At 41.4% G+C, this 1153433-nt stretch overlaps 3 protein-coding genes and 1 pseudogene across 15 annotated transcripts; 3 read left to right on the top strand and 1 right to left on the bottom strand.

The window, feature by feature from the left end:
• Nucleotides 1–71680: 71680 nt before the first annotated feature.
• Nucleotides 71681–757470, top strand: PTPRM (protein tyrosine phosphatase receptor type M). Of its 7 annotated transcripts, XM_084621210.1 has the most exons (34): nucleotides 71681–72248; nucleotides 252317–252439; nucleotides 317208–317479; nucleotides 329627–329705; nucleotides 333866–333981; nucleotides 369758–369932; nucleotides 385833–386126; nucleotides 459478–459786; nucleotides 463987–464096; nucleotides 470058–470259; nucleotides 475755–475857; nucleotides 496687–496960; nucleotides 498060–498096; nucleotides 503402–503476; nucleotides 534662–534794; nucleotides 541462–541491; nucleotides 610494–610645; nucleotides 614215–614289; nucleotides 614535–614561; nucleotides 619813–620000; nucleotides 678643–678730; nucleotides 686953–687029; nucleotides 689949–689985; nucleotides 714302–714399; nucleotides 730455–730571; nucleotides 735389–735543; nucleotides 735827–735962; nucleotides 736534–736683; nucleotides 737203–737376; nucleotides 740426–740557; nucleotides 745393–745518; nucleotides 747847–748010; nucleotides 750014–750149; nucleotides 756759–757470. In XM_084621210.1, the coding sequence occupies exons 1-34, from the start codon at nucleotides 72176–72178 to the stop codon at nucleotides 756810–756812; spliced, it is 4491 nt and encodes a 1496-aa protein (XP_084477336.1). In that variant the 5' UTR covers nucleotides 71681–72175; the 3' UTR covers nucleotides 756813–757470. The 7 variants fall into 7 exon arrangements, with proteins under 7 accessions (XP_084477336.1, XP_084477337.1, XP_084477340.1 ...); XM_084621211.1 differs by lacking the exon at nucleotides 614535–614561 and having other exon boundaries at nucleotides 71682–72248; XM_084621214.1 differs by lacking the exon at nucleotides 503402–503476 and having other exon boundaries at nucleotides 71683–72248.
• On the bottom strand, nucleotides 325895–326163 carry LOC311516858 (small nuclear ribonucleoprotein F pseudogene; annotated as a pseudogene). The gene has a single exon. The product of its transcript is annotated as a small nuclear ribonucleoprotein F pseudogene (transcript).
• A 46193-nt stretch (nucleotides 757471–803663) lies between the features above and the next one.
• RAB12 (RAB12, member RAS oncogene family) lies at nucleotides 803664–838512 on the top strand. 2 transcript variants are annotated; one of them, XM_084621227.1, is made up of 6 exons: nucleotides 804891–805226; nucleotides 819775–819835; nucleotides 831238–831376; nucleotides 831927–832016; nucleotides 834798–834902; nucleotides 836383–838509. In XM_084621227.1, exons 1-6 carry the CDS (start codon nucleotides 804995–804997, stop codon nucleotides 836494–836496), a joined length of 741 nt encoding a protein of 246 aa, XP_084477353.1. In that variant the 5' UTR covers nucleotides 804891–804994; the 3' UTR covers nucleotides 836497–838509. The 2 variants fall into 2 exon arrangements, with proteins under 2 accessions (XP_084477352.1, XP_084477353.1); XM_084621226.1 differs by lacking the exon at nucleotides 819775–819835 and having other exon boundaries at nucleotides 803664–805226; nucleotides 836383–838512.
• Nucleotides 838513–887140: 48628 nt separating this feature from the next.
• MTCL1 (microtubule crosslinking factor 1) lies at nucleotides 887141–1061257 on the top strand. 5 transcript variants are annotated; one of them, XR_014710640.1, is made up of 16 exons: nucleotides 887141–888343; nucleotides 909350–909574; nucleotides 911415–911573; nucleotides 981685–981744; nucleotides 989455–990780; nucleotides 991709–991864; nucleotides 1006957–1007025; nucleotides 1009374–1009604; nucleotides 1010875–1011063; nucleotides 1026904–1027071; nucleotides 1034339–1034593; nucleotides 1045495–1045800; nucleotides 1048735–1048766; nucleotides 1049949–1051509; nucleotides 1057142–1057272; nucleotides 1060011–1060143. XR_014710640.1 is itself a non-coding variant. In XM_084621874.1 (16 exons), exons 1-15 carry the CDS (start codon nucleotides 887345–887347, stop codon nucleotides 1057178–1057180), a joined length of 5775 nt encoding a protein of 1924 aa, XP_084478000.1. In that variant the 5' UTR covers nucleotides 887141–887344; the 3' UTR covers nucleotides 1057181–1057199; nucleotides 1060011–1060138. The 5 variants fall into 5 exon arrangements, 4 of the variants coding, with proteins under 4 accessions (XP_084478000.1, XP_084477998.1, XP_084477999.1 ...); XM_084621874.1 differs by having other exon boundaries at nucleotides 1057142–1057199; nucleotides 1060011–1060138; XM_084621872.1 differs by lacking the exon at nucleotides 1057142–1057272 and having other exon boundaries at nucleotides 1060011–1061257.
• Nucleotides 1061258–1153433: the final 92176 nt, after the last annotated feature.

Genomic DNA, 1153433 nt, shown 5'->3' on the forward strand with positions numbered 1-1153433 from the left:
TGAGAGCATCAATTAATGCTGCTTGCAGGAGTACTAATTTAGGCAGCATAATTGCTTAGGGGTCTGATGCACAGGAAGGTGGCTTTTCTGCTTTCCATTCCTCACCTTGCCTCCAAAACCCTGAAAAATCCAAACTCCATCTTGTACCTGTATAGGATCTGTTGCCCTGTCAGGTGGGGGTGAGTCAATTAAGCCTGACCTTCTCCTCCTCTGATCCCCTGGGCTAGGATTCACCTCGTCAAGGAGAATCTTCTATAAACCATGGATCCGACTCGTGAAAGTTTACTGGCTTGTTCAGTGGACTATTTTTCTTGTCCAGTTAATTGTTCGGCTTTACAAAATTGTATTTTTGGTTCTACAATCCTAATTCCCATTTCTTTTGATCTTTACAGTCCTTCCTGTTATGAGCCAAATAGTAAAGATATTAAAAGCTTTTCTTCAGCATTCAGTCATTGGGAGCTTTGAATCTTATAGTGATAAAAGAAATCAACACAATATAAAATAGCCTCTTGCTTTTGCCTCTTGGTTTTCTCAGTTGAATAACCTATTACTCAGCAGTAGAAAAGGAACCCCTGGCTTCTATCTTGGCATCTATACTTATGTAAACAGCCCCTAGGACAGATCATTAGATTTTTTACTATCTTGCTGGCTGTTTCACTATCAATTTGTCACTTCATCCAAATTCAAGGGAAGCTGACCAGTCCTGTTTTCACCATGAATTCAAAGCTGATTACCTATTCAGGGTCATCACAAGCTACAGCTCTGAACCTGATGTTTTCCTGGAGGTGGCCTTATTTTTTTCTTGGAGGCTTTTTGTGTGTGGTTATTACTTTGGCAGACTTAATAAATAAGAGCCATCTGGAGGCATGGTTGACCGAGTTTGCACCTGCGTCTACATCTGCACTGTCTGGCCAAGTCAGGTGACTGTTCACTTAAAAGATCTCTGTTTGGAAAAAAAAATGAAAAGAACAGGAGAGGAAGGACATAAGACTCTTATTACCACCTCATTGCAACAGCAGGTGCACCAGATGGTTCACAAAGTAATTAGGGTGAAGTGGGAATGTCAAGACTTTGGGTGGTGTGGTCTGTAAATGATTATCAAATCAAACTCTTCATCAAAGATGGAGTTCTCTCTCTATTGGCAAATCAATACACATTTAAACTGCACTTCTGATCCGTTTCCTTACGTGCAGGAACCTTGCAGCCAGTGAAATCTGGTCAACAGACCACACTTACTAGGCAACCATCTGTCTTAACAGCCAGCCCCAAAGTACCTCCAGGCCTATTGAGTTCAATTATACTCCACATTTACGAGAAGACCATCTCTACTAAGTAACATTTTTTTCAGTTCCTTATGTGGTCAGTCAGGACAAATTTCACTGTACAGTATTTATGGTAAACTGAACAGAGCTTTCTAACAACATAGTTATATAGCAACACAACATAAACCCCAGCCTAATTTCCTCCCCAAGGTTTATTCTTCCTACAGTTTCCCTGTGTGTCTCTTTCGAACCTAACAAAGGTTAGTCAATGTCCTGCTTGGAGCCAGCTGGACCCACCTGCCAGCAGGCCAATCTCAATGTAAGGTTACAGCATTTCAGCTTAGGATGACTCAAAAGAAGTGTCATACAGAACACTAGTCTGCCACCCTGTTACAGGCTGATGCTACACAGATATCAAGTGTCCTTTCCCATATCCCGCCTTTTTGGGGGAACTCACCCAAATTAACTATTCTAAGCCATTCGATCTTCTTACTTCTCCCAAATGCTCACCTACGCAGCCCATGCTGACTTTGTCCCACATTTCAATTCCTCCATCACATAAAAGTCCCTGGTGCCTCTGCCTTACCTTAGAGCCTGATTCCTTCCCTTGTGGCAGTAGCAGCTAGAGCAGAGCTACCTGGGCTCCTAGGTCCCCAAGCATTACTGGAGGGTTTGATAATAGACCCTAGACTCTTGAACACTTTCATCAAGGAGATCAGAAAGAGCCCAACCCTTACTATCTGCAGGTTATGTTCTGGGACATAACTCTTTGCTAGAGTTTTCATTGAAAAACCATGGTAGAGTAACATCACGCTCAAAAGTAGCAGCCCACATGTATGCCTAGAATAGGAAGGAGCTCAATTTCTAACACTATACTCAGAATTATCTGCCCACAATTAGATACCGAGTAAGATGGAGCACCGTCTGCCCACCTGGGCACCTCTCATTTTGTTTTTTTATAGCATGCTTAGGAACTACTATGGTAGGTGCTTTAGAAAGACTTGCAGATAAATAGAGAGAGAGAGAAGTTTTCATGATGAAAATCATGTCTAAGATGAATGAACTATTAGCCTGTTGATATTTAATACAAAACTTCATTATTGAAGATGGTTTGACTGTCAGCTTACCTGCCAAATGGTCTCTTGCTACACTGCACACAGGAACACGGCACTTGTAATAGAGCAGTTATATGGTCTTGCGATTTACCTTGCCAAGTTCATACGCTTTGCACAAGCAGAATATAACAGCCACCAAAGGTACCAGAACCCTGTCTGCTATGAGACCTTCTGAGTGGGCCAAGAGAGGTTAGACATCTAAAGGTTTCAATCGGCTTACCCCTTACTCCATGCTAAAAGATACTTTAAGTGGATTGTAAATGGATTCCTATGCTGTTAGCTTAATTATGAGCCCTATACATCTAAATTAAAATAAAGGCGTAAGTCTCATTTCCAACTCCTTGCATCTATTCGACTAACTGCTCATTTCTGTGTAATTATCTAATGCCCTAATTAAAATTTTAAGTAGGAAGTCACATAGGTTATGCCTGCACACCTCCTGTGTGCTGGTAGCTATCCACTGGGATGCTTTTCTGCTACAGTCTAATTAAGTGGAGCCAATTTTCACCACAAGTACTTCTAAAATTCCCTTTGCAAACTCAACCCAGGCAAAGTCTCTTTTTTTTTTTCCAAAAGTGAGTAGGGATATAAGATGCTTTGTGTCCCATAGTTACTCATTTTGGATTCTGCACCAACCACCAAACAGGAGTCATAAAATGTTAACTTGATAAAACAATACGTTCTTTGAAATGTCTTCATTCTCATTTCCTTGTAAAATATGTCTGAGGCAATTTCTTCAGTCTCTGTGAACCAGTTTTTGAATATTTTTTTTAGCCTTTGTTTGTGGTATAGTCATAGGAACTTGAAAATACAAATTTTCCCTATTGCTTTTGACTAATTCCTTTGTAAACACTGAAGTTTTATGGGTTTCTGATGTAACAGAAGCCAACGTGACTTCCTGTCAACAAGCAGTATTAGTGATGTCAGCAGGAGGGGAGCATAAGCAACACTGGGAACAGTGTTTTTAGTCATCTATGGCTACTGAGAAGAAAAGGGAACTCATACATTACAGTTATTAGTCAGTGTAGATAAATCTGTAGTAAAAAGTAAGAAATGGGCCAAACCTTAGATTCAAATTAAAATTGCTTAACTTTTGGCTTTGTTCCCTAAAGTTAACCTAGGCTGACTTGTGTCTTTGCACCTCTTTGTTCTGTATAATTTTTGTTTGTGTTTTAAAGGTTTGGGGTTCTGCTTGTTCTCCTACCTTAGATATAACAGGAATATCAAATTTTAACTTCCATGGTTTTTTTGTTGGGGAACCCCTGGGAATACTAGAAAACTGGGCTGGGAACTATTTCATTACTCAGTGGAAGAGGCATGGAATTTGATTTGTATTAGCCAGGATGGGCAGGGATGGTGTCCCTAGACTCTGTTTGCCAGAAGCTGGGAATGGGCGACAGGGGATGGATCACTTGATGATTGCCTGTTCTGTTCATTCCTTCTGGGGAACCCGGCATTGGCCACTGTCGGAAGACAGGATACTGGGCTAGATGGGCCTTTGGTCTGACCCAGTATGCCTGTTCCTATGTTCTTTTCTCACAAATGTTTGTTAGGAGTCTGAGTTAAACAAAAGAAGGCTAGATTCACTCTAGAATGCATGAGTGTAAAAACTGCAATCTGCAAACAAATGGGATGAATAAGTTATTAATAATGAAATATTTCACTTGGCTCTATTTGACAATATCTCTTCGGAACACACGATTTAACTAATCTATTCAATATGTTCCTACTTTGTTGGGGTCAAATCTTCCTACCGATGCTTAGATGGCCCCATCACTATAGTATCTAAGCACTTTAAAACACTCATGAGGTAAGAAAGTATTATTTATCTCCATTTTACAGGTGAGGAACTCAGGCATAGCGAGAGTCAGATGCCCGCACTACAAATATTTATGTATTTGCTTAATGTCACTCATGTGAATAGTCTCACTAAATTCAATGGGACTTCTTATATTAATAATGTTAAGCATACAAATGAGCCTTTGAAAGATCAGAGGCAAAAAGACTTGCCTCAGGTCAAAGCGAGAGACTATGGAAGAACCCAGTGAATTCAGGTCTCCTGAGGCCCAGTTTAGTACTTAAACCATAAAACTACCCTTCTTCTCTGACTTCAATGGGAACCTTTCCTGAGTATGGACTGCAAAATCAGGTCCTTATAATGTTGAAAAATAATTCCTTTACTAATAACTGAAAAATGTAAAAATCATATTTCCTTTTTTTCCTGCCCAAGGTCCCTGTTTGCTCTGCATACTCCACCTGAAGATTCTGTACCCTGTATATGTGTGGGACCGGACAAACTTAGCAGTGGGACAGAGCTGATGCCATTGCGAGGGCTGATTGAATCAATAACAGCTCAGCAGGCCAATAGAAGCAGAGCTGATGTAATAGAACTGAAACCCAGGTAACTACCCATCAGCATGAGACCTAGGGGAGACACCAGTTCTCTCTGGGGTGAAGCAGGCTAGTGAAGAAGGATTGCCACTCCTTGACTATCACTGTGTTAATTAGACCTGGGAGTGGGGCTTGTGGTGTGACAAAGCGCTCTAGACCTCAATAAACCAATGATTATTTCAACTGTGGGGCTGACCCAGCTCCTGATGAACTGCTTGGGTTTTTCCCCAAATAAAATTATACTTGTGGTTCCACGTTCCCAAAGTCTTGCTGAGTGCTTATGAGTAGGGAAGAATCACTGCAAAGGTGACCAGGGAGGTTTTGTTTCAATTTCCCATAGTTTTGTTTTTAAGTACCTGTATTGGACCTTGCCCTTGTTGTTTCCATTGACACTAGTCAGCAGAGTTGCATAAAAAATATTTTGAATTTTACCTCCATTTAGAGCTTCCTAAATGTTGTTATACTATATCCAGTATTCTCTGTCTTGGTTATGCTGATAGGTGGAGGGGAAAAAACGTAATGTTAGTTATATGGTTCTGGTTTATAGAGTAACTATTCATGAAGAAAAAAGCCTTGAAGCATTTCCAGAACTGGAGGCACACAATTTATTGTTCCTGCTGGAACCCAGAATAACTACTGCTTTGTGTCATCATTTTATAATGCTTATGTCAATAAACATAACTGTGGCTAGCAATAAAAACGATTCAGGCTCAGTCAGGCAGTGCTATTCTGGTGAAACAAACTTTTAAGTTGGTTAATATTTTTAATCATATTACAGAGATGACCTCAAAACCCCAACCATTTATCTGACCCTCTATCTTCTTGAACACTGTGTTGGGTTGGTGGGAATTCAGCTAAATAGAACCTGTATCTGAACTGGGCCTGGTCTTGGTTTGGGACTTAGAAACCAAAAACTCAACCGATGTGACTTTGCAGAAACTGTGAAGCTGCACTTGTACAGAGATGGGTCAAATGATATTGCAAATTTCAGAGACCTGTTCACATGACAACATAAAACCCAGGAAGTATGTCATATTTTTCCAGCCTGCACATCAATCACATACCACTGATGGTCCAAATCCCTCAGAGCACTAATCCAAATTGACTTTTAATATTGGGGGGACAAGATGGGTGAGGTAATCTTTTATTGGACCAACTTCTGTTGATGAGAGAGATAAGGTCCATTCTGTTTACACTGCTTCAGAAACTTCTGAAATTGTCTGGTCTACAGTATCTGTTACACATACATGATACACTGCATTTTTACTTTTCACGCATTCTTTTTATTGTTTACTTGTAAGATATGACAATGGCACTGACTGCTGATTAGTTCCATATTAGTAGTTCATGTTTGGATTATTAATTTTGGTAAAGATCACTTTTTAGTACTATGTGTGTGTGGTTACTGTGGAATGCCAGATAGTGAACAGGTGTTTTGACTTTTGCCTCTCCCAATACAAATTTGACTCTTAATAGCATGTGATGGGAATAGGAGCTCTTGGGCAATTGACAGGGCACATGCTTCTGCCTTGTTTTCAGTGCTGTGTCTAAACTGCCTAATCTTTGTAAAAGGTGTTGAGATGTGTAAAGGCTACCAGCTGCTGCTTAGGAAGGGCAATTACTACTGGAGAATTAGGAAGATAAACATATATGAACCCTTACAGTTCTAAACCTCTGTCATATGGGTTCCTGGGAGATGAAATCCAGTTGGAGTTCCTCCCTTCCCACATTGTCTGCGTCTGGGAGGGCAGCTGAGGTTAGTCGGTAAGACAGCTCATCAAGACAGGTGGTCTCTGCTACATTAACAAGCTCATTAAACCAGCTTCTAAAAATAAAAAGGGAGTGGGGGCACAGGGACAACACAGTGGCCAGATCCACATAGGTATTTAGGCTCCCAACTTCTATTTGTTTCAATAGAAATAAAGAGTCTAAATACCTTTGTACCTCTGGGCAGTCTCAGCAGGTCCAGCGGGTTGCCTTGTTTATGAAAATCAGATAAGCAAATCTTGTAAGAGGTTCCACCATTTGCTTTACTACTAGTTCTTGTTTGATGCATGAGACCAAACGACCCTCTTGACAGTCATCCTTGGAGTCATACAAGAAAATAATTGAAGCCCAAAGAAGAGATTTTTTTTTCCCTCATCTCAGCTATTTGTACAGTATATATGTTCTTGGACTCTGACAGAGACTATAACCTTCCACATTATCTTGGGTAAGCAGAGTCAGGATGAGCTCCACCCTGGATGTGGCCCAATTTGCTGGGGTGGGTCTTTGCTCATGGTTTGCTTGATGAACCCTAGTTGTGGTGTTTCCCCAGTTTAATGCTGATGTCGTTTACCTCATGTTGTTAAAGATTCTCTGCTACACCGAGACTCTGTGCTTGGGAGAGGGGAAGTATTGCCTCTTTGAGGCGCCCAGGGGTGTGTGTGTAAGATTTTCCCAGGTCACTGGGTGGGGGCTCGAGCCAGTTTTGCATTTGCTTTGATAAGAGGGAACCCCCTGTGTACTGAACCCGGCCCTTGCTGCTATCAACTCGGCCTGGCAGAAGGGTTACACTTATAATTTTTATTAGACTAAGTGGTATTAGGACAGGCAGAATGAAATGGTGCTTTTTAGAGATGGTGTCAGTTAATTGGTGAGGTTTGTGATGATTATTTAGGAACTGGGGTGTAATTGTCTAAAGTGATGGATAATGGAAGATTACCGGATACGTGAAAGTATATTTAGGTACCTGGTCAGGTGGGAGAGATGGATTGAATTTGAGCATTCTTGGGGCCTGATTTTTTATTTATTTATTTTTTACAGTTGTTAAAGACTTGCAGCCACCAATGAAGTGAATCAGAGTTGTATGTGCTCATCAGGTTTGAAATTCAGGACAGAAGATTGCTTTTTAGGCTGTTAGATGCTTTTAGCATGTGTATTAAAATTAAATATGGAACCAAGCAGACTGCTGTACATTAAATTAGATTTCTGTGACTTTTTGTAACTCATAACTCTTTATGCGTTGCTTAAAAATGGATAGGGACTAAACAGCATTCACTAGAAAAATTAATGTACCTGAAAAAGTTTTTAAAAACTAAGTTTCCATTTCATCTAGAAAATTAACTTCAGGCAAATAAACGTTAGGTGTAATAATAGAACATCAACTATAGCAAGAATATATCATTAATTTTTAGTAATTATAATGTCTCTCTGGGTTTGATTTGGAAGAACCCTTATGAGACTTAGGAGATAAGATACCAAGTTTTAAATGGGCATAGAAGAAAGACACACCTAATTAGAGATGCTATAGTCTGAAGTCTAAGGATAAACAATCCTACATTTTGTTTTCTTACACTACTGCAAGAAGGAGGCCATGCATGATTTTAATCAGTCATGATGATAGGCTAATACAGAGCAATTGAGAATCCCTGCACTTTTTACCCCATTTAATGAGCAGGTAGGCTAGCAAAGAGAACATAAGAATGGCCATACAGACTAAAGGTCCCTCTAGGCCAATATCCTGTCTTCCTGTCTCATCATATAAACTGATGAGTTCTGACTTCTTAGTCACTGTCTGAAATTAGAGACACTGTCAATTTAAGCTTATGCTCAAATAAATTGGTTAGTCGCTAAGGTGCCACAAGTACTCCTTTTCTTTTTGCAAATACAGACTAACACGGCTGTTACTCTGAAACCTGTCAATTTAAAAACATACTTCTATCTGAAAGTATTTGTTTTCTGAATCTGAGAGCGCTTTGTGTATCAGTTTCACCATTTGCTCTGTATGTTCCCTGTTGTTCGTGTGGATTTTTCACATAGAAACAGGAAGGGGGTGGTATTAAAGAAATAGGAAAACTTGATTGCAGAAACACAAAAATTTAACCAGTGGGTTTGGTGATGTCTCTTCAAGAGATAAGGGCTCTTATCAATATCACTTTTTGCTCTGCTGGCCCCTCAGAGCTGAGTGGGGGAGCAGCCAGAAAAGGGGAAAAGGAGAGAACTTTCATCACTCTTATGGCTGCCATTCTACATCTGCTTAAAGCCATGCATGCATCATACATACAGTCTGGACAAAATGACTGATGCAGTTTTCTTCAAAATCTGTTCCTGAAAGAGCAAACATTTTCCCAGTTTGCCCAGCTTCAGTTTCAGGGTGAGTTTCAAGTCTTACCCTTGCACATTTCCCCCCCTGCCATATGTGCTTTTCCGTTTTCCTTTTTCACTTGCTAGATCGTTCTTTGTTTTCTCCTTTTGAACATAACAGTAGTGCATTCAAAGGAAAAAAAAGCAAAAAGAGTGAAGACACCAATAAAATAAAGAATACCTCATTGAGTTTTTGCTTTTCGTTCTGTAGAACATTCCTTTTCCTTGTGATGAAAGCTTCAGAATTAAATTGAGGAGGACCACAATCAGAGTGTTACTGAGCAGACATCCAGCTGGAGACAAAACTCAACAACTTTATACATATACTGATTCAGGCCTCTGGTACATGAGCTCTGTCTTTCCCTTTCCTGCACAATGCGTGTAACCCTGGCTCTTGTCACACCGACTGACCCAACAGATAGCTTGACGTTCATTTCACAAAATGCCACCTCCAAAACATATTTTCAAAACTTTATTTATGATTAGAGAGGAGAGCTGAAGACTTAACATCTGAACCAAACTAAATAGCTCTTTACTGGGTTTGCCCTCAACTGTCATTGTCGACAAATCTACGAGAAGAGTCACAATGGGTAATCTGAGGGAGTCCGTGTGCTGCAGGTTTTATGCTTCTGCAATGTCTTGCACGCAGTTTAGAACTAATCTAGGGCATCTTATTTTTTTAAAATAAATTAATGTCCTGTGGAATGTTCATTCCCTGAGTAAGTTTAAGGATGGAGTGATAGTTATGGAGTCCCTGGGGCTATGCATTTAACAGCAACAGTGCCAAAAATTTCATCATGTGGCTCTGTTCATGTGCCTTAGTCCCAATATGGAAGGACCTAGGCTAGATGTGTGGAAATAGTTCATCCTTCAGACCCATTTAGACTTTGACAGGAAGCTCTTGGTTGAAACTATTCTTTGTGAGCCGGACGCTTCCACTCAGTGCACATATATTCAGTTGAATAATCCACCATTGATAACTTGTTCTCTTCTGGTCTGTGCTGAATCTGAGCCACTGACTAAAAAGTGAAGGGTTACATAGTCCACAACTAATCCCTATTCTTTTGCATGAATACCTTTGTTCAGAATTCTGTACAAAAGATTTTCAAAACTAGGCTCCTAAATCCATATTTTGGTTCCTAAATGAGTGGCCTGATTTTAAAAATTGCTTAGCACAGGGGAGCCAGTGTGGTCCAGTGGATTGGGCACTGCACTGGGAGTCCGAGGACCTCGATTCTATTTCTAACTTTGGCATGGACCGATTCTGTGTCTGTGCCTTGGTTTTCCTTTCCACCCTTTGTCTGTCTTGCCTATATTGTAAGCGCTGTGGGTCAGCATCTGTCTCTTACTATACATTTGTATGGTCCCTATCATCTTGAGGCCTTTAGTTGTTACAGTATTACAAATAATAACTTAATTAGATGCTTAACTGTGGGTGTAAAAACTTAATTTCAGTTCATGATTCAAATTTGTCAGGGAATGAAGGGTGTTACACAAAGCTTTGCCCATCTGCGTTGGCAAATGAGATGCTTACACTCATAAAATACAATCATGCATGCTACTGTCTCACATGCTTTCATGAGCGTTGAAATAGTTTACAATGTTGATACTTGAAAATACCATCTTTGACACCAACTCCACAGCTTTCAGAGCCATAGTTTCAGGCTTTGAGGACTCAGGTACATGTTACTGCATTTAGTTCACATTTTCAAGGTTTTCTTTGCAACAGTAACAACTAGAAGACTTTCTTGAAAGCTGAGATTCTGGAGCACAAGGTGGCAGAACGGAAAATGTGTCAGTATCCCATATCTGTGCATAACAGCCCAATTTGATCCCAACTTGAGTTTCCTATTTTTTGTCAGATATTGGCCAATAGCTTTAAAGATTGTGTTACAAATTAATACATATGGATGCAAATATTGCAACTGAGGTAAAATAATCCAAAACAAAAACTGATGTTCAAAATCATAATCTATATTCTGGATACCTTAGAGCAATAGTAAGAAACATCCTAATAAGAGAGGGGTATGCTCACACATAGAATTGATGTAAATGGAAACAATATGAAGTTGTGTATTTATACTAGCAATAACAATTTGTATACTGGAGATATTCACCATGGAAAAATTAAAGAAGGATGCATTACCATTTAACAACCAATGGTCATTAAAATATAGTATTCCTGAAAGGTTTTCCTCACAGAATGCTGGCAATTTGAGAATGAGGAAGAGAGGAAGGAAATTTTTGTATGGTTGTAGGCATAAATCAGTGTTCATAAACACACTGTAGCTATTAAATGGAAGAAAAGATTAATAGTTCTAAAATGGGAAATACATTTTAAATGAACTATAATATTATGTATGAATTTATTTCTAAATGCAAAACGGAACCATAGCATTATAAACATTCTGAGGTCTCTTACTACTACAGGTCATCTTGTACTAATAACACTGCTTAGCATTCAAACTCTAGTCAATATTTACTTTCTGTACCTCTAAAAGTACCAGCAAGTGACTGTTTTCTGTGTATATCTCTGGAGATTTATTTTTAACAGCAAACCCCATTTCTACAAATAAAGATTACCTAGTTGCTCCTTACATAGACACTCCAAATATGAGCAGTCATGCAATAAGGTGTTGTTTTCTTGGTGTAAGTACCATTTAAACGTATATTGCCTCTGAAGAGACTTCAGTTACCTTTTTCTCCTTGTAAGATAACCTTCTAATTAACTGGATGTTCTTTAAAACATGATGCTAAGTGTTACCAGACTGCAAGGCACATCAATAACAGGCATCTTAAACTGAAAACATCTGTTAGTCTTTAAACAAAAATAAAGCACCCTTCATGGTCATCAGTGCTATCAGGTGCTTGTTTACAGCTAAAAGAAAAGGAGTACTTGTGGCACCTTAGAGACTAACCAATTTATTTGAGCATAAGCTTTCGTGAGCTACAGCTCACTTCATCGGATGCATACTGTGGAAAGTGTAGAAGATCTTTTATACACACAAAGCATGAAAAAATACCTCCCCCCACCCATCCATAAGGAAAGCTAACTGAAACCTTGACACAATGATGGAAACTAAAATAGAAAATTGACTAGCTGCCTTATTTCATTTCCATTCTAAGTGGCTGGAGTAGCAGCACTATTCAAAGTATCTTCCTGTGTGAGATGGTCAAATCTTAACAATGGTGCATGTGGAAAACATTTAAACAATTTTTTTTTTATAGTTTAGACTATATATAACCATTCTAAAACAACCATGTTCAGCAATTTGTTCTTTTTTGGCAGATCTTTTAAAGTAAAGTTCAGTAACATGCCTGCAGCGTTTCAGTAGTACCTCAAAAAATTTTTTGGGGGGGGGTGTTTATGCTCCTGGTTTCATTTTAAACACAAGGTCATATGAAAGCAAATTCCTCAATTATCTCTTTTCTCAGTATTGAAGGAGAAGCCAGGAGGAGAAAGATTGTCAGTTTAAAACATTGGGAGAGTGTTAATGTCATTCCTTTACTTGTGTAGCGAACATCTGGAACATTAGGACTCTAAGTATTACATTGCAAGAAGATCTCAAACAATTCAGTGAAATGTCTATTATAGGATACTGTCTTTGGAGTCTCTACTGTAGCTGTTTGAATTCCTGAGTGACTGACTCAATTATAATAATCCTGGTGGTATTAATCATTGAAAGGAGCAAAGTAATTTTGATAATAAAATGGGCTGTGATTTATTGCCACGCTAATGTGTAAGGCTAGTTCGGGGATTCGTAGGGTATGTGTCGCTACACGCTGCAGGGAAAAGCAGGCTGCATCCACAATGGGATGTGTAGCTACATATATCAGTAAAAGGCTCTGGCAAGGGGAAGGCTGAGCCTTTCCTTGCTGCCTCCCTCCTCCCAGAGCCGTTCTCTGCAGCCAGAGTCTTTACCAGCCGCAGGGAAAAGCTCCAGCACGGGGGAAGCAGTTGGGAAACCACACAACTAAAAATTGCAGTGTACATAAGAAAGCGTGGCTTGGGCAAGTAGAGAGCTGGGTGGGCTGTGTATTCAGCTAAATATCCGCCCCCTTCAGGCGTATCTGTACTCTACCGACCTAAGCTGTGCTTCACTGTCTACCCAGCTACTTAAACCCATGATAGGGGAGCTACTAGAGTACACACTCTCCACACTTGCCAAAAGAAGCGTGCAGTATAGATGTAGCCTAAGGGATATTTTGGTTGGTTTTATATGTATATTTAGCAGTAGAGGATCAGATTGAAGGACGGATTTCTGTAGGGGGCTGAATTTTGTTGGTTGTCCTGAGATTCGCGGTCAGTATCTTTTGTTGTAATTTATGATGAGGCGCTAGTGTTTGAATAGGCACCCCAGCTTTTTTCCTATACATCAAAATAAAAAAATAGAAGTAAATGGGAGCTATGCACATACCTGAGAGAATAGAATTTGGTCCATATTACACAGACGACAATTTAAAATATACATGGTGATTACTAGAATACCTTTGGGTGTCACACTGAAACCTTTCACTTAAAAACTGGGAACCGGTATAGTGCTCAAACATAAGGAAGGAAAGCAATCTTCACTTAATGATATACATTGTAAAATATAATTCGAGCTGACGAAGAAGCACTAACTTAAAGACAGCAGTGTTAGTGAGTATTCTGTTGGGTGCTGTCAGAAGATGGTGATTTTGTGGAGTATAAAATGTGATGAGATTAAATCCTTCTGGTCTTACATGTGCAAAATGCCACTGATATCAAATAGGAGGGTTGTCTGAGTCAACGAAGCAGAATTTTGGCTGGAAAAAAGTAAGGACTTCTTGCTTCCACTGAACGTATATTGACTTCAGCAAGAACAGGATTTGGTTTTAAAAAAAACAAGCCACAGCTGGTTAAAAAATAAAGATACAGAAGAAGCAATTTTTGCCTTAAAGATCACATTTCTTCAACTCCAACCAAATACTTTATCCCAGTACTAAGATAAAATACCCGCTAATCTGTCTAAGCAGCTCTCCATGGTTTAACCTAAGCCACCTTTGAGTATGTAACATGATCGTTACAGTTCTGTAAACAATAATAAACCAATACAAAATGCTTCTCACCGGGATACATAGTTCACCTTAACATCACTAATCAAAATGCTCAAAGCAGTTTTTCCTCTCAGTTTGAAAAATTAAAAAGCTGTTTGCTGTGTTCTTTGGTTCCACACACTCCTTTAGTGTTTTCCTCTGGTTCTGCATGCAGCAAGAGCTTCCTGCATTGCCAGCTCTACTTTAGGATGTGTGCAATGAAGCTGCAAGTTCCCCTTGCAATTTCTGACCTTAATACCATTCCTGGCATTGAATAAGCGGTTTGTAACATAAAGAGAGGGAAGAGTCCAGGAGTGGATGATGTTTGGCCAGAATATCTCAAAGCAGGGGAAGATACTCTCTTCAAAGCATTGGTGCATCTACATCAATAACAAGCATGTTCCAGATGCATGGAAGAAATCAAAAACAATACTATTGATGAAGAAAGGAGATCCAGAAGAACTGAGCAACTACCATCTGGTCACACTCCTCTCACAAGTGTATAAAGTCTTCACCCGCGTCCTACTCAATTGGATTAAGAAGGATCTTGAAATGCACAAAAGCATAGAACAAGCTGGTTTCCACTAAAGGTATTCAACAATTGATCACATTTACTCAGTTCAGCAGCTCATCGAAAAATGCAAGGAATACAAAATACCATTGTGTATTTCATTTGTCGACTACAAAAAGGCATTCAACTTGGTAAAGATTAACCCTGTACTCAACATGCTCAATGAAATCGGAATCGACCCGAGGTACATCAACCTGCTGGAAGAAATTAACCACAATTGTTCAATGGAGATAACATTATTCAATGTCCCCTGCATTATTACTCTACACAGAGGAGTCAAACAAGGTGGCACAATCTGACCGAAGCTGTTTGCAGCAGTACTGGAGTCACTGTTCAAGAAATTGAACTGGGAAGAAGGAATCAGAATTGACGGAGAACAGTTAACGCATCTTCTCTTCAGTGATGACTGTGTAATACTGGCAAATGACACAGCAGAACTGGAGAACAAATTGTAGCAACTACAAACACTTTCGTATGATATCGGGTTGGAAGTGAACACGTCGAAGACTAAGTAGAGCTGGAATGAGCATTATGCAGAAGGAATCATCACTGTAAACAGGAAAGAAATAGAGGAAGTTGACAAATATATTTACCTGGGTCAGCAGCTGAGCAGAGACAACTCATTCGAAGGGGAATGCAGTAGGAGGCAAAAGGCGGGGTGAGCAAGTTTCAACACAATAAAGACGTCTCTAATGGATGATGAGCTGCCCATGAAGAAAAGGAAAGAACTGTTTGACTCCACTGTTCTGCCAGCAATGATATATGGAGCAGAAAGCTGGTCAATGACGAAAGCAGAGGAAGAAAAATTTGCTGTTACCCAGAGAGCAATGGAAAGGTGAATGTGTAAGAGATTGCTCCGTGATCATATACCAAATGAGGAGATCAGAAGTGATCAATGTAGTCCAGGCAATGTATGGCACAAAGCAAAGATAGGCGGGTCATGTAGTCCGTAGGCAAGACAATAGGTGGTCAACCCACATCAGTAACTGGATCCCCAGAGACCACAAGTGACCACTGGGCAGACTGAAAATGCGCTGGGCAGATCCCATTACAAAACTCTTTGGCCAGAAATGGAAAGAACGTGCTTGTAGCAAAATGGAATGGTGTGGTGTCAACTTGCAGTTCGTGGGGGGACGAAGGGGGATAAGCCGGGCAAAGGTGAATGCCTTTCCTAAGCATTGGACTTCAGGCCTGGGAGATTGCAAAAATGGAATTGCTAGATGTTAACCCTCATTAGCCTTGACGAAAGCACTGACCTCCACTACTAACTTCCCTAACATGGTCGTCATCAAACTAGACTCCCCTACCAACTGACCGAGGTATCTCATCATGGTCATTCCCTTATCTTCCTGCCTGCTTGATTCTTTAACTACAGTATACAAACCAAATATATACTTCCAACCTTCCAGGTTCCACTTTGCTGGTTCTGACACATTTTCTCTTTACTTATCCTGCCTGCTGTACCTCTTGAGACTCTGTTCTCTATAAAGCATGGGGTGGTTAGCATAAACGTTCTAAATAGTTTCTTACCACCAAAGCTCTTGAGGCATTTTTCTGTTATCACATTAGTCAAAGTAGTGAAACAGTAGCCTCAAGGAAGGCTTTCTTTATCCTTGCATCAGCCATTATTTCTGCTGATCACTGATATTCTTTCTGAACCTGGCTTCAATATGCTGGACACTGTTCCTCCTGGCTCCTGTTTGTCCTTTGACTGCCATCTGACCGTGGTCCCCCATAGTTTTCAGCTGTGTTCATCCAAATGTTTTTTCTAAAATGTCAAATGCTGGCCTCCAGCCAGCATGATGTCTCTTACTTGTGCTATGGCCCAGACCTGAACCACTAAAGCTTCAACAAAAGCAGAAGAGCTCTGTCTCAACTGGAATAAAGTGTCAAAGTTTTCCAGAATGGAATGCTGGACCTTTTGGGGGGAAATCTTAACGTGTACTCTTTACCAGTTGAATATTAACCATTAACATTTAAAACAAGCTATGTTCATGGCAGGGAAGGAAATGGCTTTTGTAAGGAAAAATCTAAATAAACTCTAGGAATAGTGTGTAATTTTTTTTTTCTTGTACTTGATTTTATTTTATTAAAGCTACATATTTTTGCTGAAAGACAAAAGCAAATTATATTGTATATCTGATGGGGCGGCCTTTCAGCACTTTTTAGTAGTGTTCTGGGAACATGGCATAATGACAGCTGCTTGCACTTCAGTAAACACTCCACATGGCTTTTACTTGCAAACCTGTAATCCGCCGCCCTCCCCTGGCTCTCCAGGGCAGAAGGGGTTGTGAGTTCTTCCACACGTTTGTAAGACTCCTCTCTATGCAAAGATCTACATGCCCAGTGGAATGTCTGGCTTTTGCAAATGGTGCATACACAGTGGCAAAGTGTTTGCTTTTGAACATCAAAAGCAGAGCCCCCATTTTAACAAACTACTCTGCGATAAAGCTGTTACGCTCTGGGGAATCTGCTTCATAAAATCCTGTTGAGAGGGAAAGGAGGTTGAAACCCAATTATCTATGTGCGTATTACACTGTGAGATTTTGCTTGATATTACCATGAATTTACAAGTGGAAAAACTCAAATGAGGGGGGAGGTAAATTCTTTCCCTCACCTTTCGAAATGACATCTTTACTGCAGTATTTTTATATACAGTATTCCTAGCAAGCTTTTACAAGTATAAAGTGCTGCTCAAACATGATGATGATGACTATTTCCTCTCTTTGGCTCCGAGAAATTGGAAATGTAAAGGACCTCTGATTGGGCCATTTACATTTACATGCTGGGGATTGGACCAGCGTGAATCCCTACACTATATGGTATATTAATTCTTTTTCCTCCCTGTGCAGTGATCATCATGAGTTCAATGTGAATGTGTGTACCCATGGGAGCAATAGGAGTGTGTGATGCATAGATTTTTTTCCTAAGGTGGGGGAAGGAAGTACTAGAGGTGATTGAAAGAGATGATTCAGGGGGAATTCATGGAAGAAAAGCCTTTCTATACGAATATGACATGCATGTTTATAGTGTGTGACATAGTAACATGGTTCAACTGGATGAATATGATTTAAAAGAATAGGTAGTGAATTTCTCCCTTGACCACTTTGAGAGAGGGAGACTGTTTTATGGTTTCTTCCTTTCCTTGCAACACGCTAATCTTTGCTACTTAGTTCTCAGAAATGTCTTGTTCAACATACAGTGGACCATAGTTTGTGAATCATTAGTACAATAACTAAGTTCAATTCATGAAAATACAATTAAATTGGTTAATTATTCCTTAAGATTTAGTTTCATATAGTGATTGTGTATAAAATTGGACCTGTTCTTTTCTCTTCCATGCTCTTAGATATTGTCCTATTTGATCCACTCTATATTTTATCTCTCTCTTGTATGGATTCTGGCACAAGCTTTGGAAGCTGCAGCTCTGTTGGTGAAGTTGATCTGTTGACTCCTGTATAACCCTCAAGATGTTCCAGTGCATCTTACTTAGCACCTTTGGGTCACAAATGTTGCTATTTCATATGAAGTTCAAGGATGATCATTAATGAAATTGAGGAACCTACTCCTGGTGCCAGGTGTCTAACACTGTCAGTGGATGAGGAAGGGAATAAATGTGTGGATAGGTGAGAGAAGATAGGTAGAGGACGAAACAGTTGGTGAGTGGAAAGGAGTAAGCGGGGGAGAACATAAAGAGAAATTCAGTGGGCAGAGAGAGACAAGGAATAGAGCTCACACTGAATAGAAACCAAAAGAGGAAGGCAGAGGATGTGAGAGCAAATCAGGTAGGGTACAGAACAGGAAATTGTGAAAATACACTAAATTAAATGTAAAGGCGTTGGGCCTGCAGGGACAGGCAATACATATGTGTCCACAGACATACATAAATATAGATAAAATGCATAATTTGTATTTGTATTAGGATATAGGTGATGTCTCTTAAAAAAATTATTGAAATGGGGTTATTTCACCTGAGACATTTTCAGTGGGAACCAAAATGTTCTAAAGTATATCTATAATATAGCATTTCTACTCCCTGAAATCATAGAATATCAGGGTTGGAAGGGACCTCAGAAGGTCATCTAGTCCAACCCCCTGCTCAAAGCAGGACCGATCCCCAATTAAATCATCCCAGCCAGGGCTTTGTCAAGCCTGACCTTAAAAACTTCTAAGGAAGGAGATTCCACCACCTCCCTAGGTAACGCAGTCCAGTGTTTCACCACCCTCCTAGTGAAAAAGTTTTTCCTAATATCCAACCTAAACCTCCCCCACTGCAACTTGAGACCATTACTTCTCATTCTGTCATCTGCTACCACTGAGAATAGTCTAGATCCATCCTCTTTGGAACCCCCTTTCAGGTAGTTGAAAGCAGCTATCAAATCCCCACTCATTCTTCTCTTCCTCAGACTAAACAATCCCAGTTCCCTCAGCCTCTCCTCATAAGTCATGTGTTCCAGCGCCCTAATCATTTTTGTTGCCCTCCACTGGAATTTCCAATTTTTCCACATCCTTGTAGTGTGGGGCCCAAACTGGACACAGTACTCCAGATGAGGCCTCACCAATGTCGAATAGAGGGGAACGATTACGTCCCTCGATCTGCTGGCAATACCCCTACCTATACAGCCCCAAATGCCATTGGCAACAAGGGCACACTGTTGACTCATATCCAGCTTCTCATCCACTGTAACCTCAGGTCCTTTTCTGCTGAACTGCTGCATAGCCATTCAGTCCCTAGTCTGTAGCGGTGCATGGGATTCTTCCGTCCTAAGTGCAGGACTCTGCATTTGTCCTTGTTGAACCTCATCAGATTTCTTTTGGCCCAATCCTCTAATTTGTCTAGGGCCCTCTGTATCCTATCCCTACCCTCTAGCGTATCTACCTCTCCTCCCAGTTTAGTGTCATCTGCAAACTTGCTGAGGGTGCAATCCACACCATCCTCCAGATCATTTATGAAGATATTGAACAAAACTGGTCCGAGGACCGACCCTTGGGGCACTCCACTTGATACAGGCTGCCAACTAGACATGGAGCCATTGATCACTACCCGTTGAGCCCGACAATCTAGCCAGCTTTCTATCCACCTTATAGTCCATTCATCCAGCCCATAATTCTTTAACTTGCTGGCAAGAATACTGTGGGAAACCCTGCCAAAAGCTTTACTAAAGTCGAGGAACAACACGTCCACTGCTTCCCCTCATCCACAGAGCCAGTTATCTCATCATAGAAGGCAATTAGATTAGTCAGGCATAACTTGCCCTTGGTGAATCCATGCTGACTGTTCCTGATCACTTTCCTCTCCTCTAAGTGCTTCAGAATTGATGCCTTGAGGACCTGCTCCATGATTTTTCCAGGGACTGAGGTGAGGCTGACTGGCCTGTAGTTCCCAGGATCCTTCTCCTTCCCTTTTTTAAAGATGGGCACTACATTAGCCTTTTTCCAGTCATCCGGGACCTCCCCCGATCGCCATGAGTTTTCAAAGATAATGGCCAATGGCTCTGCAATCACATCTGCCAACTCCTTCAGCACTCTTGGATGCAGTGCATCCGGCCCCATGGACTTGTGCTCGTCCAGCTTTTCTAAATAGTCCCGAACCACTTCTTTCTCCACAGAGGGCTGGTCACCTCCTCCCCATGCTGTGCTGCCCAGTGCAGTAGTCTTGGAGCTGACCTTGTTCGTGGAGACAGAGGCAAAAAAAGCATGGAGTACATTAGCTTTTTCCAAATCCTCTGTCACTAGGTTGCCTCCCTCATTCAGTAAGGGGCCCACACTTTCCTTGAATTTCTTCTTGTTGCTAACACACCTGAAGAAACCCTTCTTGTTACTCTTAACATCTCTTGCTAGCTGCAACTCCAGGTGTGATTTGGCCTTCCTGATTTCACTCCTGCATGCCCGAGCAATATTTTTATACTCTTTCCTGGTCATTTGTCCAATCTTCCACTTTTTGTAAGCTTCTTTTTTGTGTTTAAGATCAGCAAGGATTTCACTATTAAGCCAAGCTGATCACCTGCCATATTTACTATTCTTTCTACACATTGGGATGGTTTGTCCCTGTAACCTCAATAAGGATTCTTTAAAATACAGCCAGCTCTCCTGGACTCCTTTCCCCCTCATGTTATTCTCCCAGGGGATCCTGCCCATCAGTTCCCTGAGGGAGTCAAAGTCTGCTTTTCTGAAGTCCAGGGTCTGTATTCTGCTTCTCTCCTTTCTTCCCTGTGTCAGGATCCTGAACTTGACCATCTCATGGTCACTACCTCCCAGGTTCCCATCCACTTTTGCTTCCCCTACTAATTCTTCCCGGTTTGTGAGCAGCAGGGTCAAGAAGAGCTCTGCCCCAGTTGGTTCCTCCAGCACTTGCACCAGGAAATTGTTCCCTACACTTTCCAAAAACTTCCTGGATTGTCTGTGCACTGCTGTGTTGCTCTCCCATCAGATATCAGGGTGATTGAAGTCTCCAACGAGAACCAAGGCCTACGATCTAATAACTTCCATTATTCCGGAAGAAAGCCTCGTCCACCTCATCCCCCTGGTCCAGTGGTCTATAGAAGAGTCCCACCACGATATCACCCTTGTTGCTCACACTTCTAAACTTAATCCAGAGACTCTCAGGTTTTTCTGCAGTTTCATACCGGAGCTCTGAGCAGTCATACTGCTCTTACATACAATGCAACTCCCCCACCTTTTCTGCCCTGCCTGTCCTTCCTGAACAGTTTATATCCATCCATGACAGTATTCCTGTCATGTGAGTTATCCCACCAAGTCTCTGTTATTCCAATCACATCATAGTTCCTTGACTGTGCCAGGACTTCCAGTTCTCCCTGCTTGTTTCCCAGGCTTCTTGCATTTGTCTATAGGCACTTGAGATAACTTGCTGTTTGTCCTGCTTTCTTAGTATGAGGCAGGAGCCCTCCCCTCTCGCGCTCTCCTGCTCATGCTTCCTCCCAGTATCCCACATCCCCACTTACCTCAGGCCAGCCTTCCTCACTAGGTTAGCCAGTCTGCTTGCAAAGATGCTCTTCCCTCTCTTCGTTAAGTGGAGCCCGTCTCAGCCTAGCACTCCTCCTTCTTGGAACACCATCCCATGGTCAAAGAATCCAAAGCCTTCTCTCCAACACCACCTGCGTAGCCATTCATTGACTTCCACAATTCAATGATCTCTACCCAGACCTTTTCCTTCCACGGGGAGGATGGACGAGAATACCACTTGCACCTCAAACTCCTTTATCCTTCTTCCCAGAGCCACGTAATCTGCAGCGATCCGCTCAAGGTCATTCTTGGCAGTATCATTAGTGCCCACGTGGAGAAGCAGGAAGGGGTAGCAATCCGAGGGCTTGATGAGTCTCAGCAGTCTCTCCGTCACATAGTGAATCCTAGCTCCTGGCAAGCAGCAGACTTCTTGGTTTTCCCGGTCAGGGCGGCAGATAGATGACTCAGTCCCCCTGAAGAGAGAGCCCCCGACCACCACCACCACCTGCCTCCTTCTCTTGGGAGCAGTGGTCGTGGAACCCCCATCCCTAGGACAGTGCATCTCATGCCTTCCAATTGGTGGAGTCTCCTTCTGTTCCGTTCCCTCAGATGTATCATCTAGTCCACTCTCCACATTAGTACCTGTGGAGAGAACATGAAAATGGTTGCTTACCTGTATCTGCGTTGCTGGTACATGGACGCTCCCCTTTCTTCTTCTGGAGGTCACATGCTGCCAAATTTCTTCACCGTCCTTCTGTCCCCACTGCGTAGCCTGCTCTGAATCTTCAGAACATTGTGCCCGTAGGAGCATATCCTGATGTCTGTCCAGGAAATCTTCAGTTTCTTTTATGCAACGCAGGGTCAATACTTGTTTCTCCAGACCTTGAACCTTCTCTTCCAATATGGAGACCAGGTTGCACTTTGTACAGACAAAATCGCTTCTGTCCTGTGGAAGAAAGACAAACATGGCACATCCAGTACCATTTAAGAATATTACTTGAAGAATATTTCTTCCTATGATAACAAGATAAGAATGCCCTGAGAATTGTTTTTAGCAGCATTTCATTCAGTTCCTGACTGATAAAGATGCAGATGACATTCCCCATGGTACAACCTGGACTGTTGGACAGCTGTGTTCCCTTAACTCTCCAATTAGGGTGTCTTTAACACTGATTTGCTGTGAGAACAATCATTTCTGGTCTGTTTACACATAGCCTCTAGCATTGAAAATCACTCCCAGATGAATTATATGAGTGCTTCTAGCCAGCCACTCCCAAATTATATTGCAGAGTGACACCAGCAAATTCCTAGTTCCAGACTTGTCCCCAGAAATGTGCATCTTCAACTGCCCAGCTCTTAACATTTGTGCAGTACAAACTTATAAAAGGTCCATCATTCCATTAATGGAAAACGATATGCACAAACCCTGTTATCTCAAATGGAGGTTTCAGACACTTCAGTCCAAACACACACTGGTTTAGATAAAACAAGTTTATTAACTACAGAAAGATAGATTTATAGTGATTACAAGTAATGAGGTATAAAAGTCAGAATTGGTTACAAAGAAATAAAATGTAAACACAAACTAATATCTAACATAACAAGCAAAGTGAATTCAAAGCAAAGATTTTTCTCACCAGAGGCTTGCAGCAGTCTTACTGGTTAAAAGTGTTCTAGCCAGAACTCTAACCCTCCCCCGGTTCAATGATGCTCCTTTTGTCTTTCAAATGTTGATGCTGTGAGTAGAGATGAGGGGAGAGAGATAATCTGTGTCCTCTGTTCTTCCTTCTTACATTATTTCTCTTCTTTGAGCATCATCTCCAGCTGGGGTAGAGGCAACAGCAAGTCTGTCTGTTAAGATGTAAATTTCTTGTTCACACACTTCCTGCCAAAGAATGGCCTCTCAACCCAATAATAGTTCAATTGATTATGTAGCTACCTGGCTGAGGTACTGGCTAACCTTTTGTCTCTGAGGAACTGGTTTGGGCTGCTTTTCAAAACTTTGAGTGTGTCTCAGCAATGTTATACTGAAAATCTTATAACCTTTCACAAAATGTTGCTACACACATTTTACCAGGACAATAAAGTTCAGTACATTGAGTTTTCAAACGATAACTTACAAGCCATATTTGTACAAAATGTATTAGTCTTGTAAAAGTGGTGAACATAGAGGTTCAGTCTGTCACACCAGAAAATTTATATGGAGTGAATTTTGTTTTGAAAAGTGGAAAAAGCTACATTCCTAAATACAGAAAACCTTTGCTTGAAATAGATGCTTTTGGCATTTGCAGGTGCCAAAGTTTGGCTCTTCTGCATGTCATAGTGTGCAAGTATCTCTGCCTTGTACAAGAGAGAATTGTCCACAAGGGTCTTCAAGAGGATTTTCTACTATCTAAAAATTCACAATTAGAACATGTGATTTGTCAGGGGCAAATAAAAATAATGGAAACAATTAAGATTTCAGTTATATTGTGGTCATAATACTTCCTTCTCCCAATTTTTTTGTTCTATTCACTAATACCGTCTTCTGACACTAGTTCCTCTCCTCTATAAAACTTTTCTTCTCATTTTCATATTCATACTGTTATATGCTGACTCATTATCTTCTCTGACCATACCATGTTCCTAATCTGGTGTGTTTTACTTACATAAAATCTGGCTGCACTAATAGGGATCCTTAACTAGATAATTTAATAACTACAATAGGAAACATGTCAAGTACAGTATAAACAGCACAAATTAATAACAGCATCTGTGGGGTTAAGTCTCTTAAGTCTATTTTCCAAGCATTTGATAATCCTTTCCTGACTTGGACAACATGATTCAGGAAAGTCACACCAAAATGCACGATAATGAGTTAGAGAAGGAGGAAGCTAAGGAAACAGCAGATTTTTAAAAATAAGGCTGCTTATGAATGTCATATGTTGAAAAAACAGAGAAATGTGCTAATCAAAGAAGATATCAAAATAACTATTATTCAGGGTGTTTCAAACATCTTTTTATAGCCACTCTTTTTCTACAGTGATTCATGTTTTTTTTCCCCTTTTGATTAACAGAAAAATATGTTCAGTGCCTCATTCTTGCTTATGAAGACTAATGCAATTAGATTTATTTAGTCACTGAGCACTGTAGAAGCATCTGAACACAAATGTAATGCTCAATTGAAAAGTAAGAAAACATATAGTTAGACCAGAACTAGATACTGTCCCAAAAAGCTTATCATTAATTCTGTATTAAACATTAAGAATAATATCTTTTGAGCTAGATTCTGGCATATGGACTCAAAATAAATAATAAATAAAACTGGTTTGTGAATTTTGACAAACTTTTTTTTAACCAAAAAAGTGCCACTTCATTAAAACCAAAATTGTTCACAAAACAAGGTCAGTTTTGATTAATTATACAACTAAAATAAATTTTGGGGGAAAAATGCTGAAACATCCTGTTTTGACATTTTTGAATTGGAAAGTTGCAGTTTTTCAAAGCAAAAGGACTTTCCATTTTGAGATTTGAGTAAATTTATACTCAAGAGGGTTAAAAAGGGATCAAAATATTGTGTTTTGATTTTAAAGTAATCAAAATGACACATTTTGATTTACTGAAAGTGAAAATTTTGGATTTTCAGTTTGTGAGATTTTGACTTTTTTGTCCTGATTCAGGATGGGAACTTTTGATATCTCGAAAGTCTTCCCAGCTCTAAAAATATCTTACTCCAAAAGAAGTCCCACTAAATGTCTGGGAAAACTTGTGAAGTAAGGCACTACTCAGTCTGAATACTGTGGCAGAATCTGACCAATATTAGTAAAGTTTTTGGAGATGCTATTTTTTGGTAACTTAAAGATACGTAAAAAGAAAAGGAGTACTTGTGGCACCTTAGAGACTAACCAATTTATTAGAGCATAAGCTTTCGTGAGCTACAGCTCACTTCATCAGATGCATATTGTGGAAACTGCAGCAGACTTTATATATACACAGAGAATATGAACCAATACCTCCTCCCACCCCACTGTCCTGCTGGTAATAGCTTATCTAAAGTGATCATCAGGTGGGCCATTTCCAGCACAAATCCAGGTTTTCTAACCCTCCACCCCCCCACACAAATTCACTCTCCTGCTGGTGATAGCCCATCCAAAGTGACAACTCTTTACACAATGTGCATGACAATCAAGTTGGGCTATTTCCTGCACAAATCCAGGTTTTCTCACATCCCCCCCACCCCATACACACACAAACTCACTCTCCTGCTGGTAATAGCTCATCCAAACTGACCACTCTTCAAGTTTAAATCCAAGTTAAACCAGAACATCTGGGGGCGGGGTAGGAAAAAACAAGAGGAAACAGGCTATCTTGCATAATGACTTAGCCACTCCCAGTCTCTATTTAAGCCTAAATTAATAGTATCCAATTTGCAAATGAATTCCAATTCAGCAGTTTCTCGCTGGAGTCTGGATTTGAAGTTTTTTTGTTTTAAGATAGCGACCTTCATGTCTGTGATTGCGTGACCAGAGAGATTGAAGTGTTCTCCGACTGGTTTATGAATGTTATAATTCTTGACATCTGATTTGTGTCCATTTATTCTTTTACGTAGAGACTGTCCAGTTTGACCAATGTACATGGCAGAGAGGCATTGCTGGCACATGATGGCATATATCACATTGGTGGATGTGCAGGTATACGAGCCTCTGATAGTGTGGCTGATGTTATTAGGCCCTGTGATGGTGTCCCTGAATAGATATGTGGGCACAATTGGCAACGGGCTTTGTTGCAAGGATAAGTTCCTGGGTTAGTGGTTCTGTTGTGTGGAGATTAAAAACCAGACATATTTCCTGGTTTTATGTAAGTGTTCTGGCCACTTGTAGACAAATTCATAAAACATACCTATGTAATATTACCTGGAGGCATGCAGGTAGGAATAGCGGTCAGTAGGTTTCCGGTATAGGGAATCAGATGTCAAGAATTATAACATAATTAATAATTATTAATTAACAATAATTTTAATAATTTAGACAGAGCAATATATATGATCTTTAAGGGTCTGATCCTGCACCCATGGAAGATAATGGGACTGTTGCTACTGACTTTAGCTGCGGCCTGATCGTATGTCCAATTTGCCCTAAGAGAAGGGCAATAGTGAACTCTGAGAACTGTTGATGGTTTAGGATGATCCTGATAACATAGGCAAAGCAGAGATGGAATGTGAGATGAAATTTAATATAAATTCATAGATATTAAGGTCAGAAGGGACCATTATGATCATCTAGTCTGACCTCCTGCACAATGCAGGCCACAGAATCTCACCCACCCACTCCTGCGATAAACCTCTCACCTATGTCTGAGTTATTGAAGTCCTCAAATCATGGTTTAAAGACTCGAAGGTGCAGAGAATCCTCCAGGAAGTGACCCGTGCCCCATTCTATAGAGGAATGCGAAAACCCCCCAGGGCCTCTTCCAATCTGCCCTGGAGGAAAATTCCTTCCCAACCCCAAATATGGCGATCAGCTGAACCCTGAACATATGGGCAAGATTCACCAGCCAGATACCCAGGAAAGAATTGTCTGTAGTAACTCAAATCCCACCCCATCTAACATCCCATCACAGGCCACTAGGCCTATTTACCATGAATATTTAAAGATCAATTAATTGCCAAAATCATGTTATCCCATCATACCATCTCCTCCATAAACTTATTGAGTTTAATCTTGAAGCCAGATAGGTCTTTTGCCCCCACTGCTTCCCCTGGAAGGCTATTCCAGAACTTCACTCCTCTGGAGGTTAGAAACCTTTGTCTAATTTCAAGTCTAAACTTCCCAATGGCCAGTTTATATCCATTTGTTCTTGTGTCCACATTGGTACTGAGCTTAAATAATTCCTCTCCCTCTCCGGTATTTATCCCTCTGATATATTTATAGAGACCAATCATATCTCCCCTCAACCTTCTTTTGGTTAGGCTAAAGAAGCCAAGCTCCTTGAGTCTCCTTTCATAAGACAGGTTTTCTATTCCTCGGATCATCCTAGTAGCCCTTCTCTGTACCTGTTCCAGTTTGAATTCATCCTTCTTAAACATGGGAGACCAGAACTGCATGCAGTATTCCAGATGAGGTCTCGCCAGTGCCTTGTATAATGGTACTAACACGTCCCTGTCTTTATTGGAAATACCTCACCTGATGCATCCAAGGATTGCATTTGCCTTTTTCATGGGTGCATCACACTGGTGGCTCATAGTCATCCTGTGCCAACCAGTATACCCAGATCTTTCTCCTCCTCTGTCGCTTCCAACTGATACATCCCCATCTTAAAGCAAAAATTCTTCTTAGTCGCTAACTGTGTAACCTTGCCCTTTGCACTATTAAATTTCATCCCATTTCTCTTACTCCAGTTTTCAAGGTTGGTCAAATCTTCTTGTATGATGTTCTAGTCCTCCTTTGTACTGGCAATACCTCCCAACTTTGTGTCATCTGCAAATTCTATTAGCACACTCCCACTTTTTGTGCCCAGGTCATTAATGAAAATGTCAAATAAGATTGGTCCCAAGACTAATCAATGAGGAATTCCACTAGTAACCTCCCTCCAGCCTGACAGTTCACCTGTCAGCATGATCCATTGTCTCCCCTTTAGCTAGTTCCTTATCCACCTTTCTATTCTTGTATTAAGTCATAGAAGATTAGGGTTGAAAGAGACCTCAGTGGTCATCTAGTCCAACTGCCTGCTCAAAGTAGGACCATCCCCAATTAAATCATCCCAGCCAGGACTTTGTCAGGCCAGGCCATAAAAATCTCTAAGGATGGAGATTCCACCACCTCCCTAGGTAACCCATTCCAGTGTGAAATAGTGTTTCCTAATATCCAACCTAGACCTCCCACACTGCAACTTGAGACCATTGCTCCTTGTTCTGTCATCTGCCACCACTATGAACAGCCTAGCTCCATCCTCTTTGGAATCCCCCTTCAGGTAGTTGAAGGCTGCTATCAAATCCCCCCCTCATTCTTCCTTCGGCAGACTAATTAAGACCAGTTCCCTCAACCTCGCCTCATAAGTCATGTGCCCCAGCCCCCTAATAATTTTCATTGCCCTCCACTGGACTCTCTCCAATTGGTCCATGTCCTTTCTGTAGCAGGGGTCCCAAAACAGGACGCAATACTCCAGATCTGGCCTCACCAGTGCTGAATAGAAGGGAATAATCACTTCCCTCGATCTGCTGGCAATGCTCCTACTAATCCAGCCCAATATGCCGTTCGCCTTCTTGGCAACAAGGGCGCACTGACTCATACCCAGCTTCTTGTAATCCCCAGGTCCTTTTCAGCAGAACTGCCACTTAGCCAGTCGGTCCCCAGCCTGTAGCAGTGCATGGGATTCTTCCTAAGTGCAGGACTCTACACTTGTTCTTGTTGATCCTCATGAGATTTCTTTTGGACCAACCTTCTAATTTGTCTACGTTACTCTGGGCCCTATCCTCCAGCATATCTACCTTTCCCACCAGTTTAGTGTCATCCGCGAACTTGCTGAGGGTGAAATCCATCCCATCATCCAGATCATTAATGAAGATGTTGAACAAAACCGGCTCCAGGACCAACCCCTAGGTCTGCTTGATACTGGCTGCCAATCCGTTTGATACTGGCTGCCAACTAGACATCAAACCGTTGATCACTACCTGTTGAGCCCAATGATCTAGCCAGCTTTGTATCCACCTCATAGTCCATTCATCCAATCCATACTTTTTTAACTTGTTAGCAAGAATACTGTGGGAAGCCATATCAAAAGCTTTGCTAAAGTCAAGGTATATCATGTCCACTGCTTTCCCCATATCCACAGAGCCAGTTATCTCATCCTAGAAGGCAATCAGGTTGGTCAGGCATGACTTGCCCTTGGTGAATCCATGTTGACTGATCCTGATCACCTTCTTCTCCTCCAAGTGCTTAAAAGTGGATTCCTTGAGGACCTAGTCCATGGTTTTTCCAGGGACTGAGGTGAGGCTGACTGGTCTGTAGTTTCCCGGATTCTCCTCCTTCCCTTTTTTAAAGATGGGCACTATATTTGCCTTTTTCCAATTGTCTGGGACCTCCCCTGATCACCATGGGTTTTCAAAGATAATGGTTAATGGCTCTGCAATTAGATGCATTAGATCTGGACCCCGGGACTTGTGCATGTTCAGCTTTTCTGAATAGTTCTTAACCTGTTCTTTCACCACTGGGGGCTACTCACCTCCTCCCCATACTGTGCTGGGGGCTGCTCACCTCCTCCCTAGTGCAGCAGTCTGGGAGCTGACCTTGTCTGTGAAGACAGAGTCCCATCTTCTCCAATTTAGCTAATAATTTCCCATGTGGGACTATATCAAATACTATACTGAAATCTAGGTAGATTATATCTACTGCATTTCCTTTATCTAGGAAATCAATTGTCTTCTTAAAGAAAGAGATCTGGTTGGTCTGGCACAATCTACCTTCTGCAATCCCATTTTGCATTTTATCCCAAATACTGTTTACTTCTATATCCTTAACTGCTCTCTTTCAAAACTTGTTCTACAACCTTGCGTAAAATTTGAGGTCAAACTAATGGGCCTGTAGTCTCCTGAATTACTTTTTTCTTCCTTAATTATAGGTACTATATTTGCAATTCTCCAGTCATAGAGTATATTCTATACACTATATTCTGTAGTTTACAGATTCATTAAAAATCATTGCTATTGGGCTTGTAATTTCATGTGCTGGTCCTTTTAATATTCATGGATGGAGATTATCTGGGCCCTCCAGTTTGGTCCCATTAACCTATTTGTTTGAGTTTGGCTTCCACCTCTGATGTAGTAGTTTCTATTTCCATATCCTTGCTTCCATTAGCACCCAACCACTGCTCCCTAGCTCCTCATTATCCTTATTTAAAACCTAAGGCGATGTATTCATTTAGGTGTTGGGCCATACCAAGACTATTTTTAATCTCTACATTGGATGACTATGAAATGGCATGTATCAATTAGCCACTGAGACCCATCCGGTGAGATGAACATCCTCTGAAGTGTTAAGTACCCTTAACTTCCGCTGATCTGATTAGGAATTGATGAAAGTACCAGCACTTGAGCGATCAGACATGTATTCAGTTTTGTGCTTAGGACTTGTCGACCAGCCACCCTTTCTTGAGGTGTAATGTCTCTGCTCTTTAGAGATATAGCACCTCATGAACTGCTTGAGGAAAATGCACTTATAACTTTCTCTTCTTTTCAGCTTTAAGTGATGAGAATTGTGTAGATCTGGCATGTCCAGTTCGAATGCTGGGTGTAAGTTGTATATGCTTTTCCTTCTTCCCTCTCTCTCACTCTCTCAAATGTGCACACAAATTTCATGCCTTAGAATGTTAGTACAACAGCCATTTGTTGGTGGAGCAAAAACTCCATTAAAAATCTACCAATTTTACAACTTATTACTGGACACAATGAGAAAAAAAATAGTTAGCACCCTCTATAGAGCAGCTTATAATAACAAAATGGTCCTTGGCTGCACAGAAAGAAATAGAGGACAAAATACTAAAGCCGTCACTTAAAAATATAATAATTTTGCTAAACTACTGATCTTTACACACGCATCTAGGGGTAAGCAGCCTTAGCCACCTCTATAAGTACTTCATTAAATTAAAACAAGAATCATGAAGCCGAAAATAAATTGCTTTTGTTTATTTTAATTAAAATTAAAATCTTCAGTAGCAAAACAAAAATATAGAAGTACTGAAAATAAACGTAGACTGTTTTCTTATATAATTGCAACACTTTTTAAAAGTAACTTAAATAATGTTAGTATTACATGAAAAATGCCAATACAGTTTAAAAATCTGATTGCATTACAGATTTTTTTAGGCTAATAGCCACACTTAAGGGAACAAGTTCTGTAAAACTCCGTTGACTTTACTGGGACTAGGACATGACCCAGTGGAAGTTTTTGTTGAACAATGAATGAGTAAAGAGCACAATGTAAAGCTTTTGATTAACATATGTGGGAGAATGCTAGTTATCATAGCATAATTTTTAAAAACACTTCAAATATCTGCATATTTTATAAATGTATCTTTGTGTTCATTGCATTTCTTTTATAACAAGCACCATATTGCATGGTGGGATTGTGACGGGCTGGATCACAGAAACCCCCTTGGGGCTGCCAATTGAGGTAAATGCTGGTGCAACTTCCAGAGACTGGTCAACAGAGGGTTAAATGGTTTGCAGAATTATGCTAGGGCATACATAGATGACATTGCTGTATTCAGCAACACCTGGGGTGACCACAAAGAGCATCTGGAAGTTGTGCTATCAAAGCTCAAAGAAGCTGGGCTAACTACAAAGCCCTCTAAGTCCAAGATAGGGGCAGCCAAAGTCCCTTATCTGGGACACTGTGTGGTAAAATATCCCCCGACCCTCTTAAGGTGGAAGCCATTGTGAAATGGCCTGTACCCCAGACTAAAAGGGAAGTCCAATCCTTCATAGGCTTTGCAAACTATTACAGGAGGTTTGTGGAGGGGTTCAGTGACATTTTATCTCCAATCACAGACTTATGTAAAAAACATCAACCTAATAAGGTAATTTGGTCAGAGGCATGCCAGAAAGGCTTCAACAAGGTAAAAGCACTCCTGTCTTTGAAGCCTGTGCTAGCCAGCCCTGACTTTGATTAACCTTTTGAATTGTGTACTGATGCATCAGACACAGGGTTGGGTGCTGAGCAGATGCAGACAGGGGAAGACAGCAAGAAGCATCCGATTGCCTTCCTAAGCAAAAAGCTGTCTCCTGCCGAGCAGAATTACTCTGTCATAGAGAAGGAGTGCTATGCCATTGTGTGGGCCGTCAAATAATTAAGGCCTTACCTCTTTAATAGGAGCTTCAGAATTCTAACTGACCATTCACCTTTGGTATGGCTTCACCGGACTAAGGGCACAAACTCCAAACTGCTATGCTGGAGCCTGGTTCTACAGGAGTTTGAAATGGAGATTATGCATATTAAAGGAAAGGAGAACTGGATAGCAGATGCCCTGTCCAGAAAAGAAGAATTTTAGGTATACTGCCTTCACCATGGAGGAGTAAGTTCAGGAGGAGGGTGTGACGGTGCACCCTATAAGGCTTTATGGAAATATGCTTATAAGTGTATATATATGACATAACTGGAATATGTTTTATGCTACATATGCCATGTAACATCCCTATAAAGGTTATGATCTACTGAATCTATTCATCCTATTTGTAGGCATGTATCATCTTTGTATTTGAAGTTATGAATGTTGGCTGTGTACTTGCTTGATTTTTAAGTAGCCTTTGTAAAGCATCTGGTCAGCTTCTTGAGAAAGGAACGTGCAAATTAAGTGCCCAGTCAAGAAGCACTTAAAGGACAATGGATCAGAAGGTGCCAATCCACATAAGAAGTCTACATGAGGAGGTTCAAGGTAACTTTTGAACAAGCCTGTAAAAACGGAGTCATGCATGGACATGTGACTTGCCCGTGTGACTCAAAAACTCCATCTTGGAGCATAAGACTTTGCATAAGAGAGAGGAGGGGGATCTCCACCCACAAGAAAAAGTCTACTTAAACCCCTGGGAGACCCCTCCATTTTGTCTTCAGCTGGCTCTAGAGATAGCCTCTCCGCCCCTAAGGATTCCTGTGTAGGACAGGGGTGGGCAAGCTTTTTGGCCCGAGGGCCACATTGGGGTTTCAAAACAGTATGGAGGGCTGGATAGGGAAGGTTGTGCCTCCCCAAATAGCCTGGCCCCTATCTGCCCCCCTCAAAACCCCCAACCCATCCAACTGCCCCCCCTGCTCCTTGTCCCCTGACTGCCCCCTCCTGGGACCCCCTGCCCCTATCCAACCGTGCTCCCTGTCTTCTGACTGCTCCAACCCCTATCCACACCCCGCCCCCTGACAGGCCCCCCTGGACCCATCCAACCCCCCCCCCACTCCTTGTTCCCTGACCACCCCTTCCCAGGACCCCCGTCTCTAACTACCCCCCAGGACCCCACCCCCTATCCAACCCCCCTGCTCTCTGTCCCCTGACTGCCCCCTGCCAGAACCCCATCTCCTATCCAACCTCCCCTGCTCCCTGTCTTTTGACTGCCGCTCCCTGTCCCCTGATTGCCCCCCGGGACCTCCTGCCCCTTATCCAGAACCCCCTTCCCCCCCCATTCCCTGCCCCCTTACCATGCTGCTCAGAGCGGTAGGACAGGCTTATTGGAAAGTCTGGGAGATGGGCGGGCGCAAGCTGCACTGCCCACACGGCCGCATGGCTACGGGGGACAGGGAACAGCGGGTGAAGGGCTGAGGGCTAGCTTCTCCAGCCGGGAGTTCAGGGGCCGGGCAGGATGGTCCCGCAGGCCGGATGTGGCCCTCAGGCTGTAGTTTGCCCACCTCTGGTTTAGGCTGTAAGTTCATTAGGCCAAAGACCATGTCTTCTTCTCTATCTTGAACAGTGTCTAACCTGAAGCCAATGTTAAATGGTGTTGGCTGGGATTTTCAAACAGGTCTAAGGGAATTAGATTCCCAACTCCCATTCACTTTCAATGGGAGTTAAGCACGTAAATCCCTTAGATTTCCAACTGCTATCGTTATTAGTTGAGGGCTAGTCATGCTCTACAGTAGCTTAATCTGTGTAACTTTTGAAGTTAGCCCTGTGTAGTTCCCATTGCAGATAACCAATATGGAAGTCCCAAAGTGTGGTTCAATATGGGGTGGTCACTTACAAAACTTAGAGTAAAAGGAATGTGGGGCTTATAATGCTACCTGATTTTTCAGGTGTAAACGTAGCTCCAGAAGTAACCTCAGTTTGCAGAGATTATTACTAGTAAGGTAGGTGTACTCCAATCACAGGGGCAAATACACTTGTTATGACCTTTATGATCTCCCAACCAAATAGCATCACTTCCTCTTATCTAGACTGTTTCAGCCAGCTCACTCTTGTCCATGCTTTTATCTTGTCCAAGTACTGCAACAACCAAGAAACCTCACCATCTGGTCTGATATGGGGGAGAAGGAGGTGATCAGTACGCTGATGGTACTGAAGCCCACATTGTCTCTGTATTCCTCTAGTGGCCTTCTCTGCGTTAATAGAAATCTGTGGGCCTGCAGGATAGGAAGGATGAACAATTGTCCAAAAACGTCTTTCTGAATTTCTTTCAGAATGGAATGAACAGAACCATTGATGCATGACTAAGGAGGGTGACTTAAGTCTATAAATGTTAGAAAGGTGTAAACGTTATGGAGGAAGATGCCCTAGCTATGACTGTAGTAGGTGGGGGATAATTTATATTAATTTTCTACGGTATTAATGTTGTATTTAATTTGTATAAATTTTCTAACATCAGAAAATAAGTCTTTCAGTTGGGACAAACCTAGAAGATTTGAAGGTGGCTTCCTAGCATTCCTTTCAGCATTTTGCGTTTTATTTTATTTCTTAAGATTGGTGTTTGAAAAAAACTAATCATAATTTTTTGTTAGTATCTTCTCTGTGGGAAGTATTCTCACAGTTCTTAGTGATCACTCCAGTCCTCAGGAGAGACTTGTTGGTTCATTTCCTTTTCCCAATATAACCTCATACTATTAATATTTGCCATGTAGTTCTTTAGGAAAATGTATATACAGTATACCTATTTATTTTTAATGGAGATCTGATTATCTTACAATTTCCTTACACAGCCTTCAATTGAAGATAAATCTAGTTTAAATTGTTTTTATTTCTTACAATTTTATAAATAGTATCAGTACAATATAAAAATAGAAACATAATTTATATTTTTCTTGCAATTGTGTGAAAGATTTAATCAAATTTCTTATGTATTTTAATTTCCCCCCCCATCATTCCCTTATTTTTTGAGAAATTAATATCTGATATACTTTAAATGGTGATCAATTAAAGGGAGATGCCTATTTAGAATCTTTATGAGTGCCGCCAATAAACTTATTTAATCACTGTTTGCAAAAAAATTTTGTTATAGAAATGTGGTTGAGAATAAATTAAATAAACGGAATAATTGCATTAATTACAATTGAATTATCTGATGAAATAACAAGTGGGATAGATTTTTTTTTGTTAAAAAGCCATTGACCTCCCATAACCAATTACTTTCCTGCTTCATTGTGTTCCTTTATTTTGTATAACTAATACCTTCTTTTATGATTATATGAGAAAATTATTTGTATTATCACAAACTTTTTGGTAAGGAGACTCTCTTTTTTATAATTAAAACATTGCTTTCTCTCTTGGAAAATCCACATTCTGAGAAATAATCCATTAACCTAGCTTTGACACTCATTCAGATATAAACCAGTGAATGCTTGGAACATAAAGCCTGGCTTTATGTTCATTATGGCATAGTAAGTTTGCGACTGGCTTTCTTTTAAAGCCATAATACTCCATCCTGTTTCAGACGCATTTGACTGAAATGTCCTATTCATGATTCATAAAAATGTTTCATTAACTGATTATAGATCTCATCTCTTCACAGGAAGAATGAGAAGTGCACTTCTTCTGACCTAAAACTCCCATTGCACAGACTGAGTGATACTCCAAGTGTTACATTCAGTAGCAACTGCACAGGGAATCGTTAGAGCTGTACAACTGAGAAAGGAACATTCCTTTTTAACCAAGAAACAACCATACTTTAAACAGAGGCTTTTTCCTAGTCCTCTTGAAAAACAGAAATGTTGGGATGTTTTTTAATGTACAGATTGCTATAAAAACGGACTGATTTTTCTAGGTAATTGCATTACAGAGCAAACAGATTTACATTAGTAGGGATGCTTGGTTATGAACCTCCCACTGGTGAGCAGCTATTCATATGTCTATTCCCGCTGAAGTCCCTAAAGGGAGTAAAGGGTTCACAGTCTGACACACATTGGACATTATGGGCTAGGCTGGGAGTTGAAACAACCCTGAGCAAGAGGTGCTAGCAGCACCAATCCAGGAGGGGCCCCAGGAGGTATTATGCTGTAGAGATACTCCTCTGAGTCATAATTCCTTCCCTGCTTTCTCTTTCTTCCCTGGGGTAAAGGGATAGTAATTTGCTGCTGGCCTACAGAAGAGGTAAATTACTAATCACCTAACATTCCGTGCTTGCTCAGTTATATAGATCTAAGGGCTTGGCTACACTTCCAGATGTAGAGCATTGGGAGTTAAACCAGCCTTCGGAGACTGCAGCAGGGAAAATGCTGCCGTGTGTTTACACTGTCAGCTACAAGCATGGCCACGTTAGCAGCTCTTGCAATGCCACAAAGAGCAATGCATTGTGGTAACTATCCAAGTGTGCAAGTGGCTGCAACGTCCTTTTCAAATGGGGGGGGGGAGTGGAGTGTGATAGGGAGTGTGTTGTGTGTATGTGGGGGGAGAGACAGTGTGTTTTGGGGGGCTGAGAGTGTGTCAGCATGCTATCTTCTAAGTTCAGACAGTCAGACCTTTCTCCCCCTGCCACATTCACAACAGCGGCATTCCACACTAATGGTTTGCTTTGTCCCAGGGCAGATAAGCATGCCGGCTGTCAGAAACGGAGCTCTGAAAGGGGATATCCACCTGCCTGCAGCCAATTTCAAAACAATGAGAAGAGTGGCCACTTGACTTCAGGGGATTGTGGTACGTTTCCGGAGGCCAATCACAGCGCAGTAATGCAACACCTCATCCACACTGACACCCGGGCATTTCAGCCGGGCCACAGTAAGCGTTATGCTTCTCATGGAGGTGGATTACCAGGAGCGCTCCAGCTGCAGAGTCCAGGCGCTCTACGTGCCTTGCCAGTGTGGACACCTCAGGAGTCAGGCCGCCCGGGGCTGCTTTAATGCGCTCTAACTTGCAAGGGTAGCCAAGCCCTTAGTCACCGATGTAGGAGTATAAGCAGGGGCCAGGGGGAGAGGTTCTTACTCCGTTGTCTGTGTATGTAATCAGTCAGACTCTTCCCCTTAAAAATATATAGGGCCAGATTCAGCCATTCTTGCTCACCTTGAGTAGTTCCATTGATTGTCAATGTGGTTACCTGTGGGCTAAAATACTACTCAGCATGAGTAAGGGTAGCAGAATCTGGCCATATGTATGAAACACATATTGTATTTTTAATCAGTCCCATTCTCTGCTAAGCTAAACGCTCTGATACAACAAAAACAGCTGGGTCCAAAACGGTTGGACTTTACTGGTGCAAGTAGGCCCACTCCCTGAGTACTGAGTGGATTTGACCTTATTAGTAGACTTTTTAAAAACTAGAATCCAAAATCTAAACAGACAATAGGATCTCACAGCTGCTTATAGCTACCCCGATCTACAATACTGTGATGGTTTGTCAGCCCTGTGTTTACTTTAAAAGTTTCCTTTTAAGTTTCCTGCTCTGTTATATCACTGCAGCCCAGTTTACTTCAACAGAATTGGACCAGTGCAATTGAGACCATTTGACCAACTGTTACCAATTATTCTCAGGGAGATGACTGCAGGTCTTGTTCATATACTAAAAGTATGTAGCTTTTTCTTTTTTCTTTTAGAAGCCAAAGTGAATTTTAAAAATGGAATGGTTTCTTGGTAAATGTTTTGCAGCCCGTTGTGCCCTGATAAATTGTTAGGACCTTGAAGAAACTAGGTGAAACCACAAAAAGACAGACTATTCATTCTAATTGTTTCAGTTCCTGGAAAAATAGCTACTAAAATGTTGCTTTTTTAAAAATCAGGAAAAGGGGAACTGAAATGTATAATATTATACAAAACTAAGCATTGCTCCTACCCTACGCAAGTAAGTACCAATTACTTTCAATTGATCCTGAATCAAATAAGGACTTCTCCTATATATCTCATGCCAAGAATTAGATAAGGTTTTCTCGGTCACAAGATCTCATAGGCAAAGTACTGTAGAAGTGCTTTCCTTCACAAAAAAAGGGACAGACAAGTTAAAACTGTGAACACAAGATAAAGAGGCTCATGAAAAAGGAATATATAGGGAATAGGCATTAGGATTAATATCTATAAAGCAAGCAACTAAATGAAGTGCTAGTAATTAAGGATGGAGACCAGTGGTTACATATGATAAATTATTTGGCAGTGGCTATTTGGTTTAAAACACTCCCCCTTAAAGGGATGTATTTATTATTCCAGAAAGCTTATTTAGGGTCAAGGAGAAACTCAGGTTGAAGGTGAGATGCAGTGACTGGAACAGCTTCCTGAATGATTTATTTTGCAAAGGCTACATATTATTTCTAAATTGTTTATGTATATAGATTAATTTTTATAAAATTATAATATAATCATAATTGTTTTGTTTATTTATTTTGTTTACAGTGGTTTCCCAGTTATGATTTAAATCAAATTCTGTTTGACTTAATTTTACAGATCGTTGTTTAAATTTTTCACTTATACAATAACTGTTTATGAATAAAGTGAAATATCAGATGGATCATTTGGCTGTTCCTACTACCTGTTATTCAAATTTACCATACTTTGAAACTGATTCAGCAATGATACATAAGACAGTCCAATTAAACTCCTATCCAGTTGCCAGAATTGTACATTTACTGAGCAGTTAGAAAGCATTCATAACTCACTAGGAGCATTTCTTTATCTTGAGATGACATCCCATTAAATAAGACTACTAAGAGGTACTTTTTTCATTTATATTGCAAATAAAGTTTGGAGGTATACTGCATCTTTTCATTGCTATGACTAAAACCAGAGTAAAGGTAAAAATATAAGCTAATATTTCCAACTGAGTTCACTGCCTCTTAATTCTATCTTTCAGTTAGGGAACAGGTACCTTCCCAGTAAGATCAATTTTAGGATACATTAACACTGAAAATCTCAATAAAACCATATTCAAAGTCTATAGAGGAAGCAATACTTACCAAAAAAGTATTGCATCTAATGAACTTCCAAACTGTGCATTTAAATACTTGTTCCATTTGTAACATTCATGTTCCATTATGGCTACATGTTTTCTCCCCCACCTCACCTTACAATCATTTCTCATATGAGAGAAAGGCCAGTTTCCTAATTGGGCCGGGGGGAGGGAGTAATATCTTTGTTGTTTAATCTACAGAGGCCCCTGATTGATAGTCTCACTCTGCATCTTGACTGCAGGTCAAGACTCACACCCTTACATTATATAGCAGCACTAAAGGCCAGCTTGGATAGGAGCAGCTGCTGGAAGAGGCTGCAGTAACTCTAAGAGGACACAGTGAGAACAGCAAAGATACATGCACCTGTATCTCCTTGACTCAAAGTGGCTTAGAGAATTTTTTTATCCATCTGTGCTCTCTTCCACAAGCAGCAGTTTTGGAATGCAGAGAGTAAAACCCAGGCAGCACCAGCCATAGCTTTCTCCCATTTCTGGGAGCGGGAGTCACAGCCTTAATTTTCTATAGAAATATATTTGTTAGGACAACACTTGTCAGCTTTCATTGCCTGTTTGTTCTTTCAACTTCTTCCTTTGTGCTGGCCCACCACAGCTGATGACATCCTCACTTGCTGGAAGCAGATACTTCTGTATTTGCCTCTTGACTGAGAGTGAGAATAATTTTTCCCTACAGTGCCTCTTGTCAGAGATTATAGGGTTTTTTCCTCTCTGGGATGTCGGCATGAAATTACTCATTCATTTTTTGATTTCTTTCATCATAAAACTTAATTTACAGACACACCCTAGATCCTCAACTAGTTCCATCTCTATTAAATTCTGTAATTTCATAATGGTTTGTTCCCTACTTCCTATAAATAAAACTAAATAGTTGAATAATTTTGAACATTTGGTTAATTAGAAAAGGGTTTTTTCACTTTAATATTCTGCTTTTTAAAAGTGAGGAGGCAGAAATTAATGTGTGTTTTGCTTTTAAAAATAACACGGAGCTGTGCCTAATTTTATGTGGCTGGCACATTGGACCTCAATTCTTTTAATTTTCTCTTCTCTTTGATTTTCTCTTCTCCAGTACCACATTCTGCAGTAAAGAGAAATGTCTATAGTAACATTTGTGAAAGAAAAGCTAGTCCATAAAAGATCTAAGAGTTTAGGCACCAGTTTCCCCTAGGATCAGGTCCCAAATTTACAAACACATTCTTATGCAGATGCTTAACTTTATGTATTGTGAGTAGTCTAATTCATGTGAATAAGTATTTGCAGGATTGGGTCCCCATCCTAGCTCTTGAAACTTGCTCCATGCTGGGAAAAATTTGCAGTAATGTGGCCTGAAGAAAACCACCCAGGAAATCATTAAGAGTATAAACCAGGGATCGGCAACTTTTGGCTTTGGTAAGCCCCCTGGAGGGCCGGGTTGGTTTGTTTACCTCCTGCGTCCACAGGTTCGGGCGATCATGGCTTCCACTACCTGCGGTTTGCCACTCCAGGCCAATGGAGGCTGCAGGAAGCGATGTGGGCCAAGGGATGTGTGGGCCGAGGGTTGCTGATCCCTGGTATAAACTATTTAAACTTCCTTAGGTTTTTCTTTAACAGTCTCGAAAGAAGAAACTTGGGAAGTGAGGCACTGTTAATTTTTCCTTGTTTGCCTTGTTACCTCTGAAAAAATAGCTATCAAAATGTTTAAAATTAATGCATAATCATACAAGATGGAAAAACCTCTTAAAAACAAAACTGTTAAGGAATCCAATGTAATTCACCCATGAGCAAGGTGAAAGGTATTGACCCCCTTCCACATGATGTTAAACTGGGGTATATTCCCAGTTATGTTTTGTAATTCTGAGTAACCATTGCAAGCCTAAGTCTGAGTAGTACTTAATTACTGTAGGCTAAACTTCATCTGTGGATGTCTGGGTAAGACTCCCTTGGAAGTCAACAGGGAGCTGTGTTTATATCCAAAGGCCAAACTTTGTTTTAAGGACAGTTAGTTCTTCAGCATAAGGCACTTTGTGGTTTTAATTTCAAAATGAAGGTGAATATATGGCCACTGTAGAGATTTAATTGGTGGCTTTAATAGATGCAGATGAGAAACCAGCATAGCATACACTGTATAATTGTCTATATGCTTTTTGTTTAAAGCAGGAAAATAAGATGATACAAATGTAGCTACTAATTATTTTTCCAATAATTGAAACAATAAAATCAGTCTGTCTCTTTGGTGGTTAAGATGGATTTTTTTCTCTAAGGCTATATTAGTTTGCCAGGATGTACATCAAAAGAAGTTCATGTCATGATACTATATTTATAGATCTTATAAGTGAGGAGGACAGTCACAATACACAAGGCAAAAATCTTAAGTGAGCTATGATACCCCTTCCCTTTTCGATTTAACAGTGCAGATAAATATACTATCTCAGATCTCATCATGTTGAGAGTAAGATGTAAGTGCCATCTTTTTGCTACTGTTTTCTCACGGTAGCAAACCAAGAATAGATCACTATGGAAAGACAAGGGCCCTGGCTGCAACAGGGAAACTTTAACTTTCTTACAACACCATTGAGCGTAGATAGGTGGCTGATTTTTTTAACTGTGTATTTTGTAACACTGTTCACAGAAAATTTATCTGAAACAATGGTAGCAGTGGCCTGCCTATGCTAGGGTTCTTAATGTTGCTAACATAGTAGAGTTGAACTGGTTTTAGCAATGGTGGGACGTTTTTTAAAAATGTCCTTATAGCATACACAGAATCACAGATAAGGAAAGTGAAGATGACAAATAAAAGAAACAGTTTTTTGGGGGGTGTTGAAGACGATGAATTAGTGCCCTCCATAAAAGGGATGGAGATTAGTCTTTCTGAATAATTGTATGTTTATATTATAGGTTAGTGCTCAGAAGATGTAAATTTTAAATCCATGGATGGATAGAGCATGTATGTTGTTTATACAGTGTTACTAATTACCTTATCCTAAGAATACTTAAAGAAAATGTCATAAAAATAACATAACAGTGATACAGATCAAAACAAGTAGATCCAAGAATTGTTGTTGATGATTGGACTGGAAAACAGGCCTTGAAATTTGAAATCTTATTATCCCTATCACAAGTTGTCCAATGCTGTGAGTCATCTAGAGCAATCTTTTTAATGTTTTTGACAATGGTGTTTTTGTCTTTGATAGTGCAGATCTGAAGGAGATAAACTAGTTTGGTTTCTGGTTGGAAAATGTTCAGGCTTAGTAAAAGGTGCACATCATGGTGGATCCTTCAGAATTTGCTTCTTTCAAAGGTCTTGAATCAAGCAAATGATTCCTCAGGAGCAATGCCCTTGGATCAATACAGCTTCTAAGAATGTATAGGGCTCTCTCTTTCCAGGGTCTGAGCAGACTGCCACCATAGCAAACCAGCTCTTGTCAACTAGGCACTGACTTCAAGGCCCAAACCTTACGACCACCCGTAATTGCAATTTAAAGTTTCGTAATCCTGACCATTTATTTTAAAAACTTGCATCTACATAGATTAAAAATACTAGAACACTAGGAATGAGACCCTTTACACCATGTAAAAGTGCCAGCGAAGCACAAAGAGCAGGGGCACTTCTACCAATTTTGCCGCTTCAAGCCGTTGCTGCTGAATTGCCGCCACCGCCACAGTGGCGGAGCTGCCACCCAAAAGCCACCACGGTGGAAAGAGCGGCGGAGCTGCCGCCGAATTGCCGCCGCGGGACACGGACTGCCGCCCCAAGCACCTGCTTGGAAAGCTGGTGCCTGGAGCCAGCCCTGATAAAGGGGCCCTAAAAGAGCTGCTTGTAGGTTGGGAATGATTGCTTAGATACAAGAGCTGCGGTCGACAGCTGTAAGGCTGGCCTCCAAGGACCCGTCTGCAAGTCCTAGATGGTGCAGGGGTTGTGCCAGGGACAGAACCGGGGACAAGAAGGGTAGGTTGTGGCAGAGCCACCAGCACACAGTGCTTCTGAAATTCCGAGTGGTGCCGTAGCCTATATGGTAGCCCTGTGAGGATGACCCCAGGGCTTTAGTCAGGATTGGGATGGTTCAAAGTCGTCTTAGCCCCTGCTCCCACTTGTGTGCAAGTTCTGTGCTGCGCCTCTTAAAGGCGAGCACGGACTGTCACCCTTGGGCCCCAATCCAGCAAAATACTTAAATGTGCATAATTTAAAGCATGCACATAGTCCCATTGTCCTTTGGAAACTGTACAGTGGCCAGCAATTTATTTCACACAGACCACGAAACAAAGAGCAGATGATAGTATCTAAAATTCAGCCTAGACAAAGAGATGAGCCTTACTACTCTATTACCAGTTCTCTCAGCTCTCCAGTCCTCCAGCATCTTGTATGCTTCTTGGGTCCCTTTTTGATTCTCACATACTTTTCAGTATACTACTGTGGTAAAATGCTTTAGATATGATACATAATTTTCATTCTACAAATCAAATTCAATAGGCTGTTTGGCTCACAGGGCTTCAGACTTGTTGGCTATTTCCAAAAAGTATGTATAATTACATTCTGTCTCATTTTAAGCCCCATCTTACATATTCAGCTACTGTTGTCACATTCCTTTTCATCCACCACCTTCTTATCCCTTTTTCCTTCTTTCCCTTGTTTGTTTCTCTTTCATTTCCCCTTTTATTTTTTTTCCTGTTCCCTTTGATCCTCCTTATCCCCCTTGATCTTCACCCATCTTCTGTTCACATTCTTTTTCATTTCAAAACTTCATGTGCAAACAACATATGTTTTCACACGCTCTCCTCCTTCAGCATGCTCCTACTTCTTTAGCTGAGTCAAACCTCATTCACATGGTGCCTGGTCCTGTTCTTCAGTACTATTTACACTGAACACTAGACACAGTATCTTAATGAGATAAATTCAGATAGAAGCAAAGCATATGGTTGGAAGGAACAGTGTGAAAATGTGGTTATGAAATCATCAGTATGAAAATTAAATTAATTACATTTTTCTTATCATTCTATCATCAAAATGATCATTTGCCTTGAGAATAACTTCCCCTCTGCATGTATTCCTGACACATGCTTAATACAGAGGTTTGTGTCTCACATATGGAAAATCTTTGAGATTCAGCTAAATGAAATCAGAACAGCAGTCCACCAGCATTGCTTCCAGGCAGATGACACTAAGGCCTGGTCTATACTACTGCGGTAAATTGATCTAGGCCACGCTACTTCAGTTACGTGAATAATGTAACTGAAGTTGACGTAGCCAGATCAACTTACTACTAGTGCCCGCACTGTGGTGTGTTGACGAGAAACGTTCCCCCACTGACTTCCCTTACTCTTCTCGGGGAGGGTGGAGCACACAAATTGACGGGAGAGCTCTTTCCCATCGATTTAGCACACCTTCACTAGACCCTCTAAATAGATGCCGATTTAGCTCTGTAGTGAAGACATGTCCTAACAGTGAATGATCCTGCCAGGACTGGGCAGGTCACATCTATATCCATCTGTTTTGCTTACTCTCATATAATATGTATTTGTGCATGTGTATAATGTGAGAAATGCACACATGAATCTGTGTTAGTGCTGTTCATAGGTGTTACACACAACTAGCCCTATAACTCACTCTATGAGCACCAGTATGTTGCAATTGGACCCAGTTGCTCAAGCCCACTTGCTTCCAAACCAATTGGGTAGAGTCTAGTCTCTGTTCCTAGCTTAGGGACTCTAAGAAACACTCCTGGGCTGAAAAATCCACACCATCTGAGCAATGCAGTTAAATCGACCTAATCCCTGGTGTACACACCACTAGGTGAATGGGAGAATTCTCCTTTGACCTAAATAACCCCTCTTGTGGAGGTGAATTACCTACGTGTAGGGCTCTACCAAATTCACGGCCATGAAAAATGTGTCATGGACCATGAAATCTGGTCTCCCATGTGGAGTCTGGCTATTATAGGGGGGCTGGAGTACAGCCAACCTTACTTCTGCACTGCCTTCAGAGCTGGGCAGCCAGAGAGTGGTGGCTGCTTGCCAGGCACCCAGCCCAGAAGGCATCACCACCCTTACTTCTGTGCTGCTGCTGGCCATGGTGGCACTACCTTCAGAGCTGGATGCCCACCCAGCAGCCACCACTCTCCAGCCACCCAGCTTTAAAGGCATGGTATGGTATTGCCAGCCTTACTTCTCCACTGCTGCTGGCAGCAGTACTGCCTTCAGAGCTGGGTTCCCAGCCAGCAGTCACCCAGCTCTGAAGGCAGTGCAGAAGTAAGGGTGGCAATACCGTAATAGCCTTGTGAACCGCTATCAGGACTCCCGTGGTTTTAAGATTTAACACCATGGAATTTAAAATTTAAATATCTAAAACTGTGGAATTCAGAATTTTAAAATGCTATGATTGTGAAATTTACCAAAACAGACCATGAATTTAGTAGGGCCCCACCTATGCTGATGGGAGAAGCCTTCCCATTGGTGTGGATAGTATCTTCACAGTGGTGCAGCTGCAGCATTTTAAGTGTAGACAAACCTTTCAACAAAGTGTCAAACCCCTTTGTCTGGAAGGCTGCATAATAGCCTTCCCTTGGGCAAGTCCAAACTAGTGCAGCCTCAATCCATTCTCTTCAACACGTAGTATAAACAGACTCCATGATTTAATATAGTTATACCTCCACCCTATCATAATGCTACAAAAAATGTTTTCCATGTGCTACAGAAATCTTTTGTCCTGTTTATGCACTACTGACAGCCCTTTCTTAATATTGAAAGTCATTTTCTGCAACCTATTTTATTGGTACATGAGGATGTCCATACAATTTAATTATTTAAGTATCTTAAATAGTTTGTATTTAACAATTTAATACAGTAATCAATATAAAATGAGTATTGTGCACCCATAACACATGATGGTTCATCTTTATTATGACCCTCATATTTACCTTTAATCCTGAGTGGAGCCAAGAGAATGCCACTGGGGTATTTGCATATTTCTTTCACCTAAAGAACTTAGGGAATTCATAAAGAGAAATATCATCATCAGAGAACAGCAATCATATAAAGTTTATAAGCAGGGTTTTCTGTCCATTATGTCTGGCAGGGTGTTCTCTAATAATTTTTTCAAATGGTATGAGTTGAAAAGAACTATTAAATGTTAGGGAGGGGGGCAAGGGGAGGAATTATTTCAAAAATTCTTTCAATTACAGTAGCTTCTAAATTGCATTGTTCTGTGTCAGTCACATCTGTTTCATGTTCCCACACTTCTTTGTTCTAGGCCTTTGTTTCATTTCATTCATCCCTCTTTGATTCTGTTTCTGTCCCAACTAGTTCCTCTGTCGTACACTCTTGCCCTTAATTTCTGTGATTCTCTTCCCCTGCTTTGTTTCTTTCTCTTTGGTCCTCACTTTTCTCTAGTTTCTCCATCTTTCCCCACCCCCACATCAGCTTTGTCAAAAGAAACCAAATCACTGAAAAGAATTAAGAAAAATGAGACAAATTACTCTCAAGGGCATCAAGAGCTGCCCAGAAAAGGTTCTCTTTCCTTGTAAAAACTAAATTGTTCAATGAATGTGAGGGACGTTTTCACTTACATTTATCTGAGATGGATATTACTAATATTAGTTTAGAAGGGCTCATGGCCATGTGACCAGAAACCGAATAAAGAAGCATAAGAACATTTAGGTAAAAAAGGCATTTGTAAAGATTAAAATGCAACTTATGTAATCTTGCAGAGAAAAGTCTTGTATTTGGTTTGAAGAAAGTAATTTCCAGTGCGCAAAAATAATCTTATACTAGGACATAAAGTACAGGTTACTTGGTTACTCTTACAACTTGCAGAGCAATAGCTTTTTATTACAAAGCTCAATAGCAGCCATTATATTGAGTATGACAAGATTGTGACCTAAAATAATAGTACTTCACCTCCTATCTTATCAGTATTTTAAATAGTAACTGACATGGTGTCATATGATATACAAATTGGGCTAATAAACTATTAATCTATAAAATTTCAATCCCCTTCCCCAACTATTCCCAAATCCCATCTGATGAAAACATAAAATCAAAAATATCCATATACACACTGAAGATCATTGACAGGTATTTCTTGCTAAGTTGCTAATAGGACCACACACAAGCAGAATCTGAACTCAGATCTGACCAGATTTAAACAAAACCAGATGTTTCCTTTTGATATCCACATAGTATATGCTTAATAATGCTACTACAGCAAGCATTTTAAAACACTGAGCCCTTCACTTTGAAGGACATAACCTGTTTGTAAATGCAGAGAGGCAGGAACTGAGATGAAAGGCTAATGCAGACAAGACTCAGACGACCTCAGGCCTGCAGGGTTAGACAATACAATGCTAAAATGCCAGAGCCACATCTACATTAGAGCTACAGCCAGCAAAGCTTCATTCTCTATGAATTATGAGTCTGAAAAATCCTAGAGTAGACAAGGTCTTATCCCACTGGGGGAAACTACACATGCAAGCATGAAAAAAGGAAAGTTGTCTGATGTTCCTTCTCAATTTTTTATAGTTTCTTCACCTCACATATTATGTCCATCTTTTAAAGCATTTAAGGAAACTTATCTAAACAAGAAGAAAGGTAGAAGCAGCTAAGTTCTGGTCCAGATTAGACTCTTCTTGCAGTGTTCAGCTCAGAGAACTTCTAGTTCAGATCCACTTCTATCTTGGAATGAAGATTTTTAGCTTACATTATCTGGGATCTGATTGTGATCCACAAGCACAGGTTGCCTAAGGGTATGTCTACACTACGAAATTAGGTCGAATTTATAGAAGTCGGTTTTTTAGAAATCGGTTTTATATATTCGAGTGTGTGTGTCCCCACAGAAAATGCTCTAAGTGCATTAAGTGCATTAACTCGGCGGAGCGCTTCCACGGTACCGAGGCAAGCGTCGACTTCCGGAGCGTTGCACTGTGGGTAGCTATCCCACAGTTCCCGCAGTCTCCGCTGCCCATTGGAATTCTGGGTTGAGATCCCAATGCCTGATGGGGCTAAAACATTGTCGCGGGTGGTTCTGGGTACATATCGTCAGGCCCCCGTTCCCTCCCTCCCCCCGTGAAAGCAAGGGCAGACAATCATTTCGCGCCTTTTTTCCTGAGTTACCTGTGCAGACGCCATACCATGGCAAGCATGGAGCCCGCTCAGGTAACCGTCACCGTATGTCTCCTGGGTGCTGGCAGACGCGGTACGGCATTGCTACACAGTAGCAGCAACCCCTTGCCTTGTGGCAGCAGACGGTACAGTACGACTGGTAGCCGTCATCGTCATGTCTGAGGTGCTCCTGGTCACCTCTGTGAGGTCGATCAGGAGCTCCTGGGCAGACATGGGCACAGGGACTAAATTTGGAGTGACTTGAGCAGGTCATTCTCTTTAGTCCTGCAGTCAGTCCTATTGAACAGTCTTATGGTGAGCAGGCAGGCAATACGGACTGCTAGCAGTCGTACTGTACCATCTTCTGCCGAGCAGCCATGAGATGTGGATGGCATGCAGTCCTTCTGCACCGTCTGCTGCCAGCCAAAGATGTAAAAGATAGATGGAGTGGATCAAAACAAGAAATAGACCAGATTTGTTTTGTACTCATTTGCTTCCCCCCCTCCCCTGTCTAGGGGACTCATTCTTCTAGATCACACTGCAGTCACTTACAGAGAAGGTGCAGCGAGGTAAATCTAGCCATGTATCAATCAGAGGCCAGGCTAACCTTCTTGTTCCAATAAGGACAATAACTTAGGTGCACCATTTCTTATTGCAACCCTCCGTGAAGTCCTGCCTGAAATACTCCTTGATGTAAAGCCACCCCCTTTGTTGATTTTAGCTCCCTGAAGCCAACCCTGTAAGCGCCCCTCCCAGCGTCAGAGCAATGGCAAACAATCGGGCATCTGAGAGTGCTGTCCAGAGCAGTCACAATGGAGCACTCTGATGGGGCTAAAATATTGTCGCGGGTGGTTCTGGGTACGTGTCGTCAGGCCCCCGTTCCCTCCCTCCCTCCATGAAAGCAAGGGCAGACAATCATTTCGCGCCTTTTTTCATGAGTTACCAGTGCAGACGCCATACCACGGCAAGCATGGAGCCAGCTCAGGTAACCGTCACCCTATGTCTCCTGGGTGCTGGCAGACGCGGTACGGCTTTGCTGCACAGTAGCAGCAACCCATTGCCTTCTGGCAGCAGACGGCGCAATACGATTGGTAGTCGTCCTCGTCGTGTCCGAGGTGCTCCTGGCCACGTCGGCTGGGAGCGCCTGGGCAGACATGGGCGCAGGGACTAAATTTGGAGTGACTTGACCAGGTCATTCTCTTTAGTCCTGCAGTCCTATTGAACCGTCTTATGGTGAGCGGGCAGGCGATACGGACTGCTAGCAGTAGTACTGTACCATCTTCTGCCAGGCAGGCAAGAGATGAGGATTGCTAGCAGTCGTATTGTACCATCTTATGCCAGGCAGGCAAGAGATGAAGATGGCTAGCAGTCGTACTGTACCATCTTCTGCCGAGCAGCCATGAGATGTGGATGGCATGCAGTCCTTCTGCACCGTCTGCTGCCAGCCAAAGATGTAAAAGATAGATGGAGTGGGTCAGAACAAGAAATAGACCAGATTTGTTTTGTACTCATTTGCCTCCTCCCCTGTCTAGATCACACTGCACTCACTCACAGAGAAGGTGCAGCGAGGTAAATCTAGCCATGTATCAATCAGAGGCCAGGCTAACCTCCTTGTTCCAATAACAACGATAATTTAGGTGCACCATTTCTTATTGGAACCCTCCGTGCAGTCCTGCCTGAAATACTCCTTGATGTACAAGCACACCCTTTGTTGATTTTAGCTCCCTGAAGCCAACCCTGTAAGCCGTGTCATCAGTCGCCCCTCCCTCCGTCAGAGCAACGGCAGACAATCGTTCCGCGCCTTTTTTCAGTGCGGACGCCATACCAAGGCAAGCATGGAGGCCACTCAGCTCACTTTGGCAATTAGGAGCACATTAACCACCACACGCATTATCCAGCAGTATATGCAGCACCAGAACATGGCAACGCGATACCGGGCAAGGAGGCGACGTCAGCGCGGTCCCGTGAGTGATCAGGACATGGACACAGATTTCTCTGAAAGCATGGGCCCTGACAATGCATGCATCATGGTGCTAATGGGGCAGGTTCATGCTGTGGAACGCCGGTTCTGGGCTCGGGAAACAAGCACAGACTGGTGGGACCGCATAGTGTTGCAGGTCTGGGACGATTCCCAGTGGCTGCGAAACTTTCGCATGCGTAGGGGCACTTTCATGGAACTTTGTGACTTGCTTTCCCCTGCCCTGAAGCGCATGAATACCAAGATGAGAGCAGCCCTCACAGTTGAGAAGCGAGTGGTGATAACCCTGTGGAAGCTTGCAACGCCAGACAGCTACCGGTCAGTTGGGAATCAATTTGGAGTGGGCAAATCTACTGTGGGGGCTGCTGTGATGCAAGTAGCTCACGCAATCAAAGAACTGCTGATATCAAGGGTAGTGACCCTGGGAAATGTGCAGGTCATAGTGGATGGCTTTGCTGCAATGGGATTCCCTAACTGTGGTGGGGCTATAGACGGAACCCATATCCCTATCTTGGCACCGGAGCACCAAGCCAGCGAGTACATAAACCGCAAGGGGTACTTTTCGATAGTGCTGCAAGCTCTGGTGGATCACAAGGGACGTTTCACCAACATCAACGTGGGATGGCCGGGAAAGGTGCATGATGCTCGCATCTTCAGGAACTCTGGTCTGTTTCAAAAGCTGCAGGAAGGGACTTTATTCCCAGACCAGAAAATAACTGTTGGGGATGTTGAAATGCCTATATGTATCCTTGGGGACCCAGCCTACCCCTTAATGCCATGGCTCATGAAGCCGTACACAGGCAGCCTGGACAGTAGTCAGGAGCTGTTCAACTACAGGCTGAGCAAGTGCAGAATGGTGGTAGAATGTGCATTTGGACGTTTAAAGGCGCGCTGGCGCAGTTTACTGACTCGCTTAGACCTCAGCGAAACCAATATTCCCACTGTTATTACTGCTTGCTGTGTGCTCCACAATATCTGTGAGAGTAAGGGGGAGACGTTTATGGCGGGGTGGGAGGTTGAGGCAAATCGCCTAGCTGCTGGTTACGCGCAGCCAGACACCAGGGCGGTTAGAAGAGCACAGGAGGGCGCGGTACGCATCAGAGAAGCTTTGAAAACCAGTTTCATGACTGGCCAGGCTATGGTGTGAAAGTTCTGTTTGTTTCTCCTTGATGAAACCCCCCGCCCCTTGGTTCACTCTACTTCCCTGTAAGCTAACCACCCTCCCCTCCTCCCTTTAATCATTGCTTGCAGAGGCAATAAAGTCATTGCTGCTTCACAGTCATGCATTCGTTATTCATTCATCACACAAATAGGGAGATGACTACCAAGGTAGCCCAGGAGGGGTGGTGGAGGAGGGAAGGAAAATGCCACACAGCACTTTAAGCACAGCACTTTAAAAGTTTACAACTTTAAAATTTATTGAATGACAGCCTTCTTTTTTTTGGGCAATCCTCTGTGGTGGAGTGGCTGGTTGGCCGGAGGCCCCCCCACCGCGTTCTTGGGCGTCTGGGTGTGGAGGCTATGGAACTTGGGGAGGAGGGCGGTTGGTTACAGAGGGGCAGCAGTGGCAGTCTGTGCTCCAGCTGCCTTTGCTGCAGCTCAACCATACACTGGAGCATACTGGTTTGGTCCTGCAGCAGCCTCAGCATTGAATCCTGCCTCCTCTCATCACGCTGCCGCCACATTTGAGCTTCAGCCCTGTCTTCAGCCCGCCACTTACTCTCTTCAGCCCGCCACTTACTCTCTTCAGCCCTCCACCTCTCCTCCCGGTCATTTTGTGCTTTCCTGCACTCTGACATTATTTGCCTCCACGCATTCGTCTGTGCTCTGTCAGTGTGGGAGGACAGCATGAGCTCGGAGAACATTTCATCGCGAGTGCGTTTTTTTTTCTTTCTAAGCTTCACTAGCCTCTGGGAAGGAGAAGATCCTGTGATCATTGAAACACATGCAGCTGGTGGAGAAAAAAAGGGACAGCGGTATTTAAAAAGACACATTTTATAAAACAGTTGCTACACTCTTTCAGGGTAAACCTTGCTGTTAACATTACATACATAGCACATGTGCTTTCGTTACAAGGTCGCATTTTGCCTTCTCCCACCGCGTGACTACCCCCTCAACCTTCCCCCCTCCCTGTGGCTAACAGCGGGGAACATTTCTGTTTAGCCACAGGCAAACAGCCCAGCAGGAATGGGCTCCTCTGAGTGTCCCCTGAAGAAAAGCACTCTATTTCAACCAGGTGACCATGAATTATATCTCACTCTCCTGAGGATAACACACAGAGAGAGAGAACAGGTTTTGGTTGAATGCCAGCAAACATACACTGCAATGCTTTGTTCTACAGTGATTCCCGAGTATGTGTTACTGGTCTGGAGTGGTAAAGTGTCCTACCATGAAGGACGCAATAAGGTTGCCCTCCCCAGAAACCTTTTGCAAAGGCTTTAGGACTACATCTAGGAGAACCGCAAATGCCAGGGCAAAGTAATCCTTTCACATGCTTGCTTTTAAACCATGTATAGCATTTTAAAAGGTACACTCACCAGAGGTCCCTTCTCCGCCTGCTGGGTCCAGGAGGCACCCTTGGGTGGGTTTGGGGGGTACTGGCTCCAGGTCTAGGGTGAGAAACAGTTCCTGGCTGTCGGGAAAACCGGTTTCTCCGCTTGCTTGCTGTGAGCTATCTACAACCTCCTCCTCATCATCATCTTCTTCGTCCCCAAAACCTACTTCCATATTGCCTCCATCTCCATTGAAGGAGTCAAACAACACGGCTGGGGTAGTGGTGGCTGAACCCCCTAAAATGGCATGCAGCTCATCATAGAAACGGCATGTTTGGGGCTCTGACCCAGAGCGGCTGTTCGCCTCTCTGGTTTTCTGGTAGGCTTGCCTCAGCTCCTTCAGTTTCACGCGGCACTGCTTCGGGTCCCTGTTATGGCCTCTGTCCTTCATGCCCTGGGAGATTTTCACAAAGGTTTTGGCATTTCGAAAACTGGAATGGAGTTCTGATAGCACGGATTCCTCTCCCCAAACAGCGATCAGATCCCGTACCTCCCGTTCGGTCCATGCTGGAGCTCTTTTGCGATTCTGGGACTCCATCATGGTCACCTGTGCTGATGAGCTCTGCATGGTCACCTGCAGCTTGCCACGCTGGCCAAACAGGAAATGAGATTCAAAAGTTCGCGGTTCTTTTCCTGTCTACCTGGCCAGTGCATCTGAGTTGAGAGTGCTGTCCAGAGCGGTCAGAATGGAGCACTCTGGGATAGCTCCCGGAGGCCAATACCATCGAATTGTGTCCACAGTACCCCAAATTCGAGCCGGCAACGTCGATTTAAGCACTAATCCACTTGTCAGGGGTGGAGTAAGGAAATCGATTTTAAGAGCCCTTTAAGTCGAAATAAAGGGCTTCATTGTGTGGACGGGTGCAGGTTTAAATCGATTTAACGCTGCTAAATTCGACCTAAAGTCCTAGTGTAGACCAGGGCTAACACTTTCCATTTTAAAAATCCTTCCAGCTATATTCTGAAGAGCTCTAGGGTTTGCAGCAGAACCTTGACATTTGTCAGGGGGATAGTTCTGAGGTCAGGGAAGTGACTTTAAACAAGCAACCTTAATTGAGATGTTTCTTGACTTATAGATAGCTTGATTTTGAAATTTGAGTAGCATTCTTTTAATGTCTCTTTTTCTGTAATACAATATATAGTTTATAATTAGACTGGAGTTTATGGTGACAACATATTGCTTCTTGGGTATAGCACCTGCCACTCTCTGGAAATAATACACCCTTAGCTTATGGCTTCAGACAATAGCTGGTCAGGTTTTTAACACGAGGCAATAATTTTCCACAGTGACCCTTAACTCTGCTGAACATACCATTAAGAAGAAAACATAATTGTTTCATTTGCCACTGAGGTTCATCTCTCTGAGACCTGTAAATGATGGCAGAATTTGGCCCTTTGATTTTAGTTTGCAAAGGCTGAATGTATCTTAATAGATTTTCTTTATGCTGGTTCTGACACATGTTTAACCCTCATTAATACTGATGTGAGTTATACTTGCTTATCAAGAGGAAATCAAAAGACCTACCACTCTGTAGCCTTTCTGTGCACAGAATTCCCGTTGACTTCAGTGGGAGTTCTGCACAATAAATGGCTGTGGGATTAGCCCCAAGTTTGAAAAGCAAAGTAATACTTAATGATTTGCACATCTGCAAAGGCTTTCTGGCTTTTATTTGGCATTTTATAGGTGTTTGGTATTTTCTTTAGTAATCACTCTTGTTTCACTGGAGTAGTTATTTCAGATTGAGAGGAATCTATGCTAGCATTATGAGTTTTAGGGCATACATTTGTATCTATCATAACTCTTAATGTATAGTTAATAAAATAATTTAACAGTTATTATAAAATCAATTATTAAATAATAGGGTTTTTTTAGTATTGTTAGTACCATAGTGAATGCAGCAGGAGAGTAAATAGCATTCATGACCATAACAAACTGCAAGTTATCGTTCCAAACGGCTTTGACAAATCAGTGGAACAGCTGAATTCCTACTAGTTTTGTTATTTATAATTTGTTAAAAATTTTCACTGCATACAAATACCGTAGTTCTTCAACAGAGCACATTTCAGTTCTTGTCTTCTCCTGTGAAACATCTCCTTGCTTACTCAGGGACATACTATTTAAATAAACTCCCATTATTGTCAGTGGAATGACTTCCTATCGGGAAATATTTGTGTCCCTTCATTGGACATCTGCTGTTGGTCCTAAAGCAATCAAGGGGGGAAAATGACTTCATGAAGCACATTTAACTTTCATGCCTCTTCATCCTCCCACACAAGTGAACACCAGGCAGTGCTTCAATCAAAAGTATTATGGAAGGATTTTCCCTTCCTACCCTTAAAAAAGCAGTAATATAGAAAAGGAAGACAAAAATGGCATATATGATGATGATTGATGTTACATTCAGACAATTCAGTTCCAAAGAGCTTTACCCATCCTTCACTATTACCATTTTGCTTCCAAAAAACTAAGTACTTCCAAATGCAATGATCTTTTCTTGTCTACAAAATAGCACCTGACACAATTGGCATAATTTGAGAAAACCACAGGGTTTACATCTTTAACCTCTAAATTTAGCCCCTCTCAACTTCATAAACCTTTTAAAATAAAATATAAAGTCAGTGCAGGTGGTGGGATTAAGGGCTGTAGTGACACCTGTGCTTCCTGCATTGCCTCTTTCATGGGCTTTGCATCACTGATGTGTCTGCTTGCTCTGAGTTGTTTTAACTTAGATGGTGGCACAGTGCTTTGCAATGTTATGAATTGCTGTTAATGTAGTGCTCATGGAAAAATCAATGTTTAATAAACTATAGGAACAAGATATAAAGTACACTTCCTTTACTGTTCAAATATAACAAAAAAACCACCTACTTCAAATTCCCATAGGACCCCATTTAATTACATGTCATACATCCTAAGAAATGATTGCATCAAACCAGCTTTAGAAACAGGTCTAACAGTGGTGTTGACAACATGAACCTAACATCTCTGGAGAAGTGTTAATCATGAAGAGATGGAAGTAACTTTCATTCTATTTGCCACAGAGTCAACTTTTTTAAACAAAAGAGAGAGAGACAGAGAGAGTTAGGAAGAGAAACAAAGTAACTGCATATTTTACATCTTGTATTTCCTAGAATTCTAATTAACCTGCAAGCTGTACTTTTTTTGGGGAAAAAACACCATCTTATGCCAGGCTAATATACAATGTTAGTTTAAAACTATAGAAAAAAATCTTTAGAAGTGGATAAATCCTAGACAAGTCCATTAGCTGAGCGCTAACTAATTAGTCTAGTGGCTGCTTAGCTAGCTACCTTCGTTATACATCTTAAATAGAATGAACCTCAGACACAGAAATATTTTTCTCCTGTCTGTGAAAGGGAACACTGCCTGAAAGTGATGGAAACCACTGCAAAGGTATCATCACTGTGTAGCGGGAACACAGATATTTGGAAAAGCAGTTTTCTTTCCGCACCTCTGGATTTTACCAATTAACGGAAGTGCTCCAGCCATTAGAAAACTGCAGAGAACTCCCCCTTAGATATAGGGATTTTTACTTGGAGATATAGGCTACTGTAGCTTTCGAGGAATAATTATGCTACTATAGTTATACCAGTACAACTCCCTGTGTGGGCACTCTGTTCTGGAATAAAAGTGACTCAGTTCCAAAATAATGATACTGCTTTGGAATTTTGAGAAGTCTGTTTATCTTATCGTGCTAATTTCCCAATGCTTTATTCTTTTCAGTCTCATTGGTTATGATAGTTGGAAGTAGAAATATTGTTAAGCAGTGATGGTGGCAAACCAAAGCTCAACTAAGCAGAAATGGGCAGAACAATGTAGAGCTTTAAATGTGGTGAAAAGAACTTAAATTTGTTGTGGATGGAGACCTGAGGCAGGGATGAAAAGAGGGGATTGATATAATCATATCAATAGGCAAGGTTATGACATTAGGGCCTGCATTTTGTATGGGCAGAAGAGGGGCAATGCCTGTGCTTGGGAAGCCAGACAGAATATCAGACTATGGTTCTGTGATATTTTTGAGACTGTAAAGGACAATAGACCAAGATTGGACTCTCACTCTGTGTCATGATAAAGTAGTTTTAAATAAAAAGTAAAAACCCACAAACCTGTTCAACCTTTGTAGACAGCTAAAGGGGCAAAGAGTCCTGCCTTAAATGTAGGAGATCAGAAGGACAGAAAGGATTTGAGTTGGCAGTGGATGCAGCTTCCCTAAAATATATTCAACCAGGATCTGGTGTCAGGTAAATTTCTTACATCTTCATATACAGGGGTTGATTGAGACTACACTGGACCTGGATCAACCAAAAGTTTGCTCTGTAGCTGAGTTACTCATGAAAGTACCAGCTGCTGTTTGCTCACACCTCACTCAACCTCACCAAAGTTCTCTCAAGTCATATCATGAAAACCTGTGGGATGATGAAAGGGACTCTCTTGTTCCATGGTGCATTTCCTCTCTAAGTTATAAGCCAGCAGCAAACAAGAGTGCTTTGTACCACCTGCTGCTCATTGACCCACTCCTGCATCTGGGCCCTGTCTTAGGTCTGTAAGATGTTGATCTCCCCTGAATATTTCAGCTCTTCTTTCAGCTAATTTCTCCTCCAGAAAACTATGTGTTGGTAACAAGGAACTCCTAGGTTTCCAATGAGTCAGAGTTAAAGGTTGTTCCTCCTTGTCCTTTTGGGTGTTTTTCTTAAAGGTACCTCTATTTTTCACTTCAAGATTGAGACATAGTTTAGAAGTAAAGAAATGACAAAGGATTTTTCTGAAACATTTACAGGGCTTTGGTTTTTCTTTAAAAACAAACAAACAGACCCCAATTTGTTCCTATCATCCCCAGACCTCACACTGCTCACATACCATCAAGAGGGAGTGAATAAAGAAAAGGACTCTTTGGTACAATTATGTCTTTCATTTTGCTTGCACAAATCATCATCAGTACCAAGAAGGCATCCAGTCATGTACACATGACAATATTTCAGTAGATTTAGAATCATAGAATAACAGAGTTGGAAAGGACCTCTGGAGGCCATCTAGTCCAACCCCCTGCCCAGAGCAGGACCAATCCCAACTAAATCATCCCAGCCAGGGCTTTGTCAAGCCTGACCTTAAAAACTTCCAAGGAAGGGGATTCCACCACCTCCCTAGGTAACGCATTCCAGTGTTTCACCACCCTCCTAGTGAAAAAGTTTTCCCTAATATCCAACCTAAATCTCTCCCACTGCAACTTGAGACCATTACTCCTTGTCCTGTTATCTGCTATCACTGAGAATAGCCTAGATCCATCATCTTTGGATCCACCTTTCAGGTAGTTAAAAGCAGCTATCAAATCCCCCCTCAGTCTTCTCTTCTGTAGACTAAACAATCCCAGTTTCCTCAGCCTCTCCTCATAAGTCATGTGTTCCAGACTTATCATTTTTGTTGCCCTTCGTTGGACTCTCTCCAATTTCTCCACATCCTTCTTGTAGTGTGGGGCCCAAAACTGGACACAGTACTCCAGATGAGACCTCACCAGTGTCGAATAGAGGGGAACAATCACGTCCCTCGATCTGCTGGCAATGCCCCTACTTATACACCCCAAAATGCCATTGGCCTTCTTGGCAACAAGGGCACACTGTTGACTCATATCCAGCTTCTCGTCCACTGTCACCCCTAGGTCCTTCTCTGCAGGACTGCTGCCTAGCCATTCGATCCCTAGTCTGTAGCGGTGCATGGGATTCATCCGTCCTACGTGCAGGACTCTGCACTTGTCCTTGTTGAACCTCATCAGATTTCTTTTGGCCCAATCCTCCAATTTGTCTATATTTGTCTGTATCCTATCCCTACCCTCCAGCATATCTACCACTCCTCGCAGTTTAGTGTCATCCACAAACTTGCTGAGCCAGTTTGTGAGCCGCACGTCAAGAAGAGCTCTGCCCCTAGTTGGTTCCTCCAGCACTTGCACCAGGAAATTGTCTCCTACACTTTCCAAAAACTTCCTGGATTGTCTGTGCACCGCTGTATTGCTCTCCCAGCAGATATCAGGGTGATTGAAGTTGCCCATGAGAACCAGGGTGTGCAATCTAGTAGCTTCTGTGAGTTGCCAGAAGAAAGCCTTGTCCACCTCATCCCCCTGGTCCGGTGGTCTATAGAAGACTCCCACCACGACATCACCCTTGTTGCTCACACTTCTAAACTTAATCCAGAGACTCTCAGGTTTTTCTGCAGTTTCATACCGGAGCTCTGAGCAGTCATACTGCTCTCTTACATACAATGCAACTCCCCCACCTTTTCTGCCCTGCCTGTCCTTCCTGAACAGTTTATACCCATCCATGACAGTACTTCAGTCATGCGAGCTATCCCACCAAGAATCTGTTATTCCAATCACATCATAATTCCCTGACTTTGCCAGGACCTCCAGTTCTCCCTGGTTGTTTCCCAGGCTTTGTGCATTTGTATATAGGCATTTGAGATAACCCGCTGATTGCACCTCGTTCTCAGTATGAGGCAGGAGCCCTCCCCTCTCACACACGCCTGCTCGTGCTTCCTCCCGGTATCCCGCTTCCCCACTTACCTCATGGCTTTGGTCTCCTTCCCCCGGTGAACCTAGTTTAAAGCCCTCCTCACTAGGTTAGCCAGCCTGCTTGCAAAGATGCTCTTCCCTCTCTTCGTTAAGTGGAGCCCGTCTCTGCCTAGCAGTCCCCTTCTTGGAACACCATCCCATGGTCGAAGAATCCAAAGCCTTCTCTCCGACACCACCTGCGTAGCCATTCATTGACTTCCATGATTCAACGATCCCTACCCCGGGCTTTTCCTTCCACGGGGAGGATGGACGAGAACACCACTTGCAGTTCATATTCCTTTATCCTCCTTCCCAGAGCCACGTAGTCTGCAGTGATCTGTTCAAGGTCATTCTTGGCAGTATCATTGGTGCTCACGTGGAAAAGCAGGAAGGGTTAGCGGTCCAAGGGCTTGATGAGTCTCGGCAGACTCTCCGTCACATTGCGAATCTTCACCCTGGCAAGCAGCAGACTTCTCTGTTTTCCCGGTCAGGGAGGCAGATAGATGACTCAGTCCCCCTGAGGGCAGAGTCCCCGACCACCACCACCCGCCTCCTTCTCTTGGGAGTGGTGGTCGTGGAACCCCCAACCTTAGGACAGTGCAAAGCTTGCTGGTTTGAGCATTGCACAGCCAAGTGAGAGACCTTGGAACAATTCCAATGCCAGCAGTCCCTGATAGCAATGAGCAGGAAATGTGATCAGCCCTTGTGGGTGATGGAACATCTTGCATCACTCTGCTGAGCAAGGAGGGACCTTGGACTCTAAAAAGTGTTCAGGCTAGATGCTGTAACGCATTAAATAATATGAATCAGTAGACGAGAGACCTGAGACATTGTTGAAATCAGAGGGGTCATGCTTAAGTCTTAATGCAGAGGGCTTGGGGGGGAGGAGAATGAAAAGGTACAGCCAAAGTGGAATACTGTATGATTTAAGAGGGGTTCTGGGGCTGCTTTGCAATGGTCCAGGTGCCCCAACAGCCTATATCCCTCATGCACAAGCGCGTGAGGTGGGTGGGTCTTTGTTAGAGGAAGAAGCCGCTGACATACTTCTTGTTGTTGTTGTTGACAAACTGTAACCTAACTGCACGTATACTACAGGGGCAACCTACTTCCCTTTTGACAAATCCCATACGCCTTGAACTCCATAAAAACACACTTCAAACTGTTATTTTCAATTGACGTTTTATTTTACAACATGCCCTATTTTGTTCCCAAAACACGGTCTAACTTTTAGTGTTTTTTCCTAGCAAGATTTTGTAATTTGCTGAACAAATTAAACGTTCAACATTTTGCATTCAACATTTATCTGTTGGTTTGATGATTTCATCTAAAACGCTATTTGGGTCCTTGGCCTCTCTCACTTTGTCCACCAATTCTGCCCCTAGAGCTAAATCTCTATCTCTGCTCCACTGCCTCACAGATGCTGTTTTTGCTAACAGTGGCTTTGCTGTAAAAGCATGTTGCTTCAAATTGTCCTAGTTGAAAAATGACCAGTGTTAGTCTAAAACACAGGGGAAAATCTTTTTTATCACTATAAATTACTTTTATAAAGAGTTTGTCTGTGGTTTTAACCCTGGGATGGTTTCTGCATGCTAATTTTTTATTGAAACGCATGTGTAAAAGTGCTAAATGAAGGGATATGTCTTCATATAGGCTTGTGTTTTAAAATATTTATTCCTTTACAAGACTTAATATACCTTTCACTTGTATTTGTTTTATCTTTTAAATTTATCTCAGATTTTTTTATTCTTTAATAACATGCCAAACTAGTCCTTTAAAAACACCTCTCCTTACTAAACCTAACCAAAAATCTTTCTTTTCTTTAAGTTTATTTAATAACTTGCCTCTATTCTTTCAAACTAACCCTTTAAAAACAAAAATATTTATTTTTCTTTAAGTTCTCTCTTTCTAGTCTTAAATAACATGCCAAGCTAGGCCTTTAAAATCATCTCTCCTTACTAAACCTAACCAAACAATCTTTCTTCTGTTTCATAACCTTTCTGTCCTTTTTTCCTCTAAACCTAACTAAAGCTTTCTTTTTTTAAAAAAACCCCTCCTTTTCCTTTAAGTTCTCTCACTCTATTCTTTCAACCTTTTTCTCTAAACAATCAATCAAATGTATCAAAGCACAAGCATGCAACATACTCCCTATTCAAGCATAAAAAAAATTATAAAAAAATTCAAAATGGCTGATGGCACCAAACCTCTACACCAATGGAAACGGGAATGGAGGGCGGGACATAAACCCAAAATGGGGTGTGTAAACCTGTCAAAAATACATGGTGATGAATACTATCGAGGTATATACTACTACTGTAAACCAGAATTCATGATATTCATTCTTGGACTTTGCCAGATGTAGTTGGAGCAGGAGGAAAGAAAGGAAACGTTTTTCTGGAAGTCTTAGTTTTTTAAAAATGGAATCTGCTTGAAGCTGTTCAGAGGTCTGTAATATTGGAAATGGATCTGGGAGAGAGAGATTAGTGAGCAGAGACAGATGAGCCAGTCAAGGATACATAATAAATTGTGGGATAATATAATATTTATTTATTACATGACTGTACAGTTCATCATTACATGTGTAATATATGTAATAATGTAATATATATATTACACATGTAATATATGTAATAATGTAATATATATATTACACATGTAATGATGAACTGTATAGTCATGTAATAAATAAATAAATATATATATATATGTATATTCCCACATTTAAAAATTCCCACAGTCATGTAATAAATATATATATATTCCCACATTTAAAAATAAAACAAAAAAATTGCATTTAAGATTGCTCAGCTGTATTTCCTGTCAACATAATTAAAATCTAGGAAATCAACAGTTAAGTCAACATTGCCATTCACCTCAATCTCATCTCACATGCCTTACCATCCAAGCAACGTATTACTGTTACCCCTTTTGAGTTGACCCAAGCAGTTAGCTAAAATTCAGCGTTTTGTGGGTTGTTTCTGTTGGAAACAAGCAACTGATGATGAAATCAGGTATTTCTTTGATGCCATCTTTTTTATTTTAAAAAAAATGTACAAGTCCTGTTTCCCTGAACACATTAGGATTCAAAAAGCAAGAGACATTTTCTTTGCTGACTGTTCCAAGCGCTTTTCTAGCCAGCATTTAACCCAAAGCTTTCTCTCTTAGCTTTTTCTCATGATCATGCTACCAGTGCTTCTGTGGCCATATCTGGCACTTCCTTGCTGCCTTCTCTGTCTCTGTCTATCTGCATCTACTACACACACATATGCAAACCCCTCCAACAATCAATAGCCAGTAACCTGCTTGGCCTGTGTTTTTGGGCAGCAGCTCCTATATATGCTGTATTGAAATATGTGTAAAATAAATTAAAAACTATCACTTTAAATTTCAGGGGGTTTCTTGCTCCTGCTTGCAGTCTATTGGGGTCTGAAGGGAATTGTGCAATCTGTGCCTAGCCCTAGCAGCAGAGTCAGTCTTCACACAGACAGCTTAAAGCAGTGGTGGGCAACCTGCAGCCCACAGGCCTCAGTTTTCCCACCACGGCCTAGAGTAAGGAGGAATGAATTGTGCCTCACTGTCATAGGGAGCATCCTACTTTCTGTGAGTGTGTGTGTGCGTGTGTGTTTTTTAGGTGCTTGTGTGATATTCTGAATTGTAAGAAGTAAAGTTGTGTTACATTACAACCTTCCAGCAAGAGTATTTTATGTTTGTATCTAAGTTTTCCTGTTTGTGGAACAGGAAACTGATGTTTCAAAAATCTATTCCATAAAAGAGCTTGTTTCTTACATTTATCCTGAAACAAGGGCAGCAGTTACTCTCATCATCTTCAAGGAGTTTTAACCCAACCCCAAGCATTACATTATCAAACACATCTCGTAAGAACATAACATAATAATGGCCATACTGGGTCAGACCAATGGTTCATCTAACCCAGTATCCTGTCTTCTGACAGTGGCCAATGCCAGGTGCTTCAGAGGGAATGAACAGAATAGGTAATCATCAAGTGATTACCAGTCACCCATTCCCAGCTTCTGGCAAACAGAGGTTAGAGACACCATCCCTGCCCATTCTGGCTAATAGCCATTGATGGACCTATCCTCCATTAATTTATCTAGTTCTTTTTTTGAACCCAGTTATAGTCTTCGCCTTCACAACATCCTCTGGCAAAGAGTTCCAGAGGTTTACTGTGTGTTGTGTGAATAAATACTTCCTCTGTTCATTTTAAACCTGCTACCTATTAATTTCATTTGGTGACCCCTAGCTCTTGTGTTATGAGAAGGTATAAATAACACTTCCTTATTTATTTTCTCCATGCCAGTCATGATTATATAGACCTCTATCCTGTCCCTCTTTAGTCATTTCTTGTCCAAGCTGAAAAGTCCCAGTCTTATTAATCTCTCCTCATATGGAAGCTGTTCTATACTGCTAATCATTTTTGTTGTCCTTTTCTGTACCTTTTCCAATTCCAATATATCTTTTTTTGAGACGGGGTGACCACATCTTCATGCAGTATTCAATATGTGAGCATATCATGGATTTATATAGAGGCAATATGATATTTTCTGTCTTATTAACTATCCTTTTCCTAATGATTCCCAACATTGTTAGCTTTTTTGACTGCTGCTTCACATTAAGTGGATGTTTTCAGAGAACTGTCCACAATGGCTCCAAGATCTCTTTCTTGAGTGCTAACAGCTAATTTAGATCCCATCATTTTATATATATATTTGGGATTATATTTTCCAACGTGCAATGCTTTGCATTTATCAACGTTGAATTTCATCTGCCATTTTGTTGCCCTGTCACCCAGTTTTGTGAGATCCCTTCGTAACTCTTTGCAGTCTGCTTTGGACTTAACTGTCTTGAGTACAGTGCAATCATTTGCAAATTTTGCCACCTCTCTGTTTACTCCTTTTCCAGATCATTTATGAATATGTTGAACAGTACTGGTCCCAGCACTGAAGTCCATAACTATTTCAGACCTCAGCTAGACTGAGAGAAATTACCTGTAGATATATGAGAAATGGCCTGAAATAAATTAGATGAAATTCAATAAGGAGAAATATAAAGTACTACACTTAGGAAGGACTAATCAACTGCACAAATACAAAATAGGAAATGACTGCCTAGGAAGGAGTACTGTAAAAAAAGATTTGGGGGTTATAATGGATCACTAACTAAATGAGTCAACAATGTAATACTGTTGCATAAAAAAGTGAACATCATTCTGAGATATATTAGCAGGAGTATTGCAAGCAAGATGTGACCTGGTATGCCTGGGGCAGCCCTCACTGAAAATGCCAACGTCAGGGCAGGCTGCAAAAGGGAGAGCAGATATTCCCAAAACTGGTGACTAACACTGAAGTCAAACTCACCAACCAGTCACAAACTGTGCTTTTGATTCCTCTCACTGGTTATCAAGAAGCTGAAAAAGGAAATCACACAGCCCCCTTTATTGCATTCCAGTTCTTTTGCTCCCAATCAGCACATAGGTCCAGTACAGTGAGAAGTTATTTAAAAACTCTGCTCACATATACAAAATGTTCTTCTGACCCCAAAGTGTCAGCCACGTTACCAGGTCAATATTAGTTTGGATGTTACCCAAAATACCATGCTGCCAGCCAATCCTTTAGTGTCTAAAATGAAAGGTTTATTATAAAGAAAAAAGAAAGAACGAAAGTTGTTAAATGGTAGAGCAGTCAGATACATACAGAGACTTCAAAGTCCATATATCAGGTTCTTAGAGGTATTGGTGAGTTCACTGGTTTGAAAGTCCCTCTGGAACACATCCAAAGCTTGGATGGGTCATTCAGTCCTTTGTTCATTGCTTTGTTTGTACAAAAGTGACTCCAGCGGTAAGAAGCAGGAATGAAGACAAAATGGAGAAGATGCAGCTTCCGTTTTATATCAGTTGCCCTGTAGCTTGTTCTTCCTTTGTCCCAAACACAAGCTTCACAGCACAGAGCATGGAAAAGCCTTAGAGTTCTGTCCATAGGCATGCCCCTACATATCTTGCTGACTCATAAGGTGTATCCCCTGGCTCTTTTCAATAGGTTCATTGTACAGCTGATGACCCTTCATGGGCCATCATACAGGCTAGGCAGAGCTGATGCCAATCTGTCTGGGTGTGTCACCCAGAAACACAGCACAAGTTTTGAAATACAGATACATATCTAGAACTCATAATACAAAGGAGATACAAACAAGATTATCATACTTGCAAATCATAACATTTTTACTGACACCTTACATGGCATACCTAGCACAATTTACTGAAATTTTATCATATTGGTATTAATAATATAAATAGTCATCCATATTCCATACAGCATCACACAAGACATAAGGTGTAATTCTTCCACTCTACTCAGCACTGATAAGGCCTCAACTGGAGTATTGTGTCCACCACACTTTGGGAAAGATATGGACAAATTGGAGAAAGTCCAGAGGAGAGCAACAAAAATGATTTCAGGTCTAGAAAACATAACCTACAAGGAAAGATTGAAATAATGGATGTTTAGTTTGGAGAAGTGAAGACTGAGGGGAACATGATAACAATCTTCAAGTATGTAAAAGGTTGTTATAAAGAGGAGGGTGATAAATTGTTCTCCTTAACCACTGAGTTCAGGACAAGAAGTAACAGGCTTAAATTGCAACAAGGGAGATTTAGGTTAGACATTAGGATCAACTTCCTAAGTGTAAGGGTAGTTAAGCACTAGAGCAATCTATCTAGGCAGGTTGTGGAATCTCAGTCACTGGAAGTTTTTAAGAACAGGTTAGCCCAGGGGTGGGCAAACATTTTGGCCTGAGGGCCACATCTGGGCATGGAAATGGTATGGCGGGCCATGAATGTTCACGGTTCCCAGCCAATGGATGCTAAGGGGATGGTGCTTGGGGCAGGGGCAGCATGCAGAGCCCCCGGGCTGCCCCTACGCTTAGGATCCAGAGAGGGGACATGCCGCTGCTTCTGGGAGCCGCGCAAGCCACAGCATGTGTGAAGCAGGGCAAGCTCCAGACCCTGCTCCCCGTCAGAAGCTCCAGGGCCAGATTAAAACATCTGAAGGGCCAGATGTGGCCCCCGGGCCATAGTTTGTCCACCCCGGGTTAAACAAACACCTGTCAGGTATGGTCTAGACCAGTGGTTCCCAAACTTTTTCTGACGCTTGTGCAGGGAAAGCCCCTGGCGGACTGGGCTGGTTTGTTTACCTACCGCATCCATAGGTTCAGCCAATCGCAGCTCCCATTGGCTTGGAACAGCGAACCGTGGCCACTGGGAGCCGCGATAGGCCAAACCCGGGGACATGGCAGGTAAACAAATTGGCCTGGCCTGCCAGGGGCTTTCGCTGCACAAGCGGCGGAACAAGTTTGGGACCCATTGGTCTAGATAATACTTAGTCCTGACTTAGTGCAGGGAACTGGACTAGATTACCTGTCAAGATCCCTTCCAGTCTTACATCACTATGATTTTATGTGCCAAGTTAGGTTAATTGTGTATAATTTGCATATGACTAGGGTGAGGTCAGAGTTAAAATGGTGTATCTGAGTTTGATTTTGGTTAGTCATGTGTTGGAACTGAAAGGGAGCACGGTGGATTGATTTAAATAATTGATTTTAATCATGAAAGCAGGAAACCTTGATTTAAATAATTGATTTGAATCTTGTTTTGCATTTGTACTTTTAAGTTATTTTCCAAAAGTCAATTTATTCTTTTTGGTTGTATAGCCATTAGAACATGCTGGTTTGCAATCAGATATAGCATTTACACAAAATTTGATACTTATTTTTGCAAACCAGGAGGATAGGCTGTATCTATACATATTTATTTAAGCAATTATATAGCTTAACATAAATTTATTCAGTTTCTTAGTTTTTACATTTTTATGTTAGAAAATAGTGAATGGTACATTTCTTATTTACTAGATGCTTTTAAAAAATCATGATTGGTATCAAGCTGCATTTGGATGAAAACTGGAATGAAAATTAAAAATTGTACTAAATTTTTTAAAATTATTTTATTAGTTAAATAAAACTATCTGAAATGTCCTGGATACATATTTTTTCTCTTATTAAAACCTATTTTCATTTAAAATTAAATGATATATTAAACAAATGAAATATTAATGGCAGTTAGTGAAATAACAGATTGTTTCCTGTCAACACAGGCCACATTTTCAAAGGTATTTTGGTGCCTAAAGATTGGCAATTCTGAAAATACCATTAGACCCTAACCTGCTTAAGTATCTAACTCACATTGAAATCAATGGGAGTTATGTGCCTAGACTGTTACAGGACTTTTGAAAATCCCATTTACCACCTATCTGCATTTTTAGTTGCCTAAATATCTTTGAAAATCTGGCCCCATGTCCTTCAGAATTTTGGAATTAGTAGATCTGATATTTTCCCACCTGGTTTTAATTTGGTGCTTGGAAGAGAAAAACAAATTTTCATGGTTGTTTCCTCATTGGTTTCTTGAGTTCGAACTAGTCCAAATGAGTAAATAATTTAATCTTCACCTGCTGGCTAAACTGAACCCAAAAGTAATTAAGACAAAATCTTTTCTGCATAACAGAAAATGAAAGTAACTACATTTGGAAAAAAATGTAAATACCACTATTTGCTCCACTGTATAGAGTGAGAATAATATAATTAATGTAGTATATGACATTGTGACATTTATAAAGGTTGAGTAGACTTCAAAAGATAAGGTTTCTCTCTCACTCTGTATGTAACTGTATGTAAAAAACAGAACCCTTTAACTCATTACAATTTGAAAGGGGGACTCATTGATGCAACATATTATTGTTTTTATTTATTTAAATGATTTTTAATAAATGTTAGTAAGTTTTACCCTTAACATAGGTTGTCACAGTTTCAAATTTAATTTTAAAAAAAGTACTTCATTGAAATTTTAAAAGTCCAGTTTAAATTTAAAAAATTGACTTTTTTTATATATCATCAATTTTTATCCACCCTGATAGGGAGTTTGCTGTAGAAAGGAGTAAAAGTGTGCTTGAGTATTATGAAATTAAAGTGGTGATGAATGCAAGTTTAGGTCGGTATAGATGAGAGATTGGATTAACAGGTGATTTCCTAGATTTTAGTGATTGGGTCGATAGCAAATGCATCTTGAGTGAATTTAACTGTAAGTTAAAGAACTTCTTTGGGTAGAAATGTCTCATTGTTTTCAAAAGCTATATACACAAATCAAAATACATACTGAAACAAGGCCAACATTTTCAAAAGGGGCCATTCCTTTTGGGTTTATGATGTTAGAGCCATTCAGTTTTTGGAGGTCAGAACAGACAGGATCTCTTTTGCACAACTGCTGAACTAAGTAGGACAGGTGGGTGAAAAGAACAGCGGTGTCCAGACAAATAGTCCAAATTATAGAAGCTACATGTGCTATTGCCAATTTGCTCAGAACCAGCCAAACATCAAAGTTTTCAGGAATGAACTGTCTTATTTTTTTAAAAGCTAGGAAAGTCCATACAAATAAGTGAAGAAAACACTCAGAATTCAGGTTTCAGAATGGTAGCCGTGTTAGTCCATATCAGCAAAAAGAATGAGGAGTATTTGTGGCACCTTAGAGACTAACAAATTTATTTGGGCATAAACTTTTGTGGGCTAAACCCACTTCATCAGATGCATGCAGTGGAAAATACAATAGGAAGATATAGCTATCTATATATACAGATATAAATATATAAAGAGAGAGAGAGAACATGAAAAACTGGGGGTTGCCATACCAACTCTAACGAGACTAATCAATTAAGGTGGGCTATTATGAGCAGGAGAAAAAAAACTTTTGTAGTGATAATCAGGATGGCCCATTTCAAACAGTTGACAAGAAGGTGTGATTAACAGTAGGGGAAAAATGAGCACAGGGAATTAGTTTTTAGTTTGTGTAATGCCTCTCCACTCCCAGTCTTTATTCAAGCCTAATTTAATGGTGTCCAGTTTGCAAATTAATTTCAGATCTGCAGTTTCTCGTTGGAGTCTGTTTCTGAAGTTTTTCTGTTGAAGAATTGCGACTGTTAGGTCTGTAATTGAGTGTCCAGGGAGGTTGAAGGGTTCTCCGACTGGTTTTTGAATGTTATAATTCTTGACGTCTGATTTGTGTCCATTTATTCTTTTGCATAGAAACTGTCTGGTTTGGCCAATGTACCTGTCAGAGGAGCATTGCTGGCCCATGATGGCATATATCATATTGGTAGATGTGCAGGTGAACGAGCTCCTGATGGTGTGGCTGATGTGATTAGGTCCTATGATGGTGTCCCCGAATAGATATGTGGACAGAGTTGGCAACGAGCTTTGTTGCAAGCATAGGTTCCTGGGTTAGTGTTTTTGTTGTGTGGTTGCTGGTGAGTATTTCCTTCAGGTTGGGGGCTGTCTGTAAGCGAGGACTGACCTGTCTCCCAAGATCTCTGAGAGTGAGGGATCGTCCTTCAGGTTAGGTTGTAGATCCTTGATGATGCCCTGGAGAGGTTTTAGTTGGGGGCTGAAGGTGACGGCTAGTAGCGTTCTGTTACTTTCTTTGTTGGGCCTGTCCTGTAGTAGGTGACTTCTGTGAATTCAGTTAAACACTCACATGCCAGGAATTTGATACAGTTAATGTTATTCTGCTGCCTTGTGATAGTTTTTTCAGTTAACTGCCTCTTCCCCTAAAATCTTAAATGCTACCCAGGGAAAGTACTGGACAGGGAATTTGTCAATAAAGATATACAGAGCCATTAATTGTGATAATGACATTAGTTTATATATAAGAAGATGGGGAAAATGCAAGGTATCACACCTACACAAACTTGTAGACAAAACTGTATAATATATTCAATATTACATGAACATGTAACAAAAATATATTGTAACCTGCAATACATAAGGGGACAGTATTAAGGCTTCATCTGCAACCAGTGCCAGCCCTGCTAATTTGCATGTATGCGACAGTGAAGTCAAGTCTTTGTGTGAGTAAAATTATATATATGTGTTTGCTGGCTAAACCTCTGTGGCATTTTTGACTTTTTAATGCTTACCTGTGGAACCTTAAAGAATGTGTGTGAATTTAAATTTGGCACAACATTAAAATTTTGTATAAAGATAAAGCTTTTATAAAAACTAGGACCAATAAACATGTTTCCACAATAAAAAAAATCCATTTAAAAACATTTGTATTTAAACAAACATCTCCTATGCAATGTTTGAAATCTAAATAAGACATCAGGGAAAGTGAAACCGACTATAAACAAAATAAACAGACTTTCATTGTCAAAGCCAGAAATATGCAAGAAATAGAGAATGAATAGTGACCGGTAAATTGAATTTTAAAAATTCTTTCACTTTTAATAGTACCCAGTCTTGCAAACACTTAAGCAAGCACATGCTTAATCGTACTCTCATCAGTAGTCACACTAAAGTTAATGAAACTAAGCTCCTCGGAGCTGGAATGGTCTTTTTGTGCTGTGTTTGTACAGCATCTGATGGTAATTTAAATATTAATAATAATACCCTCGAAAGTGGGTATTAATAACTAAAGTAAAGCAGCTGCAGAAATGATTGTAGGATTAGGGGTCTAGAGTTTTAGCAGCAGCCTACATAAAAAAATTTGTTTACAGCCTGGCATTTTTAGTGCATGGAAACACGTAAGACGTTTTAATATCTTTTTGGGAAGGACTGTTTGCTGTACTTAGAGGCTGGCATACACATTTGCAGTTTTGCTGTTTTTACATAAAAATGCGTGGCCTGGAACCAATTCTTCCTGCTGCCAGGATCTCCGTTTTTTAAAAAAAAACAATACTAGTTTTGGTTGCTTTTCTTCCACCCCCCCACCCCCCAGCTTTTGGTGGCTCGGAATCACACCAGCCCAGTGCATGTGGGGAAGGTGGAGACTGGCTCAGCTGTCAAAGGGCCAGGGCTTCAAGGAAACTGCGCAGCACGGCACGGGAGTGCGGATTAACTACTGTGTGGGATGTGTCCCCGACTCGTGGTGCGTTATGCTGTGTTAATCACCCGCATCAGTCAGTCTTCCGAGGGGGCGCTAGGAGGCACGAACCTCTCCGCACTTTTTCCTGGACGGTGCCGCGGCTGCCCTGGCGAGCGGCAGCCGAGGAGCAAGTTAATGAGGGTTTGGGGCCGTGCTGGACCGTGGGCTTCCCAATCCCCCAGCTGAGGAGAACTTTTCAAGCCTTCTTGCCGGGGACCCAGGCGCACGGCAATCAACCCGGTTTTGGGGAGGGGGGAAACCCCCACGCCTTTTCCTCTCCGCCCCCCCGCAGCCGCTGAGCTCGCCGCCCACCCCCGGAGCTGCAGCCCGGGCAGCACTCGCCCTCTAGCGGGGGCCAGGCGGCGGCGGCGGCGGCGGCGCTGGTGGCTGGGCGTGACTTCAGCGCCGTCTTTAGCCCGCCTGCCGGGGGCACCGCGAGGCAGAGAGGGAGGCGAGCGGAGCGGAGTGCCGGGCGAGGAGGCTGCAAGGGCTGGGGCTGGAGGAGGCGGGGACGGGACTCCCAGGCGCGGGCAGCGGCGGGACTGAGAGGCTGCGCTGCAAGCCCCCTTCCCCCCCCCCACTTCTCCCGAAACAGGAAAACAGCGCCCCAGAGCCAGCCCCTCCCCGCCGCCGCACCCCGCCCGGCTCCAGCCTGCCCCCGGCAGCCGGCTGGGCGGGAGTGGGGCGCCTGCGAGCTCCCAGCTGCTTTGCCCCTCGCGGAGCCGCGGGGGGAGACATGGGGAAAGTTGGAACTTGCCTGCTGACTTTGGCTGGACTTTTGCTGGCAGCCGGAGCGGAGCCCTTCACAGGTAAGAGGAGCCTCCCCATCTCCGCCCCCAGTGTCCCGCTGCCTGGGAGGCTGCGGTGGGGAGCTGGTTTGCCTGCGGGGAGTGAGCCCGGGAGCGGTGGTGGACGCGAGCCCAGCCCCGGGAGCCAAGGGAGAGGGCGGAGGGGAGCTCAGCGCCGACCGGTCCCGTTAGACCAGCGAGGGGAAGGTGTTGAGTTGTTTGGAGTCAAGTGGGACCCCTGGCGCACCGCATCTAGAGGCGGCGGCGGCGGGGGGGAGCGGGGTGTTACATTATTGTATTACTGGGGGAGGGGGGGAATCTTTTCCTTGGAGTCTTTCCAAGTTTCCTGCCGCCCGAAGTTACTTGGAGGGGGCGGGGGGGGGGGCGTGAGGGGAGTGTAAACGGGCCGTGTCTCTTCCAGGGCGCATCCTGGCCGGGCATGAGTGCTACGAGGTGCCAGGCAAGGGTGCAGCACGCGGCGCTTAGCGGAATGCTGGCAGCCGGCTGGGCTGGGGCCGGGCCGGGAGGGAGGCGGGCAGGGCTTGCTTGCGGAGTGGGTCGGAGTTACAATGGGCAGCCGAGCAGTCGCTGAAAATGTGGGAGAAAGAGAACTTTGGGTTTCCACCAGACAGGGCTGAGAGCCGCCCCCTACCTCCAGAAAACAACGGACAGAGGGGCAACAGCAGCGTCCCAGCACTCCCCGCTCTCCCCCCATCGCTCTTCCTCCTCCTCTCCCATCAGTTTGTCCCGTCATCAAAGCTGAAGCTTCATTATTAACTCTAAAAATTCGCACTGCGTTTAAGTGCGAGCGTGCAGTGACAGCGGGTGATCAGTTTAAAAAGCGGGGGACGGCCCCTTTTTAAAAGCACAGAAGAGTCTTCAGCCTATAGTGAAAACCCTAGGAAAGGGGGGAAACAGTGCGTGTCCTAGACATGCCAGGTTTTTACATCCATGGTGCAGCTCCAGAAAAGAATTCCTATTGATGCATGTCCTTTTTTGTTTTTAATTGCAATTTTAGGTTTGCCCTTCAGCATCTTCATTGGTCTGTGTTTTTCCTTCCCCATCCATAACAAAATCCGTCATATATTTTAAAATGTATATTAAAGAAACCTATAATTCTGGGTGGAAAGTTAGGTTGTGAAACAGTTTTGTACATTTATTTAGCAGGCATGAGTAACATCAGATCTTTTTTTATCTTGAAATTAGTGCATCTAAGACATCTGGTCTTCACTTCTTGCTAAATGTGCTTTCTGGTGGGGAGTAGTACTCTCTGCTTGTCTTATTTCTGAGGTTGCTGGGTGGTTTGTATTTTGTACCTTACATGTTGCTTGTATGCAGCACATAGTACAGCCAAGTTTTGTGCTTAAAGGATTTTTTTAAAAATAAACTTATTCTGGTTCAGTGTTACATTTCCCGGACACTGTATATTCAGGCTGTTTTCTCTCTCTCTCTTTTGAACATGTGCTCATAAGCCAGAGGGTTCGTTAGTGGGGGGGAAATGTTCCAGAGGATTGCATTAAGATGATATCTCTTCCAGTAATCTTGTTAGGATGAGGCTATCCTCAGCAGTGAGTTATAGAACTGAACTCATGTATATTAGTGCTATAACTCATTAATGTTGGAAATCTAGTGTTCAGACTTGATAAAATCATAGAAGTGTAGGGCTGGAAGTGACCTCAAGAGGTCATCAAGTCCAGCTCCATGCGCTGAGGCAAGACCAAGTAAATATTGACAAGAAGTCTCTAAATTTTTATGGTGTCTCTAATTTTATTTTTATTTTATTTTTATATTTATTAATATAAAGCCATAATGTGCTCCCTACCTCCATGATCTTATCACAGTTTGTTTCAAGTTAAACTAGGGCAACTATCCTTTTGTTGAATTTTTAATTTAGTTGCATGCAAGGATGGGTTAATACTTGCATTAGGGTAAAAATTTAAGTGCTGTTCATCTTGCTTCAGTACAGTCCTGCTTTAGTATTATTGTTGTAGCTCTTGGTTATAGTATTAGTTTACATTACCACATGCTGAGAAGAAGAGCTGTGATGTGGAACACAAGCAGTTCAGAAATGTCTTAATGTTGCTTTAATGTCCTATGTATATAGTTAGTTCAACTGTATAATTGTATAACACTCTCTGTGAACTGGCTGGGTTTTGGAGTGTTGAATGAAACATGTTTTTTAAAAGTTTAATGGGCCAATATAACTGAGCACAGAATTTGGCCTACTCTGTATGGTTATTTTTTGTTTATATGTAAAGGTAATGCATAAATTACCATGCACTTGCTAAGAACAAAATTGATGCATTTTTCCATTGTGATACTGCACCATAAAAAGTGACTGGGGGTTATTTTTGCTCTTTGTATGCCCTGGGAAAAAATGGTTGCTGTTGCTTTTGTTAAAAGCTTGGTGCATCAGTCCCATTGACGATTTGTTTGTCTATGAGTTTTGTAGTTGCCTATCTCCTGCCACAAAAGTGAACTATGTGGTCAATGCTATTTAAAAAAGCAAAGAAACCATCTTTTAAGCAAAGAATAGCAATTGACTGAAAAAGTAATCTTTGCAAGTTATACTTTTATCTTTATTTTTGCACTGACTTATTTGTACAGAAGTTTGTTCTAATGTTGTCTTCAGGTGTTCATCTTCTTATCTGGGAACTAATCACCAGGAAAAAGCAGATCTTTTTGTTGTTTAAAGTCTTGACAATTTCAGGTAATCTTTTGATATTAGCTTAACAGTTAATAAAAATGGGGTTTTCTGTGGAGGTCTTAATTGATGAATCTGAAATTCTAGGTTCATCAATTCAAGATGACAATGATCTTAAGAACTAAAACTCAGGAAACAATAATGAAGATTTCTGATTAAAAAGAAAACACTGGTTATTTGGAGCAGTTGAAAACAAACCTAGGATTGTTAGGCAAAAGCATGATGTAAATGGTGTATTAGTCCTTACAGTAGTCTTTTTTGAGAAGCACTTTATTTTTTAAAATAATTACTTCCCTTAATAATTGAACAGGTTTTTCTTCTTCATTTTAGTTTGACTGTGTATTTAATGGCCCTTTATGAAGACTGATTTCTAAAATTATAAAAGTTTGTAAACGCTAAGATGTGGTTATATGAAATCCTAATTTGAATTCATAGTATTTCTTCTTTCATCTCTTTGGTAGATTACTCATACTAGAAAACACAAGCTATTTCTGAAAATGATATAGGTCAAGCAAAAATATGATGCAAGCTGAAGAGTTACAAGTGGTGATGTAAGCCTAAATGTCACCTTTTATATAAAATGAAAGGTCTAGACACGATGAGCTCTGTCAAGTATAAAAATGCTTAATTGAAATTGAAGGTAGAGAGACGTGTAATAAAATTCAAAATCGATGCATTTTTATAAAAGCATCACATTTCTGATAAAACTAAAATACACGCATCCTTCTAAAATTGGTGCTTTTTGCTTCTAATGCAAGCTTGTCCTAGAGAGGCCTATTATTAGATTGTACAGTTCTGTTGTTGTTGTAGAAACTGACTGTAAAGTTGTATGTCAACTAACTTTTTACCTGTAATTGTTTTTTCACCTCTATCTGATGAGTCCAACTGCAATTTAAAACAACAACAACAAAAAGTCTGGCTGAAAGGTATGTGTAAGTAGGTCGGGGTAACTTATATGGTGCCAGTACTAACTATGGTTATGAGGAAAATAACTTGAAATAAAGTGCCTTACAAAAATTGGAAATTATTGCCTTTTATATCGTATTTTCAGTTCTTTGGGCAGGGACTATGTAAATAGGAATCTCAAATTTTTCACAATAAAATCTGCAACAATACACAGTAATCTGCACTCATAAGGGAACAGTTGGTTCACTGGGCTTTAAACTTCATACGGATAGTACTGGTTTGGTCACTGAAAAGATGGAAGGTATGCTCAGATCCATAGGTGCTCTCGTAGCTGAAATTAAAATTCTGGTACAGTGAAATATGTAGATGTTGACAGAACATTAACCTGATTTAAGATTTTTTGATTTTGTAAATTAGGCCAGGCCTACACTTGGAAGGCTTTACTAGTATGCTATACCTGCACAGCACTTCTGCTTTGGATGCAGCTTATACTGGCAAAATTGCACTTCTGCCAGTATAACTTATTCCAGTCCTGTGCCCGCTTGCCCCTCTTCCCATTCCTTATAGGGGAAATAAACTATACCAGCAAAAGTGTTGTTCTACCAGTGTAACCCTGTCTATGCTAAGGGTTTCTGCCAGCTCAGCTATGTCATTCAAAGATTGCATCTCACGACATACACCCTGGCCGACACAGCCGTGCCTGCAAAGGTTTGTAGTGTAGACCAGGCCTCAGTAAACCAAACCAAAGCCATTGCACTCTAGGGTCCTGCTGCTGTTAACATTAACTCAACATGTGTAATCTCATTGATTTCAGTGTGGCTACTCATGTGAGTAAAGTGGCAAATGTATGTAAGAATTTGGAGGATCAGGCCCCAAGTGCATAATTATTTAAAAAAAAAATTGAAATCATAAACAAGTGATCTTGAGTGAAATAAACATAAATACATCTTTAGCGTCCCTGTAAACTGAAACAATGCTTGTGATGTTTCATATTAAATAATTATTTAGGTATTAAGCTTTAATATTTTACGTGAAAGAGGTATTTCTAGAAAAAGAAAGTGTTCATATTTTTCTAACTGTTATTGCCATTCTTACCTTGTGTGCATATTGTAAGTTAGTAATAAAACCATATCAGGCTAACTTTTGTGTTATTTATTAAAAATTAAAGCTTTTCTGTTAAGTCATTGATTAAGATGGTGGTATTAGTATGGTAATATAATGGGAGAAAGTATACCCTACAGGATATTACAAGGAGGTTATGACATTGAAAAATTCCTATAATGTCTCTTTGGTCTCACAATTAAATAATCAGAATCCATGGGAACAAAAATTACAGTTTCTTGAAACAACCCAGCAGGATATAATATTTTTGAAAATAGTATTTTTAATGCTGATGGAAGCTGCTAGATTGACAGCAGTAGGGACTGAATCCTCCGTCTAGCCACAGAATATGTGCAGGATGAATTGAGTAAACTTCTTCACACTCCTTCCTAGTCACGGTCAAATTACATTATTGGGATATATTGAAGGTAGTTCATTTTCCATGCGTATTCATTATCAGCAGGGATAATGGATAAGTGTGCCACCCAGTTGTGATGCGTGTACCTGCCCTGCTCACTAGAAATTGGACTGAGACAATCAGCTCACATCGCATAAATCATTGACCACGCATCTGAAGATAACTGGTTTGAATTTGATTTGGCAACCTGGAGAGGTAGTCTCCATGGACCTGATCTAAAGCCTATTGAAGTCAATGGGATCAGGACCCATACACTAGTCCTCTAGATCACTTGTAATTTTATATTAATGAATCATTTGAGAGAGTTTTTTTTAATTTAGGGGCTATTGCTATTGTCAAAATACTTATTTGATGTTTTAACAACCTTGCCTTGGGCAATGACAAACATCTAGAACTATGAGACTTCCAAAATGTGACATTAGCACTAAACAGTTTAAAAGATATAGCTTTGAAAATTATATTCATGGTAAGCTATTTGTGTATTGTTATAATAAAATTAAACCTTGCTTTTTTTTTTCTTTTTCGGTTCACTGGTAGTATAACCTTACCAATGCGTATGTTAAGGTCAAAATCTTTGACAAGTTTGGTATTCCTTTTCAAAAATAATTTATGTTAATAATAATAATTCTACTGTTTTACTTCTCCCACCCCATTATTTTCAGTTCCCCCCCCTCCCTTTTCTGATTTCACCATGCAAAATTACTGGTAGTGTTTTGCCAGCTGTGATCTGTTGCTGATCACTAGGTGTAGCTGCATCTCTAAATCCACTTTTTCCAAGCAAAGAAAGATAAAGGATTGTAAACTGGGTTTTCTGAACAAGCTCGAAGTGTCGAATACAGTGTCTTTGTAACCATACAAAATTCTGATTTGACAGAAGTTTGCTAGCACAGGTTTGAGTTTATACATGTTAACTGTTGGTTTAATTTTGCAAAAAGGCAGCTTTCTTGGAGTATGCTCTAGTGATATTCTGCATTTGACTCAACAGAACACAGAGAATGGGGAATGAATGTGCCTGTGTAATAAATGCAATGCCTATAATCAGCTTACAAAAAAATTCTATTATTTGCTAGTGGCTTAAATGTAGTAGTAGTAACTGACAAGAATATCTTACATGTATGCCAGGGAAGTATTGTAAGGTTACATTTTATGCCTCCTGATTGATTCATAAATCCTTCTTCAATAAAAGTTTAAGTATTTGCTCAAAGTTCATCTTTTTTTTTTAAAAAGGTTGAGGTCCTGACAATTGAATTCTAAATTGATTTTTTTGGAATGGCTGTGGGGTGAATAGTGAGTGTTGTATGGGGTTTTCATCATGTGAGTTCCATTAAGTTTACTAAGAATTGCATGGGTAAATCCCTGCCTGCACTGTGCTACAAAAAATGTAGAGAGAAATATATGTTTTTTTCTCATGTCTATGTCAAGGATTTTTTGCTGAAATTTCTAAGGCTAATAGTAGAGCAAATCCAAAAGAATATTTAAGCACTTTATGGAATTTGAATATCTGTTAGCTGCAGGGAATGGGAATAGTGTCTATCACTCTGCAGTGATGCCAATTAAGGAGTGATGGTAAGGATCAGAGTCCTGTCCTGGTTTACTGATACAAAAGAATGGTCATGTTAAAGGGGAGTTCTACAGACTGTAGAATTAGAGTTATGAGGTGTGTGTGTGTGTGTGTGGGGGGGGGAATGTGAGATTTCCAGAGCTTTGTGAAGGAATTGGTGAGATCCACTGAGGATGAGGGGGAGGGGAGGTGAGGTGAGGGAAGGGAGAGTATAAAAGATCTCAAATATAAAAATATTATATAACAGCTAGGAAACATGCCTTGAAATGTTTCAGAGTAACAGCCATGTTAGTCTGTATTCGCAAAAAGAAAAGGAGTACTTGTGGCACCTTAGAGACTAACCAATTTATTTGAGCATAAGCTTTCGTGAGCTACAGCTCACTTCGTCGGATGCATACTGTGGAAAGTGTAGAAGATCTTTTTATACACACAAAGCATGAAAAAATACCTCCCCCCACCCCACTCTCCTGCTGGTAATAGCTTATCTAAAGTGACCACTCTCCTTACAATGTGTAGGATAATCAAGGTGGGTCATTTCCAGCACAAATCCAGGATTTAACAAGAACATCTTTGGGGGAGGGGGGGTAGGAAAAAACAAGGGGAAATAGTTTACCTTGCATAATGACTTAGCCACTCCACGAGCAGGAGAGTGGGGTGGGGGGAGGTATTTTTTCATGCTTCGTGTGTATAAAAAGATCTTCTACACTTTCCACAGTATGCATCCGATGAAGTGAGCTGTAGCTTACGAAAGCTTATGCTCAGATAAATTGGTTAGTCTCTAAGGTGCCACAAGTACTCCTTTTCTTTATGCCTTGAAATGTTTTTATTATACTTTTTACATATTTTTATTTTCTTAATTTTGTACAGACCTTTTCTTTTTCATAGTATATAAAATAGTCTTGAGGATTAGTCAAAACTTCATTTTGTGACAGCTTTACATAGTAGCAGTTGGTTGTTTTTTGCATGTGTCATGTGATAATGTTAATCATTAATGTGTAGAAAGCCATGAAAACAACATCCTCCTTAAGAGCCTTATTTTCTGCACACATTTGGACTCTGTTTCTGAAATTTGGTGTCCTAATATGCAGCACCACAAGCTGTAGCTACATGAAGAGATTTTTTTTTCTGCATGCAGCTATTCTTATTATAACTGTCCTTTATGACATTCTTGTGTAAGGCAATAGCATGACATAGATATTACTTAGTTGAAAGCAAAAATACATAATTACTTGTTTCATCACCCTAGCCATCTATTTCAGTGTAATTTCTCCTACCAATTGCTTTATCTCTTACTATACTCATATATGTGAAAAATAATAACCATATGTATAATATATTAGCAGTTTGTACCATATTTATTAAGAGGGAGACTTCCTACGGGACTTGTGCTTCTAAAGTCCTTAGATGTTTTGGAAAATGTCCCTAATTTACTAATTTATATAATTCTTTGGCTTTATTAAAAAAAAATGGAGAGAATGGATTTGACTTTAAAGACCTTTTTGAAACTTTGGGCTGTAACTATACTTACATAGATTCCGTATTTATAATAACCGTTTGCAGTCATGCTGATTTTAGGGTAAAATTCTGCTCTTGAAATAAAAATAGGAAAATGTCTGAGAGAGTTTCAGCATACTTATGCACCCCACGAGAATAATGGAATTCTGCCCTGTGATTTTTGTCGTGGATCTGTTCTTGTGGATCAGCCTGTGGTAAATAATGAGGAGGACAGGTCACTGACTCAGAGCAATCCAGATAGTTTGGTAAACTGGGTACAAGCAAACAGTATATGTTTTAATATGGCTAAATGTTACGGACAAAGAATGTAGGGGATGGGGGATTTTATTCTGGGAAGCAGTGACCCAGAAAAAGATCTGGGGATTGTGCTGGATAATCATCTGGCCGTGAGTTCCCAGTGTGATGCTGTGGCCAAAAGATGTTATCCTGGGATGCATAAACAGGGGAATGTTGACTGGAGTAGAGGATATTTTATCCTATATTTGGCACTGGTGCGATCATTACTGGAATTACCAGTTCTGATATCCACAATTTAAGAAGGGTATTTATAAATTGGAGAGGGTTCAGAGAAGAGTCATGAGAATGATTAATGGATAAGAAAACATGCCTCACAGTGAGAGACTCCGGGAGCTCAATCTAAATAGCTTAACAAAGAGAATGTTAATGGGTGATTTGATTAGTCTGTAAGTATCTACATGGGGAACAAATATTTAATAATGAGCACTTCAGTCCAGCAGAGAAAGGTAACACATGATCCAGTGGATCTGGAAGTTGAAGCTAGACAAATTAAGACTGCACAAAAGGTGTGAATTTTTAATGATTAGTAATTAACCATTTACCAAGGATTGTGGTGGATTCTTCTTCACTGACAATTTTTAAAATCAAGATTGGATGGTTTTCTAAAAGATTTTCTAGGAATTATTTTGGGGGAAGTTCTATGGCCTGTGCTATACAGGAGGTCAGGCTAGATCATCACAATGGTTCCTTCTATCTTTAGAATCTGATTGACTTTGACTGAATAAGTAATTTCCATTTCTAATACATATATTTCTGATACTTTATAGATCATTGTAATCCATACTCTGGTTGAGAGACTCAGATCTTCTAGAAACTGTGCCTGGTTCACGTTTTCCCTTAAGGCAAGCTTTTGCATTTCCCTTGATATAGCTGAAAGCCTTTTGGGTTTTTTGGAATTTCTTTGGTGGTGGTTTTACTTGTTTAAGTCGTCCAGCTAAACATCTAAGTGAGCTGATCCTTATAAATTACTTTATGGTGGTTGGTATTTGTTTGTGATCACAAAATAAACCCACAGTCACCAGTTTCAGATGATTGTATGAATACATCTTCAAGTTTTGCTGTAAACCGTTGTCTTAAGATCAAACCCAGGCTGTTTTTCAGGGTTTATCATATGGGAAAAAAGATATCCAATATTGGAGAAAGGCAGAATGCTGGCTGATGATGATTTAAATGCAGAAGTTGATATGATCTCTTCAAGATACATATTGTCGTCCATCTGCATTAGGACTCCCACTGATGTCAGTGGGAGTTCTGTACATTGGCTAAGGGTAGCATGCTACTCTCAGATGCGTAGCTGCTTCCAATTTTAATGAAGTGCAGTTCAGAGCTGACTGCACAATTTGGTGGCAAACTTCGAAGTACAGAATATTACAGAGGTTGATAGGCCCCTTTCTGTATCTGGATGCAATGCTTCATTCCAGATACAGATTTCAAATTACCGATTTCCTGCTCTGTTCTCTGACACATTAAAAATAAAATAAATTTTAAAAGGCCAGAAGCACAGCACTCACCAGCAACTCTACAGTCTGTTTATAGAGTGCTAGCAAAATCGAGAAAAAATATTTGTACAAGGTTATTTCTTTCACTTTGGACTTGCAGAGTGTTTGTGTACATACAGGTATAATTTAAATTATGATTACCGTGCTGTTACCATCAAATTAAGCACTAAAATGCAGTATCTAAAAGATTTTTACTACAGTTTTAGGAAGTTTGAAGTGCTACATGATGATAAATTATATAATCCCTCTTGTTTTATAGTTTAAGATATGATGTGAAATCCTGGCTCCATTAAAGGCAATGGGAGTTTGGCTATTTGCTTCAGTGGGGCCAGGATTTCTCACAGAGTTCTTAACTAATCCTAGACATTTTGTACTTGCATATGGGGAAATAGAAGAAGTACAGACTGAGGGTATGTCTGTATTACCCGCTGGATCGGCTGGCAGCGATCGATCCAGCGGGGGTCGATTTTATCATGTCTCGTCTAGACGCGATAAATCAAACCCCGAGCGCTCTCCCATTGACTCCAGTATTCCACCAGAGTGCGAGGCACAGGCGGAGTTGACGGGGGAGCGTTAGCCATTGACTCACTTCAGTGAAGACACCACGGTGAGTAGATCTAAGTACGTAGCTGAAGTTGTATAACTTAGATTGATTCCCTCTCTCTCCCCCCCACCGCCCCAGTGTAGACCAGGCCTGACTCAGACATATGTAGGAATTAAAATATTCAGTAGATTTGAGAATTACTCTTGTTTTTTTCCCTTTTACCTACCTACCCTTTTCTGAAATCTACTGAAAGAAAACTAAAGGGCTTTCCGCTGCTGCATTTGAACTGCATTTTCCCTTTGACTTCTCCTTCAGCAGTGGTTACTAAAACACAAGCCAGCCCTTCATTACAGAAGATGGATTTAATGGTGTCTTCTAAGGATAACTGTAAGGCAGGGATAGTCAATTTATTTTTTTTTGTCAAGGTTCAGATTTCTTCGTCAAGGTCCAGACCCCAGAGAAAATAATAATAATAATAATTAATAATACAAACATAACAATGATAACAATATGTAAATAGATTTCAGGGTCCATTCAAAAGTATCTGGATCCGGATTTGGTCTGCAGTCCTCCTATTGACTACCTCTGCTGTAAGGAGTTCTCCTGTTGGTGCCCTCTTTTATGTATCTCAAGAATGTCTTCTTTGTGGCATGCATTCTTTTCAGCACTGTCCCAGAAGACCCAACACAAGGTTGCTTGCACTTTTAAAACTGTTGGTTAGGGAGGTGCCTGCTAGTGGTTAACAAGCAAGTCATCCCCTGATGTCTTTTTAAAATAACAAACAAAAAACCCTACAATGAATGAGCAAGTACTTATTTAAAAACGAAAAGTTGAAAACGAGAAGTTTAGGGCCATAAAATGTATGATATGACTGTACTCTGTTTATGGTGACCGTATAGGACGTGGGTTGAGGACGGCATGCAAGGCCCCTGAGAGGTTTCATTTGTTTTTACTTTCAATATTGTCATTGAGAGTGGCATACATACACCTAGGGCAATAAGGGCTTTATGTAGATTAGTCTGACTTTTTCAGTTTTGGATTTTGAAGACGTTAATCTCTGCTTTGATTTACTCTATGGTGTTTTTAAGAAAAGGTAAGTCCTTTAAAATAAATATACTGTACATTCAAACATCCTGAGGTCTAGAAAGCCGTGGAGGATTAGCCACGGGGCTAATGGGGCCCCGGCCTCGGCCAGTTGGGGGGCCCCTGGAAAAATGGGTGCCCCTGCACCCCGGGCTGCTCTGCCTGCCCTCCTGCCAGGGAGTGGGGTCAGGGCGCAAGGGTGCTCCTGTTGGGGAACAGGGGAAGCCCCTGCATCCCAACCCCACTCCCTGGCAGGAGTGCAAGGCCGTGGAGATGGGGCAAACCCATGTACCCTGACCCCATTTCCCTGGCAGGAGCATTGGCAGAGTGGGAGGGGAGGGGCCCCCACTTGCTCTGGACCAGGGCCCCAGAAACCCCTAATCCGCCTCTGTCTAGAAGCCCAGGACTAATAGAAGTGTGATCTGGGTGAGTAAGATATTGGCTTTCCTGCCTGCTAGGCAAGGACAATAGGGGAGACTAGGGCAGGCTGTCTTGGGCTGTCTTGCCCATCAGGCACAGCAATATTTAGTGGGCCATTCAGAGAGAAGAGTGGTTGAAGGAGCGGAGCAGAGAATTGAGCTCTCAGGTATAGGAGAATAAAGGGCTGAGCAGAGCAACAGAAATTAGCTGCCAGTCAGAAGAACGAACAGGAGGCAGAAGGTCTGGGCAGAGCAATAAAATTGAAATGCCAGTCAGAGTAGAGGGAGATATCATATGCACATGTAAAGGGGGACAATAGGAGCAGGGCAAATGTGCTGCTGAGTATTCCTGAGGGAGCCTCAATTTCAGTGTGTTTTTTGTTAAATATTCACTAATCAGAAGTCTTTGGTGACTGGGGGAGGGGAAAGATTGAGGCTGGGCTTTCAGCTAGTCAGGTAGCTATCCTTGCCAGAAAGTTAAGCAAAAGTTTTAATTTGCTATCAAAGCTAGAGTAAGTAGTAAAATAAACTATCTGATTTCCTGCTGGTGCTAAACAACTGGATTGATTTTTAGGAGGGAGGTGTCCTCTTTCTAACACTTTATTACAGCCTTGCAACTGAAGACATAGTTGCTGATGTTTGTGCAAAAAAAGATTACTTTTAACATCAATCCTCAATTTGTCCACTAATTATCATACATGTTGTTACACACAGACTGTTTTAAATACATGTGTATAAAATGCGCTGTTGGATGATTTAAGAAATATTAAAAGTATTGAACAATGTTTGGAACATATCAATTTAACTAAACAAATATGGACTTGAATCAATGAAGGATCTTACTGAAGTCCTGCAAGGGAAGCATCAAGGGCATGACAAAGGACAATATGTGGGGAAACTTAAACATAAATGCATTTTCCACAATTAATGACAAATTAAATGTTTTATGTAATTTTCAGTAATGTATAGGAAACATGAAAAGCTTTCTGGTGTGGGCAGGCCTTTTGTAAGTGGATAGTACAATACCTTTAAAATTGATCCTTTACTTGTATGTGAACTCTCTGCTGCTAGTGTGGCAGCAGAAAATTTCTTTGTCCACCTGAATCTCTTATGACTAGGTTGCTCTGTGAAATGAAACATCTGGAGAACTTAGTGTACAATCTTGTTTAAAACTGTTTACACAGTCACAAAATATGATTTCAGCTTTAGAGATTTTCTTTTTAAAATACTCTCCAATTTACAGAACACAGTTTGCCTTAATGGAGTCTGATTCAAGATTAACACCTATGGAGTGAAATCCTCTACAGTTGCTTACTATAGAATCTTAAGGTTTGTCTATGCTTCGAAGTTTACCAAAATAGAATCATAGAATACCAGGGTTGGAAGGGACCTCAGGAGGTCATCTAGTCCAACCCCCTGCTCAGAGCAGGACCGATCCCCAACTAAATCATCCCAGCCAGGGCTTTGTCAAGCCTGACCTTAAAAACTTCTAAGGAAGGGGATTCCACCACCTCCCTAGGTAATGCATTCCAGTGCTTCACCACCCTCCTAGTGAAAAAGGTTTTCCTAATATCCAACCTAAACCTCACCCACTGCAACTTGAGACCATTACTCCTCGTTCTGTCATCTGGTACCACTGAGAACAGTCTAGATCCATCCTCTTTAGAACCCCATTTCAGGTAGTTGAAAGCAGCTATCAAATCCCCCCTCAGTCTTCTCTTCTGCAGACTAAACAATCCCAGTTCCCTCAGCCTCTCCTCATAAGTCATGTGTTCCAGTCTCCTAACCATTTTTGTTGCCCTCTGCTGGATGTTTTCCAATTTTTTTCACATCCTCCTTGTAGTGTGGGGCCCAAAACTGGACACAGTACTCCAGATGAGGCCTCACCAATGTCGAATAGAGGGGAACGATCACGTCCCTCGATCTGCTGGCAATGCCCCTACTTATACATTCCAAAATGCCATTGGCCTTCTTGGCAACAAGGGCACACTGTTGACCGATATCCAGCTTCTCGTCCACTGTAACCCCTACGTCCTTTTCTGCAGAACTGCTGCCTAGCCAATCGGTCCCTAGTCTGTAGTGGTGCATGGGATTCTTCCGTCCTAAGTGCAGGACTCTGCACTTGTCCTTGTTGAACCTCATCAGATTTCTTTTGGCCCAATCCTCAAATAGTTGTTCCATAATAAGTGTCCATGTAGGAGTTTATACCAAAATAACTTTTCTGGAATAATTGTTCTGGACTAACTATTTTGGTAAATTTTCAAGGGTAGACATGCCCTTAGGAATGCATACAGAAAGTTAAATGTATGACTGTTGGCTGATGGATTCACGAACAGATCTGTTGCTGAACAATGATCCGTGTGCATTAAATTTATTCAGGGAAGGAAACAATTATTTTCTTTGCTGGTATAGAAGACTCAGAGTCTGGGACAAATGATGGTGACACTGTGGGGTTGAAACAGCTTGAGATGCTGTGAACTTCAGAGCAACAGGGCCAGCTCTAGACCAAATGGCGCCCCAGGCGATGAGCGTTTTTGACGCCCTCCCTCAATTTGCTAAACTTCTTAATACCTTATTTTTGTATTACATTTGTAGCCCATTTCACAACTTTGATGCATGATTTATCCCTTTCATACAAGATACATTTGCACATTAGATCTGTAAATCTGTATTTATTCATGACATATATAAACAAATTAAAAAAATGTTTCCACTAAGCTTCTAGAAACTCTTTAATTTCAAGAATAACTGAAATGTACTAACATCAAGAATTTGAACTGAGCACTAACATTGGGTGGACCAGTGTTAAATAGTGTTATAGTAGGTGACAGCCTCAGAATGTTAAGCCTAGTTCCGTAGTTCAAAATGTTGCTTTTCTCGCCTTTGCCCTCATGAACTGAAGCACTGCATCAGAGAGATCTTAAGCAATAAAATAACAAGCAATGTCAGTCTCTCATCGGCCATCATCAATTGAAGATAGGTTTTAATGAGCCCGAGCTTCAAAAAGCTGCGCTCACCACTTGTGACTGTGACCGGCAGTGTGAACAGAATCCTCAAAGCTATCCACACATTAGGAAAAGTATCCTTCAGCTCTGCATCACGAATGAATTGGAGAACTTGGAATGGAGAGTGCTTCCTGTGTGGCAAAACATGATTGATGTTGTCCAATTTGTTATAGAAGTCTTTAGCACTGATGTCTGAACATTCCCCATGTGTCAGCCTCCGTTGAAGGTCTGTACAATTATTCAAGAGTGTTCTTCTGTCTGCTGGCAGCTTTTGAAGGTCATACAGTCCCCATCCCCCGGGTCTTTTCGTGGTGCTTCATTTAGCCAAATGTTTCTTCGATGGACACTTGAGCATTTTAATTTTTCTTCTGAGCTTCCCATCGCTTTATCTCTGCGCTTGTAACCAAACTGTCTCTTCTTCCGGTGAATACACATTTCCTTGAACACTGGCTCAACTCTTAAATTTTCTGTCATTTCTTTGGCAACAGTGATGGCATCTTCAACTTTGTCCCTATAGGCAACAATGAAATCAAGGCAGCTTCTCATCAAAGTAGTAGCGGTGCGATGACCATCAACTGAGTTTGTAATGCTTTGCTTACAACATTTACTTGTAAAGGATATCATGCCAAACCACAACTGGGACCAGAAATTTGAAGTCAGTGATCTGGTTTGCCAGGCTTTGTGCCTCATGTTAGATTTCGGCCTTGGCTTTACTCAGCTGCACCAGTTCCATCAGGGTGTCATAAACTTCAATCACTGATAATGCACTGGCCTTACGCTGGCAATGCGGCTTTCCCAGCAAGTGTTACTTAGTGGCTTCAAGGTCAGATTTGTAACCTTGTCTGTGAGTTATTCCACCTGATAGTTGATGCTGAAAAAAGGATGTATATACTTTGAAGAGAGATCCTGAATCTAAAGAAGAGGACGCTGCATCTGACACAACCAAGTTGAGGGAATGGCTGTGATAAGGCACAAAGAAAGCTCTTCGATTCAGCGCAAGGATCCTTGCCTGGATGCCATTGTTCATGTTCTCATCATTGTTGTAGCCTTGGCCAGAGCAGTCCCGAAGTTTTACCAAACCAAGGAAATTACCATTCTGTTCAGTGAGCAACTTATTAGAGTCCTGGAAAGCCAAATTATTCTGTGCAAGGAAGAGGGTAATTGAGATCAGATCCTCGAGCAAGTTCCTCCAGTGCTGGATTTCAGCATTAATAATGCAGTAGTTTTCTGCGTTTATTCAGCTTGAACCTGGACTTGACCTTCATCCATTTGGAGGAGGCTGTAAAATGTTCGGGTGACTTTTCATGTTGCTTCAGAGCATCAGCTCAATTATGTCAGTAACTGTTTGCAGAAAGCGGAAGGAATAATTTGACGTTCTTGTCAAATATCGTGAAACAAAACCAGAACACTTTGTGTTGGTTTCAAGTAAACTAGCTAACACCGATTCAGTTTCTCACCATTCTTGAGCACTCTTCCGCAGTGTGACTTCTACTCATTTACTGGAAATGTCATATCTGCGGGTTTGTGTTTTTTGTATATTTTTTTGTGTGTTTTGCCCAGCTCATTCAAAATTGTATGATTAATATCAATGGAGTTTAGGATCGCCAGTCGTAAAGCAGGATCTGATGTATTGATTTGTGGTGTGCAGTTTTTCTCTCTGCTGTTTCTGTCATCATGCGAGACTAATTCTTCTTTATCTTTTCTCTCCTTTTCATGTAAACTAGATATTTCTTTGTCATTATTCTCCTTTTCATGTGAGCCGTGTTCTTCATCACTCTCCTTTTATGCCAACAGGAAAACTGAACGATTCTCCATCACTGTCTTCACATTGCCATTCCTTATCTTCAGGTAAATCTCTGCTAATTCGTTCGTAACAGGACTTCCATCATTTACACTTCGCTCCTCAATTTCTTCTGCACTGGGATGATCACTACTGCCTGAATTAACTTTCAGAATTAAACTAAATTGAATAAAGGCCACTTTAATTCTGATTAACTAACTGTGTTCCCCACACCAAGGTTTAATGCAGTTTAATCAGTCCCCTTCAAATTCACACCTTTAATTCAGATTCATTTTCCTGGATATATCTGTATAGACAAGCACTGTGTTTTATTTTGAAAAACTTTTTCATTTGTTTCTAAGTCTGAAAAGATGAGGGCATCTACAAACTCTTTCTAGTGCTCACTCTGAGCTATTTTGGAGGTGTCGGCCATGTCAGCTGCATTACTTGTTAGGTCAGAACACTGAAGGCAATGGCCTAAAAGTATTTTGTCTGTCAATCATTGTCTGGAATACATTGCAGAAACTGAGTCAGTAGCTGATGTAGCCTGAGGTAGGGATGTTGTTAAGAAGATTGACACAGGCATATTTGTTGATGTGTTTAAATCGCCATTGTGACTGAAGTCTCTTGATGTTTGAGGCTTTGCAAAAACGAGAAAGTGCTCTTCTGGAACTCACAGCAATAAAAAATAATCCCAGCCCTTATGTCTCTCAATTTGAAGGAGTACAGATTTCTGGACCTTCAGAGGCAAAGCTACAGAAAAATCAGATCTATATACTTTAAGCTGTCGTTAAACAAATGGATGCCCGATCCATCAGAAATCCCGATTCTTGTGATTTCAATGCTTTGACTCGACATAGTGGTCGAACAACAAAAGAAAGAATTGGCCATTATAGCAATCTGCAACAGGACTGTACGGTGGTTATGTGGTGGTGGTGGGTGTGAGGGAGGGTTGCTTCTAAAAGTGTGCATTAATACCATCTAATCCCCAGCAAATAACATCACCGTTAACCAGCAGGCCACCTTTTAAGAATATACTGGGTACACGTCAAGTTGTGTGCAGCTCAGTGTGTCTCCTATCTCCCCTAGCTCCCATTCCCTCAGTCTGTTCCCTTCTGATCTTCACCACCGTGCCAGCAAGTCATTTGTGCTGCTCCCTCCGTCTCTTGCTAGTTTGAATGTGAGTCAAGGTAACACTGAAAATAGAAGAGGCAACCCCCTATGCCTTCAGTGCTGGTGCTCTGAGCTACATTTAGCCTCTGGCAAATGGGAGGAACTGCAGGAAGGCTGTAAAGATCTCCCATCCTTCTGAGTGCGTGTGTCCAGTGACTGCAGGAATGCATGACAGTACCGCCAAGTAAGTGATACTTGGCTACCCTAGTATCCCTAGTGAAAATAATGTTCTGTTGACTAATACCACAGTGATACAGCATGATTTTTCTACTATGAACTTAAATCAAACCAAGCACATGCAAGGATGTGATGCAGGTGCAAGAACGTATTCTTTATTATTTGTGTTCCCCTATAAATTAGGGGTTCTAGTCATAGACCAGAATCCCGTTGTGCTAGGATCGCTACAAAAGCAGAACCGAAAGATGGTCCCTTCAGTGTCTTCCATCCACTTCATTTTTTTTTAATTGCTTGAAAGGAACACAGCCCAAGTGAACACTGAAACCCAACAGCAGGCAGAACTAGTGGAGCACTAGACTAGTTACTGTAATGTATGACACAATCTACATTTCAGACCAGATGGACATTATTGGTGATGGTATATTTTCTTATTTTCTCTTGAACGTGAAATAAATGGACATACTGACAATTGACTGACGTGCAAACTCAAGATTGGTGGTAGTGGCATTTTTAATCGATACACTAAAGCAATCACAAAACTAAGCACATAAGACCCAAGTGAGAGTCAGACGCACTATAAACAGAATAAAAAAGTGAGGAATGCTCACAATAATCCTAAACAAAGCATGTGTAATGCATAAAAATGTCTCTAGACAATCACAGCAACAATATTATTTCATTCTAATATACCTGAGAGGATAACACAGACTGAAAATTCGGACAGCTACCTTTTGGACACCCACATTTGGAATCTTAGCTGCCTGTGAACAAGTGATCAATATTTTCCACTCTTCTCAACCTGCATTGAAAATTCAGTCAGAATTGATTTGAGGGTATGTCTGCACTACGAAATTAGGTCGATTTTTATAGAAGTTGATTTTTAGAAATTGATTTTATACAGTCGATTGCATATGGTCACACTAAGCGCATTAAGTCAGTGGAGTGTGTCCTCATTACCATGGCTAGCATGGACTTACGGAGTGGTGCACTGTGGGTAGCTATCCCACAGTTCCCGCAGTCTCCGCCGTCCATTGGAATTCTGGGTTAAGCTCCCAATGCCTGAAGGGGCAAAAACGTTGTGGGTGGTTTTGGGTACATGTCATCAGTCACCCCTCCCTCATTGAAAGCAACGGCAGACAATCGTTTTGCACCTTTTTTCCCTGCAGACGCCATACCACGGCAAGCCTGGAGCCTGCTCAGCTCACCGTCACCCCTGCTGTTTTGTCCTGGGTGCTGCTGTCAGCAGACGGTGCAGTACGACTGCTAATCGTCATCATCCACCAGTTCAGCTGCAACTCTACTCTCCTGGTGCCATGAATCCACCTTGCAGGTCCTCTCATCATTCTGTATAAATATCTATTCTCGTGGCATCCATCGTCATCCACTGCTTCCGCTGCAACTCTGCTCTCCTGCAGAAGCGATACCATGGCAAGCATGGAGCCCGCTCAGCTCACCGCTACTGTTGTGAGCATTGTAAAGACCTTGCACATTACCCTGGAGTATATGCAGAACCGGGCTAAGAGATGCCAGCACGAAGACGATTTTGATGAGGACATGGACACAGATGTTCCTGAAAGTACGGGCTGTGGTAATTGGGACCTCATGGTGGCAGTGGGGCTGGTTGATACAGTGGAACGCTGATACTGGGCCCGGCAAACAAGCACAGACTGGTGGGACCACATAGTGTTGCTGGTATGGGATGATTCACAGTGGCTGTGAAACTTTCGCATGCGTAAGGACACTTTTCTGGAACTCTGTGAGTTGCTTTCCTCTGCCCTGAAGCGCAGGAATACCAAGATGAGAGTGGCCTTGACAGTTGATAAGCGCGTGGCGATAGCCCTGTGGAAACTTGCTATGCCTGACTGCTACCGGTCAGTTGGGAATTAATTTGGAGTGGGCAAATCTACTGTGGGGACTGCTGTGATCCAAGTAGCCAATGCAATCACTGATGTTCTGTTATCAAGGGTAGTGACTCTGGGAATTGTGCAGGTCATAGTGGATGGCTTTGCTGCAATGGGTTTCCCTAACTGTGGTGGGGTGATAGGTGGAACGCATATCCCAATCTTGGCACCGGACCACCTTGCCAACCAGTACGTAAACCGCAAGGGTTACTTCTCAATGGTGCTGCAAGCACTGGTGGATCACAAGAGACGTTTCACCAACATCAAGGTGGGATGGCCGGGAAAGGTGCATGACACTCACTCATATCTTTAGGAACTCTGGGCTGTTCGAGCAGCTGCAAGAAGGGACTTGCTTCCCAGACCAGAAAATTACCATTGGGGATGTTGAAATGCCAATAGCTATCCTTGGGGACCCAGCCTACCCCTTTCTCCCATGGCTCAGGAAGCCATATATAGGCAGCCTGGACAGTCGAACGAAGCAGTTCAACTATAGGCTGAGCAAGTGAAGAGTGGTGGTAGAATGTGCCTTTGGACATTTAAAAGCTCGCTGGCGCTGTTTGCTGACTAGGTCAGACCTCAGCACAACCAACATTCCCATTGTTATTACTGCTTGCTGTGCACTCCATAATATCTGTAAGAGTAAGGGGAAGATGTATGTGGGAGGGTTGGGGTGGGAAGTTGAGGCAAATCGCCTGGCGTCTGATTTTGAGCAGCCAGACACCAGGGCGATTAGAAGAGCACAGCAAGGCGTGCTGCACATCGGAGAGGCTTTGAAAACTAGTTTCATGACTGGCCAGGCTTCAGTGTGATGGTTGTGTGTATTTCTCCTTGATGCACCCCCCCCCCCGTTGATTTTAATTCCCTGTAAGCCAACCACCCTCCCTGCTTCGAAATAAAGTAACTACTGTTTTGAAACCGTGCGTTATTTCTTTATTAATTAAAAAAAAAGGGGCGGGGAGATACCTGACAAGGTAGCCCTGGTGGGGTGGGATGCGGGAGGAGGGAAGGACATGGCCACATTGCTTATTGTAGCCACACTACAAATCAAACTGTTTGAATTACCGCCTTCTGTTGCTTGGGCCATCCTCTGGAGTGGCTGGGTGCCCAGAGCCTCCCTCCTCTTCCCCCCTCCCCGTGTTCTTGGTCATCTGGGTGAGGAGGATGTGGAACTTGGGGAGGAGGTCAGACGGTTGTACAATGGTTGCAGTGGGGGTCTGTGCTCTTGTTGGCTTTCCTGCAGCTGCACCAGATGCTTCATCATGTCCTTTTGCTCCCCCCATTAGCTATAGCTTCGCGCTCACTTAAAGCTTTCCTAGCCTCTAATACTGAATGCCTCCAAGGGAGGACTGCATGAGTCCGTGGGGGGACTGCACGAGCTCGGAAAAATCACAAGTGCATTTTTTTCCGCATTCTAATCTGCGATAACCTCAGGGATGGAGATGATAGGGGGAGCCTAGAAACATTTGTACCTGTGGGGAGATAAAAAGAGAGAGTAAAATTTAAGATGATACATTTCTGAGAGCAAAAGGGAGACTCTTTCACAATGAATCAAGCAATTCACAGCAAACAGCACATGTGCTTTAGATACAAGGTCGCATTTTGCCTTTTATATTGAGCGCCTGCTGGTATGGTGACACATCACACATAGCTGGGCAACAGAATTTGGTTTCTGCAGCCATGGAAAGGCAAAGGGTACGTGGGGTTGGCGTCATACGCATAACATGTTGGAATGGTTTCAAACTGCAGCGCCATCCTTTCCCGTAGCAAGCAATGGGTTAAGTTTCACATTTAAAATGAGGGGCTGCGGTTTTCAGGTGGATGTATTCCCACAGTATTCTTGTCAGAAAGTTAAAGTAGTATGGGCTGGATGGATGCACTACAGGGTGGGTAGAAAGTTGGCTAGATTGTCTGGCTCAACGGGTAATGATCAATGGCTCCATGTCTAGATGGCAACCGGTATCTAGCGGAGTGCCCCAAGGGTCGGTCTTGGGGCCGGTTTTGTCCAATATCTTCATTAATGAACTGGAGGATGGTGTGGATTGCACCCTCAGCAAATTTGCGGATGACACTAAACTGGGAGGAGTGGTAGGTTCGCTGGAGGGTAGGGATAGGATACAGAGGGACCTAGACAAATTGGAGGATTGGGCCAAAAGAAATCTGATGAGGTTTAACAAGGACAAGTGCAGAGTCCTGCACTTAGGACAGAAGAATCCAATGCACCGCTACAGACTAGGGACCGAATGGCTAGGCAGCAGTTCTGCAGAGAAGGACCTAGGGGTGACAGTGGACGAGAAGCTGGATATGAGTCAACAGTGTGCCCTTGTTGCCAAGAAGGCCAATGGCATTTTGGGGTGTATAAGTAGGGGCATTGCCAGCAGATCGAGGGACGTGATCGTTCCCCTCTATTCGACATTGTTGAGGCCTCATCTGGAGTACTGTGTCCAGTTTTGGGCCCCACACTACAAGAAGGATGTGGAGAAATTGGAGAGGGTCCAGTGAAGGGCAACAAAAATGATTAGGAGACTGGAACACATGACTTATGAGGAGAGGCTGAGGGAACTGGGATTGTTTAGTCTACAGAAGAGAAGAATGAGGGGGGATTTGATAGCTGCTTTCAACTACCTGAAAGGTGGATCCAAAGAGGTTGGATCTAGACTATTCTCAGTGATAGCAGATGACAGGACAAGGAGTAATGGTCTCAAGTTGCAGTGGGGGAGGTTTAGGTTGGATATTAGGAAAACCTTTTTCACTAGGAGGGTGGTGAAACACTGGAATGTGTTACCTAGGGAGGTGGTGGAATCCCCTTCCTTAGAAGTTTTTAAGGTCAGGCTTGACAAAGCCCTGGCTGGGATGATTTAGTTGGGATTGGTTTATTCCTGCTTTCTGTAACTTCAAGGTTTTGCCCAGAGGAGAATTCTCTGTGTTTTGAATCTGAATACCCTGTAAAGTATTTTCCATCCTGATTTTATCGAGATGATGATTACCTTTCTTTTTTTTTTCTTTTAAATAAAATCCTTCTTTTAAGAACCTGACTGATTTTTCCATTGTTCCAAGACCCAGGGGTTTGGGTCTTTGATCATTTTGTAACCAATTGGTGAGGATATTATTCTCAAGCCTCCCCAGGAAAGAGGGTGAAGAGCTTGGGGGGATTGCTGGGGGAAGAGGAACTCCAAGTGGTCCTTTTCCCTGGTTCTTTGTTAAATCGCTTTGTGATGGCAGCGTTACTTCAACCCAAGGTACAAGGGAGAATTTGTGCCTGGGGAGTTTTTAACGTAAGCTGGTAAAAATAAGCTTAGGGGGTCTTTCATGCGTGTCCCCACATCTCTACCCTCGAGTTCAGAGTGGGGAGGGAACCCTGACAGCCTCCTTTGTCTTTTGGTAGGCTTGCCTCAGCTCCTTAACTTTCACGTGACACTGCTGTGTGTCCCTGTTGTAGCCTCTCTCCAACATGCCCTGTGAGATTTTGGCAAATATATTTGCATTTCTTCTTTTTGATCGTAGTTCTGCCTGCACAGATGCTTCTCCCCGTACAGCAATCAGATCCAGTGTCTCCCTTTTGGTCCACGCTGGAGCTCGTTTGTGACTCTGGGGGTACTGCATGGTCATCTGTTCTGCTGAGTTCGCCACGCTGACCGAACAGGAAATGAAATTCAAAAGTTTCTGGCACTTTTCCTGTGTACCTGGCTAGTGCATCAGAGTTCAAAGCGCTGTCTAGAGAGGTCACAATGGAGCACTCCGGGATAGCTCCCGGAGGCCAATGGTATCAGTTTGTGTCCACAGTATCCCAAATTGGACCCAGCAAGGTCAATTTTAGTGCTACTCCCCTTGCCGGGGAGGAGTACAGAAGTTGATTGTAAGAGCCCTTTAAGTCGACAGAACAGGATTGGTTGTGTGGATGCCTTCATGTTAAAATCGACTTAACGCGGCTAAATTCGACCTAACCCCATAGTGTAGACCAGGCCTTAGAGAACTAAAGTGGTGGTAGGTAATATCTGTCTTATCTAAGTTTGGTATAGGTGGCCATTGTCTGGGCTCTATAAATATGGGATTTTTAATGTAACTTTTTATTTTTTCACAGAGAGGCTGGTGAAAAATCTAAGGTGGATATACCTACTACTTGTGTTTTAAAAATGCATAATAAATTTTGTATACAGACAATTAGAAAATTGTTACATTGTTACTTAGTTTTTATTTATGTATTTATTTTTGCAATATTACAATAGCATTTCTTTTAAGGCTAAAACATCTTAGGTTACTTTGGTCTGTGTTAGTAGTATGCCTTTTAAAACTGTTATGTCCGTTAGTAATACGTTCCATATTGCTTTTTAATTTGAAATAGACCTTTTTACAATATATATTTTGGCCAGTTCAAGCTGTTGCATTGATAGATGGGCTTGGGAGCTGCCAGTTTCCATGCAGTATAATCCAAACCATTAATGTTTCCCCGTAATTACATGGTAAGTAGAGTAACAGGAGGAAAATATTGTTTCACAGTATTCTTTAATTGTAAAGATATTCATATCTGCCTGTGCAACAGAGGGAGCAATCTATTGCAGCATTCATGCTTACTCTCCTTTTTGAGAGCAGAAGATTTCCTCTTAATCCTCCTATTGGCTGGTATTTCTCTGGAATTATCTTTGCTGGAGTGTTAATGGACTGGTTAATTTGTGAGCTACATTACTAATTGTATTAAGGGTCTAAACCTTATTAAGCCTTTGTGTAGAATTAGATCACAGAGCTTTGGGAAGTTGAATACTGATTGGTCGAAGAATGGTGGAAAAAATAAGCCAGCTTCTTTTCTCTAATCAATGTAACAGCTAAGAAGGAGCATGAAGGGAGGTTGCTTAAAGACACTGCAGTGAAACCACAGCATAGAAACACAGTCTTGTTTTCTTAACTGAGTGAGTATAATGTAAATCTTCTTTTTAGGGAGTAGGAATGGGGGCTTAAACTGTATGGAAAGGGGTGGGGAAATGAGACACTACTATCCCTGAGGCTCCATGATGTTAAAGTGGAGCCTACACTGAAAAGATGCTATGTAAAAAATGGCACCTTGTGTATATTCAAGGTTCACTTTAATGATGAGGAAATTTTACTACCATATTTCCTGTAGAGGTGGCCCAGCTCTGAGAGAACTAACTGAATTCTTTTGTTGACTCACACATTACTGACAAAAAGAAAAGGAGTACTTGTGGCACCTTAGAGACTAACCAATTTATTTGAGCATAAGCTTTCGTGAGCTACAACTCACTTCATCGGATGCATACTGTGGAAAGTGTAGAAGATCTTTTTATACACACAAAGCATGAAAAAATACCTCCCCCCACCCCACTCTCCTGCTGGTAATAGCTTATCTAAAGTTGTCATACATATTGTAAGGAGAGTGATCATCAAGTTGGGCCATTTCCAGCACAAATCCAGGTTTTCTCTCCCCCCCCTCCCCCCAAACTCACTCTCCTGTTGGTAATAACAGGAGAGTGGGTTTGAGTGGGGGAGAGAGAACTTGGATTTGTGCTGGAAATGGCCCAACTTGATTGTCATACACATTGTAAGGAGAGTGATCACTTTAGATAAGCTATTACCAGCAGGAGAGTGGGGTGGGGGGAGGTATTTTTTCATGCTTTGTGTGTATAAAAAGATCTTCTACACTTTCCACAGTATGCATCCGATGAAGTGAGCTATAGCTCACGAAAGCTTATGCTCAAATAAATTGGTTAGTCTCTAAGGTGCCACAAGTACTCCTTTTCTTTTTGCAAATACAGACTAACACGGCTGTTACTCTGAAACCTGACATTACTGACAGAATTGTAAATTCCAGTTGCAGGGTGACTTGGAATTATTTTCAAACTAAACTCTGTTTCCTGTAAAAAGAAAAGGAGTACTTGTGGCACCTTGGAGACTAACTTTTCTTTTGGCGGATACAGACTAACACGGCTGCTACTCTGAAATCTGTTTCCTGTGCCACCCCACAGAAAGCAAATGGTTTTTCTGCATTTAACTGACGGCAAATTTTGAATATAGAAGTGTTGCACAGATGTCACTTGGGCAGTATTTGACCTGCAGAAGCTTTGGGCTTGTCCACGCACGCACGCACTTTTGTGCAACTTTATGGATATGATTGTTCACTGCCTTACTGTGGTATGCAGTTACATCAGTACAGAGGTGCTTATGCTGGTATCACTCCCTACGGTAAGGGAAGGGAAATAATCTATATTGGTATATGGCACCTTTTATACCAATACGATAACTCCTCACTTAACCTCATCCCAGTTGACATTGTTTCGTTATTATATCACTGGTCTATTAGAGAACATACTAATTTAAAGTTGCACCATGTTTGCTTATAACATTGTTTGGCCATGGGGGGCTTGGAACCAGGGTGGGCCGGCAGCTCCCCTCCACCCACTTCCCCAGTGCCTCCTGCCCACCGGTGGCCCCATGGATCGGCATCCCCCAGCACTTCGGAAAGAACAGCAAGAGCAGCAGCTGGACGATCCACCCTCTTTCACCCTATCATAGAATCATAGAATATCAGGGTTGGAAGGGACCCCAGAAGGTCATCTAGTCCAACCCCCTGCTCGAAGCAGGACCAATTCCCAGTTAAATCATCCCAGCCAGGGCTTTGTCAAGCCTGACCTTAAAAACCTCTAAAGAAGGAGATTCTACCACCTCCCTAGGTAACGCATTCCAGTGTTTCACCACCCTCTTAGTGAAAAAGTTTTTCCTAATATCCAATCTAAACCTCCCCCACTGCAACTTGAGACCATTACTCCTCGTTCTGTCATCTGCTACCATTGAGAACAGTCTAGAGCCATCCTCTTTGGAACCCCCTTTCAGGTAGTTGAAAGCAGCTATCAAATCCCCCCTCATTCTTCTCTTCTGCAGGCTAAACAATCCCAGCTCCCTCAGCCTCTCCTCATAACTCATGTGTTCCAGTCCCCTAATCATTTTTGTTGCCCTTCGCTGGACTCTCTCCAATTTATCCACATCCTTCTTGAAGTGTGGGGCCCAAAACTGGACACAGTACTCCAGATGAGGCCTCACCAATGTCGAATAGAGGGGAACGATCACGTCCCTTGATCTGCTCGCTATGCCCCTACTTATACATCCCAAAATGCCATTGGCCTTTTTGGCAACAAGGGCACACTGCTGACTCATATCCAGCTTCTCGTCCACTGTCACCCCTAGGTCCTTTTCCGCAGAACTGCTGCCTAGCCATTCGGTCCCTAGTCTGTAGCTGTGCATTGGGTTCTTCCGTCCTAAGTGCAGGACCCTGCACTTATCCTTATTGAACCTCATCAGATTCCTTTTGCCCAATCTTCCAATTGGTCTAGGTCCTTCTGTATCCTATCCCTCCCCTCCAGCGTATCTACCACTCCTCCCAGTTTAGTATCATCCGCAAATTTGCTGAGAGTGCAATCCACACCATCCTCCAGATCATTTATGAAGATATTGAACAAAACCGGCCCCAGGACCGACCCTTGGGGCACTCCACTTGATACCGGCTGCCAACTAGACATGGAGCCATTGATCACTACCCGTTGAGCCCGACAATCTAGCCAGCTTTCTACCCACCTTATAGTGCATTCATCCAGCCCATATTTCCTTAACTTGCTGACAAGAATACTGTGGGAGACCGTGTCAAAAGCTTTGCTAAAGTCAAGAAACAATACATCCACTGCTTTCCCTTCATCCACAGAACCAGTAATCTCATCATAAAAGGCGATTAGATTAGTCAGGCATGACCTACCCTTGGTGAATCCATGCTGGCTGTTCCTGATCACTTTCCTCTCATGCAAGTGCTTCAGGATTGATTCTTTGAGGACCTGCTCCATGATTTTTCCAGGGACTGAGGTGAGGCTGACTGGCCTGTAGTTCCCAGGATCCTCCTTCTTCCCTTTTTTAAAGATTGGCACTACATTAGCCTTTTTCCAGTCATCCGGGACTTCCCCGGTTCGCCACGAGTTTTCAAAGATAATGGCCAATGGTTCTGCAATCACAGCCGCCAATTCCTTCAGCACTCTCGGATGCAACTCGTCCGGCCCCATGGACTTGTGCACGTCCAGCTTTTCTAAATAGTCCCTAACCACCTCTATCTCCACAGAGGGCTGGCCATCTCTTCCCCATTTTGTGATGCCCAGCGCAGCAGTCTGGGAGCTGACCTTGTTAGTGAAAACAGAGGCAAAAAAAGCATTGAGTACATTAGCTTTTTCCACATCCTCTGTCACTAGGTTGCCTCCCTCATTCAGTAAGGGGCCCACACATTCCTTGGCTTTCTTCTTGTTGCCAACATACCTGAAGAAACCCTTCTTGTTACTCTTGACATCTCTGGCTAGCTGCAGATTTATTTGAGCATAAGCTTTCGTGAGCTACAACTCACCCTCTGACTCTACTGCCTCAACCAAGTTCCACAATCATCCTTGCTGAGCACAGTATTAAATTGTTTGTTTAAAACTTCTACCGTATATGTATATAATGCCTTTTGTCTGGCAAAAAAAATTTCCCTGGAACCTACCCTCCTCCCCCAAACTCCCTTTATGTTAATTCTTATGGGGAAATTGGATTCAATTAGCATTGTTTTGCATAAAGTTGCATTTTTCGAGAATAGAACTACAACGTTAAACGAGGAGTTACTGTATAATTGTGCCCACAGTTGGGGTTATACCAATATAACTGTTATTAATCATGCCCCTGTGTGTAGACCAGGCCTATATGAGTGTTGACAGTGCATAAACCAGAAAGAACACAGCTTGATTCTCAGTCCCCATGTGAGTTTAAAGACCTAGCAGCTAGAAAATACATTTGTATTTGATATGAAAATTATTATTGTGCAATATGTGGAACCTGAAAATGCCATTTTTTCAAATTTACTTTATAGAGTAGAACCACACTTAACTCACTGAAGTTTTTCTGAATTACTTTAGTTTGCATGCTAGAGATTTTACTGTACTATATGGTGTGCCTTACCATATGCTGCTTTGAACTTGAAAACAAAATTTTAGAATATTTTTAAAAAGACTGATCTGTACTTTCTGCATTTTGAAATAGCATTAATGAAATCTGCATGTGAAAATTCCAAGATCGGGGGGGCTACTGTGCCACAGATACACGGGTGTAACTCCTATTAATGGTAGGCATGCAGGTTATGCAAGAGGGATCAGTCGGGGCTCTTCCCTGTCCCTTTCTACAATTAACAAGTTAAGATGCAGCCTGAACAGTATCAGGCTTTATTAATGTTACAAAAAGATAGGAATATTCTATAACCTGTTGAGAGGAACAGTTCTCATTTACCTAAAATTATTTCTGTCCCACAAGCATTTAATACTTTTACTGTTGCAAGTTACTGAAATTAATATGTGGTGTCATTAAATGAAAATAATAAACAATGTAACTCATGTTAAATGAATTCCACATCTGCTTAAAGCTTCCTATAGTTATATATATATTTTTTGTTCTCAGTTTAGGCATCCCTACAGTGAGGAAGGGAAATGAGAAACTGCTTGCATGAAATCACTGGTTGGTTGGTTCACTTTGCCCTTGTGTTGGTTCTGTGAACTACATATAGTACATTTATACAACTGTAGGGATATCAGTGTGTTCTGGGAGCTCTGAACCAACTATCTTATGGCATCTGGCACAGCCAGCTTGAGCGAGGGCTTCACTAGGATGCCCATTTTGGATGTTCCTCAGAAGTATTTTGGAAGATGAAAGACTTAGAAATGTTGTAAAGTTGCCTAGGCTTAGTTGCTATTATTTCCTCTGCCAGCATGGACCACTTGCTGGCCATCGCTCTTACTTACGTGAAATGCCAGTTTTGGATCCAGTCATAGTCTACTAGCTTGTGGGTTGATGTAGGGTTGGGATCCTGTGGTGTGTGTGAATGCTTGGAGAATATCTGAATGTTTTAAGGCTACCCCTTACTATGTCTGCGTGAGGTATGGGTAGACTGTATAGTGAGAGTCTACCTTAATCTGATGTGTGATTCTCCTAGACAGGTGAACAGAGTAGAGCACATACTTAGTATGAGGAAGTCTATGGTCTAATGCTTAGACCGTAGACTAAGCCATTGTGCTAGAGGTGTGTATAAAAATAAAACCCTGTGAAGGCATGTTACTGTTTTTAAAAATACCCCTGAGATAACAGAAGGGTTTGAGAATTAATATACCTTCCCCAAGCGTAGTGAAGCTTTTGTAAGAACATGTGTTCTTGTTTTCTGTCTACCACACAAAGCACTGAAGTATCTTACCCAGAGAGCCTGCTACCTCATTGTGAGGAGGCTCTGATGGATCACAGAAGCTAGTTCTTAGGGTGACCAGGCAATGCAGATGACGCACACTTTCAGTGACTCAGGCTTATACAAAAGCAGAAAGAGACTCTTTCCTACCAGAAACCTTAAAAAAATTACAAGGTCTCTCTTCCTACTATGATTCTTAGAAATCTTGTTTATCCTTTATTCTTTTGGCTTATGATGTTAAATGTCATTGTTGAACAGTTAAATGTGCTTTTCAAGGCTGCAGATGAGGTACGTGCTTTATAAAGCATGGTGATGATCTGATATTGATGTTCCTTGTGGTGTTTCACTATGGTGTTTATATATTTGTGAATCAAAGGGAGGAATACTTCTTCAGGAAATGGGATGAGCAGGCAGAAAGGGATTGCTAAATTTCCCCATAGAGAAGCATGAGGGATGCAGGCATCAATTCCTGCTGCTAGTCTCAGAAAAAGCAAATGTGATAGGGGATGCCATATGCCCATATTCTGTGGCTGTAGTGGAAGAGGAAGAGGGAAACTGTTCACTGACATCCATTGTCAATAGTAGCTGCTCTGGGCAAACAATTAAGCAATTTGTTAATTGATTTTAGCTAACTTCCTGATTATGTATGCTTGATTATCACATCATTGAGAGTGGGGCATGAAACTGCCTGTGGAACAGTAACATTATAAGTTCTTTTGTATTACCCATCTTTGACATTTGTTAAAGCATTTCAGCTATGATGCATTTTACTCTGTAAATGTGAGACAGATTTGATAATGACTAACCTTGTGCTGAAAATGGGTGACACTTTTCTAGCACATTTGGATGAGGTCTCTCAGATTCAGAGGGAGAAATACTTTATAATTTGGACCTATTGAGTTTTTGAAATATCTTATTAATATATGCCCTAACAAAGGGTACAGGGGATAGTGGATAGCTTGAGGGAGACTAGAGGTTGTAAAGGACTTAAAGCAGTAGCTATATTAGAAAGTACTTGACTGAGGCTGGCAGAAGGCAGTGTTAGGCTGCTGTTACTGACTGTCTGTCTCTGCTTTATGTAGTGCTGTTATAACTATGTTATAACAGGATATTGGAGAGACAAGGTGAGTGAGGGTAAATATCTCTTATTGCAGTTTTCAGAGTGGTGGCCGTGATAGTCTGTATTAGCAAAAACAAGGAGTCCTCATGGCACCTTAGAGACTAACAAATTTATGCATCTGATGAAGTGGGTTTTTAGCTCACAAAAGCTTATGCCCAAATAAATTTGTTAGTTTCTAAGGTGCCACAAGGACTCCTCATTGTTCTTATTGCAGTGGCTCTCAACCTTTCCAGACTACTGTATCCCTTTCAGGAGTCTGATTTGTCTTGCATACCTCCAGATTGCACCTGATTAAAAAACTTACAAAAGTTACACTTACTTACAAAATCAGACCTAAAAATACAAGTGTGTCACAGCACACTATCACTGAAGAATTGCTCACTTTCATTCACAGCTCTCCCACAGGCTTCCTTTGTGACTTTGGACAAGCTACTCAAGGCCAGATTTCAAAAAGTGACACTGAGTTTGGTTGCCTCAGCTTTTGGCTGCCCCAAAATGGAAGTGCACTAAATAATATAAAAGAAAAGGAGTACTTGTGGCACCTTAGAGACTAACCAATTTATTTAGTCTCTAAGGTGCCACAAGTACTCCTTTTCTTTTTGCGAATACAGACTAACACGGCTGTTACTCTGAAACCTAAATAATATATTCCTTCATAGGGGATATTGAGGCATTAATGTTTGTAAAGTGCTTTGAGACCTTTGGGTTGAAGAATACAAAGTATTACTGTCACCATTCACCTGATACTATCTCATGTTTCATATACTCATGGCTCCTTTTGTGTTTGTTCTCCAGCTGAAGACTGCATTCTCTTTCTCCTTATTTACCTTTTAAATTTATTCTCTCTGGGCTTGTCTATGTGTTGTGTTAGTGCACACCAGCTGGGGTCATACATTACTGTGTCATACATTAACTGTCTGTGTGAACCCTGCTGATGCGCGCTAAGGGAAAGTCCACTAGGGAGTTTTTAGTGTGTGCCAATAGAGTCCACATGGGCAGTTAGTATGTGATACACTAGTGCCTACTAGAATTTACACCCTATGTGGTGTGCACTAATGCACTGTATAGATAAGTTTTCCCCCCCCTCTGCTCCGCATCCTTCTTCAGAAGATTTTGCATTTTGTCTCCTCTCACCCTGGGTGAGCTGCAGCACTGACCTTTTCATCCGCTGAATATTTTGTCCTTTGATGACATCTTCCTTAAATTGAGGTATGATGTATTTCTCTTTTGCTCCCTTAAAACAGCTCTAGTGGTTTGGGAAAGGATATCCTGGGAGAGGGTCATCAACAACCTTCTCATTTGGCACACTGGTCTTCTGTGATGGCAGACATTCAGAGAAAGGGCATACAAAGTTTTTATGATAGCTTTGAACTGTTTAAATGTTGCAAGTTTGGAATGCAGCTGTTTAATACAGAGATATGGCTTTATAGAACTCTGTTAAGTGCTAGGTTTGGAAAATCAATAGTAAAATGCTGTGTACGTATTCCTACACTACATCAAATGGCAGACTGTTTCATTCATTGCCTGTAGCAATTGAAAGGAAAGAAGAGGAAAACAAAAATGCAGGCCATTACGGTAATTAAACTCTCCCCCTCCAAATTCTTTTTTTTATTTTTGGAGCTGTTTAAATTCAGTTTGGATGCTTGGCAAATATCTGTGTTAGAGGCCAATGGAAGAAGGCGAGAAGGTAATGGTGTTTCAATGGTAGATGTTGCACTGTAGAATATCTTTCTATCCACAGCCTTTAAATGGAAGTATCTTTTTGGTATTGCTTGAGGATATCCTGGTAAATTGTTTTTTAAAGATCATTACTGATACCCTAATTCATTGGAAGGGATATCCAATTACATAGGGACTTGAAAAAAAGGATGTTTTGCCTGTCTAATCTGATGAGGAAGGTGGAAGAGTAGCTCAAAGGTGTACTGCATTCACAGCAGGAAATTTGAGAGACCTGCATCCGAGGTAAATTCATACCTTCATTGAAAGTGTCCTGATCACACCTGTCAATTGTAATATTCTAATTACATTGATCAGTATTTTTAAGTGGATTGTTGGTGTCACCTGTAGAGCATACTGGAATAAATAGTTTTGGGTTTCTGAGTAGGTTTTTTAAAAAAATCCTTGTTTTTAACTCCATAATCATTTTTGTGTCAACCACAGCTGTGGGACAGTTAATGCAAATGAAGTAATCCATGGTTGCAGGAGGCAGTTCCTTCCTTGAGAATGATAGTAATGGTAACAATGGATCTGGGTTTATTGTGGAGGGAGCGATCTGATTACAGAGATGGAGTGTCAAGATTTACTGTGTTAATGCAATTTCTGAGCTGGTAAACGGAGCCCAAGAGAGATTCTGTGCTCTGGTTGCCATTTTGCCTCTATCAGGAAACTAGAATTTCATACCTCACTGGTGAGAATTTCAATTCATAAAATAATGTGTGGCCACCCAGTAACTCAGTTTTCCGTAGACTGAATAAATTTATCATCCCTTCAAACAAATACTATAAAAGTAACTGCTGTTCAGTTCCTTTTATGGAGGATCCCATGTCTCCAGCCTCATTGCAGATATCTTGTTACAGTCTGCTGACTCCATGACTCTTCTTAATCCTGTCCCACACCATTCTCCTCCTCAGAATTGTAGCAGATGTTGATACCCTGGGTTGGCTTGCTGAAGGGCTTATTTGCCCGTGTTGCCCAGCATCTCATGGAAAGGGCAGGTGATGTAGATAGCTCTGGAGTCTGGTTCTTCTTCTCTTGGATTTGATCTTGTTCCAGTAATGCTTAGCACTACAGTTAGTGCTCAATTGCACAAGCTTCTTTGACACCACATTTTAGGTCTGGCTGCAGACAAAAGTGAGTTCCACCTGTGTTGTTTGAGTCGCTTCAGATCCCAAGCTGGGCTGTCGGATTAGCCAAAGATCAGTTTGAAGCTTGAGTCAGGTTTTTTTTTTTTTTTTTCCTCCACTGGAGCAGGTGATGGAGAAAGCCTCAGACAAGGCTAAGGCTATCTCTCAGAAATGGTTGCTGACAACCAGATGTACACTGTAGCTACCTGCAGGAAGCGCTGGATGTTCTATATTAGTAAGGCACTTCCTATTGTCACAGGCAGAATTGCCCCATGGGAAATCTGATGCAGAGCTACAGAGTGCTGAGAAGTCCTGACCTATATTGCTCACTACAGAATGCAAGGCTCTGAATTATGAGACAAAGTTAGAAGGACTGGCTGAAGCAGTGCTTCTGTAAACCATGAAGCTACACATCCATGATAGGGGGGAAAACCATTGCAGGCTATATTGATTCAGACAGAACTAAGCTAAAGTGTTTTTGTTCCAGGAGTTTTCCAAGAAACCATTATAATTTGCACTGGTGAAACCTAGGGACAATTTGTGTGTGGACACAAAGCACCACAGAAGCATTGCAAACAAATAGCTTTTCAGACTACATTGTGTTGTAGTGACTTTTTGCCTAATGTAGACATACTTATTAGTTTTTATCCTACGCTTAGACCTTGGGATGCTGAGAACTGTGGCCTTGGGAGGGAACAATTGTAAAATTTAAAAATAAATGGTGGTTATGCTAAATGACTTTTCAAGTGGCATTCCAGAAACAGGCATTCAGAGACCGGAATGTTTGGGGATAGAAGTGATAGTGCAGCGGAGCTGCTCCCTCCCCTTGAGGGCTTTGGGCAGGATGGAGAAGAAACAATGCATCCTGAAGCCTTGTTTATGGTCTTTCACTTACTGTTAATAAAATGAGGATGTTTTAAAAGGTTTCCATAATTAAAATGCAATCCTTGAGTATGGCGTATGTTCAGAATAGTCTAAAAACCAATTGCCTTTCAAGTAGTTTAAATCATTATTTATAAGCAAATGCTGCAGTGGACTTGGTATTTTATCTCTGGTATTTTGAAGCTGTTTTTCATTCAGAAAGATGTTAAAAATGTTGGATAATGAAAATAGAACTTGTGGTGAAGCTGATAAGTGTACAAATTGACTGTTTAGTGACTAATTACCAGTGCAGAGATTTTTGTTGCCCTCTTTTTTTCTTAATTGGCTGAATATTTATAAATTCAGTTTATTTCTGAGACACAGCAAGCTTTAATGGATTTACGGAAATTTATCATAAAAAGCTTCAGAATTAACATAATAAATAATTATTGCTTCCAGGGTTTTTGTTGCTAAGATAATAAAATGTTAAAAAGCAAACCACTTGAGTAGAAAGTAATTGCACTGACAAGCACCACACAGCTAGCATTCACAATAAAGTAAACCTTCCCTCAATGTCAACCTGATTTGCTACCCACATAAATGCTTCCTCACATTATGGAAATGTGCTTTTCCTATCAACAGAAAAGAATAAAACTCCAGGCATCTAATTAATCTTGTCTGACATTTGATTTCATACCCAGGTTAAAGGCAAAAGGCAGGTGGGTCTGTGTGTCGTCTCCTGCCCTCTCCATGTGCATGACCACAGGCAAATCTCTCCATTAATGTCAAACTGCATCTGTGTGTCTCCATGTCGCTGCCACATGTCAGTCATTAATGCATTAGTGTTACTTGTATTCAATTCATATGCATCAGTTTTTCTGTCTGGAGGGCTTGGTAAATAGGGAACTACAAGCTGCAGTTATACATCACCTTGACTCTCCCTGTAAAAGAAGAGGGACTCTGCTCCTGAATAAGAGAAGGATTAGAAATTGTAATTTATGGCAAAGAAAACTAAGTTTGTGAGACTAAACAGAGAAGAGCAACAAAACCAATTTAGTTTTGTCATTTTCATTGACTGTGTACATTCTTGTGCTGTACATGCTTGAGAACATTTTAATAATGGGTAATTCTGTATCACCCACAGTGTTTAAGATGTTGTTGAAAGGAAGGCTTTTATTGTGTGCATTACAGCATTGGACAACTGGTCAGATATAGTAAGGCTATTTTGTCATCTTCTGAAACATCAGTTAATAGTTGTTGTCAGAGGAAGGATACCAGACTTGAAGGGCCAGTGGTCCAACCTGGTATGCTAAAATCTATGCACCTCTGTTGTGAATTACTAGATATTTATTGTGTTATCTTAAAAGGACACTGTCAGGTAGGTAACTTCCAAATTATAGGCTTTGTCTGTTTAAAAACAAATCCTAATATTAAATGTCATCATGATATTTAAAATAAAAAAGCTTCAGTGATGAAGATTTTTTGCGTTAAAACATTCCCTTACAGCATTTGCAGCCCAAATGCTACAGTATTATGCTATTGCTTAAGAAATGTGAAAGTGACCTAGCAACAAACAGCTTTGTCCCATTGACTCTTCTGGATGAAATGCAAAAAGGAAGTGGTATCAGTTGTGAAAAGTAACTTAATTCTTTAACATAATTTTATTTGTAATAATCTAATATTACTCTCTAATATAGGTCAGAAAAGTGTATGCATGGGTATGTGTAATCTTCATCTTACTATTCTGCATATAGACACAATCGTATTTTGCGAGAAGTGTGTGCGGTCCCCTAAATTTGCATTAAAATCAGTGAGAACTGAGGGTGTTCAGCATCATGCATCAAGCCCTTACTGAATCTGAATACAAAGAGTGGATGTATGAGGTTGTCTTTGAAATGCTGTGAAGGTGTTGGGAAAAGGTATCTGGAGCTAGGCTAGGAACTGGTTTGCCTAGAAGGGGTGTAATGAGGAAACCAGGCAGCAGTTGGGAGTATGTGGAAGGAGGCGATGATTTATGACTATATTAGGGAAGATGTGTGTGGGAGAGGGCATCTGAGGAATTTAGAGTCAAGCAGAGGTAGCAGGTGAGAACCATTAGGTAGGAAAAGGAGTCCCTGAAGCTGGGGAGGCATATTAGAGTGGAACTGGCCAGTGAGCTGAAGAAGATAGATGAACTCAAAGGTTAGTTAGCTGAGAGATGGAGCAGTAGGCTTGGTTTGGAGCTGGATTGAGATGACGGGGGGGTGAAGTTCCCTTAAGGAGATTTGAGAGTAAATGGCATAGCTAAAACGGGGTAGGGTTTTTTAAAAAAATTGTTCTATTTAAAAACAAAATGTATGGGAATCACATTCTTCTGAGAGGTGTCAAACTGAATCATGGAAACTAAGCCTTCTCCATGCAAGCTTTCCAACACTGCCATAGCAGTATGCTCCCTGGAGACTAGAGAATCACCTCTTGAGGTGAGGCTAATTCAGATTCAGTGACCATTACATTCTTCACACATCTGCTGAGATGGTCAATAAGAATGCCAGTTGTGGTGTAAATTTTTGTGGTGTAAACACCATGTCCCCTGAGAATTGAGACCGCCAGTTCATTTCACTGAGGCTATATGTTAACCTTCAGAGGATAGTTTCAGATCTCTCTTCTTCCCCCTCGCCCCCCCTTGGTTCTTACATGGTTACCTTCACCATAGTAACTGAGTGCCTCACTGTTGACCTGGGCTGTGTTTGAGCCTTGCATCTACCTAGAGTTCAGATTCTCTATCTCATTACCAACCCCCAGAACCAACTAGTGCTCACCTGTTTATTTTCTATTAAATACTTATTCTAGTGTGAACACTTTTTAGTGTTCAGTTTTAGGACAATAAATCCATATCTGGCTTATTATTTCGATATAAGAAAGTAATATTTTACTGAGAGAACAGATTCCAGAGTATATTAAAGCTAAAAGTAAAAACCTCAAGGATTTGTTTGGATTCTGAGCATCTGTTGTGTTCAATATATATAGCAATGAGCTCGTTCTTAATAGCTTTTTCCAGTGCTCATAGAATTATATACAAAAGCCCTATAGGGTGCCAAAAAGTTACCTTTGAAGTTTATTTTTTCAGTCTAGTTTTGTTTGGCATAAATATGTCTGTACTAAAACCACCTCTTATAGCTTGTATTATTGTTTGAATAATGAATTGATGACGTGTCTTCTGTAAGAGAGTATTCATTCCAGAAAGCAGATTTTAACTTCTACATTTTAAAAAAAAAACAAACTTTGAGCTAAGACACATTTTTGCTTCTGAAGAGCAAGGATTCTCAGATGTGACTAATAGCAGAGTACATTCAGAGGACCACTCCAGAAATAATAATTTTTTTGGAATACAATCTTTAATGGAGAAAAAATGCATTTAGAAAGTAAACAAGGAACAAATTACAAAACCCTGAAAAAGAGAAATATGTGCATGCTCCAGAGGAAAATTGGGGCATGGAGACCGTGGATTTCTGACTAATTTATTTTTGCCTCTATTACACAAAGGCAAGGAAGGAAGAGTTTTTTTTGGTCACTGTTTGCTTTGGGACTTCTACTCTGCTCTAAAAAAAAGCATTTATGGCTGTGGACAGGTTTTGTAAACAATGGTATAAATATATTTTCCCCTGTCACAGCTGTTCCAGTCAAACTAGATGTTGTTACACCATTCCCAAACACTTTTTTGTAATGTCATTAAATATTCTTGCTACAATTGGATTCTTCTCACTCCAAGAGCGAGAGAAGCCTAAACCTGCCTCTGTATATCGAGACCAGATTATTAAAATCCCAGAGGGGAAGGCCTGACTAGACTTGGTTCAGATCCGTGGCACACTGGAGAATTCAGGGTTACTAATTAATCTGGGGCTACTCCTCTTTTGTAATTTTTTTAAACGGTCTCCTTTCTCATCTACTTCCTTTTGTTACTATTTTCCTTCCGTTCACCAATCTCCTGGCTCACCTTCTGTAGTACGTTTGTTTCTCACCTAGAATGCATACAGTGATGGCACAGACTATGCACTTCTAGGGAATTACAGTTCACATTTTGGGAACTCTTCTTGCTTTTAGAATTATAGTCATTGTAAAAACATTTTTCTAGTAATCACTGAACAGTGAAAAGGTTATGGGTTATCCCACATTTAACTTAATTACCATGACAGATTTCTAATTAGGAGTTGGCATGGTAGCTGAGATTTCAGAAATGCATAAAATAAATTAATACAGTCTTTCTTTATTCCTTTCTAGAAGCTCAACAGGGTCTGCAAAACAGACACATGAGTATCAAAACCTCAGATTCAGTCTGTTTTGCTTCTAAAATAATAAATATATTAAAGAAATGTAGGGAGGACACACCTCAAAACTGAGCAGTGCAGGCTAGTTTGTTTGTTTTCAGAGCTCTTTTAAACGTTTTAAATTGGCTCTTCTTCCATCCTCTATCTCATGCTGCATATTTTAAGGGTTAGCCAACATTTTTATCTAATAAACATGTAAAATAGAGGTGAAATTATTACATGGCTCTACAATTTATTACATGGCTAGAAGTGTCATTGGGGTGGGTGAGTGGGTGTGAGAAATTTTTATATTTACTTGACACAGTTTTGTATACGGTCAGTGCAGTGCAAAAGGAGATTGGTTTGGAATATGAATTTTATACTCTCAGATAAAGACTGGATTTTAAATAATAAAACATAAATTAATTTTAAATACACATTGAACTTTGAAGCAGTTAGAGTTGCTACACAAATAAGATCACTGACACAATTTTTTAATTTCCCTGCATATGTAGGTGTAAGCCATTTTACAGTACATATTCCCTCGTCCACCCACCCATAGGCACATACATTGCCATGACCAAAACTACAATACAATACTTACTGCACCCTTAACTCTGCTTTCTTCAAGATGCCTTTCTCCAAACACCCAGTTATCAAGCTATCCTCTTTTAATGCTATTCTGGTATGTCTCCGCAGCAGCTGGGGGAGTGCTTCCCAGCACAGGTAGACACAGACAGCCATGAGCTCTGCTCAAGCTATTATGCTAAATATAGCAGGATGGCTGCAGGGGTTTAACTGCCTCATCTGCACCCCTGAATGATGCAGTTAAACCAACCTAACCCCTGATGTGGACAACTCTACGTCAATGGGAGAATTCTCCCGTCGACCTCGCTATCATCTCTTGGGGAGATGGGTTACCTACACCAACAGGAGAAGCCTTCAGTTGGTGTAGATAGCGTCTTCACCGAAGTGCTGCAGTGGCACAGCTGTGGTGTTTTAAGTGTAGACAAGCCATTAGTGTGGGAAGGGGAATAAGCGAAGAAAATAGTCAAAGTTGGTTGAATGTTCAAAGCAACCTAAGATGGAATGTCAAAGTTGGAAACTATAAAGAAATCCTTCAAAAAGTTATACTTCCTTAAAACAAAGGCAAGAGTTAGCTTCTGTCTTCAATGGACTCTTAGCCCAATTGATAAAATTAAAAGAGAGGCTTTCTGTCTTAATTTTTTCTGAGAGGTACTGAATTAATTTTTGTGTTAAATTTAATTAACTCCATTGTAGTAGAGAGCCAGATAAGTTGTGAACCATTGATTTCTTGATTTGGTCATTGAATTGTAATATATGATTAGTTTAGGGAAATAAGAAGTAAATTAGTGACATTTCTCAAACGTATATTTTATATTTGTTTGTTCTTTTAATAAAGCCATAAAAGCTCACTGGACTCGTTCTTCACTCTAAATTTCAATGTGGGGAAAGAACCTATTTAGAGGTAAAGGTAAAAGTACTGAGTAGCTCCTGGCCCTGTATCTTAATTATTGGATTAAAATCCTATTACCACGGCAGCACTGTGAGGAAACAAACGTTGAAGACAATACGGGAAAATATACATCTCTTGTGTGGGAGGTGGGGAGGAGAAACTGAGTGAAGCAAGAAAGGAAAGAAGACCTAATCAGAGTAAGAGATGTAATATGTTAAAATGCTATCAATTTATTAAACAAGTTGAATACTCTTTAGTCATAACATATTTCAAAGTTTGTACAGCTCTTTTTTTTTTCTGGTCTCTGTCCCCCCCTTCCTCCCCCGGAGAAGACATGGTGACATATGTATATTTTATTCTGGCTAGTAGGCTTAGTCCTGAGGCTAGTAAGTGTTAGGTCAATTTTTCAAGCCCTGGTCTACATTTCATTTTTAAAAGGCCATGTTTCATTATTTGGTGATATCTGTGCATGTTTGTTAATTTAGAATTATGGAATACCTTACAGAAGTCGGAAAATGGTTTTGATGCTTTTAAAAAATCCTTTTATGTTGGGCACACACTTTTTTTTTGTTTTGCCGTGACCAACACCCAAGTCGTGGTTTAACTGAGCATGAAATTATCATGGATTTCTTTACTTGCTTAGTTTGTGTCCTTCATGATAACAATAAGTGTAATACAGCACTAGGAACAGATTGTGAGTTGACGCTGCATGTTTTTTTAATCTAGGCCCACCATAAACAAGAGTCATTGTCTCTTTTTTTTTTACAAAAAAGGGAAAATTTTTTAAAGAAAAAAAAGCACTCAATCCTATGCTCAGTCAAATTGATATTCATTATTTACAGGTCAAATAGCTGATTTTTTTAATGGTAATCTGTCATTTGTGTATTTACCATTTTACTATTTGATTTCATAGAATCAAAAGATATTCTTCACTATAGCTTGTGGGAAAATGCCTCTTCTTGTGGGCAAATAGGAAAAAAATTTCATTTTCATCAAAATTTCCTCTTTAAAAATGTGAAAACCTGAAACTAACCCCCCCCAGAATTTTTAGTAATCTTTTTGGTTGTCAATTAAATTGATATTATCCCAATTTTTGAAAACCAAAATGTTTGCCAGAACTTTGGTTTTCAGCCTTCTTTTTAATCAAAAATTTTCCCAGTTGCAGTTTTTCATCTTCATTAAAAGTACTTTACAACATATTTTCTACCAGCCACACTAGTCTATTGTAATTAACCTGTGTGATCTGAAATTTTATTTAAATTAACTGCCACCTTAATGGCATCAATGAAAGACAGATGTCAGACTTATCTTTGAATTGTCTGATCTAATTCTTTTTCATAGTGTAGTTATTTTCCTATAGTTTTCATTTCTGACTTCATTTTAGTTTGGAATTTATAAATAGGATTAAAAGCTGTTTGTTTATGGAAGGTTATAAAATATGTGTACTACTTTCTGCCAAGATAAAAATACAAAATTGAGTAATAAAATCAGCTATTGATATACTTTCCGATCACAGGTTGTTTCCAGCCTGAAACAAGCTGTCAAACCTGAGTGAAAATTTTAGCAGAATTACATCCCAGACCCTCTAAAATGTAACATATAGTAAAAATGTAAAATACTGAAGTGGTTTCAGTTAGAATCCATAAAAATGTAGTGCTAGAAGAGACCTTGAGGTCATAGTTCATCTCCACCTGAGCTGAGGCAAGACCAACCATTCCTAGACCATCCATGACAGGTGTTTGTCTAACCTGTTCTTAAAAACCTTTAAGGGCTGCAATTCTGCAATCTTTGTTCCAGTGCTTAACTACCTTTACAGTTAGATTTCCCCACCCTCCCAATATCATGCCTACATCTCCTTTCCTGCAGATTATTTCCTGTTCTGCTCTTGGTGGACATGGTGAACAATTGATCATTTTTCTCTTTACATATTTGAAGAATTACATCTCCGCTCAGTCTTCTCTTTTGTGGACAAAAAATGCCCACTGCTTTCAACTTTTCTTCATAGGTCATATTCTCTAAACCTTTTCTCATTTTTGTTGCTCTTCTTTACACTCTCTTCAATTTGTGCACATCTTTCTTTAAAGAAGGTGTCCAAAACTGAACACAGTATTCCAGCTGAGGCTTCGCAAATACTGAGAAGAACAGGTCAACTACCCCCTTACGTGTGTCTTACGTGTGACACTCCTGTTAGTACATCCCTGAATGACACTTGCCTTTCTCACAGCCGCATCGCATGGTTGATTTGTATTCAGTTTGTGATCCATTATAACCTCAAGATCCTTTTTTGGAATACCACTGCCTTTCTATTTATTCCCCATTTTACAGTTGTGCATTTAATTTTTTCCTTCAGAAGTACAGTACTTTGCACTTACTATAGAATTTCATATTGTTGATTTCAGACTAATTCTCCTAATTATCAGAATAATTTTGAATTCTAATCCTGTCTTTTAAAGTACTTGCAACTCCTCCCAGTTTGGTATCATTTGCAGGTGTTATAAGCATACTCTCCACTCTGTCATACGAGTCCTTAATGAAAATACTGAATAGCACCAGACAGATGCTTGCATGATCCTACTTTGTGTCTTTCCACTTTGACAGGAAGCCATTGATAACTGCTCCCTGAGAACTGCCTTTCAACCAGTTTTGCATAATCTTTATAGTAATTTAATCTAGACCATATTTCCCTAGTTATTTTATGAGAATGTCATGGGGGACTGTCAAAAGCCTTACTAAAGTCTAGATATATATCATCTTCTCTTTCCTCCCTGTCAACTAGGTCGATTACCCTGTCTAAGAAGGAAATTAGATTGGTTTGACATGATTTTTCTTGACAAATCCATTTTGGCGATTCCTTATTATCCGCTAGATTTGAACAAATTGATTGATTGCATTGTTGTAATTTAAGAGAGACCTATATTATTACTTTGCTTATAGTTTGTACAAGGCAAACTCAAGGAAAACTATTTCACACTCATGAACAACTGTATAAATCAAAGAAAAAACAACTTTGTTTGTATATATAGTCAGACTATGGATGCTGCCAGTAGCCCTTCTTGCATTGTGTAGTCTGACATAACAATTAACTTCTTTCTTAGGTGGAGTTCATATTTTCATTGTACTGTTAGCTGATAATATTGCTGACACTGAGTGAAACACATTTTTGGGTTTCACATAGATGACTGTAGAGTGGAAGTTTTTTTTTTTACTTACTCTTCATTCCTCTGCAATGGCACATTAATCTACAGCGTTAAAACTAGTGTGTTTGATGCTAGTATGGTATTGTCCTTTTAATGGGTACATTTAGATGAAGTCAATTGGCAGGCAGCATTCTGTGTTTTGCAGAGTATCCTCTGTATATTTATGAATAAATTACCTTTTCATTTTAAGTATTTATTGAATACATTGGTTCTGCTGCAGATGCAATGGTACTAAGAGCAAGTAAGACTTATCTGAGAAAACTCCTCTGTGTGTATTTGTACATACTGCACATTCTATTGTTTTCTCAAGCTTATCTTTATGATGCAATGTTAACCATACTGAGGTCCTGAAATACAATAAAATGCTCATACATCTCTTCCACATGTGCTGGCCTATCTCAAAATATTAACGGCGGTCACTGTTTGCACACACTAACTAGAATTGGCCTCATTTCCAGCCTTAGAAGAATCTTCATCCATACATAATTTTTGAGGTACAGATGCGAAATTCATATGTAATTCCCCTGTCACTAACATGTCTGTTCCTTTCTATTAGTGTGTTTCAGCCTGTGATTAATATGTCAAAAATATTATTTCCCCTTAAGATTGTTTTCAGACTGGTCATCTGCTCAGCAAAGAAAACAGGTGAATTTGAATCTCCTCGTTTGCTGTGACCTTGGCTTTGTTATTCACCAGGATAAAGATAATGCAACAGTTTCTCCTGAACACTTTCTCACCTTGTAGTTTGGTGAAAGTGGCCTTCCTTCCTTTAACTCCTGAAATGAGAGAGATGTCAGAAGGGCTTTAATCATGTATCAGAAAGTGACCTTAAACTAGAAGAGAGAAAAGATGGGTGAGAAGCTTTTGAGCCACTCAGAGTCCTTCTTCAGGTCTGGGAAAGGTACTCCCAGCAACAGAGCATACTTTGAAAGGTCTCTTACAATGCCACTGGGAGTTCCTTTCCCAGACCTGAAGAAGAGCTCTGTGTATCTCGAAAGCTCGTCTCTTTCACCAATAAAAGTTGGCGCAGCAAACGATAATACCTCACCCACCTTGTCTCTCTAATATCCTGGAACCGACATAGCTACAGCAACACACAAACTATAAGGTGGTTCATGGGTACCAACAAGGTATTGAAGACTTCTAAGAGTCTCTGCTGAGTCCTAAGGATGCTGTTGGCATACTGCTATTTGTGCGGTGACAACTTCATGGGCTTAAAAAATGGGAAACCTTTCCCTAAGCCAGTTGTTTATGTATCCCTGAATGCTTTTTTTCTGTTACTATGGATTTGATGTGGAGGAGCTGTAGACCTCACAGACAGACAGTGCATTCTGGGGTCCATCAGGATTTCAGTTTCGTTTCATACTGTGTTCTGGGGTTTGGTGCTTCTGGTGGGGTTAATGCTGTCTGATACTGGAGAAAAACTGTTTATTTTCTGTATCCCATAATATAGCATCCTGAACATCTTGCTTCATTTGCTGTAGTGGTGGAAGAGCCAGGAACATCTTCAGTATTAGATTTTTGTAAAATATTTACTTTGTTTTCCTTATGCATTTGTGTGGGATTTGCTGATGCTTTGCAGCATATTTTAATAAATGTTTCAAACAGATTCAAAGTACTTATTTCATTTTATTGTGTATTTATTATATTCCACTTCACTTTTGCTGTTGTCATTTCCCACGAGGATTTGAATAGAATTTGTTGAGTTGGTCAGCCTGCTGGTTGTGGTTTGTCATGTAATAGTCGTCCCCCCCCCGCCCGTATTCGGCATTTGCTGGTTGGAGGATTGGCTAGAATTGTCATATTATGGGTGTCAAGGTTCCTTCCCCACTCTGAACTCTAGGATACAGATGTGGGGACCTGCATGAAAACCTCCTAAGCTTACTTTTACCAGCTTAGTTTAAAACTTCCCCAAGGTACAAACTATTTTACCCTTTGCCCTTGGACTTCCACTGCCACCACCAAACTTTATCTGGGTTCCTGAGAAACCCGTTGTTTGGAAACGTCTTTCCCCCCAAAATCCTCCCAGCTCTTGTACCCCACTTCCTGGGGAAGATTTGGTAAAAATCCTCACCAATTTGCATAGGTGACCACAGACCCAAACCCTTGGATCTTAGAACAATGAAAAAGCATTCAGTTTCCTTACAAGAAGACTTTTAATAGAAGTAAAAAAGAATCACCTCTGTAAAATCAGGATGGTAAATACCTTACAGGGTAATTAGATTCAAAACATAGAGAATCCCTCTAGGCAAAACCTTAAATTACAAAAAAGACACACAGACAGGAATATTCATTCTATTCAGCACAGCTATTTTCTCAGCCATTTAAAGAAATCATAATCTAACACATACCTAGCTAGATTACTTACTAAGTTCTAAGACTCCATTCCTGTTCTGTCCCCGGCAAAAGCATCACACAGACAGACACAGACCCTTTGTTTTTCTCCCTCCTCCCAGCTTTTGAAAGTATCTCGTCTCCTCATTAGTCATTTTGGTCAGGTGCCAGCGAGGTTACTTTTAGCTTCTTAACCCTTTACAGGTGAGAGGATTTTTTCTCTGGCCAGGAGGGATTTTAAAGGGGTTTACCCTTCCCTTTATATTTATGACAATGGGATTTGAAGAAATCAAGTTAGTAGAAGTTAGTAATGATTTATGTTGCCAGAACCTCAGTCCTTTGGTGGAACATGCATAAACATTACAGAATACAGTCATTCCGTATTTTTTCTGTATTAAATTAAACCTTCCAAGAATACTTTTTTCCTTCTTGATATTATGCAGTCCAATGCTGATCTCTTAAATTCATGTGCGATTAACTGGGATTAGGATGTGCACCTCTTAAAGTACCTAGCTTTTATTGTACCCATTAGTCTGATCTTCAGATGTGTATGTGTAGAAATAATATTTTCCCCCTATTCAGTTTCTCTAAAGACCTCAGTGTTTTGTAAATATTAATTAAGCCATGCCATACACCTGTAAGGTACAATAACTGATCTATTACAGATCCAGAGATGGGGAAATTGAGGCACAGAGAGGCTGTGACTTGCCCACTGTTACACAAGAAGTTGTGGCAGAGCCAAGAGCAGCATCCAGGCCTCTTGCTTTCAAATCTAGCACCAAGTCCATCTGGTTTTTGCCACTTTTATCTGAGGATCTCAGGCACTTTGGCAAACATGAATTAGTTAAGCCTGTCATCATCCCCTAATATATATACATTGTTATATGGTCAAAGGTAACTCCTGCTTTGTTTCATTGACTGTGAAGAAAGCACACATCATCTGCATAATTGAAATGATTCTGTGTTCTGTTCCTTTATAAATGCATTACTGGATGCAAAGGAAAAATAAAACTTTTTCTCAAGATGATGATATGGGTCAAGTAGAATCTCCTTAGGGATCACTGCAAAGATCAGTTTCTAATTTATAAAAATAGGATTAAATTATCCTGGCTGTGCTAATATTAGTCACACCGAACTGCTGGTACTTTATGTATAGTTTTTAAATGTTGATACAAGCTGCTAAAAATAAGTGGTTTTTTTTAGTTCTTCTAGTAAACTGTGTCACAAGTAGCCACCACTGTGTTTATTCTACCAAATTCTAGGTTCTTCTTAATTCAAGCATATTAATAGGCTCTTAAGGCTCAAGATAGTTTATTTCAATTTCTAACTAAATTAAAAATGACCTTTCTCAAGCTTCAGGTACTTTTTAATTGAAAATACACACTACGTAAAAATGCAAATCTAGGATCCAGTCCTCCTGCTTTAGCAAAATTTAAACAAGGCAGAAATTTACCAATTGAAAATAATATATTCTCTTGGATAACAATACTTAAACATTCTCTTTCCCTCTCCCCGAATCCTCGCCTAAAACCTAGTGGAGACAGAGAGGTATCCAGAGGTATGGGTGCTCATCTGAAAACCTGTGAAACCACTCAAAGGATTCTGTGATTTCTCACATGGACATACACATCCCCTCCTCCAAACAAGTGATTCTTGATAGCTACTGCGCTTGTGCAGGTGAAGGGGGCCAGTAGCCATCTGTATATCTCCAAATGGTTTCCTTAGAGGTGGGGAGCAGGGCCCATTTGTGCTTCTGGAATCTTTAGCAAGGATGGCAGGACTGTTCTCACTCTAGCATCTTAAGGGCCCACCCATTCTTTTTTCCTTATGTCTTTCCTCTAGATAAGAGAGACAGTTTGGGTATTCCACTAGCTCCATTTAATTTATTCTTTGTCTTGTTTCAGAGCTTCCATTTCCCTTTTCTTCCCTCATCTTGTCTCTGTCCATCTCTGCTTTCCCTACTTTCCATCATTCACTGCAGCAGAGGAGGCATGGATAGTATGTGTGTATAGTTGTTTTTTCCACCACCCCCACCCCCGCCACTCTTCCGTCTGTGTGGTCCAGTTTTAGCCTCCAGCAGAGGACAATAAAGCTGAGGCAGGGAGAAGGGAATAATAATAATTAATAAATTAGGGCTATGATTTTTGTTATGGAAACTTTTAATACATTTTATGGCAGAGGTATGGGGTGGGGGAAGATGAGTCACTGAAATGGGAGGAGCAGCAGGCCCGGGGGGTGATGGGAGTTGGAGAGCGAGCTTTCCCTGCAGTGGTGGCTCCTGTTCTGCAGGGCTGGTCCTGGATTCCTGCTCCGGGTGTTACGATCTGGCAGGCATAGTTGGTCACAGGGCCGCTCAGGTTTAGGATGTCTGCCGCTACGTAGATGGAGATGCAGGTGTGGTAGGTCAAATTTGATTGGCATTGCAATCTAGCTCACATGGTCAGAGTGCCACTCAAATTTGGCCCTCTGTCTCCACCTGTGGAGTGGTGGATGTGCCAAACCTGAGTGGCATTGTGACCACGTGGGCCAGGTCACAGTGACTGGAGCTGGTCCCAGCTCCCCAGGACAGGAGTCGCTGCTGCAGGGTCATGGACTTTATTTAAATGATTACCGTAAACCCAGTGACCTCCACACCAAGAGAGGTAGTAATATTATTAAAGCTTGAACATCTTAAAGTTTGTTGTACCTTTCATCTTGAAAGTTCCAAAGCACTTGACAAACCATACATTCAGGGCACATTTAGCTCTTCTGAGACACAGTTCCAGCTCAGGTGAAATAGGGCAGCTCTTTCTGTATTACAGCAACGTTATATTTATACTGGTAGCTGACCAGGTTTGGAGGAATTACAAGTGGAATATTATTACGAAGGTTATAAGATAGCCAGGACACAGGGGCTAACACTTCGACTATAACAAGGGATGTGACCATAATAACTATGACTGTAGACACTGATAGATCAAAACCACTTTCTGATTGGCTGGTTGGGGCTTCTTGATAATATTGCATTTATGCATAACCAGCAAAGCTGCACAGCTGGGACCTTATCAATGAAACATATACAAAAAATCTGTGCCAATTGAGTTAAATGGGGTTGGGGAGGAACTGTGATAATGGAGTCTGGATAATAATGCACCTGTAGAGTTGGGGAGGACATACAGAGTAAAGGGTGGAAGGAAATTTTAAACATTTGAACTCTTTCCCCACAGAGTTCCAGATCTCAGTTTCAGCAGCAGTCTGTTGTTTGCCAACCACTTTTAAGCCACTTTCTAGTGCAGGGGTGGCCAATCTGAGAGAAGGAGCCAGAATTTACCAGTGTACATTGCCAAAGAGCCACAGTAATGCATCAGCAGCCCCTGCCCCCAACTCCCAGCGCCTCCTGATCAGCTGTTTCGTGGCATGCAGGAGGCTCGGGGGTGGGAGGAGCGAGGGCACGGCAGGCTCAGGGGAGGGGGTGGGAAGGGGTGGAGTGGGGGCGGGGCCTGTGCCAGAGCCAGGGGTTGAGCAGCGAGCACCCCCCGGCCCATTGGAAAGTTGGCTCCTGTAGCTCCAGCCCTGGAGTCGGTGCCTAGACACGGAGCCGCGTGTTAACTCCTGAAGAGCCGCGTGCGGCTCCAGAGCCGCAGGTTGGCCACCCCTGCTCTAGTGTAAGACCTAAATTGGAAGGTGGTCCAATACTCCAAATTTAGGATATTTTTATAAAACAAAATGCTGCTGAATGGGTAGCTAGATTTCTGGTTTTGGGGGGTATGTTGTGGACTCTAATGATGAAGACCTATAGAATTCTGTAGCATGGTTAAACACTATAGAAAAACTGTTCATTGTTATTTTCTATAGATTTTATGGATACTACTCTACTAAATTTCTGTAGTATCCTATAGTCAATATTCTTATTATACTCTATTGGACTTCATGTTATTGAATGGGGAAAAGGACCAGTTAGTCCAGGGTACCTTTTTTTTTTTTTTTTTTTTTTTTTTTAAAAAACCTGACAAATATATTGAAATAGAAGGATTTATAACCATTCCCCTGTTTTTCTTTCCCATGCTTTTTTACTAGAAGTTACTTTCATAGAGGAAGGTTATGTTGTATAAACCCTCTCAAACGTACTTTTATTTTTTAGTTTATGTAATGAATCTTGAAAATAAATGTTGTAGGTAGAAGACCAGATTTTATGGACTTCTGTTGTGTTCTGAGAACTTTTTTTGTGTGTGTGCTGGATTAAACCAGAAATTGTGTGGGAAGGACAGTGGTGGAATTATTAGTTTTGTTTTAATTGGACAAGTTGAGTTAAGTTGGATATAAGATTTTTTTTAACAAGCCTAGTCCAAAGTATTTTGCTGAATATTTTTACTCTCCACGTAGCTAGTGTGATTTACTAATCCAATATAATAATCATTCCTTATTGACAGAAAGTCCTGACAAAGAGATAACAAGGCTGACATGACTCAATAAGAGTGTTGGTTTTGTACATAGCAAGTGCTTATCCCATACTTACCTGGTGAAGTCCTGGTTTGCTTAAGAGGATTTTTCTGTTTGCTGAAGATAGTATACGAAAGCAGATACTTCTTGGTGTTGAACACATTCTAGAAGTTTTAAGATTTAAGTATTTAGAGTTGGACTTGATTAAATAATACTGTGGGCAAAAATACATTTTTTCCTAATATAGCTAAAGAATATTTCTTCCTTTCTTTTGTTCCTTGTCCCACAATATTAGTTAGAACAACAAAAAAAAGTTAAAGAATTGTTGGATTTATTTTCCTGCTGAAAAGGCTTGTGAGCAGCTCCCTTTCTACCTTAATAGAGCTCGATTAGGAGGTTGCTGAGGTACCCAAAGCTGGAGATGGCTGCTCTTTTATGTAGCTAAATCTGAGTAAAATAATAAATATTTCAGGAATGGCTTTTGAAGCCATACAAACAGGGATTTTCTCTTCCTCCCCCCCCCCCCCCATGCATAGTTATTGGGATGGCTATACAAATCCTATAATTTGGGTGCAGTTATATCAAAAGTAACTTCATAGAGTACTTTCAGAAGGTCACGTTTTCTCTATTGCGGGAGGGGCTATATATTTTATAGAATCGTGGCAGGGAAAGGCTCCAGCAGCTGGGAGGCAGACGCTAACTACTAACTGCTAAAAATAGTAATATAGATGGGGAGGCATGGCTGGGGTGAATAGTGATTTAGTAAATTGTGTGTGTTTACTTGCCTAAGCCATACCTCACTAGCTACACTGCTATTTATATTCATGCAAGGGGGCTTCACACATATGTACACCACACGCACGCACCGCTGAAAGAAGCAAGCAGTGTAGATGTACCTTAAGTATTAACACCAGAAAATAATTTGTCTTTATTGGGCTTCTATATGAATGAAGATAGGATGATATATTACTAATCATATTTTACCTGCATGGAGAAGCACAGCTATTTTGTACACTTACTAAAGTCAACCATCAAGTTGTAGGAATAAACCATGTCCTAAATGGAAAAAATGTCATAAAGTAAAAAGGACAAGTGTGACTGTTTTGTTTTTTTTTTGTCAGGTTTTTTTCATTTCTTTTGGACATCTGAAACCTTTTTAATAAAGGAAACTAAATACAAATTATTAAGGCTTAGACTGGAAAACGCAAGACATCTCAGTGTTAGTTTCCACTTCACCCCATCATTTAATATGTGATACCTAGGTATTGCAGCACTCACTGTATGATTTATCCTAAGACCGCAGCAACAATTTAGCACAACAGCAGCAATATAAAACCTATATTTGGTCCACTGCATGAAGTAACACAGAACAGAAAATGACTAATTATTTTTAAGTGTCTTGACTTGAATAAAAAGAATAGCAAGTTTTCAGCCTATGTCTGATGGCTTAAAATAGGAAGGAGAAAATGCAGACCAAATGAATACCGGAGAAACCCAAGGCTCTCAAAGTTGCTCAAAGGTCTGTTGTGTTTTATGCTCAAATTAACAGTAAGCAATCGTTAAGAATGTAAGTATAACTATATTTGTAACTTGTGCATAGGTCTTTATAAAATTACTGCTTTAAATTCACTTTAAATAAAAGGCTACACAATGTTACCTATTATTTAAAAGAAATATAACTTGCCTCCCACTAACTATGGAAATTTCTTCAGTTTCCATGTTTATTTTCTTGGCCCTGTTTTGGATTATTAGCCACTCTCTTGTTGGGGAGTATTGTTAAAACGGCAGATTTCGCTGAAACTATTCACAGCTATGAAGAATATGAAAGAATGACAAAAAAATAAAAACTGTTTTGACAAGTTTGTGATCTGTGAGAATGAGCATAGGGTTGGAAGTCAGAAGGTCCTTTTAATCCAGGGTTTGCCACTGATTTGCTATCCACTATTGGACAATCCAGTACACTTTTCTTCAATTTCCTGAAATGTTAAATGGGAATAATTACCCAACAATCTCTCACAGAAGTGTTGAGCACGTTGTTAAATATATGTACTGTGCTTTGAATATGCGCAGTTCTGTATAAATGCTAAATATTAACTGCCCATTTCTGCTCTCTCCTACGTTCCATCCAGTCTACCATTGAAGTTAATGAGGCTGTATGAGTTGCAAGGGAGATCGGGATTTAGCCCTAAGTCTCAAGGTATAGCTAATCACTACCGTTTCTATGATATGTGGATATTCTTTCTTTTGTCATCTCAGGTAAGACCCTTAAGGTATCACCAGCAGTGTTTTGTCTTCAACACTGCATAAGATTATGGCAACATTGTAAAAGAATAGTTTTTGTAATTCTACCATGAGGCTTCTCTGGTCAATTAAGGCCTGTTGCAACAGAAAGTAATTATCCTCCCCCCCCCCCCCAGTCAGTTGATACTTGTTCTGAACTCTTTCTTTAACATTGCTGAACTTTTGTTGACAGAAAATGTGGACTAGAAGATGAATATTCTTACGACATATGCAGTAGCTGTGTTTGCCATTCAGGGAGTGACAAAGTGAATGAATTCTTGAAAAAGCTTAATAATGTACATGGATATGAGTTAACATGGCAGAAAAAATTTTCACTGATACTTTCTAAAGCATGTCTAAAGATGCCGTCTTCAATCATCCAGTAGTTGATTTAACATATATATAGATTGCATAAAAGAAAAGGTTGGAACAACCATGTATGCAGTTGTTAGACTGGTGTTCTTCAGTGATAGGTCAGTTTTGTTTGATTTAAAAAGTTACTTATTGACCGAAAGAAACGAGGAATTGCTACTTTGGCTCACCTTAACCTCCTCCTAGGTCTCTCCCCAACATTACTAAACTTCCCGTTTGTGAAATCTCTAATGTGTATTATACAAAATATAGTTGTTTGCTAACCAGCTCCATAGACCTTATTAAGCTTTTGCTATTCAGCAGAGGCAGTAGCTCTGAAATACAGAAACAATTGCATTAAATCCTTGGCTGGCAATTCTGTGTGGGATTGAGTATTGAAATGCAGCAAAGCAAATAATGAAGGCATATGTTTACCTATAATTCTTTTTACCTTGGGAGAAGGATTAAATAGGAACACTTTGGTTGTTGTCAAATTCTTAACAGTTGCTTTCAAGCATGAAACAGTCCCCGGGCTCTGGGAGGATTTACTTAGCAGTTTGAATAGAGAGGTCTTTACTGCTAATGGAATTGAGATGGCAGGCTTAAGCAATGGGGTGCTTTATAGCCTCTTTAGCCACTTGAGAAGATGTAACATCAAATAGCTGAAATCATCCTGGTCTCCACTGGTGTTTGGGAAGTTGCACAAAGATTGTTGAATAAATAATTCAGAGTTGTAAGAATGTCTGGATGCCAGAATGTTGCAAGTATCTAAAAGCTTGATTCACAGAAGAGGTATTACCAGGGGACATGCTGTAGTTTTTACTTGAGCTTTGCCTGAGGGAACATTTACTGATTGATTTAAAAAAATGAAAAAAATACCCTCTGTTGGGATTGACTGAGGCTTGTACAGAAGTATTTTGCTGGGAACTTTCACTTTCAAAAGTGTTCTTCAATAAAAAGAATATTTTATCTTTTGTGGAGATTGCGGCCTGACAATTACTGTATTTTTCAGTTTTTATATGCTACGTATTCAGTATTTCCTTTTTTACACAAAGTATATTCACTGTTAAATTCCTGTTCTATATAATGACAAATGTAGTAAGCAAATTGTAATGAGCTCTTTAATAAAACATCTAGTAATGTAGGTAGGTAAACTATGATCAGGTATTCATCCCTGATACCATCTGGAAATCAGATTGCTACTTGTTTTAACCTTGCAGTTCCTTTTAAATATTTTTGTGCATACTTGGGGATCACAGTTCTGAAGAAGCTTGACTGCAGGAACTTGCTGGGCAATTAATTTGAGGTTACCTTGGCCTCCTATTTTTGAAGACTTGAAAGAAGGTTACATAGTCTCAGATAACCCCATCTTTTTCTACTGATAGTTCCTGTGTTCAGACTTGGATCTTATGCCAAGTGTATATTTTAGCTTCTCCGGTTCTACCCTAAAAGCCATCAGGTCTCTGCAACTGACTGGGGGTATTTCAGTGAGGCAAATATGTTGTTTCATAGGTTCATAGTTTTTAAGGCCCAGAAGGGCTGCTATGGTCATCTAGCCTGACCGTCTGTATATGTAGACCATAGTATCTCGCTTAGTAGATTCTGCCTCTCCTTCATAACTTCTGTTTGAGCTGTAGCATATGTTTAGAAAGGTATTCAGTCTTGATTTAAAGACTCCAAGTTATAGAGAATCAATCACATCATAGGGAAGTTGTTTCAGTAGTTAATTATCCTCATTGTTAAAATGTATGCCTTATTTCCAGTGTGAATTGCTCTAGATTCTGCTCCCAGTCACTGGATCTCATCATGTCTTTTTGCACTAGATCAAGGGCATCAAACTCACTTAATATAATGACAGACCTGATCCAATACTCTGATTGACATAGGCCAGTGATCACCAACTGGTCGATTACGAAGGACTGGTCGATCCTAGAGGATCTCCCAGTTGATTACGATCTCCAGTGGTACAGAGGGGCTGCCGTTAAGGCAGGCTCCCTGCCTGCCCCGGCCCCATACTGTTCCCGGAAGTGGCCAGCACAGCCCCGGGGGTGGGGGAGGGTGTCTCCCTCTGTTTCCTGTGGAATGGGGAGCTGTGGCTAATGGGAACTGTTGTGCAGTGCTTGCAGAGAGGGGCAGCGCATGGAGCCGCAGGGGCAAATTGGCCCCTTCTGGGAGTGGCATGGGGCTAGGGTAGGCAGGGAACCTACACCATACACGCTACACCATGGACCGGGAGCCACCGTAGATAAGTGCTGCCCAGTGGGAGGACACACCCCGGCCCTGAGCCCCCTACCGGAGCCAACACCCCATACCTCTTCCTGCACCCCAAACCCTCTCCTGCACCACAAGCCCCAGCCCTGACCTCCCTCCCAGAGCCAGCACCCTGTACCTCCTCCTGCACCCCAAAACTCTGCCCCAGCCTAGAGCCCCTTCCTGCACCCAAACTCCCTCCCAGAGCTTGCACCCCCCACCCCCTCCTGTACCTGAACCCCCTGCCCCAGACTCAGCCCAGATCCCCCTACAACACTGTAAACACCTCGGCCCCAGCCTAGAGCCTGCACCCCCCACCCGAACTCCAACCCCCTACCCCAGCCCGGTGAAAGTGAGTGAGAGTGGGGGAGAGCAAGCGATGGAGAGAAGGGGGGGATGGAGTGAGTGGGCTGGGGCTATGGGGAGGGGGCAGGGCCTCAGGGAAGGGGCGGGGTAGAATCATAGAAGCATAGAATACCAGGGTTGGAAGGGACCTCAGGAGGTCATCTAGTCCAATCCCCTGCTCAAAGCACGACCAGTCCCCAACTAAATCATCCCAGCCAGGGCTTTGTCAAGCCTAACCTTAAAAACTTGTAAGGAAGGAGATTCCACCACCTCCCTCGGTAACGCATTCCAGTGTTTCACCACCCTCCTAGTGAAAAAGTTTTTCCTAATATCCAACCTAAACCCCGCCCCGCCAACTGCAACTTGAGACTATTACTCCTTGTTCTGTCATCAGCTACCACAGAGAACAGTCTAGATCCATCCTCTTTGGAACCCCCTTTCAGGTAGATGAAAGCAGCTATCAAATCCCCCCTCATTCTTCTCTTCCGCAGACTAAACAATCCCAGTTCCCTCAGCTTCTCCTCATAAGTCATGTGTTCCAGTCCCCTAATAATTTTTGTTGCCCTCCGCTGGACGTTTTCCAATTTTTCCACATCCTTCTTGTAGTATGGGGCCCAAAACTGAACACAGTACTCCAGATGAGGCCTCACCAATGTCGAATAGAGGGGAACAATCACGTCCCTCGATCTGCTGGCAGTGCCCCTACTTATACATCCCAAAATGCCATTGGCCTTCTTGGCAACAAGGGCACACAGTTGACTTCTATCCAGCTTCTTGTCCACTGTAAGCCTTAGGTCCTTTTCTGCCGAACTGCTGCCGATCCATTCGATCCCTAGTCTGTAGTGTGCATTGGATTCTTCCTTCCAAAGTGCAGGACTCTGCACTTGTCCTTGTTGAACCTCATCAGATTTCTTTTGGCCCAGTCCTCTAATTTGTCTAGGTCCCTCTGTATCCTATCCCTACCCTCCAGCATATCTACCTCTCCTCCCAGTTTAGTGTCATCTGCAAATTTGCTGAGGGTGCAATCCACACCATCCTCCAGATAATTTATGAAGATATTGAACAAAACTGGCCTGGGGGCACTCCACTTGATACCGGCTGCCAACTAGACATGGCGCCATTGATCACTACCCGTTGAGCCCGACAATCTAGCCAGCTTTCTGCCCATCTTGTAGTGCATCCATCCAGCCCATACTTCTTTAACTTGCTGGCAAGAATACTGTGGGAGACCGTGTCAAAAGCTTTGCTAAAGTCGAGAAACAACATGTCCACTGCTTTCCCCTCATCCACAGAGCCAGTTATCTCATCATAGAAGGCAGTTAGATTAGTCAGGCATAACTTGCCCTTGGTGAATCCATGCTGACTGTTCCTGATCACTTTCCTCTCCTCTAAGTGCTTCAGAATTGATTCCTTGAGGACCTGCTCCATGATTTTTCCAGGGACTGAGGTGAGGCTGACTGGCCTGTAGTTCCCAGGATCCTCCTTCTTCCCTTTTTTAAAGATGGGCACTTCGTTAGCCTTTTTCCAGTCGTCTGGGACTTCCCCCAATTGCCATGAGTTTTCAAAGATAATGGCCAATGGCTCTGCAATCACATCTGCCAACTCCTTCAGCACTCTCGATGCAGCGCATCCGGCTCCATGGACTTGTGCTCGTCCAGCTTTTCTAAATAGTCCTGAACCACTTCTTTCTCCACAGAGGGCTGGTCATCTCCTCCCCATGCTGTGCTGCCCAGTGCAGTAGTCTTGGAGCTGACCTTGTTCGTGGAGACAGAGGCAAAAAAAGCATTGAGTACGTTAGCTTTTTCCACATCCTCTGTCACTAGGTTGCCTCCCTCATTCAGTAAGGTGCCCACACTTCCCTTGACTTTCTTCTTGTTGCTAACATACTTGAAGAAACCCTTCTTGTTACTCTTAACATGTCTTGCTAGCTGTAACTCCAGGTGTGATTTGGCCTTCCTGAATTCCCTCCTGCATACCTGAGCAATATTTTTATACTCTTCCCTGGTCATTTGTCTAACCTTCCACTTCTTGTAAGCTTCTTTTTTGTGTTTAAGACCAGCAAGGATTTCACTGTTAAGCCAAGCTGGTCGACTGCCATATTTACTATTCTTTCTTCACATCGGGATGGTTTGTCCCTGTAACCTCAATAAGGATTCTTTAAAATACAGCCAGCTCTCCTGGACTCCTTTCCCCCTCATGTTATTCTCCCAGGGGATCCTGCCCATCTTCCCGGTTTGTGAGCAGCAGGGTCAAGACGAGCTTTGCCCCTGGTTGGTTCCTCCTGCACTTGCACCAGGAAATTGTCCCCTACACTTTCCATAAACTTCCTGGACTGTCTGTGCACCACTGTATTGCTCTCCCATCAGATATCAGGGTGATTGAAGTCTCCAACGAGAACCAGGGCCTGCGATCTAGTAACTTCCGTTAGTTGCCGGAAGAAAGCCTCGTCCACCTCATCCCCCTGGTCCGGTGGTCTATAGCAGACTCCCACCGCGACATCTTGTTGCTCACACTTCTAAACTTGATCCAGAGACTCTCAGGTTTTTCTGCAGTTTCATACCGGAGCTTTGAGCAGTCATACTGCTCTTACACACAATGCAACTCCCCCACCTTTTCTGCCCTGCCTGTCCTTCCTGAACAGTTTATATCCATCCATGACAGTACTCCAGTCATGTGAGTTATCCCACCAAGTCTCTGTTATTCCAATCACATCATAATTCCTTGACTGTGCCAGGACTTCCAGTTCTCCCTGCTTGTTTCCCAGGCTTCTTGCATTTGTGTATAGGCACTTGAGATAACTTGCTGTTTGTCCTGCTTTCTTAGTATGAGGCAGGAGCCCTCACCTCTCGTGCTCTCCTGCTCGTGCTTCCTCCCGGTATCCCACTTCCCCACTTACCTCAGGGCTTTGGTCTCCTTCTCCGGTGAACCTAGTTTAAAGCCCTCCTCACTAGGTTAGCCAGCCTGCTTGCGAAGATGCTCTTCCCTCTCTTCGTTAGGTGGAGCCTGTCTCTGCCTAGCACTCCTCCTTCTTGGAACACCATCCCATGGTCAAAGAATCCAAAGCCTTCTCTCTGACACCACCTGCATAGCCATTCATTGACTTCCATGATTCGACTGTCTCTACCCAGGCCTTTTCCTTCCACGGGGAGGATGAACGAGAACACCACTTGCACCTCAAACTCCTTTATCCTTCTTCCCAGAGCCACGTAGTCTGCAGCGATCCGCTCAAGGTCATTCTTGGCAGTATCATTGGTGCCCACGTGGAGAAGCAGGAAGGGGTAGCGATCCGAGGGCTTGATGAGTCTCGGCAGTCTCTCTGTCACATAGTGAATCCTAGCTCCTGGCAAGCAGCAGACTTCTCGGTTTTCCTGGTCAGGGCGGCAGATAGATGACTCAGTCCCCCTGAGAAGAGAATCCCTGACCACCACCACCCGCCTCCTTCTTCTGGGAGCAGTGGTCGTGGAACCCCCAACCCTAGGACAGTGCATCTCCAATCGGCGGAGTCTCCTTCTGTTCCCTTCTCTCAGATGTATCATCTAGTCCGCTCTCCACATTAGTACCTGTGGAGAGAACATGAAAACAGTTACTTACCTATATCTGCGTTGCTGGTACATGGATGTTCCCCTTTCTTCTTCTGGAGGTCACATTCGTAGATCCTGGGTTGCCCTTAAATTCAAAAAGTGATCTTGGGCGTAAAAAGGTTGGAGACCACTGGCGTAGGCCGTACTCAGCTGAAATATTAAAATGGAAATAGATAAACTAGATAGGTAAAAATAGATAAATAGATAGGTAATTACTTACTTATGTTCATCCTTGACTTATTTAAAATTTCCTTTTCTTTGACTTTGCTAGGTTGGGATATTGACTTTGCAGTTGGTGGGGAGATGCTCTTCTGAGCCATTTCACCTTGTCCACACAGATACCATTTTCTAACAGACTTATGCTTCTTCAGTGTCTCTTAAACACAACCAAGTGGTTCTACCCCGTATGTGAAGTTTTGCTGGATTGCTGCACCAGAGTCTGGACTACAGCGGTGTGATGTGCTCTAACCCCCTGTGTAGACTGTACTGGCATGTGCTAAATGTTCCTTAGTGCACATTGATGTAGTCCTGTTAGAAATATACTGCACAACAACTAGTGATAGTTAAGAGTCTGATGACTCCAGAAGTGAAGGGATTTAGGAACAACTCAAAATATTGAGCAGAGGAGTGATAAAATCATGAAAGTTGGGAACATTGTATCTGGCATAGGCACTATTCAGGTGTCTAACCAAGGCTACATCCAGTGTTTCGTCAGGCCTGGCTTGTGTCACCTAATGTGGAACTTTTGCCTGCTAACTTTGACAGAAATTGGAATCCAGTATCAAGTTCTAGCATCCTAACCTCTCTGCCAGGATTTATCCAGTTACTTTTTAGCAAAACTTACTTCCTGGGGAGCTTAAGCTGAGGTAGAATCTACAGTAATTTCAAAATTTTTCTTCCCTCTGAGAAAGGGCAATATTGCCTTAGGGGGGCACACTGAAGAAAAGGTGAATGGCTGCCTTAAAAGTTGTTGAAATCATTCGTTTCTCAAATGTCCAACACTGCATGCACTTACGCTGCAAGGGCTCTGTCAGAATGGTAGGATAAATTAAAGGCCTCTGTGTGGGAGTGGGAAAATCAAGTCCTTCTTCCAGAGTCTGAGTCTCTAAGAAGCTTCTGCCTTTTTTAGCTTTTAGTTGCATTCATATATTTTGTGCCTAAAGATAACCTTCCTTAGTGGCTTTTCACTGTGGAAGGGATGGCATCTTTGTTCAGGTCAGCAGACCTACTCCTGATATGTTGTTCTATTTACTTGCCTTTTTAAAAAGGAGTATCTCTTCAGGGATATTCTTGACCAAACTTTGAAAGATTTTGCTGAACCTAAGGATTACCTACCTACTGTTATCCAAGAAACCTTGTTCAGTGCATGTCGTCCAGTTACAAGCAACTTTTACAGGCTTTTCTTCTCATTGTAAAGATACAAGGGCACATTTTCCAGGTCAATTATTCCTTTTTTTCATCCTTTAGATGAGGCAGAGTCTTTTAAAGCTCACCAAGTATAAAATGGGACAGACTCCCTCTCCCTGAATCTTTTGGGAGCCATACAGTTACAGAAAGACTTGCCGCCTGCCAGTATTCCTGTAAAAGGAACAGGGTGAACTGCTCGTAATGACATGTGATACTATGAATAACAATCAGTTTGGAAGGGGATTGATAAATACTGGAAAAGAAATCCAGTTATAAAGTGGAGGTGGAACAGGTCCTCAAGGAATCCATTTTGAAGCACTTGGAGAGGAAGGTGATCAGAAACAGTCAACATGGATTCACCAGGGCAAGTCATGCCTGACCAACCTGATTGCCTTCTATGATCAGATAACTGGCTCTGTGGATATGGGGAAAGTGGTGGATGTGATATACCTTGACTTCAGCAAGTTTTTGATACGGTCTCCCACAGTATTCTTGCCAGTAAGTTAAAAAAGTATGGATTGGATGAATGGACTATAAGGTGGATAGAAAGCTTGCTAGGTTGTGGGGCTCAAGGGGTAGTGGTCAGCGACTCGATGTCTAGTTGGAAGCTGGTATCAAGCTGAGTTCCCGAGGAGTCGGTCCTGGGGCCGGTTTTGTTCAGAGTCTTCATTAATGATCTGGATGATGGGATGGATTGCACCCTCAGCAAGTTTGCAGATGACACTAAGCTCGAGGGAGAGATAGATAGATATGCTGGAGAATAGGGATAGGGTTCAGAGTGACCTAAACAGCGCCACTTCCCGCAGCTCCCATTGGCCGGGAACAGCGAACCACAGCCACTGGGAGCTGCGAGTGGCCATACCTGTGGACGCTCAGGTAAACCAAAGTGTCTCGCCACCTGCCAGGGGCTTACTCTGAACAAGCTGTAAACCAAGTCTGGGAACCCCTGACCTAGACAAATTGGACGATTGGGCCAAAAGAAATTTGATGAGGTTCAACAAGGACAAGGGCAGAGTCCTGCACTTAGGACGGAAGAATCCCATGCACTGCTACAGGCTGGGGACCGACTGGCTAAGCGGCAATTCTGCAGAAAAGGACCTAGGGATTACTTTGGATGAGAAGCTGGAGATGAGTCAACAGTGTGCCCTTGTTGCCAAGAGCTTTAACGGCATATTGGGTGCATTAGTAGGAGCATTGCTAGCAGATCGAGGGAAGTGATTATTTGGCACTGGTGAGGCAACATCTGGAGTATTCCGTCCAGATTTGGGTCCCCGCTACAGAAAGGATGTGGACCAACTGGAGAGAGTCCAGCCGAGGGCAATGAAAATGATTAGGGGGCTGTGGCACATGACTTATGAGGAAGAGAAGAGTGGGGGAGGATTTGATAACAGCCTTCAACTACCTGAATGGGGGTCCCAAAGAGGATGGAGCTAGGCTGTTGTCAGTGGTTGCAAATGACAGAACAAGAAGCAATGGTCTAAAGTTGCAGTGCGGGAGGTTTAGGTTGGATATTAGGAAAAATTCACTAGGAGGGTGGTGAAGCACTGGAATGGGTTACATCCAAGGATTGCATTGGCCCTTTTGGCCACAGGGTTGCACTGGGAGCTCAGGTGATTATCCATCACGATGCCCAAGTCTTTTCAATCACCACTTCCCAGGATAGTTTATCATCCTGGATGTAAGGCCTATATTCTTTGTTCCTAAGTGTACCACTTTACACTTTGGATGTATTAAAAACACATATTGTTTGCTTGTGGCCAGTTTACCAAGCGATCCAGATGACTTTTTTATTGGTGACCAGTCCTCTTCAGTATTTACCACTCTGGTAACACTGTTACCTTTATCAGCCACACTTGTAAGCTCATTTAAAAAAATATCATTAGTTTGACAGGATCTGTTTTCCATAAATCCATGCTGTTATAGTAATAATATTATTCTTTATTAATCCAGTGCCTTATCAGCCATTCCATTACTTTGCCTGGGATTGATTGTCAGACTGACAGGCCTGTAATTACCTAGGTCATCCTGGGTTTACCGATGTAAAACATTTGCACTCTAGCTTTCTTCCTGTCCTCTGGAACTTGTCCCAGTGTTCCAACACTTATTGAAAATCAACACAGACACTCCAGAGAGCTCCTTGGACTGTTCTTTTAAATCTCTTGGATGTATGTTATCCAGACCTGCTGATTTTAAAAATGTGTAGTTTTAGTAACTCCTCTTTACAATCTTCTTAAATTACTATTGGAATGAAAAGTGTATTATCATTATCATCATAATATTAATACGTCATCTGATTTATGTAAGGTGGTTGTAACTTCCTATTAAGATTTTAAATGGAGGAAAAGATGGCAGAGCAGTTACAGAAACTAAAATATGATCTATAAAAACTAATTCAGTCTACTTTTATAACTTGGCATAGTGCTGTTACTGATGTTTTTGCTTTATTTTCTTTAATAAATTATTCTAATCTCTGGCTGTTAAAAATTTTTTTTGGTCAAATTCATTGGTCAAATTCTGACTGTATTTACACCAATGTAAATCTGAAATAATTGTATTAATTTTAGCCAAATTCCTCTGGATCAATAGTGCAGCAACTAAGATTAACTACATGGAGGTAAATGAAATTACTGTCCGGATTTATACTGGTGTAACTGTGTCAGAAACTGTAACTGGAATCTGTCTTAGTCTTATACCCTACTGCCACAAAACAATTTTACTTCTTTATTTGAACACAAAGGTCAGGAAATATTACGCATAATTAAGGATTATATTGGATGTATGCTTTTAAAATCTGTAGGATGAGAGCAAATTTGAGAGTTAGAACAGGAATTCTTTTTTTTTTTTCTAGGTTCTTTTCATATAAGGGAGATACTGAAGGTGAGATGCTGGCTTTTCAAAATCATGCAGTAGAGTTGTCTAGTCTTCTGATATCAAAGCACTCCAGCACTTCATTGTTTGTTTCATTCACAATTTTTGAAAATATATTTTTAATATTAAGAATTAATCAATGATAGGGACAAATTCTTAAAGCTCTCTGATTTAATAGATTACCATTATTGAGTTAATACCCTTATTTAAAGCAGATTATTTTTATGCCATGCTTTTTGCCCAAGATCACTTGCCCCAGGTAGTAAATTGAATATGATCAGTTGGTTCATCTGTCTTCTGTTTTTGTTTTTTGCTTTTAGCTCTAAATTAAAAAAATAGGATTAGTGAGTTGACAAAACATGTTTTTTATGGTTATGAAGGTCCAAATATCAATAGAGAAGGGAAGAAAACTAAATACACAGCAGCAGTTACATTGTTTCTTTTGGTCTTATCTTAGGAAAGTCTTATTTTGTGCATGTAAGGAAAATTTAGAAATGTTGATGGATGTGCATTTTTTTTTAAATACGGACAGAACTTCCGCTTTAGGCAGGAGAGGAAAAGGTCATCTAGCTTTGCTTCATAAATGAGTTATTTGGTGCCAGCAAGCTGGGCAGAAGCTGTAATGAAACTCTCGGATTAGCCTGAATTGGTTCCCTCTGTTTCAGTACTTCAGGTAATACTGAGTAAAACAAAAAAATTTGAGTTACTTAAACTGCTATTTAAAAGGTTAATATGTGTGGACCGCTACTATGCAGAGAGATCTGAGATGCCATAGCTTCCCACTTTACTTAGAATAGTAAATAAATGCAGTGGCTGTGTGATATCAAATGGAAAATTTAGACTTTTTAATGGTGACCAATGTAAAATGCAGAGCTAAAACTCTCTGCAAGTTGCGAGTCAGACATGTCCAATACGCCAAAGAGATTACAAATACCTCTGCTTTGCTTTCAGTCTGCCATCGGCATGTCCATTCCAGTTCTTTACCTCGGAGAAAGGGGGGAGTAGCTGGAGTATGCAATTTGAAGAGGCCCCTACACAAGGGGAATTCTCCTGTTAATCTGGCCTTAACTCCTAAGAGGCGTGAAGACGAATTCTCCAGAATACTGGATTCACTTTGTGCTGTTTTCGAAGTGCAAAATCATCTTAAACCAGCTGGAGATCCCACAGGAGAACTCTATCCTGGAGAGGGAATCTCTGCTGGTGTGAAGGTGGCATGCATTTCTTACACTAGCTTTCTTCTCCAACACCTCCAGTTTAAGCTGGAGGAAAGGGGGTGGGCATGGGAGCTGAGAGGGACAGGATTTAATGCAGCTGAACTCCAGTACATCAAATCTTATGCAGGCACAAGCTCCATTATGCCACTGGCAGAAGATAGAGTAAGCCTTCTCCTGCTCTAACTTCAATCAGGGTTGGGAGTCTCAGTATCAAGAAGCTACAACTGCCTCTGCGCACAGGCTACTGTCTGCTACTTCTGAGCACAGTTCAGACGTAGTGGCCACTTTCTCACCTCATCTGTTCTTTCTGTAGGTGTTCTCTTATCCACACAAATATAAACGTTTTAAACTGGTCGCTAAACTTTTTAAACTGAAAATCTACTGATTTAAGAGCAAGTTCTCTTAGAACTTTGCTAAGGGGTTGAAAAAAATTGTTTAATAGTATTCCAACCTTAATTCTATTCCTTCAGCTTTCTAAGCATTATTATAGCCCAAAACCACCACAGATAATATAGGGCAAATCTTTCCCACTTGAAAGGCCATGAATGTAGTGGAGTGGCTGATGTTCCGTTGAGCAGAGGGTGAGGCAAGATGTGGGGCGCTTGTGCAGGATTTTTGGTAGACAAGGCAACGCAAACAGATCCATAAGAAGATTCCTCCATCTGACCTCTGTGGAACTGCACTACATGCAGTCTAGGGCTCACTCAGTGATCAGGATTTGAACTGAAAAAAAGAAACCAAGTGGTGTTCTCTTGCACCAATATATGATTCTCAAAGGAGATACCAGTATGCAAAGTTAAAACAGCCAGGGATTACGTTCAGTACAACTTTTTTTTTTCTGGTTACCACAGTCTTGATTAGGAAATGGTTTAAAATAAAAGCACAATAACATTAGTAAATACTGTTTCATGCCAATAATGTTAAAGATACAACTATTTGCAAGGTTAGTATACTGTGAAACATATACATTATAGCAGTTTAATTTGTAAATTCTAATTTATAAAAAGCCAATACTTAAATGCAAAAATTAAAAAAATCCCTACTGAAATCTTAAAAAGTATGTAAAACTGTACAGAATGATGATATGATATATATAAAGGTTTGCAAAAAAAATTAATGATAGGCCTTATAAAAGTTCATGTTTCCTTGGTATACATTGAGAAATGTGAGCATATTTCTTAGCAGTTGCACTATGGAGTTGATCTGTTTAGATTAGTAGCTGTATAGTGAAGTATGTACTGTATTTTCCCCCTGTGTAATACACTCACACATAAACTACTAAAGCAGAATCTATATAATATAATAAAATAAAAATAGCTGTTGCCAAAATTCGTGTAAGTTGTGAGATGTATATAACCAGCTTTAGATACAAAATAGAGAACTTGCTGTTGATTCTAGAATATTACCCATATGCCATTTCTCTGCTTCAATATGCTGTTCTAATGCCATTTCTATTAAGGATGTACTGTAGCATGATGCATCAGAGGCTAATCCCAAGGTTTAAACAAATGATTCTCCATTATCTCTTGCTTTTAGAATGTGCTGCATCAGAAATCTGTTGCATTAATGAAACACTGCTACTGCTAATTGCTGACATAGGAGTTTTTGGGGCACTGAGGCAATCACAGGAATGGGAAAAAAGTTTTCATAGCTTCCATGTGCAGTGTATTTAATCAGTCATGCTAATTTCTAGAGTAAATAGTGCATGTCTCTTGTGAAAGATCTCTTCAAATTGTTTGCTCTCACTTGGTCTCAAATATAATATGCTTGTTCCACATTAAAGGTTGTTCAGGTTAACAGATGTACTAAGCAAAAAAATTGAAGCTTAAAGGGGGAAAAGGACAAAATGTTCTTGTGTCAGTTTCCTGTTACAGTATATTTAACACAATAAGAGTTATGCAGTGTAACTGATGAGAAGAGTCCTCAGCTGTAAAAAGGAGGGGCCCCGATCCTGAAAAATTGGGGAATAGTTGCATGAGTAAATTTTCAGGATCTGGGCATTGGTAACCATTTGTCCAGAGTAAACGTCTAAAGTTTTCCATTAAACAAAAAAATGCTGTTTCAGTTCAAGTTGCATAGTTCTTGAAAGGCAAATGACTTTACCAAGGAGTGTAAATCCATATGAGCAATTTTGGTATTTTACAGGATCTTTTAGGAGAGTTTATATAGGGTTAAAGTACTGTGTGTGTGGTGTGTGTGCAAGCATGTACGTATATATGCTGCTTAATAATTATAGGCTAGGACTTTCAAGACAATAAGTGCCCGAATACAGGTTTTTCATTTAGAGTTGCTAAATTCCGGCTGGCACAAAACCGAGCGCCCTAGCCTCGCCCCTTCCCTGAGGCCTCGCCCCCCACCCACTACATTTTCCCCTCCCTCAGTGGCTTGCACTCCCCCACCCTCACTCACTTTCACTGGGCTGGGGGAGGGGGTTGGGGTACGGGCTCCGGGTTGGGGCAAAAAATGAGGGGTTCAGTGTGCGGGAGGGGGCTCCAGGCTGGGGCAGGAAGTTGGGTTATGCGGGAGGGGGTGAAGGCTCCAGCTGGAGGTGTGGGCTCTGGGGTGGGACTGGGGATTAGGGATGTGGGCTCTGGGGTAGGACTGGGGATTAGGGGTTTGGAGTGCACGAGGGGGCTGCAGGCTGGGGGGTGGGGCCAAGGGATTCGGAATGTGGGAGGGGGCTGCGGGTTGAGGCAGGGGGTTGGGATGTGGTAGGGATGAGGGCTCTGGGCTGTGGGTGCTGGCTCTAGGATGGGGCTGTGGATGAGGGGTTTGGGGTGCAAAAGGGGGTGAGGGTTGGGGGTGGGCAGAGGGATTTGGAGTGCAGGTTCAGGGTGTGAGAAGGAGCTCTGGGCTGGGGCAGGGGGTTGAGGTACAGTGGTGGTAAGGTCTCTGGGCTGGAGGTGCAGGCCCTGGGGTGCAGGAGGGGGCTTCAGGTTTGGGGCAGCTCTGGGCTGGGGGTTGGGGTGCAGGAGGGGGTACGGGCTTTGGGATGGGGCTGGTGATGAGGGATTTGGGGTACAGGAGGGGGCTCTGGGCTTTGGGGGGCTCAGGGCTGGGAGGTAGGGTGAGGGCTTACCTCAGGTGGTTCCCAGTCAGCAGTGCAGCTGCTGAATCTCCAATCAGGGAAGTATTGTACCCAGATTCTGATTGCATCTCCTCTTACACTTCGCCCACTTTCTCAGTACAGCAGATGTCACAAGAGGATAAAAGCTTCTAGCTTTTCTAAGGAGAGGTTTATCAAAGCCTCCAGTTCATCCATATATCTTCAAAATGGGCATGGTAATGGGCTGACCACTCCGTCTCTTCTTATAGAGTTCCTTCTCCCTCTTCTCACTCATGATCCCAGCCATATCCCTGCCTCCCTGGATCTTCAGAAGAAGGGTCATGTGCTGCATCACTTTTTGAGATAGGAACCATCTCTAACTCTGTCCTCCTCAAATTCCCCTTCTTGGTGACCATAGTTAGTTTGGTTACCCCTGCCGTGCGCTTTCTCTCTCAAGAGTTTAGATACCTCTTCTTCCTCTCTTGGGGGGCCCTGCAGAGGGAAAAAGGCCACTAGAGGTGCCCTTACCCACTGGATTAGAGTATTTATGCAGCACTATTCGTCTTTAGTTGATTTCCTGGGCCCAGAAAACCTTATAGTGCACCAGGGAGGTAACTACCTCCTGCGGGGAAGGCTTTTGTGATTTTGAACTTTGCTGTGTGGCCTTACAGAGCTTAGTTTGCACCTTCTTTAGACACTGCCAACTAGATAAATGCATGCTGATTTACATACTTTTTGGCTTCTATCACTTAATATTCTCCTTTTTTCAACTTTCCCACTCACTCAGAATGGTCATTCCAAGTCAAACCCATTTTACATTCTGGTGTCAGCATCATCAAAAAAGAAAACATTTCTAACGCGTTCTGGATGTTTTCTATACACAAGTATGTATACTCACCCAGGACATCCCAACTGATGCAACATGCTCAGGCAAAGAGGCTAGCTAGCTATGATTGTAGGGCAGTCTGACCAATTTTTTTACAGGTCTGGAAGTTGGATAAAGTGGTCTAGAGCAAAGAATTGGTTTCCTCCTTTCTTGGCTCCAGATTGGTTGCCACCTTTCTGCTAGATGAGAGAAGAGACCCATCTTGTACAATTATATGAATATACATAAATCCAAAACCTTGAAATTTTAATCACTGGAATCCTGGCATAATAGTTTTTTCCATTCCATGTAGAATTGACTGATGTCATGTCTCTCAAAATCCCTGATCAGCAAATCATGTATTTTAATTTAACCAGTAATTGAAACTTGGATCAAAATAGCAACAAGAAAATAAAGTAACAGCAGAATAGTTGGGTTATATGGTGAGAGAATAATTTTATTTCTAAGTTGCATCCAGGACAACTTCCTTCTTGAGTTCAGACTTCAGCTGCACTGGCTTGCAATTGACAAATTTCTTTCTCTACCACACAGAATGTTCCAGATGTTAAAGGTGGCACACTCACACAGTTGCCACAGTAATTAAATCTTAAATACCGCACTGCTAGTTCAGTTCCTCTATTATGGTTTGATATGGAAAATCTTCCTAATGGTGGTTTTTCATGACCAAAAATGGCTGAAATTCTTGGTCTTCATCAGTAGTAAATTACGTCTAATATTCATATAGTGGTACTGTAATACAAAAGTCTACTTTGGCAATAAGCACATTTTTCTGAGTTATATTTATTTTTTATATCAGAAGAATGTTGCAAAGGTCATATTAAAGGAATCTATTATCCGCTTTCAGTATTCCACAACAGAAACTTCATGTTACTTCTTAGTTTTTTTGAAGAGTTCTTCAAAGTGAAACAGATGAAGTGAAAATATCTGGTAACTTAACTCATCCACAGATGAAAAAGAATAAAGTACTAATGCAGACACAGAAGCCCCATATGTTGTTTTTCTCATCTGTTGACTTCTTTGTTGTCTTTGCTCTTACCATAAGCACCTATACTAAAATATTGCTTACATCTGTTTTTACATGTCTATTTTCCCATATTTTGCATTGTTCCAATAATGCAATCCCATTTGCTTGTTTCAATATCAATGAGATTTCATTTTAAATAATAGCTATTGCAGGATTAGAAGATATTGTCTCTAGATTAAAAAGCGAATTGATACTTTGTTATGAAAAAATGAGAGAGTACAATTACGTGTTGTGTGACTGTTTTTTAAGTGTGGACTGCTGTAGGTTGAAGAAGAACCTACAGGATTGTAACTTCATCAGGAATATTCTCCATACCAAAACTGATCCTTGCATTTTTGTGTCGTGAAATATTTTATTTTCTTTTAAATATGGAAGTTTATGAAATCTCCTAAATGTCTAAAAATTAAAATTTTGGGAATTAATTGATGTTGTGAAAGCAATTTTCAAGCAACTAGAACTCCAGAAGCCCTACAGGTTGTAGTCCTGTTCTGCCAGTGAATAGTACCCCAGCAGGCTGGCTGACTTCCATAACAGGAGAATTGCTCAAGTGCCAAACCCAGTGAGAAATATTCCTGAGTTGGACACAACTCTGTTAGTGCATTCTAATCCTATTCACGCAGCACTCCTGAATACCAATCTTGAGCAGAGAATTCCAGATGTATGGTGGACTGGTGAAATGCTCAGTGGGTACAACAGGATGGCACTACTAGATCTATATGTCTGAAAGCAGTTTTCTAAACGTAAAAAAGAGAACTGAATGCACCACTCAAACCCTGGTCTGCCTTCTACAAAAACTACTATCCATGTAAGCTTGATTTATGTGATGTAATATCCAAAAATGAGCATTTGCAATCGATTAATAGAGAGAGAAGAATACAGTGGCATAGCCCCAGAAAGTGAAATAAACCTACTTGTCTTTCATAGAAACTTCTACTGTGGGCCTTTTTATCACATTTCTAACTAAAGTGTAAATCTCATAACTTCTAAAATATTGATAGTGCAGTTTTGTTAGATTAAATTTTGGAAAACTAGGCAGGAAATAAAACACAATAGTACACTTAAAAAATGCTGTGTTCTCTTTGGTGCTGCAGCATTTTACAGAAACCTGGGGAGGTGGCATGATCCAGTAGATCAGGCATTAGAGGGACAGTCAGGGTGTGTGCGGGGATGTTTCCATTTTTTCCATTGACTAGTGATTTGATGTGTGACGTTAGGCAAGTCACTTGCCCTCACTACATGATAGGGATGATAATACTTATTAATCAATTTGTAAAGTGTTTCAAGATCTACAGCTGAAATGTACCATATATTGTTAAATATACTTTGTGCTGAATACATTATAAGGCTAACAACAGAGGGAGAGCGCAATTAAATAATATAGGCCAGAAGGAAAATATCTCTTGATTAGGATTTAAACAGGGATGAAAAGAGAAAGTAAGGTTCTTCCTTATGGCAGGAACCAGTGGAGAATAAAGACTCCTGCCAGCAATGTCAAAGCTGTGGAAAAGGATATTGAGGAGGCCCGTGCACAGTGGGGGTGGGGGAGAAATCAGATCTGAGGGGCAGGATCGAAGCACTACATGAAATATTTTATGGACAAGGCCAACTTTGAACTGGATTGTGATGATCATGGGGAGCCAGTGAATGTATTTGAAGTTGGTATGAAAAGATCATATTTCCTGATATGAGAAGCAAAAAAACAGTAACCAGGATTCTCCACATGTTGGAGAGCTGTCTTGGGCTGGTAACTTAGGAACATAAAATTAAGCATACTGGATCAGATCAGCAGTACCTCTTGTCCAGCATCCTCTCTCTGACAGTGGCTAGAACTCGATGTTTCGGGGTGAGCATAGGGACTCTACAGTAGACAGATGTGGAATAATCTGCCTCCCCTGACTCCTCAGGTTTCATGCTGATCTCTGGTAGTTACTGATTGGCATAAGCCTTGAAGCACAAGGTTTATATCCATTCTAAAGAGTTGTCCTTTTGGTTTTTGAGTATCGTTTGGCTACGGAGCAGGTGAATCACAGGCCATGGCTGAGCAAACTTAGTCGCTCTTCACAGGGAGTTTGCCTCAGTTCCTGGCTTCTGAACCCATTCAGTTTTACTAAAACTGCCAAAAAGGATGCTAGTTCATTTTTTGTATGTGATGTGGAACTGGGCAGAGAGTATCAGCTGCCTTCTCATAGGTCACCAAACAGCTTATTGGGTGTTAATAACTGTAGGTCATCACTGACCTCTGTCAGACTAGGTTTCCAATGGCCATTGTGAATGGTAACACACTTCTCAGGCCATACATCTGCTATAAACAGAATATACAGGCTGTCTGTCACCCACTTGTTATATCTGTCTGCCTAGAAAATCATAACGATTGTGATTGCAGTAGTCCAAGAAGTGGAGATGATTTGTTTCTGTTGTGTTGCCCTTTATTTGCAGATCCACCACTTGGATGGTTCTGAAAGGGATGTTTCAGAGTAACAGCCGTGTTAGTCTGTATTCGTAAAAAGAAGAGGAGTACTTGTGGCACCTTAGAGACTAACCCATTTATTTGAGCATAAGCTCTGTAGCTCACGAAAGCTTATGCTCAAATAAATGGGTTAGTCTCTAAGGTGCCACAAGTACTCCTTTTCTTTCTGAAAGGGATGTGTCATTCAGGACAGTGCTGTGAAGCAGTTTTGATGGCTGTTCAATTTCCAAACTCTGAAGAATTGGGGAGAAAAAATATAATAAAGTGTCTGGCGATATTTTAGATTGGGGTGGCCAGCCTGTGGCTCTGGAGCCACATGCGCCTCTACAGAAGTTAATATGCACCTCCTTTTATGGGCACCGACTCCGGGGCTGGAGCTGCAGATGCCAACTTTCCAATGTGTCGGGGGGGGTGCTCACTGCTCAACCCCGGCTCTGCAACAGGCCCGGCCCCCTCCTGAGCCTGCCGTGCCCTCTCTCCTACCACCTTGCCCCCAGGGCCTCCTGCACACCATAAAACAGCTAATTGGGAGATGCGGGGTGAGGTGCTGATCGGCAGGGCTGTGAGTGGGTGGGAAGTGGGGGGAGGGGGAGAGCGGGAGCTGATGGGGGACTGCTGACTGCAATACTGTGGCTCTTTGGCAATTTACATTGGTAAATTCTGGCTCCTTCTCAGGCTCAGGTCAGCCACCCCGTTTTAGATGTACTAAGTATTTATTAAAAAAAAGAAATTGCTTATTAAGATAGTCTTTTGCACATCCAGTATTTTTTAAAAAAATGGGTGAAGTCCATCTCCAAGTGTGTTGGTCCATTTCCAAACACTGCTAATCACTTTAATAAATACATACAATGTACTGGACTATTTGTCTCAGAATTAGTCTCGTTCTGATTTTTAGAATAATTATTTTATCAGAGAAGATTTATTACAATTTGTTGCTGTGGGAACAATTATAGTGGCACAAACAGAATTATAACTTCAGTGCATGACTAAGCAGGCAGAGGTTCATTAATGGAGACAAAATAATTAGAAATTCTCAGGAAAAAGAATTAGAAAATACCTGAAAGAGAGATGGCCTATGTAAAGTGTCATTTAAATAAAAACTAGTTAACAGAGCAAAGGTATTGTAGTTTAGAGTACTTAATTAAAATGGGGTGCTTCGGTGCTTTTAGAAACTTCTGTCTCCTTTTTCTTTAGTTTATTTTTCTATTCAACAAATAAATTAGATTAACATTCACAAATCTACTTCTGCATTTCTGGTAAACTTTCCATCTTATGTTGTTCTACTAATAATTTCAGCTAGAATTAGTATCCAAGCATAGGAAATTGCTCTTTGCAAATAGAGCAGATTTTCAAGGTTCTTTATAATTTTATTAAAACTCCATTATTTACCATTCTTCCCTTTTCAGGCTTTCTATCTTTTCAAACCATGCTCTAAGGGGGAAAAATACCTATTCCACTGGGAAACACTTTTATTAGCCTAAATCCAATTGTGAATACTGCCAGAAACATATTATTCCTTCTTGTTTTTAGTACTACTCCCAAAGAGAAATCATATCTCTTACTAAGATTTAAAATAGCTATTGGTAGTATAGTTTCTAGTTCCAGCTAGACTGGCTGCATCATGATTTGTAACAGCTTGTGAGTGGAATAGGGCCAACCCAATGTGGTTGTTCAGCTGTACTGAGCCAATAAATGTGCATGTGAGTCTTCAAATTTTTAGCCCACTAAAGCTTTTGAATTATTTAAAAATTAAATTGAATTTTTAGAGGACTTCTATGTAGTGTAAATCTTTGAATCTCTAGTTTTTGTTTAATTCTTTAAATTAGTATTGCAGTATTGATGCTTTCATTATTTGGACATCTGCTGATTTCTTGTTGATTTAGTTTTATTAATGGATGCATTCAGTGCCCCCAATTAATGACTTTTACTATTGACTCATTTTTTTTGGAGATGGTGGGCAAACCACTCACTGTTTTTTAGACTTCTGTGGAGCTTTTCTTTAGACTCTCATGCAAACTTACCATTCACTTCTGTTTTATGAAATAAAAAAGTCTGCCCATTGCAGAAAAGAATATTATTCCTTTTCAACAGCAAATTAAACTGCACTTTTATTACTGGCACTTATAACCAGGTTACTTGTTTAATATTTTTTTGTTTTTTTTGTCCTCTCTGTTCTGCCATTTTGGTGTTTACAACCTCATTTTAAATGTTTCATTTTTATCTGCCTTTTCTACTTGACATGCACATTGTATGCTGCTCTTGTAAATGTTATGCTGTTGTTACTGTCCCAGTATAGAGATATACCGATATACTTACAGTGATAAACCAGCTGCACTAGTTGGCGTTTGATTTCCAAGAGAAGTTTAAAATGTTGGTTCTGACCTGTAAAGCACAAAATATTTTTGTACTTGGTTACTTGATAAAACTCCTTCTCTTCCTGTGTAACTGTAGCAGGCATTTCTGTGGAGAATTTCTGAGTCTGCAATGGGTTGGGTTTCCAGAGCTCCAGGTTTGGTGACCTTTGTGAACAGCTGCAAAACACTCTAGTCCTCCCAGGCTTTTCCTAGGGAATGAGGGCTTATCTGGGAATAAGTAGATCAGTGGAAAGGGCTGTGCCTTTGATCTGGGAAAATTTTCTCTAGGAGTTCTGTCTTTATATGATTTGAGGTCTCTTTAATTTTTGTATATTAAATGTTTGTAATGCACATAAAATACTGGATAGGCACAACTTGGAATAAAGACGCTAAACAATCAGTAGCACTTTCTTCAAATTCTAATACAGGAAATATCCAGCTTTCCTAACGTATGGTTCCTGGAGGAACAGAGCTAGCCAATATACTTCCCTTGCTTTCACTGCCTTCTCCTGAAATTCAGCATCTAATCAGAAGAGGGAGTCTACCTCCACAAAGCAGGTAGAATTTAAGGATGCCTCTGTATATATATATCAGTGCATTTACTACTTGTACTCTCTCTGGTTTTAATGGGAACCCTAAAACAACAAAATCTGTGTAAATTAAATTGAGTGGAACCTTTCTTTAAGGTCTTTTTACTTTTTGAATTAATTGACAATCATATAATATGTTTCTGCCCCTTTTAAACCATTAGATTAGAAATAATGGCACCACTTCTACAAAGATGGCTGATGGGAGGCATATATTATTATTGTAGGGATACTCAAACTCCCAATCAGGATGTAATTGAGGTAGATGCTGTACAAATACTTCTGAAGATCCTTGTAATCTAGGAAAATGTGAGGTAAATTTGTGAAGGAAGTTTACAGTCTCCAACATAGGCCTCCTGGTGCGTCATCCAGTAGAGAACTTACATATTCCCATTGAATAAACAGGAGCACCTGTCTTATTCCAGACACTTCCCTGTACACCAACATCCATCACAATGATGCCATAGCTGCCTGCCTCAAATATTTACAAGAGAATAGATAACCCTGAGAGATCCACCCCAAACATTGCCAAACTCATCCATTTCATCCTCACCATAACCATTTTATATTCACTGGTCAGTATTGTCCAGATGTAATGTGTGGCAACATTGTATGTGAAGTTACAAGATTCCCCTGTATGATGTTATTAACACATGTTCCAAACCCTACAACCCTGAGCAAAAAGAAGTGGGCAAACAAGTCTGTCCTAAATAAAGGAATGTGTAATTGCCTTAATTTGCACTTAAGCAATAAACAGAGTCATCAAGCAGGGATGGAAAACAAAGAAAGTTCAAACAGGTGGGAAAAAACAACAGGGAGAATACCTTTCACATAGACTCTGTGTCTCTTGGGTCTCAGCTGGAAATGTTTTTCAAAAGGGGGACTGAAACTATAAAAAGGAGGGATAAACCTCCCAAGACACCCTTTTCTCTCTCCCTGCTATTGCATTCAGAGGGAGACAAAGGAAGCAGCCATTGGCTTTTGTGATAGGGGTCCTGACCTAAAGAATTTTGTCAATAAGACTGCTGAAAGCATATGGTGAAAGAACTTTTGATTTGAATCTAATGTAGTTTGTTAGGAACCTGTAAGCATTTTATCTCATTTTTCTTGTAACCACTTCTGACTTTTATGTCTTGTTACTTTTACTCACTTAGAATCTCTCTTTATAGTTAATAAACTTGTTTTATTATTTTATCTGATCCATTTTTTTCATGTTGAAGTGTTTGGGATCTCCACTTGGGGTAACATATTAATCCCTTACCGGACTCAGTATATTTGTATTGTGCAGGAGAGGGTTTGGCTGTACAGGATGTATGTTTCTGGGGAGAAAATCTGGGACTGGGAGTGTTAGGATCGTGCTGTGGTAATTTTTAAGAATGGTAAGAGCCAAGGTGTGGTTTGCTGGCTGCAGCATGCACAGACATAGCTGGGAGTGATTTACATGCTGGAGGTGTTTGTGAGCAGTCCTGGTTGGAAATTACAGCAGCAATGCATTGTAAAGGGCGCCCCAAGTTACAGGACAGGGCTGACCCAGCTACTGATTGGTCTGGATTGTACCTTGCTATGTCGCAGGGGTGAAAGCATTTCAGTGTTTTAAAATTAAATTTTCAGGGTTAATATACCAATTTTATTTCAACATTAAACTTTAATGATTTCTTCTGTTGTATTAGCAAGCTATAATTTTATTTATGAGGAGTTCCTGGCCAAGGCTCTCAGGGCAGTACTTAAACTTTTAAAAAAGTACAGTAATAATAACAACATAATTGAATATATTTTAAAAATCAGAGGGATGCTTTCCTAAAATCAGGCTAAGCATTTTAGGCTCTTGCAACCTACTCCTGCGAACACTTAGTGCTGTGCATAATGCTTATGCATTTCAGTGTTTTCAGGATGGAGCCTTTCTTTATAGCACTCGTACTGCTAGAGTCATCAGTTTAATTTATGCAGTTGCCATTTGGCATTTAAAAAGTGTGTGTGTTTGTATTTGTATTTTTCATGACTTATTCATGGTAAGAATGCTCCTTTGGGGCTTTCAGAGTGCTGGGCTGAATAGAACACTGGCATTTCTTATTAAGATTTCTTTTAAATATAATATCAGAATTAGTGAAACTTCTTTGCTTTCAAACCACTGTTTGTTAGTTTAAAAATGTGAATTAATTTTACATGAAAAGAATTTTGCTGCCTAGAGAAAAATGAGTGGTATCCACCCTAATATTGCTGAATTTAGAAGGAACCACTGCGGAATTTGCTGCTTACTTAAGTCTTCTGTGGCTTTCATCTTCTTGTAAATTAATGTTGTCTTCTAAGATCATTGCAAGTTCAAATTATTTTAAAGCATTTTGGATGTGGTCAATCAAGCACGTGCTGCTGTTAGAGAGATACTGCTATGATCAGATAAGGCTGAAGCTCAATTACTTTTGGGATGCCATTTATGCATGTAGTAATAATCCATGAAATGAGAAACAATTTTAAAATGTGCATTGAGAGTAAAGATCTCTCCGGCTAAGAAAATCTCTACATCTCTTATGAATGGTTAATCAATAATTTCCTGCCATATACAAAATGTTCCATAAAGAAGTTTCCATTTTAGTAGAGTAAATTGAGAGTATTCCTTCTCTGATAGAAATTTTGTGTGATCAGTCTCCAAGCTGCTTTCCCCATTCCCCCATTTTGTTTCACATAAGACATGGAGTCAAGAAAGAAAGGAACTCTGAGAATATCCCCAGTTTCAGATTTTCCACAAAGGGGTATTGAGAGACAGTCAGGGAATCCTCTTAAGTCTCCTCCTATATAGCGGTACTTTTTTCAGAAGGGTGTCCTCCAGTTTGTAATCACACAATTTGTACCCATCTTTTTCTTTTCTGTTGTTTCAGTTTAGGATCTTATATGAGGTTCAGTTTGTCTCTTCAGACTGGGAGGCTGGGCCTGTCTGAAAGTACACACTTTTTCTTTTGGTCCGAAGAAAACTTCTATATTAACAGAGGACCTAATTTAACTAGAACTACTCCAGGATTTAAGATACTCCATTGCATGAGTACAGGTGGCAGAATCCGGTTCAGAGAAAGGTCAGGTTTACATCCTGTATTAGTCAATTGACTTATCTGATATCTCCCACTATAAACCCACTTGTTATTTCATAAAGGAATAGCAAAATAATACCAACATCTAGGAGTTATGTGTAAAATGTGCATCATTGGGTGCTGAGGCCCAAACTTTCTTACAGGTTGATGCCTGGGCCACACTTCAGGTCATCCAAGTTTGAGAACATGGTTCTCTGTATAATAAGGAGGTTTTTCAATTAAGTAAACCTCTTTTCCATGGAAGGTGATATGATTTTCAGCAGAAGCTTTTTTCAAGCTGGTGAAATGTAGCTTTACTTGTAATGAATTTATCTTAATCTGCAGAATCTTAAAGTTAAATAAAATATGTAGAATGCGAAAGGAAACTGAACCTGAACTCATCCGAATGCCATATCTTTAAGGAGGCACCAGAAGCAGCAGCATAGGTCTACCAGCCTTTCCAGGGCTTCCTCAATAGATTATTTAAAATTCAATAGCTGCCTCAGAACACTGTGTCCAAATGTGAATGTAGACAGCACAACATTCCTGCGTAGAGCTTTATTTTTCTGTGTGGTGACTCTGGAGGAGAAACATTGGAATAGAAGATTTCATGTACCAACCGTGGGTCTCAAACTTATTTTACTGGCAACCCATTTCACATCGCAAGTCTCTGAGTGTGACTCCTCCCCCACTAAATTAAACACACTTTTAAATATGTTTAACACCATTATAAATGCTAGAGGCAAGCGGGGTTTGGGGTGGAGGTTGACGGCTCGCGACTCCCCATGTAATGACCTCGTGACCCCCTGAGGGGTCCCGACCTTCAGTTTGAGAACCCCGATATACGACATTTGCTGTGGACTTGGAGTAGGTGGGATTCCTCTGTGATATGAGAGAGTGAAATTGTGTGGTCGGTGCTTGTAGGAACCAATCCCTGTACAACAAAGTAACCCAGCCAATCTCAAAATATGTGATGTAGTGTACAGTAAATGCAATGTAACCTGTAAATGTACATAAAGGAAGAGGTTTATTGTGTAACTTTAGATATATGGTATGTCCTATACCCGAGGATGGTATGTCCTACTACGCTCGAGTCTGATCAACTCAACAATAGCCTTGCAACATGCCAACTAAAAATGCCCGAATGACTATTCAGTCAAACTGAATTATTGGGAAGCTGAGTGGAAAGAGCTCTTGGAGGGAATCCCAACACATAGCCTATGATTCTTTAGCTGCTTGACTGATATCACCAAATAATAGGGATAAAATAGTTTGGGGAGAGGGGAGAGAGAATAATAAAATAAAATGTTATGTATTACCTCCCATTTTAGAATTTTGAAGCTCCTACACTTGAATATATGTCACAGATCCCTCCACTGATATACCTGTTTATAGATGAAACTCATTGTCCTTGTCTGTGTATGCCTGGACAAACAGTGCCTTTGGAATACTCCAGAAAGAAAGCCCAAAGAATAAGACAGTACTCCAATAACTATTTTAGCCCCTGTGTATTCATTTGGGGGGAAGGAGGGTGGTGGTTCATCCCTCAGGAAAGCATGCAAAAACATGACACGTCTTGTGAAGTGACCTGATAGGAAAAATTCAATAGACTCATTGGTGACAATATCAGATTTAAAGTGACTGCTTTTGCCAGGGTCACCTGTGCCAACAAACAATTAAGATTCTGGAGCCTATTCAAAAATCTTTTCTAGCTAACAGCCATAATTCTAATAACTGTATATTGGAGGCCTGTTGACTTTTGTCTGCCTGCCTGCATAAAACATCTGGTAATTGGATATGAATCCCCACAGCCAGAGCATTCATGTTTGTATTTTCAGCATCCATGTCACCTTCTTTGTTAAAGTGCCAGCATATGTTTGGGCTTCAGTGGGTTGATGTGAGATTGGAAGATCGCTAATTTTCCACCGGACTAGCAACCAGCTTAAAAGTGCCATCATCTAGTCATAAAAGTGCCATCTAGTCATAAATAAATGAAATGTAAAATGCAACATTAACACAATGAATGATTTGTGCATAGATAAATCTTAGGTGATTTTAAGTTAAGATTCCAAAGGCAGCCAGAATTCATCCCACTCATGCATTTGTAGGGTAGGATTTTCCAAAGCTACCAGTGTTAGCATAACTCTGCTTTCACTGATGTCTATGGGAGTTTTAACATCTCTAAGGTGCCACAAGTACTCCTTTTCTTTTTGCGGATGTGGACTAACACGGCTGCTACTCTGAAACCTTTCATTGACACCGGAGTTAAACCAACATTGAGTACTTATGAAAATCACAACCTATTTTGTATTGTTGCATATAGTGGAGACTTCTACACTTTGTGCACGTGTGTGTACACTGTATGTGATATTGAGCATAACTTTTAAAAATTCTTGCCCCTTCCGTGTTTAAAATGTCAAACTATGTATTTCTCCCTTCTGTATTTCCAGAATATATAAATTGATTGTACATTATGTGCATTATTTGCATGGGTTGAGTATGTATCCAGGTTTAATGAACTCACAATCCAAACTTTAAATCCAGTTGGACCTGTTGAGTTTCACCTGGCTTCACTTCACGTTAAAACCATGAGAAACTGCACATCTAGCACAATTTCAGTGCAAGACCACATTATGATCCAGAATCCTTTAAAAAGTTAGGGTCGGTATTTGGGCAACTTTTTGATGAATCTGGTTTGAAATATGAGTTTGTAACTGAAGATGAAAGCAGGTTAATTTCTCTTGTGTTGGTTATGATTTCAAATGGAGTAAGTGTAAGACTCACTATGTGTAAGAGTTACACATTGCAATACTTTATATGCCTCTTGCACTTAAAAAAACAACAACAAAAACCCCAGCTATAAAAAATGTTTTAAAACAAACAAAAACCAATAACACCCCATTCTCCATTTTTAAATCTCTCTTGTGTCTGAATAAATTGGATGTTAATCCACATCTTAGGGTGTAGGTTGGGGGTGTGTGTGTGTGTATGTTTTTTTCCCCCCTGCTCCTTTGCTGGATGTCCTCAGGAAGCTTATGTGGGGTATAAGAATTTAGAATTCTCTTTGGGGTGTCTTCTATATGCCATGTGCTCAGACTTCCTCTTCTTCCCACACCGTTTTTAAAAATACCTCTTCGGAATCACTAGACATACCTAGCTGGGATAAGATGGTCGAGATACTGAACAAGTCAGTGCTTACATGATTTTCAAATGCTAGTACACCACTGGCTTTTTAATTAGCATTGTCTTGCTTCCGTGTGCTACAGTATCTCTTTGGACCATATAAAGCATACAATCCACTAGTTCTCCTCCAGCGTATAGTCTCTGTCTACTGCCAAGGAGACCTAAACTGACATGACAGCAACTTTACCTTGTTTAATGTCTCCTTTTTTTTAATCATCTTTAACTATGTCACTGTAAGCTTCTTTTATTCCCGTGCTATGGCCATTTCCCAGGGTGACTGCGAGAATGCTGAAGGCACTCCTGTTTCCATATTCTTCATATTTACATTAGGACTTCCTTTCACTTCCCAGACCATATTTTTATTTCATGGGCAGATGCCCATTTGGGCCAACCACCTCTGGTTAGTCTTTCAGCCATCACGAGTAGTTTTAAAGGACAGAGAAATGGGGCAAACCATACTCAGATATGTACCCCTCTCCCATGCTTTTATCCCTCTAGAAAATGCCTGTTCCATTGTTTATCACTTATAAAAGTGTATAGCCTATATTCTGAAGGCTACAAGTCACATCAGATTTCAATATCTGAATTTCACATTGACAGGAGGCAGATTGCAGTGAAGACCATAAACTGACAGTTTAGGGCAAGCATGCTGTTGCCTCAGGCAGTCAATGATGTAGCCCACTCCATCCATCCTTCTGACTTAGGACATTCATCCCTCCTGAGGTGCCTTGTCCTTTCTGATGATAGATTGAGAAAGACAAGCAGCACATGGGTAGACAAACACTTCACCCGGGCACTTGGTGCCATTTAACAGTTTCCTCCTGCTTTTGACATTTTCATTTCCCTTCTTCACCCCGCACATCACTAAATGTTTGTATCTTATTTTCTATGTACAGCACTAATGTAAAATGACAGAATACATATACAAGCTCCATTACTCATGTGCTTTATATTTTAACTAAATTACATAGTGAGTCTTACACTAGCTGAGCCATGAAAGCAGCATTTTACAATTTTAATTGTACATTGGCTTCATGCAAGCATCATTCAAAATAAACTGACTTTTTAATAAAACAGAGCTGTTCAAAATATATACAGGTGTTCCATTTATAGCTTCCATAGCTCTGTTCTGATCTTAATTACTATCACAACATGCTTTATTTGAACACATACTAATCTTACAAGTTCTCATTCCCTTGTTTATTACGTGTAATTACTGTATTTGTATCCAGCTTCAGTGGGATTCTAATGGAGAAGTAAGAAATTGCAACGCAAAACAAATTCCTTGTACGACTTGAGACATGAGTGTGACTGGCTGGATCACAGAAACCCTCTTGGGAACTGCTAACTGATGTGCCAAGACTACTTCTGCCCCTGCTTTCCCTGCCCTCCCAGCTTGGGACTTCAGTGTCCTGCCTGGTTTGAGCCAGAGCCGCTAGCCTGCTGCAGACCCAGACCCAGGTCTGAACCACATCCCCCTTACAGCTGTAGGCTTAAACTGAAAGCAGCTTAAGAAGTGTTCCTGTCTTTAACACTCAGATGCTCAACTCCCAATGGGGTCCAAACCCTAAATAAATCTGTTTTACCTTGCATAAAGCTTATACAGGGTAAACTCATAAATTGTTCACCCTGTATAACACAGATAGAGAGATATGCACAGCTGTTTGTCCCCCAAGTACTTTGGGTTAATTAATAAGTAAAAAATGATTTTATTAAATACAGAAAGTATGATTTAAGTGGTTCCAAGTAGTAATAGACAGAACAAAGTGAATTACCAAGCAAAATAAAATAGAACACTCAAGTCTATGTCTAAGAAAACTGAATACAGATAAAACCTCACCCTCAGAGGAATTCCAATAAGCTTCCTTTTACAGACTACAGAGTTGCATCATACTGCATTTAACTTATGCGAATTCAACTATATACGCTCAGCAAAAAAAAGAAAAATAACAAGATACCTGTAAATAGTGTGGGCGATTCCACCCACCATTCCACTCAATGAACGTATGCCCCGGAGTGAGCATGAGATGGGAGACGTGAATCTGCTGTTCCCGCAGTCAGTCTCAGTTCCCGTGTGCCTCTCATCGAGTGAGCATCTCGCCACGCTGAGTGTGATTCTAGTGTTTAAAGATGCTTATTTTTCGTGCAACGTGGCCCCTAAATGCAAGCCAACTACTTCATCTGGTGCTCAACCGAAGAAACAGCGATCTGTTCCAATGCTGGAGGAAAAACTGGCTGTGTTCAACTTACTGAGAGACGGTATGTTGGTTTCCAATGTGGTGCGTAAATATGGCCACAACGAATCTAGCATCCGTGCCATCAAGATTCGAGAGAGAGAAATTCATCAAGCTGTGGCATCAAGTGCTCCCATAACTGCTAAGGTGACAAGCCAGGTGGTGATAAGATTTTAGTGAAGACTGAAAAGGCATTAAACTTATGGCTGGAAGACATGAACCATAAACGTGTGCCTATCGATGGCAACACGTTGCGAGAAAAGGCTCTTAGCCTCTGTGCGCTGTTCAAACCTGCCACTGAAGAGGGACAGCCTTCTGACGAGAAGGAATTCAAAGCCAGCCAAGGTTGGCTTAACAGTTTTAGGAACCGCTTCAACCTCAAAAACGTGCCTACTACTGGTGAAGCTGCATCTGACAATGAAGAGGCAGCAAAAGCCTATCCCGAACAATTAAAGAAAATCATAGAAGAAAAGGGCTATCTTCCTGAACCAGTTTTTAATGCTGATGAGTCTGGGCTCTTCTGGAAAAAAAAATGCCCAACCGCACTTACATTTCGAAATCAGAAAGACAAGCCCCTGACTTCAAAGCATCTAAAGACCGTGTGACTGTGTAGTTTTGTGGCAATGCGGCTGGGCATTTTAATAAAGCCGGGCTTGCTCTATAGGGCTGCAAATCCCCGTGCCTTAAAAGGCAAGAATAAAAAACCCCTGCCTGTGTTCTGGCAATCAAATAAAAAGGCTTGGGTGACGGCAGCATTATTTCTGGATTGGTTCCACAACTGTTTCATTCCGGAGGTCAAGCAGTACCTCGAAGAGAAAGGACTTGACTTTAAAGCGTTGCTGATCGTAGACAATGCTCCTGCGGCACTCCGGTTTATGCATAATGACGTTGAAGTTATTTTTCTCCCCCCCCAGTACCATCTCCATCCTCTCGACCAAGGCGTGATTTGCTGTTTCAAGGCCACGTACACGAGGCTTACGTTCTCATGGATACGTAGCACTATGGATGCTGATTCCAATCTTAATATGATGGAGTGTTGGAAGTCCTTCAACATTGCCGATTGTATCACTTATATTAAACAGGCAATGGATGCAATCAAGCCTGAAACAGTCAATGCATGTTGGCGAAACCTATGGAAAGAATGTGTGAATGATTTTAAGGGTTTCCTGACCATTGACAAAGAAGTGAAACACATTGTTCAGGTGGCCAGGCAAGTGGGTGGTGATGGCTTTGTCGACATCCTTGGGGAAGAAATTGAAGAATTAACTGAGAGCCATAGAGAAACATTGACTAACGAAGAGTTAGAGGAACTGATAAAATCGTCTGCAGAAGACGAAGATGATGATGACGAACAGGAAGAGCCAGCAAGTTGGAATCTTCATAAATTTGCTGAAGTGTTCCAAGCAGCGAAACACTTGAATGATTTAATTTCTTAATACAATCCCTCTATGGAGCGAAGCCTCAAAATCACATGTAGTATTATGGACGATTTGAAACCGTATCAAGAAATGTTTGAGCAGCTGAAGAGACAACAGCGACAGTTGCCAATCACCATGTTTTTCAAGGAAAAACAACCAGCAGCAGATGAGCCTACACAATCAACTTCTTGAGCTGAACCAGAGCCGATCACTTCGTCTATGACTCGCTCTCCGTCACTTCTGTCTCCCCATTCGACATCAAGCCCTGACGACCCCCTGTAATTACGCCCCTGTAATTAAAAATACAGTACTGTAAAATTATATTTTGCATATGTACTCTTTATATACTGTACATTACTGTATACATTAAACACTTATGCATATTACTGTACAGGGTTGTATACATAAAACCATGTACAGTATACTGTACTTTGTGGGCGATTTAAGGGATTTTCAAGGGTAATTTTGACTATATGCGACTTTCGCCTTATGCGCTGACTTTAGAACCTAACCCCCACGTAAGATGCAACTCTGCTGTAGTCTCCTTCTAGTCTGGGTCCAGCAATCACTCACACCCCCTGTAGTTACTGTCCTTTGTTCCAGTTTCTTTCAGGTATCCTTGGAGGTGGAGAGGCTCTCTCTTGAGCCAGCTGAACCCAAAATGGAGGGATCTCCCACAGGCTTAAATAGACTTTCTCTTGTGGGTGGAGACCCCCTCCTCTCTCCTATGCAAAATCAGTTCCAAGATGGAGTTTTGGAGTCACATGGGCAAGTCGCGTGTCCATGCATGACTCAGTTTTTACAGGCAGCAGCCATTGCTTACATACTACCTTGAACGTCCTCAGGTAGATTTCTTATGTGGATTGGAGCCTTCCAAGATCCATTGTGTGTTAAGTGCTTCTTGACTGGGCACTTAACTTGCAAATTCCTTTCTAAAGAAGCTGACCAAATACTAAGGTTTATTTAAAATCAAACAAGTATACAGCCAACATTCATAAGTTCAAATACGATGACACATGCATACAAATAGGATGAATAGATTCAGTAGATCATAACCTTTACAGAGATATGTTACATGGCATATATAGCATAAAACATATTCCAGTTATGTCATATATATATATATATATATATATATATATATATATATAATACATTCATAAGCATATTTCCATAAAGCCTTATGGGGGGCACCGTCATGAATTTTCAAATGTAACATTCTGTTGTGGATCACACTTGCTTTCTCTGAGGTCTCAGAAGATGTAATCTCATTTCAGTAGTTGCAGGTGTCTCGAAGAGCAGATTTTTGCATGTTACTTTTTTTTTGAAAAGGTATGCATCTGTTTACTAACTTTATGTCATTTAAGTGGAACATGCAAAGCAAGGCTCAATATTTTTTATCAGCCATCTACTATCCGTAGACCATAAGAAAGGTGGTGGGCTGGGCCACCAACAAAGTCTAGGGACAGTGACTTGGTGTGAAGCCGATACTCCATAATTTTCTTAGGGGGTAGCTGCAGAGTGGGGGAAAAAACTAGTATAATTATGGTCAGTTTCACTGGTACCTACAGGGTTTGATAAGCAGCAGTAAAACTGGCTAGAGACTTCAGCTTCACTTTGCTGCCACTTGGGAAAGCCTTGAACATCAGCAGACAAACTGGAGGTATATGTTGATTAAAATCAGAGTGCCTCCGTTCATTCATTTCACATGTGGAGATTTATTTTTTCAGCCAAGTATGCTGAAATATATTTATTTTTAAAGGAAAGCTTAAATTCTGTGGAAACTGATGGTTTAGATCAGCACCCTCCAGAGAGGGTTTCCTACTTCACAGTGTTGAGGGTGTGTATTTCCCCTGCTCACCCTCCTTTTCTTCCCCCCCAAGTCTTGATCCAGAGACACACTGCTGCTGTTGGGAAAGAAAATAATCCTGATCATGGCTCAGAGTATTTGAACCACACTCCACAAAAAATTTCAAACGTCATTGGTAGTTGACCACTCATTCTGAATTCTAAGAAAATGCTTTTGATCCTGTTTTCTCTCTACTGCTCTTCTCTTCTTCTTTTGCTGAAATTCATACTGTGACAAAGTTTAGATTGTTATAAAATGTGACCATATATATTCCTGAAGTGTTTTAAAGAAGCTTGAATTAAGTTTCCTGCAGAAGCCTGGGGTGCCGAACATGCAGCCTGAGTGCCAGATGTTTAGTGTTGAGTCAAGATAATGGAGCAGATAATTAAGAAATCAATTTGCAGACACCTAGAAGGTAATAAGGTGATAAATAACCATGTCAAGCCAACCTAATATCTTTCTTTGACGGGCTAACAAGCCTTCTGGATGGGGGGAAGGGGTAGATGTGGTATATGTGGACTTTATTAAGGCTTTTGATACTGTCTTCCATGACCTTATCATAAACAAACTAGGGAAATACATCCAAGATGGAGCTCCATAAAATGGGTGCATAACTCCTTGGAAAACCATTCTCAGAAAGTAATTATCAGTGGTCCACAGTCAAGCTGGAAGGTCATATCAAGGTGGGTCCCACAGGATTCAGTTCAGGGTCCAGTTCTGTTCAGTATCCTCACCAGTGATTTAGATAATGGCAAACTTACAAAGTTTATGGATAATACTAGGCTGGGAGGGGTTGCAAGTGCTTTGGAGGATAGGATTAACAAAAGAATGGCCACACTGGGTCAGACCAAAGGTCCATCTAGCCCAGTATTCTGTCTTCCGACAGTGGCCAATGCCAGATGCTTCAGAGGGAATGAACAGAACAGGTAATCAAATTCAAAATGATCTGGACAAACTGGAGAAATGATCTGAAGTAAATAGGATGAAAATCAATAAGGACAAATAAAAAATACTCGGTTTAGGAAGGAACAATCGGTTGCACACATACAAAATGGGAAATGACTGCCAAGGAAGAAGTAGTGTGGAAAGGGATAAAGGGATTCTGGGGACATAGTGGATCACAAGTTAAATATCAGAAGTGCAGATTAGGCCTCAGCTGGAGTATTGTGTCCAGTTCTGGGCGCCACATTTCAGGAAAGAAGTGGACAAGTCCAGAGAACAGCAACAAAAATGATGGAAGGTCTAGAAAATGACAATGAAGAAAGATTGAAAAAATTTGTTTTCTTTAGTCTGGAGAAGAGAAGACAGAGAGGGGACATACGTGTTCAAGTACATAAGAGGTTGTTACAAGAAGGAGGGAGAAAAATTGTTCTGTTTAATCTCTGAAGACAGGACAAGAAGGAAAAGCTTAAATTACAACAAGGGCAGTTTAGGTTGGACATTAGGAAAAACTTCCTAACTGTTAAGCACTGGAGAAAACTATGTAGGGGGGTTATGGAATCTCAGTCACTGGAGGTTTTTAAGAACAGGATAGACAAACACGTCGGGTATGGTTTAGATAACATTTAGTCCTGCCATGAGGCAGGATACTGTACTAGAAGACCTCTGAAGGTCCCTTCCAGTCCTACGATTCTATGATAAAACCCTCATTGTCTATTCTCTGTGAATGCAAGGATGAAGATGAAGCTGATCAGCTGCAGGTTTCAGATGCTGGAGAACTTAGTCAGTTTCTGTCCATCTTTTCAGGGATGATGTGAAAAAATAAGATAATTTTGTTAATTTATTTATGTGTGTATACACATATATACATGTAAATAATATAATATGCATGTAAATTAGATGCATCCATAGGCCTCCTGCCAAGTGGGCAGTGTAGCTTTAAGAACATGAATAGCCACATGGGGTTAGACCAACAGTCAATCTAGCACATCCTGTCTTCTGATAATGGCCAGATGCCAGATGTTTCTGAGGAATTAACAGAACTGTGAAAATCTCAAGAGGTCTATCTTGTCACCCAGTTGTTGCTTCTGGCAGTCAGAGGTTTAGGGACACTTGGAGCAGGGGGTTGCACCCGACTATCTTGGCTAAAAGCCATGGATTAACCTATCCTCCATGAACTTATCTAATTCTTTTTTGAACCCAGTTATACTTTTGGCCTTCATAACATCCCCTGGCAGAGAGTTCCACAGGTTGACTGGGGATTATGTGATGAAATAGTGCCTTATGTTTGTTATAAATCTGTTGCCTACTAATTCCATTGGATGAACGCTGGTTCTTGTGTTATGTGAAGGGACAAGATGCATGTAGATACAATCATATACATTAGCTCATTTTCAGTGATGCTAAATTAATCATTGAATTAAATAAGAATGTTTTACCAACTTGCAAAAAATGATCAATGAAGTCTTCTTCCTCCATATATACCTAGACAGGACCAAATTATGTCAAGGCCTTAAGGAGGTGTTTTTGGATGAGAGGATAAGAAATATAATTGAGGTTAGTACATCCATTGCGTTACCAGTCATCTCTTACGTTGGTGTGTCTTTGTAATCCCTCTGCATGCTGACCTGCTTGGGGAGAGATTGTGAAAGTTGAGAAATGCTACAGTTAGTCTGTATTGTATAATAGTTTAGTGTGCTGGGAGGTTCAGATGTTAAACGTGTGGATGATATATTCATTTATTTCTAATGCCAAACTCAAGAAATATTAGTTTCTCACTATGATGAAGCTCGTTTTGGTCAATATGGTATCCATTTTATGTTTCTTTAGAAATTGCTTGTAAGATTAAAATTCAACCATATTCAGAAGATGCTGCTAATGTACTTTTAGTATTTATCTAGAAAAGCTGCTTGTTTAAAGTGTGAGAATGAATGACTTGAATATTTACAAGCATTTCCCTATGAGTTAAAAAGGAGAGATAGATAGCAGGATTGCTTCAAGGAAAAAAAAAACTATTTGAAAATTATTCTTTTATAAGAAAACATGTCACTTATACGTTTTCCAATTTCTTTGCTATTTGGCTGTCCTACATTATTTAGAACATAAAAAGTATTAATTTTAAAAGACTGATCTCTAGAGAGAGCCAACTATCCTTTCTAATAAACCATTGGAAGTACAGTGTGCCTAGCAGGAGTTTTTGCAGATAATATTTCTGATTTCATTAAAATGATTGCTGAGTTCAGGTAGCATTCATACAGACACTTGCACTATTATGTAGACATAAAAATCTTGCTTCAAGTTGAAGGATTTAGACTTCATTAACAAATCAACAGACATGGCTGTTTATACCATGTCTTATACCTTTACTCATGTTGAATAGCACCTTACTCTTTTTTAGCATTGTGTTTTATGGAGTAAGGTATTACTTGCCATGGATAAAGAGATCAGAATCTGGTCCTTAAAGAGGTCCTGTTAGCATAAGAATATTTGTAAGACCTTTTCCTTTGTTTTGTTACTAATACCAGTTCAGAAAATGTTTCTCTTTCCCATCAAAAAAGTCCCAGTGTTGACTTTTTCCTACCTTGAAATGTGTTTTTCTTCCCCACAAATATTTATTAAAATTGACGCAGCTTGCATATATGTCCTGATATTTGCCTATTCTTGGGTACTACAGTCATGGTCATGTGCTGCTCTAAAATCCTAGAGCATATGTACTCTGTCATTTTTCTCTTCCTTTTAGATTGTTAATGGAAAAAATTGAATAGTTGCTGTGTTTGATAAATTAATATTATATTTATAGTGTATGGGAAATATTAGCTGTCCTGTGGAAAATGTCTTCAGAAAAGACCCTTGAGGAAAACTCAGATTTTTTTTCATCATGGCGTTCACCCACAAAGCATTTGCTTAGGAAATTTGATGCCATCCTCCACCCTAGAATAAATAGCAGGTGCTAACCCCAACCATTGTGGATCCATCTAGATTTCTGTGGATATTGAACAATCCACTGGATGCTCTGTGCCGGCGCACCAGCATTTCTTTGAAATTCTGTTTCAGGGCCTCACCTGCAACTCTCTTTAAAGGAGGGTTCACCAGTGTGTAGGAGGCACTGTCCAAATATTAATGCAGCCTTAGTCCTTCCTAAATGACTCTCTGCCTCAGTTTAGGACTAGTGGGCTCTGGGTTCCTTGTGCTCCTTGGACTGATGGCAGGTGTCAGCCTTTAGCTTGTTGGCTGCTGGAGTTGTATTGGAATCATAGAATCATAGAATATCAGGGTTGGAAGGGACCCCTGAAGGTCATCTAGTCCAACCCCCTGCTTGAAGCAGGACCAATTCCCAGTTAAATCATCCCAGCCAGGGCTTTGTCAAGCCTGACCTTAAAAACCTCTAAGGAAGGAGATTCTACCACCTCCCTAGGTAACGCATTCCAGTGTTTCACCACCCTCTTAGTGAAAAAGTTTTTCCTAATATCCAATCTAAACCTCCCCCACTGCAACTTGAGACCATTACTCCTCGTTCTGTCATCTGCTACCATTGAGAACAGTCTAGAGCCATCCTCTTTGGAACCCCCTTTCAGGTAGTTGAAAGCAGCTATCAAATCCCCCCTCAATCTTCTCTTCTGCAGGCTAAACAATCCCAGCTCCGTCAGCCTCTCCTCATAAGTCATGTGTTCTAGACCCCTAATCATTTTTGTTGCCCTTCGCTGGACTCTCTCCAATTTCTCCACATTCTTCTTGAAGTGTGGGGCCCAAAACTGGACACAGTACTCCAGATGAGGCCTCACCAATGTCGAATAGAGGGGAACGATCACGTCCCTCGATCTGCTCGCTATGCCCCTACTTATACATCCCAAAATGCCATTGGCCTTCTTGGCAACAAGGGCACACTGCTGACTCATATCCAGCTTCTCGTCCACTGTAACCCCTAGGTCCTTTTCCGCAGAACTGCTGCCTAGCCATTCGGTCCCTAGTCTGTAGTGGTGCATTGGATTCTTTCATCCTAAGTGCAGGACCCTGCACTTATCCTTATTGAACCTCATCAGATTTCTTTTGGCCCAATCCTCCAATTTGTCTAGGTCCTTCTGTATCCTATCCCTCCCCTCCAGCGTATCTACCACTCCTCCCAGTTTAGTATCATCCGCAAATTTGCTGAGAGTGCAATCCACACCATCCTCCAGATCATTTATGAAGATATTGAACAAAACCGGCCCCAGGACCGACCCTTGGGGCACTCCACTTGACACCGGCTGCCAACTAGACATGGAGCCATTGATCACTACCCGTTGAGCCCGACAATCTAGCCAGCTTTCTACCCACCTTATAGTGCATTCATCCAGCCCATACTTCCTTAACTTGCTGACAAGAATACTGTGGGAGACTGTGTCAAAAGCTTTGCTAAAGTCAAGAAACAATACATCCACTGCTTTCCCTTCATCCACAGAACCAGTAATCTCATCATAAAAGGCGATTAGATTAGTCAGGCATGACCTTCCCTTGATGAATCCATGCTGGCTGTTCCTGATCACTTTCCTCTCATGCAAGTGCTTCAGGATTGATTCTTTGAGGACCTGCTCCATGATTTTTCCAGGGACTGAGGTGAGGCTGACTGGCCTGTAGTTCCCAGGATCCTCCTTCTTCCCTTTTTTAAAGATTGGCACTACATTAGCCTTTTTCCAGTCATCCGGGACTTCCCCGGTTCGCCACGAGTTTTCAAAGATAATGGCCAATGGCTCTGCAATCACAGCCGCCAATTCCTTCAGCACTCTCGGATGCAACTCGTCCGGCCCCATGGACTTGTGCACATCCAGCTTTTCTAAATAGTCCCTAACCACCTCTATCTCCACAGAGGGCTGGCCATCTCTTCCCCATTTTGTGATGCCCAGCGGACTCTTAATGCACATTGGACTCTTAATGCACATTGTTGCTGCCTAGTTGCTGTGTGAATAAATTAATCTTTACAACCTATGATTTCTAGGGCTTGTAGAATTAAAAAGAATCTGGAACTATTCTCTCTCAAAAAGAAACATACTGCATCAGGGAAAAGGAATACTGTTAAATTAAAAGTTGTGCTAGGAATTGGGTAAAAAGGAGAAGATAGTTACTAAATAAACTCCACTATGATCATAAGACCTCCCTGACTAAAAATGTACCTTCACGTTACTGAATATAAGCAAGTGGTGAGGCTGGCAAACTCTCCTCTTCCTCTAGATATGGAGTCTGCGGGGGCTCTCCCTGTTGAGATGTGTTTGTGGCTGGTGATTGCTTGGATTCTCTCTCCACCCAAAGTCTTCTGCAAACAATCTGTTTCAACAGTAGCTACCTCGTAGGGACACTCCCAGCTGGGAGATAGAGGAGAATGAGCAGCATTTTGCCTGTAAAGAAGCCCAGCTGGCTCTGTGGAAGATGAGAGTACTGGAGTATTTGTTTACACAATCAGTGCAGGGATGGAATTTGCTAACCAGGCCATCTCTTAACTCTTCAGCTGATGAAAGATTTTAAGGCAGTCTCAGATTTCAAGCCCTTGCCAGGTTATGAGAGGCATATGCTGTTACTCTCTGCTTCTTTTGCAACCAACACAAGACTAGATTTTAAAATTATTTTATCTATGTGATGACAGATTGTTCAGGGGTGGTAGAAAATTGGTGTTCCAATGGCAAGCTTAGTACCATCAGCAAGCTTAGTACCATCTGTTTCTCTTGTCCAGCATAAGTTGGACTTCAGATGTTACATTTTCCCTTGCAGTTTCACAGCAGAATCAGGGAAATGTATACATCTTTTCTTGGCACAGATAATGCGGCGTCCTTCCTTTATGCAAAACTGAACTTTGAACTGCGTCTTGAAACATCCCTGCATCCCTTGCAGTGGATGGTTCTGTAGCTTTTGAGTTAATACAGAGCCTAGTGTATTGTTGGTACTGTGAAACAACAAATAATCATGTTTTGGAGAAGAATCAGGAATTTAGGTTTGATATCAGAATTTTTAGTTCTAATCTGAGATAATTTACTATTGTAATTAATAAATATTATTTCTGGGTATGTATGTTGTATCCAAATCATTCTGATTCTGCAGTGGCCTGCTATGGGTTCTGCACACCTACGGGTGAGGGCAAGGTAGCTTTATGCTCTGTATCCATTGGCTACTCTGAGTTTTATTGGTTTGAGCTATTGTTGGCTGGGAGTTTTCTGGAACACAGTGTTCTCTTGCCCCTTCTTGTCTTGACCCGTCGCCTATGCTACGAGGGGCTAATTACCAGCTGAGGATACCCCAAAGCATGGGGGAATCATCAGGTGCCCATTTAGCTGGGAAAAGCACAAAAGGAGGGGTCTAAGCAAGGAGCAGGATTGATCTCTAGTATGTTATGGATTTGCACTGGAACACTCTTCCTCATAATGCTCTAGTTGTCAGACTTTTGGTACTAATCTTGATCAATTTTTTCTTGCCCTATCTTGTCCTCCTCATTACCATATACAGCTTTGCTGTCTTATATCAGATTTGGGTGCATTCGTGTTGTTGTTGTTGTTGTTTGAGAATATACACTTTTTTATGTAAGTAGAATTTTTATCCTCCTTCAGTTTTCAAGCTTAATCTTCATTATGATTTTTCAGCATGTATGCTTCAGGATTGGGAGATGCATGCTTTGCCTTTTTTCAAGAAATGTGGCTTTGAATTAACATGTTTTCATGTAGTTCAGCTGGCATAAGGGCCCTGATTCTGCAACTAGTTTAGTCTGGGAGGGGCCCCTAGAGTCATAATTTCTAACCAATTTAAGCACATGCCAAGGCATGAAGTAACAAATACTTATAAGATCAGATGTTTATTTGTGCAATCATTATCTTATCAAACTGGGACTCTAGTCCATTTCACAATCAGTGGAGGCAAGAGGGAACATTTAGAGGTAGCAGTCTTCCAAACTTGAAGATTCTAACATACCTGGAACTTTTATTTAGGATGAGTACCACTCCACACCCTTTCTCAGCAGCAATAGTGCTTCCTAACTTTTCAACTTGTTTGCTGTCTTGTTGTTTATAAAATCTAGTTTTTATTACATATTCAATAATTAAGAACAGCAGGACTGTGCTGCTCTGAACAAGACTCTTCATCTGATTGGTTTGGAATGTAGGCAAAACCATGTCTACTTAATATTTAGCTTCGTAAGGGGGCTTCAGAGGTATAAAGTTTCCCTACGTGGGAATCTATTTCAGCGTGAGTGGCAGACTGAGGTTGGGCCTCAAAAGGCAAGATGCTTGTCTCAGTCAGCCAAAATCCTGGGTAATAGCATGCTGAGGATATTCTGCTGGCAAATGGTATTACAGTGAGGGAAGAGATATTTGAGTTCTCTTTCCCCAGTTTGGATTGGCCTCATCTACTGCTTTCCTTCCTACATCCTGTGTTAGGGAATCAGGCACTGGGTTTCAGAGCGACTTCATCCTGCATGAAGGTGCCTGAATAGCAGCTCTTGTAAACAGTGTCTCTTGCACATCCAGGCATGCAATGAACATAACCTTTACTTGTTGTGTTTTTGGGTAGTTGCGACAAAAATCAACAACCTCAGTCTGAATTTGTTGATCTTATGGACATGTTGCCAGGCTTGTCTGCTCAACTGGACATCTTTGGAGGGCAGAAGCTGTTTTACTGGGATTTTTTTGCCTGTTGAGAAAATGAGGAGTGGATGGAGGAAGGAAAAGTGCTGCTGTTTTGATTGAGTTTTGTTTGTAATTTTTTTTGAGCGGTATTTTAATTTTTATCAAGGACACCTCAATGCTTTGGAGGGGCATATTTTGGCATATGTAGCTTAAATTGAATAATACACAACAAAACAAATTGTAGGTATAAATTTGTTAATTTGACACAATTTGGAACCATAAATAGAGAATTTATACATGAAAACTTTAAATACAATGTTTCAGAGACTCTTTTGTCCAAGTTCTCTGTTTATACAGCAGTTCTCTTATGGTTAAGACTTGTTTACTTATGTTCTAATACAGAATATGGCCTGTTTATAAATATGTATGTTAGCTTTAAAGTAGAAGAATGTTTTTATTCCTCTTGTATACTTGCATAGTAACTCTTCTTTGTTTTGGGTTAAAAGTAGAACTCAAACTGTCTGCACTGCAGAAAGAGACCAATTTTCTTTTTAGTAATTGCATACAGTAAAATTTTGTAGCAAATGGGGTTTTCAATAGACAAATGGTATTAAATGGTTCTAATGAGTGTATTCATTCTGGCTGAAAGTAGAATATTGAAACTGATTCAAGTTTCTGTGCTTGAAATGATGCTGTACATTATCTATGTAAATAATGCAAAAATTCTCTGCAGAGCACTTTTTTTTTCAGCAGGATTGCTCAAAATAGTTTCAGATTTATGCTATATATCCTATTAAATCCACTGTTGGAAAAAGGATATTGTCTTTACCAGAATTCAGTTTTAAATGCCTCAAAAATGTAATCACTGTAAAGATCAATACATACAGTAGTTAGTCAATAGCTCCCAAAATGTAAAGGAAGTTTGGAGTTTCAGTACTTTAATGAATTATTGAATGGTACTTGGAGAGGCAGACTTAAATAAATTAAAATATTTGGCCTTTTTTCATACGCTTTTGTTAACTGAGTAAGACACTGAGTAAACCATCCGTAGGCTGGGAGGAAAAGACCATTTGCATAGAAGTCACTTACCAGGCAAAATGTGCCCCAGAATAATTTGGAGCAATAGTATAATAAATGCATGGACTTTCAGAGCTACATACAAACTGCCTGCAAAATGAATAATAAATGTATAATAAATTATTCATAACAGCCAAAAGGTATAATTATTCAGTGAAGTGAAAACTAAGAAAATTAGTTCCTTATTAATATTTGTTTATGGTGATGATTATTTTTATTTATTAATTTTTCTGCAAGATTAATCCTAAAATCTTTGGGGCCAGTTTGTACAGAGCATGTTCATAACTTACATGTATTCCTCCTCCGTGTTGTTGACTACAAAAACATGAAAGACCTATAAAATAGATATTCAACATTTTTGAACAAATTACATATTTTATTTCACTAGTACCCTGTTTAATCTTACATTTTCAAATAGCCACCTCATTTATCTCAAGTAGGTGGAGAATAAAGACTTTCCACATTCTGTCACATGCTGTAATGTGTAAGAGAACTGTAGAAAAGCAATAGGTGCAAAGGTTGATGTAAGTGAGGAACGCCAAACTGCAATGTATGAAATGTTAGCATAGTATAGGGAAAATAAAAAATCCTTTGCATAGACAAGTAGCACAATATAGCTTTAAGTTTTGAACCTATAAATACATATGCAGGTGAATAACTGACTGACATGAATAGTCCTATTGAATAACATTAATCACATGTCTAAGTGCTTGCATGTTGTGCCCTATATCATCCACATACCAAAAAAGTACATAATTTACTGTAGCGATTTCTCTACTGCATGTCAGGATCCTGGGTGAAGGTGGGCAGGACTAGTGGCAGGAGGTTGGTAGGCAGTTCAGAGTCAACATCAGGGTCAGTTGGAGCTGGAGACAGGTTGGCGATCAGGCTGGTGGTCAGTACTGTGTATGAAGGTCTGTGTGGGTATTGTGGGACTCAAGGTCCAAGTCAGAGCTGAGGTCAATATTGGGAGGTCAGGAACAGAGAATGCACAGTGGTTGTGGCAGCTAGCTAATGATCTGCCTTATTGCCTGGGTGCTTCTTGGAATACCCATTGGGGTTATATAAAGGGGGAACCAATCAGATGCCATGTGCCTGCTGCTTGTTGAATTCCTTGAGATGGGACTTCCTGTGGTCTGTGTCCACAGTGGGTTGTGGGTAGGGGAGCACAAGCTGGTTCCAGCTGCTGCTGGGTGGCAGTAAGAAGGTGTTTGTTGCCTGGCAACTCTGCAAGCCTGAGTAGTCACTGGGATGCCAACCTGAAAAGCAGAAATTAATTGACAACATTCAAGGTTTTGTCTTAACTTTTTATGAACAAAATGTCAAACACAAGCAAGGCCATTAAACTCGGAGGACATATTGAACAAGAAAACATTCTACAAATACATTAGAAGCAAGAGGAAGACCAAGGACAGAGTAGGCCCATTACTCAATGAAGGGGGAAAGACAATAACAGAAAATGTGGAAATGGCAGAGGTGCTTAGTGACTTCTTTGTTTTGGTTTTCACCAAGAAGGATGGTGGCAATTGGACGTCTAATATAGTAAATGCCAGTAACGATGAGGTAGGATCAGAGTCTAAAATAGGGAAAGAAGAAGTCAAAAATTACTTAAAGAAGTTAGATGTCTTCAAATCACCAGGGTCTGATGAAATGCATCCTAGAATACCCAAGGAGCTGTCTGAGGAGAGGAGCCATTAGCAATTATCTTTGAAAAGTCATGGAAGATGGGAGACATTCCAGAAGGCTAGAAAAGGGCAAATGTAGTGCCCATCTATAAAAAGGAAAATAAGGACAACCTGGGGAATTACAGACCAGTCAGCTTAACTTGTGTACCCGAAAAGATAATGGATCAAATAATTAAGAAATCAATTTGCAAACATCTAGAAGGTAATAAGGTGATAAGTAACAGTCAGCATGGATTTGTCAAGAACAAATTGTGTCAAACCAACCTAGGGTGACCAGATGAAACAAAATATTGGGATACATGGGGGAAGCAAAAAAACAAAAACAAAACCACACACAAAAAAAGCACTGGAGCGGCTAAAGCCGCAATATCGGGACAAATGGTGTCCCGACCGATGCAGGACAAAGACCTAAAAATCATGACAGTAAAATCAGGACATCTGGTCACCCTAAACCAACCTGATAGCTTTCTTTGACAGGGTAACAAGCCTTATGGATAGGGGGTAAGTGATAGGTGTGGTATATCTTGACTTTAGTAAAGCTTTTGATACTGTCTCGCATAACCGTCTCATAAACAAACTAGGGAAATACAAGCTACTATCAGGTGAGTGGAAAACTGGTTTGGAAACTGTTCCCAGAGAATAGTTATCAGTGATTCACAGTCAAGCTAGAAGCGTATATTAAGTGGAGTGTCTTCATCAATGATTTAGATAGTGGCATGGAGGTACACTTATAAAGTTTGCGGACGATACCAAGCTGGGAGGGGTCACAAGTGCTTTGGAGGATAGGATTAAAATTCAAAATGATCTGGACAAACAGGAGAAATGGTCTGAAGTAAATAGGATGAAATTCAATAAGGATAAATGCAAAATACTCCACTTAGGAAAGAACAATCAGTTGCACACATATAAAATGGGAAATGACTGCCTAGGAAGGAGTACTGCGGAAAGGGATCTGGGGGTCAAAGTGGATCACAAGCTAAATCTGAGTCAACAGTGTAACACTGTTGCAAAAAAAGCAAACATCGTTCTGGGTTGTATTAGCAGGAGTGTCGTAAGCAAGACACAAGAAGTAATTCTTCCGCTCTACTCCACGCTGATTAGGCCTTAGCTGGAGTACTGTGTCCAGTTCTGGGCACCACATTTCAGGAAAGATGTGGACAAATTGGAGAAAGTCTGGAGAAGAGCAACAAAAATGATTAAAGGTCTAGAAAACACGACCTATGAGGGATGATTGAAAAAATTGAGTTTGTTTAGTCTGGAGAAGAGACGACTGAGAGCGGACATAACAGTTTTCATGTACATAAAAGGTTGTTACAAGGAGGAGGGAGAAAAATTGGTATCCTTAAGATAGGACAAGAAGTAATGGGCTTAAATTGAAGCAAAGGCAGTTTAGGTTGGACATTAGGAAAAACTTCCTAACTGTCAGAGTAGCTAAGTGCTGGAATAAATTGCCTATTGAGGAATCTCCATCATTGGGGATTTTTAAGAGCAGGTTGGACAAATGCCTGTCAGGGATGGTCTAGATAATACTTAGTCCTGTCTTGAGTGCAGGGGACTGGACTAGATGACCCCTCGAGGTCCCTTCCAATTCTATGATTCTATGAAGTCCTGGGTAGGACCGAGTTCTGTTCCAAGTTATGTCTGAGCAACTCTAGCTGACTTCACTGGTTTGAAACTCGCTAAGCCTTACGCTACCCAACAAAAGGTATAAAGAAATATTTCATCTTCATCAATATTTCATCCTCACTATTCTTTTATTAAACATGGGCCGAAAACAAGGCCACCATGTATTAGGAAATAATATTTAAAATTAATTTCAGACATTTGAATCTACAGTTTTCCAGCATGCTTTCGAGTCCTGGCAGTAAGCATGGGCTGTGAAATCTTTTCACATTTTCAAGTATGACTGAAAGCTAGAACTTTCTTTTAGATACGTGTCTCTACAAACCCAAGTTTTCTTTTTCTTTTTGTTTGTTTTCTTCTATTTGGATATAGCGTTCATCTGTATTTCATAAAAAATGTGCAGCATGCTGTTCTAGCTGAGATAAATCAAGTTATACATATCATAAGCATATGTATCCATTTATCATAACCAATTTTGATTATCCCATTCATTGGTCCTTTTGCAAATCAGTTCACTTCACTTCCTCTTTAGAATCAATATAGTTATCTCCAGTATCTAATTTATACGTAATATAAATAATAATCTTCCTTACACTACACAAGCCCTCTGAATCCATCCTAGGATTTTGGACTAATGCCGATCACTGCACTATCTTGAATTCTGTAAAACATAAATACACCAGTGCCTTTTCCTTTCCCTTCACCTCCATTAGCTTCCTAAATTGGTTAGTCTCTAAGGTGGCACAAGTACTCCTTTTCTTCTTCCTCCTCTGGTGGTTCTTAATTTTTTTGTGCACCAGAAAGCAAAAAGATTTAGAAGCTTAGCCTTTAATTATTATGTAATGTGTAATAACACAGTTGTTGCTGCAAAATGCCACAGTTGTGTGTTCATATTTGAGAATATTGAGTGATTATATATGTAATTACTCCAGATTGTCATTAACTAATTTGATCAGTATCACTCATAGTTGTATGTCTGACTTGCCATAAGTCACTTGTATAAATCAGTTGGATGAAGTTGCTATATCTGTTGGTCCATTATCATTTCAGATGCATAAAAAAAATTGTAAAGAATTTCCCTCTACAAAAATGCTTGTTTGTGAGATTTCAAAAATGTGTCTGAAACAAAGCAACTCATTAAAAATTTAGATTTTTCAACAACAAAAATCCCCAAATCTTACAACAACTTTGATTAAGATTCTGAGATGGGATTTTGGATTGGTCAGTATTGGTTGTCTCAGCCAACCCGGAAATGAAAATCACAGAGCCACAATAGCAGAGCCAATTTCAAGTCACGTCCTTTGGAAATGACCCTGTGCCCAGCTTTCTGCAGAAATAGCAGAAAGAGGGTAGAAGGATAACAGAAAGAGGGTTTTGAAATTTTCTGTCCCCTCTCTCAAATGCTGCCTCAGTGCCCAGCCTGGAGGTCACTGAAACTACTTGTTGGAACAGAAATCCATCACCAAACATATTAGATGGGGAAGAAGACTCCTGTTATTTCCCTAACTGACAGAGCCCCAGACATGCCGCTTCTACGCTGAGCTGCATGCAATTCTAGGGGGGGCTGCCACTACTACCCCACCCCTGTCCGTGGACTCCGAGGATGGGATACTCTCCACCATGGCTGAGGATTTTGCAGATGGGGAAGATTGAGGAGGAGGAGGACTAGCTTGGGGAGAGCACACAGCACACCGTTCTCCCCGACAGCCAGGATCTTTTTATCACCCTGACTGAAATACCCTCCCAACCCAACGGAGCCAGAGAAGGGACCTCGGGTGAGTGTACCTTTTTAAAAATATAATACGTGTTATAAAAGCAAGCGTTTTTTTTAACGATTAAGTAGCCCTGAGGACTTGGGATGCATTTGTGGCCAGTACTGCTACTGGAAAAGTCTGTTAACATGTCTGGAGATGGAGCGGAAATCCTCCAGGGACATCTCCATGAAGCTCTCCTGGAGGTACTCTAAAAGCCTTTTCAGAAGGTTTCTGGGGAGAGCAGCCTTATTCCGTCCTCCATGGTAGGACACTTTACCACACCATGTTAGTAGCAAGTAATCTGGTATCATTGCATGACAAAGCCTGGCAGCGTGTTTGCTGGTGTTTGCTGGCATTCAAGCAATATCTGTTCTTTATCTCTCTGTGTTATCCTCAGGAGAGTGATATTGTTCATGGTAACCTGGTTGAAATAGGGGAATTTGATTAAGGCGACATTCAGAGGTGGCTGTTCCTACTGAGCTGTTTGCCTGTGGCTGAAAATAAATCCTCCGCGCAGTTAGCCACACAGTGCGTGGGGGGGCACTGGTGCTGAGCTGTTCGCGTTTGGCTAGCAGGGATCTTCCCGCAGTTAGCTACGCGGTGGTGGGAGGGGTAAAGCGATCATCCCAGAGAATTGGATGGGGGGAGGGGGTTAGTTTGGTTTCTGCTGCTGCACGTTAACAGGAAAACTGCAGCAGTAAATGGCCAACTCAACGGGCTTTGCTTGGTATGGGAAAGGAGGGGGCTGCTGTTATGAAGGTTGCAGAAGCCAAAAGACTATGGCTTACCACGGCCGCCTGCATGCCGAATTCTGTTGCCCAGCCCTGCATGTGTGATCTCTAACACCAAAGCTGCAGGTACTCAATATAAGATGCAAAATGCGACCTTGTACCAAAATCACATGTGCTATGTAATGTGAATAGTGTTGTTCACCGTGAAAGAGTATAGCCATTGTTCTGTAAAATGTATCTTTTTAAACACTTCACTCCCTTTTTTTTCTCCAGCAGCTGCAAATGTTCCCTTCTCCATCCCAAAGGCTATCTCAGATAAGGCGGCAAAAAAAATGCACGCACGATGAAATGTTCTTTGAGCTCTGGCACTGACAGAGCTGTGTGGAGGGACACAATAGCAGAGTACAGGACGGTGGCCGATGAACATGAGGAGAGGTGGCAGCAGGAAGATCAGAGGAGGCATGAGGAAATGCTGGGAATACTGCGGGATCAAACGTACATGCTCCGGCGTCTGGTGGAGGTTCATGAACGGCAGCAGGATCACAAACTGCCGCTGCAGCCCTTGCTTAACCACCCTTGCTCCTCCCCAAGTCCCATAGCCTCCTCACCCAAATGCCCAAAAACGTGGGGGGGAGGGAGCTCCGGGCACCCAACCACTCCACCCCAAGCAACAGAAGGCTAGCATGAAAACCATGAAACTGGTTTTCAAAGCTTCTCTGATGCGCACCACTTCCTGTTGTGCTCTTCTAACCGCCCTGGTGTCTGGCTGCACGTATTCAGCGGCCAGGCGATTTGCATCAACCTCCCACCCCATCATAAATGTCTCCCCCTTACTCTCACAGAGATTGTAGAGCACACAACAAGCAGCAATAACAATGGGAATATTGGTTTCGCTGAGGTCTGAGCGAGTCAGTAAACTGCGCCAGCGACCCTTTAAACGTCCAAATGCACACTCTACCACTATTCTGCGCTTGCTCAGCCTATAGTTGAACAGCTCCTGACTACTGTCCAGGGTGCCTGTGTACGGCTTCATGAGCCAGGGCATTAAGGGGGTGGCTGGATCCCCAAGGGTAACTATAAGCATTTCAACATCCCCAACAGTTATTTTCTGGTCTGGGAAGTAAATCCCTTCCTGCAGCCGTTTAAACAGACCAGAGTTTCTGAGGATGCGAGTGTCGTGAACCTTTCCCAACCATCCCTCGTTGATGTTGTTGAAACGTCCCTTGTGATCCACCAGTGCTTGCAGCACCATTGAAAAGTACCCCTTGTGGTTTATGTACTGGCTGCCCTGGTGGTCCGGTCCTGAGATAGGGATATGTATTCCGTCTATAACCCCACCATAGTTAGGGATTCCCATTGCAGCAAAGCTATCTAGTATGACCTGCACATTTCCCAGAGTCACTACCTTTGATAGCAGCAGCTCAGTGATTGCGTTGGCTACTTGCATCACAGGAACCCCCACAGTAGATTTGCCCACTCCAAATTGATTCCCAACTGACCGGTAGCTGTCTGGCATTGCAAGCTTCCACAGGGCTTCTCAAGGTTCCTTCCCCACTCTGAACGCTAGGGTACAGATGTGGGGACCTGCATGAAAAACCTCCTAAGCTTCTCTTTACCAGCTTAGGTCAAAACTTCCCCAAGGTACAAAATATTCCACCCTTTGTCCTTGGATTAGCTGCTACCACCACCAAACAAATACTGGTTACTGGGGAAGAGCTGTTTGGAAACGTCTTTCCCCCCAAAATACTTCCCAAAACCTTGCACCCCACTTTCTGGACAAGGTTTGGTAAAAAGCCTCACCAATTTGCCTAGGTGACTACAGACCCAGACCCTTGGATCTTAAGAACAATGAACAATCCTCCCAACACTTGCACCCCCCCCCTTCCCCTTTCCTGGGAAATGTTGGATAAAAAGCCTCACCAATTTGCATAGGTGACCACCGACCCAACCCCTTGGGTCTGAGAACAATGAAAAAGCATTCAGTTTTCTTACAAGAAGACTTCTAATAGAAATAAAAGTAAATAGAAATAAAGAAATCCCCCCTGTAAAATCAGGATGGTAGATACCTTACAGGGTAATTAGATTCAAAACATAGAGAACCCCTCTAGGCAAAACCTTAAGTTACAAAAAAGATACACAGACAGAAATAGTTATTCTATTTAGCACAATTCTTTTCTCAGCCATTTAAAGAAATCATAATCTAACACATACCTAGCTAGATTACTTACTAAAAGTTCTAAGACTCCATTCCTGGTCTATCCCCGGCAGAAACCAGCATATAGACAGACACACAGACCCTTTGTTTCTCTCCCTCCTCCCAGCTTTTGAAAGTATCTTGTCTCCTCATTGGTCATTTTGGTCAGGTGCCAGTGAGGTTACCTTTAGCTTCTTAACCCTTTACAAGTGAGAGGATTTTTTTCTCTGGCCAGGAGGGATTTTAAAGGGGTTTACCCTTCCCTTTATATTTATGACAGGGCTATTGCCACTTGCTTGTGAACTGTGAGGGCTGCTCTCATCTTGGTATTCTTGTGCTTCAGGGTAGGGGAAAGCAAGTCACAAAGTTCCATGAAAGTACCCTTACGCATGCGAAAGTTTTGCAGCCACTGGGAATCATCCCAGACCCGCAACACTATGCGGTCCCACCAGTTTGTGCTTGTTTCCTGGGCCCAGAATCGGTGTTCCGCCACATGAGCCTGCCCCGTTAACACCATGATCTCCAAATTGCGGGGGAATGTGGTTTTAGAGAAAAGTGTGTTCATGTCCCCATCACCGCGCAGCTGTTGCCTCCTCGCCTGGTTTTTCAGGTGCTGGTTCTGCATACTCTGCACGATAATGCGTGAAGGTGTTTACAATGGTCATAACTGCTGTGGTGAGCTGAATGGGCTCCATGCTTGCTGTGCTGTGGCGTCTACTCCTGCTCGGGCAATCCAGGGAAAAGGGCGCTAAATGACTGTTTGCCGTTGCTCTGTCAGAGGGAGGGGCAACTGACAACATGGCTTACAGAGTTGGCTTACAGGGAATTAAAATCAACAAAGGGGGTGGCTTTGTGAGAAACTGAATGGCCGGCCCCCTCAAGGATAGAACTCCAAAACCTCAAGGATAGAACTCAAAACTGGGTTTAGCAGGCCATTGATTTCACGGAGGGAGGGAGGAGAAAATGAATACAAAACAAATCTGGTCTATTTCTTGTTTTGATCCACTTAATCTGTCTTTATACATCTTGCTGGCAGCAGACTGTGCAGTATGACCGCTAGCCATTGTCATCTCCTGGGTGCTCGGCAGAAGATGGTGCAGTATGACTGCTGGCCATCATCTTCTGCTGGCTGAGATTAAAAGACAGTGCACTGCCGTTAGGGCTGAATCGTCATGAGATGAAACTTAAAAGGGAAATGACCTGGCCGAGTCACTCCCATGTTTGCCCAGGCGCCCCGACCTCATTGAGGTCGGTTAAAAAAGCACTCTGGACTATGTCGACGACGGCTACCAGTCATACTGCACTGTCTGCTGCCAAAAGGCAATAAACTGTTGCTGTGTAGCAATGCAGTACCACGTCTGCCAGCACCCAGGAGACATATGGTGACGGTTAGCTGAGCGGGCTCCATGCTTGCCATGGTATGGTGTCTGCACAGGTAACTCAAGAAAAAAGGTGCAAAATGATTGTCTGCCCTTGCCTTCATGGAAGGAGGGAGGGAGGGAAGGGGGGTCTGACGGTATGTACCCAGAACCACCCGCGACAATGTTTTAGCCCCATCAGGCACTGGGATTTCAACCCAGAATTCAAATGGGCGGCGGAGACTGTGGGAACTGTGGGATAGCTACCCACAGTGCAACACTCCGGAAGTCAATGGTTGCCTCGGTGCTGTGGACACACTCTGCTGACTACATGCACTTAGAGCATTTGTGTGGGGACACACACAATCGACTGTATAAAAACGCTTTCTACAAAACCAACTTGTATAAATTCGACCTAATTTCGTAGTGTAGGGAAGGTCCAGGTCACAAAAGCATCCAAGCTCTTTCCAAGATTCCACATAGTTAGATTTACTTTTAGTTTGTTTATGTTGAAGCTGACTTAGAGTTGGTCTACTGGTTCTCAATCAATAATCAATTAACAATAATGGCCATTATGGACTTATTCTTGAATTTCCTTCCTTTGTGCTGTATAGCAGAAAATTCTGTTATGAAGTTATATATCTCCTTGTGTGGTTAGTGTGGGATCTGATGTAGATCCCTGTGATGCTTCTGGAGTTGGAAGCAAAGCATATGGAATTCTGGTCATTTTCATTCCCACACTAACCTTATCTCTCTCTCTTTGTTCATTTGTATTTGAGTCTGTGTATGTCACTATTAGAATTACATATATGATTTTTCCCTGTGGTATTCCGTCCTTCCCTGTTTTCCCTTCACAAACCAAATTGGCCTTCGAGGACTCCTGTTGCACTTAAGAATTAAGTTTGTAATGCAAAAAAATGCAAAATAATTTCATGCTAGATGTGAAATTTGGAAGCACATCTGTAGAAATAGTATCAGAAACTTGGGTCCATTAAATATTACTAAATCCTAAATTTTGGGGACTCAAATGATATGGAACTTGTTTGCACAAGTAAATTTGCCAACCTTCATGGCAGTATTTTCGGCAACTTCAGCCGGCCCAAAATATCACGTCTAAGTTGTATAAATACCCCAAAGGTTCACTGTGAGCAATTTGTCATTTACCTTAATATCAGTGGTATTAGTATCAATAACTGGTGCTGAGTACCACCAGCACTAGAAAGTTGATGAGTGAGAGATTTAGTTTGATTCTGTGTCCATGGCTATGGTTACATGGAATACTCCATTCTGAACTCCTTTGCTTTTCAAGGACTGCCTTTCAGAAACAGTACAATAGTACAAGACTCTTTTCTTATCTCTTGACCGTTAGTCGATGTGCTGTTTTTTCCTCCTTTTCACCATTTTACAGAATTCTAAGTTTTTTGGTGAAAGTTCAGTTTCAGCAGCCTTTTGTGCATAATGCGCACCCAAGCGCACACACACAGAGTTGGATTGTATTTAGCTATATCTTTCCTAGTTTCTGTAACTCTTACTTTTGTTTTTGCGTTTAACTCTGCAGTGTAATGAATCTTGTTCCCTTGTATTTCTTATATCAGTGTAGATGGACAGCCTCCTTGGGAAGTTATGGAGTCAATCTGGCATTTAAAATGACTGCTTAATGCTAGACATATATATTTTTCTTGTCAAGGCTTTGGGGTTGTTTTTGTTTTGTTTTGTTTTTTTGCCAAGGGCGTTGTTTGTCATGCTGACTCTTTTGACAGATACACTTAAGAGTTCTATTGGGTATACCCAATATCAAACAGGCTCAGTGTGTTGAGGATAGTGTTGCATGATCGTACTTCTGTCAATTTTTCTTGGTCTTTTGGCTAAGATCCACATAGTACCAGTTCAATATCAGATTTTATTATATATAATATTACATTACATTACCAGGGAAGTGTATCCTCTATATTTGCAAGGGGGTGGACTCAATGATCGAATGGGTATTTTCCAATAAACTATTATGGTCTTTTGTGGCTCCCAAGAAGAGTTTTTAAAACATGAAAACCTAAAAATTGGGAAGCCAGGGTATACTGTTCTATGTGGGATATAGCTTCATGAAGAACTGTATTCTAAATTTCAGCCCTGTTCCAAAGTCCACTGAAACAAATGGGAGTTTTCCCATTGACTTCCTTGGTTTTGGATGAGACTGTTTTATGATGAAAAAGGGAATCCTCTTACACTTTATTTGAATTTCACATGTAACTTACATGTAATGTTAGAAATTTCACCTCTACCCAAATGTATATCTGTATGAATTAGGAATGTTCATTTAAGAACTCTGAATGGAACAGACTCCAAGTTATATAGAAAGAATGAAACCAATTTCATATTTTTTTCATAAACCAGAGCCTTTTAGGAAGAAAACAGACATTACAAAAGTAAAAGGTAAACTGACTGTTTCTAAAGTTTAACTAAATTTGAAAGTTCATCTGTAAGTCTTAAATTCTTACTATGTTGCAGTCTGGTATCTTTCATTTGTTGACTTATTTTTCTTTCCCCTTCACTTTAACAAGTGCGCACCAGCTAAATGTCTAATAAATCTCCAGGCAAAGCTGGGTTGTCTTGTGCGGGACTGACTTTAAAAATATTTGATGGAACATTGCTTCAGTCTCTGAATACTTGTCAGATTGGATTTATTACAGCTGCTCCCATTACAAAGATGTGCACTATGAAAATATTTTATATTTCAACCAGCAGTTCAGTTTTATGTCAGAAATATGAAATTGGTTTAGTAGAAGAAATAGAAAAATAGTGCCTATGACCATATTGCTGTCAGATCTTCAAAATGGAAATGGTTGGTAAGCAGCATTATGTTGGAGGTGAGATGAAACTCTCCCTGTTAAACTTTTCTCTGGCTCACAGCCCAATTATATGTACACACAGATGGCTAAGTATATAAAAATCATTGAGAGTTGGGTGAGGGGAGAGGTTGGAAGATCATCTAGAATAAATTATGTTAAGATCAAAAAATAATTTTCTTAAGGCGAGCTTGGCCTTTGCTTATGAAGATTTCAGCATAACATTTAGAATGATTCTGTGTAAAATTACAGCTAGTATGCCATATTGTTTTAGTAATTATGATTGTAAAACAATATATATATATTTTTTTACTTTCTATAACCAGTTCCAAAATCTCAGCTCAGACTGATATCAGCAGGAAACAGCAGTTTTAGTCAAATAGGTGGAGTTGCCCCTCACAGGTGATTTCTCAGTAGCAAGCAGAAGTGATTGTATTCTTTGTGTGCGGTTACTTAATTAATGTTAAGTGACAAATATATACATTAAAATCTCCTCCTTCCACACACACTCAATGTAATTGTCTGTATGTGGAAAATATTTGCTCATTTCAGGGTGAAGGCAGTATACACTGTTTAAATTTAAAGCAACATTATTAACCCAAAAGACATATGGGAGCTTATTGATCTTTTGGTTTTTCTACACTGCCCCACAGTTGCTGTTACAGAGATCCATAGCAGTGCATACCAAAATGCTGCACTAACTTCCTCATGTGGACACTGTGGGTTCAAACTAAAAGGTTCCTAGTTCTCATAAATGTAATCTTGTTTAAAGAGGATTACATTAATGCAAACTAGGAAACTTCTAGTTTGCGCCCGCAGCATTCATACAGGGGAGTTACAACACAGCACTTTGGTGCACGCTTCCATTCCCACCCCCGTAGTCCAAAGTGTGGGGCTGTGCAGACACAGCCTCTGTCTGAAAAAAATAGAAGAGCTGATTTCATTTCAGTGTATCTATTGCCACATTTCATATCTTAGGAAGTCTCAAAACAAAGAGTCTGGGCATGGTTCAGGGTCAAATATGAAGTAAGCACGTTTGTTATTATCAGTAATAAAAAGGATATGATATGAGACAAATGTTACATAAAATAGAGGCCTGTTTTACTTCCCCACCCCCACCACAAAATTCTTTTCTAGGCTTTTAGTCTTCAGAGTAAAGTCAAAACAGCAGAATCTTTTAGTGTTAGTGATCAGTGATGGTTTTTAAGGTTCTTAAAAGTGGAACCATGCAGAGCTGGTCATTTCCCAGTATAGACTGGACTGACTTAGCACTGTGAGGTTGGTCAAATGTTCTTTGACTAATTTTCTTCTGTTCCCTGCATTGGTGTAAAAAAACAAAAGTTGACTTCTTCCCAACCCTTGTCAGGCATATCAGTGCTGACAAGCTTGAAAGCAATTACGATCATGACACACAGCACTGAACCTCCTCTGCTTCATGATCAACTGCGATGTATATTGACCCACTTTCCCTTTGGATGGCAAATCCCTCATTTCCTGCTCATAGTCAGATAAATTGTTATAAATAATTGTTCATCTCAGCTTTACTAAATATTCATCAGCAAATATAATGATAAACCTAAAGCCCTCCAGCCCTCAATGGTCCTCATCCCAGAATGCCCGGGGAAAAATACTGATTTCTACATCATGTACTCTTGGCCAGAGCAACTATGAGACTATCAAGAAGCCACACAGAACCTAGTGCATCTATGCTGCATACCTGGGTTTCAATGGTGGTTGCACTTCGTCTGTAAGGGGCACTGGTGTAAGAGCCACCAGCTCTTACAACTGCTTCCTACAACCTACCAACGCTATCTCAAACTAGTATTGATTCAAAGTTAATGTTGTTTTAATATGTTTGCATTTCTTTTTAAATTGAAGGAAATGCATGGTTGAGGCATTCAAATAATCTTAACTGTTCTGTAGTGATGCCATTCAATAACCATATGATTATAATTATGGCACTTTAGTATTTGTAGTCTGAGATTAGGTTAAATTATTTGCTGCCTTGATTTTTTTTATCCTTTTCCCCTAATAAAGTCACACCAGGGCAGAGGTGGTGTGGTTCTTAGTGCCTTAACTGTGTATTTCCATGCCTCAACATGTTTGGATTTCTTTAAATGTAATATTAACTTGGATAACACACACAACCCAGTAAATTCCCAACACACCTTGCTGATAAATTTGTTTCTCACCAGGCATTTACCCTTTTTTATTTGCAGTACCAGTTTCTAAGCATCTGTGGACCAATGAAACTGTTGCAGTCAAGTTACATATACCATACGTAGCTGCATAAAGCACAGTGAACATGTTTTAAAACATCTCCACCTGCTGAACGGCTGAGGTTTCTCATATCCTCTATCTGTGATATTTAATGTAGATAAAGTGCTTGGGATAGGAGGGCAAAATTAAGGTTGTGTGGGCTATTAAATGCTTGGGTAGGGGAGGTAGTTGTTAGTTTGTTCTGTTTAAAAGTATAACCTTAACTTGAAATTTTCTGGTTTTCATATGTTGGTTTATTTTTAAAATAACATTCTATTAAGGTTATTTCCCTTACAGGGATATTGTAAACTTAAGAATCACACCTCTGGCTGCAAGTATTTTACCTACTATTGTTTAAAAAATAATGCCGTATTAAAATAATGCATTAAGACAAATATAATTGAAAGAGATTAGAGAAAATTTTGTTCAGTTTATTTTGTACAATTAACAGCACTTTATATGTAGTCAGTCCTTTCGTTCGTGTGAGAGCTTGAACACCACAGTAGGGCACAGATAAAATCTTTTTTAAAAAATGATTGTAAAACCACAGAAACAGGCATTGAAAGTCAGGGAGAAGTGCTGTTGCCTAATTCTACTCTAAACTCATTTTTGTAATTTGCCAATTTTCAAGTTAACAATGACCTTCTAAATTATTGAGAGATTTACGTGCTGAACTTCATGTAATGAAATTAATCAGAAATTTTCTTCTTTTCTTTTTCCTTGTGGATGGTTGTAGGAACTAGGGGCATTTTGCTTCAAAGAAACTTTATGATCCTCTGCTATGCATAGATACACATTTTTCCCTTAGAAAGCTTACTTTGCCCAGTTCTAGGGCTGTCATCTTTTCTAGTATGGGTAAATTGCATACTTTGTGCATCTCATGTGGTAACAGGAGGCATTAAAAACAGAAGCTCTGCTGTGCAATTAATCAAGAACTATGTAGGCATATAGGTTTTCTTTCTTGCAAAATGATTTTCAAGAATGTTGAAAAACTCCTGTTCTTAGGCATGCCCTAATATTCTCAGCATAAGTGCTCCATATGTGGTAACCAAACATCAGACCTATTAATCAACAGCAGCATCCAAGAGGTTTTTTACTACTATTAAGTATATACTGGACTGACTCTTTTTTCACTGCTTACCCTCATAATTAATCTGAGATTAGAATATTTAGAGCACATTCTCTGCTGGAATGACTCATTAACTTCCTTGGAGTTACACTATCAGAGAATCTCGCCCTTAGTTTTTAACTTTAATGGAGCATGGCATATCAACTTGAAAATCACACAGCTGAACTATGGTATGATGTTGATATTTCTACTGCTGTTTAATTTTCCATTACGATTTTGAATAAAAAGTTACACTTACTATGTTTTTGTAAGCTTTAATATTGGTCATGGTAAAGCTATGCATTCAAGCTCGTTCATGTTTTCTCTCAAGTGACCTTAGAGTTTCTGCACCATGTGATCATTCAGTATAGTGTTGATGGGTAAGGCTACGATTTTTGTCATGGATATTTTTAGTAAAAGTCGGGGGGCAGGTCAGCGGCAATGACCAAAAATTCACAGAAGTAGTGACCTATCTCTGATTTTTACTAAAAAACATCCCTGACATGGGGGAGGAGCTGAAGGGGGTATCCCGCCAGTGGTGGGGGTGGTGAAACTCCAGGGGATTTCCCCCCTCCCCCCCCGTCCAGAGCAAGGAGCTGGGCGGGGGCACAGCATCAACCTCAGCCTGGACCAGTCCACACAAGAGATCCACTTCCTGGACACTACGGTGCTAATAAGCGATGGTCACATAAACACCACCCTATTACCGGAAACCTACTGATTGCTATGCCTACCTACATGCCTCCAGCTTTCATCCAGACCACACCACAGAATCCATTGTCTACAGCCAAGCTCTACGATACAACCGCATTTGCTCCAACCCCTCAGACAGAGACAAACACCTACAAGATCTCTATCAAGCATTCTTACAACTACAATACCCACCTACTGAAGTGAAGAAACAGATTGACAGAGCCAGAAGAGTACCCAGAAGTCACCTACTACAGGACAGGCCCAACAAAGAAAATAACAGAACGCCACTAGCCATCACCTTCAGCCCTCAACTAAAACCTCTCCAGCACATCATCAAGGATCTACAACCTATCCTGAAGGACGACCCATCACTCTCTCAGGTCTCGGGAGACAGGCCAGTCCTTGCTTACAAACAGCGCCCCCAACCTGAAGCAAATACTCACCAGCAACCACACACCACACAACAGAACCACTAACCCAGGAACCTATCCTTGCAACAAAGCCCGTTGCCAACCGTGCCCACATATCTATTCAGGGGACACCATCATAGGGCCTAATCACATCAGGCACACTATCAGAGGCTCGTTCACCTGCACATCTACCAATGTGATATATGCCATCATGTGCCAGCAATGCCCCTCTGCCATGTACGTTGGCCAAACTGGACAGTCTCTACGTAAAAGAATAAATGGACACAAATCAGATGTCAAGAAAGATAACATTCAAAAACCAGTTGGAGAACACTTCAATCTCTCTGGTCACTCGATTACAGACCTAAAAGTTCTAATGCGTCAACAAAAAAAGACTTCAAAACCAGACTCCAATGAGAGACTGCTGATTTGGAATTAATTTGCAAACTGGATACAGTTAACTTAGGCTTGAATAAAGACTGGGAGTGGATGTGTCATTACACAAAGTAAAACTATTTCCCCATCTTTACCCCTCCCCCCCACTGTTCCTCAGACGTTCTTGTTGACTGCTGGAAACGGCCCACTTTGATTATCACGACAAAAGATCCCCCCCCCCGCTCTCCTGCTGTTAATAACTCACCTTACCTGATCACTCTCATTGCCGTGTGTATGGTAACACCCATTGTTTCATTTTGTCTGTGTATATAAATCTCCCCACTGTATTTTCCACTGAATGCATCTGATAAAGTGAGCTGTAGCTCACGAAAGCTTAGGCTCAAATAAATTTGTTAGTCTCTAAGGTGCCACAAGTACTCCTTTTCTTCTTTCGTCAATAAAGGTTCACGTTCCTGCCATTTCAGCATTCCACCCAGGAGTGGCAGGCCGCTTAGTCTTTGATGATGGGTTGTTTTCTTAAAGGAGTGAACAGGTTATACCCGCAAGTTGGGCAACCGATCCTGGCTTCGGACCTCAATCTGGTGCTTTCGAAGCTGATGGGGGGGCCCCCCTTCGAGCCCTTGGTGACATGGTCATTACTCTATTAGTGATGGAAGGTGGCTTTCCTGGTCACAGTAACTTCAGCTAGGAGAGTGTCAGAGCTCAAGGCCCTCACATCTGATCCTCGTTACACTCTCTTTTAGAAGGACAAGGTGCAGCTTCGGTCTCACCCAGCCTTTCTCCATAAAGTCGTCCCTCAATTTCATGCCAATCAGGACATTTTTCTTCCAGTCTTTTCCCCTAAGCCTCACGCTAACAGCTGGTTGCAGAGGCTTCACTCCCTGGATGTTTGGCGGGCATTTCCCTTTTACATCGATCAAATGAAGCCATTTTGTAAATCAAACCAGCTGTTTGTCGCAGTAGCAGACAGAATGAAGGGCCTCCCAGTGTCCTCTCAAAGGATCTCATCATGGATCATGTCCTGTATCCGAGCATGTTATTATTTGTCAAAGATACCTGCCCCCGTGCTGATGGCACATTTTACCAGAGCACAGGCCTCCTTGGAGGCATTCCTGGCCTGGGTCCTGAGCCAGAAGATGTGTAGGGTGGCGACGTGATCCTCGGTCCACACTTCTACTGCTGCTTATGCCATTACCCAGCATGCCAGGGACGATGCAGCGTTCAGCAGAGCGGTGCTTCGATCAGCGAGTCTATGAACTGTGACCCCACCTCCTATAAGGCTGGGGAGTCACCTGCTTGGAATCGACATGAGCAAGCACTTGAAGAAGAAAAAATGGTTATCTCTCAAACTGCTGTTCTTCAAGATGTGTTGCTCATGTCCATTTCAAGACCCACCCGCTTTCCCTTCTGTCGGAGTATCTGGCAAGAAGGAACTGGAGAGGAGGTGGGTCGGCAGGGCCCAATATGGGCACCGTGAAGGCACGACTCCAAGGGACGCCTGAGCTGACCCGATGGGTAATGCTAGGGAAAAAGCTTTCTGGTGACTGTGCAAGTGGCACGCACACACCTACTTGGAATGGACATGAGCAACACGTCTCAAAGAACAACAGTTACGAAAGGTAGGTAACAGTTTTTTATATGGACGTAAAAGTGCTTTTGCCAATAGAGCTTATTTCATTTGCTAAAATGGTATAAGCTATATCTGCAAAATCACTTTTTTGCTAGTATGAACTGAGTATACTAGGAGAGTTTTTCCTGTATAACTAAACCTGCAAAACCTTTTAAGTTCAAGTTAGGCCAAAGTGAGTTGCCCAGGATCATGTAGGAAGCCTGCGATACAGCAGGGAATTGAATCCTGGTCTCCCAAGTCCCCAGATAACACCGTAACTGCTGGACCATACATCCTCACCCTGGTTCTCTAAGTTGTTTGGCAGACCTTGAACCTCTGAGAAATGATGGTATTTGTATATAAAACAAATGTTTGTTTTATCCCTATAAACAATACACAGTCTTTCCTAGATTCATAGTGAAAAAGGAATTCTTTGGATATGCATCTTTCACCAAACTGTGAGATCTAAATTTAAAATCCAGTGCTCAAGGATATCATGTGGATTTGTACACTCTCCAGAGGATTGTGTTCCATAAAACAATGAAGAGATGACGCTTATCCATGCTTATTCCATCTGTGACAGATGGAATAGTAATAATATTTTTATTTAAGTCACCCAAGTATAATCCAATGCAAATGACTAATACAGTAGAAATAGTCTTCAGTTTATTTTAATATTTCAGAATACCATGTGTGAGAGAACAGAGCTGAATGGAAGTAACTTATAAAAATTAGAGGTTGTTGAGATAGCAGTGTTCGTTTTGGCATGTAGCATGACTTTCACTGAAATAAGACATGTCATAGAGTGATTCGTCCACTGAGCCATGTCACAGCCTTGGTGGCATGTCTGCCAAATAGTCAGCTTGCAATATGCCTTTTACTTCATACTACAAAATTTGCAGTGTTAACTACAAAATACTGTACAGTGAGGAGGGAAAAGAAAGGCACCAGACTAATCTCAATTATCTCTGTATGAGAAATCCTCAGTAGGTGTATTGTTAGCATAGCTGTCTCTACCATCACCTCACCCCCAGTACACTTACCAGGATCGGACTCATGTTGGGGCAGGGAATGTGCCCTAGAGCACAATGTGCTCCAGCTGTCCTCAGTTTGCTGATGGCCCCTTGGTATAGTTTAAAACAGGTATAATTTGAAGCTGGGGTAGAACCCTTTTCTCCATATTTTGCTAGCTGTACATAACCGAGTATCTGGCCCATGGTATTTCTTGCTCATACATGTGTTTGGTTAGCAGGTTCAGCCAAAGATTTTTTGTTGGTAATGCTAATGTCAGTCACTATTGGTTTATGCTTATTTATGTTTTAGTCAATAAAGAAATAGTTTATAATCCCTATTTTGGATTGGAGCTGGTGGAGTGAGGTACATGGTGAACAAATGCATGTAATAGAAGAGTACTGTATTCTGTGTATTAGTTAAATATAGAGCATCTTAGACAGTGGTATAGGTACTGACATCCCATTATTGTTAGTGGAAATCATTTATTTAGTGTCCCAAATTTCCACATTGCTTTATAAACATAGTAAGACACATTTCTTTATCCACAGCGGTGTCCAGATAAAATGGCAAGATAAATTGTGTATACTGTGCTACTTTTATGATTTTAAATAATACATATTTTTCCCTTTTGATTTGTTTTTCTATTTGGGCCTTTTTAATTACAGAATTCAGATTTGAACCTTTAATTATGTTTGTATATTTTGGGAGTTTTGAAAAATTAGTATGATTAATAAACAGTTTTTTCACTTATGGCTAATATTCTGATCTGAGAATTTGTGTGTCCTACTGTAGGTCCCTTGTAAGGGGATTATGAAAATGTATAGAGAATGCATTAAAATAATCCTATTTCTGTCATTTTGCAACAAAATATTTCTTTTTAAATTAACATGTGTGTCTAACATACATTGAGTTGACAGTTTATGGGTAAGCTATCTTCATGTAATAGCATTGTACCAAAAGCTGCTTTTCTTCATAAACCCTTATATTTAATCCCTTGAACCAGCAAGCAACATGCTGCCCAGAGAATTAACTTCAGATTGAAGATAAAGAAGAGGCCAAAGTTAATGACATCTAGAGAAAGGAACTGAAAGATGTAATATAATTCCAATAGGAGCATGACGGTTTTGTAAAGCAGATACTGTTTTGCAGAGAACAGCTAGTGTAGAATGAAATGTGTTGTTTACACTCATACAAAACCTTTTTTTTTTTTTTTTGTAAATCTGACCTTAACTAATGCTACCATGAACATATTTTGAAATCAAGTTATAGTGGTCATTCTGGGAGTGATACTGACCATAATGTTGCTGTTTGCACAAAATTGTTTAAACCTTATGATGCAATCTAAGGTTAATACAAAATAATTACAGTGGAGGGACTTATATTTTCCACTTCACAGTGTGAATTTTTTTTAAATAAAAGCAAAAAAACCCCCAAACTATAGCCTTCTGCTTTACTAGAGAAGTACAAAATAAATCTAACTTAGATTTGAAGTTTATGGTATCAGGTACCATATTATAAACACAAGAAAAATGTTAATATAATTGTCCCAAGAAAATATTCTAAGTTTTAGTAAGTATTCAGTAAACTATGGGAACTAAAATTTAAAACTGTTGTTTCATTGCTTTTCAATAACATTTGATTAGTATGTAAATCTAATCTCCTTTTGGTTCCCAATAATTGATCTGATGGCTGCAAACCTGCTAATAGATAAAGATGATAAATTGTGGCGGAATCTGCTATTGTCTTAATTGCTTTAGGAAATCTTCACAATGTTGAGTTTGTCTAGAATAATTTAATTTCAGCCTGATTGAAGTGGTATACATGTGTTAGCAACAAAGATGTTGAAGGATTGGCTAGAATGGCTAGCTCTTTCAAAATTGTTCATTTTAGGTTTGCTCTGCTCATATATATTTTCCCCAACTGTAACTAAAAGAGAACTTATTACATCTCTCTCTACTCTTTACCTTTTTTCATCCTGCTACACTTGATAAATGTATGTGATTCCACTGCTGCTGCCTGAGGAATCCAGAGCTGCATGTATCCTACAAAGTGTGCGAACAAAAACTTGACACCTGCCCGAAACAAAGTGCTCTCGCCCCTTCCTCTTCTTCCTCATCAGTCAGCATCACTTGTCTTATCCAGACTAATCTGTCAGTTTGGTCCCTTCCAAGTCTTCACTACTTTTAGACACTGAGACCCATTTATCCAGATGCTGGGCTATCTCCCACCTATTGTTAAGGCTAAAAACCTAAATTCTTTGGACCAGGATTGTTTTTATTCTGGTTTTGTGTAGTCCTTAGCACGCTGGGACGCAAACTTCTACTGGGGTTCCTAGCTGCTGCTGCTACTATTAATCATACTGTCTTCTCCAAGTGGACATGTATGCAGAATAATAGAATGGCCCTCAGCTTAACTTTGACGTTGTCTGAGGAGGTTGTTGCAAGTCCAGGGAAAACTAAGGGCTTGTCCAGAGGTGGTGTGTAGATTGGTCTGCTTGGGATGGGGGAAGAGAGGGGCTCAGTCCTTCTCTCCCTGTGTCTCCCCACCGCATATTTGGCCGCTCTCCTTGGCAGCTGGGTTGGGAGCAGGACAGAACCGCTTCTGCCTGAGAGAGCCTGCCTGAGAACCTCTCAGGCAGAAGCAGCTCCGTCCTGCTCCCCACCCGATTGCCAGAGTGAGCGGCCGAACGTGTGTGGGGAGGTGCACGGAGAGAAGGTCAAAAAAACTCTTCTTCCTCCCCTTCCCCCCAGGTAACGTGGGAGAGAGTGCTGCGGCCCTGGGCTGGGCGCACGGTGGGGGTGAGGGGTTCACTGGGCAGGGGAGACACATGGGGAAGTTACATGTCCTCCCCTTTAGCTTGTCCCTCCCGCCCCCCAGTATGGCAAGGCACCTGTCTGTGGGCTTGTCTACACTTCCCTGCAGTTTGTACGGGAGGGTTGTGAACAGCAGTGCATACCAAAGTGCTCTGCCGTAACTCCCCCATGTGGACGCTGCAGGTGTAAACTTAAAGTTTGCAAATGTGGGACCTTTTAAGATTGTGGCCAAAGCATTCGCACTGGGGAGTTAGTGCAACACTTTGTGCTTGCTGTTCACACCCTTGTAGTCTGAACTGCAGGACAGTGTAGATTTGCCCTAAGGTTGCCTTTGCAATACAGAGCTATTGAGAACCACTGAGAGAGGTCAGGAGTAAGACGGGCTACTTCCACACAGTTAGAAGTGGTGGTGTTTGTTTATTTATTTATTTATTATAGCTGAGATGATAGGCAGAACAGACCTTGGTTCATCTCTCTTTGTTGTCTGGGTAGCCATTAAGGATGTGAAGGCACTTCTTGACAATAGTAGATGACGAGTTTGGTATCCTGGAAGCCTGCTTGACTGCTCCAGCTCACATATACGGGACTATGTGTGAGTTAAAGCTTTGGTTGATGTGTATTAATTGTGTTTTGCTTGTATGGGTCTTGCATTACTGATATCTGCTATAAAGCATTGACCAATAAAGCATTAGGAGGTACAATGAGTTTAAAAAGCACTATGCAAAATCAAATTTTAATTCTAAAAATGTGCACAAAATCCAGAAGTATAGTAAAACGATTATGTAAATACTTAAAAATATTAAAGTAATGCAGCTGTCAAGATAATATTGTAGATAGTAAGGCAAGAAAGGACACTAATATCATCCCATTCTCATTACTAAAAAAATAATTTTTTTTGTCCATTCAATTGTAACTCAGTACGAGAACTTGACCCTTAAAATACATGTATACCGCATTTAAACTAGAAATAAATCCTGTCTGTCTTCCCAATGGAATGAATAAATGGGTACTGTATTTTGGTAGGAATTGTCACTGTCAGTGAATGCTGTATGCTAAAGTGCCCACATTAGGAACATTGATTTTAATCTACAAAAATGTTACATACTTTAATCAACACCACCTAAATCTCTTTTGATGATAGATCTGCTACAATATTGAGGGTTAAGTAGGGCAGTTTATTAAAACACAGAGTAAGTGATCCATTGCGAGCTTTTTCAATCTCATTCAGTAGACTAGAGCTGGAATAAGTACTACACAAGGGAACAGTTTAATGACAGAATCCTCTTATCTGAGGAAGCAGGTAATAAAAATAGTTGTTGTCTGGATGCATCTAGTTTAGCCCTGCTGTTAAGTACCATGAATAAGAATCTGCTTTTTTAAAGAATAACTCACTTATTGTTCAATGTGATTGGTCCAAGAGAGTGGGAAAAAAGTGCTGCTTTTTTCTTGTGAAGGTAGCAGGGAATGCCTTTTTGGACATACCAGCAAATAGTTTATCAGACATTAGAGTGGAAAATGTTATGGTTTGTCTTAAAACAAAATTTTAAAAATTCTAAATATTTATATTGGAGCAGACCCCATTGTGGTAAGTGCTGTACAAGCACATATGAAGATATAATTGCTGCCCCTACGAGTTATCTCACAAAAAGCCCACTTGTGAAGTGCTGTATACCAATAGCACAGAAGTCCCCAAACTGTGGGGCGTGCCCTCCTAGAGGGGTGTGAATGAACGTTGGGAGGGAGGGTGCGGCAGGGCCCCTGTGCCACCCAGCTCCGCTCTGCCCCCAACCTTGGCCTCTGATGGCTGTCCAGCTGCAGCTTCCGCTCCTGCCCCTGGACCGCCATGGCTCTGGCCCCAGCCTTGGCCCCCGGCTATGGCTCAGTTCCGGCTTGAGACGAGCCCCCAGCTTCGGCCCCCTTAACCTCCCCGAGCCACGGCTCTGCTCCCCAGCCTGATTCTGTGGGGGGTCAGGGGTAAGGGGGAGCACGAGATGAGAAGTTTGGGGACCACTGTAGTAGCAGCATGTTATACCAGTGCTTCTGGGTCTGTAATAGCTGCCTATTTGTCTTTGGTGGCCTTGAAGGTAATAGGTTTTCGCTAGAGCTGGGTGAAATTTTTCAGACAAATAGTTTATTCACTGAAAAATGCAGTTTCGGATAAACTGAAAAACTAAACGTGAATTAGACACAGATTTGGCAAAGAGCTTTGGCCAAAACATTTGGAGAGGGGGCTAGGTTCACAAGGGAACTTAAGTGCCATTCGTGGAGGAAGAGGAGGAATTAAATATTCATTGGAGCAGGGACTTTAACCCAGATGTCCCCTAACCACCACACTACACAGTTATTCTCTCTCTGTCTTAGTGACTATTTAAGTATTTATTCACAGTAGAACAGCTTCAGCTGGAGAGAGAGAGAGAGACCTACTCCAGAATACCCTGTAGACCAGCCACTGACCTTGGAGGTGGGTGACCCAAGTTCCAGTTCTTGCTCTGAATCGGACAGAGTGAGGCTTGAACTTGGCTCTCCCACATCATGGGTGAATCCTATCCTGGGTCTCTGAGCCTTAATCCTTTTTCTTCTGTACCCCTTCCTCGCAACACAGAAAAACAGATTAGTAGAATATTCTGGGTTAAATAAAATCTTCCTGTCTCTAAAACGTTCCACATTTGCATGGTGATAGTAATGACAGTATGCATAGTACGTATTCTTCCTTCAGCTTGCTTTTAGGGACATCGTTCATGCCAACAAATTCCATAAGATTAGTAAAATTTGAAGTTTACAAAACTTCAGGCAATCACTCTGTCCATGTCCTCCTGGTTTCATTCTACTGGGGTAGCCAGTTTTTAAGGCATATCTGTTTTACATACACGAGTTACTCTCATGATATTTCTGTTTGATCCGGAAAACAGGAAGGCTTCCAGCACACAGAAGGGGAGCACGACTGGCACTAGGATCCAGGAGGTGGCGTTCAGCTGCAGAGTCAGCAGAGCCGAGATGCAGCCTCCTTCAGATGGGCAGCTCTGCGCTTGCAGAAATGAGGGCGGGGGCAGTGGCACATAACCCCGTGTACACCCCATGCCTTGCTTCTGGGGGGAACAATCCCCCCCCCCCAAAAAAACCAAACTAAACCTACATCCATGTTCGTTCCCCTATAGTTTCCCTTTCCTTCCCTGATGTTTTCTGCGGGGGAAGGGGGAGGGTGTTTTCTGCGGACGTGCAGTCCCGCAGAATTCCTGCAGGTGTGATACATGTTAACCAAATGAACCTGTAGTTGCTCAATCCTTTTCATGTCTTGTAACTCTGTTACCTTTACATTAGGTATGCAACTGTACTCAATTGACATTAGATCAGAAGGCATGTTTTTAGCATTTAGGTGTGAATTTACTTAATGGAGAACTGTTTGGCTATCACATTGTGTTTACAAGACCTAAGGCTTAGGGCTGAAACATTTGATCTTCAAAGCAAGTGCCATTGGGACTTTTCACAGATTCAAGTATTTATTCTTTGTCAGAGGAAAGCACATGCGAGGATGGGTTTTCTGTGAAGACACCTGTCAGCTTGCTTTCTGTGTGGGAGAGTTATAAATATGGTGGATTCATGAGACTGATCCAACATCTCTGATTCGCTGAACTCTAAATGGGTGGAGTTTGAGCCAGTGGAGTGAGATCCACAAAAAAACATTTTGGGATGCGCTGAAAGGTTCATGGAGGGACGCAGAGACTTTTGGAGAATTTAGCAGACATTATAGCTAACAACTGGACTCATTCTGATTCCACAGTAATGTATTTTATCTGCTTTGACCTTTTAATAACTCTCATTTCTTTTCTTAGTTAATACATGTATAGTTTAGTTATTAGAGAATTTAGCTACAATGTTGTTTTTGGTGAGATCCTGAACATCCAGTGCCTGGGGTGAGTGACTGGATTTTGGGGACTGGAAGAACCTGATGTGTGGTGTATTTGGTTTTAATAACCTTACACCATAAAATCCAGTTTGCCTGAGTAATAAATAGGGGCTAGAATGCCAAGGGAATTGTCTGTATTCCATGGTAAAACTAGTGTAATGATTCAGGACTTACACGTCCTTAATGGCTCGGAATATTCTACCATTAGATTCACCATCAGTTTGGGGTGACTGCCCTGTTTTTTGACAATCTGTCCTGAGTTTGGACATTCATTGTTGAGTCACTCAAAGGACCACAAAAGCGAAAACTGCGTGCATGTAAAGAGTGCAAAATTGAAGAGGTCATCATCATTGGAGCTTATCACTTCAAAACTGGAGCCAAAATCTGGTGGTGGTATTTGAGATAATTTGGTCCTCAGGAGTACAGGATGTTGACAGTGGGCACTGCATCAGGCTATGTTCAAGAGTTTGACTGGGCTCTCCACATTCACAGCTGGCATCATTCCTCAGCCTCCACTCTCCCTTGATTTAGAGTACCCCACTGTTTTTGTTTGAGGTCAGTGCATGGAGGGAGTTGTCCTAAAGGAACCAGATTCTCTAAGATCATTGCCATTTCCGACCATTTTGTTACTCTGTAGACTTCCACAGTAGTATTTTGGGGTAAAGGATTTTCAGAGGGAAAGCGGTTACTGGACTTCAGCATCTGGATTTTTTAGGATATGTCCAAGCAGTGGGTGTTTTGGATCATGTGCCTGGTTTTTTGTCTCACCCTTTTACTAAAGCATCGTGCCTCATTGGTAGTGGTGCAATCCCTGCAAGGCAGGATAGCAAGCGTGTAGGAGTCTGTTTCAAAGGCACTGTGTGATGATCTTACAAGATCAATTAAGTTCCGTATCAATTTTGTGTGCATGGCTCCAGTGTGACCACACTGGGGCACAGTACTCTGCAGCTTAGTACTAGTCTTGCCCTGTGTTACTCAACTGTGAAGTGCCCCAGTGTGGTCATGCTCCAGCCAATTAAAGAGGTAATAAAAAGGTCTTTATGAATTGGAGCAATTTCTATGCCAAATTTTAATTGTTAACCCAACCTTTTTAGTGCCAGAAAGTTTTTATTTTTAAAAAGCTATTAATTTATTCCAGGTCTCTCAACGATCTGCCCTGTATACTGTCTATGGAGGCATGTTGTTAACTTCAACGCTTTTTTAGGAGACATTACACTAAATATAGATGGGGATGGGAGCAATACTCCCTTATAAGCAGTGTAAATATAGCTGTCATTTAGGTTCCTGTTATTCTAAACCACTTCTTTCATCTTTGGGCTTGATTGTGCTCCTTCTGAGGTCAATGGCAGAAATGTTTGTGACGGGCTGGACCCCCTGGGATGTCACCTGGTGTGCTGGGATGCCACTGAGGCAGACTATTCTGCCAGCCTGGGCCCCCCTTTACCTGGTCTTGCTGGGCTAGACTCCCCTGCCTATTCCAGCCAAGCACACAGGTAGGACCACACCCAGCTACACAGAGACAGAGATCCACTCTGAGAAGGCTCAGTTTAAAGGACTTGCCACAGCACCCAGATGTCCACCCCTCCCTTGGAATGGAATTATATGAAATTTGCCTCTTCCCTCAGTGTGGGTTAGAAATGTTGCCTCTTCCCCCGGGTTAGAAATCACATAAACTGGGTTATATTGTAAACCAGAAATTAATTTATTAACTATAACAGGTCTATTTTAAGTAGTTAAGGAGGTAGCGGACAGAACAAGGCAGATTACTAAGAAAATAAAACAGAGCACACAAACTAAGCTTAATACACTGGTTACATGTAGGTTCTCACCCTAAATGTGGTTCTAATAATCTTCACAGGCAAGACGCCCTTCCAGTATGGGTCCAATTCTTTCCCCCAGTTCATAGAATCATAGAATCATAGAATATCAGGGTTGGAAGGGACCCCAGAAGGTCATCTAGTCCAACCCCCTGCTCGAAGCAGGACCAATTCCCAGTTAAATCATCCCAGCCAGGGCTTTGTCAAGCCTGACCTTAAAAACCTCTAAGGAAGGAGATTCTACCACCTCCCTAGGTAACGCATTCCAGTGTTTCACCACCCTCTTAGTGAAAAAGTTTTTCCTAATATCCAATCTAAACCTCCCCCACTGCAACTTGAGACCATTACTCCTCGTTCTGTCATCTGCTACCATTGAGAACAGTCTAGAGCCATCCTCTTTGGAACCCCCTTTCAGGTAGTTGAAAGCAGCTATCAAATCCCCCCTCATTCTTCTCTTCTGCAGGCTAAACAATCCCAGCTCCCTCAGCCTCTCCTCATAAGTCATGTGTTCCAGACCCCTAATAATTTTTGTTGCCCTTCGCTGGACTCTCTCCAATTTCTCCACATCTTTCTTGTAGTGTGGGGCCCAAAACTGGACACAGTACTCCAGATGAGGCCTCACCAATGTCGAATAGAGGGGAACGATCACGTCCCTCGATCTGCTCGCTATGCCCCTATTTATACATCCCAAAATGCCATTGGCCTTCTTGGCAACAAGGGCACACTGCTGACTCATATCCAGCTTCTCGTCCACTGTCACCCCTAGGTCCTTTTCCGCAGAACTGCTGCCTAGCCATTCGGTCAGTCTTAGTTGTTTTCAGTGACATCTTGGGTGGGGTAGCAGGGGAGAACTGGTGACCTGGATTACCTCACTCTCCACCCTTAAATAGGATTCGCATAAGATGGGAGTCCTTTGTTTCCTAGTTTTGACATGCCCCACCCCCGCCAGCTTCTTGTGGAAAAGTACAGAATTCAAGATGGGTTCCAGTATCAGGTGACATGGTCACATGCCTCTGTAGGGCCCCTGTAGCCATTCTTCACAGCTGACCCACACATTCACAGGAAGACTAAGCTCTTTTACAGTCCATTGTGTCTTGCTGATGGGCCATCAGCAATGTTGGGCTTTTTCATTGTTGTACCTGAAGTGTTAGCAAGGGGCATCACCCAAAGTAACAGAGTTGAAATATAGATACATAGTCAATGTTCCTAATTTCAGATACAGAAATGATACATGCATACAAATAGGGTAATCATATTAAGTAAATTATAATCTTTCCAATGATACCTTACAAGAGTTAGCTTGCATAAAGCATATCTTAGTTATGTCATATTCCTACCACAAGCATATTTTCATAGAGAATATGGAGTATAATGTCACAATGTTGTTGCTTCATTTTAACGTTTTAAATGAAAAATGGCTTGTGCTGACTGGTAGGTTCTGAAAGTTACTATTTAATGCTTTGGTTTTATGTCACTGTGTTCATAATGAAATTTGATAGTCTAATTAGCATACTTGTGTAATTTATGGCAGAATTCACATCACTAGGTAATCATCATCATTATTTGATATCTTCACTGAAACGAATTAACATTGACAGGAATATTGACACGGCTCCTATCAGTGTTTAAGATCAATATGAAATACTGATTAATTTTTTAATATAAAATTAGTTCCTTTATACATTCTTTTCCATAGCCCTACATACAACGTTATTGATACATTAAAATTCCAGTGTCGGCAATAGTCTTATACTGATTTAATCATTTTAATGGTTAACTTTGACATTTAACGTGATCATTTAAATATCCTAGGAGAGTGTTTGATCTTCTTGAACAGATTTATTTTTCAGTCTGGAAACCATGCACATCTTTTAAAATATACTCTTCTGTGTTTGGCTAGCATAAAATCAAATCAATGAAGCTCAAGCCTTTTTTAATGAGAACAATTTAACTATTTTTTTCATAAACAGCTTTGAATATTTTAGTTTAATTGGCTTATAAAATTACTGGTATGTTTAGTCTGGAAGCCTGATTTTTCCTAAAAGAAATGTTAATACCCATCTTTGCTTGTCAAGACTTCTTGGTTTAAGACCAAAACTGCAAAGTTTAGTCTTTGATTTTTCAAAGCAAGAGATTTGTGTTCATATACAATACCACATGAGATTGATAACATTGGTAGTTATTTGAATTGTTTGTGTTTTATGGTGTCATGTTGATGATATATGGAAATATGTAGCTTCATCATCGAATGTAAGAATATAAATGCACTGTGTAGCTGCGATTTCTTTTTTCTCATAGAATACTGTATTTCCATATTTATCCTGTTTATGCTAATCATACTGTTGCCGTATTTTCATTTTAGCATATTTCTATTCAGTGTCCATACATGTGGCTGTTTTAACTCTGCACTCTTTGTTCGCAGATGATCCATAGAAATACAAACAAGGCATTGTAGAGGCAGTATTTCATTACTAAAACTGAGAGGTGTCAGGCACAATTACTTAGACTAACATCTGGAATGATTTATTGTAGGGGAAAAATGCCAGGATGGTTAGCATATACAAAGCTGTATTATCCATATGTGTGAAGCTTTATAATTACTGCAAGTTAGGTGAGTATAGTAAGAAAAAAGGCATAAAAACTAGCAAAGGTAGTTTGAGTATGCCTGCTGCAATGATCTTTTTTTAGCTGAGCTCCGTAGAGTAGTTTATCAGAATCAAGGTAATAAGCATCATCCATCTGTAAAGGTGTTTGGTTAAAAAAGGTACAGGTGCACTTGTGCTTGCATTGGGAACTAATTTTCACAAGTTCTCCAAAGAGCTGCTACCTGTTCCTTTGGCCTCCCTTCATCCACTGGAAAAAAATAAGCCAGGTTTTACTTTCACAATTTTGGATGTGATACAACTCAGGACTCTGTTCAGAAGAAAAAAGATCTGCCGTCCGTGTGGGGACGGAGAACTTAGAGGTGAGCATCCCTTTGAATTAACCAGGAGAAAGCACCTCCATTTGTGGAGACATTTTTTCCCAGCGACATGATTGTTTACTGTACAGAACTTTTTGTGAGTTGTGGGGTCTGTTGCTAATGGGTTCTTTGACAACAGTTCCTTAGTGGCATGATCTAGAAAAATTAATTGACCTTTTTATAAATTCTGGCCTATACAACTCCAGACAGTTGTATGTAGTTTCTCACTACCAGCATGTGGGGACAAGGAAATGCCTAGGGATTCAATGTTAGATTGCAACAGTGATCCATCTTTTCTGTTTAATTGACACAGGATACGTGGGTATTGTCGCAGAGAAAGAGTGGAATGGTAGCCCATAAACAGTGTTCTGTGTGCCTAGCAAGGAAACCCTTTTTCTTTCCTGAATGAGATTTCCAGTCACTGAATCACAGAATTCTATGAACCTGAGTTTCTATTGAGCAAAGGCCTTGCACAGAAGTGTGCTTCTTTTCAAAATCAATCCCCAACACAATCAAAAATACGTACTGCCCTGTGTTCTATATAAGCGGTCTCTTCTCCCTTTAATGGCAAGGAATTCACATTGGCAACTCCCATTAACAATAATGTGATTATCCATGTAAATCCTCCACACCCCTAAATGTGTACTTAGCAGCATCTCTTTAAAGCAGTTGGATTAGGTTAATAAGTTATAAGTAAGAGCATTGCAGGGATAAATTGGATGTTTTAAATAATGCTGCTGTTTTTCCTCAACATTAGTTAAAAGATTTTTATGTTATCCTGCTTTATTTAACTCAATATTGTCGCAGGTATTCACTGCCTCTTGTGCTTTTTTCATTTGGATCCTTGGTCTGCAAGATGACAAACTGATTGACAGCGATGATATCAAGTACTTAGTGAGGTCAAATACTGCTTAAATAAGAAGAAATAATAACACTGGCAATCTTCATTTTTTAAGTGTCAGCTCCATTCAGCTATTAATTAATTAATTCTCTTATTAAATTCTATGAAGTTTCTTTTCAAAATTTGCTAGTGACCGAGGACATGGAGTATTATGTCATTCCTTTGAACTCACTGCAATACGCATAGTGTGATACTGGAATGTACAGAGAGATAAATTTCAGAGTAATATTTGGTCGCATGTGAATTTGCCAAATCAGCTTTCATAAAATTATAGAAAAATTATCTGAAATATTCATATTATAATTTAACATGATGTAGGCTCACTGAGTATAGACCAAACATTTGTACTGAAACCTGTATATTGTCTTTGGAAGTTGCTGTGACTTAGCAGTTAAATAGTTGTCCCAGCATCCTCCTGGTTTGATCACTACTGTAAATGCATGTTTGCAAATCTGCCATAGCAGGGGTTTAATTATTAAGCACAAATATGTCACTGGGATAACTTCATTTATTCTATTGTATATGGAAGGGCTAGAGCACCACTTTGCAGTTCACTTAAGTTCCTCGCTTTCACCTGTTTCGCTCCCTTTAAATACATAATGGGAGTTTCAGTGGTTTTCCTAAGAAAGCATTTGTATTCAGTAAAGAAACAGAAGAGCCCTTGAAAAATCTGCAGTCTTTCCAGTCAAAGACAAGAGTGCTTTCTAATATATCGAGAAAGTCATGTCTACATTATAATTCCCAAATACACAACTTCATTAAAATGGAATTAAGGTTGTTAATAGACCATTAATTTAAGACCTCTGTAGTAGAAAAGTGTACTGTTTAAAAAAATTGTCAGTTAGCGTCAAGAAATTCAAAGTCAAGCTTAAAAACCACAATTTGAAACTGAAGTACTTAAAAATATTCTCCTCTCCGCCCCCAACCAAAAAGCTAGAAACTCTGGACATAGACATTAGTTCTGCCCTGTACTCTTGCCTTAGAAGCGGGTGAACCCCCCCTACTTGCCACATGAAGTAAATTGTCTTCCTTGTTGCATCCATAGATCATAATACTGTGGTCTATTTGATGAAATAATCCGTACTCTCCTGGCCTATATGAGATTTAGAGTTTCCAGGTTTTTCTTGCAGAGCCATGTTAGGCATTTCAGGTCTTCATGTGTCTATATTCAGGAAAGTACTGGAAAATTCAATCTGTGGCCTATATATTGAATGTGTTGTCTGAATAGTTTTGGGAATATGAAAGGGATATTTATCTATCCCTCAGTAGAATGGTGGAAAGGAGAAAGGTCTAGGATGGTTGTCACATTCTGGGGTGCAATCCAGACCCATGAGGCACCCTGCAACTGTGGTGCCTTCACTTTGCTGTTGTAGCTCTCAATCTGGGCTGCTCACAAACTTGTAGATCCCCCCCCCTCTCTCTCTCTCAGAGAGAGAGAAAGAGAGAGAGCGCACACCTGCAGCCCTGGTCCAGCAGCTCTGAACCCAGGAGCCTGTCAGCAGCACATCAGCCACACTCTGGCTTCCACCTGCCTTGGTCACTACTTGCAAGGTGACCCCAACACACCCCTAGTCTCGGATTTTCCCAAAAATTGTGTTCTGCACTATCTAGCCCTCTTCTGGGTGGTTCAGATATTAAAGTTCATTGCTCTTGTATGGAGTCAATATTCAACAGTTTGTTACTTAACTGGAGTTATCAAACAGTTCACTTTGAGCACAGCACTGGATTGGTTTAGATTAAAAAATAAAAATTTCATTAACAAAAGAGGTTAAGATTTTAAGTGAATTCAGGTGTAAGAGTTTAAATTAGAAATGGTTACAAGCAAATACAAGTGAAAACTTAATCTAGCAAATTTTGGTTCATTGCTTTATTTATGATGGTCTTTTTCTCTCCCATAGTCTTCCAGCAAGATGGTGACTGACCCTTTCCTTGGTCATGATCTCTTCCAGAGGTCCAAAGGTGTTGGTGCCTTTGTCTTTCTTAGGTCAAAGAGAGAATTTGGGGGTTTCTGCCCCTTTCTTTTATAGTCCAGTGAAGTTTTGAAGTGGATTTTTCTGAAGATTACTGCTCAAAGCAAACTTTATTCAGACAGTGAGGAAGGTGACATGGAGTCTAGTGATGGAGGCTTCATTGTCTTTCTCCCCTCCTGTGTTTGCTGAAATGCAAGTTTGCGCTGTCTCCTGCCATCTTTCCTCCCCTGCTGTCTTGCTGGCCATGTTTAGGATAGACCTATTTAACAGGCTTTGCCTCAGCAGGGCTGTAGTTTTGAACAGTGCTAATATCAGATAGGGCGATTTCATAACTTTACATATAACATTGCTACATACATTTCACCATGAAATTTTTGGCGAGGGAGTTATTAGTTTTCAAATGATACCTTTCAAGGCATATTTTGTACAAAGAGTATTGCAGTCGTGTGTAGGGTGTGAATACAGGGGTGCTTTTGGTCACAGTGGTTCATACAAGCAGGTAATATGTGTGGAGTAGAACTGGTATGCCCAGTTTTTAGTAAGAAATACAGTATACATGAAGGTATGTGGCATTTTCAGTGTGATAGTGGTGCTCTGTGGTGCAGAGCTGGAAGTAAGGAATAGTTAAGAATACCTTTGAGATCTCCATGGAATATTTTCAGAAACTTTGATGTCAAGTTTTGTGAACTATGATCTGAATTCCTGCGAGTCTGAGAATTACAGTAGCTACATAATGAACTCTTGGAAGATGTTTATCAATCACTAGCAGAAAAAATGGGGGTATGGTACTATGGCAGTATCAAAAAGAATTCAGTGAAGACTACAGCGTAATAATTTGACTGGAGCTTCCCCTCTTTCAGTCCACGCAGTAGAAAAAGAATAAGTAGAATGAACCCTTGCTTTCAGAGCAGGTGAATCCCCTTTTGCTGAAAGGCTTTCAAGGATAAAAATGCTATTTCATTCCAGATGGGTGAATTCAAGGTAGAGACATAATTGATGGGTTAAAAAAATATTTTTCAAAAAGGAAAAAGTGAAAAAGTACTCGTACTATAATGGAACATTCAAGTGGAGGAAAAACAATCTGTGTTACCAACTAACCAGGACTGCAGTTGTTCTGAGAGCTGAAGGTAATATTTTTAGCCAGACCAGAGTGCTTTAAAACTTCGGGAAATCCTCTATGGTAATTAGGCAGAAAGGAGATAATCGTTTATGAATACAGTGTAACCTTGATTTTTACAAAGGTTTTGGAGGTGGCGTGGAATGAAACATTTATAGTAACACTGGTTTGGATAATTGGAATTCAGTCCTGTAAAGCTCTGCAACTTAGTTTAAGAGTTCTATAAGACACAGGCTCCTGCAGGAGAGGAGTTTCAATCATTGCAACCACAAGGGAAATAACTGACCTTCAGTTAACTGAAGAGTGGAAAATTAGAACTGAATTTTATGTCCAATTACATACTCCATTTATAAATAATCACAGCAGCTGTAAATAACTGGAATGCTCTGTCCCTAAAGTTGTACCTTTGTGGTGGGCAGAAGCAGATTCCCAGCTTTGGAATTCTCCTCTTTTCAAGGTGCACCAGAACCTGTTTCCTGGGTGGTGTTGGTTTTGGGTATGGTACAAGACAGATTTAAAAAAAAAATTGGGACCTGTTGCGGGGGTGGTGTGTGTACTTTTTCCATCAAGAGGTGGAAGTGCAAGACAACAGGGCAGACTTAATTTTGTCCTGTTGTAAATTTTTTAATCTGTTTTCATGTTTATAGTGTAGTCTCATATATCACAACCATAGGGATATCTTTCTTAAAATGTAGTATTCAGACTGATTTTTTCTTATATTTTCATTTTTTGTGTCTCTTTATTGTCATGGAAAAAAACCTGAGATTATTCTGTCAGGACAGTCTCCATGGACAAAAATGCAATCTATAATGTGGCTGTTTAGACTTGAATCTGTATTCTGAAATGGTACAAATCCAGTAAGTTTATGTTGCCCACAAATTTTCCTAGACAATTAGAAGGTTAAGAAATTGTTTTTATTACTTATTATCAAAAGTAAAGAAGAATGAAAATAACTCTCCCAAAAGCTTAAATAAAACACAATCCAAATACAAACTTATCACTTAAGCTTCCAAATGGAATTTAAAAAAAACCCTCTTTAATAACCCTCTTGTAATCCTTTAATCCTGTATCTTGGGCTTTGTTTATATTACCAGAGCAACTTTCTTTGATTACAGCATCATCAAAGAATAGCATTCTGATGTTCTATAGTACATAGGGGACATTAAGGAACGGGGGGGGGGTGTTATATTTATCTTTCTCTTGCTGTCTCTGCTTGGGCTCTTGTAAATAGTGGGTCCTTTTCAAATGTACTAGGAGGCAAGAGAAGAAGGGAGAAAGAATTAAGAATGGATGTTTAGAGGTATAGTTATGAGAATTTTGGGACTCGCATATCTTATCACTTCACCAAAAAGCTCTTTAATGTGGAATAGGATTGAGTTCTGGAAAAATGTCTTGTAAATCTAGTCTGTTCAGCTGTAGTCTGAGAGGTTTTCTCTTGGGTGTGATGGGACACAGTACAGTACTGTTGATCTGTACCAAGTTATTGGGCATGCTGATAGTTGGAGAAATGAGAACATTTTCAGTGAAATTAATGAAATTGTTAAGAGATGTTAAGAATTTTTTTAATGTGGAAACAGTGTGTTTATGATAGGTACTGGATATTTGGTACTGAATGCTTGTTTTAAGCATGATGGAAGCACTAGCTTTGTGACTATAGTAGATTGAGTTCCATTTTCCCCTTAAAACAGGGATTCCCTCTTTTTGTTCTGTATTGAAAAATACAGCACGTCCTGCCCAAACTTGTAGCACTGACAGATTATAGAATGAATTTTCTAATGATTCACAAGTAGACAACAGGATTGAGACCTGAAGGTGAGATCTCTCTGGGAAGAAGAGTAGCTGCCAATCATGATACTCTGGGACCTATCTAAGAGGAGACACAAGCAGCACTTCATATATAACAGTGTTAGTCACTAGTTGGTCTAACAGTATTGGCATGTATGGCCTGGCAAGATCATCCATCAGTGTAGCCAGCACAATCTCCATACCATACTCAAGTCTGAAGCCTGGAAGTGTTCTAAGATGGTGAGTGAGGTGAGGTGTTACTGAAGTTAGTTCAGTAGTCCCTTGTGTGGCACTTTCCTTCAAAGGGGATTGGATGCAGGATGGTTGTTAAGTATATTTAATGTCAAGTGGTGGTTTCTTGAGTGCCGCTTGGGTTGTTGTGTTTAAAAATGGTCAATAGTTTGCTTTCTTTGAGAGCAACATGAGCCTATTTATTTACTACACTGAATGCATCGCTGCTCCTGGACTCCATACTGGCTTGAGCGAGCAAGTAGCTCAAGGAAATGGCTTCATTTCTTTCAGAACCCTAGTTTGCATTTCTGGGTTCAGCCGTTTCATATAGGGTGATAGGATTGTCCCCTTCCTTCTTGACTTTGTTTTATTGAAGCTAGAGAGACTCTTGAATTGGTTATTCTTTCTTGAGAAGAAGGTTGAAAGCTCCTCCTAAGGGGATAGATTTTTTTTAAAACAATCCAGATTGATTGGGTCATTTGCTCACCATAACAGTTCTGCAAATTGGGAATTTTTATAAGTCTTAATAGAGGGGAATCCCTCCTTCACAGCTCTGATCTAGGATCGTACACTTACTCTTCCGTAGTATACAATACTCCGAGAACGTCTCACATTGTCTTTGTTCTATTTTCTTTCCTTCTGATTCATCTGTCTTAGGTCACTGTAGGGAGCATGTATGTTTTACTCGTATGTATCCTCTCCCTCTATCTCAGTGGCTGTGAACAAGAGATAGCTCTAATGTCCTACCAGCCTGTCAGTGAGGTACTGGTCTTGTGGTTGGACAGCTGTTTTCACCAAAGACTTCTGAAAATCCACTGGACCCAGGAATTTCAGAGAGCAGACTAGTTTCACTGTGGTTTCGCTTCCCAAAAGTGAGGGTGTGAAAGTCCTTACATCTGTTAGGGAAAAAAGTGATAGACTAGCAGGGGAGTATGATTGTGGTAACCCCCAACATCTACATGTTGAAAATATAGTCCATTGTGAGTCCAGCTGTGTATACTGTCCATCTAAGACAATCCCATGGCTGCCATTAAGGGCATGACACCTTCATCTACTGGTCTGAGACCTCATCCAAATAGATATTAAATTCATCCAAAGCAATGCGGGCGAGATATTCGAAGGCACATATGGTAATTAGGTGCCTGATGCTAGACACCTAGATTACTGACTGCCATTTGTGCCTTTTAAAAATCTTTGCCTCAGTGTTGGAGATTTCAGTATTAGGGCTTGTCTAAAGGTAGCGTTAGTGTATGGCAAACTGGGGTTGAAAATCTACTGCACGCTCGCCTGCCATTCACTGAGTGGCTGCGTGGATGCTGGACCACCTTCCCTGCTCTATACAGATCTGTGCTGTGCTCTGTCAGCTGGAGTGAACTGTGACATTGCAGGGTTTTGTGAGATGTCCAGCCAGGTGCTGGTGATACAAGCACGTTGTTCAAGATTAGAATATAGATGGTGCTTGTTTTATTGATTGAATAACCTTGCATTAATCAATGGGAGCCTAAGTGTTTTATGTTGTTCTCCTGTTGAAGTGTTATATGTGAAGTGGGAGGTGAATGCTTCTTTCTGCATCCTTGTCTGGGGGCTGCTCCCTTCCTGGAATGTCTTCCCATGCACATTGTGGCTAGGTCACTGAGGAGTGTCTTCAGTTCCCACTCCTAGAGTGTTGATCTCTTGGTCTGCCGTAGCCCAAATACAGGAAAGAGATACAGGAAACTTTTAAATTTTATTTCTCATGAACCTTTTTAGCAGTTGTACCCTATTAAATTGTATAAACATTTTATTTCCTTTCCTGACCCTTACAGTATCTGAAATGAAACAAAGTTTGGATTCCTAGGCTTTGCTTAGTATACCTTTATGGCCACAACTCATATACAGGATAACTGGCAGTAAGGAAAGCCCTTGTGAAAGTGAATATGCTTCAGACTACTTCATAATAAATTATCCTATTTTAAAAGACTGAAAACTAATCAAGTTATTTCTGTGTAATTTACTAGAGATTACAGTTTTAAGAGAATAACATCCTTTGCTAAAAGGCTTTTAACACATTGTTGACATAAAGTGCACTTTCCATCCTTTTGAATTAACGTTTCCAACCTAATGTTACCTTTTCTGGGCTTTTAACCTGTAAACTATTACAAGGACAGTGTAACAAGTATTGAAACTCATCCAGATTATTCAAAATGAGATTAAATTAACTGTGGCACCTCACTTGCCCTTAAGACGTAGGGAAAAAGTCATGTATTGAATGTCTGTGTAGAGCAGAAAGAATTTTTTCAATTGTAATAAAGCCCACATTACATGGGTTGGTGCTGAGAGTACAGTATGATTAGTTTAGTTCAAGATTAAAATAACAGAGATATTAGTGCATTTCTATGATAGTCTTTCTAGCTGGAAAATGTTCACTGCTGCTTTTTATATTTTTTGTTCCTTCATAATAACGTAGTAATTTTTGAGCAATCTAAGCTTATATTCAGTTTTATTGTCGCTAGTCAGTTGACCTTCTCCCCTCTTCAGTTTCCGTCTCAGGAAGAAAGGATGTAACGACTCTTTTTTTAGCATTTCTTGGCTCTTGAATTCAGCCACAGCAGAAGTTAGTTTGCTTAGGCGAACTGATGCAAGAAGGATGAAACCTTGCCCTAAATAACAATTGAGATAAACTTGCTTTGCAAGAACTCTGACCCATGTTATTTCTAAGCTATCACTAAATTTAGCACACTGTTCCAGGTAATCATTTTATTTGTTCCTTCACCGTCTGATTAACTTGTTGAGGATACTGGACCTTCAGTATCAGGGAGTAGGCAGAGTTGTAGTCCACAGTTGGATTTGGGATGGGAAGTAACATAAATGTCACTCAAGAAGCAAAGAGAGAGTCTAGCATTTTCTGAACTTCTTCAAGTAGCTGTGAAAAGCAGGGATATGGCATATCCCTCTATCACCTACAATTTAAATACTGGTGCCGGTTACACAAGTGTGGTCAAAGATAGAAATGGTACTGTGATAGCATATCATCTTAAATAGTTAACCAGATCTGTGGCTACAAAACTTCCACACACCTACATTGTATGAGAGAGTCAGGTGTTGACTGGATTAAATGGAAAGTCTAGATAATGCCAGATGTTTGTCATCAGTCCTCTATTCTTCAAGCAGTCTTGGCAAGTAAAAGAACAGCTTTGGCCAGTAAGCAGTTACAGCATATAGTTTGGAAAGCATTGTATTACAGGCTTGAACAGCAGCCCCCTTTGCTTGTTAGAAATTTATTCTCGGTTATTACTGCCAGTGGGGGGAAAAAAGTTGTGCTCATTTTGTCGGTAAAGGTTTACAGAGTAGCAATTTAAGCCCCAGTTTGGTCCTCAGTCTGCTTCGATCAGTGGCCCTCAGGATCCATCCATTAAACTAAATTGCATGTTCTTACTAACAAGCTGCTATATGTGCTGCCCCCTTTTCCCCTCACGCTATTGTTCTTGTAAAGCAAATGGTGAACTTGACCCTTTGTCTCATTATAACATATGATGCTCACAAGGGTAGAAGTATCAAATAAGCTTTGTAAGTGTTCTGTGTCCCTTAACTGGATGTATTTATCCCCTTTGATAGTGACCTATAAACCCATTACAGGTGCCAAGGGAACTTTAAAGTCACTATGACCAACATTAGCCTCTCAACTCTCTGAGTCAATGCTGTGCCTGAGCTCCACACTCCAGTTATCAAGCAGCATATTTGGAGTCTCTCTGCTCATGCTGCTCTTTATTTCCTGGATAGCCAGACTGCCAGGTTTCCTGGTGACTTACGTCCCAGTTGACAGTTGCTGCCTGTGCACTGAAATTCCAAAGTAAAACTTTGCTGCTAGCAAGTTTCACTTTGCCAGAGTCACCAGCTCTAAAGCGGTATGGAGGAGAGGAGCAGAACCATGTGTTCTCCTGTGCTGTAAGGCAAATTGAGACCTACTAGTAAATTACTAAATTTTACTTTGCAATCCCACTCTGTAGAAAGGCCAGTAGTCTGTATAGCACCTCCCAGCTGCCAATCAGCTGCCCACATTTCCCTTTGTCCATCTAATGGCTAAACAGAAAATAGATTTGGGGCAGAGGGGAGCGGCACACATGCATTTTGGGGCTTCTCTGATTCCCTGCTGTCCAATGAAAGGTCCATCCCTGCTAAAGTTGGTCAGAGGACAGTGGGAGGCTGAGGGAGTGATAGAAGGTAGTGGTGAGGTGTGGATGAGGGATGGAAGAGAGAAATGGGAGAAAAGGCTACACAGTTTGGGGAAGCAGGAGGAAGAGAGAAACCAGGCAGCTTGAAAATAGAACAGAGTGACTGTTGCCAACCATATTTCCAACTCCTACTGGTGATGTAGTGCCAAAGTGGGAAGTCAAATGCTGCTCTAAAAAGTGCCCTCTTAACACAACTTGTTTCTTTATTGACTCCCCACTCTGGCCATGTTGACCATTTTAAAATATCAAATACTATCTTTTCTTCAGAGATGATTTTTTTTTTTACATAGTTAGTATAGGCATGCTTGATTTTGAATGCATGTTAGCTATTCAGAAAAAACGGTGGGGTGTATCTCTTTTTTGACTTGAGTTTTTTTTCTCCCCCTAACTATCAAGGAAGTAACGATGACATCAGAAACATTTATAACAAGTATAGGCTCAGCTACTTAGGGTAAAGTAAAAAATGCAGCAATTTTTTGAGATCGCTACACTACATTCACATGTTGATTGTTCTATATATTGTTGAGGGACCTATTCTGTAGCATTTTTGGCCTTCGCCACCTTTATCATAATTGTGGGATGTCAGAATCCCACATTTATCCTTTATCATAATTGTGGGGTGTCGCATTGTTCTGATGGAGATTGATTTAGAACAATTGTTGATTGGATGTTTTTCATGAAACAGGGAGAGTGCATTGAAATTCAGTAATGTACATAATCCATCTATCATAATTTAAGAAGTGGAAAAGATGAAGACAAGTTGCCATCCATCATATCTATTTAACTGCTCTCCTGAGTGAATTAAATTGTATTTAACAACTTTTACCTTAACTGAGTTTGGGAATAATATAGAATAAATCAATTGTTTTCATCCACTTATTGCTTTCCGTTCATTGATTTACAGTGGAGAAACTTGTTACAAAACATTTCATTTATGGTAGGGTTTTAAAAAAAATTGTAAGTGTGGGGATAAAGTTTTTATATGTATAACTTATGAATAGCAGGAACAGAACATAGAAATCAGGAGCAGTGGTATTGTTAATACAAATAAATAATTGAGGGCATCCTTGAAATTTACAGAAGTTACTGTACAAAGATGAGGCTTTTACAGCTGTAAAGACAAGGATGAATTTTACTAGGCATAAGATAGTGAGCTTTACATCACATGAAAGCTTATGCTCAAATAAATTTTTTAGTCTATAAGGTGCCACATGTACTCCTGTTTTGAGAGTATATAGGGACCTGAATTCAACTTTTATTTTAAATGAAAAACAACATTTTAATTAAGGTGCCTTTCTCCCCTGAAAGGCGACAGTGTTTTTGTACCCAGCAGATCTGCTTCCATGAGTTTGCTGACAGTGAGATCTATTCATTTCTTCTGGGCAAAAATGGGGGATGTGGCCACCTGATTGGGTGTGGGGAGGTGCTCTACAGCCTTATGTGTTTTCTGCGGAGTGGGACTGAAAAGTAGAATTTAGTAATTTCCTAGTAAGTGTCAATTTGTCAGGCGTACACCTGGTTCTGGTCCTCTCCCCTGTGCTTCCACTGCCACCAGCTCTAAAGCAATGTGAAACTTGCTAGCAGCAAAATTGTATTTTGGAATCTCACAGGGCAGGCAGCAACTGTAATCTGGGGAAGTAAGTAACAGGGAGAATTGGCAGTCTGGCTATGCAGGATGTAAAGAGCAGTATTAGGAGAGAGACTCCAGCTATGCTTCCTGATAACTGGACTATGGAGCTCAGGCAGAGCACAGTATTTATCTGGGAACAAAGAATGTAGGCCATACTTACAGGATGCAGTGACTCTGAAAAATATTTTGGAGGTCAGGGGGCCAGCGGACTATGAGCTCCCAGTGTGATAGTATGGCTAAAAGAGCAAATGTGATCATGAGATGCATAACAGGGGAAACTCAAAGTAGAAGTAGAGAGGTTATTTTTCGGGCTGTCAATTAATTGCAGTTAACTAAAAAAAAAAAAGTAATCGCGATTAAAAAAAAGTAATTGTGATTAATCACACTATTAAACAATAGAATACCAATTGAAATTTATTAAATATTTTGGATGTTTTTCTACATTTTCAAATATATCAATTTCAATTACAACACAGAATACAAAGTGTACAGTGCTCACTTTATATTATTTTTGATTAAAATATTTGCACTGTAAAACAATAAGCAAAAGAATATTTTTCAATTCATCTCATACAAGTACTGTAGTGCATTCTCTTTATCATGAAAGTGCAACTTACAAATGTAGGGTTTTTTGTGACATAACTGCACTCAAAAACAAAACGATGTAAAACTTTAGAGCCTACAAGTCCACTCAGTCCTACTTCTTGTTCAGCCAATCACTAAGAGAAACAAGTTTGTTTACATTTATGGGAGATAATGCTGCCCACTTCTTAATTACAGTGTCATCTGAAAGTGAGAACAGATGTTCGCATGGCACTGTTGTAGCTGGCGTCGCAAGATATTTACATGCCAGATGTACTAATGATTCATATGACTCTTCATGCTTTGGCCATCATTCCAGAGGACATGCTTCCATGCTGATGACACTTGGTTTTTTTGTTTTTGTTTTTTAAAGCGTTAATTAAATTTGTGACTAAACTCCCTGGGAGGGGGGGAGAATTGTATGTCTCTTGCTCTGTTTTACCTGCATTTTGCCATATATTTCATGTTTTAGCAGTCTCGGATGGTGACCCAGCTCGTTCTCCATTTTAAGAGCACTTTTCCTGCAAAATGCACAGAAGATACCAATGTGAAATTTCTAAAGATAGCTACAGCACTCGACATGTAATTTAAGAATCTGAAGTGCCTTACAAAATCTGAGAGGGATGAGGTGTGGGGCATACTTTCAGAAGTCTTAAAAAAACAACACTCTGATGCAGAAACTACAGAACCCAAACTACCAAAAAAGAAAATCGGTCTTCTCTTGGTGGCGTCTGACTTAAATGATGAGTCCACACTGATTTGGATAGTTATTGAGCTGAACCCATCATCAGCATGGATGTATGTCCTCTGGAATGGTGGTTGAAGCATGAAGGGACATATGAATCTTTAGCGCCTCTGGCATGTAAATATTTTGTGATTCTGGCTACAACAGTGCCATGCAAATGTCTGTTCTCGCTTTCAGGTAATGTAAACAAAAAGCTGGCAGCATTATCTTCTACAAATATAAACAAACTTGTTTGTCTCAGTGATTGGCTGAACAAGAAGTAGGACTGATTGGACTTGTAGGCTCTAAAGTTTTACATTGTTTTGTTTTTTGAATGCAGTTTTTTTGTACATAATTCTATGTTTTTAAGTTTAACGTTCATGATAGAGATTTTACTACATTACCTGTATGAGGTGAATTGAAAAATACTGTTTCTTTTGTTTATCATTTTTACAGTGCAAATATTTTAAATAAAAAATATTAAGTGAGCACTGTACAGTTCATATTCTGTGTTGTAATTGAAATCACTATATTTGAAAATTTAGAAAAATATCCAAAAATATTTAAAAATATGGTTTTCTATTGTTTAACAGCGCGATTAATTGCAATTAATATTTTTAATCATGCGATTAATTTTTTTAATCGCTTGGCAGCCTAGTTATTTTACCTCTTTTTGGCACTGGTGCAACCACTGCTAGAGTACTGTGTCCAGTTCTGTTGTCCATAATTCAAGAAGGATGTCGATAAATTAGAAAGGGTTCAGAGAAGAGCCACAAGAATAACCAAAGGGTTAGAAAACATGCCTTCTAATCATAGACCGAAGGAGCTCAATCCATTTAGCTTAACAAAGAGAAGATTAAGGGGTGAATTGGTTACAGTCTGTAAGTACCTACATGGGGAACAAATGTTTAATAAAGGGCACTTCAATCTAGCAGAGAAAGCACTAACATAATCCCGTGGTTAGAAGCTGAAGTTAGACAAATTCTGATGGGAAATAAAACAAATTTTTAGCGGTGAGAGTAATTAACCATTGGAATAATTTACAAAGGGCCGTGGTGGATTTGCTGTCACTGACGATTTTTAAATCAAGATTGGTTGTTTTTCTAAAAGAAAGATGCTCTAGGAATTATTTCTGTGGAATTTCTGGGAAAGTTCTGTGACCTCTGTTATATAGAAATTAAGTCTAGGTGATCTAGTGGTCCTTTCTGGTGTGTACAATGAGAGGATTTCTTATCTTTTCGATATAGGGCTTAGCTGCTGCCTCCTTTTCCCTTTTCTGTGCCTTGGTTTTCGTCTGCTCATACAGGAGTGTAGCTGTCTGGCCAAGCTAAGAATCCTTCCCCTTTCAGTGTAAATAGCGTCCAAGAGAGAACATCCCAAGCTAAATAGAGGGACATGTGTATCGGGTAGCTATTGACTATTTTTCTAGATTTGTAGAGATCCTCGTTAGATCAACATGTCAACAGGTCTTAGTTAAGTTAAGGCAGGAGTGGGCAAATTTTTGGCCTGAGGGCCGCATCGGGTTTTGGAAATTGTATGGAGGGCCGGTTAGGGGTGGCTGTGCCTCCCCAAACAGCCAGGCGTGGCCTGGCCCCTGACCCCTGCTTCTTGGTCCCTCATTGGGCCCCCCCCCCGGGACCCCTGCCCCATCCACACACCCCCATACTCCCCATCCCCTGACCGCCCCTGGAATCCCCACGCCTGGCTGCCCCCCGCTGCCCCATCCAACCCCTACTCTCATTCCTGACTGCCCCCCCGGGACCCCTGCCCCCATTCAACCTTCCCGTTCCCTGCCCTCTGATCACCCCAACCCCATGCACACCTCTGCCCCCTGACCACCACACCCTGAATTCCACTTCCCTCTATCCAACCCCACCACTCCCTGCCCCCTTACTGCGCTGCCTGGAGCACCGGTGGCTGGCGACACTACAGCTGTGCCGCCCGGCTGGAGCCAGCCATGCCACCGCGCAGCACAGAGCACCGGGTCAGGCCAGGCTCTGTAGCTGAGCTCGCAACCCCGCCGCCCAGAGCCTTGCGCCGGCAGTGCAGTGAGCTGAGGCTGCGGGGGACGGGGAACAGCAGGGGAGGGGCCGGGGTGAGCCTCCCGGGCCAGGGGCGAGCCTCCCAGGCCAGGAGCTCAGGGGCCGGGCAGGAGGGTCCCGTGGGCCGTATGTAGCTTGCGGGCCGTAGTTGCCCACCTCTGAGTTAAGGCATCTTCCCTTGTTCAGGCACTACAGAAAATAGTTGACACTAACAATAGTTACTGCAGTTTGTCACCTCTGAATCCTAGGCCTTGCTACATATATATTAATTCATGTATATTAATTGCAGACCACATCATCCACAATGGGATACACTGACAAGGTAGAGTAATACATACTATTGACAGGTTTCAGAGTTCTTTTCTCAGCCATTTAAAGAGATCATAATCTAACACATACCTAGCTAGATTACTTACTTAAGTTCTAAGACTCCATTCCTGGTCTATCCCTGGCAAAAGCAGCATAAAGACAGACACAGACCCTTTGTCAACATACTATTGAGAGGATACTACAAGAGAAAGAACCCGTATTAGCTCTGCTAGGCTGCAGAACAAACCCCACATCAGCTACTGGAGTTAGCCCAGCTTGTGGGCTGACGCACTAGAATAACATTGCCAACTGCAGAGTTAAATCTTAATCCTGTGGCCATGTTAACAGGATGTGAAACACAACAAATGTAAGAACTCCAATGCTTTCGTCTTTAATCATTGGAATGCAACCCAAAGCTTATCTCTATGCTTAGACTTGGAGACCCACCCTTAATGAAGAATTTGAAGAGTCACGTATCTATTGGCACGAGTCTATACTTGGTATATAGGTAGTCAGTCAACTGAACACATTGTCATGAAGGCTAAAGTGTGATTAGACCAGGTTGTGTGGCAAAGCTGGTGACTCAGATGTATAATTTGTTCTTAAATATTAATTCTTGTTAAAGATTGCTTATACAGAAGTGAAAAAAGAAGGGAGATATGAGGATTTTTGTACTTATGTTTCAGTCTATTTCTGCAAGCCAGTCAGGATGGGATTATGGAGGTCTTTAGGCAGAAACTCTGCAGTGAAGCAAATGGAAACTGAGACAGAATAGCTGTAGGGATAATCCTTTTTTCTGTATTCTGATAAAGTTTCTTGTTTGGTGTTATAAGAAAGTGACTTTATGATATTTTATCATTGTCATGGGATAGATCTGCACCTGGAGTCATATTTTAGTTTGTATAAATCATATAGATCAGCATAGTTTCATGGGTTTCAGTGGATGACTGTGATGACTTGCACTAGCTGTCAATCTGGCCCCTGAAGTTCTAGGTGAAGCTATGTGTTCACCAACCATAATGCGCACAGATAGTTTTGTTTCTAAAATGCTGCAGTTGAATTGTGGAGTGGATTCATAAGCTATGATACAGTGCTGCAGCTCCTCCTTTACATTTTGGTCACGATGCAGAGCCCTCTCTACAAAACATACTAATTACAAGAGGAGAGAATTACAACTTGTGGGTATTTAAGTTTCAGTTTTTCTTGATCCTAACATTATCTCAATAAACTTGAATTAACATAATTTTGTTTCATCTTAACATAATAACACCATCCCCACAGACTTGCATTGACATCAACTTAGGGACTTTATGTTTTTGCCCCACGTCATTAAACTGAGTGCCAAATGAGCATTGCCATAATGAATATATCTGTATGAGAAAAGTGCCTGTGCATTTTCAGTAGATATTCGTGAAACCTCTTGTGGTGCTCTCAAAACATTTTTTCAAAACTTCAGGCTGTTTGTATTAAGAATCTGATCCTTCAGTATCCTGAATACGCTCATCTCTGTTACTGCAGTGGAAGTTGAGTGTTCAGCTCCTTGCAAGATCAGGCCTTGTGTACTTACTTTTTTTCTTTTGACAATTTAAATGTGCATTTAGTTACCATGAAAGGAACTGGATGAAGAACTCCAGAGTGCCATGCAAGCTTTTTGTTTCTCTACCAGTATTTCTCAAACCGAACCAGAAGCTCCACCATTCCAGAGGCTCCACCATTTCTCAGACCTGAACCAGAAGCTCCACAAAACAGAGTGTCCATTGTGGTGGTAATTTAAAAAAGTTAAGACTTGTAAAGGAAAATAGTTGTAAAGGTCTGCAGGAAACTTTTTGCCTCTCTAAAATTAATAAGCTTAATGGTTTTAATTTTTTTTCAAAAACCGATTTCAACACAATTTTTTGAAATAGGTTAAATATTACGTCTTGAAAATGTATTCCCATTTTACTCTCCCTGGGCTATTGTGACTGACGCCTCTCTTGGTCATGTACCTCTGTCCTTTTGCTCTCTCTCTCTTTCAATGAGTCATCTTATTCTCCTCTCCCTCTCTTCATAGGGATCCCATCTATAGTTCCCTTCTCTTCTCCTTTTACATCCTTTTCCTGGATGATCTCCTTTGCTCCTTCTTCCACAACTTATCTTTATGATGGTGACTCTCAAATCCATTTTTCTACTTCTTTCCTGTGTTCCTTAATCCAATCCAATTTACTATGGCCAAAATTGAATTCATTATCTTTCTTACCAAATCCTTCCCGCTCTCCACTTTTTTCTGTTGCTGTTGGATACCCCCATACACTGCGTCAGTAAGCCCTTGTACATAGGGGTACTCTTTGACTCTTCCTTACTCTTGTTGCATACATCCAAGCTATCTTCAAATGTTGCCACTTCCTCCTCTGTAACATTAAGATGTGATATTTTCTTTTTGGTCACAAAGCCACAACTCTCATAATTACTTCTCTGATACCCACATCACTTCTCCCTAGTCTGTTTAGAACTCTGCTGTTAAGGTCATCTTCCTTGCCTTTTGTCAAAACGATGTTACCCCTTCCCAATTTCAGACTCCTCCACTGGTCGCTCACTGCATCCAGTTCAGGCTGCTTCTCCTCTCCTTTTAAGTCCTGTCACAGATCTGTCCCTCCAACTTTGTCTCTTACTGCATCTCTCTAACTCTCTTCCCCCCGCTTCTTATCGGCCAGTGACGTTAGCTTTGTCTACCCACTGTTGGTCCACTTCTCCAAGATTGTCTTTGTGACTCCTTCCGTGCCCTGTAAGTATGGAACTTCCTCCCTGTACTTATCTTGAAGGACATTCTTTCAAAAACGAAAAACAAAAATAAAACACAAAACCTTCCTCAAGACTGACTCGTTTGTGATGTGTTGTGTTATATTTTATCCAACTGAATAGGTTGAGGGACACTCGTAGTGTAATAACTAGAATTAACAGAGCGCCTATGAGCCCTAGTCATGGTCCAAGACCCCATTGTGCTTGGTGTTGCATAAATAAAGAGAATGGTCTCTTAATAAAAGGATGGTCTCTACCCCAAAGAGCTTGCAAGCAAAGTATTAAGTTCAGAGACAACAGATGGGACAGTGGGAATAATGGGACAGTATTGGTCAGCATGATAGGCAGTGATCTTAGCATATTTGCAGTCTGCTGTCAAGTTAATTGTAGACATCATGGCAAAGGAGAGTTTAAAGGAGAACAAGGAAGTGGGCTTTGCACTTCACCCAAACATGAGGTTAGGAATGGCGGCATGAGGGGGTGAAGGTGGTGTCGGGGAGAGGTGTGGGACGTGGAGAAGGTAGGGAGGGAGGGCTAGGGCTCGGGCAAACGTCGCCAGAGATATGAAGGAGGGAGTGAGTGGATGTGAGATCTGGATTTGTACTGATGGGAGATTGGGATGGAGAGGGGAAGAGGAGTGGAGCTGTAGAGGGGAACACTAGAGGGGTGAGGGTAACAATGATGGGGACTTGGAACCAGTGTGGGGGAGGAGGTGGATGGATGTCATGATGCAGAAGAGGAGTGTGGTGAGAGCCCATGGGTCAAGGGTGCACTTGCACACACTCTCTGTGTCTCTTTCTCTCTCATAGCTAGAATGCATTCTTACCCTGCTAGATAGGGCCAGTGGTATAGCTGAATGGATTTATTTCTTTAGAAAACAGCCCAATTTATATACATCTATGAAGTACATAAAAATTGCTCCCATTGTGTGCCTCCTTTCTACCCTCCATAAGTTGCTTGTTTCTTAGGGCATGTTTACACTAGAAATGTAAGTCAACCTATATTAGATCAACTTACAGCCACTGGAGCAATTACTGTGGTGGTGCATGGCCACACTACCCTCTTTGGGTTGGTAGTATGCGTCCTCACCAGGAGCCCTTCCACTGATCTAAGAGGGGCAGTTGAGGAGCTGACAGCCTGGTCTCTCAGCTCTGCTGGCAGTTCCCTGCTGGGAGACCGGCTGCCTCCCCCCGCTCCCCATTTCCTACCTTCAAATCAGGGCTGTAGCTCATGAAAGCTTATGCTCAAATAAATTGGTTAGTCTCTAAGATGCCACAAGTACTCCTTTTCTTTTTGCGAATACAGACTAACACGACCACTACTCTGAAAACTGAGTCCTGAAGGTATCTTAACAAAGGGATTGGTTTGTCCCCAGCTAAGATAATGCTGGTCAACTGAGAAAGCTTTTATGTATGCCATGACCAAATACAGCCATTGGGCTATTCCGTGATGAATAGGGACATTCCTCAGGTCAGCAAGGAAGAGCTGTTTTTGCCACCTATTTGTCTTAATATGTTTATCTTTATATTGGTGGTGTAAGATAGAGGATAGGGGATGGTATAAATACTATAGGTCGTCTTGGCCTCAGGAACAGATCTGTCATTTAAGAGCAGCGAAGGAGCCAGACATAGAATGAAAGACTTCTTTTTTTTTCAAGAGTATTTAATATAGTAAACTTCTTACTTTAAGAAACTAATAGGTATTGGTGCAGTAGCAAGAACCAACTGAAAATGGACCAAAACACATACTTAACAGACTGGAAGGATAAAAAATGTCATGTGTACAAGGAAAGGATAATCAACATTAGCACAACAAAGTGATTGCTTCACCCTGTTGTCACTGTTTTTTATTGCTGTTTGTTTACTTTAGTGCATGTATGACGGTTAAGTAAAAGTAGAAATGAGCAAGTGTTAAAACTCAAGGAGCCCATGAAAATATGGCTTTGTGTGTGTTTGGATTTTTTTTAAAGGCTCCCATGGCATCCTTGTGCTTTCCTATGAATAGGTCAGTCTACCTTAGACAGGATCTGTGATGATGCAGCACCTTCACATCTGTGAAGATCATAGATATGTTTTGCTAAATAGGACTTAAATTTATGGAATATTCTGTTAAAGTTTAAAGTACCACTGAGGTAGCATGGATGGTACTATCAGAACAAATAAAGTGGAAATTGGCAATTTTTCTGTAACTGCTTTTTTCAGTTTTGTAGAACAGAAACTTAGTATAAATCTCTTCTGAGGAAGTTCGCATGCAGAGAAGTTCCTGTCTGCATGAATGTCTGCTTAGTCTGTTATTTATTTTTAGTCAAGACCCATTGTAGTTCTGATGTTCATTGTTTGAAGCTCAGCACATTTATAAATAAATGTTTCCCAGAATATTGTTAATTCTTACCACAGATAAGTTGGTTGCGAAATTTTTTTTCACAGAATTTTTTTTGTAAAATGTGGGGTAGGGTCAAGAGGTCACATAATTTTAAGTAACAACAAATTGGCAATTGTTGAGATCAGTGGGGACATTGAATAGGAGTCACCTAGTTTGACAGGGACTGCATTCTCTTCTATATGCCCTCTGCTTTGGAACTTACTCTCCCCACCAAATCCCAAATTAGTTACCCTTCCAGGCATTATGCTACACCCTCTTTTTCCTGAGGCATTTTTGGAGTGGGTGGACAGACAGGTTGGGATGAAATGAATAGTTCTGCTCTGCTGTTTTGGCTGTTGTGTGGGTAGTTGCAGAACTGGTACAATTGCTAGTGAAATAGTGCCCAGTTTTCATATGTTGAAAAATTGGAGAGGGTTCAGAAAAGAGCCACAGGAATGATTAAAGGATTGGAAAACCTGCCTTATAATGATACACTCCAGGAGCTCCACCTGTTTGGTTTATCAAAGCGAGGGATTAAAACCTTCATCACAGTCTATAAGTAACTACATGGTGAATAAGTGTTAATTACTTATGCTAAACTATGTGTTTGATCTTATATTTAGCTGTGACACTGAGCGTCTTTCCCAGACCTGAGGAAGAGTTCTTTGTGGCTCAGAAGCTTGTCTCGCTCACCAACAGCAGTTGGTCCAATAAAAGATATTACTTCACCCACCTTGTGCCTCTACCTGGGGAATAGAAATTTGATAGGGCTCTGCAGTAGACTAGATCTAAGGGGCACACCTTTAACAGTGAGGGTAATTAACCATTGGAATAATTTACAAAGGGTGTGATGGATTCTGCTCTGACGAACATAGAACAGCGATGTAATAATCTAAGAATACTGAGATGTAATAGTCTCTAAGGTGCCACTAGTACTCGTTTTCTTTTTATCAACACTGTGACCTGGCTGGTGATTTTAAGGTTCTGACTTTCATGTCTGGATGTTTAATCTGATTTAGTAGGGGGTAATTTGAAAAACAAGCAGGAAATGCAATAGCTGATGATAAATAACCTCCCATTGAACACGGCGGGGGCAAGTACAGGACATACTTTCAGGCCAAACTGATACTGTTCTGCCAGTGCTGGGAACGAAGAGATCAAACGGTAATAAATAGTTGAGAAGCCCAACGCAAGAGAAAAATTGGGGGCGGGGGATCAATTGTCAGGAGCTATTTAGGGGGCAGGCTGAGAGAGCGAGAGTTTAAAGAAGATGGGCCTTCTCACAGAGCCAAGGAATGGTAAGCCTTAGGTAAAGTGAGGCCTGAGTATAGACTAATTTATTATTTCAAGAAGCTTTCTCTGAAATTCTTTTGTTCTAAATATTTAGCTTTAAGAAGGCTGTTTGGTTACTGATTACCACTGCCATTGCTCCCAGAAGGAACATACAGGGTCTGAACATAAGTCAGGGTCCGAACGTAAGTCAGACCTGCTGAGGTAATCACAGTGGATTACAGCTCAGGACCCAGGCTAAGAGTGGAAAACCATGTGAGTCCACCCTGAGAGTGGTGATGGCTGAAGCCCAAGTCCTGAGTAGAGTGCACTCGGAGATGAGGAGGGGTTAGAGGTGCAGATAGCCTCTTAACTCTGACATCTCCATCATCTGGCAATTTTTAAATCAAGAGTGGATGTTTTTTCTAAAAGAGTTGCTCTAGTTCAAACAGCAGTTAATTCAGGGAAGTTCTATGGCCTGTGTTATGCAGGAGATTAGACTAGATGACCACAATGGTCCCTTCTGGCCTTAGACTTTATGAATACCTCATAGTTTATTGCATATATATGTCATATGTTGGACTGAAACATAGTGCACGAATTGTCAGCACAAATTCAGTTTTCCAGCTCTTTCCATCTTCCACCATTTCTCAAATAAAGATCAGACAAAACCAAATTGTCATTAAGCTTTTAAAAATTGTAATAGGCGGAAAAATGCATCTCACTAACTTTAGATAAATTTTTGGAAAGAAAAGTTAAAAAACACTAAACAGAAGCTAAGGCAGGCAGAGAGGTATGCTGATGAGGCTTTCCGGGACCCTGTAGATTTGTCCCACCTCCAGTCAAACAGCCCCTGCACTGTTAAGGAGGATGAAAGGCCCAGAGAAGGAGAGCAGTCACCGGGAGCAGAGAGAAACCTTCTCATAGTTGGGACCCTCCTTCCAGATGATGTTGGGGTGTCCTCTCGCACTGAGGTTACCTCTCCGGGGTAGAGAACTCCAGTCATCAGGAAAAGTAATGGGAGATTTGATCATTAGAAACATAGCTGGGTTTGTGATGACTGGGAGAGCTGTATGGTGACTTGTCTGCCTGGTGCACAGGTTGCGGATCTCTCGAGTCATCTAGATAGACTTATGTGTAGTGCTGGGGAGGAGCTGGTGGTCGTGGTACATGTAGGTACCAGTGACATAGGAAAGGGTAGGAGAGACGTCCTGGAGGCCAAATTTAGGCTGCTTGGAAACAGACTGAAATCTGGAACCTCTACGGTGGCATTCTCAGAAATGCTTCCAGTTCCACATGCAGGGCCAGGTAGGCAGGCAGAGCTTCAGAGTCTTAATTCGTGGATGAGATGATGGTGTAGAGAGGAGGAGTTTAGATTTATTAGGAACTGGGGAAACTTTTGGGATAGGAAGAGCCTATACAGGAAGGATGGGCTCCACCTAAACAAAGTAGATCCAGACTGCTGGCACTTAACATTAAAAAGGTTACAGAGCAGTTTTTAAATTAAGAGATGGGGGAAAGCTGATTGCTGCAGAGGCGCACGTGGATCGGACAGAGACTTCTCTTAGAGGAGAATCTATTGATAGAGATTCTCTAGGTTTTAGTCAGGAGGAGAGGATGGAAGAGGATAAAGTAAGGGCCAGATCAGATGAGAAACATTCACATAAGGAATCTGACACATTAGAAAAGGGCAGACAAATAAACATTGAAAAGTTTTTAAAGTGCTTGTACACAAATGCTAGAAGTCTAAATAATAAGATGGGTGAACTAGAGTGCCTCGTGTTAAAGGAGGATATTGGTATAATAGGCATCACAGAAACCTGGTGGAGTGAGGACGATTAATGGGACACAATCATTCCGGGGTACAAAATATATCGGAAGGACAGAACAGGTCGTGCGGTGGGGGGGAGTGGCGCTATATGTGAAAGAAAATGTAGAATCAAATGAAATAAAAATCTTAAATGAATCCACATGCTCCATAGAATCTTGATGGATAGTAATTCCATGCTCTAATAAGAATATAACAGTCGGGATCTATTATCGATCGCTTGACCAGGACAGTGATAGTGACGATGAAATGCTAAGGGAGACTAGAGAGGCTACCAAAATAAAGAACTCAGTAATAGTGGGGGATTTCAATTATCCCCATATTGACTGGGTACATGTCGCCTCAGGACGAAATGCAGAGACAAAATTCACGATACTTTAAATGACTGCTTCTTGGAGCAGCTGGTACAGGAACCCACAAGGGGAGAGGCAATTCTCGATCTAGTCCTGAGTGGAGCACAGGATCTGGTCCAAGATGTAACTATAACAGGACTGCTTGGAGATAGTGACCATAATATAATATTTAACATTCCTGTGGTGGGAAGAACACCTCAACAGCCCAATACTGTGACATTTAATTTCAGAAAGGGGAACTATGCAAAAATGAGGCAGTTAGTTATACAGAAATTAACAGGTACAGTGACTAGAGTGAAATTCCTGCAAGTTGCATGGACGCTTTTCAAAGACACCATAATAGATGCTCAACTTAAATGTATACCCCAAATTAAAAAACACAGTAAAAGAACTAAAAAAGAGCCACCATGGCTTAACAACAATGTAAAAGAAGTGGTGAGGGATAAAAAGGCATCTTTTAAAATTGGACATCAAATCCCAGTGAGGTAAATAGAAAGGAGCATAAACACTGCCAAATTAAATGTAAAAATGTAATAAGAAAAGCCAAAAAGGAGTTTGAAGAACAGCTAGCCAAAAACTCAAAAGACAATGACAAAATGTTTTTTAAGTACATCAGAAGCAGGAAGCCTGCTAAACAATCAGTGGAGCCCCTGGACGATCAAGATACAAAAAGGAGCACTTAAAGACAATAAAGTCATCGCAGAGAAACTAAATGAATTCTTTGCTTCAGTCTTCATGGCTGAGGATGTTAGGGAGATTCCCAAACCTAAGCTGTCTTTTGTAGGTGACAAATCTGAGGAATTGTCACAGATTGAAGTGTCACTAGAAGATGTTTTGGAATTGAGAAACTTAACAGTAATAAGTCACCGGGAGCAGATGGATTCACCCAAGAGTTCTGAAAGAACTCAAATGTGAAATTGCAGAACTATTAACTATGGTTTGTAACCTGTCCTTTAAATCAGCTACTGTATCCAATGACTGGAAGATAGCTAATGTAACGCCAATATTTAAGAAAGGCTCTAAAGGTGATCCTGGCAATTACAGATGGGTAAGTCTAACGTCAGTACTGGGCAAATTAGTTGAAACAATAGTAAAAAATAAAATTGTCAGACACCTAGAAGAACATAAATTGTTGCGCAGAAGTCAACATGGTTTTTGTAAAGGGGGATCATGTCTTACTAATCTATTAGAGTTCTTTGAGGGCGTCAACAAACATGTGGACAAGGGGGATCCAGTGGACATAGTGTTCTTAGATTTCCAGAAAGCCTTTGACAAGGTCCCTCACCAAAGGCTCTTACGTAAATTAAGTTGCCATGGGGTAAGGGGGAAGATCTTTTCATGGACTGAGAACTGGTTAAAAGACAGGGAACAAAGGGTAGTAATAAATGGTAAGTTTTCAGAATGGAGAGGGGTAACTAGTGATGTTCCCCAAGGGTCAGTCCCAGGACCAGTCCTATTCAACTTTATTCATAAATGATCTGGAGAAAGGGGTAAACGGTGAGGTGGCTAAATTTACAGATGATACTAAACTGCTCAAGATAGTTAAGACCAAAGCAGACTGTGAAGAACTTCAAAAAGATCTCACAAAACTAAGTGATTGGGCAACAAAATGGCAAATGAAATTCAATATGGATAAATGTAAAGTAATGCGCATTGGAAAAAATAACCCCAATTATACATACAATATGATGGGGGCTAATTTAGCTACAACTAATCAGGAAAGAGAGCTTGGAGTCATTATGGATAGTTCTCTGAAGATGTCCACACAGTGTGCAGCGGCAGTCAGAAAAGCAAATGGGATGTTAGGAATCATTAAAAAAGGGATAGAGAATAAGACGGAGACTATCTTATTGCCCTTGTATAAATCCATGGTACACCCACTCTTTGAATACTGCGTACAAATGTGGTCCCCTCATCTCAAAAAGGTATACTGGCATTAGAAAAGGTTCAGAAAAGGGCAACTAAAATGATTAGGGGTTTGGAACGGGTCCCATATGAGGAGAGATTAAAGAGGCCAGGACTTTTCCTCTTGGAAAAGAGGAGACTAAGGGGGGATATGATAGAGATATAGAAAATCATGAGTGGTGTGGAGAAAGTGAATAAGGAAAAGTTATTTACTTGTTCCCATAATATAAGAACTAGGGGCCACCAAATGAAATTAATGGGCAGCATAAAATTAATGTATTTTATTAAAACAAATAAAAGGAAGTTCTTCTTCACTCAGCGCACAGTCAACCTGTGGAACTCCTTGCCTGAGGAGGTTGTGAAGGCTAGGACTATAACAGGGTTTAAAAGAGAACTGAATAAATTCATGGAAGTTAAGTCCATTAATGGCTATTAGCCAGGATGGGTAAGGAATGGTGTCTCTAGCCTCTATTTGTCAGAGGGTGGGGATGGATTGCAGGAGAGAGATCACTTGATTATTACCTGTTAGGTTCACTCCCTCTGGGGCACCTGGCATTTGCCACAGTCGGTAGACAGGATACTGGGCTGGATGGACTTTTGGTCTGTCCCAGTATGGCCATTCTTATGTTCTTAATTGTTGCCTTTTCTTGCGTAAAGTTGTGGGACCATTATAGTTAAGTGGAAAAGTCTGTGAGTTACTAAAAATCAGATGGTATAAAACAATGGAACTGTGCTGATTTACATCAATTGGAAATATGACCCTAAAATTTACCAAATAATCTTGTCTAGTGAGTGACATTTAAGAGCCCACATAGCGGGAAAGGTGATGGAGGACATGGCCTTCCAACCCCAGTGATGTCCTGGGGTCAGTGAGGTAATCCTGCACAACACCTGATTCTTTTACATTCTTGATACTCTCCTTGTCACCCCTCTGCGTCTTCCCAATAGTGTGGTGTAGTTGGGCAGTCTGTCCTGCCATGTGGGAGATTAAGTATTTCACTCCTTGGGCTAGCAAAAGTGTCAGTGTTGCGGGGAGGGTGTATTCAGAGTCTCAGGTTCATCTGCATCTCCCAGCTGTCCAGGCACTGTAGAAATATCAAGAGTTTTCTAAATTAATTCTTACATATCTCTCCAGCAGATTATAGATGAAGTAAAGTATAATTATTACCAGAGATAATGCATAAGAATGAAAAACCAGTGGCAAACTGAATTGAAAAATAGAATGTTATTTATACCTGCAGTGCTGTGGAAGCATGTTGTGCTGACTGATTTAACAAGGAGACTTGGAAATCTGGTTTGGGGCTGCTAGAGACTAGAGGTGGTGTTGATGTAGTGAACTAATGACCAGTGTGATGAAGTTGCCTAGTGGACTGTTTTTGACAGTTTCATTGTTGTGGCATCTCCTGCTAGTTAATTCATTGAGTAGGAGAGGTTGTGGTGGGTGTCTGCTACAGACCACCAGACCAGGAGGATGTGGTAGATGAGGCTTTCTTCAGACAACTAACAGAAGTTTCCCTGGTTCTCATGGGGGACTTCAATCACCCTGACATCTGCTGAGAAGAGCAATACAGCAGTGCACGGACAGTCCAGGAAGTTTTTGGAGAGTGTTGGGGACAACTTCCTGGTGCAAGGGCTGGAGGAACCAACTAGGGGCCATTCTCCTCTTGACCTGCTGCTCAGAAACAGGGAAGAATTGGGGAAGTAGAAGTAGAATTGGGGAAGTAGAAGTGGGTGGCAACCTGGGCATCAGTGACCATCAGATGGTCGAGTTCAGGATCCTGACAAAAGGAAGATAGGAGAGCAGCAGAATACGGACCCTAGACTTCAGAAAAGCAGCCTTTGACTCCCTCAAGGAACTGGTGGGCAGGATCCCCTGGGAGGCAAATATGAGGAGGAAAGGAGTCCAGGAGAGCTGGCTGTATTTTAAAGAAGCCTTATTTAAGGCGCAGGAACAAACCATCCTCGTGTGAAGAAAGAACAACAAATATGGCAGGCGACCAAGCTTGGCTTAACAGAGAAATATTCAGTGAGCTTAAACACAAAAAGGAAGCTTACAAGAAGTGGAAACTTGGACAGATGACTAGGGAAGAGTATAAACAGATTGCTCGAGCATGCAAGGGTGGAATCAGGAAGGCCAAAGCACAATTGGAGTTGCAGCTGGCAAGGGATGTGAAGTGTAACAAGAAGGGTTTCTAAAGGTATGGTAGCAACAAGTAGGTGGTCAGGGAAAGTGTGGGACCCTTACTGAATGGGGGAGGCAACCTAGTGACAGATGATGTGGAAAAAGCCAAAGTACTCAATGCTTTTTTTGCCTTGGTGTTCACAGACAAGGTCATCTCGCAGACTGTTGCACTGGGCAGCACAGTATGGGGGCGAGGTGAGCAGCCCTCAGTGGTGAAAGAACAGGTTAAGGACTATTTTAAAAAAGCTGGACATGTACAAGTCCATGGGTCCAGATCTAATGCATCTGAGGGTGCTGAGGGAGTTGGCTGATGTGATTGCACAGCCATTGGCCATTATCTCTGAAAACTCGTGGCAATTGGGGGAGGTCCTGGACGATTGGAAAATGGCAAATATAGTGCCTATCTTTAAAAAAGGGAAGAAAAAGAATCCGGTGAACTACAGACCGGTCAGATTCACCTCAGTCCTGGGAAAATTCATGGAGCAGGTCCTCAAGGAATCCATTTTGAAGCACTTGGAGGAGAGGAAGGTGGTCAGGAACAGTCAACATGATTCCCCAAGGGCAAAGTCATGCCTGACCAACTGATAACTGGCTTTGTGGATATGGGGAAAGCAGTGGACGTGATATATTTTGAGTTTAGCAAAGCTTTTGATACAGTCTCCTACAGTCTTTTTGCCAGCAAGTTAAAATATGGATTGGATGTATGGACTATAAGGTGGATACAAAGCTGGCTAAACCATCGGGCTCAATGGGTAGTGATCAACATCTCGATGTCTAGTTGGCAGCCGGTATCAAGCGGACTGCCCCAGGGGTTGGTCCTGGGACTGGTTTTGTTCAACGTGTTTATTAATTATCTGGATGATGGGATGGATTGCACCCTCAGCAACTTCGCGAATGACACTAAGCTGGGGGGAGAGTTAGATATGCTGGAGGATAGGGATAGGGTCCAGGATGACCTAGACAAATTGGAGGATTGGGCCAAGAGAAATCTGTTGAGATTCAACAAGGACAAGTGCAGAGTCCTGAACTTAGGACGGAAGAATCCTATGCACAGCTACAGGCTGGGGAAGAACTGGCTAAGCAGCAGCTCTGCAGAAAAGGACCTAGGGATTACAGTAGACAAGAAGCTGGATGTGAGTCAGAAGTGAGCCCTGGTTGCCAAGAAGGCTAATAGCATCTTGGGCTGCATTAGTAGGAGCATTGCCAGCAGATCGAGGGTGATTATTCCCTTCTATTTGGCACCGGTGAGGCCACACCTGGAATACTGCATCCAGTTTTGGGCCCCCCACTACAGAAAGGATGTGGACATACTGGAGAGAGTCCAGCAGAGGGCAAAGAAAATGATTAGGGTGCTGGGGCACATGACTTATGAGGAGAGGCTGAGGGAACTGGGCTTACTTAGTCTGTAGAAGAGAAGAGTGAGGGGGTAGCAACCTTCAACTAGGCTGTTGTCAGTGGTGGCGGATGACAGAACAAGGAGCAATGGTCTCAAGTTGCAGTGGGGGAGGTCTAGGTTGGATATTAGAAAAAACTATTTCACTAGGAGGGTGATGAAGCACTGGAATGGGTTACCTGGGGAGGTGGTGGAATCTTCATCCTCAGAGGTTGACAAAGCCCTTGCTGGGATGATTTAGTTGGTGTTGGTCCTGCTTTGAGCAGGGGGTTGAACTTGATGACCTCCTGAGTTCTCTTCCAACCCTAATCTTCTATGATTCTAAAGCCACCGGATAGAAGGAGATCTTGTCCTCTTTTCAACCAAGAGGTAAAGTGCTGTACTTAGAGGTGCTACTAAGGGAAGGTAACTTCATTCTTATAGGCCAGTTTGGATACCTAGAGTTGAGGCATAGGGCTGAATAGATTGGGATGTGCCTGTAGAAGCCCTTTAGCGTCACAGTCACACAGTGGAAAGAAACATACTTTTTAATTTAAAAACCAAAACAAAATATAAAATACCCCTCCCCCGCCAAACTAAATTCAGCCCTACAATTGGATAAAGAAGTTAGGGAGGGAACCTGTAGATTAAAAATTATATATGTATTATGCGTAGTCTATTTCAACAGGATTTTTATTTTATTTCTTTTGGTTTATAAAATTCTCAGATTGGCACCTGTTCTAATGGGGAAAGGGGATGGAGGGCATTCATACATTTTCACCTGTTCAAATACAATGGGCTGCTTAAAATACCCCCCACCTTCAGCAAAAACACTAGTAATAAAATATAATAAAATAACAAACATAACGGATACTAGTATTTACTGTAAACTTTGCTGATTTAGAAAGTATATTTTATTATATATTCTGTTTAAATTTGGACATAAGAAATATAAAATACATTATAAACATTGTGTATCATTTATAAAAGTATTTTAAAATTGTAGCACCCTGTAGCGCTCCTAAAATAGAAGGGGTTAAAAGCAGCCCTGGAGAGCTGATTGGGGAAGCAGCCATAGCTGGGCCATACCCCAATCAGGCCCCAGTTGGCCTGTATAAAAAGGCTGTGAGCCAGGGGCCCAAGGAGTCTCTCTCCAGGCTGGGAGAGAGCAGGGCCTGGCTGCCTGCCTGACAGGGTACTGGGAGTGAAGCAGGACTGGAGAGGGCCAGGGGAGCTCCCGGCTGGCAACTCCCCAGGCTGCAGGGCCTGGTCCAAGACCCATAGAGGTACTGGGAGGAGGAAGGTAACGGGTCCAAACCCCCTTGCCTATGATGAGTGGCCTTTACACTGCAGTCTGCCCCAAGGAGCAGGGGCTTGGTGATGACTGGCATTAGCCTAGATTGAGGCAAGGTGGGGATAGTGGGTTTGGGGTTCCCCAGGATGGGGAGACCCAGAGGCAGAGTGTGGGGGTACTGCCAGGGGGCAGAACCCTAGAGAAAGGGGCACCGGGCTCTGTGAGGGACATGGCGGCCAGAGCTGTGTGGATCACCAGCCTGCAGAGGGCGCTCCAGGCTGGAAAAGAGCTAATTCCCAATGACCAGCAGGAGGCACTATGGGGTGAGTCCAAACCTTTACACACCCTTACTGGGGAAGTGTTTACTGTTTGTTTTTAATTGTAGAATAATTGAAAACCCTTAGACTAACAAAATTAATATTGCTTCTTTACTTAAGACTTGAAATGCATTCTGAAATGGTCTGGATTTCTCATCCCATTTTAATATGCTGTTATCTAACAGGATGCACTGAGTGTTCTTTAGCAACTGCAAAACTCATCAAGCAAATGGAGAAGATTACCCATGAAATCAAGCTTCAAACTTTTATTTTCTCACAATCGATAGGAGAGTAATGCACTTGGATTTATTATGATATCGAGATTGTCTGTTTAAATCCTTTTTAAAGTTCAAAGCATGAAACAGACTGTGTGCACAAGCGAGCCGCTGTGGAGCTTCTAAGCAGGGGCGTAGAAATTAGGTTAGTCTGAAATGCCCCCCCAGTCCCATATGGGTTTAACGGAAAGATTTCAGGCTCAAAAAGACAGGGTTTGGGGAAGCATCAGGCAGTGGTTTCAAATTACCTGAGATTGCTTTGTGGATTTTTGTCTTCTGGGAGACAAGAAGACAAGATACTCTTTAAAGATGAGCAGCACCGTAGAGGGTGACTTGTGGTTTTTAGCTTGAGGAGTTTAAAGATGAAGATATCTGTTTGAAAAGCTGAACTAGCAGATGATGAGAAATACTGCAAGATTTCTCATTGAAATACCTTTATATGTATATAAAAAGAAATTTCATACAATGTTTTTGACAACAGAAAAAAAAATTTGATTCAGTTCAGAATGTCCTGTGTGCGAATGAAATGGCTGAAACATCATCTTGGATTTGATAGCATGGCAAGCCCTTAGTTCTTCTGTCTAGTAACTAATAGACAGTATTAACCTGCAATAAACATTGTGAAAGTGCAAAAACAAATCTCAGATCTCACACTGAGAGCTGAACTTTATCCAAGTTTGAAAATTCAGAACTTCTTTGTATCTCTTTTTAATTGATCTTGCACAAATAGATTGGAAATCTCCACTTTAAACATACGAAGTTGCATATTTTAATATAACCCAGTGTACTGCTCAGTGAAGGATATGCGCCAATACATTATTTTAGCAGATCATACATTGTAATTGTTTTGTGACCACACGGGAACTGCCTGTCATTAATAGGCCATTTACCTACTACTGTGATGAAAGGGGTAAACAGAGATATTTTGACCTATAAAGTAAGATCTGTCTTGTCAGCTGGTTTTTAAACCCTATAATAAATTTAACTAAGATTTATGGTAAATCTGTTAAAGTAGCCCTCTTTTTCTTCAGTCAGAATAATTAGACGCATGGTATGAGATCTGGCTGAAAACTAGTTTGTTGGGTGGAAAAATGGATGCCCAGGCAGAAGGCTAACGTGTCTCTGGTTCCGTATTGTTTATCATCTCCTTAGTCTTAATCTCAGCACATCCAGTGCAGCATCCATTGCATACTATGTGTGGAAAAACTGCACTTTAGGACAATGTATCTTCATCTCAAATTAAGTATTTGAGTGTTAGGTTTTAACAGTTAAATAGAAGTGGAAAGCTACAGTGTTACTAAATAGTAACTTCTCAAAAAGCAATATATTTTGAAAGAATTGTGATATTAGTGGTCGACAGTTTATTTATATAGCTTTGTGACTCAAGAGAGCATACTTTGAAAGTAAAGGAGGACTTGTGGCACCTTAGAGACTAATAAATTTTAAAGTGCCACAAGTACTCCTTTTCTTTTTGCGAATACAGACTAACACAGCTGCTACTCTGAAACCTGTTATTTTGAAAGAAGTTAGCCAGCGTCAAAATCTGAGCATTCTTTTTCACCATGCCCTGTTTGTGGAAAGCTATGGGATGGATGTGGTATATGAGTTCTTCCTGCTGCAAAACTTGCAGTCTTATTTATCCTGTGGTGATCTTAGAGAAGCATTATGTGGCCTTGTAGTTACAGTCTTGATTATTGTATTCTTCTGAAGTTCCATCGCCGAGTCTTAGATTGGGCAGGGTGTGGGAGGTAAGTGAGCCCTGATGTATGGTGGATTTTTGGATATGGGTTGTGTGTTTCAGCCGCTACCTATCATTTTTAACAATAAATGGCTCAACTGTCTTCACCCCGCCCTCCCCCCAGGTATTTTTGGTTTATTCAGAGGCTTTAGTATGTGTAGCTTCCTCTCTCGACCGATGCCACTTTGACATTTCAGTTTCTCTCCCTCTGCTGCCAATCTTTGATGGATTACCCTATTTTATATTTTAATAATCTGTAGATTACTTTGAGCACCTTAGATGGAGTAGAAGGGCATAGGGTACACATGCTTTTGACTTATGAACTACTCATGTACAACCTCCAAGGCAGCTACTGGTGGGTGACGTGAAATTCGCCTTTCTACAGTCAGTCATCACAACTTCTTATGTCCTTCTTAAGTCTTATATTGAAAGCTTAATGGTGCATAGGCCTGGAGCTTGAATTTACTCTTTGCACAGGGTGGAATTTCACCTTGGTGAACACTAGTAAGAAACATCTTAAGTGTTAATTTTGGTCACATTTTGTTTTATCCTTTTTGTTATTAGGCCACTGTGTGCCTTCAGCGAAACAAAACAAGTTCGTGAAATGGTCAACTTATTATTTTGTTTGTATGTTTTCCTTTTTAATTCTAATCAGACCTACCTGCGAAGTGCATATTTTGGTGAAACATCTTTTCAGACAGTGAGCTGAAAGTAGAGACGGTGGTGAAATCAAAACCATAGCGAGAATGTGAGAGTATTCATGATGTAAATGAAAATGGCAGGACACTGCTGCTGCTGTGCAGCATAGGCAAAATGAATACCAATATTCAGTGGAAAGAAGATGTATGTGTATTTTGTCACTATAATTACTGAAGGACAAAGTGTTGTTGATCTCCACTTGAATATCATGACTGACTACTATATCTGACCAGAGCCTAACATGAAAGTTACCTTTCCTCTTCACTTTGCTTATAAACAGCACCAAAGAACAGTTGCACCCATATTGTACTTTGAGGTGAACACACTGATGTGCTCTTCCTAAGTAAGCAGGAGATGCAAATCGGACATGATTTTGCAGTTAAACACAAAATACATACATACACACACATTTTGGAAAAAAGAAATTCCCTTCACCTTTGTTGTTTTGATTTCTTTTCTCATCATTTTGGTTGGACTGTCCTTGTTGTATTCTGATTTTGGTGCAGCCACACTGTATTACGTAGGCTTCACTTTCTTTTCTTTCATTTGGCTTTATATACCTCATTACATTTTGGATGCAGTTACATTTTATAGAGTTGGATTTACTTACATTGTTCTTTTTCAGCTCTTAAGTTCTTTTGTTTCATGTCGTAATCATTTATGTGACTGTTCACTTTTGCTTTGTAAGCCTTCTTTATGATTTTAATAGTTCTTCTGATCCCAAAGGACCAGCCACCCACCCAGGTCAGTCTATAACTCAGGTCTTACCCAATAATCACTCTGTTGCCAATCCTTTAGTTTAAAATATCTAAAGGTTTATTTATAAAAAGAAAAAAGGTGAGAGTTAAAATTGGTTAAAGGAATCAAATACATACCACAATTGCAAAGTTCTTGGTTCAGGCTTGTAGCAGTGATGGCATAAAACTTCTGGTTTAAACCAAGTCTCTGGTTACTTCTAAATCATTGGAAAGTCATCAGTCCCTTGGTTAGAATGCTCCCATTAGTATAAGTCCATAGTCCAGAAGTTTGAGCAGGAAAGAGGCAAAATGGTGGGGTTTCCAGGGCCTTTTATAGCTTCTGTCATGTGGAGGGAAATCGATTGTTTCAAACAAAGCCCTCAGCACAGCTAGTGGAAAATTACAGGTAAGAGATGGAGTTTGGATTCACATGGAAAAGTCACATGTCCATACATGATTTCACTTAGTCACAGAAGAAGCCATTTCCGATACCCCAGACAGAACGTTCATAGGATAGTCTATTCAGTGTAGATGGGTGTCGTCCATTGTGAGTTGTGTCCTTTTGATGAGCCACTTAACTTGAATAGTTCCTTCACAATGTGCTGGCTAAACACTTTGTTGGTGTTTCCCAGAACCAAACTCATTAGAAATACAGGTACATAGTTAATATTCATAACTTCAGATACAAAATGACACATGCATGCAAATATGATAATCATATTCAGCGAATCATAACCTTACCATAGACATCTTTCATGACCCATTTTGTACAAGGTTTGTTGCAATTATATAAAAGTAGGAGCAACAATGATCTATATAATCATAGTTTAATCAGATAATATCATAAGCTCCTAAAGTTAGACCTTTTTATATCAGAAGGTGCAGATAATTTGCATCCAAGAGGGGTTTTTTGTTTTTGTTTTTGTTTTTTTTTTAAGATTGGGCTGAGGAGTTCACTGCACTGTTAACGTTGATTTTTTTTTCAATATGTCTTGGAACGCTAGGGAAGTTCCAGAAGACTGAAAGAAACTTCTCTTTTGCTGATATTTAAAAGGGGCAAATAGGATGACCTGGGTAATTATGAGCCTGTCAGTCTGATATTGATTCTTGGTGGGCAGTGGAGTGGCTGATATGTTATTGATTAATAATAAATTAAAGGAGGATAATAGTAATGTCAATCCAAGTGCATTTATGGAAAATAGATCTTCTCAAACTTGATTTTTTTTGGATGAAATTACAAATGTGGTTGATAAAGGTGATAGTGTTGATGTAATATACTTAGACTTCTGTAAGGCATTTGACTTGGTAGCACGTGACATTTTGTTTAAAAATTGGAAAGACATTAAATGGATTAAAATGTGATTAACTGTTAGGTCTTAAAATGTAGCTGTAAACAGGTAATCATCAGTGCATGTGTGTTTTATCATTGGTGTCCTGTGGGTACTGGTTCTTGGCCCTAGACTGTTTAAGATTTTTATTAATGACCTGGAAGAAAACATAAAATAATCACTGACAAAGTTTGCAGATGACACGGGAATTGGTAAATAATGAAGAGGCTAGGTCACTGACGCAGAGCTATCCAATGAAGTGAGCAGTAGCTCATGAAAGCTTATGCTCAAATAAATTTGTTAGTCTCTAAGGTGCCACAAGTATTCCTTTTCTTTTTGCGGATACAGACTAACACGGCTGCTACTCTGAAACCAGAGCTATCTGGATTACTTGGTAAGCTGGGCCAACTAAAAATGTGTTTTAATACAGCTAAATGTGTACATTTAAGAACAAAGAATGTAGGCCATACATTAAAGAAGGGGTGGACTGTATTCTGGGAAGTAGTGACTCTAAAAGATTTCAGGGTCACGGTGGATAATGAGACAAGCTCGCAGTTTAATATTGTGGCCAAAGGGGCTGATGTGATTCTGAGATGCATAAAGAGGGGGATCTTGAGTCGGAGTATAGAGGATATTTTCCTCTGAGGCACTGGTGCAAATGCTGCTGGAATACTGTGTCCAGTTCTGGTGTTCACAGTTCAAGAAGGATGTTGATAAGTTGGAGAGGGTTCAGAGAAGAACCACAAGAATGATTTAAAGGATTTGAAATTGTGCCTCATAGTGATGGACTCAGGGAGCTCAATCTGTTTATCTTAACAAAGAAGGTTAAGGGGTGACATGATTACAGTCTGTAAGTATCTGCATGGGGAACAAATATTTAATAATGGGCTCTTCAATCTAGCAGAGAAAGTTATAACCTAATCTAACAGCTAGAAGTTGAAGCTAGACAAATTCAGACTGGAAATAAGGTGTACATTTTCAGTGATGAGAGCAATTACCCATTGGAACAACTCGCCAAGATCTTAGAGGATTCTCCGTCATTTAAAAATTGTCAGTCAAGGTTGGCTGGCTGTTTGTTTTGTTTTAAATATCTGCTCTGGGAATTATTTTGGGGATATTCTGTGGTAAGGGTGGGCAAACTTTTTGGCCTGAGGGCCACATCGGAGTTCCGAAACTGTATGGAGGGCCGGGTAGGGAAGGCTGTGCCTCCCCAAACAGCCTGGCCCCCACCCCCTATCTGCCCTCTCCCACTTCCCCTCCCCTGACCACCCCATCCATACCCCCCCTCCGCCCCATGACAGGAGCCCTGGGACTCCCATGCCTATCCAACCGCCCCCTGCTCCCTGTCCCCTGACTGCCGCCCGGACCCCCTGCCCCTTATCCAACTCCCCCTGCTCCCTGCCCCATTATCATGCCTCTCAGAGCAGCAAGGCTGGCAGCTGCACCGCCCTGCAGGAGCTCGCAGCCCCACTGCCCAGAGCGCTGGCGGCATGGTGAGCTGAGGCAGCAGGGGAGGAGCCGGGGGCTAGCTTCCCCAGCTGGGTGCTCAAGGGCCGGGCAGGATGGTCCCATGGGCCGTAGTTTGCCCATCTCTGTTCTACGGCATGTGCTATACAGGAGGTCAGACTAGATCATCCCCTCTGGCCTTGGAATCTATGAATCCATAAACAAGCAAAACATGCATGTTTACACGCATGATTTACCAGCTTAGCCTAAGATTGTAATGAATGGGAGAAGAGATAAGCACTAACCACAATGTTTTCCTTACTTTTCCTGTTTGTTAAAGTGAGATAACAGTCATGCACAATTGATGGAGTTAGGGAGTAGGAAGTAGTATTATCCAGTGGATAGATTTCCAGCTTGGAAATCTGGGTTCTGTTCTTGGCGCTGCCATTGACTCATTCTGTAATTTTTGTCAAGATACTTAATTTCCCTGCACCTGAACTTTGTACATCCAGGGGTAATATTTACCCATCTTCATAAAGCACTTTGAGATCTATTGATGGAGAGCTGCATAAGTGCTAAATATTAGTCAACTCAATAATTATTATATGAAGACTTCCCATAAAAGTGGAGGGATAAATTATATACTTCTGACAATAGCTTACATATGTGTGCATGAACAACATGCTTTTGTCATATATTATCTCCTGGAATTTGGTTGAGGAAGTTTGGCTTTCGCAGGAAGGGAACAAAGGAGCAGGTTTATGCGATGGGCTGGAGAGCATGATCCCTGATTTATAAGTTGTTACATGGGATTGAAGCTAAAGCATCACTGAAATGCATGTGTGTATAAATACAAATAGCAGATATGTAGTTCTTGAATTCAGGGAGCTATGAATCAAAATATTTTGTGGGGTTTCATTGTTCTTGGTCGCTTCATTGAAAAAAGATATTTAGGATCATCTTCTTGAGAAAATTCTTTTATAGGAACCATATAAGATCAGAGTCTTGCATGAGGCTTTTTTCCCCCCTAATGGCAGACTATCTTTTAACTTGTGAATTCTATTTTGCAGATATTGCATGATATTCCTCCTTCAGTTATTTGTAGCTTAGTGTTTTTGGTCTAAGCAATTGAAGCAATTTATGACTTTGATTTAATCATTTTTGTAGAATATTTTTATCAGAACTGAATATTTTTGTAGTTTGGGACAATTCCAAAACATATGCTGATCACTTGCCTCCAGTTTGACCCTCCTATGCACGATTTTTTTTTTTACGTTGCCTACCTGTGTGGAGGGGTTTGTTTGTGTCTATCATCTATCTAATAATTATATTATATTATATTTGAAAGTTGATCTGCACCACCCATCCACCCCCACCCTGGTGTTCTAATGGCATGACATACCTGAGGATATTAACATTTTAGACAGCTTTCAGTCTTTGGCCATACAGAGGGGTTTGGTTCCTGATGGACTGCTTTGATAGTCATTTCCTTTGTAGAAAAGCATTTGCCAGTATATTTGTATACCTTCAAATCAGCGGCACTGCTATGGGCACCTGCATGGCCCCACAGTATGCCAACATTTTTATGGCTGACTTAGAACAACGCTTCCTCAGCTCTCCTCCCCTAATGTCCCTACTCACACACCACACACCAGAACCACTAACCAGGAACCTATCTTTGCAACAAAGCCCGTTGCCAACTGTGCCCACATATCTATTCAGGGGATAATCACATCAGCCACACTATCAGAGGCTTGTTCACCTGCGCATCTACCAATGTGATATATGCCATCATGTGCCTACAATGCCCCTCTGCCATGTACATTGGCCAAACTGGACAGTCTCTACGTAAAAGAATAAATGGACACAAATCAGACGTCAAGAATGATAACATTCAAAAACCAGTTGGAGAACACTTCAGTCTCTCTGGTCACTCGATTACAGACCTAAAAGTGGCAATTCTTCAACAAAAAAAACTTCAAAACCAGACTCCAACGAGAGACTGCTGATTTGGAATTAATTTGCAAACTGGATACAATTAACTTAGGCTTGAATAAAGATGGGAGTGGATGGGTCATTACACAAAGTAAAACTATTTCCCCATGGTTATGCCCTCGTTTCCACCCCCCCCACTATTCCTCAGACATTGTTGTCGTCTACTGGAAATGGCCCACCTTGATTATCACTACAAAAGGTGTCTTCTTCCACCCCCCCCCCGCTCTCCTGCATGTAATAGCTCACCTTTACCTGATCACTCTTGTTACAGTGTGTATGGTAACACCCATTGTTTCATGTTCTCTGTGTATAAAAATCTCCCCTCTGTATTTTCCACTGAATGCATCCGATGAAGTGAGCTGTAGCTCACGAAAGCTTATGCTCAAATAAATTGGTTAGTCTCTAAGGTGCCACAAGTACTCCTTTTTGCGGATACAGACTAACACGGCTGCTACTCTGAAACCTGTATTTCTGCTGTAGGTGTCATTTCTTGCAGAAGGTGTGAGGCTTTGATCACCATTTCTTTTCCTTATTGTTCATTTTGATTATTTTAGTTTGTATGTTCTTTGTTTATGTATGTTCTTACTGTGCTTTCTTTCCTGGTTTTTATTAGTCTCAGTGAGTTTCTTATTTTACATTTGTTGTGTATATTTTATATGTAAACTTAAGTTGTTTGGAGATCAATTTGTTTGACAGATATACTACTTTAAAAGTTGTAAAGGTTATATAGTTGCCACTGTATAAACAAGTAAAATAATTAAAATGATCTAAAGGAATAAAATTCTAAAAGGCTGTGGTGGCTTTTGTTTTGTACCAATAACTTATCTTTGTTAGTATTAACTTATAATTTTATTAAAAACCCACAAACTTATTTTAATAGCTAACATGATAGCCTTTCATACTGTTAAGCCATAAAACTCTGAATAGATTCTGCAAACATCTGTTTTAATAATTCCTACAATACTAGGAAGAAACCCTATAAAGTTCTTTATGGATTTGAGGATCTGTCTATTTGCTTTGGTGCATGTTCTGAAAAACCCTTCATGGCTGACTACTTAGTATTGGATAGGTCTATCAATGGCTATTAGCCAAGATGGTCAGGGTACTCAATGCTCTGGGTGTCCCTAAACCTCTGACTATCAGAAGCTTGGACTGATGTCAGAGGATGGATCACTCAATAAGTTGCCCAGTTCTGTTCATTTCCTCTGAAGCATCTGGCACCAGCCACTCTCACAAGACAGGCTACTGAGCTAGACAGATCATGGCCATTCTTGTGGCTGTAATATACAGCTTTACACACACAATTGTCAAAACAACTTAATAATTAAGGCTGAGAAGTCAAGCACTCAAAGTTGGGGAAATCCAGAATTAAGGTTGCCTGTATGCAAACCTTAATTTGTCATTCCTGTTCATAGGCATTCTGATATCATCTTGAATTATGATTGCATATTTTTTTCCACAATAATTCTGCCTCATTCAGTACACAGAGCTCACGTAGTGAGCAGCCTTTCATCATTTCCTTTATCCTCAGTGTTCAGGGTATGGCCCTGTTCCTTATGTACAGCACAGTATTCAAACCATCGATGGAGAGGGAGGCTATGTCTACATAGCCCCGTAGTTCGGACTACAGGGGTCTGAACTGCAGCGTGCACTAGTGTGCTGCACTGTGACTCCCCCATGTGGAGGCTGTGAGCACCAACAAAAGGTAGCTAGTTAGCATAAACATAGTACTCTGTAAACATGGGGGAGTTACAGCGCATCATGCGACCATGCACAGCAATTCAAAACCCCTTTAATCTGAACTGTGGGGCTGTGTAGACAAGCCCTGAGTTAATCATTTCATTATGGGGTTTTCTGTGGCGCTGGTCACTACAATATCTGAGTACTTCACAGACATACATTAATTTATCTCTGCAACACCCTTGTGAGATAAGGTGGGGGGGCGGTACCAGCTAGTAAGCTGAGACACAGAGATTAAGGTAAAAAGTTTCCACTAATTTTGAGTGCTCAATTTGAGACCTGGTTTTTCAGAGTACTTATTATATAGCACTGCATATGTGCAAGGCACAGCTCTCACTGACCTCAGTGGCAGCTGTGAGTGCTCAGCACTTCTGCAAATCAGACTCTAGAGTATCAAGGCACCGGAAAGAGGAACACACTATTAGTGACCATTTCTGGAAAGTTTGGTTTAAACACAGGAACTCTGTGGCAGAGGGATGAAAAGAAACCAGTTTTCCTGAACAGCATTCAACTGTCTTAACCATGAAACCATCCTTTTTTTCTTCCTGCAATCTCTTACCTCATTCATTGCATACCTTCCAACTTGTGCAACAAATGAGGAAGGGGTCCTGCGTAGAAATAGCCTCCTTTATAACACAGCTCTGATTCATCACCAGAATAGATTCATCCTTTGCTCTGGGTGAGGCAGGAGTTTTGTGGGGAAAAATGCATACACACAAGAGGGCCAAATTAAGATGGCACAGGCAATCTGGAGGTTTAATTTCCTAGGGGTGTTTTTCCCCTTCCTAGGGGTTTTTCCTAGGTTTGTTTTTTAAGCAAACAAACTGATTTCATCATGGGGTATCATATTGGCATCCACATGGTTCATAAGAAGGAACAAACATTTGATTCACCAGACAGGCTTCTACCCCTTGAGATTATGGAATAACTGACAGCAGAAGTAGGTTGTTACCCTGTATATGGACCAACACAAGAGGGTAGTGAAATACTTCACCAGTGGGGTTCACAAATATTTGCTGATAGCAGGGGAATGGAGAGACTCAGGAATTTTAGTTTCCTTTTCCAGACACTGGAAAAATGTTTGTGCAGTGGGCATAGACTCTCCTACCTGTTTGCACCAAGTCTGACCCCTTCTGCCCTGCTCCAATCCGTTTTCACGTCTTGTCTCTTTTCCACTCCTGGCTCTTTGTTCCAATCCCATTCTCCTGGCTTCCCCTAATCCTTAGGCTTCTTGTCACAGTTTCCTTGCCCAGCCAATCCTAGTCTCCCCCTCTGGGTTTCCTCTGAGTCCCAATCTCTCTTTCCCCCGTCCCCAATTCCCAGTCTTCAGGCCCAGCTAGTTGCTGTTCCCCTTTCCTGTCTCCCATTTCCCTCTCCTCACTGGCTCTCAGGCCTACTCTCCCAGACCAGGTTTCTCATCCAATCTGAGTCTTCTCCCCAACCCCTTCTTTGGCTCCATCCAGTCTTCACCATTCCTGGCTCTTTGTCCCAGCCTCACTAGATTCATTGTTCTAGTCAACTCCATTACCTCCCCCTGGGTCTATTCTTTTGTCCACTCTGCGTTTGAATCAGACAGCTTCTTCTCCTATGCTGCCCGGATGCCAGCATGAGAGTCATTGAGAGCACAGGCTCCCTATTCTCAGTTCTGGGGCCTAGCCCACCCTGCCCAGGACAGCCATTACAGGGAAAGGCCATTTATAGGCAAAGGCCAGCTTCACCCTTGGGCTGGAACATGGCAGTTGCACTGTATTGAAGGTGCATTCAGTCTGATCAGCACTAGGAGCTGAGAGAGCATACTCGGTTGTTTGGTACATGCAGAGTCCAGTCAGCAGATGTGAGGGGATGAAGTATGCTTAGTGAGGGTGCAGTCTTCACAGATTTTAGTTGCTAAAACTCATGAAGTCTATGAGCATGTGCAAACTGATTTTTTTTTTTGAAGTTTTATAGTAACTTGGACAAATTTGGGCAGATTTTCACAGGGGCTTTATAATTGGAACATTGCTGAAATATGGTGTTCCTTCTTAGTTTAAATGTTTTGCAGAGACATGTTGGTTTTGACAACATTTTGAAAGGGCTGAGGGGTGTGTGTGTGGAGAGAACAGACAGAACAGCAACAAACGTTTGGTGAAAGTTCTGGGTTGTTTCTGAAGTGTCATCCAAACTTTTTGACCCTCTTCAATGAAGCATCAAAAATTGGATTCTCCACTCCATCAGCCACTGTGTGTGAAGCTGCCAAAACCTTTCTACAGCCTCAGAACAAGTCTGTGTCCACACTCTCCCACACACATACCCCAGTGCAACTCCCTAGCATCTCCCAGCTGTGAAAGTCCTCCCACACCCCTCAGGCCAAAACTTTCCACATTGAGAACTGCATCCCAGGCTGACAAAACCCTTCCATGCACCTAGGACAGCTTTTTTCCCCACCCCACTCCTGCCTTTGTCAAAACCATTCCAAACCTACACATATAGAATACGAAGAAAGGTGTCCCAATTTTTCATTTGAAAAATCTCCCCCCATATCCATATTATTCACTCACTATTAATCTAGAAGTAACCAGGCTTTTATTTTATTCAACAGATTTCTTTTCAGATTCTATAACAAGTAATTTATATTAGAGAATTGTTCACAACTCTGGACATGAGCCCATATTGCAAATTGAAGTTTTTGCATATTTTGAAACCACTTCTAGTTTGGGTTTATTTTGTTTCAAAAAGGATTTCTGCACATGCTTGAGACCTCTCTTGCAAAATGTTTATAAGGATTTTTTTTATGTTTACTTCATTGCAACAGCCTCAAATGTGCCAATACAACTGTAACATGTCTGCAGTTTGTTGTGAAAGCTATCTGTGAACTAAGACATCTGGAAAGTAGTTTTAACTTGATAGGCTATAATAGCACTGAAGGAATAGTTGTATCTTGTTTTGTCAAGAATCTGCATACAAAGAACTTTCCAAGTAGGTCAGTAAGCCACATACAAATACAAAAGTCTGTTGACAGATTGTCCTAGTAAGGCTAGATGAATGGGCAATTAAGGGCTATCATTGTCTTTGCAAATTTGACTAATGTAAATAATTTTGAATCGTGAATTTTGTCACCTCATCCCTTTCTCCATATCTTTAATAAATATATTAAACGGTCCTTGCAGAGAACCATGGGGCCCTGCACTGTTTTGCTATGTTGAAAATTGGTCTTTCATTTCTGTCTTAGCCAGTTTGTAATGTGTGACAGTACTTTACTTTTCACCCCATTATTGCTTAGTTTCCTAAGGGCCTTAGTTATTCTACAATTCCACAGTCACAGAATTTGCCTCACAGAATCCACCATATGTTGCAGAATGTTCTGCAAAATCTAAGATTTATTTATATATGTAAATGAAAGGTTCTAGTCCATTATGTGTGCAAATAACCCTCTAATTTTAAAAATGTCAAACAAATGTAAAGCAGTGAGTGCAGGCGCTGTCTTGTCTCCGTAAGTGGGAAATCCTAAACAATAACTGTGAGGTATGATTTGCCCTATTCTCTTCAGTAGAGCTTAATGATGGCACTTTGTCAATATTGTTAACTGTTCCCCTGCTGGTCATTTTAAATAAACTATTCAGTTAATGTTTGGCCCTCTTTGTTGAATATACTCGTGGATATTGGGACAGAGAGGAATGGGTTGCTGTCAGAAGTTGCTGAGATGGTATAATGGGGCACACTCACTTCTTGAATGCCTCAAGCTGATGCAACTGGTGCCCTGGGTAGGTTATCAACCTTCAGTGCTCAACCCTCCAGATGAGTCACGCAATCAAAATGCTTCTGGGGTAGCAAAAGTCCAAGAACAGTCTGTCTGCCCTATGAGGGTTTTCAGGCCCTTTTAAATTCAGCCCTTCACTCAAGCTTCCAAAACAGCTTGTCCCCTTCTCAGGCTTTACACCACATAATCAGTGGTCAGTGGGGTACATGGGGCTCACCCACTACTCCGGGTTCCAACCCAGGGGCCCTCTAGTCCAGTGGTCTCCAAAGTGGGGTGCGTGCAAGATGATCCATTGGGGGGCACAGCAGGAGGAGCGCCCCCAGAGTGGGAAAAGAAAAGGGGCGGCCGGAGGAGCGCCGCCCTAAGATTGGCCAGAATGCCGCCCCTTAGAGTGTGCCGCCCCAGGCACGTGCTTCCTATGCTGGTGTCCGGAGCTGGCCCTGCAAGTTATCCGGAGGGAAGAGTGGGAGTTCCACAACGCGGAGGTGTTGACAGTGGCATCCTCACTCATTCATTCACTTTCAGCGTATTGCAACACGTTGCAGTTTACGTGTGCCCGGTTAAGTGGATTTACGGATTATATTATCTAGTTTTAACTAAACCAGGGTCTCAAACATGCGGCCCGCCAAGCTCCCTACACCCCCCATCTTCTTACTATATGTTACATTCTATGCATCTGATGAAGTGGGCTGTAGCCCATGAAAGCTTATGCTCAAATAAATTTGTTAGTCTCTAAGGTGCCCCAAGTACTCCTGTTCTTTTCACAAAAAAAGTAGTTCTTCGTGTATTTCATTATCGAAACAGGATCTAGCAAATACCATAAGCTGAGACATGTTAGAAACGTCTGTACTTTCATCCAACTGTATAGCAAACCTCCCACAATGCGTAATTTATTCTAATACTTGTTTGTTCAAATCTTCAGCAATGTTTTTTATACGTCTTCCAACAGTATTTGCTGACAAAGGAATGCATTTTAGTTTGTCGCCATATTGTGTTCTGTTCATTATTTCATCCACTTTTGCTGCAGCAGGAAAAACAAGTGTTTCCCTAATGGTATGTGGCTTTTTGTCTTTCGCTATTAAGTAAGAAACCTCAAAAGAGGCTTCTAAACGATTATCATTAAGTTTAGTGAAATTTTGTAAAGTACTGGATTGAGTATCTCATGACTTTAAACATAGCTGAAAAAATTGTAGAGGTTTGTCTTCATGTTCTGGATGCTTAGTTTTTAAATGTCTTGCTAATCGTGATGGCTTCATATTATCATTAGCTAATATCTCAAGGCACAATATACATTTAGGGCAAGGTTCATCATTAATGATAGTGGATGTAAATCCATATCTCAAATAGTCTTCTTGATAATTTCGAATTTTTTGGCAGACTTCTTGTCAGATCTATTAGATCGTCATTGTTTTTACCTCGTAATGTGGCTGACGAAGAGCTCGAATTAGGAGGAGAACTGTCAGCTCTGCCATTTTCTTGTTGTTCGCTTGTGCTCGCATTATTAGTATTATCTTCAATCCACTGTGTCTTTGCAGGACTCTTTTTAAGCCACTTGTCCATTTTGTGAGGGTTAGTTTAGTTAAAACTAGATAATATAATCCGTAAAGCCACTTAACTGGACACATGTAAACTGCAATATGTCGCAATACTCTGAAAACGAATGAACGAGTGAGGGTGCCACTGTCAACCCCTCCGCATTGGAGAACTCCCACTCTTCCCTCAGGATACCTCTCAGGGCTGGCTCTAAGCAACAGCATAGGGAGCACATGCCTAGGGTGGCACACTGTAAGGGGCAGCATTCTGGCTAATCTTAGGGCAGCGCTCCTCCGGCCGCCTTCCCCCTCCTCCTGCCGCGCCATCCCAGTGGATCATCTTGAGCACCCCCTGGGGTATGTGCACACCGCTTTGGAGACCATTGCTCTAGACAGCAGCCACATACTAAGCTTCTTCCCACCTGGCTCCTTTATCTTCACTCCTTAGCTCAGTGTTAAAGTTCTCAGGTCCCCTCTCTCTCTGTTTAAGCAAATGCAGCCAAAACCAAACTTTGGTTGTCTCTTGAGCTTCTGTGGCCAGCAAGGCACACCCTGCTTTGCCCCAATGGCCCTAGCCAGGAACTGAACTGCTTAGCCCCTGCAGTGCCTTTTAGCTGAGCCTGATGACCTCTGATTGCATCCATGCTGCCTCTCCAGGCAGGCCTGGAGGACCCAACTTTGCTGCTCCTTTCCTGGTGCAGGGTGTAGTAGGACTGTGGGGGCTGCAAGGGCAGGGGGCACCTGGTCACAGATAGGATTCCTTCTCCCCCCCCCCGAAAAAAAAAAGTCCACTGGTCCTTCGCATCTGTCACTGAGGAAAGAGGAATTGCTTCCCCTCCTCATTACCAAAAGCCACCAATACCTCATGGGTGCTAAGAGCCCAAATTGCTTCCTATGTCTTCTCTTCTGCCAAAAGCCCCAAATATTTTTGAACCAGCTGTTAAAACCTCTGTCCCCTCCCCAACAACTCATATAGTGTGGTTATGTTTCGACAACACAACCATCTGTGCCACATTAAACCCTGAAAATTCGAGGACAACAAAATGTAAATTAAAATTAATATCAACTAGGACATAAATAATGCTTTACTTGTATTATTCATGTTCGTGTTTAATTCAATAAACTCAAAAACTGAGTTTACCTATCTCTGCCACAGAATTTTCTATTTGCTTTTCATAGAAGTGCTGCAGAAACCCAGAGGGCCTTATAGTAAAAATTGGATGTAATTTGCCACAGAGCATTTGCATTGCTGGTTATGGTGCATTGTATTAGCCTGCATACATTTCCCTGTCAAAGAAACTAACATTTAAGGCTGATACTCCTAGCCATAACATGTCCCGTTACCCTTACATTTTGTAGCATATATTTGGATGAAACACCACATAAAAATCTGAGATCCCTGCATTATGTAAACACAGCAGGATCAAGGCCAAGTATCTGGCTCAACTTCGAATTTCTTTGTCTTTGTTGGATTGTGTCACATTCCCAACCCGAATGTCTTTTTAACAGTCAATATCATGTTGTATCCTTTATACAGTAAGCCGAATGTAAAATAAATACCTTGAAAAAACGTAATTCTTGTTGGAAAAAATGAAGTCAGTAATAGCTTTCATTTTATCTTAACTTTCTGGCTGAATCCAACAACATATTCAAGATCTATAATAAATTAGCCATGTAAAAACAGAACATTTTTTTCTCAAGAAATAGAGTTCTACAGTGGCATAGAGTGAACTGGATGAAACACTACAATTACTGGGGACAATTTTATTCATTCTGAATGCCACAGCTTTTAATATCTACAAGAAATAATAGATCCTTTGTCCATAAAATTTTTCTCAAGAATCCACAAATTTGTATGAAAGCTGTACAAACCAGAGAACCTTAATGGAACAGATACATCCTATTTTCTTTAAAATATTTCAGTAAGTCTAGAAATAGTACTTTTAAAATATAGTTCAGCTTGTAGATATTTTAATGCCAGGGTAACATGGGAAAAGTGCTTTGGTTGATTAAATTATATAGCTTTTAAAAGAATGTTTCTGCTGTGCTCAGTATCACTAAATGTGACGTGATTAAAGTTAGGATGCATTTTATACACCTTTATCATTTTTGTCAATTAAATTCAGAAGTGAAGTGAAAACATGATTTAGAGAAGGTGATATAGTCTGCATTTTAATTGTTAAAATAAACTCAGTTAAATAGAACAATAGTGATTTTAAGTAAAATGTATCAAACATTTGTAGCTGAGTTTAAACAATCCTCTAATTAGTTGGTTGTAAGCTTTTTTTTTTTTTTTTTTTTTTTTTTTTTTTTTTTTTTTTTTTTTTTTTTAGAACAGTGGAAGAAACATGAGGAACTAAGGTTGTTTGGGGATATTGATACATATTTTTCCTTGTTGTCTTGTCTATATCGTGTCCAATTAACTGAACATCAGTGCAGAAGGAAAGCATTCAGTTTTGATTTTGTGCAGATAGAAGCCAAGTATAGTAATAGCATTGTGCCAGAACAGGGAGTAGAAAGATGGAGAGCGTGACTAGCAATTAGTGTAAAGATATTGTTGTCAGCTGTTTTGGCCTATTTATGAACAGCTTTGCCACATTTCTAACTAAATTATATGTGAATATCAGAATTACCTGCAAACAAATAAAAGCCATTCAAACTGCCATGGTTCTTGATTGTCAATACTTTGTTCTCTCATTCTGTTATGCTCTCCAGCTGTTTCTCAAATATTTTCAGTGTTTTTAGTTCAGCTTATGAAACTTCCTGTGCACCCAGTATACATATGAGACACATTTCAGAGTAACAGCCGTGTTAGTCTGTATTCGCAAAAAGAAAAGGAGTACTTGTGGCACCTTAGAGACTAACCAGTTTATTTGAGCATGAGCTTTCGTGAGCTACAGCTCACTTCCGATGAAGTGAGCTGTAGCTCACGAAAGCTCATGCTCAAATAAATTGGTTAGTCTCTAAGGTGCCACAAGTACTCCTTTTCTTTTTATATGAGACAGTTTTTTAATCTACAAAACACTTCCTAATAAGTCAATTTTTGTCTAGCTCAATTTATTAATCTGTTTTATCTTCTGAAAACCAATGCAGAGGTTAACATGGGTTGACATCTATGCTATTAAGGATCTCATGTACTTCAGTCAGTAGTTTTCTTACCTAACTATTTAAGGCTAGGCTATCTTACAGTGTGATAATCTGGTCACTGTGGCAGTGTAGAATGTAAAAGTCTTCCTCTTGCATATAGTCCATATGTGAAGATTAGATTAATTTAACTTTTAGAAGAGGTGTTATATATATATATATATATATAAGGTGATGACATTCAAGTGTTCGATGGGTATAAATACAAAAGATGAAGAGCAGTTATTTGGGGAACACATATGGCCAGTAATAGGAAAAAAACAATAACAAAAGTTATCAGACTTCCTGATGTATGACTTTGCAATAGTTTAACATGAGAAATGATGGAAAACAGTAGAAAATATGTTGAGAAATGCTCCTGCATTGGCAGAAGAAGATGGCATGGATAGACTTGTAGGTCTTTCCCATCTTCTTCAGTCCTGTTTATCTATATTTCTGTGAACTTCATAACTGGAGAGAAGGGGAGAAATATCTAATGGCAATATAAAATTCACAAAATCTTCACTTTCACAAGTATTGGACTTTGTAGGAGCACTGTTCTTATCCTGGGTTTAGGAAGAACTGACATTTTTATGTGCCATTTCAATGCATAAAGACCTTTTCATAATGGAGAGAATTAAATTGATACACCATAAATTTTAACTGTAAACCCTAGCGTACTGCTAACTTTTTTTTTATTTGGTCATATGCATTCTTCCAGGATTTACTTTGTAAATCATCCCTTCAACCATTCCCTTGCTTTTCTCTGGATCTTTCTGAGGGACATTCCCTATAAAAATTCATGCATATTTTTCTCTTCAAATAGTGAAATGCAAGGTCAAGTCTACTTTGTTCTGTGTCTGAAACTAAGCACCTAGATGAATTTTACTACATCAAGCAATATTTATGCAAACATTAGAGCATATGTCCTGCAAATGCTGCATAATAGTTTAAATCTTCTCACCACAAATGTTACAGATGTCGCTTAGTATGCTTTCAACAAATCTGTTTTATTTCTGAATTCGTTAAATTTGGTAAGAGTGACTTAAATCTGTTGTCAAGGTGAACGATTGAGTTTAGTGCTGTAAGTTCTTCAATGAGTTTTTTGGTACCCAGTGGACTATCTAATTGAGACTTGTACTCCTAAAAGTGATACAGAAAGATACAGTTTCCATTGGTGCTAATTTCCCTGGCATACCAAGAGCTAATGAATAAGACACTTCTACATGGCACAGTTTAGAACAGTGTAGGTTGACCTGTGCCTCTGAACTAGGACATACACAATATGTTATGTGAGATTCACAATAAAAGGAAAGCAGATGGCAGTACTTGGGGGGGGGGGAGAGGGAAGAGATGCTTTATTGACTGTTCGTTAATGCAAAATGAATTTTATAGTTATAATTCTCACAAAATGTGTCTCATTCTCAGTTATGAGCCAGCAGTATGTAATAGGAAGGCAGTAGTGGGTTGTAGTAAGACTGTTCTGCTAATATTTTGGTTATTTTATCCATAACTCATTTATTTCCTTATAAAGTATTTTGGAAACTCTTTAGTCATGGATTTAATAATATTGTAGGAGCAATTTAGGGACTTCTTTTTAAGATTTTGTATCTATATTTTGTTTGAAGCTCCCTTTTCAGTGAAGCTTGGCAAATTTAGGTCTCTTATATCTGTACAGTCTGGTCTCAAAATTGAGGGTCAGCCCCCAAAGTTTAGTTTCATATGAACAAGTGCATCACCTGTTTTAATGTGGACTGAAGTATGCATTATTAGGGCTGTATTTTGTCCACAAAGTTTCATTTTCATGGAGTAAAATGACAGACTTCAGGAGGAAAGATAACATTTTATAAACAAATTTTAGTAATTCTGTCCATACAGGCCATTTTAAGAATGCTTACACACCTGAGGAAAGAAACAAAGAATTTCTATTTTCTTTTGTGGTTGCTGGACCCTTACTGTGTTCATAATGATGTATTCTCCAGGAGGTTGAGGAGTGACACTACTATTAACAAAATAAAGCTCTGGCAACTATAAAAGTGAGCAGACATTCTAGGTTTTCTTTCTTCTATATGCTTGATATTTTATTTTACTCTGCTCTGCCTTTGAATGGTGTAGTCCCCCGAAACAAGGATGCTGCTCTGATGATTGGACAACTGAGGAGAAAGGGAAGGAAAACACAGAAACAGTACTATTCCTTTTTGGAGAATTTTCTCCAGAGCCACCTGTTTTCTTCTCCCTTGCTTGCTCTCAAAGATGTGATCTTCAGGTTCAGGTCTGTTGGCTCCAGTCAGTGCTGAAGGAGTTCTCTTGGACTCCTTTTTTTGTTTGTTTTTTGTACTGGACGCCAAATAGTAAGTGAAACATTGACTGAAATTGTAAATTTCATGTTTGTCCCCTCTGAGATTAGATTTCCACAGCAAAAAGATTTCCTATTTTCTGTGAAGCTATCATGACTGTGACTCAAATTCAGCTTGGTATCCAAATGATTCGGAAAGGAAATAGAACTCATCATCTGATATTTGCTTGCTCGATTTAATTTGTACCTGTGCATTTATTTTACAGGAGGTTGTTCCTTTGATGAGCCATTTAGCTCCTGTGGATATAGTCAATCTGATGATGATGATCTTAACTGGGACCAGGTGAACACACTGTTAAAGCCCTCATCTGATCCGTGGATGCCATCAGGTTTGTTTTCAGTTCAAACTCCTTTTCTTTCATTTTGGCTTGTAGCACTGTGTGACAGTGCTATTGAGAGAACATTGCTTCATCTAAATCTTATTGCAATTGAGGTACTTAGCTCTTCGAAATGATTTGGGTAACTGTGTGACAGAACATTCTGCAAACTGAAGTTGTTTTTGTTATGCTTAAAACTGTAGGCAAAAGGTTTCAAACTTTGATACCTGTAATTAGGAAAGAGAGAAGAAAACTAGAATGAAGGAATAAAAATTAATATGTTGTAGTAGTAGTGGAAAGGAATCTTGTAAAAAGGAATATTCAAAGGGGAAAAATCTTGGAGAGAAAACAATGGTTTTAAGTATTTTTTTAAAACAAATTGAAAGGTAATACAAACTGTTTTGAAGAGAAACACTTTAAAAAAAAAAAGACTAAATAAGGGGCCAGATGCAATATCTTAACACTTGCATTGCTTGCAGTACTACCTATCTCTTTCCTTCCACAAACAGGAAGTTTCCCAAATTTGGGGGTATTTGGACAGGTTTTTGCTGTCTACAATTTGATGAATGTACTTTTGAAGGTGTTCAGTTTCCAAGGATAAGAATCTAGTTAATGTAGGTAGTGTTATTGTTAGAGAAAGGAAAATGACTTGTGTGTAATATAATTTATCGTATGTCACTTGACTTGATTCTTTGTCCTCCTGCCTTCCTGTCAGAGTGGGAGATGAAAATCCTTGATGTTTTAACTTTCTGGTTATCTAGTTACATGGACATTTAATTTGGGAATAAATTGTATTGAGAGATTAGGGAGCTCTTTTCTCTCCATTCAGAAAGGAAGTGAAATGTTCTTGGAGTTCTGGACAAAGAACATGGACAATTGCTCTCTGATAGGGACATACATATGATGCTTTGAAAGGTCAAAAACCCCTTTGACAGCAGAGGAATTCTCATTTGACAAACAATAAAGACAACAGATTCAAGAGCAGAGATCCAGTCAAGTAGTATCAATTTTTCCTCTTCACTGGTGTAGACATTTTTTTCTTTTCTTCTTGTTCAAATCATTTTCTTGACAATTTTAATTAGTTTTCAGTTAGCCTTGAACAATGAGTTATGAGAAACATTTAAAAAAATTGATTTGAAGTAGTTTGTCAGCAGTTTCTGAGCTACATATTTTAGAAAAACTAATTTCTGACGGTAATGAGTAGAACAACTTAGATTAATGGTTTGTGGGGAATTCTTGGCTTTCACAGCAAAAAGCTTTATGCAACAATATTAAAATACTAGACTAAAACAAGTACGCTCAGTTCAGTAGTCCCTTGGCAACAGCAAAATTAATGTATGTGACATGGCTAATTTTAGGCAGTATGCTTCAATGAGTGAGTTGATGTCAAAATGTAACATTTCATATTAATTAGGTGGCAGTGAGGGGAAGCATACCATTTAGTTCTTGAATTGGGTATTTGATTTATTTTACTCCACAGAGACTATTAAAGGTTAAGATAGCTCTACTTCAAATAGATAGCTGTGTTAGCTTTAAGCAGTAAACTATTTAAATAGGACCAAAAATAAGAAGTTTTATATGGCAAACAAAGAGAGAGGATTTTTAGAATGCCTAATATCTACCAAGATTCTTTTGTCAGATTTATGGTGTTTGTTGTAAGATCTTTCTGAACTGTATTAAAAATAAAAGCTGGAATAAACAACATCTAGCACAATGGAGTTCTAATCTTAATTGGGGCCTTGGTGTGCTACTGTACTGCAAACATAAATAATGAATTAATTTTTACTGAAAGAAATAGGAGCATCCACTGCCCTGTTTTATTTGGAAACTATCATCAGTGTACTGTTGGTGTTAATCTGAAAATGCATAAGAGCAGACCAAGAAAGGAATGAAATTTTGTGCATTTATACACACAATCATATGGCCTGAATATTTGTTAAGCCTCCACCATCTGCTTAAAGTGTTAAGAGTCAGGTGTATGAGGAGTCAGCTGGAATAAGCGGATAGTTCATTAACTTATTTCAGAAACGAAGTTGTTCACAGGATGAAGATCAATTAATTTAAACTGTAAATTTGACTTCACAATTACATCATTTTATTCCTGCACTTTAAAATGCTATAACAGTGGTGGCCATTCCTTCTTTCAAACCCTCCATCTCTCTCCTTACCTTTCTAAAGAACTTTTATCTTTTATAAATGATATCAGAAAAACAGATTTGATTAATAATCATTAATTATGTTCTACTAACTGCATAGCCCGACTGAATTCCTTCCCATTGTTACTTTGAAATAATGGTACGCATACCTTAATGAAAATTATACAAAATATTAAATCCTGTTATAGCTGCAGGAAAACATACGAAGATTATAAAAAAAAAATATTTTGGACCAGTGATCAATATCTGACCTTTTACTAGCAAACTGGGTTAGGAGCAGAGTTTTCGTTTTAGGTTAGTTGTCCTTTGGATGGGATTCCTGCTAATATGGTCCCTAGAGATGCCATCTCCTCCCCCCAATGCGTTTGTAATGAAATAACATTCTTTCTTCTACAGCCTTTCTTCATCCAATTACAATCTGGTCTCTGCCTGATCTCAGGCTCCATTCCCCTTCCCACACCCATTTACTCCTTTTCTCTTTCTTGCTTGTGTTCTGTTTTTGTCTCTCACATTCTAGCATTCCCTTTGTCCCCCCTCCTCCCCACCACCATGCACACCTTTAGTGATGTCCTGCCAGATTCATCATGGAGCCTCAGTGTTTGGAGCAAGCAGCTGTCTTCAGAACTCATTATCTCTGGAATTTTCTCGGAGGAGCCCCAGAGTGTATGGCATAATAATAATTCTAATACTTGGCCACTTTGTGGTGCTTTACATTATTGTCAAAGCAGAGTACAGAGATTCTTGAATTATCACATGCCCCTGACATGCATAGGAATGCACGTAATACATGAGATTTGTAAAGAGCAGCTGGCCCTGCAGTTATGAAACCTCACAATAACACTTGGTGGGTGGCCAGAAAAGTAGGAAGCAGGGGCAGAACTTGGATCAGGAAGAGAGAAGAATAGAAGAGGGGAGAGCAATGTAGGCATTAGCTGAATGGATAAAGAATGAGGGAAAGTTAGGATGTAGGCTGGAGTTGGGGGATCTATGTCAATAAGCTGACTATACTCAGATGGAGGAAGGGAAGCGAAGCAGGATCAGATTCTAGATCACAGGATTGAGAAGGAATTAGTAGGGATCTGGAGAAGAAGGTGGGATGAAAGAGAATATTCATATGGCTCAGATAAGAATCCAAAGTTGTTCAGGCTCTTCTGAATCAAATAATGTTCCCCTGGTATCAGTTTGCATGCTGCAGATGTGACTCTTGTCACTGATCGTGTTGTAGTGATAAATATATGTATAATTGTAAGTGAGAAATGGAAATATTACCAATAGTGTGCTTATGTGTTTGGCACTTCCTGTGTATAATTTTCACTGGTGTTCTTGTAATAAAACACTTAATTCAGTTGTGCGTCCTCCTTCACAGTCTGTCCTCAGTTCATTTCCAAAGTTTAGTGGAATCATTTCTTTTGTCTGCAGCAGTGGTTTGATGTTGATGAAAGAATGTAATTGAATTCACAGAGTGACTGACCCCTCTTTTTGTTGTGATTTAGGATTGCTTAAGATCAGTTGTAAATCATTCCTTTACAGGCTACCTTTTGGATACTCAAAAGGTTTTCGAAGTTTAACGACCCTCATGCTATTCATGAATGTGGTATTGGCCAAATATTGGGGGAGGAATTTTGTCTGTACCTTGTGAGATGAAAAATGTGATTTACACGGTTATATATAGTTTTGGATGTGGTTATATGCTTATTTGCATCATGTATGCATAGCACTGCTGAATGCATAACAATGCACATACAATTCACTGGTAAATTCACATAATGTTTGATGCAAATGATTATTTTAAGTAAGTGGCCTTTTGATGTACAGCTAGTTGATATTCCATAAAACAAGATAGTGATTACATTAAGTCTTTAATATTAAGGACCTTTAAGTGGTTAAAGTTAAAAATAAATATTTTTGTGTTAATTGTATTTGGGAATGTCATTATCCCTGTCTGGAAGGTGAATAAATCCAATAGAAATCAATTGATTAGCCTACTATTTTAAATCCAAATACTGTCTAACCATAAAATGGTTATGGTACTTTGCTTTGATTACAGGAACAGTGTTTTAGCATTTAATATATTTTCTCGGTAGGTTTTGTTTTCCTATTTAGCAGCAATGTTCCTGCTTCATTATACATCTCTTATGGTGAACTGTTTCTCCTACGTAATTTTAAATAGCTATGTTCTGAGGTTTGTTTAAATGTTATCCATAGAAAATGTAAATTAACATCAAAAGGTGGGATTTGTATGTGCCACATTCTCTTTGTTAAAGTTACATTTTATTTTTCATGGAATTTTTAAGATTTTACAACACAGGAAAATGAAGCATATTATTCTGTACATTAGTAGTACCCATGTAAGCTTTCCTGTATAACGTGAAACTGTGTGCCTTTCTAACATGCAGAAAGTAGTTCACTTTGCATATCTGTTCAATCTTTGGAGCCTCTGCTGAAACTGCCAATAAGGGTGCCACGAACTGGCTGAATTTGTCATGTGATGACACACGAGTCATGAAGTATTGTTTTTGTGACCCTATCCAACACCTTCCCATTGTTTCCTCATTTATTTGAAGCTTGTCTACACTATAATTTGTAATCTGCTCAGGCCAGGACCCTCGTCTATCTGTTCTGGGAGGTTTCTAGCATACTTTGGTCATTGTACAAATAATTAATCTTCTTCTTGTTCAGCCAATTGCTCAGACAAACACGTTTGTTTACATTTGCAGGAGATAATGCTACCCACTTCTTGTTTACAGTGTCACCTGAAAGTGAAAATAGGTGTTCTCATGGAACTGTTGTAGTCGGCATCACAAGATATATATGTGCCAGATGTGCTAAAGATTCATATGTCCCTTCATGCTTTAACCACCAATCCAGGGCACATGCGGCCATACTGATGATGGGTTCTTCTCGATAACAATCCAAAGCAGTTCGGACTGGCGCATGTTCTTTTTCATCATCTGAGTCAGATGGCACCAGCAGAAGGTTGATTTCTTTTTTGGTGGTTCGGATTCTGTAGTTTCTGCATCGGAATTTTGCTTTTAAGATTTCTTAAAGCATGCTCCACACCTCGTCCCTCTCAGATTTTGTTTTATTTTTATTTTATTTTATGTACAGTTTTTTTTACAGTTTTACATTTGTAAGTTCAACTTCCATGATAAAGAGATTTCACTACAGAATTTGTATTAGGTTAATTGAAAAATACTATTTCTTTTGTATTTTATAGTGCAAATATAAAGTGAGCCACTGTACACTGTGTTCTGTATTGTAATTGAAATCAATATATTTGAAAATGTAGACAATATCCAAAAATATTTAAAGAAATGGTATTCTATTATTGTTTAACAGCACGATTAATCATGTGGTTAATTGTGATTAATTTTTTTAATCGCTTGATAGCCCTAGTTTTAATGAGTCTGACTTGAGCTCCGAAAAGCAGCACTCAGCACTCGTGACTGTGACCGGTAGAGTGAAAAGAATCCTTAAAGCTGTCCACGCATTAGGAAAAATGTCCTTCAGCTCTGCATCATTGTCATAAATATAAAGGGAAGGGTAAACCCCTTTGAAATCCCTCCTGGCCAGGGGAAAGCTCCTCTCGCCTGTAAAGGGTTAAGAAGCTAAAGGTAACCTCGCTGGCACCTGACCAAAATGACCAATGAGGAGACAAGATACTTTCAAAAGCTGGTAGGAGGGAGAGAAACAAAGGGTCTGTGTGTCTGTCTTACGCTGGTTTCTGCCGGGGATAGACCAGGAATGGAGTCTTAGAACTTTTAGTAAGTAATCTAGCTAGGTACGTGTTAGATTATGATTTCTTTAAATGGCTGAGAAAAGAATTGTGCTGAATAGAATAACTATTTCTGTCTGTGTATCTTTTTTGTAACTTAAGGTTTTGCCTAGAGGGGTTCTCTGTGTTTTGAATCTAATTACCCTGTAAGGTATCTACCATCCTGATTTTACAGGGGGGGATTTCTTTATTTCTATTTACTTCTATTTTTATTAAAAGTCTTCTTGTAAGAAAACTGAATGCTTTTTCATTGTTCTCAGATCCAAGGGTTTGGGTCTGTGGTCACCTAGGCAAATTGGTGAGGCTTTTTATCCAACATTTCCCAGGAAAGTGGGGGTGCAAGTGTTGGGAGGATTGTTCATTGTTCTTAAGATCCAAGGGTCTGGGTCTGTAGTCACCTAGGCAAATTGGTGAGGCTTTTTACCAAACCTTGTCCAGGAAGTGGGGTGCAAGGTTTTGGGAAGTATTTTGGGGGGAAAGACGTTTCCAAACAGCTCTTCCCCAGTAACCAGTATTTGTTTGGTGGTGGTAGCGGCCAATCCAAGGACAAAGGGTGGAATATTTTGTACCTTGGGGAAGTTTTGACCTAAGCTGGTAAAGATAAGCTTAGGAGGTTTTTCATGCAGGTCCCCACATCTGTACCCTAGCGTTCAGAGTGGGGGAGGAACCTTGACAATCATGAATGAATTGGTGAACTTTGAGAGGGCTTCCTGTGTGACAACATGTAATGGATGTTGTCCAATTCAACATATATGTCTTAATCATTGATGTCTGAATGTTTCCCACATGTCAAAGCCTGGTGAAGGTTAGTACAATTGTTAGTCTTTTCCTGTCTGCCAGCAGCTTACTAAGAAACCTCAGGTTTTTTCGGGTGCTTCATATGTCTGAATGTTTCTTTGATGGACATTCGAGCAGGGTCAATGAGCGAACAAAAAACTCCCTCTTGAATATTTCTTCTGAGCTTCCCATCACCTTATATCTGCCCTCATAACCTGTCTTTTCTTCTGATAAATACAAGTTTCCTTGAAGACCGGCTCAATTAGTAAGTTTTCCGACATTTCTTTGGCAGCGGTGATGGCATCTTCAAATTTGTCTCTGTAGGCCACTATGAAATCAAGGCAGCTTCTCATCAAAGTAGTGGAGATTGCGATGTCCATTGACTGAGTTTGTAATACCTTTCTTACAACATTTACTTGGAACAGGATATTGTGCAAAAACCACAGTTGAGACCAGAAATTTGAAGTAAGTGATTTGGTTTGCCAGGCTTTGCACATCTTGTCCAATTCCAGCCTCAGCTTTACTCAACTGTGCCAGTTCCATCAGGGCATCAGAAATCTCAGTCACTTGGTACCTTCCAAGCCTTACACTGTCAATGCAGCTCTCTCAGCGAGTGTCACTTAGCAGCTTTATGGACAGAGTTATAACATTGTCTGAGGATCTTCTATCTGATAGTTGATGCTGAAAACAGGATGTCAAGGTTCCTTCCCCACTCTGAACGCTAGGGTACAGATGTGGGGACCTGCATGAAAAACCTCCTAAGCTTATCTTTACCAGCTTAGGTCAAAACTTCCCCAAGGTACAAAATATTCCACCCTTTGTCCTTAGATTGGCCGCTACCACCACCAAACAAATACTGGTTACTGGGGAAGAGCTGTTTGGACACGTCTTTCCCCCCAAAATACTTCCCAAAACCTTGCACCCGACTTCCTGGACAAGGTTTGGTAAAAAGCCTCACCAATTTGCCTAGGTGACCACAGACCCAAACCCTTGGATCTGAGAACAATGAAAAAGCATTCAGTTTTCTTACAAGAAGACTTTTAATAAAAATAGAAGTAAATAGAAATAAAGAAATCCCCCCTGTAAAATCAGGATGGTAGATACCTTACAGGGTAATTAGATTCAAAACATAGAGAATCCCTCTAGGCAAAACCTTAAGTTACAAAAAAGATACACAACAGAAATAGTTATTCTATTCAGCACAATTCTTTTCTCAGCCATTTAAAGAAATCGTAATCTAACACGTACCTAGCTAGATTACTTACTAAAAGTTCTAAGACTCCATTCCTGGTCTATCCCCGGCAGAAACCAGCGTAAGACAGACACACAGACCCTTTGTTTCTCTCCCTCCTACCAGCTTTTGAAAGTATCTTGTCTCCTCATTGGTCATTTTGGTCAGGTGCCAGCGAGGTTACCTTTAGCTTCTTAACCCTTTACAGGTGAGAGGAGCTTTCCCCTGGCTAGGAGGGATTTCAAAGCGGTTTACCCTTCCCTTTATATTTATGACACAGGACGTACATCCTCTGCAGTAATTGGAAGAAAAATACTGAATCTAAAGAAGATGACGCTGCATCTGACACAACCAGGTTGAGGGAATGACAGTGACATGTCCTGAAGAAAGCTCTTGGATCAAACTCAAGGGTCCTTGTCTGGACGCCACTGTTTCTTCCCTTCATGTTCACGCCATCGTCATAGCTTTGGCTGCAGCAGTACTGAAGCTTCATTTTACTCTCATTCAAAACATTGAGAACAGTTCTGTTAGGCATTTTCCAGTACTGGAAACAGATAGTGTTCCTTTACTTGGATACAGCCATCCTTGTTGTCAACAAATCTTATTTACTGGAAATGTCAAATTGTTGATTTTGCCCAGTTTGTTCAAAATTGTGCAGTTAATATCGGCAGAGTTTAGGGTCACTGGTCATAAAGCAGGATCTGATGTACTGATTTGTAGTGTGCAGTTTTTCTCACTGCTGTTAGTGTCATCATGTGAGGCTGATGCTTTATCATTTCTCTCCTTTTCACGTAAACCAGACTGTTCTTTGTCATTACTCTCTCTTTCATGTGAACCGCATTTTTCTTTATCATCCCTCTCCTTTATGCTGCCAGGAAAATTGGACTATTCTCCATCACTTTCCTCGCTTTTCCATTCCTTATCTGCAGGTAAATCTCTAATACCTTAGTAATAGGACTTCCATCGTTTACGCTTTGCTAGTTAATTTCTTCTGCACTGGGATGATCGCTACTGCCTAAAGCACGTCTGTTTCTGATCTTTTACCATCAAATTTGCCCCTTGCTGCAAACTAGATTGCAACTGAGTTTTTTGCTTCTAATACTGAGCTCCTCAAGGCTTCTTCACGGGCATCTTTTTTTTCCACTGAGGAAAACAGACATTATTAGGAAGAGCAAAAGTCTTTGTTCCGCAGTCTTAGAAAGTCATCAGACATTACGCGTTAAGCATGGCAAAAGATTATAAAAGAAATACTGTTACTAGCTGTGTAAAGATGCCAGAGATATCTATTGAATCCCTATCATTAAATATGTCCTTTTATTAGTCACTACTTAGTCTTCAAGTTGTAAAACGCAAGTACATTTTCCACAATTACACAATAAAACAAGGTTCACAATATCACAGCTGAGCTCTCACTTCACTTCAGTTCTTTCTTGTATCTCACTGACTGACTGGCGATGCTCCACCCCACCCCGCAAAGGCATGGCTGACAACCATCTAGGAGGTTTGAGGAAAATATAGTTCTCAAAAAGTTTGGGAAGTTCCACAAGATTCTAAAAAGGTCCATAACATTCTAGGAGGTTAGTGAAAAATGAATCCACATACAGAATACCTGAAACATGTTTCAAACATTCTATTTTCCCTTTTGTCTCTAACAACAAAAACAGTACCCTGAGCCTGGCACCCCCACCAAGTCTGGTACCCCTGGTTGGCTGGGTCATCTGTCCCTAAATCCAGCTCTGGAGCTCATGGAGCAGGAGTCACAGAACCTTGCATATTCAGGAGGGAGGAGAAATATCACTGTATTACCTGTTTACTAATTATTCTAGTGGGGAGAGGGGGGATCTTAATTCGTTGTAAGGCTTGTCTTTCTTTTTGCCACATTGGTTAGTCCCATTAGATTTCTTCTCATGGTTCCTGCCATTTAGAAATGAAGAAGGAATGGGCCAAAACCCTTCCAAACTAGATATGGCTGAAACTTGGGATTTTTGGTTTCCAGGAAATTTTGACATTTTGAAATTTCCCATGAACTGGAGATTCCATGAATTTTTCACTTTGTAAACACTGACACTTTTTTTTTCTAAAACTAAATATGCTCTAAGCCACCTTGGTATTTGTTGACTGAAATTGACATGATTCTTGTCAAGAATCATGTCAGTTTTAATCGGCAGCTGTCAGGGCTTCCAGAGTCTGTGGCTCCGAGGCAGCTACACTGTGGGGACTGTGCTGGGGTTCCCCGTGCTTCTGGGCTCCCAGGGCTTCCTAGCTACCCACTCTGTGGAGTTAGAAAGCCTGGTATGGGGGGGCTGCCCCAGAGCATGGGATACCCATAGCTTACCATGATTCCATCAGAAACATACCTGGTTTCATATCTGTGATTTGATGAAAGTTCACTGAACCGGAGAGGTTTCTGCAAAAATTCTCACCAGTTCGATTCCTAACATCTACAAGTTTACTAAAAGAAGTGTGTAACATGACCCCGTACATTTCCACAGCTCAATCAGTTAAGACAGTTGTTCTAGATAAAGGGCATATAGTCAGTCCTAGTCATAGTCAAAATCCAGGTGAACAGAAGATGGACTCAGGCACTTTCCTTTACAAGCAATCAGTATGATTCTCCAGGGAGCCATTTCTTTGGCATATTATTTTAAGGCTTAGTGCAGAAATTAAAGAGGGAATTCTTGCCACAGTCAGATTTGTGGCTGATTAAAAAGATTTTGTTCATCCCTCTTTATAGCATTTAATGTGTTGATGGTTGACAGTATTTTGTTGGCATTTGGAGCTGTGGCTTTAGGAAAAGCAGCCAGAAAGTCCTGTGAGTTGAGGCAGAGGTCATTGGATGCTGCACCATAGATAGGCTAGGTAGAATTCCATTTTTATTTTTGTGTAATTTTGATGGATGGATAATATCAGTGTTTTTATTTTTAAACTTTTTTTTCTATTTTCATCTATTTCAGTTTTCACAGTTTTAGGAAATTATGGGTGGTGTCGTACAATGGGAGAGGGGCAAACAATTTTTTAAAGACAGATGTTGATATTCAAAAAGGTAAAGCTTTATAAATTTTAAAATGATTTTTCAAACATCTTATGTCAAAATATGCAAAATAAATATTCTTAAATCAAACTCTAATTTCACAAGCAACATTTTTCTTTCTTTGCATATCTGTAAATTTCTATTATCGATGGAAATACTTTTTAGTTGCTTTGTGTGTGTGGTGAAATTGACATTTATCAGCACTTACTGATAAAAATCTAATCCTTCCAAGTCTAATCTCAAAGCTATTTAATAAATTTGCCATTCACAGAGTGCTTCTTATTTTGGGTTGAATTTGATATTGCTTATCAGTAGGTTTCTATGTTCCCATTATTTAATTAACATGATTCTTTTTATTTGGTGTACAGTACCCTATATGATACTTTATACTCAGTAAAAATGCACAAAACACTATCTGTAAAGGGGAAAAATGTTAATTTAAAACATTTTCTTCACTTACTATTTGTGCATAAACAATATTTTTCAATTCCAAGTAATTGGCTCAGCCAAAATCACCACATTTAGGAGACTATATATATTAACTTTATAATATAATTATCTCACAATATCATCTCTAAGCCTAGACTTCAAACTTTAGCTCAGCTCCCAAAGGCTTGATCATTAACATGGAAGTGTGTCACGTTGAGTGTGTTCATGGTCTAGCTTAATGTTCACACAGAAGGGACCAATTTTGTATTAAATTTAAGTTACCTTGCATCTGAAACCAAGACATTTTCCAAAGTGACAAACTCTGAATTCCACTCTCCATGTTTGCAGAACTTCTCCAGTTGTGGAAGAAGCAATTAAAATGCTTTCCTGAATTCCATATGCTGAATTAAAGAGCTTAAAACTTTTGTGCTGTGTGTTAAATCAATGTAGTTATTTTCCCTGCAAACTGAAATAATGCAGTCTTCATCTAAAAGTCACAACATTTCTAATCAGCTGCATTTCAGTAGCACAATGGCAAGAAAATATCGTTTGGACCTCATGAAAAATGTAATGATGTACACAGCCATTTAATTACAGAAAAGCAGGTGCAGGTAATTATCCTAGTCATAATGTTGCGATAGTTAATAACGTTAAATATCTAATAATTCCACACATGCAATTCATATCCATAGTTCTGCTTCATGCATATTATGATACATGGCATGCATTTTTAAAAACGTGAGCAAATATGTATCTATATTAGAACACTGAAATTGCAGGTGTTCATTATAAGGATCAGGTCAATATATTATATTTCATTGCTGTGTGTGTATATATATGATTGCATTTTTAACTATTAGAATTTTGAACCTATTTCAAAATCTCTGTATTTTGTTTTTGTTTCCCCCCCTTGATTTTGAGGGAAGGGACATCTTTATCTGTCAGACTCACCAGAGTCCTTTATTTTCACCCAATCCTATATTTCATACCTCTCTTACACTCCACAATCAACCATCATAACTATCAGATTTCCAGGGGAAGATGATTGGACGTGTTCTCCTTCAAAGCTCTTTAGTGCAGCACTAATTGGCTAGTTTAATTGCTGTTGAGCTACATGAGGCACTCAGTTCTCCACAGCACTCCGAGTCCTTCAGGCCAGAAGAGAGAAAATAACACACAGAAATGAACTGGGGTCTCTGGCATTGAAGTGCAGATCTCTGTCACTGGGACGTGGTCAGCCTTTATCTGTTGTAACTGAAGCATGCACTGTTTCTGCAGACAGCTAAGGGCACAAATAAGCACTCATTAATTGAGCCATTGTGACGGAGTACACTCACCCTGCACTGGATGGGGGAGGGTTAACTCCTCACAATGGGCTGAGGAAGCCACGCACCCACATCCCTACTGGGCATGCTCGAGGCATAGCACCAATATAAGATGGAGCAGCCCAGCTCAGTCAGGGCTGGCTATCTTAGAGGAAGAATGTATGCTGCAGGCTCCAGCCCGGGAGCTGCCAATGACCTGGACTGCAGGAGCCAGAGACACGGAGACTCAAGCAGGTGCCCAGATACCGCCCAATGAGCCTTCCTGTGGACACTTCAGCAAGAATAAGGGTAATGGCTGCCCCTGTGAGTCATCAAAGCATGTAAGGACATGAGATGCTCATGTGACCCCGCACTTCATTTTTAAGCCAGTAACTTTCCATGCACCTGCGCTGTGAGCTTTGTTTGAGCCGGTAAACTTCCAGGCACATAGCAAAGGGTATAAAAGATCCCAGAGACCATTCCATTTTGCCTCTTTCCTGCCCATGTTCTCTGGACCATGGACTTCCAATTAAAAGAATCTTTTTGAACTTTGGACTGAGGACCTTCCAATCTTTTGGAAGTTGCCAGAGAGACTTTACAAGCTAGCAGTCTAGTCCATCACTGATGGCTACAAACTTATCGAAACTTACGTATATGAACTTATATGAAACTTGAACTTATGTATATGATCTATTAACTGTTATTAATTCTCTTCTTCCTTTCTATTATTAATAAATCTTTAGTTTTAGTCACTAACGGATTGGCATTAGCATGATTATGGGTAAGATCTGAGTTGTATATTGACTTGACTGTGGGTTTGATCTCTTGGGATTAGAGGACCCTATATGAGATTAAATTGGTTTTCAGTAACCACTCATCATAGAGTCCAGTGTCCAGGTGGTGAGACAAGGGCTGGATGCATTAGGAGACTGCACCTTTGATTTCCTGTTAACTAGTATGGTGAGACAGAAGTTTACTTTTGTTACTGGCTTGGTATAATTTAACAATAGAATAACCACCAGTTTGGGGTGAGTCTGCCCTATTTCTCAGCAGTTTGTCCTGAGTCTGGTATTCTCAGCTGTGACCCACTGAGGCACAGAGACAGGAATGGGAGGTTGTTTTGAGGGATTACTTTTTGTGGAAGAACATCAGCAGAGGCATTTTACTTATTTGAGTTGCACCACATGCATCCGACAAAGTGGGTTTTCACCCACGAAAGCTTATGCTCCAATATGTCTGTTAGTCTATAAGGTGCCACAGGACTCTTTGCTGCGTTTACAGATCCAGACTAACACGGCTACCCCTCAGATACTTACCACATAAATAGTATTACTGGGAGCATAAAAAGTGGTGTTTCTCTTTTTTGTCTATTTAATACAGCGGAGGCAATAACTGTATAATTTAGTAAGAAATTTGTTATTTACCTAGTACTATTTACATAGAAGAAGAAAAAAAATATTCTGTTTTACAAGGAAGTATTACAATGCGTATTGAATTTAAAATATCCATACCGAAAAAGTCAGTATGTCTACTGCCAAGCTTATTTTTAAATTTAATGTACAGTGTTGGAATGACTGATCTTTAGGCCCTGTGTAAGGCTGTGGAGAAGCTGTTAGAAAATATCTTGCATGAGTTGTATGATGTTTAGTAAAATGAATGATTGGGATTATCATGCAAATAAAATTCATCTATTATGTTACATTCATATGAAGCACAGGAGCTGAATGGCTTCTTAAAAACATGTACAGCACCATAAGTCCCAATGTTTTGGTATGTTAAGCTATAGGTTTCATTATGTGTGCACAACCCACCTCTAATTATTTACAGGAAGTGACTCTGAGTCACTTCCGGCTTTTCCAATAGAGGTGTCTCACCTCACACTAGCACATCCGTACTAACACAGCAGCAAGTAGGGTTGCCAGGCATCTGGTTGAAAAGGGACCCTGGTGGCTCTGGTCAGCACTGCTGAGCGGACTGTTAAAAGTCCGGTCGGGGCGCAGGGCTAAGGCACGCTCCCTGCCTGCCCTAGCTCCATGTGACTCCTGGAAGCGACCGCCAGGTGCTTGTGGCCATTAGGCACATGAGTGGCCAGGGAGGCTCTGCACGCTGCCCCTACTACTAGTGCTGGCTCCGCAGCTCCCATTGGCCAGGAAACGCAACAAATTGGAGCTGTGGGGGCAGCGCCTGTGGGCGCAATGGCAGTGCACGGAGCCCCTTTGGCTGCCTATGCACCTACGTGCTGCACTGCAGGGACCTGGCAGCCGCTTCCTGGGAGCTGCGGTAAGCACCACTGGGACCCTGCACCTCGAAACCCCTCCCGCACACCAATCCCCTGCCCCAACTTCAAGTCCCCTTCTGCACCCAAACTCCCTCCCGGAGCCTGCTCCCTGCACTCCCCCAACACCCTGTCTCAGCCCTGAGCCCCCCTTCTGGACCCCAAACCCTCATCCCTGAGCCCATACTCCTAGCCAGAACCCTGCCCCTTCCCCCACACCCCTGTCCCAGCCAAGAGCCCTCTCCTGCACCCCAAACTCCTCGTCCAGAGCCCTCACCCCCGTTCCCCCAACCCCCTGCTCCATCCCAGAGCCTTCTCCCCAGCCCCACTCCAGAGCTCCCATCCCCAGCCGGAGCCCTCACCTCCCTCCCTCCAAACCCCCTGCCGAATCCTGGTGAAAGTGAGGGTGGGGGAGAGGGAGTGACTCAGGGAGGAGGGAATGGAGTGAGTGGGGGCAGAGCCTTGGGGAAGGGGCAGGGCAGGGAAGTTCAGTTTTGTGCGATTAGAAAGTTGGTAACCATAGCAGCAACCAGATCAGGAAAGATCTTTTCCGACATGGATTACTTTTTGAATGTTGTTGCCATGAACAACACATTGAAAGTTTATTCAATCATGTGCGTTTAAAGTTAGGATCCAGCTGCAGATGAAATACTTCGTAGTTAACCTTTTGGTTAATTTACCTTCTAAGTTCCGAGAAGAAAGTGGCCAAGAGTTTGTCATCTTTGCTGAAATACAGATAGGCTTTCATGAAGGCTTATTCTCCATCTGTTCTTTATTGAAACTGCAGAGCCACTCCTGGCACTAGAGCACTGCCATTTATTTGGGTTTTAAAACTTATAAATGGGACCAACACTGTTTCTTAAGGGAGCACAATATCTGTCAGGCAAGTGCATGGAAAGTACTGTGGTATAATCTAATTTTATTTTTCTTAAGAAGTCAAAGTGATTGAAATTATGTAACTAGAGGCAACTACTTTCTTTAGACCGTAGTGTGTCCTCCTTTAATGACTCCTTTAATCATGAAGGTACACATCATCGTCATTAAACCAGTGTCTTTTGAGAGCCAACTATTCTTGAGTGTTACAGTAAGGGTGATTATAGTGAAATCTAATGCAATTAAGAAGCCTAAACAGCATAGTCCTGTATTAGAGAGAAGTTTTCGATAAGAGATCCTAAAAATAAGAGCAGAGTTTAATTTTAAAAGGGCTATTCATTTTTATCATCTTCAGGAGTTTCTCTTCTCTGTTCACAGTTTACACACTTTCATGCTTCCTGAGAAGAGATATTATTTGGCAAATGTTTCATGCTGTTCTCCATTGTCCATTTAAAAACCTGCCTGCTCTTGTGTGGTCAGGGCACCTTCGCAGTCTGGCTCTTGATTCTGCTGATTATGCTACCCCCAGACTTCAGTCTTTGCGTAAACTGTTATGTCTATTATTAGATACCATTTTTCTCTGCCTACTTTGCAGATTAAAGTTTCTTATCTAAAGTTTTGTGTTGATTTTCTGCATTTTAACATATCAATGAAATGGAGTCTAGGTAGCATGGACTGTCAAATTCCCTGAAGCATTCTGGGAAATCCCTGTTGGCTTTAGGTGGTTGCCTAAGCTTTGTTCTTGCCATTAAAATTCATCCCGTTGTTTCCCCTTATTTAAAGAAAATTTGATGGAACAGTCGATAAGACTAAAAAACCGCATGCATTGGTATTTATGGCTGTATGAATTCCAGCTCTGGAAAACTCGACTAATAATTGGTTGTAACTACACTGATTATTTTGAATATATCTGGCCATAGGATATTCTGAGCCAGATATTTGGCCTTACCCTGAAATGAACATGTGAAGCAGTTCAGCCATTTAAAGAGCCCTTACAGTTTCACTTTGCTTACAAATGTATTATTTACATTCGAGACAAACAGTGATGGTTTGTTTTTTGAAGGACATACTTCAGTACTCAGCACAAAGCTTCACAAGATGTGCTTGCTTCTGTGCCAAGGTCAAATTTGTGAACGGTATGGTTTTTAGTAACGGATACACTCTTTTTGCAATTTGTATTTAATTAAGTGGAAATAACAGTGGATAAGACTGAATTTTGTCCCAGGTCTGATATTGATTCTTTGTCTACAATGCTAAAGCTTATCTATGGCATTTTAATTGTACCATAATAATTAAAAGTATAATTACCGTTTTTCTTCAATGCAGTCTTTGTGTGGTATCACAAAAGCATTTGCTACAGTTAGATATTCTCAGTCTTCTAAAAGAGCCAAATCTCGTTTTTGCAAGCAGAATTGCTAAATGAAAGTGAGTCTTTACAAACCCTTCCCCCTCCACTCCCTCGCAAAGGTAGGTAAAGCACTGTGTTGGTATGAAGTATTGTGGTACCATATTTTTTTCAAAAAAGTTAACTCTTCACAGGAACTAAAGAGTACCATAATATCCATGGAAATATGGAGACTTATACTTGAACTCTGTATGTTAATATTTCACTGAATTTTCATAGTACATTATAAAAAATTTAGGGCCCAAACCTGAATTGGGCTTACCGTCACAAACTGCTGTTGACTTCACAGGTCTTGATTATTGCAGAATCAGGCCATTAATTAATAATGCCAGAAACCTCAAGTACTATTTTGTGTGTGTTGCTTCTACTATGTAAGAATGTACTTTTGTTTAATAGACCATGGCAAGGTGATACTTCTCCAGTAGACCCAAAAGCTAGAAAATAGACTGTTGTTCTGGGGTCGTGCTGGTTGTATTTACAAATCTGAACTGGACTTCAGACATTTAAATCTAACTTCCTGGTAGTAAATTACTTTTATAAAGAATCTTGAAATGTTGCTTTTTTGGGACTCACACAGGAGTATACTTCTCTTTTCATCTCAGTGACTTTGGGAAAAGGGAACTATTTTTGTTGTAGGTAGTTCTGAAAAGAACTACCCTACATATGTCATTATTCAGCATGCATGTCTTTTAAATGTGTCTTCTCTCTGCCTGTCTGGACAAGAGTATGTATTTGTTTGTTTTGACATCTTTCACATACCAATGTTGACACATGGGCAGAAATCCACATACTAACATTAGGACGCAGGGCAGAAACCAGTCTCTTCCCTCCCTCTCTGTCATTTGTTCTACAGAGTTGAGATTAACTATTCTGTCCTTACTGCTAATGGTCCTTCTTAAGGTTTCTCTAGTGCAGTCGTTCTCAAACTTGTTCCGCTGCTTGTTCAGGGAAAGCCTCTGGCGGGCGGAGGGACGTACTGGCCACCACTTCCAGCAGCTCCCATTGGCCTGGAGCAGCGAACCACGGCCACTGGGAGCTGCGATCAGCTGAACCTGTGGACGAGGCGGGTAAACAAAGTGGCCCAGCCCGGCAGGGGGTTTTCCCCACACAAGCGGCGGAACAAGTTTGGGAACCACTGCTCTAGTGCAATAGTCCCCAAACTATGGAGTGCGCCCCTTTAAGAGGCACAGGGGAGCGCATGTCGGGCCCCTGGGCCAGCCCCCCGGGGCAGTGGAGAGGGAGCGCCTCCCAGCCCCAGCTGCACTCAGCCCTGTGCTCTCTCCACCTCTAGCAGCAGGTCTTCCCCCATCCCCAGTTCTGCCTCCAGTTCTGCCTTCATCCCAACCTCCTCTGCTGCAGAAGCTTTGGCTGTCCAGTAATGGAGGGGGGTGCAGACAGATTCCATTACTGGTAAGGGGGACAAGTCAGGTAAAGTTGGGGCATCACTGCTCTAGTGTGTCCTCATTTCTTCACAACCATTGGTTTCCATTTGATAGCTTCATGTGGGAGTCTACATGTTGACATCCAGAGTACTTGCCCCAGATATGTCCAGCACTTCCTTCTGATTCTGAGGGAAATGCGCTGGCTGATGATTTCTTTGATCTCTTCTTTGGTAATGAAGTATTTCTAACCACTGCCCAGAATTATTCATAGCCACTGATTATTGAAGGTGTCTAGTTTTCTGTCTGTTTTGGTAGATCTCCAGCTCTCACATCTCTATGTTAGCACTGAGATTACCTTTGAACTGAATATCTTTGGTTACCAAATGTTGTGGATGCCTTTCCTATCGTTGGTGTCACTTCCTTCTTGAGGTCTCTGTTGGCTAATATGGTGCTGCCCAGAAGGATGAATTGTTTTGTTTTACTTGATGTTTTTGCTGTCTAATATGATTTTACTGCTTGATGTCTGGGTTTCAAGAATATTTGTTTTAGTAGAACTAATTTTGAGCCCCACTTGGGCCAGCATTTTTGCCAAGTTGTCCATCTGTTTTTGTAGCTTTTCAGAGGTGTCACTCGCTAGCGCAATATCACTGAAGTCTAGTCTTCTATGTCTTGCCATCTACCTATGCTATATCAGTGTTTGTGTTTATAATACTACTTTATTATCCAGTCCTTTATTAGCCCTGTTTCACACCATAGTCCATGCTGAACCACTCTGTTTTCTAGTTGTTCACCCTTACAGAGCACTTCATATCCATGTACGTGACCTTGATGACAACTTTATCTGGGATTCCTTAGGACTGAAGAATATTCCATAGTGTCTGTCTGTTCAGATTGTCAAATGCCTTTTGACAATCAACTAAATTGATGAAGAGGGGAGCTTGCCATTCTATACAGTCTACTGTGGTGTTTCTTAGTGTGAATATCTGATGTATACAGAATTTCTTGGTCCTGAATCCAGCCTGTTCTTCTCTAAGCTTTGCATCCATTGCCTCTTTTATCCTGTATAGCATCACACTGCAGAAGGCTTTCCCTACAACAGAAAGTAATGTAACTCCTGTCCAGTTCTTACAGTTAATAAGATCGCCCCTTTTGGATATTCTGACAATGATTTCATGTTTCCACTGATCAGGAGGGGTCTCCCAAATTTCATTGACCAGCTCTGTCAATTTCATTACAGTGGTGATATCAAGTACTCTTAGCATTTCTGTTGTAATTTGATCATATGTTGCTGCTTCATTTTTTTTTTTGAGCTTTTCGACTGCAGCCTGTCTTCTGACATCTCTATTTAATGTATGTTAATGTCAAGTTGATCAGGGTCACGTGTTTAATCAAAAAGCTAAAGTGGGCCTGGGTCTATTGAAAACTTCTTTGACACGCTCTGCCCATCTGTTTTTCTGTGGTACCTCAGTTGTAAGCATTATTCCATCTTTACATTTTATTGACCCATGTCCTGTTCTGGAATTTCCACACACACAGGGTTTTAGTTGTGGTTTCCTATCATAGCAGCAGCTTCAGCTACTAGCTCTTCAACTTATTTTCATTTATCTTCCCTTGTTTTTCTTTTCACTGCTTTGTTTTTTTCTTATACTCCTCCTTTGTGTCTGCCAGTAGCTCATTGGGCTTAGAATTCAGAAGTTTTCCTTTCAGTTCTTTTATTTTCCTCTAGAGATGCCATGTCTCGTGGCTTGTCCAATTCTTACTCTGTCTATGCTGATATCCGACTGTGACAGCTTGAATTGCATTGTCTTTGAACACTGCCCATTTTTCTTCAGGTGCCGTCTCTCTCACTTTCCTCTGTCCCTGGCAGTGGCTTAAATCTGTTTCATAGTTCAAGTTGGAATTTCTCACAGTACTCTTTTTTTTGTTTTCAGTTCTGTACTGTTGGTTTTCTTTACTTCTTTCTGTTTAAAAAATGTTCTTTCTCAATTTTAATTTCAGTTTAGCAATGCAAAGATTGTGGTCACTGCTACCATCTGCTGCTCGATACAACTTTACAATTTGAATAGATTATCTGAATCTCAGGCTAATGTAGCTGTGGTCAGTTTGATTTTTCATTTTGCCAGTTGATGAATTCTGTATGAGGGAACAAAAGTTACTTGCAAGAATTAGGTTGGACACCAAGCAAAATGCAGTGATGTCTCACCATTTTGGTTGATGCTTCCCCTTTGCTTTTTTCCATTCCTTGGTTGCTACACCCTAATTTAGCATTAAAGTTGCCTATCACAAGGAATAAAGTCATGCTTAGGTATTCTTTCAGTCACACTTTGTGGAGCACATCTTTATCATCATCACTATGCTATATTCACCATGCTGTATTCTTCTGTTGGAGCATACCATGTTGTGATTGACACCTTTAGGAATCTCGTTTGGAGATTGGCATATATGATATATTAGTTTAATAGGTTCCCAGCTGATGAGTGATTTTTATTCAGAAACTGTCATAATGAGCCATGCTCCCTCTGAGTGTTTGTTTGTGACTACAACCTGAGTAAATAAGATGTTTCTTCTCTTGCTTGAAGCACTTCTTATCCTCACCTATCACTCTATCACTGTTGCCCAGGATTTAAAGGCTATAGTTGTCCATCTCCCTCATGATCTGCAAGATCTTCGATGTCTGAAACATTGTCTTCACGCTCCAATAACCAACTTTTTGACACCACCAAAGTTTTCAGGGTCCTGGCTTCCAGAGACTGGCTTTCACCGGGAGTCTTCACACAGCATGAGGGGTCAGCAGTGTTCATTTTTACCAGAATGGTAGCCTGGTTCTGTTTCTATTACCAGTGAGTGTTTTCATGACGGTAGGTGTGGCTAGCTGTGCACTCAACCTTCCCCACTTTATCTAGGCTTGGGATCAGCAGCCACATCAAGGTGAAGCAGGTGGGGTTATTGTGCCCCTAATGAAATCCATGTCTCTTGTTCTCAGTTTAAATCAACCAATTTATGAGCCAATTTAGAGTTGCAGATCATCACTTCACACTAGTTATTGTCTCTCTCCTGACTGCAGATTTAATATTCACAGAGGCTCACCGTACAACTGCTCAAATGATATCTGTGCCCTATATTGTAGGGTGTTATGAGTGAGATTAATACATGCAGCAATTCACAGTGATTCAATAAAGTATTTCTTTTATTTAGCATTTGCATATTTGCTGAGCCAAGCAATAGCATTATAGAGGCCAAGTGGAGCTCTCCGCTGAATTTAGTTAGCGGGCACTCCTTGACAGTGTGTATCATTGTTTGATCTGTGCCCACGCTGCAACTTGGATTGTCTCGAAGACCCCAACGGTACTGGCTCATTGCACAGAGGCCTTGACCAGTCCGGAATCGGTTAAGAAGGGCTCACTGATGATGTAGCAGGTTGAAGCCGGGTGGGCGAGCGGTAAGGTCTGTGACGAGGAACTGATTGGTAGTTGATGTTAAGCACCAGTCCAAACGCATTCTTATAATTCTAATACCTATTTTCACAATACTAACACACAGCTGAGCTAGACTGATTCCAGCTATGCATTTTTCAGCATTCAACTGAGGCATAGGCACCTTGGCATGAGCTGACACCTGGTCTTCCAACGTCATGCTGAAGAATTAGAATGTAACTAGTGTATCCTACTGTCAGGTGCCAAATACGTCCATACGCAGACCTTTTAAAAAACATCAAAACTTAAGAAGTAAAAACCCTCAATGGATTGTAAAGTTATTTTATAATTAAGCACCTACTCTGGCTTTAGCCACGATTACAAATTAAAAAAAAATTAATATAGAATAAAAATCACAATACTGGAATATCTACTGTATATCCTATATGGTATAAGCAAACAGCAATGGTCCAGATCCTCAGCTATGTAAACTGGCATATCTCAGTGCAGCTATGCCAGTTTTCACTAGCTGAGAATTTGGCCTAGTAGTATTTGCCCACTACACCTATAAATACCTATGGGGCCATCCCATAGGGATGTGAAAGTATATTGAAGTGCCCTGTGCAGACAGATATGTGATCTTTTCTGCTGTTCCAAAAAAGCAAAACTGCATGGAAGATCTTCTTTGTAGAGACTTGATGAGATCTACAAGAGTCTTTCAGCTTTTATAGAGGCACCAATAAGATGTTGAATTAAATTAAGTTATAACTTCTTTTTCTGGACATGGAAAAAAATATTGATCAGTAATAAAATTACACTTTCAGCTAAAGAAAGATTTACTTTTGGAGAAAACTACAAGTAAATATATTTGGTAGTTTAGGCATTTGAAAATGTTAAAAATGCCTCATTGCCATCCACTAGCAGGTCCACAGATTCTAGCAGTGGTTCTTTGGTCGCCCTTGCTGCTTTGGAGGCACAGATAAACTTGTTAGCTGTGGATACCAGCTTAGACCTTCCCACAGAAGTACCAGGGCTGCACAGGACGTGATAATACACGTCCCTCTGCAGAGCATGAGGACCAGGAAGATTTATCCCCCCCCCCCCCCAACTAAAATTGTGTTTAATTTTTACACTTGACTTCTAGGTAGTTTTTAAACAATGTGGCTTCAATTTCTGATGTGATTTTGTTGGCTTTTGAATTTCTTCATGGTGCTCCTGCACCTTTCCTTTGCTGCAGGAATGGGGCTTGCTGCAAATGGCAGACTTGCTCAGCAAGGAAACCAGGGGCAAAAAAGGCCTGTGTGCCATGTAGCTTCTTGCTTTGTTTGCAACTGGGGAACCCTATCGGGCAGGGTACTGTTTTGACTCCAAAAATCCCCAGGTCTTGCTTAAGTCAGTCTCTTAAATCCTATCTAATGTGTGTGACTGCCCCAAATCTGCCTACTGCATGGTTCTCACACCTTTCTCTAAAGCGTCTGGTGTTGGACGCTATCAGAGACAGAGTATTGGATTAGGTTATGATCAGGCTCCCCAACCTGTAGCAGCTGCCAGTGTGGGAAAAAGAGGCAAGTTGTTCTCAAACGCTTCCCAGACTGTGTTCAAAACAGATCTTTTTTTCAGTGTAAGGCTTCTTAATTAACCATGTCATGTTGTAAAACACTTTATTGCTTAAGTGTGCAAGAATGATTGTAAATTACAAAACCAGCTTTTTTCTTAAGTGATGGAAATATTAATGAGATTACAAATAAAACATTCTCAGCACAAATACACTGATGTGACTTTACTAAATCAGTTCTCCTAATGAAACACAGGAATAATAACATAAGAACGTCCGTACTCATGAGATGAATAGTCCATCTAGCCTAGTATCCTGTCTTCTGACAGGGGCCAATACCAGGTAACCCAGAGGGAATGACCAGAACAGGTAATTATCAAGTGATCCATCCTCTGTCAAACCTAGGTAAGACAAACCTAGGTAAGAAAGAGAACTTGAGAAGGGAAAAAGGACAAAAGAACAGGTGCTCTGATTTATAGTCCATTGGTAGGTGGATGATTATTATTGTGAGCTTCCGGCCAGGATTCCGCTTACCCGAAGGAAGAGATCCTTTCTCCAACAGAAATCATGTTAGAAGGCTGGCTTGAGGATGCATATGTTTAAGTTTTTCTTTTCTCCTTGTATCGGAAATTAACAAATTTTGCCAGATGAGCAGACAAAGATCAAATTGTAGCCTGGTAAGGAAACATCAGGGTCTGTGGTCAATAGATTTAGTTGACCTATAGTTTGGAGTAGAAAACAAAGAAAAGGCAAATGAGTAGAATATAAGGCAAAACATCTAACTAAAATGGTGCTGAGACATTGAGTACTTGAGGTATTACTATGCATACATTAGTCCAAGGAAAACTACTAAGCTTTCTTGAGCAGCCCTTTTCAGGGTTTTCTAGTTGTTGTTGTTTTGTTTTTCTTTTAACTCAGATGACAGGGGCAGTGTCAAAATGTGTCTGTCTTACTGGTCCTGAAATATAATTTACAAACAGTCTGAAACCTATCCATGGAAGTTCAGTTTTCAAAACAAAGTTCCACAAGGTTCCAGTACGCGTTGGATGGTTCTTTTGTAATTTTACAAAAAGAATCACATTCTAGATGCTAAAATATAGGCTTAAATCTATTAATCTCTCTCCTGGAGGTAGGCCATGGCAGTGATAATTGAGCTACAATTAATTTTTAATGTAGGGAAGTTAAGACCGTGTTTCCAGAAGAAGATTAAGGATGAGCAGTTGCAGACTTCCTTCTTCAGTCTCAACTTTTTTGTAAAACTCTAGCTGTTATGGTTGCTGTGGAAAAGAGACTTAAGTTAACTTGAAGTTGTATGATATGAGTTGTTGGAGGAGGAGTTATAGGATAAGTGTGGTTAAGCGCAGTTGTGCAATGGGGTATGTTGTGGTATGAAAACCAAATGAACATATGCTTCTAGGTGCCCACAGGCCTGTACTCCTGGACAGAAGTTCCACCCAGACTGCTTGTTGGACAGTTTTGGGGGTATTTAATTTGAAAGTCATCAGATGACACCTGTGGAGAGAGTGAGCAGTCACAGGGACGGAGTTAGACTGTGATCAGGAAGGGAAAGCACTGCTGGGCTTTTATAAGATTAGGTTTTCCCTCTGGGGTATGTCTACATTGCAGCTGGGAGGTGTAATTCCAAACTCACATAGATGTATACATGCTCTAGCTGGCACGCTAAAAACAGCAGTGTGCCCATGGAGGCATGGGTGGTGGTTTGGGCTAGCCACCAGAGTCCAAATCTGTTCAAAATCCTAGGTACGTATGCAGGCAGCTAGCTTGAGCTGCTGCCTGGGCAACTATGGCCACGTTGCTACTTTAGCATGCTAGCTTGATCAGAGCTAGCGAGTGTGTGTCTGTCCAGGCGGGGAATTACACCTCCCAGCTGCATTGTAGACATACCCTGGGAGTAAGAAGTAGAACAGTTACTGAAAACTACTGTTATATTTACTCTAGTTACATAAAAGTTTAGTGTTTTGTCAAACCCAGAAATTGCAGGTGTAGTCAATTGGTGGGCTTTAAATTGATCTGCAGGACCCTTGAAATAGAATTAGGAAAAAGCAGCCAGGATCATCTGATATTCACAGGCAAGTACCTTGAGAAGCTTAGGGCAGTGGTTTTCAACTTGTGGTCTGCAGCCGTGGGGGTCCGCAGACTGCCTAAGATTTCCAAAAGGGTCTGCACCTCCATTTGAAAACGTTTAGGGTCTGCAAATGCAAAAAGGTTGAAAACGACTGGCTTAGAGGGGAAAGAGGGCTGTACTGGTGACCCAGAGACACAGGTGTTCAACAAGGGGCGTGTCCAGGAAGGGGTAGATTGTGACAGTTGCAAAATTTTTGAAGTGTGAAGCAAGAATAACTGATGCAGAGGCTTCTGCGTAAGTTTGCAGGTGATCTGAAAAAATAGCTCTGAGCTGTGAACTGCCTTGTTCATTTCAGTGGGTGCTATCTCTTATTAATTTTTTCATATCATAGAATCATAGAATATCAGGGTTGGAAGGGACCCCAGAAGGTCATCTAGTCCAACCCCCTGCTCAAAGCAGGACCAATTCCCAGTTAAATCATCCCAGCCAGGGCTTTGTCAAGCCTGACCTTAAAAACCTCTAAGGAAGGAGATTCTACCACCTCCCTAGGTAACGCATTCCAGTGTTTCACCACCCTCTTAGTGAAAAAGTTTTTCCTAATATCCAATCTAAACCTCCCCCACTGCAACTTGAATCTTGCTAACTGTTTCACTGATATCAATCTTGCTAACTGTTTCACTGCTCATCAAGGCATGTAAAACAGGAGAGAAAGTATCATAATGAAGATCTACAATAGCATTTCCTACAGGTGGGCTGAGAAGATGTATAGGCCTTTAACAACACGTGGTGGGTTGTGGTGAGGGGGCATGATTGATTTCATTTTCTTAAAAAGGGACTCAGCTCCCAAAAGTATGGGAACACTAGGTTAAGGAGACAGTCCTTGGAGTGATTCTTTGCCATAGTTTCCACACATTTTCCACCCAAAATATTATACATGTGGTACACAGTTCTACAGCCATTCCATACCCCATTTTGTCACTTCCAAACACATATCATTCTTGCCTTGAAGTACCATATTAGATATTATTTCAATGGTAGTTCAAGAACTCCATTGTCTGTCTCAAAAAGAAGCCCACTTCTCAAGAACACATTCTCAGGGTGCAGCTAGATAAGTCCTAGGTTAGTGAAAATTATGTAATCCATTAGAAGCTACATGCTCTTCATGCCGTGTGCTCTCTGTCTTCCACAAGTTTGTTTTCTAAAGACAGAAAATAGCTTACCTCCCTTTATTTTCAAAGATTGGTTATTTTACTGACAAGATGTTTCCTAGCAGTAGACCAGTAAAAGTATATTCTTACACCACACTTCCCTATAGTTGACATCTGTTCGACAGCTAAGGTCGTGCATTTCTTCTTGCAGCCTCTCTAATTTTAGGGTCATGCAAAAAAATAGTCAACTTACTGTCAGTACATTTAACCCTCCACATTAATGGTAGAGTGCATATAAACATCTCCTCTGACATTTTGTAACTTATCTGTCAAAGAAATTATAGCAAGCCCTGGTAAATTGTAGGCTGAGAGGATTTGGATTTGTAACCGTACCATGTCTAAGCTCACAAAGGGTGGCATAGAAGCTTTTCCTATTCTATGTGAACTCTTTTTGACTCTTCTCCTTGGTTTTACAGTGAGACCTGAGGGCCAACAGCACAAATCTCTGGCCACATGTCTGTCTGTCACACATGTTCCTTTTGGTTTCCACTTCCACCATCACTGCCATTATTAAATTATCTCCCCCTGGCACACCAAACATCCAGTTAGTATTCAGAGAGGATAGTGCAAAATCGGGCTGTGCAGAAAGAAATGGATAAGAGGGTTTCTGATGTGTTTGAAGGGGGAAGTTTGGTAAAAGATATCCAGCTAGTCTGGCATCCCAAGAGTAGCAGAGTTAAAGTTGTGGTCTGTGGTCTGTGACGCACAGTAATCATGGGTGGAGGAATAAAGTGTGTGTACTATTAGGTGGCTTAACTTATCTTTTCCTTGCTTTTGTGGTTGTGTGTGAGAAATGTTGTGTAACTATTTCATAACTAGTATATTAGTAAATCTAGAGGGTCATACTTTGTAGCTTCTGTAGGCCAAGCTCAGTGCACATACCATGGGTTCCTTGCATCTTTCCATTTTCCCTGCCTCCAAGCTCCCAATGTGCCATGTTCCCATCCCCCTCTCTTTAAGGAGTCCCTGCAAGTCCCCCAAGCTTCTCCCCGCCTGAGGTTCTATGTGCCCCCCATTCCCTCCTTCCCTCTAGGCTCTCTGAGTGCTGATCCTTTCAGGCTGTCAACATGTTAAACTATTTAGAGGATAAGAATGTTCTGCTGGAAGGTGTTAATGGGTGCCATAACCAGTTGTGGCTGTGCTAAAGAGATGATGGTCTCCATGTGTGCCCCATTTTTCCCACTTTTGGTTTTCTGATTTTCCCCAAATCTCTAGGGTTCTGGTCTTTGAGGCTTAGATAATTCCCTGAAATTTTGGAATTTGTCAGACATAGCATTCAAAAGTTGCAATGTTACAGACAGATGCCACCGAGTGGAGTATAAGGTCTTTGCCAGATCAGCTGGCCATTAATATGATTGGGTTGGAGTTAAAATGCACACAGAGTAGGAAACAGTATTGAGAGGGAGAAGCTGGCCAGCTAATGTTCACAAAGCTGCTCTTGCTGCAGTCCTGCAAGTGGAATTACTCTGGTGAATTGTAAGTTGTTCTGCTTCTGCTGTTTAATCCATCTTTGTTCAAATTAATGTCCATAAATGAGTGGCATTTACCCTTCTCACATAAAAGTTAGTCTGCATAATTTCCTTTTTTTTAAGGAACTTCAGAAGGGCTGAGAGCAATGACGTTCACCACCTACTACAACTATTGTAGCCCAGTTCGTTGGCTCAGCAGTGTCTGCTGCGCCTCTGCGTATCCTTTTAGGGTGCTGAGGGCAATCAGTTTATGCATAAACACAGTCACGGTATCCCAATCCGGCTCTCTTCTAATTACCCCTTTTGTGATTACTCCAGATAGGTCTCCCAGTATTGCTGCTCCACCCACTCACCCACCTTACTCTTCTGCACTTCATTGTAGGGCTTAAATAGTGCCAAGGGTATTGTATGAGGCCAGTGAACCTAGGTGAATTTTCATGATATAAATGGACTACGAAAGACTTGAGTCCTGTATCCCCCTCATTGCTCTTCTAATGAGGAAATAACTTACTCCAGGAATCCAAACAATTCTTGGAACCTCATTCACAGAATGATCCATTTGGCATATCATTCACAGAATCCATTTAATATCATGGAAATTTTGTATTAGTACACTGGAATTTAATTTGACTCTTATTTTAATATGTTGTGAACATCTATCTGACGATGCATCAAATGATATGAAAATTCCTCTTCATAAGATTATTTGATGCTCTGTGGCATTTTTGATAGTATTGCATAAGAGAACACACAGTTTTTTCCTCACTGGAATTGCATCCTGAAGTGAAAAAGAGTTGTAAGGTTGTATATCGATATTGCTGTGTAAGGATTTATGCTTCAGCTTTAATGAAAAATATGTAGTGGATACATTAACTTGAAAATACAGTCCATTATTTATTTAGCTTTATCTTTAAAATAGCCTGTTCTCTTGCCCGATGCATATGTGTAGTAGAAATATAAACAAGTCATATAAAATAAGGCCATGAACCTTCAAACACTTACATAAACAGTAACAACTTTACAAATGTGACAGGTTTCAGAGTAGCAGACATGTTAGTCTGTATCCGCAAAAAGAAAAGGAGTACTTGTGGCACCTTAGAGACGAACAAATTTATTTGATGCATCCGATGAAGTGTGCTGTAGCTCATGAAAGCTTATGCTCAAATAAATTCGTTAGTCTCTAAGGTGCCACAAGTACTCCTTTTCTTTTTACATATGTGAGAAGTCCTACTGAACTTACATGTTCAATGTTTGAAGTAGTGGTCTTTTAATCATTTACAAAATATAAATTACATTTTTCGTTTCTTCCTATCATGATTAATAAATATCTCTTCTCTCCCCACTTCCCTATAATATCCATGTTTTGAGGAAAGTCATGTAAACTTTGTCATCTTGCTTTAGTAAATAGCTTTGTAAACTTTAAAACCATTAGTATTGTGTCTTAATTACTTTTGGACCGTTAAGATTCCTCTGCCAAATTTAAACATAAGTTTACTGTATTTTGAACAAATTAGACCCACACAGTTGAGATACTAATTCATTGTAGTCCTTGAGACTGATGTGATTTCTTGCATCAGCTTTTATTATTAACTATATCTAGTTTGTTTTTGGGGTTTTTTTAGACGAACAAACAGAAAATAACTAAAGCTGATGGTGACCATGATGATAACTTGGAATTAAACAGTATACAATAATATTTTTTAAACTTCTTTTTTACACTGAAAAGAACAGGAGTACTTGTGGCACCTTAGAGACTAACAAATTTAGTAGAGCATAAGCTTTTGTGGGCTACAGCCCACTTCATTGGATGCACAGAATGGAACATAGATACATACATACATACAGATAAGTTGGAAGTTGCCATACAAACTGTGAGAGGCTAATTAGTTAAGATGAGCTATTATCAGCAGAAATAAAAAACTTTTATAGTGATAATCAAGATGGCCCATTTAAACAGTTGACAAGAAGGTGTGAGGATACTTAACTTAAGGAAATAGATTCAATATGTGTAATGACCCAGCCACTCCCCAGTGTCTATTCAAACCCAAGCTAATGGTATCTAGTTTCTTAACTAATTAGCCTCTCGTAGTTTGTATGGTAACTTCCAACTTATCTGTATGTGTGTATGGATATATATGTCTTACTATATGTTCCATTCTATGCATCCGATGAAGTGGGCTGTCGCCCACGAAAGCTTATGCTCTAATAAATTTGTTAGTCTCTAAGGTGCCACAAGTACGCCTGTTCTTTTTGTGGATACAGACTAACATGGCTGCTACTCTGAAACCTGTCTTTTACACTAGTATCTGTAATATTTGGTTTCAGTTTTTAAATAGGGAATATATCGTCTTTTTGCAAGGAACAGTAACTTTAGACTTGAATGTACCAAGAATGTAAGAATATTATATTGTTTTAATAGTTCTGGTTGTCCATCCATTTTTTTCCCTACTGATGAACCAATTAGAATGGACACTAATTGAAAGTTCATGTTCCACAGATGCCAGTGTCATTATTTAATTTGTCATGTTGGTCAGCTGGTGTCTGACCTTTCAGTCACACACATCACGTGGTTTTGTTTTTTTTATCAGGGTTATAACTAGTTTACTTTGCAAGTTGCCTCAAGATGAGTTTCAGTGATTAGTCTAGTTGATGTGCTAGTGGTGATCGGCAACTGGGGTTTTGAGTTGATTCTTGTACTGGTGCTGAGCAGGGCAGAAAGGCGCAACAAAGACATGGAAACGCTATTAAATATCTGGATACTGAAATATGATTTCACATGCAAAATAACCATAATTGGCACAACGTGGCATATTGATTGCCCTGTCATACAATAATGGCCCATCACATAACAGTCATATACTTAACACTTTGTATTTCTGTATTTGTCTGAGGATCTCAAAGGTGCTTTACAAAATTAATTATGCCTTAAAACAAACCATGAGATTCAGGTGTACTGTGCATGTGATACAGATGGGCTAACTGAAGTACACAGGTTAAGTGCTTGCTTGAGATCACACAGTAAATCAGTAGCAGAGCATGAAATAGAGTTCAGAGGTACTGATGCCAGTTCATGGTTCTAAACACTATAACACATTGCATCCCTCTCAGTTACAATGATGCTGTCATCCAGTGGCATACTGAACGTGATTCAGCAGTCCGTACTTCATGAAAACTCCCATTGACTTAATTGATCTCAGGGGAAGTATTGCCTGAGGATTGACTACAGAATTGGGATAATTATTTACTTGGTGTGAGAAGTATTTTAAAATAGATATTTTGCATTTACTGTTTGGTAATTACTCTCTAGAACTATAACAGAAATGTAACATTTAAATCTCGGTGCACAGAAAGCTTAAAGATCATTGGTTTGATTGTAATCACCTATTGATTGTAATCACCTATAATGGACTCAAATTTATTCTTGATTTACACTTATGCAAGATCAGAATCAGGCCTGCCTTGTCTTTGAAGAGCTTTTTTTAATTGCACTCTTGTTGTGTGAAATGGGATTCCTTAAATTGACACCAGAATAGACTGAGCTCCAAGTGAAATCCAGCCTTTCCTTTGGGGTCAGACATAAATCTTAATGTCCTGCTATCAGCTGCCAACAACACTTTGCTCAATCAGGATGTATAAGCTCTCTTTGAAACTTGAATGAAACAAACAAAAAGAAAACCACACTACATATTATTAATAAAATTTATTAATTATAAAATGATACTTACATAATTTGTTTTAAAATATAAAATAAGGGGTAACTTGTGCCATTTAATAACAATCCAAACTGAGGGGCAGTTTGAGCCACACAATGCCAAGAGGAGTTGCTTGCTATCACATCCATTTTGTGGAGGTATCTTCATGACCCCACATTTGTGACCAAACATTATCATGGGGGAAGGAGGCAGTGCAAATGCTCTGTTTTTCTATGCTGCCTTGGGGGAGTAGGACGAGAGAAGTCCTGGTACTTTGCAGGGTGCCCGGTCTGCAGTTCTGTTTGACCATTACCCTGGCCCACAAAATGTGAGGGGAGGCTCCTTACGCTTGTGCTGCACCATTGTGCATCTGTTTAAAGGCCAGGCAGAATCTGGCTGTAACATATGGCAATAGAGGTTTCCATTTTTGTGGTTTTGCAGGTCAGACAGCTTGCTATACTCACAGCCCCTTGCTCACACAAGGAGAACTTGTTAAAAGGCTAGAGAGTTACCTCTACTGGGATCTTCATTTTTTAACTCTCTCCTATCTGAAAGACTCTGCAAAGAGAAAAAGTCTCGAATCCTGCAAGTGACTCCATGCAGGTGGACACATGCACCAGTACATAGTCCCGCTGACTTAGTTGGTGCTCTGCACAGATGTAGGAATCTACCCATGTGGAGTCAATTAAAGGAGTGGGAGCCTAGGAGTCCTAAAAGAACATAAGGATGCATGGGAGACCAGGATATGACATACCTTCTTCCCCAAAACCTATCTCACCTCCTAAGTGAGTGTGTTTGTTTCCCTGGGTCATCTGACTCTGACAAATCATCCTCCTCCTACTTTTAATTTTTGGATTGTGTGTAAATACTAGAGCTGGGGTGGAGATTTTTCAACAAATTTTTTTCTGAGGGGACATGAATGCCATTTTGTCAAAACTGAAATGTTTTGTGGAAACATTTTGATGAAATTTCATTGGAAAGGGCATTTCTGCTCAGAATGAGAAAGAAAGAGAATGTGGCTTTCTAGCATACTGGCTAGGGCACTGATTTGGGATATGGGTTCTCCCCCACTGCCCGCGCCAATGCAGAACAAAACAAAAAATTTCAAAACTTCAACATGTTCTGTGAAATGGAATTTTTGTTTTCTAGCCAGGTCTGCTAGACTTCAACACTCCTTAGGAGGTTTTTAAAAAAGAGAAGGTGGGGTCTGTAGGTTGCAAACGCTTCAGGGTTGGTTAAGCTTGGGTTCTACCCAGGCACTAAGATATTAACTTGATGGGAGCCATATCAATACCATGTGAAATTGACTAGGACAGCTAGCCTACATGTATCCTCCTAACTGAGATAAATGGAGTGTAATAAACAATCAGCACAAGTAGAGTAGCAAATAAAAAAAATAAATTAGGCTTCTGATTTTTCTCCTGATTTTAATAGTATTAGGTGTTGGGAAGGGAAGGTACAAGTGAGGGAATGTGTGGGTTTGCTTTTTTTAGATATGATCTGCAACCTAAATTCCCTTGTAAGGGTGACTAGGTATCTCAGAATATTAGTTACTTCTGGAGGTGTGTTTTTTTTAAATTGTTAACAAACATTGTTTCTATTGCTAAATGTGTGTAACATGGTTGGAGAGAATAAATCACTTCCCATTCTTTCCTTTCCTAATTAAGCAGTAGTGATCTATTCATGCTCTTTTGAGAACTCTTAAGCAAGTGTTCTACCATTTTCACCAAAATCTGACAATACACAGAGTCTTGAGCTTTTTCTGATGGATTGAACTGGTGAATTTATCTTTAAAAAGAATTTGCCTTTATCTTCCATAAAATAAAATTGATGCTATAAAGATTGAGAGCTGATGATTTTGTAGATAAATTACTATATTTATATGTTTCAGAAAGTCATTTGAGAGTCCAAAGATATGTCCAAAGATGGTCATTCTCTAATCCCTAGTAGAAAACAGGTAATCTAACAGATGTTTCATGTGTAGTTTAGCACAATTTATTGGTAGACTGGTAATTGATGGACTATGTGATGGGATGACCCACTCAGCACTAGGATGGCTTCTCCTTCTGGGGATTAGCTCGCAAGGTTGACACCCCTTCCCGTGGTTACACGCCATTCTCCATTGCTCTGTGTCTGCAGCTCCTCTCTCGCGACATGAGCAGCTGCTGCCTTTTGTGACTCAGCCTTCTGGCCAGGTCACTACACATGTTGTCCCCTTCTGGGGTATCAAAGACTTCCTTCAGCAATCCTCTGAAGCCTACCCGTTCACTGCCACATAGTGCCACTCTCTCAGTGGCTGGCAGGGGACCCTGGGCCTGTCCTGTATTCCAGGTTCTGGCTCAGGGACGCTCTAGCCAGAAATCAACGTCTGTTCCCTTCTAGACCTTACTGCCTTTCCCCTGAGCCTTTCTGATCTTTCCCCACTCTGGGTTTGCCAGCCCAAACATACCTCCCGTCTCCCTGGAAGTGATTGTAGACTACCTCCCTGCAGCCCCCTTTCTGCTGCCAATTCCCTGCCTTTATAGCCCCAGCCCAGATTGTTCCTCCTCAGCTGGGCTCCCTCACTCAGTCAGGGAATAATTAGTCACCTGATTCCTCTCAGCTGCGGCCAGTTGGGTTATTTAGCCTCCTCTTGTCTTCATTTAACCCTTTCAGGGCAAGTGTGGGGTGAACACCCCATCACAGATTGTGTGTAACAGATTTGAACATTAAAGTAGTAAAAATCCTTTTCCTCCGGGGGCCATCCCTCCATATTTGATTTGGATTGTTATTTATTTTATGTTAAGCAGTGGTGCTCTGGTATTGTATAAAACGTACACTTGTGCCCTAATCACTTTCAGTGGGAGTTTACAGTTGAAGTCCCTGATCCTGCAGTCCGACCTGCCCAGCTGTGTGTTTCCATTTGTGCAGTCTCATTGATGTTGGTTATGGCTTTCTGCAGTCTCAGGGGTTCAACCACATGGATCCAGTTGTAAGACTGGGGCCAAAAAGATGAATATTAAAGACACATACATAAGAGACAGATAGTAAATATAATTTTTCCCCAGTAATTTTTATGGAAATTAAGATGACAATGATAGATCTTGACAAAATCCCACCTGTTTTTCGCAAGTGGGTTTGATTTGAATAGTGAAGGGGACAGATAGTGGTGCACTGATATAGGCAATTAATTTCAGGCTTGGAAGAAGACATGAAGGTAGAAGTAGAGGGAAATGAAGGGGGAGTGGTTGAGTCTGGCATAAAAGGTGGCGTTAAAGAAGTGAGGTAGAATAGAGTATAAACTCCTCGGGACAAGGACCATCTTTTTGTTGTTTCTTTATACGGCATTTAGCACAGTGGGGCTCTGTTCATGACAAGGAACCTTAGATGCTATAGTAACACAAATTAATAATAATGTGCTAAGATAAGAATGATGATATAATGGGGAAGATTTGGGAAAGCAAGGGTGAAAATTTTAAACTTCTTTTGGTAAATGTAAAATAAGTGGCAATCTACATTAGAAATAAATACATTCAGATAATAAAATTGAGTGGGGAGAATGAAATACTTGGAAGTCTGATCCCACAAGCACTTTTTGTCAGGACTTGCAGAGTGTTTATAGGAACTTTCTTTTCCATTTCTGGCTTTGATTTTTGCTTTGAAGGATCTGAAAGTGGTAGTTATATACAGAGATGACACATTACCATAGGTGAAATGTTTCCCCAGGACTGTAAGACAGCCAAGACAATGGCCAGCTTTAATTCAACAGCAGTTTTTCAAATCAAGTTTAAAAATTTTTACATCAGTGAAAACTTATCTTATAAATTGTAGTCAATTTTTCATTCCAGACCTTCCTTTCACTTTGAGAAGTGTGGCTGAGACGAAAGAGAATTACAGAGAAAATGAACCAGTAAAATGATTATTCTAGATCTACTAGGGCTACACTGCAAAGGCATATAGAGTTAGTGCACTGACCATTGTTTAGAATGCATTTCAGTATTTTTTCCCCTTTGATTTTTGACAAAATATAAAGAGAATCCCAACACATTGCTCTCATTCACCAAAAGAGGCTGAAAGTTAAATTTTATATGAACAAAATAACCTCCACAGCTAAAGGAAGTGCAAGATGTAATTTTAAAAAATGTAATAAGAACTTGCCTCCCAGTGACATTTACAGTCATTGTCTTTTCCCTTTCCCAGTGTGACCTCTGAATTTTATTACTAAAATACAATAATAGGTGACAGAGCATTAGCAAAAGATGAGAGGAAGAGGTACATTTGTAAGACCAGTCTGGTACTCATTCTCCCTGACCTCTATTATAATAATTGTATCAGCCTGTCCACCCACTGAAGTGATAATGAAGTAGAAGTAATGAGGATTTAATAAAAATCTTATGTTTTTCTTTTAGCAAATTAGTGTAAAATTTTTAAAGCTCAGTGAGTTTTACCTCCTGTATCATGACAAATCTTATCAAAGAAGATGAGCACGGGTGAAAAAAAGACTAATTGCATTTAACTGTTAATTGCTCTTTGTGGAGTGAAGGCTGTGTGACTGCTGACTAAAAGTCTAGGAATAACAAGTTTGAAGTTACCTCCTAACTGGGGAGCATTCTTTGAAATAAGCATATTTTCAACTGATTCTAAAATGAACATCTGTATTTGTATTAGGACCTATACTGGGAAGTGCAAATGCAAAATATTTTTTTTATCAGGTGGTATTTGTTTATAAGTACCCAGGGTCTATGCAAATTTTACTATCAGAAAAATAAGATGTCTACATGTTTGCTTTTGTAGAAGATCACACATCTGTGAATAAGTGGGCATTCTGTACTGTGCCATTCCGAATGCTTAGCACGACAACTTCCATATCCCAGCAAACAGTTTCAGAACATTAGTTTAAAAAAAATCCATAAATATTAACTTCCTTTGGTAGTTATATGTAACAATATATTTTAAAGTATTTTGTATTTATTCTTAAAACCTAGTCACTGACCTGGGGGATTCCACAATCAACCAACAGGTTGCAAAGATTGCTGACATACCAAAGTGTGCATTAGGGGTGTCTCACCCATAGCACTCTGTGGCTTTTCCACTTGTGCTTGACAAGCATAAAGAGGGAATGTAGAAGAGGAGGAGTTGGAAAGGATGACAAGAAACAGGGTGGTGGCAGGGGGAGAGAGGAGAGATGGACACACAAGCATCCATAATTATTACAGGTCATTCTTTGAGACACATCTTTCTTGCAGTGGCTGGCCCTAAGGAGCAGAACGCTCTGCTGCAGAGCATGCTGCTAGCAGGCACACAGCCATCAGTCAGGACCCAGCCATCTCCTTCATCCCCTGGACAATATGGGGCACTGGGAACACCAGCAAATGTTCCCTGTTTCATCCCTGCTGCCACCCAAAACTCAGTGCACTGAGAACAGTCGCACCCGGGAGCTGCGCTCTTTTAAGTCATTTGAGTCATCCCCCGATAACTTCACGCCCCGATGCTCAACACTGAAAGGCCCAAGAACAAGAAGCAGAGGCGAGGTGTGTATCTGTTTGCAAATTGGAGCTCCCACTCGTTGCTGTGTTCTGCCTTCCGCTGCACTGTGTCACTTTAAAGCTGTATGTTATTGTTGTTTTAATTAAAGGTTTATTTCTGCTTGCTAGATAATAAATTGTTGTTTAGTAATAAAACTCATTAAATTGATTCTTAAAGAATTTGCAATGCATTGTATACAGAAAATCTGTGCCTTTTGCATAAATCAGATTTTTTACAAAAGTATAAAAGCACAGACAAGATGAAATAAGAAGTGGCCACTTCTACCACCTTGTGAAGGTGTTGAATCACTTCTAGAGTCTCAATGGAGCCAGGCATAGCTGCTCTCGCTCCATCAGGGTACCTTCTGCTGACGATTGCTGCAGCAGTCAGTCTCTTCCTGTAACTTGGCCCTCCAGCTGGATCACTTTAAAGTCTCTTCCCTTTGGGATTAGCCAATGAATGGAAAAAGGAAAATTAACACAAATGAATTGTCCCAAAATTGGGTCAAGGCTCTCTTCCATCAGAGGGTGCTTGTCGGGCTGTGGCCTAAACTAACTTCACAAGTAACAGAGGGGAATGATTCTCTCTCAAGGTGGCCTGAAAGGAAGGGGCCGTGTAGCAGTATTCATACCTTCAGTCAGCCCTCTTTCCAGGAGTGTAAGACTGAAGATCTCCTCTCCTCCGAGGTCTGCCATTACCTGAGCTGAATTTCTCCCTCTTAAACACCTCCCTCCAATTCTGACATTTCTGAGGTGTGATGTGGTAGAGACACCTGAGCCCATATTAGCTCATTAACCCTTTGTTGTCTGGTATGCGGTGTGTATACCCCATCACGTACCCATAAAAGCAACTTCAATGTTCACAAACCATTTCTCCACAATGGGATAACAGCTGGAGGTACAGCCGCACATTTACAGCCCTGAGACTCAAAGTGAGAGCAACAGGCATCCCTGACGGTACTGTCCTGGCGGTTTCCATTTTGTAGTGGACACCTCATTGGCTGCTCAAACTACTAAGTAGGTCTCTGTGGCCTCCCATCCATTGTTACAGCTTTCTTCTTTCTTCTTACAAACTCTATGCAAAATACAACATGCAACTATAATCTTAGGCAAGTTTTTTGCTGCAGCTTCTAACCTAGCCCATGGACAGTGCCACCTTCCTGTCAGAAGGCCAAATGGACACTCCAATGTCTTTCTGCAACTACTGAGGCAATAATACACAGTTCCTTCCTTCTGTCCAAGTGGCTGGTCAATGGCTTTGTTAGTCAGGGAAGCAGAAGCTAAGCTAGATTTTTCAGGAAAACTGAAGCAATCTCCACTCCATTAATATGGATATGGGGGTTTCATTAAGGTAAATAGAGCTGAATTGCAAAAGATCCTAGCATCATGGACCTTCCCAGACCACCTTGCATTTATGTTAGTGAACCTGGCAAGATGGTCAACCAGCCCTTGGAGCACCATGGAGAAATACCCCTTTGTTTATAAACTCCTAGCCCTGGTGCAGAGGGAAAATAATAGGCGCCTGGGTCCCATCAGTTGCCCCAGTGCAGTTTGGGACCCTATGCATACAAAGCCATTCATAATCTCCTGAGCATTGCCAAGTTTCATAACCCAGCGCAACATTATCTTTTGCATGGCATCACACGCCTGCATAACAATGGCCCCAACAGTTGATCTTTCTATGGTGAATTGGTTGGACTGATAACTTTTGGGGTCAGTTCCCGATGGCAGTAGCAACCCACTTCTCCATTAGGATAGGTCATTGCAGGTTGGTAGGCTGTCACTGCAGCTCTGGAGCCAGTTTAGTGCGGAAATCAAAATTGCCTTCACCATCCTGAAATTGTCCCACCACTGCTGATCACCCAGGTCTAGGATGATCCTGGTTTTCTGAGCTCAGAAACTGCACTGCACTGTGTGACGCTGCTCCAGGAAGAGCCTGTGTAGTAGCAGCTGCTCGGGGTCATCCTTGTCCTCCTTCCTCTGCTGCTGCTGGAGGAGCTGCAGACACATCATCTGCTTGGTGGTGCAACAGGTGAAGTCCAAACCTGAAACTGATCGGTGTGAAGCTGACAATTATTCACACAGGATTTTCATTTTCCTTTAATATTTGAATGTAGTCTGGTTTATTATGGCTGTGTTTTTCAAGTGACAATATAATATTTTTTAAAAATTTGTCTTTCATCAGCATTTTTATACAGCTTATTTAGATTAGATGAAAAAGGCTTTTAAAATAAAAAGGAAAAAATCTACAGTATTTAGGAAGTTCCATTAAAATGATTTATATTTACAGGAAATGAATGGAGGTATGATGGAATTATGCTTTAAAGATCTTAGTTCACTCAAACTTAATAGACTAAATTACAATCAGATGCAGTGAATATGAATCAGTTGGTAAACTACATTTTTAGTTGAATGTAAAAATACAAAACCATTATTTGATCAATCAGTGGTGCATAGAGTGCATACTATTAAACTATTTTCTACATTATTTGTTTTTTATGGTTACCAGGATACAAGACTAAACTTAACAAGGTCTGCTTGTGCATAGCAATTTGTGTGTCATATTAAAGGGGTCTGAGATCCAAGTTATTGATTTGAAGCAGCTGTTAATAATGAGTGACAAGCAGGTGCTATTAAAGAAAATTCATATTGAAAACTTGCTGCACATACCATTGTTTTGGTCAACCTTGAACTCTCTGGTGAAATCCATTGCAAGGGGACAAATTACTTGGCCACAAAAAAGGTTTCACACTATTCATCAGCATTTCAACAGTCATTACTTAGAGAAATTGACAGTTTAAACTACAACTTAAAATTCAAGCACAAGTTGTGGTTTATATTTAATGAAGTCTGGAATTGTTTATTAGTGTTGCCAATAGACAACAGCTGTTCAGTGGCAGGATACCAGTCCATCCATCCTTATGACCACAGAGGCTACTAAGAAATAGGAAAAATCCAAAGCTATTTTTTGTTCTTGTTGTTTGGATTCTCCTTGTCTCTAGTAATCCTGTGTATATTTTAACATTTTAAATACATTATCTATAGGCTAGGAAAAGCTATTTAACCCCTCCCCCCTTTTTTTTTCAGATTTGCCCAAATCCCCAACTATTTCTTTTGAACCTAACGTTTTACAACATCTGAACTAATTAATTATAGAATGGGTGAAATTTTCAGAAGTACCTAAATACCATTTTCACCTACTCTATTTCAAATTGGAGCTAGATCAAAGTGCATTACGAAACTGTCAGCTGGGTGCACACAGGCAGTTAGTGTGGAGCCAGTTGGGATGGGGTAGATTCACACCCCAGTTTTCCATAAACTAAATCTTTGTGTAGACAAGCCCTAAGTGTCATTGGAAGTTAATGTGACTTAAGTTGCCGTATGCTTATGTTTCCTCTGAAAACGGGATTTAGGTTTCTAAGACACTTAAGCACTTTTGAAGATTTTACCCTTGATCATGATAATATTTAGTTCTGGAAAGGTTAAACTGGATGTGGAATTTAATGTTCCTACAACAGCTATGACTTAGGACCTGATTTCGGAAGCATCCCTGTTCAGGAAGGCCTCTTAGGCACATGCTTAATTTTAAGTCCCATTTGTGTTTAAGTCCTGTATACGTCAAATAAAGCATGTGTTTAAGTGCTTTCGTGAATAGCATGTTTCACATAATTAAATTCTTGCTTCAGTTAGAGCCTTAGGTCTTGATTCATCAGAAAAAAAGCCTTTCCAACTGCTTTGCTGAACAGACTTCTTCAAAATGAATATATATCTTCAGGGCTCATGAAGTGTGGCAAATGAGTAGATTAATATCTTGCTGAATCATGTCCAGATTAATGTACTAAATGTGTTTTTCTCCAGCAAACTAGGACCATATAAATTGACATATTGAATAATATGATTGAGTTGCACAGAGAATAAGCCAATATGTAATCCCATAATGTAGATATTTCCATATCGTCATGTAAACTGGTTACATGATTTAGATTCCTCTTAAAAATATTTGTTCCATTAAGGATGGGCCCAAATTGATTCTCAGTGAACTGGGGATTGAAACAAAAGCATAATAGGATAAGACTCTCTAAAGTACTCCTGCAACGGCTGGGAAAAATCTCCCAGAAAGATTATTGGATGAGAAAACTCATGGTTTATCGGTACTCAGATGGCTGGTGAAAGTCTGGGATGTTGCCTCAATGGTGTAACGTATTATGTGAATAAACATATAGATAAAGTGAAAACCTGGACAGCGTTGATCATGTATGGTTTAGGAAATGATGTAATCTCTGCTAGATAAGAACCTGTAACATTTCATTGTACTGTAATGATTAAGGTATCTGAAGAAAAAAAGAACAAATAGTTACAGGGGCTCTTTTTTCCATTTACTTTTTGTGGTGATGTTTTCTGTAAATAGATTTTTATGAAGTTTAAGGGTGACATTTCAGATTGTTGTAGTGTCTGGAATAGTTCACCTAACCTTATTTCACAATGTGATAACATCCTCATTTATTAAATTAATTTTTTCTCTTTATATCCTGTGCTTAACCCTTTTCCGTTGCATATTATGGCCTACATGCTGAACAACAACTAAATTTGTATCTTTTTACTTGCTGTATCATCTGGAAGATAGTACAGGAAATTTGGAATCTGAACTCTTGGTGTGTCTCCCACTCCCCCTTGTTGTTTTCCCTCTGCCCCATGAGAATACACACCCAGAAGGCACCTTGTGCATGTAGTTCTGCACTTTTTGGTATATAGAAAGTGGAGCCAGCTGCTTTTATGATAAAGGCGTCTGTACACTGGGAAAGATATAAGGAACCCCAGGCAGGGAGGTTCATTGTCTCCCCCATCCCTATGGTGGCATATCCAGCTATGTTACCTGCCCAGTTTCTTTGTTGTTTTGCATTGTAGTTGCTCGAGTGAGAGCAGAGTGAGGGAAGGCTAACTCAAGCTAAGTGTGCAGTGAAGACCAGCCCTTTAGGCTCCTAAAGTCTTCAGGCAGAGGTCCTGAGGGAGGCATGGAGGAATCTTGGTGGGAGGGCAGCACTGGGGCCACCTATCTCCTCCTCGCCCCCAGCACTGCTTGTGTCCCTGGCTGCCGTCCCCAGACTCGGTGTGGCCGGGGAGCCATTTCAGATGGGGGGTGGGAACTTTAACCATGAGTCCAGGGGCTACTTAAGCACCTGAAAACTCTAGAGGTTTTTTTTGTTTGTTTTTTATAATAATAACTTAGAAATTAGCTGATAAGAGCACTGTATCTAATTCCTATATTAAAAAAAAGAGAATTAAATAAATATTAGACCGCTGAGCTCGAATACTAACGTTCTCACATATTGTGTCAAGTCACTTAAAGGTTGCTAGTTAGGTTTAAAATTTTAATGTATATTTTTACTTTGTTACCTACTCTTGAATACAGTTGAAACAACTGTAGAAAAATCTAGATTACTTTCTATCATTTTTTTGCAGTTTACCAAGCTTGGATTAGATTTTTTAACTTTGAAAACATCCTACTAGGGTAAGGCCCCGTGAGTTTATACTGCAATTTCTCGCGGCTCTAGGGGTGTTACCTCACTACAAATAATAGACTAGAAACTAACCTTAAACAGGAGTGAAATGGACACTTTCAAATCACTTTCTCAGTTTTGCCAATCCCAAATGTTCAAAAATCATGAATCAGGCTCACCAAAAATCATGAGATTGGCTTTAAACTCATGAGATTATGTAAAAATAATAGATTTGGTGTTCTTTTTATTTGCCTTCTGCTTTTTGAGCCTTTAGGGTACCCTGGAGTCACATTTGGAAGCTTCCTCTACAGCCATGAGGGTTAGAAACTTCATTTTTCTTTAAGGATGAAGGCTGATATTATCACATCTCCACTTGACTCCAGAAGCTGGGGCTTTAAGGAAAACAATAATTATCATGAGACTAATGACAAAATCATGAGAGTTGGCAACACTGCTTACTTCTTTTAATGGCCGAGTTACTTTTCAGAAGGCTCTTAAACACAACACTACAGTGATGGAGTTGCAGTTCTCACAGGAGAATATTTAAAACCACCCACCAAGCAAATTCCAGATTTTAAAGTTTGAGAAAAAAAATTGAGACTTCTGAGGTATATCAGGGCCACTGCAGGCAGGAAAGGAAAATAAGCAGGCACAGGAACTCTGGGCAGCTCTTCCTCTTGAAAGAAAGTTGGAGGGTCAAATCTTCTAGACCTTAATGCAGTAAAACTTCTATTGCCATCAGCGCCTCCACTCATAGATATTAATGTGTGCTTAATAACTAAAGTATCTGAGCCATCTTGTACCAAGCTGTACTGGTACAAGCACATGTACACTGGTGTAACTGCACCCACACATTATGTCACACTGAATGTTAGTGTGACATAAGCTCATAAATCACTTAGTTACTTTGGACATTTTTATCCAATGAATCTTAATGAGTGTTTGTAAAGTGTTTTTGAATTTTTGGAATAAAAATACCATAAGTTCCAACTGAGTATTGAGTTCTATTAAGTAGTATAAAAGTTAGCTTAACTGGGAAAAATACTTTTACACAGTAGTCTAAAAGAATAATGCCTTTAAAAAAAGGACTTTACAGATTAATGTTAGTAATTGTAGAACTATGTACGTATCTAAGCAATATCTAACATAAACAACATATCTAAACTAAAACAATCCTTGTTTGCAGTGTTTCTGTAGCTATATTGGTCCCAGGATATGAGAGAGACAAGGTGGGTGAGGTAATATTTTTTTTTTTTTTGGACCAACTTCTGTTGATGAAAGAGGCAAGATTTTGAGCTACACAAAGCTGCTTTTCAGGTCTGAGAGCTGAAGGTCTTCTGGGTAATAAAACCACCACGGCTGGTCATGTCAGCTGACTCAGGCTTGTGGGGCTTGGGCTGCAGGGCTATAAAATTGCACTGTATTTGTTAGGGCTCAGGCTTGAGCCCAGGCTTTGGGAGCTACCCATTTTGTGGGGTCTGGAACCTGGGCTCAGAATGTTGACACTGCAATTATGTAGCCTTGCAAGCCCGAGTCAGCTGACTCTGGCTAGTGGCAGTGCAGTGTAGACATACACTCTGAAACACAAGAAAAACTCTGTGTAACGCAAAACTTTCTCCTTCATCAACAGAACTTGGTCCAATAAAAATATTACCTCGCCTATCTTGTCTTTAAAATAATCTTGACTTTTATATGCTAGTTTGGGGGTGGTGGGTGGGCAGGCAGGGGCTTAACCATGAGTATGCTCGATGTATCAGAAAAAAGTGGTAATTTTGGTTCAAAGAGAAGCGTTAAGCATTATATTATAGTCAGAAAACTAACACTGATAAAAACCTATTATAAATCTATGAAGCATGTTTTCATTCCACCTTATTTTTTAATAGATGGGGGAGATTTCTTGTGAGTTATCTTTGTTCAAACTCATAAAAAGGTAGTAAATTACTCCTGTATCAGAATGGCCCCTGAGGCTAATATGCTTATAAAGTTACTGATATATCAAACAAGATTTTCAGAAGGCTTTGTATAGTTGTAGGATTTAGTGCCACAGACAGCCATTGTGTTTTGTTCCCGTATTACAAGCCAGTGACAAACTGTCAGCTATTGAGTGCTTGTGGAAGTGGAATTCAAAAAATGGATGTCATTTTAATGTGCTATGTGTTGCAAATACTAATCTGAACAATGCCTTATTAGTAGTTTATACACCTGACAGTATTATGATGGCAGTCTGCCATTATCAGTAGTTGGGAAATTGGTAATTAGCCAAGTGACAGTAATCCTTCCATGGATACTATCAGCAGAAAGCATAATGACAGCCTGCTCCTGAATGAATAGTAACTTACTCCTGGGGTAGTTTGAAAACTTGAACAGTATATATAGATAAAATCATTAGTCAAATATTAACCCAGGAACCCTAAGCTGAAACAAAATTGAATTTCTATAAAAGTTGTAAAGCTCACTGTCTTCCTGCCTCAAGAAGCTTTTTGTATTAACCTCTGTGTTTAACAAAGCTTTCAACCTGTCATTGGGAAGGGAGGGAAATAACAATAGCACTTAACCCCATTCTTGAAGATGTCCCCTTTTAATAAGGATAACATGCAGCTTCATTCCAGGTACTTTTGTTATTTCCCCGAAGGTTGTACCATCTTCTGAAAGAGTGAGTTTGCCTTAGGAGCTCACCTGGTACATGTTAAAAGCATTTTGTTTGATTTTTCTCCCAGATGTATTGTTTAGTAAGTTCCTTGCTTGGATGATTTTCTTTTCTTTTCTTTTCTTTTCTTTTCTTTTCTTTTCTTTTCTTTTCTTTTCTTTTCTTTTCTTGTGAAGGCATTGTTATGATGGAACAATGTATATGTGCTGCCGCTAGGAGAGAATGTGAGATGGTGTAGCCTGCAGTATTACCATTATGCAGCGGGTAGTCAGCTCTACAGTATTTATCCTTGAAACAGATACTGGAGAGAAAACTGACTCATGTTATAAAAGCAAAATATATGCTGATTAGTAGGGGAAAACCTTGGAAAAGATGGGCAGGAATTGTGCTTGCATTTCTTATTCTGTGCGGTGTATAACCCACACAGGCCCTGAAAGGATAAATATTGGCCTGAGGGGCTAATCTTGCTACCTGGCTGTACTTGGAGAGTGGGCCAGGTTTAACTGCTGATACCTCCTCTAACGATACTTCAATCTGTGACAATTCCTTAGATTTGACACCTACAGAGGATGGCTCAGGTTTGGGAGTCTCCCTCAGCCGTGAAGACTGAAGCAAAGAATTCATTTAGTTTCTCTGCAATGACTTTATCGTCTTTAAGTGCTCCTTTTATATCTCGATCGTCCAGGGGCCCCACTAGTTGTTTAGCAGGCTTTCTGCTTCTGATGTACTTAAAAACCATTTTGTTATTACCGTTTGAGTTTTTGGCTAGCTGTTCTTCAACTCTTTTTTGGCTTTGCTTATTACATTTTTACACTTAATTTGGCAGTGTTTATGCTCCTTTCTATTTACCTCACTAGGATTTGACTTCCACTTTTTAAAAGATGCCTTTTTATCTCTCACTGCTTCTTTTACATTGTTGTTAAGCCATGGTGGCTCTTTTTTAGTGCTTTTACTGTGTTTTTTAATTTGGGGTATACATTTAAGTTGGGCCTCTATTATGGTGTCTTTGAAAAGCATCCATGCAGCTTGCAGGGATTTCACTCTAGTCACTGTACCTTTTAATTACTGTATAACTAACCACCTCATTTTTGCATAGTTCCCCTTTCTGAAATTAAATGTCACAGTGTTGGGCTGCTGAGGTGTTCTTCCCACCACAGGAATGTTAAATGTTGTTATTATTACAGTCACTGTTTCCAAGCAGTCCTGTTATAGTTACGTCTTGGACCAGATCCTACGCTCCACTCAGGACTAAATCGAGAATTGCCTCTCGCCTTGTGGGTTCCTGTACCAGCTGCTCCAAGAAGCAGTCATTTAAAGTATCGTGAATTTTGTCTCTGCATTTCGTCCTGAGGCAACATGTACCCAGTCAATATGGGGATAATTGAAATCCCCCACTATTATTGAGTTCTTTATTTTGGTAGCCTCTCTAATCTCCCTGAGCATTTCATCGTCACTATCACTGTCCTGGTCAGGTGATCGATAATAGATCCCGACTGTTATATTCTTATTAGAGCATGGAATTACTATCCATCGAGATTCTGTGGAACATGTGGATTCATTTAAGATTTTGATTTCATTTGATTTTACATTTTCTTTCACATATAGCGCCACTCCCCCCCTCCACACGACCTGTTCTGTCCTTCCAATATATTTTGTACTCCGGAATGATTGTGTCCCATTGATTGTCCTCACTCCACCAGGTTTCTGTGATGCCTATTATACCAATATCCTCCTTTAACACGAGGCACTCTAGTTCACCCGTCTCATTATTTAGACTTCTAGCATTTGTGTACAAGTTGTAGGGAGAGAGAGTCTGCAATCATTCCCTGGGACATAGTGATGAGAGGAGGAGGCCCAGGTGGGGAGAGTTAGCCCTGGGGACCTTGCTTGACTAGTGAAGGCAAGCAGCCAACAGAGATGAAGCAGTTGCTGGGAGTGGAGTAGGGCTCCAGGGGGGTAAGCCCTGATAAAAGGGCTGGATTTGGACTGAGTGTGTTAGGGTAACCCCGTTAGGCTGCCTCCACCCTGAGCACCAGCTCTGCAGCTCCCATTGGCCGGGAACAGTGGCCAATGGGATCAGTGAGGGTGGTGCCTGCAGGCAGGGGCAGCACGCAGAGCCGTTGGGCCAGGCCTCCACCTAGGAGCCAAAGAGACATGTCACCACTTCCCGGGAGCTGCCTGAAGTAAGCACCGCCAGAGCCTGCAACTCGGAACCCCTCCCACACCCCAACCTCCTGCCCCAGGCCTGAGCCCACTCTGGATCTTCAGTTGGCAACCATAGCTTGAAGGTTTTTAAATCTAACATGGAGATAGAAGTTGAAGATTTCGTCTCCTGTGGACCTCACCACAGCAATCCGTGGCTGTGACCTTTCACCCAGATTTGTGTGTGTTCTACCTGGGACTGTCCTTGGAAACTTATTTGGAAGCTTCAGCTATTCCTGGGCTACTTTGAGCAAATAACAGCAGTGCTTCATAATAGGTGCTTACTTCCAGGTGTAGATTTTGGTGTGGTTATTGCCATAGTTTCAGGGTAACTGTACCTGTATTTCCACGCTTGGTTCCTCAAGGGCACCCATTTAAAGTTTCTGGCTTCCAGCTATCTCCTTTCTTGGGTGGAGACCCATGTGTGTCTCCCTCCTGAACAGGGGGTTTTAAGGCTGCACAGCTCTCTGCCTACACTGTGATATCTCCAGTCTGCCTGAAGGCCAGGGCTTGTGCTTTGCTTTCTCTCTCAGGTCTAGGGACAGTGTATTACCAGCAGTTACAAGTTACCAGCTCTTTCTGAACAAGCCCATTTATTCTTAAGGTAAAAGCATTACAGAAAAAACATATCACATCAAAACAATAACTGTTCTTATATGCATGATAAAAGCTCACCAGAGATTACCTATCAGTCTTCTGGTGCCCTATTAGGCCAAAGTCTTTCCAACCCTTTTGCAGAGGGAGACCCTCCATTGGACAAAAGGTTCTGCCTTTTTTGCTGGATGAGCAAGAAGGCTCCGTGTCAGGTTAAGCTAATCTTTTTATACCCAAACCCCTTTATTTGTCTTCTAGTCTCTGAGAAATCGAGCTTTGAACTGGTATATGCAAACAACTCTGGGGGTGGTACACTAGGGTTTTGTAGTCTCGATGATGCCCCTTAATAACCTCCCACATTTTAAAGTTTCTGTTGGAGCTGTGGTAACCCTCCCCCGTGGAACAGAACACTGTTATTGTAACTATTCATAAATGTAATACTATATGGTCTGCAAAGACTTAGCATGTGATTGCAATATCTGTCACAGTTATATATAAAGCCCTAAATGGTGCAGGAGCCAGCTACCCTTGAGAAACTCCTTCTCCACCCTGTTTTCAATCATATTGGCTGAGATCTCTTGGATTGTTACTACTGTCTGTTTCTGGAATTGTGCTGATTAGGACTGTTGGCTGAACCGTATTGACAGGGCTGATATGTCAGTTTCTGGAGGGGTAGTGGGAGGAGGTAGATCAAGTATCTAGAGTACTATGTCCTGCTTTGAACAGGTGGCAACTTTCTTGACCTTTGTGAAATCTCTGATGACATCATCATGTTTACTGCTTGCTATGTGATATGCTTCTGAAGCGGCCTGATGTCTGAAGAACAGCGTTGCTGCAGGGGGGAATTGAAGTCACATGCCAAACAAGACAGACACATCAACTGCTCTGCAATCTCTCCAGTGGTATTTTTAGAATTAAGATTTTTTGAAATCTATCTTTCTGCTCTCGTCTCCCCATGCTAAGACTCTGCATTTCCTGCATCCTGGGGTTCTCCCCTGTCAAGGAGCCTAGAGTGTTATGCTTCTCTTCCTTTATCGTGACTCCACTGAGAAATGTTTAGAACTCTTCTGTCAAAGATGTTAGTGCTGTGTAGAACCACGGGTAGCAAAATGTACAGTGAGGAAATTTTCTTTCTTCTTCCTGTAGGAGAGGTGAATGCACTCTAGGCCAGGCTCTGAAATTACTGAGTTGGCTGGATTGGTATGATGGTTTGCAGAGCAGTCTTTTGTGCCCTGTGAGAATCTCCGTGTAGATACAGTAATTCCACACAATGCAGCTCTCAGATACTAGTGTTCTGACTAATTTCCTTGTATCCGTAGGAAATGCATGTAGTTGTGTTGTCTAGATTTTGCATGGCAGGTTTATAGATTGCAAAATGCTATATTTTTTCCACTAAGTGTTTCCCTCTCTTCCCCATTGGGAGTGCTGTCTTCAGCTCTAGGAGAAAGATTACAGTTAAACTGGAGAAATTGGTACCCTTTGTTATTTGTATAAAATCACTGTGCTGAATTTTGATCACATGCTATATATTTTGGATACCATTTTCAAAGAATCAGTTGAGTATGCTTGTAGCATCACCTGTCAGCATGTTCTATGCCCCTAGAATATCTGTTGTCAAAAACTCTGCAGGAAGTGAGAAAATTACCTCTGGGAAAAAAGCATATCCATTTAATGAGAAAAATGATCTTACTAGAAAATTTTAAAGTTCATTTAAATGTGTAAATGTTACCAAGTGTGTATACATTGTTATGCTGGCAGTGTTGTTAGTTGCCAGCAACTGAGCTTTGATGTGTTTGCAGTTGCAGACTTCTTGAAGCTGATGGGTATGCTAGCCACTTTTCATTAAATGAAGGAGCATTAGATGCTTCTTTTTTATGATGCTTCTTTTTTTTTTTTTTTTTGCCACCTGAAACAATAGAAGCCTCTGTTGAAAGCACTGGATCATTTGGGAAGGCCTGGGCAAGAACTAATGCAGGTAGATTAAGAGGGGTTCCATATATTGATAGAGTTTCAGGCCAGAAGGTATCATCAAGTAGTTTGACCTCTTTTATATCACAGGCCATTAAATTTCACAGTTACCAATGTATTGAGCCCAATAACTTGCATTTTGGCTAAAGCATATTGTTCAAAAATGCATCCAGTCTTGATCTGAAAATACTGAGATGGAGAAACTACCACTTCCCTTCCAATGCTTAACGATTCTCACTGTTAAGTGTGTGCCTTATTTTTAATTTGTCTGGCTTCCGCTTCCATCAATTGGTTCTTGTTTTCTCTGCTAGTTAAGAGCCCTTTAATCCCTTGCATTTTCTCCCCAGGAAAGTATTTATACAGTACAATAAAATCATGTCTCGGTGTTCTTTGTGATGAACTAAACAGATTGAACTCTTTAAGTCTCTCACTTTAAGGCATTTTCTCCAGTCCTCAAGTCTTTTCTGCACCCTCTCCCATTATTCAACATCCTTCTTAAAATGTGCACATCAGAACTGTACATAGCATTCATCTCACTAATGCCATATGCTGAGGTAAAATCACCTCCCAACTCCTCTTTGCTACTCACCTGCTTATCTAAGACTCACAGTACCCTTTTTGGCACATTATCACAGTAGGAGCTCATGTTAAATTGCTTGTCCACTATGATCCTTTTCAGAGCCACTGCTTTTCCCCATCCCCCACTCTGTTGGTATGGTCTGCATTCCTTGTTCCTAGATGTATAACTTTGCATTTGGCCGTATTAGAATGCAGTTTGTTTCAGAGGGCACAGATTACCTAGTGATCCGGTGGCTCCACGTGACTGCCCTCATTATTTACCATTCTGCCAATCTTCGTGTCATCCACAAATTTTATCGCCTGTGATTTTATGTTCACTTTCCAATCATTGATAAAAATGATGAACAGCTTCGGGACGAGTACCAATCCTTTGCTTCGCCACTGAAAACATCCCTATTTGATAATGATTCCTATTGCCAATTACCTTTTTAAGGTCCGTCAGTTAACCAGTCCTTTATCCATTTAACGTGTGCTTTGCTGATATTATGTAGTATTAATTTTAATCAGAATGGTGTCAAGTGTGTGACATCTACACCTGTAACCTGTATCAACCAAACTTTCAATCTCAAAGAATGAAATCAGGTTTGTTTGACAAGTCCTATTTTCCATATATAAATGTATAAATCCATGTATTAATACTAACACTATATGCTTTCTTAGAGCATCAATCTTATTGCAATCCTTCAAGATCATAAACATAAAGCATGACCTTGGGACCTCATTCTGCTCCTCAATACTACCCAGATTGAACCCTTGTAGAGGTGTTGTACTTCCTATCACTTAGAATAAGCCTTCTGATGGCTGTTATCGCCAATTAGATGAATTTTTAATTTGGAGTTTGGAGCTTTCTTTAATGCAGACCCAGAAGTGTACTTTGAATTCAGAGTGGCAGTCATCGCAGTTTTCATAGAATTCATTCCCTACGTAAATTAAGAAATATTCGTCCTTTGCTTAAGCATCATAGTCCAGACCTTAGGAACACTGAGGGTCTCAGGGCAGAGTAGTCATGTCTCCTGTACTGCGATCTGCGAGATGGCCACGTACCCTCAATACATAAGTTCATCAAGTTATATACAAATGCACAAAGCCTTGGAAACAAGCAGGGAGAACTGGAGGTCCTGGTGATGTCAAGGAACTATGACGTGATCGGAATAACAGAGACTTGGTGGGATAACTCACATGACTGGAGTACTGTCATGGATGGTTATAAACTGTTCAGGAAGACAGGCAGGGCAGAAAAGGTGGGGGAGTAGCCCTGTATGTAAGGGAGCAGTATGACTGCTCAGAGCTCCGGTACGAAACTGCAGAAAAACCTGAGTATCTCTGGATTAAGTTTAGAAGTGTGTGCAACAAGAGTGATGTAGTGGTGGGAGTCTGCTATAGACCACCGGACCAGGGGGATGAGGTAGATGAGGCTTTCTTCCGGCAGCTCGCGGAAGCTACTAGATCGCATGCCCTGATTCTCATGGGTGACTTTAATTTTCCTGATATCTGCTGGGAGAGCAATACAGCGGTGCATAGACAATCCAGGAAGTTTTTGGAAAGCGTAGGGGACAATTTCCTGGCGCAAGTGCTAGAGGAGCCAACTGGGGGGGGCGCTTTTCTTGACCTGCTGCTCACAAACCGGGTAAAATTAGTGGGGGAAGCAAAAGTGGATGGGAATCTGGGAGGCAGTGACCATGAGTTGGTTGAGTTCAGGATCCTGACACAGGGAAGAAAGGTAAGCAGCAGGATACGGACCCTGGACTTCAGGAAAGCAGACTTCAACTCCCTCAGGGAACGGATGGCCAGGATCCCCTGGGGGACTAACTTGAAGGGGAAAGGAGTCCAGGAGAGCTGGCTGTATTTCAAGGAATCCCTGTTGAGGTTACAGGGACAAACCATCCCAATGAGTCGAAAGAATAGTAAATATGGCAGGCGACCAGCTTGGCTTAATGGTGAAATCCTAGCGGATCTTAAACATAAAAAAGAAGCTTACAAGAAGTGGAAGGTTGGACATATGACCAGGGAAGAGTATAAAAATATTGCTCGGGCATGTAGGAATGTTATCAGGAGGGCCAAATCGCACCTGGAGCTGCAGCTAGCCAGAGATGTCAAGAGTAATAAGAAGGGTTTCTTCAGGTATGTTGGCAAGAAGAAGAAAGCCAAGGAATGTGTGGGCCCCTTACTGAATGAGGGAGGCAACCTAGTGACAGAGGATGTGGAAAAAGCTAATGTACTCAATGCTTTTTTTGCCTCTGTTTTCACTAACAAGGTCAGCTCCCAGACTGCTGCGCTGGGCATCACAAAATGGGGAAGAGATGGCCAGCCCTCTGTGGAGATAGAGGTGGTTAGGGACTATTTAGAAAAGCTGGACGTGCACAAGTCCATGGGGCCGGACGAGTTGCATCCGAGAGTGCTGAAGGAATTGGCGGCTGTGATTGCAGAACCATTGGCCATTATCTTTGAAAACTCGTGGCGAACCGGGGAAGTCCCGGATGACTGGAAAAAGGCTAATGTAGTGCCAATCTTTAAAAAAGGGAAGAAGGAGGATCCTGGGAACTACAGGCCAGTCAGCCTCACTTCAGTCCCTGGAAAAATCATGGAGCAGGTCCTCAAAGAATCAATCCTGAAGCACTTGCATGAGAGGAAAGTGATCAGGAACAGCCAGCATGGATTCACCAAGGGAAGGTCATGCCTGACTAATCTAATTGCCTTTTATGATGAGATTACTAGTTCTGTGGATGAAGGGAAAGCAGTGGATGTATTGTTTCTTGACTTTAGCAAAGCTTTTGACACGGTCTCCCACAGTATTCTTGTCAGCAAGTTAAGGAAGTATGGGCTGGATGAATGCACTACAAGGTGGGTAGAAAGCTGGCTAGATTGTCGGGCTCAACGGGTAGTGATCAATGGCGCCATGTCTAGTTGGCAGCCGGTATCAAGTGGAGTGCCCCCAGGCCAGTTTTGTTCAATATCTTCATAAATGATCTGGAGGATGGTGTGGATTGCACTCTCAGCAAATTTGCGGATGATACTAAACTGGGAGGAGTGGTAGATACGCTGGAGGGCAGGGATAGGATACAGAAAGACCTAGACAAATTGGAGGATTGGGCCAAAAGGAATCTGATGAGGTTCAATAAGGATAAGTGCAGGGTCCTGCACTTAGGACGGAAGAACCCAATGCACAGCTACAGACTAGGGACCGAATGGCTAGGCAGCAGTTCTGCGGAAAAGGACCTAGGGGTGACAGTGGACGAGAAGCTGGATATGAGTCAGCAGTGTGCCCTTGTTGCCAAGAAGGCCAATGGCATTTTGGGATATATAAGTAGGGGCATAGCGAGCAGATCGAGGGACACGATCGTTCCCCTCTATTTGACATTGATGAGGCCTCATCTGGAGTACTGTGTCCAGTTTTGGGCCCCACACTTCAAGAAGGATGTGGATAAATTGGAGAGAGTCCAGCGAAGGGCAACAAAAATGATTAGGGGACTGGAACACATGAGTTATGAGGAGAGGCTGAGGGAGCTGGGATTGTTTAGCCTGCAGAAGAGAAGAATGAGGGGGGATTTGATAGCTGCTTTCAACTACCTGAAAGGGGGTTCCAAAGAGGATGGCTCTAGACTGTTCTCAATGGTAGCAGATGACAGAACGAGGAGTAATGGTCTCAAGTTGCAGTGGGGGAGGTTTAGATTGGATATTAGGAAAAACTTTTTCACTAAGAGGGTGGTGAAACACTGGAATGCGTTACCTAGGGAGGTGGTAGAATCTCCTTCCTTAGAGGTTTTTAAGGTCAGGCTTGACAAAGCCCTGGCTGGGATGATTTAACTGGGAATTGGTCCTGCTTTGAGCAGGGGGTTGGACTAGATGACCTTCAGGGGTCCCTTCCAACCCTGATATTCTATGATTCTATGATTCTTCAGTCTTAGTATTGCATCTTTTCTTTTGGCAGAAGTCTTCCCCTTGCCTTACTGCCCAGAGGAGTATAGAGGTCATGTTTCTATATAATTAACCTTATTTTTGGATGCCTACATTTAAAGGATGATCCTCCTTCTCACCCTGTAGGCAACACTACTGTGAAAATCACATTGTACTGGACGTGTGGCCCTTAACGTGAAGAAGAATAGGAAGATATAGAATCATAGAAGATTAGGGTTGGAAGAGACCTCAGGAGGTCATCTACTCCAATCCCCTGCTCAAAGCAGGACCAACACCAACTAAATCATCCCAGCCAGGGCTTTGTCAAGACAGGCCTTAAAAACCTCAGAGGATGGAGATTCCACCACCTCCCTAGATAACCCATTCCAGTGCTTCACCACCCTCTTAGTGAAATAGTGGTTCCTAATATCCAACCTAGATCTCCCCCACTGCAACTTGAGACCATTGTTCCTTGTTCTGTCATCCGCCACCACTGAGAACAGCCGACTCCATCCTTTTTGGAACCCTGCTTCAGGTACTTCCCCTCACTCCCCCCCAAAATGCCCCCTCACTCTTCTCTTCTTCAGACTAAACAAGCCCAGTTCCCTCAGCCTCTCCTCATAAGTCATGTGCCCCAGCCTCCAATCAATTTCATTGCCCTCTGCTGGACTCTCTCCAATTTGTCCACATCATTTCTGTAGTGGGGAGCCCAGAACTGGACACAGTACTCCAGGTGTGGCCTCACCAGTGCCGAATAGAGGGGAATAATCACGTCCCTCGATCTGCTGGCAGTGCTCCTACTAATGCAGCCCAATATGCTGTTAGCCTTCTTGGCAACAAGGGCACACTGCTGACTCATATATAGCTTCTCATCCACTGTAATCCCCAGGTCCTTTTCTGCAGAACTGCTGCTTAGCCAGTTGGTCCCCAGCCTGTATTTCCTCCAGTTTCTCTAGGTCACTCTGGACCCTATCCTTACCCTCCAGTGTATCTACCTCTCCCCCCAGTTTAGTGTCATCTGCGAACTTGCTGAGGGTGCAATCCATCCCATCATCCAGATCATTAATAAAGATGTTGAACAAAACCGGCCCCAGGACCGACCCCTGCTATTCTCCGCTTGACATTGAGCTGTTGATCGCTACCCATTGAGCCCAACAATCTAGTCAGCTGTCTATCCACTTTATAGTCCATTCATCTAATCCACACTTTTTTAACTTGCTGGCAAGAATACTGTGGGAGACTGTATCAAAAGCTTTGCTAAAGTCAAGATATATCATGTCCACTGCTTTCCCCATATCCACAGAGCCAGTTATCTCATCATAGAAGGCAATCAGGTTGGTCAGGCATGACTTGCTCTTGCTCTTGCCCTTGGTTGACTGTTCCTGATCACCTTCCTCTCCTCCAAGTGCTTCAAAATGGATTCCTTGAGGACCTGCTCCATGATTTTTCCAGGGACTAAGGTGAGGCTGACCCGTCTGTTGTTCCTTGCGTTCTCCATTTCCCTTTTTTAAAGATGGGCACTATATTTGTCTTTTTCCGATCTTCCAGGACCTCCCCTGATTTCCACAAGTTTTCAAAGATAATGGCCAATGGGTCTGCAATCACATCAGGCAATTCCCTCAGCATCTTTGGATGCATTAGATACAGACCCATGGACTTGTACATGTCCAGCTTTTCTAAATAGTCTTTAACCTGATCTTTCACCACACATGTCTGTGCTTACCTGAAAATTTCCTTTTTTTAGTAATAAAGTCCACAAATCTAGTCCACCTTGGAGGCAAATGGATTTTCCAGAATAGAGATGGAAATTTACATCCAAGAATTTGGGTTTGTTGTTAACAGATGGAATTTACCATGCTCTGCAGAAGGGAAAAATGTGCTTTTTACTCAGAGTATATTTAACACAATCTATAATTTAGGAAAGTAGATCTGAATAATTCTGTTTGTGGAAGTTACCTCAATTGGGAGGGAACTTCAGGAGGCAGGGCATTCTCCTGCTGGCCGTGACTCAGGTTTGTTTCTGATTCCGAGCTGCAACAGGTTGAAGTTATAAACAGACAGATTATAAGCCATCAACCTCCCCAGACCTGCTGGAAATGTAACTGCTTAAGTGCCTCACTAAAGACATAATTTGGGACTGATATGATAGTCCCATGTGGGCAACCCTCTCCGCCTATATATTAAAAGCACTCAATCATTCTGTTTAAAATCTTTGTCTTCAGTCTGGATGTGGGCCTGATCTATATTCCATCTCATCTTGCCTTATATGAAACAGTGTTACCGAGACAATGGAAAGACCTGCATCCTCCCCCAGTTTCAAAGAGTGGAGGTTGGATCTCTTGTTGAAATGGAAAAAAAAATCACCTACACTAGAAGAGCCAACCTGAACCTGTCCTCAGGGTCCTGGGAGATGGTGCAAGACATCTTCCCGTTACAAAAGCCCTACCAAGATCAGACAACATTTTAGGTTTGCATCTCCAGACTTGTGGGTCTCGTCACTTGCTATCCTTTCCCCGATCTCTTTCTTCTCTCTGATTTTTTTCATTTCTCTTCCACTATGATCTTCATATTCTTTTTTCATTTTTTAATTCTCACAGAAAGGTACGTTTTATTAATTGCAGATCATTAACTTTAGATTATGAGCTCTTTGGGGCAGGGACTGTCTCTTTGTTTATACAGTGTCTAGCGCAGTAGGGTCCTGGTGCCTGAGTAGGTCTCATAGGCATTATGATAATAATAAAAAATACAATACATTGATACTCTAATGTGAGGTACTCTTACTTTTTTTGGGGGGGGCACTACTAGAATTCTGTGTCAGTTTGAAACTTTAAATGCTTCCCTCTAAGTTTATCCACATGCTGTTATTTTCTTTCATAATCAGAGTCTTTGCACAGACTTTGTCCAAACTACTTTTTCTATAAATGTTTACAGTGTTTGACTAGAAGAATTTAAAATCCCCTTGGAAGGTAAAAGTAATATTAATGTCATAAGAAGCACTGAGAATGTAAACAGTCTTCAAAGAGTAAGGGAGGTACATGAAGAAAATAAAACAAAGGCTATTAATATAAACAGTGAAATTCTTTACATATATTGGAGGATTGAAGAAAAGAGAGATAAACATTGGATTTATTAAGATGGCAGTAAAGTAAGGAATTATTTGTTACTTAAAAAAATGACTAAAGACGTACATGGTCATTTCTCATTTGTATTTGATCAACATGTTAACAGTGCATTTATGGAAGATATGTCCTGTGTACTGTTGAGGATAAAATGGAGGAGATTGAGATTACTGGAAGTAGTAAACAATTATTTGGCTTAAAATCAAGATAAAACAATGGGTAATGATGGATTGCTTCTGTGTGTAGTATAAGTGATTCAAGATAAAATAGTTGAACTTTTTTAATTGTTTAGGAAAAGATTTAGTCTTTGAAAAACTGAAGGATGGTAATTTTGAAAGCTGGCGAGGAGATGAGTCTCAGCTTTGTAGGCTTGGTAATTAATATTTTAAATGTATTATACAAGGTTATAAACTGTAAATTTATTAAATAGAAAAATGGTACAAAAATAGGGGGTAGTGTTTAAGAATCAGATGGTGTATAAGTGTTTTACAGGATAACAGTGATAGAATAGGTGTATATGAATTGTACCAGGACAGATCTTGAGTGGAGATATACCAATTTAATCCAGCTGAGGATTTGCTGCACGGTATTTCAGTGGAAAGTTAAGCTCCTGAGTAGAAATAATGTCCAAGCTAAATATGATTTAAATAACACTGAATTAGTTAATACTTGTCTCAGAGTAACAGCCGTGTTAGTCTGTATTCGCAAAAAGAAAAGGAGTACTTGTGGCACCTTAGAGACTAACCAATCTGTTTGAGCATAAGCTTTCAAATAAATTGGTTAGTCTCTAAGGTGCCCCAAGTACTCCTTTTCTTTTTGATAATACTTGTCGTATTTCTTGGTGTGGAAAGGAGAGGGAGTTTCAACATTGAATAATTGTTTTGATTACACACTGCAAATTTTCTTTTAGATTTATGTTGTTGTGTTTTTTGTGTGTGAAAAACTGACTATTTAAGTGGCAGCTTAAACTTCTTCACTTACTGCTACCCTACATTTTGACCTCTGCTGTGCTGCTGCTAGAACCACATTTATTTAAAAAAGCTCTGTTCTGTTGTAACAAAGATCTTGACTTGAAATGCAGCAGTGCAGAAAGTTATGTTTTAGAACAGTGTTTGTTTTTTCCAGATGACAGTACATTGCATAGAACTGAAAACCAAACAAAATCTAACCTACCAGCTTCTTGAATCTAACCTTTTGTAAATCCGGGTCTCTGACTTGACTTCTCTGCAATGCCACCACGATGTCAGACATTTTTATTAAAGATAATAATGAATAATTAGTAGTAGTAATGCTATGTATTTAATGAAATGAGACCATTTTATTTATGTAATAAGGTAGCTCAGCATGCGTGATTTAGTAACATCATACTCACCAGCCTGATCTAGACCCTTCATAACAAAATATTTCTGAGTTGAAGTCCGTATATGAAAAAGTATCTGAAGACCAGGTCTGTTTCTCTGTTGTATTTAACACTCTTCTTTTAAGTATTGAGAGCCAAAACCATCATTTGATCATGCGTGAACAAATGATACCCTACTATTTCAGCTACTGCATCACCGTTTCAGTAAAATTATTTTTGCAGGGTAGATTACATGTATTGTCATGGTCCAGAGGGAAAACTGATCACTGTACAGGAGTCATGAAAAACCAACAAAGCAAATTTCTCCACTTAATAGGCATTTTTTTCTTGTGTGAAAAATGATGCTGCATTCAGTTTTATTGGACTTGACATGCCAAATATAAGAACTGTCTTTCAACAAGTTGATGTGACACTGTGAGAACTTGCAGAAGTGACTGAAAAATATCTCTTGTGCCATTGTCCATCATGTCTGTAGGCGAGTATATTACTATTCCAGTTGTCAGATTATCTAGTACAAACTAGACCCATTCACTGTTCTTGGGCTACTCCATCTTTTGGTCATACCTTTTTATGCAAGAAACTCAAGCTAAGCTTCTGTAAATATAATTTATTATTTATTACTTGGAATAGCTGGTGAAATAAAGATTACAGACAGGGTCTTTCCTTCCTTTGGTACTTCTCTCACCTAAAACTCCCATTGATGATAATGAAAGTTACAGGGATGTTTTGTGTCTAGAATAGATGCTTTTGTTTGCTCTTTCTTTAGTTTTTGTTCTTTCATATCTTTCACCTTTTTGGAGGTAATATTTTGATGGTTTTCATATGAAACACTAAACTTTTCAGTGCTGAATGAAGTACCAAGTACTTGCTGAACTACTGCTGTATCATATGCATGTTTTGAAAACAATTAATTGTTCAACCACTGATTTATGTTTTTCTGTTTTGTGTTTTTAAATTAATCTATTATTTAATTTATTTAGACTCTCTGGTCAAAATGTTGACAGGGATGACCAAAATACATGGGTGACTAATATGTACACCGAAATAAAAGCAGTCTGATTGTTCACAGATGCTGAGCACTCCTGTTGGCTTCAGTGGGAGCTGTTAGTGTTCAGCACCTCTGAAAAGCAGGCCACTTTCATTTACATATAGGTGCCTAAATATGGATTTAGGTGTCTCGTACTAGAAACCACATTTAAACTTTTTGACTTATATTACCATAATAAACCTCATATTTAAACATGAGCATTATATCTAAGCAAATAATTTATTGTAAACCAAGCACTCTGTAGCTGTTGGCACATTTGCAATGTTTTTCTACTAAAAATGCACATTGAGTATTATATTTTTCCTTTTGGTAACCCAATAAATTTCCTATTTTCTTACAGGTGATCTCTTCTTAATAATGCATGTTTCTGTCTGGATGATACTGATGAGCAGTCACATTAATTTAATGCAGTACCATTCTCATATTGCATCTTCTGTATACTGTACAATATGTGATAAACCTTTCTGTAGAGCTGAAATGCTATCTCTCTTGCAAAGAATGCCATAATTTTTCATTCTTTGTAGCTGAGAAAGTCAAGACTGTTTTGCTTTTGCAGTCAAAACAAGAGTGTTTATCCACTAATTTATCTAATTTATCCACATGCACAATATTTATATAACCATCTGGCAGAGCAATATTTTAGCAATCAATGTAACAGATGAGAATACTAAAAGTTGATAGGGAGAGAGAGAATTTCTACATGACTTACCTTTGAAGATAAGTTGATTAGGTTTTGAAAAGCTTAATAGAAAATGTTTTAATGGGTTCAGTTTGCATTTGTCTTTCCCGTATACACTGTCTATGTTTTAAGAAAAATGTATTTAATGTTTTCTGTCCAAACTTTGCCAGTTTAATAGTATGAGATTATTCTGATGGGAGATGCAAGATTTAACTAGATATACTTATTAAGGACCAAACTCAGATGTGTTGTCCATGGTTGTTCTTGCACTGATTTCAATGGAGTTGCTTCTGTTTACCCCTGATTTTAAATTTGTTGTATGTCATTTTGCAACCATTGAAGGTGATTTTTTTCATATCAGAGAAGGTGCTGATAAAAAATTTGCACTGTACAATATCAATAATACACATATTAATAAAGATAAAGACCAGCTAACTGACAGATCTCAAAAAGTAGTTGGCAACTGGAAGTCATCAACGAGAGCTGTTTTGGGGAAGGGGGTTACACAGGGATTGGTACTAGGCCCAATGTTGTTCAACATTTTCATCAGTGATCTGGAAACAAATATAAAGTCATTGCTGATAACATTGGTGTTATCATGTCCCTAAACTCATAGATTGGCAGAATAGTAAATAACGATGACAACAAGTGATCTGGATTGCTTGGTAAGCTATGCCCATGCAAATAAAATGCATTTTAATACTGCCAAGTGCAAAGTCACATATCTAGGAACAAAGCCATACCTACAGAATTGGGGATAGCATCCTGGCTCTGAAAGAGATTTAGAGGTCATAGTTGACAAGCAACTCAACATACTATCCTAGTGTGATGCTGTGGCCAAAAGTGCTAATGTGATTGTTGAATAAATGGGGGAGTAGTGATTAAGAGTAGGGAGATAATTTTACTGCTGTATATATCATTGGCAAGACAAACGGGAATACTGTGTACGGTTGTGGTTTGCACATTTTAAAAAGGATGTTGAAAAATTGGAAAGGCTGCAGAAGAGAGACACAACAATGATTTGAGGTCTGGAGAAAATGCCTTACAGTGAGAGATGTAGAGTTCAATCTGTTTAGGTCATCAGAAACAATACTGAGAGGTGACTTGATTAGTGTACCTTCCTGGGGAGAAGATATTAAGTACTAAAGGTCTCTTTTATCTAGTAGAGAGAGGCATAAGAAGAACAGTCAGACAAATTCACATTAGAAATAAGGCATGCATTTTTAGCGGTTGGGTGATTACCCATTGGAACAAATTACTGAGGAAAGTGTTAAATTCTCCATCTCTTGATGTCTCCAGATTGAGACTGGGTGCCTTTCTGGAAGATAAATTTTAGTCAAAAACAAGTTATGCTTTAGTGAAACACAAGATGTTTGGTGCAATACAGGGGGTAACTGAATGAAATGTAAAGGCCTGTATTGTACAGGAGGTCAAACTAGACAATCCTCATGTCCCTAAACTGTTTAAATCTATATAAAAAGTTTGCACTGTGAGTTTGTATACTGGTCCTTGAACAAAAAGATGGCTTCCCCTTCAAAGTTGTTGGTCATTAGGACCTTCACAGGTCGCAAATCAAATAGTCCCAAAAAACCCTTCTGAATCAGGCTACCTGTCATGGCTCTATTACACCACTTGTATCTCATTTCCTGAAACCGTTAATCAAACAATTTAAAAGGCTGAATTTATTTTATTCTCAGCTACTTCTTGCCTCATGAATTAGAAAGAAAATTGCCAAATATTTTTTAGATAAGCAGCTAAAACAGCTCATCTAAATGTCATACTATAACTTAATTTAGTTTTCATTAAAGATTCACTTTTCTTATAAAGAGAATCACATCCCTTATCTAAATGGAACCGATAGGATGACTTCTGTTTACTGGAAAGTTCTTTGTTGCTTGCTTTTTTCCTTTTAAAAAGTTGGCTCTCAAAGGTCTTTTTCACTATGGGTTGACAGTATCTCTCTTTTCTTAGTCCAGTGATGATTGTTCATGTGTTTCAAGTCATATATAACTCATCTACTCAAGCTTTGGAAAACTAAGTGATTCTAATGTAGTCATATAAGAGTTTTATGGTTCTTAATACTTGAATGTAGAAAACTGTGAAACTGTGAAATTATAACCAGATTTTTTTTTAATCCCAATGACTTCCATTCATGTTAATAAAGCAAACAGGCCTTGGCCCAATGTGTAAAAGTATTTACTATTACATGATCATATTATGCAATAATAGTTTATAAGGAGTCAATAATACACAATCAGTTCAGATCCCTCATTATTGCAGCTTATAGTAGTTTTTATCAACTTTGGAAACTGTATTATTTTTGTCTAGGGTGAAAATGATTTGAGGATTTTTGCTTCCAGAATAGTTTAACACAGCTAGGAAACCAGGTTCTTTAATCTGTATATCTATGTAAGACACATGAAAGATCTGGAGTAAAGTTTCCACGTGTGCCTAAGTCCCATTTTCAAAAGATTACTTAAGGAGTCTGTCTCATTGAGATCAATGGAAATTAGGCTCCTAAATTCCTATAATCGTTTCTAAAGATGGGACTTAGCCACCTGATTTGCTTAGGCAAAATGAGTCCTAGTTTATTTTTGTGAAATTACTTGATCGTCCGTTTACACCTCAGAGTTTCAATGACATATTCATTTTCTTGTTTGGGGGGAACATAACGGAACTTAAATTATCTTAAATGATCTTCAGTCACTTTGTCCTCTACTCAGATTATTCATTCAATCATATTTGAAGTCCATCCTTGGAACAATAACATAAGTATTGGTAGACAAGCGTCCATGTAGGGTTTAAGTTTTCGTTTCATTCAGAAATATGAATTTCTGAAAAAAACATTGGTATCATTTAATCAAAGAGCTGTACAGCAGTTACAGTTCTGTATCTATTCATCACTAAACTGATCTCTTCCAATTTTTGCTTCAATGGAATGGGTTTGTTACTGATGAAATGAAGAATCTTTTTGCAGGGTGATTAAGATCATGTGAATGCTGTTTTAATTGCTTTAGGAGTGCAACCTTTACACTTTACTGATCTGTTAGTTAGTTTGTTTTTTACTTAGAAATTCAAACACAAACCACTTTTTTTAAAGCTTAATTAGCATGTCTGATCTTTTCCTTTCCACAGTCTTGGTAGGCCAGAAGTGTCACCTCGATGAAGGTCAAATGTCATCAGTCTCAAAAATGGCAGTGTGGTTTGGTGGTGGTTAGAGCAGGGGCCTGGGATTCAGGAGATCTTTGGCCTGATCATCCTGTCATTTGTGCATGCATAATTCACCTTGACTTCAATGGGAGTCATGTACCCACACATGATGCAGTGACTGGGACACTGGATTCTATTCCTAACTTCCATTGACTCATCATGTGGCCATGGGCAAGTCAGGTAGCCTTTCTGTGCCACTACCTGTCAAATCAGGAAGATAATACTTACCATGCTTCTACAATACATACGACACTTGGAAAAGGTCCTTCAGATCCTTGAATGAAAGGCCTGGTATAAATGCAAAGTGCTATGATTGGACATAGAGCAGAATTGTTATTTTCCGTATTTAAATAGGGGATGATGGTGGCAGCAAACAGACCGAACCTGTGGCTGAGACTGTGGCTGTTTGTTTTGCAGGATCTTTCATGCTGGTGAACGCTTCTGGGAGGTTTGCTGAACAAAGAGCTCACCTCCTGCTACCCCACCTAAAAGAAAATGACACGCATTGTATCGATTTCCATTACTACGTTTCAAGCAAGAGTGGGTCCAATCCTGGTTCTCTGAATGTTTATGTGAAGGTCAATAATGGTCCGCTTGGTAACCCCATCTGGAACATGTCCGGAGCAGCTACTGGCACTTGGAACAGAGCAGAGCTGGCAATTAGCACCTTTTGGCCTAATTTCTATCAGGTACATTTTATTTGTTAAATTTTGTTTCTCACATTGAACAGATTTGCAGCCTAAATTTACAACTTGCTTTTTGTCATCAGCAAGACTGAATGCAGGCTAAGATGACCTGATTAGTGAGTAAAAACGAATGTATGTTATGTTGGTCAGTTTGTTTTAATTAATCTGTTTTGTGGTTGATGCTAAATATATATTTGCATATTTTAATGTTTAAGAATGGATGATTTGTCATTGTTTTCAATGGCCCAGGATTTCACCCATTACCTGTACATCAGGAACATTAGAATTTAGTAACGGAAAATTTTACAGTGTTAGGCTTGTTTGATTTGTTTTATATTGATAACGCTCAATTGTGGCTCTAGAACCAGATGCGTCTGAGTTCACAGGCCTGAATTGCAATTTCAGTTTGTAATTTTAGTTTTTGAGAACACCTGATTACAGCAGCATTCTTCTGATTAGAGCCTAAGGGTGAAGTAGTAGGAGCTTAACATTGCCGTTTCTTAAGATGCTACCCCTCTGTAGGAAAGTTTACCATGATTCCACAATCACACACATGTACACCCCACACCCCAAAAGGATGTCGGGGGAAGGGGATTTTAACAAACTTCTAATAAAATATTCCTGTACCATTAGGATGAAGCTAAAATGCCATGTTGATAGAGATACAGGCAATATCAGAAGACATTCATGTGCTCTCTCTATCTATATAATCTGCATCAAATTTCAGCTAATATATTTTAGCTAATTGAAGTCTGAGGAATCAAGATACTTCCAAATAGCCTTTCCCACTCCTCTGGGACCAGTTTAACAGAAGCCTGTAGCTCAGGCTCCCTAGATAACGGCAATCTGGCTTTTCAGGCTTGGTCACAGCCTATGGGGAAGATTCTCAGCTTTTGTAATTTGATGTAGCTCCAATGACTTGAATAGAGTTACTCTGATTTCACCAGCTGAGGATCTATCTCTCTGTCCCCAGCTGCTGCGCCATCTCCTGCCTCTTTGGTTGCATCCGCTTCCTCAAGGATCTCTGACACAGTCTCCTCAGTTTCCCCATCACAATTACAGTCTCCACAGCTGTTTCTGTACTCATCACTGCCTACCTTGGTCCCACTGCTCTTAAAGCTTCCCCTCTAGTGAACTCCTTAACCTTCGTTTTTTGTCACAAAATTCCCGGGGAATTGAGTCTTTCACATCCTATCCAGAACTTGAGTGTCTTTCCCAGGGACCACTTATTACTTACTTAGCACTTATTACTCCTCACAAGGCGTCAGCCATCTTCTCTCTGCCCCACTTCCTAGAAAGAATAGGGACAGGAAAAACCTCCATAGCAGAATGTGCAGTGGTCTTGCAACAATAATGATGGAAGCCCATTATTTGGCATATATAAAAGATGATGGGACAATCTACAAATAAATAAGAACTGCAGGAAAACATCCTGCATTGATAGGGATGGACTAGGTAATGTAACAATAGTTTAGTTTTTTTGTTTTTATAATTGTAGCAATACCCAGCTACATGACAGTGCTATACACTTCCAGTCCATTAATAGGACACCCACAGGGTACCTACCAACAAATAAAATCAAAATGAAGACAGAAATATGAACACAGGCTACATGTTTTAACATGCTAGTGTTTTAAAGGAATGGTATTTGTACAATGCAGATCTCTTAAAAACGTTTTTGAGTCTATTTTCCTGATGATCCATGAAAAATGTAGGCAAGTAACTCCCACTAATGCTAACTGAATAAAAGCAAGACTGATTATTGTGGAGTAAATCCAATTCTAGTCCAACATTTTAGTATTTATTTGGTATTTAAAGTGGTTTTATCTTGTTTATTAACATAAACAGAGGCAGAGCATTTAAAAGATTTAATAATTAACATTTTGTTATATTGTATTCCTATAGTTATTTGTGTTATTGGTACCGTTTATGTCAGGTTTCCATTTAGAAATGACTTTTTACTGTGCTCAGAGCCTGTACTTGTAATCATTTTAATACATTTTCTTTGTACCAGGTAATTATTTGTGTAGGTTTCACCCTACATGGCAAACTACTGTACTAGATATATAAATGGTTTCAGAGAAGCAGCCATGTTAGTCTGTATTCGCAAAAAGAAAAGGAGTACTTGTGGCACCTTAGAGACTAACCAGTTTATTTGAGCATAAGCTTTCGTGAGCTACAGCTCACTTCATCGGATGCATCATGCTGTAGCTCACAAAAGCTTATGCTCAAATAAACTGGTTAGTCTCTAAGGTGTCACAAGTACTCCTTTTCTTTTTTTAGATATATAAATAACATTGATAACCTGCATCTGCCAAAACTAATTGTAGGTTAATTACTTGTCATTTAAACTTAAATTGTCAAGTATTCTGATTATTAAGATGTATTTAATTCCTCAATTAATTCTTGTTCTAATTGCTGCTACTTAAAACCTGCCCCTCCCTTAGAGCTGCACCAGTCAGGAAGTATTGCTTACGTGTTTTCAGCAGAGGGCAACAGAATAAAAGATCTGGTTTCTTTAAGTATATATGACCTGCTTGCTACCTCTTTAATAGGAGAAAAATCTGTTATTTCATAGGGTTATTTTATGTTGTCAGATCAGTGTGGAGTATTAAAATGTGCTTTAATTTTTTAAGCATAAGGAATTGTACAACTCCACAGATTGTGAGATACAATGCCCCTCCCCCTCCGCTGAGTTCAGGTTGGTGAGTTTCTCAGCTAACATTGCAAATTGGCAGTTAGACATAACTGCTAAGGCCTTGTCTACTCTATGGAATTTTGTCAATCCAAGTTACCCTGACAATCAAAAACTGGTATAATTACATCATTTGTTCATTGTATAGCGGCTAGCCGAGGCTCGACCCTCTCTGGGGCGGCGGGGAGCCACACCAGCTCACAACACACAGATAATGTTTGGAGAAATTAGTCCAGCCGCGGGTGTCTCCCTTGGCGGCCCTTGCAGCAACTGAAACAAGCACCGTAAGCCCGGACCCTAGGTCAAGGCAGGGCAACAATAAGTCAGGTGCTCAGGCCCTCCGGCAGGGGCTGAGCAGTAGCAAACAGTATGTAGAAATAGGCCCAGTATGTAGAAATAGGCCAGTAGCTCTGGCCCTCAGGTAGAGGCTGAGCAAACAGTTCAATAGTAGCAGGCCCAGGCTCTGGATCAGGGCGTGGCAACCAAGTCAGTAGCTCAGGCCCTCAGGCAGGGGCTGAGCAAACAGTTCAATGTTAGCAGGCCCAGGCCTCTAAAGGACCTGGAAGAAGGGGAGACTGCCACCCAAGGGTTGGGTGGCAGGGGGGACTCAGGCCCTCCCACTCTACTGCATCCCAGCCCGGGGCCCTAGCAGCAGCAGAAGACCCACTGCTGTGTCAGTGGGGCTCCTGGCCGCAACACACTGTCATAGGTTCTGGCAGTTCCTTAGCCAGACTATGGTCAGCTGTCCCCGCTACTTCCTGATTCCTCCTCTTGGGGTACCTGGGTCCAGATGGTATCCTCCAGGGCATCCAGTACCAGGGGTTCCTCAGGGTAATGGGCAAGTGGCAGGCCCGGCAACTCCTCCGGGTAGCGGGCGCAGAGCAAATCGGGCCAGTCCTGGCGTGCACCTTGGGCCGCGGGGGCTTCCCAGTCGCGGGCCAAGCTGGAGGCATCTGGCCTCCCCAGCAGCTGGGCCCCCAGTGAGCTCTGAGGGTGAGCTTTTATACTTCAGGTCGCTGCCTTACCCTCTGAGGGCCGGGCTCAGAGCTCCCTAGCTCTGCCCACTCCGGCAGCTGGATGGGCTCATCCCTCTCCAGGGTAGTGGGGAGCCACACCGCCTCACTACACGCATTTTTACACAACGTTCCTTCTATTGGTGGAGCACATCCATAGTTAGTGCTCTAGCGTCAACAGTGAGAACCGTGCACTGTGGGTAGCTATCCTACTGTGCTGCTTGCCACCTTCTGCAGCTAGGAATTGTGGGAAGGGAGAGTGGATAACAGTGCATCATGGGTGTGGGCTCAAAGTCCAATGATGCAGGTTTTTTGGTCCCATCATTCCATGGACTGCGTTTCATGGCATTTTTCAATGGAAGTGCACCCGCCATCTCTTTCTGAAAAGATGGATCCTGCACTGCTCTCTGCTGTTGTGGTCACTGTTATGAACACATTTCAGCTGGTCATACAGTATGTCACGAGCTCCAAATGTGAACAGGAATCAGAGACGCCTGACCTTCTGTGTACCATGGAAAGAAACAACACCAGATTACTTTTGGCATTCACAGAGTAGTTGCACACTGTGGACCGTCATTTCTGGGCTTGTGAAATAAGCACTGAGTGGTGAGATCGCATCATTATGCAGGTCTGGGTTGACAAACAGTGGCTGCAGAACTTTTGGATGCGGAAAGCCACCTTCCTGGAACTGCATGCGGTGCTTGCCCCAGCACTGAGGTGCATGGACACCAAAATGAGAGCTGCCCGCTTGGTGGAGAAGTGCGTGGTGATCACTGTGTGGAAGCTGGGGACTCCAGACTGCTACCAGTCAGTGGCAAATTAGTTTGGAGTTGGGAAGTCCACCATTGGGACTGTGTTAACACAAGTGTGCAGAGCTACAAAGGACTGTGACTCACAATTGTGTGAAATAGTGGATGGGTTTGCACAATATGTGCAACTGTAGCAGGACGATAGATTACACGCATATCTCAGTTTTGGCCCCAGACCATCTGGCGACTGAGTACATCAATAAAAAGGGGTACTTCTCTATGAAATTGGATGGTTTGTGGATCACTGAGGGCGTTTCACTGACATTAATATGGGGTGGTCTGAGAAGGTGCATGACGCATGCATCTTTAGGAACACTGGCCTGTACAGAAAACTGCAAGCAGGGACTTTCTTTCCAAACCAGAAGATTCCAATAGGGGATGTTGAAATGCCAATAGTGATCCTGGGAGACTCAGCATACCCCTTACTTCCATGGCTCATGAAGCCTTACATGGGAAACCTGGACAGCTGCAAGGAACACTTCAACAATACGCTGAGCAGGTGGAGAAGGCCTGTATAATGTGCCTTAGGCAGATTAAAAACAGGCACTGCCTTTATGGCAGGTTAGACCTAAATGAAGAAAACATTCCCATGGCCATAGTAGCTGGCTCCATAATATTTGCGAGGCTAAGGGTGAAAAGTTTCCCCTGGAGTGGAGCGCAGTAACGGATCACCTGATGAGTGATTTTGAGCAGCCAGATACCAGGGGTATTGGCGGGGCACAACGACGGTGCTATTTGAATCAGGGAATCTTGAGGCACCATTATGACAATGAGCACCAGTAATTTGTCGTTCTCTACAGCACTCCTCCATATTTTGTTAACTTGCTGCCTTCCATGAAAATTTTGATGATTCCTGACCATGATATGTAGTCAGCAAATGATCAAATTGCAACTGCGTATTAATTTCAGCAGGAATCACCGTGTGTGGGAGACCACAAAGACTGGTTATCTTTCAGAGAGTATGTTTTTATTAAATACCAATTAACAGCACATACAAAAGGCTTGATGGGAAGGGAGATAACAATGAAGGGCACTGTGGGCTCTTCCAGTTGTGTGTAAGTCCAGCTATCATTTTGGAAGCTGCCCGAGGGGGTGGAGTGAACATGGTACCAAGATGGGCTGGGAAGCTGCAAGGAATGTGTGGGAGGAGTTTGAGCAGGTCCTGGAAAGCAGTTCTGTATTGGCTGCAGGGGGGGCCGAGCATGCATGTATTCTGCCTGCAGCATGATTAGGGACTTCAACATCTCCTCCATCACTTTTATAATCTGCTCCTGGCCCATTAAAATTTGCTCCTGGCTCTCCTGTCCTGTCCTGTCTGTTTTATAATTTTCTTTTAAAGTGTCTCTCCATGCCCTGCATTCTTATCTTTCTACCTCTGAGGATAGAAGCACCTCTTGAAACGTGTCCTCCTTGTTCCTCTGTATTTGCTTCCTAATCTGGTGTAGGCACTTGCAGGTGTGTAGGAGGTTCCCCTAAAGGACACATCTGCAGAAACACAAGACACAATAAACAGAAGCATGATTGTTAGTGCACCTCTTTTTAAATATGAATCAGTTTCTCACTGTCCCTTGGTAAGCACACAGCTTGGCAAATGCCCTAAACGTGGTGAGTTTGGCCCGGGGCTGCCTCAATATAGGACAAAGGGCCTAGAAGGTTTTTAAAGAGGATCATTGCAGAAGACTAGGGACAATATTGTAAATTCTGCCACCATTTCCACAGGCAGGGGTCATTGAAACCGATATCTCATTCCTGAGGATAAGCAAGGATGCATCTCCTTATGCTGCTTGCCTGTGTGCCACTTTGGTCCTTACACAAGTGACTGCCAGTTGACACGGCAAAATTTCCTACAATGGGGGAAAGAACAAATCAGCTCTGCCAAGGAACCTTCAGCAGAGGATTGACAAGTACCTCCAGGAAAGTTTCCTAGAGATCTCTCAGGAGGATTCCCGTGAAATCTCGGTGCACTGTTCTGCTGCACTGCTTAGCTGCACAGGGGAATGTGAAGCACACTCAAACACAGCTCGTCTTGTACATTTCTATCTCTTTACCCACCTCTAGAATATACAAAGCAAAGGACAGCTTTACCTCATATAACCAAGTAGCATCAACTCAAAAAGATTACTTACCAGAGCTCGCCTCTCCTGCATCATGAATGCCGGAGGTGGCCTGCTGAGACTGGCTAGACCCCCTCCAAAGTGGAAAAGAGGTCCCAACTTGCCACACCACAGGATGACCCTGCCATGTGCGCTGCATTGTCCTCCAATTCAACCTCCTCATCCATGACTTCATCCTCGGGGTTGAGTCTGCTCTCCACTGTCTCTAGCCCCGATGAAGTATCCACAGGGCTTTTGGTGATGGAGGTGGGGTCGCTGTCGAGGAGGTGGACACCATGCTTTATAGAAGCAGCAGTCTTTGGTGCAGCACCAGAGCGACGGTTTGTCTTCCTTGCCTTCTGGTATGCCAACCTCAGCTCCTTTATCTTCGCACAACACTAATGTATGTCTCATTCATAGCCCTTATCCAACATGCCATGAGAAATCTGACCGTAGGTATCAAAGTTCCTATGGCTGAGCGGAGCTAGGACTGCACAGCCTCCTCTCCCCAGCAGACCCAATAATTCAGGTGTACTCCTAGCAGGAGAGTGTTTGCTGCATGGAGCCACCATGATCAGCTAAGAAGATTTGATGTGAACTCTCCACGCTGAGGAAACAGGAAGTGGAATTTCAGAAATTTCCAGGTCCTCAAAGGAGGAGGGGCAGATGCCTATGTACATGCTTGCAAGGCAGTGGAGTTTGAACCGCTGACCAGAGCAGTCAGGGTGGGCATTGTGGACACCTCCTGGAAGCCATTTATAGTGATATAATTAAGTGCCATGTCTACACTGTCATTTTGTCAATCTAACTTTGTCGCAAAAAGCTCTACGTCTCTTGTCAGGGTGGTTTTATTTTGTCAGCAAAGCGGTTTTGTCAATGGAAGGAGCATTGTAGTGTATAAACCGCTACTATTTTGTCAACAAAATTATGTAGGGCAGACAAGGCCTTAGTTATACTCACTGCCCTCTTTTTGAATGATTTGCTTTCTAATTCATTCAGTCTGGAAATGCAGAAAAAGGGCTGTAATAAAACTTGATTTAAAAAAACTAACAAACATCTTTTTAAAATAAAAAATGAAATTTGAAGAAAGATACAAAATATTTTTAGTAGAGTACACTTGTCTTTAGGCTATTGTACTTTATTTAAACATCATCTCTTAAGTAATTCGAAGGGCTGAGAGGGAATAAGAATTCTGTGGGAATTCTAGATTTCTTTCTAGTAACCACACACATGAGTTTGAAGGTATAACTTTACACGAAGTTGGCTTTTACCCTTTTTACTGTCCAATACCTTTCCCTATAAATGAGGAGTTTAGGGAATATAAACTACTAGATCCATCCTGTTTTTCCAAAACTGGCTGAAATTGTCAATCACATCATTACCTGAATGTACTGTACTTGGTGCTTGGGAATTTGGTTCAGACCCTGTACTTTAGAGTTTATCAGGAAGGACAAAGAGTGAAGTTTCTTGTACAGTAAATGTCACACTCACATTCACATGTGGCTTATATGTGGCATCGGTTGGGCTTAATACATTTAAAACTAGAAACTGATACATTTTTTTAAGTATTGCCCTATGTCCCAGGGGCTAAAAAAAAATCCTTGTTAAATTATGTAATTTATTACTAGAAATTCTGAAAAAGATGCATCTCTGGCTGGGTCATCCAAGTTTTAAAAATTGCTTTGTTTTAAACTTTATATGACAGGGTCAGCCCAGATGGCTACAGGAGACTGGTGGGTTGTTTATTTTTTGTTGTTGTTGTTTTTTTATGTGAAAAACTGATCTTTATTTTCAAGAAATCTACAAACTTATTCTGTCATCTCCCCATCATCATCATCATAATCATCTTCTTCTACTCCTCTGATGTACAGGACATTGATACATCTTATCAAAACTTCACCAATGTGTCCTGACAATGCACCATCTATGTATTCTTCTGTGTTTGCAAGCTGCATGTTCATGTAGCCGTCGAGAGACACCAGGTAGCCCTTGTACTCCATCCCCCACTTCAGCTTCACTATCACCGGCTTCTCTGTCAGCCCATTCAGGAAGGGCTTGGGTTCAGGGGCAAGCTCATGGTAACGCTGCCTGGCATGGGCAGCGGTAAAAACAAAAATTCCTCACAGGGCCGCATGTGCGCCCGCTGGAGTCTAAGAGAAAGGCAGGAGTGTTAGAAAGCAGATATATTAGTCCTAGATTAAGCAGGTCCATTTTCCCTGGGTAAGGTAACAGGGACAGTTCCGGAACAAGAAGAAACTTGCTGGAACAAATTCAGGTAGGCAGGCTAATTGGGACACATGGAGCCAATTAAGAAGCAGCTAGAATCAACTAGGGCAGGCTGGCTAATCAGGGCACCTGAGTTTAAAAAGGACCTCACTTCAGTTTGTGGTGTGCGTGCGAGGGGCTGGGAGCAGGATGTGCAAGGAGCTGAGAGTGAGAGGGTGTGCTGCTGGAGGCCTGAGGAGTACAAATGCTATCTGGCATCAGGAGGAAGGTCCTGTGGTGAGGATAGAGAAGGTGTTGGGAGGAGGCCATGGGGAAGTAGCCTAGGGAGTTGTAGCTGTTACACAAGTGTTACACGAAACACTGTAGACAGCTGTGATCCACAGGGCCCTGGGCTGGAACCCAGAGTAGAGGGCAGGCCCGGGGTCCCCCAACTCCCTGTTGGATATAGGAAGAATTGACCTGAACTGGGGGTCTCACCAGAGGGGAAGGTCCCTGGCCTGTCCCCCAACCCACTAGTTGGACCTGCAAAGACTGTGGGGATTGTTCTCCTTCCTTTTCCCCATGCTGGCCAGTGATGAGATTAGCTGAGTGAACGGCAGGTTTGAGCCAGTGGCAAAAGTGGCCAAACTGAGGGCTGCCGTGAATCTCTGAGGCAAGCAAATCTGACGGTAAGCTCAGGATCCACCAAGGCAGAGGGGGAACTTTGTCACATTAGTTACATGTCCAACAGTAAGCAGACATTTGACCCAAGTCATATCAGTAAGATTCTGTCATCAACTCTGACCTCCTTCCCTTAAAATCAGAGTTGCTGGGCAATTGTCAGAGAAATAGGACAAAATAATCTGCATAAATACAATTAATTTAACTAGCTTTAAACATTGTAAGCCCCATTTTCAATGTTTGGCATGGAAAGACATCCTTATTTAGATTGCTCAGGTTGGCAGTAGGCACTTAAATTCTACTTTATGTGCAAATTTGGAAGCAGGATGGTAGTAGTAGGGGAGAGTGATGGTGTAAAATACAGTCAAAGAAGAGAGCTATGGGGAGAAGAGTATACTATATACATAGGGGAGAAATGAGGATGTGCTGTAAACAAAGAAACCAATACCTGCCCTGGGATGTAAAACTAATAGAAATCTCTGCAAGATTATTGATTTTTTTCCTTCTTCTTCTATATCTTTACATTAAGTAGACTTAATATACTTTATTTCCTTCTCTTTTTCAAATAGATATTTTTAAATTATGTGAATTACAAAGTGTATATAATGAGGTACGGTCCACCTTTTGACTAAAAGTATTGTAATTTCTTTGTAACAACAAAGGCAAGAAGTGAGTAAGTGAGGTTATGCATTAGAGATAAAAATTACTTATTTCTTTTGTTCTTTGGAACTGGCAAGTTATCTCCAACAGCACATTTTCACTCATAAGCATTATGATGGTAAGCAAACTCCGTTTCTTTGTTCACATATAGAAGGGGAAGTGGCAGAAATGAAAAGTTAATTTTGCTCTTCACTGAAGCAGGCAGGATCAGGGACGGAGGGATGTTAAACCACTTCACTATTTCCTGTTTGGCAGGCATCTGAAGAATAGCCTGATGTAAAATATCTCTCAGCCAGACATTCAGCATAGTGTTTCATGAGCAACTGAAATCAGTGTTTTAACCAGTTGTTTCCTGACTGATAAGGCAGCAAAATAATTTCCAAAGAAACAAAGGACTATCATGTTTAGTGCAGCTTGCTGCGCTAGAATGTTGTTTTATTTGGACTAATATACCTCATGTATTGTCTTCAGATGTTGTGTCAGCTGTGATGAAATGGAAAGTTGAGAGCCTAGAGTGAAAATGTTTACATTCTTCAGATCAGGCAACTCATCAAGTGGAAAATGATGAAAAAACTGTACATGGTTTTCACAAGAAATACAGGATGAAGGAGTTATAATCTGCTTCATGAGGTTTTTTTTGTTTGTTTTTTTAAATGAGGTTGATAAAAATTCAGAAATAATTAGTAATGGTGTAAAAATACAGCCAAAGAAGGGAGCTAGTAGGGGAGGACAAGTGTAGTAGAAAGAATAGGGGAAGGGTGAGGATGTGCTGCATACAAGGAGAGCAATACCTGTCCTGGGATATAAAATTAAAATCCCCTACAATTACCATGCGGTTTCCATTCTGCATTCAGATTTTCACTTATGCATATAAAGCAGCATTTAAGTGTCAGGTGCCAATAATTGCAAACTTTTTAGATACACAATTTGAATACTGGGCCAAATTCTAATCTCAGTTACACTATTGTAAATATGAAATAACTCCACAGAAGTCATTGTAAATTTCCACCAGTGTAACTGAGATCAGAATCTGACTTACTGTGTTTAAACCTTGTCATCTAATGAAGGCATTCACCATCAAATGCACATGCATAACTGTGGAGTAAGCTGGGTCCTTTCAGTAGCTCCTTCACAAAATGACCCCCCAGAACATGTATGGGGGTACACTTGTGTTTTTATGCAACTTCTCCAAGGTCAGATATAGAGTATACCTGTGAAATGTCTTCCAAACTTTTTTTGTATGCTTCTTGAGCACAGTAGAGAAAAACAATTAGGGATAAATTTCCAAAGAAAAGCAGTATTTAAAAAATAGCAGGATTTGAGCTAGCATGTCCTGAGCGTTACTTTGAGAAAGTACCCATTAATGCCACTGGCATATTTTTTTCCTGTTCCGCAGAAACAGACTTGAGTTGTTCAAAGCAAGGGCTGCCAAAATTTGGAGACATTTACTTTTGAATGCTCTTAATTCAGCTGACAAGAGCAGTCCATTTATCTTGTGACCTATTTATAGTCATCAAACAAACTCTAGCCAATGATCTGCTTTACTTAACATAGTACAGTAGGTGGAAGATTAAGAGCATGTCTAATGCACTCATGAAAATAGCCATGCATATGTCTGATACACTTCACTGCAGAAATGTGGCTATACCATATAATTGTCATGTATTAAATATAAACAGGTTTATACTATAAAGGGCAGAAAATGAAAAGTTAATCTGACTGCTTTGTAGATCCAATATCTTTTGGAGTCTCTTTAGTGTGTTGTTTAACCCAGTGGGGAATAATGTTGTGAAAATGTTTATGTTCTGTTTATGTTCTGGTCCTAAATTTTTTGAAAGATGCATTCTTGGCTTTTTATTATGAGTTCTCAACATATTATTTAAATAAATACTTAGTTGTCTTATTTTTCCATAGTAATTTAATGGATATAAGAGACTTTCTTTCCACTGTGTAATTACAGAGTTGTAAATTGAACTTCTCTCTTCACTTCTCAGGTTATTTTTGAAGTGGTCACTTCAGGTCATCAAGGATATCTGGCTATTGATGAGGTGAAGGTTTTGGGACATCCGTGCAGTAAGTGCCTATATTATTTTGGAACCATCTTTCTAAAATGTATTTGAGACAATATTCCAATATATGTCTGTCAAGGTTCCTTCCCCACTCTGAATTCTAGGGTACAGATGTGGGGACCTGCATGGAAGACCCCCTAAGCTTATTCTGACCAGCTTAGGTTAAAACTTCCTCAAGGTACAAACTTTTACCTTTTGTCCCTGGACCTCATGCTGCCACCACCAAAGTGTCTGACAAAAATAACAGGGGAAGTGCCTACTTGGAAATGTCTCCCCTCCAAAATATCCCCCCAAACACTATACCCCCTTTCCTGAGGAAGGCTTGATAAAAATCCTCACCAAATTGCGTAGGTGAACACAGACCCAAACCCTTGGATCTTAAGAACAATGAAAAAACAATCAGGTTCTTAAAAGAGAATTTTAATTAAAGAAAAAGTAAAAGAAAAATCTCTGTAAAATGAGGAAGGGAAATACCTTACAGCGTAGTCAGATTCAAAACATAGAGAATCCCTCTAGGCAAAACCTTAAGTTACAAAAAGACACAGAAACAGGAATATACATCTAATTCAGCACAACTTATTTTATCATCCATTTAAACAAAACAGAATCTAGCGCATATCTAACTAGATTGCTTACTAACTCTTTACAGGAGTTCTGACCTGCATTCCTGCTCTGATCCTGGCAAAAGCATCACACACACACACAGGACCCTTTGTTCCCCCCCCCTTCCAGCTTTGAAAGTATCTTGTCTCCTCATTGGTCATTTTGGTCAGGTGCCAGCGAGGTTATCTTAGCTTCTTAACCCTTTACAGGTGACAGGGTTTTGCCTCTGGCCAGGAGGGATTTAAAGGTGTTTACCTTTCCCTTTATATTTATGACCATGTCTAAAGCAAAGGAAACAGGAAATGTCAATAACAATTCCAGTGTTATAAACATTTGTTGACTGTCAAGCAACTATTGTAAGCATTAAGATGCTGTACATTATAGCTGTAGAGATGATTGCTTATTCAAGTTCTGTACAGTGCCTAACATGATGGGGCTCTCAATCCCTTATTGGGGCCTCTGTGTGTTACTCCAGTGCGAATAATAATAACGCTGACCCATGCCAACCCTGCTTATCAAAGATCACAGATTGAGGTATGTGGCTGCAGGTAGAGTAGCGAAGAAATGAACACTTGTGATTTCCTTGAGACCTTTTCAACCAGAACACTTAACTGGCTGTGGGTTTGTTGCTTTGTTATGCAACATTGCATAATATACTTTGCACAGCACTGTTATTTGGGTCTATAGCATAAAGTTATGCACATTTTTATTTGTTTAAAATGAGTTTCCTGTAATATTCTTCCCCAGCTTAAAGATTTATAGTCCATACATATACGTAAGTGCTTAAAGAAAAGTGGCACTGTAAGAGTACTACAAATAAAATGCTTTATATGTAGTAATTTGTCATGACTTTCAGCAAACTGCCCAAGTAAACTAAAATTATTTAGAATTGTTAAAGCTTATTAAATTCAACTAAAAAAGATATATTAATATTTAATCTTCTGAATTGACGATTGTAACCTATTATTGTGCATAAGGTTGATGGGGTGGGAGACTGCATGTAACTGGCAAATACTATTCCTGCAGGTATCCTTAATGGTTTGTAAACAGGCACTGTGTCATTTAAAATAAAATGTAGTTTATTGTTGAGTATTGGAATGCCTCATAAAAATGGTTTTAGAGTTTAGTGGCAGGAAGACATAGAAACATCTTGAAATGTGAAGATGGCTATGCAGAATCAGCAGCTCTGTTATTTCTGATTCACTTAGTTCTAATAAACGTAGAAGGCTCTCATGTTGCTTCTACAGTATTTGTGCTTAAACTGCATTTTGAATTTGTATCTGTAATTCAAATAGGCTAAGTAGTATTTTGTCATGTTAATAATTTTGCCTGCAAAATATTTGAGTTTTGATCTGTGCGTTTATAGTGATCAATCCTCAAAGCATGAATGTACTTATTGTTAAAGCAGAGAGCAGAATACACCCCACAGTGTGCAATGTACTAGCATAACCAATGAAATTCATGTTGAAACCTAATTACTTTAGTGAAACAATTCTTTAGTAAAGTAATTAATTTAGGATATGAAGAATTCATTATAAACATCAAAACAGTTATAGTGTATACTAAAAAATTAAAAATATCGTGTTAGAACTGTTAGTGTCTAAATTTTTTTGCAAAACCGATAATGCTGTGCATACACTCTCCCAAGTTTTACAATGTTGCCAAAATAAATAAACTAAGAGTGATTATCTTCAAATTTTTAAACAGTTCCCAGAGACCATGAGGAGAGGTACAGCCACAAGGATCCCAAGGACCCTGCTCCCCATAGAAAGTCCTGGCTTTCTGGTTGTGGCCCACCCTCCCCACTGCTTCTCTGCCTTCAGGCAGGTTTGCTGGGCTGCAGCAGGCAGGAAAGGCATGTCCCAGCGCTTCCTTTCCTGGCTGCTTCCTCGCAAACCTGCCTTCTGCTTATTAGCAGTAGCAGAGGCAGTAGCTAGACCGACGAAAGAATTCTTTGGTCAAACTAGCACTGTCTACATTGGGGGTTAGGCTGGGATAGCTACGTCTCTCAGGGGCATGGATTTTTCTCACTGCTGAGCAATCTGTAACTACACTAACGTAAAAATCCTAGTGTAGACTAGGCCTACATCTTTTCCTTTGAATTCCCCTCTCCACGCCTGACATTGGCTACACGTTAATGGTCCAGGGTCAACTGGGTCTAAAGGCTCTCTTTAATTCTCTCATTGCCCATGTGGAGCCTAGCTGCCCCACTGGTCCCCTCATTGCTAGTGTGGGGCCTATCTGTTCTTTACCTAGTCTGGTTTTAAAGGGATGTGGTTCCACCACTTTGCTTGTGAGACAAGTGCTTGATCCTGCACCATTGAAGTCAATGGGAATTTTTCCATTGACTAGAATGGGAGCAGGATCAAATCTCCATTACGAAGTCTAATAGATTTCTCCATAGAGACATTTTTCATAGTATTCATCCAAAATTTCTCCCCATTATTGTATAATCCCTTGTGTGACCCTTAAATGAGTGTTCCTCTTGAATTAATATAGATCTTTCTTATATCCCCTGTAATGCTTATGATTCCCCAAGTTATGCCTACAAAGTTATTTTAATGTTGTTTTTTAAGTTATCACCTTAATAATGTTGGTCATCTGGTAGGTCTCTTCAGTTTGTTGAAATATTTCTAGTACTGAGCTGAGTATAACTGAAAGCAGTATTCTAGGCCTAGTTCAACTACCACAGTAGTCAATGGAAAGATTCCTCTTGACTTCTTTGGGAGCTGGATTGTTTGGAACTATTGTCTTTCTCAGAGAGAATACTCTCTCTAATTTCTGGGTTTTTTTTTTCTTCAGTGCAATTGACTTTTTCTAGTAAAAACAAAAAACAATATACTACATTTATCCAGGTAGGTGAAATTGAGATATTTCTTCTTTATATAGGTGTCTTACTGAAAGAGTATTTGCAGACACATTGCTTTTCTGTTATTGTGGGGTGATCTCCAAGTGTAAACTGGAAATAAGTTTTACCATGCAGCAGCTACTGTGTTTTGTTTTCCTATGCTATTCTTCAGAAGAGCTGTCTTTAAAGAACATAGCTCTTCTTGGTGGAAATGTTATGCTAGAACTTTAGCATACCAAACAATCATGCTAAAATGCGTTATCTACTCACATTGTATCTAGTTAAAAGGAAAAAGTAGTTTCCTTGACAACATAATTTAACTTTTCACTGTTCTGGTCTAGTTGCTGGTATAAATAGCTAATATGTTTTTGTTCAAAACATCAATTAGATTTCAATATAATCTTTATTAATATAGAAGTGTTAATACAAGAAGGCTGCTGAGCTAAGATAATTTGCACAGCAGGAACAATAAGAAAGCACCCTTCTCTTTTGTTGTATCCCAGATACATGCAAAAAGGAACAAAGCTCACTTAACAGTATATAGTATCTTCTACAATTAGAATCAAATATTTAGAACACTTGTTAGCATGTTTTTCTCAAATGTAAATTTATTACTGGAACATTTTAAAACAGTATATATGTAATAAACCAGTATGAATCCATCCCAGTCACACTGTGTGTTAATAACTCTATCCTTTTTTCTCTTCCGTCAGCCAAAACCCCACATTTCCTGCGTCTTCAGAGTGTGGAAGTCAATGCCGGACAGTTTGCCACTTTTCAGTGCACTGCCAATGGTAAAACGAATACAGGTGACCGGCTGTGGTTACAGGTAACTTCTTTTCTTTCAAAAATCTCATTGTACTATGAAAGTATGATTCTGTCATCCCAAGGAGTGGCACAAGAGGAGATATTATAGCTCCTGTCTCATCAATACTAGCCTTAATAATGGATTTGAACCTTTCCATGGTATTTGTTCTTTTGAAGTATCTGATATTTCCTCACACATCAATTATGAGTGGGTGAACACAGAAGGAGAAACACTGTGGTAGCTCTGTTACCACTGTGTGGTAATTAAGGGTAAATGCTCACTTTTTCCATAGTAACAGCTGTGCCTTTTGTCAGCAGCTGCTGTGACTGACCAAGCTGTAAGTGATGATGTTGGGTTGCATCTTTTAACCAGAATGCTCTATAGCACTGTCTATATCCAACATAGGATGCCCTATGTTAAAACAGAATTACTTTGAATAAACTCATATATTTTAAGGACAGAAAGTACCATTATGGTTATTTAGTCTGACTGTCTGCATATCACAGGCCATATCTCCTCACCTCAGTAAACTCCGCATAAGGGTCATAACTTCTGTTTGATTTATAGTGTATATTTTAGAAAGATTTCCAATCTTGATTTAAATTGTGGACTTTTTCCTAACTTTGCTTTCAGTCCAACCAGCCTTCTCTATTTGTATATGTAAACCTAAGTCAAACAAAAATGTTCTGCACTTGATCTCTTTCTCTCCCACTGGGTTTTCCGAAGCTAGCTGTCTGCATGATGCCATACCTCCAGAATTGTCCCTTTTCTGCTTCACACATCAGTCTGAATTTGAACCTTGAAGTGGGGAAACACCAAAAATCTAAGTTACCTCAGGTCATAATGGCAACAGTGACACTCTGAGACCTTGAGTGCTAGAGGGAAAAGACAGTGTCTGAGATAATCAGATAAAATTGCAGGATGGGGTAGGGAAAATTAAAGTTATAGTCGATGGCGGGGAGAGAGATGAACTTCGGTTTTAGGGAGGTTCTGTCACCAAACAATTTCAAACCTTTTATGTTGTGTATCTTTAATTTATGAAATGCACCAAGTGTGTGGGGATTTCAGAAAAAATTAAAATGTGTGGAGTGTGGTAAAAAAGGTAAAACAATCTCAATGGAAGAGAAGGTTTTACCTGTGAGTAAATGGCTAACCATGGCTGACACCCAGAGAAATCAGTTAATTCGTTTTAAGAAAAGGAGTACTCGTGGTACCTTAGAGACTAACAAATTTATTTGAGCATAACCTTTTGTGAGCTCACGAAAGCTTATGCTCAAATAAATTTGTTAGTCCCTAAAGTGCCACGAGTACTCCTTTTTCTTTTTGCGGATACAGACTAACAGGGCTGCTACTCTGAAACCTTAATTGGTTTTGTATTTCTATCGGAGTGAACAATACTCATGCTTCTAGGGTTTGAGCCCAAGCCCCAAGAGCTATGTGATTACATCAGAATCTCAGCATTCATGACACAAAAAAAGAAATCTAACCCTTCTTGTTATGGGGAGAAGTTTGAAAGGATTACCAGACTATAACTGATGCAGTGAGATAGTCAACCGTGAGATGGTCGAGTTCAGGATCCTGACACAAGGAATAAAGGAAAGCAGCAGAATTCGGACCATGGACTTCAGAAAAGCAGACTTTGATTCCCTCCGGGAACTGAGGGGCAGCATCCCCTGGGAGAATAACATGAAGGGGAAAGGAATCCAGGAGAGCTGGCTGTATTTTAAAGAATCCTTATTGAGGTTACAGGAACAAACCATCCCGATGTGTAGAAAGAATAGTAAATATGGCAGGCGACCAGCTCGGCTTTTCAGTGAAATCCTTGCTGATCTTAAACACAAAAAAAGAGGCTTACAAGAAGTGGAAGATTGGACAAATGACCAGGGATGAGTATAAAAATATTGCTCGGGCATGTAGGAGTGAAATCAGGAAGGCTAAATGACACCTGGAGTTGCAGCTAACGAGAGATGTTAAGAGTAACAAGAAGGGTTTCTTCAGGTATGTTGGCAACAAGAAGAAAGCCAAGGAAAGTGTGGGCACCTTACTGAATGAGGGAGGCAACCTAGTGACAGAAGATGTGGAAAAAGATAATATACTCAATGCTTTTTTTGCCTCTGTTTTCACAAACAAGGTCAGCTCCCAGACTACTGCACTGGGTAGCACAGCATGGGGAGGAGGTGGCCATCCCTCTGTGAAGAAAGAAGTGGTTCGGGACTATTTAGAAAAGCTGGATATGCACAAGTCCATGGGGCCGGATGGTTGCATCCAAGAGTGCTAAAGGAGGTGGCGGATGTGATTGCAGAGCCATTGGCCATTATCTTTGAAAAGTGCCGGAAGACTGGAAAAAGGCTAATGTAGTGCCAATCTTTAAAAAAGGGAAGAAGGAGGATCCTGGGAACTACAGGCCAGTCAGTCTCACCTCAGTCCCCGGAAAAATCATGGAGCAGGTCCTCAAAGAATCAATTCTGAAGCACTTAGAGTAGAGGAAAGTGATCAGGAACAGTCAGCATGGATTCACCACGGGAAAGTCTTGCCTGACTAATCTAATTGCCTTCTATGATGAGATAACTGGTTCTGTGGATGAGGGGAAAGCAGTGGACCTGTTGTTCCTTGACTTGAGCAAAGCTTTTGACATGGTCTCCCACAGTATTCTTGTCAGCAAGAAGTATGGGCTGGATGGATGCACTACAAAGTGGGTAGAAAGTTGGCTAGATTGTCGGGCTCAACGGGCAGTGATCAATGGCTCCATGTCTAGATGGCAGCCGTTATCAAGTGGAGTGCCCCAGGGGTCGGTCCTGGGGCCGGTTTTGTTCAATATCTTCATTAATGATCTGGAGGATGGTGTGGATTGCACCCTCAGCAAGTTTGCGGATGGCACTCAACTGGGAGGAGTGATAGATACGCTGGAGGGTAGGGATAGGATACAGAGGGACCTAGACAAATTGGAGGATTGGCCAAAAGAAATCTGATGAGGTTCAACAAGGACAAGTGCAGAGTCCTGCACTTAGGACGGAAGACTCCCATGCACCGCTAGAGACTAGGGACCGAATGGCTAGGCAGCAGTCCTGCAGAGAAGGACCTAGGGGTTACAGTGGACGAGAAGCTGGATATGAGTCAACAGTGTGCCCTTGTTGCCAAGAAGGCCAATGGCATTTTGGGCTGTATAAGTATGGGCATTCCCAGCAGATCGAGGGACGTGATCGTTCCCCTCTATTCAACATTGGTGAGGCCTCATTTGGAGTACTGTGTTCAGTTTTGGGCCCCACACTACAAGAAGGATGTGGATAAATTGGAGAGAGTCCAGCGAAGGGCAACAAAAATGATTAGGGGACTGGAACACATGAGTTATGAGGAGAGGCTGAGGGAACTGGAATTGTTTAGTCTACAGAAGAGAAGAATGAGGGGGGATTTGATACCTGCTTTCATCTACCTGAGAGGTGGATCCAAAGAGGATGGATCTAGACTATTCTCAGTGATAGCAGATGACAGAACAAGGAGTAATGGCCTCAAGTTGCAGTGCGGGAGATTTAGGTTGGATATTAGGAAAATCTTTTTCACTAGGAGGGTGGTGAAATGCTGGAATGAGTTACCTAGGGAGGTGGTGGAATCTACTTCCTTGGAAGTTTTTAAGGTCAGGCTTGACAAAGCTCTGGCTGGGATGATTTAGTTGGGGATTGGTCCTGCTCTGGGCAGGGGGTTGGACTAGATGACCTCCTGAGGTCCCTTCCAACTCTGATATTCTATGATTCAGTGATGTCTGCCTCAGTCTGCAGAGAGACTGCAACAATATCCCTGAGAGCTGTGAACATCCCCATTGAACAGTATGGAGGTTTAAGTCCAAAATGCCGCTGCTTTGGGGGGACGTCTAGCACGTGTGTGCACACACATAGTAAGGTGGCCACCTGGTGACTACATTTTAAAATTTAAATGTGCAGGTTTCATTAGTCCTTGCCATTGGAGGGAGGTTTCTGCATACTGTACTCACCCAACTAGTACGCAGAACCCTCCCTCCAATGGCAAGGACTAATGAAACCTGCACCTTTAAATTTATAAAATATAATGAAGGTGTGAAAACGTTAGCAGGTGGTCACCCTAACGCATATCCAAACAGAGGACTATACATGTAGCAGGAGGAAAGTGTAGCAGGTCCAGCTCCCACAAACAAGCAGATAAACCCCAGCCGTTGGGATGAGTACACAGGGCCTTCCTCCCCAGCCACTCTTCTGAGGACTAGGGGGCACTCTTGAGGTTGAAAAAGGGGCCTAATGCTACTACACCAGTCTTCTTGGGGCTATAGTGAGCTCGGGGCCATGGAGTGAAGCCAGTAGGACATTGTTCTTTGGTGTGCTTAGGCCCCAGTTTGCCTCAATCCAGCTCTATGTACTTCGCAATCTGTGCCAGACAGAGCACTGACTGGTGCCCATGACTCATTGGCTTGGCCCCTGACTGCCATGTTCTCCCTCTAGGACACACATGTTGTGTGGGCTGGGATGGTCTTGATGAACTAAGAGAGCTGTTGCTCACGGCTTTGCCTCAGTGAAAGCAGCACAGGAAGAGGAAGCAATAGCCAGGTCTGGCAAGGCAGAAAAAACAAAATATTGGGCACCTGGCTGTAGCAAAATGACAGATTCTAATGCCAAAAATGGAATTCTGTGACAATTGGGCAAAACAGACAAAAACGTATCCTTTTTAGAGAGAATATAGTTTGACAAAAAAGTTCCCATAGAGCTCTACAATGGATTAGTATTATCATAGTTGATGCTGGCTGTACATTATCTGACAGAAGAATTAATTTCATTTAGCTATCTGACTGAAAATATCCTTCATTGTAACAGTACACTTTTGTTGTAATGCTTATCAGTCCTTAGGTTTGTCCCATATTCTGTGGCTCACACTTTTATATTTTCCTTTAAATACGGTAGAAAGACTTTTTTTACCATCATTCAGACTGCAATGGTGAATTTATTACTGCCATTTTCTTTAAGGCCCTGACCTCATAGAAATTTGTGCACATGCTCAGCTTTATGCTGTGAATTTCCTATTCGAGTCAGTGAAACCAGTCAATGGGTGGAATTTTTCCATTTATTTCAGATGGGCCAGGATTTCACCCCATACCTCTGCATCAAGTTGAGCATGTGCAGTCTTTGCAAGATTGGAGCTCAGTTCTTTATTATTTTACTTTGTCATAATCATAATTTCCATTCAATAAAATAGCATGGACTATTAGTTGCACTGGGGTAAATCTAGAGTAACTATACTGAGTTCAGTAAAGACACTTCTGATTTAAATCAGGAGAAGAATTTGTCTTCATATCCAGGATAAGAAAACACACCAGTAGGTCTTCTGCCTCTTATTTTCGAATGTCCTCTTTTCAAAATGATGCATGTCATTTAGCCTCAGCAGAAAACTGCAGTTCCTTGCTGTTGATAGATCAGGAATCATGTAAATTCCAAATGTGTTTTTGTATATGAACTTTACAAAGTTGACAGGAATATCTGAAATGTTTGGATTTGATTTTTGTGCTTACCTCCCAGCTTCCGTAGTTGCAGATCTCTCTGCTGCTACATACAATAACCATGATCCAAACGCAGTTCCAGTTCTGGGAGGCTGTAACATAGGCATTTGCTGTGTCATAGAATTTTTCACGTTACAAATTCTTCAGTAGTTAAGTATATTTATCATAGTACAGTTTTTCTACCACCACAAGATAGAAGGTCCCAAGTCTGTTACTCAGCTGTCACTATTTAACTTCTGATTGTGACAAACATTTTTAGATATTTCGAGTTTGAAAGCCGGTATATAAAAACTGATTCCACTTTTGCCTTATGGTATAGGAATGGACAAGGTGATCTGCTTAAGTAAGAAGCAATCCACACCTTTATCCCAAATGTTTTGTATGTATGAGATTTAAATGTGCTATTAATTTAATTAAAGATTATTCTTTTTTTCTGCTTGGTTCTGGCCAGAACTGAAAGTACTGCAGTACCACAAGAAAGGCTGCTCTTGGAGAATTTCTGGCCTGACTGGACTTGGGCAGTACCAAACATTTAATGAAATAACCTACTTCCCCTCTTCCTCTCCCCCCCCCCCCCCGACTCAGTAGGCTAGGGTAAGATTCAGACAAACATCTACAGTGAAATCTTGGTCCTATTGAAGTTGATAGCAGTATTGTCATTGACTTTAATAGGGTTGAGATTTCATCCTGATACTTTTCCCTACTTATCCAAAATGTCTTAACGTTCACTCATTGCGAGGGTTCAGAAGTAGGATTCACAGGGGGAAATTATGAGTTGCAGTTCTCAGCACCTGACTGAGGAATTCCTAACTCTGAATTAGGTGCCCAGGCTCCAATTACAATATATGGGGAGAGTTAAGCCCCCAGAAATGGGATTTACAAAAGTTAGCATGCTAGGCAGGGAGCCGCTGAAGTTACTCAGTAGGAAATGCCAAAGAGAGCCCTAAGCCCTGCACCTAAAAAGGAGTCAGGTGCCTAAATCTGGACTGGAAGGAGATGCCTATCCACACTTGGATTCACAGCCATGAGCCCTCTCCTGGAGTTGTGCACCTAAGCCAGGTCAGTTGTTTTCAAGAAAAATGGAGAGGGAAGAAGGGGTGTCTACTGTGACAAAGTTCCTCCTCTGCCTTTGTGGGTCCTGCGCTTATTGGCGGATTTGCTCACCTCAGAGATTCACAGCAGCCCTCAGTTTGGCCACTTTTGCTACTGGCTCAAACCTGCTATTCACTCAGCTAACCTCATCACTGGCCAGCATGGGGAAAGGGAGGAGAACAATCCCCACAGTCTCTGCTGACCCACCTAGTGGGTCGGGGGATAGGCCAGGGACCTTCCCCTCTGGTGGGACCCACAGTCCAGGTCACCTCCTCTTGTCTCAAATAGGGAGTTGAGGGGAACGGGGGAACCTGGGCCCGCCCTCTACTCTGGGTTCCAGCCCAGGGCCCTGTGGATTGCAACTGTCTGCAGTGTCTCTTGTAACAACTGCGAGACAGCTGCAACGCCCTGGGCTACTTCCCCATAGCCTCCTCCCAACACCTTCTTTATCCTCCCTACAGGACCTTCTTCCTGATGTCTGGTAATGCTTGTACTTCACAGTCCTCCAGCAGTATGCCTACTCATTCTCAGCTTCTTGCGCCTCTTGCTCCCAGCTCCTCACACGACTCTCATTGACTGAAGTGAGGTCCTTTTTAAATCAGGTGCCCTGATTAGCCTGCCTGTCTTAATTGAGTCTAGCAGCTTCTTAATTGGCTCCATGTGTCCTAATTAGCGTGTCTGCCTTATATGGTTCCAGCAAGTTCCTGATTGTTCTGGAACTGCCCCTGTTACCTTACCCAAGGAAAAGGGATGTGCTTAACCTGGGGCTAATATATCTGCCTTCTATCACTCTCCTGTAGCCATCTGGCCCGACCCTGTCCCGCTACTTATAACCTTTAACCCAGTGGTCAGGGCACTTGCACAGGTTGTGTGAAACCTGGCTTCAATTCTGTCCTCTGCCTGTTGTGGAGGGGGTATTTGAACTTGCTTCTTAAACGGTGGGCTATAGGGTATTCTGGGGTGGGTCTTGCACAGTCTAGTCTATTGAAGCTGTTCCAGTGTGTGTAAATAATTAAATATCCATTGGAGCAGGGTCCAGAACCTCTCTCTCCCATAACCCATTGGAGTGCCCTAACCACAGGGCTGGAGAGTCATTCTAATTCTCTTTTTGGCCCAATAGCTGTTTATCCACAGTGGTTCAGTTCCAACAAGAGAGATTGAGAGACTATCCAGAAAATTCCACAGTTCTGTGGTTAAGGGAATTCCCCATGGTGGGGACAAGACCCAATTCGCTACATTAGGCAGAGGGGATAATTGAACCCATGACAGCCCTACCCACTGGGATAAAACTGTGTAGCAGGAGGCAGCACCTCTGAGCATGCTCTGAGCACATCTGGCTCTGAGCATGCCTACCACAACTGACCACACAGGTGAGAAAGGTTGGGGAAATGTCTTATTTGGGAATCCAGCTGTATATATAAATATATATATATATATATATATATCCAGCTGTAGATATAAATTAGGTGTGAAGCTGCTGGGTGGTGTTGAGACTGAAGTAGCTGTTTGAATTCCCAGCTGCCAAAGTGTAGGCCCCTTGGGGAATTCAGTGGCAGAAACTTAGACATAGGGACTTTAGGCACCTACAGGATTAGGCAGCAGCCAAGCAGTGGTTTTGGCACTTCAGGGTATGTCTACATGGCAATGTAAGCCCAGTGCTAATAGAACATGAGTTAGCATGCCCTGGGTTTGTTAGCCTAGGGATTGCATTTCTACAGTCATTTGTAACCCCAGGTTATGAAGTGTTGAACCCTGAGTCCTAACCTGGGGCTCCAGAGTCTACACTGCATAGCGTGGGCCAAGTCCAACCACCCATATCCCAGGCTTCCTAAAATGTGGCCACGCTAGCCCTTTGTTTGTGGTGCAGTGTAGGAAAACTTGACTGTCCAGAGGACAAAGAAAGTTTGGCCTGTAGAACTGTGGAATACGTTTGGTGAACTCCCAGAGCATAAGTCCAGTAGAGTTCTGTCTGCACTGCAAAGTAATAGGGCTTGAACCCTGGGTCCTAGCTTGACTCAGGCTTGGACCCTCCACCTCTGTAGAATCCTGGGTATGAGCCCTGGGTTAGCAAAAATTTGTCTGTAGACGGAAGGGATGTTAGGCTTGAGCCTGACTTTGTACCCTGGATGTATATTGCTGTGTAGACATATCCTGTGCCCCTCTTGTGACTCGGTCTCTGAGTTGTGTTTTCCACTGCTCCTGTTCCAGATTAGTATAATTTTGTCCTTCTTAATTGTCTTGGATTCTTTCTTTTTTGGGGGTGGAGAGGGGGGCTGAGGAGAGGCAGTGAGCTGCTTCTTTAGAAATAGGGATTATGTTTGTCTCGTTCTCTGTGTACTATTTTTGTTCGTCTTCTGAGTCACTTTGTTCTCCTTGGCTTTGCTCAATAGTTGCTACCAACTATGCTAATTGTCTCCAGTTAAAGTTCAACAAGGCTTTAGAGTACTCTAGTAAAATTCCTGGGGAACACCAGTTCCATTTAAAGTACACCTTGTTGATACGGGGTTTTATATTTTAGATGTGATGAAGGTGAGGAAAAACCTGGTGGTCTAGAGGATGCCAATATTTTTCATTCCATATTAATTACATTATGTCTGAAAGATAGGCTGTGGCCATCAGGTGACAAATACCCAAATCACAAATAAGAAATTATTGTTTTTGGCATTATGACTGTGTACTGAAAACAGAAAATGAAGAAAAACAACTGACCCAAACATTTGAAATTGAGATCCATATCCTCAGTAGGTGTAAGGTGTAGAGAGCTTCATTGAAGTCCATTGTAAATTGATAACTGGGGTAGTTATTATTCATGCACTTAATTTTTTATGGGTTATTTGAAAACATTCATAATGCGAACATTATTAGAACTGCAGAAGTCTTATATCAACTGTTCTGAAGAACTATCTTGAGATATTTTAAAGCACTTACTTCCACGCACAGTAAAAAAAATGTTTTCTTTAAAATTTCTATTAGGATGTCTCATATGGAGATAGAAATTCACATCACATAATGCCATGCAACCCCACATAAAACCATGCATGCCTATTACAGCAGTGTGTGGGAAAATATATATAGTACTCTTGTTAGCTGGTATGTGGGATGCACACCTAATTGCCCCTGCACCGTGCTAAAAGTTTCCTTGATACAACTCTCACATCATAGATAGTAAATTATTTCCACAGCTTGTAAATTCATATCTATCTTTGTTCACTGACTATTCAGCGGCTTTCTATAAGACTTTATGGTAATAGGCTGCCACTTGTGTAATAGCATTGATTGTGAAACAGAATAACACACATTGCCTTTTTTCAGGAAAATGCAGGGCATTGGCGGAAAGCAAATGATGCCCATTTAGTTTCTTAAATATGCATGCACCTGTAATTGTGGGGTTAAGTTGAGACCATATTTACACAGCTCCCTAATGTTTTGGAGTTAGCCATTGTTGAAGAACATTGGATTTCCTTCCCAAATCAGACCATTGGTCCCTCAAGTTTGTTTCAAAACACTTGCAGTGACCATCATCCGATGTTTCAAAGAAAGGGGGACAAAAAGCAATTCATGTAGTCAATTGTGCAATGATTTACATGAAGGAAAATATACTCATCCTGACCCCTTTAGAAAATCATCATGTACCCTGAAGCACAAGACTTTACTTGCTGTGCATGCAATCACGTGAAGATAAATTACGAGTAACTGAGCCAATATAACCTCCGGTTAAAGTCAAATGAAGGAAATCATGAATATATGGAACCATATCCAAGTTCCAATTGTTTTTCTTCTGTTGTCACCAGCATTTAGTTAAAAAGGTCATTGGCTAGATTGTATGCACTATGAATTAAATGTCCTCATTAGCTGATGCGTTGAATGTAAACGCACCGCAAAAGTAAATCTGATGACACTAATGAAGGAATGTTTATGATTAGCAGATGTGTCCCATCTGCTTACATTTTCTTTGTCACATCGGTGGACAACATAGGTTATTGCTGGTATGTAACTAGGTTTTTTTGGCACTGAAAGAGTAAACAAAAATGTGATTCTTATGCATTCTATTTGAGATTATTTTTGTATTAAACCATTCTCTTTCAAAAGTGAAGACTTCAAGAGTTAGCACCAGAGTTGTTAGATATATGCGTGTAAAGCAGTAGGAGAGCCCAAAAAAAAGGAGAGAGGGTGACAAAAGGAAGACATTTTTTCTTTTCCCTCTGCTAAGGTATATTTCTAGACTGAGGCAACGTTTCACATGGGGAAGAAATGAAGATGCAAATAGATGACAGTGAATCAAAAAACAAAGTACAAGTAGCCTGGGCATCATCTTTTGAAAAGTCTATATTATTATTAATATTAAGTAAATTGCCAGTAGAAATACCAGTCCTTATTGGGGCTGAGGGGTGGGAGGCGTGTGTGTGTGGGGGGGGGGAGTTTTAGAAAATACCTAACATTTGGTGCAATCTAGCCCTTTCTAAAGGCATGCTTCTGCTTTCCAGAGCTACTTTTGAGACAGAAATGTAAATTTTAACTTGCATGAATGAATTAGCAGTAAGCACAAAAGGGGTTGTGTGATGGTGCCCCCTGTAAGGCTTTATGGAAATATGCTTATGAATGTATGTATATGACATAACTGGAATATGTTTTATGCTACATATGCCATGTAACATATCTCTGTAGAAGTTATGATTTATTGAATCTATTAATCCTATTTGTATTCATGTATCATTTTTGTATTTGAAATTATGAATATTGGCCGTATACTTGTCTGATTCTAAGTAGGTTTTAGTGAAGCAGTTGGTCAGCTTCCTGAGAAAAGACTATTCTCAGTAAGTGCCCAGTCAAGAAGCCCTTAAGCAAACAATGAACTTGGAGATGCCAATCCACATCTGAGCTTTCCAAGGAATGTGGGTTGGCTGATAAGGAATTCAGTCATGCGTGGTCATTTGACTTGCCCAGGTGACTCCAAAACTCCAATTTGTAGCTGGACTTTGCATAGGAGAGAGGAGGGGGTCTCCACCCACAAGAGAAAGTCTATTTAAACCCCTGGGAGACCCCTCCATTTTGTTTTCAGCTGGCTAAAGAGAGAGCCTCTCCACCCCCCAAAGATACCGGAAAGAAACTGGAACAAAGGACAGTAACTGCAGGGGGTGTGAGAGATTGCTGGATCCAGACTAGAAGGAGATTAGTCTGTAAAAGAAAGCTTACTGGAACTGGTGAGGTTTTATCTGTATACAGTTTGATTAGACATAGACTTGCGTGTTTTATTTTATTTTGCTTGGTAATTCATTTTGTTCTGTCTGTTACTACTTGGAACCAATTAAACCCTACTTTCTGTATTTAATAAAATCACTTTTTACTTATTAATTAACCCAGAGTATGTATTAATACTTGGAGGGGGTGTAAACAGCTGTGCATATCTCTCTATCAGTGTTATAGAGGGTGAACAATTTATGCATTTACCCTGTATAAGCTTTATACAGGGTAAAACAGATTAATTTAGGGTTTGGACCCCATTGGGAGTTGGGCATCTGAGTGTCAAGGACAGGAACACTTCCTGTGTTGCTTTCAATTAAGCCTACAGCTATTAGGGGACGTGGTTCAGACCTGGGTCTGGGTTTGCAGCGGGCTAGCAGGTCTGGCTCAAACCAGGCAGGGCACTGAAGTACTAAGCGGACAGGACAGGAAAGCAAGAGCGGAAGTAGTCTTGGCACATCAGTTGGCAGTTCCCAAGGGGGTTTCTGTGATTCAACCCATCACAGGCTGGACTTAATCAGAGCCAAATAAATCGCTACTCTCTAATCCCACCTTGTATTCAAACAGTGATAACTCATAGAAATTTAGGGCTGGAAGTGACCTTGAGAGTTCATCTAATCCAGTGGTTCTTAAACTTTTCCAGTCACATCCCCTTACCAGCAACAGAATCTGTCTGTGCCCCGTCCCCATTACTGCATATCCAAGGCTCCCTCAACAGTGGGCTGGAGGTGGAGCCGGTTTGGGGGCAGAGAGGGAATGAGCACAGAGCTGAGCAGGGGGTGGAGGGGAGCTGCGTCTGGCGACAGAGCTGGTCTTGGGGGTGGAGAGGGAGTGAGGCAGAGTTGTGTCTGGAGGTGGAGCAGGACTGGGGACTGAATGGGGTTGGAGGCGAAGCTTGGCTGGGGGCGGAGCGGGGCTGGAAGTGTGGCACTCCCTCCCCGCCCCCCGTGGGAGCAGGGGGTGCTGTTCTGAACATGTCTCTGCAGACAGGCCAAACCCGTGAAAAAAATGCAGAAATTGGGCTTGTTTTTGGCTTAATTGGCTTGTGAGTTGCTTGTTGGCTAGTTTTTGGCTTGTAGGTTGTGGCTAGTTTTTGGCTTGTAGCTTCTTGCTTATTGTAACTTGTTGCTTTCTTTTTTTGATCAGCTCCCAGCAAGCAGTGGCAAGGGGTAAGCAGGGACAACGGGGGGAGAGAGTCAGAGGTGCACAGTGGGCCCACCACAGTCCCAGACTGCATGGCAGGGGGATCTAGTCACATAAAATGTTGGGGTTCTTAGGGATTGGCTTGTTTTGGCCTTGTTTTGAAATGGGATTCGTTTGATTTTTGGCTTATTGTGAAAGTCAGGGTGCCTATTTACAGAGTGAAAGTTGGCAACTATGCCTACACCCCTCTAGGGGAGTGCACCCCACACTTCGAGAACCACTGATTTAGTACATCCTCTGTGCTGAGGCAGGACCAAGTATATCTAGACTATCCCTGACAAGTTTTGGCGGGGTGTGCGTACCCTGGACAGGGCCAGAAGGGGCTAACCCCACACTATAGGCGGAGAAAATCCCGGCTCTCAGACTGTACTGGGCATGCTCCAAATGCTATGCTAGTATAAAAGGGAGCAACCAGGCTCAGTCTGGGCAGACTGCCAGCGAGGGAGGACCTTTGGTGAAGGCTCCAGCTGAGGAGCCATCGCAGCCCTTGCCTCTGGCAGCCGGAGACCCCGAGATCTGGACTGGAGATCTGTGGCCAGCGGATCCCCAGGGAATTACCCATACCAAGTAGCCCATAGACACTGATGCCTCATGGACTGCAGCTTCAGGAAGCATTGTAGGAAGTGACCCAGGGAGGGTGAGGGAGTGGTATCTTCCACCTATGTGAGGTCAGCATGTTTCAGTGGGATTCCCCACTGACGGACCACTCCACCATTGTTGGGGCCAGTGGAGTCATATGGGTCCAGGCCCAGCTACCTAGGCCGCCACCTCCCCCATGGCAGTGGCCCCTCGGCTATTGGCCACTAGGCCACGCTGTCCTGAACTCAAGGGCTGCTGTATTGACTCCGGCCATTAGGCCTCACAGCCCCAAACCTAAGGGCCGCTTTGACTCTGACCCTTGGACCTCAGTGTGGTGAAGCCCAAGACAGTCGGGTAGACGTTAACCACAGTATCTGCACACCCATTATCCCCCCAACAGGAGACGGGATGTGCATACACTGCCACAAAAGTGTTTGGTAAAAATCTGTTCTTAAAAACCTCGAAGCCCATCACTGTACTTAACTATCCTTTTAGTTAGAAAATTTTCCTAATATTTAACCTAAATCTCTGTTGCTGAAGATGTTCAATTACTTCTTGTCCTGTCCTCAGTGGGCACGGAGAGCAATTGTTCCCAGTCCTTTTCATAAAAACTCTTAATATATTAGAAGACTGTTTTCAATCCTACACCCCCAATCTTCTTTTCTAAAGATTAAATATGTCCTTTTCTTAACCCTGCCTCATAGGTCAGGTTTTCTAAACCTTTTATCATTTTATAAAATGTGTGCCTATGTCTGCGTATGTGTCTGTATGTAAAGCTGATCAAAACTTGGAATTTCCATTTCACAGAAAATTTTGATATTTCTAAGTTTGTTTTTGTTTCAAATTGGAACAAAAACAATTTTGGTTTTGGAAAATGTGTATAGGAATTTCAATTTTTAAATTTTTTTATGATTCTTACATTATTTCATGACATGACAGTAGTAACAATGGTGCACATTGTGCCTATTAAGAGCAGCTGCTACATTGTATTGTTTGGAAGATCTACTCTAGAGCAAAGGAGTCTTTGCACTCACTAAAGGAATTCAGGGTAACTCTCCACTTCCTGGGTATTGTGGCAAAGCTCTGTCCTTGTCTCACTGGATCCCGTGCTTCCTGGTGGATTTCGCTAGCCTCAGAGGCTCACTGTGACCCTCCACGTAGCCCTTCTCTCTCTAGAGGCAAGGGTTACAGCCTACTGAGCCATTTTCATAATAAGCCAGCAAGGGAGGTGAGGAGAAAACACCCTCCCTCACGCAGTCTCTGTTGTCTCCCAGTCTCAGTGATTAATTGGGGACGGGAGGGGGGAGCCTGGGCCTGCCCTCTACTCCGGCTCCAGCCAAGAGACCCTAATAGTAGCAGCTATGGTAGCTGACTTTTTGGAAGTAGGACATGTACAATTCCCTAGGCCACTTCCCCACAGCAGCCCCCACTCACTACCTTCTTCACCGTTACCTCAGGACCTCCTTCCTTGCGCCTGATATGGTTTGTACTGCTTAGTTCCTCTTACAGCTCCTGACACGTGTGCCCAACTGACTAACTGGGAGGCTTTTAACTAGTTTCAGCCAGCCCCTAATTGGCTTCAGGTGTCCCAATTAATCCAGCTATCCTCCAGTGAGGAGAGGAGACTTCATTCCCTAAATGTGTGACAAGCATTGGCATTTTACCTGACGAGAATGAAACCCGTCAGAAAATCACCTAAACTATTCATGGCCATTGCAAAATGAGTCTGAGGTTAAGCTGTATCCTCTGACAGTGTCTCTAAATGGATCTCTGGTTGTATCCTACTCTGTTATCAGTTGGCAGAGCTCCCTCCACTACATGGTGCAAAGGGTCTCTCTACAAGGGCACAAGAGGCCTCAGTAACATTGCTTCAAGAGGTACCCTTGCTTGACATTTGCAGGGCAGCTACCTGGAGTTCCATCCATCCATTCAGAATACCTTATGCGGTGGTCCAAGACTCTACTGCTGTCTTATCCTTTGGCACAGCAGTTCTACAAGCAGTTTTACCACCTGTATTCTTGCCCCCTCCTCTTCTCTGAGTCCCCCACAATAGAATGCACATAGGGACCAGCACTCAAAGAAGAAGGGGAAGCTACTTACCTTATTGTAACTGGAGTTCTTCAAGATGTGGGGCCCCTACCTGTATTCTAGTACCCTTCCACTCTGCTTCGAACCATGATTAGATATGTACTAGAGAAGGAACTGGTGAGGTGGTCAATCCACCCTGCCCCTATACCTTGGTGTAGAGCATGAGGATAGCAAGGGCATGGGCGCAGACCAACGGACGCTGCTTGCAATAATTCTCTGGTTTCAGGCACATGGAGTATATGTGTGTTCTCAATGGAATACAGATAGAAACCACATATTGTGAAGAACTCCAATTACAAGGTAAGTAACTTTCTGCTGCAAAGAATGGGGGTGCTAGAGCTTTTCAAATAAAAGGTCACCAAAATGTTTTAGCATGGACAAAATGTATTTTCCCATAGCCTCGTTCTTGGAAATGGCTGAAATCCCCCACCCCCCAAAAAAATAAATAAATTAGTGTGTGGCAGACACCTGGCATGGAAAATTTTATTCCATATAATTAAAGTTTACCAAGTATAAGCAACTGAAAACAAGGTCTTATAATGGGAACTTGGGGCAACTTTAACAATAGGTGGTAATACCAGTCCCACCTATAATAATAATAATAATTAATAATGGGATAATAGTGGTACATTGTTTAATGGAGGGGGAGGAGAGGGTCAGAGTCTTTCATGGCTTCTGTTTCACTTTCAGAACATGTGCTGCTTCCATAGTATCTGGGATACCAAGAACAATTTCAGTCTCATTTCCATTTTCTTACATTGTTTCCAAATAATAAATTACACATTAATAAAGGATTTTGCTTTCCTTTTTGCCTTTGCTGTCCCTCACCTCAGTTTTCAAATATCTAACACTTTCCAGTGAGGATGGAAAAGGATTGATATATTCTATTCGCATCATCGATAACTGCTATAGAAGTGTTGTTGTTGTTATTATTACTGAGAAGTCTTATGAACCATTCCTCCCTCAGAGATAGTTCTGGAAAGCAAATTGTTGCACATCAAAGTACACCAAAGATAGGTACTGAAAAAACAACCCCAGTAGAGTATAGCACAAGGGGTTCTTATCCTCCTGGCATATTACTAAATGGTGTGTGTGGGGAAATATATATGAATATACCCTGGTGCAGTACACCAGTAGAAGAAGCAACCACAAGTTAAATTTTCACAAGCATTATGTGCCATTCAAGTTCTGAATTTTCAGGTCTACTCATAACTTTTTGAAATGTTCATCCACATAGTTGAAATTTTCCTGGATCAGTCTTGAGACATCTAACCAAAACTGGTTCAACCATTTTTACTGAGAGAGTGGAACAATGCCATTTTCCCTCTTTATAAATAAAAACTTGTGCAATCTTTTTTGAACAGTTTAGTAACCCAAATGGGTGGCGACTGAAGGTTGAAATTTGTATTGGAAATAGTCATAAGTGAGAAGTTCTTTTGAAAATTTTAGTTAAAGTATTTTTGATCAAATTTGATTTGTGTGCTGCACAGTTCTTTCTTCTCTGCTCGTAAGGTATTTAATCTTACAAAGTGCTGAGCACTTTTGCCTTGATCCAGCAAACTTTTCTGGATTGGGATCAGATTGATAAGCACCTTTCAGGATCCAAGTCCAATGTGTGCAGCTAAGGAAGGATATGCAGTGCATTGGGTGATAGCTATCTTTGCTGCATACCTGAAAACGTAGTGAATTTGTGTGGGGGGCCAGAGTTTTTGGAGATCATTGCCTTTGTTGGTGTGCATGGTAAATTTTCATAGGTTTCGTTGACTTCAATGGAGCCAAGGCAGTGTGTGTCCGTTGAGGATTTTGCCCAGAGTATATCCATAGCAAAAGTTCTGATTTCTTTTTCTTGTCTGTTGTTCAAAAGACCTGCAGTGGCTCCACTGTTGGAGGGACCTCTGGACCCATGTAGAAGTGGGGAAAGTTTGGGCCTAAGTGAATAAAAAAAGAGTGGAAATCTTAAAATTTTCTTAAATACTTAATGTTATTTCAGTTCAATTTTTGTATTTTATTCCCTCTGTTTTTTCAATGGATTATTCTATACAGTCTGTGTTTTTTGCATTCCATATGTTTTTCTATTGGCATCATTAACTACATAGTATTCTTATTGCATAATGAAAAAAATAGCTTGTTTACATTTGGGTAATAAATAACTTGCATGTAAATTAACACAATGCTACTGTGCAGTGATTATCTTTTAAAATGCAGTGATCTTTAAAATCAGTATTCAGATGCTGTTACATTTTATAGCGTAGCTGATAGGAAATAAGTATTTCATAGGGGTTTTTTTGTGTTTATGTGGGGGGAGGAATTTAAGAGGTTGGTTTGTTGCCTTTTCTCTCCCAATTTTAACCTGTCTGACTATCCTGCTGTTAATTCCTATTTGTGCCACTGCTGAGTGCTTTTACACCCTCTATTTCTTATTTAGTTTCTGTGTCAGACGCAGAGGGGAAGAAAAGGAAATGCTTAGCAATCAGAGCAAAAGGGAAAGATCAGCAAAGCAGAGGGGATAGGACTTGGCTATCAATGAACACTGACCTATTAAACCTTGGATCATGTTTGAATTTCAGCAATTTCTATAGGAGAATAGAAAATAGCTAGGAAAGTTTCGGAAATAGCAAGGCCTTTGTTAATGCAGAAGGTACAGCGCTCTACTGAAACTGAAGTGACAATGTAAAAAGGGGAAAAAAAGAGTCACTTTCCTGATGATTGGTGAAAGTGAAATAAATAAGAACGATGAACAAGTATTTATGAAGCATTTATAGTGCAATGTATTTTATTATCTGTATATTCTTATTCCTCACTCAATTTTATTTTATATTTCAAATCATATCAGCAGTCACATGTAACAGTCTCATATTAGTTTTTTGGTTTATGTTAATGCAAACTATGATTGAGATTTTAAATGCACAAATTAAATGTGGTCAAATTACTTTCTCTGGTGAGAGTAACTGCATTTTCCGTTCTCTGCCCCCTCCAAGCCAAAGAGAGGTATAAAATAGATCAATGTAGCGGATCAAACACTTATATTAACATTATTGAAACTTCGTGTGGGTTTTTTTTAATATAAAGCAGTCACAAATTGAAATTGCATGTCTGTTTTCAGAATTTGTGCAATTGTTGAAACATTGGTAGTTTTATTTTTTCAATACATTGAGCTCTGAATGCAAGCATATGTGTATATTTGCTGAAACTTTGCACCTCAATAGAGTATATTTAAAAATAAATGAAAAGTCACATGCACTTGACATAACTTTCAAATACTCATAAAGTTACTTTTAAATGTAATTGTGAAAAAAGTCAGAAACGTATTCTTTCTTGAAGACTAGTGGATGCTGTCCTTGTGTGATGGAAGTCCTGTAATTATTCACAAAAGCTAATGCATGGACAGCAGCAATGCAAGTTTCAATATGGTGCCCTACCAATGTACCCAAATCTTTACCTGATTCTTATTAAGAGGAGAATCCAGTCTATGTTTAATTTAGTGTCTGTCTTCTCTACCAAGAGCCCTGGCAATAGAATCCATTTTTTTTCAGTTCTGAATGAGAGATTTATGAGACATTTGTGCATTAGGTATGCGATTCAGTATAGCTCATTTCATAGAAGCCACTAAGTAATTCTCAGTAACAAATTTTAGTCACTACCAGTTTGAGCTCTAGACTCGGGGCCTAATCCACTGCCCATTGAGCGAATAGAAATTTTTTGTCCCCTTACCAAATTTTGAGTCATTGATTCTCGAGAATTTGAAACCATAAAAATAAGCTGTTTTGAATAATCCACAAACAGTTTTGAAAAATGTCTTTATATATTTCTCCTTCATCTGCAGAAGATGTTGATGCTAACAACATTGGGGCAGTTATAATACAGTAAGTTCACCCTCTGTGGTCTTTCAGCCAAGTTCTAAACTACAAAAGGATAACCTAGACTCTGGTATTGTGGCTTGATACCAAGTAGGAAGTTTGGGATAACTTTTGGTCCCTTGTAGGTCCACTTCTGGGCTCTGACTCTGTATGAACTTATCTCTGTAATGAAACCCAGAACTCTCTTTGGCTCTGTGCCTCTAATATGTGTATCCTCAGGGTAATTGGAACCTTCTGGTTACTCTCCTAGATAAGAGAAAAGATTTTCACCACTTTAACATTTCAGTGCACCACAACTAATCTTTATATAATAAAATTTCAGGAATGTCACTCATATCGCTCAAAGCCTAAAATGTATGTATGTGTGTAAAGTAATGGAAACGGATACAAGCATGTAGGAGAGCTCTCTTTGTTTAAAATATCACCAGGTTAAATCATCATGGCGATTCATGGTCTTTTAGCATCCAATTTTTAAATTCTCAGCCATTTTCAGCTTTTTTACATGTGTCTTACAAATTACACCTGTGTGATAACACAGGCATTCAGCTGCTAGTTAGATTTGTATGTTCTTTGGGGCAGAAACCTGGTGGCTTGTTCTGATCTCACTATCATCAAATAATAACACTACCTTGCTTTCTCTTCAGAGACCGCTAACAGGTGTAATCGCTAGTTATAAGGTACCACACAATACTTCCTAGGCAAGCCGACTTAGTTCTTAAGGTCAAAAGCATTACAGAGAATACTTATTAAAACCTATAAAAACCTACACACATGCTAGTTAGCTAACCAGGCCTCACCCCAACTCGCACATGGGCTCAGGTAGGAGCAGTCCTTCAATACCCTAGCCTAGCGGTTTCCTCTGTGGTCACAGATTCATCACAGCCTCTTCTCAGAAGTAGCACAGTCTTATGGGGCCTCAGTAGGCCCAGTCCTTCCAACCCTTCCCAAAGGATTGGGGCCCTGGGGACTGCAGGGTAAGTAACCGTTTTTTCAACATTGTTACACCCTCTGTCTGATAAACCCCTACCAAAGTCCCATGGCAAAGCACCCTGTTCTTATAGTCCTTTTTCTCTGTTGAAGTCTATAGATTTTGCTGTGTCAGTTTCTGATTGGTTACTCCTTGATTGGTGTTAACATTCCAAAGCACCTCTGAGAGGGTCATCCTGTCCTGGTTTCGATTTAATCAATTGTCCTGTCTTTAGGGGTGCTAGCCTTCACCTCAGGGTCCTCAGTTTGCCCTTCCTTCATTATGGATGCGCATTGATGATTCTCTGGTGTCGTTAACTCTCTTTACTCCTTCTTCCTTGACCATCTGGCTATAACAATGGCCTTCACACCTTATCTTTTCCTGATGCATGCATTCCTCATTCACACAAACAATCTTTTACAGAGACCTTTGAGAATACAAATAGTGTCAGTTTATTTTGAATCTCCTTAACATAGACACAATACAAAATCCTGTCTCTTACTTACTAAACATTAAAACAAAGAAATGTATATTTAACTGGACTGCCTAATTTGTAATACATATAGGAAACCATAGTAGACATTCTAATTTATCCTAAAACAAAAGGGTGACCATAATCAGTCATAAAGATTGTTGTGGTCTGTCCCTGCCTTAACATCAGCACAGACTCTGTCAGGATGAAATCAAATCGTACATTAATTCTCATAGTACAATTATAAAATCCTTCTCCTACACTATGATTATTATTTTTACAGTGCCAGCATTGTCCTAGGTATTATTGTCCACCTCTGGACCTGTCTTGCTTTGGATTAGTCAGACATCTAATTTGATAGATGGGGATGGAGTGACCAGTACCTTTGCTCCTTCCACTCCAAAAAGTCTCTTTTTCAGGAGGCAACTGGGTGGCTTACTGTTTCCCAGAATGTGGATGAACAGCATACTCCATATGTCTGATTTATCTTATTGTTCCTTGTACTACTCCCCGTGCCCCCACTTTGTTACATGAGAACCCAGTAGCGATTTTGATGGGTCAGCTACTCTGAACTTGCATATCAGAATATATTAAAAGGTTCGAATGTTCTCATCCCATCCCTCCTTCTCTTCCCAGGAAGTTAACACTTCTTATGTGAAGAGGCTTGGGATGTCAGGTGCACCACATTTTAGCTACCCTGTGTTGCACTTAGATGGAAGAAGCAGGAAAACATCTGCAATATTCTATTTAGCACTATTCTAATGAATGAAATCTTTAGCAGGAAACCCTTCCCTCCCCCGCACCCCCCCAGCCTTTCATGAAGTCAATATCTATAGAGCGCCAAAGAGGACAATTATAAATATTTTTTTATTTTATGCTCGCTTCCTAGACAGGGGCTGGTCCCAGTTCTCAACATTTTTAATAAGGAGGTGAAATATAATGTGTATTATATTTCAGAGAACCAGCCATGACTTGAAGTGTTGACTACTTATTAATGGCATTTTATTAGCTGAACAGATTTAGAAGTGGACAGATTATTAAACCTCAGAAATGTTTAAAAAGATTATATTCTGTTTCTGCTCCAAAGGTACAGAACTGCTGCAACAGTTTTCCTTGCAAAGAAGCACAATGCTTATCTTTGGGTGGGGGGTACTTTTACTAATTGTATAGTCTTTCTGGATAAGCTAGAGTTATTGACATGTGGGTTTACTTCTGTTCTCTCATGTTCTATTTAAAAGTGATGGAAAGAGGTTCTTTATAATTCTAATAAGCATTAAACATTTAAGAAGTTGTAACACTTTTCAGTTATACTGACTTTTTATAGACAAAAAATTTAAGTGCTTTTTTTAAAAAACACAGGGTAGTAATAAAAAAAAAACTGGCTCTTGTCAGCATGATACCAAGGAACTTTAGTACATAAACTCAGAGCACCTATTTTGTGGAAATTACACTTAGCTTAATGACTCCAGAAAATGCAAGAAAGCCCTTGATACTTTCCTTCTGTCTATTTAATTTCATCTTCACATAGGATGATTGGGATCACAATGTCGTCAATAAATATTTGTTAATCAGACTGCTAGATATGTAACTTGTATAGTATTATCTGATTGCTTTATTGAGCATTCATTTGCAGATAAAAAACACAGACTTACAGATAGCATTGTAATTTGAGGAGAAAGTTCAATGACCAAACATTAAAATGTTGGAATTTGAAATCTTCGCTGTATAGTTCCCCAAAATAATGTTTGTCTGAATATCTGATAATTGCACTTGCAGAATGCAGTTCCAGCTGGCATTTGAAATAGACTTACCCCAAACAGGACAGTAATATTTAGAATTTCCATCTTTCAAGGTTGGCCTCATTAGCTAATTGAAATGTATTTGTTAATATATGCATGTGGAATAAGCATGGAATAATCACAGGATCTGGTTTTTCTATCTAGATCGACAAACATTTGTCTTGGTTATGAAAGCAATTCTAGACATTCAGAGTTCCAACTATCTTAATTATTAGCATGAAAACAACTCTAGAAAGCAATTTCGCTGAGGAATTCAATTACTGCTTGATTTATATTATATGCATGGTTTAAACAAAATTATTTCCGGCACTACTGCTGTTAGTAGTGATCCCAGTGGTATGAATTTAATAGTCATTTTACAAATGTGCATATTTGAAAGAAGGATAATGCAGACTCTTTCTTTTATTAAATAAAGGAAAAGCTGCTTACTCTACCTGTATGAATATAAATTGATGACCTAGCTTTCCTTTTAAGCCTGAACTGGCAAAAGAGTTTATTAAAAAAAAAAAAAAGCTTTGAGATTGATTGATTTACTTAAATTGCTGGAGTTATCATCCTAGAATGTCAATGTCTTTACATTTATTTCTCTGATTTTTGTTAAAACTTTCTGACAGGTTTAATGTATATCTTGTTGCTGGTAAAATGCTGTTCATTTACATTAATTCACTGCATAAAGGAGACTGTAAGTCTAATTTAACCATCAGACTATTTTGTCTCATTCTAGCTTGGCCAAATTGAAAATTGTGTGTGTTCCATTTTCCTTTTGTGTGACTTTAACATGTTGCCACCATTACATTTGGGGTTTCAACCTGTGTATGTCATAAAGTTAAATATGATGTTTTCCCACAACCATGAATACTAAATAATGTATGCTGGAGTATTTGGTTTAACAGAAATTCTAGTAAGTGACTCACCAGTTAAAACTTAGTCATCCAGGGTATGTCTACACTGCATTGTAAACCTGGGTTTGTAGGACCCAGGCTCCTAAGCTTGGAGTTTCTAAGCCCATACTTGAGCATCCACACTGTATTGTAAACCTGGGTTTACAATTGCTGGACTTGGCTCTCCTGGCATATTCCGTACTGCACTATGCAGACCTTCTGACTTGGGTCTGAAGCTTGAGCTGTGTCCACACTGCAAAATGACAGGGCTTGGACCCAAGTCTCAGTGGGACTCTGGCTCTGATCCACCCCTCCTCCCCCATTAGGGTCCTAAGACCTTGATTCTGAGTATGGCCCAATCAAATTCACAGCCATGAAAAAGAGTCACGGACTGTGAAATCTGGTCTTTCGTGTGCCTTTACCCTATACCAGAGGTTCTAAAACTGTGGTCTGCGGAGCACCAGTGGTCTGCGAGCTCCATTCAGATGGTCCTCGGATAGTTCCGTCTAAGGTGCGCGCCTGGGTGGCTGCACACGAGAGAATGAAGGGCCACCCAACTAGTTAGTGGAGCCGTGCAGGCATGTCTCTACTAATTAGGTGCCTGGAGAAGACGCACGTGTAAAGTGAGGTGGTGGCCTTGGGGGGAATAGGAGGTACGTGGGAAGGGGTAGTGGGGTGAGAAGAGGGGGTGGGGGGAATTTGGGACTTGCAGGGCCGCAGCAGCCAGAGAAAGGTGACTTTCCCCAGCTCCAGAGCTGCAGCTGCTGGGACGAGACGGCCCTCCTTCCCAGCCCCAGCTCGGGGGCTGCCGTGGCCGGGGGAGGGAGAGCACATCCTTCACATTAGAAAGGAAGACTACTGATATTAAAATATGAGTTGTGTGCTTCTATCTGTAGAACAAAAAAAGTTAATTAAGGAGTTTTTTTATATATAGTGCTTTTATCCAAAGCACTTTACAATAGCTAGCTAACAGTACAAACAACATTTGGAAAGATCATTAAGTGGTCTGCTGAGACCCTCAGCAATTTGCAAGTGGTGTGTGGAAAAAAAAAAGTTTGAGAACCACTGCCCTATACTATACATGTTTCACAGGGGGAGACCAGCATTTCTCAAATTGGGGTTCCTGACCCAAAAGGGAGTTGCAGAGGGGTCACAAGATTATTTTAGGGGGGCTGTGATGTTGCCACCTTTACTTCTGCATTGCCTTCAGAGCTGGGCAGCTGGAGAGCAGTGTTTGTTGGCCGGGCACCCAGCTCTGAAGGCAGCATCCCGCCAACAGCAGTGCAGAAGTAAGGGTGGCAATACCATACCATGTCATTCTTCTACGCTGCTGCTGGCAGCAGCTCTGCCACTGCTCTCCAGCTGCCCAGATCTGAAGACAATGCCACCACCTCAAACCTCCCCCACCCAACCTTGCGATCCTCCCACAACTCCTTTTTGGGTCAGGATTCCTACAATTACAACACCGTGAAATTTCAGATTTAAATAGCTGAAATAATGAAATTTACTATTTTTAAAATCCTTTGTCTATGAAATTGACCAAAATGGACTGTGAATTTGGTCGGGCCCTAGTTCTGAGTGCTTACTGACCCAAGTCAGACTGATTTGTGTGAGGACAGAAAGGAGGCTTGGGCTCAAACCTGAGTCAAAGCCTGCATGTAAAGGACCAGGGTGCAGCCTGTTTGGCCTCGTGGTCATTGTTGGGCTGGTGTCAGAGTCAAGGACAGCCTTGAGGTGGTAGTCAGTGAGCAGGGATCAGAGTAATGGCCAGAGTCTAGGTGAGGATCAGGCCAGAATCAGAGATTGGAGATCAGAGATCAGGAGTAGTTACCAGGTTGAAGTGAAGAGGCAAGAGTCAGGCCGGGGTCAGAGACCGGTGATCAGAAAGTGAAGCAGGACAAGATCTGCAGTTCTAGCAAGCCGGAAGTCTGTATGGTTGCCCAGACTACTTCCTGTGGCACCCTCCAAGATTAAATAGTAAATGTGGGCCAATCAGAGGGCGACAGGGTCGCTCTGGCCCTTCTGGAGGTACTGCCTGTGGCACCTTGCCTCCACAGTGCTCTGTGGGAGGTGGCTCTGCGTGACCTCCCAGTGGCCCAGGTGCCCCAGGTTTTAGTCCCTAATATCCTTTCACCTCGCTTAGTGTGCAGTGTAGACATACACCGATTAGCTTAAACAGTGTTTCTGAGTGACATTTTTTTTATTGTGCTCTCTGAACATTTGTCCAAAAGGGGATCCTCTACATCCAGTGGAATCTAATTTTCACCACTTTTGCATCCCCTCCTCTCTGAAGTATTGTGTTATCAGAATCCGTCTAGCCTAATAGGGGTAGACTCATCTCCCTTTGGAGCCAGTCAGAAGTTGTCTTTCATTGCCCAAAGGGATTAGTACTCAGTGGTGCTGGGCCATCTTCCCCTTTTCAGGGGATGAGCATCCTGTCCCACCGTTCTCCCAATCTCAGTGGCATAGAGGACTGGAATCCTTGACCCATAGTAGAACCTGGATCTCCCACGTGGCACTACTGAGCTACCAAGTGAGATGAAAAGAAATATATTTATCTGGCTGGTGCTGCGGGAAGTTGTGTGTGAAAATTTTAGACAACACAAAGTTGTTGAGGCAACCTGTTATAACAACCTATTGAAACTCAATCCGTTACCTTAGTGTATCATTGTAAAATGTAAATTTATGTGAAATGTAAATGTATACAGTTTTATCAAAATGGGATTAGCAAACTACAGATTTTGTCATAATTTTCTGAGAGATGCTAAAAAGATTCAGATTAGGGTTCCATGCAAAAAATGTTTTGCCATTTAAATAAAGGCATTTATTTTAACAGGATGGGAATAAAGCTATTCTCTAATGACCAAAGTGGTTTAACTTAAGTGATCTGGTTGTGTTTATTTGTGGGGTTTGTGACATACCAGGGTACAATCCAGACTAATGAGTAGCTGTGTCACTCCTGCCCTTTAACCTGGGGTGCCCTTTACAATGCTTTCCTGTTGTAGCCTGAAGCCTGGACTGCTCACAAACAGCCTCCAGCATGCCAGCTATGCCTCTGTATGTACAGCAACCAGCCAGCCACACCTTGGCTCTTACCATCCTTCATTAAGCTGCAGTGTGACCCCAAAACACTCCCAGTCTTAGATTTTCCCTCAGAAACGTATGTCCTGTACTGCCCAGCCCTCTCCTGAACAATACAAGTTTATATAAATGCTGTTAATTCTTTAATAGAAATAATGTGCGCACAACTTGCTATCATAAACAGAGTTTCCCAAACTCCAGTTTAAACACACTGGTTTAGATAAAAGAATAAAATAAGTTTATTAACTACAAAGAGAGATTCTAAGTGAGTATAAGTAATGAGGCATAAAAGTGAGAAATGGTTGCAAGAAAATAAAGGTAAAATGCTCTTGGTGCCTGGCTTAACAAACTGTATCAGATTCAAGCAAAGTTTCTCAGCAGTCTTACTGACCAAACTCTCTATGTCAGGACCCCTCCTCTCAGAATCCAATGAAGGTTTCCTCTGTTGCTTCAGGTGCAGAGAATCGATGGGCAGGGACAGTGGGGGTGTGCCTTGGGGTGTTTGTCCCTCCTTTTTACAGTGTCAGTCCCCCATTTGAAAAACATTTCCCACTGAGATGCAGGAGACAAAAAGTCTGTGGGTAAGAATATTTCCTGCTTCTTTTTCCTCATGTTTGAGCTTCTTTTGTTTCCCCTTCCTGCTTGATGACTCTGTTTACTGCTTCAATGCAAATTAAGCAGAGCGCACATTCCTTTGTTAGGACAGAGCTGTTTGTTGGGTGGCCAACTTCCTAGTCGCACAAAACCGAACACCCTAGCCCTGCCCCTTTCCTGAGGCCCAACCCCCCACTCATTACAGTCCGCCTCCCTCAGTGGCTTGCTCTTCCCACCCTCACTCACTTTCACTGGGCTGGGGCAGGGGGTTGAGGTACAGGAGGGTGTGAGGGCTCCAATTGGGCGTTCAGGCCCCAGGGTGGGGCCAGAAATGAGGGGTTCAGGATGAGGGAGGGGGTTCCAGGCTGGGACAGGGAGTTTGAATGTGGCAGGGGCTAAATGGCTGGCTGGCACCGCGCTGCATCCCAGAAGCAGCTAGCAGGTCTGGGGGTGGGGCAGAGACTCCATGTGCTGCTCTTGCCCTCAGGCACTGCTCCCCCCCAGCTCCCATGGGAGCGTGGACCCAGTACTTGGGGCGGGGGAAGTGTGTGGAGCCCTGTGGCCCCCTTCGCTAGGACCCAGACCTGCTGGCTGCTTCTGTGGCACAGCGCGGTGCCAGCCAGGACAGGTAGGGACTAGCCTGCCTTAGCGCCGCAGCACCTTTAACGGCCTAGTCGGCGGTGCTGACAGGAGCCGCCAGAGTCCCTTTTGAACTGGGTGTTCCGGTCAAAAACTAGATGCTCACCAAGCTGTTTGCCAACCTCAGTTTGGAACATGTGTTAATAACACCACACAGTGGAATCTTATCACTTCAGTGTTGCCACACATATTTTGAGGACAATATTGACCAGCAAATTATGAGTTTTCAAATGATACCTTTATAAAATCTGCTTTGTACAGAGATTATTACAATAGTGTGTATGGCGTGGGCGCAGGTACATTCTGTCATTGGTTTAAAAAAGTAACATTTGGGGAACTCAAGAACCCCACCAGAGCATTTAGTTTATTTGCTTTTTTCTGAACTGTGCTGAATGGAATATATTTGTAAATAACCACACACAAAAAAAAAGTCTGCAGTGTTTTCAGTAGGGAAATATATTGTATACTTCATTTGTTAATTGTAACTAGAATATTTCAAACAGTCTTGGGATCCCATTGTATCATCATACAATGAAATGATTTTGGCTGTTAAAACTGAAATAATGTAATATGCAAGTGTGCCATACTGGGCCTGTGTTTAGCATTATATCTGGAAAAAAGAAATCTGATTCCTCCGCCTTTTCTTCAGGTTTCAAAATTAGGGTTAAATTTCCCTATATGAGTGACCACTGTGTTACCTGTACAGTTTGGTGATGATTTTGTGCAATGGCTAGAAGTGTGGCTCACATTTAAACAAAAAGGAAGAGAAACGAAATAGGGGCCCTGACCTGTCCATGGACAGTACAGTAAAAAAGGAGCCTCTTGTGTCCATGCACCTCTGTGTGAGCATCGTTGTTTCACAATTAATGTAAATCTTGAGTGAAGCAATGCAAAGCAAAATGCACATGAAAGTGTCAATGAAGTAAAACGTATTTTTGATTTTTAGCTCCTTTGAGAAGTAAGCTACTATATAAAATTATCCACTCTCAGATAAAACTCCTTTTCTCCCCTGCCCCCCCCCAAAGTAAATTCTGCAAATGAAAACAAGAAACTTAAAAAAAAAATGTATTGCATCATTGCAACTTGAACTTTTAACCCACATTTTTAATGTTAATAAAACCTGGAAAAGAGTCTACATATAAACGGATGAGTCTGTTTCTCCATATAATTTTCTCAGTGGGCTGAGAAACTTGTTTCAATTCTGCTGTAGTGAAACCTTGAAACAAAATGTGTTTAAGCCATATAAAGAAACTCTGATCACACTTTTGGACCTTTTCCTCCATTTTTGGTTGTTACAGTGACTGATTTTTGGCTATAGTAATAGGCAAAATGCCTGAAGGTCCCCCACAGGATTATGAAGATGTCTGTTGTAATAAGAAGAACTTCATGCTATCTTCATTTACCAGTAATGATACAGCATAGCTGTGCTAAAAGAGAAGAATGTTAGGTACAGCGAAATGGTTAGCACTGTCCATCGTTAATCTAACTCTTCTTTATACCGTGTACAGAAATACTGAACTATGCCTATCCATTTAGCTGTTGCTGAAGGAGGGCTCTTTTCTTTTCTTTTTTTTTAATACTGTGGTCTGATAAGTATTTAACTCATCATATACTTTCATTCCTTACCAATCCTCTCTGTTCATGCTGCATTACACAGAATAACCCTCTTTTCCATTGGCTGTTGCCTCTTTAGGTCAAGGGTTGGGAGGCATAGGGGAGATTACTATCTCTGTACTGTACTTTTTCTTTGGATGACAGGAATGGTGTTCCCTGGGACATCAATCTAACACCATTCACTGACACTAAATTTCCTTTGATATTTTGATGATTTTTCTAAAAGGATGAAAATGAAAAAATGCTGGGAGGGGTTTTCTGAGATCTACAGTGGAATCTCATGTTAATGATTTATTTCATCACTGTTTGAGTTCTGCCAGTCTCACTAAACTGGTGACTTAGAACTAGAGCTCTTTCAATAGGAAAAAAAAGTAAAAAAAAAACAGTTAAGGTTAATGATTACTAATATCCTTTTAACAATAGTCAATAACTGTCTTAATGTTCTTCAGTAAAGTTAGCAATAAATAAGTCTTGTTCTGGAAGTCATTTGTGAATTTTAGAGCAACCAGAAACAACCTATTTGCTGAACTCTGTATTCTTAAGGGAGCTGAAAATGTGAAGAATCATCTGTGGCAAAGGTGTGCTCCATTTGATAAGTTTCACGTATAGTGTTTATTTGAGCAAGAGAATGGACTAGATTGCACTCATGAAAATGTGCTCCATGTGCCTCTAGTTTCAGTCAAGATTATTGATATAAGAATAGCTTTTGCACTATTCTTATATCAATATAGGGCTAAAAGTTCCCACATAGAATAGGGCTAAAACTTCCCACACGTGATCAAACCATTTTCCCTTTTTTGGGGCAGGAAGTGGGATATTAGAAATCAGGCAAATGAGCTTGTGTATGAGAACCCACCAGAGGCTTAAAGGATGGCAGGATCCCAGTGGAACAATAGGTTATAAGTTATAATAAACTCTGCAGTTAGTCTCTCAAATGCATAAATCATTTTAGTTTCTCATTTTACATATCCACAGAGATATCAAATGTGCCCTTTAGAACCAGATGTAAGACAATTTTCTTCTTGAACTTCCCATATTTTACTTTAGGTATGTCTGAACCACAAAACAAACAAAAGGTATGTGTTGTTGTCAAGGTTCCTTCCCCACTCTGAACTCTAGGGAACAGATGTGGGGACCTGCATGAAAACCTCCTAAACTTACTTTTACCAGCTTAGGTTAAAACTTCCCCAAGGTACAAACTATTTTACCTTTTGCCCTTGGACTTATCGCTGCCACCACCAAATGTCTAACAGGGATATAATTTGGAAAGAGCCCGTTTGGAAATGCCTCCCCCCCCAAAAAAAAATCCTCCCAAATCTTACACCCCCCTTCCTGGGGAAGATTCGATAAAATTCCTCACCAATTTGCATAGGTGAACACAAACCCAAACCATTGGCTTTTAAGAACAATGAAAAAGCATTCAGTTTCTTAAAAGAAGAATTTTAATAGAAGAAAAAGTAAAAAGAATCACCTCTGTAAAATCAGGATGGTAAATACCTTACAGGGTAATTAGATTCAAAACACAGAGAATCCCTCTAGGCAAAACCTTAAGTTACAAAAAGACACAAAAGCAGGAATCTACATTCCATTCAGCACAGCTTATTTTCTCAGCCATTTAAAGGAATCAGAATCTAACGCATATCTAGCTAGATTACTTACTAAGTTCTAAGACTCCATTCCTGTTCTGTCCCCAGCAAAAGCATCACCCAGACAGAGAGGTTTTGTTTTTCCCTCCCCCCAGCTTTTGAAAGTATCTTGTCTCCTCATTGGTCATTTTGGTCAGGTGCCAGCGAGGTTACCTTTAGCTTCTTAACCCTTTACAGTTGAAAGGGTTTTTCCTCTGGCCAGGAGGGATTTTAAAGGTGTTTACCCTTCCCTTTATATTTATGACAGTTGTTAACTCAGGTTAGCTAACCTGTGTTAGCTAATTTGGATTAAAATGACAGTGAAGACACAGCGACTCAATTCAGCGCTCACATGAGCAGCTTGAGTTAAAGCCTCTATGGGTATGTCTACACTGCAGTTGAGCAATGTGGTTCCCTGTTCAGATAGACTTGTGCTAGCTCCACTTGACTTAGTGTGCTAAAAATAGCAGCGTGGACAGTGTGGTAGGATGGCAGCTCGGGCTAGCCACTCCAGATCAGACCTAAGGGTGGTTGGGTGGAATTGGAGTCAAGACGCCAACCTGAGCCACTGCCAGTACTGCAACATCCGTGGTGCTATTTGTAGCTGTTAACCCAAGCTCAAGCTGCTCACCAAGTTAAAAGATGAGTTGCCATGTTTTCATGGCTATTTTAACCTGCATTAACAACACACCTTTTTGTGCAGTATAGACATGCCCTTTGTGTATATTACGATCTAGTCTGTATTGCAGGAGGAATGGAGTGGCACAACCCCAGGAAGACCTCCAAGGGGACCTGTCAAGGGACAATCCTTTCCCAGTCCTGGGAGAAAGGGGAAGACTATGCAGTATAAACCACGCTTTTGCCTGGTCTAGCCGTCTCTCCTCTCTGTTTTCTAGCTGTGCAAATGGATGTGAAGGTTATGTAAAGTCATAGCGCCATCTCTCCTGACCTCCCTTTGGAGTGACTTGTGCCCTTGCAATAGGAGGGATTAGGACCTGAGCGCTACCAAGTACGGGGAATATGAATGTGACTTGATCCTCCATGAGGGCAAAAGGCCAGTGGTTGGGAGTTTCTTATGATCCTTCACCCGCTTCACAGTTGCAAGGACAGGGTAATCTAGCCATCTGTTTCTTCTCTACTCCTACCATCTAAAGTCAGTGAGTGAGTAAAATGTATTTTCTCCTCCCAGAGGCTAAATTGCCATCCTTTTGCTGTTTCTCCTGCAAAACAAACTGTTCATCTCATTATGCCATGAAGAAATACCATCATGTTAGCTAGAAATAATTTTCAATATACTTCAATAGTTCTGCAGTTCTGTTGTAATTGAGACAATCCAATAAACTTCTGGCTAGTCAGGACCATGAGTCTAAGCCCGTTATCTGCTTTACTCACAACGCTCGCCTACTCTTAAAGAGTCCCAAAGCAGTCCACAAGATGAGTCTTTCAGCCTGTTTTTTTTTTGTGCCTGTCTGTCTTGTGTCTAAATTATATTTTTCACATTTTTTAGTAGGTTAGAAAGGAAGAAGATGTAGGTGCTGCGTACACAGAACTCTACTTGAAATCAGTGGCAACTCTTATTGCTCAGCAACTCTGATAATTAGGCCTAAATCACTGACTGACTTGTGTTAAAAATGAAATTAGTACTGCACTTCAAACATTATTAATTCCCTGAATTCCAAATTAAACTTATCTGCTAACTTCCTAGTCTTTGTGCCAGAATGACATCACAACTACCATAAGCAAAGGGAATGAAAATAATGGTTTGGCTTGAAATGGTTCTTTCTGAGCTTTGCTTATAGTAATTGTGATGTCACTCCGGCAGGGAAAAAGATTTCTAGGAATTTTAAGGAGCTGGTAATTGCCTCAAGTCGTGCTCAGATACGGGGATAAATAATTTTTAAACAATGGCTCTCTCAGTTTTCCACTTTGGGAATCGTACATACTTCTAAAATTTTAAATTACAATGCTGTCACCACAAATTTACATTTAAAAGAGAAATGACATTATATTACCGTACTCATTAAAATAATGCAAATCATTATTTTCTGTGTAATATCCTGCTACATTGGCATTAATACTGTGATTAACATTGACTCTGGCTTCATGAATTATGTACAATAACCAATTTAATGTGATTATTATTTGCAGCTTTCAATGGCTATTAACAGTATTTTAAGGTTACTTTCAATATGTTTCAGAGTAGCAGCTGTGTTAGTCTGTATCCGCAAAAAGAAAAGGAGCACTTGTGGCACCTTAGAGACTAACAAATTTATTTGAGCATACGTTTTCGTGAGCTATATATATTATATTAACATATATATATATATATAAATAAAAATTCTTAATAACATTCAAAAACCAGTCGGAGAACACTTCAATCTCTTTGGTCACTCGATTACAGACCTAAAAGTGGCAATTCTTCAACAAAAATCTTCAGAAACAGACTCCAACGAGAGACTGCTGAATTGGAATTAATTTGCAAACTGGATACAATTAACTTAGGCTTGAATAAAGACTGGGAGTGGATGTGTCATTATACAAAGTAAAACTATTTCCCCTTGTTTATTCCCTCCTCCCTACTGTTCCTCATATATTTTTGTCAACTGCTGGAAATGGCCCATCTTGATTATCACTACAAAAGGTTCCTTCCGGCCCCCACTCTCTTGCTGGTAATAGCTCACCTTTCCTGATCACTCTTGTTACAGCCTGTATGGTAACACCCATTGTTTCATGTTCTCTGTGTATATAAAATCTCCCCACTGTATTTTCCAGTGAATGCATCCGATGAAGTGAGCTGTAGCTCACGAAAGCTTATGCTCAAATAAATTTGTTGGTCTCTAAGGTGCCACAAGTACTCCTTTCTTTTTTCAATATGTTGACAACTAAACATGATAATTAACAAACTGAGCTCAGCATTTCCTTACTGGATCTTAAATTTTGCAACACAAACTACAAATTCCTAGGATAGAAAACAGAGAGGGCTAGCTGTCTTAGATAGTTCATACAGTTTTGTAGCCTGCTCTGTGTTCTTAAATAAAGTCACAGGAACATAACAAAAACAACAAATACAGTTAAATGGTATAGGCTGCTGCATGCCCCTCTGCAGAAAAAATGGCACCGAGGGCCTAAAACGCTACAAGATTCCTCTCTGGGTTTTCTGTGAATTCTTCTGCTAGGGGAATGATGTTTCCTTTCAATCCTGTAGAAATTCAGAATAAGAAAGGGTTCAGTTCTCAGAAACTGCAGGTCCCCCTCCCCCTGAAGCCTAAGAGATTCATTATGAGGCTCTGTGCCTCTGCGTCAGTCTTGAGACTCCAGTTCTGACAGGATCACTGGAAATTTGGTGGTAAGTGGGATGCTCCACGGTTCAAAGGAGCACATAGTATGGGGAATAAATAGTGCTGGGCAGAAAACAAGAATTCCATTTTGCAGAAAATGTTGAGGTTTCAACATTTGTTTTCATTCCAGATTGGGACACTGAATGCTTTTGACAATTTTCTCAAACAATATGACAGGCAGATACCTCCAGGGCCCTTCCCCCCAATAACCAGTAGTGTTAGAGCACTCACGTAAGAAGTGGGTATTGCAGTTCAAGTCCTTCCTTCCTTTGGAGCAGAGGTTTGAACTAGCGTCTCCTGCAGTCCAGGTGAATAACCTAACCACAAGGCTATTCGCTAATCTGCAAGGGATCTCTGTCTCTTTCTTTGGTTTTGACCAGAAATTCCAACCTGGACCTGGAAAGCCTTTCCATCTTTCCGATTACAGTTATGTTGAAACTGACACATTTCAGAAAAAAGTTTCGCTTTTGACGAATAAGTATTTTCTGGCAAAAAATGTTTTGTTGAAAAATTCATGACAAGCTCTAGTAATGTAGCCTGAGCCTGTATTAACTTTCTTGACAATTTCTTGCTAGTTTACAGTTAGGATAATCATAGAATCATAGGACTGAAAGGGACTTTGAGAGGTCATCTAGTCAAGTGTCCTGCAGTGGCAGGACTAAGTGTTATCTAAAGTTTAAACTATCCCGGATACATGTAATGATATGTAATGCATGTACCTTCTTTCACCCCAGTTGTATGGATACCCAAATCAAATAGTGGCTCTAGGCAAGGACAGGGCCATGAGAGAAGCTGTTTCCCTTACATGCAGGCTGGGGAAGATCCATGTGCTTATCAGCAGGTCTGGGGAAAGGAGGAAAGATTTAGGGCATATTGATTTGCACATCGCTTTAAAAAAATTCTTTAATATCTTGAATACAAATAAACCAAGCAAATAAGTGCTATTGCTCTTAAATCTGTGTACTCATTCATCTATAAAGAGTACAGACGAGCAGCCTTGCCAGTTGTTCCAGGTGAATGATTGCCTACTGCTGTTGTTTTAACCCTAATTGGAATAGAACAGAAATGTTATATGTTGGAAATGTCTTTAAATTTAACATTTTGTGACCTCTGCTTTTCCCCCCTCTTTTGAGAGAGTTGGAGAAATAAAGTTGTTTTCCAATAAATGTTTTTATTTTAAAACAACATTTTTACTTTTGTGTCTTACTCTAGGGCATTTATGTAAGGGATGCACCTTTGAAGGACATAAAGGTGTCTAATGATCGCCGATTCGTAGCTTTTTTTAACGTGGTGAACGCTACAAAGCGAGATGCTGGCAATTACCGCTGCATGATTCGCACAGAAGGAGGAGCTGGAGTATCAAGCTATGCAGAATTGATAGTCAAAGGTATTTCAGAATATCATATGTATTTATTTATAATATGTACATGTTTGGTGTATGAAATAAGAGCATGCAATTGCAATTTAAGTATGTCACCCATTGCCCATTAAAGTCAATGAGAGGCTCAGTAAAAAAGACCTGTGAATCAGACCATTTTTATGTAAATCTCAAGATTCTGTCCTGCTCTTACAGACTGGTGGGAAATGCCATCCTGAAGGGTTATTTATTAAATACTACTACTGCTTGTGTACGAAAAGCATTATTTAAAAATATATGTATTTTTAAATGTACATTTAGATGATTCTTCTGAAATGGAATGAATGTTCCTGGCAACCTATCTCCTATGTGGAGGCTGCATCCTAAAAATGTATTTAGTGTGAGGTATGAAAAAATAAAGGAAAACTCTTAAAATATAAATATTCAGCATATGGGAGGTTTTAAAAACGTCAGAAAAAGTTCAAAATGTGAAATGAATGTATACAAAGTTGACCAATTGCATCATAGAAAACAGTGCTGATACAATTATATTGCATTCTATTTAAATTACATTTTGCTTACTTCTTTTTATATCCGGTTTTTGAGAGAATACATTTGGGATCTTTTCAGAGAAATACAGATTCTATAGCAGCTGGTTCTTGGAAGCTCTGTGGGGTACTGTAACATGGAGGTTGATCCTGAGTCTGAAGAGTACTTACCCATAACAATGGCCATCTAATCTGTTCATGACTCCCACTTTCTAAAGGGAGTAGTCACAGATGAGGCCAAATGCTATAGATAGTGAACAGGAACCCAACAGCTAAAATGGGGTGGGGTCAGTTCTTGTATGACTTGTATGATATGCCATTAACTGATATGTTTTATAAAGCTCCGCGCCACCTAAACGTGTTACATCTCTCTGGCTGACAGCTCGATACTTAGCAGACAAGAAGAGGGCCTGAGACTGAAGACTGACTTATCGTCTTTCTTTCCTTTCGCCTCCAAAGAAACTAAAATCTTATTTGGTGGGTGAATGGGGACATAGGGAGTGTCCCCCCACCAAATCCCCCAGAAGTTGGGATCAGAACTGGTGAGGGGAAAGGAACCCCAATCACAATAGCAGATTTTTAAAAAATAGCATCCTCTAAGCTAAAGAGGGCCCATCTTTCTCTTCTTTTTGAGTCAGTATCATAACTCACATGAGCTGTATGGCCCCAGTGTTGCAGCTGATGTGAAAGAAGAAGAAAAGTCCAGAACAGGGAGTAGTAGGGGAAGGGAATTTAATTTTGATAAACTCTGCTCCCTTAATCTGTGATCAGGGCTCTTTGGCCTTAAGCAACAGGTTAACACTTCTTCTGAATGGATCCACTAGTTAGTTATGGAGAAAATATGCACAGCTCTGTAGCTGTTCATTTGTATACTGCTCTAAACATATGTGGTACTTCACAGAACTTATTTAAAGACATACTCCCTCACCTGAAAAACTTGTAATATTTAGAGGAATACAATATGTGGCACAACAAATCAGACCTGGGAAAACATTCGAGGTTCAAGAACACTCAAGAGACCATGTTTCTGAAATCAGCATAGAAAGTCTATGCAGAAGACACTAGTTTTAAGGAAAAAGAAAAGGAGTACTTGTGGCACCTTTGAGACTAACAAATGTATTTGAGCATAAGCTTTCATGAGCTACAGCTCACTTCATCAGATGCATCAGTGGAAAATACAGTGAGGAGATTTATATACACAGAGAACATGAAACAATGGGTGTTATCATACACACTGTAACGAGAGTGATCAGGTAAGATGAGCTATTACCAGCAGGAGAGCCCGGGGGGGGGGGGGAAGGGGAGAACCTTTTGCAGTGATAATGAAGGTGGGCCATTTTCAGCAGTTGACAAGAACGTCTGAGGAACAGCGGGGGTGGGGTGGGGAATAAACCTGGGGAAATAGTTTTACTTGGTGTAATGACCCATCTGCTCCCAATCTTTATTCAAGCCTAAGTTAATTGTATCCAGTTTGCAAATTAATTCCAATTCAGCAGTCTCTTGGTGGAGTCTGTTTTTGAAGTTTTTTTGTTGAAGAATTGCCACTTTTAGGTCTGTAATCGAGTGACCAGAGAGATTGAAGTGTTCTCTGACTGGTTTTTGAATGTTATCATTCTTGACGTCTGATTTGTGTCCATTTATGCTTTTACGTAGAGACTGTCCAGTTTGACCAATGTACATGGCAGAGGGGCATTGCTGGCACATGATGGCATATATCACATTGGTAGATGTGCAGGTGAACGAGCCTCTGATAGTGTGGCTGATGTGATTAGGCCCTATGAATAGATTAGTCCCCTGAATAGATATGTGGACACAGTTGGCAACAGGCTTTGTTGCAAGGATAGGTTCCTGGGTTAGTGGTTCTGTTGTGTGGTGTGTGGTTGCTGGTGAGTATTTGCCTCAGGTTGAGGGGGCTGTCTGTAAGCAAGGACTGGCCTGTCTCCCAAGATCTGTGGGAATGATGAGTCATCCTTCAGGATAGGTTGTAGATCCTTGATGATGCGTTGGAGAGGTGGGTTTAGTTGGGGGCTGAAGGTGATGGCTCGTGGCTTTGTTATTTTCTTTGTTGGGCCCATCCTGTAGTAGGTAACTTCTGGGTAATCTTCTGGCTCTGTCAATCTGTTTCTTCATTTCAGCAGGTGGGTATTGTAGTTGTAAGAACGCTTGATAGAGATCTTGTAGGAGTTTGTCTCTGTCTGAGGGGTTGGAGCAAATGCGGTTGTATCGTAGAGATTGGCTGTAGACAATGGATCGTGTGATATGGTCTGGATGAAAGCTGGAGGCAGATAGGTAGGCATAGCGGTCAGTAGGTTTCTGGTATAGGGTGGTGTTGATGTCACCATCGCTTATTAGCACTGTCGTGTCCAGGAAGTGTATCTCTTGTGTGGACTGGTCCAGGCTGAGGTTGATGGTGGGATGGAAATTGTTGAAATCATGGTGGAATTCCTCAAGGGCTTCTTTTCCATGGGTCCAGACTATGAAGATGTCATCAATGTAGCACAAGTAGAGTAGGGGCATTAGGGGACGAGAGCTGAGGAAGCGTTGTTCTAAGTCAGCCATAAAAATGTTGGCATACTGTGGGGCCATGCGAGTCCCCGTAGCAGTGCCGCTGATTTGAAGGTATACATTGTCCCCAAATGTGAAATAGTTATGGGTGAGGACAAAGTCACAAAGTTCAGCCCCCAGGCCTGCCGTGACATTATCGGGGATAGTGTTGCTGATGGCTTGTAGTCCATCTTTGTGTGGAATGTTGGTGTAGAGGGCTTCTACATCCATAGTGGGCAGGATGGTGTTTTCAGGAAGATCACCGATGGATTGTAGTTTCCTCAGGAAGTCAGTGGTGTCTTGAAGATAGCTGGGAGTGCTGGTAGCGTAGGGCCTGAGGAGGGAGTCTACATAGCCAGACAATCCTGCTGTCAGGGTGCCAATGCCTGAGATGATGGGGCGTCCAGGATTTCCAGGTTTCCAGTGTATATAAATCTCCCCACTGTATTTTCCACTTAATGCATCCGATGAAGTGAGCTGTAGCTCATGAAAGCTTATGCTCAAATAAATTTGTTAGTCTCTAAGGTGCCACAAGTACTCCTTTTCTTTTTTGCAGATACAGACTAACACAGCTGCTACTCTGAAACCTAGTTTTAAGGAGGGATTGGAAGGCCAGAAAGAAGGCACGTGATCAGATAGTATGGTAGATAGAGTCTAAATGCATGGAGTTGTATGAAAGAAGGATTGTAACCAAAAAAAAAGGCCAAAGAATCAATTAGGAGAAAAGATGAGGCAGAGAATGAGATAGGGAGTTTACTATGAGATCAGATGCTGAAGGTGAGGACCAGGAGTTTGAATTTAGGCCAGATGGAAAGGAGAAGTTGGTTGAGGAATTGATCAGCTGGACTATGAGAGGAGAGGAAATGGGAGAAGAGCATGTTCTTTGGTGGATCAGAGAGGAGTGGACGGGAGGATGTGGAGAGCTCAGAGAAGAGTAGGATGACAGTATTTGAAGTACAGATACCCTAGGTGTGGACCATTTTCCCAATGCAGGAATATAAACTGGAAAGGGGAAAGACAGCCTGAGGTAAGGAGGCTGCTGTAAGTGTAGCCTGTGGATAAACAGGGCACTTGTAAGATATTGTGTTGGTGGGTGCGGTATAAAACATATCTAGGTAGTTAGAATGGACAGATGGAGAAAAGGAAAGAATACAGCAGAAGAGGTGGGAGTCAGCACAGACATGTGGGATTGAATGAGCCCACGGGGGAAGTAAGTAGAGGAAGAAGAGGATGTGGCCTATAATGGAAATATGTAGGACTCCAACAAAGAGAGGGAGGGACTGGAGAATGAGCCCTGAAGGAAATGCTGAAAGCTGGGTCAGTAAGGTAAGAGGAAGTCATGAGAGTATAATGCCACAGAAGCTCAGTGAAGGGGGCATGAGGAGGAGGAAGTGATCAACTGTGAATGGAAAGAAAAGGGAAGGTGGGAAGGGTGTACAGGGCAGGGGAAAAGTGGATAAGAGGAGCATGTAAGGAGTGACACTTAGGTGAACAGATGGTGAGGGAGAAGGAGGGTGAGGGTTGGTGCAAACAGCCAATCAGCACAGGGCAGAGAAAATCCAGGCAACATTGTAGAAAGCTCTCTGAGTTTCCAAGGGTCCCTGTTTTGGCTGTTTCTGCCTCTACCATCTGGAGTCTGGCTCCTCTACACAGTTTTTTCCCCAGGCCATGTGGTGGGAGGAAGGCACCATCCAGGCCCTAGTGCCCCCAGAGTGGGGGAGTTAATGGAAAGACGACTAACTCCTTTGGGCTGGGGAGCCAGTCATGGGAGCACAAGAACTGGGTTTGTGCCTAGGGTTGCTAACTGTCTAATCTCACAAATCCCTGCCCCTTCTCCCAGGCCCCGCCCTGCTCACTACATTCCCTCTCCCTCCATTGCTCGCTCTCCCCCATGCTCACTCACTGTCACCGGGCTGGGGTAGGGGCTTGGGGTGCAGGAGGGGGCTTGAGGTGCAGGCTTCGGACAAGAGGTGCTTACCTCAGGTGGCTCCCGGGAGGTGGCTCAGTGGGGCTAAAGCAGGCTCCCTTGCCTGTCCTGGCTCTGCACCACTCCCAGAAGCAGCTGGCATGTCCCTGTGGCCCCTGGGGGGAACAGGGGGCTCTGTACGCCACCTACGCCCGCAATCGCCACCCCCCAGCTCCTGTTGGCCACAGTTCCCAGCCAGTGGGAGCTGCTGAGTCAGCGCTGGTGGCGGGGGCAACGCGTGGAGATACCTGCCCCTCGCCCCCGCCTCAGGGGCTGCAGGGATGTGCCAGCCGCTTTCGGGAGCAGCACAGGGCCAGGGCAGGCAGGGAGCCTCCTTTAGCCCTGCTGCGCCCCCAGACTTTCAGTACCTAAAACGTATGGTTTGGCTTCAATAGCCTCAGAGGTAGGGCCTGATTCTGGGAGACTCCTGGTGAAACAGGGAGCGTTGGCAACCCTAATTGTGCCTGGCCCATGTGCCGGGATAGAAAAGCTCCTTGCATCCTTACGCTAAACTTGTGTATCTGAGCAGAGATGGGTGTAATATAGCCTTTAGTATATGGGGGGAAAGCCATTAAAGAGCTGCAATTAACCCCCAATGGTACGTTATTGTTGTACATTATTATTATGGTAAATATGAATATTGCCTGGTTAGTGAACAAAAAGTTTGCCATTAAATAATGTATCAGGTCTCCACACATCAAGAAGAAAAGACAAAGACTGTTGTTTGTACATCTTGTCTGTCTTTTATATGAAAATGAATAAAAGTATCGATGGCTTCATTTAAATGAATCCTAAAAGGAAACTTTTCAATTTACCTAACTGTTTATTCTGATGGAAAAGACTGAACTGAGTCAGTGACTTGTCATTTTGTGTGTTCAGACTACACAATATCCTCATCTGTTTGTCAGGGAATTGGATTGAAATGTCACTTTATCTTTGTCTAATGTGAGCCATGAAATTGGTCTTGTCAGATCACCTGCTTATTGTAAAAAACAACAGCTCTTTTCTAATAGGTGACATAAAAGTAATCAAACACTGAACAGAAAGGAAAAGAGTGGGGTGGAATTGATTAAGTGTATTTCGTAAAGTAAATTAGTCTTCTACATATGGTCCATGGGTTGAACTTTTCTAATAGTGGTCAGATCCAACATAGGTTCATTCTGTTCTCCTAAATTTAATCTTTCTGAGAAGGGCATCAGATTATTAGAATACAAACTGCTTATTGAGTTCAAACAAGGTAAACCTAGGTTTCAGACTGGTTAGAAGGAGATCTGCTGGGTTTTTAAGTAAGGGCATAGAAGGGAAGCCATCTGTACCATCGGTAGCTCTTATTTCTGCATTTTGTCAAATGGAAGATTTAGCACCTTGAATAGAGTTGAATGTGTTTTGGATCTTTAGAAGAAAGAGTGTGTTCCAAAACTGAGGGCAAAATCATTTTGAGACCAGGGCAAGATTTCAGAAATTATTAAAGACTTGTCATCAAGGGTGTCAACAGTTGTGAAATCGTGAATGCTTAAGTATATCTAAGTGTTTATATTCTCTTTATATGCCTGCCTGCCTGTGCCTGTTTTTCTCTCTCCCTGGCTCTCTTATAAGGAGAGCTGATAGCACTGCCTGACACTTTCCAGTATAAGACCCTGTCTTCAGTTGCTTATAACTTTGCCAAATGTTAACATTTTGAGCTAAAATTTTCCATACCAGTTTATTAACTACAAAGAGAGATGTCAGCCTCTGCCTCTGTGTTGATTTCTGAGCCTAAATCAGATAACAATCTAGAACCATTACCTGCTACACTTGATCCCAGAGTTGTTGGGCCGTATTGGGACTGCTCACATATTCATAAAACTGGATCTGTGGGGAGCTTAGAATTACTTCTGTGTCTGAAAGGGACAACCTCTTGGAGCCTTATGGCCATGCTGAATATTTAGTAATGCCATTTGGACTGACTAATGCCCCAGAGAGGATCCAACACTTAATTAACGATGTGTTACAAGACCTATTGGACCAGTTCTTGGTGGTATACTTAGTCTGAGAAGATCAATGTATTATCTATCTGGACCAAAATGCCACTCACATCCACACAGTTCTGGAGAGACTATAACAACATGGTCTCTACATTAAATTTGAGAAGTACACATTTGATCAGACCTCAACTGAGTTCCTGGGTTTCATCCTGTCCCTGGAAAGAATCAAGATGGACCCATGCAAGGTTCAGGCTTTCTGCGAGTGGATATGCCACCACAATGTGTGTGACCTACAACAGTTTTTAGGCTTTGCAAACTTCTACCGGAGGTTCATTTCAATTTTTTTGAAACAAGCCAAGCCCCTTGCTGCCCTATTCTGGAAAAACACCAAGTTCCATTGAGTGCTCAAGGCCTAGGATGCATTTGAGGAGTTGAAACTTGCCTTCTCCACTCCAATATTGACTCCCCCAGACGTAACGCAAGCTTTTGTTGTAGAAGCTGACGCCTCTAGTATGGCAAATAGGATAATCCTCTTCCAAAGGCATGGACGCAAGCTAATGCTGCACCCTATTGATTACTATGCAAGGATGCTTACCCCCGCTGGTCAAAACTGTGAGATCTTGGACAAGAAGCTCCTGTTAATTAAGACCCCTTCCAAAAATGGTGACACTACTTGGAAGGGGCCCTCAATTCAATCCAAGTGCTTACCAATCATAAGAACTTGGAGTACCTGTGCAGGGCCAAGGCCCTAAATCAAAAACAGCTTTGTTGGGCCCTAGTCTTCTCCCAGTTCAACTTTACCTTGACCTACTGTGCTGAAACTCTAAATGGAAAGGCTGACACCTTGTCCCAAAGATGAGGCTTCAGGCTTAGGGCAGCCTGCATTCTAAAGTCCCATAATTTCCTTAGAGCAGCTTGCCACCAGGATCTGCTCGTGCTCATCCATTTTGCCTTTGTCTCCAGAGTTCCATGCACATTGGCCATTATCAATTAAGATCCACACAACACTCAGGAAGGGTCATGTTCATAAGGGACTGCATCTGTGTTCTCTAGAACTTGCAAGATTGGCAGGTCTATAACCATGCCTTGACTCCACCTTGGCAGGACACTTAGGGCAACATAAAATCTAACAATCGATGTCCCATTTCTTCTGGTGGATTTGAATGTACTGTGACAAAGTTCCTCCTCTACCTTGGTGAGTCCTGCGCTTATTGGCGGATTTTTCTCGCTTCAGAGATTCACAGTCCTCAGTTTGGCCACTTTCGTGGCTCAAATCTGCCATTCACTCAGAAAACCTCATCACTGGCCAGCATGGGGAAAAAAGGAGTAAGAACAATCCCTGCAGTTTCTGCTGATCCACCATGTGGGTCGGGGACCAGCTCAGAGACCTTCCCCTCTGGCGGAAGCTCCTGTGTTGGGTCAGGAGTTGGGAAGTTTGGGGGGAACCTGGGCCCACCCTCTACCCCGGATTCCAGCCCAGGGCCCTGTGGACTGCAGCTGTCTAGAGTGCCTTCTGGAACAGCTGCGCGACAGCTACAATTCCCTGGGCTACTTCCCCATGGCCTCCTCCCAACACCTTCATTGTCCTCACCGCAGGACTTTCCTCCTGATGTCTGTTAACGCTTGTACTCCTCAGTCCTCCAGAAGCACATCCTCTCACTCCCAGCTCCTTACGCACACCTCACTAACTGGAGTGAGAGCCTTTTTTAAACCGGGTGTCCTGATTAGCCTTAATTAATTCTAGCAGCTTCCCAATTGGCTACAGGTGTCCTAATTAGCCTGTCTGCCTAAATTAGTTCTAGAAAGTTCGGACTGTTCTGGAATAGTCCCTGTTGTTTTACCCAGGGAAAAGGGACCTGCTTAACCTGGAACTAATGTATCTATATTCAATCACTCTTTTGTAGCCATCTGGCCTGACCCTGTCACAGTACCCCATAATAAGAATATAGGAATGGCCGTTCTGGGGCAAACCAAAAGTCCATCTAGCTCAGTATCCTGTCTTCTGACAGTGGCCAATGTCAGGTGCTTCAGAGGGAATGAACAGAACAGGTAATCATCAAGTGATCCATTCTCTATCATCCATTCCCAGATTCCGGCAAACAGAGACTAGGGACACCGTTCCTGCCCATCCTGGCTAATAGCCATAGATGGACCAATCCTTATAAGATCGAGATCTTTGTAGTGTGACAGGGTCAGGCCAGATGGCTACAGGACAGTGATAGAAGGTAGATATATTAGTCCCAGATTCCTCCGGTCCCTTTCCCCTGAGTAAGATAATGGGCTTTTCCAGAACAATCAGGAAGTTGCTGGAATCAATTATGGCAGGCAGGCTCATTAGGACACCTAGAGCCAATTAAGAAGCTGCTAGAATCAATGAGGACAGGCAGGCTAATCAGGGCACCTGGTTTAAAAAGGACCTCACTTCAGTTAGCGATGTGTGTGTGCAAGGAGCTGGGAGCAAGAGGCGCGCAAGAAGCTGAGAGTGAGAAGGTGTACTGCTGGAGGACTGTGAAGTACAAGCATTACCAGACATCAGGAGGAGGGTCCTGTGGGGAGGGTAAAGAAGGTGTTGGGAGGAGGCCATGGGGAAGTAGCCCAGGGAGTTGTAGCTGTCATACAGCTGTTACAGGAGACACTGTAGACAGCTGCAATCCACAGGGCCCTGGGCTGGAACCTGGAGTAGAGGGGGGGCCCAGGTTCCCCCATCCCCGCAACTCCCTATTTGATATAAGAGGAGTTGACCTGGACTGTGGATCCCACCAGAGGGGAAGGTCTCTGGCCTGTCCCCTGACCCATTAGGTGGGCCAGCAGAGACTGTGGGGATTGTTCTCCTCCTTTTCCCCATGCTGGCCAGTGATGAGGGTAGCTGAGTGAATGGCAGGTTTGTGCCACTAACAAAAGGGGACTGCTGTGAACCTCTGAGCAAATCTGCCAGAAAGCGCAGAACCCCCCAAGGCAGAGGAGGAACTTTGTCACAGTAGCTTCCTGCCAGGTTTCGGCCTGCACCAAGATCTCATGCCAAAAACCTTGTGAACACTTCCAACCTCTGGGCACCCCATCTCTGCTCTGGGAGGCCATTTTATTGAACTTCATGGTGGTTTCATGACCAGTTTCACAGTAGTAGATTAGTTTTGTAAGATGTCTCACTTCATTCCCTGAACAGGTTTACCCTCCGTGGATTAAACCACCTGGCTTTGAATAAACAACATAATATATCTTCATGGGCTCCTGGATCACATCACCTATGACTGGGGGCCACAATTTACTGCCTGCTTCTGGCCTGAAGCCCTGCATTTGTGCGCACCTGTCCTCTGTCTACCATCCTCAACTGACCAGCTAAATGGGAAAAAATCAATGAGATCCTTGAACAATACTTACGATGCTACATCAGTCATCACCAGGATGACTGGTCTTCACTGTTACTCTATGCAGAGTTCTCTTACAATAATGTGGACCATGTATCTGCAGGCCACAGCCCCTTGTTTATCAACTATGGGTACCACGCCCGATTTCACCCACAACTACCCACATTCTCCCCCAACCCCTCTGACTCAGACCTAATACAACACATCCATAATATCCAAGAGGAGGAGGTGAAGGGACACCTTGACAAGTTGTAGGGGGAATACAAAAGGCACATGGACAACAGGTCTCCATCTCCCTCTTCACAGGGAAAAAAGTATGGCTTTCAACAGAACACCTCTGTAGTCAGACAGTCTCGGAAACTAGACTACCAGTTCCTTCGCCTGTACTTGATTTGGCTACAAAACAATATGGTCACCTTACAGCTACAGCTCCTTCGATCCCATAGAGTCCACCCCATATTTCATGTCTTACTTCTAAACCTACGCTAAGAACACATTTCCCCATAGAGCCCACCCCCACTGTTACAAGTACAGGTCAGGAGGAATACATTGTTCACAAAGTCCTTGACTGTAAGATCAAGCAAGGAAAATTATGGTATCTAATTGATTAGGAAGGTTACAGCCCAGAGGAATGCTTGGGAGCCTGGTGAGAACGTTCACACTTCTGCCCTGGTTTGGGCCTTCCAAAGGAGCTACCCTGAGAAACCTGGATCCATGTCACCCAGAGGGTGCCCCTAGAGGAGAGGGTGATGTCATGACCCCTGGGTCACGAACCTGGACCTATGCTCCAGTCTTCCAACTGGCAGCCTATAGCTTGATGATAACTCTGCCCCAAGGTCCTATTGGTGGCATCCCATAGCGGCTGACTGGCCACTGGCCCTATTTAAACCACCGACAGGAACAGGAAGCTGATCGAACAACTGGGTTCCACTGGGCTCTGGACTGTGTGCCTTTTGCTTCCTGCTCCTGCTACCCATTCCTGCGACAGTCTAACCATTCCTGCTTCCCTGGCTTGATTTCCTGGCATCCCGACATGGCTTCACTTCTGGCATCCCAACCTCCGGTTTGTCTCCTACCTCTGACCACTTGGTAGACCAGGGATGCTGGAGCAATTTGTATAGTGGGAATGCTGAGAGCCATTGAACCAAACTGTAAACCCTGTATATAATGGAAACCACTTCAAACTAGGGGTGCTGCAGCACCCCTAGCACCTCTAGTTCCAGCACCTGTGGTAGACCTGACCTGACCTCATTCTCATTCTCACTTCATGGCTCTGATCTCCAGTTTGTCATCTGCTTCTATCCTCCTGGTATTCTGACAGAGCCAGCTCTTGACTCCTGTCTCATGGTTGCACATTCTGGCTATGACTATTATGGTATGGCCACCCACGGACCAGCCATGACACTTGAGCTGTATTTTTCTGGAAAATTTAAAACACCACAGTTGAATAATTTTTGAGAATGAGGCCAGGAAAAATACATTGTTTTGCCCATGTTACAAAATTGTGGTGACCTTTTTCTTTGAAAAGCTGTAGCACCTCCAAGCTTCAGAGAGGGACTTGACATTTGGTGAGATCTCAGCTGAGGTGTTGTGTCCAGTTATGGGCCACACACTTTAAAAGATGTGGAGAAATTGGAGAGAGTCCAGAGGAGAGCAAGAAAAATAAGAGATTTGGAAAATATGACCTGTGAGGAAAGGTTGAAAGAATGGGCAAGTTTCGTCTTGAGAAGAGAAGCTCAGGGGGACATAAGTCTTCAAATATGTAAAAGATTGCTATAATGAAGATGATCAATTGTTATCTATGTCTGAGGGTAGGACAAGAAGTAAACATCTTAGTTTGCAGCAAGGGAGATTTAGGTTAGAAATTAGAAAGCTTTTCCTTAACTATAAGAATAGTTAAGCACTGGAATAGGTTACCCAGGGAGGTTGTAGAATTCCTGTCATTGGAGGTTTTTAAGAACAGATTAGACAAACAGCTCTCAGGGATGGTCTTAGGGATACTTAATCGTGCCTCAGTGCAGGGGGCTGGACTAGATTACCTCTTGTGGTCTCTTCCAGCCCTATGTTTCTACGATTCTGTGATCAAGGTGAAAAATTGCAGGGCTCAGTGAGAATATATCTGTAATGTAGCTTTGACCACCTCACCTGCTCTCTACCTCCTGAATCATCTTGATGGAACTAACTCTGAAATTCAAATCTTTGAGCTTCTTCAACCAGTTGCTATTTAATTTTTTTAAAAAGCCTGTTTAAGCCCCAGAATGTGCAAGATTCCATACTGGGTAGTAACAGCTTCTCTTAACACAAAAGCGTGACTGCTTTGAAGTCAGATATCTTGCAGTCCTGGAACAAGCCGTACTAAGTAATCAACAGACAGGAAATGTCTGTTTTTAAGAGTGTGTAACTCATTTAAATCTGAACAAATTTTCATGAGGACAGAAAAGGCAACTCTCTGATTGCAAGGCTATTCTGCCTGCCAAATTTCAAGTCCTTATGGAAAACCAGGGAGGTGCTAGAGCTCTTCCAAAAATGTTCAGAAGAATTTTATAATAAAAGTGTAAGGCAGCCTAAATATAGGGATTGCTGCCTCTCTCTATGTATATGTAAAAAGTGCATATCTGTGCATGTATTTAGTATTTTACTTTTTTGCATGTAACTCCTTTAGGATAAGCAAAAGGCTACTTTTCATTTTGGGTGAACTGTTTTTTTGTTCTCATTTTTACTTTAATTGGTCCTTTGGTGTTGGCCACCATTATAGCATCTATCTAAAGCTTTCCATTGATCTGCCATCAATGGACATTAACTTCTGGTGCTGTAACAGGAGAGTGTTTGGTATTTCCTCTTCTTATTTGGACATGCCCCATCACCCTCACACCACTGGTTTGGAATGCCCCAACTGTTCTCATGTCCAGAGTTGTTAAACCATTAAATTTGCTCCATGAAGAAACAAACTTTCTTTATCAAGCTGTATTGATATTTTAATTTTAAAAGCCAAACTGAAAAGGGTGTTGCAGTATTGAATAGCTTGGTTTACTTTACATCCATAAGAGTTAAGTGAGAAATAACCTTTTCTAACTTAAACAGTTTTATTGCCCTGATATTGCTACCTGCAAACTCCCCACACCCCACAAAATAAATTAGTGTATCCCTTCGTAAATATACATAATTACTACAGCCATTAAAAATGTATCATTTTGGTTAAGCCAACTGTTTTCAAATTAGGATATAGTGCACATATATGGCATAGATGGCTGGGAAAATATAGATCAGAAAATAACTAGGATATTTAGTGAGACCCTATTTGATGGCCACCACTAAAATTGCCTCCCAGGGAAAAAAGCATGCTGCTGCCAACTGTAACATATGCAGAGTATGGTATTTAATTGAATAATTGATCCAAACTCTTCATTGTCATACCTAGAAATACCCCTTTTAGTGAAAAGGAGGAAAAGCTAAACTATATGAAGGAATAACTTGGGTAAAACTATGGTCATTCATTATCAGTTCATTATATAAAGTTTAATATTTTACAATATGCAGTAATAATATAGCCATTTATCTTTCATTACAGTATCCTTGACTACTTCAATTATTTTCTATTACACTATATACTTAACTTCATGACCCTTATTTTTTAGCCAATTGTCAGTTAAATATAAGTGCAGTATGTATGATGATAGATGCGTTTTATACGTGTTCAATCTTTAGCTGGAAGATTACCTTCAGAGTAGAATCATGGTATGTGCAGGCTTTTGCTGGAACCACACAACTGAATTTAACCAATTTTGTACTTTGGTCATAGGGGAATGAAAAAATACCCCAGGGGATGAAAAAGCAATAAAATAATGTCTATTTCAAATACTTGTAAGACTTTAAATGAATTGGTGTAACTACTGACCTTTATGACCTGACTCCTGAGTTTGCATTTTGATGGCAGTTGAACAGCCATTACTAGCATTTGAAACTTGAAAGTAATTAACTGTTCTTTCAGCATGGCTGCATAAATGGCTTAGAATGCTCTATAAAAGTTCTATTTCACATCCTGGTTCAAGAAGGAGCCTAATGATTTAAATTGATGCTTAATCATTTTGAATTAAGTCAAAACTATTTAAAGATATACAGTTTCTGCAGGAAGCCATAGTTTATATATTTCAGAAACAATAATGTCAATAAAACTACACTAAATTTCTAATCCCCAGAAGCTGAAGCTAGAGTTTGTCCTATATTGATGCTGACATATAATATAGTTTTTCTTGATAAAAATTAAAGGTTTATAGGCTGTTGCTGTACTCTACATGTAGTAGTTTACCACTATATTTTAAACTGGATTTGTGTGTCTGTAGTAAGTAGTAATAATTAGTAAGCATCTTTGGAGAACTTTTGGACTGTTGTCTAGTTTTACCATGTTTTTCCTTACGGAGTCAGTGGGAATATCTCATTAAAGTGAAAATACGTAATGTATCTTGTATCTTCCCATGATGTGATGCCATACTTTAGCATGGCATTTACTATCCAAGTGCACTCATTGTTATTGGCACAGATCTAGGCCTGGCAGTAACATATAAAAAGGGGTTAAAGATTGATTGCGTCTATTCGCCAATAAAGGTTTATAGATCTCTTGCTTCTCAGTCCATAGGAGAAAATAGACTTTTAGTATACTTAGTGTACATCAAGTGTTCTTCAGTAATAAATTAAGTATACTTATCTTACTTTTTGTAAGAGAAGTCCATGTTTGTTATCGGGGCCTCATCTACATTACAGTGTTAGGGTGACTAAAACACCTTATATCAGGCTAAATCTGTCACTGTCTTGATTCCACTGACATAAGTCACCCACTACATTGACTCAATAACTTCACGTCCATGAGAGGCGTAGCACTTAGATGAATGTAGTTAGGATGATGCTACTTACATCGCTTGTTGGTTGTCAGCCCCACAATCTCCCCGTGCCCCGGCACTAACAGCCCAAGCTGTCAGCCCCGCATGCGGCTCAATTTCCTAACTGGGAGCCTATGAGCAGAGAAATTGACATGCTTGTCAGTGTCACAGCTGTTGCTATTTCACATTTTGTCTCTGGCTCAGACTGTCAGACCCAGAATGAGGGTGCTCCAGCTGTGAGCCTGGTGTCAGCTGGAGACAAAATGTGAAATAGCAGCAGCCATGAAACTGACAAGAATGTCAATTTCACAGCTGGTAAGCTCCCTGCTCTGCAATTGAACCCTGCACCAGCTCAGGCGGTAGGCCCTGGGGCAGGGGAGGTCCAGCCGTAAGCCCTGTGTGGCTGTCAGTGCTCCACGCTCTAGCACTCAGTACTCCAGAATGCCCCATTTCAGTCGGTGCAAGCATTCCTGGTGAGGATGTGCATCATTGGCAGAAGGAGGGTAATGTGGACACCAAAAGCCAATTTAATTACTGCAGTGGCTGTGGGTCAATCTAGCTTTTTAAGGCAGACTTCCAAATATGGTTTAGTAAAGATTGTTGTTTGAATGTTTTGGAAGTAGAAACAAATATTGGTAGAATAACTTTTTCCATTTCTTTTTGTTACAGAGCCACCTGTTCCCATTGCGCCACCTCAGTTGTCTTCAGTTGGTGCAACCTATTTATGGATAGAGTTGAATGCTAATTCCATCAATGGGGATGGGCCGATCATTGAGAGGGAGGTAGAGTATCGCACGTCAAGTGGAAGCTGGTATGACAGACAGCCAGTAGACTACACAAGCTACAAAATCGGGCACCTGGATCCTGATACAGAATATGAAATCAGTGTGCTGCTTACAAGACCGGGTGAAGGAGGTACCGGATCCCCAGGCCCAGCTCTCAAAACAAGGACAAAATGTGCTGGTGAGTACCAGAAGGAAGCCAGAAAATTGTAAACAGTTTGCTTGGGTTGAAACCAGCAGGCTACTTTACTAACAGTTGTCACTGTATAGCTTGAACCTGCATGACACAGAAACTAAGTCCAGAATACTTATAAGTATAAACCATTTAGCTTTTGTGAATGGTGACCTTGAAGCCAACCTACAGAGTCATGGTACATTAAATCATACCTGTTCGTGACTGGCAATAATTAGTGCAGAATACAGTGCAGTTTCACTTTCGTGATGTACAGCACACTGTTGGGCTTCATTTCATGATATCCTACCTGCATCAATGCTAGCTTTTTTTGTCCATTATTTTCTGAGCTCACATTACAAGCTATTTTTTGGCATCAGTAGCAGATTCATAAGTCTATAGATGATGTGGAAAAATAGACTTCATAATAGCAAATGTGTTTACTGTTGTGTCTCAATTAATATATGGGATTCAACTAAGGGCAGCTTTCTCAGATGGCTGTCAGTGAGTCCTTTTGTTAAATGAGGTACAGTGATTTATCTTGTTGTATAGAGAGTTTGGCTCTTATATTGTTAAGTGGTAATCAGTGGTGCTGATGTGCTTGTAAATGGATACAAAGCAGGGCTATCGTAGAAACACAATTATATATAATAATCCTGTAGAAAAGTAGCAGTGATATTAGCATTGTTATTAATTTGCTATTCAGCTGTACGAAGAATTGTGAGATACAAAACATTTTTGATGTCAGCATTTTCATTATCATTTTTTATGGAACTTAAACATTTGTTTTAAAACTGAGGAGTTTTCTAGGGTGAAGTTAAGACTAGGGGGACAGATTTTGAGAATCAAATTTCCCTTTCAGAACCTGAATTATAGTAAGCAAATCTGATTTACACACGTTTGTTTCATGTGAACTGGGACTACATGCAGATTTGCATATAACAGTATAGTGCCCCATTTGAGTTTGGCCTAGACATATTTCATATTGAGTCTCTACTAACACTGGAGATGAAGGAGGAGAGAAGGACATACAATGCAATGGGGTTTAAAATTTTTAATGTGAATTTCTCCCCCAACATTTTTAATCCCCCTCATGACAGTAAAGCTGGCAGGAGACAAAAAGAAAAGCTTCTGAAGAAAAGGAAATGAAATCATTGGTATGGATTAATTTATACTAGTCTTCAAAGAGCTGATGTATACATTGATCTTTTTGAAAAGATACGGAAAATAACTAGGCAAATCTCCACTGGACTTCGGTGATAGTTACTTCTTACATAACTGTCCAGGCACCAGCAAGTGATTAAACAATGTATTACAAATAGAAACAGTATCCAACAATGTGCAGATTATTCTGTATGTGATGTCAAATGTAGACATAGTGACTTTTTCAGCTTCCTAGTAATATGCTATTGTGTCCAAACTATATTGTAAATAGTGGCTGATTTGTTATTTTTTTATGTGTTATTTGTTGGTTTGTATGTTTTTTTGCTTAGAATGTTTAGGGTTTTTTTTTACAATCTCCCCCCCCCCCCACACACACACACACACACACAAAAAGGACTAAAAAGGCAACACAAAGTATCTATGTATTTCTGATTTCCGAGATTTTCCTCATTAGAATATAATGATTTTAGGACAGTAAATATTTTGGCATAAAATCCATTATAGAGTTCCTTTAACAAGGGCCTCTAGTCCAAGATGCCTTTCCTAAGTGAATAAAACATAATTATCTTTCCAGGTTATATATACTCCTTTCAGGCTCACTCCAAGTACTTTAAAACTAATCTATTTTTCTTTATATTTTGATTTCTTGTTCCTATGAGTAGACACCATAGTGTCAGATGAGTTAGTGTGAATTATTACCCAGAGAGTTACAGGGAGAATACAGAACTTTAATTACGTGTAAATTCATCATATGTTTTCTGCGGTCATTTCAGTGGTAGGTATTATGGAGCATTAAGACAAAAACCCATTCACATAAAATATTATTCACTGAAAGTGTTTTATTATCTGGTAAACTATTGTAATATATCCCTATTATTTGTGATTTCATTAAGCTAACCAGTAACCTGCTGCATTCCTTTCTCAAATGAAATGCATAAAGTGGAAGATGAGTGAAAAATTGATTTTTTTTATGTCTGGAGACACTGCTTTGAAGGTGTAGTAGTTGTTGGTTAACTACTAGTGAGCGACATGCTAATAACTGGTTCAAAGGGTTAAAAAAGAGATGCTGATAAACTAATAACAAAGTAATTAAACTGGGTAGGAGTGAAATGATGCCATTCTCAAACGTGTACCGTAAAATGAATAATACAGGAGGCTTTTAAGAGAAGAACCACTGTATCTTTGTAATTGCTTTAATAATTGTATGCTGCTTGCCTGTTCCCTTGGGGTCTAGAGTACTACTTTGAGAATTGAAGCCACATGTTAGACATTCAATAATCATAATAGTTCTCCAAAGTGCTTGAACTATGTTTTTATTTTGGCAGAATGAGATTTCAGGGGCTTATAATAGACAAGTGCTGTCTCTAGCTCTACTAAATAAAAGCATCTATAAATAGAATGGAAAGAAAATAAAGAAAAAATCTCTCTTAATTTGGCAGTATCATCCACAGTGGAGCAGTATTGGTACACTTTGAAAAGTCCTTTGTTTCCTTGTGATGAAACAGAATATAAATGCAGATGATTTTTCTGTCAAGTGGGTTGAAGAGATGATGATGATGTTTGGACTTGGATTAGGGTTAGGAGTTCAGATTGGAGAAGAGCAATGGTGAGGGTTCTGGGTGCATGGCTCTGAAATCTCTTGAATTTCTCTCTCAAGCTTTCTACATTTGAATCAGATCCAGAAAAAAGGCCCTTGTTAGTTTTGGGTCTGACCTGGTACCAAAACCTATAGGGGTGAGTTTGGAATTTAAAACTTGAATCATAAGCTACCATACTCCAAAAATTTGACATGGGCGGAATGGTGGCTGCTGCTAAGAGAGCACCAACTATATTATTTGTGAGAACACTTCTGTTATACTGTACATCATTGATTATTCTCATGCTTTCTGTCTCTCTCTCTCTCTCTACACGTGCACACATACACACCCCTATACATCTATGGAATGTGGACCAATTATTATTGCCCTGAGAATTAACATTAGTTTTGTGCCCATATCACAGTGTTGAGGAAATTTAAATAAGGCAAAGTATAGTGAATTTACTCAAAATACATTGCATAATGACAGGTTTGTTAGTCTATAAGGTGCCACAAGTACTCCTTTTCTTTGTTCTCAAAATACCTGCACATAGTAAAGCAAAATATATGGCCACTAACGTTGCCCCTCATTGTGCTTGGATATTAAAATACATGCTATCTGTTATCCCTTCCTTGATTGCATGCTTTTTTTGGGTCCACAACTATAATATTATTTATACATGATTTGTTTTGATTTACTTTTTTACATGTTTGTTTTAAAAAGTGTTGTTAATATACAATATCTCCCATAAAACAGCAAAGAAATCCTAATTCCCATCAAATACTTAAGAAAACAAGGCGCATAATCATTACATAGCAACGTGAGCATATATTAGATTTTGTTTCTTTAGCATTGTGCCATATTGATTCTGTGTATTGAATACATTTGAAACAACAAAAAGAAACAATCCTAAAGAACTAGTTAAGGTTTTGGGTCATCTGTTTGAAATGAATCCCATAAAGTTGATGTCCCAGAAGGTCAGCAACATATAAAAGTTCCATGCTGATAAGCCAGATAGTTTAAAAGAGGGTAAATTTGCTCTGGTTCACAAAAGGGAAATGAGAATAAGCATTCCACTGGCTAGCAGGCTATGGGGTTTCTAGGCAGCATTTTCTCTCCCTTTTTGGAGGACAAGGGCTTGTGGCTTATTTTACAAATGAATAGTGAATGCAAGAAGAATTAGTTCTGATTTACAAAAAAAATTCTCATTTAAAAAAAAAGCTAAATTATGCACTTTGTATTTTCTGTTGCTGTTCTGTGCTTTAAGGTAAAAATCCACACTTCATTATCAGTGTGGGGAAATTATTTGGGTGCTGGGGAGATGCTGTTGGAAAGAGCGAAGGTGAGGAAAGAAATCTTCCTCCCTCCTCTCTGTGATCATCCTCCCCCCAGTATCTAATGCAGTAGGTGCTTTTAAGAGGCTGCTCCCCCCCAGTATCTAATGACCCTAACTTTACTGGTCAGACTCTGGGGGTTAGAGCCATTTTCTGTCCATTTCCATCTCCCAAGGGAGTAGAGAGGAACCAGCGTCTGCCCTGTGGCGCTCAAATTCTGCCTGGCCCTCATGTGGGCCACACAAATGTGTGGGGAAAGATTCCATGTGCCCTCTCCCACCAGTAAGCCTCACTTCAGTACCGGGCAAATTGGTTGAAACTATCATAAAGAACTAAATTGTCAGGCACGTAGATGAACATAATTTGTTGGGAAATAGTGAACATGGTTTTTGTAAAGGGAAATCACCAATCTACTAGAATTCTTTGAAGGGGTCAACAAGCATGCGGAAAAAGGAGATCCAGTGGATATAGTGTATTTAAATTTTCAGAAAGCCTTTGAGAAGGTCCCTCACTAAAGGCTCTTAAGCAAAATAAACAGTCATGGGATAAGAGGGAGGGTTCTCTCATGGTTTGGTAACTGGTTAAAAGATAGGAAACAAAGGGTAGGAATAAATGGTCAGTTTTCAGAATGGAGAGAGGTAAATAGTGGTGTCCCCCAGGGATCTGTACTGGACTCAGTCCTAGTTAACATATTCATAAATGATCTGGAAAAAGGGGTAAACAGTAAGGTGGCAAACTTTGCAGATGATACAAAACTACTCAAGATAGTTAAGTCCCAGGCAGACTGCGAAGAGCTCCAAAAGGCTCTCACAAAACTGGGTGACTGGGCAACAAAATGACAGATGAAATTTAATGTTGATAAATGCAAAGTAATGCACATTGGAAAACATAATTCTGACTATACATATACAATGATAGGGTCTAACTAAGCTGTTACCACTCAAGAAAGAGATCTTGGAGTCATTGTGGATAGTTCTCTGAAATCATCCACTCAGTGTGCAGCGGCAGTCAAAAAAGCGAATAGAATGTTGGGAATCATCAGGAAAGGGGTAGATAATAAGACAGAAAATATATTGCCTCTATATAAATCCATGGTACGCCAAAACCTTGAATACTGTGTGCAGATGTGGTCGCCTCATCTCAAAAAAGATATATTGGAATTGGAAAAGGTTCAGAAACAGGCAACAAAAATGATTAGGGGTATAGAACGGCTTCCATCTGAGGAGAGGTTAATAAAATGGGACTTTTCAGCTTGGAAAAGAGGCGACCAAGGGGGGATCTGATAGAGGTCTATAAAATCATGAGTGGTATAGAGAAAGTAAATAAGGAAGTGTTATTTACTCCTTCTCATAATACAAGAACAAGGGGCCACCAAATGAAATTAATAGGTAGCAGGTTAAAAACAAATAATGGAAAGTATTTTTTCACACAACACACTGTCAACCTCTGGAACTCCTTGCCAGAGGGGGTTGTGAAGGCCAATACTATAACGGGGTTCAAAAGGGAGCTAGATAGATTCATGGAAGATAGGTCCATCAATGGCTATAAGGGGGGAGGGATAGCTCAGTGGTTTGAGCATTGGCCTGCTAAACCCAGGGTTGTGAGTTCAATCCTTGAAGGGGCCATTTAGGGATCTGGGGCAAAAATTGGGGATTGTGCCTGCTTTGAGCAGGGGGTTGGACTAGATGACCTCCTGAGGTCTCTTCCAACTCTGATATTCTATGATTCTATAAGGCAGGAATGGTGTCCCTAGCCTCTGTTTGCCAGAAGCTAGGATTGGGTGATAGGGCATGGATCACTTGGTGATAACCTGTCTATTCATTCCCTTTGGGGCACATGCCATTTGCCACTATCAGAGGACAGGATACTTGGCTTGATGGACCTTTGGTCTGACCCAGTATTGCTGTTCTTATGTTCATTGCACATCTGCATGAAGTCCAGGTGGAAGCTAACCCATAATTATATTAGGCTGATTACAGACAAGTGAAAAAGCTTGAATATTAAGAATATAAGTATGCAAATGTCAATTATCAAAGGCAATTGAATATGAACACAAGAAACCGTAGTACAGAATGTAAATATGGAATACTGTGTTAAGAGAAAAGTGTGATCCACCAATAGAAATAGGGCTGTTAATAAGGTTATGACTTAGGACTTGTAGATTCCAGAGCCAATGTAATCTTGTTCCTCAGATGATCCTTTTAGAATGAGTACATGACCATTCATCTAAAATATTCTTAACACCTAGATTTTCAAATTTATAGTACTAGCTACTGGTATCTGAGTTAAGCCACATTTTCATATCTAATCTCAAAGTGTCTTTGTAGCATCCTTTTTATTGTTCTAAGAACAACAGATGTTAAAAAAAAAATCTGAGTGGCTGCCCATATTTGTCACTGCGTCTCCTTAGCTGGATTAGATTTCTTGGAAGGGACAAATTAATGTAGTCAGGAAGTGTTTTGGGTTTGTGTAATTTGTTTGAGTGTTTTGGTCCAGAAAGGATGTTCTGGAAAATAAATAATGTTTACATTGGACTTTGTTAGCTGCTAGCACTACGTATACTGAGAAAATACATTTAAAACGAATGTAGTAACTATTTAATCAGTCTTGATTGGCATTTTGGATATTAAAATTAATGCATTGTGAAAATAAAAATCAAACTATGTGGTCAGCTGCTGTTAATTTTAACAATTTCTAGAGCGATTTTATTTGCAATCCCCTTTTTTTAAAAAGTCTGTTCAGTAATTCACTTCATTACTGTTGTACAGTGTTCATTTTTAAGAAGATGACTTGATGTATAACTGGCATGTTTGGCCACGTAAATGACAAAATATAACTTTTTATGACCTGTGCATAATTATGGATTGCTTTGGAATGACAACTGGCTAAACTTCTACTATAATTACATTTCCATTATAAAAGTTTCATCTTTTTATCTGACATGTATGGCTAGATTGTGAAGAACATTCATTTTTATAAGAGAGAGAATTAGAGAGCTATAATTTATAATTCAAGATTATCAATATAAGCATTTATTCTTTCAGAAGAACCTTTCACTGCCAAATACCACTCTGCATTGTTAGTTACTTAAAAAGGAAAGTGCCAATTCCTTAGGCATTTATTTAATTGATTATAAAAGCAGATGAAAAAGTATTGGTTGTTTAATCATGGCATACAGTAACTCAGAGTGACACTTTGCAAATAGATTTCATTTTTTTACGTGAGCCTGGTCTCTGTCCCTCTATCCACAATTAATGCTCTTCAACCAGAAGTAGAATCTCTGTGAGGGTCCTCTATGGAGGCTCAGGAGACCTGTGTTTCTACTCAAATTAGAGAATCAAAAATGTCTCCTTAGTCCAGACAGAGATTAACCTTAGGAAAAATTCTGATTCCAAAGATTGCATTCTACATTCTTGTCTTTTCTCCAGCATTGCAACCTCATGACATTCTTCCTTTGGAAGTTGTGTGCAAGTGGTATCTTTGGATAGACATCAAGTGAATATGATCAGGAAATACAGGCTCTCTCAGGCTACCAGTAAGCAAGGTGCTCTAGGACCAGGGATTCTTAAAAAGCTAAGAAGAAGTTTAAAATTGAAAAAGAGGTAAAAATGAATGACTACAGAGTATGGTGTCTTCGTATGATTATCATAGGATTTTTTTACTAGAGTTTTTATAGGGATTATATTTATATCCCTATATATAGAGAACACTACAACAGTGGGCATCTCAGATACATGGTGGGATAATATGTGTGACTGGAATATTGGTATAGAAGGGTACAGCTTGCTCAGGAAGTTCAGGCAAGGAAAAAAGGGAGGAGGTGTTGCCTTATATATTAAAAATGTATACACTTGGACTGAGTTTGAGATAGAAATAGGGGACAGACTTGTTGAAAATCTCTGGGTAAGGATAAAAGAGGTAAAAAACAAGGGTGATGTCATGGTAGGCATCTACTACAGACCATGTAACCAGGAAGAAGAGGTGGATGAGGCTTTTTTAAACAGCTAACAAAATGATCCAAATCACAGGAGTTGGTGGTGATGGGGGACTTCAACTATCCAGAGATCCGTTGGGAAAATAAAACAGCAGGGCACAGATTATCCAATAAATTCTTGGAACGTATTGCAGACAATTTTTTATTTCAGAAGTTGGAGACAGCTTCTTGGGGAGAGGCTGTTCTAGATTTGATTTTGACAAATAGGGAGGAACTGGTTGAGAATTTGAAAGTGGAAGGCAGCTTGAGTGCAAGTGATCATGAAATGATAGAGTTCATGATTCTAAGGAATGGTAGGAGGGAGAACAGCAAAATAAAGACTATGGATTTCAAGAAGGCAGACTTTAGCAAACTCAGGGAGTTGGTAGTAAGATCCCATGGTAAGCAAGTCTAAGGGGAAAAACAATTGAAGATAGTTGGCAGTTTTTCAAAGAGACATTATTAAGGGCACAAGAGCAAATTATCCCCCTGAATACTGTCCCAAATAACTAAGCAATCAATTTGCAAACATCTAGAAGATAATAAGTTGATGAGTAACAGTCAGCATGTATTTGTCAAGAACAAATCATGTCAAACCAACCTGATAGCTTTCTTTGACAGGGTAACAAGCCTTGTGGATGGGGGAAGCGTTAGACGTGGTATATCTTGACTTTAGTAAAGCTTTTGATACTTCTCATAAACTAGGGAAATGCAACCTAGATGGAGCTACTATAAGGATGGTGGAAAACTGGTTGGAAAACTGTTCCCAGACAGTAGTTATCAGTGGTTCATAGTCATGCTGGAAGGGCATAATGAGTGGGGTCCCACAGGGATTGGTTCTGGGTCCGGTTCTGTTCAATACCTTAATTAATGATTTAGATAATGGCATAGAGAGTACACTTATAAAGTTTGCGGACGATACCAAGCTGGGAGGGGTTGCAAGTGCTTTAGAAGGTAGGATTTAAATTCAAAATGATCTGGACAAACTGGAGAAATGGTCTGAAGTAAATAGGATGACATTCAATAAGGAGAAATGCAAAGTACTTCACTTAGTAAGGAACAATTAGTTGCACACAAACAAAATGGGAAATGACTGCCTAGGAAGGGAGTACTGCGGAAAGGGATCTGGGGGTCATAGTGGACCACAAGCTAAATATGAGTCAACATTGTAACACTGTTGCCAAAAATTCCGCTCTATTCTGCGCTGATTAGGCCTCAACTGAGATATTGTGTCCAGTTCTGGGCACCACATTTCAGGAAGGATGTGGACAAATTGAAGAGAGTCCAGATAAGAGCAACAAAAATGATGAAGGGTCTAGAAAACATGACCTGTGAGGGAAGATTGAAAAAAGTGGGTTTGTTTAATCTGGAAAAGAGAAGACAGAGAGGGAACGTGATAATGGTTTTCAAGTATGTAAAAGGTTGTTACAATAAGGAGGAAGAAATTTTTTTCTTAACCTCTGAGGATAGGACAAAAAGCAATAGGCTTAAATTGCAGCAAGGGAGGTTTAGGTTGGATATTAGGAAAAACTTCCTAACTATCAGGATGGTTAAGCACTGGAATAAATTGCCTGGGGAGGTTGTGGAGTCTCCATCATTGGAGATTTTTAAGAGCAGCTCAGACAAACACCTGTCAGGGATGATCTAGATAATACTTGGTCCTGCAACGAGTGCAGAGGACTGGACTAAATGATCACTCGAGGTCCCTTCCAGTTCTATGATTCTGTGATTCTATGTCCTGATGGGGCTTCTAGACACTACTAGAATACAAGAAATGCCTCAGTAGGGCATCTAGTCTAGTCCAGTCCCCTGAATTCAAGGCAGGACCACGTATTGTCTAGACCATTCCTGAGAGGTGTTTGTCTAACCTGTTCTTTAAAACCTCCAATGATGGAGATTCCACAATCTCCCTTGGCAGTCTGTTTAAATGCTTAACTACAGTGACAGGAAGTTTTTCCTAATGTTCAACCTAAACCACCCTTGCTGCAATTTAAGCCTATTGCTGCTTCTCCTATCTTTAGAGGTTAACAAGAACAATTTTTCACCCTCCTCCTTGTAACAATCTTTTATGTACTTGAAAACTGTTATCTCCCCGCTCAGTCTTCTCTTTTCCAGATGAAACAAATCCATTTTTTTCAGTCTTTCCTCATTGGTCATGTTTTCTAGATCTTTAATCATTTTTGTTTCTCTCCTCTGGACTTACTCCAATTTGTCCACATCTTTCCTCAAATGTGGAGCCCAGAACTGGACACAATACTCCAGTTGAGGCCTTATCAGCGTGGAGTAGAGTGGAAGAATTACTTCTTATGTCTTGCTTACAACACTCCTGTTAAAACATCCCAGAATGTTGTTCACTTTATTTTGCAACAATGTTACATATTTCGCTTGTGATCCTCCTATAACCCCTAGATCCCAGTCCGCAGTACTTCTTCGTAGGTAGTCATTTCCCATTTTGTATGTGTGCAATTTAGTTTTCCTTTCATCTTGAATTTTACTTGGAGGTGACTTGCTATCCAATTCAAGGCACACAGTACTGATTATATATGCTAATATTGACTCCCCTAGAGCATGATATAAGAAGATGCATTCTGCACTAGATGAAGCTTCCATATACCTTCAAAGGTCATCCTATGTAGAGCACAACCTGAAGGTGATCTAATTGTGATAAGGTCTTTATCAATAAGGAAAGGCATCCTGTCTAACCTTAGATGAGGGAGGGGGAACTTAAGAGTCACAGGCACAGATGCTACTTGAGAATCCAAGAGCAATATTTGTTCTAGCAACACGTCAAGATGAAAAACCTTGTTGTTAAAAGGTCCGACATCTTCAGTAGAAGGCACCAACACAGCCCATGACCATTCTTCCGTGTTTTGCTGTACCAACTACCAGTGCTTCTGTCTTATCTGGAATGAACTTCATATAGCTGGTTCTCATAGAAATTTTGATCTTGGAGCATTGCAGCTCACAACCTTCCTAGGGAGATTGCATACAGATTGTATATATTGTCTGGATGACCAGATAGAATCCTGCACCTCAGAGCCCTTGGAGGGGAAGAGTGATAATCGGTACTGCAGTCTGGGATCTCATAGAGGAAGGAGTGAAGCCATTGTAAGACCACCCCAGGCATTCCTATAAGGTTTTGCAAGTGTGGATGTGTGCAAAACATCTGAGTCAATAATTTCAAAGATAGTTTATGATAATGTCATATTCTCAAAGTAAGAGAGGTCAAAAATCACTCATTTTTTACAAAAGTATATTTAAAAGATTGTCATAACCAAAGATCATTCATATACATGTATGTGTGTATATATATATGTGTGTGTGTATATAGTATGTATAAAATGCATAAATGTATATGAATGATCTTTGGTTATGACAATCTTTTAATACACACACACTCTCTCTCTCTCTCTTTACAATTTAAAGGAAAAACTTTATGCCAATAAAGCTCTAATGTCAAAAGAAGATTCTTGCATATGTAGAAAAGTTGTTCTTTGATTCAGTATTTTCCTATTTTTGTGTGTGTATATATATATCTATTTCTGTGCTATTAGTATCAGAAAATAGTTGAGGGTGAATTTTCCAGTTAATTTATTTTGTCCTGTATTACAATGTTACAGTCTGTGCTAAACTGCTAAAGTGCAATGTATTGCGCAGTACACTGAACAACTGATTTGAAAAAAGACTATTAACAGAGTGATAACTTTCATATACCGTCTAGTAAATTTTTAATGATAAATTACTTCTGCCCCTACTACCATTCTACTGTTAATCTTTTAACTAACAAATCACTGCTTATTAAGCTGTACAATTCATGTTGTCTTTCCTCTGTTGTGCCATCATGATGGATTTTAAGATATTACATGAGCTGAAGGCCTTGCAGATTGTTGTTCTCTTTACCTTAATGACAAAATTTGAAGGACAGTTTTTAGCAATTAAATTTTTACTTTTTTAATCTCTGCAAGTTTATTTATTACAGGAAATACCTTCAATACTTCAAGTTCAGATATTACCTAATTGCAAATGCTTAAATCCCAGTTCTTCAGGTGGAGCCAGAGTCGGTGACCTGGATCTGATTGCAGGCCTCAGTGATAGTGACAGAGCCTGAGGTACCAAAGACAACTGGGAAGTTTTAAGGGCCACTACTAGAGTTAATTGTCTGTTATCTTCTGTAACAATGCTCATCCTACGCACAGCGAAGAGAGAGGCCAGGTTGCAGGGCTCCTATTTGATTTTAGTGTGTGTTGGAACAAACCCGTGCAGTCCCAGGGCCATGGTTTAGCTCCTGCTACAGCATATGCCTCCCCAGTTACATATGGGGCCATAAAGGAGTAAGACCATCCACCCAGGGGAATTTACCCTGTGCTGGGGCAGCATAGGCCAGTGGCAATAGCCCTACACTCTTCCCCTTACATTTGTGGCTTAGGGTTGGGCCATGTGCGGGAAGGGACATGTCTACTACAAGAGAGGAAAGGCTGAACTGAAGTATATCTTCCAAGATCTACTGAGCATGTGCAAATGGTGATTTTTTTCAGTCTTACAGCTGTTACATCTGGGCTGATTCTCATGGGGACAGCAGAAGGGACCTTTCTCACCGAGGACTATTTCCGTGACAAATCTAAAGTTCCTGATCCAAACCCTGGAGAATGCTATAGCTCTTAAAAAAATGATTGGAGGGGAATGTTTAACATTGACACAATGTCCCCCAATCTCATTTCTTAGAAACCCCTGAACTCTTTGCTCAGTCTTTCAAAAAATATCCAGTCTGAGGCAGAGGTCAAGCAGTCCAAATGTTTAGTGTCTGGCAAAGTATATAAGCGTCTAAAAACAAGTAATAGGCAAACTTAACCATAGGCACTGTTACAGCTCTCTATCTCTCTCATTAATATGTATCTAATGAGATAAGATGGTAAACTTAAAAGTGATTTTTGTATAGTAATATATGTAATATGTATAGTAAAATATGACTGTATTATGCAAACATCAGTTTCAGGCTTAGCAACTTAGCTCAGCAGATACTTGACAAAATACATGTAGCTGCTATGCTTTCCAGAGAATTTTGTGATGCTAAAGTAAAGTAAAACAATAAGATAAATAAAACATTAAAAGTTATCGATGAAATTCTATGCTTCTATTCAATATATGGTGTTAAGAGAACATGAGATGTTGAGAGATTCCTATGTGAAATTAAAATAAAACCACCCAGGTTGGTAGGTGCCAAATGTAGTTTGATTTTAAAATCTGTATATGTTTGGACAATCTAATTTTTCCCCAAATCAACTCTTAATTGCTCATCTATTGGTTAAAACAAAACAATGCCCGTGCAGTCCTACAATAATAAACCAGTATGCACACGAGATAGAGGAAAATTAGTTTTGCTAAGGTCTGATAGGTTTCAGTTCTAGGCTTCCATGAGCAACAGTGCTAAAATCTGTTTTTTAAATGATTTTGGGGGGAAAAAAACCCTTGACAGTGTTTCAAGGCTGTCATATTAAGGATTGTACTAGTTTATATGAGATATAAGGATATAAGGATTGTACTAGTTTTATATGAGAGTTGGCCATTCTCAATGGGAAATTAGAAGACCTGAGAGAAAATTATAAGCTTCTGGCTTTCCTGAAGCTCACCAACCCACTATAATTAATGGAATGTAGTGGAATCTCCAAGTCATATTCTTTAAATTTGTAGCAAGAGGTCTGTGGAAATAGGAGACATTCGGTAGTTAACTAGCACTGTAGTAGTTTCTAGGTTTCTTTTTCATTTGTGGCCTGGGCTACAAAAATCATGTGCCTTCTTCTCTCTCCTCCCCACCCTCCCACAAAAGTCTTTTGATCTCTTCACATTCCCCTTTGTAGCCACAAGTTTGGACAGCACTCCGTGTACAAGCAATAGCACACAATAAGATGTGTAGTGTTATTCTAGAGCAGCAGCATGCTAATAACTACCTGAGGTATATGGTTACATGTGCAGTATTTTTCATGATATTATATTTTGTGACTGGATAATGGTGTGTCACAGAAAAATCACTGCTGAGGAAAATTGAAAGCATTCATCAAAGATGAACATTAAAAGGAAGCAGAAATTTTTGGTTTGAAAGAACCAGAAAGTAATCTGATTATAGTAGATAATTCTATTAACTCTACTGCTGTTATTCCAAGCAATTTTGTTTTAAAAAACGAAAATAAGCCAATGAGACCTGGCTGATTTTGGTTTATACTAGTAACCCAAACTGGCAACTTTTCTTGGATGTTTTATAAGAAACTTTGGGCTAAAATATGTCCTGAAACCCCTTGCAATCCCACTGACTTCAATGAGGCTATGAGTGATGTGAGAGCAGAATTTTGCTCCTTCTCAAGTCATGTCAAGAGCTCCTTGACCATAGTATATAAACCATTATCTGTGAAATTCTTCACTATACCATATGAAAGTTTTCTTGTCTTTTTAAGAGAGCTAATCTCTTACTGTAAATTTCAAATTGAAAATTTCTTTTGATTAACTCCCATCTCAATCTTCCTAGGGCTTCCATATATATATTTTAGACGATGATGTGCTAATGTTATAGTAGAGACAAAACCTTTTGTATGAAACCATTTGACACTATTTTTTGGAGATTTTTTTAAAAGGATGGTCAAGGCTTGTCCAAGTTTGATTTGACTCTCTTCTCTTCTCTTTTCAAATCTGATATAAGATAAGGTTATATTTGATGGCTCAAATGGAAATAAGATTAGTTAGATTCGACTCTGTTCTTCTTTTTCTTATGCAGTGTCTCCTTTACTGGAAAGTTTGCAACCTTGATATCCCATTCTGTGGGATCCTCTACTAACCTCTTTGTGATTCAATAGTCCCCTTGATCCATCCAAGGTCTTCTTTTCTTTCCTCGTGTTTTTGGCCATCAGCTTTCCCTCCTGATGCCTGAAAATATGCATAGCCCACTGAACCTTGCAAAACACACCCCACAAATCAAATATTTCATTTCATGACATGTCTGACTAGGATTTGCTGACTTCCAATAATCACCAATATTTTTTCACTGGTTATGTGGTCCCTTCTGATCAGATGTTTATTCTTCCAGAATGTCTTTTCTGCTCTTGTTATTATGGTGCTAACTTCAATATCTGATCTTCCATCTTCCGTAAGATGCTTCTTATGTAGAAGTAATTTCTCACGATGTACCAGTTTGCAGTTCATAGGAATCTTTCATGTTTTCCCAGAATCCTTACATACCACCATTGTTCTTGTCGTGCCCACATTCAACTCTAGATCATATTCTTTGCCATATTCATATATAATCTCCACCAGCTTCATCAGACCTTCTTCTGAATCCACCAACAGTATTGTCTTCTGTATAGCAAAGGTTATTAATCCATTCTCCATTCATTTTAATATCTTCTTCTGTTTCTTCATTAATTTCATCAAATGCTCGTTATAAATGTTGAATAAAGTTGGTGACACTATACAACCTTCTCTCACTCCTCTTGATCTCTATTAGATTTTCATTTTCATCTACCATTACAATTACCTTCTGATTCCAGTATAATTGTTTTATTACTTGCAGTTTGCATCCATCAATACCTACAGATCTTAATTTGTTGGATAATTTGCAGTTGCAGATTCTGTAAATGCTTTTTTGGAAGTCATTAAAACACAAATATACCATTTTCCTCATTTCAGCCGGTCTTTGTAATATGAACTTCAAGTTCATAATGGTATTTTCCATTCCCTTGCCACATTTAAAGCCTTGTTGTTTGTGTGTTTCCTTGTATTAAGTCTGAGCAACTTGCAAAAATGCCTTAGAGGCATGCTTATTCAAGGCTGATTGCATTAGGAAAATGTGATGGCTTTAAAAGAAATAAGATTTATTATATCTTGTGGGTCAGATTTAGTTCTCAGTTACATCAGTGTAAACCAGTGGAATTGTTTATGGAAGCTAATGGATTTATCTGAGAAACCTGTCTATTTTAGGACACTGGGTACTGATGTTCATAAATTAATTTTTCTTGAAGCGGAAGCTTTCACTCATGGAAAAACATGCTTTCTTACTATTAATATAATAAAGATTTAGTCTGCTGTAATTTAAAAGTATAGCTCTGGTTCAGCAAACACTTAAGCACATAAATAACTTTATGTATGTGAGTAGACCTATTATATTCTGTGTGGTTTTTGTTTATTTGTTTTTAATTGGGCAGTAATGGGGAAAGTTCAGTGGCACTGCTCCCATGTGTAAAGTTACTGACATGCAGGATCTGAGCCCATATTTTTTAAATTTTATAGTAGACTAAACGTGTTATTTTAAGAAATCAGTAGCACATGTGGCATTTCTAAATCCTCTGAATAAAAAAAAAGTCATCCAAATTTAGAACCTACTGATGGCATTTCATCCCAGTTTTAGCTGCAAATATCAAATACACCTGAAGAAGACTGACAAGAAAGGAAAATCTCAACACTTGAAAACAGACAGAATTATGAGCAGTAAATTGCTATAGATTTCATGCAATGAAGGTGAAACACGAGGAAAGAGATCAGTTAGCCTCACTTGCTAAAGTGTAAATTAGCAACAGTGATGTAACAGTAGAATTACATCTTCTAGACCAAGGGTTCTCAGGCTTTTTCTTTCTGAGGCCCCCTCAACATGCTCTAAAAACTCCCCGGCCCAGCTGTGCCACAACAACTGGTTTTCTGCATCTGAAAGCAAGGGCCAGCATTAGGGGTTAGCAAGCAGGGGAAGTGCCTGGGCCCTCACACCACAGGGGCTCCCACAAAGCTACATTGCTCAGGCTTTGGCTTCAGCCCCGTGCAGTAGGTGCTTCAGGTTTCTGCCCTGGGCCCCAGCGAGTCTAATGCTGGCCCTGCTTGGTGGACTTCCGGAAACCTGCTCACGGCCTCCCAGTGGGCCCTGGATCCCTGGTTGAGAACCACTGTTCTAGAAAACTGGGGTTTTAATCAGGCAAACATAGTCTTATTACTTCGTGGGTTATTTTTGCTATAACTGTTTTTACTAGAGAAGGGTCTTGTTTTTTGTCTGTTAGATTTAATGAAAAAGACTAAAAGATGCCCCAAAATTATAACTGAATTGCATGTGGTAAATATATATTAAATTTTACTGCGTTCAGCTGCCCAATTGAAAACTGCATTTCCTCTTAGTGTACCAATAGTTTATTTATATATGTACACATCTTTTTAAAGGTGTGTTCAATCATACATGGTTATGCACTCAAATAGCTATGAAAATATATTTATTGCAGGCATATATTGTTGCTTGCCAAATTAGACTGGAAATTACAGTGACTATGCTAAGGTGATTGACCTGTTTTTTATCTTCTTGTAATATAGTCAGTTCAACTCAAATGCAGTGATTTTCACTTTACCATGTAGCTGACACTGGGAAGAACAAAGCTGCGATTTCAGCCAGTTTTCCTCTAATAAAAGTGGGTCGGGGGAAAAGCCTGCAGGGGCTAAAGAAATAAGTATCAGGAGAGGGGAAGAGAAGAGGGACTGCAAAAAAGTGAATGAGGTTTCATTCACTGTATCTGTAATCCTGATTTTAAAAATATAGTGCCAAAATCTAGGAATTTCTTCCTCTGTGCTGCTCATTTCTTCAGTTCTTTCTCTCTTCCCACTGCTTATTTCTCCAGTATCTCTTAGTTTTTTCTCACCCTCCCTGAGGCTCATTTAGGCCCTGATTCAACAAAGCATTCAAAAGTGTTGAATAGCACTGCTAAATCACTAGAAAAAACAAAACTGGAACATATCCAGTTGGCAGCACAGGACAAAAAGGGCACTTGACCTCATACAGAGCATGAACTCAGCTTGCAGAACATGAACTCAGTGATGCAGTTCTCCATCTCCCTTCATCGGCAGATGACCCTTCCCCAGGAAGTGTATGTACTCTGGAGAAGTCATCACCTGCCAAAGTTTAAGCCTCACTGACAGTATCTTCATGAGTTGCAGGCACTTCTGCTGATGTCTTGTCACAGAGTGGCTGGCCCTTCAAGGAGATTTGGGACCAGCCCCACATGTGACAAATCAGCTGTCTCCCAGCTGATGCTCTGAGGCTAGGAATCAGGTGGCAGCTTGATGATTGCCTGGTCCTCATAACTGATCAACCTACTGTCTTTTAAGCTGAAGAGCGCAGAAAATAGGAAGCCTTCAGCAGTAGAAGTCCGGTATGGACAAATCTTTCCCACAAAGACTGAATATATGGGCTGTGGAAATAGCCCCACTCTAGCGCTACTTCTTGAGTTGTAATTTTTTAAAAAGAGGCTGAGATTCAAAGTCCTTTGTCGGATACTGGATTCCATCCCCTCCACCAGGATGGAAACGTCAGTCTTCATCTTAGGCTCCAGGAGACTTCCTGACCTGAACTGGTTTGTCAGATTCCTATGCACACGTTTCCAGACTGAAAGTTCCTCAGAACATGTATTAGACTCTGCCCTTTGGTTTCTGTAAAGTCCCAAGGGTTTGCAGGACAATTTGGTACTTGTGGTTGTGGACTTAAGGGAAAAAGGAATTCACTTTGTTCCATTACTTAGATGACATTTTCATCAAGGTATCATCCAAGGAAGACGTAATTCAGAGTGCACTCAGCGTGATTTATGAGCTCTATGCATTGATTTGGCGTAAATCTAGACAAAGCAATCTCATCCCCAGCAGGGCACTGACTTATCTATGGGTTCAGATAAATGCCAAAACAGACAGAACTATTCTTTCAGAAGCCAGGTTCAGAAAATTGAAAGGTACTACAGCATAGATTGCCAGAGATACATTGTATTCTAAGGTCAGTGGGAATGATGATTTCAAGCATAAATAGTATACAGTGGACTATATGACACGTGCAACAGCTTGAACATTGTTTTTTTCAATGAGATCACTCTGAGAAGTCCATGAGTAGATGAGATTCAATGCATAACATTCCACCGCATCAAAGCCCCAACTGTCTCTGTGTACAGAGAGATTCTATTGGCAGACTCCAGCATCCTGGGATTAGGAGCATATGTGGAAAAGTGGTAGTACAGTAAAAGCTGTGTTATCCGGCACTTTACCAACTGGAAAGCTCTAGAAACCAGCATTTTGGGGTGCTGGATCCGGGTGGCACTCACCTCGGGTGGCTCCCCACAAGTGGCAACATGTCCCTAATGCACCCAGGGGGAGGAACGGCCACAGGGAGTCCATGCACTGCCCCTGCCTTGGCCCTAAGTGCTGCTCCGCAGTTCCCATTGGCTGGGGACCATGGCTAATGGGACCGGCGCCTGTGGGTGGAGACAGAGCGCAGAGCTGCCTGGCTGTGCCTCTAGTTAGGAGCAGCAGGAACATGTTGCCTCTTGCGGGGAGCCACCCGAGGTGAGCACTGCCCAGATCTGACACCCCAAACCCACCCCCACTCCCTAGCCCGTCCTGTACCCAAACTCCGTTCCTCCATTGGTAAGTGTAACTCTTAGTTAACTGGAATTTTTGACTAACCGGCACCCCACATTTCTTCAACATGCCAGATAACAAAGCTTTTACTATAGTAGGAATTGGGACAGCATTAAAAGAAGGCTTCAACATCTGGTAGCTTAAAAATCCCCATTAAATCTCTGAGAAAAGTCCCTAATGAGGGGTCTTTCAGAAGATAGTTCCTTGGTTTGAACTTCAGCTAGTTAATTTCTGCAGAAAAGGACCAGATCCAGGAATACAAGCAATGAATAATACCCTTTCCCAATCTTTGAAAAAACATTTGCTATACCCCTCACCTCCAATTCCCCTTCTGATCAGACTTCTATAGAAAAACAGAGTTGAAAATAGCATATAGCTGGTCAGAAGATCAAGGTAGCTATTAGATAGCTATCCATTTGAGAATTAGGCAAGATTTTGGCCCAGGGCTTTTCTCCTTCATCACTGCTCAGTTTCTTTTCAGTCTAGTTGCCTTGCTTTTGAAAGGGAAGCTTTGAGGAAGTTTGGATGTTCAGAAAAAGTTGGTTTTGCTATCTAGTTGTCTTGGATACCTCCCTCTCCCCTTTTATTATTCGGTAATGGGGCAAATGCTGAAGGACATTTTCACTCTTTGTAAATCCTGTGACCATATGGATAAGAAGCCCAGGATCCTCTAGGTTATGATCTGAGGGCTTTTTGATATAGCTTGTCAGAAAATACAAAAGTGATTCCTAAATACTGTAATAAATAAACGTAACAAATTCGTTCCGCTGCTTCATAGGATCAGATTATTTACTGTCTTAGTATTTGCATGAACACCAATTTATAAGGGTTTGCAAATCTCAAATATGTCATGCATTTTAGCACAAATGTATCCAGTATATAGTTTTTCAGGATACAATTATACATCATTTGGCTGTAATTTGAGGATCACTACTAGCAGAGGACCAAAGGGGCAATATGGTCCCATTGTTACTGTAAGCTGCCAGCCATAGTATTTTCATATCACAAAATCAACATTCTGATACACTCAGAAAGCAAATAAGCCCTTTGTGTGTTAGTTGTAATTTCCTGTTTGGAACACACACCAAGCTTAGAGTAGTTAAATGTTTCATGGAACTCAGAGAGTATCTATTGCCATCTCCTTCATCCCAAAATTGACCTATGAGTTCAAAGTTTGCATTCCAGTTAGATGCTCTTTCTGAGGGAGATTGTAATGACCTTCAAACCACTGAAATATCTAATTAATCCTCAGTCACTCCACCATCTCCTGCAAGTAGTACAAAGTAAAAGTACCACTACTTGCATTAACCTATACACTAGTTCTGCAAAACTTCCTGAAGTTCATTCATTAAGACTATTGTTATTGTAAGATCAGATCATCAAATTGAGACCCTTTGTATGTTTCCCTGATGGCTAGTCTATGGTTGGTAGACCTGCAAATGTTTCTACCACCATAAAAGAAACAATTCCTTAACTTTAATGATGCCTGTAGTTAAATGTGGTTCCAAAACACATAGCACTAATGATGTAGAAACTACTTACAGATATGCTAGATATGACTTTCCTTTATAACTTTATATCTTGTATAATAGGACCAACAATGTTTTAATTCTGGATCTCATTCTTATGTGTTTTTATCATGCCTTGCATTGCCATCAGCTCATCATTTTCTTTTTAATCAGCAGGTCTCTGATGTTTTCATGTTGTGTTGTCTTTTTCCTAGCCCTCTAATGAAAGAGGTGGTTAGTGCTCCCGACTGGATGCATCAGCACATTGCAGAATATCTAGGGCCCAGCTCTGCTCTCCCTCTAGGATACCTCCACTGACTTTAGTGAAGTTACTTCTGGTGGTTTTGGGAGGAGAATCAGGTCCTAATCTCCAATGGCCACTAGTGCAATATAGCTATTTTGCCTCTAGTCCAGATCTCAATAATGAGCATCTCATGTAACGTGAACATTCGAGCAAGCAGAAGAATAATTTTTCATACCACTTTATTTTTAATTGGTATCCCTAGAACAATGACTGACAAATTTGTGTATTGCTTGTACAGTTTATTTCATTTTATAGTTTTCTCTTAATTTTATATTCATGCTTCATAGAAAGCAGGAGGCTAGAGTTCTTTTGTCTTTTAGTTTTATTATATAATGAGCCATATGTTAAACATGAGAAAAATGAAAGGGACGAAAAGAGTGAAAAAATTTCTGATTCTCTCATATATTTGGATAAAGGATTTAGTGATTTTTGTGGAAAGGTAAGGTATATGCCAAAATGTTGTTAGCTGCATGAAATCAAACTTTAAAGAACTTGGAAGAGTCTTGTAATATCTTATGAAATTATATGTGCATCTGGTCGTTATTGTATTGTTTGCTGTGATTTGAATTCAGGCATGAATTGACTTGCAAATAGACAGGAAAATAGAAAAACCTCTGATAGCCCCCCCCCCCCCCATCAAAAGACAAGGCAGAGAACAACTGTTTTGAGGTCTCTCTCTATCTCGCCTCCATCTCATCTCCCACCCCTCCACCCCCACCCCCGAGGCATATCAACTGGTTTGACCAATTCAAGGGACCAAGGGTATACACAAAAGGCTGAGGTTGAAGAAAGGGACACATTCCCTGCAGGGAGGAGTCAGAGAGGTGTGCTCTCTCTCTGCTAGAAAGCAGTTTGAACCCCATTCCCAGGTCAGGGTGCATAAACTAGGCCTACCTAAGCTTTAGGTAAGACAGTAGGGTTGCCAATTTTGGTTGGATGTATTCCTGGAGATTTTATCACATGATAATCTTTAATTAAAGACTAATCTTTAATTCCTAGAGACTCCAGGGCAGTCCTGGAGGACTGGCAACCATATAAAACAGCTATGCATGCAGATTGTTGTGTAAAAACCATTTGGCTCTTGTAATGCTTTGTTCCTACTGCTGATATTATACAGTTCTTTGTTTGTGAAAAGGCAGTATTCACACATTGGTCATGTTTCAGAGTAGCAGCCTTGTTAGTCTGTATTCACAAAAAGAAAAGGAGTTCTTGTGGCACCTTAGAGACTAAAGCTCATGCTCAAATAAATTTGTTAGTCTCTAAGGTGCTACAAGTACTCCTTTTCTTTTTACATTGGTCATGGCTACTGAAGTGAAGATGGCAGGCTTGAACCCCAAGGAACTTGCTGAGGAATCACAGTTGGTACACACAGTACAGTACTGCAGGGTCTGGTGTGAGAATCACAAAATTCCACCCTGGGAGAGGTTGAGGTAAAAGGGCCTGTCACATGAGGGGGGTGCTTATGCTCCAACACGTCTGTTAGCCTATAAGGTGCCACAGGACTCTTTGCTGCTTTTACAGATCCAGACTAACACGGCTACCCCTCAGATACTTGGTTATTATATAGAAAGCTCCTCCAGTTAAAAAGTTCTCATATATACAGGCCTTTTCTAAATTTAAGATAAAAAGTACATGCAGGAACTACTGGGCATAATTTCTGTTCATTGGTTGACAGACAAAATATATGTTCTGTATTGGTAATGGTTGGTTAGCAGGAAGCATTTAGATATTTGTATTGTGAAGTTTCCTGGCTAGCCTTCCTGCAATTTGGTCTATTCAAAATAGAGGTTACAATATGTACGGAACAAAGCGGTGATTAAAAGGAAATACCACCATTGTTAGAGTGTTTTATGTGTCCAGTGTTAAACTAATTTTATTTTAGAGACAATGGGACTAAATATTTTCAGAGATGAAGTATAATAGATCCTTTCTGAGTGGCATCTGGTATCGGGAGTATTCAATAATTTGCTCTGGGTGGTTTTAAGAATGGGGAAATTGAGCTGTAAATCATTTGAGCATGATATCTGCTTGGTGAGGAGGGGAAAAGGTGTAGTTGCTTCTAAAAAACAGATGAAAATTTGGAGAGTGCAGATCTGCTGTGTTTGTATTTTGTGACGCTTATAAACTGAGCAGTGTATCAGTAAAGTTAGATCCAGATCCTGCAAACACTTACGCCGTTCTATTGGAACAAAGGGGGACTAACGTCAGCTGAATAAAGTTATAGACCTGTTTAAGTAATTGCAGATTCAGTCCTTACAGTGCAGTTATGCCGTCTTCTGCATTTCTAGTTTGCCATAAATATGTATTTAAAAGCAGGTTTTCTAAAGTAAATGAAACATATCCTCGACTTTTATCCTCGACCATGAACATACAGCATTGTTTATACACGTGAGTTTCGTATTCAGAATTGTCTGGTTGTATTGGGAAAAAAATCATCGGAAGTTTAACAGAAAGTTTCTAAGTAATCTCAGACTGAACATGCAACATGTTTCATAAAACATCTACACTGTTTTGAAAGGATCTGTGCTGCAGCTGATCAGCATGGGCAGATCCCCACTAAATTTAGTGGGTTTCTACATAGACATAGGGCTCCATCTCCACAGTCAGATTGTAGGGCTAGGGTTTTTGCTAGGTAGAAGCTGCATAATAGAAGAAAAGATTAAATTACGAAGGGGATAGCAAGACTGACATAAAATAGAATTGTTAGGTTCCCAGTTCTTACATGTTACAGGTTGTGTTAGTGACACCGTCTTTTTTAAAAACAAACAATAATTTGGATTTAATTAGGTTGTCCTGGAAGTGTGAATCATTGGAATGGCTGTGGAAAGAAGCAATTTGATGTGGGAATTGGAAGGAAGAGTGGGATGTTGCATGGCATATCGGATGTGGGATGAATTCTAGGTGTAGTGGGCAGCATATTATTATTCATTTAAAATATTGTTCTCCTTTGGGTTTCTTGCTTCTGAAGTAATATTTCCATGTAATATTAATTTAGATAATGTGTATTTTACAGTGTACGTTTTGAGAAGAATATAAGGTATTTTAATATGTGCTCTCCAAAGAAGGCTGGCTGGCAGGATAAATTAGGGCCTGCTTACACACAGGTTTCAAAGGTTTAGCTAAAGATCTGTTTTTAAACTGATTTAGTTCAGCTATTTGCACAAATTAGCTCTTATTTCAGTTTAAATCAGACTTATAGTGCTTGGGGTGTGCTAATTAGACCACCAGGATCTGATTTGGATATGGATAGAGACCTCTTTAATGTTCTTAATTAAATAAATACTACTGGAAATTGTGTGATTATCGGAGATTTTTAACTTCTCAGATATAGATTGGAGGGCAAGTGCTACTAATAATAGTAGAGCCCAGATTTTCCTGGATGTGATAGTTGTTGAGCCAAAAAGAGGTGATGCCATTTTTGATTTGGTATTGGTGAGTAGTGAGGATCTCATAGGAGAACTGGTTTAGAGGACAACCTTGGTTTGAGTGATTATGAGCTAATTCAGTTTAAACTAAATGGAAGGATAAACAAAAACAGATCTACAATGAGGATCCTTGATTTCAAAAGAGCTAACTTTAAAAAACTAAGGGAATTAGTTATGGAAGTGGACTGGACTGAAGAACTCAATTATCTGAGTGTGAAGGAGGCTTAGAATTAGCTTCTGCAAGTTTGACTTAAAGTGTCTGAATCCTGCATCCCAAGCAAGAGGAAAAAAATCTGTGGAGAAGAGTTGCAGATCAAACTGGAAGAGCATCTCAAACAGATGATTAAGAGAAAGTAGAAGGCCTATAAGGAATGGAAGATGGAAGGGATCAGCAAGGAAAGCTGCTACTTGGAGGTCAGAAAGTGCAGGGATCAAGTGAGAACTGCCAAAAGCCAAGCAAAGTTGGACCTTGCAAATGTAAGTGGGGGAATAGTCCCGCTATTGTGGGGAACTTTCCTGGCTTCTGCACTACCCCCGTGAAGTGGGCTAGCGAAAAGATCTGAGTCCTCACACCCACTTCCTTTACCCAGTGGCTCCCCTGCCCTTGAGGGACACCCCTTCCACTCCCCTGTCTGGCAGAGTCCTCGTAACCCCAACAAGGCTGGGCCCAGGATTCCTGGGCGGGGCTCGACCCCCAACCCTGCTGTGGTCACCTAGCACAGGGGCTAGGGTGTCCCCACTCCGGGGTACTCTCTCTGCACTGGGCACTTCTCTGACCCACTGACCATTACATACAAGTTAAAGCAAATGCAAGTTATTTAATCAACGATTAATTTTAAAAAGAATAAGGAAAAATGGGAAAGGTTAAAGGAAACACATCAACTCGCTCTGTGGCAGGGAACATCACAGTGTCTCTGGAATGTCAGGGCAGTTCACAGTCTGTTCCTTGTAAGTCCCAGGCCTTCTTCTCAGGCCCTGGCTGCGATGCTGTGGATTGGACACTTGCTCTGGTGGTGGCCACCCGCTCTCAGGCTCTAAGTGGTAGGACCCTTCTTCCCAGTGTTGCCCCCGCCCTGTCGGGGTTACGATCTAAGCCTGGCCTACAGAGCCTCTTGGCTGAGGTGCCTCCCTGTGCTGGGCCTGCTGCCCAGGGTCCCCCTCGCTTTCCCCAGCTGCTCACCGCACCCATCTCCGGACTGCTCCAGCCCCAGCTCCACCACTCTGTCTCTGCCCTGCTGCTGCTGCTCTGCCTCCAGCTCCCTGGGCTGCTTCTTTGGCAGCTGGGACCGTGCTTTCCAGCATGGGTAGACAGACACCCACCATCTCTGCTTGAGCTAGTACAGTAGAAATAGCAGTTTACCCAAAGGTAGCACAGACAGTAGCTCGAGCTAGCCACCTGAGTACAAATCTGCCCAGGCCCAGGCCACTGTTTGTGCTACCCCAAATACACTTCTATTTTTAGTGTGCTAACTAAAGCAGAGCTAGTGCCTGTCCTTGTACCAGGAATCGGAAGCATGCTCCCAGTTGCAGCACAGACACATTCTTAGATTCTTATACACCTTTTCTCGCACAGAGAGAGATGGAAAAGTACCAGAAACTGTGTCAGTTCACAGTACTTCATGAAAAGAACAGAATGCAAGTCTTCAAGATTTGTTTTTCCAGAAAAGCAATAGGAAGTTTTGGAATTACTACAAGGATATTAAATAAATTTCTTCTGTTTGAAGTTTCTTAATCAACATAACCTCATTCTAAGATCTTGATTTTCTGCTCCTTTTTCTTTAACTAGCTGTTCCAAAAACACTATCTACAGACCAAAAAAATGAAGAGGGCTTTTAAAAAACAAACAAACTTATTTTAAGCTTAACAATCCAACATTTCACCACCTTTCTCTGTCACCCTTTAATTTTCCTATAGTGTGTCAGCAGCTGTTTATTGATTTCTTAGACATCTATTTTGTATTGTACTGAACTGTCGACCTCCTACTGTACTCATCTGATACTCTGCAATTTCCATGATATGTAGGAGGATGATCTGATATTGGCTGTTAACAGGGCAGCAATATTAGCATCTCATTATGTAGGCACAAACTTCTTACATAATGTCACTCTGCTGGTTTACCAGATATCCAAATTATAGCAGTGTCAAAACAATTAATCTGTATTTTATGAATCACTTTCACAAAAAAAAATTTGCTAATTCTCTGAGGGGCCCTGCAGGGCATTTTCCATCTAAAACTCTTGCAATCCATATAAATCAGGTTGAACGCTAGGCAACGGTGCAAAAATTTTCCAGAATGGTACAAAAATAGTACATCTTCCATGCAGATTATAAAGATATTTCTAGACAGCATTAAAAATTAGAATGCTTTACCTTCCTAGACTATTTGTATCATAATTGCATTAGCATTTTAGAGCCCCTTCCAAGTGACATTGTATGGTTGGCTCATATGCCCCTAGAGTCTTAGACTAATACTATCAGTTCAGAGGCTCTAAAAGTTGAGACTTCTGAGGAACATATGACTGTGCCCTTCAAGTAAACTACTGTAGTTTGTGTATGCAGGGTAGAATGATTAAGGTGATACAGTTTTATTTTGATGATGTACTTTTTCATTTCTTAATTAAAACACATGGGGAATTGAATCTGATTATATTCTGTGATTATGGAACAGACACAAAAGAGGTAGACTGATAACAGTATGCTTAGCTCTATTCTGTGCCATCAGGTTTGGCAAACAAAAAGCGCCTGTATACACCTGCAGAGCAGAAGCTGTATAATCCTGATACCCTCTCCCCTCCTCAGCTGCCATTTTCAGTTTGCTGCTTAAAAGGAGGGAGATCCCCAGGGCTTTTTTGTAAACTGCAGAAGCATATTTGAGCAAAGGCAGTGCTTGAATATAGCTCTTTTAAAAAAAAGGGAAGCAAGCTTTTAAAAGCTTTAAAACAGCCCCCAAGTACTTGGTCTTTCCTCAAAGGAATAAATCCAAACAGGTGGATTGGATTTCACAGCTCATACAAAACCATATAAAACCTTGCATTTTGTTTTGCTGGTCTGTGACACTTTAAAAGCAAAGATATTGTCGTGTGGACAGGCATTATTTAAGTTTCCACCCACATCTTTTTACAAAATACCTCAAACTTTATTCCAGTTTTGATCCAGTTCTAACCATAGACTGCTAATAATGCCAGGACATATGACCAACTGAGGAGGCAGACAGATACCCTCTGGCAACAGGATAAGACCAAAGTGGGTCTATTTGTGACTCATCAGGAAAAAATGTTAAGCAAGGGGTTATCAACACTCAAATTTGCAACAACTCAGTAAAACCAGAGCAAGTCCCAGGGTGGATTCTCCTGTTTCAGCTTAAGCATGGCATACTTTGGTTTAGCTCAAACCTGTTCCTAATTGACTTAAGCTAAACTGAAAGGGACTCAGACTCATAGATTTAAGGTCAGAAGGGACCATTGTGATCATCTAGTTTGACTTCCCGCATACTGCAGGCCAGAGAACCTCACCCACCCACGCCTAACCTGTAGCCGAGTGATTGAAGTCTTCAAATCATGGTTTAAAGGCTTCAAGTTACAGAGAATTCACCATTTACTCTAATTTAAACCTGCAAGTGACCCATGTCCCATGCTGCAGAGGAAGATGAAAATCCCCCAGGGTCTCAGCTAATCTGACCTGGGGGGAAATTCTTTCGCAACACCAAATATGGCGATCAGTTAGACACTGAGCATATGGGCAAGTCCCACCAGGCAGATACCGGGAAAGAAAGAATTATCTGTAATAACTCAAAGCCCTCCCCATCTAGTGTGCCATCTCCAGCTGCTGGGGATTTTTGCTACTGGCAGTTGCCGATGGGCCACATGCCATCGTAGGCAGTCCCATCATACCATCCCTTCCATAAACTCATCACGCTCAGCCCTGAAGCTAGTTATGTTTTTTGCCCCCCACTGTTGCCCTTGGAAGGCAGTTCCAGAACTTCATTCCTCTGATGGTTAGAAACTTTCATCTAATTTCAAGGCTAAACTTGTTGATGGCCAGTTTATATCCATGTGTTCTTGTGTCCACATAGGTGCTTAACTTAAATAACTCTTTTCCCTCCCTAGTATTTGGGCCCACTGTGCGTCCCCCATGCCAGCAGCTTCCCCAGCATAGCTGCTGTATCATCCCCAGCCCCATCCTCTGGCAAGGCTGGCTGCTTTACAGACAGAAGATACCCTGCGTGGAAGGGCTGAGGTGGTACAGCAGATGACAGACAGAGCTCCCCCTCCCCAGGTAAGGGACATGGATCATGGGGAGGGGACTGGGAGAACGTGGGGTCCCTGGGCGAGGGGCAGGGTGGGGAGGAGTCACATGGAGGGTCACGTGGGGGGGCACCAGGAAGAAATGGATTCCATTTGCACCACTGCCCTTCTCTGCATCTGTTCCAGTTTGAATTCTTCTTTCTTAAACATGGGAGACCAGAATTGCACCCACTATTCCAGATGAGGTCTCACCCATGCTTAGTATAATGGTACTAACACCTCCCTGTCTCTACTGGAAATACCTTGCCTGATGCATCCTAGGACTTTTTCACAGATGCATTACATTGATATTGATGGCTCATAGTCATGATATTGATAGTCCTAGTCTGAGTCCATCACAGGGACACATCACATTCTCAGCTGTGCAAAAACATGTGACTAGGAGGAAAGTCTAGTGACAAAATTTTGCTCTTAGATCTGTACTCCTAAGATGTGTGGAACTCCCATTGGGACAGCAGTTAAAGTTCTGCAAAATGAAGGAAAGCAGCGTTTCAGAATAAAGCTCCACCAGGGGGATCTCAGAGCATATTTTTTTAGTTATGGCATCATACCACCATATCTGGATCAGGATCCCAAAAGCCAAGATTAGAAGCAATTGGTTCTTTTTGAAGCATGTTTGGAGATGGCTAAAGCAACGAGGGTGGGGAGAAAATACAGCCATATCAGAGCATCTAGGTATGTTTTGACAGTTCGTTTTATTGCTGCTTTCCAAACAGGCAAATCAAAAACCTGCAGAGAGCAATTTGCATGCTCCCCAGTGCATTTTCTTTAAGGGATGTCGGATTGACGTACTGTGTTTGGAATCAAAGTTCTTCTTTGTAAGCAAAGTTTTAATACCAATGAGATGAGTGTGAAATACAATCATTTTTAATTGCTCAAAAGACCAAGAAAAAAGTGTGGAATTCATATTCACTCCTTATCAAATTGAGAGAGATGAAAGATTGCTACATTTGAAATATAAAAGTAACTGCTCTCTCACTTTGTCATTATGTTAGTGTGTGTCCATTTGCACACAATATTTTCTCATTCGCACCTATCATTTATATTTTTAACAACATACAGTCAGAACTCTATTTTGCAAAGGTAAAGCAAGTAATTAAAACATAAATAATATTTTTTCTGATTAGTGTGGAGGCCATTCTTTCATTTGCCTTAATGTTTTGGCGTGAGTGGAGACAGAGTGGAGAATGGAACTAAAGGAAAACTAGATAAAGAAGAGAAACCACAGGTTAAGGCACGTGAAGAGAGAAGTTTGGAGACTGGTGATCCTCTTGGTGGTCACTCTTCTTCCCAGTCACTTTCCTTATACTTACACTACTCAGTTCCTCCATGGCATGTCCACCTATCACTTACATGATAATAGACCAGGAACGGGTTTGTGCCAGTGACGATGAAGGTCACTCAAATGAGAATGCATTATTTAAGGGTTAAAGTAAGTAAAACATCCCTGGCATAATTGTTCACTTCATATTTTTTCTTTCCTCTCCCCATTGCTCACATACTACTAAAAAAAAGTACGAAGTCTGGGTTTTCAGAAGAGTTAGTGTGCTAAGGTAGTCAGCAGCAATTCCACTCTATCCTTTTTGAGATAGGCCATCCAGAACTGGATACAGTATTCAAGGTGTGGGCGTACCATGGATTTATATAGTGGCATTATGATATTTTCTGTCTTATTTTCTATCCCTTTCATATTAGTTCCTAACATTCTGTTAGCTTTTTTTAGTAGTAACAGCTATTTTAAAACCTATTGTTATATATATATGTAGCTGGGATTATTTTTCCAATGTGCATTACTTTGCATTTATCAACATAGAATTTCGTCTGCCATTTTGTTGCCCAGTCACCCAGTTTTGTGGGAGCCCTTTGTAACTCTTTGCAGTCGGCTTTAGACTTAATTTGAATAATTTTGTATCTGCAAACTTTGCTAGTTCACTGATCACTCTTTTCCAGATCATTAATGAATGTGTTGAATGTCACTGATTCCAGTACAGATCCTAAGAGGGACCCTCCTGTTTTCTTCTGTCATGAAAACTGACCATTTATTCCTATCCTTTGGTTCTTATCTTTTATCCAGTTACTGATCCATGGAATAACCTTCCCTTTTATTCCATTACTGCTTACTTTTCTTAAGATCCTTTGATGAGGGACCCTGTCAAAGGCTTTCTGAAAATCCAGGTACACTATATCAACTGGATCACCCTTATCCTCACGCTTGTTGACCCCCTATGATGGGTTCAGTCACAGAGACCCCCGTGGGACTGTCACCTGATGTGCTGAGACTACCTCTGAGCTTGTTTTCTGTCAGTTTGGGCCTCCAGAACCCTGCCTTGTTGAGGCAGACATGCAAGCCTGCTGCAACACAGACCCAGGGTCTGAACCACACCCCCAAAGCTGCAGACTTAACTGAAAACAGCTTAAGTGCTCCTGTCTCCAGCACCCAGCTCCCAATGGGATCCAAAACCCCAAATAAATCCATTTTACTCTGTACAAAGCTTATATAGGGTAAACTCATAAATTGTCCGCCCTCTGTAACACTGATAGAGGGATGCACAGCTGTTTGCTCCCCCAGGTATTAATCACTTACTCTGGGTTAATTAATAAACAAAAGTGATTTTTATTAAGTATTAAAAGTAGGATTTAAGTGGTTCCAAGTAATAACAGACAGAACAAGGTAAGTTACCAAGTAAAATAAATCAAAATATGCAAGGCTAATGTATTACACTAAGGATCTAGTTACAAATACTAACTTCTCACCCTAAATGTTATCTGAGGTACAATTCTTTTCAGACCAACGTTGTAGTTTATGGCCTGGGTCTAGCAATCAATCACACCCCCGTAGTTACAGTCCTTTGTTCCAGTTTCTTTCAGGCATCTCTTTGGGGTGGAGAGGCCATCTCTTGAGCCAGCTGAAGACAAAATGGAGAGGCTTCCACGGCCTTTTATATTCTCTCTCTTGTGGGGAAACCCCTTTGTTCTTCTGTACAAACTCACAGCAATAAGATGGAGTTTGTAGCCACCTGGGCAAGTTACATGTCCATGAATGATTCAGCTTTTTGTAGGCCGACACCATTGTTTACATGTTAGTTTGAACGTTCCCAGGAAAGCTCAGATATGGATTAGCATCTCCCAAAGTCCACTGTAAATTAAGTACTCCCAATTACTTGAATAGACCCTTCACAATATGTTGGCCAAACCTCCCTTATGTGTTTCCTACAGCAAACACTTCAAATACAAGCATAGAGCCAAAGCTCATAACTTCAGATATAAAAATAATACATGTATACAAATAGGAGGAATATATTCACTAGATCATAACATTTGCAAAGATATGACACATGGCATATCTAGCATAACGCATGTTCAAGTTATGTTATATTTACATTTATAAGCCTATTTCCATAAACATATAGAGGGCAATGTCACACACCCCTCAAAGAATTCTAGTAGATTGGTGAGGCACACTTCCCTTTATAAAAGTCATGTTGATGCAGGTCACGTTTATCTATGTGTCTGATCATTCTGTTCTTTACCATAGTTTATACCAGTGTGCCTGGTAATAAAGTTAGGCTCACTGGCTTGTAATTGTCAGGATCGTCTCTTGAGCCCTTTTTAAAAATCAGCATTATGTTGGCTACCTTCCAGTAATCTGGTACAGGAGGCTTGTTTTACCGAGAAGTTACATACTACCACTGGTAGTTCTGCAATTTCATATTTGAGTTCCATCAGAACTCTTGAGTGAATACCCTCTGGTCCTGACCGATTACAGGTTAATTTATCAGTTTGTTCTAAAACCTCTTCTGTTGACAATACTTCACATTTGTCCTCCAAAAGGGATAACTCTGATGTGGGTATTTTCTCCACATCCTCTGCAGCGAAGACCGAAACAAAGAATTAATTTAGCTTCTCTGCAATGGCCTTGTCTTTCTCGAGTGCTCCTTGGCCATGAAGCAGCCCAACTGCCTGGTTGGCAGGCTTCCTGCTTCTGCTGTACTTAAAAAAATTCTTACTGTTAGTTTGTGCATCTTTAGTAAGCTGCTTCTCAAATTCCTTCTTGGCCTGTTTTATTATACCGTTACACTTAAACCTGCCAGAGTTTGTACACCTTCTTATGACCTTCACAAGGATTTGAATTCCAAATGTTAAAGGCTGCCTTTTTGCCTTTAATGACCTCCAGTACTCTGCTGTGTAGCCATGGTGGCATATTTTTATCCTCTTATTGTCTTTTCTGATTTGGGGTATACACTTAGCTTAAGCCTCTGTTGTGGTGTTTTTAAATAGTCTCATTGCTGCTTGGAGGCATTTATCCCTTGTGATAGCGCCTTTTAATTTCTATCTGTTCTTATGCAATTCCCCTTTTGAAAGTTAAATGTAAACCTGAGTTGGGGAGGGGTTAAATTTTATTACATTATGGTCGCTTTCCAGCTGGTTCAGCTATAGTTACCTTGTGGATCAGCTCCTGTCTTCCACTTAGGACTAAATCAAGAATTGTCCTTCCCCTTCTGGGTTCCAGGACTAGCTGCTCCAAGAAACAGTCACTTATGGTGTCTAGAAATGTTATCCTTGCATCATGCCCTAAGGTAACGTTTACCTAGTGAATACGAGAATAGTTGAAATCACCCGTTATTATTGCACTTTCATCTTTTGTAGCCTTTCTAACCTCCCTTAGCATTTTGCAGTCCCTGTCACCATCCTAGCCAGGTGGTCGGCAATACATTCCTATTGCTATACTCTTTATTCAAGCTTGGAATTTCTATCTATAGAGATTCTATGGTACAGTTTGTTTCATGTAAGATTTTTACCTTATTTGACTCTATGCTTTCTTTAACATAATGCTTCTTCCCCACCAGCACAAACTATTTTGTCATTCCTAAATATTCTAAACCCTGGTATTACAATGTCCCATTGATTATCCTCATTCCATCAAGTTTCTCTATTGCCTATTATATCAATATCCTCATTTAAAGCCACACACTCTAGTTCACCCATCTTAGTATTTAGACTTCTAACACTTATATAGAAGCACTTGCCAATATTCAGTTGCCTGCCTTCATGTGTTATATCTAAATGGGACACTGTTTTGTTCCTAAACTACTGCGTTGAAGGGTGTGATTGAAGGTATGTCTACACTGCAGTTAAAAACCCATAGCTGACCTGTACCAGCTGACTTGGCCTTGTGGGGCTCAGGCTAAGGGGCTGCTTAACTGCAGCATAGACGTTCCGGCCCAAGCTCTGGGACCTCCCACCTCGCTGAGCCTAGAGCCCAGGCTCCAGCTGAAGCCTGAACATCTACACCACAGTTAAACATTCCCTTAGCCCAAGGTCTGCGAGCATGAGTCAGCTGGTATGGGCCAGCTGCAGGTTTTTAATTGCAACGTAGACAGTACCCTGAGTTATTTGTGTTGCTAACTGGAATTGTATTGTGTTTATTTTTTTTATTTGAAGTTTTGCTGTAGGGGTGACATTTTGTAGGGGTGACATTTTGATAGATTAGTGGAGTGTCTTAGACTAGCATCATCTTTTTCTTAGCTTTTTTCAGGGAAAAAAATACAAACATTTGTATGCGGTCACTCTTAATGAAAAGAATTGCAAGTTTATTACAATTAGAACTGTTAAGATAAGTGTCTCTTATGGGTATGTTGTACGTCAGTTGTTTACTGCTAAATTAAATGTAAAAAGTGTATATCAAAGTGGGCAATAATGTAAATAAGAGATTTTTTTTTGAACTTGCAAAACTGGACTAAATTAAGACATCCGTCTGTTTATCTATCTATCTGAAATGGAATATGTGAAACACTGATGCAGATCTGTACATACTGTCAAAAAATCTTCTGTGGCAAATATATGCCATTCTCTGTGACTGCTCACCCTTTACATTGCATGTATTTCTGTGAATCCAGAGAACATTTGTCAATTACAAATATTCACTTCACATGCTCTGGTTGCCAACCAGTGCCTTATAGAAAAGGGCTTTACTCATCTCTGTCCTTCATGTTTCATTTCTAAGAGTGTTGTGTGGTTTCATCTGCAGAACTCATTCTGATAAGCTCACTGAACTGAAGAAATTGTCTCCTTTCAGTAAATCCACACTTACACATGTTGTTTAGAGCACCCACCACTAACTAAATCACAGTATGAAAAGGCATAAAATTTATACAGGATAATGAATACAGTGTATACATTTCCTTCTACACTGATCCCAATCACTGCTTTAACAGAATGGCCTACCTCCCAGAGATAGCACATTCTAGACAAAATGAAAAATCGTTGTTCCCAAGCTCTCTAGTTACTTTTTCCCCCATTTCATTTCATTCCCAGGAGAGAAAAAAGAGATTAAATAGGTCTCAAACCTTTGGCTGGTATATGTTAAATAAAGTTATTCCCTTGTCCAAATTACCCTCTTAATGTGGTTCAGTTTAAAGAATACATGTCAGTGTCGTATAAAAGCAAACCAAAATTTGACCAATAGAAACTGGAGGAGACACATATATCATATTTTGGAGCTGAATCGATGCCAATTTAACCTCATTTGACAGTGGAATTAACTGAAGGTCAGATTCTGCAAATATCAATCTGAACCCAATCAGTGGAACTTAATCAGTGGAACTATTTGCCGAGTGAGGTGCTGCTCAACTTTATAAAAGGACTGCAGAATTTGGCTATATGTATTCTAAGTCAGTAAATGACTTTTGTAGAATTTGTCCTGTTTTCTTGCAGAAGATCCATTGCATTAAAGAACAGAATACCTTGATTTCCTATTTGAAACATTTCTTCTCTGGATGCTTACTTGCTTGAAAATAGAAACAGTGCTGATTACACACCACAGCTGCATCAGACATTTCTGAGACAGAGAATGTACTTTGACATCAAAGGGGCTTTTTATCAGACTCACAATATATATACATACACACACACACACACACACACACACTATCTCTGAGGAAAAATGATTGATTTGCTTCAGTTATCATGGAGGCAGAAACCCTGTGAGGATATATGTATAATTTTGTTCATAAAGCCATATTTAAATCTGGCCACAAAGCAAACATTAAAATCTCGGACATCAAGTGGACATTTCCTGGAGGATCGTTTTCAGGTGGGCAACTTGTTACAGGTAAAATCTGGTTTCTGTGATATGTTTGTCAAGCAAAAACTATAGTAAATGTATTGTATGTTCCTCGTATCATTACAGTAAAATGCCTAAATTTTCAATACACCATATGAGGGAACTCAGTGGAAAGGGCACTCACATCCCTTTAAAACAGTTCTCATCAAAGCACTGAATGGGTGGGAGTTAACCACTGTTGAACACCTTCTGTTACTTCTCCATCTCTTCCATATTCTAGCTGGTGTCTGCATAGCTAAAATCTGTGACAGACAGAAGAATTGCAGCAGTAGTCTGCACTCTATTGCTATAGCTGCTGTGTTAGGGTTCCATACTTTGTCAACCCATTGAATGCAGGGAATCATAAGCCTATGTGAAGATGAAAACACTTTTTTGGCTGCAGACTGCCATATCTTGGTTCATATTTTACATGTTGTGCTATAAGAACGATGTCATTGCTTCTTTTCTTGGACGATGATGATGGGTTTCGTTACGCATATCTCTTTTTTGTATAAAGTATCTCTGTGATCTTTAGGGTGATAGTGGGAGGATGCTGTTTGTGGTTTTCTACCATCTATGAGACTTGTACCTTTTTGTGATAATATAGTTTTGCTCTTCAGTGTTTAGTGATAAAGAGCATGAATTGATGAAAAATAGTCCAGTTGGTATTTAATTTGTCATCTGAAGACATGTGGCTGTTTGGGCAAATGTTCCATAAACAAGATATCCATCAGTACCTAATATTTTGACCAGTCTTATCAGTGTCAAGGCCAGTTTGTGTTTCACATGAGTGGAAAAATGGGAGAAATGCATTTGGTTTTGTTACATTGGTCAGTGTACCAGGTGAAAAGGGAAGGAAAGAGTAGTTTCGTTGGCCCTAGAACCAAAGTTTCTGCACAGGTAGATCCATAATATCCACATTCAGTAAGTGGAAAGGAAAGATTTCCAAGTGAGATCTACTCTTATGTAGAGAATTGCAGTCAATAAGGGGATCTGTGCATGGATCTCCTTGGTGGGAAGATTTTCCCTTATAAAATATTTTTGCTAAGTGTTTCACTACATATAGAATGTTGTTAATTAGAAAAGTCCCTAATGGATATATTTTATATATATTCTCTCTCAGCCTGGACATTTTGTATATGTAACCTGTTTAAATCCTTAAGGCATCAATGGGAGAATACTACCCATTCTCTTGAATGTTTAATGACCAAACATATCTATCATTTTATTTAAATAGTGTCATATATTGAGGGCAGGCTGCTGTTGAAAGCCATGTTACGTAGATATATGTGACTAGTTCTTTTTAAAAGCCTTTGTAGAGGAATGTTTTCTATGAAAGATTTCAGTCATTTTGGGTAGGTTTGTTGCTTTTTATTTCTGTTTATACACTAGTCCATTATCCTCTCTGGGAAACCAGTGTTGCATTTTAAACCAGTCAAGTGAGTCTACTAGATTTGACCACGTACGTGTGTGGAGGGCTTGAAGAGAATGGCAATTGATTCCTTGTATTTATCTCCATTATCCCTCTTCGCTATTGATAGATGGCCATTCAGAAGATACTAGTGGGTGAAGACTTCAGTGAAATAAAGTGCTAATTGTTAAGAATATTAAAGGTCTCTGTAATTGTTTTTAGTATCCAGTCTCAAATGAGAAATTATTGATGTCATTCAAATGGGCTATAACTAGAGGTGTACAATTTGCATAATACAGCGAAGTATCAGAAATTTTTAGCAAGTAGCAATGAGGAAATGTTTATGTTGTTGGGTTTTTTTCCACTCCTCTTTGTCACAGAACATTAAACGTCTTTTCCTCCAGGCAAAAACCAGCCACCTGCTACTTTGGCCTACTTATGAAGAAATGAAACTTTTCGTGACATGACATTTTTTTAAAGCTTCATTAGAATACAGGGAAAATATTAAATTGATGGTTTTCAGGATTTCACTAACTTTCTAGTTTCTTCTTAATAGAGGGCAGTATTGAGCTGCAACGGGGCACTGGAAGCCAATTCTCCTCTCCTTACTCTGGCCTTTGTGGGAAGTCGGATGAAGACTGCATTTTTGCTTTGGGGTTGAAGGAACCAGAGTGTCCCTTTTTACTCTTGCCTCTCCCTGGGAGAGAAAGGAGAATGACCTTGGCACAAGTCAGGACGACCATGAAGCAGTGGCATTAACCAGGTTTCAGAGTTAACAATTTACTGACATGAATGATGCATAATGCCCCTCTGAGACATTGTATTAGGCAGTTGGCATGCTCAGAAAGACAACGCTTCATCTGATTACAGCTGTTCACAGGTTAATGGTTGTTTTCACAATTATAAGGTCTAGAAGCTTTTTATTAAATATGAAAGCTTGGATTCTGGAACTCAGTTCTGGCTAGGAGCGATTCTGTGAGTTTTCCCAAGACCTGCCATACACTCTTCTTACCAGATTGGAGTTCTTCATTCACCCAGTGTACCATAATCTTCGAGTTCATAACATTTACATATAAAACACTGCTTTCAAGTATTTCCAAGAAGAAAATACTTTTTACTTTGTTTGGATTGTACAGATTATGGGTAGAGTCTATAATATCTGTATTTCAATTCTTTGCCTTCTTACAAGAACAGAACAAACAACTACAGTGATGGGACAGTTTTAGTCAAACGTATGTACTCAGTTTCTCGTTCTTTTACTAAAATTCTTTGTGAGCAAATAGGATCTTATTTTTAGGGGCTAATCCTCTCCAGTGCCTCTACCTGAAATTGTAATCTTAAATCTGTGGCATAATGATCATCTGCACAGCAAATAACTTTTGACACAAACAGAAGGGATAAGGCCTTTTAAAAAAAAATTCAAAAGAGGTGACAATGCGTGACTTTGACTGAGGAAATTTACATATGACATGATCCTTTTACTCATTGACTGAAATGTGACCCTCCCTTTTATAACTTAAACATGACCCAGTGACACAGTATTTTTAGACAGAATAATATCTTTTTCAAATGCTGTAAGCAACAGAGCGATATCACATCAAAAGTAGCCATATCCATGTCAATTATTTGAGAACACCAGCCCTCAATTACAATGCTGTATTGGTATATGAGCAGTTACAGTACTTCGTAAAAGCCATAAAACTTTTCAACATCAATGGCTTGTAAAAAAAAAAAATTAGTATTCGTTTTACTCAGTTTTAGGGTAGCACATTTTGTTTATCTGGAAAGTGAGAATAGTTTTTCTGTCGAGATATGATTGACATTTTCAAATGAACAGCATTAAGATTCCAAAAACAACCCAGACTCCTTAAACTCCTTAACTGTCATAAGCTCTTAATAAAATGGAAACTCTTTTACAAGTTTTATAAAACCATGAGAATTTCTTAGAAAATTATTTTTGAAAATAGAATGCCCTCTAGGGATATAAAAGTACACTGGGTTTGGACACTTTGACTTAGCTAATTGAATTACTCCATAGACTCTTGGGACCTACTTAATATACACAGTTCAATTACATTTTTCTGTTTTTGTTTTGTTTTTCCCCCTCTTGAGTTGGGATATTGATTCTATGCATTATTCACAAGAAAAATTTCAATGTTATCCAAACATAAGACTTCAGGAGCTTAGAAGAATAAAGTAGAGCATAGGGTATATACAGGCTGCAATATATAATGCAATACATACCATACACGATAGGAGTGGTAACTTACCTCCTTATCCTTTGTTTTCAGTATGAGTGACAGAACTTTAAATACATAACTTTGACAAGGGTTTTAGTGCAAGTAAGCAGTGCAAATAACATTCACATATCTCTTTTCATGTGTACAAACACACACCATAAAATATAATACAGTTTGTTTCTTCAAGGTTGCAGTAACCTGTGCACTTGCCACTTTCTATTTTATACTTTTCACTCATGCAGTGCAACCACATTCCACCTTATGGGTCTGATCCAAAGCCCATTGACCTCAATGGGTTTTAGATCCAGTTATATATGAGAGTTTGATAATGTTGACTAGAGTCGGGCAAAACTGAGTAGGCACTATGCAAATCTTCTCACAATATTTCAGTACACCTCATTTGTTAGTCATAATACTCTTGTCAATGATTTTTTAAGTCTCATGAGTACAGATGGAGACAACCAGGTTGAATTATATGGTCCTTGTATCGTACTACATTTAAAGTTGTATTATGTACTGTAGGAAATATAGATTACAAAAATGTATAAGTGAGAAAAATGCAAAAAAGGTATTTACTTCCATAAATGTATGATTGGGGTGCTTTAGTTATAGCCATATCAGTCACTAATTGAAAACCGTGCACATTGGTGGCACCAAAATCTTTCTCAAAATTAGTTACATATGGGTAAATTTATTTTACAAATTGATGTTTAGAACATGAGTGGTAATTGTATTTGTTTCTTATCCTAATGAGAGCAGGTTAGATGTAATACAAAATTCTATCTAGTAAAAAAAATGAGAAGTCCTTGTGGCACCTTAGAGACTAACAAATGTATTTGGGCATAAGCTTTCATGGGCTAAAACCTACTTTATCAGATGCATGGAGTGAAAAATACAGTAAGCAGGTATAAATATTACAGCACAGGAAAAGATGGGAGTTTCCTTACCGAGTGGTTTAGGTGGGGGATAAGTAATAAAAAGAGAACAGAAAAACGGGGGGAAGAGTGTGTAGTGGAGTGTAAGGAAGTCTAACAAAGTTCTGATTTTTCCCATGATGACTACTTTGATGCTTTTTTTTAAAATATGAAATAATTTTTTTCCAAAAAAAACAACAACTTTTTTTGGTGCCCCCTGCTTTGCTGGTGTCCTGAGCACGTGCTTAGTCTGCCTGTTGGGTAATCCAGCCCTGCTCGTTAGCACTGACCCCCCCAACTCCCGTCTTTTCATGTAATATTTATACTGCTTACTGTATTTTTCACTCCATGCATCTGATGAAGTGGGTTTTAGCCCACGAAAGCTTATGCCCAAACACATTTGTTAGTCTCCAAGGTACCACAAGGACTCCTCGTTGTTTTTGCTGATACAGACTAACACAGCTACCACTCTGAAACCTATCTATCTAGTGTGATTTATGTGTGATTTTTCTCAAGAATGAGGGTTGGGTATCAACTCAAGTGTAAACTCTGGGAAGTCCAGTAGAAAAGTATAATAAGGCAGGCCAAAAAAGAATTTGAAGATCAACTAACCAAGGACACAAATAGCCATTTTTTAAAAGTATATCAGAAGCAGGAAGCCTGCTCTACAGTCTATGAGGCCACTGGATGATCGAGATGCTAAAGGAGCACGCAAAGAAGAAAAGGCTGTTGTGAAGAAGTTAAATGAATTCTTTGCATCAGTCTTCACTGAAGAGAATGGAGGGGCGATCCCCCCACCCAGGCCATTCTTTTTAGTTGACAAGTCTAAGGAACTGACCCAGATTGAGGTGTCAATAGAGGAGGTTTTGGAACAAATTGATAAAGTAACTGCAGTAAGTCACCAGGACCAGATGGTATTCACTAGAGTTCTGAAGGAACTCAAATGTTAAATTGCATAATTTAAATCAGCTTTTGTACTAGATGACTGGAGGGTAGCTAATATAACACCTATTTTTTTTAAAAAAGAATCCAGTGGTGAGCCTAGCAATTACAAGCTAGTGAGGCTAACTTTAGTACCAGGCAAATTGGTTGAAACTATAGTAAAGGACAGAATTATCAGACACACAGACAAACACAATATGTTGGTGAAGAGTCTACCCGAAAATGATTAGGAGAATGGAACAGCTTCCATATGAGGAGAAATTAAAAAGACTGGGACTGTTCAGCTTAGAAAAGAAATGGCTAAGGAGGGATAGGCTAGAGGTCTATAAAATCATGAATGGTGTGGAGAAAGTGAATAGGGAAGTGTTATTTAGCCCTTCACATAACAAAAGAACTAGGAGTCACCTGATGAAATTAATTAAAACAAACAAAAGGAAGCACTTCTTCACACAACACACAGTCAACCTGTGGAACTCATTACCAGGGGATGCTGTGAAGGCGAAAAGTATAACTTTTGGTGTGGCAGAGCTCCGACCTTGTCCCCGTGGGTCCCGCACTTCCAGGCGGTTTATGCTAGCTTCAGAGGCTCACTGCAACCCTCCACATAGCCCTTCTCTCTCAGGCCAGGGATACAGTCTACAGAGCCCTTTTCATCATAAGCCAGCAATGGAGGTTGGTGAGAGAATTCCCACAGTCTCTGTTGCTCCTACAGCCTCATGCCAAAACAGTTTAGCCTCCTGTCCTGACAGGGGCCTGTTTTCCCCTCCCAGGAGGTGTTTCTGTAGTGGTGGGTTGGGGGGAAACCTGGGCCCACCCTCTGCTCTGGGTTCCAGCCCAGGGACCCTAATGGTAGCAGCTGTTAGCAGCTGTTTTACTGCCAGAGTTGCTACATTTCCCAACAGCTCTCCTGCTTCTCCCTTACCTTAGGGCTCTCTTACCAATGACTTGAGGGTGTCTTCATTAACTAGCCCTTCAGCCACTCTTCCTCTCCTCTGACTCTTCCCTGCTTTACTGGACTGAGCCCTTTTATATTATCAGAGGGGCCTTAATTAGAGTCAGGTGGTCACACTAGCTTAATGGCCTCACCTGACTCTTTGCAGATTAATTGGAGTCAGGTGTTCTCTGCTCTGGTCAGTCAGGGAACAGAAAACTGTTAATCCAGTGGCCAGTATATCTGCCTTCCGCTACTCTGCTGTAAGCAGTGGGCGCAGTCCGGGGTTCTCTGCTCGGTGTCCCCGTCCGGTTCCCTTCGTTTGACCCTTTGACCGCACTCCTGTCCCTGTTGTTCATTAGTTGTCCCCTGTAATTATTTGGTTTCCCAGGTCCTGTGGACCCCCCACTTAGGCTGGGGGGGGGATCCTTTAGCAGTGGGCGGGCTTTGCCCGTCCACTTCCCAAACCCCAATAGGGCTACTCTGCTGTACCCAACTGACCTGGGTCTATCACACTGGGTTCAAAAAAGAATTAGAAAAGTTCATGGAGGATAGGTCCATTAATGGCTAATAGCTAAGATGATCAGGGGCACAGCCTCATGCGCCAGGTTTCTCTAAACCTCTAGCTGCCTGAAGCTTGGACTGGATAACAGGGGATGGATCACTCAGTAAATTGTCCTGTTCTGTTCACTCCCTCTGAAGCATCTGGCAACTGTCAGAAAACAGGATACTGGGCTTGATGGACCATTGGTCTGACCTGGCATGGCTATTCGTATGTTCTGTAGAAGTAGCCTCTGTGCAACATTCCTGGACTACTTGGTAACACTGGAAGGATTCCACTCCCTGCCTGTTTCTTGTCCTAGCTATTAGAACTGGGTGTTAATGTTATGCGTATTTGGTATTTTGAGCTTGTCTTATGTACCATTAATAGATACTTGTTCATTTCAATTGCTCTCTAAAATTTTGTTCGAGTAGCTACTATGCTTTATTTTTCTTTCTCTTTGAACTTAAATGCCTACATGAGAAGCTGGATGTTAGTGCATATTTTACTCAACAGATGTTAATAACTTCCTTACATCTTCATCCTCTTGAAGATAGTGTAATGTAACCAACTGGAAATGGAGGCTGTAAATTTACAGGAAGGGATTTCAGTGTTGCTGTAATCAATATTTTGCTGATAGTGCTAACAGTTTATTTTTATGAAATATGTTGGCTGTATGGTGGAAAATCAATGTCTGAAAATGAAAAAACAGTGTCAAGTTCAACAGGGACATCATATGTCTGATGTTTGGAGGCCAGAGGGTTCTGTCAGCAAACACAGCAGTAATTCTGCCAAATACAGTATGCCAAGAATTAATGAAAAAATCAGGAACAATGTATCCTCTGAGCCTGAGTTCTTCAGTAATGTATTGATCTATTCTTGTTATTATCCCACATCCCTTATCCCCCATTTACTTTTAACCTGCAATTCATAATACAAAACATATAGCCTCTCCCTCCCTCCTCTATAACATGTTCTGAGAGCTGATTTTGTGTAATCATGGAGTGAGGCAAGCAAATGTAGTCTGCTTAGTCTTCTTCATGAAAGTTCTTAGTCAAAAGAGAGCTAAAACTGTAATATCAAGCATACTGAGTAGGCATCAGAGAAGAAACTTTAAAAATAGCTGAAGTAGGCTTTTCTTTGCATGCATAAAATGGAGTAATGCCCAAACGTAATATGAAAAACGTAGCAGACTTTTTGTAAAACCTCTGATCTGAAACAAATAGGCAGCATCTCCAGGATAAATGTATGCACACTCTGAGCCATAAATGTATACACACTTCTGAGCCATAGGATCTAATTGAGAACTTAAATCAGATCTAAAAATGTGATTAAAAGCTGAAGAAAAAAAACAAAGACAGGTTGACTTAAAGATAGAAATTAATATTTAATGGATCAAAGTGATCCAATTTTGCCTTATTCAGCTTCTACATGTAAAATGAATGGCATTAAAAAAAAGAGCAACTGTACCATAAGGCACCATTCATCTTTACCGTGGTATTACCTGTATTCCTATTTTCAGAATATTATGGTAAATGTAACAGCTGTGGGCGACAAGTATCCAGTTGATAATGGAGTATAATGTATGCGTAACAATTTCATTACGGGAAAAAGTGCGCCCTTAAAGTAAGCTCTGCCAGGCTCCACTGCTGGTGTGGCAAATGGCATGGATAGAGTTCTGACAGTCACAGAACAACTGCTCAGACTCCTTTTCTTTGTGCAGTCATGCACCCGGAGCGCAGCCTCCATCACCTGCCACAGTGGTGGAGTCGAGCATGTAAAGGGAGAAGGGAATGCAGCCATTTCTTCACTGCCAACTACTGGGAGCCCTCAGAGCTCTGCCTCCACTACCTATGGCAGCTGCGGAGGCTGTTATCCTCAGCTCTGCAGTGGGAGAAGTGTCAAACCAAGGCAAAAACTCCCTATCAGCTGAGGAGCACAGGTAGAAGACCTGTAAATTATCCTCCCCCTAACTAAAATCAGAAGTTCACATTCATGTGCACCCACTAGGAAATGCAAACACACTCCTCCATGCCACACATATGTTGATCTGTTACTCCAGTTTCACCTTTACAAGAACTACTGTGCAAACTCTTGACAAAATTTTAGCACAGTGCTGCCAGGCCCTTGAAATCTGTAGGTCTGGAATGCCTGCTCCTTCCATGGATCTGGGTCACAAATAGACTCCCAGCTGTTACTAACATGCGGAGCTGAGACCTGAGAATGCTATCTATGCCTGTGGGATAGCCCTCCAAACAGGCACATGAGGCTACTTCTCCTAATATCCTTACCCAAAATACCAGTAATTAGGGCAGCAGAAGCATCAAGTTCTGCTGATGAAGCCGGAGCTGGCCACCAACAAAATCAGTATCCTTTGTAAACAAGTTCTGGATCTTTCCTGCCCTCTCCAACCATGTTCTAGTTGATCTAGTCCCCAAAGGAAATTAAGGAGAATACAAGCCAAGAAAAAGTCCATAATGAGCCAAAAAGAAGAAAATAAAAGGTGGAGTATGATTCTATAAATATTCTTATTTATTATTTGTACTACCAGAACATCTAGGAGTCCTACTCATGGATCAGGACCCCACTGTGCTAGGCAATGTACAAACGTAAAACAAAAAGACAATCCCTGCCCCAGAGCACTTACAAGAGACTATAGATGGATATGGATTGGCCAACAGGTGAATTCAAGGAAACAGTGAGCCAGTATTTGGTTAGCATGATAGGCAGTGGTCTTAGCACACCACTGGCCTAACTGTTATCAAGTTTTTGTAGGGATCCTGGAAAAGGAAAGTTCTGAAGAAGCATAATGAGCTTCCAGGTGAAATGAATCCCAAACATTATTTCTTAAATCCAGGGAAGGGAAAAGATCAGAAGACTCATGAAATCTACTGGGGATCTCGCTACGCAAATCTCAGTTACCTCGGAAGCATACGTTTACATTTTACCGTGCTACAGAATACACTAGTATTATATTAGTCTATTCCATAGTAGAGAGAGAACTTAAGTTTTTGTTAGTAAAGGAATCCAACTGTTCCACAATAATTTGGAAAATCTATATTCCTACAGAAGAAATTCAGATGAACAGGTTGCTTTGAAAAGCCACACACAACTGTTCGGGTATGACATGTTAGATGCACACACATTATTTTGAATTATGCTTTTCTTGAAGATAATGCCAGCATAATTTTTGTTCCATTCTATAAAGTGTACCTAGCTTAGTTTTAAAGGCATAAAGCCTTCCTGATGTATGTACAGCCCTTACTGGAATATCCTAAACCTGCAAATCCTTGGAAGTTTTCTCTGCAAGAGCTAAGTATTCACTACATATTTAAATAAAGTGGATGCTGACAATATTTTATCACACTAGGAATCATCAATATGAAATATTAAATAAGTTTAATGTACAGTAACTGGAAGCCATCAAGTGAAAATACATGTAAAACAGTTAAATGAATGGGAAAATATTCTGAAAGCAGGGCTATACTATAGATCTAAGGACATCCAGTTCTTTGTCTTTCTATGTTACCACCAGTAGATGAACAGTTTGCAAGAGGTTCAAAATCCCCTAGTGGTGTAGCTTTGTCATTTGTCTTTTGTTAAAAGGAGAAATTCATTTCTTTTTGCATTCATATGGCCAAATTGTGCCCTTGGATATGTGCATGTGGCAGCAGTTTGCCTGAATCAAGGGCCAGTGTTTAGTCCGTAGTAGGTAATATTTCACTATAATGCAAGATGTAACTTTTAGTTTTTAGTCATTATCCTGGACACATGGGAAAAAAATACAAGATGCAAGGATGTGGTTTAATTAGGTCACAGCTTTATTCACTTAACTCGTCGGGGAACTATCTGGTAATAGCTCATACCGTGCACTCCATTATTCCTTCCTTAATTGTTTCTACCTGGTGGAGGGCAGCTCCCAACGTTCCACAGCCCACTGATGGGACCTCACTACCTTTCCTTCATATGAGGGTTAAGAGGCTTTTGAAAAGGTATTGTCTTCTCGCTGTACCAGACATTAAAACCCCCAACTCCCATTTCCCGATTTCTTTAGGGGATGCCTTCACCACTTTTAATTCCAGTTTATCAAGGAATAGGATTGACAGGCATCTGGTTTTTGACGGAATGCCCAGTTGAAAAGGGACCCTGGTGGCTCTGGTCAGTCTGCTGACCAGGCCGTTAAAACGTGGTGCAGCGGGGCTAAGGTGGGCTCCACGTGGCTCCCAGAGGTGGCCGGCATGTCTGACCCTTAGTCTCAGGGGCTGGGGAGGCTCCACGTGCTGCCTCTGCCCTGAGTGCTGGCTTCGCAGCTCTTATTGGCCGGGAACTGTGGGGGCAGCGTGCAGAGATCCCTGGCCCTGGCACCTAGGAGTCAGACATGTCAGCCACTTCCGGGAGCTGCACGGAGCCAGGGCAGGCAGGGAGTCTGCCTTAGTCTCGCTGCGCCACTGACCAGGAACCACCTAAGGTAAGCACCGTTTGGCTGGAGCCCGCACCCCACACACCCTTCCACACCCTAACCCCCTGCCCCAGCCCTGAGCCCCCTCCTGCACCCATACTGAATCCCGGAGCTTGCACCCCAATCCCCTGCCCTAGCCCTGTACCCCTTCCTGCACCCCAAACCCCTCATCCCCAGCCCCACCCCCGAGTCCGCACTCCCTGCCCCAACCTGGAGCCCCTTCCTTCAGCCCAAACCCCACACCCCCAACAGGGAGCCGTCACCCATTCCCGCACTCCACTCCCGCCCTAGCCTGGTGAAAGTGAGTGAGTGGGGGGAGAGCGAGCAGGGAATAGAATGAGTGGGGAGTGAGGCTCGGAGAAGGGGCAGGTTGGGGTGGGGCTGCAGGGCAGGGGACGGGGCAAAGGTGTTCGGTTTTGTGCAATTAGAAAGTTGGCAACCCTATAAAGGAACCAGACCCAGGAATGAATACCAGCACCAGATATCAGCCACCTGCTAAATTGTGACAACTTGTACCTTGTCTCCTGGCCTACCCTGCCAGGTCCCTGAACTGCTATGTGAGGAAGGTGAAAAATCCCACCCCAGCCAATTGGGTAGCAAGGGAAAAATTCCTTCCCAGTCTATAAAGGATACTAGTGCAATGCCACCAGCAGACCAAAAAAATTGGTCTTACTCTGATTCCAGGGATGGGAGGGTGGGAGCTGTTAATCGTGTGTGAGGAGGTACTCAAGCAGAAGAGACAGGAATTATATACCCTCCCCTGGGTCCTCAGGAACCATTGGCTTAAGTGATCGCCACTACTCTGCCCCCAAGCTCAGGTGATGTCTTCCTCCAACTTCTATGGTGGGTGGGGTGGGGTGGGCTGCAGGGGGGAAGGAAATGGGACCTCTAAAGGAGCCACTACCCTTTTTTCCTGCCAGTTCAGACAAAGCTCCCCTGCTTTTGAGGTTGTGGGTGTTCCATTAGGTAAGTCACTTGCCATTTGATGGAATTATTTGCATTTTTGCTGCAACTAAAAGAATTTCAGTTAAAAACCCAATTATTAATAAAATCTTTCTAAACAATTGTCTGTATTTTATCAGATGTTGATAAGACATAAAGACAACAGAGAGCAGTTTGTTTTATCCAAAGGATTTCTCTGTTCTTTGCTTCACACATACTCCATTAAAAAAGCTTTTTACCTCAGTAACAGCCTTTGAAAATTGACTTTATTTACAGCAGCAAAGCAAAAACCTCTTTGCTAATCTCTGTCTGCATATGAAGTGGGTGAGTAAGATCATCCATTCGCTCTTCAGATTAGGGTGATGAAAAAAAAAAGCTATTGTTTTCTCCCCAGAAAATACAGTCATCAGGTACTGCTTACAAACCTTTCTATGAGGAAAGAGGATTTTCTGTCCTTTCTGGAATCTGAGCCCACTGGCCTTATCTAAACACCACCCGACTATCTTCTGTTACGTTTAAATCACATTCTTTGTAGCAAAAACAGTCCCTTGTAAAATGCTGATTGTGGCATGAGCTAACTAACCCTCCCTCCCCAGAGATTGGGAACATTACATCCAGCCATTACAGCCAGCCTGAACTTCTGCTGCCAGACCATCAGGATGACTTTAATATTCAGCATATAATGTTTTAGGGGCCAGATCCTGCTGAGTGCTTTCTCACACGTATAGTCCCATTTACTTCAGTGGGGTTACCTGTCAATAAGGAAACTCCTGTGAGAAAGAATTGAATAAATCAAGCCCATTCATTTGGTTTGGAGCAAGGAGGTCATGTTTCCAATATATTTTGTGGAAATTTAGTTTTCAATAGAAACAAAACTGCTTTAAACTTGAGGTTAGTAAATCTCCTATTCCCTGTTCAATGACTTTTTTATTTCCCTTTCTTCTGGGCCCTTTCTTTACCACTTCAAGCAATGGAATTTAAAATCATCTGTTCTTTTAATAAACTAAGAAATTACTTGTGAAGCTCATGCTGCTCTCAGTAGCGATTTATATAGTGGCTGTGGTATTTAAATAACATAATTTTATTTTGGAGACAAAATTAGGTGTATCAGCATATTCTAATCTTAAATTTTGTACAACAGAATAGAACATGCCTTTTATATTAACACAGCAACTGTTAGTGTTGTACAAAGCATCATGCTTAGTGAACAAATATACTGCTAGCATAACCCTACTTTTGAAATCAATGTTGTATACATTACTTTTCAGTTTCTCTACCTGGAAAATATACAACTATACTAATTTCTACATTTAATATTAAAAAGCATTTAACAGATAACACAAGAGTGTTAAGTTGGGGTCAGAATTGTTTCTTTTGATTACTTTTGTTTTTAATGGACCGGATCCTCAACTGGTATAATCAGCATAGTTCTATTGACTTAATAGAGCTACAGCAATTTGTGCCAGCTGAGGGTCTGGCCCATTGGTTTTTAGTGATGTATGTGATCACATGCTTTTGTTTTGAATTACGATTAGCAAACTTAACTCTGAGTTAATAGTGGAGTGTGTGTGTGTAATAATTTGTTTTTAAACCACTGAATATTGCATTGAATACACTGAGCTCTCTGTATGACACTGTTTTAGGTAGATAGCCTCCAGAGTATTTCAGTTGCTCTTCCTTGATTCTTCCTCAGCTGGTTGAATAGAGAGAGCTCAAACAAGCTGATTTTCTGGGACATTTTAAACAGTGCCTTAGGCAAGAGTAAAATATTTGCATATATATTTAGTGCATCCTTTATATATGCGTGTGTGTGTATATATATGCATATTTTGTGTGTATATATACAGTGTCTCTATTAAAGTGCACTAAATTCATGTTTCTGTCTTCTCCTTCTCTGTTTTTAGAAATACCCTTACATTAAGAGAAAAATAACTACTTGCCATTTTTAAATTTGAAATCAAGTGCAAACTGTGTGAAAGCAAATAGAGACTTCTACTGGTATCTTTGAAGAGATTTGGTTTGTTTGCGCTGACAGGAAAAATATGTCAGCATCTCACAGCCACACAGCTAATAATATAGCCTGCTCTACGTACTGTAGGAATAATGTATTCATAGCAAATAATGCGGTTTTAATTCCATCAAGAGGTTCTAGCAACATCATAAACAACAAGAATGAGACTTGGGTCATTTGTTCATGTCATCAGGTGCCATGGATGGAATTACAGCCTTATTTTATGTGGATTCCTGGGAGACCCTTTTCTGTATGGATCATGATAAATGCTATGAAGCTGCCATTTGCAATTAACTTGTGTATGTGTTTTTAAACTTGCTATTGCAAATGTACTAGAGATTTATTCTAGGTGAACAGTATAAACTGAAAAATAAATATGTTGGACCCCATTTTTGGATTTCCCCCATCTGAAGATGGAATCTTCATGGTCACATTTGCAGACTTTTAAAAAAAAAAAAAAAAAAGGGGGCAAGCAAACAAAACACTTCCCTATCATAGAAGCTGTGCAAAATCTGTAACATGTAATATTATGATACTTCTCGCTGAGGATTCGTTATGCAAAGGGAAATTGTGAGCACTGCTTGTCTTTCTTACCTATTTGACCTACAGTAGTAGTAGTACATCCAAACTATAGGTCTATTGAGGGCAAATCCTGTTCTCCTACACTTCCCCATCACTGATAGGTTTGGATTCAGATTTAACTGGTGAGGTTCTTGTGCATGGGGGGAGAGGGCTGGTACAGGGAGCATGTACAACACAGAGCCCTGCGTGAACTCACTGTGCTTCCTCATATTGGGGAGGAGCAATGGATTTATAACTTCATGGATCCACTGGCTGTTCCCCCTTGTATTGGGCCACTATGCAGGAGTAGCCACAGTAACTCTTCTACTACCCCATGGCTTCTGGAAAGGATTTCTCTCCCTCATAGAGTCATAGAAATGTAGGGCTGGAAGGGACCTTGAGAACTTGTCAAGTCCAGCGACTTGCACTGAGACAGGACCAGTCCAACTGTTTTTAAAAACCTTGAAGGATGGGGATTCCACAACATCCCTTGGAAGCCTATTCCAGAGCTTAAATATAATTATAGTTAGAATGTTCTTCCTAATATCTAACCTAAATCTCTCTTGCTGCAAATTAAAACCATTATTACTGTACTTACCTTCAGTGGACATGGAGAACATCTTAGCCCAGAAACCATGTGTCAAGCCTGAGTGCACATTTATCTCAGGCAAACTGATCTGGGGCTTTCTAGACGCCTTTTGCATCTCTTATTGTCCCAATTCTGTAAAATTCTTTGTCAGTGACACAAACTTCTGTTAGGGAAAAGCTTGTGCAGGAAACTTGTCCCTTGTCTTCAGTGCCAAAAGACATGTGTGTGTGTTTTATATTCAGATAACTATCTCAGTGTAAAATCCTAGTGAAAACAAAGCACACAGGCAGTTTTTACTTCAGTTTAGCTAGGCAAGGTATAGGGTTGACCTTGACACTCCCTTGTCTACACGAGAACATTCCCTTCCAGGCCGACATTTATATGATTCTGTAGTTAGCTATCTAGATGTAAAAACACACTTTTTTGCTGTTAGACATAGCCTTATACTTTATTCCCAACATGCAAACATTTTTAATAATCCTTTAAAGATGCCGCAATCCATTCAAATGCAGAAATAATAAAACTCTTTCAAGTTCAGATCATGTACAGAACCAGTTACTGTGAATGGGATGGCATCTGGCTCCTGCATATTCTGATATCCACAGTAGCTCTAGCAATTGATGTGTTCCTGCCAGATGGACATTTCTGAGGGTACATCTTCACTTGCCGGTAGATAGGCACTGTTGCAATTGATGCAGCAAGTGTCGATTTAGCGGGTCCGGTGAAGACATGCTAAATCGATGGGAGAGCACTCTCCCATCAATTTGAGTACGCCACCTCCCCGAGAAGCGTTAGAGAAGTTGATGGGAGATGCTCTCCAGTTGACACAGTGCAGTGTAGCCACTAACAACATCAACTCCAGTTACATTATTCACGTAACTGAAGTTGCTCAAATAGATCGGTTTACTGCGGTAGTATAGACTAGCCCTGAGAGTCCTCATTTCTATCAGAAATAACTTATCTGGCTTGATTTCACAAAGGAACAGATGATCGGATATTACAGAGAGGGAGAGCAGAGTAACTGTGTCATTTAAGTCAGTGGATCTCAACCTTTCCAGGCTACTGTACTCCTTTCAGGAGTCTGGTTTCTCTTGTGTACCCCTAAGTTTCGCCTCACTTAAGAACTACTTGCTTACAAAATCAGACATAAAAATGCAAAAGTGTCACAGCACAGTATTTCTGAAAAATTGCTTATTTTCTCATGTTACCATATAAAATAAATCAATTGGAATATAAATATTGTACTTACATTTCATTGTATAGCATACAGAGCAGAATAAACAAGTCATTGTCTGTATGAAATTTTAGTTTGTACTGACTTTGCTAGTGCTTTTTATGTAGCCCGTTGTAAGACTAGGCATATATCAGATGAGTTGATGTACCCCCGGCCTAGAAGACCTTTGCATACCACCAAAGGGTGCACATACCCCTGGTTGAGAACCACTGCTTTAAGTTACAGTCAACTAGCAATTTCACTTTCAGTGCGAGTCCATTCAGGCCAGGGATACATTTGGTCCAGTCTAAACAATGTTAACGCTTTACATAATAAGCTGTTGTTTGGATTTCCATACCTCATCTGTGCGTTATAGCTTTTTCTTGCTAAGCAAAATAAACTCTCTCTATTTATTGTTAGACTAAGTGCTTACTTATATTTATAATGCTTGGTTGGAGGTGTGTACATAGCAAGTAGGTTGAAGTGGAGTTGTATGCTACATTGTGTCATGAGAGCATCTTGTGCCTGAACTCTCAGAAGGCCTGATTTTGCCACCATTTCTCACTTGGGACTGACTGTTTCTTGAGTAAGGTACTGGTCAGTGTGAGTAAAGATAGTAAAACCAGGCCGCACTCTTAAGCGTTTGTTGGTGTTAATATGTATTAGGACTTTGAGGCTCCTTGGAAGTCTTACTCACTTTCCGTTCCTCAATTAATTAATTTTTTTATTAGAATAATTATTCTGTAGCATCTGTACCAGTGTAGTTAACAGAAATAGAATTTTTCTGCATCCCTACTAACTTTGCAGACCCTCAGAAATGTTATCAGGAGAAGTATTTTCTTTCTCAGGTACTGGTTTCTTAGATGTATGAATTGTCTTTTCTAATTTTTAAGAGACTATTGTTCTATATATGTATAAGTAGGGGCACAGCAAGCAGATCGAGGGACGTGATCGTCCCCCTCTATTCGACATTGGTGAGGCCTCATCTGGAGTACTGTGTCCAGTTTTGGGCCCCACACTACAAGAAGGATATGGATAAATTGGAGAGAGTCCAGCGAAGGGCAACAAAAATGTTTAGGGGTCTGGAACACATGACTTATGAGGAGAGGCTGAGGGAACTGGGATTGTTTAGTCTGCAGAAGAGAAGAATGAGGGGGGATTTGATAGCTGCTTTCAACTACCTGAGAGGTAGTTCCAGAGAGGATGGTTCTAGACTATTCTCAGTGGTGGAAGAGGACAGGACAAGGAGTAATGGTCTCAAGTTGCAGTGGGGGAGGTTTAGGTTGGATATTAGGAAAAACTTTTTCACTAGGAGGGTGGTGAAACACTGGAATGCGTTGCCTAGGGAGGTGGTGGAATCTCCTTCCTTAGAAGTTTTTAAGGTGAGGTTTGACAAAGCCTTGGCTGGGATGATTTAATTGGGGATGGGTCCTGCTTTTGAGCAGGGGGTTGGACTAGATGACCTCCTGAGGTCCCTTCCAACCCTGATATTCTATGATTCTATGATTCTGTTTAATTATCAGGGGAACATGCTACCACTTGTTCCTGCTGAAGCAGCTTTTTAATTGACTGGCTTATACTACAATACTTACTAAACTGCACTTATCAAAAATTAAAAAAAAACTGTTTACTTTTTAAATGCAGATCTCTGCTGGATTGTAGTCTTCTCTACTTTAGTCCTGATCCTACAGTCCTCTTGCAGTCAAAACCCCCACTGCGAGCTGGATCAGACATGAAATACTTAAATGACCTGAAGCAATCGTAATTCATCTGCTCCCCTAAATTAAGTCCCTTGTCTTCTGTGACATAAGTTGTTGTAGCCACCTCATTCATTCCTTGGCAGCTGAGTTGCTTAAATTTACAACTCCTGTATGTATCAGGTTGACATGTTCTTGGTGAAAAGTATTCATCACTGGAATGTATTCCTGCTCTTCCCCATCTGAGAGACCCTGGCTTTTTGGTTTTTAACAATATTTATCTTTTATATAAGGTTTTTCATTAGTTGATCTCAAAGCACATTGCAAAAGGAGGTCAGTGCCATTATCCCCATTTTACAGATGCGGAAATTGAGGCACAGAGGGGTGAAGTTACCTGTCCACGGTCATCCAGAAGGCCAGTGACAGAGTCAGGAATAAAATCATCACAGTCAAGTGCTCAATCCACAAGGCCGCACTGCCTCCAGAAAGAGTGTCCATTTACCCAGCTATTTTCTGAAGGGTTGGTTGAGGTTGTTGAGGAGAAAGAGGTTTTAGTGAGTTGGATTCTTTTTCATGTTGACAGTATATCAGTTTAAATATTTATCTATGTGTTTGTATGCACCTAGGAGTTGCTCTTGTATAGAGGGTCCTCACAAGGCCCTATGCACCACTTACATTATGCTCAGGGTCTCATATGGGCACCTCTTCATTGGTGTGAATTTTACCCCCAGAGCTTAGGACAAGGTGCATTTTAGCAATGTACGTAAATAAAATAGCCTAAGTGTCTTCAGTTACAAACAAATGTTTCTTTGTATGCATAACATGGGAAGAAAAATATAGATTGAGGTCCTTAGAAGTTTTTAGCCTTCGAAGGCCACTGTCTAAGTGGTCTTAGTTAAAAAAATACCAGCAAACAAAAATATATGTTTAGGGACAGATGGATCAGGATATACCCCATCCACCCAAAACCTTAACAATATGGAAATAAATTAAGAGGAAAGGCTTGTACATTCCTTTCCACCTTCATCTTGCCTACAGTGCTATCAGTAACACACTCCAGCGCTCCACAAGATTTTCACTTCCATCTCCAAAAAATACTAAAAAGCAATACATACCCCATCTTCATCAAGCTTGTACACAAAAATAAAACTTTAACAGTGACATTGTATGCTTTTCTATCAATTGTATCAACAGATTAGCACCATCTAATTATCCCACCTTTCATGTATTTGGGATATTACTGAAGTCAGTGTTAAGATATTCGATACATCTCTTTTGTTTGTTTGGGGGGTTTTCCCCCCTGGAAGTGAATGCTGGCATTTGAACTACAGCAGAATTGTTGTTAGACTCAGCGGGTTCAGTTTGGTGCACAGACTTTCAGTTATGGCAAAAAAGTTATACAATGCTTTATAGGCAAACATTACTGATGTATGACTGATGATCAAACAATCAGAACACGAGAAGTAGCAGTGTGGATGGACTAAGTGCAGATGCCAAAGTGTTTTAGATATTTTGCTAAAGGTTACAAAGAAAAGAGAGATGCTCCCATGAAAAATTGCTAAAAGGGTGATTTTTGAACTCTTGTTATTCTCTCTCTCTATCAATTCATTTTTCATCAAACCACTATGAAAAATTACAATAGTGCCCAAAGTTTATAATCTCTGTTTTTTCCTGCCATTTCAATGATTTTTTTTTTTACAAATAAAGGTTTAAAGCTCCTGTTAAACTGAACACTTCTGATTCTACCTTAAATATGGACCAAGACCTCTGTAATTAATTCTGCACCTTATGTGGTTAAATGCTTAGAATATGTCCCACCCACCTCCCCCATTCTCTGTGCATAAATCCCATTGATCTTAATGGAAGTTATGCTCCAGTGTAAAAGCAAAAGCACCTAATTAGCCCCTGCCCAGTCAGCTCCAATCAGGGGAAACAGATTGGGATTGATGGAAAAGGCCTGATGCTGGCCTGAGGATTGGCAACACCTGCTGGCCTTACAAGCCAAGGGCTATAAAGGCTGGGAGGGAGGGGTGGGTGGGTGGATTGGACTCACCTCACCTCACCTCACCCCACCCCCTCCTAACTGAAAGCTAACTCTGCCTGTAAAGGAGGTGACTAATCCTGTCAAGCTTGTATATAGATAGATGCTGGTGGTGGGATAACCTTAAGTAAATAAAGACACAGGTGTTGCACAACCTGAAGCCTCTCTAAGCCTTATTGGGGGCAGCAAGTGGGCCCCAGGAATAGGGGTGGGTCATGGACCCTGTTACAACCAGCATAGGGAGAAGACTGGACCTTAGAGCAAAGTTGATAAATATAATACAGAGTAATATTCTTCTTTGAGTGGTGTCCCTCTGGGTGCTCCACTATAGGTGTGCTTGCATCCCTGCATGGCTGATTGGAGAACTCTGGTAGCAGTGTCTGTTCAGCCCGCACATGCGCTGTTCCCTGCCTCATGCCCCACCAGGAGGGTAGTCAGCGCACGCAGGTGAACCCCACCCCTCAGTTTCTTCTCAACTGCCCCTGGCTAGAGACGAGTCATTAACAGTCCATTTGTGATTGTCATAAATATAAAGGGAAGGGTAAACCCCTTTGAAATCCCTCCTGGTCAGGGGAAAGCTCCTCTCACCTGTAAAGGGTTAAGAAGCTAAAGGTAACCTCGCTGGCACCTGACCAAAATGAGGAGACAAGATACTTTCAAAAGCTGGGAGGAGGGAGAGAAACAAAGGGTCTGTGTCTGTCTGTATGCTGTTTTCTGCCAGGGATAGACCAGGAATGGAGTCTTAGAACTTTTAGTAAGTAATCTAGCTAGGTATGTGTTAGATTATGATTTCTTTAAATGGCTGAGAAAAGAATTGTGCTGAATAGAATAACTATTTCTGTCTGTGTATCTTTTTTGTAACTTAAGGTTTTGCCGAGAGGGGTTCTCTATGTTTTTGAATCTAATTACCCTGTAAGATATCTACCATCCTGATTTTACAGGGGGGATTTCTTTATTTCTATTTACTTCTATTTTTTATTAAAAGTCTTCTTGTAAAAAACTGAATGCTTTTTCATTGTTCTCAGATCCAAGGGTTTGGGTCTGTGGTCACCTATGCAAATTGGTGAGGCTTTTTATCCAACATTTCCCAGGAAAGGGGGGGTGCAAGTGTTGGGAGGATTGTTCATTGTTCTTAAGATCCAAGGGTTTGGGTCTGTAGTCACCTAGGCAAATTGGTGAGGCTTTTTACCAAACCTTGTCCAGGAAGTGGGGTGCAGGGTTTTGGGAAGTATTTTGGGGGGAAAGACGCGTCCAAACAGCTCTTCCCCAGTAACCAGTATTAGTTTGGTGGTGGTAGCGGCCAGTCCAAGGACAACGGGGGGAATATTTTGTACCTTGGGGAAGTTTTGACCTAAGCTGGTAAAGGTAAGCTTAGGAGGTTTTTTTTCATGCAGGTCCCCACATCTGTACCCTAGAGTTGAGAGTGGGGGAGGAACCTTGACAGTGATCGTTATCTTTGCTCTCTTCATTAACATTTTTAATAGCTGGTTAATCTCCTTCCTTCTTAGTTGTAGATTTTCTTTATTTTCTCTTTTAAAAAAAACTTTTAATTTTTTCTCTTTGTTGTGGATCCCTACCCCCGTTGGGGTATGCCTGGCTCACCGGGCTTCAAGAAGTGCCTCTCGTGTGAGGAGGACATCCCTGTGGTGGATAAGCATTCTCGATGTATACGCTGCCTCAGGGAATGCCACATTCCTCAGAACTGTGGTCTCGTCAACAGCATAAACCCAGGTCAGGGAACTGACACAGAAAATTCTGCTGATGGAGGCAGCCCTTCTGCCTTCCCTGGATCCGTGCCAGGAATCACCCAGAAGGTGCGAATCTTCCCCACAGCCCTTGATATCCAGAGACTATGGGTCAAAAAATCAGTCACAGACCCCTCACATAAGGCTTCTAAAAAATTGCTGTGAGTCCCCCAGAATGAGCCCCAAGCTAGCCAAAAAATATCGCTGGCATGCTCAATATTGTCAGTACCATTAGAACCAAGACTGTCCAAGCATGTAACTCGTAGCTCACGAGGGTCTGGAGCAGCAGGTACCACTGATGCACCTAAAGACCTGATGGGCATAGGCACCGAACCAATGGTGCCCATGGATAAGGACTGGAGCAGGGAGCACATTGGAAGATGCTGTAGCCATGAAGGGTACCTTCGGCACTACTCAGCACTGGAGCGCTTAGTAGGGGGGAGATCCCTGACTCCCTCCATACACTATGAGCACCGGGTTGGTTGGCACCACAAGAGTTCTGGCACTCAAGAGAACTATCAGAACAGCGCTTCAGTCAGCCCTGAATGCAGCCGACACAGCAATCCGCTCCATCTCCACTGTCGTGGTTATGCAGCGAGCATCTTGGTTGCACTAAGGAAGTGCAGATGGCTATAGAAAACCTTCCCTTCGAAGGCATCAAACTGCTCACCCTAAAGACTGACGCTTCCCTTCATACCCTTAAAGATTCCAGGGCCACTCTCCTCTCATTAGGGATTTATACTCTTGAACAAAAGAGAAAGTTTAGTCCACAACCTCAACATAAATCCTGCACTTAGCAATTCCCAACCCAGCATTTCTATAGACTATAACAGGGTTCAAAAAAGAACTAAATAAGTTCATGGAGGATAAGTCCATTGATGGCTATTAGCCAGGGTGGGCAGGGATGATGTCCTTGGCCTCTGTTTGCCAGAAGCTGGGAATGGGCGACAGGGGATAGATCACTTGATGGTTACCTGTTAGGTTCACTCCCTCTGGGGCACCTGGCATTGGCCACTGTCAGAAGACAGGATACTGGGCTAGATGGACCTTTGGTCTGACCCAGTATGGCCGTTCTTATGAGTCTCAGAGAAAGAAATCCAAAGACCCATCAGGTTACGTCGCAACTATCTACCTCAAAACATCAGTTTGATGTTGGTTGAGACCACACCTCTCAATCGCTGCAGCTGACCAATGCATTGCATCCATTCGGTTACTGACTTGCCCCATTCAGCAGCATGTTGTTGTGACAGGGCATGGGTGGGAAACAGCGCATGTGTGGGTGAATGGACATTGCTACCAAAGTTCTCCAATCAGCAGCACAGGGACACAAGCGCACCAGCAGTGGAGCACCCATTGGGTACACGTCTCGAAGAGCCATCATTACTGCATGAGGTGAGTAATTTCTTCTTCATCCAAATAATAATGCTTACACATATTTATATAGCATTACATATTTTGAAACCAGCTGTGGTGTTTAGACAGTAGTCAAAATTGTAGTCATCATTTTGTTCACCTTTGTCAATATTAGATCTGTAAATACTTCCTGTACTTGAAGCAATCAGATTTGTAATTGTTTCAAATGATATTTTCTGCTACACAGACTGAACAGAGTTAATATAGTTCAGAATTCATATAACAAAGTAGACGTTGGTATGAGTAACTTTAGAGAGTTGGACGAGCAATTAATGTTTATAAAATCCCAATAAATATGTAGGCTAAGGTTTTCTCCATTGATTGTTAGCATAATGATATTATGAATATCATAGTCACATTTATAGTGAAATGTAGCTCTATGGAATTATTTGTTCCTGCAAATGTAATTTTTTTAAAGATTATTTTTGCTAATAGCAGATTTTTAAAGCTTCTGTTGTCATAAAGCAGTTGTTTGGTTGTCCAAAAACATCAAGTTCATGTTGGCTATATATTATACTAATAACTAGACTTTGTGTGCATGTGTGTACTAAATCCAGTTACACCATTCTTACATGCACATAAATTGCTGAGAAGAAAAACAAGCATCTTCATCATGATGCAAGACCATAATAGGATATTCTGAAAACATTTTACAAATGCAAAACCTAAAGCTTTTCTTGTCTCTCCCATCTTTGAAGCTATGGCTAAATTCTGCATTACAAATAAGAGCTTATGTACAATATTGCACAAGCAAGAATTTCAGTACATTCTGTGTGCAGTTTCTGAGTAAATACTTACTCAGAAAATATACTTTTCCCCCTTTGATTTATATTGGATATCTTATTTTAATTTAATTCTTAAAAATCATAGGCCAAATCCTTGGCCACTCTGTGGCACAAAGCTGTCTGATCCAGCCACTTCAGAATTTCCCGCTGTAAAGAGGAATCCCCAGATGATATAGAGCCTCGCTAGTGGTTCCTACACCTGCAGAGCTGTGGTATTGCTGGATAAAAAGGGCACATAGCCAGGATACCCCTCACAATGACCTGAAGCAGCCAGAAAGGCCTCTTGGGATTGCTGGCAACCAACAACGTTTAGAGCAGCCTTCAGATTGCTTTGATCTTCACTGGGACACTGGATGCCACCACACAGCACCTGTGCCCACCTCCCTCCTGATCTGCACTATGTACTACTCAGTTGCAGCTCATGATCTGACAGATTTGTTTTTCAGACAAATGTGTTATTTATTCAGTATGCATAAATAATATTTATTAAATATTAAAGTGTTATACTTTGCACATCTGTATTGTCTTGTATCTAAAGATTTCAGTGTTCTTCACAAGCATGTTAACTTACCCTCTCAGTTCCCCTATAGCGTAGGTAGATTTTATCCCCTTTCTACAGATAAGGAAACTGAGGCACTGACTCATTAAGTGATTTCCCAAATATGGCAGGGCTGTTGCATAGCTTGGGGGGAAAGAATCAGGCCTTTTTTCTTCCCAGTCCTGTATCTTAATTTACAAAATTTCCATTCCAGGTTTATGAGAGGAATGCTAGTTCTTAATGAATAAATGCTGCAAAACTTCAACAACGGTTGGATTTACTCCAGAACTACACCTGACTGAGATTTGTAGCGGTTATCTTGAAGTTCTTGCCTGGATGATTCTTGCATACATATCCTACACAGGCAGGAGAAAGCCTGTGGTCAAAAACCTCTTCTAGCAAAAGAAAAAAATAATTTGCAACAGATGTCAGCAATGTATAAGTTGAAAATAGAGCAATATAAAAATAGCCCCTTTTGTGAAATGTTTGTTTTTGTATTACTTCATAAGTGGCCTTTTCCTGAGTAGCAATTACTTTCCATTAGTTTTGTTCAATTGAGGAAAACAGTTTAATGGACTTTGGATCGTGGGTCACTGATGATACAATCAGACAGTTGCCAGCATTATGTAACCGCTTTCAGATACAGTCCAGTAGCTCCAATACACCAGTCAAACCTTGGTGGATGTGCACTAGTCTCCCCTTCCACCCTTTCGTCAAACTGTACAGGGCTTGTGGTCAACCTGGAGCTGCTTTTATCAAAGGGTCAAGCACCTGTCAGTCTTCAAGCTATTAAACTTCCTGCTAACTGTAACCCAGACCTGGCTTCTTTCCTCTTTTGAGGCTTCCAGGTACTTTTTTTTTTTTTTTTTACCAACTGAGTGTATCCCCATTCACCCCCACTTTTCTGAATCTTCGACTGCTGCTTCATGTCTTTCTCTGTCAATACACGGTATGGTTCTAGAATCAATCCAACCATTGTTCAATTTATTTGACAACACTAAATTTGGAAGGGTAGAAAACACACAAGAGGACATAACCAACTGCAATGTGACCTGTAAAGATTTGAGCAGTGGAGGTTTCAGGCAACAAGGGGATATTTGGTCTTAATAAATATTAATCTTACACCAATAGGGAAGAAATAAACAACACAGGTTCAAGACTGAGAGTGCAGGACAAGAAGGGCATTACCTAACTAGCGATACACATCACATGAAAGCAAGCTTATTTTCATCTGTCCTCACATTCTTTTGTGAATGCTATTTTAATATTACCAACTCTCACTATTTTATTATGAGTCTTAGTATTTTGGTGTTTTTCTTCAAGTCCCAACTGCTAGGGTACGTCAACACTGCAAGAAAAATCCCATGGCACTGAGTCTCAGAGCCTGGTCAATTGACTCAGGCTCACAGGGCTCAGGCTGCAGGGCTAAAAATAGCAGTGTAGATGTTTGGGCTCAGACGGAAGCCCAGGCTCTGAGACCCACCCCACTTGCTGGGTTGTAGTCCAAGCCCGAATGTCTACACAGTAACTTTTAGTCCTGCAGACTGAGACCTGCAAGTGTGAGTTAGTTGACCCAGGCCAGCTTTGGCAGTGACGTGGGTCTCTTATTACAATGTAGACATACCCCTAGAGTGATGTGATTATATGGTTTCAGAGTAGCAGCCCTCTTAGTCTGTATCCGCAAAAAGAAAAGGAGGACTTGTGGCACCTTAGAGACTAACAAAGTTCAGCCACCAGGTTTGCCGTGACATTATCGGGGATACTGTTCCTGATGGCTTGTAGTCCGTCTTTGTGAGGAATGTTGGTGCAGAGGGCTTCTACATCCATAGTGGCCAGGATGGTGTTTTCAGGAAGATCACCGATGGATTGTAGTTTCCTCAGGAAGTCAGTGGTGTCTCAAAGATAGCTGGGAGTGCTGGTAGCGTAGGGCCAGAGGAGGGAGTCTCCATAGCCAGACAATCCTGCTGTCAGGGTGCCAATGCCTGAGATGATGGGGCACCCAGGATTCCCAGGTTTATGGATCTTGGGTAGCAGTAGTAGTAATCTCTAAGGTGCCACAAGTCCTCCTTTTCTTTTTGTGATTATGTGGGAATCTCAACTTTACTGATAATATTGAGTGTTAGCATAGCATTTGATATATATACTGTTAGTGTCCATATCATACAACAGTATAAGTACGTACGAGCCATTTCCATCTTCCTGTGCGCTGTGGATGGTACAATAAGAGCTTTATAAAACAGTGTATGTTGCTCCCATGAGTGTTCTCAATATTCCTTAACATGTGGTGAGTTTAAAGATGTGTGCCTAATGAATGCGCAGTGGCAGGGGGTGAATGGCTTTCATAATTGTGGACTCAGGGCCTGCATTATCTCTAGTATAGCTTGAATGGTTGTTTCTTTATTTCTAGCTGCTTTCACATTTTGCCAAAAGCCTTAACCCAGAGGGTCAGCATCAGTATTTGTCAGTCAACAGAGTTTGACCCGAAAGGGCCAGATCCTCGGCTAGTGTAAATCAACATAGCTCCACTGATTTCAATGAGTCTATGGCAGTTTACCTGAGCCAAATCTCTACTGAAGACTTGGCAGTCATACTATGTATGTATGTACTTGAGCAGTGGAGTCACCTTTGTGCTGTAATAGTTCTTCCTAATTTGCGCTGAGAGAGAATTATCAGAGCCTTTTTATTTGTTGGCAATTTGCATATTCACCATTGCACCAGGGGTGCATTTGGGGTAAATTGTCACTGACATACATGTGAAGTGAAAAGTATATGTCTGCACTCCTTTATTTTTCATTTATCAGTTAGACGCCTGTTTCCTTCAAGCAAAAGAAAGAAAACCATAAAAGCACATGCTTGTCTGTCATTCGAACTCTCTAGAATTAGCTTGTCATGAAATGTAAAACTAATGTGTACTTGTAAAAACCACTGCAGCATTCTCCTCACTACTGGCTGATGTCTAAGTAGATTTGGAAATGAAAGGGCTTATTATAAAGTGATTCTGAATAGCTAGGTATGTCATTTTAAACAAGCAGCTAAATTCTGTGTTACAGATTCAAAATGTAATCTTGTTTGTATCATGCATAGTTAAAACCTGATTTTGATTGTAGAGGAGCAATCAAGCAATGGAGGTAATTCGAGAAAAATATATTAAATGATGTTTTTCTTTCATTCTTTATTAAAATACATTAGAATTTAAATGAGTCACTCTGTAAAATATTACTATAAAATGGAAATAGCTAAATAAATATTAGAATCACTTGGCTTTGGTTCATATTTAAATTCTACTGTAGACTAAAAAGTCCTCATCAAAATCAGTAGATGTCTGATGGAAGAACATACTGAAAAGAAATGACATATATGAAAATACTGCTGACTTAAAAAGGGAATTATTGATGAATACACCATTATTTTACGACTGCAAATTTCAGCCTGGAGGACACATGCCTTAGGGGTATGTGCAGCCATGAATTGGAGGATGTGAGATGAAAAAAGTTAGAAAAGCTGTTTCTTGCTGGGATTTTTTTCACTCTTTCATGTCTCTCTGTATTGAGCAATTTTGGTGGTATATTATTGGATGGTGCCCTTCAGATATAACATCTGTTTTTTTTTAGTAAAGGGCAATCTCAGAAGCTTGGATGCTTACTATGTATCTCTAATGGGCCTTCTATACATTGCGAGACATCTTGGGGAGACCAGGATTCTGTCATCAGATTTCCTGGACTTCCAGCTTCCGGCCAAGCTAAACATACAGTACTTCAAGAAGAGTCCTCCTTGTGGTGTGTCTGCATTAATGCTTCTAGTCCAGGATGGAGAAAAGAATTGCAGAACCATGTGATAATAAATGTTTTTACAACTTTTTTGTTCAAACTCTTTCAAATATCAAAGATCAGTTCTCAGGCATAATAAGTGAAGATTCCAGTTGGCTCTTAATTTATGAATTTTACTTATTTTTTCAATTGGTATGGCTGAGCCACAAGTGTGTATTTTGCCACACTTTCTATCCCTAGGTTTTGGAACTGGCCAGTCCTGGGTATATACTGAAAGAAGTCTATGTGGGGTGCTAAATTCTGGTGGGGAGAGGATTCTAATCCTTGTTCTGAAACTGTCATGCTTTGTGACCTTGTGCAAATCATTTAGTATCTCTGAGCCTCCATTTCCTTATATATAAACTAAGAGTAATCATATTTCATTACATCATACTGTGTAGTAGGGGTATAACTAAACTGATGTTTGTAGATCATTTCGGTGGCAGATGTAGGAATATATTGCAGGGATTTCTGGCTCCCCAGCATAGAGTCCCCACATCAGCAGCAGTGTTGCGAAGGCTGCCCTGGTTAGCTATGGGATGGGCAGACAGGAGGAGCTGGCCTCTGCTCCCACAGAGCCCTAGTCAGCTAGAGATCTGGCAAGAGATCCCGCCCCTGCTTCCCAGTTGCCAACTCTATTCCAACTGGAGGACAGGATTGCCATTTTGAGAAGGGATTGTGTGGGTTGCAGGAAGAGTGAGGGTCATGCTGCTACTACAAGGACAAAGCAGGACAAGAGTCTGAGCTTGAAGATGGGGCATTGGTCCAGGGAGAAGCCTGAGCATGTAGTCCTTATGAGACTGCCCTGCACGTTAGAATCAGCCACTGCTCAAAAAGGAGGAGGTACCCTAATCAAGGGCTGAGGAGCAAGGCCGGAGGAACTGTCAAGACTGTTTATGACTGATGAAAAGAGAGTTCCTTTGGGGCATTTTTGATTTACGCCATACTCCCATTAACTAGTGTGTTCGTTTGTTTTCCCAATGACCATGAGGCTTCTGCCCATGCTAATAAAGGCGTTGGTATAACTCTGTGTATGGGAATGATACCTGAGTGAGTTCCTGCCTCCCCAAATGTTGTAAGGGTCCCCCGTAGAGAGGGATGCTCCCATAACACATGCCTCCCCTCAGTAGGGTGACCACCCATCCTGAATTGGGCAGGACAGTCCCAAAATGCAGAGTTCAAGTCCCGGTCTCTGTCTGAATGACTCTGGAACAGTGTTTGTCCCAGATTCCCTGTGGCACCGCTCCACACCTGCAAAAGGCTCAGGAGCGGTGCCCACATCTTCCTTAGCCCCCTCATCGCCACAAGGCCCCGCCCCTTGCTCCTTCTCTTCCCCCTGAGGTGCTCGCCAGGCCAGAAGCCGGAGCCTGGCTGTAATAAGAGCCACCCAGGGAACCCAGGCCGCTGTGGGGAGCATTCAAGAGCATGGTGAAAGTGAGGCACTTGGCATTAAAGTAGGAGGAAAGGACAATGGCTGCATTTCTTCTAGATCTCTACAGCAAGAATGTTTGAAGCAGTACTTTTTATAGGTATGTGTAAGAAGTAAAATGAGGATCTTGCTTCTGTGTTATGGATTGAGTGCCAGTGATTTTTGTGTGTTCTAGTGGGGAAATCTTGACATAACCATGGTATGTAGCCCACAATAATGGGATTGGTAAAAGTCATAGAATATGTTCACTGATGCAGAATGATTTGCTGTGTCAGGGAGGTGTGTCCTGTTGACACACAACTTTATCTGGAATGGTGAATTTGGGAACAGTTTTTACTATACTGTGGAATAACAGAAAGAAACAGTAACCGTTGCTGTTTATTTTGCTAAATCAAATCCATCTTTTTTGCTCCATATGAGATTCAGCATTGTTAGCAGACTTTAAGTCTCATGTCAGGGAACTCTGAAGATGAAGGACAGTGTAATATCCCTTGCCCACACTTTCCAGAGAAGCAGTGATAGGGGATGGAATAACAGAAATCCTTGTAACTGGAGAAACCATGCTAAAGGTTAAGCGGTGAAGACAGAGAGGGGATAAAATAGGTTTGAAAGAGGAATTGTCAGATTTTGTTCTTTCCATTTTGGCAAAATAGTCCTAGGTAAAAGAAAGGGAAAATGTGATTTGCAAAGAAGACTAACACTACATTTCATGTTCCTGATCTCTTAAAATAAAAGACACTAATTAACCTCTTTAAGGTAGCACTCATCCTATTAAAATCCTCTTATAAGGTATCTGAGATGTAATTCTTCCAAATTAATGACCAGATCCTGCAAATCCTTAACTGACTTCTTTTGTAAGTACTGTTCACATGAATTTGCAGAATTGAACCCCAAGGCCAGATATTCAGCTCGTGTAATAGTGGTGTATTTCTATTGAACTAAATAGAGCTATGCCAGTTTACACCAGCTAAAGATATGGTACATTATTTCATTTCCATCCTGCATTCTCTGGGCTTCCTTGACAGATTAAAAGGGCAGGAAAACCCAAGTTTCATCGTAAGAGCTGTTAAATCATGTACTATTTTAAACAAAGGAAAGCTCTTTTTAAAATGTCTTGTTGATGAACACACACAAGAATAATTACAGTATAACAATCAGTCCATCACAGTTGAATGTGGTCTTTCATGAAACCATTCTCCCAGGTTTGTAAACAATTTCAAACATTATCCTTTTCAAGCATGTACAAGTTAGAAAAAGTCAGATTAGAGGAACAGTGAGCAGCAGCTAGCAGGATCAATATTCAAGACCAAGGTGTGTCTCTGCTTATCTCTTCCTCCCCGTTCCCCTACCCCCAGAATTCTAGCATCTGAGTGCCATACAAAGATTCATAAAATTATGCTCAGCACCCTCTGACATCCAGGGAAGCTTTATTTTCCCCCCATATTACAGGTAGGGAACTGAGGCACAGAGACATTAAGGATATCTCTACATTGCAATAAAAAACCCACACTGGCCAGTGCCAACTGAGTCAGGCTTGCAGTGCTCGGGCGAAGGGGCCGCTTAATTTCAGTGTAGACGTTCGGGCTTGGGTTGCAGCCCAAACTCTTGGACACTCCCACTTTGCAGGATCCGAGAGCCTGAGTCTGAACTTCTACACCGCAGTTAAACAGCTCCTTAGTCCAAGTCCTGTGAGCCCTATTCAGTTGGCACAGGCCAACCATGAGTTTGTAATTGCAGTGTAGACATACCATGAGAGACTTGTACATGATTATTCAGAGAGTCTCTGGCAAAGGCAAGGACTCCAGGATCCTATTCTTGTGCCTTACCTGTAAGACCATCTTTCCTCCCTGCATGGGAGCTTTTCCCCTGGTTGGTTTGAAGAGTAAGGGTATTCATTTAACAGGAGGCTTAAAGATAATAATGGTGATAATTTTTAAAGTATTTTGGTTTTTATAGTCTAAAAGTGATTAAAAAAATAAAAAGTGGCTGTCGTGTGTATCAGGTGCTCTTGATGGCCATTAAGAATATAAATCCAGCAACCCATTCCCCATCTCCTTCATATAAAAAGCTGAAAAGTAACAAGCCAACCAATACAAGAAACAAAATAATACAAACCCAACCATTATTCCACTCAGACCTCCTCACAGCACCAACACACTCCACTCACGCCTCAGCTGTCACAAATGAAATCAGATATGTGTTTGGCTACCAGTGAGTGACAGAATTTTCCAGAAAGTTCACTTATAGACAAATGTAATTCTAGTTGCCCCTTTACTTCCCTGATAAATGCCAGCCTGAACACAAGTTTATTAAATTATTAAACAGGGTCACACGAATATTTTGCCTAGACAAGAAAAATATTTTCATTTCTGTTGTAAGAGTAAGGACTCTTTTTCAAATGTACCTGTCTAAGATGTATTAGTATCTGTTTAAATCCCATTTGGTGTTGGAATATAGAGGTATTGTGTAAAAGTAGCCTACCGTTTCCTTTTCTATTCTTTTATTTCAATAGGCCTCTGCAGTCCATGATGACACAGAAAAGAGAAACCTGGCAGCATGAGCTGTAGTTCTAACCCACGTTTTTGATTATCAGTGACAGGACACTAAAATTATAGCTAAATGTATTTCTCTGTTACTGAAAATAACTGCACCGCACCTTAATGAGGGGTGGGGGACATTGTCTGGACTTGCCAGAGGAAGGTAGCAGTGCTTTCTGGGGGGCTGGGTCAGGAGGAGTTAGAAGCTGATGCAGAAAGGTGGGGCAGGGAGGGGGTCAGTGTGGTGATGCTAACTCATCCCCTGGGAATGTAAGTACACAAGGCTTTAAAAGGGGCAAGCCTGGACATTAGCAGCCCCTTCCTCCACACAGCAGACAAAACAACACCCATCCTCCCTCTCTCACCTTGAGTTAGAAAATGCAAGGTTTAGTTAGGACCTGCTGTGGGAATTGCGCTAGTCACCCCTTTTTAGGGGGTCTGGGAAGGAATTTTCCCCCCACCACCAGATTGGTCTAGGTAGAGTATGTGTGTGGTGGGGGGGCGGGGTTGCCTTCCCCACAGCAGGTTTCAGGGAGGACTTATTATGGTGAGGAGGAAAGGGGGTTAAGTAAGTGTGGGGCAGACGTCCCATGCAGGTACTCCATAGGGAAGGCATCCAGTGACCAGATAAGTGGCCTGGGAAAGAACTTGAAAAGGAACAGAAGGGAGGGGGTTGAGGTGTCTATGAACGGTATGGCAGGGAGCAAACCCCCCCATTCTTATAGTCCACCTTATATCTTCTACAAGGGAGGCGGAGGGAGGGGGGTCGATGGTAAGGTCCCAGACATGGGCTGGCTGGGGTACCTGGATGAAAAATGAAGGGCGGGCTGGCGGAAGCCCCTGGACAGCTATTGAATGAACACGGAGTTGCCTGCACTGCACACTTTGTCTGCCAGGTAGTCTCAGACATCTAATAATAAAGTTGCAGCCCGATTAAATCCATATCAAGAGTCTCCTGTCCTTCTTTCGGTAGAGGCAGACAAAGTGCTGTTGCTGTAATAGGAGGTAAAGTTTGAAGCTCCAGAGAAATGAGCAGTGAATTGAACCTGCAATGGAAATGGATCCTATCAGTCAGTTTCTGCTCCATATTCTCAGGAAAACAGAGCTGAATGTAGAAGACGCTAGGATCACTGATTAAATGGGATGCTAAAGCGCCACGGGCTAGAACTGGGCTTGCTGGTCCCTCAGGTCAGAGCTGCAACTGTCAGACCTCACTGCTTGATACCCAGCTGAAACTGGCAGAAAGAGAGCAGTATGAAAAATGCTGCAGGCACCATCAGGGGAATTGGTAAGAGCTGCCTGACTAAGCTTCAGGCATGACAGACAGTGCACTCCTCAGGGGAAGCAATCCTACTCTCTCATCATGAGTCAGTAGACCCAGGTTGTCCCAGCTGGCCTCATGATTCATGCCAGTGGGTCCTATCATAATAGCCAGTATACTGAGGAACAACAAAATGTCCGTTTATCCAGGGAGCCGCAGTGTGAGCAGAAGGGTCTAGCTTTGTAATCTCCACAAGAAGAGTTTTACCAAGTGCGAAGAAAACGAACGTTTAGCAATTAGTTGTAGTCTTCTATTTGTGAAAATATAATTAATTACCCTATTACCTAACCCTATGAGATTTATATGTTGCATATAAAATTATAGTAATGGCATGTAAAGCTTATGTTGTCTTCTAATCTAAGAAATGTGGTTTGAATTCTGATTAGCACTGTGAATTATGAAGTTGTCAATTTATACATACATTGTAGTTCTAGGACAATGGCCTTCATGTGCTGCAGGGATCATCAATGCAGCTGTCAAGAGCACAAAAGCAAATGTCACTAGTGAATTTCTAATTCGTGCTGTTTCACTCCATTTAAAGTTGGGAATTGACCCATCAGAAAGAGTGAATGTAAAAATTCCATTGAAAACTAAAACAAGATAGGATTATCATAAAATCTTAGTTAAATTGAATCTTAGTTTTACAAAATAGTGTAGCAACAAAATTCATACCCTGATTCCTCTTGACTTACTGCACCAGGGTGCAGCAGTCATTCTGCTAGTACCCTGCATACCTTTTACTTCAGATATCCAAAGAATAAAGTGAACACACTTCCATATTATTGGAAGCCATGTGCTGTGCTTTAGGTGTTAGTACCATATAAATGAAAATGTTATTTTAGGTATATACAAGGTAGGGCACTTGCAGATTAACTTAGCACCTACCTGTTGGTCAGACGGAGGCTCATTTTTGGATCTTTTGATAGAGTAGCTGTTGTCTTTGACCACTGTATCCTGGTCCACATTTTAGATAACAATAAAAAAACTGATCTGACTTTTTGGTTAAAACACAAAGTGAAACCAAACCCTAGTTTCCTTTGGAGTTCAAAAAGTTCTAATAAGCATTTTCTTCTAGTTTTTCATACCTATTGTGTGCACTTAGTTGGTTCCAACCACAAATGGCAATGGAAGTTTCAAAATGTCAGAAGAAATGCTGTTCTTTCAGGATTCCCAGCCCAATTTGAATCAAAATGCTGGAAACTGAGCTAGGAATTAAGAGAAGAGCACCTTTTCTCAGTAGTAGGCACAAAAGTTTAGCAAAATGTTCAAACTGTTGGGAGCTTGTTCAGACTGAATTTTTGGGGGGGATGGGGGCGGGGGAGCAGTTACTTCTCACTAGTCTTAATGTGGTAGCATACAAAACGTAAACCCCCCAATGGTCCAAATTCACAGCTAGAGCAAATGACCTTAGTCACTGAGTGAAGTGAATGGAGTCATACCAGCTTTACACCAATTGAGGATTTGGCCCAATGAGTCTAGTCACTGGATGTGAGGTAATGAATTATTTAGTTAAATTCATTCTGGTGTCTGGTTGCCAGTTGACAGATGCAATGTGAAACTTATTGGCTGACTACATTAAAAAATATTCTGCAAAGCTAGTCAAGACTATGTAGTTCATCCACAATTAATAAATGAATATCTGAAAGATTTAAAGGAAGCAGGGGTTCCTTTAAATTTATTTTTTCATAGCAATAAAAAGCGTGAAGGAAAAATATTAAAATCTTTGTAGGTTATACAGAGAGTATGCAATATCTTAACACCTTTTCTTCAAGGAGTTAAGGTAGAGATGAATAATATCTTTGAAGAAATATATTAAGCATGCAGGGATCTTATTAACAGGTAAAAGTGATGAAACTTTGAGGAAAGTGTTTAGAACATTTTTGGTAAAGACGTGTTGATTAATAAAAGTAAGAGAGGGGAGATGCATATTAATTTGTTTATGTATGAGAGGTTTCTAGCTCATTAAAACTCTTCTAAGAATTTAACTAGTGAAGCAATAGATAAAGCTAAACATTGGCTTTAATCTTTTTGAGGGCTCCAATATGAAAAAAAAAAAGATTATTGCTAAATATGTGTAATAGCTCCACTAATGACGTGTTTTGCATACATAGTTAATTCACTAAAAATGAAGGGCAAGTGCAGGCCAGCGTAGTGCTGTTCCGCGATGGAAATTTGGGTTCATTTCCCATCTCAGTCTCTCATTGCTTGTGGCAGTGTGAGTGGAGAGAGTGTTGATCCTCTAAGCAGCATCCTTTGATCAAGTAGCAACTAGTCTTCCTCTGCTTTGCATACAGCCATATATCCCTGGGCTATGATCTTAGCTTATATCTGATAAGAAAGGTTGGTCTTGTCCAGATGTTGGTTTGGAGACCCAAGGGAAAACCCAGGTGTGTGACTCAGGTTTCATATGTTTTTCCCTCTGAATCTTTACTGAACAAGTGTCCTAAAATGGTATATTGTGCTGCTTGATTTACCATCTTTTGGGTGAGCTATAAAACCAAAGCCTTGACTCCTTGTGATCATGAAAGAAACTATGGCACATTTGCAAGAAGTAGGAGTATTAGCTTTGGGTCCTAACCGGATTGCTCGTTGATTAATTGCATTCTGTCTAACTGATGGAAAAAAGAGAAATGAATAAAGAAATTACTTTTAAAAATCAATGGTTTTCTGTATAAAAAAACTCTCCTTGGGGAACAGTTTGTCATTTACTGGAAAGTTTCCCTTTAAAATTACCTTTTGCTTTATATATTTGCTTTACTTTTCAATGTCTTTCTTACTTTAAAAGTGCTAGCACAAATATAAGAAAAATGAATGTATTAACGAACATACTTCTAAATTCTGGAAAGGGAATTTGACATCATAGAGGTTCTTTATTAACATTTGTTTCTCAATTTTCATCTTTTAATTTAAACATGTATTTAAAGGTTTTTGTTATACTCTCTCTTTTTATCTGTCTTGTACTGTATCTTCTCTTGTTTTCTTTATCAAAGATACTTCTCCCTTCTGTGATCAATGATTACTTTGATTTAAAAAAATCAAAATATAATAATCAAATCTGGTTTTATTCTCCTTTCACACTGTCAGAGAGATGTATATTCACAAGAATATAATACAGAACTGTGCATCAGTTTCCTCTTTTAGACTGTAACATGCACAAATAGTACATCAGAATCATATGGATATTTTCACAGATCCCATGCGTGGACCACGAAAACTAGAGGTTGTGGAAATCAAATCCTGGCAAATCACTATTCGTTGGGAGCCATTTGGATACAATGTAACTCGTTGCCATCGATATAACCTCACGGTCCATTACCGCTACCAAGCTGGAGGACAAGAGCAAGTCAGAGAGGAAGTAAGCTGGGATACGGAAAGTTCACGCCCACAGCACACAATTACCAATCTGTCACCCTACACAAACGTCAGTGTAAAACTGGTTCTCATGAATCCGGAAGGACGAAAGGAAAGTCAAGAACTTGTAGTACAAACTGATGAAGACGGTGAGTTTTTGAATTTACTACTTTGAACAAATATATTTAAAAATATATTCAGCTTCCAACCACTAGATCTTGTTTTACCCTTTTTTGCTGGATTACTATCAGAAATCTTCCATATGGGCACTTACACACCATGGTCAAGTCAATTCTCTACCTTCTATTTGATAAACTAAAGAGATTTTCTTTATCTCATTATAAGGAATGTTCTCCAGATCTCAAAATAATTTTTGAACCTCTTTTCTGAACATTTTCCAATTTTTCAACATCCTCTTCGAAATGTAGACACCAGAATTGTACATAACGGTCTTGCTAATGCCCTGAGCAGAGGTAATACCATCTCCTTAATCCTACTTTATATTACCCTGCTTGCATCCAGGGTTTGCATTAATTCTCTTTGCTACAGCATGCCACTGGCAGCTCATTCTCAGCTGTCATCCACCATAGTTCCTACATTCTTTTCAGTGTCACCATACTCCAGGATATAGTCTTGCACCTTATATGTGTGAACTGCATTCTTTGTTCCTAGATGTATAACCTTGTTTTTGGCTCTATTAAAATGCAATTTGGCAAGTGACCCAGAAAGCTTTGTATAACTGATCTGTCCTATCATTATTTATGACACAATCAATTTGTGTGCCATCTGCAAATTTTTAATGCAGAGATTTTTAAATTTTTTCGAGATCATTATAAACATTACAAACAGCTATTGCATTGGGCCAGAAACAGATACCTATAAGACTTCACTGGAAGCACCCCTAATCAATGATGATTTCCCATTTACAATTAATTTTTTAGATCTACCAGTTAACCAGTTTTTAGCTATTCAATATATGCTACAAAGATTTTGTATAGTGCTGTTTTTTTAATCAGACTGATGAAAGGCACATGACATTCTACGTATATTATGTCAAAATATCTATATCAACCAAACTTCTTATCTCATCAAAAATTATATCGTTTGTTTGACCAGCCCTATTTTCCATTAAACTTGTGTTGATTGGCATTAATTATGTGACATTCTTTAATTCTTTACTGATTGTGTCCCATATCAGCCATTCTATGATTTGTCCGGGATTACCAGCCTATAGTTACCCAGGTCATTCAGTTTACCCTTTTTAGGTATTGACATAACATTTACTGATTTCCAGTCCTCTGGAACTTACCCAGTGTTCCAAGTCTTGTTAAAAATCAGCACCAAAGGTTGAGAGAGCTTTTCAGCCAGTTCTTTTAATCATTGGTGTCATATGAGGACTGCAATTATCATGACTCTCTGTGGTGGTATAGTATTTGTGCGTGTATTTTTGCAAATACAGTTCTAAAAACATGGCCCTAGAATGGATAAAGAGAGAGAGAGAGATCGATAGACATTTTCAGTAAGCTCTAGTGACTACTCTGTATAAATCCATCTGTAATGCAACAAGGAATATCATTAGCCCAAATCATTATCATCATTGTACTGCTCAGTGGTGCATTTTTAAAAGAGACACATGATTGTTTCCCATATTTCCATTTATATGAATAGCTTGCCTTTTAACAGAGGAACACTAAAACATTTTTTCTGGCCAATCAGTTCACTGCAGAATTGTAAAAGTCCTCTTATTTCTCAAGAAAATGTGGCTGTTCATGGATGAATTATTCTGTTGTCTTGAAGTAAAGCCCCTTTTTTCTTGCAGTCAGGATACTTTACATATTATGAAGACCAAAAAATTACATATATTTGCTGTTTCCAAATATTCTTAGTTAGAAACAACTAACAGCAGAAGACTGAAATGTTTAGATCCTACAAAACCAAATCAAAAACATATATATCTATAATTATGTCAGGAAAGTTTTAGGGTTTGTGTAAATCAAGTTAATTCCTAAACCTAAAAACAAAGACCCCACCCTTACTAATTTACTGCAGACCTCCTCTGCCCCCGCCTCAGAAGGCCAAAATACTATGCTGTCTTTTTATTGACTGCTGCATGCCTTGGCAAAGACAGGAACTGGAGGAAACAGAATTTAAACTGTTTCAAAATGTACAATTATCATGAAATGGAATAGCCCATAAAAGCCCTGATCTTCGAAATTGTTCTGCAAAGGGGAACTTCTGCTCCAATATGGAAAAACGTAGAGATTGGATCTTCCGTAACTGCAAAGAATATACTCCTTTTTCTTTTCGCTCCATTGCCCATGCCCCAAAAAGAGATTAGAAAGAGAGAATCCTTTAGTTTAAGGATGAAATGGCCCTTTTTCTTATACAGCCATTTTTACATCATGTTATTTAACATGTTGTTTGACAAGATTCAGCACTCTTTGATTTTCTATTACAAATCACTTATTGAAGAGAAGGCGTAGAAGAAAGGTTTGTATCTACACTGAATTATATTGTGCCATGCATGTTGATTTTGCAAGCTATTTTCACATGCACCCGCATATTGGAGTACAGGAGCAAGTTTTTACCTTGCAAAAGTAGTCATGTTCCAATACCTAATAATTTTCAACTTACAAAGAGTCATGCACTTCATAGAAACTGGAGTTAGGGCTTGTCCACAGAGACTCTGCGTGGCAAGCCAGTGTGTGAATGGACTGCACTGTAGCCTGCTGTGCATTAAGGTTGCCATGTGTACCCTGTTACTGGACACTAAAAGTTCCATAGGGCACTCTGCAACAGCACTATGTCAAAGTGCACTATGAAACTTTTCTTATGTGGTACCAGGGTTCACTCCTCGACTTAGTGCATAGTAAACTAGTGCTCTGTAAGTTCACACTGTGGCTTGCCACGCACTAACTCGCCATGTGGACAAGCTCTTAGAAAAGACATACTCCTCTAGTCCATCTTTCTGCCAATACGGGACCATTCGTTACAGTGTATTTTTGAGTCAAATCCAGTTAGTTTTAAATAACCCAATGGAAATATATAATTAATTAATTATGAAATAGGGTCATCTCAAATTTTTCTTTTCTTGCTTTAATCCCATTACTCTTAATTAACCCCCCCCCCCAAACATAATTTATCCCTCTTCTTGGGATTTACACCCTTCAGACATTTGTAGATGGTTGTCATACTGATTTTCTTTACTCATAATTTAGCCAAGATATGTGTAGTTCTGATCTCTTTCCCCAGTCACTCTGACTCCAGATCTTAATCAGTTTTGGTGCTGTTCTCCAAATTCCCTCCACTTTGTCAGCAGGCTTCAGGTAGTCAGCTGCCCATACTGAAGTCAGCATTATATAGATGTGCCTGGCACAGCTACTTAGGTTGGACTCTGGATGTGCTGCATAGAGGAGTGCATATACCGTGTGCATTTTCCTACTCGGAATACTGTGTTCTGGGGGTTCTACTAAGGTGAGTGTGGGAAAGCAAACCATTGCAGAGGTACAAGGAGATGATATTAGAAACCTGACACTTCTGATAATGCTGATTCTTCAGTCTTGGGTGTCTCATGTAATAAGAGGCCTTAAGAAAGGTGCCAGGTCTTCGTATTGTCATCACTGTTTCCTACCACCCACTCTGTTGTAAGGCTTCAGTCCTAATGACAGCCAGCATCGCTGTCCAAATACTATGTATGACACCCTTATACAGGCTAATTACAGTACCTTAATCTACTAAAACAGTGCCTTATACCTTAGTATATTTATATGTGTCATAGATGAGTGTTTCATATATATTTCTAGTTTAGGAAATGTGTAGGATAGTGGTTAAGGAAGAGGTACTGAAAATTGACTTGTAAACAAGACACTTCACTTAAATCCTAGCAAAAAAGCCAAATTTCCCACCTTTTTCATCAATGACATTTTACTGGAGAAGTCTTATGTTCCCTGCTGTTTCTCTGTTTTAGACTGTAGTGTTCTGCAAGTGACACATATGTTTATACTTCTTCCTTAACAGCTGTATCCATTAACAGTCGAAAACCACATTGATAACATGTTAGCTTTGTTCTATGGGGAAGAGATAGTGACTGTTATTTCCTAGCGGGCACGTAATCTATTATACCCCTGTTATAGCCAGGGAGAAAGAGAGAAGAGAAAAGGGTTGCATAGGATCTGTTTAACAATTTGCCAAAGAATATTTATATCTGCAGAATGTAAACTGTTATACTGAACAGGGGACTGACACCTGATGAACTGGTATCATGCCTAGAGAATGTAAATGTTAGTTTGAGCATTTCTATATGTTACTTTCCAAAACAGTACTTTTTTCTTTTCTTTCCTTTTCATTAGTCCCTAGTGCTGTACCACTTGAATCAATCCAAGGAAGTACTTTTGAGGAGAAGATTTTTCTTCAGTGGAGAGAGCCAGTGCAAACATATGGTGTGATCACTTTGTATGAGGTAGATATTTTTTATCATGGTTTCTCAAACACACATTTTTATCATGGTTTCATTTTTACCTACAATTTTGATGTATTGGCATCCTGTTGATAAAAATACTTTGTTAAAAATGTTTGTAGATTTCATTTTCCAGACTCCCATAAAAAATTGTGTAATATGTACACAACAAATTGTGTTGTGCTTGGTTGATTGTCCACACTGCATGTCGGACTGAGGCACATAAAGAGGCAGTGTGGTCTAGTGAACGGGGAACACTAGGAATCAGAAGACCTGGATTCTCTCCTTGGCTGCCATCAACCTGCTGTGTGCCCTTAGGCACCTCACCTGTCTGTGGCTCTGATCCCACTCTCCCTTCCCACTGCTGTCTGTCTTGCCTATTTCAATTGTTAGCACTTAGGGGCTGAATTTTAGTTATATTCTGTGGTTATTTATTTAGTCCCTGATACAGTAAAGCAATTAAACATGTTCTTAAGTCCCACTGACTTCAGTCGAACTTAAGCATCCTCAAGTCCTTTGCTAAATCCGGGCAACAGTTGATAAGAGATTTAGAAATGGGAGGAAAGGCACTAAATAAGTTTAAAATATTACTTAGGCTGAAACGAAACACTTTAAAATACTGTATTTCTTTGAGAAATTTGGCCCTGTCTTGTACGTTTACAGGAAACAATGCAAAAATTAGAAGAAGAGCATAATTGGTATAAGATAATTAAAAATTAAATGTTTCTTTGAAAATTGTCCCAGTTAGAACACAAGCTGACATCACAAATAAAATCTAATGCAGGAGAAAATTACTGGAAATGAGGATGGCACTGGGTTACTATACCTGAGGATGCCACTTGCTAAACCTGTGAGGTATATTGTTCTATTTAGTAATATAGATAGATCTTAGATCTTAGTAGATCTTAGAGTGAATTGTTAAAAAGAAAAAATGGAAGAGATAATAGTAGTGACAGTCATCATCACATTTATATGGGACTCATTTCAGGAAGCCTATTGTAATAGAAACAAGCAGGTGCAATTTAAAAAAAAAGCTAGCATTTTTTAATGCAAATTCAACAAAATTACATGTTGTTAGGTTTCTAAAAATTGCTGTTCTTCCTCATATGAAACCTTTGCCTGAATACCTTTCAGAAAAACTGACAAAGGACTGCACAGATTAAGCTGTCAGACAGTAATCATTGTTAAACCTCTTACCTGACCTTACTACTAAATTGGTATTGAAATGCTTGAGAGACAGAGGGAGAGAAAGATACAGTAAAAGAAAAGAGTTAATTTGAATGCTAAGCTACTGATGCTGTTTTGCAGGCTGTTTTATTGTGAAAGATTATGATAATGTATGGCTTGGTTTTGGTAGAGCTAACTTTCATAATGTCGCAAACCAAACAATTCGTCAATGATCAGACTGTTTTAATTGATACATATTTTAGTATCTTTGCTGATTTTAGGCCTGACTTGTACAAAAATGCGTATTGGCAAACTTTCTGCCTAAAAACACACAGGCATAACCTTATTGCTGAGTAATTTGTGCCCCGTGGCATAGCTCTCTCCTTAATACATGCATGTAACTTACATAAACTGTTGTAGGAGTTGCAGAGGTGCATTCATTGAGAGGAGAATAATAGACCAACTCTGCACTTGTAAGGATTATGGGAAATTTCAAGCTTCTTTCAAAACAACTCAGAATTCTAACAATGAGAAAAAGAAATAGCTCAAAGAAATTAATATTAATATCTTTCCGTGCTTGATGTTAATCAAAAGTGCAGTTACAGTGGGAATAGGACAAGCAACAGAAATCAGATTACATTTAAAAAAAGTCAGTTTAAGTATAAATACTGATATCAGCAGTTTGATTCAGTCACACCAGGTCTTGATCTTTCTGCAAATCCCAGTTAAGGTAGTGGACCTGATCAGGTGGCTGAATACAAACTACAACTCACGAGACACAATTGAAGGCTCCTATTTGCTTGCCTGGGTCTAGTTCTGTGGCACGCCATCCTGTTGCTTATGAGCCTGAGATATGTCACACTGGGTTTTTAATCATCACAAGGTGTTCTGTTCCTTAGAGGCACTCAGTGGATCACAGGGGAGCACTGTGCCTGATGTGGCGGCGAAGAAACTTTTCTTAACCCACTTCTGGGACAAAGGGAAAAAACACAGAGTTATCTTCTTCCTAGATACCAATGACGGGAAGAGACTGGAACTCCCACTATAAACAGCAGGACAGAGAAAAAGTATCGTGTAGATTAATAAGATCTTCATGATTCATCAAGCTTTTATGCAGTTGGAGATATGTAATGTCTTCAAAAATACTGTAGAACCTCAGCGTTATGAACACCTCAGGAACTGAGGTTGGTTGTAACTCTGAAATGTTTGTAACGCTGAACAAAATGTTGTGGGTTGTTCTTTCAAAAGTTTACAACTGAACATTGACTTCCTATACCTTTGAAACTGTACTATGCAGAAAAAAATTGCTGCTTTCTCTTTATTTTTTTTAGTAGCTGTTTGGCACAGAACAGTACTGTATTTTCTTTTTTTTTTCTTTTGCCTCTGCTGCTGCCTGATTGCATACTTCTGGTTCCAGGTGTGGGGTTAACTGGTTAACTGGTCAGTTCGTCGCTCTGGTGTTTGTAACTCTAAGGTTCCACTGTAAAACAAACCTGAATCTGCCTTTAAACTAGGTAAAACAATCTGCAACTCCCAGGTAGCCACTTATGTTTCTGGTGGGGAAAACTGTGGAATGAAAGTATCAAGGGTCCAGTTCACCACTAGTGTAATTAGGTGCAAATCCACTGATTTCAGCAGGGGATTTGCACCTAATGTGTTTGAAACCCAGAACCTCAGTGAGTAAGAGACAGCATTTAGAGGACAAAATGGTACTAACATGTGTAGACTTGTCTACATAAAGCTCTTTTTGTTTCCGCCCCATTTCCCACCATTGCCAACATCAGTGCAACAGTCCAGTTGGTGGCAGTGAAAGGAGCGCTAGCTGTATGCAGGATTCTAGCCAGCCCACCAGCATTTTAAGCAACATTACCTAAATCTGGTAAGAGTGAAAAATTGCGGTCACTCCTTTTTCATTGTTAACCTTCCCACTGCGGCTGCCATCTGTAAAGGTGCCCTGGTCTCAGCAGTGTTGGGAGAATTTTCAGAAAAAAAAAATCTTGAGTAGGTAAAGCTTTACTGAATGATAGCAGGAGCGGGATGTAAATACTATGAGAACAAATGTATGCTTAGTTTGCCCAAGCAAGTCACTTTTTGTTAAATGAACATGTTGCTTATGAGCTATGAAAGAGCTTGTGTTTTTGAGGTGCATTCTCCTGATAGCTATAGTTCTACCTCGGGGAATCACAGAATCTGTGACCTCCTGTGTGTTTTAAATAAAACTGGGGTGAGTCATTGGGAAATCCAGCTAAGAACCACCATATCTGGTGGCTCCACCACTCTCTCTGCTTCCCCACAGACTTCATAGGAGCAGTTTTTTTAGATCAGTCCTTGCTCAGGGAATTTCAGGAGACTAGATTAGTCCTAACAAAAGTGTATCAAAGTTTTTCTTGGGCACTAATACCTGTCCTCAGCATTTTATTGATACTAGACTAGATGTATTATGTACAACTACATTTTTCACTGATTCAGAGATTTTAGGAAATTATAGATATTTAACTGCAATGGGAAGGGTTAGTATTGTACCTGAGTGAGTGCCAGTTCCCCTCACAGGGATATTGTGAGCATAAATACATTAAACATTGTAAAGGGATTTGCGAGCTACTAATGAAAAGCACTATTCATGCTAAATAGGCCCAATGGCCTGTGATGGGATGTTAGATGGGGTGGGATCTGAGTTCCTACAGAGAATTCTTTCCTGGGTATCTGGCTGGTGAATCTTGCCCACATGCTCAGGGTTCAGCTGATCACCATGTTTGGGGTCGGGAAGGAATTTTCCTCCAGGGCAGATTGGAAGAGGCCCTGAGGGTTTTTTGCCTTCCTCTGTAGCATGGGGCACGGGTCACTTGCTGGAGGATTCTCTGCACCTTGAAGTCTTTAAACCATGATTTGAGGACTTCAATAGCTCAGACATAGGTGAGAGGTTTATCGCAGGAGTGGGTGGGTGAGATTCTGTGGCCTGCGTTGTGCAGGAGGTCAGACTAGATGATCATAATGGTCCCTTCTGACCTTAATATCTATGAATATAAGGAATAATATTATTATGATGTACTGTATCTGTCTTTCAGGCCCTTGTTTAATATACACAGTATACACATTCTTAATGTTTCTATCTAAATATTCCTTCAGATAAGTATGATAATGTGCTATAAATATAACAATGTCAATTTTCATTGTATATAATAGCACTGGAGGTATGTATAAATTGCAACTAAATCTACTTATTTAAAAGCAAAAAAAGGGGGGAATCATTTTTACATTTTAATTTTTTTAACGAGTTCCTTGTTTTTAAATGATCCTGTTGTTGTTATAGGTGATAGATGTTAAGTTACCAGTAAAAACACTGTACAGTTGTCATAAATATAAAGGGAAGGGTAACCACCTTTCTGTATACAGTGCTATAAAATCCCTGCTGGCCAGAGGCAAAATCCTTTCACCTGTAAAGGGTTAAGAACCTAAGGTAACCTCACTGGCACCTGAACTAAAATGACCAATGAGGGGACAAGATACTTTCAAATCTGGAGGGGAGGAAAAAGGTTAGTAAGTAATCTAGCTAGAAAATGCGTTCGGTTTTCTTTGTTATGGCTTGTAAATTTGCTGTGCTGGAGGAAATGTGTATTCCTGTTTTTGTGCCTTTTTGTAACTTAAGGTTTTGCCTAGAGGGATTCTCTATGTTTTGAATCTGACTGCCTGTAAGATTATCTTCCATTCTGATCTTACAGAGTTGTACTCTATCTCTTTTTTTGTTCTTCTAATAAAGTTCTGATTTTTAAGAATCTGATTGGGTTTTTTGGGTCTTAAAAATCCAAGGGGTTTGTGCTCATCTTGTTTTTCTCAAGCCTCCCCAGGAAAAGGGGTGTAAGGGCGTGGGGGGATATTTTGGGGAAATAGAAACTCCAAGTGGTCCTTTCCCTGTTCTTTGTCTAAAACACTTGGTGGTGGCAGCGTTTTACCTAATCCAAGGGCAAAGACTTTGTGCCTTGGGGAAGTTTTAACCTAAGCTGGTAGAAATAAGCTCAGGGGGTCTTTCATGAGGGTCCCCACATCTGTACCCTAGAGTTCAGAGTGGGGAAGGAACCTTGACAACAGTACTTTACTGTGAAGTTGTATTGCTGTTTTAATGAAAACAGGTAACAGTATTTGAAAGGAAGGAACGAAAAATGAGGGATCTATTTTGCTGATATTTAACATATTTTTTCCCAAAATGGGAATCTGAGTTTCGTGCAATGCAATCACAACCGGAAGAATTACAATGCAGCAATAATAAGACATGAACTCGAGACTGAAGCATAAGGATCACCCACTTTGTGAAGCATTCACTTAAAACTGCCCTTGTCATCTAGTAAGGCTAATCTTATTCAGTGCAAGGTGTAATTATATTCAGACAGCTTAGAAATGAGGCTACACCTTTTTCACTTGCATATCCGTTTTTGCGAGTTGTGTTTTTGTTGTTGAAAACCAACAGTAATATGGTTTCAGAAAAATGACATTGTGAAAGCCAGCAACTTAAAGGTATTAACTTAAGCCTGAACCCATCCTTTACAGTTGTAATCTAGCTGCCTTTAAGTCCCTGTATCCCATGCTACTCTGAAACCTGTATCTATAAAAGTAACAACTCATAACAGTTTTGGCTGAGTTCCTGTGTCCCTTCATTGGATTCAGGATTTGAAGAGTATAAGGGAGTAAGATTGCTTATCATAAAATGTCTGACAGTGCATACATCAGAAGGGTTTATGGGATAAAGATACAATCTTTGTCCATCTGCTCAAGATATTTTATAACTTCCTTATTCTTTTGCAGATCACCTACAAGGCTGTCAGTTCCTTTGACCCAGAAATAGATTTATCGAATCAAAGTGGACGAGTTTTAAAGCTAGGAAATGAAACTCATTACCTTTTTTTTGGACTGTATCCTGGGACCACCTATTCTTTTACCATTAGAGCCAGCACAGCGAAAGGATTTGGACCTCCAATCACAAATCAATTCACAACTAAAATATCAGGTATTATATTAAAGTAATTATTATTTCTGTTTTCTTACAATGGTAACCATTATTTTCTTTGTTATTCATCTCTCTTTTGATGCCTTACCAGCAGTTTGTCAGAAAAATAAAATCAGTTTTCTTCCTTGAAAGTACCAGACAAACTGATACACATTTATGTATTTGAATAATTTTCAGGTGCTTGAAGATCAGTTAGAACATGCACAGTTTTTGAAGTACTGGTTCAAAACCAGGCAACTTATCACCCAAGAAAACATATGATTTATATGCCTTTGGAGTCAGTCCCAGCTGCTTCTTGTTGCAAAATTTAGCACAGGGTTTTTTTGGACATGAATCTGAGATAGTTTCATTCAAAGCTCATTCAGCCTCAACATGATTCTAAATTAGTACAGTAACAGTGCTGGAAAATCTCTTTAATGTGGCATGAACAATTGAGAGTACAGCAGAAATGCTACATGTCTAGCACTCACTTAGGAAGTATAGCAAATTGCTACGCTGCACACATTCCTAACAGACATGTTGACTGAGGCAGATTTGAAACTGCATTAGACAAGAACATCAGGACCTGTGGTTTTCAGAGAGCGGGAAGACACAGCTTCTCTAAAAGCCCATGCACAAAAGCCCCCAAAGACTGAGGAACATTTTATTCCCTTCATTGATGGAATGCGATCCTACTGCATGCTCTAAAACACCTATATAATTGATGACAAAATGTATTCCAAATCTGTAGTGGAGGTGTCCTTATACTCAGCTTCTCTACCATGTTTCTGTGAATTAAACTGACAGTCAGTAACGAACTTGAAGCATGGTCTCAGAACAATATTCACTCCCAAAATATGCATTAGCTATCTTTCCCCCCAACTCTCCTTTTTGGAAAATATAAAGCAAGCTATTATGAGTACTGTTTTTTCATCTTGTGTCCCTGTTACTCCTATTCTCCCTGCATCTCATTGTAACTTTATCATCTTTGTGGTAGAATGAACAGAGAGCAATGCAAAAGTATTAATCAGAAGCACAGTAAGGAATTGAGGAAGGGCAATAAATGCAAGTTGGGAATTTTTGTTTTTACTGTACCTAGTAATTGTAGGGATAAATTCATTGAATGATTATCAGCTAAAAAGCCTTGAACATAATTGGCACTGGAATGTAAAGACTAGGGATCCAATTCCCCCACCCCACCTCCCATTGTCTGAAAGAAATCAACAGGACTGCTTGCATTGTAAGATATTACTCAATTTGAGTGAGGGTGGCAGAATCAGGCCCTATGAGAATAGAGAGAAAGAACAAAGTAGTGGAAGAGGAGAAGAATCTAGAGAGTTAGGAACAGTAGTGAAAGGTTAGGATAGCTATTCTCTTTTAAATAGTGGTGTTAATGGTTAAATGGTTAACATGAATGGGAATTACACACATGCATTGTGGGTAAGATATGCCACATGAAGCCGCACCAGCTGTTTCCATGAGCACATCAGATCTCCCCCCCTCCCCCACCCAACAATCGGCAGGATTAGGTCTCCCCTCCCCCCCTCCCCCCGGCACGGTGAGGCCTACCCCTGTGTTTTGGTGGGACACGAACAGGGAATGCCTATCCCTGGGATTTTCAAAGGAACCCAAGGGACTTAGACACCCAGTCCCCACTGAATTTTAAATAGGAGTTAAGCATCTATTTCTTTTAGGCTTCTTTAAAAATTCCAGCCTGAAGTGGTGGGGATGATTCAGGAAGTGACACTCTTCCCTCTGAGTCAGTCCTATACCAGCGTTCCAGTGTGAGGTTGGAGGACGCTTTGTGCTGTCAATACCTTTCTCTAGTGAGATGTAAAACCAAAGTGCTAAGATCTCCTAAGACATTTTACAATTGTTCTGGCCAATTTCCAATTTGTGTAATTACATTTTAATCTCTTAAATCTATACTGCATTTTCAGTAGAATAAGATATACTTAACTTCCTATCCTAATAGCGTTGTTATGCCCTGGTAAACAGATGCCATGTTTCATCACAGAATTGGCTGTTTGTCAGTGATGGAAAAAGTGATTCCTTTGTAAATTTGTGGTGTTTTAGGCAGGGCTGGTAGCACCACCTACTAGAGTTGCCTGACACTTCCCATTATAAGACCCTGTTCTCAATTGCTTATAAGTTTGCTAAACTTCAACTGAGCAGGCTAAAATTTTCCATGCTGTCTGACTCAGACTGATTTTTATTATTATTATTAATTTCAGCAAACATGGTTCAGCCATTTCCAGGAACAAAGTTAGGAAATAATACATTGGTTTGCTCAAGTTAAAAAATTCTGGCAACCACTGTGCTTAGTAAATTGAAATTTGGCAGGATGGGTATTCTTTGTGTCAGGGATGTGCCTTTTACCATCCCTATGAAAATCCATCCACATTTGGCCCAAGTTATAAGCCTTTGAAAAATCACAGTTCATACATGCTCCATGGAGACTTGCTAGAATTTAGCAATTAAAGTCTCTAAAGAGTCTGTCCTCACTGAGCATACTTGAGTCTGTCATAGTTCCTTGTGCTAACCAGACTGCTCATGGGCCATTCCCAAGGAGTAGCTGAGCATGCTCCAGTCCAGGCTGTGGGGGGCTCAGAAAGACTTTCTCTGTAATGTCTGCACCCAGCTGCTCCAGGTTAGGGTGGAGCCAGGCACCAGAACTGAGAACAGGAAGCCTGTCTCCCCGTGCTCTCAGTGACCACCCTGCTGGCACCCAGACAGCATGGAAGAGGAAACCATCTAATTGGAATACAGAGAGAACAAAAGATGGAATGGGGAGAGGGAAAGGAGTAGATTGGGATTAGTAGTCTGGTGAGACTGGGGCTGGGGTGGGGGAAGAGAGACTAGGACTGGGAGTTGGGGAGATTGGGAGGCAGGGACTGGGACCAATAGAGAACTGGTGATAGGGGACTGAGAGGGGAACACTGAAATTAGACAAGGAGCTGGAGGGAGGAGAGAGTTTGGGACTGGTTGAGCAAGGAGACTGGTACTAGGAATGGAGCCAATGGTTCCTGAGTCTCCTCATTTCTCTGCTGTCAGCACATATCTGTGAAACGTCTGGCAAAGTGTCCCATCCCCATAGTACTAGTCTACATAGAGGATGGCAACCTACTACTGCTATCAGTTACTTCATTAGATCAAGTAACAGATATCTGTATGGACCATCTGAGGGATCCAACTCTGCTGAGAGGCCACTTGGGAGTCAGTATGATGCCACATGGTGGAACTTCTGTTTTTTTCAGTTTGCTTTTTTAAAACCTGGGAAATTATATCCATGACAAAACTATGCTAAAAAAACATTAGTAAGGTTGCAAAGTCAAGTGTTCAGAAGTTTGTAAATGCCAGAATTAAGGGTGCCTTTGCATCCTTAATTCAGCCCCCTTGTATATATGCAGTATGATATAGTCTTTAATTACATGATGAAGTACTATGTTTTGCAAAAGACCTCTGCCTCATTCAGTGCACAGTTGGACCTGTTCTAGGGACGAATCAGATGGTGTAGTAATGGAGACTGTTACCTGTAGGACTCCTGCCTTATTTTTTGCAGAAGTTGGAAGGAGTGCAATGAATGAGGTAGGGGATTGCAGGAAGAGAATGGATGGTGTCATGGTTAAGACAGTTAAAGTTTGCCCTGGAGAACTGAATTCTGTGTCTGCCTCTGCCAGAGTTCCTGTGTGATACTAGGCAAGTCACTTAGACCAAACTTTTCAGAGATGATTACTTAACTGTATGTTCCTCATTTTCTGGTTTCCTGACTTGCGACCCCGGGACATTATTTATAGAAGTGCTGAGCACTCACAACTGCAGCTGAAATCAATGGGAACGCTGCTTGAATATATAAAGTGCTATATGATACTGGGTACTCTGAAAATCTGGTCCTAGGTGTCTCAAACTGGGCACTCAAATTTAGTGGATACTTTTGTTCTTAATCTTACTGGTCTCAGTGCTCTGTCTGTAAAATGGAGATAATACCATCCACTCACCTCACAGGACAGTTGTGAAGATAAATTGATTAATGTTTGTGAAACACTCTGATACTATGGTGATGAATACCATGAAAATCCCATGGGGAAATTAATAAATTTGTCTTCATAGCAGGTTTTGCGATGATATGGCCGAAAGAGCTAATGTGATCCTTGGATATATAAACTGGGTAATCTTGAGTTGCAGAAGAGAGATTATATTCCCTCTGTGTTTGGCAATGGTGCAACCACTACTGAAATACTGTGTCCACAATTCAAGAAGGATGTTGATAAATGGAAGGGGGTTCAGAGAAGAGCCATGAGAATGATTAAAGGATTGGAACATGTGTCTTAGAGTGATAGACTAAAGGAGCTCATTATGTTTAGTTTAGCAAAGAGGCAGTTACGGGGTGACTTGATCACAGTCTGTAAGTAGCTACATGGGGAACAGAAATTTGATAATAAAAGGCTCTTCAATCTAGCATACAAAGCTATAACAAGATCCCAATGGCTGGAAGCTGGAGCTAGACAAATTCTTACCTGAAACAAGGTGCACATTTTTAATTGAGAAGTTAGCCAGTGGAACAATTTACCAATGGTTATTCTCCATCACTGGAAACGTTTACATTAAGATTAGAAATTTTGTTTAAGATCTGCTGTAGTTCAGTGAAGAATTAATTCAGAGAAGTCCTGTGTTATGCAGAAAGTCAGACTAGAAATCACAATGGTCCCTTCTGGCCTTTTAACCTATAAATCAATGAATAGTGTGCAGTAAATAAGGCCTAGGGCCAAACATTGAACAGTGAGGATAAAAGAAAATTTTGAATAGCAATTGAACACTGTCCAGCCTATGCACAGAATGAGGTGAAGTCCTTTATGACAATGAAAAAAGTAACAACCACCACCTAACTAAGCCTTGTCTACAGTGGGATTTCAGGCACCAGTGTAGACAGTTTGCACCAGCACAGTTTACTCTGGTTTTAAACTGGGATAAACTGCACTAATGCTAATCCTGTTGCACTGTTGTAAATGGTGTCTACACTAAGGGATGGCCTCACTAGCTACATAAATGACTGAAATGTCCGTGGTGACAAGATCTGAGGGTATCTCTGATGTTCATCCACCAGCAAGAAAGTTGAGCCTCCGTTTTCAAAAGTAATTGGTGATTTTGCATTCTTCAATTTTTGGGTGTTCAAATTGCCAACTAAAAAGAGTTTTGACCTATAAAGGCTGGGTTCTTAGCACTCTCTAAGTGTCAGGCCCTTTGAATGTATATCAAGTTGGGTATCCAAACTGACTAGTTGCTTTTTGAAAATGGCCACGAAGTGTGTTTTTTCTGTTTCATTTTTATTGTAGCTCTGTGTTTTGGTTTTGTTTTTCTGAATTCATTTACTTAATTATCTGTTGTTTAACTTGTGCTGTTGCACTAACTCTGTATTCTAAAGAGGTCTTTATATGTGTCAAATCCATTTTTAAAATAAACTGTTAAAACAAACCTAGAAATAATTAGTCTATTTTGCTTCTTGTTTTTCCGCCTAGCACCATCTATGCCACCCTATGAACTGGAAACACCTTTGAATCAAACTGACAGTACTGTGACAATCCTGCTGAAACCTGCACAGAGCAGAGGAGCTCCTGTCAGGTATAAGGGGGGAAATCTTTACAAAATTAAAATTAAATGGATTAATTTCTTGAATGTGTTTTCTGGGGATTTTCTGCACAGAAACCAGAGTCTAAATCCATGTCTGTATTAGTGCTAATTAAATTAAATAACTGAAGAAAATGAAAGTGCTTTGATGTTGTGTGTTCGGGTATTGTTTAAAAGATTTGATCGAGATGCAAGTGGCTTGTTCTTTGAAGATAAGGAACAAAGCCACAGTGCTGTTGTGTGGGTGGCTTCTTTTACTACTTTAAGGTAATTGCTTACTACAATGTTATGAGTTCAAGGACATAGCACACTTTTTATCCTGACCTGCTATGTTTTTATATCTGCTCTTCCTGTTTACCTCAGAATTTACTTACAACTATTTAAGACTTTTACTAAGTTAAATAATACCAAAAAAATGGATTATAAAATTAATGAAATTTAACATTTAACAGTTAGACCAGTTTGGCAGGAAGAGGAAAGAACACTGAAAAATCAATAGCTCAACCTGTTTAGATTTTTCTACTACTGATTTACATGGATATAACTTCCCATTTTGTAATGGTTTGTATTCCACAAGTAGGTATACGATTTTGTGTAAATCTTACAATGTTTAGATTAAAAGAATTTCATTCTTTACAGAAGGGAACAGAAGAATGACCTGATAGCTTTGAATGTAAACCACTGAGGAGCTCAGCATTCTAAATACGTGTAATTAAAGACTACAGAAATAGATTTTTGCAAGATTAGGCTCTTTACTTTTGAATTATCAGATAGAGTCTAAAACAGTAAATCCTATTGTTACTGAAAGAAAGCATTAACATCCATAATTAAGAACTGTCAAGGCACTTTGATGATGTAGTTTTTGATAATTTTTGTCAGTTTCAGAAGTATGGTTCTGATATATCCAGACATGAGTAAATTGAACTATTCCACTGCACATTATTATTTAATATAGTATTACAGCAAGGTATACTACCTTTAATTAGATTATTTTCTGTTTTCTGTAATATAACGTATCTATTTTTGAAGGCTGAATCCAAAAGAAGGAAGGTGCAACCTTATTTACTGTTAAGAATTTTTTGAATGAGACTTTTTTTTTGGGAACTGTGGCAGGGTGCTGCAGGAGAAGCCCTAATCAGGTCCTGTCACTCCAGCCCCAATCAGGGGAAATGGGTTGGAGCTGGACCACTAGCTAGGACTGGCCTGGAAACTGGCCGCACCTGTCAGCCTTGTTAACAGAGGCTAAAAGCTTGGGAGAAAGTGAGTCCAAAGAAGGGGGCGGAGACCAGTCGGGGAGAGTAAGCTGAGAAGGAGCCAGGAGCCTACTACCCTGTTGCCACTGAGGCCTGTGCTAGGACAAATTTATACATAATCTGTAAATAGTTGAAGTCTGGTGGTGGGGACCGGACAGAGGAATAAAGAGCATGGATGTTGCACCAGCTTGAAGTGGTCCTGACTCACTGGGGAGTCGGGCTAGGAGGCCAAACCCCGCGGGGTGCGGTAAGCAGCCCCATTGCAGGAACATACGAAACAGTTGAGAAAAAACTGAAAGCAATAAAATCAGATTTTATCTGAACCGGCCTGTTTTACAGATTATACTAGAACTGGAATCACATATATTTTCCCTCTTTCTGGCTTTCCTGTTTCAAACCATTTTATTAAATAACTTTGGTTCATCTCATCTTATTTCTCAGTGTTGTAGTACGGTCCTGAATATAAACATCTGGATTAAAATGGCACAAAGTAGTTATGTTACTATATAAACACAGGCTTGTTAGACCATAGCTAAAGAACCAGTTCAATTGCTTTTATCTAGCCTACTGAATTAAATACAGTTTGACTCCTGGAAGTTATCGATAGGTTGAAAATCTCACCCACAATACAAAGGCGCTAGTTGGGAGATTTTAAAATGCCAAGTAAGGGGATAAGCGGGTAGGGAAATAGAAAGAGGGATTTAGAGTAACATCAAACTACAGAGCTGACAGAATCAAATGAACACATGACAGCAAATTTACAAAGCTCTTTTGCAACAGCACCTAAAATAAAATAGGTGCAGATGCCAAACTACTAGTGTAAATAATGAGTGAAAGAGGAAATAAAAATTAAAGTTAGAATTCCTTTAATATTATTTAAAGTTTTATTGTGCATTACACACTCAGATATATTGTCACTGCATCATTTACAGAACATGTTCTGGGAATGGATTTTATTTTTTTAATCTATATTCACTGGGTGTTGAAAATTCAGCTATACTTCATGTATGCACTTCACTAAGTAAGATGGTTGTCTATTGATTCTGTTATAAGCACCCTGCTTCGTTAATGCAGATTCTTGGAATTGCACTAAACTTTTCAGTGTAAATTGTTGTTGTCATTTTATTGATCAACACATCAGCTGCGTCATATACAATTATTTCATTCCTGCAGTGGGTAGGGAAAGTACAGAATCTGGTATGCAAGTCAGTGATGCTGATACTTGAGGTAACTAAGAGCTTTGGTTTCTTTTCCATGATTAAATATTTTTCTTTAGTGAAATATAAAAAACTTATTTTTTTACCTTGTTTAGAATCCCCTCACCCATAATCACAATATACAAAAGAAATGCTTATTGTTTGGCAGTTAAAGGAAACTTCAAAAAGTAGACTTTGTAGACATGTGCAAGAGCCTCTATTTGCTACAGTAAAGTTCATGTTAATCAAGGAGACCAAGCTGTACGTCAGTTTTAAAAGAATCACACAATTTAATATTGTTAAAATATATTTTAACAGTTATAATACAGTAAAATAGTATAGTCTTCTGTGTTTTATGGCTGTTACTTTGTTTATTTCCAGGTGATTATTTTTTAGTTATATTTCTGTAAAGAAATAATACATTCAATAGTAATTAATATATTTACTTAGTTATCTGTTGCTTTAGCTAAATTGGTGTTTAGAATATTTGTGATTTACAAGATTTTTTGTCCTTTGAGTTTCTAAAGGCTTCTGGTTGAGTGGAAATTGTCTGAATATGTTTATTATATATATGTCTCTTTCTGCAAATTGTGTGTGTGTTGTGTTATGTTATGTGAAAGCAAGTACATTATAAAAAGATGTATAATATTTTAAAACCATACCCACAAGTATCAGAGTAACAGCCGTGTTAGTCTGTCTTTGCAAAAAGAAAAGGAGTACTTGTGGCACCTTAGAGACTAACCAATTTATTTGAGCATGAGCTTTCGTGAGCTACAGCTCACTTCATCGGATGCATACCGTGGAAACTGCAGTAGACATTATATACACAGAGAGATCATGAAACAATACCCCCTCCCACCCCACTGTCCTGCTGGTAATAGCTTATCTAAAGTGATCATCAAGTTGGGCCATTTCCAGCACAAATCCAGGTTTTCTCACCCTCCGCCCCCCCCCCCCCCCACACACACACACAAACTCACTCTCCTGCTGGTAATAGCCCATCCAAAGTGACCACTCTCTTCACAATGTGTGTGATAATCAAGGTGGGTCATTTCCAGCACAAATCCAGGTTCTCTCACTCCCTCACCCCCCTCCAAAAAACCACACACACAAACTCACTCTCCTGCTGGTAATAGCTTGAAGCCTTCCTAATGTTCTTTTAATGTGGCTTTTTTGTGTGTACTTTAAATTATATTTCAGTCTAAACAAAAGTTCACAACAAAGGCTATCCATTCAGAACTTTACTTGCCATTGAAAAATCCCAAAGGTGTGCCAAAACATAAATTGTCCAAAGCAGCAGCATAATTCTCCATATATAAATTATCCACCACCCTACAAAAAGTCTTCTAATATAGGACCATTGTAGCACCTTTAAAAGAGGGGAAAGTGACATAAAATCTTAAGGCCAGATTCTGCCTGGCTCTTATGAGAAGTTTGCGGTGTGGAGGGAGCCCCTTTTTGCACCCTCTGCCAGCCCACTCAGAATTGCAGCCTGTTCAGTGGCTGCTCCATATTTACTACCCGGAAGCACAATGTTCCCTGAAGGTGATAAAAAGGAGAATCCCCTACATACACACTGGCCAGCACCATAGGCTGGCCAAATGTATACAAGTAAATAACAACACACACAGGAGTTGGGCCGCAGCCACTCTGTACCCAGAAGGTATTCTTGCTCCTCATGGCAGAAAGCATCTTAGTTCTCCCTTTGGGGTAATGGAGCTCCTCCTCTCTTTAGGGCTATGCCTAAAGGGCACTGTGGACCCCTAAAGAGGGGGGGAAGAGAGAGATACCTAGGTCCAGCTTTACATGAAGTGAGGTCAGAGAGCAGGATGCAGTTTCATGCATGATTTGTGTCTGCAGATACCACAAGTGAGAACACAAACTCAGGGTCCAAGCACGTAAGCATTTAGACATTTGAATACTGAATCGCATAGTCAGAGGCCATGTTTGCACACACAGTTGCCCAGTTTATATGCAAAAGTGTAGTAATAGTACATGCAGAAGAAGGCACCCAAATGAATGCAGTTTTAACTCTGACCTATGGCCCTTTACAAGCTTATCTATGCTACCTTTACTGATTTATTTATTTATTTGTAATGTTCCACCATTCCCACTGCTGGCAGTGCTTGAGTGTTGGTGCAATGGTGATAAATCTCTTAAAAAATGCTAGTATAGACATAGCTGAAGAGGGAATGACATAGACCCAGGGCGGGAGAGATATAGACACCTAAGGAAAATAATTGGTAGTCTCTATAAGATCTTCCTATTAAGATGGGAAGCACATTTCTGCCTTTTACAAAGCACACTGAAAAACATTTTAGATATCAGTTGACAGATAATGACCTGGTGACGTTCAAATACTACTACTAAATTACTAAAATTCTGAAATACAGTATTTTAAGAATGCTATATGCTGAACATACGGTAAGACTCTGCAGTCTAACCAGCATCAAGTGAGTTTGATTTTCCTGTAGAAATGTCTGTTCTCTATTTGCCTATCGTAACCTTCCTTCTTGTTTATATTTTATTTAGAATGCATAATTTAGGAGTATGTAAAGGTGTGTAGTTGAATGCTGGTCTGTGGGCTCAGCTCCTGCTACTTGCCGTTGTCTGCAACCTGTATTTCCAAATCATAGTTTTACAACTTGTAAGTCAGCCAACAAGCTTGCTTGAGCAAGTTTGAGATCGAGAAATGATGGAGCTTTATTGAAGCTCATCATTGTCACTTCTTTATGGCAAACAAGTATTCTTCTTTACAGCTGAAGGGTCAATCTCAGTTTAATTGAGGGAGCAGTGCAATAATTGCTTATGCTGTAAAAATGTTGTAATCCTTTTTTGTTATGCTATAGAACTTGCTTTGAATTTTTACTGTGACTGGAATTAGAATTTTTGGTCCAAGTTGCTTAGATGATTTTACAGAAGCTTGTGTGCTAGCTTGTTTTGAAATTGGCACAATGTTTTTACTGCAGCTAGTCCCAGGATCCCTTGGCAAATGAGACTTTGATTCCTTAACTCCTACAGGCAGTGCCAACGGTCACTGACAACCCCACCGATAATGGTACCTGTTAATGTCATCTATTAACATGATTATTAAAACCTAATCCATAACAATTAAAATAAGAGAGATCTTAAGCAACTCCAGTGTTAGAACAGGATGGGTAAAGTACATCTTAAATCTAATCAGATAACTTTTCTGTTTCATAGAAACCTATGAAAAGTCAGAGGGAAGGGCAAGCCCAGGGTTGCGGGCTGGGGACTGCTCCCCTTCCCCTATAGTAAATGACGCGCCTTTGATTTGTTGTCTCTTGAGTGTTAAAGGGAGTAAAAAGTGATAAAAACATACTTTGTCCATTATAGCGAGCAGATCAGTCTCTGAATATATGCACACGGTAGTGCCAGTTTTACAGTCACTCTTCAGAATAGGACCATGCTTTAAGCACTGAGGCATTACAGCCTACATTTTTAACAGTGCGCATACACTTCTGTGCCAGACTTCCATGCACACAAGTCCACTGTTCAAAAAACATAGTGGAAAGATGCTGTTGCACTGTGTTCCTGCATTTGTCGAAGTAAAGCCGGGCTTCGTTTTGTTTTTTACGATATTATCTATAAGGATAAGGCTGTATAATTCAGGTGTTCCCTAAGTAGCTGATGAACAGGATTGCATGGGAATGTATCTTTCAACAATATTTATTTGTTTGTTTTCCCCCTTTTTGAAGAGATTTATCGCACTAACTGTTTGTATCATGAAAATTATTGTTGTTGTTTTGTTTATTAATATTACCATGGCTCCATTCAGAATTAATGCCACGTTGAGCTTAGAACTGTCAGACATATAGAGTGATATGATCCTTGTCTTGAGCAGCTTTCAGTCTGTTAATGTTACTATATAACATGCATGTGCCCTCTCCCCAGTTGAGCAGTGGGATTTTGCACAGTGTGGCTTATGTCCCACGGAAGCCATCTTTTCCATAAAAACAATGGTAGCCAAGAAAATTAACTTACTCTTTACCATGCAATTGTTGTTACCTTATTCCACAATGATGGGAAGAAATAACCTGGGTCACTATTTAATTTTGTTACCCATAACTACTTTTCTTTGTTTTCAAAAAATTTTCCTAGAGAGGTTAACTTTACCATGGTTTGAATCTCATTAGTTTTTCTCCTCTTGAGGGTCACATTCCAAAGTAAGGTGACGTCCCAAGTGAAAGGAATAGATCAGTTTCTAGTGAGCATTCATCTACTTCATAGAATCATTACTTGGCTCAACCTAGTCAGTTATATTTGGAAATCATAGCAGGCTAGGCACTGAGGTGTTGCCCATCAAGGCCCATATGCATTGGCAGTATTATGTAGAGATGTTCTCTTGTCTTGTTTGGCTCTTGCAGACTCAGTTAGTTTTCATGAACATCAACACTGACTGAGCATTTTAAAATGAAGAAAGAGAAAAGTTTGATTACAGTGACTGTGACTTAAAGCAAATGCATTGTACTGCATTATGTACTCTGAGATTATCTGACAAAATGTCTACTAATTCGTACATTCCAAATGTTAAGAGAATTTTAAAATACATTTGGTGGTAAAAGTAGATCAAGTGACTGAGGAAAACCGTGGCAACAGGTTCACACAGCACACGGTCATTTTCACCATCAGGCCCAAAATCTTGTGTGATTTTCTTACTTTCAGGTTCTATTACAAAACCCAAGCTCTAATAATTACTGAGCATTAGGCTGAATTTCCTATAGGTATTTGTCCTTCTACAACGGCACATTTGTCTTCTACAAATAATTATTAAATGTTTATTTTGTTTTTCATTAGTGATAGAGTGCAGTGTTTGTGAGTAGAGTGCTCACAGAGTTTGCTGGACTAATAACCTTGGCATCAGCCAGGCACAGCACAAGTCTTCCCTACTCATGGGCCTCAGATTATCAGTTCCAGTCCTGAATCTCTTGACTAGAAAATATCACCCTTGCGTAACTGTGCAAGTTTCTTCATTTTAAAATGCTCAGAAGCTATGCTCAAAAGGATATTAAAATATGGCCACCAAACACCTATTTGCTTATGACTCTGACAGGTTTTTTCCCTCAGGAGAGCCCCATTTCTAAGTGAGAATAAGGTTGACGGGCAGTGCCCAGCATCAGTGTAAAAATCTTGGTTCAGGCTTTTTAGTGTGCATATAGAGCTAGATTATGGCATTTAGCCATGGACCCACACTGCGGGCAATGCAGATTCACATCACTACATTGCTCTGGGGAAGTTATAAAGGGATTGTGCCTCCTATGTTTAGGGGGAGGGCATACACTACTTCATCCCTTTGGAGGCTGCTATGAATAAACCAAGCACACCGCCTTTTATTCAACTGCTAGGGGCTGTCTTCATAGATCCAAACATTCCAAGGCCAGAAGAGGCCATTGTGATCAACTAGTCTGATCTTCGGAATAAAACAGACCATAGAACTTCCCCAAAATAATTTCTTGAACATACATTTTAAAAAAATTAACTAATCTTAATTTAAAAATGGTCAGTGATGGAGAATTTACTATGACTCAATGGTTAATTATTCTCACTATCTTGCAGAGGTCTTGTGGAAAGAATATGTCGTCATGTAACTAAAATTAAAGACAATCATAATGCAAACCTGTAAGGAGGCAGAATTAAGGTTGCAGGAGCGAATTAAATTCTGGCATTTCATCACTTTTAACCTAAATAACTTTATTTTATATAATTGTTTTGTCTTTAATTGTATTAAAGTAGCATCTTGAGCAGACATTCCAAGCAAACAAGTCAGTGTCCTCATCTGATCACAAGTAAAATTAGGAAGGAGAGGAGAAACTCTATATGGAGGGAGAAAAAATTAACTATTAATGTGCTCCCAATTAAACATTACCATTGTATGCTGAATAATGTTTCATTTCACTGAACATTAATATGAAAAGCTTTCTTTTCACAGTACTATTCATTTAAGCAGGTGGAGGAATCAATGGCATTTCCAACAAGTGTCATGACAGTAAAACATTACTAAGTAAGAGCTAATCTGCAAAACCAGTTTACATTAAATGACATAAAGAAACATTACAGCCACTTACTGGACTGTACTACTGATAACATCTACTATTTAGAAAGGAGCAATAGAAATGCTTCATCTTAACATAGATGTCAAGAATGGTAAGATCGATGTCTAAGGCACTACAGAAGTGTTGAATTTGGGAAGAGATTACTGTGGATGATGGGGGTAAAGGGATTAACTACATTCTAACCTTTAGAGTTGAAACTGTTTTCAGGATTAGCATTACAGGGCAGTAGCAGCACAAGGCTAGAACCTCATCTGTATTTAACAGCTGTTTTGATCCTAAATTATGCAGAAGCTCTCATCTAGCTGGAAAGAGCTGTAAGGGGTCATGCTGGCAAAAACACCTCTGCCCCTCATGCGTTCCTGCCTGCAGAGAGAGACTACAAAGTCAGCATTAACTTACCACAGATGACATGCGAGTCTGGGGAACAGGAGACAATGCCTCAAAGATTAGCTGTTCCCCTGGACCTGCTTATCTCATTTCACGCTGCTGGCCAGTGCCCTGCAGACTCTCCACAGAGGAACACTGTTAGACTCAAAGGAAAGGGGAATGATGCCACAGAGATGGCAATCTCCTATTCCAGTTTCCTGAGCTGGGATCCACTGGCTCCCCATACTCTCCACTTGTGGAAACAGAAACTATGATATGGCCCTAAATTGAATAGAGGGGAAGCTGTGGATATGTGTACACTGCAGTTAAACACCGGTGGGCTGGCCCATGTCACCTGACTTGGGCTTGTGGGGCTCAGACTGTGGGGCTATATGGTACATAAGGAGTTTGATCCATCTGCACGGGCATTATTTTGCATTTACATGTATGTCTTAATAACTGCCATTGGATATGTCCAATTTCCCATATATATAAGTTTGGATGTTGTAGCATTTGCAAAGCTTCTATATCTCATGTGCCTTTCCCAAAGCACAGTTGTATCACTGCAATAGTTTTAGTTGTTGAAAAGCACAGAAGTAAAGCAGCAGTTACTAAAGTCTGTTTCTTAGAGGTGGCACATTCTGAGTATAATGGGGTACATCAGATATTAATACTTGTTGTACTATAGTAACTTTCGTCAAAAGATCTGAAAACATGTTGTTTGAGAAACAGTACCATCAATTCATCTAGGCGAGTGGTATCCCATCTCTTACAGTGTCTACTACCAGAAAGGTGGGGAAACAAAAAAATACCTGTAATGCAACCAGTCACTTGTGCATGATCTGTGACTGAAGATACTTCCTGTTTCCTTAAGACCATCACTTTATTTCTTAAACCACAATTTGCACAGCCACAGATTTTGTTTGCATTCTTCAAATGATCCAACCCCTTCCCAAATCCAGCCACAATATGTAATTATCTGACCTCCAGATTTTAGGGTGAATTCCTTAAATTGATTACAGTGTAAAGTGGTATTTCCTAGAGATGTGTACAGATCTCAAAATTAATTATTCTGGAGGTTTGGATTTGTGACCAGGCACATTCATCCTATTTAGATTAATGAAAAAAGAGAGCCTCCCTGTTGATTGCGGGAACTTATCCTTTGTTCTCTTAGTAGACCCTGAACACTTTTTCTCTTCCTAAAGTTGGAGGGGAGGAAAAGTGAGTCCTTGTTTAGTCCCTTCTATCCCCCACATTGTGGAGGTAGGGGGACAGCATTGAGGAAAGAAGACCTGATGGGCTCCATCTCCATCTTCATTTTCCCTAGCTTCTGTGGTTGGAAGGAGGTGGGAAGAGGCTGATCACTTGAATGCCACTGACCTTTTTTGTTAGAACAGGAAATGCACTGGCTGCACTATTCAGGCTGAGCTAATGGAATTCCATCTAGTCTATTTAGCAATGGATCTCATGGTCTGAAGTTGTCCCTGGGCCTCCTTCGGCATGAAAGGTAGTCAAACTGACTGCCCCACCTTGTGAATGTTGGCAAACATTTGAGAGTTGAACACCGTGAAATTTCAAATTTAAATATCTGAAATCATGAAATTTTCTTTTTTTTAAATCCTGTGACCGTGAAATTGAACAAAATGGACCATGAATTTGGTAAGGCCCTACTGAAAATTCACTACTATGCATAGGATTTAGATGTTATATTGTTTGAACTGATTTGGGTAACTTCTGCTCATAGTTACCCCAGTTTATAATCTAGCCACATTCTGTTAAGGCCCTTATAATGCTAGTGGATTCTGTACCCACACATAAATCTCACTGACGTCAATGATTCTCTCTACAGACTGAAGAGTCCTTCTGCATAGATCAGATTGCATCATGGGGTCCCAAGTTAGAGGGTATATTAACATATATTGTATTTTTGGATTGGAAAATTAGAGACATTAATTTTCCATTGTGGACTGTGGGGGAGGTGGGAGATTAATATACTGCTACATCTGTTTGAAAATTCACTTTGAAGGTCCAAATTTTTCAGGCTATCTTTAATTATCATTCCAGGTGTTAGGGGACAGCATGGAAGAAGGCACAGAAATAAGACTGGGAGGAGGAAACAAAGGGAATAACAAAGTAGGTTTTATTATCAGAAAGGGGGAAGTAAGGATCATAAGATACGAGAGCAGATCAGAAGTCAGGATAAACTGAAAGCTCTATAAACCTCTGAACTTGGGGTTGGTTCTTCAGACCTGACTGAGAAACTTTTGTGGCTCATCCATCAGTAATAATAAGGGGCCTGATCCTGTGAAGTGTGAATTTATGAACACCCTGAATTTCGATTGAAGTAGCTCTGAGTTCAAAGAACAAAGCACCTCAAAGTAGTTTTTCAATATCTTGTGGAAACCTGATAATTTCTCCATTTATATTTAGAGCAATAATGCATATCACTTGCATGTGCTGTACAAATATAGGCTAATTTTCACAAAACACTTGTAAATTACAGTCCTGGGCCCTTAAAATTTCTCTTCTATGGGGATTTTCTGTCTTGTAGGATGAATTTTATTGTATGACATGGAGTTTTTGTAGAATAGTTTTGTAGAATTGAAGGGCTCCAAGGTTGAATGTAGGTGGATGAGTTTATTCATGCTATATAGATAGGAGAAAAATGAAGCAAAGGGGCTTGCCCAAGGCAGCAAAGCAAATCAGTGGCAGAGCTGAGATGAGAACTGAGTAGTGGTTCCTTACTTCCAGAATCAGTCCAGCAAACCCTGTTGTATACATTATTTGTAAGGGTGAATGAAATAGAAAAACTCTCATTGAAATAAAAAAAAATCTAAAATTTTCCACTATCGATATTTTGCAAAGTAATCAGGCTTTTTAAGAAGGCAAAACCACATTTGCTTCAGTTCTGCAAGGAGCATCAGCCTGAGCTGACAGGATTAATGAAGTTTTATTTTGGGCTCATTTTATTTGTTTTATTTCATTTACTGTGACCATTTTGGATAGAGTGTACAATGTTTGATGTTTAATTATAATTGGTATGTCCTTGTGTTTGTTACATAATTTAAATTATTGAATTATGATGACTTGAAGGGAAAAATTTAAATGCACAGATAAAGAAATCTTTAAATTAGTTAAGAAAATATCAACAGAAAAGATCTTTCATCCAGGGATAATTTACTTGAAATTCTATGCCTGATGTGAAGATTAATAGTAGATTGCCTTTTAGGGAGCTCTCAGCCTGATTCTAATGTCCCAAGTTGTTCTTTTATTATCCAAAACCTCCATAACTAAAGGATTTTTTTCACCCTGCCCTTTGTTCATAATATGGGACTGTAATTGAGTTCATATTTCTTACCCAACCTCTCAGCTGTAATTAATATTTTATTACATCAGATTTTATCACTAAATAGCCTAGCAGCAGAGTACTGAGTGTCACATGCTCACAAAAAAGGCAGGAGTGACTTATTGATGCCAGGCAAGTTCCTTATAATGAGTTATGGTTGAGAGAATACAAAATACATTCTCAGTACCCAGCTAATATTCCCAAGCAATGTATGACTTATCTTATTTTGATCAAACCAGGACAAAGAAAAATTAAAGTTAGGAAAATGGAATATTCAGCCCAGTGGATCTATTTAGGATATCAAATATGTGGAGCACCTAACAAAATTGTCTGTGCAAGACCAGGTATCTGTTTTCATTATTACATTTTATGGACAGGACTAGTATAGGTCATATACTTTTTGTACATTTGAGGTTTTCTAAGCTGTGTTAACTACCTCTACAGTGTGAGAAATGTAAAAATCTGAACATTGAGTGTTCTGCCTGTTGTTCATCTTTGAGCTGGTGTAAACCAGAATGAAGGGGAAGGTGTTTTTAATAAGGATTTGAAAATGTAAACTGTTTTTTATTTATGAATAGTAGTAAACAGGACTGGGGAAAATTGAGTCATTTTTGTTGCCTGAAATTTAACAACTTTGGTGATCAATGGTTTTCATCATAAAACCAACCACATACTTTGGGCATAATTGACATTCCCAGCTCAGGGGAGAGTCTGCTGAGGCACTAATATCTGTATCTCTGCTGTGAATAGGTGATTGCTGAAAAAAGTCAAATTAAAGATAGAGGTCTCTGGCAGAACAGATCAGAAGAAGCTCTGTGCTTGAGAATAGACTCTTAATTCTTTGATATCAGCACAAGTATCCACTCCAAAATGTATAACTGCAATAAAACTTTCTTCTCTTTTTATATTTGTACACCAACTGGCTAGCCCACAGGATAACGGTGTAAGGCGTAAACTTTCCTTTAGGCAGAGCTGTGTGAGGGCAGTTTGTAACTGTGTCTCCACAGCAATTCCTTCCATGCTTCTGCCTTGTTTCCAGGAGAAGTCATCTGCTATAGCCCCTGAATGTTGGATGGATGGTCTAGTGGACAGGGAAATGGACTGGGATGCAGGAGACCTGGGTTTTCTTTCTGGCTCAGCTACAGACTTCCTTTGTACTCTTGGGCAAGTCACTTAATCTACCTGGTGTCTCAGTTTCCATCCACAAAATACTTCACTGTTTCACATGGATATGTGAGGATAAAAATAATGATCAAGAGGAACTCAGATATAGGGATGAGTGCCATATCATTTAGCTTAATAGATAGATTACCAGATGCAGATTACTTCCACTTCTCCCTCATTCCCTAACATGCCAGCCAACAAAGCTCTGCTTTGGAGAGTATTGGCTCCATGAACATTCTTTTCTACCCCTTCCTGGTCCCCACACACCTGAAGCTGTGATAGGGGGAGGTTGCACAAGGGAGTGGGAGCAATCTTACGTCCTGCACAACCATGTACATTTCGGAAAGCCCTAAATAGCTAAAGCCCACTCTGTTCTACTTAGGGTTCAATCCTGCACTCATTAAAATTAGTGGGACTGCTCATGTGCTTAAAATTAACTGCTTACATGCTTTGCTGGACCGAGGGTAAAGCGCTCATCACATTGTGGGATTGAGTTCTTAGCTTGTATGTAGTCTGAGTAAAAACTTTAGAGAGGTAAAACTAAACAAACAACCCTCACTGACTTGCCTACTTAACCTGTGTGCAATTGCATACCAAAGATAATAGTACATAAACTTTCATCATTGCATTAAAATAGACAATTACCTTTGATTTTTAGAACAAGTAATTCTATTGGAAGGTAGTAATGCCACATTATGTTTCACTTTGTGAGTAATCACCTGTCTCTCTAGATCAGCATCTGGTAAGAGTTCTAATGTTCTCATACCAAAAATTCCATTCTGCCCTTGTCTGTGTGTAGGGATTACAATGCCTTCTGTGCCAAACCATATTGGAAAGACTAAGGTGCCTGATAAACATAAACAACTTTAATGTCTCCCTTAAGAGGAAAAAGTGTGTGGGTTTTTTTAGACACAAAGCACAAATCCAAAAATAGACTGGTGTTATGTGTGTTAAAAGGGAGATAGACCTCAGGGAACTATTTGTGAACTAGCAAGTGGACTAGCAGATGTGAGGAGCCCTATGAATATATTTATTGAGCAGCCCAAAAAGTATTAAATAAGTCATCCTGGGTACTATTGTGGGAGTAGTTCTTGGGTAAACTTCCCAAGAAAATCTTTTGAAAAATATATGCCATGGTGCAGTTGTAACCCACACACTTCCTGAGTGTGGTGTTCTGTCCCATCTAGTGGCACCGAGACCACTTAAAGAGTGATAAATGAGTCTACTCTACAGCCTTAGCTAAGAGCCTTCTAGCTTTTAGCTCATGCGGTAGAGGCTCATGCACTAAGCTCCAGAGGCCCCAAGTTCAATCCTGCCCGCCAAAGGGATCTGTCAGCATTACAGGGCAACAGAAAATCTATCCCAAAAAGTACACATTTCCCTGATACTTGGGATATTGAGGTACAAGGAACAAAACCTTTAGGATTCATTAGCAAGTGTGAAAAGCGCAAGCCATGTCGAGGACATCTGAGTGGCTCAAAAGTGATTAAGGGGACTTGAATCCTTGTGACCTGCGTTCTTTGACACCATCCTCTTCCTTCAGGTGAAGAAAGAAAGAATGAATGAGAGAGCTTACCTTTACCATAACAAAGCAAGAGTATGTGTGCTCAGAAGGTGGGAACACTATATCATAAAGATATAGTATTTGTATGTCCTTCTTATGAATATATAATTGTGGGGAGAAAATGTTTATTTGTTGGATAATAGTGATAACTACACAAGGAGAGCCTAAACCAACATAACATACATTATTAAAGGTTACCTGCGGTAGAAAGGAAAACAGAAAGAGAGAAAGAAAAGGATTTCACCGCTTCCTGAAGCATGAACTGGTCGGGGTTCCCAGGTGATGGTGGTAGCTCAGGGTCCTGAGTGCAGGAGGCAGGCAGAGCCCCCAGCACGATCAGTCAGGAGATGGAGTCTCAGTGGAACTGATGCAGAGGTTGGGTCCATCCATCAGAACACTTACTTGGGCATAGGTAGGGGGTTTTGTAGAGAAAATACAATGGTTCAAGGGAGAACACTAGATTTGTTTATGGGTAAACTGATGACTCAGGGGTTTTCTTTAGGCTATTCAATAGGAGCTGATCACTCTTGGCTATGGGTGGTGTTTTCTTCCAGGGAGCTGACAGTGCAACTAGGCTGCTTCAGTATTTTGGATATCAATCAAGGATTCATTACTAGAATTGGTTTGATAACTGCTGAGCTGGGTGTGTGCAGGCGTAGGTTCATTAACATCTGGAGCAGAGATCCCCCATGATGCAGTGCTTCCCTGCTTTTCTGGTCCCAGAGTTCAGTTCGGTTCTCTGTTCTCCATTCCGTATGCTAATGAGATGAATCCCTGTCCCATCTTTCATGCAGATGAGGCTAGGGGAGTTGTCTCTGTTCTCCATTCTGTATGCTAATGGGGATTTCTTAATCTTGTCACCCTTGTCAGGAGGGGTCTAGGTGTGTCTCCCAACGCCCTTCACTGCTCTCTGCAGTCCTTTTCTCTGATTAGTTTTGGTTCAAGCAGAGACTGGTGGGGGAGGGGAGTGTCTTCCATGAGTCAGAGAGGCTAGATACTGTGCCCTGGTTCCCCAAGAACACAGAGCTGACTGGTATCATCTTAGGGATTGTTCAGGGTCAAGATCCTGCCATCAACTTTGAATCCTAGAAAGTCTAAACTTGGAAAAGGGGCTAATATAAATATTTCTGTATTTAATGAAAACCTTAAAATTCATGGCAGATGAACTGTGGCCAGAATATGCAGTCTTCAGAGCTCCTCTGACTCTTCTGTAACTAAGATATCATCTAAGTAAATAAGCATTTTCACTCTCAGGGCCCTTAGGAGATGAATAATTGGTCACACTCTTGTAATGAATGCCCTTGTAGCAATACACAGGCAAAATAACTTTACTTTCCACTGATATAGTACTCCTCTACAGGAGAACCTTAGGGATTTCCTGTTTGTATGCATAGGAAAGCTTTGCTTGGATCTACTTCTGCCAGAAAATCCCCTTTGTAAACCGTGACTTTTAAGTCTTTGAGACTATCCATGCGAAACAGTTTGGCAGTCATAAAAAGGCTTAAGGGTTTTGTATTAAAAACTAGATGCATCCCTAGTGGACTTGGGGCTGTGAAGATATAGCTTATTTAGGCCACCTGAGAATTAACTTTTGGCAGTATCTCTAGGGTCTCAAACTGAGCCTTCTTTTATCTCCTCAATTACGGCTATTGAGATATTTCTGCCTATGACTCCTCGCACTATAATGTAGGTGAAATATACCGTTAGCCCTCTGACACCCAGTGTAAGATACAGGGAGATTTAGTCTTTCCCAGATTTGAATAAAACAGTTCAGCTTTTCTGCTGTTGCCTGTAACTGCACTGGCCAAAGATGAGGAAAGACTTGCTGCAAATGACTGCAGAGAGGCTGCCTAGAAGGGGCTAAGAAGGTTTGAGTTGCTTATTTTACAAGTAAATAAAAAAACACTATTTTCCTGTACCATCGTTTTGTTATAGTGGGATCATTCTGTTCAAAACTCAGCAGGTGATTAGCACTGAATAGCATATTTTTTAGTCCCTCTCCTGCTTGTCATGGGGAACCAACCATCCTATGAACACAGAGATATGACCAAGCCTATGGAACCTGTAACTTCTGTAAATCATCTTATTCCTCTTTTTACTTCAGACATACGGACAACAGTGACAGGAATTTAAAAATGCACATCTTCAATTACAGGAACATCTTTCTTCTCAACAGACAAAAATCTGATCGATTCAACCCGTTGAAAACATTGAGGCAGGTTAAGAAATTGGGAACTGACATTCAGTAATAGTGATTGCTTACGCTTTTTAATTTGTAATTACTTTGGACTGAACTGGAACTGGCAGTTCCATAGCTTTCAGGTGACATAAAGCTCGACTGGTAAATTTTAAAGACTTGTATTAAGGGTCCGTAGTTTCATACTAGTATAAAAACTGCTTCCTTGAGTAGAATAAGTACAGAATAAGTTTGCCACTTTGTAATATAATTTTATCATTACGATTTGATTGATTATGCCTTGCTAAGCTTTAAGGCCCCTGTTTGGCAAGGTACTTGAGTACATGCCTAATTTTAAGCACATGAACTCACATGCTTAAATAAAAGCATGTGCTTAAGTACCTTAATGAATTGGGACCCTAGTTCTTTATTTCAGTCTTCTGAATATTGTCAATAATATCAGTTGTTGTGTTTAACCTCTTTCTCTTACTTCTTCTTATACTTGATATTCGGTTTTCATTGGTAACATTTAGAAATTTAGGAGAAGTTTTGAGTGTCTACTTTAGTTTAAGCAACCCAGAAGTCAATAAATTTGTGAGAAGCCAAATAAATTAAAATGATCCAACCAATAAGTATTTTATACAATACCCAAAAGGCCACACAAGACCATAATGTATCTAATTTAATTGTTTAAGTTTGGAACCTGTTTGGGGGTATTAAAAAAAATCAAAATTGCAAGAATTGTTTTTCCCACATTTTTCAAAATTGTACATAACATTTGAATCCTCAAATTAAAGAAAAATCTCAGATGCTCTTCTCTAGATTGAATATCATGTCATTCTGCTTAAAATGAGATTTTGAATTCTACTTACTGAGGCCTTAGAGTCTTGTAGTAGAAAAGCATAGCACAAACTAAACTTAATTAAATTTCATTCCTCAAGAAAGTTCCGTTTTAGTTATACCAATATCTAGTATATTTTTTGCACTGTCTACTTCAGTGTAGGTTTTATTTTCATATCACAGGTAGATAGATTGTATTCGAGTTAAAATTTGGCTGTATGAATGGAAAAGGAATAATGCAACATTAAACAAATGGAAAATATGACTAATATATTAGAGGAAAAATAGAGTTCTGATTCAGTGCTTACTCAGTTCACTAAGATTGAACCTTAAGATCCCTTTTCAGCATTAGCAATTCAGTTGTTACATATTAAAAGAAAGCAGTTTTAACCGTAAGATTTTGAGCAAGGTTTTGGATTATAATTGTAATTGGTGACTTTATAAAATTCATTATCAAGATGATCTCATTTATACAAATGTAATACATTACTCATAAAGTTCTGTCAGGTTGCCATTGACCCAGGTGCTTATAATGTGTTAATTTACAACAGAGAGACAGCAATGTGTGGCAACTGGGCAGCAGATAGGATTTAGATATTTTTCATTAGCACTTGGACTTTGATAAAGGGGAACAGAAAAGAGCTGCTTGACCTTTCAGTTCTTAAATTATTAAAGAGCAAATAGATTTGAGGTCTGGATGCTTGCAAATCTAATTTGTCTTGTGTAAGGATGAAATGACATTTTGGGTTGGAAATTGCTCCAGTCAACTTAGTTCTTTCTTTAATATATCTGAAGATGAATAGATGGAAAGCATTGAAAATGTAATATACATGGAGTAGTGCATGTGGTATAACTAATACGAACTTGCCAGAGTAAAGACACATGTGAATGACAATTTTGTTTCTAAAACATTTAAAATTTCCAGTTATAATTGCTGTGTGGAAAATGAAAAGAATATTTATTTTAAACAAAACTCAAGCAGGCATTTAAAATTATCTTGGCCCGAAGTTCTGGATTTCTTGGTCCTGGACTTCTGCAGAAATAGAACTGTTAGACTTAAGGGCCAGAACAAGTGTAAGGTCCAAAGCTTTGCAGTCCATCAGTAACAGCATATCAGACATCATTGAGAACCATGGATGCTTACCTTTTGAAATGGTATAAGGCATGAATTTCTAACTTCCAAGTAGCATAAAGCAATGATCTCTAACTATAGAAATTCATATCAATTGCTAAATCATGTCAGAAATTAAGTTGAGGGAAAAGCAAGATTGTAACCAGAGTCATGTGATTTTAAAATGTGACCAACTCTCAGTAGAAATCCTTTGGTGGTTCAATACAAATGTTTGCTGGTCCAGTTTAAAAAAAAAGTGCTGGTCTTAAACTAGTAATCAGCTGTTTGGGGCAGGGACAGCACCTAAAACAGTGGGGTCCATTATGAGGATCCCTCAGTGCTATAGTAATAAAATTATTAATAATCAGAACAAAATATGGTATCATAATTTATCAGGGAGACTGTACCCTCCAAAAGCATATGTAATGTTGTGGCTTTGTAGCAATTACATACTTGAAATGTAATTCATGTGTTAATACATACAAACTACACAAGAAAATGCCAGTCAATTATTACATTTTAGTTACCCTAAAAATACTCTAGCTAGCCTTACCAACTCTCTTCCTGCAATCTATGATCACTGTCCTTCTCATGGAGATGGATAATGATCAAGAGTCATTAGTCCCCAGGGAAGCAATAAAGTTACAACCAAATCCTCTTTAGAGAGATGGGTTTCACATTTGAGAAATTTAGAAGCACTGTTTTGAACAATTATAAGAATGTTATGATTTCACTGTTTTCATGTATATTCAGAAATAATGTTTCCTCGGTTCCTGTTTGAATGTCCATGAGCTTTTACGTTTGAGGAAGACAGGCAGTTTCTTCTAGGCCCTGATTCAACAAAGCACTTAAGCACATGTTTAAAGAGAAGCATGTGTTTAAGTCCATCTGTATTATGCAAAGCAGTTAAACATGTGCTAAAGTGCTTTAATGAATCAGAATTATGACGATTATACAATTATGAGAATATATGCACTCACTATTAACAGAAAGTTTATGCAGAATTAGGCAATTAGACTATTTAGAATTTTGTTTCTGTTTTGCATTAGTGAATGGGATTTCGGTTTCCCCACTGTTATCAGAGTTACAAAATTTCAAATATAACTAACAAAATAAATGTAAAAAAACTTTTGTATTTTAGCCATCAGAAAATATATTCTTTTTCCCGAATAACAGTCTGCTACCAAAATTTTAAATAGATTTTCACTTTATTATGTATTTCATACACAATTGTAATGCCAACAGTTAAGCAAATATGATTCCTTGGCTGATTTTTTTTCTATTTATCTCGCCTTTCTTTGTCCGTATTGATAATTGTGCTTTTTTTTCAAGCAAGTTAACAGGTTAAAGGATTGAATCCACAGCCTCTTATCTACTATTTGTAAACAAAAAAATACTTGTTCAACATTTTAATACTCATCAAATATGTTTCTATGTATGTTCCAACTAGGAAGTATTCTGTGTTGTTTGTCATATAAAAAGTCTTAGATATTCACAGCCAATTTTATTTTCCAAAGAGAAATGAGGTTATTTGGGAGGAGAAGGGGATGTGCACTGTAAATTTATAGACCTGAGTATTGACAGTGTGTTTTTATGTCCTTTGCCTTCAGCTGTCATCACCTTTTCCATAAATATTTGTTGGTGTGCTGATGTGATTTCATAATGAATTGGCTGATTCAAATGTCTTAGAATAACCCATATTTTCTCTCATTCTTTCTTTTCCAATTTCTTAGTGTCTATCAAATAGTTGTTGAGGAAGAGCGCCCTCGCAGGACCAAAAAGACAACTGAAATCCTGAAATGCTACCCAGTGCCCATTCACTTCCAGAATGCTTCGCTTTTGAACTCTCAATACTACTTTGCTGCAGAGTTTCCAGCCAACAGTCTTCAAGGGGCTCAGCCTTTTACCATTGGTGATAACAGAACCTACAGTGGTTTCTGGAACACTCCTCTTCTACCTCATAAAAGCTACAGCATTTATTTCCAAGCTGCTAGCAGAGCCAATGGGGTAAGTCTTATGACAGGTATAGTCTTATGCAATATTAGTGTGTAAACAGATTGTTGGTTCTGGACTGTGTATTGTTCAGTGTAGTTGCTAATGAGAGAATGAAGAAACCATGAAATTTAACAAGTTGAGTTTAAAAAATAACAGTGTTGCATGATAATTAAGGACGACAGAAAAGGGAAAGGAGGACACCACATACTTTTGTCAATGGAGAGTGGGCCTGATAGCGCATCATTGCCAGAAATACCACTGTTCTGCTTTATTTTCATTTCTTACTAATGCTTCCAAAAGTTGGCTGGTGTTTCTGTTTAGCTGCCTTTTTTAAAGAGGGAAATGCCGTGGCTACTTTGGTGAAGTTCAAGCCAAACTTGATTACTGTTTCAATAGCATATGTATTCTTGGTCTGTCCAATCATATTACCTTGGTTTATAATATTTTGAACTTCCGTTTTCACTTTTGCTTGTCTTGACTGAATTAGAAACAGAAAAACAGTAAAAGAAAAATAAGTAGATGGAACTGAAATGAGAAGTATGCACAAAGGCCCTTGGAGATCATGTTTCATCTGACTGATTCTTCCTGGATTGTTTTTCATTTCCTGAGCAGACGTACCCTTCAATTCCTGATAAGCTTTGGCTTTCTCCGTTGACAGCCTAGAAATGTTTTCTGCCAGATACCATAATGGCCACTTTTTCACAGTACACTGGCAGTACAGAAATGTGAACACCACTGATTATTTTCTTTCTTAAATTGTCTAGTATGATTCCTAGTACTGTACTTACTCGTAAGAAAAAGAAAAATCTCCTAAAGTCAATGAATAACCAAAGAAAATATGCTGCATACATCATGTCCTATACGTTTATTTAATCTTTTAGTGAATGTTAAGTGAAGTTTTGATGGCACATGGCCAAGTGTATTGTGTTTTAGTTGTCCATACCATGAAAAGTGCATTGGAGTCATTTTGGAGACTGTTAAACGTGTGATCAAACACACAGAATGGACAATTTTCTTAGATCTTATCAACAGTTTAAGAATAGAACGATAGATGGTTTTCTTTGCTTTGGATACAGCACAAGAAATGACCTTTCCTCTTTATTTGACACAGGAAACCAAAATTGACTGCGTCAGGGTGGCCACAAAAGGTATGATTAAATTGAGTCAAATTTTCTGGATATAAATCTGTTGACCTCTCTTTCATACATTTATGCCTTCCTCCAGAAATGTTTACTTGGCTAAAAAGACATCTCTGAACCTGACACTGTATTTTAAAGTAATCACTCACATGTCTAGCTGAGACTTAGGAAGTTTCCTACAAAAGCACAAATTTATTGTACATTTTTAGTTGCCTACATGAACAAGTGTTCTTTTTAAACATACTCTGTGGTTTTTATATGATCTCAAAATAAGTATTTTTGACATTTATATATATAATAGGACTGTTAAAGTGCTGATAGTAGAGTACCCACTAGCTGTTTGCACACATGAATAGTGAAAAATTACCCTTTCCTTATAAGCAATTCTGGTGTTTGAATTGCTTTATAAAAGAAAAGTGGAGGGTGTTCACAGACCAGCTCTTTCTACTGCAATGCCAGTACACTGTACTGCCCAGTAGGAGATACGAGTTCAGACAGCAATAGCTGTAATCCTGGTCCCCAAGTAGAAAAGATTAGTCATATTGCTCAGGTGATATGCTTTAGCTTTGGAGACTGGGAGTGGTTTGTGTGTATCTGAGTATAGCCACATTTCTTTAGTACCTCCACTGGATGACAAGACAGGTCTGAAAGAAAATTTGGGGGTGGCAATTTAGAGGTGGAAGGGTAGAAAAGGGAAGGGAAATGTTGCCTTCTAGTTTGGGTGCCTGGACAGCCTGCAATAAAAATATTTCATAAGCAATTGGTCATAGTCCGTTTTTGGAGGATCACACATCTCGGGTTAAGTGACTCAACATAACCTCATGCAGAATCAACATGAGGAGATTTTACAATTCAGCAACCACAGGTGTCCTTTTTTCACCATACCTAGATAAGGTAGATGAAACCCTTATTATTTTGACATGAGAAATGTCAGCATGTAGCGCCTCACATCTGTGCCTGAAAACTTAAACTGAGGGTGGACTGCCAGCCTCCCTAATACAATAGATGGAATTTTGGTCACTTTTCTCATCTAGTTCCCAAATATCTGGAAATGAAAAAAAAATCCCTAGTTTTCAAGTTACTGAGCCCATTGCTTAGTAAATAATTACTAACTTTCAAGTATCTTCATTCTAAGCAGATGAAATATAGAACAACAGATGAATTCAGTGGAAAGTAAAACACTAGACTGTTCTCCAGTAGCATACATGAATCCAGCAATTGATTAATTTACACCACAAATCATGATAAACAAGTTTTTTAAATTATTTAGAGATTTTTATTTGTAATTGCTAATGAATGTTCAATCATTTGGACCACTTGATGGAATATTTGTAATGCTCATTTTGAGATGAGAATTGCTTTGTGCAATGAAATTGCTTTCATAGCAACAGACCATTTCAAAGTAATCTATTTGTTGAAAGGGACGTGAGAAAATGGAGCTCTTATTTTAAACACATGTCAATTTGTTTTATGTTTTGAAAACATATTTCTGAGTACTTTGTAATATCTTTGTCAAGCCTATAAGATTGTTAGAGAGATAAGAGGTGAGGACTTTGAAACAAGAATTCCCCATGCTGGGCTTTGCAATCCTAAATGTTCCAATTTCAATGAGGTGCTGCTGTAAAGCATTGTTTCCTGTGCCACTAAACTTTTGATGACATAATACAGAGCAATTTCACTCGTTGCTCAAAATGACATGCAGAGTCTGTTTATATTTTAATTGTTCTATCTGTAGTTTAAAGGTCAGATTATGCTTGTATCTGGCAAGGTTGCTTAAGGAGCAGTGAGCCTTTCACCCCTTGGGTTTCCCACAAGTGCTAAATAGAATAGCAGGACCCCTTATCTTTGAGGTGCAAATCATCTCATTTGCCACGGGGAAGAAGGGGGGCCATGACCCCACACCCATTCCCCTCTATACTTGTCTGCTGACTTGGTTGACCGTACGCTGGGGATCTGTGTGAACCATCCAAAGGGCTGGTGCAACGTGTACACTTTCCCGACTCTGAGGAAATGAGAGGCCTTTATGACAAGAGGCTCTGTCTCTGACCGTGATCTCCCTGGGTCAGTAAAGCTTTATACTGCTTGTAACTATACAACCTGATGTGATTATTTTAATGCATATAAAGTGCTGTTATTAGACAATTATAGCTGTGTTCTGTGGTTGTGTTGCTATATGTATTACAGCGGGCACTTGTGCTTCCCATAGAAAAGGTTGCAAAACAGTCTCCATTATCACATTTGTTTTAACATATTCCTGACTTTCCAAAGCATTTGTATTTTGGGCTGAAATCATCCTTAAGGACTGAAATTTGAAGATTTTTAAAGATAGAGCAAAATCTCTTCATTCATTAATCATGAATATAGGTGGCAGAATCTGGTTCTTAAGTGAGACCTAATGTTGCAACCATTTATAGTTCTTACTACCCTGCAGACTGTCATATACTTTAAGGCCCTGATCCCGAAAACACTTGCATATGCACTTAACTTGAAGCACATTAATAGTCCCATTGACTAAACTCAGGCTGCTGATGTGCTTAAAGTTAAGCACATATTAAGTGGATCAGGGCCTGTATCATAAAATGTATCCTGTAAAACCCACTAGCTGTGCAGTACAGCCAAGTTGCTGTTTTTCTCCTAAATTCCACCCGAGTAGAAAGCTTCTGCAGCTCCACTCTGTGGAATTTGAGTCGTCCAGGGAGCATGTCAATATACTCCTCCAAATTCTCATTAGCCCAGGTTACCCACTGATCAGCTGAGCCAACTGGTTTTGGCAAAGCCACCTGGTTGTCTACACTCAAGGAATGTAGCCAGCAGGTTTTGAAGTCTGCACCCATAGGAGGAATCCAGGACTTGATTTGAGCATGGTCTTTAAAGCCTTTTAGTTATTTCCCACCCTCCCCCTGGTTGTCTCAATTTAATATTAGTCAAAAGTTTTGTGTCCCCCTCAAGACATTCGTGCAGTTGGAATTGTGGTAGAACATGGATTGAGTTTTGCAGTAGTTAATCCATGGTATGTTGGATGCTTTTCTCATTTTTGTACACTTTGTGGGAAAGGTTTCTTGCCCTGATCCAGCAAAGCACTTAATCAAAGACTTAACTTTAAGTACAGGTAGTCCTGAATGAAATCAACGGGACAGTGCATGTACTTAAATTTAAGCAAATGTTCAACTGCTTTTCTGAATCCAAGCCAATGTGCTTAGTACCTCACATGAACAAGCTCTGTAGAATCACTGAAATGTCAGCATAAGCAGGAGAAGAAAATGTCTTGTGTGCAAAATATCCTTTTACTTGAAGGCTTTCTACAAAAGATGGCCTTAACCCTGTATAGCCATACCCAGGTCTATTCTGATGCAGGTTCTATGTCTGTATCTGGATAATACTTGGTAATTCCATTATTTTAAATCCTCAGTGCATAACAGTTGAAACAAACGTCTTGTAAGCATTAGCTCTTTACAAATGAAACCGATAGACTTTCAGAGATCATATAAAAATCTTGATTGCCATGATTATAATGTTGTTTTAAGATCAGCATACTGGGTTCTGTATAACTGAAGCGCCCAGTGCTGCTCCTTTAGAAATCAAATGGAGCCTTGCCACTGGCTGCGCTGGGAGATGGACTGGGCTCCCTGTTTCTTTTTATCTGAGTACGGTGAAGAGTGTTCTGGTGCTGCAAAATAAGGCTTTTGTTATTTTTATGACTATTCAAAGTGCATACAAATGTGAGGACTGAAGGGGTGCCTCCTATGTGAGATGAGATAATTAAAATAAAAACAGGATAGATTTTCATGCAGGTAACAAAAATGGCTTTCATATGTCTGCTCTTTCTTTAAGCTAAATGATGATAAAAATCTGTGAAGGGGAGGCTGAAAAACACCAAAACATGCTAACTATACAATTATCAACGTTGTGGTGATTCTTGATTATATTAAGAATGTATTTCCTGCTATGACTTGTTACAATGTCTGAATAGTGACCATTTTGGCATCTCTTAAGAATCCAATTCTCAGACCAAACAGAAAGAGAGGTTATTATTCTGCTCTTGCAACATTGGGAGGCTTTCATTAATTATGAGAGAGAAAAGGCTATTATAATATTTTAAATCCAATAGCAACAGTACTCTAGTAGCTACTAGCAGCACTGTGTTGCAGAGGGGTATTTCAAAATATTATGCAGCAGCAGTTTTGAGTTTAATTGTCTACAGATGGTTGATGATCTATTTTCCTCACTCGTTGCCACATTTCTAATAGCACCCAGGCTGTTCTATGTAAATTAGCGATCTTTCATATAATCTTATCTTTAATTTTCCAATATTTTTCTTTGCATCATTTTCCAGCTGCATCATGTCGGATCTGACCTTTTAATTTTTTAAAGTATTTCTTAATCTATATGTACCATACTGTGCTTAACCATTTAATGACAACCATAGTGCTTCTGGCAAACAAAGAATCAGAAGATTTCATTGTGAACCAGAGTAATACTTATCTGTTGGTACAGCCCTCCAAAAACAAACACCTGCCAGGAATAGTTTAGGTATACTCGGGCCTGCCTCTGTGCAGGGGCCTTAACTAGATAACCTCTTGAGGTCCCTTCTTCCGTACATTTCTGATTATATGAAGAAGAGTCAAGATACTTTAGGTGTGTAGGCAATTCTGCTTTCACCTTTCATTGTTTTAGTGGGAGACTATAAACTTGTTTAGGCCCAATCTAGCAACTGCACACATTTAACTTAAAGCATGTGAAAAGTCAGTAGTACTGCTCGCATGTGTAAGTGTTTGCGTTTGCAAAATTAGGACCTCTATCAGGAAGATTCAGGAAAAAATGTGTATTAACTATAATTGAAGAATATTGTACAGGAAAATGATATTTTAAATAAACAGAGGAAAAATGTACTGTGAAAGTTTAAAAAGCAAAAAAGAAATTGGTGTGATTTACCTTGACAAATTAAGGTTGGAGTTATGTGAATAAGCACTGAATTTTTGCAGATTAAATCCAATGATGTGGCCAATGGAGCCAAGCCTCAATCTTTAGTTAATCAGTTTTGTAATTGCTAAATAGTACACTTTGATTCCTTTTTCTGGATGAAGGTTACATACAAAAGCTTATTAATATCACAGAATAACCAAACTAACAAAATAAGAAAAGCTGATGATGAAGAGGCGCTTTCGTGGTTTTTTGTTCATTTGTTTTTGGTTTTGGGGTTTTTTGGTAAAACTTTGAGACAATAATATTGACCAAGATTCTTCTTGCTAGCATAGCTTCAGTCTGGCTTTTTCTTCCTCATGCATGCTGACCTGGAAATCTTCCTTTGCCTTAGCTGCGATAATCGTGACTCAGCTTACAACACCATACATTCGCATCGCCCCTGCTGCAGGCGACGACCAGCTAACAGGTCAGACATTCAAGTATAGACAAGTCATCTTGCACATTTCAGAGTCATTTTCTTTGTTTCGTTTTCCCTCCATGTGTTCTTAATTTTCTGCTCATAGATTGTTTACCACTATGTAGGGTTTTTTGGGGGGAGGGGGTTTGTCAGCTATTACATCCATTGAATTAAGTTATGTGCTTGGCATCAAAGACTTACACACTTATATCCATGTATGTAAAACAACTCCACTGCATGTTTTCATTGTGTGTTTGATCTTTGGGATGTTCCTTCAAGAAATATAGCTGTCCTAGCTTTGCAGCAGTTGTAACGTCAGTCAGGGTTTTTATATAAGTATGTGTGTGGGTGTGTGTGGGTGTGTGTATCTATTTTTTCCTGCATTATTAGATCAAGGCATTGTGGTTATCATCTTGTTGATTTATTTGGGGTCAGAGAGGGACACTTTCATAAATCAGAAAATATTGTGGTTGGTTTTTTTAACTGCAGAGTGGTTTGAAGATAGTTGTATCTAACAGAACTTCAATGTACATAACATTAAAGATAAAGAAATAAAATAAAAACATTGATCACTGATGGGTCTTCGATTTAAAAGAAAAAGGCCTACAAAGTGACATACAGAAATGCACAAAGTTATAAGGTTTTTAAATCTAATTTACAAAATAAATTCAGTACACATGTGAGACCATTATTAGGCTATGGTTTGCCCAAGGCCAGTTCAGAATGTAGCAAAAAATCCTTATGAATATGGGGAAATTATTCATTTTCTCATAAAATAAACACACTCATAAAGCTTTTGAGGAATTTGGAAACCAGTGTATTCTGAAACAGAAGAAAAGTGCATTAAATTATTTTAAGGTGAATTTGATGGAATATGTAATATAGGAAGTTAGATCTGCTCCATCAACATGTGGTGCTATGATAAACCCATAGCCATTTCCAAAATTACTAGCATAATTACTTGGGAAGGATCCAAATGTTGCTGTTGGAAGGGAAGAAAACAGTTCAAATGTTTTGGCATCTGGATACTGTTACAGCCAACCAGAGAGAGAGAGAGTTAAATGATATCAACATAACATAGAAAGGCAGATGATCCACCATTGTTGTGTATATATATTTATATATTATTTATGATTATATAAGACTCAAGCCTTCACTTAAATTAGTTTGTTTGTAGTTGACAAACTGTTAACTGATTCATATACAATTATTTCTATTGAAAATAAGGAGAAAAATGTGGTGAGAAGATGCAGGGGGTAAGGGAAATACAAGCTAAATATCTTACCTCTTTGAAGCACTGTCCACAGGCATTTTCAAAACTTACATTCTCTGGGTTCTTTTCTGGAGAATAAAAGTAAAGCTTTGAAGAGACAAGGAAGGTCTCTTCCACTTACTTCAGCAAGTTCTGACGACTTTGGCACAAGAATGAAATGTGCTTACGTAGACATTCTCTATTTTGAGGATTAAAGCTTTTTATTGATGCAAAACTTAGTAGCTACAGAAACTCAGTGAAAGATGTCCACTTTGCAAGAGAGAAATGTTTACAAAGTTAACACAGAGAACAGGAGATATCATAGTTGTAAATACCAAAGTACTTAATTTGCTGCTTTCTCGATGGATACTTCATAACAAAACAAAAGTGGCTAAGGCCACTCCTAGTAACCCTCATGCTTCAACTGCCTTCAGATATGCTGCTTTTACAGTTTTTCAAATTTTCAGTTACTGCGCAATAATAATTTGTACAGTAAAAGAAAAGACATCAAATAATAAGTGGGCAGCTAAAAGGGAAGAAGTATCTGCTCAGTTTCCCTGAATAGATCCCTCCCTAATAGTTCTGCTGCAAAGAAGAGTGAGGGACAAACAAGCAATGGACCCTGACCACAAACCCTGTGAATCCCAAGACAACAGCAGGAGGCCAGGCTCATCCACTGAGATATGTATGCCTTCATGCTTTCTCTGGGTCTCCAGCAAATTCCCCTCTCAATGGCAGTGATTTGACTCTAATAGAACCAAGTTATAAAGCCTTATGCTCCCAGTTTTCACCTTAAAGGGAATTCCCACTTTTGAAGGGGGTGAGTCCATATTTAATTGCCTCCCTCACCAACGCTGGGCATGAGGAAGCAGGGAACGATGTGCGTACTCCTTTGGGACATCCATTGCCCATCCACTGCCCTTGTACCGACTTCTGGGTTGTGAAGGTCCCTCTTTGGATTGAGAGGAAACACTGTCAAAGAGGTGTTTGAGCACCCTTTCTGCATGGAAGAATTAGCCTGTGGAGAGTCTTCTCCATGGGGGGATTTTAGTGATATGATTGGATTATTGCTTACTGTGAGGCTTGCATTGTAAATCAGGTTGCATAGCATTTTCTGTTATAACACCCTGTTTCCCCTGCTTGTATATTTCAACATATAACTTTTGTGATTGAAAATGTCCCTGCTTGTTTCCACCCAAAGTGATTTCTGATTTTTAACACCTTGGGGTGGGGGGGAATTTCCATTTGTTTTTGAATTGTGGGAAATGGAAGGAAAATGCTTCTCCCACAGTTTAAACTAAAAATCCTGACTACCTTCCTAAACACTGGTAAAGCCAGCTGCTCTCCCTGCTCAACTAAACCAACCTGGTTCAACTCAGCTCTCAGTACAAACCTTCCCCAACTCAGCTCTTTCCCTCCTCTGTCAGCAACCTGTCCTGGCACTCCCTGATATTGTTTGTCTCTCATCATTAGTCTTTCATGCTGTCCTTCCCCTCTCTTCCCCCCTTCCGATATATAAAAGAAGAGGGCTGCCAGGTTTAGGAACAGCCCCCCTTCACCTTACAGCCTCTCCATGGCCTGGATCGTACGACTGGAGGCAGCCGCAAGTGGCAGTTCTCCTTTGGCTGCTGCTAAATGCCTTGGATGAAACTGGGACTACGTTAGTACCACATAGTGGGTTGCCGGGGCAACTGTTCAGTTTTGTCAGCAACTGGGGAAAATAGGCAAATAAAGCTGACAGAATTGATCAGTGAATATATTATTATCAGTAGCTGGATGATGCAGGGACTTTTTTTTCAATTTGAACATTACAAAAATAATTAACTTAGTTCACCCATACGGTCAGAAGGATAGGGAGATAGTTCAGTATATTGTATCTGTCCATCGTATGCCAGTAGAATTGACTGCATATACATGGAACAGAAAGTATTTCTTACAGACCAATTACTATATTGTCTGGCCCTGATTTTTAGACCATAACATGGGCTCCATGTTTGCACCTGCAATGGTTGGCAGATGTGATTGGTGTCATTTACAGGTTTAACTACCTGTTTGTACCTGCGTATTATGTAGCTAAGCGTCTAAATGGCATCGGTTGTACTTGCCGTTATTTGCAAATTGGGGGCACAAAAATCCAGCAAAATAAATATATTATTATTATGAACTGGATTAAATCTTGTTATGGGTTGAGTTAAAACCTCGCTATGTGTGAACACACTCTTCATTTAAGTTAGTTGTCAGAGGCCATTAAGGGTCCATACCTAAAACAAGGCATAATGGAGTCTGGCCAGAAACTAGCACCATGTAGGCATAGGGTTTCGCTGCGTGTTGTTTTAACCATGTGCATGTATGTATCTGTGGATGAGCAAAAAGTCTAGTGAAGTTGTTGGGAGCGGGAGGAGAGACGAAGAGCAGACAACAAACAGAGAGGCTTGGAAGCAGGAAGTAAGCCAAGAAGCAGTCTGTAAGAACGGTGTGACAGTGGAGAAGTCTACAGTAAGGTTCCGAGTCTGGTGCTGGTTAAAGAGGCTTGGGGCTGTAAACAAAGAAGCTATCCCCTGTGTTTTGGTTCCTCCTTCATTTGGAGAAGAAGGACTTTGTACATTCTTTGTAAATAAACATGCTTGCATCAAAGAAAATACCAGACTTCATCATCCATTTCTGCTCCGAGCTGAAACATCCCCAGGGCCCCAAACTTTGACTAGCTGCACAGGTTAAAAAGGGGCAATACTGTGAACATAGTAAAACCCCATTTTCCAACCACCCTTAACCAAAACTCACTCATGTGTGAATCTAGAGTAAGCTCCCTCATTGTAAATCACTTACCTAAGCCACTCTGGATGTTTAGATATTTTGAAGTTCTCAAAATATTTCTGGTAGACAGGTTTGTATTTATATATATTTTTCATTTGCTATTGAAAGTTGAAGATGAAATTCATATGTTCTCATACTTAGGGGAAAAAATCAAGGACAACATGAAAAATGTCGTCTGAAAATAAACACACAAGAAATTAGTACATACATTGTGTATTAGAATAAAATAAGAATTATTTTGGGATTAAAGCAGAGTGACACATAAGAGACGGCTGTAAGATACTGCACCTTGCTTCACCATTTTGTAAGACACTTCATTCAACAGTTTCAGAATGTCCATATTTGGTATTCTTTGGGCCCTCATCTCTTTTCCTCCTTCCAACATTTTAATGAAATAACATGCTTGGAGTTAGGATTAAAATGTTTCATGTTTGAATGCATGTTCCTTAAGTGTTGTAAAGTGTCTGGGCTACTTACTTTTAAATTAAAAAATTTTCATTTATGATTTAGTAGCACAGATACCTACTGTACCAGATACTATTCAGATTGATTTCCATCAACACACTGTTTCTGTCAACCACTGTTTGTTACACATGCAGCTGGAAGGCTAAACTTTGTGTTGCAGTGTCTTTGTAAATGTGATGATTCACATTCAAACAAGATACATCAGAGGCTTTTTGTAATTTCTCGTTAGAATAAAAATACTTTTTAAGATTAGAAAAACTAAAAAATAGTGACACTCATAAAGCTTAAATTAATTACACTGTAGATAACTGAAGGTCTAGATAAGCAGTGTAGTTTAGAACCATGTTATAAACTGATACAAAACTAATCCCAATTGTTTTGTTTTTTTCTGCCTTATGGAATTATTGGCCGAATAACATTTAGAGATTTATCAAAATGTGAAATTTACCACATGAGAGTTATTGGAATACACTGGGCCAAATTCTGCTCTCAGTCATTACAATGTAAATCTGGAGTAATTGCATGGAAAGTCATTGACTGACTGAATTGAGATCTAGATTGATTTTTTTGTGTGTGTGTGTCAGTGGATTTACTCTGGATTTACACTAGTATTACTGATAGCACAATTTCTCATTAAATGTTTGTTAAAACAAACTATAGCATTGTGAATTTGGGAAGGATTATTTTCCCATTTATCTGTGTCATTAGACAGGACCTCCTAGGAGGAGGAGGAGTGACATTTTTCCAATAATTGTGATACAAAGTCTAGCTGCTAACAATAATAAAAAGAAGTTAATTTGTCATTCTGTTTAAAATGTTGATCCTCTACTGGAGCATTAAGTAAGCAGGTCAGGGAATCTACACAATCACCAAATGTACCTTCCCTTTTCCCTGCAATCCCTCCAGCAGAGTACCGTCCTAGCAGCAAAAATGTGATGGATCTTAACTGAAGTCAAATGCCATCTATATAGTAATCATAAAAAATGTCCTTATGAGTGACACAAATTGAAGCTGTATACCCCCTTTCCCATATAGAGACCCCCTCATCCAGATCAGTTTCTTTGTCTGAATCCTCCTCCCATCTTTTCATCTGGGTTGTTTTCTTATCAACATCTTTTTCAGTCAAAAAGGTGTGTAGCTCAGACATAAAACTTTTTGTTCCAGCTTGCATCTTGGTCAACTCCTCAAATGTGGTTAATGGTCTAGATAGAGCTGCCTTGTATTCAGATTTCACAATAAAATATTTGACTTGTAAATATTTAAAGTACAGGATCTTTATATTATTTACATTATTACATATATCTTGGTGTGATTTCAAATCAAGACCAAGGAACAGCTGTCTCTAAGGTGTCACAAGTACTCCTTTTCTTTTTGTCCAAATTGAGTAATCTCAGCTCTTACCCACAATGAACAGTCACTTTGCTTTTTCCTTGGGAAAAACTTTGAATTATTAATGAAAAGGAAGAGGCCTCAGCGATAGGAATTTAAAAAATTTATCCAAAGCTGCTAAGGTGGTCTGGATGAATGGATGATTCTTTTATTTTTGGAGACATAGATATCTTTTTAATCCAACAATTACTCTGAATAGCTACATTTGGGTTTCAGTGTTGTTTGAGTTTTACCCAGTGTGTGGATGGTTTATTTTAATCCAATTGATCACATCTTTTAGTTGAGATGTATAACAATAATAAGCCAAATTAGGGAAAGCTAGTTCACCCCACTTTGTAGACTTATACAGATCTATAGAATACACCCTTTGTCTTTTGTGTTTCTCTCTGAATTTTAATACTGCAACCCGCCATGTTTTTAATATTATGTCAGGGATACCAATAGGGATGCACTGAAACAAAAATAACTTTGGGAGGACAAAAAGAAAAGGAGTACTTGTGGCACCTTAGAGACTAATTGAGGCTACCCTACCTGGCCAAGAAATTTCATATTTATCCCATTCCTCCATTTATTCCTTTTATTATTGTGTTCCACAGTGGGGGGTAATTGCCTTAAAATGCAGTTTCTACACCATATCTATTCCTACATATTTTAAAGATTCCTTTATCCATTTAAATGTATGTACCTGACAACAGTTAGATGTGACTCTTTTGGGAAAATTAATTCCTAAAGTTTCAGATTTATCATAGTTTATTTGGAAGCCTGAAACCTGACCAAATTCAATTGTCCTGTAACTTTTAATGAGGCTTCTGGATCCTGCAAATACAACAAGGCATTGTCATATACAACGCTGTTTTGCATTTGGATGTACCTTACCAAGGGGCTGTTTCTCACCTTTTTTGCAAAAGACTCCATTGCCAAAGCAAACAGGGGGCTAACAAGAAACCCTGTCCTGTACCCTAGACCAGTGGTTTTCAAACTTTTTTTCTGGGGACCTAGTTGAAGAAAATTGTTGATGCCCGTGACCGCATCAGAGCTGGGGATGACGGGTTTGGGGTGTGGGAAGGGCTCAAGGCTGCGGAATGAGGGGTTCAGAGTGTAGGAGGGGGCTCTGGGCTAGGGCAGGGGGTTGGGGTGGGGAGGGGGTCAGAGCTCTGGATTGGGAATGTAGGCTCTGGACTGGGGCCAGGGATGAGAGGTTTGGGGTGCAGGAAGGGGTTCTAGGTTTGGGGGGCTCAAGGCTGGGGCACAGGGTTGGGGTGCGGACTTACCTCCTAGGCAGGGGGGCCATGGGGCTCCGTGCACTTCCTGCCTGTCCTGGCACCGCAGACTGTGCTGTGCCCCGGAAGCGGCCAGCAGCAGGTCCAGCTCCTAGGCGCGGTTCTGCACGACTTTCGCCCCCAGACACTGCTTCCCCACACACACACACACGGTTCCCATTGATCGGTTCCCGGCCAATGGGAGTACGGAGCCGGTGCTCGGGGTGGAGGCAGCTTGCAGAGCCCCGTGACCCTTCCGCCTATGGGCTGGACCGCAGCGTGGTGTCGGAACAGGTAGGCACTAGCCTACCTTAGCTGGGCAGCACCGTCGACAGGACTTTTAATGTCCCGGTCAGCAGTGCTGACCAGAGCAAGGCGATCCAGTGCCTTACATGCCGTGACCCACGGTTTGGAAAAACACTGCCCTAGACATATTAAAAGGGGGAGATTGATGTCCATTAACCAATGAAAAGGTCGAGAATCAGTATATAGGCATGATATGCCAATATAAAACTGATTTCCATAACCAAACCTTGTCCAAATCTGTCTGAATTACTCCCACTGCAACTGGTTGAGAGTTTTTTCAGTGTCCAAAGAAAGCAGAGTGCAGGAAAAATAGCCAGAATTAACATCATAGATCAAATTCAGAGTTCTTTTGATATTATCAGATAGATGACTATGAACAACGAACCCAGATTGGTCAGGGTGAACATATATGGGCAAGATGACAATCCATTTGCTAGTCTTTTAGCATCACATTAATTAAAGAAAGAGGTCTGTGGTACATATCAGGCATGATGAGATTGTTATCTTATCTTTGAGTTCACGTATTCTGAAAATTTTCCACCATCGATGACCTTTCTCCAAATTTGGAATGGTTATGATAATTCTGAAGTCAAACTTACTTCAGGAGGGGAGATCTGGGTCTCCTGCTATTTTGTTATTAACTTCACCTGTAATATAAATTGCAGCACTAAATTCAGTGTAATGTTGTACCCATTAAGTATACTTTATTCACATAGAGTAAAATATCCTGGGGGCTATACAGCCCAGTTTCCATTTAACTGTATTCCTTTATCATTGTAACCACATGACTATAATATCCATTATTTATTGAAATGTCTTAGCAAATCATTTTCTTTGGGATCTGGACTGCTTCTTCTGCTCTCATTTCTGTCATGGTGTCTTCCTGCTGCATCTGTTTCAAGCAATTCCATTTCTCTTTGCTCTTACCAATTCCCAGTGATTTGTTGGTGACCTGTGGGACCGATGCCTTTGATCCCATTCAGATTGTTCTTGAGCTGATTTGTCTATTCCAGTGTCCATAAAAGTACCTGTTCCCCTTCTTTTGGATCTGAGCTGTACATATTTGTACATTTAATGGACAGTCTGGATAGGAACCCCCATTTGTATCTTCTATTGTTCTTTCTAAGAATTGTGGTCACCTGGCAGAGTTTTTTTCACTTCTAAGGGTTGAGGTTGCAAGATCAGGGAAAATCTGTATTGGCTGGTTTAGAATCATCTGTGGTTCAGTTCTCTCCCTCATTGCCCTCAGTAGCTTATCCTTGTCTTCATAGTAGTGTAGGCCGACGATCACCTCTCTAGGTCTAGAGCCTGCTGGGGGTCTGGGGAAAAGGGATCTGGAAGCCTCTCAATATGAATATAATCCTTATTGCTGAGTTTTAATATGTCATGGAAAATATTGTTCAATGTGTCCAGCAATTTCTCCCTTCAATCTCCTCTGGAATACCTTTAATCCTTGTGGTGCTCTTGTATTCTCTATTTTCCATGTCCTCCAGTTTTAATTCTGTTTCTTTTTATCTTTTTTCAGTTATTTGGATTCTTTCATCTAGGTTAATAATGCTGTCTCATTGCTTGTTGAATTTCTGATATTTTCCAATTAATCTAATTAATTTCATTTTTATATCGTTAATGTCAGCCTGGTACTCTTCCCTCATCTCCTTATTCATCTTTTTGATTTGTAACAGCAGGTCTTCAGGTCAAATGTAGTGACTGATGCTTCTCCACTCATCTACATAGTTTGTTTTGCTGGAGGGGGAGTTACTCCCTTTCGTGGTCATGTCTTTGTTATGTTTTTTTGGAGGAAGGGGCATGGGGGGGTCTTTAGGTCTACTTGTCTTTCCTCTGTGCTTGTTACACCTTTCTCAAGATGCTGCTCCCACCCTCCCCGATTCACATGTACTGTGACACGATGAAATCTGAAGCACTGCTTTGGGTAACTAAGAACCCATGCTTTGTTGACAATACAACACCGCTATTTACAGATGTTACTGCAGGATGAACACAGTCATGAGCTTATTCTTGCCTTGATACTTCTACATAGCTCCCATTGACATCTATGGGAGTTGTGCACAGTTGTCAAGAAGAGACTGAACACCTTCTGTTGTGAAATGTCAAAGTAATGTACAGGGTCACTTCCTTGCATGACAAGGAAGCCATGTGAGAGAGGATCTCCATACTGAAATTCCGATCCCGTTTTTTTCCTTTAGAGCTCCAACATTCTCATTTGTTATGCTGGTAGTAGTTCAAGGATTCTGATCCTCCCTGTTCAGCTGGGCAGAATGTAAAGTGAGAAGAACATTTTCTACTTTCTGCAACACCCGCTGAGTGCATTTTAATGGGCTGGAGTGTCGCTTGTGATTTATTGCCCTTTTTGTTCTTTTATGTGTTTTGCTATGGCAGTTTCATCTATAAAACAAAATAGTTACAAGAAAATGTTAAGGCGTGCCATGGGAGCCACCTTTTTCTTTTTTTGCAATGTACTACTGAGGTATTCTCAGGGTCAGGTATTCTCCTTCAGAAACAGTGCCGCAAAAGCAAGTAGTATTTTAAACATAGGCAAGTTTTCCATGTGTAGCACAAACAAAGCAGCTAAAATTAAAACAATTATACTGAGGGAATAGAATGATAACACTGATGGCTATTTTCACCAGAAGTGCTGAAGCACAGAATCCAACTGTAAACCTGCTCCATTTGTATAAAAATAGGAATCTGAATTGATTAGAAGTCAATTGATAGTGTGGTAATGTCCACAATATTAAGACTTTTTTTTACTTTTTTTTATTGTGATAAGGATTTGTGGGAGGTTCTGTCATCAGGGGAATCAATACAGTTCTGCTGCATGGTTAGGAGAGTAGGGAACAAGATTTGGAGAACCCATGCAAGGAATCCTCCTTAGGTACTGCATGCATATAGTCACCAAAGGGGCAGATTCACAGCAAGGGTAAAGAAGGAATCACAAATCTACCAGCCATTCTCCCTACATGGTGGAGGCAACCAGAAACAAGCCTACTACTGCAGGTCATAGAATGTGTCATCAGGAGCAGATCCACTGCTGATTTGTGGCCTGGAAGAAGATGGTAATTCTTCCCCAGCCCCCAGAAAGGACTCTAGGCCACAAACCAGTTATTTAGGCTTTGTGCTGGAAAGTGAGCATTAGTGCATTTGCTCAGAAGAGCTGAAGATTGATGGGTCTCATAATCAGTATGGAGGCTGTTTTCAATCCCTTAAAGACACAGCTAACTGATCTGGAATTTTGTGGATTCCAGACCAGGTCTAAGAGAAGAATTTGGCCTTACATACTTGTAAAATGTCTGGTTTTGGCACAAAGGTAATTGAAGCCAGCAAAACGTGCCCATTTTGTCCATTCAAATTTGGAAAAAAAAAATCAGTTCAGTCAGTAATTTGCAATCCAGTGTGAAAGCAGTTGTTATTTTTTTCCTTTCTCATCATTTTGAAAAATGGAAAGGTAAAAAACTTGAAGTAAAAGCAAAAAATATGAATGAGCCGAGCACAACAGTATAAACTATAACAAATTAGATAAATCTCTACCATTTGTATGGTACAGATTGACATTGTATCTCATCCAAAATGTGTGAGCTTCAACAACAGACTGGAGTAGCAGCTAGTACAAATACAAGAGCATAAAATCATGAATTAATTTTTAGAGAATGTTTATGTATCATGTAGTCTGCAGTTTCACTGTTTATGTGAAAAATTATGCCTCTGATTATTGCTTTCCAAAATTGAACATGGTCTGCATTGCCCCACAGTAGAAAATTAAGGAGAGGCAAGGGAAGAGTGAGAAATTCTGAAGTGTAATCAGAATATAAAGAAAAGAGTGTGAATTCAATTTTTTCCATCTGTAGTTATTGACTATATTAATAAATTGTAAACAATAAGAAAGGCAATTTAAAGAGAACTTTGGACTTGTTTGGGTAAGATATGTAGTTCTGAGGTGATGCAAATCTGACAAGATTTGTCACTGAATTATAACAAATGGGTAATAGAACATTATAATATTTCATTGAGGCATTTAAATTACTATCAGTACAAAGCATTAAGAGTGTACTACAATAAATAGAGGCTATAGTGTATAGAAAGGGACAGCAAGCAGGAGGGCATTACTCTTTTGCTGTAACCAAGAGGACCAAAGTGCATGCCACTTTGGCAAAATAATGTTATGACAGAGTTAGCATATCACTCACATGGCTTCTGGACTCCATGAAAAGAATTAAAATGTTAATACATAATATCTGCGGCAACGTTATCCCCATGCATTATACTGAAAATGTGCATCTTTAATAATGAGAGTTAGACTGTGATAATGGATGACTTTAGAACACTGTAATTGTTAGGGTGGTAATTAAGTGTGTGTGTGTGTGTGTATTTTCAAACATATTTCTCCTAAACTTTGAACTTCCATGTACTTTTTCATCATTTCACCTCCCATTATTGCTGATAACTACGAAGTTTGTATGTAAATAGAAACATCTCAAGTGAGCCAGGGCTGATTTACAGTTTTGCATCAAAGCCATATGGATTTTACAGACTCATGGTTCTGAAGACAAACCAAGTAAAATGCAGCAATTTTGACTAAGTTCTGCTTTCATCTTTTCTATTAGTTCAGACTTGAAACTCAAAGTGAAGCACAGGAGGCGATGCAAATTTGTGTAAATCAGAACCAAAGAAATTATACATGAAAACCCTGTGAAACAAAGTACCCATATTTCATACAAGCCTAGTTTTGGTATCATTGAATAAGACAGCTTCTGTTTATGACTAATTATTGTGATAATTAGCAGTGAAGGGAAAGGAGCTATAGGAAAAAATTACTATTTAAAGTATTCTTGCTAAAATGTGATAGTTTAGAAAGTTTCCCCTGGTCCCTAAAAGACTGCAACCAATTTATGAGAAATGAAGTGTAAATCAGTAATAAGCAATTATGCATTCAGAGGGGTCTATTCTTGTTGATACGTTTAACGTTGCTTCAAATTGGACAGTTCTTTTATTGCCAAAACTGCAAATGTTTCTGAGATTTGCACAAATACAACATAAGTACTGTAATCTAGCTACGGAGGCAGATTTCTGTGGAATTATTTTTCCTCCCTTATACTTTTTAACTCCAGTTTCCTTTCCCAAGCTTCTCTTTTTCTCATCCAAAACTTGGATGAAACCTTATACAGCTATGTATTTCAAAGCTGAAATTGAATGGAAATGAAAAGAATAATGAAAAGATATTTTGTCTTTTTGTCCAACATTTTAAAAAGGAAGTCTCTTGCATATTTTTATTCTATCACAGATAATACTTCTTTGCTGTTGTAATACTGTGGCTTCCATTATGCCCTCCTCCAAGGAAACCCAAAAGTGGTGAATGGAAGAGTCAGGGAATTATGAGAGACTGACTTGGCAACATTGCTAGTGAAGCCTCTTAATAGATGGCAGGGAGGCTGGGGGTGGTGGTTGTGGGGTAGACAAAGAGTGCAGGCTTTCAATCTATACATGGGGAAATGATGACTTAGATCGGAGATGAAAGGCTGTCCAGTTTTAGAGCTGGGGACTGAGCTCTGCCCTGCCCTGCCCTGCCCTGCCCTGCTGCCTCCTGCTACCCCCCTGGCAGCACAAAAATAGAGCTTGCTGCCATTGACAGTGGGATTGAATGCTCTTTGGACTTAACCCTCAAATGGCAATCTGCAGGGGTATGAGAACCCCAACTCCCTATCCACAAAATCCCAAAGAACTCCAGTTAATCAGCTTCTGTTGGATATCAGGCTCTTTGCCTGTACTCCTGAGGCAGATCTGCAGGACCTTGGACTCTTCTGTTCATGGAAGCATTGGGAACAATCCAGCTACCTGTGTCCATGCTAGCAGAACAAAATGTCAAGTGTCTAGTCTTGACCAGTTACGTTTCAGTCTGTGCAGCTCACTGAGATTCCAGAGGTGTGGGAGAACTGCATTCCACAGCCTGTGATCTGGTCACATGTGTTTCCCTCCTGATGATGGCAAACTGGGATAGCAGAGCAGAGGGTGAGCTCCTATTGGGGATTGCTGTTATCTCCCCTAAAGAGAGCAGAGTGCCAGTTATCCTTGAGGAAGCTCTCATGTCCCTGAGCCTCAAGACCCATGCTCTTGACACTGACAATCTGGCTAGCTGTAAATTTATTTTAAATATTTGTCTGTGAAAATTGGGGAGAGGTGGAAGCAAGACAAACTCATAGGATGTCTGATTTCCTTGACCTTTCATTTCAGGCCTAGGGTTGGCGCAGAAACTTCTTTTGTGTGTTGGTCAGTGATCTCCCCCAGGCAATGGGTGAAGATCAGGTGTCCATGATGATGATAGTTCCAACCACTGCCTTGATAGCACTGACCATAAGGTGGTGATGGCTTGCCCGTGGACCACAGAAGGAATGGGTGGGGTTACTCTGGACTAAAGTCGATTCCTTTCTTTTACAGGTAAATTTGGGATGATACATTTCTGCCCCAAGAGGTCATCTAGTCTAGTGCCCCAAGTTGAGGGAGGATTAAGAATACCTAGACCATCCCTGAGAGGTGTTTGTCTAACCTATTTTTGAAAACCTCCAGTGATGGGATTCCATAACTTCCCTAGGTAACCTATTCCAGCACTTAACTGTCCTTACAGTTAAAAAGTTTTTCCTACCTAAATCTCTCTAGCTGCAGATTAAGCCCATTACTTCTTGTCCTAACCTCTGTGAACATGGAGAACAATTGATCACTATCCTCTTTATAACAACCTTTTACGTATTTGAAAATTGTTATCAAGTCTCCCCTCAGCCTTCTCTACACTATACACGTTCAGTTCTTTCAATCTTTCCTCATTTTGTTTTCTAAATCTCTGATTATTTTTGTTGCTCTTCTCTGGACTCCCATTTGTTCATATCTTTCTTAAAATGATGTAGCTGAACACTTTACTGTGCCTTGGAGCAGGGCCTCTTGTACACAGAATAGGGCCAAATTCTACAGCAACAACCCCTATGTTTCTCAACATTAACTTATTTTATTATCTTGAAATATCCTCCCCACTGGTCCCCCATGCCTTTGCTCTCCCACAGACACACACGACTATGGCTCACAGGTGAAAATGCTAACTGACATACAATTTGTCTTTTCTTCTTGAGGATGGAATGTTTACCCACGGGAAACTCAGCTACCTGGGCTGTGGTTCCTATGATGTTACCCAGGTAGTTTAGTCTAGATTAATCTCCCCATATGTGCCAGGCAAGTGGGGAGCTTGTAGCTGGCAGCAACAGCACATCTCCCAGGCTTCTCCAGGTCCCAAGTGATGTGCTGTTCTCACGCCAGCCTTCCTCACCAGTCTGTACTTCTGGTTTACCCATTCCATGGGTGCATGCTGGACTCCAGCTCTGGTTGGGGCCTGCAGTGTGATAAAATTAGCTTCCCCTGTGGAGAAAGCTGGACAGCAAGAGGCAGGCAGATGCTAGGAGGACAGGGTGACTGGAAACAAAATGGCTAGCTACAACAGACTAGCAAAGTTTATGGGAAAATTGCTGAATTCCATACTATCTTGGTCAAATGCCAAATTCATTGCTTACAGAATCTGAGTCCATAGGGCAAGACCCCGATTAAAATGAATAGGGCAGTTTACACCTCTCAGAGCTGTTGTTTCAAGCTATCAGCAGACTCACTTGGACATCACAGTGACAGTTTGTAGGGTGTTGGTGTTTGAGTGGTTATCTTCGCAATTGAAAGAAACATTTATTTCTAATAAAAGCTCAGATTCTAGATTACCATTCTGTGGAAAGAGGTGAAATCCATGGCAAATAATGTGGCAGTGGAATCATGTAATGCATATGGCCTGGCATTTGGAGCATGACTAAGAGCTAGCTACCTAAGTCTAAACTGATGGAAGTGCATTGTCATAACCTCCTATTGCCGTTCCATGAGCCTCCTTGATTGGAGGCATGATCTCACCGTACAACTCATGTGATTGCAATTCATGAGGTCTTGTTAGACTTCTGCTGCACTTAGATGACCAGATAGCACCTGTAAACCCAACTGCTTCTTTGCATATGCAGTTGGCCAAGAGGCTTTTAACTTTTATTTCTGATATGGACTTCGCTGCTATAACCCATGTTTTTGTCACTTTAGGATTAGAGTCCTGTAGTGTGCTCTTCAATGGCTGACACTTTGGCCAAGTCCACCCAAGAAAAAAGATATGTTTTAACACATGATAAAATGCACTTTTTTCCTTGGCCTTTAAGGCCTGTAAAATTATTTGAAAATTTAAGCTTGTGGAGAATGGGGCTTCCTGCTTCTTCAGGAAGTTATCTGTACAAGAGCACAGTACATCACAGCTCCATGCTCTGCACTGGCTGCTTATTAGTTTTCTGGTGTAGTCTAGGGTGTTGGTTATGACCCACAAATCCCTAATGGTCTGAGGTCTGGCTACATGAGAGACCAGATCTCCCTCCTTGTACCCCCTTTCTTCCAGCACAGGGGAGCGTTTGGGACTATTTTATCACTGTGTGAGGAAGGGAATCTTTCATTTTTGTTAGGTTTTCTTAGTTAAAAAAAGGAGCTATTGGAAAGTAATTTCTTCCCAGGAGGAAAGAGGCATTATTGTGGGGCATTTTGTGTTTGCTTACTTTTCCACCCTGTCTTAAGATTTGGCAATTGTAAACCAAGAAGTGTATCAGAGATTCTATTACAGAGGGGTTTTAGTAAGAGTGGAATAAGTTTTACTTTTTTGGTGCTTTGTTGTGTGGCTGGTTGTTTGGGGTTGATTCAGCTTGAGGGACTGTTTTAATTTTATTCCTTTTCTTTTTTGGTTTTAGTGGATTGGCTTTTTAAAATTATGTGTAGGCACCTGAGGTTTTAAGGAGGGACTTTAAAATAAATAAATAAATAAATAGCCCCGTGACAGGCAATACTGTATAGCTAATCACAGGAGTGTAGATCAGGGTGAGGCCAAGGGATGTACATCATATTGGCAGTTTGGTTTGGTTATGGCAACAATGAATGTTATTTCTTATGTCTACCAAAAGTATGAATGTTTAAAAAAAAAAAAAAACCTACTTTGTGCTCACATGCTGTCAAGGTTCCTCCCCCACTCTGAACTCTAGGGTACAGATGTGGGGACCTGCATGAAAAACCTCCTAAGCTTATCTTTACCAGCTTAGGTCAAAACTTCCCCAAGGTACAAAATATTACCCCCGTTATCCTTGGAATGGCCGCTACCACCACCAAACTAATACTGGTTACTGGGGAAGAGCTGTTTGGACGCGTCCTTCCCCCCAAAATACTTCCCAAAACCTTGCACCCCACTTCCTGGACAAGGTTTGGTAAAAAGCCTCACCAATTTGCCTAGGTGACTACAGACCCAGACCCTTGGATCTTAAGAACAATGAACAATCCTCCCAACACTTGCACTCCCCCTTTCCTGGGAAATGTTGGATAAAAAGCCTCACCAATTTGCATAGGTGACCACAGACCCAAACCCTTGGATCTGAGAACAATGAAAAAGCATTCAGTGTTTTACAAGAAGACTTTTAATAAAAAATAGAAGTAAATAGAAATAAAGAAATCCCCCCTGTAAAATCAGGATGGTATATATCTTACAGGGTAATTAGATTCAAAAACATAGAGAACCCCTCTAGGCAGAACCTTAAGTTACAAAAAAGATACACAGACAGAAATAGTTATTCTATTCAGCACAATTCTTTTCTCAGCCATTTAAAGAAATCATAATCTAACACATACCTAGCTAGATTACTTACTAAAAGTTCTAAGACTCCATTCCTGTTCTGTCCCCGGCCAAGACGACTACAGACAGACACACAAAACCCTTTGTTTCTCTCCCTCCTCCCAGCTTTTGAAAGTATCTTGTCTCCTCATTGGTCATTTTGGTCAGGTGCCAGCGAGGTTACCTTTAGCTTCTTAACCCTTTACAGGTGAGAGGAGCTTTCCCCTGGCCAGGAGGGATTTCAAAGGGGTTTACCCTTCCCTTTATATTTATGACACGCCCCCCAAATCTCAGCTAGGGTGAAACACTGGCTGGGATTTCTTCCTGGAGCTCTAGGAAAACAGAGTTAATAAGACACATGCATCTCTAAATATACTACCAAGTACATAAAGACTAACAATATTTTCCACATCTCAAGGACGATTTTAACCAGTTGATTCTGGGAAACTTTCACGGGAGAGTGCATCAGCCACTTTGTTAGAAGCTCCTGAGATGTGTTGGATGTCGAAATCAAAATCTTGGAGAGCTAAACTCCACCGAAGAAGTTTTTTGTTAGTTTCTTTGACGGTGTGAAGCCACTTTAGTGCAGCATGGTCGGTTTGCAGGTGGAAACGCCGTCCCCAAACATATGGGCGTAGCTTTTCCAGAGCGTAGACAATGGCATAACATTCTTTTTCAGTGACTGACCAGTTGCTTTCCCTCTCAGACAGTTTTTTGCTGAGAAACACTACAGGGTGGAATTCTTGATCAGGTCCTTTCTGCATTAAAACTGCTCCCACACCACGCTCGGATGCATCTGTGGTTACTAGGAACGGTTTGTCAAAGTCTGGGGCCCTTAGTATAGGGTCAGACATGAGTGTCGCTTTAAGCTTGTTAAAGGCCTTCTGACACTTTCCGGTCCACTGAACAGCATTTGGCTGTTTCTTTTTGGTTAGGTCTGTCAGTGGGGCAGCAATTTGGCTGTAGTGCGGTACAAATCGTCTGTAATAACCGGCCAAGCCTAAGAAGGATTGAACCTGTTTCTTTGACCTTGGGACAGGCCACTTTTGGATAGCATCCACTTTGGCCTGTAGGGGGCTGATAGTTCCTTGACCCACCTGGTGTCCAAGGTAAGTCACTCTGTTTAGGCCTATTTGACACTTCTTAGCCTTAACAGTTAGTCCTGCCTCCCTTATGCGCTCAAGGACTTTTTGTAGATGTTCCAGGTGGTCTGCCCAGGAATCCGAAAATATGGCCACATCGTCAAGGTAGGCAACTGCATATTCTCCTAATCCCGCTAGGAGACCATCTACAAGTCTTTGGAAAGTGGCGGGTGCATTTCGCAGCCCGAAAGGGAGTACATTAAATTCATACAGCCCGAGATGTGTGATGAAGGCTGACCTTTCCTTGGCAGATTCATCTAGCGGTACCTGCCAGTACCCCTTGGTTAAGTCCAAGGTAGAGATGAACTGGGCCCGTCCCAGTTTCTCTAATAGTTCATCAGTGCGTGGCATTGGATAATTGTCTGGGCGAGTTACAGCATTTAGCTTACGGTAGTCCACGCAAAAACGTATTTCCCCATCTGGTTTGGGAACTAGAACCACTGGAGATGCCCATGCACTTTCAGAGGGGCGGATTACACCCATCTGTAACATATCCTGGATCTCCCGTTCTATAGCAGTTTTAGCTTGAGGAGACACCCGGTAAGGTTGGACCCTAATTGGGTGAGCATTACCTGTGTCAATGGAGTGGTATGCCCGTTCAGTCAGTCCTGGGGTGGCTGAGAACGTTGGCGCGTAGCTAGTGCACAGCTCCTGGATCTGCTGTCGCTGCATACGCCCAAGGGTCATGGAGAGGTTCACCTCTTCCACACCACCAGCACATTTCCCTTCGTAGTAGACACCTTCAGGCCACTCAGCGTCGTCTCCTCCCTGGGCTGTAAACTGACAAACCTTTAATTCTCTGGAATAAAAGGGCTTTAGAGAATTAATATGATACACCTTAGGCTTTCGGTTGGAGGTGGGGAATGCTATGAGATAATTAACAGCTCCCAGGCGCTCCTGGACCACGAATGGCCCTTCCCACGATGCTTCCATTTTATGGGCCTGGAGCGCCTTTAAGACCATGACCTGGTCTCCTACTTTGAAGGAACGCTCTCTGGCATGTTTATCATACCAGGCTTTTTGCTCTTTTTGAGCATCCTGTAAGTTTTCTCTAGCAAGGGCTAAAGAGGTTCGGAGGGTGTTTTGTAGGTTGGTTACAAAGTCCAGAATGTTAGTTCCTGGAGAAGGTGTAAATCCCTCCCATTGCTGCTTCACCAACTGCAATGGCCCCTTAACCTCACGGCCATATACAAGTTCAAATGGGGAAAACCCTAAACTGGGATGTGGTACAGCTCTGTAGGCAAAGAGCAACTGCTGCAATACTAGGTCCCAATCATTGGAGTGCTCATTTACGAATTTACGTATCATGGCCCCCAAAGTTCCATTAAACTTCTCCACCATGCCATTTGTTTGATGATGGTAAGGAGTGGCAACCAAGTGATTTACCCCATGAGCTTCCCAAAGGTTTTTCATAGTTCCTGCCAGGAAATTAGTCCCTGCATCTGTGAGGATGTCGGAGGGCCAACCTACCCTGGCAAAAATGTCTGCTAGTGCCTGGCACACACTTTTAGCCCTGGTGTTGCTTAGAGCTACTGCTTCCGGCCATCGGGTGGCAAAATCCATGAAAGTCAGTATGTACTGCCTTCCTCTGGGTGTCTTTTTCGGAAAAGGACCCAGAATATCCACAGCTACTCGCTGAAATGGAACTTCAATGATGGGGAGTGGCTGGAGAGGAGCTTTGACCTGGTCTTGGGGTTTTCCCACTCTTTGGCACACCTCACAAGACTGGACATAGGTAGAAACATCCTTGCCCATTCCCTCCCAGTGGAATGACCCCCCCAAACGGTCTTTGGTCCTGTTCACCCCAGCATGGCCACTAGGGTGATCATGGGCTAAGCTCAAGAGCTTGGCCCGGTATTTAGTTGGAACTACCAACTGTCTCTGAGGATGCCAGTCTTCCTGGTGTCCCCCAGAAAGAGTTTCCTTGTATAAAAGTCCTCTTTCTACAACAAACCTGGATCGATTAGAAGAGCTGAGAGGCGGTGGGTTGCTCCGTGCCGCCGTCCAAGCTCTCTGGAGGCTTTCATCTGCTTCCTGTTCGGTCTGGAACTGTTCCCTTGATGCTGGAGACATCAGTTCCTCATTGGATTGGGGACATAGGCTTGGTCCCTCTGGAAGCGATATAGGGGATGGAGCTGTTTCTGTTGACTGTGAACCGCTCTCCGCTGGTGCACTATGTTGGGATTCAGGCTCCGGCTGAGCCTCTTGTGTAGGGTTATCGGCTGCTGCCAGTTCAGGTTCGGTGGGGCCCTCTGGTGTTGAGGTTGCAAGTACTGGATTCAGTGCTGGCACGGGGTCTGGTGTTGGTTGTTTGGCTGGTTCCGGTTCTGGGACTGGTTCCGTCTGGGTCTCTGGGACTGGATCCACTACTGCTGTTGCAGACATTGGCCTGGGGTCCAGGTCCATCACCTCTGACTGGGTCCTGATAGAAGTTTCCGGAACAGAGCTAGGCCTCACGGCTTGTTTAGCCTGGTTGCGGGTGACCATTCCCACCCTCTTGGCCTGCTTCACATGATTGGCCAAGTCTTCCCCCAACAGCATGGGGATGGGATAATCATCATAGACTGCAAAAGTCCACATTCCTGACCAGCCCTTGTACTGGACAGGCAACTTGGCTGTAGGCAAATTGAAAGAGTTGGACTTGAAGGGTTGAATCGTCACTTGGATCTCTGGGTTGATTAAATTGGGGTCCACTAAGGAAGCATGGATAGCTGACACTTGTGCTCCGGTGTCCCTCCACGCGGTGACCTTCTTCCCACCCACACTCACAGTTTCCCTCCGCTCCAAGGGTATCTGGGAGGTATCTGGGCCTGTGGACCTCTGGTGTGATTCCGGTGCAATGAACTGTAACCTGTTGGGGTTCTTGGGGCAGTTGGCCTTTACATGCCCCAGCTCGTTACATTTAAAACATCGTCCAGCTGACGGGTCACCGGGGCGAGGTGGGTTGCTGGAGAACAGGGTGGTGGGACGATAAGGGGTCTGGAGGGTTCTTTGGGAGGTAGGTGGGGCTTTGGGCGGCCCCCGGTAATAGGGTGTGGTCTGGGGTGGTCCCTTCTGGTCTCCGCTCCAACTGCGACCAGTTTTCTTCTTCTCTGCCACCTCCACCCATCTGGCTCCAATCTCTCCTGCCTCAATTACAGTTTTGGGTTTCCCATCTCGGATGTATCTTTCTATTTCCTCAGGAACACCCTCTAAGAATTGTTCCATTTGCATTAGGAAGGGCAAATTTACTGGAGATTCAACACTTGCTCCTGATATCCAGGCATCCCAATGTTTTACAATGTGGTAGGCATGTCGGGTAAATGACATGTCTGGTTTCCACCTTAGGGCTCTGAACCTCCGACGAGACTGCTCGGGTGTTATCCCCATTCTGACTCTCGCCTTGGATTTAAACAGTTCATACTTGTTCATGTGTTCTTTAGGCATTTCAGCTGCCACCTCAGCTAAGGGTCCACTGAGCTGCGGCCTCAGCTCTACCATGTATTGGTCAGTAGAGATGTTGTACCCAAGGCAGGCCCTTTCGAAGTTTTCTAAGAAGGCCTCAGTATCATCACCTGCCTTGTAGGTGGGGAACTTTCTGGGATGGGAAGTGGTACCTGGAGAAGGATTGCTAGGGTTTGTTGGTATATTCTGCTGGGCCTTTATCCTCTCCATCTCCTCCACATGCTTCCTTGCCTCCATTTCCCTCTTGTGGGCAGCCTCCTGTACCTCCTTCTCCAGCCGCATGAGTTCTATCTGTCTTTCATGTTCCCTTTGTTTTTCCTCAGCCTGAAATTTGGCTAATTCCAGCTGTAGTCGAGCTGAGGATTTGGCCATTCTAACCTCTCTGTTTTTAACTAACTTTACACCCGAGGTTTAGAAATAAACAAACAAAACTTGGCTGTAAACTTTTGCTGTGCTGGAATAGAGTACCTATTCTCTGATAGTGATTGTCAGCCTACAGAAAAAGACAATTCCCTTGTCTCTGCTCTGGGCCCAAATTAAAGCAAAAAACCTCCAACTACTTGGAAAACTGCTTACCCAGCCCAAAGAAAAAAAAATTTCTTTTCAAACCTGTGCTCCTTGTAAAACAAAAAAAAAAAAAATCAAAATCCTAAAAAAAACCCTGCCACTTTTGTCTCCAGGCAAATGGGTAGAGCACACACCCCCTATTTACTTTTAGGAAGAAAAGAAAAAAAAAAAAAACCTCTGGGTTGGAAGACTGTGAATTTCCCTGCAGGAGTTAAGTACCCTGCCTCCAGGCAAGAAAACCTGCAATTCACAAGATAATCCCCTTTTGTCTCTGCTTGGCCACAAAGCAGAGAGAAACCAAGCTGCTTTCAGTTTCAAAGCTGCCTTCTGGACTTCCTAAAAATTCCTTTTTAAAATCTGTATTTCTAGTTCAAAAAATCTCAACTGGATCTCAAAATGATTTCAGGTTAATCCCACCACTGTGCCACCATGTCAAGGTTCCTCCCCCACTCTGAACTCTAGGGTACAGATGTGGGGACCTGCATGAAAAACCTCCTAAGCTTATCTTTACCAGCTTAGGTCAAAACTTCCCCAAGGTACAAAATATTACCCCCGTTATCCTTGGAATGGCCGCTACCACCACCAAACTAATACTGGTTACTGGGGAAGAGCTGTTTGGACGCGTCCTTCCCCCCAAAATACTTCCCAAAACCTTGCACCCCACTTCCTGGACAAGGTTTGGTAAAAAGCCTCACCAATTTGCCTAGGTGACTACAGACCCAGACCCTTGGATCTTAAGAACAATGAACAATCCTCCCAACACTTGCACTCCCCCTTTCCTGGGAAATGTTGGATAAAAAGCCTCACCAATTTGCATAGGTGACCACAGACCCAAACCCTTGGATCTGAGAACAATGAAAAAGCATTCAGTGTTTTACAAGAAGACTTTTAATAAAAAATAGAAGTAAATAGAAATAAAGAAATCCCCCCTGTAAAATCAGGATGGTATATATCTTACAGGGTAATTAGATTCAAAAACATAGAGAACCCCTCTAGGCAGAACCTTAAGTTACAAAAAAGATACACAGACAGAAATAGTTATTCTATTCAGCACAATTCTTTTCTCAGCCATTTAAAGAAATCATAATCTAACACATACCTAGCTAGATTACTTACTAAAAGTTCTAAGACTCCATTCCTGTTCTGTCCCCGGCCAAGACGACTACAGACAGACACACAAAACCCTTTGTTTCTCTCCCTCCTCCCAGCTTTTGAAAGTATCTTGTCTCCTCATTGGTCATTTTGGTCAGGTGCCAGCGAGGTTACCTTTAGCTTCTTAACCCTTTACAGGTGAGAGGAGCTTTCCCCTGGCCAGGAGGGATTTCAAAGGGGTTTACCCTTCCCTTTATATTTATGACACATGCGCTAAAATGAATCACCCAAAAGTGAGTTTACAATTACAACTAAATTGAAAATCAAACAGATTTGGCATATCCATCAGTGACAGTTTTTTTGCATTTCTTTTTGTGCTGTTCTCCGTTCTTTTTTTTTTATGTCTTTGCATCAGTGCGGAATGTCATAAACAAAGTTGTTAATTCATAATTAGTGTTAGGCAGTGTTCTGTTATTTTGATAGACCTTTTCTGATAGACTCCTTCTGCTTGGGGACTCTGAATTAAATTGTATCACATGACTCGATACCTTTGTTCATAAGACATATTTTCATGAGCATATGCACGTGCGCACACACACACACACCCCAGCATGACTTTTACTAAAGTAAAAACTCTGTTAATGAAGGAAAGATAACTGAGCACCAGTATATAGTGTAAAATAATCACAAATAAAGAAGCAGATACTCTTCCATGAAAATTAGGGCCCTGTTCTCCCTATACAGTGTGTGAGGAACTGACCAAAACAAAAAAGATTGAATGGGAATTATCATGTTGTAGGCAGGGTGAATCAGGATACAGGGATTTTAGCACTGACAGTTGACTCAGTACTAAACAAAACACAGAGAAAGACACGTTTCCTGCCCAGCAGAGAATACCATCTACAACTGAGCATTTGGCAAGGGAACAGCAATGGAGAAAGGGGAAATACTGTAAAAAGAAAATAGACCTTAAGCCAGTGAGTTTACAAAACTAATATATTCAAGACATGGGCTAAAAAGGGGGGGGGGTGGAAATTAATCAAAACCACCTCTGTCACAAATTATACCCTGCCCAGGGTCTATCAACACCTCATAACTTCAACCATATGGACAAAAAAGCAGTACATTTTTCAAAGAAGAAATAAGGAAGTTGATATGAAAGCAACCAGTGAAATGTGTTGGAGTGGGGGGGCTTTCTACCATTGCTGGAATTCTGCCAGGAGTAATGAAACAGAGACTTTTGTGAGCAGAATACATGCTGGTTAGCAGATGAGGACTGAATGTCAGTTGTTTACAGTACAAACAGAGTAGTTGGGGTGGTAATTCATTTAATCTACAAATTTGTATGTCTTTTGGATCTTCTCCAGTACAGTCTAAAATCCTGGCATCTGAACCAAAATTTAAACTCAGATAGCAAGTGCTTTGGACTTGCTTGTTGTATCCTTGTAGCAGTGCCTCTGCTGCCACAGCCTTGGAAATTGGAGCTCAATCATTCACTCTCATGGAAAAACCCATCTGAGGGGGAAGCTGGCATGGAGTTTTCAAGCCAATATCCCCCTCAAGGAGGGAGTTAGTTTTTTATCAGCCCATGGACAAGAGTTGGCCTCCTAAGAATATGGATTCCAAGATTCAACACGGATCCCTACTCTGTCGATCTCTTTGCATTCACAAGGAGGACCTACCTCTCTACAATGTACTTTTCCCTTTCAGCAGCATAGCTCAGTCAGGAGAAAGCTATTGATATGCTTTTATATTTTATCACAGCCTAACTCTCTACCACCAACAGCAAAGTTACCTGGTTGTCTGGTTTTCACACAAGCATCTTCACTTTCCTGCCCTCCAGCCTTTATGCATGAAGCAGCCTCCCAAAACTCTTCCATAAAGACACTGCCCTGTACTCCTTCAGACCCCTCCTCAAGACCTACGGTGATGCTTATGGAAGTGCCAAGTCATAACAGCTAGCTGGATGGGCAGAAAGAATTATTTATACCCATTGTGCCCTGTGTAAATATATTTTCTTATAATTGTTTCCCTTCCTCTCCCATTTCTTCTGATAGTTTGTGACATTCACTTGTTACAGCTTGTCTTCATTAGACTGAACCTCTTTGGGGCAAAGGCTTGTTTTGCTCTGTGTTTGAATTGTTTTCAGCACAATGGGGTTCCCAATCTGAGCTGGAGTTTCTAGGTGCTACTAAAATATCAGTAATAATAATAATACCTTCCCCACTTACCCTTGTGCTTTGCTGTGTCCTTGGAAGCCTTGGGGGTCTTGAAAGCCAAATTTTCTGATCTTTTCAATCTTGTTGCTATGTGGCAGTGACAGCCCTTGGAATGGATAATCAATGGCAGCACCACATGTCTGTGCTTCCCATTTTGCATGATTCCAACTGCCTAATCACAATGCAGCTGTCACACAGGGGTATAACATTTCATTTCCCTGACCTGCTCTGTGAAATGAGTTAAAGGTAGGTGTTGAAAAGCGGTAATACTTGGATCATGCTGCCTGCATAATAATTTGATTGCATGCCTCAAAAGAGTGTGAAATCTTGTAGGTGTGATTATTAATTTTTCCCTAGGGAGAAGCAGATGGACATTTACCAGTTTCTGTGTAACACAGGTCAAATTGTTAAAGAAAAAAAATCACGGGCTGGTTAATAACAGGAAAAGTAAGTTTCATTGGAGATTGAGATGGTCTAGACTAGCTGTGTTATTATCTAGGAGGCGTTTAAACTTATCCATTACATCAGTCAAGGTAACGCCTGTAAATGAAATTTAGCTGGAAAAAACTTGGGAATGACTTATTGAGCAAGTACAGTTAGAGAGCATAAAACTGCAGAGTGGAAGTAGAGACACCCAATTGGTCAGCCTTGAGTGGGAAATAAAATAGATTGGTCTCCACTTTAATTAAAGCAAGGGATTATTTGTTGATGTAAATAAACAGTAGAAAAATCTTAGAGGTTTTGAATGTATTGCTTTTGTCAGAACTGAAGTTGTTGGGGCAGTTGTTTTTATCCCATTCCTTTGTTGTGCTTGTTTGTAAATATGACTGTAGGCCATTGGGATGGGATTATTTTAATGATTGCTTATTCACATACAGTGACCCAGTTATCTCTCTTATTAGATATTTCATAAAAATCCCAAAACAAGCAAGTTCAAGCTTTATTAATTTAAAACAAACATAGGGTGTGTTCTCTCTCTCTCTCTCTCTGTCTCTCTCTCTCTAATATTATTTTGATTTTATCTGGTGGGGGAGCTCTTTTATTATTCAAGAAAATTATCAAATTTGACAAGCAAATTCAAACAAGCTTACATTCTATTTAAAAGAATTAGATTATATTTTCAAGTTCATTCAAACAATTTTCTTAACTCCAATTTTAATAAGACATACACTACTTTTTGTACCCTTATTTTACATGCAAGAGGCTATTATTGGTTATCATTATTTATTAACCTCCAGCACTGTGTTTGTCTCTTTACAGACCACAGGGAATGAGGCAGCTCCTGCCTAAATAGATAAGCAAAATTATTCAGACACAAAGGGGCAAATCCTTCCCATAGCACCTAGACAGAGTAACTCTGCTGGGCCCTGGGAACTCTGTTGAGAGAAAGAGAGAGGAATTTTCCACCAACTCCTTCAAGCCATGAAGCAGTCACAAGATTGTTTTGCAGGGGTTGATTCAAGAATTAAAAGTAGCTGAGCCACTAAGTAATAGTGGCCATAGCATTATTATGTTCAACATCCTAATGGGAAATAAGATACCAAAAAGTGACACTAAACTTGATAAAGGGAGACTTTAATAAAATGAAGAGGCTAGTCAAAAAGGCCCTAGAGTCAAAAGTAAATGAAGTAAAATCCTTACAGGTGGCATAGACGCTACCTAAGAAGACAATAACTGATTCCTACAAGGCATGTGTACCACTGAACAAAAACAAAGTCAGGAAGCAAGATGTAAACCAGTCTGCCTAGATGGCAAATTTTGAGAGGTTATTTGAGCCAAATAGATTTCAAAACCTAACCCCAGTGAAACCAATAAACAGCAGGCAATATGTAAAAGGGAAATTAAGAGGGATAAGATGGATTTTGAAGAACAAATGGATATAAATACAAACATGAAATTATTTTAATAGATATTTTAATAGATAGGAAGCCTGGGAAATAAACTCACTGGGTTCACTAGATCACCAAGGGAGAAATTAAGGAATAAAAGAACATTGCTCACAAGCTAAATGATTTATTTGTATCAGTCTCCACCACAAAGGATGTTAGGGGATATACCGATACTACACGTTTCTGGTCATAAAAAATGAGGTACTATCACAGATTGAGAAGTCAGAAGAAATTGATAGAGCTAATTGATAATTTAAAAAGTAATAAGTCACCAGACCCAGATGCTATAAATCTAAGAGTTCTGAAGGAGATTATGTATGAAGTGGCTGAGCAACTAACAAAAATATGCCATCTCTCATTAAAAACAGCTATGATGCTGGAGGATTTGAAGGTAGCAGATCTTGTAACTATATTTTTAAAAGGCTCCGGGGTGATCTGGGCAATTACAAACTAGTAAACCTTTTACAGTATCTGTACCTGGCAAACTGGTTAAAACTGAAATAAAAATAGTGTAATAAAATGCCAGGACTGTTAGATCGTGATATATCCGAGTATAACCAGCCCAGGTTCTGTAAAGGAAAATCATGTCTCACGAATTTCTTAGGATTTGTTGTACTTGTTGATGAAATAAAGGATACAAGAGAACCAGCTGACATAATTTATTTGGATTATAAATAGGCCATTGGCAAAGCCTCTCACAAGAGGCTACTAAAGAAACTAATAGTCATGGGGTGAGAAACAATATATTGTCATGAATCAGAAATTGATTAAGAGACAGGAAACAGAGTAGGAATAAAAGGGCAATTTTCATCATGGCATATGGTTAGCAGTGGGGTAGCAGTGGGGCACCTAAAGGTACCATGGTAGATCAGTGGTTGCTGAATATATCTGTTAATTCTCTGGAAGGGTGAGTGAGCAGTAAGGTAGTAAAATTTTGAGGTGACACAAAGTTATTTAGGTTAGTCATGTCCAGGAACTTCAGAGGGACAAAACGAAACTAAGGGAATGGGCAGCATGATGACCGATGAAGTTCAGAGTTGATAAATGCTAAGTAATGCACATTAGAGAGAAAAATCTGAACTACTCACGAACCTGACATATTTTGGTGAAGACCTCTGCTCAGTGTGCAGCTATAGTCAAAAAGAGTAAATGAGATGTTAAGAATGGGATGGAAAATAATACAGAAAATGTGATAATTCCATTATAAATCAATAGTTCAGACCTATACAGAATAGTGAACTGATAACTCTTTGCTAAAAGGATCCAGAATGAAAGGGGGTTCAAAGAAGGGTGACAAGAATGAAAAGGATTATTACATTGATTGGGATAGTTTACCTTAGAGAGGTGAGAAGGGGCATGATAAAGTTATAGAAAATAATGCATGGTGTACAGAAGATAAAACAGGAGTTTCTGTTCCCCCAGTAACATAACACGAGAACAATGGGACATTCAATACAATTGAAAAGTGGGAAAGTCAAAACTGATAAAAGGAGTACTTTTTCACTCAAAATGTGGATTAGACCAGGCACTTATTGCCACGTGATGTCACTGACTCCGAGAACAAAGTAACAGTCAAAGAGGGATTGGACAATTATAGGGGTAACAAGAATATCCAGATTTAGAATAGCTCATGCTAAAAGAGTTTAGAAAGGGATATAAAACATTATGCTTCAGGGTTTAAACCAATCTCTGACCAGTGGAAATTAGGATGAAGCCATCATGGGGGGGCAGTTCTATTCCTCATCTGCTTTCTGAAGGGGTTTCTTGCCTCGTCCTCTGAAGCACCTCATGCTAATGACTGAGACAGGACACTGGTCTAGATGGACCATTGTCTGAGCTACTATGGCAATTCCTATGTTCATATGTCCCTACTTTAGTCTCTGGAGCTCCCATGTCCCTTCTCTATGTGTGAAAAGCTCCATGTGTGAGCTGGAGCATCTGTATGATGGTGGATCCTCCTCCTCACCCTTCAACCCCAAAAGGCACTGCATACAGCCATGCAAAGAACCCTAAAAGAGATGATCTCCATGATATGCAGAATATGTGAATGCTTTGAATTGGCTCTTGGCATTCTTCCCTTTCTTGCACATTATAACCAGAGTGGTTCCATTGTGTTGAGGGCTGTGTGCTGTCATGGAGGGAGATAATAGATGTTGAGAAAGGCATGTTGGATTGTGCAGAGCTCTACCTCAGAGTATAGCAAGATTTTATCTGTTTTTATTGGTAGGCATGTGCATTTATTATTTTGTTGAGTTAATACAGAAAATATGCTAGCTTTCATAGAACGAAGGAAATTATAAGGAATTATTTGAATTAAGGTGGTCACCTTGCACACTAGAAGATGGTGGGTGTTCCAGTCAGACTAGCCATGTGGAGGAGAGCACAAAGATGAATGTGAGAAGAATAGTTTGAAAGCTTAGATCTTGCTATCGTTTGAATTCTCATTTCCCCTTGCTACAAATTGCATATCTTCCTTTGTCATTTATATCACCCTTGATTCAGTGTTTCCTACCTGCCATTTTCAGCTCAACAGCTGTTTTCTGTATTAAGAAGGTACTGTAGGCCATTAATGAAACCAAGAGACTGGGATGGGAATGCCAGTTCTAAAATATTATAGTTTAATTGCATTTTACCTCCCCTTCTTTCCCCATCCAAAAAAAAGCTGTAATAAGAAAACGGATAAATAAATTCCTATTTCTAGGACTATCTGTCCACTTTGTAAAGATGATGTGGTGCCTCAAATGATAAATATGTGCTATTTTGATTTTAAAAGGTGTAAGTTCTCAAAAAATATATATTCAGTTTAGTGAGTTGAACATTATGTCCTTAACATTTTTCATCCTGAACTCATTTAGTGGAGGAAATGGATATTTCATCAGACACGGATTTGACGTTCCATCACATTATACAGTAAACAGTACAAATGGTGGGTTTTTTTAAATGGGGAAGCTGGAAAAGCTAAGACAGTAGCTGCTGCAAGGCACTGGTTATCTCATTTAAACAGATATTAAATGTGGGTGCCAGTGGTGTGATCATCAGCTGCTTCCCACTTTGTGAATAAATTGCTTAGAAGGAGTCTTTTGCCTACCAGATGTGACCTAGATTTAGATTTCCAAAGGCAAAAAAAAAAAAAAAAAAAGGTCTATTGTACAAAAAAACAATTGCTGGTAAAGCGTGTGGTAAATGAGCTTATCTCACTTTTCCAGGTGTTTAAGCTAATATGTTAGGGAATTACTGCTTCATTTTGGAAAAATAATTAAGGAAGATGTTCCAGCAAATCAAATTTGGATAAAGGCTTAGGATAGTTATTGTGGTGTTAGCAAATTTTTAAATGGCAGGAAGAACAGGGAGCCAACACAGATAATAAAAATACAGAAAATTGTGTGTGAAGAGGGTCTTATAAAAGGGTCAGGTGTGGGTGTAGTATCCAGCTTGTGTTGTGGTTTAGCAAAATATTGTAGAACAATATGAACAATTACATTCCTTCCAGTATATATGAGACCTTTTTTTTTAATCAAAGCGTTGCTGTCTGTCAGCTCTGATAATGCTTATTACTATGTATGTTAAATGTAACAGGAGAAGAAAGTGTAATGTCTTTATTCTTTTTCTCCCCTCCTCTTTTGAATCTGCTACCTTCATAGGAGCTGCTACTCGAAAACCAGACCCAGAGCCAGAGAAGGAGACAGACCATACTGTTAAAATCGCTGGAGTCATTGCAGGCATCTTGCTGTTCGTTATTATATTTCTGGGGGTTGTGTTGGTAATGAAGAAAAGGTGAGCAGTTAATATATGTTTTCTATGTGCATATTTGTGTCAGAGCATCTCCTACAGCAGTTTTCAGTGTGATTCAGGTAAATGTATCCAGCCACCGTGCTGCCCTTTACCACGGAGTTAAGAAAATGCTGCTTATTTTCCCTGAAGCCTTGTGGCATTTTATGAACTGTGCTATATGAATTTTTCCTCTTGCAGCGCTTTTTTGTGCGTTAAGGGTTGTGGCTTTGTGATAAAGGAAAAACAACTGAAGGTTAATGATTCTAGCATTGTACGTATTACTACTGTATGATGGGCCCAAATAATGTAAGAACTGTACCTCTGTCCCAGAAGGGCAAGCCTCGTCTCTATCTAGCAGCTCAGCTGAAAGTTAGATATTATATGATTCCCCACAGAAATCTGAGTAAGTTGCCCATCTTGAATATAAAAGAAATGCTTGGTCTAAATAGAAAGGGGATGGGGGAGCTGAGATGAATTGTGGTGTGGATTAAGTCTATATTGTTCTGTGCATATTTCATTCCATAAAAACAAATAAAACGGTTCTCTTGCAAAGACGCTGGATGTTTCCAAAAGTAGGTTTAACACACATGCGTTTGGGTTTTGTGCTTTGGACATCATTAGAAAAGTGCTATAGCAATAGAGATAGCTGCCTGTTTTTTTAAATGGAAAACCCTGCTTCCTTTCTGAATATCATAACAGTGTAAAGTGTGGGGAAGGGAGAAAACTGCAAGTTTCTAGCAGCTTGGACATTGGAAGGCTGTTGCCTATGTTGGGGAAATTTCAGTAGTAAGCTAAATCAAAGTTTGACTATCTATTCTGAGGTATGAAAGAGTTTGCAGCTCTGGTGTTCGGGTTGGGGGTAGTTCAAGGAGTGGGTGAATAGGGTTTGGCAACTTGAAGACAAGTTGGACTGTGAATGTTTGTCCTTTGAGTGCTCATCCCTTACCCTTTCCTTCCAACCTTCCTTCACTTAACTTCCCTGGAACTTACCTCTGGCCTCCCAATCACAGTCCAGTGTTCCCTTTCTTAAAGGAAATTCAGGCCCACTTGTGCTGGCCCTACTGTGCTGCTTGTAGGCTGGTGATTGAACTGTGTGCATACCAGTAGTGTGTAATAGGTCTGGAGCACACTGAGCAATTGTGATCGTGCCAGGCTTGGAGCACCTCAGATGCACATTTAAATAGCTGGCAGGCAGGTCATGCACTGGGGTCACAACACAGAGCCAGCTGGGCGCCAGTTTTCTTTAAGATAGAGGGAGGGGCAGTAGAGGGAAGAAGAAGGTCCTGGAAAGGGAATTGTGAGCTCCCCCAGTGGAGGGGGAGTGACCACTACAGGAACTAGACGAGGCAATGGGGGACCATCACAGAGAAGAGAGGAAATTTGAGTCCAATCTAAATAGTATCTGGGACACTGGAGCAGTCCTGGAAAATCCAGACATTCCCAGTAAACTCCAGGGTTTATAATCCTGTGTAGCAAGAGTACAATCTTTTCTGAAATGCAGTACCTTCTCCTTCCATACGTTTTAATTCTTTGCTGCAATCATACTTTCCATTTTAACCGCTCCAGACATAATGCTGGCATGCAGAGAGTAAGGCGCTCCACATTGCTTTGCCAGTCCTGCATCACTTAATCCTGACCTACATGCAACACCCTTCTTAGTCCAGTTCTGAGCCTCTCCTGAGCCCAGATTCGCACAATTTGTTAAAAAATGGCAAAGTGTAGAGTAATTCCAGTTAAGAGAGAGACTCCTGCAAAGGCTCTTCTTGCCTCCCAGGGAGAGCTACCCAGGAGCAAAGAAAGGGTTGCTAGGCTCCTGCTCCCTCCATAGTCTTTCTCCGAGCAGGCAAATATTGGTCCCTCAGCTGCTCCAGAGGTTGTTGCTTTGCTGTGGCCTTTTATAAGCCAATCCGTGGGCGGTGGGAAGGCTCCAGTCCCATGTAGTTGATGGCAGGTGTGGGTAGGGACTTGGTTCTCTTCTCCCCATCACAAATGTTCTTAGTGTTTGAGACATGTATTCTAGTGATTAAATGGAAACCACTAAGGCCTATTTACAGTAACCTTGTCCAGGAACTCTGTTACAAAATGTTGTCCCTTGACATTCTTAGAACATAGTTCTGTCTTGTAGTGTAGATGGAACTTACAGATAACTAATTTTTAACCATGTCCCTGAACCACACTGTAGCCTTGAACAGAGACTGTAGAGTACAGTTAGGACTCATCTACATTACAAGATGTAGCCAGCTTTTAACCAGATACGGGGATGATTGTGTTTTGTCCAGGTCTCCTAACATATAGTTGTAGCATAGACAGGCCCTGAAATGGTTGCACTTATGACCCAAGTAAAACTTGAACCAGTTATTCAGTAGAGTAACAACTGACTATGCCACCTAGGGTCCCTGTATTTCACCTAGGTTCAGTTGCTGTGTATACATTATGCATTCAAAGAGAATTTATAATTGTTTTGCAAGCTAAGTACAATTGTAATGTAAGGGCAATATCAGTATGTCATAAGTTTTATGGTACTTTAACTACTTCTGAGTGTAACAAACTTATCAATATTGTACCATGTGATGGTTATACTTCTTGATAATTGGGAATCAGTTACTTAACTAAGTAATGACTTAACTAAGTCCTGAGACTGTGTCCAAAAATAGTACCTCGCATTTCTGTGGAATTTTGCATCCAAGAACCCCAAAAGCACTTCATACCCTATATTAATTAAATCTCCCAATACTCCTCTAAAGTGGTTCTTAATTATTATTCTCATTTTACAAACTGAGGCACAGAGAAATTAAGTGACCTACCCAAGAGCATATAAGGAATCTGCAGCAAAGCTAGGAATAGTGCCTAGACTGTTGTCTCCTAGTTTGATGTGCCAACCACTAAACCCTTCTTCCAGCATAAAGATACCGGTTGCTCTAATGGCTATTACAGTGGGTGGAGGGACTTGGATCATGATTGCGATATCAATTTACAGTGATGTCCGCAAAATCAGAATCAGGTCTGTGGCGTGATCTGCTCTCAAATATGATCTGTCTGTCTCACTTAAGACTTGGTCCAAAGCCCATTGAAGTCCGTAGGAGTCTTTCAATTGACTTGAATGGAATTTGAACCTAGCCCTCATTGAACAGTTTCAAGCGACTTACCCAGTTTCCCCCTGCCTCCAACATTCCTGCACTGAAAATTGCAGGACCTCACTGACAACTACATACATAAAGAAAGTTTTGCTTTCATTGGCAAATTATAAAAACAACAACAGTGGAATGAAAGTGATAGCAATATTCCTGTAATGTTTGGTAAACAATAACAATAAATGGGAGTGCTTTCCAAAATTGTATTAAGGCTCTTGGATAATAGCGGGGAAGGGGGAGGGGTGGATAGACAGATAAAAGGTATAATTCAATCTACTGTATTGTCTATCTGTTCTTTTCTTTTTTTTTTAATTATTGTTATTTCAATTAAGTTTCCAAAAAGTTTGGAGGTTGAAAAATTCGATTTAACGGGAGAGGTTTGCTTGAGGGTATGTTCATTTGGGATGCAGCAGTTCCAATTTGTGCTACGGGAGTTCAGTAAACCAGTGGCTATTAATATTTGATTTTGTCAGAAACTGCCTCAGTTTTCCACAACCATAAAGGGTTGTTTTCTTGTGTGCTTCTTTTGTTTTTGCTCTGCGTCACATATACACCTGAGCCTTCGAATAGTTTCTAATGTATGTATCTGTTTAAATGGGTAAGGAATGCTTAGCGCTACTCAGGAATGCCCTTTCCACTCGCTGGTGCTGAGCTTGCAGCGCATTAGTCCAGGGGTTCTCAACCTTTTTCTTTCTGAGCCCTTCCTTCCGCCCCCAACATGCCATAAAAACTCCACGGCCCACAACAACTGTTTTTCTGCATCTGAAAGCCAGGGCCGGTGTTAGGGGGGTAGCAAGCAGGGGAATTTCCCAGGGCCCCACACCATAAGGGGCCACACAAAGCTGTGTTGCTCAGGCTTCAGCTTCAGCCCCCAGTGGTGGGGCTTGTGGCCCTGGTCTGCAGTCCCACGTGGCGGGGCTTTGGCTTTCTGCCTTGGGCCCTAGCGAGTGTAATATGCTGAAACCTGCTCGTGGTCCCCCAGGGGCTACGGACCCCTGGTTGAGAACAACTGCACTAGTCCACTCCCTTGATGTAGCTCAGATTGTTCTAATTTCTACCTGCTGCCAACATTTCCCAACAGTCAGCATGGAAACAAGGGGAAGACCCAACCAGGCCCTCTTTTCCCTTTGCCATGCCCTCTATGCCAGCTGCAGAAGAGGGGTGGTGCAGAAGCCAGTATACTAACTATGGCACCTGGGTTAACCTCCACTTATAAAACATGCCAAAAGACCTATCCACGTATATAAAAAGTAAAATGGAACTCAGTTTTTAAGGTTGCATTTCTAAAACTAAGATTTTTCCAAAGCATGGACAGTGTCTTTGCTAAATGATCTGTTTTTGTAAGTCTTAGTTTTCTATTTCTTAAATTACCCAGGTTTAGAACATTATATTTTTATAACAAATTTTCTCTTTGTAGAACCTCAGAATTATTGGGAATTTAAAACTATAGAATCTAATTTTCAAGGAGTCTCACCTGAAACCTCTTGATCATATTATAAGAACTCAATATAAAAATAACTTGAACATGAGACATTTAATTTTTCTCCTGTTATATCAAATTGTAATTTGATGTATTCACACAAATTAAAGCACCTGAGTTTTCAACATTTTTTAAACAGCATAATTTATCTCAATAACATGTTTGGCAGAATTATGCGTACAAGAACCAGCCGTGCTGCACTGATTAATTATATTTATTGTTGTTTCTAAAATTGCTATACATCTTTTAGATGTATGAGAACATTTGTACTAATTACATTAAATCTCTGTCGTGGCAACATATGGCAAGGAATAGGGTTTGCGGTGTCATGAGATTCTAAATGGGAGCTAGAGAATGAGTAATTTCTGAAAAGAGAAGGAAAAAAAAGATAATTATGATTAGACCACATACCAAAACAACCTCGTCCCAACATAATATAAGTAAACAGAACCGTTGTCATACAGCCCAGTCCTGCACCCCTCCTGCAGGCACTGAATGTAGTAGAAGATATACCCGAGTAAGGAGTGCACGATTTTATCCATAGCCTTCCTGTTACCGTATTCTTGGCTCTTTTTTTAAATCCAATTTTAACAGGTGTGCATTTTGCAAATGTGCCACATCTGATTAAATATTCAATACCTAGCCTTTTGTGTTTAAACAATACTTTTAAGTATCAGAAAAATGGGAATAAAAACTGGAAAATATTTCTGAAGGCATCCTCAAACAAAGAAGATGAGAGAGAAAATGTGATGAAAGCCTAGTTTTCAAAGGGATGCCTGCAGCATGTAGCCTAAGGCAAGTTAGCATTAATGGTAGTCCTTTGCCGGGCCTGTTTACAAGTTTTTGCTGTAGTCAAAGCGCTGTAGCTGTGTGCTGTGAGAATTACAGATGCCTACCCAGTTTATTTCCGTCTTTTATCTTACCAGTACATTAACATTATTTGTAGCTATGGCAAGGTGATGGTTTTGGAGAATTAGCTTCTTTTTAATTAGAATCAATATTTTGTATCTGACCAGGGTGAAATTCATCCCTTTGCGGAGGGCTTTGCCCCTCCCCGCTTCAGGATCAGGGAGGGAGAGAGGTTCAGCAGCAGGCAGAGCAGCTGGGCAGGAGGCCCTGTGCACTCTGTCCATTGCAGCAGTGGGTTCCTCACTGGCTCTGAATGTGCTGAAGTGGAGGGAATCATTGCGAGGGAGCTCAGGTAGGAAAGAGTACTGGGTCCATGCTTACATGGATGAAGAGGTTTGGGATCCAAGTGGCCTTTTGTAGTATTCCCAGGGGCAAAAATAGTAGAGGTGCAGGATTCTACCCACAGCCTGGGGATGGATTCTATAGTCTCACCGCCAGCAAACCTCCACTGTGATCCCTGACTATAGCCCTTTTACTTGGGGGAAGAGTGAATTTCAATCTTTGTGAAGTAATCTAACCAAGGTTTCTTCTGCAATGAAATGCCTAATGAAAAGTGGAAACATACTTCGAGAGTTTGTTTGGCTTTCTGGAAACAAGTTTTGGGTGACAATCTAGGGTAATCATATCCATGGTAGGTTAAGTTTTAATGTCTCTAAGGAACGAGAGCAACTAGACAGAGCCTCCAAAAAAACTCCAAAGGAAGAGAGGCTACTTAATAAGCATTCTAAGACTTTTAATTCCTACACTTCTAACTAATGCAGTAGAGATGTCGTGTCCTTCCTAAACCAATTAATACAATGTGAAATAAAATCATGTTTACGTGTGTGTGTGTTTGTGTATGTATTATATGGATGTATAAGATACATAACTATTATGTTACTTAGCTTTTACACTTGTTTTAAACTGTCAAATTTAACATTTCAGTGAGGTATTATGTATTTTACCGCTTAAAATTTTTTGTAGATTTATGTCATATCTGGAATGGACAGATATTGCATGATATGCCTCAGATGCATTTGTACTACCTTTCATTTGTGTCACCACTTCTGGTCTCAGTTCATCTTGATTTTTCATACATTAATATTTGGCTTTTCTTTCCTTCCATTTCATCTTTTCCACCACTGCCTAAATCCTTCCACCATCATGGCAGAAGAAGCTATCACTCCTACACTTATTACCTGTAAGTAACTTCTTTGTGCATCATCAGAGACATGCTTTCTGCCATGTTGTTCCATGTGTGAGTAGTGAATGCTAATGATGGAACTTCCTTTGTGAAAGTCAAACACTTTGAAGTTTTACAGTGCTAAAAACAACATGGTTAATAATTTCATGTCATTTTAAGCAATTTGATATTTTCTTATGGCTTCCTTTGCCTCATACTGTGTGTTTCAGTATTTTTGAATACAGTAATGTGATTAATTTTTTAAATTGAAAAATAGTGATAGGCATCATAAATCTCACTGGCATTTTACAAATATTTTTGGAAGACAAATTCTTTTTAGGACTGATTTAGGGTTTTCCTTCTCATTTGTCCTGCCCAAAATATTGTGATGTTTAGACACGTGTACACGGATTTGCATCCATTTGCTCTGCACATTTTCCTTTTATTTCATAAATAAAGATGGTGCATAAATGTCATGAGTTGCCATTGTCTCAGTGGATCTAAAAGGCACAATATTGATTTAACAGGAAGTGTATGGGCCTCAGGAAGTATACGGGCCTGCAGAAAGATAGTTTTCTGTATATAAAGATGTGTTTTGATGCAGTCTTTAGTAGTGTAATCACATAATACTTTTTTTCACAGGACCCCTGTTTCATTCATTGCATCCAATGAATGGTGAATGAGATAAGGTTGTGCAGTGCATGAGGCTATGGCCTGTAGGAATTTTGACTCATTCTCAACAGAGGTTGGAAGGTGTGTGTATTGAATGAATCAGAGGGCAGTTGGATGGTCTGGTTATTAAGGCACAGGTTAAGACTGAAGAGACTGGATTATATCCATAGATCTGTCACAGACTTCCTATGTGATGCTGGGCAAGTTGCTTAAACCATAATTTTTGGAGACTGTCAATAAATCTGTGTTTTTCAGGTACCCAATTTGAGACATGTGGGGCCTGATTTTCAAAGTGCTCAACACTCCGCACTCAAATTGAAACAAAGTACCCAACTCAGCACCTTTGAAAAAAGCCTTAGGTGTCTGAAGCTGGGCACTCGCTGAAGTACCCAAAATTAGTGGACTCTTCAACAAATTTTGGCCTAAACCTCTCTCTGCCTCAGCTCTCTATCTGTAAAATGGGAATAAAAATAATACTTTCTATCTCACAGGAGAGTTTTGAAAATAAATTCATAAATACTTGTAAGATATTCAGATATTACAGAGATGAGCACAATAGAAGAGTTCATGGGGAAATTAAAAAAAAATCTGTATTCTATGCAGGGAATGCAGAGGACAGAAAGAAATGCTGAACTGCTGCTTCATTCACTGAGCATCCTGTACATTAATGGATGCAGGGGATTTGTGCTTAAAATATTATGTAACTATGTAATTAAAGATTGTATCATAATACACACAAATTGCATAATTCTGTCATTACCTAACTTCCAAATGCTTTACTTTGCAATCCTAATTACGATCTTTCAACAGTTTTTGGTATGAAAATAAGCACAGTTGTGATGTACAGTGTGTATAATAGAGATTTAGTACACACGTATGTCTGGTTGGGTTTACAAGTATATATGAATTACTTAAAAGAGGGATTAAAGATGGGACCACTCTCAAAGATGGTAAGCCAAAATTATTATTACCTATTATTTTACCTCCAAGTGTGCCAGGCCCTTGGCAAAAGGCACACAAGAGATACATTGCTATCCCAAAGATTTTACAAGCCCTGATCCTGTAACTGGGCCCATGCAGGCAGACCCTTGTGTCCACATAGCTCCAATTTCAGAATAAGGACAAGTGAGGATATAATATACACACAGAGGGACAGTATGGGTATATTATGGATATATGTTTGGGTGATTACTCAGCTTAGCCATATGTATGTCATGACTGAAAAGGAGTACTTGTGGCACCTTAGAGACTAACCAATTTATCTGAGCATAAGCTTTCGTGAGCTACAGCTCACTTCATCGGATGCATACTGTGGAAAGTGTAGAAGATCTTTTTATACACACAAAGCATGAAAAAATACCTCCCCCCACCCCACTCTCCTGCTGGTAATAGCTTATCTAAAGTGATCACTCTCCTTACAATGTGTATGAGTGCTGGAAATGGCCCAACTTGATTATCATACACATTGTAAGGAGAGTGATCACTTTAGATAAGCTATTACCAGCAGGAGAGTGGGGTGGGGGGAGGTATTTTTTCATGCTTTGTGTGTATAAAAAGATCTTGTACACTTTCCACAGTATGCATCCGATGAAGTGAGCTGTAGCTCACGAAAGCTTATGCTCAAATAAATTGGTTAGTCTCTAAGGTGCCACAAGTACTCCTTTTCTTTTTGCGAATACAGACGAACACGGCTGTTACTCTGAAATATGTCATGATTGTTCATATATTTGCTTGTAACCCACAAATGCATGTAGGCTCTGCTGCTGAAGTCGGTTTTTAGACTTTAGAAAATGTTGACCTTGAAATTGTCCATGTAAGACCTAGTTTCCTGCCATGTTGTTTTCTTTTATGTTCATACGCAGTACAGAAATGTATGTAGAGAAAAGTGAGCACTGGGAAAGGACCAAATTGTACACTGCTTTACAGCATACATAACTCCCACTGAAATCAGTGGGTTGCAAGTCAATACTGAATTTGCCATTTTTCTTAACTGATCTAGGAAAGTGGAAGTACATATGAATTTTAGCACATGGTTTATTTTTAAAAGAGTCCTCCAAGAATCTGAGTTGAAATATGGTGCCATCCTTAAGTTATCATCAGTGTTCTGGGCATCATATTAAAGCTGCTGTTAGTGATTAGACATTGCAAGCATAGGATGTGACATCCAGCCAGTTATATCATCCAGGAACCTATGTATTAAAATAGATATCATTGTCTTGCATGCAGCAAAGTTTCCTAGTGTGCTGGGGCTCTCTCTTCCTAATGGCCTGCCACCTCTAAAACTATTCTAATATTTTTCAAAAATTGGCAGATAGCTTGCACTGCTGCTGGATTATCAGAGGAGTTAGCTACAGCTGTGCATATTTGACACACAACTATATCATTTTATCTTGTATTTGCTGGGTAGCCAGTCAAGAGATGTCACACAGGAAGGAGTTGAGCACTGCCATTAATAATAATCTTTCTCCATAATAGCTTTGGTGCTTATGCCAGAGCCATTCCTCCCATTATTCTCTTGGCCAAGTCACTATTGTATACCATTCACCACAATCAGGGAGCAGATTGTTTGGGCTGGAAGCAAGCCGTTAAGTCTGTGAGTTCTTTTGTTCATAAAATTACAGAAAATTCTATAGTAGTTAACTTTGCAGCAGTTCTCTGGACTTAACTGTTTATTCCATGTGGGAGAAGTAAGAATAGATAAGCTGCTGTTAGTGATGTTCATGTATAATGACTGGTTTCCTCAAGATGACAACCAGCACAGACATAATTCTGTTTTCTCCTGACATGATTTGATGGACAGAACCCCGGTGACATTGGTGAGAACAGTAAAATTACATTAGTAGCTTATTATGTAACTCCAGTTTAGCTGATGAACTAGAAAAGCCTGTAGATCATGTAAGAACAGTGTCCCATTGTTCTGGCCATAACCATGAACTTTTTAAAAGCCTTTCATTTTGTTTGAGATTAGACCAAGGCCATATCTATCCTCTGAGTTTAGCAATAGTGGCCAGAAGCCAGGATAACTGCACTGGTGCAAACCCAGCAGTAGGTAAGGAAAACTGTTGCGTTTACCCCAGTTTCTGGCTACTGACTAACTGGGGATAGTCTCAACTATAGATGAGGCCTGAGCTTGGGGACAGAGTAGTAACTGATTGCACTAACCAACTGCAATGAGTTAGGAAGATATAACATCACCAGGTAGCCACAGATAAAATGTGTTCAAAATTCAAATGACAGGGTTGCAAAGGCAAAGTTTCTTGTGGTTGTCCACTAGGTTGAGATTAATATCTGAGATGATTTGTTTTGAAGGTGATTTTAAATTTAAATTTACTCAACATGATTACATAGCACTGGATGGTTGGGGCTTTTTGGTTTCTTGCTAAGAACTGTGCCTTATCACAAGTCATTTCTGATATTGTAGGTAAATGGAAATAAAATATTTTCCCAATGTGCCTAAAATGCATATCATGCCGGGCTTTAGATATTGGGCCAGTGATTTTCAGCTTATGGGGCATGACCTAAAAATGAATTGCAAGGGTTGAAAACAAAATATAAAACAAACAAACAAAAAAGAAGAAGCAGTATTAACACCTCCAAGAACTCAAAAATTGTAAGTCAAACCTCCCCCCAAATAATGAGATTTAAAAAACAATAAATGTTTGGTTCTTTATTTGCCTTCTTTTTGTTCAGCCTTTACAGTTCACATTATCAAGGGTTTTTTTCTGCAGCCATCAGAGCTAGACACTTACTTAAAAATGAAAGCTAATATTCTCATGTAATCCCATAAATGCAGGAGTTGGGACTTTAGGAAAAACACCAACTATTGTAAAAAGAAAAGGAGTACTTGTGGAGTCCTTTTCTTTTTGCGAATACAGACTAACACGGCTGTTACTCTGAAACCAACTATTGTGAAACTCAAATAAAATCATGGGAGTGGGCATTACTGGCTGCATCTAAATGCCATGGGCAGTAGGTCCCATCAGGGATAAGTAAAGGAGAGAGAAAGAGAAGTTCTCTTCCTTTCTCCTGCAGCCCAACATTGCTACATCTTTTCCCCCTCCCATCTGCCTACATGGTTCTCATGGGGGGAAGAGGCACGTTCCCCATAGCTAAACATTGTGTGAGAAAGGGGGGCAAGAGGGAAGAGGACCCAATTTCCCCACCTTGGGCTGGCCATCCCCTATTAAGAGCAGCACAACTCCCACCAGCCCAGTACCTAGCAATGTTCTGCACCATGAGTACACCCAGTGTACACCTTACAAGTCCTCAGCCCCCAGCAACTCTCCACCTAGAAGCCAAAACCAATCACAGTGTGATTTAGTGATTTTTAGTCACACAATTCTTTGCCATTGGCACTGGCCACTGTCAGTGACATGATACTGCACTGGATGGATCACAAGTCTGGTCCAACATGAGAACTCCTATGTTCCAAAAATAATTCTGTATCTTTGCCATGATAGTCTTGTTTGGCTCAAAGATGGTCAAAGCTACTCACCTGTAAAAATTCAGCTTCTTCACTCACTCTCAAAAGCATTAATAATAGTTAATAAAAACATGAAAATCACACCTTGCCACTCATAAAAATAGCATAATAAAGAGCCCCACTAAGACACAATTGTCCTCTGTTGCCTATTTGAGCTCCACAGCCTGGGAGGTTGTTCCTTATTGAGAAGGCTCAAAATATCCCCTCTCTGCCATATTTAAATGCTAGATTTAGGCCTTCTGCATGAGACCTCTGTACAGAAGCCAAATCTGTGACTCTTCCTAAACCTATCATGACTGTCACAGTATCTGATGGCACAAAAGACAAAAATAGTTGACAGAAGACCTTACAATCTGCAGTATGAAAATATCCAAAATGTGGCATTTAAGATCTTGGGAAAGACATGAGGCAACTGACTGAGCATTTTAGGAAATGTACAGTGGCCACACTTGAAACCTTCCATTTATGTAGAAAATTTCTACTGGTACTGAAGTCAGTTCTATATTTCCATGCTCAGTCACACATTGGACTTGCTCCTAGAACTCCAGCTGGCTGCAAATTCCCTGGTGAAGGAGAGAATTAGAAATAAAAATACTGGCGTGTGGGAGGAATTTACATGAGCTAGCATCCCTCTAACTAGCTATAAAACTTGTTCCAGAGAAGAGAGGTTTTGAAAGAAATTACCTCCTGAGGTTAGAAGAACATGAATATGTTGAGCTGACCATTAGATCTGTTATACCAGTTGTATATTTACTGTGTCCACTTAGAACCCCTGTAAGACGCCATACAAAGTTTATAGATATTTAAGTTTGGTTCTTTAAGGACATCTCTGTAGCCACAAAAAAGGTGATGTAAGTGGTCTGTGAAATCATCAGAATCCTGTCTTGTAAGCTAGTCTTCCAGGATTTGGGGATGTTGTCCCATACATTTTGGTGCAGATGGCCACAGATGTCTATAATGACATAAATTGAAGTCGGTGTCTACAATAACAAATGAACATGTTTCAGAAAATCCTAATGCCTACTGCAAGGAAAAAATACATACTTCTGGGCTATTTGCTGTGTGCTTTCTATACAGAGGCACAATATCTACTTTAAATGCAGTTAATAAGAAATCTCAAAACTAATATGTTTTTGTAAATTAAAAAATCACACGAGTCTTCCTTGCTTTTTCTCTTTATATATATTTTCTTCCTTCTGCTAATTCCTGGCTTCTTCACCATTCCCCCGATCAAATAATTGGATTGTTTTACAGCCACAGTTTACATACATGTTCCCACACAGAAAATATACACAAAAGAACCAACCAAATGCCATTTAAAATTCAGAATACTATTAAATAAAAGCTTGTTTTCTTTAAGATCTTTCTGAATTTTTTAGCAAGTTTTCTCACCCAGAGCCACGGTTAGACAAAATGAAATAGCTTTTATGAACTGGTACAGAGATCACAAAATGAGCTGACTTGGAGGAATAAATTTGCTTTAGTTCATCTTTTCCAGGGAACCTTTAGATTCATACTCTAAACTTACCCCTTTTACATCAACAGGTAGGTGGGCACTGCCATTTTCTGGAGGTACTCCTCCAGACTATCAAAGTATTTTAGCCCAGTTCTCTTGAATGAGAAACATTAATCTGCAGTATGCTAGATTTTTGTCATACTACAGAGAGAGTGAGGAGAGATATCAGAGTTGATTGATTGCTATGCTGGTCACACAATTACATTTAGTTACAATCCTTGCTCCCTCAGTGTCAAGCAGTAAATTTTCAGATGAGCTGAAGGTGGGTTTTTTTCCTCCTCTTAAAGAGCCAGTGTCAGTTTACATGTATTTTTTTTTGTATGTACGACAGATTTAGAAACTAAACCAGTATGTTTCTAGGAAAGGCACTTCGCAGTCTATATTGTTTGTTCTCTTCTCATTAGTCAAAGATGAGTCATGTCTTTCAATCCAGACTAATGTACAGATTTGAGTTGGTTTCTGGGGCGTACACAGGAGATGTCTGACACACTGTAGCTTGATGCTGAAAGACTAATTGAATTACACCTAAAGGGCTGGTGAAATACACTCCCTTTTCTTTGGGGTGGGTGCGGGGGGAGAGCAGATCTTCCCAGTATTTGATGGACAACTCATCTCTGTTCTAGTGGCTGTGTTTCCTTCTTATAATTGAACTTGGCTCAGTCGGTCTCCCCACTTCATCAGTGTGGGCCGTGCTCACTGTAAAGGTGAGGTAGAAAGGACTAAATACATACTTCACTGTTCCTGCTGGCGGTATTCAAAGTTTGCTAAGACTTTTGGTTCCCAAATCACTCACACTTACATACAACATCAGTCAGTCTAGGCAGAGAGGCTTTGCCACAATATACCAACTTTTTGTTGAATAATGCCTTAAAAGAGGACGTTATATGCTGAATAATATTCATTCATTTTCCTCAAGGCTAAAATAGAAACACCTTTAAGGTAAAAGGAAAATTTCATGCCTTTCTCTCTCTGACATTTTATTCTGGATTCATAGATAACTAAAGCACAATTTTAAAATCTTTCACTGCAAATCTCAACGGTGCTTGGAGATTTTTTTTCCTGTTTAGTATTGGTGTTTACTGTCTAAGAAGGGTAATGTCCTTGAAAACGGGTGCTCCTTAATCCCATAATATGCTACAACAGTGATGCTATAAATGTCTTAACACCAAATAGGCTATACTGCATGGTAAAACCACAGTTTGCTAAGGAATTTTTGTTGCTTAAGGACTGTAGTTTTCTAATAGATTGATTTGTTAGCTTGCAGTGATTTAATGAAATATTGACCCAAGTGCCATCAGGTGTCTGCCAAGAGTAGGACAATGAGGTAAATGTTGCTTTGTGTGCAACTGAGACTTCTATATAAAATAAATACATAAAAATAAAAAGGTGGGGGGAAGTAATATGGTGAAACCAATCTAAAACTTCTGTTCGTTAACATACCAGAGATTTAGTCTCTTGTATTGTACAGCAAAGAGCATCTATAACATGATGTTGCTGTCTCTTGAATGATGTCAGAATAGGGCACTACGTTTCTTTAATCATTAGTATTGTATTAGCTTTCCTGAGTAATTATTTTTTGTTTGATCCTTTTAGTCTTTAATCCATTGAATACCCCTTGAGTCCCATAAATGATGCTTTGGCTGAAATACTTTTATTTGACCGTATCAGAAGGGGTTATGACTAGATTAATGATAATCTGTCTCAAGGTAGCATCTGTCAGTACACTCTCATTTCCTCAAGGAAAATCTTCTCAGCATAAAGAGTTTGCACATCCTTTTTCCCCTTCTTTTCCACTTTTCTTCCTTGAGCTTCTTCTCTACCATAATGCAACTGAAAAGGATACAGTGCTACTGCAAGACCCTCAGTGAAGGACAAGGGCCATTTGCTTTGAATGGCATGCACTTGCTGTTTTTATCTCTTTCATTTTTCTTTGCTATTATTTTCCTGCGATGAAATGTCTTACTCGGACATGGGAGAATTTAAAAAATGATTCAGTCGCCCTAATCTGCTGCTTTCACAACAGTTGTGTTAATTTGTCATGCTAACTCACTGCTTCCGTTGTGAGCAGATACTTCAAGGTTCTGCCATTAGTGAACAATTTGCTAGCCCATTTCAAGAAAATGGTCCAAACTCATCCAAAGCGGAACTTTGGTGAAGTCAGTGGAAGTACATCAGAGATGGAACTGGCCAAATTGCCGTTCGCAAGAATTAAGCAGGAAAGCATAGTGAAAGGATAGTGCGGTGTGGTCACAAATCAAGACACAACTTTATAAGTCTTATCAGCCTTGACAAAGTGCCCCAATTAAAAAAAAAAATAACTTTGGAAGAATTATCATGGTTGTTGGAAGCAAGCTTATTTTTTAGTTATGATATACGAGGAGAGTGAATTTATCAAATACTTTATTTTACTGCTGATTTCAAATAAGCTACAGAAAGAAATTAATATTACTGTCAGAAGAATCTTGCATAGTTCTGGTTAGTTCCTGTGCCAACCCAACAGCAGCAATGATCCAAATAAAAGGAGCCAGCATCTGGAGTAGAGGAGAATTTTATAGAGTTAATGCCAAATAAAACCTGCTACTGCCTCTGCTGAGCTGCAAAGCATTTACAGAAGCCAATTTATTTTTCTTTTTAGTGACTGAAGGTCAGAATGGCTTCTGCTGAGATTTCTCACGCTAATTCTAAAATCTGAGATACAACAAAGTCAGATAGTGGGCCACGTGCTTAGGTGTTCCTAAGCTGCACTCAGCGCACCTGTGGGAGGAGATAATTTTTCTCCCTCTTTCTGGTCCTCTGATCTTGGGGGCACAACTTAGAGTAACCCCAAGGCAGTTCTAACTTGTCTGAAAGAGACTCAGTACACCAGAAGAAATCATTCTCTAGTCATGCTCTTTACACAGGTTGGAGGATGGGAGGAGCATGTGGTTAGTGCCATTTGAGCTGGTTTAAGCCCGCTCAAAGATTAACCTTGCAAAGTGTTGCCAGGCAGTACAAGCAGCCAGAATAGGGGCAATGCATCTAGCCCACTGTGTTAATGCTTATCATAATATGCTTATCAGTTACAGTAGAAAGAAAAGGAGTACTTGTGGCACCTTAGAGACTAAACATCAGCCACACTATCAGAGGCTCATTCACCTGCACATCTACCAATGTGATATATGCCATCATGTGCCAGCAATGCCCCTCTGCCATGGACATAGGGCAAACTGGACAGTCTCTACATAAAAGAATAAATAGACACAAATCAAATGTCAAGAATTATAACATTCATAAACCAGTCGGAGAACACTTCAATCTCTCTGGTCACTCGATTTCTGATCTCAAAGTGAGTATCCTTTAACAAAAAAACTTCGAAAACAGACTCCAACGAGAGACTGCTGAATTGGAATTAATTTGCAAATTGGATACAATTAACTTAGGCTTGAATAGAGACTAGGAGTGGTTGAGTCATTATACTGAGTGAAACTATTTCCCCTTGTTTATTCCTCCCCTCCCTTCCCCCCCCCCCACTGTTCTCAGACGTTCTTGTTAACTCCTGGAAATGGCCCACCTTGATTATCACTTCAAAAGGTTTTCTCTCCCCCCACCCCACTCTACTGCTGATAATAGCTCATCTTAAGTGATCACTCCCCTTACAATGTATATTTTTTCATGGTCTGTGTGTATATATAAAATCTCCTCACTGTACTTTCCACTTTATGCATCCGATGAAGTGAGCTGTAGCTCACGAAAGCTTATGCTCAAATAAATTGGTTAGTCTCTAAGGTGCCACAAGTACTCCTTTTCTTTTTGCGAATACAGACTAACACGGCTGCTACTCTGAAACCAGTTACAGTAGGTAGCTGATTAGGATAGACTTGCATTTAAAGTCTTTGTTGACCTACTACAAACATTTCCTAGATTATTCAATATGTATACAGCAATAAGATTATCATCATTTTCAGGCCCAATTTTGCATCAGTGTCAGTGGGAGCTTGGCCTTCAAAAGGACTGCAGGATGATGGCCTGTAATATTCTAAAAGGATCAGATGAAATAATGAAGTGGTTGACATTTATTTAGACTGTAAAATGCTGGAGGCAGGGACTGTTACGTGTGTACAGTGGTCCTTGATCCTTAGTAGGGACATCTAGTTGCTTTCACAATACAAGTACTACTGTTACTACCAACATTCAGACATCATGGACAGTATTTTAATATTCTATAGTCTGCAAATTATATACCAATTTAAAAAAAAAGTAAAATGAAAGTCCAGTGAGGGAAACCAGCTCTTGTTGCCTATAGAGACTGAACATATGCTCCCAGTAGGAATATACTTAGATGTATGTTGAATAAAGTACAGCAACTCTGCCTCCCTTTTGTTAGATTTAGAACAGTAGTACTCCAGTAAGACTGGAGTACTGTACATTGGTTAAATGTTCTTTGCAAATATCACTCTTCATCTACAAATGAAATTACTTTGTGTTCTAATTTACCTTTAAACCCTACCTTTGTCTCCCTCTTTTCTCCAGCTTCTTTTTCTCTTTCACCACAAGTTTCACCCTCCTAGTCTTCAATATTCAAGTTTTCCTGCATCCTATCTTGTTGACTTTGTCTCTTTTCATCTTCTCTCCTCTTGGTCTCCTTCCTCCCTCTTCCTTCTCTTTAGCTGCTCTCTTTCCTTGGGCTCCTTTCCCTCTTCCTGCAATTGCTGTCATGTTTATCCTGATTGGAAAATATTACCTTCAAACCCACCTCCTTCTCTTACTTCCATCCTTTCCCCCTGCTGCCCTCTGTCTCCAGAGTCTTAGAGTATGCAGTCTACTTGTGCATCCTCCACTTCCTTCCCTCCAGCTCTTTCCTTGAGCCCTTCCAAACTGACTTTTGTCTAAACATGACATCCAGAAAAAATGACTAATTACTTCTTCCCAGGTTGGGACCCCATTGTGCTAGGCCCATTGTGCTAGGCCCAGCGTGTGTGTGCCCCAAAGAGCTTTCAGTCTAAAAATACAGGTAAATAGTTGGAATAAGGAATTATTAATATTCCAGCTTTACAGATGGCTACTGAGGCACAAAGAAATTAAATTACTGGTCCTAGGTCACATAAGGAGCCTTGGGCAGAACTGGGAATTGAAACAAAATTCAAAACCTCATTTAGCCACAGGATCACCTTTCTTCTCCCCTTATTCTTTCTGATCTCTCTCTCTACTGTAGTTTGTTGTAACAAAAGAGGGTATTTAAAAGAGCATTAAAGTGAAAGGAAAATATTTTACTTAAAACAATAACATGGGAAATGTAATTATTTTTACTATATACTTTTGAATGTCGTATACTTATTTTTAATAAAGTAGAATCTCTATTGGATAGGTACTGCTAAGAATATCTCTGAAACCTAGAAAAGCAAGAAGATATTCAATTAATGTCACTTGCGTGTACACTCTGTTTACTCTCAACATATGACATGTAAGAGATTAGTGTGTAATATATGTACTGTGGACCAAATTTGCACTTGCAGGCATGGAGCATTTCTCTTTGCACTCTAAACATGTAGGGAAAACTGCCTGGGGAAGGGGGAATTCACCTTGAAAACTGCCAGGTGCCAGGACTGCTACCATTCGCCCACAGATTCTATTGTGGGAGGTACAACTTGTAATTCTGGCTGAGGATTTTAGAGCCCAGCAATGTATCTCCCAGTCAGCCTAGACTCTGTGGTGAAATCAACTCCCATTGACCTCCTATTTACTTCAATGGGAGCCTTGCTCAGATAGGAAGACTTAGTTACTGTCAAACGCTGCTTACAGGAGGTATAATGTTTGCTGATTATATTATGTGCACCATTATAATATTGCACCTGCCTTCTCCAGAGTAATAACAAGGACTTGTGTCTCCAATGCAATAAGTCCATCAATTTTCATTACCTATGTAAAAGAAACCTGTAAGATGTCTCCAGATAACATTATTTATCGCCTCACTTTTTTTGTATCATGTTGTCACCCATTGGCTTGTATTGACACAATAGTTATGTGGCATGCAACAACACTACGTGAGTTTAAGCATTTAAAAGGAAAAAGAGAAAAAATTAAGAAATATTTTTATAAATGATTTCTACTTCCTTGACTTACTTTAATCCCCCTCCCCTTTCAAATTGGTAGAAGAAATAGTCCTCAGAGAGTAATACCTTATCGGAACATTTCATATGCGCTATGGTATTTATGAACTAAAACCATAACATCTATAACTCTGTAGATATCTATAAATATTTTCACATGTATTATCATGAGTTTAGACAATACAACAATTCAAATGTTTGTAGCAAAAAGCAGCAACATAAATGCAGTGTATTCACCCTTTCATGATGAAAACTTACAAATTCAAAGTATACTCCAGCTGCTTCTATAGGAATCAAACATTTGGGGTATTATATGCGGACACTAACACATGGTGATAATTAACATAGAATTTTACAAACATTGTAGCAAAGTAAGCAGTGCATAATCAGTAAGGGTCTTTTAGAGAGGGCATTTGCAAATAATTTTGCAACATTATTTACTAATTTAAGCATGTCAGGCTACATCTTGAGTCTGGCTAAAATCCACTCAGCAAAGCAAATGAAAGGGGAGGGGGGGGCGAGCAGAGATAGGACTACTAGGGCCAGATAGGGGCTGGTTTGTTTCTCAGAGTACCATCAGTGCCGCTCTAAATTGGGCCCCACTGCAATAACTGTATGAGGGCAAGTCAGCCCCAGAGAAACGCCATGATTCTCCCCTTCCCCCAGAGCCTTCCTTCCTTTTGGGAATGTGGAAGGAAAGCAAGTGTGGCACAGGAGCAGCATCGGGGAATCCTTAGGTAACAAGCTTTTGCCACACAACCTCTCTGACTAATGTCATTCCCAACCTCCTCCTCGGATCTGGCCCTCAACAGTTAGGAGATGAAAAAGTTCAGTATTCTCACGGTGAAGTTAATTTAGCCACATGCCCATTCTCTCCATTTTTAGGTACATCTCTAACAGCATAATCTTTATTATAAATGTATGTCACCCAGTCACACCAACACTGAAACACATGAGGAACTTTACATACAGGAAAAATTCTGTTGAACTTAATTGGTCTGTTCACATACCATAAGTGTTAGCAGCTTAGAGTTTTATTAAAGGGAATGTGCAGAATAACCCCGTCAATATTACTGTGGGACCCTTAGCTCATAGATGGCCTGAATTTTGAGCAGTAAATTCATACTGTGAACATGCCTGTAATGTGACATTAACATATGTTGTTGCATCTTAATTTCTCTATTGATTTTTAGAAGAGAAAAATGTCCTGGGTTAACAGGTCTGAGAAACTTGCAGGTGCTTACAGAACTGATGTGCAGCTTATGAGCTTTTTAAGGAAATAAATATTTCAGTACAGAATCTGTATGTATTTAGAAACCCACCTAGGGGAAACTTTTCTACTGTGAACACTTTCTACAGGTATATTAGCTATCCATTCAGCAGAGTGACCCCTGTGTCGTGCCCATTAGCTCCATTGAGAGTCTGCATGGATTAATAGGGACTGTTAGTGGAGATCAGATTGCATAATTCTGTCCCAGTGCTGGAAGGTGCTTGCAGTTAGTCCTGTCGCTGTGCTGTCAGAAAAAGGATGACTGCCCATGTGGAAAACTTGAGTTCTCAAACTCTTATGTTGGGATTATCAAAAAGCATTCACATTGCCCAAACTCTGCTCTCATTGAAGTCAGTTGTAAAACTCACCTTGACTTCAGTCCAAGAAGGGCAGCACTGGACAGTTTTGAAAATCCCTCCCTTATTTTGTGACTTACTTTAATTTTTTCCCCCTTCAAATTGGTAGAAGGAATAGTCCTCGGAGAGTATTATCTTATCGGAACATTTCATATGTTAAAGTTAAGGGAATTTTGAGCTATGGTATTTATGAGCTAAAACCATAAAATTTTCTTACAGTGGGAAAAGGTGGGCTTGTATTTTTTCCATCTTTGCCCACTGAAAGCAGTTTAAGGGACTTTGCTCATATTTTCAAAGATAGTCACCTCTGAGTTGAAACTAATCATGGACAATTTTGACTCCAAAAAGGAGAGTTTTTCAGTTTAAGCCACTGAAATAGGGGTTATAATGAAAGCCCTGATGAAACGTTAACTATGACAGGTACAATCAGGAGTCCTGTAATATATGTTTACTTCTGTTAGAGCAAAACAATGCCTACATATTAAGACTAACTTTCTATTTTATGAGTCCCTGTTATTATTTGAATCATAGCCTTCACTATTTCTTTTCTTCAAGAGAAAGGCATGAAACCCAAATACTTCCTGAATGTGCCTGCTGTGTGAAAGCTTTAATTAAATCTACAAGTAAAGCTTTAAAAGAACAAGAATCAAATTAATTGCAACAAGGGCCATGCATTTGTTTCAGTGACAGTCCTTTGCGCTTTGGAGAAAAGTCAATCTGTGTACCCTTATCTGAATTAGTAAACTCAATATCACTTTTCATTAGGATGGTAGGTCATTGTCATGTGTTTTCCATCTGACACTGTTTACATGTTAATGACCTCACAAATAGTCTGTTCCAACTACTTTTCGGTAAGATTCCAAAGCTGTAAATCCATGAAGTGGAATAACTGTCTTCTGCTTTCTGCACCATTGGGTTTTGTGAGTTCTTCCCTAGATTGAGCTTCACAATTAGGCAGCAGCATAATTAAGGCAAATTCAATAAATGCAAATAGGGCAAAAGGATTTATAGCTGATTATGGTTGTTATGCCATACTTGAGATTAATTAATTTATAAGCATCATTATTATTTGACTTTTCAGTGATGCACAATCTAAAATTAGACAATAATATTTGTTCATCAGAAAAATTTCATAGCTAAAGTTGGTGAGTGCTGGCTCATTTAGAAAATAATGGAGAACCCATACATATTTCCAGACAAAGATTCAAAAGAACATGCTGCTTCTGTTGTTTAGTGTATGATGGCTTTGAATCACAACCTGATGAAGAGGATGAGGTTGACTGATTGTGTCTGTGTATTTTCCTCCCAGTATAAGATAATCAGCATGCTGCCTAAAATCATATCCTTGAAAGGAAATGTCATATTTACATCCAATAATTTGACTTGACAAAGGAAAGCTTTACTGCCTTAAAATCTTGGGAGTAAAACAAATTCTGCAGGAGAGCTTAGATCTGATTACTTAAAAATATCTAAAACAAGGGCCCATTCCTGCACCATGCTAAAGTATTTCCAGAAAGGTGCTAAGTGCCTTGAATGCCCATTAACGTTAGTGGGCATCAAGGCTACTCAGCACCTTACAGGATCTGGGCCCAAGTTAGTGTGGCACAGCCATACTGAAACAAGAAGAATTTGGAAGCCTGTTTTACACTGGTCTCTAAAAGGATATAATTAGTATTGCAAGACTTACATTTTATGGATGTCCCTGTAGAAGCCTTGGGAGTTGCTTCACAGGCAGAGAGTAATGGTTTCTACTTTTCTTGCTCACCTAATATGCAAAACAAGTTTAACTATGTACTGTCCTCTCCATTCTGCTGTGTATTCTTGTACTTGCTTTTCACTTGCTAGTTACTGAAGGTTAAAATACAGGAATCCATCCTTTCTGTGTCTATTTAGCGGCAGACTTCTAGTGTGTACCATCCACCGTAAAATAGAGTCAGATATTAATGATACTGTCAATTGGATAGCATTGCTGGGGCTCTCCAAAAGCAAACGATGTAAGATTAAGGTCTGGGGGACTCTGAATTTTCTTTCAGCACAGCAGAGCATTAATAAATCACTGTTTTGGGGTATGTAATGAATTTCCTGTTGTACCGCATTTTAAACAAACGAACATTGAGCAGGATGTACGTTTGATTTTATTGTGTAAATTAACATTGCTTTTATTTCTTGTATTTAAACATTAAAAATCATCCACAGCTCAATTGTACCCTGTCCTTCTGCAGACAGAGAGTATGTTGATCTGATAAAAAGGGTTAGGCAGAAGCTCACTTCCACAGCATTGTTTCCCCTTCTTGGGACCCCAGTGATATCTGACTGGGAGTTAACGTTGCTTGAAGCAGCTTTTAATTCCCGTTGGATCTCTCCATGACTACTACTATGCAGCCACGGGAGGAATTAGCCAGTAGTTGAAAGAGCCATACTGAAAAAGGGAAAGCCAGACCTTTCTGTGGACACCCCTGCTTCTGTGGGACTACAGCTGTCCCATAGGATCCCTGCTTTCTAGAGAGTTCTGATCTTCTGCAATCTGCACTTTCCCCCAAAACCTCTTGCACCTGAGTGGATGATCACTTAATAATCCTCCAAGGTTGACCTTTTGGAGTTTACTGGTCTCTCTGATCCTCTTCCCTGGGTTTCTTCATAGATTCATAGATATTTAGGTCAGAAGGGACCATTATGATCATCTAGTCTGACCTCCTGCACAACGCAGGCCACAGAATTTCACCCACTACTCCTGCAAAAAACCTCACACCTATATCTGTGCTATTGAAGTCCTCAAATTGTGGTTTAAAGACTTCAAGGTGCAGAGAATCCTCCAGCAAGTGACCCGTGCCCCATGCTACAGAGGAAGGCGAAAACCCCCCAGGGCCTCTTCCAATCTGCCCTGGAGGAAAATTCCTTCCCGACCCCAAATATGGCGATCGGCTGAACCCTGAGCATATGGTATAGGAGATCTGTCTCATACTATCATTGCTTTTCAAGTGAGTTTACAGAGAAGCAGCATGTTTTAGTTGTAAATAGCATGAGACTAAGAAGCAGCAGTTCTAGATTTGTTTCTGGTTCTGCCACCAGCTCCCTGACAAGGTCACTTACCCATTTAGTGTCTGTTTCCTCGTCTGTACCATGTTGATAATACCCCACCATAAAGGAGTCTTGTGAGGATTAATTAGAGCCTGGTTTTCTGAAGTGATGAGCACCTGTAAGCTCCCGTTGACTTTAGTTGGGGTTGAGGGTGCTCAGTATTTCTGAAAAGTAGGCCCTTAGGACACAGTTTAGATTCCTAGTTCCAGTCATGTTGGGAGGCTAGAAAAGACTACCACCACCTGAACAATAGCATATGGAGACATTATACATACTTAGGGGAGAAACGGTTAAAAGTGCTTCCAGGGACACTATGCACTTGCTAGTAGCCCTTGCTAAACCTTTAGGAGAGCTTGTGTTCCATCCAGCTCTGGCTACTTTGCCAGAAAACCTCTCATAGGAGGTTTTCAATACAGGACTTCTAGCTGGTACACCCCCTTTGACTAAAGTGCACTGACTGCATTATTATAGCTGCCTCCTTCATGAGAGCATTAGAGGAGAGAGGTTCTATATATATTTTCCCCCACCAGGAGCAGTTATAATGTGGCCCTTTATGTTTGTACACTTTGAACATATAAAGTGCTATATAAATGCTAGATGGGTTATTGAAACCCATTCAGTGGTGGGCACCTTTAGATATAAGTATAATAATAATTAATACAATAATAATTTAACCTACTCTCTTGTTCATGTGTGCATAAATAAACACATTAAATGTAGTATACCATTTACAGGCTAATAATTTGCTATCAGATTTGAATAAATCAAATAGCCATGGGATGAAATTAAGATGGAAAAAATCATATGAAATTAGCTACATTCACATAGGCATTACTTTTAAAAGATTTTGCTATGATTAGAGAAAGACCTGCAGCAAGTCAAGCAAATTAGATCAAATGACCCACAGAAAAGAGAAATTAACCTCAACAATAAATAAAAGGTTATTATCCACTACGAGCACTTCAAGACAAGCTGCTCTTGATTAGTCATATCTTTCACTTCCGGCTATAGGCCATGATTATAGCTGCCATTCAGGTTATGGATGAAGGCATCTTAATGTAGAATACAATACTACTGCATATTTACCCCTTTCTTTTAATGTGTTTTCTAGTATCTCATCTAGTCCCATTGCTTTTGTCACCATTATCCTACCAAATTCAGCGCTATTTCTATATTTTTTGGCAAACAGATTTGTCTGATGCTATTTTCTATCATATTTAATCTGTGGTAGCTGTTTTTAATCTCTCTGCCATTCCAATGGGTTAAAAAAATTGCTTAGTACACTTTAATTCATTGATTTTTTCCTCTTGGGGGATCCCTGGGACCTGAGTATTGTTCAGTTTTCCCCTGCTTCTCAGAAGTGGTATCACAGTAGAGCTCCCAGAAAATGTCTGAATGAGATCTTTTCTGAAGCCCAATGAAGTCACTCCTTGTATCATCCAGAGCAGGTTGCTAGAAATTATTCTGCTCTTCCTTTGGCAAGAGGTGATCACACTAATCATATTGTTCCCATCCCCTGCATAACACATCAAAAGCAAAGAACTCATTTTTTACAATACCTCCACATGTGGTACCGCTAAAACACCAAGCAAGCCCTTAGAATGCTTTGTAATACTACACAATTTGCAATACTCTATCTTACTTATAAATAAATTGACTGTTCCAGCAAAATTGTTCTCAAAAGATCAGCAAAACTCTTATTGTGAAGAAACAGAAAAGCATACAGTAAGAAGTCTGGGTTAGACAATGGAAATAAAGTGTATGCTTAGCAGTACTGTGAAGTACTGTTCCATAAGGAATACATGTAGGAAAAGTTTAACCTATTTGGTTTGGTCTGCAGAAACTCTTTAGAGAGAATTTTCAGTGTAAGGAAGCGCTGTAAACACACAACTCCTCTTGCCAAGAGTTAGAGATCTGCTTGTGTATTTGAAGATGGGTACATATTGCCTGCACTTTGGCAACAACCCCTACAATGGACAGGACTAAGAATCAGGAGGTTTTTATTAGGCTCACCTATCTTTCATTTTAGAACATCTTTTCATCACATTTTCCCATCCCTTCGTTTCAGCCATAGTGATTGCTACACTCATTTAGCATCTTGAAATAGGTATTACTGAGTCTTTGTGCACTTAGTAATATGGAAGTGATTAATCCAGTTTTGATGGAATTGTCTGATATGAATGTGTATTTGCTAAGTAAAATAATAATTTTACTAATCTAAAAATTATATTTTAAAAAAGTAATTAAAAAGCATCTGTGTTCATTTCAATTCTATGTTTAATGTCTGCAAACTATATCACTTCTCAGATTTCAGTAGGAAATCTGCTTAATTTTCATAGTGCCAACAGAAATTTTAAATAAAATTAAAGCAAATATGTGGCGCTCTGCCTTGTCACACACTCTTTAACAAACCGGGTTTTAGAGAGCCCTAATTCTCTGTGTAGGTGGCTTGAGTTTAGAAACAACAACAAAACATTTACTTTAAATGGCCAACCTCTTCTCAATCAACCAGGAGCTTCTTTCTCTCTCTCTCTCTCTCTCTCAAGGTACCTCTCCACTGCAGTTAGACACTTGCAGCTGTCCTGTGCCAGCTGACTCGATGGCAGAGGGGAGGGCGGAGGGGACTTGGGCTGCGGGACTGTTTAATTGCAATGTAGACTTCCAGGCTTGGGCTGCAACCCAAACTCTGGCACCCTTCCACGTCAGAGGCTTGTTTTAACCTTGGCAAAGAACTCCAAATTATATTATTTATAGTCAACAAAAACTTTCACTGTTTTTGAGGCATTAGCTCAGGGAATCATGTGGGCTCTATCTCTGGCAATCTGCCACCAGCATAGTTGGATTTGGTGAATCCATTGTATTTCCTGTAGAAAAGTTGTTTTTTTTTTTTTTTTAAATTGCTGCCCTAAATGTGTTAGGTACAATGCAAGGTACTGTCCTTGCCCAGTAGAACTTACAATGTTCCCCCTTTTTTTAAAATCTTTAGTGGTCCAAGAAAAGGTTGTGTAGTCTTGTTCTGTGTTTCTGCTGTCTTTCATCACCTACCGTTTGTGGGCCAAAATATTCATATATGTTGGGGTAGCTAGGGCAAAAAATTGCAGAAGGAATGTTCCTTTTGTGGTTCATGACCTTCTGATTAGTCATCAAAAGCTCTCAATCAAAATTAACTAATTATCATCTACCATCATTTATTTTTACTCATATTGACCTCCAAAGTATTCATGCTACAGGACCTCTGGACTGTGAACTCCCCCATAGGTACTTATACAGTCCTGCCTGTTTGTGAAAAGAGTGAAATTCTGTGTACACTGTGCTCTTTGGTTAACCCTTTCACCAGTTCTTTTACAAGCTCCCAGATGCTTGGTTTCAATACAGTTTTCAATAACTGGTGGTCTAATTCTTTGAGAAATTTCCACTTTACAGATATTACAGTCAGCTTTAGCAGCATTACTTTGCCTCATTGAGGGAAATTACCATACAGTGCTTCTCTTTATTGCTTATTCTGGCCTTAGAGCAGAGATGGGCAAACTACGGCCCGCGGGCCACATCCAGCCTTCGAGCTCCTGGCTGGGGAGGCTAGCCCTGAGCCCGTCCCCCACAGCCTCAGCTTGCCGTGCCATCAGTGCTCTGGGCGGCGGAGCTGCGAGCTCCTGCCGGGCAGCACAGCTGCGAGAGCCACCAGGTGTAGTGTATGAAATTGCTCCCCATAGGAATGTGCTGCTTACAGAGCACCAGGACTGGCAGTGAGTGGCACATTCCTACGGGGAGCAATTTAATACACTACACTGGCCCTCCATACAGTTTCAGAACCCCGATGTGGCCCTCAGGCGAAAAAGTTTGCCCACTCCTGCCTTAGAGCTTCAGCATAGAGGTCTTGCACCAAATAGGCCAAAATAGCTGTTTTTAAACATTGAATGATCAAACAAGAGCAAGACACACACACAGGACGGAAGATAGATTTGCACAGCAACAAGAAGCAGTCCAGTGATTATCCAGGATTTGTATATTTTTAGGAGTTGTCATTCACCTAACTCTGAATAATCCCCGAGGAGCTGGATTCATGTACCACTTTTAGGTATTGCTGGCTCTTCACTTACCAACAAAATATTCACAGTGGCCATGCTCACTTCTCCAAAAGCACCTGTTTTGTCACTCTGTGTCCTAGAATGCTCATTACCCCCTTTATAAAATAACTTTTTGTCCTGTCGTGGGTGCGAGGGGGACAAAGTTACACATGTGCCAGTTTTGTGTCATGTGTACACAGACCATCACCAGGTAGTCAGATGTCAAGGCCAGGTTAAATAGAAAAATCAAAGCTCTGGAAGTTCAGGTATGTAACTTTGCTCCATCTAGCAAAAGTGACTTAGCAGCTGCACTTTGTAGTTTCTTACTTTTGGAATGTGTGATTTTGCTTTGATACCATCCCTTAATCTATTATTAATGCAGTTGTATGTAGATCAAAACTGAGATCCTTAGTCACATCAGAAAAGAATTCAGTCTATTTTTACATAATTTGATGTTCAATCCAGAAAGAAATGAAGTGCAAGAACACTAATGTGGGGTATTGTAAATCCCCATTTCTCTTTTACAAACTGTAATCTGTGACTCTGAAGATGAGCGTTTGTGTGTGCTGTCCATGTGGTACAATAACCCTCCTTACATTTTTATCGGGAGAACTTGTCGGTGATAAGTGTCTCCTTTCCACCCGCCTCCCCATGGTGAGTTGCAGCTTTTTTTCAAGCTTAAGCATCAAAATCTGAAACTTTCTTGAATGACATCTAAATAAACTTTTTTTATGCTAAAATTTTCATCATTAGCCCGTATTCATCAGCTTTTCAACATTAACAGGGTTGATTCAGTCTCTCAAATAACATCATTATCATATGTAATTATAGTAAGGCTGTTCATGCCATTGTAGGTAACGTTATGTCAGCACTTCCATTCTAAAACCTCTTTTTCCATGGGTTTACGACTGAGCCATAAAATTTTGCTCCACGAAGAAGTTTGGCCTACTACAGTTTCACCTTTGAACAATCATTCTGTTCTTTGTTTGTTGTTGTTGTGGATGTTTTTAGTTTAGGCATTTTGTTCATTTGTAATTCTGGAAAACAAGTTGCTCATCCCTTTAAACTGCACTTTTGTAACTCAACACTTACAATTTTAAGATGAAAATTTGGAATACCCTCATGGATTGGATTGTAATTAGATTTTAATTTTGCTTTTTTAATAATTATATATCAAGGCATATAGCTTATGGAATAAATTTTGCCAGCTTCCCTGTAAGAAGCCCTTGTAACAACACATACACATGAGAAATTAAAGATGGCAAGCTGTTAATGTCTGAAAGTTGGCAATAGCACAGGCCTAAATATCCTGTTCATTATGAACCATACCATCAGTTGGAGGTGTGAGCCTTTCCTGTAGTGTGCCCTCTCACTGCCTCCTATGTGCTGACTCCAATTCCCTGCATAGACACACTCAGGAGCCCAGGCCTTTCCTTTCACCCTCTAATCTGCCTTTCTCGTCAGTACTCTCTTCTCCTGCTGATTCCCAGTCTAACGAAGATGTTGGTATCTTGAAGTCCTGGGAATCAGAGCACAGTGAGAGGAAATATCCGGGACATGGAGGAGATGTCTACTAATGGAAGACAGGTCCATTTGAAACTTATTGCAAGTAAAAGTCTCCATCTGACCCTGTTCCCAGGCCAGAAAACTTCTCTCCCAGGAAATAATTAGCCAATATGCTGTGTGTAAGCAGGGGAATTGTCCCGCTATTGTGGGAACTTTCCTGGCTTATACACTACCCCGGTGAAGTGGGCTAGCAAAGGGATCTGAGTCCTTGCTCCCACTTCCTTTACCCAGAGGCCTACTTGACCCCTTCCACTCTCCTGTGTGGCAGAGTCCTCATAAACCTAACAAGGCTGGGCCCAGGATTCCTGGGAGGCTCAACCCCCAACCTTGTTGTGGTCACTTAGGGCAGGGGCTACGATGTCCCCACTCCGGGGTGCTCTCTCTGCACTGGATGCATCCCTGACCCACTGATCATTACATATAGTTCAAAGCAAATACAATTTATTAAACAGCCATCATTTTAAAAAAAAATGGGAAAGGTTAAAGGAAAACACATAACCCCACCCTATGGCACGAGGACATCACAACCGGCATCTCTGGAATGTAAGGGGAGTTCAGTCTTTTCCTCACAAGTCCCAGGCCTCCTTCTCAGGCCCTGGCTGTGCTGCAGGGATGCTGCGGGTTGAACACTTTCTCTGGCGGTGGCCACACGCTCTCAGGCTCTAGGTGGCAGGACCCTTCTTCCCAGCATCGCCCCCTCCCTGTCAGGGTTACGATCCCCCTCCAAGTCTGGCCTGCAAGGTGTCTTGGCTGGGGGCGTCTCCCCACACTGGGCCTGCTGCCCAGGGCCCCCCTCGCTCTCCCCAGCTGCTCACCTCACCCAGCTGCAGACTTCTCCAGCCCCAGCTCCACTCTGTCTCAGCTCCAACTCCACCACTCTGTCTCAGCACTGCTGCTGCTGCTCTGCCTCCAGCTCCCTGGGCTGCTTTTCTGGCCCCTCTGGCTCTGGTTGCTACAGCTCTGCTCCCAGGACAGGTCTGCTCTGCAGGCTGCTTCTGTGACTCTGCTCCCAGCACTGACCTGCTTCCTGGGCTGCTTCTCTGGCCCCTCTGGCTGGCACGGCTCTCCTCCCCAGCTCAGCTTGGGCCCCTGCTCTCTCCTTAGCTCGGCCCCACTCTGACCCAGGAAATTCCAGATCACCCTAAGGATGGGACCCACCCTCGCCTGATTAGCCTGCCTGCCCTTGTCAATCAGGATGACCTGGAGCATTGGCCTCTCCCCATTGTTCCTGGGGACTGTCAGCCTCAGGGTCCTGATTTCCCATCAACCCTTCCCCTTCCTTTTGGTACTGGGAGATAGCCAGCCAACCAACCCCCGCCGCCCCCGAGTTTGAGGAAGGGTCCAACAGTCCCCTTACATATGGTTTAAAATTCCTGGTGATTCAGGAGTAAAGATGTGCTGTGGGAGGAGAGATAGTTTAAACCTTTCTTCCTCTTCATCAGATCACTGTGGCCTGGCTCAACCCATGCACATCCACACAAAGTGCTGCAGGCCAGCCGACTGACACTGTTGCTGTGAATAGGTTGGCGTGGTGTGAAACTAAGACCTGTGGCCCAAAGGTCATGATTATTTTATGTAACATAGACCAGTGGAAGGCAATGAGGTGTTGCATGGTGGAGTGCCAACTCAGTTATAATATTATGGATGTCTGAGAATTTTCTACAGTAGCTAATTTACCAGTGAAATACATAAATTTAGCAACATTTTTTTCTGTTTGCATTTTGGAGCTTGTATGCAGATGGCAATTTTATGCTTATATCTAATATCTATAAGAATTTTCCTCTGCCTGATTTCTTTTCAATGTCTCTTCGCAAAGTATGTCAGCTTTTCATCTTGGAAGCTAAAAATAAACGTTATACCAGAATCAGAGGAGATTGAAATTAGGGATTGATTCATAAATAGAAAAAAGAAATTACACAAACTTTCATTAATTAGTCTATGGGTATTTTTTTGTTGGTGGGAATGGGTGATTTGAGCATCTAGTATTTTTTCTAAAGAAAGTAAAATATCTAAAGATATGTGATTTTGCACATTACATCTGTATACTCCACCATATGGACTATCTCTTTTAGTGTTACAATGGTAAGAGAAGACAGAATATCCACAGCTGGAATTTTTGCTCCCCTTCATTGTGGCAGCAGCAGCTGTTGTCTTCCTTTATAGCATTTAACCAACTCATAATTTCGAAGTAAACTCTGCCAGAAATGTGAATGTGAATGACGATATTTTATACTGAACGGGATCTCTAAGGCTTTCTGAACATCAGGGCAGTGTGTTAGAATGCAAAACCAAATGGTATTCTCACATCGCTGTGGTTTCTATGAATTGTTTATACTTTACCTCTAGAATAATAGAACAGCCTCCTGTGAGACTTACAGGTGGTAAATGAGTTAACAATGAAGACATAATAAAGTGGGCATTACCCTGTGCTGGTATCCTATTAGTGAGGTTAAAAGCAGAGGTGCACTGACCAATGGTTTCATTTCCACAAATAATCTGATGTGACATCATAAAAGGTTGCATTTCTATAACACAGCAGTTCTCAAATTGTGAGTTGGGACCCCAAAGTGGGTCGCCACCCCATTTTAATGGGGTTGCCAGGGCTGCTGTTAGACTTGTCAGGGCCAAAGCCCAAGCCCCACTGCCCAGTGTCACATCCAAAAACAGAACCCAAGAATCTAGAATCTCCTGCTCAGAAGTGCAGCCTTTTAGCCAAGTGTGACCCACAAACTTCTACAGTGAAGCACTTTGCTCCCCACTCAACTTGTTTTATATGGAGGTGTGGCCTGCAGATGCTATTAGTCCTGACATGTAATGCTCCACTTTGATCCAATAGAAGATCATTTGAGTCCTGATGAAGCATTGTGTACTGAAACCCATAGTATCAGACCATCGCACCTAACTATTAAATATCAAGGCAGCTACAATCTGCTTCGTTTTATTCAGCCTAGGTGCAGCCATTATTTGTGTATACCTGGAATAGCATCTTTTGCAGACGTTGTTAAATAATCGTTGTTTAGAATCAGCCGTGTTATTCTCACATATATGATTATGTCAGATCTAAGAGTAAGGTAAACAAAACAGAACTGCGTAAGAAGCTGGCATTCAGCTAGTTCTCTGATAGGTTACTTTTAGCAAACTAGCCTTCATTCAAAAAAGACCAATCAAATTGAAGAAAAGCTGACTTCAGCTAAAACAGCTTCTTATTAAGAAAAGCAACCTACCATGGCAATTTTGTAGTACTAGTTTGTTATGATGCCCCCTATTGCTCTCTTGACAACTGTCAGTGAATTCATGTTCACGTGTTTTTACTCTTATTATTCAGCTGGCAGTTAAAAGGCTATTTCTGATAGGCAACTATATCTCAGCTTCCAACTCAATTGAACCCCATTCCTTATGCCTTTTGTTTGCGGAACACCTTGCTTCACATTGCAGACGTTCAGAACGTTTGGTGATACAGTGAGACAGACTGCAGTGTGATTTTAGAGAGATTTTTTTTTAATTTCCTGAAAAACTGTTAATCCCTTGAAGACCAGTTGCATAAATGAGATTTTTGCAGCAAGTATGGCCGTATACTCATGCCAGCCAAGTGGAAAGTGAATTTTTAATACAGTTCTTTTGTTGTGGAGACAGATGTCAGCAGAAGAGTAACAAAAAGTGAACAAAACAAAATAAATCGGATGGAGGATGTTGCAGACACCCTATACTGAAAACAAGTAACACAGCAAGGAACAGGATGCTTTCAATCTGTTGCATAATAACCTACCGGGGCAGAGTGTGCTGGAGAAAAGCCTAGAAATAAACATACTTTATGAATAGGAACTTCTTGGCTCATGGTAGCTATGGGTATTTATTAGGCTTTATTTATTTGTTGTGACTATAGCACAGGAGTGATTTTTACCTACTCCGTCTGGATATATCGCAGGCAGGAAGTAGCACGGCCAGAGCCAATACATCCAAATTATTCCATCTGTTGAGACTAAATGTAGAACTCCACTCCATGAATAACATCTTTATGATGCTTTTCTTTTAATTTCATTCTGTTGAAATAGTGCTTTTCCTATGCTAGTGTGTGCTAATAGCATGTGCTTAAAATGATGCAGTGTTTAAATGTGGCTATACTCAGGTTGTTTTCTCTCATTTATAATATTCCAGCAGCAAGAGCTTCCCATCCAGTCAGAATATAGCTTCCTCTCAAATGCATGTTTCGTTCTGACATAAGTGTTGAAAGGAAGAGTCAATTTATTTCTTATTTATCTGTCTAATCTATCTCTTTATACCGTATGTATCTGAGTGCCTCTCCATTCCTGATAGAGATAATGCCCTTGTTTTTGAAGGAAAACAAATTTTCAATCTAAGTGTATCTGTACTTCTTTTCTGGTCACATAAAATCCTTGGGTGTGAAGTCAGTCAAAACAAGATAATATTCATTATCAGGACATTTGAGGAGAGGAGGAATGGAAGTGGCCTCTCTCTGAGTCTCTGGCTCCAGAGGGGGTGATATACCACCTGCAGCAAGTTCCCACTGAATATGTAGATCCAGGGAAGAGCATAGCCGTCAGGGGACTCCTTCTGAACATCCTTTTTCAGAACACAGTCTTCTTTTATACACATGTGGCCTATAGAAAGACTGTTTCTGTATTGGATGTAGCCTGCTTTCTCCATTCATATCATATAAACTCTGGCCCAGAGCCTCAGCGGGTGCAATCAGATGTAATTCCATTGATGTCACTGGGTCTTTTCTGTCAGAGCTGTGTAAGACATTTGGAGGTGCCTTTGAGAGGGAAACCACAGTGCTCAGAATCTGGTACTGGACCCAGAAGCAAAAGAGATGCTAGAGAGCTGTGGTGCCCCACAGGGGGAAGCAAGATAATGGAGGAGGCCTAGGGAACCTTATAGGCTAAGTCAAAATACAGAAAGAAGGGGATGGCCTTTAAAAGATTAGTGGGTTAAATAACCTTCCAAACATTTTGATTCTTACCCAAATCTCTGCACTTTTTGAAGTTTGCTATCACTAATGGTATCATGAACCCTTAATTTATTTATATAATTATTCCTGCTGAGTAATTTCATCAGTTTGTAATATCTATGGATATCAATTACGTGGTGTTTCTTTGGTAAGTGAATCAGTGAGGATCTAGCTGCTTCTATCAACTGTTGCAAATTCTGGATCAAATCCTCATTTCTGGCTAAGTTACATGCAGTGCAGATCAGGGGAAGAGTGTGTGCAAATGTGCTGTAGATAACAGCTTTGCACACCCACTCTCCTGGGCTGGTTGCTTTCTGAGTCAGTTCCCTCCCCTGGCTTAAGTCAGAGCACCCTGAAGTCTACTCTAAGTTATATTGCTAGTAGCAGACCCAAGTGGGTGAGGTGTAGGGATTCCCTGGCCATGTCCACTTTGCTCCAACTACACCCAATACACCAGCACTAGGATTGGGGATAGCATCTTATGCTGGCATCTTATTTCTATTGCCAGAAAACACACACACACCCTCCATTCTACACTGGGGCAATTGTACTATAGCTAATTATGCTAACATTAAAGATGGATTCCCTCAGCAACATGGCACAGAGTGATCAAAGAGTGGTCACTAGATATCTTGCCTGCTGAGTCAGAAAATCATGAAAGCCATCTTGCCAGAATAAACAGAGAAGGATTACAAGGAAATCCTGTATCAGTTCTGTTAAATATATTCAGCAGAGAGTCCTTAAACAGTTACAATACCACAAGGAGCTGGCATGGTCTAAGAGCCCAAATTCACTCCTAAGTTCTCCTGCTTTTGACTCGCTCTGTAACATTGGGCAAGATGTTACAGTCGTGGTTAATTTACCGCAGCAGTTAAGGTACTTTCCATTCTCATTATATGGAATATCACAAACACTAAAGTAAGCATCAATTTTTAAAGGTGTTCACTGTACATCCCCCACAGATACGTTGTGAGGAATCATCCATTAATCTTTGTCCTGAACTTTGAAGATAGTTACCACTCACATAATATTTTGCTTTTTTTTTTTTTTTTTTAAATTTAATGCTGGGCATGGCTATCAGTTAAGCATATGTAAGTTAGAGCGAATTGTATGCAAGGTTAGATAAAAGAAATAATTTTGTTTCAATTAGATTAGGGCCTTCAGTGATTCAAAGAAGGTTCATTACTAACAAAGGCTATTAGTTTTCACTATAAATTACCAGAGTTTCATTCACCAACCCTGCTCTCAGTGTTCAGCTAAACACCCATTTGTTGTTATCGCTAAAAATGCCGTAAGACTCTTTAGTTTAATTGATTGAGTAGTCATGTGTAGCTGGCATAGTAGAATGAGACGCCATACTGGTACATGAGGATATTGACACATTATCCATTAATGTGTGTGCTGAAGGGTGTTTAAGTAGGTAACACAATGTGCAATACAAGCTCAGTGAAATAAATTAAAGTATTTGCCAGTCTTCACTTTGACTCTTTGACTTCGTGTAACAGCTTGAACATTTGTTAAACAATTGTGTTGCCTGGGATGTGCAAGTGAATGAAAGATGGCCACTGGAATGGATTTTAAGTGGCAGGTCACAACTTTATTAACTTCGCCCCGGGTAGGAGCAGTATACACTCACCCATTTCACATACCAGGCATTTCATTGGGTAAAGTACATGGTTATATGGCATACATATTACCAATAATGTGGGGTGAATCCCTCAGCCTAGCCCTCGGCTCACTTCTGAATCCTCTAACCCTCCCTTTTGTGAGGGACGTACGGGGTACCAAAGATGGACCTCAGTCTCTGAAGACTTCAGGCCTCCCCTCTTCTTATAGGCACAAGGCCCATCAGCAAAATCCCAGGTCTCATTTGTCTCTGGGAGCTGGCCCTTTTAGCCATTATTCACACTGGGCACCAATCACAAGTTGTGACAAACTTTGCTTCCTGTAGGAAGAGACTGGAGCAACATGGGAAAAGATTTAAATTGTTGGGGGCAAGAGGGGGAGAAGCATGGGAATCAGTCAGCTAACACCCTCCTCCCCCATCTGGCCAATGAGATTCAGTGAATCTGAGGGAAGCAGAAGGGTGGCTCTGGCATGTACTCCGTTCCTTCCCCCTTCCTCCTGGCAGCAACACATCCCTTTTCTTTCCCCCACCAGCAATGTTCCCTTGACCTGGTGTGGCAAGAGGTGAGGCATTTTCCCCAGCCAATGGCTCCCCTCACTGCCCACTTCTCTTCCAGGGAACATTTACCCTGCAATCCAACCAAATGCTCCCCACCCCTCTCACATTTTGAGACAGGCTATTTTGGGTACGGATACCCATATGCTTTGAAAAAAGGTTTTATAGAAAATAAAATCCTGCGGCAGGCACATCTTGTAGTCAGAAAAGCTAAGGCACAAAATGAGTTACACCTAGCAAGGAACATAAAAAGCAAAAAGAAGAGATTCTTTAAATACATTAGGAGCAAGAGAAAGATGAAGGAAAGTGCAGGTCATCTACTTAGCAGGGAAGGAGATCTAATAACTGATGATATCTAGACTGCTGAGGTGTTTAATGCCTATTTTGCTTCAGTCTTCACTGAAAAGTTGACCAAAAACTCAACTCAGTTAATATTAACAAGAAGGGGGAAAGAACTCAAGCCAAAATAGGGAAAGAACTGCTTTAAGAATACTTAGATAAGATAAATGTATTCAAGTTGGCAGAGCCTGATGAAATTCATCCTAGGTTACTTGAGGAATTAGCTGAAGCAATCTCAGAACCATTAACGATTATCTTTGAGAGATCGTGGAGGACAGATGAGGTCCCAGAGACAGGAGAAAAGCAAACATCGTGTATATCTTTTAAAAGGGGAACAAAGAGGGCCTGGGGAATTATCATCCAGTCAGCCCAACTACAATATCTAGAAAGATACTGGAGCAAATTATTAAGCAATCAGTTTGTAAGTATCTAGAGGATAATAAGCTTATAAGAAATAACCGGCATGGATTTGTCAAGAACAAATCCTGGTAAACCAGTCTAATTTCCTTCCTTAACATGGTTATTTGTCTAACGGATGGGGGGAAGCAGTAGATCTGATATATCTTGATTTTTAGTAAGGCTTTTAACACAGTCCCTTGTTACATTCTCATAAGCAATCTAGGGAAATATGGTCTACCTTAAATTACTTTAAGGTGAATTGAATAATGGAGCAAAGAGTATGCTTATAAAATTTTCAGATGACACCAAACTGGGAAGGATTGCAAGCACTTTCCAGGATAGGATTCTTGGGAGAACTGCACTGAATTCAACAAAATGAAATTCAGTAAAGGTAAGTGCCAAGTACTTCACTTCGGAAGGAAAAATGAACAACTACAAAATGGGAATAACTGGATGGGTGGTAGTACTGCTGAAAAGAACCAGGGGGTTATAGTGGATTACAAATTGAATATGAGCCAATAATGTGATGCAGTTGCGAAAAAGGCTAATATTGTTGTATTATTGGGTTGTATTAACCAAGTGTTATATGTAAGAAACAAGGGGTAATTGTCCTGCTCTACTCAGCACAGATATACTCAGCTGTAGTACTGTGCCCAATTCTGGGCCCCACACTTTAGGAAACGTGGACAAATTGGGGGGAATCCAGATGATAAAAGGTTTAGAAAACCAGACCTGTGAGGAATGATTGAAAGAATTGGGCATGGTTAATCTTGAGAAAAGAACACTGAGGAGGGACCTGATAAAGGTTTTCATATATTGAAGAGGACTATGATCCATGCTTCTCCATGCCCACTAAAGGTAGGCCAAGAAGTAATCGGCTTAATCTGCAGCAAGGAAGATTTGGGTTAAATATTAGGGAAAACTGTCTAACTATAAGGGTAGTTAAGATCTGGAATAGGTTTCCAAGGGAATGTCATATTTGGAGATTTTTAAGAACAGGTTGGAAAAACACCTGTCAGGGGTGGTCATGGTTTAGTTGATGGTTCTTCAGCTCCGGGGCTGGACTTGATGACTTCTCAAGGCAGGACTAAGTATTATGTACACCATCTCTGAGAACTGGTTGTCTAACCTGATCTTAAAACCCTCCAATGATGGAGATTCCACAACCTCCCTAGGTAATTTGTTCCAGTGCTTAACTACCCTTACAATTAGGAAGTTTTTCCTAATGTCTAACCAAAATCTCCCTTGCTACAGTTTAAGCCCATTGCTTCTTGTCCTGTCCTCAGTGGTTAAGGAGAACCATTTATCACCCTCTTCTTCAATAACAACCCTTTACTTACTTGAATACTATTATCATGTCCCCTCTCAGTCTTCTTTTTTCCAGAGTAAACAAACCAAATTTTTTCAATCTTTTGTTGTAGACATGTTTTCTATACGTTTAATCACTTCTGTTGCTCTCCTCTGGACTTTCTCCAATTTATTCACATCTTTCCCAAAGTATGGTGCCCATAACTGGACAAAATACTCCAGTTGAGGCCTTGTCAGTACAGAGTAGAGTGGAAGAATTACTTCTTGTGTCTAGCTTACAGTACTCCTGCTAATACATCCCAGAATGATGTTTGCTTTTTTGCAACACTATTACATTGATGCGTCCGATGAAGTGAGCTGTAGCTCACGAAAGCTTATGCTCAAATACATTTGTTAATCTCTAAGGTGCCACAAGACCTCCTTTTCTTTTTGCGAATACAGACTAACACGGCTGCTACTCTGAAACCTATTACATTTTGAGTCTCATTTAGTTTATGATCCATTATAACCCCCAGATCCCTTTCTGCAGTACTCCTTTCCAGGCAGTCATTTCCTATTTTATATTTGTGTAATTGATTATCCCTTCCTAAGTGTAGTGCTTTGCATTTCATAGAATCATAGAATATCAGGGTTGGAAAGGACTTCAGGAGGTCATCTAGTACAACCCCCTGCTCAAAGCAGGACCAATCCCCAACTAAATCATCCCAGCCAGAGCTTTGTCAAGCCTGACCTTAAAAACCTCTAAGGAAGGAGATTCCACCATCTCCCTAGGTAACCCATTCCAGTGCTTCACCACCTTTCTAGTGAAAAAGTTTTTCCTAACATCCAACCTAAACATCCCCCACTGCAACCTGAGACCACTACTCCTCATTCTATCATCTGGTACCACTGAGAACAGTCTTGATCCATCCTCTTTGGAACCCCCTTTCAGGTAGATGAAAGCAGCTATCAACTCCCCCCTCATTATACTCTTCTGCAGACTAAACAATCCCAGTTCCCTCAGCTTCTCCTCATCAGTCATGTGCTCCAGCCCCCTAATCATTTTTGTTGCCCTCTGCTGTACTCTTTCCAATTTGTCTACATCCTCTCTGGAGTGGGGGGACCAAAACTGGACACAGTACTCCAGATGAGGCCTCACCAACGTCGAATAGAGGGGAATGATCATGTCCCTCGATCTGCTGGCAATGCCCCTACTTATACAGCCCAAAATGCTGTTAGCCTTCTTGGCAACAAGGGCACACTGTTGACTCATATCCAGCTTCTCGTCCACTGTAACCCTTAGGTCTTTTCTGCAGAACTGCTGCCTAGCCATTCAGTCCCTAGTCTGTAGCAGTGCATGGGATTCTTCCATCCTAAATCCTAATTTGTTCTTATTGAACTTCATCCTGTTTATTTCAGACCATTTCTCCAGTTTGTCAAGATCATTTTGAATTCTAATGCTGTCCTCCAAAGTTCTTGCAACCCATTCCAGCTTGATATCATCTGCAAACTTTATACATGTATTCTCTGTCTTGATCCAAATAATTTATGAGGATATTGAATAGAACTGGACCCAAGACAGATCCCTGAGGGACCCCATTCAATATAACCTTCCTCTCGATTGTGAATCATTGATGATTACTCTCTGAGTATGGTTTTCCAACCAGTTGTCCACCCACCTTTAAAGTAGGTTCATCTAGGCTGTATTTCTCTGGTTTGTTTATGTGAGACATATCTCAACTTTAGTAAGGCTTTTGATACTGTCACATCTACTGCTTCTCCCCTATCCCCAAGGCTTGCTGCCCTGTCAAAGGAGAGGATATTAGGCTATTTTGACATGCTTTGTTCTTGACAAATCCATGTTGACTCTTACTTATTTTATTTTCTTCTAGGTGCTTATAAATTAATTATTTGCTCCATTATCTTAAGCTGACTGGTCTATAATTCCCTGGGTTGTCCCTATTCCCCTTTTTATAGATAGGTACGATATTTGCCCTTTTACAGATCATGGGTACATCTCCTGTCCTCCACGGGTTCTCAAAGATATTTGCTAATGGCTCAGAGATCTCTTCAGCCAGTTCCTTAAGTATTCTAGGATGTATTTAATTGGGCCCTACCAACTTGCAGACATCTAACTTGTCTAAATAATACTTAACTTGTTCTTTTCCTATTTTAGCATCAGATTCTACCTCATTTCACTGATGTTCATTGGGTTAATTGTCCAATCACTGCTGCCTATTTTTGGTAAGAACTGAAACAAAAAAGACATTTAACATTTCAGCCATTGCTGCATTTTTTGTTATTGTCTTTCCCTCCTCATTAAGTAATGGTCCTACCCTGTCCTTGGCCTTAGTTTTATTTCTTATGCATTTGTAAAATGTTTTCTTTTTACCCTTTATGTCCCTAGATAGTTTAATCTCATTTTTTGCCTTGGCCTTTCTAATTTTGTCCCTATTTTCCTGTGTTGTATTTTTTATATTCACCCTTTGAAATTTGTCCTAGTTTCCACTTTTTGTATGACCTTTTTTTGAGTTTCAGTCATTGAAGATCTCCTGGATAAGCCAGGATGGTCTCCTACCATGCTTTCTATCTTTCCTACACATTCAGATAGTTTGCTCTTGTTCACTTAATAATGTTTCTTTGAAAAACTGCCAGCTGTCCTGAATTCTTTTTTCCCTTTGACTTGCTTCGTGTAGAATCTTACCTACCAATTTTCTGGGTTTGCTATAATCGGGCTTCTTGAAGTCCATTTAGTCCAGTCTTTATTCTGCTGTTTTCCCTCATTTCTTAGAATCATGAACTCTATCAATTCATAATCACTTTCACCCAAGCTGTTTTTCACCTTCAAATTCTCAGCTACTGTAGTTCCTCCCTGTTTGATGGAATCAACTGTAGAACAGCCTCTCCCCAAGTCACTTTCTCCACCTTCTGTAATAAAAAGTTGTCTCCAGTGCATTCCAAGAACTTGTTTTATAATCTGTGCCCTGCTGTATTATTGTCCAAACAGGTGTCTGGGTCCCCCATCACTGCCAAGTCCTATGTTTTGGATGATGATATTTGTTTTTTTTTAAATCTCATCCACCTCTTCTTTCTGGTTAAGTGGTCTATAGTAGACACCTACCACGACATCACCTTGTTTTTTTTATGCCTTTTAATCTTACCCAGAGACTTTCAACAGTTCTGCCTCCCACTTCTATCTCAACTTCAGTGCTATACCAGGCAACACCTCCTCCCTTTTTCCCTGCCTGTCCTTTATGAGCAATCTGTCCCCTTCTATACCAATATTCCAGTCGTGTGAACTATCCCATTGTCATGGTTGTGATTATTCACTAGTATTTCTAGGCCTTCCTGTTCATTCCCCACACTTCTTGCATTAGTATACGGACATTTAAGATGTTCATTAGATTTCCCCTCTATATTTCCTCTTATCTCTCCTTTGTCCCTGCTGTGATTATCCATGTCTCTCCCCCCCTTCCCCCCCCAGATTCTGACCCATCATACAGGTCTCCATGTTTTGGACTTATCTATGGGCTTTTGTCTCCCGCCCCCCGCAAACCTAGATTAAAGCCCACCTGACTAGGTTAGCCAATCTGCATCTGAAGATCCTCTTCCCCTTCCTTGGTAGGTGGATTCCATCTTTGCTCAATAGTACTTCTTCTCGGAACAGCATCCCATGCTCGAGGAAGCCGAAGCCCTCCTGGCGACACCATCCACACAGCCATGTAACAATGTGATTGCATTATTTCCTGATGAATCTGTAGGTACTACTGATCACTGTTCTGAAGTTTTTGTTTTTATTTGTAGAAGAGAGTTAGTTCTCATAAGGCATTCAGGGTCATGTTTTTCTCTGTTGAAAGTTGATACACTCATAAATTTATAATCCACGTGGTGTTCCAGCAATATGTTAATGCTGAGTTCATAAGATGAATCAGGCCACATGCTGTCTTGTGGTTCCACTAATACAGTTTTGAGTAACATCAGCATTTTCACTCATTTCATTTGCAAACAAGAAACAGCCCTTGCATGACACTACTTATGTAAGCAGACATCACACAGGCAGATATTTTGATCATTGTTTAATTGCAGAAGCCTGAAGAAATAATGGCCTGCAACTGCAGTTGGTGAATGGGGTAATATCCTTATGTGGTGAAACACTGCACTATCTCATATATACATTAATTTTATAAGTATGGAATTTGTCACCTAGCCAAAAAAAATTTCTTTGGGGAGACAATTTTTTTTTTTGCAGAAGATCTAAAAGTTCACTGTATAACAATTAAAAGTAAGCAAAAAAAAAAAAAAGGACAGTTTAAGAGAGCACTGAGTTTGGAAATGTATGTACCTTTAGCAAAAAGAACCTCATTACAATGTTGCAATTAAGGACAAAACAAAATCCTAAGGAACAGATTGACTGGTATACTACAACTGCTTTTGGGACACTCTGGTGATACAAATGGACCATTAACTCTATATAACTTCCCAGTTAAGCCTAGTTTATGGCTGCTTTGCATTGCAACAGTAACACAAAGCAGCTGATGCATAATAGTGGACTGGTCCTAAATGTGCGAAGAAAATGAAATTTAGGTTTAAGAGTTAACTATGACTTTTGTCTGCTACAAGGCCACGGGGGATAGAGGGATATTATCCTGGGTACCAGGAAGAGGAGGTTCTCTTGAATCTCAGGAAGAACTTAAGAAGGTAAATTATGCAATGTCTGTGTGCTCAGCTTTGTAAATTTCTTGAGTACTCTATAGTGGTCAGCAGGTCTGTTACAGCCTGGTGTAAAACTGAGAGGATAATCAGACTCCAAAGGTCCAGCTACAGGGAATGCCGTTCTGTTTTGTGCTTTGTTTCAGGACTGGTGGACACCATTTTTTTATTTATTTTACAATGACTAAATCAAATGAATCAAATTTACGGCCTCATCCTGACGGATGTTGAGCACCCACAACTTCCATTAAATTCAGCTGAGGTCAGCAGGGATGTCAGATAGTCAGCATCTCTCAGGCGTGGGTCCTGAATGAGGAAAAATATTATTCAAACTAAAAGACAGTTAAGACCCAGGCAGACTGTGAATAGCTACAAAAGGATCTCTCAAAATGGGGTGACTGGGCAACAAAATGGCAGATGAAATTTAATGATGATAAATGCAAAGTAATGCACATTGGAAAGCATAATCCCAACTATATATATAAAATGACAGGGTCTAAATTAGCTGTTACCACTCAGGAAAGAGATCTTGGAGTCACTGTGGATAGTTCTCTGAAAACATCCACTCAGTGTGCAGTGGCAATCAAAAAAGCGAACAGAATGCTGGGAATAATTAAGAAAGAGATAGATAATAATACAGAAAATATCATGTTGCCTCTATATAAATCCATGGTACACGCACATCTTGAATACTGTGTGCAGATGTGGTCACCCCATCTCAAAAAAGATATATTGGAATTGGAAAAGGTTCAGAAAAGGGCAACAAAAATTATTAGAGTAGAGGTATGGAATGGTGTCCGTATGAGGAGAGATTAACAAGACTGGGACTTTTCATCTTGGAAAAGAGACGGCTAAGGGGAGATATGGATCTAGACTGTTCTCCGTGGTAGCAGATGACAGAACAAGGAGTAACGGTCTCAAGTTGCAGTGGAGGACGTTTAGGTTGGATGTTAGGAAAACTTTTTCACTAGGTGGTGAAACACTGGACTGTGTTACCTAGGGAGGTGGTGGAATCTCCTTCCTTTGAAGTTTTTAAGGTCAGGCTTGACAAAGCCCTGGCTGGGATGACTTAGTTGGGGATTGGTCCTGCTTTGAGCAGAGGGTTGGACTAGATGACCTCCTGAGGTCCCTTCTAACCCTGATATTCTATGATTGAGGTCTATAAAATCATGACTGGTGTAGAGAAAGTAGATAAGGAAGTGTTGTTTACTACTTCTCATAACACAAGAACTAGGGGTCACCAAATGAAATTAAAGGCAGCAGGTTTAAAACAAATAATAGGAAGTATTTCTTCACACAATGCACAGTCAACCTGTGGAACTCCTTGCTAGAGGATGTTGTGAAGGCCAAGACCATAACAGGGTTAAAAAAAGAACTAAATAAATTCATGGAGGATAGGTCCATCAATGGCTATTAGCCAGGACGGGCAGGAATGGTTTCCCTAGCCTCTGTTTGCCAGAAGCTGGGAATGAGCGACAATGAGTGGATGGATCACTTGATGATTACCTGTTCTGTTCATTCTCTCTGGGGCACCTGGCACTGGTCACTGTCAGAAGACAGGATATTGGGCTACATAGACTTTTGGTCTGACTCAGTATCATAGAATCATAGAATATCAGGGTTGGAAGGGACCCCAGAAGGTCATCTAGTCCAACCCCCTGCTCGAAGCAGGACCAATTCCCAGTTAAATCATCCCAGCCAGGGCTTTGTAAAGCCTGACCTTAAAAACCTCTAAGGAAGGAGATTCTACCACCTCCCTAGGTAACGCATTCCAGTGTTTCACCACCCTCATAGTGAAAAAGTTTTTCCTAATATCCAATCTAAACCTCCCCCACTGCAACTTGAGACCATTACTCCTCGTTCTGTCATCTGCTACCATTGAGAACAGTCTAGAGCCATCCTCTTTGGAACCCCCTTTCAGGTAGTTGAAAGCAGCTATCAAATCCCCCCTCATTCTTCTCTTCTGCAGACTAAACAATCCCAGCTCCCTCAGCCTCTCCTCATAAGTCATGTGTTCCAGACCCCTAATCATTTTTGTTGCCCTTCGCTGGACTCTCTCCAATTTATCCACATCCTTCTTGTAGTGTGGGGCCCAAAACTGGACACAGTACTCCAGATGAGGCCTCACCAATGTCGAATAGAGGGGAACGATCACGTCCCTCAATCTGCTCGCTATGCCCCTACTTATACATCCCAAAATGCCATTGGCCTTCTTGGCAACAAGGGCACACTGCCGACTCATATCCAGCTTCTCGTCCACTGTCACCCCTAGGTCCTTTTCCGCAGAACTGCTGCCTAGCCATTCGGTCCCTAGTCTGTAGCGGTGCATTGGATTCTTCCGTCCTAAGTGCAGGACCCTGCACTTATCCTTATTGAACCTCATCAGATTTCTTTTGGCCCAATCCTCCAATTTGTCTAGGTCCTTCTGTATCCTATCCCTCCCCTCCAGCGTATCTACCACTCCTCCCAGTTTAGTATCATCCGCAAATTTGCTGAGAGTGCAATCCACACCATCCTCCAGATCATTTATGAAGATATTGAACAAAACCGGCCCCAGGACCGACCCCTGGGGCACTCCACTTGACACCGGCTGCCAACTAGACATGGAGCCATTAATCACTACCCGTTGAGCCCGACAATCTAGCCAGCTTTCTACCCACCTTATAGTGCATTCATCCAGCCCATACTTCCTTAACTTGCTGACAAGAATACTGTGGGAGACCATGTCAAAAGCTTTGCTAAAGTCAAGAAACAATACATCCACTGCTTTCCCTTCATCCACAGAACCAGTAATCTCATCATAAAAGGCGATTAGATTAGTCAGGCATGACCTTCCCTTGGTGAATCCATGCTGGCTGTTCCTGATCACTTTCCTCTCATGCAAGTGCTTCAGGATTGATTCTTTGAGGACCTGCTCCATGATTTTTCCAGGGACTGAGGTGAGGCTGACTGGCCTGTAGTTCCCAGGATCCTCCTTCTTCCCTTTTTTAAAGATTGGCACTACATTAGCCTTTTTCCAGTCATCCGGGACTTCCCCCGTTCGCCACGAGTTTTCAAAGATAATGGCCAATGGCTCTGCAATCACAGCCGCCAATTCCTTCAGCACTCTCGGATGCGACTTGTGCATGTCCAGCTTTTCTAAATAGTCCCTAACCACCTCTATCTCCACAGAGGGCTGGCCATCTCTTCCCCATTTTGTGATGCCCAGCGCAGCAGTCTGGGAGCTGACCTTGTTAGTGAAGACAGAGGCAAAAAAAGCATTGAGTACATTAGCTTTTTCCACATCCTCTGTCACTAGGTTGCCTAGTAGGGCCATTCTTGTGTTCTTATGTTCTTTAAAAGAATGCTAATGATCTACCACTCGCTGGTGAAAAGATAAACCATGTTCACCATTTAAAGGTTCTATTCTGATCTTTCAGACAATGCACACAGACATGTTGCTTAGCTTCAGGAGTGCATAATAATAATATACCCGATGTTCTGTGCTTTAGGATACGTCTATACGGAAATTAACTCCCACAGCTGGCCTATGTTAGCTGACTCAGGCTTATGGGGCTCGGAGAGGGGACCCCATGAGGGGAGAGACTCCCAGAGCCCAGGCTCAGTACAAGCCCAAACCTCTACACCTTAATTAAAAGCCCCATAGCCCAAGCCCTGCGAGTCTAACACAGGCCAACTGTGGGTATTCAATTGCAAAGTAGACATACCCTTAGAAAGCATGTACTGAGTTCAAATGTTGTCAGTGAACCAGCTTGATTTTTGGTTTTGTCTTCTACTGACCAGAAAATTATGATCTGTCTGGAATTCTATGCTGTTTATCACATAGTGCTGTATACATTGCATTTGAGTGTGAGCCTTTTTGGTTGGAATAGGTGACAGGAGAGAAGTCACATGATGGAATTGGTAGTTTGCTTCTGTCCTTGACCAGTTGAGATCTCTCATGTGATCAAGATGGTCAGTCTGCATTATAGGGTTTACTCATTGCTGGGGCACCCCCTTATGACAGTATCTGGGGATTAGCTCTGCCCAGTCTGACACCACTTTCTTTCGCTCGCTCATGCTGTGGCCCCTCTTGCTCTCTAGGAATTGCAGTAATTCCTCTTCATGCAGAGCCATAACTAGGCATCTTAGCACCTGGGACAAGCAAGCATATTTGTACCCCATATCTTTTTTTGTCATTTTTCTGCACGCTCCCTGGCTTTGAGCCCTGAGCAGCTGCCCCGCTCACTGCATCCAGGCTACGGCCCTGTCTTCATGGCTTATCCTTCTAGCCAGGTCACTCTACAGTTTTCCTCTTCCAGGGTAAAAAAGTCTTACCCATCAGGACTATGCTGCTTTCCCAGTAGTTAGCAGGGAAACCCAGGCCTGCCTTCTGCTCCAGGTTCCAGCCCAGGGACCCTACAATCAGCAGCCAAGGTCTGCATTATCTCAACCCTCGCTGCTGTTTCCCTGGGCTTTTTCCTACACTGCTGGCTTTCTTCTCTCACCACCCTTGTGTGTAAACCCCTCCCTCAGGGTCAGGATCCCAGGGTATCTGCTCCACCCCCACCCCGGGGTTCCTCCTCCTCTCCTCACTAGCACAGAGAGTGATTGCAGACTTCCACGCTGCAGCCCCCTTCTGGTTTATATAAGCCCTGCCTACTCCTGCCCAGAAGGGCTCCATCTTCAATTAGGGCTTGTTAGTCAAGCCTACATCTCCCCCTAGGTTCAGTCTGCAGGGTTTGTTAGCCCCTTCTGTGCCACCTTAACCCCTTTGGGGTGGATTTGGACTGAACATCCCATAACATTCCAGTTTGACATAAACCATATTCAGTTTTTCCTTTCAGGTGAACACTCCTATCCTCCTGTAAATGTTTGTGGGCATGGGTGGAAATCCGACTGGCAAACCAGAGACCTAGTACATTATTTATACCTTCTCTAAACCTCCTCCTTTTATTGGATACTCTCATTATTACTGATATATAGCCTAGTGCTGGAGTCCTTATCCAGACAAAATGACTAAATAAACACTGTAAGACTGACACTATAAGACTGACATTAGAGTCTAGATAAAATATATCAGATGTATTTATTTTGTTGCATAATTGCAACCTTAATAGGGCTTTTCTGTGAGGAATAATAATTATATTGACTGTCGAGCTCCGATCACCCCAGTGTCTGTGCACCTCACAGCCATAAATGAATGTATCCTCAAAAGGCACACCTGTGAGGTAGGGGTTATTATCATACCATATCATTTTACTCATGGTGAACTGAGGCAAAGAGAGACTGTCTTGCCTCAGGACATACAGGGAGTCTGTGGCACAGTCAGGAATTGAACCTAGATGGTGCAATTCCAGTGCCTTAACCACACGTCCATTCTTTCTAAGATATTGCACATATTATCAATGTTTTTTAAAAATACACAGTCATTCTATTAATGGTTGGTCTGGTGGTGAAGAGGCAGCACAATATGCTAATTGAGAGTGTGGTCCTTAGATCTCTGGGAGGTGAAGGTGTGGGACCATGGTTAGTGCAGCTCATCTTTGCGTTATCTTGGAGAAACAGTTTTCACCATGAAGAGGAGAATAAAATGTAACTTCTACGTTGAGATAGATCAGGTCCGTTTCATCTCAGACCCTGCTAATTTAGCTGATGTGCACCCTTCCTTGTGAATAGCCATTTCTCCCCTCTCCTCTCTGGGCGTGCACACAGTGTGGTACGAATCTAAAGCAACCCAAAAGCTAAATCTTCTAACAGGAGAACAATAACCATGAAATATCTATCTTGGATGGTTTACAGTATGTGGCTTATTCATTTGAACAACATGAAAATCATTATTACACAATGCAAATAATAATAGAATATTTTCTTAAATGGTATAGTATATGTACTGGAAACACGGTGGATAAACTAAACACCAGTGTTGAAACCACAGTTTCCAACTAGAAGTGTTGATGTAATAAATAAGCAACTAATTAAATACTCTAAATAACACAGAGAATATTTCTAGCTGCTAACGTGCCGTCTTTTCATATACCTCTCCCCCAAAACCCCATCTTGCAGATAGTTAAAAATTGTGATTTCAGAACTAACCTTCATTATATTTCTAGGGGTGATTTATTCTTTTTTTCCTCTTAACTGTCTATGAATTTTATTCACAGTAAACATGCTGTTATGAAAATGAGAGGAAAAGACACACAGGAATTTCACTGAAGTTGAAAGTGTCCTCTTCAGATTATTTTACAATCATTCTCTCCAGCATAGAGAGACTCTTTTTCACAAATAAGAAGGGCAGGGGGGACCTAAAAACTTCAGACAGTCTCTGATCCTTTAAGCTGCCATTGCTACTTTTTCTGAAGCACCTAAACACAAGACAAATGCAATTAATCTCTGTTGGGTGCCTAAAAAAGATGATAGTGAATTTGTGTGTGCGCGCGCACGTGTATGTAATTACTATAATTAGTGCCTACCTCTTACTGCTCTTCCCCGAGTTTCATAAATAGCCATCTCCCTAAATATGACATTTTTGATTCGTAGTCACTCACAACACTCCTGGATGTATTTTATCCTCTTCTTTGTGTGCGCTGAATAGCATGGAGGGGTGAATTGAGTCTTGACATTTTGCAGTGAAATAAGGTTGGTGGGGTTTTTTTGAATACCTGTAGTTGTTTAGTGAAATGCTGCAGCTGAGTTTTGTATTATTCTTATTGATATATGAATAGAAGGAAGATTAGTTTTGAAAGCACAATAGCCTCCTAGAGAATACAAAATTTGGGGAAAAACAGGAAAACCTGCACTTTGATGTCAGTACCAGCTTTCAGGAGGGAAAAGGATTCAGAAATGAAAGGAAATGGCCCTCAGCCTAATAGCTGCAACAGTGAAGTGCATCATTAATGGTATGAGAATGGAAAGTATTGTGATAAGGAAGGTAATTTTTCTGTAGTTCATTTCACTTAAAACTTCTCTAAAACTCAATTTGAACTCGATTCAGAGCAGTGATTGGATTGAGAGCTTCACATCCATAAGACGTACTTGACCCACGTATGCTGATTATTCCACCTATGCTGATTTATTCTTTTAAACATTATTTCATCTTTTATCCTACATTACTTTTACTCCTTTGTATTCCCTCAAAGACTTCCTTGTGCTCTGTAATGCTCAACGCTGGTAATAGTAACAGCCACTGTACTTGAAGCATTTTCCAAGGTTTTATTCTGGCTTTCTTCAGTATTTGACAACACACAATGAAAACTTTAAAAATTATATCTAACTGCTGAAGTTGCTATTAAGTATACCACATTTTTTATGGAGTAGTGTTTATGCTATTATTGACCAAAACATTGTGTGGTTAAATGGTTCCAGTTTATTTAATTTGCTTGTCAATCAGATAATCATTAAAGCCAGAGGGACAAAATTTATTCAGTGTAGAGAAATTTTAAGACTGTGCTGTAGCATGAGATATAAAGGCATCTAAAGAATGAAAATTTGGTAGGAACCCCTTCCATATAACAATCTCGGGAGTAGTCATTTGTTATTGAAATAAATTCTGCTACTGTCTGAAACAGGCAAAATGAAATTTATCAAACGTGACAATTTTGTACTATTAAATCAGCATTATCTGCCTAATGATTCATCCATCACAAACATTCACGTAACATATATACAGCGTACATTATTGACAACTGTTTTGCAAAATTCTGGCTCTTTTTAACTGATTAAGTGCCGTATGCCAAAGAAAAGTACAAAAGAACAAGCACTTTAGAAATCCCTTCATCCTTTGGGACTGGAGGAGACTTCTCCTAAATGATTTAGTCAATCCCTCTGCCCACAGCAATTCAGAGTGCAAAGTCTGTTTCTCTTATGCACGATAATATTTTAGAATTATACAGCACCATTCATCCCAAAGGCTCCCGAAACTCACTAGAGCTGCAATACAGCCATTTCTTGGATGGGACACAGCAGCTAATTGATGCACCTCAGAGTGTATAACATGGGATGAAACAAGGGGAAATTTTGGCTTAAGATACTAGGGCAAGCAGCTATACTTTATGTAAAGTGCCATGCGAGCTTGTTGACAGTGTGTCAGTTATTAAACCCGCACATAATTGTTCACTACTTAATTTATCTACTTCAAGGATGGTGGTGTGAGGAGTCTACCAAGGTGGAGTTTGAACCAGCTGTTCTAGGGACACCTGGGTATTCCATTCCCAACACTTACGTTAGTAAATCATCCTTAAGAAAGCACATCAGTATTTTTTCCCATTCCAAACCAACCTAACTGGATTTGCAAATAGATTCCAACGAATAATGCCGTATAGGAGGGATAGTTCAATAATACTTGTTAACAGACAGCTACTACAAAAGCAAATTCCATCTTAAAAATTTGGAGTCCATATTCCTGCAGAGAGTTTACATGCAGAGATTCTACTCATGTTACTGAAATCACTGATATAAATTTTCCACTCCCCCTGAATGTCAATGGCAGAGTCAAAACTCTGTCAAGACTACTTTTAGTAGCTTTAGGGGAAAAAAGCAATTTACAATATAATAAGGTGCTAGAGCACACCTGAGTTTGTGAAATGAAATTTTTGAAATGAGGCCCTGAGCAGCCCCACGTTGAATGTGAAGTAGTAAAGTCAGTAAACTGTGGCGTCTATAGTTTGCATGTAGTGTGGTTTTCAATGAGAAAAAGTTGATTTTAAGGTTCAATATTAGGCATACAAAATGTCACATCACAGCATATCGTATTATATTGCACTGTACCATTAGTCTGTGGGATGCAACATGGTAAACACACACTGTCAATTATTATATATGCATTCCAAAATAATTTGACTTGTCCAAAACAAATACTGTATTTTTAGTTTATCGCTAGACTACCAAAAATTAATTCTTCTGTTTATTCACAGGTAGCTGTCATAAATAATTGCCTTTCTGCTCATCTCTGGACATAATTGTTGACATGTACAATATGATGTAATCTCATTTTAGGTATATAATGAATTTAAGTTTCCTAAGTGGAGTTCATATTTGGTGACATTTTCCTTCTTCAGAAAATTACATTTCTGAGAGAAGGTTTATGACAAAAGATTAGAAATCAAGTTTAGATTAGTCAGCTGTAACAAAATATTTGCAATGGCTCACAGTTAAGAAGTATACTAGATGTTTTGATGGAAGAGTCAAACAGACTAGACTAATAAGGTTCTATCAGTGAGACTTTCATAAGTCCTTGAATGCCCATGACTTCTGTCGGCTAGACTAGACCTCAAGACAGTGATACACATAGAGCAATGAACCCATAGGACTGCCAAGAAAATATTGCGTTCTTCTTAGTTAAATACAATATAGGCAAAACAAGAACTTTGTATTAAAACAAAATCCAGCACACATTCTATTCACTATAACACTAGCCTTAGTGTTAAAGCTTAAATGCTGGAAAAACCTTTAACACCATGCAGAGGTGTGAGCATTTCTGGCAAACCCTTTCTTCACATGAGACATTTAAGACAATGTCTGTTCTATGTCTGATGACTGTCCAGATGGATGTTAAACTCTCACGTCACTTCTTGATAAGACTAGGATATAATACCACATCACTATTGCTGTGCAGGGACTGCTGCTCTCTTGCCTACAACAGTTTTCATAAACCCAGTTCCTCTCCTATCAGGCCTAGGAAGATGGGAAAGTAAGAGAGTAGTTAATAAATATAGCCCAGCTACCAAAATTTATTACTTGCTTCCCTGTTTATTCATGGAGACACACATCACAGAGTCCTGCGTGGGTGAAGCATCTGTCCCAGTGGTGGTAAAGCTCTCTTCAGCCTGCTTTCGCATGAACAGAGAGATGTTTAGGGAGATCACGGCCATGCTTTTCATATCTGATATCAAATACAGGAATGCCTCATGTCAGCAAGAAAATGAATAGAGGTTGTGCACCTGGTATGTGAAGCCTAGAATAAAACAATTGTGAGTGACCCTCGTGATATACAACCACACCACAGAATTCCTAAATGCCCTACCCAAAATGATGGCAGGCCTTGTATTGGAATCTCCTAGACTGACAATTAAGGGGGACTTCAAATGGCAAACAGAAAACAACAGCTGTGACCAGTTTCAGTAAAACTTTGTGACCCTCATGTCAACCAAAAACTTACAACAGATATCCTTGAGTCCCTAAGACTCAGAGAAGGCAAACTCCACCTAATTTTTGATCTGGGGGAAAACAGAGGGGAACAGTGAATGCTCACGTTCTATTTACCACCTCTTCCAAAAGGAGGCCATGACTCCATTTTCCCATTAGAATATAAGACTTTTCCCATTTGGTCTCCATAAGGAGATTAATAGATCCTATGGCATTCCAGAGCTCACTGGGGAATAAGTTCTCCCTTTCCCTGATCCATAGTGAAGTTGGTCTGGTGAGGCACTGTCACTGATGTGATGGTTTCCAAATACTCCCTCCCTCCTAACAGCCCAGGTAAGTCACCTTGGTTTACCAGTGACCTTAGGCAGATGAAGAGAGAGGGAAGAAGACTAGAGCCTTACTGGTTGAGTTTCAGAGAGGTGTTTGTTCCCCTGCAACTTAAGTTTGCTATTGCTGCTGTGCCATGGTGGATGCTCTCCTCTTCTACCATTCCAAATCCTATTTCAGTTGTTAAATCATTTTATGGAAGGAGCTGTTATCAGGTGTGGTCAACCTCATAAGGAATCAGGGTGATGAGATCTGAGCAAGTGTACTCAGCCTCATGCAAGCTTGATGCAAACACAATCTGGCTGTTGAATTCCTGTAAGGAATTCCTAGGCCATCTACTAGGCAGGATTGGCAATGCCTCCCACAGAGAAGCCAAACTGCTGTCAACCCTCATGCAAGACATAGTTGGAATTTTGCCAAAGAAACTACATTTGGGAGCCAGTGGAATGGCCAACTGCTTCTTGGTCTCTAACTTCCCACTTCTGTGAAAGATAACTTAAATCCTTTCATTATGAGTTATTTCCTTCCTTTCTAGAAAGGAGTGATCACATTTCCGTAAAGTAATCAAATTAAAAATTGGTTCAGAAATTAAGTGTAAAAATACATAGTACTATTTTTAGTATTATTCAACAGTTTTATATAGTAAAGTCTAATAGTAAAAAAAAAAACAAAAAAAAACCCCAAACCCTTCCATGGATTTTGTCAAACATCTACATAAGAATGAAAAATAAAAGTTGGAGATGTTTTAGATCAAAATGGATTACGGCTATTTGGTTTCAAAGAAATGTGCAGTTGACATATGGATCTTTTCATTATGGCAAAAGGTTAACAATGAAGTGTGTCAAAGTTCCATACGAGGACCAATGTTGTTCTGTATATCTATTCATGATCTGGAAAAGATATATACAAATTAAGTGCCAAAATTTGCAGATGACACAAAATTACTACGTAAGTGAAGTCCAGGGAACACTGTGAAAGGGTTTCCATGGGACATAACCAAACAAAGTGAATGGACAACATGGTGGCAAATGGATTTCAGTGTTGATAAATGAAAGTAGTGCACACTGGATGGAACATTTGAAGTACTCATATACTCATTGTATACATCTGTTCAGTGATGAGCTCAACTCAGTGTGCAGCTGCTGTCAAAATGCAACAAAATGTTAGGGTATGTAAAGAATGGAGAATTATATGGAAAATATTAGGAGAATTATATGGAAAATATGCCCATTATATAAATCACTGGCTTCTCTTCATCTGGAATACTGTGTTCAGTAATGGGCACCGCTTCCAAAAATGGATATTGCAGCCTTAGAGAGGGGTCAGAGATGGGCAACAATAATGATTTAGGAGTATGGAAAAAAGCTCATATGAAGCGAGATTGAAAGATTGGTATTGTTCAGGTTAGAGAGGAGACAAGGCAACATGATAGAAGTGCAACAAATAATGAATGGTATGAGAAGGTAGATCAGAAGTTTTTATTCTACATGACTCATAGTACAACCATCAAGAAGACAATCAATGCAATTAAAATGAAGCAGACTTTCCTGGGGGCTGGGGGCAGACTGTCTCACATCTGCATTCTGTGGAGTTTGTTGCATTTTCCTCCAAAGAATCTAGTTAGCACTGGCCGCTGTCAGAAACGGGATATAGGATTAGATGGGCCAGTGGTCTGATTCAGTATGGCAAGTCTTAGGTTTTTATGAATAATGAGGTTGGCTGATCAAAAACTGTGATTCTGAATTGTGTGACTGTAGTGATTATCTCCATAATTTACCAGTGTTCATAAACCACTTTCATAATTTTGTATAAATAAAATGTAAAATCTTGTAACTTTCCATTTTGAATGCTACTTACCTTTTCAAATATTTACTGTCAACAAGGACATTCAGATAATTTGTTCACAGAATCAGATTGCGCATCAACAGAGCAGCACTCTTTTGAAGTGCTATACTGCCATTAAGAGAGTTTTTATATGCAAACATATCTTATGAAAGGGGGAAAAAATCTGAAATTTTGTACTGAAATTGTGTGGCTTATACAGACATCCTTCCATCTAGAGTTTGAACCCCTGCCCTTTCTGGAGACTCTGCCTTACAAATGTATTTATCTTTCATTTAACACCTTGGCAAGGTCAATAATATTTATAGATATTTTTTTGTCTTGTTTTGAGATGCTAGCATGAGTCAGGACATGCTAGCTTGGTGTGTTATAAAATGTTCCAGTTTATCTTTAGCTTAGCCTGTGATAACTGGAGACTGTACTTTTCCTTTGGGAACTAAATGTAAAAAAACTGAACCAGATTGAAGTTGGCAGTGACTAATGAAGTCTTGTTAAAGAGTCAGGCAAGTCGGTGGGTTACTACATAGCATGGATTGAGAAGAGAGTAACAGCAGGCTTTCAATTAAGTTTGTAAAAAGAAAAGGAGTACTTGTGGCACCTTAGAGACTAACCAATTTATTTGAGCATAAGCTTTCGTGAGCTACAGCTCACTTCATCGGATGCATACTGTGGAAAGTGTAGAAGCTAACCAATTTATTTGAGCATAAGCTTTCATGAGCTACAGCTCACTTCATCGGATGCACACTTTCCACAGTATGCATCCGATGAAGTGAGCTGTAGCTCACGAAAGCTTATGCTCAAATAAATTGGTTAGTCTCTAAGGTGCCACAAGTACTCCTTTTCTTTTTGCGAATACAGACTAATACGGCTGTTACTCTGAAACTTGTAATTAAGTTTATGTTCTTTTTTGGCATTTTAAGTGTTTTTGCAGAAAAGTTTAAGAAAATATTTCCAGATACATATGTCTAACCCTTCCCCCTCCCTCCCACACACACAAATTTGTTACAGTGGAGATAATTCCAGGCTTCCGTGTTTAATGAGCCAGTCTGGTTGCCTACAGGTGTTCAACATAATAATAATGTTAATCAGTCACACAAAATTTATGAAGCTGGAACACCAGTTGAAATTAGCATGAGTTATAACTTTAGTCATTTATTTCTCTGAGAGCTCCCCCTACTTCAGCAATTAGACTCTGTGGCCCCATTGTCATATGCTCTGACACAGGAAGTCATCAGTACTATAAATACGCAGGCTATGAGGAAAAATTTACATACAGCACAAATACTGTGGTTAGAAAAAGTTGCGGTTTTGGTATATCATTTATATATGCATAAAATTATATATATGTATGAGTGTGTCTTTGTGTGTCTATTTAGGGCTAGCGCAGTGTTTCTCAACAACTGGTCCATGGACTGGCGCTGGTCCCTGAGATCTCCCTGACACATTTTAGGAAGGCAGCAAACCGGTCCCTAGTATCAGAAAGATTGAGAAGTACTGTGCTAGAGAACTGTGGTCTATGCAGTGGAGTAAGGAGGAATACAAACACTTCCACCTCGGCTAACAGCTTCGAGTTCAGGCATGCAGGAGAAAGGAAGTGGTAGAGCCAAGGCTCAGTCCTCCTAGCCCTCACATCCCTCAATGGCACAGCTGAGCCAATGCAGGAATTGCCATAATTCCTGCTGTAGGCCACCAACAAATTACTGCCTCACCTCACCCCACCTGGAGCAAGGAACTAATTGGCAAAGCTACAGTGTAGAGCATAGTCTGTTTTTTCAGCAGTGCCATAGCAGTTCAGTAAACTACAGCCGTGGTGCATTACGTTTGGTCTCTAATGTCCGTTTAATTAAATCTTTATTAAAAAACCTTTTAAAATATTTGTAGATGACAGTATCTAATGGTAATATAGAGACTTTGGTTGGGACATTTTATGAGCGAAAGAAACTGACTCAAGCTCTCCCTCCAGTTTAACTCTCCTAGCCTGCATGCACAGAGAGCAGCAAGATTTGTGTTTTCCAGCTCATTAAACTGACAGCAGAAATTAGTTTGTGGTATTAAAAACTGAAAAGTTAAATTACATCTACACATGTCCTTTATGCAGTGGGGCATGTGGAAATGTTTGATTTTAATGTTTGCTATAATGGAGAATTTAAATTACAATGTTTGTCAAATCTCTAATCTTTGTTGCAGAGTGGAATATTAATTATGCTTTTAACTATGAGAGGTAAATAAAATGAGCATCCACTGCCTGCCTAGGGGTAAATTGCAGATTACTGACAACGTGACATGGCGTACTAAATGTCAGTTTTGTCAAACAAATTTAGAGGAACAGTTAAACTATTAGCTTCCTGTTGTTAGAGGGGTTTTTTGCCGTGAATGGCTGTTTCAAGCAGCAGGGGCACTGTACCATATGGAACACTAACAGAGTTAAATTGAATAAGCAAGATGAATGTGGAGATACCACTCAGCCACACTCAATTAGTTTATAACTGTCTATTAACTTCTGTTGGGGGTTTTGAATAAACAATAGATTAACTACTACACACCTTTTCACACACACACACACACACACACACCCGATTTCTAAAACCAGCAGACAGAGAAGTGATGACGGCATATAATGAAAAGAAAACTAAACACAGCTTCTTTTATTTTTACCACTTTTGCACAGTGTTTCATGACTCAGCCTGTGTAGTGTTGGCAGTAGGCGTGAAAAATAAAATGGTTCATCTTCAAGAAGCAGATCAAAATAATGCGTGTGTGTGTGTGTGTCTAAACTCGCTTTGCAGAATCACATTGTCTGTTTCTTGGGCCCTCATTTAATTGTACCCAGGACACGTGCCTATCTGTAGGGTAGCACCAGCATGTAGGTGCTGCAGGAAGTGGGGATGGTGAATCATCTGGCACTCAGAGGGAAGCGTTAGGGTTCTAACCACTGCTCAAGAAAGAACTTAAATATTTAACTACTCTGTCTATTCCATACCCATCACTACCTTAAACAATTCAGGGTTTCATCCAGCAGTCCGACTGTATCCAGCAAAGCACTTTGCGTATGTTTAATTTTAGGTCTGGGCTTAAGTTCAGTTGAAGTTAGTGGGATTTAAGGCCATTATTGGTATATAATTTAATATTTATACTGCAGTAGTGTCTAAAGGCCTCAGCCAAGTTGGGCCAGTCTGACACGTGGAACAAACATAATAAATGAGAGTCACTGTCCCAGAGAATTTACAGTCCAAAAAGACAAGACCTAACAGGTGGAGGAAACAAACAGGTGTGCTGGAGTGAGGTTGGGAAAATGGGATAAAAAATATAATAAGATGTGCCCATTTCTTAGCCAGTCAGTAATGGTGACCACATCCTGCCTCCTGGCTGTCCAGGTTGCTTACATTTCAGCATGAATACTGAATAGGCTTGGACTTAAGTCTTTCCTTAAATGCTGTGCTTCATTGGGACCAAAAAGTCTGTTCTGAATCAGTGCCCTGGGAAGGCAGTAGGTTCAATCTGCTGCTTGAAGTGCCATCTTTTGGATGAGATGAAAAAAAGTGAAGTAACCGCCACTTGTGGTCATTCAAAATTTCATGGCAAGTTTTGAAAGTGTAAAAAGTTCCATTATCCTGACCAAATTTCCATTTAGGTAATTCGACTCTTCTTGATTTAAACACTCCCTGCGCTTGAATATGATATTCATCTTCATCTGCCTGTCCTTAACTGGCTATTGTATGACATTGCTCTGCACTGTTAAACAACTGCTGCGTTCCAACTTCTGTGTATCCCTGTACCTCACAGGGTTTGACATGAGGCTTAATTAGCAAATATCTATAAACCATTTAGAATTCCCCCAATTAAGGAAGCAGTGGTAGTGCATAGTCTTAATATCATTACTGTCTTAAATTGCATAGAAACATATACTTCATGTATCACTATGTCTAAATCATTTCAAAGTATGGGGAAATGTTTAATTCTTCAGCATGCTTATGGCTTACTGTGATGAAGCATAGAAACTGCCTGCCAGCATGGCGTGAGTTAAGGAGAGCCTTTAGGCCCAGCTAGGCCTGGCCCGTTATACCTGCAGTCAATGCCAGGCCTGGGGGGAGAAAAAAGAGAGAGCCAGGCCCAATTCAGGACTGACTGGTGAAGAGGCAGGAACTAGCCACCACCCTGCCTGAAAGGAAGGATTACAAGCCTGCTAGCCGATGCAGACACCAGGGAGTACGTTCTGTTTCCCAGCCAAGGGATACTGTGGAGGAGACCTGGGAGCCTCCAGCAATTGAGGTTACTGACTGACCAGAGCCCAGAGACATTCTGGGGTTTAGCTGTCCTGCCCGAAGGAGCCCAAGATCCACGAGAGGGAACTACGAGTGGAAGGCAAGCCACCCCAGCAAATTGGATGATAGGGGCCATGCCCCAAACTGAAAGGACACTGGTAGGAAGTTACCCAGGGCAGTGGGTTTAGACTCCCTGCTCGGAGTGCCCCCTGTTCAGGGGTCAACTCGCATATGGCCCTGGGCTGGGACCTAGTGGAGTGGGAAGGCCTGGGTCTCCCTACCCCCACTGCCTGAAAGACTGAGGCACCTTGACCAGGGAAACAAGGGGCTGGAAATCAGGCGTGCCAATCACTAGGTCTCCAAGTACCCTGTGACATTTACTAAACTAAATTGTGCAGTCTTAACATGATTGTACTGTAATATGCAATATGTGCACACTTCCCTACCTTTCAAAAGCAGCTATTCTTCTAGTGAGGAAGTATCATTCTTTCGCTGGTTGGTTGATTCGTTTGCTGAAATTGTATCATAACAGACAAAACAGGTGTCCATACAACTTCTTCAACTTGCATTTCACTGAGCATTTGGATACTGCAAAATTGTCATTTATCTGGCCCTTTTTGTAACCAGGGGTTTGCATAGGCACCTGTCATTTTGCATCTCTTGGAAACCAAAGGGTCACACAGCACCAACTACCATTACTAGGGAGTCACCCCGTAAGCTACTCTAGTAGAAATTTTTTTTAAAGAAAGCCACCATGTAAATAGGCTACATATGTCTTTAATTAACTGCACAGATGTCCATTCGTGCTTAAATGAATAATTTATTTTCTGGTTATTAAAGAAACCAGCATAATACTCCTCCAGTGTTTATCACTCTAAATGTTACCAGTAATTGTTACAAATTACTGTCAGATGGACTCTAATAAACACTGTACACAGCAATTTTTGTATATGGTTTAATACAACTCTTGTAATTACCTACAGTTCAGAACTTAAATAATCTTTTCAATAGGAGCAAAAGATTAGCTAATATATTAAAATATGTTTAGTGAAAACTTGTTTTCCATGTCATGTTTCGCAAATGTTAACCTAGAGTTGTCCATTTTATTCTTAAAAGAACTCTGCACTCGTTCTGCTCAGCATGGTATTGAAATTTCACAGTCCTGAAGTCCTCATTCAGGTAAATCTTCCATTGACGTTAATAGAGAGAAGTAGTTCTTTTACTGTGTAAAGAAAGAATTGTATTTGGAAGATGTCACTTTTCAGCAAGATGGCTAGACAAAATAGGAAATGTCAATTTGAATTAAAACAGAAATTGAATCAAAAATACAGTGTTCAATTTCTGTCTGCCTGGAAAGGTGTTTTGACACATGACCTTTCAAAATTCTGTCCTTTGAACCGAATGGGAAGTGAAAGGGACACTGTCTAGCCTTTTTATGTTAGGATTGTGACATGTTTGAAGTCATGCATTCTTATTTATTTAGGTTTAGAAAGAAAACAAGCTCCCACCCATCTCATCCTCTTGGTGCTTCCCATCATTTAATTTTCCGAATGAATAACTTAATAGATCGCACATCCCATGCCAACAATAAATATACAAATATTCCCCCAGAATGCATAAAATGACATAAAACCTCTTCCATAGCAAGCACAATGGTATTTTTAAAATCCCTCCAGTCCTTATCCCACTCCCTCTTCAAAAGCCATGAAAAAGATGGCTTTTGTAGTCTGTGATAGAGTTGGCCGAATAACTGATTTTTCAATTGGCAGAAATAGTTCTGAAAAATTTTTAAAAAAAGAAAAAAAAGAAATCAGTTTGGATTGAACCAAATCCAAAAATATATATATATATATATATTTGGTGAAGTTAAAAAAGCAAGTTTGGGTTATAGTATCAGTCACTTGCCTCCCATAAATAAGATTCATTATCTCTTCCATCTACCTCTCCCAAAACAGCAACATTATCACATTGCTGCTGTCCTAAGGAATGACTCTTTGTTGCGCTTGCTCCCCATTTTTTACCTGGCACCTGTGTGACATGGCATAGATCCAGCTACAGCAGCTTGAAAAAGCGTAAGTGTATTTGGGGAGGGGCGGGGGGGGAATAAAGAAATGAACATGTTTTCATTTAGTTATACATCTCTAAATGTACTTATTTTTTAATTTTGGAAAAAATAATTTTGGTGGAAATAAACACTTTCACTTTTTAAAAGCTTTTTCTGGTGGAAAAGTTCAAAACCGAGAGAAATTGGGTTTATCCAACCACTTTTTTTCTCTTACTGGGAAAACAAAGGGAGGAGACATCAAACAATAAAAGAGAGTGAGATTTTTCTTAACAATACAAAAATTGTTGCTGAAAATTGCTGAAATTTTCTTCAAAAGGCTGAAATATTACTAAAAAACTGGAAATTCATGAAAATGTACATTTTGTTGAAAAGTCTTTTTTTTTTTTTTTCGGTCAAAAAATGCACTAGATCTAGATATGCCAGACAGACACCGCTTTCCCAATGTTAGTGGAATCCTCAGCCTGCATAGCCAACTTTGCAGCTGCTTTGTGCTAACAAACTATTGCCATCTTCGTTCATTTTCAGGAGGAGATCAACACACACAACCAGTACAGTTTTCTACCTATGACGCAGGCCCGTAACACTGATTGACCAAGGTCAAGAATATCTAAGGTCTTCCCAAGCCACCAGTTCCCTGGCCACCACCTTCTCAATGAGTTTTCCTCTCAAAAAGGAAATGACAGACCTTCCTTGTAAGGAATAGCGTTACAGGTTTGCATGTAGATGGGAGGGAGGAGTTATCAGTATTCACAATACTAATAAGAAAAGCTATGCAGGTGAATTATTCAGAATTGGAAGGATCAATTGAAAACACTAGATTGCTACAGGGGTCTTATTCCTTATTTTAATATACAAATTTAGGAGGCAGATTATGCAAATTAACCTATATTCCAATGGCAGTCTCACTCCGTCACTAAGGGGTGACTAAACAATCTTGCTAGATTGAGCAAATCATTAGGGTTACTCACATAAAATGATACGCAACACGAGTAGGGATTATGTAACCTGGCCAAAATAATCTGTTGAACGTTCTACATTTTAAAAAATAACTTTGTAATTAGATCTGCATATGGATCTGCATTTCTCTCCAAGATGTTTCTGAGGTGCGTATTGCCAGGTTATCTAAACATCAAATGGAAGTCCTATAGTTTTAATAGAAAATTTAAACTTTTCTACGTTCATTTTGCAATCATTTTATGGAATTTAATAGAGGCCTGCAAATCCACGGATCTCTGCTTTATATCTGCAGATGCGGATATCCACAGACCATTTTTGCGGATTACAGCTCGGATGCGGGTACAAATTTTGTATCCACGCAGAGCTCTGCAGCATGTGCTCACCAGCATGGAGTGGCTGTCGCCCAGCCCTGAGGCTGCAGCTCTGCTCTCTGAACCATGCAGCGGCAATGGCCCACTGGGCATTCTGGGAGTTTTAGTTCCCAGGTTGCTCAAATGGAGGGGAGTAAACTAAAACTCCCAGAAGGGAGCTTGACCATGTGCTCCTGCACAGTGAACCAAACACAGCATGTGTTAGAGCTGCCGCAGATGTGTGGAGGTATCCAAGCCCCCCACTTGGAGGGCGGTGCTGCACACGAGGGCCCAGAGCAGGGAAGGAGGGGCGGCGGGGCAGAGTAATCAGTGGGAGGTCTTTGGGGAGAAGTGGAGGGCAGTTGGGGATTTGGCGCTGCCCTGCATCACTGTTGTGCGGTGACCTGTGGAGCTCTTAGTAGAGCGCTGCAGTCCGCAGACAATTTATGCAGCTCGCGGATCGGAGGCAGATATAAATTTTTGTATCCGCACATTCTCTGTTAATAGAGAATCATATACCTCATACTATTCTCTATTAAATTCTGTAGGCTTTACATCCTTGTTAAATTGTTAGATTTTTTTTTCAGTAAAGGAAGTGTCACTTTTTTCTTGTAACGGTCACATTTTGCATCCTTATTCTGTAAATATTTAGAGCGTTATTTTTTAGCACCAACACATTCTCTTTTTAATACATGAGTGGAAAAGGAGTAGTTTGTAATGGTCACAGCAGGCAACCGTGGCTGCTGGATTCTGTTCTTGCCTGTGCTGCTACCTCCATACAAGAGTTTGGGCAGGTCACGTTAACTCTCTGAGCCTCAGTTTATTCATCTACATGACATAGGTGTTGTGAGCTTTAATATTTTAAGAAAATGCCAATTATTATTGGTACAGTAGCACTTCAGAGTTATGAATACCTTGGGAATGGAGATTGTAACTCTGAAGTGTTCGTAACTCTGAACAAAATGTTATGCTGTTCTTTCACAAGTTTACAACTGAACATTGACTTAATACAGCTTTGAAACTTTACTGTGCAGAAAAAAAATGCCTCATTCCCTTAATTTTTTTTAGTAGTTTACGTTTAACACAGTACTGTACTTCAGTGGTTCTCAAAACCGATCCGCCACTTGTTCAGAGAAAGCCCCAGGCGGGCTGGACCGGTTTGTTTACCTGCCGCGTCCGCAGGTTCGGCTGAATGCGGCTCCCACTGGCCGCGGTTCACCGCTCCAGGCCGATGGGGGCTGCGGGAAGGGCGGCCAGTACGTCCCTGGGCCCACACAACGGAAATTCTGAAAAAAATTATTCAGAAACATAAAAAATATTTCATATTGGTAATGTCAAATTTTTGTTTCGAAAACGTTAAAACATTATAATACAAAATATTAAATATAATAGTAAAACTAATCAGGTAATGTAATATAAAGGTCAGAACTAAATTATATTAAACTATAAAGGCAAACCAACACGTTTTGATGTTATAAGAATGAAATGTTCCAACAGTATTGAAACAAAATGGGAAAGTCAAACCAAATTATTTTTAAATGTTTTCATTGAAAATTGCATCAAAATTGACATGTTCATGCAAAACATTTTGATGTCAATGAAGCTGTATTTTCCCACACAAAGTTGTGAAGTCAGAATATTTTCAACCAGCTCAGCTCTTTACGCTAGTAGGGTGGTTGTAATAGATGGTCTAGATGGCAGTAAACTAAATTACTAAACAAGGCATGTATCTAACATTATCTCAGAAATTTCATTTGTATGTTGTTTCTTTGGTGCGCTCTCTCTCTCTCTACCCTGTTTACACTCTATACCTGCCAGAGTAAGTGAGGGCTGTGTGTTCTGTGATTGGAAAATGCTTAGCAAACGTTGGTCTCTGCCACATTCTAAATGGCCCCGATCCTGCACACAATTCTGCACGTGCTGCTGCTCCGCGTTTAAAGTTCAGCATGAGCGTAAGTCTTTGCAGGATCATGGCCTCTATGTAATGCAGTTGTGTTTTCTAAAATAAAGTATTGAAATGCATTCTAGCTATGGATTTTCACTGCACTCTTTTGGAGTTTAACAAGGCCTGCTGACCAAGTTAAATATTTTACTTATTAGGTTCTTGGTTAGTCTTGGAATAATGACCTCACTGCACTTTAAGTGGTGGGGCTGTTATCTGGCTGATCAGAAAAGGTGTGCTCCCCTTTAAGGACTAGAGAGCCGGAGAGTGATTTGGTGCAGCAGCTTCATACTGGGAACCCCAGGTGACCAGAAGTGAGAGGGGGCTATGAATGTCCATACCCATACAGCAAAAGCCTTCTTTTACTTGGACCAGGTGGAGCAGCACCCACCCTCCCACCGAAGGAAGTAGTTAAATACCAGATTTTGTCATGATGTGCTGTGGGCATTACACTAGTTGTTCCTTTCTCAGGGGGCTGGGAAGGAATTTTTTCTCTCCGCACCAAACTGGCCAAAGTGGGAGAGGGGGTTGCTTTCTCCACAGTGGTTTAGTTGGGGCAAAAATTAAACAAGGGTTAGGCTATGATGTCACAACTCATTATGCAAGCTTGGGGCAGATGTCCAGTGCAGACATTCTGTAGGGAAGGGTTATGGTGATTAAAAACAAATGGATTGGTAAAAGATTTAAAGGAAGTATTCTTTAAAGAAGTGGAAGGATGGGGGTTCGGGGCTCCTATGACTGATACGTCAGGGAGTCAACTCTCCCCTTCCCTATAGCTCCTTCCCCCCCTCCGCAAAAAAAACGCATTCAAGGGAGGGTGGCAAGGTTTGCTGGGAACCGGGATGGGTAAAGGGGGAGGGATGACAGCAGTCCCCCCCCCACCCCCAGCCCCAGGTTTATGTAAATGATTATGGACTTACCTGCACAGTACCATTTTATCTGCCAGTTACTCAAATATATTTAGGAATAAAATTGCGGCCTAATTAAACCACATCCACTGTCTCCTGTCCTCCTTCAGGCATAGCTGCCAATAAGAGATGGGTGGCAGTAAAATAACTAGTGCTCTAGCTTTTAACTTAACTTTTAGATGTCACGTTTCCATTAATTTTTTGTATTCCATTCATACAGCTCCCGCCTGATCATATTTGTTGTTTTTCAACTGGTTCATTTCAATAAAAAAGTAAATATTGCAGCTTGAATTGTTTTTCATTGTGAGCAAAATCATTCAGTTAGTTGTGGGCAATGCTGAAAAATAAAATTTGTCACTTGTCATTATGAACTTCGTGCAGTTTTCCCATTTCTGAGTTTATGGGTGAATTTCATTAAGTGCGTGCTACGAGCAGTGTCTTGAACCAGAAAGAGTACAGGCAGGAGCTGTTCAGACATTCACACTCATGGCTCTTCAAATGTTTCGTAAGCCTTTTCTTCAAAATCCCTGCCCTTTTAACCCCGGATCTTTCATGAGTAATCTGTCAATCAAGCTAAAATGTATGGTTGTCTTTTTATGTGGGCAAAAACTAAGATGTGACCACGACATTCATTTTCACTGTTACCTAAGTCAGCAGTTGAATTCGTTTCAAGTAAAGGCTGATTTACCACTCCTGTGCACCACTATCACCAGTTTGCCCACTCTCTTTGAGACAGTGCACCAGTGTTCCCACTCAGGCGGACGTTGCATTAGCAATGAAAGAAGAGCTGTCAAAGTCGTAAGGTCAGTGTGGGCCTAATCCTATAACTTCTTTAGGCAAACTCAAATGAGATCAGATGCCATGGGTGTTTGTGCAAGGTAGAGATCTGGGCTTTGGAAGAAAACAGCCCAATTTTTAATGATGTCATTACACATCAATCTCAAGATTGTTGTGAGTACCAGGATCTCAGAATTTAGTGGGACCAGGACAAGAAATAAAAGTAAGGCCCATCTGTGGGTTGTTTACTGTTGCAGTTATGCCACTTCCTTTCTTTTTTCCCATGGTTATCTTCCCCCCATGGTGTTGGAACAACTTTTATAGTGGGGGGTGCTGAAGATGGAACCCATGTATTTGGGTGGTTATTACTACTTGAAGCCAGGGGGTGTGGCAGCACCCTTAGTTCCAGCACCTGTGTCTTCCCTTCCTGTGTTTCCACCTGCCACCCCCCTTATTTTCTCTCTCTTCTTCCTGTCCCCATAGTTCTCCCAAGTTACATTTTCTTAAGTCATACATTATTTTGCACATGCATGCCAAATAAAAATTTTAAAAATAAATAATATTGTAACACTTTATTCCTTTTTCTTACTAAGTTTCTGAGAATTTATCTAGCATTAACATAGCCTATTCATTCAATACAGGCAAAGTGTGCAAAAGATAGCTAAAAATCTGATAGGTGATGTGTAAAAAGGCATGAAGTGGTAAAAATAGAGAGCCAAATTCTGTCCTCAGTGATGCTGGTGTAAATCCAGAGTAAGTCCATTGACTCAAGAACTCATTTAAACAAGTCAGTACTCTTTTTGCACTTTGGAAATTAACATATTCTTGCTGCTCCATAATTTAAGTATAATCCTCATGCACACACCCTTTGGCCTGTCAGTTCTTGTTCTGACGTGAATGAATATATTTCTTTGTCAGCGTGGCATAGGGAAACAAAAAAATGAAGATGGTAGTATTCTTGAAACACTACGGCTGTAGAAATACTGTATTTCAAAAATATAGTAGTGGTATGGCAATTTTTATCAGAGAGATAGCATGGCAGAAATGAAATGAGCAATGTTAGCACTTGCTGTGAAGCAGGAAATTGATAATGGAAGAGGGGACAAGGCATCAAAAATATACAATAAACTATCACATCTCTGATATCTGTCAAAGACCTGGTCACTGTCAACCTCTTATGTTCTGTACTACTGAACACCATGCTGTTGGAACGTTGCTTTGTTATAATGTGCATATATATGATATGAGCTGGACTTCATAGGATCAAGGTTGCTTAAATGATCTAGTAGAAGATTACAAAGGAGATCCTAAGTCAGGGACAAGCTTCTCTTTGTTTAGTTTTTGTTAACAGGCTTTTGCTTTTCTTTGTTTAATTTTTCTTGACTACTACTCTCCCTGTGGCTGTTCTGTAGAAACATTGTTCCCCTGAGGGTGGGAGAACTAGTAAAGCACTTTGCAAACCTAATCACCAGATCTTGCTGCAAAATATTGTGCCTTTAAAAAAATGTTTCTCCTAACTCTCTTTATTTGCTGTCTGATAGAGTGTTGACAGTACACAGTTTAATGTCAGTGTGAAATAATATTTCTGAGCATATTCCATTTCAATATATAACCTATAAATGTGGAACTGAACAGCGTAAGTTTGTTATGAGCAGAGCTTCACTATCATTGATGTCAAATTATTCCACCTCACTTGATTTCACCTGCTTCATATTTCTGTCTCTGTCTATAAAACAGTCTATCTGGAATTTTAGTGTCTCGCTGAGAAACATAAAGCTGAACAAAAATATTTATTACTTATGATGGGAGATATTGTTTCTGTTGTGTAATGCTTAAAAACCTTCACCATTTGGAACCTGAGCACCTAACTTAATTTACCCCAAAGTTTTGCTTTCTGGAAGGAGCCTCTTAAAATAAGCAGCAATCTAATAAATGTAGATTGGGAAACTGTTTGCAGCTGTTTATATATTCAGGGTGTGCCCCGTTTAAATAATGATAGGGTGATAAGGAATTCTGCAGATGGAATTATTATTCCGTAGGTGGTGCTTTTAAAACATTTGAGCAGGTTGCTTTTAAAATTGCATTTATAAATGCAGTCTGAAAAATGTTTTTAAAAAAACATTCTTTGGAATAATGTATAAAATAATATTTTTGTAGCAACTCACAGGATTCTAAAATATTAAGCCAAGATCAATTCTGGTGCAAGAAAATGAAGTTCCAATGGCTTCAATGGAGTTGCACATATTTAAGCTCCCATTGAAGTGAATGGGAATCTTCCATATAACTGCTCCAGGAATTAATTTGGTCCAATATCCTTTGCATGAGTCTTGCACTGGCCCAGATCTCTGGAATTTTTTGTATAATATAAAATAATCTAATATCTCATTTAATTCAATGTATCCACATGTCTGTACTTTTCTGGATCAGAGCTAGCGTATTCAACACCTGGTTGGATTGAGCCCTGTTAAAAGCTTTCTCTAGAGCTGATGTGTCTTTAAATCAGGAAAGAGGAAATTTCCATAAAGTGTGCAAGATTAGTGTGGCAGAGAAGTGTTTGAAATTTTTAGGTTTTGCTTTGTGGAATTTTTTGTTTGGGGAGGCTTGCTTTTGTTTGTGCTCTAAAGATACAGATTTTGGTGTGAAATTTTGTATTTGTGACTTCTTTTCACCTTATATAAAACAAGGTGAGCAGTAAGACTTATAAATATGAGTCTGAAGAAATATTTGTCTTGACAAACCACCTATTTCAGGGGATTTTATGGCACCTCTTCCCTACATTCTTGTCTTATTAGTCCTCAACTCATTACAAAGACTAGTTGCATATCTTCCAGCATCCTGCCAGGTGGGGTCCACCTAAATGTCCTGACCAGCTGTTGTCATCTCCTCCTTAAAAGTAAACCTCTCTTGACTTCAGTAGGAGCTACGTATGTCCAAGAACTGTAGGATCATGTAGAAAAAAAAGCAACAGAGAAAAAGAAAATTAGTCCTTTCATGTACCATTCCCCACATATCATCTCTCTCTACTGGCATTTATACTATAGTACATGACCTCTTCTTACTTTGATTTAAAATCATATTTTTCTGAAGTATTGACATCGAAGACTCTTGACTTTGCAAGAGTTTCTGACTTTTGAGGCTATGTGCTGAAGGGAAGGTCCCTCTCCTGTAGGTTTCCACGCCGGGAAACCTCCCTCCCCTCTTCTACCCCCCACCCCCATCCGATTTATGCAGGGTTTATATTTTTATTTCTTTTGTTTTGAGGAGTGGGTTCAAAATACGTGCTCCCCCACTATCAACACTAACTTGTCGCCTCTGCCTTGTGTAATGTTTGTCATTTCCTCTTTGTTGATAGTGACACGGCTTGTGGGGTCAGTTTGTAATTTTTGCTTTCCTTGTGTAATGTTGCAGAATTTGCTTCCTGGATAATTAGAGTGGAAATTTGCTTCTGTGTTGCTTGTCTCCCTTGTTTATTGCATTCTCTACTCTTCTCTGAAGAAAGGGGGGAATCTTTAGAGACTAGGCATGAGGTTACTTTGCTGTAGAGGAGTTCATAAAACATTCTATCTCCTTTGTCTCCACATTTAGTCTAGATCTAAGAGAGTGAGGGGTGAATGGTTATATGAACCATCAGGGGTTTGTGTATTTCTTACATCTTGTGTAGTTAAAAGCTCCTGAGATTCATGTGGCTCTATGCAAATGATATGAGATCTGCAGAGATTAAAGCATTAGGCAAGATCTAGAGTACCTGAGTATAAAATTTTTATGTTCAGCTTAAGTTTACTTGCTTGAGTCCAGAGGATTTTATTTTGCTCACACTACAAAAGTCTAACTGTTATATATCAAATTCTTGAAATAGTTGTTTCAGCTTTGATGTTTTCCCACAAAGTCTGTATTCCAGCATTAGATTCAGAATGTTTTTATGATAATAACAACTGTACAGTACCTCTCAATCTGTCATAGCCTAAATGTGGAACAAAAACTTAAAATGAAGGACTGAGAAAATATTAGTGCAAGAAGATAATAGTGTCTTGGATTCATTCTCAAGAAACATTATCTGTTGTAGGATGTCGAGTTCTACTGTCAAAACAATAATACAAGTGAGAACTTCAGCTTTCTTGGGGAAGGATGCAAATTTCAGTCTAAAATAAAGGACTCTCTTATAATGGCAGATGATTGTGATGTCACTATCACTATCAATCAAATCTCTTTTTATAATGCTGATGAGTAACCAGAGTCAATGCTGTGACTGTCAGTTGCAGATATGGATCCATATCCCTGGAATGCAGTCCCGGCCAGTCATATTGCGTGGCTTCTCTGGGAAACTTTTCTAAAAGCTGAGAAAGTCTTGTGGCCCTGCAGTTACTCACCACCATACAAGAAATCTAGATTAAGTGCTGAGCTTGGGACGTTGGCAGCAGTTAAGGGCTTTGGTGGAGATGGATAATGCTCACCACTCTGGTTATGGGAAAAGGAAGATGAATAAGACTATCTAAAGAGATCGATAATTATATTGATAATTGGTAGAACAGTACTGGAGTTCACTCACTCTATCTTCTAGACCAAAATCATCTGCACATTTCAAGGCCTGTGCAGAAGTAGAGAAACAGAGAACTCTTCCATTGTAGACCTGGTGTTGTGTGTTCTTCGTCAGGAGTATTTCCCAGTGGTCTGAGTAACACAGAAATAAAGAGAAATATGGCTTATTAATGAAACTGCAGAGGTCAAATTTAGACACCCTCATTGTTACCATCTAGGTTGTGGATTCAGGTCCCGGCCTGGATACTTGGAGAGTGCACTCTGGCCAGGAAGGAGGTCTGTGCACTAGTAGTTTGGGGCTAGAGAGGATGTGCAGAAGGAGAGGCAATGACTGCCCTGCCTACCCTGCTGCATCCTTGGGTGAAAAAACAGAAATCTTTTCAGTAGTAGTCGATTTATTATGGTGGAGCAGTCACCAGACCATAGTTTGGGTTAATCAGGATTTTAGTTTCTCAGGGTAATGATTTCTTAATATTTTCTAAATCTTTAGGGAATAATAAAATTTGAAAAATAGAGATTATAGTTTTGAAGGAGCTCTAATTTTCTATGTATCTGTTATATATGTGACTCTTTTCCTGTGAAATACTGTTTAAAAACAGGTCAGAAAATAGATTTGGGATCAAAGTGTTTCATCATTTTTCAGAACCTTTTTTTTTGTCAGCATGCCATAGGGAATTTGTACCAAATTTAATTTACTAATTAGGATATGTGTGGAATCATCTCCAGTGTGTATTATTTCGAAATGTGGGTATTTTTATAAACTGCAAGGAGATTCAATTTCATACCGTTGTGTTTGTAAGTCAGCATTCTTTATAAAGAAAAAATTGGCAAAGGAGAAAATAGATGCCATTTTCATGGGTGATCTAAGGACTTCTATTAAGTTATTAATGCATTAGGAAATAGATATCCCAAAATAAATAGATTATAGTTTGCAAGGAAAATATTTTTCTTTTCTTATGAAACGGCGGGTGAGGTAGGAAATGCAGGGATATATGTCAGTTTCCTGCTGTTGTGTTTATAAGATACTCTGATGTCATTCATAAAGGAATTTCTAGATATGCCAACATTAAATTAAAATTCAGAAATGAAAACTTCATTTTAATATGAGGTTATGATTGCTCTTTATCAAACCATAAAAATAATTAAGAAATAAAATGTAAAGGAGTAAATTTCAACTACAAGTTTAGAATCGGGTATGACACCTCATATATACTATCTTTACAAATCACACTCACATCTAAATTCCATCCAAAATATTTAATAAATTTTAGGGGGGTTATCTAATAATAAGCATGCTTGGAACAATTATGGTTAGTGATTAGCATATTGTTAAAATGGGTGTTTTTACAATTAGAACTGATTTAACTTATAAATGGGACTGCAGTCCTCTTTCTAAATCATAGCAAAAGGGGCACTGGCAAGAACCATCCTAAACACGAGGAGGTGTGAACAACCCAAAGGGAACTAGGTTCAGTTATAGAAAGTTAAAGGTATAACAATATTTCTTCATACCTGGAATACTTGGGAGAGCTTATAGAAAACTTTTGTTGGGAAGGATAGATACAAAGATAATTTTTATGCAAGTTTTGATTTAAATCTTATCGTTTTAATAAGTACCTTCAGTTATTTCAATTTGTATTTTGGTAGAGTTAAGGATGGGAATATGGTTTTATAAAGACAATTAAAAAATATGAGTTGTCATGTCCTATTCCAAACTTGAAGTTTAATCCTTAACTTTGTATTTCCTAATTTTTTATGGGTTGATAGAGAGCAGCTGGGGTCCATAACTTATGTTTAAACAAAGTGTTTTGTATCTAAATTTTAATGAAAACATATATTTGTGTGGAGTATATATTCTGTGACATTTGATTAGTTATTTAGGACCAGATTCTTATTCCTTTACTAAGACTGAGTAGTACCTTTTTGGTGATTAACTCTACTGATTTGAAAGGGACTGTTTGAGGTACCTCCTAGTGTAAGGGTGACAAACCTGGCCCTTAATTTGCCAATTTATTCTATAACTTTAAAGCAATTAAAGTTGTTTAACTAACAAACATAAACCATATAAATAAGCTCTGCCTTTAGTTCTTCCAAATAACCCACCCATTTTAGTATGATCTATTATTAAGGGCTAATTTCAGACACTTTTTCTCAAGCTGAATAGCATCTTACTTCACAAATAGTTCCATTGGCGTTCAGGGGACCACTCATGGAGTAAGGGTATCAGAATCTATGTCAAGATTCCACTGCCCTTACTTACATTGAACAGCACCTTACTCCCGGAGTAGTACCATTGGAATCAATGTGACTGATAGTGGCAGAATCGACTTCTTATAGCCCATGTCACTTTGAAATGTCACTCAGTTGTGAAAACCAGCATATGTGAGAGTAGACTCAGGCCCAGGGTATATGATCTAAATCAGGGGTGGGCAACCTATGGGCCCGGGGGCCGCATCCGGTCCTTCAGACGTTTTAATCTGGCCCTTGAGCTCCTGCCAAGGAGCAGGGACTGCGGTTTGATCCGTGTGGCTCCCAGAAGCAGCGGCACGTTCCCTCTCTGGCTCCTACACATAGGGGCAGCCAGGGGGCTCCATGCACTGCCCATGCCACAGGCACCACTGCCATAGATCCCATTGGCCAACCAGATGGGGGACATGCTGCTGCTTGAGGTAAGCACCGCCCGGAGTCTGCACCCCTGATCCCCACCCACACCCCAATCCCTTGTCCCAGCCCTGATCTCACTCCCGCCCTCTGAACCCCTCGATCCCACCCTCCTGCACCCAGCCGGAGCCCTCACCCCCCCACACTGGCACCCCAATCCCCTGCCCCAGTCCAGCCCCCCCTCCCACATCCTGAACTCCTCATTTCTGGCCCCACCCCAGAGCCCGCACCCTCAGCCGGAGCCCTCACCCCCTTCCGCACCCCAACCACCAGTTTCGTGAACATTCATGGCCCCCCAATTTCCATACCCAGATGTAGTCCTCAAACCAAAAAGTTTGCCCATCCCAATCTAAATCAATGGTATATATTTATCACTTATTTAAAAATATATACTGATAATAGACTGAGGCTCGGGAGCCGCAAGTGGCTCTGTAATGTGTGTCCTGCGACTCTTTGCAGCGTGTGATATTAAAACACTGTGTGATTTAATTATTAACCATTCAGGTTGCTTTTACTGTATTATTAACCAATTGTAGTTGGTAAAATAATAATACTCTATCAGTCATTTTGCTGTGAGAATTTTTATATATATTATGTTTATAAATATATATATAAATATTTAGTTTTTATAATATTATATAACTATATAATATAATAAAAACTAAGTATTTCCTGTTTCATACAGTATAAACATTAATATATAGTACTATAGTGAATGAAACAATGAATTCACACAACTATGGCTCTTTGGAGCAATGTTCATCGCTAATTTGGCTCCTGAACCATTGCAGTCTGAGTATCACTGCTATACACGGTCCAATTTTTAAAGTAGCCAACCAGTTGTATCAATCTGAGACCAAGACTGTCTTTTGCCCCCAGATCCAGTTGGTTTCAAGATCTTGGTCACTAAGGGTTTGTCTACACAGAAAGGAAAAAGAAAAAACAACCCTGCAGCAGCAAGTTTCAGAGCCATAGCTTTTTATAAATTTATTATTTTATTTTCTGTTGTTGAGGCAAGTTTCTGTTACCCTAACTCAGCACTTTACGAATAGCCCCACTTACATCAATGGCATTTCCCCGGAACCAGGTGCTGTTCTACACATGTAAGAGTATCAGAAGCTGGCCCTTGATTAACAGATGATATTTAATAGATGTTAGGTTGCTTAAAATTGTCTGAAATAACACTAGTGATTGTAATAAGTTATTCCATAAAATAATTACAAACTATAAAAAAACAGCTATTCTGTGTGTTCTTACCAAGTTTTATTTTTCCCCCCAATGTTCATTTCTTAAGAAAATTGGCTAAAAAGCGGAAAGAGACATTGAGTAGTACCCGGCAGGAAATGACAGTGATGGTGAATTCAATGGATAAAAGCTACACTGAGCAAGGCACCAACTGTGACGAAGCTTTCTCTTTCATGGACACGCACAATCTAAATGGAAGATGTAAGTTCAAAATGCTTGGGGATGCAGCAGTCTCTTTTATTTTTGAAGGGGGAAGGAGGGTGGAAATGGTTCTTAAAATACTTCTCATTACCCAATCAATTCAGCGGACAGGTTATTCATTTGTGGAAAATCCATGGGATCTAGTATCTCCCACTGTGCAACACATCACAGCATGTATTCTAATGAGCAGGACTGTCAGACATCAAGAATAGGCTTCTTTAAAAATAATAAGGATAACTGAGCTTTTCTGTCTTTCCTTTTCTTCCACATGAACAGCAGAGACATTCTGCAGCAGGTGTGGATTTGCATTTCCCCATCTGTTTATTGTGCTGAAAGTTTTATATCCTTTATGCTTCCCCCACATCCTTCACCCTCCTCCCCATTTTATTTTTTAAATGTCATCACTTAGTATCTTTGGTTGTCCCAAAGCTCAGTTTATCCGTGTTACATCTGTCTTATTATATCAGGTGCTGGATGATGCTTTCTCACTTGTTAGTGCAGAGAAAGAGCTAACTGAAATTAATCAGTGTGGAGTTTGATAGGCAATTCTCCAAATGTCTCATGTTTGTGATATATCCTGAAAATGAAATTTTGGGGAGTGAAATTTCACACATTGAAATTTGTACTCACCTGCAGACCTTCATTTGGGGGTAAGAACTGTGCAAGGGCCATACTACAAATAGAACAGTTGTTTTCACAACTGCTGAACAGGAAGAAAAAAGAGAACCAAAAATGTTTACATGAAGGAACACAGGAAAAAGCTTAAACAAAAATCCCATTTGTTGGAGTTTTGGGGCGGGTTTTTTTGTATATCACAATGTTTGCACAGTTTGCGAATTTATCAACATTTTAATTTTGTTCCTCGTATTAACATTATACAGAGAGTTGTTTCTGCTTTTCAATAATATGCTTAAGATTTTATCTTTAAAGAACTCAATTGTGCAAACACTTTCTACTAGATTTATGCAATGAGGCTTCTCTTGATAGTGAGTATCAGGTTCAAAGTTTGTAGCTGTTAATTTACAATTTCATCTCTGTTTAGGACTTGCTTTAAAATAGCACTTTTGGGGGGTCCAGTCTTAGTTGCATTGCTCATGGGAACAGCCCATTGCAGTCTCTGAGATTAGTTATAGAACTGAAGGCCAGAAGGGCTCACCAGATCATCTAGTCCAGAGGTGGGCAAACTATGGCCCGTGGGCCACATCCGGCCCGCGGGACCATCCTGCCTGGCCCTTGAGTCCGGCCTGGGGAGGCTAGCCCTCAGCCACTCCCCCGCAGCCTCAGCTCGCCGTGCCACCAGCGCTTTGGGCAGCGGGGCTGCGTGAACCGCCAGGTGTAGTGTATGAAATTGCCCCCCAATAATTAAATTGTATTAAATTACGGAGCACCAAGACTGGCAGCCATAAGTAGTACACCGTAGGTAGCACATTCCTACAGGGAGCAATTTAATACACTGCACCCCCGGAAAGGCTGTGCCTCCCCAAACAGCCTGGCCCCTGTCCGCCCCCTCCCACTTCCTGCCCCCGACTGCCCCCCTCAGAACTCCCGACGCATCCAACCCCCCCTGCTCTTTGTCCCCTGACTACCCCCTTCCAGGGCACCCTGCCCCTAACCTCCCCCCCAGGATCCCACCCCCTATCCGACGCCCCCTGTCCCCTGACTGCCCCAACCCCTGTGCACAGGCCCCCTGAGACTCCCACACCAATCCAACCGCCCCTGTGCCTTGCCCCCTACTGCCCCTGGGACCTCCGGCCCCTTATCCAACCCCCCCCACTCCCCACCCCCTTTCCATGCCGCTCAGAGCACCAGGACTGGCAGCTGTAAGCAGTACACCGTAAGTAGCACATTCCTACTGGGAGCAATTGAATACACTGCACCAGCCCTCCAGACAGTTTCAGAACCTGGATGTGGCCCTTGGGCCAAAAAGTTTGCCCACCCCAGATCTAGTCTGACCTCCTGTATATCACAGGCCACCACCAACACCCAGGTCCCATACTTTCCTCAAGGGAGTAAGGGGATCACGGTTTGGCTGTATCTTTATTCACCAAGATATATTTTTGCTGTGGAGCTATTAGATGGTCACAAAAGCAAAAGTACATCTTATAGTCCAGGAAGCAATAAGTACTTGAGGCCAGATCCTCATCTTTTGTAAATCATTGTAGCTCTGTTGAAGTCAATGGAACTCTGACATTTTATACTCACTGAGGATGAACTTTAAATGCAAACTTGTCATAATGAATGTGGCTTCCACAGGAACCAGGCTGACAATGTAAACTATTTGTATTGATCTTTTATTAAGGACTCATTCCTATGAGGGGCTCAGAGTATCCTCCACTCTCATTACAGTGTGTGGCCGAGATCCTGCCTTGCATTAGGGCAGTTTTTTGTTCTGACCAGTGTAGCCAGCCCCCAGCAGAAGGGAACCCTTGCCACTGCTTCTTGACTACTGATATAGGGGTGCGACCACGGGAAAAGGGGAGCAGTCATCCCCAGCTGCACGGAACATTGACAGCCAGCATAAATAGGAACAGCTTTCAGGTTGCTCCATCTTATGCAAGGGACAGGCACCTGGCACCTGGAGGGTCCAAAGACTCGGGAACAAAGATGGAGCTCAAGCTAGCACTGAAATTTCTCTGCTCTGTAGCTGCATAGTCTCCACATTCAGATCCTACCTTGCTCAATATTTAGGTCTCTGAACTTCTTGAGAGGTTACTAGGATGCCCAGAATATCCTTACATCTAATGGAATAACTGAGATGGAGCGCGAGTGAAATGCACCACAACTTGCATCAGCCACCAGGGTTGCATGTGCAGTAACCTTTGCTTAAAAGTCTCTGATGGCTCTTTGGCTGAATATCCCTAGATGTTTTATAATTAACAGTCTGTTACCCACTGATTATTTCTGTCCTTTTAATGGTAATGCATGGGTTGTATGTCATACTATGGAATTAACTCAGCTTAGATTGTTTCATTTAACACCCTTATAAAATTACCAGTGTTTACATCTTTAAGTACTAGTACCAATTCCGAAATGTGAATCACTGGTTGAAAAACACTGTCAGAGAAAAGAATAACCTTCAGGAAACAGTACTATATGCATGTATGTTACCCACCGATCTGAACTGTTAATAGTACAGCAAAGAAAAAAATGAATTGTAGAAGAATATTTGGCTAACTTATTTGTGGTATTGTTAGGTAACCCTTTTAATTCTCAGAGCTACTGTCAAAAGCAATTGCTGTCATTGTTCCTTGCTTATTTGAAGATCTACATTCAGTCTTACCTTCGAAACATAAAAAATATGCTAGCCATCAATGGAAAACTTCACAATGATCAAATTGCTTTGTCTGATCAAAACTATTTTCAGAAAATTGGTCCATATTAGCTAAACCATTCTAGTAATTACCCAGCATACTTTCTGCTTCCATTAAAATCATTGGGAGTTTTGCCATTGCCTTCAAAGGGGGCAGGATCAGGCCCTAAATTAAATCAATTTCATATGCGTATATTTCCAATCTGAAACAGCAACATTTCTCTTTGCTGCCACTGACTAAATTTTCTTCTCTTTACAGCTGTATCCTCCCCTTCTTCATTTACAATGAAAACTAACACACTGAGCACAACAGTGCCTAATTCTTATTACCCAGGTAACCATTTTTTGTCTTTGTTTCATCCTTTCATAATGCAATGCACCAGTTTCCCTCCTTAAAAATCAAAATGTATACTGTTATCATTTTATTATACATTGCCATAGGAGCGTTATACATTGTAACATATTATAAGTAGTTGCTTAGTGTGGCTTTCTGCAGGAAAACTGGGGATCATTTATCAATCATTTACTGTTCTCTCTCTTTTTACCTTTCTGCATTGACCTGCTTATGATGTATGACAGATCCATTTGTGCCAACTGCAATTTTAGGTGAGAACATTTCCCTTTATCAAAGTTTATTGCAGAAATAATTTTGAAAGGCGCAGCTCTGGGTTACAGAACATAGTATCTAAGAGACCAGAGCATTAGGTTTTTGGGATGGGGAGCAAGCTTTTCTGCAATGAGAATGCTCAGGACAGTTATTGGACTGGCTTCCTACCATCATGGTGCAAAGTTGGGGGATGGGGGAAGAGAAAAATTGCTTTCACATGTGGTTTTATGAAGAAATGTTTATGCATGTATTTGGAACGACACAAGAGAATTTGATTATCATGGCAATTAAAATAGTTTCTCATTATTTTCAGTTTTATCTGTGAACTGAAGATGTCACTTTTGTAAAAATAATGTTTTCCTAATTAAGGATGATATAGAAAATCAGTCAAAATAAAGGTCTGGCCATCTACCAGCTATCATTTCTTCTTACAATACCACACAGTTTACTGGCATGCCTGTCACCATGAAGTTTCAGAGAAGATGGTGTTTTGAACAGCAAAATGACAATATGGCACTTTATAAAAGTATCGTTTATTATGTATCAGTTGTCACAAAAATGAATAAAATGGTAGCACTATAGGACTAAATGCATTTAAAGTATGAAACATTTCCACTAGGAATTTAGAAAAAACAACAACCTCCTATTTGTGCAATATAAAAAGAATGAAGGAAAATGGCATTTTCAAGCTGTTATAATAAAAGTAGCATGAGATGCTATTGCATTTCCATTGAATAAGTAACAAGCCTGTCTTATGGCTTGTTCTTTGTTACTTCCACAGTACTAACCTTCACCTAAATCGAGATTTTAAAAAATTAAATAAAGGTATAACAATGCACTGTAGCAAGAATTCCAACCCAAGTGTTATGCTGCTTCTTGAGCTCTGTCTTTACAATGGTTTATCTTTACAATACATATTTTTCTTCCTCTTCCCTTTTCTCCAAATCACTATAAATTTGTATATAAAGTATAATACTTTCCATGTCATTTTCTGGCTTTAAGCAGTTGCACTGAGGTAAAAGAAATTAAGTATAGTTAAGTGACAGTTACAGGGAGCTGCACTTTAGGAATGTGATTTCTGAAAAACTAATGCAGCAAAGTTATTGTGCTGGAGGGATAATTAGGAAAGCTCATTTAAATATGACATCCAAAGGAAAAAGATCTGTGCATTTTTATATTTTGTGTACATCAGGGAGAATGTAATGGTAGTCACTGTAACAATGTAATAATCTGCATGCAAATGAAATTTGCTGAGCCTTTTAACTGCCTGAGATTTTAGATTACTTTGTGCTTTCCATTCATGCAGCAACTCATCCAGTAGATGTTCTGACCTTGTGGTGGTCAGGAAGAAAACCTTTGTTGCCAGGAGAAAAATTTAGATATTTCCATCAGGATTATGATAAGCTTTGCAAATGGATTCTCAGAAACTTTTTCAGTCATTTGTTGTACCATAATGACGATGAGAAATCTTTTGGTAGGTTTCTCTAAGGAGAAATAATATTTAAACAAACATTTCTGATATGAAAAAAGATGCACTTTCGGTGTCAAAATCTCCTTCTCTGAAACTGTAAGAGAGAAGTTCTTGAGTTAGCTAGCTAATGTATACAATCTGTATTTACTCTCCTCAGAAGTCCTCCCATTATTTTGTTGTAGAAAATAAATATTTTTGTTGCTTCACTTGTTAAAGGTTAAGTTAACACCTTTTGGTGTTCCATTCAAACAGAAGTAATCATCAGAAAACTGCATACATACATGTACTGGGCTAGAGCTTTAGCTGGTCTACATCAGAGCAGCTCTACTTCAATCAGTGGAGCAACACAGATGAGGATCTGGCCCATGACATTTTAGAACAACAATTAATTTTGAAGTCCATATATTTTAAGACATGAATGGCTGGCTTCTTACTGCATGTAATGCCCAATCCTGCAGTCCTTCCTTATCCAGTGGGAGTTTTCAGGACATAAGGGACTGCAGGGTCGAACTTCTAGTTGGAGTCTACATGACCTACTGGGAAGTCATATGACTGTGATTATTGTTTAGTTTTCTTACTAAAGGGGTCACAATACACTTACATTTTCCAAAAAGTCATGAGAGGAAACTCAGGGCTTGTCTTCACTTCTGTGCTAAATCGGTGGCTCTGCCATCAATGCAGCAGCGTCGATTTAGCAGGTCGGGTGAAGACATGCTAAATCGATGGGAGAGCATTCTCCCGTTGACTTCAGTACTCCACCTCAATGAGAGGCGGAAGCTATGCTGACAGGAGAGTATTTCCTGTCAATATAGCGTGGTGTAGACACCGCTTTAAGTCCATTTAAATTACAAAACTTATGTAACTTAACTAGCATAAATTAGATCAATTTACAGTGTTAGTGCAGACAAGGCCTTAGACTCAACATGCAAATTAGCATCTTCTCAACCTATTGAAACAGTTGACTGAATTAATACGAAACTTTTTAAATGAAACAAATGGCAACAATCTGATTTCTTCTCAACAATTCAGTATTTCAATATTCACTAATTTTCAGACAATTGAGAGAAGCTTCTTGTTTAACCTAACACCTTAAGTGAAATATTGACAAACAATCCCTTAATATTCCTGGGTTGTGTATGCCTAAATTAATCTTCAGAGAGAGGCAACTGGTCTGGAAAAGGCAGGGTAGGTAATGCCTGCCTGTCCTCCTGTGTTCTGAACAAAACTCAAAAGAAAAAGAAAAAGTAACAGAAGAAAAGACAAGGAACTCAACCCAGATACTCCACTGGTCTTGCAGATGTCTGCAGCACCCATGTTTCAGATAAATGCTGACTAAATATGCATTTTAATAGTTCTCAGACAGTACTGGACAAATATATTGGAATCAATAACTGGATAATATAATGGGGGTCAATAACTATAGTCACCAGCTAAACTAAATAAGCTGCATGCTGTGGTGCATCCACCATGTCAGCTGGCAAAAGCAATTGACTCTTGCGTCGGAGATTCTCTGTCTTGCTATCACTTTCAAAGGCAAAGCAGGAAGATAGCAAATACTGTATTTCTGGTGGATTCATATTGTACCATCCAAGCCAGGGAGCATAACCTTTTCATTTAAAGTAACTTTAAAAGATCAGTCCCAAACATAGCATAATAGTTTTAGTCTTGAAAGGGTGGGAGCTAGATGAGGCAGAGAGGCAGTGGGAGGGAGGGAGGAATGAATGTTCCATTTAGTCCACAACACAGAGAAGCCCCCTGGAGCGAGAGGCTTATGGGCTGAACTGTCTCACTTTCACAGCCCAGAGACCCTGACAAGATTTGCCATCTGAATATTTAATAGGAATTTCAGAGTTATGGTGATACCTTCGTTTGAACAAAAATAAAACCTATAATCTAACTCTACATAAATTTTAAAAAACCATACAATCAACTTCTACACTTTTTTTTGTCTTTTGTGTCTTAGCCGCCTTGTAGTATTCGGGTGCCATTTCAACAACAACATGCTGTAACTACACATGTATATCGCCTTTCATGCCATGCATCCCAAGGTGCTTTGCAATACAGTTTTACTGCATGTTAGGCAAAAGTAGCCAAATTTATTTATTAAAAATGTAAAATTGTTTTTGCTATATTGGATGAGGTTAGTAAAGTGGCAGGAGACATAGTGAAATATCCATATTCATATCCATATTGCTACATATTATTTTAAGTTTAGGTTTAGGTGCATTGTTCACATTTTAAACTCTTCACTGAGGACCAGATTTAATCTCAGTTTCATCAGTGTAAGCTGACTGTGACTCCATTGACCTCAGTGAGTAACTCCCTTGACTTTAGTGGAGTAACTTTTAATTTACACCGAGATCAAAAACTGGCCCTTGATGAGCAGATGTAGCATTTTGGGTGTTTGTGTGAAATCTTCGGGCCTGTTCTTAAAGAAAGTGTTGGGAGCTCTATACTATAATAAATTTAACTAAAGAATATGGAAATTGTATTATTTTAGCAATCCCCTTTTATATAACACATTTTACATAGCAGTCATTGTTACAATATATTAATTTCATTAACCATTTCCCACAGTTAGTGTGCGGGCATTGCAGAGTATTTTGACCAAATTAAAGCACAATTTTTTGTTATTTCAGTTAGCTAAAACAAAATACTCTTTGAGAAATACAAAATTTTGGTCTTCGGTTTTTTTTCAGCAAAGAAAATATTTATGATGATGCTTACTCCTCAGACTTTTGGGGCTTTTTCTTGTCAAGTATTAAACAAAATAAAAACTCCATGAAAACAAGGGGAAAGTGATAGTGCTTCTTGAATCGTGCCCTCTTTCACATAATCTGTGACTCAGCTAGGATACCAAGCTGTAAAAGTTAAATTACAAATATAAAATTACCTGTAATTATTAATGTAGTACTGTTGCTTATGCCCTGTTTCCTTTTTCTCCTCCTCTTTTTTTCTCCTGATATGGTTCTTCTTAAAAGTGCCAATAAATGGTAAGTTGCCCATTTGCCCCATCAAAAAGGTGTGGAGGGGGCGGGAGAGTGTGTGTTTCATACAAATTTTGAGCAACCCAGTGGGTTCTGTTGCGTGTTGGCTTGCATGTCAGTTGACATATAACATTTTATGCCTAATGTGATGGCCCATGATATTTTGTGAAGTTGTTGGTTCTGCAGCATGCTAAACAGCCAATCAAAACATTTACCCTAAGCAGATGATCTCTTGCATATGTCCTCTTGTATTTTGTTTCAAAGTGTTGTATCAGATCTACATTTTCATTGCAGTCCTAGCTTAATGAACCATAATCCATTTTGTGCATTTTTTTATTTTGCTCACACCAAACATTTGTTCTGAGTTCACAGTGTAAAATCTAATAGTCCACTAATCTAAGAAGAATACAAGTCCTATTTTATTCCAGTGGGACTTGATGAAGTTTCAAGATGAAACTTCTCTACAGCTTATAACTGAATGCCTAAAGAATTTAAATATTGTTTATAATCAGTTAGTTTTCAAAACAATATTTATTTATTTATATATATTTAAAACAGTATATAGTTTGGACTGTTCTGCAATGCTTACATTGTAGAAACATGGACTTTGCCTCATTCCAATCGATCTTGAAATCTCCCTGGATAATTTACTAAATGGATTTACCTTTTTTCTGGCACAGCCCTGATAAATAGTTGGTTATATTAAAGTTGGTGATATCAAAATCATCCTTGTAGAAATCAATTTATTTTATACTTTTAATAAGTGGAAACAACCTGGTTTTCTTTTCATAGATGAAACCCACACGATGGCCAGTGACACAAGCAGCTTGGTCCAGTCACACACCTACAAGAAGCGAGACCCAGTAGATGTGCCATACCAGACCGGACAGCTTCATCCAGCCATCCGTGTGGCTGACTTGCTGCAGCATATCACGCAGATGAAATGTGCAGAGGGCTATGGATTCAAAGAGGAATATGAGGTAAGTGCCCGGTCTAGTGGCCTGATTGTTTTGCCTTCTGTGGTGTCAGCTCTCCCCTTTCTGTTAACTGCACCACAGAACAGGAAAAATAACCACTTCACGCAGAAGGCCCCCTGTAGTGTGAACAAAGGATGTTTAGAGAAAGGCACCGCTCTGCTGTGCTAAAAAGGCACTGACAGTATTTTATGAGTAACAAGTCAGAATGAACAGTGAGATGTAAAAATACAGCTTTACATTCTGTATCTAATTCCAGTTATCCATGAGTATATTTTGAAAAGCCCCAGGCCACTGTGTGCTCAAAGAGCCCTCTGTTATGAGTTTTTATTTTCTCCTGAGTAAAAGTAGCGTTTCAAAGTGTGACATCATAGCACTGGCCAATCAGAGTTGTCCTGCGATGTGACACTGTGATTTGAAATACAGGTTCCATGGGCTGGTCGTGACTAGTGCATGCCAGCAAAGACTGTAGAAATATAGCACATCATCAAGGCTATGGGAGTGCCTGCAATGCCAGCTCTATGTTCTTTGTGAGATCAGTGAAAAGGGCAAAAAAAAATTATTTTCTGTCCAAAACAAAGCATTATAAATAACTGCCTTAAGCTTAGCTATGCTCTAAAGTCACAAGAACGGTACTCTCATGTTCCAAGTCATGTGGACTTCAATGATCAGAGATTTCTCAATCCAGAGTCCCCTGTTAAATGCAAGCCCCTTTGGGTTCCTTTATATTCTACTTTGTTCCATAATTTAGTGTCTAGGTCACAGAAATGAATTTCCTTTACACATTTCCTTCTGCCTTTTTAGGACAGAGTTTAAGGGGCTGATCCTGAAAACTCTTATTCATGTGAGTAATTCTTACTTATAGTGGATGGGATAACTAAGAAGACTAGAGTTATTCACATGTTTAAGAGTTCAAAAGATTGAGCCCTAAGAGCTAGCAGAAGTAAAAACATGAATTCAGGTGGAACAATTACATATAGGTTTGACAATAAATTGGTATCAATAAAGGTCTGAAAATAGCTAGAATATGAAATGAATCTGTCACTGAAGTGTATGAGAATTCATGCCGTAATTTGCATTGAGTGTTAAGGTTGTATGGTGCTGGGCACAAAATGCAAACTTAAACAGATGTAGATACTGCTAGGCAGGTGAGTTCTGAAGCTGTTATGGTCTATTTCAAAATACTCTGTGAACTTCTAAATACACAAATGATGGCCTGTTTTGTGACCCAGCCTAATATGGCCCATAATGGCCATACAAGAGAGTAATACCCTAGCCCTCCCATATTCCTCTCCACATCATGGCTTAGCAGAAGGAAGGAGAACAGAGGCTGTATGCCCAATACTCATCCCCTCACCCCTACGAGTAAGTTGGCAGAAAGGAGCAGAATGATATAGGCGAGGCTTTGGCTTCTCGCCACCCCAGCCAGCAGAGCTGTGGTGTTTTGAAGGAAGGAAGCTGCAGTTCATAAGGGTCTGCAGTAAATTACTTTTCCCCACCCATGCACCCACATCTCCTTCTCACAGCTCTTCTTGGGGTGTGCAAATCTATGCACTGCCCATAAAGGCTCACTCTAGCCCTGTGTAAATATAGTACACAATGTACCATATTTAGGCACATTGAAATTATAGGTTAATGTATTTACCTAATAGACTATTACAGACCCTTTGAGTAAAGACCCATCTACTGATGTAGAGTATGCTTTTTACAAAAGAGCAATGGTCAGTGCCCTGCCATGCAAAATGGTCGGTATGACAGCTGTTTTTAAATAAAATATGTTTCTGATCCTGCTGTTTAAAAATGACAATTGAAAAAAATCTTTGCCTTCGGAAAAAACTTTGTTCCTCAGCCTAGACCTTGTATGCCAATTTTAAGTGCAGAGGAAACCTACAACTAATTTATAAAAAATACCGTGAAATGGAATCTATAATGGAACCACTGACACAGCTTTAACTACAATGGATCAAATGATGCTGCTGAAAAATGGTTTCCAGGAAAATCACTTAATTTTAAACTTTCCAACCTGATGGATGACACCCAATTACAGGCAGGAGGTGTAGTCATGACTAATGTCTGTAGATAAAATACATCAGTGGGGTGCACTGGAGATGGTGGAGGAGTGGAACTTGAACTATTGCAGCACTAGTTGCAACATTTCTGTTTCCATGTGGAAATTGTTTATGATCAGAATAGACCATAACAAGCCATGGAACAGTCCTTCTGTTGTTGAATTTCTTGGGATCACTGACACATAATTGAAGTCTTAGGCTGCCAAACCTATTAAAATATTTACCTTTGTCTTGAAATTATCTACGGAGATAAATGCATACTGTGTGCATAGATCGTGCTACGACCTAAGCAATAGAACTGGCTTTCTGGAATCTCTTTTCCATGTGCATCAAAAAACTATCCAGAACTTCCAGTCCTGCTGAGACTGAGGAGCTCCCTGTTTAATCTGATTTTCAGACTGAGACCTCTTCTCTTTGCCAAGGCTGATACAGGCATATGGAGGGATTTATTACCATTAAATTATCAGAAAGAAAACTGTCCAAATGAAAAGAGAGAAATATTTTGGCAGGAGATTCGTTTTGAATGGACTTTCATAGATGATTTTCCATCTAACAAGATAGCAGGATTACATTCTCTCACCAGGGAAACAACTAGATTCCAAAGACATTCAATCAGAATTCCCAATGAAAATAAATACGTTGAACTGAGCAGAAAGTAATGTAGCACATTATCGGCTAGTAGCTGCTTAAGGTAATAAAAGGGACCAAAGTATTAACTGGTATGCTTAGTTATAAGTGCTTTAAAATGAAATTTAACAATTAAGGCCATGATTCAGCCATGTGCTTAAGCACATGTGTAATTTGAAGTCCTATCAATTTCATCTAGAAGTTTTTGGAGTGACATAATTGATGTAAGGGAAAGTGTTGATTGGTCACCTCTAACCTCTGGTGCAAGCTGTTCCTGTGCATTATTGATTAATCAGTCGATTGCTTGACCATACTTTGTTTCATTATTTCGCTATGAAATGTACTCAAGAGACCAAATAACCAATGCCAGTCAGGTTTATTAATATGGTACAGGAAAAAGATTCTGTATGATACCAGTCTCCAAAGAGCAGTCTAGTGCAGCAGTGTTAAATTCACCTTTTTCAGAAAGTGTTCTCCTTACAGTTACATCCCTAAAATCATCTTTTTGTACCCTACTTGTTTACCAGTAAATGGTACTATATATGTCACCTGAAACTGGATTCAGTTATCAGCTTTTTACCTTGTTTGTTTGTGGTACAATGGTGTACCCCTTTATCTTCTGTTCTGAACCCATACATTCCAGGTCACGATGCACCCTTATCTTTGTTCTCAACACATGCATTCCAGGTACTAAGGAGCATGAAGACACTCCCCTTGGTCTGTGAGGGTAACTCCCTTTCTGTTGCTATGAGGAAACAGTTATATGTCCTGACACTGACAGTTTTCCTATCTACTTAAGCCAAAGCTTTCTTCAGCTAATGAAAGGCGTTATGAGATATTTAGCATAAGTGAACAGTACTATGGTATAGGCCAGTTTAGGCTATATAACTGTACAATATTTATGCTCAATGTTGTCAGTGCTTAATGCATGCTATTATATGATATATATTTATACGTTAGTCAACCGCATTTTGGGCATGATCTTGCAAGATGCTGAATGATCATGTGAGATGCTGAGCATCCTCAAATCCCAAAAAACACATTGGGTGTTTGAGGGTTTCCAACACCCTTTTGCCCCAATCCTGTGACGTGCTCAGGCTCCTCAACTCCCATTGACTGTTGGCTTTCAGCAGCTTGCAGGAATGGGCCTTTCATGATTATTTATGAACAGACATACGCTGTAAGGACCCAGTCCTGTTTCTGCTCCAGCCAGCGGCAAAACTGCCGTTGACTTCACTGGTGCAGGATCCAGCCCTGAATCCCCTAGTGATTCATTAGGACAGACGTGGGCAAACTACGGCCAGCGGAACCCTCCTACCCAGCCCCTAAGCTCGCCCCGGCTCTTCCCCCACTGTCCCCCCTCCCACGCTGCCAGCACAGTGCTCTGGGCGGCCGGGCAGCGCAGTTGCAGAGCCACAGCCTGACCCGGTGCTCCAGCCGGCGCAGATGTAGCACCGCCAGCCACCGGTGCTCCAGGCAGCACGGCAAGGGAGCAGGGAGTGGGGGGGTTGGATAGAGGGCAAGGGAGTTGGGGGTGGTGGTCAGGGGGCAGGGGTGTGGATACAGGTCGGAGCGGTCAGAGGGCAAGGAAAAGGGGGGTTGGATGGGTCAGGAGTCCCGGGGGGGGTAGTCAGGAATGAGAGGGAGGGTTGGATGGGGCGGCAGGGGGCAGTCAGGGGTGAGGAGTCCGGGGGTGTTCAGGGGACAGGGAGTGGTGGATGGGGTAGGAGTCCTGGGGGGAGCCGTCAGGGGGCAAGAAGCAAGGGAGGTCGGATAGTAGGTGGGGGCCGGGCCATGCCTGGCTGTTTTGGGACACAGCCTCCCCTAAGCGGCCCTCCATACAAATTTGGAAACCCAATGTGGCCCTCAGGCCAAAAAGTTTGCCTGCACCCTGCATTAGGACTATGTAAGGGTGAGAGCCAATACAGACATGTCTTTAACAGTACATCTATGACAACTTCACTGTCTAATTTCCCTTGTGTTTCTCAAGTTTCAAACCTTTATTTATGGTCTAGTGGAGTGTAGATGATTGTAAGGGATTGTGCAGAAATCTTTAAACTCAGGAACCATTGATACATATTTCCAAACAGTTTAGTACACAGTAGATCTTTAAAATCCTTTCAGTCCCCGTGCCGGACTTTAAAAAACAGAAAGTTGAGATTTTGGTTTGGTCTGGCAGTGTCAGACAGTGGTATGGTTTCCTACTCCAGCACAGCTTTATTAGAGCTCAGCAGTTCTTGAGTAAGAGGGTTATTATTTACCCTTGAGGAGTCTCTGATTCCTATCCCACTCACTCAGTCATCATTTTTACTAATTCTCTCCTCTCCACATTACAACAACAAAAGATAAGAGGAGTGAAAATGATCTCTATTTTATTCACTGTGCCTTTGTCCTCCTCTTCTACTTTGACTTCATAGTTCAATAATACTTTACACTTGCATGGTGCCTTTCATCTGAGACTGTCAAAGTGCTTTAACACATTAAGCCTCATAGCACCACTGCAAATATTGTATGGAACTGCTCACTCCATCCTGAGAAAGTAAACTTGTATCCATTACAGGAGCCCAGCACAGACTAGTAGTATTGGTAGGAACTTAAGACTCCTCTAAACACAAAGTTTAGTTCAATTTTAACCAAAGTGGTTTTAAACCCCTTTTGTGGATGTTCTTAAATCGATTTAAACTTGGCTTGTATCTTCTCAATGTAAGTTGATTCCTTACCAAATTAAGCTAAATTGACATAAGCCAGGTTTAAATCAATTTCAGAACGTCCACACAGGAGTTTAGACTGGTTTAATTACATTGATTTTAAAACACAACTTGAACATAAAGTGCAGCTTTGTGTGTAGACAAAACCTTAGAAAATCAGTACCATATTATACTCAATGAAGGGAAGTTCTGAGCTCCCATTGTCTGAAAGGCAGAGGTTCCTTTAAAATGCCAGGACTTGTAAATGGGACCCTTTTCAAGCCTCCCTCTGTTCCTAACACTGATGGAATTGCATTAGGGTTGCCAGGCATCTGATTTGGAACCAGAACGCCCAGTTGAAAAGCGACCGTGGCAGCTCCGGTTAAAAGTCCGATTGGGGGCCCAGGGCTAAGGCAGGCTCCCTGCCTGCCCTAGCTCCGTGAGGCTCCTGGAAGCAGCCGCCAAGTCCTTGCAGCCTCTAGGTTCATGGGCAGCCAGGGAGGCTCAGCGTGCTGCCCCATCCCTAGTGCTGGATCCACAGCTCCCATTGGTGAAGGTGGCACGAGGGCAGCATGCGGAGCCTCCTTGGCCGCCATGCACCTAGGGGCTGCAGGGACCTGGCAGCTGCTTCCTGGGAGGATTACTGAAAACCTTTTTCATCATATAAGAAAGTTCTGCCAATCCCAAAGCATCAGACACATTACTTCCCAGGTTAATGAATATTCTAGATCTTACCCAAATACATGCTTACAGCCAATTCTTATTAACTAAACTAAAATTTATTAAAAAAGAAAAGAGAGAGAGTATTGATTAAAAGATCAGTATACATCCAGATATGAGTACAGTTCTGAGATCAGATTATAGTAAAGATGGTGAAAAAGTTCTTTCAGAATTAGTCCGTAGGTTATAGTCCAGTGTCCACATTCAGGGTGATCCAGTTAGGACTGGAGATCTCAGCCTTTTCACTTAAGCTTCCCTTGCATGAAGCATCAAGAAGATCTGAGATAAAAAGGATCAGGACCCAAGGAGTTTTTATAGAGTTCCAGGCCTTTTCTTGACAGGTCAGAGTCCTCAGGTGAACAATAGGCAATCGTGGGGACTTTGAAGTAGACCCATTTCCTAAGCATCACTGGTAATTAGCTACACAAATTAACATACGGCAATTGCTTGTTTTCCATCATTCACAGGTGATTTGCTATACATTTCAAAGAGAGAGGAATACAGTGATATCCTATGTTTACAGTTCAATTAAATGTTAAGATCTCTGAATTAACAGAATACAGTATAGACAGGGACTGTTCGATTACATTGTTAAACTCTAACAATATCTGTGTAAACACACAAAAACACAAACATTATCAACCAAAATATCTTTCAGGGTTGAATTTGGGTCAGTTAGCCTGCAAGCTGCTTAACGCTTTCTGGCCATGCATCACACTTTGTATAAGATTCATTGCAATTATATAACAGTGGTAACAACAGTGATTTGCATGGTGATATTTTAATTAGATAATGCCACACTGCTCCAGCCTTGACCCCCTCCTACATCCCAAGCCCCACCCCAGCCGAAGCCTGCACCCCCTCCCACACTCCAAAGTCCTTGGCTCCAGCCTGGAGCCCCCTCCTGCACCTCCAACCCCTCATCACTGGCCCCACCCCAGAGCCTACACCCCCAACAAGAGTCCTCATCACCACCACCACCCCCGCAGCCCAACCCCCTGCCTCAGCCTGGAGCCCTCTCCCATACCCTGAACCCCTCATTTCTGTCCCCACCTGGAGCCCACACCCAGAGCCCATACCCGCCCCCCTCCAATCCCCTGCCCTAGCCTGGAGCCCTCTCCTGCACCCTGAATCCTTCATTTCTGGCCCCATCCAGAGTGCACACACCCAGGCCAGAGCCCATACTCCCCACACCCCAACCTCCACTTCAGCTCGGAGCCCTCTCCCACACCCCTCATCCCCAGCCCCACCCCCAGAGCCCGCACCCCGAACTGGAGCCCTCACCCCCTCCCACACCCCAACTGCCTGCCCCAGCCTGGTGAAAATGAGTGAGCATCGGGGAGAGCGAGCAGCGGAGGGAGGGGGATTGGAGCAACTGGGGGGTGGGGTCGCAGAGAAGGGGAGGGGCATGGCCTGGCCTTGGGGCAGGGGCAGGATAGGGGTCTTGTTTTTGTGCAATTAGAAAGTTGGCAACCCTAAATTGAATCAATGGGAGAATTTAAGAAAAAAAACTTGGTATAGCTTCAACTCTCCTGGTCCACACATAATTTTTATACTAATTTAGCTATTTCAGTTAGGAAGTTATTTTATACTAATATAGTTAAATCAATACAATCCCTAGTGTAGCTGCAATTATAGTGGTATAATAGTAAAATATACCAAGTTTAATCCCCTTTATACCAACAGAACTGCATCCAAACTAGGGGTTGCACCAGTTTAACTATATCAATTTCTAAACCAACATATTTAAAGCAGTACCAAAATTATGTCTATACAAGCTCAAAGGGGTAGTTGAGGCCAGGAAAATGAGGTGTAGTTAGCAAACTTGTCAGTTAACACATGTTAATGAACACATTTTTTAGCACCCGTTAGCACCGAGTGTGGACAAAGACAGAAGTGTTTCATATGCGTTAACTGGTTCTGGTCAATCCTTAAAATTCTGTGTTGCAATCTGATCACCCCATCACAAAGATAAGATAGCAGATTTGGTGAGAGTTCAGAGATGGGCAGTAAGAATCACTGGGGTATAGAAAAACTATCATATGAAGAGAGATTTAAAAGTTTGATATTGTTTATCTTAGCAAGAAAACAAATAAAAGGAGATGTGATCAAAGGAAATAAAATGATGAATGCACAGAGAAGGTAGATTGAGAATTTCTGTTCACCCTCCTTCTTGTTAGGGAAACATTCAATGAAATTGAGAGGTGGCAAATGTAAAGAAAATTCAGATGGAAAATGCTAACAGGTCATATGAAGAAATACTTTTTCACAAAGTGTACGATTTGCCTGTGGAACTCATTGCCACAAGATATCATTGAGGCCAAAAGCTTAGCAGGATTCAAAATAGGATTTGACATTCATGTGAGTAACAATATATCCTTCCATAGCTCTGGATATTTTTAAAAAATTAAAACTAAGACCTTTGGAAGAGCTATAAATCCTCATGCTTCAGGGCATAAGCTAACTCTAAATACTGGAGGTTAGGAAGAAGCTTTCTCTGGGTGACAGGCTATCCCATATCTGCTCGCTGCAGGCTCTCTCCCCTGAAGCATCAGGTATGGGCCACTGTTGAAGAAAGGATACTGGACTAGAAGGCCAATAGTTTGATCCAGTATGACAGGGCTTATGTTCGTCTTTCACATTAGTGCGTAAAGCAGAACATAACCTCTTTCCTACCTTCTTTGTCCCTGCGCTCCATTCGTAACTCTTCTTCCTGTTTGTCTTGATTGAAGGACACACATGCTGCCAGAGAACATTTCTGAGTGTTGTGCATCTAGGACCCTTTTCTGAAATCCTGAAAAAAGTAGTATTTTTTGTTATTGTTAAGCTGAAATAGCAATTGACAGGACCCAGCTGGTGCTTCAACTCTACGTGCATTCACTGTGACAGAGACATCCCTTGTCTCTCTCCAACCTGCACATGTTTCACATGCTATTTTCAATTCTGATTTTATATTCTGCAACACCAGCTGAGTCAATCATAGCTACAATCAGCGAAGGTTATTCTCGATCCCACAGGATACAAATAACAAAACAAAAAAACATGGGCACATAGAATAGGAATGGAGATATTGGCAAGCACTGCAAATACATTAAGGACAACAGCAGCAGCTGCATCTTGCAGTGTCTGGAGAAACCAACTGCTTTTTTGCTTGATTTCTCCCCCTTTGATGATGATGATGATGATAAAATCCATCAGAAAAGTATGGAGACTTGTCTAAAATAGTGAGAATGTGCCCTATTATTGTGAAAATTATTCTGAAAATTGTCAGCAATACTTCTCCTTAAAGATCATGCTTTGGTTGTTCTTTGTTTTTAGTTTCCTGTATATTTTTATTACTTTTTATCTGTAAATAGAACATATTATGCACCCTACTTATTTAAATCACGAAAGAAAAGTACATCTTTCCAGCTCTGTATCTATCATATTAATCTTTGTGGAATCTCTCATCTCTGAGAGTGAATGGTTTCCAGCTCTTGTTGGACTTTGTTCATTTTTTTTTCTTAAGTCCCAAACATTAGACCTATCAGCCTGTTTTGTAACTGAATCTCTGAGGCCTAGTCTCCAATTGAAAGTTATAATGGTCTAACTACGTCAGTTAGGGGTGTAATTTTTTTTTTTTTTTACTGATACAGTTATCCCAGTAGAATCCCTGTGTGAACACAGATATACTGGTATAAAGATGCCTTATAGGAGTATAGTTATTCCCCTTCCTATTTGGGAATAGCTGTACTGGTTGGAGCTCGTCCGGAATTCTCCGATGAAGCAGAGTTTCATTGGAAAATATCTATCTGTCATTCTGGAAACTTTTCATGAAAACATCCCGGGCATGGCAAACTTTCATCAAACCACAGGCATCTGAACTCTACCTGGTTTCCTGGTGGGCTGCTTGGGACTCTGGGCTTCCAGGGTTCCTTGCTCCATAGAAGCCCCACCAAGCAAACTGCTCTAGGGCTGGAGATCTGGGACTTACATGATCTGCAGCAGGCCCACCATGCCGGAGCATCCAGGCTCCCCATTGAGGAGCCAGGAGCCTGAAACTCCTGTGAGCCCCAGCTATAATTGAGGCTCAGCTCTCAACTTCACAGCAGGGCATCTAAAAGCCCTAAGAACCTCATCTTGAGCTGAGGCTATCAGGGTTTCCAGTATCCTTGCCACAGAGCCAAGAGCTTAGAAGCCCTGGGACAGGCTTCCCCACCATGTAGACTGCTCCAGGGTTGGTGGCTATGGAGCAGCCTTGCCATGCAGACTGCCTTGGGGCCAGGGATCAAGAGCTTCCAGGGTTGATAGGTCCAGGACAGTACTGCCATGAAGACTGCAGTGGGCTAGGGACCCCAAGGACTTCCATATTCCTGAGCTAGTTGGCACCGCAGGATACCTGACTCACTGAGTAGCTGTGGTGAAACTGTAAAGAATGTAGTTTCTGTCAACAGCTGCTAGGGTCCTGGGTAGCGTATTTCATCTCAGAAGCCCCATTTATTGGTGGTTTCAAAATAATAATTTTTTCACAATTTCCAGTTTGTGGAAAATGTTAAAATATTGAAATTTCCTGTGAATAAGAAAATCTTGAGTTTCAGCCAGCTCTAATTTTGGTGTAAAGTGCATGTATATCAATCTAACTGCGTCCCCACTAGGGGAGTTGTACTGCTTTAACAATACTGGTATTTTTCAGTGTAGACAATGCCTAATTCTCTTTCTCTTTTAATTGTTTCTTTTTTAATAATTGTTCACAACATCGTGGATAGTTTCTAATTCTTGCAGCACAATAAACACTCATTGCCCTCAAAGTTTCATTTTTAAAGCAGTTGATAAATGTCTAGTTTGTCTTCAGTTTGGAGGATAAAAAGTCCTTCAACTTGCTGAATTTCCATTAGCTGCTCAGCCAGTTTTTGGGGTCATTTTGCACATGCAAACACAGATCTTTGCTTGCTAGATACGTATTTTCCTTTATAATCAGTGTGTGTGTGTGTGCACGAACAGCGAAGAACCCTACAAAGTTATCCGTGTCTTTACACCATTCATAACACATTGCCTTCCTGCATCATGGCTGCTGTAGCAAACTGTCCAGTGATCTTCTTTAATACTGAACAAAGTAATTTATTTGAATAAGGAAAATATTATTTTCCCTAAAACCTCTCTCTCTCTTTTTTCCCTTCTCCACTGTTTAGCTTCTACACACACCCTTTCGGAATTCCCTGTTCCACTCTCTCTCTCACCTGCCTTCCTGCCACAATGTCAAATAAAGTGTGTATATATATCCCCACAGTTTTCTCCCTTTGTTTTCTGTATAAGCAATTTTAACAAGAATTCATTTTTAGCAAGAAACTATAGATCCAGACTAGTCACTGGCTTCACTGCTTGTCACTACTGGTCATCTTCTAGCCTTGATAAAGGTTTTGTCCACTTGAGTCACTTGGATTATATAGTTGTAGAGGTGTATATTACCATACCATAACTCTAGGACTCTTCTCAACAGAGCTGTCTCCGTTCACCAGTGCTGCAATGTGTGTACCATTGCTACTAGTTTGGGTTTGGCGCCATCAGAAAATGCCTCCTATTCTTCCATAATCAGTAGCTGGAACAGTCTCGACCATCTAGGATCATGAGCAGCAAACAAGCCCAGGGATGATAACAGCTAGTTTTGGCCAATATTTTCTTCACACAATTTTATCAGGTTTACGCTGAGATAAGCTTTGGACCGCATTCTGAGGTTAAAGAGGAAAGCCTGGGATCTGCTGAATGTAGCGGCTGTCATCCTAATATCCTTTAAGCAGAGACACTTACAATGAAGATTTACCTGTAAGGTTGGCAGTGTTGATCTGTTCCCTCCTTGATGTGTAAGAGTTTTGGTATGCTGATAAGTAAATGGACCAATTTTGTCTGATACCCAACTGCAAACTATACCCAGATTTATCAGCACCAGAGGCTATTTTAAATAGTTCTCATTCGTGTCGTGAGGCTGGTTAGCCAACCCAAAATGGCACTCTTAAGTACTTCCATGTTATTCTAAATTATCAGTAAGGCTCCTCAGCTAAGCACCAGCCACAACTAAGGACATTGCTGGTGCATATTCTGCATTAGACTCTCACTTACCTCACCTACCTTATTCATAGATTCATAGATATTTAGGTCAGAAGGGACCATTATGATCATCTAGTCTGACCTCCTGCACAACGCAGGCCACAGAATTTCACCCACCACTCCTACAAAAAAACCTCACACCTATATCTGTGCTATTGAAGTCCTCAAATCATAGTTTAAAGACTTCAAGGAGCAGAGAATCCTCCAACAAGTGACCCGTGCCCCATGCTACAGAGGAAGGCGAAAAACCTCCAGGGCCTCTTCCAATCTGCCCTGGAGGAAAATTCCTTCCCGACCCCAAATATGGCGATCAGCTAAACCCTGAGCATATGGGCAAGATTAATCAGCCAGATACTACAGAAAATTCTTTCCTGGGTAACTCGGATCTCACCCCATCTGATAACCCATCGCAGGCCATTGGGCCTATTTACCATGAATATTTAATTACAAAACCATGTTATCCCATCATACCATCTCCTCCATAAACTTATCAAGTTTAATCTTAAAGCCAGATAGATCTTTTGCCCCCACTGCTTCCCTTGGAAGGCTATTCCAAAACTTCACTCCTCTGATGGTTAAAAACCTTCGTCTAATTTCTAGTCTAAATTTCCTAGTGGCCAGTTTATATCCATTTGTTCTTGTGTCCACATTGGTACTGAGCTTAAATAATTCCTCTCCCTCTCTGGTATTTATCCCTCTGATATATTTATAGAGAGCAATCATATCTCCCCTTAACCTTCTTTTAGTTAGGCTAAACGAGCCACGCTCCTTGAGTCTCCTTTCATAAGACAAGTTTTCCATTCCTCGGATCATCCTAGTAGCCCTTCTGTGTACCTGTTCCAGTTTGAATTCATCCTTCTTAAACATGGGAGACCAGAACTGCACACAGTATTCCAGGTGAGGTCTCACCAGTGCCTTGTATAACGGTACTAAAACCTCCTTATCCCTACTGGAAATACCTCTTCTGATGCATCCCAAGACCGCACTAGGTTTTTTCACAGCCATATCACATTGGCGGCTCATAGTCATCCTATGATCAACCAATACTCCAAGGTCCTTTTCCTCCTCCGTTACTTCTAATTGATGCGTCCCTAGCTTATAACTAAAATTCTTTTTATTAATCCCTAAATGCATGACCTTACACTTCTCACTATTAAATTTCATTCTATTACTATTACTCCAGTTTACAAGGTCATCCAGATCCTCCTGTAGGGTATCCCTGTCCTTCTCTAAATTGGCAATACCTCCCAGCTTTGTATCATCTGCAAACTTTATTAGCACACTCCCACTTTTTGTGCCCAGGTCAGTAATAAAAAGATTAAATAAGATTGGTCCCAAAACCGATCCTTGAGGAACTCCACTGGTAACCTCCCTCCAGCCTGACAGTTCACCTTTCAGTAGGACCCGTTGTAGTCTCCCCTTTAACCAATTCCTTATCCACCTTTCAATTTTCCTATTGATCCCCATCTTATCCAATTTAACTAATAATTCCCCATGTGGCACGGTATCAAATGCCTTACTAAAATCTAGGTAAATTAGATCCACTGCGTTTCCTTTGTCTAAAAAATCTGTTACTTTCTCAAAGAAGGAGATCAGGTTGGTTTGGCACGATCTACCTTTTGTAAAACTATGTTGTATTTTGTCCCATTTACCATTGACTTCAATGTCCTTAACTACCTTCTCCTTCAAAATTTTTTCCAAGACCTTGCATACTACAGATGTCAAACTAACAGGCCCATAATTACCCAGATCACTTTTTTTTCCTTTCTTAAAAATAGGAACTATGTTAGCAATTCTCCAATCATACAGTACAACCCCTGAGTTTACAGATTCATTAAAAATTCTTGCTAATGGGCTTGCAATTTCATGTGCCAATTCCTTTAATATTCTTGGATGAAATTATCTGGGCCCCCCTATTTAGTCCCATTAAGCTGTTTGAGTTTTGCTTCTACCTCAAATATGGTAATGTCTACCTCCATATTCTCATTCCCATTTGTCGTGCTACCATTATCCCCAAGATCCTCTTTAGTCTTATTAAAGACTGAGGCAAAGTATTTGTTTAGATATTGGGCCATGCCTAGATTATCCTTGACCTCCACTCCATCCTCAGTGTTTAGCGGTCCCACTTCTTCTTTCTTTGTTTTCTTCTTATTTATATGACTATAGAACCTTTTACTATTGGTTTTAATTCCTTTGCAAGGTCCAAACTTGACTTTTAGCCTGTCTAACTTTATCCCTACATGTTCTGACCTCAATAAGGTAGCTTTCCTTGCTGATCCCTCCCTTCTTCCACTCCCTATATTCTTTCTGCTTTTTCTTAATCACCTCTCTGAGATGCTTGCTCATCCAGCTTGGTCTACAACTCCTGCCTATGAATTTTTTCCCCTTATTTGGGATGCAGGCTTCCGATAGCTTCTGCAGCTTTGATTTAAAATAATCCCAGGCCTCCTCTACCTTTAGATCCATAAATTCTTCAGTCCAATCCACTTCCCTAACTAATTTCCTTAATTTCTGAAAGTCAGCCCTTTTGAAATAAAAAATCCTAGCTGCAGATTTATTTTTATTAATCCTTCCGTTCAGTTTGAACTGAATTAGCTCATGATCACTTGAGCCAAGATTATCCCCTACAACCATTTCTTCTATGAGGTCCTCGCTACTCACCAAAACCAAATCTAAAATGGCATCCCCTCTAGTCGGTTCAGCAACTACTTGCTGAAGGAATCCATCAGCTATTGCATCTAGGAAAAGCTGAGCCCTATTATTATTACTAGCACTCGTCCTCCAGTCTATATCTGGGAAGTTAAAGTCTCCCATGATCACGCAGTTTCCATTAGTATTTACTTTATTAAAAACATTAAAAAGGGCTCTATCCATATCCAAATTAGATCCCGGCGGTCTATAGCACACCTCAAGCACTATCCCAGGGGAGGCTCTAATAGTTTTCTTCCCCAATTTAATTTTTGCCCAGACGGACTCAGTCATATCCATTTCATCTCTTCTTATTTCTTTACCGTCTACCTCATCATTGATATACAATGCTACTCCACCACCTTTGCCTTTATTTCGGTCTTTCCTAAACAGCACATGCCCTTCAATACCTGTAGCCCAGTCATGACGACTATTCCACCAGGTCTCTGTTATACCTATAATATCTGGTTTCACTTCCTGCACCAATAGCTCTAGTTCCTCCATTTTGTTACCTAGGCTCCTAGCATTAGTGTACAAACATCTTAATTTTTGCTGTTTGGCCTCACTCACATTCTGTACCCTATTAGGCACGGTCATTCTACAGCCAGTATAACCTATTAGACTGGTATCTACACTGCCCTTCCTCCTACCCACGGCTGTATCCACTCTTACTTCATTTTCTTTCCTCTCAATGCTAAAATCCAGTGTGGAGATTTCCTGGACATCTCCCAACCATCTCCCCCTAATTCCTAATTTAAAGCTCTCTGAATCAGTTGTGCCAGCCTCCATCCTATAAGTCTATTTCCTTCCCTACTCAGATGAAGTCCATCCCGAGAGAACTGTCCTCTATCCATGAATGCCTCCCAGTGGCCATACATCCCAAAGCCCTCCTTATAGCACCACTGCCTAAGCCATCTGTTGATAGTCATAATCTTGTCACACCTTTGTTGCCCTTCTCTAGGAACAGGCAGAATCCCACTAAAGATCACCTGAGCCTCAATTTCCTTAAGCGTCTTCCCCAGCCTAGCATAGTCTCCCTTAATACTTTCCAGTGAGAATCTAGCCGTATCATTTGTACCCACATTAAGGGTAATTAGGGGATTCTTTCCCACTCCCTTTAGAATCCTTTTCAACCTCAGGTCTACATCCCATATCTTAGCATCTGGAAGACAGCACACCCTCCTATTCTCTGGATCAGCTCTGGTTACAGGCTTATCTATTCTTCTCAGTAAAGAGTCCCCAATCACATAGACCTGTCTTTTCCTAGTGACGGTGCTATTCTCCAGTCTATCCCCTGTTCCCTCTGGCTGCAAGTTCTTTCCATTCCTGTTCTCCCTTGTAATCCTCTTCAACCCATCCTGAATCCTCCTGGGGCTCATATTTGGTGTAATCTCCATTAACTTTTCCCCTTTTCCTATAGGACTAGCCGCTCTTCTCTTCTTCCTTGCCCTTCCACCTTCAGTGACTACCTGCTGAGCCCCTTCTTCATTTTCCAACTCTGAATACCTATTCTTAAGCTCTATTTCTCCTTCACTAGCCCATCTTTTCCTCTGCCTGGTTCTTTTAGTCACATGCTTCCACTGACCACTTTCCTCACCCAGTCTCCCCTCAGAATTCCCCAGTCCTGCTTCCATCTGCAAGTCTGAGCTTTTCCCTTCAGATACCTCATGTCTTTGCTCCATAATCTGCTCAAACCCCTTCCTAAACTTTACCAGACTTTCCATCTGTATCTCCAAACCTTGGATCTTTTCCTCCATCAGCTCTATCAGACGGCACTTTATGCAGACAAAACTCTTACCAGCTGCCCCCTCCAGGATCATGTACATACCACAGCTTCCACATCCAGTCATCTTCATTGTGTCTTCCACTACATGGTTCACTCCCTCTGCTACCTCTGTATCTGTCATTGCCTTCCCACCTAAATCCTGTTAATCTGGGAAACACAAACCACACCAAACCACCACCACCCACAGCAAAAAACAAGCACCACAAGACAAACTCCCCTGTTTACAGCTCAGTTTGCTAGCTCCTGTGCCACTGCCTGACTGGCTGTGCCACTCCTGTGCCACTGCAGCTGTCTGTGCCACTGTCTGACTGGCTGCTACCTTTTAGGACCCCTAGTCAGAGAAACCCCGCCCCCTAATCAGGGCTCAGTTTCTCTCCCAACACAAAGCCCCTACAAGCCTCTACAGATACAAATACCACCAATACAAAACCAAACACAAATACCTTCTCCTCCAACAGAACTCCTACTCAAACTCCCCTGTTTGCTAGCTCCTTGTCTCTAAGCAATCTCTAGAATTTGAAGGATATCTTGTCTAAGTCTTTACTAAGTATTAACAATACAAGTGGCTTGTGGTCTTTCAATGACCTTGAAATTATCAAGGCCCTGCAGATATCTTGGGAGCCTCTCCTATGCCTCTACACCCACCAGACATTCCTGCTTTAGGCACATCTGGTATCAGCGTTTGAAAGCCATGTGGAGCAACAAGCTCCTCAGCTTTTTTTCCCGTTCCATAATGAGTCAATTTTAAGCAATTAGGTAGTTGTATTTCAAGTGTAGCATTGTCTTTTTATGGACATACCATTGCCCCCTCATTACCTCATGTCCCAAGAATCATAATTGCATTTCTTTTAACATACACCTTTCTTTCCTATTAATCTTGTAGCCTTAACACTTGTTTTAATTTTGCTGTTTTCGTACTCAGGTGTCTCGTAATCTAAAATGCCACCCACAGAAACTTTTAGTCCCTTCAGACCATATAGAATCTTGCCCAAATATCTTCCAAACTGCATTATGAAAATTGTCAACGTGGCACTGAGAAGAATTTGTCAGAATCCAGTATCTGCACAAAGTAACTCCAGTTATCTTGGAGATTATATCTTCTGCAGTGGGAGAATAAACCTTTTCCTCCTTCCTGCTTCTCCAAGCTCTTTAGGTCTACACCCATGCAAATGCTAACCCCTCCCCTCTCCCCCATCCCACTTTTTTTTTTGTAACAAGCACCAAAGAGAGACACCACTCAGTTGGTTCAGTAATCTAATCTATTACACACATTTACTTCTCCATCCTATCTGTTTTTCCTTCACTTTGTTCAACCTACTGCTTCTCAATCTCCCAACTAACAACACACATGGGGTACCCCCCACCATTTTATAGATCTAACACTGGTCCTTCTTTACGCAGGTCACTTTTGCTGAACCAACACTCGCTGGGTTTTATTCATTAGTGTTAAATTCATATTCCTTGTCTTACAGACTAAGGTGGGTTTCAGATTTACCCAGGCAATCTTGTGTGTCCTCTCAGGCTGTTGAGCACTACTTTAAGGACTAGGGTTGGGATTCACAAGGATTTAAGCACTGCAGTGCTGAGCTTTTAGGCTCCCTGCTACCAAGTGGAATTCATGATCCCGAGTTAGACATCTAGGCTCCCTGAACAATGCCTGGGGAGAGTTAGATGCCTGAGAAGGGGATGCACAAAAGCCAGCACGCTGAGCGGGTAGGAGTTGCCTAAGCTAGCCAGTAGGAAATGGCAAGGAGAGGGGTGTAGGCTAAACCTGCCCCCTCCAGAGGGAGTTGGGAACCTAAATCTAGGCCAGGAAGAAGCACTTATCTCTGTTCACAGCCCTGAAGCCAGGTCCTTCTTCAAGAAAAAATGAGCAGAAGGAGGTGTTCCCCTGACCCCCAACCTTGTAATGTTCATCCCCCATGGTTAAAGTAGTCACCCGGGGGAGGACAGTCTGCAGTATTCCTAAAGGAAGTCCATTATACTCCACCCTGCCTGGCCAGCTAGATCCGTTGGCGTGTGGTGGAACATCCAAGGTTATGTCTACTCCCCCACTTCTTTGGGAACGTTCCACCCAGCATATCAAGGAAGTTCCTTACTTACTTACATAAGAAAGGCCATACTGGGTCAGACCAAAGGTCCATCTAGCCCAGTATCCTGTCTTCCGACAGTGGCCAATGCCAGGTGCCCCAGAGGGAATGAACAGACCAAGGCAATCATTGAGTGATCCAACCCCTGTCATCCAGTCCCAGTTTCTAGCAATCAGAGGCTAGGGATGCCCAGAGCATGGGGTTGCATCCCTGGCCATCTTGACTAATTTTTTCGCCATAGGATGGTACAGAAAAGCATAAAACACTTTGTGCCTTATCAGTCATGAATCTTTATTTCCAATGGATAGAACAGCTCTTGGTAAAACCGCCTATGACAGGTTTGATCACAGAAACCCCTTGGGGGCTGACAACTGATGTGCCAAGACTACGTCTGCCCCTGCTTTACCTGCCAGCTTGGGACTCCAGCATCCTGTCTTGTTGAGTCAGACACGCCAGTGGGTCTGAACCGCGTGCCCCAAAGCTGCAGACTTAACCGAAAGCAACTTACGAAGTGTTCCTGTCTCTAACACTCAGATGCCCAACTCCCAATGGAGTTCAAACCCCAAATAAATCCGTTTTACCCTGTATAAAGCATATACAGGGTAAACGCATAAATTGTTCACCGTCTATAACACTGATAGAGAGATATGCACAGCTGTTCCCCCCCCCAAGTATTAATACATACTCTGGGTTAATTAATAAGTAAAAAGTGATTTTATTAAATACAGAAAGTAGGATTTAAGTGGTAACAGACAGAGCGAAGTGAATTACCAAGCAAAATAAAATAGAACATGCAAGTCTGTGTGTAATACAGTAAGAACTCTGAATACAGATAAAAACCTCACCCTTAGAGGAATTCCAGTAAGCTTCCTTTTACAAACTAGACTCCTTCTAGTCTGGGTCCAGCAATCACTCACACCCCCTGTAGTTACTGTCCTTTGTTCCAGTTTCTTTCAGGTATCCTTGGGGGTTGGAGAGGCTATCTCCTTAGCCAGCTGAAGACCAAATGGAGGAGTCTCTCACGGGTTTAAATAGACTTTCTCTCGTAGGTGGAGACCCCCTCATCTCTCCTATGCAAAGTCCAGCTTCCAGATGGAGTTTTGGAGTCACATGGGCGAGTCACCTATCCATGTATGACTCAGAACTTATAGGTGGCAGCCATGGTTCACATGCTTCCTTGAACGTCCTCAGGTAGACTTCTTATGTGGATTGGAGCCTTACAAGATTCATTGTCCTTTAAGTGTTTTTTGATTGGGCACCTAATTTTCACATTCCTTTCTCAAGAAGCTGACCAAATGTTCTACAAAGGCTGCTTAGAAATCAAGCCAGTATTCATAACTTCGAATACAAAAATGATACATGCATACAGATAGGATTAATAGATTCAGTAGATCATAAGCTTTACATAGATATGTTACAGGGCATATGTAGCATAAAACATATTCCAGTTATGTCAAATATATATTCATAAGCGTATTTTGATGGGGCACCGTCACACCACCCATAATGGATTCTTATGGCAGACAGGAGCTCAACCTTTGTCACCATCATATAGCATATAAAAATGAATATTTGGTGTCTACAGTATATAAAAGACTTCAGGGGCCTGATAGTGCTTCCACTGCAGGGAAAAAAATTCTGCTGTATTGAATAAGAGGACTCAATTCAGGAAAAAATCCTCATTGAAGAAAGCTCCTAAGTATGTACCTAAGTCTGAACGAAGTCATTCGGACCTAAGCATGTACTTAATCATAAGCATGTGCTTCTACTTTCCTGAATCAAGGACTAAGTTAGTGTTTAGATTTGGGAATTAAGTTTGGGCTCATCTCTACTGCTTAACTAATCATCTAACTAGAGCTGGCTGGGAGATAACAAAGTCCCATGAAATATTTGGAAATTTCAGTTTTTTCTCTATACCAAATCAGGACATGGAATCATAGAAGGTCAGGAGGTCACCTAGTCCAACCCCCTGCTCAAAGCAGGACCAACCCCAACTAAATCATCCCAGCCAGGGCTTTGTCAAGACAGGCCTTAAAAACCTCTAAGGATGGAGATTTCACCATCTCCCTAGGTAACCCATTCCAGTGCTTCACTACCTAGTGAAATAGTTTTTCCTAATATCCAACCTAGACCTCCCCTGCTGCGACTTGAGACCATTGCTCCTTGTTCTGTCATCTGCCACCACTGAGAACAGCCGACTCCATCCTCTTTGGAACCCCCTTCATGTAGTTGAAGGCTGCTCCTTTTCCTTTATCAAATCCCCACTCACTCTTCTCTTCTGCAGACTAAATAAGCCCATTTCTCTCAGCCTCTCCTCATAAGTCATGTTTCCCAGTCTCCTAATCATTTTCTTTGCCCTCTGCTGGAGTATCTCCAATTTGTCCACATCCTTTCTGTAGTGGGGGGCCCAAACCTGGACATAGCACTCCAGATGTGGCCTCACCAGTACTGAAGAGAGGGGAATAATCACTTCCCTTGATCTTCTGGCAATGCTCCTACTAATGCAGCCCAATATGCTGTTAGCCTTCTTGGCTACAAGGGCACACTATTGACTCTCATCCATTTTCTCGTCCACAGTAATCCCCCAGGTCCTTTTCTGCAGAACTGCTGCTTAGCCAGTTGGTCCCCAGCCTGTAGCAGTGCATTGGATTCTTCCATCCTAAGTGCAGGACTCTGTACTTTTCCTTGTTGAACCTCATCAGATTTCTTTTGGCCCAGGCCTCCAATTTGTCTAGGTCACTCTGGATCCTATCCCTACCTTCCAGCGTATCTACCTTTTCCCCCAGCTTAGTGTCATCCGCGAACTTGCTGAGGGTGAAATCCATCCTATCATCCAGATCGTTAATTAGGACGTTGAACAAAACAGGCCCCAGGAAAGACCCTTGATACCGGCCGCCAACTAGACATTGAGCCATTGATCACTACCCATTGAGCCCGACAATCTAGCCAGCTTTGTATCCACCTTATAGTCCATTCATCCAATCCATACTTCTTTAACTTGCTGGCAAAAATACTGTGGGATACCGTATCAAAAGCTTTGCTAAAGTCAAGATATATCACATCCACAGTGCCAGTTATCTCATCATAGAAGGCAATCAGGTTGGTCAGGCATGACTTTGCCCTTGGTGAATCCATGTTGACTGTTCCTGGTCACCTTCCTCTCCTCCAAGTGCTTCAAAATGGATTCCTTGAGGACCTGCTCCATGATTCTTCCAGGGACTGAGGTGAGGCTGACCAGTCTACAGTTCCTCAGATTCTCCTTCTTCTCTTTTTTAAAGATGGGCACTATATTTGCCTTTTTCCAATCATCCAGGACCTCCCTCAATCGCCATGAGTTTTCAAAGATAATGGCCAATGGCTCTGTAATCATGTCAGCCAACTCCCTCAGCACCCTTGGATGCATTAGATCTGGACCCATGAACTTGTGCATGTCCAGCACCTGCTCTTTCACCACTGAGGGCTACTCACCTCCTCTCCATGCTGTGCTTCCCAGTGCAGCAGTCTGGGAGCTGACCTTGTCTGTGAAGACCGAGGCAAAAAAAGCATCGAGTACTTCAGCTTTTTCCATTGTCTGGCACTAGGTTGCCTCCCCCATTCAGTAAGGGTCCTATACTTTCCCTGACCTTCTTCTTGTTGCTAACTTACCTGTAGAAACTCTTCTTGTTACCCTTCACATCCCTTGCTAGCTGCACCTCCAATTGTGCTTTGACCTTGCTGATTACACCCCTGCATTCTCGAGCAATATTTTTATACTCCTCCCTAGTCATCTGTCCAAGTTTCTACTTCTTGTAAGCTTACTTTTTGTGTTTAAGCTCACCGAAGATGTCTTTGTTAAGCCAAGCTGGTCACCTGCCATATTTGCTATTCTTTCTGCACATCGGGATGGTTTGTTCCTGCGCCCTCAATAAGGCTTCTTCAAAATACAGCCAGCTCTCCTGGACTCCTTTCCCCTTCATATTAGCCTCCCAGGGGATCCTGCCCATCAGTTTCCTGAGGGAGTCAATGTCATAAAGTGAAAAACTCAAGAATTTTCACAGGACTGAAATTTCAAAATATCCCAAAGAAGAAATGTTCCAGTCTGCAGAGCTTCTGAAACAAAATATGCTCCCCAGAATCTCATGTTCCTTTTGCTGGCTGACTCTTCCTCTGCCTTCCTGGCAGGCTGTCCCGTGTTCCAGGTTGCTCATCTACCTGCTGAGTGAGCTGCCGGGCTGCCCCAAACCCTATGCTCCATGGGCTACCTGCCTCCCCCTCTGCTGAGCTTTCCATCTGTCTGCCTGGCAGGCCCCACTTCCCAAGCTGGTCAGCTTCCCATTTGCCTGTGTGGTGGGCAGCCAAGCGGCTCCAACTCCCCTGCCTCCCCATCTGCCCATTAGGCTGGGAGACCAGGTAGCGGGGCAGCTCACCAGGAAGGCAAATGGAAGCTGGGAAGCCCGCAGCCCACTGGGCTGGCAGATTGGGAAGACAGGCTGTGAAGAAACCAGGCACTGTTTTCAAGTAAAAATTCCCACAGAATCGATATTTCCCACGGAAAGTTTCAGTTCTGTCAAATCAGAAAGTCTGACGGAAAAGTGTTACATAAAATTTTCAACCAGCTCAACATCTAACAAACTGATTACGCAAGCACTGGAGGAAATATAAATAATAAGTAGAGGGTGCCAATTACAAAAGCGCTTTACAAGAAGCACAAGGCAGCAGACTGTGTAAGGGAACACATTTTCAAACCCTGTGTAGGCTTACCAAGATTACTTTAGCTCATTTAAAACAAATCCGTTATACAGAAATATATGCATAGTTTAGGAATATAGTAGATGAACTATTGCTAAATTAGAACTCTTTTAGCAGCTAAATTATGTTAATTTGATTTAAAATGTGTTTCTCTAGCTTTTAAACAGCCAAGAATAATGTTCTGGTCATGAAATTGGCAATGGATTAAAATACCTAATTATATATAGTGAATAAATACAATCCATATAAAACATGCAGGGTGTATTTATAATAAATAATGAATATGTTATAATTACATTTAACATTATTTGCATAATTTAAAATGGAATAAATACATGAATGATTTTCATGTCCTTTTAAAGGGCAATAATAAAATATAAAGGAAGTTCTAAGCTTATATGAAGTAAGAAGTAATGTATAATATCTTGAACATTAAAGTACAGTGTTTTAATCTGTGTGCTTAAATTGGACCAATACATTTTCACAGGTGCAGAAGGAAAAACATGTCAGCAGTTTTAAAATAGTAAATAATTACTGAAGAAAGGATTATGGATTCTGATCAAATATTCAGTATTTTATTTGAACAATTAATACATCTGGGGCACATATAGAGTACTTATTTGGCAATATTTATAAAACATTTTCCCCCATTTAAATAGCACGTCATTAGCATTTAGAGTTTTGGCTAAAATTGGGAGTATTGAGCAGGAAGGTGGTTTGGTAGAATTTTTAATCTGGAGATGTAGGTCAGGCGTGAAAATAAGTTTGATGAGCTCATCCTATGGTGTTATTCACAAGAGGGACTTATGCGCCTGTCATGTTAGATGCCTACGTCCAACATTTAGATGCCACTGGCATTCACAAAACCGTCATTCACCTGCCGCCTAACCCTGTAAGTGCCTAACGCCCCTAAGCCCCTACGTTTCCACCATTAAAATCCCCAACGTGCCTAAATTTCAGCAGCGGGGCACATGCACAGCCACCTCAGTTCTGATGGCACCTAAGTCATGCCTAAGCCTCAGTGGGATTCACAAATGAGGCTATCCCCCACGCCTATGTACTCTTTGGGTTTGATCTGGGAGGTGTGCTCAGCTTTTAGCCCAACAGTAGGATACTCACACAGGTTGTGGGAACCCAAGACTCAATTCCCCCCTCTGCTTCATTGGAGAAGGGATCTGAACTTGAGTTGCCCCCTTCCTAGAAAAGACCCTGACAATTGGGCTATATTTCCCCGGCACAGTCGCAGAGCTCCAAGAAGTAGTCTCCTTTCAGAATACCACCCATTGCTCACTTTGGAGTGGTGCAGGTCCTACAGGGCACAGTACAGTCTCCGTACTCCTCAATTCAGCAAGGTACTTAACCATATTCCTCACTTTAAGCACATGAATAGTTGCTTTGAAGTCAATGGGAATATTTATGTGCTTAAATACCTTGTTGAATCGGGCACTTAGAGTTTTGACATGAGAGAACATCAGGTTTAGTATTTGGCTATACCTATGGTTGTTTATAGGTTGTTTTACGTAGCAGAAGGTGATGTATCAACAAAGTTTGAATTTTAAATAAGACAGGCTGAAAATCAGGGACCCAGTTGTGCAATTCTTAGTCTGTTTTTATGCAAACTCCCATTGATTTTAATTAGCTCAAGCACAGCTGCAGGATCCAGCCCCGAATTAACAGGCAGGAAGGACAATGGGAACTGATGGGAAAATTTTACAGTGCAAAGCTCTTTAAGGTTCTTATGCCCTTTCAGGATGCCTCTGAATCCATGTATAACTGTCAAGTTGAGACATTTCCTTTTAATCTTGAGAAAGAGTGGATACAACTGTTCCGCTGTCTAATGTGATATTGCCCTTCAAAGAGCTGTCAGCCATTATTCATTGCCAGGATGTTTTAGTGTATTGTGTGCATTAGACGTCTTTCAGAAAGTACCTGGTGGATTTAGATTTTGATGTCAATTTAGCTATGGTTCACTTACCTTTGCTTTTTGTTTGTGACTGTTACTAAATTTTTTGGCTGTGTATTTGGTGGGAATGGACAAAATACTACATGTAACCCCCCGGAGTGTTCCTTCGCTGTAGCTGCCTCCCTGGTGCTCACTACTTGGAGTGGCTTCTTCCCTCTCCTTGCATGAGTTGGGTCCTGGATTCTTTTTGTGGGGCCTGGTGCCTCCACCCAAAGTACTTCCCTTGGGAATAATGAATAATGCTACCACTGCTGGCAAGAAGTATAAAACCCAGTACATGTGAAACAATAAGATACATCAACACAAACTCTAGCAAAAGAATGACACACCCCAAAATAACTGTACAACAAAGGGGGACTTTATTGAGAGCAGGAAATATAGGATCGGGGTGGGGAGGAAAGCATTAGAGTTAACTAAGAAGTACTAAATATCAACAAATCAACCTCCCAGCCCTCACAACTCTTCCCAACAGTTCACCTCCCAGCCCTCACAACTCTTCCCAACCCCAGCTTCCTCCCTGGCTCCTTCTGAGGAAGATGGTATGCTTAGGTGGAGGCCTACAGCACTGTGAATGTTGGCTATCTTAAACAAACAAACACAAAAAAGTGGGGCTCTTACAGCATCTTCGCCCTTAGGGTAGGGCAGGGTCCTCTCCTGGGACCGGGTCTCAGCTGGCTCTTGGTAGCCAGTGCCATGTTGGACCTCTGCAGAGGTGCTGGAACAATTTATATAGTGGGGGTGCCAAGAGCCATTGAAGCAAAATGTAAACCCTGTATATGATGGAAACCACTTCAAGCCAGGGATTGCAGCCGCAACGGCCCCAGCACCCCTAGTTCCAGCACCTATGGACCTCTGCCACTCTGGGCACTCGTCTCTGCAGGGCTAGATCTCCCTGACCCATGCACTAGATCTCACAGCAGTTCAAAGACTCTCTTTGGAGGAGGAGTTAATCAGAGACTCTGTAAGCTTTCTGCTCCTCTCCTCACTCCCAAATTCACAGCTCAAAACTGAAACTAAAGGCTAGTCTCTTTGTCTCCGAGTCAGGCTGTCTCCTTCCATGCAGAAGCCTCCCTATTGGCCTCAAGCGGAGTTTCTGATCCAGTCTCTTCCCACCCCTTACTCCAAGCAGGCTGGGAAATAAAGTCATTACTGTTGTAGTCCTTAGGGTAGGGGCTGTAACGGGTTGGGTCACAGAAATCCCCTTGGGACTGCCACCTGATGTGCTGGGACTACCTCTGAGCCCGTTTTCCCTGGCAGCTTGGGACTTCAGTACCTTGCCTGGTTGTGCCAGACACGCTAGCCTGCTACAAACACAGACCCGGGTCTGAACCAAGTCCCCCAAAAGCTGCAGGCTTATCTGAAAACAGCTTAAGAAGTGCTCCTGTCTCCATCACCCAAATACCCAGTTCCCAATGGGAGCCAAACCCCAAATAAATCTGTTTTACTCTGTATGAAGCTTATGCAGGGTAAACTCATAAAATGTTCGCCCTCTGTGACACTGATAGAGAGATATGCACAGCTGTTTGTTCCCCCAGGTATTAATACTTGCTCTGGCTTAAATTATAAGTAAAAAGTGATTTCATTAAATATAAAAAGTAGGATTTAAGTCGTTCCAAGTAATAACAGACAGAACAAAGTAAATTACCAAGCAAAATAAAATAAAAGATGCAAGTCTAAGCCTAATACAGTAACTAATACAGTAAACTAAATGCAGGTAAATCTCACCCTCAGAGATGTTCCAATAAGCTTCTTTTACAGACTAGACTTCATCCTAGTCTGGGTTCAGCAATCACTCAAACCCCTGTAATTACTGTCCTTTGTTCCAGTTTCTTTCAGGCATCTCTTTGGGATGGAGAAGTTATCTCTTGAGCCAGCTGAATACAAAATGGAGGGGTTTCCCAGGGCTTTATATAGTCTTTCTTGTGGGTGGAAACCCCTTGTGTTTTTCTGCGCAGAATCGCAGCTACAAGATGGAGTTTTGGAGTCACATGGGCAAGTCACATGTCCATGCATGACTCAGTTCTTTACAGGCCGACGCCATTGCTTACATGTTAGTTTGAACATTCCCAGGAAAGCTCAGGTGTGGACTGGCATCTCTCAAAGTCCATTGTCAGCTTAAGTGTTTCTTGATTGTGCACTTATTGAGAATAGCCTTTTCTCAAGAAACTGACCAAATGCTTCACTGCGGCTACTTAAAATCAAACAAGTACATAGCCAATATTCATAACTTCAAATACAAAAATGATACATGCATACAAATAGGATGAATATATTCAGTAGGTCATAACCTTTGCAGAGATATGTTATATGGCATATCTAGCATACAACATATTCCAGTTATGTCGTATTTACACTCATAAGCATATTTCTATAAAGCATTATGGGTGCAACGTCACAGGGGCACAATCCAGAGTTCCAAGAGCTGGCAAAGGCCAAGTGGAGTTACATACAATATTTAGTTTTACTGAAATTGTTTGTTTTTTCACTCATTGTCAGGTTCTCCAATAAGCTGTTCTGCATTGCTCCTACAGTACACAGCAGCAATAAATAAACCTAGCTTAACACACCACCCAAGGATTCCCCTGAGTGGGAAAATCCTTGGATAGCAGCATGGCACCTCCTGTGCCGCCACCCTCCATTGCAGAGGGCATAGCTGGGGGTTGGAAGTGTGGCTAAGTTGTAAAATTGTTGCTGATCCCAGCTGTCATAAATGTCCCCTTTAGGCTGCAGTTGTGCCAGGGATCAGTGTAGACTCTGCATTGTTAACAGGAGTAAAATGTAAAACACACAAATGGGTTCTATATACACACAGCAAGCAGACATGTGGTGTAAAAAGGTGTTGTTTACACATACCCTGGTGGAATGTTGTGCAGCCCTAACATCACTTTAATTTATAAAGAACATGAATAGTTCTTTAACCTTAGTGAGGGAATTCTCCTGTTTTTTCACTTTCTTCTGTTAAATTAATGCACTTTTGATTCACAGTGTTGCCAAGACATCTAGGATGGTGATTTGCTAAAGGAAAAGATATAAGACAAATTCAGCAGTAAACTGGTTTATATATAAAATGCATATGGCTCCCTAACAGCCTGATCCTGCCACTTTTGTGTTGAGTAGTGCCTCAGGTAATTTCATTTACATTAATGGAGAAGTTTAAGAAGCATGGTGCTATTTAAAGTAAGTAAAGCTGTCAGAATCCAGCCCTGATGTAGCCAATGAACCCTTTCCTACTTTTTGGAGAGGAAGAAGCGGGCAGCCATATCACTTTAGAGATTAAACGTAAGTCAAGATTAGGCTCCAAATAACAGGAAAGCTTTCACTTGATATTTGGGCAAGGGCAGGCATTTCAAATCTAAGCAAGTTTGATATCTTACTGTTTTGCTAGTCACTGTATACACATTTCAGTTTTACAACTGAGTTTTTCACTGTCTCTTCCTTTTGCAATATCATCACGTTGAATTTTACATCATGATGGTGACATTGTGAATCAAGTCAACAGTACTGACAGTAAGCAGAACACACAAAATATGGTTAGATCCATGCTAAAGTTAAAGAATTATTCATGGGGGTTTTTATAAATTAAAATGTAGATCTGGTCAGAGAATGATATGTGTTCACTCCACAGATCCGCTGTGTGTATATTCTACTTGTAGGGCCTACCAAATTCATGGCCATGAAAAATGCATCATGGACCATGAAATCTGGTCTCCCACTGTGAAATCTAGTCTTTTCTGTGCTTTTATCCTGTACTACACAGATTTCACAGGGGAGACCAACGTTTCTCCAACTGGGGTCCTGACCCAAAAGGGAGTTTCAGGAGGGTCGCGGTATTGCCACCCTTTACTTCTGCGCTGCCTTCAGAGCTGGGTGGCTGGAGAGCAGCGGCTGTTGGCCGGGCACCCAGCTCTGCAGGCAGCAGCGCTGAAGTAAGGGTGGCAATACCATACCATGCCAACCTTACTTCTGTGCTGCTGCTGGCGACGGCTCTGCCTTTAGAGCTGGGCTCCCAGCCAGCAGCCACCGCTCTCCAGCTGCCCAGCTCAGAAGACAGCACCACGCCCAGCAGCAGCAGCACGAAAGTAAGGGTAGCAGTACCACAACCCACACTACAATAACCTTGCAAGCCCTTCCCCCCCTCCCCCCTTCAAAAAAACTTCTTTTTTGTCAGGACCCCTACGATTATAACACTGTGACATTTCGGATTTAAATAGCTGAAAAAATGAATTTTACTATTTTAAAAATCCTATGACACTGAAATTGACCACAATGGACCGTGAATTTGGTAGGGCCCTACCTAAGTGCTGACTTTGCTAACGTTTAGACTTTACATACGTTAAACTATCTCAGAATTTAAATGTTTCTGTAAGGTTTTATTGTTTTGGGGAAACGTATTTTTTGGTTTACCTTTGATTGAGCCTATGTGTTTGGTTTTTTTGTGCCATACTTTCAATACTAGTTCATTCTTGTTGTAAGTTGATTTGTTTATTTATTTGCATTATTGAGGTACAGGGCAAGCACACATAGGAAGAAAACTGCTTTCTTGTTGCTGTAATAACAGCATGTTATCTTTTAGTTCAGGTAAACTACAATACAGATCACAGAATTGGCATACATATTTTACAAGAGAATGAGTGGCTGGATCTTATTAAACAATAGCTCTGCATTGTGTATTAATCCTTCGGACACTGCAGATAAGCCTACTTGTCTGAAGCTTCTGATTCTTTTAGCAGCACCCCAACCCAACCTTCTCTCCCATCTACAGAACTCAACCACTGCCTACTGGATATTTGCACTCACCCAACCCACTTCCCCAATGCAGAAATGCTCCCACCATTACTGCTTCCTACAAGATATGAACCCAGAACCCTCCAAGCTGTTAAAATCTTCCCTTCCTCTGCATTCTGTCCTGGATGTGGGCATGGGATCTCACCCACCTATTAGCTGATTGATCTTCGAACCTTAGCACCATAGACTCTCAAACTAAGGGATCATAATGGAAACATTGGTAGTCCCGTAGCTAAAGAAGCAGTATGGAAACATCCATGAGGAGAAAAGGTAGATAAAAACCAAAACTACCATAGTTATTACTTCTGATCTGATACTTTGCTATATAATAATCAGCTTGCACATTTCACAAAGCTCTTTTAGAGTGGCTAAATGGAATGTCCATATATTGGTGCGCTTGAGAAGGTTAGTAATGCAGTAATGTAAAATGAGATGACAGGGTAGCTCTCCTCCACACTTCTAGGCAAAAAAATACTAAAAATATTCTAGGTAATATCATAGCAAAAAAGCTACCAGTAAAGAGGTCCCAAGTTACGGGGGACTTCCGTAAACTCTGTCGTAAACTGTTCCATATACAGTTCTGGTTACCCTTTGCAAATAGGTCTATACTTTCTAACAGGTGATGGTAGTATACACACAAAAAGCTGCATCAATTTATGCCAAAACTCTGGCTAGCATCAGTCCAAATATTTGCTCATGTATAAATCAGTAGAAGTGGGAAGTCTAGATACCAACAGTGATGAGTACAATATAACTACCTAAAAGGAAAGCTCAAAATTCCACTTAACAGTCACCCAGTACCAAAAAAAAAGCATATCAATGCTAACTTTGTTGTTCTGTTTCAGATATAGCTTTAATTAAGTGCCATGCACAGAGCAATCCAAACGTTGTTCCTCTATATTCTATTATATAAATTTGCAAGTCTCCTACAGAAACTACATCCCCTTTTCTATGCTGAACTTGCATCCACAGGTGAGGTAGGAGTGAATATTTCAGCCTGTGTTTTTACAGTCAGATTTGTGGTGTAATGATTAGTTTGTGCATATCAGAGTTAGCCACTCTGTGTGCACAACTGGTTTCTTTTTGAGGCTTGGGGCATCCCCTACACTCCAGGGTGGGGCCAGAAATGAGGGCATTGGGATACGGGAGGGGGTGAGGGCTCTGGCTGGAGGTGCAGGCTCTGGGGTGGGGCTGGGGATGAGGGGTTGGGATGCAGGAGGGGGCTCTGGCCTGGGGCAGATGGTGTGGGGTGCAGGCTCTGGGAGGGAGTTTGGATACAGGAGGGGGTTCTGACCTGGGTCAGGGGGCTTGGGGTGCGGGCTCTGGCTGGACAGCGCTTACCTCAGGCAGCTCCCGGTCGGCAGCACAGCGGAGCTAAGGCAAGCTCCCTCGGTGCGCTGCTCCCGGAAGTGGCCACCATGTCTGGCCCCTAGGTGAAGGTGCAGCCAAGTATTTGTGCAGTGCACACTGCCTGCCCCCGCAGCTTCCATTGGCTGCAGTTCCCAGCCAACGGGATCTGCAGAGGTGGCGCTCGGGGCGGGGGCAGCGCGCAGAGCTTCCCTGATCGCACCTGCACCTAGGGACCGCAGGGACATGCCAGCCGCTTCTGGGAGCTGCGCAGAGCCAACCAGACTTTTAACAGCCTGGAAACCCTAGCTTTCCCCTGCAGAGGGGCGAGGCAGGGCGAGCTGGCGCTCGTGGCTCCAGCCTTGCAGTGGAGCACCGAGGTTCGGGGCTTCTAGCCTGTGGCGCAGAAACTTGCCATGGGCTGGATGAAATTAGGCAGGGCGTAGGTTCCCACCCCTGCTCTAGAGCCACCAGCTGAGTCTGAGTCAATGTCAACTGCCTATGATTTCCCTCCCTCTCCCCCATTATACATCTGAATAAATTGTGCATGAGGGATAAGAACAGGGACATATTTTTTTATTAATCTTTATCTTATATTAAAATAAATATCCTACTAAGACATTTGAAAGTTCACAACCCAAATAGTGTTAGTTTCAACCAATGGAACAATAGTACAACATATAAAATACAAGATCACTAGAGCCCTGCATGGATACAAAATTTGTATCGCAACTGATCTGCAAAAACGGATGTGGATATCTGTCAATATAAAGCAGATAGCTGCAGATTTGCAGGGCTCTAAAGATGACCACTATTTTGAAACCCCTTTTTTGCTTTTTCTCAACCACCTGAAAGAAAGTAAGAAATGCAACAAAGACAATCCAGAACTATAATTAGCTTAATAAAGTATCCTTTGACCATATGGGAAATAGTAGCAGAAGTTCAGAGCTCCAGAGGTGCCAAACAAAAGGTTGCAACGCCTCATTAACTAGCTTATCCCACCATTTATTTTAATTGCAGAGGGCATGGTGTTTAAATCATCCAGTTTGGATATTCACCTGCATACTATGGAGTTTATCTAAAAGAATATCTTTAAAATTAAAGTACTCACGGCAGAATTCTAGAAAAATATGTCCACTTTCCACAACAGTCTGATATATGGAGATTTCCATGACATCGTGCAGACTTCTGTGGAAGTTGATACTGTACATGTGCATGTATGTGAGGGGACATCTCCAACATCCCACTGCTTTTCTCCATGGATTTTCTCCCTTCAAAGGCCCAGTAGCAGGCCAACCTTTCTTACTGGCCTATATGGACTGGACACTACATCTTCTGGAGTTTATTAATACTGCTCCTGGGTCACTTGCATGGACAGCGGATATCAAAGGCAGGGGAAGGCTGAGCCTACCTGAACTGCCTTTATGGCTCCGCCCACACTCCACCCCCAGGGCCCTCCTGCTTCTCTCCACACTCTGCTGCAGCTCTTCCTTCCCCTGTGGCTGGGGCCCCAGGCCAGTGGCACTGGAACAAGGGGGACTTAAGGGGGCCATAGCCCTCCCACTTTTTGAAAGTGGATGGGCCTGGCCCGTCGACTTTTTTCTGGGGTAGACGCTTCTCCCTTCCCCCCATCTTTCCCCCAAGGCCCCACCCCCAGCCAGGCCAGAGTGGGGAGTCTGAGAGCAGCCCCTGGCCCATGTCGCCAACCCCCGGTCTTCCCGGCCGCCCAGGGCAGGAGGAGGGTCCACAACTCCACGGCAGCTCCCCACAGCTACCCACATGGCTCTCCCTGACCTGGCTCTGGCTGGGAGGGGAGTGAAGAGGGCCTCAGAGTTGCGGCCCGGCCATGGTAAGAGCCACATGGGCAGCTGTGAGGAGCCTCAGAGTCACTTATCATGGCCAGGCTATGGCTCTGAAGCTCCCTCCCCCAGCCAGAGCCGCGGAGGCAGCAGTGGGGAGCCTGGGTCCCTCCACCTGCCCTGGGCAGGGGGCTACTTTCGCCTCCACCTTGGGCGGAGGCCCCCGCCCTAGGCTACGGTTACAGGGGGCCAGTGCGCAGCCAGGGACTCCAGGCGGCTGGAGCCACTACTCGTACCACCTGCCCATCCAATGCTCTGGGGCTGGGGGCTGTGCTGCCCGCCAGCCACACTGGAGGCCATGCTCAGCTGCCTGTCTGCCGACTGCTCCGGGGGGCCACACTGCCTGCCCCGCCCACCCACCAGGCATTCTGGTGCAGGCAGGGGGGTGGAGCTCTGGGCTCCAGCGGGGGAAAGGGGATGGGGCCCTGGGCAGAAGAGGCAGGCCGGCTGGGGGCTAGCCTCCCCAAGCCTGTGGTTCTTTTTCGAGAGATGTCCCTGTGGGTGCTCCACTCCAGGTGTTGGTGCGTTCCTGCGCCTTCACTCAGAGATTTTTACAGTAGTACTCATACCGGACATGCACGCACAGAGCCTGCCGATCCCCTGCTCTGAGTGTACCTTAATAGTAACGCGTGTGCGACCGATCTCCTCAGTTCCTTCCCTACCGTCTCCGGCCTGAGACACAGCTCAGCAGACTTGTTAGAGAATTTCTTGTCTCCTTTGTTCAGCTTGTTTTCCCACTTAGTTTAGCATACCAGTAATAGATAGGTACCCTTTTTCCTTTCTCTTCTCTTTAAAAAAACAAACAAACAAACAAAAACTTTTTTGTTCCTGTCAGCGCAGCCATTTCTGACATGGCTGGCTCTCCAGGTTTCAAGCACTGCTCTAACTGTAATGATGCCATTCTTCTTTCAGATGGCCATTCTAAATGTATTAAATGTTTGGAGGAGTCCCCAAAAATGTACCCATTGCAGCAAGTTGCAATCTAGGGCATGCAAAGACAGGGTGGTAGAATCTCCTTCCTTAGAGGTTTTTAAGGTCAGGCTTGACAAAGCCCTGGCTGGGATGATTTAACTGGGAATTGGTCCTGCTTCAAGCAGGGGGTTGGACTAGATGACCTTCTGGGGTCCCTTCCAACCCTGATATTCTGTGATTCTATGATTCTATGATAGGGAGCTGTGGCTAAAACTGCTCTGCTGCAAAAATCTCTCTGACCAGCCTCAGACCCGGGCTCTGACTCTGCTGTACACCGCAGCCCCCCTGCTTCAAAGAGACTAAAGAAAACTTAAAAAAAAATCAGTCTTTCTCACCTGCAAAGGGTATTTGCAGGAACAAGTCTTCTCCAGGGACTGCTTCCCTCCCCGCGTTCCCCCGGCTGAGTTCCCTTGATGCACTGGGCTCCTCCAGCGCCATGCAAAACCCGCCTGCAGCTGGGGCGGTGGTGACGGTCATGCTAACCTCTGGTGCCGAGGCTTCAAGCTTTCAGTTGCCTGCCTCTCACATGGCACCGTTCGGCACTGCAATGGAAGTGGTGCCGATGCATACTAGCCTGCCTGACCCCCCGCAGGCTCCTCTCACTCTCCCAGCACCGTCAGCCTTTGAGCTAGCCGGCAGTAACAGAACGCTCGGGACACTGGTGCAGAGGAATCCCTCCTCGCAACAAATTCCTCTCGCTCAGCCCTCCCCTCACAGAGGCACTGCGGCACCACAGTTCACACACTCAAGGGACCTGGTGTCACCTATCTTGCAGTCACCCCTAATTAACACCTACTTCTCTCCAGACCCTCAGGCAAGGTCCGCACAGCTTTCCTCCAGTGATGAGGAATCTGGGCTGCAGGGAGAATTTTCACCTTATCAGATCTCCCATCCACAGACCCCAATCAAGAGAGGTCATAGAAAAGCTACTTCATCCTACTTCGAGGGTCCTGCCCCATGGTGCGTGAACCCCTGGATGGCACCACCCATGTCCTTCCCACCGCAGTGGCAATATTGGGCTCCATGGGCTCCTTATACTCAGGACCACACTCGTTATACCAGTGCTGCCAGGCGTGAGACCTGCTCGGTACCACCAGCTGACGACCCTGCCATTGACTCCAGACACCAGGCAGTCCTGTCACAACCACAAGAGCAAACCCAGCCTGCCTCTAACCTGGACGAATCAGTTGTTGCGCCTGATGAAGCATTGCTTCCTCCTCCTCCGATGTCTTCAGACGACTTCTCAAAATTTCAAGACCTGTTGAAAAGAGCTGCCATTGAGCTACGAATTAATCTGGAAGAAATTCCTGAACAGCAGCTGAGCTAACTGACATCCTGCAGCCCTCTTCTTCTTCTAGAATTGCATTACCTATCAACGCAGCCCTTTTAGAACCTGCCAAGACCATTTGGCAAATCTCGGCTGCAAGCCTGCCTACCTGTAAGAAAGCGGACCGAAAGTACTTTATTCCTTCCAAGGGCTCAGAATTCCTTTTTACTCACCCAGCGCCAAACTCGCTGGTAGTAGATGCAGTTAACCAAAAGAAAAAACACCAATTTTTCTGCTCCACCCCTTCCGACAAGGACAATAAGCAATTAGATCTGCTCGGATGTAAGGTATACACTTCTTCCACATTGCAGTTTCGCATTGCTAATTATTCAGCCATTCTAGCAAAGTACGACCACAAAAATTACAATAAATTCATGGACTTTATTGATCACATTCCAGAAGGTAAGAAACAACAATTTACAGCTATAGTTTCCGAGGGACAAATCATCTCCCGCACTGCTCTTCAAGCTGCCCTTGATGTGGCTAATACTGCTGCACGGTCCACTGCCACAGCAGTTGTGATGCGCCGAGGGTCCTGGCTCTCGTCCTTTTCCTGTCCCTGGGAGGTTCAGAGTACCACCTTTGACGGTGACAAATTATTCGCCTCCAACATAAATGACATACTCCACTCCATGAAGGACTCCAGGGCAACTCTCCAGTCTCTAGGAATTCAAACCCCTATGACCAGAAGACAATAATATAGATACCAGCCTTACCAGCGACCACGCTATCCCACATACACGTAGCAACTCCAGAGATCTCTCGAGCAACAGCAAAGCCAGAGATCCAGACACCAACGCTGCCGTCCCAACTCCTCGGCAGCGTCTCAACCCCCTCCAACCAATAAGCAAATTTGAAGCCTTGGTCGAGGATATAGAAAACAATATTCCCACTTCAGCACTTACACCGCCTGCCCCTATTTTCGCTCACGTCCATTCTCCCATCAATGGCAAAATATTACCACCGACAAGTGGACTTTAGAGGTCGTCACAGTTGGCTATTCTATCCCTTTCCTCTCCCTGCCTCCTACCTACCCACCCTCCCCGTCCCTCTTCAGAGACCCCTCTCATGAGCAACTGCTCCTCCAAGAAGTACAACATCTTCTTCAGTTGGGGGCAGTGGAAATCGTGCCCGAACAACACAGAGGGAAAGGTTTCTACTCCCATTACTTCTTAACAGAAAAGAAAATTGGGGGATGGCAACTGAGGCGACTAAACAAATTTATCAAAAAGCAAAAGTTCAAAATGGTGACCCTCACCACCATAATCGCTGCACTGGAGCAGGGCGATTGGTTTTCAGCCCTCGACCTACAGGACGCTTATTTTCATGTGACTATTTACCCAGCCCACAGGCATTTTCTTTGTTTTACCCTCAGTTCGACACATTTTCAGTACAGAGTGTTGCCCTTCAGCCTATCTACTGCCCCCCCGAGTTTTCTCCAAATTCCTAGCCATGGTTACTGGACACCTCAGGAAACAGGGGGTTATAATATTTCCATACCTCAATGATTGTCTCCTCAAAGCCTCAACGCTCGACGAAGCTCTTCAATCCACGCAGCTTACAGTCGCTTGCTTCCTTTCCCTTGGCCTGCAAATAAACAAAAACAAAACCACCTTATCTCCTATCCAAAAACTGGAGTTCATAGGAGCGCACGTTGATTCCCGAACGGGAATAGCGTCTCTCCCACTTGATGGTTTCAACACCATAAAACTCCTGGTTACAAAACTTCGCAACAGTCCCCAGGTCACTGCATGAGACTGCCTGCAACTATTAGGCTGCATGGCCTCGTGTACTTTCGTGGTCTAAAATGCACGCCGATACATGAGGTGCTTCCAAGCTTGGTTGGCCACAGTTTACAGACCAAACATATATGCTCTAAACAAGCCTCTATCCATACCATTCAGAATCAAAGACTCCCTCCGATGGTGGACAGTTCCTTCCAACCTCTGCTCAGGAGTCCCTTTTCTCCAGGACTCCCCATCACTCATAATGACTACCGATATATCCCTCTTGGGATGGGGAACGCACATGTCCCACCACACAGCCCAGGGGCTATGGTCTTCCACTGAAGCCTCCCTACACATAAATGTCCTAGAACTGCGAGCCATGCGCAATGCCTGCCATCATTTCATCCCATTATTCAGAACGAACATGTTCGGATAATGACAGACAACATCGCGTGCATGTTCTGTGTCAACAGGTGGGGAGGGGCTCAATCTCACTTGCTTTGCACAGAAGCCATGAAGCTCTAGAATTGGTGCCTCACGAGCAAAATCCGGATATCAGCCGCCTATCTTCCCGGGACCCTGGCTACCACCATGGACGAACTAAGTAGACGCTTTCCCTGGGATCACGAATGGGAGATAAATGACACGATCATACGCAATATATTCCATCTTTGGGGCTATCCAACCCTGGACCTCTTCGCAACTGCAAAGAACAAGAAATGTCCCGAATTTAGCTCCAGAGCGGAACTGGGCAAACATTTCCTAGGAGATGCATTCCTGATCTCATAGGCTCAACACTTAATGTGTGCTTTTCCCTCAATACCGGTTCTCCACCAAGTTCTGACAAAGATACGAACAGAAAGTCATGCCACTGTAATTCTGATTGCCCTGTCGTGGCCCAGACAACCATGGTTTCTGTTCCCCACCAGAATGTCAATTCACCCACCGATTTTGTTGCCCCTCACTCCGAACTTTCTATTGCAGCCACATGGCCAATTTCTTTACCCCAAACTGTCCATGCTTCAGCTCAAAGCTTGGTTCCTACTTGGTTCTCCCAAAATGAACTAGCATGTTCTGAGCAGGTTCAAAGAGTGCTCCTACATAGCAGAACACAATCTACTGGCATCACCTATCTCAGAAAGTGGAAGTGATTCAAACAATGGTGCTCAACTAAACAACTTCCTCCTACTTCTGCACCTCTTCCACCCATACTTGACTGCCTATTAGATCTTAAGCAATCTGGCCTTTCTTTCAGCTCCATCAAGGTCCGCTTAGCTGCTATTACAACTTTTCATGACAAGATCGACGATACCTCTGTTTTTGCTCATCCAATCACCAAGCGTTTTCCCAAAGGGCTCCAATCCCTATACCCGGACATTAAACCTCCTATCCCTCCATGGGACCTTCACTTAGTATTATCCTGTTTAACTCAACAACCATTCGAGCCCCCAGCCACTTCTTACACCTCTTGATGAAAACAGCATTCTTAGTGGCAATCACCTCTGCCAGACGTGCAGGAGAAATAGCAGCTCTCATGGTGGACCCACCATACACACTACTGTTCAAGGACAAGGTTACCCTCTGACTACACCCCAAATTTCTTCCAAAGGTGCATTCATCATTCCGCATCAATGAGCCAATACACCTACCAACCTTGTTTCCTAAACCACATGCAAACTCTTTTGAATCCACAATGCATACGTTAGATGTATGCAGGGCTTTGTCATTCTATTTGGATAGAACTAAGCCCTTTAGAAACTCTTCTAGACTCTTTGTCTCCATTGCGGAGCACTCCAAAGGGACACCAATTTCTACCCAGGGACTTTCAAACTGGATTTCTGACTATGCTATCAAATAAAGAAAGTTACGCCTCCGGCCGGCATCAAAACTCACTCCACTAGATCTGTGGCTACCTCTGTGGCTTTTCTACGCAAAGTTCCTCTGGCTGACATCTGTAAAGTGGCCACTTGGGCTTCTGAACTCACATTTGTTAAGCATTTTGCCCTTACTCAAGGCCCTCTCTCTGATACACAATGATAACTGACATTCTTCGAGATGAGTGTCCCTGTGGGTGCACCACTACCCACCCTCCTCCCCTCTACTTCAGAGTTGGGGTAGCCTCCATTGTAGAGAAGGAACTGAGGAGACGGGTAGCGCACGGTATTAAGGTACACTCAGAGCAGGGGGACAGGCTCTGCGCGTGTGTGCCCGGTACGAGTACTGCTGTAAAAATCTCAGAGCGAAGGCTCAGGGACGCACCAAGACCTGGAGTGGAGCACCCACAGGGACACTCATCTCGAAGAACGTCAGTTACTGCACAGGGTGAGTAACCTCCTCTTCACCCACCACCCATGGTTACTCACTCAGATGGGTTTCTTATGCAACAACACAAAGCTCATCCTTCTTTCCGTGCTGTTGCAAGCTTGGGAAAAGAGGGACCCTTGCTTTTTTAATTTTTTTCAGATGTATTTTTAAGAGTATTTGGTAAGTTGTTCCAGGGTTTACCTCTCTTTGAATTAGAGGGTTTCATATGAGCAGGTCAGATATCAAAATAAGGCCATTCAATTTTTCAGTCCAACAGACTTCTGTCTGCTCACTAGACACCCACTAACTCAGGAGCGGGCAAACTTTTTGACCTGAGGGCCACATCGGTTTTCTGAAATTGTATGGAGGGCTGGTTAGGGGAGGCTGTGCCTCCCCAAACAGCCAGGCGTGGCCCGGCCCCTGCCCCCATCCGACTGCCCTTGTTTCTCGCCCCCTGACAAACCCACTGGGACCCCTGCCCCATCGACCCCTCACTGCCCCCCGCCGCCCCATCCAACACCTCCTCTCATTCCTGACAGCCCCCCCACAACCCCTGCCCCATCCAACCACCCCTTCTCCCTGACTGCCCCCCCGGGACCCCTGCCCCCATTCAACCCCCCTGTTCCCTGCCCTCTGACCACCCTGACCCCTATCCATACCCCCACCTCCTGACCACCACCCCTAACTTCCCTGCCCCCTATCCAACCCCCGCTCCCTGCCACCTTACCGCACTACCTGGGGAGCCAGTGGCTGGCAGTGCAACAGCTGTGCCGCCCTGAGCACCAGGAGAGACAACCGCACCGCCTGCCTGGAGCCAGCCGCGCCACCACGCAGCACAGAGCACAGGGTCACGCCGTGGCTCTGCAGCTGCGCTGCCCAGCAAGAGCTTGCAGCTCCGTCACCCAGAGCATTGCGCTGGCAGCGCAGTGAGCTGAAGTTGCGGGGGAGGGGGAACAGCCTGGGGGGGCTGGGAGCTAGCCTCCCAGGCCGGGCAGGAGGGTCCCGAGGGCCATAGTTTGCCCACCTCTGCCCTAACCTGTATGAGCTGCAAGTAGCCTTGAGGATATATAGAAACATTATAGTCACATGTTGTGAACTGGGTATATTTTAAAAAATAGTTTGTGCTTATTTTTATTCTGATTGTTTTCGATATACTCTTAAATATTTTTCTAAATTATAATTGTGATGGGGTTTATCTATAAGGCTGATGAGGAAACCTCTAGGACCAGGGTTTTCCTCTGAGTTTACACCTGTTGGACACGGGACACAGTTTCTGACTGAGAGGAAGAGATCTCAGGGCTGCAGTGGGAGGGAAACCCAGACTGCTGACTTTGTTCAGAGTCTGAGACGGGAGTGCCAAAAGCAGGATTGGATGGATCACTCCTCTCACTGTTGAGCCATCCAGCTGGTGTCGTGGGCTTCATTTTTCTCCTCCGACGAGAAGGGCAGGGCAGGCTGGAAATTATAGTCACTAAGGCAGATAGGATGGTAGCCCAGATTTTGGCAAGACCTGTTGAGAAGGAGGTTGGTGTATAAGGATCTCTTTTAGAAGCTCAGAAGGAGCTGGAGAGGGTGAGAGGTCTCTCCAAAAGGAAGAAGCAAGTATCTCTGCATACTCACACCAACAAAAAAGTGTGATTGCAAACACTGGTGACTTTGAGGCAGACCCCTCTGGAGATGGCCACATGGAGAGTAAAACACCGTAGCAGCGAAGCGGTTTTATTTGTTTCTTTGAAAGAACACTGCAAGTGTGGCCCTTGTGTGTCTTGGCCTGTCACAATGTTCTTACTTTTCCTTATAATATGCAACATAATGTATGGGAGAGAAAACAACAGAATGTGCATAAAACTCTGTGGTCCATATGTGAGTTCCAGGGAACCCAAGCTTTGCTCTTGTGGTTTATTAGGATGTCACGTCTCCCCTTAGCAGAATTTAAAACATATTATGCAAGCTTGTTTTTTCCTTCTTGTTTATCCTTTCTGTATTACCTAAAGGAGGCCATGTATGTGAGCCCTTGTGGTTCATTGAACTAGCAATCTCTGGATAGTGCTTTATTGGTTCTGAAAGTTAAGATCAGTTGAAGGTATGTTAAAATTTAGCTGAAGGTAGGAGTCTTTCATATTTGCTTTCCAAAACTCGCCATTTATGTTTGTTTTTGTCTCCTACTGCTTTTTTGTTTCTTTTCTCCATAAATGTTTTCTGAGCAGTGTTTTCATTTTGTTGATAAAATCAAAATAAACAATATTAGGACTTTCCTTTGGTTTATCTAGAAATGTGTCAGGATGCAGTTCTCTCACAAATTTATAATGTACTATTGTAGGCCACAGCACTGACTCAGTATTACTCACCCAACTAGAATTGTTTTCCCTCACATGGGGAGGCTCTCTAAGAAGCAGATCACAAAGGTGCACAGCTATTATAAAAAAGGGAAGGATCTATTCAAGTAAACCTAATCACACAAAGTAAAATATGGTGAAAGGTTGCGTCTATGACCCAACATCTATGACCCAATGCAACTGCCTTTGAAGTGAATGGGAGTCTCCTGCTAATTTCAGTGGGAGCTGCATTGAGCTCATTCAGTTCATAAATTAATAAAGGAATATTGTACTCATACTTTATGGTTATATCCCAAACATTAGCAGCCCCAAAAGTAATAATTATTACAAAAAAGTATTATTCAGATCTCACAATTCGAATTAAATACACACTTTTGTAATGTTTCTTTGCTTACTAGTTTAAAAAAAAGCTTTATTCTAATTTTCAAAATTATGATTGTATTTTAAACCCATTGCCACCTCTTCCTTTTTATTGTATGGAGGAAAAAAATTAGTAACTCCTTGTATACTTTTTCACAGCACATCGTAGCTTCATGTTCAGCTTTAATGACATTTCATTAGCTCTTCGAAACAGTTCCCTCAGGCAAGCTTTTATTATTTGTAAAGTAATTCAAACATTACAGTGCAACTCTTCAGGGATGGGGGGAGAGACTAGAGTACAAAAAAATATTCAAAATCTTCTGTCAGAATTTGTCCTGGAGCTGAAGCTAAAATGCTTAGAAATATCCAAATTAGTCATACCAAAGAGGAATTCTAAGATTTTTAAACATGTTTTCTGAACCCACTTATCAGTTAAGATTCCGGAATTTAATATAGGAATCTGAGAACCAACAGATGTTTGATTCCCAAGAACTGCTCTGGAAGGAATGCTTTGCTTGTGTCAAAGGCAATTTGAAGACCATTTCTAGTGGAAAGTATAGAAATGTAACAGACACAAAAGGTTTTCAAATTCTCACAGAACATGTATGCACATGTGCAAATACACACTCTGACCCACTGAGCATAAATGGTGACTGGACCCATAAGGAGGAAGGGTGCAGGCAGGGGGAAAGAGGATGAACAAACTGCTGCTGAGATGGTTTTGTATTTTAAGGTAAAATATAAATCCATTCCCCTTCTCCTGCAAAGTCTGACCCAGCCTTAATACATACTACGGAAATGATGAGCCTCAGTTCAGCCTTAATTAATACTAATACCCACTGTGTTATTAGAATCAGCAGCACATGGCAACATCAGCCAATGATGTAGATATTATCAGCTGAAGTTCTAGGAATCTGCTACTGTGGCTACTTTAAAAAAAATCTGAAGCAAAACAGACTAGAAATTCTAAAAGCACTTTTGCAGAACTCAAAAGGGAAGTGATTTAAACCTACCTGACACACTGACAGCAGTTCATCAAGCTACCATTTGGGAACTACTTTGGACATTTCCTCCCCTGACTGGGGTAGCTGAGGTGGCATTTCAAAGATGGCACTCTTGGAGGATTAAGGGAAACAGAGAAAAATGTCAGCTAATTTTATAAATACATTCTACTGCCTAATTTAGAGCAGGGTGTTAGCATCAATTTTGGAAGATAATGTTCACCTTCCTAGTTGGATAATGAGCAACTGACCCCTGGATATCTGTGGTTGAAGTGTACCCTGCTACACACAAAGCTAAGTTTCACTGGACTAGGTGTGAGGTTGGCCCCTCTCCCTGAAGGTGACTAACACACAAAATGGGGGCTTCTTCAGAACTGCTTTGTTTTTTCAGGTGAGGAATAGTACAGATCTTGTGCTGTGAGATCATTATTCTCATAAACTAAGCAGGGCCAGGCCTTACATTGCTGGAGCAAGTGGTTTTAGTGATTCAGCAGGTGCCCCTCTCCCCATTGAGGCAGAAGTGAATTAGTGCCCAGCACTGCGAGCCAGACCATGTCCCCAGAGCCACACGAAAAAGGGAACTGCCACACGTAGATCTTCCCCTGCCCACGTGAAGGGTGTGAGGCCAGCACCTCTATGGCACCATCGCCTTGTCTCTGACTCACACAGGGCCCTCTAAGGAGGAAGTTAAAGATCCACAGGATGGTTGGGTGAGGTTTCATCATATCCCCCCCACCATCCACTCAGAGATTGCTTGGGGTAATAAATAGAGACTGGTTCAACTTTCCTGTTGAACTCCCTTTAAGGCAGTGGGGGGAATTTCAGGGGAAGCCATGGACAAGGAGCTAGACTAGGCAACGACTCCAAAGTTGAGTGTGGGTGCGCCTGGCCTTTAATAGATAGTTAATATTTGTTCTGTGCTTTGAAGATGTAACATGCCAAGGATTATTAACGAAACTCTGAAGACCAAAAGTGAGGTAGACAATAGTTCAGACAACCCCATCTGCAGTAGTGCTGTTTGATGTGGACCTGGAAATAATGAGATACAGACACCATAATGTGATTAAATACAGAGGCTTTTATTTAAACTTGTTACCTAACTGAGGTAACCACACAAAGCTACCCAGAAGAAGTATTCCAGTTTGGTTCTCAATGATCACCATTGGCCAGGTGACCCATAGAGTTGATGGCAGGCATGAAGGCCATGCCCACCACCACTATACCCTGAAATCTGCCCAGGGAACTTGACTGGAAGACAGAGTTCCAACCTGCTCCCCTCCTCCATGCCAGGGGTCGGAGACATAGAGGCAAATCTCACCACCGTGGGATAAAAGACACAGAGGCAAATCCCACCATCGTGCATCACCATGCCCAGAAGGTATGTCCTAGCACCCCACTAGGTTACAGGGACCTTAAATAGACCCTTCCTAACTCACTGGCAACACTGGAACCTTCTAAAGTTGAGACAGTTGTAACCTAAACTCCAAAACCAGACCTCCTGGATGCCAGGAGAAAGGTGAAATAATCCATATGGGAAAAATCTCTTCCAGATCCCTGGCAGAATACTTCATCATGCTCCGCCACTAGATAGAAGAAAATTACCCAGCCCCACCCCCACCACCCCATGACAACAGCAGAGCTCAGGCACAGCATGTGACACTCCACGCCATGGCCCTTCAGCACGAGGAAGGGTTAGTGGAGAGAAAAAAAGCAGCCCCCCCTACCCACACACACACAGACTGAAGGCAAGGTGGGGGGGTTACGTGGAATACTGCCTCAGCTTCTGCCCGATGAGATCTCTCCGAGCCGCGAAGGGTGTCGCCACAATTCTCGGCTCTATCAAAGCTGCAGCCTGGGTAGCAGGGTGAGCGTTTCTCTTTTGTGCCCAGTGTAATTATTTGAGTCAATTTATATGTTATTCATTTGAAAGAGGTAGAAAAATGTAGATTGAAAGTGCCCCTAAAACATTTACCCATATAGCTTGAGGTATATACCGTGCATTATATGTCATCTTGACTCCTGCACCCTTGTGTGTAATGATAGGCGGGAGCTGGGAACTCTCATTTAAAAAAAAATCTCTCTACCATTTTGAAGTCACATACTCTTGGGTTATGCGATTGAGATGTGTAATTGCATCCTATGGAAAATAATATGGGGAGGGGGAAGAGGTTATAGAATTGCAGAACATGTTTCTTATGCAGAAAAAACTGATAACATATATGTAAAGTTCAATTTCTTTCTGCATTGCACCCACAGAGGATGTTTCTTCTCAAAATGCATCAGTAGTTGGTATTCACGGGAGCCTGTGCAGTTTCATTTGTATTGTTTTATAGATATTTTACTGCCATGAGTGGTGTCTAGGTTCACTGCCTTTGTCCAGTGTGTATTAGACAGGATAGTCAGAGACAACACTTTTAATTACATATTAAGCTGAATAAAACCAGGAGTTATTTATGAAAATCCCAAATACAGTACAGAAAAAAATCCACTCAAATCCCCTAAAAGCATGAATCTAATTTTATCAGAGGAAATAAGTACTTTTTGAGACTAACTAAATTTTATGTACACAAATTGAAAATATATCCTGTACATTAGTTACAGTACAAACGTGCATATGGTGCCCAGAGGGTTCTTCCTATAAAAGAAAGATCATAAAATCCCTTCAACAGACTATATTCAGTGCATTAGCAATAAATCTGGAAGATGAATTATGTTAAGTTACTGCTAACTAGTGCCAGGGAGTACGTTGCTAAATTAGAATTTTAATTGTGCTTCCTATTGCAGTCTTCACATTAATTCACACTGAACATCGTTTCAAAAACATCCTAAAGAATTTAAAACGGTATGAAGCTAATGGGTCCTATAAACCTTAAATACGATTCTATGGAAATTACTCCAAAAATCTACAGAATTTAATAGAGAATGCTCTCCTTATCTACAGAAATGTTAAACCAAACAATAAAATTTAATGAAAATTATATTGCTGCTGTTGAATCCTGTAAGAAGTGTCAGATACTAAAGCAATAGCACCAGCATAAGGAACTAGATGCATAGATAAGTTATTTTAAAAATTGTGTAGAAAGTGTATCATTCTCTATTAATTTCTATCGGATTATGATTGGATGCCTGGGATGGAACACACTGAGAATGCCACACGAAAGGCAGACTGCAAGAATCAGGGCAGACAATCCCGCAAAACTGGCGATTTAGTCTATAATTAGATTCACCAAGCCAGTAACAAAGGAGTTTCTGCAGTACCACACTGGTTAACCGGAAGCCAAACACAGTCCCCCTTAGCCATTCCAGCCCTTGGCTCCCATCCAGACAAACAGGTCTAATATAGTGAGAGGTTACTGAAAACCCAGTTCACCATATGTGAAGTTCTGCTAATCAAAAGGATCAGACACTTTCCCCCAGGTCAGTATGTATCGTAGATCTTACCCAGATATCATGCTGTCAGCCAATCCTTAGTAAACAAACTAAAGATTTATTAACAAAAGAAAAGGAGAGTTATAAATCGCTAATACGTTCTATACATACAAATGATTGCAAGGTCCTCATATCAGGTTTGTAGCAGTGATGGACTAGACTGCTGGCTTGCAACATTCTCTCTGGTAACTTCCAAAAGATTGGATGGTGCTTAGGCCATAGTTCAAGATACTCTTTTTAGCTGTAAATCCATTGTCCAGAGAATTGGAGCAGGGAAGAGGCAAAATGGAGATGTCTCAGGTGTCTTTTATATCCTCTGCCATATGCATGGAAATTTACTGTCAGAAACAAAGCCCACAGCACCTGTGTATGGAAAGTTACATGGAGTCCAGGGTCACATGAGCATATCACATGCCCCTACATGTTTTGCTGAATCACAGGGGGTGGACATTAGAGTTGGTAGTTAAAGGAGAGAATGTAGTTCTCCCGCAAAACTCTCATTCTTCTTCGAGTCGTGTCCCTGTGGGTGCTCCGATTAGGTGTCAATATAAACCTAAAGTGGAGCACCCAGAGGGACACACATCTCAAAGTACCTCCGTTACTGCACAAGGTGAGTAACTTTCTCTTTTTAAAATGTTAATACTAATGAGGACTATGAGGATTAATGCTCTAAAGAGTTGGGATTTTTGCTGTCTTCCTCATTAAAGTGTTTGTAGACTAATTGAAATATGTCTGGCCTTGACAAGTTTGTTTCGTAGCTCAGGTGAGTCTACGTCTAAAATATGTGCAGTGGACATCATTTCTTTTGAATCAGACCACATAGGAACAACCATACGGTGTCTCTCTGTAATTAAGGTTATAACCGGGGGTCTGTTTAAGACTGATTTTCAGCTCCGCTGGTACTCCAAAAATAAAATGCTAACATTTTCAAAATTGTATTAGAAAGTCTCAGCAGGTAGAAGAATTTTCCCAGAAAATGTCACAGATGCTGAGGATGATTTTGAGAAGTATCAATATATTTTATTTGCTATCTTCAGACAGCCATTATTGTTTTTTAATCCATGTACACACCTCAGTTATAATAACATGGTGATAAGTGCTTTATAAATGATGATAGGTCGATTAGGTTGATTACACAGATTTTTACATTGGCTTGTGCAACAGACAGTTTAAGGACAGTCATAGTAAAATATTTAAGAGTCTCATTACTTGAAAACTAGACATGGATTCTCAGTTATTGGAACTGACTGAAAAGAAAAGGCGGAAAGTAAATATATTCTCCTCTGGCCCCAGCTCTGAAAATTCTCTTTCAGTGACAAAAGCAGAGATAATGGAATGAACTATTGCTTGTGCACAGTGGGGCTGCCAACACCGAGAATGTGTGACATTCCTCACAAACATTTGGGGTGATGTACAGCTTGTAGACAGTCTGTTTCAATAAACTCTTTCGTCAAAGCTACTTAAGGAGTATGCATGTTGGTTTTTAAAACACGTTTTAATAAAACCAACCAACCAATCTGGGAAATTCCAAAAAACTTTCTTTCAAAATCCAGTTGAGGTTTTCAGGTGACAAACGTACTTACCTATTGCACTATTTTCAAACCTCTGAAAAACAAAGAAATGAAAGGCCAAGAACATCATGAAATCTGTACTTGCCACATAATTACTTAAACACCCTGATCCTGCAAACACTCATACACCGGCTTAAAATAAACCACATGTATGAGTTTTGCAGGATGTAGGCCAGAAAGTATTCTTAATATAAAAGAATATTCTATCATGAGACCATAACCTTAACTCTGACTCAAAATAAATACAGTTCTGTCATCTGTGATCTCAAAATACAAGCTCAACAGCTGTCCAAATAAATAATATAAAAATTATATATGTGTATATGATCCTAAGAGCACCCCAGTGCCAGACAGCACACTGTTGTAATGCTGTGTACACAAAAGGTAGCATGTAATATATCACTGGCAAATTAATAAGTCACTGATCATTAATATTTTTTGTGATTTCTGTACGGTTCCTCCATAAAATAACTTTATATATGTTGTGGTGATATGTGAGTAAAATGTGTTTCAATCAGACATGTCAGGGAGAGTTGATAAACTGGAGTTGATAGACCAACACCTCAAACCAGGCATGGCCAAATTCATCAGGCTATTCATTTGTATTGGAGGTTACAGGAAGAGCTCATTTGCATAGTAAAAATCACCAGGAGGGGAGAAACCAGCATGGAGTCTAGACCAGACAGCACAGCATCTACACCTAACAGGGAAAAGGAACTTTATCTGGGAATACCCTTTAGAGCAGTGGTTCTCAACTAGGGATACGCTGAGGACTTCCGGCGGGTACATAGACTCATCAAGATATTTGCCTAGTTTTCCAACAGGCTACATAAAAAGCACTAGCGAAGTCAATACAAACTGAAATTTCATACAGACAATGACTTGTTTATATTGCTCTATATACTGAAATGTAAGTACAATATTTATATTCCAGTTAATTTATTTCATAATTTTATGGTAAAAATGAGAAAGTCAGCTATTTTTCAGTAGTAGCGTACTGTAACACTTTTGTATATTTATGTCTGATTTTGTAAGCAAGTGGTGTTTAAGTGAGGTGAAACTCTGGGTTACGCAAAACAAATCAGGGTCCTGAAAGGAGTACAGTAGTCTAGAAAGGATGAGAGACGCTGCTTTAGAATAATACTGGGCTATACAGAGAGGAGACAGAGTCCCTAAGTCACCCTTCATCTGAGGAGACAAAGAAACTGAGCTCTTTGAGCTCTGTGAAGGATGCTGGCAAGGCGCTGTGGAGAGAAACATGTCTTTGAACGAGACAGTCTAGTTTTGTTAAATCAGGTTTTAGTTTTAGAAGTGTATATGTACTTTTGGGTTTTTTGTTACCCTTTCCATCTTTATTCCTTATCCTTGGTATCACTTAAACCTATGACTTTCTAATACACTTGTTTTACTTTTACTGTAAACCATTTTAGTGTTTTGGTTACAATAGAGTGTTTGTTGACCCCAGTTAAGGTAATAAGCTGCTGCATGCTATCTCTTTAAGGAAGCAGCAAACGTAATAGCCTCTGAGTATTCACTGAGAGGGCAGAAGACTGCAAGATACATCTCTGAGGAACTTGGCAGTTGGGTTTCTCTGATTGCTATCTACTAGGCCAGCAGTTTTCAATCTTATTAAATTTGCGGACCCTTAAAAATTTCTAATTGAGGTGCGGACCCCTTTGGAAATCTTAGACATAATCTGCGGACCTCCACAGAACACAGGTTGAAAACCACTGTCCACTGCTAGGCAAAGTTTAGACTGGCAGAGTCTGAAGCGTTTGCTGGCTGGGCAGACAAGCTGGCGTGTCAGGGAGTTGACACATACTTTAGCAGCAGCAAAACTCTCAACTGCTAAGTCTGAGATGTAGCACAGTAACGCGCAATTCCAGGAACCCCACCTGGTTGTCACAGTGTACATTGTGAGTGGCACAATAATCAGCATCAATGCAAGTCTACATATATGCATGATTGTATCATATATAACAACATTGTGCACTTTTCTGTTAAACTACGTATTAACCTTATTATCAAGAAACAGCTGTGTGAAGTACTTGACCAAAATTTTGTTCTGTCAGTTGATTTAAAAAAAATGTACTGATATTTTCCACTTAACAATATCACTTTTAAAAAATCAGATACAAAAAAAATTGATTTAATAAAAAAATCTTACATTTAAAAGCAAATCGGTGGATCAGAGTTAAAGCTGTGCTGTAATGAAATATGCATGTCTTTGTACTTGTTGTGAATAATGTGTTTGTTATGCAGGCAGCATAAGATTTATGATGGCCTTAACTTTTCATTTCCTTGCTTTTCAGTACTTTCATTTTGTAAATGATGTGCTAGGTACTTACATTGTTGTCACCTAGTAACCCTAGTTATTTTTTTTAAAGTCTTTCAGCTTTGTAATAGTAATAATAATAATAATAGTCCTGTAACATTCTTCACTGGAAGATCTCAAAGCACTTACAAGGTAGATTCATTTTACTGCCCGTATTTTACAGATAGAAAAAACTGAGAGAGAGAGAGAGCGAGTTGCTCAAGGTGACAGAGTCAATGACAGAGCTGTGAATAGTACCCAGATCTCTAGACTCTCAATCTGCCCACAAGACCACACACCCACATCTCTATCTTCCAACCCCAACCCCTTCCAACCATATTTTTAGAGAGGTTCCAACATTTCTAGCCCTAGGACTTTCTAATGACATAGTTAAAAAGTCATCAATAAAAGTCAAAATTTACAATGGTTATCTCACACTCTTATCTGAGATATTGCAATTGTTTCTTAGTGTGAGCAGCACAGTGCATTAACTCTTGGCAAATGCTATTTTTTAATGTTAACCATTGCAGCATTGATTTAAAGCAAGCAGAAACATCCTAGATGGTTGCTGCTTTATTGATCACTCCATATCCATGTTACATTCCACCATATAGCTGCTACATTTTCAATTTTTTAAAGAAATCATGTGTGACAAAGTTCCTGCTCTACCTCGGTGGGTCTGGCGCCTATTGGTGGATTTGCTTGCCTTGCTTGCCTTCACGGCAGCCCTCAGCTTGGCCGTTTTTCTGAACCCACAGTCCAGGTCGACTCCTCCTGTGTCTGACCAGGAGTTGGGAGGTTTGGGGGGAACCCGGGCCCACCCTCTACTCCGGGTTTCAGCCCAGAGCCCTGTGGAATGCAGCTGTCTAGAGTGCCTCCTGGAACAGCTGTGTGACAGCTACAACTCCCTGGGCTACTTCCCCATGGCCTCCTCCCAACACCTTCTTTATCCTCACCATAGGACCTTCCTCCTGGTGTCTGATAATGCTTGTACACCTCAGTCCTCCGACAGTCCGTGTTCTCACTCTCAGCTCCTAGTGCCTCTTGCTCCCAGCTCCTCACACGCACACCACAAACTGAAGTAAGCTGCTTTTTAAAACCCAGGTGCCCTGATCAGCCTGTCTTAATTGTCTGCGGAAGGTTCCTGATTGTTCTGGAACCTTCCCTGTTACCTTACCCACAGAAAAAGGACCTACTTAGCCTGGGGCTAATATATCTGCCTTCTATTACTCTCCTATAGCCATCTGGCCCGCCCCGTCACACATGTTTTTTCTTGTTGGTGAAAAGTTACAAATTTGACATTTTCATACTGAAATTTTCACTCTAAGAAAAGGTACCGGTAGTTTTTTGCATAGGCAATGCATAAGGGGGGCATGCAGGGTCAAGTCCTCCCCCCCCCCCCCCGATTTCTGCTTGGCCTGCTGGGCGCAAGGGGGGGAGGGTTGTCCTCCTTCTTCTGCACCTGCTCCCTGGCATGCTCAGCACCTGTCCATGGCAGCTAGGCCAGGTGGGGAGTTGAAGGAGTGGGACCAGCCACTTCTCACACAGGCTGCTCAGGGTCACTGCTCTGTGCAACATTGCAGCTGTTAAAGAAAATTATTAATGCTGATGACTTATTAAGATGGACAGCTGCCGTGATACCCTGTGCACTTCAGTGAACTTTTGTACAACTCTGTCCTAGGAGGGCAACATGCTTAAAAGACACTGGGGGGGGGGGGGGACCACTGGAATGAAGCTTGTATTTCTCACAAGTAATTAAAGATCTTGATAGAACACTTGTGAGTGATTTGCTCTTTCCTTTACCTGTGGGACAAATATGATCTCTTCTAATTCAGTATGGATTATTGCTCTGTGTCTGGGTTTGTCTACACGGTGGGATAATGCTTTAGATGGGGGTGTGATTTCTGAATAACCCTAAAGTGTTACACGTTAATTGGTCTGTACAATCCCTGGTGGTGTGCACTAACAGTTGCATAGTGCATTTTAGTGTACTGTTTCAGATACACTACATTAAAGCATACCAGCAGGGTCCACATGGACTAATTAATGCACAACATGTTAGTGCGCATTAGAAATCACACTCCTCACACAGCACATTTTCCCCCCTTGTAGACAAGCCCTCTGCTTATATATAGTAACGTATTGGGAATCTAAGAAATTGTACTCCAGCTGCCTTGTGCAATTACTGTGTTTTTTTTCTGGTCAAGCAGTGCAATAGTTACCTCTTTCTTCCATTTATCTCACCTCTCCAGTCCTCACCATAATACTAGAGCAACTCCCAAGAAAAAACTTACCAGGACAGGGTCAGCATAAGTGGACATTGTTCTTCCATTTTCCTTAGAAGTTGCTTGCTTTTTATTTTTAATTTTTTTAAAAGAGTAACGTTTATGGAAGAGAAAAACAAAACCCCAAAGAAAACATTTTGGTTTATTTGTAGATCTTTTTTTTAAAAAAAATTAAGACAATCCAAAGCAGTTTTAAAAATGTAGATATTTAATATAAACATGTATTACCCACAATGGAAATAGATTACAAACGCTCATGGTAGGAATCAGGATTTCACAGTGTGATGCAAAAAAGCCTCTTGTCACAGGGCTAAGGAGACAGCCCTTTGTATCTCCACAGCAACAGTCTAAATTCAGCCCTTGGGCAAGGGGATAAAACTCCACTAAAGCCGCTGGAATTGTGCTTGCTTACGTGAGGCATGAATTTGGCCCATTGTGTATCTATCACATGACTTAATAGCTCTCTAGGTTATTTATTCAAAGTGCTCATTTGGGAGCTGAAAGTTCTGGTCTCCCATTGACTCCAGCAAGAAATTAAGAGCTTCTTTGGACTCTTCCTCCCTCTACTAGTGTAGTTCATGAAGGATTTCATGGATTACATGCTTGAAGTATGAAGGAAAAGGAGACAAATGGTAGTCCATTTGATTAAACTGGTGCCCCTACGCCCCATGGCATCCCGGGCTCACATTTGTATTTTAGATAAGGCTGGTCTTTTCAAGGATTTATTTTAAAAACTATATGTCTGAAGATCCAAGCATTTAAGGCTAAAGATGAATACTCAGATTGTGCATCTAAAAATCTATGCAAGCTATTTTTAGAGATGTGATTTTATAACTTCAGCAACATACTAATGAAATATTTTTGAAGCAAATTTTAAACTAAGGTCCTGTAGACTAACATGTTCTGAGTAAATATTACAGTAATGAACAACTATTTTGGGGTATGTCTACACTGGCAGAGTTACAGCGCCGCTTGGAGCAAAGAAGGGAAACTGGTGTTGTGTGTTCACGCGGTGAGCTACCTGTGCAATAGCGTGTTCATAGTTGCAGCACTTGCAGCGGTATTTGGAGCGGCGCACTCTGGGCAGCTATCCCACAGAGCATCTTTTCCTCTTCTGCCGCTGAGAGTTGTGAGAAGGCGGAGGGGGTCGCGGGGCATCCTGGGTCCTGTCCCAATGCCCCCGTGATGCATTGCTTCGCATCCCAGCAATCCCTGTGCTTCCGTCCACGTGTGGCGCCATCTTTCAACAGTTTCTGTACTGCGCACTCTGCCTCTTCAGTCTCCAGGAATGGATCCCGAGCTGCTGACCAATATGCTGCTTGCTCTGACTAAAACATCATGAGTGGCAGTGGAGTTATTCCTTAAACTACAAAGACAAGAGGAGTGCAACATGGATCTCGCCACACGTACTAGCTATGACACAAAATTGCTTGTGGCATTCACGGAGGTGCTGACCACAGTGGAACGCCACTTTTGGGCTTGGGAAACAAGCACTGAGTGGTGGGATCATACCTTCATGCACATCTGAGATGACAAGCAGTGGCTGCAGAACTTCCGTTGAGGAAAGCCACATTCATAGGACTGTGTGATGAGCTCACCCCATCCCTGCGGCGCAAGGACACAAGAATGAGAGCTGCCCTGCCATTAGAGAAGCGCATGGTGATTGCACTGTGGAAGCTGGCTACTCCAGGCTGCTACCGATCAGTCACTAACCAGTTCGGAGTGGAAAAGTTGACCGTTGGACTCATGTTGACGGGAAGTGTGCAGGGCCATTAATCGCATCCTGCTCTGAAAGACCGTGACATTGTGGATGGCTTTGCACAAATGGGATTCCCTAACTGCAGAGGGGTGATAGATGGCACACACATTCCAATTCTGGCACCAGCCCACTTAGTCACTGAGTACATTAATCACAAAGGGTATTTCTCAATGGTTCTCCAGGCGCTTGTGGATCACCGTGGGCGTTTCACAGACATTAATACAGGCTGGTCCGGAAAGGTGCGTGACGCACACATCTTTCGGAACACTGGCCTGTTCAGGAAGCTGCAAGCAGGGACTTTCTTCCTGGACCAGAAGATCACCGTAGGGGAAGTTGAAATGCCCATTGTGATTCTGGGCATTTCTGTTGCTTTGCAGGGCTCTGTTTGCTTCCAATGAATAGATTAAAGATGGCTTTCAAACAAACACAATTCTTTTATTAAAAAACAACAACCGGAGGAGAGAGTCAAATAAAAAAACACATCAGCAGTGAGGGGGATGGGGGAAGGGAAGGTTCCAGGAGGAGGTGGGGTCCTGGAACGGCTAAAGATTTGTGTATGTCCAGAGATCATATCCAACCTTCTTCTTTGGATTACAATGTAGCGGGTACTGTACTTCAGCAGGGCCAAACTGCAGAGGGATGGGTGTTGAGTGCACTGGGTTTTGGGAGTCCGCAGTGCTGGACTGTGAGGGAGGAGGAGTCGAATGCCGCAGGTATAGACTGGAGCCAGGAGGTTGATAAGAGTGTGTTGGCAGTGTCTGGAGGGCGCATGGGAAAGAGTTTTGCAACAGCAGCTGCAAGGGAGGGGGCCGCAGAGCTGCTCGGTTTGCAGAGCTAGTATCGCCTGGAGCGTGTCCGGTTGTGCTCCATAACGTTTAAGAGCTGCTTCATGGCTTCATTCAGGTGCGCCGCATTCTCCTTTTGGTCCCTCTTCTCGCTGTCCTGCCACTCCTTCAATTCCTGTTTTTCGGCCATGAAGTGCATCATAACATCACGCAGAAAGTCCTCCTTAGTTCTTCGTGGCTGCTTTCTAATTCTGCGCAGCCATTCAGACAGTGATAACAAAGAGGGAAGCTGGGCTCCCAAGGTCATCTCTGTGAAGCCAAAAAGCAACATTTTACAGAAGCAGTATTGTTTGCAACATACACAACACTGATTCAGTGATTTAAAATGCAGCCAGTACTCACACACCTGTCACTAACTGGCTGACCCCAGGCAAGCACACATGAGCCACAAGACCCCCAAAATGCCACAGGGGCCGGGTAAATCAGTATTCCCAGACTCTATTGTATACTGGGCACTCTCTCTTGGGGAGAGCCAGCATTGTAGGTGGGGCCTGATAATCATTCCTGTCCCCACGTTTTCCACAGGCTGTGCTCATTATGGAAGATATCTAATTGCTGAAGGTGAGCAGGGAATCAAGAGAGGGTCTTCTCCAAGACTGCGGCTTCTGCCCTGGCCCTAATGCGGCTTGCCTGTGTGCAGCAATGATCTCTCCCCCCCAGTGATGGCACAGTGGTGCGGGAAAGTTACCGTTAATGGGGCAAGAAACAAAGCAGGTCTGACAAAGAACCTGCGGCAGCAGATTGCCTAGTATTTCCATGAGAGTTTTGTGGAGATCTCTGAGGCAGACTCCTGTGAACTGAGGGAGTCAATCAGCAGCCTGTTCTGCTGCTCATGATGGTATGTTCATCATACAGACACAAGCCTGCTTTCTGCAGCCCTCCTGCCTCCAACAACTCACTTCAGCGATTCCCCAAATCAAATCCACTTACGAGTGGCCTCCTCTCCTGTTTGCGCTTCGCCAAGCTCTGACAGCTGTGACTGGCTAGCCTCCAGAGTAGAGAAGAGCTCCTGGCTGCACGCATCTCTGACCTCCAAGTCATCCTCTGCCTCTGGGTCCCCCTCCTCCTCTACATCCTAGTCCAAGATTTCCTCCTCCTGTCTCGGTCCACACTCGACTGGCACACAAGCCACTGAAGTATCCACTGTGGCCTTCACAGTGGAGGTGGGGTCGCCACCGAGTATTGCATCCAGCTTTTTGTAGAACCGGCAGCTCATGAGCGCAGCACCAGAGCAGCGGTTTGCCTTCGCACCTTGTGGTCAGCGTTGCGCAGCTCCTTCACTTTGACCCTGGACTGCAGTGTGTCCTGGTCATGGCCCCTTTCTGTCATGCACCGTGAAATCTGTCCATAGGTATCATAATTCCTATGGCTGGAGAGCAGCTGGGACTGGACACCCTCCTCTCCCCAAATGCTTATGAGGTCCAGCAGCTCGGCATTGTTCCAAGCGGGGGATTGCATGGTGCATGGAGCAGGCATTGCCACCTGAAAAGATTCGCTGAGACCACTGCATGCATCACTGAGCAAACAGGAAGGGATCTTTCAAAATTCCAAAGGAATGTACGGCGTAGGATGACCGTTGGTCACCTGAGGGCAGGGCAGTAGAGTTCAAACAGATGACCAGAGAGGCAAAACAGGCATTGTGGGACACCTCCTGGAGGCCAGTCGCAGCCCTGTAATTGACCAGGGTTTTCTACACTGGCACCGCAGCACTCGTCGGGGTGGGGTTTTTTAAAGCCCTGGAACCTGCGCAGTTTCTGCGCACTAAGCGGCTTGGCAGTGTGTACTCCTCGGGAGTTACAACACAGAAAGCTGCTTTACTGTGCAGAAACTTGCCAGTGTAGGCAGGGGCAGTAAATTCAGAAACTGACAGTATATACCTGGGGGTTGGCAAATGCCTGTTAAATGGCTTCATTACCACTTGAATGGCTCTTTTACAGTTTCAATGTTGTGCTAATAGGCCTGGCAGGCTGGAAGGCTTTTTCACTTTTAAGTACTAGATCCCCTCCAGAGGAAGACTCACCAGGCTGCAGCAGTCAGTCCTGGTGGGAGCCTGCAGGAAGGATCAGAACAGGGATAGGAAGAGATGAGAGGGAGGACACTAAGACCCAGGGGTGCCCCAAATTTTCAGGTGCCCTACACAGCCTTGTATGCCTAAGGACGGCGCTGACTTTTATGGACACAGTGTACCCAAAAACACTGGGAAAGTCATTATTTTAGAATCCGAACTGCACATGAAAAGTGGACAACAGACGATTGTTTTTCTTATGCCAAGTAGTGTATTTTGTTAATATAAAGAGATATTGTTAGCATCTTTCATCTAATATTCACCCAGCCTCTGTACTGTATTTAATAAAACTAATACAAATAATAAGATTGTATTTTTCATAAAATTACATAATTTTTCTTTGCTGACTATCTAATAATCTTGGTGGTTTTGAAAATAATGTTTTTAATAAAAGGCCAATTGAATGCAAATTAAGAATAATGCCACTGTGTGTTAAGAGACTGAATAGCCACCTATCACCAGGTAAATGTGAAACTGTTGGTAATATATTATTAACACAGGGTCAAATTTTGCTATCAGTAATATCACTGGGTTTACTCCAGTTTTACGCTGGTGTAATAAGGAGCAGAATTTAGACAATGCACGTTAATTAGTCAATTATGCTTAGCATTACAAGCACGAAACTTTTGCAAGGTTAACTAACTCTTCCTCACACAAAAATCATTCTTGCTGATACACACTTTATTCTTGTGTCAAACTCTCCATGTGGAACATGGAACTGAAAGAAAAGTGCTGTTCAAAGAAGAGCCTGGTATCATTATCAGATAAGCAAATTAGTTGAATGTCACTTTAACAACTGTAATTTTGGCTGTTGTAGTATTTCTTCCATGCTCCACTGCTTTATTCTTTACTCTTAAGGTTCCTGTTGCTCCATACTGAATTTCTTAATGTCACTTTCTTTCTATCTTTTTTTTAAAAAATAGAGTTTCTTTGAAGGACAGTCTGCACCCTGGGACTCAGCTAAGAAAGATGAAAACAGAATGAAGAATAGATATGGGAATATCATTGCATGTAAGTGTTGGCAGCATAATTGTAATACTTTGTTAACTTCCTTTTAGCGTCTGGGAGACAAGGTGGGTGAGGTAATATCTTTTATTGGACCAACTTCTGTTGGTGAGAGAGCCAAGCGTTCCAGCTACACAGAGCTCTTCCTCAGGCCTGGTAAAGGTACTGAGGGTGCCACAGCTAAATACAAGATCAAACAGATAGTTTAGCATTAGTAGTTAGCACATATTCTAAGGGACCATTCAAGGTGAAGTGGTTACTGGCTCCAGTGACAGAGAAGATAATAGTGTTGTCCACAGTGATAGGAAAGATCAAAAGCTCAACTTTTGACCATGTTGAGCTTGAGTTGACAGCTGGACATCCCTGAGGAGATGTCAGAAACACAAGCCACAATTTTGGTGTAGATGACAGGAGAAGGGTAGATCTTTGGGTCATCATTGCAGAGATGTTAATTAAAGCCTCATTTGTGAATGAGATTACCAGTATGGAGGAAGAAGAGGAGGGGCCAAGTACAGAGGCCTGTGGGAGCTGAGTGACAGTTGGGAAGAGGAGGATCCTCCTAATGAAACAATGAAATAATTATTAGAGATGTAAGAGGAGAAACAACAGAGGGTGGAGTTTCAAAATCCTCCTCTTCCTAACTGTCATAACATAAATAACACTTCTTTAAATTACACTATTATGCAGGACCTTAATGCTGACCTGATACTTCTCCATGGAAAAATAACACACATAGGTCCCTGGTGTATAGAAGACTAACAGACATGGCTGTTGATGTTGCTAAAGACAGAGTTTTATGTTACAGGGTGTAAAAGGGTACTCACTTCTTGAGTCCCTCCGAGAGGCAGGGTGCAGTACCACAGTCCTTTTTCACCCCTGGCACTTTCTGCAGGCTGACCTCGGTGGGTCTTCAGTGGCTTGGCTTATTGGCCAAGTCACAAAGTCGAAATGAACCTCTTCTGGCATATTAAAGAGTCTAATAACTAAATAGTCTTTTTGCCCTCTGGTCTTCAGCCCTGGCTTTGGAACCTTTAAATTCATCCCTTTGTTTGGGATCCCCAACAGGATCTGTCCCCTTCTTGGGGTTTACACCATTTTACCTGTGGCTGGTTGGGAACCTGGGCCTACAAACTATTCTGGGTTCCAACTCTGGGACCCTGTACACAGCCACTCACTCCAATCCATCACTGCTGTTTCCCTGGGCCTCTTCCTACCAGGCCCTTCTGTCTATAGTCCTATATCAGAGCCAGTTTCCTCAGGTTCTTCTCTATCTCCATGCCAGAGAAGAGCACTCTTCTCTCCTCTGATCCCCACCAGGAACTGACCTGCTAATGCCCTGCAGCCTCTTTTATCTGAGCCTGCTGGGCTCTGATTGGCTGTTGCTAGCCCTTGGAGGACCAGGTCTTTCTAGCTTCCCAGATGGCTACGTCAGTGAAGCCACTCTAGGCAGGCCTTGAGAAACCACCTTTGCTGCTCTTTTCTTCCACCTCGCTCTTCCTGGGGCAGAGTTTAGTAGGACTGCAGGGCCTTCCATAGGGAGTCAAAAAAGCCAGCTACATCCCATCACACAGGGTAATTGACACAAAGGTAGTTTGGGTATTGTCCTACTGGACGTGTTGGAGACCTATGGTACTTCTTTATAGATAGGGGAAGCCTGTTCGTGAAAATAATGAATGTGATGTTTAGAAGGATACATTAGCTGCATATTTCTTTGCTTACAATGTTTGTGTAGATGGATACCCTTAAAGAATCCTAAATGTTTTTTTAACAAAATTTTTCTTTGTGAGAGTATGTTGCGTAGAAATATATGCAATTGGTATAATTATTTAGGTATAAAAATGCCCAGAGTGCAAATAAGAACAGGTTCTTAATAACAGAGATATGGAGATCTGTATGCCTTCTGTTCCTTTATAAAATTTTATCTCCTGACGTGACAATAGATCCACATTTTTAGTCAGAGTTTTGCTGCATCAGGCACCTCTTTTAATGTGTTCTAAACAGCCTGTCATTTTGGGTTCCCAGCTGAAATAAGTAGAAGACTTGTAGCACTACAGATCTGGGGTAAAGAAGTGATGACTAGCAAAGGGAAAACAAGTAAAAGATACTTGATGCATGAAACAATTATAATTACAAGTAATACTGGAGACTCTCTAAGGGGGCAAATGTTACTTTAGATTGTTTGCATCTCAACTTACTTTTAATATGTCATCAATATTTAAGAAACAGAGATAGTTGGATGGAGATGAGTTGTTATCAATAAAACATACTATCTATGTGGCAGTAAGAATTTAGAATAATACAAATTAAAATTACAACACATTATTTCTGTTGGGGGCAACATTTTTAAAAGAGCCTCTAAAATTGGGCCCACAAATTTGCTGTATGTTAATTAGTTTTATGCAAATGGTGTAGTTACTGATTGGAATTACCTGAATCGTACATGGGCTTTGTGTAAAGAAATGGGTACGTGGCAAAATTGGGGAGAATAATTTTAGAGGTCTACTTTTAAAATTGAATCCCTATGTTATTATCAAAATATTGGCTTCTGCTTTTAAGGCATTTAAAAAAGCCACCTCTTTCTACATGGTATTTAAGAAGTTAAAAGTACTATAGATGGCTTAGATGCCATATATTCTAGGTATATTTTTTGCAGTGAAACATATGTTGTTTTAGAATATGAGTTTAATGTAGGTTTTTCAGCGCTTTTATCCTCTCTGTTTAAATCCTCCAAGATGCCATCATTATGCTATTGTTTGTAGTCAGTATTGCTTTGTAAGGAAATTAAAGCAATAGCACCAAGCTGCCAACACAGAGGGAGCTTGTCAAAGTAGCAGTGTACATTACATTATCCAGGTGATGTAAATTTAATTAGATACAAGCCTGCCCCATTCACAATGAGAAGGTGGCTACAGCAACTTGTGAGCTGCTTCATCATTATGCTAAATGCTGACCACTATCTAATCACCTATACAAAATGTGTTTCTTCTTTATTAAATGTAAATGTCTTCTTTTATGTTGTTTCCACGTTAAGAACCAAAAAATGGCTTTGAAACTGTTAAATGAATCTTGTGCTTGGGAACATTGTTGTGTCTGTATTTACTGTACAGTGGTTACTTATGGGCGTAGGTGCCGTAATATTCATTTGTCCCTTAAGAAAGATTTCGGTTATCTATAATAATTCATTTTTAACTTACTGCGGCCTGATCAAATGAGAAAATAATACTGACCAAGATTTTCAGAAGTGACATGATTTTGGGTGCCCAACTTGAGATGTCTTAATTAGGGGCCTGATTTTCAGACACAGCGCTTTCTGAAAGTCAGGTATCCATTCATGTGTTTTAGAGGGAAAAAAGGGCACACAGAATCACTCATCACTTTTGAAAATACTGGCCACAGGCTGGTGTGTATGTGCATGTGCACATGCATAAGGAAGGGGCAGGATGAAATGCTCATGTTCATACTTAGAAAGAAAAATTAATTTCAGCATAAGAAATTTTGAAGATTGAAGTGGTTGGTGGTGTGATCAGTGCAAAAATAGGTTTGATATCAATAGAGGGTGACTGTAACACACTGACAATGAACTTGAAATGAGACTGTTTAAAAGCTTTGAGGAAAGTAGTTAACAGCAGACTGAAGGATAAAGGAAAAATGTAAAAACTCAGGTAGTCAGCCTCGAGGCTATTTAAGAACAATGTGTTATATGCACATATAGCTTGTGTATCTCTGAGTCAAAAAGCTATGTGATTAAGCGCACACAGAAAAAAGTGCCTGTTTTAGATTTGTTAAAAAAAATCCTTTAAAAATAAGAAAATGGGCCCAAACCACACAAATACTGGCTGGGACTTTCAAAGAGATCAAGGAAGTTAGCCACCCAAATCCCATAGAAAGTGAATAAAAATTGTGTAATCCTCTTTCTTCAGCTCCTGTAGTATTCCTAGCCACTGTCCATGGAGCATAGTACTACTAAGTAAAATGCAGATGTGAAGTAACAAGGGGAAAGAGATTATATGAAGATAACTAAAGATATGAAGCTAAATAAATTTTTTAAGTCTTTAAATCTGAAGCTGCATGTGTGACTGAAAGCTGGCCATCATGGAGAGAGTGGAGGAAAAGAAAGCAATGAAATAGCAGAGAAGTTGATGGACATTTAGCATTGGACTTTACCAGGCTTTATCACTTGGCCTGTAGGGAAAAACAAGGAAATTTATATTCTTAAAATATTTATTTATTTATGAGAAATCTAAGTGTGGCCTTCGCAGAGATTGAAATCATAGAGGAAAAGTCAGCAGGTAACTTGAAAAGCTTGAGCAAAGGAGGTCAGTCGAGTGGCAGGTTCTCTTGACGGTGTTTTAAAGGGAATAAACATGAAATCATGGAGATACGGAGGAGGATATTCAATACTAGTCCAATCCAACTCCCATTGAAGTCAATGGGAATCTCTCCATTGACTTCATTGGGAGCAGGACCAGGTCCAAAATCTATAAGCCAGCAAACGTGCCTGAAGATTGGAAAGTTGTTAATGTGGTATCTTTTTTAAGCAAGATCCTGGGAATTAAAGGCCTATGACCCTCACCTCAGTTCTGAAGAAACCAGTTAATAGCGTAATTAAGTATACAATAGCACAGCACCTGGATAAATATAACTTGATAGGTCAAAGAAGCATGGTTTCTGAAAGAAAAAATCAAGCCTCTTCAGATTGTTAAATTCCTTTGAAAAAGTGAATAAATGAGCGGATAAGAATGACCTGATGAACATAACTGACCTGGATATTCCAAGATTTTTTGATAAGCTCCCCCCTTGGAAACTATTAATTAGAATAACAACATAAAAAGGACAAATGTGTAAAAACTAGCTAAGTAAGAATCAATTGTTGGGAACCTTGGGTTGGAATTTGGTTCAGATTTATTTAATATATTAGGACTAGAGAGCCTCTAGGGACAACCCGTAGCTCCAACACCCTAGGTGAAGCGCTGAGAAAGAACTGTGGCTGTGAGAATCACCAACCCTCTTCGCTCCAGGGGCGCAAGATGGGAAGGAACCAAGGGACTGCCTACTCCCTGCCATTCCCTGTCCATTCTCTTACCTTAGCTATCCCTTTCCCACCCACTTGCCCTGGCAGGAGGAGGTAATATGGGACATGAATCCCTGCTCTCCCCTGATACTCAGAGCCATAACCCCAGTGAGTATTCCATTGTCCTGCAGGGTGATGAGCTTGGATCCTGCTCCTTTCAATAGCCACATATTATTTCATTATTTATTTCTTTATTTCTTAACTACAGTAGAGATCGCCCATACAGAAAGCATTAGGTGCCCTAACAATCACTTACACTTACAACAACCTTATGATAACCACCTAATAGCACTACGTACTCAGATACAGCTAACACAATAACTTGGCCAGCAAGCAGCACTCATTAATAACCTTACAGGTAACACATTAACTCAGATCGCCAATAAATCCAAGCAACAGAAGAGCCCCTTTCAACCCATTTCCACACACCCCAGGATCATACCCTCAACTTTTCCTCAAAATATTGTTAAGCAAACAGCTCTTCCAGCCTGGCCAAAAAGTCATCAGGTTTGGGATATTTTGAACTAAGAGGAGGAGCAGGTTCCAAAGTTGCAGGGCCCTCACAGAGCATACCCTGCCAGCAGTTTGCTCTCTTTTGTAATGAGGGGGGAATCTAGCTCAATCACCTTGCCGACTGAGGAAGCATGGAGACAGATGCATTGGACCAATGCATAGCTGAACCCTCAGAGATTTGGGTGGGGAAATGGATGGTAAGTTGATGAAGTTTGCTGATGGCCCTGAAGTGGTTGGGCCAAATACAGAAGGCCTCAATGGAGCAAACTTCAATGGAAACACATTGTTTTGTATGACGAACAGCATTTGGACCAGTGTACATAGAATTTACAGCGGATTGTGATGTTGTTTAGATACATTTAAATTCATTGGACAGTTGGATGGCAGAGGAAATTCAGTTTGGATAAATGCAAGATAATGCAAAATAGGATAAAAATAATTTGAACTTACATAAGTGACATAAACTAACAGACTCTGAATTTTTGGGGTTGACTTAGGAAAAAAAAGCCCAAGAACAGTTCAATGGAGATGTCTTCCAAATGTGCTGCAGATGGTTTAACGACAGATAGAATGATCGGGTGCATAATTAAAATCAAAATAAAACCGTACAAAAAAGTGTAACGTAATATTGAACTATGGTCATGTCTTGTCCAATTTTGTCCCCTTGTTTTGTGAAAAATATCCCTGAGAGTTAGGTGAGAAGGTCCAGCGAAGAGTAGCAAAGAGAGTTAGAGAGGCGTGGCAGCACTTGCATATGGTGAGACTGCAAAAATTAGTATTAATTTGCCTAGAAAAGGCAAGAACTTTTAGAGACTCCATTGTGACTGTTGTAAATTATGAAAGGGCATACTGGAAAAAATCATCAGCTCTTTTAAAAAAAAATGCTATCCCACAGTATAAGAACAAGGGAATACTTGTTTAAATGTGGTTCCGGTCTGGAAAGTAGCCATGTAAACATGGCATCTTTTTACTCAATATCTTTTAACTCCACCCTTTTAGTATATTCAGAGTCATATTTGCTTACTTTAATGATCAAAGTATGTGTTTATGGGGGGAGAAGAATGGTTTTTGTTTGGGGCTTTGGGGGGTTGTTTTGTTTGGTGGTTTTTTTTAACTTCAGTTTGGCTTGCAGAGCCAACACAACTAAAAGAGAGAGAGTGAGAACTGAATACTATTCCATTTTGTGCTCCATGATCAACTGAAATATGCTTATGCATACCCACTGAAGGCAATGGGAGTTTCATAGGTGTCACTAAAACAATAACCTGAAGACAAGGCAGCTGCAGAAGTGTCACTGTTAGTTCTGCAGAACTTTCTCACTGGTGATGATGCCCAAAATAGGAAGACCCCAGCCTGCACTCTTAGAGCACAAACTAAGATTACTTGTTTAATCACAAACTGATCACATATGGAATATGAAATTCACTGAAAGAAAATAAGTGTGCAACTCCACAATATCTTATTTGCTAGGATCACTTTTCAGAGTAGAATCTCACTTCAAAATTAATAGCTGTGGCATTAGAATAAAGAAAAGGAAATTCTCTTTTATACTGTGGCAAATCTGTAGAACTCATTACCGCTAAAGGGCAGTTGCTGTACTGACAAAAGGGCTGGATAATTTATGACCTTTAATAGCATATCAATAAAATAAAAGCAATCAAATCTCAGGATTGCTTTTTTTTTCTTTTCTTTTTTTCTTCCTCTATCCTCTGTTGCATCAGTTGTTAGCTCTGGCCAAAGGTGAAGTACTGAATTTGATTGATCTGTTCTGGTATAGCAAACCCTAAGCTCCTCTCCATAGGGAGCAAGTGCCAGATTTGTTTCCCTGAGAGATGTCTAAATTTCTCTCTAATATTCTAAATTATTTCTTCACGTGTATGTCCCATTCATGGTTTAGGTTGGAAATGCTGACTCCACCCCCCGTACTGTTAGAGTAAGTTTGAATAGTTTCCAGAGTAATCTAGCATTTCTCACCCAGGAAAGGACAACCTCAGTTGAAAAATGGCATGGGGGAGAAATGGGATATTATCCAAGATCTGAAAGTAGGTAGAAAAGTCCCTTCCTCAGTTCAAAAGAAATCACTGAAACAACATATAGAGGGAGTGAAACTGATTTTTCTTTAAGAATATATATATGATATACCAAGTTATTTTTTAGCCTTGGTTGTTTTGTCTCTTCAAATAATGATCTCCCACAAGACCTTGTTATATTCATTACATAATCACTTTGCACTAATAATGGGAGAACTTTGCAAATGACTGAGCTTTTGACAGTTGAATGCAGTTAAATGTATTAATGAAAGGCAATTTGACTGTTGCAAAAACTGTTTCACATCCTCTAGGAGGAAAGGGAAGTGGTGGCAGTGGTTTGAACATCAGATGTATTCAGCTCCAAAATCATTGGGAATTATGGGGTTCATAAATGATTGAAGTGCAAAGTGGAAAGGTTTTACTGTATATATAACATCTGATAGCTCATTTTGAGCCAAAACCAAATGACAGGTGCAACTTGAAAAGTGCAAACTTTGTAATTGGACTTTAAAGTAATATGTGTATTAAGGGTTTCTTTCTGAATGTGACCTTATATTTTGTGACAATTAAAAGCACACCAAACTACTTTGTTTTATCTGTTGTTCCCATTTCAGATGATCATTCTCGAGTGAGACTGCAGCCAATTGAAGGAGAAACAAACTCAGATTACATCAATGGAAATTATATTGACGTATGTATACTGATGTAGTAAACAAAGTTAACATTGCTGTTCAGCTAAACATGGTCCATGTTATCTTTACACTTTATTGACCATTTCTTATAGCTAGCATAGCTGATCACAGTTTTGGCTGCCAAACATTACTGGAAACCACAGTCATGGGAACCCACATATGCAATAAAGAAAAAATAAAACACCAAATATTTGCCAGTGAGAAAATGAGTTCAGTCATTTCTTGAAACTGCCACACTCTGGAGTGAAATTTTGCCACCAACATTACGTGGCTATTTTGCCTCCTGATGCTTATGTGGACCAAGGAAATGTTATTTACATTGTCTGTCAACAACTTGGCATAATTTCACATTTAAAAGAAAGCTGTTCGCATATTAATGTGACAAAACTCTGTAATTCCTAATGCAGTGATTTGCAATCTCCTGTCATTGCTACACTTTTAAGTTGCCTTCAAAGTATAGTCTGCAGCTGTTAACCAGTACTTCTAATGCAAGCAAGACATTTCATTAAATATGTAGGGTCTTTAATTATTGAAGACTGCTTCTTTGTTCATTCTGCATCATGTTAACTTAATGTTTTACATTAGAATAAATTCTTTAAGAGACAGCATGGATTTTGGTTGAAAGGATCAAATCAAAAGTAGAATTGAAAATCAAGAAAAAGTCAACACTGTCTAAAGCCTGAAATCTAGAGATGGAAACTTCAGTAATTTTAATGTTCATGGGGAACACTAGACATGAGAGTACAGAACAACTGCTGATTCTTAGGCAGGCAGCAGCCTACATTCAGTGATTTCTTCTTCCCCAGTGACACCTTTTAATGAAGGTGTCACAGTCTCCGGTTCAGACGTGTCCACCAGGTCTGACAAGGGAAGTTAGTAGATTTTTTTCTCATACAATATAGAGCAACCAAATTAATCCTTATTCTTATATAACAATCTTTGGGTTATCTCCTTCTAATGATAGTTAGTAATATGTTTCAAAGGCAGTCAGATTAGGGTTATATTTCTACCCCATTCTTTACAGTTTCAGAAACTTAACACATTAACCATGAGGTAAAGATAAAAACAGAAACATTTCCATTTAAAAGAGTAATAAAATTGTAGACAGAAATTTGTGTAATAAAAAGTAGAGCTGGACCCAAATTGAGGGGTTGGATTGGGATTTAAATTCAAACTTTTTCCAAGGTTCAGGGTTGTTCAGACTTCAGGTTCGGGGTTTAGTTGCTTATGTATAATTCAAATTATGCTTTGGATCCAGATCTGAACATCCACAAAATGTGGCGGAGGAGGGTTTGGATCACGTGCTCTTGTTCAAGACCCTGATATAATGGCTTCATATCATGTCTTCCTGTGCCAGAAAAAAAAAAAAAGCAGAATGAATTTAGTGGGACAGCTGTGGGAGCACAGAAGACACTACTGGTGAGGGTTGTGGGCCTAAAGCTTCCCATTCCTTAGAAGATAGCTGTAGTACAAAGCATCTAAGTTTCTTTGGATCATCAGAAATCACTAGACAAAGTGATCATAAACAGGGAGACACTGTGGTTGTTCATTAGCAAGAAGGTATTCAAGATTCGGTTGTAAATGGCAATTTGTCTGTCCTTGGTTTCACAGATGCAGACGTGCAGCCTATCTCATGCAGGCAGATTGTAATAGATGTTATATCAGAACAATGGAGTTACAGTGGGAATGGCAGCTTCATAGGCATTGGCATGGAAAAGGCTCTGTTTGTATCACGAAACATTCCCTTGAACTAAATCTCCCAGTGTCTGTTTTGTTGGTAGTCTGAATGAATCCAACCCCGCAGCTAGTAGATGATGCTCGGATAGAGAAATGCCAACTCTATCCACCGTCATACAAATAAGTCTCGATCCTTAGGCACTCAAAGTTTGCCTCAGAATGGCATATAAAGGAACCACTTCAGTAGTTCTTGTAACATTTTCTGTTCTCCAGGGTTCTTCAGATTACTTCAGTCTTGGTGCCTCACTTCACTCCTTACCTTTAACACACTCTGCACTGGCAAGTTGATATGGAGTATGAGCTATAACTTTATATTTCTTCCTTTTGTTAGTTGGTGTCATAACCTAACCATTATTTAAAGCTTTTGGTATTAATATTGTTATGACTGTCTATAATGATGTACTGTTACATGAGTTAAATCCTTGGCAATAATCCTGTAGCATCAGAAACAAAAATACTATACAAATTCTGTTGTTTCTAGTTTGCATCCTATCAAGAGCCAATATTCTTTGTTATAAAGAATGCAAAAGTTATTAGTGCTGATTGCTCAGCCAGCATGTGATTAAGTTTCTCTTGCCTTCACAGAAAGAAACCAAGAATTACTTTTCAGTGTAATTCCTATTTAGAGCTGGACAAACTGTTTACACCAAGACATTTCTTCATAGATTTTACCCTTTTTCTGTTCAGAAATAATTTGTGAGCAGACCAGAGGGCACAGAGAACCTCTTCCCTCCCTAGCACACACACGCAGCATCCATGCTGACTATAAATCTAGTGTTCTCTTAGCTGCTAAGCAGGGAACTAGCATTGCACTCAGCAGCACTTCACAGCTCGAGGGCTTGGGGATGTGTCCAGACTACCAAGTGCACCTAAGTTTATGTTGCTCCTTTTCAGAGAAGCCAGTAAGGAACTTCCAAAACATACTAAGTCAGTCCTCTACCTACGCACTGCGCAAGCCAATAGCTATGGGACCCTCCAGTCCAGACAACATAGCTGCTTCTTGTGCCCCCGCAATATGCCTTTCATTGGAAAGGCCAGAATTTGCTCCTAATATGTAACTTTTGTTGTTGTGATATTCAGAAGGGTTATGAACACTAGTCTCTATGACATGACAATCATACCAGCACATGATGGTGCATTGCATTGCAAATTGACTCAAAACTTTTTTTCCATTTTTTTAGGGTTATCACAGGCCAAATCACTACATTGCTACTCAAGGTAAGCTAATCTCACTTTATATATTTCTTGCTGGTTGTGTGAACAAAAAACTACAAACATTCTTGTATGATGGTTTATACTCTGTAATACATATTTTTGCCACAATAAATACAAAATTACTCTATGAACCCAGATATGGCAAGCAGCTTTAATTCAAACTCTCCAAATTCCAAGAGCTTAGTGTTGAGTTGTCTTTACCTTTGGGTTCAGTAGTGCTGTGTAGAAAAAAAATAATATCTACCCTTACTTTTGGCTTATGTTACTCAGTAGGACTTGCTAAAGGACAAATAAGTAGTGAAAAAGATGACAGGCAAAAATTTCAAAAGTGCCTAAGTGACATAGGAACCTCCTATCGGAGTTAGGTGCCTAAATATCTTTTAGGATCAGGTCTCTATATCCTATTGAAAGTCAATGGAACTTAGACTGCTAAATGAATTAGGTGCTTTGGAAAATTTTACCCAGCAGGTTTTAATACAGGACCTAAAAACGCACTAGACTTGCAACACTTCGAAAAGAAAATTGAATTTCTGAAAGTCAGATAAAAGAAAAGGAGAACTTGTGGCATCTTAGAGACTAACAAATTTATTTGAGCATAGGCTTTCGTGATCTACAGCCCATGTCATCGGATGCATTCAGTGGAAAATACAGTGGGGAGATTTTATATACACAGAGAACATGAAACAATGGGTGTTACCATACAGACTGTAACAAGAGTGATCAGGAAACGTGAGCTATTACCAGCAGGAGAGTGCAGGGGGCGGGGACCTTTTGTAGTGATAATCAAAGTGGGTCATTTCCAGCAGTTGACAAGAAGGTGTGAGGAACAGTAGGGGGGGAAATAAGGGGAAATAGTTTTACTTTGTGTAATGACACATCCACTCCCAGTCTTTATTCAAGTCTAATTTAATGGTGTTCAGTTTGCAAATTAATTCCAATTCAGCAGTCTCTCATTGGAGTCTGTGTTTTTCTTGAAGAATTGCCACTTTTAGGGCTGTAATCGAGTGGCCAAAGAGATTGAAGTGTTCTCCGACTGGTTTTTGAATGTTATCATTCTTGATGTCTGATTTGTGTCCATTTATTCTTTTACGTAGAGACTGTCCAGTTTGGCCAATGTACATGGCAGAGGGGCATTGCTGGCCCATGATGGCATATATCACATTGGTAGATGTGCAGGTGAACGAACCTCTGATAGTGTGGCTGATGTGATTAAGCCCTGTGATGGTGTCCCTTAATAGATATGTGGACACAATTGGCAACGGGCTTTGTTGCAAGGATAGGTTCCTGGGTTAGTGTTTTTGTTGTGTGGTGTGTGGTTGCTGGTGAGTATTTGCTTCAGGTTGGGGGGCTGTCTGTAAGCAAGGACTGGCCTGTCTCCCAAGATCTGTGAGAGTGATGGGTCGTCCTTCAGGATAGGTTGTATATCTTTGATGATGTGTTGGAGAGGTTTTAGTTGGGGGCTGAAGGTGACGGCTAGTGGCGTTCTGTTATTTTCTTTGTTGGGCCTGTCCTGTAGTAGGTAACTTCTGGGTACTCTTCTGGCTCTGTCAATCTGTTTCTTCACTTCAGCAGGCGGGTATCAGCAGGCGGGTATTGTAGATTGACAGAACCAGAAGAGTACCCAGAAGTTACCTACTTCGTTGCTTAGGCTTCGGTTTCAGTCCAGGACAATGGGCTCGGGCTTTGGCTTCAGTCCTGGGCCTCAGTGAGTCTAATGCTGGGCCTGCTCTCTAGCTTATTTTGGCGTACTCCCTGAAACCTGCTCGCGGCCCCCCAGTGGATTCCGGACCTTTGGTTGAGAACCACTGTACTACAGTAGAGCTTCTTGTACTTCCCTATGGATTTGAAACAGTTTGAGTTACATCTGAGTACCACATTTATTTTAAGGTGTACATGCTCTTTTCAGAGCACCAGCTAGGACAAAAGGTTTAATTTCCCATGTATTGGATTTAGAAAGAAATGTGTACCTTTTTAATGACTTACTGTTGAGACAGATGAAGATCATAGCCAGCCACCTCAAATAAGCGTGCTTCCTCTGACTGCTGCTGCCACTTGAGGAGCCCAATCTATGCAGCCTCCAACCCCTAGCCCTTGGTCTTACCAAAGGGAGGCTCTTTCAACTCTTCCCCCCATCTCCCCGCCCCCAAACCCACTATTGCTAGTTCCAAATGTTCTGCTCCTTCATTGCAGTCTCCAGGGTGTGAAATCATTGGGACAGGGTACATCAACTTGACTCCACCCAGAAAAGTGTGATCGCCACTGGCCTTAACATCTTAGGGAACCAGGGGAGGCCATTTAAACTTGCCACTGCGGCCACCCAACCACAGTGACCTACAGCCCCTAACCTCCCTACTGGTGGACTGGGGAAGAGAAACAAGTATTTTCTGGTGTTGGTTGTTAGGGCTAGTTTTTTATACCGCTCTGCAGGAGAGTTCTGTTTGTCCTTTAATTTATGTTACTGTTAGTTATTGTCTCCTAAAAATGGAAACAGCAGCAACTATGGTTGGCATTTTATTTGCAGTCCAGAGTATAGTTGCTTTCAGCAAGGGAGCAACTGGAAGGCCTTCCTGGGAGTTCATTACAAACCATTCTGATACTGAGTCACTCTCTGAAGCAATTTTAAATGCTGTTTTAACTGTCATTGCAGTACTTGAATAACAAGTACTAAACTTGAGACCTTTACTCAATGGGCTTTCAAAGCAGAGAATCAGACACAAGAATGTGAAAAAAACTATACAATTTATTAAAGAAAATTATGGTAACTTGAATGTGGGCTGGCTATAAGTGTCCTTCCACACCCAAATCCCACCCAATAAGGTGGTAAAGAAAAATAGTTAGAGAGTGAGGAGAAAGAACAAAGACAGTGAAAACAAGTCTTTCAAAATTTAAAGAAGAAATGACTATTTAGGGTGCAATCTCTTTAGGGCAGGAACTGTCTTTTTGCTTTGTAATTGTGCAGTGCCTAGCACACTGGGGTCCTGGTCCGTGATTGGGGCTCACAGGCACTGCTGCAATACAAGTAAATAAAAGTAATGTAAAAAAAATCTTACCAAGGAAGAAAGAATAGAGACCAACTTGATACAAATTGGTTTTGCGTTTGGATCCGTTGGGTTTTTTGTTTTTTTTTATGGACGAGATCCTCTAAAATCTGTTTCTCACATGAATTTGGACCAGTTTTCCAGCATCCTAACTTCAAGCCAAAACCTCAAATCGCTAGTGTGATATTTTCTCTTCTTAAAATAATTCAACGGAAGGTGTGGTCTTGATTTTTAACAGTGTTGGCAAACATGCTGAAACCCATCTTTTACACTGGATTAATTACAATCCTTAAAAGAAATCATATAGAGGGGAAAAGGCATTTGCTCCATATGTTAAATTTTCTGTTTCTCTTTGTCATTTTCAGTTGTAAACCTGAAACTGAGCTTAGCTCAGCCAGAGGTGTTTATATTCTGTCTTGGAACAGTTTTTCTTATAGAAAAGTACAAACACGTGGATGTGATACCACATTTTGAACTGCATGTTTAATTCCGCAAAGATACTTCACAGCAATTTTAGCAATCCAACCTCCCTCTACACTACATTATGTTTTACAGGAAGATATCATTAAAGAAGCCAATTCCATGTGGAGTTAGTATGATTGATATTTAATTGTCCTAGTATTTTTCTTCAGCTGCATTAAACATATCAAGTGTTAATGAGCAAATATAATTGTATGCAGCTAAAAAGTGGAAAATGTAATCAGTTCATAATAGGCTACCAATCTGGTTTTAACAGAGCTGGGAGTTCCATAATCACCTGTTTATTAGAGTATTACCATCTTCCAAAAGACAATGTGGGTGAGGTAATATCTTTTATTGGACCAACTTCTGTTGGTGAGAGGGACAAGCTTTTGAGCTACACAGAGCTCTTCTTCAGGTCTGGGAAAGGTACTCGGTATCACAGCTAAATACAAGGTAGAACAGATAGTTTAGCATAAGTAGTTAGCACATATTCTAAGGGACCATTCAAGGAGAAAAAAGAAAAGGAGGACTTGTGGCACCTTAGAAACTAACCAATTTATTTGCGCATAAGCTTTCGTGAGCTACAGCTCACTTCATCGGATGAAGTGAGCTGTAGCTCACGAAAGCTTATGCGCAAATAAATTGGTCAGTCTCTAAGGTGCCACAAGTCCTCCTTTTCTTTTTGCGAATACAGACTAACACGGCTGCTACTCCGAAACCTGTCATCATTCAAGGAGAAGTGGCCCATTAACACCCCTGTAGACCATCTTCCATGTGAACCAGAGTTTGGTTTACAGACCCTTATCTTCCAGCCTGGAAATGCATATACCAGTGCTGCTATTCAGTTGATTAGGAGGCAGATGCATTTTTGTAAGAGCTAGCAAATGGAGTGTGTTTTAGTTAATATCCAATCAAGGGAAATTCTTACTGCACTTCAAGTGAAATAAATTCAAAACCTGCAATTTGGATTAGAAAATCAGCATCTCTTTCTCTCTCTCTCTCTCTCTCTTTTTTTTTTCTTAATGCCATAAGCATAGTGGGACTGATGGGCTGAAATTGCCATTAATGAAGACATTTTGTGGTCTGCGTAGTTGGCCCCGACAGTTAAAATGCGCACTTGGGTCACCTGGATAATAAAGAATCCTTTGTCACAACTCAACACAGTGGGTCATGTAAGGCTAACAAGCAGGTGCAATGTACAAATCACCGCTTGCTTTTTTCCCTCCCTTTTTTTTTTAACGTGGATTTAATTCTGTAAACTGTACAATTTATTGGAATCTAGCTCTGTTTGCAGGAGAGAGATATTCAAAGAATTTCACAAAATTCTTTTAATAGGAGCATAAAGCATGAATTTTTATACAGTATTTGGTCACTCCCATTCTCCTCAGTTTTCATACTGCCAATGGACCATATATGACCCCGATATGCAGGAAAAAAATGACTATTGATTCCTTCTATTTTGTATTTAATTATTTTCTGTCCTGTGAAGTTCCTATTAATAAACTTAGTATTAACAAAGCTGTTTCTAACAAGTCTCTAGCAAAGGTTTTATAATGTTTCTTCAGCTAAAGCACTAGCATTACATTCTGAATGCCAAATTCATGTTAGTATAGTTCTTCGAGTGCTCATTCAGGTCAATTCCAATCAGGTGCGCACGCGTCACATGCACAACAGTCAGACGATTTTTCCCCCTAGCAGAATCCATAGGGTCGGCATCGGCACCCCCTGGAGTCGCGCCTTTATGGGGCCCAGCCAACCCGACCCCCCCTCGGTTCCTTCTGACCGCTGGTGACAGCTAGATGGAACTTCCCTCTCTTTTGCTTCTGCAAGCGCCTTTAGCAGTGTCCCACTGTGATTTGTATAGAGTTAGTTTTCTTCGTTTCTTAGTTAGTAGTAGTAATGTTAGAAGTTGTTTCTCTAAGTTTCCATTACGGGGGGTTCTCCCCACCCCTGTTTTGTTCCCCAACACTAGGGCATGCCTCAGTTGCCGGGGTTCAAAGCGTGTGAAGTTTGCGGTAAATTGATGCCAAACAGTGACCTGCACACTTCTTGTTTAAAGTGCCTTGGTGAGAGTCACCAAAAGGACAAGTGCCACATTTGTAAGGGGTTTCAGCTGAGGACTCTTAAGGATTGAAAGCAGAGACTCAGAATTATCCTCATGGAGGCAGCCCTCTGCCTGCAGTCCGACCCTCCAAACACTGTGCACTCCAGTACTGTATAGCTCTTCCTCTTTATATCACTGAAAAGGGGAAACTCCTACTGTGTATTGTAAACAGTGGTAGCCATTAACAAGTCAACATTTGTCAACAGTTACCAGACAGTGGTATCTGAGAGTTGCAGAGTTTTTCCCATTCTATACTTAAAATCAGGGATAACAGTAATAACAGTGTGAGAGCTTTTGGTATTTTAATGGTTTCCTGAATAGTCTAGTCCTTGTGCTAATAATCTAGTGTGATTGTTTTGTACACGCTCTAAAGGATCAAATGCTTCCCCCCTTCTTTTCTCAGTTGCAGAAGCCCTAAATGTAGAACCTCTGACAAACCGTGAGGAGACTGTGACAGGGTGATCTGCCCCTTTAGAGTCAGGGGGCAGCCAGCCCTATTCTGGAAAGAAGCCCAGCAGGCAAGTTCTGGGAACCAGCTGACCCTGCTGAACAGCATCTAGTGATTGATTGAGTCTGACGATTCCCAGCTGAGGGATATAAATGGGGGCCCCAGCACCACAAGGCAGCCTGGGACTAGGAGAGGATGGGAAGTGCACCTTCCTGTGGCTGCAACAGAAAGCTATAAGAGGAAAGCCAGGCCCTGTGGACCCTCCTTGGCTGGGAATAGGGTTGCCAATCCTCCAGGACTGGCCTGAAGTCTCCTGGATTGGCATTGATCTCCTGGTGGTCATTGAAAGCAATCTAGGAGATTTTAATAGGATATCTAAAGAAAATTACATTACATAGTGTTGGGGGAAAAAATCTCCCGGAATAGCTTCAGTCAGAGTTGGCAACCTAGCTTGGAAAAGTCTAAGCTCACTCAGCTACTGGAGGCGAAAGGGCCCCTTGAACTCAGTTGAGAACAGGACTGTTGCTTTTTCTTGTTGTTCTACATTTCTTTTTGTTTATGTGTTGAAAAATATACAGAGCCCTGAGATAAAGGCTACAAACAGAACTGGGCATGGTTGATTGTTTGCCCCAGGCTGACAATTAAGTCTACCAGCGTCCAGAAACCACCAGTGCCTTTCCTCAGCTCAGTATGTGTGGTCAGAATGGATTGTTACCATGGGGGAGGAAAGTAGCCCTGGAATCCATCCCGAGGTAGAAACTTTAGCGCCCCCAAGCATATGGGTCCAAGAGGCTTCAAGAGCCCATGTAAAATGTGGATAATAATACTTCTGTGATCACCTTTTAGAGCTACCATGGAGACTTAAAAAATCTTTTAAAAAGTGATTTGAAGATATGAACAAGCTACAAACGTGCTAAAAATTAATAATTGATTATATATTTGTGAGGGATGAGTTTCCTGTCTCAGACATGCTGTTTCTTCTATTTGATTGCTGGTGTTTGGCTCATGTGATATTGAAAACAAAAGCAGGCCCTCCTGTGAAGAACAATAAGGAATTGGAGGAGTACAAGTATCCTGGCAATATTTATAGATCCCTGATTCAACAACATCATGTTGCCTTTATTTTTCTGTTGTGAAGCCAACCTAGAATACTGAAGAAAGATTCTTACATATGAACTTACTCCATGCCAGAATTGTGTAGAGAAATATACAGGATCTAACTGTTGACTAGGAGGAAGCAGCTTTTCAGCTGAAAGCAATGAGATTGTTTTGTCATATCATTTACACAAAGGGAGATGATTCAAGGCTCTGGAAAAAAAAATTCACTGTTACAGAAACTAGAAAAATATTTTTGTGAGAAGTAAAATATTTTAAAATGAGACTATTTTTTTTTTGCAGTTTTTGCAAGCAGATCATTTACTTTTATGACTTCCTGAAACCTAGATAGTGAGCTTGTTGTTGGTCTTGTGAGCCAAGGCCCAAATAAACTTTAAAAAACAAAATCATTGGCAGACTGTACTTCTTGGTTCAGAAGCCTCTCAAATCCCTAGTGAACTAGCACATGTCCTGTAGTATTTCTTTTTGGCTGAAAGTTTTGTCCAGGAAAGAATTGTACAGCGTGGAAATTTAGGGATTTGTACTACTCTAGATGTATCCATGAATTTTCTGAGTGTGTTTCATGAAAAACAACTGTCTGATTATTTGGTTCCCCTCCTGGCTAAAGAATGCTGCCCTATTTTGGGATTGATGAAGGAAGGGACGGAAAACTCTTGGTGCAGTACTACTAATGTGCTTATCAGTCATTATGTGTTAGGGCATAGAAAGGAGTAGAGAAAGGTAGCTTGTGCAGAAATCATAAGCTCAAAACTTCTGCTTCCCCACTGTGTTCTCTAGGACCCCTCTGAATCCTAGTTTCCAGCCAGGCTTCAGCAGTCTAGAGGAAGCCTGGCACTTGATGTGAGGAGGCCTTTGGTCACCTCATTTCCTGAAAAACAAAAGTTCATTGAGTTCAAAAACAAAATGTATTTCCTTTTCCAACAACAAATACAACAGTTTTTCTGAACCTGAATCCAAGCCTCTGAAACGTCATTTTTTTTTTTAATTCTGCATCTTTCCATGGCAATTACATTCTTCCCAAGTTGTGATAACCACAGTCAGATATAGCACTTCGGGTGACATCAAAACACTGCTTTTGAATAGGCTGATTGGATTAATGTTGTATTTCCTGATGCATCTGCATTATGTCTTCTGTGCAGTTGCATGTTGAGATGTAGGCTTTGCAGAGATTCCCTCTGCAGCTACTAAGTCTCATTCCTGGGCAGGTATGCTCATTTAGTATTTTCTGTATAATGCAGTACTATCCAGGCTATCCAATTAGAATGGTTCCCCGTATTTAAACAGCACGAGTTTAAAGAAACAAGCCACCTGAACACATAACACACAGATTTTGACTACATCCATTCACAGTGTGTTCTTTTGGACAAAATTTTGGAAAAAACATAAGAAACAAATAGCCAGAATGAAATCATATTGCTGAGTTAAAGAAAAGTAATTTTATAATTATCCCCTAATGCTTATGCTTGGTTCGACCTGCTGAATAAGTTAAAACAAAAACAAAAAAGAACAAAAGAAAAGAAAACTCTTAGAAGAAGTTGTATTGTCCATTCCCCAACGAACCCCTCACTGTCAGAGGGGACAAAATGACCTAAAAGCTCACATCCATTGTTAATATCGATGCGTCTCCATTACATGCTGGTACTAATTCCCCAATCCAACAGATAATTTACTCTCAAACTACATACATGTTGTGTGCAACATCTTCTTTAGAAAATAAATTCCTTGTCTTTCAGAATCTTCTAGTTCTCAGACTTGACCATTTGGAATATGTGGAAGATCAGTAATTACCCAGAACTCAATACTTTTTCTTCTGTGAATTACTATAATTGAGACAAATAGATTAGTAAGAGTCGAAAAAGGACTGAACATTTATTATATGAATAAGTAGAGATTCTGCAGTTATGCTAGCCAGGATAAATTTGCAAAGGCTGAAATCAATCACCATCTAAGGTCAGGTTTCAGAGTAACAGCCGTGTTAGTCTGTATTCGCAAAAAGAAAAGGAGGACTTGTGGCACCTTAGAGACTAACCAATTTATTAGAGCATAAGCTTTCGTGAGCTACAGCTCACTTCCTCAGATGCATATCGTGGAAACTGCAGCAGGCTTTATATATACACAGAGAATATGAAACAATACCTATTCCCACCCCACTGTCCTGCTGGTAATAGCTTATCTAAAGTGATTTCCAGCACAAATCCAGGTTTTCTCACCCTCCACCCCCCCACACAAATTCACTCTCCTGCTGGTGATAGCCCATCCAAAGTGACAACTCTTTACACAATGTGCATGACAATCAAGCTGGGCTATTTCCTGCATAAATCCAGGTTCTCACATCCCCCCCCACCCCCATACACACACAAACTCACTCTCCTGCTGGTAATAGCTCATCCAAACTGACCACTCTTCAAGTTAAAATCCAAGTTAAACCAGAACATCTGGGGGGGGGGGTAGGAAAAAACAAGAGGAAACAGGCTACCTTGCATAATGACTTAGCCACTCCAAGTCTCTATTTAAGCCTAAATTAATAGTATCCAATTTGCAAATGAATTCCAATTCAGCAGTTTCTCGCTGGAGTCTGGATTTGAAGTTTTTTTGTTTTAAGATAGCGACCTTCATGTCTGTGATCGCGTGACCAGAGAGATTGAAGTGTTCTCCGACTGGTTTATGAATGTTATAATTCTTGACATCTGATTTGTGTCCATTTATTCTTTTACGTAGAGACTGTCCAGTTTGACCAATGTACATGGCAGAGGGGCATTGCTGGCACATGATGGCATATATCACATTGGTGGATGTGCAGGTGAACGAGCCTCTGATAGTGTGGCTGATGTTATTAGGCCCTGTGATGGTGTCCCCTGAATAGATATGTGGGCACAGTTGGCAACGGGCTTTGTTGCAAGGATAAGTTCCTGGGTTAGTGGTTCTGTTGTGTGGTATGTGGTTGTTGGTGAGTATTTGCTTCAGGTTGCAGGGCTGTCTGTAGGCAAGGACTGGCCTGTCTCCCAAGATTTGTGAGAGTGAATCACTATCACCAGCAGGAGAGTGAATTTGTGTGGGGGGGTGGAGGGTGAGAAAACCTGGATTTGTGCTGGAAATCACTTTAGATAAGCTATTACCAGCAGGACAGTGGGGTGGGAGGAGGTATTGTTTCATATTCTCTGTGTATATATAAAGCCTGCTGCAGTTTCCACGATATGCATCTGAGGAAGTGAGCTGTAGCTCACGAAAGCTTATGCTCTAATAAATTGGTTAGTCTCTAAGGTGCCACAAGTCCTCCTTTTCTTTTTGCATCTAAGGTCAGAAGCCGGAAACTTCCTTTCGTAGTCTAATTCAGCACAACTGGCCAGGTATATTATGTACAAAGCTTTTATGCCTTCACCTGCATCCAACATTGCCCACTGTCAGAGACAGCAGCTCTGGATTAGCTAGACCACTGATATTATTGGCTTTTGCTATGTTCCCACAGTACAGTGTTTCTTAGTAGTCAAAAGATATTACAGAGAACAGCAGTTTGTTCTTTGGAAAATCATATGACATTTCCATTTTATTTTGTTGGTACAGAACAAATAGAGGCGGTGTTGTCTTAAATAGCACCTGCCAAAAGTGCACAAGCAAAGGCTGGCCTTGGATTTAATAATATATCTAAGTGCAGCTATGACTTGTGTGTGAACTGGATGGAAATATTAATGTGGGCCAGGGATGGCTGATATTGCCATAAATGGCTAGGGAGTTGGCATGTGACTGCTACACATTATACCAAACCTAGTCTGTTCACTCCAATTCTGTTGCCTCCTGTCATGTGCTTAGATTGTAAACTCTGTGGGGCAGGAACACTCTTCTTCTTTTAAGTTGTATACAGTTGTATGCAGTGGAGTCCCAATCCCCAACTGGAGCTTCTAGACTACTGCAATATAAACACACACAAATAATTAGTGAAGAGAAATTTGTGATATTCCTGCATCTGTTTGTAAATTAGAGGTGGGCAAAATATAGGAAAAAATGTATCTATGCTTTATTTATATATATATAATGTATTTATGTATAAATGTATACATATATATATACCTAGTTTCGTGAATTGGGTAAATATTTTTTTTAAGGATTGTGAAATTTGTTGTATAAATTTTTCAGGAGATGTTGTTTCAGTCACTTCTATTCTAAACTGCCAGGGAATTCAAAGTAGCTATTTAGTTAAGCTAAAGACCCATTCTAGGGTGAAGTGAAGACAGATGCACACATTCCATGAACCACTGGTGCCACAGCTCATAGCTTCAGTACATTGTAGAAGGCACATTATGGGCTAAATCCTTCCATGTTCTCACAGAGTTGGGAGGAGACGCAGAGGATTTAGAGAACCACTTCCCTAATTCTGTGTAAACTCTAGTACAGAATCCCTGTATTGACACAGAAGGAGCTAGTGCACTGGCCCGGGCCATGCTCCGTGTCCAAATGAGTTGCAGTTGGGGAGCCTTAGTCTCATTGAAAGTCAATGGGCCTTAAGCTCCTAGATTACTTAGGCTGGAAATTTAACCCTGTGTCTAATTGCCAAAGCCAATTAGCCAACAAAGGGTTCTGGCTAGCTGGTTAGTAGTATGTAGGGCTTGGTTCCTGCCTGATAATCAGCAAAGTACTCTGCACAGTGCTTGGCTGTCATGTAATCTTGGGCTGGTCAGAAGGAGTTCTCTTCACAGAGGGTACACCAGACAGTATCTCGCTGCACAGTTCAGGGCATTTACGTTAGATGTTAAAATTGCATTCAGCGTTTTCTTGAAACACCATGTTAACAAGATTTAGTCAAATCTGTTTCTTATTAACAGTCCATATAGGGTGTGCAAATCATGAAAAATTCAGCTTAAAATTAATAGTTAAAGTATAAATCCTAGTTAATTCATCTGAATTGGATCAACTGCTGTGGAATTGTGGTATTACTGTTTGTTTTTTCTAACATTGTAAAATAGGAGCGGCATATCATTTTTAAATATCAAAAAAAGAAACTGGTGACTAAATACAGTTAAAGTTATGAGAGAATTTGATTTGTGATAGAACATATTTTAATGCCCAGTTTCAAACTAGAAGTAAATGAATCTGGAGAAAATCTGTTTGATTATGGTTTATGTTATGATGTTCTGGTAAAATCCTAACTGACAAAGCACAAACTAGTACATATTAGAAAAGAAATTGAATCCATGAAGAAGGAAATATGTTTCTTAAGTAGTTTTTTTGCAGGGGAAGGGAGGCCTGAAAAGATATTTCTCTAGTGTAAAGCTCTCTGAGGCAGAGACTGTCTTTTTTCCTGTTTATTCAGCACAGTCACATTGTGGATGGTATTGGAAACAAAAAATAATTAATAGCCAAGTGTGCCTTCCACAAATTCAGCAATTAATAGGTAGCACTTTAACTCTTAGTCATTACTTAAGGCCGAATTCTGCCACATCCTGTGTAAGTACAGTTGGACAAGACCATATGAATTACTATACCAGATAGCATCAGCCCTATTTGAGGGCTTACGTGGGACTTAAGAGGTGCACCGGCCTTGTGCTGGGCCTCAGCACAGAAGGGAATTTCACCCTTTGGGACTTCTTAGTAAACTCTTGTGAGCTCTTTGAAAGTCCAAATTATATCAACCAATTCTTCTTTATCCACTGATGGGCTGACATCCTTAAAAGAATTGTAGCAGATTGGAAAGATTGCCCTGTATGCAAGTTGATAACCATTGTGTGTACATGTTCTACCTGGATGGGCCATCACAATTTAATGGTATCTCAGACTGAAAAATTCTCCACTATGTGAGGAAGGGAAGGTACAACAGTCCCCATGTAAATATAGCCTTGTATACTTGTAATATTCGTAAATATTTAATTTTTAAATAGTTTGCTTATGTCTAGTTTAATTAGTTAGTTAGAGTTATGTGTGGGGCGGGTTCCTTTCTCTCCCTGACACCAGAGCATTATGCTCAGGATTCTGTGCTTCAAACCTTGCCTTTCCTGTCCCCAGGTCTTTCCGATGAGTGACCCTCATGACACTTGCCTTTGCTGTTTAGGGGAGGCACACATCCCATTTAAGTGTGGGATTTGCTGTTTGTTTCCCCCTCGCACCAGGCAGGCTCAAGAGTTCCAGCTGTGTCGATACCTCAGAGCTAGCCTGGGACCTAGAGTGAATCTGTGGGCTCTCCCATTCTCCAAGTCATTGCCAAGGACCTCCAAGCAGTACTCCATCGGCACTGGCAGAACACCTCGCGAGGCTGAATAACTCCACCAAGGGTAAGGAGAAGTACTTGAGAGCAGAGAAATCTGCTCATAGTTCCTGAAAGAAGAGAGAGGCTTTTCCCCTTTCTTCAGGTTTGAGCAAGGCTCCGTGCCCTACACAGGGTTTCACCTGGCGCTCATGGTGAAATCGGGCAGACACTGATGGTACTGGGAGCTTCTTCTTCTCCAAAACTCCTCTGAGCAATGCAAAGATAGTAATCAGCACATGCTCTCTACACCGGCACTATGGCTTCACCATCGGTCCAGTTACTGAAGACACCAGTAAAACCAAGGAATGCTCTTCTGGAGGATCTGATGATCTACTCAGCTCCAGAGTCCCTGATCCTGATAGACCAAGTGTTAGTATGATACATCAAAACGTCATCCATCCACCACTTCCCAATCCACATCTGCAGCAGAGCTATGATATCAGGATGCTCTCTCTGGCCCAACTCCAATTGTGCCACCATCACACAGGTGACGCTAACGACTTCACCATTTGAGTGAGAACAGTTCTTAGAAGAGAATCAAGAGATGGACCTGTTCCAACAAGGGACTCACCACAACAACCTAGCCCTGATAGGACTTCCAGGGCTTCATAGAGACTCTCCCATACCCAGGACCCATATTCTCCACTGAGGGAGCGCTGGTACTCATCATACGGTCAACCTACCTATTGACCATAATCACATTGGGGCACATTGGACCCTTACCACTGGGTCTTGGAATTGGAATGCTACAGATTCCAACCTCAATCTCCAATATTTAGAGAGGAAGCTCCTGGTTACAAACATCTGAGGTCCCTAAAGAGATACAAGCAACAGTGCAAAGCCTTCCCTTCGAAGGGAATGCCTTCTTCAGTGAGAAGACAGATGAGGCACTCTCCTCACTGAAAGATTCTCGCACTAGCCTCTGCTCATTGGGTATATATACCCAATCTTCATGGAGAGAATTCTAGAGACTACAATAATAGAGATACTAACTACCGCCACAGCCATTGTTCCACTAACGATCCTATGAGCCACCAAGAAAGCGCCAAAGACTACAACAAGGCAAGCTCACTGGTCCATCACCATCTTCCCTTCAGACTCATCAGCCCTCTAAAAAGGCATTTTGACAGATGGCCCATGAGCTGACAACCAGTTATTTTGGTAGCAACTTTCCCATCATTCAGCCATCACCTAACCCATTTCCTTTCATGACAGATCTTAACTTCAGACAAATGGGTTTAAACGTTACTTCCACTGGCTATGCCATCGAGTTCTAGTCTATCCCACCTCCCAGCCCCCTCTTTCCCTCTTCTGGGACTCCTCTTATTATTTTAAATCACAGTTTTTGACATATTTTCTGAGAAGGTGTTTTACTACGATCCCAATTGCTATATAAAATTGCAGCATGGTTCAGAGAAAATGTAGAAAGTACTTATAGGATAATTATCCAGTCAGATCATGGATTGGCAGAACATTAGTAATCCTGTAGTTTTGCATACAAGTGGAGCCTCATGCTGTGGAACTGTCCTTATTCTATATGGAATGTGGAACATTATTCTATTAACAGTTGGAATGTTGCATTTTAAGATTGCATCAGGGAAAGACACTTTCCTGAATTTTTAATTATACAACTTTGAATCTGTCATTTTGTTGCACCACTAATTATTTTTGTTGGTTTTATACTAAATTGTCAAGACACCTTGGACTGTACTTTTCCTATTTCTGATAGGCATTGTTTCCTTGTCAGAGCATTTGCAAATATTCATCTTTGCTATGGAGTCTCGAAATCAGAACTGTTCATTAGAAACACTGTAGAGTACATTGAATTTACCAGCAGGGATCACATACCTTTAAAGAAAGAGGGCCAAAGTGTGAGTGCCCGAATGCACATGTGTTAGATGCTAATGATAGTGTAAGGGACTGTTACTCTCTAGTGTGTCCATGCAGTAGGCAACCACAGTGCTGCAGCCCGTTTTCCTTAAGTGAAAGAGGGAATGCCACTATTGCTGCACACCCAAAGCAGAAGGGCCAAGGATACGGTGTGAGTCATCTCATGCCCTATGTACCTGGTATCGCATAGAGGCCAGCACTGGGTGGGAGTAGGTTCATTGCATTTCTTTTAAAGGTGTAGTTTGTGCTCCTGCTGAGCTGTGAGTCTCCCTACTGGCTTCTGCCCGGTCAGGCCCAATGCCTCCGGCAACATGTGATAATAGCTACGATGTCCCATGTTCTGCCCCTGGGGAGCTGTCTGAGCTAAATGGTATCTTCTTAATCTCAGCACACTTCCAGCACTAATATCCGTAATTTAATTCTGTTAACCTGGGCACCAAATGTTATGGTGTGAACTTGCTGTTGTGTTAGAGGCAAATGTTATAGAAGTTAACAGCAGCATTTTTTTAAGAACATCAGAAGCAGGAAGCCTGCCAAACAATCAGCAGGGCCACTGGATGATTGAGATGCTAAAGGAGCACTCAAGGAAGACAAGGCCATTGCAGAGAAGCTAAATGAATTCTTTGCATTGGTCTTCATTGCAGAGGCTGTGAGGGAGATTCCGACACCCAGGCCATTCTTGTTAGGTGACAAATTTTAGGAACTGTGCCAGATTGAGGTGTCAGTAGAGGAAGGTTTGGAGCAAATTGATAAATAAACAGGAGTAGGTCACCAGGATAGATGGTATTCACCCAAGAGTTCTGAAGGAACTCAAATAAGAAATTGCAGAACTACTGACTGTGGTGTGTAACCTATCATTTAAATCAATCTCTGTACCAGATGTCTGGCAGATAGTTCATGTAATGCCAATTTTTTTTAAAAAGGCTCCAGAGGCGATCCTGGTAATTACAGGCCGGGAAGCCTAACTTTAGTACAAGGCAAATTGGTTGAAACTATAGTAAAGAACAAAATTATCATACACATAGATGAACATGATATGTTGGGGAAGAGTCAACACAGCTTTTGTAAAGAGAAATTATGCCTCTCCAGTCTATTAGAATTCCTTGAGGGTATCAACAAACATAACATATGGACAAGGGTGATCCAATGGCTATTGTTTAACTTGGACTTTCAGAAAGGTTTTGACAAGGTCCTTCATCAAAGTATCTTAAGCAGAGTAAGGAATCATGGGGTAAGAGGGAAGGTAATTAGTAACTGTTTAAGAGGTAGGAAACAAACGTTAGGAATAAACGTTCAGTTTTCAAAATGGAGAGAGAGAAATAGAATGGTGCCCCAAGGATCTGTAGTGGGAGTAGTACTATTTAGCAAATTAATAAATAATCTGGAAAAAGAAGATAACATTGAAGTGGCAAAGTTTGCAGATGATACAAAATTATTCAAAATAGTTAAGTCCAAAGCAGACTGTGAAGAGTCACAAACCTGGGTGACTGGGCAACAAAATGGCAGATGAAATTCAGTGTTGATAAATGCAGAGTAATGCACATTGGAAAACATACTCCCAGCTATACATACAAACTGATGGGGTCTAAATTAACTGTTACCACTCAAAAAAAAGATCTTGGAGTCCTCATGGATAGTTCTCTGAAAACATCTGCTCAGTGTGTAGCAGCAGTCGAAAAAGCTAACAGAATGTTAGGAATCATTAGGAAAGGGATAGATAATAAGACAGAAAATATAATAATGCTACTATATATATCTATGGTATGTTCACAGTTTGAATACTGTGTGCAGTTCTTGTCATCCCATCTTAAAAAAAAAAAGATATATCTGAATTGGGAAAAGTACAGAGAAAGGCAAAAAATTGATTAGGGGTATGGAACAGCTTCCAGAAAGGAGAGATTAAAAAGACTAGAACTGTTCATCTTGGAAAAGAGATGACTGAGGTGGGATATAATAGATGTCTATAAAATCATGAATGGTGTGGAGCAAGTGAATAAGGAAATGTTATTTACTCCTTCACATAACACACGAACCAGAGGTCACCCAATTAAATTAGTAGGCAGCAGGTTTTAAACAAAGATAAGGAAGTACTTCTTCACACAATGCAAGTCAACCTGTGGAACTCATTGCTAGAGGATGTTTTGAAGGCCAAAAAATAATTACATAATTTCACGGAGGATGGATCAATCAGTGGCTTTTAGCCAAGATGGTTAGTGATACAATCCATGCTCTGGGTGTCCTTAAACAGCTGACTGCTAGAAACTGGGACTGGACGATGGGATGGATCACTAGATAAATTGTCCTCTTCTGTTCACTCCCTCTGACGCATCTGGCACCGACCATCGGCCAGCGTCAGAAGACAGTGTGCTGGGCTACAGGAAGCATTGGTGTGCCCGAGTATGGCCATTCCTATGTTCTTATTATTTATACTGTATCTTTTAATTGCTTATCTACAAAATGAAAAGCCACTAATATGAAATTACAAGCCCCAGTATGAATAGAAGTTGGGGAAATTTCTGGTTCAGCTCGAAACTTTTTTTTTTAAAGTAGAGAATACAGCTGCCCCTTTTCTTTGTACCAAAATCCCAGACCCAAATCCTGTGAAATGTGTGGGGAACTAAATTCCAGGTGCAAATATTCCATTATAGAGCACTCTTTACGAGAAACACAAAACTTGACAATCCCAAATCACTGCAGTTGTATTCATGTCTCAGAAGTAGGCTTTATGTAAAGCTTGTGAGGCCACTGGCTCCATTTGCTTTTTATATCCATACAGTTTGATACCAATTTACTTTTTGCTTCCATTTCTTTCTGAACTTCAATATTTCACATTCCAGGTCAGTTTATCTATTAAACTGTTCACCTGACTCAGTGAAAAATATCAGGTATAGGAATTGGATCATATAATACCAAGCAGGACAGAAGAAAAATGTAGAAAGTCTCTGTGTACAGTAAATCAGCTGCTAGGGTTTAAACTTTTTTTTAAAGCACCTTGATTTTTTCACCTCGTATTATGTGTTTATACTTCGGGGCCTGTCGCTACTACTGGTAATATAGAGAATGGTAATTTTTCATAAAATTGCTTATATCTTTCAGTTTTCTTCACTACTTCATTTAAATGTTTGTTTATATTCTTACTTTCCTTTGCTTTGCACCTTCTGGTTGCGTCAAGCAAGAGCTCAGTTGCTGATTTTCTTCACATTAGAGATCTTTGATACCAACTACAGTATTATGTAGCTAATGTAATGTGCCAGAGGCTTAATGTTATAGAAATATAGTACCTTCCATTCAGACCTTTTAGACCACAAGGGGGCAACTGCTGCCAAATAACCTTATTGCCTATTGTGCAAACATCTAAACTTGATGCTGATAACAATGATAGTATCTCTCTCTCTCTCTCTCTCCCCCTCCTTTACACCCCCCCAACCCCCCCCCCCATCATGAGTCTCTGAAATAAAATTGTGCAGCTCTTGATGACAATAAATTCTACCCCCCTACTTGGCCACTAATGCTTTTCAGTTCTGTCTTGCGACAAGTGACAGAGTAATAATTTATTCAGGTGTCAGAAAACAATTTGAAAAATGTCAAGAAGGAAAGAAAAATAGGGTAGGAAAGAATTACTTTCAAAGACTTTTAACTAGGTATTCCCTTCCTCCTCCCACTCCCTGTCCCACCCTACCCCTCGCCCCAGCAATGTCCTGAATCTGAAAGAAGTTTGGAGGCTGGTTGGGTGGATGGATGTAACAGGAAAACACTTATAAGAATAAGCTGACTCCACTCCCCCACCTCTTACTATGACAGACAAGATGGGGAAGAGCACACCTGACATTGCAGAAGAAGACATTTCTTGCAAGAAGAATGTAAGGCTAAAACTAAGATCAGAAGAAGCGTGAATGAGGAAAACATAGACAATGAATTACGTTTGGAGGGAAGATTGATCCTCTTCAATTCATTCTGAAGCCATAGTTGTTGTCATTAGCATTCTTGTTCTCATGAAAACTTTTTTCAGCCTCATTTCTTTTATGATCTTTACTTCCCTCCTTCTAAAGAACAGAAAATGAAAAAATTTCAAGACGTAACTGGTGCTTAGGATCTATTCCTTGGCTTGATTTGTGAGTTCAATACCTGAAATACAGAAGTCTTGAAACCCACAAGGAAAACTCTGGTTACTGAGAAAAAGATTCAAGTCGAGAACAAATAGTTGCAAAATATTCCAGAACTGTCAATGAGCCACCCTTCCAGACTATGGCCCAACTGTCCTCTGCCACAGATGATCCTGTTGAAGGGGAAAAACTATTCTAAAAATACTCTGTGTCTTCCTGGGTCACAGCTTAGGTTACTCAGGGATGGTGGCTTCACAGAAGGGGAAGAAAACTGGTTACTTAGACAGAGGATCTGTAACTCCAAACCCCACAGCTCCTACCAGGTGCAGAGAGAAGGTAAACCACTGCATGATCTTGAGGCATCCCATTCTCTTACAACAACAGCATAGACAGCTGCTATGCTGGGCTTCCATTTACTCCCCTACCGCTAGAGCTGGTTGAAAATTGGAATTTCTGTCCCGTAGGAAATTTGGATATTCTGACATCTGTTTTTTGCCCTGACTTGGGACACACACAAAAATGAAATATCAAAAATGTTTTCATGGAATGGAAATTTCAGAAAAAATTGTTTTGGAAATGTTGAAACATTTCATTTTGACATTTGCACTTAAAACAAAAGGTTTCAGCATTCCTGAATTGAAATGTTTCATTTTGGCTCAATTCCACATTGAGCCGGTGTGGGGTTTCATGGAATTTGTAGGTCAGGAACCTTACATAGCATTCTCTTCTGTAGGCCAGCCAAAGTGTCCAAGGCTGCACCAGGCTCACATGATTCTCATGGTGCAATGTGCAGTGGTTTGCCCCGAGGTTCAACAGGCTGAAGTGTTTCAATATGAGTCAACCTGACCCAGAACGAGCTATTTTGATCCCATTTTCCCAACAAAAAATTGAAAAATTTCAACAAAATTGAAATTTGCCTTTGAAAAATTTTGGATGTCCAGAAACTATATTTTCCCACAGATAAAACATTTTGGTGGAAAATTTCCAGCTATCTCTACCGATTACAGCTTCCCATTGTGATCCCTTCTTGGGGAGCGAAGGCCAAGAGCGGGGATCAGGTGAGATCAGTACTAACTAATATCTGTTATAACATGCCCGATACTCCCTCTCACCTTCTCCCAGCTAGTCCCCATTGTTATTATGCCTTAGGGCATGTCTACACTGCAATGTAAGCCCACGCCTAGTAGAAGTTCAGTTAGCAGACCCTGGGTTTGTTAACCTAGGGCTTGAGCATCTACCCTCGTTTGTAACCCCAGGTGAGGAATTGGTGAACTGGGGATCCCAACCCTGGGGTGCCTGCACCTATAGTGCGTTATGCAGGCCCAAGTCCAACCCCCATATCCCAGGCTTCCTAGGAGCCTCCCAAAATGTGGCCACTCTAGCCCTTTGGTCATGGTGCAGTGTGGGAAAACTTACCTGTCCATCAAACTTACCTGTTCACAGAGCAAAGAAAATCAGCCCATGGAATTGTAGAATACTTTTGGTAGACTCCAAGACGACAAGTCTAGAGAAGCTATGTCTACGCTGCAAAGCAATACTCTTGAACCTTGGGTCTTAGCTTGGCTCAGGCTCAGACCCTCCACTGACATGGGGTCATGGGACCCTGGGTCAGCACAGTTTGTGCGTAGACAGAAGTGGTGGTTTGGCTTGAGCCTGAGTTTGAATCCTGGACTTACATAGCAGCCTCGACAGACCCTGCAATGTATATATCCATTTTAAAAATGAGGAGCTGACAGATGGAAAGGTTAAGTGACACACTGAAGTCACAGAGACAGCTGCTGTCAGGGGCAGGGGAGTGAAAGGGCAGAGGGACAGAAAGAGGAGTGAGGGGAGGTACTGAGACTTAGGGGGAGTGGAGCTGAGTCCAGACTAGGAAGGAGAGTTCCTGGAGTTCCTACCTGCTCCTGGGCCCATTCCAGCCCCTCTGGCTTCCTGCTCACTGTTCCTGGCCCAATTCTGGGCACTGCAGGAACCACTCCAGACCCTCTGTGTCCCGCTCTTGCCTCCACCTTCCTTCAGTGATGCACAAATTTACATGAGGATGAGTCCCCACAATATTATCATTGTAGGAGCACTAGCCCCTATGTCCTTTTTAACTCCTGGGTCTGCCACCACTGGCTGGTGTCAGGTCAGGATTAAAGCTCATGAATTCTTGGACCCTTCTCCTGTACTCAGACAACTAGACCTTGCCTCTAACAATGAATTACAAGTCACCCAGCTAAGATGTTGGCTATATCCCTTGGAAGAACGGTAAAAAATCACGTGGACAGTTGATGAATTAAAGATATTTGGAACTAGGGCTAGATTTGTTTTGTTTCATGTCACAATGCGCTTCGTATTGTGGAGGCACCCTAGCAGGATTCTATAATTAAAACTGCATTGCATTTTCCTTTGAAGTGGGGATTAAATCTTCTAAATAAACAAGAATTCTAGTAAACAGAGAAAATAAACCAAAAGCTGTCTGGCCTCAATTATACTAAGGTCATAGGCACTAATGACATTGGGCTCAGTCCTCAAGTGTGTTGAATTCACGCTCGGCATAGCTGACAGAAATGGGGGAGGCAAAAATTACTCTGAGTTACTTTTATGCCTCCTCCAATCCTGAACTTGGAGTGGAGAGACTGAATTGGCCCATGACACATATTACAGCAACCACAGGACTGCTCTAATTTACGCTCATTGAAACAATTCCTTAGGGGGCCATTCCACTCGGTAGGGATTGGCAGAGCACATCACTCTCCAGTCCAACCCCCTCCCTGTTACCAGCCAGCTATGAGGTGCCCCTGGTCCCTTGGGTATTCTTAGTTGTGCCATTAGAGAAGCTCCTAGGTCACTTTCCACCCCTCCAGCAATACAAAGCAACTTAATGGAGTCTGGGATCAGTCACATTATGTTTTTGTTTTGTTTTTGTTTTTTTTGTCTAAAAGGCTATATTGAATCTTATATTGCATAAAAATACAAAAATAAAACAAACCAAAAATTCACCCATAGTGTACACTATCAATGGAACATAAGAAAATGGAATACAGATCAATCTTGAATAATATAAAGAGGATATTTATGAGGGGAGATATTCAGCTTCAGGATTCCAAATGCTGAGGAATAATTTCAACTTGTCATGTTCGAGAACACAGTATATATCAAAAGTATCAAATGTTCTGCATTTTAAATTAAAAAATGGACTTGAGTTTGGAATCTAGCACAGTTCAAAACCTGAAGTAGAAGTAAATAGATTCAGGTGCTACACCTGCCTCAAGACTTCTGGTGCTCTTACAGTCACATTTTCCTATTATTTTATGCCTTTTTCTCCTGTAACGTTATGTGAAACACCTTCCCAAGTAAAGGGAAAACTGACTGGCCCTGGGGAAAACAGTGAAACTGACTATTCACAAAGTGCTGTCAAACGCACAAAGCAGACAAGGTGCAGAGAAGTAGGAAACATTTTTTTAAATCATCTCTGTGTATTAAAGAAAATAATTATAGTGCTTTTAAATGTCACATGGAAAATTAAGTTTTAAAAACATTATACAGAGAAGTGTGGTTTTTAACTTGATACTGTCTTTGCAAAACATTGCACTCTAGCTAGTCCACTGAGGTGTGATTAAGTGGTATTTCAATTGCTGTAAAATTATTATTATTTTATAAATATGTTCCAATTCTGAGTGCAGGAATGACAACACTTTCCAAAGAAGCTTCATACTGTCAAAACTTATCAACTGGACACAACCCTTTAATTTAATTGAAAATTAAATAAATAAATCAAGGGCTTTATTAATGCTTCAAATATGTACGTCTCTCTTTTTTGGAGAGGGAAAGTGGATAAATTTGTGTATTTGTTTCTTAATGAATAGATTAATGGCACTCTCCTGAATAAGTAACTAATTGCTTACTGCAGTATAGAGGTTCAGTAGAGTAGATGATTCACTGTGGATGCGAGGTTTTTAGTAATTGACAGTATTTTATAACTGTTTATTCTCTTTGCATTGAAGTGGTTTCAGATCCAGAAGTTGGGATGAACACCATGGGTAACAGAAAAGATGTAGAAGTAAATGAAATTAGTGACGTGGGCGTTCTAGCTTTTTACATTTCTGTCATTACTATTTACAATACTACAATGGATTGACTCTCCACTATTAGCACGGTGCTGCAAGACCTGAGCAATGCAGGGTTTTGAATTCTACAGCACACTGATTTTTCAAGGTTATTCCTCAGAATAAGTTCTGCAGAGTAGACTGTTGTCATGTCATGCCAGGGATCTTTACCATTTCCCCCACTATTTGAAAAATGATATACTGCAGGTCAAAAAAACTGTAACTTCTGCTTCACTTCAGAAAGTACAATTTAGGTGTTGGACTAATTTGATAGTTTTCAGAGTAACAGCCGTGTTAGTCGGTATTCGCAAAAAGAAAAGGAGTACTTGTGGCACCTTAGAGACTAACCAATTTATTTGAGCATAAGCTTTCATGAGCTACAAGCTTATGCTCAAATAAATTGGTTAGTCTCTAAGGTGCCACAAGTACTCCTTTTCTTATTTGATAGTGAACACTAGGAAAAATATTTGAAACCTGAAAAGTCAATATAGTCCATTGAGGCTCATTTTATTCCATATATACTTTCCCCAGAATATCATCAAATTGTTACCAGAAAGAGTAATATTATCCAGTTGTCTAATGCCACTTCTGGGTATTATGGTGATAAATATCTAAATGTTGGAGAACTAGCTTTCTCTCACAGCACTATTTCAGGGGGAGAAAAAAATAACTTAAATGCTGGTGGGCTGGTAGTGAGAGAAATTCAACCCTAAATGAAAAATATGACAATACTGATATGTACAGATAAAACAGTCTCTCAAAATTTCCTGGAGATAAATTTCCAATCCCAAGACTTTCAGAAAATAACCTTTCCTTTGATATATTATTTCAGGACCAATGCAGGAGACAATATATGACTTCTGGAGAATGGTGTGGCATGAGAACACAGCCAGCATAGTCATGGTAACAAATCTAGTGGAAGTAGGAAGGGTAAGTAATTTTTGTACTTAAAATGATGAAAGACTTTTGAGATGTTTACTTTTGGATATTAAATAACAGACCCCCAAGATACTTGTACACAGACTATAGCACATAAAATATTTACCACTTCTTCTACTAAAAGGTGTATCATTAATTATTTTTAAAATGGCTTGAAGGCTTGGCTTTGATAATATTTGATAACATTTGGCCAACAGAGGCAAAGTAGTATAACTTTATGTGCATCTAATTATTAATAATTACACTAAGCATCAAGGAAACCCTTCTCAGGCAACTTACATGGTCTATTTTCAGATTAATTCTAGAACTGATTGTTCAAACAAGAGGTTAAACTTTGAGACTGCACATGTTGCACAGAACTGTGCTGTGATACGTTAGATAAAATCCATCGTGCTTTTATTCCCACCCCCGTAAAAAATGGCACACCTACTTAACCAGGAACTTAATCAAATTGCATGTCCAGGTCATAGTCCTGTGCTAATTTGAGCTTCTAGGAGTGGCTCAGCACAGATATGACTTAAATTTGCTTGGATGTGGGAGTAATAAGAAGACGCTGTTTTACCCTGTGCTCTGTAAATGGAACAATTAGCACTGAAATCAGAAAATAGAGTCAGTGTGCTGACCAGGAGGTTTTATTCAGGAATTGATGTATGAAGAAAAAAGTGGAGTTAGCCGCTTGATACTTTACCTTTTTCCATACAGATTGCCTCTGAAGAAGGTTTCCTGGTAGGGTGGCCAGGTGGCCGGTTTTCAACCGGAAAGTTCGATCAAATAGGGGACCTGACAGTGTTCAGTCAAAATCTGCTGACCAGACACCCAAAGTCCAGTTACTGCAGGTGGGAGAGATGGGGAGGCGCCAGGTCATTACCTGTGCCAGCCTCTACTCAGACGTGGCTGCCTCCTACCTGTGTTGAGCAGCTGCAGCTCACAGCTATGGCTCATAGGAGGAAAAGGAGGGTCCTCAGGGGAAGAGGCGGGATGGGGGAAGTTCCGACACTCCTGCTGGAGTTTTTAAATATTACAATGTTGGCAACCCTATCTCCTGGTCATGTCTTTGTTGCTAATATGGTTTTCAGCAGGTATTCAAAAGAGGCCACTCTCTTTTTAAAACACACCAATAATGGACCCTTTTATTTTACTACTGGGCCTCTGCACTAGCATCAAATCTGAGCTAGGATTTTCTAAGGGAAATTCAGTAAGAGTAGGGCACCTAACTCCCCTATGTCTCATTGAAAATCCTAGCTGAAATCAGCAGAAACATTGGCTACTCTAAGTCCAGCATTTTCATTAACTGCTGAAGTATAGGGAAACAGTTCATATATTCTGATGTGAGCCAAAATGGTTTTGATGCATGTTTTTAATTTCTTGGTAATGGGGTGGTTGACATGTTCTGCTGAAAAATGTTTGTATTATAGGGAGATCCATTTTTAGATATTATGCATCAGATTGTCAGATCTAGGCTTCTTGTTTACATTCTCAGTTATTGTACCTGTATTTTGAGTCTATGGTTAATTGTTAGTTTAAATCCTACTGTTCAGACACCTCAGTGCCTCAGTCTGCCCACAGATCAAGTACCAGTACTGTACTTAGACATCAAAATGATAGGATTTGTGACTGCAATTAACACCAGCTACAAAAACACAGGTACCACTAATTGCAGAGGCAAAAAGAAAGACTAGGTTGAGGCCACTTTAAAAATCCAGTCCCATGAATCAAATATAGGCTTAAACAATGTGACAGCCACACTTACATTCAAACCAAAATGAAAGAAATATATTTGTAATAATAGTACACTCTTAAGTATACTTAATTTGTTAGAGCTTTATCTAGAAATACCTCAAGAAGGGATATTTTAAGGAAATAGTCCTTCCCCCCACCTTAGGGCTTGCCTACATAAGGATACCCAGAAAATTAATCCGAATTAACTAAAACTGTGAATTTGAAGTAGATTAAACTGCATTAAATCCCTGTATGTACACAGTTAATTCAGAAGTAAAATGGCCTTAATTTGGTTTAGTTTAATTCACGTTGGAAGTCAATTAAACTAAACTGAATTAAGGCCCCTTCATTTCTGAACAAGGGTTTTCACAGGGGGGATTAATGCAGTTTAACTAACCCACTTCAAACTCACACCTTTAGTTAATTTGTATTAACTTTCCTGTATGACACCATGTAGACAAGCCGTAAGAGGCAAAAACATTTTATCAGATGAAACAGTATATTGTTATCTTAGAATCAACGTTCTGAAGCATAAACTCAAGTGGACTATCAGGTTTCACCCAGAGGAGAGATTGAAGATCTTGGTCATAATCCTTCAGCCCTCAACAACAGTCCTTAACACATCCCCTCAGCAACTTCTACTGTCAGGGGCCCTATTGTGTTTCTGCACAGGTCAAAGCACAAATCCCAAAGGCAGGCAGGCTGCAGTGCCACCATGCATCCTACATCATGTGAATCCCACAGGGCTACAACTAACTGTCCAGCTGGGGGACACAGTTGCGGCTTTCAGAGATATATATCCACTCATTAAGGGAGCAGTAATATTATTTTTAAAAAAGGAATTAAAACTGTATTTTAAGAACAGTGAAATTAGGACACACAAAGAAATGTAGTTTATCACCCCTAGGCTTTGGCCTATAAGTGAGCACATACCCCATTCCCAAAATGGGGCTGTCATCACCAAGGAGTTAAATTACAAACATGTCATCTGTCTTTCAACACCTAGCACAAAGGGCTGTGCTACCTTGATTAGTAATGATTTTAATGGGGCTCTGTCCTTGAATTGTGGTCATCATTTTCTGTTTTGAGAATAGGTCAGATTCCTGCAGGGCAAACCCAGTAACCTTTCCTGACTTCAAAGTTTTACTTTTTTGTTGCAGTTGCTAGTATTAGATTTACAGACTTGTTTACAGACCACTTGTCCTATTTAAGTTGAAAAGCAAAGGAAAGTACCCTATTTTTAAGGAAAGAAGAAAAACGTATTTAACATGTTTGTCACATAATGTGCGTCCTTCATGAATTAGTCATTAAGAGGGTGTATGTGTATTTGTTTACCAAGACTGGCTGGATAGTCATTAAATCAGTACTAGGCACTTGCTTTTTGCCCTGGAGCATTATGCATCAGGGCTGTTTTAATTGCTGGTGGAGGAGCCACCATGAGGCTTTCCCTAATGAAAGCACCTGCTGCAGATGACTCATTGTTTGCATTCCCCTCCAGCAGGGTCTGGGTACATCTGCCAATACCTGTCATTATCTGAGACACACTTGTCAAAACCGTGCATCCCTTTAAGCTCCTGTGTGTTCCAGCAAGGGACCCTTGTCAGTTTTTCTGGCACCTGCAGACTACTGTGCACCTGGTATTTAAATGGCACAGAAATGTGTTTTGATTGTTTTCCCTCTTTAATGAACCTACTTAAGGGACATTTAGCTCTTTATCTAGTAGCCTGTTACCCAGTCATTCACATTTGCATTGTTTGTGTGGAGACTCAAAACTCACTTGTGTTGTTATATCAATCCATCTGCCAGAAGTCTTATAACAAACTCTGCAGGGCTCCCAAAGGAGACTTTTGCACTTGTAAGTTAAGCTAATGATTTCTAAACATATTTAGTCAGTTTTATGAACACCTCATTAGAATGTAACTGTTTATTAAAAATCTAAATGAGATCTCACAGTCATTTAGGAAAATCATTGTTGAGTTGCCATGAATAGTTCTCTGATAACAGGTGATGAAGTGGTTTGAGGCAAAGAGAGGTTGAAGCAGATGTGAGAGCCTCGACCAAAAAACTACAGGTTCTTTAATAGCATGGATAAAAAGGTCTGTTTCCTCGATAGGTTGGTGTTGGCCAGATATTCCATTTAAAATGAAGTTTTGCATAAAAGAAATTACAGTCCGCTTAAGGAATATGATGCACACAGTTTAAGTGCCAGATTCAAAATTTTCCGGGGTGAAAAATAAAGCCAAGACTACACAAAAGTGCTCCAGAGAGCACTTACTATTCCAAAATAGTAAGCTGATCTGAGAGACCTCTACTTCTCTGTGTATAAACTGTATAATTACTAAATTGTTTAATGTGAATCAAGTTATTTTCCTGAGTTGGAGGAACTAGAAACTGGTATGTTTATCCAAAAAAAAAAATATATGGATGATTGGCAAACATAGACAACAAATCATCATTGCCAGTTCTCAGAGACTACATGTAAAGCTTGATCCTCCCATTGAAGTCTATGGGAGCCTTTTCACTGACTTCAGTGGGAGTTGGATTAGGCCCTTACATCAGAATCATGTTGGCCAAAGTCCCCTTCTGATTCTTGTTGGAGACCTGTTTAGAATCTCATACCTTGAAACATCACTTCCTTCCCAAAAGCTTTATGGTGAAGATTTGGAAAGCTGGTGAGTTCTGCTCATGTAGCTGTATCATTTTCTTTTCACTTTCCTCCTTTTCACTCACTGAACTGTTACTGATTTTTTGTTGGGCACCTGGATTCTGGTTTCGCTTGTCACATCACTTTACATTAGATTCTTTCAGGAGTCACTTTCCACACCCTTTTGCTTGATGGAGGAGTTTGGAAATAAATAAATGATGAAAGCAATGCTGAAACCCAACAGAAGCAGCTGATATATAAAGTCACAGCTAGTCCTCATGTTTTTCTATCATTATTTTAGTATCATAAAATATTTACCAACAGGTGGCAGCAGAAATAATTATGCAAAATAAAACCAAAGCAGAAGCATCATATTAGAAGCCTAATAACTAATTATAGTGTCACAGTTATTATCAAGAACTAAAACCAGCAAGTTCTGACAATATTAATATGCACAAAAATTAGTTTGGAAGCAGGCAGGGTTGCAATAATGTAACATACCTGAGACAAAAAGAAAAGGAGTACTTGTGGCACCTTAGAGAGTAACAAATTTATTTGAGCATAAGCTTTCGTGAGCTACCGCTCACTTCATCGGATGCAAATTTGTTAGTCTCTAAGGTGCCACAAGTACTCCTTTTCTTTTTGCAAATACAGACTAACACAGCTGCTACTCTGATAGCTGAGACAAACACACAGAGCAAGGAAATGAATAGTTAAGCCAGTAAAGTGCATTACTCCTTCATGCACACCTTATCCTTACCACAGCTACTGAATACAACAGACTATGCATTGCAACCTTAATTCTGCCCCTTTTCCACACATATGCACGCACTCCTTTATTGGATTATTTTCCCCCAACAATAGTAATTGTGTTGTTTGGTGTAGTAGTTGGTTGTATTGGGACACAGCAGTTTAGTGTTTGCAGAATGGCAACTAAAAGTGACGATGAAAGGCTGGCATCCTTGTGAGCGCAAAGTTAAGGTTGCCCTACATGGTCTGTGTTGTGTGGTAGTTGTGGTAATAGTAGGGTATGGAGGGAGGAGTAGAGAGTATGTGCAGTTAGGTGTTTTAACTTTTCATTTCCTTGCTGTTATGGATTTGTCTTGGGTATGTTAGGTGTGTAGCAATCTTAACTACTCCACAGAAATGTGTTTGGGATATTAATATCCTAGGATTTTTCAAAGTGTAAGAGTGGGTACATGGGTGAGGCTAGGCAGACATGTATGAAGGTAGAAGATTTTACCTGCCAGCAGCTGCGCATGAGCCCTTCTTAACCAGTGGCTGCCCAAGAAACCATTGTGGGGTAAAATCTGACAAGAAAGGGTGGTTCCTATTAGAGAAGATTTTATGTATACCCAGCCCCCATCAATCAAGTGTCCATGCACTTGGCACTCATCAATCAAGCTTGGGTGCACAGCACATACATTTTAAATTATAATGTGAATAATGGTTAAAAATGACCCCAAGTCCATAATCTGGTTTTTTTTTAATTCATTACACCAGATCTACACATATTTACCATGTTTAGGCAGACATTGGTTTATAAAAGATATCAGTCAACAGTGAAAAGTAGGACTGCCAAGGACAAATATCAGCCAGATCCCAATTCCAAAGACATTGTATTATAAATGTATAATGAGAAACCAGACACAAACTATGTGTAAAATTCAGTGGGCATAAAACTAACCATGTGTGAAATTTCACACCAATTAACCACCTACTTTTAGAGTAAAACAGGAATTTATAGTCCACATTTGAATAGAACTCTAACCGTAGAGCTGCTACCAGGCACCCTCCATAATATTGCATTTATATTGCATTTCACATGCAAACCACTTTGAATACTTACCACATAGTATGTGCAAACTATATGTGGGATTCATTTAATTCACTACTGAAGTGCAGCCTCTGCTGGGGTGAAACACAGTCACTGTTGAACAGCACACAAAATTCTACATTAATATTTAGGATAAAGTGTAGAATATTTTATCAAATTGAAACTGCAGGGAAATTTAATAAGACTTATAATTACACAGGTTGGAATTAGTTCTGGACATTGGGGTTAATGCACTTGTTCTTATGAGAAGTGTCATGGATTTTTTAATGACCATCGGTGACTAAGATTTCTTTTATCTCTGAAGACAGAAACCAAAATATAGAGATGGGGAAATCACCAGATGCATTAAATCCAGTCCCTGTCTCCAGGCCCTCTCTAAACTGTGCTCTAAGACTAAAAATATTGTAATTCCCCATTTAGTGTTTATTTTATTCATAAATATATTTTTTCCTGGTAACTTCTACACATACTCGGCGGTGGTGATAGTTGTTTTTAACAGAAAAGGATGGCAGATATGCTTTTTAACAGAATGCCAAACAAAAAAATGATAAAATCTCATAGTTTAAAACCTTTGTTAATCTGGCAAATCAGTGAATAACATCATATGTCTAGCAGTCAAAACACATTTCTGCTTTCTAAATTTATAACCTGAAATAACAAGTTGGCCTTATTCCATCATGCATAGCAGGGGAAGAGTCCTAAGAGGAAAGAATTGGCTGTTATTCTCCAGGAAACTAGAAGGACTCTTTTAATAAAGATGTCCACAAATCAACAACGTTTGCCTTATTGAACAGAGCAGCAGCATATATGTGCACAACATTGCCCGGTGTAACTTCAAGCAAAGATGAATTCAGTTTTCAGAGTTTTGTTGCATCCCCTGTTTGCAGTAGAACAGATGCTCTAGAAAATATTCCTCAATTGAGATTAATATCTTAATTCACACTAATCCAATTTAGACAGATCGATTTGAAAAGTAAACACAAGTGGTTTAAGGAAACACAAATATGTGGATAAATGTGTTGGGGCAGATGTTTGGATACAACCCACATGCACAGAGCAAAAGTTAAAGGATGTAAAGATGGCTTGAAAGCTCACCTTTTCACTGCCTTGAGCATCTGTTTGTCTTAGGTACTTTTATGACCCTTGTCACCGTAAAATATCTTCATGTCTTACAAGCTTTAATGTACTTAGCTTTATAACACCTTTGTGAAATAGGGAATTACTATTGTCCCCATTTTTCAGATGGAAAACTGAGGCCCAGATCCTCAAAGGTATCCAGGCATGTAATTCCTGTTGTTTTCAGTGGGAGTTAATTACTTAAATACCTTTGAGGATCTCGGCCAGAGAGACTAAGTGACTTGCCCCAGGTCACACAGGATATACCACACAGTCGTGGTGGAACAGGGAATTGAAGTCCCGGGCTAATGGTCTAACCACTAGACCATCCTTCCTCTTTCAACTGGACTACAATCCATAAATGTAATTGTCCATTGGACCATCTTTCCTTATGCTGCTGCTTTGTGCTTGACCAGTTTCTCTAGGGCCACTCTTATTTGCATAAACTTTTAATGGCCAGAGGGGGGCCAAAATCACCCCAAGATAAGCAATGACATAGAGGCATCCAGCCACACCAATTTCTTCATGCTGTACCAGCAATGGGGAGAAGGCATGTGGCATATGAACCCTTTTGTTAGGGCAGCCAGGGCAGTCAATCAGAGGAGACTGTCCTGGACAGGTGTTGAATTGTATTGAATCTCACAAGTGAGCTGCAACTGTCCTCCTATACTGGTACTGCCACTTCGGGGTCTTTGTTGGCCAGTTCTGGTCCCCAGTGCAGCAGAGGTTGGAGGCAGCTTTCAGCCCTGAGTCCTCATTCCAGGCAGACTGGAGGAATTTGTCTGCCACCATGTGTATGGAACCTGCACCAGCAGAATTCATAGAGAGAATCTCACCCAATATAAGAGAACAATAGAAAGAATAGAAGTACTTGTGGCACCTTAGAGACTAACGAATTTATTCGTGAGCTACAGCTCACTTCATCGGATGCATGTAGTGGAAAATACAGTGGGGAGATTTTATATACACAGAGAACATGAAACAATGGATGTTACCATACAGACTGTAACAAGAGTGATCAGGAAAGGTGAGCTATTACCAGCAAGAGAGAGGTGGGAGGGGGGGGAAACCTTTTGTAGTGATAATCAAGGTGGGCCATTTCCAGCAGAACATCTGAACAACAATAGGGGGGGAAATAAACAAGGGGAAATATTAATCAAGGTGGGCCATTTCCAGCAGAACATCTGAACAACAATAGGGGGGGAAATAAACAAGGGGAAATATTTCCCCTTGTTTATTTCCCCCCCTATTGTTGTTCAGATGTTCTGCTGGAAATGGCCCACCTTGATTATCACTACAAAAGGTTTCCCCCCACCCCCAGCTCTTCTTCTGGTAATAGCTCACCTTTCCTGATCACTCTTGTTACAGTGTGTATGGTAACACCCACTGTTTCATGTTCTCTGTGTATATAAAATATCCCCACTGTATTTTCCACTACATGCATCCAATGAAGTGAAATGTGGCTCACGAAAGCTTATACTCAAATAAATTTGTTAGTCTCTAAGGTGCCACAAGTACTCCTTTTCTTTTTGCAGATACAGACTAACACGGCTGCTACTCTGAAACCTGTCAATAGAAAGACTGATACCTTGCATTTATACTAAGCCTTTAGTATGGGGATCCCAAAGCACATTGTAAGCATTAATTAAGCCTCATAACACGAGTGTTCTTAACTATTTTACAGGTGTGCAAAATGAGGCACAGGTAGATAAATGACTTGCCCAAGATCAAACAGCAAGTTTGCACCAGAGCTTGGAATATAACTCAGATATCTTGATTGAGATTTTCAAAAGAGTCTAGAGATTTGAGATAAATATCTAATCATTATAATTAGTGGAAGATATTTGTCTAAACCCCCTAGACTCAGCCCTCAGTTCCCTGTTCCTTATTCTGACCACTAGAACCTACGTACTCTGACCATTCAGAGCAACATACTCACAAATTAAGACAAGGTACATATTTTGGAAAAAAGAAGAAAGACTGGATTTTATTTTCTCTCAAATCTACAAATTTGAAACATTCTTAATCACGATACTTTTTTTGTTTCAAATTGATTTAAAACAAAATTCTTACACTTATTTGATCTCCTTGTTCTTCAGATCAGTAAAATAAGAGTAAGATTAGTTATCCTGATTTACAGCAGCAAAAAGCATAAAAAGTTTTCACAGGTGACTTTAGATGGCTATTTCATTTTACTTCCATGAGATTCCGTTTCAAATTTTATGTCTATTTTATTATCTTTACTTGGTTCAGGGTTAATTTTAAATTAGATTGTATAAACCTGTTCTGCATTAACAATAAGCCATGCAGTGCATGGGCAATAGCTAGCTATATGACATCTTGTTAAGGATATTTTAGACTCAAAGCAAATTAGGAAATCTGAATGATCAGTGTTATTTAAACTGCTGAATACTAACTGTGAGGTTTATTTCCCTGCCAGTTCACATATCAGTTCTGTAATGTTTCTATTCCAAAGATGAGTGAATTCTCGTTCTTGCTTTTCATGGCCACAGTTTCAAAGCATGTTACTTGCCTAAGGCCAAATACACTGTTTTAAAGCAATCAAGCTTAATCACTATTCCATTTCACTGTTTATATGCTTCGCATATTGTTTGCTATATTTACTAGTGAGCACAACTTGCCACCCTTATCTTTATCTTTTAGGCTCTAACTTTACCCCATTTTGCTGTCTTTGAGATGTAAGTAGATGATGATCTGCTTACATATCCCGAAAGCTATTAGTAAAATAAATACATATATAACAGATGGACAAGTGCACCTGGGGTTTTATGCCCATAGAGCTGTCATAACCTCCCTCCAATCATACTTTTACCTTCTAAGGGGAGTACACCTGTATTTTTTGGCAATGGGATTGGAAACAAATGTGGTATAATCTCAAAGCTACCTCTCAATCTTTGTTCTACTTATATGAGCATTGAAAATTGTATTCTCTATCTTGTGGCTGACATTAATCAATGTTTTACTGGTGCAAAAACCTATTGTAATTGTTTTTTTTATTTTGCTGTGCAAAAACCAATTATAATACATTTAATATTTATTTTAACTATATATACATATGTAGAGAGGTTTATGTATATGATATAGATATATCTGTATCATATACCTAAACCTTCTGTTTGACTTTTACTTTAAAATACGTTCCAAATATTTATACAAAAACCAAAGAAATGTATCCAGATGCAGTAACTGAAGAGGCTCTGTTAAAATTTTTGATGTACACATTTTGGTATTTTTACTAGCCTCCATGGGGCAGAGCTGCATGGGGCACTGAGGTTCGTAACCTCTGTGCAGGACCTCCAACCCTACCACAACTGTTCCATTGGGTCATCTTAAATGAGAATTCAAAAGGAAACAAAATCCAGCCATTAAGACAAAAGAAAGGGGAAGTGTGCATCATGAAATCTGCCACAGAAGTGGACTTTTTAAATGTCCCTATTCCTTAATCATAATCCAGGCTGTCTAAACTGTACCTGTGACGTGAAGAAGAGCTCTGTGTAGCTGAAAACCTTGTCTCTATTCACCAACAGAAGTTGGTCCAATAACTTTGTCTCTCTAGACTGCACCAAGTTAGAAACATGCGTGTTTTCCTTCAGACCCAAGCAGTTTAGGTGAATCTATATTTTAAATAGTTTATTTTACTAACCTCAGCTGTTTTGAGATGGCAGGCACCCATCTGAAAGGAGCTGAGCTAAAGTTAGAAACATAATGCTCAGTAGTGGTGTTGTGACTGTGACTGCAGCTGCTTCCTCTTTCATACGTGCCTTGGAAATGTGTATGTGTATCAGATTTCACCCATGAAAAAGCTACAGGCAGGAAGAGGAAATTAAGGTCAGAAAGAGGGCTGTCAGTAGGCTGTACCAGTCTGTTGACAATGTGAAGAGGTGCTTACTCTGCACAGGACACAGGAAAACATCTTCACGCAGTGAGGAAAAGGCTATTTCAAGTATTTCCCTAACAACAAATGTAAAGGTTTACTCAGTTTGAGTCAGGGATTTGAACAAAACCAGTGGCCTGGATTATCAAATAGAACAGACAGACAGATAAACAATGAACCTCCAATATGTTTCTTATGGCTTCCCTTTTCCTAACTTCAGGGCTTTCGGAAAATCTTCTATGTGGAATTTTTAAAAAGAATTATAGACAGTAGAATAGGAGTACCAGCACTATGAACTGCATGCAGCTATTTTTAACATTTTAAATGGTGTGTGTTCATCACTGGCAACAGATATTTAGATACATTTCTCTAGTGAAGAATGAGACTAAATATAGTGCCTATTTTTATTCCTGTTCTATTCATTTCCAGTGTAAAATGTGCAGTTACTTTTGTATGCAGCCAATCAAGAATTGTATATTTATGCAAAACTACATACTTGCATATATTAGAAGATTAACATTTAATTTCCCCTTGGTGAGAGGAAGGGAGAAACATCATGTGTAACAGATACATAATAGATGCTGGTCCTATCATTTAATGCACTACTGGAACATGCCCAGATACAAAAGTGATGGTTGTGAGATAAGAACCTGACAAGAGAAGAACAGAAGTTAAATATATAACTAATCAATGTGTAATGTTCCTCACCAACCATCTCACTGACAAAAATTGGAGAAGGGACAATTTTTCAGTATTTACAGCTACATGTTTCTTCTTTGAGTAGTGTCCTTATGGGTGCTCTACTTCCGCCCCCTGCTCCTTTGATCGGAGATTTCTCATAGCAGCATCCGTTCAGTCCATGCATGCATGCTAGTCACTCAGCCTCGTGCCCCGTGCTGTTGTTATATAGCACTGTGCAGGTGAACCGCCCTCAGTTCCTTCTCAACTCATACCTCAGGCTGAAAATGAGCTGTGGAAGTTGAGATATCTCAACTTTATTCTAGTATTTAGTTTATAGACGTTCTTAGTATTAGTGTAATTAGTAAGTAGTAGTAGCTTTAGCTTCTTCTTCTTCGAGTAGTGTTCTTACGGGTGCTCCACTGTAGCTGTATCTGACCACCCCCCACCCTCCCTCCTGGTCTGCCTCAAGGGTATCTAGCGCTGGCAAGCAAACCGCCCTCAGTTCCTTCTCAACCCCCCTGGGGCTGAGATGGAATGAGTAGCAGTCCAGTTTACTTATTTACTTTATATTTGATAGTGTTAATTTATAATTGTTCTTAGAGTTTCCATTCTTTTTTGTAGTACCTGTAAAGTTTCTGTTCTTCAATTCTTAAAAAAAAAAAAAAAGTTTTTTTTCTTTCGACCCCTTTCCCCACCTTTGTTGTGGGACTTCCCCCCCAGAGGGGCATGCCCGGTTCCCCCAGCTTTAAAAGGTGCCTCCCTATGATGAACAGGCACTCTTGCTGCATCTGACATCTCAGAGAGGGACACATCCTGCAGAAATGCACCTTCTGCCAACAGCTGAAAGCTAGGTACCAAAAGAACCAGGAGCTAAAGCTGAAACTCCTCCTCATGGAAGGCTCTCTTAAACCGGCATCTGGCCCCAGTCCTGAGTCCTCTCCAGGATGCAGATCATCCCTGGAGTCATCAAACTCCAGAAAGGGAGAATCATGGAGGAAGTTGTCTGATTCCCTCCACAAAGCCTCCAGGAAAAGGGTCTCAAGGCCTCAAACAGAGATCCTGACCAGCCAGAGGAGACCCCGGCGCGTTAGGTCACCTCAGCACTGATGGCTCCAAGGCACGGTACCCTAAAGAAACAGGGACCCCCAGGTGCAAGCTCTGCTGCAATACCTAAAGGCCCAAGGGGCACAGGCTGTGAGACAGTGGCACCACCTGCCAGAGACAAGAATAGAGACTGTACTATCTCTACTAAATTGGCACCCACAAGAACATCCCCCATACCGACCTCTTCAAAGCAGCCCTCTTTGGAACATGCCTTCCATAAAATAAGCTGTTGGTGCCAATGAGTCAGCACTGACAATCCCTGACAGTACGAAGCACAACAACAGTATCGCAGGAAATCCGCTTCTCTGGGGGCCTTACGATCGTGGAGCACCAGAGTCCCTGCTACTCAGTACAGAATTCCAGTACCAAGCACATCTCAGTCCCCAGAATCACAATCAGCACTGGGGTACATGTGTCCAATGACCCTGTTGGCCCCACCCAATTCCAGTAGGGAGTCAGACAGTAATCAGGGTAACAGTTTCTCTCTGGTCTCACACCACAACCCACCATTATAGCATCTGAGACCTCCTCGGCTATTCCCACGCTCCGATCCCCATTCTTCCTGGTGTGGACACCCATGCCCTGCCCCCTTCCCCAGGGGCTGTACTGGGATCTGTGGGCAACCTACAAGCCCCATACTTCTTGATCTTCTAGTATCTCCCACAGGGTACCCACCAGACATTCCTCTGCAGCCTCTATCCAGAACCTCAGACCCTCAGGAGGACACTTTTGAGGAGCAGAAGGCCAGACTACAGTTGGAAACCACTCCACTGATGAACATCTCCTCCTCACCGGATGAGGCAGTGATGCCCCCTCCTCCATCATTAGCTGATGAGTTCATGCTTTTCCAGTATCTCACTAGGAGGTTGGCTGATGCTCTTCAAATTTCCCTGGAAGAGGTGAAAGACTCTCACTATAAATTGCTGGACATACTACACACATCTTTCTCTTTGAGAATTGCCCTCCCAATCAGTGAGGCACTTTTAGACCCTGCCAAGGTCATCAACCAGATGCCAGTCTGTATTCCACCAATATATAAAAGGGCTGGCAAAAAGTTTTACAGGGTCGCCAAGGAGGCAGACTTTCTTTTCATGCACCCTCCCCCCCACTCTGTAGTAGTGAACGCTGTTAACACCCAAGGAAAGCAAAATCACACCAAATCAACCCCCTGTGATAGACATTGTAAGAGGCTTGACCCGTTCAGGTGAAACGCATACTTCTCTGTGACTTTACAATTCAGAGAGTCAAACTACCAAGCCCTAATGGCTAAATATGACTATATGAACTATGGCAAACTCAATGCCTTTATTGACCACTTGCCAGATACACAAAAAGAGCAATCGCAAACCATTATCCAAGAGGGCTAGTTGGTAGTGAGAACAGCACTACAAACCACGGATAGTTCAAAAGGATCTGCAATTTCTAATCAAAGATTTTCCAAGTGGGTATCTGACTGCATTCAGTCTTGCTACGAATCTCATAATATTCAAGCATTTTTGGACATATGAACTCACTATACAAGGTCCATTTCCACGTGTATGGCATTTCTTGAAAACGTGCCCATTATTGAAATATATAAAGCTGCTATTTTAGCTTCTATACATACGTTAGCTGAACATTACGCAGTAACTCGTGATGCTGCTTTCAACGCTGTGTTTGGCCCAGCTCTACTATCTTCCCTATTGGACTTGACTCCAAAGCTCCCTCCTCCTTAAAGGGAACTGCTTGGTAATCACCTGCAGTGGGGCACCTGTAGGGACACTACTCAAAGAAGAAACAATGGTTGCTCACCCTGTGCAGTAACTGTAGTTCTTTGAGATGCCTGCCCTATGGGTGCTCCTCTACCCACCCTCCTTCCCCTCTGTTTCGGAGTTCTCTGCTATAGGGCTTTGCAGTAGACAAGGAACTGAGGGCAGTTTGCCAACACAGTGCTATATAACAATGGCACGGGGCATGAGGCTGACTAGCACGCATGTGTGGGCTGAGCAGACACTGCTATGAGAAACCTCTGATCAAAGGCACTGGAGGCATAAACGCACCTAGTAGGGAGCACATATCTCGAAGAACTACAGGGTTGAGTAAGGGTGAGTAACCATTTCATCAAAATACACAACTCTCCTTCCCCCCCCCAGAAAGGTGACTAGCACAAAGATGCTTCACATTTTAATTTTACATACTTTGTGAAGGTTGTGCTAGGCTGCACTAAGGCGCACCAAACCCCGCCAACTCCTGAATAGAGTTCATGCAAGCCACCTCCCCTCTCTCCTTTCACTGGGACGAATTCCCTAAAGCCCACTGAAGTCAATGATTGTTCAGAGTCACACAGAGAGTCAGTGTTAAAGCCAGGAATAGAATCTCCTGACACCCAGTCCTGTGCTTTAGCTATATGACCACCTCTGACCAGTTCTTTTGAGAAGTTAATTCTAATTGAGAAAATAGATGCTTTTTCTTTCCAACATTAGACAAACCCTTATGTCTACAGCGTGAACTGTCATTTTAAAAGAATGCAAGATATTTTTGGAACAAGTAACAACTGCAGGTGGACGAAAAAATCCAGAGGAGCTTGAGTTTATTCAAGCTTCTATTTGTAGCTTTTCCCTCTGTATACTCCCTGACTTGGAAAGAACAAGAAATGAATGGTTATTGTAACTGAGCTATGCACAGTATAAACATCCTTCATGCTACATAGAAATTTGCCTTATTTTACTGAATATTATTCCCACCTAGAACCCCAAAACTGTCTTTTTTAAAAGGTATGTTCTTTAAATTAGCTGTTTAAAGTGGTTAAAAAGTGGTTAAAAAGAAGAAGAAGAAGTAGGATAATTAACCAAGCTAAACTATATTCCCAAAATGAGAAGTTGGCAAACTCCATTTACCCATGTTTACCCTGAGCTACACTGCTGCTTTAAATACATGGACCATTTCCTTGTGTAAGCAGCCTGACTGTTTTATGTGTGGTTGAATTTGATATCGTAAATCATTGCAAAAGGTACAGAACATATTCAGATGCTGAAAAATATGAACCTTAATTTCTTTTGTATTTTTAAAAGGTCAAATGTTGTAAATACTGGCCAGATGACACAGAGATATATAAAGACATTAAAGTTACCCTAATAGAAACAGAGCTCCTGGCTGAATATGTGATTCGAACATTTGCAGTGGAGAAGGTAAGTTTGGAAAACTGTATTTTCAAAATATGATGTTGTTTTCCCATACAAGTTAAATACATGTAATTTTCAAAAAGAAAAGGACTACTTGTGGCACCTTAGAGACTAACAAATTTATTTGAGCATAAGCTTTTCGTGAGCTGTATTAGCTCACTTCATCGGATGCATTCAGTGGAAAATACAGTGGGATTTATATACATAGAGAACATGAAACAATGGGTGTTACCATACACACTGTAACAAGAGTGATCACTTAAGGTGAGCTATTACCAGCAGGAGAGTGGGGGTGGGGGGGAAAACCTTTTGTCATGATAATCAAGGTGGGCCATTTCCAGCAGTTGACGAGAACATCTGAGCAACAGTGGGGGGAGGTAAAGGGGCGAATAAACATGGGGACATAGTTTTACTTTGTGTAATGACACATCCACTCCCAGTCTTTATTCAAGCCTAAGTTAATTGTATCCAGTTTGCAAATTAATTCCAATTCAGCAGTCTCTCATTGGAATCTGGTTTTGAAGTTTTTTTGTTGAAGAATTGCCACTTTTAGGACTGTAATCGAGTGACCAAAGAGATTGAAGTGTTCTCCGACTGGTTTTTGAATGTTATCATTCTTGACGTCTGATTTGTGTCCATTTATTCTTTTACGTAGAGTCTGTCCAGTTTGGCCAACGTACATGGCAGAGGGACATTGCTGGCACATGATGGCATATATCACATTGGTAGATGTGCAGGTGAACGAGCCTCTGATAGTGTGGCTGATGTGATTAGGCCCTATGATGGTGTCCCCTGAATAGATATGTGGACACAGTTGGCAACGGGCTTTGTTGCAAGGATAGGTTCCTGGGTTAGTGGTTCTGTTGTGGGGTATGTGGTTGCTGGTGAGTATTTGCTTCTGGTTGGGGGGCTGTCTGCAAGCAAGGACTGGCCTGTCTCCCAAGATCTGTGAGAGTGATGGGTTGTCCTTCAGGGTAGGTTGTAGATCCTTGAAGAAAACAACAGAACACCACTAGCCATCACCTTCAGCCCCCAACTAAAACCTCTCCAACGCATCATCAAGGATCTACAACCTATCCTGAATATAGACAAACACGGCTGCTCCTCTGAAACCTGACATGTAATTTTGTCACTTTGAAAAGATCCTAGATTTCACTGGGTAACAGGCAGCCCATTTTTCATAGCAAATTACTTTTGGGTAGTCTTCCAGTGCTCCCTTATGGAAGATTGGATTTTCACTTTTCTTTAAATGTGGATCCTTTCTGCCTTGCCCTGGCCCAGACTTGAAATGGAAACAGAAATTCCATTCCCTTGGGGCACTAGAGGAGGAGAGGGCTCTGACCCATCTATCAATTAAACAGGACATTGATGTTGTTTTCCTGTCTTCTATTCACCACAATCAAGTCAGTCTATGTCAAAAATAAGTCTTTTTATATACTACTATTATTCAGACGTCTAGCATGATTATAACTGCTGTAATCCACTGGTCCAATATATTTCCTGGTCTACAGCAGAACTGTTTTATAATGAAGTAATTTTTTTAACAAGACTTTAAGCAGGGGAGGTCCTTTACAAGCACAGTTACAAATGCCATATTGTATCGTCTTTTAGTTGATTTGAATAATGCCATTCATTGGGTTGTCACTTAATTAACAGGTATTAAAATCAGGTTGTTGTTTCAGATGATTTACAGCCTAGAGAGACAATGTATAAAACTACCAACAGGAGTGCTGGAAGCAGTGACAAAAGTAGCATGGTTCAATGCTGAGATTTAGCATGCATCCTGGTTGTTCCATGATTTTTGTTCACTCACTAGTATGTCTTGAATATCAAATAACTTAAGTCATTTTCAGCTATGTATTCTTATTTGCCATGGCATCAATTTTCTTTAAACCAATGTTTTAAAGGTGTTCCTATTAAGTTACTGAATCATCTAATCTCAGTTTGTGTTAGAGCATCTTGTCCATGATCTCACAATGCATGACAAAGGCAGATCCAGAAAGATGAGCAATTAATTTTTCCTATTACATTCTTCAGCCTAATTGTTAAATATACACCAGTCCAGCGAATGGAATCTAATGTTAGTAATACTTTTTCCTCGGCTCACTCAAACCTGTTGTCTCCAACTATTTAGATATTTTTTAACACACAGAGATGAGAAGGGGGTGGTTAGACTTTGAAGAAAATGTGGTTTGGGTGATTTCTATTCATGAAGTTCGAAGGTCATGCTTTGAAGTTAGCTTTTCACTTCTTAGTCAGGACTGTGAAAAAAGACTTGGAAGATTTTACAGTTACTCATGACCAAAAGCTCATGAATAAGTGAATTGAAACAGATAGGGATAAACAATCCTAACTATTTTATTTCAAAAAAATTTCTCCATTTGAAAATACCTCATTTAGACATTAGTTTTTTAACAATAGGCAGCTTTTCAATAAGCTGATAATGCAGCTTCTGTGTGGTTCAGAAAGGAATGTGTTTGTTTTTTCCCCCTCTGTTATTTATTTTTTTAGTTTTCCTTATTGTGCTGAACAGTCAGGGCTACCCATATCCTCTTTCCTGAATTTAGATTGTATAAAATGTTTCTGACCCACTTAGTTATTCAGGTCATTTTTTCTATATGCTTCTAAAAGAAAACTAAGAAGTTTATTTGTTGGGGAAGGAGTTGATTGATGCATTTTTTAAAAAGAAATGACAGTTTAGTTAATGTCAGGGTGTGGTGGTTGTAATCCTGCTCCTGTGTAATTTAAAACTTAAAGAGACTTAGGCCCTGATCCTGCAAACACTTTCATATGTGCTTAATTTTGTGCACATGAGTAGTTTTTCGGGAACTACTAGTCAATGGGACTACTCATTTGTGCAGGAGTAAGCAGCTGAGTAAGTGTTTCAGGAGCAAAGCCTAAATTATTAACAGTCTAGGGACAGTTTATAATATGACAGAGTTTTCATCCTTTTGATTTCAAGGAAAAGGTGAAAAATATTGTCTATCCAAGATGAGCATATGCTTTCATGATTCACACAGTTGTGATTCTGTTTTGGGTATAAAACCCAGTAGAGAAGATACAGAGAGATGAAAATGGGTCTTTGTAGATACAATAAAAAAACTCATTATAGCAATATGCTATATGCAAAATCTAGCACAAATGGTAGACAAAAATTACACTTGAAATATTTAAGTGTGAGTCCAGTGGGTGTATACAGCTCATGTTTTGAAGGTACATTGACAGCACTTGCCAGACAAGTAAGTGTGCTTGCAGACAGGCAATTACATGTACATCTACCTATTCTGCATGTGCAAATGGAGGTTTTGCATGTGTAATGGATGTACACTTAAATTTTGGAGGTGCAATTTATGTGGTATGTTGACTAACAAATGTTAAAATCCTTGCGTAGACAGGGCAATTTGTATTTTAACACGTTAGGTGGTAGGGCATCAGCCTCCCTGTTAATGTGTGTAAAAATATCAATTGCCTTGTCTACATTACGGTTTAAACATAATTTAAAAATCACATCTTTTTCCCAGTGAACACAGCCTAAAACAGAACACATTCCAATTTGGATATATTTTCCTAACCATTGCTTGTTCCTGTTGCAAACATACATGAACATTAGGTAATCACTCAAAATGATCCATTCTCCTTAATTTCCACATCTCTGTCTCCCTCATCTTGATCCTGCTTCCACTCCCATTGAAGACAATTGAGGTTTTGCTATTAGCATAAGTGGGAACAGGAATGGGCCCTCTGACACGTTGCTTATTTCCAACAGCCCCTTTGAGATACACATTTCCTAAGTGTTGGAAATCCCTGCCCTGGTTCTTGCATACTATTAATAAAGCTAAACAACAACTTTATACTACTTCATTACCATGCAAATAGAGTTAGGCCTTTTATATGCAAAGCAGTTCAAGACAGAGAAATATAGCCTTAAGAAGAAGAAACACAGAACACCAGTTATTAAAATCATCAATATTTATTCCACAGCTAACCTTTATATCTGTCCAAGCTGGACACTACCTGTCATAATATTATTTGCTTTTGAAATGTATATGGTGGCCTCTGGTGTATAGGTTTGTAAAAGACTATATTATACTAACAAATAAACAGTGCTGCAATTTTACAGAGGAAAAAATAGATTTAATAAAATCCGTCTATTTACCTAGATGCCCTACAGGTTGATATTGTAAATGACAGTAGCATTTGGTTTCTCGGCAAATACAATTCCAGTAGGCCCTCTGTAGGTTTGTCACCATATCCATATACTACAGGTATTAAATTACTAAGGGCTAAGTGGTGATTAGCTGAGCAGTGGAGGGGAAGTAAAGAGCCTTCTCCCATCTCCAGTGCTTCCCTTTGTGGTTGGAGGAGCACACACAGGTGCTGCTACTACTGGTTTGCTTACCTGGGAACAAGGAATGAGAGAAATGAACATCAGAAGTTCTAGGGTGAAATCCTGACGTCAGTGAAATCAATGGGAGTTTGCCACATGATTTCTGTTCCTGGCTTTGTTGTTGACTTACTCCCTTAGGAGTGAATTGTTAAAGCTGTTTAGGTGCCTAAAGATGCAGGTGGGCATTTAGTGGGATTTTCAAAAGCACCTGAGCAGTTAGTATTAAACCAACCTATTTTATGCTAAGGTTTTGGATCCAGTTGAAAATCCACACCTCATCTTGCCTTTTAAAGAACTCCAGTAGTTTTTTTAAGCAAGGCCCCAGTTGTTAAACTCATGTTCAAACAAAGTCTCTCTCCTAATTTCTTCCCCATTTTCATTTCTACATTTTTTCTTCTTCTTCTTCTTCTTTATTTGTTTATTTGATTCTGGACAGAGAGGTGCTCATGAAATCCGAGAAATCAGGCAGTTTCACTTCACAGGCTGGCCAGACCATGGCGTACCATACCATGCAACAGGACTGCTGGGATTTGTACGGCAGGTGAAGTCCAAGAGCCCACCTAATGCCGGCCCACTGGTTGTACACTGCAGGTAAGCAGAATGAAAATGTCTGCTTTCCGTTTCCCCACTAAGACTCTGGGCCTAATTCTTCCCCACCCTACATTGTGTGATCACTCCATAAGTAATTGAAGCCATAGGAGCTACTCATAATAAAGTAATAAGAAAAAATGGCAAAATCGACCCTGCAAACCCCTATACACAGAACTCTTGTTGATGTCAGTAAGTATCCAACACCTGAAGCACTTGCAGAATCAGGCTCAAAACCTTATATTTTCTAAGAATTCATTCAGCGTGGACTGTGCTTTTATTTTAGTGCTGGTGCTGGTAGAACCGGATGCTTCATTGTCATTGACATCATGCTAGATATGGCAGAAAGAGAAGGTGTCGTAGATATATACAACTGTGTCAGGGAGCTTCGATCTCGAAGAGTTAACATGGTGCAAACTGAGGTATGGGCATCTTTCTTGGACTGTTGTTGTATCATTTGCCGTAAAAGTACTGCTCTTTATAACATACACTACCTGCCACAATACATGGAAAATACTTCATATGGTGCAGTGAGGAACAATAAAGCCATTCAATATTTATACAAACAAACATATGGGTGGTACCTTACTGGTTTCTGATTTTGAGGGTGATAAATGTTTTTAAAAAGATAGTCTGGGTGATATTGTTTAGTCAGAGTTAAGATCCGCCACTTTGGATCCCATTTATGAGCAGAAGTGCCTGTGGAGCTGTGCAAAAAGAAAAAAGCAAGATGAGGCCACTATAAAAACCTTTTTTTGTGTGTGTGTACAGGTTGGTTGGCTTATTTATCATAACTGATTGGGCCCAACCCTTCCACAGCTTTTTCTGTGGAATATAATAGTATATTTCATTAACTACTTTTGCTCTCTACAGGCTCTACTCAGTGTACATTGATGTTAATGTGAGCTTTATAGGTTATTTACTGTTTACTTGAGCACTAATACTTAAGAGGTGCTCCCTCTAAGTCAGTAATTGTGTTGATTGCTTTACCAGGAGCAGTACGTATTTATCCACGACGCAATACTGGAAGCCTGTCTTTGTGGAGATACTTCTATTCCAGCTTCTCAAGTTAGGTCTGTGTACTATGAAATGAATAAACTGGATCCTCAGACTAACTCAAGTCAGATCAAAGAAGAATTTAGGGTAAGTCATGGACAGCACAACGTGGATACATGCAATATGGCTCCTCCTCCCATACCTGTTGAAGTCAACAGAGACCCTCCATTGATTTCAGTGGGGTTTGGATCGGGCCTGTGAGGAAAGAACTACACAACAGGGCAATAATATGTCACAAATTTCTGTTGAAATATGTGAAGTAATAAAGATATCCAATGGAGTAGTTGTAAAGTTCTCTCTTTCCTCATAAACAGAGGTTTGAATCCTATGTGGTTTCCCTCCATGATCCTTTGGCCAGAATACAGGTAACCCTGCAACCATCTTTCAGGTTCTTCCTTCATATGTGCTCATGTTCAGCAATCCAAGGTTTTTGCTTTTGAACCCAGCTGTTCATTCATTTGTTTGTTTTTCTTTTGATTTTTTACATTTGTAAATTCCCTCTGAAACTGTATCCCAAATTGATTTGAAATTCTATTATTTAACTATTTTAGGATTCGTTCACTGATGAGCTAACCTTGCTCATGTATTGTTTATTCTTTTTCATAGACTCTAAACATGGTGACTCCAACACTGCGTGTAGAAGATTGCAGTATAGCACTTTTACCCCGTAATCATGAAAAAAATCGCTGTATGGATGTTCTGCCTCCAGACAGATGCCTCCCTTTCCTCATAACAATAGATGGGGAGAGCAGTAACTACATTAACGCCGCACTGATGGATGTAAGCCCCATTATATCATTAATAATAAAGCAGGAATAAACTCCACACTGGAAAATCCTGGGAAGCATAGTCAGCACCAGAGCACTCAAATCCTTCCACTTCACTTTCAAAAAATGACACAAAATCTTTAAACCCCTGAGTACATTTAGGATCCCTCATATGTTATGTCTCAGCCAAGGTTCCAAAACCACACAGAGAAAGCCCGTCAGGGAGTACTGACAAATTAAAAATGTCTGCATTTCTCGCTAGCTCTTGAATTTTTAACCATCTGGCCTAAAGAGAAAAAGAGTTACCTATTAAGTCACCCAGGCAGCTAAATGGGATAATAGGGTTTGCAGCAGTATTTTAGATCCCTTTCCTTCTAATTTACACAGTAATTAACAGAAAAAATAATTGCCTGTCAGCACAGATAGCACACAAGACATTACTCCAGTCGTTCTATTTATATCTGTCTGAGTGAACATTTCCTGTTCAGCTGATGAAAAAATGAATATTTTAAATGCAGTTATGGTAATTTTAATAGTGCTAATAGGATATCAGTAAAAAGACACTTAAATGTGTTTTACACTCTCTAGAGATTTATAGTATATCTCTGACATTTTAGAACTGGGGTAATTAAAATTGTGACACACACACGTACGAGAAAATAGTGTTTAGGAAAGAATGAACATACTTGAAATATTCTTTCTGAAAAGTAAAGCTTCAGTAATAATAATAGTTTGCACTCATATAGGACTTTCCATCCAAGATCTCAAAGTATTTTATTCATGTTAGATAAGGCTCAAAACTAGGTGTTGTTATCTTTGTTTATATGAATAGGGAAACAGACAAGCTTAAATGGCTTGTCTAGATTCACACAGTGTCCCGGGGCACACAGGAAGCCAGTGACAAATCTCAGATTGTAATGTCTGCTGTCTTGCCATTATACCGCATCCCATCATAGAGAGGTCAATATTATTTTGTTTTGTAAATAAGTACTGATCAAAAAAGATGATTCCTTAGTATTAGCTTTTGCAGCTACTTATCTTATTATGAGCCATTTACCTTTGAAATCAAATTGTTGGGCTGGATCCTAAGGTGTACCTGAGCCATGGTTGGTGCTCCAGGGCAGGGGAGTTAGGTGGCTTTCTGCCACTTTTCCATCCTCCTAATCTTGGAGACAGCTGGTGCTTGGTTCAGCGACTCCACCTCCCTGCAAACATCTTAGAACAGCCTTGGGACTCTTATAAACTGTGCTGGCTGGTCTGGCCACGTGGGGGCTGATCCATTTCCCCAGAATCATTGGTGCACTGTGTGCTCCAGCCATGTCCCCAGAATAGTCCCTACATTAGGGGCCAGGAGCAGGTGGTTTGCTCTTTCTCATACCCTAGTCTATACCCATTAGTGGGTCAGGTGCTCAGTTGCTCTCCCCTCCCCTTGTATCAGTTGAGATGGAAATGCAGACCTGGGTGTCATCAATGCACTTAAAGCACCATAACCTATGCCTCCTCATTAACTCCCCCGATGGCACCGTATATGCTTTGAATAAGGGGGGTGAAATTTTGAATCGTGCATCACGCTACACAAGGGTGAGTTTGGTGAGCAGTTGCTCAATACAGCCCTCTGGGACCTTTCAGCCAGGAAGGAATGGAGCCATTTAAGAGCAGCCCCCAGTTCCGCACATGACTTCAGGCAAGTCAGCACCCTCTCATGATCATTGAAGGCAGCTGATTGATCTGATAGTTACAGCATGGATATCTAATGATTATCGAGTGCTAAGAAGAGATTACTGACCAAAGGAAAGAAGAAGGGCACATCTGGCACCATATTCAAGTCTGTAACCAGAATGAAAAGCTAGATTCTGTGAGAGTCCTCTTGCCCCATTAACCTTCTCAAAAAGAAAAGGAGTACTTGTGGCACCTTAGAGACTGACTAATTTATTTGAGCATAAGCTTTTGTGGGCTACAGCCCACTTCATCGGATGCATAGAATGGAACATACAGTAAGAAGAGAGAGAGAGAGAGAGAGAGAGAGAACATGAAAAGGTGGAAGTAGCCATACCAACTGTAAGAGGCTAATTAATTAAGATGAGCTATTATCACCGGGAGGAAAAAACTTTTGTAAGGATAATCAAGATGGCCCATTTAGACAGTTGATAAGAAGGTGTGAGGATACTTAACATGGGGAAATAGATTCAGTATGTGTATGGCTGGGTCAAATAAATGTGTTAGTCTCTAAGGTGCCACAAGTACTCCTGTTCTTTTTGCGGATACAGACTAACACGGCTGCTACTCTGAAACCTGTCATTAACTGTCTCAGTTACCCAAGCAAAAAAGGAAGATTCAAATAGCTACCCAGATTGCCAGCGTTTAGACATAGTTTCCTGAGCATACGGGTGCGTACAAGCTTCCTTCAAAGCAGACATGCCCTTCTTAATGGAGATATTGACAATCCTCGACCGATAACAGACTAAGTACTTCCATTATGGCCTTCAGCAGCAAAGAAGCGTCTGGTTCTAAATCATGGGTTGTGGATGAAAGTTCACCCAGTGCCTCCAGTCAGTGACATGGGCCAGTGTTTAAAGAGAGAATGAACCTTGTTTTTCCCCCTAAAGATATTGCTTTGCTGCCAGTTAGACTAGGATTTGAGCAATATTTCTTGGAACAATAACTGGGTATCACCTTACACAGGAATCATTCACATTAACAATCAAGTACAGTCAACATAGATTCATCTGTCTGTCAACAACTCAGAACAAATCTACCTCTCGAGATTTTATGGGTGGTACATTGGAAGCAAGAATCTCTTTTTTTCTCCTTCTGTATGCCCATGTCATAATTTTTTTAAAAAATATGATCTGTTAAAGCCATATTGTCTCCAGATGTAAAATTACAGTTTATTAGATTACAAGCAAGCATCTCAGGGAAGATCTGAAAACACTGTGTGAGTAATCTTCAAAATAACAATAATACTTATTTTCCTAGGGTTTGGGGCCATTACTGACATTTTGCTGGATGGATTTCTTCTCTTATCACTTTTAATTTTATCTTCTGTTGCTATTGTTTTGCAGAGCTATAAGCAACCCTCAGCTTTTATAGTTACCCAGCACCCTTTACCAAATACTGTCAAAGATTTCTGGAGGCTGGTCCTAGACTATCATTGCACATCAATCGTTATGCTGAATGATGTGGATCCAGCACAAGTAAGTCCTAGAAACTGCTCCAATCAAAGTACTTTACAGAGTAATGCTTGTGTTTAGGTAGTACATGTGTGCTTCAGAACAGTGTTAGGACGTAATTTGGGTTATAAAACAGCATTCACAAACACTAGAAAATTGATTCATAGCTCGTGGATAGGCAAAGGGAGGGAAGGGAGGAAAGAATGAGGCCATCATAAGTTTGTCCACCATTATGTAAATACACACACACACACCCCTAACTCCTTGGGAATTGGTAATAGAATGTTGAACCTTTCAGTTCTAGGACTTGGCTCAAAGTTTAAAACAAGTTCATAGTGGCCAAAAGTTAACAGAAATTCACAGCTTTCCCGTGTTGCTTGCCTGAAATGAGTCTGTGGTCTTGGTCTACCTAGACGGGGGGAGGGATAGCTCAGTGGTTTGAGCATTGGCCTGCTAAACCCAGGGTTGGGAGTTCAATCCTTGAGGGGGCCATTTAGGGACCTGGGGCAAAAATTGGGGATTGGTCCTGCTTTGAGCAGGGGGTTGGACTAAATGACCTCCTGAGGTCCCTTCCAACCTTGATTTCTATGATTCTACTAGTGGACAGTCATTCCCATCACAAAAATCAGCATCACATTTGGCACAAATTGGATCTGTAAGTGGCAGCCTCAGTGGAGAGGACAAGAACTAAACAGGAATGGAGACTGGACTATCTTCTCTCCATAGAGGGGCTCTCTCCAGAACAGAGATGAAGCAAATGTATGGGGCATTTTTAATTAGCTTACAATATAGCTGCTCATTGTTCGTTAGAAAGATATATCTGTTCTTTAAAAAAGTAGAGAACTTGAGCCATTCTGGGCTTCTGATATGGCAATTTCCTTAAGCACTGACTTTACTTTTTAACACTGGCATTAAACAGGAGCAATGCAGTAAACAAGACCCTACTATGTAAATGTTCTAAAATGCTTTTAATATTTGGTTAAAGTAACGTCAAAATTAATATGCTGTAGTATGCTGCATCTGATATTTATTCCTGATGTGTTCAAGAATCTCTTTTTTAACAAGTTTAAGTCATACATAGAAAAATGCTCACATTTATTTCATGTTAACATTAAGATTTTGTTTTAAAAAACATAAAAGTTTTCAACCTGGGCTTTCAAAAAAGTGCCTACAAATTCCAAACACTGTCTTAAATACTGAGCTTCTGAATCCCTAACCATTCTTACTTGTCTAGAAATTAAAGAAAAAACTTTTATTCATGAGTCTGAGGTTATTTTCAGTGTGAATGAGGAAACACTCTAGGGAGTCAGACTTTTAGTAACTGCTACACAGAGTTTGTGAATTTGTAGGCTGTGTTTTGAATGTATAATAGTGTTTGGCTATTTTAGGCATTTATTGGCCTTACTCACTATTAAAAGCTATTGGGATATATAATGTGTCAGGTAATACACCTGTCTTTGCAATTCATTAAACTTTTTTCTCAAATGTAAGTGACAAGCTTTTCATTAGGAATAAATCTCAAAACTCAAAAAGCAAAAAGAAGGAAAAGAGGGCTGGTTTATTGAAAACCATTATCATTCAGCGTTATTACTAATTATTGTCAAAATAGTTATTTATTTATTTATTTATTTCTATATAATGTATTTACATATTACTGTAATACATACATCAGATACTCTGTTAGAACATTAAATAACATAGGTGAGAGGAATCAACCCTGGTGCACTTCTGATTCTGCTGAAAACCAGCCTGTAGTACAGCCATTGACCCTCACACAGCTAAATGTACCATGGTAGTTTGTCCACTCTGAACATTAAGTCCTCAGGCACCCCATCCTGGTGTGTCATTATTCACAAGGGTGATTGGTGCACTGAGTCAAAACCAGCTACAAGGTCTATAAACATGGTGTTAACTGTCTTTTGTTGCCGTTTTTTCAGTTTTTTTTTGGCGTTTTTCAGTAACATTTCACAGAGCATATATAGCATAGATTGTAGATTGGCCAGTACAGAAACCACATTAGTTATCTGTCATTTTTGGTTTAAGGCCCAATTTCAGTCAGTTCAGTAGTATGGTCATAAACACTTTCCCTGACACTGACAGCAGCATTATTCCCCTATAATCTGAGCAAACTAATCACTCTCCCTTTTGGAAAAAAGGGATGATACAGCCCCTCTTCCAATCCAAAACTGATTGAGGCCCAAGTAGGAGTTGCAAAATTTAGGATCTTGAGTATGCAAATGATATTTTCTTACTTGAAATGCCTATTGGCCAACTACAGCTAATGCTGGAAGATCTACAAAAAAATTGCAAAATCTGTGGGACTTAAGATCAATGGTGATAAAACCAAAGCTATGCATGCTTCCTGTAAAATGGAAGTGAATGGCCTGTGTGTAGATGGCAATGACATTGAATGGGTAAATGGTTTCATCTATCTGGCTAGTTGGTTGAGAGCAGGAGGTTGTATAACCAAAGAATTCACATGTCGAATTGATCTTGCATCAGTGGCATTTCAGAATCTTCAAAGGCCTCTGTGTGGCAGGATATCTCTGTGACATCTAAGATACGAGTGTTCACCATGATAGTGACGACAGCCCTGCTATGTGGAGCAGGATCATGGCCATTAAAAATAAAACATAGGAGGGGAAAATAAATAGTTTTAGTGACAAAAGTTACAGCACATTATTAACATACGTTGAGATGGTTTTGTCACAAATGAAGAGATATGTAGACGATCCCAGGAAGTTGCAGTCTTACCCCAGTTGAGAACAGGACAATTGCAGTGGTGGGGTCATGTCCAGCATGCAGAAAAAGGTATGCTTTTATAGAAAGTTTGTAGAGCTGAAGTCGAAGCAAGTAGATATGGGGCCAACCACAAATGAAGTTGGAAGATGCAATTTGGAGAGATTTGAGAAGTCTAAATCTTCTCATACTGATTCTTGTCAAAGGAAGATTTGCAAGTAACCATTCAAGATAGTCCATTTTATGAAGGACCATGGCTGCTACATGGTAGCCATGTGGATCTGCTGCAGCTGCTGTATATATACTCCAGTTTAGGGGGAATTCCATGCCTTCCTGAGAAATCAAACCCTAAACATCTACCCTAAAGAAGTTGATACATCACATACATCCAACCACTCACATTCACAAAAAAACTCTCAAACCAAATGTCCTACATATTTGAAAATCATGGATTCCTACAACTGCTGTGCCAAACATCTTAGCCTTTATATGATCTTTAAGTATTTTTCAAAAAGCCATTGGAATGGTATTACTACATAATGGAAGGACTTACAGTGAGTTGTACACCATGTTGGAAACCTACATTAGCTATCTATGTTCATTGTATTTTGTTACTCAATACAGATAAGTGTATTTCATAATGAAAACATGATTAAGATTCAGAGCAGAGTCTAAAAGTAATTTGCTCATCAGTGTGAGCTGTGAATGTAGAGTGTTTTTAAAAAAGAAAATACATTATCCTAATTGGATTTTTTTGTTTTTAATTTGTTAAATTGAACTGATATGCAAATCAGACTTTGTCCTATTTTTACTCTGTTTTAAAGGGCCACATTTTCGTAAAATGCAGTAATTTGTGAGTGGCTCTGTTGAGGGATGAGTGTTATAAAGAAGTGCAAAACAACAGCTGTAGCATGTCTGATTTGTCAGCTCAGCTGTGGATCGCCTGCAACAGAATGAAGGCCACTGCTACTTTTTTGAATAAAATGAAGTTTTAAAATATGAGATCAATGCTCCTGCAAGCAAGCGTTAGTTTGCTCATTCTCATACTTAATTTTGCTGCATGCCTGGCCATGAACTGCTATAGGTATCCCTGGTAGGTGAGGTAGTATCTTTTATTGGACCAATTTCTGTTCGTGAAAGAAAATCTTTTGAGCTTATACAGAGCTCTTCTTCGGTAAGCTTAAAAAAGTGTCTCTTTCCCCAACAGAAGTTGGTCCAATAAAAGATATCACCTTGTCTCTCTAATGTCCTGGGACCAGGACAGCCACAACAACACTGCAAACCTAAATATCCCAGAAAGTGAACACACTGTATAGAGGGCAATTCTGAGAATCCCCATCAAAGTGTTGAATTAATCTTTAAAGTATTAGGGGTAGAAGACCAAGAGTCAGGTGATTCATTTCAGGATTAAGCCAAAAAATTTTTATTGGACACTTAAACTGTTCAAGATACATATTCATATTCTTCTGTGATCTCTAGGTCATATTTTCTACTGTAAAGTGGCATTCACAAATGTAAGACTGACTGGTCACTGAAAATTTCAAGCAGTGCTGATTTTAGCCAGTTCACTAGTCTGGAGCTAAACTGAGCCCAGAATTTAGGCACTGGAGTTTTGAGAATAGCTCTACTTTTATAACAGCAATAACACATTGCACTGCGGTTATGAACTGGTATCAATACACTTAGAACACTTTAAGATATCAGGCCTTTGGTCCTCTGTTCACAGCACACTCTAAATGGGATGTCGTTCAACAGCATCCCCACATCCCATCATATCTGAACACTTAATTGATGTTGAGTGTCAGAAATGTGTGACTCCAAACACCAAAGAGTTAAGAATACAGCAATGAGCCATATGAGGTGCAGTTACTTAAGAATTTATTTGGTTAAATTTGTTCTGCAAAAGTAAAGTTGGAATACTGAAAAAACTGGCCTGGAGATTGGGAAACTACAATTTTATAATAATGTGTGTGAGAATTTTAGTAACACTTGAAAAAGAGAAAAAATTAAATGAAATGATCCATATTAAAAGACAAGAAAAATGCATTCTCCAGGGATGTTCCAGGATATCAATGTTCTTATAAATAACTGTGCTTGTCTGTGATTTTGATCTCCTGTAGTTGTGTCCCCAGTACTGGCCAGAAAATGGGGTGCACCGACATGGTCCCATTCAGGTGGAATTTGTATCAGCTGATTTAGAAGAAGACATAATCAGCCGGATATTCCGAATTTATAATGCAGCAAGAGTAAGAACCTTATTCAGTTTCTCTCTTTTTTTTAAACTTAACCATTTCGATTGACAGGGGGGAAATGTTAACTAAGAAATCTTTCCTCCAAATATCCAGTTAGTTTTAATCAGGACTATATATTAATAAAATAAATGTGTGTATATCTGTATAATAATAATGTGTGTAAAATTGAAGGTAATGAGCAAACCTTACTGAGGTTATAAAAGTAAAGATTAAACAAAAAGTAAAGGTTAAACATGCAAAAGCACCTCACACTCCGAAGTCTGAGAACAAGCTTATAGATATATGGTTCATACATAGAATCAGAATAAGGCTATGTATATGTAATCAGAATAAAGACATTTTTCTACCATGTGCCTTTGTTATGTTTATTACATTCACATGAGAAAAATACAGCATTAAGATTGTACTGTTAACCAGGAATTGCAGAAGTTAATGTTGTTACAGCAGTTAGCCCACGTTGCATATTTTGTTGTGCATAATTCAGTTTATGTTTTAAAATACATTGTGTTAGTTTATTGAATAAATGTAACAAAAAATAAAAACCAGGGGCTTTATGAGCAACATTACTTTGATGCAAGAATCATGGCCTAAATTTTCAAAAATGAGTTGTGATTTGGGGTACCTTAACTTTGAAGTTCCCAACTTTAAACATCTTAAAGGGATGTAATTGCCAGAAAGCATTGAGCACCTAACCCTGAAAAACAAGTTGGGCCCTCAGAACTCGTGCCTCAAGTTGGGCCCCCAGAACTCACTAGGTCATTTTTGAAAATGGAAGCCTTTAACATCTGCATTTTTTTACACTTGTACTTGAAGAGTTCAGCCTTATCATAATCTGCACTGAATGTCCTGGCGCTTTAAATAGAAAAAAAGGCAAAATGCACCAATACCACTTCTTTGAGAGAGAGGTTTGCTTCTTGTAAATACTGTACCGGGATCTCTATGAAGTGCACAGTCCTTTAAGTGCACCTTTTAACATACGTGCGTTTCAAAGAAGTGAGCACTTTATAAAGATACTAATGTGGTGTGATAATATACTTCACCATACCTCCTGAAGCCAGCAGACATCCACTTAAGCCAGGTTGAGAGAGACATGAAGCAGATCAGGCATCCCATCCAGGCAAAGAGGGCCCAGCAAAATGGACTTGGCACTTCCTCCCAAAACTGAGGAGACATTGGAAAGAATGGGCAGCACTCCCTAGTCGGTCAGTGAGGTCATGGATTGCACTGAGGGCCAGTCCTCCCCAGGACAAGCAAAGACAAGTCCTGTGTCCTGCTCCCGCAACAAGAGAGAAAAGAGCCAAAGAGGTACCTGGTGCCCTACTTCCCAGTCCAGAGAGCCAGTGAATAAGCCTTCACTTCCCATTCTTTCAGATTTCTAGGGCCTTGAAGTCCCCAGTGATTTTTCATGAGTAAAATCAAAAAACCCATGAAATGTTAATAGGATGTGTGATTTAATAATCGCTGATCAATATTAATCCTATTTTGAGGGGAGGGGCAGTCAGATGGAAAGGACCAGCCAGGGGTGCAATAGGTTCCAAATTTTGACAGAAAGCAGGCAAATCCCATATAAGCCTTGAGTGCAGGGGACTGAACTTGGTGACCTATTGATGTCCCTTCCAGTACTACACTTCTGTGATTCTATGACAATCAAAATTTACTCTGCCTCAGCTCTGCTGTAGTCCCTTCTTTTGTTAATCTGTCACCCTCTCTATTACTACTGTGTAACAGCAATAACAACAACATTGTCATGTAAACATTCTGGGTTTTTGTTCCATGCATTAATTGATATAGTAAAGCCTCTCTTCAGAACTATTTCTCTTGAGAGTTTGTGCATAGCCCAGTTAATAAAGTGCATGTTTTAAACATGTTTATTTTTTTCACTCCTGCTTTCCTCATAATGGCTTGAAAGATTTTGCTCAAACTTTCTTTTTAAAATGAAAGAAACAGGACATTTCTTCCAAAAAGCTGAAAGTTATGAGCATGTGAAAAACCAGAGGTTATAATTGAAATTGTATTGTGACTTTCACTTTGCTATCGAGTGACTACTATAATATTAAATTATCATTTACTTGACTCTTGTAGCTGTAGCATTGTTCTGCTCTAGTCTCTTTGTATATCCTGCTACTTAAAACATTGTGTGCTTAATAACTCTTTTGGAGATTAAAAGCCATAACTCTCAAGGGCAGCTGAAATTACTTTAGTAATTTGTAAGCAGTGATGTCCTTTAACAACTTTGATGAGAAAGTTTAAATTGTATGCCATTTGAGTATAGTGTAAATAATGCCTTCGCTTTTTTCTTGCTTATTGTTCGGATCTTTGCAGCCCCAAGATGGGTATCGGATGGTGCAGCAGTTTCAGTTCCTGGGATGGCCCATGTACAGAGATACTCCAGTGTCCAAACGTTCTTTCTTGAAACAAATACGTCAGGTGGAGAAATGGCAGGAAGAATACAATGGAGGAGAAGGACGTACAGTCGTACATTGTTTGTAAGTATTTGAAGGTAGGAAAGCAAGGGGGTGGTATAAATATTTACTGTACTTTGGGTTTTAAAGGATTTGCATGAAGGTAAGAGGCATCCTTGTAATTTATCCCATAATTTGGAATTGAATTACACAGCACCTCGTTGAAAAACAGTGGAAGCTCATGAAGGTTTTTCATTTGTGGGAAGTTGGGTTTTCCATTCATGTTCTTTGGGAGAAATCTGAGAGCCTCTTTCCTGAGGGTCATATATACATGCATGAGGGCCTCAAGTTTCCATGGCTCCATGTGGAGGTACAAGTTCTTAATCTGCCCACTATTCCTCTCTTAGGACTTAGAACCTGCCATGTGCTGTTTTCCCTCAGCTCTCACAGAGGATTGAGTTCTCATGAACTGAGGCTGCAATTCAGGAAACATTCCTGTTCAATTAAGCATTGGCTTGAGTGCTGCCCTGATTAGTGATGGAATTACGCACACCCTTAAGTGCTTTCATGAATTGGGGCCTAAATTAGAAAATAACGTTCTGACCGTTCTGTTTACATTTAATAGAAATTAGTAACTACAGATAAAAACTGCAAGTTTATTACTGTTGCCCATTTACACTGACCTTGCACAAGTCACTCAATCTCTTTGTGCTTTAGTTTCCCCATCTGTAGAATGGGGATAATGATACTGACATCAAAGGAGTATTGTGTGGTTTAACTAATTAATGTTTTGAGATCCTCAGCTGAAAGGCCCTTTTGAAGTGCAAATTACTGTTATCCCTATAGTTACTGATGATATTAAATAGTTATACCACATCACGCACGCGTCACTTCCTGGCAGTAGAGAAAAGAAAAAAGCTCTGACATAATCCTTTTAAATGACTTTAGTTTAATTAACATTCTCAAAGAGTCCCACAATATCAGCCAATGTTTTGGCAGCAGAGAGCATTCTTTTCATACTGCCTGGATGTGACAGATGTGCGATTTCATAGCTTCCTTTGAAAATCAACCATTTGTGAGTGCTGGTTTGAAAGACCCGCTAGCTAACTAGTCTTCACTCTGGTAATTATTAAGGTTTATTATTTCCAATGAAGTGCAGCCTAAAGACTCTGATTGGAATAGTTGTAGAAATAATAGGGTTTCTGGAAAGAGATTCTCTTGAAGATTAAAAATAGCTGAAGATAAAGCACTATTAAATACTATATTTGATCATGCCTATGAACATTTATGACTGGCTTTTAGTCAGCAAGTTAGTGTGGGTTCTCATCTTCTGAAACTATGGATGATGGGGGAACATACAGTTGTAAAAGCACTCATTCCCATGCAGTGAGTGTAATGCCTGTACCTAATGCCACAAGGTACAGGTAAATGTAGTGGGATATTGCAGCACCACCTAATGGCTATGTTAAGAGTACAGTTATCAATACAAATTATAAGTTGGGCAGGGCTCTTTTACTGTTACCTGAGAACCTTTGAGTCCAGAAATAAGGCACCATAACCTAGAATAGAAAAACTTGTAACCAGCTCAAAACCAAACTCCAAAATCTGTTTAATGTTTTAGCATTTCTGAGTCTGAGTCTCGTTACACTAAGGTTGCTATATAAGTGTAAAGGGGCCTCAAATTGAACAGAAATGTAATTTACCCCACTTTAAGGCTCCTTTGTACTGCCAGAGCAAGGGAACGGAGCCTTAGTGTGAATGAGAATCAGGCTCCTCTGTCTCTATTCTATTTTCCAAATAGTTACTTTGTTCTTCAGATTTATGAATTAATAGAAAAGACTAGTGCAAAATTTAAACACTCTGTTACCCTCAGGCTTCCAAGCTGATGGATTCTGTAGCATACATGTTGGATAATTCAGCCTATTCATTTTAATTAGAAATTGCATCCTTCTTAGAGTTCAGAGGCATTAATAGCCATTGGTTCACCAGTATTTGCATTGCACGTCTCGTAGAACATTCAGACACAGTATGAGAACTAGTAACATACAGTCATGAGTAATGGAGCCATTTTATCACTTTTATTGTAGAAACGGAGGTGGCCGCAGTGGGACATTTTGTGCAATCAGCATTGTTTGTGAAATGCTTCGGCACCAGAGGGCAGTTGATGTATTCCATGCTGTGAAGACACTGAGAAATAATAAGCCTAACATGGTGGACCTTCTGGTATGAGCTTTTTTAACTGCACCACTAAATAGAAAATGTTCCCTTTTATCATAAGGTTTGGGGAGATTTCCAAGATTTTCAGTGGGAGTTGTTGAGAAAGCATGCAAGTCGTTTTCAAAGGGGATAATGAAATCATTTCACTTATAAGAGTATTTTTACACTGCTTTCTTCCCAAGGAGACTTTGTCTCTGTTCATTTGAATTTTTGAAATAGTTTAAAACTTTCAACAGAACATCTTTATTAATTTGCCTTTCTGGCAGTGTGATCCATGAGGAGAGCAGTCATCGCACAGCAGAAATAATAATAATGTAAAATGAAATGCCAGATTTTCAAATTATATATTTTATAAATAGCTTAATTGCCTAATATTTATCAAAGCCGTGAATTTCAGTGTGACATCCAGAATATTGCATTTAATTATGGTTGCTCTACCTCATAGAAAGATTAAAGGAGTTCGGAAACAAGGGGCCATGTGCAATTATTTTCTTATAGAGTGTTTTATTGAATCTTTTAGATGTAGAATTGCAGAAACACTAGTGGCTATGACACAAGAGCTGTAGGACAGCTTAAATCAGCAGGCTCTTATGTTCTGCTTATAGTTCTGTATTGGGAGAAAGATGTACAGTTCCACCCAATTCAATGTGATGGTCTCAGACCTTCAAAACCTCTGTAGAAACAGGCTATTGAATTAAGGGGGACAGTGCCACTGTACTTTATGGCGGGGTGCCTTAAAAGCACTGCTTTTAGAGTCTGACTTTTTGAAAGCAGATTAGCTTCAATGACAGATGTAGTATTTGGGTAATTTCAGGAATCATAACCCAGTATGAGTTAACTGTGTAATCTATGGACAATAGGGGATTGGTTAATTGGGACTGAACTGTGTTTGGGCATCTTTTCTACCCCAAAATCCCAAGGAGGAGGCAGGGAGATCCCACAGAACTGTGACACCCTCCACCCCTGTACCCTTAGGAGAGATCTCCACTCCCAGTCTGGCCTCACGTGTTGAACACCTTGAGGAATAGTGAATGCTAGTGGGTTGGCCAAGCTACTTAGGGGTGATGTGCTAGGAAGATGGAGGGTTTCTGCCTTCTATGAGGTAGGACCAGGTCCATATTTTTGGTTGCAGCAAGTCCCAGTATGCCCTGCCTCTCTTTTGAAGAAACCCCTTCTCCTCAGACCTACCAAGGTGTCCCACCTCCACTGCTGTGAATTCCTGTCCCTCCCTCAGGCCAGGCATCAGTAAGAGAGAGACATCGAGCTGGGTCCTTAGGTGAACCAGCACCTTGCCAGCAGCATGAGATGAGCAGGGAGTTTGAGGCTGCCACTCTGAGGAGGCAAGCTAGCAATGTAAGACTGTCAGTCATCTGGAGGTGAGGGACCTTCCAGCTTTCGTGATGTTGGGAGTGGGCCATTCATTTGGCTCCTGTCTCAGGACACTCCTAATTTTTTATTTGCTGGATGTAGAGAGAAATGTCCTACTTTTCCACTCAGTCTGTGTAGATGCGGATTTGTACCTGGCATGCCTGCTGTTCTCAGGTCTCTGTGAGTTTAAGTCAGAGGTGACTGGTAACTGCTGATCGGGAGGGGGGGCGGGGGGACACAATTTAAAGGTTCTGGTGGTATGCAGCAGGGTTCAGGGCAGGTACTCAAGAGACAAAAGAGTTTTGATTTCTAGAGCTACTTTTGCTGTTCATATTTTATGATACTATATAATAGCCAATGGAGATTGTGCTAAAAGAGAGCTACACATGAAGAAGCTCTGGATTGCACTGATGTGTTATATCAATTTGAAGAACAGAGATATTTGCAAACCAATCAGCACGCAATAATTATGTCAGGAATCAGTTCTAATTTAACCTTATAAAATTATTTTTCCTCTCCATTTGAATCTGCTTTCTCTTCTGGGTTTACAAGGAGACATTGGCTCTCTTGGGCACCACAAGTACCAGAAATCTCATGCTAAACTGCCTGGTGGCTACGATGTCTCTTCTGGCATCTGACTATTCTGGTATCTATAGTACCATAGAATGGGGGATCATTAGCAAACTGGGAAAAACAGATTTAACGGCAGGCCGACAGTGGTTTGAAAAACAATCTGGAAAGTAAATTAAAACAGTTTTCTGTGATCAATCTCCTATGCCCAGCCTAGTTAGCAGGGACATTCAAGTCATGTTTCTGAGCTTGCCTGCAGTTCCATTTTCTCTTTACAGTTCACTTTTAGCTAGAGATGGACCCATAACTAGGACACAGAATCCAAACCACTCAGAAACATGAGGAAGATCAGATCTAGGGCCTGATTTCAACATCACAGCTCAGGTTTATTTTTATAATTGGGCCAGTTCAGAACTCCAGATCCCATCACTCTTGGGAAATGGCTTTGGTTTGGACCGCTACTGAGCTCCCACCCACCTTCCCATCCCCCACGGCCCCGCTGCCTCTTCCCCAGCCCCCCACGAATTCGCCCACCCCTGCGCTTTACTGAGCCCCTCATCCATCTCCCATCACCCTGGCCCCCAATGCCTCCCCCGGGCTCTCCACCCACCTCCCTATCCCCCTGCTGCCTCCCCAGGCTCCCCGCCCATCCCTCATTGCCCCTGGCCCCCACTGTCTGCCATGGACTCCCCACCGTCCCATCCCCTCACTGCTCCTGCTGCCTCCCCCCTTCATTGCCCCAAGCTCCCATCTATAGCCTTGCACACACCCAAGCGGGCTCCACTGTTGAGCCTACTACCAGCCTGATGTCATTTCCCTGCTCCAGGCACCACCTAGCGGAGCTCAGTGGGAGCGCATGATGTCGGTGCCTTTCCCCAGTACGTCCCCCAGGGCTTTGCTCAGCCCAACTCCCAGCCTTGGCAGAATCATGCCTTGGCAGATCATGTGACCCCGCGTGTCCCCCCCATGCATCACCTGTGGATAAATTCATGGATCTCAGTTTTCAGAGTAGCAACCGTGTTAGTCTACATTCTCAAAAGGAAAAGGAGGACTTGTGGCACCTTAGAGACTAACAAATTTATTTGAGCATAAGGTCACGAAAGCTTATGCTCAAATAAATTTGTTAGCCTCTAAGGTGCCACAAGTACTCCTTTTCTCTTTTCATGGATCTCAGTGATCTCTGATTCATTTATTTCACAGGAATAAAAATAAAATGGGGTGGAAATATACAGTTGTAGAAAATGCTAGCTATAAATCGCAGTTTGGGATGGGCCTTCAGGAGCAGATGTCTCAGCCAGAGAATGGACCCCCACATTGGGCTCCACACCTTTTTTATTTTATTTTATTTTTACTGAATAGCAAATATTTTAAATCAAATACAAGCTTTTTTAAAACAAATATGTATAATAATAATAATGCCTACCTCTTCTACAGTGCTTTTCCTCAGTCCATCTCAGAGCGCTTTAGAAAGGTCAGCTTCATTAGCTCCATTTTACACATGAGGAAACTGAGGCACAGAGTGGTGAAGGTGCTCAAGGTGACCCAGCAGAACCAGGAATAGATCACCAGTCTCCTGAGGCCCAGTCCAGTTCTCTACAGGAGCATATAGTTTAATAAATGGCAACAATTCAAATGAGTTGGTTTGAAAATGTGCATGAGGACCAACATTGTGTAGTGGTGGAAAGCAGCGACTTAGTGTCAGGAGATCTGGGTTCTCTTCCTGATGTGGCCACTGACTATTTGCTTTGTGACTTTTAAGGAGTGAAAAGTTCTTTTCCTCAGTTTCCCCATCTGTAAAATAAGGATATTAACACTTACCCACCTTTGTAAAGTTATTGCCATTCTTCAAAGAATATCAAATCTATAAATGCACGGGATTGTTAGTGCTACAGTGTTTCTTGAGAGGAGTTCCAGGATTGCTGAGTAAATATTGTTACACATTTTCTCACTGGATTAAGGATATTCTTTGTGGTGCGGATTTACAGATTCATCTCCTAATTTCATTGAACCCTTCCAAGTACAAAAATCTGAGTGACACATTCATCTAAAAAACAGAAAATTCATGAAATTCTATAGTCATAATATACAAGTAACATTTAGCACTAGGGTATCTTTACTGAAGCATGTCAACGAGTTTCATAATAAACATTACTGGGTCTACCAATATGTGCTCCATATAAATATTCCTCTCTGAAGCTAGGTAACATAAAAAGGTTTTTAATATTTATCATCAAACAAATAGTAAAATTTGCAAAGGACACACAGCAGTGAGCATGGGGGAACAATAATGTCTATTCTATAAGGCAGTTATCTAGGGCTTGCATTTACTGGAAATGTCAGTTATTCTGCTAAATCAGTAAATCACTATGAAATGAGCTTGGAAGAAATGAGAATGGCTGGCTGGTTGATCATTGTCCCAATGTGTGTTCCATAATGATAACATGACTGTGATTTAGTCACCTATACATATGCAATAAAAATAGTAAAGATATAATTTACCCCATATTTCTGGGTTTTTTTCCTCATTCAGAAGAGATCCAAATACACCACAGTTTATGTGACCCTACAGGATCTTAAAGCCTTCAGTACACTCGCTCACAACCGTGGCGGTTTAAGTCCAAACAACTTTGTTCCTTAACTTTTAAAGTGGCAGCTGCAAAATGAAGGCTGCAGGAAAATGCATCTCTTTGTTTTAACAATTGCTGTTGGCTTTTTTTCTTCTTCTGATTCAAAAGTAGCTATTGAAATCATTCAGGTACATGTTGAATAATTAACATGTGACTTGAGTGGACAATAGACAGAATCCCTTCAAATGTTTGCTTCAGGCAAAAGAAGAATATTGCTGAAGTATAATCATATCCTACCTACTTATGGTGTTCAGCATAAAGGTAAAGGCTGAGTGCTGTCAGCCAGCTAGCTATGTCATTATTACTGTCACGTTTTATAACTTAATTAAAGTGCTTATGATAGAGGCAGTGCTTACTCCATTGATAGAAAATGATAATCTAGTTGGCGGTACATTGAAACTTAATTTTTGGAAATCAGAACAGCTAACACTTAGATTTAATGGAATAACAGCCATGTTCTCTTCAGCTTTTTGTTACATTTAAATGTTTATCATTTTACAAAATAAAGTCACTGATCAGCAGAAACATAAAAAGAAGTGGACACAAAACACAGACCCCTCAGAGTTACCTGCCACGCCTTGTACAACTGCTCAGAAGACTAGATTGTGCCTTGCCCATATGTGGATGAGCAGCAAGCAGGGAGGTATAAGAGCCAGGCCTTTGCAGTCCCTCTGTGCCCCTGGAGGTGCAAAAGGGAAGTGCAAAGTGGTCCTATCTCTTCCTCCACCTCTGTGACATGCACACACCATTTGCTCACCAGGGCAGGAGCGGCAGGTTTGTATCATTTTTGGTGGTGCCCCCCACGCGCACACACACCTGCCTAAGGCTCTGGGAGGGAATTTGGGTGCATAGTGCAGGCCCTGGGCTGGGGCAGGGGTTCGGGGTGCGGGAGAGGTGAGGGTGAGGGGTGCAGCGCTTACCTCAGGTGGCTCCCGAAAGCTAGCCGCAAACCCCTCTGGCAGCAGCTTCTGCGGGGGAGGGGGCAGGGGGATTTCATGCACTGCTGCCTGCAGACACCGCCCCCGCAGCTATTGGCCACAGTTCCCAGCCAATGGGACCTGCAAAGTCAGCGCTCAGAATGGAGACACTCCCTCTTTCCCGGGACCGTAGGGCCATTCCAGCCACTTCCAGGAGCAGCCCAGAGCGAGGCCAGGCAGGAAGCCGCCTTAACCCCGCTGCACTGCCAGTGGTGGCGACGGCAGCCGGGGCCCCCCCCGGCCTTTTTAAATTGCCCAGGGGCGGAAGGCGGGGGCAGGAGACTCTCTGGGGGAGGCACGTGGAGGGGGGAGGCAGGGCCAGGGAAGAGACCTGACCCTGAACATTGGTGGAGCTGGGCCCCCAGGCCCTGCATATTCCTGGAGCATGAGCACCACGGGCCCATATAACTAGCCGCTCCTGCACCAGGGTGCTTCTTCAGGGATTGTGCTGGATTGCTCCCCTAGTTCCAGATGGCCCCACTTCAGTATAAACACAGGCATGTGTGCAAAGACAGTTTGGTAGCTGAAAATACCCCTTATGTGACAGTAAAACTCAATACCTGATGTATGTGCTCTAGTGTGAGAGGAAAAATAACTGGAGTGTGGGCTTGTGGGGATTTTGAATTAGGTGTAGAGGAGGAGTAATAAAGAAACTGAGTGAGTTCATAGACAAAAATAAAATGAAATTTATGAACTGGAAAATAGTAGTAACCAGGCCTATTTTAACATCAATGTTACGGCAAAGGAATTCCAATATCTACTGGGCATGAGTTTTTTGACAGGTTACTAAAGATTTACAAGTCAGTTTGTTTACTGGTTTCCAAATGTCCCATTATAGAGATGTTTGCATAGCTAAATATAGTATTGTTATTGTATGATCAACAATGTCAGTTACTGTATGTACTATTGAATTATTAGTGTGATGCTTTTCTTATCTAAATACAAATTGCTTTTGCAAACTCATTCACACTGACTGATAGTAAATAATTTTAATAGAACAGAAATACTGAAGTCCTTAATTAAATTTCTTCTGTGAATAACTTTGTGGGGGGTTGTTTCTGTTGATTTTTCAGGATCAATACAAATTCTGCTATGAAGTGGCTTTGGAATACTTGAATTCTGGGTGATTGCACAAACAGCAGTGATAAAGCTCCTCTCACCGCCACAAACAAAGCAAGTTGTTTCATGATATTTGTGTATATGAGATGAAGACTTCTCAGTGTTATGCTTCTATTGCTCTGTATAATTCGCTCTTTTTAAGAGCTGGAGAAAGTGTTTATAAAAACTGCTTGCACTGCCCAATTTCCACTGTAATGCCGCTGCTTGACACACATACAAACACATGGTGGTTGTTGGATGCTGCATTTATGCAAAACCATCAGTTTGATAGAGCAGCATAGTCATCTGGTAAATTAAAGAGCACAATTATATTCTGATGAAGGAATTTGTATTTTTCTGTTATATTTTGTTGCCTGTGATCCTCTGTTATTGTCACAGCCTAGTGTACATTTCTGTTTTGTGGAGAATGCTGTCTAACATTCTGATAATATATGATTTTAGTTATATTTGTATTCTAACACATGCATAATAAATGAAGCATATGTAGCTTATTTGAACTAATGGATACACATGTAACAAACCACATTAACTTTGTTGAGTTGCAGTTTCTGTCCAGTTTGTATCATTTCAGAGGCAGTCTTGATAGAAATACAGTTAGAAAATGCAAAATACAGGATGCTCAGATTAATATATCCAAAGCTTTTTTCATTTGTCTATATTGTAAATATTTTTTGATTTCATCAAATTATTTATTCATTAAAAGAAAATTTTTTGTGAAGCACGGTGAGTGACAATCATTTTTATTAAGCCCTGGAAATGCTTACTGTATGATATTGTAAACATTTGTTTACCTTCTATGGATTCTCAGCTCAATAAATAATTACATACATGATAAAATCTCGTTTAATTTATAGTATTTCATGGCATGTAATTGCCTTGTGTTGAACCCCATAAAAGGCTAGGTTCTCAAAAGTGCTGAGCCATCTCTAAAGGTAATTTGGCACATCAAGAAGCAGTAACAGCAGTCAAGCCCCAGTGACTGTTACGCCCTATCCAAAATAAATAAAAATAAAAATATTTTTACAAGGCAAGTGCACACATTAGAGATCTGAAAACTGGCTCACTTCATAAGAGGAAGGAGGGTACTTGTGGTTCAGTTCTGAGGGCCTGCCACAAGCTTCTTATGTGACCATGGTCAGTCACGTAATTGCTCTGTACCTCAGTTTCCCCATCTATAAAATGGAGATGATAATACATCCCTACCTGGCCACAATGAGTATTGTGAGACTAAATTAATTCATATTGTTGAAGTGCTGTCATATTATGATTATGGTTAAATAAATAAATAGAGCTTCCCTGTTAATTGGGTCACTGCCTGATCTGCCCCAACAGCTTTTTGTAATTACAAGTCATTACTTTCATCGTGCGGGCTATGGCTGGTTCCTCTTCGTCCCAGCTACCCACCAGTGTTTTCAGAGGGATGGGCTGTAGGGAGCTGCTGTGCATACATGGATGACAACCACACATTAAGTGCAGCAGAGAGCCAGCAAGAGGGGCTAATTCAAGATGGAAAAGGTTCCACACTTTACTGCGCCACACGTGAATCGTGAGTCTTTCTCTTCCTCATCAGGGTAAAACAGACATTCCAGGGTAACTTACTGATTTATACTGAAGTCTTCCAAAAACCTAAGCTAAGCAACAACTCTGTAGGAATCATGATGAAGGAAACTGGCTGGCTGCCTTCAAGTGGCAACATTTTAGTCCTTAGAAAAGTGGTCCCTGCTAATGAGCTAGCCGTCCTCAGGGCCCCTGTGTCTGTGAAACAACATTTATTTTGCATCTTGTGATTCTAAAAGATCCAGATTGGACAGAATGAACCACAGGTGGTGAACACCCAGATCAAAGCCAGGGCAAAATTCAGGTCTGGAGATTGCATGGGTGGCCCTTCTCCACAGCTGGAAATCATAAAATCTAAAATGAAATCTCATAAAAATCCAAAAGCAGCCAACACAACCTCCCTAAAGAAAATTTTTACCAAATATATGGTGGCACCAGAGAAACAGTGTTCGAAAAACACACTAGCATCGTGAAGGATGATACCCAGGGCCTTACCAGGGAGATATCTCTACTCTGATAGCTCTGCGGCTATTGAAGAGTTGTATGACAAAATGGAGCACCTGATGTACTACAGTTTAAGCTACATACTACAGCTTGTGTGTATTTTCATGTAGCTATTATAATCTGCCATGAAACAATAACTTCATGGGCATAATCCTATACAAATAATGTATTGATGTTGTATATGCACTTTTTGCATGCCAGCTCATTTTACCAGAGGTGCAGGCCAAGATAATACACACACCAAGTACATATGATTATAACGGTTGTGAGGGGATAGTTTTGTTTCCGTGGTCCATTCATCCCAAGGTACATGTGTATATCCAGTTTTTATTGGAAGTTCAAGAGAAATGTAAGTAAGAAAATGAGTGTGCTTAAAGGATCATAAAAGGACAAAGGTGGTAATGAACATTGGTCACAAATAAGAATCGCCAAGAAGCTGGAGGGAGTGGGTGGGAGGAGAGTTATACAATTCTAACTCCAATACAATTACAGGATTTGTACATAATAGTGCTAGTTTGGGGAGCTGATTTCTCCAACTCCTAGGATGTAAAAGATATATAAACAGATGGAGAGGTTTAGTAATGTTTTTATCCATATTGCCAGATTTATGGGCTTCCTATGATGTGAGAGGTGGATGATTTTGCTAAGCTTTCTGAAACTGGTAATGATGAGGTGCGAAGATGGGGTTATCAGAGGCCGATAGCTATTTCTGGTAATTTTTTCAGCTACCTGGGCTCCTTTTCAGCAAAAATGGGCAAATCCATAGCATTTTTGTTTGATGTGGCACCTATCCAAAATGTAGAAACTGCACAAAATTAAATAACATAAGGTAAATATCCCTAATAGAATTTAAATTCAAATATAAGGATGCCCCTAATATAGCCCACAAAAACATATACCACAATCATCAGGACATCAATGTGCCCATGAAGCTGGCCAAATCCCCCGTTTTTGTTTTGATTTCTCTGCCTCTGTTGGGTATGTTTCAGTCAGTATATTTGACAACATTGCTTCTTATTTCATTGTGATGTGTGTTTATTTCCCTCTCTTTAAAATAAACATACCACTGTATAGGCCCATTTTATTTTCTATTGACAAGTCCTTTAATAAAGTGAAATAAGAATTGAATGCATTTTATTCTTTTCTTTGTGACAAGGTTTAATAAGGACAAGTAGAATCTGGTACCCATTCAGCTTCATTACATATTAACTCAAAAGCCTAGTTTTGGAATTATGTAACGTTAAATATCAAACCAAAACCCTAACACACAGACTTATTCATCCCAAAATATTCATACCAACAGGAATCACTGAAATTTAAGTACAAGGTTCAGTTGAGTCTGGGTTGGTTATTGTTCTCCTCTGAGGATGACTAAATAATAGCGAGAGAGATTTCAGCTCTTATTTGTAACTTTACTTGTGGTTTAACAGCTATATTAGTTCTGTGAGTCAAATGCGATTTAGCTGCTCTGCCTCCCATGAGTAACATCTCATGTAGTATTTTTGGCTGTAGAAAATAGAAAGCTATCGAGGTAGATCACCGAGAGAAGATGGCAGTGTCACTGGATTTTCTTCTGCCTTAAGCACAGTTTTACTTTTATAGCTGTTTTTAAGACTATTATATCAGACAGGAGCATAAAAACGCTTTACACATTTTTTTAAAAAGCTTGCAATACTCCAATAGAAAGGAATCTGATTGGAGCTTTTGAGGAGTAAATTCCCCAGGTGGGATTTCTGAGAACTACTTAAACGATTACGCTAGAAACAAACCTGTTTTTAAGTAAATAAAAGATATTGGGCCTGATTCTATTCCCATTTACTCTAGTTTTACACTTGTGGAACTCCACTGAATGGAGCTTACTCTTGATTTACACTAATTTGAGAGCAGCATCGGGCCCATTTACTGTAGGTCTGACTTTCACTGGTGCATAGAGTAGATCAGACTTTCTAAAGAAGAGTAAAGTCTAGGTTTCACGTGCACAGACTAGTATTGTTGATTTGATACTAGTCAAGGATTTATCAACCATGTAACTTTTATACAAAGTAGCAGTGAAGAAAATATAAAAGCCAGCAGAGCAAGCGGACAGCACCTGAAAAAGAATGCACAGTTCATTTGCATTTCTAGATCACTGGTTCTTCAAGACTTGCACTGAGGCCTAGTATTCACACCTCCAACCCCAGCCCTCTTCTGCAGTATCTTGATATCTGACTTTGTAAATCTGTCATAAATAGTTATTAGAGTAAAAAACACCGCACTCAGCCCTGCTTTTGCAGAACCTGACAATTGCAAGCAGGCTTTTATGTGGGGGAAAAAATATCTCCAGTTTGATCATTTGTTTATGAGAAGTCAGTGGATCAGCTTTTTGGTTGTGGGGGTTTTTAAGCACAGAAGCATAAGAACATGAGAATGGCCATACTGGGTCAAAGGTCCATCCAGCCCAGTATCCTATCTACCAACAGTGGCCAATGCCAGGTGCCCCAGAGGGAGTGAACCTAACAGGTAATGATCAAGTGATCTCTCTCCTGCCATCCATCTCCACCCTCTGACAAACAGAAGCTAGAGACACCATTCCTTACCCCATCCTGGCTAATTGCCATTAATGGACTTAACCTCCATGAATTTATCCAGTTCTCTTTTAAACCCTGTTATAGTCCTAGCCTTCACAACTCCTCAGGCAAGGAGTTCCACAGGTTGACTGTGCGCTGTGTGAAGAAGAACTTCCTTTTATTCGTTTTAAACCTGCTGCCCATTAATTTCATTTGGTGCCCCCTAGTTCTTATGGGAACAAGTAAATAATTTTTCCTTATTCACTTTCTCCACACCACTCATGATTTTCTATACCTCTATCATATCCCCCCTAAATCTCCCCTTTTCCAAGCTGAAAAGTCCTGGCCTCTTTAATGTCTCCTCATATAGGACCCGTTCCAAACCCCTAATCATTTTAGTTGCCCTTTTCTGAACCTTTTCTAATGCCAGTATATCTTTTTTGAGATGAGGGTATGACATATGTATGCAGTATTCAAGATATGTGCATACATCTTGATGTAGTATGATTTTTAGCTGTCTGTCACTTGTTAAAGCATTGAAAAGGTTGGATGTCAGTCACTAACAGAGACCCCCTGTTCTCTGTCCTGTCTATGCAGTGTGTAAGTGGAAATTAATATTTCAGGCTTATTCAGTCTTTTAAAGCAATAGCTTTTTGACTCCTGAAATTGTTAATGTCCATTTGTTTAACAGCAAACTGATGACTTCTAATTGTATCTGTAAAATCATACTAGTTCTGCTAATTATTATGCATGTTAAATAGTGCAAAAAGGACACAACTGAGATCAAAGCCCTGTTTTGCTAGGCGCTGTACAGGCATATAGTAACAGCCATTTCCTGGCCAAAAGAGCTTACAATCAAAGCCTCCAATCCTGCAACCTATTATGCATGTATTCAATTACATGTGAGTAGTCCCATTGAGGCCAGTTTTACTGCTCATATACATAAAGTTAAGCACATGTGTAACTGATGGGGACCTGAGACACTTTGGCCCCAAGTCAACAAGAATCAGAAGAGTCCAGAACTGAATTCAGCACTGTCATGGTATTACACTCCTCATTACAAGCCATTTGTTACTTTTAATCACACAATTGAAGATTTAATGAAAGGGAACGAGGTTCAGCTAGCAGAAAGCGTTCGAGGCAGGAATCTGTCATATTCTATGTCTATAAAGTATCCAGAACATTTTAGGTGCTATATAAAAATAAAAATTACTACAGTTAACAATTGTTTGCCATGGTGGTCCCAGGATTTTAGAGACATAAGGTGGGTGAGGCGATATCTTTTGTTGGACCAGCTTCTGCTGGAGAAAGAGATGAGGTTGTGCTGGTTATTTTTAGTGTCTAGCAAAGCTGTCAATTTAAGATTCCAGGCTCATTTTTTGAAGGTGGTGTTCAGGTTTCCTGTGAGGATGAGGACTGAGCCATCAGGCTTGGAGTGAGCATTTTGTGAAAAGCATTCATCCACCGGTGATATTGTATTTATCATGTCTCTGTGTGAGTTCATTCAAGGGCATAGTGATTGTCTGATTTCACCCACATAGTTGTTACTGGGGCAGTTAGTGCGCTGGATGAGGTACACGGCATGTTGTGATAGGCATGTGTAGGACCCCTGGCTCTTGAAAGATGTGTTCTGGGGAGTATTAATCACAGTAGCAGTGGAGAGGTGTCTACAGGTTTTACACCTGTTGTTATGGCAGGGTGTGGTTCCGCTTTGAGTTGGTGGGTCTGTGGGGATCTTTGTTCTGATGACCAGCTTGGAAAGGCTGGGGGAGGGGGGCTGCTTGAAGACCAGAAGGGGTTTGGAAAAGATTTCTTTCAGGCTGGGATCCTCATTGCGTATGGGTTGTAGTTGTTTGATGATATCCCCATGTTGGTTCCAGTGTGGTGTGGTAGGTAACACCTAAAGTGTGTAGTCAGAGGGGAGTATTTTCTGTACTGAAGCAGGTTTTCTCTGGGTATTTAGATTCTGGGGCCCTATGCAGCCCCTCCTCAGCGGGGCGGAGCTGGCTTGGGGGGAAGGGGGGAACCACCCCCCCAGCACTCACTGGCGGCGTGGCTGAGGCCAGGTCACTGAACTCCTGCTGCCGGTGACTGCAGGCCCAGCGCGGCTACAGGGCTCAGGGGAGTGGGGCTGGGTCTGGGCCTGCACTCACCGGCAACAGGAGTGCAGCGACCCCACCTCAGCCATGCTGCCGTGAGTGCTGGGGCGGGGGGGAGAAGGCTGGGGCAGGTGCCCAGGGGAAGAGGCCAGGGGGCAGGGTCCTGGGGAAGAGCTGGAGAAGCACACAGCTGTGCAGGGCACCAGGAAATTTGGTGTCCTGAATTTCCTGGTGCCCTACGGAGCTGCGTGCTTTGCATATGGGTAAGGATGGCCCTGTTTAGATGGCCCATTCCATGATGTGAGCTACTTCCCAGGTGGAGCGTCCTTGTTTGGTGAAGCCAGTTTTAAATGTGTTAAGGTGTATATCCTGGACTTTTGCCTAGGAGCACATTCTGTGGTATCTGAGTGCCTGGCTGTAGACAACAGATTTATTGGTGTGTTTGGGCTGGTTACTGGATCTGTGAAAGTAAGTGTGGTGATCCCTAGATAACAATTTTACATTAAAAAGTAAACACTTTGTCCGAACCATGGGAACAGCCATGGATACTAGAATGGCTACCCAATATGCCAACCTCTTCATGATCCAAGCTGAGGAATAATTTCTGGATAAATGAAACCAATGATATACATAGACGATTGTCATAAATATAGGGGGAAGGGTAGCAGCCTTCATGTATGCAGTAGTATAAAATCCATCCTTGGCAGCTGTACTGGATTGCTTTATCTGTAAGGGGTTAAGCAGTTCAAATAACCTAGTTGGCACCTGACCAGAAGGGCAAATGAGGAAAAAGATACTTTCAAATCTGGCAGGGGAGATTATTTGTTGTTCTCTTTTGTTGTTCCCTCTCTGGACAGAGGGAGAAGCCAAGCAGATACAACATCTCCTGAAAATATACCTGGAATAATCCATCTAAAACAACAGAAATTGTAAGTAGGGCAAGGAAATGCGATAGGTTATCTTTTTTTTTTGGCTTGTGAATTTTCCTATGCTATGGAGGTAGTTTCATTTCTGTTTTTATAACTGTGAAGTTGAGCCCACAGGGGAATCCTCAGTGTTTTAAATCTTTTTATTACCCTGTAAAGTTACCTTCCATCCTGATTTTGCAGGTATGATTCTTTTACTTTTTTCTTTTAAATAAAGTTCTTCTTTTAAGAACCTGATATATTTCAGTGTCCTAAAGAGAAAGGGTCTGGTCTGTGCTCACATTGCTAAGGCAATTGGTTGGCATATTATTCTCAAGCCTCCCCTGGAAAGGGGGTGAAGAGGCTTGGGGGGATATTTTGCAGGGATAGGGATTCCAAGTGACCCATCCCTGAATTTTTGTGTAAATCACTTGGTGGTGGCAGCAATACCATCCAAGGACAAGGAAAGGAATTTGTGCCTTGGGGAAGTTTTAACGTAAATTGGCAGAATATAAGCTTAGGGGGTCTTTCATGTGGGTTCCCACATCTGTACCCCAGAGTTCAGAGTGCGGGTGGGGGGGAACCCTGACAATGATATTTTCATCCTCTGGACAGATGACCTAAACTCCCTCATACATTTCCACCACAACATCAACATCCTTCTATCACACTCTCTCTAGAACACTCCCACGCCAGCATCAGCTTCTTGGACACCACAATCAGCTTCAACAAGGGAACCCTACAGAGAATTATTTACAAGAAACCCACAGATCCCCACACCTACCTTCACAGATCCAGGAACCAGTACAAACACACCAAGACATCTGTTATCTACTGCCAGGCACTCAGATACCACAGAATATGCTCCAAGGAGACCATTAACTACAGTGAGAGTTTGCACACCATGCAGGACTGGGGACTCAGTGCTCGTTTCTTCCATTTGGTGTAAGAAATCATAGTCTTAAAATAGTTACGGGAATATATCTGTTCCCAAGTTGTTGTGTTTGCAACCTTTTTGAGGTTCTGCAATGTCTGTGGTCAAATTTTATGGTAGGCTCTACTCGGATTGGACTAGTCCTTTGTGTTATCCCTGAGCAATCCTGATTTATAGTGTGTGGCAATCAATATAAAATATACAGCCCACTGGGTTTGAGAAGTCTTGGGAGTGAATTATATATACTGCCTTGCCTTGCCACGTGAGAAGGGAAATGAAATTTGATGTAGGTCCTTGAAGGCTTCATTATCTGCTACTCTTTCTGAGTGTTCTTTATACTTTGCAATTCTGTGTGGACTCCTGTGAAACTCCTGCAAGCAAGACTTTAGGAGAATGACCTTTGCTGGTTATATACAGTAACTTTCTGAGTAGCACAAACAACATAAGACTAAATTTATCCCTGTTGCATCTCTGTTAACTTCAATGGAGTTACAAGAGGGATAGATTTGAATGCAGCCACCTCCATAGATGTTTTGGGTTTTATTAGATTAAGTAAAACCATTAGAACTAAGAATATATAAAATAAATGGACAATTGCAATTCTTCCATGGATAATTACATAGATCATTAACCATCATGTGTTCCTCTTACAAACTACTGAGTTAAAATGACTCATTTGCCCTGTGTTAATAGTGAAATGTTAGCCTTAATGTCTGATGAGACCCAGGTCTTCAATCCTGTTCTAATCAATAATTGGTATTATAGTTAAAAGACATTAAATAATTTCATTACAGGAATTCTGAGGCTGCTGTCTTTATTTTGAAAATTCAAAGTAATCACATAACAGTACACAGTTCTGTCATACTTTATACAGTCTGTTACCTATGAGCTTCAAGGCTGAACTTTCTCTTCTTTCCACTAACATGGAGATTTCCCTCTTTCTGGATTCAAACTTGTCAGTAATTTAAAGCCCTTCTCTGGTTCCCTAGAAATGCAAAAGAGCAACTTTCATTTTCCTTTCCAAGTCAGGGATACTCCTGTGTGGAAAACAATTAGCTCCCTAAATAACACCAAATGTTGGCATTGCTAAAAATGTCTGCTCTTTGCTTGTAACTCTTTTCACACATTATATCATATTTTCCCATACAATGGTCTTGTCTCCACTGAATGGGAACTAACAAAAGCTATTCCATTACACAAAATTGGAGATTCTTCAGATCCCAGCAATTATCGTCCCCAGCTCTGTCCCTCCAGCTGTGTCTGAAATCACTGAGATGATAGTACCTGGACAAATCTATAATCTTTTCAATAAAAACAACCAAATGAATCCATACAAATCTGGCTTCTGCCGCCTTTATGCAACCAGTGTTGATCTCTGCTTTATTTCTACAGATAATGCCCACTCAGTTCTTGAAAACGTCACTCTGTAGAAGCAATCTTTATCGATTTGGAAAAAAAAAAAACTTTTGATACACTAAACAATACAGTCTTACTGTCAGTACTCAAAACCTACTGTCCAGCTCATATTTCACTTTCATTTTTACCTTTCCTTCCTTTCATTACCAAGATGGTTTTTTGCAAAGTTGTTATTTTGAATATCTTTCTGTATCACAACAATCACTTCTTAGCCACCTTTTGTTTGCACGCAGGCTAAGACTCTAATTTATGACGATGGCTTTGTTCTTATTCCTAAACTTCTTTCCTTTTGTCAGCAATATCCTGGGCCAGAGCTTCATCTGGAATAAGTGAGCATGGCATCAAAGGCATTTATCCTCTGCATTGTTATATCTAGCATACACCTTGAAATCTTTCTTGCCAATGCTATCTTTCAACATTCATATTGATTACATGGGATTTCTGCTTTACTGAATCTCTTGTGAAGAATTACACACTGGCTCATAACTAGTACTGCTAGTAGAATTGTAAATTAATTTGTTACACTTCATCTGGACTAGTGGGATATTATTTGGTCCAACCTTTCACATAAAACCATTAAGTGCTCTTTATAACCACACAGCCAGAACAATACTGCAATGCAATTTTCATGCTCAGCATTGTAAAATGTATTAAGGCGATGCTTGTTACTGCTGAGAGGCAGACAGGCAAGTGCGGCATCTTCCCATTACAATTTATAAATGTTGACACAATGTGGCACCAAATTATTCAACAGACAAATTAACTTGAAATATTCATGCATGCAACAGTAGGCCAAATAAACTGTATATTCTAATGCTCCCGGGTAAACATTGAAAGTTTGTTTTTGCTTTTAGGCTACCCAGTCTTTAGACAACTTTCAGTACTTCCAACAGTCTGATAAACAAGGTACTGGCAGCATTTAAACAGGATCTTCATTCTTTGCACAAACAAAAAAGCATTGCCCCACCTCCTCCATGGGCCAGTGCTTACCAAGCACAACTGAGTCTATTTTCAAATGAAACACATACACACTTAGCGATGAGTAAATTTAAAGTATATTCATCATGATAACGATAACTTTAACAATGAGGGACATTGAATGATTTTTTTTAAATATTAAATTAAAAGTGCTCTTATCAATTAATGGGAATTAATTGATAATAGTTATGCCTGGATAACTTTAACTTTTACCAGGTTTCCTAACTTTGGTCCACTAAGTTTTTGAACAGGAATGATCTTTGAGAGCTGCTTTTTAAACGGTGCTAGTAAAGGGCAAATTTAATTCTTCCCGCAAAATGAATACACAGTTGGAATAAAATCTATAACTGTGGTGCTTCATGGGAGCCAGTAGGCTAAAAAAATGACATGAAATGATATTGCTTGGAAAAGCTAATTTTAAGGACCTTTGTTCTCACTCATTTGTCTGGTAGTTGTGATTTAGATTTGAAACCTTGATATTTGAAAGTGATTTAGATTTGAAAACTGGAAAGGAAATTACATTTCCAGTTCTAGAAAGGAAATGTAACAAGGAAGAAAGCCTTTGGTGGTGAGAATGCAATCCCCACCACCCCAGGACAAGGGAGGGCGGGGGTTTTGTCTGGATTGGTCGGGTAAAGGGGCAGTGGCTCCTTTAAGGCAGTGGTTCTCAACCAGAGGGACATATATCCTGGGGGTACACAGAGGTCTTCCGGGGGTGGGGAAGTGATCCGGGGGTGATTACATCGACTAATCAAGATATTTGCCTAGTTTTACAACAGGCTACATAAAAAGCACTAGAGAAGCCAGTACAACTAAACTAAAATTTCATACAATTACTTGTTTATACTGCTGTATATACTATACACTGAAATGTAAGTATAATATTTACATTCCAATGGATTTATTTTTATAATTATATGGTACAAATGAGAAAGTAAGCAATTCTTCAGTAACAGTGGGCTGTGATACTTTTGTATTTTTATTTCTGAATTTGTAAGCAAGTAGTTTTTAATGGAGGCAAAACTTGAGGGTATGCAAGACAAATCAGACTCTTGAAAGTGGTATAAAGCCACTGTTTTAAGGGTCCAACCCCCCTTCAGAACTTGGGAGAGAGATGGTGAGCTGGTGGGCTGGGTGCTGGTACTCAGGTAAGCCACTGGCCCCAGTGCATTTGGTGGAAAGTATATAAACTCTTTCCCCTCAGCCCAAGCCCCCTCTCGCAGCCGATTAGCAGCTCTCACCCTTCCCCCCCTGGAGTTAGCATAATAGTTGCGTTTTGATCTTCTGTTGACACACTAGTTGTCTTTTGGGGGGATTAGGAAGTAATTTTTCCTTCATCACTAGATTGATGAGGGTAGGGTGGAGTCTTTTGCCTTCAAGGTTCAAGTTATCACAATTTAGGAGGTGGCAAGTGTCCAGTGCAAGTATTTGCTTCAGAGAGGGCCCAGGTCCCTGAGAAACTGGAATTGGTCATGACCTTAGGGGGAAGGCATCTCCTAAAGAAGCTGGGGAATGGGGTTGGGGGCTCTTAATGACTGGTACAGTGGAGAGACAATGCCCTTTCCCTGCTTCATTAACCCTTCCATGAGGGGAGGGTTGATGGGGTCCTAGCAATGGACTGTGGTCCAGCTATGGAGGGTTGGGGGGCTAAGAACAACCCTCTCCCAGGTGGAAATAATTAAGAAAGGAACCATGACCTGCACCATATGAGTTATTGCATATAACTCTGCTACGTTAATAAAGTTGCAGTCAAATTAAACCATGTCCCTTGCATCTTGTCTTTCTGTGTGTCCAGGACAACAGAAGCCAAGTTCTGAGTAACAACAACTGGGGTAAGATTGCTCATATAAATTCTGTGTTCAACAGGTGGAAGGTGTGCTTGTAATTTCATCACTGTATTTGCGTCTTCCCTTCACTTGATAACCCAGCTGTATATAAATGCAACATAGGTATGAATATAGCCAGTCAGGAAGTGCCATTTGTGCTCAGAGCACTAAATTCATTTAATAATTATTATGCAATACATTTTGCCAGCAAATATACATATATGAAGGGCACTTACATCACAAATCACACCTGTATATGTTATATGTTTAATTAAAATTCACAGGTGTGGGGATATGAATAGATTTTTCTTGATAATGGTGTATGTCCATTAAAATTATTTTCTGTTTGAGTCAACTGCCAGAAAAGTAGTTAAGCCTGTCCTACTAAAAGAAAGGGCCAGTTTCTCCACTGGCATGCATTCCCAGTGATATCTGGTTTTTGGATGCAGTGATCCAGATATGACTTTCTGCACAGAGGTTACAAGGAAGCCAGGGCCTTGATTAGGAGAAGTGAAATATCCTTCTATCCCCAAATCTTTACTTATGCATAACTTTTTATAACTTACAATACAAGAAAGAACCCCAGGTAATCTGGCATAGTTGTTGCACGTGACCTGAACTGCTCTTTATGCGTGATCTTTTTAACATATTTACCAAATGCTGGCCTTGGGAGAAAGAAGTAGAGACAGGCCTGTAGAGGGTAAGTGACATTGATGGAATTTCAATGGGCAGCCAGTGCAGAATTTGGCCCCAGGACACAGAGTGAATTTCCAAGCAATGAGGACACTTGTAAATCCTGATTTCCCTTTTGCCATCCAGTTTTGTGTCATATAAATACTGTATGTAAAGGGTGAAAATAAGTTTGTGGTGCAGACGACTTTGTAACTGTTATGATTTTGATTTCTATACTGCATCTTTTAATTTCTGTCTGCAAAGACAGCTGCCATTTTGTGGGACAGAACTGATTCAGCATGATCCAGAGGAGACACTCTTTGTTCTCTCTCATGGACATTTCAGATTCTAGCTGCACCACTGACCCCTTCAGTGGTCTTCATCTGAGTGAACCCCCTCCAGGTCTTAGGCCAAGAGCCCTTACCTCCCTGGTATGGAGACGAGTTTCACGATTCTTCTGTTCTATGCCCAGCTGCTGGACTACTGTACCCTGAGTATCAACTGTGACTACTCAGCAGGTCTGACTGATTTTGGGTCAGAACCTGCAGTTCTTTCCTTCAGGAGCAGTGACCAGTGGTGAATACAGTGACCCTTCTTAAAATAAAGTATTGTTTAATCCCAACAGTAGGAACAAAGCGTAACAAGAGAAAAGGTTTTTTAAAAAACAACAAAAGGCCTACATGAAGGTTTATGTTACCTAAAGTTTTCTCTTCTCTTGACCGAGACCCTACACAGGCTAAGCTTCCTTGACACCCCCCAAACTTTTGAGGTCTGGGGGACAGTTTCTCCCCCCATAGCCCTCTGAATTCTTGAGAGAATGTGTCTGTCTCTAAACCCAAGTGAGTCCTTTGATCTCCCTCTCCTTTAGGGTTCTCAGATATTCCAGGAGAAATGTGTTTAGCAAGCCCAGAGTGGGCTTAGGTAGCATATCACAGCAAGTGACTCCAGCATTGTTCCAGTGTTTTCCTGCATATGTGCATATCAGGAATCACATCCTTTCCTGGGTACATTTTCTGACAAATCTGATAGCAAATTAACCAAAATACACATACAGTAACCAACACAATAACCCGTTCAAGACACAGCATTTATAAATTATTACAGGCAACTCCAATTCCATCACACCCAAACTCTGCAGCTTCCGTGGAGCCATGGAGTTCAGTGTGCTCTCCCCTTAGGCTACATGAGACGGTGTTGGTGTGTAGAGTGGTCAGGCACTGGCACCAATATAAAAATATAAACAGCAGCTGCAGGTAACCCTACCAGCCTTTGATAGCTTTATGGCTGGACTCTAGCAGCCCTCTGTAGCCAAGGAAGCACATCAGAACCAGTAGCTTTGCCATTGTCTCACTGCCCCCACTGTGTTCTGCGACTCTTCACAAAGCATGTACTGGAGAGAGGCAGCATTAACTCTCAGCAAATTTTCTTTCACTTTGTGTGGGTTCATGCCACTTAATTCAGCTCTTCCTGGTTCCTCCTCACCTTGAGTCCCACCTGCTTCTCTCACACAGCCCAGGAGCCATGCAAATATTGCGTGGAGAGCCAGGACATAGCCCACTTAACCATTGCAAGGGACCATATAATTTCCTCCTAAAATTCCTCTTAGCCACACCATTGGGCTAAATTCCTTATCTCCAGTGCTCCATATAAGTGTACAGATCTATGCTGGCAAGGTGACATATGGATAGTGTAATTCTATTCCATTATTTGCTGTCAGGAAAGGTACTGGTAGACCAGCTCAAAAAAATTCTCTCAAAATGTTTTTTTTCAAGAAAAAATTGATTGTCAACAAAGGTGGACATTTTTGCCAAAAAAGTCAATTTTTGTTGTAATATTTTTATTTTTCATTGAAAAACCAAAATCTTGAAAACTACAAAATGTTCAGCTTGCAGTTTTTCAATGAAAACTTGAAAAGTTTGAAAGAAAATTTTCATTTTCATTGAAATTTTGCACAGGAAAAAAAAAATTTCTGACCAGCTCTAGTGACTGGGCCCCATGCTTAGGTTTCTGATATCGTTTCCTATCAGCCGACTCAGAATGCCTGTGATACCATGATACTGAAACAGAACCAGCAGCATCTGGCTCACACATGTTCACTGTATTAAAGAGACTTAGAGCTCTGTCAAGCTTAAAAGTTCAGTCTTTATAGCTGAAGAGCATTTAAAGTGGTACCCTCATCAAGCATTCCTGTTTGTGCAACTTAAGAAGTTTTGGATGCCCAGGGAAGAGAGAGAGAGGCCAAACCGCGCCAGCCTTTTTCATAACATGACTTTTTCTCCCAGGCATTTGTAAATGAAGCCACACACCCCTCTCCTCCGCTGGAACAGTGAATGTTATTAACTGAATGTTAGCTCTCGTTTGTAAGAACGCTTCAGTCTTCCAACAAAGCATCCCTCTCCATAGCCCCTCCACAATGCTCCAGGGCTTCCATAAAATGCTTTCACTTTTTGTGGCACGAACGCAAGTTGAGGAGCTCGTTTTGTTTTTGACACTCCAAAGAGTAGGACTCACTCTTCCAAACTAAATCTATTGCAGCAGTTTTCTGACTCTTAAAAAAAAAAAAAAAAAAATTGTCACCACAAAAGTGTCCTGAATTTTGATTTTGGCCACCTCAGTCATAATTTCAGTCAACAACTATTTCAAATTGCCGAAGGTCCATTCTTGTACTGTATTTTCATAGAATCATAGAATATCAGGGTTGGAAGGGACCCCAGAAGGTCATCTAGTCCAACCCCCTGCTCAAAGCAGGACCAATTCCCAGTTAAATCATCCCAGCCAGAGCTTTGTCAAGCCTGACCTTAAAAACCTCTAAGGAAGGAGATTCTACCACCTCCCTAGGTAACGCATTCCAGTGTTTCACCACCCTCTTAGTGAAAAAGTTTTTCCTAATATCCAATCTAAACCTCCCCCACTGCAACTTGAGACCATTACTCCTCGTTCTGTCATCTGCTACCATTGAGAACAGTCTAGAGCCATCCTCTTTGGAACCCCCTTTCAGGTAGTTGAAAGCAGCTATCAAATCCCCCCTCATTCTTCTCTTCTGCAGGCTAAACAATCCCAGCTCCCTCAGCCTCTCCTCATAACTCATGCGTTCCAGTCCCCTAATCATTTTTGTTGCCCTTCGCTGGACTCTCTCCAATTTATCCACATCCTTCTTGAAGTGTGGGGCCCAAAACTGGACACAGTACTCTAGATGAGGCCTCACCAATGTCGAATAGAGGGGAACGATCACGTCCCTCGATCTGCTCACTATGCCCCTACTTATACATCCCAAAATGCCATTGGCCTTCTTGGCAACAAGGGCACACTGCTGACTCATATCCAGCTTCTCGTCCACTGTCACCCCTAGGTCCTTTTCCGCAGAACTGCTGCCTAACCATTCGGTCCCTAGTCTGTAGCTGTGCATTGGGTTCTTCCGTCCTAAGTGCAGGACCCTGCACTTATCCTTATTGAACCTCATCAGATTTCTTTTGGCCCAATCCTCCAATTTGTCTAGGTCTTTCTGTATCCTATCCTTCCCCTCCAGCGTATCTACCACTCCTCCCAGTTTAGTATCATCCGCAAATTTGCTGAGAGTGCAATCCACACCATCCTCCAGATCATTTATGAAGATATTGAACAAAACCGGCCCCAGGACCGACCCTTGGGGTACTCCACTTGATACTGGCAATTTTCTGTGGCACCTGTGCTGATTATCTGTTCACTTCACCTTTGCAACGTATCCATCCTGTACTGGAGAGCAAGAGGCAGGGACTAGAAATTGAACCTATGTGTCTCACACAGCAGTGTAGCAGGGTACAAACACTGTGTCGCTGGATGGTAGCGCCAAATGCTGAACACTTCTGAGCCAGAAAACTGTTGAGTTTAAAAGTTTAATATATGCTGCTGCATAATTCTATTGGCTGTACTATGCAGGTGTGACATTACTTATTTATTTGAAAACCAAAGTGGTAAATTAGAGGAAGTAGATTTTAATCAGAGAGGAGCCACTGGCAGGGCCGCTCTAGAATTTTTGCTGCCCCAAGCAAAAAAATTTTTGGACACCCCTGCTTTTTTTTTCGTGCCCCCCCCCACCAGCTCCACCACAACTCCACCCCTTTCCAACCCCTTCCCCAAATCTGTGGCCCCGCCTCCTCCCCCGGGCTTGCCACATTTCCCCCCCACTGCTTCCTGCGGCTCCCCCCCGTAACCTCGTGCCCTAGCTCACCTCTGCTCCACCAGCTCCCCTGAACATGCTGCCACTCCACTTCTCCCCCCTCGCTCTCAGGTGAGGGAGAGGCAGCGTGTTCAGGGGAGCAGGCAGAGTGGAGGGGCGCGAGGGCGGGGGAGAGCGCAGGAAGTAACGGGGTGGGGTAGAGGAACCGCTCCCTGCCCCAGCTCGCCTCCGCTCCACCACGGCTGCCTCCCCTCAGCGCGCTGCCCCTCGGCTTCTCCTCCCTCCCTCCCAGGCTTGCCGCGCCAAACAGCTGTTTGGCTTGGGGCAAGCCTGGGAGGGAGGGAGGAGAAGCGGAGCAGCGGCGGCACACTCAGGGGAGCAGGCAGAGGCGAGTTGGGGTGGCAGGGGCACATTTCTAGGGGTGGCATGGCTGGCGCTGGAATGCCATCCCTAGAAATGGGCCACCCCAAACACCTGCTTGTTTTGTTGGTGCCTAGAGCCGGCCCTGGCCACTGGAATCTTAAGAGAGCTCAAGTTAGCATCATACTGACTATGCAATCAACACAGAACCCTCAGCCCCCTGAGCAAGATGGCTGCCCACAAAAAGCTGCATGTCTTCTTGACTTTGACACCAGCTCACAAGTTTTTAACAGCCCAACTTTCCCTTGGAGGCTCTTAAATCACACACAGCCATCATCCCCTCCCAGCATAAGAGTCTCATCAGATACCAGCACAGCCTTGGCTTGTTCAGCACCCTACAACTAGCTGCTGAGTAAAGCACTTCTAGAGAGAGAAAGTGAACAATGGTCTGGAGCATTTTTCTCCCAGTGTCGTCGTAAAGTTCATCAGCTAAGAGAATTCTTTTGTATCCAAAAAGGACTCTCATTAATCTCTGTAACAGAAGAAAATTAGTCCCTTTGTGTGGCAAGGTTTTACTTATCACTCATAGTTTGCTGCTGTACTTGCACAGAGATCTGTAAACACCTGAAAAATGAGTAGCAAAAGGTGCACGGTCTGTAGAACACAAATTGCTATGACAGTTACACAAGAATAAAAGGCATTCTCCACATCTGCAAATGGCTGTAATCCATAAAATTGCAGGTTAAACGCTAACAAAAGTCAGATTCTGTGTGAGAAAATTGTGATTTAAAATAGACATGAAAAAGCTTGGGTAGCTTCATAGTCCAGTGGCTAGAGCCCAATAGGAGGACTCGGAAGACCTACCTCCTGTCCCTGGTTCTGCAACTGCCTTACAGTGGGGCCTTGGGCAAATTGCCTAACCTCTCTGCACCCATTCTTCCACTTCCAAATCAGGGATAACAACACTTCCTCAGTTTGGTAAAGCACTTTCAAATCTCCTGATGAAAAAGCAGTATATATGCTAGGAAGCATTATTTATTATTGAAACCAAAGGGAGAGAGTCAGAAGCTGTATCTGAAGTGAAGTCTCCTCAGAGCTCAGCAGAGAAAAGTTCTTACCTTCCTGTTCTGTAATGTGGGTCCTCTGTATGTGCAACCTAAAGTCACATTAATTTTTCTGTACCATGTGCATTGCATATTTAATTTCCTCTCCATAATTCCCACCTCTTCAAGTCTCCTTTGGCAGCCCAGCTTTCAAGTTATTATTAGTGACTCCCTTCCATTAAATGCTGTAGACTTATTTTGAATTCTCTTTTCAAATGTATTCACTTGCAATTGTTCAGGATGATTTTACTGATAACTCCTGCACATATTTGTAACCCAGATAAGTCCCTTTCTAATATTTCTTTATTCCTACAAATGCTTATAGCACCTTCTAATTTAATATTACCTTCACATATTATTAACAGATCATTGAGATGTTAAATAAAACCAAAACAAACACCAATCTTTGCAGAACCAGACACTAATTCATTGCCAGTTATCATTAGCCCTTGTTTATGGTCCTTTGTCCTGTCTTCAGTCAACATGGCAGTTATCTCCAAGCTAAACTGGTATTAATTTTTCAAATAAGACTTTGTGACTCATGTCAAATGCTTTGCTGAAAGCAAGATCTATTTAATCAGCTAAGTTCCTTTCATCCACTAATTTAGTAATTATATATAAACAACCAATTTAGTGTGTGCGTGTCACTATTTTGTTCTTTATAACCCTGTGCTTTTTTCTCATAGTTTTATAAATGTCTGGAAGATAATAGAAGTTTTTTTCCTGTTAGTATTCCATTATTTAACTAGGAATTGAAATTAGTCTTACCAGAGGGTATAGTCCTACAGCGTCAAAATTCCACTGGTCCAGTGGGAAGATGGCATCTTTCTAACTGGAATGTAATGTTATTCAATGGAATTCAGTCTTCAAGGCATGTAATGTTCTATGGGACTAGGACTGTAACTACCAGGATCATTCTTCCTACTTTGTTTAAAACACTGGTATCACATACACTTTTCTCCAATCTTCTTGTACTTCCCTAGTTCTTCCTAACTTTGCTAGTGCCTTCAAAAATCCCATAGTGCAGTCCACTGTACCCCACTAGGCCTTTTCTTAAAAAATTCTGTAGATTAATATGTTATATTTCCAGAATGGTGATGTCTTTCAATAACATATTGTAAATGGAAAGGAGTACTTGTGGCACCTTAGAGACTAACCAATTTATTAGAGCATAAGCTTTCGTGAGCTACAGCTCACTTCCTCAGATTCCTCAGCATCTGAGGAAGTGAGCTGTAGCTCACGAAAGCTTATGCTCTAATAAATTGGTTAGTCTCTAAGGTGCCACAAGTACTCCTTTTCTTTTTGCGAATACAGACTAACACGGCTGTTACTCTGAAACATATTGTAAATGGACACTCATTGCAGTATGGTTGTGTTTCCAGTGGGGTCCTAAGTTAACTTGGCCCTACGTTATTTAAGAATTTTATCAATGACCTGGAAGAAAACATAAAATCATCACTGATAAAGTTTGTAGATAAGAGAAAAATTGGGTGAGTGTTAAATAATGAAGAGGACAGGTCACTGATATAGAGCAATCTAGATTGCACAATCAACTGGGTGCAAGCAAACAATGTGTTTTAATATGGCTAAATGTACATGTATACATCTAGGAACAAAGAATGTAGGTCATACTTACAGGGTCCTGGGCAGCAATGACTCTGAAAAAGATCTGGAGATTCAGCTGAACATGAGCTCCCAGCACGAGGCTGTGGGCTCATATGATCCTGGGATGCACAAACAGGCGAATCTCCAGGATTAGAGAGGTTATTTTAGCTCTATATTTGGCACAGGTGTGACCACTGCTGGAGTTCTGTGTTCAGTTCTGATGTCCACAATTCAATAAGAATGTTGATAAATTGGAGGGGGTGCAGAGAAAAGTCACAAGAATGATTAAAGGATTAGAAAACCTGCCTTAGAGTGATAGACTCAAGGAGCTCAATCTATTTAGCTTAACAAAGAGAAGGCTAAGGCATGACTTGATTACAGTCTGTAGGTATCATCATGGGGAACAAATATCTAATAATGGGCTCTTCAGTCTGGCAGGTATAATACAATCCAGTGGCTGGAAGCTGAATCTAGACAAATTTAGACTGGACATAAGGTATAAATTTTTAACGGTAAGAGTAATTAAGCATTGGAACAAAGTATCAAGGGTTGTCATGGATTTCCCATCATCGGCAATTTTAAAATCAAGATTGGATGTTTTTCTAAAAGATCTGCTCTAGGAAATATTTTGGGGAAGTTCTATGGCCTGTGCTATACAGGAGGTCAGACTAGATGACCACAGTGGCCCCTTCTGGCCTCAGAATCTATGAATTGATTAACTTGATCAAACTTCAATCTGGAATGGAATTCCAGCAGCCAGCAATTTTTAATACAAATATTTTTTGAGAAAAAAGATTTCTTGTTTCTTTCCACTGACAGCTGTTGTGTATTAGAACAAACTAAATATGCAGAATGTGCAGAGATGTTTGGTTTTGTAATTGGGAGGAGTGAAGTTCAATCTTAATCAAGCTGTTTCCTCAATTTTTGCATTTTGTACAAATGAGGCAACCATAAAAAAGAATTCTATGGTGGCTGAAATGATCGATGAATTCCAAATATGCCATGATTTTCAGTTCACATGACTGTAGCTTTTGCAATCGTATGTGATCCTTAATCTTTTATTTCTTAAGCAGTTGGGTTGTTTGGCAGATAGGGTTTTAGACTGTATTCACCAGTTTGTAATTTTATCTGATGTAGTTCAGTTTGATTTCACCTGTGCTGATCATTGGGGCAACCTTAACTTGCCAAAATGATCACTGAGCATTAAGGGGCTATTTCCTTTGAAAGCCCATAGAGAACACAAAATGTGATTAACAATTTTCAAATCCAGTTATTCAAGTGGCAGGTCTGAAATTGAACTTTTTACATCTCCATTTAGGAGCACTAGCTGATCCCAGCTTTGCAGATGGACAAACTCAAGGTTGGGATATGTTTAGCATCTTGCCAATGGCGGTCTTTTGTACAAAGGGTTGCAGGGAGCAAGGAACTTTGTATCAGGGGAAATTTCCCCTTGAGCCAAAGGTCACCTGCATCATCCTGCCTCTATCCCCCCTCTTTAGGGCCATTTAAGAACTCACCCAGTTCAAAAAGAGGTTCAAATAAGCCCCAGAAGGAATCCTTTAGTCTTCTGGGTATGTACAGACCCAGCTCCCAACCCCACTTCAGTCTCTCACCCACTAGTCCAAAATAACTCAGTCTTTGAAAAAACAAAACACAAACTCATATATAGTCTTTATCCCAATTTAATCTAGGCACAGCCCCCTCCTCTCTCAGCGTCTATCTGTCAAATTCTCCCCTACTTCTTGGGTAGGGTCCTTCCCTACCTGGAGAGCTTTCTCCTGCTTGTTGTCCGGCTCAGCTATTGTCTCAACCAGTCTCCTCCAGCAGCTTCCTGCTTCCTTTTTACTAGACCAGATGATTCAACCCTGGTTCCTCAGCCCTTGGGACAAGCCACCCTGTTACAAATTTTATTTGTGATGTCTCCTATAATTTTCTCCATATGGTGACGAGATCACTTTAGTACAAGGGAAGAGCTTACCCAAAGACTGAGGAAGTAGACTAGGATGTTAGAGGAAAGATACAGGATTTAGCTCTTTAATGCGTGTTCTCAACCAGGAGATTGTGGCAGATTTCAGGGTTTTGTGATGACCCTCCCTTTCTATATGATTAACTGGGAGTGGAGGGGGGCAAAATTTGTATATGTTGTTACATGGGATCACAATGTGGAAAAGGTAGAGAAAACCACTGCTCTGTAACAGCAAAAATAACGAGGAGTCCTTGTGGCACCTTAGAGACTAACATTTATTTGGGCATAAGCTTTCACGGGTTAGAACCCACTTCATCAGTCCACTGCTCTGTAACACTCTTTGGCCCTTTTACTCCTTTGCCTCTCTTCTTACAGGAGCTTGCTCTCCATTCTCATTTAATCTCCTCAAATAGATGACAGGCCCCTGCCCTGAATACTTGTACTGCAGAGAGCTGATTCCCTGAAATCTAGTCAGATCTAAGAGGTAGTCATGGATACTGACTAGAGACTGATGCAGTTGGAAGAACAAATGTAATAGCAAGACGAAAGAGAAAGGACTTGGAATACGGAGATTTTTGTAGTCTTGTTGCTATAATAATTGGAATAAGATGAAAAGGGGATAGAAAGTTCCCTTGAAAAGACCTGCCAACAATTTTTTCCAGGTTCATTTTTCTCTAAATTTTATTGTGACAAGACCTGGGATATTTCATGTGAACTGTAGACTCTGCGATTACAGATTAGGATAATGCTCATGTGCAACACCATGTTTTATTTCTACATATGTTGTCTCATCTTCACACAGAGAGACTATCAACACCTGTGTACAAACCACAGGCCCCAGCACAGCTGGAATTCCAGAGATGTTAACAAATATTTAACCTCCGATGTCTTTGCCAGGAAATTCTGAGATTCAGTGTAAATACCGTAATGGCTTATGTATGTTAACTCTGATGACAGCGGCTGATACTTGGCTGATGGCTGGATGTGATGTGATGTTCCTTGTGAGCTTGTGTAAAAGGTCCCTGTTGGGCAGGACACAGCGAGTCTCTTCCCTGATTTCTTTGTCTTGTTAACCAGGCTCTCAGTCATTTGCTTTGCAAAGTTCTTAAATGACATCTTTCTGCATACTTATGTAGCATCACTGCAGCCATTTTGGGAAGCTAAATCTATTGTCTGCCATCCTGCTTCTCCTTGCATCTTTCCCAGTTGAAACGTGCTCTTAGGGCAACAAAAGCCATCCTAGATTTGTGAGAGTCCCGGGGGGAACAAAGAGCATGCACTTTTCTTTCTCCACTGCTTGAACTCTCTTTCCCCTGCAGGCTCGGTTCCTCAATACATGGCTTTCATTAGTGCTGCCCACTGTGCTAAGAATTTTGCCCAGAATGTACAAAAAGATGGAAGGTGCTCATTGCTCTTAGAGTTAAAGGTAACAAACCATCAATGTGTGGATTTTCCTTTCTTGTGCTAGAATGGCTAGACTTGGTACTTGAAATGATTAAGATGATTAGTGTGTCCACTAAAGCATTTTCTACAGGTTTTCCAACTGGATCCCATCTGATTTTTATTTAAGAAAAAATAAAATAAAATAAAAAATCCATCATTTGGATGGCTTAGAATGAGGCGCTGATTTATATTCATTTTAGTAGCAAAATCCAAGCCTTTATGAAGGGGATAAAATCCCACTGAGAATGAGTGACAGATCCTCACATAAGAGGTTTTAACATTTTATTCATTTATAAGTATGTATTTGAATTCACTGTAATTCCAAACAATTCCAAATAACCATGGTGATTTTAAATATGCCATTAGTAAAATAGAGGGAATATGTTAATAGAAGTCTATGTGTAGAAATACAGTATTTGGAACATTATCTATGCACATAACTGTCTTCCAGGGTTATTGTATAACCTGTCATTCTCCCAAAGGGCATGTTATAATGGTTGTTGACTGGCTACCCACAATAAAACACCTAGTCTGAAACAGACTGGAAAGTTGAGGCTATTTGGGTAAAATTCAGATATGAAAGCCAAGTTCAGATATAGCCTGGGTGCAACTCCATTGACCTCAGTGGAGGTGCAACCAGTTATATTTTATTAGGTTCGAATTTGGCTCATAGTGCCATGCAAGTTTCCCCATGCGGTTCTACCAATGTATCTGTATCCCAGCTTTCAATAGCTCTGTTATTACAATCCTGGGCTGCTTTTGTTCAGCAATTGCCATTTGTGCAGTTTGTTTTGTGATTAAATAAATATTAAGGACTAGGATAAGAGACCATAATCCTAAATTTAGGTCTCTAGGGGTGAGAGACAATACACTAACCTGCACTGCCTCCTAGTGCATTGAGTAGGGTAAATTTGAAAAAATGAATGGGATAAATCAGGAAAAAACAGCATTTTGACATATCAACCATATCTTCAAAAGTTCGTGCACCGGTCTTCTACATGCACAACTGATGTGTGCTTGCCAGTCAGTCGTGTATGCAAATCCACATGCACGCATAGATGCTGAGTTGTGTACATGCATTGCCTGACCCAATTCCTGGTGGCCAAAGGATGAGGCTTCAACCAACTCTAATGTTGCAGAACATGGGTAGATGGCAGGAGATTGGTCTATGGGTCCAACAAAAAGAAGAGACCGTGGAGCCAGGAAAGCTAGCTATTCACAGTGAATTGCTTGTGACAAGAAGAGAGAGGATGTGGATACTTAACAGCACCTTCTTTCTCCAATGGTAGGATTTTCAAACAGTGATCAGCACTGCCCTAACTCTGCTCCCATTGAAAATCCCACCCCAAATTTCTTTCTCTTCATATTTACATTCTTAACTATAATTTACATGTGGCTCTGGTACCTGATGACAACACGAGCTGGATACATCAAAGATAACAAGTAATTTTAAATAGTGAGTAAATGAAATTCTTATATATCTGCTTTTCAAAATGCAATCAATAGTTAGAGTGGCAATTTGCTACTATTTTTTCTATTTAGAAAACTAGCACTTGTGACCATTGAATTGTGGACTCATTAGCCACTGTACACGTGTGTTTTTTATAAATATGAAAAATTTAGTAATTATCACTAAAACTGTTTGTTAAAGTTTGAAAGGAGATAAATGATTAATAGGAATGTCATTTATTCATTACAGTTAAAAATATCACCTGCTTGTCACCTTGATGAATTCTGTTCCTTGTCTCATCTCAGTTTATTGACATCACAGATGAAAAGAGCATGCTCACTGCATTCCCATTTGAGTTTTAAAACATATACAATGGTTTATTGATGAACTAAATATTTTAAAAATCAAGCATTTTGATGCTTAATACCATAGTGACAATAGCGTTTTGTTTTGTTGTTAAGCTAACAATTTGTATGGCACTGTTGATAGCTCAACATTAAACAAATCAAATACATTTTTTACTATTGTAATTTAGAACAGAATTTTGTTGAAAATTCTACAGTTCAGTGGGCTCAGTGTACAGCTTTCCATCAATGTACTAGCAGTGCTGTAGACTCCATTCTGTTCAAGGCAAAATTTTTCCAATGAGGTCCCAGAAACCTGGTCTTTGCCGCTTTATGGTACAAATATAGGCTCCCCCCAAGGCTGAAAACACTAAGGCACGTGCAGGGCCGTCCCTACCCATACACAAAGTACGCACCAAATTTCCTGGTGCCCAACGCAGCTGTATACTGCTCCAGCCCCTGCCTGGTCTCTTCCCCATGACCCCTGTCCCTGCTCCGCCCCAGCCCCGCCCCCACTCCCCTGAGGACTACAGCAGGGCTGGGCCTGCACTCACCAGCGGTGGGAAGTGTAGCAGCCTGGCCCCAGCTGCGCCACCGGTGAGTGCTGGGGGGTGGCCTCCCTGCGCCCCAAGTCAGCCCCCCCCCCGAGCTCTGGGTGGGGCTGTGTAGGGCCCCAGAATAGCAACGGACAGCCCTGGGCATGTGAGTAAATTAATCAATGTGAGTAATCCCACTGAGGACTGCTTACTTGCCTGAAGTTACTCATGTGCCTAAATGTCTGTGGGACTGGCGTTGTTGGACATGCTATACCTATATTTCGTAATATACAATATAGAATACTACTACAGTTGCTTGAAAAGATTTTTTTCAGGTGTTAAGACTGCTGCCTAAAATGCATCTTCACTGGAAAATAAATGCAAAGCTGATGAATATACGATATATATTCTGGCATTCCACTGATTTCAGTAGAACATCTGAAAAATGTTGCAGAACAGCAGTGACCTAGCAAAACCATTCCTCCTGGGACACCGATATCAGTAGTTTAAAAACATTGCATTGAAGGTAGGTCTAAAAAAATATGTAAACATGAAAGTTAGTCTATGGATATGAAACCAGAGGAGCAATTCTATTTGATGCACAAAAACTACTGTGTGTCAGTGAGGTGTAAGGGCTGAGAATTTTGACCCCCAAAAGTCAGTGAATTCAAAATTATAATGCCCCCAGCAAATATTACTTTGGGCTGCTGTAAAAATGTCAATGCTACTAAATGTATGTTGTATGTGCAATTGGCAGGATGCACTAATGTAGGTAGTTTTTTGCCTTGCATTTCCTTGGTTTTTAACAATATACATCACTCCTAAAGTGCCTCATACATATTCTGAGCTAATTTCAGCCTTTTCCTAAGTGGGTATATTAGGGAGAAAGATGGTGCAGGGAGCCTTTCCACAGCCCATCACTGTGCGTTCGCTCAGGACCATCATTCCCTAAGCACTCAGGAGAGAGAGGCAGTTGAGGACATCTGATGATGAATCAAAATGGCATTTTGACCTTGGTATTTTACACCTTGATCTGAACAGCATCAAGATGAAGCTTGCCAAATCTCTTCTGGAAAGGAGTTATCGCAGTCCCAATGCCCAGTATGATTGGTTCCCTGTACCTGATAGTCAGAACCTGGACCTGTCCAGCAGCATCATCTCTGTGAAGCTGAATTGTCCCTGTAGACTATCCCTGAGCCACTGAAATCATCATCAAGATTAACTGTGTGTTGCATTCTTCAGTTACAATTTGACATGTCTTGGTGAAACTCTCAGCTGTAAAAATATAAACCCTCATGGATAAAGCTGGGTCTTCAGTGCTACATCAGCTGCCTAGAAACATAACCTCACCATGTGGAAAAAAAAGCCACCTCTCCTAGCATTGATCAGTGGTGCAACTGCTAGAAACAGCTAGAAATATTTGCTTTGACAATCCACGCATACATACATACATAACCAAGTATGCAGCCTTTCGGTGAGGTGTATGTGGATTAATAACATCACTCCACCGACATGAAATACATTGGCTGTTGCTTTGATGCCTTGAGAACATTATTTACTACTCATATGCTGAATACAGGCTTGACTATATGGGGCATTTAGGAAAATTAATCTGAATTAACTAAAGCTGTAAATTTGAAGTGGATTTTTCAAACCACATTAAATCTAGGTGGGCGTTCTGCTATTCAGAATTAAAGTGGCCTTAATTTGGTTTAGTTTAAAGCCACTTTACTTCTGAATGAGGATGCAGGGTTTTAATGCAGTTTTACTAATCCCCTTCAAATTCACACCTTTAGATAATTAGGATTAAGTTTCCTGGATGCCACCATGAAGACAAGCCTTCAGTCAATAGAAAAGACCAAAAAAGTACATTTTTTGTCAAACATATAATCTCTGTAAGCAATGGAATGCATATATTGTTTTATTTCCTGCTGTCACATCTTGCAATATTAAATGTTGTATCTTTTTTTGTGTCATTTTCTTATAGGATAATGGCCACTCATTAGTGCTTTATGATCAAATGGAGTTAAGAATATCAGTGGTGAATCCATGCAAATTACAAATCTCATGATATAATGCTGATGTCTGAATCCCTAAAGGACACTCCTATTGCTTTTTTTTTAATTCATGTACAATTCACTAAAATTACAAATTTTTGAGCATATCCAATTTGTACTGTAATATTGCTGTTCACTATGTATTATTATTTATTATTATTTTGTGATTAATTCAATCACAAATCAATCTATAAAAGATACCGACCCTCTATTTTGACCTGCAAAGATTTGGGCAGCATAACCTAGCGTGGGATCATCACACCTGTACTAATACCCTAATCCCTTCCAACAGCCTCATTGACATACCAAATGTAATGAAAACTTGACAGTCCAGAAACATCTCTTCCTTAAGGGGAAATCACTGGATTAACCTGCTGAATGGACAATTCAGGCTATAAGGCTTTACATGTAATTATATGTTGTCCAATATTGTAGGAAATGTTATTTTATTTAGATAATGGAAACCTTTGTTACTCGCCTGGAAAATTTAATTCGGTGTTTACAGTGCAGTAGCAAGAACTTGTTGTGCACCCTGAGATGTACAGTTTGTAGTTTGCTGTGCAGGAAGATGTGGTGGTATTTCTATAGAAATGTGTGTCTTTTAGCTTTTGCCCTAGAGAAATTTTCCAACAACCTCCCACTCTTACTAACACACTGGTGGTTCAGCTCCATTGGCAGTTGCATTGTTGGGAACTTTAGTGTTGATAAGCCACCAGTGTTAGGGGGCTTATTCCTTCACCCACTTACGTCCCTGGTCCTTCTCGCATGAACAAAGAGCAACAATACCCGAAGTCCAAAGGTGCAAACAATTCGATGTTTATTGGGGTGAACTTCCAGCAAGCATGATTCCAGTTTCCTTCCTTAGTGTCCCCCTTCCCAGCTCTGACACCACAGAGCGTTACACCTGTGTCCCTGTTCCCATTCCTGCCCTTAGCCAAACATGATTCCAATTTCCCCACTCCCATTCCCTGTTCCCATTTCCCCCACACACACACACCCACACCCACCCCCTCACTTCCTGATTGACTGCAGACTATATAGTAAAACTTGAGTTCGGCTTAGCTATACCTTAACCAATCATTTTCCTGAAATTTAACTAACCAATCCTAACATATTGTAACATGATTATGTAACCAATTATATCCCACCACCTTAATTAGTTTACACCCAGCAAAATTAATTATACAGCAGACAGAAACAATCACAGAACCAGACAGAGATTATACAGACAAACAATAGCAAAGTGGGAACTATAATGACAAAACAATACAGAAGTGAGGATTTCACATCCCAGCTATTGATAAGTGAGTTCTTGCCAGACAGGATGCTATCAAATTAAGTTTCCTTTTACATTTTCTAGGCACTTCCCTTTCTCTGGAGGTGATAGGCACTATCAGGGCAGGATTGTATTCCTAACAGCCCAATAGCACCTTCTTTCAATGTGACCAGTTTGGAATGTGAGGATGTGACCGTTCACTTCCCAGCTTAGGGCTGCCTCTGCTGCTTAGCCAAAGGCCTTAGCCTAAGAACAGGGCCTCAGACTGTCTCAGTAAGAGAAGGACCTTACACTGGCAGACAGTGATTTTGATTCTTTCTTTTATACCTCTAACTAGCCAAGTGATAAGAGTACACCTAAATTCTTAAAGTACAGGCCTTTGCAGACAGGCCTGAATATCTATATCCTAACAACCAGTATTTAAGCACTATGTCAATCAGACCTGCTCTGAGCAGAGTTCAATGACACACTTGCAGCAGTCCTTATACACTAGAGCTCCCCATTGGAGCTGACCAAGTATTAGCAGTAATGGGAAATTTTGGTAAAATTAGACAAGGCTTTTGCACACATTGCTACTTAGGTTAGGAAGGAGCACTATTGTTGTGTCCTCTGCTGAGATTGCTGCTGCCAAAGAATGACCCTAAGCAGGAGCTGGTGCCAATGACAACAGTGCTTATCATAGGGTGTGGGTGAAAGGAGAAACAGGCTCATCTCCTTATCTTCATACTCAAAATGGGGTCTAATGGAAAGGAACTTGCACAGGCTAAAGAATCCCGCTCATCTTCTGAATGTGTGATGAAACGATTTCAGCAGGCACAAGGTTCTATGTGCAGGGGTCACCCCAGTAAGAGTTTGCACTGACAGCCATGGGACCTGTTGAGAAGGAAGTAGACAGAGCATATCACGTGATTTCTTGTAGGCTACCAAACAGCCAACAGGTCGTTACAAATTTCAGGCATTACCTACCTGATGGCAAATGTCTGTAACCTCAGTTTCATGATTCTATTTCTTTAACATAAATAGTTTGCAGTAATCAGAGATATGCCCAAATTAAAATCCCTGATCCAAACACTATACATTTTGGAGAAATCCAAATCCAAACGTTTTGCAGCTGGGACCCATCAAAGACCAGTTATAAATCTGAGTCTAAGGCAGTGATCCTCTTGGATAGTCCATTACCAGCAATATGAGCCATTAAGAGCAGTGTACATTAGATCGATGGCTCCCAAGAAATGACTGCACAGTTCTAATGATGAGGAACTAAAATCTGAGAACTGACGTATGCTTTTAAACTTTGATCCAGGTATTTCCACGGAAGTGCTGAGCCCTGTTGTTATGCTACTTGTTAATAATCTGTTGGGTGAAGGACAAAAAATGTTTTGGCAAGTTAAAATTTTGTGATTAATCCCCAGCATGTCTAATGCATGCCTCTTGAGAGACCACCTTTATTTAATTGGGGAAGCAGAAGCAGTGCCTATGAACATATAATGTGGACCATATTTTTATTGTGCATATTTTGTGCACGTGCAAATTCTATCCCCACACTTATACATGCATGCAAAACCTGCATTTGTGCATGTAAATCTGGAAGTTAAATTTATAGATTTCTAGCCATAAGTGTGGGTTTAGAACGTGCCTATAGTTCTTCCAATCTGAAAGTATAGTACAAGAAATATATAAACAAAATCTGGAAGTTAAAGACATAATTAACAGATTTCGGTGCACAAATATGGGTTTGGAACATGCCTAAGTTCCTTTCAAACTTGTAGTAGAGAACAAGAAATCTATAAACAAGGACCAATTACTCAATAGCTTCTTGCCATTTACTGGATACAGATTACTCCAGAACACTAGTTTGGCTATAAATTTCAGGAAGTGTCCCTTATACTATCACTCTGCAATTTAAATAAAATACATATAACATATGCTGTAAAGTATAGGTAGCTTTGACTATTTAATGTTGAACCTTTATAAGGAACTGTTTTACATTCTAGTTTCTCCCTTAACTTAGTAACATTATCCAGTGATATCTCAGATATCTTCATAATACCAGATATGAGTAAAATTCTCTTCAGTTACAACAGCACCACGTGCTGGTCGCTGTGTGAACTATATCCAACTACTGTAAATTTTTCAGTGACTTATTTTATCAGCTTTTGAACTGACTGCACTAGTATATTTGTTATTAGAGAGCCATCTTGTGGTACACTATGTTGATACGCATCATTAAAGTACAAAGTTGCTGCTCAATAATTGCAGGTTTATCAGAGGGGGCTCTGGTCTCTATAGCCTATATATAGCTGTTCTTCACAAAGCCCCTTCTGAAATGGAAATGACCTAATCTCTAACTGCATTTCTGAATGGCAGTAATATTTATTTAGGAGTCGGGAAGAGGACATATTTTTATTTGACTTTATTATTATTATTATTATTATTGAATTGAAAGGGCTTGGCATTCTAATAAATATCTATAGTGTACATTCAGCAGATTCACCTGTTCCTTGACAGTTAAGCTGTTGGTCAAGACTGGGGGCAGCTGGTTAGCTTTGTCAGTGGAATAAGTGTAGTTTTTCCAGCAGCAATAAGACCCTTTAAAATTGTTAGCAATCACTTAAATTCAAGTAACACCCGCTGTCACTGGAGTTATATGAAAAATTTGAGCTTTAAACAGAACACCAAAACACATCTTGGAATTCCAACTGATTATGGAGATCACCAGAGCTTTATGATAGCTGGAATTTTTAAAATGCTTTAAAATGAGGCCCAGGACTAACGTGATTTTTTGTCAGCAGAACAAGTCAGGAAGTGGTATTATTTATCTGGGAAAGATTTCCCTTCCCAAAGAGCATGAATCCATATTGCAGTAAAAATACATAAATAACACACAGTTATTTAAAATTATCACAGTCCTTTGGAGGACTGGCTTCTAGAGGAAAAACAAATCTTTTTCATAAACCAAGATGAATCTTCATTTTTAAAGAATTTTTTCCCTAAAGGTTGAAATAATCCTCTAGTATTTTTTTTTCAACATGTATATTACCATTCTCCTGTCCTTTTCTAAGCTATAATTATCTATTGTCTTTTTATTGAAAAGAAAAAGAACAGCATGTTAGCCAAAAGATCATAATTGATCCATCCTCTGGCATCAGTTGAGTCAGAGAATATGAAAATGTAATTATAGGGGGTCCTTAAAGAAGCATATAATAATTAACATCTTTTCTTAAAAGTTCAGTTTTATATTTAAAATAATTTTATTTTTCAGCATAGTATTATGCAAGTGAGTTCTGCTGGACTCACGAGGTAAATCGCAGCTTGTCTTTCTTACCTTAAGTTTGCTCTAGAGATGGACGATAGGTTTTCATAACAAGAAAAGGGAGAGGATGCAGAGTTACATATTGGGACGAGGTTTAAACCAGCTGGGCAATGATTAAGGTGGAAAAAGACGAAGGAGGGGAGAGGGACACTGCAGGAAGAGGAGAAAAACTGTAGAGGAAGTAGAAAACCACTATGACACAATGTGGGAGAATCAAAGGAGTTGCCAAAAATCACAAACACTGGACATATTTGGCTAATAAACTACTGCTGAATATTTTTAGCCTAGATTTGTCCTAACCAGATAATAAATTGTCCATCCTGAGGGGAGCCAGGATCACAAGTCAGCGTTCCTATTTTTATGCTGCCTGGCTTGAGCCACAACTAGTCAGGCATTATTCTCCTTTCCTCCATCCTCTAGGGGAAGACAATAACCCAGGCATTCATCTTGTGGCCCTCCTCACCACCAAGGCTTTAGGTTGTAATAGCACCCAAAACCCACATAAGAGCTGGGGGAAGAAGCAGCTATCTTGTCTGGGTAGGCCTCTGAGCCTCTAAATGGGAGACCTTGGAGGAATAAGAGAGCTGGCTAGCTGCTGACAATATCAAACACTAGTGGATTTACCCTCCTCCTCCTCAAGGAGACAACTAAAATGAAGGAGGAAAATCAAGGAACTGCTGAGGGAAGAGAGGTCTTGTGGAGAGGGAGTGGTCCTTCAGGATGGATGATATTTGTGTTTGTGGTTTTGAATAGCCAAATACAGTGATCCCCAAATACAGACATTACCCCAGTCTGAATGCTGAGATATTTCTCCAGCATTACAAAGAGACTATTTGAGCAAAGAAAGAAGCTGCGAGGAAGTGGGGGATGTATTAAAAAAATCTTTGTATGAACTACCTTTCCGGATAGTTTAGCAATAGCACAGGGCTAAGACCCTTCACTAAGGAGCCTTTCTCCAGAAACAGAAATGGTGAGAATCCTGAGACAACAATACCTTTCATTTGAGGTCAGGCACCACCCAGGACCTGCTATCTGCAGAAGGAATATCAGAGGAAACCAAATTCAAGCAGGTAACCCTGCCTCAGACTTCTACCATTCATATATGATCAGCTTAATGGTCCGTGGGTGGGTGTCTACTATATGAGCCATAAACAGGCACTTTGGTTTGGAAAAAATGGCTATGTCTTTGATTTGTTTAACTGTTCCCACAGCTCATTTTTTTGTCTTAAGTAAAGCTCAGTGTATTAAAAACACGTTCACATGAAGGTACTCATAAACTCATAACCACAGATGGTACTTTGATGGGGTAATATAATAGTGAATATAGATTTTTCTCCACAGTGTGATAGAAAAAGAACTTAACTCTTTCCCTCTGGCTAAGGGAACCATTACAGTTGCCTACCCTCAGGGCAGGGATTAGCAGCATTGCATAGCTGGGCAAATGAGGAATCAATTAATTTTCAATAGCAAAGGAATAGTGTTGGAGGGATTTGGGGGTTGACTCTGGCAGTCCAGAACCGGGGAAGATGTCTGGAGCTGAGAGATGAACCAGGATGTTTCCCTCTTCCTCTGGAAATAGACTGAGTTTCAATTTAGAACATTGCTTTGTACTTGGCAGGAGCATGCCACCTTTTAAGAGCCTCAGCTCTTCTCTGGACTCCATAGAGTGGCAGCAAGGCTGGTCAGAGGTGGAATCTGAGCACATAGTACTGATCCTCAGCCAGTGGAATGGCCTCTCTGGGGCTGCTGCAGCTGGCATAATTTAGAACAGAAGTTACACTGGCACCCATCTTTGTCCCTGACAGCCCAAGCATCAGGACTTAAGAATTCCTTCCTTCTTCCTCATTCAGCTGTCCCAGCTATATGAAGTGTGACCAGCTAAGTTCTATGAGCCTGCCAAGTGTGGCTATTTGCTCCACTCATTTTTTATATCAAGGCAAAGTACTTGAAGACTACAGCCCCACATACAATGTTCTACCTTCACCTCTATAGAAGCGAGTCAGCTCAAGACGAAGCATTGCATGGTAACATTTTGTCATCTCCTCAGATTGTGCCTTCAGTAAGAGGCAAGTAAGAGGGTGCCTGCATTTTGCTCCATTTTAATACAAATTAAATGTAGCCAGTAGATTCCTGGGATGTTGTCAGGACAGCCTTCCGTTAGACAAAGCCTGGGCACCCTTGACATTGTGAAGCCTGTGACTGAGGTTTAAGAAAAGAATGAATCAATCACAGTATAGTGGTTATTTGTAGTGTGTGTGTGGCGCATGGCTAGAAAGGGTTAAACATCCTGCAAAATAAATAACCCTCATAATACATGTGGGGAGATAACGTTTGTGTTTTTGTGTATTTACATATGTATGAGTGGAGGCACAAGCAAATTGCCTTCTCTAGCTTAGTACTGGTGATGGACCTCCTTCAAAGTCATGCTAATTACCTTTTGAACTCCCAACTTGTCAAAAGACATGAAATTGTATAAAAGATCCTTGGGACCTGATTCAGTCATCTCCGATCTGCTTAGGCTTCTTCAGGGAAAGTTTGAGTCACAAGATTGAGGTCCCAGTTATACTGGTAAGCCCTGAATATGAGATTTGGACATTGAACTAAACCTATGAACTATTTCTGAAAACTTTTTGCAACTACAAAGCTCACCATCTCTGCTATGAATCTGAACCTCAACGAATTGAACTCATGTCTGTATGTATCTTGATCTTTTAACCATACTCTCGCTCTTTTGTTTTTTAATAAATTTTAGTTTAGTTAATAAGAATTGACTGTGGTATGTATTTGGGTAAGATCTGAAACATTCATTAACCTGAGAGGTAATGTGTCCGATCCTTTGGGATTGGTAGAATCTTTTATTTTATATGACAAAATAAGATTTACAGAAATTTTCATCATATTTGACATGGGTACCTGGATGGAGGCCTGAGGCTGGATCACTTTAAGGGAACTGTGTTGTTTGGACTTCTGAGTAACCAGTAAGACAATAAAGAATCTGTTTTATGCCGGCTTGGTGACACTGTGTATTGGAATATCCACCAGCTTTTTGGGCATTGTCTGCCCCATTCTTTGCAGTTCACCCTGATTGAGTGACCATAGCTGGCTCCCCGCTAGAACCCCAGTCACAGTGCTTGGATACACATTGCCACAGGTTAATTGGGTTTTTGGAGCAGAACCACACACTTGTCAAAAATTTAATTTTGATATTGGAGAGTTTAAGGGTTAAAAATCAGTTACAGTGAAAAGAAAAGGAGTACTTGTGGCACCTTAGAGACTAACCAATTTATTAGAGCATAAGCTTTCGTGAGCTACAGCTCACTTCCTCAGTTACAGTGAGTGACCCGTGATCAAGTTCCTGACAGAAAAAAAGCCTGGAAGAATTGTGCTCACAGAGGAGCTTGTCTTTTTTTAAAAAAAGGCCCCAGAGCAGGAACTGAAAAATCTGTTAACTGCCAGTGATAAGGAAGCAGACCCAGCGAAAATGCTTGCAGTAAGAAACCATCAGCAGTTTGAACTTGAACAAAAAATAGCTGGTATGGAAGGAGAAGCTGCTGAAAGAGAATGCCTGTGTTTTGAACATGAACAAAGAATGGCATATATTCGATTGCAGGAACTAGAAGCTAAGGCAAAAGTGGACAGACTTAAAGCTCCAACTCAAAAAAAAAAAAAAAAAAAAAGGAACAACAGGAACTGTACCATCCTGAAAAGCCAGCTCCTCTCAATAGCAAGGATGGGGATAATATCTATCCAGTTTGTAACAATGTTGGTATGTTTGTCTCTAAGCAGTTGTCTGTGTGTAACCAAATTTATCCCAGTGCTTTTACTGTAAATGCTTTTACTGTAAGCTCAGGTGAAGGTAACCCCATAAGTTGTGCAGAGAATTTAAAAGTCAATGGTAAAGGCTGTTTAGGGTAAATTACAGCTTCTAACATCACACTTGTTAAAACAGATCTTGTCAAAGAGGAAGATTATTTACCAGATAAGAGTGTTAATATTGTAATTCTCTCTGAGTTTACTGTAAGTGTACCTTTAGCCAGAATCCATCTTGAATGGAATGGTGTTAAACATGAAGTTATAGTTAGTAAGAAAGTTATTGCCTTAGGATCTTTTGATTGGGGATGATATTAAAGCTTTGTTCAGTCAGGCTTACATAAATTAGTCACAGGAAAGAAATAATCCTGAACTTGTGTCTACTAGGGGCAAGGATTTGCCTATGGAAGGTTTCTCCAAATGTTTGTCTGAGGAAGAAAGCTGTTTATCTGTGCAAAGAAGCAGTGCATATGTGGAAGAAATTTCTGAGTGTCTGTCTGGTATCTCAGAAGTTAATCAGGCATTAGATAGGGCTCAGGGAAATGTTTCTCAAGAGCAAATTAAAGTTGGTAATCAGGTTGAAGCCGTAATTGAGGAAGAAAAGGGTAGATTTTTTATGGGTGATGAATTGTTGGCAAGTAAAGTTTGTGAAAGTAAGCCTGAAAAAGGTAGAAATGATTTGTTTAAAGCAGCTCAGTGTAGTGAGACACTATTTGTGATAAGCAACAGTTTATCTGTTGAAGGAAAAACTGTTTCCAATTGTTTGTCTGTTGCAAATAGCAGTGTGCCTAATGAACGAGAATGTACTTCCAGTCTTTTGTCTGTGGAGTGGTCAGAAAGTTTTTCTCAGTTTATGCTACTTAAGAACTTGTCAGTTGGCCCAGCCCAACTTGTCAGTTGGCCCAGTTGGTTCTGGATACAACTAAGGCCCAGGAAGGGAATAGCTCCCAGAGACCAAGCGATTCTGATGCTTCTATTTTGCCTGTTGTTAGTGTATTGCTGGGTAAAGATATGACAACCTTGTCTGATCAGGTTAACGTAGCCACGGCACAAGGAAAGCATGAAGGTGATTTGACTATGTTCCCCTTTTGACTAAGAAGTCTAGCAGTTTCCCTGAAAGGGGGTTGTGTAAAAATTCTCCTGTAGGGCCAGAGGTGATTCTGGATGTAAGTGAAACTCAGAAGAAGTTTGGTGATTTGTCTGTTATGCCAAAGTTGGTTCTGGACATAAATAAAGCTCAGAAAGAATCTGTTGCAGTGCAGGATATTGCAGAAGGAAAGGAATTTCTTGGGAAGTCTTGAAAGTCAGTGAGAAGGAATTGTTTCCATTGACTCTTAATGGGCCATTGTTGATAGTAAACAGTCTCTCTCCTGAAGAAAGTGTGTTGGTGTCTAATGGCCAAAGTCTTTCAAACATGTATGAATCCACTGGCCTTGCCTTAGAAAGACCCAATGTGGATAGCTTTGAAAAGATTTCAGATGAAATAAAAATTGTTAGGGAGTTTAAACAGACCTATAACCTTAACCAGCTTGTTGGGGAGACAATGTTGTTGGAACATGAACGTCTCTGTGTTGATTCTTTAAATAAGCAGTCTGTGACTCAGATACTGTGGAAAGATCGAGTTACTAGTTTTTCAGAGCAGAATAGCCTTATAACTGAACCCACAAGGATGCAGGGGAGAGCAGGCAAACTCTCATCTCTAGATATTTTGGTTTTGACTTGTAGTCTCTTAGTGGACTTGACATCTGATTCCATGTGGAAGCAGAGGTTGGTAATGGAAGGACAAAAGAAACTCGAGTCTAACATGCTACTGAAAATGGATGGTATCTCTTTAAAACAGAGTCCAGCCTTGGAATTGGTAAAGCTTGAGGCTCTGTAAGCTAGTAAACAAGCTAGTGTCTGTGTTGATGCAAATTACCTGACTGGGGGGAAACCGATTTGCCTGTAGCTGTTAGCAAAAAGGACACACCCAGCCAGTCAGTGGATGCTGTTAAGCAAAAGAGCTCGGATTTTGACTCTCCAGAACAGGAAGGAAGGGAATAAGTTTATTATGCTAATGGAAGCTACAGGTTAACCCTAAAATACCAAAATCCCAAGGAATGGTTAAACTAAAATCCTACGTTAAGGAAGACCCTAAGGTCAAGAAAAAGCTACAGAGGTTCAAAAGGGATATTGAACAAGCTGACCTAAAGAATGATTTATCTAAACCAAAGATGTGGCATGACAAAAATGATTGTAAATGTACACTTGTGATAAAACTGATGCTATTGCTAATGATTGTAACTAACTTGTTGCTGTTACCAAAAACTGTAAAAATATACAATGTTCATGGTCTTTTGGAATAGCCCTTGAAGATGTTAAGAGTGGTACATAATAGAAATCCTTATGATTATGCTGTTTGGTTCAACAAGATCACACTTTGTGTTAAAAAGCCTAACAATGTTAAGGTTTCACAGCTAATGCATAGACACATTTCTAAATCTTTCCACAGCAGAAAAAACACTACAAGCTTGAACTTCTGTGCAAAAAGGGAAATTGAGGTACAACACCTCATAGCCTTCATGGCTGAATGCCAGAATAAGTGCTCCTTGAAGAACATTAATGGCTATGTTAAGTCAACACATAGACCAAACTCTGGAATCACTAAAGTGTTTCACAAAGTATGGACTAAATTTCTGGCTGGGGCCAAAGCATGCATCAATAACTTGGACTTACAAAGAAGTCAATGTAAACACAGCTCATATCAATGTTGGAAGGTCCTTAAGGTGTATCCAGGAGCTCTAATTTTGCCCTTCGACACCAGTTTCACATTGGGGGTGTGACGCATGGCTAGAAAGGGTTAAACATCCTGTAAAATAAATAACCCTCATAATACATGTGGGGAGATTATGTTTGTGTTTTTGTGTATTTACATATGTATGGGTAGAGTGGACAATGTAATCAACAGTCCCTGTCTATGCTGTATTCTGATAATTCAGAGGTCAAAAGAACATCCTATCATTTAAATGAATTGTAAACACGGGATATCTCGGTATTCATCTCTCTTTGAAATGTACTGTGAATGATGAATGGTGGAGGAACAAGCAAATTGCCTTATGTTAATTCTCTAGCTAAGTACCAGTGATAGACCTCCTTCAAAGTCATGCTAATTACCTTTTGAACTCCCAACTTGTCAAAAGACATGAAATTGTATAAAAGATCCTTGGGTCCTGATTCAGTCATCTCCGATCTGCTTAGGCTTTATCGGGGGAATTTTGAATCGCAAGACTGAGGTCCCAGTTATGCTGGTACGCCCTGAATATGAGATTTGGACATTGAACTATAACCTATGACCTATTTCTGAAAGAACTCTTTGCTACTACAAAGCTCACCATCTCTGCTATGAATCTGAACCTCAGTGAATTGAACTCTGTCTGTATGTATATTGATCTTTTAACCATACTCTCGCTCTTTTGTTTTTAAATAAATTTCAGTTCAGTTTAAAAAAATTGACTGTAGCGTATATTTGGGTGAGATCTGAAATATTCATTAACCTGGGAGGTAATGTGTCCAATCCTTCGGGATCGGTAGAACCTTTTCTTTTCTTTTCTTTTCATCATATTTGACGTGGGTACCTAGATGGAGGTCTGAGGCTGGATCACTTTAAGGGAACTGTGTTGTTTGGACTTCTGAGTAACCAGTAGGTAATGAAGAAGCTGTTTTATGCTGGCTTGGTGACACTGTGTATTGAAATATCCACCATCTTTATGGGCATTCTCTGCACCATTCTTTGCAGTTCACCCTAACTGAGTGACCCTAACTGCTCCCCACAAGGACCCCAGTCCCAGTGTGAAATAAGGAATTGCAGAACTTCTGTTTTGCTTCAGTGACCTATCAGAGGCACAGATCGTAAGCTAGTGAGGCGGCCATAATTCAATGAAAACCTGAAAATGTGAAAGCAAGTAGAAAGTATAAACAATGTTTTTCAGCAAAAGCAAATTAAATAATTCACAGAGTTATCTAAATTATTAGATGGGTTGCTTGCCCTTTTGCATGCTGAATTGGACATTTTCTCCAGATCTGTAACCATTCTTGCTTTCCTTCATCATGATAAGTAGGTTTCATGCACCATTAGTTATCAGGCTTATTTCTCAGAAAATGAATATAGAATTAACATGGGTACAGTGATTCCACACTGATATTTTAAATAATTAATTTTCTAAAATGCAACCAAAATGGAGAAGAAAAATTAATTTACAAATGGGATAGTTTAAAAAAAACCGGTAAGCATTTTCCTCAGCATACAAATCTCATGTGTGAGCTAACTGCACTGGAACAGAGTCCAGCCCTTCTCCACTGAAAAGAATGGGAGCAGATCCAAACGCAACATTTGAAATTAAAGTGGCCATTTCTGAGCCTGCTGCCAATGCAGACCACCTGGCACTTGGACACGCCCACCAAGCAGGTCCTGCTGTCGAACAAACTCTGATGAGTAACTGAAAAAAATCATGCTAGAGGTATAACCAAGATGCTTTCAAGCTTTTGAAATTCCAGGTTTCCCGTCTGGCAGAAGATTTTCACTGCTAGCCACAACCAGATTACATCATTATTCAATGCATCCTCTGGGCAGCCTCTGTCACCAGGGCTCCTAGGTACGGTTTAAAGTTGTCTTTCCTGGTGTAACAGCTGGAAAGGGCAGTGGTGCAGTGCAGATAATTCTTGCCCTCTCTGAAGCATGAATTCCTTTTAATAATAAGCTGCCCCCACTGGTGCTAGAAGGTGCAATTTGCACATCTCTATGTATTTGGGGTATGTGTGTGTGAACAGACCATTGTGTTAACTTGCCACCTTGGTTACTGCACATCCAACATATGCCATTATCTGTTAGTCCACATTCGTATAAATGTTGCAGGATCCAGTAGATCTGAGTGTTGGGATCCACTGCTCAAGCCCTGTCCTGCACAGGGTGGGGGTACATCTGCAACGAGACCACAGTATGTGTGTGATCCCTAGCCTGTGGTCCCTAATTGTAGTTACCAAACCTAAGAAACCAAAAGTTTCAGAAACATTAATATGAATGCTTTGCTTGTTCCACACAACAGATACCTGCCCTTGTTAACCACCCAGCAATGAAACTGAAGGTACAGCTCACAGAGGCTGTTGTTCAATCCTGGCTCCATTGAAATCAATGTCAAAGCTCTCAACAGCTTTAATGGAGTCAAGATTTCACATGGTAAGTCCCAACATGGCATGCTTTATTTTGAGTCAAGTGTCTTTCTCAGTTTGGATCATAGCCTCTTTTTTGGTATGTGTAAGCTCCATGCTTCCATCTTCTTGCTAAAGATGAGGGAGGCTGAAAATTATATTGTATGCTTCAGTGGGCTGCATATAACTCTGGTAACCCTTGCTTTAGGGTTACTTACAACCAATTTGTGTCTTGAGAATATATCTCTTAAAGAGTTCCACCTTCCATACAGCCTTACTAGACCGATTTTTTCCATGTTAGTTTGTAGTCTTCATATAGAGATAATCAAACTTATTTCATCATTTGCTTCAATAGTTTTTAACATTTTAAGACAATATGGGGCCAGATTCTCCCCTTATGTAACTCCATGACATGGAATTACCCCGGGGATGAATTTGGCCCATTTGTTTAATAAAGATGTTTGACTGTGGATCCAGTGGGCTTAATTCTTGGTCAAAGTAAATGGGCTAAATTCTATTGAAGGCAATGGAGTTGTGCCCATTTACTAGCAGCTAGTTTGATCCAGAATCCAGGGAGAGAGATCGGAATTATAATGTCTAAACTTTACTGTACAACTTTTGACAAGGTCAGCCGCTCCTTCTGCATTGCAGTCTAATTTCTGTTTTTCCTGCAAATAGAAGCAAAGATCCTCTTTACTCATGGATCCCTGCATGCATGGAAATCCCTCCATGATCACAGAGGTGTGAAATGCTGCCATGTTGGCTGCTGATCTTCCCCACCTTCTGCACCTCTTGGCATCAATTTTTTAAGCAGAACTCCCCACTGAAATCAATGAGGAGTTGCGCTTAAAAATCAATCACCTATTTCAAAAAGTCTGTTTATAGTAGGACATTTTCTAATTTTTTGGTTTTTGATTTAATCCTACTTGATCTGACATGTTACAATCGGATGATGAATGTTCCATATGTGTACAGAAATGTGAACATAATGTTAGTATTGGATTTGAAAAAGAAAAAAAGAGATTAAAAACAAAAATGATGGCTTGGTATAATCCAAGATTATTATCCCTTCAGGTCTGGATATGGGAGCTGCTGACGCTATTGGCTCAGGAAGCTAGTTCTTTCTGATACAATAAGCAAAATATTCATGTCTGGAAACAAAACCAATTAAAGTTGTGGTTTTGTTGCTTAGAAAAAACACCAGTCAGTCTCAAATTTACAAGGGAACAGTAGTATTTAATAACTGCAAAAGAAGAAAAAAATATAGTGTTAATGACGTTTCTCAGCAGATGAAACAGACATTTGCTTGTCCAGTGTATCCAGTGCTTGTCCAGTGTATCCAGCCAGGTACAATTGTGAAGGCGTCTAGTATTTCACATTTTCTGGGGTAATACATAGCATAGAAATGGGATAACTCCAGTAAATGACACCAAAAGACTGTACTGTACTGTAGAAAATAAGTGAACTTCATTTACTTTTGGGGAGCAATTTTCGGCTATTCAGAATGTAGAGGTTTCAGCTCACGTTGGAAATGTGTTACATAGTAGTCATGGCCGTCCTCAGTGTGAAAATATCTTAATCAAATCCAAAGTCAAACTGCCACATTAGGATGAAGTAATTTTGAAAAATCTTATCAGACAAACTGGACAATATACATATACTAAGCCAGATCTGTAAGAAAGCACTAATTGCCATATAAAAATAGTCTGCAAGGAAGATCCTTCTACAGCTAGAGATTACCTGTGCAGCATGTAGAAATGGAGAATCAACAATATCATAACTGAAGAATATTGGCTTCAGAAAACATATTTGGAATACCATTTAAGTGAGGGAAATAGGTATCTAGTAGAAGAGATGCCAAAAAGAAAGAAATATCTATTAAAGATCCAATTCATTTACACAGTAACTATACTGATTTTAGACTTCAATTGCTAAATATTAATATTCTTAAAAGGATTTTGCCATGATGCACAGTATTTAGAGTACTAACTCTCTTATGAAAGGAACCTTCATTTCACACAGAAAATGTAGAAATGATCATCTGAGACTTTTGAAATCAATGTAACATTATGCATGATCAGATATTTCAGGGCCAGTTCCTCCCATATGTAATGCACTCATTGTGAAAGGTTAAACATGGCATGCAAGTGTTATATGCCAAAATGAGGGGAAATGTGCGGGTAATTTCCCTTCCCACTAACGCTCAGAAGAGCCCTGTTTGTGGTTTTACAATTCTAGGGAGGCACACTGGAGGCTGAAACCAAAGCCACTCTCCACAAAATCATCTCTCTCTGATAGTCTGGCATACATCATAGAATGTTCTATGATGCCAACTTTTTGCTTAGTGGAGATCTAGAAAGGGGGAAGAGGGGTTCATTTAAGCAATAATGAGCAATCTACCAACTGGTATTTACCAGTGAGCAATTTATGGGGGTGTAGTAAACTCTGGGATACATACAACTTTAGCTGGTCTACATCTTATTTTTCTGTTATTATAGGTCTCAAACTGCAGGTGGAATTGGTATCATTGCGGTTAAAGCACTAAACTTGAGCTCAAGAGACCTATGTTCCATTCTCAGTTCCACCACTGACTTCCTGCATGACCTTGGGCAAGTTACTGTGCTGGAGTTTCCCATCTGTAAAAGGGGGATGATAATACTACTTTACTGCTTCACAGGGGTGTTGAAAGAGAAATGAATTAATGTTTGTGAGGGGCTCAAATACCAGGGTGAGGAGAGTCACAGAAAAGTCTTAGCATATAAACCAAGTGCTGCAGTTGCCATAGGAAGGTGTGGGACTAAAAGGGTGGTTGGGGAATTCAACGTTGACAGGATTTCTGCCTTAAGGAATGGTCTATAATAGGAGAATGTATGAAAGCTGTCGTATGTCTGTTCATTTTCAAAAATTCTGTTGGCATTTTAAAAGTTCAGAAGTCCTTGTTCTGCTCTTCCAAGCTGCTGTGCGAATGCTGTCAACTCTGCCCCCAAGCTCTTATCTGCTGTCCAGTACTGATTTGATTTGTAATGACAACAGTGCTACTCGCAGTGTAAGACCCACTAATTTATTGATTTTTTTCCCACCAAATAATTACAAAGAAATCAAAATTCCATCCCTTCCTCTGCATTTATTTGGTTTTGGTCTCATATTTTTTTCAGGGCCTGGGTATTTTGGTTATTGTATATATTAAATATTTTAGGATTTTAAAGTGTAAATTATTGTCCTTGTCTACACAAAAGTTCAACCACTTTACCTATACTAGTATATGTAAAGTGGTACAACCTACCCTAGTAGGGCTGCAGTTCTACCAGTACAAAAGTACTTATACCGGGTTCAGCTTGTTCCTATACAAGGGGAAAAGGGGAAAAGCCATACTGGTACAAGGCACCTATATACCAAAGTAGCTATGTACACACTAGAGACTGAACTGTTATAACTATTTTGATTTTAAAAATTACACCCCTAACTGAAATAATTATAATGGTACAAAAACTGTGTGTAGATCAGGCCTTAGTCCTTCATTCCTCCCATCAAGACAAATTTTAAAATTCTTAAAAGTCAGAGAAACTTTCCTGAGCTAACACAAACTGATTTAAACTCTAACCAGAACTGAGTTCTAATCCAGATTAATCTATTTTCTGGAGCCTAGCTTTATAAGTTCCTTGGCTCCATCTAACTTTGGCCTGGACAACCAGTTCCCTTGTACCATTCCATGTCTTTTTGTAATCATTGTAACTCCCCTGCTACATTCCTAGTGACAGATGGTGCTCTGTGAGGATAAAAAAGCAATGGCATGCAAAGCCCCCTGCTTCTCCTGATCCAAAACGATTTCCACCAGCAAGTACTGATAGCTTCTTCTAGGTTCAAAAAACCCCAAACAAACAAAAAAACCCCTCACAACAGGGACATAAAGACAATTCCACTTCTGAGGTAAGAGTGCGTGTTGTTTTGTAGTATAAGGAAGGATGAAACCACATCTCCAGTGTACCCTCTCCAGATGCATTCTCCTTCTGTCTTTACCTGGGTGTTTGATGCTACTGATTTTAACATGAGTAGGATACCTTACCATGTTACTCCTTTAATAGCTTTCCCTATGGGGATCACTCACCTGCAGCATTGGATTGTTTCATCACATATTAAACCACACATGTGGTCTTGACAGCTGTTTGCTGTTATCTTGCCATTGGGCTGCTCCATCCCTGACAATATTCAGCATTGGAGATCATCAAAAATTCAGAAATTTTTCATAATTAATTGTTAAACACTTTCACTGAAATGTCATATGTTTGAAAGATTTCATCCACTGTATAACCTGGATGCAAAACAGCAATTTTTTTTCTTTTTGTAAAAAAATTTTAAAATGTTGGCAAAAATTCAAAAATTTTCGAGTTCCATTAACTTCCTTTGTTCACCTCAGCCTAGCCCATCTACCAGAACTATCGCTATATTCTCCAAGAATGTGGCTCTCGACTGAGTGTTCCCTTCTCTGTGAGCTATCTCATGATTGTATTCAGTGTTGTTGTAGCTGTCAGGCCCAGGATATTAAAGAGACAAGGCGGGTGAGGTAACATCTTTTATTGGACCAGCTTCTGTTGGGGAGAGAGACAAGCTTTCGAGCTACACAGAGCTCTTCCTCGTGTTTTGGAAGTTCTTGAAGCACCACAAGGTTGAACAGATAGTTTAGCATGTGTGCTAACTTCTTATGCTAAACTATCTGTTCGGCCTTGTATTTAGCTGTGACACATTGAGTACATTTCCCAGACATGAAGAAGAGCTCTGTGTAGCTCAAAAGCTTGTCTCTCTCACCAACAAAAGTTGGTCCAATGAAAGATATTACCTTACCTGCCTTGTCTATCTCATGAATAATTTTCACCTTCTCTTCTGAATATTATATGGTTTAAATGTGGAACTGGGAATCAGGAAACCTGGCACAAAGGGTGAATCTGCTGTTGCTCTTGTCCTCCTGCTCCGGAAGGATGCAGGTTACCATGAGAAGAGAGGGTCCATGGCATTCGGCTAGAAGTTGTTGAGGATGGGATCACAGAGGCAGACCATCTGGAGGGTACCCTGGGAAGAGTGGGGTGGTTGCAGACTGCTGGCAACGTGTTCTTTGGGATCCAACAGCTGCTAGAAGGAGAAGTGTATGCAGTACTTGCCTGAGGCATGATGAGACATCTGACAAGCAACTAGGGACTGTTTCAAGACAAAGTTTGGGAATCACAACCCTGCAGAGATCCCATAAAGAGACTGCAGACTGACATCTCTGGATGTGAATGAGGCTTGGGGACAGAATAACTGCCAGATCAAGTTGGAAAGGAGAATTTGGAATGAGGATACAGGACCACCTTATCTTTATAAAACACAATGTAGGGAGGACTGGCCACCAGACCTGTCTTACTGCCTCCAGAGGCTGATGTGATGAGGAGAAATGCTGTCTTCACACACAGCTCTTCTTCAGGTCTGAGAAAGGTGGGAACAGATTGTTTATCTTAAGTAAGGGCCTATTCATGGTAGACTGAGGCCTTAATACCGCGGCAGTCATAGGACAAAAAGAGGGTTAGGGGGTCATAGGCTGTTGTAATAAGCCATAAAATCCAATGTGTGGATTTAAGAGCTGTGTGGCTCCAAAGCTTGTGTCTCTCCCCAGCAGAAGTTGTTCCCATCAAACCTCACCTACCTCCTTTCTCTCATCTCCTGGGACCCAGGTGGCTAAAATTACAGGGCAGGTGCACTTAGCCTAGATGGGAAATGCTGATCCCCAGCTCTGGCTGCTGCGCTTCCAGCCAGGGCCAGGGCCAGGACCCGGACCCCCGGGGCTAGCTGAGCTCAGCGCAGGCCGCGCCGAGGTACCGTGCCGGCCTGGCCCCCGGCGTGCCCCCACGCTCTTAGCCACACACACGCAGCGGCGCCTTCGTTCCCTTCAGCCCCCGCCGGCACCGAGTTGCGGCGACGGCTGGTTTCCCAGCTCGGCCCTCCCGCGCTCAAGGGGGCGCTGCTCCCCCCGCTGGCGGGCCCCGCTGGCTGCTGCGCGGGCCGCCGCTCGTTGTCCGGGCGGCCGCGGAGTTCCCGTTCCCCTCAGGCCCGGGGCAGCGGAGCGCGCGCGCTCGCTGGAGGAGCCGGCGGGGCGGGGTCGCGCAGGAGCCGCCTGCGGTCATGGAGCCGGGCTCCGGGCTGCAGCGCAGGGGCGGCGGCGCGGGGCGGGAGTTCGCGGCGGGGGGCTCCCCGGCGCTCTCGGGGCCGCAGTCCCGCCGCAGGAAGCAGCCGCCGCGCCCGGCCGACTTCAAGCTGCAGGTCATCATCATCGGCTCGCGGGGCGTGGGCAAGACCAGCCTGATGGAGCGCTTCACCGACGACACCTTCTGCGAGGCCTGCAAGTCAACCGTGGGTAAGGGCCCCGGGCGGGCGGGCGCCGGGCTCTCCCTCAGGCCCGCCTCCGCCCCCCGGGAGAGCGGCCTGGGCGGGCCCACGGGCCCGGCTCTTGTCGCCCGCGCTGCAGCGAGCGCCGCGCCTCCTGCGTTGCCCCCGCGCCAGCTGGGACCGGGCTCCGCCCGCCCGCCCGCCCCTCGGGCCGGTGCCCTGGGGCTGCAGCGCCCCCCGCCAGCAGCCTGTCGTGCCCCCTCGCTGCTGCTGCTCTGTCCACAGCCCCCCTCAGGCCCTCTCCGCGGCCCTGCCGCAGCCCTCCTCAGCCGCACGCACGTCCCCGCCGCCGGTCGCTCTGCCGACCTTCAGAGCAAGGGAGGGGAACCACAGAGACGCTACTTCCCTCCTCCTGCTCCAAGCCTCACGCCTCTGAACTCCTCCAACTCGGGCGCCTCACCTTCGGCCCCAGCAGCCCCTGGAAACGTAACGTGAGCGCTGAAAACAGGAGAAAGGCCAGTCACACGTTAGAAAACTCCCAGAGAGCCTCTTCCCGGGGAGTGTGGTGGGGGGGGGGGGCGTTGTCACTGGTGTTGGGAGAAATGTAGAGCCCTGGCTCCTCAGGATAAGGCTGGCACATGTTGCGATCGGTTACAGACCATTCAATTTTATTCTTAAAAGGCGCGCTCAAGCCGGTAATGGCGCTCTTATAATAGGAGGTGGATGTCAGGGCCTCCCATGTTGCATGTAAAAAACGCAAGTATTTTAAATGTCAACAATTAAAAAGGTACCTCAATACACAGCAAACTGAATGTGGATGAAAATATTGGGTCAGGGTTTATGTATGTAATTCACTGTCTTGGACAGCAGATAGCAGAGCAAACAATTTGTTTTATAGCAAATCTTTCTTTGCTATTAGTTTAGTCATCAGTATGCACCCCTTCAGGTGGAGTATTTTTTTGGTACAGGAGGGTGAAGGATGAAGGGGAGGAAGAATCAATCCTAGAGCAACCTGAAAACAAATTTTAGTCTGCCTTGTTATTACAGGCTTATTTTTGGAGCTGAATTTTCTGTGTTGTGACAAGGTGGTTGTTATGCTAAGGCTATCCTTCTGTAAAATGTGTGCTTAATTGCAGCTTGGAGCCTGAAGAGTTCTAAACATCTGATGGAAAGTAATAGTGCTGCTTTTTAGAAATAAAGAGGTATCTTCCTCTGACAAATTAATTCTAAAATGGTTGCTGTTACAGTTTGTGTTTATTTTGACAGTTTTAATGTTTATTTTGACAACTCTTTTATTCCTTGCTGGTTTCTTTGAAAAGCTAAACGTGGTAGTGCTTATTGTTTTCTGTTAACAGCTGTTAATATATATGAAAATACATTGTTCTGAAGTTAGGAGCACAGGTTTTGCTTTTTGTTACAAAACCTGAAATGTGCAAATAAAAGTGCCAGAGAGATATCACCATCTAAAGAGATGTTAATATAGATTTGATTTTGGTGGTGGTATGAAGAAACACTGTTAGTTTCCATAACCCATGACAAGCTTATTTAAGGTTAAGGAAGTGGGACTATGATTGGAATTTATCCTCTGTAAGGCTATGCCTACATTACCACTTTCAGCGCTAAAACTTTAGTTGTTTAGGGGTGTGAAAAAACACCCCCTTGAGCAACAAAAGTTTTAGCGCTGAAAAGTGCCAGTATAGATAGCGCTGTATTGCCAGGAGCTATCACTGCTGGTTCGGGGTGATTTTTTTTTTTTAATCACCAGGAGAGCTCTCCCTGGCGATAAAGCATGTCTAGACTGTCCATGTCACAACTCTGTGACATGGGCAGTGTAGACATACCCTTAGTCTCCTCCATGATGAACAAGGTGTATGCAAGAAAATTTGTTGTTGACCTGTGTTAAGCACTCTCTCTGGGTGGGATTAGCAGTAAAACCCTGTTGATCTTTCATGATGATTAAGGGCATGCAAAAAGTACTGGAGGGAGTTGTGCTCAGTTTTTATCTGAGTAATGAGCAAATCTGATTTGCTAGATAAACCAGTGATTCAAGCACACAAGCTTCCTAATTTTAACAAAACAGGAAATAAATGATGGTGTGGTTACAAAAGATTTGATCTAGAAAGTATAGCAACATCAAATGGGCATAGGAAATCTACTTGCACCAAACTACATGTAGAAATACTTGAAAATAAAAGCATTATTTTAAGTCTTCATGATTAAAGTTTTAAAGTTGAGAGCTGTTAAGAACTCTAAAGTTAGTAGAACATGAAGAGCTTTTCCTAGCCCCAAATTAATATACTAGAGTTGCCCCTTAATTCTTCGTACCATCTAGCACGGAGTCTTCGACTTGGAAAGAAAATACAAGGTAGAATAAACTCTACTTTTATACTGATGGTGTAAATCCAAAGTAACCCCATACTGAAGTTAAACTTAGATCAGAACTTGGTCTTCAGTTGTAATCATAAAGCACCTTCCTATTTTTCCCTGTTATCACCTGTCCAGGGAGAATGATTTTCTGGCATTATAAACAAAAAGTGTGGTTGAAGCGGAAGTGAAAATCTTGTGACTGATCCAGCAGGACGTGCTTCCCTGTTTTTGGGGCGGGGGCAGAAGTTCGGTAAATTGAATGTGCTTTGAGCTCAAATTTGGGAGGAGAAAGCTAGATGTAACTGAAGAAACAAATATACATGGGGAAAGGGGTTTAGTGATATCATTGTAAATCTGTATTTAAAATAGTTTGAACACTAGAATAAAAATTCTCTCCTTTTTTACTTGATATTGAAGGTCTCAGCCCAGCTATACACTAATTTTTATATTTAGCTGTACCAGTGTAAGCCAAACAGACCAAAGTTCAAAATGTTTTCTTTAGCTGCTTAATAATCTAAGTGAAACTTGTAGGCTGTTCAGGGCACCAGGCTGACACACAGGATTTCAAATGTGATTGATAAAATGCTTGGGTGTCTCAGGTCTGTAGGAGCCAATGGCTGCTCTCTGCCCCTACTGAGTGATGTTATGGGCACACTGGGCAAGTGCATTTGGAGGGGAGGAAGTGATTCATTTGAAAAGATAAGGCATTTTAGTGCTTGTTTACATATCCCACAATGCAAAATTAGTTGACTAAGTTATAAATTTCTGTTGTTATAAATAATACAAAAAATCTCACCTCAAAAGCACACTACTTCTGTGAAGACTTTCAAAAATGACCTGTCAGATTTCAACAGCACATCCTCACAGCAGCATATGGTGTACTATATATCTATAGTGCTTTGCTGTTTTAAATAATAAACTCCTTGGATAGAGCATTGTTTCCTTAATTTTATATTTATATAACAGGAGCTTACTGGATCTCAAATATTTACTAATTTTGGATACTGTTGCCAAACGAGTAACAAAAGGTTGCTGTGTAGAATTTTGTAATGCCAGACCTGAAGATAGTGGCTTTTAGTTGGTCTGTAATCTTACCATTAGACCACAGCTTCTATTTGTACTTTTAGGTATTTTGACAAAGATGCTACAGTATTTTGTTTAGAAAAGTCATTCTCTTCATGTATGCACAAACTGATGGTATAGTTCTTGCTATCCTTTTAGGGATAGCATTGCCTCTTTCCACTGACACCAGAGATTACTGTAACTGAAAGAAAATAGAGAATAAAAGTATTGATCTTTCATAATAGCACATTTGACAGTATTGTAAAAAGAAAAGGAGTACTTGTGGCACCTTAGAAACTAACCAATTTATTTGAGCATAAGCTTATGCTCAAATAAATTGGTTAGTCTCTAAGGTGCCACAAGTCCTCCTTTTCTTTTTGCAAAGACAGACTAACACGGCTGTTACTCTGAAACTTGACAGTATTGTGTAATTCAGTTTTCATTGTTTCCCTGTGTAGTCAGTGACTTGTTTAGGAGTTCCTCACACTACAAGAGAGTTTGGTGTGTGGGGGGGGGTTTATAGGAAAATTTGATCGGAAAACAACAAATTGTCAGGATTTAGGGGGTCTTTTAGGTCTTCTACATGAAAATACATTTAAGTTTTGTGTAGGTGGTTTTTAACTTAAAATCGAGTCAATTTTTTTAAAACATTTGTTCCTTTTACTTATTAGTAATACTTGGTATTATCCTGAGCTGAAATCTTTAGTCACTGGATAATTATGATAAAATATATAGATACCAAAAATGGTTTAAATATTAACATTTTTAAGATTGCTATATTTCCCCCCAGCAGTTTGAGGCAGCAGATGATGAAAGACCTGTATTTAAATCTCACTCCTGCCGTTTGGAGTTTTATAGAGGTGACATGCTTTCAGAGGCCTTCTGCCTGTCTAGCTCATGGGTTGGATTTTTTTGTGTGTGTCTTGGGGGGGATGCAGAGGTCTAGATCACTTGCTCTCAAACGGAAATTTGGTGAGTGGATTGAATACAGTTTTGTGTGACTTGTTGCTATATGACAGGCAGAAGTGCAAAGGGCTCTCCAATAACTGATGTAATTGTAGCTGTGAGCTAAGAAAGAAGACAGTAATTCTCTGTGAGTTCAGAGAAGACTTGCAGTAGATGAAGAGTACCTTTTTAATGAAAAATCAGCTCAGTTTACATATGAATACGTTTACTCAATTAAGCTTGATTCTAGAAATGATTTATATTTCTATAATGTGTTTGATTTGACTACTTATCATATTAATCTGGGTGTGTAATAAACAAGTGGTGCACCTGGTAGTATGTTCAAATAATGTTCAAAGAAGCCACTTGCATTTGCATGCAGTCAGTTTTATGCCAGAAGAAACCGTGTTCTCAACTTTTCTTCTGGTAAAATCCAAAAGTCCAGCAGGAGATTGTTCACAAACAGAGCTGGTGGCATGCTTACTGCAAAAAGTTTAATCAATACTAGCTGTTGTACACTTTGTGATGCAAGTAATCTACAGAGAGATGTTGTCATGGTATTTAGGAATGAGTAATGCAAGGGTTAAATGTGGGTCCCCCCCTAAATAAGTACACAAAATAATTGGTTCTCTTTAAAAACCTTTCTTGTGTTGGTTATATTGGCACCATGGGTCAGTCAGAACAACTAGTAGCCCACAATTGGTACATAAATGAGAGCATGTAAGTAAACCAGCAAACCAAGTTTAGTTCTTATTGTAATGACAGTAAGTATAGGGGCTCTAGGTTAGCAAGGACTGTGGAATGCAGCTGTCAGACTCAGTCCAGGCTGTGAACAGCTGAGATAATGTCAGAAGCAACAAAACACGCAGATGATACTCAATTATGGGTTTGTATTTTTATCTCTGGAAGCTGAGAATTATATATGGTGAAATTTTTTTTTTAACCCATGACTGAAATGTAATAATCTCTGAGGTGAAACCTGGCTGCTGCTTAACATGGCAGCAATTCACAATTTAGGACAAGAAGTTAATAAGTATATGATAACCAGCTGAAAGGAAAAATGTACGTACTCCCGTCTGAATTTGGCCAGAGTGTTGGGGCAAGTCTCCTCCACCATATTCTTGCACAAAGTACCTTGAGATCATTTGTGACAAGTATACCCAGTTTAAAAAAAGTGTATTTTAAATGTTAGATTTCAGATTTAAAGTATTGAGTTTATGGCATGAATAGTTTCTACTTTTTTAAAAGCTGGGCAATGCAGTTGGCTTAAAAGTGTCTTGAGTTTTCTGTTTGGTCTACATATTGGGAACCCAGTAATTTATCACAGATGCAACTTCCTCCATCACAAGTCTTGGAAATACAAATATTCATTCAAATTAACCCATAAATCTAGTTAATACAGGAAGTCTGCTGCTCATCTATTCCCGTTGCCAAAATGTTGGTACACTTCTTAGCCTGAAGCACTGTAAATCTACTTCTGCCCACTGTTCTGCCATTGCAAGTTAAAAATGTATTTGAAGATTTACTTTATAAAAAGCTGTTTAATGATTAAAACATTTTGGAAATCAATTACAACTTTCTGGTGCCAAAACTGATGCAGGTATAGTTAATGCATTAGTTTTCATCCATGAATCATTCTTGATCTTTAACCTGTTTGGTGCTCTGTGAAAGCGGTGGCTTCACTTTGAATTTATTTTAAAAACAACTAATTAAAAGAATCTTGATAGAGCAAATTTTTTTTAAAAATGGGCATACCATTTTACATTCCATTTTACATTTCGTTTTAAAAGGTTTCCATATAAGTTTTTCTTCTCCTTTGATTACATGAGTCATTTCAGTAAAGAAGAAAGTAAGGGCCTGATTCAATGCTCCTTTAAGTCAATAGGAGTCTTTCTATTGACCTCGCTGCACGTTGGATCAAAGCTTTAGTATGGTTAGTTTATAGGCTTTAAAATTAATCTGTTCAAATAATTTTGAATTCACCTGCTCGGTTTGTCTGTTTTGTTGCTGCTTTCCTCTCCTGCTCCTCAAAGTCACTTGTGTGCTGAAATGACTCGGACGGCCTCTTTCCTTTAAAAATCGTTTTCAGTAAACCTTAAATAGTAAACGTTTAACCAGAGGAGCTCCCCTTTGTCCTTTTAAAAAACTAAACAAATTGTTATACTTTAACTAGGGGGAACTACCCCAACTATATTTTTTCCAACTATGTTTTTCAGTTTGTGCCTTGCTTGAGAATCTCCTTGCCCCAAGCCAGAATAGCACATTTTAATCTGCCTGGGGCCAGCCTTTGGCGCTAATCAATCTGTGTTATATGTAACAGTATCAAATGATTTTTCAATAACAAGATGCATCATACTAACCATGCTCACTGATTTACCCTCATTTTGGCTGTCACTAATGCACTCAATGATTTTCTGCAAATTTCACACGCACGCTGTTACTTTTTTTGACCTATACAGTCACTTTTTAAAAGGATACTGTCAGTTTGTTTAGTTCCACACATAACATGCCCATTAGAAGTTGTACATTGAGGTATCCTAAAACCTGATCAGTTCTTCTTAGAAATGTGATCATTGCAAAAGGTTTTATGGTAACGAAAATACAGTATGTTTTTTAAAAATGCACATGTTGATCAGTTATAGGAATCGCTTTAATACAGAGTTCACATGTTTATTCTATCAGTAATAAATAGTACATTCTCTGTTAGGTTTTGAAGGTTTTACAGCATGGCTTAATGCATAATCTTGTATTTTTATATCAAATATTTTAATAAGGGATTGCTCGAGCTTTTAATCATATTTTGACAAACACATTCCATTTGCAGGAAAAATCACTTGCTTAATAGACTTTTCCAGGACAGCACATGTTACGCAAGTTTCCAGAAAGGAATACATTGAATCAATACAATGTGAGAACACTTAATAATTAATAAATATAAATCAGAGGCTCAATTCTGCGCTCCTTACTCATGCAAATCGTCCTTTTGAAGATCCTAAGAGTCTTGAATGTGTAGGCAATACAGATTTGGACCCCAGTGGGAGGCTTTAAGATGGCAAAAGTGGTGCTGGTGTTTGTGAAATAAGGGCATCCAAAACACACAGCCCTCTATTCCAACTTGCACACAAAGAAAAGACATTTCGGGATTTTTCCTTTCAGTTTTCAGAATGAGTAGCATGGTTTTATTTTAAACATATTCATTGCTTGTGGCACACTGAAGACTTGGTGTGGGAGGAGGGATTTTTTTTAAAAAGGAAGGGAATTATAAAAGCCTGTTGGCTCTTCCCAAAACATCATAAGCTAGCACAAAGTTCATGCCTTATTTCAAAGTAAGAGTAAGCAGGTGCACCTGCCATCTCCTAACATAGTTTGCATACATTTGACCACTGGTTTATGATGACTAGCATATTAGGCTTTTAAAATACAGATTGGGTAGAGTTAGGATCCTGTCTCCATATCTGGGCACCTTCTTAGTATATGTGTAACATGCCTTTGGTGTCATGTGACGAGGATTCATCACTGAATTTGGTCTGCTGGTTGGATCATTAGCTTTGCCAGGCCAGGTACTGACGGGGAGTGCAACGTGAACACTGATCCATGCCCCTTTTTGGGCACCTAAATAAGCATAAGTGGCCTCATTTTCAGTAGTGCTGACACCAAACAGCTCCCTCAATGGAATTTAGATGAGTATAGTTAGTGGCATAGAGAGCTTACATGAACTCCTTTTTTAAAAAAAATCTCATTTAGATTTAATACACTTTTTAACACTAAGAATTATCAAGTGTTCTGTTTTATCAGATTATATCCTGTGCAGTTCAGTTTTTGCAGTGTGTTTGCATAATTAAGCACCTGAATGCTGAGGTGGCAGATTAAATTGCAGTTTTTATTGATGTCTTTTGACGCAGGTCATGTTCTGATCTGTTGCTGCTATTTCCTCAGGTTTGGCTGCATTTGTCTCCTGTCTCTACTCCTTCTTCAATAATATTTTTGATACTTAGGCTACAATTAAAAAAAAGGTTGGGTATACCATGCACCTTTGCATGTGCCAGTTATTTTATTTTATTTAAGGTTTGAAGAATTTTCTACTAAACGCAAAATATGTGGTTAATTCTGCTCTCCTGAGATTGTGTGATGGGGACATTAGAAGGAGCCTGTAGAAATCAGAAGTTAATATTCTGTTTGATTTCCTATTTCAGTGATTAAAATTTAATTAGCAAAGACGTTGTGACTGATCTTTGAGGAGACTAGGAATGATTTATGTTGTATGCTATCCTTGTTCCCTTATTGTCAACATGAGGTACACATACCCTGACAAAAGATATTTTTAAACAACATTCTTGTAACAGTACTATTAATGTGGAAAGCAACCAATAAATCACAGAACTGGATAGTTCTCCCCCCCCCCTTTTTTTTTAAGTTTGCTCATTCCGAAATTTTGTCTTTGTTAGTTAAATTAAAACTTGCTGTAGTCAGTGATTTGAGTTATGCAAAATTTGGTCAACATAAAGGATTCCTGAGGTTTTAATAAAATTAAATGTAGTTTTAAGATAGTGTTCAAATTAAGTGGAGAGCACTGGAGTTGGTTAGAAATGCCAGAAGTTCTGTGGGAGACAGCTAGATGTACTGCTAGCAATACTGATTTTGCATTTCTGTGCTGTATTAAAAACAAAAAATCAAGCCAGCCAAAACAAGACATTTCACTGCACATGCTTCTCCCTCTAGGGAAGGAGAATGTGAGAATAGACACATAGATGTGTAGTCACTTTGCTTAATGCACTGCAGGATTGTGCTCATATACAACAGTAATGAGCATGATATAAAAACCTATTTAGACTACAGCAGAAATTGTAAATTAAGCTGTTTCCAAATAGTTTTCTAAGGCCAAAATTATCTCGTCCTAATTTACATTGGCATACAGCCACCACAGTTATTAAAACACGTGTGTGTGTGCGCGCGCGTGTGTGCATACTTGACCTCTTGTGTCGGAGGTGTACGTCCTCACCAGGAGCACTTGTATCAATTGTATTGTCAGCGTGGGGCATTGTGAGATGGCTTCTGAAAGCCAGTAACAGTCGACAAAAGCAATGCAGTGTCTGCTCTGACACTCTGTCAACCTAATTACATCAACTTTGAATCCGTTCTGCACGGGCAGGTGGTGTTACTAAATTGGCGTACAGAGGCACTTATGTCAGTGGGAGTCAAATTTAAGTCAAGACACTTCTACAGCTCGGTTGATGAAAGGCAGCTTATGTCGACCTAACTGTGTAGTTTGAGTGGTAGCTGTATTAGTCTATATCAGCAAAAAGAAGGAGGAGTACTTGTGGCACCTTAGATCCTAACAAATTTATTTGGGCATAAGCTTTCATGGGCTAAACCGCACTTCATCAGATATATGGAGTGGAAAATACAGTAGTAAGAGGATATACTCACACACACACACACCGTGAAAAGATGGGGGTTGCCTTTACCAACTCTACTGAGACAAATCAATTAAAGTGGGCTATATTATTTTTTATTACAAATATTTGCACTGTTAAAATGTTAAACAAAAGAACTAGTATTTTTCAGTTCACCTCATCCAAGTACTGTAGTGCAATCTCTTGGTCGTGAAAGTGCAACTTACAAATGTAGATTTTTTTAATTTTATTTTATTTTGGTAACATAACTGCACTCAAAAACAAAACAGTGTAAAACTTCAGAACCTACAAGTCCACTCAGTCCTACTTCTTGTTCAGCCAATCACTCAGACAAACAAGTTTGTTTACATTTGCAGGAAATAATGCTGCCCGCTTCTTGTTTACAATGTCACCTGAAAGTGAGAACAGGCGTTCTCATGGCACTGTCATAGCTGGCGTCACAAGATATTTATGTGCCAGATGCACTAAAGATTCGTATGTCCCTTCATGCTTCAACCACCATTCCAGGAGACATGCATCCATGCTGATGACAGGTTCTGCTCGATAACAATCCAAAGCAGTGCAGACCAATTCATTTTCATTATCTGTGTCAGAGGCCATAAGCAGAAGGCTGATTCTTTTTTTTCATGGTTCGGGTTCTGTACTTTCCGCATCAGAGTGTTGCTCTTTTAAGACTTCTGAAAGCATGCTCCACAACTTGACCCTCTCAGGTTTTGGAAGGCACTTCAGAGTCTTAAACCTTGGGTCAAGTGCTGTAGCTATCTTTAGAAATCTCACATTGGAACCTTCTTTGCGTTTTGTGAAATCTGGAGTGAAAGTGTTTTTAAAATGAACATGTGCTGGGTCATTATCCGAGACTGTAATAACATGAAATATGTGGCAGAATGTGGGTAAAACAGAGCAGGGGACATACAATTCTCCCCCAAGCAGTTCAGTCACAAATTTAATTAATGCATGATTTTTTTAATGAGCATCATCAGCATAGAAGCATGTCCTATGGAATGGGGGCTGAAGCATGAAGGGGCATATGAATGTTTAGTATATCTGGCACATAAATACCTTGCAATCCAGCTACAAAAGTGCAATGCAAATCCCTGTTCTCACTTTCTGGTGACGTAACTAAGAAGAAGTTAAAATTTTACATGGTTTGATTTTTGAATGCAGTTTTTTGTACATAATTGTACATTTGTAAGTTCAACTTTCATGATAGAGATTGCTCTACGGTGCTTGTATTAGGTGAATTGAAAAAAACGATTTCTTTTGTTTTTTCCCATGCAAATACTTGTAATCAAAAATAAATATAAAGTGAGCATTGTACACTGTGTATTCTGTGTTGTAATTGAAATCAGTATGTTTGGAAGTATAGAAAATATCCAAAAAAACATTTAAATAAATGATATTCTATTATTCAACAGTTCAGTTAATTGTGATTAATTTTTTAATTGTCTTATTCATCATGAATAATTTTTAATCACTTGGCAGCTCTATAAATAACACTTTCTTATTGTAAAAACACTTGTAATAAGTATCAAATTAACTTCTGAATTAGAATAAATTAGCATGTACCTTTAGAGTACCTTTAGAGTTTGTCTACACATAATTTTGGAGCCTGCAGGAATGAGCTTGCTAGCCAAGTTGGGTGAACAAACTTGGGGGCTAGCAGGGCTCCCATTGGCTCTCTAAAAACAGCTGCAGAGATAATGCGTGGAAGCTGTAGCTCAGGCTGGAGCTTTAGCTCTGAAGTCTTTTGAGGGGGCCCAACTAACTTTTAAATGTTAAATCACTGGAATAATTCTATAGGGGAATGTACTCCTCCACTGTGCACTTCTGCATCCTGTCACTTCTTTCCTTCAAGACAACAACTTACAAAGCTCCTGCTTGGAAAATATGATGCACTTCAACAATCCAGCAGCACTGTGTTCCTTTTGCTGCCTTTGTGATTTAGAACAGCCCCTGCTACAGGTGTGAATGATAAATGCTAATCTAGCATTTGGCTCCTCACTATGAGTTTCCTGGTCTCCTTTTCTACTCAAGCACATGGGTAGATTCTTGTAGTGTTAGGCAAAAAAGTTGATGTACTGTTCCATTTCTCAGGATTGGGAAACACTGAATGTTGAAATTAAGAACTCGATTTAAAGAAAATTCACTAAATGGTATATCGTGACTAGAATGTTGCATACTAGACATCATGGTTGGATTGGGAGTTGTGTTCTAGATAAATTTAAGCCAAATTTCCTTGTTTCTTGAGTTAGATCTTTGTATGTTGATGTAATATTTTAAAATTATTACGGAATATTTCTGTAGCACCCTAATTATCCTCTACAGACAAAGTAATGAACTTTGGATGCTTACATTTTACAGATTAAAGAGGACTGTCGAGAAATTATATTTTAAAAAGTAACTTCTAGCTGTGTTACTAACACTTTTTTTTTAAAAAAATTGAAAATTTTTTGTTGTCCTTTTGTACTTCACGTACTTTGGACACCATATTCAGACTAATCAGTTCCATTTTCTTTTACTTAACTCTAGCATAATGTTATAATTAGGCTTCCAAGAATGCAGAGAAAATCATTCATTAGTTTTTAATCATGTTTCATTAAAATATTCTGAATTTTATGAATCCTTTTTTAAAAAAACCCTAAAGTAGGGGGGTTATAAAGTATTTGACAATGTCTGCTTAAATTTCAAGCCGCATATTGTATTTCATCTTATTCCTTACTGCTTGTATTGCAGTAGTGTCCTGAAGCCCCAAAGAAGATTTGGGGTCCATTTTGTTAGATGTAAACATGAGAAGTCACATTCTTTGCTTTGAAGAACTTTACAATATACCTTAAGATGCAGTGAGTGTGCTAAATATTTGGAAGCAGGTGGGAGGAAGTATAAGGGTAAAAGTAAGAGGAATACTTGGGTCTGTAGTCTACTGTGTTTACAGTTTGATATGAAAATTTTAAAATATGTGTGTGTGCTTTGTTTAAGCGAATAGATATAGTCTATCCCCCTGGTTCTCAGCCTAGCCAGACTAAAATAAGGTAGACTAAAATAGAGTTGAGGGGATCCTTCTTGTTTCTTAAAATTTAACTTTGTATATTAAAATTTGGTCACATAATTATATTTGGCCTCCCTGTTCTGCAGCAGTGTAGCTAAATCAGCTAAGGTAAACTGCTGTGTTGACAGAATAGCTTTAAAACAAAGCTCCTAACTTTAGAATATATTCCAGATTTGCTATGTAACAGGTTTTATACCATTAGTCATGAAAACCAATGTTAAAATATTTTAGTGTGTGTAGAAGTCAAGTGCTGTAAAACCAAAGGGCCAAATTCAGCTTTTTTTTAAATAAGCCACTCCTCTACCAAGCACTAGTAGCTGGACACTTGGCCCTTAGCCAATGCGGTCTTTAGAAAAACAGTTTTCCAAAGTATTTTATCTCCTCTGTGTTTCTGTTGTTTTACCCTACTGGTTTACACTGTGATGTGAAATAATGTGTGTGTGGCCGGGGGGGGACGGGGACGGGACGGGACAGGGGACATGTTCTGACAAAGTATACTTCTGCATTTCTATGTAAGTTTAATTATATTAGTCTGAACCATCCCTTCCTGCCTTTTCTTTCTCTTAAATGTAGTAGTATTTTTTGGGGATGTGGGTTTCAAGAATAAGATTCAAAGGAAAATATCTTCATACAACATGACTTTAAGAGAATGGGACTGAAACTGACAAACAAGAAAATGTATGTAAAATATCCTGGAACACTAAGCATATTGGCACTTCACATAGTTGAGGAGGTATCCTTGTGTGCTTGGGTTTTATGGATTTATGGGGCATTTTTATGTTGTCAATTGCCTGTGATTTTTCTATAAACTTAAATTTTATTTTGAAATATTACTTTGCATATGAATGTTTTGCTTGGTTTTATCGTTAAGTAATATTTAGTGTGCACTCTAAAACTTGGCAAATGTTTTGGATAATACTGCACCACAAGGCCATATAACCACTGTATATCAAAGTACTGTTCTTTCTAGTTGATTTGTGAGAGATCACCCATAGAAATTGCTCATTAACCTCTTCACAATATAACAACAAAAAAATTGAAACTGGAGTATTTTCATCAGGAGCAATATTTTTTTATATTTCATCCCCAGATATGTTCCTGCACAAAGAAAGTATGGGAAGCCATATTTCAGAGTTTAGCAACGTCTACAGAATATACATCTGTCAAATTTATGACAGAAACACAGATGTAAAAGTCATTGATAATATTTTAAACCAGGTACAACTCCAGGATAAAATCATAGAGCACTTTCATCTTCAGAGTGCTTTACAAATACTAAACATCAACACCTGGAAATAGCTATATATTATTCCCATTTTACAGACAGGAAAATTGAGGCAGAGAGGTTGACTCTGTTCATGATATGGGAGGAGTCTGTGACCGAATCATAATTTGAGCTTGGTTGTTCCTGGCAATCACTATAAAACATGAATAGAGGGGAAGGAAGTGATCATACCTTTTTTTTCCTATTGTGTCGTTAGAGCTGCTAGTGATAATATTGCATAGCTTGAAAAACATTTTCAACCGTGGGCTGAATAGCTCAGATTATATGAAATAACTCTATTCCCTCCCCTCCCCATGCTGGCCCATAGTGGTGTAAATCCCTGTTTGTTCAAAGTGTTGTGAGTGTATTAGTATAACACACATGCACAGGTACAAAAAAAAATCATTTTAAATTACACCCTCATTGCTTTTGCTTCTTATTCCTCCTTTTCTTTTTGTTTACTGTATTTTATTTATAGGTGTTGATTTTAAAATCAAAACAGTAGAGCTAAGAGGAAAGAAAATTAGATTACAAATCTGGTAAGTAAAACAAAAATGCAACCAGCAGTATGTTTTAATTTTTGTGTTTCTGGCATGGATCAATATGCTTGTTTAATATGATTAATTGTTATAAGCTGGTTTAGCTCTTATCCTTCTGCTCCTTCCCTTACAAATCTGTTAGCCATTTATTTTTTTTCAAGAGCAAGAGGGGGGATGATGGATGATGTAATAAATGTAATATTACTGTGCTGACACAAATATGCATGTTACAGAGGTGTCAAAGCCTTTCTTTAGACAAACAAAATCAACTATCTAAGAAAATAGCATAGGAGTAAACAAACACAAACAAATCAACCCCCAAACCCAAAAGTTGTAAAGATGATCATCCACTTTCTTCATAGTAAACATGAGGAAGCTACTAGAAGGAAAGGAGGGGAAAAATACCTCTAGTTTCAATTTTATTCACTCATGTGGAAATCACCTCAGTTATAACTGCCATCCTAGAGTAAATGAATCTATTTTAACCTTTTCTGAACTCTTTATCAGAAATTTCATACAGCAGGTGCTCTTTCTGTGACATTACATGTAACAATGTAATTACAAGTAAAACACTCATTTACAAACAAAAGTATGTGTTAACTGTTATGGTATTAATGTCCTACTGTGAAAATTCAGTTTGGAATGCACATTTTTTCTGTTCAGGGGAAGGTTGCATATATCTTGGAAATGATTGCTCACGTTATATTATTTATCAATAATGATTAATACAGTGTATTCGATTAGAAATTGTTAGTTCTGAGAGGTCCCTTATGATGCACAATAGCATGATACAAATCACAGTTAGGAGAGAGTAAACCAGCTATGTTAATGTAGATTCTAATCCTGTAAATTATCTAATAGCTTTGGTGTATTAACAGTGCTTGATGCATAATTGGCATTAGAGATCAATTGTTATAGATGCTAACAACCCATAGAAAAAGCAAATCAAAGCACATAGGTTGTTGAAATGACACCAGTGGGACGTTCTGGTAGTATTTCATTTTTAATTACATAGATGAAGTGAGTTTAGCTTACTAACGCCTCTTGGCAGGTCACCATCAACTCTGTTTGTTGCACCATGTGTTTGTCTTGCTTCCCTCTGAGTTAACTGCTGCTGCATCTTTGGTATCATCAGTCATCTAACACTTGAATATTACTGGCATGTCTTCATCCCTCATCTGCGTCCCTGTTTGGAAACCTATGACTACAGAGCTGGTGGGTGAGCCACCATTGTTAGCCAGGGCCTACTGAAGCTGACAGAGGTAATGCAAATTTTTTATGTCAAGATGATGTTGTAGCACTGAATGTGAAATGTATATAGCTTGTCAGACATGTTCTTAATGTTGAATAAATGTTTTACAGTTTTTTGTCAGAAAAGATATCCTAAAACTCCTTATCATTCCCACTTATTAAGCATATCTTTGTAGACTTTTGTTTGAAAATAATTAAAAAAAAAAATTACAGGGATATTAAAGTGTGGCCCTTACTCAGTTGCTGAGGCATGCCTAAAATGGTTACATAGCATGTAATTTAATGTAGAAATGAAATACATAAGAATTGGTTAAGTATCTGAATTTATACCAATATACATCAGTCATTACAAGGAAACATCAATACACGTAGTCCCAAAGTGTCTTTCTCCTTGATTCTCACTATTAAATGTCTTTGCTGTAATTAACCCTTACTTAAAAAAATAAATAAATCTCTGGACATACATATAAAATCATGTTGGAAAACAGTTGTTACATGAGCAAAGAGAGAAGATAAATCGACAGTTGTTTTCTACAACACATTCTCGAGTGCTTTGCCTGTCTGTCCATAAATTACATTAAAAAACCCCTTACATTTGAAGAACATTAAGGTTGCAAACTCAAGCCCCCTTGTGTGTATGCATGATGATACAGTCTCTTACTATGTGATCACATACTATTTTTTTTTCTTCTTACAGGACCCCAACCTTATTCAGTGAACTGGTAGCAGAGGCAACACATAACTGTTGATTGGAGGGGTGACACAATTTAAAGGTTGGGCGGGGCACTGAATCTAGAACACCTCGTCTCTAAACAGAGATCTAGAACAGAGGTTGTCAAACTGGGGTGCGCTTCCCTAGGGGGACGTTGAGGAATATTCGAGGGAGCGAGCAGTAATTCCAGATGGCTCAGGCCAGCCCCATGTGGTGGGTTTCAGGGAGGGATCGCCACCTCCACCCCCTTGCTACCTTAGAAGTTGTAGCTAAGTGGAAGACAGGGCAACTCCTACTGCAGTGTGAGGGGGGCAGTTTTCCTTGTGCAGAGCCCCTGCACTGCTATAGGAGTGGGAGAGCAGCTCCTGCCCTGGGAATAGCCACAGAGAGTTCACCCCACGGTGGTCTGCAAAGCAGGCAGTGGGAAGTGCTGGGCCTCCAGCAGCAGGGAAGGAGAAGCAGCCCCGTGTAGCAGGGGGTGGGAAGGCTTAGCCCACAGCCAACTGTCCTTCTGCTTCCTCCGTCCCCGTGCTGCATGGATACATGGTGAGGGGGAGTTGCTGCCTCCTCACTGCTGGGCCTTCTGGCAAGAGGCAGTCGAAGGCCTTGCCTATTCTCCCCTTTGCCCTGTGGGGCAGAGTCTGCAGCAGCCTCTCTGGATGAGTTCCCGTTGGAACAGTTAGCTGTTGCTAAATGAAAGGCAGAAATCTGGGGGGAGGAGGAGGGGCATGGGACCTTGCATGCCCCCACATGTGTTGCCTCTGATTGGTAGTTGTGTTTTGTTTTTTTTATCCTCCTTGTACTGTGTGTGGCCACAGGCCTTATTAATGCACAGTTTCCATACCCTGCACTGACTAAAGGATTATTAATTTCATCCTGGGTGTTTATCAGTGTCTTAAATGCTTCACAAATATTAATGAATTTTTCTTCACAATGCCAGCAACCTTAATTCTGCCAATTCCTAGCTTTTGAACGTTTGACTTTGTAACCTTAATGTTCTTTTAGCATAGGATTTTTTAATACAATCTCCTACATATAAAAAAAACCTGAAAAAACAAAAGTTTTAACATGTGGAATCATATTGACCTCCAACTTGGGTTATCAGTGGGTTCAGACCTTCAGATCTACAGCATAGACCTCTGCCACTTGGCCTTATGGAGTAACTGGTAGCAGTAGCAGGTTGAGTATGTGGATCAGGCATTAGAGGCAGATGACGTACACCCTTTGCCAGTGGGTTTCAGAGCTATTTGGTGACAGCAGAGGAATGTGGAGACTGAGAACGTCTTTATTTCTCCCTTCCTCTCATTTATCACCCCCTGCATCCCATTCCGACTGCGTCTTCCTCCTCTTCCTGCCTGGGCATAAGCAGAGTTCAGGAGAGATTATCTCCCTGGTCTCAGTTCTGGTGCCTGAAACTCTATTGGCCCCCTCAGCTACAGAGAGGAGCAGTTGCAGGGAAAATACTTCTCTATCCATACAATCCTGAAGTGGGACATGCTCACTCTATGGAAATGGGTGTTATATGTAGTCCAGTGAGTGTGCAGATGCTGTGAGGAGATGGAGCATGCCCAGTGCAAATGGAATCTTCTGGGAATTTAGCTGCCAAATGCTATGAGACTCTTCTGAGCATGTGCAAACAGTGACTTTTCAGATTTGGGCAGATTTTCACCCAATCAGCAAAAGGCACATCCCTGACATCAGTGAGACCCCTCTGCCAAATTTCAAGTTTCTACTCCAGTGGATTGTAGACCTGCTCATTAAAATAGCTGTATGAATTTTTTTAAACATGGGCAAACATTTTCCCCTAAACTTTTCTTCTAAATGGGTGAACCATATTAGCTGAAATGTCCCCCCAAAAAGTTCAGCCTGGGCAGACACCCAACATGGAAAACGTTAGCCTGGATGGTTGCTTTGGCAAAATTATAAGCAACTGAAAATGGGGTGGTCTTATGGGAAGGATCAGGCTACCAGCTCCACCTACAATGACTAGATCAGTAGGGCTTTCTTCACTTCCCTTGGCAGGTAAATTCAGGGGCTAAAATGTTGGGGATTGGAGGGGATTATGGTAGTCATGAAACCTTCAGAATCAGGGTCCCATGTACAAACACAAGTTCCCCACCTTGAAGAGCTCACAATCTAAATTGCTGTTAAGAAACTTTTCTTGATACGTAGTCTAAATTTTTATTTGCAGTTTCATCCATTACACCTATCTGTACATCCACATGTGCTACACTGTACAGTTCCTTTTCATCCTAGGTGTAAATTTAAATAATTACCCTGTCTTTTCACACAGCCCAGGTATATGTAATTAGTGAAAATGATCATTATTACAGACTTCGTAACTAGCCATTTCATATTCCTTATCCTGTCCGCAAGTGTTGGCTTTAGCAAGTGAATGTGTGTAATAGACAGTAAGAGAGGTAGAGCTGGCTGGAAGATGAAAATTAGAAATTCCTTCCCATGAATTTTTTTTTCCATTCCAAATCAGGACAAAAACCTCAAATGTGTTGGGTTGTTTTTTGTTTTTGTTTTCTTTTGGGGGGGTGCGATTTTCAGAAAAACTCCTTTCAGGAGAACTGAAATCTAATGTTTCAGCTTTCTGGCTGCCCACACGGAGGGTGAGTTGTGGGCTGTCTGGGAACTAGCCAAGTGGGTTGCCAAGCAGCCCAAGAAGCAGGAAAGCCTGAGAGCTGGCCGGGGTGGAGCAGGGTATTTAGGCAGCTGGCAAGCCAGGTAGGTGGGCAAGCAAGCTGGTAGGAAACCAAGCAGTTTTTGAACAGGTCAAATTCCATAAGTTTTTGATTGAATTGACATGGTCAGTGTTGCTTCTGTTGAGTCAGCCTTTTTTGATTAGAAAACTGTTCCATCAGAAAACTTATGGCCAGCCCTAAAGAGAAACCATGTGCTGAAAATACTTCAAAATGCTCATAGTTAGGTAGGTATGAAAATAAACAAGCTATGGTGTAACATAAGTAAAGCTTATCAGCCTGTTCTGGGTTTTGGAGGGGAGGAGATGGTCATTGGGGGGAAAAAAGTTTTTTGTTTTCATATGAACCCAATAAATACACCACTTCAAAAATCTTCTCTAGCTAAAGATTTTTATTTTTCATTACCAAAAGAGCACGATGAAGCCCATTTTTACTTTGGTTAAAATTACTTCCTTCTTCCACTGCCATTCGGTGCCACCCTCAAAAAAATGTAGTTGGGGTGTGTGTGTGTGTGTGTGTGTGTGTGTGTGTGTACGTACACATGGAGTGCATTTGTATTAAAACCAAAATAGTTGTATGATCTAAGCCATTAAATCCAAATTAAGACTTTCAGGGGTTTTCTAACAATATCTGATTTACACTTCTAAATCACTGTGTATGTTACATTAATGAATATAGAAGGGAAAGAAGTAAGAATCTTAACAGCATTTGGACATTGCTTTTATGTTTTAAATTTTCCCTTGTATGACATCTCATTTGCAGGATGTCCCTCATTTTTATGTCATTAAGCAGAAAGACAATGACAGGTGGATTCATTATTTGCAAAATCATAAATAGTTAAGGAATAATTTTACAATACATGTTTGTGGCTGCATGTTGGAAAAGAAATACATTTTTCCCATTCTCACAACTTTTTTACTTTGGGATGAGGAGCTGGAGGTGGAGAAATAGCATTATATACACAAAGCACAACGTTTTAAAGTATAATAAGTGAATTCCTTTAAAAAAAAATAGGGACACCAAAAATTTTACTTAGCTAGCTGCAATAGCAATACATGCGAGGTATAAAAGTACATAGATGTAAAAGCAATATTTGAAATCCAGAATGTCTCAGCATGTTCAACAAATTAGACTTAATTCAAGACTAAATTCTTTGTAGTGTGAAAGCCTTTGAATCCTGCCTCCAACACTCAAACTTATTACATTAGACTATACATATGTGGCTATTTGGACTTTTGTTTAATTCCTGAACCCTAGACTTACTCTATTTGGAATTTTAAGATGATACTGTAATTGAGAACTAGCAATTCGTGTTCTTATTGTTTATTACATTGCATAATATTAATAGATCAGTAATCTCATGAATTGGGGATTGATCATGCTAATGCTTTATTGCCACTGCCCATGGATGGTTTGCTAAGTCTTCAGACTAAAATAATAAATACCTTATTAATTATACCATGTGTTAATACTTCTTATGATTGGAGTATAAAATGGATGAGAACAGCAAAACAAAACTGAATTGCTCTAACACATCATAACTGACTCATCATAAAAGGTATCTCGATGGCAGAGACACTATTCATTATAAAGCAAGCACTGTGGGTGTTTTATCATGCTCGCGGGATTTGTACACCCTGAACTTTTGGGAATATAGCATATCCCTGAGAGAGAAGGCCCTACCAAATTCACAGTAAATTTTGGTCAATTTCACGGTCATAGGATTTTTAAAATAGTAAATTTCATTATTTCTGCTATTTGAATCTGAAATTTCATGGTGTTGTAATTCTGGGGGTCCTGACCCAAAAAGGAGTTGTGCGGGGGGGTTGCAGCACGGCTAGCCTTACTTCTGTGCTGCTACTGGTGGTGGCACTACCTTCAGAGCTGGGCAGCTGGAGAGTGGGGGCTGCTGGGCGGGAGCCCATCTCTGGAGGCAGAGCAGCAGCAGCACAGAAGTAAGGGTGGCATGGTATGGTATTACCACCCTTACTTCTGCACTGCTGCTATCAGGGTGCTGCCTTCAGAGCTGGACGCCTGGCCAACAGCTGCCACTCTCCAACTTGAAGGCAGTGCAAATGTAAGGGTGGCAGTACTGCAACCCCCCTAAAATAACCTTACGACCCTCCTTCAGCTCCTTTTTGGGTCAGGACCCCTAACTTGAGAGATGCTGGTCTCCTTTGTGAAGTTTGTACAGTATAGGGTAAAAGCACAGAAAAGACCAGATTTCACAGTCCATGACGTGTTTTTCATGGCCCTGAATTTGGTAGGGCCCTACTGATAGAACATTACAACATACGGAAAATAATCTCCCCACCTGGCATTTGGGATCCCTCAGCATTTTGAAATAAGTTCTTCCGAACTCAAGAGGCAAAAGACAATATTCTAAACTTACTGCTTCTTGAGGTTACATTAATTCTATTTTTATACACTCTCACTTGTAGTAAGGGGAGAACCCTGTTAATAGAAAACTTAGTAGATTTTTTTCATTAAGGGAACTGCAGAAATCCAGCACACCTTTGAAATCTGAATATCACTTAGATAGTTCCATCATTTGCATGAACTTATTCAAAGTGCTATTACAGAATAATTGTGTAACAGTGTTTCTCTTCCACTGTACACGTTTTTCCTACTTGAGAATGGGTTCTCACCAATACTTCCGAAGTACCACTGACTTAATGATTTGGTGAAACTTCCCTTTCTTTGTTCTCAAATTATTAAACCTCTCTAGTACTGTACATTATTAGACAGTCAAGTGAGTACATTAATTCACTTCTTTCTGTGCAGGGATGAGGGACACTAAAGGAAAAGGAGGAAAGAATTCGTTTGCAGCATGCTTTAGAGACAGTAGCTGTGGATGTTACAAATGAACATTCAGCTTAGACATAGTTTTGCTATACAGAGGTATAATGCTAGTTTCAAGTATAATTCCGTGCAAAATTAATAGAAGTGGACATCATTAGTTTCATTCTCCTTTGTTGATATTTTAATATTGGCATCAAATTTTGGCACTTGCATTCTTGCTAATTCATGGTATAGTTACTGAAAATAGGACCAAAATTCAAAGAATAATTAAATGCCACAGTTTTTGAGTTTTATTTTTTTTAAGCCTGATTCAGCAAGGGACTTACTTACATGCCTAACTTTAAACATATGGAACCATTTATGTGCTTAAAGTTAGATGTATGTAAATACCTTGTTGATTCTGGGCCTTGGTACGGAATTGTATTTGTGTTCCATCAGAGTGCTAATTATTAGAATAACTGTTTCTCAGGGTTTTAATATTTCCACACTATATAACCTCTTTCCTTCCTCTTCCCATCGTTTTAGCTCTTCGGAGCTTGTTTTTTTTGGGGAGGAGGGGGCTTATATTTATATGGTTGTCCTGGATCACCACCTATCTAACGCTTGAATTTATAGAATTGAAGGATTGATAGAGCAGGAACTCCGTGTTCAATTAAGTGAACAAATGCCTTTTGAGATAGCTAGAAGAGAACATGCAACTACTTGGGTTAAAAGAAAAGGAGTACTTGTGGCTAACAAATTTGTTAGTCTCTAAGGTGCCACAAGTACTCCTTTTCTTTTTGCGAATACAGACTAACACGGCTGCTACTCTGATACTTGGGTTAAGTGATTCAGTGTAGTAGTTCTACAGGCTATGATTTAAAGAAACCCAGAATGTGTATTTTTAAAACCACTCAAGTCTAGCAGGACAGTGTTCTGCCACAAATACCATATCTTAACTGATCAGAAAATCTTATCTTTTGCCAGTTACTATCAGCTGCCAGCTCTAACCATATAGTAACAATAATATTTCTCTACAGCATTCCTGCCCTCCCAGCTCTATCCTGTCTGGCATTCAATGTGATGGAACTAAAAGGGATTCCCATGTACAATAAACTTAATCTGTAAGCTTGTTTATTGACATCAGATGAGAGATGCAATTCTACAAGAGAGACATTTGGAGAAGTCTCTTCATAAGCTTTGAGATGATGTTTTCCATATGTGGAAATTCAACAATCTTGACGGGCATTTTAAAGTGTTTCCCATATTGAAATGTCACAGGGGCTTTGCGAAAAATAAATTTGACCCTGGTATAAAGATAGGTGAACTTAGAATAGGAGAAAATAAACTGTTGTAATGGTGAATAATAGCTGTATGTAATTTCAGCTGTAGAATATAGAGCACTTACATTGCTTTAATTAAAATGTGTCATTAGTGAAAAGAAAGCAACCAATTAAACATAGAGAGGTAGTCTCATGTATCATTGGAACCAAACAGGTAATATGTTTTTGCTTCTTGCGAGGTATCAAAGTTTAGTGTGGGTAAATTTAACTGTGGATTTTTTTTATATATATAATCAGGAGATAGAAATAGTAGAAGACAGAACTGATTTTTTCCCCCCTCACCATTGTATGATTGTGCCATCCTCCAGCTACGAAATACTGGTCATGATAATCTAGCAGTTTTATTTTTTCACAATTCTTGGTGTAGCCTGTCTGAAGCTGAGGCTTCAGTGAAGGATCGTCTGCATCATGAAACTATCTGTACAGAGTTGATGCTAACTGGTATCGTGGCAGTTACAGAAGAAAGGCCAAGGATTGTCTTGACTGAGCATTAATGCTGAATTACCTGTCAGCCATAGGTGTGATCCATGGAGGTTTTGTTTGAGACTGGGCAGGGGAGAGGCAGTTTTCTCTACAAATGTATGTCCAAGGAATATGCTGTGGATAAATAAAAATTACTTTCTCCAAGACAGTCAATTTGATCATGTGAACCTGAAACTTTTTGAAATACTCCAAAAAAAGATCCATCCATGTTATTAAAAATGTTTTGCTCTCTAAGGCGTCTCATAATGAAGTCATACAATACTTGAGTACTAAATAGAGTTGGTCAAAGGTTTTCATGCTGGAAGTCGCCCTCTCCCTCCTTGGAAAATACAAGTTCATTAAAATTTATTTTTATATTTCTAATTGGTTAGAAACTTTTCATGGGAAAACTAAAATATTTCTACAAAATAATTCAAATAAATGTTTTTAATTAAGAAACTTCTCACAAAAAGAGTTTCTAGTTTTGACCAGCTGTCATACTAAACCTTAAAAAATGTCCACTAATTTTGGAGACCCCTGTTGAAACCCCTAAACCTTGAATCCATTAGAGCATTTTGTAACCTACTTTCCAGTAACAGCACTAACAATGAAAGTTCTGGGGTAGACAAGCTTCAGGCATTTTTATCAACTTGTCATGAAAAATCTGCTCGAAGCAGGCTTTTTGGTGATACGGTTGAAAATGGCTCAGAGCAGGTTTTCATGATACAGTGAAAACACCCCGAGTCTTGACTACACAAGCACATAAACTTGCTAGAAGAAGGACAGCTGCTAGTAAGTGAACCCTAATTGAAGCCCCCATCACTTTTGATAGCCAGGCCATGGGTCTGTCCAGTTGGGCATCCTGTGGTGGGGTATTTAAACACCACACTGGAGAGCAGGGGATTAAGGACCAGCTTTGGTCCCACCCAGACTCGCCTGCACAAGCTGGAGGCAGGGCTTTAAAAAGAGGAGTGGAGCAGCTCAGAGGCAGGGTGGAAGGGAGCAGGCAGCTTCTCTGAAGGGAAAGTAGTACTCAGGAACTCATTGCCCAGACCTGACAACACAGACCTGTGCAAATCTACAAAGAAGAGTCAGATGACTGAGTGTGCAGGTCAGAGACTAGATTGAAGTGATTTATTCTGTGAAGCTAAAGATGACTGGGGTAGGAAGTGGTCCGGAAGTGGGGGGGGGGAGAGAGGAGGAGGAGGACTGCATAGTACCCCAAGGTGCTGAGTGGAGCTGCCTACCATTGGGCCCTGGACTGGAGCCTAGTGAAAAGGGTGGGCCCAAGAGGACATTACAACAAGAGCCTTCATGTACAGTGAGAGGCCATCTGGAAAAGACGTTGACTGTTCAAGAGCCCAGTCCCCAAGATCCCCATTCTAAAGGGGAGGTCTGGAAATCCTTGGGGTGGAAGCACTGAAGGACATGACTGTGTTTCAATGGAGAGACAACTTGCCAACTTAGTCCTGGCCACTAGGCATCGCTGTCGGTGGATGGGCACCATCTCCTCACTCAAAATAAGTGGACACTTCAAATTTAGAACTTGGTCTTCAGGCTCACACTGTACTCAGCCATATGTGTGCCTCAGAAAATACTACCATACATCTTCATGTTATTGGCTTACTTTGATCAATAATTTCTGCAGTTATTTTCTGCATTGGTGTTAAAAACATGGCTTAATTTTTTTGGTTGATACAAAAGCTCTTAAATCTTGTTAATCTGTGAATTGCTGCTTTTATAGTACAAAGTCCAACAGTGTTAGCTTGATGAGCATGCATCCTTTTCTTTTTTCACTCTTCCAGGAAATATTGTGTGTAATTTTTTTTTCCATCTGTTGATCTGTTTTCATTGGACAATTCCATTATCAAGGACATGTAAAACTGATTGGTGGCCTTGCCTTTCTCAGTGAAGTTAGTGTGGGACAAATAGGTTTGATACAGAATTGCTTACTTCTTCTGATCCAGTTGTTAACCCAGCTTACCTGGTGATGTCTGAAATTTGTATTTATAGACGGAAATGAAAAATATGGACTATGCCTGTAGAATGCATGATGTGGTTTTTTTTATTAAACTGCAGGTTAGCCTAGTCTATGCTTTGTGATCTGGTAAAATACTTCCACCAATGTTTGCTGCTACTCCTTAGGGACACAGCAGGCCAGGAGAGATTCAACAGCATTACCTCAGCTTATTACAGAAGTGCCAAGGGAATCATATTGGTGTATGATATCACCAAGAAGGAGACGTTTGAGGATTTACCAAAATGGATGAAAATGATTGATAAGGTAGGCTCCAACTTCTCTGAAAATAGAAAATACAATATATGTAATGCTTTATGAAAGGGACACTATTAAATTACATTTTTACAGTGTGGTTTTATAATAAACCCTTAGAAGACTAAAGACTTAAATTCTTTTGCTATAGAGTTCCACTTCATTCTTTTAACAAGCATTTAATTTGTGTGCTTATTCTTATTCTGCTGACTTCTGTGAACTAAACTTGCTGTCATCAGTGTTGTCAGAAATATGCTAAGATTTGGGCACCCAGCTGTGCACTGGAAAACCATGCGTTCCATTTACCTTCTTTGCATTAAGGCTACAATAGTCCTCCTATGGGAAACATAGGTATATTTCTCATGCAGTATTATGGAATGTGTTTAGAAGCAGATATTATCTCAAGGATATATATCCTTATTTCTGGTTGTATAGAGCTTTGATGATACAGAACTCATGCAGGTACATAAGTATTAGTGACACAACTGATTTTACCAACAGTGTAAAAATCTTACGTTTGTGGATGTAGTTAACTAGAAATACCATATTATTCTGTATTCAGTATGCCTCAGAAGATGCAGAGCTTCTACTGGTTGGAAATAAGTTGGACTGTGAAGCTGACAGAGAGATTACTCGACAGCAGGGAGAAAAGGTAAGAGCAGGTGGAATCAAATCATTAACATCCTTTAGTGATGGTGAAAGAAGGTGGTTGTGGGCTTATATTGGAATTGTGAAGAATGTACAGCTGTAGGTTTGGGCTGTGCTGACTCTTGCAAGTTTGAAATAAATCTAATGATGGCTGAAATTCTAAGCCAGGCAAGCACTGAGTGGAAGCACATTGCCCCTTGAAAGATACGTGACTATTTGAGGGGAGAGGGCGAAGTTAATTAGGTAAAAAAGGAGAAACTTTTTTTTCTAGCCTAGTATTTGATTAAAAATAACAGTTGTACTGCCTTTGCTATAAACAAATACCTACAGCTTTGATGTTGCATGTATGATACTACTCTCTGTCATACCCTTAGTTATAGAAGATATACAGTGTTTAAGCATACATTATTCTACCAAAATCTGTTTTAAGCTTATACTATGTATTACAGAACATGCCCGGGTATATTTCTTTAATGTAAGGAATATCATCTTGCCCTAAAGAAACAGAGGAAATTAGAAGTTACTAACTTGATCCTCAGACCCCCAAAGTAGCATAACGTGTTGGAAAGCTTCTCTGAGAAATCAGCTGAAGATTCCCCTCACATCCTCAGCTGGTGTAGAACTGACTATAGACTGCCCTTTCCATTCCCTTGCAGAAGGGTGGGGAAGGAGGGAGGGAGGCTGCGGCACCTTGTGCTCTGGGCCAGCAAATGACCTCTGGGTGCTGTTATAGCAGGTGTAGGTTAAAGCATCTATTAAACTGCTTTAACTTATATGAGGGACCAAAGTAGCTCCTGACTGTCCCGAGATTAGTGAAGCACAAAATTGGCTTTAAGCAACTTCTGTACTGAGCACAACTTGGCTAGACTCGAGAACTGGCTCCTTGTCTGGATCATTATATACCTATTATTAAGTCAAAGTAATCGTGATCCATTTCTTCCTCGCTGGCATGACTTCTCCAGGAATCTTAAACTCCAAAAAGGAAGAGCATTTTCTTCTGTAAGAACAAGTATAGGTGAATTAATCTAATTTTCACTGTAATAATTTTCTGAGGGGGACTTATCCATTGCTGGACTTCTGCTTAGGTTCAATCTGCTATTTCATCCTCTTCCAAATTGCTCCTGATCACTTCAAGCTGTGAGAAAACCAGACCATGAAATCAACCCTTGGCATCTCTTCCAGTAGGTTACTATCCAGGAGACTAACCATATGTACCCACAATGCTCAGGGTCTGTAAGATTTGTTTTCTGTGGAAGAGAATCATTTGCATGTCTCCTGAAATTCTGGAGACATCAGACCAACCTGGGAAGATTTTAGGAATGTAAAGACTGCTTTTCAAAAGCAAGGCTTTGACAATGCACAAAATAAAGATTATGTAACCTGTCATGCTATCCATGTGTTGGAAATAAGCACAATAGTGCTGCTGAAAGCTAATGCACTGTTGACATTGGTTCTCCATATTTGTTAATTGGGGGGAAAAAGAGTTCTTGTTATAATATGTAAAGTATTGTCATGGCATGACTTCTGGAGGATACTGTGGACAGAGCACTGGAGGGGGAGAGACATTTCTAAAACAGACTGCAGTAACCTTAGGGAAAATCCAGATAAATACTAGCTGATAGCTATTCGATTTAAAAAAAGAAAAAAAAATTTCGGCTTGTGTTTTTACTTGAAAAACTCCTCTTCTGATATTATGAAATTGTTTAGGGGCTAAGTATGTAAGTGCATGATGTGAAGGCATAAAGGGACATATGAACAATCTGTCCTTTGGCACGAGTTAAATATGTACCCAAATATTGTCTGAAAAATTGGTGTATTAATGCAGCAGACCATGAGCGCTGCTTAGCTCAAGGCACTAAGATTGAAAACCTCTTTATATTTCATTACCAACTTATATAAAAACAAAGTTAAAGGGGTATTCTTAACTGAGCATCTTCTAATTGATTAGAATCTAATTTATTCTAATTTTGAAAATGCTTTTTCTCATGTGTTTGAACCTGTGTGTGTGTTTTTTCTACATGGATGTGTTATAGAATAAGAATTGGTAGGCATGGTGTTAAGGTGAGATGATATGAAAGTTCCAGTGCATGGAGTCCCTGAGAGCTTTGCATTTTTCCTTTTGAATTACGTAGAGCTGAGTGGAGGTATTCCACTTCACAGAGTATTTTGCTATTTCAAAATCTGATTTCATTCCAATTCAGAACAAATTCCCACAATTTTGAAATCCTCCATGGAATGAGATGGAACCATAGCCCTGGGGAATTCTGCCTGGCAAGCTGTTCCAAAGCCATGGAGTATATATGCTTGCATTAATCCTGGCATTTTCTAGTGCTGCTATTTACTCATTTTCAAGAGCATCAACTTCATCTAAAAGCAAATGAAAAGAAATAAAACAAAACAAACATAAATATATGAACTGAAATGTTCTCTGTATGAGTTGTGTATTTAGCACTCTGAGTGTCACATTTTTGTATGTCTGGTTTCATGGTTGAGCAACATTTCTTTTCATTAATGACATTTCATTTGGTTTTCAGTTATTTCTTGATTTCGTCTTGACATGGTAAACTAATGGAATGTATTAAAGACAACTTAAATTTTTACACACTGATTACACTCTTCAAAACAGAATGGGAAGAGAAAAATTATCTTGCAGAACTGAAGTTGACTCAAATGGATCTAATGTGACACTAGATTCAGTTTTGCTCCTATTTTGTCAAGTACAGTTTTCCTTTTAATCTCTTAAAAACATCCAGCTTCATGTAGTTACTTTATTTTTTTCCATCAGTTTGCACAGCAAATAACTGGGATGCGGTTCTGTGAAGCAAGTGCCAAGGATAATTTTAATGTGGATGAAATATTTCTGAAACTTGTAGATGACATCCTGAAAAAGGTAATATGTATGTACTGTGGAGATGGGGACTATATTTAACTACTGCTGGTACCAGTATTTGTTCAGAGCACATAATGGCAAGTAAAATTTTGATTTAGTTTGGAGGGGCCAGCATGCTGCTTGAGGACCAGCTGCTATCCTTCAGCTCTTCAGTAGCTGCTGAAAACCGCACTGCGGTTGAGATTTTTGTGTGTGCTTCTCTGCACGGTAACTTCATTTTAGACTAAAGTTCAGTAGCTGACTGTGCATTTGCCTGCTTCCATTTGTTGCCATACATTAATTGAGACTGAATTGGGGAATTGGCTTAGGACAAAGCAGAAATAAATGTTCATCCTTAAATTGAAATGAGAGATAAGAACTACAAAGAGCTGGGAAAACAAGTAGTTGGCAACTTACATGTCAACTAACGAGAGAGAAGCAGCCCTGGTATGTTTGCAGACCAAAGCTTCTGTCTTCAGCATAGTCCAGAGGCTAGAGCAGAGAATAGAGACCCCGTCTTCTGTTCACTGCTGGCTTCAATATAGGAGAGTCTTTTAACCTCTTTTTGCCTTTGGTTCCCTATCTATACAATGGCTATAACAGTTATCCACCTTCAGAAAGGGCTGTGCGGTCCTGGCTGAGCAGTGTTATGTAAGTGAGTATTAGTATCCGTGTAAATCATGGTGAGCTGTATTTCAGAAAATTATGGTCACCTTGGTAGAAATCAGATGCTGTCAAACTATGCAAGTGTTTAGTCTTTATGGGAGATAGCCTCATTTGTATTAAACTATTCTTAAAGTCTGAACCACTTCATTAACATTAGAAGGCAACAACTTCATTTTATGTATATTACTTATTAGTGTACCTCTTTAAACTACAAGATTATTTGTGATCTTGAATCTTATCTATACAATCTGTCATACACACTTCCTTATAGGTGGTCTACAATACTACCTAGCACTTCTAAAAGAGCTATAGAAAAATTAATCCATACCCCAAGAGGTAGGCAAGTAGTATTATCCCCATTTTATAGATATGGAAACTGGGACACAGGGAAAACTGAATGATTTGTCCAAGGCCACTTAAATTTGAGGAAAAGTTAGGAATTCTGCATATTTAATTTGATCTCCCAGCATTATGTTTAATTCAATAAATTGTACATGCTTCACATAGATAAAGCTTCTGGAATATTAAAAACTTTTAAATACATTCTCTATTATTGACAAACTGGCTATATGGAAACTTCTCCCCAAATTAAGTATATTTCCTTCATAACATATGAATTGTTCCATGCTTCTATTTGTCAACAGAGCAATACTGTTTTTTTTTAACACTGATTTGTAACTTTTTCTTTCTCTTTGAAAGTGGTTCTCGAAATACTTTGATGTTGGGGTCCTTACTATTTTAGCTGAGCATCAGTTCTGCAGCATTTCTTTTCAATTAAAATAAACTAGAGAGTTCAGTGCAGGTAATCATTTATAGACTTTATTTTTTTTTTAAGATGCCTCTGGATATTATGAGGAATGAGTTGTCCAACAGTATATTGTCCCTGCAACCAGAGCCAGAAATCCCACCTGAACTGCCTCCGCCAAGACCACATGTCCGTTGCTGTTGACTTGTTGCTTCATACAGAGTGGAAAAGATGAGTGGGGGAGAGAAGAAGGTGTCTGCACTACAATCATTTGGCAGTTTCATGTTGCACTTTGTTTTTAAGTCAGAGCTACACACTAATTTGTAAATATGCAAATATGCAATCCTGTGTAAGATTCAGTTACAACAGTTAAATATTACCCCTCTTCCCCAAAATAGTATATTTCATTCATCACTGTAGTGCTATAAATATTGTACAGTATATGGGGAACTGCCACACTCCTAGTCTAGGAGGAGGAGAAATTAAATCTATACTTATTCTTGACATAAATATTGTAATAGTCCTTGTTATTATAAACAGGCAAGCAGAAGCTCTTCTTGTATGAAGATAAGTATATGGTGCTTTGCTAACTATTTTAAAGAGGAATTTTTTTAAAACTGAAAACTTTATGTACAAAGCTTCCATAACCTTCATTGTTTCTTTTAATATATACAGAAGATTTTTTTTTAGGGAGGGGGTGGAGCTGTAGCATCTTTAGCTGACTAGATCTACAGCAAATTTCTACTACGTGTAGTAGATCTACGTGTAATTTCCAGCAATCTGTCTTATTATTTATTATGTTTAATAGTAGACCATTACTTTGTGTATTAAGACATCACATTTGGTGCAATTCTAAGGGTGCAGTGTCAACTCACATAGTTAATTTTCTGCTTAAACATAAGGTAGGTTGCAAGAATCATTAAGATTGAGTAAAAAGTGGAGATGTGTATTGAATTCTAAAAGATGGTATGAAAAGCAATGCTGCTGTCCTAGACAAATTCTTTTAAAAAGGAATTTAATACTTTTTTTCTTGTGTTGAGGGAATATATATGTGTATTTGTCTGAACATCTAGGTGGGTGGGAGGGGTTTATGGAAAACCATTTTTTTCCCTAATGGTGGAAATTATTCCCATCAAGCATATACTGTGCTAGGTTTTTGTCTGATAATGACTTTGTGAACTATATCTTTGGTATATCTTTTATTACAATGCACTGTTTAGTTTAGTCGTGGTAAATCAGTAGTTACATATTCGAATAACTTGGTGTGTCCTGAATGTTGTGGTATTGAAAAGCATTGTGGTCTTTCTAAACTAATGAAATGCAAATAAAATTTTGTATTTATGAATGACAGTGGAGCTGCACCTGTTATTAGAATGGCAAATATACCTGATGGTGGATAAAAGGTAAAATCAGTGATATTGAACAATTTAAAAAAAAAAAAATCTTTATAAAGATCTGATTCTCAGTCTTGACATTTATTTTTCAAGATAGGAAAAACAAGGTGCATAAATAGCTTGCCTTGAATACTGCGCTATTGGGATGATCTAGTCAAATTGGCATCCTGTGATGGCATGTGACTGCTTTTCGTGACAACTTGGCAGGCAGTAGCAAAACTATTTGTGACCCATGGGGACACAAATGTAAACAAGTCTTCTGCAAAATATAGCTTATCACTATGTTTTTATTCTCTGGTGTCGGAAATATCTTACCAGTTTTGCCATTGTTCCACCCTGAACATTTACACAGATATCATAATGTATACCACGGACTTCTCCAGTTTGTCATGAGTTTTCTGGAAGGAACAAAGCATTCAGAATAATTCGTGGTAATTTATACTTTGCCCAATAGATATTAGAGGTGTTGGGCTGCTGAATAAGTTATTATATTCTGCACACAATACTGTGCAGGGAACACATCTTTGGCACATACAGTTTCAACTAACAAACTAAGGAAGCCTGGTTGAAAATTGTACTTATGTCTTCTGCCACCTTGTGCCTAAATGGTTAGCTGTTTTTACATAGTGAACTTGTGGTTTACTCGAATACTAACAGATGAAATCCACCATTTTCTATAGCATTTGTAGGATTTCTGATGGTACTGTGGGCAATAGCAAGGAAGGGAAAGTTATGGAAAAATAAGTTTTAACCTGACAATTATTTCAGCTGACTTGTTTTTACGTGTATTTAGAAATTTGTTGTGAATTTTTCTGCAATTTTTGAATTTAATAAAAATTAAGAAAACTGACTTAGATAAACTTTTTTTTAATCTTGTAATTATGTGCTATTGTTTCTTTATGTAATGGAGGCATTTGAATACAGGACTGTCCCAGTTGTGACCTTTGAGGGGTAACTGTAATAAGAACTTTTATTTATTAATTGAAAATGTTTCCTGAGCATTTGACTCTGATTTTAAACTGTCTGCGTTAACCTGATTGTTTCAGGGAGGACAGAAAGGACACTGCCTCCTACCGCTTCCTCTGTAGCTTTAGGAACACTTCTGTGAGTCAGGAGCCCTCTAAGCCAGCATTTTTCAAAGTTCGGATTGTGACCCAGTACTGGGTCGCTCTGGTCAGCACCGCTGACTGGGACGTTAAAAGTCCCGTTCGCAGTGCTGCCCAGCTAAGGTAGGCTAGTGCCTACCTGTTTCGACACCACACTGCACCCTGGAAGCAGCCAGCAGTGGGTCTGGCTTCTAGGTGCGGGGCCATCGGGCTCCATGTGCTGCCCCTGCTCCGAGCACCAGCTCTGCACTGGGGGAGGGGGGGTGCAATGCTTATGGGCGAGAGTCGCATGAAGCCGCTTGCATGCCTCCGCCTAGGAGCCGGACCTGCCACTGGCTGCTTCCAGGGCACAGTGCTGTACGCGGTGCCAAGACAGGCAGGAAGCCTACCGCTGCACCCCAGCTGTGCCGCTGACCAGGAGCCACCGGAGGTAAGTCTGTGCCCCAATCCCCTGCCCCAGCCCTGAACCCCCCCCCAAACCTGGAATCCCTTCCTTCACCCCAAATCCCTCATCCTCGGCCCCAACCCCAGAGCCTGCACCCAGAGCCCTGACCCCCTCCTGCACCCTAACCCCCTACCCCAGCCCAGAACCCGCTCCCACACCCTGAAATCATCATTCCCAGCCCCACCCCTGCAGCCAAAACCCCTCATCTGCAGCTCTGTTGGGTCGCAGGAATCAACAATTTTCTTCAACTGGGTCCCCAGAAAAAAAGTTTGAAAACCACTACTCTAAGCAGCTGCTGTCCCTTCCCTGCTCTAGCTTCTTAGTAGATCCTCTGCTGGCTGGCTGTCGCACTGGACAGGAGGGAGAACAGAATTGATGGGAACTTAACTGGTTCTGCGTAAGCCTAGCTGAGCACCTAAAGGAGCAAGTCCTTCCTTCCGCTACACAACTACCTGGGTATCCTGAATGGAGGAGGGGGAAGAGAAGCTGGGAACCAGCTACATGTCCCTGATTCTCTCCTTCAGACCCCTTGCTGGTTAGAGCAGCTTTAATTTGCATCAGCTGATTCATTTCTCAAGGAACCATGCACCAGCCTTGACTAATTGGGGTCAAGGCACATGTTGCCATTTCTGCTCCCCTCAGACACCTCTCCACCCCAGTATATTCTCTGCACCAGGTGCTGCAGGGAGGGAGGCAAGGCAGCCAGTTATGCTAGGTCTTTTGGCCACTGGGGATTCGTCCATGCTGGAGGAATCAACTAGTACAAAGGCAGCAGAAACCCACCCATGAGGGCCACAAAAGAGGGCAGAGAATCTGCCCCAAAATAATTATGGCCCCTTGACCTCTTTGTAATAATGGGTTAAATCTTGGGCCAATTGAAATAAATGGGGCTTTTGCTATCAACTTCAGTGGAGCTAGGATTTTGCCCAACATGTTCTACCTTCAGACTGAATCGAATGCTCCTGTTCTAATAGCATTGTAAATCTCACTCTGTGATAACTGAAAAACATGTTCTGAGATAGACGCAACATTTCATTGCATTTACTATAATGGACTTACAAATTAGTTGCCTAGTAGGTGGTACTCAGCCTCTGGCTTATTAATACATAATTTCTTTATATCTAGATGGGAGGAGAGTCCTGAATCTGGAAAGGTGGTCCTGAAATTTTTGTTGAAGCAAGGGTCATGGTATGGAAAAGTTTCTGAATCACTGGCCTATCAGATCTCTAGTGACAATCACAGCTATGCTGTATAGGCATAGACTCTGTTCTATTAAGAGCATAAGAGTGGCCATACTGGGTCAGACCAAAGGTCCATCTAGCCCAGTATCCTGTCTTCTGACAGTGGCCAATGCCAGGTGCCCCAGAGGGAATGAACAGAACAGGTAAGCATCAAGTGATCCATCCCCTGTTGCCCATTTCCAGCTTCTGTCAAACAGGCTAGGGACACCATCCCTGCCTATCCTGGCTAATAGCCATTGATGGACCTATCCTCCATGAATTTATCTAGTTATTTTTTTAACCCTGTTATACTCTTGGTATTCACAACATTGGTTAATCTATTGGAGTTCTGCTGGAGGAATAGAATGACAATTGCTCCAATAAGACTTCAGTAACAGTTAACATGGCAATATGCAGTGTAGATATAGTTGTCGGTTCCAGGATATTAGAGAGAAAAGGTGGTTGAGGCAATACCTTTTATTGGACCAACTTCCGTTGGTGAGAGAGACAAACTTTTGAGCCACACAGAGCTCTTTTTCAGGTCTGGGAAAGGAACTCTCCCAGCATCACAGTAAAATTGTTTATCACAGTGGTTTTCAACGTTTTTCATTTGTGGACCCCTAAACATTTTTGAAGGAAGGTTTGGACCCCTTTGGAAATCTTAGAGGTCCACGGACCACAGGTTGAAAACCACTGTTCTATGGTAATGACAGCCTTTCATGGACCCCTTAGACCAGTGATACCCATTGGTTCAGGAGCCAAATTCATGATCAACATTACCCTAAAGAGCCACAGTATGTGAATTCATTGTTTAATATATTCTCCCAGCAAAATGGCTGACCCTATATTAATATTTTATCAGCTACAATTGGTTAATCTAGTAACAGTATCCTGATTGTTCAATAACTTAGACTGGTTAATAATTAAATCACACGGTATTTTAATATGTGCTGCAAAGAGCCACAGAAGACACATTGAAGAGTCACTTGCAGCTCACGAGCCTCAGTCTGAGTATCACTGCCTTAATCCATACCTACACTACTACTTATGTCGCTCAGGGGCGTGAAAAAAAACACACACACAGAGTGACATAAGTTTTGCTGGCGTAACTGATAGTGTGCACAGTGCTATATCAGTGGGAGAATTTCTCCCACCAACCTAGTTACTGCCGCTTATTGCGGGTGGTTTAATTGTCGATGGAAGAGCTCTCTCCCGTCAGCATAGAACAGCTACACAGGAGATCTTTCAGTGGCACATCTGCATCAGTACAGCTGTGCCACTGTAAGCTCTCTAGTGTAGACAAAGCCTTAGAGTCTGCGGACCAGAGACTGAAAACCACCAGTTTAGTGTAAGTAGTTAGCACATATTGTAAGGGACCATTCCAGGTAGGCCTGTTAACACATGTAATCATAGGACAGAAAAAAGGGGTTGTTAGTGGGTTACAAATTGTTGTAATAAGCCATAAATCCAGTGTCTCTATTCAGTCCATGGATTTTTGGTGTATAGCAGAGTAATGAATTTAAACTCCTCTCCAGTCACAGGACAAAAAGAGGTGTTCACAGGCTACTCTACCTTGAATGGTTTCAGAGTAACAGCCGTGTTAGTCTGTATTCGCAAAAAGAAAAGGAGTACTTGTGGCACCTTAGAGACTAACCAATTTATTTGAGCATAAGCTTTCGTGAGCTACAGCTCACTTCATCGGATGCATACTGTACACAGTATGCATCCGATGAAGTGAGCTGTAGCTCACGAAAGCTTATGCTCAGATAAATTGGTTAGTCTCTAAGGTGCCACAAGTACTCCTTTTCTTTCTACCTTGAATGGTCCCTTACAATATGTGCTAACTACTTAGGCTAAACAGTCTGTTTCACCTTGCATTTTGTTGTGATACTGGGAGTTCCTTTCCTGGACCTGAAGAAGAGCTCTGGCTGGTTGGAAAGCTGCTCTCTCACCAACAAACATTGGTCCAGTAAAAGATATGTTGTCACCCACCTTGTCTCCTTAACATGGCAATAAGTAGTTCCCAGTGGTAGGCAAAGCGTTCGATCTTTACCTTCAGTAAATCAATTCCCAGTCTCACCTAATCAAACATGAAAGAAGGATGAGTTGATTTTAACTGGTGGTATTTCCTCCCTAAATACACAGATGTGGGTGTGGGGAAGTTAATGTGGAGCATATCTGCACCTCCTCTCTCTTTCCCTGACCTGCCTGCCCTCCTTTCCCTCCCAAATGCACCAAGCCGAGTTCAGGAAGGAAATCAGCTCATTTGGTGGAGTGCAGAGAATACTGAGGGCAAGTCTACACTACAAAATTGATGCAACCTAAGTTACATCGACATACAGCCACTGCAGTAATTTAATTGGTTTTACACGTACATGCTACGTTCTTTGTATCGGCAGTCTATGTCCTCCCCAGGAGCACTTGCACCGATTTAACTGCCAGTGTGGGGCATTGTGGGACTGTTTCCGAAAGGCAGCAACAGTCAATGTAAGCATCGCAGTGTCTACCCTGACACTGCGTCAACCTAACTACTCTTGGAGCTAGCGTTAAGTCAGTGTAGTGGGCAAGTTACGTCAGTGGGAGCTACAGTTTAGTGTAGACACTTTAGAGTTAGGTTGATGTACAGCAGCTTACATTTACCTAACTGTAATGTAGATCAGGCCTGAGTTTAGACTGGGAACAGGAATCTGTTCAGATGTTCCTTGCACTCCAGTCTCTTCCCCCTGGAAAAAGTGGGTCCATTGCAGATTCTCCTGCCCTAGCATACCTTATGGTATATGGAAAGGCAGAGGCACTGGCTGAAAGGACTGTGATTCTGGCATCAAAAGCTAGCAGTACTGTCCCACCAGACAACAGATACAGCCTTTGTTAGCTGGGTTAATCCTTGGATTCCAGGACATTTGGTCTGACTAAGGAAAACTCCTTGCTCAAATCAGGGTTGCAAATTGGAGGATGGCCCTAAGTATGTGCTTCAAAACTAATATTTTCCATTTAGTAGTACTAGTAAGTCTAAAATCAAAATATTGCATATACAGCATGGACCTTAACACATCAAGTTTCTCATTGTTACCATGGCTAGTTGTCAATATACTATTGCATAAACATAGGCCTTGTTCAAGAACACATTTATTCTTTCCTTGTGTCTGTAATTTCCTAAAATATAGATATGTTCCAATGACAAGTGTGTTGTCGGTCTTCGGAAAGTTGGTATCTTTAATCAATTGTACTTGTTAGGTTCTTGAATGTGAATTATAAAAATGAAGTATAGAGCTTTAAGGAAATTTAATAGGACCAGACAACATAATAGGATAAAACGTAAAGCTTTTAACAGTACCAGGATAACAAATTAACATTTTGATTCCAGAAGGGAAATAAGCTTTGAATGGCATGTGCACTAATGCAGAATGCCCATTAGGGGTCACTGGAGTGCTACATGTAAAAGCCTGTACAACGCACCCTGTTGAACCAGGAGCTGGTTTGTACTTTCTTACTACTTTTGAAAGCAAAAGTTTAGATGCTTTGAAAGAAGAATATTTGATAATGTTTTTTTAAATGTCAAAGTAGTGAACATGTGTAAACTCTGAAGATACTATGGCAAAAACAATGCAAGTGTTGTAGTGATACAAGGAAACTTTTTTTTTTTTTGAGGAACTGAAAGTGAAAAGATCCTTTCTATAAACAAAGAATTGTGTATGCCTCTTAAAATATCTCCTCTTGCTGAATAGATGTTTTTAGCTAGTTTCCAGTGAGCTGTTTCCTAGATGCCATTATTTTAATACTAAATTAATGAGTATACTTGCTGAAGAGTAATTTTTTGAACTTTTCTAAAATCTAAATTGTTTGATCCTTCTCTGCTTCTTGCGTTTCCTAATGCATGAATCTACCAAAAGTGAACAATCCTGCAAATGACTTAAGACTTGTGATTACAAAATAATAGGGCACAAATTGTCTTGATGATGTTTGTTGCTCACTAAAGTCTCATCATTACACTTTTAGGATTGCTACTCAATGTGAGTTAGTAGTTATTGGTGGCTTTTTGAAACAGTGTTTTTTCTTTTGGCTATCAACAAAACATGAATAATGTACTGAGGGTGAAGGATGCCATTCCATAAGAACACAAAATTTAAATGTGTGCTTTGCATTAATTATAGGTACAGTAAAACCCTGCTTATCCAATTTAATTGGGACCAGAGCCAGATCAGATTATCAAAAATTCAGATAATCAGGAGAATGGGCAAAGTTTTCTATCTGTTATTTTAAGATGTGGAGTTGCTTTTAAACTAGCTGAACCCTCCCGGAAAAGCATTAAAACATACCCCCACTTCTTATCTACTTAACACAATATACAAACGATTAGTTCTTCTTCAAGTGCTTGTTCATGTCCATTCCACATTAGGTGTGAGCGCGTCGCGTGCACGAGCGTCGGAAACTTTTTCCCTGAACAGCTCCCGTCGGGCCGGCGGGGCCCCCAAGTGGCGCCACTGCCCCGCGCATATATACCCCTGCTGCCCAACCCCCTTGTCATAAATATAAAGGGAAGAGTAGCCACCTTTCAGTATACAGTGCTATAAAATCCCTCCTGGCCAGAGGCAAAACCCTTTCACCTGTAAAGGGTTAAAAAGCTAAGATAACCTTGCTGGCACCTGACCAAAATGACCAATGAGGAGACAAGATACTTTCAAATCCGGGGGGGGGGTGGGAAGAGAACAAAGGGTTCGTCTGTCTCTGTGATGCTTTTGCTGGGAACAGATCAGGAATGCAGTCTCAGAACTTCTGTTAGTTAGTAAGTAAGCTAGCTAGAAATGCATTTGATTTCCTTTTGTTTAATGGCTGATAAAATAAGCTGTGCTGGATGGAATATATATTCCTGTTTTTGTGTCTTTTTGTAATTTAAGGTTTTGCCTAGAGGGATTCTCTATGTTTTGAATCTGATTATCCTGTAAGGTATTTACCATCCTGATTTTACAGAGGTGATTCTCTTACCTTTTCTTTAATTAAAATTCTTCTTTTAAGAACCTGATTGATTTTTCATTGTTCTTAAAATCCAAGGGTTTGGATCTGTGTTCACCTGTGCAAATTGGTGAGGATTTTTATCAAGCCTTCCCCAGGAAAGGGGATGTAGGGCTTGGGGGGATATTTTGGGAGAAGGCATCTCCAAGTAGGCTCTTTCCCTGTTCTTTGTTTAACACGCTTGGTGGCAGCATACGGTTCAAGGACAAGGCAAAGTTTGTACCTTGGGGAAGGTTTTAACCTAAGATGGTAAGAATAAGCTTAGGGGGTCTTTCATACAGGTCCCCATATCTGTACCCTAGAATTCAGAGTGGGGAAGGAACCTTGGCACCCATCCGGACTCTTCTTACCGTCCTTGACAACATTGAAACAAACTCTCTCTCTTGTATGAGAGCAGTCCCTTAGCCTTTCTCTTATAGATTGCTAACTAACTGATAACAGCTTACCTTTGTTGTGGACACTTAAGTGATTAGTTTCAGAGTAACAGCTGTGTTAGTCTGTATTCGCAAAAAGAAAAGGAGTACTTGTGGCACCTTAGAGACTAACCAATTTATTTGAGCATGAGCTTTCGTGAGCTACAGCTCACTTCATCGGATGCATACTGTGGAAACTGCCTATGCATCCGATGAAGTGAGCTGCAGCTCACGAAAGCTCATGCTCAAATAAATTGGTTAGTCTCTAAGGTGCCACAAGTACTCCTTTTCTTTAAGTGATTAGGTGCTTGGAGGCTTCCAGCTCCTGGCCCCAAGCCATGGACCCACAGATTTAAGGCTTGTGCTACCTGCCGCAAGCCTATGCCAGTTAGTGACCCCCCACGGCTCACGTCTACATTGCCTGGGGGAAGAACATCAAACTGAGCGGTGTAAGATTTGCAAGGCATTCAAGCCAAGAACAAAGAAAGAGACTTTTGTTTAAAGCAGTTGTTGATGGAAGCTGCATTACAGCCACCGGGCCCGGAGTGCCCGACGTCGGGTCCGGCTTCCTCGGTGCACAGTGCCCTGGAGCTGTCGGGAGACTGTTAGCCGACGGCCAAGGATGTTTGGTGAGGTGCCAGCTATGCCCGTTTATACCATCCGTGACTTTAACCGCTAGGACGCACTGTCCCTTCGCGGTGGGCAGCCCGGGCTAGGCTGACGGATGCCCCAAGGTCCTAACCACCCGTGACTTTAACTGCTAGAGCTCAGAGCTCCTTCGCAGCTGGCAGTCAATACTGACTGACAGGTGCCCCAATGGCAGCACTAAGAGCCTCTCCACACCCGTGACTTTAACTGCTAGAGCTCAGAGCTCCTTCGCAGCGGGCAGCCAGGATTGACTGACAGGTGCCCCAAGAGTGTGCCCCGTGGAGGCGGCACAACTCAACGCTAGGCTCTTAGTACTCTCACCTAATGGCCAGGCTTTAGAGCCAAAACGGCTGAGGTTCTTTAATTGTGTTGGCTGCTTTACAGTAAACCAGAGAAAACAAGTCAGGCTTATGCATAAATGGTTACCAAAATTTATTAAGCTAGATTCTAATCATGTGGTTACAAAATTGCTAGTGCCTACTTATTTAAATGTAGAGATGTTACACACACAAACAAGTTACAAAACTGAAGCCACAATCCCAAAGAAAGAAAACAAAGTATAGAGCTCTATTTCAAAATATGTGTACACTAAAGATAGGAGATCAGGTGTGGGTGCTTCTTACCCTCCTTGCATCTCTCGATTCCAGCGGTGCCAAGCCAGGATCGGTCACTTAATTCCGCGGAAAGACGAATAAGGGACAAGGCGTAGGGACCCTCTTAGCTGCAGAAGCCTTGGGAGGCTGTCACTTATCTGACCAGCAGATAGATAGTGAAAAGCACTCAAAAATCATGGTGCTGTAGGTCCCCTACTTATACCTCTGTACTCCTTTATTCTCTTTCTCCTTTCTTATGCCAAATTGAGGCTGGTCTGTCTGGGTGACGCCAGCTTTCGCAAGAGTAGTTTACACTTGCAAAGGAGAGAAACAATAAGTTTCGACTACTGGACATTTCTTTTATCAGGGTAAATATTTTCCCACCTAGGATGTTGGTGTGTGTGCATCACGCTATTTAGTAGGGGCTAAGAGCCATGTCTGTCACAGGGCCTCTGCCTGCTGGGAGCTTAATCGTTGTATCTGCTCCCAGAGGCACATTGTAGCAGCACACCTGTGCTTTCACAGCTTCAAAGGCTGTGCTGGAATATATGTTAAGTGCCCTGTTCCTGCTTCCTCCTGTGTTTCCAGCAATGCTGGTCTGAGGGGGGGGGGCTGGCTGTCTGGCTACAAAAACCCAGCACCGGCTAAACACCAAAAGCTGTTGGCCCCACAGCGCCAGACTAGGCCCCGGCATCACTCGTCCTCCCTGGTACCGCTTGTCCTCCCCGGTGTGGCCCACGGTGCATCCAAAAGGAAGGCGCAGACGTTCCCCGCGTCGGAGGCCGGCGCCTTCCAAGGCCCCGAGCGCCAATAAGAGCGGGAAGGCTGCTGTACTGGTGCTGGCATCGGCGACTCCAGCACCACAAGTCCCACCGAGCCCAGGCCTAAGTGAGCCCAGTGTGGACGATGGGCTCGAGGACTTAATGGATCAGCCCTCCACGCCTGGCACCTTTTGAGGCAGCAAAGGACCTCATTGAGCTGTCGGCGACAAGCCCCCTCCCGTACAGGGAGAATCCTCTGGCACCCATGCCACGGGTGCCGTTGAGGGGTAAGCTGGCAATGGTGTGCCGTTCGAGGACACCATCCTAGCACTGGTCCCAGTTGAGCTCCATGTCTGCAGACTCCCAGTTACCTGCGGCTCAGAAGAAAGTTGCGGTACCGGGAGTGGGTTAGCGTAAGGAAGTAACGGACAAGGCACGACGATCCCCAGCACTGATTAGAGACCGGCACCGGGAGGAGTTGAGACAGCCCTTGCCAGAGGACTCCTGCAGGCGCCGATCCTAGTTCCGAGAATGCCAGTCCCGGTCCCAGTCCAGATCCCGGTTCCAGGGATATCAGTACTGGTCTCGCTCCTGTTCCGTTAGGAGCTGCTCTTCGACCTCCCGCCAGCACAGATCGTCGGCGCTGCCGTGGCCTTCGCGGTCGGCGTTGCCGCGGTCCGGTTCCAACTCTGGCTGTTACAGTTACTCGCACCGTGCTCCGGACAGCAAGAACCCTCAGACGGGGTGGCACCCCCAATGGCGGCCGCCAGGTCATTGGCCCTTCTGGACTCCTTGGGCCTATCAACACTGCCAAGAAGCCCTGTCCAGGGCAAGCTATACAGTGCAGCAGTCCCGGTCCCCGCACCGATGCCCGACGGCGCTGGAAGCTACAGTATCCAGGCCTCCAGCATCCCCCCAGGGTAAACCAGAGAGACCAGCACCGAGTCCGGTGCTGCCACAAGGTCTCCCACCCGGCCCAAGCCGGAGGCCCCTCCCGGGGAGAAGGGGAGCAGGAGGACCAGCCAGAGGGGGTTGAGCAGCTGCTAACGTCCTTGTCATCCCCGGTTGAGATGGTGGTGGGAACAGCAGTGTCCAGCCCTCCACTCATAGACCACAGAGCCCACCAGGAGCTACTGCGTAGGGTCGCCCAGAACTTGGGGCTGCAGGCCGAGGAGACGGTTGAGTAGGAGGACCCCATGGTGGATATTTTGAGCCCCGAAGGTCCATCTAGAATAGCACTCTCGCTCATTAAGACCATTCAATCGAATTATAAGACTATATGGCAGACCCCGGCCTCCAGCGCTGCAACGGCCGGACCAGAACCAAGGTCAGCAAGTACTTTGCCCCATCAAAGGGCTATGAATTCTTATTTTGCCACCCAAGTCCGTGCTCCCTGGTGGTCTCGGCGGTGAACAAAAGGGAGCACCATGGTCAACAGGCCCTGGCACCTAAGGACCTTTTTGGCAGAAAGGTGTACTCGTTGGGGGGCCTTCAGTTGAGGATTGCTAACCAGCAGGCCATCCTCAATAGGCATAATTTTAACTCCTGGGCAGCAGTGGGGAATTTTAAAGACAACCTCCCGCAAGGTTCTCAAAAGGAGTTTACGGCCCTGGTTGACGAGGGCAAGGCAGTGGCTAAGACCTCTCTCCAGGCCTCCCTGGATTCAGCAGACACGGTGGCCAGAACAGTTGCGTCGGGGATGGTCATGAGGCGCTCGTCGTAGCTGCAGGAGTCAGACCTGCCGCCTGAGGTCCAGAGTACACTTCAGGACCTCCTCTTTGAAGGGTCTGGGCTTTTTTCAGACCAGACAGATGCAAGGCTGCATAGCCTCAAGGACTCGAGGGCTACACTTAAGTCGCTGGGTATGCACACCCCAGTGACGCAGAGGAAGCCCTTTAAGCCTCAGCCTCCCCTTCAGCATCAGTACCAGCCTCGTCATAGGCATGAGCCTTACCATAGGCGAGGCAGGGATAACCGGCGATGGCGCAATAATAACAATGATAATGCACCGGGCCAGAACCAAGGTCAGCACAAATCCCAGCCAGGCACTAAGCCATCCTTTTGAAGGTGCGCTCAAGGACAGCGTACCAGACCAGTCACCGGATCCATCCCCTTGTTTCCTGAACCGCCTGGCCCGTTTCTCCTGTGCGTGGTCCAGCATTACGTTGGACCGTTGGGTCTTACGCACAGTATGGAACGGGTACTTGCTGCAATTCTCTTCCCTTCCCCGTTCCTCTTCAGGGACCCCTCCCCCGAGCATCTCCTAGAGAAGGAGGTTCACTCACTGCTACAAGTGGGGGCGGTGGAGGCTGTGCTGCACGGCCTAAGAGGAAAAGGTTTCTACTCCCGGTATTTCCTCATCCCCAAGGCCAAAGGGGGCCTTCGTCCCATTTTAGACCTGCGAAAGCTCAACAAGTTCCTGGTCAAGGCCCGGTTCCACATTGTCTCTCTGGGCACCATCATCACTTCCCTGGATCCGGGAGGCTGGTACACTGCCCTGTACATGAAGGACATGTACTTTCTTATCGCCATCCACCCAGCTCATCGGCAGTTCCTGCGCTTCACCGTGGGCCAAGAGCATTACCAGTTTGCGGTTCTCCTGTTCGGTCTAGCCACGGCCCCACAAGTGTTCACGAAATGTATGGCGATGGTGGGGGCCTTCTTATGGAGGCCCGGGTTTACCTGTACCTCAACGATTGGCTCCTGGCGGGTCTATCCGAAGCGGAAGTGCGGGGCCACGTGGAGGTGGCCCTGAGATTGTTCCACGAACTGGGGCTCGTGGTCAACGTCCCCAAGTCCACTCTCATGCCCACGCAGAGGGCAGAATTCATAGGGGCAGTCCTGGACGTGGTGCAGGCCAGGGCAAGCCTTCTAGTATCCCGATTCTGGGCTATCCAGCAAGCAGTGGCCTCCCTGCACCAGTTTCCAGCAACAATGGCCAGGTGCTGCCTGCGGCTGCTGGGCCACATAACAGCATGCACGCACATGGTCAGGCATGCCAGACTGAGACTCAGGACTCTGAAGGCATGGCTCGCTCAGGTGTACCTCCCAGGCAGGGACTCGCTGGACTTCATAGTGACAGCCCCAAGGGACGTGCTGGACTCCCTGCGGTGGTGGCAGTCCCAGCCTGTGGTTTGTGAAGGCATCCCCTTTGCTGCCCAACAGCCGGACATGGCGCTGGTGACGGAATCGTCAGACCACGGATTGGGGGCTCACCTGAGGGACCTCAGGACTCGGGGCTTGTGGTCCAGAGCAGAGCAGTTGCTCCATATCAATGTGAAGGTGCTCAGGGCGGTTCATCTAGCCTGCCAGACCTTTCACGCCACTCTGAGTGGTCACAGCGTGATAGTTCTGACAGACAACACTACTGCCATGTTTTATATAAACAAGCAGAGTGGGGCCCATTCCTCGCCAGGCTCTTTCGCGAGGCTCTCCTCCTATGGGACTTTTATATAGCCCCCGCCATTCTCCATGAGGCATCATATCTCCCAGGGGTGCGAAATGAGCTGGCGGACTGCCTCAGCAGGTCGTATCACATGCACGAGTGGACGATCAGAGTGGACGTCATGCTTTCGCTCTTCCGCAGGTCAGGGTTTCCCCAGGTAGACATGTTTGCCACCAGGGCCAAAGCCCAGTGCCCATGGTTCTTCTAATTCCAGGGCCACAGCCTGGGTTAAGTCGCAGACGCGTTTGCGATCCCGTGGGGAGTGGGCTTGATTAATGCGTTTTCCCCGCTCCCCTTGGTACACAAGGTCCTGCTCGAGGTATGCAGGGACAGGGCAGCGGTGGTCCTCATCGCCCCAGCGTGGTCCCGCCAGCACTGGTATGCAACGCTCCTAGAGCTGTCAGTGGAGGCCCCAGTAGTCCTGCCCCTACACCGGGACCTCATCATGAAGGACAGTGGGCGGCTTCTCCACTGCAACCTGCAATCACTACACCTGATGGCGTGGAAGCTCTGTGGCTAAATGCCTTGGAGAGCCAGTGCTCCCTTCCCATGCAGCAGATTCTGTTTGGCAGTAGAAAGCCCTCTGCCAGTGAGGCCTATATGGCCAAGTGGAAAAGGTTCTCCTTTTGGTGTGAGCCCTGACAGGTGCAGCCATGCAAGGCCCCGGTGCAAGCCATTCTCAAGTACCTCCTGCACCTCAAGCAGCAGGGGCTGGCCCCGTCCTCACTCAGAGTGCACCTGGCAGCCATCTCCGCCTTCCATCTGGGGGCTTGGTGTTTTCCCACCCAATGATGGGACAGTTCCTTAAAGGATTGGAGAGGATGTTTCCGTACTCATGCCCCCCAGTCCCTCCTTGGAACCTTAACTTGGTCCTCTCTAAACTCATGGGACCCCCGTTCGAGCCCCTCACTATCTGCTCCTTCCTCCACCTTTCCTGGAAGGTGCCATTTCTCGTGGCCATTACCTCAGCCAGAAGGATGTCTGAGCTGAGAGGTCTCACCTCTGAGCCACCATGTACTGTGTTTCACAAGGATAAGGTGCAGCTCCAACCGCACCCCAAGTTTCTCCCTAAGGTGGTCTCACAATTCCATTTGGGCCAGGACATTTGTCTGCCGGTGTTCTTCCCAAAACCTCATACAGACCCAAGTCACTGCAGCTTGCACACCCTGGATGTCCGTCAAGCGCTGGCGTTCTATTTGGAGTACACCAAACCCTTTCGTAAATCTGCGCAGCTGTTTGTGGCCATAGCTGAGAAGATGAAGGCCTCCTGGTATCGGCACAGGGGATCTCATCTTGGATAACAAGCTGCATCCAGGCGTGTTTTGAGCTCACAGGTGTTCCAGTCCCGGCAGTCACAGCCCATTCGACCAGGGCGCAAGCGACTTCCATGGCTTTCCTGGCACAGGTCCCGATCCAGGAGATCTGCAGAGCAGCCACCTGGTCCTTGGTGCACACCTTCACGACCCACTACGCGGTCAACCAGCAGGCCAGAGAGAACGCGGCAGTTGGCAGAGCGGTCCTCCGAGCAGTTGTTCCGTGACTCCTACCCTCCTCCAGAAGTAAGCTTGTGATTCACCTAATGTGGAATGGACGTGAATAAGCACTCAAAGAAGAAAAAACAATTACTTACTTTCTCGTAACTGTTGTTCTTCGAGATGTGTTGTTCATGTCTATTCCACCACCCACCCTCCTACCCTTCTGTCGGAGTCGCCAGCAAGAAGGAACCGGAGGGGGTCGGGTGGCAGGGCTATATATGCACAGCACAATGGCACCACTCTGGGGGCCCCACCGACCCAACGGGAGCCACTAAGGGGAAAAGTTTCCAACACTGCGCGCACACCTAGTGTGGAATGGACGTGAACAACACATCTCGAAGAACAACGGTTAGGAGAAGGTAAGTAACAGTTTTTTCTTTTCAGAGTAGCAGCCGTGTTAGTCTGTATCCGCAAAAAGAAAAAGAGTACTTGTGGCACCTTAGAGACTAACAAATTTATTTGAGCATAAGCTTTCGTGAGCTCACGAAAGCTTATGCTCAAATAAATTTGTTAGTCTCTAAGGTGCCACAAGTACTCCTTTTCTCGTTGCGTTTTTTCTTGTGAACAATGTTTTGGTCACTTGTTACCAGGAAAACTAATCTGAGTTTTTAACAAGTTGTATTGATTAGTTTTACACTCTTTAACCCTGAACATTATAGGAACCATTGACAAAGTTTGTTTAATGTTACACAAGTCACCATCGCTATTTAGCTTTTTAACACACAACATCAGTAAAAAAAAATTTAAAATGCAAACATGATGATCATTACAAAGCATTAAAACATAGCCCCCTTTATTTACAGAGTACATGAAGCGTCACTTCCAGTAAAGAGCACCAGCTTTAAAAATGCACTAATGATCTTTTTAAATTGCAACAACAGCAATACTAATGGTAGCAACTACCAACAATAACAATATGTAACATGCATAACGTATCCAATTAAAATACAGTACAGTGTACAGCATTGTGGGAGGTACATCAGCACTCATCTTTATAATGGCTGGAAAAAAATCTGACCGTTTGTGTTGTTTTAGTTGAGAGGTTCTCTTCTTCACGAGCGTGGAGTCGGTATCAGGCTGTTGTTCCAAGTACTGAAGGAAGAGGTTTCCTGCTATTGCAGCATCACCATGAGAAATTTTTTCCGTTAATTCTTCCTCAGCAGAATCTTCAGCTTCAGCATCACTGTCAGCATGTAGTACAGTCTGATGATTTAAGCATGATCCAATAACTGACGGCCAGGGTCATTAGCATCATTTTCAAGCCAATCTGCAACATCATCTTCATCAACTTCTGTGCAGCCAGTAGTCTATGGAGGAGGTCAACAAATGCACTGGTCTCTTCTTCAGCTGCCAGTACTGCTGTTGCAGCTGCAATTTCACTGTCCTGAGCATCAGCAATAACTTCAGGCCTCAGATTTTTCCAAGATTGACCTGGGGATGTCTTCCTATGCTTCTGCAACCCTGTATATAGCATCCTTTGATATTGATATTTTTCCAGTGCTGCAACATGTTGTCTTCATTCTCAGATGCTTCATCAGACATCAATAGTCGAGTAAGCAGATGCTGTTTATAGCACTGTTTTATACTCTCCAGCATACCTTGGTCCATAGGCTGCACAAGAAATGTTATGTTTGGAGGGAGAAAAAAAACCCAGAAGATAAGGTCATCTAGGGAGATAAGCCCCCTGTCATTAGGGTGAACAGGTCCATTGTCCAGCAGTAAAAGAGTTTTTGGTGGGATGTCGTTCAGATGAGCCCGTACATTTCGTACAAAATTTTTAAAAACCACTCACAAAACAAAGCACTGTCCATCCGTGCTTTTCCCTGTGGTTGGTAAATGATGGGCAAAGCATTCGTGTTTGCATTTTTAAGCATATGTGGATTCATTGCTTTACCAATGGCAGTTAACAGGAGCTTGTGTGTACCACTGGCATTAGCACAGGCCAGGATTGTCAAACCTTCTTTGCTCAATTTGTAGCCAGGTGCAGATCTTTCTGTTCTGGCAGCAAGTGTTTTTGATGGCAACATCTTCCAATACAAACCAATCTCGTCATCATCACAGTTGTAAACTTGTTCTGGTGGCAAGTTGTGCTCGACTAAGATATCTTGCAGCTCTTTTTTTTGTTTGTTTGTTTTTTTGACAGAAATAACTCCCGAATTGGCAGACAGCTTTTCCCCAGTGACTGTTAGTTGTCAGATGTCCTAATACTTTTTAAACCAACTGAGCCATCCCTGACTAGCAGAGAAACATCCGTCCCCACCTAAAGTTTGATTAAAGCTCTTACCCTTCATGCATAGTAAAAGACCGTGAATAGGAATGCCTTCCTCTCTTGCCTGTATAACCACCAGTAAAGGGGTGTCCTTCAGTTGCTTTGTGGGTTTATGGGATGCAGAGTTATTTGTGCTGTGTTTAAGAATTTGCTTGGCATTGTGTTTGATGTCTGATACTGTGCTTTTTCTAATGTTATAATCTAGGGCTATTTTTGCCAGTGATTCTCCTTTTTTTATTTTATTAATCATCTCTATTTTAGCATCCAATGACAGTACTACACGTTTTCACATAGTAGTTGTGGTCATTTTACAAGGCTGAAAAGGCGTGACTCGTACAGTAGCATTGCCATAGAGGGAATGTCAATTTCCCGTATTCCTGTATGCGGTGCTGGTTGTTCAGTTAGTATGGAGAGCTGGATAATGGAGGCGTGGATAAACAAGGTTCCACTGTATTTGGAGATGTCCCTTTCTGTACCTTCTTTTGTTGTTCAGCAGTGTGCTAAGAGACAGAGTATTATATTATCATAGAAGTTAGATGCAAACATTTTGTCACCACAGCTGGTCTGGGTAGAAAAATATAAATATGTGATGCCAACCCATTTAAGATCAGTCTCAGCTGAGGAATCCAGTGCACTCTAGTCCCCTTCCGGTAGAATAGCTATGAAATATTTAACTAATTTTTTCTGAATGCTAATTTTATATTTTCTCATTTAAGATTTTAGTTTCTTTCAGAGGAGTTGGCTTGTTCACTGTGTCTCCATTGTCTGTGTCACTAGGGGGAGGCGAATCTATTTCTTTTTGGCATGAAAGTTGCTATCTCTTTGCTCATAAAGAGTTTCTCCTGCCAACATTGAAAGCAGTATTTAATCAGGAAATTGGCTCTCACTCTAAAGCTCTCTCACCGGGTTCCTACAGTAAGGGTAACATCAGCCATGGGTCCCTCTTGACATATAAGTGTGGACAATACTTACTACACATCACTGTCCTAGTCAAGCTCCTCATCGGATATTCACCAGGCTGGTGTGTTTAGATCCCCCTACACTAGAGCTGTGTGCTCTTAAGAGCTGTGCTTAGTGCCTCTGTACTGTTTCGTTCTTTGTTGTCTCTGGCACACAATTATCCATCCACAGAAGTGGAATCTTGCAATCCAACTACGTTAAATGTAAATGCCCCCAGGACCAGTGTAGTCCCACCACCAAAAGACACCCTAGTTGCTTCTGAACAACCTTTCCCAGAGCTACAACCTTGTGGGCACTCTGATCTACAAGGACAGGGGACAGTTAAAACACCTAAATAACACACACACGTTGCAAGAGGTTCCAAAAACAATCTCACTTTATTTTAGACAGCATAAGAAATACACAGATCGAGACAAAACAATTAAACCCCTATATCATAGAATATCAGGTTTGGAAGGGACCTCCGGAGGTCATCTAGTCCAATCCCCTGCTCAAAGCAGGACCAATCCCCAACTAAATCATCCCAGCCAGGGCTTTGTCAAGCCTGACCTTAAAAATATCTAAGGAAGGAGATTCCACCACCTCCCTAGGTAACGCATTCCAGTGTTTCACTACCCTCCTAGTGAAAAAGTTTTTCTTAATATCCAACCTAAACCTCCCCCACTGCAACTTGAGACCATTACTCCTCGTTCGGTCATATGCTACCACTGAGAACAGTCTAGATCCATCCTCTTTGGAACCCCCTTTCAGGTAGTTGAAAGCTGCAATCAAATCCCCCCTCATTCTTCTCTTCCGCACACTAAACAATCCCAGTTCCCTCAGCCTCTCCTCATAAGTCATGTGTTCCAGTCCCCTAATCATTTTTGTTGCCCTTCGCTGGACTCTTTCCAATTTTTCCACATCCTTCTTGTAGTGTGGGGCCCAAAACTGGACACACTACTCCAGATGAGGCCTCACCAATGTCGAATAGAGGGGAACGATCATGTCCCTTGATCTGCTGGCAATGCCCCTACTTATACATCCCAAAATGCCATTGGCCTTCTTGGCAACAAGGGCACACTGTTGACTCATATCCAGCTTCTCGTTCACTGTAACCCCTAGGTCCTTTTCTGCAGAACTGCTGCCTAGCCATTCGGTCTCTAGTCTGTAGCAGTGCATGGGATTCTTCCGTCCTAAGTGCAGGACTCTGCACTTGTTCTTGTTGAACCTCATCAGATTTCTTTTGGCCCAATCCTCCAATTTGCCTAGGGCCCTCTGTATCCTATCCCTACCCTCCAGCATATCTACCTCTCCTCCCAGTTTAGTGTCATCTGCAAACTTGCTGAGGATGCAATCCACACCATCCTCCAGATCATTTATGAAGATATTGAACAAAACCGGCCCGAGGACCAACCCTTGGGGCACTCCACTTGATATCGTTTGCCAACTAGACACAGAGCCATTGATCACTACCCGTTGAGCCTGACAATGTAGCCAACTTTCTATCCACCTTATAATCCATTATTTGCCATTCCAGGTCTCCATTTCTTCACCATTCTTCAGGATTTGGGACAGTTTCCTTTTAATAATCCAGGTCCCCTCTCGGATCTCTCTCCTCATGGCTTCTCATCTGGAACATGGAATCTTCCCTCCCAGTCTTCAATCAGCTTCGTTTGACCTTGGCTGATCCCAAAATAAAAGTCCTCTGCCACCAAAAGCCTGTGCCTTTTGTCTCTTTAAACCCATGCTCTGATTTCTGTCCCTTTCTTCTCTTCCTTTGGGGATTTTCCACATTCCACTCCCTGAAGATAAACATGGACAAACTTTTTTTTTTTTCCAGCTCAGGCAGCCTCCTTAGCGTTAATCCCAGAGCCCTGGCAGTGATATGGGTACCAACTTCTTTTGTTGGTTTCACGGCTTCTTTGAGACAGGATGCGTGATGTGTCAGGGACCTTTTCAGCCCATGGATGACTCAATGATGCAGTAATTTCATAAAATTAACCAGAATTCATAAATTTTATACATAGGTTCCCTGAATTGTCACACAACACATGCCACCGTCCGTTGATAGGAAGTCCCAAAGGTGGCATAGGATCATGGATCCTAATAAACTGCCTGGAACCCAAAATCTGTCAGGTTCTACTGTATTGGGTCCAAAATTCAGAGAAAGTAGTATGCAATATTGTGAATACAAGGAATTAAGTAATTGAGCAGGACAATCACAGTGCTGGGGTCTGCCAAGGTAGAAAGAAACCTGGTCTTTGACAACATTGAGATAGCCAGGAATCTAAAAAAACAAAACAGGCCTATTCTCCAGGAGGCCTGGGGACTGCTCCCATTGGTGTTTCTAGTTATACACCAGAAGCAGGACTTATTCCAAGTGGAACTGTTAGCCACCTAGGGAAACTAAAAGGTCCAAAGCTACATCTGCAGATCCATAGACTTGCTGGCCCTCAGAGAACTGTGGCTTTGTTGCTTCTGTAACATTTTGGTTAACTTCCTTCCTTCCTTCTAGTCAAGAGTGCCTTACAGAAGATGACGTCTTGGCCTTAGTTATCCTGCTGGTCTCACACTGATCAGGAGACCCTGCTAGCCAGAACTGCTAGACTTCTATAATTCAGTTGCTTTTAAAATTCCACCTGTCCTGCAGAAAGCTGTTTTCCCTTGTCTCCAGGAGCTCTGGGTTCAGTGCAATTTATGCTAGAGGACAGGAAATCTTTAGAGGCAGGCAGAACTTTATGGCTCCTAAACTGTACGTAGTCTAGGCTTATAGGAAAACACACAAGTTGCACTGGCTTAACTTAAATCAACTTAAAAACAGCATTAGTTTAGTTAAACTGGTACAAATCTCTGTATAGCCATGTTTATTGGTTTGAAACTGGTTATATCTGTTTACCTTGTACCAGTAAGCTTAGGTCTCGTCTACGCACAAATGTGCACCAAAATAACTATGTTGGTTGTAATTCATGCTTTCTGCAAGTCTGCGTGTGGACACTTATTTTGGTTTGAGTGTCTTATTGATTTTATCCTGTCCATTTTACTGACTTAAGCTAAATCAACGTAGTACACTTTTACTCTGAAATAAGTGTCCTCATACAGAAGTGCCCTGAAATAACAAATGGTGTGAATTACTACCAATTTAGTTATTTCTTTGCAAGTTTATGTGCAGACCAGCAAGCTAAATAAGATTAAAATGAGGGGAGGGGGGTTGTGATAGTTTCTTTTCTTTTTTTTTTTTTAATTTCTTCACCTAGGAAAATCAAACCATGGTAGTGAGATAGATATAAATTTTTATTTATAAGAGATACTTGGAAAAATGGAACACACATGAATTGTCCCATGTGGATGGTAGCAGTGAGGAAGTTATCAAGCAAACTTATTCTAGCTCTAAAAAATATTTTGGAAAAGTCATAAAGAATTGTAAGGTTCAAAAAGAGAAGGGAAGTACACATTTACCCTCTAGTAAGTCAAGCTTCAAACAACTAATTATCTGAGAAAACACAACACTAGCAAAAGCAACATTGTTTTATAAAGAATAATACTTTTTTATAATTACAAATTGGCATAGCAGACATACCTGGATTTTAAAGGGTAGAAAGATCTTGTCAAAATTGGCATGGATACAACGATGGTTTAATGGAATGAAATACTCTATAAAGAACAATAAACAAAAGGTTCCCAAGTATTTACCCATGTAGAGCCCATGTCTGTTGTGCAGGCATATGGGGTGGGATTCAAGGAAAGTAACTGCTTTATGATGAAGTATCAAGGAGGGGGATGATTCTGGGAATGCCATAGGCCCTTATCCTGCAAAGATTTAAATGCGTGTCTAATTTCATAGAAGTCAATGGAACTACTCGCGGAGCGTAAAGTTACGTACATGCATTAAGTCTTTGCAGCATCTGGATCATTTTGATCAGCTGTAGGTTCAGTCTAATTAAATATAAGAGTAAAAAGCACACCAATGAACTGGTAGGTATTACTGTGAGGACTGATGAGATGCGACAGCGATACCTGGAAAGGTGTGAAAGCCGGGCAGGACACAACAAACTGAGATACAAACTTGAGCAAATGCAAATAAACTTTGCCAAATAAGATTTTGCAAAACACTATAAAAATACACGCCATTGATCCACTAGGAGGGAGAAATTTGGAAAGCAACAATGCTGAGAGAGACATTTAAATGAATTTCAAATTGAATCTTATTTTGTTAGTTCCGGTCCTTATTTGTAATTTCCCTTGATCCCTTCTTAACATTTCTATCGTCACATCTCCCAAGTTGGAATGATGTGCTAATATGCATAAAATGCTACTGAACATCTTAATTGATGATCTGAAAATCAGGGGAAAAGAAAACGACCTAAATCTGTGTCACCCTGCTCAAAACGTCCTATCCACACAATATATTTTAATGCAACAATAATAATTCACAATTAACTACAATTGTGGACTTTCATTTCTAAATTATAAAATATTGTCTTATATTCTACGAGCTCGTCTATGTAACTTCTTGTTCCTACCACTCTGATTTTGTCCTCCCTTCCCTCTACCTCTTATACATATACCCTTTCTCCACTGGTTTGGTCAACCCACTTTTTGCATCTTATCTCCATTCAGGTTGTAAGCTTTGGGGCAATGGATTGTGTCTTGTGTTTTCATAGTGCCTAGCACAATGGGGCCCTCCTCCTCCTGGCAGTGGCTGCTGAGTGCTACTGTGATACAAATAATTTTATCCAGGTGATTGATTGCCAACAGGGCATTAATGGCCATTTAAGAGGCTGAGGTTAATGAGTGAACTTAGCTGTATGCTCTTTTTGGCCATGGGAGGCTGAAGGGCAGCACATGTTTGGAAAGGGAAGAATGCAGTTAATCCGCAGTTGTGCTAGTCCCTGTTGATGCATAACATAGCTGCCTGCTAACGTTCATGCTGGCACAGGTAATAAAAACCCCAAACTGGGAAAGAGGTAGGAGAGCTTCTGTGACCGATTACATTTCCCACGCCCTGGGAAGTGGGAACCCCACAACGCTAGTCTAATAAACCAAAGAAAAGACCCACACGTCTTTGCAAAAACTTTCAACGTCTTATATAAAACTGATTTTGAGACTTATAATTTCTTCTTTACCACTATTCAGGAAAGAAAGGGCTAATCAAGTATCTCCTTGAGTTGTTTTCCTGCCAGTCCTATCTTTTGTCCAATCATTTGGAAGGGGTAAACTCATTTTTTTAACTCTTGTACTGTATTTAATTTTGACCATAAGCCTTGCAGAAATGGGAGTATGCATAAATTACTGAGGTTTCTTGACAGAAACATTTTTCTCCTTGGAGGGGTGTAGGAACTTCTTGTGAATCCCAGTAATAATTAGTGGGACGATGATGACAATCCCCTGAACTAGCTGCCAACTGATTGGAGTGCTGCTGCTTTTGGTGTGCATAGATAGTAGCATCCAACCACCCGGGAGTGAGGCAACTGGGCAGAGCAAGAGTTGCAACGAGGGGCTCACTATGAGGTCCAGCAAAGTGAGCTGGGCCAAGAGTTCCTTTGTGGCTGGTGGCCCTTGAAAGCACATATCCTGGGATGGGAAGCAAAAGGCAGGAGTAGTAACCTAAAAGTTCCATACAGTGGTAACAGCAGCCTCCAGGGGCCCCAGCAGAGCACCAGAGGAGGTGGAGTGAAGGGCAGCAGGCCTGAGGGAGCAAAGGTTTCCTGGGAGTGGGGACAGAGATTTGTGGGGAGATCTGGGGATCAGGGGCAGAGATGTGTGTGGAAGTGTGTTTCTGTAGGATATGGGGAGAGAAAGGTGGTGTAAGGGGCTTCCTGAGAAGTATGCGGGGAGGGGCAATCCTGAGAAATGAAAGGATAGAGCAAATATATTTGAATGGGCAGAAAATTACTGAAGTGGAGGCAAAGAAACTGGAGAGGCAATGAAGGGGGGAAAAGAAGAAGGGAATGCGGGGGGATGTTGAGGAAGAAAAGTGAGAACACAGAGAAAATGAAGAGTGAATGATCTCAAGTCTGTTAGCAGATGTAATGGACAGATGCTTCCAGCCATTTGCTATTTCAATCCAGCCATTCTTGTTCTGTTGTTGCTAAACTATAAATGCAAAATGAATTTTGGGAAGAGGAGCAAGAATCTCCAACTTTACTTTTAATAATTATGTCTGCCAAGACAGCTGCAGGGTTTTCCATCCCTACATGGAAATATACAGCTTGGCAATCTTTCACGAGGTGCCAGACAACAGATTCAGAAGAGAGAGATGGCTTAATGTAGATCAGAATTTTCTACATGGGATGAACCTGTTAAAGCCATTACATCTCAACATCTTATTCCTCTGCCATAGATGCACAAATACCTAAACATATGCCAGATACTTGAGAAATGTGACCTGCAGTCAGAAGGAAACGGTCCTGGTGCAGTCACCTCTGGTGTATAGCTATTATTAAGGAATTCCTCTGGATCATAATAGTCAGAATGGGATCATAAGAGTTTATGCTTTTCCCAAATTATTTATACACCAGGGTTAACACAATAATGAACTATCCTGGAGAGGCTTCTTTTGTTATTTCTTGTTTTACTTAATTGCTATCCATATTAGCTATCTCTGGTCTCAGTATGTGGTCAGACACAGAAGTGTTCTAACTGGTGTCCAATAGTCATTTTCCCATTATACCGACATTTCTAAAGTGTCGATGGGCTCTCTCTATGACTCTGACTAAATTAGTGCTTGTAATAGTATCTGAAACAGTTCTCTCTAACATAGTAACTGCCAAACAGTTTGTACACACACAGAATGCAGTTCCAAACAGTGTTGCCACCACTTTAAAGTGACAATATTCCCCATATGATATACTCCAAATGACTGGTGCCAGACATCACACCAGCAATCCCCCAATGGATTGGTGGTTTTTTCACACTGTGGGAGAGTGGATTCTGGATCATGGTTTTTGATCAGTGAATTTTGGATCAAAAATTGAGGCTGAGATAATTCATAGATTCATAGATATTTAGGTCAGAAGGGACCATTATGATCATCTAGTCTGACCTCCTGCACAACGCAGGCCACAGAATTTCACCTACCACTCCCTACAAAAAAACCTCACACCTATATCTGTGCTATTGAAGTTCTCAAATCGTAGTTTAAAGACTTCAAGGAGCAGAGAATCTTCCAGCAAGTGACCCGTGCCCCATGCTACAGAGGAAGGTGAAAAACCTCCAGGGCCTCTTACAATGTGCCCTGGAGGAAAATTCCTTCCCGACCCCAAATATGGCGATCAGCTAAACCCTGAGCATATGGGCAAGATTAATCAGCCAGATACTACAGAAAATTCTTTCCTGGGTAACTCAGATCTCACCCCATCTAATATCCCATCACAGGCCATTGGGCCTATTTACCATGAATATTTAATTACCAAAACCATGTTATCCCATCATACCATCTCCTCCATAAACTTATCGAGTTTAATCTTAAAGGCAGTTAGATCTTTTGCCCCCACTGCTTCCCTTGGAAGGCTATTCCAAAACTTCACTCCTCTGATGGTTAAAAACCTTCGTCTAATTTCTAGTCTAAATTTCCTAGTGGCCAGTTTATTTCCATTTGTTCTTGTGTCCACATAGGTACTGAGCTTAAATAATTCCTCTCCCTCTCTGGTATTTATCCCTCTGCTATATTTATAGAGAGCAATCATATCTCCCCTCAACCTTCTTTTATTTAGGCTAAACAAGCCAAGCTCTCTGAGTCCCCTTTCATAAGACAAGTTTTCCATTCCTCGGATCATCCTAGTAGCCCTTCTCTGTACCTGTTCCAGTTTGAATTCATCCTTCTTAAACATGGGAAACCAGAACTGCACACAGTATTCCAGGTGAGGTCTCACCAGTGCCTTGTATAACGGTACTAAAACCTCCTTATCCCTACTGGAAATACCTCTTCTGATGCATCCCAAGACCGCATTAGCTTTTTTCACAGCCATATCACATTGGCGGCTCATAGTCATCCTATGATCAACCAATACTCCAAGGTCCTTTTCCTCCTCCGTTACTTCTAGTTGATGCGTCCCTAGCTTGTAACTAAAATTCTTGTTATTAATCCCTAAATGCATGACCTTACACTTCTCACTATTAAATTTCATCCTATTACTATTACTCCAGTTTACAAGGTCATCCAGATCCTCCTTTAGGGTATCCCTGTCTTTCTCTAAATTGGCAATACCACCCAGCTTTGTATCATCCGCAAACTTTATTAGCACACTCCCACTTTTTGTGCCAAGGTCAGTAATAAAAAGATTAAATAAGATTGGTCCCAAAACCGATCCTTGAGGAACTCCACTGGTAACCTCCCTCCAGCCTGACAGTTCACCTTTCAGTAGGACCCATTGTAGTCTCCCCTTTAACCAATTCCTTATCCACCTTTCAATTTTCCTATTGATCCCCATCTTATCCAATTTAACTAATAATTCCCCATGTGGCAGGGTATCAAATGCCTTACTAAAATCTAGGTAAATTAGATCCACTGCGTTTCCTTTGTCTAAAAAATCTGTTACTTTCTCAAAGAAGGAGATCAGGTTGGTTTGGCACGATCTACCTTTTGTAAAACTATGTTGTATTTTGTCCCATTTACCATTGACTTCAATGTCCTTAACTACCTTCTCCTTCAAAATTTTTTCCAAGACCTTGCATACTACAGATGTCAAACTAACAGGCCTATAATTACCTGGATCACTTTTTTTCCCTTTCTTAAAAATAGGAACTATGTTAGCAATTCTCCAATCATATGGTACAACCCCTGAATTTACAGATTCATTAAAAATTCTTGCTAATGGGCTTGCAATTTCATGTGCCAATTCCTTTAATATTCTTTGATGAAGATTATCTGGGCCCCCCGATTTAGTCCCATTAAGCTGTTTGAGTTTCGCTTCTACCTCAAATATGGTGATGTGTACCTCCATATCGTCATTCTTATTTGTTATGCTACCATTATCCCTAAGATCTTCTTTAGTCTTATTAAAGACTGAGGCAAAGTATTGAAGTGGTGGATCACAGAGGTGGAAATCAAACTCAGACAACCTAGTCTTAATGGGACTAATATTCTTGGATAATCTCAATCCAAGTGTAACCCTTCTGCCCATCAGAGTTGGCAGCAACAAGGGCCGGGTTTCAGTATCTAGGGGTTCTGTTTCAATAACACAATGCAAAACCGTCTTGAGCCCCGACCCAGTGACAATTACATGCCACCCCCCTCGGTGCCTATAAGAGGAAATACTTCCCCTCTCACAAGCACAGAGACTGAGTGTAGCAAAAGCCTTTTAATAAAGGAAGAAAACAATGCGGCATTATGTTGGGGAAACACCACAAACAGGATTCATAACACCAACCATGAGCAAAAGACCCACCTCCAAGTAAGTTTGGCAGTGTCCTTTTCACCTCAGGATCTTAAATCCAGCAACCCAATAGTCACCCCCAGAGTAAAAGAAGTTCACCTGCATAGTTTACCTCCCAGCCTGGGTGGAAGTGGAGGGAGGTATGGGGGGCATCTTACATGCTCCGCTGCTCGGATCCACGGCCCAGTGCCACTCCTCTCCGTGGGGTTTTGCTGCAGTCTTCACCACCATCCGCGCCTCTCCATCAGCTGCCCTGCTATCCGCTCCATGCCTCTCCGTCCTGCTGTCCGCTCCTCTCCGCCAGCCGCCCAGCTATCTGCTTCGCTCGCCAGCCGTCTGCTCACCAACTTGTCTTCAGCCCCCCCCCCACACACACACACACTTAACACAGCTCCTAGCAACTTCAGCTCTTTAGTGATTTCAGCTCTCAGTGATTTTTAGCTGGTAGTGGGGGGAACCTTAGTGCTGGTGTACCGCTAGCCCAAAATAGGTCTAATGCTTGGACCTAGGTATCAGTGATTTCAGCTCTGCAGCATGTAACAAGACTCCTTATGGAGCCATAATTAGCTCTGTTATTACACCATGGAGAGAGAAGGGGTTAAAGTAGTGATTAGGGCCCACACTACCATACATACCTGTCCCCAGCCTCTCAATTCCCTGGGTTTTGGAACCCATGTCCCTTGCCAAGCGAGTGCTACTTAGTTGAGGGCGAGTCCCTCCGTCATAAAATGCCAAGTACAGTTCTATTGTCCTTGATTCACATAGCCAGCATAACAACCCTTTATTACTCCTGCCCCAGAGAGACTGGGGATCCCACAGAAGCCAAAGTGACCATTTGGGCAAGCAGTCCACAATGCTTGGCTTGCCCATGCTAACAAAATCTGTCCCTGAAGTCCTTTTCCACAGCTCACCACCAGATGTCAGGGTAGAGCTCATTCTGACGGCTTAAACAAGAATATTAAAGGAACTGGCACATGAAATTGCAAGCCCACTAGCAAGGATTTTTAATGAATCTGTAAACTTGGTGGTCATAGCCTCTGACTGGGGAATTGCTAATATAGTACCCATTTTTAAGAAAGGGGGGAAAAAGTGATCCAGGAAACTACAGGCCTGTAAGTTTGACCTTGGTTGTGTGCAAAGTCTTGGAACAAATTTAAAGAGGAAGTAGTTAAGGACATAGAGGTAAATGGTAATTGGGATAAAATACAACATGGCAACTCATGACAGACCAACCTGTTCTCCTTCTTTGAGCTGATAACTGGGTTTTTTAGACAAGGAAATGCAGTAGGTCTAATATACCTGGATGTCAGTAAGGCATTTGATACAGTTCCACATGGGACATTGTTAGTTAAATTGGAGAACATGGGGATTAATATGAGATTGATAGGTGGATAAGGAACTCCTCAAAAGGGAGACTACAATGAGTCCTACTGAAAGGTGAACTGTCAGACTGGAGGGGGGTTACTAGTGGAGTTCCTCAGGGATTGGTTTTAGGACCAATCTTATTTAACATTTTTATTATTGACCTTGGCACAAAAAATGGGAGTGTGCTAATAAAATTTGTGGATGACACAAAGTTGGGCGGTATTGCCAATATGGAGAAGGACTGAATATCATAAAAGAAGATCTGGATGATCATAAAAACTGGAGTAATAGAAATGGGATTAAATTTAATAGTAGAAAGTGCAAGGTCATGCATTTAAGGACTAACAACAAGAATTTTTGCTGTAAGATGAGGAGTTGGAAATGACAGAGGAGGAGAAAGACCTGGGTGTATTGGTTGATCACACGATGACTATGAGCCACCAATGTGATGTGGCCATGAAAAAGACGAATTTGGTGAAGGTTTCTAACCATCAGAGGAGTGCCGTCGAAGGGGAATAGTGGGAGGAAAAAAATCTAACTGGCTTCAACATTGAGCTTGATAAATTTATGGAGGGGCTGGTATGAGGAGACTGTCTACAATGGCATGTAGCCAATATGTGACTGCTAGCAGCAAATATCTCCAATGGCTGGTGATGGGACACTAGATGGGGAGGGCTCCGAGTTACTACAGAGAATTCTTTCTGAGGTGTCTGGCTGTTGGGTCTTGCCCACATGCTTAATGTCTAACTGATCACCATATTTGGGGTTGGGAAGGAATTTCCTCCTGGCCAGATTGGCTGGGTTTTTTTTGCCATCCTCTGCAGCATGGTGCAGGGTCACTTGCTGGCTTAAATGAATGTAAATGGTGGATTCTTTGTAACTTGAAGTCTTTAAATCATGGTTTGAGGACTTTGGTAACTCAGACAGAGGTTCTGGGTCTATTACAGGAGTGGGTGGGTGAGGTTCCGTGGTCTGCAATGTGCAGAAGGTCAGATTAAATGATGATGATGGTCCCTTCTGGCCTTAATGTCTATGAGTAAGATCTTGGACAGCCCCATGAAAAGCAAATGCCCATTTTTTGCTGTTAGTGAGACTAGTTGATGCCAAAACTTAGCTAGAGGCTCAAAACCCTGGATATAGCTCTGGGTTCATATCCAAGTTCACACTTTGAACCTCCCTATAACTGACTAATTTTGAACAATGAATCCGAACCCTAAGCAGAGTTTCAAAGTGGGATTTTGAGCTTGAATCCATTCAGACGTATGTGATTGGGCGTTCCCAATTATAAAGGTATGAAGATCATATCCTGTGTGTGCCTATTTCTTCTCCAGACTATTTGAACATATCAGCTTTTGGTGCTAATCCTGTAGAGAAGCTAATTTCACCCCCTTCTCCTCAGAGGGTTAATACAATCTCATAAAAATTGAGGGGGGTCACATGGTCTGGCTGATAGAAAAGCAATGTGCATCTCAAGCTCCCACTGACCTAGGCTTAGGAAACTATAATTAAGGATAATTTAGCCTGCTCAACTTTTCAAAAGGGCACCATAATGTCTCAGCCTGATCTGTGGCACACTGCTGAAGAACAAAGAAACCTAAAGAAAGCAGAAAAGAAAATGTCTCAGGAAACATCAGATACCAAAAGGGAGGAACTGCAGATGAAACCAACAACCAAGACAGTAATTGTTAAAATCACAATCAACCTGTCACTGTGGCAGGATGCACACACTGAAGAACTTGAAAGCAAAACTCAGAACATGGGTTACAGAGTTAATAAAATAGCCAAAGCAGTTAAAGAGAAGGACCCACCAATTTCAAATTTGGAAGACCTAATAGCAGACAACGGGATGCAGAAGACTAAATTAGAGGATCATGAGAACCAAGGTCAATATGAGATTATAAGAATTATAGACCTCCCTGTTGCCACAGAGGAGAAAAACTGCATTGTTGGGTTGTTTTTTTTTTTCAAACATGGTGAGCAGCTACATTGGGAATGAAAACTAAAAATGGTTCTGTTAGAAATGAATGGACCCCCACCACCACAGGAAAACGGCAGCAGGTCAAGGGCTACCATGATCCATTTTCATAATGGATTGGTCCACAATGGATGTGAGTATCTTGAAGGATGAGGAAAGATGTCAGGAATGTAGGATTGGGCCACCACTTCTTTGTCTTGCAAGTGAGTATCTCCAAAACACAAAATTAAGTTTCCAGATACAAAATGTGGTTCCAGTTTGTTCATGGAGATCTAAAATTAGTAAATATTTTTTGTAATTTTATTACAGTCTCTCTCAGCTGCGCTCATGTACAAATATAGCATTTCAAATTCTCTGGGTTTTTTTTAAGGGATTGCCTCCTGCTTCTTCCCCAGGCACCCAGGAGACACTGCTTCCCTATGTTCCCCTCCCATGCATCAGCATGCTGCCCCTCACAAACCCAAACAGGGCTAGGGATGAGGGGCTAGCCTCTAATAAAAATACAGGGTGATCAAAGCAAATCTGTAATTTTTCAGTCAATATTGGGAGCCCTGTTTCAATTCTAACCATGTGCCTGATCTTTTGACCCTCTGTCAGTGGGCCTGATTTTGATTTTGCATACACCTGTTTTTTAAACCAGTACAAAATTCTTGACATCAGCAGAGTTGTTCCTGATTTATCCCAGTATAAGTGAAATCAAAATCAGGTCTAGTGGAACTACTCACAGCAGTATTGACTACCTACATGCATAAGAGTTGTTTTCTTGGGTCCTGCAGCTCACTCTTAAGAGTTCACACTTGCTTTATAGAAAGGAAATATATAAACAGAACCCCATCTTTCTCCTTCTATAGACATCTTCTCTTTAGTAACACATCTCCTACGTCGTAATGCACATTATTGGCAAAACAACAAGAAATGTTATCAACTGTTTTATCCACGATCTCTTTTATATACACACTTTAATTCTGGTACAATTTCAATGCATACACAGAACTGAGAAGTGGCTCAGTCAGCAGTTGTATGAAATCATAAATTCCAGTCAACCTCTTTCAACGCCAACTCCAGTGTGAATAACAAATGGAGGGCAATCTGATTATCTGGTGGAGTGGCTTACAAGAGACAGCCCCGACCCCATTATACAGGGACATAAAAAAATATTAAAATTATAGAAGATAGATTAGAGATTGAGGAAAATACTGCATGAACAAGGGGAAAAACATTTCCCCTTTCACCTGAAAGTAATGCATAGTAGATGGTACAGAAGTATAGCTTTGTATTTATCTAGTTGTTACAATTTAATGTTCTTTATCGCAGCCTGAGTCTCTTTGCCCCCATCACCCTTCCACTGTCATCAACTAGAAGAGACAGCGATTAAAACAAGGGTAATTTCCCCATGGTCTTTGCTTGGCAGTATTTTTGCCTTAGTCAACAGCAAGTTGAAGTTTAAAGGATGCACTGTCACTCCAACTAATTTCCCCATACACCCTTTCTTACCAGGGTTAACCACTCAGTCAGCTAAGAAACTAGCATCCCCCTCTCCCTTGCTTGTGCTACCATGCAGGCTCAGACTGAAAACCTCACCATAATCTCATTAGGACTTTGAATTTGCAGCTGGGGCTTGAATTCCCATCACAGAAGGGCAGTGGGCTAATGCAATCAAAAGGAAATTAGCATTTTGAGCCATTGCATGCTGTCCACCTAGAGCTCTGAAAACAGACTAGACAGCTGCCCTTCCTCCTGACCCTCATTATTAAAAGAACACTTGCAGAATGTGCACAGATGGGGAAGCGATTCAGAGAGAGCAATACTTTAATTCTTCCTCAGCGATGAAGATTTTTTTTTCAAATGGGGAAATAATTGTTTATGTGGCTGAAACTTTACATTTTGGGGGTTTTCTCTGTTTGCTGACCTTGCCCATTTTTTTCAATATTCCCGTCACATATTGGTTTTGATATATAATTATTTTATTTGTATAGCAGCAACAGTGTTCTAAGGGTTTGACAGACAAGTGTGAAGCAGAGCCTCAGATTAAATAGATCTGCTATTTTTCATTTGCTCTGTTGTACACAAGCAGATACTACTCTATGCCATATGTTATCATGTATTTGTGATTAGAAGAAGGCACACAGAAGGACTCAGAATGTGTCCTCTGTTTTAAGTTCAGAGATTTGGAGCATAGAGAGCCAACTGTGTGACTAAACGTGTCACACCAAGCAGGCAAGTTCAAAGATGCAGCTGTGCAGAATTTTCTGAGTAGTATACTGAATATTCACTCTATCATCAGTGCTTGTCTGTTCAGTAACTGTGGTGATGGCCTTCCACGTCTGGCTTACAGGTTGTGTTGCAGAGTCTATGGAAGCTGGAAGCCTCTAGAGGATCAAAGCGGAGTGTGCCTGAATAAAACCAGACTAAAATACTAACTGTATCAGATGAGGGTGAGGTATTGCTACAATCAGAAGCTGTATTGAAATGGAATAATTTACAGAGAAGGGGACAAAACCCCTCTCTCACTATAAAACCTAGGGAATTAGGAATAACTTCCTGCAAGATCTGTTGCAGTTACATGCTATTTAAAGCAAAATGCTGCATTTTGGAGACCAAAAAAATTACCTTTCTTTGTCTTTAGGGTCCAGGGATGAAAGTCAGCTTTGGAAATGATGGTTTATCAATATTATTATTACAGCATTGGCAATCCATTCAAAAATCATGAGTTTAAAAAAATGCTGAACTTGGAGTTTTATTTATTAGCCTTCTGGTTTTTTAGTCTTTGGGGAACACTTGGGTCATGTTTTCAAGTGTGTTTTAGCAGCAACAAAGGCTGGAAATATTATTATTAAAATTAAGGCCAAGATATTCACCTAATCACAGGCCTCCAGGAAGTAGAGCTGCAAAAGAAAGACCAAATGTTATGAAACTTGCAATAAAATCAGAGGAGTTGGCAACAGTACACTCGGATGCTAGGAGCTTTCCACATTTACTGCAACTTGGAGGCAAGCACTGTAGGTGATTCAGCAGCTAGGCCTTATAGGTGTTAGCCCTAGTGGGTCCCAATAACCACTCAGGCACATGGCTACGAGAAAGGGTATTTTACTAGGGCTGGCAGGAAAGGGAAAGTTTTTAGATACCCTAGATGCAGAGGCTTAAACAGTGACCGTTCAAAGTGAACAGTCGCAGTTCTTGTTTGGGTCTCTGGGGAAGTCCTGTTGAGAGTCAAGGATCTTCATGTCTAGTGCCTGGCGGGCCATCTCCAGTCTTGTCTCTAGTCCAGCAAATAGGTATTTGCAGGTTTCCAGGCCTAATGTCTCTCACAGGGGCCCCTCTGCACTGGCTCCCTGCCCAGCTGCTGCTGCTCCCCCATAAGTCCCACAGAGACCTGCAGGGAGCTGTAACATACAGCAGTCACAGTCTGTTCCACAGGTGGCTCTGTCCACAATTCCCGGGGCTTCACTCCAGCTTCCTGGTGCCAAACAGAGCCTGAATACTTCCTGGTTCAGGACCTTTCCCCTTACGTGGCCAGGGGAAAGTGAAGTGCAGTGGGGGGGAGCTGAAGGGAGTTGTAGCTCCCTCCTTTGCAGATGCATCGCATGAGGTGACTTCACTTTCTGAAGAGCTGTTTTTTCTGGTTGTTGACTTCTACAAGAAGAAACAAATATGGTTAGTAAGTCTAATCCCTTTGGCCACATTGGAGACTTGCACAGTTTGAAACCCCTGTTAGCCAGATTCTCTTATTTTTGTAGTAAATAAGTGCCATGACTTAAAAATGTTCCAAACTTTCTGAAAATAATTCAGACCTATTTAGTGATTCCCTGCCAATGTAAGTCAATGGTAATACTTCTGTTGACTTAAATGGGGCAGGATTTCACCCCTTGACTCTGTCCTCTGGTGATGCCATAAAGGGAAAACTATGAAAAATATCTAACTTGTTTTAAAAAATCAATGTAACCAAATCTGGGATCACAAATACTAAAATGTTCGTTTATGACATTACTACAGGGCAGAGTTAAGGTTGTTTGGGTATCTTAACTATGCATGTTTTACTTTAACATGTTTGGATTTTTTTAAGTGCAACCTAAATCCTGAATATCATGGTTTCTAATACTTGGATATTATGCAAATACTTGGGTTTCAAATAATTATAACATCTCTAATATATTCTACCCTTAAGTCACAGATATATCACTCCATTTTAATGCAGTTTTATCTGAAAATGTCCTTAGTTTTAAAAAATTGTTTAAAAGTTAATGTATGAAAACTAAACAAGAAACCCAAAGACAATATGACCATTTGGTATTTCTAATGATCTGAAGACATATAATATCAACCCTCAATCATTTTTTGTTAACTTTTAAGGGCAAATTGTCCAGTATACCAGAGCAGCATAAAGCAGCCAGAGGAAGACCATATGAGACTGCCAGGTGAGAAGTAATTCATTGCTGATTTGAAGGAAGTAGTAAGAAATGAGAGCAGGGATGGGTAGAGGGAGTTGATCTGCTCCCTCTTCTCTGTGCTTAGAGTCCGTGGCAGCACTAAGCCTCATAATGCTGCTGCTGCCAACCACCTGAGAGCAGGTGGGGTCAGAGTCAGCTGTGGGAAGGAGCTATAAGGCAGGGATTGAGAGCAAAATTAGAAAGCAGTGCTGCAGGGGTTTCCCTGGCTCCCTGTCTTGCCACTCTCCCAGTCTCCATGGCAGATCCAGCCCTTCTGGATCCAGATTATATTGGTTGATGGGCACTTTCCCAGCCCAGTGCCCAGATCTAGGAAACCTGCTTAATTCACCTTTGGTGGGTATAGAAGTAGGAAGGGCAAAATTATGCAGAACCTTGAAGGTGAGGAGGATGTGAAGCTTCAGTTTCATAGGGGAAGGATGGGGAGAGCTAGTGTAAGGATTCTGAAGATGGTAGTAACATGGTCCAAGTGGTGCATGGGGAAGATGATTTTTTGGATGCAATGTTCTGAATGGGCTGGAGTTGAACAAGATGGAGATCAGGGATGCAAGGGAGGAGCAGGAAGAGGAAGAGATTGCAGTAGTAGCAATGAAGGGATAACCAAGGAGTTGATCAATTTTTGAGCTAGAGAGACCGAGTACCAGAGTAACACAAACCTTGCACCAGAACAGCTGCCAGTAATGCTTTTTTTTTTTTGTAGTTCTGAATGTTGAGAAGAGAATTTAATTTCCCTGATGTAATCACACAAGAAAGACGGATATTAGGCTAGAATGCAGGATACATATCATACCTTTTTAATACATTTCTGTTTCTTTAAATTAAAAGCTCTATTTTTGTTGTTAAAAAGGTCTGACCTACAGAATCTACAATAAAGGGGTTTTAAGTTACAAATGATAGACTTAAAAACATTACTGACAAGCTGGAATTTTAATACATACTAGAGATTTTTCTTGCCCTTTGAAGACAAGAAGAAGCAGTTTCAAAAACTGATGCACTTCTCTAGAGTGTGAGGATATGGAAGTTTGCTGGTTATCATGATTGCCATTCTTGGCCGGAAGAACGGAGAATTCACCTCTCCCAAGGTATGCAGGAGCAGTACAAGACCATTGACAATGTACAGCGGACAGATAGTAATAACAGGTCAGGTATGTACTATTCTTTGTTCCTACAATTGTTGTCATAAGAAATTATTCATGTTGTTGCATTTTCAATTCTTGTACAGAGTTTGTCACTACAAGGAAGCGTCTGAATTTTAATATCAGCGCTTTGGATGGCCCTATTCTCCTCTGTTTATGGCACCAGTAGTAACTCATGTGAAAGTAGAAATGACTAGTATTCAAAATAGAGAATAAAAAAGGTCAGTGTTGGACCACTACTCTTTCATGTGAAGAAAAATGTTATGCATCATGAACATGAAGACAGTAATAAAACCAGAATCGGTCCAAAATCAATCCATTTGCAATAATGAATTAAAAATGAGAAACCGGACAAACTTAACTTGTTCTTGGACTCAGACTGTAATACTGTGGTCCTCCTCATAGACCAAATTATGCTTCCATACCCAGGAACAGTGCTACTCACCGCCTAAGAGCTGAAGAGCCACTTTCCCAACTAATGGGAAACAGAGAGGCACAAAATAATCGTGCCGCAAAGGCCCGTATTGTGATGTGTGCATCTGTACAGTTTGAGGGCGTGTTGCTCCAACAAATGGCAACAGGTATTGATGCAGTGTCACAACGTAACATACTCAGACTTTCTTGCTCTCTTCGCCCCTTCTCCCCTGCCGACTCCGCTCCCCAGTGCTTAATTTAGCCCTGGCACCTCTAGGCTTGGCAATCTGTAGCCTGACACCTCTGGGCTTGCTGCATCAGTTATGAATGTAAAAAAATTCCTTGAGCCCTGGCATCTAATTGCTTGAACCCTGGCCCCTCTTTCATTACAAATTAAGCACTGCCCCGCTCCTACTTAAAAGGGGTATGTATGGGGAGGAGGGGCAGAGAAAGAGGTTGAAGTGTCTCTGGTTACTAAGGCTGCAAAGCAAGATCTGCCCAGCCATGCGATAATGCAAGGGGCATTGTGGTCATGAATGACTTACAATTGTTAGAGGTGTTTGTTTTGGAGGCATGCATAACCCAAATAGGCTTTGCTTCACTTTGTCCACAGCCAGCTACTCTTTGTACCCACCAAAATGTCAGATGTTACTTGGTTTTACTTATACTGTTCTGTGAATTTTGCCTAATTTTACTGTGACAAAATTGTATCTATACTTATGATACAGGGCCAGTTGGTCGCAATGGCTCCCAAAACTGTCCTTTTCCATCCAGATCTTTGTAAAAAGACAATATCTGAGCCTAGGTCTTCATTACCAGCATGTGTCTGGAAGCAGTGCCTTTGGGATAGGATGACCAGATAGGGATATGAAAAATCAGGATGGAGGGGGAGGGGTAATAGGTTGCCTATATAAGACAAAGCCCCTACTATCAAGATGGTCCCGATAATATCGGGACATCTGGTCACCCTACTTTGGGATGACTAGAATGCCAAATGCTCGTTTTCTACACTTTGTTGTGCAAAGTATTCTTGGCTTCTAACCCACAGGATGCTTTCTTTTTAAATGAGGCCAAAAGTTGTGTCCATAACCAATGATAACTTCCTGCCAAAACTGCTGAAAGATTACTGTTACCACTGTATTCCCACATTTCATTTTGGACCTTACAAACCATTCAGCTTTCTTTCTTTGAACGTTCCTATGTTTTCTGTTTCCGTTTTTTCCGAGAATTTTATTTCTACTATGAACCACATTTTTTTATTCTTCCTGTATGCTATTCTTATTCACATCATTTTTAATGCTTTTTACATCTTAATTAACTATTTGTCTCAATAATAGCCAGGTTAATTATATGATGGATAATAAGTATTTCATTTTTATATTTGTAACATATTTTTGTTGCCTTTTGTAAAATACTTTGAGTTTCCTCTTGCATACTAGGGGAAGGGAACAGAAAGGTTCATTCATATTCTGTTATCTTTTATTGTTCATTATACTTCCATCATATCTCCTCTTACATGTTCCCAGACTTGACTAGACTTAATCTTTTAAAATTTCTCTGAGTTTGCAACTCTGTGATTGGAAAGGAAGTGCGGTTTTGTGGTTAGAGCGTGGAAATCAGTCCTCATTTCTATTCTCGTGCTTGCAACTTTACCAACGTGGGATTAGAAGCAATGCCATGTGATTTGTGTGTCTATCAAAACCAAGCACAGCTTGAATTTCAGATATGGCATGTTTGCCACAAACAATCTCTAAAACAAGAATGGTTCGGATAAATTATTTGGTGAATACTTTTGAATAGAAAATCATAAGCTGCTCTTTGACAATTTGCAAACATATAAAAAGAAGCTAAATGTACTGAATACATTATTTGTAATGAACTATTCACTCTGTTCTAGTGCATTATCTTCCATGAGTCAACAATGAATTGCATCTACTCCAGTATTGCCTATTACCTAATGTCATTAGGGTCATTGTAGAGTTTGTCACAATCATCTTGAGCAATCTAAATCCAGTCTTGAGCAATCTAAATAGTTTTACACCATTATCTAATTTGCTGCTTCATTATTGACCCCCTTCCTCTAAAGTTGTTAATAAATACATTGAAGAACAGAAGCCCTACTACAGTTCTATGGGGGCATCCTGCTACTAATCTATTCCCATGCTGAGACCTAGAATCATGGAACCACTGGGTTAGAAGGGACTGCCAGGATCATCTAGTCTAACCCCCTGCCAAGATGGAGGATTTGTTGGGTCTAAACCATCCAAGGCAACGTCCAGTGAAGGAGCTTCCACAACCTCCCTCGGCAGTCTGTTCCATTGTCCTACTGTTCTTACAGTTAGGAAGTTTTTCTTGAGATTTAATCTACATCTGCTATGCACTAGTTTGAACCCATTGTCTCTCGTCCTGCCCACTGTGGCAAGAGAGAACAACTTTTCTCCATCTTTCTTATGGCAGCCTTTCAAGTATTTGATGCTCGCTTATTCCTACACATTTCCTATCAGCCTGTTTTTAATCCATTACAGCAGTGTTTCTCAACCAGGGATCCAAGGCCCCCTTGCGGGGGCGTAAGCAGGTTTCAGGGGGACCGCCAAATGGGGCCAGCATTAGACTCACTGGGGCCCAGGGCAGAAAACCAGGGGCCATGAATCCCGCGACCTGGGGGCGAAGCCGAAGCCTGAGCAATATAGCTTCGTGGGGGCCCCTGTGGCATGAGGCCCCAGCCAATTGCCGTGCTTGCTACCTCCTAACACTGGCCCTGGCTTTTATAGGCAGTAAACCAGATATTGTGGCACTGGTGGGCAGTGAAGTTTTTATAGCATGTTGGGGGGGAGGAGGGGTTGAGAACCCCTGCATTACAGGATTTTACCTCTCACCCTTTGTTTATCAGAATTCATTTACAGCCTCTTGTGAAGGATTTTATCTAAACCCTTTTGAAAATCTAAAAAAAAATTATATCCACTGGTGGTTCTTGCTACAGTATTTTGTTAACTCATACACGTTAGCAGCTTAGCAAGGCATACATCATGCCTAAAGAAGTTATACTGGTTTAGTTTCTTTATATCTTCTTAGCATCATCTCTTCTATAATTAAATAAACTTTTTGAAAGAACTAGTGATCAGCCTGCTACTCGAGTCATAATGGGTGTGTGATTTCAACTCCAAGTAGAAGTCCCCATTGATAGGCTGGCCCAGAACCTCACTTCCACCCTGGCACAATCTTCTGTCTTCTTCAAGCAGTCACCAATCCTGCCCATTCAGTTAGTATTACAATGGATCTGATTTTTGCAGCAGAACAGATATCAAGACCATTGCACCCTCCTTCATCTACCACAATGTGCAGACAGAAGTCAGAACATCAGTCCTCTCTTTTTATGGGAGGATCGGAATCCAGCAGCTGCAATCACGGGAACACAGTCCTGATCTATTTTTTCTTTTGAGGTAAGATAGCATCGTGTCTTTTTGTTACTTCGTTGACTCCAGTGGAGCTCCACCTGTGTTACTGAGAGATGCATTTGACCTAAGAAACACAGCCACGGATAAGTGTCTGATGCTGGTAGCACTTCTAGTATCTCGTGTGAGTAACTTGCTGCTAGTAACTAGCCTGAGGCTAGAATTACTACCAATATATATCTGCCAGGGGGAGCCCTGCTAAAATTGCTTTGGGGCAAGGTGGGAACAAAATTAAAGTAGCAGGGGGAGGAAGAAAGGAGAGTGGCAAATGTGAGGCAGGAAGAGTAAGAGGAGGAAGAATAAGAAGGGGCTATCAGAGACAACAAACAAGGAATGAATGCAAAAAGCCCAAAGAAAAGACAAAGAACATACTTCCTATCTGAGACAGTGCACCTTAACAAGAAGCGTTGCCCATCAAAAATTTTTATCTAGGTACTACCTCCCAGTGAGTTATGAATGTATGCTCATAACACCCAATTTTACAGAGGAGGAAACCGAGGCACAGATTTATGTGTATTTCCCAAGCTCACACAAAGTCTGTTGCAGAGCTGGAAACTAAACCCAGATCATTTCAGTCCCAGTGCAGAGCTTTAACCAAAAGATCATCTTTCCTCCCTCAAGAAGTGACAGGAGCAAGAATGTAGAGTCAAAATAGTTGATATAAAGTTAAGAAAACAACCTGGGATATATTACCCTCTAAATATATTGCTCCTGTTACTCCCCCCTCCTTGTTGTCAGTGGGGGACACTATCCTACTTCAACAAATATCTTAAATAAACCCTAACAGCTGAAACATGGAGCTCTGATTAGTTGTCAGATGTATCCTATTCCTTTAAAAAATGTATCCTTTTTGAGTACTGAATGATGCAAATGGTTGGTTCAAACCAAGCTCAGATCTGAATAGCTTCAAACTTTGGAAAAGTCTAGTTTAGGGTCCAAAATGTACATCTTGGACTAATCTCCCGTTCTTGTTACAGAACTGTAACCATTTGGTGCTAAGTCTGACATTTTTTTCAGTGGATCCTACTCCTGATATAGTACCAAGTTTTGTTGCTTTGTCAAAATATTTCTGTTGAACTTTAACTGTCTTTTTATGAATGACTCCGTTGTTGGGCCACTCATTACATGTGCAGGAAAGACTGCATATAATGTCTGGGCCATTCGTATTTCTGTAGAACACAAACTGCTGTCTAATGAAAACTGCATGAAAAGCTAATAGCCAAGCAAAACTTGTGCCCTTTCCTCATGGAGACAAAGCTACCACGTTTGAATTCACAAATAGGTGCAAGGGGCTTAAATTCCTTGCTGGAATAGTGTGGACCACGGTTCATCTATCACTGATGCTAACTTCCTGTGAATTAGATGTCTCTGTACTCAGATGGCCCCTATCACCTTAGCACTTGAGCACCTCCTAAACAATGAATTTGTCCTCTCCGCAGCATATGGAAGGCAAAGTTACTTACCTGTAATGCTGCTTCTTTGAAGATGATGTCATACAGGATTCCCACTGTTGGGTTTCTACTTCCTAGTGTAAAACAGATTGGAACTCCCCAAGGTTTTAGATTTTTGGTACTGAGAGGCACTTACAACTTGGCACGAGTTCCCATGTTCCAATCTAACCACCTCAGCTCCTTCTAGAACCTTCCCAGTCAGCTCTAGAATGACCAAGAAGCAAGAGCTCCCCTGAAATGCCAGCTGCACAAATCACAAATGTGAAATCTCCAGAAGTCACTCTGAGACAATCATCTCAAGGGTGGGAATAATTCAGGCCTTGGCAGTAACACACCATTGTAGTACATAACCCTAAACTCTGAGGGGAGGTGTGGGAGTGGGAACTGCCTGCGAGGATACCATAAAAGAAGCAGAATTACATAAGCAAGTTTCCTCAGCCCTGACAGAACAACAGGTGCATTGAGGACTAAGCCACTTTCCTAAGCTGTCACAGTCAGAATACTTGGAAGAAGCAATTGTTCTGGACTTTCACAGACAAACTAGGGATCAGCTGCGGCTAAACCCAGACTTAACTCAGCAGGAGGAAAAATACCCCCCCCCCCACACACACATACACACAAAACTAAGGCTTTAAAGGAAGAAGCCACTAAAGCCTGAGACCAAAGGCTTAGCAGCAACTGCAAACAGATTAATTGGAACTATTGAAGAGGGAGAGACAAAAGCTTCCTGAAGTACAACTGCATCCTAGAAGGAGCTGAAGCAGGAATGAAAAAAATCCAGGGTGTAGTCTGTGGGGAGCTCCTTCCCAAATGTTGGTCAGAGAGGAACTGATTGAAAAGATTTTAGGGTGAGATGAGGATGTGATAGCTGGAACAAAACAATGAGGGAGATTCTGCTATGTTTGCTGTAAAATATAGCACAAATTTAACCAGGGAGTTAATCGTATTGAATGCTTGTTCTAAATCTTTTATTTGTTAACCTTGGACATATATTTTCTGCACCAGTAACTTTCTTCAGTCCAACTGCACATCAGTAATGGATAATTTATTATGATGTCCTGAGAATATTTTGTTCACTGGGAACTGACACTTATCCCTGTTGTTTATCCAAACTAATAACAAAGTCTACCTATACTCCTCTGCTGTCAGGCTTTTAAACATATGTTCCATAGATCTGTGAAATATTTCAGGTGCTGATTACCAGATTATAATATCCAAAAACAAAACTTTCCAAACAGTGCTTTCAATATCCATATCTTCACATCCTCATTGTGAAGCTTCAACTGCCAGACTCTGTGAAAAGTGTCTGCCTTCAGTAAGTAACAAGCATTAATCTTTCTCCTCATTTGAGTATCTAGTAAATTAACTCTTTCTCTGTATGTGAGCATTCAGCTCCTTAGCATTCATGAATACAAAAAGCGCACCATTTTTCTTTTTGACATGCCAGATTTAGTCCAGTCTGTGACTGTCACAGTGATTCTTAAATTGTATTCAGTCTCTCCATTTAAATGTAGCCAAAACCACCAAAAAATATTTTTGTACTAGTCAATTTTTGGTGTTGTGCACTTCCTCAAATGCTGCTTACTATTTGTTGTAGAACTGAAGGCTTAAATGCATCTGTTGTGGTATAGATTTTTTTTATTTTTTGCATTGCACACTTACACAGCATTTAAAAAAACCCAAAACATTATTTTGCAGGGTAACAGAGTCACTAGATGACCAGTTCAGATTCAGCACAGGCTAGTAGACCAATTATCTGTTTAATGTCTGTTGAATACGCTGCATGGAATGTATTTTGTGTTGTCACTCTATTTCCCAGTGAATATTATTTATTTGAAATTACACAACAATTTTTTTATTTTGTTAACACGAAGGCTTGATCGTGGCCACTAGGGATTGAGCATTCAGATATCTGAAAACTGAACTATTGGTTGGTTTTGACTGGTCATATGGCTTTTGTTCTCTTACTGAATAACTGTTGTTTGTTTGCATTATTGTAGCTCCCAGGAAGTCCTAATCAAAGAGCGGGGCCTTTATGTGGTTGGCCTTGTACAAACAAGTAATAAAACACCCCCTGCTCCCGTGAAGTCAAGATATCAGTATAACTCCTTTAATCCAGGGGAAGGCCTAAAGTCACTGGGCCTTTGAATCTCTCAGGAACAGGGAGCAGTTTAGGAAAAGATTGAACAAAAACTGGATTAGAGAATTTTAGAAAATGTTAAACTTTCCTTTCTAGGCTACACACACATTATTATTATTATTTTTTAAATTTTATATTATGTTAGCACTCAGAGGTCTTTATTGGGATTGGTAGACTTTTGTGCTAGACAATACAATTGACCCGTGCCATGAAGAGTTTACAATCCATGAAGAACAGCAACATATAGAAGGTAGGTGATAGATTGTTTATCAATCTAATCTATCTCTCTATACATACACATCCACTTACTTTTTTTGTAAATATTAATGTTCTCCAACTAACTCTCAGCCTCGCTGGTTGATTTCTTGTGTTATGGCAGAACACACTGGCTGGTTGATTTCTTGTGTTATGGCAGAAGTGGATCCTTAATAAAGACTTGAAATAGGAGATGGTAGTAACTTTGGTTTCTATTACTAAAAGATGTACTGGCCGGGGGCAGAGTTTACATTTAGTTTTGTCTCATTATTATATATAATACAACATAACTCTAAACTTTTGTGCAATGGCTCCAGCTAAGGGATTAGGGAACCTTGCAACCCTGTGGTATCAAACAATATCTGGTGTGAATGGTCAGGTGTAAAATTCACTTTCCATTTTCACTTTTGTGAGTAAAACTGAAATCCTCAAGTGTCTGCATAAGCCAAGCACACAAAGAGCTCCAACACAGAAAACAAATTCATGGTTACATTTTTATGATTGTGTATTTGAATTACAGTGCCACCTAAAGGCCCCAGTCAGGATCAGGGCCCCATTATGCTAGGTGCTGTACAAGCATATAGTAAGAAAGTCCCAGCCCCAAAGCGTTTATAACCTAAGACAAAACAAATGGAGGGCCTGGGGGAAAAGAATAAGAGTGAACCTGATAGGAACACATAATTTCACAGATTTGCTTTGTGCATTATTAGCAAGTTTCAAGTAAAAAAATGGTTTGATATAATAAAACCTCTGATCTATGATATCCATAATCCTTACGGGGCATCTACCTAACCAACTACACATAGACAGATTTGAGTTGTATGCACCTAGCTCTAGTATTAGGATCTTACTCTTATTCACACTAAGGGCCATTTACACCACTCTGGCAATGTAAAGCCTTAAAGTGGGCATTGCATGCACAGCAGGGGAATCGGGATTAGGCCCTAATACTGGGATTAGGCCCTAATACTAGAGCTAGGCACACACCACAAAAATCTGCCAAATGTATTCAGCTAAGCAGGTGCTCAGTAAGGGATTACCGATATTGTATTTCTTGTTTATTTATGTAATAGACACCCACATTAAGCCCTTTGCACTGCCAGAGCAATTTAAACAGGTCTTGGTGTAAATGAAAAGTAGGCCTTTATTGTAATATCTGTCTGTTGCTTTGTTTCATTTATATATGCTTTCTGCTCCTTCCTTATTTTGTTTGAATAGTTTTGTAAACAAATCTCATTTTGTCACCCAGTTGATTTTCTGCTGCCTGTAAATAGAAGAGATAACTACCGGTAGTCCAATTTTACCCTTCTGTGACAGATGACGTTATTACAAGGCAAGCTGCACCTCTGTTCCCTTTCTGAGTGCACCCATCAGGCCTCATGTCTTTACCTCTCCTGGGGTGGAATTCTGCAAGTCTCACATTCTTAGAGTGGGCCCTGGGCTATAGTACTATTCTGTACGCTGGCAGCTGCAGCTCTTCTTTTCAGGAGTCTGTGACAGTACTGAATACAGTGACAAAAGAGCCTTCTGAAACCAAAGTATTGTTTATTTCCACAGTAGAAACTAAGCATTACAAGGAAAGGGATTTTAAAACAATAGTCCAGATATGTTTGGCTGGTGGAGGGATAGCTGAGTGGTTTGAGCATTGGCCTGTTAAAGCCAGGGTTGTGAGTTCAATCCTTAAGGGGGCCATTTAGGGATCTGGGGCAAAAATTGGGGATTGGTCCTGTTTTGAGCAGGGGGTTGGACTGGATGACTTTTGGAGGTCCCTTCCATGATATTCTATGATTCTAAAGGCTTACCAGCCCCTAATGGTAACCTAGACAGGCCTAACTTCTTCAGAGACCCCAGCAAGTCCTTTTCCTGTCCTGGGTTTCTCTTAACAAACGTAAGTGTTTGCAGAGAAGTGGCTTATCTCGAGCCATTCTTTTTCCTTCATGCTTGTTTTACCTAACATCACCCTATTACACTAAACCAATATATTCATACACTAAATAGTGCAATAACCAGGTCAACATATAGTATTCCTCAATTAGTGTAGAGCAGCTCCATTTCTGTCATGGGAGAGTTAATTAAAAACAGAGAAAGTGGAGGTGGAGAGGTATCATGGAGCTCCAGTCTGTGCTTAAAAAATAATGAAAAGCTGACTGGTGGTGGCAACGTATACAGAGCAAAGGAAACCCTTTGAGATCTGAGTGATGGGCAGATCCATCACTAGCAGCAGTTTTCATGATAATTAACATTACTTAAGTTGAGAGAGAACAATGCTATCTACATAACACTAAAATGTTAGAAGAAGAGAACAGGTACATTGTGTACATGTATCTCTCAAGTCATCCAACTGGTAAGTAATTATGTTAACAAGAAAGCAACAATACAGCTGCCTCTTAGAAAAGATTGATATATGTAATGATATGTTACAAAGACTACTGCAGTAAAGTAGTGCTATAAACTGTTCTGTTAAATAGAGGTCAAGCAGAGTCACTTCATGTTGCTCCTGCTGACACATGGCTATCTGGTGTGATTAGTAATCACTGAATGCTGATTTTATGTGCTAGAATAGAAGGGCTGGATTAAATCTAAAAACATGTTTTTGTTTTTTTAAAATACATTGTGTGAATTGTGATGCTTGCAAAATTAGCTGGCCTGATGTCTCTAGAGACCAGTCTTCTCTTTTTGTGTAGGACATGCACAGACAGGCAGCAGCAAGTGCAAACTTTGTCACACTGCTCAAAAATGCCTCCTAAGATGACTTAGAAGAAGTGCCTGCAGAGGAAAAAGCAGTCCATTTTTCTATAGCTGAGCCTCCAATGGTGACCCCAGCTGAGGAAATTGTAAGCAGAAAAAGAAGATAACGTTCTCAAGTAAAATATATTAATTATCTACCTCATATTAAGGGTCTGATCTAATGCCCATTGAAATAATTTAAAATACTCCCATTCACTTCAGTAAGTATTGGACTTGGTGGCCCTATTAGCAGAAGAGAGAAATTCACCCATGGACTTTCCATGATTTCCTCAGACCTTTAAATCAGGCCTTCTCCAAAGTGCTGTCCCCTTTATAGAGACTCTTCAGGCCCTTTTTTTAGATCTGAGCAAAAGCAACAACACAACCGAGCCAAAAGCAAAGCACAAACTGCTTTGGCTGCAGATAACCTCCAGTGGAATGGTAACAGTTTAAGACTGTCACTAAGCAAGCTCTCTATTCTAGAATTTAGCCACCCAAACATATATAAGACACCTTTATGGGGATTTACTGCAGGGGTGCCTGCAAATGGTTGTGGACACCAGTTTTATTACATACAGTACAATTCTGTTTTATATAGTCTTTCATAATCACATGCTTTACAAAATAATAGAATGTCTGTATAGGCACAGGCAACTCTTATATACTCAGCGATAGCTCATACATACTCTTGGCCATAAAAACCTCTTCTACTGAAAGAGTCAACTTCTCGCAGGATACCAGTTATCACAATTCTTTAATAAATAAAAGTGCCAAGCGGTCGTTAAAGCCATAAATCACCCCAGTTTCTTGAATATCTCATCCAGAGAATGGTACCAATACTGCAACACCCTCTCTACTGCACTGCAGCAGCAGATATAGATATAAATCAAAATTCTAGTGTGGTACTTGAACTCAGAGGCAGGTGCTATCCATTGGTCACTTGGCTAGTGTACATTGACTCTGCAAGGGAGGAGTGATTATCTGGCTCTCTTACATTGATTCAGCGGTGCCTGGTGGCTTCCACCTTTTTCAGTAATACATTGTATTTCTAATAATACAGAGTGAGAGTTTCAACAGTGCCAAAGAATGTTAAGCACTCAACTTCCAGTGACTTGAGAGCTGGACCACTAACTCCCATAGGCACTTTTGAAAGAGCCTTCTATTCAGAGCTTTACACCGAATTAATTAAGCCTCGCACCACCTTTGTTAGATAAGTATTTATTTATTATCTTCTTTTGACAGATGAGGACACTGAGCCAGGGTGAGTCAGCAGAAGAGACAGAAATCTCCTGACTCTCACTGCTGTGCTTTAACCACTAGATTGGGTGGGCCCCTTCTGTGCTTAACTCCCTCCTTCTTTTCATTTACTATGTAGATGCCTTCCAAATTTAACTACTACTGTTTTCTACCAATGTATCCAGCAGGCACCAAAGGGACTGTTCCATGCCTTTTTGATTTCAGCCAGCTACTTGCTTATCCTCTGGATAATTAGACCTGCTTGGGGGGTACTTTGTCTCTTCAGCAAAGATATAATGCCGATTGTTGTTGTTTTGTTGTGGCAAACCTATGGGGAAAGATTCTTTGCAAAGCAGTGAACGCTAACAAAAAGATGAAGTGAGCTGTAGCTCACGAAACCTTATACTCAAATAAATTTCTTAGTCTCTAAGGTGCCACACGTCCTCCTTTTCTTTTTGGGGATACAGACTAACAAGGCTGCTACTCTGTAACCTGAAACAGTACGTAGCCAATGGCTGAAGAATTAAATTCCCTCAAATCTGGGATTATTATAGGTAGTAACTGGTCCAGGAACCCTTATAAAAACGCATACAGGGAGTTCTAGGAAAAAGTGGTTTGCATAGAGCAGTTTGGCTCAGTGACAGAGGGAGGAGGATCATGCGCACAGACCGGGAAAGCGTCAGGACTGGAGAGACAGACAGCAGCGTTTGCAGTTTCTCTATTTCAGCAGCAGGAGGAAGGACCCTGAGAAGATTGGAGGGTGCAGGCGAGAGAGAAGGAGGGATGGGAATGAGATGGGGGTAGCCGCTGGAGTGTGATGAATGATGGTTTGTAAGCTAAGGGAAAAGAAGCGAAGGAACCTGGAAAATAGTCATTTGCATCGGACCAAAGGAAAAGCGAGTCGATTTTTCGGGCTGCAAAATAACTTGAGCTGCATCAAGCTGATCCAGAGAGAGGAGAGAGCGGCAGGAGGAGGAGGAGGCGGCTGCCACTAAGGGATTTGCCTTCATTTTATTGAAACAAGCCAGTGCCTAAAAGAGACAGACGAGGGTGGGGGCTGAGGAGGGGCAGCTGGGGGGTGGGGGGAGGAGGTCTAAAGAAGAAAAGTGTGAGGCTTGTGGTTGGGGAGAAGCAGAAGTGATGAGAGAACAAACGGCAAGGCTGGGGGAGGCTGCTCGTGCTGCTGCGCTCTGCCGGGAGGCTCACTGCCGCCGCTGCTGCGATTCCTGTGGGTGGGCAGGAGTAGAGAGCCTCAAGTGCCCGACACCCCCAGGGCTGCGGCTGCTTCTTCCTCTGCCTGGACCATGGAGACTTTAAATGGCACCAGCCCGAGTGATAACCTGAAGCAGCAGCAGGGCCACCACCACCCCCACGCTGAGAAGAAGAGACTGAACCGAGCCCCTTCCCCGGCCAGACCCTTCCTCAAGGATCTCCACGGCCGGGCGTCGTCTGCCAAGCCCCCGCCGGTGCCGCCCAAATCCCCCAGCCTCTCGGGCAAGCCGCAGCAGCCGGGCCCCCCGCCTCAATCCGCCGGGCTCCTGGCCACCCAGAGCCGCCTCTCCAGGCGCAGCGGCTCCCAGGGCGCAAAGGCAGCGGCACCAGCCGGGACGGGCGGCCGAGCGGGCAGCGCCAAAGCCTCCCTGTGGAGCAAGAAGGCGGCCCGAGGCCAGGAGCAGGGGGGCGGCAAGGCCGGGGCCAGGCAGGCCGGGGGGGAGCCGGGCCACCCGCCCGGCAAAGGCAGGAAGGGGAAGAGAGGCGCCCCCGCGCAGCACGGGGGGTCCCTGGCCCCGGCCGCTGAGCCCGGGCTGGGCAGCGGCCATGCGGCCGGGGCGGCTCCGGCCAGGCTCAGCCACACGGACAGCAGCTCCGACCTGTCCGACTGCCCCTCCGAGCCGCTCTCCGATGAGCAGCGACCGGCCCAGGCCGCCAGCAGCGACGCCGAGTCCGGCACCGGCTCCAGCGACCGGGAGCAGCTGCTTGCCCCGGACCGAGCGGGCACCCCGCTGCCCGGGGCCGGCCACCCGCTGGGCGCCCAGCCTTCCCCGGAGAGCCCCGCCGGCCAAGGGGTGACGCAGCCGGCTCCGCCCTGCAGCCCGCGGGCCGCCTCGCCCGCCCCCGCGGCGGGCAAAGGCGGCGCGCCCGAGGGAGAAGAGGCGAGCTGGGGGCGAGCCGCGGAGAAGGCGCCCGGCAGAGGGGACATGCGGCTGGGCAGCCAAGCGCCCGCCCCCTGCCAGCCGCCGGCGGCGGAGGAGGAGCTGCTGCGGGAGATCGAGGAGCTGCGCTCGGAAAATGACTATCTCAAGGTAAACAGCGCCTGTGCCTGGGCGAGGGGCCAGCGGGTGGGCGCATCCCTCCAGCCCAGGGAGGCGGTGGGCACCTTCCCCCTCCAGGGGCCTGGGGCTGAGCAGGTGTGGGTGGCTGGCTGGGGCTGGGGCTGGAGGGGTGAGGGTATGTGCGTGCATCGGGGGTAGATGGCAATTGCTGGGTGCTTTCCCGCTCCAGGTAAGTGGGGTGGGGGTTGTGCTCGTGGTGTAGAGGGGTCATGCTGGGGGATGTGTGGATGTCCGTTGCTGGGCACTTCCCCGTCAACCATTGGACAGTGCAGTAAAACTGGCACTTAGGGGCTATCCATAGTGGCTCTAACGGCTGCGATCCGTGGTCTCCAGTGCAAAGCATTGTAGTGGGCTGGGTGAAACTTTTTGGAAGTAGTGGGGTGTTGAAGGCTATGTTTTGATTCTCAAAAAATGTAGTCTTCCATCAAAGGTCTGCTGTATTGGGATTTCTGCTGAAAGGAATCCAGCACATTTCTCCAAGCCAGTGTGCTGCAATAGAAACAATAAGGGTTGGATTCTTTAATTAAAATGCAGTAATTGTGTTAGTCTGAATTGAGAAGCTATTTTTCTGAAACCGAACTAAAGTGAGCATCTCTTGGGAGTAAATCACCCACCAAAATCAATGTTCCAATTTTACATGTTATATTCACCAAAGCCGTGTAAAATAAATATGGACACACAGTATAAGTACATGAGCATGTGACCTTTTGACAGCAGTGTGAAGATCTAGTGCCATGGCAAAGCTAAAAAGGGCAGATAAGGAACTAATGGAGGAGGAGTGGTAGATACGCTGGAGGGTAGGGGTAGGATATAGAGGGACCTAGACAAATTGGAGGATTGGGCCAAAAGAAATCTGATGAGGTTCAACAAGAACAAGTGCAGAGTCCTGCACTTAGGACTGAAGAATCCAATGCACCGCTACAGACTAGGGACTGAATGGCTCGGCAGCCGTTCTGCAGAAAAGGACGTAGGGGTTACAGTGGACGAGAAGTTGGATATGAGTCAATAGTGTGCCCTTGTTGCCAAGAAGGCCAATGGCATTTTGGGATGTATAAGTAGGGGCATTGCCAGCAGATTGAGGGACGTGATTGTTCCCCTCTATTCGACATTGGTGAGGCCTCATCTGGAGTACTGTGTCCAGTTTTGGGCCCCACACTACAAGAAGGATGTGGAAAAATTGGAAAGAGTCCAGCAGAGGGCAACAAAAATGATTAGGGGACTGGAACACATGACTTATGAGGAGAGGCTGAGGGAACTGGGGATGTTTACTCTTCAGAAGAGAAGAATGAGGGGGGATTTGATAGCTGCTTTCAACTACCTGAAAGGGGGTTCCAAAGAGGATGGATCTAGACTGTTCTCAGTGGTAGCAGATGACAGAACAAGGAGTAATGGTCTCAAGTTGCAGTGGGGGAGATTTGGGTTGGATATTAGGAAAAACTTTTTCACTAGGAGGGTAGTGAAAATAAACACTGGAATGTGTTACCTAGGGAGGTGGTGGAATCTCCTTCCCTAGAAGTTTTTAAGGTCAGGCTTGACAAAGCCCTGACTGGGATGATTTAGTCGGGAATCAGTCCTGCTTTGAGCAGGGGGTTGGACTAGATGACCTCCTGAGGTCCCTTCCAATCCTGATATTCTATGTTTCTCTATAAAAGCCTGTTTTGTGGAATTTCTGGATGCATATAAATCTAGTGCAGTGTGCACTGTAAGGCTGTTATGCTTAGCTGGTGTGTGATATTTCAACAATCCCTAAACTTTCTTTCTATCCAAAGCATTATGCTTTCTCTGTTGAATACACAGGAAATATCTTCCACTGTTTAGCTTTTCTTAAACTTTTTTCTCTTTCATTTGAAATGGAAACAATGACTTAGTGTTATACTGTCCATTGTTATATTACTTTATTACAGCAAACCCAAGTCATTAATTGTGAAGTACTAACAGGTTCTGGCTGAGGTCAAGATCAACAACTAAAGGAATATTTACACTATTATCCTAGTGTAAAAATATACTTTTCTGTGTTAATTCTGCCCCCTCTCATTTATGTATTAATTCTACCCCCTCTATTTGGGAATGCTACCAGTTGAACTGATCCCCTGGAACCTTTAACTGGACATGTACATATGTATGATCTTTTGGTATGGCAAAGAGACTACATTCATAAAGATCTATAAATAAAATAAACTGAGCTAATTGTACAGTATGTGTGGTTACCCACTGCTTCTGGTGGATACGATCTTTGTTCTCTGGTTTTGCAAAAGCCTCATCCTGTAGGCTTTACTCAAACAAAACTCCCATTGAAGCCAGTAGGAGTTTTATCTGAGTAAGGACTGCACCAGAACAGGGCCCAAGGAACAGGTGAATTGGGTAACCCTGAGGGAGAGAAGGATGATACATTGGCAGAAAGAGGGACAAGGATTATGAAACTCTAGTGATTTGACTAAGGACAAACCTACACTTAAAACACTGCATTAGTGCAACTGCACTGATGCACTTACACTGCTGTAGTGCTTTAATGAAGACACTATATGCCGACAGGAGAGCTCTCTCCCATTGTCATAGTTAATCCACCTCCCTGAATGGCGGTAGCTATATCAATGGGAGAAGTCCTCCCGCCAACATAGCACTATCTACATGTGGTTAGGTTGATATAATGACATTGCTCGGAGGTATGGATTTTTCGCACTACTGAGTGACATGGCTATACTGATATAGGTCTGTAGTGTAGACCAGACCTAAGATATCGGAAACAATGTTCATCATAGCAAAGAATTAACAACAGGGTGCCTCAAGGTTCTGTAGGTCCAGTGTTGCTCATGATTTGGAAAGGGGAGAGAGCATTGACGTAGGAAAACTTGCAATTGATACAAATTTGTTTAGAAAAGGAGTACTTGTGGCACCTTAGAGACTAACAAATTTATTTGAGCATAAGCTTTCACGAGCTACGTGAGCTGTAGCTCATGAAAGCTCAAATAATTTTTTTTTTTTTTTTATTTTTGGTCAGATTTTTGGTCTCCTTGTCTCATAACACAAGAATGGAGGGCAGGGACATTCAATTAAATTGAAAGGTGGAACATTCAGAACCAATACAAGGAAATACTTTTTCATGTAACAAGTAATTAACTCTGGAATTCATTGTCATGGGATGTCTTTGAAACCAAAATCCAATTATATGAAAAAAGGGAATTGGCCAATTATATGGATAACAAGGATATCCAAAGTTAATACTAAGAAATTCTGGAAAATATATTAAACTTCATGCTTCAGAGTTTAAAACAATCTGTAACTATTAAGGATTAGGAGGAGATTTAATGTGGGAGGGCAGATTATCACACAACTGCTTATTGTGAAGTTTTTTGCACCTTCCTCTGAAGCATCTGGTGCTGGCCATTGTCAGAGACGGGAGACTGGATGAGACAGACCATCGATCTGGTCCAGTGAGGCAATTCCTGTGTTAAAGAAATCAGTTCAACATCATTTCAAACTTCCTCTGGGTTATAGTTCTAGTCTTCTGTGCTTCATTTTGAGTTATCACCTGCAGCAGTTGGGGTCCAACAGCTGCGTACTCTGCTTGACTTGAATGTTGACTTTTTAGCGTGTATTCATAAAAACATTTTCCCATTCTAAAAATCAGAACCACACCATTGTACATGTGGTCAGCTAGGTTTTGGTTTTTTTTACCATTACATACATATAATTTGCTTAAAATTCTCCTTTCCCTTGTGATACGGAGGCTAGCTTTTTTTTCTGCTTTAATGGAAGGTGGTTTAAAGAATAATGGGTAAACTGTCAGCCATAGATGAACAAATGATGAGATAAATCCCAAAAGATACCATTAATTTGTTGAGCATGTTCATTTGCTGAATTCTCTTGTGTGTAGTCCAGAAGGCAAGGCCAGCCATCACTATCCGCTCACCCGTTTCCCTCCTACCAGCTGGGACATGGCAGTTGGTGCAGATAATTTGAAGGAACGTTTTGGGTGCTAATCTGATATGCAGTATATATTCTTACAAAAAAGCTTCAGATCATGGTATTGTTTTAGTCAGTTTTATTATAATGCTAAATATTAATGGAAATTAAAAATAATTGAATCAACAAACAGAATTATTTACTTCTATTTATATTTTTAAAATGCCTTCTCTTTTTCCCCTCCAGTATGCTGTGCACAAGCGTTTGCTGAGTAAGGTGCTGGTCCTGCAAAGAGGAAAGCATGTGCTTAACTGGACACACAGTGGGCCAGATCTTCAGTTTAGCTGTGCCAGTTTATACCAGCTGAGGATCTGGCCCCAGGAGTACCCTACTACAGCATGTAAAGCTAAGCCTGTGTGTAAATCTTTGCAGGACAAAGATCTAGCTGCATAATCTCACTGCTGTAACCCCCATCTTTTACCTCTTCCCCATCCTTTGAACTATGTCTAAAAGTTCTTCAGGTCATCTTTGTTCTATTCTTAGAGCTTGTCTACACGGCGGGGTTATGTGCTCAAGAAGTGCGTGATTTCTAAAACACACTAACGTGTTGTGCAATAATTGGTGCATGTAGAGCCTGCTGTTACACACTAAAAGTTCCCTAAGTATACATTAACTTACTGCTGTTTCAAACAGCACTGCATTAAAGCACACTAGGGAACCTTTAGTGCGCACCAGTGAGGTCTACATGGACTAATTAATGCGCAACATGTTAGTGCACATTAGAAACTACCCCCCCTCACCCTTCAGGAGAGTACCTTACTTCACCATGTAGGCAAGCCCTAAGTTATCTGTCAGACTTCTGAGTATTCTAAACCAGTAAATAATAATAATTAGAAAAATTATCTAGAATACCAGTTTTTAAAATTACCAATGTAAAAACACACAAAACCAGGAACCTTATATTTCATTATTTCTTCAATGTATTAGCCTTCACATAAGCATCTCAAGAAGTGTAAACTGTAAGATTAAAAAAGGCGGATTTTTGTCTTGTATTTTAAATAAAGTTAGATCTCAAGCAAATCAATTCCTTTGAAATCAGACTAGTTTATTTTACCAACAAGCCAGAGGACCTGGTTTAAAATCCATAGTATACCAGGACATCACCATCCAGTTCTTATATTGTGATGGAATTTCATAATTGACTCATTTTCATGTGTTTTAGCAAGCCTCTTTGCCTAGGTAGTTTTATTTAATCTATACAGAAAGAATGGAACCTTCCAATAGCGTACAAAAGGTAACATGTTATTTTCTGAGGCAAAGTTGTCACATCCGCTGTGAAATGTCACGACTGCTGAGACAGTGAAACCACAAAGCATTCAGACAGAAGGAGAATAAAAGCTAAGAGAACAAATTTTAATAAATGAATAAGCCCTAGAAGAAGCTAAGCTTCAAATGTACCTAAATGTTTTTAAATCAACCTTGTTTAGAATATTAAAGTGATACATATGTAAGTTATTACTACTTTTCAGGTTTACTTTGCAGACTGCAGTCCATGGAAGAGGATAAATGATATACTAGTCCTGGGGGAGAGAGAGAGAGAGAGAAAACTCACTAAGGGCTTGATCTGGTGCTCTTTGAAATCAGTGATGCAAGATTGGACCTTAAAGGGTTTTCTCTTGCTCCCTTTCGCATCAGTAAGAGTTTTACCACTGGCTTAGTGGCACCAGTATCAAGGCCCAAATTTTAGTAATTCAAAATTTCCGTGCTTACTCTTGACATCAGATTAATTCAAATCAAATGAATTAAGGAAATGCTTATTTTAAGTAAAGAAATTTATTGGAAATAGTGATAACTTTAAATAATAGATTTTGCTATTCAGAAATAAAGGTGGACCTTTTAATATTTATCTTGATAAAAGATGTTGCTTTACAAATCCTCCCATCTTAAGTACTTTGCATGCTTCACGAACAGTGTATGCAAAAAGGTCCTGAGCAAAACTTGAGCACTTACTACAGTCATTAAAGTGCAACTAGTGCTTTCTCACATATACAGTATTGGGTAATTTCACTGTGTATCCAGTAGCATAAATTGAAAATGTCATGAATGTTGCTACACTGTAGGCTAGCAGAAACTGTTCTCACAAACAGCATATCCCCTAAAATAGCACTTAAATTCGTAGATGAATGTCTTGCTTTATCTTTCTTACTGTTTCTTAGCAGTGAAGCAGTGACTCATGCTGTCTTTCGTTGGAAAAGGGGATATTCCTGGGTGGGAATATTAATTTTTGTTAAAAATTACAATACGTATGACATAGTTATGCTATGCTTCACAACTTTCAGCTTCTTTTACATTGTAACCCTTCTCAATTCAATGCTTCTGGATCATGTGTTTGAAAATGACATACAAAGGTGTTTGGATCAATATACTGCACATGGACTATATTGTAGTTTCATTCAATGACCTACAGTAACTTGGTGTGTGTCGTAGGATTTCTATATGGCAAGAATGATCAGAACTGATGTGACTATTTTTTCATTTAGCAAGGGTTACAAAGGTTAGTAAAGAAAAAGTTATTGTGGTCTTTCTTTGACATGCCCCTTTCCACACCTAATATGCATTAGTCATGTGGAAGAATAGAGGTAATAACCCTAGGCATCAAAATAATGTAAATCATTTCAGACACAGGGTCAGTCAGCTGTTAGAATGAAATGTCAGTTTGGTAAACAATGGCAGTAGGTCCATGTGCCTTGTTAGCCACAGCTGTGGCTCTGCTGAAAACATTTAATTGTCCAGGGGGCAGAAGAGTGGATTATTTGTATAATGTGATAGACAATAGTTTCTGTCTGTAGGTTTTAGTAGATTATAGTAACATTGCACTAGCCAGATGACTACTCCAACTGTTCAAATGGTAGCAGCTAAGGAAATGTACTGAAACAGTAATAGCTCTGATTATTTGAATAAAATACATAAACTGCATAAACATAAACAAATGCTTAATTCTGCTTTCTGTTTTCCACTGTGGAAAAGCAAAACTTCCCTAAAATCACAGGTATTAATCATGTTAGAATTGTCAGAATTCTAAAATTGTTTTGTGCAACCAACATACAGGATGATAATGTAATACTGCTTGCTCACAACTGATATCAACATTTGAGGATCAATTTAGGAATTTTAAACTGGCTTGACAATTTGACAGCTGAATAATAATTTGAGGCATGCAGGGAACTTGCAGGTCATTGGCACATTTTGAAAAAGGCAAAAGTACTATTGTTTGATTAAATCAAAAACAATCTTCTTGCGGCATATTCATCTCTAGTTTCAGAGTAGCAGCCGTGTTAGTCTGTATTCGCAAAAAGAAAAGGAGTACTAGTGGCACCTTAGAGACTAACCAATTTATTTGAGCATAAGCTTTCGTGAGCTACGGCTCACTTCATCGGATGCATTCAGTGGACAGTACAGTGAGGAGTTTTATATACACACAGAACATGAAAAAATGGGTGTTATCATACACACTGTAAGGAGAGTGATCACTTAATATGAGCTATTACCAGCAAGAGAGCGGGGGGTGGGGGAAGAAAACCTTTTGTAGTGATAATCAAGGTGGGTCATTTCCAGCAGTTAACAGGAACGTCTGAGGAACAGTGGGGGGTGGGAATAAACATAGGGAAATAGTTTTACTTTGTATAATTGTACATACTCTCCCAGTCTCTATTCAAGCCTAAGTTAATTGTATCCAGTTTGCAAATTAATTCCAATTCAGCAGTCTCTCGTTAGAGTCTGTTTTTGAAGTCTTTTTGTTGTAATATTGCGATCTCTAGGTCTGTAATCGCGTGACCAAGGAGACTGAAGTGTTCTCCGACTGGTTTTTGAATGTTATAATTCTTGATGTTTGATTTGTGTCCATTTATTCTTTTACGTAGAGACTGTCCAGTTTGGCCAATGTACATGGCAGAGGGGCATTGCTGGCACATGATTGCATATATCACATTGGCAGACGTGCAGGTGAAAGAGCCTCTGATCGTGTGGCTGATGTGATTAGGTCCTATGATGGTGTCCCCTGAATAGATATGTGGACACAATTGGCAACGGACTTTGTTGCAAGGATAGGTTCCTGGGTTAGTGGTTCTGTTGTGTGATGTGTGGTTGCTGGTGAGTATTTGCTTCAGGTTGGGGGGCTGTCTGTAAGCAAGGACTGACCTGTCTCCCAAGATTTGTAAGAGTGATGGGTCGTCCTTCAGGATAGATTGTAGATCCTTGATGATGCGTTGGAGAGGTTTTAGTTGGGGGCTGAAGGTAATGGCTAGTGGCGTTCTGTTATTATCTTTGTTGGGCCTGTCTTGTAGTAGGTGACTTCTGGGTACTCTTCTGGCTCTGTCAATTTGTTTCTTCACTTCAGCAGGTGGGTATTGTAGTTGTAAGAATGCTTGATAGAGATCTTGTAGGTGTTTGTCTCTGTCTGAGCAAATGTAGTTGTATCGTAGAGGTTCGCTGTAGACAATGGATCGTGTGGTGTGGCCTGGGTGAAAGCTGGAGGCATGTAGGTAGGAATAGCGGTCAGTACGTTTCCGGTATTGGGTGGTGTTTATGTGGCCATCACTTATTAGCACCGTAGTGTCCAGGAAGTGGATCCCTTGTGTGGACTGGAGCAGGCTGAGGTTGATGGTGGGATGGAAATTGTTGAAATCATGTTGGAATTCCTCAAGGGCTTCTTTTCCACTGGTCCAGATGATGAAGATGTCATCAATATAGCGCAAGTAGAGTAGGGGCATTAGGGGATGAGGGCTGAGGAAGCGTTGTTCTAAGTCAGCCATAAAAATGTTGGCATACTGTGGGGCTATGCGGGTACCCATAGCAGTGCCGCTGATTTGAAGGTATACATTGTCCCCAAATGTGAAATAGTTATGGGTGAGGACAAAGTCACAACGTTCAGCCACCAGGTTTGCTGTGACATTATCGGGGATACTGTTCTTGACTGCTTGTAGTCCATCTTTGTGTGGAATGTTGGTGTAGAAGCTTCTACATCCATAGTGGCCAGGATGGTGTTTTCAGGAAGATCACTGATGGATTGTAGTTTCCTCAGGAAGTCAGTGGTGTCTTGAACTTAGCTGGGAGTGCTGGTAGTGTAGGGCCTGAGGAGGGAGTCTACATAGCCAGACAATCCTGCTGTCAGGGTGCCAATGCCTGAGATGATGGGGCATCCAGGATTTCCAGGTTTATGGATCTTGGGTAGCAGATAGAATACCCCAGGTCAGGGTTCCAGGGGTGTGTCTGTGCGGATTTGTTCTTGTGCTTTTTCAGGGAGAAAAAATATCTTTTATTGGAGCAACTTCTGTTGGTGGAAGGTACAAGCTTTTGAGCTACACAGGTCTGCGGAAGGAAGCAGAATTTCTGAGCTAAAAAATGCAAGTTGGGACAGATTTGTAAGCAGAAGGGGTAACCCATATTGGAGGCAGTTACCTGAAATAAATTGGGAATTGGGGGTTAGATTGTTATGCATAAAGGGTTTGAAGTGTGCAGTTAAGGGTAGCAGGCAATGTGATGTGTTACAAATTGTTGTAATGAGCCATAATACCAATGCCCCTGATAAGTCCGTGGTTTTTAGGTGTCAAGCCGAGTTATGAATTTAAGTTCCCAGGCCTGCCTTTTGAAGGTGTACAGATTTCCTTTGAGGACAAGTATTGAAAGATCAGATGCTGTATAGTGTGATCGCTTTGTGAAAAGGTATCTGCCCAGGTGATATGGTGTTTTTGTCTTTTATCATTTTCCTGTGTGAGTTCATTCAAGAGTGTAGTGATTACTTGTGTAGCTCAAAAGCTTGTACCTTCCACCAACAGAAGTTGCTCCAGTAAAAGTCCTTTGGCTTGCACCCATCTCAATGGCCAACCACAACCCCAAAGTCTAGCCCCTCACCTCAGGGGCAAGTTGCAGTCTGTCTAAGCCACACTCCTCTGTGGCCAGGTGCAGTGTAAGGGGGAAGGGGGGGACACAGGCCCACCCGCTACTCTGGGTCCCAGCCCAGGGACCCTCTAGTGGCCGCCTCTCTCTGCCCTCCTTCGCTCCCATCTTGTCCGTCTATCTTCCCTGGGCCTTAACTCAACTACCTTGTCTCAACCTACATAATGACATTATGAGATACTTAAAGTATGAAAATGGGCATGACATAAAATTGAAACTCATGAATCTTTTAAAATTTTGGCATTTATCAGGGACTATCTAGAACTTGTGCAGTTAATGCTGTCTTTTTTCACTGATTTAATATATAACCTCCTAATTCCAGAACAAATATTGTCATACATTATAAGAGTAAATTGTGTTCCATTTTGTTGGATATTTAAAAAGTTGCTTGTATGTTTTTCAATGTGCAAAATTAGTAGAGCTGATGATTAATCGCAGTTAACTCACGTGATTAACTCAAAAAGATAATCACGATTAAAAAAATAATCATGATTAATTGCAGTTTTAACTGCACTGTTAAACAATAGAATACCAATTGAAATTTATTAAATATTTTTGGACATTTTTCTACATCTTCAAATATACTGATTTCAGTTACTACACAGAATACAAAGCATACAGTGCTCACTTTATATTATTGTATTAGATAACAAATATTTGCACTGTAAAATGATAAACAAAAGAAATAGTATTTTTCAATTCACCTCATACAAGCACTGTAGTGCAATTTCTTTATCGTGAAAGTGCAAGTTATAAATGTTGATTTTTATTTGTTGTATAACTGCACTCAAAACCAAAACAATGTAAAACTTTAGAGCCTACAAGTCTACTCAGTTCTACTTCTTGTTCAGCCAATCACTAAGACAAACTAGTTTGTTTACATTTATGGGAGATAAGGCTGCCCGCTTCTTATTTATAATGTCACCTGAAAGTGAGAAAAGGCGTTCGCATGGTCCTTTTGTAGCCGGCATTGCAAGGTACTTATATGTCAGATATGCTAAACAAGTGGTCTCTAAACTTTTTAAGCACAAGATCACTTTTTGAATTTAAGTGCAACCCAGGATCTACCCTGCCCCAAGGGCCTATCCCTTCCTCGAGGTCCCAACCCGCTCACTCCATCCTCTCTCCCTCTGTCACTCACTCTCCCATACCCTCACTCAGTTTTCCTGGGCTGGGGAAGGGGGTTGGAATCCGGGAGGGGGTGTGGGCTCTGGACTGGGGCTGAGGGGTTCAGAGTTTGAAAGCCTGAGCCTGGGGCAGGGGGTTGGGGTGCAGGAGGGGGTGTGGGTGTTGGAGGGGGCTTAGTGCTGGGGCAGGGGATTGGAGTGCAGACTTCTGCCAGAGGGAGTTATCCTGGGTGGCGGCACAGTGGGGCTAAGGCAGGCTTCCTGCCTCTCCTGGCCTCACACCGCTTCCGAAAGCTACTGGCATGTCCCTGCAGCCCCTGGGTTAGGCACGTGGCTCCGCGTGCTGCCCCTCCCTGCAGGCACCGACCCCGCAGCTCCCATTGGCCGCAGTTCCCAGTTCCCGGCCAATGGCACTGCCGGGGCAGTGCCTACAGGCAGGAGCAGTGTGCGGAGACCCCGTCCTCCACCACACAGGGACATGCTGGCTACTTCCAGGAGCGGCGCAGGGCCAGGGCAGGCAGGGAGCCTGCCTTAGCCTTGCTGCACCACCGAACTGTTAGTGGCCGGAGACTGCGATCGACTGGCAGAGGCTCTGTGACTGTCTACCGGTTGGTGACCACTGTGCTAACATTTGTATGTCCCTTCATTCTTCGGTTACCATTCCAGAGGACATGCTTCCATGCTGATGACGCTTGTTAAAAAATAATGCATTAATTAAATTTGTGACTGAACTCCTTGGCAGAGAATTGTATGTCTCCTGCTCTGTTTTACTTGCATTCTGCCATATATTTCATGTTATAGCAATCTCAGATGATGACCCAGCACATGTTGTTCATTTTAAGAACACTTTCACAGCAGATTTGACAAAATGTAAAGAAGGAACGAATGTGAGATTTCTAAAGATAGCTACAGCACTCAACCCAAGGTTTAAGAATCTGAATTGCCTTCCAAAATCAGAGAGGGACGAGGTGTGGAGCATGCTGTCAGAAGTTTTAAAAGTCCAATGCAGAAACTACAGAACCCAAACTACCAAAAAGAAAATCAACCTTCTGTTGGCGGCATCTGACTCAGATGATGAAAATGAACATGCATAAATCCGCACTGCTTTGAATCATTATCAAGCAGTACCCGTATCAGGATGGACACATGTTCTCTGTGGTTGAAGCATGACAGGTGACATTGCAAACAAGAAGTGGGCAGTATTATCTCCTTCAAATGTAAACAAACTGCCTTACGTTGACCTAACTGTGTTGTTTAGACAGGCCATAGTTTCACAGAAGGAGAGGTAACCTCTGGGGGTATGTCTATACTTCAAAGAAAAACACGTGGCACCAAGTTTCAGAGTCCAGGTCAGTTGACTCAGGCTTGTGAGGTTTGGGCTGTGGGCCAAAAATAGCAGTGTAGACTTTCCTGCTTAGGCTGAAACCTGCGCTCTGAGACTCTTCCTCCCTCACCAAGTTTCAGAGTCTGGGCTCTAGCCCGAGTGGGAATGTCTGCATTGCTATTTTTAGCTCTGCAGCTTGAGCCCCATGAACCTGAGTTAATTGACCTGGATTCTGAGACTATGCCATGGATTTTTTTTTTCAGGGTAGACATACCCAAAGACTACCAAGTCTGGAAAACTTGCAGAGTTTTCACTGAGGCGCTTTGGGCCTGGATAAACTTTTATCCTCTAGGAACAGAATAATAAATGTGAGAATGATCAGATACTTGTAAGTAGATAATCAAAGTGTAAGAAAGAGTAAATGAAGTTCTTGGCTTAAAAAGTTGTGCCTGAGTGGCTACACTCAGAAAAGTTCAATTACTGAATCTTTGGCTTCCTGAGTTTGTTGCTACTAAATTATCTTTATTTGTTCGAGAATGAGAAGACTATATTGTCATACATTGTAAGCATAAATGACATTCCATTTGGCTGGATCTAAAAAAAAGTTGTTTGTATGTTTTCTAGTAAAAAATCTTTGCTTTATCTCCATTAATTCCATTTCTTTGTTTGTGTAACTAGACTGACATCTAGAAAGAAGAACTACTTAACTTTTCCCTAAGCAGTATTCTCTCTCTTCGAGGACTTCAGTGGGAGCAGAATCAGGCTCTTGTCCTCATGAAATGAGAGGAGACTCAAAGAGCTTAGCTTGTTAAGCCTAAATAAAAGAAGGCTGAGGGGAGAGATGATTACTCTCTGTAAATACACCACAGGGATAAATACCAGGGAGGGAGAGCAGTTATTTAAGTTAAGCGCCAATGTGGACACAAGAACAAATGGATATAAACTGGCTATCAACAAGCTTAGGTTTGAAATTAGATGAAGGTTTCTATCCATCAGAGGAGTGAAGTTCTGGAACAGCCTTCCAAGGGAAGCCGTGGGGGCAAAAATTCAAGACTGAACGTGTTAACTTTGTGGAGGAGATGTTCTGATGAGACTGCCTACAGTTGCATGTAGCTGATCTGCAACTGCTAGCAGCAAATATCTCCAGCAGCCAGTGATGGGACTCTAGATGGGGAGGGCTCTGTGTTACTACAGAGAATTCTTTCCCATGTGTCTGGCTGTTCGGTCTTGCCCACATGCTCAGTGTCTTACTGATCGCCATATTTGCGGTTTGGGAAGGAATTTTCTCCTGGTATGATTGGCAGAGATCCTGGGGTTTTTTTTCACCTTCTTCTGCGGCATGGGACACTTGCAGGTTTAAACTAGTGTAAATGGTGGATACTCTGTAACTTGAAGTCTTTAAATCATGATTTGAGGATTTCAGTAACTCAGTCAGAGGTTAGGGGTCTATTATAGGAGTGGGTGGGTGAGGTTCTGTGGCCTGCAATGTGCAGGAGGTCAGACTAGATCATTGGTCACCAATTGGTAGGTTGCAAGGAGCCTCTGAAAGTTGATCACGAACTCCAGCTGCTAAAAGTCTGTTGGTACAGCTGGGCTAAGGCAGGCTCCCTGCCTGCCCTGGCCCCGTGCCACTCCTGGAAGCGGCCAGCACATCCTTGCGGTCTCTGGGACGGGTGGACAGGGGGTCTCTGCGTGCTGCTCCTGCCTGCATCCACCACTCCCATTGGCCGGGAATGGGTAACTGCAGCCAATGGGAGCTGTGGGGGCGGTGCCTGCGGGGAGGGGCAGTGTGCGGAACCACGTGCCCCCCTCCCCAGAGGCCACAGGGACGTGCTGACCACCTCTGGGAGTGGCGTGGGGCCGGGGCAGGCAGGGAGCCTGCCTTAGCTCTGCTGCGCCACCACCTGGGAGCCCCCCAAAGTAAGCACCACCCGGTGGGAGCCCGCACCTGTCCCACACCCCAACCCCCTGTCCCAGCCCTGAGCCCCTCCAGAAGCCAGCAGCCCAAACCCCCTCATGCACTCCTGTACACCCTTCTGCACCCCAACACTGCCCCAGCGTGGAGCCCCCTCCTGCACCCCAACTCTCTCCCAGAGCCTGCATCCCTCACCCCCTCCTGCACCCCAATCCGCTGCCTCAGCCCAATGAAAGTGAGTGAGGGTGGGATAGAGTGAGCGACGGAGGGAGAGGGGAATGTAATGAGCAGGGTGGGGCCTCGGGGAAGGGGCAGGGCCTTGGGGAAAGTGTGGGGTAGATCCTGGGTTGCCCTTAAATTCAAAAAGTGATCTTGGGTGAAAAAGGTTGGAGACCATTAGACTAGATGATCATGATGCTCCCTTCAAACCGTAAAGTCTATGAGTCTGTGAGTCTTTCAGACATACAGAGAAGTAAAGATCATCATGCTCTCCACCTTGTCTTGCAATTGAAATGGCCACTTTGGGATATTGGAGCAGAGTGTATGTATATGTGTGTATATATATATTTTATATAAATAAAATAATAATCAGGTCCCTGTTTAAGTACAGGTCCATCCTCTCAGTAATATATTCTTTTATAAACCATATCATATCAGTTCCCTTTTACTAGATGAACAGACATTTCTTTTATGTATTTATTTGCTTTGACTTCTACTAAGTCCCCATTCCAAGCTCTCTATGCAATTTTACAAAATTAAAATATACTATATGAAAGTTCATATTCAGAACACACGTAAGAAGCAATATCCTAATAATGTTTGTTCACCCACAATAATAATGAAAACAATCCTTAATGAAGACATGGGTTGAATCCATCCGTCATTTCCAATTCTCTCTCAACCAGACTGAATCTTTTTCTTATGCTTCTAAGTTTGAGAGCTATTAAGGTTCTCCTGTGCTTATGCTTTAACATCAATGATGACTGACATGTTTTCCTCCACTGTGGCTTGATTAGTACATTTAAAAACCTGAGCCATTATAGTTTCAACTGCAATTTCCACTTCTCTGAGTCTTTTCTCCATGTCCGTTGTGAGGATTGCAAATTGTCACTCTTAGTATTCACATCATCTAAGAGGCTCCAGATAGAATTCTTTCAAGCCATATAACCAAACCTTCAGGCTAGTCACTCTGATACTGTTTTTATGCTTTGGGAGTTCCCCCTGAGAGGTCTGCGAGGCTGAAGTGTGCAGTGTAAAAAGGAGGCATCTTTCTCATTCTTGGCTGTGGGTGTTTATTTAGATGTGTTTCAGCACTGGTTTTCACTGAGCATTGACTCTGATGTATGCTATTTTATAGTATACTATGATCAGGCTTTAAAAAAGGGAGCCAATGTGCTGACACTCCATGGTTACACGCCTGCTCTCTTTAGCAACAGACTCTGCCCTTTAACACCACCTGAAACACTGTTAGTGCTTCTGAGCATCTTCAGAGAAGAATAAACTGTTACTGAACAATGTTTTCATTTACAATGGACAAACATGCATCTCTTCTGCATAGGCATACCTGCCTTTTTGCCACTGTTTTTGTTTCCTTCGTTAGGAGCAAGGTCAGACCCTTATTTTGGACCATGAAAGGGTAACCCCTTTCTCCATAAATTGTGTTGAGGTTCTCCGTCTCTCACACAGAATCTCCAAGTGCTATTGTGCAAAATCACATTCTGAAAACCACATCTGATGTTTGGAGCTGACTTTATATTTCAGAGTAATAGGACTTTGCACCAGCAGTTCCACTTTTTAGTATTTCAAATAGATTTTCCTGATTTTGTCACATGAAGATGTTCAGTCTATTCCTTTTTGCTTGGCTGGAGAGTTGCACATTGATACAAGCTCCAGAAAACATGAGTGGAACAATTCTTAGGCTGCCCAAGTAGCAGTGTCAGGGATAACAATATGTGCAGATTATGGCTATTTCCCCACAACATACTGTGAAACCAACAAGTTCCTTGGAGTACATATTGGCAGAGGCTATATTTAATTTTATCTATTTGTTCATATAGTATTCAGCACTAAATAAAGTACACAGTGAGGGTGAAGACTACTTTACTCATTCCCTTATGCGGTCAGAAAAGTTTGTGCCGTCATTTGAAATCTGCACTCAAATGCCTTGTAGTACAACTCTGAAACTCACCTATGTGCTGAAGAACAGCCCCTTTGCCATCAAAAAGATTAAGAGGGTGGGTTCTAGTACATTAAGAGGGTGATTTCTAGTTCATCCCCGAAGTTATATTTGAAATAAATGAAATCTTATAGATGTATAAAAGAGTCCAGAGGCAAGTATAACAAATGATGACAGGCTTTCAAACTAAGAGCTATGAGCAGAAAGATTAAGTGAATTTAACATGTGTAGTCTACAGTAAAAACAAAGGGCAGAGTTGACTGTCTACAGAAGTATAATTCACACCAGCTTGAGCAATTTTGCTGGGAATCATTAGAATGGAATGATTGAAGGAGGGGACTGGAGTCAATTGTCCAGCTAATAGTGGCCCCAGGATGAGACCTGGGCGACCATTGGCAGGAGGTTCTAGGTCTGAGTCTAGAGACCAGTTGGTTGAGAATTTGAGACAGGAAAGAAGTCAAGAGTGGACCATTTGGAGGTTCTTAAGAAGCAGCAAAGTGGGCTCAATTTTTCTTAGCTTCACTGCTCATTAAGGTCAAGTTAATCTGTCCAGGTTTGTGGGCAGGCATAGTTTGATTTGGGGTTGACACTCAGGGTATTGGGGACTTTGGTTTGACTGCGATGGTTGTGTCAATGGTTGGGATTGTTAGTGAGGTGACAAGAGATTAACTTTCCAATTTGGATTGTAATTAGTAGTTTTTGATATGTGCATAATCCTTATAGCCATAATTACTTCAACCCCTTTGTTGGATTATTTGATTCTGGGAAGCGGACAGATTACCTAGATGCAAGTACTGGATTGGATGAGAAAGACGTGTAACAGGTGCTAGAAGTGTTTTCTGTAGGCATTACTTGGGGTTCATGGCTGAAGGATGGGCCTTTGCTTTTGGCATGTGGAGTAAGGGCAAGGAGTTATAAACAGTGCCCCATGAATTCTGCAGCAATGGATGCCATCCGCTGCCATGATAGTGTGCTTTGGAATCTTTCATTTAAAATCAAATAATGTTTCTAACCCTTATGGTTGTGAAGATAATTTTAAAAATGTGAACTGACTCTGCACCTAACCAGAGTAGACATTCTGAGTCAGTGGAGAGCCTTAAACAATATCTTTGACATGTATGAATGCCCCCCTTCATCCCAATGTGTTGTTAATTCTGAAATCTAAAGATGCCAATTTCAAAGTCAACACTTAAGCACATTAGTAAATAACACATTACCAAGCTGTCATCCTCATGTTCCAAAGACACAACTGTCCCCTAAGCTGCTGCCGAAACGTCCAGCTTCCCTCTCCGTTAAAAAATTTAAAGTGCTGCTATGCCTTATGTATGCAGAAATGTACAGCATAGTGAAAATGTGGGGACAGCAAAAAAACAAACAAAAAAACCTAACCAAAACAAAATTTATTAAAATAAATAAGACAGGGCTACTGTATCATATTTTTTATTTCTTATTTCATTCATTAAAAAGCTTCTTTTTAAACAAATATTCTTGCCAGTTTCATTTATGTTCAGTCTACTACACCAGAATGCTATAGAAACCAGGGAACTTGCTACAGTACTTAGATTCAGCTTGCCATGAAGTACCCAGGGCTGGATTATATATAGTATTTTGAAAGATTTCTGTTCAATTTGGTGTGTGTAGGGTTTACTTCAGTGTTATAGTGTGTTATTTGTGGTTAATTAATTGACTTGAAACGTAATGGTATGTCTTCACTGCAGAGTTAACTCACGTTTTTTACACTCGAGTTACTCCTCCTGAATTAGTCTACCTTGAATGAGAGTAACCACACTGAAATAACACTTTAATTGCTGTGTTCACACTGGTGCTGCGCTTGTGTTTTTCCCTAAGGCTTCTGAGGGCACATCCCATGATTCTTAATGCTGCAGTATGTTAAGTCATGCTATGAGTTCTTTCACAGTGTATTATGTGAGAACTTGTCTGTCCTTTCTGAGCACCCAGGGAGGATTATGGGAAGGCAGTGGAGGACTGGAGGTAGTCAAGCCTGCATCCACACTGCAACATTGTTGTGCTAGCAGCTGATGAGTTGTGTGCACCCAAGCTTTAGCCTATATTCCTTGATGGGCTAGCTAATTCAAGTTGAAAAACACTCAAGGTAAGGGTTTTTTGTGTGTGAAAGAGAGCTGAGTTAGTGGCAACGCTCAATTTATAACTCAAGTTAACTTTGCAGTGAATATAAGCCCTTGTTGTTAATAAAGTTAAGCAAAGATGGATGCTCCTTGTTTTGGCCAGGATGTTGTAAAGAGAACAAGCATCCAATACTAATTCGTTAGCAAAGATAAGATGGGAGATAATGAGCTTAAGGTGGAACAAGATAAATGTAGGTTAAATATTGGGAGAAATAAAACTACATATACAGTTGGGTCAATGGCCAAGGGAAGTTGTGAAATTACTATAATTGGATACGGTCAAGGCTAGCTTAAACACACACCTATTAGAAGTGATTTAGAAATACATTCATCTTGCCATGCTGCGGGGGACTGGCATAAAATGATGCATCCAGAGTGATTCATGACAAGTCTGTAAGTCCCACATCGGTGTGTCTTCCATTTGTTAGGGTAACTTGATAACTTTCAGTTATGTTTGAGTTTAAAGGGACATTGCCAACTAAAAATCATACGCTTGGCCAGTGTGTGGCTAGCCCCTGTGTAGGCATTTTGGGTGTGGTGACGGAGGTGAAGACAAAAGGAGCTCCCACCTCTTTTCTCCAGCTCAAGGGCTGATCATGATCCTGTTGATGAGTATGTTCCCTGCTCCTCCTTGTGTCTTGTGGGTATAGGTAAGTGAAAGAAAGGAGGGGAGGGAAACATTGTGGGAAGGTTTGGGTCACAACCCTACCTTTCTACTCCCATTCTAGTCTGCATTTGAAAGGGGGATATGTACACCCCTTTCAAGGATTGGATAAATTCCATGCCAGTGAGCACCACCTCAGAACCCCTGGCAGAATTTTAAGAAGAAATGAACAATATGATAGGTACTGATGTTTATATTACTGTAGCATCCAGAAGTCCTAATTGTAGTTGAACACCCATTGTGATTGACACTGTATAAATATGTGTATAGACAAGATCTCTGTCCCAGGGAGATTACAGTCTAAGACCCCGATCCAGCGAACACTTATGAACATGCTCAACTTTACACATGTGAATAGTTCCATTGAAGTGAATAGTACCGTAACCCACGTGTACAATTAAGCTTGTGCAACAGTGTTTGCAGGATGGGGAATAAGAAGACAAGTCACATAAGAAGTATGTGTGTGGGGGGAGGTGGAAAAAAAAGAGTAGGAACTGAAAACTTAGAAAGGGGAACAAGAAGGATGTCATATGCTTAGCTTATGCATGTTTTAGAAGCAAGAAATTCAATTATTAGCTGAAAGTAGGCAGGAGACAAATAACGTTGAAAATACTGCAGATCTACTATGTAACATTTTTTCCCCTGTGAATATTGCTAATACTGCTTGATTCTGTTGCTCATTAAAATACATAACTGTGCCTTTTTGATTTGGCTAATAATATACGGCAGCTGTATCAGTCATTCTGGAGGATTTTATGGTGGAGAACATCTCCTGTCCTTGCTTTTTGCCTTGGCACAAGTCCTGTCTCATTTTAAACTTAGTTAATAATAGAGCCATAGAGATCCCCTGAGCCACCATGTAGTAATTTAATGGCCTATACCCCTGAGCTGGAAGGCCCATATAAGAGTTTTAGCTCAAAAGCATCAATCACGCACAGATTAAATGAATGGGAATGATAGAGCTTATCCTCCTTCAGAAGCGGTTTACCCTGCTGTAAACATTTATATCTGACTTTAGCGAGCATGTTCCACTCCTGGTATAATTTAGAATTGGGACAATTAAAAGATTTGCTGGAAGGCATGACCTGTTTACATTCATGTTGACACAGGTACTTTTCTGCCCATGTGATTCTGGGATTGGCAAGTGTGTAGTGCACACACCCTGCCTAGGTGAGGGAGGGGCTTTTCAACTGACCAGGAATTCAATGTGCATTCACTAAAAGACTTGGACATAAAGCATTCTGAGGTGGAACAGTTGATTATTTGGCTGAAAGTTGAAAAGTTCATGTTGCAAAGATTTATTAAAGTTATTAAAGGGGGAAAGAACATTTTATTTCTTCAAAGTACTCTCTATTATAAAGACATCACACAGAGAAATTCAGGCACTTAAGTAGGTTTGCTATAATTCTGATGAAATAAACAATCAGCTAAGATAATGGCTAATTATTATGTAAATTTCATTTTAATTCACTTGAAGAAGGAAGGAATTATGGTGTTATTGGTTTCAGGAGACAGATACACATCCTGGTAACGCTGGTCCATTCTTAATTACCATGGCAATTAAAACAAATAAAACAGACATTCATTAATGTAATTCAACATAACTATTCTAGTAAGGGATAATATTGATATTCCCATGACATCTGGAGCTGCATATTGCAATCTGCATCACCTTTTTGATATTATATCTTGACAAGCATGTTTCTTTTTTATTCTCCTGGATGAAATTTAGAGATCTAATGGAGAGTGTTTTGGCTTTTCACAGGATGAATTGGATGAACTTCGAGCTGAAATGGAGGAGATGCGTGACAGTTATTTAGAGGAAGATGTTTATCAGCTGCAGGAACTCCGGAAAGAGCTGGACCGTGCAAACAAGAACTGTCGCATCCTGCAGTATCGTCTCAGGAAAGCAGAACAGAAAAGTTTGAAAGTTGCGCAGACAGGCCAAGTGGATGGAGAGCTCATTAGAAGTTTGGAGCAAGATTTAAAGGTGGGTAAGGTACTTGTTTGGAGTATATTCGTAGGAAAAAGTGAAAGGACACAATCTTAGTCTCTTGTCAAAATAATAGATATAAAAGTAACATAAAACAATTATTTGTATTTCTCAAAATATCAGACCCAGTTTTCCTTATTTCTTGGCAGAAAGCAAATGTGCAACTTAATTTCATGAAAAAAGGGACTTAACTAAATGAAAACTATACACAAATTCAAATGAAAGGAACACAATCAAGTTACATTTCTATCTTGTTCACCTTTGCCTTATCCTGTCAATCAGGGTTGGAGGCTGTTGTTGTTCATCTCCAAGTGTTATTGTCAAGAGCATCTTCCAAGCTGACACCAGCCTCCTTCGTGGTGTTCTTCAGAGTCTCAAACTACTGGGTCTCCCTCATGGTCTTTGTCCCATGACTACTAGCTCTTGTCCTTTCTGGCCAACATATCTTGTCATCTCAAGTGACCAAGCCATCTCTGTCAATGCTCCCTCAGCTGCATGGGGCTGGAATACAATAGCCTTTGTCCATTTTTTACTGCCATTAGGTGAAGCACTTGCATGCCGCTTCCGGTTGATGCCCTAGTATAGTACTGATATATTCCCTGAAGGTGAAGATCATAGAGCATGTGTGACTGGCACAACTTTTACAAAGCAGCTGGCTGGGCCTGATGTTCTTGGTTTGAAACTGAAGTTCTTTCTCCTAGATGGACTGCCTGCCACAGCTAACCAGCCCCACCTGCCCAGAGCAATCTGGCTCTAAAGTGCTAGACACCCCAACCTTTTAACACTCCCACTTCCAGTTAAGAACACCTCTGCCACGAGAAGGCAAGTGGTAGGAGTTTAGCAGTCAGAGGCTTTGTATTGCGCCAACTGCATGAGGCATTTTCTAGGGTGTGAGAACTGATCCTCAAACCCACCTCAGCCATAATAGTTCTTTAGGAGTTATGTTAATAGATTTCTCGTAAAAATGATTTTCTTTCTGTATTACCAAAAATCGTAGACTACTGTATCTAAATTTTAAAAATCTAATATATTTTCAACATTTATGCTGTTTATTTCCTCTTTTTGCATTTCACTTAGCTTGGAAAATTGAAAATACGCTAATTAAAATCATGTTTCCTTTTAGTCAGTTCCAATTCATGGTGATCATCCCTTAGCAGTTTGGTACAATGTTTGGGTTGCAGACACTGTTGAAAAATACCATTCCTATAAAAATAAACAGTTTATATTGAAATAATTTTGTGGAAATGTTTCCATTTACGTTAAGCTTTGTAAAAACAGAGTTCAGTTATGCTGGAACTAGAACGTGCAAAATAAAAAGCTTCCTGCAACTGCTATCGTATTGCAGTTCAAAATCAGCTTCGCTTTTCTAAATATGTCTGGGAGGAATATTCATCCTTGCCTGTGTTAAGCTGAACCTAGCAAACCTGTGTAGTCTTCTTTATTTTTTGGTTTTCTTGTCACTTTTACCTAGTACTGACTGCTGTTGATGCAGCAAGACCTGGTAGATGAGGCTGCCACACAGGTGCTGTTTTGATCAAAACTGTGATCTGTCAATTTTAACAGTATAACTTCTGCATTTTTATTATTATTATTATTATGCTATCCCTAGGGTTTCTGAGCTTGATATGTCAAGGGAAATGCTTTGATAACTCTGAAGTTTCCATCTTCATTTTCTCCATTGGAAACATGAATGTAAATTCTCCTATGGTTTGAGTATTCAAAACTGGGTCTAATAATTTAAATTGAAGATCCCTTGATTATCCAAGATTATAATGTATGTATATTGCATGTTCAGGTAGTTAGATTTCTTATGTGGTGTTTATGCTATTCTAACCAGGTAGCCAAAGATGTATCTGTCAGACTGCACCATGAACTGGAGAGTGTGGAGGAGAAACGTGTGAAAGCAGAAGATGAGAACGAAATCCTTCGGCAGCAGATCATTGAGGTGGAAATATCCAAACAGGCACTACAAAATGAGCTGGACAGGTTGAAAGAGGTAAGCACTAGCCAGGAAAATTATGCAGAACCATGTTCTTGGTTTAAATGGAAAGCTTGTTATCGAAGCATTTTAGAATGTTTCTGAAACAAAGATATTAAAATACCTTCTTCCATTGGAGCTGCTGATACAATTGGCACTGATAATCATCTGCAAAATCTTTTTATTTGCCCAGTGGCATTCATAATTTAGAATCCATTGAGAAGCCATCAACTATTTTTTATCCAGTGCCCATTACGGTGCGTATACCCCATTTTCCTGCATGCCTCAGTTTTTACAAAGGCAAAGCTCCCATTGACTTCAATATGATAATGTAAGATCTGGGAGTTTTGCTTATGTTAGGATTGAGTAAATCCTACAAGATTTGTTCCTGAAAGGTTAATTTAGATTGACAGAATAAATCTTGGCTTACCTTACTAGTTGACATCAGTTGGACTACTGGTGGAGCAAGGCAGGTAGGAATTGGTTTGTAATGCACAAAAACCATTGAACTGAGAAACAAAAATGTTGTGTGTTAGGAAAAGGAATAATTTCTTGACACATATTCATAATGGATACAATGATGCTGCTTGGATGGAAGTGAAGTGAGGAATGGACGATACAATAAAGGAAGATGGAAGACCAAACATGGCTCATACCCTGGTCTATGGTAGCATCTCTTTTCTTGTCACAGTACAGCATATTGGTAGCCACTGTCTCTGGCCGTTCTTAAACCAGATTGAGATAGAACATTTAAACATAATGAGGTAAGCCATTTATCCTCTGAGCTGTGGACAGATTTAGAGAGCTGGTGTAATTATGTGCTTATTTTAATCTTTCAAACAATGCTTGTGAATCAACTGGCACAAAACCTGATTCATTGTATAAGGTTGACAAACCGTATTTAATTTCTGTGTGCATTTGGGTTGTGACGAGAATGAGCTCATTGCAACAACTTTGGAGTTTACTATACATAAAGTGGCAGATCCTCAGCTGGTGTAAACTTCAGTGGAGCTATGTCAGTTTATACCACCTGAGGATTTGCCCCAAAAGCACAGTCTGATTGATGCCTTAGTTATAGAGAGTTTTGTTTATTTGTTTTTTTAGTTTAAGCTATTTGCAGATGCTGTGCTTATAGGGCATCATAATTTGCTAAAAGACATGGCAAGCACATGCCATACAAAACCCTGCCATCCACTATACAAGCTGTTTTTTATAACTAGCTGTGCATTGTTGTAATGCACTGGTTATCAAACTGCAATCCAGAGAGCCTCCTGCCTGGTGGTCTGTAGGAGGAAGTATTTTGAGAACCAAGGTATGGCTGATCAGAGCAATGGGAGACCAAATGGTCCAACAAAGGAAAATTCTCTATGGAAAGGATAGAACGATAGGATTCAGTCAAGCTGAGGACCTGTTAGGGAATAGGTAGGGCATAAGCTCCGAGCCAGTTATTAAAAATGTACCAAATATTTGTCTGTATTGAGTGCCGGAGGTTCACTTAGCACTGAAAATGAAGAAGTGGTTCCTGCCTTAAAGAGCTTACAACCAAATAACTGGAAAATGCCGTTTATCTTCAGCATTATTTGATAGAGACAAAGCTGTAAAGGAATATAGTGTAGACATGCTGGTAGGAAAGTTAGTCCGTTGGTAATCAGTAGAAAAGCCATCCTAAAGGCCGTTCAGAAAATCCTTCATCTTTTGTATACTGTAATGTTCTTGGAGGCCTTTGCAAGGTGTGATGATGGCCTCAGAATCAGGAAGCTGTATAACAATCTCTGTCATCCTTTTAATAAATAAATAAACAAGGCTTCTGTTCAGATTGCTGTGATCCACCATGCCAGGTTTAAATGTTTTAATCTGGAAGGAAGGGAGAAGAATATGTTTCTTGCTCAAGATGAGGACAGTAATGCATACTGAGAGACAAACTCTGGTCCCCTCCACCTGGCCATAGCAGGCCCTTAACCATAGAAAAGATGCTCAGTAGCTGTGCAGATGGGAGGGAGATAGGATTTGGAGACCCTGCACTGAATTCCGCAGAGCTCTGCATTGTAAGAGCAACCTGCAGCCAAGTGCAGAGGGAGAGGAGGAGTGGCAAAGTGGGGTGTCAGGGAAGGGGCAATCAATCCACAGTTACGGGGATAGGATGGATGTGCACTGGCTGTGAGGACTGTTACAGCCCTGTGGTTGCAGTTGTGGCTGTAATGTGCCTTTGTGACTATTATGCAGGATGGGGAGTAGGACTACTCCTTCCTCCCAAGCCCAGCCTCTGACAGAGGTTTCCAGTGTGTAGCCTAGCCATTGTACCTATGTCCTGGGATCTAGGATTTGATCCTAGGTTGGGATAATGTTGTAGATAAAATTATATATATTAAAAAAAACCCTACAATAAAAGAATGTTGAAGTTGTGAAGTTCAGCTCTCATAAGTTAGGAAATGCCAGAATTAAGGCTTCCTGTGCAACCATAACTTGACCTTTTTGGTGCATGTGCATTATGATACAGTCTTTTAAATTACATGATTACAAACTATTTTTTCCACAGGACCCCTGCCCTATTCAAGGCATAGGTAGGATGGTGCTCACTGAGTGGGTAGTTAATGTACAAAAATTTGATTATCAGCTCTTCAGTCTAGCAGACAAAGATATAACAAGATCCAATATCTGGAAGCTGAAGCTAGACAAATTCAGACTGGAAATAAGGTGAAAAAAATGTAACAGTGAGGGTAATTAACTGTTGGAACAATTTACCAAAGGTCGTGGTGGATTCTCCATCACTGACAATTGTTAAATCAAGACTGGATGTTTTTCAAAAAGATCTACTCTATTTCAAACAGGAATTAATTCAGGGAAGTCCTATGGCGTGTGTTATATAGAAGGTCAGACTAGATGATCACAGTGGTCCCTTCTGGCTTTATAATCTATGAAGTTCTCTTTATCCTCATCATTCAGCATGTGACTCCATGCATTATTTACTACACACCATCCAAACATTGAACAGAAGAGAATTATTGATTTCCTCTTGGGTTTTCTTATGGTGCTCTCTCATCATAGTATCTAAGTGCTTCACAAACATTAATGAATTTATCTTCATAATACCCTTGCCCTTGTGAGATGAAGTAATATTATCCCAGGTTTAGAGATGGGGAACTGATGCACAGAACTGTCAAAAGTATCAACTCCTTTTGGGTCCCACATCTGAGAAGCCTAGGACCTGATTGTTTCAGAATTCTTAGCATTTTATAGCACTTTATATATTCAGAGCAGAGCTCCCATTGAGCTGCAGCTGTCAGTGCTCAGCACTTCTGCAAATCAGACCTCAGTTGTCTCAGTTTGGGTACCCAGAACATTGAGGAACAGACAGTGGCCAACTGTGAAAATGTTAGTTTATACAATTTGCCCAGCATCAAATAGGTGGTAGAGGCAGGGATAGAATTCAACTTTCTAGGGCAGCATTCAGCTGCCTTAATGAGACCCTCCTTTCTCTTCCTGCAGTAGCCTGCCTCATTCACTACACACCTTGCAGTTTCTATAGCAAATGAAGCTGGGGTCTTACAGACAACAGCCTCCTTCACTATACAATCCTGATTCATCCCCAAAGTGGATGAATCCTGTGGACTGAATGAGGCAGCGATCCTGTGAGAGAAATAGTATGTCATCATGTAACTAAAGACAGCATCATAATGTGTGTTCACAAGGAGGCACAGGCAACCTCTAATTCAGTCATTTCCTAACCTTTGAGTGCCTGACTTTGCAACCTTTATGTTCTTTAAACATTTGTGTGTGTGTGTGTGTGTGTGTGTGTAATTTTCTAAGATTTTTTTTAAGCTTACAAATTGAGAACACAAATTCCATTGTGTGGTACCATAATGACCCCTCAAGCCCCATGAGTCCACATCAGTGTTAGAATCTTCACAGCCTCATTCTTGGACATGACTGAACCATTTCAGCCAAAACTAAGAAAAACAACATAAACTCAGCCTGAGACACCTATCATCGAAAATTTTAACCTGAGTGGTTTATGTTTGGCAAAATTATAAGCAATGAAAATAGGTCCTTATAATGGAAAGCATCAGGCAACTTTAGCTTTAAGTGACACTACTTGTGTTGCATATAATATGGTTCAGTCTTTAAACTTCAGTAGCTGCCTAGAAATGGCAATGGACCATTCCTGCTCCACATTGCACAAAAGTATTGAAAATGCATAGAGCCTGCTTCTTTTCCCTGAGAGGAGAATAGATTGTGTCTTTTATTTGCAGCTGCTAAATGTATATTTTGATGTATTCTTTGTGCTTGGAGTTTTCAGCCAGCAAAGAGAAAAAGACAGATAGTGACATGGCAGGGTTCAAGTTGCTTGAAAAGGGTAGCCCTGCTGAAAAAGACAAAGAATGGGGAGGATTAGGAATGAAGTAGCAGCTGCAGAAAGATTTGACATGAATGTTATAAAATGGTTTAGCAAGAAATGAATGAGATTGTGTAACCAGGGAGAAAGGGGGATTTATTTTCTGTGGAAAAGCCGTATTGAGCAGCTGATAACCTTCTTCCGTTGTCATTGAAGGCATAAGGGCTGGTGGGGGTGAGGAGGGAGCACTTTCTCTGTCACTGGGAGCTGAGACATAACTGCCTCTCCTAGTTCCCCCTGTCCTGCACAGGCTCTCTTAGCTAATTCAAAGATAAAATCAATTGCATTTGGAATCCTTCCCGCTGAGTTAAAATCCCTTTTTCCCTCAGCATGCATGAATGGTGTTCTCCAGATTTCTTTATGCAGGAAATCACTTACAGTTATTGGAGGGCCTTTATTGTAACTGAGGCTTGTTATCATTCTCCGGAAGGAAGGCACAGGTAGAATGAGAAAGCGAGACAGTGAGAGGAAACAGGTCCTGTTCATTTTCATCTGAGAGGATGGAGAAATGAAGGTCTGGGGACGAGCAGTACTCTCGTTAGGGTGCATGAATTTAGATCAAAACTAAAGCATACTGTAAATGAGGTTCTGCAGGGTAGCTGCAAACTCTTTAAGACAATTGTGTCTCCCAGTGCTCTTCAATTTGGAAGATCACTTGGTAATAGAGATGCTCTCATGTACCCATCCCAGCCCTCAGCCCCACCCTACCCCTCCACTGCTTGGCTCTTGGAAAGTTCTTACTACAAAATACCACATAGGGCTTGAACAACCGCAGCTCAAGAACCGCTACTTTAAAGTAAAAGTTAATTTTCTTTTGTGGTTGAAATATTGTTAATACTGTTAAACAAAATGGAAGGCTGTATTAAGACACTAATAAAAATAGAAGTGACGGGTCACTGAACTGGCTTTATCCTATGCTGTTTAGAGCTAAATTCTGACCAGAGAGACACATGCACAACTCCTTTGAAGGCAGTGGAAGTAGAAAGGATGTGTCTGAGAGAAGAATTTAGCTTTATTTACATGATATGGTAAAACAATCTGGAGGTTACTTGTCAGGGCTGTGCACAGGGAGTTATCCTCAGGATCCAGACCAACTGCTGGCTGCTCCTCGACTAACTGCTGCTAGGCAACAAATGAGCCCAGTTATGCTGCCTTGGAACTGACAGAGTGGCCACAGCTCCTGATTGGCTGCTGGTTTAGCAGCACTGCTTATAAGCCTGGCCCCCACAACAGATAAGCGGCTCCTCAATGTGTACCATGCCCACAGCTGCATTTGCCCTTGTTTCAGTCTCCTCTCTGGTGTAAATATACAAGGTACCGGGTAAAGATCAGGCTTCAATTCCTTTGGCACAGTTCGCAGAATTTACTCCTCTAATGTATCATTTGGAGAACACACATCCTATCATCTATTAAGCTAAGACTCTATGATTCTGGTAGCGCTTGACAAAGTTCAGTCACTTCTCTAGTGAAGCTAGAGGGTGGATTCTCATAGCTTCTTAATTCTTTGTATCAAAAGCAAATATTTTTTTTTCATGCACCTTTTGTTTCAGTTAGCTAGCACCAGGTTTGAAGTGTAGGGATTGGTTGGGCACCAGTACAAGAAGAGGGGAGAGAGAATCAGTAAAGTAACTTTTAAAAAGCATGGCAAAGTCATCCTGTTGACATGGTAATCCAATTTAGGGGTTACTAACTGTGAGAGCTATAGTAGTGAAGTCTTCTGCAATGATTAGTGAAGAAATTGAAAAGCAAAATGTTCTCCTGTAGTGCAATTTTGTAGTGTCTGACTTTTTTTCTCTTGGAAAAATAATGAACCAGAAGACTCCAGTATCAGCCAGTATATACATTCTTATCATGCACATCATTCTAGGTATTTCTTACTGCAGTCCTCGTTTGGCAGCAGCCATTTGATTGTGTTTACAAGCCCCAGTGTCACCATTTGAGTATAATATTCTGGGAATGATTAATTAACAATGCCTCTGCTGATCATAGTCTAGCTTTTTAAAACATGCCTGCAAACCTAATCCCATGGTACTCAAACTGGGCACAGCCTCCAAAGAACACTGGCTTCCTATAAATCAGACTGTCCACAGCCTCACTCCTTGAGGCTTTTATAGACCTCAGCTGACCTTTACATGTAGATAATGTTACTGTTTGGAATGATGACATTCACAGTGGGAAAGTGATCTACCGTAGCTGCAGATTTGCCAAAATGCCAGTTAGTTACAATGAAACCTGCTTAATAAATTAGCTGAGATTTGGCAAATGCCAGATTCTAGGCACTTTTGTTTTTAAATATTTTTGAAGCCTTTAGGTATGAAAACTAGTGCAGATCTAACCCCCCGCCCGAAAGTTCACAGCATACATCCATTTCCCTTTCTTCCATCCCATTGGCAAACACCCTCCCCCCCACCTAAAAAACTCAAACATGTTCCATATCGTATTTGCTGTGGACTTGGCCACCGTGGTGAAGGTATCATCCTGAATATTCAGTCTTTTACTGTGAAATTCCTTAGGGGTTAACTCTGTGATGAGGCTTAACCCCCATCACCTGCAAGACTAGTGAATACACCTAATTAATCATGCTCTGCACCTAGGGAGGTGAGTACCTAATTGGCTCCTGGCCAGAGCAGGCAGAGCTAAGCCATTATAAGTAGACTGAAAGAGGTCAGTTGAGGGGGAAGACTGTAGGGGAGACATGTCTCTCTGGTGGAGAGAAACCCAGGGTTAGGGTAACAGACAGAAATAATGGGGACAGTGTGTAACAGAGGCAGCATAGGCTCCTGTGAGAGAAGCTGCAAAATAGGGATTTTGCAAGTACAAGAAGAAAACTTCAGTAGTCCAAGGGGCCAAGAATTATCCAGATTTATTTAGAGTTGTTGGTAATACTCCAGACGGGAGGTTGAACTTTGTGATTTGGCCCGAGGGGCTGAGCCACAGAAGATTTGGAGTCAGCAGCAGGCAGCCAGCAGGAGGCACTGAAGTTGAATATAGTGGCAACATCCCACACTGATGCAAACGGGCACTTGAAGGATGAGTGAGCCCTACCACATTTTAGTACGAGCATGGGATTGTGGAGACTCACCTCTGAAGAAGGAGGGAGATACCAACTGCCTTAAAGGTGAGGTGCAGACGGATGGACTAAATCTCTCTTTTTTTTTCCCTTTCCTATGCGGAACCTGGAGGCTGTAATCTGCATGCTGGCAGCCCAGCGCAAGCAGATGCATGCCTTTTGTTGCATCTGTTACAAGGACAGAAAGAGCAAGAGGCTCAACAGGCTCAACAAGAACGTTTCCTGTCATGCCTAGAGAAATGGACCCCAGGGTCCTGGGTAGTTTCAGGAGAAGAAAATTCTGCCAGAGCAGTATCCGGCCTAGCAAAATTGGGCCCAGGTGATGACCCAGAGGCATTTTGCGCAGCTTTGAGGGGGTAGCGACTGCAGCAGGATGGACTGAGTCCTCTTGGGCAGCTCAAGAGGCCCAGTTCCTCTTGGGAGAAGCTCAAGTGACCTGCCAAGCTTTGTCTGATGAGCAGGCGCAGTCCCGTAGAATTGTAAAAGATGCCATTTTGCGTAGGCTGGGACTGAGCCTGTCCCCTGTGGTGTGTGCCCTAAAGTGGCAGTGCAGCATTTATGGGATCTGGGTGCTATCCAACACAAACTCCTTAGATAAGGTGGAGGACCTTGTAATTTTAGATCAATTCCTAAGGCTTTTGCCTGCTGGAGTCCAAAGCTTGGTCAGGATGTTTTGACCGACCTCTACTGATGAGGTGGTGGAGAGGGCGGAGGCCTACATGGAAGGGGATAATACTGAACCCCCTGGTTGGGGGAGTTAGTTCAAGGGGACTGTTAGAGGAAAGCAAGGTGACCGAGAACTCTGACCCTGGGATGGCATGGAGCACATACGGGGGGGAGAAGTTCTTAAGAAACCGAAAGAGGTTGTGGTGCCTTAGTCATCACAAGGTATGTGGGACAGGCCTCTGGGTTGATGAGGAGAACACAGTTGTGCATTTCTGGTGTGGCCAACCGAGTAATAAAAGACTACTCACACATGAAGTGCTGCTGTTTGGATTGCTACCACAGCCCAGTCTATTCTCGCAGTACGGGGTGCAATCCAGTGTAGCAGATAAGTGCTAAAGAGGCTGGCCCTGAAATGAGAGGATTGATTGGCTCCGGATGTGAGCAGATGGTAGTTTGGGAGATTAGTCTCCTGACTGAAAATAGTCTGGTGCACGTTTCCTGTGGGCATGGAGATAGAGGAGTCTACCTGACAGCAGAAGTAGAGAGAGATATACAAGTCAGAGGAACAAACTGAGGGCTGGTGCAGTAAAAGACCAGCCTTGGCCCATAGTTGTGGGCAGAAGCTGGCTTAATTTCCCATCTTTATTAGAAGACAAAGTACCGCATGGATGAGTTGACCATAAGACGTCCATCCCCCAAACACGGTCTGTTTGACCAGGTGTCCCAGAGGTGGGACCACAGTGCGTGGACTCAGTGGACTGGGAGAAGTTAGTCAAGAGAGGTGAACAAGAAATGCCAGGTCAACTACAGGCCACGGAGACAGTCACAGAAGGCAAACCAAGAGCTGAAGGAGATGTAAGCCTCATGATAGAAGATAATAGAGGAGGCCACAAAATAAGAGCAAGACCTGGTTCTGACAATGCTAGACCTGGTGTTTAAAAGAAATGTCGGCAACAACTCGAACAGGAGCTAGCTGCCCTGTAAAGCATGGGAACATCTGACAAGGGTGCCCTGGCTTCTAGAAGCCAAGAGCAGGTCCCTGCCAAGAGGAAGTTAATTGGGTGAGTTCATGCCGAATGGATGTCCTAAGCATGGAGATGGGAGAAGCTGCTTGAACGTGGACCCTGACCCACCACCTCCAGGCTGACAACAGGAGGACACACCATCCGTGGAGAGTATGCAGATCCGGGAACTTCGAGAGAGATTAACTGCTGCAGAGAAGGCCTTGCAAATACACATCCAAGAGAGAGAATATTGGAAGGAATGTTATGAAGATTTGCTAGATTAAAAGTTGTTTGTTCATCTGAGTACACGATGTAGAGGAAGAGGAGGAGGGCCCCATACAGTGAAGGGGAGAGAGTAACCTTAGGGGTTCTACCTTGAGAGAGAGAGTGTGTGTACATACGTGTGTGTGAGAGAGAGATGGGGTTTAACACCCATCATCTGCAAGGCTAGTGAATGCACCCAATCAGTTCTGCTCTGCACCTGGGCAGTTGAATGGTTAATTGGCTCCTGGCCAGAGAGGGTGGAGCTAAGCCCTTATAAGTAGACTGAAGGAACTCAGTAGTGGGGGAGACTGCAGAAGAGACAGGTCTGTCTGACTGAGAGAAACCCAGGGCTAGGGTAACAGAGAGATAATGGAGTAGCACAGGCTCTTTTGAGATAGGGTTTTGCAAGGACAAGGAGAGGACTTCAGTAGTCCAAGGGGGCAGAAGAATTATCCAGATTCATTGGGACTTTTTCATGATACCCCAGAAGGGGTTTGAACTCTGTGACTTGGCCAGAGGGTTGAGCCACAAAAGATCTGGAGTCAGAGGAAGGCAGACAGCAGAAGCCGCTGAAGCTGAAGATAGAGGTAACATCCGACACCAATGCAAGGGAGAGTGATTGAGCCCACCATAACTCTGACTCTTTTCCCCTAGACTTGCAAAGTGCTACATGAAAGTTTACTCTAGAGAATCCCTATTAAAGCCCAGGGCACGAGCTAACAAATCCCCATGTGCTGTTGTAGAACAGTATGGTCAATACTGCATAATTTTACTTGCTCTTTCACTTGAGATGTGTGGAGAAATATTTTACGTTTGCTTTTTCATTGTCATTCTCATCATGGCCTGGGTAAGACTTTGTGCCTAGTAAATTTTAATGATGGTTTCCTATGTTGGCAACATAAGAATCTTTTTTTATATGGAACTTCTTTAGCTGGGCAGATATTTACTACATCTTTAGAATAATTGTGAATGTCCTTTGCTTTCTCACTCTCTGGTGAACTACTCAAGTCCAACTTCTAGTTTGTGTAGTCCTGTAAAGGAATTCTCACACAGTGGTTTCTCTTACATTTATACAGAAGCAAAGGGACTTACCAAAGCTGATGAGCACTTGAGATTGCATTGCTGCATGCAGATGTAATTTTCACCTCTTTCCAGATTTGCCCATTTCACCTGAGGGGAGTCCGTTGCCTACTCTCCCTCAGGCTTTCCTTCTGAGGATGGTAATTATAATCTCTGCTTGGTGCCCAGTAGTTGGAGACTGGAAAGGGTGCTGATTCATTGCAGCCCCAGGATACCACACCACCTGTCCCCTTCCTGTCCATTACTGCTCACTTTGGGAGCAGCACTGAATGTTTATAGGCTTTCTGTCAAAGGGATGCTGTGAATGGTTTTTATTTGGTTGGTTTTGGCCATAGCTGGGGGCCCTCCAGAGGAGTCTGTGTGGACAGGAGCCACCACAGAGCCCAAATGCACCTGGCCTCAATTGTACAAATCAGTGAGCTCTAGCTGAATGAAGATGGGTGTAGCCAGCATGAAGCACTGTTCAGCTGGTGCTTGTGTTAGCTGGCATCCCAGACAAACACAGGCACACAGTCTCTGTGACATTCAACTTTCATCTCTTGCTTTGGCTGGCTAGCAGTGAACAAATGCCAATTGTTTTCATATCACATCTACAGTAATTTCATTCATGCATCTGGAGCTCTGGTTAGTCAGATGGAAAAGAGTAGGAGACAGTCTGTCAAAGTGAGAACAGGCAATTTTCTGAGATGCATATTGTCTTACCAAGGTTCCCAGATTGTGTGCAGCTCATGTTGTGGTGCCAGGCATAGAAACAAGTGTCACATCAGACAACATGAAACCCTGAGTGCAGAACTGTCAAGAAATTATTAGGTATGTGAAAAAAGTCAGTGAGTTATTGATTTTTTTTTCTGTTCTTCCTTGAAAGAGTTAATCAATTTCTCTTTACAAATTAATTATTTACAGTAGCTTCTGTAGAAGTTTCTGTAAAAAGTGAAGATATAATTGATTGTAACGGTGTCAAATGAATTATTAACATCATAGCATTCAAATAATCACAGAATGAATGAGCAGACAGCTTTTTTAAAATACCGGGGGGGGGGGGGGGAGGAGGTTAAACCTCCTAGTTTTGCCAAGATTTCCACTATTACTATACTCTTTTAAATATACATAGCTCTCAGTCGAGAAAAATAGACCTTCAGTAGAAACCCTTGGTGGTTTTCAGTAGATCTAGTGCAGCTGTATGTCTTGTGTTGCTTTGATCAATAAAGGAAGTTATCAATCCTTCCCTCCTCCTCATTACTGATAGAGTGGTAAGTGGAAACAAAATTGAAGGTTTTCTGTTTTTACCCCTTGGTTTGTGGAAATCTGAAGTTTCTGTTAATACTAGTAATTGAGAATACATCCATGAGCTGAGTTTCTAAATGTCCTCACACTAGGGCCTAAACAGGCTTGTATTTCTTGGAACTGTTTTTCTTTTGTTGTTCATAAAAACTTGTACCTAACAGCTAATGACTCAGTGAGGAGAAGGAGGATAGAATCGTAGGACTGGAAGGGACCTTGAGAGGTCATCTAGTCCAGTCCCCTGCACTAATGGCAGGACTAAGTATTATCTACACCATCCCTGACAGGTGTTTGTCTAACCTGCTCCTAAAAATCTCCAGTGAGGGAGATTCCACATCTTCCATAGACAATTTATTCAAGTGCTTAACCACCCACAACAAGGACGTTTTTCCTAATGTCCAACTTGAACTGCCCTTGCTGCAATTTAAGCCCATTGCTTTTTGTCCTATCATCAGAGGTTAAGAAGACTAATTTTTCTCTCTCCTCCTTGTAACAACCTGTTATGTATTTGAAACTGTTATCATGTCCCCTCTCAGTCTTCTCTTCTCCAGACTAAACAAACCCTTTTTTTTTTTTTCCAATCTTCCCTCGTAGGTCATGTTTTCTAGACCTTTAATCATTTTTGTTGTTTTTCTGGACTTTCTCCAATTTGTCCACATCTTTCCTGAAATGTGGCACCCAGAACTGGACGCAATACTCCAGCTGAGTCCTAATCAAAGCGGAGTAGAACGGAAGAATTACTACTTGTGTGTTGCTTACAACACGCCTACTCATACATCCCAGAATGATATTCATTTTTTTTTCTTGCAACAGTGTTATACTGTTGACTCATATTTAGCTTGTGGTCCACTATGATCCATCCCCAGATCCCTTTCTGCAGTACTCCTTCCTAGGCAGTCAGTTCCCATTTTGTACTTGTGCAACTGATTGTTCCTTCCCAAGTGGCGTACTTTGCATTTGTCCTTATTGAATTTCATTCTGTTTACTTCAGACCATTTCTCCAGTTTGTCCAGATCATTTTGAATTTTAATCCAATCCTATCCTCCAAAGCACTCGCAACCCCTCCCCGCTTGGTATCGTCCATGAATTTTATCAGTGTACTCTCTATGCCATTATCTAAATCATTGGTGAAGATATTGAACAGAACTGATCCCTGTGGGACCCCACTCAGTATGCCCTTCCAGCTTGACTACTCTCTGGGAATGGTTTTTCAACCAGTTATGCACCCACCATCCATCTAGATTCTATTTCGCTAGTTTGTTTATAAGAAGGTCATGCAAGACAGTATCAAAAGCCTTACTAAAGTCAAGATATACCACATCTACTGCTTCCCCCCATCCACAAGGCCTGTTACCTGTCAAAGAAAGCTATTAGGTTTGTCTGAACTGCTTTGTTTTTGACAAATCCACGCTGACTGTTACTTATCAACTTATTATCTTCTAGGTGTTTGCAAACTGATCGCTTAATTATTTGCTCCGTTAACTTTCCCAGGACTGAAGTTAAGATGACTGGTCTGTAATTCCCCGAGTTGTCCTTATTCTCCTTTTTGTAGATTGGATAGCTTGAGTTGTCTGTTGTTTTAGCATTACTACAGTAGAACCTCAGTTACAAAGTGACTGGTCAACCACACACCTCATTTGGAACTGGAAGTACACAATCAGGCAGCAGCAGAGACCCTTCCCCCCACACTCCCAAAAATGTATACCATACAGTACTTGTTAAATGTAAACTTTGAAAAAAATAAAGGGAAAGTTAATAGATTTGACAAGGTAAGGAAACTGTTTCTGTGCTTGTTTCATTTAAATTAAGATGGTTAAAAGCAGCTTTTTTGTTCTGCATAGTAAAGTTTCAAACTGTATTAAGTCAATCGTCAGTTGTAAACTTTTGACAGAACAACCATATCATATTGTTCAGAGTTACGAACAACCTCTATTCCTGAGGTGCTCATAATTCTGAGGTTCTACTGTATTGTGCTACAATACTTGTATAAATGATGTGAGTTTTCTCTGCAGAAGATACCTGTTAATTCAATTTCTTTAACGGCATTTTTCCCAATTACATTATTTTTCCATGAGAGTTTATCCTCTCAGTTTGCAAGCATTTTTGAAAGATGTTGTAATGGAGAATTTACAGTGTCTACTGGGTCACCATTTGGCCTAAATATTCCTGATGTTTTTCCTAATTTTGCTAAGTAATTGGACCAGCTGATAATAGAAAGCAAACCCCAGTAGAAAATATATTGAGAAATAGAGCTTAAAAATGGAAATTGGTTCCTTAGAAATGCTTCTACATAGACTACACTAGCATGAGCAGAGTAAGAGTTTACTTCTGTTTGAGAGGTTCCATTTCAAGAATACTATGTGCTGTCAGAGATAAATTGATCAAAACCACTCATTTACATAGTGCTTTTCACATTCAAAGCAAACATGAACTAACTTACATATGTTAGATATGAAAACTGAGACACTGAGCCAAATTCCACTCTGTCTCATCAGCTTAAGTCTAGAATATTCCTTGAAGTCAGTGGAGTTACTCTGCATATAAACTGGTGTAAATGACAGCAGACTTCAGCACAGAGCTCCAAATTCAGTAGTGATGATGCTGAAAATGGCCCACCTTGATTATCATACACATTGTAAGGAGAGTGATCACTTTAGATAAGCTATTACCAGCAGGAGAGTGGGGTGGGGGGAGAGAAAACCTTTTGAAGTGGTAAACACCTATTTTTTCATGGTCTGTGTGTATAAAAATATCCTCACTGCATTTCCCACTTTTATGCATCCATGAAGTGAGCTGTAGCTCATGAAAGCTTATGCTCAAATGATTTGGTTAGTCTCTAAGGTGCCACAAGTACTCCTTTTTCTTTTTGCGAATACAGACTAACACAGCTGCTACTCTGAAACCTGTCAGTATGAGGTCAGTTTTCTGTTGTCCTCCAGACCTTTTATGTTGCTCCAGTAGTAATAAAGGGGCCATAAACACAACTGTCCTCACTGGGAAATATCCCTAGTGTAGGAGCTTCTCCAGATAGTGTAGAGTTGATCATGTTCTATACTCACCCATGTTCCTGGGGTACAGATCAGGGAGAGGATGTGGCCAGAGCCCCAGTACACTCTATCTTGGATGAAACATAAGATCGGCCACACTGGGTCAGAGAAAAGGTCCATCTAGCCCAGTATCCTGTCTTGTGACGTGGCCAATGCCAGGTACCCCAGAGGGAATGAACAGAACAGGTAATCATCAAGTGATCCATTCCCTGTTGCTCATTCCCAGCTTCTGGCAAACAGAGGCTAGGGACACCATCCTGGCTAATAGCCATTGATGAATCCATCCTCCATGAATGTATCCCTTTCTATGGACAGATGTATGGGGAAGGCTGAGGTTTCTTTTAGTATCAGTAACTGCGAGTACATTGGCTCATTGAATTTGGAAAAATCCCAACAGTTGACCCTAAAAAGCCTGTATGTCTTGGTTATGTTTTCCCTTTCTTTCTTTCTCTTTCTTTCTTTCATTCATAACTTTGTCTGAAGTCTAAAGCCAAACAGCTTAGGATAGCCCTAATGTGAATTTAAGTATCAAAAGATACCCATAGCCAAATATGAAATTGTAAATTTATGCTCACGCAGATGGTGGACATGAACTCGGGGGTAGTTGGGTTGGTATGTCAGGAGTTCAGCAAAACGTTTATGTGAGTGTGGAGGGGAGAAAGACCCAGTTTGAGATATGCCTGATGTACATTTTGCTCCATTGCACTGCAGTTCCCATTCTCAATGGCCATCCCAAAGTATTCTCTTACAGTGAAAACTCTTCATCATGATTTCAGTTGTCCTGAAAGAAATCTGGGCCTTTTGTGCTCCTTTGGATACTGGGGAATGCAGTTCTCTTCAGCATCATTTTCTGTTATGTGCAGGACAGAGAAAACAAAGCAGAAACTGAATGGTAGTAAGGCAAACATTTCAAACTAAGGGATTAAAGTAATAAAAAGATGCAGCAAACAGCTCTGGTATCTGCTTAGATCCAAGAAGTCACTGCAGCTTTAAAACTAACTTTTTCAATATTTTTGTTAACTTAGACTTCTGTTTTCATTGAGCAGATTAGTAAATTAAGGGCTTGTATTTTCTTTTTATATTATTGTATCGGCTGAGTCCCCAGGCATTTGACTATGTTCTTTTTGGTCTTCTAAGGCCTTGTGATCCTTGCTACAGTCTCTGTTGTAGAGGAGGCCAATCTTCCTGTGCCTTCAGTTCTAGCCTCTTTTGAGTCCCCAGGGTTTGGTTTTGTTTGCTTGTTGCTACAGGCATGAGACACTTGGGCTGAATACACTTTCTTCTGTCTTATTTATTTCAATGCTGGCAAATACAGAATAAGCAATACAGTTCTCACACCACTATTTAAAGGCCCAGAGAATTGATTTTTGGAGGGTTAGTGAGATGATCTTTTGAGATGCATTGCCAAGGCAATTCAGTCATTCCACACACAAACTGTTTATGTGGGAGTGACTCTTTAGGTCCCTCCCCAACCTCCTGCTGCAGAGGGGAAGCCTGGCAGTCAGTTTAAATGGCTTTATATTTTCCAGGCTATGATCACAAGGAAAATAGCTGGGAAGTTAGCTTTTCTTTAGAAAACTAAACTTGAGATTCTCCTGGCAGCTTCTCCTTCTGGTATTTTCCCTTCTTTTACCCCCTCCACTCTGCCCTTTGCTGTGACCTCCTTCCTCTGCAGTTTCCCTTTTCTCTTCAGGGGGTCTCACTTCCTCTTCCTTTCCCCTCATGGAGTTCCCCTTGCTTTCCACCTCTGGCTTTTTCTATGCATTGTCTGGATGTGGAGGCCACGGATTGGATTTGGATTTGAGTCTGCTGCTTCTTGATTTGCTGCCACAAGGACAGCAGGCTTCAGTGGCCAGACTTGAGTGCAGACTAAAAAACCCTTTTTTTATTTTTACAGTGCCTGTTATTCTGGAGAAAAGTCTCCCCACCTACAACCAGGAAAACTGGAAATTTTACAACCTGTTTTCTTGAGATTTCCAGTGCTACCTGCTCCAAACTGTGTTGGAAATATTGTGAGAACAACCTTCTTTGATGTAATTTGGCCCTTCCATTTCTGGCTCTGGCCTGAGTCTGAAAGATCAGAGAGAAGAGGAAATAGAAAATAATGAAATTGATTAGCTTTTTTTTTTTCTTACTCCAAAAGTGTTTGATTTGAGCTTTGGGTGAAGTTTTTGGGTTCTTGTATTTTAGCTGAATGGATTGTCCATCATTCCTGGAAGCTGTAACAGAGACAGCGATTCAAGCAGGGCAGCATGGTTGAAATCCAAGGACAATTTCTTCTGTTTGTCTCTGCCACCTGATAATGATCCAGCAGTTGTAAAAGTAATCATGGTGTAACACTTTCATCACATGTTCTTTAGAAAGATTTAGAATGCAGGGAGAGTTTCTGCATTTCTCTTTACGAAGATTAGACAATAGCAGTGCCTGGAGTAGCCTTTCACTAAACATACTTCCTATATGTAATTTTGGGGAGGAAGAAAAAATGAAGTATAAAGTATGTTCTCTGTATGTTCCTACTGAGTGATATCAATATGCATCGTATAGAATGGGGTGGGCAAACTTTTTGGACTGAGGACCACTTCTGGGTATGGAAATTGTATGGTGGGCCATGAATGCTCATAAAATTGGGGTTGGGCTGTGTGAGGGGGTGAGGGCTCTGGCTGGGAGTGCGGGCTCTGGGGTGGGGCCAGAAATGAGGAGTTCAGGGTGCGGGTGAAGGCTCTGACTGGGGATGCGGGCTCTGGGGTGCAGGAGAGTGGGACTGAGGGGTTTGGAAGGCGGGAGGGGGATCAGGGCTGAGGCAAGGGGTTGGGGTGCTGGAGGGGGTCAGGGGTGCAGGCTCCGGGTGGCGCTTACCTCAAGCAGCTCCTGGAAGCAGCGGCATGTCCCCCCTCTGGCTCCTACATGGAGGCACAGCCAGGCAGCTCTGCGTGCTGCCCTATCCCACAGGTGCCGCCCCTGCAGCTCCTGTTGGCCCTCTTTGCTGGCCAGTGGGAGCTGCGGGGGCAGTGCTTGGGCCGGGGCAGAGTGCGGAGCCCCCTGGCTGCCCCCACACGTAGGAGCTGAAGGGGGGGAAGTGCCACTGCTTCCAAGAGCCACACAGAGCAAGCCCCCACCCCCAGTCCCCGGCGGAAGCTCGAGGGCCAGATTAAAACGTATGAAGGGCTGGATGCAGCCCCGGGGCCATAGTTTGCCCACCCCAATGCAGAAGTTCAGTATTGCTGTTTCTTGGCTGCAAGGGGACTGGTAGAAACAATTTGGTGATGTTTCCTTGATCACATTAAAGGGAGAACAACATCATTATGCAAGAGGAAATCCTTTTATGTAATTGACTGCTGGCTCTCAAGTGCCCAAGTGTGGTGGCACTGGAGTGGTCATTTGGCACATGCTGCACACATTCTGTCTTTACTGCTCCCATGGACTAGCTTTCTTTGAAAAGTAACGGCCCTATGAGTTTGTGAGTGTGACAGTCATTGTTATGTTAATTCTTACGAGAATTAACCTGGTTGCAGAAAGGTCTCTTTGAACTGTATATATTTTTCTAGTCAGGAAGAAAGGTAATTTCTTTGTCCTTTTGCTAATTAGTTAGTTTTCCTAAAGTAATTAGCATTTAAGTCCTAGTGTAGTCATGAAGATGCCAAGTGTTTTCAAGATTAATTTCGATCAGTCACTAAAAGGTTTGTGTCCTTTCTTGACCAAACCCCAACACTCAGTTAACTAATCTAGGAGTCATTGATTTGACTGTGGCAGCATTATTCCAGCAGACATAATCAAAGGGGACAGGAGCACTAATTAGAATGCTATATTTTTTAAGTACGTTCCAATAGTTCTTTAAAAATAGAAGAGCCCTCTGCCACCCTCTTAACCAGTCTGTGCCTTGTTTAGTTACTTACTGGTCTTTTGTCTCTTGCTTTGAGGAACTGTAACTGTCCATGAAAGAGGAGAATTGAAGTAATATACAATTTCCAGAAATTCTGGAGTAGTTGTAAGGGGTTAAAACAGTAAGATGGATCTCCCACCACCGAAGTCTCATTTTACCTCATTGCTGGTGCTTGCTGGAAGGCAGCTGGATTAGCGATAAACACATTAGGAGATTTTTAACTGGGGTTGAAAAATAGAAAAGCTTCTGATATTTCTCTTCTAGTTTTAAATCCATTCCCTCTCCCTTCCCCAGTTTGTTTTGTTGCCATTGCCTGGGGTTGACGAGTCTCACAATCAAGCCATTCAAATAAATAAGTAATAATTTTAAGTTTACATTTGAAATTCTTTATACAGTTTTTTTTTTTTAAAGGCGGCACTAAATAATTATTCGGGCACTTGGGAATAGAATTATTATTTTTGGCACTACTGAAATACGATCCACACACAAGAAGACTTGGTAGAAAAGATGTATTCCAAAAGTAAATGGATTTTTATTTTGTCTTATTATAAAGATACTAAAAGTTAACTTTGCCATTGAGGGGTTGCTGGAAACTAAAAGCAAGCGGTTATACATTTAGTTTCATGAAAATAACCCTGCTGTTTCTAATTGGGGCTATATGATCAATCAGAAGCTGGGCTCATAGTATTGACACCATGAACAGTTTTAATTTGGCTTTAGAGTTTGACAGAAGATGAAGGATCTGGCCATAAGAGGTGTCAGAATGATCAATATTACCAGCAGCCTGCTTTTTAAGAACAGCTGGTGCTACAGTACTTTTTTATTTAAATGGCAGAGTTAGGTTTTTGAAGCTGCAGGTATAGTGTGTCACTTATGGTTACTGGTCTGGCTGCACTGCTGTCTCTTCTCAGAGTGTCTGAGTTCACCCCAGAGGTGTAAGGGCCTTTACATCTCCTGGGGAATTCCAGAATTTACCCACTCTCAGACCAGGACCAGAGTTACAGTCCCTTTGGTACTTCAGCAGGTCTCACTGGAGTCTGGATCCTACTGTTGCCTTCTCAGTAATAGTTAATACACTGGGACCATACAGACTTCTCAAACAGTGTTGTTTAATGTTAACAGCAGGAAGACAGCATTCAGACATGGGTAAAAATAACATAGAGAGGCCGAACTTCATGGGTATGTCTACACAGCAAAAAAAAAACCCATGGCTGGCCCATGCCAGCCGACTCAGGTCACAGGGGTCAGCCTGCTGGGCTGTTTCATTGCTGTGTAGACTTCCGGGCTCTGGGACCCTGCGGGTGACCTTTGAGGATGAATGGCACTCTCATACTCACACAAATGAAAAGAAAACATGTTCAAGTGTATACCGCAACTAAAGAATAATAGACTTGGCCCTTACAGGCCACCTTCTATCCTGGGAGCTCATTGCAAATTACAAACACTGATCAATTAAAGATTGCAATTCTGTGTGGGAGTGAAAGATTTTATTGATGGGGAAGCTGAGGCACAGAGGAGTGAAATGATTGGTCCATGTCCTGCAGGAAGTCAGTGATACACCTGGGAATAGACGCCCCCGGTGTCAAGGGACTGGGAGTGTCTATTCCCAGGTGTATCACTGACTTCCTGCATGACATGGGCCAATCTTGTGCTTTAACGGTGTACTGCATCATTTTTGTTTCTGTGTTCTGCAGTATGGGCAGTTGCTTGGGTTTGATGCCATAGAAATTTTATAATAACTGGAGGAAAGACTGTGTATTGTTAAAGTGTAACTATAGCCCATCCAGGGATGTAATTGAATGCATTTTTTGTTTTAAATAGGATGTTTAGAAGATTTTTTGTAATGCATATAAAAATACCTGTGATTATTGATGTATTAATGTAAACAAGACTGCTTCCATAGTGAGTCTCCTTTCAGTCATGATGTTCCAAATCATTGCTTTCTGCAGAAAACTTTAAACCCAGAATAATTTCTGCTTTTTTTTTCACCTACCACAAAAATTGCCTATAATTACAAGTACATCTCACTTAATCATCACGCTTCCAGTCTGTCTAACTTTTTTAGGTTTGTTCTCATTAGGCTTACTTAATGTGGAGAGAATAATACAAGTTTTATTTCCTGCTTGACAAGAGAGGAAAATGGACAGCAACTCAATTATAGGGGGGAAAAGGCTGAAGACCCAAACAATCACATTTAAACAAAATAAAAATTGAGAAGGATGGATTTTAAAAAAAAGTCACACAATTCTCAAAAATAATAGGAATTTTTAATGCATAGTATCCTATACATCTATTCATTTAATACTTATTGCACTACTGTTAGTCATAATGAATTTGCTGTTCATGAGCTCTTGTTTCCATAGGTTTTGATATTCTGCATTCATTAAGAATTAGCTAAGGGGCATTTTAAATTGTTCTTTAATTGAGTCAACTGATTAGTTTGCCAGAAACCAGTAAGACTTAATAGTCATAGCTTCACAGGTGTTATCATCAAATTAAACTATGCGGGACAGAGGAGAAACTAAGCTGATTGTGAGATGAAGATATTTCACTGTATGTGACACATAATTAGTCTGTGGAACTCATAGCTTAGCAGGATTCAAAAAAGGACTAGACGTATATGGATCCAAAGTTATCATAGTAAGTATAAAAAACCCACCAAGATTTTTAGAAGAAATACAAAACCACGTGTTTCAGAGCTTAAGCCGCTGTCAGTGACATGGTGCTGGACTAGACCGGTCACTAGTTTGAGATGCATGGCAGTTTCTATGCTTCTAGGCTTCTGACAAAGCAAGCAGATCACTGAAGGCTCAGTTCAGTTCTACAGTTGGTGGTCTCCAAGGGTATGTCTACACTGCAGTTAGACACCTGCAGCCAGTCCGTATCAGCTGACTTGGGCTCGTGGAGCTTGTTCTAAAGAGCCGTTTAATTGTAGTGTACAAATACATTAGATGCAAGAGGAAGACCAGAGACAGGGTAGGCCTGTTACTCAATGAGGGGGGAAAAACAATAACAGAAAATGTGGAAATGGCAGAGGTGCTTAATGACTTCTTTGTTTCGGTTTTCACCAAGAAGGTTGGTGGTGATGGGACGTCTAACATAGTGAATACCAGTGAAAATGAGGTAGGATCAGAGGCTAAAATAGGGAAAGAACAAATTAAAAATTACTTAGACAAGTTAGAAGTCTTGAAGTCACCAGGGCCTGATGAAATGCATCCTAGAATACTCAAGGAGTTGACTGAGGAGATATCTTAGCCATTAGCGATTATCTTTAAAAAGTCATGGAAGATGGGAGAAATTCCGGAAGATGGGACAATGGCACTATATTTGCCCATCTATAAAAAGGGAAATAAAGACGACCCCAGGCAATTACAGACCAGTCACCTAAACGTCTGTACCTGGAAAGATAATGGAGCAAATAATTAAGCAATCAATTTGCAAACATCTAGAAGATAATAAGGTGATAAGTAACAGTCAGCGTGGAATTGTCAAGAATAAATCATGTCAAACCAACCTGATAGCTTTCTTTGACAGGGTAACAAGCCTTGTGGATAGGGGGGAAGTGGTAGACGTGGTATATCTTGACTTTAGTAAAGCTTTTGATACTGTCTCACATGACCTTCTCATAAACAAACTAGGGAAATGCAACCTAGATGAAATTACTATGTTAGATTCATAACTGGTTGGAAAACTGTTCCAAAAGAGTAGTTATCAGTGGTTCACAGTCATGCTGGAAAGGTCCCACAGGGATAGTTCTGGGTCCGGTTCTGTTCAATATTATCTTCAATGATTTAGATAATGGCATACAGAGTACATTTTAAAGTTTGCAGACGATACCAAGCTGGGAGGTGTTGCAAGTGATTTGGAGATAGGATTAAAATTCAAAATGATCTGGACAAACTGGAAAAATGGTCTGACGTAAATAGGATGAAATTCACTAAGGACAAATGTAAACTACTCCACTTAGAAAGGAACAATCAGTTGCACACATAGAAAATGGGAAATGACTGCCTAGAAAGGAGTTCTGCAGAAAAGAATCTGGGGGTGGATCATAGTGGACCATAAGCTAAATATGAGTCAAAAGTATAACACTGCTGCAAAAAAAAGTGAATATCGTTCTGGGATGTATGAGTAGGAGTGTTGTAAGCAACACACGAGAAGTAATTCTTCTGCTCTACTCTGCGCTGATTAGGACTCAACTGGAGTATTGTGTCCAGTTCTGGGTGCCACATTTCAGGAAAGATGTGGACAAATTGGAGAAAGTCCAGAGAAGAGGAAAAAAATGATTAAAGATCTAGAAAACATGACCTATGAGGGAAGATGGGGGGAGAGGGGAAGGGTTTGTTTAGTCTGAAGAAGAGAGGACTGAGAAGGCACATAACAGTTTTCAAGTACATAAAAGATTGTTACAAGGAGGAGGGAGAAAAATTGTTCTTCTTAACCTCTGAGGATAGGATAAGAAGCAATGCGCTTAAATTATAGCAACAGAGGTTTAGGTTGGACATTAGGAAAACCTTCCTAACTATCAGAGTGGTTAAGCACTGGAATAAACTGCCTCGGGAGGTTGTGGAATCTTCATTATTGGAGATTTTTAAGAACAGGGTTAGGCAAACACCTGTCCGGAATGATCTAGATTCTACTTAGTCCTGCCATGAGTGCAGGGGACTGGACTATAGGACCTCTCGAGGTCCCTTCCAGTCCTATGATTCTAGTGTAGACGTTTGGGCTTGTGCTGTAGCCCAAACTCTGGGACCCTCCTACCTCGCAGAGTCCTAGAATCTAGGCTCCAGCCGAGCCCAAACATCTCCACTGCAATTAAACAGCCCCTTAGTCGGAGTCAGTTGGCATGGGCCAGCCGCACACTTTTAATTGTAGTGTAGACAGATCCTAAAAGGTTTATGGGCCACTCCCTCCCAGAGCCCGCATCCCGCACCCCCTCCCATGCCCCCAACTCCCAGCCCCGCACCCTTTCCTGCACCCAAACTCACTCCCTCTTAATTAACCGGCATTTTTCATTTACCGGCACCCCCCATTCCTCTAGCATGCTAGATAAAACAGCTTTTACGATACTCCCTTATCTCCCAGGATACCTTGCTCCAGCCCAGAGGTAAGTTTTAAGAGGCATGGAACAAGGAAGTGCTACCCCAGAATGGCACTTTCACCAGCCTTCAAGGGCTGGTACATCATATTACTGGGTAGCTATCTGGATTTTTTTCCCACTTCAGTGGCTGTGGGACACCAAATCAGACTTTACCAGCATGGTGCCCTTGACAGTGTCTAACCTTTTAATTGTATTTGGCTGATGCCAGGAAATGGGACTGCAGTGTTCATAGTCAATGAATTCCACTGACAGGGATATGAATGATTATTCTTGCTGCTGCTGTTTATAGGTTCACCTCAGTTTTGTTGTTTGTTAATGTCAACAAAAAAGGCTTTTATTTGAATGTGCAATATTCTGAATATACTTTTCAAATAAATTATGGATGCTGAGATCGCATTTTACAATGCAGGTTAGAGTAAGCAGCTGTCTCTGCTTCCAAGCATTGTGGAACACCCCAAAATTAGTTCACGGAGGGAAAGAGGGGGATGTCCTTAACAGCTGAAGCTACATAACCCCATTAAATTAGATTATTTTCAAAAACTGCGATGTGCCAGAGATGATCCTGCGTCTAACTGCAAAATTTAAGGTGTATTTAAAAAAATCTGAACTGGGGGCTGGATCCAAATTTTGCAAATGGCCCTTAATTTTAAAATAGGCTGGATAAAAAACTCCAGATCCAAACACCTCTCACATCTGAGACTTTAGCAATCCAAATTCAGATGTTGGGGCGTAGGTGTAGTTTGACTTCTATATTTTGTGGGGGGCAGCTCCAGTCAAGCCAATTAGGCCGTGAGGGGGCGGGGGAGGGGAGGATCACAAATTCTGCATCTGCCTGAGGTTTGTAGTTTGGGGGAGGGGGGGCAAAGCCTCCCTGACCTCCCCCCCAAAAACTATGCCCATCCGTTGGGGCATCAGCCCATTTCTGTAACATGAACAGGTATTGATTCTCTTTCCCTTAAAAACATTATTCATCCCCAAAAAGAAAAGGAGTACTTGTGGCACCTTAGAGACTTACAAATTTATTTGAGCATAAGCTTTCATGAGCTACAGCTCACTTCATTGGATGTATGCAGTGGAAAATACAGTAGGGGGATTTTATATACACAGAGAACATGAAACAATGGGTGTTACCATACAGACGGTAACAAGAGTGATCAGGTAAGGTGAGCTATTACCAGCAGGAGAGAGGGGGGAAAAAACCCCCCAACCTTTTGTAGTGATAATCAAGGTGGGCCATTTCCAGCAGTTGACAAGAACATGTGAGGAACAGTAGGGGGGGAAATAAACAAGGGGAAATAGTTTTACTTTGTATAATGACACATCCACTCCCAGTCTTTATTCAAGCCTAATGTAATGGTGTCCAGTTTGCAAATTAATTCCAATTCAGCAGTCTCTCTTTGGAGTCTGTTTTTGAAGTTTTTTTGTTGTAATATTGCCACTTTTAGGTCTGTAATCGAATGACCAGGGACATTGAAGTGTTCTCAGACCAGTTTTTGAATGTTATAATTCTTGACGTCTGATTTGTGTCCATTTATTCTTTTATGTAGAGACTGTCCAGTTTGGCCAATGTACATGGCAGAGGGGCATTGCTGGCACATGATGGCATATATCACATTGGTAGATGTGCAGGTGAACGAGCCTCTGATAGTGTGGCTGATGTGATTAGGCCCTATGATGGTGTCCCCTGAATAGATATGTGGACCCAGTTGGCAATGGGCTTTGTTGCAAGGATAGATTCCTGGGTTAGTTGTTCTGTTGTGTGGTGTGTGGTTGCTGGTGCGTATTTGCTTCAGGTTGGGGGGCTGTCTGTAAGCAAGGACTGGCCTGTCTCCCAAGATCTGAGAGAGTGATGGGTCGTCCTTCAGGATAGGTTGTAGATCCTTGATGATGCGCTGGAGCGGTTTTAGTTGGGGGCTGAAGGTGATGGCTAGTGGCGTTCTGTTATTTAATTTGTTGGGCCTGTCCTGTAGTAGGTGACTTCTGGGTACTCTTCTGGCTCTGTCAATCTGTTTCTTCACTTCAGCAGGTGGGTATTGTATTTGTAAGAACGCTTGATAGAGATCTTGTAGGTGTTTGTCTCTGTCTGAGGGTTTGGAGCTAATGCGGTTGTATCGTAGAGCTTGGCTGTAGACAATGGATTGTGCGGCATGGTCTGGATGAAAACTGGAAGCATATAGGTAAGTATAATGGTCAGTAGGTTTCCGGTATAGGGTGGTGTTTATGTGACCATCGCTTATTAGCACTGTAGTGTCCAGGAAGTGGATCTCTTGTGTGGACTGGTCCAGGCTGAGGTTGATGGTGGGATGGAATTCATCCTAGCACACCAATCACTAAGATAAATTTTCCCGAGCAAAATGAGTAAAGTCTGTGTCCTGAAATATTTTATTGTTAGAATGATTCATGATGGAAGAGACCTGCTGGAAGTATAATCAGTATTTCACTCACATGAAGGTCTTTATCTTCTTGAGCCTCTCCTAATGGAGGAAGAAGCAAAAGATATTTTTGCCCAGGATTAATTAGTTGTCAAATAAAAAAGTCATGGTGACAGGTCAATAGATTTATGTAACAGTTATTATAATATAAACATTCAACTATTTTTTGTATTTAATCTTCTCTGTCACTGAATTCCAAACTTCCTGCCCAGTTTTCCAATTATCTATTGAGTGGTTCCCAAACTTGTTCAGCCACTTGTGCAGGGAAAGCCCCTGGCGGGTCGGGCTGGTTTATTTACCTGCCGTGTCCGCAGGTTCGGCTGATCGCGGCTCCCAGGGGCCGTGGTTCGCTGCTCGAGGCCACTTCCAGCAGCTCCCATTGGCCTGGAGCAGTGAACCACGGCCACTGGGAGCCGAGATCGGCAGAACCTGCGGATGCAGCAGGTAAATAAACCGGCCCGACCCGCCAGGGGCTTTCCCTGCACAAGCGGCGGAACAAGTTTGGGAACCACTGGTCTATTGCATTCTCATTTTTCTATTCTTCTGTCACTTGGGATTTTCCTTCTGCATTCAGTTTGAGTATTTTCTTTTTAAACTTCAGTTATCCAATATTAGTAGTATTTTAGTCAATCGTATACCTTGGAAAGACATGCTTCTGACTAGTTGATGTAACACAATTTTAGCAGGGTTTAGATTAACATAATTAACAGGCAAGTTTAATCCCAGGTTTATTAAAATATGGCTAAATGCTGGACCTCCCATGCGAAGTTAGAGTAAACAGGATTTGTGTGGGTAGGGTGTCTGAGACGAATTGAGGAGACCAGCTGCATAGCAGGTACATTATCATTTGTACAGTCTGTGAGTTGTAGTAGTAACTGGAGTCCACGTACAGAGGATTTAGGGCTGCAGATCCACAAAGTGGCATATCCATTGATCAGTCTCCCAGTTCATCCCAGCAATAGCCCCTGTTCTCTCCTCACAGTGAGACACCATGCAGTAGACTCTCTCTGCAGTGTGTAAGGTGTACAGCCTCTTTTCCACATTGGTATTGGAGGAGATGGAACTCAACTGTGAAATAAACTCTGTGTGTGTGAGACTTATTTTCTTGCTGATATGAATGCTTGCAGAGATCCTGCAGGTTTGTAAATCTTTGAACAGGATCATTTAAAACTTATCAGGTCACTGTTTGTATCTGCCAGTTCTATCACACACAGGAAAAGAATAAACCCTTATTTTAAATTTTGGCAAGACTTGGGTGTTGTGGGTATAGGTCAGAGATGCTGTGAATTGCATCCTTTTAGTGACTGAAGACTGGAAGGAAAGAATTGGGTACAACTGAGGATACTGGTTATAGAGAAGACCAATAATTTGAAGAATTGGTAAAGAAACCAGGATTAGACAGGAATTAGTTACGTGTAGCAGGATCAGTGGAAATTTGAATCCAAAAGGTTTTGGAGTTTCTTTACATTTTTATTTATTGTGATTTTGAATTGAATGACAACCTTTGTAAACTGTAGTACAAGCTGCTGGGAGCAGTGGTAACCCTGTGTGCTTTCCATGGGCCTAGCCAACATCTTACAACAGATGGAACAAGTGACTTTTTAAAATGGTGGTGTAAGTACTTTGAAGGAGTTCAATAAATAATACAAAAGTAAGTCTAAATAATAATGCTCAACTACCCCACCCAAACGGCACATGTGTAAAGACATACCTTGTGGTGCATAACTGGACACAGAATTTACCACAACAGATACTCAAAAATAAAAACCAACTCTCAAAAAATAGGTAACTTCTGTGGTATACAAGAGTTCCCTTCAGTATGTCTTTTAGGGCAGCTGCCTTGTCAAAGAAGTTTTGACTTGAAACATGTGTGTCCTGGTGTTTGTTTTGTTCTTAACAAGTGTTGAAATAATTTCTCACTGTAGTGCAGAAGGGATGTGGGTTTACCTGTTAGCACAGGTATGTGTGTTTACATTTACAGTTATAAACATGAATAGTCCCACTGGATTTAGTGGGACAACTCATGCATAATTGTTTGCAGGATCAGGGCCTTAGGTAAGTAAATAACCAGGGCCAGCCAGATGGTGGGCTAAAGCCATGTTTGCATTAAGGATGGGGTGGCTGCCAAAGAGCTGGCACTGCAGTGAGGGCCCTGAGAAGAATTTTGGGTGACTCAACCAGAATTCCTCTATCTTTTAGGGAGCACGAATTTCAGTAGGAGCTCTTCCTCTTTTTGAACGGGTGCAACAAATGTTTCCCCCCTCAGACTGGCCCCCCAGACTGTGAGCTAGGAGAGGGGGAGGTGTGGGACATGGCCCTTTGAGGAGCATAGCTGGTATCCTTTCACCCCCTAGGTGTGCCTGATCTCTGGGGTGGTCAAATCACAGTCCTTGCACGTACTCCCTCACCCTCTCCTTCTGCTTGTGCACCCGCACAAAGCCAGACATCATCCAGCCCTGAAGCTTCCTATCTGTCTCCTTCTGCCTCACCTCAGACTTACTCACTTCCATTAACCTAGTTTTTTAATTTTATAAAAGCATATTGTTTTCACATAAGTATGCTACATGATTTCTCAGTGCTAACGTATACATCCAATAAGGGTTTGAAGGTATAATCTATTATCTTTTCTGTGTGCTAAGAACCAATATAGAGCAGATGGAAAAATGATGTGATCAGGAATTGGGATCTAGAGATTGGGATCTCACGCAGAGTTAATGAAAAAATGGTAGATCATAATTCTACATGGGATGAGTGTCTTTATTTTATTAAATAAGCAGCAGAGACACATGCAAAGAGAATTTGAAGACTTGGTTAACTAGTTAATATTTTCAACAGCACTTAGAGGGATGTGACACTGATCATTTTTATTATTTTTAGGTATTGAATGATGGGTTGGGGAAGGGCAACCTAAGTTTTTTAATGATTTTGTTTGTTTACTCTTTTCGGTTCTGGTTGCGAAGGGTTTTCTGGTTTTCTTAGGGGGTGGTTGGTTATTTGGATCCCTGTTTTCTTCTATTTCTTGGGTCTTCATGGCTTTCTCTAAATAACTTATGTCATCTGGAGATATTCTTGCTTTTCAGAATTGTGGGCCCAATTATTTCAACGTGATCCCTGGGTGGATGAGCATGAATCATATCTTGTCATGAGGAAAGGAGGTTCTACCACCTCTGAAGCATGGGTCTGTAGCCCCAGACCTGTGGCCAAAGCATGCCTCTTGTACAGCTTTTGCATAGTACCATATAGAGGTGTTCTTCATTAATCTTTTTCCGAATCTCCAGATGCATTTTCTTTGGAATTACTATTTCAGCACTAATCCATTCTCCACAGTGAACTCTGGTTTTTTTCCATCCCCAAAGTCTCTAAGAGTCAATGAATTAGTTGTGGTGGATTTTTTGTTTTCTTGGGGGTTTTTTGTGCAGGTCATCCTGACCTTATTGTTTCTTTCAAAAGGTTCATTGCATGGTCACTCTGTTTCTCTCACTATTTTTGATAGCTTATTTGTAGGCACTGGTAAGTGCTGTAGTATCATGTTTATCTATTTTCCAAGTCTTCCTCATCTTCTTTCTTCAAAATTGTGTGGGACAAAATCTGCTATAGGAATTTCTTTTCTAGACATGTATTTCACATTAAGGGTGTACCTTTGTAATTTTAAGATCCTGGGCTGAAGCCTTGGCAGTGCAGAAGCTCACAGGCTTGTTAAGAATGCTCTCTAGAACAGTAATACTTCAACTGAGGCTTGTGAGCCACAAGTGGCTCTTTAATGTGTCTGCTGCGGCTCTTTGCAGCACATAAGAAAACACTGTGTGATTTAATTACTAACCCATCTAAGTTATTAACCGATCAGGCTGCTTTTACTGTGCTATTCACCAATTATTCGCTGTGAGAAAAATATATATTTATATAATATATATATATATAGTTCTATGATAAATGAAACAATGAATTCGCGCTGCTGTAGCTCTTTTCGTTCCATAGGCTGGAGTTGCTTCTCCACTTTGGGCCTTATTGTTAGTAGTAGTTACTGTGGCACATGCTCTACTGGCACTGCGTTTTTTAGACCGTTCTGATTTTGCAATATACCAGTAGACATCCCGTGCCTTCAAATGCATCAGGAAATCTTTTCTTAATTTCCTCTGCTGTGAGAGATCCTTTTATTGATTTCACTGCCATTAGAATTTTCCATCAAGTGTAATGATTTTATAACTGTCACCCCCAATGCTTATTTTGCTGGCGTGTTTATTATGTAGGACATACAGCAAAATCTAGATTTCTTGTACCTACATTTAACATTACATTTCCCCAGTATGAGGAATGGATGCCCTCCATATCCTACTACTCTTGCTGAGGCAGATGATGATGTTGTCATGGTGAGGGCTAGACTTTTCCTTTCTTCTGTCTCAGGGCTGCAGTTTACTTGTACCCCAATGTCAATTTTGAATTTCATGGATCCATTAACTCAGTTACATATGCTTCACCACTATCCTTTTCAGTGGTGCAAGTAGAATCTTTTCTCAACGGTACGCTGCACCAGCTAAAGGGGAGGGGGCACCTGACCTCCCCACGTGACCCTGCCCCCAGCCTCTCTGCGCTCTCCCACTCTCCCCTCCCCATGATCCATCCCATGGGTGGGGGAGCCTCTGTCCTCCTCCCGCTGTGCCAGAGACTTCTGAACTGCAGGGCTCTCTGGAACCCGCAGTGGCAAAAGGAGCAGCAGTCCCACGCTGGCGGCTCCTCCGGCACAGCTGTACTGCCCCCAACCTCGCCCCCAGCCCTTCCATGCAGCTGCGTCTCCTGAGTCCTGTCCGGGGTCTGTACAGCAGCCCTGCTGGAGGACAGGGCTGGAGGGCAAGGCTCGGGGCGGCACAGCTGCACCACAGGAGCTGCCGGCATGGGGTTCTGCTCCTTTCACCGCTGCGGTTCCTGGGCAGCCCCACGCCGGCAGCTGTACCGCGCCCAGCCCTGTCCTCCAGCAAGGCTGCCTACAGACCCCAGACAGGAGCCACTAAACATAGCTGCGTGGAAGGCCTACGGGTGGTTGGTACAGCCGCGTCGGAGGAGCTGCCAGCGTGAGCCGCCCTTTCCTCCTCCTGTGTTTGTCCGGTTTTCTGGCATTAGAAAGTTGGCAACCCTATACGCCGTACCAAACATCCTTGCCCCGCCTGTTGGCCCACCTTCTGCCCTGCCCCTTCCCATAGGACCTGCCCCTTCCTGAGGCCCCGCCCCTGCTCACTCCCTCCCCCGCTCCCTCCGTCGCTTGCTCTCCCCGACCCTCGCTCATGCTCATTTTCACTGTAAGGCCCAAACAGGCATAGTTATTATTTTGACAGCTGTATTATGCTACGTTCAGGTTTTATTTGTTACAGGACGCTAGAGCTGACAACAAAATAGTCAAAAAGAGTAATTTTAAAAAAAATTAAATTTCACAAAGGTTTTGATTCTTTCCCTCCCCTCTTCCCGTTTTTCGTAACCAGCTCCATGTTTTATGTTCACTAAAGTTATTGTAATTTTATGTGTGGAATTAGGACCACATTATCACAGCTGCAATGGGTCCATACACATAAAGAGAGTCTACACCAAAGAGTTTGTAATAACATTGGCTCTTCTGCAATTACTAGTCAACAATATTCCCTTTTTAAGACATAATTCATTTCCTTTAGAGTTCCCTTCTTTTTTAAAAACTTGTTGTGAAATGAATACACACATTTTATGTCATCAGTTCTTTTGTGCGCAAGCCAGCAAAAGGAATAAAAGTCAGAGGTAGGCTGCAAATTTTATTCACACAGGTACACACACATACAGCAGTACACACACCTCCATACACAAAGACACACAGTCTCTTAGACACATACAATGCAAGCATGTGCAGTGGAGCAAGACTGGGCACCAAACTGGTAAAAAATATATATTGGATATGAAACTAACACCATAATTTGTATTGAAATATGATTCTGAAGTATGTAAGTTAGTTGTAAATTCAAATTTTTGATTATTTTATTTATTTGGGCTGTGTATATTGTTTATTTGGTCTGAGTATTTGTGATTTTATCTGTAATTTAAAAATATCAGTGAAAATATTTATTTTATCACATACTGCCACAACTTAATAAAATGATGATCAATTCAAGAGAATGATTTTAGAGCCTAAATCTGCAAACCCATACTCGCATGAACAAGGCTTACTGTAACCCCATTGAAGCCAATGGGACTACACCTTGTGAGAGAGGATTGCAGAACTCAACTAGTATTGGCATCCTCAGACATCCAAAAATTATGAGTCAGGCCCCCCAAAATCCATTAAATTGCTTTAAAAATAATGAGCTATTAAAAATAACAAAATTGATGTTTTGGGGTTTTTTGAAGTGAGGGTTTGTCTCCTGGGTTTTGAGTCTTTAGAGGCCAAACGCTTTTCTCTGCGGGTAGAAAATGTCTCTGCCCTAGACACCTATACTGTTTAGCTGAGATTCTCATGTAATCACCTGGTCCTAGGAGCTGGGGCTTTAAGAAAAATACCAAATATCATATGGGGCTACATCAACAGTACAAGCTAAGGGTGTGATTTCCCCTGCTCATGGACACATACTCACACTAGCTCTCATCAAGCGAGTGCGAGAGTATAAATAGCAGCATAGTCCTGGTAATAGAGGCAAAGTCGAGCCACTCCAAATGCATACCCACTGGTTTCAGGAGGATTTGTATTCGGCACAGGTCATCTGTGCCTCCGCTGCCACTCCAGACATGAATACAGCTTTGAGTAAAATCACAGCAAGACGGTGTGACCCAGGGACCCATTGGTGACAATGGGCAGATGGCCCCGGAGTTGCATAGGGTTTCACAGAGATCCACAGGCATAATGCTTCACCAAACAGTGGCATGTGAGGTCTCTACCAAGAGCCAGTAGCCCATTGGCCGTCGTCATCATTGCAAGATTTTTGTACAGGAAATAGTTTGAGAGATGTAAAATATTCAGGTTCCAAAACTGTTGAAGTAAAACTTGTCGCCTGAGTTGAGATGAGCTTTGGTGGCCAACTCAGTCAGCATACAGAACAATGGACATTTGTGCAGACAGGCTGTGTTTACTGTCTGTGTCAGATATGTGCCTGAGGATTTGCAAAGGTAAGCTAAGTCTCTGAAGAAGGAACCTCCTGGGGTAAGAAACAACAGTCTATAACTGCATTTGAAAAGGGTTGTGTACATCATTGTTGTAGCTGTGTTGGTCCCAGGGTATTAGTGAGAAAAGATGAGTGAGATAATATCTTTTATTGGACCAAATTCTGTTGGTGAGAGAGAGAAGCTTTCAAATTTACACAGCTTTGTGGATCCTTCACCAAGGAGGCAAGCTGACAGCATGATTGTCTCATGAGAAGAGGGTCACAGTCAGCCTGGCAGAAAGCACTCATGAGCAATACTTTATTAGACATGAGAGTATATTATTAATTAAGTCTAAGCTCTAGAATGCATGTGATCATTTTATTTTATTTGTATTCATTTGTTTCCAGTATTACTTCATGCTATTACTTGAATCTCTGTGCTTTGTTACATAAATCTATCTTTGATTTCACTGTAAACATATCTAAGTGTGTTAAGTAGAGAGGTGATCTGAGGTATGACTGATAAGTTGGGGTGTACTATTTCTTTGGAAGCAGCAGATCTGTGAATGCTGTGAGAATCCAGTGGGTCAGGGTCTGGACACTCCGCGGAGATGCTCAAGGGTTAGGGTGTGCCAGTTGCTGACCTGTAGAGTTATGTGGGGCGAGCAAGGCCTAGAGGGGAGTGCTTGTGTTGCCAGTAGCCAGTGGAGTTGGAGAGGTGACTCCTGGTAGGCACAGATGAGGCTTCCTCATGCAAATGTCAGGTGGCAGCAAGGTGCCTCACAACCCTGGGTGCCCCCCGGGAGTGTCAGAGAGAGAGAATAGGCGAAGAAGAAAATGTATTTTTAACAAAGGTTTGAAATGTGAAGGAAAGTCTGTGATGTAGAGAGATACAAGAAGACTATTCGAAACAGTAAGTGTTGCAAAGAAAGTGGCTCTCACACACTCACGGGGTATGTCTGCATAGCAGCTGGGAGGTGTAATTCCCTGTGTGGGTAGACATACACGTGTCGGCTCTGCTTGAGCTAGCATGCTGAAATAAGCAACGTGGCCACGGTAGCACAACCAATGGCCCGGACTAGCCTCCCCAAGTACATATGCAGGAGGTCAGATGGGATTGTACTTAGGTGGCTAGCCTGAGCTACTGCCCGTGCCATCACAGCCACACTGCTATTTTTTGCACACTAGCTTAAGCAGAGCTGGGAACTACACCTCCCAGTTGCTGTGTAAGCATACCAATAGTGGCAAGGCTATACGGAGAGGAGTCTCAGGCCAGGTAATGGGGCAACTAGGAGTGCAGAGGCAAGAACAAGATCATAGAGGCTTTTAAAAATGAGTGCACTTGTGAAATGAATGGGTTGGCCACTGGCATTATTTGAGGGTAGGAGTGATTTTAATTGTGCTTGTTTGCACATGTGAGAAGGTGGGCAGCAGCATTCTGCATGCCAAAGTTTAGAGAGCTGGGAATTAGAGGCCATTTGAGAAGGAAGTTTTTACTTCCTTTCATACTCTCTTTTTAGACAGTCAGATGATGGGGATTAATCTTCACTTCCATGCAGCTTTGCTCTTCAAAATATTAGTGCCGTGTCTTTTGTCCTTCCTCAGGAATTCAGTGTGTCTAATGTTTGATCCAGACTTTTGTAGTCTGTATTCAGCTAAACCTGAAATGCTAAATTGTTTGTAGAGTGCCTTACCTAAAATTTAAAAAGGGCTGAACGGAGGTTTAAATATTCTGAGGTGGTGTGATGGAGTGCTGGGGACTGACCCGTCATTGCCATGTGGTGTTTCACTTAGGTTGTTGAATGGCAATGAATCATAGGCTGTGCTTTTTGCTCCTATTGAAATCAATGCCAAATCTCCTATTAGTGTCAGTAATGCAGGATTGGGACCCTTAGAAGGGCTTTTAATATGATGAGACCTGTGACTCCTTAGGTAAGTCACTTGCCTTTGTATCTCCTAGACTATGATTTGATTACAGTATCAGATCTTGGATGAAGTGGCATTGTTGAACACAAATCAATCCTTTGTGGAGCGTGGCAGGTACCACACAAGCACCAGATATATGATCATTCAGAGTCACTGGCAGTTCTTGCTTGGAAGAGAATTTAGTATAAGAAATTGTCTAGCTTTTCTGAGGTGAGAGGGTAAGTGGACGACTCTAGATAAATCCATATTAAGGCAATGCAGAGAAACTCAAGCTGAGGCTGTCTTTGTGGAAGCTGGCATGCTGTTAAATATGCCGTTCGGTTACTAAAGTGCCCAGCCCCTTGACCTTTACGAACACCTGTGATTCATCCCCAAACCAGAAAGCAGATTATTGTATTTTCTGGCAAATTTACTGTAGTATTCAATTCATGTTAAGAATTTCTTACGTTGCTGGAGTTGGAAAACCTTAACGCTTTCCACCATAAATTTTAATATGTATAGTGGACTAAGAGGAATGCTTTCATGAAAAGTGAATTCATTGAGATTGATAATATTGAACTGTGGCAGAGAAGAGAATTTTTCCATGGATTCCTCAATGTATGTTTACAAAAGGAAGACTAAAAGGAGAAAAGGGGGAGAGAGAAACCATATTTTTGAAAATGAATGTAAAATGGCAATGCTTTAAAGTAAAAAGAAATAAAATTAGATAGCAAGAGTGGAATGGTATTAAATTATTGGTAAGTTATTCTAAGTAAAGCACTATATACTTAAGAAACACTTGCAGTATATTTCTTCTATTGGAACACCCAGAGCCCAAATAGACCAAATCTCTCTCTCTCTTTTTTTGAGAGAGTAGTCCGATATTTTCCAGTAGTCAGTACAGAGCCTTTGAATATACTTTGCCTATATGATTTCCATGATACATGCTGGACCCTCTGAAAATATGGGAAAAGTCATCTTGGTGTCTTCCGCTATTAGCACAGACGTCAGCAAGTGAAAATAGAACCTCTTACTGAATCATGACTTTTGCTCTAGGGTGTGGTATTTTAATGCAGTTTTTAGTTCACTAGGTATATGAAGTTCACTACGAGATGTCTGTGAATGCTGTTAGCTTGTGGTGCTGCAGTCAACCTGTCACATACAATTTCCATTTTTAGTACTGCTGTAAATGAAGAGCCCCATACTTGCTTCTGATGACCTTCTAACAGACTTTTCAATTTACCTGCATAGTATACAGTAGTGGGTATGTGACAGAACCATGAATCATTTGATTAATGGAACACTCTTCACACACAGCATCACAGAACTTTACAATATGAAACAGTACAAACAAGGCAATGAATTAATCATAAGTAGAGCTGGTTGGGAATTTTCCTTCAAAATGTCTCTCTTCAACTGAAAATATTGTTCCCCCAAAATCAGAATTTTCTGCAGGAAAATTTTGATTTTGCTGAAATTTTTCAGTTTCCCCAAAAGAAAATTGAAACTAAATATTTCATTTTGGGTTGACCTGAATTGAAATAATTTGGTTTGTTGAACCAAAGTGAAGTACTGATTTTTAGCTCATTTTGGCATTTAACTGTCTGCCTGAGTTGCCAGCGTCCCTCGTGACAGTCAGCTGACCACAGTGCATCACAGTCGTCCAACTGGAAGCCTGGTGCTTAGAGGAGAATGGGGCCATGCGGGACCACAGCAACTCAGGTGGACACAGTTCAGTGTCAAACCGAGCCAAAACGAAATGTTTAAATTCAGCTCAACAAAACCAAAATGCAACTATTTTATTTGGGAATGTCAAAACATTTTATTTTGATCAATAATATCCAGATGGAACATTTCAACATTTCTCAATCTAAATTTTTCTAACCTTCTGTTCAAAAAATTTGGATTTTTTTTCTCTAATTTGGTATGAAAACAAATGTCAAAATATGGAAATTTTCCATTTTACAGAAACTCAGATTTCCAATTAGCTCTAATAATAAGACAGTCATAGTGGCTGAGAGACAAAAACACATGCAGGCTGAACTTCCTCTGCTTTTTCCTCTTCTTTCTCAAAATACAAAACTCATAGAATATCAGAGTTGGAAGGGACCTCAGGAGGTCATCTACTCCAACCCCCTGCTCAAAGCAGGACCTAATCCCCAACTAAATCATTCTAGTCAGAGCTTTGTCAAGCCTATATATATAGATAGATCATTAATGAAGATATCGAACAAAACCGGCCCCAGGACCAACCCTTGGGACACTCTGCTTGATACAGCTGCCAACTAGACATGGAGCCATTGATCACTACCCGCTGAGCCCAACAATATAGCCAGCTTTCTGTCCACCTTACAGTCCATTCATCCAGCTCATACTTGTTTAACTTGCTGGCAAGAATACTGTGGGAGACCATATCAAAAGCTTTGCTAAAGTCATGTATGTAGTATTACTGGTTGCATACTAATGCTAGAACTTCTTGATAACTCTAGCTATACTCTGCAGCTGTAATCACCGGGCTGACTTTTATGGATTTGCCAGTTGCCAGAATAATAATCTGATCTGTCAGGGTTTTTTGACGTGGATCTAAAGCAGCGGTGGGCAAACTGCAGCCTGTCAGGGTAATCCGCTGGTGGGTCGCCAGACAGTTTATTTACATTTGCATGGCTGCCTGCAGCTCCCAGTGGCCGCGGTTCGCCGCTGGAAGCTGCGGGCGGCCGTGCCTGCGGACGGTCAATGTAAACAAACTGTCTCGCAGCCCGCCAGTGGTTACCCACCACTGACTTAGAAGGACCTGGCCCCTGCCTTGAAGACTTTACATCTAAATTTTAGACATGAAATAAAAAAAATGCCACTAATTTTTCTTGTACATTTTAAATAGATATTGGTTTGACCTGTAAAGTTTGGATCTCAATCTTTTTAAGGTGTAAAAGCTGCAGTTTGGATCAGACTTCTTAAATTTTGAGGTGTTTGGATGGAGCATGAGTTGTTTGACCCATTACAAGAAGGAAGCCATCCACAAAGTCTGGATCCTGAACAGGATCTGAACTGCTGAAACATTTGGGGCTATTCATATTTCAAATTTTGTTAGCGCATTTTTAATGACATCTTTTAAAACATTTTCTGTAGTATCTCCATTTTGCAAGTTTTATGAGGGGTGGACTTCATAAGGAATGAAATTAATCAATGTGTTAATCAATTTTAGACCCGATAAGAGAAGCAAATCTTGCAGTGGCTGGCTAAGAGAAACTATACTGTGTTTAATTTTTTCCTCAAAGTTCACACTACTATTCCTGTAATTTTGACATATTATTTAATGTATTATTTAAATTGGCATGCTATTTAATTTCCCCAGAAGAAATATTTTAAATAGAGCTATCTAAACATATTGTATATGTATGTATATTTATATATTTGGATCTTTTATCCCCCTTTTGACAAATTAAACATTAAAAATCTATATTCCATAATTGAGCCATATGCAGTACTCTTCTAATATAAGTGTGTATAGGGAGGGGGGGATTCTGCTGTATCATTTCTCTGCTGAAGAGCTCCTCAAAACTCTTCATTTTGGAAAAAGATTAGCAATATGAATCATATAATTCAAACACAAATACTGTATTATGGAATTTGTAGCTTCGATTAACACAATTGTCCAGGTCCCAGACTGCATTTGCAATGTCTATGTAAGCAGTGTCAGGATGAGCTCCACCCTGACATCTGGTGGTGAGGTGTGGCAAGTTGTGGAAAAGAACTTCAGGGGCCGAGCTCATTTGCATAGGCACACCCACCCCGCCTAGAATGAGGCCATAGCTGCCCAAATGGTCACTTTGGCTGCTGTGGGATCCCCAGTGTCTCTGTTATTGGGGCAGGAAGAATAAATTGTTATTACCCTGATTATGGGAACTGTGCTTGGAACTGTACGTGGCCTTTTGTTATGATGGAGGGATTCACCATCAACTAAGTAGCACTCGCTAGGCAAGGGTCATGGGTTCCAAAACTCTGTGAAGGGAGAGAGGCTGGGGACAAGTATTAATACTTGGTGGCATGGGCCCCTTGGTGAGGGCCTTACATGCTAATTGCCCTTCCTCCTCTCTCCACTGTGGAATATCAGAGCTAATTTTGATTTCATTAGAAGTCTAGTTATAGGCTGCTGAGCTCACTTTGGGCTAACAGTGCACCAGCACTGGGGCTCCCTACTACAAGCTGAATTCACCTAAGAGCTGAAATCACTGAGTGTTGTGTTAAGTAGTGGGGGAGCCTGAAGATATATTGTGGAGCAGTTTGCGGGACGGCTGGAGTGCCTTGTGGACAGGCTGGTGAAGCAGTTTGACGCGGAGCAGTTCGTGGATGGCAGGAGCTGCTTGTGGGCCGCGGAGCGGAGCGCAGCTGAGCGAAGGAGTTCGTGGGGCGGCTGGCGGAGCGGAGCGCAGCTGAGCGAAGGAGTTCGTGGGGCGGCTGGCGGAGCGGAGCGCAGCTGAGCGAAGGAGTTCGTGGGGCGGCTGGCGGAGCGGAGCGCAGCTATGGAGCTGTGGGGCGGTCAGCTTCAGATCATGTAAGGTGCCTCTTACCCCCGTCCCATCTCCACCCAGGTTGGGAGGTAAAGCTCCGCAGATAAACTTTCAAACTCTGGGGCTGCCCTGACCAGGGACAGAGACTTTTGGGTCATTGGACTTTTGGGACTTTGGGTGATTTGGGGTTGCTGGACTCAAGAACCAAAGGGAAAAGGGCATGCCCCAATTTGCTTGGGGTGGGGTTTTTTTTGCTCATGGGTTGTGTTATGAATCCTGTTGGTGGTGTTTCCCCAACATAATGCCACATTGTTTCTCTCTGTCATTAAAAGGCTTTTGCTACACTCAGACTATGTGCTTGCGAGAGGGGAAGTATTGCCTCTTGGAGGCGCCCAGCGGGGGTGGTATATATTTGTCCCAGGTCACTGGGTGGGGGCTCGAGCCAGTTTGCATTGTGTTATTGGAATGGATCCCCTAGATATTGAACCCGGCCCTTGTTGCTGCCAACTCTGATGGGCAGAAGGGTTACATCTACAAAGATAATTTGTTGTGTTTGCAGTAAGTAAAGTTATCCAAGTGGGTCAAATTAAAGCCACATGAACACTTACAAAATGTTGTTTTTTTAAGGTTTCCTTTTCATTTCTCCTGATGCCTTTGGTGGCCAAATTTTTTTTTTTTTTGGAGGGTGCGCTTTCGATACCCATGGGGAGACTGTTGCTTAAGACTGAAACAGCTGTGTCACTACAGCCTTACTCGACACGAGACCGAAAGATTGTGACAATTTGCATTAAAGTCCCTGCTTTGTTGCTTTCAGCAGATGATGTTGGATTTGACTTTTTATCCTGCGTTCCACAGAGCTTGCTCCGTTTAAAACTCACAATTGGTGGACATTTATTAATTTGTACAGGACTATGACTGTGTATGACACTTTAAAAGCAAATTTAAAATGACAGATTCCTGCTCCTAAGAGCTTGCCTCTTTAAATTTAAACATAACTCAGCCAGGGGTGGCAGTGGGTAAAGGATGAAGAAGAGTGATATAGAGGGAGGAGGGTTATCAGTTATTGATTGTGTGATTTATTCATTGTTATACAACTTTAAAATATATATTAAAATTTGAGGAAAGTGGAGCAAAGGTTTAGGTGGAGGGGTAGAGTTAAGTTAAAGGGCTTGGTTAAGGTACACTAGCAACTCCATATATTACATAGAAGAAGTTTGACTTTGGATATCTGTGTTTGAGGCAAAAAGTTAAAGATGTAGCATCAAATTCTGCTCTCCCATCCCATGATACAGAATTTGGCCCATTTATGGTTGATTTAAGCCTCCCGATCAGAGGGAGTGTGGATGCAAAATAGCCACTTAAATAGCATTTCACAGAAATCTGCATAATTCAAAACACTTTATATTTAATTGTATGTTGTGAAATATTCAAGGCTGTGCAAACTTGGCAGTCATTGTCCAGCTTCTATGGATAATAACATCTGAGGTTATAATGGTAGAGATTTTTAAAAAATTGTTTTGATAGGGATATTAGCACTCATGCTACAGAAGTTAACCTCTGACAGATGGGTGTTAGGAAGAAACTTTCCCCATAGGCTACCAAACTTCCTACTGAGGGATGTCTTGCACCTGTGTCTGAAGCAGCTGGGATTGGCCATTGTTGAAATCAGGATAACAGGCTACAAGGACCACTGACCTGCTCCAGTATGGCTGATCTTATTTCCTAGCCTGTCTTTTTACCTTTCTGCTAATATAATGTCCCAATCTACAAGGAGTCAAGAATAGTTTGTAGTTCTCAAATGGGTTAATTCGAGAAAGGCAAATTAGTTGACACAGACCAGAGAGATTCCTTCCTATTCTACTTTATTTATGAAATGCTTCTGCAGGCACTTGGCTGGGTTTCTAAGTTGTGTCATATTGCTGTTTTTGTTTGTTGTGGAAGCAGGATCCCGTAATTATTACCCCTATAACAACTCAGACGTAGTCACTCATTTCACAACTGTGGCTTTTAACTACCCTAATCAGTTTGTTCTAGGTTTGGTTGGGGTTGAGGGAGCAAAGATTGGCTAGCTCCTTTCTTGTTCCATATTGTGGGCATTGGCCTTTTTAATGCTTAAAACTGAAATTATCTTTATTTGTATATTTTAAGATTCTTACATTCACCAATATTTTAAAAAAAAAACAACTTAAAGATCATCAGCAGAAAAAGTGTTTGGGGAAAAGGGAAATGTCATAGTATTAAATGGCTAATTTTCAAAGGTATAAGAAAAGATTAACAGAAGACTCCCAAAATTCCCTTCTATGCTTTCCGTTTATTTGAACACCATACAGTTCAGCAGATCAATGTATGAGAAGCCTGTAGACATGTGATGAGCTGGTCATTAGGAACTTGGGAATCGTAAGTTTCAGTTTAAAGGATCCAGTATGGGCTTTTTAGAAGAAGCATTTGGGGTTTAAAGCATAAAATGAACTGGCATCTTTCTGAGCTCTTCAGTTTCAGTGGTGCAGATTACTTGATGTGCCTGCGTCAGAGAATCACTAGGAATTAAGTAAGAATTTCCTGGGACCTATGTTAGGCCAATGTCTACAAATAAGATGGAATAGTGATTCTCTAGCTTTCCTACATAGAGTACACATGACATGATGTATTGATAGTGAAAGAGAGAAGCACATTCCAAATGATGAAATGGAAAGAGAAAGAATGTGTAATTCTATTTCTCACTAGTATTATCACAGACAGCCATAGCAGAACTAATTAAATCATTGGAATTATTACCAGCAGTAAGGCAAACTGAGGCCCAGAAATTAAGTGGTTTAGTTTAGACCATCGAGACGGTCATGATTAAAGCTGGGATTAGAACTCAGGATTTGTTGGTTCATGGATTTGTGGTTGGATCTATAGACCCTGGTCATCGATCTATAAAAGTACAGGATATAAATCTTTAAAGAAAAGAAACCTTCGTCCTAGGTAGCAATGATTCTAAGCTGTGAGAGTTTTTGGATTTACTTTTCTCTATTTGATATTTGGCTGCATGAACCCTCTAGTTGAATTTTAAGACTGAATACCTGAGAATCTTCTACTGAATGTGCAATCTCTTGAAGGCTCCTAAGAAAAGTCTGTGTGCTTTGGGAACGTTTGCATCATAAACATCCAAGTGTAAGTAGCTAGGAAAAAAGATCCAATAGTCTCTCTCTTTTTCTTCTTCAGTTAACAACTTCTTGACAACCGTGCACAAAGGTCCATGCATGCGTATACGCACAGAGGCTTAGCTGAGTTTAAAACTTGGCTTGAATGGGTTTGTTATTAGCCTTGTGGGCTCTGTGCCACTATGTCACCAAAGTTATCTGCTCTTGTTTGGGGGCTGATGTAAAGTATGGGCATTGCGTCATGTCAAAAGAACAAAGCAACTTTGCAGACTCTCAAGCTTCAGTGAATCTGTTTATAGTGATAGATAGAGAACCAGCAGCAGTGTCATAAGGATACAAAACTGCATAGTTAAAAACTGCCAAAAGTGCCCGAAATGTCAATCTGTCTTTAGTCCGGAGCAGCCAGTTAACAGAATGCTTTCAAATTAGCGTTTAAAAAACCCCAAACTGTAGGATTTTTTTTCTCCCCTCAAAATTGTTGTGTTGTCATGAAGACAAATTCAGCAAAAATATAAGGCCTAGAACAGATTTAAAATAGTGAACATTTTGTTGACAGAAATGCAGACAAATTGATCAAGTATGTTTTCAAAAAGGGGGGATTGGCTGCTTTTTGTGATCAGTGGTTGAGAAAAAATTGCCTTTGAAAGGAAAGATTTAAATAGCTCAGTACAAAGGAAATATAACACAAAATGCCTTTGGGTTTATTGTTAAAATCCAGTTAAAAAGAAAATACTGCTTCTGCAGTTTATTGCCTTACTAGGTTGCTTTATATTGTTTCCTGCAGTGAAGAATAGCCTGGAATGCTGGCCTATATATAGGGACTAGAAACATCAGCTTCTCTTTGCATGTGTGAAAAAGTTATCTCACCATTTTAACTGTTGTTTCCAGTGTTCAACAGTTCGATTTAAGGCTTTTTAAGCTTGGCAACCTTGTCTGGCCTGTACGGAGTTCAATTTTTAAATCAAAATTGGATGATTTTCTAAAAGATAGACTCTGGTTCAGCAGTTCTCAAACTTTTTGAGCTGCGCCCACCCGCCCGCCCATTTGAGTTACAGTTTTTGGTTGTGCCCCTCCCAACCCATAAAAAAATACACGTGTAAAAAGTATGCTTGATAGCCTACTTATAAACCTAACAGAGACCTTAACACAACTTTAATTAACTTGCCTACACCTGTAAGCAGTGTTTAATTTGTAATAAAACTAGTGTCGGGGCTCAAGCAGTTTTTTTTACTTCATAACTGATGCAGCAAGCCCAGAGCTATGAACTACCAACGTCTATGAACTGCCAGGTCCAGGGGTGCCGGGCCTTAGCCCTGGCAAGCCCTGGAACAAATTAAGCCCCACCGATAAGTTTCAAATACACAGATACTTATTAATGGCACAGCCAAGGCTCCCTCAGGAGCAGGCTGCTTCTACCTTGCAGCCAAGCTGCACCACTAGGGCAGGGCCAATATCTGCCCCTTGGGTTTTCAGGGTGGAGGAAGGTGTGTCTGGTGGTCTCTGGGGGCAAAGCCAGCACTGGGCAGGGAGGCTCCTGGGAGCGGAAATCGGTGCAGCACATTGACCCACGGGCTGGGTGGTTCCACTGAGATGAGTCAGAGGGTGGAAATGGTGCTCCCTCCCTGCCTTCTGTGGGGACTGGCCCAGGCCCCACCGCACAGGGTTGGCACAAGCCGCCTGGTGTCACTGCTTGCACCCTCTCCCACTCCGAATGTTCCTCTGCGCCTCCCTAGTGGAGCACACCCCAAATTTGAAAACCTCTGCTATAGTTCAAAGAGAATTATTTGGGGGACATTCCATGGCCTGTGTTATACAGGAGGGCAGACTAGATGATCACAGTGATCTCTCCTGGCCTTGGAATCTATGAATTCAAGAACAATTGAGGAAATAACAGTTGACTTCAAAAGAAGGCTTTAAAGGTTTCTTTTCTTTTGAAATGTTAGTGGAAGCGTGATCTCCTCTAACCTAGAATTATTAAACTTACTGCTTAACAGCACATAATTGCAGAAGTCTAAAAGTCTCTTTAATCTCCTTCCAACTTCTCCCCCCCAGTGCCCCATGCTTCGGCCCTTATTCACAGGATTATCATGTTGTGACATTACCCAGGGTAATGGACTATTGAACAGTGGTGCCCTCTTAGTTCTCTAGCCTAGGGTGCCATTTACACTGCTTTGTTGTCAGAATATTCACTCCTGGCCTGTTCACACAGCCTTCAGCATGCAGATTCACTCCAAGCTAAATACAGGAGCACTTTGACCAGTCATTCATGAATTACATATAGGGTGACACCCACAAATTCCTAGTTTCAGCCTTGTGCCCACAGAAATGTGCATCTTTTACTGCTCAGTGCCCTTCTGAACAATATAAGCAGTGGTGAGCTGGAGCCGGTTCCCACCAGTTCGCTAGAACCAGTTTTTAAATTTAAAAGCCCTTTTAGAACCGGTTGCTCTGAGAGGCACAACTGGTTCTAAAAGGGCTTCTAAATTTAACCAGCCAAAAATGGTGCCTTAGGCACCGACTCCGTGGGTGCTCTGGGGCTGGAGCACCAAAGGGGAAAATTTGGTGGGTGCACAGCACCCACCGGCAACTCCCCCACCCCTAGCCCCAGCCCCAGCTCACTTCCGCTCCGCCTCCACCTCGTCCCCTGAACGCACCTCCCGCTCTGCTTCTCTGCCCCCCCCCCGCCAGTTTCCCGTGAATCAGCTGTTCGTGTGGGAAGCCAGGGCAGCCTGAGAAATAGGTGGTGGCTTCGCACTCAGGCCCAGGGAGGCGGAGGTGACCTGGGGCGGGGGGGGGGCGCAAGGAGGGCTGCCCGCGCCACAGCAGATAACCCCGGGCGGGGAGGGGGCACGCAGGGGAACTGCTCCTTGCCCCAGCTCACCTCCACCTCCCTGAGCCTGAGAGTGAAGCCACCGCCTGCTTCTCAGCCCCCCTCCCCGGGCTTCCTGCCGAACAGCTGATTTGCGGGAAGCTGGGGGAGGGGGTGGAGAAGCAGAGCGGGGCAGCGCATTCAGGGGCGGAGGGGAGGTGAGCTGGGGCCGGGCGTGGGGTGCGGGAGCTACCGGTGGGGGTCTGCACCCACCAAATTTTCCCCGTGGGTGCTCCAGCCCCAGAGTACCCATGGAATCGGTGCCTAAAGTGCCACTTTTGATGTGATCAGTGGGGGGAGTGGCCGCTACACTCCCCCGCCCCTAGGAGCCAGAGGGACCTGCTGGATGCTTTCTGGGAGCTGCCCAGGTAAGCACCGTCGGGACTCCCCACCTCGCCCCCTGGCAGGTCCCTCTGGCTCTTAGGGGTGGGGTGGGCACCCACTACAGTGGCCCACGAAACCCTCCTGCCTAGTTCTGGGGGCAGTCAGGGGACAGGGGATGGGGTGGATGGAGCAGGGGTGTCAAGGAACTCGGGGGTTGGATGGGGCAGGAGTCCCGGGGGGCGGGGGTGGGCAACGACCCCCTCGTGGGGTGAGGAGGGAACCCGTTGTTAAGATTTTGGTAGCTATCACTGAGTATAAGCTCATCGAAAGTCTATCATTTCATCAAAGGAAAATGATAATGCACCAGCCTTTTTATTTCAAATGGAGTTTCCCATACACTTTACAATAAAATACGTTTATTAACTCCAGAAAGATAGATTTTAAGTGATTACAAGTGACGATGCATAAAGGTCAGGTTTGGTTACAAAAGAAAATAAAACAGTAAAAGGCAAGCTCATACCTAACTTAACAAATAAAGTAAATTTAAAAGAAATAGGTTTTGTCTCACCATATGCAACAGCAATCTGTACTAGCTGAAAAGCCTTCCAGCTAGGACCACCCCTCCCCCAGTTCAATTATGTTTTCTTTGTCCTCTGAGCATTGTAGCTGCCAAGACTAAAGGGCCGGGGGGGAGAGAGAGAGGTGAGTTGGAAGCCACTGTGTCTCATTCTTAAACCACTCTCCTTTCTTTGATAAGAGATCAGCTGGGGTGCAGGCAACATGCAGTCTCTTGTGGAGGCGAGGTTTGAACCATTCCTGTAACGAATTGTAAATGTCATGTTTATACCTTTCCCCCTGCTGGAGAATGGCTGCTTAAGCAGGTGGTAGCCCTTGAACCCCTGGTTGGGGCCAATGTGTCTTTGTGTCTGAAAAACTGGTTTGTGGGTATTACCCAGAATTCCAGCATATTTCAGTAACAGTCATACTTATAACTTCACATATTTCATAATGTGTGATAGGATAATGACATTCAGCAGATCATGACTTTTCAAAGGATATCTCACAAGACATACTTTGTACAAATTTATCATAGTCTTGTAAAAGTGGTGAACATAATGGTATAAACTGTCACACATGTGACTAGATATTTTAGTTAGTATGTCAGGGTCTCACTGTGAAAATCCGTATATGATAACTTGGGAATTTGCCAAATAGCTAGTTGGATCAATGCACATTCACTACTAAAAATGATGCAGAAACATGACCAATCTGTTCTAAAGAAAGACGTTTAAATAGAACAGAAACAGCAGTAGTGGGACCCTTTGGAAAGTTTTTCATTCAGCCAGTCTTGGTAAAATCTGACAAGAGTGTAATTGGCATAAATATTTAGTCATGACCATAATAGGGCCATGATTCTGCAATCCTTACTGTGTGAAGTCGGTGGTTGACTGCTTGCATGATTAATGATCACTCACAGTAGTGAATGCTGCAGGATCAGCTCTAGGTTTCCAGTTTCCTCTGGTAGCAGTAAAAGCTATATAGCTTTCTTTCTACCTGAGATATGCCAGGAACAGAAAACTGGCATTGGGTCTGTTTTTTGGGTTTTTTTTTTTTCTTCAGCCTGTTTTTTTTTTTTTTTTGGTCTTTCTTTCATTATACTGTATCTCTCAGTTAGCCTCCAGTTAGCTTAAAAAAAAAAGTGTTATATTTAAAGAGGATTCCTGCTGACTCAGTTGAAAGGAATGCAGAAACTACTTGTTTCAGTTTACAGTAAGACTCTCCAAGTTACTGGTGAAATCATAGCAACAAGTGATAGTGTATAGATACTGCAGTATGCATGCCCAGTGACAGAAAGTAACTTTATAAACCAACACATAACCCTGTACACATTAGTGAGAACCATAGTATGATTTATTCCCTTAAAAGGGGGAAGCTCTTTCAATATTTGAGGTTGTAACCACCTTCCATTTTAGCTTATGCTATAACTTTTGATTGGAAAATCTATTTAGCCTGGAAATTGCCAGTTTTAGTTTGAAGGCTTTGAAGATGTGTAGAAGAAAATTGAGTCACCGGTCATTAAAAATAATACCCTTAAGGATAAATACTTACTCCAGTCTAAAGTTACTTTGTCTCCTCCTAACTCTAAAACAGCTTGTTATTACTCTCTCAAGCTTTCCATGTAGTTAAATTCCATTGGAAATTCATACCTTAACTATAAAAAAACAAAGTTGTAATTAAGCAATTAGTAATGATTTTTGTTTTGATCCTGCTTCCACACTGGTCAAAGGAAGGTTTCTGGCCTTCTCTTTGGAGAGAACAGGATGTGTGTACATGTGCCGCAGATGTGTGCGCAAGCGAGTACATGTTGTCCTCTTTTTGACTGCTTGCAACTTAAATAGAGCATAAGGGTCTTAGTTAACCCAACGGAGCTGTTCGTTTAGCTCAGCGGTAGAGACCTGTATTTTTGAAGCTCTGTAGATATGTGTGATGAATTTTAATTGTAGAATACATGCAGTCATGGAAAATATTGACCTATTGAAACATCATAAGCTGAAAAAAATTGGGTACTGTACAAATCATGTAATGTTTACATTTTTCTGGTCTTTTGTTTTCCTTTGGAAAAGTAAACTGTGTATATTTGGGACCAGTTCTACCGTTCATTTCTCCCACTTCCTCTTCAGAGACACAAGGCCTGATTCTCCACAGCCTTGCACTTGTGTAGTCACTTACACCTAAGTCAAGTGAGCATACACTGCTACCCAGTCAGAAGGGTAGCATTTTAAACCCGTTTTGCATTGACTTTGCATAGGTATAAATGGCTGCGCAAGGAAGTAGAGAATCAGGTCCACAATATAAACTGATGTGTATTTAGGGATTTCTTAGGAAATGAAACTACATCCTCTCTACTTTATATTTTAATTCATCCAGATTCTGCAGTTCGAATGTGCTTCCTTGGGGGCTTCTGTGAGATTGATTTGAGGGGCTGGGGAGAAAATAAGAGGGGAAGTGTGGAGATTAAATCCAGACCTGGTACTAAAGGGGCAAATTTCTATTGGCTTAATTCCTCCTCCTTCCCTCCACTGCTCCATAGTTGATGACATTGTAAATTAATGTGGACTTTATTAAGAAAGTTAGAAGTGGTCAAATGTTCAGGACTTCAAACTATTTTTAAAGCAACAAGCACATCAAGGTTTAAAAAATATTTTTTTTAAAATAGTGTATCTGCTAAAGACTTTCCCTGGGGAAAATCTGAATATTTAAAAGCTTTATCACTATTCAGAACTGCCTTTGAAACTGTATTGTATAAACATTTTTAGTCCCATTGTATATCTTTTACTGGACAGAATAAGCATCCAAGTAAGTTTTCTCATGAGAACTTCTCCAGGACCATATAAGGAGAAAACTACAAATCTATTGTTCGTGTAATTATGGAGTGTAACTGTATACTCTCTGACCATGCTCTAAGCAGCAGGGGCAGTGCTTTTTTTGCAGTGGTTGCAAGAGCTTGTGTGTCCTGATATACACAAACTATAGTCCTGATTGTTGTTTCTAGCTGCACAACTGAATAAAGACAGTACAGACCAGGATATTCTAAAGTGACTAGGGATATCAGGTGCCCCAGTTTTGGGGTGCCCATCTTAAAACACTTTAATGAGGCCATATTTTTCAGAGGAAGAATGGGACTTAACATTTTCAAAATATCAGATTCCTTTAAAATGTCACCAATCCCCCCCCCCCCCCAAAAAAAATAAAACAACAAACCCTGAGGTTATTGAAATCAGTAGTCACTTTAGAAGATCTTGGCAACAATGTGTCTGTTTAAAAAATAATAATGTATTTCTAGTCACTATGTGCTAGCCCTACAGTACTTGCTTAGTCTTTACTCATGAAAACATCTGTATAGCAATTCATTTCCTTACTCTAAGAGTTCATATTCTACCATGCTTTAGGTGTGGACTGTATTTTTCTGATGGTTGACAAGGTAGCCCACAGATAAGTGTTTGAGGACTAACTCCTTGTAGTTAGTTTAGGATAGGAAGAGAGAGGTGACTTAAAAGAAAAGAATTTTCATAAGAATTTTAAATTAGAAGAATGAGAAACATGTTTACTTTTTTTTATAATGGCTTCTATCATTGGAGAAGTATTGCTAATCTCAAAAAAGTATAGGTTTACACACTCCCCTCACTCAGCTGTTTATATCCATTCCAACTTGTACACAGTATTCTCAATCTTCATTCTTCTTTATCCAAGCTAGAATAAACTTCAAAGTTCTATCAGTCTCATGCTTGATAGGGCAGAAGATGATCACCAGGTGAGATCAGTTACTTTTCATAGAATCATAGAAGATCAGGGTTGGAAGGGACCTCAGGAGGTCATCTAGTCCAACCCCCTGCTCAAAGCAGGAGCAATCCCCAACTAAATCATCCCAGCCCACGCATCCCAAGCCTGCCCTTAAAAACCTCAGAGGAAGGAGATTCCACCACCTCCATAGGTAACACATTCCAGAGCTTCACCACCCTCTTAGTGAAAAAGTTTTTCCTAATATCCAACCTAAACCTCCCCCACTGCAACTTGAGACCATTACTCCTTGTTCTGTCATCTGCTACCACTGAGAACAGTCTAGATCCATCCTCTTTGGAACCTCTTTTCAGGTAGTTGAAAGCAGCTATCAAATCCCCCCTCATTTTATTTCATAGTATAGTATTACAAAACTAGGTTCAATATTTGGGTTGGGGTTACACCTTTCCCTGAAGCAATCATCATAGGCTGCTGTTGGAATCAGGGTATTGAACTACATGGACCACTGGTTTCTGCTAGTATAGTACTAGCCTATAGTAAGTTCCTATTTAGCAGTTGTTCAGAACATACTTTAGGAGCCTTAATTTTGTTCATAAATATTAATTATTATTATTATTAAGTCATGTATTCATTATATTTCAGGGAGTGTAATACTAAAGCTGTGTGTGAACCTTTCATAATGAAACCTAAAAGCCGGTAACGCTTGCTGGCTTTTGGGGTTCATTATTATCTCAGAGCTTGCTTGAAGTTCACCGAGGTTCAGCATACCAGCAGGTAAATTAGAGGGTGTATTATGATAGGCCTAAAACCGCAAATCAGTTGAAATTTGGATGAAAACGGGAATTGCCTTAGGCCTAGATCTGTCAGTACCAGAGTTAAAAGGAGGGAACAGTGATAGCACAGGTGTCTCAGGTATCACTGTTTCAGGACAAGAGGATTCAGAGACTGCTGGGAGTTTAGAGAGGAGGTTTACTTTGCTGATCTCCTAAAAATGCCAGGGAAAGGAGTGGAATGCTTCTAGACCTTCCTTCCCTGAAGGGGCTTTAGGAAGGGGGATGAAACCCAGGTCGGGTTGGAGAGATGCGGGGGCTGTGGGAATGAGAATCTAAGTTTCTTTAGTAACATACTTGGTAAAATTGTGTGATCCGAATTAATTTAGCCTGGATAAACCCAAAACCATGCCTGACAACCATCAGGATGGTTTGGCTGGAATATTCCTAAGTTGTTAACACCATTGTAAGAAGCTAATGACCCAGCCAATGTCCCAGGTATGGGAACTTCCCCATGGCAGGTATGAGCTCAACTTCTTGACTCCACTACCGTTCCTGAACAATAACTAGCACTGCTAGTTGGGTTGAGCTGCTGGTGGTTTTCCTGTACAGAAGGGGATGTTGCTAAAGGCAGCTCATCCTCAGGCCTCTACTACCCCCCCCCCCATCCCCTAAGCTGGACTGTGGCCAGCAGATCTCCCCAGACTTACTTTAGTTTTTTTCTACAGTTGTGGTTGGATTTTAGGATTGTGGACAGACCTGGAGTACAGTAACACAATATGTTTGGTTTGTGTTTTAGCTTTTTAGCCCCTAGATTTTGTAAATGCGATAGAGGGTTTTAAAACAGGAACTTGAGAAGTGACTATTTTGCTTCACACTGTTTATTTCTTAATCAATAGGTTTTCTATATTTCATCAGAAAAAATAGTTTTCTCTGAATTTTCCTCACTAGATACACTGTGAGCTTGTCCTTTTAAATGTTGGTTATATATTTCATTTAGAAAAACAAACACACAAACAAAAACCCAAACAAACCCATCTCTCCTTGCACAGTCCATCTGCCTGAGGAGATCAACTGAAATCTGGTTTTTAGTGGGAGTTTCCATATTTCCCTGGATCCTAGAGCTCTATATAAAGTGCATTCTTCTATCTACCAGTAGCTCTGGTAATGCATTGGGACCTAAATGAGTGAGTCCATCTCATCCCAAGCTATGAGCTGACTACATCTATGGGATCTAGTTTGTTTCCATTATTTAACTTTAAAATAACTGTCTCAAGCTGTTAGAAGCAGTGAAATGTAGAATATATGGGTATCTGAGCAACCCTATAAATAGAGGATTGGGAGTGTAAGTTAGGAAGGGAAAAACTGTAGACTAAATTGCAGGGGTTAGAGCGATTTCCTACCTCTTAGGTCTAGTTAAACTGTGGACTAGATTCCCAAGGGACATGGTGAAAGTTGTTGTTATGTTTGATTCATGTAAAGCTGGACTAAACAAAGCACTCAGGAATAAAATATAATGCAGGAAACAGTACTGTGTTGCCAGAGCTTTTCCATCTCTGATCTCTGTGAAAACTTACTGTAAGTGTACACTATGACTACTCCTATAGCACCAAATCCTGCAGTCCTGAGGCACACATGCTGATTTCAGTGTACATGTTGCCTGCATAAGGATTGCTGGTTTGGCCTGTTGCTCCTCCAAATGTAGGGGGTAGCAAATTTTATCTCTTTAGTCCAGGAAAAAGCGGGTAGCTTCTCCCCCTCTTTCTCTTTCTCCTTCCCCTTCCCCTGGTTTGCTAAATTTTGCCATGAGTGGAGCAGAAATGTGTGCATGTGAGTGATGAGGCTTTACTTTGCAGAGCAGTGAAAGCAGCTGAGCAGCAGAAGTTGCAGTTTGCTGTGATTCATGAGCAGAATTGTACACAGATAAAGTGCTGTATTTAGACTCACTAAAGGGCAGGGGTTCTCAGCCTTTCCAGACTCCTGTATCCCTTTCATGAGTCTAAAGCCTGAGCCCTACCACCTGAGGCTGAAGCATGTAACTTAGCTTTATGGGGCCCCTTGTGGTGTGGGACCCCTGGCAGTTGCCTTCCTTGCCACCCCGAGACCCCCCCACCCCTCTTGAGGCGTGCAACCCCCAGGTTGAGAAACACTACTCTAGATGAGTTGATGTACCTCTGGAAGACCTCTGCGTACCGCCAGGGGTACATATACCCCTGGCTGAGAACCACTGCTATAGGGTGAGCTCAGAGGGGGAGGAGGATTGTATCAGGCATGTCAGCAGCACTCAAGAAATGCTGAAAGCCAATAGTGTTGGAGCAGTGTGTAAGTTCCTTGCCTACAGCTTGATCCTGCAAGGTTCTGAGTACTTTCAATTCCCATTGAAGCCAGTAGGCCTGATTCTGTTCCCAGAGACTTCTGCCATGAAGCAGGGCTGAACTCGGTGGGATTGTGAGGTCACTTAGCACCTCACAGGTTCAGGCTCTGACTGCAGCAGTGCTCTACTGTGTTGAAGGACATGAAGGCCTGGCCTTCATCCCAGCATCCTTGGTTCATTTTAACACCCTGTCAGCCCTGAATGCCACATGGAGGTGAGAGAGCCTGTGTCTGTGGATCTCAGTGACACTTGCCCCCATAGAAGGAGGAATTGCCACATCCACAGCATAATTCCTTTCCCCCACAGAAGCTGCTGTGTGGTTTGAATGGGGGCAGATAGACTGGGAGCCTGAATGGCTCTGCCAAAGTCATACCCCTCTCCTTTATGAAAGACTGTCCAGTAACGTAAGCTTTTCCCTCTGTGCTCTGGAACTGGAGGTAAGAGAATCTGTGCTTATGCTTTTGCAGTTCCAGTGGCCTTGAACCCTTGCAATGATAGCACAGAGGGTCAGTGACTGCTCACTTAGGCCCCAGACCAGCACTGGCATCTGAGAGCACAGACCCTGCACCCATACAGAGTCCCACTGATTTCACTGGGACTTCGTACAGGCAAGGAAATATGCTGGCACAGGACCAAGGCCCTCACCCAAAAACTGGAATAGTGGCTATGGAAAGGTTGTGCTGTAGGCCTGAGTCCTGCCAACTAGACTTGAAGAGGGTGGAGGGTGAACTCCAAACCCTCCACAGCCCAGGATACCTCCATGAAGCTCATTACTCAAGCTGAATTCAGTTCCTAGAATTTCACCCAGAGTGAAACACAGATGTTGCACACAGTGTCACAACTCTGTCAGGAACATATGTACAAGAGGAATGAGGTGTGATCATTTCCTTTAATGACATACGTGACAGGTTCAGTCACAGAGACCCCCTTGGGACTGTCACCTGACATGCTGGAATTACCTCTGAACCCATTTTTCCTGCCATCTTGGGACTTCAGAACCCTGCCTTGTTGAGCCAGACATACTAGTCTGCTGCAACATAGATTCAGGGTCTGGTCCACACCCCCAGAGCTGCAGACTTAATTGAAAAGAAGCTTAGCAGGTCACTTAGCTCCAGCACCCAGATACCCAGCTCCCAGTGGGATCCAAACAAATCCATTTTATTCTGTATAAAGGTTATAAAGGGTAAACTCATAAATTGTCCATCCTATTACACTGATAAAGAGAGATGCGTAGCTGTTTGCTCCCCCAGGTATTAATCAGTTACTCTGGGTTTACTAATAAACAAAAGTGATTTTATTAAGTATAAAAAGTAGGATTTAAGTGGTTTCAAGTAAGAACAAACAGAACAAAGCAAGTCACCAAGCAAAATAAAGCAAAACCATGCAAGTCTAAGCCTAATACATAAGAAACTGATTACAGAGATGTTCCAATAAGCTTCTGTCACAGACTAGACTCCTTCCTAGTCTGGGCCCAATCCTTTCCCCGGTACAGTCCTTATTGGTTCCAGAAGACATCTTAGGTGTTAAGCAGAGGCTTTCTCATGACTGGCAGCCTATTCTGTTTTGCTCCATCCCTTTTTATAGCTTTGGCAAAAGGCAGGAATATTTTGTCTCTGAGTCCCCACCCCTCCTTCTAAATGGAAAAGTACCAGGTTTAAGATGGATTTCAGTATCGGGTGACATGATCACATGTCCTGTGAAACCCTAGCCTCCATTCTTCCTGGACTGGCCCACATCTACACAGGAAGGTTTGCAAGTAAACAGAGCCATTTATAACCAATTGTCCTAGTCAATGGGAGCCATCAAGATTCTAAACCACCATTAATGGCCTGCACTTTGCATAATTACAATAAGACCTCAGAGTTATACTGCATACTTCTAGCCACAGATACAAGAATGATACATGCATACAAATTGGATGAACACACTCAGTATATTTTAAGCCTTGTAATGATACCTTACAAGAGACCTTTTGCATAAAGCATATTCCAGTTACATCATATTCACATACATAAGCATATTTTCATAAAGCATATGGAGTGCAATGTCACAACCTATATTAACAGCAGTTACTGAAACAGGGAATAACATTGGGGGGACCATCCTTCCCGAATTTGGCGGGAGTGTCGTGTAATGCAGAAATCCTGGGCTGAATGACTCTGAGACAGTATTTGTCCCAGATTCTCTGGGGCAGCACTGCATGCCTGCCCGAGGTTCAGGGGCGGTGCTAGTCTCTTCCCGGTGTGTGTGGCGGCAGGCTGAGGTGGGCCTTAGCCTCCTCTCACCTTGAGGCCCCACCCCCTGGCCAGGCCAGAATCTGGAGCCTGGCCGTGGTAAGAGCCCCACAGGGAGTCCGGGTCACTGTGGAGAGCCCTGGACCCTGCACCCATTCTGGGCGGTGCACCCTGGGGTGTTGGAACATGGGCTGGGGGCTGCTCTTGCAGCTCAGGGTGGAGTGTCCAGAAAGAGGGGGGAGGAAGAGGAGGAGCAAGGGGGTTGGGGCCACACTTCCAGCACCAATGACTCCCCACTTCTACACAGGTTCTGGCAGTCCTGTGGGTGTCTCCAAATTGGCTGGGGCCCCTTTAATCCACCATTGGTTGCAGGCCCATAATCTTCCGTTCTACTGGAACTGAAAACTGCAGACCTCCCTGGTTTCCTCCCAGCGAGCCTGCCTGGCTTCTACACAGCCCACCTGGCTGAGAGCTGGAAGGCCTGTGAGTCCTGACTCCCATGCTTGCAGCTCCCCAGTAGCTTAGACTCCCAGGGCATCCAGGTTTCATGTTTTCATTCCACTCCGCTATTTCTTAATTGTCAGTGTTGCGGTCCAGCTAGACTCATGTGGTGGTGAGCATTCTCCATTCCACCAGAACTGGCTTTATCTGTATGTTAACTGTATGTTGTCCCACATGACTTGCTGTGTATATATTTTTCTGGGATGATATCTCCACCCCCCTGTTCAGTAAAACTGTTGCAGACATTGTAAGAGAGGGTTGGTGTGTCTGTCTGTGTAAAGTAAAAAGATGGAGCTTGTTTGAGGTTCAGGTTTGTTAGAAAAAATATCACAGGTCTTGTAAGTTTTAACTCTCTGCCTAATATAATATATACGGCAAGAATGAGAGCTGTCTTGCAGTGAACAATGCCCTTACAGCTGTAAACTGATAGATGGGCAAAGAGGATTATAAAGGTTATCTGAGGCATGTCCAATGCAGAGGGATCATGTTGGTTGGCCTTTAATCTTTCTATTCCTTAGAATTGCATTTAATACTTCATAGAAACAGCATGTTGTTCTAGTCCTGAGAAGCTGGAATATGCTTGTGTGTATAGTTGTCTGCTCTCTACATGGAGAATTTTTCTTTCTTTCTTCACCAATTAACAGTTTTCTACTTACTAATTCATGAATGTTGAAGCGTAGAGTACCGGATGGCTCTGATTATCTTCCTCTGTAGAAGTGTTTGCGAGAATTCTCTCAATTGCTTTTATTGGATTCTTTGCCACTTGCATTTCTTTACTCCTATATCCTAAATGCCCCTTCCTCCAGATACCGAGGAGCTGGTTTATTTTCACCTTTCTCAATATTCTAGATCAAAGTGCTGCATTAATCTACTGATTAGTAAGAGTGTATTGTTGGGGTTGTATTCATCTCCCCTCCCCTCCTTCAAGTGTCAGTCTGCCTAACCCCTGCTCTTTACCTCATCTCCCCACAGCTCTGGTACCGGACACTTTTCTAACGTGCTGAAGCTTGTACTCCTAAAGCCACAACCACATTTCAGCAATTTGTGTATGACAGTAGAAAATGAAATAATTGTATTTCTATTTGTATTCTTCTTCTTAAACAAACAGATTGTTTGTTTGTGCTGCAAGAAAAAGCATGCTGAGAATTCACTGGTCAGCAGCAAATATTCTTGTATTATGCTCCTTTACACATGTAAAAAATGAATCTCCTCCCTCAGCACCACCCACTCCACTCAACCCCTTTTCCTATAGTCCTTACTGACTCGTTGACCTCTGGCAGCACCAGACTGAAGATTTTGTGAGGTGGCTAGGGGAGACTTGGTACAGTCCTTAAAGAACAAAATCACTGTTCATAGAAAATAGGTAGAAGAGTGGATTATTTCACAGGCTAGTTTAAAGCAGCCAACATTTCCAGTGATGAATGGTACAGAAAATTTGAGTAATTACCAAGTGACTATGCTGTCATAAATTTCGAGGGTCACATTCACTAATAGTTGTAGAACAGGCTGTCTAGACTGTCACAAAACCTGTCATCATCACATAGCAGAGGCAAATATCTGTAATATAAAGGCTTATAAACATTCTGCTTCTTCAGAAATTGTCATAGTTTACCCTCTTGTTGTGTTTTGCCTTGAGTGAGCTAAACAACAAATAGAGGTTTTGGAGTCACTAACTAGTTGGCTTGGGATGTAAGAATTCCTTGTGTGGACTATAAATGTTACGTCAATGTGTACCATGCATAGAATAGCCCCCAAACTTTGGTGTTTCTCAGAGCATGAATAAAAGGCGGTTATGTCACATACCATGGTGTACAGCTCTTAATTTACTAATAAGAACATTTTCATGCTATCCCATGGATTTTTGTGGGTCATCCATACTTTGAATAACATAAGCTCTTTGGGGCAGGTCTATCTCTGTGTTTGTACTGTGCCTACTACAATAGAGCCTGATCCTGATGGGCTGTTAGTATAATACAAATAGAAATGTAATCAATCTCTATTTTGCTGCAATTGCTGTGTTATACCCCAGTTCTGCATGGGTGCCGACATGGAGGTCAGTGCAAGATCAGGGTTTTAATTACCATACTGTATGCAATGGCAGCTGTATCATGGGAGATTATGGGTATATTGTGGGAGATGGGGAAGTGGAGGAATGCAACCAATTATCTAGCATATGCATTAACTCTATATTACTATTTACAAATCTGTCTGGAGTTCCCTGATGACTCTTTCTGAATCTGATTTTCTGATTTGGTGTATGAGCTTGAAGTGAAGCTACACAACAGAATAGTAGTAGTGAGTGTCTCTGTGATGTTGGAATTTAAAGGATAGATGCAGCATGGGGAATTCATGTTTAATAGCTGCTTCAGCTGTGAGATGACAGTGCTCAGAATGACCCATTTTTTTTCTGCACATCAGTATCAGATCACTGGTTTAGCAGGAGGGAAGAGAAAAATACTGCATAAATGAATCTATAGCTGAATTCCTGCTGATTTCTTCAGTTGTAAAGGAATAACTAGAGGAAAGAGGAGTCCAGTCTCAGCATATTCATTTCTTCGGTTATTGTGGAGTGTGTACATATACACTATATAAAAAAGACTTTATGGCTTAATGAAAAATTTCTCCTGTGAGGATTTTTTTATTTGGCTTTTTTTCAGTGACGAACACCACACAAAAAGGGAAGGAATACAAAATTTAGAAGAATTACATGAGAGAGTGATGTATAAACTCCAGAGTAAATGCCACCCACCCACATCAATGGGTGGGGGAAATTGATGGAGCCATGGTGAAAGGGGGACAGTCCCAGTGGCAAGGGAGGAAGACTCTCATCAGTGGACAATACGTAGCTTCTCCCCCTGGGAGTCCTTGGCACCCGTTGGCCAGCTGGGGGAGAAGGGTGCTGATAGGTCAACATTCCGTAGCTCCCAGGATTTAGCTCAGCGTAGGGGCCATGTGGAGCCGTTTTTGGCTCCGTTCCAGCAGCCCCACCCTGCCCACCTGAACTAGGAATGGAAGCCGGCCTGACAAGATGCTGTGGGTCTAGCTGATTGCCTGTTCAGAGGGTCAGAAAGGAATTTTTTCTCCCATGGGCCAATTGATGGAGGACCAGGGAGTTTTTTGCCTTTCTCGCAGCACCTGCAAGCCACAGTGGGTTAAGTGGGAACAGGCTTACTACCTAATTGGGGTGATGGTGTTTATTTGTCGCTGGTTTCTGGCACAGTTAAGGGAATAAAATGAATGATTCCCAGAGGTAAAAGACCTGGGATTTTGGTGATGGGCCTTGGGCTCATACGATAGGATGAGACCTTGTGGCCTTTGTGGGCCAATGTCCCCATCCTACTGCAGCCTCTGTCCCCCTTGTGGGGGGAGGGTGTTGGGACTCAGACAGAGCTGAGTTCTGGGGGATAGGCTGAGGAGAGCCTACTCTGCATTATGGGTTATACAGTAAGGAGCCCTGGAACCAATTAAATGCCTGGTATAAGAGAGGATAGGTGAGTAGCGTGCCCCCCCATGTGAAAATTTAATAAAAATTGTGTCCTGCTGCACATGCATGTGTCTTTCTTCCTTTTGCTGCTGTATCCACATCAAAGGATGTAGGGTGTCCTTTGCAAGAACTCAGTTCAACTGGTCCTATCTCTGGGGTGCAGCTTGGCCGGGATTGGATTGAGCACTTATCCATACCCAGTGTTTGTAATAAAATAAATTTTAAAAGGATTTTATTCAGACACCCTTGTCAGCCTCAGCTGACCGAATCTTAAATAAAATGTTCTTCTGTAACTGATAATTCTGCAAGATCAGCCAGCTCCATTTCACTGTTGTTTAAAGCTGCACTCTTGTCAGTAAGTCCTTCAGAAAGCAGGTGGCTCCCTACTGCTTTCTTCCATGCTCATGTTCCCAGATATGTCAGCCTGAATCATGTGTAAATGGCCAGCCCACGAAATCACACAACAATATCAGCAACAGCAAAAGGCTTTGGGAAACAATGAATAAAGACTGATGCCATGAACTAATCTCAAGAGACCAAAAAACCAACCATCCAAAGTCCTCATTTGTGAGCATATTACGATAGCATAATGAATTGCTAGGGGAATTCAAGTCTGTGTTGATAGCTGATGTGCTTTGCTGCTTGTTTACTCTAGGGAAATTGATGGCTTTCATCCTGAACACTGGCTTGTGGTGCTTGTGATGCTGATGATATTTCAGACATAGCTTACTTTGCTTGGCCATGTGGATGATTAATGGAATAGCATTTATAGGCTCCTCATAAAGAAATCATATGGGGATAAATGTAGATACATATCAGTTACATCAAGCTTCATTTTATCAAAGCTCAGTGTGACGTCTTTTGCAAGGGCCTGTAGCAAATGGAAGGCAATTAGCATTTCAGTTCCATTAGCCATCCTCCAGATATACATTAGGATCTGCATGAAAAAAATCTCAGTACTGCCCCGTACATTCAAATGTTCATCAAGGAGCTACAGGATATAAAGTGTAGGATATTTCTAAGCCATAATTTCAGATGGGCTTCTAGCTCCTCTATTTAAAGTACAGATGAGGAACCACAGGCCCCAAGAAGGGGTTGGAAAGCCAGGATATTGTACCCTGAAATAGATATGTTGTGTTAGAAATATGGAGCCAGTACTCCTTACTCTGTGTATGGGTTATATGGGAAGTGACTATCAGGATGCTTTCACTCATTAGCTGAAAGTGACATCTCCATTGCTCCACTTCACAAATGTTTCCAATTCATTTTTTCCCAGTAGTGCGTGTGTAGAAATGTCTTATTTGAAGTTGAATTGGGAGAAACAGGCCTTTTCACAAAAAATATTTTAGTTGTACCATTCTCTGTCTCAGGAACTGACCAGACTGTGATTCACCCTAAAAGGGTGTGAAAGGGAAAAGAGTGGGACGAATTTTCCTATCCTGTATCCTGTGCAAAGGCCATCTCCTCCTTCACTTCTTGCATTTCCTGGACACAGGGATTTTGCAAGTCTCGCATTGCTAGACTCTCCAAAAGAGATGCTGCTTCACCAGCCGCAAGAGATGAGCTGGCATGGCTGGGGACACTGCATGCCACTCCCTCCTAGTGAAGTTCTGGTGGAACTGCTACTGGGGGCCTGCCTTTCCCCAGAGATCATGGGAGATGTCAGGAAAAAATGCCTCTGGGAACTCTCAATAGCATCCTCACTCTACATCCCACTGTGTGGTTTGTGGCTTAAGCTATGGTACATAATCAGTATTGATAACAGAGGACACTAAGGTTTTCATTCATGGTGAAAAAGATTTCACTGTTGCTGTGCTAAGGCTTCTATTACATCTCTGCATATAAGCTTTTATAACCCCCTCTTTCCCCACAATGCAGGAAAAGCTTCATAAAAATGTTAATACTTAGACTGTTTTTGTATCATGTTGATCATGTAAAGAGATATCCACCCATTTAGCCTCTCTTCGAAGGTAATTATATTTAGTAGCTAGCCATTGGAGTCTCTGTTCTGCATGCAGAATGTTTGTTGTTGTTTTAATAAATACCCACATTTGGTGAAGTCCATGCTTCTGTTTACCCCTAAAACTCCCTTGTCTTCAGGTATTCACCATCTCTTTGTTCACATCCCTTTATAAAGTATGTTTCTCCACATTTGCTTGTCAACATTAATCTACCAACAAGAGAAATATCATTATAGAAACAAGCGTTCTATAATTATCCCACGGTGATGTAAAACATTATTCTTAAATACATCTTGTAACTATCTGTCATACTGTGGGCCTGATCTCTTCTGTCTTATGCTGGTATCAATCAGGAGTGACTCAGTTTAAATATTTGTGTAAAACTGTCGTGAAAGAAGAATCAGCCCAATATGTTAATATTGTATTTTTCTGAAAACAAAAATATGTATAATGGATCCAGGATAGTGTCTTTTTTTGTCTTGTTCATTGGTGAACACACTGGTGCTTAACAGATAACAAGTGATAATCATAAATTTACCCTTTGAGATGCTAGTAAATAGCCATGGGGTTTTTTTGATGGTTTGTGTGTGTTTTTGCACACACCAGTAATCCCAATGAGGCCATTTCAACTACTGGTGTGTATGAAGCAAGTATTATTTGGCCCCTGATGTATGCTTTTTATGTGCTTTTTTTTACATAAAGATCCCTCTCTGCATACATTGCTTTCTAATAACGCAGACAGAAATTATGATGATCCATTCCAAAGCCTAGTGTCTTGGTAATCGTTTATCATGGCATGTGGAACATGATTTACACAATTTATAATCAGCACTGATACTTGTGCATAATTCCCCACATATCACAGTGGGAAAAATTGCCCTTAGGGCCAGATTTTCAAAAGCTAGCATTCCTTTTGCAAATGCAACCATTGGTATACATCAAGTAGCTACCACAGTTACATGCAAAATACAGATGTGCTCGAAGGCAATTCAGAGTGGTAGCCATGTAAGCAGAAACAGAGGGTGTAGGAAACTGGAGAAAGAAAAAATTTCAGAAGGAGGGTTCCAAATCTTTCTATACCTCTTTCAACTTGTCCTTTCATCCCACTCCTCCCTTCTGGACCTGTCTGTCATTGAATCATTCTCTCCCTCCCTTTCTCACAGAGTGTTATATAGATTCCAAGGCCAGAAGGGACCACTGTGGTCGTTTAGTCTGATCTCCTGTATAACACAGGACATAGAACTTCCCCAAAATAATTCCTGGATCTGATCTCTTAGGAAAATATCCAATCTTGATTTTAAATTACCCTCCCTGTCAAAAATGTACACTTTATTTCCAGTCTCAATTTGTCTAGCTTCAACTTCCAGTGATTAGATCATGTTATACCTTTCCCTTCTAGATCAAAGAGCCCATTATCAAATATAAGTTCCCCGTGTAAGTTTTTATAGATGGTAATCCATAACCTTCTTTTTGTTAAACTAGATTGAGCTCCTTGAGTCATCAGTATATGGCAGGGTTTCTAATTCTTTAATCATTCTTATGGTTCTTCTCTGAACCCTCTCCAATTTATCAACATCCTTCTTGAGTAGTGGGCACCGGTATTCCAACAGCAGTCACAAAAGTGCCAAATACAGAGGTAAAATAACCTTTCTACTCCTACTTGAGATTTCCCTGTTTATGCATCCCAGGATCTTATTAACTCTTTTGGCCACAGCATCTCACTGGGAGTTCTTGGTCAGTTGATTATCCAGCCTGACCCTCAGATCTTTTTCAGTGTCGCTGCTTCCTAGGCTAGAGTTCCCCATCCCTTAAATATGGCCTAGATTCTTTGCTCTTAGGTGTGTACATTTACATTTAGCTGTATTCAAATGTGTCTTGTTTGCTTGTGCCCAGTTTACCAGGCAATCCAGATTGTTCTATATCAGTGACCTGTCTTCTCCATTATTTACCACTCCCCCAATTTTTATGTTATCTGCAAACTCTCCTTTAGGTTTCCCGTCACAATTCCCCAATTTGGGGTTTCTCACCTTTCCCTGAGTGTTCTGCTTTTTGGGTACATCCTTTTTCCACCTCCCTTCCATTGCCCCTCTCACCCTTTCTTCACAGGACCCATCTTCTGTGTCCTTGTCTTTGTCTCTTCATCCCTTGCTTGGCAGCTTCTGCCCTTCCACTCTATTCACGTATAGGGGAGAGCATCTATCAGTTCTTCTTCACAGGCTCCTTCTGCTTCCCCTTATCTGTGGCTGCCCTCATGTCTCCAGCACTCCTCCTTCTACTCTGTGATTACTGGCGGGTTAAATGGGGGTTAACTATGGCTGGTGGAGCTGAGTAGGGCATGGATCCTCTTTGCTCTCCAGGTACTCCCTGCTTGTGCTGTTCCACTCTGCAGAGGCAACTACACCTCAGGCTCCTTGGTGTGAGATGCAGTGAAAGCAAGGGTTCTATCTGTCACTCCTCCTGCTGTTCTGCCAGCCCATCCTCTGGTGAGGAATTAAAGACTGATGGGAGGTAACACCTCCTATTGGCTGTTCATGGTAACAGGCTACAGCCATTGCATCCATGCACATTTATTATAAGCTTCTAAAAATGTCATGGAACGTGTTAACAGCCGTTCTTCTTAGCAGAGAGCACTCCTGAGGCTTCCTGTTCTAGTGAAATGTCCACTTCTATCAAGTAGCCCCCTGTCTTCAGTGACAACTTTTGTTTGACCTTGTCTACTAAAGGTGGTCTTTAAATACATGGCTGGTTTCCTGGGTATGGAAGCATAGCAATATGTGAATGGGCCTCCTTGCATTAGTTAAAATTACCTCCCCACTCCCATTTCCTGCACACCATTTAGAAGTGCTCCTTTCCTACACTCCTTTAACTTCATTCACTCAAATAGTGCTTCCTAATGCATGTGTCAGGGTTCCCTCCCCACTCTGAACTCTAGGGTACAGACGTGGGGACCCACATGAAAGACCCCCTAAGCTTATTTCTACAGCTTAGGTTAAAAACTCCCCAGGCACAAATTCTCCACTGTACCTTGGGTTTAAGTAATGCTGCCATCACCAAGCAATTTAACAAAGAATCAGGGAAAAGGACCACTTGGAGTTCCTCTTCCCCCAGCAATCCCCCCAAGCCCTTACACCCCCTTTCCTGGGGAGGCTTGAGAATAATATCCTAACCAATTGGTTACAAAATGATCAAACCCCTGGGTCTTGGAACAATGGAAAAATCAGTCAGGTTCTTAAAGAAGGATTTTATTAAAAAAAAGAAAGGTAAAAATCATCTCTGTAAAATCAGGATGGAAAATACTTCACAGGGTATTGAGATTCAAACACAGAGGATTCCCCTCTGGGCAAAACCTTAAAGTTACAGAAAACAGGAATAAAACTCCCTCTTAGCACAGGGAAAATTCACAAGCAAAACAAAAGATAAACTAATCTGCCTTGCCTGGCTTACCTATACTGGTTGCAACATTGGAGACTTGGATTAGGATGGGTTGGAGAAGATGGATTTCTGTCTGGCCCCTCTCAGTCCCAAGAGAGAACCCCCACACAAACAAAGAGCACAACACAAAACCTTCCCCGCCCCTCCCCCCCTCAAGATTTGAAAGTATCTTCTTTCCCCATTGGTCCTGTTGGTCAGGTGCCAACCAGGCTCTTTGAGCTTCTTAACCCCTTACAGGTAAGAAGGAATTCTAGGCTACTAGGCTACCTTTAGCTGTATGTTTATGACAGCATGCTACCAACTTCTTCTGTTTAAAATAGTTCACACCACCCTTAGTCCCAGTTGGAGGGTCTGGTGGTTTCTGCCCCATACTCCTTTGCATTCTGTGCCCACAGGGATGGAGCGGGGATCTTGCATTCTTCCCATACGTGCACTCATCAAGGGTGTGGGGATCCATTGGTCTTGCACTCTTCCCTCGCTCAGGCTTATATGCACAACTATTTTGCCCACCCCTCCTACCCTAGACACAGCTTTATGTAGTCTCATTCTGTTCCTCACCACCCTGCTCTCCACATACTCACATTCTCTTGCTCACTCAAATTTTGGGCACAGGTCCTATGGAAGGGCAGGCTGCTGCCATACCATTTCTGGGCCAGGGAGGAGGTGCTTCTGCACTAAAACAATATGCAAACTCCCTTTTCAAGCTAAATGCAATACCTGTGCTACAGGTCAAGGTTCTCCTCCTAGTGATCCGATCTGTATCGATTATTCTCTATTTTGCATACACCCTATCACCATGGATCTGTCCAGTTTTATAAAGAGGACCGCACAAGATTCTGACTGAAGCCCGGCAGCACAACTCCTTCATTAGTTGGAGGGGACCCTAAGAGTAAGTGAGATATTCTTTTCTCTCCCCTCACCCTCCCCCCAGCAGCCAGGAGCTGAACCTCTCAAGAAAGTGAGAGACTGGAACTGATCAGAAAGTGTCACTAATGCAAAGCAGAGGGGAACAACAAGCTGGTCCTAAGACGTAGGGTCCATCTTTCTGCTCTAAACTATAACTTGTTACCATGTGGTTTTGGATTTTCATCTCTTCAGGCAGTGCTAGGTGGAGTAGACCACTTCCAAAGTCATGTTCAGCCCTACTTGCTATTTCCCCATGGTATTGTGCTACCTCTTGGCCAGCTTGAGCTTGTCTCCCTTTCCTTGCATTTCCCACTACTGTTCCTTACAGATGAACAAGGGCTGTATTACTTTCAGGTGCATGTTATAACAGTTACAGTAGTATCACACAGCATCTTCATGTTGAATCATAGCCATTTCTGTATTCAGTTTAGTGCATGGGCAGGACGAGGAGGTCTTCCACATTTTGACTTGTGCATTTGGGTTTCAAGTGTGATTAATGTTTGTACTAAGATTGTGCATAGAGGTCCCAACTTAGACTGGGACCCCATCGTGCTAGGACACCACCTGCCTCCAAGAGTTTACAATCTAAATAAACAAAATAGGTGAGACCAAAAACACATATATGTTCACACCCTACACACTATTGTAATAATCTTTGTACAAAATATGTCTTGTGAGCTATCATTTGAAAGCTAATAACTCGCTGATCAATAATATCCTAGTGAAACATATGTAGCAACATTATATGTAAAGCTATGAAATCCCCCTGCATTATGTTCTTAGCACACGTTCCACAGTACACAGCCCAGCCCAGGCAGAAATATCCTGAATGAAGAAATGTGTGTTCACTTCAATTTACACAGAAGTAGTAAACAGGGTTCTTGAGACAATCAGGAGAAGAGAAGGCAGGAGACAAAGCAAATTTGCATTTCAGCAAAAACAGGTGAGAGGAAAGAACATGGAGCCTCCTTTATCACCAGACTCCATGTCATCTTCTTTACCGTTTGAATAAACTTTGCTTTGAGGGCAGCTAACCCTTAAAAGAATCCACTTGAAAAGTTAACTGGACTATAAAAGAAAGGGGCAGAAAACCCCAAGCAATTCTCTCTCTCTCCCCTTCTTTCACCCTTTTATCTAAGACGAAAAAAACAGCCCTTTGACTTTGTGGGAGAGATCCTGACCTGAGAATTTGATCAGCCATGTTGGTGGGAACATGTGGTAAGGATTTTACCTTGAACCAAGTCTAGCTTGTTAAATTTTCGCTACTAAAAATAATTTTATCCTTATTTCTCTTGTAATCATTTCTGACTTTAATACCTGATCCTTGAATGCACTCAAAACCCTATCTTCTTTTGTTTGTTTTATTTTTTAATCTGAACCAATCCACTGCTGTGTTTAAACTTGAATTGTTTGATAAAGCAGTAGACTACTGAATATAGACGCTTTACAGGGGCAATGGACCTGTAATATCTGATCCGTCCAGGAAAGGGATGGACAGTGCAGAACATGTGTTTGGGGGAAAATTCGGGACTGGGAGTTTTTTCGGGTCATCCTGCAAGTAGTAAGCAAGGCAGGTGGAAGTCAGAGTGTGGGTGGTGTCTTGCTGACAGGCTGCTGGGGTCAGAGCTGCAGCTGTACACACACACTCAGGGTGTGACCTGTAGGCTGTTGGCTGTCTGTGAGCAGCCCAGGTTGGGAGCTACAACAGCAAAGCATTGTGAGACGCCCAAGGTTGCGGGACAGGCAGTGACACAATCTCTTACTGGTCTGGATTGCATCCCAGAATGTGACAATAGCCTAAGAGTGGAGAGACAAATGGAGGCATGGAGAGGTGAAGTGACTGGCATAAGGTCACACAACAGGATGGTGGTCACAATCTACTGAGTCACCTCTCCTGAGTCCTAGGCGAGAGCTCCACTCACTGGACCACATTGCCTCTCCAGCTATTGACTTCATCCAAACGTAGATGTGTTTCCTGAATAAGATGGTGTTTGGGGGTCGGGGGGAAAGGCATTGTTATCCTGGATGGACATGTGAAAAGTTTTCAAATAATAATTTTGATATTTTAAAATATTTTTGTAAAATATATTTGTTTGCAGAGGACCTTTTATCCTAGCATGACTTCATGTTAGCTATAGGGAATCATTGCATAAAGCTGGAAAGCAGATTAACTTCCTGAACATCTAAAAATATAAATTGTAGAATATCTTGTACATACAGTAGCGTATGAGTAGGTTTTAAATAGTTTTGCTGGTTATAGCACACAGGGGATTTGGTTTAGGAGTGCATTAATTATAATCTAAAGTAGTTTAATAGCTAAAATAACCCCAGTTCAATAGCCAGGGACCAAGAGGCCATGGATAGCTTTTATTTGGATTCCCACATTTTGCGTGTCCTTAGTTAGAGTTCAGAATGTGTTGTCTACCAGCTGATAGCTAAACACTAGAGTGGATTTACCTGTTTAGTAGAGTTCCTCCCTCCTCTCCTATCCCATGATGGGAGCTCATGCTGTGTGTGCACATTACTGCAGTGGAGAAGCAAACCCAGAGACCTGTTCTTACTGAACTAACTGAACACCGTTCTAAATCTGGAGTAACTCTATTGAAGCTTAGAGCATAACACTGGATTTATCCCCTATAGTTCAGAGCAGAATTTGACTGAGTGGAGGTTTTGCCATTGACTTTAATGGCACCAGGATTGGGCTCCAAGGCAATCATAATCTATAAGCAGCAATTCTGCCAAGTGCCCCAAAAGGAAGCCTTGCCTCTGAGCAAGCCAGTAGGAACAATGTTGAGCTTGTGTCAGCTGGAAATTGTTCTTAGAGCACAAAAATTGCTGAAAGTTGTCCTGATAAAATCCTCCTGTGTAGTGAAGCTGCCGTGCTTTTAGATTTATGATTAGGGAGTATCATCCTCCTTTTCAGGCCTCATTTGAAGGCTACTTAATTTTATTGAAAAAAATAAATTTTTTCTGTCAAGTACTGTCTATGAAATGCTGCCACTTTCCTCCTTAAAGTGGTCAACATGCAACAGATTTTCTTTTTACACAAACATGGAGCAAGCCATTAAAGGCAGTAGTAGAAGGAAGTAGCCTAAAGTAGCTAGATTTGGGAGATGGGAGGAGTCTGAAAGCTCAGCCATGGACTGATGAGAAGGGTGGGTGAGGAGAGTGCTTCTTCTTGGAATGTTATAAGTGGTTGGAATACATGAAGCAAGATGGTCAGTTTTGAATCCAGGCTATTCTGTAGTTTTGTAGCCTGTCAGCCTCTTTGCCTAATAATGGATATTATCATTTCTCTTCCAAACTTTAAGCTACAGAAGCCAAATTCCAGCTTCATGTAAGTGGATGCCATTCACTTACACCCATTGAGTTTAGCCCTAAAATAGAAAATTCAGGTAGAGAAACAGAACTAATGACTTTGACACCTGCTGTAAACATATAATAAAAAGCTATTCCTTTTCCTTTGGATGGCTGAAGACTGTTGAAATTTGAAACAGTGGTAATTGTTTCATTTCTGGGTCCTAGGTTTAAAAGCAATTGCCTGTGAAATGACATTCAAAAATGTATAAAGCTGTAAAGTTTTTATCAAACTTGCAAAATAAATTCAGTACACAAGTGAGGCAGCTATTAGCCTGCCTTTAATCAAGCACTTCTGTGTATGTGACAGGCAAGGATTAGGCTCGTTGCGTTATGCTGTGTTGCTTACGCATATGTAGTCATCCCTTTTCCTACACTACTTTTCTGCACTGTTTCCAAAATATGTTTCATATCCATTTTGAGTAACATTCTTGGATTTCTCCCAGATCAATCAAATATAAATCACTTCTGCAGAAAGCAGGTTTTGCCACAAGGAGGAGGGGGAATAGACTTCCTTCCTTGGTGAACTTTTAACTACTGCAATTGCATTTTACTGTAAATGGCTTTGAGTAGCAAAAGCTAATAGAAAAGAGTCTGATTTTCTTTTTTAAATAATGAGTAGGAAATTAAGTCCCTGATTGCACTGAAGAATGTTCTCACTGTGTCAGTTTTATGAAGGTGGTGGTCTCTGCCAAACCGCAGGGGTTTGGGTGCAACTAGTTAATAATCGGGAATTGCTTGTATCTGTTTCAGAGCTCATTGAAGAGAAGAGGCAGCCGAGAAATGCACAAAGAAAAGAAGACATTCACACAGGTACCATTTTCAAGAATATGTGATGATTTTCATAGTCATGTGACAGTTAAATGGGGAAAACTCAAAGTCTCTCTTTACTGGGTGTTGACAGAACCACCAAAAATGTCAAACAGACCTGATTAGACTTAAATCCACTGAGACATTTCAGATAATTTAGAAGCAATTTAGGACGTGAATTTGCTTTTTAAACTATGCAGCTCTTCAGTTTTAATCTCATCTCTGGTATCTAGACTCAGGCTAACGGTTTACTTCAGGAAAAGAAAATCACCTTGCCTCATAAAGTAATTGGATCATAGCTCAGGGACTAACTAAATTTATACATGGTGCCAAAGTTTTTGTGATAATGAGCATTGTGGCACCAGATGGAGTTCACACACTGAAACAACACCTAATGTGTTCTGGTGTCAGAGCCCAAGGTTTGGTTTCTCATGTGAGGTGAAGAGCATGAGAACTTAAAACTATTTGCTTCCTCTAGCTCAGTTAACATAAAGAGGCTGTGCTATCTGCCCCCCACACTAGAATGCTGATTTTATTGAATTTCCATAGGTTGATTCTCCGCAGGAAAGCAGTCGACCCGGATTCCTTTTCTTTTTGTGCTGACTGCAGTGGTTGAAGTCTTTTCTAGTCTCCATTCCATTAGCTATTTAATAACGCTGAGATGGGGGTAGGGTTTCAGATCACTGTGAAGAGGAGTCAATAGCAGCATCACAGCTCCGTTGGAGAGAGAGAGATTGTACCTCCGTTTTTTCTCTCCACTTCCCCTTAGCCCCCATCTGCAAACTGAGTATATTGATGTGATTTCATCCTTATAGGTTTTTTCTAAGTTGATGGAATCTTAACATCCATTGATTTGTAATAATAATAATACACTTAGCACTCTATGTCCTCACCAGCCCCTGCTGCATGGGTAAGATGGGGGAAGGGAGATTACTGCACCAGTGGGATCTGGAAGCACCCAACCTGCAGAGGACACAGGCAGACAGAATGCAGCCTCTGGGGAGCAAACGTAGGAATTCATCGGAAGCAGCTTTTGAAAGGGTGCAACGTACTCTCCTCCCAAAATGCCAACTGATGAGGAGAGACAACTGGTAACTCTCGATGGTGGGGTGGAGGCAAAATTTAAAGGTCAGGGGGCACATGATCATGCCATATGTTGCCTGTGGCCCCTCTCCCACTCCCCCTGCAGCTCCCACACCCGCTCCAAGCTGGCACCTTGCCTCCACTCCCTCCACAACTCCTTCCACACTTACTCTCCCATCGCCTCCCCACTACAGGCTCGGTGCAGACCGGATCGGGCTCCAGACACCTGCTGCCAAGCGGGTAGCTGCAGGTGAGGAAGGGATGGGACTCAGAGGGCTTTGCAGCGTCCCTTCTGGCAGAGCTGCGCTGTCAGCCCCATCTCTCTTCCCTGATCCGGGCGACTCTTAGTGGAGCTCAGTGGGAGCACTAGGTACTGGTGCCTTTCCCAGGCACATCCCCCTGTGCTGCGCTCAGCCCGACTCCCAACCTGGCAGAAATCTAGGAGGGGGAGCACATGACCCCATGTGCCCCCCTGCAGCATCATCTGTGATGAGGATGATTGTTTAAATGATCAGCTATTTGGGGCTGGGGGTTTTTTCTACGTGTCTGTAAAGCACCTGGCAAACTATTCGGTTTATATAAATGATTATAAGCGAGGGCTTCGTCATGCCCACTTTGGGTTGTCTGGTGCTGCTGGGAGCATGAATGTTCTTTTTCCATGTGCTCAGGGAAAGCAAGAAGGTTCACAAACAGAGGATTCCTTATGCTCCCATCCCCAGCCCCTCCCCCCGCAATACCCCAAGAATAGTCAGAATTGGGTCCTATGCCTTTATAAAGAGCTTTACAAATATTTACTAACTCACTCTCACACCACCTTGGTGTGGGACAGGTAAGAAAATATTATAATCCCCACATTGTCGTCACAGAGAGGCTAAAGCCCAGATCCTCAAAGGTATCCTCATTGAAATAAGTGGGAGTTAGTTGCCTAAATACCTTTTGAGAGTCTGGACCTAAGTGACTTGTCTAAGACCACAAAGTGACTCTTTGTGTCTCATATCCACTCTTTCCTGGACTGGTTTTACAAGCAAAGGTGACCACGAATTTAGATTCTAATAATAGATTGATGGTATCTGTGCACTTAAATATTCAGAGACTACATCAGGACCAATTTCTCACTTACTGTGTGTTCACAGTGGGAAAATATGCAGAACTGTTCCATCCTCCGCAGTGCAGACCCAGTAAATACCCTGTAAAATTATTTTTGCCTTGAAATAAAGGGAAAACAAAACAGAAGTCTTTTAGTTGTACTTCTCTACCATTAAGTGTATTGAAGAAAAAAAATTTCTATGCAGCAGAGCTACAGAATGGAGCTACTTGGTAAATGCCAGGCAGCAGTCAAAACACAAAGGAAACAGCACAAGGTAGGAGGATTGGCACTCAGCCAGCTGCTTGGGTACTGTAGCAATGGTACCTTGTCATCAGATTTCCAATGCAATAAATGCTTAACCATCTTCTGCCTGGAAATACCCTTAAGCAGGTGGTGGTGAGGAGATGGTAGTTTGTCTCTGTTTCTCTTTGTGTCTTCCTGCCAGCAAAAGAAATACCATATTTTTGATCAGATCCTCAATCTCATGACAGAATTTACGCCAATGGTGGGTGTGGCGGTTCAATACAAGACAGGACACGGCTTTAGGCAAGCAAGCAGGCTGGTCTGCTGATGGGATTGCCCCTGTCAGCTTTTCCACCTCTTTTATTTCTCTCCCCCACTGCGCATCACATACCCCAACCGACCACAAAAGGCATCAACAAAGGAAATAATATGACTTTGATTAATATTCCTATTTACTAGCCTCTATCTACTACAATCTTTATTCTCAGGCCTTGAGCTTCGGCCGAGGAAGCTTCCCACGGCTGATGTCCTTATTTTGACTTCCCAGATGGTCCATGTTTTCATGGTCCATGTCCTTGGACAGAACAGAGCAATGTGTGCATTGCTCCTACACAACAGTCAGGGTGTGCCCTGACTGTTTCCAGGTGCATGAATGCTACATGAACCCTTCAGGTTGGCAACCTGCGGCCCATCAGGGTAATCCACTGGTGGGCCACAAGACAGTTTGTTTGCATTGACCGTCCGCAAGCACAGCTGCCCACAGCTCCCAGTGGCCATGGTTCGCCGTTCCCAGCCAACGGGAGCTGCGGACGGCCGTGCCTGCGGATGGTCAATGTAAACAAACTGTCTCGCGGCCTGCCAGCAGATTACCCTGACAGGCTGCAGGCGGGCCACAGGTTGCCCACCACTGATTTACACTGCATAACTAATTTTTGTTTTATCCCCACCTTTTCCCTTTGAATATCTTCATGTTCTATGTTGGCCTAATTTAGATTGCATACTCTTTGGGGCAGGGTCCATCTTTGTTTCCAAATCTCTCTGAAGCTCCCTGCAAAGTTATGCTACAGGATACTAATATTCATGATCAATAATCAGTTCACAAGGATCCTTAATGGTCTCTTAAAGTCAGTGCCTAGCACTGTTAGCATTATGACACTTCTGTATTATCACTGGCTCTGCTTTTCCTATTGAGTCTGGCGTACATGCAATATTTAGGAAAGTTTCTGCATGCCAGATGTGAGATATAACCAGACTGTGTCATAGCCCTGATTTTAACTGCTGTGATTTCAACCTCTTGTTCCTCCAGAATGTCACAAACGCTATTCCTCCCCTTCTTGTCTCTTTAATGGTTTAAATAATGTCAATTTCAGCTTAATCCTCCTGATTTATTAATTTCCTTAATTTGCCATATTTTTTAAACCTGTGGTATCAGCATGGGTGTCCTACATACTACTACTTTAAAATTGACTTCAGCTGGTCAAGAAATCATTGATATTTCTTGTACACAAAGCTTCTGAAGGGACATGTTCATGAAAGTTGGAATCTTATACTTCTGTCATGCATAGACATTACTGACAAATCTGTTCTGAGCTGAGCATTCTATCTCCTTGGAAAAGCTCTTGAAGGATTGGGATTTTCTGTTAGCATGCATGTGAACTAGGGAAATAGCTATGTCACCTTTCCAAATGGAATCCATATTTGGTAGTTGGGATTAACATCCAGCAATTCTGTTGTCTTATATCTGTCTTTTTTCCCCATGATTTTAAATGGAAACAACTTTTATTTTTTTTGTTCTGCTTTGTCAGTTGCGAAAAAGTTTGTTAGACTTACTATTATCTATCATACTTTAACACTTTAGTCAAAAGACTAATAATATTATAAGAATAATAACCAATCGTGCTTTTCTGTTGTTAAAACAACACTTAACTGTGGAAGTATTCAACTTGCATTGAGCAATAAAGTTGGACACAAGCATTAAGGGCCTGACCCAAAATCCATTGAAGTCAATGAGAATTTTTCTTTTTTTTTTTCTTTTTTTAAAACAGACACATTCATCTTGTATTGCCTCAAGAATGGCTAGGTGACTATTGTTTATAGGCTTGAAATCCAGTGCAAATTAAGTCTGAAATTCTCCTTGATCTTAATGGGAGCAGGATCAAGCCTGTACAGCTAACACCAATGAAAAAGATATGTGTGATGTCTGAGGCTTTACAGTGTGTATGAATGAAGTTATCAACAAAAAGGAAGATACAAGAACCCGGGTAATTACACAGGAATTTCCAGAAAAACATATAGATTGCTGGGCTTGGCGGCCAAAGAAAGCAGACAAATAAGATGAATTCTATTGGATTTCAAAGAAAGCACAAAGGGAATTTCATATGGGAGCATTTATGGCTGTTCTAAAAAAAAAATTTAGACCAGTCCCACTTTTATTTGGTATGTTCTCAAGAATACAAATAACAGTTCTTAATTTCCTTACAGATGAATCCAGCACTGATCTAGATATAACTGTTCTTAAAAGTAAAGTCTATAATGGTGGTGATAAACTTATTGTCTGAACAAAAAAGAAAAACAATGCATTCTTTAGAGGACAAAACCCCATTCAGCAGCACCGAATAAAGATGTTTTACTCTTAAAGCCAGATTTAGCCAAATCAAGCAAAACCTTCCAGGGATTTCTGTGGGAGCTGCATGAACTTTTGTCATGGCTGAATTTGGTACTTAATTTCCAACATCTAATTGCTAGTGAAAGATGCAAGCGACTTGCAAATGTATACAGTGACTTCACAATCGAAGCTCTTTGTGCGTGTGCTTGTGTGTCAGAATGCAAATATATTAACACAGAGAAGGAATCTATTGTAATCACTCGCATTATAATTCTTAGTAGTTTATACCTTCTTGAATGTATTTATAAAAAATCAAAGTATTGGTGCCAGAGCAATTATGACCACTGTCTTAACCAATCAGCTCATTTGTGTTTGTTTTGATCTGTTTGATTCTGGTATTCCGGCTCATCGCTGAGCTGAATGGCAGCTTTGATTTTTTTGGAGGTGTATGAGTCGTTTGTTTACCTATTTCATGTTATTACTTAGCCAGTTAATAACTTCCTTACTATTTTTTAAAAACATATCCTGCTCCCAGGGAAGCCAGTGCCAAAACTCCCACTGACTTCAGTGGAGCAGAACTGGGCCATAGTTGCCCAATTTACTCTATCTGTTATAACTGAAATTAAATAACTAGTGTATATTTGAACAGAGGTAGGGGTAGATTATTGTAAGTAATCTAACAGATGATGATGATGATGTAATGATGTGTACTTTAGGAATTAAACTCCCCCAGGCAGATTGAATAGTCTTAATTAGTCTTGTACCAAATTTTTATCTAAATTGGGTGAAAAATTAAAATTGGCATTTCTTCTTCTGACTTTTGTTTCACTTACTGTGTGTTGTAACAAAATTGTACTTGTGAATTGTAACACAGTGGTGCCAAAACTGAAATGGAGGGTCCATAGCTTATTGTACATGTGTCCTCGTGGCCCTCCCAGCAGCACTGACAAAACCTACAACCTCAAGAGATTATCTTTCAAAGACTGCCTTCCATAATTGTACTGATGCTGACAAATGTCTCTTCTGAGACCAAATGCCTACATCTCCATGACAAATAATAAAAGTGAATCATGCAAGAGAAGAGTTCATCTTAAAATTTACTTAATCTTGCCTCTTATTTCTGTGTAATACACACTGGAGTTGGGATTTAAAAATATCTCCAAAACAAAATCTCTTATTTAAGAGACTGTGCTTGCTTTAAAGTGAGGGTTTTCTAATGGGCTAGGTTTGGATTTTACAGAGGGTTAAAAAGTGCTAGGGTGACCCTATTTCCTGAAACTGAAAATGGGACATTGGGAGTGGATATAGTCCTTCCTGCCCCAGTCCTTCTCCCTCCTACTTTTTTCCATCCCCTCCTCTCTGTCCCTCTCTCTGACCCACTCTGCTCCTATTTCCCTCCTCCCCTGCCCTCTCCTCACTTCTCTGCATTGAGAGAATATGAGCCAGCTGGAGTCACTGTGCCAGGTTGGCCCAAGCCAGTGTCACAGAAGCAGTGCTTAATTTGTGCCGCAGCTGAGCCCTGGCACCTCTAGGCTTGGTAGGTCATGGCCCTGGCACCTCTAGGATCCCAGCTAAAAGCCACCACTCTCCAGCCTCCCACCTCCAGCCTCCCACCGCTGCCAGCAGCAGCACAGAACTAAAGGTGGCAATGCACCGTACTATGCCACCCTTACGTCTGCGCTGCTGCTGAAGGCAGCTCTGCCTTTGGAGCTGGGCACCTGGCCAGCAGCCGCCTTTCTCCAGCTGCCCCAGCCAGTGCTTAATTTATGCTGGGGCTGAGCCCTGGCACCTCTTTCGTTACAAATTAAGCACTGCACAGATGTCACAACTTTTTTGGCCAAACTGGGCATTTTGTCCAATTTGCTCTTGCCCGAACATTCCTCTGCATGCTCCTAGGGTAAGAGCAAACAGAACGAATGCCCAGTTTGGCCAAAAGGTCATGATGTCTGGGACGGAGCTTAAAAAGGGGACTGTCCCAGCTAAAACAGGACGTATGGTCACCCTAGTTAGTGTATTCCTTTTCACTGTCACCTCTGGAGAGCTGGGCTCACACATAGTTTATGTCACTGGTGATAGGATGGTCACACCCTATTTCCCAACAATAGCAACAACAATCGTACTTCTCATTTTCAAGACAATTCACAAACATTTCCTGTGTCCCAAAATGTTGTGAGGATTCTTTAGTCAAAGTCTAGTGCATACTTTTCATTGTGGCAAAACAACTACACAGTTTGTCGCACTTCAGAATGTTTGATGCACTGCTGAGAAGAAGACTGAGTGGAGAAATGAGGAGCAACCTCATTCGTACAGTTAGCCTCTGCTTCATGCATGCTAAAAATTATCTAATTTATAATTAAAATGAAAAGGAAAAAAGTTCAAACAAACTACAACACCATTTCATTTGAATCATTTTTTGTTGTTCATAAAGTTTTTGCAATCTTCTTGTCTGCAAAACACATTAACACAGTTATGCTATGATTTTTCTATTCATCTGGGAACTATGTTAATTTCACCAGGCCCAAGCCATAAACTGTATCAGCTTTATCTGTGATTTGCACAGCGTGCTCTCTCTCTTTCAATTGTATGTATGTTTAAAATTTCAAAGGAAAAAATGTGAAGATTTTGGTACTTAAACAATTGATTATGCCTTTATTATACAATAATTCTTTTGATGGGGGCCTCTTCTTATTGGCAGGAGGACAGCGCTGACTTGAAGTGCCAGCTTCAATTTGCCAAAGAAGAAGCAGTGCTGATGCGTAAGAAAATGGCTAAGCTGGGGAGGGAGAAAGATGAACTGGAACAGGAGCTCCAGAAGTACAAATCCATCTATGGAGATGTGGACAGTCCCCTCCCTACTGGGGAGGCAGGAGGGCCACCCAGCACCAGAGAGGCTGAGCTGAAACTTCGTCTGAAACTGGTGGAAGAGGAAGCTAACATACTGGGCCGAAAGATAGTTGAACTGGAGGTGGAGAACAGAGGTATTAAAGCTGAGATGGAGGACATGAGATGCCAATATGAGAGAGAATGTCTTAGCAGGGACCATATTTCAAGTATTCCTACCTCGCCATACGGTGACTCCATGGAGTCAGCAATAGAGCTGCGCCGTCACTTGCAGTTTGTTGAAGAAGAGGCGGAGCTGTTGAGGAGATCGATCTCTGAGATTGAGGATCACAACAAACAACTAACCAATGAACTGAACAAATTCAAGTTCGAGCCCAGTCAGGAGTCCAGTTGGCTGGATGATGGTGCCTCTAAATGCAGTGGATCCCTACAAGAGGAGCTGAAATCAGCGAGGATGCAAATCAATGAACTGAGTGGAAAAGTGATGAAACTCCAGTATGAGAATCGTGTGTTGATGTCCAATGTGCAGCGCTATGATCTTGTCTCTCATCTAGGGCTGCGCACTTCAAGTCCCAGGGACAGTGATGCTGAGAGTGATGCAGGAAAGAAAGAGAGTGACAGTGAAGAGGGTCGCCCAACACAGCCAAAGAGAGAAGGCCCCATTGGGGGCGAGAGTGACTCGGAAGAAGTTTATGAAAAGACGTCAGGTTTTGGGAGTGGTAAGCCATCAGAAGCTAGCGACCTCTGTTCTACTGAGTTAATGAGAGTGAAAGAGGACACCGAGTCTTTAATGAACATCAAACGAGAGGCTGAACGGCTTGAAAGGACTGTGCTCCGTCTCATCACTGACACTGATAGTTTAATTTATGATGCCAAGGTGCACATCACCAGCAGTCCTTCCTCTGAGCAGGGTTTCAAAAGTGATGGAGAGAGAGGTGAGGAAAAAAATGAACCAGAACTTCTGGACACTATCAATTCAAGGATGAAAGCTTTCCGTAAAGAACTACAGACCTTCCTGGAGAAGGTTGATCACATCGGGGAAAGCCTCAAAGAACAAATAGAAGACCTCTCCCCTTTGCCCCACCTGACAGAGTCTTCCAGTTTTCTGTCCACAATGACATCCATGTCTCGAGACTCACCCATTGGTAACCTAGGAAAAGAGTTAATTACAGACTTCCAGGTAAGTGGGCTTCTTCTTTGCTTTCCCTCTGTTCGTTGTTTCTCTTTCTTGCTGGCATTGCTACTCTAGAGCTAATTTCCCACACAGCTGCTTTATGATTTCAAAATGGCAGTGTATTACAATCTAAAATGTAAAACAAACCCTTTTTAATCTTTTTATGCTCAACTACTTTTGTTCAGCGGCGGTTCCTCATGGCAGAAAGGCTAATCCGATGAAAGCAATAGGTATCTGGGTTTTTTGTTGTCTCTAGCAGCAACATTTCCTGATGCAGATGTGATTAGTTAAAAAATCCAAAGTAAATTTTCCTGTCAAAAGCAATTAGAAGCCTTGCCAATGTAGTCAGAGTTCTTTATTGTGCTCTCTTTTAAAAGAATGAGGTGTGTTCTCAAAAGCCTTGCCAAAAAAACAAAATAAAATACACTTTCTAAGTGATGTTTTTTGAAAAGCCTGCTTACAGCTCACTCACATAACCGAGGGGCAAGTGAGAAGCACTAGCCAGCGAAGAACTGCCTTTCGTAAAGCGTTGCCAATGGGCGCATGTCTCAACTGCCACACTGGATATAGCTTTTCTGCACAGCACAAGTAAGGAAGGAAGAGCCTTGTATCCCGTATCCTTCATGACTTGTATGCTTGCTGTTGGTTTGACTCATGCATCCTCATTGCATGCGCCTCATAACCAGTGTTTGCATTCTTTTTTCCTCTCTTTCTCTTTTTTGCTTTTCAGATGTTTCAGCCCATCATTTTGCTCATCCTCATTTTAGTTTTGTTCTCTTCACTTTCTTATGCCACTGTATTTAAGTTGTTTTTTCTGTTCACGCTTTTCTTTGTCTTGTAGTTTTTTTTCCCAGTTGTCTACCTTACCCATTTTTGTTTTCTTTATTCCCTCCTGTCCTTTGTTTTTGTTATAAACCGCCCATGCACCTAACAGTCCAAACTGAGGGATCAGATGGAGTGGCAGCTCAGCCAAGATCGTGGAGAGGAGCAAGAGATTCACCACCACCGAGCCACCACCGAGCCACACCGCAGAGCTGATGGAGACATTAAACTCTACAGGCCAGGCGACAAGGGCTGTTTCAGTCTAGAGGTCAGCACAGCAGCCCATTCTACTAACTGCCTCCTGCTGCCGTGGAGGGGATATAAATTTCAGCCACAGAAGTGTGGGGAGGGTGAACAAGTGTGGGGAGCATGAAACACTGCAACTTTGCTGTGACGTTTTCAGCAAAAATATTTAAATATTCGTAAATTTCACAAAAGCAAATGCACTCTTGTTTTGGGGCTTATCACACTGCTCCCAGTAGCCTGGCTTGGTGGAAGAATAACATTTGGCTCAAGGCCCGAATAAAATAAAATACAATACAATATGCTCTCTGGAAGGGACTTTGTGCCCTTGTGGGAGATGAGTGTGTCTTGTGCTTCCATGCCCCCAGGTTTTACTTGGATTTTAAAATTTTTGAAGGCTAGAGGTGCCCAGGATGGGGCTGTATAGTGCACAGCACTGTAATTCCCAACAGGCAGCAGGACAGCATACAGTCTCAAAAAAAATTAAACAGAATTGTCAGATGCTGTGGGTCTGACATTTTTATATTTGTCAAATATAAAAGCTAACACATTTTTATTTTAAAATCTCCCCCACGCGGAGGCTCAAGGCATGCTTTGCTCTACCAGGTTAAAATATAGTTTAAACTGATTTGGTATAAACAAAGATTGGCTACGACAGGGGTTCTCAACCTTTTTCTTTCTGAGGCCCCCCCCAACATGCTATAAAAACTCCACGGCCCCCCTGTGCCACAACAACTGGTTTTCTGCATATAAAAGCCAGGGCCGGCATTAGGGGGTAGCAAACAGGGAAATTGCTTGGGGCCCCTGCCACAGGGAGCCCCAGGAAGCTAAGCTGCTCGGGCTTTGGCTTCAGCCCCAGGTGGTGGGGCTCAGGGCCTCGGGCTTCAGCGCCATGCAGTGGGGCTTTGGCTTTCTGCCCTGGGCCCCAGTGGGTCTGATGCTGACCCTGCTTGACAGACCCCCTGAAACCTGCTTGTGGCCCTCTGGGAGCTCCGGACCCCTGGTTGAGAGCCACTGGGCTACAACATGGTTTCTGCTTTTTTTTGTACTGTCTGGTCAATGTCCTTACCTAGACTAGCAAGTGGCATTTAAACACTGTTCTGCAGATTAACCCCATTCACACTGGCCTGCCAAACCTAGAACTGGTTTAAATGGAAATAAGGAGTCTTTAAAGGGAGCTCAGTTTAAACATTGTTCTTTAATTCTGAAGCTCCATGTAGATAAAGACCTTAAGATATACAAGAAGCAGATAATTCAATCTGGAAGAAGGAAGATGCTCCCTGTGAGAGCTGGTAATTGTGATTAACAGACAATAGGCACTAGCGAACAGAGGCGGAGCGGGAGAGGGGAGGCATGCTCCTCACTGGCTGGTGGCTGAAATTCCATCCTGAATTTCAAAGGCAGAGTGGCTGTCCTTCACTGAGCACAGGTAATTTGTTTTTTTACCTTCTTTCCAGCAGCTGATGGTGGTAGCATAAGAAGTATTTAATTTACAGCCTCTCCCTCTTTACCCATCAAAGGTAAACTTCAAAACAGATATCTGCTAAAACATAAATAACAGTAAGTCAGTGGTTGGGAGTCAGAATTTCTCCTTAGATGTGGAAATCTAGAAGATGAGGGAGCTGAGTCCTTTGATTCAATACATATCTGGAACAATTGTCCCTAGTGAGAATTTTAGCAAGTATGGATCAGAAAATGACTCAAGTTAATGTTCAAAATCTTTCTGTTTAAACACTCTCACCATTAGTAGTTCCCTGCTGCCTAATTTTTAACCTTCTCTTTGTATTATATCTTGTATATAAACCCTATATTTATCGAGCTACATGACTTGGGTAATTTTGGCACAAATGGTTTGCCATCTACCAAAATGAGATGTTACCTAAAGTAAACTGTCAAAAGCTGAGCAGATGGTGAGAGTAGTTTTCACATCAAGGAGACCTTAGCCTGGCACACAAAAGCAGGTAGCTATAACTGAAGGTACAAGAATATCCACTCAAAGTCCAACTGTGCTGGAGAGGCGAGTATGGATGGGATACTCATAAAAGGGATCGAGGTAAGAAGGCATTAGTGACAAGCACACTTGTTTAAATACAGTTTATTGAAGCTACAGGGAACATTACATCACACTGTCATATGTTGAAATGATTGGGTATACCGGTGGTTTGAAATGCCATGAAGATCATCCAGGATTCCACCTTGGAGCTGGGCATCTACATAGTTATTAGTTTCAGAGTAGCAGCCATGTTAGGTCTGTATTGGCAAAAAGAAAAGGAGGACTTGTGACACCTTAGAGACTAACAAGTTTATTTGAGCATAAGCTTTCGTGAGCTACAGCTCACTTCATCGGATGCTGTAGCTCACGAAAGCTTATGCTCAAATAAATTTGTTAGTCTCTAAGGTGCCACAAGTCCTCCTTTTCTTTTTACATAGTTATTGGTTCAATAGAGAAAAACTGGATGAAATTCTATGGCCTGTGTTATGCAGGAAGTCAGCCTAGATAATCTGATGTTCCCTTCTGGCCTTGAGGTCTATGAAAACATAAAATGGGAGCCAAATGAAGCATAAAGTTCCCCAAATGATTTTTTTAAATTGATTTTGCTTTTCCTTTCTTAAATTTATTTTCTTTGAGCCTGAGTTTGCAAAATCTGGAAGCACTAAGTCACACATTTTTTTGCCAGGTGAGTGAGCAGAAAACATAGTTTTCAAATGCAAAAAGTTATTTTTGTCATTGTAAAAAATTGAGATGAAAAGCCAGTAAATTCATGCCCAAAAGCAGAAATGTCAAAAAGTAAACTTCTACCTACTTTTCTTTCAGGAATGAAAATTTTCACACAGCTCCAGTAGGTGATAATGATTGGCTTTTTTCTTATTGTGTGGCCTTTCAAAGAGATGGACATGTTTCAGTTATGCAAACAATTCTTTTGTAAGCAAGCAAGTCCATTTTTTTGCAAGCCTAATTTTAAAGGGAACGTTTCCCATGAAGTGCTGAGCAGCTTACATTTACCCATTTCTCCTGTATAAACTATTTGAAAAATAAGCATTGTGGGAGCCTAATTGTTTGATTAAATTCAATAGATGAAGACTGCCTTATGCCTGAATCACCCTGTAGCTTAACTGTAAACATCTGCCTTTGTTTGGTCGTTGAACTGCTGTTAGTGTAACAGTATTATTAGAATGTCTTTGCATATTAAAGACTTGGGTTAGATTCACAGTCCAAGGGAAATTATTTCTTGAAATTGTCTTAAGAATGGGACTTTGTTTTCTTGCTGAAAACAAGTAATTGAATTGCTTTGGCAGAGGGGAGGAGGCCGATGCCCACTGAGGTGAATAGTCAGTACATTACTCATGGTTTGAGCTCTGTTATGGTGGGTGGGAGAACTGGTTCTGTAAAATCCATAGGGAAAGCAAGTGAATAAAGAAGAATTGTTATCCGTAAAAGAGGCAGAGGGATTAGAGAAAGTAGCACAATACTTTAAGAAGCAAATGCATAGAACAGATCAAAGATTGCTATGGCAACCTATCAGATCAGTGAAAACTGACAAATATTTCATCTGATAAATTTAATCTCTTTTTCTGTTAGTGGAATATCTATAAACAGAGTGCAATTTCCTCATATTTTTTCAAATGTAGTAGACAATTTTTCCTCCATTTTTTTTTAATCTTTGGATTGGTCACAAACAGTTTGCTGTAAATATTTGATACTCAATGTTCTAAAAGTCAAGTTGTATTGCTTAACTGAAGTTAGGCAGATAAACCACATGGTATTGCTTCTGTTTCTCAGCTGAATGAGTGCATAAGCACATCTGGCACAAATAGTCAAGCATAAATTTTAAATTTGGATTTTGTGATTACTCACATATACAACTTTCATATACTTTGCACGTACTTTCTGTGAACAAACATGGCAGGAAATTTTTGCCACTCACATGTTTGCAGGAAGTGAACACTAAAGTGTAACCAAGGCAAAATCCTTTAAAAAATCATTTTGGGTAACTTTTCATGAGAAATGTTTTCACCAAGTTCTAGTAGTAAAGGGTAACAATGAAAGATGTTTTACACTTAGATTTTAGAATGGACTAGTGAAAATTGCTTTATCTAGTTTTGCTATTTAGTGTCCTCATATTAAATGTAAGCAGCTATATTAAACTAATTTATGGGTAGAAATTAAATCAACCAATTGTAGGTATTTGCAAATGAAATGTGTCACTTCATCCTTAATTCCTACTTTGTATCTACATGGGATCTTCTGTATGATCAGAGAGCTATGGTATCTGGCCACATCAGGACAGAATTTCAGCCTTTATGCTGACTGTCCTGCTTTTGTTTGTTTCTGCATTCCTTTAAGGCAATTTTTGTAAATCCATTTGAAGGCTTTTCAGTAATATGACATTTACAATGTATCCTAACCATGTGCTGAAATTTTGCACATCATTCCCTTTTTACACTGATATAGTATTCTGTCTTCATGCATTGCATATTATTTGCACTGAACAAAAAGCCATAAAATAGAAAACATACCCATCACTTTTCAAAATTGTGGGAAGCAGAATGACAAATTGATACGAGTTTACTGACAATATTCCTTCTCACTAGGTTAGGGGTAGTAAGAATGGTGCACTTTGATACATAGTATTCTTTTGTTCTATGTAAGATATCACTACAGATTGACAGTATAATGCCCTGAAAGACCCATTATGATGTAAATCTTAATATCCAACGTCTAAGTGAACTCATTAGGACTTCATGTACTTTTCAAATAATGGCCCAGATTTTCAAAGGCTTCGGCTTAAATGTTTTAATAAAATCTGGCATTCTTTGTGCCAGCAAAAACACAAATGGATAACTGCACAATTACCTATTCTTCTTCGAGTGCTTGTTCACGTCCATTCCACATTAGGTGTGCGCGCACCGCATGCACGAGCGTCGGAAACTTTCCCTTAGCAGCTTCCAGCGGTCCCCCCAAATGGTGCCACTGCGCTCTGCATATATACCCCCACCGGCCCGACCCCCTTCAGTTCCTTCTTACTGTCCGTGGTGGCGTTGGAACACCCCTCCCCCCATAGAAGAGCAGTCCCTTAGCCTTTAGAGTAGCTGTTATCAGTTCATTTTACATATAGATTGTGAACACTTAAGTGATTAGGTGCTTGGAGGCATGCCGCAGGCCCACGGCTTCAAGGCTTGCGCTACGTGCCGCAAACCTATACCAGTTAGTGACCCCCACGACTCGTGTCTGCGATGCCTGGGGGACAGACATCAAACTGAAAGGTGGAGGATTTGCAAGGCTTTCAAGCCAAGGACAAGGAAAGAGTCTTTTGCCTAAAACAACTGTTGATGGAGGCTGTATTGTAGCCGCCGGGCCTGGAGCGCCCGACACCGGATCAGCCTTCCTCGGTGCATAGTGCCCCAGAGCCGTCGGGAGACCTGGCACCGGCAAAGCACAGTAAACTGTTGGCCCCGGAGCGCCAGGCTAGGCCCTGGCACCAATTGTCCTCCCCGGCGCAGCCTAAAGGAAGGCCTGGTCGTTCCCCACACAGGAGGCTGGCACCTCCCAAGGCCCCGAGCGCCGACAAGAGCAGGAAGGCCGCGGTACTGGTGCTGACACAGGCGGTCCCGGCAGCACAAGCCCCACCAAGCCCAGACCTAAGTGAGCTCAGTGCGGACGATGGGCTCGAGGGCATAACATATCAGCCGTCTATGCCTGGCACCTTTGAGGCTGCAAAGGACCTCATCGAGCTGTCGGCGGCAAGCCCCCTCCCGTATGGGGAGAACCCTCCGGCACCCATGCCTCGGGTGCCATTGAGGGGTAAGCCGGCAATGGTGTGCTGCTTGAAGACTCCGTCCTAGCACCACTCCCGGAGTTGGTCCCTGTTGAGCTCCGACTCTGCAGACTTGCACTTTCCAGCGGCCCAGAAGGAGGTTGTGGCACTAGCAGCGGGTCAACACGAAGAAGCACCAGAAAGGGCATGCCGCTCTCCGGCACGACCCAGAGACTGGCACCGGGAGGAGTTGAGATGGCCCTTGCCAGAGGTCTCCCACAGATGGTCCCGGTCCAGAGAATGCCAGCACCGGTCCAGATCCCGGTCCCGGTCCCGCTCAGCCAGGAGCCACTCGTTCTCCCACTGGCGCAGATTGTTGGCATCGCCATGGCCTTTGCGTTCGGCGTCGCCGCAGTCCGGCACCGGCACCGGCTCCGGCCGCTATAGCTACCCGCACCAGGGCCTGGACAGCAGAGACCCTCAAGGGAGCTGGCAACGCCAAAGGGGCCGCCAGGCCATTGGCCCTTCTGTACCCCCTGGGCCTATCAGGAGCGCCAAGGGGCCCCGTCCAGGGCAAGTTACTCGGTGCAGCGGTCCCGGTTCCCCATTGATGCCAAACAGTGCCGGAGGCAACAGTATCCAGGCCTCCAGCATCCCCCCAGCAAAGACCGGAGAGTCTGGCTCCGAGCCCAGTGCCATCCCATGGACTCCCACCCCAGCCTGAGCTGGGAGCCCTTACCATGGGAGATGCGGAGCAGGAGGACCAACCAGAGGGGGTCGAGCAGCAGCTAACCTCCTCGTCTTCCCCGAATGAGGCAGTGGTGGGTACGGAGGTGTCCAGCTCTCCACCAATGGACCATAGAGCCCACCAGCAACTGCTGTGCAGAGTTGCCCAAAATTTTGGGTTGCAGGCCGAGGAGACGGTTGAGCAGGAGGACCCTATGGTGGACATTTTGAGCCCCAAAGGTCCATCCAGAAAAGCGCTCCCGCTCATTAAGACCATCCAGTCTAACTATAAGACTATATGGCACACCCCAGCCTCCAGCGCTCCAGCGGCCAAAGGAGTGGAGCGTAAATACTTTGCCCCATCTAAGGGCTATGAGTTCCTATTCTGCCACCCGAGTCCATGCTCCCTAGTGGTTTCAGCGGTGAACGAAAGGGAGCGTTATGTGCTGCAGGCGTCCCTCCCCGCACCTCTCTGCCCCAGCTCACCTCTGCTCCACTGCCTCCCCGGAGCGCGCTTTTGGCCGCTCCGAACCACTTGGCACCCTAGGCCTAGTGGTTGTACCGGCCCTGGGTCAGGGCTCTTCTCAGACCAGACAGAAGCAAGGCTGTATAGCTTCAAGGACTCACGAGCTGTGCTCAAGTCGCTGGGTACGCACACCCCGGCGACCCAGAGGAAGCCCTTTAAGCTGCAGCCTCCCCCTCAACGCCCGTACCAGCCTCGCCATAGGCATGAGCCTTACCGTAGGCAAGGCAGGGATAACAGGCGACGGCGCAACAACAATAATAACAATAATGCGCCGGGCCAGAACCAAGGCCAGCACAAATCCCAGCCAGGCACTAAGCCAGGCTTTTGAAGGTGCGCTCAAGGTCAGCGTACCAGACCAGTCACTGGATCCATTCCTTTGTTTCCTGAACCGCCTGTCCCATTTCTCCCATGCGTGGTCCACCATTGCATCAGACTGTTGGGTCTTACGCACGGTGCAGAATGGGTACTCGCTGCAGTTTGCCTCCCTCCCCCCCTCTCACCTCCCTTCCCCGTCCCTCTTCAGGGACCCCTCTCACAAGCATCTCCTAGAAGAGGAAGTCCGCTCGCTGCTACAGGCGGGGGCGGTGGAGGCAGTGCCTCACGGCCTAAGGGGAAAAGGGTTCTACTCCCGGTACTTCCTCATCCCCAAGGCCAAAGGGGGCCTTCACCCAATCCTAGATCTGCGCGGGCTCAATAAATTTCTGGTCAAGGCCCAGTTCCACATGGTCTCTCTGGGCACCATCATCCCTTCCCTGGATCCGGGGCACTTGTACGCCACCCTCGACATGAAGGACACATACTTTCATATCGCCATTTTCCCAGCACATCGGAGGTTCTTACGCTTCACAAAAGGCCGAGAACATTACCGGTTTGCGGTCCTCCTGTTCAGTCTAGCCGCAGCCGCAAGGGTGTTCACGAAGTGCATGGTGGTGGTGGTGGCCTTTTTACGGAGGCAGAGAATCAGGTGTACCCGTACCTCGACGACTGGCTCCTGGCAGGCCGATCCAAGGTGGAGGTGCGGGGCCATGTGGAGGTGGCCCTGAGATTGTTCCATGAACTGGGGCTCCTGGTCAATGTTCCCAAGTCCACACTCGTATTCATGCAGAGAGTGGAATTCATAGGGACGCGGTGCAGGCCAGGACAAGCCTTCCGGTATCCCGATTCCAGGCTATCCAGCAAGCGGTGGCCTCCCTGCGCCAGTTTCCAACAACAACGGCCAGGTGCTGCCTGCGGCTGCTGGGCCACATGGCAGCATGCAAGCATGTGGTCAGGCATGCCAGACTGAGACTCAGGACTCTGCAGGCGTGGCTCACTTGGGTGTACCGCCCAGGCAGGGACCCCCTGGACTTGGTATTGATAGCCCCAAGGGACGTGCTGGACCCCCTGCTGTGGTGGCAGTCCCAGCCTGTGGTTTGCGAAGGCATCCCCTTTGCTACCCCACTTACAGACCTGACGCTGGTGACGGATGCATCAGACCACGGATGGGGGGCTCACCTGGGGGACCTTATGACGCAGGGGTTGTGGTCTGGAGCAGAGCGGTCGCTCCATATCAACGTGAAGGAGCTCAGGGCGGTTCGTCTCGCCTGCCAGACCTTTCATGACAGTTCTGACAGACAACACTACTGCCATGTTTTATATAAACAAGCAGGGCGGGGCTCGTTCCTCGCCACTCTGTCACGAGGCTCTCCTCCTCTGGGACCTTTGCATAGCCCATGCGGTTCACCTTGAGGTGTCCTATCTCCCGGGCATGGGGAACGAGCTGGCAGATTCCCTCAGCAGGTCGTACCGCATGAATGAGTGGACACTCAGGATGGACGTTGTGCTTTCGCTCTTCTGCAGGTGGGGGTTTCCCTGGGTAGACATGTTTGCCACCAGGGCCAAAGCCCAGTGCCTGCGGTTCTGCTCGTTCCAGGGCAGCAGCCCGGGCTCACTCGCGGACGCGTTTGGGATCCCGTGGAGAGGGGGCTTGATGTATGCCTTCCCCCCCGCTCCCCTTGGTGCGCAAGGTCCTGCTCAAGGTGTGCAGGGACAGGGCAGCGGTGATCCTCATTGCCCCAGCCTGGGCCCACCAACACTGGTACACATCGCTCCTAGAGCTGTCGATGGAGGCCCCAGTAGTCCTGCCCCTACACCGGGACCTCATTACACAGGACGGCAGGTGGCTTCTCCACACCGACCTGCAGTCACTGCACCTGACGGCGTGGAGGCTCTGTGGCTAAATGCCCTGGAGAGCCAGTGCTCCCTTCCCAGGCAACAGATTCTGCTTGGCAGTAGAAAGCCCTCTACCAGGGCGACCTATATGGCCAAGTGGAAAAGGTTCTCATGTTGGTGTGAACCCCGACAGGTGCGGCCGTGCCAGGCCCTGGTGCAGACCATCCTGGAGTACCTCCTGCACCTCAAGCAGCAAGGTCTAGCCCCATCCTCACTCAGAGTGCACCTGGCGGCCGTCTCCGCCTTCCATCCGGGGTTCTCGGGGGGCACGGTGTTTTCCCACCCAATGGTGGGGCAGTGCCTTGAAGGGTTGGAGAGGGTGTTCCCGTACTCCCACCCCCCAGTCCCACCATGGAACCTTAACCTGGTCCTCTCTAAACTCATGGGACCCCCGTTCGAGCCCCTCACTACCTGTTCTCTCCTCCACCTTTCCTGGAAGGTGGCATTTCTGGTTGCCATTACTTCGGCCGGAACAGCGTCCGAACTGAGGGCCCTCATCTCTGAGCCGCCATACACAGTATTTCACAAGGACAAGGTGCAGCTCTGGCCACACCCCAAGTTCCTCCCTAAGGTGGTCTCCCAATTCCATCTGGGCCGGGAAATTTGTCTGTCGGTGTTCTTCCCAAAACTCCATATGGACTCGAGTCACCGCAGCTTGCACACCTTGGATGTGCGTCCAGCGCTGGCGTTCTATTTGGAGCACACAAAGCCCTTTCGCAAATCGGCGCAGCTGTTTGTGGCTGTAGCCAAGAGGGTAAAAGGCCTCCCTGTGTCGGCGCAGTGGATTTCGTCTTGGATTACAACCTGCATCCGGGCGTGCTATAAGCTCACAGGTGTTCCGGCCCCGGTGGTCATGGCCCACTCGACCAGGGTGCAGGCGACTTCCACGGTGTTCCTGGCACAGGTCCCGATCCAGGAGATCTAAAGAGCAGCCACCTGGTCTTCAGTGCACACCTTCACGTCCGACTACACGGTCAACCAGCAGGCCAGAGAGGACGCAGCGGTTGGCAGAGCAGTCCTCTGAGCAGTTCTTCCGTGACTCCTACCCTCCTCCAGAGGTAAGCTTGTAATTCACCTAATGTGGAATGGACGTGAACAAGCACTCAAAGAAGAAAAAACTGTTACTTACTTTCTCATAACTGTTCTTTGAGATGTGGTGTTCACGTCCATTCCACCACCCAGCCTCCTACCCCTCTGTCGGAGTCGCCGGCAAGAAGGAACTGGAGGGGGTCGGGCCAGCAGGGGTATATATGTGGGGCGCAGTGGCACCACTCGGGGGGCCTGCCAGCCCGATGGGAGCCACTAAGGGGAAAAGTTTCCGACACTCGTGCACGTGGCGCGCATATACCTCATGTGGAATGGACGTGAACAACACATCTTGAAGAACAACAGTTACGAGAAAGTAGCTGATTTTTTTTGCACTGTCAATGAGGTATATGCACTAATTTTTGGGGTGCAATTTAGGCGCAACCTTTGAGAATTTGTGTATCATATGCAAAAGCAATGTGTAATGCATGAGAAATTGCTGTGACATTTAGCTTATTGTGTACTTGCAACATTCAGATTTCAAATGTAAATTTGGCTGTTTTGGAATGTATTTATTGTGGGGTCCAAAATACTAAAGGGATATAATACATGTATGAAATATTTATTTTTCAGCTTCCTCAGAGGAAGGGGGAAAAAGCCGTCCACATCCTCAATCCTCATTTTGCTGCCTCTGAATTGAAAAATGACTAAAATATGTAGTCTGTGAAATGTGATACTCATAATTCTTGCATGTAGGCTGGTTTCTAATTCATAAGAATCAAATTGGATATATTTAAAAAGCCTTCAAAAACAGATTCAACACGGGGGGGGGGGGGAACAATCAGATGTTTTATTTTAGTCAGGTTGGTATTGATTGTGGTCCAGCAAAAAGCGATGAGGTGGCTGGTCTTGGGGTGGCTTATCATCAGATGCTAATTTCTACAAACTTCTTGCTCTGGCGGAGTGTGATAAATGTGTAAAGCAAGTCCTCCCAGAACCGTAGGGCTCTATCAGAAGAATAATAGACTGGAGCTGACAAGAGGCAGGCTTTTGAGGGGGGAGCAGAGAGATTTGAGTGGAATGAGTAATATTTAGACAAAACCCTGGCCGTGTGGATGATATTTGTTTAAATGTCCTCTTGAGGCAAGGGAATCAGCATGGATTAGCGTCTTCTGGAGCGAAAAGAGGTGAGAGGGGGTGTTCAGTGTCTCGGCAACAGAGCTTTGGAACTGGCCTGCAAAGGCAACAAGAACTGAAGCACTTTGGAAAATGTAATTTGGGTTCACTGAAAATTTTAAATCATTGTCAAGGTGCAAATGTAGCGTGCTGTTCAGTGGTGCGGTGGTGGAGTAACGCTAGATAGTAGTTCATGTTGTGTTGTGTTTGTGTGTTTTTATTTTAGTGAGTTTGTGTCCTGATATAGATAATGTTAGAGTGTTATTCAGTGGATGTCTTATCTGGGACACCATGGTAAATGGAATTTGTGCCTTGTGGTTTCTGTCCCAGTTGTAGCAAATGCATTAATAAGAGGAAGAGATGCTGAAATTTAACAGAAAATCTTATGTCTTTAATTGTCTCCCAGTGCTGTAGCAATGCTGCTTCCAAAAACAAATCTACAACAGTTATGCAGATGACATCTATAAATACCACAATACTGCAGTTCTGTCAGGGGCCTGATTTGCAAAGATGAGCATGCAGAATTGCAGACACTGTACCATGTGTCTAAAATTGCATACGCAAACAGACATAGTTAGAAAAGACAAATATTTTCATATTCGTTAATCAAGGTACAATCACCGGGCATGATCTTACGGGGTGCTGAGCAGCCCCATTCCCCACTGAAGTTACTCTGAGTTCTTGCCACTTATCAGAACTAAGCCCAATGTTTATAACATAAATAAAAGATATGAAGAAACTTTGAGTTTCAGAGTGATGAAAAGCTGTGCAATTCTTCATGTGTCTACTAAATTACATTATAGTACATGCAATTTATTGCTTTAAAAAATCATCCTCCATAATAAGGCAGAAACAGGCTAATTGTGGGGAAAAAAGATTTAAACCTTTTTAAAGTGCTTATAAAACTATATCACCTCTGAGAGTGCATTCAGTCTTTCACCAGTAGTTCCAACTATTATTACATATTTCATACTTTCAAGGTTCCCACTCCTGCTGCCATCTTATCGATAAATAGCATAAGAGATTGGGTTTTTTTTCTTGTCCCATTTTGCGGGCATGGTCTACTCTTGATGTGCACGTAGCTATGGAACTCCCATTAACACTAGTGAAGAACAGAGTATCGACTCCTTCTAGCAAGTTACCATTTTTATTGATATATCAAATAAGTAAAGGCATGTTGGGAAAAAGACAAAATACAAATGTAAGGATTTTCAGCTTCCAATTTCATGAACCTCAAGACAAACAATATCTTTCTAATTCCCTAAATATGACATTACTGTAGAGAGAGTGATCTAAAAATCAAATGTATTTTGAAATAGTTACTTGCACATTTGTAGATAAATTCTGCTATTGCCATTTCCTAACCATATCGGAGGGGTTTTTTAATGATTATTATTGGCAATAAAGAGTTACCAGTGGAATAGTTGTTTTCAACAGATAAAATTGCTGCTAGACTTCACACGGCTCTGGATAATCTCAAATTAATGAAGCAGGCAACATGCTTTTCTGAAATTGCACATGAACTGGCCTGATGCATTGATTCTCGTAAATCGTATTCTAAAAGAATCCTAATTAGAATAACAGAGCAAGAACACAAAGATCACTAAAGAAAAACATCTTTCTCTTGCTACATGGGGAAACTGACTCAATATAACTCCTGCACATCAAGAAGAGATTAGTCTTCAAAGAATTTTAAAGCTCCTGAGTTTAAAAAAGAAAAGAAAAGAAAATCTGCCTTTGGATATGTATGCAGCTCCAATTGAAATCAATGGTTTTCTACTCACTTCCAACACCAAAATTTGGGCTTATGTAGTGAAAATGTTTGTCGATGTATTAATACACAAGAAAAAGTAGACATGGTAGATAATATGATAACTTTGCATTGGTCAGTTTCTGTGTACAGGATAAGGGGTTAAAAATTAGAGCAGGGCTAAACTTATCAGACCAACACTTTACTCGCTGAAAAATGCAGGTTTGGTCAACCCCAAATACTTTGCAAATTTGACATGAATTCACCTAATAGTTTCAAAACTTACATGCCATTCACAAAATGGCTGGAGGAGGAGGTGGTAGTGGTGGTGATAGTGCCCTTTTTATAACTTTTAGCCCCGTGGTCGGGGAACTACTTGGAATGGGAGAGACCCAGAATCAATCGTCCTGAAGAAGAGATTTGAAGCTGGGTTTCCTTCATCCCAGATGAGTGCTTTGACCACTGGGCTAAAGTTACAAGGAGTGTACCACTACCTACTCCTCCCCCTTCCCATTTTGTGAATCTAACCCTTTAAAAATGATTGAAAAAGTCTGTTTGGGGTCAAACAAAACATGTTCCATTTGACCCTAAATAGATTTTTTCAATTCACCAAAATTGTTCGCAATTTTTGGATTCAGTTAGACCCAAACTGAAATTTTTATTTCTATTATTTTTCACAACTGCCAGAAAACTGAAAAAATCAGTTTATTCCCCCAGCTCTATAAAAAAATCTCTCTTTTCAGGCATAGAACAGACGTGCACAAGTCAATTATACAGCAGAGTACCAATTAAAGAAGGAATCACTTGGCCCAGAGAGAGTGTATGGTAGCTTTAATTGGCTGATAAAAAGTTAGAATGCACCCTTTCAGGCCTCAAATAGTCCTGTTTCTGCTCTGACAAGTAACTAAAAATGTTTCTTTTTGTGTTGCAAAGTTTTCCATATCAAGTTACAGTTACATGTGAGAAGGAAAGAAGTGAGTTTGACTGTCAGATCCATAACTGGGAATTAGCCAAGACCTAAATGTGTGGCAAAGACCCAAAATGAGAGAGACAAAAAGTGATTAGTGCAGGAAAGTAAGTGCTGTGAGATTAATTTCTTTGGTGTAAATAACTAAGTCTGTGACCTTAGCTTCATGATTGAAATAATTATTGTTAATAAAATTGAAGGGGATACCCAATTGGTATGGAACATAAGTAATTTTGAGACTGAGTGAGTAATGTCACTAAAAATGAGAGATATTTGAGAGGTCTGGTCAGGTCCCAGAGTGAGTTTGCAAGACTAACATTTAGAATAAAGATGAAATACAATAAACAGGGATTCCACTACTTGACTGGTTTAGAGTCACTTTTCAAAATAGAAATGTTAGTAAGGTACAGCTGTAACTTGTGTAAAAGCCTGTCCCATAGCTGACGAAAGGGACCGTTTTGACCTGGAACATTATGTATTACATGTAATAAATGAGATCACATTATCTGATTTATTTTTTTTTAAAAGGTACAGTATGGCTGATCTCTCTGCAAGGATGCTAAAAGTGAATACCTTTCATCACAGTGGATTGGGTACACTACCAGATACTATAAGTAGCTTATAAACAGGCTCTGATTCTGTAACCTTGTAGTAGTTCCAATTACTTCAATGACACTGCTTATATAAGGGCAGCAGGATCAGGCCTGAAAGGAAAATACAACATGCAACATTAAGATCCTATTTTTATATTTTATTAGGAAGCCACATAAGAAATCCTCACATATATTTAAGGCATTGCTACATATGTGCACATCCTGCTTTGCTTATAACTGTATATATAACTGTAAATCATGAAGATGTCTGTCCGACAGATTTTTTTTACACCATTAACACACGCTTTCCACTAAACATGTCCCTTTGTCCTACTGATCAGCTCAGGGATTCCCATGTTTTACCTGTACATAATGTATCGATACAGGCTCAACTTGAGCAGGAGACGAGACTTCACCAAGAGGAGCAAGAAAAGTTTACAGAGAGGATCATTCAGGTAAATGCAAAACCCATCCACTAGTACAGACATTTGGCCAGAGCCTGCACAATGAAACATTTTTTGTCAAAAACAAGGGAATTATGTCTACATGTTACTACTATTCACTCCCAAAAGCGTCAACTTTAGTTATTTATTTTCACTCATCTGAGGAAATGAAGAATCTAGAAGCTGGTTGAAAGTAAATTGACCTAATTTCTGTATCTTTGTGCCCCTGGGTATCTTCTTGTTAGCGAAATCAGCCAAAAGAACCTGCATGAGCTGCTACATTTGTGATCACATAAGAAGTGGCTGCTGCTTCTTTACCCCTTCAGCTCTTCATGAGACAGTGGAACAGCACTTGCTTGAACTCCAGGAGCACAGTTGGATGTTGTAGGCCTGATTCTTGTCTCACTTAGTGTAAATCAGATGCTCCCTGAATTCAGTGGCGTTACAGCAGTGTACAGGAGATGAAAATCAGGACCTCTTTATTTCTCAATGCTTTCCTTCCCCATCTTTTATTGCTCATGTTCAGTGTACATATCATGAAATTGGCTATATTTCCCCCACCTTTTTGAAGACTTGGATTCCTAGATCTTGGCTGTTTTTAACCAAATCTCCGTTTCAGTTCAATGGAACAAGGCTCTGTTAACCCAAGTTATATTCATTTACACATTCAAAAACTAAGCTTACAATAGTTTCCTTTTTAGTATATTGTTTCTGGCAACATTAAGTGGCAATGGACTAAAGTCTGCCTTCCATATGCAACTCCATGTGCACGACTGGGAGTTGTACACACAACTTTTGGCCCATAATATCCATTTTGTTTTAAACTACTTTTAAGGTCGATTATAAACCTGTAAATTGCATAGTGGTGAGTAAATATTCCTGATTTAATCAGTAATTTATTTACAAGGGTTTACTGTTACTGAGAGTATTTATTAATAAGCCAGTTTTACTCCAAAATCCCTCTAACAGAAGAGGTGACGGATTGTATGTGCATTTTGGATAACTGATTTTGTTAGCTCATCTGCATAGGTGCTGTGTCTTTGCATTATGACAGGTCCAAAACTTTTAAAAGGGTTCATTATTTAGTAAAGTGCTTGTCATGGAATGGGAGGTCGCAAATAGGATTCTGAATGTTTTAGGGGTAATTAGATGCATATTTTATTTTATTTTATTTGTAATAGGAATTATTGGTCTGGTTTTCTGTCCCCTTTCCTGAAGATGAACCTTCCAAGTGTTCTCTATAGCTATGAGGTGTTTGTTGCAGGATATATTCTGTATGGTTTAAGGAATTGTAGTGGCTAGTTTACTATGGCTTTCATTTGTACTGGATTGGTAACCAACAAGAGAGGCAGTTATTTAATAGACTCATGATATGACAGGAAACAAAATAATATGAAATGGCATCTATAAACAATGGCTCTGCATTCCTTTTCTAAATGCCTTTCCCTCATTAGTAAGCATCCGCATTCAGTTAAAACAGAAATATATTGGCATTCATATAGGAGTATGTGACTGCTGAAAGGTAATTTATGTAACTCTTATGGTTGCCAGATCAATCCATTGCCTGTTTTTCACTTATACAGTAAGACGTTGCATTCAAGAATGACTTTTCTGGCCGATGTTTGGTGTCAAATAAATTATAATAGGGTTTAAATTGCAAACTGTGAGACTGTGAGCTATTCTTGGTGCTTATGGGGTTGGAACTCAGACTATTCTGAGTCTCAGTATGCTTGTATCTTCAAGCACAGTGTGCATCTATGCTTCAGCCTTGTGCAGAAACTGTAGGAGTTCACCATGAAGCAGCTCAAACAGCCCTTCAAGTATGAATCCTCAGTGCTAATGTAAAAAGGCCAAGACTTGTGTTTGATAGCTAATATAAAAGACAAGGGAGCTCTGTTTCTTGAGAGTGAGATGAAGATACATTCTTAACAAAAGGAGTGATTGTGCAGGGAGGGGAGGAAAATTGAAATTCTTGTGTGTTGTAGGGATTATTATACTCTCATTTTATAGGAGTAGGTAGAAATTCAGTCATCAAATGAGTTTTGAATGAAGCAGTTTTAGGGTCAGGTCCACGCAGGGAACATACTGAAAAGATGCAATGAAGAGTAGAAGGAAAGTATGTTGGACATAAACGTGTTTTATGTAGCAGCATTGTTGTTGTGCATCTTTAAAGTGAATTAACTGTGTACATTCCCTCAGCAGGTTATTTGCATATGATTAATTAACTGAGGGCTGTAAGCTGTGGTCTTTTGATTCTTCTTGCCAAATAAAGTAGCTAATATTGATTGAAATTAGAGGTTTCAGGTTGTCTCACCCATCAGCAGCACCCGATTGATATTGTGTGTGTTGTTCCATTAAAGCTGGAGGAGGAGCATCTGCAGACCTTGCGGAGGAAAGATTTGGAGGTGCAGAGCTTGACTTTGCAGAATAAATTGGAGGAGAAGACCTGGAGTCAGGAGAAAAGTTTGATGCAGCAAGAACTCAGGCATTTCAAGCAGAATACCTTCCTGCTGTATGTGAAACTGAAGTGGCTGCTGAAACACTGGCAGCAAGGCAAGCAAATAGAAGAGGAAGGGGAGGACATACTGGAGGTAACAGGCCCGTCTTATTCAGTGGAGTGAAACTGCAAAGATGAGTGGAGTTTCTAGTTCTGTCATGAGCAAAATGAATATTCAGATATCCCTGTTTTGCATGCAAACCTCAACTCAACCAATTATGGAGCCGCACCAGCCCTCCATAATCATGAGTTTAAAACGGACTGAAATGGAATTTGAAGTTAAAGTTACTGGCCTTTTAAAAATCATTTTGTAAAGAGGGATAACCCATCTGACATCTCTGAATTACTGCTCTCTCATCTTTAAAACAAACCCCCCAGCTAGCACAATTATATGGAGCAATAAGTGTATTAGTGGGCTAATGGATTAAAATCTGTTTGGATGGTTTGAGTGATGTTGCTTTTTTCACGTTTATGTACAGTGTACTCCTCAAAAAGCCCTCAGGAATACAGATGAAGAGGTGCTCTGTTTTCATACTGGCAGTAGAGTCACACAGCTTCTTGTGTGAATTCAGCAGTGATTCATCCATCAGTAAGCACCACTCTGAAAGAAGGCACCCAGAACCACCTATACACATTGGGAAATCTTGGCCTTATTAAATAAAATGACTGGGAGAAAGGCTGCTCTAAGTAAAATTCCTGGGGAGGGGAGAAGTATCCTTCAAGTTCATAATATTCCGAAACCACCTTCTAAGTAATTGTTTCATGTATTGCTAATATTTATGTACCTCCTGTCCGTGGTGCCTTTTCTTTCAACATTTGAATCATAGAGTATCAGGGTTGGAAGGGACCTCAGGAGGTCGTCTAATCCAGCCCCCCTGCTCCAAGCAGGACCAATCCCCAACTTTTGCCCCAGATACCTAAATGGCCCCCTCAAGGATTGAACTCACAACTCTGGGCTTAGCATGCCAACGCTCAAACCACTGAGCTATCCCTCACCAACTGATTCCTGGCCTACAGTTGCTGCAGGTGTTTGTGCTACCAAATTAGGCCGAATGAATAATCTTCAAGACAGGAGTGACCATTTATAGATGCTGCAATGCTCTTCTGCTTCTGTGTAAACTAAATCCACACCTAATAGCAAAACATCTTTTCTATGGCTTCAGTGATTTCAGTGTGTCGGGTTGTGTTCATGTTATGTTGTGTAATAACATTCTCACTGGCATACAGAATGTGACTTAATAAATTGCAACCCACAAGGAGATCCCTTTTCTCCAGCCTTCAGTAGATTTTTTTTTTTTTTTTTTAGTCACTGCACAGTTAATACAGGAACAGTGTCTGTGGAGTTCATTCTCTTGCCATTTTAGATTGAGCACCTCGATGCCCTACCAGAATTTGGCATTCAGTCTGAACGAAAGGGAGATGACCCAGAACGAGATGAGGAGGAGGATGACGTTGTGTTTGCACTGACGGATTATTCCCAACATTCCACAGCGGAGAGCACTGACCATGGACCACAGCTGCAGACTGCAGAACTATTGCAGCATCAAAAGCAGGTATCACACCAGAAGGGAGTTACACATCATGCCTTGGGAATTAATGCTGTAGATTTTTTTAGTGTCATTCATTTTGTTTTGCTGATGTTCTATTTTATCTAAGTACCTAGAATTGTACACAACTTCAATCCTAGCTACACAGCAACTTTAATGGGTTTCATCCATTATATCTATATTTAATAGGGAGTCATGTGATTACTACTGTCCTCTTGACAGACGCTAGGGAGTGAAAAATCCCATTTCCTCTTGTGGCTGCTTGCCCAGAAAAATATATCAATATCTGATGGCTTGCAGAATTTACAGACTCATCTTTCCTGAGCATTTTACCATCTAGCCATTAGAAAGGAGGGGTGCTTTTTATTTCATTTAAATATTTTAAGAATCTGGCACATGTATTTAATGTCTTCCTTAAAAATGAAAGAAAGGTAATGCCAAAGTTCTGTTACATTATTGGATTAAATATTAAATTCTATTCTATTCTGTACAGGCTTTTATACTGTGGTCATCGGCAAACTATCTGAGCACCTTCCAGTAGTGTACTAAGCCATGTGACTACACAACTGTCACATGTAGTTTGTTCCCTCATCCTCTCCCCAAAGAAAGAAGTGGTGTGTAATGGAGTGTCTTGCTTTGGTAGGATGTGGCTTGTTTTGTTTATATGATCCGTTGCTATGTATTTGTTAGAGAAGGCAAGGTCAAAGAAATGAGCCTTGCCCTTGGAGTAGAAGGTGGGGAGATTTGTGATGGTCTTGATTCTTGGGAAAGTTTATTCCACAGTTTTGGACCACTCTTGGAGAAAGTTCAAGCTTTACTCTTATCGGAGTGAGAGTTTTAGACTATCTTTTAGATACTCTGGGTCCAGGCCATGGAGAACTTTGAAGATAAGGACCAATTGTGCAGGACCTCATCTAATTTACCAGATAGCCCTGCCTTGTGCATTGTGCACCTTGTTAACCTGTGTACTGGATATGGATAATGGGTACTCCAAAGGGGGTAGAGTTAAGGCTTTTAACATAATTGTTTGTGAGAAATTTCCTAGGAATTTTAAAAAGGAAGAGGCTAAAACAGAGACCTTCCATTATGTGGAACCACAGTAGAATGTTGTGTCTAGCAGAAGATGCATATTCAGTGAGCTAAATGCTACTGTAACCACGCTGCTGTGTGCTTCCCAGCCTATGGCTGGCGTAACAGACTCACCACAGCGGCGCCTCATGGTGGTTCGTTTGGGAATTAGCTCTTTCACATTCACTAGTAGTGTCTCGTCCACCGTTACTCTCTGGTCTCCACCATCCTCCCAGTCGGACCCTCATCACTCCCAGACCATGCCGTCCGCTTCTGGACACTGCCCTCCGGCTGTGCCTGCTCCACTGGCTCTCCCCCACTTCCAGGGGACCAGCAGCTTCTGGTTCTATCACTCGCCTCAATGGCTCACTGGAGTCCTCAGTCTAGCCCCTTCCTCCAAGGGCAAACTGCAGTCTAGCTTAGCCACCCTCATCACTGGGAAGTGGGGGAGGGGCCTAGGCCTGCCCGCCCACTACTCTGGGCCCCGAACCAGGGACCTTCTAGCACAGGGGTGGGCAAACTTTTTGGCCCGAGGGCCACATCTGTATGAAAATTGTATGGCGGGCTGTGAATGCTCATAAAATTGGAGGTTGGGGTACGAGAGGGGGGTCAGCGCTCCAGCTGGGGGTGCGGACTCTGAGTTGGGGACAGAAATGAGGAGTTCAGGGTGCGGGAGGGGGCTCTGAGCTGGGGAGGGGATTGGGGTGTGAGGCAGGGGATTAGGGCTCTGGCAGGGGTTGCAGACTCTGGGGTGGGGCTAGGGATGAGGGGCTGGGGGTGTAGGAGGGTGCTCTGGGCTGAGACCGAGGGGTTCAGAGGGCGGGAAGGGGATCAGGGCTAGGGCATGAGGTTGAGGCACAGGAGGGGGTCAGGGCTGCAGGCTCTGGTCAGTGCTTACCTCAAGCAGCTCCTGCAAGCAGCAGCATGTCCCTCTCCGGCTCCTACTTGGAGGCGCGGCCAGGCAGCTCTGCACACTGCCCCATCTGTAGGCGCTGCTCCTGCAGCTCCCATTGGCTGTAGTCCCCGGCCAATGGGAGCTGCAGGGGCGGCGCTTTGGGTAGGAGCAGTGTGCAGAGCTCCCTGCCTGCCCTTATGTGTAGGAGCCATATGGGGTCATGCTGCTGCTTCCGGGAGCCAGACGGTGCCACGGCACACATGGAGCGGGGCAAACCCCCGAGCCCACTCCCCAGCGGGAGCTCAAGGGCTGGATTAAAATGTCTGATGGGCCGGATGCAGCCCCTGGGCCATAGTTTGCCCACCCCTGCTCTAGGAGCAGCCACTTACTGCCCTCCTCCAACTCTCCTCTACTGCCAGCTTCCCTGGGCCACTTCCCCCTATCCCCAGCACCTTCTCTGCCCCTTTGTGTCAGGGCCCCAGTCTCCCCCAGCCCTGCTCTGCTCTGCTCTGCTCTGTCTTAGGTGCTTCTCTCTCTAAGAGCCGGTTCTTCTCCCTTTACCCTCCAGGGAGAGACTCTGTTCCTCTCTGGCCTGCAGCCTTCTTAGAGGGCCAAGCCTGGCCCTGATAGGCTGCTTTCAAGCCTCCACTTGATTGGCTCCCAATAAGCCCTTCCAGGATTGGCTGGGGCTCTGTACAGCCTCTCTGGCTTGCTTTAACCCCTTCCGTGCCAGAGTGGGGCAGGTGCCCCACTACACTACAGAATGAGGACTGGGGGAAACCACGGCATAGAGGGAGTCTGCAAGAAAATGAATACTGTCTCAGGCTGTATTAACTTTGCACTGGAATCTCCACAGGGTTTGGGGATGGGTAGGTGTGTCTGCATTCCCTACTCTTCTCCCTCTAACTTCCTCTACCCTCCCCAGGTCCGCAGACTATCCAAGTTCTCCCTGGAGTCTGGAGAGGAAGGGCCATGGTGCTGTGGGGGTATGCTTTCCATTCACGTTGAAGGGCGTCGACTCTCAGAGAGGCCCCTGCTATGTGAGGATCTACAGGGCATGATCTGGTCCTACACTATTAGTACAGTATTTGTAATGGCTGTGTGATCTAATAGATCCACTATAGGAAACAGTTTGTTTCCATCCTGTAGTAAGACTAGGATTGTTTCTAGGAGGTTTACAGGACTCTTGCACCTACTTCTTAGGTTCAAGGCTTAGACTGTTTTTGTGTGTGTGTGTGTGTGTGCGCGCGCACAACACACACGAAACCACAAAAGTATGGTCTATAGAGAGCTGCATACTGTTCTTGCAATCTATGAACAACTGGGGTGCATTTTGCCTTTGCTTTTTGACCTTCAGTAACTGAAAACTCCATTCTCTAGCTACAATGTAGTGAAAGATACCCAGAGCCTTTGTCCAGTAGATGTTTTCATGTAAAATGCGCTACCAAGATTTTTTTCATTTGGTTAGTCTAGCACTCGCATGTCTGACTTGGGAAGGGTTTAGTATTAATCATCCTGTTGGAGGTCAGAAGCTGCCCTTTCTGGGAATGTAGCTCACCAGTCCCTTATGTATCACCATGGTCTCCTCCCGAGAATGAGGCTGAGACAGGGCACTGAAAAGATGCTTATAAACATATCATATAACTGCATTCATCTTGTAGACTAAATTAGTCTACGAATGAGTAAAATAAATATAAACCAGTACCATCTCAATAAGCCTCAGCCATATATTAGCTTTTCAAGTACAACCTTAGACAGCAATCTCAGCAATCAAGAATATATGAATAAAATATGTCCTCTCTGAAAGAATCATTGCTCTGAGATTAATGTCAATTAAATTGGCAACAGTGGTAAGTAGCATGCATATAATTCATTTTTGTAAGTGTTACGTGCTCTTCTAATTCAGCATTTCCAGCAATCTCACTTAAGGAAATGACTCATAGTAACAAATCATGTCTCTACCCCTGCTGATAGAAGCAGATATTTTTAATGAATACTGCATGGGGCTCCAGTGGATTTGTGAGGGCAAACAAGTCTTCTACCTTCTAACCAGGAAATACATATTGTGTGACTACTGCAAGAATAGTAAGTTTGCTAAATATTACTTATTTCAAGAGCTATCCTGCATTTCATTGTCTGTTATACTGCACTGCATATACCACACTCCTCAGTTTCCAAGCACTCTGTATTTGACAGATACATTAAGAGTTAAAATGGTCTACTGCTATTGGGCTTCCAGCTAAGCGGCAAGAAAGGGTCATATCACTCTCTAATACAAAAAAGAGAAACTTTGTTGCAGGTTAATTCTGATCCTGTAGCCAATTTAGATCTCTGTAAGAGCCATATTCTGCTCTCAGATACACTATTATATGTTTGGCTCAAAATGTCAATTTTGCTGCAAAAGTAGGGCACAACACTGCATGCCCTCTATACTTGGAACTCCCACTGAATTCCATGAGCTTGCAGGATCTGGCCCTGACTCTATACACACTACAGAATTTCCAATATAAACTTCAGTTTATAAATTATTCCAGATTTTAAAAATCCTTCATTAATACTGTGACAGGTTTGGGCCAGATGGCTATAGGAGAGTAATAGAAGGCAGATATATTAGCCCCAGACTAAGTAGGTCCCTTTTCCCTGGGTAAAGTAACAGGGAAGGTTCCAGAACAATCAGGAACCTTCTGGAAACAATTAAGACAGACAGGCTGATTAGAACACCTTCAGCCAATCAAGAAGCTGCTAGAATCAATTAAGGCAGGCTAATCAGGGCACCTGGGTTTTAAAAAGGAACTCACTTCAGTTTGTGGTGTGTGTGTGTGAGAAGCTGGGAGCAAGAGGCACTAGGAGCCGAGAGTGAGAACGCGGACTGTTGGAGGACTGAGGAGTACAAGCATTATCAGACACCCGGAGGAAGGTCCTATGGTGAGGATAAAGAAGGTGTTGGGAGGAGGCCATGGGGAAGTAGCCCAGGAAGTTGTAGCTGTTGCACAGCTGTTCCAGGAGGCACTCTAGACAGCGGCATTCCACAGGGCCCTGGGCTGGAACCCGGAGTAGAGGGCGGGCCCAGGTTCCCCCCAAATCCTCCCAACTCCTAGTCAGACACAGGAGGAGTCGACCTGGACTGTGGGTTCAGAAAAACGGCCAAGCTGAGGGCTGCCGTGGAGCTCCAAGGCGAGCAAATCCGCCATTAAGCCCAAGACCCACCAAGGTAGAGCAGGAACTTTGTCACGATACATATTTATTAGTGATAAAATTGGAGCAAAGAAGGTGTCACCCCACTTTCCCTCATGGAATCTCAGTACCAAAAGTGAGTTCCGTGGAAGCTCTGAGAGATGTCTGGATGCAACATGTGAGATAGATCTTGGCCACTCATAGCTGCTAAAAGCCACTGAGGAACACGTAGCTCATTTGTGGTTCATTTTGTCAACATCTCCCTCAAAGAGGTTAGCCTGCAAACCTCCCTGAACATGCAGTTATCCAGTCAGGCCTCAAGAAGCCAACACTTGACCCTAAAGATCCTGTTTTAGAGCTGTCAGCCACGCTGCTGTAGGATGCCTGTTCCATAGAGTCTGCCCTGGGAACAGACATCCCCCATTCTGGGACCCTAGAGGGAAGTACTTCCTTTCCAAAGACACACTCACTATTCTATACTATAGAATCGTAGAAATGTTGGGCTGGAAGGGACCTTGAGAAGTTACCATGTCTAGCCCCTTGTTCTGTGGCAGGACCAGGTAACCTAAACCATTCCTGACTAGTGTTTGTTCAGCTTGTTCTTAAAAACCTCTAGTGATGGGGATTCCACAGCCTTCCTAGGAAACATATTCCAGATCTTAACTATTTTTATAGCTAGACAGTTTTTCCTAATATCTAACCTCTATCTCTCTTGCTACATAATAAGCCCATTACTACTTGCCCTACCTTCAGTGGACATGGAGAACAATTGAGCACTGTCCTCTTTATACCAGCCCTTAATATATTTGAAGACTGTTCTCTGGTTCCCCCTCAGTCTTATTTTTTCAAGATTATACATGCCCAGTTTTTTAAATCTTTCCTCATCAGTCAGGTTTTCCAAACCTTTTTATCATTTCTGTTGCTCCACTCTGGACTCTTTCCAATTTGTTCACATCTTTCCTAAAGTGTGGTGCCCAGAATTGGACACAGGATTCCAGCTGAGGCCTCACCAGTGCCAAGCAGAGCAGGATAATTACCTTTCGTGCCTTTCACATGATACTCCAATTAATGTGCCTCAGAATTATATTCGCCTTTTTCACAGCTGTATCACATTGTTGACTCATATTCAATTTGTGGTCACTATAACTCCCAGATCACTTTCAGCAGTACTACCTTCTAGCCAGTTATTCCCCATTTTGTAGCTTTGTATTTGATTTTTACTTCCAAAGTGAACTTTGCACTTACCTTTATTAAATTTCTTCTTCAATACTGACCAATTCTCCCAGTCCTTGCAACCCTCCCAATTTAGTGTCATCTTCAGATTTTATAAGTGTACTCTCCACTCTTTTATCCAAATCATTAATAAAAATATTTAATAATACTGGACTCAGGAATGACCTCTCTGAGACTAGATATGCCCTTCCCTTTTGACGGTGAACCACTGGTAACTACTCTTTGAGTACTGTCTTTCAACCAGTTGTGCACCAACCTTATAGTATTTTCATTTAGACCACATTTCCCTAGTGTGCTTATGAGAATATCATGTGGGACTGTGTCAAAAGTCCTACTGACATTAAGATATATCACATCTGCTGCTTGCCCCCTATCCACTAGACCAGTAGCCCTGTCAAAGAAGGAAATGAGGTTAGTTTGGCATGATTTGTTCTTGACAAATTCATGCTGACTATTCCTTGTAACCTGTTATCCTCCAGATGCTGATGAATTGATGTAGATTGTTCAATAATTTGTTCCACGTATCTTTCCAGATATTAAAGTTAGGCTGACTGGTCTATAATTCCCTAGGTCCTCTTTATTTCCCTTTCTCCAGTTTTCTGGGAGCTCGCCTATCTTCCAGGAGTTCTCAAAGATAATTTAGAATGGTTCCAAGATTTCCTTAAGTAATCTACGATGAATTTCATCAGGTCCTGCTGACTTGAATACATATAACTTGTTTAACTATTCTTTAACCTGTTTTTTCCCGACTTTGGCTTATGTTCCTTCCTCCTTGTTAATAATTTTTGTGAAGACTGAAGCAAAACTGACTTTAAACATATCAACTTCTTGATGTCATAAGTTATTAGCTCTCCTTCCCCATTAAGTATAGGACCTACACTTTCCTTCATCTTTCTCTTGCTTCCAATGCATTTATAGAACCTCTTCTAATCGCATTTTATGTCCCTTGCTAGGTATAACTCATTTTGTGCCTTAGCCTTTCTGATTTTGTTCCTACATGCTTGTGTTGTTCGTTTTACTCCTCCTTAGCAATTTGTCCATACTTCTCCTTTTTGTAGGATTCCTTTTTGAATTTTAGGTCATTAAAGCACTCCTGAGGGAGTCATATTGGCCTCTTACTATTCTTCCTATCTTTCCTTTGCATTGGTATAGTTTGTAGTTGTCCTTTAATATTGCTTTCTTGAGAGACTTCCAGCTCTGGATATATGGCAGTGTATATATGTGTGGCTGGTGGGATTAGAGCCACAGCTCCAGCTCCTCTGGAGGGAGCAGAGCTCATAGCAAGTGCTGTGGGTAGGAGGGGGGTCTTCTCTCAAGACTGCATTTCCTCGCTGTGGTTGGAGTTTCAGGCTGGACAGTGCAGAGATGATGGGGGTCTGGATTTGGGCCAGGCAGGTTTCACACTTCCTTTTAAGAGGGAGTTCCTGTAATAATGTGTGTGACTGAGAGAAGCAGGTCTGGAAAGGGATTTACTATAACTCTGAGTAACCCGTGTTCATGTTTAATGGTTTATGGGCTGGCTGGCATTTTCAGCATCTCCTGCTGCTGCAGACTCTCCCACCCCTCTCTCAAAAGAGGAATTGCATGGAGGAAAATTCTTAACACCGAGGTCATAATTTTGAAGAGTGGCCTCTAGTTGTAGGTGCTCTGTTTTTGATGCCTTCCTTGAGACATGTGGGATGTTAGACACTCAAAAATGGAGGCACCCCAAATCAACAGCTTCTTTTAAGAATGATGACCTTAACCATTAAAATGCTGGTTAATCTCCAAGTGAAAATCACCTTAGGGCAGAGGTGGGCAAACTACAGCCCTGCGGGCCTCATCCGGCCCGCGGGACCATCCTGCCCGGCCCCTGAGCTCCAGTCCCTCCCCTGCTGTTCCCCCTACCCCGCAGCCTCGGTGCATTGAACCACCAGCTCTCTGGCCCGCCGCTCTTGCCGAGCAGCATGGCGGCGTGGCTGGCTCCAGCCAGGCAGCGGGGCTGTGGGCTCCTGCTGCTCTGAGCGGTATGGTAAGAGGGCAGGGAGTCGGGCGGGGGGGTTGGATAAGGGGCAGGGAATCCTGGGGCAGTCCGGGGACAGGGAGCGGGGGAGGTTGGATAGGTGTGGGAGTGCTGGGGGGGACTGTCAGGGGGCGGGGGTGAGGATAGAGGTTGGGGCAGTCAGGGGACAGGGGGGCTGCATACGGGGTGGGGTCCTGGAAGGTGATTAGGGGCAGGGGTGTGGATAGGGGTCGGGGCAGTCAGGGGACAGGGAGCAGGGGGAGGTTGGATGGGGTGGAGGTTCTGAGGAGGGGACGGGGGCGGGGGGTTGGAAAGGCATGGGAGTCCCAGGGGGCCTGTCTGGGGGCAGGGGTGTGGATGGGGTGGGGGCAGACAGGGAGCAGGGGGCATTGGATAAGGGGTGGGGTCCTGGGGGGCGGCTAGTGGCGGGGGTCCCAAGAGGGGGCAGTTAGGGGACAAGAAGCAGGGGGGGTTGGATGGGTCGGGGCTTCTGAGGGGGGCAGTCAGGGGGCAGGAAGTGGGAGGGGGCGGATAGGAGGCGGGGGCCAGGCTGTTTGGGGAGGCACAGCCCCCCCTACCCGGCCATCCATATAGTTTTGCAACACTGATGCCCGCAGGCCAAAAAGTTTGCCCACCCCTGCCTTAGGGATTGGCCATTTTCCTAACGTTGTGGGAGAGGATCACTGGAGAGGAGGGAGGGATTGGTTCTTGCTCCTGGGAGACCAGGTAGACAGAGACTCTTGAAAGGAGCAATCCTCTCTATTATTTCTCTCTTCACACCCCATTTGACTCTTACTTCAGCTTGTCCTTCCTGACATAATCCAACTCTCCATGATGCTGACTTACTCCCTCAGTCCGGGAACCAGCCTGGGTTATATCAAAAGTTCAGGCAAGGAAGAACTGACATGGAACATGGTACAAGAGCAGAGAAGAAAGGCAGCAGGGAGGCAAGCAGGGAGAGTGAGGCTGGCAACCCAGTAGAGGATTACTTTTAATATTGCTTGAAGGGGAGTGTGAGTGGGTGGTTTGGTGGGTGTTGCTTAGGGAAGGGGTCATATTGGTTGAGTGGAAGGGGTGAAATGCCTCCTGGGTAGTGTGAGAACAGGGGAGAGGAAAGAAGAGAGCTTACTTATCTCTGCTCCCTCAGTAAAGTGCAGTAAAAACAAATATATTCATATTTTGTGCTCTGGAGGTTCAAGCAAAATCCCCAGTTATATTTTTGGCTTATACAATATTTGTCTTTCTTTCAAAGCTTGGTTTTTAAAAAAGCCTTAAGGAATAGTAATTAGTATTTAAAGTACTAGAATTATTTGCACCAAGATCCAGCTCCACTCTTGCCTGGCTCGAGGACCACAGAGAGGAAGCATGTTTCTTCAGATCTCCTCTGTTGTGGCTGCTCCTGACCTTTTGTCTGTGACTCCCTGCTAGACCAAGCTGCTGGCACTTCCCTGACCGCTGCTAAAATGTTAAATGAAATCCGGGGGGGGAGTGGTCAGATCATGGGTTTATAACTACACATTCAAATAGTCTTTATACTTAATTAATATTTACTGTTTTTTCCTGGGAACTTCCTTGGGGGGTGAGGTATTTTCAGAATGCAGATAAAATCATTGATGGTGAAAACTTGCTGTGAACTCTTATTTCCTTCTCACACAGACCAATCCTTGGCTGTAGCAGACAGGCACACACAGTAGCTTTAAGCTACCTTTGTGCTTCTCTGATCTTAGGTCAGCTATGCACCAGTTGGGACTCCTCTGTTCTTCTTACAGTGGCTGCCAATGTCCCCAGGGGACAGCCTGTTATGGTAACCAGGGATCACCAGCATGCAGGGAAGCCATGCTGTCATGAAGTCATGCCCCATTTCCTCTGACTTCATCCACTACACTGGCCCATGGGAGGAGCAGGAAGGACATAAGAGCTATTATTTGATATCGGTGGGATTATTCATCTGTTTAAAATTTAGTATGTGTTTATGTGCTTTGCTGCTCAAGTCCAGAGCAGATAGAAACATGCAGGACTGAGCCCTAGATCTCCTCAAAGAGTCTTAAATAAAATAAATATGAAGTTTCTAGACAAAGCCATTGTAATTGTGGCTTTACCAGCAACAGTCAAAGAATTTTCTGGTTTCAGAGTAACAGCCGTGTTAGTCTGTATTCGCAAAAAGAAAAGGAGTACTTGTGGCACCTTAGAGACTAAGCAATTTATTTGAGCATAAGCTTTCGTGAGCTACAGCTCGCTTCATCGGATGCATACTGTAGAAAGTGTAGAAGATCTTTTTATATACACACAAAGCATGAAAAAATACCTCCTCCCACCCCACTCTACTGCTGGTAATAGCTTATCTAAAGTGATCACTCTCCTTATAATGTGTATGATAATCAAGTTGGGCCATTTCCAGCACAAATCCAGGTTTTCTCACCCCCCCCCATCCTCCCCACACACACACACAAACCCACTCTTCTGCTGGTAATAGCTTATCTAAAGTGACCACTCTCCTTACAATGGGTATGATAATCAAGGTGGGCTATTTCCAGCACAAATCCAAGAACATCTTGTTTAACAAGAACATCTGGCGGGGGGGGGGGGGGGGTAGGAAAAAACAAGGGGAAATAGGCTACCTTGCATAATGACTTAGCCACTCTCAGTCTCTATTCAAGCCTAAGTTAATTGTATCAAATTTGCAAATGAATTCCAATTCTCCTAATTTTTTTAAAGACCTTGGTCTCACAAACATCTTATCTAAATCCCTTCAAATTTGCTCCACCCCAAAATAATCCCTCTCTGACTACAGACCACAGATGAGGAATTTCAAGCAGAACGGATGTTGAGGAAATTAGAGGGATGTGATCAAAATTGGGTTTATATAGCAAGCTAGTTAGAACTCTAGCTACCATAGAGAATGGCTATATCTAGTCCATAATAGTGACTTTCATACCACTCCTGTAGAGATAGGCATTAGCCCCCTGCTAACCTATATTGTGGCTCCATAGGCTCTTCTCTAGAACAGCTAATTACTTTTTGTTTGTTAAATAAACCTAGGTTTTACATGATTTTATGGTTGAAGTTTTACATGCACAGACATCAGGCAATTCAAAGCTATGATTCCCATGGCAAACACAATCAATTTAAAAATAACATTTCTGTCTGAAATTTGTTACCTATCACAGTTATAGTTTACATCTGAGATCACTAAAACTAAAAGAGATTAGAAAAGTAATATTTCCCCCCAGTTGGTTTATGCAGTGCGTTTAACAGCACTTTGTGAATGGTTATTTTCACTATTTTCCCTGTGCAGTCACTCAGTTTGTGTGAGTCTTTACACTGACACGGGAGGGAAATATTTTTTAAATGTAGGAAAATATGATGGTAAAATCAGGAAAATGTGCAGTGGGACTTGCAGAGAGGCAGGTGTAATGCCCCAAACTACTTTTAACTTTGTGTTAATTGACTAGAAGGGAGCTGTTCAAGGCTCAAATGGCAGCTAGGCCCGTAGTCCAAATGGCAGTTAGGCATCTATATCCCATTGACTTTCAGTTGGAGTTAGGTGCCTAATTGCCATTTGTGCCTTTGAAAATCTCCCCCTCTATTCCTGTTGATGGTGTCTCTATAACTTGGCTCCATTGTACAGGGCCAAATCCTCGACCCATCAATGTGGGGAGGCGACTCAGATAGCCATGAGGAGGTAGGCATGGAGGCTCTTCCAGTTCTTAACCAGGATGAAGGAGGACAATTGAGCTGGGAGGTGTCTTATTTCCTTCTGAGAAATAAGAGGGAAGGAGGAGAGCTTCTGCTGGGGAGGAGAAGTCCTCTAGAGGTTAAATTGTTTCATCATGAATTGTGTATATTTGAGATTCTTTTAGTTGCTTTCACAGTGTGTGTGTTTACCCTATGGCAAGAGGATTGGTGTGTCCTGTAATACAAGGGAGTAGAGAGCCTAATAAAGTTTGGCCTGTGGCTTTGAACTTGTGCTGAATAGTTTTGTGGACTATTTGGTGCATATTTGGTGCAGAGGGGAATATTTGGTGCAGAGGAGAAACTCCAGGAGAATGTACTAAGTTCTTTTAGTGCAAATTGCTCATATTTTCCTACTGTTCTTAATTCTTCCCCTTTTCACACCTGGGGTAAGGTAAGTAATCTTTCAGTTAAATTTATAGAGAAACACCTTGTCAGGCCACAGCAGAGAAAAAAATCCTTGTGTAAGAGTGCCTCATAGACTCTTGTGGGGCCAGATTTTCAAGTGCTCAGAACCTAATACTTTCCATTGTGATACTGTGGCCAGATTTTCAAAAGACCCACTTATTTTTGGCATCTAAACAAGAGCTGAGCTCTTCTGAAAATCTGGCCCTCATTGGACAGCAGAATAAAACTCATAGCGGTAACTGTAACATCACATAGACATGTTGATAAATAGGTGATGTTATATGCCGATTCAGCATGTGACAGTATGTAATGTTCTAACCTGCATTAAGTAGCAATGGTCTTAATTCTGTTTCTTTGGGTGTGTCTGTTTTAAACCCTGTGCTATACAGTATTGCATGTAGCAACATTTCATTTCTTCCTTCAGTCCAAATAGATTACTGTTATGTCAATGAGTCACCTGCAGTCATTTCCCCATGTGTATAACATTTTATTTTCTAATAAACCACATGGAACTCCTGGAGGAATTCTGCGCCACTGCGCAATGCAGAATTTTGCAGAAATTAACATGCATGCGGAATTTCCTTTCTCCCACAGAAATGGGCTGCAGTACTGCTGGCCACCACTAGAGACCAGTGGACCCAGTAGAGCCCAGCTTGCACATAGAAGACCCTGCTGGGGGAAAGGGGAGGGACCTACAGGGTTCCTGGCAGCTGCAATTCCCAGCATGCCCTGGAGGAAGGAGAGAGCAGCACGCAGGAAACTCCATGCAAGCCTGGGACCAAGCATCAGGCTGTTTCTCCCTCTGGATTCATGGGCTCGGGGGGGAGGGAGTGTCTGGGCTGAGGGGGCTACGGCTGGGCTGTGGGAGAAAGAAGGGGCAGGTGTCTGGCCTCTAAGGGGTAGGGGGTGTGGATATCTGGGCCGGGGGGGCCACAACTAGGCTCGGGGGGGCACCGTGGCTGGGCTCGGGGAGGGGAGGGGTTGTGGGTGTCTGCCATCCCCCCACCCCAGCTGGGCTCTGGGTCGGGGGAAGGGGACAGAGAAACAGGAACTGGGTTGTCATATGGGTTTCTTTAACTCCCTAATCTTGGGAGAATTTTTGCATGTGTCTGTATTGTTACAGACACACTTGCTGACAGGTATTCTGAAATAAATTACCAAAATATTTGAAATTGGTGTGATTATGTAGTGTTATTTTGACAAATAAAATGTACATAATTTTAAAATATTCTGCACAGAATTTTTATTTTTTTGGCACAGAATGCCCCCAGGAGTAATATGGTTTGGAATACTGTAAACTATAATATTTCTAAGGCTACTTGGCATGTTTGATTAGTTATTACAGTTTGGTTTTCCATGCAAAATTCTGTATATCAAACTACACTGGACAAAGTACTAGAAAATATTATATTGAGAGTAAACCTGCACTGGTGGGGGATGGACTAGCTGATCCAATGGGACTTTTAGCTCTCTAATTTCTGATTCTTGTAAGCCCATGCTACAGAACCATAGAACTGAAGTCTGCAAAATCTGGTGTGAATCTCTATTGTACTGTCTATGCACCAAGGGATCATTAGCAAGATTTTAGCCAGTCCCTAAAGAGAGCTAAATGAGATTTACATGATATGGCACTTCTGGTTTTCCAAGCTACTTTTTGCAATGAGCATTTAATTTTAGATCAATAATTGCAAATGATTATGGAAAAAAATTATTTATATTGGCTTTCATGGGTCCCAACCAAACAACAGTGGCTGAACAACCTTGAACTTCGGGGGTTGTTTAAAATCCAAGCCCAGATCTGGAATTTTCAGATGGCCACTATCTTTATAATGGGACAGACCAGTTCCTCAGATACAATCGGACCTAGACTTTGGGGTGTTACAAATGTAGATCTGAATTTTGCAGTGTGAATTCTTTCTGTCTCTTGTTTAAATTGCTGCAAGCATCAATTGCCCCCATCTGAAAATAAACCCCATATTTGGACTTCATCGGGGACCAGATCAGAAGACGAGGTAGAAGCCAGAAAGTGACAAAGTTAGTGAGAAAACAGAAAGAATTAGTCAAGCATCTGTCCATCAAATCAGCTAATTTAAGTCTTCTCAAGGTAGCAGTGTTAACTTACACATTAACGAAATCCCACTGAATAATTTGTAATGAATTTATTCAACGAGTTTTCCAACTTTTTCTGTTCATAAATTGTCTGCTAACAGATTGTAATTTTCTTAAAGGTCATTGTTATTCAGAATAATTTGTTGAGTAGATTCTGTGCATAATTCTTGGTCTATAGCTCATTTGTGAGACGTTTATTTTAAAAATTTGATTGGAGCTTTGATTCGTCACATAAATCACATTATACATTTCTGTTCCTTAATTGGAAGAGTGCAACTATTAGAAACAGGTTTCAAGGGATTACTTTTGATTTATTGACTGACTGAATATGAGCTTTTCACAAATATTCTACAATATTTTGCTTAAAATTCACTGCATGCGCTGTTCACTGGAATAGTTGCAGAAAGCAAACAGCAAAAGGCTCATCAGTGTTGACAAAACGTGTGTGCCCAGCTCTCAGGTTAACCCTGAACTAAACTTTTACTTTGCCTGGTTTCTGCCTAACACTGTATCTGTCATAGAACATTTTAAATGCAGCAAAAATATTCCCACTGTTTGGACAGGGATTGGCTCTCTGATCATATGCGGAAAGAGGAAAAGTAGACCCCATAGCATACTTGCTTCCAAAACAGACTGCGCCCATACGCAACGCCATCCTATACAGAAGTGCACAGGGTTGAGGGTACCTCTGAAGAGCAGAATAATTAATCACTCTGCATCTAAACAATGCTGCTCTGCTCAAAATGGAGACTTTCAAACATTGTCTGTAATGCCAAAGCATCAGAAATGGATCCTTTATCATCTTCTGTAATTTACACATAACTTGAGTTTTGGTGCTCAGCAGAAGACTGTATGAGACACACAGTTGCACATGTAAGATCAGAAATGATTTCTTGGCTTAAAATTAGAAACTTAAGAGCCACAGAAGTTATAATTTATGGCCTCTATCCTGAGAGGTGCTGAGTACCTCCTTCAAGATGCTGTGCGTGCCCTCAAATCCCATGAAAGATGCTGAGCACCCTGCAGGATCAGATCCTTTGAACACTGACACTTCATAGCGACTATGTACAAACATTCCTCTTTAGGTTTTTTTGTAAGATGCTTATGTCACTTCTTACCCTATATGTCTGATCCTTTTCTCCTTCATGCTGTTGACAAGAATGTGAGCATTTTCCCTCTGAAGAAGAGGGAGAATTAATAATGATTTTGGTTTTTGTTCCTGCAGGCAAGTGAAAACCGGAGGCTCTTAAATGCTCTGAAAACCTTGTTAGACGACTTCCGTTCTGAGCTCCGGGATGATGAACGAGAGCGACATGGGCTCCAGCAGCAGTATGCCACAGACAAGGCAGCTTGGGAGGTGGAATGGACTGAGCTGAAGTGTCGTCTGGAACAGGTACCGTACGCAAGCTCTGTGCCAAAAGACACGTGATTTTTCATTTAAAGGCCTGATTCCCAACCTGGTTTGGAGCTAAGTGAAAGTAATTGACGAGAATTGGTTTTAATCACTTACTGGAATAAGAAATCCATGAGAGTCACATAAGGGATCATATTTATTTATTTTATGCCAGGTTCCTGCAGCCTACCTCACCTGAGTAGTGCCTTACTCCATGAGTAGCCCCATTGACTTCAGTTACATCAGGGTGACTATTAATGGAGTAAGCTACTATTCAGAGTGATCAAGGGTAGAGGAATCTGGCCCTTTATTTTATTATAAGAGTGGGCTGGTAATTGCTCAGCAAAGGGCACGAAATGTGTGGGTGTCTGTATCTGATCGGTGTATGGATAAGAAAACGTTTCTTGATATTCTGGTGTTTCCCTAATAATTTCTCATTCACTCAAGTAACTAGGCCATGATGCTAGTTCGGTGCCTCAGAATGGTACATCAATAACTGCTGCACTAGATGCTTTCTGAAAAGAAAACAGCCCATTAATAATATTAAGCCATCAGATCAGTAGGTTAATGTTTAAACCAGCAAGTCAGAGTCGCTGGATGATGCTGTGTTGTGTCCAGTTGAAAGGGAAGCTTTATCTGCCTGTTGTTGTAGGCTATTATTAGAATCATATATATCACTTCATATGCCTGGTGCTGCAGTGCTATGTATTGCTGATCACAGGAGGTGCTCGTGTTTTCTGTGGTGGTATAAAAACAAGCCAGCAGAAAACCACTAGGATCCATTTCTGATTCTGATGGACTAAAGTATTAGTGTATGGCATTGAAGGGGCAAAATTGAGTGTTTAGGTCCTGTAAGAAAGATTTGTAGCTTTGTATTATCTATAAAAAGTTGTGTAGCTTTAAATCATCTGTGGAAAGCAGATATAATAAAAATATTCTCTACACAGGTGACACATTTTAGAGGATTTACTGTACATCAGAGCACTGTCAAGAGACTCAGTCTGACTCACAGCATTCAGACCTGAACGCTCCTTTCCCAGTTTGTATGCTAGAGGGTTTTCTCTGAGTACAGGAGTAGCTTTTATTTATATGTAGTGGAATTGAAATCCGTTTTCTGATCAAATGCTTATAAGTGTACACAAATGTTCTGATAATTGATTGTTTATTTTAAAAAAAAACACCCTTGATGGCAGGTTTTTCTTAAATTAACCTTTAAATGGGAGTAAAGAACAAAACATAAGAAAAGAGGCAAACTGCAGTTGTTAGCATGGAGTTTGTGTGCATTCGTGTTTTTGTGGATGTGTGCATTTGTCATTCAGATAGAAAAGTAGTCAGCACCATGATTGGCATAAGTGGGTGGAGGAGTGTTGCTCACTACACACTGACACAGGAAAAAACAGATTTCAGTCTTTAGCACCCTTCAAACTAGTGGTTATATCAGGCTCAGTAAGATCCCTCTTGCTAACTTTATCATTGTGTGATCCTACTGGCAATATTTCCTGTCACATGGCAGTTGTTGGGTGGTGATTGGTTCTCTTGTCTCCCTTCCTCCTCCCCCCCGCACTTCCCAAAATCAATGCAAAGAATAAAACGGATCAGCATGTAACACACGGAGATCATCTCTTACCAATATCTGAGTGATATCTGCACATCATGATAAAGACAAGCCCACTAATGAAATATCAATAAAGATACCACATAAATCATCGGAATGTCAATTATGATAGTCCCAATGATCATCCCATTGCGATATAACACATGTACTCTCAACCACAAGGAAGACAGAAATAACAAAACATAACACTAGCAGTTCAAAAACCAAAACATTCTCTGTAGGTTCATTCTCAAAATCAGTGGAAGAGGAACTGGTGAATGACTTATGCCAAGTATCAGCTTTGAGTAGTTGCGGTAATATCATTTCATATTCTGTGAAAACGTGGAATAATAAAAACTTGAATCAATCAATCCAGGTCAGTCACGTCAATCATGGTGCAACCTACCATGTCATGGTGATGGGAGGCACCATCTTACCTGTTATAAAGAGCAGGGGTTACCATAAGGGGGAATGAGGAGTGCAGCTCCCCCTGCTCTGCTAAAAGCAGAGGAAGAGCTTCCCCTTCTCTTCCTGGCTAGGGTTCACACTAAGGGTACTTCCACACTGGCACTAGAGGTGTAATTCCCAGTTCAGGCAGATAAACCTGTGCTAGTTCTGATCAAGCTAGCGCCCTAAAAATAACAGTATAGCTGCAGTACCATGAGTTGCAGGGACATGCTAGCCCACCCGCCCCATGGACAATCCCGTCTGAAACCCTAGGTAGAGGCTCAGGACAGCTAGCTCATCCCACTGTCTGTGCAGCCACTGTTACTTTTAGCTCACTAGCTCCATCAGAGCTAGTGCAGGTATGTGTCCCAAGCTGAGAATTATAGCTCCAGCATAGACATACCCTAGGAAGTGCTCCCTCTCCTCCTGGGCAGATGTAGTGAGATCTCTCCCTCCTGTGGCAATCTTCTTTAGCCACTGGGTGCGAGAACTATGAAGGCACCCAACAATGAATAAAAGAATCAGTGCCTTCCTGGTTTCTCTTGCTCTCCTGACTACTCTAGTTTACCTGTGAAGCAATAAGTCAGATTAGAAAGAGTATTTTCCTTGAGATGGTCACCTGTTAATTTATGGTTACTGAAGCAAGTTTGACATTTTGATGGCTGGTGATCCCTGTGTAGGGGTCAGGGAAGAAAACTCTCCTGGTAGAAAAGCACTACATGCCAGCCATGATAATATACCTGCTGCTTTTGAGTACAACAGGAAGATTTAATAGGGTGCACATCATTAAAAATGAAAGCCTTGACCTGCAGGATTGTGAGTGTGTCTTACTTTTCAGGAAGGCCCTTGGGCTTTGATTTTAAGATAATGAAAGAGAATGATGGACCTTAAGATGGACCAACAAAAGATCTTGCTTTTCTGAGCATTTAGAAGAGCTTGGAGTATGGGAGATATCAGTGTAACAGCCAAACCGTGCTTTGTGTTGCACAGGTGCACTTGGGGCAGAGAAGCTGCAGGACGACTCTTCCTCCTTCAGGTTCATTTCTGGAGTGTGGGGAAGACGACCTGTCTAGTGTGCTCTTTCCATGCTCCACAGCCAAGGAATTGTGGTCTGGTAGCTTTGGAGGTGGTGTCTGGTCACCAGCTTCCCTCCTCATAATCTGAGGTCTATGGTAGACTGTAGAAGAGTTGCATGACACTCCCTTTTTAGTGCACATCCCTCTCTCCCGCTGAGCTATCCTGCCTTTCACATGCAAGATGGCTTAGGGACCTACCATTTATTCAGCACCAGGCCAATCCACCATGCTTTCTTTTGTTCATCCAAGGTGAAGATTTTGCTCTAAGATATTTAGGCAACAAGTGTTACAGGGAGAATGAGAAAGATAATGCGTCTTGCCAAGGTTTGCTTTTTGTCCTGTAATTTCCTAAACATAAGAATAAATTTACTTACAAAGGATGATGATGCAAACTCCACACATTACAAGAAGATTGCAAAAACAGGGGGCTTGCTTTTCAGCCTGCATTTGATGTTTCACTGCTGCAGGACATCTTGAGACTTAATCCTGGTCTCTGGCAAGTCTCCACAACATAACACGCTAGCTACAGCTATTGCATGTTGTGACATTGTTCCCCCACATTCTAACGAAGTTGTAGGGTTGAGATTGCGCTCTAGCAGCCAGCACCTAGGGCTTCTGTTGTAGGATGGGAAATCTGAAGATGTGTTAATGTCCCTTGAAGGGGACCTGTAAATATTTCAAAACTGTGTCCTAAATGACCCCTTGTTAGGCTAAGAGGTAAGGAAACCACATGAAAGTTACTTCACCCGACTATTTAGATTCCCTGGCTGTGTTGGCTGACCCAGGCTTTGAAGTAAAACCCGAACATGCATAATTCTGTGGTGTGACAGCTACCAAGTAAACCCAGCAGGAGCTAACAGCTAGTCCATACCAATCCTCCACCCCAGCCCCACTCTACCTCTGCACCTGGAAAAATCCCATTACACACAATGTCATATCCAGCACTAAAATGACTTGGCTGACCCTCAATGGGCTGGCTGCAGTGGTAGCTGTGACTCTTCAATCTGCTGTCTGCTGCAGCATCAAGTGGAACAGGAGCCTTTTGGACACACATTTGAGAGCTGTAACAAAAAAAAGAAGCTTTTTCTTTGTTTGTTATTTACATTATGAGCTTGGAAATTGGCAGCATTTGCTACATCTTTCTCAGTAAATGAAGTGAGTACATTTTTGAGCTAAATTTCGGAAAGCCTTTCCGGGTGTGCACCGGGATATGGCCGGGGGGACTAAGAGAGCAAACTTGGCTACTCTTGAAGCTTTATGTTCACCTGAGTGGCTAAACTGCACTGGAGAATATGGCCAGTGATGCCTGTCTAAGATATAATGCCATCCAGTACTCCCCCAGGAGCAGCGTAGCTCTGCACCACCCAAGACTGGACAATGCCTGATATGCATGACTGAGTACTATGTTTGCAGCTCACCTTTAGCCATCACTAGATATCAGGGGTGAGCGAGGAACTTATTCAAGGAAGACAAAAACTTGGAGAGAGAGAGAGAAATATAAACAGTCAAGTGAGGGGCACAAGACCATGCTTGTAAATGTTGGTTTCAGGTGTAAAGATGAATGGAACATCATTGCCATCAGAACGATTATAGGGAGAGGGTTAGCTGGATTTAATCTACTCTATGTAGATGCTGTATTTCTAATGGGCCTGTTGCTCTGTTATCTTGATGATGTGAAAGAATCAGAAGCTTTTGAGGCTGACACGCTTGTGCTAAAATGAAATTAATGCATAGCACGTTTTCGCCTTTAGAAGTTTTCTGTAGTTCTTATTTATTTAGGGTGGTATTTTAAAAAGGGCAGCTCCCCATATTTCCTATCTAGTAACTTATACAGTTCTTGTTGCAGTGGTATCTGAGCAGCTCAGAATCATTAATGGATTTTATCCTTCCAACACTTCTGTGTTAGGTAGATGTTATCCTCATTTTACAGACAGGAAATTGAGGCACCGGGTTTATGATGTTGACTTGCCTAAGGTCACCTAGGAATTCTGGGACAGAGTTGCATATTCATCCCAGATCTCCTGAGTCCAATTTCAGCACCCTATCTACCAGCTAGATCATCCTAACTTTCAGGGTGTGTCTATGCTGGAGCTAGAAGGTGAAATTTCCAGCTCGAGGAGACATAGCTGCACTATCTCCAATTGAGCTAGCATGCTAAAAATAGACATATACCTGTGGTCTCAGATGGGATCATACTCGGGGCAGCTAGCCCATTCCACCACTTGCACTGTCACCGCTATGAGTCTATATTTAGCATAATAACTCAATCAGAGAAAGCACAGGTATGTCTCTTTGAACTGAGAATTACACCTTTCAGCTCCGGCGTAAACGTGCCCTAACTCTGTCTAACTCTGGTCCCATTGAAGTCAATGGAAATTTTATCACTGACCAATGAGAAGAGAGTTAGACAAATGTTGAGGGCTTTTGAAATTCTAGCCTTATTGTTTTAGTCTCTGTTTTTAGGAACCCCCTCTTAGAAGTTTGACATTTCTACTCTTTCTGTTTTAATTTTTTCATATTACTTTTTCTCATGTGTTGAAGAGAGCTAAACCTGGCACCTGTGTTTCTGGTTGTTCATCAACAACTTCAGCTTACTGAACCAAATTCTGCCAGTGCGATCCCTTTGTAGTCAGACCTCACTTCATTAGGCTTTCACAGGTGTAAATGGGTGTAAGAAAAGACCCATTGTCTGGGCACAGTGTCATCAGATGTTGTCAGCACAGGGCTAGAAATAATACAGTACTTGTTAGCTAACTGCTGCAGAGACAGCCTAGGCAGTGGGACACATTGTTTATTGTGGACATTACTAAGATTAGCTATTTGTTTTTATAATTTGATAGGTAACTGTGTCTGTTTTTTAAATAAGAGGATCATAGAAGTGAGAGGTAGAAGAGATCTATTAAGTCTATTTGTCACTCCCCGTACCCAATGCAGGATTATTCCCTAGAGCTCACGGTAGTACAGTTTTAAGTTACTCAAGGGATGGGGTTTCCACCATTCCCTTTGGGAAACTGTTTCATAGTCTTTAGGCATCACTCTTGGATAACTTGCCCTGAGATTCAGCATGAATTTCCTGTTGGTCAGAGAGGTATTTCGAACTGAACATATTTCCCAGGAATAAGCATTTTAAAGTGTTGTCATCTTCTTTCACAGAAGGTGTGCTTTTTCCCAACAGATAGGCCTCCTGTGTGTATTCAGAGTAACTGCTTCTTGCTTTAGAGACAAAAATGAGTTTTCACTACTTTTTACTCCTGTTTGCCCGCAGATCTAAGGGAGAAGCGGCTGAATCGATTCTGGTTCACACATCATTGAGAGAGTTGCTAATGAGGTTCCAGTTTCAGGGCCAAATTCTTCCCTTCCTTACATTTATACAAACCCAACAGAACACAGTGGGCCAGATCCTCTGGTCCAGCTAAGCTGTCTTCAGCACAAACTGAAGGAGAGCAGGGGGAGGTAGTGTTAGGTAACATTTACATTCCCATGATCCTGGGGCAGAATGAAAAAAGACCCCAGTCCTAGTTTAAAGGCTGCTCAAGGGACCACTCCAAATGCCAGAGATTACTGAGGCCTGGGGATGCCCCAGCTACAGCCATTTGTCCTGTTGCTTTCCCCTTTACCAGGAGCCATGAGTAAGGGTGGGATAAGAGCCTCTGCATGCTACCTGAAGATTACTCCGTACAGAAGGACTCCCAGGGGACAAATCCACTGGCTTTAGGGCTGCTTTGCGCTGATGGAGCCATGCAAAGCAGCCCAAGCATAGCTGAGGACCAGCCCATTGTGCTTACACAGATATTGTGATGAAGTCAGAATTAGGCCCTGTATTATCTTTATTGCCCGTGATATGCACAAGCCAGAAAGAGCCAGTGTGACTCTCCGATCCCAGGATGGGTTTGCAGAACTGGCATTTATGAAAATTACCTTTTTTTGGTAAACTGAACAGACTGGATCTGGAAACTGTTAACATAAAAAACAAGGAGTCCTCAGAGTGCCATTAGTTTCATTACCTTTCTTGAGCAAAACTGCATTTTAAGATTAGTGATACTTTGGGTGTGAAAACATTAACAGTATCACTTTAAAATGGCTTTCTTTGTCTAGCACAAGCTTTACCTGGGAAATGAGAATAACTAACAGCTTCTCATTTTACTGGCAGCTGGAAGGGAAGAATGAAAAAGCCCAGGGAGAAACTGTCTTGGCCACTGATTCAAAAGGAACATTTAAGAGGGAGAGAGAGGAGCACAAGAAATTGCTGGCTGACAGTCAAAGCTTGGTGATGGACCTACGATGGCAACTCCAGCACAGTGAGAAGAATTGGAACAGGGAAAAGATGGAGCTTCAGGATAGATTGGACAGAGACGGGCGAGAGTGGGAGCGACAAAAGAAGGAATTGCTGAGGAGGATAGAACAGGTAAGAGGTCATTGGCTGATCAGGTGACTAGCTATATATGCTAATTGATACATATTATCTAAATTCAGATCACGGCCAAGAAACTTTATTAAAAAACTGCAGAGGAATAAGTTGGGTTCTTTGCCACATTAGTGTTTCTCATAATATGCAATGATAAAAATACGGTGAGCAGGGGAGGGAAACACAGTATGTTGCATGGATTATTAGCATCTGAGAAAGCAGTTTCAGGTTAATGGTCATTTCCTGCCTCGTTCCATTTACCCAACACATGCACAATCACATTGATTGTCTCCATATGAAACCTTTTATGCATCTTTTTTTCTTGTTGAAAATCTAAATCCGACAGTTAGGATTAGTCTAGGGGGTTGCCACACGTCCGGTTTTCAGCTTGTGTGTCCACGTGCCACTTGACAAGCCCTGATGTCTGGCTTTTGTGATCTGGGGAGGAAGAGGCAGAGAAGCGGGTGGGGCCTGGGAAAGAGGCAGAGCAGGTGTGTGGTCTGGGGGGTCCAGTTACCAGCCATTAGAAAGGTGGCCACCCTACGTTAGTCAAGGTTTGGCAGATCGTTCCCTGCCCAGAAAATCTGACCATCCATAAATTCACCACCAAAGATGAAGCAGCTATGACAGTTCAGTCTCTATTTGAATTATTCTCTCTAGTAAAGTAACGCACATGATGATACTGAAGAAGCCAGTCTGATAACAGCTAAGTAGCTACAGTAAGGCCAAATATTCAAATGCTGCTTCTGATACTGCTTATACACAGTTTTTGCCCATCTCATTTCTGTTGCACATTTGGCAATTGTACATCTAACTACTCAGTTTTCATGCCCAAATGCTCAGGAGACTCACTGATTTGAATGTAGACACAATGGCATTATTATTTGTCTGGAAAAGACACACAGACAGACTCACACCTCAAAGTTGAATAGGAAAAAGTTAAAACACAGTTTTTGGCTGACAGTTGTTATGATCAAAATTATGTATCAGAAGAACAGAAAACAATTGAAATTCTGAGTTTGCATTTTACTGGTTACTTTCTGTCCACGGGACATTGAAAGCTGCACTGCACCAGATTAGTGTGTGCTCTTTAGGCAGCAGTTACTCTTGGGTGATATACAAATTAGCTTTTCATGTTAAATTGATAAAAGTCTGGTATTCTTCATAATCAATTTATGAAAAGGGTACACTTTCTTTATTGCACTCTCCCACCTTAAGTGCTTCAGTGAGGAGCTAACGAAGACCCACTAGGCAACACATATTGTGGGTTAAAGAGTACTCCTAATTTATTCCATGATGTTTGAACACAGAGAATTCAGGAAAAATCCTACACTATTGATAATTCTTTAAACCATCACTACATGTGGGAGAAGACAGGGCTTCTAAAATGGGCTATCTGGGCAAGAAGAAAGGAGGGCAGATAGAGAGAGCTGTGCAGACAGAGGAAAAAGTTTTGAAATTGATTCAACCTCTCTCTCTTCATTTATAATAATAAAAAATAGCATTCTGCATTTCTTTATCATCTGGTAGCCTAGGATCTTTGAAGGTGCTTTGCAAGCATTAATGAATTAGGCTGTACAACACCCTGTAATTTAGGTAAATATTATGATGTCTGTTTTTCAGATGTAGCAACTAAGGCATGGGACCTACTAGTCCTGTGGCAGAATTGCTAATAGAAACCACTTAACACTCAGTTTTGTGGGGTGTTTTAGCAGCTTAATCTTTCTATGGCATGACTATACTGATGTTCTCCCATGGTGTCTAGAATGGTGTTCTAATGCAAAAACCTCTGATCTCCTCCCAAGAGTGTATTTGGTTCCCAAAACAAGAAGTTCATAGCTGTAAGAAAGTTTCCCTGTGTGTTAAAGGGACACAGGTGCAAACATTTGTTGACAGATGCTTCAGTACCTGTTTGGGTGTTTTGGTTGCTGTCCCTGTGAAGTTTGTTTTGTTTTGTAAGCAATATCGCCCTTGTGTCTGTTCAGTACTCCGGGGGAATTTAACATGATTAGAAGCGAAAATTAGTGGAGAAATAATTTTTAATGTTTCCTAGCCTTTAATTTTCTTTAAACCAGATGTAACCTATCTGTATCATCTTTAGTAGACTACTTATTAGCTCTCAACTCACCCTGGAACTGTTTCTTTTTGTTATTGTTCAGAAACAGAGTGAGAATTAGTTGTTTATGTTGTGCAATAAAGTGTTTGTTTGCAGTATCACTGATAGATTCCAGTTCCAGTCTCAAATCACTACAGAGGATCAGTAATACAGTAACTCCTCACTTAAAGTCGTCCCGGTTAACATTGTTTCGTTGTTACATTGCTGATCAATTAGGGAACATGCTCGTTTAAAGTTGTGCAATGCTCCCTTATAACGTCCTTTGGCAGCCGCCTGCTTTGTCCACTGCTTGCAGGAAGAGCAGCCCATTGGAGCTAGCTGGTGGGGGCTTGGAACCAGGGTGGCCCAGCAGCCCCTCCGTAAGCTCCCCGTTCCCCTAAGTTCCCTGTGCAGCAGCCGCCCAGCAGGCTACCAATTGCCGGCAGTTCAGCTGTCCCTCCCCCCACTGCCATGTGCTGCTCCTGCCCTCTGCCTAGGAGCTACTCCCTGAGCCTCTTGCTTGCTGTGGGGGGGGGAGGGGGGCATTTTGAAAATATGGCTCTCTGCCCATATAAATTCACAAAGCCATCTATGTTTATGAGCAAGCATTTCCCTGTCTGACAGGAAACTACCAGAGATTTGCAGGCTTTTAGTTCAATATCCTTTCAGCTCTTAGTCATGCTCTGCTTTATATGGAAGCAATTAGCATATCTCTAAACCCTTTCTTTACAGTGTTTTGCTCTGTACACTCAGTGTATGGGGAAAATACAACAGAATGTATGTTTGAAAACAGAATCTAGAAGATAACAAAATCATATTTGCCAAGTTTCAGACTCATGCTTTCTGCTTATCTGCCTTCATAGTTCCTACATAATACACGAGAGAGAGAGAGATACATACAAATTATGAAATATTTTATTTTGGATAGTTTATGGGAATAGTACTCAGACATAAAAAACTTGGTGACCTAATTATTTTCACAGCTTTTAAATATTCTCTCTTCAACGTCATTGTCACTGTATTACCCCTTGGGACATCATCCTGTATTATAATATCAAGCTTAATTTTGCCATGAACACACCACCTAGCACTTAAAATTCTTAAATTAATTATGTTCAAAGTTGTTTTTCTTTGTAGGTATGAACAAGAGCATTTCATCCCTCTTCTCCCAGCGTGCATGTGTGTATACATACCAACATTTCAACTGTTGCCAACATTTCAACAAAGTGACTAATGATTGTTTTGGTGCCAAAAGTTTTGGATTACCAACCTGAGCCACCTTAAAGTAGAATGATTTTTAGATGTTGAGGATTTAGCACTTTTTGAAAATCAGGCCCCTTTAAAGTATCTCAGGTTGGACACCCAAAATCATTAGTCACTTTTGAAAAATTTAGACTAATATTTCTAATTTCCACAGAACCATAGAAATATAGGACTGGAAGGAAGTTCAAGAGGTCACCTAGTCCGGTGTTTCTCAACGACCAGTCCGTGGACTGGCACCAGTCCCTGAAATCTCCCTGCCACAGTTTAGGAAAGCAGCAAGCCAGTGCCTGGTATCAAAAAGGTTGAGAAACACTGATCTAGTCCATCCCCCCAGGCTAAGTCAGTATTAAGTGTACCTAGACCACCCCTGACTTTTGTCCAACCTGTTCTTCAAAAACCTCCAGTGATGGGGATTCTACAGCCTCCATTGGAAGCCTTCTCCAATGCTTAACTGTACCTTACAGTCTGAAAGTTTTTTCTAATATCTAACTTGAATCTCCCTTGCTGCAAACTAAGCTGGTTACTTCTCCCTATCCTCAGCGGACATGGAGAACAATTGATCACGATCCTCTTTATGAAAATCTTTTATATATTTGAAGACTCTTATGTCCTCCTTCCACCTTCTCTTCTCAAGACTACACATGCCCAGTGCGTTCAGCCTCTCCTCATAGGCCATGTTTTCCAAATCTCTTATCATTTTTGTTGCTCCCTTCTGGACTCACTCCAGTTTGTTCATATCTTGCTTAAACTATGGTGCCCAAAATTGGATACAGTACTCCAGCTGTGCGGAGTAGAGCCCAACAATTACTCTGTATTTTACATATGATGCCTGTTAATACACCTCAGAATGGCATTTGTTTTTTTTCAGCCTCACTATGTTGTTGACCCATATTGAATTTGTACTCCACTATATGCCCCACTCGATCCTTTTTCACAGTACTACTGCCTAGCCAGTCATTCCCCATTTTAAAGTTGTGCATTTGATTTTTCCTTCCTTACTTTGCACTTGTCTTTACTGATTGTCATCTTGTCATTTATCTTCATTTCAATTGTTTAATATTTATAGGCTAATCCAGTAAACCATATTGATTTGTCATACAGCTCCAAAGACGGGTAGTATTGGAAAGACATATGAAAATCATGTAGGGCTTGCAACTGTACATGTGTACAAGGAAAAGGAAAAAAATATATACAAACTATTTCTCCTTACAATTGAATCCCTAAGTTAGTTACTATAAATGAAGTTGTTTGAGGTGTCCTATAAAATTACCCAAATCCTGAAGTTTTATTCAATTTTTATTCAGTTCTTACTCAATGGTATTGGTTCATTACTAGATGGAAATGATAGAATTATCAATAAAAATGAAAAAAAGGTAGAAGTGTTCAATAAATATTTCTGTTCTGTATTTGGAGAAAAAACAGATGATGTCATATATATGCTGATGATAACACTGTCCATTCCACCAGTATATAAGGAGGATGTTAAATGGCAGTTACTAAAGTCAGATATTTTTAAATCAGCAGGTCCAGAGAACTTGCATCCAAGAGTTTTAAAAGAGATGGCTGAGGAGGTCACTGGACCATGAATGTTGATTTTCAATAAGTTGTGGAACACCAGGGAAGTTCCAGAAGACTGGAAGAGAGCTAATATTTTGCGAGTATTTAAAAAGGATAAATGAGATGACCTGGGTAATTATAGGACAGCCAGTCTGACATCAATCCTTGGCAAGATAATAGAGTGGACTCAAATAATAAAGAATTAAAGGAGAATAATATAATTAATGCCAATCAGCATGGATTAACGGAAAATAGATCCTGTCAAACTAACCAGATATATATATATTTTTTATGAGATTACAAGTTTGGTTGATAAAGAGAATGGTCTGATATAATATACTTAGACTTCTGTAGGGCATTTGGTTTGATACCACCCAAAATTTGTATTTAAAAAACTAGATTTAGTTTAAATTTTAAAACTAGATTTAAAAAATTAACATGGCACAATTGAATAGATTAAAAGCTGTCTTAACTGTTAGCTCTCACAATGTAATTGCAAACAGGGAATCATCATTGAGTGGTGTGTTCCTAGTGGGGTCCCTATGATATTTAACATTTTTATCAATGACCTGGAAGAAAACATAAAATCAGCAGTGATAAAGATTGCAGATGACACACAAATTGGGGGAGTGGTAAATAACAAAGAGGACAGATCATTGATTCAGAGCAATCTGGATCACTTGGTAAGCTGGGTGTAAGCAAACACTATGTGTTTTAATATGGGTAACTGTATCTTCTTTTTGAAATCTACATAGAATCATAGAATATCAGGGTTGGAAGGGACCTCAGGAGGTCATCTAGTCCAACCCCCTGCTCAAAGCAGGACCAATCCCCAATTTTTACCCCAGATCCCAAATGGCCTCCTCAAGGATTGAACTCATAACCCTTGGTTTAGCAGGCCAATGCTCAAACCACTGAGCTATCCCTTTCCCCCTCCCCCCCCCCCCTTTTTTTTTTTTTTTTACAAAAGACTGTCACTTTATTAGAAATCTTATCAGCTTGGAGTATTAATAATCAAACTTGGGCAAGGAGTTCATGCCTCATGCTAGTCCCGTCACACAACCTTAGCATAGCCAAGGGCTCCAGCCGATTTGCACGTGTATTTCCATAAAGACTCCATTTGTATTGCCAGCCATAACGCATTCAGAATAAATTTAACCACCTTTGAGGCTGCATCGTCTTTCTTTTTCTTCCAATTCCCCTTCATTTTTCGACTTGCTCCTTGCAACTGCAGCTTCCTTTCCTGTAAATCCAGGAAGAAAGACTATAGGCCATACTTAGAGGATGTGGAACTCTATCCTGGAAAACAGTCACTCTGAAAAAGATTTGGGGGTCATGTTGGATAATCAGCTGAACACAAGATTCCAGTGTGACGCTATGGCCAAAAGGGCTTTTGTGATCCTTGGATGCATAAACAAGGAAATCTTGAGTAAAAGTAGAGAAGATATTTTACCCCTATATTTGGCACTGGTGTGACTGCTGCTAGAATACTATGTCCAGTTCTGGTGCTCATAATTCAAGAAGGATGTTGATAAGTTGGAGAGGGTTCAGAGAAGAGGCACAAGAATGATTAAGGGATTAGAAAATATGCCTCCTAGTGATAGATTCAAGGAGCTCAATAAGTTTAGTTCAACAAAGAGAAGGTGGTGATTTGATTATAGCCAATAAGTATCTTCATGGGTGTAGTGATCCCTTGGTCAGTGGGGAGGAAGGCCACTCTGTCTTGCTGTATTGGGTGGTAGCCCTTCAGCTGAGGTTGCACTGGTGGGGCTAAGCCATAAGTAGTCTATAGTTCTGAGCCCATCTAACAGAGGCAAACAATCAACAACAGTTTGGTGCTCTTGTCTCCACCCTTGGGCAGGGCAGTACACTGAGTAGCCCCTCAGCTGAGGATGACAGTAATTAGCAGTCTGGAGTCCTAGCCCTTTGGGTGGAGTCCAGCAGGGAGCAGGCTGTAGCCTAAGCCTCCTGGCCAAGGCAGCCAGCAAATACACACAATCTAGAGCCCTAGCCCCTGGGCGGGGCATAGCAGAGAGCAGGCTTTAGCCTCAGCGTGTAGGATAAGGCAGCCAGCAAATACACACATCTCGGGGTTCATGTAGGGCTGAGCACCCACATGGTTTGGGGGCTCCAGAAGGATGAGCACCCGGGAGTCTAGTGTCCTATCTCAATGGACGGTAGATCCACACAGGCCTCCTGGCCTACGGTGAGGAGTCTGCCACCCCAGGGGTTGGGTGGCGGGGGACACGGACTCACCCAACTCCACCATGTCCCAACCCAGGGCCCTATCAGCGGTGGAGTGATCCACCACTGGGACAGTGGGGATCCAGCCGCAAAACACCAAACTAGAGGCAGTCAGCCACGGAGCCAAACAGTTGTCAGCTGCCTCTGGGCTACTTCCTACCTCCCCAATGTTTGGTATCTCTGAAATCCAAAGGTCCTCAGGCTCCTCTGGGTACTCAGTGGACAGTAGTCAAGGCAACTCCCCATCTGGGTCCATCTCTGGAGGCAGGGTTCTTCAGAGCGCAGATTCAGCTCCCAGGTGCCGCAGCAGACCTGAGGCATCCATCTCCTTCGCTGGGTCCCACTCAACTGAGCTGCAGAGCCCTCCCTTTATATTTCCTGTCCCACCTTAGTACTTATGGTGAGGGGGGAGGGGTGGGTTTGGCCCCGTCCGCCAGGGGAGTGTAGTGATCCCTTGCTCTCCAGTCAAGAGGGAGGCCAGTCTGCCTCACTACAATGGGGAACAAATAGTTAATAATGAGCTTGTGTTGGTCTTTGTTCGTGGGGAACACTGCCTAGTGGTCAGGGCTTAGGCCCTTTAAACTGCAGGGTGGGGATGTTGGTAGGAAAGCCTGGGCCCTCCCACTCCACTAAGCTCTGGCCCAGGGCCCTGTGAGGGCTATCAGTGATCTGACTGCCAGGGGTGCCTTAAGGGCCACTTCCTACCCCAGCCCTCCCGAGACTGTCCAAAGTTTGCCGTCTGTGGAGGCGGTGTGCAGGAGGTCAGCTCACTGCTTGGCACCTTCTTGTGGCCATGTGCTGCATGGTGGCTCCCTCTCTCTCAGGGCAGCAGCTGCCTCTTCTTGTGGCTTGACCCTCAGCCAGGTCAGTTCCAAGTCTCGCCTGCTGTGGTAAACAAAAGGAGGGGAATTAGCGCAAACAAACTGTCCATGTGTGGGGGGCGGGGGAATGCTTCCATCTCAGGGTGCATCTAAAGCAGGTCCTCCCTTCCCTCATGGGGACCTTTTGGCAGTTGCTGTAGGGAGATATCCTGCTTTCCCTCAGCTCTGCTCTCAGGAACTGCAAGGTCTGCTCTCTTCCCTGGTCTGCCCCCAAGTGAGCTGTTCTGCTTCCCTTTACCTCATCCGCCAGTCTATGCATCTCTTGCAGTTGTGATGGGGCTGACTGAGCCCAGACTAGCTCCTTAACCTTTTATTGCCCAGTGAGGGGTTTGTATACTCCATCATAGGGCTCTTCAGTTTAACAGGTATAACACGATATTCAGACTGGAAATAAGTGAGAGTAATTAATCATTGGAACAGTTTATCAAGTGTAATGGTAGATTCTCCATTGCTGGCAATTTTTAAATCTAGATTGAATGTTTTTCTAAAAATTATGCTCTCGGAATTATACTGGGAAAGGCCAATAGCCTGTGCTATACAGGAGGTCAGACTGGATGATCACAATGGTTCCTTCTGGTCTTGAAAACTGTGAATAAGCAGAACTCCCACTGTTTCAATGAGAATTTTGTAAAAGTAAAAAGTAAGAACCTTAGGATCTGATCCAGAAAGATTTTTGACACGACAGGCACTGTATGGAATTTCTGTATTCGTCATCTCAAATTCACTCACTGAGCTCCAAAATTTCTCTCTTATTCACGTGTGCATTTAAAACTTGGTCATCTTCAAGTCCTCCGTTGACTATTACATACTCTGTTCCTACCTGATTAATTCCACCTGTAGCTTATTGCCTCATGAACTTCCTAAAGAGCCTTCTTATCCAAACCTTTTCAGGCAGTTTTAGCAGCAAATATGAGTTACTAGGACATTCCTGCTGGCATTCCTTGTTTTTGGAAATATCATTTTTAATTGTGTGATAGTTACAACTGCAATGAAAGTTGCCTATGCTATTAACTTCGGAAAATGTTGTTAGTTCATCCATATTTGTGGCTCCACTCATTCCCCTTCCATTTTTTAGAAGTATGGAACTAGTCACTTTAATGGTTCTCATGTAAATATGCACCTTCTCTGGACATGCCTTGCAAGCCTAATTCCTTAACTAGCTGTTTGACAATGCTGTAGTGTGCTCACCTTGTGGTTTTTAGCCATGCTGTAGTTCCACATAGTTTTGAAAATCTAGCTCTAATCCTTTGTTAAAAGGAATTTTCAACATCTAGATCTAGAGTTTGGACTGGAGATTGCTAAAAGGGGGCAGCCATTACATTATTGAGTCAGAAGACAATCATGATTATTTTGGTGGAACTCCAAAACACTCCTGGAGCTTATAATTACATTTCTTTGGGATACGGTTGTGAGAGCAATTTAATTTCAGGGGTGACTGTGTGACATTTAAGGACCTGTGTTATGCAGGAGGTCAGATTAGATGTTCTACCAATCCCTTCTTGCCTTACACTCTATGTACTTATGATATTAACTCCAGACTTTGCCCTGGGCTACACTACGACCTTATGTTGGTATAACTGCATCACTCAGGGGTGTGGAAATGCTGGTGTAGCCAGCGCTAAGTCGATGGGAGATCTTCTCCCATCCACACAGCTACTGCCTCACGGAGAGGTGAAATACATATGATGATGAAGCTCTTCCCTCAGCATAGGCAGCGTCTTCACTAAGCGTTACAGTGGTGCAGCTACAACTGCAGCGCTGTCAGTGTAGACAAGCCCTTTGCTTTGCTTTTTTTTTTTTTTAATTCAGATTTCAAATAACGATTTGTTTGGGTTTTTTTTAAAGGGGGCATTTAAAAACACGAAGGACAAGATTTCAGAATCTTGGGAACAGCTCCCTGTTGGGAGATGAACACATACTGTAGTGCTAGTTTCGTCAGAGCCAAGCAGTGCTATGCCGAGGTCCGAACTGAAGGTACATCCACACTTCAAGCTGGAGGTATAATTTCCAGCTTGAGCAGATGTACCTTAAAAATGGCATGTAGCCATGGTGATGTGGGCAGCAGGAGAGGCTAGCCGCCTCAAATATGTTCCTAGCGACTCAGGTGGGATCACAGTCAGGACAGCTAACCCCTTGCGCCTCCACGGCTACCCTGCTATTTTTAGCACATTAGCCCAATCAGAGCTAGTGCAGGTATGTCTACTGGAGCTGGAAATTACCTGTCCAGCTTGAAGCGTCAATGTACCCTAAGACTACTTTCCTCTGAGTGCCATGTGTGGATTGCTTCCAAGGAAATTCCTGAGTTTCTTGGCTCCATGTCAGTCTTTGCTTGCTGAAAACCTTTTATTCTGTCTCTTGTGCTATTTGTTCTGTTCCAAATACATAACATAAAAAAAAAATTCTTTTGGTTTGATCACTTCAATAATTTCTGAATGTTGGCAAATAACATAATTTTCACAATTAACCAATTAAAATTAGTAAATTCTAAATGTGTAGTTTGTGGAGAGCTAACTGCAAGCTGCAATGCAAAATCAAATACTGTTGAAAATGTACGTGGGTTTGGTGCCTGATGTGGATTTTCCTCCACTTTTTTTCTGGTCCCTTGCATTGAAGTGTCCTCTCGTGGTAACACACTGCATTTTCCCTATTGTAGAATCCCTCATTCTCTGCATTGTACACTGAGTAAATAGTATAAACCTGTTCACGTCTCTTGAATATTTTGGAAGTTGTCAAGTCTGAGCTACAAAGCCCACAACGAAGGGCCAAAGTCTTAGAAGGCCAAGTTCTACAGAAAAGACACAGGTGTTGAGCTACTGGAAATAATCCATGCTAACTTCAGTTTTAATTTGCTCTTTTTTCAGCTTCAAAAAGAAGTGAGCACACGAAAAGGAGACAGCATTCTTTGTGACCAGAAGGAGAGTAACCTTCGTCCATTTTCAACCCAGGGAAACCTTCATGTGCCTCATCCAATGGGGGCAAGGTCCTATTCTGATTCAGATGCCATACAGTTTGACGATCAGTCGCTGTCGAAGCTGAAGGAAAGTGATAGGTGCACTGCCACAGAAAACCTCTTTCTCGATTCACTGTCCCTTGATTCTCCTGATGAATCTGATGAGTCTCGGCCTCAGAGATTGGAACGGGAGAAGTTCTTGACTTGCTTAACTGAAGTATGTTTGTTTTTTCCTATCATGTTTACAATTATACTGTAATCAATATAGCTGTCGTGCTATGTGAAGGGGGAGGCTTTATTAGACACTGCTTGCAGTAATTTGGTGGTGAGTTTGATTGAATTTTAATGTTGCCCCTTGTTATGAGCTGACTGGATTGGTGAAGGTCACTGGATATAATTGGAGGTTAGTCTGGCCAGTCTAAAGAAACCAGAAGGCCCATAAGAATGTCCTGTTCTTTGGGCCAGGGGAATGAGTTGAAGAGTTAGAAATGGATCATTGTTTACTTTTGATTATGCAAGGAATTACAAGGATTTAAAGCTCTTCCTGTTTTAAAAGGGGCAGGAGCTCTATTTTGACAGATGCTCACGTCAAACAATTTCATTTTCAAAAATCATCCTAAAGTGCCACTAAACATCAGTAAAACAGTAAGTGCTATAGAGAGGTAACGCTGATTGTTTAGAAAGGATATGAAGGAGTCCTAAGTAATTCTGATCTTTCAAAGTCACTTGCTCTGATACCTCAGCATAACATCCAGGGAGATCCAGAATCTCATAACAAAGGGCAATGAGGACGGAAATGATCAGGACACAATGGATGAAATCCAGGCCCCACTGAAGATGGTAGCAAAACTCCAGTTGACTTCAATAGACCCAGGATTTGACCCAGTGAGATTACCTTATAGCAGGCCAGGATAACATCCCATTAGCCTCCATGGTTTCCATCAGAAACAATGGGTTCTAGTTACTTTAGGCTGATACAAACCTGCATGCAAAACTACATATTACATTGGTGATAGCTAGGAAACTGTCAGGTGCCACAACTGTGCAGTTTACTATCTCATTTGAAATTACAAATACACCAAAGCATCAAAGAATTAAAATCTTCCTTTTTAGTCTCTTTTTGCATGTTAAATTTATATTACAAAACAAATATGCAACAGATCTTGAAAAGACAGGTGCATCATCAACAACAGCTTCTGTATTGTTTGCCGTTTTCAAATTGCAGGTTTTGTGACAGACAACTTTCTGCATTCCTGAAAACTCAGATTTGTGTACATAGGTCAGGCAGGTAGACATCTGAATACTGTTTTCAGCATGTAAATGCTGTTTGTGTATACAAATCATAGCTAACAGTGAACAGAAACTTTCACATCCAAAAATGCAGGCACATATATAGAGACTGCTTTTGCAATTTGGTCATTCAGGAAACATGTTTGTTAGGCAAGCCACGTTTGTTAGGCCCCCTCATTATGTAACTTCAGTTGGGTTTTTTAAGCTTGTGAAAAATTGTGCCAAACCATTTGTTAAAAAATGTAAAGATATTCAAGATGTGATCTCATGCCAGCAATTAAATTGTTGCTTAACAGACCGTAGGAGAATCAGGCTGGTTGGAAGGAACAGGAAGAAGGATAAATGATTTAGGAAATATAAGAATATTTTTCTGAAATTTTAAATGCGTGTGTGTGTGTGTGTGTGTGTGTGTGTGGGAAGGTGCACATGTACACACATACAGTATTTAATTTTCCTTGGTGGGGAAAAATGTAACTATATAGCTGTTGTGGTGGGGTTCCCTGTTTATTTTCTCCAAGTGGCTCATTTCATATGTGCTCAGATTACAAGCACAAGAATATTTTTTCCTATTTCCAGTTCTGTAACCTCAGCACTCAGTTCTGCGAGTCAAGTGGTTTTGGATCCCGGTCCCCATTTTCGCACATCGCTGCCATTAATAAAAGTTCTCCATGTGAAATTAGGCCCTCAGTGACTTTTGTGCAGCCTCCTTGTCTTCAAATTATGCTTTAGTGAAACTTATACAAACTCATTTTCTTCAGCAGGTTTCCTCAGGTGTAGCTGATTGGAGCTTAATAAACAGCTCTGTTGATCATGCACACACAAAAAAGGAATCCATATGACTCTCTCTCTCAGTTGCATTTGCTTTGCAGTACTAACAGCAATAAAAGTCAGTAAAAACTTAGTGCCTGATTCTCCATTCCTTGACCGCAGTGTAAGTGAATGGAGAATCAGGCACCTAGTCCTCAGATACAACTGAGGATGCATACAGGAATCAGATTTGTTGAATCAAAGGGTGCAGTTTTTTGACTAGTCACTTTTAGGAGTAGTATTGTTCTTGGAAAAGTCCTTGTTTTCATGGGGTCAAATTAAAGCCGTTAATACTAAAAGTTTTTTGTTATTGAACTTGTACATTTTTGTTACCTAGCTTGTATTTTGTATAATTGATTAGAAATCTAAATCGTTAAAACAATAGCTCTAGACCAACTGCATCAGGAAAGTATGAGTCTAAAAAAGCTGATTATGGGAATTGTCACGAGGGAATAATTGTTGTAACAGCATCTTAATCCTGTGAGCTATCTGTAGGTATCTCCTTATGAAACGAGCAATAGTCTTCCCACGTATTTAATATAACTAATTTAATGAGTTTTAACTGGTACCATTTGTTAGTGTCTAGAGAATTTATAATGAAATCTTATGTCAAAGGGCTACATTTTTGTCTCTTATCTCAGCACAGCTAGGTCTCTGATATAAAACAGATAAGATCCGAAGGGCAAAGTCACTCATGCAGATGTGATCCAGAACTTGAATTTTTAATTGTGAAGAAAGCTCATTGAAAGCTCATTGTTCTTTGTGATAACTTGGACTATAAAAATTCAAGAATGCTTTAGGTTTGGGGTATAATCTCTGATATGAGTGATCCTATTGATTCTACTGGGAATGACAGCATTCATACATGTATATTAAAGAGAGAATAGCCATACAAATACCCTATCCAGGAAGAAGTATGTCATTTTGAAAAAGGATTTTCAAGAACTTGTGGAGCAATCCAGAGATAAATGACAAAATGCCCCACAGGTGCAAAATACTGCTATTATGTGCTCTGTAAAGGTTTGGAAATAACTGGTGGTTGTTTTTTTTCCAGGAAGAAGAAACGCACAAGGGAAATCTTCAAAGGTGAGTAAAGCTGACAGAAAAAGCACCAAACATCTAGCTGATGACATTTTGGGCTTTGCCGCAAGCCCTGAGCAAGGGTAGTATATAGCTTTGCTGCCTTGGAACCAGATTAGTGTATTTACTCAGAAATTAATTTGTCTCCGTATGGCCCTACTCTTTCCTAACTGAATAAATTGGTCCAAATTAAGCCCTGGTGTAGGTAGGTTTATCTCTGAAGTTAGTGGAGCTGCAACATACGCCAAATTGAATCTGGCCCTAATCTTGATTAAAAATTCACAACAGATTTTTTTTAACCACTGTAACATTGCTCTATAAATCTCATCACTTTTTAAAATCCTGGGTGGCTCATCTAGTTTGAGTTTGCTCATTGGGCTTGCAAAGATAATTATGGTGATTTACATTTTTATATAGTCCCTTTTATCTAGAATAGTCGTTTTCAACCTTTTTTCATTTGTGGACTCCTAAAAAATTTCAAATGGAGGTGCCAGACCCCTTTGGAAATCCTATACATAGTCTGCAGACCCACAGGGGCCCGTGGACCACAGGTTGAAAACCACTGATCTAGAAAGATTCCAGTGTTTTACAATATTCCTTACAGTCAAGCAATAGGAAGATTCAATTAGATGCTTTTAATTGTATAAACTAACAAACTTTATGGAAACCCAAGAATTCTTTGAAATTTCTCATAGTTTCTCTAGCCACTCAGTTTCACTTTCGTTAAGTTGCAGCATAAGCTGAACTCACCAAACTAGTTAAATGTAACCACCTCTAGGCCTGATCCCACAAGGTGCCACGCACTAGCTGTGAAGTGTTTGCAACCTCACCTGCCTGTGAGGGCTCACTGGCTTCACTTAAAGTTAAGGATACTCAGCACTTCTCTTTGTATTTTTCTGCTATTTGCAGCCTTAAAAATGTGTGCCATAGTGTTGTAAAGATACATTTTTCATGGATAATATATATTGAAAACCTGTTCTAAAGCTGCATATTTTAAACCTCTACCAAGCAATAGTACTTGAGAAAATGTTTGCATTATGCAGCAATTCAAAAAGCAATAAAGGGAACTTTTAAAAAACAGATTTTGAATGTGAGCTGGTGATATGGATTAATTTTCCCTCTGTTTTAAAGCAGAAATATTTCTATAAGGGTTTTCAATTATTTAATTTGTTTTATTTTTTTCCCTAGGGCAGTGTCTGTTTCCTCCATGTCAGAATTCCAGCGTTTGATGGATATTTCTCCATTCCTTCCTGAAAAGACCTTGCCTTCATCTAGTAGTAAGGAGGATATAACACCTCCTCTGTCCCCTGATGATCTGAAATACATTGAAGAGTTCAACAAAAACTGGGATTATAGTAACACCAGGATCCATAGTGGGGTTACAGAAAAGCCTGCAGAAGCCTGGGCAGAAAGGACAGAGATTAGGAAAGTAAGAAGTGATTCAACTTCAGATCCATTCCAAGCATCGTCATGGTACCTTACCACCAGTGTTACTATGACAACCAATACCATGACCAGCCCAGAGCCCTGCCAGAAGCAGCCACTGAGGAGTCACGTTGTAACAGAAAAAATGGGGGTCAAGGTCTTTCACAGTCCGCCAGTTCTCCGTAGGCTCGATAACTCAGCGATAGCTGGGAATGGAGGGAAAAAAACGGTTGAGCCTGACTTTTTGTTTTCTGTGACCAAAGCTAAAGGGAATGTGGGGGAGACAAAAGGTGCTTCCTCAGATGTGTTTGGGAGATGGCCCTGTGATCTCACCAAACACCATAAAGATTTTTTGGAAAGTGGTCTTCATCCTATTGAGCATCCTATTTGCACTGCTGTGGGTTTTGCCTCGTCCTTGCAGACCCTGGAGCTGTCCAAGAACATGAGTGACGATATGAAGGAAGTAGCTTACTCTGTCAGAAATGCAATACGTTCTAACTCTAATTCGGCAGAGCCTCAGTTTAAGGACATAGCTTGTCAAACCAATGGTATAAGAACTACAGGGACACAGACCACCCAGACGATCAGTGTTGGCTTGCAGACAGAAACCTTGCGCAGCATCACCAGCAGTCCACACAAGTGTCTGACACCAAAGGGGGGCTCCACACCAATCTCATCACCATCCAGAAGTTTAAGGAGCAGGCAGGTAGCCCCTGCCATCGAAAAGGTCCAGGCCAAGTTTGAACGCACGTGCTGTTCTCCCAAATATGGATCTCCAAAATTACAAAGAAAAATCCTTCCAAAAACAGATCAGCCAAATAACCGGACTTTACCAGGAACGCCTCAGAAAGGATTCAGTGAGTCTGCTTGGGCTAGATCAACTACTACAAGGGAGAGCCCAGTTCATACCACCATCAATGATGGCCTCTCCAGTTTATTCAATATTATTGACCATACCCCTGTTGTTCAAGAGACCCTCCAAAAATGCAGCAGGTCTAGCAGCCGATCTAGGTCAGCAGAACCCAGATCAGAACTGGGGCCCATGCAGGAAATGTGTACAAGTGTCCGTGGCCGGTCACCCAGTCCTCTCCGTTTGGGCACAGAGATGGAAAAGGAAGAAGAGTCTGAGGCGACAAGTATCAAACAGGATTTATCTGCTCCTCCAGGGTATACGCTTACAGAAAATGCTGCCAGGATCTTGAATAAGAAACTTTTGGAGCATGCCTTAAAGGAAGAGAAAAGGTTAGCTTCACGCAGCCCACCGAGTCTTAGCAATGACAACAGCACAGGAGAAATAGTCAAAGTAGAACCAGGGTCCATTGAGGTAATGAGTTTTTTTCCCCCCTTCTATAATTAATTATTCTTTTCTTTCAGGAAATATCTTATTAGTTCTTTTATTAGTAATTGTTATTATAATTAATTTATTATTATTTTATTTGTATTGTGGTATCTCCTGTAAGCCTCAGTTGCGGACCTGTTGTGCTAGGCATTGTACAAACACATAATAAAAATGTGGTCCCTACCCCAAAAAGTTTACAGTCTAAGTAGATTATGTTTTAAAATATTACTTAAGTAAACGTATGCTTTAAAGAATAAAGCTGACATATGCTAGTGGGTCTCCCCAGAATACCAGGAGTAAGAGTTGCCTATCACACTGGAAAATACAGATGTGCTAGGCCCAGCAGATTTTGAGGGAATGTTAATATTATCTTGGAAGAAAGGGTAATAAAATTTTTGTTCAAGAATTGGGTAATTCTTGTTCAAGTTTGGGTAATTGGGTAATTGGGTAATTTTTGTTCAAGTTTGGGTAATTGGTTTTAACAAGTCAGATGAAGAGAATAGTACATAAATTTGATTTCCCTCCCTCTCCTTCCCACAGGAGTGACTTTACTGTAACTTTTGTGGATAACTCTGAATAAACTTGGCTCTGCTGTGTAGATTCTGTTTGTATATGTAAGTCATTAAATTACACAAAGCTTGGAAATCTACTACTGCAGCCTTGCAAAATTATCGTGAAAATTGATTGGTCAAAGCATAAACCTACCATGACAGTGAAGAAATACCTATTGCTATTTTACTCAGCTGTCTAAAAAATGTACCATTCATAATGTATCCCAGCAGATATGCATAAACATCATGGGTCAGATCTCCAGCTACAGCCAAGGGGAGTGTACAACACAGATCAGGGTAGCATGCAAAGACAGACTAAAGCTCAATTATTAACTGTTATCTAACATCCCTTGCCACTTTGGGTTCTAACCTGGGTACAGCACTGTCATGTTGGTCAGTGATCTTCTCCTGGTGATGGATAAAAACCAGTGGTCAAGATTCTCTGCCTCACTCTGGCCCCTTTATGTTATTCCAATAGCCAGCGCTCCTCTGCATTCCCAGGTTCTGGAATGCCTTCTTGGGATCATAGGCATCTGGGTGCAATTTAGAGACGCTCTGTGTCTGGTCTAAGTGGTGCAGAGGGCTGAACCAGTAGCTGAACTGGCCCCTTGCCAGCCCCAGGGATTAGGGAGTTGCAAATGTGGCATGATGCTCTGGTGGGCTGGAGGATCTGTTCCCAGGTCTCCATGCTGCTACTACTAGATTTCTCAGCTGCCTTCTACTCAATGGATCGTGAGACGGTGTTGACATTCTTGTAGTGCCTGGTGAGTCCTGCCCTTAGGTGGCCTCATTCCTTTCTGTTAGAGAGTACCAACAAGGTAGTATTGCATATTTGGTCTTCTGTCCCAAAGGTTTCTCTTTTGGTTTACATCAGGTGTCCATGCTGTCGTCGCTCTAGTTCAATGTGTATGTGAGACCATTAGCAGAATTAGTGAGGAGATACTGGCGGAAGTGTTTTCAGTTTGCAGATGACATCCAGTTCTATACCTTTATCTTGTCCAGCCTGAGGTGTGTGTGGTTGAGTGACTTCCTCAGTGTCTGTCTGAGTCTGAGGTATGCATGAGAACTAGCTGGCCAAGACTCGGTCTAGATAAAATGAGATGATTTATGGTGGGTTAAGGGAATCAACCAGAGAATTCAACTGAAATTTCGTTGCCCTCCTACTCCTGCCTTATTATGGCTGTTTGTCTTCCTTTGTCGACAGAATTCTGTTAGATTAGGTTAGATTCCTGGCTACCATCAAATAGCAGCAGGCAAATAGCTGTGGTCAGGGGTTGTGACCTTTCCCCCCAGACTTGGACTTTGCTTCCATGATTATCACCTTTAGCTAGGACTGCTGGAATGTGATCTACAAGAGCCACATCCATTTGGAAGTGGAAACTGGTGCAGTGGCCCCATTGTTAGGTGGAGTATCTCGCCTCTGAGCATGTGACACCAGTGTTCTGGGACCTGCACTGACTGTTTCTTGGTTTCTGGGTGAAGTTTAAAGTGCTGATGTTGACCTGTTAAAATCCTAATGGCCTGGGTCTTACCTACCTGAGACAGAGTGTCCTATCTCCTGTGGCCTCTCTCAGATCATTGAAGGTGCTCAAGCTAGAGGTCCCCTGGGTATATAAAAGAGGGAGCAGCTATCAGGGTACTCATCATCAGGGCCCCTCTATTTTGGAATTCACTCCTCGCCATGGCCCCCAATAGCACCAATTTGTTGACATGCCATAATGCCCATTCTTCTAAACAGGCATTTAGAGCGGGATGGGGGAGGTGCTGGGGATCTTAGTGGTGGGAGATTTTGTCCTGCAATTTTTCTTTCTGTGACTGGTTGTTTTAAATGAGTGAAGTTTTGCTCTTGTTTTGTTTTTAATAGTTATTGCACATATTTTCAATTGACAGCAGAGCACCTAGATCTTTCATGTCGGTGCCCTTTATGTTTAAATTGAAATAAGTGCGAGAGAGAGAGAGAGAGTGTGTGTGTGTGTGGAGAGAGACCCACATACAATTTTTGCATTATCTGTAAAAATTGATGGAAGTGTGGTTTGTGCACATACCTCAGAATAAACGAAAGTGGAGAAAGCAGCTTTGCTGTCTTGGACTATCTTGGCTGCTTATATATTTTCTAGTTTATTTGAAAACCAGAAGTATAGTTGATGGATTACTGTTCCCATATTATTTCATTTGTAAAAATATGCGTTGTACTCTCACAGCTTCATCTCAGCTTTGCCTTCAAGTTATCATTGAAAACTCTGGAATTCCATGTGTACCTTTGAAATGTCACAACAAATTTCCAGTATATAAAAGCTGAAGTTGTGCCATGTCACCACAAATTGCTGTTGGCAAAAGTAACTAACTTCAAAACATGGACATGGTCTGTGGTGATAGCCATGGTGACAGCCATACCTGATGCGATTTATCAGATAGTCACAATGCTCATGGCAGACGACTGCAGCTCTTTGAAAATTTTCAACACCAAAATTATGCCCATTGACTGACTTGTAGGATGTCAGGCCTCAGAGCCACTCCGGGGGCTATGCCCCTTTTAAGAGCTAGATTGTGTCATTTACAGCAGAGCGCTGTGCAGGGAGTGGTGCAGAATTACATCGCCCCAGGGGAAGGGGGGTACCAGAGAGACACTGCCTCAGGCAGGTACAATTTCTTCCAGGGCTTCCCCACATGCAGGGGTTGCACAATGTATTCCATCTGCTCCCTCAGTGCACCGGCCTGATGAGGAGGTGAGGCTGTGAGACTGCCTCTTTCCCACCCTTCTATACCCTCTGTTGAGCATCTTTTTCTCCAGGGAAGTGTTAGAAGGAAGCAGCCCCTGGGCTTCCCAGAATGCAGGGCCTGGGGGAGTGCATGGGAGGCTCTCGCACAGCCACACACAGAGAAGGCCCACTCATGGTCCAGCACTGAGTAAATGTTTGGTTTTGACAGGTGATTAGGTGATAGCTGCACAGGTTACAGCTATAGTGTCCCATCCTCTCCCAGGAACATGTGCTGTTCCCCTGAAGAGGTGACCTTGTGAGCTTCACTCAGATGTGTTAATTTTCCAAAATGGGGTGCGGTTTTAAAGAGACGTGTTTGTGGAATGTTGATTTGTTGTTGGAAATGAAGCTGTAAATATGTTTAGGATCTGACTATGCCTTGGGTCACTTATGGATTACACTGTCCCCATATGTCGGAGCCTCACCTAGAAGGCAGGCTATGCCCTGTCAGTGCTGCTGCTGCCAGCACCTCACTGTGCAGGATTTTTGCGGAGTCTCTTCTGTACTTACCTCTTTCCAGCCAGTAGCAGTGACCATCACACCAAAGAGAACAGTCCCTTCTTTGTAGTCAGGTCATGATACATTAATTACTCCTGGGGACATTCTGTGCCAAAAAAATAAAAATTCTGTGCACAATATCTTAAAATTATGCAAAATTATGCAAATTGTATTAGTCAAAATAACACTACATGATCACACCAGTTTCAATTATTTTGGTAATTTATTTCAAAATACCTGTCAGCAAGTATGTCTGTAACAATACAGACACACACAAAAATTCCCCCAAGATTAGAGAGTTAAAGAAACCCCTATGACAGCCCAGTCCCTGTTTCTCTGCCTGATGCTTGGTCCCAGGCTTGCATGGAGTTTCCTGCGCGCCGCTGTCTGCTTCCCTCAGGGTGTGCTGGGAATTGCCGCTGCCAGGAACACCCTCTATCTCCCCCCAGCCCATCCCAGCAGTGTCTTCTATATGCAATCTGGGCTCTGCTGGGTCCAGCGGTCCCTAGTGGCAGCCAGCAGCACTGCAGCCCATTTCTGTGGGAGAAAGGAAATTCTGCACGCACAATGTTCATTTCTGCAAAATTCGGCATTGCACAGTGGTGCAGAATTTCCCCAGGAGTAATTAATGACTTTAAAACCTGCATGGAGCACCAGTTGGCAGCTTTTTTTTCTTTGAACTTCTGGATGTTCCAGTTATTTCCTTTTACATTTCTGCTGAAACTACGGAATTTATTTTCAGTATCTAGATACACACAATGGTAATAGCTCTGTTTGCGTTCTAACTTGCTCAGAGCTGCTTACAAGCAAATTCATATCCACCAGATTTGGCCTACCAGTGCCTTATCCTGCTAATTCACTAAACCACTATGGTAGTAGGCAATCGTGGGGTTTATAAACATTGCCATTGATAACTTTAGCAGGCTAGACACAAAAAAGTGACATGAAGATTCCTTTTCTGAGCCTGGCAGGTACTTAGAGCATTACACAAGTTACACTATCATACTGAAGTGGCTGAAGAAGAGAAAATATTCGTGGAAGGCATATCCAGCAAGAAACTTAGTCTTTCCACTCTGTCCTTAATGGCTGAATAATTGCTGAACATACTCAGCTGAATCACTCAGGAATTGGGAGGAGGGAAGATGGTGTCAGAGTAAAGTGCTTTATCTTCAGCTGAGCCTCCCTTTTACTGTCATTGTTAAATGCACTAAGAAGGAAGGGTGAAGCAAATATCTATCAAAGGCTTATATGGCTTCAGAGTAACATAAAACATCAGTGGGTTTTTCTTTGTTATGAATTTACAGATATTCTTTCACTTAAAACCAAACAAAGCTAAAAACAACCCTGCAGTATTCCTCCTTCATGGTAACATTGTTTTCTCTGACCTAAATATGAATTGGCAAAGGATAGCATATATCTTTCTCTACGTAGAAGGAAATACTTGGATTCTTTAATGCTATGTCCATTTCTAACACAGTGCAAGGTTGGTTGGTTTGTGCTCTAAATTTGATTGTTAGTGTCTTTTCTCTTAGCCCTCCCATGAAATCTGATAACATGGTAACATGATATGAACAGGTAGTGACGTCTGCAGGGCCGACTCTAGGCACCAGCAGCACTTTTCAAGTGGCGGCACTCTGGCCCTTTTCTTTTTTTTGCACTTGGGGCGGCAAAAAACCTAGAGCCGGCCCTGGACGTCTGATGAGCTCTTCCTTGCTGAGTATAAATCTTCACTTAAAAAAAAAAAACCCTGTCCAACCTATTTGCTTTCTTTTTTTCTTTTTCTTTTTTCTTTTTTTCTATCCTGTCCAGAACCAAACTGTCTTACTAACTGCCCCCTGGGGACTCTAACCCTGCCTGCCTCACTGCTGTAAGTTCTTTCTACCTTGTTTCCACAGCTGTCTGAAAGCTTTAGTTTTGAAACTTTGAGCTAGTGGAGATAGGTAAGTAGCAATAAAAACAACAATACTTGAGGTAGCCAAGAACGTCCAATAACAGCTGATTCCTATACAGTTCTTCCCTTGAAATGTTTCTTTCTGACTTGGAATAGAACACTTTAAAGATTGGCCTATTCTGCCTTCTGCCATCATTATGTTGGACATGAACATTGATAGCTCCCATTAGCTTCCTTGAGATTTAAAGGGACACTGTCAGGTCAAATTTAGCCCAAAATTTAAATTCTGTGAAAATTTAAGTTTTTACAAAACCTAGGACCAATATAAATGTATCCATAATTCCCTCCCTTCCCCCATCCCCCTCCGCCCTGATTTCCAGTGGAAACAATTTTCTAACAAATACTCACAATCCTGCAGTGTTTTCAACAATCTAAAAGTGAAACTGACTAGAAACAAAAATTTGAAATTATATAGCCCATTTTTATGATCTAAGCTTAGAAACATGAACAATCAATGATCACAATAAATAACCAAGAGGAAATGTCATTTTTATAACTGCATTTTAATGATCTATGGTAGTTGCATGACATTTTGATTGTTAAAAGTAATATTTTGGCAGTGTCCTTTTAATTCTTTAATTTCCTTCCTGCATTCTAAGAGCATAGACCTATCATTAGGATTAATGTGCATGTAATCATGACTCCTAGAAAAGATTCATTTTGCAGCCAACACATTAAAAGACTGTGCTGCCAGTTACCTGTGTGCCCTGAAGCACCAGGGCTTGCTTGTGCAACGTGTGTTGCGCTGTAGGTGTGTATATCACTGATAAGAATGAGGAGGACTTAACCATGCCTTTCTGTCAAAGCTGACCAACATCTGTGGCTATATTACATAGTTAACCAAAATTGTTTACCATTGCTATAATTTTGACTCCCTTTCAGTTTGCTAAAAGCAAACAAAGCTAGAAAACTGTAATTAAAAGCTGCTCTTTCAATAGAGACCAAGATACAAGCCCAGAAAAACACAGCCTCAGCTCATCCTGTTGTGCCTCCTGTAGGTATTAGTGCACAGAGGGACTTCTGTTAGCAAGTGTCAGTACAGTGCGACATACTGTGTGTTCCCTTAGGCACAACAGGATAAGGTGAAGTAGGGACACAGAGACAGTATCCTTACTAGTTCTGATTTATACTTCAATCTTAATGTTGTTTTAACAGAGTGTTGTTTTTAAGTTTATAGTACAAATGTTTATGTCTGCAGGGATCGTAGGGTTCTTTGCTAACCAGGACTTATGTCATTCACAGTATAGAACTGCTCTACAGAAATGCTGAGGGCATCTCAATAGAACATGATCTTAAACAGTAATGTGGTGTTACTGATCACCCTTTTAGCTGCCTATTGTGTAAAGGCTAGGGGTTGGCCCTTCTCAGAGGCTTGCTGAGCTCTGGTGATACTCTACTCCACAACCTACATATGTATATGCCGCACACACAGGCAGTTTGATGTCCTCTGGCTCTCTTGTTCTACAACATTCATCTTCCTTCCCATTTTATTGTCCGAGATACTTCTGTATTACATCATCTTGCTCAATCACTGCGTATCATATCATGATACCTAATTCAATATTTCGTAGTCACTTTCCTCTCTCTCTCCATACATTGCATGGCATGATATTAAATTTTTTACTTCCTAATGTATTGCTCTACTGGTTTGGGGGTTTTTTTGGCTCATCGTTCCTTAGCATCATTTGATTTATAAGTTCTGCCTTCATATTTTGCCAGTTTGTCTTCAGATTTTATTATTGTAACTTGCACATAACTCTTTCACCCTGTAGAGTGATCTCTCTTCAGTGTATACATTTCTACATGTTGACAAACTCGGCTGATTTGCTTTTATAGTTTCCAAGCTATTCAATAAGCCTTAGAAATTCAAGATTTTTGCTTTGGTAGCACAAGGCAGCCATGCTTCATGTAATCAGTCAACTTGCTATAATGGGCATGCAAACCGTGCATGAAATCTATCCGTTCTGTGGGAGAAGTCTATCAATATTAGAAGTAATTGTCAACGTTTAAATATAAATAGGGTGCCAGTGTGAAAAATCACCAGTGCTGTTTGTCTTTAATTACACATAAGGCCTACAGATCCTGCTGCAGTGAGAAGATGATGTAGTGAATTAAATTTTCAGACCTGCAAATTTTCATCCTTTTTTTGATGGTGGATATCCACCTTTAACCTACAGTACCACTGAATTCCTGTAGCTCAGGCTCAGTCAGCTGGCAACAAGGATTGATATTCGTTCAAATTCTTAGGCAAGCCTCCTCTTTAATGTAGTTGGAAGCAGTAACTAGTCCCATCTCAGTACTCTCCAGCTAAGCAAGTCTTTCCTGCATTTCAGTCTGACCTCTGAAGCAGAGGAATGTGCCTGTTTTCACCTCACTTGCAAATTCAATACCTGGCACTTTGCTTCCAGTTTAGCATTTTGAAGCAATGTGATGGATAGTGGGGTTTATTGAATTATCATGCAAATATACCTTTTGGTTCTTCTTTGTAGCCCAAGGAATATTAGCAAATGGAAGTTTGTCAGCTGCTTCAGTTCATCAAAACCTTCTCTCTTTCCTTTTCTGTTCCATCAGTCACAGACGTAAATGTAGATATTTTTGTGTGTAGAAAAGTATGCTCCTTGGTTTTGTTCCCAAGATGCTTAGTTATAATCTGTTTTTTGGTTTTTTGCACATGTAAATGGGCCGTATACGAGTCACTAATATTTTTTCCATCTGTTTGCTGCAAAGGAACTACCTTGTTCCGCACTAGCTCCGTCCCTAGAATCCTGCTTCTCCCGGCCAGAGAGACCAGCAAATCGGCGCCCACCTTCAAGATGGGCTTCACATTCCCCTACTGCCTCACAATCTCAGTCAACTGGAGATTTGACTTCCTCTGAGGAATATGGAAGCAAGGAACTGCAGATGGAGAACCCAAACCAGTGATGCAAACCTGCATGAATTATCAAGGGAAGAATTCACTGTAATTTGCATTTTAGCACCATCACCATGGCCCGTCTTTCTCAACAAAGAGAGATCTAGTTGTTGAGGTCAAAGAATGTTTTCAAGCTCAACTGCTGAATGTCCAACCTGTGAAACAGCGATGTTTCTAGAATGAAACAGTAATGTGCCTGTAATAACTTAATTTTTTCATAGCTCAGAAAACTATTTTTGTCTCCATCTTTTCTACATACAGTCTATTAACAAAAAAGGTAAAATGATATAAATATAAAGAATAAGATTTAAAATAAAATGTACATTTTTAAGGGAAACTGGATGCACTCTCTCTCCCCCAGTACTGACTGCCTTTTTATTATATTTGCACTGTTGTGTTTTTTATTTTGTTTGGGGGGGGTATTGGTTTTTTTGAGGGTTTTTTTGTTTTGTTTTCCCCATGTAAAACTAGGGTATTTTTAAAGTTAATTTTATTCTATTTTAATGTCAGTGTCACCAATTTTAAAAGAGGAAGGTTCTTAGGCATGCTTCATCTTGTCAGAAGCAGTAAATTTTAAGTAGTGAAAGCCATTAAGGTAGTTGACTAGAATTGAATTAAATAAACTGGAGTGGAATACAGGTAAACACACCACATTTAAGAGAGAAAAGAACGCCTCAGAAAGTCTTGTGAAGTTAGCTGTATAATACACATACAATACTTGACTTGCATGCCTTTGGGTTCCTAGCACTTTAGTGCATGTACATGCTGTTGCTCTACTTGTACCATCACATAAATGTGAGTCAATCCGTTTCACTGTAATATTGTTGTGAAATTACCTGTACTGTACTTTTATTGTTGGTATTCTTGAATTGACGATACAAAAAAGAAGTTTTTAAATTATTGTTAACAGTTCAGCTGGCTATGTACAGTGTTTACTGAGAACTTTCTTTGTTTTGGAGAAACATTGAGAACTCTGGGCATACTAAATTGTAATTGGTCTTGTTTGAGTCTGTCTGAGACCATGTGAAGTGGAAATAAAACCCTCAGTATTTACAAACCGCTAGAGTGCTTCCAAATGTTTGTTTCTGATCTGGGATTCTCTATGTGCATTCAGCTGAGAATGCTTCCTTCTTCTACAAAAGGAAAGCAGCAAAAGTTTGTTTAAAGAATTGAGATATTGACTTACATACACACTCTGGGCCTGATTCAATGCCCAATGGAAAGGCCTCCCTCACAGACTTCAGTGGGCATTGGATCAGGCCTGCATGCAAATATGATAAAACCAATTTAGAGGATTTCTAGTTTTCTTTACTGTATTCTGCAGAATAACAGATGACAAGACCTTTTTTCCCCAACTCCTTTGATAAATTATTTTTGGGGTGTGGTTTCCAATCATTTGTTTGTGTGAAAACAAAATGTTTTGTTTGTTGTGAATGTTAACTATAACGACATCATCTTGATCTTTTAAACTTACTTTGGTCACCACCAGTATGCCAACATTTATCCAGGTCGCACGCAGAGGTATTTTGAGAAATTGCTAGACTGTTTATAGGAAATGACTTCACAGCGTCCAATACCACTCTGGTGGTAACTGTCCATTTATGGTTTTACTGCAGTGCCCATTCCCAAAGTGCTAAACGGAATTGGTGTCTTTAAAGCAATGTTCATGGTGGCGTTAGAGTGAACTCAGTTCTTCTCTCCTTGAATCCAAATCTCTTCTAGGGTTGTTTTTTCTTGCCATGTTAGTATTTCCTTGTTTTCTGTTAAGACAAGAAGGCTTTGGCAAATGAGCGAACCTTAGTGTTTTAAAGAGGGCAAGCCTATACTTCCTCCTAGAATTTGTTCCAAAAGTGAGTACCTTTGCCTTAGAAGGCTTTCTCTCTGGCTTTCACAAGCTTCATCCTAGACCTTATCAGCACTGTCCCAGAGATCACAGCTGACAAAGGAGGGTCACAGAGAGAAAGAGATGCTCTAATTGTGGGTAAGTGTTGAGTTTTTGAAGTCAACCATTGTATAATGCATCACTGCTATTCTGTTGGGGCAGCAAATATTTTCTTACTTTTGTTTATGTGAGCAACTATTAATTTTCAATGAATTGCACACACACACACTCTCTCTCTCCATTTAAAAGGTCAAAGAGTGGTTCCAAAAGAGATATTATCTCTCAGAGGCAGAAAAGGTCCTTGACTGCCTTCAAATCTTACAAATGTTAGAACAGCCATGTTAGAGAAGACAGAGTTGGTGGACATTGTTTCTTAGGTTAGCAAAGTGTTGTCTCCTAGATCAAATATGTTATTGTACAGGTGAGTGAACAATACTGAAGATCACAGAGATCAAAAGTGCTAATTTGTTTCTTATGATATTCATGGTAATTTTTTTTTTATTTTGAACAATGCAGAGCAAAACTGCATATAACTGGTTAATGGCTTGCTACCATGAAGTGGTATTTGCTTCTGGAATCAGCGACTACAGCCAACCCAAGGGATTAGGACCCAGCCATCCTGAAATAGTATGTCTGAGGATAAACAGCTTGCTGCACTTTGCCAAGTCAACTGCTTACATAACAGCAGGAATCGCTGAAACCAGAGAGAAGGATGGAGACCAGAAAGAGAAGGTCAGCACATAGAAATTCTTCAAATGATTTTAAAATAACATTAAAAAAACATAAAATCCTTTCTAGTCTAATTAGTGAATACAACAGCAGCATCCAAAATGTTACACATTTCCACAGGCTCTTTGGAATCATCAAGGCTTTTATCTTCCAATACTGCTGCAGGTGATGTAGGGAGGAAGGGGTTTCTTTTTATCCTGGCACATTCTATAAATATTTAAATAAATCTTTACAAGAATTATAGGCCTGTAATCCAGCTAAGGTTATTTTAAGTGAAGTCTGAGATAAAGTAAAAGCCCAGATGTCAGAAAGCTTGTGGGTAATTCAGTATCTGTTAGGTTGTTGAATTATTATCTCGCCAAAAAATGCAGGCAAGAGAATCCTAGTAGACTGCCACACAAATTCACACTTAAAAGAGTGTTAATGCGGCTGTCCTGGCTGCTCCTGATGAGACTGAAATATATAGCTGGGTTTCATTGAGCCTTGTTGGCACCTGACCCATTGGCCTTGGGATTTGCCTAGTGTTCTGACTTAAATGCAGTTCTCTGTGATCTATTCAGTAGGGATGTGTTCTTGCATTGTGTCTTACCAGCAGGACTCTCGCAATTCCGTTCTTCCTCCAACCATCATGTGAGGGCTCAGGGACAAGCGGCACCTGTAATCTCTCTCCCAGTCTCTACCATAGGTACTCTTTCCAAGTGACAGGCCTCTATCTGCACACTTCCCGGAGTAGAACCCCATGGTCCAGCCTACATTAGACTAACTCACCAGACTACAACACCTCCTATTCCCACTGACCTGCCACAGTCACAGGGTGAGTGATGCTTTATACTCCCTTGTATTCCCTCATAACTGCACCCCTCAAGTAACAGGTTTTGCTACCTTTACTGCTGTGCCCTTGGAACCCTATGATTCTGCCCCTCTCAGGCTGGATGCCATGGTGGCAGCCCACCATTTTCCAACTGTGTTAGCACTCCAAGCCCCACTGCAATTGGCACCTGCAAGACACTCCTCTCCAGGGGCCTGTGACCAGTGGTTGGTTAAAGTGACTCAGAACAGAGCCTTTCAAACAGCCATGTTGCCCATTTGCTAAACATACTCTGCAAGCAGGGAGAAAGGATTAAACCCACAACAGGCCTGCACACCTGGGTCTTGCCGATAGCTCATCACCTCTCCCAAAACTTAGGTGAGCCTAGCTGTCCCAGACATCCCACAGAGCCCCTGCCTTAGTTCCATGGTCCTGCTGCAGGCTTTGTCTTTATCTGGGCAGGAGACAGTCTTTCCTCCTGTAGTCTCTCTCTCTCTCTCTCTCTCTCCATGTCCGTCCAGCAGAGTCTATCTCTGAGCAGCTGCTGCCTGCTCACCCACCTTTTTCTCTCTAGGCATCAGTTTTTAGTAGCTTATTGTTCTTTTGATCTTAGGCTCTGGCCTTGGAAAAATAGGCCTGTTAATACCTGCCTGCCTGTTGCTAGCCAGGTTCCCAATGACTAGCTCACCCATTGTTTTCCTAAGGACCCTGGTATTATTCTCATTGGAGATACTTTATCTCTGTCATTGTTTTGTTTCCTGCTTGTTCCTCCTTTGATTTAACTCCATTCAGCCGGCCAGAACAAATCAAGGAGGTAAACTGAGGTACATACAATTTTCATACAAAATAATACCGGTATCTCCCTCGTTCGCCACACAGTCCAATCTGCTTTCTAGACAGGCTTACTGACTTCAGCCAGGTTCTGCATCCATTTTCCAGCTGGTGATACCTCTAAACCTTTACAAGGGCACGGGCCACTTTCAGAAGAGAGGCCATACTTCTCAGCTACTTCCCATTAGGCTTCTGGATAGCCCTCCAATTCATGGCCCTATTCCCTATGAACAGAGATCCAAGACATAACATAAGCACATAAGAATGGCCAGGGTCAGACCAAAGGTCCATCCAGCCCAGTATCATGTCTACTGACAGTGGCTAATGCCAGGTGCCCCAGAGGGAGTGAACCTAACGGGTAATCGTCTAGTGATCTCTCTCCTGCCATCCATCTCCACCCTCTGACCATCATATCCCCCATTAGTCTCCTCTTTACCAGGCTGAAAAGTCCTAGCCTCTTCAATCTCTCCTCAGATAGGACCCGTTCCAAACCCCTAATCATTTTAGTTGCCCTTTTCTGAACCTTTTCTAATGCCAGTATATCTTTTTTGAGATGAAGGGACCACATCTGTATGCAGTATTCAAGATGTGGGCGTACCATGGATTTATACAAGGGCAATAAGATATTCTCCATCTTATTCTCTATCCTTTTTTAATTATTCCTAACATCCCGTTTGCTTTTTTGACTGCTGCTGCACACTGTGTGGACGTCTTCAGAGAACTATCCACGAAGACTCCAAGATCTTTCTCCTGATTAGTTGTAGCTAAATTAGCCCCCATCATATTGTATGTATAATTGGGGTTATTTTTTCCAATGTGCATTACTTTACATTTATCCACATTAAATTTCATTTGCCATTTTGTTGCCCAATCACTTAGTTTTGTGAGATCTTTTTGAAGTTCTTCACAGTCTGCTTTGGTCTTAACTCTCTTGAGAAGTTTAGTATCGTCTGCAAACTTTGCCACCTCACTGTTTACCCCTTTCTCCAGATCATTTATGAATACATTGAATAGGACTGGTCCTGGGACTGACCCTTGGGGAACACCACTAGTTACCCCTCTCCATTCTGAAAATTTACCATTTATTCTTACAATTTTCCTTTTCCTACCCTAAAGATTCCCTGTCTTTTAACCTGTTCTCAATCCATGAAAGGATCTTCCCTCTTATCCCATGGCAACTTAATTTACGTAAAAGCCTTTGGTGAGGGACCTTGTCAAAGGCTTTCTGGAAATCTAAGTACACTATGTCCACTGGATCCCCCTTGTCCATATGTTTGTTGACCCCCTCAAAGAACTCTAATAGATTAGTAAGACATGATCCCCCTTTACAGAAACCATGTTGACGTTTGCGTAACAATTTATGTTCTTCTATGTGTCTGACAATTTTATTCTTTACTATTGTTTCAACTAATTTTCCCAGTACTGACGTTAGATTTACTGGTCTGTAATTGCCAGGATCACCTCTAGAGCCCTTCTTAAATATTGGCGTTACATTAGCTGTCTTCCAGTCATTGGGTACAGTAGCTGATTTAAAGGACAGGTTACAAACCATCATCAATCGTTCCGCAATTTCACATTTGAGTTCTTTCAGAACTCTTGAGTGAATGCCATCTGGTCCCTGTGACTTGTTACTGTTAAGTTTCTCAATTCCAAAACATCCTCTAGTATCACTTCAATCTGTGACAATTCCTCAGATTTGTCACCTACAAAAGTCGGCTCGGGTTTGGGTATCTCCCTAACATCCTCAGCCGTGAAGACTGAAGCAAAGAATTCATTTAGTTTCTCCTGGACTTGTGCTTCCTCAACAAGCTTTGCAAACCAATTTCCATAAGACTGTCTTTACTGACTCAATTTCAGCCTAGAGTCCATGCTAGCTTTCACCATTGGAGGTCTCCAACAGTGCAATATCAGCCAGGCATGAGGTAGCAACAGTGCAAGGTGACTGCAGCCTTTCTTCCACCAGTTGGTTTGAGAAGTCCAGTGATACCCAAAAAGTGAGCAACTCTAGTCAAAGAGAGGCTGTGGCTAGGGCAGCTGGGGCTGCACTGATTCAGTGCATCTCCTAGGCAGCATCTGCCATTGGGGTCCCCGGTTGTAACTTAAATTTGTCCTCCCCTAGCAGGAACCCTCCTGAAAGGGTACATGGTGGGAGTACCTCTGGCTCTCCCTAATGGGCAGAAGGGACCCAGTTTGCACAAGGCTGTGTGATTTTAGCCCTATGTCTATAAGGTAAGATGAGAGAAGAGAGGACTGTGGTAAAAAGAGACAACTTCCCCTTTTCTTTCTAGCAAGGTCGCGTGGCCCAGCTGCACCAAAAATATTTATACCTGAATGGAAAGAGAACATTATTTTGCAAATTGAACTTTAAACTGCTCTTTTGACTGAGATCAGCCTTACAGCATCGTCTTTACATGTGCTGAGTATCACCAGGTAAGAGACTGCTGCTGGAACATACAATGTGAATCCTATTAAATGCTAACAAAGGTACATTTTGTTTTGTGTTATTAAATGCCTAGATTTTTACACCTTAATGAGATTTTAATCCCTCCAGTAGGATGTCCTGAACACAGACATTTTCTTCAAATCTCACTCTACATGCTTCTTCACTCTTCATCACTTCAAATCCCCATGCATTAGGATCTGGAAGTAAAAGTCAAGAGAAAATGTACCATATCAAAGACATATTTCAGAGTAAAAAGAAAAGGAGGACTTGTGGCACCTTAGAGACTAACCAATTTATTAGAGCATGAGCTTTCGTGAGCTACAGCTCACTTCCTCAGATGCATATCGTGGAAACTGCAGCAGGCAAGCCTGCTGCAGTTTCCACGATATGCATCTGAGGAAGTGAGCTGTAGCTCACGAAAGCTCATGCTCTAATAAATTGGTTAGTCTCTAAGGTGCCACAAGTCCTCCTTTTCTTTTTGCGAATACAGACTAACACGGCTGTTACTCTGAAATATTTCAGAGTGATACTTTTATTATTGGACTGACTGCTTCTGAAACGCCCAAACCTGCAAAAATGAACCATTTTAGCTTCCAATGTCTTGCTATAAGTTGCAACCTTGGTCTTTCCACCTTGTCTTCTTATCTGCAGTATGTTTTGACTAGCACACTTTTGAGCAATTTAAAATAATTATAAAAATAATAATAATCATCCTCTCAAGCTGTATTTGTCCACTTCCCTCTCTTCCCTAGGCTTTAGTACCCGAGCTCCAGCCCCAGCCACAATGTCTACACAGCTATTTTTAGCACGGTAGCATGAGCTCCAATCTGTCTTGTTTCTTTGAGGTTCACAGACTAGAATTGAAATTCACCTCTAATCTTCATTTAGTCCCCCCAGTGAGGTTGTTGTAGGCATAGAGAAGCTGTATGCATTCCTTTATCTGACTTTCTTCTTGCTACATTAGCAAAATAGAAAAACACTTAATTACTGTCCACACATTTACGTATGTTAAGGCAGTCATTTTATCCACTAATTCCATGACAAAATTCATGACATTTGAGAGGGGTATTTTCTTAATACAAGTTGACATGTTTTGTCATGGGAATCATTAAATTTGCAATGCAACAAAAAGGAGTGTGGTTCTGTATGTCCCTCTTATATGCTTTATAAACGTATATGTGAAAAAGCCAGCATCAACACAATGGTAATGTTGAGAAAACAAGCACCCAAGAGTCAGGAAAGGCAGAAGTAAGACCCTTAACCCTGCATCCTAAGGAATGTACCTTAAAATAATGGGGCTGATTAGAATCTCACTTAAACCTGTTTTATGCCAGTGTGACTCTGATGAAGTTACTCCTGATTTGTGCCAGGGTACTTGACATCAGAGTTGGGCCCACTGCCTCTCTTATTTTATTTCTCAAAGTAATGCAATATGTAATAGACAACAAGCATCAGTTCTATAACTGTGTTTGATGGATGAGCCCCTGTTGCAGGAGAAGAGAATTCAAACTCCTGAAGGGACTGACATGGTAGTTGATGCCTTCTTAAAGGGCAAAGTGATTATCCAGCAGTAGAAAGATAATGTGGCATTATTCCCTGAATTATAAAACCTCTTTACATCAAGAGAGGAAGCAAACTTATATTATTTATTTAGAAACTGCAGCATTGCAGTATGACATGTCAGCATTAATCATCTCCCCCTTTATGTGGGTTACCTTTTACTCAGCAAATAATTAGTACATTTTTCTAGGACTGACCTAAATAATTTAGAAGAAACTGTAGAGTCAGAAGACTTTGACTATGCTCTTGGTTAGAAGGACTGCAGGGACAGTGTTTAGTAGTCTTCCTTACAGTAATCCTTCTTAAAGAACTGTGAAAAACTCTATTGTGGACCCAATCCTACAACCCCTTAGTGCTAAGGATAGTGTGTGCTTTGTTTAGAAGTCCCATTGAGTTAGTAAGTCCTATGATCAGCCCACAACTAGGGATGCTGGTCTTTCCAAGTCCAGAGGCACCAACCTCCAATTCTGAAAGCGAACTCAGAGGATCTTTGTGGTGCATCCTATCAAGCTGATGAGATAAAAGGTCCTTCAGATTAGATAGAGGGAATTCAGAAGCAGAAATGGCAACAGGCACCAGCCTGAAAAAAGGAGCAAGCCCATTGTATCTGAGGCCACTCTTGATCTGAAAAAGAAAACCACCCAAAATTAAATTGCCATTTGATATCATTAGTGTGTTCCCTAAATTTACAGTGGCCCACATACCAGAAACATCCAGGTTTCTGCCTCTATTTTCTTGTCACAGTAGTCAGGGAACTCAGTACCATCTGGGATAAATTCATACATACATAATTGAAGCCCGTAGAGCTCATCGGGCAGGGACAAGCCAAATTGAAGACACAATGTGATATCTTTAACCTTGGTCCATTAGGCCAGGCTTCCAGTGATTTTAGTCTCTGTCAGGGTGACACACAATGCTGACAGAGAAGCTTATTAACCTTGTGCATTATGGCAATGCAGACACAGTAATTACAGCCTCGAAGCAATGGTTTAAACACCGAGTAGTGTATCATGTACAGAAAATTCGTTGTTAGCTGTCTGGAGACAGTAACCCAAAGGTTACTGTTCAGAGGCAAAGCACATGTAGCAACATATTCCCTGTTAACAAACTTTTTAAAGAAATATATAGCTGAAAAGTGACCACTTTTAAACAATTAACCCAGAAACAGAAGGCAACTGAATCAAATGCATGCAGGAGTATAGAGCCCCAGAGTATACTGCACAATGGCTGGGGCCACAAACAAACCTCTCCCAATTTTTGCTTTACATTGTAGATAAAATGTTCAGTTTTCAACATTTATTTCATAAGGAAAATAAAATGGGGGAAAGGGGAGATTTTTATTTATTTATTTTTTGTACATCACTGGAATGAGCTACCTGGATTATTTTTTTTTTCTAGTCATTCTTGCTTCTAGCCATGCTCCAACTACTCCCTGGGAAATGGCAGAGCAACAAAGGACAGCCAACAGCCAGGTCTTGAAAAAAGAAGAGCAACAACATTTATTGTTCTTCTTCAATTTAAATTCGTTCGCTTGTGTTTTTAAATGTATTTGTTCAGGGAAGCTCAACCTAAAATAAGATAAAGTACAACTATAATATATACCTTTAAAGGTGGGCTAAATGGTCAGTCAAAACCATGTTTTAGTTATCTTAGTATTTCTTTGGGATTAAAGGCTGGGATTTTCTATGCTCATGAAAGACTAGGAATTACAGTGACAAAAAAAATCTCTAGGGAATATGTTATAGGTCATTTTCTTACCTTTTGTACTCATTTTTGCTGGTAAATTTCAGTTCTTTTTCATATTAGGTTTTTTTGCATTTGGCTCCCTCCCTGAATAGAGGAAACATACTGACATTACCAAATGATGTGTACATTCTCTTCCTAGCTTCCTCACAGAGCGTTTGGCTTCCCAGCAAGCAGCTCAGAGTGCTATCATGAATGTAAAACAAGCTTTAGGTTTAGGGAAGCAACATACTGCACACTGGCGCACACGTCAAATTGCACACAAAGCCTTCTCCATTCAAGAATTGTTTTATAAGGTGCTGCTAGGGTGTGTAAATATAGAACATCTGTCCGATGTGGCATGGCTATGGACTGCTTTATAATGAATGTTAAAAATATCCACACATATGAGCATATGTTTTGCTTATGCTGCTAAACATTACATGGTCCCTCATCGCTATTTTGAAAGGTTATAGTGAATAACTGAGAAATTAGTCCCTTGAACTCTTTACCCCAAGTTATGACCAATGGGGAAATATGCACGAATCTAAATGTAAAACCAGCCAAATTACTTGGACTGTACTTGGTTGATTGGATTTTCTGGGAAGTCTGGGTTTTGGCAATAGGGGCCAGGGCAGCCTCAGACGGAGGGCACTAATGTTCACTTAGTGGGGATGTGCAGGTATCTGGAAGGCAATCAGGATGGGAGCACTTGTTACAGTACTAGAGTAACCACTGCTTGAGTTAGGGAGGCCCTCAGTGATGGACACCCAATATTTTAAAAAGGGAAAAATGAAGAGAGGTGTTAAGTCCCAAATGAAATCAAAGGGAGTTGTGGGTACTCAGCACCTGTAGGACCTCATCTTCAGGTGTCTATAGTTGGGCACCCAAAATTTGGTTATATTCTACCCCACTCTACTCAAGTTCTTATACCACACTCCTCCCTGTAGTATCTGAGCGCCTTCCAGTAGTGCCTTGAACAACATGACTAACACCTGTCGCATGTTTGTTCTCTCATCCTCTCACAGGGGAGGGGAGGAGAAATGTATGCAGTGGAATTTTTTAACAATATATAACTGCCCTGGCTGCAGCCCATGGAGTGCCATAAGATAAGGATCAAGACCTTAAACTTGATTGAATAGTCTAGGGGGAAGCCAGTGTATGGAGCAGAGGACAAGTTTGGTGTGATTGCAGTAGCCCGTGTTGCTGAGGAGACTCGCTGCCATGTTCCGTACTAGCTGGAGCTTCCTAAGCACGGAAGACTTCATGCCAAGGTATATTGCACTGCTGTAGTCCAGGAGATGAAGGTGTGAATAACTGAGGCCAGATCATTGTTGCAGGGGATGGAACAGTGTCTCCTAGCCAACTGGTGTAAAAGTGATCTGTTTACGGCCTTTGCAGGAGTCGGGGACAGAACTCAAGGTGCTCAGGCACTACATTGCTATGCCCAATAACCACATATCGTGAGTTTGTAGGGCCCACTCTTGTGTTCACGCCACACCTGTCTTTTCATTATCCTGATAATACAATAATCTTGCTGTGGTGCCTGCATGACATGTCCGTAGCAGTAAAAAAGGCCTGACATTCCTCGCCTTTATAGTGTGGCAAAGTGGTTATGGAAATGTCAGGTTCTATTCAGTGTGACTTACATCTAGATATTAAACAAGTCAATTGGTAACGTGAAGCTGAGAGGAAAATGGACTTTTTGCTTTATCAATAGTAATGAATATCTTGTTTTGGATATTATCAGAACATTTTTAATGGTTTCCCCTTATTTTGGTATATGTAATAGCACTGTATCTAGGCACTTGGGTTTGTATTTCTGATAGAATCGTGGCTGATCTCAAATAAGCTTTATACAAAGAGAGATTTTGTATTAAAAGATTTTTATGGTGTCTATTACATTTGGGCAGGTCAGGAACGAACAGATCTTCAAAGCTGTTCTGGGAACATGGATCCTCTGAGTTCAGGGTGCAGTACTTATAGAGCCTCAGGGAATATATTAACATAGCAGCAGAACTATACAAGATAGAACCACTTACCGGCATTTTAATAACACCTCTTTGATGTCTTTTAACTAGTTAGGTCCTGTAACTGAGGGGATTTTTACTGAACATTTCTTCTGTTTTGAAGAATTCTTTGTTTACTTGAATAGGAGAATGTCATTTTGAAAATTACTAGTCTAAACAGATGTATTTCATGTCAGAACTAATAGGGAGTGTGCCTGGGATGGACCACACTGAGAATGCCACACTCAGGGCAGAAAGCAGGAATCAGGGCAGACAATCCCGCAAAACGTGGAGAAGTTCTATTTGCTCCCCCTCAACTGACTTTGATTACGGAGGCTTCTTCCCTCAGTTGTGGAGCTCACCTGGGAACTCTGCAAACTCAAGGGCTATGGTTTGGCCAGAATTTAGCTCTTCATTTAAAGGTAAGAGAGTTCAGAGCCATTCGTCTAGCTTGCCACACATTCCTTCCCCACACCAAAGGAAGGAATTTAATAGTAGTTATGGATAATACATTGGCTTTGTTCTATGTGAACAGACAGGGAGGGGCCTGAACAACATTTCTTTGCCAAGAGGCTGCTTTGGAACTTCTTATCTCCACCTTAAGCCTCTCATCTTTCAGGTATCCAGAACAGTCTGGCAGATTGACTGAGCAGGTATTTCACCAGTCACTGCAGAGTGGTCTGTCTGCACAGATCTAGTCAGATACATTTTCCAAGGCTGGGGCATTCTCATATAGACATGTTAGCAATCCACATCAGCAGGAAGTGTTGTCAATTTTGTTCACGGACAGGATACTGAAAGACTCCTGTTGCGCTGGACAGACAAGCTCATGTATGCATATCCTCCGGTTCCACTCCTACTCAGAGTGTTGTTAAAAATCAGGCAGGACTATGCTCAAGTGATACTAATAGCACCAGCGTGGCCTCACCAGCATTGGTTTTCCACACTGCAGAGTCTCTCAACCAGGGTTCCATTGACATTAGCACCAGACCCAGACATGATGTCACAGGACTATGGTCACCTCCTCCAACCCAAACAAGAGGCCCTTCAGATTACAGCCTGGATGAACCATGGTTAACGTCGCAGGAGGAGGTCTGTTCAAAGGAGCTATGAAATGTCCTCTTGAATTGTAGAAAGCCACCTACTAAGTTCTCTAAGTCAAAATGGAAGAGACTCTTTGTCTGGCCTCAGCAAAAAGAGGTTTCCCCGGTCCAGGCTCCAATACAACATGTGCTGGACTATTTGTTTTACCTAACCTGAAACAACAAGATCTTGCCATTAGTTCCATCAGGGTTCACCTAGCATTTGTCTTTGCTTTCCACTCTTTGACCAATAATTGCTCATTTCTCTAATCCCATGTCATTCCAGGTGGTTTTTTTTTGTTTTTTGAAGGGTCTGAACTGGTTATACCCCCAAGTACAGGATCCTATTTCAATTTGGGTCATAAAACTAGTGTTGTAAAAACTAATAGGTCCTCCCTTTGAACCACTGGTTACCCGTTCATTGCTCCATCTCTCAGTGAAGGTAGCCTTATTGGTGGCTGTGATAAATGAAGTGGGGGGTAGCCTCCTTTGATGGACACCCAGCCAGCCAGTTAGCTGTAAAATCCCTCTTGGTAGCTGTTCTCTACTTGCTTTACCTGTAAAGGGTTAAAAAGTCCCCCAGGTTAAAAAAAAAAAAAAAAAAAAGTGAGCCCCTGACCAAAAGAGCCAATGGGAAGGCTAGAACTTTTTAAAATTGGGAAAGAAACTTTCCCTTTGTCTGTTGTTCTCTGGGCTGGAGGGACATGGAGCAACAATGGTATAAGCAGAAATGCTGTGTAAGGTTTGAACCAGGTATGAAAAAGTATCTTCCATATCGAGAAGAAATTATTTGGATAGGGAATGTTTAGTTAGACACAATCAGGTTTATTTCTTATTTTGGCTGTTGGATCTCCTCTGTGCTAACCCCTGATGCTTTTGTTTGCTTGCAACCTTTAAGCTGAATCCCCAAGAAAGTGAGTTTGGGTGCTTAATTTTTGGAATTGCTCTTTTAAAATCTAGCAAAAGCCTAAGTTCCAGATGTATTGTTTTTCCTTTTTGTTTTTAATAAAATTTCCCTTTTTTAAGAACAGGATTGGATTTTTGGTGTCCTAAGAGGTTTGTGCATGTTGTTTGATTAGCTGGTAGCACAGCTAATTTCTTTTGTCAGCTCTTCCCTGAGTGGGGGTGGCGGTGAAAGGGCTTGAGGGTACCCTACAGGGAGGAATTCCCAAGTGTTCCTTCCTGGGTCCAAGGGGTTTTTTGTTTTTGTTTTTGCATTTGGGTGGTTGCAGCATTTACCAAGCCGAGGTCAGAGAAAAGCTGTAATCTTGGGAGTTTAATACAAGCCTGGAGTGGCAAGTATTAATTTTTAGAATCCTTGCAGGCCCCCACTTTCTGTACTCAAAGTGACAGAGTGGGGATTCAGCCTTTACTTACCTCGGTGAGGAGAATAGGTGAATCAGGTATCTGACCCACTATATACAATCTTCTAGAGGGATAAAGTATGCCTATGCCCTCATCCAAAGTTTCTCTCCACCATGGTTTCACACTCCCACATCTATCAAGCAATACATTTACCAACTTTCTTCCCTAAGTCTGATGCTCATAAGGATGAGGAGGGACTTCGCACATTGGATGTTAGGAGAGTACTAGTGTTCTACTTGGACAGGACTAAATCATTTAGATCATTTCATAGCAGTCCTGGACAGGATGAAGGGTCTTCCAGTCTCATCTCAGAGAATGTCATCATGGAGTTACTCCTGTATAGGTTTGTGCAACAATTTGACCAATATAACTCCGCCAATCAGGGTGCCAACACATTCAACCAGATCACACACTGCCTCTGCAACCTTTCTAGCTCAAGAGCCTACTCTGAACATTTGTAGAGCTCCAACTTAGTCTTCTGTTCATACTTTTGCTTCTCATTATGCCATCTCTCAGTAGTCTAGAGATGATGCCAGATTTGGACATGTAGTCCTTCAATCATTATTTGGGCAGACACTGATCCCACCTCTGGATCGAACTGCGTGTGAGTCACCTGAAGTGGAATGGGCATGTGCTATCACTCAAAGAAGAAAAAAAGGTTACTAACCTGTTCTGTAACTTTTGTTCTTCGAGATGTGTTACACGTGTCCGTTCCACATCCTGTCCACCTTCCCCTCTTTACTGGAGTCTGTCAGGTAAGAAGGAACTGAGGGGGGGTGGAGGGAGGCACAGCTCTGTCCCTTATACTATGGGTTGCATGTGCTACCCCAATGGTTACCACTCAGGGAAAATTCTCCAGGGCTTTGGAGCTGTGCTCTGGCTCCACTCCAGCTCCAGGCAAAAACCTGCAGCTCCACTACTCCGGAGCTGCTCCACGCTCCAGCTCCGGGCTCCGCTCCAAAGCCCTGAAATTCTCCATTGCTAGTGCAGTGGAGTGAACGTGTGCATTACATCTTGAAGAACAAGAGTTACAGAACAGGGTAGTAAGTTTTCTCCTCAGCCCTGTGCCATCTCTATTCCTGCAGAGAGGCTATTGGAGCTTGTACTCTGTTTTTCAAAATCTCAGCACAGGGGAGGCTGAGGAGCTTTGGCCACTATTCCAGCCCATAGACTAGAACAGCAGCCACAAAGGGACTACCCTGGAGCCATGTGGCCTGTCTGCGGTGTTTGCTTGGATTCCATCTTCCCAAACGTTGTGGAGTTCTCTGCACAAAGGCCAGTTACGCTGGCTTTTTGTGGAATGGGGAGCGATTGCTTGTCACCCACTCTAAACAGAACAGCTCAGGCTGGGAAGCGCCACTCCCCATGCTTTCAGCTGTTGCCCCGTAATCAGTGGTTCAACAGTATCCTGACTCAACTTCACTCTCACTGGCTTTCTGTGCTGTGGGTTCAGTGTGAAAGGGGATGCTGAGCTGAGTGATATCCCTGCAGTCAGGTCAGCTGGTGGCATTCACAGATCTGCCCATATTTACATTTCCTGTTATTTTTCAAAAGTTACATCAGAAACCAAGAGCATAAAATGCAACGTTTCAATAAAATTCCTACCCAAACGTGAAATTCCCAGGCAGCGGATCCTATAAAAACATTGTTACTGAAATCAGTATGCTAAAAACTCTACTGGGAGTCCCAGGTTACTATAACATGTAGATACATTTGAATATACATACCATTGTTCTGGAAGGTGAATGAGGAGCCCAAATACCTGATAGAAACACACTGTCTGTAGGCATGTCAGACTGGCATTGAGATTTGCCTCAGAGCCAGGAGTGGCTTCCTGCCATCTCACAACACAAGCAAAAACAGACATTGCAGGCAGCAAGTCTATAGTAGGTGTTTGTTTACACAGCAAATATGGTACTGCCGATCTACGAACTGATAGCTAGCATTGCCTGGATCCTTTCCTTACGTTTACATTGTGCAGACACGGCAACTGCTTCGGAGTTCAAAAAAACCAAAGTTGTGCCATATTTTGCATATATTACTGTATATGGTACCAAGATTCGTACTTCACCAGTTTGTCATTATCTAGCAGTAAAGCACATATTCCTGGATCAAATCTCCTGAGGTGGGAGTTCCACAACAGCACAGCAACCCTCAGATTGCACGTTATCTTTATCTTTCATAAAACATTGAGGTAATTTCATGGACGGGGACACACACACACACACACATCTTTGAATTCTCAAATAGCTCTATGGAGGAATTCAGACTTGATTATAAGAGTCTCATAACTTGGCCCATTGTCCTTTTTATGGTCACCGGTCTGTTGTAAGGGGACCCAACTGTGTACTTCTAAGCCAACTGGGTCCCTGAGTTTGGTCACTGTTCCTAGCTCTGGGTTTGTGAGACACGCTCCCAGACCCCTTGTCTGAACACTTCCCTGGGATGTAGCATGCCACAGTCCAGCGCCCCAGATCCCGGAACCCATGCCTCAGATCTCCTAACCCCTTAGTCTCTTTACACATGCTCCCTCAGAGTGCCGCCTAGGCTGCGGTCACTCTGGCTTCTAGTTTATCCCCTTTGGGAACACGCTGGGAGGAAAGCGACGAACACAGGTTTAACAAAGAAATGTCTTAACGCTGGCTTCTTTACTCTAAAGCACTCTGTCAGTGATACTCAGGCCTCAATGGTTCAGGAGCTAAATTGACAATCAACATGACGTAAAAGAGCCACAGTAGTGTGAATTCATTGTTTCATTTACTATAGTACTACTGTGTGTGTGTGTGTATATGTGTGTTATTCTCACAGCAAATAAGCTAATAACTTAGTGCAAATTGGTAACTTAATTGGTTAATAACATAGTAAAAGCAGCCTGATTGGTTAGTAATTAAATCACACAGTGTTTTAATATCAGGTGCTGCAAAGAGATGCAGGAGACCCATTTAAGAGCCACTGGCCGCTCTCGTGCCTTTGTCTATCCCTGTACTAGAGTTACAGCCCTTTGAAAAATAACAAAACTCCTGAGACACTCCCTCCCTAATCTGATCTCACCCCTTCCGCTCCAAGGTCTTGTCAGTATGTCAGACTAGGCACAGTCCCTCCTATCTTCTCTCTCTCCAGCCAGTTCTTGCATGTACAAGGCAAGGACCCCTGCTAGGAGAACTGCACTACTGCCACCACCCTTAAGTCTCTCTCCCTTTGCCAGGTGCCCAGGCTGAGCAGCTGCAGATCAACCAGCCATCCTTCTTGTAGAAAATGGTGCAGGAATGGTGTCCCTAGCCTCTGTTTGCCGGAAGCTGGGAATGGGCAACGGGGATGGATCACTTGATGCTTACCTGTTCTGTTCATTCCCTCTGGGGCACCTGGCACTGGCCATTGTCAGAAGAAAGGATACTGGGCTAGATGGACCTTTGGTCTGACCCAGTAGGGCCATGCTTATGTTCTTATGTTCTTAATCCTTTGTTGCATGGAGTTGGGGCAGTAGTTGAGAGACAATCAAAGTTGATGGCCCTAGACTGTTCCGTGATAGTTTCTCAGTGACAAGCCTTCAATGAGGTAACAAATCATCTTTCATGGACAGGGCGGCTGCCTGAAATGCACGTTTCCAAGGGTGAGGTTATACATGTGTTCAGCACAGATCACAAAATGGAGGTTACAATACAAAATGGAGTTAGAATCATAGAATATCAGGGTTGGAAGGGACTTCAGGAGGTCATCTAGTCTAACCCCCCACTCAAAGCAGGACCAATCCCCAATTTTTGCCCCAGATACCTAAATGGCCCCCTCAGGGATTGAACTCACAATCCTGGGTTTAGCAGGCCAATGCTCAAATCACTGAGCTATCCCTCTTCACAGTCTTGTGCAGACCTCTGTCACATCAGCTCATGGAGGTGTAAGATGCGATGACATGAGACAGTCAGTACAACCCCCCAAGAAGCTATTTATACCAATAGCTAAATAAGTCCAGTAACATTTGTTGAACTGGTTGTATTTATGCTGTCTCACATGATCCTGTTGTAAGCTTTGATTAAGTTATAATCAAGGTCACATAAGGGAACCACACTCTGCAATTACCACCTGTTCTGGTGTCAGGCAGAGTGTGGCCCTGGGATCCACGCCTCATCCCTATGTGGCATATGGGGCAATGCAGCTGCCACAAAGGCTCCTGCAGCTCCAGTAATAGCTGGGGAGTGGTATCACTGTGGCTTTGAGGGCAAAGATTTTGCCCCTTGCAGGGCACATTGTCGTCTCCGTGCTGTGTCATCTCTGTTCACTTGGGCTTGCTTCTAATGGGTTTTCACGCACTATTACAAGATAAACCGAGTCACTGCAAAAGTGTTCTATAGTAAATTGTCTGTGTGGTGGATTAGTCTGGAAAAATGACAGCAACATCATTGCTGGAAAGCCTAGTGCTAAAATAGGATATGAAATAAATTTGCCACATCAGTGATACAAGGCTGAGCTTTGGTGAAAATGACTCCATCATACACTCCCAATGAGGGCAGGCTTCTAAAGTAGGGTGCTGCCTTAGTTCTAGAAGACAAAGGCAAATCTTTCGAATTAAAAAGTCATTTATCAGTGTTATTGCAGTTGTTATTCACCGTGTACACAGGCATCAGCCGCAGGCTGCTACATTCTCCATGAAAGAAAGAAAGAACAGGTTAGAAAATAGCATTTTCAAAAAAATGTGACCTAAGTATTACATCAAGTTTTTCTCAGTTTATTAATAATTTATTTCTCTCCCCACATGTTCCCAAAATGTCACCCTCCTGTTTCTTCATGATTCATCAGAGAGGCTTGAAACACACAAATTGCGAGGTACAAAGTATTACAGCCCTCTTCTCATCCTCCCCATGTGGTTCAATAAATGAAAATGACCACCATTTGTGGTTTTGAGCATAGTTCTTTGAGAGAGTGTTCGTGGGAAAGAACTGCACCCATTCCACACCGTGGTGCATCACAAGCCAATTGCAATGTTAGTGAAGCATGAAAGTGCATATGAACATCAGCTGATGTCAACAGTTTCTTTGCTTCCTTAAATGCACACTCACACTCTTTAGTCCATTGCCATTTTTTCTTTGCTTGTAAGAGTTCATGTAAAGGTGCCAGTCATAGGTGCTGACTTTTGTTTTTGCCGGTGGGTGCTTTTGAAGAGGTGTGTGTTTGAAGGGGGAGGAGAGGGCACCCTGCCAGTTTTGGCAGGAGGCTATTTTCAGCATATTTATACACTTCTTTCATATTCAAGTTACTGAATGTGTCTATCATTGGTATCTTTACTATTTTAATAATGATTACATTGTTATGAACTACATAATTACATTTATCATGAATTACAGTGTATTAAAATCATTGCACTCACCTACAAGCTGTCTTCACTAACATCCCAGTTTAAAGACATTATTTCTCACTGTAGCTTTCTGGATGAAATTGTCAGCAAACTTATTCACATCTAATTCCCTGGTATTGTCTCGATGCACATTAAGGACAGATACATATTCAGTTGCATCAGTCCCACTGATGACTGGAGATAATTTTTAAGTCTTCTGAAACTGAAGAATGAGTTCAGAATGATACAGGCACAGTGAGAAGGATTCATGTTAGTCTGTATTAGCAAAAAGAAAAGGAGTACTTGTGGCACCTTAGAGACTAAGGTGCATCCGATGAAGTGAGCTGTAGCTCACGAAAGCTTATGCTCCAATAAATTTGTTAGTCTCTAAGGTGCCACAAGTATTCCTTTTCTTTCTGGAAACATAGTACTTCCAGAGTACTGAAAATGAGTCCAAGATCTCTTTCCAGATGGGTAACAGCTAATTTAGGCACCATCATTTTGTATGTATAGTTGGGAATGGATTATATTTTGCCATGTGCATTTCTTTGCATTTAACATTGAATTTCATCTGTCACTTTGTTTTTGAAAAAAACTTGGGCAGATGAGCAGCGTGTCGGTGAAGCTCACTATTAAGTCTGACAGCCAGCCAAAATATTGCAAAGCCAGAGTTGTGCCTTATGCTCTGAAACCTTTGGTGGAAGCTGATTTGGACCATTTAGTGAACACTGGAGTCTTGTCATTGGTTTCACACAGGGAGGGGCTATACCCATCATAACAGTGATCAAGAAGGATGGCTCCATTGGAATTTGGGAATAAACATCCTAGTTTAAAGGCAGGGCATCACTTCATGTTTGTCAGAACTAAGAGTGCTCTGAGAACTTCCTCAGAGCAGCAACAAACTGTGCTACTGACTCTCCACTTCCCTGATGTTGCTGATGAAAATGATTATCATTCTGCTATTATAGTTGGGGTAGGAGGAAAATGTCCCTGCATTGTTGCAGTGATTGTGGAGTATGTGGCAGTTCCAGGCACAGCTGGAGACGAGATCACGCAGCAATCCATATGCTTTAGGAGCCATCGCTGTCAGCAAGATTGAAACTATCTGGAATGGTGTTGCAGGTTACAAATTGCTCAAAACATTCCAGGTACACCAGCCACGATTCACAATTGTTGTGGAATTCACCAACATTGCCCACAGAAGTTACCATTTCTTTGCTCTCCTCCTATTGGGCTTCACCCTCCTGAATGCCTTTTGTTCCACTGGGAAACTTTGTTGTTACTGCACGGTCTGCACTTGTTCTGCCTCTTCTGTCCAGGTGCCAACACTGCAGAATTCTTCCTTTTGGCTGTACTTGGGATCCCTATGCTGGCTGTAGATCCTCAGCGCAGGCTAAGATGTTTCTCTCTCTGCCTTCTTGCACATGGTCAGTTAATTGGGCTGCCTGCATTCCCCACCCTGGTTTGTGTGCAAATTAACCTCCTGGGAAGCAACCTATTCTTTTATTCTATCTTCATTTGCCTACTTCCCCCTCTCTAGCTATCTGGCTCACACAGTCCCAACAGCAAAAGCGACAGTCTATCACCTTGTGTCTCCAGGTGAACTTTCCCCCCATTTTATATAGTCTTATTTGTTTACTGTGTCTTTTTTCAGGCAGAGGCAGCAGTGGACGCTCACAGGATAGAAATCCTGCATCAGCAAATGTTCTATTTGGACCTAGTGGAAAAGGAGATACAGACAGACACAAAGAGAGCAGATAGAAATACAGCTGTCTGCTGTGTTTGCTTTATTGTTCCATCAGAAAAAAAAGAAATTAATACAAAAGTGAAGCTTTGCATTGGAGAGGAGGGAGTGCTCAAATATCTAAAGGGACAGGAGATCACATCAGTCATAAAAGGGTCATTTAACCAGAAGAATCCAGTTACCCTCTGGCATACACCTGTGCCCTGACCCTGTAATCCATGTGCACCTAATGCTCTCAAGGGTTTTAGTGAAATAGGGGCGGGGCTTAAAGGAATACAAGATTAGGCCTTTGGAGTTTGTAGTTGATAAATCAATCTACTCTGACCAGACCACAGACTGCCAGTTTGTATGCTGGGTCCCTGGAGCTCTTAGAAAATCAATCATTTGAAGGGGTCCAAGAACCAGAATGCATTAAATGCTCCCAAAAATAGCAACATGATACTAAGCTGCCAAAGAGCAACAATTCCATAGCCAAAGTGCCTTAACGACGTGCATCCTGTGTTCTTCATCTAACCTACTCATTACAGATGTCATGTTCCATTTTAAAGTTCAGGGTCAATAGCAAGGCTCACATATAAATCCCCAAATTACATTTTAAGTGAGTAAAGGAAACAAGAGCCAGGCTAAGTGCTCAGCTGAAAATTAGCTTTCGTGTCCTCTGCTGTGCACACGCCTGAGGCCTCCCACTTAATCAGCATTGGCTGATGGATATGAGTGGCTGGCTTAGCTCTGACCCTGAACCTCATGTAGACAACTCACTAAACTAAGAGTCTAACAGTTGCCTTCACCATCACCAGTTCCTCTGATTTCTCTCCCTACATGATGATTCTCTGGTCTGTCCGTCTTCTCTCCTGCGGACTCAGGACAGTTGACACGCAGGCAGAACCTTTGTCCTAAGGCAAATCACTTTCCTAACTCTAAGCCAAATCTTTAACCATAGTACTAAATCCGGGCTAAATTGCACCAAAGCTCTAAATCCAACCATACAGTGAGCCACCAGACTAATCCAGTGTCCTAACCCTAACAGCAAAGCCAGAGCAAGGCCAGATCCCCCATAGCATATACATCCCAAGCTCTAACTGTAACCTCATTACACAAGCACTACCAAGCTCTGAACTGAGTCTAAGCCCTAAGTAACTGGACCCCCACCCCCAACCACAGATTTAACTTGAAGACTAAATGTAAATTGAGCCTTAATCTGAAACCTAACCCTATAGTGAGCCAACGCTGTCAACTCAGTTTTAGCCCTAGCCCAAGCCAAAATCCTATCCCTACATTCAGGCCAAACCAGACCCTAAACTCCAGTATAACCTTACACCAGGCCAGAACAGTTAATCCCCCAGAAGAGTCATAATTCCAGCCAGAACCCTACTGGTGCGTTAGGACTGGGGCTCTCCCTTAGCTCCTGAGCTGGAGTAATATCGAGTTAGCACTGGGGATGGTTTTATGGTTGGACTTAAAATTCTGGTTCAGATTCAGGTTTGGACTCTTGCTCAGTCTATAGCTATGTTTTCATAGGTTTAGGGCTTTGGTCATCCTACAGTTAGAGGGGCTGAGTCTCCACTAATTTACAACATGTGCAGTCATTTACAGCTGTGCAAAAAAGAAAGAAAATGGTGGACTAAATTCCCTGCTGTCACAACTCCATTAAAGTGACACTGGCTGAAAAATTGGTCCAGTCATTCTGGTGTGCTAGCATTTTATGCCCCCTTTGCACTGGGAGTAAATGAATCTACCAGGCAGTGGAGAATCAGGCCCAGAGTTTCCATAGGCAGCCAGGTCTGCAGCAAGTCCACCAAAAGCAGGGAGTAGGAATTGTTCAAGTGATTGCTCCCTGTCATCAGATTTCAGACCTTAGCCCTTGGTGAAGGCCCCTCCCCCACCCCTTACACCATGCTTAAACTTCAGATTTCTGATGAGAACTGTTTTAATCCTGGAGACAAACCTCATTTCGATTCTAAGCTCATTGCAGCAGGGACTGTCTATGATTCTTTACATTGCCTAGTATCCTGGCACTGTTCTCGGCTGGTCCCCAAGCATTACCATAATAAACAGAATAAATGATACTGTGCTATTACAGCCATCTCTTTACCAGGGAATGGTCCATTAGCACAATAAGCGTGTTTGCTTACTGTGTAATGCTGTGGGGTGCCTTGGCTCTAGAAACTGCAGTGCAAGCTCATGGGCTATCATTTGGAAGACAAACTTCCCAATTCTTTAGTTCAAAGCAATGGAGGAGCTAAATTCAACTTTCATTGCAAAAGGCAGCTCCATGTGTTTCTTGCATTATAAGAAAGTCCAGCTATAACTTTTCAGCTCCCTGTGGCATCCAGCTCTTCTAACCAGTAGCATGAAGGCAACCAAGGCCCTGATTTTGCAGTTGGAGCTGCTCAGTGGTGACGTTAATGGGGTTGTGCACAGGGGCAAGGATCGTCCTGCCCTGATCCAATTGCAGCAATAGAGCCTAAAAGTGAGAGGCAATGGTAAGAAATTAGCGGGATAAAATGCAGTGGCAGTTCAAAACAAATACAGTTTGTTTTCTTTAATGAGCCAGTTTGCTATCAGTTTCCTGCTGTGTACAGAAGGGATTTCTTAAATGTGGAGCTGTCACAGAGGCACTGGGTGCTAAGAATATCTACAACCTAAATTAATGCAACATTAAAAATAGTACATGCAGCTATCACAGAAGCTTTTCCCTATGTGTACAGGACCAAAGAGAGAAGAGGGCTTAGCACCATGGAAGTTAACATCTGGGAAAGTCTTCAGCTTGCGAAATCCACAAGTAACTGGCATTTCATGTTAAATTTGATGTCTTGAATCAATAGCTAGGAGCTGTGGCAGATTTCATGAAGATAAATTATTCTGGTTAGCTCCTAAACCACATGCTGGAAAATATTTAAATTGGAGATAGTTATTCTTTCATATCACATTGATTTGCCTCCAAAATGTTCTCCCTGTGCTCTCATAAAAGTAAGTGCCAGCCCCAGTTTTATAGTGAGTGCATTTGTTGTTTAAGTTCTTTAGATTTCACTTGCCGTCCTTAGGATACAGTGTGTATCTGCAGACACTTTGAATAATATATAATATAATATGCACTGTAAATTAAGTTAATCTAAACTTTTAGCTGAGGAGCTTCCATGGCTTGAATGTTTATTTGTATGTTGATTATTCCGACTTGTGTAATTACATTCTTCCTAAATTTTCCCAGCAATGTCAATTTCATTTCATCACTTCCCATCCTCAACTGCTGAATAGTGCTGCTGTGTACTGTTAAGATGCTAGGTTCCACCGCAGAGGAAGTTGTATTTCAGTTGTCAGTGAAATGATTAACACTTTTTCTTCTTTAGCCATACAGAGAGGCTGTGGTCAAGATCGGCGTCCCCCTGTGCTAAACACTGTACAAATACATATGGTGACATGGTCTTTACTCTGGAGAGCTTACACTCAAAGCTATATGCATCCAAAATCTGTTCTCATCACTCTCAACTGATTAGCTGGAGTGGCTTTTGATTTACACGAGTTGTAACTTACTGTCTAATTTGGCTCTTTGACTCCAAACTATGAACATGACCATACATCCAAAATCAGTGCATAGAAGGGGCCCTCTGCATGCAAAAGGGGCTTGGCTGCAGGTTTTTCGATTTGCTAAGGATAAAACAGGGGTAGGCCAGTGTCTGGAGGTCCTGCACATTATCACCCACCCTCCCTCAAACACCACCTAATCTAGGCAAATTCCTCAGAAGAGATAATACAGCCTTCAGCCCTACTGCCTTTCTATGCCTCCATTTCATAGAATCATAGAATATTAGGGTTGGAAGAGACCTCAGGAGGTCATCTAATCCAACCCCCTGCTCAAAGCAGGACCAACACCAACTAAATCATCCCAGCCTGGGCTTTGTCAAGCCAGGCCTTAAAAACCTCTAAGGATGGTATCAGGGTTCCTTCCTCACTCTGAACTCTAGGGTACAGATGTGGGGACCTGCATGAAAAACCCCCTAAGCTTATTTTTACCAGCTTAGGTTAAAACTTCCCCAAGGTACAAACTATTTTACCTTTTGTCCCTGGACCTTATTACTGCCACCACCAAGCGTCTAACAAATATAACAGGGAAAGAGCCCACTTGGAAACGTCTTTTCCCCCAAAATCCCCCAAGCCCTACACCCCCTTTCCTGGGGAAGCCTTGATAAAAATCCTCACCAATTTGCATAGGTGAACACAGACCCAAACCCTTGGATCTTAAGAACAATGGAAAAACAATCAGGTTCTTAAAAGAATAATTTTAATTGAAGAAAAAGTAAAAGAATCACCTCTGTAAAATCAGGATGGTAAATACCTTACAGGGTAATCAGATTCAAAACATAGAGAATCCCTCTAGGCAAAACCTTAAGTTACAAAAAGACACAAAAACAGGAATATACATTCCATTCAGCACAACTTATTTTATCAGCCATTTAAACAAAACAGAATCTAATGCATATCTAACTAGATTGCTTATTAACTCTTTACAGGAGTTCTGACCTGCATTCCTGCTCTGGTCCCGGCAAAAGCAACACAGACCGAGAGAACCCTTTGTTCCCTCCCCCCTCCAGCTTTGAAAGTATCTTGTCTCCTCATTGGTCATTTTGGTCAGGTGCCAGCGAGGTTATCTTAGCTTCTTAACCCTTTACAGGTGAAAGGGTTTTTCCTCTGCCCAGGAGGGATTTAAAGGTGTTTACCCTTCCTTTTATATTTATGACAGATGGAGATTCCACCACCTCCCTAGGTAACCCATTCCAGTGCTTCACCACCCTCCTACTGAAATAGTTCCATAGTTAGGAACCCCTGATAATCTGGCAGAGGGTTAGTTCCCTCCCCTGTCTAAGTGAGGATCTAGCCCTATGACAGGATTGCACTGAGCCTCGCGGCCAACTTTGCTTTCAAGTGGTTGATCTGAAAAGCAAGAGATTGCGTTCAGAGAAAGAAAATCTCTGCTTATGTGATTCTGCACCTGTTGTACTGACCTGACTCCAAGCATAGATGCCGACTCCATGGGTGCTCTGGGGCTGGAGCACCCATGAGGAAAAGGACAGGAGAAAGGGGTCCTGTCACAATTGGATACACTTTGTAATTCACCGTTCTAAATCTGTTCTGCTTTGGTTTTTTTATAAAATTTGAAATTCACTTTCAGCAAATATTCAAGCTTAGAACTCAATGCGTGTGAGTATTTGTGCCAAGATGCTAACTTCTTAAGGCGAGAGCTTGGGGCTTTCAAAGAACTCAATTGTTGGAAAACACTCCAAGCAGCAAATGTGCTGATTTATATAAAAAAACTTTCATTGCAAAAGGCAGCTCCATGTGTTCCTTGCATTGTAAGAAAGTCCAGATATAACTTTTCAGCTCCCTGTGGCATCCAGCTCTCCTAACCAGTAGCACAAAGGCAACCAAGGCCCCAATTTTGCTGCTGGAGCTGCTCACTGGTGATGAGTTGAAAATACTCTCTATTTTATTGAACTACTTTTTTCGCCCTGGAAGGGGGTTGAGGCAGCTGCTATGATTTGGCTAGAGGGCTAAATTGTTTAGAAGCACTGGAATCAGCTCATCCAAGAGTGGAAGAGTAACGCATCTGAATCTGAAAAAAGGGAAACTGAGGCAGGAGCCCCAGCTATGAAGGTGATTATGTCACAGGGATGGAAAAGTGCTCTTTGTGCACAGTGATTTCTGTTTTTAATGAAATTGCATTTTGGCTTCAAATTTTTTCTTCTTTCATGAATCAAAACAATTATTCTACATTCTGGACTGACCACATGTGAAATCTCACTCCCTAAAATAGTCTTTGAGACGAGCATTAAGTTCAAAGATGCCGCTGTGTTCCAGAAGTGGTACTGTATATGCAGGAAAGGATTAATAGGGGTTGTTCTTGCAATTTGTTCATTAGTAATAAATAATGCAGAGTGTATCTTGCTGGCAGGGAAGTGTGCCCATTAGATCCCAACTCTAATGCACACACTCCGATTACTACAGAAAGCCTTTTATTCTGTTTTGGGGTTTTTATTCAGGTAATAATGTAGGTCCTATGGGTAAATATGGCCTCACACACCCTTATGCACAGCTTGCTCCTGCGAACATCATATGAATGACCCCCAGTCTACTGGATAAACTCATGCCATACTCCACAATTATTTTACCTGAGGAAAACATTATGCTAAAATCATCCCCATTGCAGACGTACAGAATCATAGAGACAAACTCATCCCCGCTGTTGTATTACTGGTTGCTGCGGTTTTTGCCAGTCAAGGACCAGGGTTCTGGTGTGCTAAGTGCTGTGCTGCCTTCTTGGAAAAAGAGTCTCCCTGCCCTAGGTCCCTCAAGAACACTAGGTTCTGACAAGATGCAACAGACAGATGAGGTAACAGTAAAGCAGGCAAGTTGTCCTTTGCTAATCAAAGGTCTCGGCTCACTCTCTACCTGGCTGTTGTAGTCACAGGACTCATATCATGGTTGAACTTAGAACCCTGTTTGTGTTTTCCTACCTCGTTTCTACAGTTCTTTAAATGATTATTAAAACCTCACTCCTATCTCTCAATATTTTGTCCTTTGGGAGAAGCAGGAGAAGAGATTTTTTTCCTCTTTCCCCTTCACTACCTGGGTTTGCAGCACAGATGACTCATGCCAAGTTGTCCTGTTTCCTCTCTACATCTCAGGCCTAGGGCTTACAACATACTGGGCCAGGCTGCAATACAATCTGGCTTTGCTTATTTAATATTTAGAAACAAGCTATACTAAACTAATGGCTACTTTCCCTTAAAGCTCCCAGGAGCTCTATCACTCTGTCTTGAGCTCTTAATTACTTGCTTCTGGCAAAGGCGCATTCAGCTGATGGAAGAGATATGGTAATTAAGTTCATCTTCCCTCTTTTAAAGGGACAAGCAAACCTTCTTTGCTAATTTGTCCATTACTATTCTGCAAAGCTCTGCTTGATTTCCAGGGGGGAATCTTTGGTAAATTCTCAGATTGCTCCTATCACAAATTCTCAATTCTGTTAGGCTGCAGCTCTCAGTTGCTCTCCTCTCCAAAATGTTGGATTTCTCCAGCTTTTTTTGATGGCATCACTTGTCTTTTCTCCTCATTAGTTGTGCTGAATAAATACTGTCAAAAAATCCTTAAAGGAATTTGCTCTGTGTATTTTTCCACTGAATGCATCCAGTGACGTGAGCTGTAGCTCACGAAAGCTTATGCTCAAATAAATTTGTTAGTCTCTAAGGTGGCACAAGTACTCCTTTTCTTTTTGTGAATACAGACTAACATGGCTGCTACTCTGAAATCTGTGTATTTTGTGTACATTTTCCACTTCTATCTTGATCAATTAAGATAGACTAAGATAGATTAAGATAGACTAAGATAGATTAAGGTCTTGACACAAATACTCACACGCAGTGCGTTCTAAGCTTGAATATTTGCTGAAAGTGAATTTCATATTTTATAAACAACCAAAAGCAGAACAGATTTAGAACAGTGAATTATGAAGTGCGTCCAATTGTGACAGGACCCCCTTCTCCTGTCCTTTCTTTGCTTCACACAGACTGCTCGGAGACCTCTCCTGTTATAGATACCATGCTATTTATTTACAGCAGGGGTTCTCAAACTTCATTGCAACAACAGAAATTACTATATGACCCCAGGACGGGGGACTGAAGCCTGAGACCACCCGAGCCCCATCCCCCTTAGTGGAGGGCCAGGGCCAAAGCAAAAGCCCAAGGGATTCAGCCCTGGACAGGAGGGCCTGTAACCTGAACCCCGCCACTCTGGCCTGAAGCCCTTGGGCTTCAGCCTCAGGTGGTGGGGTTTGGGTTCAGCTTCAGCCCTGAACTCCAGCAAGTCTAATGCCAGCCCCAGTGACCCCCATTAAAATGGGGTCGTGACCCACTTTGGGTTCCTGACTCACAGTTTGAGAACCGCTGATTTACAGTGTTTCATTCTACCACTTTTTACGTCCTAGTGCAGTAACGGTATTGACATTATCTCGCTTTATTACCCATTCACCAAAGGTAGATGTGTGTGTGAGTTTAGAAAAGGTGTCTCTTTCCTGAGAACTCCCTTTTGTCAGGCCCTGCTTGCTAGCTCTCCAGCTTCTCCCCCACACTTCCTTCCTGTACTCTTGAATCCAGCTCCTTTTTAATGGCTAATTAGCTCATTAACTTCTCTGCCCCAATCTGATCTGATAATCAGGAACTCCTCTCCTTAATCAAGCCCTCCCTGGGGGACCTAATTGGTGATCAGAGTGCTGGTTAGTTGCTGATTCCCAGCACTCTGTCACACCAATTAAATTCATGCATTCAAAACATGTATCTATACACCAGTGAAGGAACAGCAATGCTAGCCCATGACTATACAACTCACAAATGGTGCATATCTTCAGTTTCTGAGAAGTCACAATGAACTTTTTGGGAATGACCCACAGACTGGGTGAAACTCTGAGGCCCAAGTTACGTAGAAGATCAGAATAAATTATTATGATGTCTGCCCTCCCATCAAATCTATATATTTATAGGTAATTCTCTTCTTGGAAAAAATGTTCTGCAACAGCTGAGGTTTTTGAGTGGTCTTTAGGGATATGTTCAAGTAAAACTGCATTATAGTAATCCACTTTGGAGATGGACAAAAGCATGGATAACTGTAAAGAGGCCTGTGTCCAAAGAGGAAAGGTTGCAGCCTACTGGTCAAGCACAGATTGGTGGGGAGGGGAAGGAAAAAATATTGTTGGCCACTACTGCTACCTGAGCATCCAGTAAGGGCAGAGATCCAACAAGACCCTTAAACGGCAAACATGCTTGACAAAGGTGGACAACTTTGCTCAATCATGATATAATTTCCACTATTCCCTCTACTTCCTTCCCCCAACTCACCAACATTCACTGATAGATGAACTTCACTCTCATTCCAACCCCAGTCTCAGCTGGACATGAGGGAAGTCACCCAACCACGCATTTCTGGACTGATGAAATGGTAATGCAAAACTTAATACTATTTCCATATTGCTCCCATCACCTCATTATCTCCCCCACAAGTTTCATTTACAAATTGAAGAGAAACAGTGAGAAGATAGAAGGCTGGGGCACGCCCCATGGAAAAGACCTTGGAGCAGATGGACAATTGTCCAGTTCTGTTTTCTGGGTCTACACAGAGAGGAAAGACTCCCTTGGGGTACAAGTAAAAATCCCTCACTTTGTATTACTCCCATTGAGTTATTTATCTCCTCTTGGACCCATTAATATGTTTTTAAAGTCTTGCTGAACCTCGAGGCTCCAATCTACCCGTTAAAGGAGACATCACCTTCAAATTATTTTCTGCAGCTTTAAGGACTATGACTAAGAAACATGCAACGTCATGCATTTAGGGATTAATAACAAGAATTTTTTTATAAGATGGGGACGCATCACTTGGAAGTAACAGAGGAGGAGAAGGACCTCAGAGTATTGGTTGATCACAGGATGACTATGAGCCGCCAATGTGACATGGCCGTGAAAAAAGCTAATGCTGTCTTGGGATGCATCAGGCGAGGTATTTCCAGTAGAGATAAGGAGGTGTTAGTACCATTATACAAGGCACTCGTGAGACCTCAACTGGAATTTTGTGTGCAGTTCTGGTCTCCCATGTTTAAGAACGATGAATTCAAACTGGAACAGGTACAGAGAAGAGCTACTAGGATGATCTGAGGAATGGAACCTGTCTTATGAAAGGAGACTCAAAGAGCTTGGCTTGTTTAGCCGAACCAAAAGAAGGCTGAGGGGAGATATGATTGCTCTCTATAAATATAACAGAGGGATAAATACCACGGAGGGAGAAGAATTATTTAAGCTCAGTACCAATGTGGACACAAGAACAAATTGATATAAACTGGCCAACAGGAAGTTTAGACTTGAAATTAGACAAAGGTTTCTAACCATCTGAAGTTCTGGAACAGCCTTCCAAGGGGAGTAGTGCGGGCAAAAAAGACACATCTGGCTTCAAGACTAAGCTTGAAAAATTTATGGAAGGGATGATATGATGGGATAGCCTAATTCTGGCAATTAATTGATCTTCAACTATTAGCGGTAGATATTCCCGATGGCCTGTGATGGGATGTTAGATGGGGTGGGATCTGAGTTACTACAGAGAATTCTCTCCTGGGTGTCTGGCTGGTGAGTCTTGCCCATATGCTCAGGGTTTAGCTGATTGCCATATTTGGGGTTGGGAAGGAATTTTCCTCCGGGGCAGATTGGAAGAGGCCCTGGGGTTTTTCGCCCTTCTGTGCAGCGTGGGGCACGGGTCACTTGCTGGAGGATTCTCTGCACCTTGAAGTCTTTAAACCACAATTTGAGGACTTCAATAGCTCAGACATAGGTTAGGGGTTTGTTACAGGAGTGGGTGAGTGAGATTCTGTGGCCTGCGTTGTGCAGGAGGTCAGACTAGATGATCATAATGGTTCCTTCTGACCTTAAAGTCTATGATTTCTATGATCTTTTAATTTGTTGCTTATTCCCTTCTTTTTAATGACTCAGCAGGTCTGTATGGAAACAGCCTTTTATAAACTTGGTCCAAATACCCTAGAAAACCTCCTCCTCCTCCTCCTCCTTTTGCTTTTCATAGTTAATTCAAGAGAGAGCCCATGTACCAATTTATAACTTATTCCCATTCAATGTTTAATGTGCTACACTGAAATGTGCAGCTACTTGTAAGGATTAGATTGAAGCCCTTACTCCTAATGATGAGTAGTTACTCACCAGTCTAGTTGAAATCACTGGGATGACTCATGTGAATCATTGCTCGGCAATGTCAGTGAGTGAGGACTTCACAAACTAGCCCAAACGTGGTGGAGACCAGTGTGTTGTGGAGGGTTTTCAACCTCTGAAACATGATTCCTAGGCAACTAAGAGAGGCAGAATGCTCAGCTTCAGATGAGATCATTGGTCCTGAATGGATGAATGGCCTATGTGGTAAGACAAAGCCTATATTCCCAAGTGATATCCACCAGTTATCAAACACTATTATTTTATTGTTTTAAAAAGAAAAGGCTAGTGAGCCATTTAAGCTGGTAAATGGTAAGAAGATGTGACTGTCCTCCTTAGACCTCACAGTTAATATTAGGCTGATACCAGTGCCTTTGCCTTCCCAGCTAGGGTGTTCTCGGCAGGTATTGTGTGATCCTAGCCTTCATGCTTGCAACGCAAATTCAATGTGACGTGTAATGTAAAGATATAATAGAAGGGTAAGGCTGTAACTGGAAGGCATGTGATTTTAACCAGATGAATTTTTTTCAGGTTTAGAGCCCTGAAGATGCCCTCAATTTATGGCAAGATTCCCTTTGACATCAGTGGGAGTTGAGCAAGGGTCAGATGTAGCCCTTATTGTTGGTACAGGTGGGTTGGTAGCAGAGGAACACATCCTCCTCATTCGCAGAAAAAACCTTGTTAGAGACAGGAAACTCTTCTTAAATTCTGAGTACCTGATGCTTCACTTGTAACCTGGGCAGTCATTTACATCTCAACCCCCTGTAAGGCCCCACCGGGCTAGACCTGAGGGCTGTACAGCTACCAGGCGGCTGATCTCTCCAGGCTGCCACCTAGCAGCAGCTGTAACTAGCTTGCACCCCGCTTCCCAAGACCCACCGTGGTCACAGATCAGGGGAAATTCTGCCTCAAGGGTCTGACAGACAGCAGCCTCATGGCTTCTGATTGGCTCCCAGCCCTATTTAAAGCTAAGGGGCGTACCAGAAAGTGTTCATCTTCTGTAGCTGCTATGACTGTTCCTACTCCTGAATTCCTCGTTCCTCCTCGACTTGGTCTGGACTTTACCTCCTGATTCGGAGGCCTGGCCTGGAACCCAGCTATGTACTCCTCAGCTACTCCCTGCCTCAGGTTTGACCCTGCTTTGACCCTTGGCCCTGACTGCCCTTGCTGGGATCCTGATACCCTCCCTATATCCTCTTTACATAGGTGTAAATGATGCAAAACAATTGAGAAAATGGGCCTGAGTTTCTTGGAGTTCTTTCAGTTGAACAGATAGTTGAATTTCCCCACAGAGGACAATTGTGGAATAGTAGATTTTTTCCCCCCAATCCCTTTCAGATAGAGAATGGCTTATGGTGGGAAGGATGGAAATTTGTCTTCTATTTTGTCCTGTGTAATGTGTCTGTGCACTATCCATATCAATGTCTTATCTTTTTTTGGCTTCTACTAAGCACTTGACCTCAATGATATCTTGTGGCAGTGAATTCCAGGAGTTTATTATGCATTGTGTGTTTAATAATGTTATCAGTTTTAAATTTGATGCTTTTCATTTCATTGAATGTTCTTCTTGTCTTGCCTTATGACAAAAAGGGCTGAGATTTTTCAAAGATGCCTAAGGGTATTAGGTGCAGTTGAAAATCCTAGCCATGGTGAATAGAAGCACCTGCCTTATCTACTCTGTACTACTCCATTATTTTGCATCTCTCTATCATGTCCCTTCTTTAAAATCTTACACCTATAACCACTGACAGCTAATGGAAATTCTCCTTCTGGTGAAGGGGTCAGAGCTGTTCTTTTCTGGAGCTGAAGGTCCTGAATTCATGCTCCATTTCCTATATGTGCTTCAGTTGATGGTGGCCATGGTTCCTGATTTCTGTATGGAATATATAACTAGAAAAGAGAAATAGGCTCCATGTGCTGTTCTACAAAAAGGATTGAAAAGATATTAGCATATCCAATTTCTATAAACATATTTGATGCCACTCTTACTATATTTCACATACAAAAAGGTTAGAGCATTAGTAAGTTTGCAAAGATAAGTACTCAGTAGTTAAAGAATGCCAGCATTCAGGTTATCTGTGCAATCTTATTTTGCCCCCCCTTGTACACATGTATTATGATAGTCGTTAATTACATGATCACATACTAGTTTTTTCACAGACCCCGCCTCCTTCAGTGCACAGGTGGAAGTTGCTTACTTAATGAGCAATTATTCGATATTTTTTTCTCCTCACTGTTCAATGGATGGCACCAAGCCTTACTTACCACACACTACTCAGACTCTTCGCTCATGACAAATTATTCATTTCCTCGTGTCTTTCTATGGTGCTCATCACTATAGTATCCCAGTGCTTTAGAGGCATTAATTTATTTTCATAACACCTCAGTGAAATGAGGGTGTATTTTCTCTGTTGGGCAACTGAGGCACAGAGAGAGAACATCAAACGTATCCACCTATTTTGGGTTTCCAATTCAAGAGACTGAAAATATGGATTTATTTTCCAGCATACTTAGCACTTTCAATGTACAGTTCTAATTGACTTCAGTTGCAGCTGTGAGTGCTCAGCCCTTCTGCTAATTAGGCCCCAGGGTCTCAAGTCAGGCACTCGGCAAATGAGAAACACACAACTAATGATCACTTGTGAACAGTTTGGTGTGACTTGCCTAGCATCACACAGGAACTCCGTGTCAGAGCAGGGACAGAGTCCCGTTCTCTCGGGTGGCACCCAGCTGCCTTAACTGTGAGACAATCATTTCTGTTCCTGCCATCCCTGCCTTACTCCCTACACACCTTCCAGCTTCAGAAACAAATAAGTCAGGGTTCCTCCAGACAGGTCTCCTTCATTACATAACCTGGATTCATCCTTAGAGCATGGCCATCTTGTGTGCTGAATAAGGCAAGAGTCCTGTGGAAAAATAGCATGTGATCATGTAATTAAAGATGGTATCACTGGAAAAAAATCAGAAATTCCATCATGTTGCATTATGTTGACACTCAAGTGGTTCATCAGCAGGAGTGGGAACTTTTAGAGCCTCCACATAGACCTCTGCCACTTGACCTAATGGAGTAACTAATAGCAGTATTAGGTTGTCATCCTGTATGTGGGCTAGCACTAGAGAGGGATGGGACACTTTGCTAGTGGGTTTCACAGGTATTTGCTAATAGCAGAGAAATGGAGACTCAGGAATCTTGGGTTCTATTCCATGCTCTAGAGATGTGAGTGCTTTAGTGGGCACAGAACTCTTCTGCATGTTCCCCCAAAACTTGATCCCTTCTGTACCATCCTGTCTAACCTGTCCCTGAAAAGTAAGGCTCTTGCTGGGCTTACAGAAAATGACCCTGAACCCAAGAGCCCATCGTTTAACTGCTAAAGATCAAGTGCATTAGCATAATTGCATTACTGCAGTTTCATCTTACAGTGCTTCCCGTTGTGTGAGTGCTCCTAGATCTTGTTTGCCATGCCTGATCCTGTTAAGCCCACTTATACAGCTATGATATATGCAAATCCCTCTGGTATGCAATACTTTTTTCCCCAAAAATCCCCAGGTTTACAAAGAAAATGTGTGATGTCGTGTATGGAAGCCCCTCATGTATACGGCTCTTCTTATACAAAGGGGCAAACTGGACCTTCAAGAGAACTTGACAACATTTGCATTTTAAAACAAACTTCTGAATTAATCACTTACTTTCCCAGTTCTTCTGTGCATCTGATGTCTAAATCATGCTGGCAGCCTGTCATTCAATTACAACTATATGTCTCCAAGTAATCCAGCTGTAGGCCATGCATTTTAAACCTATCTCCTCCATTATGAAGAGGCAGGTTCTGCTAATGCATGCCAGAAAACCAAAACAGAAACAGGGAGCAGATAGCTCCTCTATCACAATTTTGTACTCCGTGCTCCCAGCGCTAATTCTGTGACCACAAAAACTAACAGAAGAGGAAGCCTTGCAAAGAGGTGGGATTCCTTCCTTTAACAAACAGTGCATGGGTTTTCTTTAATTTCAGTTTCTTGTTTCAGCATTTCTGTGTCAATTGTTCACAGGAATAATGAACCATGAAAACACCGGTTTGTGAGGAAGAGGAGTAAAACTTGAGTCTAAAAAGGAGTGCTGAGGTAAGGGCGGGGGGAGGGAAGCTGTTCTACCAAATGTTCCAAGAATAGAGTCAGCATGGGGACTGCTCATTCACAATTTTCCCTGCAAAATGTGATGGAGGTCTGATTCGGGTTTCACTTGCAATGGTGTAAATCGGGAGTTATTCCACTAAAGGCAGTGGGATTAGCTCACCTCCAAGGTACTCCAATTTTATACCTTTATAACTCAATTGAATGGAATTGCACAGATGTAAAACAAAAAATGCAGTAGAGAACAAGGCCCAGTGGAGCCGCAGCAGAGTAAAACTGGTGCATGTTCAGAAAGAAGTTAGCATGACCTCAATGTATAATAGACTACCAAGACTTTGCCTTTAAACCTATAGGTTAGACACAAATAAAGCCCTCTAACTCCCTGTAAACTTCAAATGATTTTGTTGTATAATGTAGAGAGAAATTTTGCTAGAGAGAAGGGAGTGATAACTCATTCTTGTTACGACTGCAGTTCATACACCCACGAGGCCTTAGTCTATGCTGGACAAAACCAGCAAGGATTAATGTCGCGATAGAGAAAATACCTTGGCCACGTCTGAGGGTTTCTGCAGTATGCAGCAGCAGAAGAAAACTAGGGATAAGGGAACCAGTATGGCTCAAAAAGGAACTAATTCTCCCCACTTTCTTGATCTTTGAAACAGACGGTGCAAGCTAGAGGTAATTTCTTCCGTATGTGCAGTGTGTGCTCTGTTTTTTCAGCCGATGCTGTGAGGCACTAGAATCTTTGGCAGGTCTCAGAACCAGTACTGTGGCAGTATTGTGGATGAGGGGGGAAATGACACTGACATGCTTAGTCTAAGGACAAAGACTGATAGATCTATCAACAAGGATGTGCCACTTTCATGGGAGAATGCTACCCTGCAATACCGGACAAATTGGCATTGACAATACCACCTCCTGAAAGAGGGATAAAATTTCCATTGCCAAAAAACTCCCTTGAAATATTCCTGAGGTCATCTCACAACACTGGTTATAGGCTGGAAAGCTGCAGAAATGCTTGCGCTTGATCTGTAGCCATGTTCACGGGAGACAATATTGATTTCCACATGTTTTACCAGCATCTGAAGCTTAGCCACGCTATTTCTCACAAGCAAAAAATTACTCTCCACCATTGAGGTGCTTTCTCTTTATCATCACTTATTAATCAAAGCAAGCCATGATCTCAGATGAGCAGAGGGAATAGTCATACAAGTCGTCGCTGAGATGTGGACAAGCAGTCAAGCTATTGCATATCTTCCTCTTAACTACATTGGGGTAATATGTGCTACAAGGAGGGTGTAGAGTGGTTCTATCCAGTTCTCCATTGAGTCATTTTCTCTAGGATTAGCTGCTAGGACTTCAGTGTTTCAGATCAACATTAATTGTTCTCCAGTTAATATAATCTGACATAAATAACGTAGTTGCTAAACATTTAAAATAAAATATTTCATGCATGTGTTCCACTATACTCCTCACTAGTCACTATCATTCTCCTTTTCATAACCAGCCTTAATCTGACTAGACTCAAAAGATTGCTTGTGGAGAACAAAGCACATTTTTACACATCTGGTGTTTCTTCCAACATGCCTGCTCTTGCATAGACCTATATAACTACTTCACTAGTGCCTTTGATTCCTCTGGAATTTTTCACAATGCTTCTTTTTTGCCTCAACTTGCTATCTACAGAGCTGGCTCTGCATAGTTTAGAGGTGTCTGTAAGAGGTGTCTCTCTATGTTCATCTCTGGAGACTGTGAGCCAGATTTTGATCCCAGTTACACAAGTATAAATGAATCTGTTTACTTCAGTGAAATTAAAGATTGGTATATCTGGCATAACTGGTCAAACTCTGCCCTGTAGACATAAAATGTAGAAGCATAAATAAAATATTTTAAATCCTTTAAATGGAATGCATTGTTTAATTAGTATAAAACTTTTTAAAAATATCATTGTGGGTTTTGGAAACTAAGCTGGATTTTCAGTGTTTGTGTTGCACATGTAAGTTTCCCAACTTTTGAAGATAAAAAAATTGCGAAGAGCAAACGAGTTGAGCTATTTTCAAACAATTGGCAGATCTTGTAACCAAACATGACCTCAGTAGTTGTGCTGTTTGTTTTTTTTATTTATTTATATTTTTAAGGGGAAACCTTAACAAAACTCTATTTATTCCAGGTTTCAGAGACCTACAAATCCTTGCAATTTTCAGCTCACCATCTGAAACTTGAGGTCACTGATTATTTGTTTATTTTTTTAAGAACAAACGTGTTTGAACAATATGGAAAGAATGCCAGCCTGGGTGTGGAGAAACAACCCTCCTTTGCATAATGAAGTTGGCCACGCATCATCAAACACAAATCTAATTCATCATCTTCCAGACACTATTTCATACCAACAGTTTTGTTGTTTCTTCAATGCATCTGTCTGTCTATTCTCAAGTACCATCTGCTTGCCCTGCCCTCTCCACACAGCACATGTTTTCAGCTACTGCACTTCCAAAGTGACAAATGAGCAGTCGAGCTAATTTCACTGGGTTAAACAAGAAAGCAAGAGCCAGATGGGAAACCATAGAATGTCTTTGGGAGGGAGGAGAGAGTGTCTGGAGGAAGCATCGCCATAACAACAGCAAGGGCGAAGATGCGGTTTCTGGTTTGACACTGCCAACGATTACTAGGAATTATTTTATTCCTGCCCTGTGGTTTATCCATGTCCAGAGCAATCATTTATTGGCAGATGTATTGGTTTTGTCTCTTCAAAAAGTTTGCCTACATTAGTGTGTTTACATGAGGATTTCTGTTTGTTTTTTGCCTTTGGGGCTTTTTGGGGGGTTGGGGGGGCGGTAAAGATACTCTTACACAGGCAGTAGATGGGGTGGTTTGGTTTATACAGTATTACTGTATGAAGTCTCAAATATATTTAGTTTTATTATAATATTACTCGAAAGATTTGTGACTCGATAACATACATTCAGAACCTGCTTCTCATGCACACAAAGGCTACCTTACACCATAGGTGAATATAACTTACTCTCCCTTTAAGGATTCTTTTGACTGCTAGAGCAGCATGAAGTCCCTGTGTGTAATCCTGGCCCCATATAAATCAATGGCACAACTCCCATTGACTTCAATGGCACCAGGATTTCCCTGCCTGTCTAAACACAGAAGTTGTACCAGCTTAACTAAATCATTTAACAAATGGATATAGTTCAATCACTGCAAAGTCCTGTGTAGATACACGTATATTTGTTTAAAATTGGTTTAGCTCAGACTGGTAATAGATCAACGAAATCCATGTAACACAGGTTTAAACTGAATTAAGCATATCCCACAGGATTTTGCATTAAATTGACTTTTAAAAACACACCATTAATTAAGCCGATGCAAACTGGAGTGTAGACTAAGTCAAAGTGACCTTGATGTATATGAGAATCAGGCCCTTAATCTTTAGTGGTATATAAATAAACACACTGTTAAAATACTAGATGATGTATATAAAAAACTTACAAATTCCCTGACATTCTACCTAGCGATGTCTCAGTCCCTTGTGCGAGTGATGCATTCTCCTTCGCAAAATATCTTCTGTTCTTTTATTTGTATATTACCAGCATCATTCAGGAAGAACCTGCTCATGTCTAACCATGTAATGTGGAAAGATGAATAATACATCAAAAACTAACATGAATTAAGCATCCACCTCAAATTTTTCTCTTGTACCTTAGCTTCCCAAAGCTCATTTTATAATCATATCTATAGTATCTCATTCAGGGCCCAAAAGGTATGCATCAGAAATTCTTACTTCAGGTCTTCTGATGAAATGCGTTGCAGCAGAAAGCATTTCTGTACTGTTCCATGGCAGAGTATAAATATTCACTTTTGAAGATCCAGTCTCATACATCCCCTGTCATACATTCCCTTGTATTTAAGAAGAGTAGTTCTTGGTACAGTACAGATGCTTATTACAAACATTTCCCTTTACAACAGATCCTAGACTTGGAAAATAAGATGTGCTTTGTTCTCTCTAAACTGAAGATCTTCTGCTGAATTATACAGAATCACATTGTAAGCTGGAAAAGGTTTGTCTCCTTTCTCCTTATAAGTATGTGGCGCTCACCATTAGTTTATTCAGTCAGCTGGCCTTTGGTACATTAAGCAGTCATCTAAAGATTAAGGACCCAGTCCTGCTATCCCTCACTTGTGTGAGCAGTCCAATAGGTATCAATGATATCTGCGTGAGAAGGACTACGTGTGAGTAATGGCTTGCAGAATCCGGCCTTAAATTACGTAAATTGTTCCTAAGCAACTTTTTCTGAGATATGTCATTTCGTTAGACTGGTAAACACCATGGAAATAAATGCTATAATAACACCTACTGTGTATTGCTTTGCTTATAAAGAAATCATTAAGGAAAACACTGTATATTCACAAAGAACAGGTTGAGGATTTTAAAATATAGGCTTCTGGAAGCTGAAATATGGTTCTCTTTCTGTAAAATGTCAGTGTACACAAACTGTAATCCTCCTCTGTGGGGGGGCATGAAAAAGAAGGGATGTATTCATAAGGCCCAGCTCTTATATGTGAGTGTTTCCTGATGTGCTGGCAGTAATGAAAGGGGATCATTTGCCATATGCGTAGCAGGTATACCAGGAGCCAGCCGACTTCAGGAGAATTGACAGGACTGCTGGGATACAGATGGCTGCAAGAAGATTTTTAACTGTCGAGTCTTCGTGAGATCCCAAGGGATCACAAAACACAGGGTCCCTAATGCCAACAGAACTGAAGAGAACTCTTTCTGAATGGTTTAAATGAGCTCCTAAATTCTAATCTGAACACCGAGCGCCCCCGAGGAAGAGGATTGCTAGGGCCTCTGAGAGAAGACTGGAGGAAACCTATTCTGGACTAAAGCACTGGTGGAGAAAGTCTGCGGCCAGTTCAGGAATCTCAAACACATAGGGCCAAATTCTGTCTTCAGTTTCACCCATCCAACGCCACTGACTTCAATGGAGTTGTGTGTCAACAAGCTCTGATTAGTACAACAGAGTCAGCTAAATCCTGAAGAGATACAGTACACTTACAGTGAATGTATATGGTAGAAGCCATTTTGAGCTGATTACCATTGCACAATGACAATTTCCTGGTAGGTTTATCAGATTGATGCAACTCCCACACTATTTTCTACTTTTCAAAAGAAATTGACATAATGTTTTAGTTATCATAGCTGACTCTATCAACCACCTACCACCAAAATGTTTTGTATTTATGGTGAGTTTACATAAAAAGCTTGGGACATGGTGAACAAAAGCATCTTTATAAAAGGCTTAGCCTGCTTGGTGTAGCCTGCCTGGTTCCAACACATGAAGTGTCCTTTCAAACTCCCTCCTCCTCATTTAGTATTTTACTGCCAGTTTTCAACTGATGTTTCTCTGTGTTTGAGTTTATGAAGGCATGCAGTGTGGTAACTTGCAGGAACATGGCTCCTTACACACAAGTAATCACCACATACACATACTTTAAAATGTATAGCAGCCCAACCATATATGGTGTTTTTAATTACCTGGTAACCTGTTGTTCTTAACAGCACCACCACTCTCCCAGCTAGCCAGACTCACAACCTAAGAGACATCTTTAATTCCTCCCTGTCTCTTGGCCCAGACATTCAGGCATTATCCAGATCTTACTACTTCTTTCTCAGAACATCTTTGGAGCCTATGCAGCTAGTGTGAGCCTGGATGAGAGTTTCAGCTCCCATCTTGACTGTTGGCTGTCTCTTCCTCTCTGACACCTGCCGCCTCCAGTCCATTCAAAACTCAGCTGCTAACACCTTCCATGCCTGTTGTTTTGCCCATTTCATTCCCCCACCCCAACCTCTCCACAGGCTCCACTGCATCAAAGTCAAGCTTCTTGATGTCACCATTAAGGCCTCACAATTCTGCTCTTCCCAACTTAAACGCATTTGTATTTTACTGAGTCACTCTTCTGGCTTCCTTCATGCCACCACTGCTAGTCTTGACCATTCACTTGTCAACTTCTCCTCGTAACATTTCTTTTGTCTTCCACACTGTCCCTTGCACCTGGAACACTATCCCTGAATTAATCTGTACAGCTAGGGTTTTCCGAGTCCTTTCCAGGATCCATCTCATGTGATGACTAGATGAAAGTGCCCAATTCATAACTTTTAAGTGGAGAGCCAGTGGGGATTGTGAGTAATGGTTGGGATTTTTTAACTTTTAAATGATTTGGTACCATCAAAGTGATTGCAAACAGGCTAGCCTATGTAAAAACATATTCTTATTCCTGTTACCCCTCCCACTCTCCCATCCTATTTTTGGTTATATTCACATGTTGCCTCTTATTTTAAATTACATCGTAACCTCTTTGGAGCAGGGACCATGCCTTCCTATATGTTAGTATAGCTCCTAGTACACTGGTGCCCTGATCCTGAGTTGGCCTTTGGATGCTACTTCATTATAAATCATAACTTTGTCTTGTTTCAGAGTAGCAGCCGTGTTAGTCTGTATTCGCAAAAAGAAAAGGAGGTCTTGTGGCACCTTAGAGACTAACAAATGTATCTGAGCATAAGCTTTCATGAGCTACAGCTCACTTCATCGGTTGCATCCGATGATGTGAGCTGTAGCTCATGAAAGCTTATGCTCAAATAAATTTGTTAGTCTCTAAGGTGCCACAAGTACAACTTTGTCTTGTGAAGCTGAAACTAGAGTCAGTGGCTTACAGTAACATAGAATAAGTAAAAGAACAGGACACTTAAGGGTAATATGATTTGTCTGTTTTTTAACTTCATAAGTTGAAGCTCTGAAAATTCTTGCCTTTTACCATTAGATAAGGCATTACTGACATGAATAAGACTAGTACCAATAATGCCTTATCTAATGCTTAAACACATAAAATAAAATTGTTTCCCTTCTTTATCTGTTATATGATTGTCTTGCGAGAGGGAATTTTCCTGGCAAGAACAAATGCAAGCACACCCTAACAAGCAAAGAGAAGTCTGTGCACTGGGTATGAAATTTAACAAAGGACAGCACTGAAGAACTGCCGTCATATTGGGCAAGTAGAAACAATTTTCTGCTCTTCCCAAAAGAAAGTCACTCAAACACAGTAAACCAGTATTATAGATTAAGAACTCCTTGGATTGCACCCCTATTTTTTTCTGTGAAACTACTATTGGCATAATTATTTTTTCTTTCATTTTACTGGGTCTCTTTTACTTTAAAGAATGAATTCCCAGCTATTTGGCATGTGGCCTTTACTGGGGCTTACAGAGGTATAAAATTGATACAAACCAGAACACAGTCCATCATATAATGTAACATTCCATAAGTACTGCAAAAGAAACTAGTGAGTTCCTGTTCTTTAAACATGAAATGAGTTTTTAAAATATTGGAGTTGGAATAGATGTATCGGATGACCTTTCTCAGTGGTAAATAATGAGAGTATGCTTAGACGAAAGATGGTCACTTTAACCAAAATTGGACATACATGGTGAATAATTTGGCATTGTCTTTCCAGCCACACTGACTTTTATTGTTTTGTGGGTGGCATTATTGGGGTACCATGATGAAGATAACATTTAAGAACTCAGACATAAAGCATCACCTAAAAAGAGCCTCGGCTGCAGGGCCAAGGTATTTTCACATGCCCAATCACTCAGTGCCACTTTCTTGGATAAAGGATTGACAGTGAGTTCTGCAAAGGATCCACTCCTGAAAACAGAGACCACACAAGAAGGGGTAGCAGGTGTAGCCCACTGCTCATCTACCCGCATAACGCTCAGGACTAGTGGACCCACTCTCTGCAGGACTGTAGGCACATCTGCACCACTCCATTGCCCGATCTGCAACTGTTTTGCCTGTGGCACATAGTAGTCTCGTCTCCTGTGGGTTGTAATATTTTTGGTGTCATTTCAGTTGTTGGATTAGTGAGCGGGGGCTGGTTGTGCTACACAGAAGGTCAGATTAGATTATTTAGTAGTCCCTTCTGGCCTCAAACTCTGACTGTATGACAGATTATCAAGATTGAGTTCCAGAAAGTGTAAACATAGTTTATCTGGAGATTTACAAACAGCAAGCAGTCTCAAAGGTGCAATAACGACGTCTCTCTACTCCCCTCAAGACAAATACAACCCAGTAGTCCCCTTATCAGTAGCTTTGACACAGAAAGGGACAAGAGAACATAATACCTGAACTAACTGTACTTAACAGGTTCCTTTATATCACACCACATAACAAAAGCTCCCTCTTGTTTGTGTTACCCACGGTGTGTATTCACACTGAATCACAGACCACTGTGACAGGGTTGGGCCAGATGGCTACAGGAGAGTGATAGAAGGCAGATATATTAGCCCCAGACTAAGTAGGTCCCTTTTCCCTGGGTAATGTAACAGGGAAGGTTCCAGAACAATCAGGAACCTTCTGGAAACAATTAAGACAGACAGGCTGATTAGAACACCTTCAGCCAATCAAGAAGCTGCTAGAATCAATTAAGGCAGGATAATCAGGGCACCTGGGTTTTAAAAAGGAGCTCACTTCAGTTTGTGGTGTGCATGTGAGGAGCTGGGAGCAAGAGGCACTAGAAGCTGAGAGTGAGAACGTGGACTGTTGGAGGACTGTAGAATACAAGCATTATCAGACACCAGGAGGAAGGTCCTATGGTGAGGATAAAGAAGGTGTTGGGAGGAGGCCATGGGGAAGTAGCCCAGGGAGTTGTAGCTGTTGCACAGCTGTTCCAGGAGGCACTCTAGACAGCGGCATTCCACAGGGCCCTGGGCTGGAACCCGGAGTAGAGGGCGGGCCCAGGTTCCCCCCAAATCCTCCCAACTCCTAGTCAGACACAGGAGGAGTCGACCTGGACTGTGGGTTCAGAAAAACGGCCAAGCTGAGGGCTGCCGTGGAGCTCCAAGGCGAGCAAATCCGCCAATAAGTGCAAGATCCACTAAGGTAGAGGAGGAACTTTGTCACACCACGTACGGCATACAAAGCCTGTGTTGCTTTGGCAATGTTGCTGGCTTGCTTGACGCGCATTGCTGGAGTGGATGGGACAGTCCTTCAAGGGTTCTGCTCTTTATTGGCTGAGATTCCAGAGGATGTAATAAGCACTGCTTCAGCCAGAAGGCTATGAAATGGAGACTGTTAGAGGGTTAAAGGGTTTGTATGCAGTGAGCTGGGAAGCATGTGTAGCGTTTTGGGCTGCAGTATAGACAATAGGAAGGTGAGTTCCTTTACGTTCTGTGTCTCCTTTACGTTGAACACAGACTGTTTTCTCAGTGGTCAGATGAGATCTGGAGCTGGAAGCGAATGAACTGAGACTGAATCTAAATAAGATGGAACTGTTCTTGATGCAGTCCCTGACATATCAAGAGATTAGGAGATTTGCCAGTACCTTCAATGGAATACCGTTGGGGTGTGTTTCCGCTGTGGTTCACAGACTAGGAATCTTGTTAGATTCTTCACTGTTTTCAGACATGGAGAAGGCAGTGGATGTAAATCTCATCATGGTTATCCAGACTTTTCAGGAGCCGCTGGAAGCTTTATCTGGGGCAGAACACAGTAGCCCTTTTCTAGCCCTAACATGTGTGCTCCGTACACCGTGCTCACTTACCAGCTGCATTCTGAATATTATTCAACACGTCACTAGACAATCTTTAAAACCCTGTGTGGTCTGGGAACCAGATATTTAGGAAAATTGCCTCTTTGCAGCTTGTCACAGTTGAGGTACCGTGGGGGGATCTTGGTTACTAGTGCCCAGAATTCAGCTTTCTGAGATCCATGGAAGGGCATGCTTATTTGAAGACACTAGAACTTGCTCTTCATAACTGTTCCTGTAAGCAAGGACTCCGATCCCTGTCAAGGCTTTTTGTTCTTTCGGGTTTTAAATGATCGTGATACTCACCAAATAATTTTTGACTAATTAACTGTCTTAAACTAGCATTTACTTTCTGGAAGTTGAGATTGCTTCTCAGATCTGAGCTCTCTATGCTTTTGCTGTACAGGGCCTAGGCATACTATTATTGGCAGTAGGAAATACAGCAACTTTTGCTATGTGTTTACAGGACAGCCACATGTTTAAAATAATCCCTCTTTATTTTAAAATATTCAGAATAAATCTGTATGGCCTTAAATTCTATGCTGGGATTCAGGAGAACCTCTATCCTGAAATGGTCTGCACAGTTAAACTGAGATGAGACATAGAAATATTGATTGCTACTTATTGTACACTACATACTAATAAAGCCTATTTCTGTATCCTGGCCAGTGATATAGAACCTTGGAGTAATTACATCTATATTTTAATAATCCAATTCCATGACCAGAAGTAGGCACTACCAAGCTACCTGTTCATGATTTTGTGTGGTGAAGAAATTGATCCAGTTGTACATGTAGCATAAAACCAAGAGATCACCAAATACAGTCCACTCAGGGCAGTAGGAAGCTTTGTGTTTAGACTGGCTCAGGAGTATAGAACTGGAATACTTTGTTCTTTTGAAAGATGCTATGATGTTGTCTCATCACCACAGGGATGAGTTGAGATGTATGTACAAGGTATTATTTTTTCATTTGAAGGGTTAAAATAGTTATCGTCCCATATCTGTTATCTGGATGGCTCAGTGTGGTGGGCCTTCAGGGGCAGAGCACACTTGTGCAATCTTAACTCTACATTTCAAACACTGCACTTTTTTTTCAAACTACACTTTTGTTCTTCAAGATGTATTTACCATTTTCAACTCAAATCTGAGTTTTTGGGAGTATTCATAAGAACAGTTATTGCATGATAAATCTACGTAACTATTCAACATGTTTATGGGAAGACTGGCTCAGGAGGCCAGTAATAGTTAAGAGATGTTACCATTAGATCACATGCTCCTACTTAGCTCCAGAGCAAAATTTGTTGCCATCTGATAGTAGTTCAGTGGCCAACATGAAATTAAATTGATGGTCTCCCTCTAATTCCCAAGGGACAAGGTACCATTTTGGAGAAACCACCACTAAAACTGGCAATTCGTTGGAAGTCTGAGGTAGTGAAGCCAAGGACTTGAATAAGCATGGAAACAGAATACTGTTATTTTGATGACCACAGCTGTAATCTGACCAGATGTTTGCACTGAAATGACTATAATGACTTCTCCATCTTTTTCCTTTTGTTGCAATTAATTTAGAACCCATCAATGCATTTGAGTACTTGCTACTTTCACTGTTCATTACCTACCATTTTTTATTTAACTGGTTATTTTTATAACACTTGCCTACATTAAATTTTGTGTCGTGTTGGTAAAAGTGACTTCTAGGCTATTCTGAACTTCCTCAGAAACCTCTCTCTAGACACAATTAAACTAATGATACTGTTTCATGTGCAGAATTAGCTTCCTCACTATTCGCTTCCTCTTCCAGATCATTAATTGTAGTCCTAATTAGAGATGGTCAAAACTTGGAATTTCCGTTTTGCAGGAAAACTTCAACATTTCAAATTTTCCCCTAAAACAAAAATTGGGCGATTCAATCAGCTGTTCTCAACATCCTTGTGTTAGCCTGGAATCATTTTTCTAGGATATTGAAAACTGCTGCTCCTTTGTTCTAGAAAATAATCTCTTAATGTATTAATAAAAGTGTCTAAATAAAATGTCACAGTTCCAGTACAACATAAACAGGAGACACTGAGCTAGAAAATAAGATAAAATGTTTCAATCTGTACTAAGTAGCAGCTGCCTTAATGAATTTAAAAATATAAAGGGAAAACAGAATATTTCAACTGTTTTATTATATTATGACGTGTTGTGTCCTGCTATGACTTGTCATGTCGTGAACTACTATTGCTGACATGACATGACATATTACTGGCTACTACTAAGATCATGAAATAATATAAAAACCGGTGAAGAAAAATTAAAAATTGAATTTTTTTTCTGAACATTTTTAGGAAATTTGGTCAAAATCAGGCATGGAGACGCCAGTGGCCATGCTGTTCCTGCCTTCTGAACAGAGGGCTTCAATCAGTCTGATACCTCTCACAAGCATTAAATTCACACTGACAACTAACTATGTGATAGGCATGTACCTCTCTGTTTTAAAACCACAAATTGTTTTAAAACAATCTACTTTATTAAACCATATTGACAGTCAGATCTCAATATCTGAGGATCTTAAAACAGCATTGTATTTATTTTTTTAGGTGTCCAGTTCAATAAAGAATACTTAAATTCATCCCTATTCAGCAAAACAGGTAAGCATATACTTTAATCCCATGGAAGTCAATGGACCTTAGCCACATGCCCGAAGTTAAATCTGTCATCTGAGTCCTCTTGGGTGGTGAAGTGCAGAGTTTTCTTTTCTTCATTGATTTTTATTGCCAGAAAGCTTGGGGACTGACCTGTGGGATGGGCGGGGGGCATGTTTTAATGAAGCATGTCCATATCAACTGGGTGGTCAATCACTGGAGTGGGAAAGAGGGCTCTAGCTAGTCTTTTTTAAAAAAAGAGAGCAACCAACCAACCACATTTCCTTAGTCCCTGGCTCACAGCCTATTCTTGAGAAATTTCTTTCTTTCTTACGTGTTTTTGAAATGTATATGGACTCGCACTACGTGCAAGTATGACCTTACATTCCTGAGTGACTGGCTGTCTCAGAGATTTTTTTCTGATTAATGAATTATTTTTGCTTACCCGTAACCTCACCGTTAAGGCCTTTGACTCCAGAGAGATAAGCCCTAGAAAATTCAGCAACTATACCAGGTTCTTTCCCTGGTATTGCTGACAGATGTTAGGGAGTTTCAAACTTGTGTGGCGGTCACAACTACTTTCTAATTTGGCATCTGATAGTACCATATGCTTATAGGTACTTAGATAGCTCTGACAGTATCTTTTTACAACCACAGTTATGTCATCTTCATCTCCCTCTTCCTCCTGCTCTTATCCTACTCCAGCATCCAATGTTAGGACAAAATTATTAACAGAAAGAAATGTTCATCTCCACCAATAGATCTAGTGGGTGCAGAGGGAGAATACTGTAAAACAGCAGATTATGAGACAGCAGGATTTCTCAATCTTTGTATCATCATTCCTCAGTTGTCAAAAGAAGGGAGAGAAGTTTAAAATATAAAAAGACACTTGTTTAAAAAAAATTTAGAACCCATGAGGTGCTAGACAGTATGATTTATTAGATACCTGAGAGATGGATAATTCTACCTGTTCATATAATAATTTAAAGTATTTTTAAACATTTTATGTAATTGAAAGTAACAGAGAAATCATATTATTGTCACTTATTGTCATAACCTTTTAAATCAGTTGTGTCAGCTAAAATTCAACCAAGAGATTCCTTCAACACAGAAGGCTCCAATCTCTTTCTGTAAAAAACTCGAGAAGATTCAGGGGGGAAGTGAAAAAAGGAATATATTTATTCTTATTTATTTTCACATAGGACTCTACTACGATTGAACACCTATTGTATATAGAAAATTCAACATAGGTTTGCTGTGTTTGTGTTGGGCAGAGCAAAGAGGGAAAAGTCGCACCTGCTTTCAGGGTTAAATAGCTGTAGTTTTCCCTGCACGTTTTTATTATCCTTCTTTTAAAAACAAAACAAAACAAAAACCAGGAAGTATGAAGGCAGAAAGGAAGGCCCAAATTCTTTTTGGCTCCGAACACCCACAGCCAACCTGACTGTGGCCAGCCCTTCACCAGGAGTAGGTCGGGTGCATCTCCGCCAGTGGGGAGGCAGTAATCAGAGCTGGGGGGCATAATGAAAGAGACCCTGCTGGCATGACAGAGGAGTGGCCAAGCCAAATATGAGGGGAGTTGCGACCCGGAGCATGGGTTCCTGTTCCCAGTCCCAGGTGCCACTCTGTTCCCCAGGACACAAGGTCAAGCCACATAACTCAGCTCTGATCACGTCTTCCCCATTGGCAGAGGTGTGTGCCCTATACCCACCCATTTGGAACCCATTTGTTCCCATTTGGGTGGGTATGGGTGCTAACTGGGTGGGCTGTGACACCCCCCCCCCAACTGTGCTGCTGAGGCATAGATAGATTTGGGGGTCTGAGCCCCCACTAACCATAACCACCCACCTCCTATGTTGGACCCAGCCCTGTTTAGCGATGACTCTCTCTCTCACACACCCACACCCTTGCCGGGATGATACTGAGACAGGATCCAGCCTTGTGCTTGGGGTGTTTGTGAAGCTCCCGGTAGGAGTGGGGCAATTAATGCAGTAGGACTGATCCTGCCATGCCTGCAGACTATGTCCCATGAGTGCTTCCTAGCAAGAGATTCTCCACAGGGATGAGGAGCAACGCACAGCAGGGCAAAGCTGGGGAGCTGCATTCAGCTGAGATCTGGTCCAAGATGGAGAGCTGCTGGAGCAGGGAGAGTGAAGAGCCCTGTCCCTGGAGGGGAAGGCTTTTGCATCTACAGGATGAAGGGTCAGAGAGGAGAAGGCCAGAGCTAGATAGCAGGGGCCAAGTTGGCAGGTAACCAGCTTCTCTAGGAAATTTCTAGTTGTGTCCCTGCGTCGCCAAAGAGGATTCCAAAACCATGGTTCTTCACATCCTCTTTACCTCCTATCTTGCTAGGAAACCAACACTTGGCTTTTGGGAACCATATAGAACACCAACCCCCAAGGGGAATGTACTGTATACAGGTGAAAGATGTACGCTCTCTGAAGAGAAACTAGAGTTGTATTCCACCCACATGCCAAGAATCACCAAAGTCCAAAAGCTTCTACAGTGTGTTGTTAGTACAGGAAGGCACATGATGAGGTTCTCAGACACCCCTACTGCTTCCTTGTACTGTGACAGAGTTACCCACTCACATATTGCTTCAAGATATGTGGCTGTAGGTGATCCATCTCCCTGCTGAAGAATATGTGGAATTTGATGTTGTTCCAACAGTCTCCTCTTGCCCATCATTTTCATCAATCAATAACCTCTGGGAAGAGTCTTTATTTGTTTTTCTTCATTCTCTTTACAACAGCATACCTGTCCCTGAAGTCTGTATATCCATTTCTCTCAGCTTGCTCCCCAGTGAGTGAAGATAATATATTTAGTTTGTTCTGGCTTTTGGCCAAAACGTAGTAACACAGGTGGCTAAGTGCCTGAATAGACTAAGTAGATGGAACCAAATTCAACCCGGATGTTCCTCTATTGAAGTCATCTAAATCTGGGGGAGAGGATGAGCGTGAGTTTAAGGCACTAGACTGGAACTTGGGAGACATGTGGGACTTTGAGCTAGTCACTCAACCTCTGTTCCTAAATTCCATGTTTGTAAAAGATAACAGCACTTCTCTTCCTCACTGGGGTGTTGGGACGATAAATACACAAATGTTTGACAGGTGCTCTGGCATGACGATGATGGGAGCTAAGTACATACCTAAATAGAAGTCACACCAGTGGTGTGTATGGCCCACAGTTTCACATTTCCATCAACATATTGTATACAAGCTGGATTTTGTATTCCCCCTCACGCTTGTAATATATATCAGTCACAAGGGACAGGTTATGAAGATAGACCACAGTGATAGTAGATCCTCAGCCAGTGTAAATCAGCATAGCGTCATTCACTTCAATGTTACAGCTATGCCATGTTGGCGGGGGGGGGGGGGGGGGCGGGGGACTCAGCTCCCAGCAGCTCTCACAGGTAGCAGTCCAGAGGCTGCAATTGCCTGTGCTTGACATCCCAACCAGCAGTGGGGGCTGGGACAGAGGGGGAGTTAGCAGGCCACAGGCCTGACTGCTATGCCGGGCCAACCAACATCAGGCCTTGATGTATTGCACATGTCTTAGACCACCCAGACACGTGCGCTGAGCATGGGCAGATACGATTTGGGGAAAGGGCATCAGTTTCCAGGTGTCAACGTCCAGCAGCAAAATGAGGCAGAGCTGCTCTGTGTGCAGTAGGGAAAAGAACCATATTTTGCCTCTCAGCCGGAAGGGCCCTGCTGATCAGAATCACTTGGCTTCTTAGGGGGTGTCCTCCTCAGCTAACTGTTTCTGAAACGGTTTGGCTATTGAAAAGAGAAACCAGTCCCTCCACGCAAATGATCGCCAACCACAAACTGGATCCAGGGGAAAGATGGAGCCTCCATATCCTGTGGAAGAGAACAATGTGCCACTCTCACCTATTAGGCCTCCCTTGTTCTGGAAGCAAGGGAAAGCCAGAGTTTGAGTCATCTGGGACCTGCTCCATCCAGTGAGGGATCTGTCTTGCAGCTTTAATAGTGTATACTGGGAATACATCACTAAGCTAGATAGGAAAGGGGTCTGGGCTGAGGAAAGTCCTGGTTGGTGAGAATACAGCAAGGTGAAAACTCCCTTTGAGTTGAAGGGGTACACACTAGCAACAATCGGGCCTGATTATTTTATTTTAGAAACATACCTATATTCAGTACGCTCCGTAGAGCTCCAACACAAAGACCAGTGTGCACCCAGACTACCTGGCTGACCTGTGGGCAGAATGGGGTTACACCCACCTGCTTTTATAGTCAAAATCCTTTAGACTATATTAATAATTTTTATTTGGGGGAAGGTCTGATTATTGTTGTGCGGCGTAACGTCTTCATTTATCTATTTCTCTTGGTTCTACTGCCTTTTCCCTTTAGTCAGTTTCTATCCTTACCCCTTTTTAAGTTAACCCTGTCCTTTCCCCTAATAAAATATTTGTTCCTTTTTAAACGTGATTGGTCCTTGATTGCTTTTAATTCTTCATGGCATGGAAGTCATACGGACTACAGATTAATTTATTCATCTAGCAACTAAGGGGAGGCACCATGCACTAAGAATCCTGTTTAGTTCCAGCAAGTTAAGGGGTGATACCTGCCATCAGCCCAAGGAGCACAGGGAACCCACGGTGAATTGGTCCGAAGTTAGGACACAGACTCTTTTAGGAGGAAAAGGGAGCAAGTGGATTCTAGCACACTTAGGGACTGCGGTGCTCCAGGTGGGGGCTACATTCTACCTGACAAGCTAGCTCTCTTTCTTTCTCTATCTTAAGAAGTCATGGAATTACTTCTGCAATTATTTAAGGTTTTCCTAAAGGAATCTCTTTAGTTGCATTTTATATTTTGGTAATTTGTGCCACCATACTGCATGTGGTGGCTGGTGACGTGAGAGGCCTCCAAATGTGGGACCCTTACACTGAGTCAATGAACATATTTCCCACCTCTCTTTCCTGCTGTTTATTGCTACTGATTATTGAGTGACCTGTGAGTTAGTGCTCACAATCTAGTATCACATTAATGTAAAGAGAAAGAAAATAACATTAATCTATGCATCCTAATAAACACTTTTGGCCAAATCCATCCCTAACATATCTTCAGTGATTCAAGCAGGATTATGCCAGGGATGCTTCCTCGTATTCCTCGTAACAGATGTGTGCTTTTTATATCAGATTTATGCTTTAGCTCTGTCACTCTTATTCCTTACAGACCCATTTTGTGATGCACATAGATTTTTCACTGGGACAACTGCCACTTTCAGATTTTTCTCTTGCATGGTCACACAGAGGTGACCATGTTTTTTGAGTTTTTACTTTTTTGTCTTATTTTTTATGAAAAACACATACGCTTATGAAAAAGGTTTGTCATGGTTGCCTTTCTTCTATATTTATTTGCAGGGAACTGTCACTGTTCTCTATTAGCTACTGAACAATCTAAGTCATTTGATATCTAGCAACAGTCTTGTTTATTATTTATTGTTCCTTCCAAAAGAGTATTAGCCACTTCTTTCCATGCCTGTTTCTGGTCCCTGCTGTATGGCATATGTAGCTATGTAACAGTCCTTACTATGTGCTGTGTACTGTACCTTTGTTTCTATAGAGTCTACTATCAAGCCCTCCATTTTGGAAAGCCGTTTCAGTTCAAGATGGCGGTGGTTGCCGAGCGAGCCCCATGCCGTGCTCTCTTACAGAGCCTTTACATGCGTTTGTTCTTTTTGTTGGCTTCCATAAAGACATTCAGGTTGGAAAGTGCATGTTCTCTGTTGGGAAAACAGAACACAAAATTGTGCTGACAACAAGGCAATACCTGCCTTGGACCAAGCATCGGGACCAGGGTTTTGTGATTTGTTATCAGGGTGAACAGTCTTTCAGACACGTACCTATGAAATTTCCTTCAAAAAATGTTGACTGTCGCTTTCTCCATGTGGCAGTGCTTTCACTCTGCTTTTGGTAATGTTCTGAAAGCAAATGCTATGAGGCTTTTCTCTCCCATTTTCACACGGGTGAAATGGCAGCTCCCATCCATAGTGGGCAGGTGCTGGCACGTCACGAGCAAGCAGTTCAACCTAGAACCTATTCTCTCACTCCCCAACACCGTAGGGCCTGAAGAGGGCCATCCCACCTGTCATTCTGATCAGTGGTTTTCGGTTGTTCCCATCCCTCTTTACTACTGGGCTCCCTCCCTCTGCCCCTCACCCATGCATTGTGTCATACAGTATGAGGTGCCTCGCTGTGGATGCGATGCAGAAATTTGCTCTCACCCCTGGCCTGCTCTCCTTCTTTGTAAGTTTCTACACTGACAGTGCTGCAGTGGCGCGCTCAGTGAAGACACTACCTATGCCAATGGGAGAGCTTCTCCCATCCATGTAGGTACTCCCCCTCCCCGCTAGGCAGCAGCTATGGCAATGGGAGAAGACCCTCCCATCAACACAGCACTCTTTACACCAGCGGTTAGATGGATATACAGTAACTACGTCACTTAGGAGGGTGCGGATTTTCCACACCACTGAGCAATGTAGATGTACCGACATAAGTTTGTAGTGTAGACCAGAGCGTCTACTTTACCTGCCTGTAAATACTCATTGTATGGTCATAATCTCATAATTACAGTTACATTCTAGTATTGTGTGCTGATTACATGGCTGGCTGTTTGGTTTGCTTTGTTCTTTAATTGGTTTCTGCCTGCTGCTATTTCTCTGTGTCTATGCATTACTTTGCATTGTCTGGGCATAATTTTTCTTTTCTTCTGTACTTACAATTCAATAAACTTTAAATTGCAGAAAGACAACTCTGACTGAAGGCAACTGATGCTTGACCCTGGTCATGGAAGACTGGTTTTACCTTCAGCTCAGAGTGAGAGGAATGGTCATTATGTATATCCTGTAATTTCTGAAGTAAAAGCATGTTGCGGGGGCCTGTGGACTGAATTAATATTACCAGAGATTGTGACCCTGATTCTTTGTTGCTCTGTTCCTAGGCACTAGACTGAAGGGAAAGACAAAGGTGGCTTTATCCCACCTTTGCACCTCCCATTTTGGTGAATTTTAGGCTGTGAATTCTCAGATGGGTGAGAGGGAAAGATACAAGAAAATAACATCAAGTTCACTGAACTCCAGCCCCCAAATCCAGGCTTCTATGTAAACATGCCCCTTAGAAAAATGCTCCCCTATGCGTGACCTTTTTCTCTTTGTCTGTAATAACTGCATGCTCCCAAACCACGCCCCCAATGCTGACTGCTTCTCAACCTCCACATGAGCCAGCTGCATGTGGTGGGGTGAAGAGCTGTCTGTCAGAAAGACACAGATGGGGCAACCAGCATGTGGCTGCTGAGAAGCTGAGAGCAGGGGTACAGCTGCCCACCTGACTAAGTGCACCGATGTTACCCACATGCACACTACCCGTTGCCAGTATCCCAGCCTCCTTCACTCACATATGTGCACTCAGAAACACACCCATTCACAGTCACACTTACCTAGGGTGACCAGATAGCAGGTGTAAAAATTTGGTATGGGGATGCGGGGTAATAGGTGCCTATATAAGAAAAAGCCCCCAAAATTGGGACTGTCCCTATAAAATCGGGACATCTGGTCACCCTACACTTACCCAAATGTCTTGCCTACATCCTTATGTTTTAAAATGCCCTCCCTCCCACTCAGCCACAAAACTGCCACCCCCCCCCCACCCCTTACTCTGACACCTTACTCTACTCCCACTCATAACAATCCTGTGCACACCCAGCGGCTCCTCCCTCCAGTAAAACAGCTGACAGCTGTGTGGTCCAGTGAGTCTCTAGCTGTTCCACTGGAGAGGAAGGAGAAGCAGAGCCACCTTTCCTTGATCCCATCTCTTTCACTGCCTGACTTGGTCTCTCTGTCAAGAACTCGGCTCCTTCACTTGCCTTCCCTTTGGGGAGAAGAGCTAGTGGTTCTTCTGCTGGGCCTGAGTCACTGGCCTTTTTTTCCTGGAGGGGGAGGTATTTTGAGGGGGGAAAGCATTGGCCAAGAAGCCAGCTGTTTAAGATGCGTGTTCAAATCCCAGGACCATCTCAGCCAAATGGGCAGGTTTGCATATATATAGCTCTCCTACTGTGTATTAAGCACAAAATCTACATTTAATATTATAGCTCAGGTCATAAACATATGGAAGGAAATTTGAAAATATAGTTCCCATTGCAATTGGTAGCTCAGTCCCTTTGCACACTTCCCTAAATGCTAGAGGAAGCTTTATGCTACAATGTTCCCTTTAAGGCGTGGAAAACTTTGTCCAGGCCAAACTGTATCATCACAGGTTTTACGAGGGAGATGAGAATGTATATTATAAACTGTCATTCCCTGTTTGTACAGAATATAGGGCTTGCTTCATGGAATTATGGGTCCCAATAATAGGAAATATATAAATTTCAAGCACGAAACACCCGTCTGTAAAAGCTGCACAGACTCATCTGGGCAAGGTTAAAATGCAGGTGGTATAAACTGAAACATAAACTGTCAGCAAAAGGCACTGGTATCGCCATACCTACAACTGAACGCTTAAGATACCATGTAGGCCCTTCCAGTAAGATTTTTAAATCAAATGGTCACGGACGCCCAGCATTAATGTTTAGGATGCTATAGCACCATCTAGTGCCGATGCAGCTTATGACATTACAGGATGCAAAAGCAGGTCAGGTCTCTTTAAAGCAAAACGTTCTTTTCTTTTTAATAGGAACTGACTTGGGACGATCTGGAGGGGACTAAACTTGTGTATGTGGAATCTGGAGGAGGGGGCAAGGTTGGGGAAATCTAAAAGGAGCTAAATCTCAGGTGCATAGTTGTGGGGGGCATGCTGACGGTGGAGGTGGAGAAGAATTGGGGAGGGAAGAGAGAGAGAGCTCTTGGGGCAGAGCAGAAGGGGTAAGGAGCAAGGAGGACAACCACTGCACTCACACTGGAGACAGAGTTTTAACAGAACTCCTTAAAACTGTTGTTGACTAAACCCGCTTTAAGAGCTCAGTGTGGGTGGGGCACGGACTAGGCAAAAATTTTCCAAGCCCATATAATCAAACGTGTCCGGGAACTCTATTGATTGAGATTTTCTTCCTCAAAAGAAGGTGCTGACAATCTACCACCTATGCGAAACACAAGGTAGTAAAGCCAATACTTAAGAAATCATTTCTTCAACACACTGATCTCGCCAACTGCCCCCTAGTATCTAACTTCCCATGCGTAAGCAAGCAAATTGTGAACTCACCAAGTCACCTCCAGTTCTACCTAGACACTGCCCATGCTTTGCAACTCTCTCTGAGTCAGGCTTCAGGCTGGGATATGGGACAGAGAAAGCTCTTTTGACACTGACGGATAATCGTCTCTTGACTATGGACAAAGGTCAGCTCTGCTGTCCATAATTGCATTGCTAGAACTCTCAGAAGCATTTGGTAAGTCTACCAGGGCATGCTTCTATCCCACATCAGAGATGTAGCAAAAATTAGCCAGATGTTGTTGAGATAGCATTAGTCATCCCTCTTAGACCACACCCAAGAATTTCTGAGGGATACCTGCTTCTGACCCTCCTGAGCCCTCACCTGTGGATTAACACAAGGAATCCAGCCACTGCTCCCACCCCACCTCCTCCACAACATCCATGTGAACCCACTAAAGGAGTTTGTGAAACAGCAAGCACTAAAATGTCAGTACCATACACCAATGACACCCAGCTCTACCTTGCCTTTCCATCAGACTCAAATAGCACCCTCTCCCAGCTAGCCAAAGGCCTGGCCAAATGTAGCAGCGGGATGACAAACAGCTGGGGAAGGTGAATCCAGGAAAAACTGAGGTGAAGTTGGCAGAGAAAGGGAAGAACATTAAACTTGCTATTTCCATAATATCACTCGCCATTCGGGTTGTCTGTCCTCAGATCATACAGACTGTGTAAAACCTCAGGACTCATCTGAATGTCCAAATGGCCATATCTGCAAAATACATCCTTTTTCTACTGCACCCGTCCTATTGAATTTGGACTTGGCCATCACTGGTTTTCATTGTCTGTGCTAAGGGGAAAAAAAACACTGACCTTGGTTGTTTAAAAAAAAAAAAACAGTAACAAAACACCCTTACCGAATGGAGTAAGGAAATGAGGGGACAGATTTTCTTGTGTTCATTTTAATAAATTTGAAGGTGATGGGTGAAGTTTCTAACCTTAGATTGGATAGATGTACAAGCACAGGCTCTATGGAACAGGTGTATAGAAAGCTTTTCTATATGGAGTTTGCAACTCTTCTGCCTATTCCATGCCCTGTGCACCCTGAGCTCTTAAATCCAATTTATCTGAACCAGTTTTAAGGGATTCGGTTGGGAACTCTTTGGGCCTGTTTCCCACTGCTTTGCACCTCACAGAGTTGTTTTCTTCTGTTTTGAAGTGAGTATAACGCACACAGCTGTTGTGATTTGGCTGTGTTTTACATCCCATTTGCACTTTATTTTGCATGGGTATAAAAAAACTAGACAAGGTGCAAGGCAGTGAAGAATTGGCCCCACTTTCTTCAGTGTGATGCAGAGAGTGAGCATGCAGGAACTGGGCTAGCAGAGAAGCAGCATAAGAAGAATGAAAAAAATAAATAGGTCAAGAAATAAAATGAAAATGTTTGAACTAATAAAATCCAATGAGAGAGAAAAAAGACACTGTGGGGAGAAAATGAACCAAGAGATACAAGAAAATAAATATACCCCTCTCAAAAGCAAAGAGATGAAAAAGATGAGCAATAGGTCAAACTTAAGAAGAGATCAAGGTTTAGTTTAAGCTTCTGATTATTTTTGTTTATCGCCCTCCTTATTCTCTTATATGGAGCGTGATGTTATGGAAGTAGCAACTTTAATGAAGGTCTTCCCTCTCTCCACCAACTTCCTCAGTTTTTCCTGGCATCACTATTAGCTGTTTGTCATTCTGCAGCTGACCTTGACCAGGCCTTTGAATAGCTGTGAGAGGGTCCTGCTCCAGTCTGATGGGACGGGCAAGGTAGAGCTGTGGCTGTTGCTGATGTTTTAGTCCCTGCTATTCTAGTGGCTTCACATGGAAGTTGTAGGGGAGTTGGGAGAAAGAGGCCAATTGTGTGAAGCTGCACAAAAGGAGTGGGCGAAACAGGCCCCGAGCTCATCAGTGAGAGGCGGAGCTCCAACACCTTTTATTGATGCTATTTATGACATGTGACAGGGTCTACCAACTCCACCCTGGAGAGCAAAAGAGTAAGGAGCAGCTCTGGGCCCAGACAGGCCCACCCAGACACACCTGCAAAGTCTGCACAAGCTGGAGGCAGAGCTGCTTAGCAGGGAGCAAGCAATAGCATGAAGCAGACCTTTGCTTTGAGCTCTGTGGAAGCTGTAGCCCAGAAGCCCTTGTTGCCTGAGACCTGGCAGCACAGAGTCCTGACACAACCTGTAACCTGTTTGGGAAGGTTAGAAACTTTATTTTCTGTTCAGTTCTTTAAATTTACCATGTGTGGAGAAAGGGTGAACTGAGGTAGAAAGTGACCCAGGCAGGTATCTATTTAGCACCCCCCAGGTGCAGGATTTAGCTGCCCACCATTTGGCTCTGGATTGGAACCGGGGGAAGGGGTGAGCCCAGGCTCACCTACCAACTCCAAAACATGGGCCAACAATAGGCGCCTACCCCTCGGTGGAGAATCTAGAGGGGGAAGGCCCTGGACACACAAGTGTCCAGAGCCCAAACTCTAAATCCCAAAGGTAAGGGGGAAACCCTTGTGGTCACCAAAAGAGTTATCTGTTATTGGACTTCCCTCTTTTTATCCACCTGAGAAGGGTAGACTGGAACACAGGACCCTGTCAGAGGGCTGAGGTATAAAAGAAGGGATCAACCCCACAGGACTGAGTTGTGGCAGAAAGGGGAGATGTCAGGAAGGGGAAGGGTCACCCTTCATGCATAATCCTAAACTACTTTTACAATCTTGTATTTAACACAGAAGCATTTATTTCCTCAGTTGGCTCAGTGCAGATCAAACCCCCTGGAAATGCACGGCATTGTGCTGCCTGGAGAACTACAGAGGGGTAGTAGTTTTGTCTTAGCTCCATCACCAGATTTATATAATTGATTGGGTTGGGGGTTTTTTTTCACTCTCCCATTTCATGCTCCATTGTGGCCAGTTTGCCCAAACAATGCTTCAGCTCCAACATAACGTTTTTAATCCATGTGTATGTGGAGGAGAGGGGGGACTTCCATAATAACTCAACGGAACATTTTGTTGCCTCTAAAGTCAATGTCAAACAATAAAAGTGTAAAAGCAATATAATGGAAATGAAATGTATCCTAACACATATTGGTGATGCACAGAAGAAATGCGTAAGGAACTGCTTTACAATAAATCTATAACCTGAAGCAAAGATCATAGAGGTCAGCTGTAGATTTGTACTGCATTTTAAGTGGCATAAAGCAAGTGACTGAACTATTTAGCCTCGCAGTCAGTTGACAATAGTTGACTCTGATTTTTCAGGCAGATGAAGAATTTGATTAGTTTGTGAGGTTTACAGTCCACTGAAGCCTTTTATACTGTTGCTATTTGTTATTTGGAAGTCCCAAGTTTATATATCACCAAAAAGCAAGAAGCTGACTGCTCTGCTTTTAGTGTTCCTGCATACCCTTTGAAACATTCTTAGAGAAAAACCTGCTATATTCATTAACTTGTTGTTAAATCATGCCCCTAGCTAGTTGGGGGTTCTCATGCTCAGGAGCATTTTCACTTTCCTCCGAGCATCGTCTCCTGATGTTTTTTTTTAAGGCACTTGGAAATCTAAACTGGCAGTTCAGCAGGAAAAATAGAGTAATTACTTACCTGCAATCAAATCTGCTTCCCTGAAAATATTGTAAATATCTTGCAGGGTTTTAGTTCCTTCATGTGAGACTGGCAACTATCTCACGTCTTACTGTTTTTTGGATGCACACAGCTGTAATGAGTAGCAAGCAAGCCAGGCCCACTGTGGGCTGTTGCAGACCACACCCTGTCAAATGTAAATGCTGCCCTTGGAAAGTTCCAGTCAGTTCCTTCATGACTGTGGCTGGCAAAGGCACTCACTGAAGGAGACTGAATGTGTTCAAACGCCAATTTTTCTGGATTCAATTGGCACTTGCTTGATCTCACTACCATCTACATGGGTCTGGTATGGTTATTCTACTTTTGAAGGTTTTGCCTTAGATGTTATGTCTTTTGTCTTGTCCAGTCCACATAGCGTTTGGTGGCCGTGACAAGACCTGACCTACTAAAGTTGAGGCTTACATTTGTTTTGCTTGTAGATTTTTTTAAAGCAGGGGACAAAAATCAGGCTTGTAAAGGAAACTCGGGGGGGGCTATTCTCCCTTGCCAAGCACCTTGTGTCTTCATGTATATGCCAAATGGGTGTGAAGAGCTACCAAATCAAAACAGTAGTACTATTGTCGGTAGGAAGATCAGGCTTACAACTGCAGCTTTAACTACAGGCACTCCATAATACACTTAAGAGTTAGTGTACTGAATGGGGAGTGTCAGCACACTGGGCCAGATCCTAGCCCATAGTACCATCATCTTTGCACTGCTCCGGCAGCCCAAAAGAGGACAGAAGTGCTGGGTGCTGTAAAGCTCTACGCCATCCAGCTCCTCCTGCATAGGGGGTGTTCCTTTTTAGCAACATATTTATGGTTTTCCACTCTGGCTCCAAAAGCTCTCCTAGTCCAGTGTTTCTACCTGGAGTCCAAAGATATTTTTCTCCTTATGTCCCTATTTATAGTATTCAAGTGTTGGCAGATATAACATGGTCTTGTTCACAGTTCTAGTGATAGTGGGTTTTTTTAATGCTGTATATTTTATGCTCCTGCATGAACTTATAAATGATCCTGTTCATTCTGTTGTCTTTTTAGCTTAGACAGATCAGTGATGTATGAAATGTTTCTGAATTGAAAAAATAGGCCCACAAACTGATTCTAATCAGAAGCTTATTGTATCATAATTGATGGATGTGTGTTGCACAGATTTCCATGAAGGACATGGTGTACAAACAGAAATGCTATTACAACCAGTCCACAGTGTGCTCAGAGTGTAGTGCCTTGTTGACAATCCACTGACAGCCCATCTATCTAGTATAAGTAACTAGACAGACGAATGGAGATTTCTTGCTTATTTGGCATTTTCCATGCATCTGGAGCACCATATCCCTTCAAGTGACATACTTTAAGGGAAAAGATTTCATGCTTTAGTATGTGCTTTTCTATCCAAGTATGCAATTTATAGTAGGCTCCAGACAAGATTCCTTCTCCTCCTCTTTTCTTGAAAATTGAGGTTGTTTTAGTTGGAGTGTAATTCAACTTCCCCACCCAAAAAAAGCCTTAAACCACAGGGCAGTAGCAAAACAAGATTAATTTAAGAATAGAAAGAAGAAATCAGATTAAAACAAAAGAAATGGTGTGCACAATACATTGTCTTGGCCTATGCAAGGCTTGTCTCACTAAGTCCCCTTCATGTCATTAGAGTCCATAGCCTGCTGACCTGTGCAACACTTCCACACCGGTCACATGATCTCACCAACGAATTGGCAAGATTCTTCTTAAACAACACTGGTGAAAGGCAATCCGCTTCCTGTTGCATACTTCCACCATCTGCCATGCTTCTGAGGCATACAACGGTGTTGTGAAGCAGAGACCGATTAATGCCACTTTCTTACAGTGACATGTTAGCATTAGTGACATTTTATACCTGTGGGACAGTGTGAGCACTTCACCTGGCACTCTGTTTGGTTTATGATCAGGCACAAGATAGGTAGATTAGACAGAGCAAGAGAATGAAAGGCAGCTAGAAGATTTGTTTTAAAAGAAGGTTGTTGGGTTTTGTCATGGGGAAGTGAGGAACTGGAATCTGCCATTTAAACTTTTTTTGTTTAGGGGATGGGAGCTGTAGAAAGAGCAGAATTTGTAGCTGACAAGAAAAAAAAAGTCCAAAAATATAGAGATGAAATGGCATCCTGCATGTAGGTGTAGCCTAGATAATATTCACTATAACTCTGAGTTTAGACTGTGCAAAACAGTTCTGGACAAAATTACCAGACATTTGTGCAAAGCACCCAATTAAAAATAATAGTAAGAGAGCCTGAAAGCCCAGCTAGAGAGACAAGGTGTATGAGGAAATATCTTTTACTGGAGAACTTCTGTTGGTGAAAAAGACAAGCTTTCTGAAGAAGAGCACTGTGTGACTTGAAAGCTGGTCTCTCTTTCACCCACAGAAATTGGTCCAATAAAATATTCCCTCACCCACCTTGTCTTTAATATCCTGGGACCAACACGGCTACAACCGGACAGCATAAAAGCCTCACTGTCACATTTTATTTTTTACTCCACATCACAAGTTTCCCTGAAGCAATATCTTTTAATTTTTTTTTCCCTGAGGCTTTTTTTTTTTTTAAATCCTATTCATTGAAATATAGTGACCCAGGTCATAAATAGTTGCTGGAAGCTTCACCTAGTCTGCTGATAGGTTGTCCAAAGAAGAAAAGACCCAGTCACAGGTCCAAGACATTTTATAATTTATATTTTCCTTTTTCCTCTGTGCATTTCTGGAATGGAAAGGGTTTAAGCAGCTCTGATGCATGTAAGAACTCCTCAAAAATCAATTTTTTAAGGGCCTTCATGTGAGCTAGGAGTGATTTAACTGTCTCAGTCTTCGAGCAAGTTTTCTAGTGCTGAACAGATGTCTTTATCTGCAAAGAGTTAACTGTCTTCTGATCTTTGGACTTACACCACAATATAAACCTTAATAATTTTGGCTCTTTCCAGCTCTAGCAATCACTTGACAGAGTACATATGACACTTCTATGTAACCGCAACAGATTAAATTATCTAAATAAAGACTCACTCCTAAAATCCCCTTCTTCACGCAGATGGGGCCAGATACTTGGCTGCACCAGCACTCCACTGAATTGTTTTAAATTCCTTCAGTCTGTGAGATTATTGGGACCAGCTGGGCCCTGGTATAGTTTAGGGCAGGGTCAGAGCTGCTGTAAATTGCACGCTGCTACAGTGGCTGCCAGGGCAGCAGCATTCTGGACATATCCCTTCCCTGAATAGGTTCCTGGGGCTAGGAGGAAGATGCTATTGGGCTGCCTATACCAGTTCTACACCATCTGGAGAGCCTTGCTCCTCCCCCCCCCCCCGCAAGAAAATCCCCCAGGTAACTGGTTAAAATGTTGTTTTAAGTCTGTATTCTTCCATCAGACAATCATAAAGCAGCCTTAGCAGGGCCCTTGTCCAAATATCCCTGTGGTGTGAATACTCACATAAATCAGGACTACCTGTGGGAATAAGGGTTTGCAGGATTGAGCCATCCATTTTTAAAAAATGTTTTTATCAATCTGCTTAGTGGAACTGAGACACAATGCAGAAATAAAGAGAGTCCCACACCCATGCAAGTAATTCCACAAGAATTGGTCCAAATCAAGCAACAGAAACCATTTTCCCTGTGTTGGTGGGTACTTGCTGTGGGAATCGGCAAAATAGGGTGGAGACTTCCTCATTTATGTTATCCCACCCTTATTACTGCTCTTTAATCAAAGGGATTAAATATTGACCTGCTGTAGTCAAGTAAGCAGTCTTTAAGATTCTGTATTAATCCAGATGAATTAACTCCTCCAGAAGCTATTTCTTGCCAGCTGGCAAAAAGCCATGTAAACTTGTTTTAAAACGTCTCCTGTCTTTGGTGAATACTTTCAGTCTGTGCCAAGGTCACTGTGCCCTTGATCAATACATACCATTTCTCTTCACCATAACTAAGAGTACGGAGCTTTTGAAGCAGTATATAAAGTGTAAGGAACACACTAAAAAGCATTCCCACTTTCTCTTACTTCTATTTTTCTCCAGTGTCTCAGTTCTGTACACTGGTATTCCTTCAGATCCCTAACACTTATCACTGCATCCATCAGTAGATAAAGTGGGTGTGGCTGTACAATTCTTCTGTTGAAGGAATCAGAAAAACAGAAGATTGTATCAAATATACATTTCCTTTAGATTTAATAAAATAGCAACTGGCAGAGAAACACCCTATTTGATAGTAGCATATTAATTGATAGCTAAAGCAGAGCTGGCATGAGACATAAGCAGATGAAGCAATTCCAGGGCCCTGAGCAGCTCAAGGGGGGCCCCCATTTGCTTTTCACTGTGTGGTGTTGGCGGGGTAGGGGGGAAGGGAAATGACAAAAATATTCCTGCTTAGGGCCCGCAATGGGATAGCACTGCCTCTGTAACAGCGATGAAAGGAACTGTTTTCTGTGGGTGCTGGACTTCAATATAATTAATATTCAATCTCTGTGCTAGTGAAGCTAAAACAGCTGTTGAATATTAGAGATAAATCCTGAAGTCCTGGATGATAAATGATTGATTTAATTTTCTTGTCTAAGTCAGTCGGTCTTATCTGAGTAAAGTCTGAAGGATTTGACCAAAAACCTCATATGCGACAAACATATTTAACCAGGATTAATAACTTTTTTTAAAAAAAATACTTATTGGAATATACAGGAAAAACATGCATATCTAGGGAATCTCTTTAGCTTTTATATATGCATTCTGCAAATTGTGTGCCGCTATTGGTACATAGCCGGAGTTGGGGGAACACAGAATTTAACTTCAGAATCCTCTCGAACAGTTACTTTGTAATGTTTTGACATCCTGTAAATTGTTTGTTTGCATGAATATATCCTGTAGCATACACGGCTCTGCATCTTACAAAGAAAAAAAAGATTCAGTCTGAGGGAGACATAGGCCCCGATTCAGGAAAGTACTTAAGGACCTGCTGAAGTCATCCCTATTCCTAACAGCACTTCAGCGTTTAAGTACTTGAGTGTTTAAGTGCTGTTCTGAATAGGGATTTGTGAAACCCTGACACCCCAATAGTCACCACTGTCATATAACTAGGATATGTCTTATACAAAGTATGCCTTGTGAGGTGTCATTCTAAAAGTCTTGATCCGCTAGACCGTAATAGCTCATTGGACTGTATGTGCTATTGTCATATATGAAGTTTGTTATGTATGTGTTACTGAAACATGTTGTGAGGTTGAAAAAACCCACACAGTGTTTCAGGTATTACAGTAAAAAGGCCAAACCATGTTAATGGCTTATTGAGGAAATGCACACAAGCACAAGGATTACCCCAGGAACTATGTACAATAAAAATCTCTCAGAGATCACGCTAAACAATGAGAACTGTTTGACCCAGGTCACAGCAAAAGAACTTTCCAGCAACTGTGGAGAAGATATAAAGAGGGAAAATTACATCATGTGGGGGGACCTCACGCTCCCCACAACAACACACCTCAAAACACCAAAGAAACAAAGACTGAACTGTGGGAAGTGGTGGTCCCAGACTAGAAGAATTTTTAGCCTGTGTATGAAAACCTGGGAAAGCTAAGGCAACTTGTTTATCAGGGTGAGACTTGCTAATTTATATCCTACCTATCTAGTGTGTTAAGATCAGTTTGCAGGTTTTGTTTATTTACTAAGGTAATCTGCTCTGATTTGTTTGCTATCACTTAATCTATCTTTTGCAGTAAATAAATTTGTCTCTAAAACTAGTGTGGAACTCATACGTGGGGCAGAAAGCTGTTGCAGATCTCTCTCCACATTGAGAAAGAGGGGAGATTTTATGAGCTTATGCTATATAATTCTCTGTGCAGTGCAAGACTACAATTTTGGGTTTCCACCCCAGAGGAGGGGTGCACTTGTGTGCTGGGCAATCAATTCCTTAGCTGACCTATCCCATGCAGAGCTGATCTCAGCATCTGTGTAAATATAGCTGCAGCTGTGTGTGTGTGCTGGAAGGGGGCTTGAGAGCCTATCACAGCAACACACAGTAAGGGGAACCCAGGCTGGTGGGACAGCAGGCTCAGTGGTATCCCAGTTCCAAGTGGCACCCCGTGGGGAATCTGTCACAAGATTTTTCCTGGATTTGGGCTTATAATAAACAAACTTTTATAGTAAACAAACTTTACTGCTGATGTTTGGAGCTGCCAAAAAGAACCACAGCCCTGTCAACAATAAGCATTTCTCCAAAATGGAACTGACTATACTGTAGTTTAAAACAGAACTTGTAACAATATCTGTAAAAGCACCATCTGGTGAGTCTTGTTACTTTTTTTTGGCTACCAGCCAAATTTAGTCTCTGGGAAAGCCTTCATAAGAAATATATGTGGAGAAAATCAAGGTGAGAAAAGCAAATTGCCCATTTTAATTAACCATCACGATATAGAGAATTGAGCAGCCTTTCTGTGCAAACTCTCATGTTGCAGCTCCATAACAGGGAACAGTGGAACAAATATATCACAAAAATTATCTCCACCAACTTAAGTTCTTTTATTAAAAATACAGTAGAACGTAAGAGTTACAAACACATCCTCATTAGGAACTGGAAGTATGCAATTAGGCAGCAGCAGAGACAAAAAAGCAAATGCAGTACTGTATTGTGTTAAATGTAAACTACTAAGAAATAAGGGAAAGTTTAAAAAAAACTTGACAGGGTAAGGAAACTTTCTGAACTTGTTTAGTTTAAATTAAGATGGTTAAAAGCAGCAGTTTTCTTCTACATAGTAAAGTTTCAAAGCTGTAGTAAGTCAATGTTCAGTTGTAACTCTGAAATGTTTGTAACTCTGAACAAAATGTTATGGTTGTTCTTTCACAAGTTTACAAACAGCCTCCATTCCCAAGGTATTCATAACTTTGAAATTCTACTGTAAGTAAATATGCTGTATAATTATCAATCATAATTAAACCAGTCTTATGCATATCTTACAAATCTGGAGTGCATTTGGGGTTTTAAAATATGAAATCACTAAATTAATCTATCTATGTTGAAATCTCAAAAGTCTGGAATTTATTATTCAAATTATCCCCTGCCTAGACTCCATAAATTAATCTATTTCAGCATGAGTGAAAACATATGAAAAGTGAGAGTTCCGGTTGCCCCTAGTTTGACTCATCTGTAATAATTACCACTTGTTGGTCCATATATTACAAAGATATAGTTATGTTCTTAAAACTTAACTTCATATTTACAGGGAAATATTATGTGATCACAAGGGTATGTTTTCTCTATCTCTTGCCCCTAAAGTATGGATATCTTCAGGTTTCACTTGGAAGTACCAGAGAATGAAAGGTTGGGGGGCAGGGCGGGGTGGGGGAAGGTTTCCTGCCCTAAAAAGTTTTTTGGTTTCGCATTGGCAGGATATTTTCAGACAGCACTCTCTGTCATAGGAGAAAGCCAAATATATCAGTGACACAAGACTTGGTCTGATCCAGGGTCTCTATGGCATTACACTCACATCATGAGTTATCCACTTCATTTTCATGCTGTGTCCATTTTTCACTCTAAGTGTAAAAGGTAAAAATAAATCTTTACCCAAAGACAAAAATCTCTTCCGGTAAATCCCACTATTGTACTCCAAATAAAACCCTAGTTTTATTTAGCTTAAATGTAACCTGGAATTGCTTTCCAGTGTACTTGAAAAAGTGATTACTGGGAGACCAGTGACTTGGGTTCTGTTCCCACTTACCGCTAATGTGTTGAGATCTATGGCAAATCATGTAACTTCTGTGCTTTAATAGCCCATCTTTTTATAGATGGAGATAGCACTTTGAGATCCTTGCATAGAAGGCGTTTTAGAAGCACAAAGTATTGTATTTAGAAAATCATATGATTTCTTGTTAGTAGCTTTCACTATTCACTTAATTCCTTCATAGTTGTACTATATCTCAAGTTATTTCCACAAACTGAACCAAATTGGGTGATGCCTATGGTACAGTGAGTTATGCTTCTGGAAAGGGGTGGAATGGAAGAGGTGAAAATGGTGTAATTTACATGCCAATGGGCCAGAAGAGTGGAGGAGCAGGGAAAGCCGCTAATAAGAGGGTGTAAGAAAGTGTGGCTCACCACTATGATAACTTCTGTATACCTTCTTTTAGTCCCTCTGTGTCGCATCAACTGAGACCCACTAACTTGTAACTTACACCACTTTATACATTTCCTCTGAAATTGACCCACTGTGTTGACATTAAACTGAACCTAATTTATCTGGCACAATGTCTGGTGGAAGCACTATGGAAAAAACTGAGCATTGGAAGTGAGGGGAGTGTGAAGGTGGCTCTGCCTACATACAGAGGTGGATTAGGAGGTTGTGGGGACCTGGGCCAGAGCAAGTGGGGACCCCTCCCCACCCTTCAGCCTGCAGTACCCCCCGTGCTCCTGCCAGGGAGCAGGGTCAGGGCACAGGGGGCTTCCCCTGCTGCCCGGCAGGAGGACTGCGTGGGCGGAGCAGGGCAAGCCCCCATGCCTCAACTCTGGCAGGAGCGCTGAGTGGGGTGTAGGGGTACCCATTTTTCCAGGGGTCCCCCAATCTGCCACTGCCTACATACAGGACCATAGGCATGAAGAAGGAAGGCTTCTGTCTTGTTCTAAAGCAGTGACAGCAAAGAGCTGGTGAGAACGACTGTAGGTGGAGGGGGGGAAAAAGAGCTTCTAACCTGAAGGTCATTTGACAACTCCCACAGTGCAAGATATAGCAGATTATACTTTTTAACCCCCCCCCCCTTGGTTAAATAACTTCTGCTTGTTTTCCAGGGAGGAAAATATCAAAGTTTGCTCAAGTCAATAAGAGTCTTTGGCATGGAACTTGAACGCTAAACCCATGCAAATTGCATATCCTTGGTCAGTTAGCTCTCTGATTGCTCCATGTACTTGGAAGATAGCCTGTACAACCTTGTTTCCTTCAGGTTTTTTTGTTTTCAAAAACTAAATTGAATATATATGTAATTTATTTTTTTAAAGAATATCCTTTTATGGGAATCATTTGCATTTGATTTAATATAATCTAACTGAGAGAAATGCTATGTAAATGTTACCAGGGCAACTGCAGGATATCTCATGTGAATTCTTTTCTGCATATTATGAATGAGCCCATATTGCTGGCTCAAAACTGACTATTTGGCTCTTTCTTACACCAGTGTAAATTGGGAGTAATCCAGTCATGTCCTCAATGGAGTCACTCCCTATCTACTCTGGCCCTTTGGGAAGAGATTGAAAGATATATCTTGTGGTTGAGGTGCTAGCCTGGGACTCTTCAACAAAGAGCGGTTCCAGTCTTGGCTCTGTCCCCAACTCATTTGGGATAATGGGAGTGAAAAATTTACACTAATAAGGAAAGGAAATCTCGAGTGCCAATGTGTCTAACTACTTGTGGGATACCAGCAGAATAAATACATTTATCACTGCTAATCTTCACAGCACTATACAAACAATAACTACATCATCACAGTACAAATTTGAGATTTGTGTATTCTGGACTTGCTCCTGCTCCCCCTGAAGTCATTTGGAGTTTTGCAAGTCCTGCAATACTATCTGCATTCTACAGATGGTAAAACTGAGGTAAAGTGGTTAATCGCTCAAAACTACACAGGAAGGGGGTATCAATGCTAGGATTAGAATGTAACAGTTCTTGGCTCTTAGTCCCCAACTAGGATCACTAGCTTGTAAATTATTTCAGGGCAGGGGCTGCCTCTTACTATATGTTTGTGCAGAATCTTCATAGATTCCAAGACCAGAAGGGACCATTTCGGTCATCTGGTCTGACTTCCCATATAGCACAGGCCATAGAATTTCTCCCAAAACAATTCCTAGAGCAGATCTTTTAGAAGAACATCCACTCTTGATTTAAAAATGGTCAGTGGTGGAGTCTCCACCATGACCCTTGGTAAATTGTTCCAATGGTTAACTACCCTCTCTGTCAAATTTACATCTTGTTTCCAGTTTCAATTTGTCTAGCTTCAACTTCCAGCCATTAGATCATGTTATAACTTTCTCTGCTACACTTAAATAGTTATACCCCTGTAGATATTTGTGGACTGTAATCAAGTCACCCCTTAATCTTTTCTTTAAGCTCAATAGATTGAGCTCCTTGAGTCCATCACTCTTAGGCATGTTTTCTAATCCTTTAACCATTCTCGTGGCTCTTCTCTAAATACTCTCCAATTTATCAACATCCTTCCTCAATTGTGGGCACCAGAACTGGACACAGTATTCCAGCAGCTGTCACATCAGTGCCAACTACAGAAGTATTATAACCTCTCTACTCCTACTCAAGAATCTCCTCTTTACGCATCTCTAGATCACCGTGGCTCTTTTGGCTCCATTGGCTCCATTGGGAGCTCATTGTCAGCTGACTATCCACCATGACCCCCAAATCTTTTTCAGAGTCACAGCTTCCCAGGATAGAGTCCCCCATCCTCTAAGTATGGTCTATGTTCTTCCTAGATGTACACATTTCCATTTAGCCATATTAAAGTATATATTGTTTGTTTGCACCCAGTGTACCATGCAAGCTAGATTGCTCTTAATCAGTGACCTCTCCTTCTCATTATTTACCACTCCTCCCCCAGTTCTTGTATCATCTGCAAACTTCATCAGTGATTATTTTATTTTCTTCTAGGTCACTGATTAAACATGTTAAATAGTATAGAGCCAAGAACCAATCTCTGCAGACCTTGCTGGAAATTCACACTTGATAATGATTCTTTAATATGATGGGGCCCTGCGCTCAAATTGGAGCCTTTACTAATAACTAACTGGAACATACTGTTCTCTCTAAAGGAAAGCAAATGTACTTTAATGGTGCAGATCAGCAAAGCAAATCTGCCTGCAGAGCAAGTGCCCCAACAGGATTTTTCTAGTTGAGCTCTTTAAATTCACAGGGTCCTCCTGTCCCATGTAGTAATGAGCACTTAGATGGATTTTCCCTTAAGGGACTTCAAACACCCACCCCTTCTACTGGGTGTCCACTTAACTAACTCCAGACCTTTTGCACTTACATAATTATCTCTATGCCACTGATTCAATAGATTCCACCTGAAAATGTAGGAAAAAGTTGCAAGCAAAGCACCTGTTTCATCAGCTACTGGTTTTGAAATATAGTGCGCAGTGTAGCAAAATCATTATCTCCTTCAAACAGTCCTCCAAATGTCACTAATATTGTATCCACCAGTTGTGTCCATGGTGTCATTCATTTCTTTTACTTTCTAATGCTTATTACCTGGGAGATTTTAATTTGTGTTAGTCTTGCTCCAGCCCATTCAAAATTACATTAATGTTCCAATGTATGTTTGGAAACTACTAATTGTGACTTTCTATTTTAAGCATTTTTCCTGTTCTTTGCTCATTTTGAGTTCTATCCTATAGGGGGGAGGGATAGCTCAGTGGTTTGAGCATTGGCCTGCTAAACCGAGGGTTGTGAGCTCAATCCTTGAGGGGCCACCTTGGATCTGGAGCAAAAATTGGGGATTGGTCCTGCTTTGGAGCAGGGGGTTGGACTAGATGACCTCCTGAGGTCCCTTCCAACCCTGATATTCTATGAATAGATCTGTCCTACATAAATGCCAACCAAAAAAAGTAATCTTAGATCTGTGCTGATAGTCTTAGTTTAAATTATTGCAGGGGAGTTGTTTTGGTTTGGGGGGAGGGGGATTAGCTGCTTCTATAAAGAGTTTTCAACCAGATTACTTCCATTTTTTTACCCTAATACTGCAGATGTAATTATTTAGGGCCTAATTCTATATCTTACAGACATGGGGTGAACATGCTAGCAAAGGGCTAGCATCCATGCATCACTGAAGTCCTGCTAAATGCCTCCACACAGAGATGAATTTCTCATTTAGTAATTCTTATTTTTGAAATCTGAGTGTGATTCCTGTTGAGCTGCTCAGTCTGAACTCTTTCTGGATGCACTGCAGATCAGGTATTGCAATCCAGCTCTGCTTGTAGGAAGGGCTTCCAGGGTCTCACCTCTGAAATTTATATGGAGCCAAATTCTATGACCCTACTCACTGAAAATCAATGAGACTGCTTGCAGAGTTCAGTGTGAGCAAGGTGGCCAGATCTGACCCATGGTTTGTGTTTAGCTAATAGCCAGCCCCAAAATGTGGAGCTAGATTTAAGTGTGTTGGTTGCCAAACAACTCACCAATAATGCCTGCTCAATATTCTCCAACTTTTGTTTACACAGAGTTCCATTTAGGAAGATATTAACTTTACCTAAATCTCATTTGTTTGTGCTGAAAAACCAAAGACAAAACTATAATGTGAAAAATGCTTCTGCAAAGGATTTTCCAGTGTTTTCTTTGCTGTGTGACAGTTTTCAAAATGCCAGTCATGATGCACTAGTGGTGCTGGATCCTCTGTCAAGTCACTTTTAGTATTGCCAAGTAGCTGCATTCCTAAATGAAGGGAGCAGCATTCTGTGGGATGTACTATGTATGTATATGAGCAATGTCAGAAGTATGTTAATACACTATACCAAATTGACAGGGCACAGCTTAAAAAAAACCCCACAATTGTGTAGCTTGCCTTTCACTTCAGATGGGTTACAGTTTTTTCTTTAATAACGGCATGTTTACTGTCTCTTCAAATGGGTGAAAAAATGCTTACACTTTAAAGAGGTACTGAAAAGCAAAATAAAAGTTTGTGACCTGTAGTATTATAACATACAAAAAAACACCCGATCAGATATTTTTCCCCAAAAATATTTTTACTTCTGCTTGTTTTGCTATGTTAGAAATATCAGTTCCTGACTTACCTCTTTTTGCTGGAGGACTTCTTGTGATATTGTATTGGGATGGAGCATGAGAGAGGGCTGAAATCCTAACTGCTCAGTTAAGGGAGCAGGGGACATATGTCATAAAAACAATGTAAAGAACAAGATAGTATGAGTTGCTACTGAGAGAGGTGGAGGTTGATGTCTATGTGACCAGACAGATCACAGATGTTTGTAACCATTTCCCAGCTACATGCTTGACTTAGTTCTTTTCTAAATTGGTACTAGTCATAAATGAGACTAGTCAGACTTTCCTTAGGTACTGACAAGATTGCTATCTAATGGCCTGAGGAAAAGAATCCAAGTGCTAATAACACATTAACAACTATGATGGCAAACTTCAAAGGGCTTATGGCTGTTATAAAACATTTCTAGGTCACTGATAACAGCACAAAAAAATTGCTACTGTATCAAAGCAAAGCAGCTAGACTAAAAAACTAGTAATTTCCCCAAGATAACTGATGATACTTAAATCAGGTCACAGGAAGAAAGAACCTCACTCAGCATTTAATTAACAATAAGTGTCTCTTACATTTATCCAGTCATTTTTAATATTTTTCTTTCCCCCTATTTCTAAGAAATCGGTGTGGGGGGGAGGAAATCAGTTTGAAAAATCAATGTCAAAAGCACAGATTTATATTTCCTTGCCAATGTTTGGAAGCCAGAGGATGTAAACCAGCAGCCAATTATGAGAGACCAAATTTAGCGTAATTGACAAAGGGGACAAAATGCCCTCCAGAAATGAGTTGAGGAAACTGAAAATAATGTGTGAACAATTTCTTCATTACAATAGGACTTTATTTCTAATGATCAGCATGGAATTACATGAACATGAAACGTGTCACGTGGTATGACACATGATGAAATATTAGGGAAGTAGTGACAAATGACAAAGTGATAAATGACAGCTGCTGAGGAAGAGGACATTATTCTTAATATGCCTAGTTAAATGCTAACTTGGGTTTAAAAATTTTTATAGCAGTAAGGCGCTTTAAACAAATTGTAGATTTATTTGCACATTTCATAACACCTAGAAGAATGAATCAGTCTGAGCACTCTGGCTCCAATCAGCAAAGGCACTTGAGCACATGCTTTACGTTTGTCCCATTGGCATTACGGAGATGACACACATTTTAAGGTTAAGCATATGCTCAGGTGCTTTGTCAGACTAAGGCTAATGTGAAGAGCACCTTGCAAGATGAAGTCCTAGGTCATGCTAATATAGGCCACAGTGAAGGAAAATAACAATGCTTAGAGCCAAGGCCTGGTCCCATCAAAGCTGCAGGAGTTTTGCCAGAGACTTCTTGAAAAACCAAACCACCCCCTGGTGTACGTGTCCGCCTCTGAGGCCTAGGCACTCTGCCTAAGCACAACTTTCCATGAAGCTACTAGGTCTGGACTGAGTTTCGCTAAACTGGGATGTTTGACATGTGTGGAAAATATCATAGCTCCGTTTTCATTTTCCCCCATTCTACGCAGCGCATACCCAAAGAAATTAAGAAAAATCTGTGCCCGGTTAGCTCAGAACAGCTACTCTAAGTTGGAAAAACCAATCTCTCAATTATAAACTAGTCAATATATTTCAAAACAATATTTAAATTTTAAAATTGGTGTTTGACTTAACTGCTGCTCCAGTCACTTGTCACACATGTCCAGAAGTGCTGGAGCCCAAAACAAGGGAGTGTAAACCACTTTCCAGGGAGCTTTCATATGTGGTTGTATGTTGAAGAGAAACCGATTTTTTTTTTTAATATTTAAACATACTTAATATTTACACCACATAGTTTCCCTCCTGAGGTTAAGCAGGATAGAACCCAATTCACAGTTTCTTACCAGGCTTTGTCCTGCAGCATCTCGGTCATTATCAGAAGTTCCACCCTGCAGGTAAAAATCCATTGAAAGTGTCAGTTAAATAAAATCCAAAATCATTTGGCGATAACTTAGATAACATGCAGTCTCAAAAAGTAAATGGTCAAAATTTCCCTTCCTTTATCACAAATCCCACCTATCTATAATTTCCTTAACAACACAAATTGAGGCCCTGATCTTGTAAACACTGAAGCATGTGCTTAACTTTACTCAGTTAGTGTACTGAGTGTACTACTGTGAGTAGTCCATTGATTCCAGTGAGACTCTTCCATGTGAGTAAAGTTAAGCATATGGTTATGTGTGAAGGGATTGGATCCTTGATTTAAAAAAAATATTCAGATACTAATTACACTTTCCGTACATCAGAACCAATGACATTGTGATGGGGTATACAGTCTTTTGGAACCACCTGGTGAAAGAGAAATGTTACCCTGTTTAACTTGTATATTTGCAGGGGACTTGGTTTGCAGGGGAGGGGAGAGAAATGAGGGGGGAAAGGTGAGTGTTTACTGGCATGAAAGGAATGTAGCTGGTGCCTTTTTGCCAAGTTTGTGTCCTGCTGGTTAAATCAGAACCCCGGAAATAACCGGAGACAGGTTGTGTTCAGATGTGAACTTCCAACAAACTCTCTCGCTGCTCCTACCCTGGCACTGCAGGTAAGTATAAATGTCCATGTAGTCTTGGATCCTAAATCAAATTACAAAAATAAAGGGAAGGGCTTTCTAAAGGACTCAGGATTGTCTTGATCTCTGCTCCCATTAAAGTCAATGGGAATGCTCTCTATTTCAGTAGAAGAAATGAGCCATCAGTGAATGCTTTTGTCATGGACCTTGGTAGAGAAGGATAAGCCGAGGCAGAATGCTTTGGAAAATCCCACCTCAAAAGTATAACACACCAAGGAAAAAAGCATTGTTTTTTTATAACTGAAAATACTGGGGAAAGGAAAAGTTATTCTGAATAACAGAAAAAGCTCCTTAATGGTGAAATTTTATTAACTTTTCCCAATATAACTATGTTGGTTAGGAATAGGAATTTTTTTTCTCAACATAGTTAAACCGGTACGTACGTGTGTGTGGTTACTGGTATAAAGCAACTTTATACCAGTGTATCTTATTTTATTTCCCAATCCATAATCTATACTAAAATAAGCACTTTTATATGCTATAACTGCATCCACACTAGGATTTTTTGTTGCTTTAACTATACCGCTATAGTTAAAGCAGCAAAACTTTCTAGTGTAAACAAGCCCTTAGAACAGGGGTGGGCAAACTTTTTGGCCAGAGGGCCAGGGCTGGGTATAAGGGGCTTGGGGGTGCAGGAGGGTGCTCCAGGCTGGGACCAAGGGGTTTGGACGGTGGAAGGGGGATTGGGCTGGAGCAAGGGGACTGGGCACAGAAGGGTGGGGAGGGGTGCAGGCTCCAGGCAGCACTTACCTCAAGCAGCGCCCAGAAGCAGCGGCATGCCTCCTCTCCAGCTCCTACACAGAGGTACAGCCAGGTGGTCTGCAGGTGCCACCCCTGCAGCTCCCACTGGCCACGGTTCCCAGCCAATGGGAGCTGTGGGGGCAGTGCTTGGGGCAGGGTCAGCATTTAGCCTGCCTTCTGGCTGCCCCTACATGTAGGAGCCAGAGGGGGGGACATACCGCTGCTTCCAGGAGCCGCATGGCACAGCCCCAGACCCCACTCCCCAGCTGGAGCACAGAGCAGGGCAAGCCCCAGACCCCACTCCCCAGCAAGAGCTCAAAGGCCAGATTAAAATGGCTGGCAGGCCAGACACAGCCCACAAGCTGTAGTTTACTCACCCCTGCCTTAGAGTGTGCAGTAGTCTCTCCTGGGAATGGTGGAAATGCATCACTTCAAATAATCAGAATTAGATAGAACAAAGCACTAGAGAACAGACCAGAGGGAATAATCCTGCTCTGGCAGCAGGGGAAGGTCTAGATAACCTAACAACAACAGCCCTTCCCATTTCTAACTCCCATGACTTTCACTGGTCTTGGATTCTCAAAGTCATCTAATCTTTAATAGGATTCCACTCTGTCTTAAAGAGCCTTCTGTGCTCAGTTGTGGGGAAAAAATAGTGTTACACATTTCCTTCCTTTCACTGGCTTGGATCACAACCTTAACAACCGTTCAATCTAGTTGCTAATGGATGAGGCCTGACCATGGTGGATTGCAACACTCTGCCCTTGCCCCCCTTCACCTGCTTTTTCTCCTCTTTACATTTCTTCATCTAGATTGCCACCAACTGACAGGCCTCCTGATTGGTTTTTAAAGGTGTGATATCGTTATGAGAAACAGACATATCCTTATAGAAAAGGAGTACTTGTGGCACCTTAGAGACTAACCAATTTATTTGAGCATGAGCTTTTGTGAGCTATAGCTCACTTCATTGGATGCATTCGAATGCATCCGATGAAGTGAGCTGTAGCTCATGAAAGCTCATGCTCAAATAAATTGGTTAGTCTCTAAGGTGCCACAAGTACTCCTTTTCTTTTCTTTTTGCGAATACAGACTAACATGGCTGCTACTCTGAAACCTGTCATATCCTTATAGGAAGCTTCTGGCTTTATTTCCAGTTGATCAGACTAACATGCTTTTAAACTGGTTCAGTATTGCTTGATCTGATGCACTAAATTTCTGATTTTCAGTTTGAAGCTTTTGTTTAAAAACAAAATATCTGAGGCTAAATCAACTCAGAAATAGGAATTTATTTTATATCCTGATTACGTGAGAGACTCCAGCTTCCCTTTTTTTCCCCACTCCTGTTTAAAAGAGAGATTGTAGCCTGGCTTCCCAAGATGGAAAGTAAATGGAAGTGACTTTTATTTCCAGTGGTGTATTGCTCTTGATTGAAATTGCTTATTGTATATTTAAACGTAATCAGAAGGTGGCAGGAAGTACTCACTTCATTTGGGTTCTACTAAAAACAGGCTTTTAATGTGTTGAGAAGCATTTCTCAATCCAAAATAGGTAACATTCTGTAAGGTGTTTAGTTTTCTTAAAGGCTGATCCAAAGTCTATTGATGTCAATGGAAGGACTCCCATTGGTTTCAGTGGGCTTTGGATTGGGCCCCTTCATTAGATTTTTAGTTTAGAATTCCTCTAGGATCCCCCTATTTCTACCTCTTCATTGCAGTGTGCTGCAGTGAGGCTCTTCCCCCATTCTGAAGAGGGTGGGACACAACTCTGTCCAGATCACACTAGCCGTGGGAATGGTGATACCAGGTTACATCATTTTAAAGTTACCACCATAACTGGAATCCTTGTTAGTCTCAGCAAACAAACCAAGGACACATGGGACCACAGGTGCTGATTTTTTTTTTAAATTTTTTTTTGCTGGTGGGGTGCCAATGCTCCGCCCCCATTCCATCTCTTCCCCCCTAGTCACCCCTGCCCACCACCCTCCCCCACAACCTCTCTCCACTGCCTCCCCACCTGCCACTCGCTCCTTGCCACTCCCTCCCCTAAGACCCATCCACTCATCTGCCGCTTGCTCCTCTCTGCCCCCTCCTGCCTTAAGAGGGGGTGGAGAGGAGTGAGCGGCAGGGGCCTCAGGGGAAGAGGCGGAGCAGGGATGGAAAGAGGCCGAGCAGGGGCAAGGCCTTAGGGCAGAGCGCAGGCGGGGCCACAGTCCATGGGTGCTGAGCACCTCCCTTCTCCCCCCCCCCCCCGCCCCATAGGTGCTTGAGCCCAGGCGCACCCACAGAGTTGGCACCTATGCCTGGGACATAGAGAAGGAGCTGTTCTCTCACTGCTGATGGTGGCCCTTCCAGATTGGGATAGAGACATATAGTCAGGGGCACTTCTATTTTCACTACTTCGGCTGCATATATTCTGTGGGTAAAACAGACGACTTCAGTTTTCAGGAAAATGATTCTGCCACCTTTTAAGTACTAAATTCTTCACTTAAAATGGGAGGAGGAAGATTAATTAAAAAAGAAAAACAAACAAACCAGAGGCACTCCTCAGAGCATCTCAGTGCTCCCAGACCTAGTCCCCTCATGAAGCAAAGGACTGAACATATAGGGTGACCAGATGTACTTTCTGGCTGGGACCGTCCCTTTTTTAAGCCTTGTCCCAACTTTTTTTCCCAAAAGGAGGTAGTTGTCCTGTTTGCTCTTGCTGACTTGATCAGTTGGCAAGAGCAAATGGGACAAATGCCCACTTTTTGTTAAAGTGTGGTGCAGAGGAGGTGAGCGGAGATGTCTGCCCCCCACAGGAAGAGGAAGGGCTGGGGGAGAGACAGAGGTCCAGCATTCAGGGCCCCCCCATGGTTCCAGCGACCAGGCAGTCTGGCATGGGGAATGGTGGGGCCAGGGTTCCAGCAAATAGCAACTGCATGGGGAGGGGATCCCCTCAGGTGAGCAGCTGGGGGTGTCCCATTTTTTATTTTGGGAAAATATGATCACCCTATGAACACAGAATCAGAATCCATATCCTCTGCATGTCAATTACTGCAACAGCAGACCAGCCCCTACCTGGAGTCAGAAAATTTTGAAAACCGAGTCCGTTGATCCATACATGTGCCCCTGCTGTCCTCATGTCTACAGCCAAGAAGACAGAAGGTGGAGCAGTACAACTGCCTCTCCAGTTCACTCTTACCACCACATGGCCTTGGGTCAGAACTCCCAGCTTCCAAAGCTGTGTCCTCCTCTCATTCTTTGATCTGTTAATACATATATTGTGTGTGTAATCAGTTTTTTTTTAAATTTACGCGATAGCTTAAGCTAAGTTAGATTCCATGTCATGGAGAATTTCCTGCCCTTGCCCCTGTCCCTGTCCCCTGTTACAGGTACTAGACTATGCCCAGGGCTCCAGGCTTCAAAATCTGCGTTTCTTGTCTATATGCCTTTTCCTCCCAGCAAGGGGTGGAATCTGCTGCTCTTCCTGCAGCTATACCCATAAGGGGTGACAACTTCTTCTTAAGAACCACTTAAGGGAAAAAGCCATGAGGCTGCAGTTGGACCCAGGCCAGCAAACCCCTCCCCCCGCACACATTGGCCTGACTCAGCAAGCAGTGTGCCTCCTGCCACAAGGTCTGACTTAATGGTGAGGGAATCTTCTCCCACAGATTTCTCCGCATCAGGGTCTTGTAGGAAAGTCAGGGAGCATTCTCACAAACACAAGAACAAATTCTCCTCTACATCCACTTCAAACAACCCTGCCTAAGTGGAGTCCACTCAGCCCAAGAGGACTCAAAACATATAAGTCTCAAGGTCATGACAAGAGAGCCCACAAATCCTGGGCTCCCTTGGTACCAGACCATGCTCTGGTACTAATTAAGCCTAAACACCGGGATCCGATGGCACCAACAAAGGGCAACCATCGGCAACTTCAACCACCAAGGAAGGGGTTTTTACTCAACGTACTTCCTAGTACCTAAAAAGAAGGATGATTGGAGACCCATCCACTATCTCCACCATCTCAATCACTTCATTCGCAAACTAAAATTTCACATGGTCACTCTAAGGTAAGTACTTTCTCTTTTATTAATATCTAATACAGCTCTGCAACAGGATTCAGAATCACTGCATGGTCTCTACTGCATAAGGGATCAATTCCAGATTTCCTTCTTCTTGCACAGGTGTTCATGGATGGTTCTTGGAAAGCTAGAAGGAGAATTCCTGGGAAAAGCCAAACCTTCCTCCCTTGGCTCTGAGGTTTGATCGCCAGGCAGGGAAAGATTTATTTTTATTTTTTTCCTTTTTCTAATCAGTCCACCAGTCCAGTTTACAACCCCTTATGATTAGGGCCCTACCAAATTCACGGCTCATTTTGGTCAATTTCACAAGCACAGAATAATTAAAATCCTAAATTTCAGGATTTAAATGTGAAATTTCATGGTGTTGTAATTGTAAGGTTCTGATCCAAAAAGGAGTGGGGGGAGGGTGCGGGGGTGTTGCAAGGCTATTGTGGGGGGAGGGGTTGTGGTACCGATATCCTTAGTTCTGCACTGTTGCAGGCAGCGGTGTTGCCTTCAGAGCTGGCCATCTATAGAGCAGCAGCTGCTGTCTGGGAGCCCAGCTCTGAAGGCAGAGCTGCTGCCAGCAGCAGGCCAGAAATAAGGATGGCATGGTATGGTTTGTCACCCTTACTTCTGCACTGCTGCTTGCAGAGCTGGGCCCTCAGTCAGCAGCCACCGCTCTCTGGCCACCCAGTTCTGAAAGCAGCAGCGTAGAAGTAAGGGTGGCATGGTATGGTATTGCCACCCTTACTTCTGCACTGCTGCTGGCAGGGCACTGCCTTCAGAGCTGGGTGCCCAGCTGACAGCCACTGCTCTCCAGCCACCCAGCTCTAAAGTCAGCACAGAAGTAAAGGTGGCAATACTGCAAACTCCCTAAAATAACCTTGTGGCTCCCCCTCCCCCCCACAATTCCCTTTTGGGTCAGGACCCCCCAATTTGAGAAATGCTGATCTACCTGTGAAATGTGTATAGTATAGGGTAAAAGCGCACACACATACACCAGATTTCACAGTCCGTGATGTGTTTTTCATGACCATGAATTTGGTAGGGCCCTATTTGTTGTGGGACTAGATCCTGTCCATGCAACAGCATGTGCTTTGGTGTTCTAACTCTGTCTCTAATTACTGATTCTGTGAATTACAGTAGCTTCCCAGCTACCGTTAATAATATCGGGTCACCTAACTTTCCTCACATTGAGCCAAGTCCTCTCCTACTTTACATCTGTGAAAACTCTTTGTCAGTGGTGGAACTCAGGACAGAATTTGACCTGCTATGGTCTGTCTCAGCCCTTCACCTTCATACTATTCTTAATGTATTTATTTTTGCAGTTGATTTAAAATATGCCACAATAACTTATTTTTAACTTTCAAAGCACCAAAAAGTGTACGAGTAACCTCCCAAAACAGCTAAAAGGCCGGATCCCTGCCCTAAGGCAATTAAACTAATTTCAGGCATGACAATGAGGGAAGTAACAAAGCAGTAGCAAGGGGCAAGGGAAGCTGGACAGGGACAACATGAGATTATGTAGGACCTCAGCAAGGCTAGTGCACAGCATGATGGAGAAATTTTGTTTGGAGATAGATATATAAATAAAATTAATCCTCAAGGTTTAATTACCAGCTCAGTTGTAGGGCTTGTGGAAGGAACTTCTTGACTGCTGCTGGGTGACTGTGTTTTTATCCATTTATTTACTTTAAAAATAAATGCAGCCCTTTCAGTTTTTGTTTTGCACCCTTAGGTTCTTGTGCTCCAATTCACACTTGTTTTCCACTAGTGTAACTCAATAGGATTACTAATCATTACACCAACAGATGTGAGAGAGAGAATCAAGCTCTTACTTTCTGAAGGGAAGATTGTTGGTGGCTTCAGGATACTGACCAGCAGAATAATTGAGACTACGCCACAGGATTATAGATCAAGGGAGAGGAAAAATTGCAGCTCCCAGTCTCAACCCTGGATTTTATCCTAATTAGTTCTCCTGACCTCTCAATATCCCTCTGAGTTTTCCTGACAAAAGAACAAACCAAGAGATTTTTATGGCTAGCTTTAGGTTTTTATCAGCCATCTATAAGTACAGTACCAGTTTGCAGTGTATAGCTGCCCCCTCAGAGTTGGGATCTCATTATAGGTGGGTACACATCCTCACATTCAAGAAGAAAGTTTTGTTTCAAATCTTAGAAAGGAAGTAAGGTAACTACCTAATGGGAAAGAACCTGATTCAGCAGCTTCTCTGGAGTTCGGCACATTAGCAATAATTGCATCAGGTACACATTCTGGATTTAAACACCCACAGAGCAGCAGTGAAGCTTCCATTTTTATGTCACAAGAAGGGAACCCCCTCCATCTTCCCTGCCAGACCTATTATTCTCAATGCTAGGTCAGGGTCTGATGGTGATTATTCAGGCAGCAGTGCTGTAAATTCTTCACTTCAGCACATGAAGGCAGCACTTGATTTGATATGCTAGTCACTAAGGGATGTGTTCTCTTCTGGCTTCAAATTTGTGCAGAAACCTACTTTCTGCACCTTCTAGGTTATATATGCTAAACTAATATGTCCACAGATTCTCCATAAAACTCAAAATATGTACAGTGTGATGGAAATGATAAAGCCTGATTTTGTCTCATTCCGGGGGAGGGGGGAAGTCTACGAAATGACATGTTCATAAATACGTTTTAGAAAACTCCATGGGCACCCTGAAAACACCTAATTTAATTATTTAGCTATAATGATCATCAATGTTACTTAAGGTCTAAGTACCATTAGAACCAGAAAAGTGACTCTGTAAAAACATCATCTTGATGTCCCATATTCATTCTCCTGCATTAATTTGCATGTCAAATTTGCTCAGTTTGCAAAGCAAAACAAGATTATTCTAGCTGTGAGCAATGCAGTTCACTATTAGTCATATTATTAAAGCCAGTAACTTAAATTCAACTAACAAGGATTAGACGCTTTGCTAGCTCAGGGTGGATCAGTACGGACAGGAAGGATGGTACAGAAGTCAAGGTGCTTGCCTGGGACACAGGAGCCCTGAATTCTCTACTGTGCCACAGACTTCCTTTGTGACCTTGGCAAGTCACTTAAGCTATGACTACACTGCAAGAAAAGGTGTGTTCTTAATGCAGGTTAGCTAACCCACATTAGCTAATTCAGGTTGAAACACAGCAATGAAGATGCAGCATCTCGGCTCTTAACTCACGTTAGTAGCTGGAGTTAAAGCCTCCAGGGGAGCCTGAGCTTAAGCTATTAACCCAAGTTAAAAGCAGAGTTGCTACTTTAACCTGAGTCACCTAATGCCTTTTTGCAGTGTAGACATATTTATAGTCTTTCTGTCCTTTAGTTCCCCATCTGTAAAACATGGGTGATAGGAAGGTCCTGCCTGTCCTGGGTCTTAATATTAACCAGTGTGAGGCCCTCAGATCTAAGGGTAAGAGGGATAGGGTGACTAGATGTCCCGATTTTATAGGGACAGTCCTGATTTTTTGGGTCTTTCTTATATAGGGTCCTATTACCACCACCCCCTGTCCAGATTTTTCACACTTGCTGCCTGGTCACCCTAAATAGGGACCATGTAAGAACTGTAAAACTTCCCAACAAACTGTTTAAAAGTAATTGTCTGTGATGCAATGTATATAGCCCACAAGTGTATTGTAACAGAGATTTTATTCCCCGTTACTGTAACAAGGAGATTTCCAAGAAGACCCCTAATATTATAGGAATGTACATATGCAACTGGAACTTACCGAGGGCTGACCTGTCTCTCTTGTGACAAGTGCCATGGAATCTTCAGGTACCTTGAACAGCCATTTTACATCCAGTAGCACAATCCCACCTACTGCCATGTTGGTGTATTGGATTCAGTACTGACTCAATGAGGAAAGAGTGCCACATACTGAATGACCCACACTACTGCCTGTAAGACCTAATGGTATGACCCAGGTTGCTAGGGAGCTCTCTACAGTAAAACACAGAGACATAAACTACGTAATAATTAATATTAAGGGGGAGTTGAAGAGAGCTGACATTTTATCTATGATACAAAATGTAACTAAAAATACACATTTTAGATGGTTTTGCTCTTTCACCTGCTTTTTGTATGTCACTCCTGGAGGCAGGGATCACGTCTTCGTTTGTGTTTATACAGTGCATCTGGCAATAGGGCCTAATCCTGGTTGAGGCCTCTATGCCCTGCTGCATCATACAGATAAAATTACATATTAAAAAAAACCAAGATAGTTAAGGTTGCAAAATCAAGCCCTCAGAAGTTAGAACCTGGCTCTCCTGGCTCCTAGCCCAGTGCCTTCAATGCAAGAGTGTCCTTTCTCTTTCTGCAGCCCTCTGCCTCGCTCACTGTTCATGCTGTGCACTGAGTGAGGCAGGGCTCCTGTAGAACAAATAGCATGTGATCATGTAATTAAAGATATTATTATCATCATAGTCATAAACTGCCTTTGCTACAAAATACACCTTCAGCCTCAAGTCACTGAAACCAAAGACAGCTACATCTTCTCAACAGCTTTCTTCCAAGGAAACACTTGTTAATCTAAAGACTGTCACATCCAAGAGTGCCTGGATCTGATTTACCAATGCTTGGATACTGCCCAAAAATAATCTCTGACCATCAATAATACTGATGATGATCCTGTTCCCAAAACTTCACGCCATGCTTTGAAAACTTGCCATTTAGAACAGCACATTTTTAAACTTTTGCTTTTCTGCTGTTTCCTCCCTTTTTATGGATATATTGTTTTGAAGGAGGGTAATATTGCTAATCACTTCTGACCTGTGCAGTTATAATAAAAATACGTACCGTGCTGAGTATCCTAGCCAATTGATCAGATTGGTTGGCCTCTCTTGTCTGCTTTACAAATGTGTGTGTATACAATTTTAAAGGTGCTAAAGTTTTAGGTTCAGATTTCTCTGTCTGTTCTAGGGCTTGATTTGTAAATCCAGCTTCCAATTTCATGAGAACAATGGCTAGAGCCTTTGGACACTTAGCATTTCAGATAGGTACCAGTAAGTATTTAAATGCTACCATCTGGGCCTGTAATTATCTGAACCATCACAATATGAAGGCTGAATTGATGCCCCTTTTAAAATGTGTGCCCTGTCAATTTATTAAATAAACATTTGGGGATGTAAGAGATATTTGTGTTTCTAATGTTTATGATTTTATTAAGCCTATATCTTCCATTCCAAGAATACCCCAATCTCACTGTTCTTTCATTGGATCCTGGTTACCTGGTGTTTGGTTGTCACACACACTCCATTTCTGTCACATTCACACGAGAGAAGTTACAGCAATTTCTGGAGCGCTTTCAAAGCTGGTCTGAGGCTGATTGAAGTCGTCATACTAAACTGCCTTTTTTGAGTGTCTGTTCACTCTGCGCCCAAAGAAGCAGTAGTCATAGAACATAGACTTGTAAAACCTATTTTTCGTGTGAATTTAGCTCTAACGAAAGTTTCTGTATTGAAAGCCAGAGAACCTAAAAGTCAGATCCAAACCTCACAGCTTCTGACCATTTCTTAATAGGCCTGAAATGGATCCCAGTGTCTGAACACACACATGAACTTTGGGAGAGATCTGAATTAAAACCTCCTAGCTCGGTCAGAATAGTAAGAGCACAGACAGCAGTGGTGTAGGCCTTTTTATGCAGTCTTGTAACCCTGGAAGTTTCTTCAAAATAGCCCATTCATGCCTTAGCCGCTTACTGGTGAAACTGTTTTTTGTTTTTTAAAGGTGCCAGGTGAATCTGGTTGTGATTCGATGATGTGGAAAACTGGGACTGAGACCATAAAATACATTTCACAAAGACCATGTCACAATGTGAGCTAGCTCTTTAAGGGGATTGGGGCTCAGCATCACCTGTCCCAGGTGTAGCTCACCTCCCCAGGTGAAGGGACTAAGACTAGTAGTCACGTGATGGGAGCATGTGACTTAGAACCAGGCTTGCTGGGAAATATAAGGGCAACTTGAGTTCAGTCAGAGAGAAATTTTCCTTAGCTCTCAGGCAGAGGGCTTGATAAGCTAGCAGGGAGGTGGTGCTAGCTGGAAAAGAGCAGGTGATAGCTTTTCAGAGTTCCTAGCTGGAAGGCCTGGGAGATGTTCCTGTAAGAAGCAGGAGCCTGTTGCAGGGTGAGTCTTAGCTGAGGGACATACAGGGAACAAGAGCCTACTGAGTAAGAAGCTCTAGTTCAGTGGCTGTAAAGGAGTATGGGTCTGATTTTTAAAGGTGCTGTCCTGCTGAGTACTGTATAGCTGAACTCCCTGAGTGGCCTACAGCCTAGTAGGATTTTCAGAACAGAGGCAGGGGCTAGTAGGCATTTACCTCCCCAATTACCCTGTGGGGATTATGTGAGTGCCTGTAGAGGGGAGTCTTAGAAAACTGGGATGAGGTCTGCCCTGCTTGACTAGAGATTTTACCCAAACCAGGTCCCCTTGAAAAATGAAGAAAGAGTAACTAGCTTCTACACTGGGCTGTCTCCCTGAAACAATCACTGTATATTTCATTGCTGTCTTCAATTGTAGTAGCCCTTACATTTTTACAAGGACGTTTCCACTATCTAGTGCAATGCTAGATAAGAGAAAGTTGTGCTCTCCTGTCTGCAGTTTCCCCTCTCCCTCAGTATTCAGGAGACCCTGGGCTGTTCTATGGGATGCACTTTGCTACCCTGCTCCTGGACACCGCCATAGAATAGGCACTGGACAGAGAAGCATGAGTCAAATCTCCCACTGTGCTGTGATACTTGCACAGGTCATTGCTCTGGAAGGGCTGAGGCAGGAGCACAAGTGGGGAGACACATGCCTCCATGGAGAGCAGGCACACACTAATCCCAGCCCCGCCATCCCGAGACTCAAAGGCTTCCCAAAATCCTGCAAAGGCACGTCTGGAGGAAGTCAGTCTTAACAACATCCCAAGAGCATAAAGGATAGCTTACATCAACTAGGCTGGGGGGTGGGAACCCTGGATTTATGCTCTGGATATACCTGAGTGCTTAGTGGCGCCTGGGTTGCTACAGAAATGGAAGGAGTGATCTCCTGCGAGAGTGGAAAAAACAGATGAGGTCTCCCCCCTCAGGCTAGTCCAGGGGAAGGCAAACTTTTTGGACTGAAAACCATAGCAGGTTTTGGAAATTGTATGGAGGGCCGGTTAGGGGAGGGGGAGCATAGCCTGTCCCCCGCATCTGCCCAGCCCCACTTCTTGCCCCCTGACAGCCCCCCCCGGGACTCCTGCCCCATCCACCCCCCTCTGCTCCCTAACAGCCCCCACCCGGGACCCCTACCCTATCCACACACCCGCCTACCCCTGACCAGCCCCAGAACTCCCACCCCTGACAGCCCCCCTCCTTCCTGACAGCCCCCCCCCAGGACCTCTATCCTATCCACACACACACCCCTGGAACTCCCGCCCCTGACTGCCCCCTGCTGCCCCATCCAACCCCCTCCTCCTTCCTGACTGCCCCCCGGGACTCCTGTCCCTGACTGTCCCCTGCTGCCCCATCCAACCCCCCCCTTCCTGACTGCCCTCCCAGGACCCCTGCCCCCATTCAAACCCCTGTTCCCTGCCCTCTGACTGCCCTGACCCCTATCTCCGCCCCTGACCACCCCCCCGCACTCCCCTGCCCTCTATCTAACCCTTTCCCCCCCTCCCCCCGCTGCCTGCCCCCTTACCGCGCTGCCTGGAGTGCTGGTGGCAATCAGGCCAGGCTCTGCAGCTGCACTGCCCCAGGAGCTTGCAGCCCCCTGCCCACAGCATTGTGCTGGCAATACAGTGAGCTGAGGCTGCAGGGGAGGGGGAACAGCAGGGGAGGGGCTGGGGGCTAGCCGGCCGGGCAGGAGGGTCCCGTGGGCCATAGTTTGCCCACCTCTGGGCTAGTCTTACCATTAGAAGACATGCTGATGGAGAAAAATACAGGAGAATCCTTTAAAGCCACCAGAAGTTCCTAAAGTAACCCAGAGGGTTCCTGGTGCCCTCACCCCATCCATGCTAGTGATCTTAGCAGAACCTCCTCCATGCCTCACCCCCAGCACGTGGCTAGCTCCACAGTGGAAAGCCATGTGACATGAACTGCCATCAACTCCCGCCCCTGCTCCAGACTTCAGTTACTGGGTCACTAGACAGAGCTGCACATTCAAGAGCCATACGCCTCCCTGGTGTCCCAGTTTGCTGATCACTGAGGGACACGTAGGCTGAAAAGAAGCTTTTCCTTCTCTCTCCCCAGCCCCTATGCCTGCGTTCTTGCATTGTCCAATGGTACAAATAAAACAGTCTCCATCTCCAATGTTCAAGCTGCTTTTTTTCCTATGTTTTAGAGAGACCAGCTACAAATCTGGGCATACAGCCAAGTTTGTTTATCCTTTAAAAGAAGTGATAAATCGTGCCTTATGGTGAGGAGGGAGAGGAGTACAGGCACCTAACTCTGTCAGCAAGGTGGTGCTCACACATGCTGTGGATTGTGTAAGTTAGGTGCCACTCACATAGCGAGATTTTCAAACCAGTTTTTATGGAGTGAATTGGGTACCTGCAGGCCTAACATCAGGCAGGGATTGGCTGATGAGTTCATTAGCATATGGTGCAAAGTTTTATTATAAGCCCATCATGCCAGATGCACACCCCTCGAATCCCAGCATGATGGTAACATCTGAGTCAGAGAGTGGCAGGTTTGGAAGTTGGAGACACATTTTTCAGAGGAGTAGATAGAGGCGATAAACAAATTCATGGCTGTGCATGCCCCAACCCTGATGGGTGCCTGAAAGATAGCAACCTCTTGGCTTCCTAGAACAAGCAACTGGAAAAAGCTAAGGGGCTCAGTAAACACAATGGCCGCCCACAGCAGAGGACTTGAGGACATCAACGAGAAGTGGCAGCTGCTGCATGAGAAGGCTAAGAGGGCTTTCTAGAAGATCACTGCCAAAGAGCGGGGACTAAGCCTGGATAACCTGCAGAACCTGTGGGTAGTTACAGCACCAATTCCAGAGGCAGCTGTGGATGGGAGCAGGGGGTCTGGACCACTCAAATCTGCAGAGGAACCCGCTGTGTAAGTTCACCTAATAGGCATTTTACTCTGATGTGCTTTTGTAATCTGTTTCCATTCACCACATTTATTGGTAAGGTGTCAGGTTGTAGGCTGTACTTCCCCAAAATCCCACAAATGTCCCAACCACGCTTTTCCTCATCCCAAGAGAGCAGTTTGGAATTAGCCCCTGCTGTTCGCCCTGTCAGTCAGACTGGGGTCAGTGGTTTCAGCACCCTGGGTGTGATAGGGCAGGTTCAGTAGCACTGCAATGGAGAATGCACAGATACATTAGTGTATTCCTTCTCCACATCTAGCGCAGAACCTCCCAGTCCCCATACCCTTCTGACGAGTGAGGAGACCTCAGATCAGACCTACTACCCAGAGGAGGAGCTGATGGATGGGGAGGAGACTGAAATACCATCAGGGACATGCTCAGAAGGCAGCAACTCTCTTCAGCCTGTGGAGGGCCCTAAGACAGTAAGCCTGAATCCCTGCAAAGACCACCACCTCAGGGGCACCCCTTTTAGAGCAGAGTAAGGCAGCACAAACCACTACCAGGAATGGCACCGTGTGACCTGGGTCCAGCACCACCTCAACTGTCAGGATACCCCCTTCGAAAGCAGCTGCCATAATCCTGTATTTCCTGTGGCCACAGATGGGGACCAAGAGATCACTATTTTCATTCTAGCATCTTCCCACCAAAGATCTGGCCCCCTGTTGATCCCCATAAATAGACCCACTAGCACATGTGTCCCACACTATACACCAGAGAGACCCAGTGAGAGACACCACTGCCTGAGGAAGGTGTACCCAACCCCCCTGCACACATACAAACACACACACACACACACACATCAAGAGCAAGAGAATTTATGGGAGTCATGGTCAACCAGAATGATGCAGTGGTGCAGGAAAAGTGGAGACTAATGTGGGTGCATGCACAAAGGCCTGGGTGTGCTGGGACATCATGAGGATAAATCCTACAATGTAAATTTCATGAGTTGTGACAAGCTGTGTGGGGTAAAGGAGGCTTCTGCAATGCATGAAAAACAGGACAGCTGGCCTTTAGCTGTGAATACAATAACAGAGAAGATCATGCTAATAGTCATCTGGAGCCAGTCATCTAGTATTCTTCCCAAAGGGGCACCATCCATCCCATGTGGCCACAACCCCAAGCACGTGAGCCTTCTTTTGTCCATCCTCCCTATCATTGTCCCACTGTAGTCACTGAAATGATTCAGACAACAGCTAACAATTTGTACATCCCTCCACCACTACCCACTCAGCCTCCCCAAAATCCCTTAATCCTTCCCCCTCTACCTATGTGTGTCAGTCCCTTCTCTGGCAACTCATAGACTCATAGACTATCAGAGTTGGAAGGGATCTCAGGAGATCATCTAGTCCAACCCTCTGCTCAAAGCAGGACCAATCCCCAATTTTTTTGCCCCAGATCCCTAAATGGATTGAACTCACAACCCTGGGTCAACTGATCCCCTCTGTCCTTTCACCTCATCCTGCTACTCCTGTTAGGCCATTCCTTCCCCTCTGTCTCACTCACTCACTCTCTCACACATACACACGCTCGCATGCGTGTGCCCCTGCCCCTGCCATCACTTCCTGGACCATCAGTTTCTGTTTCAGCAGCTAGAACTATTTCATACCATGACAATGTGCTTGGAACATCATAATTTCAAAGAGGTTAAGGATGCAACTGCTGGAGAGAATTTATCTGACGACAATAACATACCTGGATCTTCATCTGTGTCCGCTGTTTCACATCCCCCTCCACAATGTCCACACACGTAAAAGAAAAGGCAAAGCAGTGATGGATGACCCCCAATACCAGCACATCTCCACCAGCAGGCTGCACAACATGATGCAGAGCCTGGAACGAGCTGGGACAGCCATCACAGGGCTCAGAGCAACCAGTCAAAAACAGATAAAAATGAGTGGTGTGCACTTAATCCCTCCACACACACACACGTTTCATACACACTCCAATTTTTGTATTGAGGGCCCGAATCATTTTCTGTACCTGGAGTACCATTTATTCATTCTGTTACAGTACACTACTTTGAGCATAATTCCACCTTGAGTTTTTTTAGTGTTTTCATGATTTGCTCATTAACCTTTGTTTCCTAGAAAGCCTCCTGCATCAGCCTGTCCTGTACCCTGCAGCCCTGCACAGCTCCAGGGAGATTTCCAGAAGGACCACCTCCTGGTGATGGTTGCCTGGGGAGAGGCATGTCTCCCCCCACAGGAAGAGTAATACAAGTTGCACTGCAATAGTGTGTAATATGCAGCATGCCAGGAATATCCTATTGACCTAGCTGGGGCTGTACTGCAGCATGCCACCAGAGGGCTGGAGACACCTCCACCACATCCTTAGGATGCTGAAGGTTTTCTCTATTACTGACCAACTGGCTCTGTGGGCACCATTATGCCATGTTTCAGCTGCTATTTGGGGGTTGACACTGGGCATCATGAGCCATGGCCTGAGTGGGTATTCTATCTCCTGTGTGGGGCGCACGTGAAGCAAGGGGAATTGACACATTACAGTGTGCATGTTTTGCACTGTGGGGACTGACAGTGAGATTGGATGGCTGTGGCAGCTAATCGCCCAGCAGGGAGGAAGAAGCAGGGCATGTGCAGTAGCTGTGCATGGTCTGTGGTTTTAAG

This window comes from Lepidochelys olivacea (genome assembly GCF_965140295.1).
Source record: "Lepidochelys olivacea isolate rLepOli2 genome assembly, chromosome: 2".
In the NCBI taxonomy this organism is placed as follows: domain Eukaryota; kingdom Metazoa; phylum Chordata; order Testudines; family Cheloniidae; genus Lepidochelys; species Lepidochelys olivacea.

What these genes read in the sequence shown, in the direction of transcription:
- PTPRM (XM_084621210.1), top strand. Translation starts at nt 72,176, where the DNA reads ATGGGGAAAGTTGGAACTTGCCTGCTGACTTTGGCTGGACTTTTGCTG. An exon ending in GTGTGATCACTTTGTATGAG is followed by an intron (nt 464,097 to 470,057) that starts GTAGATATTTTT and finishes ATTCTTTTGCAG; the next exon opens with ATCACCTACAAGGCTGTCAG. An exon ending in ATCTAGTGGAAGTAGGAAGG is followed by an intron (nt 714,400 to 730,454) that starts GTAAGTAATTTT and finishes TATTTTTAAAAG; the next exon opens with GTCAAATGTTGTAAATACTG.
- RAB12 (XM_084621226.1), top strand. Translation starts at nt 804,583, where the DNA reads ATGGGAAATGCTGATCCCCAGCTCTGGCTGCTGCGCTTCCAGCCAGGG. An exon ending in GGCCTGCAAGTCAACCGTGG is followed by an intron (nt 805,227 to 831,237) that starts GTAAGGGCCCCG and finishes GCTACTCCTTAG; the next exon opens with GGACACAGCAGGCCAGGAGA. An exon ending in TAGATGACATCCTGAAAAAG is followed by an intron (nt 834,903 to 836,382) that starts GTAATATGTATG and finishes TTTTTTTTTAAG; the next exon opens with ATGCCTCTGGATATTATGAG.
- MTCL1 (XM_084621872.1), top strand. Translation starts at nt 887,345, where the DNA reads ATGGAGACTTTAAATGGCACCAGCCCGAGTGATAACCTGAAGCAGCAG. An exon ending in TGAAGTGTCGTCTGGAACAG is followed by an intron (nt 1,027,072 to 1,034,338) that starts GTACCGTACGCA and finishes TTTTACTGGCAG; the next exon opens with CTGGAAGGGAAGAATGAAAA. An exon ending in TGCTGAGGAGGATAGAACAG is followed by an intron (nt 1,034,594 to 1,045,494) that starts GTAAGAGGTCAT and finishes CTCTTTTTTCAG; the next exon opens with CTTCAAAAAGAAGTGAGCAC.